Source organism: Rhinolophus hipposideros (assembly GCF_964194185.1).
Source record: "Rhinolophus hipposideros genome assembly, chromosome: 8".
Lineage (NCBI taxonomy): Eukaryota > Metazoa > Chordata > Mammalia > Chiroptera > Rhinolophidae > Rhinolophus > Rhinolophus hipposideros.
The window spans coordinates 42,544,304-43,697,736 of record NC_138054.1 but is presented as its reverse complement, the minus strand read 5'-3'; the positions used below and the strand labels follow the sequence as shown (position 1 = coordinate 43,697,736).

At 35.0% G+C, this 1,153,433-nt stretch overlaps 3 protein-coding genes and 1 pseudogene across 5 annotated transcripts in view; 1 reads left to right on the top strand and 3 right to left on the bottom strand.

The window, feature by feature from the left end:
- ZRANB2 (zinc finger RANBP2-type containing 2) overlaps positions 1–9,716 on the bottom strand; it is a 19,225-nt gene extending 9,509 nt beyond the window's left edge. Inside the window, exons 1-4 of one of the 2 annotated variants that reach the window (XM_081057451.1) lie at positions 9,356–9,716; positions 6,033–6,085; positions 5,817–5,925; positions 4,707–4,789 (exon numbers count right to left, since the gene is read on the bottom strand). In XM_081057451.1, the coding sequence (XP_080913577.1) occupies positions 4,707–4,789; positions 5,817–5,925; positions 6,033–6,085; positions 9,356–9,411 (301 nt within the window). In that variant the 5' untranslated portion in view covers positions 9,412–9,716. The remainder of the gene's footprint in view (positions 1–4,706; positions 4,790–5,816; positions 5,926–6,032; positions 6,086–9,355) is intronic. The other variant, XM_081057450.1, reaches the window with a different exon arrangement.
- Positions 9,717–245,212: 235,496 nt separating this feature from the next.
- On the bottom strand, positions 245,213–1,090,880 carry NEGR1 (neuronal growth regulator 1). The gene is made up of 7 exons (XM_081056016.1): positions 1,090,402–1,090,880; positions 737,760–737,992; positions 591,265–591,390; positions 519,797–519,928; positions 434,142–434,262; positions 417,427–417,578; positions 245,213–246,016 (listed from the first exon to the last, which is right to left on the bottom strand). The coding sequence occupies exons 1-7, from the start codon at positions 1,090,575–1,090,577 to the stop codon at positions 245,892–245,894; spliced, it is 1,065 nt and encodes a 354-aa protein (XP_080912142.1). The 5' UTR covers positions 1,090,578–1,090,880; the 3' UTR covers positions 245,213–245,891.
- LOC308501062 (60 kDa heat shock protein, mitochondrial-like) lies at positions 348,056–350,103 on the bottom strand. Its single transcript, XM_081056693.1, is given in 3 exon segments — positions 348,056–348,559; positions 348,562–348,746; positions 348,749–350,103. Coding segments are annotated over 3 exon segments (1,719 nt in total). The 5' UTR covers positions 349,965–350,103; the 3' UTR covers positions 348,056–348,241.
- On the top strand, positions 569,867–570,182 carry LOC308500727 (large ribosomal subunit protein eL36-like; annotated as a pseudogene). The gene has a single exon. The product of its transcript is annotated as a large ribosomal subunit protein eL36-like (transcript).
- Positions 1,090,881–1,153,433: the final 62,553 nt, after the last annotated feature.

Here is a 1,153,433-nt window from a genome sequence, read left to right as displayed (position 1 = left end):
AGGTAGTCTGGAATTTTGATATGTTGAAATTTTTCTGGGCTAAAATGCAGCTAAAGTTTGGAAAATTCCTAAATATACAGGCAAATACAATGACATGATAAAGGACATCCAAAGTGAGTTTAATGCAATTGTTTTTAATAAACAGGTAAAAAGTCACTGAAGGGTCCTTGAAGTAGCAAGTTAACTTTTAAACTGAAAGTATTCTATTAAAAATTAGAATCAGCAAGCCATTATTCTTTGATTTCACAATTAACATCTACAATTAAACAGATAAGTCTCTAACATAGGCTTAACAGAGTTGGAATAAAAAAAATCAGTTAATTTTAGAGAAAGTGACATGAGACTATCTGAACAAATCTCCCATTAAAAAACAATTGAGAGGTATGTGGTCAAGAGTCACACAAACTACTTCTCATATTCCAGAGCAGTACCAGCACAAGAGCAGTTGATTCCCAAATTTAAGGATTTCATGAACCAGCAAAATGTTAAATCAATATGTAAACAAACAAATATTTGTAATTTAGGATTTGTGACTTAAAATTGGTCAACATGAGCGTTAAAAAAATGATCATTACTCTTTTATAATTTCATAACAGAGCCACAAATAGAAGAAAGGCTATAACAGTCCCTACAAAACAGTGTAATGTATTTCCCTTAAAAGAAAAATCACAATATAACACACTTTCTTTTCTTTGTTATACGTTGTACCAGTGAAAACTGCAATGTATTAGTGTTTATCTGTGAAATATTTGCTTATCATTGCTTTCGTCCTCCTTTGTTTGAGACAATATGCACTCCAATTGAAATTTATTTTCCTTTTGCTTCTGTCCATGAGTAAAAAGTATATTAAATACCATTAACAACTTTTTCTTAGTAAAACCTTGGCTCTAGTTTTTTATAGCATCAAATATAAAAAGACAGAAACAAGTACAACTGGATTATATTCACCTCAAGAAAACAGCTCATATTCTGTATTAATTCTGGATTACAAACACAGTGGAAAGTTATATTCGACAACATAGTTAATCTTATCTTTAGATATACTGAACATTTTAGCAGTATATCCTGATTAAGGTATGAAGTTTCATAAACAACAAATTCCAAGAAATGACTAACAATAAAAATCTAAACTTCAAAATATTTAGAAGTAGATGAAAAAAAAATCCATGGGATCTATATGGAAAATAATCCACATAGGAAAAAATAAAAAGCAAACCAAACAAATACGATGCAAAAACACAACTGTCTTAAGTCCAGCAGTAAAGAAAAATTCCTGATAAACTACACTGTTTATATATGGAAACAGGTGGAAAATTTAAAACAATCCTGTTTAAAATCAATAGGTAGGATTTTAGTAGATCTCTGTTCACATTTAGTAATCCATAACTGAAAAACGATATGGCAAATAGGGAGGGCAATAGAATAAACTATAGCCAAGATTTAGAAAGTGAACTGTAACTCATGTAGGTAATTTTGCGTAAGTAACATTACTTTAAAATGAATATCACAGTAAATACAAAGCTATTTTCATGTTCTCATACAGGTCATAGAAAAACAACCTAAATAACCTGTTGACAACAAAGAGATTTAAGGCATGCTGTGTGAACCTGTAAAACAAATCTACCTCATGAAGAATTCTTCTCCCATACATGGAAAGTACAGTAGGTCTCGATCATGAAAAAACTTAAACATATCATTTCCATTGAAGAATAAGAGGAATCACTGGCATGATCTGTATGTGTTTCCTTCATTCCATTGGTTTGAAACTCTTCAGGTAATATTGTAAAAATCAGTCTTCTTGCTTTTACTCTTGTCACCCACCACCCCAATTCTTCTACAAACCAGCAATATTTAACAAAAATTAGAGGTGTCACTCCCTTGTTAAAAATCCTTCCGATCCTTCCCATTAAATTTAGAATGAAATACTCCTTACCATGATTTACGTGGCTTTTACCTATATCTGAAGTGTTTTCTGGTGCCAACTAGGAGTTCCTCCGATACACTAAATTCTTTCAAGTCTCTGGGACATTCGCACAGCTGTTTGCCCTAGCTTGGAAGGCTCTTTCAACTTGTAACTTTGGTAATTCATCTTCTCTTAGCTTAAACATTGCTTTTTCAAAAAACAGTGTTTCTCAAAAAGGACTTCATTAATCTTTAGCTCTAACATGTCTGTTTCTACTCACCCAAATTCCCAACATCTTGCACAATGACCTATAAATTATTTCTTCAATGAATGAATACAGAAAACAATTCTGGTACCATTTTAAAAATTTGAGCTTTTTTAAAAAAAAGGCTTTAAAATACAGCTTTGATGAAATAAATATAACATTTTTAAATCTGTCTCAAAGTAAAATGTAAAAATGTGAGTAACGGCCAGTAAAGCATCAAACACAGGCTTATATCAGGCCTGAATCAGGGCTGTGACAATAGAAATTAAGAGCAAAGAGGATGAATATAACATGTACTTCAAAGAACTAAGATACTAACTTGAAAATTCTGTGATTCTATATTTTGAACAGTTAATTAATCCAACTTCTGAGAAGTTATCCTAAGTAAATAGTTGAAAAGAATAAAAAGCACAATGTATTAAGATTGTTTCTACTCCAGTTATCCTGAATGATTAAAAAAAAATAGAAAAAAAATGACCCCAAAATTCAAAAAAAATAATGGAATAGCTAAGTAAATTACTGTACAACCATTTGATGGCATTATGTAGGAGAAAAGAGCACTGTTACAGAAGTAGTGCATCAAGTTTTCTTTTATTCACAGCTTGCCCCATGCTTAGGAAATTCTCCCCTGAACTTTGGACTGTTATTACAAATAGTAAAGAGAAACTGGAGCGCGCAAGTGTAAGTTAGTTCACACTTTCAACTGTAACTAGCAAAGACAACTACTTGGGAAGTGAGAAAGGGTCAAGACACCAAATGATCGAAAAAAGATGATGAGTAAAGTGAGAAGGTATCAAACAAACTTTGAACGTTTCAGTTCTTAAGATTATAGATCTTGTGAGACAGTGAAATTTTAGTTAAAGGAGTCGTCACAAAACAGGTCAAAGACAAGGTAAATAGATAAAATGCTTTTGGGAATTATAATTTTCAGACCTGCTAACGATTTTGGACTTCATCCTAAAAGCAGTCATAATGGTTTTAAACAAATGGGAGTTTTTAGTTTGGAAAAAACCAAAACAAACCTCTGGCTATAACTGGACAAGAATGGAACGTATACAGATCCCAAGTAGGCAACCTAGTAGGCAGCTATTTTTCCAAGACAAGATAAAGTGGTATCTCTGCCTAGGGTAGTGATGGAAAACTTGCCAGAACAGATGGAGGAGTTATTATGAAGGACACCTAGGTTTCTGGCTTACATAACAAGCATGTGGTAAGTGGTACTAATCATGAGAAAGAGGTCACCAGGAGACCCAAGGTACTGGGGGAAAATCATGAATTCAGTTAAAAAAAAGAGCAAAGAAAGAGAGCTTAGGGATTGAATCTTGAACTCCAACATTCTGTGGCCGGACAGAGGAAGATGAAACTAAAAAGGAGACAATAAACAACCAGAGGTGTGGGGGTAAAAAAGGTTTTAAAAAAGGGAAAAAATGTATACCTTAAAGAGGTGAGGAAAGGTAAAAAATGGAGACCCATATTAGAAATCTTTAATCTATCCAATAAGTACAAAGTTAAGAGCACTTCCTGAAAATGAGAAAAGTGGGGTAGGGTTTGAGGATTGAAAAAGAAAAAATCTCTAGGACATTAGGCTACAATATTCTCACGTAAGAATACAAATTAAAAAATTTCAAAAAAGGTAGGTGTGGGGCGGCAGATTAAAGAAGAATCTCTGTTGTACCTCTGGAAGAGCCAGGTCCAAAAGATTCTTTAGTCTCTTATCCCCAGAAACCAGACAGACAGTGGAAGTGGTCTAAAGTCAGGGAGGGGGAAAAAAAAAAGAAACCAGGGAAGTAGTTTACCAAGTCTAGGTCTGACAAGGTGACAAAATATAGAAAAAAGCCTTTGACTGTATGAGGTATGAATCGTTGAATGATAAAATCAGATTTGAAGCATACAGGTAATGTGGTTGGGCTAATTATTGAAAATGGGAAAACCATAATCTACCAGATAAACATTTTCATCTCACCCCTGACAACAGAACCAATGGTAAGCTATTGTATAGGTCAATTGTTACCAAACTATCCGAATCACCTGCAGATTTTGGGGACCCACCCCCAAAGAGGTTCAACAGCTGTTTTGGAATCTAGATTTTTAAAAAGTTTCTCAAATGACTCTAATACATAGCCAAGTTTGAGAATTACTGCCTAAGTTTTAGATGAATACTTTAAAAGGTGCTTCAGTTTTTATTTTATTTTTTTTTCATACTAGGATATGAAATAAATGAAAAAGTGGTATTACTCTATCATTGCTAATAACAAACATCTAGATCATTGGGGGGAATAGAGGGGAATAAAGCATTTCTTTAAGTATCCTAATGTCACCATTAGGAGAGGGCTTCCTAATGATGTACTTCATAAATTAAGAAATGAAACAAAAGATGATTTGTTTTGAGTTATAACGGGTGAAAAATCAAGGTCAAAATCATAAAGGCAGAATAGACAGAATCCTCAACCACTGTGTTCTTATGAGAAGGTGATATAATTGTCAATTCAAGTTTTAGTCCCTTTAAGATCATTTAGTTAGAATGTGTTTATATCTTACCCGTTCTTTCTTCTAACTTAGCATACTTTGGAGTATTACACATGTTACACTCTGATCTTCTGGCCCAATTCACATTACTGCAACTTTAGAAGTTAAAAATATCAAATTAGTAGATAATTACAAAAATAGTAAATTTTTAGACATTCTAGAATTTTAAAATAAAAACTAGGATGAAATAATTGCCATAAAAGAATGTTTGCTAAGGATACTGCACACAAAGAAAACGTACCCAATGTACATTTTCTGAAGAGATCATGTGGGTTCTAATCGACTGAACTATTCAAGTAGAGAAACAAAAGTTATACGTCATGAAGAGTTCCTTTTTCATTTTATGAGAAATTAGAGATTCTGACCTCTTAGGGGAAAAATATCATTTTAAATTAAAAGTTCTAATTTCTCAGTCTCTTAATTCATCCCACAGAGTAAGTTTATATACTCCAAATAATGTTAATTTTTTAAAGGAATCAGTGCAAGCACTGAATTCCACAGCATACCAAACCCAGTCTTAATCTGTTGCTGGAAAATTCTTTAATATAAGTTAGGATCTATAGGATCAGAAATTTATGCAAGACCCTCTTCTGATCAAGTCCTCTTTCATATATATTTGAAAAAGTGGAAGAAGAAAAAAAAATCAACCCAGAACTTGAAAATCAAAAATATTAAGAAACTTATCTAATTAGCAATAATTATTTATGGTATGCATGATTCTAAAATTACTTTGTAAACAGGCAAAATTAATATCGTGGTGCATTTCACATTAATAATATTGGCTAAAAGTTTTTTAACATTTTTTTCAGTAGTAGAAAGGAGGCTTTGTTACTTTTAAATACATCTCCCTCCTTTTTGGGGGATGGTAGCTCACCTTTATCATTTGTTTACTGGTATGTATACTCCATCAGAGTAACAACTAATATTACTATTAAAAAACAGAATTTAAAAGTTACTGATACTTATGTATCAATTGATACACCAGATACAGAATAATAATCAACAGAACTCTGATTTAAAGTTACCTTGGCTGGTCAATGTGACTAATAACAATAGGTGATATTAAGTAGTGGCTAGATATATTATTACAGAAGAAAGAGTGGATGATAATTTGAAACATACGTTTTACACTGCCAGTCATTAGCACTAAATAGGCCTCGGCTCTTTTCTGCAAGTGTCTTTCCTATTTCAGTGCCCCCTGCTTTCATCATCTTAGCCTCAGTTGTTTTCTCTGAAAATAGAAAAACAATTCATTATGAATTAGGGGAAATAATGAAATGATTTACATACAGTGTATAGGAATATACATTGCTAATAGAAACTTCCTTAAATGCTTACCCCGACCACATCTATTACAGCTGGTTCTTCTGGCAAAGTTTACATTTCCACATCTGAAAATAAAGTAAAAAATATTTATAGAGATATTTCTTTAAATCAATATGATTTTTAAAATTCTATATATACAACTTCTTAACGTGTTCTACCTCACTATATACTGGATTCAGAACTTCTAAGCCATCTCAGTCACGTTAATGTCAGTATTAACCATAAAAAAAAAAAGTCCTCACAATTTAGGTGGAAAACAATCTAAGACTTGAAGTCAGAAGCGCAGAATAAGGAACTCCAATCTTTCACTTTCTAGTTATGTGATCTTGGGAAGTCACTTAGGATCTCTGTGCCTCAATGTCCTCATATTAGCACGTATCACTGTAGTCATGTGCCACATAATGATGTTGTGGTCAACGACTGACAGCATATACGACAGTGGTCCCATAAGATTAAAATGGCGCTGAAAAATTCCTATTGCCTAGTGACTTCATAATGCAATGCATTACTCACTTATTTGTGGTGCTGCTGGTGTAAACAAACCTACTGTGCTGTCAGTCATATAAAAGTATAGCACATACAGTTATGTATAGTACATACTCCATAATGTACTATGACTATGTTACTGTTTATGTTGTTTTGTGCGGTAACTATGCTGTACAGGCTTGTAGCCTAGGAGCAATAAGCTGTACCATATAGACTAGGTGTGTAGTAGGCTATACTATCCAGGTTTGTGGAAGTGCACTCACTGTATGATGTTTACATGACAAAAATCACCTAATGACACATTTCTCAAAATGTATCCCTGTCGTTAAGCAGTACATAACTGTAATTATAATGAAATCCCCTAGTAAAGCTGAAGTGAGATCTGACTCAACTTCAACAATTACTGATGAGACACCAGGGAGTTCAAAAAAACCTCAAAATAACTCCCAGTAAATAAGATATACACAAAAATGTGTTAAATATTACAAGATGTACAAAATCCTGAGGGTGGACTGATGGGGATAAAATGAATACATCAGAGAGGGTTTCATGGGTCTTGATAGAACACTTTTTACAAGTAGGAGGTAGGATGGTAAGGAAAGAAGGAAGATAGGTTGTACTGACTAAAAACATAAACAGGTTCAATAATTCACAGAAAACTGAGTTTTTTAGGTTATCAAACCTCTGAAACCTAGTTTAAAAAATGGTAATCATAACCAATAACTTCAACACATGGAGTAACAATATCACTTTATGCTTATATTCAGCAAACTTAAATAAAAACAAAAAAAATCAGGTTCACTAACACGGTCTGAACAGTGCATGTGCATATTGGTACAAGTGCATGTGCATAACGGTGCAAGACGTTAAATGCTCTAAACGACATGTAAAGCTTAAATTTTTTAAAAGAATGTTTCCTTTTTTTTAGGTGTTATGCTAGAATGAAATAGAGATACGAAGTATGGGATGACCAGTAAACTAAATCACTCCAAAAAATTTTTTGGTTCCCTCCCTAAAGAATACACTTTTTGACCCAAATAGGTATTGAAAATACATTCTTATGTTTTCTGGTTTTATACGATTGTAGAAATAAAAATCTAGTCAGATATTTATTTGTAACTGAGTTGACATGCACTCTTCGAGGCCTCCTAAGAATATGTGGGTGTGGTGTCATTAGTGAGGCTGTCAAAAGGACATTCTTTTACAAGGGGGCAACAACACAAATCAGTGGTTGTTCAATAACACTTTTGTTTTAAAATAGTCTTCCCATTCAAAACGACGCTATTCACGGCATATCGCTTTTGTTCTGTTCAATAGTGTCGATAATGTGAAATCCTTGAGATTGTCTTAATCTTTATACAATCGAGAACCACAATTTGTTATGTAAAAAAACCACGACTATGTTTCATTCACACTGCTTAAAACGTGGACAGAAGGCAAAGGCTGGAGAAGTAAGGATTTAATCTCCTCTAATGACACGAGGTGACCTAACTTTCTAAAACTACTATCAACAGCTGTCAATGGGGTGGCCGGTGGGCCCCGTGGTTGAAGCGCGGTGCACGTAACACCAAGGTCGCCAGTTCCATTCCCACCTGGGCCAGTGAGCTGCGCCCCTCCCCCCCAACTACTAAATTAAAAAACAAAACAAAACACAAAACGAAAACGACTTGACATAGAGCTGATGCGTCCTGGAAAAACACACTGTTCCCTAATATTCCCCAATAAAAAATTTTTAAAAAATCATTAAAAAAAAAAAAGCTGTCGATGAGTATTTGCTACATGTCCCTGCTCTACACACGCTATGCAGTTTCACTGTATTCATTGTAAGGAAGCCATTCTATCCCAATGTTTTTTTTTTTTTTTTGGCAAAGTTCAATACTGTACGTATGGTTACACGGTCAACCATCAATAGGGCTGGACTTAAATCTACGTTTTGCTTGCTTCCGTTGTCCCTCGTCACTACCAGACACTCGACGTGCGGTCTGCGGCTCGCTCAGGCACAAGACGTTCATGTGCACACGAGGTGTGTGTGTATCCACTATTTTTGACCAGTACTTCCCACGGTCATTTCCGTGTATTTCCAAAACAGGCACAGCTATTTCAGCCCCTCTCGATGCACCGACGAACAGCGTATGGAGCTCGCTGGCTTCCGCAGCAACGTCGAAAGCAGAGCCGCGAGCACACGTGCTTCTCGGCCGCCCGCAGTCTCCCGGGCTAGACGGCCACGCAAACCGCCTGCCTCTCAGCTCTAGCCGGGCTAAGGTTCAATCAATGCTCGGGGGGGGGAATTAAAGGTCAATGCCGGAAACGTCACAATTTCCCCCAGGGAGTCGTGTTTGGGGAAAACAGGAAACAGCGCGAAGTTTGCATAAAACACACACACACACACACACACACAAAACAACAACGGAAAAAATCAAGGTGAACAAGAGAAGCAAAAGAGCGAGTCCAGAAGAGCGACGCTGTCCTCGCCCAAGAGAAAGTTCCGAGGGAACAGTCATGTGAGGGAGATCAAATACCACGCTGGCCTCCACCAGGAGCATTTCCTTATCGCTGCAACCTGGCCGGGGCGGGGGCGGGGGCAAAGGGAAGGCCATCTCGCTCTCCAAAACGAGGTTCTTGGAGACCTAATGTCGGGAAGACGCTGGAGACACGCTCCAAACAAAGGCTCCCGAAAGACCTACTCAGGAGGAGACCCGGGGAGCCTCCTTCCCGCCCGGGAGGACGCGATGCGCCGGCTCGACCCGGCTTAAGGAACCAGGGATCCTAAGAAGGGAAAATGCCACACCGATGTGAGCAAGCTCCCATCGATAAACCCCGTCCCAATTCGGGATCCTTCAGGAACTCACTTTTTGTCAGGGCAAATCCAGTCACCGTCACTGACTCGAAAATTCTTGGTCGACATCTTGAACGCCGCCACCACAGTCACCAGCAACTACGTCTTCACAGGAGGCAGCGGGCCGGGGACTTGCCGCACTCCGGGGCTGTCCCCACGCCGCCTGACTCCTACCTATCAGGACGTCAGGCTTTGAGAATGAGGGAACTCGGCCGGGATTGAGTTTGAACGGTATTGTCCAGACGTAGATGCCTGTGCGATGTATTTTCTGGCCGGAAGAGTTGTAATGCGACCGATTTTTTCTCGCGCTAAACTAACAGGCGCCGCAGGGGCACCCCGGGCGGGAGGCCTTCTTGGCATTAGACGCCCTGGAGAGCCCCCTACAGGCGGGAGGACCCGAGAAGAAAGCACTTCCGTAGCTCGGATGGGAGGAGCTAAGCACCCGGAGGCGGAAGTGACTGTTCCGTTTGGGGCTTGCAAACGTGGGTTGCACAGGCTGCGCTTAGGGGTTGAGGTGCAGTGGGCTTTTCGTTTTTGGAGAACTTATTTTAATAAAGGATTGAAAATTCCGTTCTTTCATTATTGCACACGGGATGCCTTGTAGACGGTTGTTTTGATACATAAATAGATGTAACAGATTAACAGTGTACACGTGGGAACCGACCAGTAATTTTCGAACTAGGACATCGTCAATATTGTTCAAATTACCTGTCTTTTTCATCCCCTTCCTTTCTTTTCAGAGATAACACCCTTCTGTATTTTGGGTGTATTCCTCTGCTGTTTTAGAAGTTTAGATCACGTACATGTATGTTTAATTTGATTAAACGGTTGACCTTTACAAGGGTAGTTACGTAATTGTAACTGTCTTTTTCACTCAACAGTATGCTTTTAAATTCATCCTAGCTTGTTGGATATCGTTGCACGTAGCTCTAGTTCCTTAATTTTACTGCTACATACTGGCAATAGTCCTTTGTGTGCCAGTGTGTCCCTTCTGTTTCCCAGGTTTTGTCATTGCAAACAATGCTGCTAGGAACATTCTTGTCAATGGATTAGCATGCAAAAATGCAAGGATGTTTTTAGAGCACAGCATATATCTAGAGAGAATATTTGCAACTATTTTGTAATTACAACAACTGCCTTCAAGTCTTTGATAACGGTGACATCTTGGTCATCTAGGTGTTGGCAGCTGTTGATTTTATTTTTCTTTCAGATCTGTCATATTTTCCAGTTTTTTGTATGGTGAGTCTTTGTGGTTTTTATCCTGGACAATTTGAATATTATGTTGCATAATCTCAAAAGAGTCCTGTTAAAATGCCTAAGGCTAATGTTTTGTTTGCTTGTTTTAGGAGGCAGTCAGTCCAGTTTGGTTCAGATTACACGTTCAGTCTCAATGTTCTGTGGGTGCTGGTTCCATGTCAGGTCAGTTTTCAAAGGCTTTGTGAGGCTGTTTTGAATGTATCCTATACCTACAACACTCAGGGATAATTTTGGAAGTTGGGCAGTAGTTTAAATTGTAGTTCAATTCACTTATCTTCTGCTATGCAGCTTTATGTCTATCTGGCAGATTCTCAGTTTAGGTGTCAGCACAGAATTTACGTGGTTTCATATGTAGGATTAGGAGGTCTCCTTCCCTTTTTTGATATTCCTCTCATATTCTATTTTACAGGGTCCCCTTTTCCTGGCCCTCTTGCCAGAAATAAGAGGTTCTTGTTTACCCTAGAGGCAGTCCTGGACAGAAGATAGTTATTAAAAGCGTCCATGGTTATATTTCTCTTCCATTCAAGAGAAATACTTTTAAGCCCCAACTTCCGATTTCCAGACAAAGGCTCTATCTAGTTGTGCCCTAGCTTGGGTCAGATTTGGGTGTGATTTTCACTAACACCAAAGTTCCGCGCTCTGGCTACCCTCTGTGTTCCTTGGGCTGGAGCCACCTCTAGTTACTGCATGGGCTCTCCCCTTCTGTTCTGACCCAGGAGCTGCCTAATGGAGAGCAACTGAGGGAAACACGGGTAGAGGCACCCTTCACCCTGAGGCCCTTGCCCCCCACCCTGCCCCTGATGCTCAGGGCAGTCAAACCACCCTTTTGCAAGCTATGTGCCACGTGCTAGGTAGTTGTCCTCATGTCCATGCTTGTCCTCTCCCAAGCCTTCTTATCAAACTCTTTTCTTGTCTTTAATCAGTGTGGTGACATCCTGCTTTCTTGGGTTGGTCGTAAAAGACAAGTGATGGATATGACTTGCCTGAAAGGGACTCCTCTTCTTGCTCTGCCAGAGCTCCTCACCTGCCTTCAGGGCTGGAATTGGTGTGTGGAAGGCAGGGCTGCAATCACCATTGACAGGGTCACATTGTAGCAACGCAGTGATTAAGGCTTAGTGCAAGAGAAGACATGGTTGGGAGGTGTGTTGTTCTATGTGAATGCTTTCAATTCCATGAATAGATGCTCTAAAATTCTGAATGATAAATTTAGCATGACCATAAAAACTAATTGTTTCCATTTTTCTGTGTTCTCTGGGTAAGTCTTAGGTTTGTGGTAATCATCAATGCACGTTTGTAACGTTAGAGTCATCGGAAGCTGGTGTTCACAGGCAGCACAATGGATGTTGGCATGAGACGAGTAATGATATAACCAGCATGAAATAAATGGCATTTGAGAACTGCAGAGGCAAGAAGATCTATACTGTTTCAATTTAAAAACGTCCCAAAGAGCAATAGCACTATGAATAATAATAGTGTGGCTACCTTTTCTTTGAGATGGGCTATATAAAATTAGCGAGGAACGGTATCTTTGACAATAAATATCACAAAGAAGCAGATCCTGGAAACTACAAAAATTTTTCATGTGCACTGGTTGGACAATAAACATTTATGTGTCTATTTTTCTTTCCCCAAAACTTTATCAACAAATCACTACACCTCACATGGGCCCGTGACTTTGGTAATTACTTTTATAATCGAATTGTTGCGATAGGTAGCTTCTGCCCTGCCCACCCCCAAATGTCTCCCCAGTGCCTTGTTTACTCTAGAGGAGCTCTGGACAGAAGGTAGTGTTATTAAAAGCATCCATGGTTATATCTCTTCCATTCAAGAGAGATACCTTTAAGCCCCAACTTCATTTCCGGACAAAGGCTCTATCTTGGGTGTACCCTAGCTTGGGTCAGATCCAATCAGCCATGTCAGGTGTAATGTACAACCCTGACTGCTAGGAAGTACCCCTGTGGGAAAGGGTAGCACCCAGGGAAAAGAAAAAACAGTTGGTTCTTGATATTAGTTTTCCAGTGCTGTGTATCAAATTACCTCAAATTTAGCAGCCTAAAGCCACACTTATTGTCTCCTAGTCTCTGTGGGTCAGAAGTCTGAGCAGGGCTTATTTACTGCTTAGGGTCTCACCAGACAACAATCAAGGCATCAGATGGGGGTGCAATTTCATCTGAGGCTCAGGGTCATCTTCCAAGCTCATTCAGATATTTGATAGAATTCAGTTCCTTGCAGCTAGAGAACTGAGGTCCCCGTTTTCTTATCAAATGTTAGCCAAGGCTTCCTTTCAGCTCCTAGAGACCGTCCTCAGGTACTAATCACAGAACCCTCTCACCACCAGCAGCATGAATGTGTCTTATATAATGTCACGTTATCATGGGGAAAATGATTCTATCACCGTTGCTGTGTACTGTAACAATCGAAGAGGTGACATCTTACATTCACAGGTCCTACTCACACTCAAAGGGAGGGTATAATACAGGGTTGGTATTCTAGGGGACCAGAATCTTGGAAACTATCTTAAAATTCTACCTACCATGGCTGTTGAACAGGCAAATACTTCAAGAGATGGCCACTACAGTTGTCACACTCTCAAAGCATCGAGAAATTCTTAAACTGTCTATCTTTTTCTCTTTGATATTCTTTTAAGAACAACATAGTTTATTGTAGTACTTGGGATGCATGTTAATATTCATAGATATCCAAGTCTCATATACCTCAGATATACATCTCTGAGAATATTTTGTCACACAGATTTATTTCTACAGTTCAAACTAAATGTGCTGAAAGAAATGACAAGAAACTTAAATACTGTTTTCTGAGTTCACTTTATGATTTGGCATTCTTGGAAATTCAGTGGATTAAAAGGTGTGGGTGTACATACATACTTTACAAATCTCCTACAACTTGAATGCTCTTTTTGTTTAATGCAAACTATTCATAGGAAATTGCCAGCTGGTATTTCAGAGTCCTTTATAAATTAATTATAGTATTTACTAGCCACGTGGGAGTGGAGAAGTCTATTTAGGTCAAGGAGGCTGGCCCTGCTGGAGACTGAAAGGCAGCGCATACCATGTTTCCTCAAAAATAAGACTTAGCCGGACAATCAGCTCTAATGTATCTTTTGGAGCAAAAATTAACATAAGACCCGGTTTTATTTTACTGTAATATAAGACCGGGTCTTATATTAATTTTTGCTCCAAAAGACACAATAGAGCTGATTGTCCGGCTAGGTGTTATTTTCAGGGAAACAGTATACGTAAGGTGTCAGTTGTAAATCTAATGCAGTGCTTTCTCGAGCACATATGTTTAAAAAATGAACAATATTGAGATTACATGCAAATTTATGGGGAAAATTATATAGTTAGAATAAAAATTTATTGAAATTTGCCATCGATTTATGGCAAAGATAACATTTTCGCTGACACATGAATTCACTGATGTTCCATGCCACAGGAGCAATGGGATGCTTGATGCTAACAGCACATTCATTCATTTATTCGTTCGCTTGCTCAACAGGACAGGGCTAGACATTGGAGCTACAAAGAGGTCAGGATCGCATCCTCTTTCTTTAATAAGAAGGTCACAGAGGGCTGGTGAATACAGATGTGTAAAGAGAGATTTGGAAAGCAGTGTCATGAATATAGACATAATTAGAGGATGTTATGGGCATTCTCGGGAGGAACAATTCTTCCAGTTTACGGGTGGGAAAGAGAAATGCATCAGGGTTATTTCATTACAAGTAACAGAAACCAAATCTGGTTAAACTTTATCCTTCAGGGCTGGGACAAGAGTGAGGCAAGCAAGTCATAAGGGGCATGAAATTTAAGGAGGCACTCTCGGGTGCTGAGGCTGAAGGTGTCACCTGAGAGTGAATGTCTCTTTAAATTTTGTACGCTAGATGTCTGGCTCATTTTAGTCCTGGTTCTATGTATGCCTTCAGTCTGTGGATGAAAAAGGGGTTCTATGGAAAGTAACCTCACAGGGTGATCTGATCATAAATTCCTAACTGGGCAGATCATGGTGGGTAATCATGCCCCAGGCATATAACTTTTTAGTAAAAAGTTTATCTTTGCCTTAAGCAAGCCTTATTTTTGTGCATCTAGGTTAACACACCTTTGAAATAAACCTTAATCGTCCTAAGAGAACACATAATCTTGTTAACTATCATAGAACTTAATCCCCACTTTGCTTTTTCCCATCTCCATGCAATCTTCCTTAATTTCAAATGCATAAAAGAAGCTGCAAAATTGTTGTTCTCCAGAGCATTTGAGATCTTGCTCCCTGGCATGTATCCTCAGCTTGGCTCAAATAAACTCTTACAAAACTCTCTATAGGTTTGGACATTGCATAACGTCAAGTCTTACCTTTAGTCAAAACTCCTTTTTTGTCTTTTTAAATTTTTTTTTTTAACTTTCCAATAAAAAACAGTTGAGAAACTCATTCATACTGATGTAAACAACCCAAAACAATTTAAAGTATACATTCTTTTCAAGGAATTTTCAGTTTAGCAGAAATAAAGTCCTTAAACTACAGCTCAAATCCTGAAATGTTTACAAGGACCAGGCAATATAGCATAAATAAATGAAGCAGGACTGTAAGACAATAGGCAATGAGGGAGATTGTGACAAGCTGTTCAAAGACATTCAAGTTCAACCTAAAATAAATAACTGTTTTGGCCAAAGAAAAAGTGCTTGCTGGATTATAAGGTCAATAGGATAGCTATTTGTGCCCCTTATTTTCGGGTTGCTATAGGTACTAGAATTTCTGTAGACAAATAGATGTGAGGACATAAAGAGAATTGGATGGAAAACACTACATGGGATATTATTCTCCACTTACAGTTTCCTGGTGGCCTTGTAAAACGTTCTTTTGGCTTTGTTTGTTTCCTGCAGATCCCCAAGATCTGGCCTAGTTATTCCACTTCTTTGCTGTCACAATTACTTTTGCCTGTATTCCATGAACCACAAGATGTAACTGGAGCATTTTTCACAGCTAGAAACTAGAGAGAAATAAAGTTTAGGAACAGGAAAGTTATAGCATCACAACTCTTAAGAGTCTCTTGTCGGGATGGAAGTAGTGTAATAAATAAGAGCAGTCAAAGTTTATATCTGCCGAATGTGCTTTCCTATTGTCAGGAAACTCCAGGTGCTTCCAAAAGGACTGTCAATCATGCTGCTCTCCTTAACCCCAAGCACAATTTGGGAGTTTTGTCTCATGCTGTCCAATCAGAATGCCCAGTCTCCTGAAGGAGGAAGGAGTAAAGCTGCCAGCCTAAGATCCATTCGCTTTCTGTACCCTGACGGATACCATTAGGGCAAAGAAAACAAAGAAGGCAATCTGGTTTAACCTCCTTGCTACCTGGACTTCCAAGGACTTCCAGGTAAATAGAATCATGATTTTAGGCAGGAGGAGTGGGCCTTATCTATAGAATGTCCTTAGCAGCATCTCTCTTGGTAAGGATTGCTTATAGTAAATAAACCTGGAATCTGCCGATTTATGGGACATGGCCTCCCAGGAGAATGTCATGTAAACTACACACCTCTCTGTGATGTGAAATGGAGATGTTTCATAAATTACATGCTCCACCCTGTGAGGTAATAATCTGTAAAGCGTCACACAGAGACCATATCTATTATTCTGGGCCAGTAGATAGGAAGATCCTAGCAAGAATGTCCCATGTTTTTCTGGGACATCCCATGTCCCAGATGTTTCTCTGCTTTGTCTCCTGATTTCCTGTACACTTGAAATGTTGAGTAAAGCTTGATGCTAGGTGAGATCTCTGATTTGTGTGAGTCTGATTTGATAATCCAATCCTGTATGTTAGCTCACCAGGTCATGGTGCTTGGTTGAAGAATGAATATGGTAAACTAGGAAAAAACAATCAGAATATTCCTTAGGATTCATTTAGGAATGTTGGGAAAGAAGTTCTCCCTCCATTGGAGTTCCTAAGCTGGTAAATGTGAATGTGAGATCTAATACATAGAGAGAGCCCACTCACAAAAAGTAGTTAATGAGACCGTGAGAGCTGATAGAATTAGAGAGGTAAGAGATGGAGAGAGAAAGTGAATTCTGAATATAGCATGTGAATCCCTGAATTTCATTCTTTTTGAAGTCATGTCTATCGTCTGGACTTCCCAGTTACAAAAGCCAAGTCAGCACATTCTCTTTTTAAGTTCTATTCCACTGTGTTTCTGTTACTTGCAATCAAGAATTCTGACTAATATAGATGGAATTTGGCATGGGCTAGACTGGGAGGGGGCCCAGTTGCTCAGAAGCAAACAAGCCTGCTAGGATAGTTCTCACAGATAAAAATCAGATGAGAAACAAAGAAACATAGAGCTTTTTGATTTGTTTGATTGCGATGAAGTCTATATAGTTAAGGCATATTGCTAACATTTACTGCAATAAACAAGGAATGACTAAATGGTTCCACAGTTTGGAGTAGTGATTAAAATCATGGGCTTTTGGAACTAGAGTTCCTGCTTTGCTGCCTGCTGGCCATGTAACCTTGGTCAAAGTGCTACCTCTGTTTTCTCATCTGTATAATAGGAATAATAATATGTCGTATTGTTTTTACAAGACCAGTGCTCTAACCCCTGAGCTATGGAGCCTACCACCATCGTATTGTTTTGAAATAAGTACTGTGTAAAAAACTCTATATAAGAAGAGCATCTAGCACATAGTAAGTGCCATGTATTTGCTGTGGTTCTTCTTCTTATTATTCTCCAAACCTCACTTTTGTTACCATAACATGGGGATAATATTATATGTGTGTGAATTTAAAATGAGATGATGAATGTAAAATGCTTGACAGTAAATGCACAACAAAGAGTGATTAATAGCTATTAATAGGGGAATTAGAGTATGTGTACCAAACTTATGTGTATGAAACATGTATTCCCAATTTTTAAAAACAAAACAATAATTTAACTCATTTAACAAAAAAGTGCACACACACTCCTTAGTAGAATAATGTTGGGGTTAATGGTTCAGGCGTTGGAACCAGTTTGCAGAGGTTCAGCTCTTGGTCACTCCTAATAAAATGAGAGTAATGATAATACGTGCTCCATAATGTGGTTTTGAGGATTACTTGAGGCAATCTGTCTAAAGTAATGAACACCATGCCAAGAAAGCAGTAAGCAGTCAATAAATGTTAGTTCTTCTTATTAGTCTGAGACTCAGTCACATTCAATGGTGAAAATGGGGATAATAACATCTACCGGACCAGGCTGTTATGTGGATAAAAACGTGATAGTGCCTGTGAAAATGTCTAGGAAATAGTAGGTATGTGATAAATGCCAGTTTTCTTTCCCGTTTTTATGATTCAGGAGACAACTTGGAATTTTACAATGCCTTCAGGTTATCAGTATAAATATCAATTGGATTTCTATATGTGTGGATCTAAGACAGAAAAGATTAGGTAGAGTTTGATCTGTGGCACATATTAAATGTTGTTTGTTGAATAGACAGGAATAATGGGCTTTTTTTTTCTTGTGGAAGTGCATTGCTCCAGAAATACCCCATTTTCATATATTCCTTTGATTCGGGTCTCAGATAAATGGCAATTTACTCTGTTGAGAGAAGGATAGAAAAGAAGGCTGGCGTTCCAGGTTTGTTGCAGTTAATATTGGTGCACAACCGGCTAGAACTGAAGGAGGATGTTATTAATCCAATGATGCACACGCAGGGGACGGACATCATTATGCTGTTTTGCTCCCACAAGTTGCACCTGGGTCTTTGTAATGAATGTGCCCTTTGGAGACAGGTGGCACTCTGCAGAGTAAACCTCTCTAAACCTCTCCTTGTCTCAACCTGACACTTCTTCATGGCACTGTGCATAACCAATCTCAGTCTTAAATGATGTGAAAAGCTTTGATAGGACTATAATTAGTTGAAACAATTTTTTTTCCTGGTCTTTAGGGGTACACATGGCTAGAACAAGGGAAAGAAAGAATGTCAAGAAACAGCTGGGGACGGGGGATGGTAGAAATTCATGTATTTCTTGAAAAAGGCAAGCTTTAAAGCGATGATATTGTGTACTGGGTGAATAAGTACAGTAGATGGCAGTTTAGTAACATAAAATATCATTTTGCCATATTCAGAAGTCATCTTTTTAAATAATATACAGGAAAATATGTATCTTAAGTGTTATATTTATTGTCATCTCTTTTGGGGAAAAGTTCTGTGTGTGATCTCTGCTGGCTTAGGAAACAGAATTATTATGAATTTGTCAAATAACACATCATAAAAGGGGCCTTGGGGTACTCTGGGATTTTTCCACCATATTGTATTAGCATCTCATTCATTTTGAGCAAATAATAGATTTTTTTTTTTTATATTTGAAGACACAAATCACTTGGGAATGACTCTCAAGTAAAATAACACCACAAACAACAGTTGATTCCTCTGAAAAACTCTGTAATTTTAGCTTTTCATGCATGTTTTCTTTCACTGTTAGCTAAAATATTTAGCAAGCTAAGAGAGGTATGGAAAGGGAGCAGAAACAATGAGGGTATTAGGAAGAGAAGGTAAAATTTCCAAGTATTTTTGAATGTTAAGAGGAGAAAAAAGAGTCCAACCTTCCCTGAGCTATAAACTCAAGATTGCAACTCTTGTTACTTGGGATTCACCAAAAGGTCCAGGCATTAGGAATATTTTGATCCCAGAAGAGAAAGCTGACAGTTCTTCCTAAGATAGAATCAGACCATTACACACGCTGTATTGGTTCAATTGAGTGTATATTATATCCCTCAGCAAGAACTCTTCTGCTGTGGTACCCTATTTTCTTGGACACCAGGGCTTGACAGATTTCTCACACAAGTAGGCAGTCGAGAGTGAAACAATTTTGACATGAGATGTGCTTATACTTTGAAAGCTATTAAACAAGACTTGTTTGCTTATAATTTTCTAATAAAATAAAGGACCTTCTGTGGAAAGCAGTTTTAAAAACACATCATAACATTTTAAGTGTGTAGGTCTTGCAACATTTATTCCAATTTTCTAGTGACAGACACAGAGTAATAAGATTTTCCTAACAGATGCTTAGTTTTGGGTACTCACATGTCACTCAAGCTGACAAGATTTAAAAAAAAAACACTTTCTTCACCATGTTACCACTTTGAAAGATTAACTATTGCACAGAATTCAATTTTGTTTAATTGAAAAGTATAAACTTCACAAAATATATATTTTTAAATTAATATAATAGAATTAATTAGATATATATCCTAAACAATCCACTAGATCTGTTTTACAAATTTGTCTCACACAAGATGCTAATCCTATATAGCTGGAGAAAAGCTTTATCTCAATTCACAATAAGATCATAAAATTTTGGAGTTGGGAAAGATATTTAGAGATCGTCTTTTTTAAATTTAATGCCTACTTTCCAGGATTTTCTTTTTTTATGTAACTGAAAGATTTGGATTTAATGAATATTTAAATAATACATGGCAAACATAATTCAAGTTACATAGTTCCTTCATTCCTTCATTTGTTCATTTTCTCAGACATTTATCAAGCATCTGACATGTACAGGTATGTTCCAGGAACTATGTGAGGGACTGGTGATGCAAGAATAAATATTTCACTATCCTTGTCTCTGAACAGGAGCTCAGAATATAGCTGAGAAGACAGATAAATAAATTAATAATGATACTGTGGTGTGATAAAGGCTATGGCAAGTTTGTATACAGTCCTGTGGGAAAACAGACAAGGGAGCAATCTTTGTCACTTGGGGGTTCTGTGAAGACAACGGAGAAGAAATCACATTTGATCTGGAGCAGACATTCTCAGAGGAGAAGTAGGGGCTGAGGATGTATGAAAGGAAATAGATACGAAAGCAGAAGAGTATGTTTGGAGAATGACAGTGTAAAATATAGGGAATGGTGGGAAATGATGTAAAGTCAGACTGGAAAGGTAATTCAGGGAAAGGCTACAAATATCAGATTTAAAGAATTTGACATGACTGTGTTGTTTTTTTTTTTTTTTTGTAGGAAATAGACAATTGAAAAAAATTGGAAGTGAAGACAGGGATGTGATCTGATTTATATTTTTGAAAAGCTATCTCTGGCAATGGTGTGAAAGACGGTTTGGATTAGGTTAGTAATGGACATGTTAAAGTAGTTTTGGACAGTGGAAGTGCCATTGGACGAAGGGATGCATTAAAATACATTTTAGGGGCCAGCCCGGTGGCTCAGGCGGTTAGAGCTCTATGCTCCTAACTCCGAAGACTGCCTGTTCGATTCCCACATGGGTCAGTGGGCTCTCAACCACAAGGTTGCCAGTTCAATTTCTCGAGTCCCACAAGGGATGATGGGCAGTGCCCCCTGCAACTAAGACTGAACATGGCACCTTGAGCTGAGCTGCCGCTGAGCTCCCGGATGGCTCAGTGGGTTGGAGTGCATCCTCTCAACCACAAGGTTGCCAGTTCGACTCCTGCAAGGGATGGTGGGCTGTGCCCCCTGCAACTAGAAACGGCAACTGGACCTGGAACTGAGCTGTGCCCTCCACAACTAAGACTGAAAGGACAACTTGAAGCTGAACGGTGCTCTCCACAACTAAGATTGAGGGGACAACAACTTGACTTGGAAAAAAGGCCTGGAAGTACACATTGTTCCCCGATAAGGTCTTGTTCCCCTTCCCCAATAAAATAAAATAAAAATACAATAAAATACATTTTAGAAACTGAATCGCCAGAACTTGGCGGCCAATTGCTTAGGAAGGGTAGATGCTAAGGGAAAGGGAGAAGTTAAGCATAGCTCCAAGAGGTCAAGTTTGCATGCTTAGTTTTGAGGGTTTGGATAGGCATTTATTTAATCCTTTTCGCAAACTTTTGAGGATTACCACAGATGAGAAAAACTGAAGTTTTGAAAAGTTAAATAATTTGCCAAGGTTACCATATAGGTAGTAATTGGTGGAGGCCAGGTCCGAGCACATTCTGTTTAAACATTTTCAGAACCCAAGTTCTTAACCACTGTACTGCTTCTTTCTATATTGATTGAGTGGGCAGTGATATCATTTACTGGGCTGGGAAATATAAGAGGAAATACAGGTTTTGAATGGAAGATTATCAGTTTGTCTTGTAACAGTTTGAGTTCGATGTATCCATAAGGCCAGGGAGTGGAAATATTCGGAAAAGAGCTGGAAACTAGAAATACAGCACTGAAACTCATGAAAGATACAGAGTCAGAAAGTTGAGATTTAGGAGATATCAGTGAATAAGTGATGGTTGAAACCATAATTGTGACTCAGATGGCCCAGAGAATAAGCTTGGGAAGAGAATTAAGCAGAAAGCTTTCAGTGGCAGTGGAAAGAAAGGGGTCAGGGAAGGTTATTGATAAGGACCACTCAAACGGTTTAAATGAAAACCAGCATAATACAACTTCCACTTTAAGTCTGAAGTGGAGATTTACTTTTTCTCCCTTGGGTGTATGTTGGCCGGAAGGTTAGACCATTATCTTCTTAATTGTCTACTATTGCTTCAACAGCATTGTTATAACTGTGAAAAACCGTCACTCACAGTGTCTCCTTTTCTGAAATTCACAATCTCTTCCCATTCAGGATCACCATCTTCTATTCCACACAAATTCCCATCATTGCATTTGGCCACAAGTCCATATCCTTGACAATGCACTCATTCTCTACTCAATTCCTAGACTGTGATCCAGTCAACTTCACCTCCAAGATGTTTCTGTGTTGCTCCAGGAACCGCTCCACTTGTGAAATATTTAACCATGAAATTTCAATGACTGAGCATAGCATCTTTCTCTCTTCCTCGCTTCCATTAACTCAATTCAGATGCGACTTAGTTCACATCATTTATTGAGTATCATATGTTGTCACACACACACACACACATTTCCTAGCACTGAGACGTTGTCCCTAATCTCAAGAATTTCACAAAATAGGAAGGGAGCAGATATGTAAAAAATTCTGTTTGCAATCCTAGTGTGATAAGTAGAGCAGCAGAGGTATATAATAGGTACATTAGTGTGATACAGTGAAAAGTTTGAGCAGTTGCACTTGAGTTGAAGATGGGAGATATATTTATCTATAACTGCATAACTAAACCTTCAAACTTAGTGGCTTAAAATAGCAATGACTTATTCTTTTTCACAATTCTGTGGATTGACTGGCTGCCACCTACATTCAACTAGTGGTGGGACAGGCAGGAAGAGCCAAGAAGGTCTTAGCTGTCTGGGGTGCTGTCTGCCATCTTGCCTCCTATGGTCTTTCTCTCCACATATTTTATACTCCGGGCAGTGTAACCTGAACTTTTTTATAGCATGATAGCTGGGTTAGGCTGGAACTGGCAAAGTGCCAGTTCTATAGCATTCCATGGGCCTGCCCAGAATCAAGGGCTTTTGTGGGAGTGATGGCTTGAGTGTACAGGGATGGGATGAAAATTTGGCAGCTATTATTTTTGCAGACAAATTACCACAGAAGACTCGGAAAAGGAAGAGATACTTGAAATGAGTCTTGAAGGCTGACAACTTGGTCAGGTAACTGGGGATTTAGAAGAAGAGAAGCTCTTTGGGAAGGACAGCAGTGACACGAAGGCAGGAAGCAGCTTAGCCGGTCTCTGTGACAGGATGTGTGGTGTGCCTGGGAGCATTCGGGGGAAGGACTGAGAAACGACCTTAGTAGGCAGACAAAATTAGGGAAAGCCTCATTATAAGAAGTAGATTCAATTTTATTTTCCTGGTTGCAGAATGCCCTTAAAGAGATTTCATGCAGGGGAGTGGCTGCTCTTCACTTTCATTGATTCTTCTGTATTGCCAGCTTCATATGTTTTTGATCAATAAGCCTTTGACTTCATTTCCTTATTCAATCCAACTGACAACTCATGGTCATTCAGTTACATCTCTCTCTCACCAGCACTCCCATGACCTTCTTTTCATTCCATTATCCTAATCAATTCTATAATTACCTAACCAACTTTTAGTCCTGGTTCTGGAACCAGGCATTGAATAACACTGGAGAAAAATAACTTAACCATGTTGATTGCCTGCCTTAGACATTTATGATTTCCCACCACTGTTGGACTCTAATTATTATCTAGCAAATATTTACATATCCTGGCCCATTTCCTGTAGTAGTAATTTTTTTACCACTTTTTTCAATCTTTGCACTTAATGCTTCACTATTTTCCCTTAGCAGATTATTTTGACTACTTTGCAGAGGAAACAGCTGTTACAGCTATGAAAAACTTCCTTCCATCTCCTCCTTGAAGTGCATTTATTCTTTTTCATTCTGGGTCACCTCCTTTCTTTCCTTCCAAATTCCTCTTATCATCCTAGGACTTTTGTTTACTTCTACACCTCTGAATTGATATACTCATCCATTCTCATCCATCCTTATCTTCTTCCAGAGAGAAAAAGAGTCATTCTTCCTCCGTTCCTTCACACATGCTCATGACCCCACACCTTCTACCTCTTGCAAGTTCTTGCTCTAATAATTATGCCCTTTCTTACTTGGTTTTCCAATTTGTGTCTTTCCACAACTTTCTCCTCAGCCTAAAACATGCAAAAATAGTCTCTAGCCTTTAAACATTTTCCTCAGCCTTGTTTCTAACACAATCAATATTAACTGTACCCACAGTTTATTCTTCCTTATTTCATATTTACTCCTTAGCAACCTGCAATTTGACTTGTCTTGATCAAATGCCAAGCACAGTTTCTGACACATGGTAGACATGTAATAAACATGTATTAATGATAATTTCTAATTGCCAGTATTATGATCTCTTGTTAGCCCTCATCTTACTAATGGTGGGGGAAGGGGGTGGTCGCAAAGGACAGGTTCCATTTTTAGGTTTTGCCCTGGCTCAGTGCATACCAAATGGACATAATGACTGAGATTCTGTACTCCACATATTTCTTTCAAAATCAATCTTATTCTATTCGCGTTTTGGTTTGTTGGAGGCTGTGCTGTACAAGTTGGTCAATATATTGAATATTACCATTGATTATATATGAACATTCTTTGGAGATTATACCACTACGTAAAAATGATTATTTTTATCATGTCTCTCTTGAAGTGTGGTGCCCAGGTAAAACATGATATAGATGCTTAGAGCAACAAAATTTTCTCATATGCTGGACAGATTTACAAAGGCAGAAACCATGGTTTTTCTGGCGTATAGTATATAATAAATTTTTGTGGAATGAATGGATGATTGTCCCTTATAAGTAACCCAGCCAAAATTTTCTAAATGTACATAGAATGTATTTCTGATATTTCAAATTAAATATAACATCTATTGTTAGCACTTAGAGTTTTCACACATTCTAAGTGACTCTTGTGCTGCTGTTATTGAAAGGGGAAAAACAACAACAACAACAACAACAACAACACCAATCAGTAGAGCAATTCACAGGTAAATTTTGTTTGTTTTCTCTGGGAAATTTAATCTGTTAGAGTGTTGTTTTACTTGCAATCTTTCCATAGAAACACACATAAACTTATGTGTTTATGAGTTTGAACTTAAACTACGGCTATAAAACTGGGTACTTATTGGCCTTCAATTTATCTAACTTTTATCTTGCAGACTGTGAGCTCATTTAATAGCATGAAGTGAAGAAAGCTGGAATAACATTCCCTGTACTGCATTCCTTTGAGACCTTCCTGTATTATGTTGACGTTCAGTCTCAACCAGCCTGATAATAAAATGATCCATGCATCCAACATAAGCAGGCAGAGGAGGACACACTGCATCATTTCACTCTGCCTCCCACTCCTGGAGCCAGTCCCATGCTTCCTCTGGGCCAAATACATGCACACATAAAACACTTCATCAACAATTTTTCATGTTTTCTGTTAGTTTGGTTTACTCTTCTTATGTGAATTTGCCCCTAGATACTTTTTCCAAACAGCACAGAAAGTATTTAAGGTGAACTAAAACTTTTTAATAATAAACTTTGTGGTTATAAAGCCTTGGGACTAAGAAACACTTATAAACAAATGAAAGAGCTAACACTACACAGACAAGACCACTGAGGACTTTAGGAGAAGTCACTGACACTTAAAAAAAAAAAAGATATATTAGTCCAAATTTTAGAATCAGACTTTTCAAATGAGTAGTGTTATTTAATTGAGGACTCTGAGAAATTCCTTGAGTCTACTCCATAGAGCAATTCTTTTAATCACAAAAAGTGTTGAGTAAAATTTGTACTTTCTTCATTCCACTCCTTGATAGCTTTGTTTCTTAAAAACAAACAAACAAACAAACAAACAAACAAACAAACACAAAGCAATTGTCTTTTTACCTTTTTACCTATGATAATTATGGTTGCTTACTTGGAATTCTTTTTTTCTTACTGAAAATAAATTTTTCCTTGTTGGGCCATGTTTTGTTACCAATGTAGAATTCTAGAATAACCAGGCAGATTTGAGAGCCTGGAAAATGCTGACTGTATTCTATTATTATAAACATAGTGTCATTTTTTATTTAAGGAAAACCCAAGTGCCAGTGTCCCTAAAATATCTATCAACTTGTCAAGGTACCTAAAAACCTCACCACACTTCTCCTTTAAAACCTTAATTTTCTTGAATGCTATTATGTAAATAAAAACATGTTATTGATGGGCTGTTAACATACACAAGGTTAGACAATTAAGTTCTTTATCTCATCCTAGAAAGAGTGCTACATACCTCATTGCTGAATATCACTATGGTCACCTTTGAAGTACTCCCCTTGGGAAGCTATGCACTGATGCCAGCGCCTAGTCCATACTTCAGAGCAATTTGGGAACTCTTTTTTTGGAATGGCCATCAGAGCTGTCCTATTACCCTTGATGTCCTGAATGTAATCCAAATGTCTTCCTTTCAATATTTTCTTTATCTTCGGGTAAAGAAATAAGTCATTGGGGGCCAGATCAGGTGAGTAGGGAGGGTGTTACAAAACAATTCTTTGTTTACTGACTAAAAACTCCCTCACAGACAGTGCCCTGTGAGATGGTGCATTTTCATGATCCAAGAGCCGTGAATTATTGGCAAAAAGTTCAGGTCGTCTAACTTTTTCACGCAGCCTTTTCAGCACTTCCAAATAGTAAACTTGGTTAACTGTTTGTTAGTTGGTACAAATTCATAATGAATAATCTCTCTGATATCAAAAAAGGTTAGCAACATCGCTGCAACAAGTTTGAGAACTTAAATTTCAGTCCTCATATATCAATGAAAGTAAGTAGGATTCTAACTAAAAAAAATTCAAAAAATAAAAATGAGATGTGAGCAGGAGGATTTTGGATGGGAAATGGTGGCAAAAAGTCTGGAAGAAAAGCATAGAGTACTTGATGAAAACCATGCTTAGCTACAGATGGTATGAGGACTGGTTCTTATATCAGTTAGCAATCTTTCAATTGCAATATTCAGAAAATCCAGCAGAAAATGTCTAAAACCAGTAGGGAATTTATTGGCTCTCATGACTGATACTCACAGCCTGTGTGTCACTTATAAATGTATTGCTTCCTGGTCCCATATTCACCCTTCAGTATATGTTCTACGATAACAGACACTCTCTTTTAGGTTTTCTCCTTTAAAGTGAAACCTATGTTAAGCATTGTCAGTAGACGGCTGTGGAGGGACCTGGCTGGAGGGCCTCCTGCCTTGTCTAGTTGCAGCTTGATGGGCCAGCAGTGAAGGACATCTGGTGAAGCTGTGCCCAGCCGTGTGCCTGGAATGTGGTCCTTCAAGCCAGGCAATCACCTTGGCAATAACCTTCCTTTTGCACACTTGACATGGAAATTAGTACTCCAAAGGCTTCTTGTCTGCATTAGTACCTCATTTCCCTTTGCAGGTCCCTGTGCAACCTGTGTTTATCACAGAGGGTTCCCATCAAGCCAGCTTCTGCTCCCTCTGAAAGCCCTGCATGCTTTGCTTGCTGCCCAGATTTCCACCTACTCCTGGTTGCTGGTTGCCTGCTCACCACCTGCCCTCCAACAGAGTTGCTTCCTGATTGCTCAGCAGCTGTAGACTAGCTCCAGTCTCAGAAACCCAGTTAATTTCTGGGCTATCCAGTGGTGAAGCCGAATGCCACCTTCCCCAAAATGATCTTTTCCTGATTTTGCATTTGAATGGAAACATTGGCTTTTATGGGGTCTTCAGCCTGCCAGCTATTAGATGGAACTAGACCATCATCTCTCCTGGGTCTTCAGCTTATTGACTGCAGATCTTGGAACTTGTTAGCCTACATAATCACATGAGCCAATCCCTTATAATACATTTTCTTAATAGAACACACACACACACAGTTGGATATGTACACATATCCTGTTGGTTCTCTGTCAGTATTGACCTCTGAAAAGAAAGGGAAGAGAGGAAGGAGACAGGACGGGAGTTTTGGGGATTCCAATCTTCCATGAGGATTGGAAGAAAGCTGAGAAAGAAACAACTTTCTTTTTCACAATTTTGTCTTGGGCTGGCAATGTATTAACCAATTTCAGGCTTTTAGTCTGTTTGTCTTTTACCTTTGGGGCTCAGTAAGATACAAAACACTATATAACTTTATATCACTCATGTATTGGTTTGCTGACAAGAAGCAAGAGGACACTATGAGACTTATCTGTACTCCTAGACAGGGACAAGTCTTAATCTATGAGGTCCCCTTAGAGGTGTATGTATAATGATTATAGATTTTTTATAGGGAAATGACTGTGGTTTATTTGCTTGTTCATTTAGTCACATGACCCTCCAATTATCCTTTTAACAATATATGCTGGCAGTACCTGAAGTAATGCAAGGCATTGCAAGATATGTAAGATCAAGTTCCTGGTTCTCTGGTGATTTACACATTTGTTAGAGGATAAGAGAAATTTAAAAATATCTGAAATACATGGATTTATGGTGTCAAATTCATAAGAGAGGTTCAAATCATAGAGGTTCATAGGAGAGGTTATTGTTGCTACACAGAGAGGGAAGACGACATTTACTGAAATCGGGAAAGATTCATAAAAATGGTATATTTGATCTTTGAAAAACATAGGATTTTGCCGTGAAGAGAGGTGATCTCCAATGAGAAACAGCATGAGCAAAAGAATAAGATTAAAAAATAATAGAATCCATTCTGAGATAAGTAAATAAACCAATATTGTTTGTTATGGACTGCAGGCTTGTATCGCTGCAAAATTTATGTGTTGAAACCCTAACCCCCAGTGGGATGGTATTTGGAGGTGGAGACTTTGGGAAGTAATTAGGTCATGTGGATGGAGCCCTCATGATGGGATTAGTGCCCTTTTAAGCAACCACATGAGAGAGCTTGTTTCCTTTCTCTCTGCTCTCCATCATGTGAAAACACAGCAAGAAGATGGCTGTCTGCAAATCGAGAAGTGGGTCTGCAGCAGATACCGGATCTGTTAGAACTTTGATCGTGGACTTCCCAGCATCCATAACTGTGAAAAATCAATGTTTGTGTAAGCCAGTCTCTGTTAATTTATATAGTGGCTAAACTGACTCAGACAGTTGGAACATACAATTTAGTGAGGTAGTTTGAGAGGGAGTAAGGTTGGAGAAACAGGTAGGGAGAAGATTGTGGTTAACCTTAAGAGACAACCTAAGAACTTACATTAAAAAAAAAATTATAAAGAAATGTGCACAAAACCATAAATGTACAGCTCAGTAGATTATTTTAAAGTCAGCACTCCCATGAAATGATCACCTAGAACATTACAAAACAGAACATTACCAACAACACATCATAAACCCTGCTCATGCCCTTTCTCAAACATTGCAACTTTCTTTCTTCCTGAAGGAAACTACACTGACTTTTAACACCATAGACAGTGCTGCCTATTTTTGAATTCTATATAAATGTCACTAGGTAGTATAAATTATCTTTGTCTAACTTCTTTCACTCAATATTGTTGATAAGATTTACACATGCTGTTGAACATACAAGGTCTGACAATTAAGTTCACAAACTTGTTGCAACGCTGTTACTAACCCTTTTTTGATATCAGAGGGATTATTAATTATGAATTTGTACCAACTGGAAAAACAATTAATCAAGTTTACTATTTGGAAGTGCTGAAAAGGCTGCGTGAAAAAGTTAGATGACCTGTATTTTTCACCAACAATTCATGGCTCTTGCATCATGACAGTGCACCAGCTCACACAGCACTGTCTGTGAGGGTTTTTAGCCAGTAAACAAATAACTGTATTGGAACACCCTCCATACTCACCTGACCTGGCCCCCAATGACTTCTTTCTTTACCTGAAGACAAAGGAAATATTGAAAGGAAGACATTTGGATGACATGCAGGACATCAAGGGTAATACAATGACAGCTCTGATGGCCATTCCAGAAAAAGAGTTCCCAAATTGCTTTGAAGGGTGGACTAGGCGCTTGCATCGGTGCATAGTTTCCCAAAGGGGAGTACTTCAAAGGTGACCGTAGTGATATTCAGCAATGAGGTATGCAGCACATTTTTTTAGGATGAGTTTGTGAAGTTAATTGTCTAGCCTTGTATCTACAGTTCATTTATTTTCATTATCCCATAAGTATTCATTCCAGTGTACGATATGCCACAATTTATCAAAGTGACAGTGTGGAATTTGGGGATTATAAGATGTCCACATGTTCAGCTTTCCTAGATTCTGAGAATCAACTTTCCAAAATTGTCCTATCCATACACTTTCACCAGTAGAACATGAGTGTTCTTGTTTCTCCACAGCCTCTCTAACATTTTGTATTTCTAGACTTAATGTTTAGCCTAGGAAGTAGGAACTCAATTTTGTATGCAATGGTGAGCCACTGAAGGGTTTTGAGTTGGAAAGTGGTGTGAACAGGGGAAGGTCCATCTGGTAGGGTTGTATAGATTACAGTGAGAGACAGATTTGAGGATGGAGGACAGTTGGGACACTGTTGTAATGATTTCATAAAAATAATGCAGAAACAAACTGGAGTATTTGATAGAGGAGCTAAAAAGGAAGAGGTAAGAGATATTACTTACACAGTGTGTATCTATATATAATAAAGTTTGGCAATTAATAAATTGTGGGGATAAAGGCAGCAAGTGTGAGTGAAAATGAGTACATGTTTGAACTTAAGTGACTGTCATAGTGGTAGGGTTTTAACCAACTTAAGAAGGCTTGGGAGATAATCCTAGTTTCAGGGAAGTTGTTTTTACCCAAATCATGTCACTTACCTTATTTAACTATTTTACCAGACCCTTAGTTTGAATTTGTGACAATTTTTTTTCTCCAAGTCTCCTTTCTCATCATTGCTGTGGAAGATCATTCTCAGTAGAAATTGGGTATGTCAGACAAGAAAGAACTAGGACTATGGTGGGATAAATTGCAACCCCCCCCCACACCTCCCCAATGAATTCAGTGTCCAAAGAAAGCAATAGAAGATTTTCTATTATTCAAACCTGACAGCTTTGGAGTAAGGCGTGATAGTAGCTAGGAGAATGACAGGTCTAGGATTTCTGGGAAGCATAAGTCTACATAGCCTTTAAAGTAGGAGCTATTCTGTGTGCTCACTTCCATCACTAATTCTTTTTCTCTCGACATTTTTTTTTCTAATACTGACATAAGCAATGGCTTCTTCCATTTTTGCAATATTTTTTTTTGTTTTACTGGGTATTCCCAGGGATATAGTAAACATGTACACCCTCCAGGACCAGAGCTCCACTATCTTCACCTGCACTGATGTTGAGATAGTAACTACAATTGATTACTTCAGTTTTTGAGACAGTTTGCTTGCATAACGGTTGAGGCATTGGTGGATTCACCTATCTATGTGAGTTCCTATTGAATGGCTCTCATGGGCTCTATGTCTGTTTTAGCACAGCCTCTTTAGTAGAGGCTTTTGTTTAATGTCTCTGGTAATATTTTACTACCATTGTATCCAAAAACAGATGACTCATTAAGCTTGTTTCCAATGAAATCACTTTGATAAAAGTTTTGTTATTAATTTTTACTTTCTGGGCCTATTACTATATCGTGATATCATACAGTGTGGCACTATCAGGAAACAGAAGTAATAGTACCTTATATTTCTAGGCCACTTTAAAATTTACAAGGCACATTTACATCTCTTTTATATCCCTTTACTCTCCCTATCACCCTGTGAAATGTTATTACTTTCATTTTGCAAGTGAAGAAAATAGTCTCAAGGACATAGGTAGTGTTAAAACCAGGACTTCAGATCTTCTAATACTAGGTTCAGTGCCTGTGATGGTTAATTTTGTGTCAACTTGACTGGGCCACCAGATGCCCAGGTGAAACACTATTTTTATGTGTGTCTGTGAGGGTGTTTCCAGAAGAGATTAGCATTATGCATTAGTGAACTGAGTAAAGCAGATTGCCTTCTTCCAGTGTGGGTGGGCATTTTCCAACCTGTTGAGGGCCTGAGTAGAACCAAATGATGGCAGAAGGGTGAATTCTCTCTCTGCCTGACTGTTAAAGTGGAGACACAAGTCTTCTCCTGCCCTTCGATTGGTGCTTGTACCATCAGTGCTTCTGGTTCTCAGGCCTTTAGATTCAAGCTGGAATTTATACCACTGGCTTTCCTGGGTCTCCAGTTTGCAGATTGCACAGGTAGGACTTCTCAGCATCCATAATCCTGTGAGCCTATTCCTTATAATACATCTCATTGTCCTACTGGTTCAGTTTCTCTAGAGAACCGTGACTAATACAGTAACCCTTTGCAATGCCTCTGTCCTGATTACCTTTTACATCTAGCTTTAGACTTTCCTGTTTTCCCTCAACTGTTAATCAGGAAATACATTCTTGCCAGGCGAGGATTATCTGTATGTTGTGTATATGTTCTTTAGCATTAGACAACATCAGCAATTCTCAAAATTACCAGGTTGATTTAGTACCTGAAAGCAGTCTATATTCAGAAGTTAATCATATGGCATGAGATTTACATTTTGTCTTTTTTTTTTTTTTTTTTTTAATTTGCTTTAACCAGTATCACCTCCCTGTGTGAATAGGGTTCAGGCGAATAGCCAGCAAACTTTTATTACAGGCCTATTTTTACATTTGAGTTCTTTGCGGCACTGATAAAAGTTGTCAATTACAGCCTGATTATATTGTCAAAAAGTTGGTTTTCATAGTGCTAAGAACTAAGTCAATGCATATGTAATATTTTTCTTGAAAGAAATAAAATTATTTTCTTGGATATGTTACATAGATCATCAGTATGTGTAAATTTTTGAAGAGACTGGTCAATTGGTAAATATATTGAAGAAAATATTCCAAAACAAAACAAAGAGAGGAAAGGCAACACTTGTATTAGCTTAACATTAAATATCACTCAGTACACAGATGAAAGACTAAAGTGCAGGTGAGAACAGATGTAATGTTTGTTGATTTATTACTGCATGCAACTGACTATAATCAATGTATTAGAAACATAACTCTTTCTTGAGTACTGGTCTTCTAGGCTCTTCTAGTGAAAAGATATTTTTAGGCAACACTATGAAATTCAAAGAACTGTGAAAGGTAATGAGGTATCCTTCACAGAGCAGTGTACCATGTCCACTCTATCACTGAAAGAATAATGACATAAAGCTGAAAAAAGCTGAACACATATGCATTTAAATTTCTCAAGAATGATGTGGGTATGCAGTTAGTTAATTATTTGAATGTTGTGTCAATGCTTACTTCCTGGCTAAACAGGGAGTATCTTCATATTTAACCATGTCACAGGTTTATGAACATCATTGAACTTCCCTGCTTTGATGGGGATTGGAGAAGGATCTGGTCAACATGAACCAAGTTGGAGAAAAGGAGTTATAAGTTAGATTCCAGGATGAGGAGGAGGATACAATGCTTACTCAAGACTGTGAGGCTCCGCTGAGCCAAAGGGATTGGCAAACATGAACTTCAAATCTTAGAGGTCAGAAGAAAGAAAGGACATTAGATTCCCAGAGCCAACTATTAGGCCAAAGTTTTGTAGCCAAAAAATAAGATAGGAAAAGAGCCAAAGCCATTTGGGAATGAAGAGGTGGTACTTTAACAATTTCCTCATTGCACAATGCTAGGGCATGAGATGACTGAAGATTTTCTTTATGGAACAGTGGGCACAGGCTGAGTAGTAGAAGGCAGGCTGAGGAAAAGGGCAGAGAGCTGAGCAGATGATTATTGATTCTTCCCTACAATAGACATTACCTAGTATTCTGTTATTAGACACAATTTCAAATATTTAACACCAGAAATTCACAAATGTAGTCAATGATGTAGTTTTTCTAAAGGATTCTAAACAATATTTTATTGATTTGGGGAATTCAAGTCATAATATAGAGTCACAGACTCAAAATGGGAGAAAAATTTCAAGGCTATCGTATTGCTTTTGCTATGGGAATCCTTTCTAGACTCTTTAGGTTGAGTGACAATCTAGCGTTTGGTTCTCTGTTGACAGGGTCATGCTGCTTTATGAGGCACTTCATTCCATTGTGTACAGCCTTATGTTTGTAATTATTTTTGGCTGCCTAGGCAACTTTACTGATTTCCAGCAGCCTTTTTATTTATGCTTATGAAAAGCCCTCTTCTCTATCAGTCGCAGTACAGCAGAGCTACTAATAACAGCCCTGGCCCCATCCTAAACAGGATAATAACACGACCAAGGTAGACTAGCAGTCACTCTCTCCCTCAAATTGGAATCTTCAGCACTGTGACAAATGTTTGGCATTGTTTCATTTCCAGCAATGGTGCCCTGACCAGACACATTTCCCCCCCAGAGACTTTATTTCCTGATTTCTCATTCTCTGAATGAATCTGCCCTGGTTTTTCTTGTTTCCAAAATTGATTCTCCAGCTTCCTGTCAATTCTGTGTATGACAGTCACCAGGGGAGCCTATTAAAAATGAAAATTCCAGACCTTGCACCTCTCAAGTTTGTAATTTAGTCATATGGGGTGGGGTATAGGAAGTTAAATTTATAACACTCACTCCAGGTGACACTGATGCAATCAGACTAACGAGCTGACTTTTGGGAACCACTCTTCAGATGATACAACTCAAATGTAAATTTGCACTTCAATAGAGAATTTCTAAAAGTGGAAAAGGCTTACTGACCAACTCACTAAATTAATGAACCCCAGCTTTTTCATTCATTCAATTATTCAACAAACAGATATCGCATATCTATACTGTGCCCAGCATCCTGGTGCGCCTTGGGATACATAATATCATTAAGACTATTTGAGACTGGGTGTATTAGCTTGCTATTACTGGGCACTGAGGCACTGAAAAGAGAGCACGGAACACGTATCTGGATTCCCAGGTCCTCTATTCAGTAAATATCGCTAGTAATCTTCAAAAGAAATGGACAAACATTTATTTTTGTATTTCTACATGCCCCATACGCCTCACAAATTTAACAATGCAGATTTTTAATTCTAGGTACAATTGCTTCATGTATGTAAAAAAAAAAATTCTGGGTAAAATCTGAAATCCTAGCTCTAATTAATTAATATTAGACATAATAATAAAATTCTACCATACCAATTTTCTGCCATATTTAATAAAGTAAGATTTTCTTCTTCTATTGTGCAACTGAATTGCCTTACAGTTACATACATAATGTATAATAAAAACAACTGTATAGTTGAATAGGATATGAAAATGTTTAGAAGCTCCTTCTTTCAGCTAACAACAAAAAATAACTCTTATGTAAAACATTTGCTATTAGCCCAGATTTCATATTGTTTTGGAGGGTATTTTAAGATTCTAAATCAGTCGTCCTAAGTAAATTTTGAAAGCTTGTATCCCTTCTCACAAAATTTTAAGTTGATTTCTAAATTGTCTCATCATAAACGTGAATACAGTTGACCCCTGAACAACTCGGTGGTTAACGACATCTACTCCCCTTGCAGTCAAAAATCTGCATGTAACTTTTGCCTCCCCCGAAACTTAACTAATAGACTACTGTAGACCAGAAGTTTTACTAATAACATGATACATATTTGATTAACACGTGTTTTGTATGTTAGATGTATTATATGTTGTATTCTTATAATAAAGTAAGCTAGAGAAAGTGGAATGTTATTAAGAAAATCATAAGGAAGAGAAAATACATTTACAGTATTTATTGAACAAAAACCCACGTATAAATGGACCCACACAGCTCAAACATGTATTGTTCAAGGGGTAACTATAATTGTAAAATATGTAATTTACAGAAAATTGTGAACATTGACATGAAAATTTCACCAGTCTTTGTAATGTGTCCATTTGATTCCCACCATAACCCATATTAGAATGCACAAACTCATTTTTACAGTCAGAAATTCTTCATTTTCTTCTCTGAACTCCTATTTCCATACCATTTTTCCAATAGAATTTTATTGTAGTTTAATATATTCTGTACTCCTGAAAGTCTTTTAGTGGTTACTTTTTTTCTGCCATAAAAATATTCATGTACATTAAAAAGTAATTAAGTTTGTGACCATGAGATTCCAAGTGTTAAAATTTCTTCTGAATTGAATTTGTATTACACCTATTAATATAAAATTAATCTAAACGACATACATAATTGTACCTTTAGATAATAAACATAAAAATAGCATTTATTAGAAATGTATCCATTATTCCTATGGCTGAGCTATATTTTGTTCAAGAAATGTATGTATCTGTAGATGCATATTACTTATTGCTAGAATGAGACAAAGCTCAGTCTGAATCTATTATTCTATTTTTGCTTTTATGGATGTAAGATCGGAGAAAACATTTCCCCATAAATAAGTAGATGAGAATGGAATGAGTTTTGTTTTAGCAATGTCACTCAAATATTTGAATTCCTTCCAAGTTAGATGCCAAAATCACATAGTTATCTATCATCAAAAATTATTTTTAATTATCTACCAGCTGTCATCTTAATTGGGTCTTCTTTCAATTTCGTTAAAGGCAAAGTATCGAAACCAGGTCCAGATTTTATGATTCAATTATTAATTTACTTTCTCAACACCACTAATATTTTGAATTGTCTTATTGTTTGGAACTCTGGAGACTTTTACACTCAGGGTCAATGTACCATAGAAAGATGGTAAAATGGATGATAGGCACACCTCTCTCTTTTAAAATGACCAATTGGAGCGAATATTCTCAGGCAGAAAAATTTTGGAAAGAGTACATACGAAGCTGAGAATCTGGAAAGTATTTTCTTAAAATTATTCAGGCTCCCAAAGTGCACATATCCCAGTTTGAAAACTGCTGGTCTAAGCATGTCTCCTTTAGAATATAGTTACCGGTTATTCAACATTATGTGAATGTAGATTTTTCAACATTGGAACAAAGAGACCTATGGCAGATTGCATATTCCTAAATAGCTGCAAAAACACCCCCTTTCCCTCATGCTCTTTGGACAATGTGACATTGACGCACCCACCATTGAGAAGTGGGGATCTAGTTCCTCCTCCTTTGGATTTTGGGGAGATTACGATTATGGAGGAAGTAACGCTATGTGATTTCTGAGGCTGGGTCATGAAAGGTGATAAAGCTTCCCCCACTTGGGATGCTCAGTCTTAAAATCCAACTGCTGTGCTGTGAAGAAGCCAGACCACACGGACAGGCCTCATTTCATCTGACGGCCTCAACTGAGGTGCCAGACAATAGCCAGCATCAATTGTCACGTGTGTGAAGAAGCCTTTGAGATTACTCTAGCTTCAGCTGCCCTAGTCATCTGACTATGACTGCATGAGAAATCCCGAGCAAGAACCTCATCACTAAAAGAGATAATAATAAAACTATTACCATTGCTTTAAGCCACCATGTTTTAGGATGATTCAGTATGTAGTAATAATAATCAGAACAGGGTCTCTCTCTCTCTCTCTCTCTCTCTCTCTCTCTCTCTCTCTCTCTCTCTCTCTCTCTCACACACACACACACACACACACACACACACATCCCAATCTCCCTTTTCTGGAGATCCCTATCCCCCCCCCCCCCCCCCCCCCCGTGCCAATCTGGATTCATTGCTCTCTAGGTCAAGGACCCTAGCTAACATTCTAGGCTGTTATTGCTGGGAATTCTCTTTCTTTATCTTTTATTTCCATCCCCTGCATTGAATTCCTTGTTTCTTGGATTTTTTGTCTTCTTATTTGGTCTATTTCTTTGTCTTGATGAGCACATCGTCTAGTGGTTTTTTTTTTTTTTTTTTACAAAGGCTGCATATAAGACAAAATGTTGGGAGATCTTGCATGCTGAGAATATTTTAATTCCACCTTTGCATTTGATAAAATATGTATCTGAGAACAGAATTTTAGGTTAGAAATAACTTTTCCCTTAAAATTAAGGAAATGTTTCTTTGCTGATTTCTGTTGACTTGTTACAAATTTTAAGTTTGAAGCTACTTGGATTTCTGATTGTTTATACATTCCTGAGACTTTTTAATGATTTGCTGCTTGAACCTCTCACTTTAGCTTTCTGAGCCCTGCTAGTCAGATTCCACTAGTGCATGTCTTTTCCATCTTACAAAACTGTCTTTTTATTTCTTGTCTGCTATCTCTGCTGTCCCATTCCCTCTTCTGTTTTCTGTGCCCTTGTGGTTTCATATACTTTTTATTTATTTGCTCTTTCTTTAGTGGTATTTGAAGATTGAATGTATGTGCTAATCTATCATATTTAACCTGAATTCTATAAATTTTTAATCTTTTTTCAATTCAGAGTTAGTAATTCTGCCCTGTCAGTTACTTTTAAATTGTAAGATTTTGCGGCATTTATCAAATATGCATACACCTATATGAAACATAAAATATAAGTCTTTATTTTCTCTTGATTCATTAATATTGTGGGACAGAACAAAGTTCTATTATTAAGTGTTAATTCAAGAAAACTAGGAAAGCATATAAGGACCTCGTTATGAAATGGTTGGAAAAACTGACAGTGAAGAGGGCAAGGTGGAGTTACCCACCTACCACCTGTCCGACTGGAGGGAAACAGAAAGAATGGAGTTACCCAGAGCCCAGGATTGCTGGGCTGAGGAGCCTGTTGAGGTTCTCCTGCTGCTCTGTGTGGCTGCAACTATCTCCACCCTTTGCAGGCAACTAGGAGCCTACACCCCACTGATGCCACAGGAACCCAAGAGCCCACAGTCTTCTGCTACAGAGGCATCTTCTGCTGCAGAGGCTGCAGCTGCTTCTGTTGGGGCCAGAGCCCTACATAAGCACCAGGAGGGTGAGGATGATGGAGCACCACTTCTGGCTTTGCAGTGGAAATGCACTGCCTCAGCAGGACCTCAAGGCCTGCACTTTCCTGGCCCTCTTGCTGATGCTTCAATGCACCACCAGAAGAAGAAACAACAACAACAACAAAAGCCCACAGATTTCCCCCCCCACTCTCGTGCCTTTCAGTCCCCTAATAGTGCCTCCCATTGGCAGAACCGCACTAGAAAGCAGCTGGCAAGGAAATCTGTGAGATGCAGTTTATAGGCTCCCAGCAATCCTGAGATACCGAGGAGATTCCAGAAGGCTGGGGATAATGCTGAGAGCCAAATGACAAATAGCCAGCCAGAGGGTTTAAAGGGAAAGCCAGTAACTGACTTGTGAATATTATCATTTTTCCGGGTAGGCCTATCTATCTATCTGGCACATCCTCTGAGTGTGATACACATCTATAAATATATATACACATATTTGTAATAGTCGGAGGCCTTTGAGAATAAAATCAGAACTGCTTGTGGGAAAGAGGTTTGATAATTTTCCAACTGTGAAGAAAACTTTAATGATTATGATATTTCATTGATTATTTTGGCATTTCCAGAGTTTATCTTATAAATTGCTGTGTTTTTTTTTTGCTGACATTTTACAGAATCTGGAGCATGTATACAAATTTAATAGGTTGTTAAGTAAGACTATTCCCATTGTCTCAGATGTTTGTTAAGGCCAAAAACTGAACATAAGAGATGTTCAATTCCTCACATTCTAAAAGTTGCTGTGAGGACAGCCAAACTTAGGTTCAGAAACTAGCCCAAAGCCCAGCTGAGAGAGAGCAGGACTGGCCGTACTACGACTACTACCATCAATCTACCTGCTTCTTCCCACTTTTGTTTCCCCTGCCCTGAATGCACCTGATTAGAATAAATGACGGGACTTTTTTTGGTTTTTATTTTTAGCTTGTATATTAAAGTGAATATGATCTTTCGGGTGAAGCTGGCTGTTTTTGTTGCCAAAATTGAAGATGAAGAAATTCCTGCCTGACTGATCAACATGTAATTGTAGAAAATAAAAGCGTGTCTGTCTTTTGGGTTCCTGTGCTCAGCCTATTAGAGAAACTAGTTCAACTCTGCTTCCCAACTGTCTGCTCATGTTTTGAAGCGTCGCAGGGAAGACACGTTCATTACAGAATATAATATTCCAATTTACTTGTTCTTATGCTTTTTAGGCAGAGCTTTTCAAAATCAAGGATGGGTGCTGTTAAGAGTTGATGGCAATGTGATAGCAACGTGATGGCAACGTGATACTTGGATGGCATTTGACCACAGGACTCACGAGTTTCCAAATCCTTTGCTGCCTTGGCCATCCTTCCCTGAGAAATCCTCCAAGAAAATGTGCAGGATACTTTGACCAACAGAGCACAGTGACAACATAACTGTAGCAATTGCTAGGGCTTCTGTCCCAAACTCCAAAGCAGAACAAGAGGGAACTAACCAGGTTTCCATGGAAACATCCTTGACCTATATCTACTGTAATGGCTTAAATGGCTGGTAAGCAAATGGCCAAAAGACTAATTTTGACCATTTCTTCCCCAGTATCCAATCCATACTTAGATCTTGCCATTCTCATGTGGAGAAAACTCCACTCACCAGTGCCAGGGTGCAAGATACAGGGAGAGCTGGAGACAAAGAGTCTGGCCCACTGCCTTAATGCGCTCTCCCTGGACCCTCTTGGGTGTCAGTAAGCCTACTGAGTCAGCTGCCCTGTGGAAGAGAAAGGGCAGATGAAGAGAGAAAGAAAGAGAAGAGAGTGAAGAGAGAAAACCAAGCTTTCTCCTGGGGAGAGCAGTTTCCAAACTTAGCCTCACCTTACTTTACCACACGCCTGGAAGTCCCAAGTCCAGAAAGGCAAAGATCGAGGGAAAGTTAGCTAGCTTTTCTCTTCCCTGGTGACCACTGAAATATCTCAGAAGGAGGAGACCTGGAAGGGGAAGATCACACAAGTGTGCATTTTTCACCTCTGTGAAGGCTCCATTGTGATCCAGTTCAGAAAAACCAGAGTCTGACCATCCAGATCTGCAATGGGTTTGGGTAGGCTTGCGGGGACAGCAGAAGTGAATGAAACCCAGAACTTCTCCAAGACACCAAGTCCATTGTCAGCCTTTGAAGTAGTCACTATGGATAGTTTAAAAGTCTGAGGTTTGGGATCCTCATGTTTTAGTGAAGAGCAAGCCTTAATCATACTTGCTGTGTAAAAATTTTACCAATGGCCCTGGAATTGCTTTATCTTCTCATCTGCTGAGGAACTTTGTCTGTCTTGTTTATTTTGTACTTCCCAGAATTGCCCAGTGTATGGAGGGTATTGTGCAGGTTCATTAGGGTTTTACCAGCACATTTTCTTTTCCTTCCTTCCTTCCTTCCTTCCTTCCTTCCTTCCTTCCTTCCTTCCTTCCTTCCTTCCTTCCTTCCTTCCTTCCTTTCTTAAGGTGAAAACTATCTTCAAATCTCAATTTTGAAAGTTTTTTGCATTATTTCCCTTTCTTAAAAATCGATTTAGCATTTTCAATATAACTTGATGGGCTAAATTTATTTTTTTGCCTCTGCAATGTTCTTTTAGAACATGCATGTGAAGAACTTATATTTGGAAGAAGATATATACGAAGAACTGCAGAGATAGGGGCCAAGTCTTTTTTCTTCACATTTCTTTTTCATTTGTTGAAATTTCTGACAGCATTTCAATTGAATCTTCTAGAAAAAATCCTGAGCTTGTCAGGATATATTTTAATTCTTTTATTGAAGTATAATTGACTTACAATATTATATTCATTTCAGGTGTGCAACATAGTGATTCATTGTTTATGTACATTATGAGATAATCACCATAAGTGTAGTTACCTTCTGTCACCAAAAGGCTATGTCTTTTGAACTAAAGTGGTACCTGGGGAAGAGTGATAGAAATCTCTTGCTTTGAAATGACTCAGCCCAGGTGGCTGAAAGAGGAATCTGGGATCAATCCTAGAAGGACAGGATGAATTATTTTTTCCATTCTCATTATGCCCCTATTCAGTGCTCTTTCTCATAGCAAAATGACAATTATAATGAGAAATTATAAATGAGAAAAAATAACAGAAAGTGATTATGCTTTCTTGCCAGTCAACATGCTAAGTTATGCATATTAGCTCGTGTAATCCACACAACTACTCTATAAAACACAGAGTTACTACATGTGATTTATAAACTAGAAACCTGAGGCTCAGAGGATTTCAGCAATTTGCCTAAATACTACTGCCAGTCATGGCAGCGCTGTGATGTGAACATACCCTAGTCTAGCCCATGACCTTGATCACCACACTCTGCTGTCTCTTAAGAAGTGCCTTAGGGAAGAAAAAAGGAGGGAACCTTGGAGAACAGGGATGGCCTCTGTTTCAGACAACTTTGGGGAAGTTACCCAAACCACCAGATATCTGAGCTTTACATTTTATGAAAGTGGCAGCCAGACTAATTGAGGGTTTTGGACTGACACCTTTACTAATGTTTAGAAGTAACTGAGAGACACTTTAGGTTGAAATTTAAGATTGACATGTTTTGCTTACTGTTCTGCATGATAGTCATTCTCAGCTGAAAAGAACGATTTACTTGTATAAAAGAATGAACTGCGATTAGTTTATTGTCAGAAACAAATAAAAAAATTATAATAAACCAAGACAGGTTATTTTGAAGGTGGTGAAAACCTGGGATCGGGTGTGGTATTAGTTTTTTTATTTACATATATAATTTCATTTACCTTGTTTAGAGCATCTATTTTGTGGGGTATTTTCTTTTTCTTTTGTTGTTGTTATTTTTTTGGATAATGAATGGAGTTATTTTAACTTAGTGCTAATGTGGTGAGTGCCAGGTGAAAAATTCAATTGAAATGCTGTCACAAGATTCTTTTGTTTTACTGACAAGAAGTGTCATGTTCTTTTGATTCCTGATATGTGGAGAGTGAACTGATAAATAGTTTGGAGATGAAATTGTCAGTCACCATTATCACACTCTAGCAATTATCTTTTTTGGTGGCTTGCACTGCCATAGAATTCAAGTTTGAATATGGAAACAAAGAGAAGGAACAAACAATACGGATGTGACTTTAAATTAGAAAAGTACTTAAGTTAGAAAACTAAGATTCCAAAGGGGCTTGAATATAAGGGGGAAATTTGCAGCTACTTCCAAGACTTGGAGAGGGAAGGAAGCAAGGAAGAGAGGGTACAGAGCAGACGTGGATATATCTTAAAGCTAATGAAACTTAAGCTTGAAGAATCTATATTTGGAAGAATATAAGTTCTCCTTCCATGATGGAGATTATTCCAAAGCCTTGATAGGAGACCCTAGCAATGTGTTCACATGGCTTATACTTTTGTGAAATCTGTGCGAGATATTTAACTGCATCAATTAAGAGTTGTATCTTTATCAACTCTGACTTCTCTTCCATTACATTTCTCCTTCTTAGTGGTGGTTTTGGAGTGACCCCAGACACTATTTGAGGTCTAGCCAAGGAAATTTGAGTGGAGAATGTATTTTTACTTAAGAGGAATATATTTATGTGACACACATCATCACTTCCCATATATTTAACTTACTACTTCCTCATTCTGACATAGGAATAGCTTCCAGGAATATTCCTATTGCCCACTCTGCCAACCTGATTGATGTTATAACTCACAGGTATGTGTCCAAAGTGATATGAATGTGTCTTAAAGTGCCTGGCATCTAAAATATGTGTGTAGTGGAACAAAAACAAGGTTTGAAATATATGGAGCCAGAAGCTAGTCTATAGGAAACTTTTCTAATCATTAGATGTTTAAAACTGTAGTTGGAGAATTTGATTCCTATCAATATTTCTACCTGTCAGTAATATACTTAATAGAATAGTTTGTAAATTATTTATATGCTTTTGCTTTTTTTAGTGTGGAAAATGTGTGAAAGAGAATTTGTCAGTACTCCTTTATTTGTAAGGCAAATGTGTAGTACTTCTACAAATAATAATTATATCTACAATAGCCATATAGGTAATAAACTTTAGAAAGATTATATCAACTTTTTACTGTTGCATTACAAACCTCCCCAAAACTTACTGGCTTCAACAAAAATCATTATTCTGTGGTTGGCAGTTTGGTCTGGGCTCTTCTAAAATGGTTCATTTTCTTCCACGTGGTATTTGCTGGGTATGCACATAATTCTGGGATGTCAGCTGGGGAGGTCAGTGCTTTTTCTTTTTCCCACAAGGTATTCCATCCTCTACAAAGCAACCAAGTTTTGTTCTCACTCACAGAGTGAGAGCATAAGCAAGGTCTCTTGAGGCCTAGGCTCATACAATGTCACCTCTGCTGCATTCTATTAATCAAAGCAAGTCATGAGGCCATATTGGAGAAGGTCATCAGGAGGACATGACCACCCGTTGATCCAAAAGCTGGACAATAAGAGTCTGCTCACTCCCTCCCCTGTCCTTGGGATGTGTGTTCCGCCCACTGTTCCCACACTAGGAGTCCATCAAGGATATAGCCTTGAGAGAGTAATGTGTTATTGAGACCATCTGGACTGAATATGTGACTGATCCCAGTTAAGGCCTCTATATAAACTTGTAAGATTCTGGCAGACAACTGAGGGGATCTACTAATCTCGCCGTTGCCCAAGGTAAGCCTCATGTATAAGTTCCCTTGATTATTACACGTGCCAACTACCAATCTGGAGTGGTCTTCTCCTTTCTTCAGTCTCTCCTTGCCCTCCGTGTGGGGGCCAGTTTCCTTTTTCACCTGGGAAGCTCCCACGGTTGTGAACTGACAATTGGTGAACCAGCCAGGAGACCAAAAAAAAAAAAAAAAAAAAAAAAAAGGGTTTAGGAAAAAAGGCATCTGCAGGGGAAATCCTGTGGTGGCTGTTGATCTCTCTGTGGGGAGGGGTGGCCCACATGTTAGATGCTTGTGGACCACTGTGTGAGTAAGGGAATGCCTGGAAAATGCCAGCTGCTTTAATGTGCTTATTTGAGGAACAATGTGTAGTTGCCCTGTGGCAAATAAGGGAAACAAATGGCTGCTGCAGTGGGCTGGCCTCTACTGTGGACGGTTAGGCTGAGGATTGATGTACAACTAGGGTATGTGGCTCAAGTTAGCAAGTTGGAAGAAAAGCTGAGGTTAGAAAAGGATGTACAGTTGTCCACTACTCTGTTATTGGAGCTGGGGGACAAGGCGAGAGAGCAGGATACGTGGGAAACTTTATCATGACATTTTGCAAAGCTAGGAAGGCTCCAGCTGCCATGGATTAAAGTTCAAGTGCTTGGGACAAAGCCTGATTGGGACACTAAGAGATGGAATCCCTAGGAAAATGAGGGGAATGAAAGGAGGATACTGTGGTGATTAACAATGAAATAGACAAATGCCCTGTGTTTTCTGTTCTCCAATACAAAGGAAAACAACAGCATAACAACAACAATCCCAGCCAGCAGGGCAGCCCCTAATTCAGAAAATGTTCATGATGAGAGGATATATTCTTGCTGAGCTTATTGATATAACTCTCAAGTACCAATAAAAGGTCAGGGAAAGTATCCAGGCATCCTTAGTGTGCCTATGGGATATGAGGGGCAATGAGAGTTCTCTGACCAGACAGAAGGCAGAGAAAATGAGCAACATCACCACAGATCCTGCCCCGTAGCAGCACTGGCCTGGTGCATGGGGGAGTGTAGGAAGGGTCAAAGCACTCACTCCCTTAAAAGTTGGATTATTCTAGCCTGTAGGGAGGCTTGGCCCAATGAAGGGGATCTTCCTGGGCATGTGGGACCCTAGAAATCTGTACAGGAGGTACAGCAAATTATTAGTGAGTTGAGAATGAGACAGGCAATTTACAGCCCTGTCTCCAAAGACCCTGATCAGGCCACATTTATTGCAGGAATGAAAGCCAAGATACTTCAGTCTTCCCCCAGCACCTGGTATAAGACACTGATATCCATGCTGAGCCCTGTCATGGAAAAGACATTTATGATATTGGACACGTCATTGCTGATCTGGGGGAAACTGATAAATTCTCGTAATGGGTATGGGCTGTGGGAAAGACCCCCGACAGAGACAAAAGTTGGAAAACCAAAAGGCTATCTCAATCTGCTGTAAAGGGTCCATTAAAAGTAACCTGGAAGCAAATATGGTTGATCTCACTGCTGCTGAGACCCCCACCTGCAAAAAGACCTGCAACCCAACACTGTGTTGGTCAGCCTGTGGAAAGTCTTAAAACATAAACAACAATTCATACCTGCCCCACCTGCCCTTATTATCCCTGATGCCCACCTGCTTTAATGGAGCCCTCAGGGATACGGTCCCGCTCGGGATGGGGACCTCCGTGTACTGGGCCAGTTTCAGATTTCAGTCTGGAAGCTCCTAAGGTTGTGATCAGCCCAGATTCAAGGAATAAGGAAATGAGTTGCTGCAAAGAATTTACGGTCACTTTTTGTACTCTATAGGGTTTTCCAGTTTGACAAAAACCTTAAACATTGACATAACAATACTAAGTTGTAAGTCTGAAAGAAATCACTAAACTAAAGAAATCACTAAATCACTAAATAATAAAAATATTAAGTTGGCTATGCTAGTGGCAAAGCTGAATTATCATTCTATTTTCTCTCTATAAAATGATATTAGAAAATTGTCCTATGGAGAGGCAAGAAGAGTATGGAGCCAAAACTATGGTGGGCATGGAAAGGAGGACCGACAAAACATGTCTTTGCGATCCAGTTGAATTTACATTGGGCTTGTATAATCCAGATGTCAGCACCATACTTGGGAACTCATAAGGCCTGGATTTAGATAAATTAATATTACTTAACAGTTGAGAGATTTTGGGAAAGTTACCTATTTCTTTGAGACTCAATTTTTCATCGGAGAAAAGGAGTAATACTTATTTTTTTCATGTTTTTGTGGATATTAGTATATTAAATAATGTATTAAAGTGCTTAATACTAGTCAGATATGCAGTTGGCAGAGATATACTTTATTGATAATGCTTACTGTGTCCCAGTTTCTGTTTTAAGATCTAGGGTGATAGTGGTAAACAAGACAAAATTCACAAAATTCCTATCATCAAGGAGGGTCCATTCTAGTGAGGAGTTTGTATATTTAGTAAGAAACTTACTGTTGAGGAGCTTTTATTACAGACTTCAACAAATTTTAGTTCCCTTTCTTAGCATAAAGACATGAATAAAATTATGAGGAAAAATGCTTGGAGCAATAGTCTAGGAGATTTTGTATGTTTCCTATTTAAAAGTGTGCACTAATTGATCAAAAAGAGTTTAAGGAGAGGAGATGCTGAGAGTTCAGGTATGATGAACTTGCCCTAACTGTAAATGGAGGCCAAATTATTTAGGATTTCTCTAATCCAGTTAGCTAGGGAAATTGGATATTTCTCTGCCACATTTAAAAGAAAAATTCTTATCAAAGGCAAGCTGTTCCCTTGTTTCTTTAGTATCCTGGAGAATTAAAAGAAAATCTAATTTAGGAAAGCTTTTCTGTCTTTAAAAAAAAAACCTCACTATGTTGAAAAGGCAACATTAAAAATGCGTTCTCTATCTGAATCACAATTATATTGAAAATATCAAATATTGAATTTGTATGCATTTTTTTACCATCTACTCTTTCTATAGAAATAACATTACAATATGCATTAAGCCTATTAATTTATTATTCTTCCAGAGATACATAAATTATTCCTATGTGGTTGCCTGGCTGAGTGGGGGGAAAAAAAACCTCAATTTTTTAGTCGAAATTACAGTTTCAAGAGAGAGCTCATTTTAAATTTGTCTACCTTTAAACTTTGGCAATTGGTTTAAATACCAAATACAGTGTTTCTGAAAACACTAGGAATACTAGGAAAACACATCAACTTCTCATTTTATTTGTAATTGAGCTGTAAAGCCTATTCATGTTCTAAGATTTTAAAATTTTATTTTCTTGGGTTTTACAACATGAATCAAAAGCAATGATGAGAGAGCTATTTTGTCTACACATGCTTGGTAGAAAGGGGCTGTTTGCTTATTGACTTATATTAAATATTAAAAAATACAACCTAGAAAAATCCATTCTCAAAAGGTGTATTCCTCTAATAGTAGATAGGTATTTTTGCTTATTTCATATATAGTCTAATCTTGATTGTGCACTGTGATTAAATTTGCATTTTCATTTTAAAAACATATCCTTTTCTGTCTTTTCTATCCCAAACATGGTTTAATATTTCACTCCAAAATCTATACTCCAAGTTCCTCTATCATCTTTCCTACCTTTTTCTTTACAAAAAACAATTTTTCTCCCTTTGCTATTCTTAATTCATTAAGAACAGATTCCCTCTTGCTTTGGAGTTAGATTTTGGAGGAAGGTTTGAACAAAAATAAGCATGTTTGGCTTCACTAAACTAAGATTAAACTGTATTAAAATAGTAACTACTATTATAGAATTGATCTTTTACTTTTCCCCTCTACCCTAAGCCAAATAGCTTCCAAGTCAGGCATTAAGAGCAAGGTTGTGCAACATTCTTTGTATTCACATTACTTTTTCCGCAAACAGTTCATTTCAGTCATGTAAACTGATGGTTCAAATGTCTGTATTTGAATTGCTCCAATTAGATGTATCGATCTATCTATTTAACTTTTCAGTCATTGTCAGATCCTTTTAAGATAACATTTTTTTTTCTATAAAGTGAATATTGCACAAACATTACACTCCATTAATAAACAAACTGAACTTCATCAAAATAAAAAAAAATTGCTCATTGAAAGACATCATTGAGGAAAAGACAATTCAAATATATCGGACAAAGGACTTGCATCCAGACTATATAAAGAGGTCTTACATCTCAACAATAAAAAAGACAATCAAATTTAAAAATGGGCAAAATTTTTGATCAGATACATCACATAAAAAAATATATACAAATGACATCACTAGTCATCAGGCTAATGCTAATTAAAATCACAATGAGATACTACTACATAAAATAAAAATTACCAATAATATCAAGTGTTGGTGAGGAGGTAGAGCAACTGGAGCTCTCCTACTTAGCTGCTGGAAGTACAAAATGGCACAGCCATTTTGGAAAACACTGGCAATTTCTTATAAAATTAGACATATACTTATCATACAGCTGAGAAATTCCACTCCTAGTTATTTACTCAAAAGAAAAATATATTCAAGTTCTCTTATCCACTTGATTCATAACAAAAAAAGAAAGAAAAGAACCTGAATGTCTATTCGCTGCTGAATAGATAAACAAATTGTGCTCTATTCATACAATGGAATCTTACTCAGCAACAGAAAGGAAAGAACACAATAATACGGATCCATTTTCAAAGCATCACACCACATGAAAGGAGCCAATCACAAAAAAATTCATACTATATGGTCTCATTTACATGAAACTTTTAGAAAAGGCAAAACTATAGCACCAGAAAACAGGCCAGAGATCAGATTGGGGTGGGCAAAGGAATTTCAAAAGGGTATTAGGGAACTTTTGGAGAGATAGGAATGTTTTGTATCTTGAGTATGGTGGTGTTACACAGCTTTATACATTTGCTAAACTTCATTGAACTATGAGTTAATTTTATCTAGGTAAGTTTTGCCTCAATAAAGCTGTTAAAGGAATACATACTTATTTATCATAATAATTAAGAAAATACAGAAAGCCATAAAAACAAATGAAAAATTCATTCCTCATGATAGAACTATTAATATTTTAGTAAAGTTTTACTCAAATAACTGAATATAACAGAAAATGCAAATTATAGTTGTACAACTCAATGAATATAACAGAAAATGCAAATTATAGTTGTACAACTCAATGGATGTACTCACAAAGTGAGTACATCCATATAACTATGATTAAGCTAATGAAACAGAACATTATTTAGCACTCCAGAAGCATGTCCCCTTCTAAGCAATAACCCCTCTACTCAGTAATACTAGAGGCTAGTTTTGTCTATTTTTGAAATTTATGTATATATGGAATATTTTACTTTAGGTCTAGGTCTTTTAGTTCAAAAATACCTTTGCAAGATTCATCCATGTTGCGTGTAGTTGTATTTCATTCATTATTATTGTTTTATAGTTTTACATTTTATGAATATGCCAGAATTTATCCATTCTACTGTGTATGATTATAGAGTTATTTTCAGCATTGGATTATTAAGGTTAGGACAAGAATATGAATATTTTTATATATGTCTTTTGATGAACAGAATGTATACATGTAGTCATATATACCTAGGAATGGGATTGCTGAGTTTCAGAATATGCATATGTACAAATTTAGTAAATACTTTCAAATAGTTTACCAATGTGGCTGTACCAATTGTACTCAGACCAGCAGTGTATGAGCATTCCAGTTGATCCACATATTAATGTTTTGATGTATTTTTCACAGAATTATAGAGCAATATCTTCAAGTTTATTCTTAAAATTTTTATAACTTTTAATAAAATTGGTTTCATGGTATACAGATAATTGAATAATTCTCTCTGAATTTCTTTTACTTAATATTATAACATGACCATGTTATTAAATATTTTCCAGAAAGATGATTGTTAATGGCATAATATTTTATCATAAGATTTTTATTATCCCTTGTAGCTGTTGTCTGAGCTTCAATTTCCTTGAGTATACAACAGTGATAATCATATCTATGTCATAGGGCTTTTGTAACTGAAAAGTAATAATTTAAGTAGCGCTTTACGTAATACCTGGCATATAATAGATGTTCAGCTAATAAGTTTCTTCCCCCTTCCAGCACTATATTCATTTTCCCAAATGGAGGAGAATAATTCAAATATAGTAAATAGATCTTCTTTAAATTCTTTCCTTAGAGCTTTATAGTTTTCTGTGTATAGATCTTGCACATATTTTGTTAGATTTATAATAAAATACATCATTTTGGGGGATGTTATTATAAATGTATTGTGTTTTTAATATCAAATTCCAATTGTTCTTTGCTGGTATATAGGAAAGCAATTCATTTTTATATATTAATCTTGTATCCTACAACCCTGCTTTAATCACCACTTATTAGTTCTAGGAGGGGTTTTGGTATTGTTATTGCTGTTGTTGATTCTTTGTGATTTTCTGCATAGATAACTATGTTATCTCTGAACGAAGACAATGTTATTTATTACTTCCCAATCTGTACACTTTTACTTCCTTTTCTTGTTTTATTGCACTAGCTGGGTCTTCAAGTATGATGTTGATAGGAGTGGTGAGAGGGAACAGAAAGTGTCTCTAAGACCTCTAGTCACCAAGAAGATAGTTCATGTGGGGGAGGGAAAAATCAAGAAACTATTGAAACCAAGCTGTATAGTTTGAAGGAGTTATTTCATTTTGTAGATTCTTATCATCAGTTCTTGAAGACCTTTTACTAAAATGGGTTGTGAGAGTAACCCATTTAGGTGCCTTGTCTTTGTTTTTGGATGCTGCAGGGTGGAAGAGCATGCTTGGGTTGATACAGCTTACTATTGAACAATCACAAATGGCTATGCATAATCCAGACATACAGGAGGTTATTCTGGAGGGAAGAGAAAGCCTGGCGAACTGGATAAAAGCCAGCTTAAGGTCTGTTTACCCTGAGAAAGGGCACTACCCAATTCCTCCTATAAAAGCCAAGTGGAATGTCTCAGATGAAGCAGCAGACATGCTTCATATGCACACCATGTGGGACTGGCTTTAGGATGACGGACATATTCACCTGCTGAATATGACCCTTACTCAGGTTATAGTTAATGCTGTGATTAATGGGGCCCCTTTTTAAAATCTTTACTGCTGCAAAATCAAGCAACACTCCAGGAAGCCTTATAGAATTTGCTGTCTCAGTTTCCCCATGGATCTTACAGGTAGTAATAAAAACATTAGGTTAATTAACAAGAGAATGTAGGGAGGCAGAGGGGAGAGTCAAGGAATTCCTCCCAGGAAGGTGGAAAATTTTAAACCATTATTAAGAAAGGGGGTAAATAAAGCAAACATTGATAGGAGTGAAACAAAAAGGAAAACGGGGTAGATAGTCATGGGACTCATCCCAGCAGGGTGGAAATCTTTAGATGGTCATTAAGAATGGCTTGAATAAAATGGGTATTAATGGTGCTAAAAGAGTAGCTGAAGCATATTAAGATTTTTAAGAGTTTATATAAGCAAAAATAGATATGAATAAGGCAGCACCAAACCAGAAATGGTTAGGAGTACTCCACCAAGAAGAGCTATGGAAAAGAGTTTTATAGAGAAAATGTAGAAGCAAAGCAAGGAAATTATTTGATTGGTTATAGCTTAAGTAGTTGCCTTATTTGGGAGAGCCTAGTTGGTTGTATGTGATTGGTCAGATTTTGATTTCTTAACCTTGAGGTGTTACAGTCTTAGGTTTTGCTTAGACTTCTAAGGCATTAAAGCCACCACAGCCTAATGGCCTCCTTGCTTAAATAATTTAAAAATGTGGTTAAAACAAAGGTCTTCATGACATTTTTAAGGTTGGGTGGGCAACGTGTCTCGCACTGGCTCCCCAACGTTAAAGGGCCTCAAACAAATCCCTCAATTTGCTACAGTTTGGAGAAATTTTAAAAGCCAGGAGGCAAAGATTACAATGAAAAATCTGATCTGCAATCCTTGGGGGCAACAGGCTGACACCTTAATGAAAATAAAAATTGACAAAAGGGTCAGGATTTCTTGGTTCTATCCTTGCTAGGAATTCAAAGCCCTTTGCACATGAGCAGAACAAATAGTCAGGGGGTGTAGAAGAGAAGTTTCTAGGATTCTGATATGAGAACCACACACACTATGGTACCAAAATGCATCAGTGAAGCTGTGACTCAGGCTAAATTAGATTGAGAAAACATAAAAATGTAAGGGTTAATAGGATTATGAAAGTTGGAATGTTTAAACAGTCTAAATAAAGAAGTGTGTCTCCTTTACCTGAATGTTTTATGGCAATGAATATTACGTCTGGCTAGAGAAAACTTCCCCTACCTAATATTGTAAAACCAAAATCTGTTGATGGAATCCTAATGGAGGCTACAGTTAGGAATATAAGGGTTGATGGAATCAAGGTAAAAGTTTATAGAAGAATGGTACGCTTGAACAGGCTCTATGTGAAGTGTTTGCATCGATTTCATCTGATTGTATTATGGAGCTGGACATAGTATCTGACTGAAGAATGTTTTTCCTGCTTAGTAGTGTAAAATAGAAGGCATGTAACTCTGCCCTCAAGCAATATCAATTAAACATGCTAAATGAAAACCAGTACGATTGCATGAGCCCACATAATACAGAATAAAAGCTGGAGTGCTGATAGGTTCAAATTACCTGTGTGATAGCTCTATGTGGAGAATACATGGGGGATTATGGCAAAAGCTTACGAGTACCTTCCTGCAATGACTACTGGGACTTTGGACTAGAGAATTTCTATTTCAGGAGCAGTTACTAGCTTGCTATTGGACATTAATTAAAACTACCACTATGACTAAAAGATAAAATAATCTTGAAATCTGAAATACCCATGATGTCACAGATGATGTTGGAGAAACACTCTAATAGGGATTGTAGCTCCCAGAAGATTTCCATAATACAATGGAAATGATTTACAACACAAGATCCTGCTACCCAGGAAATGCAAGGAGGAGATACTCACAGGGAATGCAGGGGAGTCTCTTTCCACTTAGGATTAACTCTGTGAAGAGCTGTTGGATTCTATTGTCAGTCAGTGTCTTATAGGACAGCTCTTGACTGATCAACAAAGAGTGATTGGTTTGTGGATGGCAATTCCAAGGGAACAGAAAACATCCTACTTAGAAGGATGCCATTCTGATCAAAGAAAGTAAAAATAGACCAGCTTGGTGGGCTGAATTGCATGCTGTTTTCCTATCAGTGATAGAAGGATTGGACTGTGGTAAAAGTCCCTATGTTTGGGTTTTTACTGGCTCATGGGCAGTGGCCAGTGGCCTGGCCATATGATCAGACAGGAGGCCATTGGAAACTTAGCCTATTAAAGGGATGCCCGTATGGGTCATATCCCTATAGATATCACTATGAGGGGTGCATTAAGGTAGGACATGTTGATGTTCATAAGAACTTCCTTCCAGGTTCAAAAGGTTATTACAATCAGCCAGCAGATATTCATATGCCCTCACTTAAGGTCGCCACCTGGGTTCATGAAACGAGTGGATATGGGAATACTGCAACAATGCAGAGATGGGCTGAATCTAGACATACTCTTCTTGTACCCTCTGAGGCACAAGCCAATAAGAACTGTTCTGTCAGCCAGCAAAAGAGATGGAGACTACAGAAGGCTATGTGGCAGATTATCTGGGGCAGAGGACCCCGAACACAGCTGGTAAGTCAGACTGATGCTGGTGGCCCTAGGGGGCTACAAATGGATTTTGACAGGAATAGACACTGACTGGGTTGGGCTTGGCGTAGCAGGTGGTAGATGCAAATGCTCAGAATGCTATAAAAGAATTGGAAGATATTTTGGATCTCTGAGTCATATTTCTTAGGCCAAGGAACATGCTTTACAGCTTAAAATGTCCAATAATGGGCAGACAGATATATTCCTCAGAGTAAACGTTTGATAGATAATGGAAATGGGCAATTAAACCATTGGTTGTCTAGAACAGTGGGGAGATACAGGCTTGAAGTGCTGGCTTACACACCTTCCCAAGTGTGTGCACACAAGAGGAGTGGCACTAATGAAGTGACCCCACTAGACAGATTCCTCTGTTTTTCTGATGAATTTGGGGATGAGAGAGTAGAAGATACCTGTATGACTATGCAGTTCTTGTCAAGTGGAGCAGACACTGGCATAACAACTCTACATTTTTCTTTCTTTCCTGCATTGTCTCAATTTTATGTTTTTCCCGATTCAATGCAGTGGTCCCAGGAACAGGACTGCAATTACAAATGTTGGAAACAGGGATGACTCCTGATCAAAAAGCTGTAATTATATATTGAAACCTTTATGTCAGAATTCCTAACGACCTGATAGGGTGGGTTGTGCCTTCACCCTATATGGCAAAATTGGAATTAACAGGGAATGCGGCTATATTGCCCTGGTGGTAAAAATAGCCTACTAGTTTTGCACCTATGTAACCTTACCTGTATCATGGGAGCGGACTGAGGGGAAGGTATCTGCGAGACTAGTATTGCTGCCTGCAATCAAACCGGGCACAATGGGCAAACCTATCATTCTTCTTAAAGGTAGAAAACTTTAAGTATAAATGAAAAGAAGGAGGAATAGTAGCTGAGGGTAAAAAAAAATGAATAAATGGGCTATTTAACGAGGCAAATCCAATATTACATTAACAATTTAAAAGAGGTCCAGAAAAAGAAATGCTATTGTCTTTCAGCTCAATTATACCAGATGCCTGAGAGCATGAAGTCGGGAATTTGGTATAATTGACTGCTCCTGGTTTTGGAACCTGACATGATTGAGTGGAAGCCGGAAAACATGAGTGGCCTTTCTTGGGAGACATTGTCATATAACATGATGATGACCTGGATTAATTATCGATGACTGAATGGAATCCCAGTTATGTGTCATTATCTTTGCTCTTTTGGTAGAAGGGTTTCCATGATCAGAGACCAGGGGATGGAATGTGACATAATAAGAAATCTGTATCTCTTCTTGACACAGAGCTTTTAAGACCCTTGGGATCTCTAGAATAATAAGAGTGTCTTTTTGTACACTAATGAGATGACTGGCAGCTAGGGGACCCTAGACAGCCTCAGGATGGGGGCTGGTTGCCAGAAAGACCCAGACATGATTAGAAGGTTGGAACTTTTAGCCCCACCCCTATTCTCCAGAGAGGGAGCAGCTCAAGATTGAGTTAATGATCAATCATACCTACATGATGAAGTCTCCTTAAAAAATCGTAACTGAAGGGGTTCGGAGAGCTTCCAAGTTGCTGAACACATCATATGCTGGGAGGACAGAAGCTCCTGCATTCAGGACTCCTCCAGACTTCATCCGTTGTACCTCTTCATCTGGCTGTCTGTATCCTTTACCGTAGCCTTTATTATATAATGAACTTGTAATCGTAGGTGTTTTCCTGAGTTCGGTGAGCCATTCCAGCAAATTATTGAACCTGAGGAAGGGGTTTTGGGAACCCTTAATTTATAAGCCCATTGGTCAGAAGTATGGGAGGTCCAGACTTGTGATTGGAAGCTGAAGTGGGGGCAGTCTTGCAGAATTGAGCCCTTAAGAAATCTAATGCTAGCTCCGGGTAGATAGTGTCAGAATTGAATTGAACTGTAGGATACCCAGCTGCTGTTGAAGAATTGGTTGGCGTGGGGAAAAAAAAACCCACACAGCTGTGAAACCTTCTATTGAACTGTGTCTCCAGATTTTATGCTGGTGGTTTGCCCTGAGACATCAATTCAATGAAAAGAAAATCTGAGGAAAGTTGTTTATTTCTAATTTGTTCAGTTGTTTTTCTAGTTGTAAGGATGGGAGTGACTTTGAAGCTCTTTACATGTCAGAGCTGAAACTGAAGTCCACACATATTACTATTACATCTATTGTTTCTTCTAGAGCTGCTTGTTTAGACTCTAAGGTGGATGACCTGGGAGCATGGTTATATTAGTTGTAAATAAGTTAAAGCCTGTAACTTATTTTAGCACTACTTTTCAATCTTAAATCTTTCTCAGTTTTGACGTAAATTACATAGTCACCCTTGCTAAACCCTTGGGAATAAAGTCTTCTCTGACAAAGGCGGTTGTGGTTGGTTCCTGCACCCATACAATTTTCTTAATTGAAATCTATACGCTACTTTTTTCTTTCCTTTTTTTCCTTAGTATCTCTCCATTTTCAGCATTTGTGTTCATTTTTGTTGTTTTCAGAGACTCCTGTTGAGGTAACCAGAGTATGTTTTACTGTGACAATTAAGATTCTGTGTGGCCACAGAGTTTAACTATCAGCACCAAGATTTGAGAATGCCCATCTTAACATGTCTGTTCAGGCTGCTATAACAGAATACCATAGACTGGGTTGTTTATAAACAACAGACATTTATTTCTCACAGTTCTGGAGGCTGGGAAGTCCAAGATCAAGGTGCCAGAAGAATCAGTGTTTGGTGTGGGTCTGCTTCCTGGTTGATAGATGATTGTCTTCTCACTGTGTCCTCATGTGGAAAGGCCAAGGGAGCTCTCTGGAGTCTCTTTGACAAAAGCACTAATCCCATTCATGAAGGCTCTGCTCTCATGACCTAATCAGCTCTCAAAGGCCCCACCTCCAAATACCATCACATTGGGGGATAGGTTTCTACATATGAATTTGGGGGGAGAGGGCTGGACCCAAACATTTAGTTTATAGCATTCTGCCCCTGACCCACCAAAATTCATGCCATTTTCACATAAAAATACATTTATTATATCCCCCAAAATCTTAACTCCTTTCAGCATAACTCCGATGTCTAATATCCAACATCTCTTCTAAATGTCATCTAAGTCAGATATGGATTGTATGAGTCATTTTGAGGGAAATTCCTATTTAGCTTTGAATTTGTAAAATCAAACAAGTTATGTGCTTCTAAAATATAATGGTGGGACAAGCATAGGATAGACACTTCCATTCAAAAAGAGAAAAATATGAAAGAAGAAAGGGGTAACAGTTCTCAAGTAGTCCAAATTGTAAGGCAAACTTCATGAGATCTTAGGGCTCAAGAATAATCCTTTTTGGCTCAATGCTCCGTACCTCCAGGTCTCTAGGTCCCACCTTCTGGACCCACTGGGACAAGGGTCCTGCCTTCGGGATCCACTGAGGTGGGAAGTTCTACCTCTGCAGATTTGCCAGGCAGGGGTTGGCCTCCTCAAGTCTTTGGGTGGCCCTGCCTCCACAGCTTTGGGCAAAGGTTATCCATCCTATTGAAAGAAAGGTGATTGTCCTCCCTTTTGAAATCAAAGGGGCAGCCCTGGTGATCTCTGAATCTCCTCCAGCGTCATTCTTCTCTTGTCTTTAAGAATAGTGTCTGTTCACAGCAGAATAGATTTAGGGACCCATTCCATAAAATCCAGTCCAAGTACCTTCCTTCTTCTTTCCTGTCTCCTTTCCCTTCGGTTCAAACTGACAGTTTTCCTGCTGAAGTGGCTGATCAAGTTCATGATTCACATGCATACTAATCTTTTTAAATGTTCATTTAGTGTTCTTCCCTCAACACACTTTCATTTTTTTGCAAAGTGGATAGACTGAGAAATTTTCAAGTCTTTAATTTCTAGTTCCTCTTTGGTTAATAGTCCCATCTTCAAATTATTTCTCATGTGATCCATTTTACTATAAGCATTCAGGAGAAACTGAGCCACTCCTTCAACATTTGGCTTATAAATTTCTTCAGCTAAATATTCAATTTCATTGCTCGTAAGTTGCACCTTCCACAATACACTAGAACATGAACACAATTTAGAAATGTTCTTTGCCACTTTATAACAAGGATCGCTTTTCCTCCAATGACCAATCACATGTTCCTCATTTCCACTGAAACCTCAGAATGGCCATTATCATCCGTATTTATACGAACATTCTGTTCATGGTGACTTAGGTATTCTCTAAGATGATTGAGGCTTTCTCTACAGCTCTACAGAATCATCATTCAATGCAACGTAGGCTTTTTCTAACACATATCTCAAAAGAGTTTCAGCCTTTGCTTATTACCCAGTTGCAAAGCCATCTCCATATTTTTAGGTATTTGTTATAGCAACACCCACACTTCTTGGTACCAATTTCTGTAACAATTAAGACCCTATGGGGCTCTTAGGTAAACTATTAAGTCTAACATTTGGGAATCCCAATCTTAACGTGACTTATGTAATTGTTCCAGGAAGTACTTATATAAGAAGATACAACTGGTAAACTAGTAAGTAACTTCATTATTTTTATCAGGAAATCTCCATCTCATCCAGGAAAGTTGTTCTCTCACCTGGGCAAAGAGTGTGCTTACGCAATAAGACAGACTTGCTTCAGTCTTAGACTTGCTTCTGAAGACTTGCTTTAGAACTCTTGTCTCACCATGCCTATCATTCATAGATTATTATTATTATTTAATTTGCTCAATCCTAATCAGTTCTTGGAAGATTTGCTTGTTTGAACCTAGGTCTCAAAATCATCTATTTGTCTATCTATCTGTTTGTCTGTCTGTCTGTCTGTCTATCTAATTTACCTATCTATCCATCCATCCATCCACCCTTCCAGCCATCATCTATCATCTATCCTTAAAACACTGAAGTCTCTTGAAAAAGTTAAACCGGATAGAAAAGACAGGTAACATTTTTCTTTGGGTTTCATTGCCTGCTTCTATCTGGTCAGGTCCATATTTAACCAATTCCCATCATAACAAACCATTAATTCTGACACATTCCCATGAATTAGAAATATTTTTATCTCAACTCTTCAGGTGGGGAACTTGGGACAGAGGCTAATTGACTTGCTCAAGGGTACCACGGGAACCAATAGTATGGCTGAGACACTGCCCAAGTCTCTTGACTCTTAGGTTCATGCTTTGTGCACCAGGTGTGCTCTGCCATCATTCTGCCATCATTCTGTTCCTGACCTTGTTTCCTTCTTAGCTGGCAGAAGTCTATTATATGTGCTAATATCATTTCTGTAGTTTATACATAAATTACTTTTCTGCCTGGCCAACTTTGCAGTGTTACAGCATTTTCACAGTATGGCAAACATACTGTAAAATAATATTTATTGAAAATTATATAAGATATAGAAGTTGGAGAATTCTTAAAATATACTGTGTCCCATAATATATAGCTTCACAGTAATAAAAAAATTCAAATAGGTTTCAAAATTGAACTTTTCTTATAGGTAAGATCTATGTAGCCAACCACACACTGTATCCTTCAAAAAGAAAATGGGAAAACTAATGCTGCTTTTTAACACCAAAGATAGCTAAAAAATCATAAGTTATACTGTAAATACTACCACTTATGTAAACTCACTTGATTAAGGCAGGACATCCTTGAATTATAACTTTCTGTCCATCTCCATCTTGGCAATGTGTCTCCAAAAATGTCATAGATTGAAATGGTTTGTCTTTCAATGAATTCCATTTTCTCTTGTTTTATATCTCCTTTCTTCAGTCATTAGAATTGTATTTACTATAAAACTGCCTCCTTGATTTGTTTCTTTGGAGGCCAAGCCTGATCAAAGAGACTGTTGCTAAGGTCTACTGAGGGCTTGATCATTTCCACTCACCTGAGAAAGCATGAAGAGTTAATAAATCTCATTTTAAAGAACTTTCTGAAGATTTGTGAGGAGTGATTTAGAAAGAGCTTTCAGAGAGCAAGAAGTGAGTTTACTCACCTAAAAAGGGAACTTTTAGTAATTGCTAAAAATAAAAGAGTAACTGCTTCCAGCTAAAACAAGTTTACCCGGAACTTAATTAGGACATCATACCTGTTGCAGAATTCCTGGAATCTCAAAAGTTTGACATCTACTATTTCATTCCCCCCCCTCCAATCTCTTTGCTCAGTATTGCATGAAAAACTTTTGTTGTGAAAACTTTTTACCGCTTATTTAGAGAAGATAGATAAAATTCTTGGACTGTATGTATATAGGTGAATCAGAGATAATCTCTGGTTGAAGGGATTTGGATGGTGGCTGTAGGAATAGGGCTAGAGAAGAATTGGTCTTGAAAATAAATCCACAGGAAGGATAGCAATATTAGGCACTAAGTAAGAAAAAGTGAACAAAGTGCCTGTGTTGATCCAGGCACCTAGGTGCCTTGCAGGGTTACAAAGATAATAAAGAAACAGTTCCTGCCTGAATCTAGCCAATGGGGAATACGTTTATATAAACAGGCCACCATAAGTGTGGAAACAGGATTCAGTTAAGCTGATGAGGACTTCCTAGAGGATATAACGTCTGAGCATATTTTTAATCACTCACCTCTGCTATTTAAAATGTGTATTAGTTTGCTAGGGCTACCATAACAAAATACCACAGACTGGCTGTCTTAAACAACAGAGGTTAAATTTGCACACCTCTGGAGCCTAGATCTCCAAGATCAAGGTGTCTGGCAGGTTTGGTTTTCCTTCGAGGCCCCTTTCCTTGACTTTCAGATGGCTGCCTACTTGTTGTGTCCTCACATGGTTTTCCTCAGGGAGCTCCCATCCTTGGTGTCTCTGTGTGTCCAAATTTCCTCTTCTTTTAATGCTGCTAGTTAGATTGGATTAGAGTCCACCCATATGACTTCATTTAACCTTAGCTACCTTTTTAAAGGCCCTGTCTCCAAAGATGGTCACACTCTGAGGTACTGGAGGTTAGAGCATCAATGTATCAATTTGGGGGGAACATAAGTCAGTCTATAACAAAACGTTAGAGATCTCTGAAAGACAGCCTAGGCTTTTCCTTTCCATCTTATTTGTTTTTGTTTTTCTAAATTGAGAAGCCTTGTAGCATAACAACTAAGCATAACAACTAAGTAGCATAACAACTAAGCCTTGTAGCATGAGCTCTGGAGCCAGTCCACTTGAATTTACTCTCTGCTGTGCCATTTACTAGACATATAACTGAAGGCAAGTTGGTTGACTTCTTTCTATCTTAGCTTCTTTGCTCGTGAAATAGAGATGTTAATAACTACCTATCGGGTTGCTGTAAAGTTTAAATGGTTGAATACATATAACAGAACTTAGTAGTTCCTGCCATATAATAAACAATAAGTGCAAAGTATAATATAAAGGATAGTAATAATTTCTGGGCATAAAATTGTACAATATGATACACGTACTAGTGCTCATAAATGAAGATTTGTATTCTTTGGAGCCTGTATCCATATTTCATCAGATGTCACAATCAGCAAGAAAGATGTGGAAGTTTAAGGTGACTAACCTGGCGACAATTTGTGTCACTTACTATTTACATATTCACATACAGCATGCATTTGTCTGGTCATCTCTGTTTCTAAAATAATTCCAGTGAGATTTCAGATACCTAATATTATTAAAATAAAAACTCTATGTGTCTTTTTCATGTGTGGGTGTTAATTCCATACTTCAGTTTGCCTTGCTAAATTTACCTTTAATCTAGTCTTGGGTATATTTCTGGTTCATGCATTAGCCCTTCGATTTGTTCTTTATAAAGACACTATCATCATCACTTTCTTGTATTCACAAACTTTAAATCATAAGCAAGTAGGACATTTAAAAAAATAATAATTACTATGTGTTGTGCTTTCATAAACAGGAACTTTCACCAATAACAATGACCTTCTAATAGTCAAATCCATTTAACTGTTTTCAGGCATCAACCAGCTTAATCAAAATGATATCTCTGTCCTTTTTATTGACACTACTATAGCATTTACACCCTGCCTGGCCCTGTTCTAGGCACTTTCCATACATTAAATCATTTAGTCTTCACAACAGCTCTATAAAATGAATGCTATTATCCCCATTTTACAGAGTAAACTGAGATACAAAGAGATTAGTTATTCGCCCTTCACACAGTAAGAAGTGGAGCCATCCATCAGGCCTAGGTAGTCATGGTTGGAATTTCATTCTGGGCCCTCTTCTCTTTTTTGGTTTATAGCATACTACTCATTTCCCATCTTTCTGGTCACTTCTTAATATCCTTTATCAGATGTTCCTCCTTAGATGGGATGGTCCTTGAACATTGGAGTTTCCCAGGGTTCTATTCTTGGAATGCTTGTTTTCTCCCTTTAAATTCTCACTCATTTCTAGGGCTCATACTTATGAGTACCCACTAGGTACATCCAACTTGGATGCTGAGTACACAGGACACTGAACTCTCCATTTGCCTCATTATCCCCAAATTGTTCTTTCTCCTTCAGTTCCAAACCCTAAGCCTAGTAGTAGATACCACAGTCTCCCTCATTTCACACGTACAATCTGGCACCAAGTTCTACTGATTCTTGCCCCACGTGACTCTCTTCTCTTGCTCCTAATGTCTAATCTTACTAATATTGCTTTTATTTAGGACCTATAGGTAGCTGTTAATCTTCTGTTGTCTTATCATCTGTTAATGATTTTCACTTGTTAAAAGTTAGTTTCAACATTGTGCAGTTAGCTTATACTCACATTCTCTGCAGGTTGAGATGTTTCAATAATTTCATTAGTGTTATTTCTGCAATATCCCTGGCCTGAGCCAGGATTTTATTTCTTGAGCTAGCTTTCTACCTTCTTTTTGCTAGGAAAGAATCCAGTTCCTATTTCATCTCAGTAAAGGTCTTCTGCAGGAACAAGATACTTTCAGGATCAAGCCTTTTTCAGAGTTTTTAAAAATAGATAAGTTTTTTTGTTTCCTCCCTTAGCAGTTACCAATGCACAAACAGAATGCACAGAGATAAAGTTATCTTTTAAGACAAATCTGGTATATTTTTCCTTGGGCTAGTGCCCTGATCCACAAAATCTCTTTGGGAGAATATTGATTACATTGTATATTATCTCTCACCTGGACTTTTGCAAGCTTCAAACTTGTCTCTCTGTCTCTTCAGTCTACTTTATCCTTTATACAATCTTCCTAAAAATGGGAGAAAAAAGATATATTGGCCTCCGGGTTAAATAAAAACTTTTTTGGAATGGCTTGAAGGGCCTTTGACAAATTAGCTGAAAATGACCTCTCCAGCCTCATGTCCCTCTCCTCACCATGTCCTCTAAATTCAAGTCACAGCAACTTCTGGTCTCCATTTCTTTGTATAAGTTTTCTCTCTTTCTCTAATGCCATTTATTTCTCCCATATCTAAAAGCCCATATAGTCCATCAAGACCTGATTTTCACATGACTTCTGGACACTCGTACTCATGTCTCTAATCATCTGCCCACGTGTCACTCAGGATAGCCCTGCGCTGCCTGTAACTAAAGGCCAGGATTTTTGTGTCTGATTTTCATCTGGCTCCTGGCTGCTGACACTTTTCTTATAGTCATCTAAATCCCAACCTTTCATATCTAAAAATTGACTTAAATCCTATGACTTGATTCTTATTACTCATTTTTAGGTAGAGTTTTACTTCTGACTTCGTTCCCAAGCATACAAGGCAACCAACCCACAGGGTGAAGCCTTGACCCTGGATTCAGTCAGCTTTCAGCAAACTGCTATAAATCCTATGGCCCCTCAATGGAGGGATCTGACGGTCTGTTAAAAATCTCATTTTTCTCCACAGGATTGGTCACTGCCTTCTTGGGCCTTCCATGGTCATCCTCTATTTATATCTCTAATACAATATTTCTGTATTGCTGTTGTAGCTCCAATAATACTTGAGACCACATTCTCGGGTGTGAAGAGTGTTCACTTGGCATTTCTGTACCTTCACTTCTATGGGACCTTCTATTGGGCACTGTCAGTGTTACTCCCAGAGCCCCTTATCTGCCTTTTACCACTTCTGTGTCCCCTTTCCCTGATGTCAGTGTGCCTACACTTCCCCCAGCCTGTACTAGTTTGTCATTCTTCTTCAGAGGACATCCTTCAGACTACTGGGACTGCTTTTCCCAGAAACCCCGAGAGCTAGAGGTACCTGGTAATCACCCCTCCAGGACGGCTCTTAGCCAATGACAGAACAGCAAGGGAGTCCCACCCAAGGGACAGGTGCACACTCGACCCTGAGGTATAGGCTGAAGCCATGTTTCTGGGACTTTGCCTAAACTTTACTTGACTCCTTTCTCCTCCATGTTCTACTTCCTCTTTTCCCTTACTGGTTTCCCTCAGGAATGCTTCCCCAATAATTCACCTGCATAGGACTCCTTGCTTCAGGATCTACTTCTGAGGAGCTTGACTGAAGACACCACGGAATCTCCCTTAGAAGTCCATTTTGTTTGATTATAGAAAAATTTATCTAAATGGACTCTGAATATACTTAGTCACTTCAGATTTAATTCAGAACTTTGCCATCAAATCTCTTCTCTCTATTCTACAAGTTCTGGTCGAGTAGTCATGGCTATGTTGATGAGGTGTCATGAGGGATTGTGTCCATCTGGTCCCAGTTGTCAGAATCTGTCAGAATGACAGATTATCTTACTACCCAATTATCTGTTTCCATGTTTGGTCTCATTACTATGCTTAAATCTTTATGGTGCCTAGGTCCCTATGTTTTTTTTTGTTTTGCTTTATTTTGTTTATTCCTAGCACTTAGAGCCACTGACTGTTGAATGAAAAAAAAATAATACAACACCTTTGTAAACTAGGCCTTATCATCCTAGCTTTACAGATAAAGCAAATGAGGTTCATAGATATTAAATAGTTGAGGCAAAAAAAGATTATTGATTAGAGCAGAACTAGAATGATATAGAGCAGGGGTGTCCAAAGTTTTTTCAACATTTTTTACCAAGGGCCACATGCGGTAAAATACACAAACAGCTGGGCCACTCACTCGAGGTGAAGTACGTATTGCCTCACCTGGTTTATTTAAGTAAACTAAATATATTTTTGGAATTTGCTGTGGGCCAATTACAAATGGATTGCGGGCTGCAGTTGACCCGCGGGCCGCAGTTTGGACACCCCTGATATAGAGTCTTCCGACTCTATATCAATTTTTCTCACCACTCATCCTTGCCTTCCTCCATCCCACACTGAAGATCTCATGGCCTGGGGCTGAAAGGAAGGTCCTGATTGCTGTGGTCTCAGACACCAGAGAAGCAAATCACAAATATCTTCCTACAGGTCTGTTAGAGAAGTGAAGAGTCATTTTAAAGCTGTTGTCACTACTGGAAATGAAAACCAGAATGTTCCTCACTAGGCTTCCTCCTTAAATATGAACATTAATTAACACCTTCTTTCTTCCTTAGAGAAACTCTCCACACCTTGCAGCTTTCATTGGAAACCCTACCTGAATGTAATTAGATGAAGCATCAGTTTGATATTATTTTTATCTGTTCGGTAAGACGTCTATGGGGGAGGGGGAGAGGTCATGCCAAGCTGCAGGGGAAGTTTGGGTCTTCAGGGAAGGTGTGTATTATGTAGCTTGAATCAGAAAGAAGATCAAGTATTCATAAAAATATCCCACGATGGAAATGGAGGAAATCTACTCTAGGAATGTTTGACGTAAGGACAGTGGTCTTAAATGATAGATATTACAGTGAACAAGAAGTCTCGGCATGGCACTCTTTTTTAATCTCATCAATTATCATGGCCTTTGATCAGGTTGTATCTTGTAGGATTTAAAAGGTATCTCTGATATCTGCAGAGGCACAGAGGTGGCATGACCTCTTGTTCCTATGCATGTGTGCAGGATTCCGGGCCCTCCTGTTGTAGCATCATACTGGTGCTGAGCTGTGTGGGTGCAGGAGCTGCGTGGAGCAAGGCTGCTAACATGCGCTGCCTAGCAGGAGGGAAGAGCAGAGCAGGGTGAAAGATGTGATTTAGTTAACATGCTACACTCTGCCTCTCAGGCTCTTGGGAGCACATCTTTTGTTATTCTGCTTATTTCTCCTGACAAGGGCATGATTTAACAGTTTGTTAGGGAACAACATTACCATTTAGTGGAAGAGCACTTTCTGTTTTAAAACTTTTAACTTGAATTAACGTCATGTAGAGTATATTTGTTTTAACCTATTGACTCTGAGCACTTAAACACCTTAGGCAAGATCCATCTATATATACAGAACCTGAAATCATTTGCAATTTGGTAATGTGTCTCACTGTAGCATTTTTGAATGCCATTATGAATTAAATACAGTAGTATCATCTTATCTTCCATTTTAAGATCTTGAGGTTGACATTTGCTTTTTGCAAATAAATTCCAAGCAAAAATTGGCATAGCACTCTCTCCAGCTTGCACATTTATGATATTTTAATCTTTTCCTTTTAAAACCCTGAATAGTAATTTGGGGACTATTTTTTATGCTTAGAGGTATATTGGGAATGAAGAGATACCTGTATTAGGAGGATTAAAAAGCTAAATAATAACCAGAACATTCAAGACTGCCTCCAAATAAAATCTCAAGCTTAATAAAATCTGACGTCAGCTGAAGCTTCTGACTGTGTGTGTGTGCCCTCCCTTTGGTGTCCAGTGTCCTCGAGATGGCCTTTTATCTTGCCTCTCTTGCAGATGTATTCTGTGCCTCCAATAGTATGGGTCTCTTTTGCATCACCAAAAGCTCTAAGGACTCCTTCTTATGAAAGGGGTGAGGACTCCATCTTGCTGGAGTCCAGGATATCCCTAGACCCCCCAATTCTAACTCAGCCTTCTCACTCATGAAAACTTCAGGCTAAGAGGGCATCCTCCAAAAACCATTACTCTTACTTTGACACAATGTAGTTTAAACTCATGTTGAAGGAAAAAATGTTGCCTTATTAGCATGTCTTTGGCTTTGTCTTTTTAGAAACAATGATATCCGTAATTGGCCTGAACACCAATAAGTTTTTTTCTTTCTTGATAACTTGATAAACTCCACTTCAGTTTTTAGAGGCTATTGTCTTTGTTGCTTGGGAAATGACTTTGGGAACCAGGTTCAGAGACCAATTTTGATTTATTCACCTAATACATTTAACTGAGTGCCTACTACGTGACCGGAATTATTGAGGAACTGGGAGATAATGATGAACAAGGCAGACAAAGTCTAAACTCTCATGAACACATGTTCTGATGGGGGTGGGGAGACAAACAAAAAACTTTAAAGAAGAAACATATCAGGTTAAGTGTTATGCACAGTGTTAAAATTGAGTGGCATGTTAGTGATGGAGCTCCTTTAGATTATCAGGGAAGGCTGCTTTGAGGAGGTAATATTTAAGTGCTAGCTGAATAACAAACCGCAGTGAGCCATGTGTGGTTTAGAGGGACAAGATTCCTGGCAGGGCAAAGGCCGGAAGGCTAGAATGAACATTTGTTGTTAGACTAGAGGACCTAAGATAACCAGGGTGGATGAAGAGTTCTAGGCAAGAGGAAGAATGATGGGCGATAATATGAGAGAAGTAGGCAGAGGTCACATCACCTAGGGCTCTGTAGGTTATAATAAGGAATTTGGATTTTACTGTAAATCTATGGGAAGTCATTGGAGCTTTTATGCAGGGTAGTGCTATTTTAAAATGATCACATTGACTCCTTATGGGAGGTCAAAAGATGCTAAAAATTCACAAGAAGACAGAGGAAGGAGGTTGGCTAAGTAGGAGATGCTTTCCCTTGGCAGGTTCCCTTTTCCCTTCTTGTGAGTTCTTAGGATCTTTTGACTGTTTATACCCTCTTATGACTGCTGAAGCTTTACTTAAAATCTTGCCTCAAAGATATTCTTGGTTCCCAGCATCAATACATTCAGCAACAATACATTCAGCAACAAATACATCCCAGCAACAAATACCAAAATTTCATATCCTTTATATCAACTAAAGGAACCATGAAGAAAACACATTTTACGATAGAAGGAGTACTGGGCATGGCCAACCGACTACATACGATACATATAAAATATTGGAACCGATAGGGAATTGTGACATTGCTGAGTCCTGGAAGAAAATGGGTGATCAGAAATTTTAACTATAGTGACTTGGATGTCAAAACACTGTGTCCTAAGTAAGAAGTTCTAAATAACTCCCCCGTTGACCATTTTTGATTCTAGTTACAAGGCTCCTGATGAGGATCATAAAACTATTGTTTGTGATGCTTCAATTTCACATTTCAAATAGAAAATTTCTTCCTTCTTTCCTTCCTTCTTTCCTTCCTTCCTTCCTTCCTTCCTTCCTTCCTTCCTTCCTTCCTTCCTTCCTTCCTTCCTTCTTTCCTTCCTTCCTTCCTTTCTTTCAGTTTTTTGTTTATTTGTTCTTACTGTGTGTCAGGGCTAGACTGAGATATTGTTAGGAACAAGATAGTCAGGGTCCCAGGTCTCATGGAACTTGAAGTCTGGAAGGAAAGAGAACAATTAGGTATTTCACTGTGAATATGATGAGTGCTTATAATGTACGACATAAGTTGTTCTAAGTGTTTCTCTTACATTCAAAAAATTGTTGATGCCTAGACCCTAAAGCCAACTAGAATTTCTAGGTAATGCCACAGGAGTAGTATTTCTAAAAACTCTCCAGATGGTTCTATTGTGCATGCAGGATTGGTAATCATTGTCCTATATTAGGGTTTCTCAGTCTCCACACTATTGACATTTTGGATGGGATAATTTGTTGTAGGGGTGCTGGCCTGCACATTGTAGAATGTTTATTTTAGCATCATCGCCTCTCCCCACTAGATACCAACAGCACTCTCTGCAAGTCTCAACAATCAAAAATGACTCTACACATTGTCAAATGTTCTTGGGATGGGGATGGAACAAAGTCCCTCCTTCCTCCTTGCTTAGAGGCACTGCTCATAAGAAGCAGTTACTTGACTATCTCTTTGACCTACCCTTCCACCACGCTTTCCCTTGCTGACTGCTTCAGCAATGACATTTCCTGAATGTAGCTTAAATTTCATGATCCACTTCAGGTCTTCGATTACTCATGACTTTGATGGCTTCCTCCAAATGATCACTGAACTCCCTCACTTCTCTCAAGTCTGCTCAAATGCCACCTCCTCAGGAAAACCTTTCCTTATTATCCTATCTAAAATAGACCTTCCCCCACCTGTCTTTATACCTTTACCCTGCTTTATTTTTTTCCATAGAACTTACTGCTTGACATTACGTTAGAAATCTTTTTTTCTAAACACCCCTCCGCATAACATGTAAACATTGCAAGAGCTATTTAACTATCTGATACATAGTAAGTGCACAATATTATTTGAATTGGGGCCTGTCCCGTGACTCAGGTTATTAGAGCTCTATGCTCCTAACTCCGAAGGCTGCCTGTTCGATTCCCACATGGGCCAGTGGGCTCTCAACCACAAGGTTGTCAGTTCAATTCCTCGAGTCCCACAAGGGATGGTGGGCAGCGCCCCCTGCAACTAAGATTGAACACGGCACCTTGAACTGAGCTGCCACTGAGGTCCTGGATGGCTCAGTTGGTTGGAGAATGTCCTCTCTACCATAAGGTTGCTGGTTCGACTCCTGCAAGGGATGGTGGGCTGTGCCCCCTGCAACTAGAAACGGCAACTGGACTTGGAGCTGAGCTGCGCCCTCCACAAATAAGACTGAAAGGACAACAACTTGAAGCTGAACAGCACCCTCCACAACTAAGATTGAAAGGACAACAACTTGACTTGGAAAAAAGTCCTGGAAGTACACACTGTTCCCCAAAAAAGTCCTGTTCCCCTTCCCCAATCAAATCTTAAAAAAATAAAATAAAGAAAGAAATAAATAAAACAATATTATTTGAATTAATGAATGAATATGTGTTACGAAATGAGAAATGCCATATATTAAGGAGAGTTGATGTCTTTGGAAGGCAACCTAAAATTCTTTGTTTCGTCATCCTTTACAATGGTTAATGTTGTTTTTGAACTCTAAATGGACTAAAATCTTTTAATTTAAGGTCATATGTACGTGCACCCCTCCTTCCACACACACAGGCACATGAGCCTTTAACTGCTGACAAGCAAATTAATATTTAAAAATTTTACCCAGTTAAGAGTATTAAAGAACAAAATTAAACCAAGTAAATTTGAAAATCTAATTAGCTTTACTAAGCAATTCATAATTTGGCAGCTTCTTATCCAGCAACTAGAAGGGTGATTCCTCCAAGGGAGTATACAAAATGGAAGGGTTTTATAGGAAGAAGGGTGGGACAAGGGAGCTTTTAACAAAAGAAAAGAAAGGATTATTTTTAGATCAGGATATCTTTTCTGGGGTAGGGGGTGGAAGGAAAGGGAATGTCAAGGGTTTTACCATGCAGATTACCTCTTCTTTCTATGGGGGATGTAGAAGGCCCAAGTGACAGATTACTTTATTGGTGCTTGACCAGAAAATTCCAGACTGGTTGATTAAGATTACATTTCTGGGAGAGATTGAAACTTCAAATAGATCAGATATTAAATCTAAGTTTGGTATTATGAGCTTTTAGCATGAATGATACCATTTTGGGCCTGCAGTTTTCTCTTTAACAATTTTATTGCAAATCGTAGCATCTCCTTTTTGAAGTGATTTCTATATGTAAACATTGCATTACTTACCTTACTGGTTTTTTTACCCATGCAAAATGTTCATTTATCTTCAAATGGTATAAATGAACTAAGTAAGCTATATGCTAAAAACCTTACTTTTGGTCAAAACATTTGACTATGTACACAGTGTTAATCTATAATAAAATTTACCCGACATTGTTGGATAAAAGTCTACATTTTGAAAGTATAGCAAAGATTTTTCATGGAATAAGAGAAGTTTTACTCTGTAAACTTTCAGAAAAAGCTTGGCAGTATTTTAAAGGTAGAATGGTGACTTTATACTTAAAACTATGGTGCAAAAATATTAGAAAACAGCTGTGTAAAAGCAGACTGTGATTAATTTAGAGTGGTGGCTTTTTTATATGCCTGCTTTTCCATCTATCAGTGGTGAAACTAGACCTTGCTTCAGGCTCAGGTTAGAACCTGGCTAACCTCTGAATTAATCATTTATTCCTGCCATTGTCATGAATAGAGAATTCCCAAGGGAATCAAATGCAGTCAGTTTCTTTGGAAGGGAAGAATATACAGTCAAAAGTGTGAGCATGGACTTTTCTAGACCCAGGATACCACATCGGTGGGTTCTAGGCAATCAGGACCAGTCTGTGCTTGGATCTGGGGGCCAGAGGCCACTGACAGAGTAAAGTAGGAGGGAAGATAACTAACTAGTGTGTACTGCTTGTCTCTTATTTGCCAAGGACTTTACATGCATTATCCTATTTAGTCTTCACAATTACCCTAATATGAAGATGCTGTTAATCTTGTTTTACGGAAAAGAAAACCAAAGCTCAGAGATGAAATAACTTGCTAACATTTCACAGTTAATAAATCCTGAAGGCAGGATTTGAACTATGTTTAAAAAGACTCAAAATGTATGCTTTTACTGCTATACCAGCTTTTCTAGAAGGTAAAGAAGTGATACAGACAAACTTTGACACCAAAACCTTTGATTTTGTGTCATTAATACTAGCCCAATAGTACACTCTTTTATTAAGCTGAGTATAAGGAGTAGTAATGGAATATAATGTAAAATAAGATATCTTTTTGGTTTGACAAGGATAGCCCCACTATCAGAACTCTGGAGGTCACTGGAATAGGAGTGTTCAAATTTTCATAAGAGTCTAAAGGGAGAGAAAACATTACAAATCCCCAAACCATCTTTCAGCACCAGACTCAAGTGGATACACAAGTATATTTATTATAATAGTAAAACTAGAAGGACCAACCCTGAAATACAATCGCTGGACAAGTGACTCAGGGAAAGTTTTCGGATATCCTTGTATTAGGGAGTTGGATGTTCAGAGTTATATTCATCTGGATATTAAAAAACAAATATGACCCAAAATGTACGCACAAGGCAGTAAGTGGGACATAGCTACAAATGCTATGTCATCACCTAGAATGGCCCATGGATTTCCCTTTCTCCTCTAGTATGTTCTAGTTTTCCTTAAGAATATTGTTTTTTTCTCTAGTCTACTTGTGAGTGCATTTCAAATCTCCCTTTATCCCTAAATTCAGTAAGTTGTAGCAAGTGCCACCCAAATCCCTCAGGGACACCTTCATATTTTGGGGTGTCTCCCTTGAAAAATTTAATTGTCTTTCACATGACTGGGACTGGCCAGGGCTCTGAGTGCCATCAGGGAGGAGTGCTCCAAGACTAGATTGGTGCCTACATGGAAACTGGTCCCATCTTACCCTCTTTGCTGTTCTTATATCCACTTCTCTGACCCCCTCAACCAGATGTCTGGGACCTATGCCTATGAGATCATGAGATCATCCAGGATTCTGGACTCGGATTCAGAGCCAGGAGGGTGGCATGGTGACATGATTGTTCCTGCGGGCAAGCATGGTATTTCTTTCACAGGATCACATGAGATTTTGGATGATTCTCACTTATGTAGGATGAATTCAGGGGTTTGGCTATAGACAGTTCAGCTCCAGCCCTTGGCCTTGTGCTACATATAGAGGCCCAGGTGTCAGCTCTGGCCTAACTGTGTTCCAATTGTGCTGTCACCTCTGGTCCACTGGAGGGCGATAGTGATGGCAGTAGGTTCCTTAACTCTGTATGTACCTCACCACTGACAATTGGGGTAGCCTCCCAAACCCTCTGCAGACTCGTCCATACCAGGGAGCAGGCAGTCTTCCTGAGGTGACCTCGCCTAGCTCCTCTGAGGGTTTTTGAGACCATTGTTCTAAAATAATAGTGGGCTCTTTTAATCAATGTCTTTTCTTTCTTCTGTACCTGTCCAAGGATGGCAATTTCTTCAATGAATGGAACCACTCTTCTCACCATGCTCCACGGCACCTTCTTTTATTCTCCTAGCTGGTGGTAGTGTGTGGAGGTAGGGGTGGTCAACATCAAAAGAGATCACATTTTAAGAATGTAATTAAGATGGCTTACAGAGTTTGCTATAGACTGAATATGTCTCCCCCAAATTCAGATGTTGAAACTTAATCTCCAATATGATGATGTTTGAAAGTGGGACCTTTGGGAAGTGATTAGGTCATGAGGGTGGAGCCCTCATGAATGAAATTACCGTGTTTCCCCCAAAATAAGACCTAGCCGGAAAATCAGCTCTAATGCGTCTTTTGGAGCAAAAATTAATATAAGACCCGGTCTTATTTTACTATAATTACTTTAATATAATACAATATAATGTAATATAATATAATATAATATAATATAATATAATATAATATAATATAATATAATATAATATAATACTGGGTCTTAATTAATTTTTGCTCCAAAAGACACACTAGAGCTGATTGTCCAGCTAGGTCTTATTTTCGGGGAAACATGGTAGTTGACATAAAAGAGATTCCTTAGCTTCTTCACCATGTGAGGACCGAGTGATAAGACCATCTATGAATCAGGAGGCAATTCCTTACCTGATGCAAATCTGCCAGTACTCTGACCTTGGACTTCCTAGCCTCCAGGAATGTGAGAAATAAACTTCTGTTGTTTTATAAACCACCCACTGTGTATGCTCTGTTATAGCAGCCCAAATGGACTAACACAGAGTTCAAGAGACAATATGGTTGGAAGTATTGTCCTATATTTATATTATAAAATTCTAAATGGTAAATTTAACAATCAGGAAATGAATCATCATTCACATTTTCCTCAAAACTCCGGATAAGACCTGCATATAGGGTCATCAGCAATGAAACAGAACAACCTTTGATACCTTCCTCAGAAACCAATTTCACAGGAGGCACAATAAATGATTACATTATTATGTAAATAATGATGTAACCAGCATTAAATAAATAGCATTAGGGATCTACAGAGGAAGAAAATCTATCACATTTCAATACAAAAGGTTTTAAAGAGCCATAGCATTGTGAGTAATAACAGCATTGCTACCTTTATATTTTTTTAGCAGGATGTGTGAAATTAGCCAGGGATAGAGCATTTGACAATGAAGAACACAAAGAGATAGTTTTTGAACTTGAACAGGAAGAGATAGCAGCTGGACACTATAGAGAACCTTCACATGCACTGATTGGACAATAAAAGGTGTAAGTATTTCTTCTCTACACACTATTCTAACTCATTATTCAGTTAACTCACTACACCTCACATGGACTTGTGAATTTTTAAATAGACTTTATTGTTTATAGTGTATATAAAAGTATTTCCCCAGGGTCCTGCATAACCTAGGGATTCCACAGTATTAGCAGAGACATATAAAGGCATCACAGGATGTCTCCATTATAAAGAATGTGAAGGTATCCATCAAGTTATGAAGCAAATCCTTTCAGAGAAAATCAATATGTGTATCTAATTGACAGGCTAAAGAAGTAGTCTGAAAACGGGGAAGTCCCCCAAAACATTAATCAGGGGAAAAAAATGAATAGACCACATTCTGTGCCAATAAGAAAAGTATAGCATCAACAGGAGCATTAGATACCTCCACGTGCTAAGCTTTAATAACAGCCAGGGACACAATATAACAATAGGCCCAGTTCTTGATTACTTTCCCTAATGAGAGTGAAGCACAGCATGGAAAATTGACAACTGGAGATAATTCAAAATGTCACATTGGTTTTGAGTTTCATTCTCTTCTATAACCAGTCTTCATAAAAACTGCTAATGAGTAGTACATTGGACAGATTTCAGTTTTACTTCAATTTGTTTCTTGTGCTAATCTTTGGAGAAAAGGGGGAAGGCAGTGGGATGTCATGGATAACACATTAGAGCAGAAGTTAAGCGACCTGAGCTAGAGTCTGTGCTCTGCAGTTAACAATCTGTGCGGCCCTAGGCAAGGAAGGCAACAAAATTAGCTGTTCATGAACATCCGTCAGGTGCCACGGCCTGTGCTAGGAGACAGGAAAATAAGGCTGGAGCCGTGTCCTGGAGCCGCTCACAGTCTACCGGTAGAGACTGACATGCAGAAAGATAATTGGAGTGTCTTATGACAAACCTGTTATAGAGTTATAAGCAGTGGGCTGAGGGAGTCCAGATTACAGTGAGATTAACAAACAGTGGGGAAATCAATAGGGATACATGCTAGTCAGTGCTGCCAAATAGTAAATAATGCCAGTGTGGGGACAGAGCAAGGAGTGCAGTTTCCAGGCTCTTGGCCTCACATGGAAAACTGCTCACTCAGGTAGTAAATGGCCATCGACTGTGAGTGGATGGCCATCAGCTGTAACCAGTGAGCCATTGGCCACTAATATAACTGCCGTGGCTATGCTAACAGCAAATGAGGGCCAGCAAGAAGGCGGCGGCTGAGCTAGCAAGAGCGGATTGTAGTGAGCACGGTGGATTGCAGCTAGCAAGTGAAATTGGTTGGCAGAGAGAAGTGGACGGCAGGTTGAGGATCATGTGGCTCCTGCTTTCTGTGTCTCCAACCCAGCCGCCAGCAAGACTATAGTGGTATGACTCTCCTATCTATGGCTCCGTTGGTGTTCCTTTTTGGCCTCACAATGTCCTGTGTTTTTATGTGGGGAGCGGGAGCTGAGACCCTGCCTGACACCCTGTCTGACACAGTGTCAGCTATAATCGAACTCATCTCAGTAAATGGCAACTCTAAGCTTCCAGTTGTATAGGTCAAAGACCTTGAACTCATCCTTGATTCTCATACTTCACATGAGCAAATCTCACTAGCTCTGTTTTCAAAATGTATTGAGATGCCTAGATTATTTCAATGGCTTTTAAACTATTTTTTTTTCTTCTACTTCCCTTCCCACATTGCCTGTTCTCAACAGAGTAGCCAGAGTGACCCTTTAAAAATATAAGTCAAAATCTGCTCTAAATGAGATGGTTTCCCTTCTTAGAGTAAAAACCCAAAGTCCTTAAAATTTCCTACAAAGCAGCTTTTGGATCTGGAACTCTGTTTCTTCTCCAATCTTAACTCCTCCTTGTTTCCTCTTTGCTTACTCTGTTCCACAAACGACTTGCAATTCCTCTAACACAACAAAAATAGTCTTGTTTCTGGGAAACAAAGGGAAATAAAGCCCTCTACAACTCACCCTGTCTGAAAATTCTGGGTGGGCCGTCTCGTGGTGTCCGTGGAGAGGCTTGCTGCTAAAGTCCTTGGGCAGACAGGTCTGATACCTGTGTCAGCAGGTGGGCAGGCCTGATGCCTGGGTCCACTGCGGGAGGCCTGGTGCGTGGGTCTATAGGGTGGGCCTGTGCCTGAATCTGCAGTGGTGGGCCTGAGATGTGGGTCTGTGTGGGTGGGCCCTGATCCTGGGTCTGTGAGGAGCTGGTGACCATTGGGGTGGGCCTGGAAACAGGTTGTAGGGGTCGGCCTGGAGCTGGGTGGGCCTGCTAATGGGGTCCGTGGTGAAGTGGAGTATTCATTTCATTCTCCTTCCCTCACAGGGAGGGTGTCTCTCTGAACTGGGCTGCCTGAGCTTGGGGGAGGGGTGACAGGGATTATGTGAACCTGTCTTTTCTACCCTTTTCAATGCATCTTTTGTTATTTCTGTTTTCCACCCAGCTGCTATAATCCCTCACCTGGAATACTTAGCTTTTGTAAAGGTATTTTCATTCATGGATAGGTATTCAAATTGATGTTTCTGTGAGGGGACTAGCGTTGGAAGCTTCTATACTGCCATCTTGCTGACATCACTTTCTCCTCATGTTCTTTTAACAATGCCATTTAGACTTCTGAGCAAACTGTTTTTAGCCTCTGAACAACCTCAATTGGATGTGGTTGATATTCTGGGAAAACGCTTCCTACTTTAAGCTGTTGTATGTGTCACCCCATAGATGCCTGTTTAAAAGCTGATGGAGTAAAGACATTATCTCTTTGTCAGCTGAATAAGACTTCTCAAAAATCTCTTGACACGGGTTGGGGTGAATGCTAACATTAAGTGCATGATGTGTATTCAAACTAAGCAATAATTTCATGGTTTGATAATATTTACTGTCTGAGAGTCCCTAGTGCTAAATAAGGGGTTGATGTTATGCCAACTTGATCTATCCTTTGACTATGACACATGGAAGTCCCCTTCTTCTCTTAGCTCAGCATTGACTCTGTGTCCTCCAAGTGATAGACATGTTCTGAACATAAGAATGAGGAGCATATGAGAAAAGGCTGACAACCACGGGGGCCTCTTCTTTTCTCTTTGGTTCATGTGCTGTAGAGGTTTTCACAGTAATGCAAGCCCCTCCCTTCTTTACCTAACGTCATTCACTTGTCTGGCTTTTACTTTTAGATCAGCCCCACTGATTTTTCAATCCCATTCTGAGTCAATAGTAGAATATTAACAATCTTAGTCTTACTAAGAGATAGGATCTAGAATTAATCATTGTCTTGGCCCATTTGAGAACGTAAAGGTGTTTGAACTCTAGGGCCTCTAACAACTTCAAATTAGAGTATTGGGAAAGAGAAGTCGGAAATGGGTGTGGCCAGCTTAAACTCTTGACAAAGAAGAGATCTTATTAAGGGATCTCTTTTCTGAAGAATTACTAGATTTATCCCTTCACTCCTTATCCCTTTCTGAATAGAGGTACAAGCTGAGTGGGGCTTTCGAGGAATTAAATCTTAATCCTATCTCCTGTTTAAGCTTTAGTTACACTTTCCTTTCCAGGACTGTGTAAATAAAAGTTTCATTTAATGACTAAAATCAAAGTAACCATCTCAATCTCTTCAGAGAGAAAAGGTTTTCCCCAGGTAATGGGGATGTCATTTGAAAACGGTTCCCTGTGTGTTCTTCCCCGTTTGGCACAATGGGTTCTTTGACTCAGACTTTCAGTTTTGAGACCCTTTGGAAAGGGAATACAAAGGGACACTAAGATATAGTGGAAATCTCTATTAGATGGGATGGGAAGAAAAATAAAGTCCTTTCAGTCTTCAGAAGAGAGAGAGATGGAAAATGAGAAGGAAAATATCAGATGTTAATCATTTTTATCCATGTGCCCCACCTGCCCCACCCAGGCCATCTTGAGAGGGGGGATCAGAGTGTACAAACATACGATGTAGAATTTTTGGAGGAAACTGAAATAAGAAGAGCTTGTGCTCCACTTATTTGGGTTTCTGGAAGAATGCTACCTAACAGAATCACCTGCATTAACATTATGTGGGTGCTGAGCTCAGCAGGCAATGGTGTAATATGTTTATATAGAGAAGACTGGATACCAGACATCTCCCTTGGCTCCCATGTGATATAGAAAGGCTGAAGAATGTCCTTGTATACTCAGAAGAGATGATTCAGATAGCTAAGAGTAGAGAACCAGAAGGCCTGCTTTGGGTAGTGGTCATAGGGAGAATTTAGCTCAGATTTTAGATAATCTGTAATATGAGTGGAAGCCAAGATGGTTCAAGTCATCAAAGTGGGAATGGATCTTACCAATCACGCTGAAAAATAGCCAAGTTTCACCGGTCTTGAGTTTCAGTAGTATATACTAAAGGCATATAAAGAATGATAAGGGTCAAGGAAAATTTTTAAGGAGGCTGACAAGGTTCTAGAGCAGGGGTGTCCAAACTTTTTTCAACGTTTTTTACCAAGGGCCATATGTGGTAAAATACACAAACAACCGCGCCACTCACTCGAGGTGAAGTACGTATTGCCTCACCTGATTTATTTAAGTAAACTAAATATATTTTTGGAATTTGCTGCGGGCCAATTAACAATGGATTGATGGCCGCAGTTGACCTGCGGGCCGCAGTTTGGACATCCCTGATCTAGAGGAAAGAACAAGGAACAACACTCTGATTAGGGAATCCTTCTTCCCTCTGATATTAGGACACTTAATGATATTAAGTATATCCAGAGGCTCTGTTGGGTTGGAGAAGGGGAGATGTGAGAAACTTGGCAAGAGTCAGCAAGTACCACAAGAGATTATGTTAATTTGATTATTTTAAAGTAAACATGACTGAGTTACTTGACTTGGTAAGCTTAAAATCCAGGGACTTGAGAACATGATAAGATCAGTCATAGAAAAGAAAGAACCTATATTTTTCATGCAACTGAATTTGTAATATGTTAAATTATTAGTCCCTATCATGCAATTAAACAGAAAGCATGCAATACATGATGTGACAGGGTGCCTGTCCTTGAAGACTCCTCCTCCACTGAATTCCACGTAGTATCTTTGGGTCTTGATATGTATGCTTCGTCTATGTGCTCTGGGGAAATAGCCCTAATTCTGTGGTTCTCAACATTATTTGTAAGGCTCAGGTTTATAGTTTTTGTCAGATGTGAAATTTGCAAACTTTACTGGCTAGGACATTTGTCATGTTCTGACTGAAATGGGAAGGAGTCTGTGATTAGTGGCAGGAACAACTTTGAGTAGAAACCAATGTAGGGCAAAGACCATAGACCTGTTAATGTGCTTCGTGGACAAGGGGGCAGTCTGTATCTGGGTGAATTTTTCTGCTCCAGAACAGTAGGATCTTCTTTCCCTGCACCAGTCCTTCTGCTATGCAATTGTCCAGGCCAATGCTACATCAGAACACCATGAGTTCAAGCCCACATTTGGTATGATAAAAACAGTGGGTTCTTACGGTATCGACTTTGAAAATGGACAGTCATAACCTGGTCACCCTCTTTCCTCATTACTGTTCCTTGTTTGTGATATTTTCAACCAAGAGGATAGCCATATGTTTCAGCATTGTGCAATCTCTGTAGAATGTGAGGTGAATTCCTGAGACCACCTATTTAAAAAATAGAGCTCAAATTAGCAAACATTTATTGAACACCTATTTGTGTCTGGTACCATATTAGATGCAAGGAATACAAATATAAGTAAGTCATGGCCCCTGCTTTTGAGGACCTCACATAGTAATAGAATCTGAGGTTAGGGTATTCTATAATTAGTTGAGAATAATGATGGAGGTGATGATGATGATGATGATGATGGCCACTATTTAGTTAGCACCTACTCTTTAGACTATGCTGTGTGTTCTACTTATATTACCATCACTTCTTTTGATAATAGTGCAATAAAATGCAACTTATTTGCATTTTAATTAAATAACTTCCCTACTTTACTCACATACATATGTAAGAAGCTGAGCTAGAAATTGAACCCAAGGCTGTCTGACTTCCATTGTAACAACTTATCTAGCAATTAAATATATTGGCAAATTAAAGATATAATTAATTATAGGCTCATAGAAGCCAAGAAAAATTTGCCAAAAACAATTATGTTGGTGTGGAACAGAACAGTTAGAGCAGGACTCACAATTTCCCAAGAGGATGGAGTTGGAGCTACCTTTTCTATTTACACACAGAGAAAGCACCATTCACTGAAAAAGTTGGATTAGTGGTAGAAGGACACTATCAGTGGCTGAAGTGCATGAATCCTGAGCTCATCTCCATTCAGAATATTAGTTTTCCCTTCCTCTTAGGTCTCTTAGTCCAATAGAGTCTAACCTCCCAACGTTGGCCATTTTGAAATATAGTGATATTCTTTGCTTATATATGAATAAGAATTTATGGAGAACCTATAGATGTGTTTATTAAATAAAACAAAGGAAGTTTTGCTTTATATTTCTTATACTTTTATATTTTAAAGTGGACTATGGGGATTCTTTTGATAATCAAATTCATTCACTTGTGTATCCAGTAGATGTCAGCATTGGGCTATTTCTGACCATTTAATCTGTCTCCATATTAATTTGAAAGGACCATAAATATTCAGTATGAAATATACTGAGATGTAAAGTAGCAGGTGCAGCAAATCTATGGTGAGGATACATTTAATGGGTGAAGGATTCAATATTCCATCTACTGAGCAAACAACTGTATATAAAATCCCCATCTGTAGCTTTTTTATCCATGTCCACTTTAAAAAATCAATTTATTTCAAAATACCAGTATACTATTTTGTAGAGGATAGCTTTATACAATTAAGTGACAAATGGATTAGAGTCATTGACATAAATGTAAATATTTGAGTAATTTTAGGTTGCATCTGCTTAAAATCAGAAAGGGACACTGAAGGGTTTTTAAAATCTCATTAGGATATAATTTCAACCATAAAGTTTTCGGAAAAGTGGTTTTTGAGTCACTCTTTTCTCCTCAATATTAAGACTCCAGCTCCTTTGGAGCACATTAAAACCACTTCTGGTAATCTGCACCCCAATGAAGCCAAATTGATGGTTGATCAACATTAAATGGAAGATATGTATAATTCATGCCTCCACAAGATTCTAAAGTTGACATGAGTATTTTAGATTCTTTCATAGGAAATTGCTCAGCTCTGTGGCTGAGCTAAGTCAATCAGGCCTTGTGTCAAACAGAAATTGATTAAGAAGAAGTCAAGATATCTTTATTTTCTAGAGAGTAGAGTTTTACTTGTCCGGTCTTTGTCAATTCATTATATGTAAATATGCAGTAGCACAGGGATGAAAGATCGAAAAAAAAAAAAAAAACAAACAGAGAAAATATTTAGTCCAGCCTCTTCATGAGGAAATTGAACACCAAAGAGATGTTGCTTGAGATATAAGAGCTAGTGTGTGAGCATGAGTCTTCTTTCAGTATTCTAGTTCATTTCATAACAACAAAATATGTATTGAGCACATGCAAAATTCTATAGTAGACAACAAGAGGGATTAAACATTGTTCCTACTCTCAAGGACTTTGGAAGATAGTTGAGGAATCAGACACATTAATAAAACATCAAAATACATTTTAGCAACCTTACAGATGGAGCTATGTTCAGGGTACAGATAAGAAACACTTAGCTTAGTTAGGGAGGCTCTTTATGATTTCTAGACAATAAGCTGTTTCTTGTCTGAAAGCTCTTTCAGGAGTTATGCTGCTAAACTAGTAACAGGGAGCATCATTATTTGGTGGGGCAGCACATAGGGTCTGAAGACAGCTTGATGGACCCACTACATTTTTGGTTTTAGAGTTCCCCCTGACCCCTCAATTGAGGATTAGTTTAGTCCAATATTTCCCAAGTGCTCATAAATGCCTGTGTCATGATCATTTCAGAATTAGGATTCAGAAGATCAGGCAGCCTAAATAACAGAAAAACAAAATAAACAAATCACAGTAATTTTGAGGCCCAGCCAAATGAAGGAACCACTGATCCAGACTGCACTGAACCACCCATATTGGTTCATCATGAGACCGATAGCAAGATATTTATCACGATAAGGAATAGCCTTTGGTCCTCCAAGAACCAAATTAGATGGTTTGCACAGAAATCCAAACTATATCTGAACCTCATTTATGCTCTGTTCTCACTCACAAAACTCTTAGGTCACTATGTGTGATGACTACATCCAAAGTGAGTGAATGGTTTGAGGCTTTGGTAAAATGAGTATCTCATCACATCAATATGCTAAAATGACATTCAAAGTATGATCTACTGCATGATAATTTAGGTGAATTTCAATGGTCACCCAATAAATTGCTCTCTAGAAATGAGAGTTTAGCAAATCTTTTCCTTGCTCTTTTTTCCTGAGTGATGGGAAAGAACACCTCTTTTATGAACACTATATAATATTTCCAGCCATCTTTTCTCATCTCTTTGGGACAGTGCAGGGAAACACATTAGGTCATAACTCAGTACTGGGGGAAAATTCTGATGATGAACCTAGCTTGTTCAAAGCCTCTTTGACATTAATCTGCCATATGCAATCACTGTGTATGAGATTGAAGATAATATTTCAATTTTGTGTACCAGAACACAAAACCTTATACACTTCATCCAAATCATTGGAGAGCTATTCCCCTCCAGGTAACAAGTATAGTACTAGGTATATGGACAGATTCCAGGGAATACAATTACCTAGTTTCTCAATTCATAGGCTACTTAGTATCATGATCAGTGACAAAAAATATCGTGTATTCCCCTGGATTTCTGTGAGCTGAGATTATTCATACCAGTGGGAAGAAAATGTGTTTTAATATCCAAGTAGCTTTTCATTTGGATTAAGTACCAAACATCTAAATAATACCTTTGGTATATATTCAACACTCCCAGCTTCTATATGCAGAGGAGGTGGAAAGGGGGTTGGGGGCAGGGGGTAGGGAAATGGTTATGAGGGTGCAACTTTTCATAAATTGGACATAGCAGTTGTTACTCATCATTTGTACAATGGTTTTTAGAAATAAAAGTCAAGTATGCATCTGAATTCACTCTTCTTAAGTAGATTTAAGTTATTCAGATTTAATTCATTTATCTGAATTCAGATTTAAACATTTATAGCCTGGGTTTTAACCTATCAAGATCTTCATTTACCCCTTTCTAAGATGAATTATTTTAGCATGCTTGTCAATCTTGTTTTATTACTCTTGATACTTTAACTTGTTTTATCAATCAGTTGTCATTTGTCCACACTCCTTCCTGCCATATAAGTAAGTCACTTTCTTTTGGGTTGGAGACCCAAGAAGTGGGGTAGGATAGTAGAAAAAGATGATGATTTTTTTTTCATGAGTATCCTAGAAATTTAATTTTTCTTAGTTGAAGCCATGTATTTTGTTTTCAATGGCCAAACTTTGATCACTCTACAGAATACCATCTCACTGATGGACATTGATTATGAACTTGTTTAAAATGATTGGCTCTAATGAACTATAAGGAAAATGCAGAGTTAGGGTTCAGTTGACTCTTTGCCATTCAGAGAAATAAATATCCTGGTGCCATGTTATGTTGTATAATCTCTAGGGCCAGTCTTTTTTATGTTTACCAGTGTACCATACTAGTCTCAGAGGGTTTTTGTGTACTTTTGCCAGTATTAACTAAGAAATTAGAGACTCTCTCTCTCTCTTTCTCTCTCTCTCTATTTGAATTTTATTCATCATGAAAATGAGAGTGATCTGCATACCTTTTAATTCAGGGTTAGCATTTTTACTTGATTTTCCCTGCAGACTGCCTGTCAGTGCTTCAAAAACATCAACGACTGATAGATTTCTATACAGCTGCCCAGGCAGCTGTGGTAATGAAATGTGAATGTGTTTTCACAATATCTGAAGACTTCTGCTTGGGATTATAAGCAGAAAGAAAGAACGGCATTTTAAGAAGATGTTGGCATATTCTTCAAATGTTCTGAAAATGATGAAACAAAATAATTTATCATTCTAAGGTTGTTTTAGCATTGTTGGTTCTAACCACAAGATATCCTCACATTAAAATCCTTTAATTCTCTCTCTCTTTAGGGCTCATCATAACAGAAATCTGGAAATCTGGTTCTCAAAGATGGGACAGTAATAAGCACCAAAAGGTTGTCAATGAAATGAGATACAATCTTGCATGGGTGAAGCATTAGAGGAAAGAAAAAAAGGCCTTTTCAGTTTCTTCATGCATATACTCTTATGATAAATAGTGATTTAGAAATTATTTTCTCTAATTTGAATAAGACAGGTCATGTCTCCACTGAATATTGATATTGCAGATTATGTTTTTGCATTAAGTCAATGTGAGAATGAAATAATCCACCCCCCCCAAAAAAAAAATTTAGTGTCTACATAAAATCAACGGGGTCAGACTGTGTTTTTATTTCCCTGAACTACATAGAACAAATGATTTTATTTCATTTTTTTAAAATTGAAATTAACAATTGCTGATCATTTAAAGAAAATCAGTGATAAATAATGTTTAGAAGTACAGACTCAACATGCTGACTCTGTTTCAAGCCTAAGGCATCCCTGTGTGTGGCTTGCTCTCAGACCCCAGCCAGGGAACAAACTAGAAGCCCAAATGTCAATGCTGGAAAAATTCAGTATATTCCAGAGTCAGTCATCTGGGGTCCTGAGGCTGTCAAGAACATTCCACGTAGGTTGGGAGAGAGAACATTTCATCACAAAGGAGGGCTAAGGGAATACTCCCACCCCACGAGGAACAAAAGGAGATGGCTCTTATTAAAATATACAGATTTTAGAGACTATAACTGAGGTGTCCAGTTAATTAGATATTTATTAAGAATCAGAATGAGAGGCCAATAATACTCCTCATCTCAAATCACTATAACCTTCTAAAGTGAACATCTACACATCCTAAAATCTTAAACTTCCATAGGAAAATTTGCCTAAAGTATAACTTAGGGGGAAACATAGCCCAAAGCACAGTTGAGAAATACACTTCTTGAATCTTTTCTCCTTTACAATAAAAATCCACATTTAACAATATTATAGGAGAGTATTATATTTCTGTTTGCCCTAGAATGGAATGCATTTCCTGGGTATTTCTGCTTCAACCTTTTAGCCTCAAGCTTTATTCCAGGAAGGTAGCTCTGAACGTATCTTTTTGAGAGGAAATTATATGGAATCCTGGATGTCTCTTATCTAAAAATGACAGAAATAATTTTCCTCATTTAGTATGGCGTTTCACTAATTTATCTATTTTGGTTTATGTGAGTATATAAGCATGAAATTTAAAAGGTTCCTCACCCCAAAGACAGTCCGAAGTATATGACTTAAAATAATTTATGAAGTGAAGTCTATCAACAGTTATTCAAACTCAATACCCATGGATCAACACACTTGAAATGTGAATTTTTAAACTTTTGGATGCAGGGTCAGAATAGCAACACTTTTGCTGAAAGGTCCAAGTATCTTTCCTAAGCATGGAAAACGTAGTCAATTAAGCTCCAGAATTTTTTCTTCTTATGAATAAATTAGATTAGAATAGGTTTCATTTGGTTCAGACCAAATTTTGTATCACTATTATATGTTTGATATTTTTGTAGGCATAGTGGTTGGGAAATGCTACAAAGATTGTATAAAACCAGGGTCTTGTTCTTAAATTGCAGATGATGGCTGGGGAAGTTCAGGATTAAGATCCACACACAAGAAACAAATTTCAGGCTGCATTCGCTGGAACAGAGCCCAGCTCAAACTGCATGAATGAGATGGCATGAAGTATGTCTTCGGGGACTGGACACACTTCCCTCAGTGTTCACTTTGATGATTTTTTAGACTCTGATGCTAAGGGCAAGCATTCTGGGTGTCATGGTTTAGTTTCCTCCCAAAGCCGACCCCGAGACAAGGATTCAGGGGCAATTAGTTTCTCCAGAGGGATTCCAGGAAGCATTTGTAGGGACAGGGAATGTAAGAAAGCCAATAGAACCTGAGATATTTTGTCTATTATCCTCACTGCTGTCTCCCCAAATCCCCAATCCCTAGAGCAATGCCTGGCACACAGCATGTGATTAATAAATAATTATTGAAGGAGTGAATAGTGGATGGATTAAGGTGATTTCCTTCCTGGTATCTAGCCAAGTTCCTCAATTTCCAAGTTCTAGGAGCCCCATGGGTAGGACCTTGAAACCTGTTTATAGGAGATGGGGTTCAGAGCTATTTAGCAGAGTTCAATAACAGTGGGAGGGAAAGCCTAAAGGAAGCTAGAGGCAGGGTCATGAAAAGAAGTTTCCATGAGTGAAAAGGGATATGCTGTGATGGGCCACCTTCAGTAACAGTGCTGAGGGAGGGATGGAGCAGTGGTTCTGCAGGAGTCTGAGACAAAATTTGAAGGTCAGGAAGATTTCCCTGGCTGCCTTCAAAGGCCTCTTTTTCTGTGCTACTACCTTTCATACTCGTACATACTTCCATTTTAGAATGTATCATCACCTTGTTGTCAATAGTCAATAATTTTTGTAGGCTTAGCTCTCTATTCTTAGGCTCTAAGGTAACCACACTCTAGATCAGGGGTGTCCAAACTTTTTTCAACGTTTTTTACCAAGGGCCATATGCGGTAAAATACACAAACAACCGGGCCACTCACTTGAGGTGAAGTACGTATTGCCTCACCTGGTTTATTTAAGTAAACTAAATATATTTTTGGAACTGGCTGCGGGCCAATTAAAAATGGATTGCGGGCCGCAGTTTGGACACCCCTGCTCTAGATCCTAGGCTCCAGGGAGAGAGGTAACACGAGCCTTCAATTGCTTTCTGGATGGTACATAAACACTGCCCACGAACAGGCTCCTTTCTCAAACAGATTCTGTTTCCTCATATGCTACGTCTTTGTACCTGTTACCTCTGCTTGAGATGCCTTAGATCTGCTAGTCTGCCTGGCCAACTCCTACTCATCTTTTTTTTCTTTTTTTGGAATTTATTGAGGTGACACTGGTTAGTAAAATTATATAGGTTTCAGGTGTACATTTCTATAAACATCGTCTATATATTGCCTTGTGTGTTCACCACCCAGAGTCAGTTCTCCTTCCATCACCATATATTTGACTCCTTTTTTCTTCTTCTATCCCTCCCTCCGTTACCCTCTGGTTTCAGCAGACACTTTGTACCCCTGTGAAGCCTCTGACAAGGGTACCCTCTTTCTATGTTCCCTCTGCATAGCACTTACTGCCTTGTATTATATTTAACACCATGCTTTGTGACTGTTTGCCCTCTAGGCTGTTGATGGGAGCCCATTCAGAGCTGCTCCAATAGACTTCACCATTGCTGCAGATTCTTCCTTGACTCCAAGGCTTATCTAAACACAACTACAGAGAAGAAGCTTGAGCAATCAATTAGCCATGTCTTACAATAGTATGCAAAAAAGAGAGAGTCCTTCTAGAACTTTATAGCCTTGGCCCAGGATTTAGAGAGTCAAGTTTATGGGCGGTCTCAGAACTTATGTTTATTCTCTGCTCAGATACCCCTGCTCCTGCCACCTTCAACCATTCCAGTTTCTCTGGACATAATTTCCATGATAATTGTCTTTTTTCCTCCTCTTCTTATGAGTGGGGAAAGGCAGTGGATAAACTATGGCCTGTGGGTACCTGGACTGCCATGAAACTAGGATAATTAGTTTGTTCTCAGGTATGCGTAGTGGCTTTCAGTCTCTAACTCCACAGCTGTGAGTCCCCGAGGACAGACACTGGGGAGTTTGTCTTTGTATCCCTAGCTCCTCGGGATGGATTAGCTGAGTGAGTAGATAAGACTATGAAGTTGCTTAGAGATTTCCTTACTCCCCTGAACTTCTAGAATTTGAATGGGAACCACCTCATGATGAAGGATGATAAACTTTAGTGTTAGTGTTCAGTGTCTGACCCAGCTAACATCTAGAATATAGGAAACATTAATTCTATCCCTTCTCAGTCGATATTTGGATTTATGACCAGAAAAGAAGTACTTTAGTTCCTTGAAGCATTTACTTCATCTATAAAATAAGAACTATGGCTTCCTATCACTTAAAATTGGAGGGATTTACTGACTGGTTACCAAATAATTATCTAGAATTAGTCTCATACTTTGCATTCCTAGATGTTTTATTCTTTTTAAAAGATAATCAGCCTTATGTTTTTTTTGATCCTTTTAGCAACATAATATAGAAAGTGAGGCAGCTATTATAAACTCAAGTGGTAGGTTAAAAAAAAGGCACAGGAAAGCTCCGTGACTTATTTTAATCTTATAGCTGATTAATAACAGCACTGCCTGATTTTTAATATGTAGATAGAACATTCTTTCAGCTCGAAACATGTGTGAGACACTGTTCTATGTATGAGACATGTAACTTATGATATCCTTATAATAACCCTCAGAAGTATGGAGGCAGGTTGAAATATTGGTCTGATTCTTAATTCTTCGTCTGATTCTTCACATCCTTGTCATGGCCTCATTGTGGGAAAAGCGTATTTCTTCACCCCTTGACTTGGTCACATGATCCTCTTTGCCCAATTACATGTGGGTCTGCATGCCAACACCAAGCATAGGCTTTAAGAGGCCTTGTGTGTTTCCATTCTCTCTCCTGTACCTCTGTCACCACCACTAAAGAAACCTGCCTGGCAAGGAAAAAGGATGCTCCATGCCGAGGGGCCCCAGGTGACTTATAGACCTGCAGGAAGAAGCATAGCTGCCCCAGCTGCTGCAACTAGAAGCAGAGAAACACCCCAACCCCCAAGCCAAACCAAATGTAGATCAGCTGGACCCTCATCTATTTGCAGATATATGAGAATGTTTTTTTTCCCCCAATGTTAATGTTTGTTAATTTTGGCTGGTAGATGCATGGGTATTTATAGAATGATTTTTGTTTAAGCCACTATGCTTAAGAGTGGTTTATTAGGCAGCATTATTGTGTCAATAGGTTACTGATATGCATAGATAATATTTTTGTTATTCCTGTTTTGTGGATAAGGAAATCGAGGCACAGAGAGGCTAGGTAATTTGCTGAAAGTTGTTCAATAAGCAGAGGGTCTAGGATTCACACTCAGGCAGTCTGCCCACAGCCAAAGTTCTTTAAAGTCCTACCCTGCCTCTCTAATGTTCTAATGGAAGTAATTCTCAAAGTAAATATAATTGTTCTGGAATTCTGTTTTGAAAAGGAAAATAAGAAAGCAGTGTGGTATAGAACAATTGCAAGGATTTTGAAGTTAGATGTTCCCAGGTGCAAGTCTCAACTCCACCACTTCTTAGCTATGTAGCTTTGTGTAAATTATCTGATGACCCTGAATTTTAGTTTCCTCAGAAAAATGATACTAGACTTGGCTCTAATATGAATACTCATGACTTACTTAATTGCATTCATTGAGCACCTGCTATGTGCTAGATACTATTCTAGGCACTCACAGTACTGAAATGAGTAAGATGCACTCAAATAGCTACAGTGTAGAAGCAAAAACAGACCATACATGGCAAGATAAGCGAGGTAGTAACCCTGTGGCCCAGGGCCGGTAAGGAGCACAGATAATGAGGTCCTGACCTTGTGTATTAATTAGGACTCTCCACAGAAACAGAACCAATAGGATATATGTAATCCTATTTGTTATAAGATTTACTATAAGGAAGGTGCTCACAGTGATGATTGGAGGCTGAGAAGTCTAAGATCTGCAGTCAGTAAGCTGGAGACCCAGTGGAGCCCATCGTGTAGTTTCTGTTTGCATGTATGGGCCTGAGAATCAGGAGAGCCAAGAGTGCAAGTTCTAGTCTGAGTTCAAGTCCGAAGACAGGAGAACACCGATGTCCCAGCTCAAAAACAGAGAGAGTGAATTCTCCCTTACTCAGCTTTTTTGGTTCTAGTCATGCCTTCAACAGATTGGATGAGGCCCACCCATGTTGGGGAGAATAATCAGCTTTACTCAGTCTACTGATGCAAATGTTCATCTCATCCGGAAACATCCTCAAAGACACCCAGAATAATTTTTAACCGAATATCTGGGAACCCCATGGCCCAGTCAAGCTGACACATAAAATTAACATCATACTCTGATTTGGGAGGTGATCAAGGAAGTCTTCCCAGAGGAGGTGGTATGTATACTAAGTTTTATATAAGAGTATGTGAACAGCATTAGCCTAACTTATGTTAGACCCTCATTAAATGCTAGTTTTCTTTTATCTCCTTCAAAGGTCATAAGAATAAATATTACTTTGTTGGTCCAGCAAGAACTTTTCAGGCCATAAAGCATGGGAGTTTTTTTTTTTCCACTTATGTGCTGAACTAAAGAAATGCTGACTCTCTTGCTGCTGATGAGGGTCACTGGCATGGTTCGTTTGTAATTGCACAACATAATTCCACCCCCAAACAGAATGCTTTTTGAAGGTGTTTTAAAATCTCCAGCTGCTTTTTACTTATGAGGTGAATTTACAGTGAGTTATGTTACAAGGTAATTTAACCTGACAAGACACACCATACTAAAACATTCACAGACACAGTTTTGTTTCTCCCTCAAGAAGAAGCCGTTAGAATAGAGCAGTAATCGCTGTAACATGATCAGCATGGGGGAGATTGATCACACCTAGGAAAGTGACCTCTTGGAGTTTCTTTGCAAAAGGCACACCTTTCCTGTTGATTGATTACACATCAGGGTGACCATTCCTGGATGGGAAAACCCAGTGTGGTCCTTACCTTCTGCTGGCACATGCACTTTTTTTGTTAAGGTTCATGCAAGATTGATGTGCAGCAGCTGTAGTGTAGAGTCCCAAATATTTCTGCCATGAAAATCTAGCTACTTTTGGAGGGGCGGGGGAGAGAGAGAGAGAGAGAGGAGACTCATTATGCACAAATAGAAATACAACAAGCCCCTTTCAAAACGGTGATTAAATTTGAACAAACCCAGGGAGGGTGGTCCTCTTCAGAATTGCTTGAAAAGAGATTGGGATGTATTCATAGAAGAAAACGCCACTGCCCTCTACATTTTGTCCCCCAAGAGCCTCAGGTTAGTGGTGTATCAGTACTTTTCACTTCTTAATTTTATTCCAGATCACTACTCTCCCTTTTATATAAAATATCTGTTCATTAAGGCTTACGCCATCCTCCACTCAAAATTGTCACAGGTATCACTTGACTAACAGATTACTTCCTCTCATTCCTTGAAGAAATTGACACTGGCTTTATAGTCTTTTTTTCACCCCATTTTCCTCCACCTTCCCGAGTACTTCAAAGATAGTACATCCATTCCAATCTCTCTACGCTTTCACTCCCTCAATTTCAGGGATCTTTACCTTTATTTAGTCACTCCCTAGAGCATGTCAGCTCCTGCTGTCATGATCTGAAACTGCCTCAATTTTGAAATATTAATTTAAAACATTCTAATCTCTGACCATATCTTTCTATCTTTCCTTTTCCTATCTTTGCCTCTTCCTCTGTTATTATTACTAGATTTGTTCCTCCAGTTCTTAGGATTTCTAATCTCTTGATCCTTTTACTTTTCCTCTGTCAGCTCCCTCTAACTGTCATTTCCTTACCCAGATTAAACCCTACATCTATTACTTCAAACTTTTTTTCCTCCTGTTATCCTCAAGTCTCTTGTCCTATTTTCTTATGTCTCAGCCATCTGGAAATATCCTAAACTTCAGGTCAATCTGACTTTATTTTTTTCCTCTTCTCTTTATCCAGAATGATGAACATTACTTTAAAAATATTAATAACTCTGAAAATTAATGTCATTTAATTGTTATTAACTCCAATTAATGTCATGATCTCCAATCTCAAATAGATCAATATCACTCAAAATTCCCTCATCACTTTTTTCTCCCATTTTGAACGTCAGCCTTTTAAAATTTCTCTACTCTCTTTTAACATCCATCCTTCCTGTCTCTCTTCCTCTCAGCAGATGTTGCTTCTGCCTTCATGAAGAAAAGAGAACTCATTAGACTAAACCAACTTCAAAGTTCTGTCACCTCACCTACAAACTTATTATATTCAACCAGTTCTTCTGTGATCTTATATCTCACAGTGAAATTGGAAATGCAAATTTTGTTTTAAAGTTAGTCCTCCATGATTCTATACCTTTTCCTTCTCATTGTTTATCCAATATATCCAATTTCTTATACGAGAAACTTGATTTTCACCTTTGACAATTTTCCTCATTTTCCATATTAGACAATTACTAAGAGCTATCAAAACCACCTCCTAAACATTTCTCAAATTCATCTCTTTTTCTTCATCCTGTTAAGCAACTGGGTTGCTGCAATGGCCTTTTCCATAACCAGTCATTTGGCCTCCAGTTGTACCTCAATCCAATCTGTTCTTTGTATCTCAGCCAGAGTGACTTTTTTCAAATGCCAGCCTGATCCTGTGACTTCCCAGCTTAAAAATATTTCCATGCTCCACATTGGCTTCACCATAAAGTTCAAAGTCTGTAAGGCAGCTTACAAGTCTTCCATAATCTTGTAAACTTACTTCTCCTGTTTTATTTCTCACCAAGGCCTCCCATCTAAGCTGCAAATAAACTGAATTTCCACAGATTTGACCCACATGGTCTTATGTTCATTGCACTTGTTGCAGCTTTTACCTTGCTTTAATTCTGTTCTTTACTTCACTTCAAGTTTCAACTTAGCACTTCCTCTATGAACTTTTTACTTGATCCTCCCTCAAGACTGAGTTAGATGTCCCTCTTCTGCCCACATTTTTCCATTGCACTTTGTGTTTTCACCATTTCAGTTCTTGTCACACTTTATTGCAACTATTTGTTTTCTGTGCTCCCCCACACCAGACAATGAGTTTCTGAGGGGCAGGGGCTGTCTTTTCCATTGAGCTATTCCCAGTGGACTTGGCACAAAGTAAACACACAATGAATGCTTGTTGACAGAAGGAATTCCAATAGCATAGAGACACATGCTATGGTATTTCTCCTTACTGATTGTAGAGAGGCATAGATGTATGGAACCACCAATAGCTAGGTAGTTGAATTGCAAAAATAAAAAGAAAATGTCGGCAGGTCATTCACCAAAATATGGAAGAGAATCAAGAAATAAAATCATGGTAAATTTTGAATTCATCTTCATTTGAATATCATCTTTATTTTGGGGACTTTCAAGGGTTCCTGATAGTCCATGACATTCACCTTTATACTTCTGTGTTATAAATGGGATTATCCTTTACAGACTTCCTTTTTTTTGGTGAGGAATATAGTAGGAGAACACATTCTCTTGATTTTGGAACCATTTCATGCCAGAAAAATCTCCAAACATCATGCTAAGATGCAGTGTTTTGTTTTTGTGCCAGGTGGTTAGGCTTTATTCAATACTGGTATTTTATAAGAAAGTTACTATCACAGATAATTTCCAGGAGAACATTTGAAATAGATTATTATATGAAAAAGGAATTTTCAAATACTCAGTGTAAAACTTAAAACTCTTGAAGGAAGAGTGTAGTTGGTCTAATGAAACAAGTTAAAATTCTGTGTTGCAAATGGTGTTGCTAAAGACAACTTTTTGGTCTGTCATAATTCTGGGTTGCACCTATTTACTGCTAGTTTTAGTCATGTTTCAGGGAGGGTATTTGACAATTGAGTAGTAATAAGGTTTGTTGTACATTTTATTTAACCTTCTGTCAGGTAGGCCAATTAAAACGTTACATCTGAAAAAGCACATATTCTGATTTCTGCCTAGAAATGTAGTACATTAACTTACATTTGGACATGCTTTTGCTTTATACCCTTCAGTAAATGACATCTGCCAATTTACCCTCTTGGGCTGGTTAGCTCTTCTCATCAAGGCCCAATGATAATAAACTCCAGACCATAGATTTGATCCCATAAAAGACAGTTGGTATTTACTGAACAGAACATAAAAGACATGCCTTGCCCATGTCCACACTTTGGCTAGTTCTTTTACAATTGTGGTCAAAAAAAGCAAAAGTTCAACAACAAAAAAACAAACAACCCAATTGAAAAATGGGTAGAGGACCTAAAGAGACATTTCTCCAAAGAGTAAATACAAATGGCAAGTAGACATTTAAAAAAATGCTCAACATCACTAATCATCAGAGAAATGCAAATAAAAACCACAATGAGATATCACCTCACCCCAGTTAGAATGGCTGCCATCAACAAGACAAATAGTAACACGTGTTGGAGAGGCTGTGGAGAAAAAGGAACCCTCATACACTGTTGGTGGGAATGCAGACTGGTGCAGCCGCTATGGAAGGCAGTGTGGAGGTTCCTCAGAAAATTACAAATAGAATTGCCATATGACCCAGCAATCCCTCTCCTGGGTATCTACCCAAAAAAATCTAAAAACATTTATACATAAAGACATGTGTGCTCCAATGTTCATTGCAGCTTTATTTATGGTGGCCAAGACATGGAAACAACCAAAATGTTCTTCGATAGATGAATGAATAAAGAAGTTGTGGTATATATACACAATGGAATACTATTCGACGATAAGAAAAGATGATATAGGACCATTTATGACAACATGGATGGATCTTGAGATTATAATGCTAAGCGAAAAAAGTGAGACAGGAAAAGCAGAGAACCATATGATTTCACTGATATGTGGTATATAAGCCAAAAACAACAAAAGAACAAGACAAACAAATGAGAAACAAAAACTCATAGACACAGACAATAGTTTAGTGGTTACCAGAGGGTAAGGGGGGTGGGTGGGAAATGAGGGTAAGGGGGATCAAATATATGGTGAAGGAAGGAGAACTGACTCTGGGTGTTGAACACACAATGGGATTTATAGATGATGTAATACAGAATTGTACACCTGAAATCTATGTAACTTTACTAACGATTGTCACACCAATAAACTTTAATTAAAAAAAAAGCAAAAGTGAGATTGGATGGCTTTTTTCAAGCACATCATTTTCCTTCTGAAAAAACAAATCAACGTAGCTTAGTCAAGAGGGAAATATTACTGTTACTGGAACCTTTTTTTGGTAACTATGTTTTTCTTAGAATCCCAGGGTAATGCAAAGAAAAATGGACCAGTCTAGCTTGTAGAACCCTAAGGAACTTGATTATCTTCAAGATCATTAAAAACAAGCAACATAACAAATTTAGCCCAATTCTAAGGCTGAATTTTTTTCCATCCCATATTTCAATGATTTAAACAGAAAAAAAATGTAAAATTAAACAATGATAGACAAATATAAAAGTACAGATGGAACAATCATGGGAGTATTTTAGGGACATAGAGATTAAGACAGAGAGATGAAGCCAAACATGATGTCTTCTCTGTATCACAGATTCTTATTATTGGAATTCAATTATGCCATGCATGAAATTATGTCAGTCTAAGAACTATAAGTTACCTGGTCTATTTTGCAAGTTTTGGATCTAACCTTCAATTTTGACCCTGTATTAGTCCGTTTGGACTGCTATGAAAAACCAAAACCAAAACCAAAAACAAAAACAACAACAACAAAAAAACAAACAAACAAAAAAAACAGACTACATGGCTTACAACAGAATTTTATTTTCTCATAGTTCTAAATCCTGGAAAATCCAAGATCAAGTTTCCAGTAGGGTTTGGTTTTTGGTAAGTTCTTTTTTCTTGCCTTGCAGACTGCTGCTTTTGTGTTCACATGGCTTTTTCTTTGAGAGTGCGTAGAGAGAGAAAGATTCCTCTCTTTTCCTTTTCTTGGAAGGCCACAGGTCCTATAGGTTTAGGGCCCCATCCACACAACCTCATTTAACCTTAACTATCTCCAAAAACAGTCACATTGAGGGATAGGGCCTCAACATATGGATTTGGGAGGAGGGCAAAATTCAGTCCATAGCAGGCCCTAAGAAAGACTAAGAGTGGGTAGCCAGTTAGCTCAGTTGGTTAGAGTGCGTTGCTGTTAACACCAAGGTTGCCAGTTTGATCTCCACATGGGCCACTTTGAGCTGTTCCCTCTTAAAAACAAAATGACTAAGAGAGATTATTAGAATTTAAGAACAAATGAACAGCCCATTTGTAGTAACAGGGCTATGAATGAAGAGGGTGGAGCTTACCTAAATCCACTGATTTTATTATTGAGGAGTTGAAATTAGAATCCCCAACTCAACTAAACCAAATTTTTTAAAAAAGCAATTTATAACTGCTGAAATAAAAGGAGATAAATTGTGTGATAAAAATGGAGATGCACCATCTGTTCCTCCTTCAAGGAAGGACTTCTTGCCAAGCCACTGGGAGTGCTGTTTGCAGACAGATTGCTTTTCAGTGGTCAGCCCCTACAGCTTTGCCTAAAGTTACAACTTTCACAGCACAGCTAATATCTGAACACTGATTAAGGTACGGGTATTAGGGGATTGCACACAGCAAGTGACAGCTCTTATAGGCCATTTTAGCTCCAGAGTTCCCCGTGGGGGTGGCAGAAGCTATCCTTGGGTCTACAGCCCTGCTTCCTTTTTCTCTATTCCATGGGTGTTAATCCCATGTCACATCCTAATAAACATTGTGCACTTGACATCCCAGAACCTGCTTTCTGAAGTACCTAACCTGAAACAAGTTGTGATCCAGTTTCATATGATTCATCTATTTAGAATCATTATAAATCATGATCAAAAGTAAAAGAATAAGGTATCTTTATGTACAATGCAACTAGCTTTCTAGCCTGATTATTTGACCCATCATTGTATCCAAGGATTTCTATTGTTTGTTTTTAGTGTACAAATGTGTGTGTATATAATTTTTATGATATTGGATCTATATATCTATATTTATATCATCTATATCTATATCTATCTATATGTATATATATTAGGTTAGTGCAAAAGTAATTGTAGTTTAAAAAGTTAAAAATAATTGCAAAAACCGCAATTACTTTTGCACCAGCCTAATACATGCATGTTGTTTATACAGTTTTTAAAATTTCTATTAATTTATTTGTAAGTAACATTTGTAAGTAACACAACCAATCCTGAGGGGATATAGACATTTCTGTACTAAGTTTAAGAAAAAAAATTTCTTACATCAAAGTATTGCATAATAATATGTTTCATTCTAATACATCATGCATTCCCAGAAGAAAGTGAGTGATATTTGGTTTTGTGTGGGAGAAAAAAATAATGAGCATTATCATCTGGTTTAACCCTTATGGTGATATGGAATCATAGCTGTGATAATTACCCTTGTGGTTTGTCTTCATGGAGATAATTATATGTGAAATTCCTTTCCAATTTGTTATATAATGTTAGAAATACATCCCAAATTGATGTGGATTTATTACGTTACCATCTTGTTGGAATAATCATTAAAGCTAAATCCATAGATATATTTAATCAAATGCTTAAAAGCTATGTTATTCGAAACAAGAATAATATGAAAAGAGATTTTTGAAACATGTTTGTATGATTTTTGGACTTCATGGTCTTTCTTCCATGTCAGGACATAGACAGTTTCACAATACGTAGTTTCAATTTTCCCCCCCAAACTTTTTAATTGGAAATATTTCAACTCTTCATTAAAGTTGTGAGAATATTCTTTATCTAAATTAATCAATTATAAATAGCTTGCCACATTTTCTCTCCTTCTCTGTGTATGTGTATACACATACATCTTTTTAAATCAGTTATTTGAGAGCTAGTTGCAAACCTCAAGACTGTTTACCCTTTAATACCTCAGTATGTACTTCCCAAGTACAAGAATTTTCACTAAAAACAAAGCACAAATAATTATCATACTTTATATCATAAACATATTTAGTATTGTTACAGTATTTCTAATATATAATTCACCTTTACATTTTGCCTGTTGTCTCTAAATGTTCTTTTTATTGATTGGGAATCTAATCAGAAATTATACACTGCATTTAGTTGCATGTCTTTAGTATTATTTAATTTTTTTCTCTGACTTTCTTTTTTGGTCTTTTATAGCATTATTACTTTTGAAGAGTCCAAGCCAGTTGTTTTGTAGAATGTCTTCAATTTAGATTTGCCTGAAAGTGTCTTCATAAATAGTTAGTATTACATAGACGATGTATTCTTCAAGGTATATTATATAAGAAGCTACAGTATGTCCATTTGTCTCTTTGAAGATGTTAAGTGTCCACCAGATTTCTCCATTGTAAAGACCCTTTGTGAAGAAGCAAATTTTAATAAGTGGTTATGTAGACTAAAACTCTTTTCCCATCTAAACAATGTCTTTAACATTTATACTTTAGCTTCTTTCCCCAAATCTATTAACCCACATCCCATGACAAATGACTGGAACATTATCAAAAGATCTGGGGAAAGTGAACTTGTAGCGGTGATGTTCATTCTCAACTTGAAAATGTCCTTAGAAGTACCATACAGTAATCTTCTGATTGTAGCCTTTTGTCATTTTATGGCACACAGTGTCTACCCAAAAATACTTGGGAAATTTCCCTCATGGATACAAGAATGCCTAACTTCCTAAGGAATATCACTTAAGATATAGTTTGTATCTGCATGTGTCCTCCCCAGTGTCCAGTAAAAGTAGATCAGGTGCACACCATATTACATAAATCCTCTATACCAAATGGAGGAAGAATAAAGGTAAACCTTAAAAGATAACACATAATATAATGTAGATAATCACCAGACAGACTGCTCCAAAGTTAGAAAAAGGAAGGATATTGGAAATCATATTGATAAAGGAAAAGATAACAAAAAGAGGGGACACAAATATAAGCAAATTGACTGCAAATTTCTACCAATAGCACATCCCAAGTCCAGTGGAATATTTCTCTGTTAACATTTGAATCAGACAGTTTGGGTTTAAAATTCTGTCTCTTCCTTTTATCACTATTTTATCCTGCGTAAATTACTTAATTAAATTCCCTAAGCCTCATTTCCTCATTTATTAAATGGGGATAATGACACCTATATTGTGTAATGTTTATAAGGATTAGAAATATTGGATGCTCAATTCCTAACTTCCAGTAGGCATTAAACAATTGGTATCACTGTTATAATTATTACCAATGAACCTTTTTATGGTGCTTTGCTGTGTACAGACAAAATTCACATCAGACATTCTCTCATTCAATTCTTGCAAAAAAACCTAAGAAACATGTTACAGATAAGAATTGGAGGGTCAGCAAAATTAGCAAAATTAGGAACTTGCCAAGTCACAAGTTGATAAAACATTAAAACTGGAACGCAAACCCACGTCTTTTGATTTTTAACTAGTATTCCTTTCACTACACAATGTTAAATTAAGAGTGAAGCAATAGTGCCATCTTCCTACATGAAGAAAACATTTACTTTTAATGTCTCTAAAATAGATGAATAAATAGCAGTCACTATTTAATAATAGTAATAGCAGTCACATTAGCATTGCATAATTTAAGATAATTCTTAGAATTATCTTAACATTTCCTCATAGAAGATATGTGTCTGAAGACCAAACCACTGTTCCTTTGCCTTTTTAAAGAGCTACAAGAGGGTTTTAGGAACACAATTATTAGATGTTCTAGCACTGTTTGGCAGGAATTCACAATTGTTACAGAATAAATTATTTTTTCTAGTAAGCTTTGTGAACATTCATTTATACTCAGTTGACTTAATTATGCAAATGATCAATTAATAACCATTTTCATATGTAAACTATGTGCTGGCTTGTGCCTATATAAAATAGCTTATGTCTACATGATCTTTTAGTCTATTTGAAGAAAAGTAAATAAATATATATGTAAATAAATCAAATCATTATTTATTGAGTTCCTATTGTATGCTTCTACTGTGTCAGGGCTTGGAGATGAACAGCGAAAACAAAACACACTGTTATTGCCCTCAAAATGATTACAGTTTGTTGGACTGTAGACAATGAAATACATCATGAAGTGTATACGAAAGAAGTTAAATGAAAGCCAGCTTGTGATATAGGTGACAAAATAACGAAACACATCACTTTAGGATTCCAGAGACTGAATTAGGGCCTCCCTTCTTTTTCTGCAAAGAGACTAAGGGAGTCAGTGAGAATTCTGGACCTTCAGAACAGCTTTCTGGGTCTCTGGATCAACCACTGAGTTGAACCATGGCCTTTGGGTATGTCCCTACCTGGAGTCATGTGTTTATGGAGTTGGAATTGGTTTCCTGCAGAATCAGCAGAAATGACTTTTATTCCAACCCAACACCCTTGCACTTCATCCAGGAACTTGTTCTTTGATAGGATTTTTGAAACAGCTCTGTCAAATAAGATGGCATTGGCATAGTAGGGTGGATCTGGTTTTTCTGTTTCTTTTTCTTCTTTGGCACTAAGTTTTTGGTTTCCAGTGGGTTGCTTTTCTCACAGAATAAAGATGGGGTAGGGGTGAAGGTACACTTAGCAAGTTTGGCTGATGTTCAGAGGCCATCAAGATGTGTTCTGTTACCTGCACAAAGGTTTCAGTATGACTTTTTTTTTTTTTTGACTATCTACTTTGTTAAGCATTCAGAATCATAGGATGCCTATATCACAGCTCTTCATGGTTTATAAAGCATTATCGTGAGTCACCTCATCATACAACAACCCTATGAAATAACATGGGCTGCCTTTTATCCTTTTTGGACAGATGGGGAAACTGAGAGACAGCAAATCTACTTAATTTCTTCAACACAACATATAGAATAAAGGTTGAGCTGAAAGTAATGCCGAGTTATTCAGGTTCCAAAATCTTTGGTCTTTTTATTCCAGCATACCAGCTTCATGCTGTGCCATCCCAAACATCATGGTGCCTTCTTCTTTGCTCTCCTTTTCTTCTACTCTCTCCTCTTCTCTCCTCTTTATCCCTTCTCTTCCTGCCCCTTCTTTTTCTTCCTCACTTCATTCTCCATTTCTCATTCTTTGCTTTCCCTTTCCCTTCTTTTATCCCCCCTTTTCCCTCTCTTGCCCTCTTTTTTATTCTTCTACTTGAAATTTATAACTAGAATGACATTGGCTAGCTGAGGAAAGGCCTCTTTGGATCAAAACTGCCTCTGCTTTAGTGGTTTTAAACAGCAGGGCTATCAATGTCAGAGAAGTACATTAGGAAGGATTATATTTATTGTGGAATCATAAACCACGGGTATGTAGGATATCTGGGTTGGAATGGAGCTTCAGTCATTTCTGGTTCTTCTACTGAGCACTTGATCTCTCTTAGTCCTAATATGCAAGCCTGTAAGGGGTAGAAGACTGGCAGCCAAGGCAACAATGAACACCTTTCATGGGAAAAGAGCAAGAGAAAAGTAATATAGGTTTTTGTAAATTGACAGTTCTTGCAAGTAGTTCCCAATGTTGTTTTCTGTTTATTCCTGCCCATTTATGGGACAGTCAGATCTAAACAAGACCAACAGGGAACATCTGTTTATGAAGTATAACAAAATTACATGTGTCATGTATGTGACACAGATGATACAGGAATGACTTTATTGCTGGTGCTCTGTAATTACAGTCTTAGAAAAATAGCTAGGACTTGGGGGGGGGGGAGAAAGGGGTTGAACAGAAAAGTCACCCTAAGCATAGTATTTCCATTTTTCTTTTCTAAACATGAAATAATGAACCTTCCATTTCCTTTGCATATTTTGCTTCTGCCTTTGTAAAATAAAGCCCTTGTTGAGATTTGTATTTGAAACTATTTTTGGAAATAACTGGAGCATGCAATCACTTGAGCAACATACTGAACATTTAGTCCTCATCTCTCCAGAGCTCTAGAATTGTCCCTTTTGGAGTTTGTAACTCATCTACCCATCTGTGTATTTGTTCCCCAAAGACCAGTGCAAAGCCAAAAAAGATGAAAGCCCTTGGGAGTCTTTAGGCTTATGAACATTAAAATTGCTGGATATGGAGTCAGGAAAATTCTGGATTCTGGGTCCAAGATCTGCATTAGTACTCTGTGACCTTAGGATAGGTGGCACTTTATTTATCTGAAATTTCCTTACCTGCAAAGTGAAGAGACTGAACTATAACAAAATTCTATGATTTTAAGATATTGTAGGAGTAACCTGTTTCTAAAGCCCTGAAATGCTGAAGGAAATGTGGTAGGCCACTTGGGTAGATGAAAATCACTTTCTGGTTTATCTTTCATTGACTTTTATAATAACATTATAATAGAACAGATGTTTTTGATGTTTAATGAATGATTGATATAAATTGCCATAATAATATTGCCTTACTGTTTTCATCCTGGTTCATTAACTTTCATTAAAGATACCATGTGACTTGTAGTTTACACGTGCTGTGATGCAATCATCCAGAAGCTGTGTTCTTTCCCTGATCAAAGGATCCCCAAGTCTACCATTTGAATCAATGGAGGTGTGAAATTCATTTCCAGATCATCTTTTTAGAGATCACAAGGTCATTGGCGCTCATCAAGAACATGCACAAGGAAAACAAGATACTGGAATAGAGCAAAAAAGAGAGAAACCAATTCCCACTGCTCCCTGAAGTTTAAATAGTTCCCCTGTGGTTTTAAGTTCAGTTCTGTTCTGCTTTTAATTTAAAACCATTTTCTACCAGGCAACTGATTTTTGCTAGTCTCTTGGGTGATTTTCTAAGACAGATTTCACTGTATTCTACCCTTGTGTGCGCACTTAGCTCCCATTAGCAGTAATGGGTGTTATGCATGTATGGCTCCCATTAACAATAATGGAAATTATGCGAGTGCATCCAGAGGAAAGTATGCTCCCCAATGTGGGAATTTTCTTTCAGGAGGGAAAGTACTCCTGATGCAACATTTGGCTTTTGTTTTAGGCTCTCTATTGTGGTGACAATTTGTGCTGCAGACAATGAACACACTGTGTGAAAGACTGCCAGCCTCCCCATGTGCAATCTGTATAGTATTTTTTAAAAAATCTTGGCTTCTAATTTTTTTTGCGTGACTGAAACAACAGTCAGGCAAAACTTATTAAATAAGTAAAACTGATCCAGATCAATTAATAAAGGATCGAGGAGGGGGCTAAATAAGTCTCTAAATAATTTTGGCAGGTAGTGTTAACTGTTTCAGGCTAACACATATAGAGTAGATTTGAACAGATGGAGAAAAACAATTCTTCAAAAATAACTGAGTGTTACTTATGCAGACCATAATAAAATTCCTCCAGATGAACATACTTTAACCAAAAGAGACAATTTCTATCATAATACGATGATGAAAAATGGCAAGCCAAAGGTGATATTACAAAGGGTTGTGAATCATCCGCATATTAATTCTGGAACAGACAATGCAAAAAGGATATTTAACTTTAATATAATATCAAGAATATGATTCATCTTCATTGCTATGATTGGCAGAGTGCACTTAACACTTAAAATGTTTTTTGCTTGTCAACGTGATGGTCTCAGTATTTATTTCTTCTGAGAGTGCCTTTTGCGTAATGTTCAATATTATTGTTCATCTATCGCAGAAACTGCTCTGTGTCTAGTCTTGGATACCCCTTGGCAGTGCTTGGTGATGTACAAAGTCAGATCTTTTATAAGCCTTGGGTTTTGGTAATAAGAGTGACGCACATCAAAAGCCCTGGAGTGTTTAAGAGAATAAACCTTTGGGAGAGAACCACCTAAGTGCAAATGATGACTCTGTTACTTGGGAATTCATTTTACCTCTCTGAACCCAAGTTACCTCACTTGTAAAATGAGAATCATAATTCTCATCTTGTTGTTGTAAGGATTAAATGAGGTCTAAAATTGCATTAGCTGCAGTATTATTAAACTATTTAGGGAGATAAACTTTGACAATACTAGAAATCAAAACATTTCTCTAGCCAGATCATGTTGACTAGCGACTAATTATCTCTAACCTGTTGTATATTAAAAGCCAAACTATTTTTTTTTCAGTATTTAACCAAAAGCATGCCTGTCATAGCCTGTGCTTCTATTTTTAGGGAAAGGATAAACATAACAATATTCTCCAGAAAAGAATCCACAAGTTGACACCTCCTTTATTCTTCATACTAATCAAAATTAAAAATTATAAACCTTAAATTTTTAAAGAATATACAGCTACACAGGAAACTAAATTTTGTTTTGAGGATGGTGAGGGCTTGTACTTTCTTTCATTGAATGTTCAAGAAATTTGTAAACAATGAAATTCTTTACAGTGCTTCTAAACACTTACTGACTATTATTGTCTTAAAGATATTGAAATACTATGTAAAAGCCTAGACCTTACCATTCACTTTTTGAATTAACTAGCTGGTTACATAGCATATTACACTGGAAGGAGAAAGAGACTATGTGTGTGACCGTGATACTTAATCTCCATAAACATCAATTTCTTCATCTGCAAAAAGAAACTAGCTGTGTTTACTTCACCAGGTAGTGTTGAGGGGTAAATGACACAATATACAACATGTATAAATCACTTAACGAGGGCTGAAGAAGTATTGTTTCTCTGAGCGAAGTCCTGAGAATGGAGAGAGTTATCTTAAGATGTTACCACAGTTGTAGGCTGTGGGCAGCCAGCATCATGTGAGATACTTTGGCTCCTAAGAAAATAGTGGGATGGGAAGAGTAAGTACTCATGTGAATGAAAAAGCCTCTAGAAGTTAGGAAAAGGATATGTGTTTTGTTGAATAACTCAGATTTACCCAGGGCCAGCATAGCCACTGTAATAAGGACATGCCTAGGTTCTTCTCAGAGTAGTCAGCCCTTATGCTGAAAGGGCAAAGCTCATCTCCATGACATATCAGGGCAGAGAGCCCCTCTTCTTGGTCTTAGGATGCCCCTTATGGGGGCCGAGGACCACTTTGTATAATCCCTAATTTTTGGAAGGACTCATTTTCTTTTCCTACCAGACAAATGTCATTTATTAAGTAATGATTGGGGTTCCCATGTTTATGACATGTATATCTGTCAATTAGGATTTAGGATTAAGTCTAGATAGTCCATGCTTCCACAGAGTTGACATAATCTGTCTCGTAAGTTTAGGAAAATAGCTTCCATAGTTTTCCCTTAGTAAATATTCAATTTATGCTTTTATTGTTTGTTTGTTTATTTATGTATTTGAAACACCGAATATAGTTTGTAGACCCCTAAGGATCTATGAACTTGGGCTTGGTACTGTTGCTTATAGGTCATTGTATATAAGATCTGTGCATGTGGATTTGCTCAGGTTGGGACAGTGACTAGTAATTGTTATCCCCAACATGTTCTATACTCTTACTTTATATTTTCTTTTATACTTTATTTTTCCACCTGCACCTACATGTCAGGTTTTTGTATATTGTCTGTCTCCATGAGGTCAGTGACTTTGTCTATTGTTCTTACTGCTCTATCTTCATGACCTAGATCATTGCCTGGCGTGCAGTAGGTACTCAGTGCTTATTGGTTGAATGAAGTGAACAATTGCCTCCTTTTAATAGATATATTCTGTAGAGGTAAATGGGGGAAATGGAAAGGATATTTCTGTGGAATTCTAGCTGCATGACAGTCAACGTGGTACTGGGAACTGACTCAGTCTCTTGGGCAGAAGACGCAATTGTGAGCCCTACCTTTTCCATGAGCTCCTCATACATGTCAGTTGATCTTTCTGAGACTCAGGTTTTGAACCTGTGAAAAGGGGATAATAGTACTACCCTCACACAGTTGCAGTTAAGACCAAGCATGTGTGTCCTATTGTTTTGTGGACTGCAAATCTTGTTGTTATTAGCATGGCATCACTGGAAAAGGCAAGACATTTGGCACATGGTCAAAATAGTTGTGCTCTGCCTCTAAAAGCTAGATGAGCTAAAAGGAAATCTCTTAACTTTTCTAGGTCTCTATTTCTTCACCTTGTAAAGGAACTGTGATTCATAATCCTGAACATCACATCCAGCTATGAAAGTCCATGTCACTAAGGACTATGTTCTTCTTTTCATGTTCCTTCCTGAGGTTATGAATTATATAGGTGTTTCTCTGATTTCAATGAACATACCATAAGAGAGATTTAATGTTGTGTGTTTGCTTCATTTTCTTTATCACGATCAGACATTGTTTTACTTGAGAATGACAAATTCACTGTCTAACCGTGCTCAGGTTTCCAGTATCTTTTACTATGACAGTTCACAGTGGCTACAAGGAGCACCTTTTCCCACATAATCACTACTGTTGACGTGAGACTCAGCACATTTGACAGAGGTGGCTTGCTGTGATAGCAGGAAGTGTGCCGAGTTATGCTGGAGTCTGGTTTTCACGTTCACATTATTCTGTCTTTGGAAAATATGTCCTCCACCCCCCTCTAAATGGGAGAGGGAAAGCTGCTTTGCCTGTATGGAACCCTATTTACAGAGACTCTGAGAAGATCCTGACAGCTGTGGACTGGATTTATGGGTGAGCCGTGTTACCAGGTTATATCTTACATCTGAGGCTGATTAAACCCAGGGTTCGTGCTCACGTGTCTGGGCTCTCTACATGGTAGAACCCGTGCCTTTCTCTAGGAGACAGGCCAGGAGGGCCAAGGAAGCTGCTGCAACTCACTAAGGGGCATTCCAGCATGCCAAGGGTTGTTGTTATTAGGAAGAGAAACCTCCTGTGGGGCACTAAGTTTTTTTGTTCACGTAAGGAATGTGGAACTGCACCTGTACCTGTCTCAAATCCTAATTGGAGTTGGTAAACAGCTACTAAATATGAAGCTATTAGAAACTAGGAGGGAACGTAGGTAGAATGCTACTAAGTCAGTGTCTGGATGGGCAGTTACACATTTGGGTTTCAGTGAGATAGATGGAGTGACAGAAAGACTGCAAAGATTAACTGGAGTTCAAGTACCTTATATTTTAATGAATTAAAATGTTTTAACCGCTTTCCAATTTATACGTTGAACTCTTTCCCATTTCTCCCACAACCTGTCCTTAATTCCAATCAGGCACATTTTACAGCCTTTAATAAATCACCTTGAACTTCATCTGTGTTGCTTTGCTCATGCGATGCCTTTGGTCTAGAGGTCTGTCTCCTTTGCCACCATTCATCTAGTTCCTGTGCTATCCTTAAGGTGCAGCTCAAGTCCTGCCTGCCTCACTTGACCCTCATTTATCCTTTTTCTGAACTATTACATGTTTTATGCTCACTTGTCAGATTTCACTCCTTCAGAGATTATATATCTTTCTGATGTCAGAGTATACTTTTCCTTTTATTTTAACTTCTCATGATCCTTAGTGAAGTGTTGGCAATAGCGTACGTTCACACACATTTCTTATTTATTGGTAGCAAAGCTCTAAATGATTTTTAACATTTTTTTTCTCTCTCTCTCATTCAGATGAAAGCAGCTTTGATACCTCAAACTGTATATTTCATTTATTTTAAACTTTATTTTAAATCTGTAAAGAGCCATGTAAAGAGGCTTGCATGGATCCTGACATGTACTAAATGTTCAGTAAATGCTAGCTTTATCAATGTCACCTTCACTGGCTTTGTTTCTTGTGGCTCAGGTTATTGTGACAATATAGAAAATGTTTCACGATCAGTCCTCCCTAAACACACATGCCCTCATATCCTTCTCTAAGGTCTCGCAGAGGAATAGTAATTCTAATTTTGGGGTGGTCACTATTCTTTTCCTCATCCCTCTGCCACCATAATACTTCTTTGTGCTAGTCAGTCTTCTTTCCAGCATCTTCTAACTTTATTTTCCCCTTTAACCAATATGCTGACCTCTTTCCCTATGGAATCTTCTATAATTCATGAATTGTTTGTGCTTAACCATTGCCTTAAAAATTCATTAATAAAACTGTTATGAATGATAATAATTTGGGCAATGTTTGTGTATTTCTCTCTAAAATAATGGCAAGATTTTTCAGTGATTCTATTTTATATACTTTATAGAACCCATTCAAAGTCATTTACTTAGATATTTTTTCCCTGAATGATTCCTAATCATTTTAAGTCAATTTTAGATATAAACAAAATGAGATCTCTTCTGTTTAAAGAAATGAAATGTACCATAAAAGTAGAGCATGGGACATCTGGTTGAAAATAACCCAAGATGAAGAATTATCATGAACAGAAAGAATTTTTTTTTCCTTATTAACTTGTGTTTCTTAAAAACTTGTGTTTTTCTTATTAACTTTTTTTAATTAAAAAAAGTCCACATTTATTACATTAATAGTAACATCTTGTTTTCACCTTTTGCATTATGACCTCTTTATAACTTAAATGACCTTTTCTCTTTGACTACGATGGAGGATTGTGTTGGTTTTTTGAAACTAGCTTGCATTTCTTCTAAAAGTTGATTGTGGGTGGGAATGGAAGGACATAAACTATGTGTCTGCATACTGGAACCAGTTAAGTTCAGTGAGTAGGAATTCTGGCTTTGCCATTTCCTAACTGGATGACCTTGGACTATTTATTTAACTTCCCTGGGCCTCAGTTTCCTCATGTGTATAATTGGTATAATATAGTTGCACCTATCTTGTAAGGTTTTCATTTTTTCAAATTAAAGAATGTTTGTAAAAGGTAACCCTATGCCCTGGCATATAGTAAGCCTGTGCTGTAACTCTGGCATGATTGTGTCAGCCAGGAGAAAACTTTATTTCATAGTCCATCAGTAATTTCCCAGGCAGCTACCTTGGCTTGACATTCTCTATAGCTTTGAAATCGCTGGAGCCACCCTAGCTGTAGTCCTTTGGGAGTTGCAGAGTGGGACTTTATTAACTGAACTATTTTGCCAATGCCTGGAGGGTTCCCTATGAAAACTGTGAGGAGGTTTAGCTATAAACCAAATTGTGAAGGAGACAATTCATGGTGTTTTAGCATTTACTTTTCCTATAGCCATTACTAAAAACTTATGTCCCTGGGTGTATGTGGCAGCCGCTGCAGCTAATTCCAGATGTGTCATTAATTCAGTTCGTGGACACAACTTCAAGCAGAACATGATAACTGGAGGCCATGGTGATAAACGATGGGCAGTTCGGGCAAGGAATGAGGGAGCTTTACTGGAGTACTCTTTTACTCATGTGTTTATTCATTTATTATTCATTCATTCATTCAATATTTATTGAGGATCTCCTATGTTCTAGGCACTTGTATAGGTTCTTGGGATACATAAGTTAACAGAACAGAGACAGAATGTCCTGTTTCAGAAGCTTAACATCTAGAAGAACAGATACCCAATAAAATAGAATGGATACACAATAAAATTATAAGAAAAGTATTGGACGATGGAAGAGTATACAGAGGGACCTACCTTAGCCTATGGGCCATGGGAGGCACGCTTAGGGAGTGCTATTTAAGCTGAGTAGGCACTGGCATATGGGAATGAAATTTGTTTCAGGGATAGGAGATGCTGTATGGAAAAGCACAGAGCCTTGCAGGAGTATGCTGAAAATCAGGGCCTGTAAGGCAGGCTAACCCTCTGTCACCTCTTAAAATGGATATTAAAAAAAAAAAAAAAAAAACTGTTCAATACTTATTTCTTGAGGCCAGGGAGAAATTGATTTTTATATTACAAGAAATTATATGCAAAACACATTCACTTAGTAATTCACTTCAGCTAGGTCAAAGCAGAGTTGATATTGTGGAATTATTAAGTATTATGTTCCCCATTTTCTTCTCTTTCTTTAGTTTGTGTGTGTGTTGGACCAGAGAACTTCTTGGGAGCTCTATCAAAAATGCAAAATTTAGATAACAAAATAAACTACTCATCCCTGATAAATAGCACTATGCCACATGTTATTTGGTTTTATAAATTCAACTTGCTGCCAACTTTTAGCTGTTATTCAAAATATATTTTGCAGATATCTATTAAGTCAGTTTGTCTGGGAGACAAGGAGAATGTTTTTTATTTACATTTGAGGGTGCTAACTCCTTTTCCAGGAACACCACTGGTATAAATTTAGCCCGTTAAACAAGGAGTTGGAGATTCAAGTTAGCAAGCCCAATATTTCTAATGTGCTCCTATGAGGTGAGCACCCAGCTGGTCCAGCTCCTAATCAAACTATTAAATAGTTTGGGTGACTAGGGCATAAAGTGCCAAGGAGACAGTATGTGAGGCAAGATTGGAAAGGTAAGTGGCGCCTTGAATGACATGTGGTGTTTTCAGTTTTTCTACAGGAAATGAGAAACTATTGAGGGGCTTTAAGCAGAGATGTGAAACAGCAAACTTTTGGGTTTAGTAAGCTCTTTCTTGCTGCAGTGTAATCCAAGGCATTGGAGGAAAGCAAGACTTGATAAAGGAAGATAGGTCAGTAGAGTGTTGAAATAATTGAGGTAAGAAATAGTAGTTTGAATTAGGAGGGTGTCAGTAAGAATGGCAAGAAGTTGAGTTAGGGAGAATCTTGAAGTAGGGTAAATGGAAGTATTAGAGAAGGTATTATCAGGTGAACCTCTTGGCAGATAACCAAGCCCCATGCCCCAGACTGGAGTTCAAGTGTAGAACTCCAGTCCATGGTCATAGGGCATGAGAGATAAGAGTGAGATGAGGTTTAACAAGGCAAGGTTTTAGGGTAACTACACCTCCCTGATTAAAACAGGGATCCTGGTGATGGAACTGATACACCTGATAGAGGCTTTATTATAAGATAAAGACATGAGAAAAAGGAGAGAAGTATAGAGAAAAGTACTGTTCAGTGAATATATGGATATGTGATGGATCTCAGTCTGAGGGTTTTCATTGTCTCACACTTGTATCAACAGCTACTTGGAAAGAATTTGAGAGACTAGGATGCTGATAGCTGATCATGGCACAATGTTTTACATGTTCAGTCTTTGCCTATCTCCAATTCATTCTCCGCACAGCAGCCAGAATTCTTAAATAGAAACAATATCATTCATTGCTTTGCTTAAACCACTTCAGGACCTTTTTCAATAAAGACAGAAATCTTTGTTATGGTTTACACAACCCGGCAGACTCCAGCCCCTGTTCAGCTTCTGGCAGCTTCACTCTGAGGCATTCTGTCCCACACCTAGAGAGAGTTTAGCTGCTAGAGTCTTTTTTTTTTTTTTAATTCTAAACAACAATCTGTCTATTTCAAGGCCTCCAGACATGCTGTGTCTGATGCTTTAGAACCATGTTCTTTTCAGTTACTTTTTAAGTTTGAGCCTAAGTGCTCCTTCATCAGGAAAGACCCCCTGACATACTCTCACAGCTACCTCCATTCTCCTTTCACAGGCTTTATAATTAAATAATCATTTTAGAAATAAGTTATTTCATGTCTCTCTTTACGAGTAGACTGTAAACGCCATGGGGGGGGGCGTGCCTGTTTGTGTATTGTAGTGTATCTTGTGCCCCGCACACTGTCTGACATATATAAGTCATAGATAACTATTTGTTGAATGAATAGTTGAATCCGTGGATTATTTTGTAGCTATGCCTGAATACGTAGCATTGATTCCTCTAGTGATAGCAGAGAAATCATTAGGAAAAGAGACACAAGCATTTTTGAATGGGATGGACCTTTCTAGTATCCCTTAAATTACGTGGCTTGGACATTTTCCTACTTTGCTTAAGCAGAATATTATCTATGTTGGGCAAAGAGCAAGTAGATAGAAAGGACAGAAATGTCCCTTCCCTAGCATCTTTTGAGGGAAGAGAGTAAATGGTTGGAAAGCTAGGCCACCTACTTGGAAGCAATGAAATCCCTAAATACAGATTTTCCTAAGCAGGAGGATATTTGATAGATATTTTGCTTAGATGGGATTCTATGTTTTTTTTGAGATATGAATTGAAATTTTGAAATATTCACTTTTTTCCTTGAATTTTCCCCCTTTTCTGTCCTCCCTTTGAGCAGATAACAAGTTCCATACTTCCTTGCCACATGAAAGGTTTTTGGCAGGGTTTCCTGGCTTCTGTTTCCCTACTGTGATAATGGAATTTGACAAGAGAGGAAATTGGTATCCCTGTGTAAAACCAGGAGAGACAGAGAAGGTTCCCCAAGAAAAAAAGAATTTTCTCCAGGTTTAGGGGAAAAGATAGGCCTGCTGGTTCTTGAAGAGAGGGGATGTCCATTTCCTACCTGGAATCAGCTACAGGTGTAGTAGGACTTGGGAAATCTCCAGGTGATGAACTATGTAGGTTACATGCCAAACGTAGGGTCCTAGCCTTGTTAAAAAGTCCTTGCTCTTAGCACGGCATGAAAATGACACACTGGTAGACTTGATGAGATCACGTGGCTGTAGCAAAATCCAGCTGTTACCAATGTGGACAGATGCCTGGTGATCAATGTTCTAATGATTGGGCCTTAGAACCTCAATATAAACCTCAGGTTGAGAGAAAGCCTGGAAATAACTGATGTTAAATTTCTCACTAACACTGTGGAACTTATTGCGTGGTTACTCAGAATAGAAATTAGATGACTTACAGACAATAATAAAATGTGATTTTTATTGTTTATGTTTCAGATTATACCTACTACATTAAGCAAGTGAACAAGAACCCAAAAAAAGCTATACTCATCTTCCTATTTTGAAGGGATAGTTCATTTTAATTTAACAAAATTTAAATTTATGAGTTAAATGAACAAAGTCTTTCAAAGAGCAAAGCACTGAACTATCTGTATTGAACTAACTGATGTCATCATCAGTAGACAGCTCTTAACAGTACTTTGATGATAAGAGTACAGTAGTCTCCCTTATCCAGTTTTGCTTTCCACGATTTCATTTACCTGCAGTCAGCAATGGCCCAAAAGTATTAAATGGAAAGTTTCAGAAATAAACATTTTAAATTGCATGTCATTCGTATAGTGTGATGAAATCTCATGACACTGAGCTTGTCCCATCCTGAATGTGAAGCATCCTCTTGTCTGATGTAGCCATACTTTAGTCACTTAGTAGCTGTCTTGCTTATCAGATTGACTGTTGTAGTACTGAAGTGCTTGTGTTCCAGTAATCCTTATTTTACATAGTAATGGCTCTAAAATGCAAAAGTAGTGATGCTGGTGATTTGGATACACCAAAGAGAAGCTGTAAAGTGCTTCCTTTAAGTGAAAAGGTGAGTAGAATACAATATTTTGACAGAGAAGGAGAGAGGCCACATTCACATAACTTTTATTACAATATATTGCTATAATTGTTGTTTTCATTGTTAGTTATTGTTGTTAATTTCTTACTGTGCCCGATTTTATAAATTAAACTTTATCATAGGTATGTATGCATAAGAAAAACATAATATATATAGGGTTTGGTACCATCCACGGTTTCAGGCACCCATGGATAAGGGGGGACTGCTTTAAAATAAAATCCAATTGTAATGCATTCTGATAATCACATCATGCTGAACATGTCTGTGGGGGTGCCCTGTTTATTTGGAAGAATGTGTAATACTGAGCATAGTTTTCCAACAGAGTCGATCTATTAGCAGCAAAGAGTGATTTTCTCAGTGAAGCACAAAGGAATTATCTTAAACAGAGGAAGGCAGTCAGCTATGTCTTCCCCATTATAGAAGGAAATGCACAGGCAATAGGTCCACTGTAAAAGCATGTTGGTGATGGGCTAGCAATACTAATTTGACACTGTTGGAGAACTGATGGCAAACAAAGATCAGAATGCTGACTACTTATTTATGTGACTTGATGTTGAAACGAGCTTTCTCTATCTAATCATGTTTATTTGTGAATTCTTTAACTCCTTCATTCCAGTTTTTTCCCCTACAAATATTTATTGAAGGTTGACTGTGGGCTAGGAATTGAGCTGGGTACTGTAGGAGACATAGAAATGAATGATACTTAGGTTAAGTCCTGAAGATATTTTTAACTAGAGAGCGTAATAAGTAGAACGTGTGCAAGAATGACTATAACACAAGGCAAGAAATAGGTTTGTAAAAGACAGGGGAGAATGATACTTCCTTTTCTCTTTTCTCTCCTTTTCCTTTGTGTTTTTTCCCTTCTCTTTCCTCTCTTTTAATTTCCTTTCTATCAAAACTTGTATACATAATGTGTAAAAGTTTTATAAACAAGTAGGAAATACCAGGTTGATGATTTCAGCTTCTGTTACCAACACTGGCCATGGACACAAACAAGAGAATTTAGGGAATGGCAAAGAGAGTGGGGCCTGTACATTTATAGGGAATAATGTTTCCCAAGGCAATCATATATGACTTTTTTTGCAGATAAAAATCCTAGAGAAAGCCTGAGGTAAGGAAAGATGAAGAAAGCAGAGCCAGCAGCATGTTGAAGCTAGCTTACATTCATGAGGGACGCTTTAGGAATTTTGTGAGCCTGATGTGAAGCTGTCGATAGCTTGAAATCAGCCATGGTGGGAACATTTATATCACATAAAGGAGTAAATGCTGCAAATAATGAATTAAACAAACAAACAAACCCGGAAGCTGCTTTGCCAGCCCACCATGGAAATGATGATTCCAAGAGTTTTTCACCTTTCTAGTGGGCAAAGTTATGGGTATTCTGTGTGTAAGCTTTAAGAGCATCTTAGGGAGGCGGTAGCATAGTGGAGGATATACCAGAGATTGCGGAACTGTCTATGGGTTCCAGAGAAGCAGGAAGCTCATGGAGCTGTAAGGAATATAGAAGGAGGGTATGCTGATGATGCCCAGAAAGCCCACCCTTTACTTCTACGATCATCAGGATAAGCCAAAGGACAATTAGATGAGTGGATATTAGTCATTTGGGGAAAGATAGTTTTTATTCCATATGCCAGCCATTGATAATATTTGCCATGGTGTTTTCTGTAAATAAGTTTCTTACTGCAGGTCTGGGAGAAGGCATGGCACATACAGTGATTTCACTCTATTATTATATATGGTGAACTTCATTTATAAAATAAGCAATAGTTACATTTTGTTTTATTTACATTTTATAATTATATACTTATACATACATATGCAGGCAAAGTAATAAACACTTAAATGGTATAGGATGGGACAAAAACAAAAATAAAAGTCCTTGCTTTCTAATTTCAATAAGATGTTTCATTCTCATCCTGGGTTCTACTACTTTTAATATGTCATATTCCCCAAGGGGTTTTAATGCATTTTGTTAAAAAATAGCAATAAAGATAAAATCTGGGGGCTAAAAGTAGAGATTTTAGTGTTTTTATATGAGAATTGGGAATGCAGCATACTAATGAAACCACTCGAGTTATAGAGCAGAAAATATAATTTCTTTTTGTTTTAAAGAAAAGATAATTTTATGTTATTTTAACATAACAAAGTTTCTATTTCGCCCTAATCTGAGACTCTTTAATGCAATTTCTCCTTTCTCCAGTAGTTTTTACATAATTTATTGTAATACCAAGTAACATTTTGTCTCCTATATTTAGAAGACTTCTCTTATTTTATTTTTATCCCCTGCCTCACGTACCCTTGAATTGGCTACCCAAAAAACTCCCCTTACCAGCATTTTAAAGGACAAACTGAGAAGTGAAAGAAATTCTACACTCTTTCCTAGGAAACAATAAAGAATATGTAAGCAGAAGATACCTAATTTGAAGTGGATTTCTATACAATTAGAAAAAAAAAAAAACAGCAATAAAATGATATCTTTGAGATTTTGCCTAAAAATAACCTTTAACTTTTTATTTGCACGGGCACTTTAGTCAATATGTACCTTTAATTTCAGACAGCTTTGGTATTGAAATACAGTGGATATATGCAAATATTTATTAGCTCAATGCTATTATATAAGTCTAATTGTTCAGTTGGAGAATGTCAGATAGTACATCCAAATAAATGCCAAGAATTATCTGAATGTTTGCAAACCTCAAAAGTTCATGTGAAACAATTCCTGCAGGTAACATTGTCTGGTCTATATATATAGTTTTTTTTTTAGAGATCAATGAATATTATGCCTGCATTCCCAAATTGGTAATTTGTATTAATCAGATGATCCTTTCAAGATAAATCCCCAATTACCTTATTCTTGCTATTTGATAAATTTAGCCCTATCCTCAAATGTAGAAAATGGTTTTGCCAAAAATCTTGACAGGCTGACTGGGCATTGAGCTTCCTGCTTTCAGCTATGATCAGAAATTTGTTCTTTAAATTCTGCAGTATATTTATTTCTTTTGTTTCTTTTTGTTTGTTTGTTTATTTTGTTCTTTAGATTCCACATAAAAGCAAAATCACACATTGCATCTGTCTTTCTCTGTCTGATGTACTCCATTCAGCACAATACCCTTCAGGTCCATCCATGCTGCCAACAGATGGCAAGAACCCATTTCCTTCCATAGCCTAGCAATATTCCATTGTGTATATGTACCACCTCTTCTTTATCCATTCATCCATCAATGGACACGCAGGCTGCCTTCACATCTTGGCGACTGTAAACAACACTGAAATGAACATATGGGTGCATACATCCCTTTGAAATAGAGTTTTGGGTTTCTTCAGATAATTACCCAGAAGTGGGATTATGGGGTTCTTCTTTGTCACTTGTTTTAAAGTCTGTTTTGTCTAAGTATGGCTGCCACATTTTTTTGTTTGTTTGTTTTCATTTTCATGAAATATCTTTTTCCCATCCATTTACTATCAGTTTATGTGTCTTTGATCTGAAGTGAGTCTCTTGTAGGCAGGTAAGGGTCTTGTTTTCTTACCTATTCAGCCACCCTATCTTTTGATTGGAGCATTTAATCCACTTACATTGAAATCAATTGTTGCTAGATATGTAGTTATTGCCATTTTATTATTTATTATTCACATTTTTTGTCTCCCCCCCCCCGTTTTTTCCCCTTCTTAAAGAAGTCCCTCTAAAATTCCCTGTAATACTTATTCGGTGAAGAGGAACTTCTTTAGCTTTTTCTTGTCTGGGAAACTCTTTATCTGTCCTTTGATTCTAAATAATAGCTTTGCTGGGTAGAGTAATCTTGGTTGTAGGTCCTTACTTATCATCACTTTGAATATTTATTGCCAATCCCTTCTGGCCTGCAAATCCCTTTTGGTTGAGAAATCAGCTAATAGTCTCACGGGAGCTCCCTGGTACATAACTAATTGCTTTTTTCTTGCTTTTTAAAAGATTCCTTCTTTGTCTTTAACCTCTGTCATTTTAATGGTGATGTGTCTTGGTGTGACCCTGTTGAATTCATCTTGTTTGGGACTCTCTGTGCTTCCTGGGCATGTATATCTATTTCCTCCACTAGGTTAAGGAAGCTTTCAGTCATTATTTCTTTAAATAGGTTTTCAATTCCTTGCTCTCTCTCTTCTCTTTCTGGTACCCTATGATGTGAATATTGGTACACTTGATATTGTCCCAGAGACCCCTTAAACTCTCCTCATTTTTTTGGATTCTTTTTCTGTTTGCTGTTCTGATTGGGTGTTTTCTGCTACCTTATCTTCTAAATCCCTGATTCGATCCTCTGCTTCATCTAATCTACTGTTGATTCCCTCTAATGTAGTCTTCATTTCAGTCATTGTAGTCTTTATTTCTGATGGTTCCTTTTTATATTTCCTATCTCTTTGTTGAAATTCTCCCTGAGGTCACTGAGCATTCTATAACAAATTTTTGGAATTCTGCATCTCATAAATTGCTTGTCTGCATTTTTCTTTGTTCGTTTTGGAGCTTTGTCCTGTTCATTAATTTGGGAAATGTTTCTTTGTCTCCCCATTTTGGCTGCCTCCCTGTATTTATTTATATGGAGGGCTGTTATGCCTCCCAGTCTTAGTAGAGTGGCTTTATGTAGTAGGTGTCCTGTGGTATGCAGTGGTGCAGTCTCCCTGGTCACCAGAGCTGGGTGCTCCATGTGTGTCCCTTATATGGGTTGTGTGTTCCTTCTTGTTGTATTTGAAACTTGATTGCTGTTTGCATGTCAATGGGAAGGTATTGACCCTCAGGCTGATTGGTTGTAAGGACTGGTTGGAACTACAGTGAAGGAAATATTGTGCAGCGGCTGACTATACAGAGCAGTGTTCACTTTCGTGGAGCTCTGGTGCCTGCCTAATCTGCTCTTTGAGTGTGTCATTCTTGGAAGTGTCCAGGTGATGATCTGGTTCAGTCCAAAGCTGGCCACTGGGTCTGCCAGCCCCGGGCCTCCTGGGAGGGGACCTACTGCAGGTCAAGTTTAGTCACAGTCTGTGCCCTGCCCAGGACCACCTGGCATAAACCATAAAGCAATCCAGAGATGGCTGCTGCCCACATGTTCTTGGAGGTGCTTTGAGAGACCAAGCCGCAAACCAAGGCCAGCTATTGCTAATGCCAGGCTTAGGGTTGGTCAGCCAGAGGTTTTGTGGACCTTTGAGAGAGATTAGGAAGGTCTGAGGCATGAGCCAAGGAAGGCCATTTATAGGGAAAAGCCACTGGAAGTGGCTTGCGTGTGCTGGAAAGTTTGGTAGAGCATGGTTTCTGGGAGTCACTAGGGTGGGGCAGATGAAAGGTGATAGCCAGTTTGATGGAGACTTAAATATGGCATCTGCCCGTATCTGCATGTGCGGGGTTGATGGGGAGGGCTCAACAGAGAAACAATGGCTTCCACCAGCTCCTCAGTCCAGGAGAAAGCTGCCTCTCCCACCCTCGTCCTGAAGCCACACAACTTAGTTCCTTCCTATATGTCCCCGATGCCTTTGGAGCCAGCAGTGAGCCACTGCTGAGCACTGAAGCTCAGAGAGATTGAGTCCATCAGTGAGTAAGTCTGTGTGCTCTTTGAGAGGAGCACCTGGGAGCACAGCCTCCCTCCATCTCACTCAGCCACAATCTCTTCTGGTTTTCACAGCCAGAACTTATGGGGACTTCTCTCCCTGACACTGAGACCCTAGGCTGTGGGGGAGGGGGTGCTAGGACCTTTGATCCTTAGGGGCGAACCTCTGCAGCTGAGATATCTGTCCCTATTTTTAATGGTCACATGAAGGTGTGGGATCAATCTGTTCTGCATATCTGCCCCTCATGCCAGTCCTGAGGTGGCTTCTTTGTATGTCTGTAGTTATGGGGCTTTGGTTCAGCTAGACTTTAGGAGACTCTCAATAATGATTTTTCTGTGGTTTAATTATAATTGATGTGGTCCTGAGAGGAGGAGAGCACAGCATTTTCCTACTCTGCCATCTTGACCAGAAATCCCTGTGGTTTATTTTAAATGCTTTACCACCAAAGAGATTCCCAGGAAATTAAATGCTTATGGTTGACTATTTGCCAGATATCCCGTGAAACTATAATCTTTTCTTTTGTCCAATTAACATAAGAACTCATTTAGGGAGATGCTGCCATTTGAGGTCCTTGTGAGGTCATAAACCCAGTTCATTGAAATGTCACTTCCAAAAGACTGGTGGCCTTATTTCAGTCTTCTGGGGCGACTTGCTCTCTTCTGTGTACCAGTTCTCAGTCTGTGGCTGTTACCTCTACTCATGCCTCTCTCACATTCCTGATGCTAGAATTCCTGATATCTTATTGACTTTGAATCATTTTTGAATTCCCTTGTATATTTTCTTCTGCTTACTATTATCCATTTGATAATCTCTCTTATTTAGTCTAAGTAGGAAAATGTTTAGATATACATGTCTGAGTAATTGACATCCATCAGTTCATTTCCAGGATGATACATGGTTCCTAACAATACTGAGTTGTAATGTTAACATAATTCATCTAAAGAGGATAAATAATTTATTTTCACAGACATAATTTTGTTTAAAAGAGATGATTTTCTTGGACTGGGCCCAACTGAAATAAAGAGGAAACTGAAAATATACTTTTTTTCTCTAAGGTTCCATATTTTGGGAAAATAATTTTCCTATATCTTTTTATGCATTTTAAATAGTTGTTTTAGAGTTACAGTGTAAGCTTGCCATTTCTTAATAGAAAAGGGGTGAATGTTCATCCCTACAACAGAAAGTGAAAGAATGTTTTAAATAGGGGTTGGCAAATTACAGACAGTGGGCAAAATTTGGCCTGCCACCAGGTGTTTTATGACCTGTGAGCTGAACATGGTTTTTACACTTTTAAAAAGTTGAAAAACACACGCACATACACGCACACACACACAAGAAAATATGCAAGAGGGTCATATTTGGCCTAAAATATATGCTGCTGGGCTTTTTACAGAAAAAGTTTACAGACCCCTGTTTTAAAGTAATAAAATGATAATTTAAAATATTTTTATGTGACAAGTACAAGGGATTTTGTATGTATTAACTCACTGAAATCTCACAGGGATATAAAACTGAAAGCAACAAAGGAACAAGAAAAACAAATGAAGAAAGAAAAACTCATAGACACAGACAATAGTTTAGTGGTTACCAGAAGGTAAGGGGGGAGGGGAGTGGTAGATGAGGGCAAAGGGGATCAAATATATGGTGATGGAAGAAGTGACTCTGGGTGGTGAACACACAGTATGATATATAGATGATGTATTACAGAATTGTACACTTTAAGCCTATGTCATTTTACTAACCAATGTCACCCCAATAAATTTTAATTAAAAAGGAAAAGAAATTTCATAGGAACCTTAAGTGTATAGAGAATTAAAGTATTAGAGATGAGAAAACTGAAGTGTGAAAGGTTAATATAACATATCTTAGTTTCAAAGTTAGGATTTATACTAAGGCAGCAGGGACTAGAACTTATACTTGTAACAACTATACTGTATTGCCTCTGAGTATGACCTGACATATTTTGTTTGTTTGTTTTGGGATGTGAGTGTGTGTGTGTGTGTGTGTGTCTGCCCAACATTTGAAATTTCTGTAGTTGGTACACTCCCAAAGCATTCTTTAGTGCAATTGAAAGACTGGAGAGTTTAAAGGTAAAAATCTAGGCTTGCCACCCTATTAGCAGGTTTAGGCTTCAGGCCCTCATTAAGCATATCCCTACATTAGCCAGTTTGCTGGGCAGAGGGGCAGGTTTTGGTAGCTTTTATTTTTTTGCTCTGAACATCTCTACTTGTAAAGTTAGGGAGAGGGCTTGTGTTTTTTGTGAGAACTGTTCCTGTCTCTATTGCAATGTTCTCCTATGCACATCCTGAGTTTTAGATCCCTCAATTATGATTATTGATTTGATTTGATTTGCCTTTGGTTTTGAAGGTATCTATTAAAATCTTTAGCTTGTCATTATATTCTCAGTGCCTTTATATATTCCTTTGTATAGTTTTGTGGCACTATTTCAAGATGACTTTTTGGAGGAGAGGAGAATTAAACATATGTACTGGTTTCACCAATATGAACAAGAACCTATCAAAATTTATGTGGCAAGAAAATGCATTTGGGGACACACGTATAGGTTTCCTTTCATTTACGCCTCATTGTCTTTCTTATCCTATATTTTGGGAGCCTTCCCATCAATCCTGGAATGATGAAAATAAGAAACTCTTAGAAGCAAACCTCGATTTTAAGTGAAAAATCCATGGTTTAAAACAGAAAACATTTGGACAGATGCATTATTTTCCCTAGACTAGACGGGATTCCATGCAATGAGAAAGGGAAGAAAAGAATAACTGTGTGGACTGGCATGATCAAGAGATTACCAAACTCTGTGCAAATCAGTACTCTCTGTTACTATTTCCTGGGAGATGCCAGGAACTGGGACTATTTCTGGGCATTATCTAGTCTGCATTACAATGAATGGCATATGTTGCCTGGTTTGAGAAGCTGTTAGGAGTTTTTTTTGTTCCCATTGATGAGCATCGCTCATTAACAGCAGTCATCAGTGTGCTTATTTGTCTTCCAAAGGGCTGAAGCCTTGAGATTTTGTTTAGCATTTAAATTATCCAGTGTGAATAGCCTCATTTTCATGGTCTAGGGTATTTTTAAGCCAAAAAAAGGAAAGAGTGTGGCTCCATATACCTAGTGAAAAAATGGTGGAGACATGCCTATCAGTCAGGGGCCTTGCAGGAAACAGTTGATACACTTAACGGGGTAATTTTAGAAGAGTTTAATTATATTTATGAAGGTTTTGACAGGTTTAGGAGCATCAATAAAGATAGTACAATACCCTGTGGCTAGCGACAGCTGGGCTTTACCTTCCTACGACCTGAAGGGTCAAGGGGAGAGAGTGGCTCCCAAAACTTAGAGAAGGTTTCTGTATGAAGAGAGCTTGTTAAAACAAAAAAAAAAAGAAAAGGAAAAAAAAGAAAATCTTAAAAAAAGAAATTTAGCCCTTCTCAAGCTTCTTTGACTAATCCTTTTTTCATGTAATATTTATTACCATCATGTGGAAGTTTGGGAAATGTTGGTATAGATGTATTCCTCCCTAATGAGGTAAACTAAATGATTCCTCCTGACAGTATTCCAGTTTTATGGTTCTATGAAATTTTCAGAATTGGACCTGTCATCCAATAAGGCCAATTTAAAAAACAACCTTAGGTAAATTTTCAGTTTTAGAGTTGTTATTCTATGGTTTGTAGCTGCTCTTTATTGGAAAGTAAGGAACAGTGTCAAAGATTCATTCTTAATGAAGCAATTTTCTAATTTTATATTATGTTTTACCTTTCAAATTTACCCATGGTTTTCTGGAAACTTGTGATTTAAAGGAAAACTTAGCATAGTTTACTTAATACTTGGCTGGTGCAGTATTTCTTACTTTTCAAGTTCTGAAAATTTATAATAATTTCATAAATATCCTTGAACAACAGTACTGTGTAGCATTAATAGAAAAGGATAATTCATTTTTATTTCACTGGGCACATATTAGCATGTGACTATGCAAAATAAACAGTGTTAAATTCAAAGGGGAATTGAGGATAAATATTTTGGCTCTTCTGACTTTTGTGTCTAGATTCAAAATAATATACATAATCAGTGAGGCGGGGTTGGAAATCAGAGGCTCTTTGGCCCAAATTCTACTAGTTACTTCTTTCTTAAAATCTGAATTTTCTGCAGGCAGAGAATTGGTTTAAAATCCTTTAATATGTCTCTTTTGCTGTCTAGACTAAATAAGAAGTTTTATCTTTTGTATTTTTCCATTTCCTTTCCCAAGTATTAAATTTCTCACTTGCTCAAAAAGGTCAGTTAAGAGGGACAACAATCTATCATTTCATTGATAATTGTTAAATAAGTAATATATTTAATATATTGGGCATCTGGAAGTCTGAGGATATTGTTCTTTTTTATTACTGTAAGACTCAGAACATTTACTTGCTTATTCTAATCTACAACATGTGAAATATCTAAGGATATGTGAAATCTTTAAATTAAAGGGGTGCAGCATTACATGGCAGTGCTAAGACCAAGTCTCTGGCACACAGATTGTGGTACAACATTTTCTTAGAGAGAAATAATCACTCTTTGAGGGTACAATAGTGTAACAGTTCAGATAAATAGGGTAATGATAAATATTTAACAACCCACCCTGGTGGGGGTGGGGGTTGGAGGGAAGTCCTGATTTGAGTGCTCCTAATTTCCTGGTTTAAATACTTCCATCATGGCCACTTTCAAGTTAAAACAGCACCACTGAGCATGAAGTTGGGAAAAGACATGCAGTAGTCCACCATTGTATAACGTTTCCCCCCTGTAGATATAAAAAGATATACAAAAACTCAAGAATATTGATAATAAAATAGTTAAATAATGAGGAAGTAATGTGTTTTGACTATTGGCTTTGTTTTTAAATAATTTATTTAAATATAAGTTTATATAATTTGATTTTTACTAATGGCTATGTTTAATAACCAACTCAAAAAAGCCATAAAAAATGTAACAATTGGCTTTCATGGGCTAGCACAAAGTGTCTTCCATACATCACTGGATAAAAGTATGAAGTTTACAGTTAGATAGTTCTGAATTTGATTTGTTGCTCCGCCACTTACAAGCTGTGTGGCCATGTAAAGTTCATATTTCTTCTTTAAGCCTTAGTTTTCTCAAATGAAAGGTAAAGGTATAATTTATACCTACTTCGAATAGTCGTGATGATTAAATAAGATGATCCCTCTTCTCTGGAGAGTAACGTCCCCATGGCTAAAAATTTCACAAGGTCCCTATTAGAACTGCGATCACAAAGCATTTTTGTTTGTTTTTTTAACTAAGAGAAAGCCATTAAGAGGAATATGCTCAGCTCCACATAGTGATGTAGTTTGCATAATTCAAGGGAAGATATGCAGACTTCTTTAAGGATTCAGACCGTACTGTCACTGAAAATGAATGTTTTTCCTTGAGATATGTGTACTTTGGTTCGAACAGGCATTCCTCCTGCTGTTAGTGGTTAAGATTGCAAAGGAGACCCTATTTCTTGGAGACTTTGCACGTGCCCTGGAGTGTTTGTTGAGACCAAAAGGCCAAAACCTCCTCTGTAGATCCTCCCTTACAGAGTTAATGGAGAATGGTAAAAATGGGTGGAGACTGGTACTAGTTACCTTAGAAAAGGAAGGGGATAATTTAGGTGACTAGCATAAATCTGAGGGTAGGAAATAAGACTAAGAACTGAGAGGTTTATGGTCATGAAGGCCAGCAGTAGCCTTATATTGATGAAGCCACTGAGTTCAATAAATATCGTGATCTTTTGTTACAGTCTGCTTCACTGAAAAATTTCATTCAACACTTTAATAAAAAAGTTGTTTTTTGAAATTGTTTACAATAATTTTACAGAGAATTAAACAGAACATAAAATAGAAAATTATGTGACTCAAGCAGATATTCTGAAAATACAATAAAGTATCAAATACAATAAAGTGATCAATAAAGTGATATTGTAGATCCTGGCTTATCTATTTTCTAAGACTTAAAGGTTGTATCTACTGTTTTGTTTAAACTGTTTTTCCAGGACAGTCATTACTTACAATAGATGAGTTTCCAGACCAGATATGTATAATGAGAGAGCCCTTGAAATTCATGAAGATTCTATAGAACACAAGAAATCTATATTTACTTGGATTACAAGTAAATCAATTACAAATGCCTCTACATTAATGTCTTGACTAACAGATAAGAAAGAAATAACATCCAATATTATTTTAAAGAGCTTAACAAAAGTAATTAGGATTATTAAATTTTTAAGTGAAAGACATTTGCCCTTCAAAGGTCACAGTAAAACCTGGCTTTTGTCAAATTGCTACATTCTATCAATTTTTACATGAACAGCTGGGAAAGTGCCAAAATGAAAAAAAGTGAATATGACATAGCTGAAACAGTTTAAAAAGAATTAACTGTAATAATGGGGAAATATGTACAAAATATGCTAAATATGTTGTTATTAGTGGTAAATAAAATTACTCACAAAAAATAGACCAAAAATTAATTTATTTTTCTAGCTTGTAAATTGGAAAAACACTGATTAATTAGTAATTATTATGCCTTACTGTTGTTAATGTTTTAATAACAACAATAACAAAAAAACCTGATGAGTAATTTTTAACTTTTTTTGCCCACTGAAAACCATCCAGATATTGTGACTTTAAATTAAAAACAAATGAAACAAGTTTAGAAAATGGCAACTAAGACATTAGTAGTAAATTGTGTGACAATACAGCTGTTATGAAAGGTGAGGACAAAGGTCTGCAAACACTCTTTAAAAACTTTAATAGGTTAGCAGAATATGTGCCATGCCAGCTCGTTTCCTTAATCTTGTCAGAGAAAAAGTTGCTGTGACAGTAACTAAAGTTGTTGGCTACTTTAGTATTTTGCAATAATAATGTTTTATTTTCAGATTCATCTTAAAGATATTTTAAATAATGGGTTATTTTAAATACACATGTCACTTAGATTTTTATTTAAAAAATTTTCAGTCCTATTTAGGCCATTGAGTCCAGGTATTTATGGTAGTGATTTGCAGCAACCCTCTGTGCTAAAAGCTTGGCTTCTGGGGTTGGGTATAAAACTCAGATAATTATAAGTTGGTGCTTTACCTACATGGATATTTGATGTGACATGCCGAAGTCCTATGGGATGTGGATCAATTCTATCTTATACAAATAATTCTATGCATATTTGGCTTCACACATTAAATGCTACTAGTGTCTCTCTCCTATTGTCATGATAACCAGAAACATCTCCACAATTTTAACAACACCCCTTGTGGGTGGTACTGCCCTTTGGGTGGTACTGTACTTTGGAATCAGACTGACCAGGGTTCATATCTCATCTTCATTGCCTGCTAGTGGAGTTACATTAAATAAATGAATTAGCATCACTAAACCTCAGTTTCTTCAACAGATTAAGTGGAGATAAACATGCCAGTGCTTTCTAAAGCTCATAGAACAAAATTCAAACTACTTACAGTGGCCAAAATCAACACCTATATTATCTGATTTTCCCATCTATCCAAACTCATTCCAACCTCTCGTTTGCTTACTTTAGAGTGGACTGTTTTCTGTTTTCAAAAAAGCCAACCACCTTTCCACTTTAGTGCTTCACACTGTCACATGACAAGCTCATTTCCATGTTTACTCAAATGTCTCCTCTTCACAGAAGCTTTTATTGACCACCTTATCTAAAATAGCCCTCTGTCCAGTATCTCTCATCATCCAGATAGTCTCTGACCTTATTTATCATGAAAAATACATTATTTGTTATAATGATCTCATTTACTTATTTGGTTGTTTGGGGGTCTGATTGCTTGTGTAAAGCCTGTTTTTTCTACTAGAAGGCAAGCTTCACCAAGGCCAGGCTACCATTTGTTGTTTGCTAGTCTGGTTCCAGTGTCCGGCATACTGCTCAACCCAATTAAGCGCTCCAAAAATAGAATTGTATGCATAAGTGAAAGAATAAATGCTTCATAGGTTGTTGAGAAGCTTAAAAGCATACTGCTTTTAATGTTAGTTAATGAATTAATGTTATTTATTATTATTATTATTATTACTGTGACTATTATTACTATTACTATTATTGTTATTATTTGTACTATTACTATTATTATTACTAAAGATACTAAGGAACCGTTCACCTGTTTGCAAAGTTTTACAATCTAGACAGGAAAATACAGGTATGCAAAAGGACAATTATAATTGTACTAAGTGCTGTATGAATGAGGCTTTTATGATATGGGGACATGTAGATGTGTTCAGGAAACATTTTGTGACCTGCTATTTTTACTTGTTCTTAAAGAGCACTGCCTAAGAATCAGCACAGCTTTAGAGAACAGAGGGTGGAGCCCATGCCAATCCTTCTAAATAGATTTAACATTTTGTTACCTTCAGACGTAATGATCTGCTATCCATTGTGGGCAACGGCCGTGTTATATATTTGTTGAATTTGTTATCTGCTCCATCATAGCTACTGAATGTGTAACATCCTTGTTTATGCTTTTGTGACCTTTTCCCTTCCTTCCTAGTGCTGACATAGAAAAGGAACTTAATGAGGTTTAGTTCTCCCATAATCTCTCCACAGCCTCTCCAACACTGTCCCAAATTAAATTCATTCTAAGTGAAAACATGTGTCTGCTATACAATCATAGCTTCAAGACCAGTCCTCCAGTCTCCCTTCTTACAACTGGTTTGCTGCTCCTCATTCTTTCCTATGTAGACATTTTTGGGCTGCCATCTCCTTCTTTATCCCTTCCTCCGTCCACACCCTGTAACCAGTCTCCCCAACTCTACAGGTTATACATTTATCTTCACAGAACATTCTATATCTGCACCCCTCACCAACTTTCAGTAGTTACAGTTTTATTCTTAAGAAATACATTCCCTTTTATTAGAAAAATTTCAGAGCGCAGTTGTGGAGACAAGACTGGCCTCTCAAATTTTATGATTAGAACCATAATGTTTCCATGTTGATGAATTATAGATACAGCAAGGCAGTTACTTTTCCCACCAGGATTTCTGCTTTAGCATACTAAAACTGCCAAACAGTAAGGGAGAAACAACATGATCATTTTTTCTTGTTGGTTGATTTCCCACATCAGGGATATGCCCTAGCAGGGGTTGAAATAAGACCCCATTAATTTTATTTTAAAATAAGGAAATACATAAAGTAAGATCTTAATGTTATATAGAAAACATATTAGTGCTAGAGAGAGTTCTGGTGAGTCGTCTCTAAGTACTTTCAGTTTATTGATTTTGTAGACACATGGGTTCAAAGATCAAATCATGCCCATGGAGTTTGATGAGACACTAATGACAGTTAGCCTTCTGGCAACACTACCACTGAACTTGTTAAGAATAGCAACGAATCTGCCACTGAATTTCTCGGAGGACATAACAGGCCCCTGGAAGGAAAATGGAGAGAGGAAGGATTGTCTGTATCTTGGTGAATAGACAATGATTACAACTGACTAACTTTAGGAAGGAACAAGATCAACAACACTTTGCCCCTTTAGATTATCAGGCAATAGATTTCCTATGAGTAACATTTTCAGAGAATCTCTCTGCCCAAGAATCGAAAAGGAAGCTTAAAAGAAAATTCTACAAAAATGAATGTGTGCTGCTGGAAGAAGAGGGTGGTAGTGGTAGTCATTATAATAAACAGTAATTAAATAATAATGACAATAGTATACAGGACAGAAAACATAAAAATGTGGCAATATAAAAACATACAATTCCAGAGAAAATGAAGAGCTAATGATGGTAGCTAGGGATTATTTATTGCCTAATGAATGTTTTTATGCTCATTATTTTATTTATTCACACAACCAACTGAAAGATAAGAAAATAGAGTTAAGGTTTAAAGAAAAGCAGGTTGGCTCCAGAGCCCGGGCTCTTAACTACTATACCATACTGTACTGTACTGTACTGTATTATACTATACCGTACCGTTTCCCCAAAAACAAGACCTAACTGGAAAATAAACCCTAGCATAATTTTTCAGGATGACATCCCCTGAACCTAAGCCCAAATGTGTCTTTTGGAGCAAAAATTAATATAAGACCCGGTCTCATTTTAGGGGAAACACGGTATACTGCACTATACTACACTGTACTATACTATACTGTGCTATACTGCATTATACTATACTACACTATACTATACTATATTATATAATATTGCCTCTCCTGCACATTGTATTGTAGCTTTTTGTTGACCTATTCTTATGTGTGTGTATCTTTCACATGCTTGCAAATTCCATGTAAACAGGAACTGGGTCTGTCTAGTGTACCCAGCCCAGTGCTAGACCTATAGATGTCCACACATATTTATGTAATGATTAATGTCAACCAGCAAAACTGAAACAAATTAGGCACCTTTAGACTTAAATAGCAGAGGAGGATAGGGGTATAATATCACTGTGCATTTTCCCTTTGAACAATTCAAATCCCATTCATTTGTTACTATTGTGTGCCATACGTAAGAAAGTGAATCAATAAGAACCTTGCCAATCGCAGGCAGAAGGCTTTTACCATGGGCCTTTTAATTTCTTAAAAGGTTCGGAAGATAGCTAAGCATGGCAGAAGTTAAATTTGAGGAAAGTCTCCCTGAATCCTGAAAAATGTGCTTTTTTATTACAGTTTTATTTGTAAGAGTATAATCAATTAGACGAAGACATGAAATGCAAATGTCTCTCAGATCTAGTCCCTCAGACTCCTATCCTCATGAAAAAGCTGTATGATCTGTATTGATTGGAACAACACACCTCTGTTATTTATAGGCTTTGTGTCTAGGATACCACTATGGGAGGTGTAGGAGTAGCACATGTCACCCAGACATTCCACAATCTCACCAGTCTACGGGTATGAATGAGGTCAGTTATATCAATACTCAAGCTTTTAATTTCTAAGCTAATGCAGTTCTAGTACTTTTCAAAGTCTCACCATCCCGTGAGTATTTTTGGAAATCCTGAAGCGTTTCTTACATAATTTCATAAATTCACATAAGCTCCTATCATGGTATTTCATTTGCTTTTCTGCTAAAGTACTCAGCCCCTGCTGATTCATCCCAGTTAGGATGCTCTAAATCTATCAAATTTGGCGGTCTTCAGTGAAGGCAAAAGAAATACACATATAATGCCTTGTTGGACAGCCTGGTTGTTGTGTGGGCCCTGAAATATTTAGCTATGTAGGGAGGGATCGTTTTCTGTTTACACCCATGATCCTTTGTCTCCTTGGAGTACGTACTGCCACTAATGAAGACAAGCTAGGATGAGATTTCAGTATCTGTCATCTCACTATATCTTTGCTGTCATCTAATCCTCAGACTCTGTTGTGAACTTGTCATTCCAGATTCTTTCTTCCCTTGGTATGAATTCTTTCTCAGGAATCTTGCCATCTTTCTGTGCCATCTGGCAACCTTACTTTCTCTCTCTTCCAATCCAGTCCAAAAAAAAAGTCTATGCAGATGAATCTGAATTCCTTTCACCATGCTGTAAATCAGGCCCATGTGACTCAGTGAATACAAATAATGTATAAGATGCCATCTAATTCCATATGATAGTCCTGTCTGACACTGAGCATTGATCCTGCTATGACTACATCATGCAATCTACTGTATTTAATTTGATTCCTGAATCCCAAGATATGTTTATCAATAGCCAGGGCTTCACTGGAGGTTATACTCATTTATTCATTGGAATCTTTCTTCTCTTTGGAAGTGGGGAAAAGTATTTGTGAATTGTATTTGTCAGGGTTCTCGAGAGCAACAGAGCAACTGAAGCATTGGCTCTTCCTGGGTCTTGAGTCTGTTGTTATTGGGAGTGGAACTTCATCATCATGTCTCTTGGGTCTTCAACTTGCTGACTGTGGATCTTGGTACATCTCAGCCTCCATAATGATCCAATTTCTTATAATAAATTACACACATACACACACACACACACACACACACACAGACACACACACGAGGTCTGACAAGTTCACGAACTCATCCTAGAAAAAGTGCTACATACCTCATTGCTAATATCACTAAGGTCACCTTTGAGGTACTCCCCTTGGGAAGCTATACACTGACGCCAGCACATATATAATATTTTTAATCCAAAGCCCAAGTTATATATACGTGTATATATACGTATATATATATATATGCATATATATTTATACGTATATATACACACATATATATGTTTGTATACACACACACACACACACACACACATACATGAGGTCTGACAATTAAGTTCGTGAACTTTGTTGCAATGATGTTGCTAAACTTTTTTGACATCAGAGGGATTATTCATTATGAACTTGCACCAACTGCATAGACAGTTAACCAAGTTTACTATTTGGAAGTGCTGAAAAGGCTGCATGAAAAAGTTAGACGACCTGAACTGGATTGTTTTGCCAACAATCCATGTTTCTTGCATCACGACAATGCACCAGCTCACATGGCCCTGGCTGTGAGGGAGTTTTTAGCCAGTAAACAAATCACTGTATTGGAACATCCTCCTTATTCACCTGATCTGGCCCCCAACGACTTCTTTCTTTACCTGAAGATAAAGGAAGACATTTTGATGACATTCGGGACATCAAGGGTATGTAACAATAGCTCTGATGGTCATTCCAGAAAGAGTTCCAAAATTGCTTTGAAGGGTGGACTAAGCACTGGTGTCGGTGCATAGTTTCCCAAAGGGAGTACTTCAAAAGTGACCTTAGTGGTATTAGCAATGAGGTAGCACTTTTTCTAGGATGAGTTCGCGAACTTAATTGTCAGACCGTGTGTGTGTGTGTGTGTGTGTGTGTGTGTGTGTGTGTGTGTGTGTGTAATTTATTATAAGAAATTGGATCATGCAGTTATGGAGGCTGAAATGTACCAAGATCCACAGTCAGCAAGTTGAAGACCCAAGAGACACGATGATGAAGTTCCACTCCCAATAACAACAGACTCAAGACCCAGGAAGAGCCAGTGTTTCAGTTCAAGTCTGAAGGCAGTAAAAAATGGATGTCTCAGCTTAAAGGCAGTCAGAAGGAATTCCCTTCTACTCAAAGAAGGGTCAGCCTTCTTGTTCTATTCAGGCCTTAAACAGATTACATGAGGCCCACCAACATTAGGATGTGTAGACAATTTGCTTTTCTTAGTCTACTGAGTCATATGTTTATCTTATTCAAAAACACCCTTAACGGACACAGCCAGAATAATGTTTGATCAAATATCTGGGTACCCCATGTCCCAGTCAAGTTACCTAAAATGAACTATCACAGGGATCATATGCCCTGATTCCCAATCTCAAAAGATGTGTTTACCTACTAAATAGCTCTAGGCTTGTAAACAAGTCCTCAAAAAAGCTACAAATTGGAATCTTGGGCTTTGGATTAAAAAATGTAGACTAGACCTAGATTGTAGACTCTCTAATAAAATAAACCCAAAATAGGAAAACAAATAAACAAACATAAACAAAGACAGCCAAAAAACATAGTCACCACCAACAACCAACAAGAAAAGGGGAACAGAACAATATCAAACACTTCATCAAGGCAGCAGCTATGGAAAGAAACAGAAGATTCTGGAGTGGAGCAGAACTCTTCCCATCAGCAAGAAGCCATTTAGGAATGTTAACAAAGTACTGAGAATTCTCATTAATTCTTCCAAACTAGAGAGAATAAAATTAGGAGCACATACTTATGTTTTTCTTTCTCAAACTGGTTGGTTCACAATATAAAACCATAGAAATGAACAAGAGCTGATTTTCTCTGAAAGAAGTGGCATTATTTAGGTCAAAATTGGGCTACAAATAACAGAACACTGAAAAAATAGTAGCTAATTAAGATATGCATGTATTTCTTTCTCACATAAATCTCCCAGGAGGTGGCTCCAAGCTGGGTTGTGATGCTATGTATGGGTGACCTGAGGCGTCTTTTCCCTTGGTGTTCCAAGTATTTGTTGTTTTGACCTCACAGGAAAGGAGATAATATTCCCATTCCATGCAATGGGATGGAGGAAAGGACAAGCCTGCTGTCTCTTAAAGAAGTTCCTGAAAGTTTTCACACACATTCCTTGCATCCCATCAGTCAGAAATTGATGACTATACTCAACTGCAAGAAAGGTGTGGAAACGAGGGTTTTATTCTGATCAGCAGTGAGTTTAGCTTAATATAAGGAGTTCTGATACTATAAAAAAGAGAATGGATATTGGGGAGAGGCAATCCTAATACTAATTTTAAGGATCCACCTGAAGTCGGAGACCGTTGCCTAGGGGAATGGCATATTTCCATAATTAGAGGAATGAAGCTTCAGTATAGGGCATTTAACAAACTCTAGGAGAGCAGAACTCAGGGATTATAGAAGAGACTGCAGATTAGTTCATTCTGCCAACTTTGATTTCTTCACCTCACCCTTTCTGCCATGCCCTTGGGTTATTAAAAAATGTGTATGGAATATGAAACACTCCAACATCTCAAATTATAGGTAGTTTGAAAGAGAAGACAAACTTGTTTCTGACATTAAAGGAAGGAATCAGAAAGTCACACTATAGAAAAGGAAATAGATAAAATAAGACAATTGGGATAACATTGCTCAAGGATAAACAAATCAAAGAAATGGCTTGGCACAGCTATCTAAGCAACCTAAAAAATTTTTTTTTAACTTACAACACAGAAGACAAAACACAACTTTGAAGAAACAAAAACCCAAGGAACAGAAAGTAATTCTCCACAAGAGATTCATTCTATGAAATAGCTTAGTAGGAATATAATTAAATAAAATGAGAAATCAAAGAGACAATGACAGAACAGCAAAATGAGATTAGAATAAAGGTTACATGCTGAAGGAAACGAAGTAAGGATCAAAATAATATCATTTGGAACTACCAAGGATACTGAGCTAAAACTTAGAAAGTATCAGTTATTAATGATGTATTTGCATTACAGTAAATGGATGCAAATAATTCAGGGTTAGACCTCTGGTTGTATTTCCATTTCAAACATGCCAAAAAATTTTGAGACTTGTACATCAATATATCATTTGACTGAGGAGACTGTTATCATTATCCAAATAAAAACATTTACTTTTTTCAGTAGATTAAATTTCTTTTTTTCAAAAAACCCACTCGAGATTGGAGAAACAAGTGTGGATTGTGAAAAAAGCATGCAACATTTGACATTTTGAAATTTGTTTTCTAATAGTTCCACACAAAGAATAGCCCACTACAATGCTGGTCTGAGACTTGGACCACAAACAGAAGCTCAGCATGGGGAGATTAATGCCCTGTACAGCATAGATATTTAGCAATTTACTCAATCTTCTTGGTAGCATTCCAACTACTCCCTTCCCTGTTGATTTCCTTGAGATTGCTACAAACGACAGGGAAGACACACGTATAGCTTTGAGAAATTGTTGGCTTAAATTTTTCTACTTACATGAACTGTATTTATCTAAACTGAAACTTGGCTTCAACAGGTATTTGTGTTATGACTAGGTCTGTTTGTGCACATTTCTTCAATTTATTTGATATATGTTAATTACTTCTTTAATGTGAAAATATTTTGACATTGCTTGTTCTCATTTTTTTGACTTCTTGACTAATTTTATCAGAAGACTGACTCCGAATCATATCTACTCTTTGGGCTGCTAGCCTTTTATTTAGTGTGTACATCCTTTAGTGTATTGGTGCTCATATCTCTTGTTCCTAGAATTTTAAAACATTTTTTAGCAAATTGTAATGTTTTTGTGGAGGTGACTTTAGTCAGTTTCATTTTTGATGGTTAATTCTGGATAATCATCCCATGTGGATATTCAAAAAAGCAAAGACACACATTTAGACTAGTCAAATTTAGACTTACTATATTCCAAAGGCAAAGCAAGATATTTAGTTTCAGTTCAAGATGGCGACATGAGAGAATCCCTAACTCACCTCCTCTCATGAACATACAGAATCTACAGCTACATATGGAACAACTTCCTTTGGGGAAAATAACAAGCAAACAACAACAACAACAACAAGAAAAAAACCTGTAAAAACTGGCTGAGCAACTCTCACTCCAACAAGAGAAGGCCCCTGTCATGCAGGGTGTCATGCGGCGTTTCCTCCCGCTCTCCACACTAGAACACAGTACACGGAGAGACCAAAAAGGAATACCCACGGAGCCACAGATAGGGGAGTCATATCACTATAGTCTCGCTGGCGGCTGGGTTGGAGACACAGGAAGCAGGAGCCACACTGTCCGCAACATGCCGTCTGCTTCTCTGCCAACCAACCTCACTTGCTAACTGCAATCTGCACTTGTTAGCTCAGCCACCATCTTCTTACTAGCCCCCATTCACTGCTAGCGTAGTCATGGCAGTTATATTAGTGGCCAATGGCTCACTGGTTACAGCTGACGGCCATCCAACCACACAGTTGATGGCCATTTACTACCGGAGTCAGCACCTTTCCACATGACGGCGAGAGCCTGGGAACTGTGCTCCTGGCTCTGTCCCCACAGCCCACATGGTAGCAGGTAGGGGAGGCTGGGACAATCTCACCATAAACCCCACAATCATGAAGGAAATGAAAACCCAGAGCTTCCTGAGGGGAAAAGGATTTGAACCCCACATTAAGCACCACAACTTTTTAAGACCTGCTCCTGAGAGACGAACACCAAAAATATCCAGTTTTTAAAACCAACGCCAGGGTGGGATTCGTGTCCACGAGACACATAGGCTATAGCAATCTGAGAAATGGCTCTTAAAGGGCTTGGACTTACCTACCCAGGGTCCAGTGTGGAAGCGGCCAATCCAGGGGCACAGACTTGGTGTGAGAGAGACTTATCTGTGTATCTTGGAGCATCGCCCTGGGGTGGGGCAGGCATCTGACTTGATATACATTGCTGGGCTGCTCTCTGGGACAGCCACGTCATCTTTAGGCTCTCCCTCTGCCTTGCTCAAGCCAGCAGTCAAGCTGGCTTTTTTTAAAAAACTCTAGCCTTCCTTCAATCCTTCCTTCTTTCATTACTTTCTTCCTTCCTTCTTTCCTTCCTTCTTTCTTTCCTTCTTTCCGTCCGTTTTTCCTTCTTTCCTTTCTTCCTTCCTTCCTTTCTTCCTTCCTTCCTTCCTTCCTTCCTTCCTTCCTTCCTTCCTTCCTTCCTTCCTTCCTTCCTTCCTTCCTTCCTTTCCTCCCAGTACACACTATCTCTTAGCTCTACCTCTGCCTCACTCTAGCTGGTGGGCACCATCTTCACGCTCTCCCTCTGCAAGATCCAGAGCACGCCAGTACCTTCTGGTTGGGGAGAGCTTTTATCCAGGTCCGATGCCCGGCTTTATGGCTACCACAGGGCATGTCTCTACATCACTTGGCTCTGGAGACCAGTGAGGCTTATGCTCAAAGCTCCCACAGAACTCTAACCAACAGAGAAAGAATGGCTATTACCTCCAGGGCATAGCAAGAGGCAACAGACCCAGGAGGTCAGTCTTTCTTCAAGGGGCCTGTTAGCTTATCATCACAGCTGAGCCTAAGGGCCAGGCTTCTAATTAAACACTTGTTTAAGGGCTGGCTGTAATCCTTTCCAGAGACTTTGGAGGGCTGGCGCTATCTTGGCGCTCTCCCTCTGCCAAAAATGAATAAAAATTTTTAAAAAAGCAAGATATTTAGTTTTGAGTTGAGGCAGATCATTCAACAAAACAGGATCTACCTGACCCTCTCAGAAGCTATATAATGTGTTCTGTTGCCAAAGGATGATCAAAAAAATGCATTTTTTTTATATGAAGGGAAACACCATGTGAACTCAGAGATAACTTCTTACCTGCTCATAACTCTGAAAAGCTACCTAGGAAACACACATGAAGAAGAAGGTATATATATATTTGAGAACTCAGGAAATGGATTTTGGAAGGTTTCATCACCTAATATAATACATTTACAAGCTTTGTAAAAGCAAATACCACAACCTAGATAGTACCCACGTCATAGCCCCGTATACACGTCATGTTCCTTATCTCCATCCTTTTCTGACAAAGCGTCATTCTAATGGGTCATTTAAGTGACTGACAGGTAAGATGAGTCGTGCAGGAAGGGTCTTGTTGGCTAATCACTTTTTCACACAGTTGATAAATCTTTATGGTATTTTAGAGCTTGTATTCCTGAAACATCTTATTAACAGTTACTATTAGGAAATGTTCACAGGTACAGTGGGAATATATATTATGCTTCTTGCTGTTACCAGCTTGATATCTGTCATATTCGAAATTTAGAAAAAAAGTGTAACTGCAGTGCAGATTTTTCTTAGGGTATATTGAAGCAGCCTTAGCCATAGCTGTGAGATTTTAAAAAGTATTTTCCAAGACATCTATCTTACACAGACAACACCATTTTAAATTGGACTCATTAAATCATTTGTTGTCACAGCCAACAGCCGTGTGGAGGCTAGTTAACAAATGAAAAATGAGCCTTTCTAACTTGTTTACTTTATATGGATGCTTCTTTTATTTCAGTTTTTTTCCCCCTTCTGGTAGCACATTGACTTACGGGATCTTGTTACAGTGCTGCCTGATGAAACTTAAAAATGTGAAGGCTGAAGATACTATAGAGATAATGCCCAAGTTTATATAAAATACCTGTGAAGAGGCTCCCACTGAGTGATACCTGGGCCTATTTTCTAATTCAAAGAAATGTCCAATTAAAACCTCATTTACTTTGTTGAAAAGGTAACTCAGAATCACCTGAGAAACACACAATTCTTGGCACAGGAAGAAATAAATGATGATCCTGAATTCATCTCTGAATTTTTCCTTTTTGCCTCTAGTCCACCAGCTCAAGATTGTTCTCAACAATATAGGCTAAAGCAGGCGTGTTCAAACTTTTTTCAATGTTTTTTTAGCAAGGGCCATAATAAGGTAAAATACACAAACAGCCAGGCCACTCACTTGAGGTGAAGTACGTATTGCCTCACCTGGTTTATTTAAGTAAACTAAATATATTTTTTGAATTTGCTGCGGGCCAATTAAAAATGGATTGCGGCCGCAGATGGCCCGCGGGTCGCAGTTTGAACACCCCTGGGCTAAAGTATCTTTTTTCATTTATTAGTTTGTTCATTCAGTCAATCATTCATTAATCTGTTTTTAAATGTCACAATGGATGAAAGCCACCCTTTACAAGTTTGTTGGCAGGTGGTGTTTTCCTTTGGTATTTGGTATAAATGAATCTTTCCTTAATTTCAGTTTATAAATATTCTCTTCTTGTTGAAGGTCAATATTTTTGGATTTTATACTGTTGCTTTCTTAGCTGTGGCCTAGAAATATGCATTTACTTTTTGTGTGTGTGTGGGGGTGGGGGGATTGGTTTTATTTTTCAGTTAGGAGTTTTCATATTTTTTAAGTTTCCTTACTTTTGTATATTTCCTAATAGTTTTCACTGAAAGTATTGCCAAGTCTGAAGTGAAGTGGAATAGTATTTTCTGATTAGCACTGTGCAATGCTTTGTAGCTCAACGCTTGCAATATAAAATGTTAATGACGAAAAAGAACTTTGGAAATAAGTAAATCAAGGTTTGAATCTCATTTCTACCAATTTTCTTATAGGTGAAATGGAGATAATAAACTCTTTAGGAGTTAGACTGAAGATAAAATAAAAATATGTAAAGTTCCTTGCACATAGTAGACAATGAATTTCCCATCTATTCAGAAAACTTTCATTCAGTACAAAAAACAAACAAACAAAAACTATTCTTTTGAACTGTCAAGTGGTATCTAATTTTCTGCCCAGTTCTACCACTGGTCTCTTTAGCTCCTCAGTTTTCTTGTATTTGATGAATGATTAAAATTAGATTGAGGTGAGTTTTATGCAAATATTTGTATTTTAAAAAGTGTTCAAATCAATTCTCAAGTTTTGGGCAACTTAAGTTTTCGAGGTAATTGGTATTACTTCAGAATTGGGTCCTTACTGATATTTGCAACAAAACTCAATTTGGGATTATCTACAGTTTCATTAATACAACACATATGAGTTTTTTTTTATGTATTCTGGATATTAGCTCCTTAGTAGAGGTGTTGTTTGTAAATATCTTTTCCAATTTGGTTGGTTGCCTCTTTGTTTTGTTGATGGTTGACATTTGTGACAACATGGATGGATCTTGAGATTATTATGCTAAGCGAAACAAGTCAGACAGAAAAATTCTAGAACCATATGACTTCACTTAAATGTGGGATATAAAACTGAAAGCAACAAATGAACAAGACAAACAAACAAACAAACAAAAAATCATAGAAACAGACAACAGTTTAGTGGTTACCAGAGGGTAAGGGAAAGGGAATGCAGTAGAAAACAGAAAAGGGGGTCAAATATATGGTGATGGAAGGAGAACTGGCTTTGAGTGGTGAACACACAATGCAATATATAATTTATTCCTATTCATCATTGCTCCACTCTGTGGTCTGCGGGTCATTTTGTTTTGTATTATAATAATATAGCAGAAAACACATTTGAACTAATTCCTCAAATTATTGTACTTTCTTCAAATTTCCCATTAACTCATATATTCTATTCGTTTAATAATTCCCCTATTTACCCAACATTTTATTTTTCCTAACTTTCTTCTCTGTTTCCCTGGTTTCCAAGTTTGAGTTAGATGTATCTCACTGGAGTCTTGCATTGACTCAGTCAGTAAATTTGTACTAAATGCCTACCATGTGTCAGGCATTCTTGGCACTGAGGAGAAAGTAGTTTTATTTATCTCTGAATAAAACAAAGATTTTTGGGGCAGTACCAATAGGGCTTACTGATAGGCTGGATATGAGATATGATGGAAAGAATGGTGCCTTGTTAGATTTAGCCCTTGAGAGATTGAAACCTACATAGCAATTGTCATATAGCATTTAGTCAGCTCCTTATCTACTTTATGCTCTCCTAAAGATCATAGAAGCTCCTTGAAAATAGTAACTCTTCCTATTTATCTTTGGATCACCAATACCATTACATAGTAATTGCTCAGTAAGTATTTGTAGAATGAATGGAAGATGTGGAGATAAACCTAAAATTATTAAACTTGATAGAATAATAGCTTCTGTGTTTAAAAAACATTTATAGGGCATGTGATATGATATAATAATAAAGGATACAACTTTTTGTAACACTGTGATGACGAGTGGGGAAAAGAAAGAGGAGCACATGCTAGAAAGGGACTAATTAATTTATTTAGCAATATCTAATCAACTTATTTAGCAATATACAATAGCAAAAGACAAAGACAATGAAAAGAATGTATTAATGACAAGGTAAAGGCAGTTAAGACTAAACTGTATACATTGATAACAATGTCATGTCAAAGAAGTATACATACATATAAGTTTAAGAGATCTCAACATATGTTTGCTATTGATCAAAAATCACTTGGCTAAATAAACAAATAACAACAATAAGGAGTATTCAAATGCAGTAATAAACTGTTAGAATAGCAACTATTACAGTAGATGCCAGAAGCTCACCAAACCGTGGTGAAACAACATTGGAGAGGTCGGGAAACCGATCAGATCTCACTAGGTCCACAGCTGGAGATTAGGGCATCCCCTGATGTTGCAAGCTGTGAAAAAACCAGAGGGAACAACACTGGAGAGGTCAGGAACCAGACAGACTTCACCATGACCATGCCTAGAAGCTAGGGCATCTCCTGACGCTGCAAGCTGAAAGTTGTATATACGGTTTTAAAGTGTTAACAAGTTTCCAAAAATGCCGCTGGTGGTGTCATTTTTGTTGCTGTTGTTGTAAGTTCCAAGTTCTAAATTTTAAAATCACCAATCACCAATGAACAAAAGAATCCTGTTTTGCCAACTGAAGTCTGTCTTACATATGATTTCAGATGTACTTTAGAGACAAGCTCCTTGTTCCTGCTTCCCCTTCAGGGAATGGCCAGTTCCGGCAGGGTCCAGCAGTTATTGTGATAAAAATATTGCTTATCCGGCTGAAGGGCCAGTTCATTCAGTCCCTACTGTTTTTGTCGGGGACCATCAGCCCAAGGCCTTCTAAAGCCTGGCAACATGCCTGTCACGTCATTTTGATATAACTTAGTTACTTCTTCACCTCATCTATTCATACGGTGAAACAGAAAAAATGACTCTTCATCACCTCATATCTCCCATGCCGGGAATGAGACGAGGGAGAATTTTCTTAACCCTAAGCTAACCATCACCTCACATGCAGTCTCTCATGTGAGGGAACAAAAAGCTAACCAAAAGCTAACCATTACCTCACGTGTAGTCTCTCATGTGAAGGAACGAAAAGCTAACCAAAAAGCTAACCATCAATCACCTCACATGCAGTCTCTCATGTGAGGGAACAAAACAAACAAACAAACAAATGAAAAACTAACAGCCAATGAAGGCAAATTTTCTAAACATCTTCCCTAAACACACTTTACAGAATTATATGATTCAGCAGATTCATACAAGCAAATTTATAGTTTAGAAAAAAAGAAGAATGTTTACAGGTGAAAAACAAGTGTAAAACACACTTATAGATTGATCATACACATTTTCCTATCTGAATGTTTAAAAGTTCAAAAATTGATAAGATGCAGGTCCTTTAACTGCTTGAAAGAAAATATAACTCCATTAAAAACTTATGCTGTTATCTGTGATATGAGACAACTCTCAGAACACTTTTGGATTCAGGATTCAATTGATTTTCCAAACCCAAATGGTTTAGGTAGAATACTGGCTCATGTAACAGAACCATTCAGGATAAGGCCTAGCTTGGAAAATGGCTTAAATGGGTTTTAAATAATGTTACCAGGGGTTCCTTTCCTTTATTTTATATCTTTGTTCTTTACTCTTGCTTTAGCTTTATTCTCAAATGATTACAAGACAGCAGCATCAACTCAAGACTTCATATCCTCTGATTTTCAGTGAGACAGGGAGAGCTTCAACAGTGGAACAAATGTCTTGAACTTCGTTCTCATTGGCTCAATTTGGATCACGTGTCCAGCCCTAAACGATTATGGCATAAGAGAAGTGGCTACAAGGGAACTTGGGGTACTTGTGGGAAGAGGAAGAGAAAATGGCAAGCTATTATAAAATATAACAAATGTCAACTACATAAAGGAATATTTTCTGTCAACTTTTAAGCATGTGTGTGTGGCTGCAATATATTTTTAAAACAAAGATTATATTTTGAGGTACATTTGACTTTCAGCTTCAAGAATGGAAGGACTTCTCAATGTTTTCCCTGGGGCTGAACAGGTGCCTCATATAAAGTAGATACTCAGTAATACTTGTTGAATCAATGAGTGAACAGAAGACATCGCTTAACCTGATAGAGATCTTTGCTGGACTTCTCTATTGACTTGTGTGATAAAGCAAAGTAAGAATTTCTATGCATGTGTATAAATAGTTTGGAAAAAGTATTCATAGACTACCAAAATACTGTAAAGAAGAAATTGTTAGATTTAGTTAATTACAGCATTCTGAAAAGGTTTACAAATTTAGATTTTGGCCTACATTTTAAAATTCGAGTTTTTTTTTTTTTATAACATTCACCTTTCAGGTATAAAATAAACATATTTCCTATGGCATTTCAGAGAATTGAACTTGATAATTCTGGTAGTGCTATTTTGCTCTTTCAAGACATTCAACAGCAAGCACATATGTGTCTGACTAAATGTCACTGTGCTTAAGGTTTCTGCAATTTGGATTTGGAAGCTGGCAAAGGAAGAAGACGAAAAGTTTTAGTTTCTTATTATCCTGTCCCATGTTCATCAGATTCTAATGATTCCAACAGGATTGGCCTATTATGGGTTAATTACTTAGTGGAAAGGCTATTTCTTGAGTCTTATGGTAGGGAATGGGTCAGAAAAGACTAATTAGACAGACTTCAATTTCTAGGAAAATGCTAGTGGAACAGGTGAAAATAAACTGGTGAAAATTGAGGGACTAATTATTCTCCACCTAGCAATTGGCCACCAGGTGTTCTGTAGCACATAAAAGAAGGGACTGGAAGAGCAACAGAGGCTGTTTTTGTTCAGAGAAAGGAGGAGAGCTGGGGGGAAAAGAAGAGAGCACCTCAGGGATGATGTAGATGCCTGATCTCTGCACTGTACACCTGAAGCTGAAGCTGAACAATAATGAATGTCAACTACAATTGTGTGTGTGTGTGTGTGTGTGTGTGTGTGTGTGTGTATGGTTACAAGAAGTGGAGTACAACATTAGGAATAGAGACAGTGGAAATATAATGGCTGTGTGGTATCAGAGGGGTAGTGGATGGGGGGAGGGGTAGTTGCCACTGTGTGAAGGATATAAATGATAAATATCTATTACATTGTTTTGTGCACCTGAAACAAATAAAAAAAGAGACAAAAAAAAAACACAAAACAAAATCAAAACGAAAAAAATACCCATCTTCAGAGGATGTAAAATCCAAAACGTGGTGTTTCTTATATTTTTTCCTTGTTCTTTCCCGCTGCATTGGGTAGAAACTGGACCAAGGATATGTGCTGGTGTTTTATTTTTTTCTTTTTAAGAACATATGTCCCTTTTAGTGTGTATAATCATGATTTTTTTTTTTAGTCTTAGATATACATATACATGTATCCTTGTAATTGAGTATATCGATCACAGTCTTGCCATTTAAGAGTCTACACTGTGCATTGATTAGATAGAAAGTTTATTGGCACTTAGAAAGGCCAGGATTAATAACAGAATGGAAACCAACCAGTTAGTTGTGAGCAATTGTTTCATAATGACCAAACTTTCTCTGATTCATGCTGTATCAGAATATAATGAATTGTTAGTAGAATCAAGATGTCTCATAAAGGATCTTTCAACTCTCTTTTACTGTCCTAATTTTTCATTTTGTTAAAAATCAGAATTCAGTAGCTAAACAAGACTTTGATAGATCTTTGATAGAATATTTTGTAAGTAACATAAGTCAACTGCAAGAGTGAATACCTGGGGTTCATAATGTCATTAAAATAATATTCCATTTATAAATATGTCTACAAGTCAGAGAGAGTATGGCAAAGGTAGAAAATCTTTTAAAACTGCAAAGCTGAAAAGTAGGCTGTCAGAAAAGTTTTCAGCTCAGACATATATATGGATGACTCTTACCTTGTGTCCACCAGCTCTGATTCTGCCGTTCTTGCCGTGAACAGGCTCATTTGGTCAAAGGTAGCGACAGCATCACTCCTTTGGAGCAGGACACTGTGCTCTACCTGTGTTTAGGCTCAGCTAAAATATAGATTCTCAGCTAAAATGGTAGGACACCTGTCCTACCAGATTCTCAGTGCTCAGCGGAGGTGGACATCCCAATAGTGACATCGTGCTGGCCTAGGGGGCAGCTTTGCTGTGTGGTAAATGGCTGCTTCCAGGCCTAAGGCTTTGTTTGTTTTTCCCCTGCTTTCCCTGGCTTTGTTGTTTCCCTTGGTAGGCAGAGCAATTTAAGGGTGACTTTGGAACTGGATTTGAATCATATTTCTACCGCTTACTAGTGCTGTGACTTTGAGATGAGATCTTAAATTTGCCCTTTTCTTGTTCTCATGTGCATAATAGAAGTAATGATTATTATCTTGCAGGGAACTTGTGAGGATTAAATGAGATGTACGATGTCTTTTGTATCATTGAGGTCTCACCAGAAAAACAAAACGACAGTGTAGTATATAAGCACCATGAATGTATTGGAACTGAATACAGAGAATGTGTAACAAACATAACAGAATTGCCGAAAAGCTAAACCAGAAATGGTTAGGGAGCTTGGTGGTTAGTAACAGCAGGAAGAAAATCTCAGTCCTACGCTGAGAGAATAGGAAGAGGGGACAAACAGTGTTACTAGAACTCAGGGATTACGTTGGTTTGGGCAAGCCAGAATTGCAGCTGATTTGTCTCTCTGGAGGACACACTGACAGTGATGCTCTCAGAAACAGAGAGAGAAGGAAAAATACCCTTCTTCTCCCTTGTCTCATCCTCCAATCTCTATCTCTTCCATCCTATCAGCTCGGCTCAGCCAGAAGGCACCAGCATGGGAGCCAGCCTGAGAAATGCAGCAGCCACTGGACTCAACTCTCCTGAGATAGAGAGAACAGGAGAAAGCCAAAGAATGGCTGAGACAATAATAGTCCAAGGACTGGTGCCCATGGCATGTTGCCTTTTCCATGGTTAGTATTTAACTGAGGTGTCAATGGATCCATGTCCTTTTTTCCCCCCTTGGGTCCAGGAGTCTTGTGGCTCTTTTTCCCCTCTCTCACTTCCCTACCCCTACCATCCAAGGTTCCTGGAGCCTGGAAGAGGTCAGAGAAGAAACTTCAGCCTCTGCCTAGAGGCAGTACTCTCTCTAATGCTTCTCCCTTCCTATACTGGTGACCTCTTTGGAATCTATCTCTTTCCCTCCATTTTTCTGAGAGAAAATAATTTATCTTTTAGACGAATACACGGAGTGAAGATTTTCTTAAAATCTCACACCTCTTTCCCTTCAATGGAACCTTCCAGATTCCCAATTTGTCATCTTAAAGCCAGGGAACTCGATTTACTTTAAAAGCACAGATACAAATCATTTAATCATATTAGGTGCTAGAAAACCCTACTATAACTGACTTTGATGAATGTTACTCTTCAGAACAACGCCCATGACTGATTAAAGACTATTTTTTAAAGAGCTGCTAAAAATTCAAGAAACTTTATTCTTGACCCCTGGCTACATTTATTACAGAGTTCTTAACATGTTGGTGTATCTGACTTCCCTCCCCTCAGCAGGTCATCAAAATCAAGAGTACTGTAGGGGGATAAGGAGGATGTAAACAATTCCAAAATACACATTTCCTCACAGATAAGCCTGGATTTGATGTGGAAACATCAAGAAAGGAAGAGAGCCAAAATGAACCAAACTGTATTCTCTTGCTGGTCTGAATGTTGTGATGATTATCTTGAATAAAGGAATATTGAATTGTTTTCAGCATCTTCTGGCTAAGGAGACCAACTAATCTCATAAAAGATTTTGAAACAAAAAATAATGGTTAAGAACTTGACTTAGTAAGAACTAAGACTCAGCTATGTGAATAATTATCTACTCTGGACCACTTTGACCCTCTTTTATATTATACCATTCAAATGAGTATTACTATATAGCAAAGCTTGCTTTTTCTTTTTCTTTTCTTTCTTTCCTTTTTTTTTTAATAAGTGGCCCCGCATAGAATCATCAGAGGTTTATCACTTTCTAAACACTGACTGAAGGACCAGACAACATTTGTATTGTAAAATATTTTACTTTTTCATTTTTTCTGTGTTTAATATGTATGTAGAAATTAGATGTTAAAGATCAGAGAAAGATTACAGTCACCTTTTCCTTTCATTGTTTCATAAGTACCCGTCTAAGAAGTCCCCACACTTAGAACTAGACATCAGGAGAGGCATCTGTGGAATAGGGAAACATAGGGATAAAAGGTTAAAGATAAGAGGACTCTGAGTGTGGATTTTAATCTGCTGGGGAAACTGTCAGCATCATAATTAGAAGAATAAGCGGCATAGCGACCAGGCAGAATGCAGCTGCTAAACCACAACCTATGACAATTTAGAAAATCCATATTTTTTAGCCTTAACACAAAAGCTTTTCCCACATCAAGGACTGTCTGGAGAATATGTCTTCTGTAAACTCTGCAGGAAGACCGATTTAAGATTATTAACAAAAGAATACAATATATTTCATTGGGGATACCTTTGCAAAAAGGTAGAATAGCTTTACTTTTACAGTGTTCCTCTTGTTAACTCTTCAGTGGTTCGAAGTTCTTGATTTTCATATGGCTCATGTGTTTTACTTTTTGAAAAGATACTTAGCCAATGTCTAAAATACTTGGGAAGTAGAGTCAGGAATGGTTTGATTTAGTCAGCTCCAATAGCCCCCAATTCCCAGGAGACAAGATAGGTGAATAAGTCACCTGAGTACTATACTAAAACATCTAGACAGGCCAAAAGATCTATCACCTAGAAAACCAGCATGTGTTGGATTGCAGGGAATGGTGAGAAAGAGGGGATTATAGATTCTCAGCTAAAATAGTAAATTTTATAAACGTTCATATAAGCTTTCATGAGAATGCTTGATGTTTCCATCAGTTTTCTTATTGTTGTTTACAAGTAACAAAAATTCATTCAAGCTAGTGAGACAAAGTAGTTTATTGTGATATTAAGTTTTGGTTGTTCTTCTTTAACTTACTTTTTATTCTCATTTCAAATAGGTAGCCAGGATCTTCATATTTCATATTTTCAGGGTCATTTGCAGGAACTAAATTAGAAGTTGTTGGAAGACAACATCTCTTCCTATCTCTTGTGAAAGCCTGAACTCCTTGAAGAGATTATGAAGGGGAAGAGAGAGAATGTCTTTAAGGCAATTTAGAAGGGAGAGGGTAAGTGTGAGGGCTAGAGCAAGAGCTGTTTTTCTTTCTCGATATAGTGAGAGCTGTGGATCCTAATGGTAGAACGGACTTGCTCAGTGCTGATGACAGCAACATGAGAAGGGGCAAAACAGAGGGGATAGAATTGTGGTCACTCCAGGAGCCTAGCCACAAAGTCCTCCAGCTTCATTGAAGTTTCACACACTGTAAAGTGAGTAGGAAAGCAGCTGAGCCTCCAAATCCCAAGAGACCCTGAGCACTGAGATAATATGTGTCTCAGAAGTAACTCCTGATGACAATAACCAATTATGGAAGGAGCTTTCCTGAGCTATTGATGTTGCCCAAGACTCTAGAACTTTTACCTAATACTTTGGGTGAGTGGGACAGTGGGAACAATAATGAATGAGATAGAATTCCAGCTAGTATAGTACGGTAAGGGCTGGGAGATGGATTTATGTGGACTTAAAGAAATAAAATATGATATTTCTTGTGATTTACTAAGATGTAGACGCACTATACTTATGCATAAATGAAAACAAAATGATCATAAAACTACTGGTAACTGTAGCCCTTGCTCACATCTCCAAATCTACCATGTCTATCTATATAATCCCTCCTTCCTTCCTTGCTGTACTCCAGCCAGGCTGATTAGTCCCCAGCCAGCTATGCCCCTTTCCACCTGAGGATCTTTGTGCTTCAAGTTCCTGATATGTGAAAAATGCTCTCCAAGTATTTGCATGACTGGCTTTTTCCCACTTTCATATCTTACCCTAAATGTCATTTCCTAGAAGAGATGTACCTGATCACTGTAATACAAGGAGTCTTCTCTCACATCCACATCTATGGCACAGCACTTGTTCTCGATTACCTGCCTCTGTTCCTTCTTAGGAGTCAGCATAAACCAGGTAGATAGACAGATAGTACATTAGTTTCATAGGGTTGGCATACCAAATACCGCAGACTGAGTAGCTCAAACATCAGAAATTTATTTTCTCACAGCTCTGGAGGCTAGAAGTCCAAAATCAAGGTGCTGGGAGGTTCAGTTTCTTCTGAGGCTTCTCTTTTTGGCTTGCAGATGGCTGCCTTCTCACTGTATCTTCACATGGTTTTGTTGTTGTTGTTTTGTTTTGTTTTCCATGTGTGTCTGTGTTCTAATTTTCTCACACAAGTCATATTGGGTTAGTCATAGTGGCCCACCCATAGAACCTCATTTTACCTTAATTTCTTCTTTAAAGGCCTTCAAATACAGACACATTATAAGGTGTGGTGGTTAGGACTTCAACTTATGGTTTTTGAGGGAATACAATTCAGCCTTTAATGAATAGATAGATAGATAGATGATAGATAGATAGATAGATAGATAGATAGATAGATAGATAGATAGATAGAAGATGGCTGTATGGAACCTCACTAATTTATTCTGCTGGTCTATCTTTGGGCCTAATGAAAGCAGTCTGGGGTTCTCTTATTTGCCCTAAGCCTTACTCTCCTACCTTCAAAGATACCTAGCATTTCTAATTCCTAAGCCGAGTGGGGCTAGTGCATGAATCAGTTTGCTTCTTTTGATTTCCTATAGCCACCTTCATTTTTAGCCTCTAGCAGTCACTTAACAAACAATAGAAAACACAAATCATATTCAGTTACTAGCCATCTAGCTGTGTCTAATCTTCTGAAATATTGTTGCCATTTCTCATTGGCTATTGTTTTTTTCTTATTAATTTTATCACTTTGATTTTATTCTTTTTTTTTCAGTCATTTTAATAGGGTTTCATGATGGTGTGGAGATAAATGTACAGCTTCCATGTTTCGTGGTTAACTTAAAGTCTGTTATGTTAATTTAAGCTTTGTTTAATTTGATTTTAAGTTCCTAAACCCTGGAGAATTCCTTATTCTTAATTGTGCAAAAGTTCTATTCTTAGTGCATTGATATATATATTTTTAGAATTAATTATATAAGAAGGGGTATTATTTAGGAAATTATAACTACTGTATCTAACATTGGCTCTAATGACTATGGATCTGGTAAAATATTTATGTATAAACCTGGGTCAATACATAATAAAGTAATATGACATCACATAATAATATTTCGATCATTAGAAAAGATATTTAGCACAATGTAACTTTCATTTTCAGTTCTCATTACTTGCCTAAACTCTACATTTATCCAACCAAATTATCAGCTTGCTGTTCTTCAAGTATGCCCCACACATTTCAGCCTTTGTGCTTTTGTTTTTTGTATTTTCTCCTCTTAGAATGATTTATTCTCACTTGTTATAATCCTTTTCACTTTTCAAAGCCCACCTCAAAAGCCACCTTTCCCGAGGCCCTTACCTAGATGTTGTCTCTCCTTTGAACTTAGTATTTGTACTTCTCTTCTCGTCCTTCTGGTCCTTTCTTGACTCTAGTCAAGTTGTGAGTGAACTTGGTTTATCTTTCTTACTAGACTATAAGAGTCTAGAAAACAGGAAGTTCTATTCAGTTTTTCATGACTGCCTTTACAATTATTAAGAGCTCAATAAAATCTGTTGATTTGAATTCAACTCCCAAGCCACAGTAACTTTTAGTTGATAAGTATTGTGAAATATAAACTTGTTTAAATACTAATCTCTACAAAATACAAAGCTATCTGTTGTTAAAACTATTATGCATTCTCTTGTCAAATTAAAACCCAAATCAAAACATTGTAAATACAAAATCATACTTAATTTTCACATTACATAGGTAATTTGGGTAGTTTTGTTTTCTTTTTTTCTTTTTTTTTTAAATTAGGACAGTGTCTTAAAAACTGATTCCATAGACTCATAAAGAAGGGTTATAGAACAAATTTAATAAGGCTTAAAGACTTGTAAGTCTGATAAGTGCACAAGACCCAAGGAGTGTCTTTGGTTATTATTAGAATAACAGAAAATGAAGAAGACATCTGTTTAAAAGATATTCCTGCTCATGCAAAATTTGGAGCGGAAATCAGTAGTTTAAGAGGGGAAGAGAGCAGAACTAAGCAGATGATACATGTAGCGGTTTTCCCCGAGAGGTTTTGAGTATAAAGAAGTGGCACTACCAGTGTACTAAAAGCTCTTCAGGGAATCACGACGCTTCAGTGCATTGATCTGTGCCCCAGAATTGACTATTCAGAGGAGTGAGGATAGATCGGCCTCAATAATTTGAAGAGTGTGACTTCCTCGAAAGCCACACACATTTCAATATAATAAATATTATAATTTTTCAACATTGTACAGCATTACTGAGTGATAGCTAGTGATTTCTTCATCTTATTTTTTCCATGGCTATGTCATCAGGGATAAAAATAAAGCAAGTTTTGTTTTTCTGCATACTGTACACTTGACCAAGCAGTGGCATCTCACAAGAAAATGAAAATATAAGTGGACACAGGACTAGGCATTTAAAAAAAGTTAAGCAAAAAAGTAGCTAACAGGCCAGTACTTCCTTATAGCTAGTAATAAATATCTGCTAAATAAGTGAGTAATAGGTTAATGGCTCAAATCTGGTCAATGATGACTAAGAAATAATTGATAATTCCGTGTTTTCCCGAAAATAAGACCTAGCTTGACAATCAGCTCTAATGCATCTTTGGAGCAAAAATTAATATAGGACCAGGTCTTATTTTACTGTAAGGCCCAGTCTTATATACTATACTATAATATAATTATAATATAATACCAGGCCTTATATTAATTTTTGCTCCAAAAGATGCATTAGAGCTGATTATCTGGGTAGGTCTTATTTTTGGGGAAACATGGTTATAAACTGATGTGAAAGAAGTAACAAGAACTAATCAAAATACCTTTTTCTATATTGGGACAGTTAGCAAATCATACTCCCCACATAGATCCACAACATGTTAGAACAGGTAATAACATCAAATAACTCATAGTTCCACATTCTGCATAGAGGAGCCTAGTACATAGATTGGTGAAGCCTTTTGTCCAGCACCCAAAGCTAATTAATGGAAAAGCCAGGACTAGAATTTCAACCTCCCCTTTTTTTTTTGGTTCACTTATGCTTTTTCTATTCACAATATTGCTCAAAACAAGCTAGGGTTATTGAGCATTAGATGCAACAGCTATCATGATAATTTATCCAAAAAGGGCTTTGAGGCCTTCATTGTGTTTTTTTTTTTAATCAGAACAATTTATATAATTCTTCACTTTGTGTGTAGTGGTGTGTATTTATCTCCAGCTATTAATAGAAGGAATAAGTCATAACCATAAGCATTCATTCATTCACTTGACCAACATTTACTGTGTTCGTTTTGGCAAAATCTGTGTTTCAGTTCATTGACAATATCCTTAACAATGATGGGTTTTTGATACAAACAGCTGCATCCATATGGTTTAAGGGGAAATAAATAGGCTTTATAAAGCACGTGGCCCTGTTTTGCTTAACGTCCTTTCATTTTGCATCCAACCTGTTTGCTTCTATGGCTATAAACAATTCTTTTAATCTCAGGCAGCCATTTGTAAAGCAATGGCCTTAATTCCAGAACTATTGAGAATATGGATGAATCATTGCACATTCAGTCTTTTCACGGCTAAGTATATAGCAGTCATATTATTATGGACAGGGCTACAGGGAAACAGATGAAATTTTCTGTTTTTTAAGGAATATTGTACTAAATACAATGTTATATAAAAGTAAAGAAATCTCAATAGCTATTTAATTCTCTTCCTGGAACTTGGTTGCTGAGTGTTAGTAAAGAGCTTTTTTGGGGCATTTGTAGTGGATTTCTTTTTAGAACTTTCATGATTATTATGCAAAAGCATGTCATGAGAATAGTAAAGCCATGTCTTTGGCTTTCTGAGCAGGTCTCTGTAAGCAATTTAATATGGTTCACTGAGAAAGAATATGGTGGTAGCTATAGCTAGTCCATGTTAAGCCTAAACAAACTGCAGTAGAAATTGAAATGGTTGTTCCTGGCTCAATTCATGCCACTGGATTAAACTGAAATATTACCCAAGTCATGTAGGGATATTGAAGAGAGTTGTAATTCTGTTGGTTTCAACTAGGTACTGCCAGCAGTAACTGCCATATGAAAAACAGTGAAAATATATTTCTTGAAGAATTATTAGTAAAAGGTGAAACTCCAACAAGGAATGCAATTTAAAAGAGTAATAAAATAAAGAATAAAAAATTATGTGTTATCTAGAAGAGTAAAGTTATGGAAAGCTGTCATCAGTGAAATTACCCTCCTCATAGAATTACAGAATTGTTTAGATTTCTTTCACTGCTTTTGTTGAATAAGTTACATTGTTTCCAGAGATCCACACACATTGTATTATTTATTTCCATAAGTGGTAAAATTTCAACATCATAAATAACTTTTGCCACAACTTGTATGGTTTTATTTAGTGTGTACATATTAATGCTTTACATTACATTCCTATAGCACATTCAATGAACATACTAATAAAATTGCAGCCACTTCAATGACCTTGAGACTGAACCCCAGTCCTTCACCTACAGAATTTTAAAAATACAGACATAGAAAAGGCACAGGGAAGATGCAGAAGTAATTGTGGATTCAAAGCATATGTTTATCTCTGGGAGTATTTGATCCCCAAATGTTGTTAATATTTAAATATACATTTTCTGAAAGCAGCCATTCTCTAATAATGAGGATGCTTGCAATCAACCTAAAATTTTGCAGGTGCCAATCTTTCAGTTAGACTCCTTAACTGTGCTGGTTTCTATAACAGTAATTGTCATTTTGACAATCCCTTTAATCACCAAACACTTTGCAAACATTAACCAGCAAATTTCACATAACTCCTTTGAGATGTAGTTATCTTCCTTCTTAGAGAAGGAACAACTAAGCATAAGAGACTTGTCCCATAACTACAAAAGAGAGTGATGGACGGGAGTGGGATTAAAATTCTGGGACAAACAACTGCTAGAATCAATAATTTTGTATCAGCAAAGCCATTTTTGGATTTTGATTGGATTTTGACAGAGTAGAGTACAGAGATGTGAAGATATTAAAGACTATTTAGTTAAGTCTGTTCATACTTTGCTTCTGCCATGTAGGTTTATGTTTTCCTAATTCCTAAGAGTGAGATTACAATGAAGAGTAATGAATCTAACTAAAACTCCAAGGTAATGATAAACTTTCTGTTTTATATATTTATATTATTACAATCTGGAGTAATCCCAAAGCTCACGACTATTCAACCCTCAGAAAATACTTGAAAAGAATCTCTTTTCTGAGACTATAACTATTGAGGACATTTCCAGGAAAGGGCAATATAGATTTTGTGGTTATCAAATGCAATATTAAAAAAATGAAAAACAGAAAATATATTCACTAGGACAACAATGTAGGAAGAAGACAGAAGAAAAAGAGAGAAAGATAGGACTAACATTCTGGGCAATTATTAATGTGCTCTATTTCCTAGAAAATTCTAAACCATAAGCTCATTGAATATTTTAGAACTAGAACAATAGGGAGAGACATTATGTTTTAGAATTTCCTTGACTCTAACACCACATTTTTTCACATTTTAACATCACTAAAATTGAGATATATCTTATAATCAATATATATTATTATTGCTGTTGGCTAATATTTCTAAATTTCCAATAGATATGTCTCTGGGATTCATAAATAAAAAAATCAGATATTCTGGAAAATTTTTAAGGAATTCCCTTAGTTATGTTATTCTGCATTTTTCATAACACATTATATATGTGTTTTAAATAATAATGCATGACCATAATAATAAACATCGAATCATTTTTCTGTAATAGAAATATACTGAGAGTTTCACAGATTTCCTATTTAAAAACAATAGGAAAATGCATGGTTTATTGACATCATGAATCAATATATTGTAATAACCCATAAATCTCTACCTGATATAAACATTTTATAATAGGACACATTTATGAAACTAAATAAATATCATTTAAAATATAGAAAGATTAAACTATGTACTTAATATTTAAGTTATTATTCTTAAAGTGACATTTTAAAACACAAAGCATTAACTGCCCCCATCTGATATCTTTGTTTTGTGACAAATATGCCAGATGCAAAAAAAATTTCTTTCATTTTATATTGATAGTAATTTGCTTGAATTAAGATATGTTCAAAGCAACCTCAGATTTGTCAAGTTTTTTGTTAAGGTATATGTTGCTTCATATAAGCTCTTTAAAAACAAAGTGAAAAGTTTTTTTCAGCTGCCCTTGATTCTGATGTTGAAATTAATATTGTTTTTGCTGTTTCTTATTTTAGATCACTTTTTAATTTCATATCATAGTGCTCTGCAACAATGTTCAGATCTTCTTTCTGTTGCATTTCTTTTGTTAAAGTATTTACATAAAGTCTACCTATAGCAAATATCCAAACACTACACAATGCCAGTGAATATTACTGGGTAATATTAGAATAACATAACGTTATTCTCCTCACAAGGTGAACAGTGCTATACAGATTTACATGTCAAAATCACTGATTTAACAACCAAAATTTTGTTCATTTTTGGAACACCATTCATAGGATTCATCTGAAAATCCTTTGCTTATAAACTTCTTAATAATTACTTTTTTTCACTGTTAGCTGCAGTAAGGGCCACAGACTCACATATAACATGTCAACAACTACAAGGATTTGATTAGTTATGGTTCTCCACTGATTGTTAAACTTTAATTTTCACAGAAGCAATATAATACTTCCCCTGTTTTTTTCTATTGATTTTCCACAAGATTTTAGATTTAAGAGACATATACATTTCCTAAGGAATTTCCACAAGGAAATGCTACTGTCAGTCAGACGGCATTGATGACATGGCTGTTGCCTGTATATTTGTAAACATCAAAAGAATCAGCATCAGAACTTACAGAATGAGTGTCATCGGTTTAGGAGAAAATTCCAGAGAAAATAGTAGAACACTCTTTTAATCCTTACTCTAAGCTAAATAGTTGTGAGGAAAGGGTAGAGGAGGAGATGTATAAGAAATGTTTAACAACATTCCCGAAGTTTCACAAGCAAAAAAGTTCTATATAATTGCAAGGCCTGCTTAGAAGTCCAGCACTAAATAAAGGCTTTAGTTCTCTTAGCATTTTTTTCTTTGAACTGCTGCACCAACAATAATTTTGATGGCACACAAAATATTATAGTGTAGGAATAAATGGCCATCAAATGACACCGAGTCTGAAGAGTTGGAGTCTGAAAGTGAAAATCTTTTAGAAGGACTTGAACCAATTTTTCATAGTTTGCTTAAATTTTCCTTTTTTATATAGCTGTGTGATAATTATAAAAAGTTATGTATACTGAAGTCTAAGATCTCTTTCTATAACTATTAAATAGAATTTCAAAGTGATAAGAAAGTTTTTTTTTTCATGGTTTAACTGGTAGTGTTTTTTTATTGGTATATAAAATATTACATCTGATATTCAATGATACCTCAGAATTGATAAAATACCATAGATGCAGGAACTGGGACTGAGAAACGAGGTGACTCCCCAAACATATATGATATGTTGATAAACGTGAATACATGATCTAAAACTGTATATGTACATTTTAAAATTAATTGTAACGTTTTTGAGGTCTACCTGTATTTATACACATAGATTAAGTACATTAATTTAACTCTGAAATAGTATTACATCCCATGAACATCCTACAATTTACCAACTCCTATGCTGAGGAGCTTTTCCGATGTATATCATGAACAATTATAAGCATCTATATTAGTGAAGGAACATTAGCAATTCTGATTGCAAATCTCCAAATATATCATGACTCAAACATGATAGAACTTTATTCCTATATTACATAAAGGCCAAAATTCATGTTCATGATTGGTGGAGGCTTTCCTCCAGGTAGGATGGCCCAGGTACCATCATGTTAAGACTACCATTTTCATCATCTGGCTCTCAAAGTCTCTGCTTCAAGCCAGAGGAAGAGGAAAGCAAAGGGGGATTATGTGTGGCTGTTTTTTTTATGAGGCAGGACTGAATGTACTGCACATTAGTTTCCCTGACCTGTTATTCACTAGAGTTTAGCTGCAGGGGGACATCTAATGGTAAGGAGGTGAGAACATTTAGTCTAAGCATATGCCCAAGAAAAGGAGGAAATATGTCTAGTGAAGTGTCAGTCAGTCTCTGCCACAATATCCTTATACATATCTCCTCATGGCCACTTATGAGGGTCTATCTAGGGCACATCCCACTGTGTGGAGCGATGGGGTCTTAGTGAACAGATTTGCAATTTGATTAGACATCAGTCACTGTATAAGTTCTTTGCTATTCTCACATCCCTGCCAGCTCTTGAGAGTATCAGTGTTTTGATTTTTTGCCAATTTGATAACTATGAAAGAATATGTAACTATGGCTTTAATTTGAATTTCTCTTGATTTTAATAGGAATGTCAAGGAACTTTTCATGATTATTGGTGACTCAAGCATTCTTCTATAATTCCCTGTTTTTATCTTTCGTTCACTTTTTTCCTGTTTTCTTTCACTTTTGAGTATTAGTTGTTCTTTATATATTCTAGATAATAATCCGTTGATGGTAATTTGCATTGCAAACATATTCTCCCAGTTGTAGCTTATAATTGTATTTTGTTTATGTCTCTTAATATACAGAAATTAATTTTAATGTATTTAAATTTATCTTTTCCTCTATCTTTTGTGCTTGTTTGTGTCTTGTTTAAAAAATTCTCTTCTGATATCAAGAACATATTTGCCTACAAGTTGTTTTAAATGTTGAAAGCTTTGCTTTTTTATATTTAGCTTTTAAATCAACACAAAATTTATTTTTAGAGAAGTACAAGATAGTTGCCTAACTTTCCTCCATATGTATAGCCAGTTGTCTCAGCACCACTTCTTGAATTATCTTTTCTTTCTCAACTCATTAGCAATTTGTATTTTTATAACATATGAATTCCCATATATACCAGAGTCTGTTTCTAAGTTCTGTTCCATTGAACCTACTATGTAGCCTTTCATATTTTTCACAGAATCATATACTGATGTACATGCATCCTTAAAATGGAGTTTTTGTTATTTTTTAATAAGAATGAGAAAATGATATAGATACTTTACTTTGTCTTCTTTTCACTCCACAATCCTTTTGTGGACATTTCTCCAAGTCACACTAATTAATTCTCTTTGATGGCTACATAATAGTTCCTGGTATTAATAGAGTATATTAAACTATGGACATATTGATGGGAATTCACTTTATTTCAAAATGTTTGATTTCTGAAAACAATTATGAATTAAACATTCTTGCATATATGGACGAAGATCTGCATTCCCGACCACGCAAGTGAAGGAGCATTTCTGCATTGTGTGGTAGCTGAATGGAAAATTTTAGGAGATTTTTACAGATTGTTCTCCAGAAAAACTGTTATACCTCACATTTCTACCAACTACACATAACAGTAGACTTTTCTCCCTTCTCCTTATTATGCCCAGAAATGGGTATCATTGCTCTTTTGAATGTGTGGCAGTCAGGCGCATGTAAATTCTTATTATGCTTTGCATTCCCCTGAATAATAATGAATTTGAGTACCTTGTCATGTATTTAACTATTTGTAATTGTGTATTCTTACTAATTGTCAAATTGCCTTTTGTGTTTTTGTCATTTCTTGTCATTTTGAAGCAGTTCCTTTTATAGTACAGATATTTTCCTTTTCCCTCATCATCCACATTATGATTTTTCTAAATATAACAATTCTTTTGACTTTGTTTGAAGTATTTTTTCAACAATAATTTAAATTTTAATATAGAGAAATAAGTTTTGCAAAATAATTTAAATTTGAATATAGTCAAATCTTTTTTTTTCTGATTAAGACAGTTACTTCATTCAAAATTATGTGTTACTTCATGCCTTCTAGGATGGCTATAATTTTAAAAAAAGTAAATGTTGGTGAGGCTGTGGAGAAATTGGAACACTTATACATTGCTGGTGAAAATATAAAATGGTACAGCCACTATGGAAAACAGTTTGGTGGGTCTTCTAAAGGTTGAACATAAAATTACCATATGACCCAGAAATTCTACTCCTAGGCATATACTCAACGGAATTGAAAACAGTGGCTCAAACAAATCCTTATATGCCAATGTTCATTGCAGCATTATTCCCAATACCAAAAGGTAGAAACAACCCAAGTGTCTATCAACAGATATATGGATAAACAAAATGTGACAGCCTTTAAAAGGAATGAAGTTCTGATATGTCCTACAACATGGATGAACCTTGAAAACATGATGCTAAATGAAATAAGCCAGAAACAAAAGGGACATATATGATATGATTCCACTTATATGAAGTATCAAGAATAGATAAGCAAATTCATAGAGTCAGAAACTAGAGGTTACCAGGATTGGGGGCAGGGAGTAATGGGAATTTATTGCTTAAAAGGTAAAGAGCTTGGGGTAATAAAAATTTTGCAAAAATGATGAAGGTTTTACATTATAAATAAAACCAATGCCACTGAATTATACACTTAAGAAAGGTGAAAATGGCACATTTTATGTTATATATTCTTTTACCATAACAAAAAGACTTAAAAATTATATGTGTTATTTCCAAGATTTCCTTATATTTGTTTCTATGATTTTTAACATTTAAAATTTTAATACATTTTGGCTTTTTTAACTTAAGTTTTATATGTTATATGTGTTGATAGGGGTTCAACTGCATTTTTTTCCCTTGTATAATACTGGGGGTGCCAAAGAAAATGTACACAACTGGACACTTTCGTCAACGGTGCTCAAGCAGTAGTTCCTGGTAATCAGAAGTGTCTGGATGCTGATGGTAACCACTTTGAGCACCTCTTGTAATTGCAGAAGTCAAACGTGACTTGTATTCATATGTTTTGTTATCGATGTATATTGAGTATTACAATTTTAATAGTTTTTTCCTTTCTTAAAATGTATATGCATATTTTTGGCACCCTCTGTATAAGTGCTGCTCTCATTTACTAAACAATCCTTCATTTTTCTACTGAATAGAACTAGTCCTCCACCCCTCCACTTCTTCCTCCTCTTCCTCATTTCTCTTCCTCCTGTCCTTTCCCTCTCTTTCTTTTTCTTCTTCTTCTTTTTTTGGGGACTTATTATATTCCCTAGAAGTCATAAGGGTAAGTTCTATACACTCTTCCCCAATTTTAATTAAAACAACCTTGATTTTGTTATTTAGGGAAAGATTGCTATTGATTTTTTTGTTTATATTTCACCAAGCATTTTTTATTAGATATTCTTTCTGAATTTTATCAAATATCTTTCAAACATCTACGGACATATTTGTGGTAAATTGACTGGTCCCCAATTTTTGATTTCTCCCTGAATCCATACCCATGCCACTGTTTCAGCAGGAGTGGAGTATTTTTCCTTACCAATTGACTTTGGGCTTTGCTTTGTGACTTGTTTTGCTCAGCGATATATAAGTGAAAGTCACAGTGTGTCATCTGTAGGCCTAAGAAGTCTTGTGGGTTTCCATCTGCCTTTTTGTGCCCTGTAATCACCATGAGAAGAGCTTTTTTAGTTTCATCTAGAAGGTACATGTGGGGAGCAGAGCTACCATAGACACTGTATTTACGAGCAGAGCTTCCCAGCTCAGCCCAGTCAAGATAAGCCGAACCACTCCAGCAGAACTGCTAATCCATGAGAAGAAAAGATTACTCTATTAAGGCACTGAGGTTTTTCAAAAATGTACTTTTAATGTGGTGATAGTTAACTGATACTAACAGTATAAAATTCTGGTGAAGCACTGGCTAAATCTGTCACTTCCTGTAACTTAGAAGATAGATAAAATACCTCATGGAGTGGTAAACCTGGGAAAGATGGTGTCCAAGCAGATTGTTCAGAGTGTAGGATGGTTGTTTTTAACTGCATTTGATAAATTCCATACACGAAAGAAATGAGCTCAGATAAGAACTAGATCGTTTCCAAGGAGAATTTAGAGGGAATATAGCTTGCAGAGATGGAGAATTAAAAATGGTTTTTTTATGTCTAGTTTCTGGAATCAGTAAAAGATTGAGTTCAAAGGCAAAGGTTAAATCAAACGCATGAACATTATGTAGAACCTGAGGACATAGGCCAAACTAAGGAAGCAGAGTCAAAACCTTTGTTAAGACCTCTGAGATGGTTTTGAGAAAGCATAAACCTGTAGTGTCATGGAAGCCTGGTGGCCCAAATTAAATACGAGAGAAGCATGTCTGTAAATGAGTTTTAAGGGTGGCTTTTGACAAATGGAGTTGACTTCCATCAAATATATAGGTAATCAATAAAGTTTTGAAGAACGAACCAATTGGAGCTAAAAGAAACTGAGACTGTTGGAGATTTGAAAAGGACTTTAGGCCCTCAAATTTCTACAAGCAGAAATCAGGATGAGAAAACTGCTCAATAGGCAAAAACAGATGGAAGGAGAACTGACTCTGGTGGTGAACACATAATGCAATATATAGGTGATGTATTATAGAATTGAACACTTGAAATCTATATAATTTTACTAACCATTGTCACCCCAATAAATTTAATAATAATAAAAATGTCTAATAAGTAACCTCTATGTATGTACTTAAGAAAGGAGAATTAATAAAATTTAGGAGACCTGAACCAAAATAAAATGGTCACTTGATGTCTTCATATGATGTACACTGTTTGACTTCATAGGTAAATACATATTTAGAATAAAAAAAATTTGAAAACCCATAAAAAGCCAGCATGTTTTCCAAAGCCTTCATCAAAAGTGGACAATGAGGTTGATAGACAGGGAAGTAGCTCACAGAGGATGGAACCAAAGTCTGTGGATAACAATGAACTTGGGACGTACTCCCAAGTATCGGAATCAGGACCCAATCAACAAGTATTTCCTGTCCCAAAGTAGGCAGCATTTAGTCAATCGGATTTTCAGAATTGCTCATTGGAACAATGGCTACTCTTATTAGCCTGTTCTTTTCCCAACATTTGTATATTGGGTACATTTGGTGAGGAGTGGCTGAGGAGGAGAAGGGATAACTTATGTTTTTAAATCATAGGTTTCTGGATTAAGAGAAACTACATTTCCACCTGATAGAGATCATAAGATCCTCAACTTCGAGCCTAATGCCATGATCGGATTAGACATTTTGGAGTCCTAGGTTGAGTGCTTATTGGGACTTTGAATTATTGGCCTTGATTCTTCATTTCTTGTGGCTTCCACAACCTTGCCATGCTTCATTAAGGTTAGAGTATATTTTCTTCCTCTGACTTTAGCCTTGTGGCATTTCCATTTGACCTTCATCTTGCATCTTTGCTTTTACCCTGAGGAGAACTTCCCCAGGTGACTTTTTCCCCTTCCACTGGGACCCTAGAATGAATACATGTGCAGGAGAACTACTCTAGACAATCAACAGGTCTTCGTGAAGGTGGCAGAGCTGCCCGTCTGAGTCCACCCTAGATGAGCAGAGCTACCTCAGACAGTCTGCAGATCCACAAGAATAAGCAGTTTTTGTTTTAAGGCAGCGGCTGGAAAATTTTTTCTTTAAAGGGACAGACATAAATATTTTAGACTTTGTGGGCCATGTGATTTAGTTATCTATAGTGCAAAAGCCGCCACAGACAATTCATAAACAAATGAGAATGGCTGTGTTCCAGTAACACTATTTATGGGTACTGAAACGTGAAATTCATATAATTTTCATATGCACAAGGTATTATTCTTATTTTGTTTTTTCCCAACTATTCAAAAATATAAACAACATTCTTAACTCATTGGTGGTTTAAAAAAAAAAAAATGTGGCAGGTTGGATTGGCTCCTGGGCCAAAATCAGTTTGCTGACCCCTGCTTTCAGGTACTCAATTTTGGTAGTCTTGCTTGAAATTTTCTTCACTACCACAAAGTGGATAATCTATAGCCCGTCACAGCAAATATTCCTAAAAATCCTTTATTGAGACCTCCCTTTTGAAAAATTGCTACTTTTTATGGTAGCTGTTCAAACTTCATCTTCCCTTTCTACTCTTTTCTCTCTTTTTGCCAGATCTCAGACCTTTTTTATTCCCATCAATGAACCTCCAAGTTATTTGCTATGTAAAACTATTTACTCCTTTATCATTTTTTTTCTTCCATTTTTATTTTATCATTCATCTCTAATAAGCAGAAACCAAATGCTTTCCCTGGGTCGTGCCCCCTTAGAAGGTTAGGTCCATGGACAATATGCATGTTTGTCATTTACCTAGGCACACATAATTTACTCATACCAATAATGTTACCACTCGATGCTGTAAGAAAATCCTTAAAAGCAATATTGTGGATTAAAACAAAACTTATCTCAAAATGACTATGTCACACTGGTAGGAATAAACAGAAGGTGGACTGAGTCCCTGCTATCATGGAGGATTCCACTCACTGATGAATCCTAGTTAAATGCAACCAGAAACCCAGACATTTTTTAAAGTGTGACGCAAGTATTTTCAACTCCATTTCAGTAGATACTGACATTTAAATTGGGAGTTCACTGTGACAACTTCAGCAAAGCACTGTTAGTCTACACACATCTGCACGTGTTCCGAGAAATGTACTCACCAGACTCTGTAATTCCCTGACCAGGATGGAACTGGTTATCGTTGATCAAGGACAGTTTATCACACACCCCTTGGTACCTTGAGCTACAGGAGGTGCTTGTGGTATTGCAGACCATGGAATATGCTTCTAGTCTAAAATTTAAATATGACAAAGAAGGATGAAATCATGGCTTTCCCTTCACTATTTTCTTTTCCTCCTAATTTCCCTTATAATATTTTAACCTGAAATTATTTTTTTAGACTATTTTCTAGGACAAAGATATGGATCAGGACATCAACCTCACAATGGTCAAGTCTGATTAATTTCAACTAAAACTACAGAGGAAGAGAGAAGAAAGGAAAGAAGGAGACATCAGAAAGAGAGGGGAGAAAGAGGCAATAAAGCCTGAGAGAGCAACATAGATTGGAGGCCGGGGTGGGGGGTTGGGGGTGGTGAGGAAGGGGAAAGAGTAAGGAGAAAAATATGGGGAGCAAGAAATGACAGTGTAGAACTTACATTAAAGAATAAGGGTTAATTTCTCCTGCAATCTCCTGGATATAGAGAAAAGAAAGAGCTGTCTCAGACACTCCTGGCAGAAAAAAGAATTAAAAAATTTAAAACTGCTGTAAGTGCTATTTTATTGGCATCGTCGCTGTTTCAATGTTACTAGCACTTTTGGATTTTAAATACAGATGTTTTGTCCCTAGTTCATAAACTTTGGAAAAGGGGTACATTTTTAAAAGTTCAAACAGGAACACACCTGAGATTGGCGTCAACATTTTGAGTGCGGGATAGCAAAATGATGTTATCGTACTTGGGAACTCTCATCACTTGATCTGTGCAGATGCTGTTCAGAGAAAAAGCCCAATGCCACTTTTGGCTGTTGTATTGGCAAGATGTGCCACCCAGCTCACTCTTTAAGGAAGGATCTTTTGCCCCAGTTTCTGGAAGAGCAGTCAGCGGACAGCCTCCAGCATTCAGCTGCTTCAGGTCTGCCTCAGCTGCAGAGAATCATTTCAGCCAAGGTCATGCCCTTCCCAAGGCAGCCTCCATCTAGTGATTAAGTGTGGTGAGGGTGTGGAGGGCCAGCCATTTTGGGCCTATAGCACAAGAACTCTGATGGATGGATGCTCCAGAGCTTGTGGGGGCTTTGTCTGAGCCTTTGTCAGGCCTGTATCACACTCCATTTCTCCCTCTGCCTGATCCTATTTCCTCCCCCTCTCTTCCACAGTGTTCATCTCTAATCAATATCCTGTACCCACACTCCATCTGTCTCAGTGTTTGCTTCCAAAGAATCCAGCCTGCAACACTTGGTTCTGGGAGTGAATGTTGCCATTGATTTGTGAAGCCTGCTGTGGGCCAGGATAAGAGCATGTTTTGCCAGGCCTTTACCATTCTTGTTCTTTAAGCCTCAAGCCATCAGGACAAAATAATCAGTAACTTTCTGAGCCTGTGAGTTAACATCACAGGGAAGATTAGAATCTTATGGGGAAAACACCAGAAAGATTCAATAAGACACATTGATATTAACTCCAAACTACGTAGACTCTAGTCATACATACACACAATTAACAATTTAATAGCTACTACCTAGAACTCCTTAAAGGGGCTGTGGAAGCCTAGAAAACTATGATAGAAAACAAAGAGAAAACTGCTGAGCAAAGTTAGGAATAAAAAAAAGACGACAGTTTCCTATCATAGAAAGAAGCTTCTCAGGTATCTATCACAGGTGGAATGTACACCGGCAGTGAGTGGGGGCGGGGGGATGACATGCTTGGTGGTTTAGCATGATGTAGTGTAGGGTGGGGAAGCTTGGTGAGGGGACCAGGTGGGGAGGCAGATTATGAGACTAGAACATCTGGTTGTTGCCAAGGGGATTTTTCTTTCTTTTTTTTTTTTGCCTTGCTCAAGAATTTGGACTTTATCCAGCAGCCAGTGGGCACTTTTGGAGGAAAACTGTGATTATGCTATGTGTGTGTTAATGTCTTGAACAGATGTTAGGTTTTTCTTGTATTGCTCTGGATCCTAATGTTGTTGTCCTTTGGATTAGTTTAAACCTCTGTGGGCCCTTTATCCCCTAAAGAGGGCGAGTGTTTCAGGGACCACCAACTAAAGATGAGTAAAATATGACCTGTGAATCAGATTTCTGAATTAACTTCCTTTTTGTTATCCCAGAGCGTTAGGGAAATGTGTGTAATAAAGTGTGTCTGGGCTGGACTGGAGTTATCTCCCTGGTGTGCCAGCAAGTGGAATTAGGAAACACCCTGCTGGAAATCCTCCAACTGCTCTGGGCAGGCTGTTTCCTTAACTGGGATAGGATGCTTAGGGACACAAACAGATGGCCAGCCTCATTCCCTGATTTGTCTGGGTCTTAGGAGCCCCATGAGAAAGTCCATAAACTCATTCACAATTAGAGTTCATTACAGATACAGCTGATAGACCCAGTGAGCAGGTGGGAGTTCAGGATGGTGGGAAGGAGAGGGGGAGGCATAGAGTCTTGGGAAGTAAGAATGCAGGAGAATCACCAGGACCCTTGCCAGAAACAACTCATAAGTGTAAGGTGAGGGGTAGGCTCAGCAACAGTGGCAAACAGCGGTCATTCTTGTACAACAAGTAATTGTACTTGAAACTGTTCTCACACCTGCCTCCCTCCAGAAACAGATGTTCCCCAGGAAGGAGGAAGGTAGGTATTAAGATTGATAGGATTATTGCACAAGTACTTCTGCCATAAAACCTCATTAAAAAAAAAAAAAGCTGGACTAGAGAAGGGGTAGATAACACTCCCAGGTAAAGAGGCAAGTATAGTCCAGAGACAGGGAGGCCCGGTTGGAGGAACTCACTGGTGTCATCAGAGAGAACATAAGGTTCTAATCTGTGATAGTAACTTGACAGTGAAAAGTAAGGGAAATGGAGGTGGTAACATTAATCGGACACTGCAGCCTTAAATGTGAGGCAGAGGATCTAACAATGTGTCTGTGACTATTTAGGTAAACAACGATATGACAATTTAGTGAGGGATGGAGGTAAAAGGACCAAAATGAGGAAAAATGAGAAAAAGACCGAGTTTGACTTAGGGAAAGTTTTCGTATGTTGGAGCATGTTGCTTGATTGTCTGGTATAGTGTTGGGTTACTAATATATCAGGCAGCTGAGTAACTTGGATTAGGAACTCTTAAGAGGTGGCAGATGAATTAATATTGCAGATGGCTAAGACTAGAAGCCCAGAAAATATCATATTTAAGGAACAATCACAGTCAGTGGGATGAAAAAGGTGCAGAGACTCTACGGCAAAAAATATAGGGAAAAAAGGGAAGACTCAGGAATTAGTATTTTGTGGAACTTTTGGGGATTATTGCTATTATTGTTGGAGATACACCACATTGGAAAGAAGTTATAGTAAGGGTGAGGTCAGCACTGTGAGATCAGGTGTTCATTTGGTAAGACCAATAGAAGATGTGCCCCGTGAAACTATTGATCTATGCTAAGGGTCTGCTCTCAGGGACATGGACCAAAGTGAAAGTCCAACCCTAAGAACCAAATGCAATTATTAACAAAGGGATGAAATACAATTAGTGCCACTCAGTTACCTACACCATTCTTTTCCCTTGTCCATCAAGGGACTCATGATTGGGCTCACAATCATGCCCAAGGGAGCTGCCTCAGAATCTCGAGAGTGTAGACTTGACACTGGGCAGGTTTGTGTAGTTTGACAAAACATTTCCCAGGAGATTTTAGCATGTGCTCCCATGGTTGAGAAACTCCTACTTTAGACCTGCAATTCAACCATTTCTACAGTACGAGGTTTAAGAAATGTTGTAACAGTTGGGGAACCCAGGTGGCTGCCTAGTACAGATTGTAGTGTCTAGGCAAGAACTACTTTGAAACGGTCCTTGGTGCTCTGTCCACCCAGTACTATTGAGGAAGGGCTGTACAACTTTTGGACATACTGCTTTTCTAAGAATTTTCTTTGATTCAAGTATATCTCCCATTGAAGAGAAGAATCAGCTACCTCTCCTTTGTTACCCTTTCCAAACCCTGTGTTATATGTGCCATGCTTCAGGGGTATACTTGGAAGTCTCATGTCCTGCTGCATTCTTTCCACACCCACTATTCTCCTTTTCTGGTGTGCTCCAGGAACTCTAGTCACTCCACGAGAAATGCCAAAACCAGGTGTAGCACTGAACAATCACATTGTGCCTCTCTCTAAAGAAGGGTAGATTTCATTTTCCTCAGAATTAAGGAAATAAACCAATGTTATATTTTTCTTGTTTTATCACACTCATGATAAGGAGGAAAACAGGATTTACTGAAGAGGATTATGCAAATATTTGTTGTTCTAATGTGGAAAACTAAGTTAAATTAGCAGAAGCCATTTTGGCTCATGAATAATGTTCACTTGTCTTGTAAATGATGTTTAGCTGAGATCTGGTTTTCAAACTGCACAAAGAATTAATATTTTCTGATTTTAAAAAAATATGGCTTTGTTTTCAAACATAAATGAGACATTTAAATCTATTAATAACTAAAAATGTAAATATTATTAGCATAAACTGAGCAAAACTGAAACTCTCTTATAAAAAATGCTGCTTAACGATGCAAGAGAGCTGCCCGATAAAAATCAATCAAAATAGGTCCAGAAGTGTTTCTTCTTCTTGAGAAAAAAATAATATAATTGGTAATTACAAAGCCGGAATAGAAGAGAATAGCTGCTCTAAATAGTTGATTAAGGTTCAATAAGTGTCTCTATAGTGTTTTGAAAAAAGTGACTATTTCTAGGTGAAGGAGACCTTCTGAAATAAATTAGGTAAAGACGTTTTCTTATTTATATCGGTGGGAGGAATCTCATCCTCTCAACCACTCACATTGCAAATTAGTTTTATTAAAAAACTGAACTAAATTCATTATTTGTGAAGGTTTCATATTTCATGTAATTGTTTTCTTTCCCAAAGATCATATTTTTGTAGCTCATTAATTGAAGGCACAATGAAATGAATACTTAGAAATTCTGATATAATATCTTATGATATTTTAAGGCACAACAGTCTGTTTGCTTTCCTGATATTTCTTTTAATTCACTTATTTGTTCTACAAATATTTTACTGAGCACTCAGTGTTCTAGGCACCATGTTCAGAAGTCTTAGCAAAAAAAACCAAAATCCAAATTTAATTTTGCTTTATGCAGAGTTAAGAGTGAAAACATTTTTTCCTCTCATACTCATGCCTGGCTATAACTTCCTTTTATCTCTTTTCATGCTGAATTTTTTCTTTTTTTGGCATAAACATATTTTCACATTTGACAAAAAAATAAGTTTAATTCTCACCACTGACAACAAATCTAAACGCAGCTTTTAAAGTTCTTGTCTTAAGTTTGATTATCATTTGCTTTGCCTTGCAGGGTGCGCCGCACTATTTGGGGATATTCTTATCTTCCTTTTTTCTCACTGCCCTTTACACTATTCCTACTACTCTGCTTCGTAAGACCTTTGCTAAGAATTTATCTGGCAAAATAAGCAAACAACCTTATTGGCAAACATATACAGGGTCTAGTTAAACAGGTTAATTTAAATAGTCTATTTTATTTAGAAATTTACAGCAGCTATGGCAGAGTTCATCTTAACCATGGAGGCCACTACGTGTCTATTTCGATTTTATTTAAACTGAGAGAAAAACTAAATTTATACCAACCACATTTAGAAGGCACACCAAGCAACCTAAACCAAAAAAAACACCCAAACAATTGAAGGGCCTCTGGAGACTCAAATGGAGATGGTGTCATATCTGATGAGTGGAAAAGAGCGTGAAGAGGGAGTGAGTTGAAGAAGATAGCAGGTCCCTTCTTTTAATCAGAGTTTGCAGATCAGTAGTAAGAAAGTGTTTATGATTCCTGAATATGTTGACAACTGAGTGAGGCTGAAATTTTACATGAATGGAGGTGTGTGGGGATGTGCACTTCCTGTGGTCTTTGTAGTGAACTATTGACTTCCACTTCCTTATATCCACGACCTCCCACCCTCCCTTCTTTCCTTCCTTTCTTTTTCTCATTTACTGACAAAACAATATTATTCCTACCTTATGAAGATCAAATCTTTTCTGTAGAGCTCTCTCCATGTCTTAGACAGATGTTAATAAACATACCTTCAAAAAAGTCAGAATGAGTTTAGTGGTGAAGAGCATGAGTTTTGAATCAGATGGACCTGGGTTTAAGATTCTGTTCTATCACTTGCTGTTTGACCTTTAGTAATGTACTTATCCTCTCTAAATCTCAGTTCCCTCCTCTGTAACATACAGATAATAATAGTATTTAACTTACAAGTGTGTTCTAAGAATTAAATAATAAAAAGCAGCATTGAACAAGTTTTAAGACTTAGATAAATATGTTTTAAACATCTTTGAATGAAGAGCTGTGACACATGGTACATGAGTATTTAAAGAAATACCCTGGAAATGGAGGCCAGGCCTATGTAGAAGGCATTCTTTTGCCATTTACTGTTTGTATTTGTGTTATGACTTATTCATCACTGTATTCTCACTATCAGGCTCTATTGTCAAAAAAACAGTGGACATTCAGTGTTTGCTCAATAAATGAGTAAATAAATATATGAATGATCTAGAAGACCAAATGGATTTCATCTTCTGTGCCAAGTCTTATTGGTAGGGTTTAGAAAGAATTATTAGGTTCCATGTGTGCTTGGCTGCAACAATCAATCCACTATGTATGTCTAGCCTGGTCATGGGCACAGGGAGGGCAGCGTGAGTGCTACCGATGCATTGACCCAGGCCTCAGCCCTTAATCTAGTCAAGGGAAGAAATCAGAAGTTTGAATCAAGGTGACAGTATTTCCTTCTGTGTCCACTTGCTCTTAATTAGAAGAGACAAGTAATCTTATCATGTTCACCTTGGAAGGACTGGCATCAGAGAAAGTTGTGTTGGTCACAACTTAAAGTCCAATTATGCAAACCACAAGCAGGACTTCTCTCATTATTTCTTTTATACTCAGAGAAACAGATGTTCCTTCCATTCAACTCTTTCCATTATTTTTTAGCTTCCATTTTGGTTCAGATACTAGAGCATCTTGCATTGAATTTGTTATTTGAGAGATTTTACTTGATTAAGCTGGATCAGATTTACCGTAGAGATTTTAAAAAATAACAATGGAGACTCTATCCCAGAATCTTGGATTCACAATTTTCAGCATGGCACCAGGTATTTTTATTTTTGGAAAGTCCACAGCTGATTCTGAGGCATAGCTTGAGTTGAGAATTATTAATATACAAAATATTTATTAACTTTATTTGAATTATGTTTTTAGATATTCTTACTTATGGATCCTTAATTTCCTTATCTTTTATAATGAGAATAACACTTTAAAGTGCCTGTGACAATCAGAGATAACGACAAATATCAATTACTAATATTTGTGCTCCTAAAGATATTTTGTAAGGAAACTATTCTAAATCTGAAGAGATTTGAAAGATTTGTTGAAAAATATGTTATTAAAGTATTAACAGTCTTCTAAATTTATAAAATGCTACTGGTTTACCCTGAGTGATCATGGAATTATATACTCTAATTAACTTACTAGACTAGCCAGAAAATAAATTTTGACATAATTCTCATTGCTGAAAATATTCCTAAAATCTGGTAGTCTTTTGTCTTTCCTGCCTTAAAGAAAATCTCATATAGTGCATGAAATTAAATCAATTTTTATAATTCCAGTCCAACAGGGTTATTATTCAGAACCAAAAGTTTTTCACTGTATAGCAATATAAGTGTTGCTTATTGAAGAAGATGAGGATGAAGTAATCAGACACTCAGGATCTCTGGGAGATTCTTTTACTGCGTTTTGTTTGGTTTTTGTTTTCAATCCCTGTTAAATCCATTCCTGGTTTCCTCAGTCACCTTGAGGATGTAGTGCTGTGGAAGAGTCCTGTGCAATAACATTTGCTATCAGCCCTAGAGATCTCCCTCCTCAATTGGGAGCTTTTAAATTCTTTTCTCAGCCAAAAAGTGAAATGTAGCACATTGAGCTGCATTCTAGGGAGGGCAGGAGTAGGGAGACTGAATGGACTGCTATTCTAAGCTGAGGGCTTTCAGCACTCCTGGGAGGTCATTATCTATATTTCCAACAGAAAAACAGTGGCCCACTCCCTTTGAATAATACTTGCTTTACCAACTTCTCATGAAGATAAGTTGACCCTTCACAGGGCTCACATCTCTCACAACTTTGTTCCTCCACAGACCAAAACATACTACCTGATGTAGTGTTAACATTTATAAAAACACAGAAGGGCTTGGTCCTTGTCCATGTTGTTTACCAAACCCCAATGCCTAGAAGAAGCCTTGAAAATATTTGTTGAGTGAGTGAATAAATGTTATTCTTCCTTTTCTCATTGTCTGAACAACCATAGCACTTTTACTGTATCTTTCTAATGGCATTTATCTTATTCCATATTGTAGTCTTGTAAATCATATAATCTCTTGCATTATACAATAAGCTTCTTTAGCACAGGGCTCACATCTCTCACAACTTTGTTCCTCCACAGACCATAGCATAGTACCTGATGTAGGAGTTCAATGAATAGGTGTTGAACAAATATATGTTGAAAGTAAACCGAGCTACATAGGTAATATATATATACATATATATATATATATATATATATATATATATATATATTACACATATATTATATATATACACATATAATATATATTAATATATATATATATTACACATATATACACATATATATACATATATACACATATATATATACATATATATATAAAGTGAATGCTCATCATGTTATTTTCATAAATGGTGTAGACTAGTAATGGAAATACTCCATCCCAAATCTTCCAAGTGAATTTAGCAGAAAGAGAACTACTGATAATATCTTATATTTATGTTTCAACACTGTTGGATAACACTACTTGGTTTCTAAACTCTTAAGACATATGATGACTATTTCAATGATATTTAAAGACACACAAGTATGTGAGACCTATTATATTTTTTTTGAAAACTGAAAGGTATTCTAAGTAGTGAACTTCTTTCTTTTCGTAGAATGCTGTCTGTATTAGGCTCAATGGGAAAGAAGGGGAAATTGGGTTGATTCTTTATTTTTAGCCTCTGTCAGATGATTGTAATTCATTATTTGCTAGGTTACCTGAGGGTATACTTCATCAACTTTGACACATTTATCATGCAGCTGCTTTGTGTCTCCTGAGATCCAGGCTTTCTCAATCTACCACTCCTCCTGAAATCTCCCCACTTCCTCCCAAAGAAGTAGTATGTCAATATTATGCTTTTATTGATAGCCTCACAATTCACATTCCACTTCTTTCCCTAAACTTTTTTCATTATGTGATTGTATCTGCTGGCTTAGCCCTTCCATGCTAGCCATTTGTTTTGCCTCCAAGCATCTGGCCTTTAAAACTATAATGCATCTTACTGGCTTATTGAATAAGAGATATATGGCTGTGTTTGTAATCAGGCATGACTGTGATTACACACTAAGTCTTACTGAACTACTTCAGCTTCTTCAATACTGTGTTAATTCTCATAATGGCCTGCCATATTTCCTAGTTGTTATGTGATTATTAACCTTGTACTGCATTAAGAAAATAAGGCTTGATATTGGTTCTAAGACTAAAGACTTTGACACCCCCAGAATACTATATAATATACTATTCAGACCATCAAGTGCATAGGCAAAGTATAGTGATGAAGTGATGATAATCCTTATAAACAAAGAAACAATAGATGTAAAATGTCTAGTTTTCGGGAAGATTTGATTCTGCCTCATATCATATTTTCATCCACAAACTAAAGATTACTGGCTTAGAAAACATTCTTTTAAAATATGACATCACTATTTACAAGTTAATTGTAGATAAAGAGAAGGCAATTATTTTTAGTTAATCTAGAGGACATGCTTTAAATGTGGTTAATGAGTAGGAAATCGACAATATTTGATAATTATTAATGTACATGTTTAAATGTTATTTTATCTAGGTATTAGCGACAATTTTTCAGATGATTAAAAATCTAGGGAAAAGTTCTACTTCAAAGATAGGACTGTAATTTATAACTTCGATATTTTAAAAACATTGACTATAAAGTGTTCATCAAAAATGGTAGCATATGTAGAGATTCGTACCAGGCTACATACATTTATAATATAGTAGGAAATAGGTAGGCTCAACTTTAAGAAATATTTTAATCAGAGTGAGAGCACTAAAGGTTAATCAGCTATTAGTAGGATGTGATCCTCCAATTATTACTTTAGTACCTTAAAATAGTACATGGTAACATTTGTCACAAATGTATAATAAAGGTTTATGTGTCCATCTTTCCCCAATGAACTGTGAGATCACCCTGTGGATTGGACTACAATAATCATCGTTGTTCTGCAGCAACTAACTCAGTGCCTATCTAGCATAGGGCAAGTTTGCATTGATTTTTTTAAAAAATAATTAATTAATTATTAAGAATTTAAGGAATTAAATAATTACCATAACTAAAATCATAATGATAAAAATAAATTTGTATCTATATTAAGAGGGAACTAAAATTAAGAAATAAAAAATAATCTGTGCACCATATTTAACATTTGACAGACTCTTTTAAATTATGGATTCAATTTTAGAGTAGAATTTATAAGAATAATATTGAGAAACTTGATAGGTTAGAAAGAAAACAACATACCTGTTTGTGAAGCTTTTATTTTGATCAACAGCTCCAAAAGATTAAGCAAATTCACATGGAATTTTAGTATAAAGATTTATAAAAGAGCAAGGTTCTTAATCCCAAGGTTTCAAATATTTGTTCAAGTTGTCTTTAAGATTAAATTTTAAGTAGATTTTAAAATAATGATACTATTTCTATATTAGCTAAAATGAGATTAGGCTGCCAGTAGCAAAAACCTGACCTCCTGCCTGTTACCCTGACCTCAAAAGTGACTTCAATAAGATAGACATTTTTTTTTTCTCATGTAAACACGTGTATGGTTAGTTAGTCCAAAGTTTAGCTACACTTTCGAAAGCAACACAGGTTCTTTCTCTCTTGTTGTTTTACCATCTTTAGCATGTGGATTATGATTTCAAGTGGCTGATCAAATCAGTCATTATATTTCCATTCCAGCAAATAGGAAGAAAAAAATCAAGAAAAGCCCATTCTTTTCCTTTAAGGAGACATCTTGGAATTTCCACACAGAAGTTCTGCATGTATTTCATTGTCTGTGTTCTCTTTCTGTTAAAGAGGAAGCTCAGCTACATATTGAAAGGAAGCCAGAAGTTCTTGTGACATGACAACAAAACAAAACAAAACGAAACAAAAACATTTTCATGGTAAAAAAACAAAACAAACCAACAAACAAAAGAAACAAAGACATACAAAGCAGTAGTGTAGAAAGATGTAGGTGCAAAATTGAACTGGCCCTTGACTTTAACGGAATCTGTCATTGTAGTTTGCTTAAACTTTTTTGAACATCTCATCATAAGTGTTCTCACTATTATCCTCATTTCCCAAAAGAAGAGAAGAACAAACCTATATTTTGTAGTTTTTCTTTCAGCCAGGGTACAGGTATGTGACTTAGGCTACCCCTACTGAAAGCCTCTGTGTGAAGCTTTGATTTAGAACTGAGTTCTGTGGGGAAAGAGGTGGGGGTTAGAGCACCCATTTACTGGAGCAGATTGTGGTATGGTTCTGTCTTCATGGTTTTGGAGGCAGTGGCTGTGGGGGCAACTTCCTGATTCAGTGCCCCTGACTGTGGTACTGCAAAATCCATGTTAGTGTACTATACGTGTGTTTCTGGCAGTGTGATTCTGGAGCTGTCAGCCTAGGGGGAAATTTCTTGATTCGGCAGATCCCTGGTTGTGGCAGAGGCAGTAGCTCCATGAGTTGGTCAGTCTTGTGGTGTGATTCTGGGAGTCTTTTCTGGATCCTCAGCCCAGGGGCTCTATTTCCAGCTTCTGCAGAGATTCTTTCAGTTTAAGAAATTAAGCTTTCCTAGAGAGTTGAAGTCCCTGTGCAGCCTTTCCTGATCAGAATCGCCTCTATCTTCTTTACGACCTACTTCCTCCCTGCACCAAGATAATCACTATCCTGAATTTGGTATTTATCATACCATGCATGTACATTTTCTAATTTATGTATATCTTTTTAAATATATAATATAGTACATATATAATATTGGCTTACATGGATTTACTTATATATGAATAACATCATTTTTCAAGTATTCTGTAGCTTTACCCACCTAATATGTTCAGGAGATTCATTCATATGGATTCATGTAACTTTGGTTCATTCATTTGCAGTACTGCATAGCATTATATAAATTCAGCACAATACATTATCTACCTACTGTTCATGGAAAATTAGTTTTTTCTGTTATAAATAAATGTGCTGAGAACTCATTTTAAAAAAATACCTGTCCACTTGTGTACACAAGCAAGAGTTTATTTAAGGTGTGTACCTAAATTATTATTATAAAAATAAATTATAATAAATAAAATATATTTATGTTATATAATATATTACATATACTATATAAATGTAAATAAAAATAAATATTATTCTTATCTTTTTACATATCCTGGGCCTCCAGTATAATATTAAGTAGAAGTTTTGATGTTTATGTCACAGTTGGACAAGAACTGGCTTTGTATATACACCAAACTTACCTGTGGTCATGACTGAAAAATCCTACTTGTAATCTGTTTACACGATTGCTTAATGTATTTTAAAGTGTGATATTTTGAACCAATGCAGCTATATTTTTTGTGTGTAAAAGATAATTTTTTAAAAAACACAGATATTTATACTTTGAATAGTTGCCATTTTTTGCAGTTATATAACTTTACATTTACAAAATATACTTTTCTCATAATAAATGTAATTTTGATATTTTATATCATATGTCTCTGAGATAAAAAAAATGTTTTACAATTTATAATAGAGTCCTCTACTATGCCTACTGAAAGTATTACATAGATGAGGAAATCAGTATTATTTCGCTAGTTTGCACATGTTATTTGCTTCTAAAAACACTTCATGTTTTATAATAAACTATATGTTGCTTAAAGTTTGGGCTTGTCAAATTGTTCATGGTTCACACATCTCCCTTTTAAGTTTTAAACATCGCTTTGAAAATATGGCACACTGACCCTCTTTGTATCTAGAGATGCAATTAAAAATAATGGCCTAAATATTCAAGTAGTAGAGAACGTTGGCAATATGACACGTAGGCTATTCATTTGACCTTTTGTGGCTTGCAGGCACGCAGTTTGTTTTTAAATGGATGGCACGTTAAAGATGTACAGTCTTGTCATTTTTTTCCCTCACAATTAGTAAGATATAGAAGGAGAAAACTTCTATGAGGAGAGATTCCAACTAGGCTACTACCCACAGATTAATAACATAATGTAAATATACTCTGACCCTATCTCTAGGGATTGGAGAGAGATCAGCTTTGTATAAATGGGCTTTGTATTTGATGAGTAGACAATAAATGAAGAAAAAGTGTGCTGTCATCCTTCACGGAGTGTTTCTGGTATTTGGAAATGATGTACAGATAAAATCAATTAAAAGACAGTTATTTTAGTTAAGTATCCCATAATCTGTAACCCTAGAAAAGATTCTGATTTAAACATCCTTTGGTCTTAATGGAAAAGTCAGGAAGTCTTCTCTGACCATTCATTTTAAGTGCCCTATTTGTTATTCTCATAATATTTTTTTCTTTTGTAGAGTTTACTAAGTTTTTAATTGAAAAGAAGTATGATTTTTTTTGTTTAATTTCTGATGATCTGGATAATTTTTAGTTCTGTGAGAGCAGAAACATCCATCTTTTTCACTAATGTAATCTCAGACACTAGCATAGTTGTTACTTAAGAAATATAATGAATTAATGAATATATGATGTTATTTCTTAAGAAATAAATATTACCTAATTGCATTTAATTGCAACAACCAATTTTTTAGGCTAATATAGGCGCAAAAAGAATTTCTTGGATAGATATCGGGCAGCTCATATAATCAAAGGAAATTCTGAGGCAACCACCAGAGAAGTTTTAGGAGTCTAGGATGTGAAAACCAATGAACAGCCTTCGAAAGGTACTGCTGCCAAAATGAACTGAACATTTTTAGTTTTTATGTCACTTTGAATAAAATTAAAATTCCAGGGAGAATAGGAAAAAATTTCTTTCTTTTAGAAATTCAAAGAATAAAAGAGAAATTCAATCTCTGTCTCTCTCTCTCTCTCTCTCTGTCTCTCTCTCCCTCTGTCTCTCTGTCTCTCTCTCTCTCTCTCTGTCTCTCTGATTCTCTCTCTCTCTGTCTCTGTCTCTTCCTTTTTGTCTTTTATATTTACTCACATTCTTACGATTTCCCTGCTTTCTATTTCTTCTTTTAGATTTGAGTTACTGTCTGCTGAAATTTCCTTTCAGCCTGAAGGACTTTCTTAGTTTTGTTTTAGATGAGTTTTGTCAGTAACAAGTTCTCTCAGTTTTGTTTATATGGGAATGGTCATTATTCAAGGTTCATTTTGTAGTAATAGCTTTGCGAGATCTAGATTCTTGATTGGCTGTTTTTTTAACCCCCAGTAATTAAAATGTACGTTCCACTGCCTTCTAGTCTCCATTGTTTCTGAGAGAGAATGAGCCTTTAATTATGTTGTTTTTCTTTTGTATATGAGCTGTTTTTCTGCTTTTAAGATTTTTTCTTTGTCTTCATTTTTGAGCAGTTTGACTGTATGTGTCTATGTGTATATCTCATTGTGTTTATTAAACTCGGATTCACTTGGAATTCACAGTACTCCTGGAACTATGTGATAATAACAAGAATGAAGAATACAAAGTTAATACACAAAAGTCAATCACTTTCTTACAGACCAGCAACGAACAAGTGGAATTTGAAATTGAAAACACAACATTTACATTACCACCCCCAAAATAAAACAGGTATAAATTTAACAAAATATGTACAAGATCTATATGCAGAAAACTATAAAACTCTGATAAAATAAATCTAAGAATAAATAAATAAATGGAGAGATGTTCCATCTTTATGGATAGCAAGACTCAATATTGTCAAGATATTAGTTCTTCCTGACTTGATCTAGACCTTTAACACAATCTCAATAAAATCCAGCAGGTTATTTTGTAGGTATATATTAGTTTATATATGTGTATATATACATATATAAACTGATTTTAAAGTTTATATGGAGAAGCAAATTGCCCAGAATAGCCAACATAATATTGAAGGAGAAGAAAAAAATGGGAGAATTGACAATACCCAATTCTAAGACTAAAAAGAAAACTCTATCACCATTCACTACTCATCAACACTTCTGACATCACATGTTTGGGGGTCTGACCAACTAAGCAATTCTTCAAGTCTTTGTAGACACCGAGTTTCCTACAATTAAATTCAATTCTGACACTATCAACCTGGAAAAAGCGTTAAGAGCTCAGTCCCATGATTCTCTATCTTTCTTTCAACTTCAGTTCCCAATTATAAGTACAGGTTATCACCTATGCTTCTAACTGGCCAGCTATAAATCAGAGGTTCCCATGACTCTCTCTTCAGGTTTGATAATTTGCTAGAATCGCTCATAGAAATCAGGAAAATTTGACTTACTAGATTGATGGTTTATTACAAAAGGATACAGCTCAGAACAGCTTGATGAAGAAAATGTAGAGGGCAAGGTATGTGGGAAGGGGCACACAGCTTTGATGCCCTCTTCATGCATACTACCCTTGCAGCGCCTCCACATGTTCCACAACCTGGAAACTCTCTGAACTCTGTACTTTAGGGACTTTTATGGAGGCTTCATTACATAGGCATGATTGGTTAATTCATTGGCTATTGGTGCTTGGTTCAACATCCAGCCCCTCTTCCTTTCCAGGAGGTTGGGAGTTGGGATTGAAAGTTCCAACCCTGTAATCACATGGTTTGTTCTTCTAAGAAACCAGCCTCCCTTCATCCTTAGTGGCTTTCCAAAAGTCATCTCATTAACATAAACTCAGGTATGATTGAAAGGGACTTCTTATGAATAAGAAAACACTCCTTTCACCCTTATTGCTCTTACCACTTAGGAAATTCCAAGGACTTTTAGGAGCTCTGGGATGAAGCTCCAAATATGAATGAGGATGAAGACCAAATAAGCATTTCTTATTATAAATCACAACATCACAAAGATTTACTATAAAACTACAGTTATCATGACAGTGTAGTATTGGTGAAAGAATAGATACATTAACGGAACAGAATAGGGGACCAAGAAATAGACCCACATAAATATAACCAATTGATTTTTTGACAAAGAAACAAAGTTAATACATTGGAGAAAAGATATTCTTTTCAACAAACAGTGCTGGAGCAACTCTTTTCAACAAACAGTGCTGGAGCAACTGGACATCACATACAAAAAAATGAATATAGACCCATTTCACAAAATTTAACTAAAGATTGATCATAGACCTAAATTGTAAAAGAGAAAACTGTAAAACTCCCAGATGATAATATAGGAGAAAATCTAGATGACATTGGCAAGGTGAAAACTTTTTAGACATAACACTGAAGGCATAATCCATGGAAAGAGATAATTGATAATCTGACCTTCATTATGTTAAAAACATGTGTTTTGCAAAAGACACTGTCAGTAGAATGAGAAGACAAGCCACAGACTGGGAGAAAATATTTGCAAAGACGTATCTGATAAAGGACACTTATTCAAAATGTGGTGATGAAAGGAAAGCTGACTCTGGGTGGTGAACACACAATGTGATAAATAGATGACGTATTACAAAATGGTACACATGAAACCTACGTAACTTTACTAACTATTGTCACCCCAACAAATTTTAATTAAAATAAACAAAGAAAACGCCAAATATACAAAGAATTAAAACTCAACAATAGGAAAATGAACAACCTGATTAAAAATGGGCAGAAGACCTAAACAGACACCTCACCAAAAAGGTATACAAATGGCAAAAAAGCGTATAAAACAATACTACACATCACATGTCGTTAGGGAAATGCAAATTAAAGCAACAATGAAATACTATTACATGCCTATTAGAATGGCTCTAATCTAGAACACTGATAACCTCAAATGCTAGTAGAGATCTTGTATTTACCAAAGGAGTTGAAAATTTTTGCTCACACAAAACCCTGCATGCAGATGTTTATAGCAGCTTTATTCATAATGGCCAAAAACAGCAGCACCTTTTCCTATTCTACTGTTCTTCCCTGAGAGTGCCCAGGATTTGATCTTTGTTCAGAAGCCGTTCTCTTAATTTTAGTATTGTTTGCCATCTGAAGACACTGTAAAATTTCAAATGATAAGTTCTGGATACTTTTTGTTTAACAATTCTTTTTTCTGTCACATTTTACTACAAAAAACTTGAAGAAATCAGGTAGCACCTTCAGCATCCTACCTTGAAATCATTTTTAGCTAGATCAACTGGCATATCAGATACATTTTTTACTTTCTGCATTAGCACAGGCAACAGCATTGCCAAACTTTCTACCACTGCACACAGGAAACCCTATCCTCTGATTTCCAATCAAAATTTTCTTACTATCCTCTAAGCTCTCCCTACAACTCCCTGAAAGCCACCATACTTCCACAAATAATGTATTCAAGACGTTGCACTTTTACTGAAACTCTCCTTAAAGTCCCCCAGCTTCCACTCCCTTCCCAAGAACTACAATCAGTATTTGTTATTTAGTGCTGCACAACAACTTGTTCCGTAGCTTAAAAACAACAGAAAACATGCTGACATTGTTGCATTTTTCAGCCAACATGTACATCGAGATCCACATTGGATTCCTGAGATATTGTTGTCTGTCCTATAGCTGAAAGATAAGATTTAAATAGCCTCTGAGGCAGCTGGATTAACTTTAGTCACAGAGATACGTGTACAATGGATTATTTTTAGATCTGTTTTGTCCAGCTGCATTCATGGGAAGCAAGTCGGAGAAATGTGCAAAGTACAATGTGTGAGTTTTTTGAAAACACAGGAGCTATAGAGAAATGAGACATTATTCATCATTGCAATTCATAACTGCAAATGGACTTTTTTTAAACCGGTGAGTTGTCTATTCTGTTAACATGGGTATTAAGTTATTTGTTGATGGAGTGTTATAATTGCTGGACAGCTGAAAGGAAAGTAAAATTATTTTATAAGAAATATTCTGCTGTTTACTAAAAGAAATAACAGGAGTTCGACACAGCTTTTGTAATTTTCAATTTGGGTGTGATGGATGAGGGTAAGAATGGGACAGGTGGAAGATGGGGTCCCTTAAAAATTGCTTGAGATTTTTAGTAATATAAATGATGTACAACTAATCTAATTTAATTAAATTTAGAGTCATAACAGACCCCTTTGAAGAGCTAGTGAAGTGCTTTTCTTTTATGCATCTCCTTTTTGCTGAAATGCAGTACATTAAAATGAATAAGAACAATAGACAGATAGTTTCAACTAATCTCATCTGCAGCTCCATCTGATCGAATGAGAAGATTTTAATTAAAGCTGGACTTTGTTCAAAAAGAGGAACTATTGTAACAAACCATAATTAAATTGATTTTTTTCATAGTGCATAGGTCATGCATTTTTAAAATTATATTTGGTTCTCCTAGTGCCTTTAATATTTCTGTTTGTATATTCATAACAAATTATGAATTTTCTATAATGGGTATTATTCATTCACCTCAGTGATGATCTGTCTAGTGATATTCCATCTTTAAAAACTTTTGGAGGGCTGACCCAGTGGCTCAGGCGGTTAGAGCTCCATGCTCCTAACTCTGAAGGCTGCCAGTTTGATTCCCACATGGGCCAGTGGGCTCTCAACCACAAGGTTGCCAGTTGGATTCCTCCACTCCTGCAAGTGATGGTGGGCAGCACCCCCTGGAACTAAAATTGAACACAGCACCTTGAGCTGAGCTGCTGCTGAGCTCCCAGATGGCTCAGTTGGTTGGCGTGCATCCTCTCAACCACAAGGTTGCTGGTTTCGACTCCCACAAGGGATGATGGGCTGTGCCCCCTGCAACTAGCAATGGCAACTGGACCTGGAGCTGAGCTGCGTCCTCCACAACTAAGACTGAAAGGACAACAACTTGAAGCTGAATGGCACCTTCCACAACTAAGATTGAAAGGACAACAACTTGACTTGGGAAAAAAAAAGTCCTGGAAGTACACACTCTTCCCCAATAAAGTCCTGTTCCCCTTCCCCAATAAAATCTTAAAAAAAAAAAACCAAAAAAAAACAAAAAAAAGAAGACTTTTGGAGAACTTTCCTTCCCTAATCGTTCTCAATTTTAGTCATACCAATAAATAAAGAAACATTTCTTGCAAAAATTATACAATTTCACATATAGATGTAAAATAAATATCAGTGCATTATGTTTCTGTTTTCTTCTATCAAAGTTAAAAATAATTATTAATATAAAGTATTAGCCTAATTTACTTGAGCATGTACAGTACACACACACACACACAATACAATATATGCTGTAATTACAGTGTTTGAGGGTCTGAAGTATAAATAAAGAGGAAGATATCTGATATATATGCATTGCATGTGTTTATGACTAAGATGTCCTAGCAAATCCTTTTTTTTTTGACTTCTAGCACATTCTTAGAGAATAACAATGCAATTGGTTCAAACAATGATGACTGCTACTTAAAGCAGTTTTTTCCAAAGATATATAAACGTGTGTGTGTGTGCGTGTGTGTGTGTGTGTGTGTGAGTGTGTGTGTGTGTACCGAGAGTGCCAAAAAATATATATATATACATTTTAAGAGATGTTAACACTTTGGTCAGTGTTGCTCAAGCAGTAGTTTACCATAATCAGAAGTGTCTGGACACTGATGGTAACCACTCTGAGCACCTTTTGTAATTGCAGAAGTCAAGTGTGACTTGTATTCATCTTTTGCTATCTGTATATATCGAGTATTACAATTTTTAATGCAGTTTTCTTTCTTAAAATGTGTATACATCTTTTTTTGGCACACTCTCTCTCTCTCTATACGACATAATAATAGCTCCTACTGGTGGAAGTGACTTTTCCATATTTCTTGGCTAGGCAGGGGGTCAGTACTCCATGGTCTCACAACAAAAATTGCCAGTTGCTTCCCCTTTTCTTTCTTCTTTTCGCATGCTCTTTTTAAAAGCCTCGAACCCCAAAAATTTTTATGATCTTTTTATTTCAAGAACTCTGGATTTTTAATTATTTAAATTAAATATTGAGTCGATAAAATAATATTCATAAATTACCTGTATAAAAAACACTATATATGTACCCATCACATAGTTTTCAGGAAAAAAAAAAGCCATTTATTTGGCAATTTCCTGTATGCCTTCTCAAATCCTAATCTTTATCCTCCACTATCATTCTGAATTTTGCATTTGCAATTCCATTCCTTTCCTTTAGCTTTACTATATATTTGTATTCTTATACAATATACAATAGTGTTTATTTTGCATTTCTTTTATATATTTATATAACACATTTATATTCTCCAATTATTAGTTTATAAATTTTTAGCATGGAGAAATAATTCATCAATATTGGAGTATACACAATGTTTTTATTCTTGCTTCAAATAATGTAAGGGCCAGGGCACAGTTTTAGTTTGAATAAATTTAACTTATTTTTTCATTACTTTTTTATTTGACTTTTAAAAAATTAGATAATGTTGTAGTCACCTCTTAGTGATGGGACAGGTGCTCCCACACATCATTTATTTTAAATACCATCACTCATAACATTGCACACACACCAAGAGGGTGTGGAACAGGTAATTATTTATTTAATGAGGCTTGTGGAGAGAATCGGGCAGGATCCCAAGCTGGTTCCAAATGTTTTGAGAAAGCAGGAAGGGAAACTGGGTTTGGGTCGGAGTAAGTGTTTCTGTGTGCTGGCCCAGGTTTTGTGATTTGAACTTTTTGTCAGTGCTAAAGGAGGGAACAAGTGGGCTTTCTTGTCAGCTTGTATGGGGAAAAAGGAGAAAGGAGACTGTGGGGCTTGAAAGCTGTGAGCAGTCAACATCAAAAATGGCATAAGGGGCAATAGTTTGCAATAGTTTCCAGCAGAATCTGCCCAGTTGACCTTTCTCTTACTTTAATAAATCTTCCTTCTATATTAAAAAAAAATGGAGTAAGGCTCTATTACAATTTATCTCTGATATTTGACTGATGATTAAAATGTGCCATGTTTCATTTAATTGAATTTGATCTTATTTAAGTAAAATATTGTGGTGCTTTATGAGGTCTATAGACTGAAACTGGTAAGGATGTTGAAAGTTTTATTGAATATCTGGTTCAAGAGCCCAAAATTGTATGTTTTGAGAAGTAAAATGAGTTCCTTGGTCACTATCAATAATATCTGGAATACCAATATCTGGAATATCAATAATATCTGATGCAGGATGATTTTGCCGACTGTTGGGATCTATTTTGATCTGGAACATGCAGCTCAAGGATGAAAAGCAGCAACTCTTCAGTGACCTTCATCTCATGTAATAGTAGCTTTGCCATTCTTATTATATGAACTCCCTTCGATATCCCCTCAGTTGATCTCGAGGGGCTTCTCAGGAAGCTAAGGGGTACAGAAGGGAGTCACCTCCTTTATCACTGCAGCATTTGGCAAATGAATGAGGACAGGACAATACCCATCTCTTTCCAGCCCCATCCCTACTCTTATAGGGTGGAGAGCCCAAGTGTGACTCCAAGTGACCATGCTGAGCTCACAGGGTACTGCTTTCATCACCCAAGGCATAATGGACAACTGGGTATGGAGGGTCATAAACTCAGGGCCTGTACAGCCTCTGTTTTAAAGAAAGCTCAGTGTACAGCTAGCAATTACCACTTGAATGGTTAATATCATGTGGGGTCAAGGAGGGCGATTTATTGCACCAGAGGCCCATAGGAAACTTATGGCCATTATAGGTGAACCAAGGACTCTGGGAGGAATGACAGGAGGTAGCAAAAGGCCCTAGAGTGAAAAAGTCTTTAGCCTATACTAATGGAAGTGCCTGTTATATTGCAATTTGGACAGATTCTGGAACATTTTGTTGTAGGAGGTTCCATTCATAGTGGACTGATTTGTGTGTAACAGCATAAATGGGCTTAAGTAAGACTTGTAAAGGAGGAATATGTTGTCTACAGACCTCAACACCTAAGAGATTTTGGGCTTGTTTTGGCTATTCCAGTCAGAAGCTCTCCCTTCTCTACTCCCACACCCATGCCACATGACCTGCTCAGCTCAGGAGGCGCACTTCTGCAGCTGTCCACACTCCCTGTATGCTAGTGGGTAACCTGTGAGCCTGGGCTCCCTGTGCAGCAAGGTGCTACTCATAGAGGATGTGGCCTTACTCTGAGGAATAATGATCTGAGATCATACCCATGTGAATGAGCTGCAGCAGTGCCTGTGCCAGCTGGGGCATGGACGTGCTTGGCGTCCTATGCAACCAATTGGAACATCAGGAGAACATCAAAAAGGAAGAGATCCTGAATTTCCAACCAGGGACATTGAGCCCAATATGGAAGCCCTGCTGTCCTAAGCTCCCAGCTGTGCTGAGGGAACCCCTCCTACCCCTGGTGCTTCGTTGCCCTCTGGGGGCGGGGGATGTTTCCTCTAAATCTGCATGAAGGAATGCCTGATATCCAGGTACATTCCCCGAGATGTGCATTGGTCCTGTCCGTCCCAGCCTCCCCTCTCTCAAGATAAGACTCCTCACCAACATAGTACCTAGTGTCAGCAAAAAGAAAAAAACCAAAAAATCTTAGGCTTTTTTAACATGATGGGTGCTGAGAGGGTCAATAGCTGTTTGTTGATAATGTCAGGGATTGAGGAACTCTCAGTTTATCAATGATTTTCAGGAATTTAACTGAAGTGGTGAGACCTTATATTTTGTGTGGGACAGTGGCCCATTTCCTTTTCAGGAACCCTTTTTTTTTGTATTGATATGTCCTGAAGGAATGTACCAAATGACTTTCATTGGAGAAGGATGTCATCAGTGTGATGTTATACTTGTGCTCCTAGAGAAAGTTGGATGCATTCAGTTAAGAGTGTGCCTGCAAAGACTGTATGATCTCTGGGATGTTGAGGTAGCCTATGGGTAGCCAGGTAAGCTTGTATTATTGTGTCCCTTGGATGATGAAGGCAAACTGTATCTGAAAGGCTATTGAAATAGACGTTGGACATATCAGCCAAATCTATGACTACAGAGTATTTACCAGTTGATGGTTGGATGGAGTCAGTAATTTTTATAATATTGGGTATGGGGGCCTTAATTGATGTGACTATAGCATTAACATGACAGTAATCCACTAGGAAGCATCATTCATTCTTTTCAGGTTTACAAGGTGGTCAAATTGAGCTGTTAATTAGAGAAGCAGTGGAGGTGATCTCTCCTTCTCTAAACAGGTTTCAATCCTTGAAGGCTCTGTTTTAATTTACAGACACAATTCATTTTATTGCTTTTCACTTTATTGTGCTTCCCAGATATTGTGTTTTTTACAAATTGAAGGTTAGATACTCTGCCAGCAAAAATATTACGACTTGCTAAAGGCTCAGGTTATAGTTATCATTTTTTAGAAATAAAGTATTTTTCAATTAAGGTATGTACATTTTTTTAGACATAATATTATTGCACACTGCATAGACTCCAGTATAGTGTAAACATAACTTTTATGTGCACTGGGAAACCAAAAAATTTGTGTGACTCACTTTATTGCAATGTTTGCTTTATTTTTGTGGTCTGGAACCAAATCTGCAATACCTTTGTGGTATGCCTATATGTTAGGCTGTACGAACTATTTTATCTGGGGAAAGTCCACAGTGTTTCATTTTATCAAGACAATTGTAAATGCCAAAGACTTAATTTAATTTCAATTTATTGCTCATTGGTCAAAACAGCCATGACCACTATGGGATATTTTAGAAAATTGGGCACCATGACTAGGGACTTTAGGCAAGGCAATAACAGTTCCAAAGACTAAGGTAAGGCCTACCTGTTTATTCTCTGTTTTTGTTCAGTAATTCCCCTGATGTTATAAGGGTACCTTGTTTTAAATTTATTGGGATCTCCAGGAATAATTGTAATTGCAGCCCCTATAATAATTAAGGTCACGAAGGTTTGCCAATTGGTAATTTAGCAGATGTTAAAGTTAATTTAGAACCTATTATACAGAGGCAAAATGTCAATCAGCACCTTTTATACTTTTGTTGCATAAATAATTTTAGTACATTTTAGGTTTTGAACTGGGTCAAATGTTGGACTTCTGTTTCCATTTTTTTTGTTGTTGTTTCCTCCCCCTATATTCAGGTATTTGTTTTTTGTCTTTTGGTAGTTACTTTTAGGTTGGTGCAAAAGTGATTGCAGTTTTTGCAATTATTTTTAACTTGTTAAAACTCAATTACTTTTGCACCAACCTAATAGATATATTTCATCAGGGGAGGGTATCCTCTCACCCTGTTCATATGTATAAGTCTCTCCTAGAGTTGTTAGGGTTAGGGGACTTCTCCAGTGTTAAGTCAGTGACTGTGCCACTGGGATAGTACAGGTGTATTCCTTATAACCCCGAGGACCAAGATTTTTGTTTTGAGAGAGACATAGCTAACAGCAGCAACAATGGCATTTTGTAGGGTCCTAGTGAACCATTTGCTTTTAGTAGTTTGACCTCAGCATGCCACACTGTAATTTCTCTTCCTCCACATGAGCAACCAACCAATGGGCCCACATACCATGTTTCCCCAAAAATAAGACCTAGTCGAACCATCAGCTCTAATGCATCTTTTGCAGCAAAAATTAATATAAGACCCGGTTTTATTTTACTATAATATAAAACCAGGTCTTTAATATAATATATAATATAACATAATATAATATATAATATAATATAAAATATATAATATATAACATATAATATATAATATAAAATATAATATAAAACATAATATAATATAAAATATAATATAAAATGTAATATAAAATATAACATAACATAATATAAGAATATAACATAACATAAAACATAACATAATATAATACCGGGTGTAGGGATGGAGTCCCAGAGAGCAGTTTCCAGGCTCTTGACCTCATGTGGAAAGGTGCTGGCTCAGGTAGATGGCCATCAGCTGTAGCTAGTTAGCCATTAGTCACTAATGTAACTGCTATGTATGCTAGCAAAAGCGGATTGTGACTAGCAAGTGCTGTTAGTAAGCTGATTGTGGATTGCGGACGGTGTTGATCCTATTTCCTCTGTCTTGCCCGGCTGCTAGCGAGACTGGGGTACAGGAAGACCCCTCTTTGGGGTACTGGCAGATGTTTCCTTTTGTGTGTCAACCAGCCGCCATAGAGAATATAGTGGTATGACTCTCCTATCTATGGCTCTGTTGTTATTCCTTTTTGGACTCATCGTATCCTGCGTTCTTGTGCGGGGAGTGGGAGCTGAGACCCTGCATTACACCGAGGTTATATAAGACCAGGTCTTATATTAATTTTTGCTCCAAAAGACTCATTAGAGCTGATGGTCTGGCTAGGTCTCATTGTCATGCAGGGTGCCATGCTGGGTCTCAGCTCCCACTCTCCGTATAAGAACGCAGGATATGGTGAGGCCAAAAAGGAACACTAATGGAGTCATAGATAGGAGAGTCATACCACTATAGTCTCACTGGTGGCTGGGTTGGAGACATAGGAAGCAGGAACCACACAATCCGCAATCCGTCCTCTGCTTCTCTGCCAACCCACCTCACTTGCTAGCTGCAATCTGCGCTTGCTAGCTTAGCCATGGCAGTTATATCAGTGGCTAATGGCTGATTGGTAACAGCTGATGGCCAACTAGTCATAGCTGATGGCCATCTACTACCAGAGCCAGCACCTTTCCACGTGAGGCCAAGAGCCTGGAAACTGCTCTCCTAACTCTGTCCCCACACTAATTTTCGGGGAAACAGGATATTGTACAAAATATTAGTCTTTCCCCTGAAAACACTATAGAATGGGACCAATGCCTTGTTGAGACACATACTCAGTGGTCAAAGGGAAGTATTGTTCCCATAACCCTAGTGTCAGTCATGGCTTTTGCTGGAATCAAGACACATATGTTGACCTTACAAAGACAAAAAGCCTGTTATTTTACCAGCAAAGTGGGTTTATTTAGGAATAGAGGAATTGCAATTCAAGACAAATAAGCTATGGCAAACCATAGGCAAGTCCAAACAGCAGAAGAGAGGGATTTGGTTTTATGGGAAAAAAAGATTAACTTGGAAGGGGTTGTTTCAAAGAGTTCCAGGTGGTAATGGCTTCTCATTGGCTGAATGTGGTAGTTTCTCATTGGTTGGGATATAATTACAAGCCTGAACCTGAAGGCAACCAGCTAAAGAGGTTCATGTGATAACTGACAAAAATGGAGGTGTTTTGCTGGGCAAGGAGAAATTCGTCCTTCCTCTTTCTGTGATATGTCCTCCTCTCTGGGGTCTGGGTGGCAGTGTGTGAGAGCTCCCCCTCAGGCTTCCCAACTCCATTTTAAATGTGGTTTATTGATTTTACCACATCAATCTGAGACACACAAGCCCTGGTGGAGATATGCTACCCAGGCCATATTTAGAAGGGTCCCAAACCCATAGTCCTATCCCTAAACACTAATTATCAAAAACTTCGAACTTAGGTTGAAGTTATAAACTAAAAGTTGTGTCTCCTCAAAATCCTTATTTGAACTTGGGTAGGGGTTCCCATGAGGCTAGAGCTTGCATGGTTTGAACTTTTTGCTGATGCTAAAAGAGAGAGCAGCTGGGCTTTCTTATCAGCTCATACAGATGCAGGACTAGAGAGTCTAACCACTATGCTGTACACCTGAAACTGATATAATATTGAATGTCAACTGTAATTGAAAAAACAAAACAACAAAATTGGAGTTAGACTCTTTAAAACAGGCGCTTTGACCATCTAATTATCACTTCTTTAGACTAATCTGTCTTTTTCTCCCTAGCTTTTTTCTCTCCAAGTTTGAGTCTGTTTTTATTTCTCTTGCTTGGAATTCATAGAGCTTCTCGGATCTGTATATTTGATATTTCAGCAGTTCAGGAACATTCTCAGTCATTATCTCTTCAAAAATTGCCGCTACCTCACTTTCTCTTCTCTTCATTCTGAAACTGAGATTTGTCATGTATTAGACTCTTCATGTCTTCTAACCTCTCTTTCACATTTTTAATTGTGTTACCCATTCATTGCCCGTACTGTCTTATGATGTCTATTCAAACTCAATAATCTATTCTTCAGTTATATCTACTTTCCTGTAAGCATATTGATTGATTTTTAAAATTGTAATAAATATAGTTTTCATTTGTAGAAGTTTTAATTATTACTTTTAATATAATTAGTCATATTTAAAAGTTTGATTGTCATCTTTACATTTCAATTCCTTTCATTTATTCAGTTTGATAATTATAGTATCAAAACTCTTTCTGCGTGTGACTTTGCCATCTGCCTCTCACTCTTAGTAATTTGTTTTCCTTTCATATTGGACTGTGAAGTTATATTTTTTAGTTTATCTGTAAAAATCCTTTGCATTTTAGGAAGAAGATGGGTTTCTCGAGAATGTATTTGCTTCTTCCTGGAACCTAGGACACCAATCCAGGGTTATTACATTTAACTACTCACATGAAGTTTTTTGGGCCACCCATATCATATTTTATTCCAAAGACACTTCCAGGAGTTGTTTTCTGGTTAGGAATTTTTGAGGAAGATAGTTTCTCATGTGTCTCAGCATCAAAATTCAAGATGAACAATTTTCCTTGTAGTATTCTTGAGGAAGGGTTGGTTTATATTTAATTCACTTCTACAATGAGGTTGTAGACCCATAGGCTTTGTATACTGTCCTCAATGCCCCTTGTGGCCTTAAAAGTTAAAGTTTACCTCGTTCATCAAATGACCTCAAGACAAAAGCCAAATAAAGTTCTCAGCACTTATTTTAGATACTTCCTTCACTTAATATTCGGTCTGATTATACTTAATGTTATTTTAAATTTATTAATGCATTTAAGCAAATTTATTTAAAAAAATGCATATGTTTGGTTTTCACTAGGATTATCAGTCACTATGCTTAGTTTACTCTTTATTTTTATAGCATCATTATTTACAGTTCTCATAAACAATAAGAAGCTTTTTTGAGTGAATGAGATTTTTAAGACCCTAGCTATGTAAATTTGGATCTTCCCTTTATTAAAGAACTATTTCTTAGACAAGAAAAGACATGTCTGGATAAATGATTCTTACATATTACGCATACAGTAATTCATTTTGCTATTTTTTTAAAAATTCACTTTACCTGTTGATTTTAGACATATTCGCTTGGATTAAAAAGTGACAATTGTTTCTTTAAAAATGAAGTGCTCTTCACTTGCAATATTTCTTAATTACGAAATTGTTTTTGTTTGAGATATAAATGGAATAATTTTTCTTATCACAGAATGATGCAGAAGTTGAATCTCATAGATTCTATGGGAATGTAAAAAAAATAGCTCATGTGTGGTAAGCTATTATATTGAGAAAGAGCAATGACTATGCCCTCTCCCCTTTATTTATATCTTTTGTGTTGCACTTGGTCATATCAAAGTTTTGGTCAATGAAACATTAGGAAAAATGGTTCAAGCAGAGTTGACACATACTTCCACCCTGAGGCTTATCTTCTCAGAATTCGCCCTCTTGGAACTCAGGAGCCATGTGATAAGTCCCACTCTCCTGCTGGAGAGAAGCCATGTGGAGAGGATGAAAAATCACATGGAGAGCTAGCCACAGTGAGGACAACTGAGGCCCCCACGCTAGAGTACATTCCAAGGTCCAGATATGGGAGAGAGGCCTTCTTGGACCTTCCAGCTCAGCCTATCTTTTTTTTTTTTTCCTCCAAGTCAGAGTTAACAATTTTTTCAATTGTTTAATTGAAATAACTATTATAGCTCAGCCTATCTTGATGAGTAGGTCTCATAGTAATGCCAGTGAACACTATGTGGAGCAGAAAAAGCCCAGTCAGCTTCATAAACCTGTAAAGAAACACACCCCTATTGTTTTAAGGCACTAAGTTTTGAAATGGTTTATTATACAACAACAGGTAAGAAACATCATGTAAGATTTGGTACATTTTGCTTTCTGACACAAAATTATTACACTAAAAGCCAAAATAAATATGTGTCCCCCTCCTTTTATAATATGCTATTTATATGCCAAGTACTTTAAAATCTTTATTAAAATACACATTTGAGGCCTTTTACACACCATCCCTCTTTCACAGGATCTTGCAGATATCTTATTTGTAATGAAATCATTTGGCAGAACTCAAATAATTCTTTCTATTATTATTTTGATCTATTTCAAGTAAAATGTTATGCAAATGTTTGCTTTAACTGCTAAGCGCTGTCACTAAAAGATTTATATTCTATACTGATTAATAATTCCAGGCTGTGTTTCATGTCCTTTAATGAAATTTTGACCTTACTTGTTTTTTAAAAAATCTCTGCTCTCAAAAGCTGTAATTCTGTTGAATGATTTCTCAAATGCTTGAGGAGTCGTACTGTGTAATATTGGCTATTCTTCACAGTATGCTACATTATATTGCACGTGTGTTACTACCAAGTGATTTTATTTTGTAGACTTGTAGTACCATCGTATAATTAAATTATAAACTCGTGGTGGAAAGGTCGGACACTTTAAATATACAAAAGCAAGTGCTAGAAATGCTAGATGTGTTTAGAATTCTCCTTTTTGCACACTGAAATCACCATAAGGAATGAAAAAAATCATGCATGTTTCAATTGAGATGTCTAGTCTTTGGAACAAGGTTTTGCAGCATCTTGTTACCATAAAGGAATCTTGCAGAAAGGAATCTTACAGAAATTCTTCCAAAAATATGCCTCCATTTTCTTATAATACTCATGGAAGAAACACATTCCTGTTAGGTATTTTCAACCTAGTCAGGAACAAGACTGATCATTCCAGCAATTTTCTTCTTAGCAATGTTCCCTGTAAATATGTCTTGATTTTTGCTTTGTGGTTGTATTCACAGTAGAAGTATACGATGCCTTTCTGATGACCAGAAATCTGTAGTTGACTTATACTTTGTATTTCAGTTTTTTTTTTTAAAGTGGATACAATGATTTCTGTTTCTAAAAGTGTTTCTTTAAAATTCAAGGGAACATGTTTACATACACGAACTATATTTATTCCATTTTACCGTTGTATCATGGAGATTCCAGAAAAATCAAGGCTTAACCAATCTTGGGCAGTACTGTTATTGATGGATCATGGAGATATTAATATAAACGGTTTTGGAAAAAAAATTCCAGTTATGCTTTGGGAGCTTTCTGAATTAAATTTAAATTAGCCAAACGCTAGTATGATAAGACAGTTATATCATTCCTACCACAATACCTTTTAACAATATAGAAGAGTACTTAGATGCTATTTATCCATTTATTTACAATGGGAGAAGAATTATCTTAGAGTAGGTGTGTATCTTAAAGTTCCAATACTTCCCTTGATAATTGACATCTTCTCCCCTAGTTCTTTGTAACTAATGAGTACATGAAGAGGCTTCCTGATGTTAAATTATATATCTATTCATATATGTATTCATCTGGGAAAAATTTTAAAAACTTTCATTAGATTTTCAAAGATTCATAACTGCAAAAATATTATGAACTTTATTATCCATCTCAGCCTTTCCAATCTGGATGTGAGTGCTTCCTCTGATGAAGAATACGCAATTTCTTTAAATTCTAATTGTGAGTTTAAATATATTTCTATATTGTTTTCTTTTACTCACTGTTCCTTTTACTCACTATTCTTTAGTGTAAATGAGAAAAATCAATTATAATATTCCAGTCCTTCAAATAATTGAAAATATCTATTTTCTCCTTACTTGAACTTCTTAGAAAATTTTGTCTTCATACTTTATAAACAATGAAAACAGTGGCATTAAGTTGTTCATAACATTCCTTTACGTTTTTAATATCTGTACGATTTTTAGTGATGTCCTTTTTTTGTTTTTGCTGTTCTAATGTTGGTTACTTATGTCTTCTCTTTCTCTTAATAATTCTCATCAAGGTTTTATCAATTTTATTAGTCTTTTCAACAAATCGTTTGGTGTTATTGATCTTTTCTACTGTGCATTTATTTTTGTTCTATTAATTTCTTTGTCTGTATTCTATTTTTCTGTTTTAGTTATGTTTAATTTGCTCTTATTTTTCAAGCTTTTTGAGAGAGAAACTAAAGTCATTGATTTTCAGCCCTTTAAAAATTCATCTTAAGGCTATAAATTTTCCTTTAAGCATAGTTTGGCAGCATACAAGTTTTGATATGTCATATTTTCATTGTTATTAATCATCATACTCTATGTCTTCAGTGCATATGAAGTTCAAAAACAGACACAAATAAATATGTTCCAGCAGTCAGGATGATTGCTTACCTTAGGAAGGGTGGATGATAATGACGGGGAGTGACTTGTGAGGGGTTCCTGGGGTTCTAATGGTCTGTCTGTTCCTTGTCCTGACATAATTTTATATACATTTTGTAACAATTATTTGGATAAAATTGTTCTTAAAGTGTTAAAAATAAAATAATTACCAGGAATAAGTGTTTTATTTTGATAGAATTTAAAACACATTTTGAAAATATTAGCTTTCTTTAGAGAAGCAACTGCTATGTAAACTTATAATCTTAAAAGTATTAAATTCAACACAAATAAAAAATTAAAGTTTTCTAATTTTGATAACTATCCCGTTCAAAAGATCAAAATATATTTAACTTTAATGCTTTTTCAAGTAGTTTATTTTTCCACTCAAAGGATATATCAAGTGTTTCATTTTGAATGGTTTCATTTGATTACCCTTCAGATTAAGAAATACTAGAAAGCCAAGTAATTAAGCTGACATGTTTAAATAAAACAAAAGTTCATAATTAAGAATTCTTGAAATTGTCATAATTGTAATTATTCTGGCATTCAGAATATTAATTAAAAAAAGAGATTGTTAGTTGCAGAAATATATGAATACCACATTATCATTGGTTCAGTGCATTTTCTCTCTTTTAGTTAGAGTTAGGGCTTAGAAATGTGTGGTTGAACTTGGTCTTCCTAGTTGTCACGTTTCATTGAAAATCTGATGTAAAGGATCATTTTATACTCAAAGAAACTCGAATGAAAGAGGTTTTGCTTATCTGTTTTGTAAATGACAAAAGATCATTTTAACTTTAGCTTTCTTTTCTGACAAATATTCTGCTATCATATTAATTACAATCTCCAGATTTTATTTATGCTCTCCACACCTTCCCCCAGCAAAGTTCTATTTATACCTCTAGCCTTTTCCTTGAAGTCTCACTTGCTCCTCTAAGCCCCACCTCTGGGGCACATTAACCTCCCTGTGTGTGTACATTCCCTTGGCAACCTTCACTTTATAATGTGCTTCTCACTGTACTTGTTTGGTCATTGTGGACTATCTTCCTAGACTTGAAGCTTCACAGGGACCGAGATGATGGCTGTGTTGTTCACCAGTGCATATTTCACACTTAGCAGAGTATGTAGCTCATAGTAAATTTCAAGCAATATTTGTGGAATGGCTGGATCAAATAGATGTTTTAAGTAAAATAGGATGGTCAAAAATGCTTTGACTTCTGATTCTTGAAGGCCTGTCATTCTTTTTTTTCATTTTTTTTCCAGAAGATTTTCATTCTTCTGGAAAATCTGAGAGAATTTGGGATTGATTTTTATTTATTTATTTATCTATTTATTTATTTTTAAATTTTTTTGATGTGGAAAAGGCTTGCTATAACTGTCATAGATTCAAACCTTTTGGGAGACATGAAGATACGCAAGCGTTCTCACCACATTTCTAATTCCTCTAAGATAGTCAAAGCTGGGGCAAAAAACTACCTTTTACAACCTTGATTCATAGAGGGTGAGAGGGTGGGAAAGCAAAAAAGGAAAAGATAATTAAGAGCAAAGATCTTTGCTCACCTGAGTGAAAACTTGGAGAGGAGAATCCTAAGCTCTTCCATGTAGCTCAGCGTGTTTCTCTTATAAGATTAAGGTCATAATTTTATTGGAGGTATTTGCAACCTGGCTCAACACGATCATTCCCTCTACACAATTTACTTTTGAGCTACAATGATAAATCTGATAGCTTGCTTAATATATAAAGCAAAGAGGATACAGATGAATGCTAAACATAATTCAGAAAATTCCAGCCTGTATTATTTTAAAACTATGTTAGAAATGTAAAACCAATATATTACAATAGTAGGTATATATACTCATTATTTTTGTAATTCTAAGAAATGTGAAACTAGAATTATTCTTGTTTTGATGTATCTTCTTGGACACAAGTTTTCCCCCAAATAGAAATGTATTTGTGAAAAGGAGATGACTTGAACTAATATTTTTTTCCCAATGTATCATCGTTTATGTGAAAACCCAAACCACACCAGTTTTACCATTTAATGATTAAGAATATTTTACAAACCACTTTATCTAAATGATTGTTTAAAATTATATTTCACTTATAAGATTATCTGTGGGTGATAGGTAATACAAGGAGGTGTTTTAGATTTAAACCATTAATAATTTAATATCAGCAAAGCCTTGATTTGTATGCAATGATGGATGGAAATTTTGGCAGAGATGTTACAGAAAAGAGGTTATAAAAATTATAACATGTTTGGTTTTAGAATAGACATAGTACTTATATTTGAATGTCAATATCTATCTAGTTATGACCTTCCAAAAATAATTAGAATGTATCCCAGGAAATACCTGAATAATTACCAATATCTTTACAAAATTTATGGATAATTAATTTTTTAAAAAATTTACTTATAAATGTTGAAATTGTAGACATAATCTGCAAAACGATTGATATGTAATGACATTGTATGTCCTTTGCTTTTGTTATTAATTTTTAGTTTCTTTTTATACATAGATAGTTAAAATGTCTCTTGTATTTGAGCATACAGAGAACACAAGGATGTCTTTTCCTCCCTGGGTCATCATCATTCTAAATACATGTGAGAAGCAGGAAGGAAAAGGTGAATACATCAACTAAAGAGCATATAGGATGTGTGCAAAGTGTTGACAGAAAATCTTATCAAAATTATGTTTTCAATAAAACTGAAACCAAGATCATTACATATATAATTCTTTCAAAATTCTTCATACAACATGTTATAATTTAGCACTTAGAAGAATGTTGATTCCAGTTTATGCACTATTGAAATATATTAAATATTTCTGAGGGATAGACACAATCTTTCCCTTTGTATTATATTTTTATAGAATTTTGTGGAACAGATATTTTCATTCTGTAACTGGCTAAGTGTAAAGAGCTTTGTTGTATAATGAACACTAATTTTTGTACAAAGAAAAAAATTATCTTGATAATTTGCCATGATAACGTAGCATAATTAGACATGCCCGATTTGACTTCAGTATTTCGATAGGTATAAAAATAGTGAGAATGATGAAGTCTGTCTTCTGATAATAATCTTGATTCCAACCATCTAACATCAACAGAATGCTACCCTAGAATATTTCCTATATGAAAAAGGAGTATCATTCACAATTATGGTAAAGTGGCTTTCCATATCCTTAAGCTTAAGGACTTTCAACATCTTTTTTCATTCTTTCTGTGAATCTGGAAGGCTGACAGAAGTTGCTAGGTTGTCTTTAAACAAATTTCTGAATAATGCCAGAAAATATGTTACTTTATGTGCTTGCCAATCTTTGACTCTAAATTTTTACTTAAGTATTAAAAATTATATCCAAAACCTGCTTTAGACCTTTAATTGCATTTGTCTAAAAATGAAAAAAAAACTAAAATATTATTTTAATGAGCTATTTAGAAAATTATCCTTCACATAGAATTAGTCCCTACATACCCATCACCCAACTTTGGCAATTTTGCCAATTTTGTTTTTCTTTTATTCCTCCACTTACTTTTTTAAACTAAAACATTTCAAAAAAAAAATCTCAAAAGACATTATGCTATTTTATCTGTAAACAGTTCAGTATGCATATTAAGTTAATAAAGACTTTTATTTTTAACATGGGTATCAATTTTCATACTTTACACAATTAAAACATAATTATTTTCTCAATTCTGAAAAATATCAAATCTTAAAAGTAGTAAGAATAGTGCAATGAACACCTGCATATCCTTCCGTCACTTAGATTTAGCAGTTGTTAAAATTTGGCCATGTTCTTTTGTTTTGTCTTGCTCAGGCAAGCTTTTTCTCTCAATCTCTCTCTCTCTCTCTCTCTTTCTCTTTCTCCCCCTTGTGATAGCATTTGAAAGTTAGTAGCAGACATCAAGATACCTCATCTCTAAATTCTTCAGCCTGTATCTCCTAAGAGCCAGACATTCTCCCACATAATTACAATACAATGACAACACAGAGCAAATTTTTTTTTATTAAATTTATTGGGGTGACAATTGTTAGTAAATTTACATAGATTTCAGGTGTACAATTCTGTATTACATCGTCTATAAATCCCATTGTGTGTTCACCACCCAGAGTCAGTTCTCCTTCCATCACCATATATTTGATCCCCTTTACCCTCATCACCCACCCCCCACCCCCTTACCCTCTGGTAACCACTAAATTATTGTCTGTGTCTATGAGTTTTTCTTTCTCATTTGTTTGTCTTGTTCTTTTTGGTTTATATACCACATATCAGTGAAATCATAGGGTTCTCTGCTTTGTCTGTCTGACTTATTTCACTTAGCATTATACTCTCAAGATCCATCCATTAATACAGTTGGCTAATATTCAATGTATATTCAGAATCTTTCAACTGTCCAAAGACTGTGCTTATAGTTATTTTATTCTCAATCTAGGAACCAATCAAGGATCATCCTTTACTCTTATCCTGTTTTAATCTAGAACATTCCCCAAGCCTTTTCTTTCTCTTTTTTGATTCTTAAGTTTTAAAATAGTCCAGAATAGTTGTTTTGCAAAATGACCTTTAATTTGCCTTTGTCTAATTGTTACCTCATGACTAGATTTCAATTAAGATTTTATTTATTTCCTTTTTGGCAGGAGTATTATATGGATGCAACACATCAAGAGATACATGATGTAAATTTACTCCATTATTGGTGATACTATATTTGCTCATTTCATTAAGGTTGTGTTCACCAGATTCTCCGTTGTAATTTTTATTATTATAATTAAAAGTAATAGGAGAAGTGAAACTTCAAGAATACATTATATCTTGTTCCCCAACAAATTTTCACTCAATGGCTATTATCCTGTATTGTATTATATTATACCAAATCTTCATTCAAAACTTCCTGTATGTTGGGTTTAAACCATGTTTGAACCATGATTCAGACAAAGTTTACACATTTGATTTCATTTTGATGTCTCTTAAATTATTTTATTCTCTAACAGACCCACTTTCCACTTTTCTCACTATCTCTCTCTTCTCATATCTTTCATTGCTTTGTTAGAGAAATTGGGTCAATTAACTTGTAGAGTAATTATTTCCTTATGTTGTATTCAACTTGATCTTTCATTTCCCATACTTCTTGTAGACTGGTATTGAGGTCTAGAGAAATGATTAAATTTCTTTCCACATTTTTAAAGAAACACACTTCACAAGTGGTACTGAGACCTTGCTATATATCTCTTAAAGGAAAAAATCTTAATTGGTGTTATTTTGCAATGATCAGACCAAAACCAACATAATTCTCTCAAGTGACAATGGATTTCCCGCTTGTGTAGAAGATGACATCACTTTCAGGTTTAATTCGCTGTCTATGTAAAGGGAGACACTTCCAAGTCAACATTTTCTTGCTTATAAGCATCTTATGATCGTAAAATAAAGAGGAGACTAACAGAATATATACCTATGTATGCAAGTATAAGATTAAAAATGGGAGATTTTGAGTGACAACTACTTTTGTCCTGTAAAAGTCATTAGAGCAGGGCAAGAGGAATTTTCCAGTTGAGCAGCCTCGTAACAACTAAAATAGAATTACTTTTATAGACATAGATATAATGCAATGGCTTTTTTTAAAAAAATCATTAATTTTCAAAACTAAGGGGTCAGTGATATTGGCCTCCCAACTTTTGCCTGAATATCTCCCATGAGAGAATGTACACTTCTTTCTTTAAAAAGATATTTGCAATGTTAAATAGTTCTGTTTTAAAGGACACAATTTTTGTTACATTGTCTTAAAAGCTGTCTCCCTACAAAGTCCACATTTAGGTCCTACTTACACTTTCTGGGAAAACTTAGAGTAAATTCATTTTCTCATCTATGTGACAACCTGTAAATAATTAAAAAGCACGGCCATTGTTCCAACTGTCTTTTTAGACCACATATAACCAAAGCCTTATCCAGGGATCTGTCAGGTCACAAACTCACACACCAATAGAGGCCAGGCTGGTGGGATGAATGTATGAAGCTGACTAGGCTGAGATGGAGAATTCATACCTTATCTGAAGAGCTTATGTAGCAGCTCCCCATCTTCAGTTGGTTGTCACAAAGGGGAAAATGGGAGTGTATGCTGCCAGGTCTTTTAATTTCCAAGGAGAACTAAAAATCTGGTTTGTACAAGGAATCTCCTGATTTGTAAATATTAGTATGTATTCTAAACTTCAAAGCACTCCATAGTTCAGCACTGTTCAAACCAAATAGAATTCATTTGGATGGCCAGACTACTTGTCAACTGCCAGTTGTGAATTCTATTATAACCCTTCTAATGTCCACAGATAGCCAGACTCCTGAACTTCTTCCTTTGGAGGTACTGTAATTTAACCATCACCTTCTGAAAATATAAGTCATGGAGTAGAAACTAGTCATGTTATAAGGCTAAGATTCATAAAGCTGTCACTTCTATTACTTCAGCCTAAATATTACTCTCTTTTTCTATTTTATCATTACCTAATTTCAGTGTGGTCTACTAGAATATCCAGATCTTTTTCACACAACCTGCTATGAAGCCATGTAGTGCTTCTGCAATTGATTTTCCTCGCATTAGTCTAACACTGAATCAGTTTTAAAAATGTACCTGTTCTTTGTTATTTTAAAATTGTTGCATGGCAGTTGCATAATTTCTTTTAAGTAAATATGTTTACCTTTGAAGAAATAAGAGTTTATAATGGGTAAAATCTAAACGATTTAATTTTTCTGTGTGTAAATTTAAAAGGTTGGGTGGTTCACAGAATTATGACAAAGGTGTTTGTCACATAAATGTAGCGTTGAGAAGAAGCAATGCTTTTCCTTTTCAGCTCTTTAAGGATGTGAAATAAACATTTCTGTAAGATAGAAACATGTTGTTTAATTTTGTATTTGGCAGGATAGACTGAATCTCAGTCTGATTATCTGATATAAACTATTGCAATATCCATTAAAAAGTCATTCTGCTAATGGCAACAAATGTGCAAATGTTACTTCCTTTATAAACGATGAAATACTACTATAATAGTGGTTATTATCTCATTAGCTAAGATAGCAAGTAGTTTTTGTTTTGTATTTTAAAAAAATGTTTCTAATTTAAGATCATTCTCCCCTGGATACCAGTGGAAATTCTAAAAATGAGTGGTTTTATTTTTTTATATGGTAACAATTGATCAATTTAAGGTCTTCAATATAAGGTAGAATTAATGAAAAATACCAACATGCATTTAAATATCAAAACACAATTGACACCAACACCAATTTTTAGATTTCTTTCAGTAGTGATTACTCTTTAGTAACAACTACATTAAAAAAAGAAAAGAAAAAGAAGAATCTCAAGTCTTACATTCTTATTTCATGTTGCAAAGTTCAAATATATTTCTAATTTTTTATTATTACACATTTGTTCATATTCATTATTGCAAAGGAAAATCATAACATTATTTCACATTCTTTCTCTTTCCATATCTTCTCTTAGAGTTCTCTGATGTTTGATATCAGGATGTTAAAGGATGAAAATTTTATTATTTGGATTAATGAAATGTGTGGTAATGAAATTGAACAATTGAAACTCTATTTAGGTTCTGAAATATAAATTTTACTCCCATTTGTAACACAACCAGAAACACAATGAAAAGAAAAAGCACTCTGAAAGCAGCATAACCATCAGCTCTAAAAATGTTCACTCAAAGAAGAAAGAGTGGCATAAATGTTGACTGCTATTTTACTTTTGTCTTAAATGTTCTACATTTTTTCATGAAAATAATTGTATGATGATGAAGACATTTTTATGCAAATCTAAATTTTATGTCAATTAGCCGTCAAGTTCATAAAAGAAGACTGTGGGTTATAAAATTATGTATATAATTTTATAATTGATGTGGTATTTATTCCTATCACCTATTCATTATGTTTATTTTGTTGTTAAGTGCTAATAGAAAAGTGCTCACAGAATGGACTTCGTTAGTGTATGACCAGAATGGGGTCTGCATGTGTGCATTGCCAGGAAGCTTCCTACACAGTATTTATCGTCAGTAATTTTGCCCAAATAGGTTAAAGTACTTTGTTGATGATTAGAAGTGAAAACTGTTAAAGGCATAACGAAGCCAAATGCCAACTCCAAGTAATAACATACGGTGCATTTAAAAATCTTGATTTCTAAAGGTTAATTTTAAGACAAAAATCATTCAATGGTTTCATTTAAAATTAAAACCACAGGGAGTAGGTTGTCCACTGCTCAACTCAGTCAAAGAAATTTTTTTTCTGAACAACAGTTTAATGACTTCTTGGTGGAGGGAGTATAAAAACCAGAGTATGTTGGTCATTGCAACACATGGGGCTGTGTTATTATTATGAAATGACTAAAAAGTTCAGAATATTTCCATTTACTTTCAACCAGCAGTATTTGTGCAAACTGGTAAATTTCCACAAGTCTCCAAACATAATGACCCAGAACTTGGGCAACTCTGAAATTTGGGCACTGGCTGAGTGTGCATCCAAATAGAGGAGAAAAAAATGATAAGCCTCCACCAAGTTCACTAGTTGGATGCTACTCAACTGCGTGGGCTACAGACCCGTCCACAGTAAGAGAAGAACAGAAGTTAAGTGTGGGTGTTCAGCACTGTGACATCGCTGCTATTTCTAAGCACGTGATCAGTGGGCTCGTTTGTTAAATCTAATCATAAAGTAGTTGTTTTCTGTATTCCTTGCTTCATATATTCACTTCATTTTTGTAAGTTATTTTGATTGCATTTTACATAGTAGTGATGTGCAACAGATTGGAAATTAAACAAAATGAAACAAAAAGATTCTTCACCACCGTTTGAGAAGGATTGATCTAAACATCAACCCCCGGGACCATGATTTGTCTATTGCCCTCTATTCAGAATCCACCATGGAAGTGTCAGCGGTGACACTGCACGGCAACCTGGATGCCTGGCTTCACAAATACCAGCACTCTGTAAAGATGCTAGTTACTAGATTTTTAATCCACCCTTTCTTCCCATATTAATTAAGGTGGATTATTGTCATGTAGGGTGTCATGAGGGGTCTCAGCTCCTGCTCCCCACAGAAGAACACAGGATATGGTGAGGCCAAAAAGGAACACCCACCGGGCCATAGATAGGGGAGTCATACCACTATATTCTCACTGGTGGCTGGGTTGGAGATATAGGGAGCAAACATCCGCCAGTATCCCAACAAGGGGTCTTCCTGTACCCCAATCTCTCTGGAAGCCAGGCAAGACACACAAAGCTGGAGCCACATGATCCTCAGCCTGTTGTCCGTTTCTCTGCCTGCCAACCAACCAACCAACAAACCAACGCAGCCATGGCAGTTATATCTATGGCTAATGGCTAACTAGTTACAGCTGACGGCCAACCAGTCACAGCTGATGGCCATCTTCTACCTGAGCCAGCACCTTTCCACATGAGGCTGATACACTGGAAACTGCTCTCTGGGACTCTGTCCCCACAATTATTTTAGAGACGATGATGATGGGAATGTGCCCAGTGGAATCTGGAACAATATTGATCTAGGTTCAATTGTGTCTGCATTCCTCATTGCTAAAGTTCAGCTTTCTTAACTCCATAATGTCAGTAGTCTCCCTTGCAGGGTTGAGTCAGTATCAAGGGAGGTAAGGCATGCAGAATACCTGGAACATAGTAGGTGCTCAACAAGGGGAGAAAGGTTGGCCTTTTACCTTCCTTTCCCTTCTGAACACTTACAAAGTTTTCTAAATGCATGGCTAAAACTGGCTCAGGTAATCCTAATCAACAGTTTTGAAAAATGTGTATTGATCTCCTAATAACATTTTTTTGGGAGGAGTCCTATATTTTCTTGCATTTATAAAACCTTTTATGAGCACAGATTGATATGCACATACAATCAAAGGAAAGATATAAATCTGTTGACTTTTTTTCTCTACCTGCTGATCCCTACAGGAAAGCTGTGACAATGGACAAAGGGATCATATTGCAAGTCATTATTCTTATTTCTATCAATGAAATGACTTAGACTGATCATGGGGCAAGCTGTGTGCTAATAATGAAGTCATTCTGTACAATTTGTAAAAGGCACATATGGTGATTTACCACTTCCTACTGTTGTACATCTATTTATAACTCAATTATCTGGCATTATTGTTAAAGGGGTTGTTTTGAGACTGAACAGTAACTGAGCTAAGCTGATGGCAAAAAGCTATCTGTAAAAATGCTTTTAGCTTATTCTGTTATGTCTCTCATTGCAACTCAGTGCCCAAATCTCTATGATTTGAACAAGTACTTTGTGGTTTGGTTTATAGAGTAAATACAGTATTTACTTTCATTTTATACTTGCATGTAGAAATGTTTTTATATCTGATGCTATTAGTAACATGATTGCATTGTTAGATCCAGTCAAGCAATAAATTAGGCTCATTTGAGAACATTTCTTGTCTGCTGCTAAGATACTGTTCTGAAATCGTCATGATGATGGGTAATGACCACAAAAGTGTTAATGTCCTTGGCAACGAACCTCACTTACTTCCTCAGTGACTCATTGGAAAACTTGGTAGTCATGTTTTCAATTTCTTTTCCTTACATTCCCTTTAGTTTGATCACTATAATAAATACTAGTTCTCGTTTAATCTATTGAGTGTGTGTGTGCTTGTGTGTGTGTGCGCATGTGTGAAACGTAATTAGACTGCATACTTTTAAAAAGAAATTTAATAATAGTTACTTTGAGAGTTAGAGAATAGATTGTGATTTTTTCCCTAATTTGGCTTTGTTTATAGCTATTTGATGTCCTATCAAATTATTTGGCTTTAAAGCAAAAACAATGAACAATACAGTGTTTGAATGATGTGGGAATGCATTGGATAAATATTTCTTCAAAGAATATTTTGGCAGACTAAAAATGAATCAAACTAATCATTGGTGTGCTACGCTCATTGTGCTGTTAGGAAATTACTCCTCATCATCAGATATTGTGTTGTTTTGGCTTCCATATAAGTTGACTTGAGAGGATGCAACCAAATTTGTTATAAAAGGACACAGCACTAAAGATACTGCCCTTTAAGCAGAAAAAAGAATGCCTTAGTCGGTACTATGGTAACAAGACGAGCTAAAGAATGACAAAATCACCATTCTTTAAATAAGAATATATCTAATAACTTTGTGTTGTGGAAGTGTTTAATATATGAAGTAAATGAACTCTAAAATCTTCAAAGTTTATGTAGGATTCCCTAAGAAAAAAGAGCGTTTCATAAGGGACAATGTCGATGATCTGAACCCATTATTAAAATGAATAAGCAGAAAATTAGTTAAAAGTTGTTAGGCATTTATATACATATAATTTATTTAAGCTATTTCCTACCACAAGCAAAGGAATGGTCATCATTTGATACAAATAAAGGACACTTAAGGTTCCATGCACTTTTCTGGTCTATGTGCAGAGCGATGGTCCAAACCAGTGCTGTGACCTGCAGCGCCTTGGTAGTAGTCCAGGTTCCGTTGAGCCATTTTCTTAGCCAATTAGAAGCCGATTCACATGAGGGTTATGGAATAGAGTATGGTTACCCTGTTCCCAGGGAAAGGACTTGGGCCTGATGTGGAAATGGGAGTAGATAATGAACTTGGGTCTCATGTTCTCCTTCCTGACTTCAGGAAGGTGTTTAGCATGCTCATTTCCACCAGGGGTAGCGTGACCAAGTAGGTGAGACCCTTCCACCTGCAAGCTAAAGCCTTCTCACCCTGGGTACCAATCAACATAGGTCGGCCCAGCTATGGCTTGGTCCAAACTAGAAACCCAGAAACCCAGGCCTGCTGCGGCCATTTTCAACCTGGACAGCCACAGTGTTGCTTAAGGCATTTTTTTTTTTTTTTACTAATACATTTTATTATTATTTTTCAATCAGTTTTAGTTTCACAACAAAATTGAGCTGAACGTGCAGAGTTCCTATAAACCCCATCTCTCCCTGGTCCCCCCACAACCTCTCCCATTATCAATCCTGCACCATAGTGGTACGTTTATTATAATCAATTAACCTACATCAATACATCATTATCACCCAATGTTCAGAGTTTACATTAAGGTGTTGTACAGTCTATAGATTTGGACAAATGTATAATGACATGTATTCACTATTGCAGTCACATATAGAATAGTTTCACTGCCCTAAAGATTTGTGTTCTGCTGTCATGCAGGGTGGCATGCAGGGTCTCAGCTCCCACTCCCCACATAAGAACGCAGAATATGGTGAGGCCAAAAAGGAACACCCACAGAGCCATAGATAGGGGAGTCATACCACTATATTCTCACTGGTGGCTGGGTTGGAGACACAGGAAGCTGGAGCCACACTATCCGCAACCTGCCATCCACTTCTCTGCAATCTGCAACCTGCACTCCACCATCCTAACTGCAATTCGTGCTTGCCAGCCACATCTTTTTACTAGCCCCCATTTTCTGCTAGCATAGCCACGGCAGTTATATTAGTGGCCAATGGCTCACTGGTTACAGCTGATGGCCATCCAATCACAGTTGATGGCCATTTACTACCCAATTGAGCACCTTTCCATGTGAGGGCGAGAGCCTGGAAACAACACTCCTGGCTCTGTCCCCACATCTGCCTATTCACTTTTCCTTCCCCCAACCCTTGGCAACCACTGACCCTTATACTGTCTCCATAGTTTTGCCTTTTCCAGAATGTCATATAGTTGTAATGTACATAGTATGTGGCCTTTTCAGATTGGCTTCTTTCACTTAGTAGGATGCATTTAGGTTTCTATGTCTTTTCATGGCTCAATAGCTTATTTCTTTTTAGTGCTGAATAATATTCCATTGCCTGCATGTAACACAGTTTATTTATCCAATAACCTACTGAAGGACATCTTGATTGCTTCCAAGTTTTAGCAACAATGAATAAAGCTGCCATAAACATTCGTGTGCAGGTTTTGTATGATCATAAATTTTCAATTCCTATGAATTAATACGAAGAAGCGCAACTGCTAGATTGTATGTTGAAAGTATATTTAATTTTGTATTGAAACTGCTAAACTGTCTTCCAAAGTGGCTGTACCATTCTGCATTCCCCTGTTATTGAATGAGAGTTCCTGTTGCTCCACATTCTCACTAGCATTTGCTGTTGTCAATGTTTCTGATCTCATTGTTTTAATACAAGGCATTTTTAAAGGTTAATAATCTTCTCAAAGGTTAACACTCTCATAGAAGAATGAGCATCTGCCAAAGGATTCCTATATCTAAAAAAAAAAAGCTTTTTATTACAGTAACTTTTAATTATTTTAAAGTAAATTGCTCTTACTATAGAGTGGTTGGAAAAATTGCTAGAAGGAGACAAAAAATTCTAATGACTTATTATTATCAACCTAATTCCTTTTCAAATATGCAGTCTTAGAAAAAGATGCACTTTTACCTTTCATTTATCTGGTTGTGCCATTGGTTGCTTAAATATATTTGCCAAAAAGCACCGTAGACAATGACTATGCAGAGTATAAACCCATAGAAGGTTTAAGGCTAAACTTTATGGTAATACTTCTAGTTTATATGAAGCTGTGTGTCATTTTTGTTTGTTTGTTTGTTTGTTTGTTTTTGGTCTTAAGATGATTACAACCTTACTGAGATGACAATTTAGCAATGGAACTTCACAAATGGTAATGAACTAACTAGACTCTTTATGAACATGGCATGAATGAAAGTTACTATAACATTTCTACGGGTCCAATTTCAAAACTACTACACATGAAGACTAAACTATATGAACTGTATTAACCCTATATTGTCATTTCTTTGGCCTCATAGTCTTATTGAACAAACTTGCCATGGGGAATCAAAATATAATTGCTGTATTAAGGTACCTGAGTTATATTGAAATTTAGTACAGGAATGAAAAAAATAAGATAGCTTCTTAATAAGGCAATACATAATTATTAATTGTCTAGTCTTTTGGTTAGGAACAAAGCAAGGGAACTAGCATTCTGGACTTATTGGTCATTTGAGAAAAAGGTTCATACTGGGTTAACAAAATGCAATTGCATTGTATAGCTATAAAATTATTTCAACAGGGCCATTAATTGCCCTCATGATATCACAAGTAAAGTTTACTGCTAGCAGCAGCTTATTTTGTAATTATCACATGGGAACATTTTTCCTAAACTCTAATTTCAATAGATATTAGTTTAATTTATCAGAATTTCCCATTATTGTGTTTTTAAGTAAGGCATTAAGTTATTACTCAAACACAATGGTGTCTGAGTTCTTATGTATTACAAACTGAGTGAGAAGACAGAAACAAAATTATATCTCATTCTAGTAAAAATGACAGCAACATTTTTTTCTCTAATAGCATCCTACGGGAGGCCGAAACTGATTTGTACTCTGCTCTCTATTTGTATAGTTAATTAATCCAAAAGAAGCATTTATTAACGTGAATTTTATAGTCTGCTTGACTTTAATTTTTAAAATTCCCTTCTTAAGATTGCACATTATTTAGCAGAGAAAAGCAAAAGAAGTTGATGTTGGAATCTAAAATATACTTAATAAGGACATGTATTCTTAGCTGTGAAAACCCACAGTTTCTCTCTTTCTCTCTCCCTATTTCTTTCCCTTTATATATAGCTAAATAAGAGACAAGGCAGTAGAAACGGAATGAAATTTGATGTTGTGTTAGTTTCCTATTGTGGCAGTATTACCACAAGTGTAACAACTTAACACAAATTTATTTTCTTACAGTTCTGTAGTTCAGAAGTCCAAAATGGGTTTCACTGGGCTAAACTCAAGATGGTGGCAAGCCTGCCTTTTTTTCTGGAGGCTGTAGGGAAAAAGCAATTTTACTGACTTTTTTTTTTAAAATAGTATTAAAATGAGATCACAAAAAGGAGTGAACTATTTGAATGATATCTTAATGCAATATCATGCCTTACAATTATATTTCTAAAGGTCATGATTAGATAAGAGTTAATGTGATTCAGAGGTTAGACATTTGTACTATCATTTCAAATTTAGAATCTTTTTAGATCTGATCCCTTAATAAAGTTTGAAATATAGGTTCTCCCATCTCAAGTTATTGATACTAGATAGAAACTCAATGACCTTACTGAACCATATTCTTCCTGCAACTTGAAATCTTGTAAATGAAAGTTCCTTGTTGCTTACATTTTCTGTAGATATTGACCTGAAAAGTCACATGTAATGAGAGCATTGCTGAAGTAGTAACCCTGTCATTTTCATAAAGTTTCGGCCAATAGTTTCCTGATATTAGCAATGGAGTTGACAGATAGAAGAACAAGTGACTCTCCTGAAGTCCTCTGACCTCAAGAGAGCGTGAAAGAAATGAATGCATTCTTCAAGAGAGATGGTGTGGTTGAAGCAGCTGATGTTTACAATTTGCCTGACATCTCTCAATAATAGGAAATTACATGGATTCAATACCTAAATGAAATTAACTGTTGTCTGTTTGTCAAATATAGTAAATATGATGAGTTATGTCTAAGTGACAATTCATACATTGATTTGACACAGATGGTTCATGCTCTGGTATATTTTAGTGAATCTTGTCAGTCACTATAATGTCCTAGAACTTTTAAGATTTGCAAACATGTCATTTAAAAAATAAATTGCAGAAAGGTAGTATAGAGTGATGGTTAAAAGAATTAACTCTGGAATCAAGATCATCTTGTTAAATTTAACCCCACTCACCACTCATGGATAGGTTATTTCACCTATCTGTGCTTTGGATTCCCTATCTGCAAAATAGGCAAAATAATAGTCTCTATGTTGTAGACTTACTGTGAGAAATATATGAGAATTAAGTGTGAAATATGTAGCAAGTAGCCTACACTTGCTAAATATTCAAAACTATTAACTGCTATTACCCTATATAAGTTGACCTTATTGTAGATGCTTTAAATTAAAATTATATGATATTTTAATTCATGCTCAAGAAAAAAATATATAAAATTTTCTTGCAATTAAAGAAGTCCACAAAAAACGAAGTAGATTTTATTTCCTTGTTTTAAACTTTTAGCCTTAAAGCTTCAAGAAGGGAAAAAAAGTCATGATTTTGTTAATTGGAAATCTTACATAAAAATACTCAAAAGAGTCAGCAGAGACTTAAGATGTTCTAAAATTGTACTAAATATGTACTAAATATGTGCATTATAGACTTTGAAAATTTCATTTTATTAAACTTGGATTTTTATGTTGCATTTAGTTTTCATTTTTATAGAGTATAAAATTCAAAAGATATTTGCTCATATAAATTGACTTCAAGTAGTTCCGTGAGTATATTCTTTTCGATGCCAGACATAAATATTTTTAACCCCTAACACTGCATCCAATTAAGTAAGATTCACCAAGACTAGTTTCTAGTGTGAACACTTTCCCAAGTGTATGTTCTCTGCCAATTCATCACATTAGGAACTTAGTGAAAGGAAACATTTGTTAGTAGGGATTAGACATCAATATCTGGGTATTTCAGCAGAATGTACTAAAAGATTTGAAGTGGAGAAAATGGTCATTGTAGTGTGACTTATTCTCAGCTGTGGAATGAGTGACTTGGATACTATCTTTGTGCCCTGTACATCGTCTCCATGTCTTTCTGATTAGGCTGTAAATCTCACTCTCTCATTTACTACTAATACTAATCTTTCTTTGTATGTGTGTGTGAGTTTATGTTTTTTTCTGTCTTCTCATAATATGATAATTCTATAAAGACAAATGTGATTAATTCCATTGTTGTTAAAGAATTATTCCCTTTAAACCTAAAGTAAATTTGTAGTCAGGAAAAAATAATGTCATAGAGCTAATGGAATATAGTTTGTACAGGGAGCTCTGGTTTTTGGCCCTCTTGGTATATGATGACCTTGAATTATGCTGGGCTCCTCACACTCTGCTCCTTATATGGTAAGTAGCAATGGAGCCTGATGTTTAGATGAAGAAAAAAATAAATGAAATAAAGAATGTGGGAAAGAAGCAATGACAGAAATTTTTCCTTATTATTGGTAAACCACTTTACAGAGATATACTTGTCTAAACACCAGAGAGAAAGGGTAAATGATGGAGATATCATGATACCTCATGGGGTTTCCTATGAGTTTTTACTGTAGGTTGCAAGACCGCATAACATGCTTTTCCTTAAAGCATGGCTATTATTCTTGTCTTCACGGGGTACAAAATGTTGCTTTTATCTGCTATGGTACATCTTAACCTTTGAACTAGAAGAAGAAAATATGTTCTTCGAATTGTGCATCCTCCTGGTGAAATTGTGGCTGTAAACCTGAAGTTTATGTTGTCATTATTGGTCATTTTTAGTGACAAATGAAACCTGTCTATGGACAATTCAGTAGTGCTCTGGATCTAACCAACAAATGTGATTGCAGAATACTGAGACTGGAAGAAATATCTTGTACATTATGTTGATTATTGTAAAATCAGAGTTGGATTAATTATGCAGTCTTGGGCTGAATTTATTCTTGATGTGTGAGACTTCCAAAAAGGCTTGCTTTCTGTTGTTTATCCCTAATGTATCTAGTAGTCCATTTAACTCATGAAAAAGAAAATTCAGCCCAAATTTCTGTTGTGCTTATCTCACCATGTCAAGTTTCACCTTATCTGCAGTCATGTTTTCAGATATTAATCAGGACTCCTTGACCTGTGTCAGCACATGGTATTTCATAAATAATATTATATCAACATAAAAGTAGAAGGCTTGCTCAATTTATATTTTATTTCTCCTTGTTCTTCTGAATTCTGAATACCCCCTTAGCTCATCACAGACACAATTATTATCTATTGTATGTACTTTCCTCAAACTGTGTGTCCTCTCTTTGCTGAAGACTTCTCTTCATTTACTCAATGATGCCTTTAAACGTACACTATGTAAGTCAGATAACAAATAGCATTTGCATTTCATAATGCTAATTTATTGACATTTATAAATAAAATGTTTTTATAATGTATTTCTGATGTGAAGCTGGGTACATTGCATGCATTTTGTTTTTGTTTGTGTCGATACACTTTCACCATAACTAGGGTGATCATATTTATCGTCCACAACAGAACACTTTGAGATTAAAAGGGGGAGCTATTAATAATTATACCAGGTGAATAGATGGAAATTGGCCCTGTCCTGGGAAAATTATGTCCCAGGGACCAAATCCAGGCCACCACCTGCTTTTGAATGGCCCATAGACTGAAAATGATTTTTACATTTTTTAATGGTTAGAAAAAATCAAGAGAAGAATAATATCTCATGACATGTGGAAAAATATATAAAATAATTTGTGTCCATAAATAAAGTTTTATTGGAACACAGTCACATCAAATCATTTATAAATGGTCTATAGCTACTTTCATACTGCAGTTGCAGAGTTGAATAGTTGCAACTTAACACTCACCATATTACCTAGTAAACACTCACATTTACTGTTTAAATTTACTTAGGAACTGGAGTTAGGTTTTTTCTTTGAGTTATTAAAGCTTGGATTCTATCGTTCATTTAATTTTATCCTCATTGAGAAAAAGGATATTGACTCTGGATGTGGAGTATCCTAACCATAGCCCAATTTAGATTATTCATTTCTATAGGACAGGATCCTTCTTTTCTAACAGTGTCCATGAAATGGCATATCTACAAATAATACTTATATGTATTATTACATATATTATAATGCTGATGTTGATGGTATTGTTTCTGGTGATGTATTTACCCCTTCTGTAGTTTCCTATTGACTAAATTCTTCCAGTCACTTTTTTGACCCCATCACAAAGTCTGCTCGAAGCTCTTTTGTTCTTCAACAATACACTTCTGCATGTCGTTATTCAAATTATTAATTTTGATGTGAATTAAAAATAGGTTTTTCTTCAAGAACCAGACTGCTTCCATTTTCTCTGACACACAAAAAAATTATTAGGTGACCTTGAAAGCAGTTTTGGGTTTTTGTCTGAATTCTTTTAAAAGTGTGGGGTAGAGTAATATTTTAAAGTAACCTCATTCTGTCTCTTTGGTATTGAATCAAAAGGAGTTACAGGAATTCAACCTCATTGTCCAGTAGGCCAGATGCATTTGTCCTCTAAAGTGAATCATTTATTTGTTGGCTAATTAACAAGCCGTGTGCTCTCATAAAAGTTGGCACAACTGGTGCATTTGCCACATGGTTGTCTATGAAGTTTACTTGAACTGTGTGGTCTTGAGACTCCTCACAACCTTTCCAATTAGATTGGCTCTATCAGGCACACGTGGACTATTCTAAAGAATCACACATGCACGCACACCCACACACACACCCACTATTAAGTAGATCTAGAAATTAAATTAATTGGAAGTTAAATTACCAGTAGAATAACAACAGATATATTGTCCTTGTACCTTTTGTTTACCGATTAGATGCACAAATGTTGACTTTTGTGAAATGTGCAAATGGAATCTAGTGTGAACTGGAAGCCAGTTAGGAATGAGGTCTGAATTAGTATTCTCCTGGCACCAAAAATGTGTCATTCATCTCTTCTTTTGTAACACTAATTACATGTAATAATTCTAGGTTTTAGTTTTAGAAAGAACCCTTCCTGTATAGGGTACTGTAAAACGATTCAGTTCATATGTCAACCCTAATTAAAACCTATCTCAGAATTCATTAAAATCTCGATCAACTATTTAACATCCCTTACAGCAGTGCACCTTTAGATGAAAAACACTGCACCCTCCATTTCTTCTCTTTTCAGTTTTTGTTGTCTAATTAATAGAAACCATTAATTTGGAGGGATGAATTAAAAATGGAATGAATAGTATAGGCTTTGTGTAATTCTCTAAAGGTTTTCTATGCCGTAATCAAGGTGAAGAAAAAATGCTTATTGTAAATGTCCTGAGCTGACGGAACTATATATTTAGAATCATTAAGTCTGTGGTAACTAGTGAAAATAAAATGTATAATGAGGATAAAATTAAATGAACGATAGAATCCAAGCTTTAATGACTCAAAGAAAAAACCTAACTCCAGTTCCTAAGTCCATGCTAGTCAAAAGGATATAAAACTCTTCACTTTTTCTTAAAAACATTTTTAACAAGGAAAATCACTGAATTCAGATGCTTTAAAATTTTTACTCAATTTGTACTGTAGTGATGGAAATTTGTTGAAGAAATAGTTCTAGTAGACATTGTTAATATGTATGATAAACAATATTGAGTCTCGTTTTTGAGACTCAATATTGAGTCTTTTTTGAGAAAAATCAAATGAAAATGTGATTGGCTGAGTAACTGAGAAAGAAAATATGTGCTTTCCAAGAGGACACAAGTGTGAGAAGTATGGTGTGTTCACATTAATACCACAGTGGTTTTCCTTGCATTCCAGAAGAAAAGTTTAAGAAGATATTCCCAAACACAAGCCTGATTACTAGGCATGTCTTAGTCCATTCAGGCAAATTACCATAGCCTTGGTGTCTTAAACACCCAAACAAAAAACATCTTTCACAGTTCTGGGAGGCTAATATCAAGGTGCTGATAGATTCAGTGTCAGGGGAACTGCTTCTTAATTCATAAACGTTAGTCTTGCTGTGTCCTCATGTGTTGGAAGAGGTGAGAGAGTTCTCTGTGGTCTCTTTTAAAGAACACTAATCTCATTCATGAGAGTTCTACTCTAATGACCTAATCACCTCCCAAAGGCCTTACCTCCTAATACAACCACATTGGGGATTACGATTTCAACAAATGAATTTGGGGGTGGGAGAGAGGGCAAAGTTTCATTCCATAACGATAACCCTGAGGGTAATTCACAAAGAAACCATTGCTGTAGCTTTGCACAGGATGTCTATTACAGATTAAAACTAATAAAGACTTTAAAATGATAATTACAGGTTAAAACTAGAGGTAATGGTTTGAGTTATCCTTTTAAGAGCTATGGACAAATAGTATTACTTGTCAATTTGTCCTGGGAAAGCTCCAGCAAATAATTGTAGAGATATTTAGGCTAGTAATATTTTAGTTGCTGCCCTGGTTCTATCTTTAGCCATAAGTAATAAACTATTTGTATGTAGAATCTTCCAGGAAGCTCACATTTTGACCCTTGTCCTGAATCATCCTTTTAGCTAAAGTACTACTAGGAACTTTTCCCCTTTAAAGGGAAAAACTATCTTAGAACTTGATGCAGTGGACACCAACACCCTGCAGCCTACGTCCACATCCAAAGATTGCTCCTGGGACTTCTGCATGAGAAAGTTCCACACACGAGTCATTCAAACATGAATTAAAAATTAACTGAATGTTTTTGTACTTTCACCAAAGAAAAACTTATATTGTCTTAGGAAACATGTTTCTTCTAATGCTTAAATACCTCTTTAAGGACACATAGTTCATCTCAGTGATATTATGAATTATTAGTTAATTTCTTAGACATTTATAAGAATGTATCCATATCCTCTTCTACTTCCCTAAGTCTTGAACATTTATCAAGATTGGTATACTGTGTTTCCCTGAAAATAAGACTGGGTCTTATATTAATTTTTGCTCCAAAAGACACCATTAGGGATTATGTTCAGGGGATGTAATCCTGAAAAATCCTGCTGGGGCTTATTTTCCAGTTAGGTCTTATTTTGGGGGATACATGGTAGGTATATAACAATGAAAACTGCCTTTCATGAACTAAGAGTGTAGTGGAGATTAGAAGCATGCTCAAAGGACATGATTCTAAACCCAGGCAAAAAAAAAAGATAGGCCTGAAAGAGATTTTTTGTTTTTGTTTTTGTTTTTTTGTTAATTTTGCTATTTGTTTCCTATGTTTCACCTTTGGAAATCAAGCTTTAATATTAGAGCAAGAGTTCTCAGAAAAAGGAATTCTCATAAGCATTATATATTTCACAGAAGTTCTGAAACTTTTTTGTCATTGTCACCTTCTTTATCATGAAACCAGAAAACAGACAAACAAACAAACAAAAAATTCACTCTCCAAATAGTAATAATCCTTCAAACTTAATAGTTTTGGCAGAGATTAGTTGGTGGCTAATTAAACTGTTTTTCCTTTCTGCTAGTCTATAGCTAGATTTCATTTTGAAGCCTTTCTTGAAGTTGGATGGAGCTGCATAACTGATGCCTGGCTCATTTTCCCATAGACTGTGAATGGAAGTGATATATCCCACTTCTAGGCCTGGCTCAAGAAATCAAAGTGAATGGAGAAATTACAGAAATGTATGACGTGAAAGGATGGAAACATGGCTGTTACTGCACTTCTAAAAATAGGAAATAAACTTGAAAAAGCTTTGCAGAATCCAGTGGCCTATGATAAAGATCAGATCAAAGGTGTGGCATTCTTAATGAAGCAGGAATCAAGCTTCCAAAGCCTCTACAGCCCCGAAGGAGGGCTTGACCTCCCACACCAACTTGAGGTGTGGTGATAGTGATTACGCTAGTAGTTTCTACAGGGTGAAGGAAGGGGCGAGGGAGAAAAATGGATGAAGGAGTTGTTCCCAGAAATTAAACTCAGAGTCTAATCAAGAAATATCACTCTCCTCATGTATAGGGGCTCCTTAAAATGTCTGCTTTTAAAGGATTTCATAAATCCTTACCCCAATCACTTTTTAAAATATTTTGAATGGAAGCTTTTATTGTGGTTATTTTATCTTTTGACTTCTTTTGTAAATTGAGTATGTGTATGGTTTTGGAGTACGGAATGGAAATATGCTGATTTGGATTCACAAGGGTTGTCATTTCCAAAGGAGCCACATTTGGATTTACAGGAGAGTTTTGCATTACCAGAAGATACTGGACCTATAGCTGGATGCAATGACTGGACAGGACTTTAGGGAAGTGGAAGAATGAGTTCTATATGTGGGAACAAAAGTAAAATGGCTATTTTGTGACTACAAGAAAAGATTGTAGCAGGAACTGACTAAATTTAACCAAATCCATATCCCCTTTCTCTTTGGTACACATTTTCTGCCCTTCTTTGACATGGGTTGGCTGAAAGTCTGAGTGCAGGCTGATGGAATGTAAATATGATATATGCCATGTCTAAACCTAGCCCATACAAACTTCCCACATGTTCTTCTGCCTTGTAGTTAGATGTTGAATGCCTGAGCTGACTGTAGAAACCATGTTTTGAAGATGACAGAGGCTTCATCAGCCTGGGTCCTTGAATGTATGGAAGACCTGTATGGAGGAAAGTACTCCTCCCCTCAACCACACTGGTATTTGGCTATTGCATAAGTGAGAAGTAAACTTTCATTGAGATAAGCCATTGAGATTTCAGTATTTATCTGTTATATAATAAGTTAGGGTGCTTAAAACCATACTAGTCAAAATATACAGCTTTTAAAAATCCCACTGAAAATAATATTTTTTAAAGATTAAGTAACCTAGCATTGCATGTTGCTGATTTTAATTGAGATTGTGTTTGAAATTGTAAAATTTTGGATTATGTTATCATCTCAACAATTAAAGAACCATTCTGTTTTCAATAACATCTCTCCTATTGGCATGGAAAGCCAAGAGAGTTAATTTTTATTTTTAAATTCCAATTAAAACATTTTGTATGAATTTCTGGAAGGAAATAGAACACAAAGTTGCAAAAATCACAGTATTACATACAAGGTCGACCATTTGTATGTTAGTAAATTCTTCAGTAGTGCAAATAATCCCAATTAGAAATATCAAGACAAATAAAACGAGTTTTTGACCAAGGTTAAAAGTGGGTAAGTGTTTAGGGAAATTAGAAGAGAAATTGGGAAACACATTTCTTCATTGGAACTCTACTTTGCAGCTCAAACTCTAGCCTGGGAAGAAATCGGTGGAGACTTTGGGACAAGGATCTATGCCTTGATGTATTACTCCCTTCCTCCTCCCAGTTGAAAGGGCCTCTGATTTGGCAAGATATATACATATTTACACTTCTTTTCAGTAAATTCCTCAGGTGAGTAATACTCAGTACTGGTGCTGATTTGTATAATCCTGAATCCCTATGTTGTTGTTATTTATTTATTTAACAAATATTTATTGAGCATCTATGAGGTCAGACAATTAAGTTCTCAAACTCATGAAGAAAAAGTGCTACATACCTCACTGCTGAATATCACTACGGTCACCTTCAAAGTACTCTCCTTGGGAAGCTATGCACCAATGCCAGTGCCTAGTCCACCCTTCAAAGCAATTTTGGAACTCTTTTTCTGGAATGGCCATCAGAACTATCATCATATTACACTTGATGTCCAAATGGCTTCCTTTCAATATTTCCTTTGTTTTTGGGTAAAGAAAGAAGTCATTGGGGGCCAGATAAGGTGAGTAAGGAGGGTATTCCAATACAGTTCTTTGTTTACTGGCTAAAAACTCCCTCACAGTGACATGTGAGCTGGTACATTGTTGTGATGCAACAGCCATGAATTGTTGGTGAAAAAGTCAGGTTGTTTTTGTCTAACTGTTTCATGCAGCCTTTTCAGCACTTCCAAATAGTAAACTTGGTTAACTGTTTGTCCAGTTGGTACACATTCATAATGTATAATCCCTCTGCTATCAAAAAAGGTTAGCGATATTGTTGCAACAAGTTCAAGAACTTAATTGTAAGACCTTGTATATGTGTCAACTACTGCTTCTAAATATTAGAGATACAATAGTGAACAAAATATAAAATAAAATCTCTGCCACCATGCAGCATACTCTGATGGGAAACACAAAAAAATATAAAAGATAAATAGCTAAATTACTTAGTGTTACAGTGTTAGTTAAATTGCTAAAGAGAAAAGGAGGAGGAGGAGAAGGAAGAAGAAGAATAGAAAGAAAAAGAGAGAAAGTAAAAGAAGACAAAGAAGAAAAAGAAGAAGAAATAGAAGAAGAAGGAAAATAAGGAGAAGAAGGAGGAGGAGAAGGAGGAGAAGGAGAAGAAGAAGAAGGAGAAGAAAAAGAAAGGATATAAATATTTGGGATAGAAATTACTATTTTAAAAGGAGTAAGATTTCAATGAAAAGGTAAAATTTGAGAAAAGACCTAAAAGAAGGTATGGACCTATCCACACTAATATGCAGGGAAGTTCATATCAAGAAGAAGGAAAAGAAGTGTGAATACCTGAATTGGGAGCATGCCTGGTATGTGTGAGAAACAGTAAGGAGCTTCATGAAACTGGAGTTAAATGAATATGGAGGAAGAGTTGTAAGGGATGATGACATAGAGATAATGAAATATTGGATCACATAGGAATCTGTGATTCATAGAAAATATTTTGGTTTCACTCAGAGTGACATGAAGAAATAAGAAAGGGTTTTTAAAAGATCTGATGGGATTGTTATGAGTACAATGATGAAAATAAAGTGAAGAAGCCTCACCTAAAATCAGGGTGACCAGTTAGAAGGTTATTACACAAATCTAGGCAAGAGATGATATGGCTCAGACCAGGACAGTGGAGGTGATGAGAAATAATCACATTTTAGCTGTATTTTGACTAGGCTTGACAGCACTTACTGATGGACCAGATGCAGAGTGTGAGAGAAAGAAAAGAATCAAAGATGACTCCAAATTTTGGGGCTTGAACAATTCAAGAATGGAACTACCATTTCCTGAGATGGGGATAACAGCAGGCAGAGCTATTTTAGAGGAAAATATGAGGAGATCAGATTTAACATGTATACATGTGGGATTTGTTTTAGACATTCCAAGTGGAGCTACTGAGTGTGTAGTTCGGTATCTCAGTATTGAGTTGGGCTGGTGATATGAGCAAGGAACAGCATGTAGATGGAGCTTAAAGCTGAAGGACTGAATGGTATAATTGAGGGATTGAGTGTACCAGGAAAAGAGAGGCAATTGGAAGACTGCCCTCTCACGTTTAAGTATTTGGAAGAAAAGGAGAAATCATCAAACTAATCTGAAAATGAGGAGCCAGAAAAATAGAAAAATGAGACAAACATGGTTTCATTGAAGTCAAATATTGAAAGTGTTTCAAGAAGAAGCAGGTAATCTATTAACCAGGTTGAGAAAATGAGGACCAAGAAATTACATTTAGATTTAGCAATGTGGAGACTATTGATGACATGGAGTTTTACTAAAGTGTGGTGACAGAAGCTTTATTGGAGTGGATTCAAGGGGGATGGGAAGAAAGATATAGTTGGAGGCAGTGAGTATTAACTTTGCATTTGATGGCTACAAGTGATAATGTTTTGCCATAAATTAAAATGAATTTCACTATGTTGACAAACATGGCTCCAAAGGAGGATGCAAGCTCATCTTTATTAAATGTTTATTGCAATTTTCAATCAGCATGAAACTGTCATATTGAAAGATCAAGCTACAATGTCACCTCTCCCATGAAGTCTTTTCTGCCTTCTTCATGCAGTTTACTGTTGTGTTTTCTGTGCATTCCAAACACTTCATAAATACGTTTGCAGTATTTGCACTGTAATATTGTGTTGCAACACTTGTGTAATTTGTTTATCATTTATTAGATTTCCAACTCTATCATTACTTTGTGAGTCCTTCATCCTTATATAACAACAGTGTTTTGGTAAACATATGCACTCAATGAATGTGTGGTGAATGAATGGATGGATGGATGAATGAATGAATGAATGAATGAATATCACATTTTAAGTCAGTCTAAATGATATAGGGCAATGAAAAAAAGTGGTAAGGATCATTGAGTGGTAAGGATCACAGGTAAATATAGGGTCTTCCTTCACTTTTCCCAAGATCTAAAGCCTGGTAGGTTAAGAAAATTAGTGGCACTTATTTTTTTGAAGGTAGTTATGCATTGTCTTATTTATTATGAAATAGAGGACTTACAAAATAATTAGTCATGAATGTACCACCCAGCTAACTATGCTTTTATATATATATATATTTCACTAGTCAACAAACTTTATTGAGCACTTACTAGGTATTGTGTTTTCATTTATTGATCATATATTGATCCTCACAGCAATCTTTTGAAGGTTTTATATCATTTACACATGAAGAAAAAGACAGAGACTTGTCGAAGGTCACACAGTTACTGAGTACTAAAGCTGAGATTCAAAGCCCACAGAAAGCCACCAGGGAGAGCCAAACTCCTCTGGATCCTATCTTAGACTTTCCACCACCCCTCCACTGGCCTCACCCTCATTCCCTCTTCATTCATTCCTTCAGTCAGTCAAAGACAATTATTGTGCATCTACTAGGTGCAAAGTTCTTGAAGACAAGGGAGAAAGGATAAATCATGAATGACTTTGTCACCGAAGACACTCATAGCCTAGTAGGAGAGTATAGTACATAAATAACCACAATGTAGGGTAAAAAGTAAGAAACGTAGGTAAAGTGCTAGGTCAAGTTTAAGGGAAGAAAAAATTACTTTAATTTAAAAAAATCTTTGTGGAGGAAGGGGCACTGAAATAGTCATGGAGGCTATCACAGCAGAAATGCTTTTATGTTTTTTAAATTTTTTCAGATTACCAATTTTTACTCTTCTTATTATTAATATTATTCAAATTATTGATTTAATATCTCCATGGATGGTGCCCAACGTAGGGCCCCCGATTCTGAGGTCCGATTTTGGGACTTACTTGTGGGGCTCGAGAAGGAAGGTCGACTTCGAGTCAGAATACAAAAAGGTTTCAAAGAGCTTTCACAGCTCAAGGCCCAGTGGTCGTGACAACTACTGGAAGAAAGTAGGGTAACTCCTGGAGAATTTAACCAAGGTAAACAGGGAATCTTTCTATGTGCAAGGGTGTGAATGTGTGAGTGTGTGTTTATAGTTCCACGGCCTCAGCTACGGAGCTTGTATGGGCCCTAATATGCGGTTCTGTGGTCTCAGTCATAAAGCAAAACGGTGACTTAGCGCCTGATGGCATTAACCAGGCCCGGGGTTTATATGGGTGAATCTTAAGCCAAGACAGATCTGAAAGTCCCACGAGGGTCTCGGCAGATGGGCATCTGAATCCATTCAGAGTGAAAGTTTTTCTCTCTATCCTTTTCTCTGTATATAATGGGGAATGTTAATAGCCCATATTGGCTTTATATTTGTTTGTTCAAGCACCTTCTTGAGGCTGGAGGAGCTCGAGTGTCATATCAGAAATTAGAGGAGCTCCTCCAAGTAATTGAAACTCATTGTCCTTGGTTCCTAAATTTAGGGATGTTAGATTTTAAAAAGTGGGGGAAAAGTTGGTACAGAACTCCACAAATTCTATCATATAGGAGTTTCTCCCCCAGTAACCATTTGGGACACATGGAGATTAATCCGGTCAGTTTTAAAACCTTTACAAACTGATGAGAAGGATAAAGGAAAAAAAAGAAAGTATGGAAATCTGAGGAAAAGGAGGAAGGGTCTCTAGAAGCTCCCACAGTATATACCCCGTTGGAGCCCTCAGCTCCTTCCCCTGATCTGCCACAGCTGCAGGCTTTTACAGCTGATGAATGGGATTCACCCACACAGCAGGAATAGAAAAAAGCCAATCCTTTTCTTTCTGCTGCCCACGCACCTCCCTCTCCTTCGGGAGGCTCTCCCACAGTTCCCTCTGCCATGGAGAAGGGTATAAAACAGATAAGACTGGAAGGGGACATCGAGGCATTTGCCTTTACTGTTGGACTTCTCCTTGGTCATTCTAGTTTAATATCCAAAGGAGTTACAGTTCATACAGGTATTATTGATTCTGACTATAAAGGAAAAATTCAAATTATAATGTCCTCATCTGTTCCCCGGACAGCTAAAAAGGGAGAACGGATTGCACAATAACTTTTGCTCCCATATATTCTCCCAGGAAAGAGGGGAACTCAAGAAAGAAAAACCGGAGGTTTTAAAAACACAGGACAGACAGAAATTTTTCTAGCAGAAAGTGTCTGCATTCTTCCCTGCCTCGGGTCAGAGGGACAAAAAAGATTTTTACAGCCCTATGTTGCAGACATTCCAGTTAATTTGTGGGGTTGAGATCTACTTACACAATGGAAAACAAAAATTTAGATACTACCTGGACAATACAGTCCTCAGAGTCAACAAATTATGAGTCAAATGGGATATCAACCAAGAGGTTTAGGAGATTTAATCAGGGAATTACTCAACGTATACAGCCCTTGTCTCAACAAAGACATAAGGGGACTAGGATTTAAATCAGAAAATCAGGAGCCTTTTATGTAGGCCACTGTTGAACAGCTACGGACTCTGGTAGCCTTAAAATGGATAAACAATATGTCTCTATGGATAGAACAGTGGCCCCTCTCTAAAGAAAAATTAGAGGCATTAACAGAATTAATACAAACTCAATTAGAACAAGACCATATAGAATCTTCTACTAGCCCTTGGAATTCTCCTGTATTTGTTATTAAGAAAAAATCAGGAAAATGACGAATGCTCACAGATCTATGACCTATCAATGCTATAATTGAGCCCATGGGTGCTTTATAGCCGGGGCTCCCACAACCTTCAATGCTTCCAAAGAATTGGCCTTTAATAGTTATAGATTTACAGGATTGTTTCTATACAATCCCTTTATATCCTCAAGATTGTCCTCGATTTGCATTTTCTGTTCCTTCAATTTATAATAAGGAACCTATGAAGAGATTTCAATGGAAAGTCCTCCCACAAGGAATACTTAATAGTCCTACAATTTGTCAGCTTTTTGTAGCCAAAAACTAATTTATTTGGTCTTTTGCAGAGCCCTCCTCAACTGGATAGCCCTTGCACCATAACTCCTCAGGCCAACAAAGAGTTAGAATTAGTTGAAAAGAAAATTCAGGATGCTCAAGTTCAATGTATTGATCCTTCTTTGCCTTTACAAATGCTAATTTTCCCTACTCCACATTCACCTACAGCGGTAATTGTTCAACAAAATGACCTGGTGGAGTGGCTTTTTCTGCCTAACAACTTTACTAAGTCACTTTCCAGTTATGTAGAGTTAATCTCAGAATTCATATCACGAACTCGCACCAGGTGCTTCATTTAAATGGACAGGAATCAAGTAAAATAGTGGTTCTCTTTAAAAAACAACAGGTAACACATTTAGACATTCATATTGATTCTTGGCAAATTGCTATTAGTGACTTTTTTCGAGTAATTGACAATAATTATCGAAAAAATAAGTTATTTCAGTTTCTCCTAAAAACTAATTAGATTTTACCTAAAAAACTCAGGCTCCTATTCCTCATGGCTTTACAGTTTTTACAGGTAGATTTAATAATGGTAAAGCAGTAATTGTATCAAAACAGACAATGACCCTACATATACTAGTGCCAAGTTTACAAAATTCTGTGCTGAATGGCATATTACTCATACCACTGGTATTCCTTACAACCCACAGGGTCAAGCCATTACTGAACGTGCTAATGACACATTGAAAAAACAATTACAAAAAAAGGGGAGAGAAAAAGGGGACCCCCCCCCCCACAGATACAATTAGCAAGAGCCATGTTTACTTTAAATTTTTTGAATTCTCACTCAGATACCCATGCTCACCTTGGATGCACTGCAGCTGAGAGACATTTCAATAGTCTCCAGAGTCCAAAACCTTTGGAAAATGTGCCTATTTGGTGGAAGGACATTCAAACTAATCAATAGCGTCTAGGAACTTTATTAACCTGGAGACGAGGCTTTGCTTGTATATCTCCAGGTCCTGAAGAAAAACCTCTGTGGATATCTGGTCGGTGTGTCAAACCATACGATGAGCAACAGCCCACGGAAGAGAAGACATCTATAGATACTTGTCCACGCCCCAACGGTGTGGGAAGGCTCTCACTTCTCCGAGGAGAGGAGACGTTTCCGCAGCTGCGGAAGAACTATCTTATTTGAATCCACTCACTTGGGTAAAAACCCTACGTGGAGGACTTGCTGGTGCTAATGCTATTCTTTTTATTGTTTTATGTTTATTTTGTTTAGTCTTCAGGTGTGGACAACAAGCCCTCTGATGGGCCATAAGTAAAAGAAAAATCTACAGGGTCTGTGTTTCTCATACTTCAAAAACAAAAAGGGGGAGATGTTGCCATATAACAGCCTACCCGTCTGTCTCCTTGTGCTTGCACCTTTTGTCTCCCCATTTGACCCCAGAAAGATGGCTGGTCAGCCAATGATGAGTAAGATTCCCCATGTGGGGGACAATTCAAGCCAGGCGCAGTTGAGTGGGGACCAACAGGAGAACACACGAGGTTCATAGAGGTGGGCACAGCCCCCCACCTTACCCCGGCTAAGGAGAGCCTCTGCCTCTGTGGCTGCATTCCTTCCCACAACCTGCAGGGGAAGATATTCAGTGGTGTGCTCTCCATCTATTCATATGCATAAAGGTTTTGTCCCCTGGGGAAATGCTTACATGCTGAGACTTACGGTTCAGCTACCTGCAGGCAAGGGCGATTGGCGTGAATCAGTTTCCTATTATGGTGTATGGAATTCACAGATCTTGATATTGACAAGGTTTATCCTCACCTAACTAATAAAAGCTAATGCGTAGGCCCGATTCGGGGCCCAGTCCTTGAGACTGGGGTCCCTTGGCCCTTCTTGCACTCTATTCATGGCTACTGTCTTTTCTTAACTCTGCACCCCCCTCCTTGATCGCCACAACCCTCATCACATGGGACGTGACATATAGAGAACAGAATTTAGGTAAAATTTTCTTTCTGGGACAGAAATCTGAAATTTGGTTCAAAAAATTTTTGAAAATGTCCATGTCATGAGAGCTTATCAGTGCTCAGACTAACATTATTATAACTTCAATTAAAAGAGAGACAGTTAATCTGATTTGGATTTCGAGGCTGTTCTGTGAAGCTGTTTTCCCAACGTTGATTAGTTTTGATATAAATTTTTAATAGACTCTTTTATAGGTTGCTCACACATGATCCTGTTTGAGGCATTGAATTAGACCACAAGAAAAATGCCTATTAAGGTAAAATATTAAGTGTGTATAGAAAATCTTTCATGCTACTCTACACCTTAAACAAATACTGTCCTCAAAGCAAAACTACTCCGTAGAAACCCCTTACTTGAACTATGCACTGAAAGAAGTGTATAGGTTTAAAATAGTATGCTAATTCTATTATAAATAACATTAGACAAATATTTTGAGTGGGGAGACTTTTTCTTTGTTTTGATTGATGTTTTTAAAAAGAAAACTTAGCAAAGAAATTGCTTGCTCATTTTTTTTCCACACTAGGAAATGTCCATCTCGAGGAAAGAAAAGTTATGTTCTAGGTATGTGTGTATGTACACCTGTATCTATATATCTATATCTATCTATCTATCTATCTATCTATCTATCTATCTATCTATCTATCTATCTATCATCTATCTATCTAAATCTTTCTCCCCAAATTTTAGTCCTTATAAAATATTAAAATCAGAATTTATGTAAATTCCACTATCCTTTTTAAGACTATATCAAATGAAATGTAAAATTCTGATGATTTTCAATTTTCATTTTAATGAGCTGCTGAAGAATTTTGGTATAGAGGACGTTAAGTATGTAGTAAAAATTGAATCTTTTTTCTCAAATTACAGTTAAATTAGAGAATCATTAATAAATTAGCATGACAGCAAATGTATAATGGCTTTCTATGTATAATTTTTTTACAAACTCACTTGCTTACAGACATGTATAATCAACAGTTTTCATATTTTGGCTAACTAGTTTATGAACACCCTGACTCTTTGGAGATGTCTCCTATGAATGGATCTTAGTGGAAGAAAGGGCCTCATCTCCTGATTCTAAAACTCAGGTAGGGTAGATATTTCCTGCATCTGGCAGCTTAGTTTTTGCGTATATAAAGTTAGGTTTGGACAACTGTTCAGGACTTTGGATCTGGAGGAAGTGAAGCTGACATGAGAACAGTTAGATTATTATTCAGGGTAGCAGTAGTAGAGCTGAGATTCCATTGGTGACAGGTATTCTTACCTGGGGCATGACCTTAGCTGTGTGTTTGGCTGTATCTTGGCTGTGTTTTTGGTGGCATTTTCTGTCTTGGTGTCATCCTGTTCTCCAGAATTTCCATTATTATGAGAGCTATCCAAGGTTCTTCCAATGAATTCCTTTTCTGCTCAAGTTAGCCAGTCTGTTTCTGTTCTTTGCAACCAAGACCGAGAGAGTATAACGTGAATATACTGATATCACAGATTTATGAAACACTGATACAACTTAAAATAAAGTTTGATTTTTATTTGCTTTTGAAAAACATTTCTTAATTTTTCTGGAAGACTGAAATTAAAAGAGTTAAATTCTCAAGGTTTTGGGGAATTTTTTTACCCAAACATCATTAAAAGCTTATACCTGACAATTACAGATCTGACTCTATTTCACTGTGCATATCTATAAAGTGGTGACCTATTCAAATTCAGACCTTATTTTCTTAAGAATTTGAGCATCTGCTTAGGAGAATTCATTGTTAACTATCAAAGTCACAAAGAATGGAAGTTTTCTCTATTTCATTACATTGTGTGATGAAATGGAATATTATCATATTTTTTTGAGGAAAGGATATGCTATACTGCTATCAAAATCTAATTTTAGATGAATAATGATTAAACTTTTAAATAAACAAGAGGAATAACAATTCGTAAAACACAGAATAGCAACCTTTATTCACATTACTTTATTTACTAATTATAAATGTGGAAATGGAAGTCACATTGCCAAAAGACATTATTTTTCATGATAGATCCAGGCAGCAGGAAACACACACACACACACACACACACACACACACACACACACACACACACACACAAAGTCTTTTTTTGATAATGTTTCCCTACTATTTTTCCAGGGGAAAATATGCATACATTTTTAATCTCTCCTCTCTCTCTCTCTCTCTCTCTCTCTCTCTCTCTCTCTCTCTGCATTTCACCCTCTTTCTCCCTCCTTCCCTCTTCTCCTGCCCTTCTCCCCCTTCTTTTCACTCTCTGCTCTCCTTTTTAGATTTAAGGTGAAGTTGGTTTCCTAGAGAAAGGATTAGAGAAACAGATGCCTTTTTCTCCAGTTCAATGATAGCCTTCTAAACATCCAGATTAACTCTATCACACGACTCCTTTTAGATGGCTCTTCAAAGATTACCTAATTACTCCTTTCCTGTTTGAGTGAATGAATGAATAGATGGATGTCATGTGAACATTTCAAGTTACCTGACAAAAGGTAAGTTAAATGTCTGTTAATTAAACTAAATTTAATTTTTAAATTAAAATGATACCAGCCTGAGATGTACATACTTCAACCTTAAAATTAAGCTCATGATATAAATTCTTGTTTTATTTGATAAAAGACATACATATGTCATTTATTAAGCCATAAAAGCTTTGTTAATATATTATTAAAACGGGATTATGAGAGAATAGGAATTTCTGAATACATGTACTAGTTTATAAATTGGAAATGTACATTTCTAGGAAAAATATTATTCCTCTTAGGCATGGCTAGAGGAATGAGTCATGGGAAACCAAAATTGGTCTATTAGAATTTATTTGGCGTGTTTGAGCTGGAAGGTCAGGCTAGAAAAGACCATAACCCCCCTGAGCAAAACGGAGTGTGGAGTTTTATAGGGGGAGGTTAATGAGGCTGTTTCCCATTCAATGCTTCAGGGGGTTTTCATTGCATTGTGCTTGCAACAAAGGGTTTTGGGGCATGACCAAGCCCTCTGGCTCCACATTCAGGCCCCAGACTGCCATCTGGACTGCCCAGTTTTGCTGATCATAAGCCCCTAGGAGACAGACACAAGCTAGCAGGTACAAAGTACAAAGCAAGACAAGACAGCTTTTAGGATAAGATGGTTTCTACATTCCAGGAGACTTCTCAAGGCCTAAGGCAAATACAAGCTGGCAGGTACAAGGTAGAAAGCAAGACAAGATGGCTTTTAAGATTAAGAAGGTTTCTGCTCCTGGCCTAAATGTGGCCTAACAAACTCCCTCTCTGGGTTTGGTAACTATTCTTAGGAAAAGGGGCGGTGCTCAGTCTTCTGTAACTGCTTCCTGCTGAGAGGGGGCATAGATCAGGGTCCCTAATTAGAGTTTTGTGTGAGGGGGCTGTAGCTGGCTCTTAGAGCATGGTGAGAGCTATTTGCCTCCCGGTAACTTCAGCTATGGTTTTCTGTGTAAAGTTAATGAGCAGGCGGAGCAAGAAGGGGCCAAAAAGTAAGAGGAGAAATAAGATAATTAAGGGGCCTTTGAGTGGGAGTAACCAAGAGAGGCTTGGGAGCCAGGAGGTCAAGGAACTAGTCGCCCCTTGACTGTTGTATTTGTGCAGCCATTCAGCCCGTTCATTAATCTTTTTGATACTGGTTTCAGCTTGTCCTGAATTATTAATATAGGTACAACAGGTCTTGTTAATTGACCATGTAAACACTCCTTTGGTCTGCTAGGAAGTAGTCTAGAGCAAGGCAGTTGTCGAAGACAACATTGGCTGGTGAATCTAACTAATGACCTGGAGAGTCCTTCTAGGGCATCTGCTGTTTCCCAGGAAGTGTATTCTATGGATTGAGTGAAGTCCATTTGAGTGTGTTCATGATAGGCAAAACCTCCCCAATGGATGGCTGCAGCGTTACTACCACAAGTCCTAAACCCCTCTTCTGTCTACGTGGAGGTGGGCTCTGGGTGAGGTTTAGAATGATAAGGCCCTGTGGGGCCAAGGTGCCTAGGGTGCAGTTTCCCTCATGTAGGGAATTATTAAGATGGGAGTGGGCTATGGCCTCAAGGGGTTCCTGCTGGGTGGTGAGCCACATCGGGCCGGCGGGGCGGGGATGAGAGTGTTATTTGTAGCGTTGTATTGACTAAGGAGGATAAATGATGAAGGGAGATCCAAGATTTGCAAGGACCTAGGTTGACAAGCTTGGATGTGTAGGGGGAAGCTGGAGGTGGGTTAAACCTGGGTAAGGTCCCCTGAAGGGATTTGCCCAGTTTCCATGGTCTGCAGCCGGTCAAGTTGGCTTGGTCCAAGGTTGTCACTATCTCAGGACAACAATGGGTGTCATTAAAGATTCAGGGTTAACTGAAGATAAGTTGGCAGAGGAGCTGAGACCAATTGAGAGGCTTTAGGATGTCTCCAGTTAAGTCAGCTGAGCTGCCCTGGGTTAAGGCACCCAAGGCCTGGACAGGGTCGATGTTGGATGTATGGATGTTATTAAAGCAGGGAGTGCAGCCTACGGTTGCGTTACAGATGAGAGAGGTTTTGGAGAAGTTGAAAGTCCTATGTTGTAAGGGAGTTAGTCAGAAGCAGAGGGGTGGGTTACCTTCCCAACAAATCCTCGAGGAAAAGGGAGGCGTCTTTTCCTGGAGGGAGGAGTTCAGCGTTTGGATTAGAGAGGGGTTAGTAATTGGATAAGCCTTAACATGGGTATTGTATCTAGAAGGTGTCTCAGGTTGGTATGGCAGACCCAGCATCTAGTTAAATTTTCACCTGCAGCTAAAATGCGAGAGGCACTAATTAAAGAATTGTCTTCCCAGTCCCCATGCCCAGGGGAGGGGAGATAGCAGAGAAGGGTGAGATAAAGGAGTAAACCTAGGGAAGATAAGAAAGGGTGATGGCTGGTACATTTTGACAGGTCGGAATAAAGGGTTTGGGGATCGTAGAGAGAGTTCCAAGTGGTCCTGAAGCTCAGTTGGTGTATAGTCCCTATAATCCCCATGTAACAGTTTGTCGAAGGCCAATTCCTAGATCATTTTTTCTACCTGGGTGTTGGTTAAGTCCCTCAGATCCTTTAAGATGATATTATAAACTTGCCCAGCACGTACCTGTAAGGTCTTACTACTCATGTGGTCTGTTGTTTACGTATTGCCAACTTCCAGTCCCCTGTCCGAGTGCAGGTATAAATGTCTGGTGGGGTCTTTGGCTGGGGTCCCTCTGCTGATCCAGCGTCTAATGTTTTTGTTGGTCTATGTCTGGGGTTGCTGTCTCCGGGGCCCTTTTGAGCCTAGATAGGTAAATCCAAGAAGGTATCTCTAAGAGTTTGGCTGCTGTGGGAGTTGTTAGGATGACTTGATAGAGTCCTACCCATTTGGGAAGGAGGGGGCAGAGTTGGTCTGGGAGAGCCTTCAAGAGGACCCAATCTCCCGGTTCTAGAGGGGTTGCTGGAATTTCAATTCCAGCCTGAGGTTTGGGGAGGAAGGTGTCAGCATGGTAGTGGAGATGCCACTACGGGTGAGAGAAAGGGTAGGGAGATAATTACCAAGGAGAAGTGAAGAGAAAGGGGGTATGTTGTTGCCAAGGAGAAAAGGCAACCATACATGAGTTCAAACTGGCTGAGGAAAGTTGGAGAGGGTGGGGGGGGCAGCGTGGAGGCAGGAAAGAGCAATAGGGAGGAGGAAAATCCAGTCCTGCTGGAGTTCTAAGGACAGCTTGGTTGAGTTTTGAGGGTAAGGTGAGCCCTTTCTACCTTTCCAGAAGATTGGGGATGATATGGGATATGCAGTCACCATTGAATACCAGAGAGGTGGCAACTTGTTGGGTGATTTGGGAAATAAAACTAGGACCAGTGTCACTCTGGATGGTTGACAGGAGTCCAAAATGGGGGATAATGTGGTTGAGAAGGGCATGTGCGACTGTGGAGGATTTTTCAGACATGGCGGGGACGGCTTTTAGCCATCCAGAGAAAGTATCCAGGAAGGTGAGGAGATAGTGGTGTCAGCGGATACGTGGCATATGAGTGAAATCAATTGGCCAATCTTGGCCAAGGACGTGCCTGCGGGCCTCATGGGATGGGAAGGATGGGGGAAGCTGAATGGCCTCCTGGAGGTCGGAGAGGTGGCAAATAGAGCAAGCCTGGGTGATGTTGGATAAAAGGGAAGAAAAACATGGGTGAGTGATAAAGGGACATAAGACAGTGGATAAGACTCTATGTCCAATCTGAAGAGAGTTGTGAAAAGCCGTAAGGATCTCTAAATTGGGCAAGATTAGTTTGCTGGTGGAGGTTGTTGCCTTACAGCTGCCAAACCGTTTGTTCCCCAGCGCTCTTCCCAGGATTTCACAAGGGAGTGCCTCAGCAAACTGAGGCTCGATGGAAAGATATCAATAAAGCTCCCTTGAGGGGATGTCTCAGCAAACTGAGACCCGATGGAATAATATTGGTCCCTCCCCTTTAATGGATCCCCTGGAGTTATGCATGTGTGTGAAGGCACAGTACATATTGGAGCAAAATGGGGCCTTCGGAAAGACAGCCAGCAGGCACATAATTCACAGATCTTGAGATTAACAAGCTTTCCTTCCTCATTTGTTAACCAATAAAAGCTATGCATTGGCCTGAGTCGGGGCTCAGTCTTTGAGGCTTGAGTCCCTTGGCCCCGCTTGCACTCTATTCTTGGCTACAGGCTTTCTTAATCCTGTGCCTCTCTTCTTGATTCCCACAGCTCTTGTCGTGCAGGACACGACAGAGGGGCCCTCCCAAATGGCTCCCTGACTGGTAAGGGAAGTAATTTCATTGGGAGTGTAGGTGGGTTGAAGTTCAGGGATGGCAAGGAGTTAAGTAACAGACTCTCAAGAGCCGAGGAGGGTGGCCCGGTGTGCCTCCCTATCAGCCTTGTTGTTACCAATGGTGACAAGGCCAGAGCCCCTTTGGTGGCTTTGGGGCATGACCAAACAGGGAGCTGGAGAGCCTCAATAAGCTTGAGGATTAAGGGGCCATGGGCTACAAGAGAACCTTGGGAGGTAAGGAAGCCGCGTTCTGCCCAGATTGCAGCATGGAAATGGATAATATAAAAGGCATATTTGGTGTCTGTATAAATGTTGACAGAACATCCTTTGACTAGGGTTAGGGCGTGGGTATGGGCAATAAGTTCAGCCTTCTGAGCAGAAGTGTAGGAAGGGAGAGGGGAAGATTCTATGAGTTCATAGGCAGAGGTAACAGCATAGCCTGAATAGCGCTCTCCTTTACGAATATAACTGGAACTGTCAACAAACCAGGTGTAGTCGAGATGAGGAAGGGGGTTGTCAGAAAGGTCAGGGCGAAGAAGTTGGGAAGATTTGAGTTTCTCAATGCAGGAATGAGACACAGAGGTGGAAGTAGGAAGTGTGGAGGGATTGAGGGCAGGGGACTGGAGAAGAATAATGTGGGGAGAGAAGTTGATAATGAGTAAGGCAAGAAGAGCTAACAGAGGAAGGGGCCTTATTATTAAGAAGATTAAGGACTGAATGGGGTGAGAAAACATTGATAGGTTGAGAGCAAATAAGTTTGAAAGCCTCTAAAGTGAGGAGAGCAGAGGCAGCAGGGGCACAGAAGCAGGGGGGCCAGTCCTGGGCAGTGGGGTCTAGTTGTTTGGATAGGTAAGTGACAGCTTTGAGATTGGGGCCTGATTTCTGACCCAAGAGGCCTAGAGCAAGCCCCCGAGATTGATGGGTGTATAGGAAGAAAGGCTTAGTCGTGTCAGTTAAAGCAAGGGTGGAGGTGGAAATGAGAGCCATCTGGAATTGAGAAAAAGCAGAGGTGGTCTCTGAAGTAGGCAGGAGGGGGCCAGTGGTGAGCTGGTAAAGCGATTTGGCAATGAGGCCAAAATTGTGGATCCAGATGTGAAAATATTCAACCAAGCCAAGGAAAGAGAAGATTGTGGTTGGAGGAGGGGAAGGGAATAGACTGAATGAAGATTTAGCGTTGTGTAGTGATTTCCCGGCAACCTGGGGAAAGGCTATGTGGGTGAAGGTTGGGGTGGAGAATTGGGCCTTATGGAGGGAGACAGGATAATCTAGGGAAGCCACATAATTAAAGAGCAAGTGGATATGGGAAGTGGAGATATTAGGTGTAGGGCTACAAAGGAGGAGATCATTAACGTATTGGAGAATCGTAGAAACAGGAAGGGAAGGGAGGTTAGGTCTTGAGCTACAGTGTCATGCGGGATGTCATGCGGGGTCTCTGGTCCCACTCCCCATATAAGAATGCAGGATATGATGAGGCTGAAAAGGAACACCAATGTAGCCATAGATAGGGGAGTCATACCACTATAATCTCGCTGGTGGGTGGGTTGGAGACACAGGAAGCAGGAGCCACACTATCTACAACCTGCTGTCCACCTCTCTCTGCCAACCAACCTCACTTGCTAGCTGGAATCCATTGTGCAAACTGCAACCTGCTCTTGCTAGCTCAGCCACCATCTTCCTGCTAGCCCTCATTTGCTGCTAGCGTAGCCACGGCAGTTATATTAGTGGCCAATAGCTCACTGGTTACAGCTGACGGCCATCCAATCACAGTTGATGGCCATTTACTACCTGAGCAAGCACCTTTCCACGTGAGGCTGAGAGCTTGGAAACTGCACTCCTGGCTCTGTCCCCACATATGGCCTGGCCCAAAAGATGGGGGTTGTCCCTAAAGCCCTGAGGGAGGACTGTCCAGTTAATTGTTGAGAAAATTGGTATCAGGATCAGTCCAGGTAAAGGCGAACAGGTCCTGGGAATGTAGAGGAATAGAAAAAAAAGCATCCTGAAGATCAAGGACAGTAAAATATTTAGTGTCAGGAGGTATGAGGGATAAAAGGGTATATGGATTGGGAACTATGGGGTGGAGGGGAATAACTGCCTAGTTGGTAATTCGAAGGTCTTGAATGAAGCAGTATGTCCCATCTAGCTTCTTGACTGGACGAATGGGAGTATTGTAAGGGGAAGAAGAGGGGAGTAGAATCTTTGCCTGGAGGAATTTAGAAATTAGAGGTTTGAGTCCAAGGAGGACTTATCAGGAATAGGATATTGAGCTTTAATGGAGAAGTGAGTGGGATCGCTGAGTGAGATAATAGGGGTGAGTGGTGAGTGGTGATAATGGATTGGGAGGTATCCTATACTGAGGGGTCAATGTCAGGTGGGTTGGAAGGGGAAGAGGGGTGGGTTCTGGGGGTGATTTTAAATCAAGAAAAGTGGTAGTGGAAGAAATATAGAGTAACAGTGTATTGAAATTTGGAGAGGATGTCCCTCCCTAAAATAGAAGTGAGACAACGAGGCAGAACTAGGAAGGAATGAATAAAAGGGTGTCCCTCTAGGGAACATAAAAAGGATGAGGTAGCCATGGAGTGAGAAGATATCCCATTGACCCCCACAGTGGAGATGAGAGGAGAGAGCTTGCCCGAAAATTCGGGGAGTGTCGAGTAAGTGGTCCTGTCGTGCGGGGTGACAGGTGGGGTCTCCGCTCCCGTTCCCCACATAAGAACGCAGGACATGGTGAGGCCAAAAAGGAACATCCACGGAGCCATAGATAGGGGAGTCATACCACTGTACTCTCACTGGTAGTTGGGCTGGAGACACAGGAAGCAGGAGCCACACTGTTCACAACCCTCATTGCTCCGCCCGCAGGCTCAGCCACCATCTTCTTGCTAGCCCCCATTTTTTCTGCTAGCGTAGCTACGGCAGTTATATTAGTGGCCAATGGCTCACTGGTTACAGCTGATGGCCAACTAGTCACAGCTGATGGCCATCCAATCACAGTTGATGGCCATTTACTACTTGAGCCAGCACCTTTCTATGTGAGGCCAAGAATCTGGAAACTGCTTTCTGGGGTTCTGTCCCCACAGGCCCCTGTGTCATTCAGAAGGAAAGAAATGACCTTACCAGCAACCAGGAGTTACCTGGGGTTCTGTTATATGTATGATGGAGGTGGAGGCCTGTGACAGGACCAGGCCCCTTCAATCTTCATCAGTGCCGAGGATCCCCAGCAGGGAAAAATTATTCCCATCTGCTGGTGCTGTGGCGGGTGTGGTGTTTGGCTGTGGCCAGGAAGTGGATGTTCCTGAGCCTTGAGGGGTCAAGGACAATCTGATTTCCAGTGGCCACCATGGCCACATAGGGGGCAAGGCTTAGTAGGAGGCCTTGGGTTAGGGCAAGAGCGGCTCCAGTGTCCCAGGAGGCCACATTTAAAGCAGGCAGCTGGTTGATTAGGCTGCACAGAGGATTGGTGTCCCGGTTCTTTCCTTTGTGGCCAGCCCGGCCTAATGGGCAGGGAAAATGCTGCAGCTTCCATCTGTAAGGCCTGAGTATGGGCCTGTCTACTCTCCTCATCTTGATTGTTACAGACCTTAAAGGCCAGTTCAAAAAGATCTGTTTGTGTGGGGGGAAGACCTTTCTCTAGTTTCTGAAGCTTCCTGCGAATATCAGGGGACGACTGGGAGATGAAATGCATGGCTAAGACAGTTCTGCCATGCAGAGAGTCAGGATTAATATTAGTGTGGGTTTGTAGGGCCTCTGAAAGATGGGAGAGAATAACAGCTGGGTTCTCATGGCGGTCCTGGTAGATTTCCCTAACTTTTTCATAATTGGCAGCTTTCTGAATGGCTGCCTTCATGCCCTGAAAGAGACAATTAATCATATGGTCTCTTTTTAGGCAGTCGGAATTGGGCTAGGGGTGAGTCTGGTAATTCCAGTTAGGAACGTGGGTAGGAACGGCCATCTCCCCAGGGGGATAGGTGGTGTTATTTTGCCAATGCATGGAGTCAACTATTTTCCTAGCTTTTTGAATGATACGATCCTATTCATCAGAGTTAGTACACATGGAGAGAATAATATAGATGTCCTTCCAAGTAAGGTCATAGCTAAGGGTGAGGTATTCAAACTCTTTAATAAAGCGGGAGGGATCAGAAAAAAAGGAGCCTAGCTTAGATTCAATCTGACTCAGGTCCATCATCGAGAAAGGGACGTGGACTCTAATTGGGCCTTCAGTGCCTGCCACTTCCCTGAGAGGCATCTGGGTGGCTGGGGGTGCATAAGGCATGAGGTATGGTATCAGGTATGAGGATCAGGTATGAGGAGGGGAAGAAAGGTTGGGAGCAGGCAGAGCAGTAGTGGAGGAAGCAGGAATATCGGCTTTGAGGAAGAAGAGGAAGTGTATATCTGGTGGTGACGCGCAGGCAGTGGGTTGATACTATGGGGGCTTTGAATTAGTGGATGTCAAGGAGGAGAATAAAAATCAGGGGGATCAGAAGGATCCAGATCAGGATGAGGGAGTAAGGACTCTGGAGCAGGGGGAGAAGAAGAGGCTGAAGCTAAACCCAAGAGGCATTATTCGCCCTTAGGAAGGAAATGGGACAAGTCCCCATGCAGCTCATAGAAAGCCAGGAGGTAGGGAACCTCACTCCATTTACCCTGCCAGCGGAGGAGGTTGTCTAAATCTTGGAGAACATCAATGTCAAAAAGTTCCAGTAGGTGGCCAGGATTGCCATTATAAAGCTTACATTGTGGCTAGGCCGCAGTTGAAAAGGAAATAAGGCTTTTAGCCTTTAAAACAGGGTAAAGTCCTCTCAATGTGGCCCAAAAGGATCCCCAAAGGGGAGTCTCTGGAGTAAGAGGAGGAGCTAGAGCCCATAGTAATGAAGGAAGGGAATAAGAGGCAAAAGAAGGGTAAATCTAGACCCTCTTAATCACCTGGAGGACAAAGAAAAATGGCAGGGCATTCAGCAGTTGTTTTCCTCAGGTCTGGCAGAGGGGAAGGGTGCAGACAGGGGCAGGTGTCCCTGCCAACGGCTGACCCAGGCGCCTGGCCTCGGGACACGGTCAGGCCTAGTACCAGGTCTTGTATTGGATGGCAAATCTGACCAAGTCAGAGGGTGGAAGAGGGAAGACTTACCTAAGTCCTCTGCTGAAGGGTAAAGGAAGGTGGCTCCTGTAAGGGCTACCAAATTGTTAGGCATGGTTGGAGGAACATGTCGCGGGAGACCAAAATTGGTCTATTAGAGTTTATTTGGTGTGTTTGTTTGAGCATTGGGAGGTCAGGCTAGAAAAGACCATAACCCCTCTGAGCAAAACGAGGTATGGAGTTTTATAGGAGGGGGTTAACGAGGCTTTTCCCCTTTCAATGCTTCAGGGGCAACAAACGGTTTCGGGGCATGACCAAGTCCTCCAATTCCACATCCTGGCCCCCAGGCTCGCTGATCTTAAGCCCCTAGGAGACAGACACAATCCAGCAGGTACAAAGTACAAAGCAATACAGACGGCTTTGAGGATAAGATGGTTTCTACATTCCAGGCGGCTTTTCCAGGCAAATACAAACCGGCAGGTACAAGGTACAAAGCAAGACAAGATGGCTTTTACAGTTTCTGCTCCTGGCCTAAATATGGCCTAACAATTCAAAAAAAAAAAAAAAAAAAAAAAAAGAAAAAGAAAAAGAAAAAGGAAAAATAAGACAGTCTTTCTCCTTGTCAACATTTAAAGTTATTAGACAGTAAGACTTTCAAAAGCATAAACTAGTTATCTATCAACAGGAAAGATATCTTTCCAGAAATATATTTCCTTCCAAATTAAAAAAGAAAATCTGCTTTTCTCTGTGTCAGCATTTAAAGCAGGTGCCTTCTTCTGATTAATTATACACAATATGTTACTTATGCTAAAATCTTAGCAAATGAAACAAACAGAAAACTGTGGGCTGCACTGTTGTCATTATTTCTTCTTTCTTCTTCTTTTTCTTTTGTCTTTTTTTTTTTTAAATTATCCAGAACACCACATGGCTGGCTTTCAAGCTTATTTTCCAGATCACTGATAGCAGTGCGATTTTGTGTTTGTGTGTGTATGTGTTTTGTTTTGAAAGATATCAGCTTGAAGCAGTTTCAAATTTCTAGCAAAAATTTCTTAAGGAGTATGTCAAAATGAGCGATTGACCACATTTTTGCCAGGTCACTCACTTGTCAAATGCTTGGTAGGAAGATGTCAAAATTGAAGGCAACTACAGTCCACGCTTATGAATCTACTTAGAAAACCATGTAAGTATTCTGTGGATCCTAATATATGCTTTAGAACTATCAATACACCATTGTTCTTTATTATTCACATTTTATTGACTCCAAAGACTATTTTATAAGTCCTTTTTCTACACAATGGTCCCCAAATTTTCTCAGGAAATTCCATATGCTTGGAATACTTCTTTAAACCCAATTCAAAACTGCAGGAGGTAGAAAAGTCTGCTGTGGTTTAGTGTAGAGTTAACTTCTTTTAATATAAAAAGGTCAACATTAATGAAGAAACTAGCAAATTCAAAGTTTCACTGAGAACCATCCCAATCCATTTAGCAATTCACTTGAAATGGAGGAAAACCACCCCCTTTAACATTTTAAAACTTTGAAAGTCTAATGAACCATGTTACCTCCTGTAGTTTCTACCAAACCAAAATTTGTGCAAGAACTGGGCTTATTAGCATTAAGTGGAAGCAGACCATTCAATCCTTGCAATAGTTTCTTGCAATGTTTTCACCATTATCCTTATATCTGGTTGATGAAATATTGCTTTCTGAACTATTTTTCATATTTCTTGCTGTTGACGTAAAATTCCATAAATTAAATGCCCCTCTTTCCAAATGACAAAAAGACTTGCTTTTAACAAATGCCCAGAATTTATTCATTTTTTTCCCCCAGCAAGGTAGGTTCTTGAAGCAAGGTGGCTCTTGTTATGTTTTACTTGTTTACTTCTTTTTCTATATGCCCCAAACTATTGGATAATAGTTTGCGAAATAAGGAAGATAATTAGTAATTAGAATACACAAAATAAAGAATAATTAGATATATAACTTGGTGTTTTTTGTTTTTTTTCTGAGTCATTACAATAAAGGTTACTACGTTATCAAAATATTAACAATCTCAATTACTTTTAAGATTTTTACATCTCATTTTAGGAAAAAAAAATTCTGTTGCAGTTAAAAAACCATACGTTACTTAGAGCACACCCTTCCAGGTTACCTGCTTCTAATTCTATGATGACCTTTCATTGCATTTGAGTTATTTTACAAGTTGCAGGTAAGTGATACAAAGGTAGAATGTATCTTATCTATAGACATGTAAATAAATTCTATTGGCTAAAGATTCAATTGAATTATTTTCCTTATTCTGGAAGAAGCTAGTTTTGCTTCCATTAACATTAATTTCAATATTCTGAATCTGTAAAAGTGTCTGTTCTTTGGATTGTCCTTTTATCTGGTTGTAACATCTTACTCTGTCCTTCATTAAAGAATTAATGTGCTCATTTTATATGTGTTTGAAAGTTATGCTTTTCATTTTTTTTCTAACTAAAGAATTAAGTCCACAGGATATGCATTATATTTATATTTTGACAACAAAATACAAATGCATTTCTTAGGTTGCATATAGTTTAATTTCCAAAATTAGAATCTCCCTCTTCTTCTACTGCCCCAGCACAAGCAGATGTGCACATAATTAGTATTTTGATATAAATTGGCTCAAACAACATCACTCAAGATTAAAATCAGTATTCTATTGTGACTTTTAAAAAATATGTGTATATATTCTGATTTCCATTTCCCTCAGAATTCTGTTGATTACAGATGCCCAGGAAATAGTCTTAGAGGATTACCCAAAAGTTGGCAGGTTTTTTGAAAATTGTTATATAAAAAAAGATACATATGCTTATGACAAGATCCTCCATTTGGTGTGATTGGTCTAATGTTACAAGGGCAGTGTGTCTAAAGACAATTTCATTGTATGTTCCATACCCCCCAAATTTTAGATAAGATATATAATGTGATTTGCCTTTAAACCACATACCCTCTGGAGACACTGGAAAACAAAGTGATGACATTAAAGAAAAAAAATATAGGTATAAACCAATTTACTTACATATAAATATACATATTTATACTTGTGAAGCTAGAGATATCATCACATCCTTTCCATTTTCCTAAGAAGCCTAATGGAAATAGACACACATTGGGAGTATTTTACGAGTACATTGCACATTTGGCTCAAATCTGCCACTTAGTATAGTCTTCAGTGAGTGACTTAAAATTTCTGAATCTCATTTTCATCATCAATATGTGACAACAGTAACATTTTAAAGTACTTTGAAAGTCAAAGTAGCAATGTCTGCTAAAGTGCTTTGGCATTGTAGCCAAATGCAAGGTTGAGATAGTTGTGACCCTTCAGGACGAATTCTAGCTGCCATGTCTGTCTCTGAGGTAAAACATGCTTCTTAGATTGAAAGCCTTGGGAGATTTGTGCTAGCCTTCGCATGACTGTGAGCAATGCTTGTAGGGAGAAGACTGAAAAGTGTTCCTCCTTTCTTCTTCTCCATGAAGACTGGAAATTATTTATTTGAGCTATTTGTCAATTTGTTCTCTTTCTCTAGAGATGTGAATTCCTGCATATTTTCAGTAAGTTTGGAATTATTAAAATAAATGCATACGAATGTGAAAGCATACAAGTTCTGACAATTAAGTTCGGAAACTTGTTGCAACAATGTTGCTAACCTTTTTTGATATCAGAGGGATTATTCATTATGAATTTGTACCAACTGGACAGTTAATCAAGTTTACTATTCGGAAGTGCTGAAAAGGCTGTATGAAAAGTTAGACGACCTGAATTTTTCACCAACAATTCAAGGCTCTTGCATCATGACAATACACCAGCTCACATGGCACTGTCTGTGAGGGAGTTTTTAGCCAGTAAACAAAGAACTGTATTGGAACATCGTTCCTACTCACCTGATCTGGCCCCCAGTGACTTCTTTCTTTACCCGAAGATAAAGGAAATATTGAAAGGAAGACAGCTCTGATGGCCATTCCAGAAAAAGTTGCAAAATTGCTTTGAAGGGTGGACTAAATGCTGACATCGGTTCATAGCTTCCCAAGGGGAGTACTTTGAAAGTGACTGTAGTGATATTCAGCAAAGAGGTATGCATGTTTATTAATATGTTTTCAGTTTTTTGGGGGGGAGGGGTTTGATAGATATGATTTTCGTAGAACAGCAATACACCCATATTTCAAAATAGTTTAGTACACCAAGCATGGATTTTTTTTTAATGGTTTGCTCTTTTATTTAGATACTACATTGTTCCTTTTTGTTTGGTTGATCATCATAGATGGACATATTTGGAGAAGAGACCCTAAATCATTCATTTGGGATGGATCTTATTGGCATATTATAGCAGTCACAAACCAAGGGTTGTCAGACAAATCATGTTTTGTTTGGAAAGCAAAATTTTTAAGAATATTGTATCTGAATGCCTTGAGGTGGAATATATGCTCCCTTTTTATACCCAGCTGTCTTATGAAATTACGCTATCTGCCTGACTCCTATAGGCATTTGATTTTTCAGATGCTTAGCCTGTAAAACTAACAGGATTTTATCATTAGTCTCTGTTGCTAACTCTGCTGCATTTTAACAGGTGAAGGTTCTAAAATGATAATAAAAGCTTTCCAGAAAACTTCTTTAGACTAGATGCAGTTCAGCTTGTCAAACCTGTTGGAAATTAACAGCGGAGAGAAATGCTACAACATGGAGCTCTTTGACTCTGTAGCACCCATATTTTCACCCGGTATTGCTTTGGAGTACCTGCAAGATGTAAGTGTGGTGCAGTGGATGAAGCAGAAAATAAAGAAGGGAATAGCAGAAATATGTTTAAACTATTATTTCTGTCTTTTTTTGCTTAAACTAACAAGAGTTTTAAAATGAATCAAATACATATTTTAATTGATAAACTGACTTTATATTCACCTATTGGAAACAGTACAACATATTTTACATCAGATTATGAAATATGGATGTTTTACTAAAAGACAGGAAGAGCTTTTTTCCAGTCTTTAAAGTAAATACATATTCAAAGGATCTTAAGGCATACCATTTATTCATATTCATATCTATTGAAATACTGTACATCCACATACTTCAATAAATAGTTAAAAACCTGACCTCTTTTTAAATCATTTCTGAATTTCAAAAACAATTTTTATTGAAAAGATTAAATAGGTAATTTTGGCTGTGTCACAAAGCTAAGTACAATAGATGTATTAACAATTATTCAATAAATTTGATCAATATAGATGATTGGCTTTGATAAATTTCTCAGACTTTTCTGAGTTCACACATTGGGGTATTTATACGTATATATATATTTTGTCCTGAATTATCTGGGTAATTTCCTCAGTTCTCCAATCTACTTTCTAGATACAGCTTAAATGTTATGATGAAGCATTAATTTTTCAGTTAAGTTTTAACCCCCCAAATTAGCTTGAAGTTTGACATTCGTACTGTCAAATCTTTTAGAGTCCCCCAAAAAACACAATACTATAATTTGGGCAGTGTTTTCCATTATATAATTGCTGCATAATAGGAATTTAATGGTGTAACAGGACTTACGTTTTAAATGGGATCATTGTAAAATATAATTACACCATTTGAAGTTAAACCAAGAATGCAAATGAATTAAGTCTATAACCCTAATATTCTGGTTCTTCCTCCCTCTCTCCAATCTTTCCTTCCTTCCTTCCCTACTTCTTTTCTTCCTCCCTCCCTCCCTTCCTTCTTTCTTCCTCCTTTTTTTCCTCTCTCTTTACTTCCTTCACTTTTCTGTCTTTTTTTTTTTCCACTCTCCATTCTCAGTTGCTTTTTATTTTTCTTACTTCTTTCTTTGACAAAATATTCAGGGGAACAAAAGGAATCCCACAAATGTAACTTGTGGAAATATAATGCTGAAATGAATAGCTAGAAAAAAATTATTATAGATCAAAAGGTAAATCAATTTCATAAAACTGCTATTCTGAAATTGCAACAATCTTGTACAGTCAGGACTGATAAAATGGAGTAATCAGATGTTTCATATGTCCATAAATGTAAAATCATCTACTTGAACATTATATGCAATACATTCACACAAAAAAGCAAATACTGTAGCCTTATTTGAACAATATTGAACTCATAAATACTCATGATTTCACTCTGTCCAGGGGCCTAAGGACTAGGAATGCTGCTGTGATACAGAAAAACATAGTGAATACCTCCTCTATTTAAAAATGTCACTCAAGAAAGTCTCTTCTAACATAAAGGCAAATACATATAGCTACTGAGCTATGACTGTACTTCTGTCACATTCTATGGTAATAACACCAGACTCCACAAATTCGGAATCATGACAACACTTTGAACTAATTATTTGGTTCATCCATAGTTTATATCTCGATTTACCTCACATTTACCCTACAAACCTTACAAAGAGGAGGTATTTTTAACTCTAGGAAAGCGGTCACTGTATAATATGCATTCTTGATCTGTTTCTTTTTCCCAAACATTGGTACTGATGGTTAACACTTTTGTGGTAGCACCACTATTTCTAGTAAGTAGATTATTATGGAGTGTGCCACTTTAAAGCTGCAATACAAAAAAGTATTCTGTAATTTACTCACCAGTTCCACATAGAGTATTTTTAAGAAGCAAATCAATAATAAAGTTAAAATGCCATATGTATTAAAACATTTTAAATATGTCAGTCGAAGTAATGTAATAAATTATTACATGAGGAAATTTAATAGCATTATGCCATATTATTGCCATTTTATGGAAACATTGTATATTTATGCCTCCTCATTTAGGATTCATTTTTCTAATTAGATTTATGGTGTATTTTGGGACTAAATTTTACTTGGAAAATCATGATTTTCAAGTTATCTCTTTCAGGGCAAAATATTAGTTATCTTAAATATGTACAACTTCTGTGAAATTTCTTGTATCTAACTTTATTAGTGGGCATTTTTTGTTGTTTTTATGATTTGCAAAAGGGGACTGTCTATTTGCAGAAATCTCTCTAGGTGTAGTGAAATTGGTAACTTCATCAAGTTTGTAAAATGTCTTTCAAGACTATGGTCTTTAGTAAAGAGTAAAACCATCAAACTATTCCTGTTATGTAACGCTTCTTAAAGTAATAGCATTTTCCTTCAAAAATGTAGTTTTGATTTTTTATAATAGAAATAATTTAATATTCATGATAATTTTATAATTAATATATCTTAAGATATTCTCATCACTTGTCTTCATTTGATCATATCTTACATATGTCATGTAAGAAAAAATAAAGCGTGGTAATTCTTTTCTTGGCCTTACTTGTTTGAGCTGACATGGCTATAGAGAAATATTTTATTATAGAATTAGTTATTTCAGAGATTGATCTGCTGCATACCAGCATGGAATATTTGTTATAATATAGTTTGAATTTTTTTTATATAACATGCATTCCAAACTATCAACTGGATGATGTTTCCAGATGAAAAATATGCAAAATGCTCTTCTCCAGAGGAGCACCTTATCTTACCAACTTACCTGCCACAGAACCAAATTACCAACTGATATAGTGTTAGGTGATTGAACTTTGTATCCTTTCTGAAAAACCATCTTTAAAATTTTGGCTTGGAATAGTGAGAGGAAAAGATGTTGGACTGTTAGGCAATCCCTTTGATGGACTGTCTTTATAAAGGAAATTATTTCCCAAAGTTTGTCTAACATTTAGCTACAACTAAAGATATATGGTAAATTTACCTGTTGTTTTCCTTCAGAAATCTGAGTTATTGTGGGGCAAAATTCTCAAACCCCATTAATAATGAAAGAATAAATTTTTACAGTCCAACAGCTTATTCCTTCTTTAGAGATAGGATATAGTTTACCTTTATCACTGTGTGTTTTTTTTTGTTGTTGTTTTTGTTTTTTTTGCTTTAAATTGTAGGATTTGGTAAAATGTTTTTGGAGACGAAGAGAAAAGTATTATTTTATGAAGGCACACCCATGCTGAACTTACAGGAAACAGAAGCAGAGCTGCACAGCCAGTTATATTACAAGGCTCATTCCTGAAACCTGAATATCATGCGAGCAGAAAAATCTAGATATGTGTTATATTTTGAAGAAATGATCTGAAGGCAATGTTATTTGCTTTTTTATCAAAAAAGAAAAAAATGCATCTTTTTAAATGTGGATTGATTCTTATTGAAACAGGGAAATGAATGCTTGTATTGCAGCCTTAAAGAATCACATATTCACTGCAATATTCGTTTTTGTAAACTACAGCCTGCAACCTAGCAGACCATGACTGAATGCTTTTGAAAAGTTGTAGATTACAAACATGAAATCACAATTAATATCCTCTAAAAGTAATTTCAGAGCCTTCACATCTTAAAAAAAGGACAATGTGTACTGCTTCACAAGGTAATGTAGCTAATCAAAAAAAGAGTAGAATTAAAGTATTTACATAATGAGCAATTCTACAGAAGACGATCATCCCCGTGTAAGCACTGCTGATTATATCCCACGCTGCTTTTAACAAACTGTACCAGATTGGATCCAGCCATCAGCACTTTCAGAGAATCCTTAAAAGCCTTTTATGGGTCTTTAAATTTATTGTAGAATGGCATTCTTCAGGTAGAATATGCTGGTGAAAGAGGACAGTGTCAACACAAGGTACCAGCAGGAGAAAAGAACGTCGGCGCTCCCGGTAATTCCATACTGGGCTGTACTTGGAGCTGGAAAGAAATGGAAAAGACTAAATCAAAATCTAATTTGTCTTCCAGGATCTTCACACTAATCAAAAGGCAGCTGAGTTTATTGGAGCAATGTGTGGCCTATTTGACTAACCTTTCTGAGCTTCCCTTTTTTTTCCCCCCGGAGGGTAAAATAGAAATATGAATAATATAATCCACTTGGCAGGTTTGTAGTGAGAATTGGAGATGAAGCACATATAGCACACTGCACTGGGCCAAACACATACTAAGCACTGAATATACAGAAGTTAATGTGATTATTCTTCCTATATGCATTGTAAATATTTGTCTTAGTGGACAATATTCATTCAGGCAAAATTTTTTAAAATTATGTTTGTTCAGATGTAATTGACATACAACATTGTGTAAGTTTAAGGTGTACAACGGTGTTGATTTGATACATTTGTATATTGTAATATTACCACCGTAGCATTAGCTAACACTTCTATCACATCATGTAATTCTCAGTTCTTTCCTGTAGGGGGCACAATTAAGATCCTGTCTCTTTGCCACGTTGAAGGTTATAATACAGTATTGTTTATAATCACCATGCTGTGCTTTAGTTCTCTAGGACTTATTTTTCTACTGGTTCCAAGTTTGTACACTTAAACAACGTACCCCAATTCCCCCACTTCCCAGCCTCTGGTAACCATTCTACTCTCCATTTTTACGAGTTCAGCTTTTTTAGATTCCACATATAAGTGACATGCATATATTTGTGAATAGTTTTTATTGGCCAAATACTGTACTACATGCTGGAAAAACAAACAAGAGATTATCTCTTCCAACTTTTGTTTTTGTTGTTTGTTTGTTTCGGAGGTGAGGCAAGATGTTCAAACAATATAATACAATCCTAGGAATGGTAGAGTTGCATGTGCACACTGCAATGACACAGAAAATTGTGTATTTAAATCTGCCCAGGCAAGGGAGGAATAGTTTAACAGAGAGTTTTACCAAAGGGGACCATCATTTGGCTGGAAGAAACAATATATTCACGAGGAAAGGAGAGAGCACAGCATATATTCTAGGATCTAAAAGTAGATTAATCTTGTTGGACCATGAAGTTTGAGGCCTGAAGTGGAGGGAATTGAAACTGGAACTCTAGGCAGATAGAATGATCTCAATAATATTACTACTACTACTACTACTACTACTACTACTACTACTACTACTACTACTACTAAAAGCTTAGCTTTTTGCTTTGGAATTGTATGATTACATTAACATGGTAGAAAGATCATGGTTTTATACGTGAGAAGCTCATGTGGTACTTGACTAACCGTTGTGTTGAATTTTCACTGAGGGACTTCACAAAGCTTGGGATTTGTGGGGGTATACTGAATGAATTCCTCTTCATTTCACAAGAGGACAGTTACCTCTTTGAATGTGAATTATATTGCGTTCCAGAAAGTGAATGTCGCAGACATGCTCAGCCTTGCTTGAGATTGATTCTCACTTACCATAATAATTATAATAGTAATAAAAAAAAACTCCTCCACCATACTTTTAACTACTTTTAATGAAACCTGGATTTCAAGCACTGTTTTCTAATACAAAGTGAATAACGTAATAAAAACATATACACTATTTTACCCCCAAATCCATAACTCAAATCCAGGAACAGTTTTAATTACTGAATTTGAATTACCAGCAGGTAGTTTTTAATGGAACTTTCACCAATGACTATATTTCCACATTACAAGAAGAATTAATCGCATTGTTTATACCGCTAAGAAATTAGAGGGGGTGAAAGATGCATTGGCCCCTGCCAGTGGGCAGTTTGACAGTTCAATTGTTGGTTCCAGGTAAGTGAGATTCAGGGACTGAGACAACTACTCTTTAGTAAACACAGAGCAAGATCAACTATTTCATGCTTTTTTTTGGCATCACAAATGTGTTCTAAGAAATGAGCAGATTATGAAGAAAATAAGTATTGTTGAACAGATAACTTTTCAAGTTTTGATAGCTAAGAAGTCTAATTTAAAACCCTAAAACTCCTTAAATTTGCTCTTGTTCAAGACCTAGAAAGTAGTCTTTTTAAAAATATAAATAAATATTTAATTGGTCTGTTGTCTTCTCAATGACAGCTATTTCAGAGTTATTTTTGCTGTTATTTTTTAAGGATCTTGAGTGCAATAAAAACAGTATAATAAACAAAGCATATAAAACGATTTCATAAATAAGAAATAAATCTTAAAAGCCAAGCATCCAAAGAAAGATAACATTTTATTATCTTGACTAATTAAATAGTACGTTAAGTGGGTAGAGTATAAAGGACCCATATCCATAAAATGCATTTTGCGGGCAAACTTTATTGAATCCCCTCTCTTTCAACAAGCTGAGCATATTACACTGGTGTGTCCTTAGGCAACCACGTATATTCCTTTTATATAACTATAATACTGAATTGCAAATAGTTGTATAAATATCTATTTATCTCACCAGACTGTAAACTCTCTGAATCATGTTTTATTTATCTTGATGTTTCCAGACACAAAGTCTGGTACATAGTCGATGCTTAAGAAATGTCTGTTGAATGAACAATTCAATTAAATAAATGAATAAGTTAGAATTAAAAGGAATATTTTTTCTCTTATAAATTAGAATTTCTTATGAATCAAGCCGCTTGCCTATAAGCTACACTATTTACAGTATACCACTTTCATTCATTTAGCAAATATGTACTGAACTAGGTACCAGGCTCTATACTAAGAACTGGGAATATAATAACTAATAAGATAATAGTTATGGTCCTTTTGTTACTTAATTCCATATATCTCCATATACACTCCTTTATATCATATACTTTCAATGCCATCTTTTCCCCCAATGTGTCTTTTTATCTTTTACTCAGCATCCTATTATCTTAGACATGGCAAAGATATATCAATAATGTATTTAAAAATTAAATATTACTTTGTAATTAAAAGAGTATATAGATTTTTCCACAGATGTCTCAAATTAATATACTTGTTAGTTTTGTGACTGCAAAACTTCTATTAGTCCTAAAATAAAGTGGGGGCCTGTTGCTGCATTGCTAATTCTGCAATTAGTATAAAAATGGTACTGTAGAATAGCTACTGAATTAGCAGGCCACAATACAAAGAGTAAAGTTAGTCAAGTGAATATGAGGTCAGATATCTAATGTCAAGTTATATATCATAATTCATACTCCTTAAGTATATATTGAATGTCTTTTATATGCTGGGAATTGAACACAGTAAAGACGAATAAAAATCAATTCTTCTCTCTCTCACTCTCTTTTTTCTTTTAAATCCCTATGGCTAGAGTTTAATTAATTAATTAATTGATTGATTGATTTTAGGAGGGTGCAACTCCCAGTGGCCCATGCAGGGATCGAACCAGCAACTGTGGTGTTATTAGCACCATGTTCTAACCAACTGAGATAACCAGCTACCCCTCAATTCTTCTCTTAGGAAAGTATCATTCTAGATGGAGGTGTAAATAAAAAGGCAAATATAGAACATTAGGATATATATGGTAACAAGGAGTCACTCTAGGTAAGTAGTCCAGGCAGCAGGTACAAACACAATTATTTCAAAATGCAATGATATACACACATTAGTGTGTGTGTGTGTGTGTGTGTGTGTATATATATACACAAATATACATATACATATTGTATATGTATATACATATATACATATACAAATATATATATATATATATATACATATATACACATAAACACAAGACTTGTATATATATATATACAAGACAATGGACCACCATGTAACCATTTTTAAAAAGTAATATATATACCACCATGCAACCATTATATATATCTATCACTTTTTAAAAATGGTTGCATGGTGGTCCATTGTCTTGGGGTAGCCTGTTATTATATAACTTTAATCCCATAGATATATTTATTATGTGTTGTTTTGTGACTTGTTAATTGAATGATTTAAAGCACAAGGCTAAAGTTCAGAGTCTCAGTACTATTTGGAACAATTATATTTGCGTAGCATGTTAAAGCCCAATCAGCTGTTTAAGAAATTACAGAAAATCTTAAGAAATTATAGAATGTAACAGTTAGAAATTATAGAAAATAGCTATTAAAAATCAGCTTCAAAACTCAGTTGAAGTATCATCTCCTTTAAAAGAGAAAACTCTTTATAAAATCCCACCGGCCAAATTTAGCACCATGTTTGATATATTTGCATATCTATCACATCATATTTACATGTCTATCTTTCCCTATTTGACTAAGAATGTCTTCAAGCCAAGATTTATTATAAGTATCTTTATTGTTGGTAAAAAACAGAGTCTGGTACTAAATAAATGTTCAATAATATTTATTAAATGAATTGATAAGGTTCATATCCATTTCCCATATAGTCACCATAAACACCTAAGGGGACACAATATCTTGACTTCTTTTTTCAGGAGAATGTTGTCTTCCATCACTCACATTTTATCTTCTAAGACCTATACAGAGTCAGAATACCTCCTTTCAGCTTTTGAGCAAAAAGGTAGGTCATGAGGCAGATTATATAAGGGACAGGCATGCATTAAACTTTGTAGCATCATCCTCTTACATCAAAAGACAGGGAGTATAGATGAACACATGGCCTCCAGATTTAGTCCTGAATTTCCTAGGAGACATCCAGCTGTGCCTCTGGGATGGTCAGATCTGTTTTACGTTTTCTGCCATGTTTTAGTTGCCTGTGAATATCATACTGCTACTCATCCTCAGTAAAATTAAGAGGGCTAGGACATGTGGTCAGAGGTGTAGTTGGGCTACAGTGAGGGTTTCAGCTTCATTCTGAGTGATATGGGAAGCCATTAGAGGGAAAGCTAGCTGACATTTTTATATGATTGCTTGGCTATTCTGTTGACAATAGATTGTACTACTGGAGGCCAGAGTAGAAGGCCTTGTTAACCTAAAACCTTCAGGGATCTTCACTGCCTACAGAGGAAGCCAAAAACCCGTAGCTCAACACTCAGGACCTCTGTTATCTGGTTCTAGTCGAGTTATCCAGACTCATACACACTCAGCTCCAGCTATATGAGCTAATTTCTGAACACATAGGGTATTTTCCTTATTCCTTGTCATTGGCACATTCTATATATCCTTAAGCATAAATGACCTTCCTTTCTATCCCTCTTTTCCATCTATCAAAGTCTTACTCCTCCTTAAAGATCTAGCGTACCACCTCTTCCATGAGGTACCCCCCAATCTCTCTAATAAGAAGTGTTAGTTTTCTGCTTATTCCTGATTTCAGAAATAAGTCTTTTTAAACTTATAATAAATTGTATATATCTTTCTCCTCCACTAGACTATAAGCATATGGAAGTCATGGAATATTCCTCTTCATAATGTGTGCATCTGTATCCTATATCAAATGCATTCCACAGATGTTTGTTGAAGATAGAAAATATTTCTAAATATGTAGTTGTCTAATTCAAGACAACTTTGATAAAATACCCTATTTTAATATTTGCTCCCATGACTTCTTGCTCTTAAGACAAAGAATTGGTTTTGAGGAGAAGAATGAAGAAAGAAGAGGAAGTTTAAATTGAGATGAACAGGAGAATGAAAAGGGTAGATAAAGGAGGAAGAAACAAAAGGGTAAAGTTTTGAGAGAGAGAGAGAGAGAGAGAGAGAGAGAGAGAGAGAGAGAGAGAGAGAGAGAAAGAGAGAGGGAGAGGAGAGGAGAGGAGAGGAGAGGAGAGGAGAGGAGAGGAAAGGAGAGGAGATAGAACCCAACTTTTGAGCAATGTTAGATGATTTCATATTCACCATTTTATGGAAAAGGAATAGAAAGAAGGAATGAAATGGGGTATGTCAGGGAGGCTACTTTAAAACAAACAACAGAAAAGGCTGGTTGCTATTCTTTCCATTTTCTTAGTAAAATTAAAGTCTTTTTAGTTTTTAAATATAATGTACATAATATATGGACTGTAGATCCAGATAATATTGACTCAAGGTCCAACTCCACCTCTTTCTAACTGGACTCATCTAGGTGTGTTTCCTCATTGTGCTTAGTTCAGTATCTTCATCTGTAAACAAGGACTGGTAGTATCTTGGGGCAGCTAGATGGCTCATTTGGTTAGAGCACGAGCTCTTAACAACAAGGTTGCTGGTTTAATTCCCGTATGGGATGGTGGGCTGTGCCCCCTGCAACTAAAGATTGAAAATGGCGACCAGACTTGGAGCTGAGCTACACGCTCCACAACTAGACTAAAGGTCAACAACTTGACTTGGAGCTGATGGGCCCTGGAAAAACATACTGTTCCCCAATATAAAAATAAAAAATAAAAATAAAAAAAAGAACTGGTGGTATCTCAAAATTTATCGTGAAGGTTAAATGTGTTGATACATTAAAACACCCAGTACAGCATCTAACACAGGATCAATACTCCCTCAGGTATGATCTAAACACTCCTTATTCACTCATTCATTTAGCAAATTCAGTGGATTCTATGTGCTAGGCATTCTCTGAGCAAAATAGAAATGGCCCCTGTCCCCACAGAACTTTCTCTTCTCCATGGAACACACACATTTTACTTCATTCTTAATTTACACTTGGTTAAATCAGTGCTTTTCTGGTTGTATGAAGCTATCCTCCATGTTATCTTACAAAAATATTGATTCTCTTTAGTATCTTGGCTTCTTTTATTTAATGCCATTTACTGCTAGATAATTGGCCAGTCCCCTCTGATGTGCAGACTTCTTGAAGGCAGGGAGAATGACTCCTTCCTTTTTTCCTTTTCCCTCTCTTTTATCCCAAGGAGAACAGTGTGGTGCCTGGCCTCTGGAGAATGGTTTCAGGGTGATCTTGTGTCGAGTTTGGTTCTGGTGGGGCTCTCAGGTGTGGAGCAAAAGGGTCTGGACTAGGTGTGAAGTCCAGGCCTTTGGGATTTCTTCCACTTGTCAACAGGAAGATCCAATCTGGGCTTCAACACATATCTTACATCTTGTCTAATTATGATTATCCCTCCCAATTACTTACAGCTGCTGCATATTATTTTCAGTCTTGGCAGTTTTCCCTTGTATTGCTCCAGTTTTTATTTTTAGGCAAAAGCAAATGTAACTGAAATATTTAGTTTTGGTATAATACCAATTACTTGCCTAGGCAATTTCCTTAAATTACTCAAGTTTTAACTGAACTAGCTTTGATTCATATTTTTAAGCTGCTTGCAGCAATCTTAGGTAGAGTTCTTTTAGCTACATTAACTCTGCTTCCATACAGAAAAGCTGCACTCAACTTACATTTTACTGAGGAAGCGTATACCTTAATGGAAAGTGGATGATTTACACCTAAATTGGAATTCATATAAAAGAGAGTGATTAATGTGGATTCAAAATAGAGTGCACATTAGTTTACTGAGAAATTATGCATTGATTCAATCCAAAAGATAGTATAACTCTGTTTTATTACACCCTGCGGTAGGAGTTTGCTCAAAAGATATTGTAGTCTTCTCTTTAGCAATATCTACCCCTTAACAATCAGTATGTGGATGATATATCCAGAGGCTCAGAACCTCCCCCCCCAGATTTTTTGTATCACTTAATTCTGCTTAAACACTGGGTGGAGATTAGGGGAGGGAAGAACATTAGCATGGGATATGCTTTGCAACTGGATGTACAACTTTTGATTATGGTGTCTCTGGAAGGATCAGGCAAGTCTCAACACAGATGACATCATCTCATTATCCATTTCTGCACTATTTCTTGATCAATCAAATGGCCCAGGCCCTCGGATGGGATGAGGTATGTGAAAGATACAGCACAGACATGCCATGTCTTCTCATGTACACCTCACATCTGGGCCATAGAGATTTCCAGGGATAAGGTCTTTGTTTGTGAGGATGGTACATGCTCCTGTACTTAGACCCTCAAGATCTTCCTTCCCTAGGTTTTGTGGTTGAGGAATGCCTGAGTCGCACAGTTGTCATTTGGTGGGGCTACCAATGAATACATTTTCAGATGATTTTTTACAAAACACACCTTTATTGTGCTATAACACTGTTTTCTCAAATACAGAGAGAAAGTTTGAATGGTCCACTTTTCAAACAGCTCTCAGTCTGGTAGAGGAAGGCTTCATTTATGAGCCCCTACCAGGAATTCAAAGTAACAATTGTACAAATGGCTTTGAATTCCTGTCAGTCATCCTTCTTTTTTATTGTCTTTAGAAGGCATCAGGCTAACAAGTGCACATTGGTGCACTTTTTCAAATTAGAGGCCGAAGGTTATAAAAAAAAATTTGTATTTAGATACTTACACTAACATTTTAGATTTTTACTTTTGGTTAAAAACCGAATGCCTGTCTCCAAGAAGTTCCAATACCTTTAAAGACAAAGCATTCACCAGCATAAAAATATACTTTTCACAGAAAGTATCTCCCTTTAGTGTTAGAAACAATGAGGAGAAAGGCTGGAGAAATCATCCCATTCTTTTCTCTTTCTGACTCATGGAATTTGCCTGCTACCTTGTTGTAGCAACTGCTAAGCTATTTCTCTGCAGACCACTGTCCTTGAATCCTTTCCTGCTTGCTGAATAGCCATTTTGCCAAAGTTCATGGTACACAATCCTATTTACTCACCATGAACTACATTCGGGATTTTAAACATATGTTTGTCTCTGTTATTACCCATATTCAGAAATCTGCCTATTTATAGATAAATACTTTTATCTGCAAATAGCCAGATGAAATTCTCCATGACTATTACCTCTAATTTGAGCTAAGGAAAATAAGTGTGCAATCACCCACATAGAAACAAATTTTGCTACTTTTTTTTTTCTTGTCCTTCATAGTCATTGAAAAAGTTTCAAAGCCTGAATTGTTCATCAGTATCTTCTAAGTGTCTTGGATTTTTTGTTTGTTTGTTTGTTTACTCCATTTTTACCAAATCAGAAGTGATGTACATGAATCTATAGTAGCTCTTCAAAAGAAGAGTGTTGCCAATAGATGTAATTTTGTATAACTCTCAAAGGTTTCTGGAACTTGGGCAACATCCAGTTCTTCATTCCCAGTTGGTTCGCAAATGGGTTTCCATATATGTGTCATTACATAATTTAGAGTATGTGTGTGCCTGTGTGTGGGAGTGTGTATGTGTGTTTTAAAAGCTGGCTTTGTTGGATGAAATATATACATAAACGTACAATACAAATTGCTTTGACATAGATTTTAATTTGGGCCTTTAAGGCATCACCTAGCTGAAGAAAAAAGGGTTTCACAGACATAAAAATAGAAACTCAGCTGTGTTCTTAAGGTCACAATAGTCACTGCTGTCAGCTGTATCGTCCATGTGACATTGCTAGTGTGGTAAAAAAAAAAAAAAGTGGGAGAAATTGCAAATTGGTAAACATTTTGCAAGATGAAGGAGTTTTTAAGATTTTATATGTATGGCTATGTGAGTGTGAAATTATTTAAGTTTTTATGTTAGGGTTTAAATTGGGAGATCTAATGATCAAATTGTCTGTTAAATTTTATTCTTACCCTTTTTGAGTTAGGAAGGTCATACTACACTAGCTTCTTTTCTGTTATTCCGCAACATTGTTCCTTTAGCATTAAGAATCAAGAATTTCATAAGGTTTGATTATCTCTTCCACCTTTTTGGACTATTCCATTTACCTTTCAATGTTTTTCCTTAGCTTTTCAAATGCAATAAGGGCCAGTGATTATCTGGCCTGTAATTCTGATTCACTTAAATTGTTTCACTTGTTATACTCCAGATTGATCTTCAGTCATTCTCAATGATTCGCTAATCATTTCCATTATATTTTGGCTATTTAAAAAAACCTTAAAGAATCCCAATGACCTTGTATGGAATTCAAGACCCTCTGTAAACTTTTCCAATGCTACCTTTCCAGCCTCCTCGCTGACTGCCCTCTGACAGGTTCTTTCATGCAGGGTGTCATGCGGGGTCTCTGGTCCCGCTCCCCACATAAGAACACAGGTAAGGCCAAAAAGGAACACCAATGGAGCCATAGATAGGGGTGTCATACCACTATATTCTCTCTGGCAGCTGGGTTGGAGACACAGGAAGCAGGAGCCACATGATCCGCAATCCGCCATCCGCTTCTCTGCCAACCAACCTCACTTGCTAACTGCAATCCGCCTCTCTGCAATCTGCAATCCACAATCTGCCTCTCTGCAATCCACAATCCACAATCCATGCTTGACAGCCACCATTCGCTGCTAGAGTAGCCATGGCAGTTATATTAGTGGCCAATGGCTCACTGGTTACAGCTGATGGCCAACTAGCCACAGCTGATGGCCATCCGATCACAGTTGATGGCCATTTACTACCCGAGCCAGCACCTTTACACGTGAGGCTGAGAGCCTGGAAACTGCACTCCTGGCTCTGTCCCTACAGGGTCTGTACTGTCACAGGACACAGGGAGGCTCTCCATTCTCAGGACATGCTCGGGCATGTGCTGCATTTGTGAATTTGCTTACACTCTGCCTTCTTCCAAGATAGGCTTCTGCATCGCTACATGTTGCAATAGAAACCATCTTTCAATGCTTATCTCAATTGCAAACTTCTTACAAAGTTAGAATCTGTCAGAACTCTAACGGATATTGGGGAACATTCTAATGCAACCCTTCCGTTTTATAGATGAGGAGATGAGGCTGGTGGAGATTGTACGATGTGCTTAAGTTGGAGGCAAAACTAAGACTAGAACTCGACTATGCTGACTCTGTGCCTCCATTGCTATGTAGCTTCCCTGACCTGCTACCTAACTCTAGTTGGAATTAATCTGCCATTTCCTCTTACCTCTATGTCATTGCTCTCATGTTCATCTCCTTCAGTAGAGTCTACATTTTTTGAAAACATGGATCTTATTTAATTTAATTTTGTATCACAGCCTTTGATCAAGTGATTGGCACTGTCAAAATATTTATTATAGAGAACTGTAGATAAATTGTTTTAATTTCTGCAGTTTAATTAGGTTTTACTATCAAGCTCAAGAAGAAGAAAGATGTACTCTAGGGAGGTAATATCAATCAAAAATTCAGGAGTTGGAAACATTGACTACCATCGTAGAGGAAGATTAGTTGTATTTTACTGAAAAGAAGACTCTTACATTCTTACCTGTCTGAAGACATTATAAACATACAATTATACACGCACACACATACCATACACATACTCTGTCTGAGAGAACTCTTGAAAAATCACTCTTTTCTGTGACTTCTGTTTGAAGGTGTTAGGTACAGAGAGAGACTGTATTTGTGGCAAGCACATTATGTCCTAGCCTAGCACCTCTAAGCCTCAGTTTTCTCAGCTGGGGATAAAAGTATCTTCCTCACTGTGTTGCCGTGATAAGTACATGAGCTCAGTAAGCTAAGTAAGTAAGCTTAGCACAGTGCTCATTTAAGTGTTCATTAAATGGTAGCTTTCAAGATGTATTAGTATTTATATCAGATGACCAGTTGCTGGGATGCAGTCAGGTGTGCCTCAAAATCCTATCAATTTGAAACAATAACAACCATACCAACAATATGCTCCTTCTAAAGCACAGCTCTAAAAATGCAGATCAGAAAATTCATTCATTAAACAAAGAATGCTTAAGTACCTACAAATACTTACTAAGCACCTTACTATGCTCAATATACTGTTCTGTGTGCTGGGATACACTCTTCATATACAATTCCTCTAAGCAGATCACAAGCTTTGAACAAACCACACCTGTTAACCCCCTGGGTTGCAATCCATGTCTCTTCTACTTGGAATCACCTCCTATTTTCTCCCAAATTTCCAGTCTCCGTATGGCATACTTTTACTTCTCCTTGAAGACCTAGTTCAAGGGTTATCTCGGTGATAAATTTACCTAATCCCTTAACCATTACTTATTCCCTCCCTTGAGGTCCCATTGCAATTCAAACTCCTCCCTCATAGCCTTGGTCATTAACTTCCTCCTCCCTTAGACTGTAAGTTCCTAAAGGGCTGAGGCCTTGACTTTTTCATCTTTCTTTCCTTTTTCTCTTCCCCAGTGGCTAGCACAGTGACTGTACATAATAAGGCCTTAATAATTGCTCTGTTTACCTCCACATAAGACACATTTGCCAAATATATTTGTTTCACAGACCTTTTGTGTCTTGCTTTCCATCCTCTTATTACCTGACTTTGCTGCTATGACAACCAGCTCTTTGCAGGTCAAACAATTCTGAGATATATTCTACGTGGTTCCTCAGGGGGTCCCCAGGAGGATGGGGCCCAGTGACCCACAGCAGGGATGAGCTCAGTAACATGTTCTAGGATTGGCTTTCCCTCCTTCTCTCTTTGACTTGTTCCAATCTCCTGCCAGCATTCCTTAAATTTCCTTTCCTAAATAATCACCTATAAGCGAGCTGCTCATTTTGAGAGGACCCAGACAAAGGCAATACTCTTATATGAAGAAGAGAGCAATAGATTATAAGTACTGTGTCTAGTGCAACTACATATTGCCCCACAGTGCATGGTGCTTTGCACATTGTAGAAGTGTAACACATTAATTTTGGGTAAAGTGAAATTAAACAATTATCCTATCTCTTTGCCTCCCCTCTTCTTGGCTCATGATAATTCACTTACATTGCTTTTAGGAGGTCTGCATTAATTATATTGTTAGCAGGCACATACCCTTAATAATGTAAAAGGGGTCTTGAAATCTTAATTAAATCTGATTTTTTTTTTCCTCATAGATTTTATCCCAGTAATATTACACACTGTTTTACACTATCATCGTTTTGGTTTCTGCTATACCAGCAACATTGCCTTATGAAAGTTCTGTCTCCTGTTGTATTTCTTAAATATTTAAAAGCACTCCTGGTTCTTATAACTTTATTGTGATTTCAACTATAAAATACTCTTCTCTCTACAACCTTGAAATGTTCTTTTCTCAAGTCTCCAGCTGGCCTTACATTTTTTTGCCTTACGGGATCCAACTTGTAAAATGGAAAAATGGGAAGTACAATTACTATGAAAGGAAATTGGGCATATGCACACAAAAATCAGATGTTATAGAATTCTGGTACAAAGACGGTCCAGCAAAGGATGAAAAGAAAGAAAGAAAAAAAGATCCATACATTTGCTGAGCGATTCTAGCACTACACATATTATGCAATCTGGATTCATAGTGATTTTTAAAGAAGTTTAGTAACTTTCTTCCCCCAAAATAGAGATGATACGATGTTCATTTCTCTGGACACTAGTCAAGATACTTAAAAAAGAGAGGTGGGAAGTTTTCAAACTAGTACCTAAAAAACCTCATCTCTGCCTCATTTATATAGATATTGCAAATTTAGTCACTTACATTATTGTTTGAAAGAGTTTTTGTACTCTCACTGAAATACAGCGTCCTGGAACTGCATCGGTAAGTTTTTCAGTCTATCCACTGATGAAACGATATCCACAGTTTCTTTGATCAAAAATCATTAGGAGAAGCCTTGCCAGTTCATAAGACAACGTCTTTCATTTATTAAGGGATGCTTCTACTTTACCAGTGTTTTTAATTATCCTTACCCAAAGTACAGGTGACCCTTGAACACTATGGGTTTCAACTGCGTGGATCCACATATATGCGGATGTTTTTTCAATAAATACTGTAAAAGTATTTCCTCTTCCTTATAATTTTCTTAATGTTTTTTTCTCTAGCTTACTTTATTATAAGAATACAGTATACAAGCCACTGCCTTCGTGTAGGCTCTTGTCATCTGCCTTCATCTGAACCATTACAATAGTCCCCAATGGCCCTGCCCCATGGCTGCTTGATTTTTCTAAAATACAGTAGAAATCATAATAATGCATTTTACCTTGGCAGTTAACAAATTGCCTTCATATACATTATTATATTTAAGTATTGCAGCAAGAAGACAGCAAGACAACATTCCAGCAAGAAGACATTGTTATTCTCAACTTACAACAGGAATTTGAGGCCTCAGAAAATTATTTTGATTAGGCATCCTCAAAAAGTCATCGTGCTGGTGTTTGAACTTGGGGACTCTCAAGTGTATGCTAATGACATTAACCACACTACCAAACATGCATCAGTCTTTGGCTTTGAGACCTTCAATTCCTCACCACTATAAGAGAAATTCCAGACCTTTTAGCAGGTTGAAAAAGTCTCACTACAATTGTGCCATAAATTAAGCTGTAATAGTTAACAGTAATAGTTAATTTGGTAGTTAATAGTCCAGCTCTGGAGTTAGAACACATGTTCCAGTGTAAAACCTTAGATATGTTACATAACCTCTCTCAACCTTAGTTTCTTATTGTGCTCTGTCAAGCTAATAAGAGAGTTTATCACACAAGGTTTTGGTGGGGCTTACGTAAGATGGTGTATGTGAAGTGCTTCACGTACTACTTATTCCATCGAAAGTGCTTGATGCGTGTTGGCTGTGGGTACAGGTTTACCAGCCTCATCCTGCACTATTTGCTTTCTACCTTCCATCCTTCACACAGCCCACACTCTCTGTTACCTCCCCTGTGAGCCTCACAAAGCCCAATTGACTCCCCTCACCACTTTGTGTATGTCTCTATAGTTAGATACTTGGTTGGGTAATACAGTCCTTAAGACCAGTGGTAGAATGTCCACTGGGACTGCTCACTAAGTCTTGGAGAAAGATCCCAATGTAACAGAATGCTCTTTCCACAAGCTCTCCCAGGTCTTCTGTTTTAGGTTTCTCTTTCCCTTGCCCCACCTCTTTCCCAACCTTTGCTATTTCTGATGTCAAATTTGTCCTCGAGGCTTGTCCTGCTTCAACTTTCCAGCCCTGCTGCTCAACTGCAAAAGTTTGATGGCTACCTGACCTCAGCTCCATGCCAGCTGAGGTGTAAACAAAGCAAAACAAAACAAACAAAAGAAACAAACAAAAAGAATACAGTGTATAATACATATGACATGTAAAATATATGTTAATCAACTGTTTATGTTATCGGTAAGGCATCTGGTCAACAGTAGACTATTACTAGTTAAGTTTTGGGGGAATCACAAGTTATACACACATTTTTCAACTGTGTGTGGGGAGTGGCACCCTTAACCCCAACATTTGTCAAGGGTCAACTGTATATATATTTAAACCTCAAACTGGAAAATTAATCTTAGACTTAGATAAGTCAGAAAATGAGTAACTTAGGAATAGCTGAGTTTTATAACCGTAATCACATTATTTATTCAACAAATTCTGACTGAGCACCCAGTATGTGTTAGGCATTATGATCAATGCTGAATATACAAAGATAAACAAGACCTAATCCTTGGCTTTGAGGAACTTACAGTCAAGTAGAAATAAAACGTGTTTTATTTCTAGAAAGGGCTAATTTTCACCAAATCATATATTAGAATTCAGGGTTAAAAGAAACTTTGAGACACTCTATTGCCCTTTGTCACAGTATAATCAAATCAGAAATCTAGTGAGAGAAAGACATTTTAGGGTTATGCCATTTTAAAGCCAGAGGGACTGAAACCTGGAGAAGGAAGAGCTATGCAGAGAATTGATGCATGTCTCTAGGCTTTGAGTTTTGTGTCTTTCCCGCACATTGCACTGCCCTCATTAATTTATTTAATATATTGTTTCAGATTTTTACAACTCTCACTGCTAATTAATATTGAATGTAGCAAATATATTCTTAAAGTGTTTCTAAATAAAATATGAAAAATAATTCCATAATCTAGTAAATTATCCAACAGTTACACATCACTTTAATTAGTTGTTTCAACCAATAAAACGGCAAATGAATTGCATAAAAATGCTAGAAGTAATAGTTATGTTTGAAATATCAAATGTTTGAAATAATTTCTAAGATCTATAGTCAATGTATGCTTTATTTACTCTCTCATAATGCATTCAACTTGGACTTTTTTAATGCATCAAGTATTAGTGATATACAAATAACTGTCATACTAGAAGTCTACTATGAATGGTTAGTTTATTTGTATAAAGGAGAATGAGAATGTTGCCTAGAATCAAAAGAATAGGTACCTTTAAAATTCTGCATATGTCTAGACTATGCCTTGATTCATCAGTTTCTCAAAGGTACACATGAAATCAGAAAATTAGCATTCAGAATATCTCTGCATTAAATGTGTTTGGTTTCTTTTTCAAGTCAAGAATGAGCTTCAGTTTATTATTCAAGACTTGAAAACCTGAAAAATGGCAAAGGTATTAAGGGAACCATAGATTCCTAGAGAACAAAATCTAGTTTAAAACAAAAAAAGTGTCAATTTGGCTTGCGTTAACAGTTCTTACCTTCTTGGTACACCAATTTCTAAGTCAATGCTAATGAAATCAGACTTCAGAAGAAAATTTAAATACATTCTAACATATATTTTCTATTTCACACAAAATTTAATTATAATCACAATTAATAAGAAAATTTAGTATCATTTTAATGGTCAAAAAAGATTTCTAAAATTCCCTGTAATTTATGTGCAAGACATAAGGAAAGCAACCATAATGTCATTTTCTTTCTTGTGTATTCTTAGAGACATTTCTAATTATAAAAAGGTTTGCATTATATAATTGCACTTGGGTGCAATTTTAAAATCTTAAAATTAGAAAAGACAGATGATTATTTCCTACCTTCACCAAAAAGGGAAAAATATTAAATTTTAATATCACATTGTTACACTTGCTTCCCCTGAAGACAAAAAGTATAAAAAGGATGCAATAAGCATTGTGCATATTTCTACTAATCTTACTAGAATCTCATCTGATATTAAACTATTTGTCTATCCTACTTAAAATATTCTTCTGATATTCTTCACATATGAACAAGATGATCCTTTTCTATGTTTAAGCATTATGGCAGGTACCAGATTATAATAACTAATAGAGCAGCTTTATCCACACATCTGAATTTGGATCATGAAACTCACCAATAGTATAAATAGAATTTTTCATTAAGGAGCATTCCTGTTTATTACAGAGCAATAATAATATATATATATATATTTTTTTTTAGATTTCAATTTAACATTGAAAACAAATCCCAATTCCCCCATCTCTTTGATGCAGCTGGCTGCACTATGCATAATGTCTGCTATACAATGGCAGTGTCTATTGTTACAGAACTGGCTTATTTGTGTATTGAAAGCTTCATTCAAATTTGTCTGGTTCAGTATGTTCAATGAAACACACAAATTGACTAGTTCAATATTCCCCAAATTGTCATAATGGTTTTTGTGTGAGTGTTTTTCTTCTTTAAGATAGTTATAATGTCATTTTTATTTTGTAAAAAAACAAGGTGACAATTCCTGTGAAATCTTACAGTCCAATGCTACCGATAGGGTCCTAGGTCAAGTTCAAAGTCACTTATGGGACTATGAAAACCACCTCAGACTAAATCTGGGCTTAGGAGCCATAGAAAAGTAACCCATGGACGGCCTTATTTTACTGTTTGCTAACAATGAAATGAAATATGATGTGGGCATGTTATGAAACAGATTTTGTAAGTGACAGGGAGTGGTTGCGAAGAAGCAAAGTGAGTGTTGGCAAAGACATAGAACTTAAACAACGTTGGGGAAGGAGTGGTCTAGGGAGACTCCATGACTGAAAGTATCAGCAGAAACACAAGCCTGCTCATTTTGGAGCCTTGCAAATACATCTCTTTATATTAGACATGTTGAGTCCTTTTGTATTCCTAGGTATGTTTACTGAATTAAATGAGTCTAGTGCTTCCAATTATCTTTTTAATATCCATCCCAAAATGCATTTTACACCATTGAATTGCATTTGGGTTTGTTAAATTACAGGAAAGGAATCTTTAGTTAGTAAATACGGTTTCATCTCCAGATCACCAATTCATGAGAATAGATTAAAAAATGTATTTTAAAATAAAACCACAAAACCCTGGAAAAAAATTGAATGTCACTATTTCTTAGGTACCAATTAGTGACAAATTTAATTGCATATTGTTCATTTGAAGAGATCACCTTTTCATCACTTCACTGGTACGTAGAGATCAGAGGTTCTTTTTAAGCTGGTAAGACATAAAGCTGGCAAAACTAGACTCTTCTACTTGACATAGATAACTTACCATTTTAATTCCTGAGGAGACACATTTCCAGTGTTTAATACAGAGTAAAATAACAATCATACTATATTTATCAAACATCTGGACCAGGATATAAAGGACTGCCCAGAGTATTATCATTATTTTTTTAAAATCTTCACTTCATTTAATTCTTTGATTACAACATTATGACTTACTCCCCTTTTATTGCAAAGCTAATTGCTTTTAGAAAATTTTTAGTGTAAAGAATTAAGACCTTGAAGACAATATTGAAGTATGAGGCTAGATTTTCTGTCTGTAGGATGGGGTTATTTATAAACAAGGGTTATTGTAAGCATTGAAGAAGATAATGTTTGTTACTATGCTTTATAATGTATAAATGTTTATAAAAGCAATTTGGTTCCAGGGCATAATTCTCAGGTGCTGACAATTGGGTCTTTAAAGAAAAAAAAAAAAAGAAAAACACAACCTTTTAAATTTGTTAAACAAAGAATAACATGTCTTCAGGGAATCAATCAACTCACTCATGGCCATAAGTGTAATGATCAAAAATCAACTTATTCAGGTAAAATCAAATTCTATTCACCTAGAGGCTCAGTTTTATCTGTTAGCAATTGGTATGGTAAGGTATCTGACTTCTAAAAGTGGGTCTTTTGTTATTTATTTGTTCATGCATTTGTGGATTCATTTAAGAAGTATTTATTTAGTATCTGAGTGTTACAGGTAACCCCCTATCTCCCAAGATTCCCATTTCTTGGTTGATCAATCACACACTAACTTAGGTACTGCTGTGAAAGCATTTTGCAGATGTAATTAAAGTCCAAAGTCAGTTGACCTTAAAATATGGAATGATCTGTGTGAGCCTAATCTAGTCTCCTGAGCCCTTTGAAAGTAGGCATTTTTCCCCACTGGTGGCAGAAGAGGAAAGTGGAGACTAAAACCCAGAGGGAGATTCAACTTGCTTGAGGACAGAGAAGCTTTGTGTTGAGGAATGCAAGTGACCTTTAGAAACAGCATCAGTCTGACAGCCAGCAAGGAAATGGGGACCTCAGCCCCACAAACAAAGAAACTGGAGCCTGACAACAATATGAATGAACTTGAAAGTAGATTCGTCCCCAGAGCCTGTAGATGCCTTGATTTTAGCCTTGCGAGATCATACACTGAGAACCCAGTTGATCCATATTGTACTGCAGACCTACAGAACTGTGAGCTAATAATTGGGTGTTGTTTTAAACCACTACATTCATGGTCCTTGTTTCATAGCAATAGAAAATGAAAGCAATCAATGATCTCTTTTTATACTGGGACACATCCCATAAATGGTTGAAAGCAATGCAAGGGTTAAAGAGACAAAAGTTAGAAATGGAAAACCAAAGGATACCTCGAGGTGGAATGACTCGAGGTATGAGCAGCACATATAAGAAGTGCTCTCAGTTTCAAGAAGACTGTTTCACAGCGGGCTGGGACTGTTTTGAGTTTTTCTTGGGTGTGTGGCATAAAGCACCAGAATGTTTGTCAAGATAGAGTTTCTCTTATAACTTCAAATAAATCTCCTTTTGAAGCTATTGGTCTATCCTTAATTTAAGTTTTTGTTTGGATGACATTCTATAATCCTATGCGATATCTGTTCTCTGTGTTTTCTACAAACCTCTCCTCAGCTATGCAAACAATAGAAACAATGGTTCTAATCAGAGACTCCAGAGGGGTCAGTACTATCGTTCCACTGAGGTAAGAGGAAATAATTGTGAGGCACATATAAATCCAAGATTACTCCAATTCCACACTGGACCCTACAGGAGATATTACATACATCTATGTAATCTCTCTCCAGAGTACTACAAGGGAGCTCTACCAGAAGCCCTGTGTGCACTCCCCTCACACTTTTACAATGTAAAATGGCTAAATCTGAACATTTAGCAACAACAAACTCATCTTAGTAAGCACATAACCATGCTCATTTTCTAACTTCTTTGTGGTCAAATCACGAATACAGATATAGAAAATAGGCACCATAGCAAATTTGGACAAATATAATTTAGAGGCAGTGACAGAAATCTTAATCAAGCATAATGCTAACAAAACATAAAGCAAAAATCAGGACAAAAACCATCAGTCCTCAGAGACTCATGATTGCACAAGAGGGTCTGCCTCTGCAGTCCTTCGGTTTAGAGAGATGTCCTCTTTTTCTAGCAATCACACTCCTACAGCTAAAAGATGCTTGGACTATAACATGCATTATTCACAATAGCTAGTAAAGCTGTAAGAACACAAGAGTGAATGAATGAATGAATGAATGAATGAATGAATGAATGAAATGTGTAGAAGATAAACAGTAAACCCCTGCACTCATCTTATTTCGCCACGGTTGCATTCTTATTGTGTTTCCAGTGGGGAAAACGGCGCACACACACTATCCTAAAAAATGCTTTTTTTTATATACAAAAAGTAAAACCAAAATACTTTTGACTTGTGCAACTTCTCCATTTAAGCTGCTATTTGCTACTTACCATGCATGAATAGAAGAATGGATGGAATGAACAAAGCATGGATTTTTGTTGTTCCTGCCATGTAAAGTTACAGCAAATAAATTGCAGAGAGAGGAGAACAAATGTAGAAACAACCTAAATCTTTTTATGTAGATGAGGTGAAAAAGCAGTCTCCTTTAGAATTGCTTCTTTAGATTATAACAGCAATTTATGTTGAAAGTCACTATGACAAATCAGCTCATAATTTATTTTAAGAAGTCAGACTAGCAAGATCAAGTGTACTGTAGGTGGTATTTCATCTTATCATATTAAAACAGTCTTTCCAAATGTAAAAGATAATCTCAACTGCTGTGTTCTGTAAGCAAGCAGAAAATTATGTAAATCTGATTTCCTTACTATGCGTTTGCTATCTCTTTAAAGCTTACTAAATCGTATCCAGATTTGTAAACACAAAAAAGCACTGGATGCAGGATATATTTGCTTTTCAAACACTCAGAATGAAAAAAAAAAAGGTATTTTGCAGGGTGTAATTGAAATTTTCCTATGTGTTTCCAAAAGCTAACAAATCAATGGTTGTGTGAAATAATAAAAAAAAATACAAAACATCACCTCTTAAGTTATTATGGGCTTAATTGCTTCCTCATAACGGAGTGTGACAATGTGATTGCAATAAGAATAGCACCTGCTTTGAAAATCACACATCAAAGTGAGGAGCAGGAAGCCTACAGTGCAGTCATGTTGAAGTTCTTCATCTATTTCTTAGATTACACTGCTTCTTAGCCTCTCTCCTTTAGGCCTATTTAGGTTCATTGCCTGAATAATTGGTGTTTGCTTTGTAAGCTCCCCTAAAAATATCTGCACCTGTATGCCCAGTTTCGAGACTTCAAAGGCATGGTGGCACATGCAAGTAGTTGGGTATTTATTTGAGCCCAAACCCAGAAACTGTCTTCCTTATGGTCATGAACCTTCCTTATGGCCCAGACTATAATCTGCTTTGCCTGCGTGAGAGAAGAAAAACTCTGTGAGCCAGATCACAAGAGCTCTTCAAGTCAATCGTCATGCTGATAGGATGGGCTGTTCATCTTTGCTCTGAAAAGAAAACCCTTTGATGTTATGGATAATTAGTTAAGTTCATTCCTATCGTAGATTTACATTTATTTATGTTAACATAGCTTAATCGTTTTGTATATGTCTAATCTTTGAGAGTTCTTTCACCAATAATTTCTTATTTTGTGTTTGAGCAAGAGAAGAAATCCTTTACCTTTTCTATAAAGAGTTGACCAAAGGAAATTAATCAATAGGCTAAAAGATATTTAAATTACTAGCTATGGTTTAGTTAATAGAAATGCATAGTATTTCATGTATCTTTTTAAAATGAGAATAACAAAAACAAGTCTATTTCCAGTACCTGGCATATAGTAGGTTTAAGTGTTTGCTGAATAAATGAGTTGTATTCAATTAATTCAGTAAGCAATAAAATATAAATTTTGGTTCTATGTTAAGGAATTGTGTCAACTGTAAAATAAGCCAATACACCACGCTAACATTCTAGAATTTTAAGTGATAGACTGAGACAATGACATAAGGAGAGTAATGCTGCACGTCAGTATGGTATGAACCATACAAAAAGAGTATCTAAAAAAAAGAGTAGGAAAAACAATGAGAGATGTGCTCAAAGGGAACTTTGCAGCCATTCATAAGAACACACAGACTGACAACATACACACACATACACTCGTCATACATACCAATGTTTCAGAGACACCCAAGACACTTACGGAAAGGGCAAAGGGAGACTGAGAATGATAATTATTGGTGGGCAGGGGTCAGCCCGAGAACATGTACTTCTAGGATAAGGCTCCAAAAGACTGCTAGCACCCTCTTGTATTTTCATGGCTGAAAATACAAACGGAATGGCCGCTCTTGGTGCTTGTCCTTCTGGCTCGATGACATTAAGCTGAGGTGCGTAATTAGTCTGTGGGCTGAAGGTTTTCACATCTGCTGTAAAGGCAGTCTTTGTTAAGTCCCATCCTAAATAGCACTAGTGTAATAACATTGTTCAACCCAAAGCTTCACAAAAATAAAAATGACTTGTCTTTTTTATCTATAAAACAGCTATAGTGCTAAGGCATTAAAGATAAGCCTTAATAATTTCACATGTTGGTGATAGAAGCCAATGTGCTATCAGTGAAATACATAGCTAAAGGAGAAGAAATAATTTGCATGTTTGCTGACCTCTGGGACTTAGAACAAAATAATTAAAATAACTGATTCTTATACAGACCTAGTAATTTTAAGTAGTATTCTAAAAACTTTGCATATATGAGTTTATTTACTCCTTACAACAGTCTATATTATTTTCCCCATTTTACAGATGGGGAATACTGATACATGCAAGAGCTGGAGATCTGTTTTAATCCCGTCTATGTAGTTATAAGATCTTTGTTCTTAACCACTTTACTATGCTGCTCCTCAGAGATAAGCAAAACACGTAAAGGTTAAAAAACATTTTAGAATAAGATCTGCCATTAAAAACAAACAAACAAACAAAACTACTTTTGGAATTTCCCAAATAAAGATAAAGAAAAGGGTACTTCAAAGAATCTTTATCACCTATAGTTCATTTGACAGATAAAGACTTTTTAAGACTTCTCTTTCACAAACAAACAAGTATGAAGTAAGGAGAAACCTTGACATAATGATCACATACTTTTTTGGTTCTGTGATTAGGAGGTAACATCTGGGTAATTTCAGAATTTTTTTTCATAAACTATATTGACTAGACCTGCTGATACTGGCAAGCATAGCTATGTTATTTTCAATGACCTTAGATTCAGTGAACAATCCATTTCTAAAGAAGGAATAAACTATTATCCAGTGTTTAAATTAATTATTTTATAAGTCAGGAATATGCATTGCTTGGTACCATAGCAATTTTTATTATTTTTAAGGTAAAATTAAAACAAAAAAAGTGTGAAAGATTAAGCAAAATCTAAATTGCATTTCGTTTTTAATTCAAATGCTCAGTGCATTGCACAATAAAATCTTACTGACGAAACACTGGCTGAGTAAAACTTCCTTTTGTTAATAGCCTGAGCCAAATCACCCGAAGCCAGTGGCCTCTGAGGCAGTCTGAACAGACAGCCATCCGTCGGAGGCTTTCTCCATCTGTTAGATCCACTGTATGGTGCATACCATTTTGTTGTCACCCTTGGAGCTCTCTAGCCAGTCCTAGACTCATCCATACCTCATTATTCTGCAGCCAGACAAATGGTGGCAATTATAACATCATAGTAGGGATGACATAGTATATAGTATGGTTGAGAAGGCCCTTCCATTTTAAAAATACTGCTTTGTGGTACTTAAAACTTTCCTTGAATAGTCTTCAAATGGAAACTTTGTATTTGCTTTCAGCTCAAAGTGATACGGTAAGAGACACCTTTAAAAGAAGTATTTTGTTTTCAAGTGAAAATACATCTTGTGGGTTATCTGTGCTAACTTATGAAGGATTCATTGGTGCGGGGTTGAGAAAATTTACTTTTATTATTCAACAAAGGGTGTCGAGTGCCTACTATATGTTCAAGGCTCTTGGCCAGACCTGGTATCTTCTCTCAAAATGCTAATTATCTGGTAGGGCAGGTAAAGCAAACACCCAAGAAAATGTTACACAAATGCCAAGTCCAGCCTACCTACCATTGCAAAGGCCACGGTTTACGGCCTAGTAATGCAGTATCGAAAGGAGACAATGTCCTTTTAAAACACTTGGGCAACTCATCTCTGAACTTCTGTGTTTTGGCACCTGTTGGCCAACGTTGGCCAGTGTAGCTCCTGACTCCTGGTTGGAAGATACTTTTTCTCTCTGCTGTTAGCTCTCTGGTCTGCTATGGACCTCAGTTCCTTTCCTGACCTCTTTCTCCTGGGTTTTGCCCTAATATACCCTTTCTTTGCAGCATTCTGCTCTGTTGTCTTGGAGCTCAACTAGGGACCTAGGAGTTATAATGCGCCTTTTTCCTTGTTTTTATTTAAACTTAAACTTTGTTTTAGATTTTTAAAGATGCAATTGATTTTTTTTTCGTAGTTAAAGCAGTCATACTGTATTTTCACTCTAAAATTCTTAGATTGTCCAGATGTGCCAAAGTCCTTATAGCATGGAGTTGCTTATAAAGCACTTAAATTTTAGCTTGGTAATACAGAAAGTGCTTAATTCATACATATTACTAAATTTTCAGAAATGGATTGTCTTATAGCTTTTTTATAGCTGTGACTCTCCACATAAGAATAAAGATAGGAGCAATTATTTTTTGTGTTCAGGCAATAAATACATATTCCTTGGCATTGTTCAGATGTATTCAAAACCCACAAATACTGATTTGAAAGCAAAAAAGTGTATCTGAAAATGTGATGCAACTATAAATCATGAATTCAGTTTATTTAATATTAAAATACACAAAAGTACAGTTTGGATACAGTAAAAAATGGTTATAAGCTTCCAATTTTGTAGTAAAACATGCAATAATGGAAGAAGAGGAGATGAAAGATGTCTATGCAGGACCCTACTGAAGAATGTTCATGATCCAGTCTCCTCAGTGTTTCTAATATTTCATCCAGTGACTATAAAATGTCAGTTCTAAAACCAGGTTTATAGTTAGCTTGTCTGATGAGAAAACTCCGTTATCTTTTAAATCTTCCCAAGTCTTCTTCAAGTCAAAATCTAATCAGGCATTGTTTTTCCCTAACTGAATTCTTCTAGTATTCCACTCATGTTATCTGGTATCAGAAATAATTTAGGACAAAGGGTTAATTTGTAGCCCTAAGAGCAGAGTTAATTCTTTTGAATCATACTCAGAAAACAGAAAAACAAAACGAAAAGTCTACAGAAATTCTACCCTTCTGTATTGGAGATATGTTATCAGAAGTGATGAGGATCAATATTTCTTTCCTTTCATTCATTTCCCCATTTGTCCAATTATTCATCCATCCATTTATCTATTCATTAAACAGACATTTATTAAACACCTACCATTATCCAGGTACTACTTATGCACAGGGGATACAATAGTAAACAGACAAGTTTCTTACTATCAGGGAACTTATATAATATTTGGGCAGGAAAAAGGAGACGTATCAAGCAATCAATAAATCCTGAGGTGGTGGTGAGTGTTAAGAAGATAAAATAGGATAGAAAGGGAATAGAAGGTGAATAGAAGGGTCGGGAGTTTTTTTATGTATGGTCAGGAATTTGGAGACTTTTGATTAGAGATTTGAAAAAAAGTAACAAACTGTAAAATATTTGAGAGAAAATTGTATGAAGCAGAGGGACCGATTAGCTCTAAGGCCCCAGGGAAAAAGCAGGCGTGGTGTTTTTAAAAATAGAAATAAAACGAGAATAGCTGGAATACAGTGGAAGAGTCTACTAAGAGAGTGCTTATAAGAAAGGAGGTTATATGACTGGGGACAGTATCACACAGGCCACAGTGGGGACTTTGGATTTTATTTTTAGTGAGACAGGAAGCTATTGGATGGTTTGAACAGAGGAATGACAAATTTTAAATATAACACTCAGGCTATTTGTGGTAGAGAGTAGATTAAGATGTGGCAATGTGGGAAGCTAGGGAGACAAATTAAGTGTCCATAGGAATAGTCCAAGTGAGACATATGTTTTAGCAGTTGCTTTTAAGGAATCTTCAAAGTAGACACCAATCACTGTGCTCCACACTGCCCCAAAACTTCCCTGGGCAATAAAGAAGTATGACTCCTGGAGTCCTGTGTGTATGTGAAACACAGAGATTGTCATTCTCTGCAAGCTTAAAGGTTTGTTGTTACAGATAATAAACATGGTGGTTCTCTATATTCCAAAACAATTTAAATATAAGCAAACAGAAACAATTGAAAATATATTTGACTAAAAATGTGTTTTTAGTCAAATATATTTTTTAAAAAACTGAAGTTGTATTGAGGTTTTTGAATCAGTAGTGAGCCAATGTTAGAAATAAGTCCTGTTTGAAAGTGTACCTTTATATATTCTCAACTGTATGTTCACTCTAGAGCTTCAAATGCAAGCCGTAATAGTAGTCCCACAAACATTGTAGATACATGACATTGTAAATATATGGATCAGAAAAATAAAGGACTTTTTTTTTAAGAATATAAAGCATCTTTACTTGCATAAAGATAATCAGTAAAAATCATAAATCCTTATGATTCCATTTATATGAAATGTCCAGAATAGGCAAATGCATATAGACAGAAAGATTAGTGGTAGCTTAGGGCTGAGAAGGATGGGAAGTTTGGGTGGGTGATAGCTAGAGGGTACAGGGTTTCTTTAATAGGTGATAAAAATAAAAGGGTTTTAAAATTGATTGTGGTGATTGTTGCAAACCCTGAATATACTGAAAACCACTGCACTGTATACACTTTCAATGGGTGAATTGTATGGTATACAGATTATATCTTAATAAAGCTGTTACCTAAGAAATGATGATGAAACTGATGGATGAAGTCTTACCCATGTAAAGCAGTTGCCACATAAATTCGTGTTTTTGTTTTTTTTTTTAAAGCTAGCACATCAGTGAGTCACAAAATTAAAGTGCTTCTGCGCTAAATTTCCTATAAGAATGTTTATAAACTTTCTGTCCACTTTGCATTTATGAATGGTTATGTTCATCTATGCATTTTATATTCTCTATTTAGGAAAATTTGGGAAGCGGGGAGGTCAGATTGAGCATGAACTCTTTGGAGAGAAAAAGTGTCAATAATCATTAATTACCATTTACCATTAATTAACTGCTCCATAGAAATTAAGTGCCTGAATTTGTATTTGTCTAAGTTATGTTTATATTTGTTTGAAACATCCTTAATGCTCATGGGAAATCTCAGGCAAGGAGAGCTCTCCGATCAGGCCTGGAGAAAAGGAAGTATGCTTTTCTCTAAGTCAAAGGAAGGAGAGCTATCGTGAACATGTTCTTCTTAAAGCAACACTAACTTTCAGAGGCTTCTTAAGAATTCTCATTGTTAGCAAAATCGTTTGCCTAGAGACACTTTTTCACAGGGGCTGGCACACCATGATGGACATGGTTCTTATATTTACTTGTATTAGCAATTACTGCCAATCCCGTGGTTCAAACCAGCAACCTACCAAATCACAATGCTCCTTGAGAGTTTCAGTGGTAATAAGATCAATCCATGTAAACTGTTTGGATAGGTTTGAGGACACATAAATATTCTTTATGAGCCCTTAGTCAAAGATTGCTGAGGTTGGTGGTGTACAAATGACAAAATAACAGGTGTTCTGATATTTGAGTTTATGCTTGAATTTTGCATCGGCAATTCATGGATCTTATGCAGAGGTACTTAGAACAGCTTCTTGTAAAACTATATTATCTGTACTTTTACCCAAACTCCTAGACTATTTCCCTATTGTGAAACATTTCTATCAACTTATAAGGATACTTCAAATGTGATGAATCCTAGCACCTTTTTTTTGTGATGTTGAAAAATTACTTTGCATAATAATAAACTCTCTAAACAAACATAATTGCCTTCTCATCTCACAAGGAAGAACCACTTCTAAAGCAATGAAGACAAAGGCTTTTTTTTCTTTTTGTTTTGTTTTGTCTTATGTTGAAAAGTACCTAGACACAGTAGCATTTTGTACTGGTTTGGAGCACCAGAAAAAAGATGACCCTCTGGATTAGGGTGCTGTGATACATTGGTCTCAATTCAAGCTCATAATTCTGGCTGTCAAAGAAACCTAGATATCTCACACAGACTACCAAAAGGAAAATGGGGCCAGGTGCTCTTGAGAGAGGTACTTAGAACAGCTTTGCGTACAAATATCTATCTGTACTTTTACCCCAACTCCTAGAATATTTCCCTATTGTGAAGCATTTCTATCAGCTTGAGAGAGCACCTGGCTCCATTTAGTGCTGTTATGGCCAGAGCCTGAATATACTAACCTGATTGACAAGTATCCCTGGACAGTGACAAGTAGTGGAAACCTGTCTGTTCTTGTGGCTCACAGGAAGAACAGTTTGCAGGGGTCAGGGACACATGTGGAGAGGTGCTTACTCATGTGTCTGGCTGGAGGATATTTCTTTTTGTCCTGCCCTGACCAACCACAGATATTCACTATCTTTAGTCTAAAATTCTCACTAAGAGCAAGGTTTCCCTACAGACTTTTCTGAATGAACAAATCCCCAAATCCCATTGTCTTGAATCTTTACTGATGATTCCATTTTCTATCACTGTTGTTATTCTTCTCCAAACTACTCAAATTAATCATGTCTTTCAAGCACTATACCGTGAGTCCCCACTTAACGTCATCAAGGTTCTTGGAACTGCAACTTTAAGCAAAACGATGTATAAGGAAACTAATTTTACTATAGGCTAATTGAGATGAACAAGACGGAAGTTCCTATGGCATGTTTCTGGTCATAAAACGTCACCAAACTTCTAAATAACAACCCCAAAACACTTTGAATACTCAACATTGAAATAAATGTGAGCTATATGTACATTTAAGAAAGATTAATAAAAACAAGTCAGAGAATTCTGTCCCAGCTCACTTATTGCAATTGAGGGTCATGGTTGGCTGGAACCTGTCCTGGCTGCTCAGGGTAGAAGGTGGGAATCAACCCTTGACAAAACGCGCTTCCATCGCAGGATACACCCACATCCACACCCAAAACTCACTCGAACTGGGACAATTTAGACCTGTCAATTCACCTAATGTGCACATATTTGGTATGTGGGAGACAATGGAGTACCTGGAGAAAACACACTCAGACATGGGGAGAACAGGCAAACTCCACACAGACAGTGGCCCTGGCTGTGAATTGATTTTGTTTTTCTCATCAGCGTTATAAATGATGGTTATTAGAGGAACTGCTGTATTAGAGGAACAGGGCTGTAATCAGTTCTGAGTAGGGCTTTATGTATGAGAAGATCAACTCATTTTACAGAAGCAAAAATGGAGAAAGATGAGTGAGAAGCATAAATGTTCAGATAAGAGCAAAAGTATAAAGTCTGACTACAATTTATTGGTTGGGTTTCTAGGGTTCGAACGGAATTTCACCATATTATCTTTCCTTCAATGAATTTTAAAATATACGGAGAACTTCCATCTAAGACTGATGTCATACGCATGCTTACCATGGCTCATAAAAGGTCCTAAACAGAACTTTGGCTGAGACATTCTTATTTTTCCTTTTGTAGACTCCCTTAGCACTTCTCTTTATTGCGTAAGGAAATTAGAGTTTCCTGCAATATTTTACTGTTATTTGATTAGCCATTTCTGTTCCTTGGTTTGTAAGCCTATCGAGAATAGATGCCATGTGTCATTCACCACTAACATTTACGATGCCTACCACCGTGTCATGTCCTCATGGGTACTAAATATTTTTGAGTGAAAAAAAGTATCTTCATCCAAAATATAGTGAACCTCATTCTACCAATAAATCAATAATATATTTTTCAGTTCATGAACATAAGAGCTAACGGTTTACTATGAAGTGAGAAACACTGCATTATCAGTAAATTCTTATGAGTATTGATCTAATTTACTTGTCCCAGTGTAATTGTGCATTCATTGACAACAACCAGAGCTTGTGAGAGAGCAATAAAGTAGTTGCTATTTAATGAATATGATTTTATTTTGATTACAGATCTGTCTCCAAATTATAATTTCTATTCATTTTCAGCACACAAATGTGTAGTTGATCTCTGATATGTGAAAAAAAAATCCTACAATAATCCATATGTTGAGTTCACTTCTCATTACTTTAAATGCAGTTGTTATAAGACTCATGGATAAGGATTTTATTCAGCAAAGGATACCACTGAATCCTATAGACCCTTGCCACTTCGGTGCAGTTTAAGCACCAATGACATCAATATCAGCTGGAGCTTGTTACAAACACAGATTATCAGGCCTTACCCCAGACTACTGAATCAGGATGTGCATTTTAACAAGATCCCCAAGTGATTCAAATGCACGTTCAAGTTTGAGCAGCACTACATTACGTCTTTATTTCTGTCAAGGAAATTAGAAACGTCATATTTATAGAACTGAAAGAATAAAGTTTTTTGATTGGTCCTACAATTTAATCAGCTTAGTTGATGCAGGTGAGCAGCTTAGTAAGGTATTGAATATTAATGCTTCCATGTGATCAGAATCATGGAAACATATCAGTCACCTAGATTTTGAAACAAGATAAAGCAGTCAGTTAAAAGGCAGCATTTATAAAGTGCCCACTGTGTGCAGAAATTTAGGTGAGGCTTTCCAAGTCATTACAAATGAATATATTTCTTGGAAGACATACTTGTTTCAAGATATCTACAGCTCAATGTAGGAGACGTATGTCCAAAAACATTGTTTATACAAATTAGGCCAGAATATACTTCTTCCAGGCAAAATGCATGGCCGCATCTAGGACTGTGGTCCACTGCATGACCGATGTGCTATCTGATCAACCACCACTCAGAAGTAAAGTGAAGATATCAACTACTTCAAAGTCCGTGTGGCTGGGTACAGGAAAGGTCAGGAATCAGAAAAACACAAAACCACATAAATTTGCACATCACCTGGTGTGGTAGGTTGTGTTATTGGCCCAGTCCTTTAGCCCTTCCTGTATCCATGCCCTCTGCCAGGTACTTTTCAAGCCCCGCTTCCCCCCCACTGTAGGTCGTGTGTGCCTTCCTGCCTCATGACTTTGATTTAGCCATGAGATTTGCTTTGCCCAATAACATGAGATAGAAATGACACTGTGCCAGTTCTGGCCCTGGGCATCGAATGAACTTGGTGAACTATAAGGAGCAAGAATGCATGACGGGAAGCTGGGCAGGTGAGCAGAGGTCCGAGCATTCAGAGTCCTCTGGACAACAGTAGTAGAATCAGATTTTATGTTTAGTGATCATGGGTTTTCAAGCAACCCCATTCTGCTCTGTATCGTAGCTATCTGAATACATGTTATCACCTGTTCCAGATTTTTATCTCCTTGACAATGAGAATCTATACTATCTATCATTGAATACTTCCATGTAAGCACATAGTGGGTACTTTGTAAATATGTCAAGAGGTAACTGAAATGGTTATATGTGCTATATATGTTACCAGGAATACCACGTGGAGAAACATTTATAAAAAAGACAGTCCAATCAGATGGGGGAAAATCCTGCCCTTGTCTTTTGTACTTTTTGGTCCTTGAAGACAGAAATCTAAATTATCCAACACTAAATACTCTCCAGGCTTACCACAGGGTTGATACTTGGTAAATATGTCAAGTGGTCACTAAAATAGATACATGTCATTTGTAAGTCAGTATTTTTTTTAAAAATTGCTGATGATTACATCCTATAAAAAAACTGAATCACAAAAGGAAGAGGTGTTTATTTACTATATTAGGAAACACATTTCCATGATTTACCTTGAATAAAATATCAGCCCTATATAAATACATTAGCAAATAGTAACTCCACATGCTACATGAACATTCAAGTATGGAGCATTGGAAAGCATTTTAAAGTTTACTATTACTTTCAAAACTGGATACTGCATGTTTTTTCTTTATCTTCAATAAGCAACACAGAAACAATTTGCTATTATTAAATAATTAGACATTTTAATGTCATATGTCACAACCTTTTAAGATTGCAGGGGCAGTAGGTCAGGGTAATGGGAATTAGTCATAGTTGGAAAAGCTTAAGACAAAAAACTGGGACAGTTTGAGACAACACTAGGCATCATCTCCTGGGCCTTGTTTTGGTAGAAGGTCATGGCTGACTCTGACCTTTTGTCACAAACAGTTGAGGGTTATTGTACATAATCATCTTCCTAGATGTTAAAGGGCTTTTAACAGGGACAACCCAATGTTCCTTTACCCCATGTATTCAGCACCCTGCTGTGTTCAGATTAATCTGTTATCTGTACAGTCAAAGGCTCAGACAGCAGGTGGAGAGAGGGCAGCACTGATGATCTGCCACTGAGAGGATACGTGTTTGCCTGAAGCTCCTGGTGGATCGAGGACCAGGGTGCAGAAAGCTGACAGTTTCGCCTACTGTGTCCTTCCTCCTCTTCAGCTATGTGAGTCTTAGACATTTATTTATGCATCAAATGTTTATTGGGTATTTATTCACCCTGAAAGTCCTTTGCAATTCTCTCCTCAATCAGATAGCTTTAGACCACTTGAGATCTCAATGATCCATTCCTCCCACAACTGTTCCAGCATTTACTTCCTGTATTACTTATTTGGTACCTAAAAAGACATTGCCTTGGAATGCCTTTCATCTTAAATTTATATTAAAAGCTTTCAATAGGTCCAATTTTATTAGTGATATGTTATCTCCCCACCTAGAGTGTGCTGAGGGGCAGAGACAGTTTCTTGTACGTCTAAATTCTACAGAATTTAGGGCAGAATAGCCATCAATGCATGTTTGTTGGTCAAATGCATGCATGAATGAATGAGTGACTTGTCAGCATCATTCACTAATTTTTTTTTTAATTATATAATGCCTATTCTTGTGAAGCTCACATTCTAATTGGAAAAAAGATCACATCCTTGTTTTTTCTGTTTGTTTGTTTTTTTAATCAATTGGATACATTTCACCTAATACTAACAGTTTTTTATAATTTGTGAGAAACAGATTAATTTTTTTCTAATGGTCTTAAATAATGTTTACTTGATACTTATAGTTTATGGAAGATGGCCATCTATAGCCAACTCTTGATTAACTGATGTACAGATTTTCTAGATTTTTCGTTAGCACCTTCAAATGTGTGAGAGGATAAAAATTAGAATTTCAGTTTTGTTGTAAAAAAATTGTTGTTGTAAATTGACAGGTTAGAAGCCTCCCCCTATTGATTTATGTGACTCTTAAACATCACCTGTGAACATCATTTATGCATTCGGCTCTTAAATCAATAATTGTCAGTAATGGAGAACTGTGTTCTATATTTACAGAATCTCACCAGCAGGTGTGGAATAATGTTCTTTTTTTCTTGAATCATTATTAAATTTTAATTATAGGAACCCCAGTTCCCCAAACCTAAAGTTTTAAACTTTTTTTTTACATGTCTTGAAGATATGGAAATTGCTATAATCAGAGAATGTAAGGACAAATGAACTATTATTTCCAGTCCCCCTCCCTTTAAGGGTTATGTTGTATAGTCTATTTAATAAATTTAACTATTCAACTCTGCCATTGGAACACAATACATTCATGGTCAATATACAATCAATGGACGTGACTAAGTTCCAACAAAACTTTATTTCTAAACACTGAAATTTTAATCTTATTTAATTTTCAATTATCATGGGACTTTTGAGTTTTAAACATCATTTAGAAACCTGCAAAACATTGTTAGCTGAAGGGCCATACAAAAATAGGAGGTGGGTAGCCTGGCCGTCTGTGTATTCACTTATATGTTGTCTGTAACTACTTTTGTGCTATTATTGCAGAATTATGACCGTACAGCAGAGTTGAATACTTATGAGAGAGACCATAGGACCCACAAAAACAAATCTATTTATTTACTATCTGGACCTTCCAAAAAAATTTGCCAATTCTTGGTTTAGATAGTAATAAATATATTTCCATCACAAAGCAGTAAGTATTCAAATGACATGCACTACAAAGTATAAGACACAATTTTTGCCCCCAAAGCAACAAAGATCCTAACACAATAATAATCATGAACTGAAATAGTGTATTTTGAGCAGCTGCTACATGAAGAACACTGTTCTAGGCATCAATGACCACAATCGAGGCATATAAATGGGCATGAGCTCTGCCCTCATGGAGTTTACTTTTTGACTGAGAGCCACATAATAACATAAACATGCGCAAGCACAATGCATAAATCTAATGTACAGTCAAAATGACTCCCACAAATACTTCTGGCTTCTGAGCAAATTTTGGAAATGACAGCAGCCGTAACAGCAATCTCCTTTTCGGGTGGTTCAGGCTTAATGCTACCAGCTAACCATTTAAACTTTAGTTGGGGTTAATGACGTATCATGAGGAAAAGCTTAAACCTTGACTTCTTAGAAACGGCAATAAATCAAGGAGAAAAATACAAGCTCAAGGTTCAGACAGAGCCTCAATGTATTTTTTAAAAGAAGCTTAGGCTATCAAAACTGTCTGAAAGCAAGGATTGTAGATAATGGAACAAGGTAATTAGAGAAATTTGGAATTCTCTGGGGAGCCCTAGAAATAAATATCTCTAAATATTGTTGCACTTGAAGTTAGGTGAGGATTTATGGCTATAGAGACACAGGTTGATGGACTATAAAAAACGACTTAGAAATAATGACTGGATAGGGTAAGTGATCTCCTTGAATTCTGACACACTGACCTGAGTGTTCTGACTGCAGTAAGTTCTCAAAGCAAGAAATTTCAATCTAAACTGTGGACACCTGAGAAGAATTCGATTTATGATACTAGGAAAATAGGACTTAGGAAATAGGCATGGCTTTAAATAAAAATAGGAAGCCTCAATATGCTTGTTCTTAATGTTTCAACAAGTAGTTGGCTTCCTGATGGGAATCTGCATGGGAGAAGTCCAATGATCAAGTCCGATGTTGTTGTCATGGTTATATGACCTACTGGATATTCCCAGGGACATTTAGTAAATGCTCTATACTATGTGATTCTGTGGTCCTAAACCTCTGTCACTGACTTTCCTAGCTTTCTGTTAAAAAGAAAAGAAAAAGGAGGGGAAGAGACCATATCATGTCTTTAGTTTCAAGTTTTCCATCATATTTTTACATTACTTATTAGATTATCCTTTTGTAAAGAATTATCAAAATAGCACTAAAATAAACACTGGTTATTTTGGTTTTTCAAATAGTCAAAATTGGTTTTTCAAAATAGTCAAAACAACTTAGAATATACAATTTAAATCACATTGCTGTAAAGAGTTATAAGTATGGAGGACTTTATGTGGCCTTTAGAGCATCTACGACCCCATTAGAAGATATTTTCTTTCTTACTAGAAGCCAAGCTGCCTCATTTGAGATGAACTCATTGGAAATCATTTCACAGAAAACCGTGAGGAAGAGGAAATAGGAGGCATTTCAAATCAGTTGTATACCAAATAGATTTCTGTTTAGGTTGTTCTGAGACAATCATCTCAAAAAACAAAGCTGGGGAGGTTTCGTGTTGTTTTGAGAAGGGGGAAAAGCTATATTTTCTTAAATGTCATCAAATAGTGAATTGTTTCATAAAATCAGCAGGCAAGCCTCTGCAATGTGCTCATTATTTTGAGATGGTAAGATGAATTATATTTGACAAGATTGACTTTTAAAGATTGTACACAGTACTATTGAGAAGCAGAAATAATTCAAAACTGACATGTTATACATGGATTATGTCCCTATGACCAATTTAAGGGACTACAGATTTACTAGTTGGCATGTCTGGGTTTTAATTAAAGATGACAGTTTTAGGCTGTTTATTCATCATAGAAGCGTGTTACTCATATTACTTTTATTTTGTTTTTGAATGGAAACTTTTAATTGAAATACAGAAATGTACATAAATTGTAACTGAACAGCCTGATGAATTTTAACAAAGGAAATATATCCATGTAGCCAGCATCCAGATCAAAAAGCACCCCTGAAGCCACTGTAACTATCCCAATTCTTAGTAACTTTTCCAATCCTTAGTAATTACTAGGTTGGCTGCTAATTGTGACAATGTTTTAACTTTAAATAAACTGAATCAATATATACTCAATATATACTTGTATGTTTAGCTTTTTTTCACTCAATATGATGTTTGCAAAATTAATTCATGATATTGTGTGTAACTGTAGTTCATTTTCATTTCCATTTCTGTATAAGATTCCACTGTAGAAATATAACATAAAACTTATTTATCTATTCTATGGATGAACATTTGTGTTTTTTTTTTTTTTTTTTTACATTTGGGCCATTATGAATAAGACTACTCTGTACATTTTTGTATATAACTTCTGGTGAACATATGCCTTCATTTCTATAGGTATACCTAGGAGTGGAATTGCTAGGTCATAGAGTAGGAATATGTCAGCTCAAGTTGATATGGTCTAACAGTTTTTCCAAATGGCTGTGCCAATGTACACTCTTATTCAAGTGTTTAAAAGCCCTATACTTTGTCTTTGTTATTTTAGCCAGTCTGTGGTCTGAAAAGGTTTCAAATTGTGGTTTTAATTTTTATTGCCTACTGACATTAATTGCCTTTTGATACATTTATTGACTATTTGGATATGTTCTCTGTGAAGTACCTATTCACAGTTTTTACCCATTTTCTTACTGCATGGTCAGCCTCAATCTTATTGTTTATAGGAATTTTTTATATATTTGAGATATGAGTCCTTTGTTGGATATACGAGCATGTATTACAAATATCTTCTCCAAAACTATGGATTGCCTTTTTACTTTTTATTATGTCTTGTGCCATATTATTGAATAGAGACATTGTTGCTTTTTAATACTATCTTTAGTTATTTATTATTTTCTTACTTACCCATCATAGTAAAACACATTGTGTACCTGAGTCTTATGAAACCCCAAATAGAAGGATCTATTTAATCAGCATCGTCAAGCTTGGCTCAGATTCCCAAATTCCATTTAGAAATTTTGGCCCAAAGGTATAATGAAAAAAATCAGGCTATATGATATGTGTTCTACCTTTTTAATCATCAAATTAATTTGGTCCTAATGTTTCAATTTGTAATTAATTATTTAAATTCATGTATTTAAAATATGCCTTTTCCAATTTTGAAATAAATGCTCAAAAGACTTGATCATTGAAAATAAAAATAATTATTAATATATCTTACTGACTTTATGCATATGTGTGTTTCATACTCAGTATTTGTATGCCACAACCTCTTCATTCACTACATGTGACTCCTTGAAGCCTGTTTTAGTTTGCATGACCCTCTTGACTAATATCTTTGCAGGGTCTGCTTCACCTCCATCTAATCTACCCTCTTCACTGCTACGTAAGGTAGCTTTACAATGTGAGGTATCTTTACATAGACACAGATCAATTCCCAGGTCAAAACATTCCAATGCTTTGGAGTAAAATTCAACCCCTTGGTCCAGCATAAGAGACCATGATGGACCTCTTTTTTTCTTTTCTGTAAGGTTTTTTTCCTTTCTAAAAACACTTCAAAAATATCAGTAAAATTTAATCACAGAAATTATGTCTCCTACCATAAGGGATGATGAAAAATAAAGAATAAAAGCATATATTTGCATGGGGACTGCATGAGGAAATTCCGCAATAAACTTGCATCTTTTTAATACTTTCATAGGGCTGAACAAGAACCCTATGGAAAGAAAAATATGACCCACAGAGAGAACAGTATAAACTTTGTTCTTTTGTCCACCTGGCCCTGTTGACTGGTCATTGAAAGGTTATTTAGAAATGTTAGTATTTGGTGCCTTTAGTCATTGTTGAAAGACACAGTGTTGAAAGGATAGAAGTGAGACTTAACAGGGCTTAGAAGAAAGAGATGGCTTACAGTGCCTGCTGAGAAAAAAAAATGTCATTATTCTTTGTACCCTGTCAGATAAGAGAAGTCCTTGGTAAGAAGAGCCTGAGAGAGATTAAAGATGATGATGTAACATTCCAGAAGCAGAAAACTGTGCAAGTAGGTGGTAGGGTAAGATCTCCCAATGGATGGAGGGCAGGCTTACAACAAACACAGTCTGACAAAAACATAAAGAAGGTTAAGGTGCTCCCCAGCTTAGATGTAATTTATACAATTGGCTCCAACTGTACTGTAGTAAGCATTGTAAGTTACATCACGAAGAGCTTTCTGAAATCTTCAATTACAGTGAAAACTGCACAATAAAAGGGCATAGGATAAAAATCTCATTACTTTTGATTTTTTCCCCTTTCAAGAGGCTAATAATATGTTTTGATGCTATGTCTTTGTCAAATTTATTTGAGTTTTAAATGAGTAACGTGAGACTGTCACAGAGAGAGTCTAAAAGCATAATGCTGTCATACCTAGTCCTTTACTATTCACATGGAAGAATCATGCCGTAATCCACACTACTGATGAGATATAGACATTATAGATACTTCATAGTGAATCCCTCAACTCTAACCTGATCATAGCAGAATTCATATTGACTATTGCAATATCAAGGCTGGGAGAGATATAAGAAAGAGTTAATGAAAAAATGCAATCATCCATATGGAAATTTCATTGTTTTACAGTATAAGCTACCCAAATTAGAAACTAGTAACATCAATTAGTTTGACACTATTTGCATTGACTAAAACTATACTCAATGGTACCTACATTTAAAGTTTTTGCATATTGTCAACAATTACTTTTATGGGAAAAAATAAAACAAAACTGAATTTAAGGCTGTTATTTGAATAGAGGGGTCACCTTACTGATGTTCAAATCTGAGCACTAAAAATCACCTCTGAATTTTTTTAACTTGTTGGTATATTAATTCTAAGACAGGTTCTGTGAAGCATTATGAAATGACAGATAAAAAGAACTATAATTCAATTTTAGTTATTGAATCTAAGAGCTAAATGTGCTAGCACCATTTGAGTGGCAACTTCAAAATAACACAATCCATGTACATTACATCACTTAATTCTTATAATAAGGTTTTCAGCAAGCTTTATTCCCACCCCTCATTTTGTAGATTGTACACCTGAGGCTCAGGGACATTCCCTGATGTGCTCAATATTAGATAGTCATTAAATGGACTTGGGACTGAAACCCCTGTCTCAGAATGCTGAATCCTGAACCACATTGTTGAATACAGTCGTCTCAGCCTGGACTGTCTTTTTTGCTTCTTTGTATTTGTATTGATTAATATGAGCCTGGAATATGATGTTTTAAAAAATTAAAAATATTTTTATATTTTCTGTGTATTTTTGAAAAATTAAGGACTTATTAGAATTTTACATGTATTATTTTTAACCAGCAAGACATCTTTCTGTCATTAGTTCAGTGCACAGAAAAATCTGTGGCACATCAAAGTAGGATGTGATATATCATTTAAATTGTAAATACTGTACATCACTAAAACATGAGAGACATTTTCTGAGGAGAGACTATTAATATATAATGCTAAGGGTGAATGTAGTGTCAATGGTCATCTTTGGGTGCTGGAAATATGGGAGAATTTTTTCTTTTATGTTTCTACGCTTTCCAGATAATCTGCAAAGACTATGTAATACTTATAGCACTGAAAAATATGTTTTAAAAGAAAATGTTTGGCCTCCTCATAGTCTTCAATGTTTTTTAAATCTTTGATCCAGACTAATGTCTAGTGTATTAGAATCAAAAGGACAGTCCAATTCTTACCTCCTCTCTTCCAGACCAGGAATTACCTGTTATTTCTAATCAATGACACCAGTTGGCATTTGGAAGATGCTCCTTCCAACCTAGAGTACTTCAGAGTTCCCTCAGGTAGCTCAGAGATGCTTGTTCAAGATAGGAACTTTAACTAGCAGAACTTCTTGAACTGTTCTAGAACTGTTGTAACAAATCTGAGTTTCTTTTCTTTACCCTGTTCTACAGTGAAAAAAAAAAAAAACCCACACAAAACTGATCTCAGGAAAGAACCAGTGGAAACAAGAGGCACCCAGTAGGTGCTACTGATTTCACAGTAGGTCATATCACTACTCATTCTATAGCCTGCCTATTGACCTTGAGGCCAATGCTATGCATACAGAAAAATCCAGAGCTCTGTCTTTGTCCTTGAGGAGACTGCGTGAGAACTATGCCTCTAGGTTGATAAAAGCCAAGTATTTAAAGTTCTTTTGAAAATGATTATTTTAAAATTGACTATGCCCATCAAAAATATTCAACAATCCTATTCTATGTTCTAGTACATAATCCTGAAAAAAAAATGAGTGCAAGTGTGATTTTATTTTGGAACACGTAATCTTCAGTACACTGAATTCTTTCAAGACAAGGTCTATATCTTACATATCTTTACACCCATACCCTATCCCTCAGCATCAGTAGGGGCTGAAAATTGTCAGCTGAATTAGATTAATAAATTCCATTGAACATCGTGAAATAGTCTCTTATGTTACACTGAAAATAGTTGTAATTTTATTACGGGGACAATAGTAGTTCCTGATAACTGATAAATTGTGCCAGGTTATAAACTACACCCAATAAACATACACACACTCACACACATACACTCACAATTAGCTCAACCTTCTTTTATTTTATTTTATTCTTTCAAGTTTCTGTTTGGATGGCTAATTCTCATACAGTTATATTTTCCTAGTACAGAAATGCAAAGATAATCCTCAATGATATCACTGTACATAAAACTCCACAAAATGTCTTATTTTGTTTTGTTTTGTTTTTTACTTTAATAAGCTTTCTTTGAAAGTACAATGCATACTGCTACAAGGTTGGTAAATAATTTCTGCCTTTTATAACTGAAGTGTTGAAATTTCTCACTTAATATTCCACATACAGCAGGGGTTTCCATGGGGGCAAGATAACAGGATTGTTTCTAGACATGCTCAGAATAGGAGAAAATAGGAGCGGTACTTTGTGAAGACATGATTTATTGGGGGAAATGTGGACTTGAGTAGTCATTAAATCCATGTCCCTGTCACAAAGCCAAATAGGGATGGTTTATACTATTTCTTAGTGATTTTGAAGTCTATCTTGACTGGCACCCCCCATGCCTTTTTCTTGGCCATCCATTTACGTGAACACTCCCTACCATCTGTCAAATTACGAAGTTTCAGAGAAATGAAAGTAGTTATTAGTGAGGAAAAGTTGGAGCCTATTCACTTAAAACAACTAAGAAAATTGAGTAAAAATCAGAAAGAATACACATAAGATAACAGTGCTAGCTCCAACAATGTCACTTGTACTAACAACCTTTATAAAAATACCAATAGCAGATTTATTTCTGGAGCATAAACACTGGAAGAGTCCTTTGACTTCCAAGTGGAGGAAATAATTCGTCAGTCATGAATATATAAGTTTTATTTTTATAACCGAAACTATTTCACCACTTCCAGAAGTATTTATGAGGCAAATTACTGGAATAGTACAGAATTAAATTTGGTTTTATATAGCATCTTTTATACCCCAAGTATCTCAATAGCTTTTTTAAAGTACAGAAATGTAGTGACAATTGGAAACTGAAGAAGCTATTATGCATTTAAGGGCAGAGGATATAGGCTTGGGTTCAAAGATGTCCTTTATGGATTCAGGGAACAGGATATTCTCCCTCTTATCTTTTACAAGTTCTATGTCATCTTTACATTACCTGCAACTAAGGACCTGGAGTAGGGCCTTACCTTAGTGCAACAGCTCCTATAATCATGTAATAACCTGTTCCTGGGTTGCAGGGATAAGGTTGTAATATTAGATAAGCTTTGGTTATAGGATTTGAAATCCTCAAGTCTCTGGTCCTGTAATGAGTGAGTCATCATACTTGATATAGAATATTCAGTATAAAAGGCCATTCAATGTCCAGGATATAAATAAACTGGCATTTAATTTCAAGGGAAGACAAAAGGAACTGGACTAAGTTTTATGCCAAGATGGTCAAGAAATGGAAACACTGGAGATAAATCAGCTTATCAGATGGACTTACAATTTTTACCAGGCTGGAGAAAGATCTGATTTTTCAATGAAATGTGGAGAAAGGAAGTACAAACAAGTGCTATTGCCCTTTGTGATATTTTATATGGCAGAACTGTTTGTAACTGGAAAGTATTGCTCATGTCAGAGAGAAATTCCCAGGGAAATGTAAAGCTAATAAGGATCAGCATGAAATCTGGAATGGTTCTGAGCAGATTGTTCACTGACGGGGAACAGTACTAAATGGAGAAAGCCCCACACTCAGCAGTCGAAAGGTTAGAAATCAGAGTTGTACACAAAAGAAATAACCTCTGCCCTTTACTCTAAACTAAGTCGCAGTTATGCTGCAAATGTTAGTCTCTCATTTCCCCACAAAAACTGGTGGCTGACAGCCCCAGTTTTCACTTATTTTTATTTTCTTCAGCCCTAATTCATGAGCTTGCGTTCTTATTTTTGAACTGACATCTCATTCTGTAGGCTTGATTTCTCCATTTCTCAAGAATATCCAGTCTTAATTTATTCTGCACCTCTCTTAGCAGCAACTCTGCACCCATCAGCATCAAGTGACAATTTAAATTACTCATATTTTTCACCAACTTTAAAAGCATTTCCTGTGCATTTTGTGTTTAAGAAATTCTTTCCTTTAGAGCTAGCTTATAATGTCTATTGTCATTAATGCTGGATCCAACTTTCTTTTTTTCTATTTGATTCGGCTCTTTATCTCATAATGGACGGGAAGAGTCTGAGACATCTATAATATCTTCCACATAGATATTTTTCAAACCCATTACCTCCACTCTCTGACATTTTCTTATCTTCTAACATCCAATCACATCACTTCTTTGAAACACTTTTTAATTTGTTTGGGGGACATGCATCCTTTATAATTTATCCAAACATCTAGCTTTCATTGGGGAATTTCTTTTATTTACCTTCCACTTCTACAATGTGAATTCTGAAATCTTGAGTTGGGTAGAAAATTCTCAAGAGGAATATGGGAAAACAGAAAGAGTATAACATTTGTAACCAGAAGACCTAGCTTCAGATTTTGGTTCTGCCACTTACCATGGCACTCCTTTCTACTGTCTTATCTAGAAAATTAAGAACTGATAATATCTGCCCTACCTGTGCCACAGAGTGAATTGGGGATTCAACTGTGATAGCAAATGAAAGTGGCTTTGTAAACTGCTGTGGTAGACATAGGATGTTTTATCTTACTCAGCATTCTTTCTTTGGACACCATCCCTTCCCTCTCACAATTTGTGGTTTGGATGGGAATGGCTCAAGCCTCCTTTAGCCCTACCTTTGGGGTAAGCATGCTATCCAAGTTTGGCCAGTCAGATCCCATGTCAATTGCTTTAGGATGCAAGTGAGCCAATGTGACTCTCTGCAGGACCTTGTATATCGAATAACAGTTGGGAGTGATTTACTCTGCCCAATGACGGCATTCTGAAGAAGCTATCCGTTATGTAAATTCCAAGAGCTGATTTTTGTCCTTCTGCAAAGACAAGTTTTTCAATACTTCCTACAATTCCAGGATAAACCCAGTATTCAACCCAAAGTATCAACAGTGCTGAGGTTGAGAAATTTTGCTCCGGAAACTAGTATAGTGCTTGGCAAATAATACATTCATTCTGTCATTCCTAACTCTCTCAATAAGTATTAACTGAATGACTAAATGACTGACAGATTGAATGTAGGTGATCAGATGGAAGTCTTTAGTAGAGGGGAGGATCTGACTACTTGGTCATTTTTGTTCCAGGTCTTATATTAATTTTTGCTCCAAAAGATACATTAGAGCTGATGGTCTGGCTAGGTTTTATTTTTGGGGTAACAGGGTCATAGATAAGTAGAGAGCATGTTTTCAGTGTATTAAGCCATGCACAGGTCTGCTCATGCTATAAGGGCCTTGATTACTTTGGAAGTCAGTAAAGGTGTCTTAATCATTTTTTCATCCTCACAATGGCTGTTTCATGGCATGATATTTGTAGTGTAGTTCTGATTTGTAGGACAGTTCCTAGGCTGCTATTACAGGAAACTGTAGAAAGTTGAGAGGCAAAGGGAATTCTGAAAATCCTACAGATTTCTTATAAGACACAGAAATAACTACAAAGAGCATCAGTGAAGATAACATGACAATTTTACCATATACCTCTGACAGATAAATCTCATTCTTTTCTTCTTTTCCTACATCTCTCTTTCTTTCTATGCCTACTTTTCCCAAATTTTTAAAATGTTTTATTTTGGCATGCCAGCGATTTGACTGCATCTCGCTGAAATAGAATAGATGACCAACTTGTCTCAACATACCTAGAACTTTATAAGTTTTATTATTTTATTTTTTTGTTTTTGTTTATTAGGTCATTTCTTTCTTTCTTTTTATTAGATTCAGGCATACAAAACAATGTAGTGATTAGACATTTATATACTTCACAAAGTGATAACCCCAAGAAGTCTATACTCATCTGACACTGTAACACTGTACATAGTCGGGACTTTATTAGTTTTAGCCTTGAAGTTGTCTGTCCTGGGAAGCTCCTCAAACCTACACAAACCAGGATGGTTGGCCAACCCATCATGCTTCCCTGATTGGTTTCTACTGGAAGCACTATTACATTCCTCTGGTTTCTAAGAGTCGTCACATCTCTTTCTTCCTTCTCTCTCTTTACAGTCAGTCACTAGGCCCTGGAAGTTTTCCTTTAAAAGGCCTCACACCTACCTTTTTCTCTCCTTCCACCCTAGTGGTCAAAGACCTCCTTAATTCTCCCCTCTACGTGGACACCAGAAGAACATTTGTAATGGACCGCCTCATCACATCACTCCTCAGCTTAGGGGTTTTCAATGATACTTCACAGCCTAGAAGATAAAGCTAACGTCCAAAGGTCAGGCCAGCCTACTTCAATTTCTAGTGTTTTCTTTTAGTTCTTTCTTATGTGAACTCTGCAACACAAACAGATCTGCTCGTGACACCCAAACCCACTTTAAATTTTTTCAGTCATTTGCCACATGTATGTAGGCCCTTTATGATGCAGGGAAAATAGGAAACAAGGGAGAAATGGGGAAAATAGGAAACAAGGGAGAGATGGTCTCTGTCCTAATACATATTGTTGTCCAGCAAGTTTTTCTTATGGCAGATTTAGTGAGGAAACAAACACTGCATAGATACATACTTAAACCTGACTACACACGTATTATTTCCTTCAGTTCTCACAACAACTATGCAAGACAAGACCTCTTATTATTTTTCCTATGTTATAAGAAAGGTAACCAAGGCTCAGAGAAGCTACATTATTGCCCCAAATCACACAAATGCACAAACGTTTTATCCTAGATCTATTTAAGTAAAAGCTCACTCATGTCCTTTTCCTTATAACACATGGCATCTCTGAGGAGTTCATTTACTCATTCCTAGATCATGTGAGACTCTTGGCTAATGCAAATAAATCCAACGGATCCATCAAGGTTCAGCTTAATACCTGACTGCTCTACAAAGTCGTCCCTTATTGTCATCATAGTCTCTAAACTCTCATAAACTCTCATTATCTGTACCAGTCCTTTGTCATTAGATTAAACATTGTCTTCTCTTAGTGGATTGTGTATTTGTGTCTGGTAAACTCAGATAGATTGTGAGCCATTTGATGATAGACTGAGTTGTATATTTTACAATAGTCTTTATAATGTCCACCATAGTACAGTAGTGCTTACACATAGCAGGTGCTTAGTCCTTATTTATTTATTTATTTATTTATAATTAAAGTTTATTGGGGTGACAAATGTTAGTAAAGTTACATAGGTTTGATGTATTCTGTAATACATCATCTATATATAATGTTATGTGTTCACCACCTAGAGTCAGTTCTCTTTCCATCACCATATATTTGATCCCTTTTACCCTCATCTATCAACCCCCTGCCTCCTTTACCCTCTGGTAACCACTAAACTATTAAGTTTTTGTTTCTTTATTTGTTTGTCTTGTTCCTTTGTTGTTTTCAGTTCTATATACCACTTAGCAGTGAAATCATGTGGTCCTGGACTTTTTCTGACTTATTTCACTTAGCATAATAATCTCAAAATCCATCCATGTTGTTGCAAATGACACTAATGTTGATCGTCAAATTGCATGTCTGTGTTCTTCATATTTTCATGCAGATTGTCTCTTTGCTGCTCAATGTTGATGTGGCCTTCGCAGCAGTAGGCCATAAGCATCTTGAACGATATCTTTATTGACTTTTGTGAACCCAGTTCCTATCATGGGGTCTGGTGCACAGGACACACAACAAATATATCTGAAGTGAATGAATGACTAAATTAGGGGCTCTGACTTCCTCATGGTAACAAGGGATACGTTTTCTAGGTCTGTCTCCAAATGGTAATCAAACATGTCTTTTACATAGAATTATGTTGGATACAGAATGTGGTCATTTGTTTCCTAAACGATTTTAATTTTTTCTTTAACATCTCTCATGCCTCAGTATTTCCCAGTTACCATCAGTTTCATATGTCTCTGACAAAGTTATCTCCCTTCTTTGATCATGTCACCTCATTCCTCAAAACCCTCCCTGATACACAAAACTAAACAAACTTATAGACTGCAAGCTTCAAGTTCTTTATCAGTCCTGGCTATTTTTTTTCCTTGTCTTGTTTATCTCTTGTCATTGCTTTAAACATCTTCTTTCTTTAAGTAAAAATTAAATTCTCCCCCTTCTGTCTTTTAGTCAATATTTTGAAAAATACTATTTCAACTTGGGGACACCTTTTTTTTTTTTTTTTTTTTTCAATTACAGCCATTCTTAACTTTAAAAGATCAGCTCTAAGATTTTCTCTTCCATAAAGTCATCTCTGACCCTCCTCTAAGAAATGAACAAAAAAACAAACAAGAAACCTCACAAAGTCTGCCTATGGGTACCAAGTTTATCTCTCAAAAGGTTCATTAATCTGAGATTAGAGTGCTGAGTGCTCAGATTTCAATTTTCTTTTTTTCTCTAACATGAGGCTGCATGATTAAATCGTATACCTCTAAATATGTCACTTCCTCATGCAATACACTTCAAAGACTTTCTGTTGCCCATCAAATTGAGCTTGCACTTAAAGTACCTGCTGATTGATTTAAAGTTCTAATTTGCTCTGTATCTTACCTATTATCCCAGTATCCTGGCAAAACTTCTTTGTACCACACCTTTCTTACCTCCATTGCTTTGCTCTCAATAAATCCTCCTGCCTGGCATGCTCCTTTTACTCCTACATTGGCCTGTCCAATTTCTGCCAATCTACCTACACACAGGCTATATGGGACTTCCTCTGACTACCTCCAGCCAGAACCCTCACCTGAGCACTCATGATTTCTTTGCACAATTGATCAGGTTCTGCATTGTATATGAATTACTTACTTATGCATGTGTCTTTTCCTACCTGCTCCCATGCCTAGAATTTGCTTACTCTCCTCTTCATGTAATTTCTTCAACTTTTGGACATCAGCCCAGTCATCATTCCCTCAGAATCCTTCTAAGAATTATGTGAACAGGTCAAATATCAGTATTATTGTCATTCATAGCACTATGTACTTGTTCATGGCACTTGTCATAGTGGCAATTTACTTTCAGTTGTATCATTATTTCAATAACCTCTGCCTCTCTCTCTAGACCTTTTAATGCCATAAAAGCAAGTTATCACATCTCCTTTGTGCCGTGACTGTGTATATTCCTAACTAGGCACACTATTTGGATTATAGCAGGTACTTAATATTACTTAAATAAATGAATGAATGATACATATATTTTATTTCAGGCTGGGAATGATGTTTCCTAGAAAGGATCGCATATTGAAGTGATTGTCAATTGTTCGATACCAGCAGTACTTCTGAGTTGCAAATAGTGTCACTGAATGGGCCAAGTACAGGCTCTGAGGTAGATTGCTTCAGTTTTCCCAAAGACTTGTGGGACCATAGGCAACAGGGCCTACTCTAGGCTGGGGCAAGCAAGGCCCCAGGGCTGAGGTGTAAAATTTAAGTATGTTCTTAGAGCTCAGAGAATGAATACCACCCTAAACTTTGCATTCTGGGTGTCTCACTTCCTTCACACTGGTGTCTAAGCCCTGATGGACATTTTTCTTAACTTCTGTCAGCCCTGGTCTTCCCAATTATATAATGAGGATTAAAAAAAATTGCATCTACCATGTAAGGATTGTTTTTAATATTATATGAGATAATATGAGAGTGTACCTGGTGTATAGGACTTCACAATAGGTATTAGCTTTATTACCCATTGTCACCAAGTCCAGAGTAAGGGTCTTGAAGCAATGGGACCAAGATAGGTTTGGATGGCATGACAAAGCAGGGAAAATTTTGAAGTTATCTGGAAAAAAGTCAGAAAGCACTCCCGATAGTTTAAAGAAATATGTAGACACCAGTTATAAGAGAAAGAGGGGTAGAATAATGCCAGAAACAAACTCATTGGCTTACTTTGCAATTTGCCTAGGCCTGAACAATTTTATACTAACAGTAAAAACAGGTATTGGGGTTTTTGTTTTGGCTTAATTCCAGTTGTATAATTTTTAAAAACATCTCACAAACATTGCCAAATAATTTTTTTTTTTTTTTTTTTCTTTTTGGGTTGTTTTTTGAGGCTGATTATTGTCTGAACCTAAAGAAAATTTATCTTGTCTTTCTTACAGATGATGAACTTTCTACTTGGTGCTTACTTGTCTTCTTTATAGTAGGAAAAAGTCTGCTTATGCAATCAATGGATGTTCATGCAATGTTACCTATTTACAATATCAAGTTTAAGACTCCTTAATGTATAAAAAGCATAACTGTCCATTGCTGTTCTCAAAAACAAACAAAAAACAGCTGTTCTAAGTTTTTGGCTAAATTAACAAAAATAAAAGAAAAACATTTTTCTTGTCAATGTATTATGTCACAAAGTACTTTCCCACCAAAATCATACATTATCTTAATGTATATACTTTTTAAAATAATACAGATTACTTCTAAATGGTTGTTTTTAAGATTTGCATAATTAGCTAAACTAAATTAACATCTTGAAATTGGTCATGATTGCCAAATCTGAAGGTTTTACTTCCATTTTTATTGAAAATGTTTGAATTAATTTATTTTCTTATAAAGCTTGAATATATAATCAATTTCTAATCTGAATAAGCAAACTGACCCAGAAAAGTTTGCAAATTAGTCTAATGAGTGCTCTTGGAAGTTTCCTCAGAAGGCTGAACAAATATTGCTAGAGGGACACACACACACTGTTTTCTTATGTCTAATCTTCTCATCTGACTTACATAAATGTCACAAATGAATCTCAGACACATGTCCAATGTCAAATTTCCATAAGATGGCCCTAGGAAGAGAAATTCTCCATTTAAAGACTGATTAGAGAAGATGGATTTTTTAACTTGGAAGAAGCTGATTATTTGGGAATGGGGGTCAGGGAAGGCATAAATGTATGGACAGAGCTTTGAAGGAGGGTGTGCATTCAGAAATATACTCAGTGAAGATATTGTTGAGAAAATAGAGTCAATGGCAGTGTGGATGGAAAAGAGGCCACATATTAAACCTGACAAGCTCAGGAGACTGAAAATAACCACATAAGATGGCATGAGCATAAAAAATGTCATAACTAAGTGAGCCGTGGCGGGAAGTCGCATCTTTAGCTTCCTTCATAAATTTAATCTATGCCTTTCAGGGGGCCTGTCTATCGTCTTTTTGCACCTAAGATAACATCCTTGGAATATCAGTAATCCCTTTTTCTGTATGGAGCAGGAAAGTACAGAATCCCTCATTATTATTCTTGTCCCTTGATTAACATCTCTATGAGAACTATTAACTATGTGAAAGAAGCACCTGTCTCTCCAGAGTAATTTTATCCAATCCAGAGACTTTCCCCGCTTTGCTTTCTCCCACCTGCTTAATCTATCACCAATGGATTTCATGTAACCTTCTTCCTTTGATTTTATGTATAAAATAAGCTGCAAACCGTGATTTTGCAGAGCATTCTCTCAATCCGTTGAGATTTTGCTTCCCGGCAATTGTCGTCAGTTTGGCTCAAATAAACTTTTATAAGCTTTCTCTTAGGCTGGATGTTTTTCGTCGACAGCAGTTTCTCTCTGAATGCCAGGTGTTAAGCATTGTTATAGAAGCTTACCTACTCTTATTTAATCTTCATACTTTCCTTAGCCTGTGAGGAAATGGAATCTCAAACAGGTCAAATAACAGCCCAACTGGCCACAGTGGCAGAACAGATGGCAGAATGCCATTCCAACCCCGGTCTGTCTCATTCCTGAGTTCATGATTTTAACCACCAAATCATACAAAGGATTGGCTACATTAACCTATTAACCTTCATCCTTTTAAAACCAGGTGTGATAGAACAGTTAGCATTACGGAGTAGTACATAATTGCATACAAAACCTTTAAATAAAAGCCACTTATCGGTAAAAATCAATGATGTAATCTAATGCACTATAGGGAACAGTTCTCAGTAGCATCAGTCTGAAAGTCATAATTGTACCTTAAGTAGGAATGGCCTAAATTTGTAAGGCATGCCTTTTATCCTTCTTTCAGGATAGGACAAGTCTTTTAAGATCAAGTAAAGCTATGATAGCTGGTATTTGGAAAATTCAACAGGCCCTTTTATATGAAGAGCAGTTTCATGACAGTTAAGAGAGCAGAGGAAATGCAGAGGAAAATCAAGCCCTAATAGGTGGAATCAAGGTAGTTACCTTTTGTAGTGCAAAGCAGGCCTTAGAAGTCAGGGCCTGCCCTACCCATCTAGTGACTAAGCACCGGGCCAATCACAGAAGATGTTTCAAATGACTTTGCTGTGGGAGTGTCATGAAAGAGACTTGTATTAAAAGCCAGAGATTACACTAGAAATGCAGTTAGAGGAGATGTTCAGCTGTGATGAAACCAAAAATCACAACAATTCTTTTATAAGAGAATATAAGGAGCATTTATATTTTCTTTTTTTTGGGGGGGGGGTGATTACAGCTTATTGAAAAACAGTCAATTAATTAACAAGCAAGGTTTGTACCACATTTCATTCATCATTGTGGTTCTCAAAAGGAATCATTCATTCATGATGGCAAAGTTGAGAAGACTTATAAAGATGTGTGTGTGTGTGTGTGTGTGTGTGTGTGTACTACATATGTGTGTGCATGCTTATAGTCACATTAGATAATATGTAAGTATATGAGGAAATCAAGGGGAAAGTGGTGGTGAGAAAAAGAAGATGAAGTTGTAAGCATGCAGTAAGGACTTATGCAGTTCATTCATTCTTTTACTGGAGCAATCAATTACTTAACAAAAATTTATTTAGTGCCCCTTATGTACCTGACACTTCTCTACAAACTGGGGAGTTTGCAAAGAACAAAGATCAAAATGTCTGCCCTCTTTTAAATTACAATGAAGGCTGGATGTGTGTGGGAAGGAAGGGAAAACTTAATACCTCAGTAAATTACATACATTGTATATTAAAAAAAGTGACAAATGCTATGGAACAAAATTAAGCAGTGAAAAGGAGACTGGGTAATGTTGGGTAATGGGTATGACATTTCAAAGATAGTAGTGTTTGAGTCATTAGGGAGAGTCACTATAATCTTGTTCATCTCCTCCCAGGAACATGATAGGTCTATACTTCATAACCTTGTTGAATTTTGGCATAGTCACGTGACTCAGTCTAATGAAATGTATACAGAAGTTATGTGGGTCACATTTGAACAACAATCTTTAAGAGAAGTTCATCATTCTCCAAGCTTTCTTTCTCTTACTGTGGCAATCACTTATTAGATGGTAGAGGTTCCACTGTGTGGGGTGGGTGGGGGGAGGGAGGTGAGACGCAGGAAGCAGTGCCCTCACTGACCCTGATGGTCATAAAACGTGAGCAGGAAACGGACTTGATGGTGGCTTGTTATTGCACTCTTACCACCCATCCTGAGAAATATAGATGGTCAGAGTCAAATTTAAATAGTTGCTAAAACCATGCTGCCAATTTGTTTCTCAGGCTACCAGCAGACAATGTTAAAGAACAGGATCCTTTAGAGCAGGGGATTCACTAAACTACAGGCCAAATCTGACCCACAACCTATTTGGCTGGTCTGTGAATTAAGGATAATTTTTACATTTTTAAGTGATTAAAAAAAGAAAAAGATGAATCCTACTTTGTGACCCATGAAAATTCTATAGAATCCAAGTTTTAGTGGCGATAAATAAAATTTCATTGGAACATAGCCACACCATTCATAACGTATTGTTGATGGCTGCTTTCCTGCTTCAACAGCAGAGTTGAGTAGTTGAAATGAGATTGCAAAGTCTACAAAAAAAGTAGGCCCTTTAGAGAGAAAAAATGTTGCTAAATGTTATAGCAATCCCATAAATCATATCATATCATTGCTCAGAAAATGTAGAGTAACTCTTCCTGGGCATGAGACCTGTAGTATATAAAAATTTTCCCAAAGATCCTCTAATGGAGGAACCTGGGAAATATAGTGAACAAATTCACTAGGAGAGTTTCTTACCTGCATTTTTTATTGTGGCATATTAAAAGTGAATTCATAGTTTATGGAAAGCATTGGCCCCAAACGATGCGACTACATGTTTTTATACAAGGCTCTGAGCTTGACTCTTACCTTAACCCTCAAGGAATTCATAATCTAATTAGAGAGAAAAGGCCCCAAAGAATACTAAAAATAAATAGATGGAGCTTATGCTAGATGAATTGTATAGCCAGGAATCCAAAGGAGAATTGATCACTCAGAAGTGGGGCATGTCTTCATGGAGGAGGTCAGAGTTAGACTCATCAGTTTCCTGAGCTGCTGCTGTAACTTTTAAACCCCAGTAGGATTTCAAGGCATCTGCAAGGGCTCCGTGTAGTTAATAAAAGTAGATTAAAGTCAAGTTTTCATTCTCTGTCAACAGCTTGCTTATCTAGTTGCTTCATTAGAGAAATAGAGCAAAACAAAATAAAGCAGAATCTCACATCCAAGTTTAGCCAGTATTATATCAAGTCAGGGTTGCAACACTATGACATTGTTAGGCTGCCTATTACTAGTACCACATTTTGCTCTGATTTTGTTTAAGTGTGCCTCACCATGATTAAGGAATATGGCAAATCTGTGGGATTGGGAAAGACTCAATGGCTTTTAGTCATCGCTGGCAATGTGGTTTAGTTTAAAAAGGAAAGCAAAACAAACTAAACATAAAGATAACTAAAGAGCATGCACCAAAAGATTTTTAAGGAAAAGATAAAGAAAGGGCAATGAATGATATCTAATCAATTTATGGTGGTCCCTCAGTATCTGTGGGGCATTTGTTCTAGGATACCACCCCCAACCCCATGTGAATACTAAAATCCGTGGATGCTCATTTCCCTTATATAAAATGGCATAGTATTCGCATATAACTTACACTCATCTTCCAGTATACTGTAAATCACTTTTAGATTACTTATAAGACCTAATGCAATATCAATGCTACGTAAATAGTTGTTACACTATTGAGTAGTTGAGTAGTTGTTTAGGGAATAATGACAGGAAAGAGAAGTCTACATGTTCAGTACAAATGTAACCATTGTAGACCTAAGTACATAATACTTAGCAACAATGTAAATTTTCTTCTGACTGGTTTTGAGCTTCAGTTGGTTGAATATGTGCATGCAAACCTGTAGATATGGAGCGCTGACTGTTTGACTATCCTCATTAGTTCCTTTCCCATTTTAATTTAACTTTGCCAAATTAGCTAAAGCAATATTTAACACAAAAAGTATGTTAAAAATGAAAAAAAAAATTGAGTCTTTATTATAGAGTACCATATCCTCCTAAGGATGCAGCTGTATTGCAGACTTAAGTCCATACAGAACCTAGATGTATATAAAACCTAGATGTATATAAATTAAAGAACAGAAAAGGAAGCCAATTTGTCTGGGAAAATATGCTTTCCATAATTAAATAAAAACAGTACCTCAATTGTGTGTACCATATTTTGCTGTGTATAATGTGCACCCATGTTTTTGGCCTAAATGTTCAGGAAAAAACTTTTTGTTTTAATTTTTTAATTCAAAGTTTTATTTATTTACATTTAGGTACTTTTTTTGTATTATAAATGAATTTTAGCATTTATTTTTTAACATATGGTACAAAAAATTTTATGTAACATATAATTACAGAACACAAGAACAGATACTAGGTACAAGAAACTTTATGTACCAGTAACAAATAAATGATATTTACATATCATAGAAGGCCAAGAACTCTTCGTTGCTACGAGTTTGTTGTAAGTTCAACAAAACCAATTACCATATTCCAGGGTATCATTTTGCATACGGATATCGTTATTGATTTCTAGAGTTATACTTTTAACTCAAAAGTATAAATAAAAGAATTAAAAACATTTATATAGATACGGAATTAGTACTACTCAGGTATAATGTGCATCCTTATTTTTCCCTCACAAGTTTGGGCCAAAAGCACACATTATGCATGGCATATTGGTGGCTAGACAGAGCAATTCACATTGGGAACTCGTTGAGAGAAGTCTACAAGATGGAGTCTAAGATAATAACAAACTGGAACTTTGTCTCTAATGGTTGAAACACCAACAAAGGCAGTGGTATACAGTTCTGCAGGACAGAATGGAACTTAGCTGTACACTCTTTCTTAAGAAATTCCAAATCAATTATCTTCAGGAAAGGATTAAGTTTTCAAATCAAGGAACAGCACTTTGGATCCTTCCTTCATTGGGAAAAGATCATTCTGAGGATACTTTGATGCTGTTTCAGATCTTAGAATTTGTACCACTTATTTCATTAAAAATTTCAAATTCCTGCATCTCAGACCAAGTGACTGCAATTATAGTATAAATCATGGGAGGAAAATTAGAGTTTTGATGAGAACGATAGCAATAAAAACAATAAAGTCAAATATTCAATTGAGTTTTATTTTGGGTCAGCCACTGAAATAGATGCTGAGGATACAATGAATAGGACAGTTTCTGCCCTCATGGAGCTTGCAGTTCTTCCTCAGTGGCTGCCAACAAAATTCCTAAGTTATCTGCTAAATTATTTCCAGAGTGGAGTGGTGCTGCAACCTGCTGACAGCTGGCCCCTTGGCTTTGGGATCACTCTTAAGATGGTTATGATTTGGGTACTGGATCTACCCCTAGTCTGTTGTAACTTATTTTAACAACATGTACATGTGCTGATATGAAGAAAAAGAGTGAATAACTTTTTTGAAGACAGTGATGAGACTAGGGTTACAACCTATTTAAACTTGTGCATTTATGAACCCACTTATATACAGAACTACACTTTGTAGACCTTTCTTACCCATTTTAATACTAGTTTCTACAAGTCTACCTTTCTTACTAGGGTGGGTACGAGGAAGAGAAAGCTGCCTTAGTGGATAAGTGAACTGGAGTCATACAATAAAGAGACACTTAATGGGGACACATTGGAGGCCTCTGATCAGACTAATGTCATGATTATAGTTATACTTTAGGAAGATTAAACTAGCTCAGGATATAAAATGGACAGGAATAGAAAAAGAGAAGACTATTAGTTGAGAAATTATCTTAGTTCAAGTGACAAATAATAGATCGTTGAATTAGAATATATAGAGAGGGTGCCCAAAATATGTACATACACATTTTAAGAAAGGAAAACACTATTAAAATTGTAATGCTCAGTCTATACCGATAACAAAAGATGAATACAAGTCATGTGTATACACTTTTTTTGGGCACCCCCAATATAAATACAGGATATTGAGGTAAAATTTTTATTATGACCAACTTTCATTAAATTGATGTTAGAGATGAGGATTTTATGTGTTGTCTAATGGTCAACAGTAAAATCTTTGGAGATTGACAGACCCAAGTTATACTCCTAACTCTTCCATTTTCTAGCTGTACGATGACAAACTGAATCGCAACCTGTGCATCTGTAAAATGGGGATCATAAGATGCATGTAACAGGGGCATTGAAAAGACATATGACCATTTGTGTGAAACAGTTAATGGTGCCTGGTATACAGCATGTAGGCACAGAATGAGAGCCCTCAGTAGAAGAAGTAATAACAGCAGTCGTAGCAATAATACTACTAAAGTGCTATGTCCCCACATATAATCAATCTATGTTCAGGACTTGAAGTATATGTTCACTATTGTCAATCCATACATGCAACAGATATTGACTGATCACTTGCTTTCTGAGAGGCTTTCCCTTCTCTGGGTCCTGGGGTTGCATTTCCTTAATAAAATAACCCCAAATTTCTGCACTCTTGGAGTTTACATTCTTGTAGGAGCAGACAGATTATAAATGATAAGCATAACTAATAGTTAAATTATAAATAGAATGTGATAGATACTATGAAAAATATAGAGCATGGTCAGGGAGATGGAGTATCCTGGGAAGTTCAGCCAATACACATGTGTGTGGTCAGAGTTGACTTCATTGAGAAAGATTTGAAAGGAAAGAGGGGGGAGTCATGTGATATGTGGGGGAAGAATGCTGCAAGCAGAAGGAATATAAACGTCCTGAGGTGGGGCATGCCCAGTGTCCAGAGAGGACAGCAGGGAGGCTCAGGTACATGGATAGAAGAGAGCAGGGGAAAGGGCTGGGAGATAACGTGGATATAACAGCATGGGTGGGAACCCACAGGAGTCCAGGGACCACATTCCCACTATTGCTGATCTAGCTTTCAGACGGGAGGAGAGGAGAGTCTGAATCCAGTTCTGCGGAGTGTTATAAAGATTCAGATGGCCTTTTACACAAGATTTTCCAACTGCAGTACAAATTGTAGGTTGCTCTTGAGCCAGCTATTATATCTGGAAAGCTCTTTTTCACAACTATCATGATTTTTGTTTTATCATACATATCATAGCCAGAAGATTTCATCCCTGTCCATGGTCAGTTTATGTAGTAATGCTAAAAACATGTATTCATAAAATACACCATATGAAATTAATAAATGAAAGGAAAATAAGACTAAATTGGCCTATGTCTTCTCAAAAGTCATGTATTTTGGCACAAAGCTTGAGGCTGAATTAGTCAGTAGGTTAAATTTAGGACTAGAATTATATGAATAGGTTCTGAGGCTGTGTTGGTGTTTAAGGTGTGAGAGAAGCCTGCCTGAGGTCTAGTAGTTTGTTAAAGGGAGTGTCATGTTGTAAAAATAGAAAAGAAGGTATTAAATGAATGCCCAGAGGATTGTATAATCTGCATTGCACTTTTTATCTGTCATATGTGTATTTCGGAGTCAAATTTCAATAATGCTTTAGTAACAATATGCAAAGGACTCCGTTTTTCACTGTCATATTTGAAAGTAAGAGGTTTTTAATATGAGAGGAAATTTTAACTAGTGAACTAATTACTTTGATTTGATAGAATTTTTCTCATTTGCATTTTTGACAATTATCTATGACTACTATAGATAATTAGGGGTTGCGTGTTTTCAGAATACTGTAAACAGCATTATAAACATTAGCTGAACCATTAATTTCAACAGAGATGAAACACTTTATAATTCTGACCTTTTACAAATATTCTCCTATTTGAAAAAAATTTGCTTGTCAAAATTATAACTATCTTTCCAATTTATATCTGGCATTGTAAATGAGCTCTCGACTTACATATGACACTTTTAAATCTAAGTATTTCATGGTTACCATTGATAATTGTCCTCATAAATCAAGCTTCAGTGGCTTTGTATAATTTACATGAAATCATACAACACATTGTAAATAATAAATTGTTATTATCTTTTAGTGAAAATTCCGTGCTTTTCAGCATGCTTAATTATCATTCCTTTGAGCATATCTAAGGGTGAAAATCTTAAGGTTCTTGTCCTACAGACAAGAAAACAAAATAGATTTCACATAATGACAACTTAAAATGATCTAGCAGTATCATTTGTCTTTTCCTTATAATCAAATTGATGATTTTGGGGGAAAGAAATACAGTGGAGCTATGTCTAACTCTGACTATTAATGACTTTTCTTATCCATAAATGAATCTTCCACATCTGATGAATCTATCAATGTTAAAACTCTTATTACTAAAACTGAGCAAACACATTTCCTAAGACCTTATCAACCTTGACATGGAACAGATGAGCAAAAACCTGAGTTGAATTGATGAAAGGTATCCCAAGTCATTAACTACTAATGATGGAGCTTGTAAAGTATAGCATCTCTGGAGAAAGGAACTGACTTGCCTTATATGCGTCATATTTTTTATCTGCATTTCAATAGGCTTAAATATGTACTTCATTACAGGGCACAACTAAAATAGAAGGGCGCCTGCTAAGTCAGAGCCATAAAACAGATCTACAGCCTGCTGGCATGTGAAATTTCTCTAATTTATATATTTTATGAAACTACCCTCACATTATGTGGTTGGCAGCATCAATAATAAAGCATGTTACTTAAGCAATTTTACATTTACTGTACTAGTAAGTAAATGCAATGGCCACCCTTATTCTCAAACAATAAAAACTACCCAGCCTTTTCATGAAAGATGATTGCAATTTCCATTGGCCTGTATATGCAATAAAAAGCCATAACTCATCAAAATTTTAGCTATTTTCTCTTAAGATAGAAGAGCATTTTGCTTGAATATTGAACGTGATATTAAATATTCATGAAATTGAACAGAGTTTAAGTACTAAGTAAAACTCAAATTCTTTTCAACTAGATTGAAATTCTTTTGAACTAGGTAAAAACTGCCACTAACCTGAAGAGGTGTTCAAAAACACCGTAAAGCAATTGTACAATACGTTAAAATTGCTATGGTTATTTGGAATTGATTTTTCTGAAAAGCCTGTTCCTCCTCTGAAATTGATTCATGATAACAGCCTCCATTTGGGTCAAACAGTATTTAACCGCTTGTAAATTTTAATTAAATGATTTGTCACTTTGAACACATAGTTTGTCATCTTGCAACTAAACGATGTGTCTTTATCAGAAAATGACTCAAGGGGAAGGCATTCATCTAATTTGTCACTTGGACACCCATTAAGATAATTTGGTTGTTGCATAGGGATAAAGTTGAAGATTTGTAAAATAGAGTGCACAACTTTTAGTAAGCAGGATCACATTGTAAACTATTTAAAAACATAATTTGCTCTATGATTAAACTCTGATAAGTACTTTACTTCTGGTCATTGTTAATTAGCAGATGTTTAACTTTCTGATAAGAGAAAATTCTCCAGTTGAATTTAGTATCTACATGAAAACACGGGGCTACAAATGAAAAGCTATACGCTGAATTAGGATTGTCTGAGGGGTGGGGGGAAACCCGTTCATCAGAAGCACTTACATCACTGTAGACCCAGCTGAGACCGTGTCTACAGCCTGGGTAATATGATCAGAGATAGCCTGGGACAGAGTGAAAGAGACACATGACTAGTTATTGGGGAAATAGCAGAGATCATAAAAACGTTCTCTAAAGAAGGTTATGTCTGGCCAAAAGGAAGATATTAAATATATTAATTTTAATGTCCAAGAAGTATTAAAAAGTTAGTATACGTATGCTTCAGTGCTCAAGTTGAACAGACTCAAGGCAATAATCACTGCATCGTCCAGTGTAGTTGCTTCTTTTCTACATGGATACAGTGGTGACATTACCTAACAAGGAACAGATATGTTAGCCAAAATTACAAAATACGTTCATACGTAAATTTATCTTGAAACTGAAAGGTAAAGTCCTTTTAGTCATTTTACTTTCAGAAAGTCCTGAAGGGCTTAGTGATACCACAAGCTTCCATGAAATAAAGGGAGTTGAATCTTACCTGTAATATCTTTTTCCAAAAAAGTCTAAGTCCTTTGAAGTCAAGGACCAAGCACTAGATGTCAATATTCCCCTTCAGGGTCTATACGCTCACAGTGCATCCACATCATCTGGGAGTTTTTAAAAAATTCTGATGCCCAGACCACTATTTTCATATATGCAGTTTCAATTGGTCTGGAGTAGGGCTCAAGTACTGGTATTTTTACATTCTGATCTGCAGCCAGGGTTAAGAAACACTGAGCTGAGACAGGCAGTGCTCAAATAATGCACAACAAATGGGGCACTCTTCATAAAAGACGTGAGAAAGTCCTGTTTCTATTAAGGTTAGTGATCCCATAGTCATTCAGATTGAACATTTAGCACTATCTTGAATTTCTACTATTTCCTAACATCGGTTAATCTTCCCTCATCCCACCACTACCAACCTACTCAATGTTTCTTCTTGTGTGAGTTCCTTTTTTTTCTGTCTCCTCATTTTGTTTCATGTATTCAGGCACATTTACTAATTGCTGTTTCAAAACCATTTCCCAGCTAATGCTATTTTCTGTCTCTGACTTATCTTTTCATTCTATTAATGAATGCTAGAAAAATCTTTGTGAAATACAACTCTCATCAAGTTATTCCTCTGCTCAGAAACCTCCAATGGCTTTGAGAACTGAAACCATCCATTTCTACCTAGTTTATTACTAGTTACAATGTGACATTACTATTCCATTGTCTTTATTTTCAAAGGAATTTCTTTCCCAATAAATAAATGAAATTGTTCATTTATAGGGACTGAGAGACCATCAACTCTTCAATAAAAAACAGCAATAGTTTACACTCTTAAGACTTTTTTAACCCTTCACCTCAAAATCCTCTCCTTGCTATGTCCACAAATTCTAAACTATTGCCTTGTGATCCTTATTCAATCATAACCAAGTCCCACTGTTACCGTAGGCAGAAAGAAAAGGGCAGTGGGGAGATAGGGAGAAGAAGGGAAAGAGGAAGTGCAGGAAAACAAAGGAGGGAGGAGATGAGATCACTTTAAGAAAAAGTACAGCAACTAGACAGACCAGAACTAGATTTCGGTGGCTGAGAGCAGATCCAGGACACCATCTTGTCCCTCAAAGTGAACTTCAGCTAATTATAATGGATTATAATATTAGCATTAAGGTTAAGGAAAATCTCCACCCCGTGTGATGCCATAACAGTTCCGACAAGAGCCAAATAATGACAAAAATTCCTCCTCCTGATGGGATGGAGAGGTCAGCAAAGACCAGCCTAGGAATGCCTATAACACCAACCCTAAGTCTTGAATATTTTGTGCCCTCATTTTAGAAGTAATAATTCCAAAGCCTCTTTGCTCTTCAGGGGAGTTGCTCTTCTCCAAGCCTGCTCTCCCTTCTTGAGAGTGTGCTGACTTCTCTAATAAATTCACCTCTTGCTTGGCTTATTTGATACATCTTTGAATTCTTTCCTGTGATGATACCAAGAACCCATTTTCTGTCAACGCCATGTTGAAAGACCTACCTAAATCAAACATTTTCAATGAAATCTAACCTTGTCTTCTCCCTCTGGGACACTACGAAATTTTTCAAGATCATTTTCTAAGTTACCTACCTTGAATAACAAACTCAGCACTGTCTTATCAACATGTTGTGTTAGTGACGTTTGGGAATCCAGTATTCCACACTTTCTCAATCCCAGCAGAACAATGTCCCAGCATTCCTTTTCAGCCTGGCATTCCAAACCTTCTAGAAGCAGAACCCCAGAAATCTTTCTTACCTTATCCCTTACTAGTTTCCTTTACCTACTCCAGATCACCTGGGAAAACTACTGTCTGTAGACACCATAACCTTTCATATCACTCTGTTTCATCATATTGAAATCCCCTTTCAGTTTAATTTTCACTTGAACTAACATTTGTGGGAAATATAACACAATTAAACAATTGGGATTAGATGATCTTTATGGTCCTGTTGAGTCTTCTTACTTTAAGATTTATCCCTGAGTCTATGCCAGCAGTAATATAAGGAATGAGAGATAGAGGGATATTGGCTAAAAGAATGGAATGGTGATTAATGATATGGCTATGACAAATTCACCTGACTGGCTATTATTTTTCCTAATTTAGAGATACTTACAAACTTGACGTTCACTTTACCTTCCTCTACAGTTTGTTGATATTAACCAAAATGTACCTTAGTGAAGCCTTAATATATGAAATTTTTGATTCTTCACCCTCCAAGATCATGACTGTGGTGTAAAAAATGAAATTCAACTGGTTTAGTGAGATGCGTGCCTCACAAAAACATATCGAATCTTTCTTGATACTCTAAGGTCTTTTAGGGACTTGAAAATTAGATGCACCTTGATTTATCTGTAGCTCCATCATCTTCCCAGGCAGTAGAACCAAACTGACTGAGCTGTAGAAGTTCTGTTGGTCTCTAATTGTTTAGAAAGAGAATCACATCGGAAACCTTTCCTTAGACTGTATGAGAGTTGGTGGTGGAAAACAGCTATTTTTGTTTTACTCTAAGTCATGAAAAGATATTCTCTAAGTGAGAATCCAGACATTTGGGAAGTGAGTATTACTAGATATGTATTCGGAAAAAAAATTATAAAGCAAAAACAGCTAGTAATGAAATAAAAAGTATAAATATGGAAAGTATATTAGATGTTGTATAAAAGACTAAAGATATGGTAAGCTCTACTTTGGGACATTGGAACAGAGGAAAAAGTGAACCATAAAAGAAATTTTGGTTCACAGCCAGAATGATAAAATGATTTTCAAATATGTGTACATAAATATATGCATAGGTAAGAAAAGCAGAAGGTGGATTGAAAGACACCAACAATTGTCTGAAATGAATTTCTGTAGCAGAAAATAAGGAATCAAAACTTAATAAAAAAACTGATGAGACTTTTCCAGAGTTAAATAAACATATGAGTACTAAGATTGAAAGTGCTCATTAAATACCAAGAAGATAAATGAAATTAAATGCATACTCAGACACATTACAACATTATAATGAACCCACAAAGGACAATAATACGGAAAATATCCTAAAAGTTACCAGAAATAGAAGATAGAATATCTATAAAGGAACAATTAGATTAACAGAAAATTTCTCATTAGAGTGGATGTCAGGAGATGATGAATGACAGCCTCAAAGTACTATGGGGGGGAAAATGTCAAAAGAAAAAAGGAAAAAAGAACAAAAAAACCCCCAAAAACCTGTCAACCCATCCTATAAAACAGTTGGAAGACAAAGTATTAACATTGGGCCTGCAACTCCCTCATTCTCTACTGGGAACCTGGTTGAGGGTTCAAGGGTTAGTGAATGACCTTCAGCTTACTTCCTTATAAAATATCAATGACCTTGAACAGACCTCTTTGCAGTATGATAACGGCATTTACTACAGATAGAGAGTCTTTATCTAGAAATTGTTTCTCATAGGATATACTTGGTGTAACTACATTGCTTCTTGTAAATGAATCTTTTATGAAAATTTATGAAATTTTGAAATTTATGAAATTTATGAAATTTTGAAATTTATGAAATTTTATGCATTTATGGGACATGGCTTGCTGGAGAATGGGAAGTAATCATCTAGGTATTCCCCATCTCTATAATTATCAGAGCATAAAACAAAAGAGTTCCAAATTCCTAATGGCTTTTTTTGTGAAAAATTTAGCATATATTGCTCAACATTATTCTGTTTATCTGAAATGGAAACACATCCTAACGTAGGGAAAATAACCTTTTTGGATGCTGCATATGTTGGTTTTGAGTTCTTGTAGGAAATTAATATTTTGCCTGAGACTACTGCTTGCCTGTATCCTTTGAATCATTAATAAAGTTTGGTGCTGGGAAGATCTGTAATGTGCAGGAATGTTCTTTGACAATGCAATCCTTTGGGTTAATGCAGCTATCATTCAAAAATCCTGAACAAATTTTCAAGCATACTTAGAGTAATAAAGCTTGCCACTCACAGACCCGAACTGGAAGAACTAAAAAATTGTACTTGAACAAAAATAAAAGTTAACCCAGAGGGAAAGAGGAAACAAAAGAAGCAATGGTAAATGCGGAAAGTTTTAGATTTTGGTAAAGTTAATCAACTATTGAAGAAAGAAAGAAAACAAGAAAACCAGTAACTGTGTACAGTCATGCATTGCTTAATAGTGGGGATAAGTTCTGAGAAATGCATCATTAGGTAATTTTGTCATTGTGTGAACTTCATGGAGTTCACTTACACAAATATAGATGGTATAGCCTACCACACACCTAGGTTATATGGTATACCACCATTGTATATGCAGTCCATCGCTGACTGAAATGTCATTATATGGCGCACGTGTGTGTGTGTGTGTGTGTGTGTGTGTGTGTGTGTGTGTGAGTGGGAGATTTTATATAATCTCCTATGAATTTTTCGTTAAATCAATCTGATCTGTCTAGAGAAAATATGAGCTACTTGGTTGATATAATTGAATGGAAGAAAAGAAAAGGAAAGGAAAAGAAAGGAAAGGAAAAGGAACAATACACTGGTTTTTAATAGGTTTAATAGATTGTAGAATCAATTCTTGATTCACATCTCTTTCCTACCATTCAATTCTCATTTTTGACAATAGAAATCAAAATAAAATAAAACTAAATAAACAATACATGGCCATTCATATTTTATCAGGTGTGTAGTAAGGTATTTAACCTAGTCCAAAGAGAGGTCTGTTCTTTGCTCCTGGATTCTGGGAAGTTAACCTCTAAGACCCTGAAATGTTATGCTTGATAGGAAGGTCTTTGTTTGCCTGGGGATCTTGGGCCAGCCAGATAGTAATAATGCAGCCTGGAGACTTTCAGCCATATCAACAATGTGATTTAGGGTGGGAGCTTTGGGTCACATGGTATCAATTCTATCTTCTGAAGGGCTTGAAACTGAGATCCATCGTGTGGGCAGTCAACTGTAAACATATTTCATATATCAATGCCAGAACAATAAGTCTTGACTCTACGGGGAGAGGACAATGGAAACTTCACATTTGAAACTTTTCCTGGACTTTGCCCCATGTTCTTCCCTTGGCTAATTCTAATGTGTATCCTTTAGCTGTAATGAACAGTAATCACGAGAACTGCAGCTTTCAGTGGGTATTGTGAATCTTTCTAGTGAATTATTAAAACTGAAGGTGGTTATGGGAACCCACCCAACTAATGCTAGGTTTAATGCAAACTCATGAGTGCCATTATAAGTTTATTTGCTTCACCATGGCTTGTCAATAATAAGCAAGCATTGCTGAGTAGCAACTTGATATGTAAACAAAGAAGAACATGGTCTATGAATCAATTTTAATTCTAACCAAGGCTATTGGTAACATTCCTTATATTAAAAATGGCTTAATGTGTGCAGTTTTAAAATGTTAAAAAAATAACAACCAGGCAGCTTTGCTTAATGTTGATAATATGAAGTAACTGGCAGACATTTCAAAGACTGCTTTTGTGTGTGTTTGAGCAGCAAATTTTGTTGACTTTCACTGGAAACCCAGCTTTAGGGTAGAAAATTTGGCAGATGCTTTTGTTCAGTAGGTTTCTTGACAACTGTGTATGAAGAGCTATTTTTCACCTTTCACAGGGACTGGTCAAAGGCTGAGACAGCCTTTGGTGACATTGCGTTAATTGTCTCCCTTGAGGCTGCCAGAGTGCTGAAGGCAAGTTAGCATTCCTGACTTTTTCTTCCTCTCGAGTCCACGCTTCTTGCCTCTAATAGCACTGTTTATGCCTGCAGCATGGCTGGCTGCCACCCGCCCTGCTTTGCTAGGATTTCTTTCACCTTTTACTTATTCCTGCCTACTGAATTTATGGGGGACAGTGTCTGGTTACGTTAGTCTAGTTAGCAGCAGTTGATGGGCACAGGGGTGGTTTTAAGAAGTAGTAGCAGGGTTAGTAGGAGGTGAAGCTCTTCTTTGAAACTCCATGACCCTTCTGCTTGAGGCATTTTGTTCTCTTCGCAGATTATGGTGATTTGTTATATTTATTTTTAGTGTATATTTGGAGTTTTGATCTTAGATGTGTCATAGGGACTGAGGAGATATCCCAAGAGTCAGATAAGGATATTTCTCTCTTCAAAATTATTTTTGTTTGTATTGATACACGAGGTTGTTCTGATTCACTAGGTTAAAGATCAAAACCTTTAGGTAGCCTGAGGGCATGAGGAATAATTTTAAAAAATCATACTAATTGTTTACTTGTCTTGCATCATTTTATCAGTGTTTTCAAATAAGCCAAAGACTGTCGCTGTTGAATTGGGGTGTTTTTTCACAGGTTCCTCACAAGACAAATGTATGTTCCTTCATTCTCTAGGAAAGACCCTCTCTCATATTATTGATTTCTATTGCTGTTAAAAGACATAATCACTGTGGCAAGCTCAAGATGTCCGTGTGTGTGCACATGTGTATATGGTAGAAAAATACTCTGACCATTCAAAGAAGGTACAGGCTGAGCATGTTATTTCCCCTGACTAAAATCTTTCAAATTCCCTAATAGCAAGGGAAAAATCTCAAATGACTTGGTATGACATTTGAAGCATTTCATTATCTGGCCCCTAGACCCTTTTCCAGCTTCATGAACAGTAGTTCACAGTTACAATAATCATTTGTGAATACAACACTCCTCACTCTCATACAAAACATGTCTAGTAGTAAATAAGCTGAGCCCCTGAAAGTAATGATTTTTATTGACTTCCCAGTGTCTATCTCCTTCTCCTTTGCCCACAGTCACTTGATATTTATTTGGAAGCTGTACCATTCTACTAGTCTCAGTTTGAGTAGGATTAATCCTCCACTTAATATATCAGCATATCCTATTCCTCTGGACATAGTAAATAGTTAATGAACCAAATTTGGCCACAGAGTGAAATTAAGTCCCAGAATATATGTAGGAACCACCAGAAGAAATCAATTTTTAACCTCTCCTCCTCCCCCATGGTATGGTATTGCGTGAGAATGAGAGGTCTGGAACTTGTGTATCATTTTTTTACTAGAGAGAGAGAAATAGAGCTGTTGGGTGCTAGTGCAGGCACCAGAGGATGAAGCTGCTATCATGGATGATGAATAGATGGACAAAGAGGAAAAATAACTTTCAGTGACAGTCTACAAACACCTAGAACAGACCTTACCTGAAGCCTAAGTATGTTTTTTCCCCTAGCTTTGAGATATACTTGACACATGACATTGTGTAAGTATAAGGTGTACAATATATTGATTTAATATACTTATATGTTGAAAAATGTTTGCCACCATAGATTAAGCATTACCTTACACCAGCACCTCTTATATTTTTAGTTACATGAACCACTATATTCCTCTTATTAAGCCTTTTTTTAAACTTTTTGTCTGACACTTTAAAATATAGCCAATTTAGTCCTACAAACGACTACTTAAAACATATAAAAATCTAAGTATACAAGTTTCTTTATTGATAAAATATTTTCCATGTGGCCTAGGCAGAAATGATCATTTTACTTTACTAATATAAAAATAATATAGATCAAGAAATCTGACTGGACTTCATGAGTTACCAAATCTTCACTTTATTTATCCCCGATTCTGATTAGTGGTGCTGGTTGGTTGAATGATTTTTTTACTGTGCTTCTTTAGTTGGCCTGGATTTGCTTCCTACTGTCTTATTCTTCCCTGCTTTTCACCTCACCTGCTGCATCTATCTTATGCACGTATGCACTACAACAACACCCTGACATGGGATGGAAAAACCTATCAGAAAGCTGGCATTCCGTTTTAGCTGGTTGGATGTAATCCAAATAAATTTAGTATCCAGTGGAATCAATCAGTTGACAAAAGTCATTATAAAAGTATGTCTCGCTTGTTTTCTGTTCCAGACAGGCTAAATATTTAATAGGAATCCAGGTGTTATTTATTCATTTTTATTAGGTCCTTCTGACACCCAATCTTACATTGTAATGGGCAATTAAGGTAAATATATGCTTATGGATAAACATTGCTTCTGGGAAACTATTTTCACACCAATCCTAGTCCAATTGAGTTATGGCTTAAATATCCCTTGCTTAAAATCTTTATTTATAGGTAATAGATATACTTTAAACTATTTGTATTCTCTTATTCATGAGAAAATCAGAGACTCTGATTGGTGGGGAATCTATTTTCCCCGCCATTATGCAATTAATATTGTCATTGATTTTGTTTTGTACAATGGGTTGTTGCTTATTAAAGATTCTTGGTAGCTCTGTGATTCCCTGTGTGTAGATAAATTACAACTACACAATTGTTCACTATGCTTTGAATATCTGTACTTCTTTTACATGGTTTATCTAAGTTTTACTTGGTTATGAAACTTTCTAGAATGGTTCACAATATTTTCAGGCTTTAAAACAGTGAAAATAAGATAATTAGAATGGCCTGAAAACAATGAAATTGATAGACTATATTTCACTCAACCCATATAATTACAGTGGCCATATTCCCCTAACTCCTATTACTACTACTACTACTACTACTAGCCAGTATCTACTGTTTACTATGTACCAGACATTGTTCTAAATTCTTTATAGGGGATAATTCATTTCGGCATCAAAGCAACTCTATTTTTGGCAATATTATTTCCCCCACTTTACAGATGAAGAAACTGGGGCTAGAGAGGTTAAGTAACTTGCTTAAGGTTTTAGGATAATAAGTAACTGATAAATAAAACTGCAACTCTCTATCCCCCTTACTTAATTCTACCTCTCTCTCTCTCTCTCTCTCTCTCTCTCTCTCTCTCTCTCTCTCTCTCTCTCCCTATTTCTTTCTTAGATAACATTTAATATACTATATAATTTACTTATTAGGTTGGTGCAAAAGTAATTGCGATTTTTGAAATTATTTTTAACCTTTTAAACCGCAATTACTTTTGCACTAGTCTAATATTTATCATGTTTATTATTTGTTTCTCCCGGTTGGAAGAGGTGTTCCATGAGGGCCCGGATCTTTGTTATTGCTGTACCCCAGGCCTGGATTAGTGATGGCACACAGTGGGTAGGCAGTACATATTTGCTGAATGAATGAATAAATGAATGAAGTTGCAGCACCAGCATTCAACATGGGATGTCTAGCATCAGAGTTCTTGCTTTTATTCACATTATCCTGCCTCAGAACCAACTGGCAACAAGTGGAACTATATCCTACGGAAAAATAAGAGATATTTAAAATAATAACTTATGAATCAAAATAACTTATGAATCATGCCCACACCAGGAACTGTACTTAGTACCTTTTATTAAATAAATAAATTTTATTGGGGAATATTGGGGGACAGTGTGTTTCTCTAGGGGCCATCAGCTCCAAGTAATTGTCCTTCAATCTAATTGTGGAGGGCGCAGCTCAGCTCCAAGTCCAGTTGCCGTTTTCAATCTTAGTTGTGGGGGGTGCAGCAATCCCATGTAAGAATTGAACTGGCAACTTTGTTGGAGCTCTTACCAATTGAGCCATCTGGCTGCCCCTGTACTTAGTATCTTATATCCCTAACCTCTACTTCTCTCCAAGAGCCCTAAAGGTATGAATACTTATTCCTAGTTTAGAATTTATGAAATAGGGGCTCCGAGAAGTCAAATAACTTACCTGAAAAATTATGTGACTAGTAAAGATTGAAGCCTGAGTCTGATTTGCTCTTCTTACACCCAGATCTTAGGTTTCTTCTATTAAACTCCAATTCTTTTATTTTATGTAATCACAGTAGCTAATGCTTATTAACAGATAAGCATCATTATAATTGTGTTGCATGCTCATTTCATGTAATACATTCTATTTCACAACTCCACGAAGCAGGCATCATTATTAAGCCTTCACCAGGCAAGGGAATGGGTGCAGCACTTGCTAGAGGTCAGTGGGAAAGGCACTTCAGAGCACCCAAACCCAGGCCTTCCTGTACCTCCCGTGTTGCCTCCCTCTGCAAGTCCCCGGTACAGCCCAGCACAGTGGGTGCTCAACCCCCGCTCACCCCATTGAAGGAAATGAACAACAACAACAACAACAACAACAAACACAGCAAAAAAACAACAACAAAAACAAATGTAATTGAAAGGAATTAAAAAATAGGTGAAGGAATTAAAAAAAAAGTTAGCTTCTATAGACAAATACTTTTGAGAATTGAAATTCCCCCCCCCCCCCATTTACTACAACCATCCTTCATGCAACGACTTTTTGCAATTTCAAACATTTGGATAATTGCAACCCTTTTCTTGGTTTTGTCCACATATATTGAATATACACAGGTGAGTCACTTTGCTTCACTTTTCTCTTTCCAAAATGGCAAAATTGGTAAAAATGAACTGTATCTAGTGAATGTCAAGGTAAAACAAAACTTTTGAGTTGATTGGTGTTTCTTGAAGCATTGTTTATATGAATAGTCTAAGATATTTCTACCCATGAAGACTTGAGAAACTATTATTCCATGAAGACTTGAGAAACTATTATTCACTCTTAAGTTCTTCTAAAATAAAATTGCTGTGTAAATTTTATTTGAGATGATATAGAATCTTAGGCACAGAGGATCGAAAAGAAGATTTTTCAATCCTCTTCTTCCTGTTCTCCCCCCATGAAGTATTTATTTGACAGCCTGCTTTTTAAGTATGAATTTTTATTTTAATCGCCTCTTATTCATTTGTTTACCTGGTGAAGAAATGCTTTTTAGTCACTTTTTAGGTAAAATTACATTCATGCCGTTGGTTTAAAATTTATTAATTTGTCTTCTGTTTCTTTCTTTCTTTTTTTTTCCCCCTCTGAGCTTTGCTTTTCTGATTCTCCCTGTACCTTTGGTTTCTGGACACTAGCCTAATCTTGAAAACCAGAAGCCCAATTTCTGTAGCGAATTACAAATCATTGGGCTTCAGGACTAATGTACCATCACTAGATCTTTTGATATTGATGAAACACTGAATCAGGAACAATGAAGATTAAACTCCTGCTTATTTTTTAAAGGGCCATTAACTCTTTTTACTGATACCTCTATACACTAAATAGCCAAAAGACAAAAATAAAACCCACACTACAAACAGCTGTTCATCTTTGTTGTTGCCAAAGCAGAGACACATTAATAATAAATAACTAGTTTTGGAAACAATAGCATAAAGGTATTTTGGGCTGAGTCAGAGAAACCTCTTGCATATATAGGATGTTTTTTCTTCACCTGAGAGGAAAAGAACACCTGCCACAGCTCATCTTTCTAAACAAAATAGAACTGAACTGTTAGGTGGTAGGAAACAGTGAAGAAATATATTTACCTAATTCACAAAATCTTTTCATATTTAAATATCTTTGTACATATACTTATCAAGAGAGCAATTGGGAAGCAATCACTATTTTAAACAAACTCCAGTATCAAATGATATGACTAAGATATTTTTGTTCTTCCTTTGCATTTTAAATTCTCATTCCTTAAGTTTTTCATAGGAATTTGTACCAGTAGGGGATTTTTGTGGCTTGTTTATCAGGATTATCTCAATAATTACTTCACATCTGTACTTCCACGAGTCCTTGTGGGCATAACTTATTAATGCATTGAGTCATGTAGACACTAATTCAACAAATACTTGACAGATAACTATATACCATCTCCAGTAGGTGCTAGAGATAAAGTAAAGCACTGCCCTGATGACATTTACTTTTCAGTAGAGGAGGGGAAAGACAATTTAAAAATATAAAAATTGTTTAGTATAAATCAGATAAGTAAATAAATGAATGAAGAAAGAGAAATCGAGAATGGTTGGATGGGGTGCTATTAGAAAGTGGGTGGCCACGGTATGCCACACCCAGAGGTGACATCTGAGCAAAGACTTGAAAAAGTCATTGGAAGGACATATGCATATCTGGAATAAGTGTATTCCAGGTAGAGGAACAGCCAGTGTAATGACCATGAGATAGAATCCATCTGTCATGGCATGTTCTAAGAACAGCACAAAGATCAGTTTGATTTAACCCGATTGACCAAAGGACAGAGAATTAGGAAATGAAATCAGAATCATGGCAGAATGCCAGATGATGTAGGTTTATGCAGTTTGTTATAAGGTCCTGGGCTGTTACTCCAAGTGAAAGGGGAATGTATGAAGAGTTTTGAGGAAAGAAATGAGATGATATGACTTAAGTTTTAAAAATTGGGGATAGACTGCAGGGGAGCAAGAGTAGTACCATGAGATCCATTTACTCCCCGAAGTAAATCCATTTACTTCGTGGAGTAAATGCAAGAATTTGCAATAATTCACGATAGAGATGATGGTATCAGCACTATATCTGAATTTCCAGAGATGACTGGACTCCAGTGAGGCATCTGTATGTGTACATGTATGCAGAGCTGTACATAGATACATACAAATGTATCAAACATTTAAGGTGAGCGTGGCTCAGAGGTTTTATCTTCAGTGCCAACTCTCCTCCATTGGTAGTCACTGCCACGTGTGCTGTGATGAGAAAGACTCTAAGGACATGTTTGGGCTCAGAGGGGAAGAGTCCCATAATTGTTAGAGGTGACATGGCACCTCTCTATTCAAAGGCACTGTCACGGGTGGATTTTAAAGAGCTAAGACTTTCTTTCTTTGGCTTAAAATACATAAAATAAATGAACATGCCTAGCATTTGACAGTAATTTCAATAATCACAGTATCGAAAAAGACTTTTAAAATGGCACTTTTATTAAGAATTTCCTTTACCTAGATTTCTATTCCTCAGCACTGAGCAACAATGCATAAGTTATTTTCTATACACTTTGGTATATTTCTTGCAGAGTATAAATTTGAAAACTGTCTGTTTTTAGGCAAACTGATCGTCTATTACCATATTGTCCTTAATATGACCATGGACTTTGAGCCTAGACTGAGAACTAGCTTTGCTGATATAAGCCTTGCAGTCTATTTCAGCTTTTCAAATGGGTTTTACGTATACCAATTTTCATGGCAATTTGAGCATTCTTAAAGTGACTCCATTTGGGCACATGGATAAAACACATGCTAGATTTGAGAACGTTTAGATGGGGTGCAATTAGAAAGAGGGTGGCCAGGGTGACTACTGGGATACCTCTCGTACTATTGGCATACCATTCCCCTTCACCTAATGTTATATTTTTCATCTTCAGGGCCAGCTAATTTCATTTATTGCTACTGCCTGTGACCCTTAAAGAATACTTCTGAATCTCCACACACATGTGTGTAAAATAAAGTCTTGAAATGATTTCTTCAAAATAGCAATCATTTGCATTTAGCAGGCAGTGCAAATTTATCTTTCTGTATAATGTTGCTACTTCTTAAAAAGGCAATATCATAAATGAGATTATCCCTTCAGAAAGCAATCCCAGACAAAAATAAATCAAGATATGGAAACTTTACAAATGGCTTTTAATATATTGAATATTACCAGAAAGGGTACAAGGCTCAAGTATTCTAAGACAACTATTTATTGTAGAATTCTCAATGTAGGTTTTCCTTTAAAAATATATTATCAGCCTCTACCAATAGTATTAATAATCTTCCATCTTTTCATAGCTGAGAAGATAGACATAGGATCATACAAATCAAAGTCTTCTAGCCCAACTTCCCCTTTCTAGGGACGGAGAAACGGATGTCCAGAGAGCGAGCAACAAAGGCAAGAAACTACTTAACCCACTAAGAACTCTTTTCATGACACTACACTGACTTGATACAAACATTCCTTATAAGAAACTCCGGCTCCAACTTCCATGTAATCAAATAGAACACAACAAACTTTTAATATTTTGAGTTGATAACTCGGCTATAATATTTTTTGGCTAATGGAAATATTTACAGAGTTTTCTCTAATAGCAGAAAAAATTTACAAATTAAATAACTGTCACCAAGAGGGAGGTTATCCCAATGAGGTGAGGAACAGAATTCTGACCTTGGTAATTTTGGTCTTTGTTTAGGTAGTAGATAATTGTGAGAGTAGATGGAGAAAAGAGAAAAGGCAAAGCAGGAGGTGTGGGTGGGAGGAGATGGAGAAAGATGAAATGGCAAATTCAATCTATCTCTTCTCCTGCTTTCTGGCTATATCCTTTACCACATAATTTTCATGATGAAAGAAAAGAAGACAAAACCAACCTATCTCTTTAGGCTTGAATAGAACACGAAAGGATTGGGAGGGATCTTTATAATTACCCAGTGATGCTTCAACTATCTTGAGCGCACCCCCAAACAAAGTGACATTCAGACTCAAACACAGTGTAATAATAGGCACAAAATAGGTCTCTTACCCTTTTAGTCTCTGGAATCTTTCTATTGCTAGTTCAGCTTCCACAGTTAGAAGTTGATTTTTAATAAAATATTTTTCTGAGGCTATGTTGTATGAGTCCCACACTGATATTTCAGATTCTTTTCCCCTCCCGAATTCAAACCAAGTTAAGAGTTTGAGGTAAAAACATGTATGCTAATTTATGTAATGTATTTAGCACTGCTCCTGGCAACAGGAACAAGTCAAAAAATGCCATTAATAATAATAATTAATAATACTTTAAATGATAAATAACAATGCTATTGTTTTTCTTTCTGTTAGCATGCAAAATCATAGAATCTCTAACATCTTTAGTTACTTTCACCCACAATGTTCTGCACAATAACCTTGAGACATTGGTCAGATGAAGGACTGTGTCTACTTGATTGTCCAAAACAGCATAGTGATACAGTAGTTGGAAGGGTCTTGACCGCTTCTACTCCTTATAGAGACAGAAAAAACTCAGAGGAAGAGACAGAATACATAGATGATTTTTGCACTTCTAAGTTGTTTAAAAATGAAAGATCTATCCTAAAATCGGCTCATCTTTCCTATATAAGACCACACCACAATTTTAGGAGGTAATCCTGAGTAATCACTGTGAGAGGCCAGCAGAGCAGAATCAGGACTGTTCTTGATGGAATAGTCCTACCTGCTAATGCTTTGTCTAATGCCACAATAACATCTGAAGATTCAGTCTGCTCTCCAGCTACTGAGAGACCACTTTCTTTCCTCTTTTCCTCACTGCTGCCTCCCAGGCAGGTGATTTTAGTATAATATCTGTAACTACTCAGGAGTGCTTTCCTGAAATGTGCTTTGTTCTCTGAACCTTTTTAGTTGTAGCCCCTCTGATTATGTTGATCCTAGAGTTTCATGCCTTTTACCCATTGTTATTCTAAATTCCACAAGTCACTAATTCGCTCATAAGCCAGGTCTTTCAAATCCCTTTGAGTTTGCACATTTTGTTCCACACTATTTGCCCTCATTTTTGTAACATTAGCCAAATTGACTAATGTGAAAACTGCCAGGATGGTTCAAAATGAAAATGAAGCTAGCTGAGAAGTAAATAACACTGATTTATAAATGACAAAGTTTTGCTCAAAAAACTTTGCTTATGGTGGTTTTTGATGCCATAGCATCCAGTAACACACACACACACACACACACACACACACACACACTTTGTTAAAAATGGAGCAAAAATTGTCTTTTGTAAACAAATGTATTGCTCCTTGAACTTTAAGAAACATTTATTTCCTCATTAATTTTCTCTACAATGTAATACATTTGCAGCAACTGATCCTATATTCTTTCTATCTGATATACACATTTTCTAAAATGTGGTCGATAGAAGAGATTTGTTTACTTGGCATGTTTCCCAATATACTTCTCTGATCGGTCTTCTTGTACAGAAGACTTTCGAAACCTAAAAATGGCATTCCCTGACTCCCTTGGAGTTAGGTTTCCAGATGCGACTTAACTTTCACAAATCAGATGTATATACTCAAGACGCAAATTCAGAACTTAGTTTAACAGACAGGGAGGGAGGCTGTGGTATGTGGATCCCTTTGGCTTCTCTGAAACTTATAGGAATGGTGTGGCTCTGAAGTTCATGGGCTGCCTACTCCCTTCTGATCTCAAGATTCTAAGTCAGGCAGAGTTTTTCCAGAGGCAATAGTTTTTGTGATAGATTCCCTGAATTCTGCATTGGCTAATGTGCTAGTCTCCTTGGTGGGAAGAGATGCGATATCGTTCTGGAGCCACTGCTGGAGACCAGCCTATGACCTGTTATTGCAGGCCTCTCAAACAATTTTGTCAGCATCATTGCCTGTGAAAACCCACTGTCTGCTTATGATTATATAGTGACTTTTGCAACTGAACTCTCACTGATTCAAGTTTGAGGTCCTGAAAGTAGGGTTTGAGGTGGTGAACGTTTCTGAATCTTCTCCAAAGTCACCATGCCATTTCTCAGCGTCCATTCACTCTTTCCCCAAACAGTGTCATAATTTTCTACCCATGTTGTCATGCAGTAACTCACAGAAGATCCTTTATCCAATTTTTAGCTAAATTCACCAAATACCTTTGCCACTTTTGCCACCATGTACCATGAACTACTTGTATTCTTTTCAATACGAACAAATTTCCCTTGACTGCAGACATAAACCATTCAGATAACCCATCCCAGATTCCTGTCTTTGCATATCTGTTGCCTCCAACCACTGATGCACCAGAAAGATCATTAAAGATGCAATAAAGTTGGAGTTTTCTTCCCCCTCCCTTTCACAGAGATGGTGTGGTATAATGAAAAGATTGTAAATTTTGGAAACAAATAAATTTAGACTTGAAAACTGGCTCTACCATTTTACTTATTATTGGTATGACTTTGGAATAATAATCTAACCATTTTTGAGTCTGTTTCTGGAGATTCAAATACCTTACAGAGTTGTTTTAAAGATTAAACAAGAAAATATAATCACATGATTATAGCCCATGATTTTCCTATTGGAGAAGTACTTCTTCTCCATTGTATGAGGAAGTAGTAAAGATAAATAGATTCTACAATACATGCTGAAGGATACAAGTCTTTCCTTTGTCTGTATCAGGCCACATAGAAGACAGAAACAATGACCTCAATTTAGTGAATTGGGAGCTCTTTCCTGAAATTTGAAATCTTCCAGGAGTTTATTCATTAAAGATACTAGGCAGTGGCAGTTGAGTTCTGTCCAGTTTCATGCTGAACATCCAGTTTTCTAATTCTTGTCCCTCGGGCATCCATTGCTGTCTGTCCATTCTCAGGCCTATATTCCCAGTCCCTTGTTGATGTTATTAGCTCCTAACATGTCTTTCCAATAAATTACTTTTTATTTAAATTGTTCATAGCTGATTCCTGTTGTTTCCTATAAAGAACACTGATTGGTAGAGCATTAATTTTTCTGCTCTAGAAAAGAGGAAACTAAGCCACAGAAACATTGTGTTACTAATCCAAGGTCACATAGCTACTAAGTAGGAAAGCCATGATTTGATTTAGACTACAAAACCTCCCCAGTAATAGCTTGTCTTTCTGCTTAAACAGACCTGTCTCACTAAACCCAAATTTGTTTGACTGCTCTTATTTCCCTGGTGTATACCCCGGAAGCTTCCATTCAAGCCTAGATGAGTTACTTTAAAACAGGAAGGGCAGAAAACAAAAGCCCGTACAGTTACAAAGGAGCAGGATTTGCTACATTGCTTTCAATTCATCACACCTTGGCACTAAGTGGGATAAAACTGAAATGATTGCACTTACTGGAGAGAAAAAAATAGCCCCCAAAATGAAGCAATAACTTTATGTTAATCCACAAAATGAATTGAATCACATTATCACTTAGGTACTAATCCATACAACCCACTTAAAATTTAAATGTATGACTCATAGCTTGACTAGATTCATGCTATGTATTGTTCTTTACATTATAAAATAATCTTAGGACTGTCAATGCGATGTCTATAGCAGACACACATTACTTTTTCTTAAAGAAATGAGCGTTATTTTCTAAATTATTCTTTTGTCGACTGTGTTTTTTTTGTTTATACCAAGATTGTATGAAATCAGCAAAAGATGACAGTAACTATTTTTGTTTCAATTTTGAAATACACATTTAGAAATAATATACAGTTTACCCACCTAACTAATATGAAATTGCATTATTCTTATGCAAATAATGTTTATGACAATAGGATACAATGTTCATGGCCAAAGACATTTAAAACAAAACAAGACATGTAAGGCATACAGTGTGACCTAAATGAACATTGTTTCTCCAACTTTCCATTGATCTGTTTTTTCTTCTAACACAACATATATAGATATATAATGTAGCAAATATTTTCTTCCTTGCTGGCAGAGTCCAGTGACTCTGGGGTAAATCCCCATTAGCCTAAACCAGTATAGGTAAGGTCATTTCCTTGGCCTGTGATTGGTTTAAGGAGAGACACATGAATCCATCTTGGCGATGACTGAGTCACACATCTTAGCAACAACATGTATATGAAGGGAACACTGCAGTGGGATTCTGGGGGATGTTTTCACAATGATGAAAAGAAACACAGAAGAGGAAACGGCTCCTTTCCTTCCTTAGGACATTGATGTGTCTGCATGGAAAGCCTGGAACTGCAGCAGTCAACTTGTGATTTTAAGAGCCATTAGCAGAACACAGAACTGAATGAATGGAAAGAGCAGAGTCCTTGAGTCACTGAATTAACTAACTCTGGAGTTGCTTCCTTGTTATGTGAAATAATAATGTCTCCTTATTGTTTAAGCAGCTTTTACTAGGGATTTTCTATTCTGTGCAGCCCAAAGCATCTTAAGTGATACATAAAGCAAGTATTTCACAGATCTTAGCACCATGACTGGTCCACAGTGAGTGTTCAAGTAGTATTTATTAAATTACTAATGAATGTAAGGAGGGTAACATTATCTGGGACTTACAGACGAGGAAACATTAAGAAATCCATATTTATTTCTGCTAAGGATGATAATGGAGGGTGACTACAAGGAAACAATGGATATAATGCAAGAGATATGATGAGGGAAAACAGGAAATGGCACATTTTAGAACCTCTAGTGACCACCTCAGGGCTTGACCCTTTTTTCTTGAAATGAAATCATAAACTCACAGCAGAGTGGTTTTTTTGTGGGTGTGTTTTTTTTCTCTCCCTTCATCCTAGTGTGAGTATCATTCAACCCTGTCATGGCCAAGACAGGCCCCTCCACATTTATAGCCTATAGGCACCACACTAGCAAACATTCTCTCATTCCCAAAGGGATATATTTTCAAAATGGAAAAACACAGCAGCCACCAAATGTGTAAAATACAAAACAAAACAGAAGAATGTGCTTATTGACTTTTCCATCTATCAGCAAGCTAGGAGAGAGAAACATGTCTTTTGAAGGCTCCTTTAATTGGGCATGGAGAAAACTGAAATGCAAGGAGGAGTCAAAGATGAGAGAGAAAGGTAGAGAATTCACTGAGGAGAGTATCACACACAGGGAGAGTGCAGGGTTTATGTCTGTAAGTGTCCCTTAGGCAAAGATACATTTTCCTCCTATTGAGAGGTTCTAAACCATTTACAACAGTGTCAGTACCTCTTGACAATTACCAGTTAAACCTTAATTGAAAAAAAACAACATAAAGGCTTTTGCACCATTCTCATTATGAAGACCTCACAGTTATGCAGGCCTTTGATCTAGAGGTTCTAGCAGTCAAGTATCCATAACAATGTACTCCTACCACCCTGATCCTGATCTTTCTTCCCTGTCTCCAACTACAAGGCCTGGAGTTCAGCAAGTTTTCCCCTTCCTTCTCCAAGCAGTCAGTATCCCCTTTTCTATTGTTTCTCTATGTTGACTTAGAGTTTTTCTGTTTATGGGTTTCTCTCAGAAATGCATCTAAGTAATTTAATACAAAAATATTTACTGGAAATATGCAAGACAAACAACTGGTTTGGTGAAAATAAAGGGATGCATAAAACTTGGACTCTGCACTCAAGAATCTCAGAATCAAGTTTAGGAGACATATACTTAAATAGTCCTAATATAAAACATACTGTGATAATAAATGCCATCACAAAAAATCTTTAAGCATTGAAAATAGAAGTGACTGGCTTCCTACTGGAGTCTAAACATAAACTGTTTCCTGCGTACTGCCTCTTGAGCCTCTCCCTTCATTTCAAATTCACCATGTTTAAGGAGAAAATTTACCATCTTTCCTCCAGAAATTGTTCTCCATTGTAATGACATTTCTACTAGCAGTTTCACAGTTAGCCTCGTCACTCATGCTTGAAAGATGGGTATTCTTTGCATTTCCCTCAGATTCATGCTCCCCATCTAGCCATTCACCAAGTTCTGTTCATTTTTCTTTGAAATGTCTCTTTTATCCCGTTCTATGGTCATTACCACCTCCCTAGCCCCAAATTGGATCACTTTATACCTATATTCCTACAATTTCCTAGCAGATGTCTATGGATCCAGGATTTCCCTCACCTAAATCTTCCTGTGTATTTCAAAGAACCAAAGAATTCTAAAATAAGAAGAGACATTGCCCTCCAGAGCAAAAATCTCTACAAATTAATAAAGAGAGTAGCCATCTACTACCTAAATACTTACTGATGGAAACACAATTCCTCAAAAATGTTCTCAATTTATAGATTATTTTAATTGATAAAAAAGTTCCTCATATTACTCATTCTATACCTTTTTTTGCTGTTTTTTCTCCATTGAATCCTAGTTTTGCTTACCTGAAATATGAAATTCCATAAAGCCTTTGGAAAAAAGCTATTTTGTCTCTCTAAGCCGTATTTTCTTTCTTTCTTTTTTTTTAAATTGGCTAAACACACACTATTCCCATAATTGGGCCTGATACAAATTTTAGGCCTCACCATTTTGATTGCCCTCATGTTGGTACTTTACGATTATCAGTATTATTTGAAATGTGGTGTCCAGAAATAAAGAGAATACTTTGGAATTTCTCTACATAGAATTTTCATCATTCTACTCATCTCACAAAGTCAAGAATCTTAAATATTCCTTATTCTTATTGCTCCAAAGCACAACTCCTGAATTAATGTATGCTTATTTACCTCAGCTTCCTAAAGTGTCTCCTGCTTTAGCTTGACTGGATGCTTCACTTTGGTATTCCCTTTCATTCATTCACTTATATTTTTAAGTTTTTCTTTATGTTTATCTTTTTGCCTGAAATGACTTATTTCCTATCTATCATCTGTCTATCTGTCTATCTATCATCTATCTATCTATCTATCTATCTATCTATCTATCTATCTATCTATCTATCATCTATCTACCTATCTTGACTATATAGTAAGGAATCTGGCTTTGCCAAAAAAAAAGTCTGGACTTTGCCCTAGACTTCTGGAGAAGATCTCTAGGCCCTTGGAATGTCTTGCCTGATAGGAAATACCTTTGTTTGCCTGGGGGTTTGGCCACAATGAAACAGTCAGTCTAAAATGTGATATATAACAAGGACTTGGAGGCCATCCTACATCAGTTCTGAGCTCTGTAAGAACAGGTAGCCTGACTTTGGTGAGAGACTGGAGACTAAAACTTAGCCACATAGGCAGTATGTGATTGAACCCTAATTAAAAACTGGACACCAAAGGCTCCATCCAGTGAGCTACCCTGGTAGGTAGGGCTGTGTGTATCACCATACCTTGCGGCCAGGAGGAGGTAACACGCCCATGACTGTACAGGGAGAGGACAGCCAGAAGCTGTGCATTTGGGCCCTTCCCAGACCCTGCCCTATGCATTTCTTCCTTTGGCTAAATTCCTTTTTCTGTAATAACTGTAAACACAATGGCTTTCAAAAAAGTTCTTGAGTCCTTCCAGTAAATTATTAAACCCGAGGATGATTGTGGAGATCCCTGAATTCGTAATCAGCTGGTTTGAAGTGAAGATGGCCCTGGGAAACCCACAAAATTACAGCTTATATCTGAAGTGAAGGCAGCATTGTAGGGACTGCTCCCTCAAACTGTACAGTTGGTTAAACGCATTGCATAGACCCACTTCCTTCTTGAAGCATCCTCTAAGGACTATCTCCCTCACTGATATCATCTTTTAAATATCTGTAGTATTTATATCGAGTATCATAATATCTGTCACAAACATATATCATTGTAGGTAGATTATTCAGCAGATGTTATGATCAGGACCAGCAAAGGTTGGGACTTTGGTAACCACAGAAATTTAGTACTCTGGTAACTTCTGAGATCAGGAAGAAGTAATAAAAGGGGAGAAAAGACTGTATAATACCATGAAAAAAAATGGAAGAGCGGATGGTAGTAATACTGGCAAGAAGACATTAAGTACTCGTATTTTCCTAAGGAACCACTGTATTAAAGAAATAGTTCAACAATTCTATCAACGTTTATTGAGTATATACCAGGCATTGAAAATGTTGCAATCAGCTCTCCAGGAATGAATTCTTGATGAAGGTACCTGATAACTGTTACAACGATTTTTTTTTTTTTGTACAAAAATGTATTTTAGAGGCTTCAGGCTGTGAGAATCAATCACTGCTTTTCCGACATCTTAAATTTCAGTTGAGTTAGGCTGTTTACTTGTAGTCTACCTCTTAATTACAACTTTTTTCTACTTCCTTTCATATAAAAGTTGCCAATGGTCAGTGTGGGGCTCCTGCCCAGTTTAACAGAAAGGGGTAATTTTAAGTAATGTAAGATACTCTAAAATAGACAGAAAGAGTAGTCATGAGCAGTACATAAGTAGATCTCATAAGTAAATAAACAGATGAAAACAGAAACCAGAAGGAATAGAGGAATGGAAGGTCCACAAGCAGGCCCATGTTGGCATCTGCAGTTAGTTTGGTGAACATATCCATGGAAACTTAGAAAACTCCTGAAATTATAAATGGTGATAGATTAATATTTGGTTTGAGTACAGCAGCAGTGGTAGAAGAGGGGATGGGAAGAATGAAGCTACCCATTGGCCACAAGTTGGATATTCTTTTCTAGTATAATACATCTTGCTTTCCTGGTCTTATTTTTCCTTCTCTGAGAACTGCAAAGGGACCAGGATTTATGTTTTCCTTGGGCTGGGATTACAATAGACTATTTTCCCCCCCAAAAGTAATGCATTTCAGAGAGAAAAATATTTCAAATAGGCATCCTGGAGGGTCCTGAAGGACCTTAAATTGGGACAATTTTCTAAAAACAGACTATTTGATTATCTGTGTTCTGTTCAAATAACACTACAGATTCTGGCTGAGGTAAGGACATCTACAATAGATTGGTAACAAGGCAAGAATTCATTATTTACCTACTAGAGTCCAATGAGAACCTATCAACGGAATAAATGTGTAAATCACTACTTTATAAGCAGTGTCCATATTCCAGTAGGCCCCTTCATAGATAGCTAAACCACCTGCAACTTTGCTGACATCCGTTCTCAATACGGATGTCATTTTTTTGACATTTGAATTGATCAATCAAAATAATGCATTAGATTCTGACGTGCTTAATTTAATCTGGTTTCTGTTTGAAACATTAACTTTTATGAATAAAATAAGCAAAACACAGTGTGTCCAGTTTTCATAATACTATCTGACTCCAATGTACTAGAAACAATTGGGAGAAGAGCTTATTAACATTGAAATTTCCAATAAGAAATGCATGTTTATTTGAAGTGATACTAGCTAATACTTTACATACTGGGCTGGTAAGGGCTGATCAATTGACAGATGATGCTATTCTAAGTAAAGAGACACTTCTTTCTGATTGAAAGAGATGTATTTATTCAGCAAACAACATATGTCTTTACGATTTTCTGTGTTCAAATCGTCTTCTGAAATAATACCATATGTGTATGTGTATTATAAATATATATGGAAATATCAAGGTTTACCCTAAGAATTGTTTGAAATATGTATTTTTCTTTGAACAAATATATGTACTCTTATTCCACAGCTAAAAACAATTCCAAATATGCTTTCCTCAAGACAATTTGATAATCTTTTTGAAACTGAGGGTTTTCAATCTCTTTTATGAGATCAGATGAATAAATTACTTTCAAGGTAGCTGATTCCCCAGGGTAGAATTGGTTTGTTGTTTCTCTAAATTGCAGTGGTTTAAGAACTTATTTTTTTCAATATATGATTTCTACTTCTTTAAGAAGATAAGTAGGAAGAATGAAGAAAAAATATGTAATTATAAAATATACAGATGTAAATACATGCAGCATAGTGAAAGATGAAGATGTATAGACTCATCAAAAGATCTCAGGTAACTAAAATGCAATGTTAATGTTTTCTATGATTAGAACCTCTTTTTCCACTTGTTATTGTCTGTTTCATTCAGGATAGGATATTAAATTATATAATTTCTATGTTTCAGTCAGGATAGAATGCTAAATGAGATGAGAAGTCATCTCATGCCTTTTTTCACTATGGAAACAAATGTATGTTGAATTAAAACTTATGAGCTAATAACCCACATGGTCCCTAGTACAGTACTGAAAACTCAACATGAGTTCATTAATAATTATTGAAATAGATTTTGTTTCTGTAAGTCTGGACCTTGGCCTGTAAAAAAAAATATACAAACAAAAAAACATAAACCATTCTAACAGCTGAGAGGTAGTGGTCATGTAGTATCCCCTTTTATTGGAATTGTTTAGCAATTCTCTGTATATATTAAGATAAAGTTTGTCACATTCAAAATCATAACATCGTAAAACATGTCTTTATCTCTCTCAAGCACTTCCTTCTGCGTTAGGAAGTATCCCGCAGTAAGATAGTGTGATGGACTAGTTGTCTTCCCAAGGTCTATTAATCTATGAAGTGAAAATTAATATCCTTTCATCAGACAAGACTGGTATCCAATTATCGGTAGAGCAGATGTTGTGCTTTTCTGCTGGGCATAAAGAAAAGGGATGTGCATATCATACTTCAAGAGGTGTACCAATATAAGTAGGACATTCTTACTCTGACTTACTACCACTCTGAAGATAAATTGCTCGATTGTACAGCAACCTCCTGCAATTCCTCCAAAAAGAAGAAATGAAAAGCACAGCTATGAAAGGTCCAGCTTGGCTCTCTTCATCAGTAAATTATGGGAATGTAACTCATACAGCTGCCTAGAGTACCTCCTGTCTGCCAGATCCCCTTGCTTCCATTTCTTCTGCCTTCTGGGTATAGCCAGTCATTTTCAAAAGCTAATTTGCAATTGATTATGCAATCTGCCAAACCCAATCAATGTGCATATTCACGACCACTCGTAAGATTATTTGCCTTAATCATAGGAGACCTCTAGGTCATTATTTCACCATAGGAAATATATTCAGTGGAGACAGTTGTGGAGGTGCCCAATACCGAGCTGCCTGCCAGGTCTCTTGGCTTCCATTATTTTTCATCTCTCGGATGCAGTCCATTCTATACAAAGTCACTTCAAAGGCAAATCCATTTCCTATCAGTGAGAAAAACCTCTGCTGACTACTGACTTCTGAGGCAGCAGAAAAATACAAAGACCTTGAGGGCACTTCAGAATTCATGCTTCTTTTGTTTTCTCTTTTAAAAAAATTAGTAATGTTAGCTTTCAGCAAGAGTTTATTCTTTTCCATGTAGCAAAATAAACTTTAAGTATCTAACAGAATGATCTTCTAAAAATCAGACCTCTTGTTGAGATTTATTGGGCTTGCGATACCTCTCTATATGTATAAATCACTGTTTGAAACTTTTATATTCAAAACATTTCTTTTTAAAAATGGGCTAGATCATATTTCAACAATGCACAGGGTTCATGACTTATAGAACTTGCAAGTATACAACCACTTAGAGCAGAGAAGGCAAAGACATGCTGTGTGTTTTGTTATCGTCAAAAAAGGCAATGTTGCTGTCCTCATGTTGCTTATAGTCTAGCGGGGATAGAAACATTAGCAGCTTTATTACAGGATCATTTCTTCCTGAGCCCTGACACAGCCATGACATCCTTCTCAGTCTTCGCTCTGGATAGCCACTATCAATCAGCAAGAGTAAGCATGTAGAACGAGACCTATTTATCATCTCTGATCTAGTGCAGTCTGTCAGTGATAGAGATATGCCTCAGCCAAAACAAAGTCCACACTACATTATATTGAAATACCTGAATCCAAATATTTTAGCCATAATAATTGCCAGATCAATGTATGGCTGCCATTAACAATATAAGCTACACCTCTTCTCAACACTGAGTCTCATTGAACTGCCAAAAAAAAAAAAAAGTGATTTTTGTCTATTGAATGAAACTTCAATTTTAGAAACACATCTTAAAAGGCTTATTTGTTATCAGAGAAATTTTTATAAACCAGAAAAATCAAACATATTACCAAACAAATCAGTTTCTTCATGGTTCATTTTCTGTAAATATAAGTATATTTCAAGAAAATGATCTGCAGTTAAATTTTCTTTAACTCACAACATGTGGCTGAAATTGTGTTGGATATATTATTGTCAATGACATCACGACTTGAGTAAGTTCTAGCCTCTGTTATCAGGGTCAGGTCAGACCGAGAGTGAACAAAACCATGTATGGCTAAATTAATGACTTGTAGGATTAATCTCAATGAGGAAATGATACTAAGAATTACTTTCTTAATTTTATCCTACTTTGAACTCTCCACAACGACTCTAGTTTTATTTACTTTTTTAAATCTGATTTCTAAAGTGAAAACTCAGTATTTGACATGGGTAATGTCTTGCTTTTAGAATTGGTCCATTTCTTCAACATCTGTTCCTGAAAGAGGTCCCACCTTCTTTCTCTGGCTAAATCTTTTTGAACTCCAAAAAGCAGATGAAGTACCACCTTGTCCTCAAAGTTTTCCCTTATCATTTAAGACGACGGCAATAGACTCTTCTCTAAGATCTATCAGAATTTAATGTTTGTAAGAATAATAACACATTTAAATGTGCTGATTTGAAGTATTATGTTGTAACTTTCTTATGTGGTCTTTTAAAATTGTCATAGATTTTGTTCTCCATAATAGAATAGGCATTAGTATCCAAATGGTGCCAAAGAATGAATACTAGATTTTCTGTGTATTTATTATTAGCCCACATATTTATTTATTATCAGTTTACTCCATACACATATGTATAAGCATGTACACACAGACATACACACACACACACACACACACACACACACACACACACACTTCTATTTGGGACCTAATAAGTTGCTAGCTGATAAAGACATAATTTTTAATCATTTAACATATATACATAACTGATTTATATTCCTAAGAAAACAATGGTATATTTGTTTAATTTCTTTAAATTTAATATAGCATTTGTGTCTCATTAATGATGATTCAATGAATAAAATAAACTTTAAATTTACTGTAAAGTAAATATTTTCAACATAATTTTAAAAGTAATTTGGGGTCTAGAGTACCCCATAGACTGTAATATTGCTGAATGTCTCAATCATCAGTTTTCTGTGTTGTAAAATGAATTTGCCCTGAGTTGAGAAATATTAAACGTAGGCTGTATTATCAGACTCTGCTTCTAAGAGCTGTGTGACTCTAAGAAAGTCAATTAGTCTTGAAAAATCTTAGTTTATCAATTTATAAAATGAAGACTAGTTGATCTCTATGTGCCCTTTACAAGTAAAAAACCAACATTATGTGTTGATACAAGTATGTGCACTCCTTGGTGACATGACAAAGAATGCCAAAATATATCTGAGAGTAAAAAGACAATGTTTATAAAAAATATAAATAGTAAGAAATTTCACAGAGCATAAGTACAGAGGAGAAGGACAAAAATATATGAGTCATTTATAAATCTGTCCTCAAAAGAGTTTATTACAGCTAATGCAAATCACACTAAATTTCTTTTTGTTAAAATAAACAATATTAATTACTTCTTTATGTATTCAAAAGTTAGACATTGATCATCATCTTGCCATGTGTGTAGACTTCTATTGACTTCTTCTACTTTCAGAAGGCAAAATACATTGACACAATCAAGGATGAAATAAAAGTGATTCTATTTAAACTTTATGTTTATTGTAAATTTGAATATATAATTAGGTATGCCCTGTAGTTATTCAATCAGATGCCAAATCTTTTGGAAAGGAAGATACACTCAGACATGAAGGTTGGTACACTGAGTGTGCTCATAATTTTTTCACGCTCTGAAATGTCTCCTAAGGCATAATTTAGTCAGTAAAACTCTTATGGCCTGAAACAATGTTAAAATGCTTCCCAAGTCTAACCAAATTCTGGGAGTGGCTTGATGACTTTGCAGATCCAGGTTACAAAGTTTTGGAGTGTGACTGGGGAAGCCCCAGCAAAATGAAAACAGAGCATTTTGTCTGCTTTTCAGGCATCTTAACTACAATGGACACCAAGTTCAGCATAATATGCTCTGCAAAGCTAGATGTTGAATTCCGTGCTTAAGAGAGTTCAAGAAATCCTGAATTAAAGTTTACCAGGTTTTGTTATTGCAGGGTTTCTCAGAATCTCTAGTGTGTTTAATGTATAACTTGAATCTTCAAGACAGTGATATAATATGCAGAGTCTCCAATTCTATTTGACCAACAAAACCATTTTGTCTCAAAATATGCCCGAAGACTAGTATTTGTAGTCAAATATATGAATTCCCCTCTGTCTCAAAATCCTTTATTTCACTATTACACATCATATGTATTACATTTAATTTTTCATCAGAGACTCAACTAAACAAAGTGAAAAGAGTTTAGCTTCCAAGAGCCCAGAGACTTTCACAAAGTTGAAGCATTATTTTTACTTATGATTCTATGTAGATCAATGCCAGGATGTTGTAAAATAAATCATGTGATAGGAAATGCTTTTCTGATTGTGTGGAGATAAGCTGAATCAAAAAAAGATATGCTCTTATGTTAATATTCTTATTGCCACACTGTCAGCATCTGTATTTGCATTGAGATGATTGGTTGAAAACATACAGAACCAATATTAAATATAACTGATGGTTGAAAACACACAGAACCAATATTAAATATAACTGATGTGAATATCTTATAATGCAAACATATAATAAGGGACACCCAAACTTAAATTGGCCAAATTCTACATTAGGGATTTATAAAAATAAGCCCTCAAATAATGCATCTAATTTAGGGTTCATATTATAACATCTACAATATAATAATATTCTGCCACATAGGTGGATTTATTGGAAATGTGTTAAAGGTTAGAATTACTGGAATTTCAGATGAAAGTAAATGACAAACTATGATGAATGAGGAACTTCATAACAGTTTGCTTCGTTAAAGTACCATTATTGTTTTTTTATCCTAAAACTAAAACTGGTATTTTCTTCTCAAAATAAAAATATTTCTCCCTTTTTGTAGAATCTAGTGTTATATTTTTAAAATAACTATCAATTACATTAAAATAAATCTTTTCTAATATGAAATGTTTTCTGTTGGGATTATTACATGTAAAAATAGTTCTCCTCCTCCATTTAGTTATAAAGTCTACAACATGCAAGGACTAAATATCAACTGTTCATACAACCTATGTATGATATTCCTAAACTAAGTAGTACTTAGAAGGAAATAAAATTTTAAGATTTTGTAAGTAAAATAAGCTATAGGAATAAAGTGCAATAGAAACTGTGATTAGTTTTGTTATATGTATAACACGGACAAGAAATATCACATATATAAGTACACTGATAAATATGACATATTAAATAATTTCTTCTGGTAGAAGAGCTATAGAGATACAATTATACATATGACTTAGAAGGGCTAAATTCAGACGAATCTTGTTGAAATCAGTTTCATTGTTTTATAAGTAGACTTTGTATAATAGCTCAAAAAGTTAAAGTCTGGGGCGTGTGTGTGTGAGTGTGTTAAATGCCCCAGACTAGGAATATTTAGTAGACTAGGTTGCTGAATATAGTTTTCCATCTATTTTCTGTCTGATACAGAAATTTCTCCCACCCCCATGTCTCAAAAAAGTGAGCTATGAGGAAAAGCACACAGAGTTGAATTCATTTTGGCAAATCTGCCATTATTTAGGGGTCTGGCTCTTAGTTTTGTGAGTCCAGAATCCTATTTTTTCTATGTTCTTTAGTTAATAAAATCAGGTGAGTTGCTCTTGCTACATAAATTCAGAGGAAGCTGAAGAAAATACGTCAATTCCTAAATGTATAATAAAAACTCTGATTGATCAGCATCTTTTTCCTGAAGGCAAGCCAACATTAGCACTGATACCTACCTTTATTCAGCACATTAGAGTTTAGAGATATTTTCTTAAAATATTTCAAAGACCTAATAGGTATAAGTTTTTACCTTCATTTTACAGAAGAAATTGAGGGTCAGGGAAATTAAGTAGTCTAAGATCACAGATTACAAAGTCAGATTCAAACTGAAGTCTCAGGCAACTTATTTTGACATAGTGTCTCCAAACTGAGACATGTATGCATTCCTTTTAAAGAGATAATATGTTCTTGTGATCTGAGACTATGTGCATGGACCTGGGATTTTTAAAATTTATTATTCACTGCATAGTAGAATGTCTTTCTTTCTTTTTATGTCTGGCAAAATGATTCTTTAAGGATTATCATAAAAAATGAAAATAAATTAAAATTCTTATAGAATTTGTGAGCTCTTATGGGTGGGCATCTCAGCTGAGAAACTAGATTAATTTTTAAGATCACAGAATTTAGAGTCAGATAAACTCTGACTGTAAGGGTGCACTCACTTATTAGCTCTCTTGGCTTCAGTTTCTTCTGTAAATTGGGATGAAAATATCTACTCTTAGGGTTGTCATGCAGGTTAACTGAGATAATGTATTTAAAACTATTTAACCCAGTGTCTCCTACAGAGTAATTGCTTGATAAATGGTAATGTCTGTGATTTGGATTTCCATCCCTGAGCTGTCCACTAAGACCTACTGACATCCTTCCCAGTTATAATAATGTTGCTCATTAAGCCCGGAATCAGATTCAGTCCCAAGCATCCACCGTTCCATGCTGGGCAGATCCGGTTGCATTTGTCTGCCAGAGAAATCTTTCCTGCACAGGGCTTAGAGGGACAATAAATGGTTTTGTCTCGATGAATCCCTTGGTAGGCTACAAATTCATACCCTACATTCTGTTAACATCTGTAAACTGTGCACAAGCTAGTCAAAGGCCTAGAATCCTTTTTTGTTTGTTTGTTTATTCAAGGTAATGTTTAATCTTTAGCTCTTTCCTCTTGGAAAGCAGACTTATTTTCAAGTTCTGGAAGTAGCATTTCACTTTGGTTCCTGTGAACTACCTACTATGAAAAATATCTTGCACGAAAAATATATAAAATCATCTAATCCATAGCTCTTCTCTAGTGTCATGGGCATGGCTGGGACAGGGAAAAGCAACAGAGGAGAGCAGATGGGGTAAAAAATGGGGAGGGGATTTCAAATCTTCCTTTAGAAGGTACAAGATACGCTTCTTTTATTTGCCACCAGAAGCTTTCAGTCACTCCATTCAGTGTACAGCTTTGAAGAGTTCATAGATCTGTGGTTAGATGAGCCCACTGGAAATTTTTGTATGTGCACAAGACCCATAGTTTTCGCAACTTGCCAGGGTGAGGACAAGTTAGCTGTGAGTGGTCTTTCTTGAGAATTTTAATTAGAAGCCTAATAATACAGGGAATTTGTAGGGTCATATTCTCTCACTTGACCTGGTGCTGAGATTTGCCCGAATTGAATCTTTCTCTTTCTAAACTCCCGGATTCAGTGCACAAATTTCAGAATAAACTATATTCACAAAAGTGCTATGTACCCATGTTACTGGGAAACAGTCAATTTAACTAAGCTCATAAAGAACACCACAGCAATTTCACAGCTGATTTAGACCCATAGACCTTTTATACTCTTTTCATAGGACAGCCATAGAATTTAAGAGATGTAAGCAAACTTCAAGATCATGTAGCCCAATCACTCCATTTTTATAGTCTATATTCCCAGGACAATGAGGGCTCCTTGGGGACGGGCCACATCTTATTCATCCGTGTTCATGAATAAATTGAGACATGCCTGAAACCCGAAACTAGTCGTTGACTTGATTTTAGGCATTTTGAATAATATATCCTAGTCACTGTACCATATTACCTAAGGAGATTATCCTGTAACACCCAAACAAATGAAATATTAAAGGCAAATAGATGGTGTGCCATAGCGCACATCAACAACCAGGCAACGGGATTGAATTTTTCATTTTTTAATTGGCAGTGATATCTTACTATTAAGACTACAGGAGAAACCCTTGCTCAGGGAGTTAGCGCAAATCACACGCTGATGAATATTACTGTAAGAGGAAAGAAGATGTTACAAACTTCCAACACAAGTCAGTATATGGAAAGGACACTTGGGCGTATTCAGCAGAGAATACAGCACCGAGGCGCCACCTACTGACTGCATTCTTGAGGCTGTGAAAAACACAGATTTGTTAGCATGGAGAATGAGATTTGTATGTATTTCAGGTAATCTTTAAATACATTATAATACAAAATGTCTATTCATAATTTGCTCTGCTCTGTCAAATTCAGAAGATAAACCGAGTTGTGCTCTGCAAGCCTTTAAAAGCCACAAATGCAATCCAGTGTAAGATGTTTATCAAAGTGCTTTGCTCTGTATGGGTGCATGAAGCCTCCGTTCTAAATAAATCCAATAAAAAGAATTTCTAACATACAATGTAATAAAAAGGACAGAACACATTCCTGTCTCCTCTATTGTGTTTTATGGATATCTCCAAAGATTATTTTTTTTATTTAGCACAATCTATACCACATAATAGATGCTTGATAAAGGATCTTCAGTGAGCGAAGGTATTTACGAATGGGTAACTACACGAATCCTTGAACTTAAGGAATTCCAAGAGAGGTGACATTACTTTGAAATGTGGGCAGGTCTAATTTGTCCTCGTTATCTAGACGACCAGTAGTTGGACAACCATTTGGGTATTTGGGTATAATACCATTTTGAAATCTGAGACAAATCCTGAAATCAAGGGACTTTGGTGGTCCAAGTTGAGGAGAGTGATAGAAAAAGAGGTAAAACCAGAAAGGGCCAGAAAAGTGCTATGCATGAAATAAACATGAGAATTGGTAAGATGTGACAGCAGACATCACTTCTAATAGGATATACTTATTCATGGTGTGTACCTAGTCAAGTTGTGATTTTCAATTGTTAAATGTATATATAAGATATCTTCCCCCTCCCCATCCAAGCAATGCTTTTTATACTTAACCTAATAGTAAAGGTGCAGGCTCATATGCTTACATGTGTAGTTTCCTCACAATTATAATGCCCTGCTGAATTGAATAGTGCTACTCTAATACAGTAAAAAGCAATAAAGGAAGCCAACCAGCATCCTCAGGGTTGGTGGATACTGTGTGATGACCGCTTGTTTATCTCGGCCACCCCCACTCCCCACATCATTTCAGAACATCACTCTACTTCCCACTTAGGGAAGACTGGACTTAAAATGCTGCTAGCCAAAAACTTCTATATAGCCAGGCTCACAGCCCTATGCCGCTCTATCACAGAACACTGTGCTACCTGTGCCAGACACAATCCCAAGACTGGATCGACCCCACCACCTGGGGTCCAACGAACGGGATCTGCCCCTTTTAAGGATATCGAGGTAGACTTCACAGAAATAACCCCTCACCGAGGGACAAAATACCTTCTTGTCCTAGTCTGTACCTTCTCGGGCTGGGTAGAAGCCTTTCCCTCCTGAACTGAAAAAAAGCCAGAGAAGGCACCAAAGATCTCCTCCGTGAAATCATCCCATGGTATGGGCTTCCCCTCACAATTCATAATGACAACGGACCTGCCTTTGTCTCAGACATGCTACAGACTCTGGCCTTGGCCCTCAATGTCTCCTGGAAGCTTCACACGGCCTACCAGCCTCAGAGTTCAGGGAAAGTAGAGTGCATGAACCATACCCTCAAAGAAACATTGTCTAAGCTATGCCAAGAAACCTCCCTGGCATGGACGGATCTACTCCCCTTAGCGTCCTCTGCTCCCGGTGCACTCCTTGAAAGGATGGCTTCTCCCCGTTTAAAATTCTCTATGGCTGACCTCCCCCATTGCTATCATCCATCCCAGGCAGCCTCAGAGTAGTAGGTGACTCCCACCTCCAAGGTCAGCTTATTGCCCTAGGAAAGATTCTTAGGAGCCTGCACTCACATCTACTAGAAAGAATTCCTATCTCATTAGGAACCTCTATCCATAGCCACCTTCCAGGTGACAGGGTCTAGGTAAAAGATTGGAAACGTGAGCCCCTCCACCCAATATGGACGGGCCCACGCACAGTAATCCTTGTCATCCCCACTGCTCTTAAGGTCTCTGGAATCAGACTGTGGATTCGCCACTCCCGCATCAAGCGAGCAGAGTTGGACCAGCCTGCCTGGACTTCTCATCCAGTGCCCGACGAACCATTGAAGATTACATTTAAGAAGACCGCCTGAATAACAGTTCTCATTTGTACCCTCCTTAACCATTGTCACCCTCTGCCTGCTGATCCTTCTGGCCTCTTTTTTTCTTATCTCTGCAACCCCATCTGATTGGACCCCCACCCAGAGGGGTCTCCTCCTGTTCGGATTTCTGCTATGGGTTTCTCCTCTGCTTATGCTCACCTGCCTGCGGCCCTCTGGCTCTTAAGTCTCCTTTGCCTTTCCCCTTTAAGTCTCTCCTTGAAATGTCCCTGCTTCCGAGCATCCGGAACAAGAGCCTACTTCCAATTCTCCACCCTCATGCCCCAGGAATGCTACCGGGGAACCACACTGACCACCTGCACAGAATCTGGCCGCACCTACTGGACCGCCACTCTGACTCAGACCTCGCAGTCCCCCTGCAATCTCTTCCCCCGAGGGTCTGTCTGCTGGACCTACTTAGACCAAGCCGGGTCTTCCGATGGTGGTGGAGTCCAGGACACTGTCCTCCGCAACATTGTGGCAATGAGGATTGCTGCGATAGCTCAGGCTACTCCACCCCAGCCCCGGTATCATGGCCTCAACCTAACTTCCCTCTGCAGGGCCACAATCCCAGATACCCAGGACCTTACCCGGCAGCTCAACACCTCCATTATCTCCGGCCCAATCAGTGTCCCCTAGCTCCTGCCTCGAACTTAACCTGTTTTCTACCCCCTGGCCCCACTCAGGCTCCCGACCCCCGCTGCCAGAGCTTTTTTGCACCTTTACCTTTCTGCACTCCTCCCAGCATATTTCTCTTCTGTGATGGAGGCTACCCATACAGGTATCAGGATGCACATCACAATGGAAGTGGCTGCATCCTCATTTTCATTTCTCCTTCTGCCACCATTTTTACTGATGCTGAATTCCAGTTGCAGGTCTCCCCTTCCCTTCGCACCCATTGGGCTGCTTTCATCCCTTTCCTCATAGGTGCTGGCATCTTTACAGGGGTCGCCACTGGTGCCTCTGGCCTTGAGACTTCCATCGACTTTTACTACAAACTTTCTATGACATGGAGCTGGTCTCAGACTCACTCCATCCAACTCTCCATCACTCCAGATCCAACTCTCCAGCCTGGCGGCCGTCACCCTCCAGAACCGGTGAGCCCTAGAACTGCTCACGGTTGATAAGGGTGGGACCTGTCTCTTCCTCCAAGAAGAATGTTGCTACTACATAAACCAGTCTGGATCGTCGCCACCAAGGTCCATGAGCTCTGGGATTGCATATAGCACCTCTGTGAGGAGCTCACCTCCTGGGGATTTGGCTCTCAGTCCTGGACTTGCTGGCTCCTCCCTCTGGTGGGTCCCTTACTCTACATCGGCCCATGCATCTTCAATGCCCTTGTCCACTTCATCGAAAATACCGTCTCCCCTCTGACCACCGCCTGCATTCTTGCCCTATGGGGCTATCACCCTCTCAGTTTAAATGATGATCTTCAGGGTTCCCCTTCCAATCCTCAACTGGGGGGACATGTTGGGACGGTTTTTTCCTGCAAGCACAGCATTGGGAGCTTTCCCCGTCTCCCTCCCTCCTCTGATATCTTATCGGAGCAGTTTCCTGCTAGCACAGCAGTTAGAGGCTTTCCCGTCAAAACAGTATTGAGGGATCACAGCTGTTAGGGACGGACCTCCCCAGCACCCCGGCCAGATTTAACCAATCCCTAGTGCTGCAATAGCAATAGCACGTATCCCCCAAACCCGGAGGCCTAACCCTATAAAACAAAGCACCCGACCCCAGTAAGTACTCAGTCTTTGGGAACAATCCCGCTGAGCCCACCGGCGTAATAAAGCTGTGTTCTCCCTGATCTCTGCGTGCCACTTGAGTCTTTCGGTCCTCTCCCCTTTTCCGCAACAAAGGGAAAACTGTTCTCCAAAGGTGCTTGAGAAAAAGCAGAAATTAGAAATCTCCTAAGTGCAAAATCTCCATTAAAACACATCTTTTCCTTTTTAGTTTGCTTTTAGTATTTCAAAATTAAAGCCAACTTAAAATATATACATTGCTACTTAGAATGTATATAGTTGGCTTTTACCAACTATAGTTGCTAGTTGGCTTTTACCGAATCCGTGTCTAAGAACAAAGGAACTGTTTCCTACGTGTATTATTGAAAGACTAATCGCTTAATTACACCAAATGTCATTAACTCCAATTGTTTCAAGATTTACTAACATTTCTGATTCTTTCCTGTATAGATTCTTTCTGTAATTGACCAGTAGGCCAGTTGAGATTTATCTCTTACATTAAGATCTTTTAGTTGTGTATGTATGTGTGTGTGTGTGTGTGTGTGTGTGTGTGTGTGTGTGTTTGTGTAACATCAGCTGATTTGTTTTATAAAATATTGTAATATTGTTGGTAATAATGTGGCCTGGCCAATATGATCTTTTTAATAGATATTTTTGCCTCTCCTATGATTAAATAGGTGATTATAAATATTTAACATAAAATTCAATGCTAAAATAGCCTGTATTTTCAGAAACTCATTACCCGATATTGGAAAAATCCAAGGAGACTTGGATTCTGAGGGGAAATATTAGACGTAGAGAAAAGGAATTATTTGATCTCCTGATGTGTAGACAAAATAATGGCTTCCCAAAGATGTCCACATACTAATTCCTGGAACCTGTGAATTTATTACCTTAAATAGCAAAAGGGAATTAAGGTAGCAGATGGAATCATGGCTGCTAATCAATGGACATTAAATGAAGGAAATTATCCACTATTATCTGAGTGGGTCCAATGTAATGACAAGGGTCCTAGATGTGAAAGAGGGAGGCGAAAGAGTCAGTGTCATAGTGATGTAGTATGAGGAAGACTTGAATGCCCATTGCTGGCTTTGAAGATGGAAGAAGAACACAAACAAAGGAATGTGGGCAACCTCTAGAAACTGAAAAAGTAGAGAAAATAGATGGTCCCCCTAGAGCCTTCAGAAAAGAATGCAGTTCTGCTGTTGCCTTGATTTTAGACAGTGAGATTTATTTTGGACTTCTGGTCTTCAGAACTATAAGACAATACATTTATGTTGTTTAAAGGCCCTATGGTTGTGATAATTTGTAACAGCACAGATAATTTGTAATAAGAAACTCATGTACCTAGGAAATTATTCATTCAACACATTTTTCGCAAGACTGCCACATTCATCTAATCAGGGTTAAGGCAGTAGAGTAGCCTTTTGTTAACTTCTATTTTCTTTTTTTCCCTCTGATCAACCAGGAATGACTAGATGATTTAGAAACTTTCTATTTCTCATGAAGATTTTGGTAGAAAATTCTATGTTCCACCAACCTTGAGTTCCTCCTCTTTTTTAGTAGATATGTTATGGGAATTCTCCCCAAATGTAAATCTGGGCTCTATGTTGGAATTGGAATAATGTATGCTTATTATTTCTTTTATAATATAAAATACAAAAGTATGCATATCAAGTCTTCTAATTTTTTTATCTCCCTGAAATACTCCTCACATTAATTCCCTCATTCACTTATGCATTCGTGTAAAGAGTTTGGGTATTCCAGTCACTCTTTCAGACACTGTAGATAGAAAGATAAAAAAAATCGAAAAGAACAAATTAAAAACTTTGCCTCCTTCTGTAAAGGATCTTGCAATCTAGAGGTTTGACAGATTTATACCTCCAAATATAACATAAGATGCTAAGTACTTTGATGATTGTGAGATAACACCATAATTTCTTATATAGTACAATGTACTATATTAGTAACTAACATTCATAAATCCATTTTATTTTATGTATATAGAGTAGAGTAGTGGTAATCATTAGTAATCTTAATACTTCTGCTATGTAATAATAATTTTTTATCTTTACTAAATTTATTGGGGTGACATTGGTTAGTAAAATTATATAGGTTTCAAGTGTACATTTCTATAATAATCATCTATACATTGCATTGTGTGTTTTCCACCTATAGTCAGTTCTCCTTCTATTACCATATACTTACCCCCCTTTACTCTTTTCTACCACCCTGAAATAAGTCAGATAGAAAAAGTCAAGAACCATATGACTTCACTCTTGTGGGATATAACACTGAAAATAACAAATAAATAAACCAACAAAAAAGTATATCAATAATTTGATTTAACATATTAAAGGATTGTTACTAGTGTGCCTGTATTTGACCTTGAGGTATTAATCCCTATGTTTGATGATGCTTTACTCTGAGCTCAGTGTAACTCAAAAGACCAGTAGCCTAAAATAATATTTTGATACAGAGCTGAAGGTATCTCAAAGAAGAAAGGTTGAATAAAGAGTGAAAGCAGAAAACAGAAAGTACCCTACTTATTTAATCTTTTTAAAAAAGAGCATCATATTCTAAATTGCATCATAGATTTTCTGATATATTTTAACCTAGAAATTCATCAACTAATTATGGATAATTATAATTAATATCTGAATTCATTATATTCAGGCATATTATTAGAATTTGAAATATATTCTGAGCTGTCTTAAATGCCTTACACTCTAACAATCAGAGAATAATGGAAGCTTGATTGTTTCAAATTAGAACAAAAACCATATACCTTAAAATAAATTTTGAACTAATATTACAAGTTTGATACTTATTTTTCAGGAGCTCATCACCACCTTTTAGAGAGATATTTGTGCTCAGGTAATCACTGTCCTACGAGATAGGACCAAACTTGTAGCCAGGGACTATGTTTTCATAAACTTTGCTTGGTGCCTCCTCACTTCCATTCTTACGTTTCAACTTTCATAGAGATATATTTGCAAAATACACAGTAATATTATTCCCCTGTTTAAAATAAAACAAAACATCAATCGTTTCCCAAAGAACAGGTTGAAGTCTAAACCGTTTGGCATGACATTTGGAGTATTTTCCCTATCTTGGTTGGGGTCCGAACCGTCTACAGAGAGGTGGGAGTCATCGTTGTTTAACATTTTCCTTGTCCTCCAAATCTAATCAATAACAAAGCTCTGATAAACGTTCCTGTTGAATGATTTTTAATTGGTCCCATCTCAGGCTTTCATCACCTCTTCCCTGATATTACGCAATAAGCTATTCTGATACCAGTCTTGATCATATTAGTTAACCTTCACCTGGACCCTTGGAGTTACATAGGAAGCTTAAAAATCAGCCTATGTCTAAGGTTAAATAGACCAAGTTTCAAAGCAGTGTATACAACAAGCCTCATTACCTTGCCTTGCCCACTTCTCTAGTGCCACTGCACTCTGTGCTTAATTTATACTCCAGAAAGTCTTTGGAATTTCTCTCTAACACACTGTGCTGTTTTATGCCTCTGTTCCTTTGCCCGTGCTGAGCTGTCTGTCTAGAATGGCTTTCCTCCTTTTACTCTGTGCTTAAACTCAAAATCCAGAAATCATCTCCTCCAGAAAACCTTCTCTGACATTCCTCAGGTGGGTCCCGAGTTCTCAGAGTGCGTTACACATAGCTCCATTAGAGCTCATATTGCATTATATTAATTTCTTCTGTTTCCACGTCTCTCATCCACTGGGATGTCAGAATCTTGAAAGACAAGCTGTAGGCCAATCACTTTGCATCTCTAATACACAGTGCAGGGCCTGACACATTCAAGTGCTCAATAAGCATCTTGCAGTTCTTGAGAACTGACAAACACTTCACAAGCTGATGTACATTTTTAACTTCTACCAGTTTTCTCACTGTTCTTATGCTTTAGTCCTATGGACCATATATAAATTTGTCATCCATTCATTCACTCATCCACCCAATGGATGGATGGAATACATCCATCTATCCATCCATTTGTGTTTAGTCATTTATATGCCTTTGATCTAGGCATTGAGATTTTTGATTTTTTTATTTAGTAAACAAATGGGTAAATAATCCAGCCTTATCTTGTTATCGTGTAATTACTTGATTTTTGACAGAGTATTTTCACCCCTTTCTATTTGTGAATGAGTTTTACTGAGGTACACTACTGTTACTTATGAGATTTTTTTTATGTTCTAGCTCTGTGGACTATATATGGGTTTCTAAATCTTCCTTCCTTCCTTTTCTCCCTCCCTCCCTCCCTCCCTCGCCCCCTCCCTCCCTCCTTCCCTTCCTTCCTGGTCTTTCCCTGAGGAAAGACAACCCCTTGACAAGTGGACATTTTAATTTTATAGCGTAGACCTTGATGATGCAATTAAAAGATTGGTTTAATATCATTTCTCAATTACCACAAGAAATGATAGCATAAAAAGTATTTTCAGTAACCTTTAATATATATAGACTAATGCAAGAGAGTGAGTTTTGGTTCAATTGGTAGTAAATTTGTGTTTTTACTTTATTATCTTCTTTTTAGATGAGTTTTAAAAACTGATGAAAGATATGACCTAATGTAACCCAAAAAGTGTTTTGTAGTTAGTTATCTGGAAACCTTCTAATTTTTGTATTTAAGTTTTGGTTCAAATGCTTTAAATCAGGGGTGTCCAAACTTTTTTCAACGTTTTTCACCATGGACCATATTCGGTAAAATACACAAACAGCTGGGCCACTCACGGGAGGTGAAGTACGTATTGCCTCACCTGGTTTATTTAAGTAAACTAAGTATATTTTTGGAATTTGCTGCAGGCCAATAAAAAATGGATCATCGGCCGCAGCCGGCGCGGGCTGCATTTTGGACACCCCTGCTTTAAATAGTTCAGTGTTTTTGTTGAAACCATCTGGCATATGCGGAAGACCTGCTAAGTACCAGGCACATAGATAATACAGACACAGAAGACAAATCATACTTTACCATCAGTTTTCTGCACTTTCTACCTCTTTGACTTTTTAAGCATTTCATTTGCTTGTTATGGTACCCATATTCTTTGCCAACTATGCCTAATCTATGAAGATCCTGTTCATATATGTAAAGATTTCCTGCAGGCAAAATTGTCCGCTTCCTTCTCTAGACAGAAATTATAGAATATATTATCTTGAATAATGGTTAGAGACACATATGCCTGTCTCCTTAATAGATTAAAAACCCCTTTAACCTTATCTTTCCAGCACTCAAGTGTCTGATATAGTTGTTACTCAACAAATGTTTGCTAAATGATGAACAATATCCTTCAGAGGAAGATAGGAAATGGGGCTTCCTGGGGTAAGTTGAATAGTCATTTTCCTTTTGAAAAAGCCCAGGAAGCCAGTAAAGTGAAAAATTATTTGCAAAGTAGATGAATCAAGGATTATGCAAGTTAAAGTGGGATTTCTTTATATAATGTTGTGTTTTCTGGTGAGTTTAAATAATCTGGTTTAAACACATTGTATTTTTTTTTTCCAAAAACAATTCTTGTTGTTTAAGTAAGGTACACATAGTTGATGATCAAGTATGTACTGGACATTTTAATTTTGGTTTTGCCGTATACTTGTTGAATGGCCTGGGGTAAAAGAATTCTTTTGTCTCTTAACTCAGCTTTAAAATAAAACTAGCCTTGTTGCATGGACTTAAACACAATCCTGAAACACTGATAAATACAATGTGCTTAACAAGAGCCATTTTAAAACAACATTTTCCAAGTAAAGCTTAAGGCTCTGAAATGACTTTTTTGTTTGTTTCTAAATATGGAAAAAAACCCCATATTTTTAAAGCACTTTTCCATTTGTCTAAAAATTTATACATAAGCCATTTTTACTATAAATAACAATGCCATGCAATTAAAATTTAAATTATTTACAAAATAACAATTTTTAATATAATACTAAAGAATATTTCTGGGAACAAAGTAAGGGCAAATGTTAGGTGAGGCATCTGTAATGAATTAACAAACCCCAATTTTTAATGTTTTGCTTATAGAATAAAGAAAACATTGGCTGAATTAATGTTAATTATTTTTTTTTGAGTTTACATGAAGTCAAGTGAATGGTTGTTTGACGGGACTTTCACTTTTTTTTTTTTTGAATGTACAAATGTCTTTTTATTCAAAAATACAAAATAAATTATCTGTAGGCATGGACAATGACAGCAGTAAACCATTGTATGTTGTCAACTGAAACCAGTAACTGATGGTTATAGTGATTTTCTGAACCACCAGCCAGCCTTTTCTCCAGTCATTTCCTTCAACTGACTTCTCTGAAGTTATAGGTGAGGAGCACTGCCTTGAAGCTTCCTCTCACAGTTCCCATTAATAATGGTAAAGCACGATTCTAGAAATTAGAACATGCCACCTCCCATACCGCCTCCCATTCCTCCCATTCCACCCATTGCAGGGTCTTTCTCTTCTTTAGGAATTTCTGTGACTACAACTTCTGCTGTAGTTAACAGAGAGGCCACTCCAGCAGCATCCAATAAAGCTGTTCTCACAACCTTAGTTGGATCAATGATTCCTTTTTCCACCATATTCACAAAATCTCCAAGCATAGCGTCATAACCAACTTCTGAGGAACTTTGCATAATTTTCTCAACTACCAATGATCCCTCAACGCCTGCATTCTTAGCAATGGTAATTGCAGGAATTTTAAGTATTTTTTTTTAACAATTTCTATACCAATTTTTTGATCTTCATTAGCTGGAGTTAATGAGTCCAAAGCTGGAATGCACCGAAGCAGGGCACAACCCCCTCCCAGAACAATGCCTTCCTCAACAGCAGCTCGTGTGGCATTGAGGGTATCTGTTACTCTGTCTTTCTTTTCATTCACTTCAACATCACTAGTCCCACAACCTTCAGCACAGCTACTCCATCTGAGAGTTTAGCCAGACATTCATTTAGTTTTTCCTTTTCATATTCACTAGTTGTGATATCTAACAGCTCAACGATTTCTTGAATACGTTTTTCAATCTGAGCCTTGTCACCTTTTCCTTTCAAGAGCAAAGCATCATCTTTGGTCACAATGACCTCTCCAACTTTCCCTAAGTCATGAGGCTGAACATCTTCAAGATTTAGAGTCAATCCTTCTTCTCCAAACACTGTACCACCAGTAGCGATAGCCATGTCTTTAAGCTGGTTCTTTCTATTGTCACCAAAACCTGGAGCTTTGACTGCTACAACCTGAAGACCAACTTTTAGCCTGTTCAAAACGAGTGTACTTAGAGCTTCTCCATCAACATCTTCAGCAATTATGACCAAGGGCTTACAGTGAGCATTGGCAATTTCAAGAGCAGGTACAATGGACTGGACACTAGAAATTTTCTTTTCACTCAATAGAACATAGGCATCTTGGAATTCACACTTCTGACCTTTCATTGTATTAATAAAGTATGGAGAAATATAACCTCGAACAAACTTCATGCCTTCAATAATTTCTAATTCATCATTCAGTGTTTTTCCATCCTTTACTGTGATGACACCCTTTCTTCCAACCTTTTTCATTGCATCAGAAATGATAGTGCCAATTTCTTTGTCTCCATTTGCAGAAATCGTAGCAACCTGAGCAATTTCTTCAGGGGTTGTCACCGGTTTAGACTGCTTCTTAAGTTCAGCAATTACAGCATCAACAGCTAACATCACACCTCTCCTGATTTCCACTGGATTAGCACCTTCACTAATCTTCTCAAAGCCTTCCTTGGCAATAGAGCGTGCCAGTACAGTAGCAGTTGTGGTGCCATCTCCAGCCTCTTCATTTGTATTATTGGCAACATCCTGAACAAGTTTAGCGCCAATATTTTTATATTTATCTTTTAAGTCAATCGACTTTGCAACGGTCACACCATCTTTTGTAACTTTGGGACTCTCCCAACTCTGTTCAATAATCACTGTTCTTCCCTTTGGCCCCATAGTAACGGCTACAGCATCTGCTAAAAGGTCCACACCTTGAAGCATTAAGGCTCGGGCATCTGCACCAAACTTTACATCTTTGGCATACGCCCGAGTGAGATGAGGTGCCAGTGCCCTGGATAGTGGCCTAATCTGGCGAAGGACTTCGTGTAATCGAAGCATTTCTGCAGGCAGCAGCACGGCGTGCGAGCGGCAAGGAAAGCCGTCGGCGGCGAGTGAGGGACAGAGTGCAGGGCGCACACGGCAATGAGCTTGTGCCCGGACTTTCACTTTTTGAGTTATCACTTTAATGTTATGTAGATAGTTATAAGATAGGAATATAAAACAAGAATTAGAGCATCACTGTGAATATGATTCTACACTAGTAATTTCAGCCTTGACTTGTTGGGCTCAAGGTCATAGTAGAGAGTACTCTTGTAATATGCTCAGACAGAAATGCTTCTCTTGCCAAATGATAGATAATTTTTTTAAAAAATAAATTTATTGGGGTGACAATGGATAATAACATTATATAAATTTTAAGTGTACAATTCTGTAATACATCATATATATATCACATTGTGTGTTCACCATCCCAGAGTCAGTTCTCCTTCCATTACCATATATTGACCCACTTTACCTTCTTTGATCTCCCCCATCCCTTTACCCCTCTGGTAACCATCATACAATGTCTGTCTATGAGTTTGTTTGTTTTGTTTATTTGTTTGTTGCTTTCTCTTTTATATCCCACATATGAGTGAAATCATATGGTCCTTGTCCTTTTCCGTCTGCTTTTTTCACTTAGTGTGATACTTTTAAGATACAAGTTTATCCTTTTCAAGGTAGATAGACTTCAGCCTTAACCTCCTATTCTCCTTTAATGAATAAAAGTCAAATATTAATATTAAAATATACTTCAAAAGTGATTACAAAAATATAATTAAAAAATTAAATGGAAATGGTTAAGTTGCTTTCATAAGATGCTGTTGTTATTAGCCTAATAGTAGGCATTCTAAGACCATTACGCAGAATAGCATAGAATCTAGAATGGTGATTACAATAAAAAGTAGTAATCACTTTTCAAATTTTCAAATTCACTGCATATCTCATTCATTCATTGTGAAAAATGCCCCATACTTTTCAAACTTTGAGACTCTGAGACTCGTCAAAAAAAAGAGTTTTATTACTTACTATGTTTCATGGCCTTTTCTTGAATAATGATTTGAATAATTCGATTTTCATTCCCTTCAATTGAAACAGATTCTGACTTGTCACGGATATATAAAAATATAAGTTATGACTTCAGGACCTTCATTTCTTTAGAAGTTGTGGACATAAATGATATAAATCCACTTCAATATATTTTCAATGTGTCCAATATTTTCACAACTATATCCACTTTATCTCTGCTTTAACTCTCTGTTAATATTACAAAAATGTGATCTGTCTTGAGTTCTTTTATATTCTTTTTTTACTTATGTAAAAGCAGTAAATGGACTAGTTTAAAAATCTGATATTTCTTATCCCCTGAATACTTCTGTGAGAATTTTCATTTATTATTTTTATTTGCATAACATGTTTTTAAAGCTTTGTTTTAAATGACTGGGGCTTTTAACAGTTCGGCTTTATTCATAGGGTCAATTTTTTCCCCATCTGCCTTTAATGATCTTTTTTTTTTTTTTTTTTTTTTTTATTAATTAATTAATTTATTAGTTTCAGGTGTACAAAACAAGGTAATACTTAGACGTTCATCATTTATATCCCTCATACTGTGAACCCCCCTCCCCCCATCCACTATCCCTCCGACCTCACACTGAACCATCACATTATATATATAAAATTATAGTTGGCATTCATTAATGTTTAGCTTCTGATGTACAATGCCATGATCAGGTATCCACAGTATCCCTGAGGTGGTCTCCCAAATAGGACGCATGTCCATCGGATACCCAACAAAATCTTTACAACATTCCTTTAATGATCTTTTGCTTGGAGTTATACAGAGGATGCCAAAAAAGGTATACACATTTTAAGAAAGGAAAAAAAAACTGTCTTAAAATTGTAATACTCAATATATACTGATAACAAAAGGTTAATACATGTCATGTATATGCATTTTTTGGGCACCGCTGGTATATTGCCAAATTCTTCTCTTTCGTATCTTGCACAGCAGATTGCACATACTTTTAAAAGCTTTTGTTTGTCATTTATACCACTCTTTAAATCCTGCTATAATCACATACTCTTCAAATCCCTGATGAACCAAATCGATCTCTGGAGACCTTTAACAAATTCACAATTAATGAAGGATGAGTTTCATTGAAAGCTGTGTTTGTTTTTCCATCCTTCAATTCAACATATATTTATTAACCTTTCTACAATAATCTTTTAAAAAAAACTTACAGTGCCTTCTTCAGTCATTTAAGATGGTAATGCAGGAATTCAATTTTAAACTATTTTTTTTCATGTGTTCATTGTTTTGAAACATTGAATCTTAGCAATAACTTGACCAATTTAGGGTCAATGGCCGTTTGACCATTTGAATGCCTGTTGCTTTAGGTATTCTATAGGCGTTGGCAATAATTATATGGTCTCAGAGTACTTGAGAAACTATACAGTCCAATTTATTTGTAGTCCAATATATCTATATGTATAAATATTATATATATACATCTACACTTTATATACACATATGCTACATTTGTATATTTTTCTCAAAATTGAACCCACAATTCTCTCATGCTTCCTATGTACTAGGCACTTTTATAGGAGCTTTAGCAAAATTGGCCTACTCAATTTTCATAATAGGTCTATCTGATAGGTATATTATTACCTACCCTCATCCCATTTTACAAATGAAGAATCTGAAGCAGAGAGAGGTTAAGTAACTTGATTACGTTTAGACAGCTCAACGGTAGCAGAGCTAAGAGTCAAACATTGGCAGTTTGTTCCAAAGTCCATGTTCTGCAACCTTATGCTATGCCTTGTTTGAAGAAATATGAATCTTTAGAGACAAGAGCAATTTCTTTGTTTGTGAATTTCTTTTTTAAGAGTCCCTACCATTGAAAGTACTTTTGATACAGAGAGCTTACTGAAAAAGTCGTTTTATACTTATCTTCAATAAAACTTTCTCCAAAAACACAAAATCAGCAAATACTATGCTACTAATTGCCTCCGAATACCACTCCTTAAAATATTTTTCATTCTAGTTTTCTTTACTTGAATAAATAAGGAAGATGATCTATCCTTTTGATTTATGAGGGCTTCCTTCAATAATTAGCAATAATTAGCAATGACCTAAGAAGGAAAGTAAATATCTAATCTTCAATCCACAAAGTGACATAGCAATGTAGAAATACTTAATATCCTCTTTAAAATTGATGGAGAAAAAGAGATCAAAATTTTACTAGCAAGATTAATAACTCAAAGATCTCACATGAACCTGAGGTTACATAGCAATCAAACTTAAGTCTTTTTATAAGTTAAGAGAAAAATCAAATTCAAATAATGAATAGTTCTAAATATTTTAACATGGCACTCAAACTTGGGAAGCTATGAACCCTACCTATAAAACAGAAAAAATGTTATTAATTATATAACATAAACCTTGTATGCATCAACTATAACATTTAAAATAGAATACTCAAATATGCTTCAGTTTGAAAGGTTATGAAAATGTATTCTATAATTTGACCAGAAAGTGTTATATTATGAGATCCTTTAAATACATAATCATAGACTTGCTCAAACTTGTTTCGCTTAGGGGGCGGGGGTAATTCAAAATCATCTAAAGTAATTTTAAGAATTTTTGGTTGATTACAATTTGAGATAGAATTTTTTTTTCATTTCTAAAACATTCAGTTTCTCAGATCAGCAAATCCTGTTTTAGATTAAAATTTAGAGCCATTTCTGGAACGAGAGGAGAAACAACTATTTAACCAACTTATACCTCTTTATGGGTCGGCAGCATCAACAAATCCTTTAACTCAGCAGTTACAAGAAATCCCTATGAACTTTTCAGAGCTAAATAACTTTAGCAGTTCCACTTTCTTCTTTAAATAGCCAGCAGCCAACATTCAAAATGAACTCCTAAATTCCTATATAACAAGATAAAGGTTGTTTCTAATATCAATAGCTTTTATCTCAATTTCATGTCACCCAGAAATGTTCACAGTTGAAAACAACGCTTAAAAACACACTTATAGCAATGGCTTATCTTTTCAGAGTATTTGTGGTTGAATTAGGAGCAATCTGAAAATAAAACACAACAACTGAAATAAGTCCTTGACTTGTCTGTTTCAAGAGACCAAAATCTCCCACTATATTATTCCAAGAGTGGAAATATAGGTTTTACTCCAGCTATTGTTCCCTTTAGAAACACTAAATGCTGTTCTGTTTTGTAATGATTTTATAGTAATGAAATACCAAACCAAAGTAAATACTTTTTTAATAGCTACTCAGGAATCCTTGTAAACTCTCCACAGATCTGTTTGCCAAGATATTGCAGAAGCTAATCACCTTGCAACTCCTACACAATGTGATACAGATTTACTGCATAAGCCCTAAAGAATGAAATAAAAGATATTAGCCTCAATCAGGGTCAGATCACAAAATTCAAAGGGAGGGCAAATCACAGATAGACAAGGACAAGTAACAGACATGAGAGCAGTGCCACAAGCCTGTGGCCCATATTCAACTCCGTTTATGTCTATGACAATGAAGAGGTCTTATTTAATGGAGAAAGTACCCAGACATACTTTGTGAATGTATGTGGATACTGACCTGGACGTGTGACAGGACTAGAGGTAGTAGGCTCAATAATTTCTACAAAAAGGGAAAAGGAAAGAAAAGAAAAACATTTTGTGTATTAATCATACATAAAAGACAAACACTCATGAGACAATCAACAATCATGCAACATATACACACAGGTGGTCTTTTATTTGAAGGCTTCCTTGACTTTGGAAACCGCTGAACAAAAGCCAACCTCTGAGGTTTACACAATACCCCATCCCTGCCTTTGATATTAAATCATCTTTCACTCTGAGTCCTTTCCACATTCTAACCTAGAGCATCACGCTGTGCTGTGCTAAGATTAAGGACTGACACTTAGCGTTCTCAAGCAACAGTTTTCAAAGCTTTCTTTTAGAAATACTAAAACCTATATGGAGAATGCCTTCTTCTGATGCCAGTCCCTGTAAAGTCATTCAATTAGTTGTTTCTTAATATATACTAAAACAAAAAAATGGGTAACATTCAAATAAAGTTAAAATGTCTTTTTAAAGATAAATCTCATAGTTTATAAGCATATAGACAGAATTTGGCCACTTAAAGGACGAGTTATGTCTGCCTTCATGTCTCTATATTAAAAGTAAATACACACACACACACACACACACACACACATACATATTTTGAATTACCTGGAAACATATTTGTATAACTACAAGGCACTGCTGTCTGTTGTCTAGGCATAACTAAAGGATAACTACTGTGTTTCCCCGAAAACAAGACCTAGCCAGACCATCAGCTCTAATGAGTCTTTTGAAGCAAAAATTAAAATAAGACCCGGTCTTATTTTACTATAACATAAGACCAAGTCTTATATTTATTATTTATTTTTGCTCCAAAAGACGCATTAGAATTGATTGTCCAGCTAAGTCTTATTTTCAGGGAAACAGGGTATGCCATTGGTGTATCAATATAATTTTCCAGTAAGTATCTAACAAATAGTAAACTCTATGACATTTTAAATCATGGATGTACTTTTTATTTAAGATTTTCACTTTTAACATACCTTTTAATAGCATTGCTTCTTTTCAAGTGTTAAATAGTGGTGATCATAAAAATAATAGTAATAGAAAGATTAAACACCATCATTGGCAATCCTAAAAGATTCATAAACAATTTTTATTGAAGGAGAACATAAATATCAGGAAAACATGACATCTTTTAGGCACTCAAATAATGTAGTTTCCTGACAGACTTATTTCAGTACTAATTACACACAGTAATTAGGAGTACTAATTGCTACTCTCTTTTAACCTAGTTAATAAGCATGTCCTATAATAGTAAAAACAAAACAAAACAACAACAAAAGAAACCAGTCTAGATTGACTCTTAGAACCAAACATGGTGAGTGTGGCTATTAGAGGTAAAAGCTCAGACCCTCATGCAAAATCTTACCTCTGAGCAAGATTTGCCTCCTTTCTCAGTTATGTTCCCACGACCTACAAGAGATGTTATAGAACCAAGAAAAAAAAATTGTTTTGTTTTAAATTTGCTAACTTGTTCAGGGCCTTTGCTGTCTTTCACTGATTCTTCCACTGATAAGGCAATGACAATTACCAATTCTATTCAATAGTGAACTCACTCTTTACTTGTAGTTGAGTTCAGCTACTGGTTTGGATTATAAAACCCTACTTTAACAAGAGCTATAAAATGAAGCTGCAAATAAATAAATAAATAAATAAACGTTTCTGGAGGTCAATTTTTTTGAGGGACTAAAGCCTGTATGTGTCCCAGTTTTGGGCGGTGATTCCCTGGGTCATTTCTTGACTGTTCTGGGCTAATGGATCATGTAAGAGGTTCAAGACAGCTGACTAGGATCATGGCTTAGGTTACAGTAGATCTGGGAATGGGGAATACAACTTTTGAAGGGAGACATTGTCAAATGGTCAAATAATTAGTCAGATAACCAACAACAATTAAAAATTCAAAAGTCTGGTCATCCATCTGGCAGTGTGATTTGATGTCATTGAGAACTGACAATTACTTAGGTAACTGCATTAGATTACTTAAAATGTGGGACATTTTTCCTATTTTTCTTTCCCAAGGACAGTTATATATAAATTCACAATTAATATTTCAATTCCTTCTATGTGTTAAGTAATATGCTAGGTGGTGGGGTTATAGCAGCTAATAAAACATTTAAAAAATGCCTGGTCTCATGGAGCCTATAGATTGTATAATGTAGGGCTTTAACATATCAGAGCATTTAATTCTTATGCTAAAATTCCATGATTTATAAAAAATCATAAACAATGCTCTAATTTAAAAACTGCACTTTTGATAGGGTGGCATAAAATGCTTTATGCTTTTAAATTAAAAAAAATCTTCAAAAATAATAAGTGTTAAACTTAGTTTAATGCTATATAGTAAATCTCATTAACATACAATAACAGTGTGTAGTCAAATGACAGGATTTTATAATTTAAAAGAGAAATGAAAGCATAAAATGGTTTGAAAGGTTGACGCTTAATCAGTATCTTTATTCATGGGAAAATTAAATTCAGTAGGACAATGGACAGAGTTTTTTATGTTCAGTAATTTGGACTTTTAAACTTCAATTTCTTCAACTCTGGCTTCCATTGTTTTGAATTTCTAATGCTGATTTGAGCGTTCATTGAAAAGACGGTGTGGCATACAATGGCAACTTCATCTCAATGAGAGGATGGTACAGACAGCTATCCTTTTGAACCAAGCTCTTCATTGTCCTTGCTTACGTAAATCTAAATAGCTTATGTAAAGCCACACACATTGTCTCATAGAAAAGGCTTTTAAATGAATACAAAAATTTAGGGCATGAAAAATTATGTTGCATGCAGGATCCACTCCATAATTTAGTTTTAGTTTCACAGTCAACACATAATTTAGTTTCATCGTCAATCCAAGACACTTCTTCTCATATAAGCCAAGATACAATAGAATCCCTAGGGAGGTAATTTTATGTAAAATAAGACCTGGAACCAGAAAAGTTGGTTGAATTTATAATTCAGATTATAAAAAGCTAGAGATCACACAGAGGAATGGATGGGCATGAAACAGACGAGAAACCAGGTGAAGCAAGGTCAAAGAACCAAGGTTGGGAAAGCTGGTGCTGAGGGTTGTGGATAAGAGTCAGCTATGTTCCTAGATGTGAGACAGTCTGGTGAGTTAGAAAGGACCTAGATAAAACAGGGATTAACTCTCAAACCTGACATTATTCAGCGGCACGATGGTGAGCAAATTAATGAACCTCTCTAACTCCACAGTGTCCTCAGCGGTGGGATATAGATAGTAGCTCCTTTGTAGAGTTGTTGGTAGGATTAAAGATACTTTATTTAAACAGTCAAGTGAGAATGAGTAGCAGTATTAGTTTTTGTGATAGAATTGAATAGAAAAATTAATATCCAAATCAATGAAGAGAGTGTTAGCATTTGGGGAGGTTTAACTTTACTAAGTAGAAGGAAAGATGGAGAACATCATAAACAATTGAAACTTTATAAATAACAAAAAATTCAATTAAAAAGGTTAAAAACTATGCTTTTGGGGAATTATTAGGTTGGTGCAAAAGTAACTGCAGTTGAAAAGTTTAAAAATAATTGCAAAAACTGCAATTACTTTTACCCCAACCTAATATTTGGGAATCACATTGGCTCTTGGAAGATAACTATAGAATCCAGGGCATTGAACAATTTTGATTTAGGTAAGAGTTGAAATGTATAGATCAAGATCTTACAATTTTTGTGAAAGAGAAATGCACTTTAATTTTAATATGGGGTTTTGGTGCCAAATTGTAGGCATATATTATTAAGATACACTGAGGTATTTTAAAATAATTTCCCTCTTATATCTCCAAATAAATTATAATGATCCCACTAACTCAACACAGACAAAATCTTTTTTATAAAATAATGATATTTTATTACTTAGAAAATACAGTCTGGGTAATGGTTGAAGCTGGCTAGGTCCAATAAATCTGCTATAGATTTCCTTATAGTCTTCAGATATTGATTCAACTTTTCAGGAACTACTTTTTGAACAGCTGTTATAACAACAGTAATTATTATTATTCTATTAATAACAATTATTGACATTTATTGAACTTGAACTATGTGCCAGGCACAGTTACATATATGAACACATTATCTTCTCCCAACAACTCTGTGAGGTACTATTTTTAATACCCCCTTTACAGGGTAGACAATGAAGCACGGAGAGATTAACTACCTAACTCCTATTCACACAGCTAATAAGGAATAGAAATGGGAGAGATGCTATGTTAGGATGTCTTAGCATTTTACTTTCTCACCTTCCAGAAGAAATACTGTGCTCACTTTCATTATAATTACTTAAATGGGACATTCGTAGACAAGGGATCTTACAATTCTTCACTACTATTAGCTTTCCCAATAATAGGGCTAATTTTTCCATTAGAGGTAGCTAATAAGTGAGTGGCTTCTATCACCAACAATGAAAGAGAGGCAAATTTAATGTTAATTGTGAGGCTTCTATAATAGAGACTGCGGCATAGAGAAAAGGGTTTCTAACACATGATTTTCAAATCTTGTTCTCATATTCCAAGCCAAGGCTAAATATAGTTGTTTGCTTCTGTGTAAGCCTTGATGCCATAGAGAGACAATTCTCCAAATAGCTCAGAGTACATTATCATAACTAGAATACACAATCAAATAAGAATCTTGAACTTGTAAACTCCCATTCTGTTAACACAGTAGTTTGACCAGATATTGCTTAGCTTTCAAAAACATTGGTTGTTTTTATGTGGATCAGATTGGAGCGGTTGTTTCATCGTCTTAGTAATCAACTTATAAACAGTGAAATATTCTTCAGCAGGTGCCAAGTGGGCTCTCCTGATGAACAACAGTAAATGTTCTCCGTGAGACTTTCTCATGTGTCTCATTATGTGGAGAATCAGAGTGAGCGCTCCAGGGCTAACGGCAGAATATATCATTGTGGACAATTGTATTACTGTAGGGAATGGCCTCAGCAAAGAGATGGTTTTAATTGTACATAAAACGGAGGTGAAGAGAAGTTCACCAAGACAGACATTTTCAACAGTTATTTGGAAAAATGAGGTGTCGTGAAAACAAGATTTTACTTTGTTAGTAAATGTGATTTTGGCCATAACAGGAGGAAGTGCTATTAAAACAAGGTATTGAGAAAACAGTGTATTATCAGAAGAAGCCATTTGTAATGACCCTTTCTATAGACTTCATTAGCTATTGTTTTTTTTTTTTTTTTGGTTTTACTCTGTATATACAACATAGTGTTAGAATTGTCTAGTATCAAACCCCTTCACTTCGATGTATTTTGGAAGTTCCTATTTGGTTTCTAGGTGGTTATTTTATCTTTATGTTATTACACAGCTGTGATGTGTGTGAGTTACGTTTTAGACTGTTGAGAGATAACATGATTGTGTGTTGAGACACTGGCAGAAATTAATCCTTTTGGTTGCCATGGTTTCACCTGAAAGCGCTGACTCCTAATCATTGTGGAGTGGAAGTGGTGTCATTTTCACAATAGAATGAAGAGGATGTTGTCCTAAAAAGACGGTTAGTGCTGATGGAAGCCACAGAAGACAGATGCTGAGGTAGGTCAGACACAGAAGGCAGAAAAGGCAACCTTTCCTTTTACCTTTATGGGGAGGCTTATAGAACGTATGCCAGGTCTCTTAGGGCACTGGAATACCAGAGACTTTGTGCAGTGAGGTCAAGTTAGACATCACACTTTTGCCTCCAGAGAAGACACACATGATCCGTGAACATTCATGGGGTTGTAGCTGACATCAGTGCCCACACGGTATCACTGTTTAACACAGAGAGCACTGCCTTGGCAATCAGAAGACTTAGGTTCCATCCCATCTGCTAACCTTAGGTGTGTGATTCTAACCTATGCTCACTTTTCTGATATATAATTAAGAAGTTATAGTAGTTGGCCTATATACTTCACTGTATTATTTTTTTTCCACATGGTTGTTGTTTAAAAGATGGTTTCACACAGTGGTTAATCATAGTTGTTCTGCGGGACACCTACCTAAGACTTAACCCTGGGTCCAATACTTGGAAGCTACTCACCCTCTCTATGTTTATACATTTAATAAAATGAAGATAATGATAATATCTACATTCAACATTATAGCAAGGGTAAAAGCGATAATGCATACAAATTACTTCACACCATGACTGCTTGGAAAATAATTAATCATGGCTCTATAAAAGTTACCTTATTTTTAATTGAAATTACGATAAATGACCTTTACAACCATTTTAGCACTATCAACACTTTATGTTATTATAAGTGACTATTGATCACATAATTCATCCTTAAAAGTAAATATTTTTTTTCCCTCAAGAAAACCATTTAAATTAACAACAAAAAAAGAATTGCAAATATATTTCCAAAAGGTTCTAAAGGGAAGGCTACCTGTCAACATTAGCTGCACTCAACCACCTACAATTCACTGTAACTTTACAAATGCACAAGATTATTCTGCATTTATTTTGAAGAAACAGCTTTTGTGCCTTGTGGAAGAAATGTGCTACATGTAGCTATTGTTTGCAGATGTTTGAGTGTGTATGTATATGTGATAGGGTAAAGAAGGATTCGCAGAGGCATAAGAATGAGAGTGTTGCATTAAGTATTTCTATATGTGTGCGTGTACCTCCAGGAGTCATATGAAGACAAAGCCCTACATCAAAAGTAAATAAAAAGCATGTCTGTTATCATCCTGGTTAATATCCCGAGGTATCATAAATGTTTCTGTACTTAACCTTTGTCAATACTACTTCTCTGAATATAAAATATCCTCTCAGTAGACCCCAAATAAGTCCTGAGTGAGGAAAACAGTTTCTGTAGGAGCAAAGGAGCATTCATAATACATGGTACATTCCTACAGTTGATAATATTAATAAAATGACTCTCTAAACTGATAGTATTTACAGTTGCTCCAATATATTTCTGTACTGGATGAGATTTTGAGAGAACAGTTTTGGAAGAATTTTGGTCCATGCTATGGAATACTGTGGATTGAAATGTTTGTCCCAGACTTCTAAGTAAACTACCAGATTTCAGTAAATAAAACAGCAACTTAAAAAGCCATTGAAGAACTTTAGATTGTAGTGAATATTTCATATAGCATTCTGATGCTGGACTGTGTGACTTTCATCATTATATAGATAATATCTGGAAAGGATCTGATGAGAGTGTGGTGTTATTTCTGAAACATACCTCCCAATACCACAGAAGAATAAACGTCTCAGCTTTTAGCAAACTCGCTTGGTTTCTTCTCTAATGCAAATTAGAATAAAAAATCAAAGTTAAGGGGATGTAGTTAAAGATAAAACAAGGATCCAAAAGAGGAGTATTAACCACTGATATATTTATAAACGTCCATTGTATTGATGGCATGTAAGGAAATGCAGGGCCCGGGCACCTGGTAATTAAGACTATTTATTGTCTGAAATGTATAAAATCCTAATTACTTCCAGTAACTGAATTGTAAGCTGTGAGCCCTTTCCAACTCTTCCCTGCATATGAAAGAGGAATGGCTTTTTGTGACTGCCTCATGATTTTTGTTGGCACAGGGATACCTCAAGGAATTGGCAAATGGCCAGAAGCTTTGCAATACCCATTTCACTGAATTAGCACGTTACTCATCTGTTTGGCACATTGAATCTAAAAGGTAGTTTGATGAGTTCAGATCCACACTATTACTACGACTTAGTCAAGTGAGGTATACCTTTAATATGGTTGGAGTCATACAGAAATGGATTCACATTTCTGCCATATACTAGCAGATCATAGGTAAGATGGGTTTTTCAAGATGAATAACCAAGATGAGACACCTAACACAGTGACTGGCACAGAGGAGGAAGATACCAGTTTTTGTATCCTTCCTTTCTGATAGAGATCCAAAATCTCTGATATCACAGAAAAATGCTCTCAATCTTGAATTATTCCTCAGCCTTATTTGGGCAATATATTTATAAACACAGAACAATAAAGAAAACTAAAAACTAGTAATAAAAAGGCAGCTTGAGGATGGTGACAAATGTCCCTTGAGTATTGCCTTCACTGAGATTTGTTAAATGAGTCCATCTCTTGGCCAAAGTGAAGTGGCCTCCAATGACAAACTCTTTGACAAGGAATGTGCTATGGGATATCTGTGATGGGCACTGAAGTGAGTTGCACTCAGGTGCAGCTTCTGTGAGTCAGGTGAGTAAGCACAGGTTCAATACAGAACCAGTAGAAATATATAGGCTGGCAGAATGTGTTTCTACAGTCGTCCCCATGCTCTGTTTGAAGCCATGTGGCAATGATTCAGCTTTCTGGGATACCAATACTAGCAGAAAACCAGCGACTGACTATTGGTTATACCACTGGTTCAGCTAAGAAAAAAAAATATCAAAGAGCAGGGAAAAGCCTTGAGAGATGACCCCACAGAGGACTTCCTAGAGAAGAGCTGCCTGATCCTTACCACATGGACAAATCAGATTATTTTGGAGTTATTAATTCCTTTTTCAACATACCCTTTGAGTGTATTCTAGTCTCCTGACATTATGCTAGGTGTGTGGATAAGATGGTGAGTAGGACAAATTCCCTTCTCTTTAAAATACATTGTATTGGCAATAAATAAAATAACATAATTACATAACTTATACTGTAGTAAGAACTGTGGAAAGCATATACAGCGTGTGGCAGGGGAATCCATCATGTAACTATGACACATGGCTAGGGAAACCCTCTCTGAGATCTGATACACTAAACTTGAGCTTCCATATTTGAATTGTGTGCTTTCTTCAGGCTGGTGACAGACAACAACAGAAACAGATGTCAGATGGGTTCATAGCTGATGTGAGCCTGCTGACATCAACTTTAGCTATTTCTTAGCCTGCATGGGACATTGAGAGGGGATGTCCTCTAAGAAATCTTAGAGGCTATCCTGATTCTACCAGCTCATCTAAAAGATGAGAGAAATGAGTCCCAGACAGGTACAGTGATGTGCCCAAATCATACAGCCAGTAAATTACAGAGATGGAATTGGAAGCTCAGTCTTTTCACTCCCAATCCAGTGACAATGAATAAGAAACTTTTGCAATGCTCTATCCAACATTAGTCTAAAAATGGCAAATCAAAGAGAGCCAAGTCGTCCTAGTAATGTGCCAGAATAGATGGTATCATAATTTCACTCCTGTCATAACATTTAGTCCTCATAGCTATATAAGGCAAAGAGAGCAAGTGACTGAAGATCAAGGATTCCACAAGCAATCTTACTTGGTGTCAAATTCTGACCCAACCAATTCTGGAGCACATTCAACTTTGGAAAATTTTTTTACTTTGTCTTCAATTGACTTGAAAAAGTGCAAATGTGTATATGGGTATATAATAGACTATAAGGTGAGTGTAATAGAGTGTAACGTGAGGGTGTAATGTTATACATACACATACATACATGTATATATAGATATACATGTTATATGATATGAACATACATACATATCATGATAAAACTTTTGTTTATTTATTTCCTATCTTTATCACTAGAGTATAAGTATCACAAAGACAGGGACTTTGTTTTGCTACTGTTTTCTCAATTCCTAGAACACTGCCTGTCACATAGTAGATAATAAATATTTACTAGATGAATGCATGAGCATGTGTACAGTTGCACGCAAACGCAGTCTAATAAGTTCATGAACTTGTTGAAACAATATTGTTAACCTTTTTTGATATCAGAAGGATTATGCATTATGAATTTGTACTAACTGGACAAACAGTTAAACAAGTTTACTATTTGGAAATGCTGAAAAGGCTGTGTGAAAAAGTTAGACAACGTGAACTTTTCACCAACAATTAATGGCTCTTGCATCACGACAATGCAACAGCTCACACAGCACTGTCTGTGAGGGAGTTTTTAGCCAGTAAACAAATAACTGTATTGGAACAGCCTCCCTACTCACCTGATCTGGCCCCCAGTGACTTCTTTCTTTACCAGAAGATTAAAGAAAATATTGAAATAATATATATGTATTTGATGACATTCATGACATCCAAGGTAATATGATGACAACTCTGATGGCCATTCCAGAAAGAGTTCCAAAATTGCTTTGAAGGGTGGACTACGCACTGGTGTTGGTTCATAGCTTCCCAAGAGGAGTACTTTGAAGGTGACTAATGATATTCCGCAATGAGGTATGTAGCATGTTTTCTAGGAGGAGTTCACTAACTTAATTGTCTGACCTTGTATATGGGTGCATCTGCTCATGTGTGAAAATTGTGATGTGGATATTTGTTCATACATATATGTCATGCATACATGACAATTCCACAAAATCTGCTGAAACAGGAGAATTCATGGAGAGTAGTGACTCACAGACTCCAACCAAATATCTTAAGGTTGCAGTTTAAATATGTTGCTAAAAAGAGTTCTATTACTGAGTCCAAATGGAAGTTTCAGCTTTGCATGCATATGAAAGATTTTCTTCTTAATTAGGCAGGATTGAAGCAGTCACTATTACGTAAATTGAAACAGTAAAGTTTGACCAAGAAACTTGCTGCCCTGACCATATAATATTTTATTGGTATTTTATTTATGCACTTGCTATTTAATTCCAAAATGTTCCATTATCACAAATAAAGAAAAGACAGGTAATGCAGGAGGGCATCATGAATTGGACTTAAATGTGTCCTAATTGCACAATCTACTGTACATACATGAAAGAAATACATAGGATTTCAGTCAAGTTTAGTTTTAGAGAACAAACTGTTTGCAAGCTCATTACATATTGATATTACTTGATCTGTATCTTCCAGTAGACGTGATTAATACCAAGACCTTTAACAGACGCAGAAACAATGTTAAGTTTACAAACTTGAGCAGAATATCAATTATGGCTGATTTTTACCCCAAATTACATATTTCAGTGAAGCAAGTCATTTTCAGGAACACAGAATTAAACTCTTGGGAAATGAATTCAGGGAATAGCATCAGTTGGTTAAGATGGGTAGAATCCTTAGCCATTAAATTCATATTAGGTTTTAGGCCTTACACGAAATCAAAGCAGTTCATTTAGCAATATTGGTTTGTTTGACTTCCTTTGTTCACCACAGCTGTATTTGAGGAAGATGCATTCATTGAGGCAATTGTCAGAAAACAACCTTATCTATGAACATAGTCATTCTTCCTTATCCCCAGAGGATATATTCCAAGACCCCCAGTGGATACCTGAAACTGGAAATAGTACCAAACTCTCTCTATATATTATAGTTTTTCCTATACATACACATATACATACCTTTTCATTGAAAGAAAGCACGTTATGGCTTCTCTTTGGCATATCCAAATTACTGGCATTACCACTCCTGTGCTTTGAGGCCATTATTAAATAAAATAATGGTTACGAGAACACTATCACACTGCGCTACAACAACAGTCGATCTGATAATCAAGGAGGCTACTGAGTGACTAAAGGGTGAGCAGGGAGCATATATACAGCCTGGAGACACTGGACAAAGGGATGATTCACATCCTGGGCAGGTGTGAGATTTGATCACACTGTTTAGAATGTTGCACAACTGAAAACATATGACTCATTTCTGGAATTTTCAATTTAATATTTTCAGACCCCAGTTGACTGCAGATAGCTGAAACCACAGGAAGAGAAACCACAGATAAGGGAGGACTGCTGTAATTGCTTTGCAAAATATGGAAACTTCCCAACCATCCTTTAAAGTTTAGGCCCCTTTTCTCTTCCTGCTCACTAAATGTTTCTACCATTTGCTGAAATAGTATATTTTACGTGACTTATTTGTTTAATGTTCACTCATCTAAATCACTTAAATTGTGTATTTTTGACGTATTAACATTAGTTTTGCATCACAAGTGCCTAGAGTCAATGGATAAGAAGAAAAAAAAAATCCATGATAGGAGCCAGAAAACTTGAGTTCAGGTAGTGTCATTTACTGCTCTAGTAATTTTGGACTAAATCATAAACGATTTGAGCCCCACATTGTCACTTAGAAAAATGGGTAAAGTAAAATCTACCTCTTTTTTCTCACAGTGGTAACATTGGGTAAATTAAATATTTTTTCTAGTCTTCAGTTTACCCAGATGTAGAATGGGGAAAATAATAACTTGCCTCATAAGGGGATTGTGAAAATTAAATAATTTCTGTAAAGATTTTAGCATAGTGCCTGGGACATAATAGAAACTTAAAAAATTAGTTGATTTATAACAATATATAACATAATATAAATCAACTATATACATCTTATACATTAATCATTACAGTTATTATCTTCTATCTAATGACAGCCCAGGATAGAATATCGTTGGGGAGGTGGATGGGAAGCAGTCTGAGTAGCTATGGTTGGAATCAATGAGTTAGTTTATTATTCCATTGAGATTCAATTTACTTTATAGCAACACAGCAGGATATAGTGGAAAGAAGGTAGAATTGGGACTTTATCCTGGCTCTGTGATTAACTCTGCAGCCCTGGGCAACTAATCTAACCTCTCTAGGGCTGTTTCCTCAGTCAAAAAGTGAAGCAGAAAGCCGAGAGAGAAAATAACGTATCAATTGCCAGAATGCTAGTTGGAATCAGAACCAAGATCAGAGTTCAGGTTTTCTGACTGACAGGTCAGGTCTCCTGCTTTAGCAGCTGATTAGCTGTTGGCTCCATCTGAAGCACTTTGTTGTTTAGTTCATGCTACAAACATTATTATTATATGTCGAGAACTATGTTAGATGTCAGAGATATAACTGTGCAGGAAGAGACAGTATCTCTGCCCAATGAAGACTAATCTAGTAGGGAGGAGTGGTTTAGGGTATAGGCTCCCATATTGGATTTAGAGAACCTCAGCTGAGCTCAAAACCACCGATCAGAACCTGTTTCTCTGCCTTTGACCTGTCCAACAGAAGAAACCAGGGGTGCTTTATACTCGTCAGGTAGAGGCATACCACACATGCTCCTCATTTTTTAGGAGTTTTGCTTTAAGTTTTGCTGGCTTGCATAGTAACCACCAAACAAGTTTTATGGCGGGGTGGAAAGAAGAAAGAAAATCTCTCCTGAACTATCCTAGCTTGAAGGTGATTACAGTCCTTTGGAAGTCAATGCCCTGTGTTGATGTCAGTGTTTCACATATCCTTTTTATATCCCAAATTTGTGGATAATCTACTGTCTTCCATATCTTCTTTCCTCTTTGCTTCTTTCTGTCTCTTTCTCTCTCTTGACATATTCTTGCCTTCACTTTCTTCCTTCATCTTTTAAATGGTATGTGGGTTAATGGCACTTCTATACGTGATTCATTTTGTGACAAGTCTCCCAGTATTTCCATTTCCTATGGATTTGATGAGCAACACAGAGCAGGTAGCCCTGGCAGCTCCCTCTACAGGAAGAATCAGACTTCTTGGGGGAAACTCAGGTTGTGTGTGAAGTGGCCCATAAGGCCATAAGGCAGCAGTGACAAGGATGGACTTTGTCTCTACGACTTCTCCCCAGTATATATTTCTATATTTTGGATGCTAATTAGTTCTGTGATTTTGGCATCAGTTGCTTCCTTCCTCCCTATAAAATTAGCAATATGAATATATAATACTCATAATGTAATCCAACTTGAAAATCTTATGATTTTGTAGATCAAATGGTTATATCTGTGAAGAGAAATTTGGGTCTGATAAGCATACATGAAGTACACTACCAAAAGGAAAAGTAATCTTTTATGTAAGATTAAGAACAAACAAACAAACAAGCAAGCAAACAAACGAACAAACAAACACAACAGCTGTTCAGTTACCAGTGGCTGTCCTAAATTATTTAACCTGGGTTTGATTACAGTTAGTGTAAAGATGAATTGACTAAACTTTTCTTTAATTCAAATAAGTAAGGAATGCCCATGGCAAACACAATTTTGAAAAATGCCCATTCATTAAATCAATGATAAAATGAAAGTTTGACAGTGAAAAATAAAATCACTTGGTTTATCTGTTTAATTCATTTATTCAGAAGTTAACTGAATGCCTACTGTGTGCCAAGTACTGTACTATGTGTTAAAGGTCCAAAGATAAATAAGACAACACTCATTTTCAAGGGGGGGGGCACAATAATTAAAATAAATAATTATATCACATAACATACAACATAAATTCCTATAAAATAATAAAGAAGGCAAATATGTTTTTAAAGGTGACATTTTCGTAACATATATGTATCGAGTACATGCTGGGCAATGTTCTAAATGTTTTAACTATATTAACCCTTTTAATCATCACAACAATGTAGGGAGCGGATACTATTATTATCCCCATTATTACAGGGGAGAAAGCTACACATAAATTGAGTCATCTGTCCAAGATGACACAGATAGTAAGAGGCTTAGCCAGAATTCAAGTCCAGAGTGTCTGGACTCACTGGACTCTATGTGTTTAATACCTAAGCCTTAGAAGGTATTATAGTTCTTAGCAGGTATTTCATAAAGAGTGGCCCTCTGTATAACCAGGTGGAAGAAGGGATAGCCTAAGGGCTTAAAGAAAAAGTATGAGTTAAGACCTGTATTAACAATTATTAGTTTTCTATAAGGGAATGCACTATTGGTTAATGTCTCTAAATCATTTCTAGTTACTGGCTAATCAGGTTACAAAGTTAGATGGAACAGAATGAAGGGAAAAACTAGAGGGAAGCTGGCAAGTTGGTTTGAAACCCTAATCACTGTTAAAGTTGCTTTAAAACAAATTTTCTGACTCTTATGGCTAATAACTATGTCTACCAACTTCCTTGTCTTCCGTAATTCTTGGATGTTTTTTGTTTTCATATAGCTAAAGACTTGGAAAAATCCTTTATGCATAGCTTTCCTTTCTTTTCCTCTAAATTTCTTTGAATTCTCATTTCACTGCTAATTCAAAGCAATAGTCCCTTCCCTTGTTTTCTGATACTGTCCATCTAATTTGTTCATTTGTCAAGAGACAGAGACAACAGATTGGAAAGTATTTGTTTGGGGATAATTAATTAAAAATAAGAGCGCATGTATTTTGCAATTCAGCAAAGTCACTGGAGTGGAAAGAGGATAGGCTGTGTCTGCCACTCACAGTCTATTCTTGTGTCTTTCCTATTTGGGAAGAGGTCTTCTAACAACGGGACTCACGACTCTGCAGCTTTAATATCTCTTGGAGAAGAATAAAAACAAGAATGGTCCACCACAGAAAGAAAATATAAAGTGAAAGTTACTTAGAGATGTACAAAAATTTACCTGAGAGATTAAAAAACAGGACATTCTTCAATATTAGTGTGGTCCCAAACTTAAGTGATAATTGCATACATATCTTATGAAAATTGCCCCAGCAGAAGAAAAGAGAGGATCAGGGAAGAGCACTGCTTTGTCGGTTCTGCAACAGCCATTACCTTCATGGTAGCCAGCCTTCAAGATGACTTCCTATGATCCCTGCTTTCTGGTATTCACATCACTGTAGCAAAGTTGGTGTGTTTGACCAATAGCATCTGGCAGAAGTGTTGGTGTGTCACTCTGCCCTAGACGAAATGAGCCAATGCAGCTTCTGTCTTCAGTACTTCACCCACTGGCCACCCCCTCTGATTAGTACTAACTTGGGAAAAGGCAGGTTATGAGCAGCTCTGTGGAGGAGTCCAAATAGAAGTGACTGAGATCTCCTGCCAGCAACCACTCTGAGTGATCTTGGAAGCACATCCTCTAGACTCATCACACCTCAGATGACTGACTACAGCTTCAGCTGTTGCTTTGACTGTAGCCTCATGAGAGACCCTGAGCTAAGAACCACCTAGCTAAAGCACTTTGGGAATCCTGACCTACAGACACTGAGATAATAAATGTTTATTGTATTAAGCTGACATGTTTGGGGTAATTTATTACGTGGCAAAACAAAACAAAACAAAACAAAACAAAAACAAAAACAAGAAAACAAAAAAAAAACCAGAACAGTCCCACGACCTCTATTCTTGATAAGGAGCTGATTCTTCAGTCACCGTGAACTGTTCCAGAGAAAGTGACTTTTCTGGGCAGCCACATTTCTGCTGCTTTGGGCATAATACTTCTTAGAGATACCGTCACACTAAGAGAGATAAACTCCATGCTGCCAGTAAATGCAAGGGAATGTAACAATGGATTTCATAGGGTTTCAGCCCTCAAGGCTAAATCTGTGCCCTCCAAATTTCTCAACTTTCAAAACAAAGGAGACAAGATACTTTCAGGCATTGGGCTCCAGTCTGGATTTGACTTCAGCTTCTTGTGGCTCTTTCAAAGACATCTTACATTCTTGGATATTCTTGACGTTTGAATCATGTGTCAAGATGTTGTTGATTCTCGTGATGGCAACATTTCATCTCATATGCATAGCAGATTGTTAAAACATGCTGAGGCTGTGGCACTCCTTTCCATTCTGCTGTTCCCAATTTTATTGTCACTTCAGAAATAAACTACAACATCTAAAGGAGCACTGAGAAGGCGGCTTTAAGAGCCCTGGGGTAGAGCTAAAAGCAGCTCCCTTGATTTTATGTTTGAGCCATCTGGTGCTTACATCAGCTACCACTTGTTTTCAAATATATATTATTTGCGACTTTGTAGAGCTGAATAACATGAGACCCTTTGGTACAGCAAATATTGTCAACGCACAATGATTTAAATAAAAGAAGGAGCTAGTCATTTCATGTAAGTCTGTGTGGAGAAAGGTTGGTAGCTTCCCTGTACTGAGAATAGGAAAGTTCTCATACTGAAAAAAAAAAAACAAAACAAAACAGAAAAGAAAAATAATAGTCTAAAACTTCAACCTCATGGACACCAAGAAAATAAACATTTTCAAGGAAACCATCTGTGTCTAGAGCAAAGGCTAGCATTTATCGAGTATTTAGTATATCCCAGAATTGTGCTAAGCACGTCAAATGCTCTATCTAATCCAGAAAAAATTAGAAAATGCTGCAGTAATAAGGAATCTTAAAACCTCAAGGAATCTGCATAACAAATATTTATTTATTGCCTTGTTACATGTATATGTATATATCCCACAAAGAGTAAGTTAATTGTTTTGTTATTGTGCAATCTGGAAAGAATAAAAGTTCTCCTTGGTCAGCTTGAGAGAGAAAGAGACAGTGTTACACACTGGCTCTTGTACACGTTGGTATAGAAGCCCCACATACCATGACTGCTCAAAATCTGAATGATTAGAACAAGTCACATGATCTTGCCTAAAATCTCCCTATAGGCCTGGAAGGAGAGGAAAACCCCATCTAGGGTCTCCTACTAGAAGTGTCTAAAATACTTTCTTTAAACAGACATATTTTAATCGTGCAAACTACAACACAGAGAGGTAAAATGATTTTTTTAAGGCTATTGATCTGATTAGTGGTGGATTAGTGGGTAAATTTAAATGTGGGTCTGTTAAAACCCACAGCTCATGATTTTTAGCAGTACATATGGAGGAGAAGATTCCTGGTCTACAGCAGCCCTGACTAGAGGGAGATGGAGGGTTATTAAATGTCTATTCTACTTGCATAACATTCTTTCCCATGTGTATTCCATATCCCCGAAGTAACATTCTTTCCCCTGTTTATTCCATATCCCTGAAATGAGTGAGGGCAGGGACCACGTCAGCATTTGACAACCATTGAAAGTTCAAGTTCTTAGTATAGTGCCAGGCACATAGCAAGTGTTCAGGAAACTGGATGAAATCTGTGAGTGTATGCCTAATCTGAAGAGCACACTCAGTGCTGATTTAGGAAGAATAAGAAAGTTTCCACAGATCTATACTTCCTTCCTCAATAATATAGTAAAACAAAAACTTAAACCATATTATAAATTGCTCACTCCTCTGAATGTAGCATCACTGTGGGACAATCATTTCTATTGTTGTAGGCCAAATGGTGGAGTAGTCAGTTCATCTTTGCGTTACGTGGGCTTCTCCTTCCTTTGCCACACAACGTGTGCTGTCTAGAGCTCCCAAGTTCAGCACATATTAACTTCTCCATCTATGATCATTTTCATTGTCCTTCTCATTGTCAGATTACCTTCCAAGCCCTTCAAAGATTTTTTTTCACTCACATTAATCAATAAATGGCCTAACATTTTAAAGTTGAAACTTTTTGGACCATGCTGTGCTATTCCTTAAGAGCTCCTTCCTCTCCTAAGCATTCCCTAGAAGCACAGTTGCTTTAAGAGAGCATTCCAGGCTCTAACTCACACTTGCTCCTGTTGGGATCTTGAAGCTAACTTTTTGCTACCGACATAGTATCTCTATTGCTGTGCTCACGACTTTTCTTGAATCCAGCCCTTCAGGTAGGAACACTGTGACCAAACATATAGGACATCCACAGTCTTGTCCAAGTCTGAGACACTTGGCTCACAGATTCTTATTCCTGTCTGTATAATATCCAGTATCCATGGTCAACCACTGCTCTAACTCCTGAGACCACAGCCTAAACTAGTGTCTAAGTGATGCCCCCTACCATCCCCGTTCTGCTCCTTATCAAAATCAGTTGGTAGGAGAAATTGGACCATTCTTTTCCATGGTATAGAAAAATCTTGTAGTATTTAGGGCAACTGTCAGCTTGTGGGAAGAGATTTAGGGAATTTTGTTCCCTTTTTAGTATCCTGAAATATACCACCTAGGCAAGCTATGAAATCAGCCCTACCTATGTACTCACTGTTTTAAGTGTATAATACATCTCTCTGTGTATAACTTAGAACCCCTACATCATGGGCATTATGTTGTCACAGAGAGCAGCATTATAAAACAAATTTACTAGAGCATAGTGTGGTACTCTACATTTTATGCCCTTAAGAATAATTTTTATAGATATTGTTTATAAATACTTAATTAAATGATACTGCATACTCCATCAGGATTGCCAATGGAATTTCTTCTACTTTAACATAAAAGTGCAAGCATTGCTCTTTTACAATATGCAAATATTACTCTTTCACAGTGATCTTTACTTCCTCAAAAATATAACCATTGAAAGTTTCTGAAAATAGATCACATTCTACCACAGACAATCGTGAAGGAAAAATCAATCATAATTTAATTTAATTGAGGGGATTTCCATCGCACTGTCTCCTCTTTGAAAATAAATAACGAGAAAGAGAAATTGACAAATACATTGCCTGATGGACCACTCAGATAGTTGGTCCAAAGGCATATTCAGACAGTCTTACATAGGTATATGGACACACATACAGATGTTTATAGTATATGAATATGTATATTCATTGTAATATACGAAACAAAGACTAGAAATCAAGACCTGAGGTCTTGCTTTTTTCTGTACTTCTTCATATTTAAGATTCTTAGGCAAATAACTTAACTTAGTTGAGCCAGCTGTAGAATGAAAAATTTACATCAGGGCAAAGAACATGTATGTTAGTTTCCCCTCTCCCACACATCACAGACAATGCCAACTGATCAGGGCATTCATTTCAGCTGGCCAGGATGGTAGTCTCAAACCCTTTTTAGTACTAGGCTTCAGGCAGCTCCTTCAACTGATCTGATTTTACACCTGGTATATAAAGTCCAGTGCTCATCACAGGCAGATGACTTTACATGTTTCTTTTGTAATCCCACTAAAAAAATATCTACTTTCTTTCATATTGAAATTCTACATTTCAAGATAATTAAGAAATTTGGACAGAGAAATAGAAGTCGCCTTCCAATGTATGCAATTTAAGAAGGGGAAACAACCCTGTACTGGGATGATGTTGATGTTTTATTATTAAAGATATAGTCCTGTGTTTATGTGGACTGATAGCAATAAAGTTAGTTTACAATTAAAAAAAAGAATTTTGAGTCTGGTGATAACTCATTCATAGTAACGTGGATAATAGCAAAACAAGTGCTAAAAGTATAAACATTTCTATATTTTTAATTAGAGATAGTCTTTCCTTCTCCTTCTTCTTCAAATACATTGTGTATAAATAGGCAAAAATACATTTTACTTTGCAGCATATTCTCAGGAGAATTTAGCAACTGAAACTCCCCAGTTCCTTGACAACACAAAAAATTGCCATTGTCAGAAAAGAATGTTTCTTTGCATTTGACCTAAATATAGGGACATGCACCAATATTTCCAGTCTTAACTTTTTGCAACACAGATTTTATTTATTTATATTCTGTGTCTTTCTATAACAGAATTGAGTCAGCTTATAAAAATGACATATACTTAGGATGTAATTTCCTGCTTCTTTGTTTTCCCCTAATATTAAAAATTCTACTGAGTATATGCTTTCTAAAAATAAGATTATATTTTTAACTACATTCCTTCCCATAGGATATGTTTTTTAACAACTTATACCATGGTATCTTATATTCTATATTACCCTCTTTTTGAGTGGCCAGTCTCACATCTAAATTTTCTTCTGTCTTTAAATAATGAGGCTATTTCAAGCATTTCAGAATGAGTAATTAATTGCCTGGCCTGGAATCCGTTCGGTATCAAAGTATTAATGCCTGAATTAATTTTCAACTTATAACTGTTTTCATTTACACCTACTTTTTTCGTAGTTATTTAAGGCAATTTCATTTTCCCCATCTGTGGCTTATATATTAATGTATTTCATTTTAATAAACACTGTTTAAGCCACAGAAGTAGGCCAGACGCTATCAGAATGTGTCATAAGTGGAGAAATCTGACTCAAGAGATTAATCTTTCAGGTGAACAGGTTTAAAGGAATGCTACAATGGAGGTATTTTTAAGTCATAGCTGAGACATAAGTCATCTGAAGTATATTACTATGACAGATTCTATCCTTTTCTAGGAACTGAACATAGACGATGATTCACATCGATTTGTGCATAGTTTTTTAAAATTTTACCTGAGACTATGACTGTACACACAAAGCAATCTGAAAAAAAACAACAGCTGGTAACTTTCAAAATAATTTGTTATTTGAACTCAAATTTGAGTGTGTCTAATTGTCTTTATACTATTAACATACTCCTAATAATTACATTTAATTAGGTACAAAATTCCTTTCCTTCTTTAACATATTTCCTTTTGTTAGCATCAAATATCTTCATCATAAAACATTTAAAAAGTAAGATATAGTAGTAAATTGGGCTTGCAAAAAAAGGACTTTATATTGTAATAACCAAGACAGCATTCTAAATGAAAATTCATTGCTTTAATGAATACTTTTGAGAATAAAAATAATTTTGTTGTTTGGCTTTCATCTTTAAGCCTTTCAGACATATTAGATGCTAGAGTAGGCAAACAAAAATGATTTACTATTATTCAAATAAGTTTACTTAACTTTTGAGCCCTAAAAATGTTTCTTTTTTAGACTATTGATTTTTTTCCTATTATTGAAAAACTGAGCATTAATCAAATGTAAATGAGACAGGTGTCAATCAGGTGCTATTATAGGTCATATTACATTGCTAATTAGACAATAGTGTATTGCTAATTAGAGACAATATTTTTAAAGAATGGAATGGAACACTAATATAAAAATCAAACAGTTGTATTGCTTTCTTAGTACTTCAGTTAGTAGAGATATTGAGATTTCTCACCCTCCTGCATCCTATTATTGCCCTCAAAGTACAACACAGGGTATTAAATCTCTGTTCTGGGATTGGGCTTCTTCATAGACCCCCCACTCTCCTCTGCTTTCTCTTAATTAGAGAATAGATTTTGAGCATGGAGCTCCTGGATTGTTTTCTTCTCTGAATTTCACCAATTAGGTTGTCAGAATCAAAGGGTTTGTTAGAAGGTTGAAATTAGAGCAGTTCAAACATTTAAAGGGGGCGGTTCAGAGCACCAAAGTCCTAGGAAACCTACAACCTGAAACTCAAGATCTTTTCCGTGTCTCCAGTGAAAGATACCAAGGAGTACCCCAAAGTACTCAGTTTTGTTTTTTCCATCTCTCTTGAAAGTACACTCTTTAAAAGGGATCCATTTATCCTCCAAAAACTGGGGAGCAGCAATTGGAATTCAATGTGAGACCTAATGTTTCTAGCCTTTTGAGTAATGAATTGAGACGCTCTAGGTGGATATCTAGATGGATGTTACATGTATTTTATATCATACCCAGTTTAAATAGCTGGTCATTTTCAAATATCTCTATATTTCTTGCATGATGACTCTGACTGATTGGTGGTAGATGTTTGGGGGCTACAATTGGCTAAGTAGCAAAAAGGACTAAGGCTGATTAACAATGTCTACCAGGGGACAGGGGAGGGAAGTAGATGTCCAAATGCCATGTTGCCCTCCCAGGCTTAGAGAGAGATCATTTCCTTTTTGGATCTTATTTCATGATATTATTTGCTATATAAAGATGACATTTTTAAGAATGCTTACTATTTGCAAAAGATATATAGGTAAAGATGACTTGTAAGTGTTTTCTCCCCACAGGAAGGAGAAAATGAACCTGTTATACTAGGCAGTGTTCAGGAGTGAGAGTTTGATAAAAGTACGGCAGAGTACGCACAGAACATAGAACTAACCAGTCTCAATGTTGAAAGTTTAATGTTGTGCCAAATTCTATTCCTTTTGAAGGTAACTCAAAAAAATGAAGTCAACAAACATTTACTCAAAGAAAATAAACATTCTCAAGTAAGACTATATGCACTCTATCTTTGAATGGATGGAAGTCACTTTCTGATACTCCCATGTGGCTTTCTATAATCCTGAGTTGAGAATATCTTCAAATGTCCTTCACTATCACTGGGGTATTAGTAATATATAGGTTTGAGGAAAAGATCCTTGAGAAATTCTTTCAGATTTTTGTTGGGTTTCTATCCGATAATCTTCTTATCAGCCTATAAACTTAGTAAAATATATTTTCTATGATATTATATAATCCAAGAAAAAATGATTGTAGATGATCTCATACTTGATATGACTAGATCATAAAGGATGGTACAAAGTTCTGAACTTGACATACCTAATAAGAGAAAACTATGTAATGCACTACAGCATATTACTTACTAGACCTCTTCTCTTTACATGACAACAAATATTTTTAGATAAATTCTGATAGGCCAGATTCATCAAACTTCAATGCACAATAGCTGTCTCTACATTGCACTGAAACTTAGGGTTTCCCTGTTGGATTTTAGCATTTGAAGCATAGAACTCATATTTTCATGTAAAATGTCTGAAAATCTTTCTGCATAATATGTCTGAGGCAATCTGCTCATTATTTAGTCAAGAGATTGACCAGATAGAAAGTCAGAAGTGTTTGCTAAAGAGAGAGTTACACATGGCTCTCTATTAGTTAGTGGAAAGAACTTCTTGACTGTCTGAAGAATTAATGCAATGTGGCCATTATGTCAAATTGGATGTTATGGTTTACTTAGCAATTCTAGAAGCATTTACTATGATAATATATAAACCCTAGTGCACATGTTATCTTGGATATACATAAAATTCTAAGAAAAATCATCAATGTGCAACAATTTATCGTTCCATCCTTTCAGTGACAATCTTTTAAAATGAATTTTTTCCATTTCCTAATTACATACACAAGTGAATACACACAAACGCACTCACACAACATTCAGGAAAAATGAAACACAAAGTAAGAGAGTCATATTCCCAAAATGCAATTGTGAAGGGGAGAGGTATATAATTCTGTTTTGAAGGTAGACATAAGTGTTCAATTAATCTATTTCTCATGTCTTTTTTATGGCTACATATGGTGACAAATCTTCCTAATAAGAAGGGTCACAGAACAACAGATGTGTAAAATAGTAAAATGAAAACACCTCAACAGATGTATGAGCTTTATTTTGCATGAAATGAATAGGAATGTGGAGAGCACATTTTGCAAAGCATGCAAAGTCCTTAAATTTGGAAGGCTATGAATCAGAGTGGTTTTAGAAGCATTCTATGAATTGATTTGAAGAATTCAGGAAAGACATTTTCCACTGCATATACCCAAATACTGTGAAAGCTGATCGCTTGTAGTTAATTAGTTTTTTTGAGGTAGATATAGTTTATCTCCCACATTTCTTTTTGGAAAGCACAAATACCTCTGAGAGGACACATTGGGAAATATTGTGATGGAAGGAGAATTGACTTTGGGTGGTGAGCACATGATACAATATATAGATGATGTATAATAGAATTGTACACTTGAAACTATATAATTTCACTAACCAACATCACCCCAACAAATTTAATAAAAAGAAAACAGAAATAACCACCTTGAGGAATGAACAAAAAAACTGTGAGAGATGATGGAAAGATAGGAAGGAAAAGAGTTTCAAATGCTGAGTCAATATGTGAGAGCTTGGAATTGCTGATCATTGAGTATGGTGAAGTCTGAAAAATTTGGCAATGTTTCAGACAAATATCAGCTGGAGGTGGTATGAGAGAGGGAGAATGTCAATTCAAAATGCTTTGACAGTTACATCAAATATTTGCAGGAAATAAACCAAAATGAGGGAGAAAACAAATACTGATAAACTATTTCTAGTTTTTCTAATTGATTAATTCCATTAGACTAAATGAAGCTGCTCATCATACTACAAATCTTTGACATAATTTTCTCTTTAACTTTTTGTTTTGAAGTAGTTTTAGACTCACAGAGAGGACTGTCAATAGATAGAATGGAGAGTCTACATATACCTTTCACCCACCTTTTTCAAAGGTTAAAAATTTATGTAGCCATGAGATAATTACCAAATATCAGTTATCGATAATCGATATGATTATCAGTACCAAGAAATTTACATTGGTACAATATCGTTAACTAAACTATAGATTTTATTCAGATTTCCCCTGGTTTTCCACTAATGTGCTTTTTCTATTCCAGGATCCAATCTAGGAAACCACGTTTCACTTAGTTCTTATGTCTCTTTAAGTCTCCTTCTAAAGATAGTCTATGATATTTCTCTGGTGTCTTTCATTACCTTGACACTTTAAAGAATACTGGTTGGTATTTTATACAATGTCCTCCAATTTGGATTTCTGTGATGTTTTCTCAAGATTAGACTAAACATATATTTGGATGAAGAATTCCACAGAACTGATGTGCCCTTCTCTTCCTTCCATATCAAGGGTACGTTATAGCAATAGGTCTTATTACTGGTGATTGTTTGGTTACAATAGTTTCTGTTAAGTTTTTTCACTGTGAAGTTACAATTTTTCCATTTTCATACTGTTTATTAGTAGTGAGTTACTAATTCCACATTATTAGTGAGTCACTAAGTCTAGTTTATAATGAAGGAGAGAGGAATTTACTTCCATCTCTAGAGAGTAGAGTATCAAAGAATTTGTGGATGTAAGTTAAAATCACTACAGTAACCAATACATGTTTTGAGGGTGATACTTTGAGGATATACACATATCTTGTATGTATTTTAAATTTTTAATATACATCATATCTTACCTACCTCAATTATTGCTATGGTGTTCTGATGGTGGCTTTCTATATCCCTCATTCCTACATTTATGAATTAGAATTTTTCACAAGAAAGGATTTCACTTCCTTCCTTGTATATGTATTAAATCACTTATTTATATCAGTATGAACTCATGGATATTTATTTTATTCTTTGAGTTATAATCCAATACTCTAGATATTTATTTTGTAGCTCAAATTGGTCCAGTTGTGGTCATTTCAAGCTTTTCAGGGTAGTTCCTGTGTCCTTTTGATATGGCCCGCGACCAATTTTTTTTTTTTTTTTTAACCACTTGCTTACATCTTGGCACCACATGGTATTCCAAGCTCACCTTGTATTTCCCCTGCTCAGTCCAGGCTAAACAGCTAATAAATAGCAAATGTAAAACTTCAACCCAGATCTTAGTTTTCACATTTCTTACTCTTCTCATTATCTATGTTAGATCCCTTCATTGCTATTATGGAGGTGGGGGAGTAATAAAAATCAACATTCGTTACATACAGTGTTAACGTGTGCCAGCCATTGTATACTTTTTCATCCTATAGCTTAACTAATTTACTGTCATTCTTTCAATTCCATAAGTAAATACTACCAATGAGTACACTAGGACTCTGAAAGGCAAAATAAGTTCCCCAAAGTCACCCATCAGTTTTCAATACCAAATTGTTTGAGCACAAATTCCATCTTCTGGAGTTTTGTTAAGGTGATTAGAATTACCCCTAGCTCTAAAACACAAGATTTTGTGTTCCATGATGGTGAACATTTTGGCTTTCATGAAGGACCAGCCAAGACTCTACTAGCTACTACATGAAAAAGGATTTGATACTATGTAAAAGAGTGAGCTCAATATCCATTCTCTTCTCAGAAGTAAAAAAGATTCTCCTGATTTTCCTCCTAGCCTTCTGAAGGCTGGGCCTAAGGGAACAATTCTATGGAGATGGAAGGAGAACTGACTCTGGGTAGTGAACACACAATGTTATGCATAGATGATGTATTACAGAATTGTACACTGGAAACCTATGTAACTTCACTAACCATTGTCATCCCAATAAACTTTAATAAAGAAAATAATAATAATGTAGCTTTACGAGCTAGATAGAACTGGTTTTGAATCACGTCCCACTATGCACTAGCTATACGGAGTTGGGCAAGTATTTAATGTCTTGAGACTGTAAAATTGGAAAACTATCTCACAAGGTTGTAATAAGGACTAAATAATATGCTGTATATAAAGGCCTTAGCACATCCTTCCATCGATCAGTAGATCAGGTCTTAGGTCAGGCAACTCTCAATCTCACTGAGCCATTTCAACAGCCCCACCTTCATTTTAGCCAATAGTGACCAAGGGAATTTAAAGAGTTTACCAGGAACATAATTAAAGAAAGCCTCTAATAAAGATAAATGGTTCTATTAATTTTGATTCAGCATTTATAATCCCAATGGTTTCATAGCCAGTCTAATTATATATCCTGGTTTTGCCTGGGACAATCCTTACATAATTTTTAATAGGGCCCTCTTTTACTCTCAAAAGTTTCTATTTGTACATTTGGATGATAAACTATATGATCACACCACTTGAAAGTTTGTTTTTATTCCCCCTGCACTTACAAGTTCTGTTGTCTTTTACTCCTTAGAGATAAACAGAAGAGACACTGAACTGGATAACATTATGTGCTCACGTAAATTTATAAAATACCGACTTTAAGCCAAATTTGAATGGGTAATCCTAAATATTTTATATAATGAACACAAAACAGCTCGAAAACTAAGAGTTATATGAAACAGAAGTGTGTAGGGTCCCAAATTTTTAATATTATTGTTTCTCCATATACATTGGTGTCCAAATAGCTAAAGGTGACTGTGAATCCTGAATGCACAGACACTCAAGGTCCTGTGTGGCCAATCATGTTGAGTTCTAAAATTTTCAGAGTTGAACAGATGGCTTAGGTGTCACTTTGGTATCTGCTCTGCCTACATCAAAAAGAGAAAGAAAGTGACAAAGTATTCTTTTTAGCTCTTTCTTTCATGAATATGCATAACTGTAACATTCATGAATCACTAGGATGTAAAAGACTGTTAAATTGCACTTTTGCTAGAATTTAAAAAAAACAAAAACATATGATTAACCATACTTTTGACTCTGAGTAATTACACGTCCTTATTTACAGGTTTTTTATTTTATTTTATTAATCTGTTCCACTGCTGGGTTGTGGGCTGAAGTGAAATAGAAGCACAAAGATACACTAATGATGAATTATTAAAGTTCTTTTTATTACCTTGTGGCTAAAAAGCTTTCTAGTTTCAGTGTAGGTACCAAAAAGTTTGATTCAGATTATCATATAGATTATTTGGGTAAATAATGATTTTTTTAAAAATCATGATTATGATGAGAGAATGAAAAGAGTAAAATTTCTGAATACAATTTACTCTACTTTGTTACTTTTTCTGTTGTTATCTTGACACCCATTTGAAAGCATGTATTTTCCATAGATCCTAGAGAGATCTTATTTCTTTTTGCAATATTTTAAAGAACTCATATAACTCAATAACAAAAAAACAAACAATCCAATTAAAAAATGGTCAGAGGACCTGAACAGACATTTCTCCCAAGAAGACAAACAAATGTCCAACAGATATATGAAAAGATGCTCAACTTCACTAGCTATTAGGGAAATGCAAATCAAAACCAAAATGAGATACCAACTCACACCTGTTAGAATGGCTATTATCAACAAAATATATCATAATCAGTGTTGGAGAAGTATGAAGAAAAAGACACCCTCATAAAATGCTGGTGGAAATATAAATTAGTACAACCACTATGGAAAACAGTATGGAGATTCCTCAAAAAATTAAGAATAGAATTACCATATGACACAGCAATCCCTCTTCTGGGTGTCTACCCAAAAAAATCTGAAAGCATTTATCTGTAAAGATATATGCACCCCTATGTTCATTCCAGCGTTATTTATGGAGGCCAAAACATGAAAACAACAAAAGCGTCCTTCAGTAGATGACTGGATAAAGAAGTTGTGGTATATATACACAATGGACTATTACTTGACAATAAGACAAGGTGAAATATTGCCATTTGTGACAACATGGATGGGTCTTGAGATTACCATGTTAAGCAAAATAAATCAGAAAAAGTTGAGAACTATATAACTTTACTCATCATTCGGATATAAAACTGAAAGCAACAAATGAACAAGACAAACAAACAAAAACTCATAGACAGACAACAGTTTAGTGGTTATCAGAGGGTAAGGGGAGTCGGGAGTGGTAAAAGAGGGGAAAGGGGGTTAAATATATGGTGATGGAAGGAGAACTGACTGGGTGGTGGACACACACAATGCAATATATAGATGATATGTTACAGAACTGTACACTCAAAACCTATATAATTTTACTAACAAATGTCATCCCAATTAATTTAATAAAAATTAAAAAATATTTAACTCAATTATATGTCCATTATGTCTTGATAAAATTGGAAAAAAATATTAGATATAAGTCTTCAGGTTTACCTTAGTATCTTTCCTGGTTCTAGAACGAGGTGAGCAAATATATTGATGTGCTTACCCTTGCTCCCATCACACACCTGCAAATATTAATAATCTGTTTTTCCCCCACATAGCTCAAAGTCATCTTCATCCCAGCATTTAAGGCAGGTGCTTCTAAATAAGCAGCACTAGAATCCAGATGAAATCTATATCACTTCCCTATTATAGATTTATTAAGTCACAAGGCATAATGTGACATTTGAATTCTCACTTACTTCTAAAAACTGCTGTAGAAAATCACAGAATATTTAGTTTATTTTTACTCCACAGTTGAGGGGCTTCATTATCCTTTCCTTATTTGCATAGGTACAACAGCACAAATTATTTGTATAGATATAACAGTACTGACTTGGTCATTTTTTGCTAGGTAATGCTGTGGTACCAGTCTTAAAAATTTAGTGACCGCAACAACAAAATTATTTCTCACCCATGTAACTTGTTGACTGTAGGTGAACTGCAATTCCCTTCTCCATGTGTCTTCCTTCTTGGGCCAAGTTCAAGGTATGTCTCTTACCTGGCTCATGCCCTTGTACGGTAGAGGGAAAGTGTGAGACAGAACTATTAATATTTCTTGAGGCTTCGGTTCAGATGTGGTCTACATCACTTCTGCTATCATTGGCCAAAGCACGTCACAGAGCCACTGATGTCCATGGGAGGCAGGCCCTGAACATCATTTAGAAATTGGTAGAGATGTATACTCCTCTTACAGAGGGGGAAGTGAATATTTGTGAAAAATAATAGACTCCCCACAGGCATATCTTCCCTTGTTTGTTGTTTGTTTTATAGAGAACTGTTGCTCCATGCAACATATTGGAACAGAAAGAGATAAGACTACTTTCTATTTAAGTGCAGCAAGAGATTTCAGATTTCCTGCTGACTCTGGGAGATACCTAATCTCCTGGAAAGACCTATGTATAGCTTTTGCTTAGGAGCTAGTAGATGAATGGCCAGTGCATGAACCCAAGATACAGCTGATTTTTTTCCCCTCATTGTTTTTATGCTGCTTTGCACGTGGGCTCTATAAGAGAAAGCCTACAGAACATTTTTGTAGAATAATGTCCTAAATACTCACATAGTTTTAATTACAGACCACATTTAAATGGATGATTTAAAATATGTTCCAATCATACAGAGGGAGAATAAATTATCTCCTATTATTTATGGAAAGAATTAGAAGTACGAGTAAATTGTTGCTAAGCCTTTTGCTATCACTTTGAGAAGTAAAAAGTGTATCCAAAATGGTAAAACCGTAAAACTGGAGAATGTAGGCGGAAGATTTATTGATTTTTGTGTTACATTTTCTTAACAGAGGTAGGTCTGAAAGAAGCAAAGGAATAGAATTTTACTGGAAACACTGCCTTTCTGGTATAAAGGAGGTTGACAACTTTAATCAATAATTTTTAGCATTTGAGAACTGGCAGTGGTGGCTTAAAGAAAGAAAGAAACGCAATGCTGAGTGAAAGTTTGGGGGACTTGTCCCAGCAGGTTGACATAAGATGACTTGAAAATGATACACTGTTGGTGTCCTTTGTCTTCACTATAGGTGACAGATGATTTTGATACAGAATAGGCATACTGATCAGAGAAAAACAAAACAAAACAAAGCAAAACAAAACCAACTTTCCAGTCTATCGTTTTAAAGTAAATATGTACTTACGCTTGGAGAGGGAAAGAGGATGGGTAAAGGTACTACGTTTATGAAATACCTGTTCTCTTGCTTCTCAAAGCTTTAGTATTACCTAGGAGCTTGTTAGAAATGCAGAATCTTCGGCCCCGACTCAGACTTACTGAATCAGAATCTGCATTTTAACAAGGTTCTCAGGTCGTGTGCATGAACTTTAACGTGTGACAAACACTGCTCTAGGATGACCAGCTCTTTGTTAAGATGCATGTATATTGCCTTACATCATCATCACCGCACAGCCATAACTTTGCGCTCCAAAATTTAAGAATTAGGGAACTTGTAGCAGGTTTCATAAATTCAGCAAGATCATATACATAGTAACCAGATAATCCACTAGTTTTTATTTCCCCCATTCTGCCTTAGTCTCCTACTTTTATATTTTTTGACCTGAACACAGAAAAAAAAAATAAATGAAAGTTCTGTTTCTTTAGCACTTCGATTTTTTTACAATTCAAAATCAAGAGCCTCCTCTAGTCATATTTTTCCCTTTTATCTCCTTCCCCTCTCTTAGTGCTTACAAACACCAAGATTACCATAGGCAGAAACAAAACAAAACAAAACAAACCCTCAGTAATCAAAATTCTCTTCAGTAGTTCAAAGAAATAAGAAAAACATGTATCAATAAGTGTTTTATCATTTCTGGATACCAATAGTTTTCATAAAATTGCCAAGGCAACAATATGTCACTATGATAGGCTATTTATAACTATGTCCCAAAAGGGAAAAAGTGGAACTCACCGATCATATAATTATTGACTCCGAGCTAGAAAGGGATTTAGAGATAATCTTATCCCATGTCCTGAGACTTTAGGTGACTTCCCAAGCTTATCTATTGCAGTGTGTTCCAATTCCCAGTTTAGGGTTCATTTATTTCTATTACGTATCACACTATCTCTAAAGGGAAGCTCAGATTACCTGTCAATTAGAAATCATCAGGGAAGCCAAAACATTTTGCATGGTATTCTCAAGGTGAAGAATCCGTACTGAGATCCTTTCCTCACACCAGCCAATGACCCATTTATTGATAGGTAACCAGGTAGAATACAATGGAGTAAAGAAAACACAATTCTATCCCAGGGTTGGATCAGATTCCCACTGGAATCCTATTTGACTTAATCTTTGGCTTGGGGTTACCAGAGAATTAAGGCACATGTGAAAGAAAAGAAAAGGACAAAAAAAAATAATAAACAGCTGGAGTTTGTGTGCTTATGCATGCTTCTATGAATACATACACAATAGTTTAAGCCTGACTAAGGCTTTTCTGATTCCTGTCATTTCTTGTACACAGACTTCATTCATGTCAGTTCATAGCAGTTTTCAGTAATGTGCTATTTGCTTAGCAGGGAAAATAAGTGCCTCTCCCTATGATTGCCGACATTGTACTGGTCTCTGTGCAGAGTATATTTCCTCATCAAGAACTCGAGCCCTCTAAATAGGATAGAGCTACAAGTATTGGCATGCAGACAGGAGCACGCAGAGAATGCCAGCTGACTATTCAGTTCTTTCACCAGGTACATAGAGACACAGAAGAAAGAAACAGCACATAAGCTTGAGAGAAGGAAAGGGATGTGGGCTCAATATGATGATGTGGAAGTATGAGATACTAAAAAAGAGAGACAAACAAACAAAGAAACAAAAAATCATAGACAGACAATAGTTTAGTGGTTACTAGAGGGTAAGGGGGGATAGTTGAAGAGGGTAAAAGGGGTCAAATATATGATGACGGAAGGAGAACTGACTCTGGGTGATGAACACACAATATGATATTTAGATGATGTATTACAGAATTGTATACTTGAGACCTATGTAACGTTACCAACCATTGTCATCCCAATAAACTTTAATTTAAAAAAAAAAGAAGTGGTCACCCTAATAAGACAAATGTCCATTGGATACCCTATAAAATTTTGACAGCATTATTGATTATATCCCCAAACTGTCTTTCGTATCCCCATGGCAATCTTGTAGCTACCCACTGTGCTTTCTAATCCTCTCACCTTCTCCCTCATCCTCACCCTCCCTCCCATCTAGCAACCCTCAGTTTCTCCTCTATGTCTCTGAGACTGTTTCTGATTAGTTTGTTCATTTATTCTATTCTTTAGATTCCACATATAAGTGAGATCATATGGTATTTACCTTTCTCTGTCTGACTTATTTCACTTAGCATAATGTTCTCTAGGTCCATCCATGTCGTTGCTAATGGTAAGATTTCTTTCTCCTTTACGTCTGAGTAATACTTCATTGTATAAATGTACCAGTTTCTTAATCCAGTCATCTACCGATGGGCATTTCGGTTGTTTCCATGTCCTGGCTATTGGGAATAGCGGTGCCTGACCACTGCAGTGTACACCTGATGCTGAAGCTGAATGTCAACTATAATTTTATACATATATATACATGTATATATATACACACACAGGATGTGGAGTACAGCATGAGGAATAGTCAGTGGACCTGTAACAGCTATATACAATGTCAGAGGGATAGTAGATTGGGGGGGGGGGTTATCACTTTGTGAGGGATATAAATGTCTAACTATTACATTGTTTTGTACACTTGAAAGTAAAAATTAAAAAAAAAAGAAAGAAAAAGACAGACTACTCATGAGGGCAGCGAGGGAGAGGATTAGGCCAGAGAAGATAATGTTCTTAGGAACACTACAGGTAGGAGTGTCCTTTTCAACAGACTTACACAATTTTTTAAAATTTTCTAATTTTTTAATTCTGCATATTTTCATAATATCTCCCTGCTCATCTGTGTCTACATTTAACATACATACATGTGTTACATATACATGCGTGTAACATATATGCCATGATTTAACACAAAGTCTGGCACACAGGGAAGACGACCACTGAAGACAGAGGCAGAGATGGGAGTTACACTGTGCCTCCAGCCAAAGAAAATCAGGGACAGTCGGCAAGCACCAGAAGCTAAGCACCAGAAGCTACGAGTGAGTTACAGAACACAATCTCCCCCCAGAGCCTCCAGAAAGAACCAACCCTACCGACATCTTGATTTTGGACTTCTGGCCTCCAGAACTTGAGAGAATAAATTTTTGTTGTCGCCAACCAGTTTTTGGTAATTTGTTATGACAGCCCTATGAAACTAAGACAGAGATTTAGGTGAATGGATTTCAAATAACGTCTTGAATTTTTCAAAGTGTTTGAATTTTCAATAGGTTATTTTATCTTTAGAAAAACATGTCAATCAGGTAGGACATAGTATAAACTATTTTATAGTATTTTCTGTATTTTATAGATAGGACATTGAAGCACAGAGAAGGCAGCAATTAGTAAAATTCTTAGGCAACATGTTAAAAAAGCATTCATTTAACATTGCTTTCCAGCAGGTAATTTGCTATGGTGATTTCTGTGCACCCTCTCATTTATTCCTAGAAACAGCACTGTCTGTGACATGGGTTTTATATCCTCCAGATTATGTAACATGTTAGTAACAGAGTTGGATTTGAATATAGGTGTCTCTAGTCTAACTACGTAAGTCCATGCTTTGTCAGGGCTCAGCAAACTTTGTCTGTAAAATGCCAGATAGTAAATATTTTTTGGCTAAGCAGGCCATTAACAATTTCTCAATTTTGGTCGTAAAAGCCACAGGCAACACATAAGCAAATGGACAAAGTTGTGTACTAACAAAACTTTATTGATATTGAAATTTGAATTTCATATGATTTTCACTATCGTGATTTATTATTCTGTTGACATCTCCAATCATTTATAAAGGCAAAAATCATTTTTAGTTTGCAGGCCATACAAAAATGAGTAGTGACTGGATTTGGAAACAAATATTTGGTTTCAATTGTGTATTTTTTTTTCTTTGCCGCATTTCAAGAATTCAAAAAGTTTAAGTAGGGCAGCTCTCAAAAGTGTCCCCTCTCCTCCACGCTAATGTTAGAGTCAGGTTTAATTGGCCAGTGAGGTCTTCTGTGAAAGAAAAGTGAGTAAAGTTTTTGCGTAGGAGCATAAAGCCGGTGTGGTGGATGCCAGAATGAGGAAACATCTGATCATATTGAGGAGAAACGAGGAAGAATGTTACAGCTAAGGCCTGTGTTACCCAGGCCCGAACCCAGAGGAAGTTGTCAAATAATAGCTATGGGGGATGGAGAGGAAGTAGCTTAGGAAATGTCAGGTGAGTGGACCTTGAGGAAACAACAGTAAAAGATAATTTTAGAGGGACAAGGAGCCAACTTGGAGCTGCCATCTTACCAGTGGAGAGCCCTGTCTTCAAAATACCTGCAAGCAAGGCATAAGCCAGTAGATCCCCAGTTCTGCACAAAGGAGGGAGCTCCACAATTGTCTTTGCTAAGACTCATCAATTGACTGCACGATGATTGATCCCAGATGGAACAAAAGATGCCTATGTCCCTTCTTGACTCCTTTCACCCAGGTGGACATCACATCACCAAACTGACAGGCCATCTGCTAAGATCATAGGAGGCTACAGCCTCAGGGCTGTGGCATAGAAGCCCACAACCATTACTTTGATGGAATGGGAGGCGGAATGCCTCTGAGCTGAGGAAGTGTTATCTGGTGCCTCTTGGTAATATTCTAAATCTGTGGTTTAGCACTCACCACTCTCTCCTTTTAATCAAATTTAAAAATTTAAATGTAAGATAATTAATCTACTATCACTTAAGACCTTTTTAATTGACACTGATGCAGAAGTAGAGAATAAAGTATGGAATCAAAGGATTAGCATTAAGCATCTAGTAGAAGTCTTCTGGTTCCTTGAGGACAATTTGGAATTAAATAGAGAAAAGATGTCTCAATTTTTTATTTAGAGAAATGCATTATTTTCTTTGCTTTTTGTTGTGTTTTCCCCTTCTCATTCCAATTTCCATCATATTCCAAAACTAAATACTTGAGATAAAATTTATTAAATGTTACAGAGTTTGGTGCAGTTTCAAAATAGTATTTTTTAATATAGATTCTGCTCTGAATATAGTTGCTGAGTATTAGGAAAATGACTTGAGGGAAGATTGTTCTAAAAATAATATTTTCCATCAAGAGGCAGAAATAACAGAATTGATTAGCATTTGCTATTACTTATATATTAATTTTTTGAATAGTTACTTATATTTCCTAGTATTAACTGTTTACATGCAGCTGTTTTTCTGCTGTCTTGATACCTAGAATAAAACTCAGGTAATCTGCGAATTGCTCTACTATTGCTTGATGTCCATATAATTGAGACAGGTAGGAATGCACAGTTTCCTGTGTGATTCATTCTAGATTTCACATTATAATTGATTTATCATTGTTCAGCTCACACCAAAGTATATCAGCATATGCAACATATAAGCTCAAAGATTCATAAAATGATAGCATTTCCATTCCTCCCTTTCAGTCACACTGAGTATCAAGAGAGAAAGCACTTTTGTTTGCTATCAGTTAAATTACAGATTTCCTCCATTGTTTTATTAACCTGTTTATGGAGTGGGCAGATTAGAGGTCTTTTCAAGCTTCCTTGACAGGGAATATGTATTCTATACCTGAAAGCCTAGGACCTCAGAGTATGTTGAGCTTTTGTGAAGAATTATTTCTGCCAATTGTTTAGCCCCCGTACCACTGATTCTATTCTTTGACTCCTGAGAGATAATCTAGAGACCGAGGAAGAAAACTTGGAAAACCAGGAATAGGGCTAGGCTTTCAGGGGACCCTGAGGAATTTAAAGGTTATATTCCAGATGGGCAAAATCAGAAATAAGAAATTTGTTAATTATTAGCCAGTCAAATGTTTATTGAAGTTACTGTGTGATGTTCTGTTCTGGGAATTGGTTTTCCAGTGATAAATGAAAACATGTAAGTGGGGATATGACTAAACACTCCAAAATAAAAATATAAGAATGTTTATATATATATATATACATATATATATATATATATGTATATATATATATATATTCTCATCTAGATTTATGATACTATGTATATATTGTATGTGCTATATGTCTACATATGTGTATATGTCTATATGTATATATTTAGGATATATTATAAAATTATAAGATTTTATGTATTTCATATGTGTATATGCATATACCATGTTTCACTGAAAATAAGAATTAGCCAGACAATCAGCTCTAATGTGTCTTTTGGAACAAAAATTAATATAAGACCCGGTCTTATTTTACTATAAGACAGGGTCTTATATAATAAAATATAAGACCACGTATAATATAATGTAATTTATAATATAATATAATATAATATAATATAATATAATACAATACAATACAATACCAGGTCTTATATTAATTTTTGCTCCAAAAGATGCATTAGAGTTGATTGTCTGGCTGGTTTCGTGTTTCGGGGAAACACGAAATAAGACCTGGTCTTATATTAAGTTGTGTTCCAAAAGACGCATTAGGGCTTATGTTCAGGGCTTATGTTTTTCATCCTGAAAAATCATGCTAGGGCTTATTTTCCGCTTAGGTCTTATTTTGGGTGAAACATGGTATATGTACATATGTGTTCATGCATGCATATATATACATGTATGTATATATACATATACATATATAAAGTTTCTTTGAGGCAAGGATCTTTTGTTATCTGTTGGTAGGAGTAGTATATGAATTTTAGAATCTTAGATAAATCAATCAATCACTTCACATAAGAAAGGCATTAAGAAAAAAATTAATAATCTGGCAGTGGAAGGAGGAGTTGAGAAGAAGGAAAGGAAAAAGAAAGAAAGCGAGTCAGCATAGCTGGGGTTTGGAAGAGAGATGAAAAAAACTGTATTCAGGCAGTTAAGATGAGGTTTAGTGCTTTGCAGAGAGAAATAAAGAGATTTATTATTACTACTGTTGAAATATTTGGAGACTCACTCGCATTCTTAAGCAAAATTTCAGTATTGGTCTAGATTATTGTTTTAAAATTTTAAAGTCACATTTATGTATTTATTTCTAAAACAAGCTAATCCATTTTTATTGGGGTTACAAATGGTTCTTGCCCTTACTAAGTGGAGAGTAGAGGTACTAAGTACCTGGTGCTTGGGTTTTATTTGGGTTACTTCGAGGGAGAGCTCCAGTGTGTCTCCTTGGCACAAGGAGACAGAGAGCATCATTATATGTGAAGTCATAGAGGGATTCTCTTCTCCATTGAGCTATAAACTGGTCACTTGAATTGTGTTGTAGGTGACCCTCAAAACAGTTCAGACAATGTGGCTCACCAATTGGGTCATTCCATCTTCCTAGTTCTTATTTAAGCTATATTTCTTTCCCAGTGGTGATAATTAGAGCATGACAAGTACTAAATTTTACAAACAAGGCTCTAACTTCATAATAACCACTAAATGTTTCTGTGACTTTGGACTACTTACTCAATCTTTCGATGACTCAGTTTCCTGAAAAAAATGGACAACACCAAGGTTGTATGCAAGATAAATTGGAAGACCAGATAAAGTGTACTTAAGGACTTAGCATCAATTGGACAACGCTATCTGTTATTTTTCAATCTCTTGACACACTTAGGAATTTTCCAAGGGGAGCTCATGTTTTAAAAGGATTCTGGGAAGGGATAAGTGAGAAATTTTTTATGTCTCATATATATATATATATATATACTTTTCTTTGACAAGTTACATTTGTACCCCGATGCCACAGAATTTTATACTTACCATCCTTCCCTAAGACTATATAGCTCATTGGGGGTCTGACTACATATATTTTTTTTCCTACTAGCTCTGGTACATTAACTTGAATAATACACTCGTTCCGTATGGCTTTACAAATGCTAAAATTACCTACATTTATAAACTGGAAAGTGACACATGACTACTAAGCAATAGTTAAATGTACCTTTTAGGTAAAAGATACAGTATGAAATCTTTGTATTATAAATACTTTCTTACTTGTAAATGCATACCTCCAGTCAAATTATTTTATGTTGCACAGTAAAATTTTTCCTTAATAGTACTTATAAGCTTTGTTTATATGGCTACTTGTATTATTGTTATCATTATTATTATTATTATTACTTTTAAAAAGAAAATGTTCTGAAATATTATTGAATGAATCTAGCCACCTCTTTCTATTTAACACATGGCAGCATAGCAATCAAATTTTATAGAACAAATTATTGTAGTTCCCAGAGGAAAACCAGCTGAAGTGTTTATAAGTTTTAACCAAATTGAAAGGCTAGAGAGTTAATAAAGGATTTTTTTTTGTAGCTGATGGCTTAGTGCAAAACTTTTGCAATTGGTTGTTGTTGTGTTTGTATGGTATAGGTTGGTTGGCTGGTTGGTTGGTTTTACATTCATGGATAAAGGCATTTTCCTGATGTCTATCTCTGATTTTAGGTAATTAAATTTTATGTTAGCTAATTATGAAATTAAACTGATGTGTTAAGAAGTAAAAAGTTTTCAGAAAACTAACAGATACATTAATGAATGAAGAGCTCATATACCATCAGAAAATTCGTATTAGAAAGTGGGACAGATTTTAGCCCAAAATATCATTTTATTATTACTTTTTTCTTAGTCATAACTATATTTTGGAACCAACTTATCTAAAGTTTTCTAATAGTCAAGATGGAGGAGCCCCACATGTTTAGTTGCCTCACAAAGCATATTTTGGAAATATATCACATTATTCAATCAATAAAGGACTATTCTCTTAATTCACTGGAACACAAAAACATCTAATCATAGTCTGAGTCAGCGTCATGAATTTACCATTTTAAAAAGTAAACAGTAATTTTCTGTATGATTGACCAAATAAATTTTGCCATGATCCAGATCAAACAAAATAATTGGCCCAAATATGCAAAACTAATAATAACAAAACAATAAAAACATTTCAAAATCTAAAATGTGAGATGACTATACACAAAGCTGATATCTTCAAAGTACACTTTTTGGAACATGCATTTTTCAAGAGTCGTGGGTATAAAACTGGCACAAACTAATATGCCTTGCCTACATCAAAGATACTTTTCATACAATATCCAGTATAAGCCTGGAGCGGGGCAGGGGCGAGAGGCAATTCCTTGTACTGTAAATTTATACTTTGTTTAGGCCATATTGTGAGCTTTAATTTTTCAAGTTAACTCTGGGAATCAACCTTTCTTTCTTATATTACAACACTGATGATTTCTGGGTTTAAGTAGGCTTTATTTAGCTCTGTTGCAAGTTTGTTCATTAGCGTAAAACTCCAACCAGCCATCTAAGTATTTGTGACATCTCTGATTTCCTTCATTCCTTCTTCTTTTTTTTTTTTAAATTAATGTTTATTGGGGTGACAATGGTTAGTAAAGTTACATAGATTTCAGGTGTACAGTTCTGTAATACATAATCTATATATCACATTGTATGTTCACCACCCAGAGTTAGTTCTCCTTCCAACACCATATATTTGATCCCTTTTACCACTCCGCACCCCCTTACCCTCTGGTAACCACAAATTATTGTCTGTCTATGAGTTTTTGTTTCTTTATTTGTTTGTCTTGTTCCTTTGTTGTTTTAAGTTTCATATCCCACATATCAGTGAAATCATATGGTTCTCAACTTTTTTCTGTCTGACTTATTTCGATAGATGATTGGATAAAGAAGATGTGGTATAATATACACAATGGAATACTATTCTGCCATAAGAAAAGATGAAATAGTGTCATTTGCGACAATATGGATAGAATTTGAGATTATTATGCTAAGCAAAATAAGTCATTCCTTATTCTTAATTGCAACTATTGAAAGTGTCCATTAGGCTTGCAACATACAGCAAATCTAAACAAAGGGAGAAAGCAGGCTGTTGAGATTCTGGGAAATTCTAATTGCTCCTAGGGAAGAGGACAAATAAACAACTGAAATGCAAGGCTCTGTTCAGACCAAGACTACTTCATCACTGTCGCCGTTTCAAAGGCTTCTTTGAGTTTGAGCATAAGCTCATAAATATACTTATTTTCAGTATTCTGAACAGGTGATAATATGCTCAATACTAGTATTCTGCACATTAACATCTTTATCACTATGGAGAAAAGCAAAGCATCTGGTGTTGTTAATTGCCAAGCATTTTATCTCACTACAAACGCTTGCTTAAGTATTGATTTCCAACTATGGAGGCCAGACCGGTTTGCTTGAGTTCCTGAGTTTTTAAATAGCAGAACTTATGAGTATATATGTTCATTTCAATACATCTCAGTGCATTCAAGTTTATTTTGCAAATATATCCATGTATTAATCTACTTGAGGTTGGAGTCATTACTATGGAAACAACACTAGTTAATAAATGCCTGACCACAAGCATCATTGTGCTAGATACTAACAAAGACATCAACATGACACCTTGGATTTTGGTTTGTTGCATCCTCAAAGGGACCCCCAAAGGAGTAATCCATGAACAGTTGAAAAAGGATGGCCATTTAGATAGCTTTGCTAATATCATCGTAAAAGCAATTTTCAGTTCCTGAGATGACTGACAAAGGAAACATTCCTGGAGGATCCCAGGGTTCAAGGAAAGCTCCAGAGGCCAAGTTTTTGTAGGGAGTGCATAGAGTTTTGAGGAGAATCCTCATTTGCTGGAGGTCTCCCCACTCCCACATGTGAAGTCACATGGTGACACTGTCTCTGGTTTAAGAACACTGTGTTTATTTAATATGGCTATGGATTATTGTGTGCTAAGAATATAAATAGTCAGAGATTGAAATTAGAAAGTTTGTTGAACTAGACAGATTTATAAGAAATAAAATATGAGTTTATCTTTGTATGCCACCTAAGAGAACTGTAAAGAGAGCTCTATCTAGAAATAAATAATGATCTCTATTAAAGTGAGACTTGAATAGGTTATGATTTTGTGAACAGATAGAACCATTGTGTGGAGAGAAATGAGCTCAGACATTTGGGGATTTCATGCTGCACATCTTCCTGATAGCAATTTGAAAAGTTAAAAGATTTGGTTGACGCCTCTCTAGCTGTCTGCTCACCAGCCAGTGACATTCAGAGCTGTGAGGTGCATTGTAGAAACCAGCAAGCTTGCCAGACCAATTCGTTTTTATCTGTCTTTTTGCCACTGTCCTAAGTGTCACCATCTCTCCTGGGTAAAGGTGTAAAAGCTACAGGACAGATCAAAATATCCATCTGGAGGCCTGAGCTTACTTTTCACTTTTTGTTTCTTCCTGACCAAGTTCTGGATAAAATGGCCATTTACTATAAAGATCAGAGGAATCAACTTAGTTTATTGGAATTATTTTTATTTATTATTTTTATTAAATAAATACGCTTATTTAATCCTACTTTATTTCATGAGCGAGGGGAAAAATTTCACATACATGGAATGACCTGCTCAAAGTCACAGGTCAAAGAAATGGCTAAACTAGGAAAAGAAGCAACTTCTTCTGAGTCTGAGGCCATATTTTTGATTTAAACTTTAGGAGTTGACTGTAAGCAGTGGACCCAACTAAAAACAAAATACATTTTCTAGCCTTCTTTACAAATAGAGTAGTTATGTGACACATTTCAGGCAAAGAAGTGGTCACTGGGTGGAGCTTCTGGAAAAGTTCCTTAAGATAGCAGATTCAGCCATCCTATGCTCTTCCCTTCTTCTTACTTGGAACATGGTTGTGATGTTGGAGTACAACCTGGCATCTCGTGCAAGTGAGATAAGAACATGCCAAACGAGGTTGAAAGGATAGACTGGTTCCTGTTAACACTGGTGCCAACACAATGGACCAATTTACCTATCTCTAGACTTTTAGTTGCACAAGGAAAATAAAACCACTAATTTTTTAAAGACACTGCTTACTGGACATCTTTTACTTGCAATGGAAACTAATCCCTAACTGATATACATAACGATATGTAAACGTACACGTGTTCATGTAAGAACATACTAATTAAGATTTCTGAGTCTAACGTATAATAAACATTATTAATGAAAGTTACCTTAAATTAGAACTCTGAATATAATTGTACAACTACATCTAACAGAGTTGGCACAGTCCATTGTATAATTAATTTTATCCTTGAGGCTGTGTTTGTAGGTAGAATCTGGTCACATGGCTTCAGATCTGGGCCTTATCACTAACTCTCAGAGATATGTTGGACTAGTTACTGGGCCTCAGTTTCCCTGCCCCAAATATTAAGGGTTAGATAAGATGACCTTCGGAGGACTCTTATAGCCTTCTAAGATTTAACAACTAGATCTTTTCCCTTCCCCTTATCTCAAACAATTTGTGATTCCACTTTTAGTATATCATAGACTACATAGATTTTTGTGAACGTGTCTGGGACATAATCTCTTTTACGTTGGGGGTTTAAACATACCATTTCATCTGCCTGAAGTCCTCTAGGCTGTCCTTTTACTTGGTTAACATTCACTCATAGTTCAGGTCTCAGACCAGATATCAATTTCTTCAGAGAGTCACGCCTAACCCTTGAGTATTAAATTTGCCTGGTGACATGTTTATATGTACTACAGACTATACATTTCTTGAGGATTGGGGCTATGCCTGCCTTATTGCCATCACGTTCCCAGCAACAAATATGGATCCTGGGACAGAGTTCATATTCAGTAATGAAAAGGTGAATGTGTGCATGAGGGAATACTGTTTCTGTAGAGAAAAGATCTTCCAATTTTCAAATAGTATGCTAATGAACCAGTAATTCCAATGGAACGTGGATTATTTATGTGTAGAGGTAGTTTGGCTATAGTTTCTATGTATGTATGTATCTATGTATGTATGTATGTATGCATGTATAAAATTAAAGCCTTTTCACATTAGGCTTTAGATAAATTTGCTAACTACATATAGGTTCTGATTAAATTAGTCATAGAAATTAATAGGAATATTGCACAATATTTGATGTGGTTTGAACAGTGGTAGTATAATTCATAGATGTGGCCTTCAATAGCAACTTTTCTAAAAGTATTTCAAGGAAAATGAAAAGGTCATTTTAAAATTTTTATTTGAGAGTATTTTTTTTTCTACAGGGCACCCAAATAATCAGTTGAAGAAATAAGCAATGAGAAAATTAGCTGTTGTTTGATTGAATTGCCTTCTGGATGGGCTATGCCCCACCTCACTTGCAGAATTGAAAATGATGGAAATTAGCTTGCCCTCTGAGAGTTAAATTATGAAAGCAACAGATCAGAGTAGATATATGCAAAATTACCTCATAAAGACAAAAAAGATTATACAGCAAACAGAACCTGACAGAAACCTGATTGAATATATTAACACATCTAAACAGAGAATATGTTACTTCTAAGGGGAAGGAAACAGAGATCTAGGTTAGCTGCATGCTTAGATAAATCTGGAAGGAGGAGGAATTTAGAGATAGATGTGATGTATATACCACTTAGAGAAAAGAGATCTGGAATTATTGAACTTTATGCATATTTTGTCCCACTGGTAAAATTGCCATTTTTTGAGAAGATTGAAGAAATGTTGATATTACACTGAAGCCATTAAATATTTGATTTATTTATCTCCCCTTGTTCTGATTCTATGCTCACCAAGCAACTTGCTGATTGTGATTTGGTGTCCTAGGTAGATTAGTTTACGGAGAGCGAATGGCTAATCCAATGGCCATCAAGTATTTTCTGGACTCACACAGTGATTTCTCATGATGAATTAATTAAACGACTTCTGATGATGCCATGGCTTCTCATGTAGCTTCACTTTTGGAACAGAATGAGTTGATCATGCTACTATGGACATTATAATTCAAGTCACTCATTATAAGTTAATAAAGCAGTATTCTGGGTTATATCAGATATATGTTGTGGTCCTATTTATTTGTCAGTCAGTGTCAGTCTTTAGTAATCCACTAAATCCTAAGCAGTACACTAGAAAGACTCTTTAGGCCTTGAAAATAGAGGTCCAGAATCTAGAATATGGTGACTTTAATAAGTCATTCTCAGACCTAACCAGATTTTCCTTAGACTCTTATTATTCAGTGAAAATGGTCTTTGGATTCCCAGCATTTGTAATCTTGGGAACTTGAAGAAATTTGGAACCTAATCTGTCTCTGCTCCAGAATCACTAAACCGGTATGCATTTACCAAGATCCTCAGTATATTTGTGTGCATAATACAATTTGGAAGAGCTGCTTTAGAGTATGTATCCACCATGTTTAGCTCTCCATCTCTATAGGTTGTTGAGAGACACTTCCTCATGGGTCTTTCACACTGCTATATGTTTGGTTGGGAATGACAAGAATGCAAGGACTCAGTAAGGAATAAAGAGTAAATTCTCTTTATTTAGAATAGGCCACTTCTTGTGAAATGAGGCTTGCTCACGGGTTGTTATGAAACACTGCGTTTCCAAAGCTTAGTGTTCTCCTTCTTTAACAGAACCCACAGCATGTACAAGCAATCATCTAGGCCATTCATGTTGCTCCTATGGGAATTTAGGGCTCAAGAAACAGATGTAACATGGTGACTCTCTGGCCACATTTTTGCTGTGACTAATAAAATCTTAAATCTCTGACTAAGGAGTCTTGCATCCATGAAAGTGTGGTAAACTAGCATTAGCTTATAAGTAGGGTAAAATCTCAGATACTTCATAGTTATTGACACAGATTTATTTAGCCTTTTTTAGCACAGTTGCAAAAAGCAAAGTGTTAGGAGAACTGAGTTCTTTAGGTATAGCCCTTAACTAGTTATACCAAGGAATAGTTATTATCTCTTCTCGCTGGAATGATTTTTTTCATGTATAAAATAAGGAAGGTTTTCTGAAACTAATAATAATAATAATAAAGAAACACTTGAAAACAATGAGGAAATTGAGGAGAGGGATGATGAGAGTGTATGAATGTTTAGTTCCTTAAGGACAGGGTATATGTCTCAAAAATTATTTGTTATTGTTCTCCTCTCTAAGATTCAGCACATTTTTTGAATGTTGGTAATATCAGAAAATAACTGACTTTAGAATCTCTCAAAAAATCCTATTATGTTATTTTCCTTACCCATCATAATTGAGAAAGAAAAAGGAAGATGTTGGTCAAAGTTGCAGTAATGTACAATGATTAAGTCTATAGAGCTAATGTACAGCTTGATGACTATAGTTAATAACTATATTCCAGTATTGAATACTGGAAATTTGCTAAGAGGGTGGATTTTAGGTGCTCTCATTACACACAAAAAATTGTAACTATGTGAGAAGATATGTTAATTAGCTTGACTGCAGTAATCATTTCACTACGTGTATATATATATATGTATATATATATATATATACATATATATATATATAATCATGTTGTATACCTTTAATATATACAATTTTTACTAAAAATTGTAAAAAGAAACCCATGATTTTATCTGCACAAAAGTGTAAGTGGTGTACAGATATTGGGAAGTACATATAAAAGAAAAGGGTGAGAACTTCTCCTTCCCTTTGTTCTTCTTTCTACAGCTTAAAGTACAGATATGATGCTTTGAATTGGAGAGGATACCTTGAACTATGAAGGAACTTGGGAACAGATTCTACAAAGTAGAACAAAGTCATTCAAGGAAGCTATGTTCTTGATATTATGACACCCTTCCAGCCCTGGATTCTTTATTGTAGGCTTCCACGTGAGAGAAAAATAAAGCTGTATTTTGTTTGTTGTTATTTTGGATTTTGTCATGTGCAACTATATCACTAATCCTAATTAACACAGACACTTTATAAAAATTATCTACAAAATTATTTAGAGACTTAAAAATTTTGTGTTAGTTCTCTACAATTCTCTCAAGATTTTAACATTAATGAATAAAAATTGATAAATTAGTTTTTGGAATACTTCTGGTGGAGCATCTCTAAGCATTTTGGTTCAATAGAATTTTAATGGTAAAGTAGAATGTAAATAAAATAACTTAGTTTTATTTCTAGACCTTTTTTTTTTAGAAATTTAGTTTCAAAGTTCATTTTAAATAAGACAAATGCTTTAATTTTGTAGCTTTAAAGCATCATCTAAGAAGAAGCCTATGACATGTCTAAAACCACCAACATGCTATCAACAATGTTGGGGGAACAACCAAACTCCTATGAAGTGACAAACATAAATATGTAGTTAAATAACCATGTATCAGATGGTCTTTTGGAGTGGATTATAACAATTATAAACTATACATAATGATGATCATGAAGAACTGAAATCAATATTAGATGATTTTTACTAATTAGAAAAGATATGTGCACCCCTATGTTCACTGCAGCACTATTTATACTCGCTGAGATATGGAAGCAACATAAGTGTCCACTAGTGATGTGATGTGCTAATTAGATAAAAAAGATGTGGGACATATATACAATGGAATATTACTCAGCGATAAAAAAAATGAAATCTTACCATTTGCAACTACATGGATGGACCTAGGGGGTATTATGCTAAGTGAAATAAGTCAGAGAAAGAAAGGCAAATACCCTATGATCTCACTTATATGTGGAATCTAAAGAACAAAATAAGAAAAAAAAATCAAAACAAAAACAGACTCATAGATACAGAGAACAAACTTATGGTTAATAGATGGGAGGGGGTGTGGGGAGCTCGATGAAAAAGGTGAAGGGAGTAAGAAGTACAAATTGATAATTCCAAAATTTTTACAGGGATGTAAAGCACAACATAGGGAATATAGTCAATAAAATTGTAATAAGTATGTACAGTGTCAGGTGGTTACCAGATTAATTGGAAGGATCACTTCGTAAATTATATAATTGTCTAACCAGTACATTGTACATATAAAATTAATACAAAATAATATTGAATGCCAACTGTAATTGCAAAAATAAAAACAATAAAAATGTATATTTTTAAGACAAAAAATATTAGGTGATTTTAATCTAGCTTTATGTAAACACACACGTTATTAATCATTTCCGAACATTATAATAGTTTCCAGCTTTTTTTATTTTCCATCTGTGTGGTAATCAGCCCCATTTCCATTCTGAAATTGTTCTCTATCTAAACTTCTCAGTTTGCTCCTCTGTCCTGTATAAACAATAACAATAACAAAGTAACATATTTTTCACAACTATTAAAAGTTAGGCTTACCTCACATTGAACTCAACTATTATAGATCACAAAGGATAATAATGTTCTTCTTTGATTTGAAAAGAATGATTCAGAATCACCATCAGCAGAACATTTACTCTGAGCTATTTTTTTCCAGTACCAATACTCACTCTCTCTGAACTCCTGAAGCCATGATTATCTTACCTAGATAGAGCACTACATTACATTTGCTCCTCCTCATTCCCTAATTGAGCGGAGATACTGTCTGATCTCACAACCAGCTGTAATGAACAGTGGCTGATATACTTTTCTCCTAATACTTCTCCCTCCCCCCATTTACCCTCCAGTCATTAGTAAGTTCAATATGCATAGATATTTGTATTTACTTGCTGATTAATAGTAGGGCTGGCTTGTGCTAAACCATCTTAGCTTTCCCACCTGCGGAAAGTATATACAATGGCAGATATTTCATTAGAAAGGAGAGGCTATAACTAGATTGGTAAAACTATCTTTATGGGTTGTTTTTCAAGACATGGAAATAATTTTTTAATGCTAGTTATCAGCTGTTATTGTGACAATACTAATTAGGTGGTTCTCTAATCAGAAGACAATGTGTTATAAATCTATGTAGGGAAATTCTCTATGGGTTCATTCAGGAGCAAGAGTGTTTAACTTTATTACAGTATTTAGAGATAAAAGATTTTGCTCCAAAGTGTCTTTGGAGAGCTTCTTGCAACATCCTGTATAATTTGAAGGAAAAAGAGATTTGAGCAAACAATTATAGTGTGCATTAGTGAATAGATTAACAGTGTACTAGAAAAAATTGGGGAGGGATATATTTTTAAAAGGTTAAAAATCTCATTAAATAGTTCAGTACTAATTATTTTACTATTTGATCAGCACAATAGATCAACAGAGTGAAGTAATTGCTCTTCCTTTAAGTAAAAATTGGCACAAGCATTTATGATTTTCTAGAAACATATAAAGAGGTAATAAAAAAGTATATATATCTGAGGAGAGCTGAAAGTGGCAGAGGAATTAAGGTTCAGAATATAAATAGTCTTCTTCTCAGGAACCAGGGTTGTTTTACATGCATCATGAGACATCTTAAGAACCCAAATATTGCAATATTCCAGTAATAATTATTTGGGTCTTTTGTCACTAACATTTTAAAAGCTATCAATAATATATACAAATACTTTTGGCTGATGATATTTCTATAACATGTTAAAAAAGGGATCATTTGTTTATAAGGCCATTTATGAGTTAGCATCTACCTTTCTTCCCATCCTTATGTCTTTCCACTTTCCCTTTAGCTGTCTTCTGTGCTCCAGTTTCTTTTATTCTCTCAAAATTCACACTCTCTCTCACTCTAGAAATTGACCACATTTTGCAGTAACTGCTTATGTCCCCAACCTCTCCTTCAAAAATAGCCGTTTCCAAAAGGTTAGGAATCAAGTTTTATTAGCTCACTTTTGTATCCTCAACATAGCACAGGACTAGGCATTTAGGTTAAATAAATTGAATAAGTGAATAAATACTGAAGTTTTAAAATTATGATATTACTAGATAATCTTATGTTGCAAGGTATGCAGCCTAAAAACTATGGTTTTTCCTATTTTAAACAAGTAAGTTGAATAAGAAAACAAAACAGTTTAAAATTTGGGGGTAGGGGATGATATGAAAGGAAACAGATTCTACCTATTTCAAAACAACATAGGATGCGTGTTCTTCTTCCCCTGACACTGGCCAATTAGAGGAGAGATAACACTGGATCAGCAATCTATTGTAATGTTGATATGAGACTTTGAATACTTTTTATGACCAGTCAATATATTTTTCTCTCTGGTTTTACAGAATTAAAACATTACAAGGTAGGCATCCTTTGAGACTTCACAACTTTAGTCTAAAATGTTGCTTAAAAACGAGTGTGGAGTGGGAATGAGGTATAGTGATAAAAAGAGGACATTGTCTTGTATTGCACCAAATGTAAACAAGAAACACTGTGTGCATATGTGGATACCTAAATATGCATGAGTTTATCATAAAGACAGTATAAAATCCCAGTTGTATTAGGAATCATGATATGGGTTTGGAGAGACTGAATCAAATCATCCCTACCTCCCAATAAAGTTCAAGAAAGTATAGATATAATGAGGGGGATTGAAGTTACATAAGAGAGAAAGGAACAACAACTAATGAATATCAACCATATGCCAGGTGCTTTATATATATCCTGTTTCGTGAAAGATACTTCCACATCTAGGTGAGCAAAATAAAAACAGATGTAATAATTATTTAAAACTCCCTTACAATTACATAATCTTGTAATCTTATAATTATAAGTATGTAAAATAAGTACATAAAGAATGTAAGGTTTGTGTGAAAATAAAAGTTCTTTTGTGAGGAGTGTGGATGCTATACAATTAATAGGTAGTACAAGGGAGTCAAGTAATAGACATGTATAACGAAAGCTTGTTATGCCCTAGAAGAGTGTTTGTAATGTTTCTTTGTGCCGATCTTATAAAAATATTTTGGAAAGGAAGGGAAGGATGTATTGTCATAGAATACTATTTTATGGAGACCTATTGAAGGTTCTTTTGCTTCCATTACAGTTAACATATTTTTTTATCCTCTGCTTCTAGAACTTTAAAATGCAGTGTGTTTCTGACCTTTCCCCCTATCTAACAGCACAATAGTATATTGCCTCATTTTTCCCTCATTAATTTTCATTTGCCGTAAATTGGAGTATACATATTGCAGGATTAGAACTCATATTTTCAAAGTCAGAAGAGATTCTTTGAGAGAAACAAAATTTTCTCAAATCCAAACAAACATAAAAACAAACAAACATAATATTCTTTGGGTAGCCAATTCTGTGACTAAGAGAATATTTTTAAAAACTAAGCCTGATTTTTCCCCAGAAACATATGAGAAAATCATCCTGAAAATTTCAAGCACAACCAAGTTGCTTCCCAAATTGGCCATTTGCACTCCAAGGCTAAAACTGAAAGTGCCCAGAATTGCCTGAGTTATTCAATTGCAGGCAGAATCAATGCAAGAGTGAACGCTGCCCTGGTCAAAGGTTGGACCTGGGGCTGCAACTTAAATCAATTTTGGGTCAACTAAGTTTGATTACATTTTTAGTGACAAAGGTTTCAAAGGCAATTTTGAGCTTGCCTATCCAGAAACTGTTTATTTCTATCCTGAATCTATATTCCTGGTTAGAGAAGCGTCTAACTATCATTTTGGTGATTATTAAGTCATGGAGTTGAGGAAAAATGAGAGAAAAAAAAAGGGAAAAAATCCAGAAAGCAAAACTTAAATAGCAGATGAGAACCTATCAGGAATAATATGTGAGGTAGTAATGGTTTTTATCTTTAAAAAAAAATTATAATGATGACAAGAATAAGAGGGGGGAAAAGAATCAGGGAGTGTGCTAACAAAAAAAAGGTAAATAATAAATGGAAGATTATTATGATGATAATATGTGGCAGTCTAAGAATATTTTGGCATATGAGACCCATTCTTTCAGGTGCTGCTGGCAGGAGGGATGTTAGGGAAATGCAGGAGGTTCTGAAATAAGAAGCAAAATGGATGTAAGAAAGGATGTCAAATATGGATTCCAACAGGCAATATGCTAGCTCGAGAGAAATAAACCCTTTCAATTTATGTTTTTCCAGCACAGTCAAGCCTGCAGAGGTGTGCAACTTGCATAGCTTATGCAAGAGCTCTTAAAAATGTTTACTCATGTTAAATAGTTTGATTACAGATATTATCTACATTTAGGTAAACATATTATTATATCATAAACTATAGTGCTCCCAAGATGCCATGATTTTTTCTTCTTTTTGAGAAAACATAAATATCCTTGCAGGTTTGACCACTAATTCTTTTTTTTAAATTAAAGTTTATTGGGGTGACAATTGTTAGTAATGTTACATAGATTTCAGGTCTACTATTCTATAATATTATCATCTGTATCTCACATTATGTGTCCACTACCCAGAGTCAATTCTCCTTCCATCGCCATATATTTGATCCCCTTTGCCCTCATCTACCAACTCCCTCCCCACTTACCCTCTGGTAACCACTGAACTATTGTCTATGTCTGTAAGTTTTTGTTCCTTCATTTGTTCGTCTTGTTCTTTTGTTGTTTTCAGTTTTATACACCACGTGGATGGATCTTGAGATTATAATGCTAAGCGAAATAAATCAGACAGAAAAAGTAGAGAACCCTATGATTTCACTGATATATGGTATATAAAATTGACCACTAATTCTTAAACCATAAGCTATTATGCCACACGTTTTAAGAAAATATATTATGTCTTGTCTAATGAAGTATTTCAGAAAACCTGTGATTCCTTGTAAATGGACTGAGTAAGTACTCTAATGGTTCTTTGACAAGCAATATGATCTGCCTCACTAATCAGGCTGCCCAACATATGTACTAATTGGATTGATTTAAAAAATTAAAGAAAGGAAACTGAAGAACATGTGTCTGTCTAATACCACATTTTAGAGCTGGGCACCCAAGTTACCTCTTTGCCTTAAAACTGTTGAAAAAGAAAACTTGTAAAAAAAAAGTATACAATTGGAAAAATCCAACCTACTGAAAAATGTCTGGTATAACATTTCTATGCAAGCAAATCTTGCTTGATTTATTCAAATCTTACTTAAGTATATATTGGGCAAATCTTACTTAAGTATGTATTGGGCAAGTATCTAATTTGTATCACTGGAGAGAAATCCCACATAAATTATATTTATAAGTAAGGAAACCCAGGGAAGGTTGACTGGACGCATTCAATGAGAAATGTTATTTTCAGTCTCTTCCCCAGCAGTTTTATTGCCACTAAAATGGAATTTACAGTGCTTTAGAGAAAGCATGTCCATTGAAATATCATTGCTTTCACAATTAATGCTTTCTCTTTTTTGTTTTATCTGGAACATTCAAACAGAAAAAAAAAGCCAATTTCACTTTACTTTTTTTTTTTTTTTTTGGTAGTATTCTCTATTAATTATGCTTCCTACTGCCTGAGGAGAAATGGGAAGCTTTATAAGAATGCCGCTCAGCACTTTATAATTATCATTTTATTCACATATATCTTTGGATTTTATATATTAGGGGCCACATTTCAACTTTTCAGAAAAAGAATCACAGCACAGAAGTGGAGGTAGGAGAGTAGCTCAGACTGAAACCTTATCATATGCTCAAACCATTAGATCATGCTTTACATCTAGTCACAGCTACACGGAAAACAGTGCATGCTGGGTAAATATTCTCTCAGCAATTTCTTAGAAATAATGAGAAGGGAATCTCTTACAGGACCTCTCATATGCTTTGCCAGAGAAAAGACTCAGAAAGGCACTACTGAAGTAGAAACTATGTTTTTTGAAGTAATATGTTTTTTAAGGCTGGAAATGTTGGCATGTTTTCATTTTCTCAAAGTCTTAATAGCCACAACTTCCATATATACAGGGTCACATTTTGGCCTAATTTGTTATAGGGTTAGAGCTTTGAGAAATAAAACATCAAGCAAAAGGTCTATTCTAGTGCCTTTTCATAGGTTATTGGCCAACAGAATTGAAACTGTGAACATAAAGGAAATTTCCCTGGAGAGTAAAATCCTTTGTAGAGATGACAACATGATTAGGCCAGCAGCGCTATTGAGCTAAACTTTATGGAAACTCACCACAGAGCAAAACACATTAAAATACAATTTTTTCTGTCAATAAAAAATAATTTCAAGTTCAATGACAAAAATGTACAGAACGGAAAAATATTGGCAGTATTTCTACTTTGTTAAGGAGTAAGCATAACTGTTTTTAATAACAATCAATACATAAATACTATTTTTAGACATAGATAGATTTCTTAGAAACTTAAAGCATTACAGCTGAAAGAGAGCTTAGAGATTAGTTATTCTGCTGTCATTTTATAGACGAGGAAACTGAGGCCAGAGAGTGAAGTGCTTTACCTAAGGATCTTTACATGTAAATTCCAGAACTTAAATTATCTAACTTTTAAGATAGGGCTCCCAATAAAATTTTATACTTAAATTTGAAACTTCTTTTGCTTTATTTCTGTATTGTGTTTTGGTGCCTAATTCCCACAAGCCTGCTACATTTCAAGGCTGATCAATGATAACAGCAAATACCATAGCTCCCTTCTCCCTTGGCATTCACTGACCCTTTGTCAGCTCTAGGAACGGATGTGCAGTCTTAGTGCCTGAGGATACAGCTGTCAAATTGCCTCTTAACCTGAGAGAAACACATTAGTAGAGCAATTAATCTTGTCCAACCCTCTCTATCAACCTGACTACTTTTTTTTCCATCATTGCGAATGAATGCTTTTGTGCATGGCTGATTTAATTAATAATTCTAATAAAAACAATATCATAGTGACATACTTAAGTGCAGTAATAAGTGAATCAAAGAACCAGTGCTGTTCTTGGATATTCAGTGAGATAAAGTTACACAGTTACTGAGGTTATATAGATCTGAGCCTCCTTTGGTTTACCCTTCAATGTTTGGATTATACATAACAAAGAGGAAAGAAAAGAAAACTAACATTTAATGAGCACTTGCTTTGGACTGGGCACTATATAGTAGCCATTTTGCATATCTCATTTAATTATCACAAAAACCCTGTAAAAGTAAGTTATTTTCCCTATTTTTATAGGTCAGATGACTGAGGCTTAAAGAAGGGGATTGAGAGAACTGTCAATAACCTGCAATGTGGGATTGTGGTTTTAACTTCTATCTGTTTGATTCCAAAGTTTTTGATGGCTGGCCTGTCCAGTGGAAAGAGTACTGGAAGTAGGAAAAATTAACTTAAGTTTTAGCCATAGATCTTCTGTGACAACGTACAACTGTGAATTCTAACTCAGCTTCTTCGGGCCTCAGTTTCTTCACCTAAAACGTGAAATCATCAGTCTAGACCATATATTGTAAAACCTAATTTTCTGGAACTCTATGACTTTTTGGCAGTCAGGGTCACTGTGTCATTTGATGTAGAAGGGAAAAAAAAGAGAATTTTCCAGGTTTACCTCCAAGTCAAACTAATTTCAGTTTTGTGTTTGTTATATATTAAGATATGCATACAGTTTTATTTGGGAAAAGAAAGGAATCCATTGCTTTAAAAAGTTTGGAAAAAATTGACTAGATAATATCTGCATTCTACTCTAGCTCTAAAGTTCTGTCAGTTGACATGGGTAATTAAAGCTCTGTTACAATTGGTATTTAGTTCTTACTAGTGGCAATTTGTTGAGCTGGAGCACCACACGTTTCAAGTTATTCTGACTGTTTCTTCCTGTTGGGTATAATTACTCATGAATGGCACTGAATGATCATTTTATGTCTAGTTTTCAGAGAATACACACAGGTTCTAGGCTTCAAGTTGGGGAGGAAAAATATCCTCTTGCTTTACTCATATTCCATTTCAGCAAATTTACATTCAAACATTATTTGTGTGATGATTATGTTGTTGCCTGTGTATTTCTGTTTAGTTGGGTGACATTCGATAGGCTAATTTAGCTACAGCAAAATCTACCTACAACTGCAAACCTAATTTTTGTCAACTATCTATTAGTAGAACATCTATGAAATTCTTCCCATTAATGTCTTAAAGCTGTAAGGCTAAAACGAACATAGCATACTGTCTTTAATAATCACCAAGTCTAAATTTGACTGCCTCTTTCAACCAAAACGAAAACCCCATCTCTTTTAAGATGCAAGAGGGAAAATCAATTTCAATTGAAAATATGAACCATTCAAATTTGTTGTATCACCTTTCATATGGAATCAAGGTTCATTACAATAGTCAAAAATAACAGAGAGCCCATACAGTTGCTTATTGGCATGTGGGGACTATTGAAACAAGCAGAGAGATGAAATACTACTTGCAAGGGCACAGCTGGTTCCAAATTCAACAAATCAGTCAAAAAATAATGTTCGCCTGCAACAGTCAGATCTAAACAGGGAAAAACTGTTATGCTACCCACATTCGTACTTTGTCTAATAGCCTCTTCCATTTTCCTTCTGGATACGAGCTACTGCCATTTTTGTTTCTTTTTTTTAATCCCAAAGAGAAGGTGTCCATCAAATTAAGTAGACTGGGAAGAAATATCCTCTAACATGAGAGGAGATTTTCCAGGAAGTTAAATAGCACTGATTACATAAAGCATTTAAAATGAGAACTTCATTATTATCTCCACAGGGTTGCTAAGGCAGGGAAACGACAGTTTTGGTGGGTCCTTTGAATATTTTATATGTTATATTTCTGAGGCAAATGCTTTGTTATTTGAATAAATGCATGTATGCGTGTGTGTATGTGTTTGTATGTGTGCACACGTGCACACATGCGCACACATGCACACACACACATACACATTCAAGAAAAGGAGAGAAGTCCCTACATCATTAGGGCCTATATTCTAGCAAAAGATTTGTCACCACACTTTTGAGAACACATTAAAAGGGGGGATTGGCATCCACACATTGTAGCAATATTATTGTTATGTATTTGGAACTGTAAGCACAGATTCTGTTAATATTAAAGCTTGAATTTTCCCAAATATTTTCATATATAGGTCTCAGGAGAAGGTTAAATTAAAGCCTGGTGAATTTTAAGCACTTGGTTTATGTAGCTAAGATTTCTTTCTTCGTAACTAAGTTTCTTTCCTTATTTCCCTTTAGATTATGAGTCTTTTAATACATGTCCTATAATAAATATCTGTTCTTCTGTGAAAGTGGGAAATGAAGCATATATGTTTTACTTATAGAAATGACTTTTACAGGTAACTAAATTACTGATCAAATGATGGTGTATATTTGATGAATTGGACCCATAGATGGCAGGATAAGACCATTCAGTTCACATTCCTTAAGGAGAAGACTTAGAGGAATCATCTCTTTCAGTTGCTCATGGTCATGCAGCAAAAAACACAGTTGAAAATAATAAGAAAATCCCAAATAATTACGAATCCCAATTTTTTGTACTTATAAAGGATTTTTTTCTATGAATACTTGGCACACTCTCATCCGTTATTAATTTTGTTTAAAGCACTTGTTCCCTGAAGCTGATCTACACTGACTGCAGAATATTCTCTCTCTCTCTCTCTCTGTCTCTCTCTCTCTGTCTCTCTCTCTCACACACACACACACACACACACAAACACACACACTCATATACACACACATAGACTGTTTAGATACAGACATATTTCAGAAATTTCTAGACAGATAATCTCGAGGATGAGGGATTCATTTTATACTAGCTTTCCTGTAGTTATTCCACCATACAGTTTGCTTTCCCCTTCCTTGAGAAAGTACACTCTACCTGAAGTAATTATACTGAAACTATGAACTTCTGTATTCAGAACTACAGTTCCTCTTATGATGACAATCTGAGGCCCACAGGCCACGGGAGGCAAAGACATTTAAGGTGAGTTCATCTGAAATCAAAGCCCGTTCTTGTTTCTCTGGGACCCAAGAAAGATGTGATAAAAGAGGAGAATGAGGGAGGCTTACCAAAAAGCAAGAAACATGGCAAGTGAATTTCCCCAAAGACCAGGATTACCATATTTTTGCAGGTCACGGACACATAGAAACATAGCCATTGGGTTTATTAATCAGAGATGAAGCCCAAACCAGAGAAGCTGCTGAAGCATCATGGCAGGTCCTTAGTCCGTGTTCTGCCTTTCATAGCCTCACCAGTAGAAAGTTTACTGTCTATGTCTCTGCCTTTTTATAGAAACTGGTCTGGCAAAGATCACCCATAACGGCCAATTGTCAGAGACAGTAGTTGATTTAAAGACTTTCTCTGACCTGCTATAGCATCGGACACTGCTGACACCCCCTCTTCTTGACCTGGTCTCCTCCCATGGCTTCCATTGTACTGATCCTACTCTGGTATCTTCATCAAATCGAGTCCACATGCTTCCACAGGATATTTCCCTTCGTCTGCTCATGCCTTGATGCTGGGTTTACTTGGATTTTGGTCATCTTTTCTTGCTCATCCTTTCACTCTACATGACCTTTAGGAGAAATATTTATTCTCATGACAGAAAGTACCACCTCCATTGTGATAACTTCCAGATCATATCTCCATTCTGGACTTCGTATCCGGCTACCTCCTGAACATTGCATGCAACTGAATATGTCTAAAATTGAAGTTATTTCTCTTCTTTCAATCTCTGTCTCCCCCTCAAATCTAAAAGTGGTAAGTTTCCTCTTGTGTCCTGTCCTGCTTAATGTCATCCAGACTAAATGTTGGGAGTTATCTAGATTCTCACAATCTCCTACCTAGTTTCTATTCATTAACTCCTTTTCCTAATTATTTATCAACTGTCTCATCTCTGCTACTCTTGTTGTGCAATTAACTTCTTTTGCCTTTATTATTATAAGTCTAATAAGCTGGGTTTAGCCCTCCACATTGGCTAAGAATATCTGTCAGAAACAAAATCTGTTTATATTCTTCCTTTTGGCTTCCCAAAACCAGAAGGATAAAGTCCAAACTCATTTGTGCCCCTTCCTGTCCTAATTCCACCAACTTGTCCAGCATCATCTCTCAACACTCTCTCCTCTCATCTTTTACTCTAATCACATTAAAGTACTGTCATGTCTTCAAACATGTTGGATTGTTTCATACTGCCATGTCAGAGCCATTCCATATTGGAGTCTCTCTCTCACCAACACCCCCCGCCCCAACTCCCCAATCCCATACCCAGGCTCACTCAACCCAATCAACCCTTAGTTTAAATGCATCTCCTCTATAGCTTACCCTGAGTCACTGAGATTGACTTGATCATCCTCTCATTTGTGCCACTGTACATTGTGCTCATGATTGTTGTTGAATTAATTCTGCAAAGTTCTGCCTTTAACTATGAGACAGTGATAAATAAGGTGGTGTTTGAGTTGTATCTTAGTTATAATTCATATAGTGATATTACCTGCTCCAGAGGACAGTCCTGTCGTGGCATGCGAGACTGAATTAGCAGCCTCTTCTCTGCCCTACTAAGGTACCATTGATTATACTGCATCACAGTTGCTTGTTTTGTTGCTCCCCATACCTCATTCCTCTGAGAAGTCTTTGAAGACGGGGTTCCAGTTCTACTAATCCTTTTCTTTCCAGCATCTAGCACAGTGCCTTGCACATTATAGGCAGTCAATACACCTATTTGGAGAATGAATGTTGCCATGGAATGAATTACCTGAGCTTCAGAATAGAACAATTGTTTTAGTTCTGCCTTTACACTTTGAATCTCCTGGATGTCTGCACTTCTATGCTGTAAACATCATATTTAATCTGACATTAGTGCCACAAATTCTGGTTCATGCATTGAGCAAGGGATGAGGTTAAGTTATGAGCTAGAGTTGGGACATTATTTCAAATTTGCATGTTTTCTTTTTGGCTTGCCAGTGAGAGATTACTATCTAATCCTTCAGTAAAGTACTAGCAGTCAATCATCAAATAAGGTCAGTCATATATATATAGGTCAGTCATATATATATATATATATATATATATATATATATATATATACACACACACACACACACACACACATAAACACACACATATATATACACACACACACACACACACACACACACATATATGTTTTTGAAATGAATTGAACTGAGTGCTCTTGGGGAATATTATGTAATAACAATGGTTAACATTTACTGAACGTTTACTTTGATCCAGGCTGAATGATAAGTGCTTTATAGGCATCATCCCATTTAATTTTTATTCTGTAGGTGGGACTTATCACTGCCCTCATTTTATAAATGAATTAAATGAGGCTTTGGCATTTAGGTAATTTACTCAAAGTCACACATAACTGATACGTGGTAAAACGGGGGTTCAAATCAAGACTTGTTTAACTCCCTTTATGTGAAACACACATACACATTTACACACTAAAAGGTGCTACATTCCGTTTTGGATGGTCTTAGTTATGGCAAATCCCGAAATTATCGTTTCTTGCCTTTCATCTTCTTGGTGATCTGGAAAATGTAGGTTATTAGAAACTAGGAGTAGATTGGAATAGCCTCAGGATGTATTCTAAATAGTTATGGATGGGGAGCTGATTCCCAGTGGCTAAAAGCTCTGTTGAAATGCTATTATCAACCGGTTTGAGTGTTTACTACGTATAAGCACTATGCTAGGTAGCTCACCTGGTTACCCTGTAATCAGGTAATCACCTGATTATCCTGTCTTTGAGCATATTAACTGTTCAGGAATACAAATCATGAAAGCATGAAATTTGATTATTCTTGGCATGTTCCAAATACCACCAGGTATACAGGGACAGACTCTGGAGTCTACTTCTTTTCTCCTGGATGAGAAGATGGGTTAGTTAGCTTTACACACTCGCGAAGAGCTGATCTTCAGTAACAGATTAAAAGAAAACCTTTAGCATGTCACAAGCTAATATTAGATCTGCTTAAACTGGCTTCTAGTCTTGCATCAGTTTAGAGGTTGAAGACTCTCCCATTCATAGACCTTGTGAAGATATGACAGGAGTTCTTACTAAGGGACACACTGCTTTCTCTCTAACTAGCATTGTATGAACTTCAGAAAAGCTGTCTTTCCCTATACATAGTCTGTAGATTCACAATGCCTGTGTTGGATATTGTATTATTCCAAGGAGATCTAAAATTCCATAATAATGTGTATAAATGTTTCTGAGTCTCATTTTTGTATAAGTTTTAAGTCAAACATTGATGCCATTCATCTTTTAGGTACTTAAATTTGCTGTTTATATCTAAACATTTATTAAAAAAGAGTTTTTCTATATCAAAGAATAGCACCCTAAGCTATTAAAGCAAAGGTGATAAAAACCAAAAGAAGGACAACCATGTTATATGTAGAGGTTTTATCTTGCAAAGAGTATTTTGCAAATTATACAATTTATCTCTCCCCACTGATGGTTTTATGTTTATACTGAGAGACGGTGAAATGTAGGAGTGAAAAGCTTGGGCTCTGAAGCCAGACTGTGAAGATTCAGGTTTTTGCTTTGTTACTTATTAACGTATTAACCAGATAACTTTGAACAAGCTTTTAATCTCTCTTTTTCTCAGTTTCTTCATTGGTAAGAGAAGAATTATAGAATTTATCTTTTTGGATTGTTTGAGAATTAAATGAAGACATTTATATGAAGAGACTAGAATACGATCTATTCCATAGTAAGCTGACAATAAAAGCTACTTATAGCATTGGTTATATATGTAGAAACTACAAATAGACACCCTACAGCTAAAACCTAGTTCATTCATCCATGTATTTATTATCCTTTCAATTACTTATTCAACGTTTTGTTAATTCCTTCCCTCACTAAAGATTTACTGATTGCCTACTAAATAGCAGGCACCATATTGGTGATATGGGAGATAATAAAGTCGATCAGATAGGACCCTGCTTTTTCCACAAACATAATTTGGTAAAGAGACGAAAAATATATAAAGATAGTTATTATACACAACAGAAATGCTTAGTGAAATGAGATCTTCAGATGAGGTCATACAAGAGTTCTTCATACATGGGTATTTCCTTAAACTTCCAGGGCCATGTTTATAATTACAGACAATATTTGCATACTATGTCTCTATCAACAAATAAACGACACTAGTATTTTGTAGCACCTATACATACAGGAAGCCAATGGCAAAGAGAGAGACAGATCATTGAAGTCCATGCTGAAGATACCACATTTAGAGAGGCCGTTGGAGCCGTGCTTTATTTCAACATGATTGTGTTAATGCTGCCAGAGTAACACAAACATTTAAATCAGTGACATTTGTTCCTCATTTGTTGTATTCATTACTGTTTCAGTTTGAACATCAGAATATGACTTTGGAAATTTAAATAGCAAAAATTTAATGTGTTATTAAGTCTTAAATTTTTCTTTACTTTGCCTTTTTAATTCAGTTATTGCGTCAGGTCCTTGAATATTTAAACCATTTAAAATATTAATAACATACCAAAGAAGTATCAATATTTACATTGCATTGGAATTCACATTGCTCTATAATATTTTCAATGGTTTATATTATTCATAATTACATTAAATAAATCATTCTCATGAAAGAAACTCAAGCAAGTATATTACACTATGGCTATTGCATGGCAACAAATGTTTTTCTTTCAGAGTGGAGATACTAAGATATATTAAGAAGTATTAAGCTGGAATAACAAATGAGGTGATGTTTTAAAAGTATATATAGAATAAATCATTTTCAAATGATTGTTTTTTATTAACAACAAACTGTTATATTTTAAGATCAGAGTTTCTTAAATCATGGTAATTCAAAGTTCAAAAATCATGACACTTACTGTAGTATATTTTTAAGTAGTAGGAATATTATATATCTCATCCCCATTTCTGTGGAATGGAAATGATCATGTCTGTGATTAACTACATAATATTTGCATTTTCAGAGACAGCTTACGATCATAGAATGATAACATATATATGTATATATATATATACAGACACACTATAAAATATTACTATAAAATATTAAAATAAGAGATATGGATGATTCAGATAACTGTAGAATTGAAAAGATAGTATATTCTTTGTAGTCTTTTTAGAACGTTTTGAGAAACACTCCATTTCAAAATATTTAAGTGGCTTAGAAATTAAACAATTTGCTTATTCAGCCTCTAAAAAGCACTAAAATGAATCGCAGGAGAAAACATTGCAATAGGTGGCTCTCCCCTCAACTCACCCTTGTGTGTGTTTGCTCTTCTTTTTTCATTTCTAGTCCTTAGGAACTAAGATATATTAGAAATATAGTATTTATTTTAGTAAAACCTTAAGTTGCATTTTAAAAGAGTTTTGAGTAAAATTGTTCTCTACATGGATAAAATATTTGTACATGATCATTTACTTACTATTTTTCTAAAGAGAACCAACGAACAGTAAATTCAACACAAATTAATCTATGTTTCAAGATAATATAACATATTTTTAAAAACAAACAAAACCTCACCAAACCAACCAGCTGTAGTCAGAAGACATTTTTCAGTGGGTCCTACTATTTATGTAATATTTGTTTCCTTTTCTCAGCCCTAAGACATTTTTATAAGCAGATGTAGACTTCTGTAGGGATTATAAAATTCTCAAACACACATATTATTTTGGGGCCAAGTTCTTCTGTTTAAGAAATGTGACACTTCAGGCTGAATTCTAAAATGAACATAGTCCATTCTTATGTTTTATCTCTACTGATGAATAGGAGCCAAGAGACCCATGGGAGCATTTTGGGAACACTATTACTTACGGTTGAGAGGCAGGCTCGCATTGGTTGTGCCTAGCTTGTTGGCAGCCACACAAGTATAGTTGCCGAAGTGCTCCTGTGTCACATTGGTAACAGTGAGAATAGATCTTGTGCTAAAATTTTGAATGATAATTCCTTGTTGGCCATTGAAGAGCCTAGAAGACAAAATAAAATCTAGGTAAATATGTATTGTGGATATCATTTTTATCTTAGATGGGGTTGCAATGCAACCCATAGACAGTTACGACCACACTTGTATTAGTGCGTAGCATGATAATGGTGCAATTATATTTTCCTTAGTAGAGAAAAGGAGAGCTTGTATGACAGCTGTAGACTGTTCCTATGGGATTGTTTGTACTATGTAACAAATTGAGCTTAGATATGTACATGTCCCATTCACACAATATTTTGTATTTTAGAAAATGAAACACACCACAACAATGGCATCTCCTCTCCTAAAAGTCAAGAAAGAGTAAAGGAAATTAAATATAAAGATTCCATTAAAAGCACACACTGATGGTTTTTAGGTAAGCTGGCTGGGGAAATGTCTAGGCCATTTCAAATGATATTATTGGATAACTCCCATAAAAGTTAAGCCTACAATTGTGATAGGATGGTTCTGAGTGAATCCAGGGTCAATCCGGCACTTTACGGCTGCCATAGACAACCCAGACAGATGATTTGCTGTTGGATGACTAATCTAGAAAAAGACAGCAGGCTAGTATTAAGGAGAGTATTGAAAGTTGGATCTCACCTCTGCTGCATTTTAGGAATGTGCCTGGGGAAATCTTTTAACTTTTCTGGGCCTTGGTATGGGGTTACATTTTATGGGATTCCAGTTTGACTACCCAACAATCTCTCTCCAGATTTCCCAGCAGAGGCCCTCACTCTCACACAGGCTGGTGTAGCTTTACCATTCTCAGAGCCCTCACACCTGCTTCACTCTTTTCCTGAATCTGCACCCAGCGGTCATCATCTCCTTTGATCTCTGCCATCTAGATCCTTCCCTTCTCATCTGGTGCTGACCTACATGCTATATCTTTTCTCTAATGCTCCTTGAATGACTCTTTTTCTCTCTGCACATTTCTGTCCAAATTCTTGTGGGGCTGATAACCAAAACCACGGTTTTCAACTGTTCTTTCTAGCAGTTTCAGTGCACACAAGTCTTTTCAACCCAAATAAATTGAATTGTTTTAAATTCCTCAAAAGACAGGGCCGTATGAGCATACTTTATTTTATATTTGCATCCTACATAGCACTTAATAGTGGTATCCTAGGTACATAATAAGCATTTCATAGGTCAGTGGAGTCTGGGTGACATCCCCAAGAGACAAGGATTGGTAAGCCCTTTTCAGTGGCCCCTTTAAGATATTCTCTCTTTCATTATGAATTCTGCTGTAATGGAGATGCCAATCTGAAAATTTCTCTTTAATTGTCCCTTATGTTTATTGTGAATAAGATGTGCCGATCACAGTATGAGCTATGTAGGTTCATAGCCCAAATGGCGTCTTAGTTTCACCTCTTTAATGTGTTCAGGTTTTAGTACTAAATAGGTATTTAATTACAAAGATGCTAATAAATGACATTCCCCTGAGAGTTTAGGTTGAAATCCTTTGCATTATGTTATGGGACTTGCATCTGCTTCTAGATAAAATATACTGTTGTTAAATCAAGCCATGCTTGATTTCTCTGGGCGTGACTTACATTTCATGTAATAGCTGAATTTGGCTTATCTAAAACTCAAAGTTTAATCGGGTTAATATAACTTGGAGTTGAATAAATATTGAAAAACTTTAACTTGAGCAAGAAAGCTAGTGATCTCCAAGTCTGACACAAGAAAATAGGGCATAAAATATCAAGGCTATAGCAGCTTTTACTCTTCTGCCTCACATTGCAAATCTATCAAAATTTGTGCTAAATTCCCACAGTGATTATCACATATTTTCTACATCACATTAAAAAATTTATTTTAACTAATTAATATATGCTGTATGTTAAAAAAAGAATCACAGTTTCATTGTCCTGAAAGCATAAGCATTATGGCTGAAATCAGTTTGCCCATATCTATTCAACGGACAAATTCTCCAGAAGACTCAGCAACTTCCTAGACTATTAAAACCCCATTGTGGCCCATCTACCAAACCAAGGTTCATTTTAGTGCTAGAGAATTGGGAAAATACAGTAATTCGTCAGAGTCTTCATTTGGCCAGACTCTGGGGATAAAATCTCAAGGGAGAAGATTTAGTTACTTCCTGGAGCTATTTGCTTATGTTCCTTAGGGCTGTCCTCTGAGCCAGCTTCCTATTCTCTGACCTTTGATGTATGTGAAGGCAAAGCCACAGATGTTGCTAAATCATGCATCTTATCCAAGCTTTGTATGTGTGGGCCCCCTTTTGTCACAGGAGTGCTCCAACCTCTGCTGCTCTGATCACCCTGGCGGGTGATTTTGGCCAATAAAAAAGAAAAGTGTTTTCCCTGGGGGTATTTTCTTCCCTCTCAGAGGAAACTACCTCTCTGAGGTTGCTGGAGAATCCAAAGCTTCCTTTCTTATGTAGTTGGGAATCTCAGAAGTGTTGACTTCTCAAACACCATTTCAGAACCTGTTTGCCTGGTAGATGGCTGGGGCAGCCTTTGCAAAGCTGACCTTGAGAAAGAGTGATTTCTGAGATGGTGTATCTCTCTTAAGGGTGTACTTCTGTGATTTTCCTACAGGTATCCTGGGGGCAGAGGGGTGGATGAGGGACTTTCTCAGCTATACCAATTCTGAAATTGTAGTCGTCAATTGCTACAGACATGAGTTCTGTGCTATGCGACTAGGGACTAGATCGGGCAACACATGATTTTCAAAAATTTTTGAAGGCCCTTCAGAGGTCAAACCTGGAGAGAGGAATCAGACATATGAACAAATGTTTACAACAGAGGGTATTTTAGTCACAATGGACCTGTTAATGACACATCCACTTTTAGTTACTAGATATAGAAATTAGAGCCACACATAGAAATCTTATCAGTATGGCCCTAATATAATTTTACCCCTTGATTAAAAACAAATAGTAACAGAGCACGTTGATGGTTCATTTTTATGAAACAGATTTATTCCAGTACAGTTGGATATATGGGTAGAGAGAATCATTCCTTTTTATCAATAAAAACATATATTTGACAAAGTAAATTGTCATTCTGTGTTAAAGAAAATCCTTGATCAGTTTCAAGCACGCACATATGAGTCTGTTCAAGACTGATCCTGGCTCCAAGGTTTTTTCATATCCATTCCAGACTTGTTTGAAACCAGGCTTCCTCGCATCAGTGATGTGAAATCTAAAAGTGACAACTTAAGCAATAGTTTACAGTACACCTTTCAATAAAACCAGAGAACTAAATTCAAATATTGCCTTATTTGGAGTTCTTTCTCTCTTTTCCCTAAACACTTAACTTTTTCAAGTTTTAAGGGCATCCTTCTTGTATTGACTTAGATTCTAGAATGAGAGATGTTTACCTCCCAAAGAGAGAGAAACTAATTTTGTTGAGCTTGGGGTTAAAGAATGGCATTCCTTTCCTTAGCATTAGATTGGCAGCATATGGTGCTTTCTTAGAAATGTGTGGTCATTTTTATTTTTTGGCATTTTTACCATTCAGTGCACCTCATGGCTATACGATTCTTCTGTTACTGTGGTCCGCTCCCCTCTGCCACCAACAGGAGTTTGTTCCATATCACTACGATCCTCCAAAGTTTATATGTTAAAATCCTAGCCTGCAAAGATGACAGTGTAAGTAGGCGGGGTCTTTGAGAGGTTCTTAAAAGTCATGAAGGTGGAACGCTCATGAATGGGATAAGTGCCTTATAAAAGAGGCTCCAGAGAGATTCCCTAGCCCCTTCTACAATGTAACATACAATGAGAAAATCTGTAATCCAAAGAGAACCCTCACCAGACCATGTTGATACCGTAATCTCGGACTTCCAGCCTCGGGAACTGTGAGACAAGGAACTGCCATTTCTAAGCTACCTAGTGTGTGGTAATTTGTTGTAGCAGCCTGAATACCGAGGGCTATTGCCCTCACTCTTCTTCCTTCTGGCTTTTGCTAATGCCTCATATCTGTGAACTGCAGGCTCTTTGCTTTGCCAGCAGATGCTGCCAACTCATGAGTAACACAGCCTGACCAGCTAACTAGTTATGAATTAGAATAGTCTCATATTTTCAAGTGTCAGTCAGAAGTTGCACATGGAAAGCACGCTAATCACTAGTAGTACTTATATTTCTGACTCATGAAATGCTCACAAACCTTACAGTCATAACCTCTCGCAGGCAGTAGCTGTATAGGATGTCCAGGAGAGCTCCCAGCAAAATCACAATAGCAAAGCTGACCACAAAGCCATTGGCACTGATTGTTATGACTGCAAAAGTAAATGGAGCCATTACACTAAACCTCATTCATTTTATATGTATAAATCCAGCCTCACTGCACATTTTGGGACTTTTGTTTATTATCTGTCTTTCCAGGTCAGAGGGAACAATAAATATTTCTAGGGAAACAAACTTTTAGGTGCAAATAGGCACACAAAGACTTAATTGCTAATATAGGAAACATACGAGAATATTAGACAACATTTACAATGTTAAAATCACTTGGAATAAGAGAGGAAAAGGTATTCTCAAATGATGATAGACCTTTTATCAGGGTAGAATTACAAGGGAATACAATAATAATGTATCATGTTATATAACTGGATAGAATTAATATAGTCTTATTAATTGATCTTTGGGTGTTAGCATAACAGAGATGAAAGACAGTAGGGGAAGGAAGGTAGTTCTTGAATCATAAGAGTCATTTTTACACAAAGAAAAGAAATGCAACTTCCACCAATGGACTGCAGAATTATGGGTTTCCAAGAGGTTGAACTAAAGATATTACTAAAAAAATAAAATAAAATTTAGAAAAAGTCTTGGGTAAATATAGAACTCTGACATGATCTTAACGGAAATGAAGTTTTATTTGGTCATCAAATGGTGATCAAATGCCTCTTATGCTTGGGCACTGATTTAGAAACCAAAGAAGAAAAGACAAATGTGACTTAGTGACTATCTAAAGGACTTTAGCTCCACCTGAATATCCAAAGATGACAATGAGATAACATATCAGTCCTTACACAACACATCGCATAATGCTTCTCTTAATGATAGAGTTCTAGCTTACATGTATTTTGGCTCTGAATCATGGCTGTATTTCTAGTCTTTGCAATGTGAGCAGGAAAATGCTTTTTTGTATGTTGAAAAACTTAGCTGTTCCCAACACATTTATGACTGAAGTAACCTAACATTAAAACATTTCAACACTGTATAAAAAAAGTTGGTGTTAAGAATGTGGAAAACTGATATTCAGAAAACATTTAAGCATTTTCAAATGTATATCAACTAATCTTCATAGCAACCCTGGGAGGTAAGCATTATTAGTCCCATTTTACAGATGAAAAAAAAAGAAATTTACAAAGATTAAGTTAATTTATCTCCCACAATTAGATAAGTGACAGAACCAAAATTCAAACTCAGGTCTTCTGATTACTGTTATCCTCCCAAAATAGCTATTAGTATTCAAATCACCAATTAGAAACTAGAATGTTGTATTTGAGTTTTGAGAGACAAGTCAGAAATCATCAGTTGTGCAAGGAAATAAAGTGAAGCCAGTGAATGAAACAAATAGAGCTAAATAAAGCACTATGTGGTATCCATGCTAGGAAAAGACAGGTCTACTCCATGGGGGTGAACCTAATGGAGTAAAAGTAAAAAAAAAAATATATATATATATATGTAGGGTTGAGTTTAGCTGCCCATCTGGACTCTCAATGATCTTTCTGGGGCTTTCTATGCTCATCATTGCAGCTTCTTACAGCAGCTGTCTTCAGCCTCCAATGGAGTCACCCTTTCAGGCTATGTACAGTCCCCAAATGAGAAGCATAAAATGAGTTCTCATCTCCTTCCTTCTACAAATCACCTCCCCACACCTTCAGCATCAATTATTGTTTGTTCTCTTCCCCTAGGTTCACTAAATATCTGGGTGGTAATAAATCTCTCTCCATAGGGTACATGCAGAATGTAACAAGAATGGAAGAAAAGTACAAACTAGACAAGTGGCAAGAATGGAATATTTTTAAGTAAGTCCAAAATCATCCCTAACGTTCAAATGCGAATGATGCAATAGCGTTATTGTGTTCTCTCTGACTTGTCAAATCATCATTATAACATCAAATACTTCTCTTTGTGACATCCTTTCATGTGTAAGTTTTCAGACATTAGTGTGATTTTGATTACTGTCCACATTCCCCATGGGAGTGTAACTCTATTAGGGCAAGGTTCCTGGCTGGTTTTGTTATTCATGGTATTCCAAGCACGTAGCCTAGTGCCAGGTACTTCATAGATACACAGTAAATAATGGTTTCATACTTGACTGAATGAATTACATTTTCACATTTTTATAATTTTAAGTTTTTTTCTTCTGTAAAACGGGAAAAATAAAGCCAATCTCAAAGTGTTTCTATAAGAATGTTTTTTCACATATATAAAATGTAATATCTATGCACATATATGTATCGAATGAAGCAGGCACTAGATATATGATAGGTGTTATTATTGTTCAATGATAGGTCTGTTTCTTAGATAGAACAGATACATTTCCTCTCAGATGGCAGCAAAATATTAAATATTGAGCACACAGGAAATTATTTTTAAAGAAAAGAAGTAGGAGAGTGACTGAAAAGATCATGGCATCATGATTTTAAGATGTGCAAAACTCAGTATCAATTGCATGCACATTATCAGCTTCCTCTAGGCTTTCCACAGATGTGCAGGGTGGATAAAAAAATAAAAGTTAAAAGAAGGAGTAAGAAACTAGAGAGAAATGAAAATTTATGTGAACACGCTGCTATAGCAACCGATTGGTTTACTATGTTGCTTGGTACTCAAGGCTCAAAAACAATATGATATCATTTATTCCTAGGAACAGACTGAAAAATATCATGCATCACTGTCTTAGCCTCAAGGGGTATCTATCTTCAGTTGCACATTTGAATAAATTAATGTTATTATAACTTATAAGGACACTTTAATGATTTAGACTTTATTAGACTATTTAAAATGTTTGTCGTATTTACTTTATCAGTTTTTAATGAAATTAATAATCTTAGATTAGAGTTCTTTGGGCTGCCTTTACTTGTGACAGTTTGATTTGTACAGGGAAGATATTGCATTTTTTTTTTTTTTACAATAGTGTCTTCTATTTTGATTGGTAGAATATTACAGCTTGTTTGTATACAATTAATTATACATTATATATGCACCTTAACTAATTCCAAGTATATTTTGGTTCCATAGATTTCTTAATTTCAGTAAGAACCTTGTTTTCACCATGATGTTGTGCTGCACCAAAATTTAGATATTGCATTTTAACTCCACACCAAATAAACAAAGGTTCCGGTGCAGATGTCAATTCTCTCCTGCTGCAGTGAGTCTTGAATCCCTGACAACCTGGGCTATGAGTACATTTCTCTCCTCTGCTTAAACTGCTTCTCTAATATCAACGTGCCCATGATTTTAATGTCAAATTTCATCCCACAATAAACCAACACAACAATTTTGCAGACACCACGTTTGCAAAAAAAGAAATCCTGGGAAATCAGAATTGAGCGATAGAAACTAGTTTTCTTTTTGTAATCATATATTGGGTTTACAGTGTCCCACATGCTAAGGTGACAGGATGCATGTGTACTAATGATCTCTTATCAATTTGAAAGTGCATTAAAATAACAATGGCTCTAGTTTATCATTATTAAAAGGCTACATGATTCATTCTTAGAACAAAGTGTGTTCCAAACCACCATGTAAGATGCTGGGAACTCGGTGGTGAACAGGGCAGATTCTTCACTCTTGGGCAGATTATAGATGAGAAGTGATAGACAAGTAAAACAGTTGAGTGTACTTTAATAAGTGCTTTGACACAGGTGAGTTCCTGGGAGTACATGTGGAGAGCTTCCTCTAATAGTAAAAAAGTCTCAGGGTAATTTTCCTGGAAGTGGTGACATTTCAGTTGACACTTACGAACCAGTGGAAGGCAGCCAGCCAAAGGTAACCAGATGTGTGTGTGTGTGTGTGTGTGTGTGTGTGTGTGTGTGTGTGTGTGTAAAGGGCTTATAAGGAAAGGGGTCAATACATGCAGAGGCCTGAAAGACAAAGATCATGTCACAGTTTGGGAACTAAAATATTTCAGGATGGTTGTAGTCCCTATTGTGAGAGGGCAGAATGGCAAGATTCATAGCTGTACAGTAAATAGCAGCCCGGACTTGAAGGTCTACCATGTTATATTGTGATGTCAGAGACTTTATACTAGGGACAGTGAAGAACCACTGGAGGGATTCAAGGATAAAGTGATAAGATCAGATATTTATTTAAAAAATACAACTACGTATTTAAGAACACAAACACATTTCAGCTGTACTGGTAGGACTGTGTATGCAGTGTTAATATCTCAATTTCAGTGTGTCCCAAACCAAACTCTACCTGATCCCTCTCAAATCTCTTTTCCCGTGTTCGTTCCCAGCCACAGCTAATGGCTTCACCATTCAGTTGTTACTGAGATAGAAAACTTGGAATTACCTTTAAATTATCATTTCTTTTTATCTAATCAGCTACTGACACATACAAATGCCATCTCTCCTCTCTCCTGCTCTTTAACTGTGCAGTCGATACTCTAGTTTAAGCCATATTTCATGTCTTTCCCTTCCCTTCCTCCCAACGGCTCCATGAAACGCTTTGTGACACAAGGAGTGGACCATTTTACTACTCTTGAAAAGCTCTTCATTGGCTTCTGAATGCCTATGGAATCAAGTCCAAATGTCTTATCATGACATTTACGACATTATGATTTTTGCCCTAAAGTGCCTTTCTAAACTTACCTCTTAATACACTTGATTTGCCACCCTGTATCACAAGGCTTTTTTTTTAAAAAAAACAAAACACACACACACACACAAAAACCTTTCCATGCAGTACTTAAATGACATCACCTATGTTTTCTCCTTGCCTATGATGATTTTTGACCCCTTGTAATGGTTGGAAATGGTGTTCATCATTTGGTGTCCAGGATAAAGGCTACCATTCCCGGAAGCAATTATGAATGCTCTGATTTAAGTTGAATGGACTCTGTGCACTTTTCACTGGACTCTATTTAGGGTTTCCTTACTTAGTATTTAGTTCATTTTGTTGGTTTTTATGACAAGTCATAAACTCTAAGTTAGGGCTTGCAAAGTGGAGATGGTCCACTTCCAATGTTGTTCGCTTAGTCCCAAGTTTTAAATATAATAATATATATTTACGTCTTACATGGATACGTGCTCTCCAGTTCTCAGTAGTTGAAATGCTCCCACTTGTTTCACAAATGAACAAGTATTATCCTTTTTACATTCCTGGCCTCAGATGACAAAGTCATCATAGGAGTGATGGAGTTGTACTGATAAGACTTCAGTTATTAAAATATGTGAAATCTCGTCAGAATGGAATAAAATAACAAATAAATAAAGGAACACAATAAAATAATAGTGAGATCACATTAGAAATTCAAATTCCTTCAATGCAGGAACTTATTTCCTTTTCAAATTTTTAAATTAGCTAACAGATAGTGCCTGTTGCATAGTGCTGAATGAAGTAAAATCTGAGGCCAGCAAGGAAGATCATCTTTAAATGGGGTGGTAATGAAGTTATTTCCAGTACGCTTCTAAGCCAAAACATGTAACTGCTCTCTCTACTAAAATGGCCTTGCGAATGAGAGGATGAGAGAGAGAGAGAGAGAGAGAGAGAGAGAGAGAGAGAGAGAGAGAGAGAGAGAGAGAGAGTAGGGACTTGCTTCTAGTCTCTTCTGAGTAATCGAAGTTGTGGTATAAAATTGAGAAGAAGGACATCCTGACACAACATAGGAGTCAGGAAATTTGGGGTTTGTTTTGTTTTTGCTTTTTAAAAAAAATCACTTTATTGAAGTATAATTGACATTTAAAAATCATACATATTTATATTGTACACATGACATACACAAAGCTGTATATATATTGGGGCTAAGTACTATATACCTGTGAAACGTCACCACCAAGGCCATAAACATATTCATCACCTCCCATAGTTCCCTCAAAATTAGATTTTACTCCCCATTTTGTACTTCCCTTATACAAGTCATTTCACCTTTATGAGATTGTGTTTTTTTTCCCCTCAAGGTAATCTAGTTAAAATGATGCAAGGAATGGTTAAGATTGTGCAAAGTGAGTTAGGTAATATGTGTTGTAAGACTGCAAAGTCAGCACGCAGGGTAAATGTTGCATGTCATTAAAATTGGCTTTAAAAATTCCTTAAACGTTGTTACTTTCAACTACCATACTTTTTACAAGAGTCTCCAAAATGGAGGGCAAATACCCCAAGGTGTGTACAAAGTGATCTGGTGGAATGTGGGAAGAAAACAACAGAATGTCTATTTAAGAATGTCCATTTACATCCATTTGTATCTCATCTTTTAAATTTTATCTGTTGTACATCATTTAATGTATGCAATATACTAGTTCAGAAATTCATATGCATAATTTATAAACAAGTACGCATAGCTTGGTACTTCTTGCTAATGTTTAAATTTTACTCGAAGGCCTAGATGTTCCAAAGGTGTTGTGGGCCATTGTTTTAGATCACTGCCTGTAGCAGAGCGCCAGATGAAGTTCTAGGCTTTTGTTTTAAAACCACACGATATTAAGTCATCTTTGTCATGAGAATATCACTTAGAATTGAGAGATACACTGTCAGAGGGATATGGGAATCAAGGCCAACTGAAGGAGCAGCAAGGTATGTCTCCCATTGTATGTCTTTCTGAAACTTTTATGTTGACTAGTGTAGCAAGCCTACACCATTTAAATAGGTACGATTATATGTTTATTTCTATTTTTCTTTTTTTCTATATCTCTCATGTAGCACTCCAAGCTTAAAGAGTTGATGCTGTGTAAGTGAAATGTAAAAATCTGCACATTTGCAAAACTATCATATTTGAAAATGCTCTGAAAATCACAATGTGTTATATAAATGTAATGTATTCATACCTTTGACATAAATAAATTACATGGAAAACAGCATAGAAAGAAGATCACTGGAGATACAGAGAAATATTTTAACTCATTTTTCTGGTTTCCTTGAAAATAAAAGAAGGGAAGGAGACCCTCTCTCTCATATTCCTTTGTCAAAGTGAATACTCGGATAAAATTTATGGATGGTCTAGGTGATCGGGTAGTAAATATCTAGACTAGGAAAAAGGAGAGGAAAGGTTACTTCACTTCATTATGATTTCTCAAGTTCATCTGACCTCTGTAAAGCCAAGAATGAAAAATCATCATTTCCTAAAGTGAAAACCTAACCTGACTGAGAAAGGTCATCATACCTCTGTGTAAGGTGAACATGGCATACTCTACATGGTTGATTTTAGGCATTTTCCTATCCATTCAATGGTACCTGTATACATTTTGTACATATCTATATATGCATGTTTTATGCACGTAGATAACTAATCCTTTACAATAAAACAAATAGTAATGCTCATCACACTTCATCTGAAGCAGTGGTATAGACTGAACAATGAACAGGATTCTGAAATGACAGATGAGGTGATACAATATTTGTTGTAAAGAATGACAAAATGCATAGACTAAATTTGAAATGTATTGCTTAAAAAGTCAAAATATTTTAGGCTATCATCATCAAATACACACTTGTTTCTTAACTGATATAGGTACACACTTGTTTCTTAACTGATATATTGATAATTTTTAACGGTTTACTATATATTTGCTTTTCATTCATGGAGGTCATTTGTATTTACCTCATTTGTAACTTTTGTATCCCTATCTTTAGTTACCATAGAGGATTAAGGAAGAAATACTGTTGCAATTAAAGAATTCCAAAAAAGACTTGCTACTACTGGCCATTTGCCTGAAAACAAGCAAAGCTAATAAAACACTATTTAAAAGGCCTAGAGCAGTTAAATGCCATGAGAAATCAGTAGGCAAGCTTTCTAGGCCTCAGGCTGGAATTTGAAAAAATCGACTAACAAGCAAATACCAAAAGTCTGATCTAAGACAAGATAGTAATGCCATCTTCACAAAGTGATACAAATCCCATGTTTTTGCAGTACCTATTTAAACATTAGTCCATTAAAATTTAATTTGTTTTTAGTCTTAATTGTAAGTAATTGTACTGTTTTCAAGCCATAGATTAACTTAATTTCACATCATCAAAGACGTGAGTTGATTAATATTACTTTGCCTTTTGGGAAAGTGTCCTTTCATTGTATACAAGGATAATATGTCTTCTTATCAATCGTCTCTACTATTAAGAAAAAAGTTTAAATTTGTGGCTCTGTATATAATTGAACTCACAACTGCCATTTTACCAATATTTAAATACATAGGAGTAACACTAAATCTAATTGGACTGGTCTGCCAGGTAAGCTTAAAGGGACTATAGTGTTTAAAAAATGACCATTTTATACCAAGGGATATTTTAATAATAATTATATAATTTTAGCCATTCCCATGATGCTTATCTAACAATGCAACAAGCTAAAGGTCAAGTGGCTAATATTTCTAATAAAAGATAATTATAATCATCCATGAGGGAGACAGTGTGGGAGCCATCTCTGAAGATGGCATTTGATGATTCTCACCTCTTGATATTCGTGTCCCTCTATTGCCTCCCCACACACATTAAATGGGGTCACCCTGTGCAACTAATAAGGTACTGCAAAAAATGACAGAGCATGACATCTGGGACTTGGTCATAAGAGATATGGCAGGTTCTACCTTGCTCCCTCTTGGATTACTAGTTCTGGGGAAAGTCAACTGCCATGTCATGAAGATAGCCAAGCAGTCCTATGAAAAGGTCCACATAGTGATTAACTGAAGTCTTCTGTCAATAACTAGCACTAACTAGCAGGGCATGTGAGTGAGCTCCCTTGGAAGCAGATCCTCCAGCCCTGGTCATGCCTTCAGATGACCAGCACCTAGGACATCGGGATTGCAACCTGATGAGAGAATCTGTGCTATAACCATACAGCTAAACTGCAGCTGGATGCCAGACCCAAGGAACTGCCTGAGATAATAAATGCTTACTATTTTAAGCTGCTAAGCTTTGGGTTAATTTGTAACTTTGCAATAGATACTAACTAATAATAGCAATGTATACAGGGGAAAGAATGTAAGCTGAGAGGTTGACAAATCGAAATGTATCCTGATGGCAACTTAAAATGGAGTGCTCTTGGACAGGTTATTTTCAGTCTCTTGTGTCTCAGTTTTGTCATCAGTAAATTGAGGGTAATAAATCATACCTCACAGAGGTTTGAAGAATAAATGAGATCAAAGTACTTAGAGGGCCTGGAAAGTGATTGTCCTCAGTAAGTATTTGCTTTTTTCTTTTCTTTAAATTGTGCTTAATTTTAGAGGATGTCTTTTTAAAGGTTGTCAAGTGAATTATTCGCAGTACAGAGATGAATTTTACAAGATGCATAAGAACTGTATGCAGAACTAAGACTACGGATATTGGATGTTCGGGTACTCTCCCTGTTTTTCATGCTTGTGCTTACTTGTTTATATTTATTTTAATGAAGATCTTGCTTCAAAAATCTTGATTTAAGAGAGGTGGATTTGTATACATTCCTTTAAGTAGAAGTGAAGAAAGTGTGTAAATTATTTCTGAATAGGTTTGTAAGCTCTAAGTATAAAAGATCTCTGGGAAATAAAACTTCTCCAGATCATGCAGAAACTGTTCCACTCTGACGTGGTCTCTGACAGCTTCATGCTCCCCTTAGACACCTTGAGGTCAAGAAAACAACTCGGAAATATGCTGTATCTGTTTCTTCTCCATGTGTGTCTATCTTGATTCTATTATTTCTGTGTCTTTGACTAAATACATTGGGAAATTATAAGTGAGTGTTTTTATATGCAGTCGTTCATTTTGTTAATTCATAATTGACTTGCACTGCCTTTACCCTTGGCATTTAACATTGACATTTCAAATGATTTTTGATAGACTCTGAGGGGCCATGACCAAAATAAACTAGTGCCATTATAAAGAGGTTAAACTCATAGACTCTACATGAAGATTTGCAAGGCTTCTTGGGTTCAAATCCCAGTTCTGCCACTAACTGTATGACCTTGTGCACATTACTTAAAAACACTCTGTGCTTTGGTTTCTACTAAGCAAGGTGAGAAAAATAACAGTTTCTATTTTATAGGGTCATTATAAAAATAAACTATTTATTAACAATATAGAACACTGTTTGTCAAACAGCAGGTGCTTGTCAGTTTTGCATTTTGATGAGGTAAATATTTGAATGGCCTGGGCCCTGAAACTAGCCTGGTAGATCCATTTAGTGAGTGTAACAACAACCACTCAGCAACCAGAATCATTCTCTCTCCTATTCCCTGCTTATACTCAACTCTGCTTTACTATAATTTTGAGAGGAATTTATATCTTCCAGTGGTGTTTGAGAATTTGGATATTTCCTCAAATATAACCCTAACAAATCATACATGTATGCTTTTCTCCGACATGATAATATGTTTGCCTTTTACAAGTCTATTTGATTTTTATAGCTCCTAGATTTTCTCTAGGTGTGTGTGTGTTGGGGAGGGGCATTCATTGGGGATAATCAACCTAAGTGTTTTTTGTTTTTTTTCTTTTTTTAAGAGTGGTTTTAAATTCCTTTGCAAATCTAATGAAAGCTATAGTCCATCTCCCAGCAGGAAAAAAAATCACTGAATTTATGACTATGAGCACCAACTGGCCTTTGCTATATTTGCTATAGGCCAAGAAAGTGGACTGAGGATTATTGAAGCCTTTTTTTTTTTTTTTTTTTTACAATGTTTGCTGGATTTAGGAAAAGGGAAAGAGACAGAGAGAGAAAAAAAAATTCAGGACATCACAAAATATTGGAAGCCAAAATGGACTTTAACAAATGAGCTCTCGTACTACAGGGAATAATTGTCAGTTTTTAAGAAAGGAATGAATGACAGATTCAAAAGTGACTGAAAAATATGTAAAATAGTTAAGGTCATTATTTAAGCTTTTTTTTTTAATTGGAGAACTAGGGATGGAGGTGGCTGCAAAGATGTCCTCTATAAGGATGACTTCTGAACAGGTAGAATTGAGGCTCTATTCACCCCATATCTATCAGAGAAGTGTTGCTTTCATAAATACGATTTTTTAACTTTCAAATAAGACTGTATTTGAACAAAGAGTTTTATAACTTAAAAAAGGATTGAGAACCACTGTTCTAGATGATTTTCCACGAAGACAATCATAAATTGAAAACATCTCAACCTACATAATCAGAATCTGAGAAAGTTTGTATTGGTAGATATATAATCTATATAATCTTATAGGGTGTGATAGGAGTGACCCCAGAGAGGTTTATCTTATTCTAAATATATAGAATCAGTATAAACATTAATTAATTAGTAAAAAGAATTAAAAATTGAATACCCTCAATTGTAGAATAGGTTGCATATGGAAAAGCTGCAAAAAATTTTAGGTAAAACCACAATCAGTTACTTAGAACAAATGAGATAGTTGCAGAAATATCCTTGTTAAGGTTGATGTTAAAGAGGTAAAATGTTTTCCACAAATCCTCTTTTGATTACAGTTTAAGAAACAAAGTACCTACTTATGTCACTTCCATTTCACCAGTTCTTATGTAATTTCACCAGTTTTCTTTTCAGATGTTGAGCTATAATTAGTTATGAGCCATGACACAAGTAAGTAAACCCCATATGTATAGGTTGAGCAGCATGAAATTGCCAATATTTAGCTTTTTTGACTGAAAAATGGCAATTTCATATGGTTCAACCTTGACTACATCCTTCCCTAGTTTCGAAGCAAAATAAAAAATATATATATAAAATATCCTTCCCTCTGCATTATATCTTCCAGTTAATTCACAGGGGTCCTGCTCTTCTTTGATGGCTGATAAGACCAGTTAAAGAGGTTTGAATGAGACTTCTGGTTGAAAATAAAGAGAAAGTAGTAGAGTCCCGATTCCCCTTGTTCAACAGCTCTTGCCAGGGCTTTCTGAGGCTTCTCAAGGGGACCATAAGAGCTGAAGTTAGAGTAGCCTTAAAATCATGTTTGTTAGCCCTTTAACCATGTATTTTATCACCTCTACAGCCCCCTTAGCAGCAGAATATCTAAAGCACAATGTCCTATAAAATAAAATGTTAGACTGCCTTGCAGGAGAATAAGGCAGGTGAAAGGGTTGAGGCTTATCAAGGAAGCCAGCCAGGGACAGCAGCTCCAATTGCTTTTGGAGCATGCTCATGGAAGCTGTGCCCGAGTTGTATGAGCTGGTTGACTTCCTAATTAAACATGGTTGCCAGCAAGAGCAATGGTATGCTGGTTCAGAAAGGAGGGGAAGAAACAACACACATCAGTGATAAGGGATTTGCAGGTATTTCTGAGATCATATAAACCAAAGTGGACATTCCTGCTGGATGCTATTATCTACTCTTCCTTCCCACGTGGGCCCCTTAAATTTGCCTGCCTGCAAGGAGGCTGTTGAGAATCATTCAAGCCAGTTAAAGAAATTGCTTAAAAATCAGTATCGGAAACACACTTTAGCTCAAAGGGCTTGAAACATAGTAACAATCACAAAGTCCTTACTTCTTTTCTCCTTTGTACCATTCAAAGGCTGGAGGAGGGACACCTGCACCTTCACATCTTATCAATCCACTGCGTCCGGGGGCCACCGTGCCAGATTTAATTTCCTGAATGGTAGGAGCAACTGAAAAAGAAACAAACAAAAAATACTGGTAGGTAAGTAAAAATAATCTTCAGCAGAAATATAACACGCATATATTTCTGTTCCTTTTATATTCAAAGCAATCTTATGCCTGATAGGCCAATGCATCACATTTTAAGTGTTTTATGCTTCTAATACAGGAATAGTCACTTTCAGCTTCATTTTTCATGTGGGACAATAGATGAATGTTCCCAGGAAGTGTAGAGTAAATGCCATACATTTGGGTCTTGCTTCCTATTGGAAAAAACAAACAAAAAATGCCCGCATTCGTGAGGGAAACACTTCATCTGTACTGCAGTCAAATTATACTCCAACAATTGCTCTAATTTATTAAGTGATCACTGGGAGCCAGTCACTGGGCTAGTGCTTTATGTTCATGACTTCCTCACAGTAATACTCTAAGCTAGATAATATTATCCCACTTGTACAAATGTGATAACCGAAGCTCAGAGAGGTTAAGTAATTTGTCTAAGATAACACAGCTGCTTAGTTGTAGAATTTGGAAATGAAGTCAGGCACGTTGACACAAAGCCTGAACTCTTTCAATACTCTGTGTTTTTTCTGTCTACTCCTATGTTTTAGTGACTATTATTATTATTATTTTTTTAATAATAAATTTTTATTTATTATAAATAAATAAAATAAAATAAATAAAAATTTTTATTTCTTTTTAATGTGGCTTCTTCTACCTGGAATGCTATTCTTCCCTATTTCCCCAGATTCTGGAACCAATTCAAGTTGTCATCATCCCTAAACACTTCCCGGTTGCTATTTCTCTTCTCTGAGTAGTTTTTCTAAATCTGTCATACCAAACACGGTCTTATATTGTGTTTATTTATGAGGATCCCAGGCTTCCTTGTTAGCTGCCTGAAGGCAGGGTAAATATCTCATTCAATTTGTATATTCAGAGATCAGGGCACAATGCCTGGCACACAATTATGCTTAAAAAGTTGCTTTGTAGCAGAGCCATTCCTTTATCAGTTATTGAGCCATCAATACAGGTCAGGTATTTCTCAAGGCACAAAGCAGTTAAAATCCCTGGCATGATGAAGTTTGTATTCTACATGGGATAGGAGGTGGGGATACTATAAGCAGTAATATCACAAATAAGTAATTTAAATAAAACGTTAGACGATGATAAGAAATATGGTTAAAATACAGAAAGATAAGAGAAATCAAAACAAAGAATGGATTTTTATTTTACATAGGGTGATTTTATTAGGACTTATTGAGAAGGTAAGATTTAAGCAAAACAGATATAAATGAGTGAGTTCCCTATGGCATATCTGGAGAAAGAGTCTTCTGGGAAGAGGGAACAGTTTACAGTAAGGACCTGAGGCTGGAGCGAGCCTGATTTGAGAAATACCAAGGGTACCAGTGTGGCTGACACAAAAAGAAAGGGAGACTAGCAGGAGATGAAGTGTGACAGTTAATTTTGTGTCAGCTTGACTGGGTCATATAGTGTCCAGATAGAAATATTATTTCTTGGTATGTCCATGAAATATTAGCATTTGAATCAGTGGACTCAGTAATGCTTATATTGCCTTCTCCAATGTGGGTGTGTATCATACAGTCCATTGAGGGCCTGAATGGAACAAAAGGCAGAGGAAGGGAGAATTCACCCCTTCTCTGTCTGACTGCGTGAGCTAACTCATCAGTCTTCTCCTGCCCTCAGAATGGGAATTACACCATTGGCTCCCGTGGTTCTCAGGCTTTCAGACTGGGACTGAACTATACACTGGCTTTCCTGGGTCTCCAATTTGCAGACAGCAGATTGTGAGACTTCTCTGCCTCCATGACAACATGAGCCAATTCCTCATAATATAATCTCTTTCTAGATCTATAGGTTTACATGCATATGTGTTTATACATATACAAGTATATATCTATATCTATCTATCTATCTATCTATCTATCTATCTATCTATCTATCTATCTATGCATTCGTATGTGTGTGTGCATATACAGTTGACCCTCAATCAACACAGGTTTGAACTGTGTGGGTCCACTTATATGCCGATCTTTTTCAATAAATGTATTGAAAATTTTTTGGAGATTTCCTTACTGCTGTGAAACAATCCTATCAATTACACTAGGCTACCATAAAGCTGTCATATTGCTGCTTCTTCATTATCAATGCATGAATCGTTATACCTGTAAATAAATTTGAATTTGTTTTTCACATTGTCTTTTCATTTTTTAATGTATAGTGTTAGTAATACCTATAACATGTACAGTGTTTTGTATCATGTAAGGATATTGCTGTAGGTGCTAACCCCCAGTTCATCCTGTAAGTGGACAATGCTAATTTACGGTATCAATAAATACAATACAGTATACAAATGGATTTTCTCTTCCTTATAATTTTCTTAATAACAGTTTCTTTTTTTAGCTTATTTTATTGTAAAAATACAGTATATAATACATCTAACATATAAGTTAATCAACTGTTTATATTATCAGTAAGGCTTCTGGTCAACAGTAGAGTATTAAGTAGTTAAGATTTCGGGGAGTCAAAAGTTACATTCAGATTTTCAACTGCATTGGGGTCAGCACCCCTAACCCTGACATTGTTCAAGGGCGAACTGTAGATAGATACGTACACACATACATATTATTGGTTCGATTTCTCGGGAAAACCCTGATTAATACATGGGGCCAAATGATGGACGATCAGGTAGGACCCTGAGTGTCTTTTTAAGGACTTAACTTTTACTCTGAGTGAAATGGTGAACCACTACAGATGAGGGATCTAATCTGATTTTTGTTTTAAAAGTATCACTGGCTGCTGTGTTGAGAAAACACCTGAGGCCAGGATGAAAGCTGAGGATGAGTAGGAAGCTATTGTGGTCATCAAGTCAAGTGATTGGAAGCTCTCACTAGGGTGGTAGCACTGGAGGTAGTGGAAAGTGATTGGCTTTGTTGCCTCTTGTAAAGCGGGAGTCAATAGGATTTCTTGACTGATATAAAACAAAGAGGGGACTCCAGTGTGACTTCATTTGGCTTATCTGGCAGGTTAGAATACTGATATGGGGAAGACTGTAAGTAGAAGAGCTTGGATGGAAACATTTGGAGTTTTAAATGTGTCATTTTTTAAATAGAATTTTTAAGTTCACACAAAATTAAGCAGAAGATACAGAGATTTCCCATATATTCTTTGCCCGGACACATACATAGCCTCTATTATCCACATCCCTTACCAGAGTGGTACATTTGTTACATTGACACATCATTATAATCTGAAGTCCATAGTTTACATTAGGATTCACGCTTGGTGGTGTACATTCGGTGAGTTTGAACAAAAGCATAATGACATATATCCATCATTAAATACCATACAAAGTATTTTCACTGCTCTGCAATTCTCTGCTTTTGGCCTATTGATCTCTACCACCCCTCCACCCCTGGCAATCACTGATCTTTTCACTGTCTCCATAGTTTTAGCTTTTCCAGAATGTTATATAGTTGAAATAATATAGTATGTAGCCTTTTCAGATTGACTTCTTTCACTTAGTAATATGCATTTAAGTTTCCTCCATGTCTTTTCATGTCTCAAGAGCTCATTTCTTTTTAGCACTGAATAATATTCCGTTGTCTTCATGTACCACAGTTTATTTATCCATTCCCCTACTGAATAACTTCTTGGTAGCTTCCAAGTATTGGTAATTATAAATAAAGCTGCTATAAACATCTGTGTGAGGTTTTTGTGTAGACATACGTTTTCAGATCCTTTGGGTAAATTCCAAGGAGTGTGATTGCTGGATCATATGCTAAGAGTATGTTTAGTTTTGTAAGAAACTGCCAAACTGTCTTCCTAAGTGGCTGTACAATTATACATTCCCACCAGCAATGTATGTGAGTTCCCATTGCACCATATTCCTGCCATCATTTGAGTTGTCAGTGTTCCAGATTTTAGTCATTCTAATAGGTGTGTAATAGTATCTCATTGTTTTAATTTGCATTTCACTGACGATCTATGGCATGGGGTACCTTTTCATATGCTTATTTGCCATCTGTATATCTTCTTTGGCGAAGTGTCTGGTAAGGTCTTTGGCCCATTTTTTAATTGGGTTGTTTATGTTCTTATTGTTGAGTTTTAAGAGTTCTTTGTATATTTAATAAGATAGCAGCCCTTTATCAGATGTGCCTTTTGCAAATATTCTCTCCTAGCCTGTGGCTTGTCTTTTCATTCTCTTGATACACAGAGAGCCAAAATTTCTAATTTTACACAGAGTCAAATTTCTAATTTTAATGAAGTCCAGCTTATCAATTATTTCTCCCATGGATTGTATCTTTTGATATTGTATATAAAATGTCATCACCATTCTAAGCATGTCTCTTTTCATAAATATTTTCTTTTCTACCAATCTTTTTAGCATAATACATATTTTAAATAACACCATGGGGAAAAGCTCTATACAACAGAAACCTTGACGATGCAAATACAAATTCATTCAGACAAATGATTTGAGTAAATGCACACTTTGGATCTATTTTAGTATAGCCATAAAAAGTACAGAGTTTAATGATTTTGGAGTACATCGTGAACATAAAACTGTGAACACTCTTACAACAAAACGTTGTCTTTCCTTTTAAAAATGCCCTTGCAAATTCACCATTTTCTGTTAAGGGTGATACTTTATTTTGAAATTATAGCACCTCTATATCTCTGTGGTATATTTATTTGTAATAGTAAAGGTTCAACTTATAGTTCTGGAAAAAAATGTTCAAAGAAATATTTTTATTAGAGTGCTTGCTAATAATGGTGAAAAATAATGAAAAATGTTTACCAAAATATTTGAATAAGAATATGTTATAATACACACTCGATTTTATATATGTGTATATGTAAATCTATACTACATACCGGGGATGCCAAAAAAAAAGGTGTACACATGACTTGTATTCATCTTTTGTTATTGGTATATATGGAGCATTTCAATTTTAATACAATATTTTTTCCTTTTTTTCCTTTCTTAAAATGTGTATACATTTTTTGGCACCCTCTGTATATATGCACACACAATATAATAACACATACACTGATATCATATAGGGAGTCATTTAATAAATCTTAACCTTCTGTGTTAAGCAAAGATTCACATCCCCCTACAAAAGGCAATAAAATACACAAAAGACACGTATAAATAAAAATCCACCGATTTGTCAATTATCATGACACTGTTTTGCTTGTGAGAGGTATAAATAAAACCATATTTTCATTCTCGCTCTCACAGGCTTTCATCTCTCTTTTGTCCTGTCACACTAAAAGGCCATAATCTTTTATGATATCCAACTATTATTGAAGATGAAATAACCATATGCAACAGGAGATCCATCACAAGCTTCTATTGATAACCTGGTTAGTTTAATTACCCTCTTGTTTGTCAAGGGGGCCGTGACTCATTACAAACAAAACCATGAAATCCGGAACATTGCCTGAAAACCCAGGCGTAATGAACTGAAATAAAAATCTAATTTGTCATTAAAAGGCTTTTATGCAGGACAGTGTGCATATGGCTCAGGATTAGGTGCTGTACCACACCAGTTAAAGAGACATGATCCTGTTGTATAGGGTTTCATAGGCTGCTGTGATGGACACTTAAAATGGAAAGATACCTAAAATGTCATATGGAAGCATAGATAAAAAATGAATCAAGAATTAAAATGGAGCATAACAAAAAGTCCTAAGACTATTTTTCATGTTACAGAATTAAAGGGTTATGAGCTGTGAGTAATCAATATAGAGAGGAGAGTCTAATCCAGATTTCATTTTGAGGCTAAAATTCTAAACTTGAACTTGAAAGCTTTATTGATTTTTCTTGGGGACATGAATACACTCTTATTCATATTACGCTGCCTCTTTTGAATATGATTGTTCAAGAAGAGGAAGATTAATCTGCGTATTTATTCTTAATTCCTTCATCAATTCAAGAAATATTTTTATTAAGTACCACATTAATAAAAAATAATATTCCTTGCCTCATAGGCTAATATCCTTAAGGTTTGTGTGTGTGTGTTTGTGTGTGTGTGCACACGTGTGTGCGTGTGTGTGTATACATGCATGGGCAAACAGTAAATTATTTTTGATTTAAGTAAATAGTAAGGGAGTGATATGAACTAAGATGAAAATTGAGCAGGGTAAAAGAAAACAGGGTAAAAGAAAACCCTTTTATTAACAGGCAATAATTGAGCAAAGAATTTAATGATGTGAGAGAAGGAATCATGTAGTTATCTGTAGGAAAGTATTAAAAACAGAGGAAACAAAAAAGTCAAAAGCTTTGAGTTGGGAACAAGCTTGAGGTAGAAATATACTTAACAGGATTATGGGGGAACAGATGGTCATCATGGCATAAGCAGATAAGTGAGAGGAAGAATCCAGAAGATAAGGTTGGGCGCGCAACTGGGGCTCAGATTCTATAGGGTCTGGTACCCATGGTAAAGCCTTTGAAGTTTATTCTAAGGAGATGAGGTTTTGGAGATTTGTAGTAGAGGAACAACATGGTTTGATTAACATTTTACAAAGATTCTTTAGCTGTTGTGGGAACATGGTCTGAAGAGAAGCTGGTGAGGAAACAGGCAGAACAGTTAGGAGGCTATTGTAGTAATCTTTAGGATTATGAGAGTCATTGGCAAATCCATAGGAAAGGCAGAAATTGAGAGAAAATTTAATTAAATAGATCATTGGTCACGTTGGACCTGAGTAAACTCATTTTAGTTAACTGGCAGTGACAGGACATTTTTAGTGAAATTTCCAAGTTTACACCATTCTGACTGAATCCTATTACTTTGTATAAATAAAAGTTCTTTGGCTTCAGAAATGTCTGATTATACCTAGCTAGTTTCTTTTCTAGAACACATCTCAGAGACTGTGATACTATTACTTTGTATAAATAAAAGTTATTTGGCCTCAGAAATGTCTGATTATACCTATCTAGTTTTCTTTTCTAGAACACATCTCAGAGACTGTGATGTCCATGTATGCCTTACGGATTTCTTATCGTATGTAGCTCTGTCCCAACTTATGAGATCATAAAATTGCAGAAGTTTTTATATTGAGCTCTTATGGGCCTATATTTCTTGGGACATATTCTGGTTATGTTGGACACTTGAACTAATAGATATGTAAGGTCTATTCCAAATGCTATGTTATGTGACCCATGAACTTCCAGGTCAACAATTATCACTGGTTCAATAAGCTCACAAGCTATAACGTACTAATGAATTTTATGTGAGGAGAGGCTATGATTATTTGCATTGTAAGGATACGGTCACTTATTTTCCAGAAATATATACCTCACAACAATTAGGACTAATTAATTCTCCAACTGGAGCTCAAATAGTGAATTATAAGCACACTTGGCAAAGTTGTACAAAACATTCATTTTCCACTAAAATGTTTCATGTTTTAAGAAATCAAATTGGGCTTGTCCTAGAAAAAACAATCAAATAGTACAACTTGAGTGACTGCTCCAAGAGCCTATTGCTCTTACCATCCTATTCCACTGCTCTGTGAATTTTGACCCTGGCCCAGTAATGTAAGCTGTTTTTATAGGAAGTGGGAGTGTAAATATGTGCACCTACAGAACTGTTTTTCTTTCCATGGAGATAGTTTTTTTTTGTTTTGCTCGCATGCAACATCTTTCAATTACACCAAAGCAGCAAAGAAAGTGATAACTTGGGCTCCTCAAATTCATGAGTACAATGGCATCCTTCGGAATAAACTGATTTATGTCTCCTGCTGAAATTTAGGTATTCTGCCTTCCTGTCAAATTGGATACGGCTGTGAGCTGAAGTAATAGCACAGTGAAAAAAATCAATTTGACAAGAATGTTATTACACAGATGTGGGGAACAACAAAGAACAGATGTTGGGAAAAGCCAGCAGTGAAAGGGTCAAGAAGGGATATTTAACACCTGAGTGATTAGAAGCTCCTGAAAGAAGAGTTTTCCCTTTTCATTTACTCAGTGGGATTATTTCCTTTCATTGTTTAGCCAGTCATTTCAGGATGAAGATAATTAAAGGTTCTTGATCCAAAACTCCAGACTCTGCAGGTGCAAGCAACAGAACCTCAGCACTTGGCACCCAAAAGCCTAATCAAGATTCAAGTTTTCTTAGTTACATGATAATAGCCACAAAGACCTTCTTCTCTTGCCATCCTCAGTGGGAACTTTGGTTTTGTACAAAGCCTTATTATTTAAAAAAATGAGTGAATCCAAGGATTACTTTAATAGCCTTAGAGAGTTGAGCTAGTTGAAATGAAAATTTAGAATTCCAATGGCAAAAGAATTTGACCACCAGCCTATTGTCTCAAAATGATGGACCATGATGAAAGTGACATGTTAAGTAATTAGAATAATAAAGAGTGAGAGATAGTAAAGAGAAAAAAGTCAAGAAATTCATCCTACAGAAGCTATATTGGAAAACATTGTGGTAAATAAGCATGTTGACCTTAGTCTAGATTCTAGAAGTGTGAGCTACATTAAGGTGCCCTTGGTCAAATGGACATACTTTGAAAAAAATGTAGTTTTCAGTGCCTACCATAGAACATCTCCTATAGGATGTGGTCAATACACTATTATTACAGATAAAACTGATGATAGCTAAACAATTTGACAATTTTCCAAAGGTTGTCACAGATCTCACAGAAATGAATCACAAGGTCACCAAACCCTTACCATGAAGCAAATACCGGGGGTGCCAAAAAAAATGTACACAAGTGGACACTTTGGTCATTGTTGCTCAAGCAGTAGTTCACCGTATTCTGAAGTGTCTGGACGCTGATGGTAACCACTCTGAGCACCTCTTGTAATTGCAGAAGTCAAGCGTGACTTGTATTCATCATTTGTTATCGGTATATATTGAGTATTATAATTTTAATAGTTTCTTCCTTTCTTAAAATATGCATACATTTTTTTGGCACCTTCTGTATATCCTTGTATTATGGACTAATTTAGTCTTAAAGAAAGCTAAAAACTCCATGTTATTGCTAAGAGAAATTAAAAAAAAATTATTTATCTAGTCAGATTTTTTAAAAAATCAAACTACCAAAATACATTCGAATCATAATCTTCATGACATAAAAGACATTGAATTACACTCAGGTCTGCTTTTATAGGAGATGAAAATAATCCAGTTTATAATGTACCATCAGCTTCCCTAAGACCTTAAACATTTACACAGTGGCAAAATAGTGTTGTAAAAAGGCTCTGCTATGCAATCAAACAAAAGTGATTCTAACATTCAAAACTTCTAAACCTTAGTTTTCTCACCTGTAAAATAAATAATACCTACTTCACAAGATTGCTTCACAAGACAACATTAAGACAATTAGAAGTAAACATCAGCTATTATTTAAACGGAATTATTAAAAATGTTGAGGTATCAAAGCTAATATCCCTTTAAAAACAAGGAATCATGATAAAATATAGATAGAAAAGGGACCTGATTTTTTTTAATCGTCTAGGTACTGCAAGCATATGATTAATTTAATTAAAAGCTGGACCACTATAACACTTTTACTCTCCCAGAAATCCATTCATATCCTACTTTCTTAGTGTAGTTATTAACCAAGAAAATTTTCTTTGAAAGGCATTTATGGCAGACCTTGTCTATTTTATTGACCAAGGAGTAAGAGGCTGGGGTTTAACAACGTGATAGAACAGCAAAAGTATGAAACACAAAAGGGTCATTTCTAGAAAGATATGCAACTGTAGAGCTACATTAAGTGTTAGGGCACATAGGAGATCAATGTATTGATTCAATTAAGCATATGATGAGATCATTTTCTCTTTCACAAGAAAGGCAATAAGTGGAATTTCACATGTTAACTTACATGTTTTCATTAAATGTTCAGTATTCAATATGATAGTGCACTAATCAGTGATCTCTGATTTCCTTATGTTTGCACAGGTACGTAAAAAGCAAAATATTTTGTAAAGCATTTCAGAGCTAAGATATATAACTGCATATTAAGTCTGATTTTAGAGGCAGTAGTGAAGGCCCTGGTCCCCTGAATCTCCAAAGAAAAATCTGTGCATTTGAATAAACTATAACATAAGGGGTTCTTTTCCTGAATTCATGGTTTAATGTTATTCTAATAATTAACCCTTTCAAGGGAGTTAAAAATCTGTAAGCTTTCATTAGTCAATTCTATTGTGATGTGAATGAATCTGATATTGTGGTGATTATGAGTATGTACCTGCTAGAAGCCACTGAAAGATGGATGGTTGTGTTATCTGTGACTCAGGAAGAAGTAAATAAAAGAAAGAACAGTAAGGAGAGAAAGCATTATATAATGAGGAGCTTGTTGGTGCTTAGGAAGAATTCATTCATATCCTGATTTTCACAAGGGTCAGCACTAGTGAAATTACAGCTTGCAGTCGCTGTTCCCTTCTAGTCGGCAAGGTTCACTCCAGTGGTGCACCCACTGTAAAATGTCTGAAACTTATTGGGCCGCCAGTTTTATCTTAGGAATTAAATGTTTCACTGTTTTCCTAGCTGTTCACCAAACTTTCCTTCTTTAGATTTTACTCATGATTTGATCTCTTCTTTGTTGTCAGTCATGCTGAAATTATAGCTGAATGTGATTTATTTGGATACACTGGACACATTTGCCAGAATTGTGTAGTTAGGATTCTCCAAAGGCATCTCTATTCTCAGCATGTACGATCTTATAACAAAAGTTACCCATCAGTACAAACCTCCCAGATCCTTACACATCTGAACGCATTCATTTCATAGTCAAGCTATTACAAATTTCCTGATATAAAAATATTTTTTAGTGAATCCCTAAAAGTAAAGATTAGAAGAGCCCATATGCTTTCTTTATATTATCTATAAAACATGAAAATATTGTTGGAAAAGTTTTTCTCATGGGAAATATTTTCTAGTTGTATTAATCAGTCAAGGTATGTTGTTTACGCTTCTATTCTGTTTATCGTTATGTTTTAAGTTATGGTACATTTTCAAAGATTAATATTGATCTCTCAGAATGTGAACAAATTAGACATATATAAATTCAAGATTTTTGCAGTTAATCAATGTAACAAATATAGCAATAAGGATGTACTTGGTAATAGATGGGGATAACGTTGGGGGAATCTTTCCTTAGGCTAATTTCTCACCAGATCATGCTTCCCTCTGGCCTCACGACCAGTTTATCCAACTACCTACTGGTAAATCTGAAGGCACCAGGGAGCCTTGCGCTGGTGTGACTTGTGCCCTGTGAAGAATAATCATTGGATCAGATTTCTTAGTTGACTGAATGGTTTATTATTTCTTCTTGTCTCTGTGGCCTTCAATAATCTTAAAATAGCACATTTAGAAAGTTGATTAACATTCAATTATTAAAATTGTTTAATTCTGAAAAATGAATAATTCATATTGCTAATATATTCTAAAGAATTACTTTCCAAACACAGTGTTGGTGAAAAGAAAGCCTTTACATATCTAGAAAAAAGAAGAAAAATTAAAGAAAAAGGTAAGATTTATATTATAGAAATACATTAAACTATTTTTTTCTCCTAGTCCACCATCCTCAACTGCATGAAGGAGAATGTTAGACGTCCAGCAAAACTATAGGAAACGTGTTAAATGAATGACATTTCCTAAAACTATAGGCATAGATTCTCTGGTAAGAAAATGAACATTAAACTGAACCACTTCTACCTCTCCATTTAGTTTGAGGAGGCAATCAGTTGTGTCCTTAGACCTGCGTCATGGAAGATGTACTGTTATAGTATTTCTATATGGTTTAAAGAATAAAGCAACAGAGGTCATGACTGTGAAGCAGATGTGCTTTACCCATAGACTTGCCATGAACTTATGAACAAAGAGAAAACAACACAGCATAAAGTGATACTAGCTGTAGAATTGAGATGTAATTTTTCTTTGCATTTCTCAAACCAGTTTTGGACACTTGTATTTATGAACAAAGCTAAATCAGAGCAAGCACGATAAATAGTAACTAAGAGCAAAAGAACAAGAAGACATAAAGTAGGAGAGACATTTTACTTATAAATAGTGTGTCTTAAAGACATCAAAAGATGTGGGAAGAGGGGAGATAGAAAAACTGTAATTTTAGAAACAATAGTATGGGTTTATTTGGGACTAAGAATCTTTTACAAGGAAAAAAAATGTCATTCTTCCTAAAATGATAAATAAAATGTGGTATGAGAAATCTCTGCCTAACAGGAAAAGTAATTTGACAACTAAAGGGTGTGTCAAGAAAAGAAATGTCTGACTGAAAAATAAGAAAATCCATGTCAGCAACAGTGGGGCATGAATAAATTATTAAAGAAAATGTTTGGGCTCTTTCCTCTTCTGCTCAGAAAAAAAAAAAAATCTATCTCTCTATATTTATCTCTGTCTCTACGTGTGTGTGTGCCAAAAAAACATATACACATTTTAAGAAAGGGAAAAAAACTGTATTAAAATTGTAATACTAATATATACCGATAACAAAAGATGAATACAAGTCACATTTGAGTTCTGCAATTACAAAAGGTGCTCAAAGTGGTTACCATCTGCATAATTTTAATAGTTTTTTTCCTTTCTGAATATGTGTATACATTTTTTTGGCAGTCTCTATAAAGGCCTAAAATTCAGCTGATACCCTCCTTATAATCTCAGTCTTATTTTATGACCCTTCACTCAAAATCATGAGATCCCTCTCTATGTACTGTGCTCAAACTGCAAAGCTTATCTGTACATTTTATAAACAGTGGCCATTACCAGTTCATAAATGTCATTACAAAACATTTCCAAGTCTTGAGAGACTCTATAATTTTGTAGATCCTACCTTTAAAATACACCTTATCACCCTTACCACCACATAACTATCCTGCTGGTGCAAACCAACATTAATAACCTCTTGCTTGGAGTATTGCAAGTCTCCTAACTGGTCCCCCACTGGTTCTGCCCTTGCTCCCTCTAGAGGCCATTCTCAACATAGTAGCCATAGCATTTCTGTTAAAACAAGTCAAATCCTCCATTCTTGCTGCTACAGACAAACAGGCTAAGGCTTCCTCTTTTTGTTAAAAACACAAGTCAAATTCAATACAATGGTCCACAGACCCCTAAATGATCTGATTTCCCTGCTCTTTCTACGATCACATTTCTGTCCATTCTCTCTCCTGCCCAATCAACACTGGCCACAGTAGACTACTAGATAATCATGGAATATGTAACAAGAATGTTCCTACTTCAGGTTCTTTATATTTGGTAATTCCTCAGTCTGGGAGACTCACCCTTCAGACATATTTATGTCTTGGTTGCATCCTCATTTCCTTGCAGTCTAGAGACTGCAATTCCACCTTACTGAACAGGATTTCCCTGACCCCCTTTGTAAAATAATAATCCTATCCCCTTACCTATAACCCCTTCCTTCTTAACCTTCTTTATTGTTCTCCATACCAGTGATCTCCACCTGACACAGTATATATTTATTTCTTTATTTGATGATTGTCTCTTTTCCCTCATTGGAAAATACAATCCATACAGGAATCGTTTGTCTGTAAAATGAATAATGCAATGTATGCAAATATATGGCATTCATGTTTTTGATGTTTTGCTACATAATAATACCTTATGTTTTTTCATCCCTTTATATAATACTTAGTTAGATGAATATATGTATATATATATCCATGAATGTGATACATATATTATCAGTATATAATGTTTCTATATGTATTTTATATTATATATAAACATATATTACACCTATTAATTTACATATATGTAATTAAATTTAATATATTCCTTAAAGTATTTACATATTATTTGGAACAAAGGATCTGAAACTAAATGGTTAACTTTAGCTTTTATTTTTATGTATATAATACAATATGAAATGCGACACTATATAACCTGGCATTAAAATACTATATACCTGGGTAGCAGAGGTCTACAAAAAATTCAAGCAGTATTTGCCTATGGTTTCCACTGTTATATTGTGACTGGGAAAGCAATCATAGATAACCTTTGGGCTTATGCTGTGTTTTAGTCAGCTATGCCACAGTAACACTGTGTAACTAATAACCACTACATCTTAGTGACATATGACAGTCAACATGTATTTCTATCACGACTATTCTCTGTCATATCTGTAATGCACATTCGTCAAAGCACTCACATGGCCAAGTCTATCATTAGTGGGGCTGGAAAATATTATTCGACCTACTTTTAGAGTGGAATGGAAGTCCATATTGCCAAGGAATTATTAAAACCATTACTTGTAGGTAGAATTATCCAAAGTTATTCAGGCTAAAAGTCTCTTCCATACTAAAGCCAAAGAGAGTTCTATGGGTCTGCGTTGAAAAGGAAAGTTTGTTTTATCTTCTGCTAAGGAAATGAAATATTTCAAAAAAATTGTGGATTTCAGAGTAATTTAATGTGAGGAATATCTGACTCAAGATATACTGCAGAGAACAGATACCATGGAAACCAAAAGGATTACAAGTATAATGCAAACCAAGTATTGTGGAAAGCTAGCATGTCAGGACAGTGTTATTAGAGCACCCAGTAAAGGCTGATGAGGGAGGACCCCCTAGAAGGATTCCCCACTTCTTCAGCTACCACAAATGAGAGGCATTTGAAAATTAAGTAGTTTTCCATGTTCATATGTCATCTACTGACTCAGTATTTATTCTGAGTTATTGTTTGTTCTCTTATTCATTTATTTACTCAGTGCTATTGGTCAAGAATAGATTAAAATGGTTCTTGCCATAAAGAAGGTCAGGACTCTAGCGGAATTAGGAAATGGCCAATAATGTCATCATTTTGTTTCTCTATGGTCTAGCCTAATAAGAAGCACATAGTAGAGATTTTAAAAATGTTTGTTCAATAAATAAGTGTGATGAATGAATCAATGATCACTATAAAATGCTATAATTCTATGATTATACTATAATTTACCCTCCAGCCTTTTTCAACATAATACAGTTAGATCCCAATGAGTTAGACTCAATGTTGATAGGTTTGTTATGCTCATGTGACATATTAGTGCTGCTTTCTAATAAAGTACATTTCTTAAATAATTTTTAAATAAAATTTTAGTGAGTGATGATGTGGAAATAACAGAATTACTAGGCACATTTCACCTAAAATTTAGCCAAAGCTAAAATTTTCTCTGTAAAAGTTATACCTTCTAAACATATAAGTCTGTATTTTGATCAAATCAATGGATATGCTTGGAAATATTTATTTTGACTAAAAAATGTTGTTATTAGTTGAGTCTGAAACATATTTATGAGTCCCAATATTTATTCACTTTGTGTGTAAATTTCAACATATGGTTATAGACTGGAAAGTTGATATGTGTATATTGGATGTATTAGAAGCAGATTTTGTGTGTTTATGAAAGACACAGGATGAACAGTCCCAGAACAACGTTAGAAGTAACATGTCCTGTTTCTGTTATTTTAGCTAAATGCTCAGTTTAGGATTTCTACCTAAATTTGAGCTCACCATTTTTTAAAATGTAAATTTACAGCAGGAGGTGAGTAAGACTATAGAGTAAAAAAGTATAAAGACTGGTCAAGGTAATGCTCCTCATTGGTTCTGTTATCCTCATGCTCTTTTCAGTGTGTTCCATTGTCTACCTCATAAAATAATGATCCATTATGGTTTTATGCTCTTCTTACTGAAGTAATGTTATGAGGTGGACTAGTAATAGCATCAAAATAAACTATTTTAAATTGTGTGTGTGTGTGTGTGTGTGTATGTTAATTTTATTTTTTTCCTTCTAAAATGGAAATAAGCCTGCATTTGGTAACTAAACCAAATGTTTTCAGGGCATTTTAAATGCATAATTCATAAAAACCAAAAATGGTAAAAGAATGCACAGATTCCACCGGTATTCATTTAGCTATTGAAAATAGCTAAACACTAGGTAGAACAGGTTTTGTCTTTTAACATTTTAATGAGCTTTGGGACTTTCATGCATACTAGTTATGTTGCCCTAATTACTCATTATAATTCTAATATGCATTTTATATTTAATTACAATGCTTATAAAGATTTGGTATGGACAGTAAATTATTATAACTAGCATGTGCATAATGATTATGAACTGAATTTATTAACTTTTATACCAGCATTCAGTTTTGGTAACTTCAGTTTTACCTTGGTGACTAACCACATTGTCTAATTAAACAAATATTTGTATGGAATTGTAAATGTCAAAAAGCAATGTCCTCTTTTTTGTTTGTTGCCAATTTCCATCCAATTTTATTTTGAGTCCTTAGCTTGTTTCATTACTAGACAAGTTTATTTTAAAATATTAAAGTATTATTAATTTTTCTTAATTATTTAAAAGATTGTAGGCTTGTTAAGACATTTCAATAGGGAGCCCAATGTCACATAATTAGAAGCCTTCTGGTAGATAAAGCTGAGTGGTTTGCTGAGATGTCAGCTTATTTACATCCCAAACACAGACATATACGATTAAAAATATATATATTCTCAAATTTTATAAACAATAAGAATAATTGGCTTCTATCAACGAGAATTTCTTTTCCCATTTGGCTTAATGCATTTCCACAAGTCTTAGTTAGATGTTAATTCTTTGCCAAATTGTTCAAACTAAAAAAATACAAATAGCTCCAGATTCATTCTCCATCCTTGAAATTTAGTTCAGAGCTCTGTATCATGTGGGCAATCAATACATGTTTATTGATTATTAGGGAACAAATAAGATTTCCTTGTTAAAAAAAAAAATCACATTCACTTACAGAGAAATAAAAATAACCAGAACCTGAATGTTACTAAAACCATAACTGTGTCAGGTGAGGTCTGTGTTTTTGGACTCCAGATAATCTTATTCCTGATCTGGGTAATATTTATCTTCAGTGAAAAAGGGAGGGTATGAAAGACAAAGATCATACAAGAATTAGCAAAGAAGTGTTGATCTGAAAAATTCCTAAATATAAACATCTATATAGTGAAGCAGTTAAGAGCTCTGCATTTAGGATTAAATTAGGATCTTAGTTTATAATAAGTTACTAGTTATAGGATGCTAAGGAAATATGGTAACACCTTTAAAACTTTAATTCCTGCCTCTGTAATACAGGTATGATACAATCTACCGCAAAGACTTGTGGCAATTCAGTACGGTTGTATATAAAGAATGAGTACAAGGAAGGCCTGTAATGTAATGGACACTTGAAAACATGAGATGCTGTCGCACAAATACTACTGCTTCTTTGATTCAAAATAATGTAGATAAACATTCATCTTCCTCAAATCTTCCAGTATCATCTATCCATTGATGAACGTAGTATGTGTATACGCACATATATGATTATGCTTTGCACATAATAAATCTTTATAAGTGAATGCATTATACTTATTCTATTTTATAGTTTGTTGACTTATAGGAAAGGTTTTTCAAGATTATTTTTTATTTAATGGGCTATGTCTAAGGGTGAGGGGAAAATAAAGTGATAGGTAAAATTTGTTATCAATTCAGTATTTTTATATCAAGATTCCCTATTTACTTAATTTCATGCATTAATTAAGAAATAAACATAACCACATAAGTTTTTAAAAGTATTTCTAACAAGATTTAATTCTAAAAACTTAAATTGCTTTGCAATTGAGTTTGTGCCAAATTGTATATTTTTTGTGGTAGGTAATACACAACAACATTAGAATAAATAAAACTGTTTCTTGTTTTTCTACCCATTTCTTTGTCATTTGTGTATTTGATTCAATATGCCCAATCTCACTACTTTCATAATTAAACAGTCTATACCTTTTCTATACATGAAGCTCTTGCAATGAGGAATTCTTTGGCACCTCTTCAGTAATTATATATTACAGGCCCTCAGCATTCACATTCTAAATGTTTACAATTCTTAGTTTTCCCCAAGTGATTTCAAAGACCCATTATTTATGCTGTTGGTGGTGCAAAGTTGATCCTTGTATAATTAAACTGTGGCTAGGGTAGACCGGAGGAATTTGAGTCTAAAGGTGTGAAAATTGGCTCAGTTCAGTTCATCATCAAGGGCTGAACTATGGAAGTTTCAACAGGAATGCAAAGTCCTGGGGGAAAGGATTAATGGACTGTGGGAGCTGTGGGAGCTGTGGAGAAATATTCATTGTCATGGAAAGTCAAGGCTAGAGGAGAGATTTTAATTTAATACCTTTGGCTTCTCTCTACCCACCTGCTCACTCTCCTCAAAGAAGGAAGAACAACGGATATTTGCAAGTGGAAAGGAATGGTCATTATAGATTGACCCCATCTCTCTCTTTACTCTAAAGTAATAGGCTCTCCGCAGGACATAAACATTCTACTCAGTGACTCCATGGATGAGTTTTACAAAAGCAGGCAGCCCTTGTGGGGAGGCCTGGGGTTTTCTAGTTGTATCTGCAACTTGAAGGTAGATTTACTTCTCCGAGTGTTACAATCTGATGCACAGAGCCAGAAACCTCAAGGAATAGACAGGAGAGGAATTTAAGGAACAAAATGAGCATTCAGAGATAGAGGTTTTCAGAGGCCAGGTTGTTTTGGATTTGGCGTTATAGGTACTCATGAGTAATTTTTATAATTAGGTACTCGTAGTGTTTTGCATTGCTCTGACCAAGAATGCAGCTTTAGGTCTTCGGTTTGAGCTTTACTGGATGTTTCACACTAGCTGGTGGATCTTTGCCACGGGAGAATGACTTTTATGAGACAGGTAAGCAGAGATAGGATATAGAAACAATCGTTTTTTAACAGGAGTGGCTTGAACAAGTAGGTGGGCCTTGCCTGACCTTAAGCAAAGAGCAGTTGGGCCCAGTAGTTGGCCTCAGCAAAATGCTAGAATAATAGGCCAGGCCAACATGGCAAACAGGCAGCACTAGGGGGCCGTGTCAGATACCAGCAAAGCTAATGTTAATGTGCAGACTGCTGAAGTTTAACTTTAAACTCTACTGTCACAGGTAGCCTGGTAATACAGATGAGGTGGTACTCTCCCGTGTTTCTATTGTGTTTTGCAGCCAGGTCTGGAGGATGGAAGGCCAGATCCTTTTAACTTCAGAGCTCTTGAGTTCCCCAAAAGGTAGAAACTGCTATTTTAGCTGCCACAGATTCTGCTTCTCCTTTATGTTTTGAATTTATATATCAGGACTAAAACTCTGAAGGGGCTAGCCTGAGAAACACGAGGCTTGTCCACAGGCTCTTAAGAGTCATTCTTCACTATTGTGGTCTCGAGGTGGGTCTGGGCTTATTAATTCCATAGGTTCAGGAACTGGCTTTTGATTGCTAATATACAAATTATGGCTTTACTCATAGAAGAGTCTTGGATTTTATTAATAAGTAAAAAGGAATGAGGACCCTTATTATAAAAAGAATATTCCATCTTCTTGGATGGAGGTAGAGAAATAATTCAATAATATTGCTGCAGATTCAAACAATAAAAAGGTGGTTTTAAAAAGGCCTGAGTAGAAATAAGGAATCGGGTTTGTTCAGGAAGTTAGGAAAGAATTGAAGGGATCCAGGCACTTATTTCAGTCATAATTGAGAAACAATAGATGAATGAAAACAGGAAAAAAAGGAATACAGACTAATTAAAAAAGAGGGAGTCTCAGCAAAATAGTTGAACTCATTATAGCCAGTCTAGGTAAATATTAAAGGGAACATGGCACATTAAAAACATGAAGACAGTGATACATAGGAGAAAAGAGTATGCTGTTTCAACTGCTTTTAATTAGGGTATCGGAAAAGGGAGATATGCATTAGTTATTACCAGCTTAAAACAAAATGAACATCCCCTCAAACTAAACAAAACAACACCATCACTGTGGCTTCCGGGTAGATATGATATTGGAGGAGACCCACAGTGGATAAGAGAGGTCAGCAACATATTATAGCCATCAAGATGAAGGTATAGGGGTAGAGTTACAGAGATAGAGATGGGCAATGAGAAAGGATTTGAGAGAATTATTTAAAAGGCAGCATGGACAGGTTTGGTTACAGATTGGATATGAGCAGAGAGGAAGATCGGGATGTTAAAAGTTATTCCTGGGTTTTTGGTTAGCTTAGTCGGACAGATGATCATGTCAGTGGAGAATAATGTAAGCAGTTGATAATAGGAGGGTGTTGGGAATCCTAAATTCAATTTGGGAACATACCGAGTTTGAGATGTTCCGGAGACATCCAAGAGCAAATATCAGATGAATAGATGGGTAGAAAGGTCACGGGCCCAGAGGAGAAGGCTGGCCAGGGTTATGCACATTTGAGTCACCTATGCAAAGGTGTGAATTGATGTCACAGGTAGGCATGTGATTGCAAGATTCAGAGAGAGCTTTTTAAAAAATTGGTGTCTCCTATTTTGTTACTACGCATTTTAGGAATCTTTCCTATTGTCTATGTCATGCTACTCATATGGCATCTTGTTACCGACAAATTCTTTAGGTTCTTATCCCAGGAAAAAAACATTTTATAAAAACAGAGAATGTTAAAAACGACACAAACACTCAAAGACAAACTAAATCAAAGACAGAAGTAATCTGTTGTCTTAAAAGTGCTCTTAATCATATACACATGTAATGATCTGTATTATAGAAATATAGAGAAATTTTTATACCTTTTAAATATTTTCAGAGTGGAAATCCTTAGAATGATAGTGGTATGGTAGACCTAGAAATAACTAAATATTTTGTTTAAAAATATATTACAGTAAGTTCTGAGAAAGAATATTGTTGGCCTTGTCAAAAGAGAAACAATAGAAGGAATAAAAAAAATCAAGCGACATGAAGAAAATAATTTCTATTTCTAATTAGCTTCAAGAGAATTAATAATATAGAATTCCATATATATTTCATTCCTTCCTAGTCTTTATTAAATCATTTCATTTTTATGTCTTTTAGATTTTATTTTTATTATAAAATGGTGGAAATATTTTTCTGAAAGGCAAAGGTAAATAGAGTTCCATGTGATGAGTAAAACTATGAGAGATTAGAATTACTATCAGGGCAAGGTTTATCAGGGAATGATGGATTGACGGGAAATAGTGAATCATTGCCATCAAAAGGCAAGCTCCATTTTGAGAGAAGACTCCATAAGCTTCTATCAGATTTTAATGTTTTCTAAGAGATATCATCAAATGATATTTTCCAGACATTCATGGTACAGTTCTATTTTATTTTATAGAATGCCTATACTATTTTTAGTTGTATTGTTCGTCATTTTCAAAAAATTTGCTAAAACAACTGTTTTCATAACTGAATGTTACTCAATGGAAACTTTAGTTACAACCATAAAACATACGTGTTCCATTCAGTAACAATCTAGGCAGTATTTGTAAATATACTTGGAGTTCTTTCGAGGAATCTTTTACCATATACCCAAGGTCCGGTTTCTATAGTATTATCCTGTCTTTGAAGTCAGGGAAAGGGCTGGAGCAAATGTAAATGCAGATCCTTACAAGTATTTATGTGGGGAACAGGCATACAGTATGTAAGGAGAAATTTATCATATGAAATGTATGGTATGAATTACCGACAGAGATCTCTTCTATGTCTTCCTTTTCATGAGAGAGTAAAAAATCATATTTAACAACATTTCCTGGACTCATGGAGTTCTAGTAATATATAGCATCTATCTCAACACATACCACTGATTTGAACTGTTTTGATATGCCCTCACTTCATAGGCAGTCTAAATAAACCAAGTAAGCCAGGACATTATTACACATTGTCAAGCTCCAAGTATTTTAGAAAAAAAAATTCATTAAGCAACTTATACATCCTAGAACTTTAGGGCATTTACAGATAAATAAAACTAATTCTTCTCATTTCAAAAAGTTAGTCTTTTCCCTTATTATTGTTTAATTATATATTCAGTTATATATTACCTATAAAAGTAAAATCTACTAATAAAATATTAAGGAAAAAATAAGTAAATACTGCTTAGTTTAACTGAGATGAGCTTTAGAATGATGACTATATTTAGATATATAATTTGGTATTATGCAATCTGATTTCTATCAATAGCAAGGTAGTAATGATAGAAGAAAAGTCTAAATGTTCACTGCTCATAGAAATTACATAAAAATCTATATAAAAATTTTACATGCCACATAATTATAATCATAATGAAAGTAGCATAGGAAAGCAATCACATTGATGTCACAATGGCTAATCAATATTTATTTACTAAGTACATCTCTTGGAGAAAAAGAAGAGGAGTGGTAGTAAAGTAAGAAGAGGAAGAGAAGGAAGAGGAAGAAGAAGAGGAAGAAAAGAAAGAATCATCTAAGTAATATGGTTAGTAGACACTTGCAGAGGTTATTTAATTCATGTTACTATCTCCCGGCATCATAAATCTAATCTGTCCTCACTCATAGAGTCCCTAGCCAAATACTAATAATGATAATTAATCTAAATGAGGCATGTACTATGTGTCAGAAACAGCAAAGTTCTCTAAAAGCATTATCTTATTTAAGAACCACCTGTGTCTGGTGCTATTTTATTTTTATTTTAAACAACAAAAAAAACCCCAAAAAACACAAAACTGAAATTAAAGAGGTTGAGTAACCTTTCCAACTTCATTTAGCTGACAAATTAGTTTCAAATCCAGATCTTTCTCACTCAGAAATTCTCATTATACAGATAACCACAGGTTATTCTACGAGCAGTTTGGACATGGCTATCTCTGCTCAATTAACTTTATCATGAAAAAATATGCTTTTCATCTCAATTAAGATACCACCTATTCCATGAAGCCCAGCAAAATCTTTCCATAAAGACATCATCCCTTCTTTCATTGCATTCTCATCTTGTAGATCATTTGGGGCCTGTTAACATGGCAACACAGTACAGCTTTAGAATGGATTTAAATTCTGTGTCAATCTTTGAGCAAGTTCTCTAACCTCCATAATCCTGTTTACTCATTGGTAAAATGGGAATACACACCTTCATTGTAGAGTTGTTGTAAAAACTGGATTATGAACATAAAGCAGTTAGCATGTGTCCGGCTCAAGAAAGGAACTCAAAAATGAGTTGTGTTTGATATTTGATTCTACAAGTAGGATGTGAATTACACAGTGATGAGAACAGAACCATTCTTCATATCTTCAAAATTAACCAGAGCACATAAGAGAACAGAAAATTAAAATCAGCCAATTATATCCCATCCCAACGAAGGACAAGGTACACGATAAAAGCTAGCATAGATTGAGCAATTATTCTAAGTGCTTTTCATATGTCAACTCACTTTACTTTCATAATTTTATGCATACTATTATGATTTCCATTTCATACTTTTAACCACTACTGTCTTATGGATGGTAAACCTTCGCATTTAATAACACTTCATATTCTCAGAGAGGATCATTATCAATATACTGTGGCATTTCTCATAATGGTTACACATGTGGTCATAAGGATAGCAGGTAGTATTTTCTGGATCCTTTACAAATCCCTTTGTTCCTTATATTCAGAAAATGTTTTTTAGATGTATTTTTTTATTTTTCAGTTATAGCTCACATACAATATTACATTAGTTTCAGGTGTACAACATAGTGATTAGACACTTACATAACTTTACAAAGTGATCACCTGATAAATTTAGTACCCATCCGACATTATACATCCTCATTACAATATTATTGACTATATTCCCTACACTGTACTTTACATCCTCGTGACTACTTTTTAACTACCAGTTAGTATTGCTTAATCCCTTCCCCTTTTTAAGAATCTTTCACTAAATAATATCACAGTGTCTAAATACTGAGGGAAAAATGACTAGTAACTTTTAACAGCTATACTCATATTCATTTCACCTATTACCTAGGGGAAGGAATAAAGTAAAGATATAATGAGTAAAAATAAGTTTATACCCCAAATTCACACCCTTACATGAGAACCAAAGCCTCTTGTGTGCAAGTACTCCTGTGTCAAATGGAAGGCGCAATCATAAACCTGTCACATGAGACAGTACTGTTTGAATAAACAGAAAAATAGACCATCTTTGCATGGAGTACTTCTGCATATCTGAGGATGAATATATGTGTAGGGGAATAAAAAGGCACAAAGCAAGTTCTCCATGCCCAATCACAGGCTTTGTCAACTAGGTGAGTTTATGCTTTATGATTTTCATCAGCAACAACAAAAAAACAAATTGCAATTACCGAGCATTTTCACAATAATTTAATGTGCAGCTACAAAGAAGTGGTTCAACAAAGCCCTTGTTCATCACAAAGGTTTATGCTCTTGTTTCTTTTGTTGCTTTTGTTGAAGACATTTTGTCAATATTTTCTCAGTCTCTGTGTTTCAGTGCTATGAAGGTTAGTGTGTATGATGTTCTAGTAGAAGAGAGTGTGTGTGTGTGTGTGTGTAGTTGGAAGGTGGGATATAAAACTTGGATACTAACATATTAAAACTTTTTCTCAGAGCAAATACTGTGCTTCTGGTGAAGAGGGAAATCAGAGTCACCAACCATTACTCACTTGGGTTTGGACTCCAGACACCTGTGACCCGCCAAGTAATGTGGTGTGGGCCCAATAAGCCTGTGTTGCAAATGCACCTGAGTACCAGAGGCAGCATGAAGAGAGATGTACACTTTATCTACAGTGTCTTCATGATATATTAGTAGAGAGGTGGAGGAAGGAGATGGGAGAACACAAAACCAATCAGGACGATCCAAGGAGAAAAATCAGGTCACTCAGCACACAGTTCCTCATTCACTCTTAAGGAGGATTATTACTCTTTCGGCAAACAAACATCCATGGAACAAGGCAGAACTGCTCTGCCTCTCTTCTGAAATGCTCAATTCCAGCCTCATGTATTGCTTGTCCTCACAAGTCATATTTTCATTTACACAATTATAGGCCAACTATGTGGCCTCTATTATTATTCTCTAAGAGCAAGTGATGCTTGTAATGTGTATGAAACAGTGACTAGTCAACAGTTTCCAGTATGGGTTACCTCGTGCAGGAACGGATTATGTGTTAAATGTAATTCAACTTGGGATTCTCTCTTGGTTGATTTGTGGCCACATTCTGTCACAATGGGAGCAGAATTCTTGGCTGTGGAGAGGGCTGTGTGTTTGCAAAATTTGGCTCTGCAGAGATTCATGGAGTGTAGGCCTCTAATCTGCCTGCAACATGGAGCTTCCTTGAAACTGAAATGATGCTCTTGGCTTCAAAAGATACGTTGCAGAGGAGATGATGTCTCAGAATGTCAAAGTGAATTATTTCCCTCCACACCCTTCGCTAGTCTTCTCTAGTGATTCAAGCCAGGAAACAACATAAATGGAATACCCGGGCTCCTATTAATGGTAGGAAGTTCCTGTCTTAACAAAAGGGATGGAGCATGAGAAGCAGTTGGTAAATTTTAATTTATTGGAATTGAATATTCCCACCAATCTAAATCTTTCCCAAGGAGACAATCACTTGAAAAATAAAGTTCTTCATTAATAATTCAGTATCAGCTAGGGGAAATTATTTCAAGAGCTGAATATATAAGAGTATAAATATTCAGTTTGGAAAATTAAGAAGTCATTTATTATTTACTAAAAATTGAGAGCTTCTGACTAGAACACAAAGTTTAACCACTCTAACTTGGAGTGACCGGTATCTGCTTTATCAATAGATTGAAATGAATGAGTAAAGAAACAGACATGACTGCTACTTCTTTTTGTGTTCCCAATACTTAAGAGTGCTGGACATACAGTAAAAACTCAATAGACACTTATAGGATGGATGATGAATGATTCCTCACCATTGGACAGTTAACCAAAACCTTTGAAACAATGAACTCCTCCAGAATCTTTGTAGAAAAGCAACTGCTAATTCTGCTGGTGTTGATTTGGCAGAACCCACACAGGAAAGTATGGAAATCCACTAACTCAGATTGTGTTTCTGAGGATACTGCTCATTATGACTGTATAATAAATGGGAGTGCACAAGTCACCATTAGCACAGAACAGATTGTTTGGGTAGCAAAGACAGCAGCTGTCATAACTTGACAGCTTTCCTGTTCATGAATCAGCTTTACTGACAGCCTGTTTGATTGAAAACCACTGTTCATTGACAGTGTGTTATAGCTGATATACATACGTATCTCATGAAAAATGAGACAGTTGCTGAATACCCATGAAAGGCTGAGAAGCTACAGCTCTATGAACTACATTAAAAAAGAATAAAGTTCTTATAAAGCAGGTCTATTAGTGTATAAAAACATTTTGCTTACTGGAAAACACAAACTAATGAAAGTGAACAGGAAAGCAATGATGGGTGACCCAGTAGTAGCATTTTTGTGCATTGTTTAAATTAGCCTTTCTGTCATAGGAATTTTATTTGCAACCCAATGAGGCCAATTTGAAAACAGAACCTTTGGAAGAAGGATACTCATTCCACTTCTTAAATCTTGGGACTGTCACAGGATGAATGTCGGGGGGCGGCGATCCCTTCTCAGATTTGAACGTGAGATGGAGGTACCGTGAGCAGAGTGGGGATGACATCATAAGCAGAACCAGTCACATATAATGCAGGGGAGTGTGGTGTGCACTACCTTACCCAGACTTGACAATGTACTCCAGTACCAAAAAGCTTCTGTTTCAACAGTGCAGGGCCCTTGCATGAGTAGAGATGTAGGGATAAGCATATTTCAGATACTCTGGGGTTACTTGAAAAGTTACAAGGATGACATCTCGCTGGAACAGGAAGCACCAGATTCACTCATTTGGACCTCTCTGTGAGGTTCACTAATTTATGTCCCTAAGCTCTTCCTTAGAATGATCCATATGCTTGGGGCCTTAGGAAGTACGGTGAGTTAATGCATTTACCTGATGGCTTCGTCTAGGTTACCATTTGTCATCATCACATAATTTGGCAGAGTTTCTGGCCTCCATACAAATGAGAGATAGAATCAGAATAACCAATATGCCTGCTGGTCAGGAGAGCAGTGCAGCCACACTCAGACGTTGATTGGGGGAGGCTGGCAGGACTGTGGCTCTCACTCTGGCAAACACAACTGTTCTTGGTGTAGATACTGCTAATAATGAGTGGCAACAGGGCCAGAAAATAAGTGTCTCAACCAATTATGAAATGTTTAAACCATGGGATAAAGATAAATTATAAAGCTGATCATGTTAAAAATAAAAGAGATAGATAGAGAGAGAGAGAGAGAGAGAGAGAGAGAGAGAGAGAGAGAGAGAGAGATCGAAGTGTAATATGTTGACTGCATAGGAAGGAAGGAAAAGAGGGAGGGAGGAAGGAAAAGAGGGAGAAAGACAAAGTAAGAAAGAAATCGTGTATATAAATAAAATGTTTTTAAAATGGTAATAAAATCAGAAATCAATTAGGCAGCAGGGTTTTTTTGTTTTTTTAATTTGTTCAGTTTTTAAATTCATTCACTAGAATTAAAACAGTAGACTGTTCTTCCTTCAGTATTTAGTGTTCAGTGGGAAACCTAAAATGCTTATTAGAGCTTACAGTAGGCAATTTATACCTCTCTGTATACAGTGTCTTCTTTAGTGTGATATGAAACCACATGTACCCCAGATATTTGCCCTATCCTTCCCTAACCTGACCTGAAGTTTCCTTATGTTTTCCCATTGTGTTAGGCTTGTCAAAAAGTCTATAGAACATCTGAAACTAATATAAAATAATATTGAATGTCAACTCCAATTGAAAAGAAAGAGAAAGAAAGAGAAAGAAAGAAAGAAAGAAAGAAAGAAAGAAAGAAAGAAAGAAAGAAAGAAAGAAAGAAAGAAAGAAAGAAAGAAAGAAAAGGAAAAAAGAAAAGAAAGAAAGAGAGAAAAGAAAAGTCACTAGAAAAAAAAGTCTATAGAATACAATTTCCAAAGTACAGTAATGCAAACTTTTGGGCAGAAGAAACCTTATGTTTCAGGCAACATGTTTTTTGAGTGTTCATGATAGTGTTGATGATACAATGATTGTAGGAGTATATTAGGTCAGAAAAAAAAAAGGAACCACTGGAAAACTGGTGGTTGAATTTGGGAATATACTGCCAAATCAAGCACAAAGGTTGCACTGAAAACGTATTTCATTGACTTTTCAACTGTACTGGACAAAACTTACCTAGAAGAAATACATCAGCCTATTACGTCACCTCTATAAATTTCTAAGACCCACTCTTAGGAAGCAAGATAGATGAGGAGAGAATTAGAGTTTAGGAGAGAGAGGAGGATATTGTCATTCTTAAAACTGCCACTACTCCAATCATGATCCAAACACAAATGAATATGCATGTTGTTTGTTCCTATAATTTGTAAACTCCAAGCTTCTTTAAATTCTGCCTCAGAAATATTATAATTTTCCTAAATCCAACAGGACCTCAGAAACAATCCAGACACATTTACTGGTAAATAGAATGACTTCAGGACTGGTATTTGATATGATTTGGAATCATAAACAGTCAATAGAAATCATTAATTAGCTTTTCTCGTAAATTTTGTAAAAACCTAATCACTTAAATGAACCATAAACAATTTATGGTAGTTTTCATTACTTACAGAAAACATGTTTCCTGTGGAAAACCATTACACTGCCACAGGGAAGCGAACACAATGTAACAGAGCATTCTTTTCCTGCCCAGTTTAGAGCTTCTTCCATACTGGTTGACAATGGCAGAGCTCCTAGCAGCTCAAGGGAGTTCCACGTTCCACTGGGAGCAAAAGCCAAAATTACTGCAGTGGCCCTCATCCTCTCATATTTTGACCTTTGTGACTCTGCCTTTTCTATTCTTTGATTTTATTTCTCTTAAACTGCATTAGTTTCACCTTGAGGCCTCAGCAGTAGGTTTTTCCTTAGGCTAAAATGCTCTTCCCTACATAGCCACCTGGCCACCTTCCTCACTTCCCTCAAGACACTGCTCATATGTTACCTTAGAGAGAACTCCATTAAAAATGTAATTCTCAACTTTCGATCTTTTCCTGCCTTCTCTACTGTTTTTCTCTTTTTCCATAGTGCTATCACATTTTAATATATAACTTACTTTTTTTTGTTGTGTTCTTTATGCTAATCGTTTATTGTCTGTCTTTTGCTAAAGTGAAATCTCCACAAAGCCAGGTTCTATTTTATTCACTTATATATCATATCCCAAGACTCTAAGACAGTGTCTGGCATGTACTCAATAAATAGTTGTTGAATGAATATAATATGTGTGAGATCTTGGGAAAGGTACTTTACACACAGATCTCAATTTATACATCTTTTACATAGAAATATCTATTATAGCGAGGGTTAAGTAGGAGAGGTATCAAAGTGCTTATCATCTAGCTTGGCACAACACCTATATCATCCTTATTGTTAACATTAAAAGGGTCTTCTAGGTCCTCTTGTATTACTTCCAGGATCAGAGTGGTCTTTATCCAGAGGCTCATTCTGATAATTTCCACAGACTAGTGTCTGTTCATATATTGTTAATGAAGGATTCTGAAGTCTACTAGCAAGAACTATTTTTCCCCATCAAAAATTGTCCCTCTTTAGTCATTTTCCTACAGGCTCTTCTCATACCATTTATATATTTATATAAGTTAGTATCTTATGCAATTTTGCTACTTTGACAGGCTATATTAAGGCATTCTCTTACACACTCATTCCTCAAACCCAAATTTGGAAGCAACCCATGTAATAAGTCAGGTTCGCATCATGCCCTTTCAGTTTTGCTTTTTTCAATTCCAGCAGAAATCTTAGATCAAGTTGCAGTACGCAGTTATTTTTAGAGCAACCATGCATTTTTCTGACTTTTGAAAAATGCAAGCACATTTAGGGTGTTTTGCACATAGAATGCAAGGAATACACATTTGTTGAATATTAGGTAAATCAAACTTTGTGATATATTTTGAGCATAACAGCTCAATATACTAAATATTCAGGACAGCAGTATCCCCACAAACTATTTAATCCTTGAATATAGAAAGAAATATGAGCACTCAATAATAATGCTGTTTATCACATACATGTATTATGTTTTATTTACATAACATAGTTTTAGGAATACAACATATTTCTGAATTAAATGGGGTTTTTTTGTTTGTTTGTTTTTTATTTTCCCATTCCCACAGCAGCAAGCACTAATAATCTCTCAATTATTTTTATAATGAAATAAGAAATGAGTGAAAAAATCGTTACCTTAGGACTTTTTATGTTTGTTAAATATTCAGTAGAACCATTTGTGAAGCCCATGGTAAGATTTAATTTCTTTTACAGAAAATGACTAAGCCTGAAATTTCTGGACATTTGAAGAATATACTGGAAGTAAGAGGCTAACATTTGTCTCCACATTGTAGTTTTTGACAGACTAGGTAGAATATGAAAAATGGGTATTAAATTTCAATCAGGGTTAATTGGTGGACACATATTGGTATGGTGAGAAGTTGAAGAATGATTGGGAAATTCCATATTTAATCATTGTTTGGCCATCTTGCACTGCATAGGTCATGAACTCTGGACAGGTATTTTTGAATTGTAGCATTCATAGGAAAGAAAAATTACTTCTTGGAATGTTATCCTGTTCTTCTACTGCTCCCATTACCTTCTAGAAGTAGAAATAGTTTTGGCACTTTGCCCCCAATGTGAAAATTTATCATTGCAATATTTTGGTCTTTGCAAACGTGGATTATTTGCCATTTCCAGTGTGTGTATGTATGTGCGTGTGTATACTGCAAACTAATATTTTAAGCAGCATTTCATTGTCTTCTCTGTGGTCTCCCAAAAGATAATGGATTTGAATCAGTAGGTTGCCCTAAAATAGTATCTCTTCTAGAAAAGGAGCATATCCTAGGAATTTAACTATTATGTAACTGACCTGAACCCTCATTACATATGAAATCTGCCAGAAATATCCAGGAATAAACCGATTTTTTTTTCCTGAGAACTACAGTACGTGGCAGTTAAGAGAAAGACTGATCTTAGGGCAGAGCTAAGACATTGGCTCATCCTGGCTCTCATGTGTTAGAATTTGTACCAGAGCGCAAGGCAGTCTGTTTGTGGCATGAAAGAATAATTAATGAGCTCTGTACATTTGAAAAAGGACTTCTCTCTTCATGTTTAGAAATACATTTATTATTTCAAAGTAAGTCATAATGGAATCTGTTTATCCTTGACCAGAAATAAGATCGAAATCTCAGAGAGAAAACTGATCTGCTGTGCTGCTGAATTACTGAGAGGGATCTTCAGGGACTTTCCAACAGAAATTCTGATAGGTTGTGAATAAGACCAAAGCAGAACAACTTGTATACTATTGAACTAATGTTTTTAACTTAAGATACTGTCCTTCCATATATTAATATTTCTATTCATTATTATTACAAATACAGACTATGAGTGAATATACTCTGTTTCCCCCAAAATAACACCTAGTTGGGCAATCAGCTCTAATGTGTCTTTTGGAGAAAAAATTAATATAAGACCCTGTCTTATTTTATTATAATATAAGACTGGGTATAGTAAAGTATAGTATAGTATAGTATAGTATAGTATAGTATAGTATAGTATAATACCAGGTCTTATATAATATAAGACCGGGTCTTATATTAATTTTTGCTCTAAAAGATACATTAGAGGTGATTGTCTGGCTAAGTCTTATTTTCAGGGAAATATGGTATTAAGAAACTATTTAGCTATGGATATGATACTTCACTTGAAGGGAAAATAATGTTCATGTTTAGAATGTGTTGGAGCTAGACACGCAATATAAGCTTTACTTAAAAGATGTGCCAAATAAATAACTTCTTTATCTGATATAAGCAACACCAACATAATTGTTTGTATTGTACCAAATGTGTTCAGGACTCTTGACTCACCACCAGTCATTCTTCATATGCTCTATGAAGTCCTAAGTCCAAGCCACGGGAAGTTTCTTTTCCCACTATTTTCCCATATTTGGAAACCAACTGGGAACCCTCATTCATTTGGTAGGGTTTCTAAATGCTTCCATGTAGTAATCATTCTTTTCTAACACGGGTCCATTAACCTAGACTTACAAACAACTTTCAGAAATTTGACCAATCCACATTCCACTGAATCTACATAATTTGCTTTGGCTTCATCCTTGATATGGAAGGAGAGTCCTATATCTTTCTCACAATCTTATTTATATCATTATTGGTGAAGAAATAGTTATAATAAACATTTGAGGCCACACGTAAGTACTTTGGTACCGTGCTAGTGGATGAACTACCTTTAAGCCATTTTTCTTCTCCCTACCTCTTGACAAGCTCCAATGACTATTCAATGATTCATGTGCGAGCTTTCGTTCATTTGTTATTTTCCCTGTGGTAGTGACAGATTTACACTGAGTCTTCTACACATTTCCCTTTATTCACCTTTATGACTAATGCTACTTCTTGAAGCCAGAGATGGAAGAGAACTGAAAAACAGGAATTGAATATATGATCTCAGTCTTATTAGCACCATAAACTCAATGGCAGCCACTTCATACCAACAAATGTCAAACAACCTGCCTTGTTACAGTGTCTGCCTTAGCACACCATGCGTGCGACTGTGACACGGATTCATTTCCAGGAAAATCAAACTGTTCTGTTATGGCTGCTTCAAGTATTCATAAAAGAATGAGCAGTAAGGAAAGGAGGTAAAATATACATGTGTATAAGAGCAGGCAATGGAGGAATCTTTCAATTCCAATGAAAATAATATTTAATATCTTCTACTAATTTTTCTTGAGCCAGAAAAATATGTAGTTAACTGGCACTGTCCCCATTCAGTTGTTTATAACTTTCTTAAAATAATGCTTTGGGGCTAAACTACTTTATAAATCATGTTGGCCAAGAAACAATTTTGTTCAGAAAATTCAATTTAAAACAAAAAACAGAACTGTTTCTGAATTACCTGACCACAGGGAAGCAGAAAGCAGTTCAACTGTCTAAAACTGTATATGCAGGGAAGCACAATTTTTATTTTTTTTAAAGATTAGCACGGCCCAGAAAACAAAGAACTTGAGTGTCAACAAGAAGCAGGTGACATCCAATAATTCTGATAAAAGCAAATAATGTTCATGTCTTTTTGGTCCTGTCTTCTCATTTTAAAGATGAGGAAACTGAGTTTCAGAAAAGTTGAACAGTTCATTCAAAGGCTAAACATAACATTACAACTCAGTTTGCTTGAAGATGTTTTAGTCTTGTAAAATTGCACAGAAAGCATTCACCTGGGAATTACAAGGTCTGAATTCTATTTCTGGCACTTCCGACGAGACCCTCAGAAAAGCACTTAACTGCTCAGTGTCTACGTTTGGACACTACACAGTTGAGCTAGAACATCTCCAGAGGTCCCTTCCAACTCTGAAGAGACACCAGTCAACCACAGAAATTGCTAGATTGTTTATCTTTCCTTTAGTTTGTTTTCTGTGAGCCTTTAATGGTGCCATGACCACAAACCCTTCCTGTCAAATACTCAGAGGATTGGATATTCTCTGAGTATTTTATTGGAAAGTTTTACTTGTCTTTCTGTGACTTGTTTATTATATATCTTCAACATGTTCAGTTTTCACCATTACCTTTCCCTAATGACACAAAAGTCTTCTCTTCACTTCTTCAATATACTTTTTCCATTCAGTTCCACACTTCAAATCATTTTCCAGTGACTTTTTGTAGACCATAGCTAAATGCGTTTACAGATCCTCTCAGCTGAAATAGACTGTTCCTTTTCTTGTCCAGTTTCTTAATTTAAGCATTCTCTAATTATTTAGATATATTTAGAAAGGTCCAAAAGGCATGCAAAAAGTGTACAATTTCTTTTAAACAATGAATTGAAATTGGATGTTATTTTACTTATAAAATATGAAATTAGTAGAAACTAATATTCACTGTTAGTTCTGTGTGCAGAAAAGCAAAACTTTCATATTCTGAGAGTATAATTTTAAACTAGCACAGCCTATTCAGAAGGATAATTTGGCAACACACATTAGAAGCCTTAAAATGCGTATCTTAGGACCCAATAATTTCAATTCAAAAAATGTATCCTATAAGGACATAAATAAAGGACAAAATTTATCCTATAAGGGCATAAACAAAGATGGACCAAAGAGCAAGTACAAGGGATTATCATCATAGTATTATATAACTGAATTGAAAACAACCTATCAAACAACAAAATACTGTTTTAAATTGTGGTAAATCAGTATAAGATACTGTTCAGCTATGGAAAAGCATGTTCGTGAAGACTGATGAATTACCTGGGGACAGGATAACATGTATTAAAACAGGAATGGCATAAAACTGCATGCACAAAATGTACGGAAACCTAAAATCCAAAATTTTAACAGTGATTGTTTTTAGATGAATAGAAGATTTTACAAATCTTCTCTGATTTGTAAAACCTGTGACGAACTAGTGTTACATAAGAAGAAGAAGCCAAAATATAAATGTGGAGACACATTATGTTTTCCTTGGCAGGATTTCCTAGTCCTGTCAGTTTGAATGCTGAGGTGAGTACTAGCTGGGACGTCAGAAATCTGTGGCTTTACTCTTGTGTCTCCTACGTGTGAACTGAAGGCAAGTCCGACTACTTATGTTGATATTCAGTCTCCACATTTCTAAAATGACGTAACTGGGAAAAGATGAACTCTTTATAATCCTACTATCTGTTTATTCTATAAGCCCATTAAATACTCAACTAATGAAAGAAAGACTAAATGTAAGATGTAAGAAGTGTTATACTCTTGCACATGAAACATGAAACAAAAATGAGTATATATAAAATTATTCTTTGAGGAGTTGTTGATAATAGAGAATATTTTATTCCTGTCTGACACTTCAGATTTTTAAGTACCCCCAAATGAAAATAAATGAATAGATGTACAACAGGAAAAATCTTATTTCTCTCTTATTCATTTATTGGTGGAAAAGTTCTAAATGATTGAGTCAGCCTATATGGAAATGCTGCAATGTTAAACAGAAATTTCAATGACCTTTGCGTAACAGGAGCCGTGATTGCCAGTTCCTTTCTGGTTTGAACTGGAAGTTATAGTTTACACTATTTATGGTGTAATGACTCCATACAGATGGAGAAATCAGATCAAGTAGAATCAGAACTTTGGGTTCTAATTAGATCCAGCTGTTCCATGAAAGCTGAATCTTTATCTCTAGGCCTTAAAACTAGTAAGCACAAGTTTCTCATTTTAAAGAGTATTTTGAACCTGTGAAGATATAAATGCAGAAATAGCAAGTTGTGAAATGTAGACCTGTGTCTGTTTTATCATAAATGAATCCAAAGTTTTTATAATACGTTGTTATTGAGAAAAAAAAAAAACACACAAGCTTTCTACCTGCTATTTCCTTATGAGAGTACTTTGTTTTTTCTTTTCCTTTTGGCCTTGAATATTTTTTCCAGAAAGAAAACCTTCTACCAATAAAATTTTATTCTTTCAGAGGTATTTTTCTAAATTTTGATTTAAATAAATATGCCATCGCCATTTTAAGAATTGTGATTTTTAATGTAAAAAGAAAAGAGGACATTTTAAAGTGAATACCAGCTAATATCAACCATATGGAGATCTCATTTTGCTTTCTAATGACACTGAGACATCAGCTTTTAAATACCATTATTTAGGAAAATACAATGATAATTGGATAATAAATAACTTGTGCTTTTCTCTGAGGGAAATAATAACAGGGTTTTGATAATACCTTTTTACCTCAGCCTTAAAAATAATTTCCAAAAAGCAAAATTTCCACAAGCAAACCAACAAAAACCCATAACTATGTGGCACATATCTTTATCTGTTTTCTTTACTGATGTATGTCATCCCTTAGAATAGCTCCTGGTACATGGTACGCACTCAGAAAAAATTTTTGAATGAAAAAGGAAACAAAATTCAAGGATATAAATATTTTTGATTAATGAATGAGATGTGAGACGTAAAAATATTTACAGCATCAAAAAATAACAATTGACCTACAAATGGGGGATTAAGCTTCCACTAAGCTCCACTTGCTTTCAGAGAGTTTGTACAGCCAAGAGGTAATAACGCAGATGTTGGGAGGAATGTAATAAGAGTTCAGTTCCAGGAAGAGCATATTACTTGTATAACCTTAGGAAAGTCATTAAATCTTTTGAATCCAGATTGCTTTTCTACAAAGTACATATAACAATGTCCAGCACACAGCGTTGCTTTGAGGTCTGAATAAGAAATGTGTAGATTCTATACACAGTAGCATATTAAGTTACTTCTCATTGAACATGTCTATGAAATCCCTGCTCTCTTTTTTGATCACTCCTTTGTTTTATCTTTAATGTCGTTCAGCTCCATTGATTGAAATACAATTCATTCTATCTAGACGGTTCAAATGTAATTTCTCTATGAATCCTTTTCTGATTCCCCAATCAGATTTGATTTCTATACCTTTGTCATAGCATTTATCACATTCTGTCCTGCACATTTTGAACTCAGCTTTCAATGTATCTATCTTATACATTACTGTATTTAGTAACGATAATAACAACAGCAATAGCAGCTAATATCAACTAAACACTCACTGGATGCTAAGGACTATGCTAAGTGTTTTTCACACATTATCTTATTTAATTCTCACGGTTTTATATAAGATACGATTTCCCCCCATTTTCTATAAAGTTACCCAACAAGTAAATAATGACCTGTAAATTTCTTGAGTGCATCAACTGCATTCTAGGAATTATATTAAGTGCTTTAAGTAAGCTATTTTGCTTATCATATATATATATATATATATATATATATATATATATATAAATAACAGTTTTATGATGCAGGATTTATCCATATTTTACAAGTAGGGAAACTCAGTGCAAAAATGTTGTTAAGTAAAATAATCAAAACCGTATAACCCATAAATGACAAGACTGATGATCTCCAAGACTGCAGAGACAGACTGTAGGTAAATACAGGAAATCACAGCTTATAGGAGCAGAGACTCATAAAAAGAAACCACCTAGGGAAGCTGTTCTGGGGCAGGAAAACCTGAACCGTATTGGTGAATGGCTGGAGGCTCAGCGGTGACAACTCTGAGTTAAAAACTCTAGGGGGACACATTTATAGGGGGATCCACAATATCGTAAGATTTACCTTCAGGAGTATGACCAGATTCCTACAGTAAATATATGAGAAGAATCCCCTCAGGCTTCGAGAAGGAAAGGGGAAAGGAACCATTTTGAAACATACTAGAGCATTGTCTCTTAGCGAGGCCTGACCTTAGGGGAAAACAGAGCCTAACCTAACTGACTTGTGGTATTTTCAGAACCTGACTTGGGAGAAAAGAAATACCCAACTCCAGATTACTGGGGAGAAACACTTGTAATATTCACAGTCCAGAGTCACAGGCACACCAAAAGACTGAGACCTAATCATAGGATTATAGAGCATTTTTCCTCCCTATCCCCCCACAGCTCACCACCATATTACTAATGACCTATTTATAGCAGTTTCTTTTATTCAGTACATGATGGCCAGCTATCAAGAAAAAAATATATATGAAGCATACCAAAGGCAAAACACATGATTTGAAGGGACAGAGCCAGCATCAGAACCAGACATGGCAAGGAGGTTGGAACTATCAGCCCAGGTTAAAACAAATATGATTAATATGCTAATTGATAAAAGAGACAGCATACAACAATAGATGGGCAATGTAATGAAAGAGATGGAAATCTTAAGAACAAACAAAAAAGAAATGTTAAAGACAATAATGTGTAACAGAAATAGAGAATGCCTGTGGTAGGCCTATTAGTAGACTGAGCAGAGCTGGTGACTATAGCAATAGAATTCTTAAAAACTTAAAAGCAAAGAGAATAAGATTGAAAAAAAACCCAAAGAATATTCAAGGATGTGAGACAACTATTAAAAGTGTCACATATGAGTATACATAACGGGAATATCAGGAGAAGAAAGATAAAAAGAAACAGAAGAAATATTTGAAACAATAATAACTGAGTATCCTCCAAATTAACCTCAGACACCAAACCACAGATCCAGGAAGCTCAGCTCAGAGAACACTAAACATGATAAAGGCAAAAACAAACAAACAAAAACAAAAAAACCTTACAGGTAAGAATTATATCTTACGTCTTATAAACCATGAAAGCAAGAATAAAATATTAAAATGTTAAAAGAAAAAAATGTTAGAATTCTGTACTCTGTGAAATTATCCTTAAAAACTGAAGGAGAAATACTCTCTCAGACTAACAAAATTGAAAGGATTTGGTGCCAGTAGACCTGCTTTGCAAGAAATGTTAAAATAAATTCTTGGGTCTACATAAAAAAGGAAGAATACCAAAGAAGGGATAAGTGAAGTTAAAAAAGAAATTATATATATATATATATATATATATATATATATATTTCTTCTTTTAATCTAACAGATAAAAGGTTTTCAAAATAATGTCAGAAATGTATTTGATTACTTTATGTATTATACATGTATATATGTTTATATATACATTTATGCTTATATATAGGTGAAATGAATGGCAGCAATGATACAAGGGATGAGAGGAAAGAATTAGGAACATTTTGTCATTATAAGGTCTTCACTCCACCTACGAAGTGGTATAGTGTTATTTGAAAGTGGACTTGGATTAGCTGAAGATGTATATTGCAAACTCTGGGGCTTAAAAAATAACATTTAAAAAATAACAAAGAAAAAAGTATAACTATATGCTAACAAAGAAAAGAAAATGGAATCATATGGAATGCGCAATAAAACCAATGCTCAATCAAAAGCAGAAAGAGTGGAAGACAAAAAATAGAAACACAGAAAAACAGCAATAAATAAACAATAACCAACGTGAAAAATATTAGTCCAACTAAATAAAAAAATACTTTCAATACCAATGGTCTAAATACAGCAATTAAAAGACATAAACTGTCAGAGTGGATCACAAAACACAACTCTCATTCTACTATAAGAAACCCACTTTAAATATACAGACACATAGATATTAAAAGTAAATATATGTAGAAAAATATATCATGCTAACATTAATCAAAAGAACACTGGTAGATACAGTAATTTCAAACAGAACAAACTTTAAAGTAAGCAAAGTTGTTAGGGAGAAAGGAAAACATTGCATGAGGATAAAGGAATCAGTTCTCCAAGAAGACATAATCCTTAATGTGTATACACCTAACAACAGAGCATCAAACTACCTGGGGCTAACACTGATAGAACTCCAAGGAGAAATACGGGAATTCACTATCAGAGCTGAAGACTTCAACACCTCTCTCAGAAATGGACAGATCCAGCAGGCAGAAAATCAGTCGAGCTCAACACCACCATCAATCAACTTCATATAATTGACATCTATAGACTACTTTATTCAACAACAGCAAAACATACATTTTCTCAATTTTACGTTGAACATTCACCAAGATATACCAACTTCGGGGCCGTAAAATACACCTTAACACATTTGAAAATATGGAAATCATACAATGTCCGCTCTCAGATCACAATGGAATTAAACTAGGAATCAATAACAGAAAAATAAATGAAGCACATCCAAATACACAGAGATTAAACAACACACTTCTAAATAAAACATTTGTGAAAAACAAATATGAAGAGAAATTTTAAAACATTGTGAATTGAATAAAAATGAAAACACAACTTATTAAAACCTGTGGGAGGAAGCAAAAGCAGTTTTAGAGGGAAATTTATAGCAGTGAAGGCATATATCAGACAAGAAGGAAGATCTAATGTAAATAATCTAAATTTTCACCTTAGGAAACTAGAAAATGAAAAGCAAATTGAAATCAGAATCAGAAAAAAAAAGAAATAATAAGAATTATAGAGGAAATCAATGAAGTTGAAAACAGGAAATCAATACAGAATATCAATAAAACCAAAACCTGGTCCTTTAAAAAGATCAATAAAATCAATAAGCCTCTAGCCAAACTAACAAGGTAAAAGGAAAGAAGATACAAATTATTAATAACAGAAATGGAAAAGGGGCTGTAACTAAAGGTCCCAGGGAAATCAAAATGATGATAAAGGAATACCAAATGAAATGGGTGAGTTCCTTGAAAGACAAAACCTGACAAAATTTACACAAAAAGAAATAAATATTTTGAATAGACCTATATCAATTACAGCAATTGAATCAATAATTACTAGTGAATTCTACCAAATATTTAAGGAAAAATTTATACTAATTCTCTATAACCTCTTTCAGAGGGGAGAAGCAGAAAGAGTACTCCGAACTCATCCTATGTGGCCCTAATACCAAAACCATTCTAAGACATAAGAAAAACATTACTGACGAATATATTTCATGAACATGGATGCAAAAGTCCTCAACAAAATATTAGCAAATTGAGTCCAAGAATGTATAAAAAGAATTACAAAATGTGACCAAGTGGGATTTATCTCAGGTGTGCAAGGCTGGTTCAACATTAGAAAATCAATCAATAATATCAACAGACTAAAGAAAGAAAAATCAGATGAGCATATCAATAGATGTAGAAAAAAAGTGAGGAAATCTAACATCCATTGATGATAAAAACTCTCAGTAAACTAGGAATAGAGGGGAACTTCCTCAACTTGATCTAGATTTCTCAAAATTTCTGCAGCTAGCATCATATAATACTTAATGATTTGAAACTCAAAGCTTTCCCAGTAAGATCAGGTACAAGGTAAAGATGTTCTTTCACAGAAATCCTTTCAACATTGTACTGGAAGTCCTTACTGGTGCAATAAGGAAAGAAAAGGAAATTAAAAAGTATACAGATTGAGAAGGAACACATAAAACTATCTTTATTCACAGATGACAATTATTTGTGTAGAAAATCCAAAAGAATTGGTTTTAAAAAAAAACTCCTGGAACTAATACGTGACTATATAGCAAGGCTATAGGATACAAGGTTAATATAAAAAAGTTAATTGCTTTCCTATATATCAACAATAAGCAAATGGTATTTAAAATTAAAAACACAATGCTCTTTACAAAAATAAAATATTTCTTTATAAATCTAATAAAATATCAATAAGATCTATACGAGGAAAATTATAAAACTCTGATGAATGGAATCAAATAATTAAATATATGGAGAGATAACCCATATTAATGAATGGGAAGACACAATGTTGTCAAGAAATGAGTTCTTCACAAATTGATCTATAGATTTAACGCAATCCCAATCAAAGTTCCAGCTAATTATTTTATGGATATCAAAAAAAAATTAAAAAAAAGGTTCGAAAGTTTATATGGAAAGACAAAAGACTCTGAACAGTCAACACAATATCGAAGAAGAGTAAAGTTGGAGGAGTGACACTACCTGACTTCAAGACTTACTATAAAATTACAGTAATCAAGACAGTGTGGCATTGGTCAAAAAATAAACAAAAGATGACTGGAATAGAGAACCCAAAAACAGAACCCATAAATACAGTCAACTGATCTTTGACAGAATCAAAGGCAATGCAATGGAGCAAAGACAGTCTTTTCAACACATGGTGCAGGAACAACTGGGCATTCACATGCAAAAAAATGACACAGACCCTACACCCTTCACAAAAATTAACTCAACATGGATCATAGACCTAAATGTGAAATGCAAACCTATAAAACTCTTAGAAAACAACGCAGGAGAAAATCTAAATGACCATAACTATGTTGATGTCTTTTTAGATACAATACCAAAGACACAATCAATACAAGACAGAATTGGTAAACTGGAGTTAATAAAATTAAAATTTTAAACTCTGTGAAAAAACATCAAGAGAAGGAAAATAAAAGCAAGACTGGGGGAAAGTATTTGTAAAAAACACAGCTGATAAAGGACTGTTATCCAAATACAAAGAACTCTTAAAACTCAACAATAAGAAAACAAACAACCTGATTTAAAAAGGGGCCAAAGACCTTGACAGACATCTCACCAAAGAACATATATAGATAGTAAAGATGCATATGAAAATATGCTCCACATCATATGCTATCAAGGAAATTCAAGGAGATACCACTACATCTTTATTAGAATGGCCTAAATCTAGCACCCTGACATCAAATGCTGGTGAGAATGTAGAGCAACAGGAATTCTCATATAAAGGTGATGAGAATGCATAATGGTACAGCCACTCTGGAAGGCAGTTTGGAGGATTCTTACAAAACTAAACTTACTCTTCCCTTAAGACCCAGCAATCACCTCCCTTGATACTTACTTGGTACAACCAGCCTCTCCCTCCCCATGGGTGTTTCAATCCACGAATGTGAAACTGGGAGTGAAGAGAGTCGATTGTATACTTGTGGGGGAATAAAGCAATCTTGTATACGTGGACCCACAAAGTGCAAACCTGCGTTGTTCAAGGGTCAACTGCGTATGTCATTCAGGAAGAGGCAAAACTATGGGGACAATAGAAAGATCAGTGGTTTACTGATCTTTCAGTAAAGGACTGGGGGGAAAGGACTGGGGGTAAAGATGAGTTGGTAGAGCACAGAAGATTTTTAGGGCAGTGAAAATACTTTGTATGATATTATAATGATGGATATATGTCCTTATACTTTTGTCCAAACCCACAGAAGGTACAACACTGAAAAAAAGTGAACCATAAAGGAATTAATGGAGTTTAATTATGGTGTGTCAATGTAAAGTTTATCCTTGGTAAAGAACGTACTATTCAAGTGAGTGATGTTGATAATTGGGGGTGATATGTATGTGTGGGGGCAGAAGTTTTATGAGAAATCTCTGTACCTTCCTCTCAATCATATTATAAACCTAAAACTGTTCTAAAAATGTTCTTAAAAAATAAAGTCCACTAAAAAATAAAATAAATAAATCATAAATATGGTTGTGGCTTCACTCATAATTAACTCCTTTCCTTTGTCCATAATATGGTTTTAAAAGTGTATATTCTGTACTCTGAACATATCCAATGGGGTGTGGAAAGGCAATGCTAGCTAGGAGATAGAATTTATTGCAAGATTTATTGTAGGTTAACATCAAATAGGTCAAGTGATAGATAATTTCTGAACTCACTCTGACAGAAATGACAAGTGATAGTTTTAATGCAAGTGGGTACATTCTAAGCATAAGTAAAGTTTTGACACTGTGGGGTGTTGGTTTTCAATGAATATATAAATTTGGGAGTTTTCTAACACATGGATTCAGTGATGGAATGCTAAGTATCTTCCCACTGACAAAAAATCCCCTAGATAAATGATGATGGAGGGAACAAACACATTTTATATTATGAGGTTCAGTGTTAAAATTGTAGTAAAATCACCCATCGCAGTTAGTGTATATATGTATATATGGAGCGTGTCAAAAAAATGCATACACATTTTAAGAAAGGAAAGCTGTATTAAATTGCAATACTCAATATGTACCGATAACAAAAGATAAATACAAGTCATGTTTGACTTCTGCAATTATAAGAGGTGCTCAAAGTTGTTACCATCAGTGTCTAGATACTTCTGGCGAAATACTGCTTGAACACCGACCAAAGTGTCCACTTGTATCGCTGTTTCAATTTCTTCACACAGTACCGTGCGTCTCAAACTTACCACAAATGCATGCAATTGCTAGGCATGTTGGAGGTCTGTTGCATACTCATGCTGCCATTGTCGTTGTACTTCCACAACGTTCTCAAATTTTAAATACCACTTCAAAATGGTATTGTGCTCCTCGAATGACAACTGTGCTTCTGCCATTTTCTTTGACTGTCCTGCCTGTCACATGGTGACGCTAGCATTCATTTGATTAACACCATATTTTGAGCGAACATCATACTACACATTGCTACTGTAATTCAACTTCAAAAAGTAATACATAGATAACAGCTCTTAAAATGTGTATACATGTTTTTGGCACCCTTGCTATATATTTGAATTTGCATGTTTGTCAATTGAATTTTCAGTTGTTTTTGCTACATCCGATTGAAACTCCTCTAATGGAGTCAAAACTACACATTTTAATTCCATTCAGAAGAGAATTTCTTACATATGCTTGTACTCATTTATGCAAGAAGCTTTTATTAAGTATCTTAATTTTGGCAGAATCCAGAACTAATTACTGAGGTAGGAAGTTTAAAATAAATTATAGTGATGTTCTGAATCATTAGGGATCTTATGAAAAGTTTAAGAAATAGCTTAAGCAAAGGAAATTATAGCATATACTGAGAAGATGCATTTTAGGGCCCTGTGTATTGATGTGTCTGAAAAAGAGAAATGATCAGACCAAATGTACTAAACAGACAGGGATAAAGGTGGAGGTTACACCATCTATAGCCTAAATCCTTAGGATAGACTTAAAACTAACAGATTCCTTAAATGAAAATTGCATAGAAACATTTAAACAAATATATTTGCATCCAAATTTAGGGAACTTTTCCTACAGTGAATGATTCTTCAGTACTGGGAATTTCCTAGCATTAATGTATACAGACATAGAATATACATTTTGCAGAGATAGCAAGCTGCATAGCTGTATCACAAAGCAGTCGTACGGCCCTAAAACACAGGGAATCTGGTGAAGTGGGGATTTTGCTTTTCCAAGTGCTTGGGAAGGTCCCACAAAATCTGATTCCAATTCCTCTTCTCTACTTACCTTGGGAATAGGATATAGCTTTGCAGTTGTAATCCAGATCATGGACTTCTGAACACCCACTTCCCTCCATCATCCTTCTCCACTCCACATTTCCTCTGCTATTTCAGACTTTGAAAAAAGGACAGCAGTACCAATGTGCATTGTCTATTTGACAGGCACTGTGCTAGTTACTGGAATAGAATGGTAAACAAGACAGGCAAGCCCTTGCCCTTCTATAGGTGTAGAAGGCACTGAGGAAGTTATTACAGAAACGATTGATTAATCAGAGTTGTAAAAAGGACCATGAAGGAAAAGGAAAAAACTGCCGTAATGGTCTATTACAAAGCATTGTGACTTAATTCTTATGTCAAGGTCTCCAGAGGCAGGAACCCTAGTAAGTTTCAGTTTAGTAACATTAAGTACTATATTATTACAAATATTAACATTTTTATTTTTATGAAGTGCATATTCTATGCCAAATTCTAAGCTTGAGGCACTACATATAATACTCACTTAACCCTGCACACAACCCCATGGAATTTTTCCCCAATTTAAAAGTGAAGAAAATGAATAAAGCTTACCCAACTTCAGAGTATTTAAGAACCAGAATGAGCTCTCACTGGACCCTGGTTAATCCCAAGGTCGATCACAGTGCCCCCCCTCCTGACCTTCCACCCAAATCAAGTGCATTGCCTGGTTTAAACATCCAGTGCATTGACATAAAAATGAAGTCACTATCATTAAACCCTTGTGGTATAGTGAAAAGCATGCCTCTTTGCCCTTTCTGCCATAGGAAAGAATCTCTTAACATCTCTGAGCCTTTGTTTATAAAATGAGAGGTCGAACTAGATATCTCTTAGGCTTTTTCTATCATTGAAATTATGAAAGCTTTTATTAATTAGCTTCTACCTGAGGTAGAAGGTAGAAGGTAGCTTCTCCTCATAAGTGAGAGAATTAGGTGCACTCTCCTCATAAGTGAGAGAATTAGGTGATTTATCTCTACTGTTAATTTAAATAAAACCTGAATCTTAATTATCTGGGTATATCTGGTTAAGTTCTTGTAGAAGGTTTTGAGCGCGATTTTTTCCAAATAGTTGCCACGTGTCTCTAATTCAATTATTAACCCACAAAATGGGTGTCCCCAAATTGGTCCTAAGGTCATAATATTGCAACACAGACATCTAATAATACTGTCCACTTAAAAAATAATAGCTAAGATTTGTTCCACAGAATATAGAAAGAAGCAAGAGTATTGAGCAAGGAACCCCATGGGCCACTGTAGTTTGATAAAGAAGATCTGAAACAGCAGTCCACAAAGAATGTCTTGAAATAGCTTTACACTCAGACATTGAATCACAATACTATAAAGAACTAGTGAATTCTTTAAAAGGCAAACAAAACCTCATGTTTCTTCACAGGAACCATCCCTGGGAATGGGCTCTAACAATGGTTCAAAGGGATTCTATCTGAACCTTTACAAAAACTGTATTAAGTGTTGGGAAAAAAGTCTGACGATCCAGAATAACATAAAATTCTCTGCCAAACATCTGTTCTCGGTGAATTAAATGCTCATTTTACCATAAACATCGCACTAGAAAATATCTTATGTACGTTGATTTATTTATTACTTTATGTTAGTCTAAATCCAAATCACAAGTCACCAAAGATGCCCCAATGTTTTGTTACTCTATTTATAAAGAAACATTCAGTTTTGTTCTATGAGAAATATCCAACATGAAGAAACTAATTTAGAAGCAAGAAGATCTTTCAAGAGAAAGGATTTTATTAATGGCAAGGATATAAAAGAAAGGCAACATTAGGGTCTGGCAGAAAAGGGAGCAGATGCTAGCAACTAAGAAAACAAGCTTACAAAGAGCAGGCTGGTGACCCTGGGCATGAACTTTACACATGCCAGCTTTGATGATTTGATGTCCCTGGTGTGTTACCTCCTTTGGTAATAGATAATGAAGAGGAAGTTTGTTACAACAAACTACCCTGCTTCCCCGAAAATAAGACCTAGCCAATCAGCTCTAAGGCTTCTTTTGGAGCAAAAATTAATATAAGACCCAGAATTATATTATATTACATTATATTATATATTATATTATATTATATTATATTATATTATATTGTATTATTATTATATTATATTATATAGACCCGGTCTTACAGTAAAATTAGACTGGGTCTTATATTAATTTTTGCTCCAAAAGACTCATTAGAGCTGATTGTCTGGCTAGGTCTTATTTTCAGGGAAACACGGTATTTGCAATACCTAACAAGTGCTTTCACGATAGAGAAAAGAAATGTTCTCAAAATATGTAGCTAGATTTAGAATTAAATTAATAACTACAGCAGCATGACTGAAAACTCTTGTACTCTTATGTGGTAACATTAACCCCAAAACGGTTCGGTGACTTGTCAAAAGCCCGTGGCTAGACATTCTTTCTCTAACCAAATGACAAATCTTTTCAGTCACAATTCAAATGTCATTTCTTTCTATGGTCCACGCACCAGCCCTACCCCAAGCATAATTAATTGTTTTATGCATCCATAATATCGTATGTACACTCCTATTGTATGCAAGTCCTTTAGATGTGTTTTGATAGTAGAGAGTCAGTGTCTTTGAGGCAGGGATCGTTCATTTATCACTAGATCCACATATTTAGCAAAGTGCTTGATGCATAGAGGTGGGCATGTTAAGGTTTTTGTTTTGTTTTTAGGGATAAGTGGATATATAATTAAATTCTTAATTAAATGAATGTATTTCTGTTGCCTACATGCTTTGTAATTTATTCATTAATTTGGCAATAATTACTTTTTTATGTGGGCAGGAATAAGCTACACTTCTTTCATTCCTTTTTTTTCTGCACCAAAGAATTCAGAAACCTGCTTTTTCAAGTCTGTGCCAAATGCCTTGTAAATGTGCCAGACTTCTCAATCACTTAATATGGGCCATGTGTTAAAGAGCTGCTGAATTGTTTATTATGGCAAATGGTGGCTATTGCAGCTCCATCTCATGCATATAATCTCTTTTTCTTCCAGGCAAAGCATTTTTAAGATGAGGCCTCTGATTATATCTGCTCTGCATAATAGATAAAATAATAGTAAACAATTAGAAAAACTAAAATAAAATCAACCAGGTTTTCTATAAAAATATGCATTTATTTTAGTCATTTTAAAAGAGTTTTGGAAAGCTACAATCTTTAGAGAACTACATCCTTCTGGATGTATTCTACTTTGGTAAGTTTTATACTTGACAGTTTACATGAAAATATTATTGTAGGCCACAAAATTATTACTCACACTAATTGTTCAGCACTATCAAAATGTGAAGAAGACTCACTTAATAAAGACAGAGTTAAAGGTTTAAATGATTATTTTTGTCTCACAACCATGTAGACTATCAAATCGTCAACTTTCTGCAGCAGGTTTGACCCAATCTTTTTTTTTTTTCTTTTTTTGACTTTTAACAAACTTGATTTTCACTTTATTTTTGACCCAATCTGATGCATTGGAGATAGTGACTTCATGGAACGATCGTTAGACTTGGATTTGGAGGGGATTTACTGACATCCAGCTTTCTTACTTACTAGCCATTTCCCCCTATTCAAGTACTTAACTTCTCTGAGTTGAGTTTATAAACAGCCAAAGAAAATGTCTACTCCTCACACTTACTTGAGCGGGCAACCACAAATAGTTGGGTAGTTTGTGTGTTGCATGAAGGCACCCATACAAGAGAAAAGTAGTCTTAAAATCCAGTCTGTTCAACAACTAAATTGTGAGTTGCAGAGTTGGGCTGCATCTATTACTGTGGTTCCCCGAAAATAAGACCGAGTCTTACATTAAGGTTTGCTCCAAAAGATGCATTAGGATTTATGTCATCCTGAAAAATCATGCTAGGGCTTATTTTCCTGTTAGGTCTTATTTTCTGGGAAACAAGGTAGGAGGAGAGAGAGTATTTCCCTTTCAAAGTTCCTTCTGCTTACAGGAACTTATACCCTCAGGGTTGCATCTGCCCAGAGAACGTGATTTTTTTCTAGTTCACTCAAAGTTGCCATATAGACTAGCTGAGGCCCTGATTGTAAAAAACCATCCAGAAACAATAACTACAGAATTCTGTACATATAGAAAATATTGATTCTAAACATCTCTGGCTTTTTGATGTGGTCTTTTATAATGCATGTTATAGGACCTGGATCACCAAACTATGGACAAATTAATTATGAATGGCTTAAATTTATATCACATAATGTAACTTGCTCATGAATGAATAATGTATGACTGGTGCAAACTTTATATTTCATTCTGTAAATCACTGAATGAATTCTAGTAGAGATATTCATCCAAAGGATGGATCAATGAAAACATAATAGAAATTATTACCATTTCTTGTATTGCTCATCTTCCACATGTCACACATACTACATATGCAGTCTCTAATCCTCATGAGAGTTCTGCCATATAACTATTATTCCCATTTTGGAAGAAAACTGAACTCAGAGGAAAGAAGTAAATGTTCAAAGTCAGACAGCCAGTTTGTGAAAAAGTGAGAATTATAACACTATCTGATGTTGAGTTCTGCGTCCTTTTCATTGTGTCATCTTGCCTGTTTTAATAAAGTTAAAACTATTTCTCTATTCTTCTTCTTATCAGTACTATGTTTTCAGGCTAATGGCTTAGAAGAAATATAGCATAAAGACGAAAATTTTAGGCTCAGCTATCAAGGGCCTGGGTTTAAAATCCAATTCTGTCACTAACAAACTGTGTGACACTGGGAAAAGCATTCAACCTTTCTTTGTAGAACAAGGATAAGGGTAATATTTACTTCATAGTGTTGTAAAGATTAAATGAGATAATATATGTAGAGTTGTTAGCACCTTGCCTGACACATAATAAATGGTCAATAATCTTTTTTAGGAAGTGGTATAGTCTAGTACTTGAGTGAACAGATTTTGGATTCTGAAAGAATCTGAGGTTTAAATCTAAGTTTTACCATTGACTAGGTGTGAGATCCTGAACGAGGTATTTATCCACTCTAAGCCTCTGTTTTCTTCATTAGTAAATGGGAATAATACCAGTACCTAACTCAAAGTCACTGAGAAATAATTGAATAATCAAGTGCAATTAATAGTGTCGGCATCATGTTAGGCTATCAGTAAAGTCTAGACGTTTTTGTTATTATCGTTTTCAAATCCAATAGTGTCTAAAGGAATTTGGAGATGATTATGTATAGATCATGGAATTGAAAAGGAGCTATCCAGTATAATTCCCTCCTTTTATTGCAAAGCAGCATATGTTGAGAGATATTCAGGTACTACTATGCCCTAAATTTATAGAGTGAATCTTGGTTATTTCACTCACTGACAAGACATTTAAGTTTTTGAGTGTCAGTTTTTCCAACTGAAAAATTAGAGTATTAATAATGCACATATAACACACTTACTATGTGCATCAGTGATTTGCATATAGTAAATTACAACACAAATGTGATTATTTTTATAACCAGGAAAACGTGCATTAAGAATATATCCCTATTATATTATAAAGTGGCAATGGAAATGTAACTCAAAATCATTTCTATAAAATTGTATTCATCTGAAATTCCTTAATATCCATAGATTAAAATATAATTAAAATGATTTCAGTTTATTAAAATATTATCTTCACATGAAAACATTTTGGTCTATAGAGAATCATCTAAAATATCAATTTTGCTATCTACTAACTCAAGAATTATCTATATTTAGTAATTTTGCTTTTTCAGTATTCATAGTAGTTACTTGTATAACTTAAAATAGTACCTTATTTTCGTTGATCATATTTAAATTATAGATCTTCACTCCTGGGCATGAAAGATGAATAGATTAGGAATTAATCCTTCTTTCATCTTCTCAGTTTCCTACATTTTAATTCTTGTCATGTTATTTTATACTGTAAATGTTTGCAACATACTTTTCTTTTATTATCTATAATTAAGTCTTCTTTGCTTATATGCTGAGCCTAGTAATTTAAACTCAACAAAATCCAATCTTTGCAATTTATGAATACATAAATATTCTTAATTACAAAAGGTAATTGTATTTTACTTTGTCATTAAACTCTTATTCCTGGAAGAAGAAATTACAAAATGCCAAAGTCTACTGGAATCCCATTTAATTAATTTTTGCATTTTTCATTGCTTCTGCCAGTTCACTCAGTTGTAACTTTTTAATTTGTCTCATGCCATTTTATTTCTTGTAGCCTTTTAAAATTTCAGTGGAGTTCCTCATTGAGAAATCGAGCTAAACTCTATGTCTTTGCCTTTTTGAAAATGTCTTTATTTTGCCTCCCCACATGATTGATAGTTTGGCTTGTATGGAATCTAGGACCAAAAGTATTGTTTTTAGTTGTATATGCATATTATTAAAGTACTAGGTTTATCTATCTGGGTTGCATTCATAGTTTTCCTTCAATGGTGTGTAAATCATCTGTTTCCCTATCAGACTTCTGTGTTGAAAAGATAATTTTCAACTTCTTTTGAGAGATAATTATGGTACTTATAAAGTGGGCATACTGATTGCATACTGACTGGTCACTTCCATTTCAGGATGTATTAGGGTGAAGTTGTTATATATGCTGATACATTCAATTGTTAAAAATGAGAGTACACTTTAGTGCAGCAATGGGGAACTCCACTGCATTTCCCTCTTAAGTACAGTTGACCTCTTTTATCCTTTTTTGCTTGTGATCTCCATGTCTTTGGTTAATATCTAACATTTTCAAAAGCTTTTCTTGTCTTTCTTAGATCCCCACATACACATCTAAGTTCATAATATGCAGATAATTCTCTTCTTAGAATACAATACTTGGATTTTATTTATGTGCTCAAGTGAGAACAATTGGGATGAAAAAAATGGAGTCTTACTATCCCTACTGTTCTAGAAGTTGTTCTTTCCTTAATTACCTTGATGATTGCCTGTGATCTGTGATGATTTCAGACTCCCTTCTGAAATTGGCACATGAAATTTCTGAACTTGGAAGAAAGATGGCTCCTATCTTTCTATTTGTTACTTCATTATTTTCTATATCAATCCTATCCTATTCTAGTATTTTATCTTCTAAGATTTCCTCAAAAATTCCAGTTTGTGATTGTCTCAAGTTTTTCTTAGACACACACACACACACACACACACACACACACACACACACACTTTTTGTAATTTCAGTGTAAATTAGTAAAAAAAGGGAGGTAGATATATGTGTTAAGTCTGTTATTTTGTACTAAAATAAATAATATTAAATCTATTAATTTTACATATGAACATAATTTAAAATGAAACCTTGTGAGACTTCAACAACTTTTTTTTTTTCCTCACTATCAATCAAAACCTTGCCTTATGTTATTTGGCTTCTTAAGGTGGAAAGGAGATCACATCTTTCTGTCAAGGTTAAGGTATATTGTACAAAATATCTCTTTGTGTTTCTGACACTCTTTTTCCCTTGATCTGTTTAAGTTGATCCTATTATTGCAGCAGAATAGTAGGCTGCCATTTGGACTTACTTTATCTAGAAAAATGTAAGTTTCTAGGATAGATAACCTTTAATAAAAAGGTATAAACATACATTTTCTATCAAATCTTTTTTTGGAATGACTATCCCAATGTGAAAATGACTTAAATCCAACAAGACCAGGCCAAAGTAAAATAACTGTCAAAAGGTTAGGTCAGCAAAAGAAAATTTAATAACAGCATATCAAATATTTACCAAAGCTATTTGCAAAGTTAAATCATTCATGAAAATATATTAAACGCTTTAAAATAGTCTAACTTTCATGTGACAAATGAGACATACTTAGAAAGCAAAAGTACAATATTCTTTAATAAATGTAACTAATTTTTTTTAAAACTATAGTTTCTTATACACAAAATTTTCATCTATCTTGGCTGTCCAGGGACAAAAATACATATTATTTTAGTTCAATTTTGAAGTTCAATGAACTTCCTATTGACTTTAAGTTACAGAGAGCTAGTGGGGCTTCCATAAACAAAACGGATGTATAGGTTAAACAGGGGAAAATGAGCAGGACTACAATATCCCTGAGAGATTTCTATTGAACCTGTGCTATGTTAATTCTATAAACATGTATTAAATCTTACCATGTGATAGGTACAGTTATAGATGCAAGGGATACAACTTGGTCCATGCCTTTTAGGAACTCACTTTCAGCTTTGCTTGAATATTTGCAGATGTAGCACCCACTCACATTATGGTTTGTTCCAATGTTGGAGAGCTCCAATGCAAAACACTTGTTTCTCTTAAATTGAGCTCCATTGTTCTTCATTACACTCTCATGTTCTAGTTCTAATTCTGTTCTTTGGAACTACACAGATGTTTACTCCTCTTTTCATTGAATAGAACTTCATATATTTGGAGACCCATTACAGCTTAACAAGTTTTTGTTTTTCAGGATAAAATATTTTCAGTTATTTCAATTGTGTTTTAGGACATGTGGTCCAGACATCTTAACACCCTGGTTACCCTCCTTTACGGTATATATTTTGTTTTTATATTTTGAAACTCTATGGGCTCTCTGATACCTACAAGATAGAGTCCAAGTTCTAACACAAGGCTCATTCATTCCTTAAAATATGAAATATGTTTATTTATGTTGATTCTGTACTGAGCATTTGGGATACAATGGTAAACTAGAGATGACCCCTGCCTTCAAGAAGTTAACGTTCAGTCATCAGTCTTATTTCATCTTACTCTCCACTCACATTAAATACTCACACTACTCTTCCGAGAATGTGCTAAAGAACCTAAATTCTTCAGAGAACCTGACGATCTAAACCTCTTAGTTACTCAACTGCATTATTTTAGATCTACTTCCAAATAATGGTGCTATCTTTTGTATCATTTTCCTGTTCTGAAAATAGTTTAAAAACTTGAGGATTCTTAAGACCATTCCTGATAATCCTCATTTGCATTAAAAGAGTGGGTCTGAAACCATAAATAATTCCTTTATGGAAGCCACATGCAAAAGGAAGCCCTTGAGGGAACTTCATTTGTCTACCTTGGATTGCAAAGTGTGGAAAAAAGACCCACCATGGAATAGAATACTCAGTTCTTTGAGAAGCCAAAGCAGGGCCACTCAATCAGCATTAAAAGTGACACATATTAACATGCACTCTGGATCTGTTACTGCAGAACTTTATCTCTATTGGGGCATAGCATAGGCAGTGTTTATCTTTGGAAATGCCATTCAAGCCTTTCACAGGAAAAAAGCACCACATCCATGGTGAAATATTTCAAGCACAAACTGCAATTATGTTCTGATTTACTACGAACCCTCTATGCAGCAATATACCTACTCAGTAGTAAAAGCTTGCTCTCCTTTTGTTCTGTAAATTTATGCCAAAGTATAGTTCTTGTTATTACTTCAAAGGTTTAACATACCAGGGAAAGTTCTGCAGACAGGGCTGAATAACTTCTGCGTTTCATCATTCTTTAAAACATAATTTTGAACAACTTTTTAAAGTTGTAGTGCGAACTGCATTCCAAGCCCAGATTTATTTGGCTATCGAAGCCATTCTATTATTTCCTAACTACAACAGTATACAGAAAAATGTCTCATGACCTCATATTTAACAAACCAATTTCCAGTATTCTGAAAGCATCTGTCGGTAGGCATTAACAAATATTTGGTCAGGTATTAACGTTTCTAATATTATTAGAACATACATTCTTATAGGAAAATATTAATTACTATGGCCAGTCATAAATTGAAGTCTATAAGGCAAAAGAAAGCAGAGCAGGCTGTACAGAGAAGGCATTGCTCTTCACAAATGTTAACTGTTCCCTAGCAGATAAGGTGGGAACCACACAGTGAATAAACAGAATCTTACCGAATGCCAAAATAAAATAATTTATTCCTTGGTAGGTTTGAAGCTAGAATTACAAGGTTTGGTTTTCCATGTGACTGCTGTAAGTCAGTTGAAAAGTAAGTTCAGAATATTTTGAGTAATTCATTGCAAGCTGCCACAGTGATAGTAAAAGCTGGTTTCTAAGACATGGTAATGAATTAAGCTCTTCTGTGTAACTATGCAATAAAACCAAGGTCTGTGAAATATACACAAGTGAGAATGCAAATGATAATTTCAGAAATATGGTGCCAGATGGAAACATTAGTGTTGCAATCTGGTGAAATGGTGGACAGAGGCCTGGATGGGGCTAGGAGATCAGGGTTCTAGCTCCAATTTTATGCCTTACTGTCTGGTGGAGAGAGGTATCTAAATGGGAAGAAATACAGCACAGAAGAATTATGGGAAGGTTTTGAAGAAAATCTTTTACTTCATAATTTTGTTGAGAACAAAAATGAAGCAAGAATAAGGTGTCTCCTCAGTGCACTGTTTGATGAAGGTTCAACTGAAATTCAGCCTTTACCTTTGAATTAAGCACAGCAAAATGATTAAGGCCACAGCCTCATAAACTAGGTGGTTCAAATGCCTTATACTCACTAGCTTTGTGACTTTGGACAAGTTATTTCACCTTTCCTAACGTCAGTTTTGTACCTGCAAAATAGGCATCACAGTAGATTGCAAAGACTTAATATTTGTTCAGTGCTTAGAACAATGCACGGCATAGTTTGGGCACTATATAAATTTTAGCTATTATTATCATCATTAGAGATATCATTAATCTATATGAAAGTAGCAATGGATTGTATCTAATCCATTGGTTTACACTTTTCTTTTTTGCTGAAATACTCAGTTTTTTAAAACTTTTTCCCCCTCCTTTTATTTATTTATTTTTAAAATACACACACTAGGTATTAACAGTTAAAAATAATTATTTCAGTTGGGTTTAGCCAAATATTAATGTATCTTCCTGCTAGGAAAATCTATTTTGCATGTTATCTGGACATGTTTGAATAGCTCTCAGTATCACATAGAGAGGTTCATTCATAGAGGTAAACTGTCCATTATTCTTACTCCTCTTTCTCATGGGAGAAGAATACATCCTTATTTGACCAGAGGAATCTAAAATTCCTTTTACTCTCCTATTGTTAGAGGAAACCCTGGGTAATTAATGCATGTGTCATTCCCAGGGTAGCACTGGAAGCAGCCATTGAGAGCGAGCATTGTCATGTATTTGTGATTGCCCTTCTGATAGAGGAAGAAAGAGCCCAGTACTTTTTAGCATAATAATGAGGGTACAGGATTATTAAAAGTTAGAGTTGGACTCATTCTTGGATTACTATTCTTTTTTCAACTGACAGAATATTTGTCTTTGAGAGATAAACATTATTAAAGATGTCATTAGTACTAGAAATAGCAGTTCCATGGTTCTTGATAATGGGAGGATAGAACTTGACTGATAGTACCTATATTCACTTTTTCTTGGGGCCTAGAATTCATCCTTTACCTAGAGCCTGAAAGCATCAGAGTCATTGATGTTTCCTGGAGACTTAGGAAAGGAACAAAAAGGAGAATGATTCGTCCAGAAGAGTTGGTGTTCTCTAAAGGAAGTGGGAAAAGTCTTGCAGAAAGGGATGGCTCCTTGCGCTCACAGGTCAGAATGGGAAGATGGAGAGCCAGGCCAGGAATGAAACGGATGTTCCTGAGAGCAGACTGCTTTATGTGAGATAACATTTTGTCACGTATGTTGCCTGTGTTGTTCTCACTACTATATCTTTACTGATTTTGGCTTTACTTCTTCTATCAGTTATATATTGACAAGGCTTTGGTAAAGTCTCCTGTATGATTATGGATTTGCCTATATCTCTCTTTAATTATATTAAATTTTAAATATATTTTTATGCTGTGTTGAATGCATGCAAATTTAGAATTTTGATGTATTCCTAGTAGCTAACCTCTTTATGATTATGAAATGTCCCTCTTTATCTCTAATAAAGCTTCTGATCTATGACCCAGCAATCCCTCTGCTGTGTAAACACCCAAAAAATCTGAAAACATTTATCCATAAAGATATATGTGGTCTGATATTCATTGCAGCTTTATTTACGGTGCCAAGACATGGAAACAACCAAAGTGTCCTTCGACAGATGATTAGATATAGAAAATGTGGTATATATACACAATGGGATACTATTCTGCCATAAGAAAAATGAAATAGTGCCATTTGTGATAACCTGGATGGATCTTGAGATTATTATGCTAAGTAAAATAAGTCACATAGAACCATATGATTTCACTGATATGTGGGTTAGAAAACTGAAAGCATCAAAGGAACAAGACAAACAAATAAAAAAACAAAACTCATAGACAGACAATAGTTTAGTGGTTACCAGAGGGTAATGGGGGAGCGGGATGATAGATGAGGGTAAATGGGGCCAAATATATGGTGCTGGAAAGAGAACTGACTCTGGGTGGTGAACACAATATGATATATAGATGATGTGTTACAGAATTGTACACTTGAAACCTATGTAATTTTCACAACCATTGTCACCCCAATAAGTTTTAACTAAAAAAAAAAAAGAATTTATAGCTCAGTGACAAGCAGAAAACAAAAATTATAACTTGTCTAATACCAGTAAAATTACACTAATTTTCTTTTGGTTTATATTTCACTGTATAGGTTTTTCTATCTTTTTGTATTTAATGCTGTATCTTTATATTTGTGTCTGAAAAATGTTAGTCTTTTAATCTGAGTATATTCCATTTACTTCTAATGTAATTAATGAAACATTTGAGTAATATCTACTAACTTACTATTTGTTTTCTTAAACCTAGTAATGTTCTATTTTATCTTCTTTTTTACTTCCCTTAAAGTACCTAAATACTTGTATTTATTTTTCCTTTATCACTTTTTTCATTTAGAATATTTTACTATACTTTTGGGTGTTTTTTTCAAAATATTAAAGCATGCAATCTGAGTTACTGCAGTGCAATTGAGAGTATTACTTTTACCATTTTACCTACAATACTAAGATCTTAGAACACTTGAACTTTATTATTCCCCCCTGTTTTGTATTGTTGCCATCAGACATTTTAATTCCAGTTGTGATTTTAATATTCTAAGATACTGATGCTTTGCAGACTCAATATTCATTTTTATGTACTTCATATTTACTCTTTCCATTGTTCTTCATTCCTTCCTGCATTTCTCTATTATCATCTATGATCATTTTGCTTCTGCCTGTGGAACATTGTTTATGTTTTCCTTTAGTGCTTATTTGCCAGTGATGAATTATCTGAGGTTTGGTTGATCAAAAAGCATTCATATTTGCCTTCATTTCTTAATAACCTGTTTTTTTGGTATACAATTTTAGTTTGGTGTTATTTTCTTTCTTCAATTTAAAGTTATCTGTCCATGATCATTGTTTTTTATTGAAAAATTAGCTGTCTATCTTAATGATGCTCTTTTGAAGATGTCTCATTTTTGGCTGCTTTCAAAATATTTCTCACAGTCTTTGGTTTTCAGAAGTTTGCCTATGATGTACTTAGCATAGACTTGTTTATGTTATACTTCTTGTGGCTCATATATTTTTTAAATTTTGACTTCATGTCTTCTATCAATTTTGGAAAAATCTTAACAATTAGAGCAAAATATTTCTTCAAAAATTTCTTCTGGTCAATTACCTTTCTCTTCTTCTCTTGGAATTCCTAAATTATCCATTTACAATTGGTCGAGTGTCTACCATGACTCATATTCTTTTCTGTACTTTCTGTGTTGTTTTACTCTTTGGCTTTTACTTTGAAAATTTGCTATTGACCTGACTTCCAAATCACTAGTCCTCTTTTCTGCTATGTTTGACATGCTGTTAAACCCATCTGTTCGTTTCTTAATTTCAGTTATTACATTTTTTTAGTTTTAGAATTTCCACTTGAGTATTTCTATAGAGTCCAATGTGCGGATACGATTCTGTATCATTTCACCTATTTCTCTGAAACTATTCATCATAATTACCTTATAGTCCTGTCTGTTACTGCAGTTTCTGGGTTATGTGTAGGTCTTTTTCTACTATCTTTTTAATCTCCTGTATTTTACCATTTATTCCTATCTTTGACATGCTATTTTTTTTTTTAAAGAGATGTCCTATATTGTGTATTAAAAATCATACTCTCTAGATCATGCTATCTTCCTCCAGAAAAATCCACTTTCTTCTAGAAAAATAGGGTGGGAAACTGATTGTTTAAATCAAAAGTAACTGATCTCCATTAGGTCTGCATTGGTATTTTTTTAAAGCCTCTGTATATCTCTGGTAGGCCCCCACTCAAGGACAGAGCCTTCTGTGAGTTCCAGATGAAAGTTTGAGTGCTTATTAGGGTCCTTCCCCTTGGTAATTCTGGAATAACAAATCTTTTCTCAGTATAGAAAGATTGGTAGAAACTCTGCTCTGTTTCTTGAGGTTTTCCATTTAGTTTTTCAAATTCCTGTGTTGTTCATCTTAAGAAATGTTACAGATTTTGAGAAAAACTGGCTGTGTGTCAGGTTTAACTCTTTATCTTTCTTTTCTCACCTGGATCTTGAACCCTTAATCCCCCATTTTGTTTTCACAGCATTGTAAAATCTCAAAAAATACCCCTCTGCTCAAGAAGAAAACTTAGATTCTCAGCCTCCTGCCCTGACCCTTAAATCAGCAGAATAAATAAGGCTGCAAAATGTTAAGTCACAATCTTCCCTCCTCACAAATAATTCCTCTCAACAGCTTTTTGGTGCCTTTCAGTAATTCTTTGGTATTATTTTTTTTATTTTTTCCTTGTGTTTCATCTTGAGCAAAAAGAATACCTCAAAGTGTTTCATCCTACTTGGAAACAGAACACCAATAAGCAGAACTTTTATATGCTAAATATCAATCCTCATATTTCATTAGTTTAACTTTGCAGTAAAGAACTTTATATAGATTCGTCATTATTAGGTTTGTTGGTCTGATGGGACAATATGAGGAAGAAAGAGAGAACAATTCCACTTCATTTTGGAGCATGAGAGACTCGTCTCTTGTAAAGTACTTTATATGGTTGGTCCTGAAAATAGCCAAGAGGTCTACACCCCTGGAGACTTTGGACAAGACCTATGAGGGAAATACAGTAAACAGAAACTTTCAAACTGCCCCATAGTTAGTAAAGGTCATCTTTGAAAGGGAAAACTGGCGGAACATGGCAAAACTTGAGTAACAGTTATAATAATGGAAAGAAAGGAAAATGATACAAAAACATTGTAAATGATAGAATTTGAAGATAAAGATTTAAATAAGGAAGATATAAAATTTATTTAAGAGAAAATTATAAGTGAAAACAGATTTTAGGGTATTGTTCTCAAGCAATGATTTCTAGGGTATTGTTTACAAGACTGCCATCTTGCCAAGTTCATCACAAACCCAACTCCACCTTGCTCTTTCATCCTTTATCCTCCACCCAGCTTCAGTGTCTATTATAGTGTGTTATACCTATGGTTTGATTATTACCATGGTCAGTGTCTTTATCATTGTTCTCTACTCCAACCAACTCCTCTTTGACTGCATTCTTAGTTTGCAGATCATAGGTTCCTGATAGTACTCAATTAGCCATACTTACCCAATTCCACTCTATCTTACTGCCTTACTGATGTGTTGTTATTCTTGTTTCACATTTCACATTTGTTGTTATTCTTTGTTTCTGTCCTCTATATACTTGTATCATCCATAAAATTATTTTATTGAAAGTTATGTTAATGATATGGAGCGTGCCAAATATCTGTTATGAATGGCTAAGTATATTCAAAGATTAAAGGCTTACCAGTTCAATGCTGGTTCCTAAAGTCAAAATCTTGCTGTTGAGAAAGTTGGGAGTAACAAACTATTGTCGTATAATTATTATTTGCTTGATTATATTAAGAATGCTTGAGATAGAGAACAAATGAAATTTGAGAAAATTATTATAGTCATTAAAAATTAACCAAGTGCTGTCTTTGTAACTTTCAGGGAAAGATAAAAGATATCATGGAGTAAAATATTTTTTTTTTAAAGTATTTCAAAGGATGTCTATTCCTTGTTAGATTATATGTTCCATTAAGGCTGAGACTATGTCAATCTTGTTTACCACTATGTATCCAGATCTTTGCACAGAGATATGTACACAGCAGTACTTAATAAATATTTGTCAAATCAATAAATACATAGAAAGGAAATATTGATGTCAACAGTGTCAATCAGTGTTCTATGCTTCACAGTCTCTCAGAATCTCCCGTTGAGGAACTGATCTGTGATTACCCAATAGAGGGATAGCATGTTCAATGTTTTCCAAATGTAGCTTTCAAAATAGCACACTGTGGTAAGCACTTTAACAGAGGCTTATCATTATGTTTTAACACAAGGCCTATTCCTTGAGACAAAGCTAAATTGGTACAAAAAAAATGTCAATAAATTACAAAATAAAAAAACTAAAGATCATTAATGAGTTAGGACGAGGGCATGTTAAATTTGAATTTTGTAAGAGCTTATCACACCACTATTAACTGCATGGCAGGACATTGCGGAGGTTGAACCCAACAAATGCCATTTAGAACCTGTATCCATATACTATGTCATCAGCCTATTATTATATTAATGAGTATTTTTGTACAAAGTTAACAAAAAAATGAGGTGTATACAAGAGAGCCCAAATATATCATCTTTAGTTCACACTTTAACATTCAACAGGAATGTGTTTAGTGCCTTTATTGTGATAGGTACTGAAGATACAGAGACAAAACAACTTGGTTCCTGCCATTATGGAGCTTATGGTCTAATATTGAAGATAGCTATAAAAACAATTACTGTAATGAAACATTATAAGGTCTAGCATGGTTTGTTCATAAATATCTATCCCTTAAAATTTGGAAACAATTTTTCTTAGGAGGTAACATTATTTCCTTTAAATACTGAAGGTAAAGTATGCAAAAGTGGAAAAACTCAATGCGTTTTTAGCCCCAAATATGTATGTTTTAGGACACTAATGGGCCTGCTTAATTTGACTTCTAACAATATGTAAAGCAATGAAATCAATGCTTATACAAATTATACAGAGCTGATGTCCACATCCATCTATTTCCATTAACAATGCTTTTTTTCCCCACTCAGTAAATATTTGTCAAGCACCTACCGTGCTCTAGACACACTTCTACAGAACTCAGTCTTTATGGAAAACACAGACATGCAAACCAGTAACAGAGACATTACGGGAGGCTACCAAGTATTAGGAACACACTTTCTGTACATTAGTTTTTTTAAAATTTGTACAATAAAATATTAGTACTCATTAGTAATATTAGTACTCATATTTTATTAGTCTAAGATGCCATTATGGTTGGTATTTAATGTGACAAAAAAATCTCAATAGTTTCTTAACACTAAAAAAGAAGTTTTGGAAAACATATTTATTTCTCAAAAAGCATATGCTTTTAAGGAATAGCATCATTTCTTTCTAATATTTTAAACATAAATGAGCGATTTAGATATATTCATCCTTCCCATGTGGTTAATAAAAAATATTTCCAGGAATTAACTGGAAGTCTAACTTTTTTCACCTAAATGAAAGCATCCACATAAAATCAACATTTACTACTACCTTAAATAGATCAAAATAATGAAGTAACCACACTGCGTACTTTTTCACCTGCAGAAAGATTTTGAAGACTGCAAAATGAACATTAAATCAACAAATCAAACAGTATAATCACAAACCAGGGCATATTAGCACTTCCTGTGCATTTATTTTGGCATTCAGTTGAAGGTATCTTTCCACCTGCACTGCTCAACTCTACTTATAAGAAATGGTATTTTGCTGTCTATATTGTCTATATTTTACAATGCATTCCATAGCTAATACTTCTTTGCAGTGAATCTTTCCACAATTACATTTGCCCAATTGATCAACAGATCCTGGAGGCTTTTACAAGGAGGGCACACACACACACACACACACACACACACACACACACACACACACTCTCACTCTACTTAGTACTATAATTTTAAATGTACAATGTTTAGGTTAGCCTTGTCAATCATTTCAAGAGTATGTATTATAATAATAACCATGTATTGAAAGCTAACATTGTATAGATAAGATCACCTTGAGTGTACCATATATACACATGCTTTTTTTCATCACATTCTTCAACCAAAATTCAAGTATAACCTTACCAGAAAATTTTCTCTAGCCATGCTACATAGAATTCCCTTGTCACTTTTCTATCTAAGCTTTACTTTTTTTTCCTTCGTAGCACTAATTAACACCTGGCATACTATGTATTTGCTCATTGTATGGTTTTACCCAACAGAACGTAAGTACTTTGAAACTCGTCTGTTTTATATCCTTAGTGATACCAGCAGTGCTTGTAATTCTAACACTAAGTGTCAGTTGAAAAACTGAATATATGCCAGATATTTTGTATATATTATATAGAATTCTTAAAAATGATCCTCAAAAGTGTTAATGTGCCCAGTTAACAAATAGGAAATTTGAACTCAGTTAAGTAACTCTTCAAGTACAGAGTTAGGCATGTTGTAACTCAGGTCTGGTGACACCAGACCTACTGTATGTTTTCTGGAATGTACAGGTACCCAAGAATCCTTTCACAGAAACAGCCATGATATCTGGGCCATCAATGGCATCGGAGAAGCACAGAGAGATGAACTTCCCATTTATCACTAGGCCATCAAGGGGAGAATGGAAGGTATTTTGTTTCAGAGGGTCCAGAAATAACTGTTTTTGGCATCTGGAGTTATGAGTTTGAACTTAGATTGTAGTTTCCAAAGAACTAGTGAGAACATAATATTTACTACCAGACATATAGTGCAGATGCAGTAAATTAGTTTTTGCAGCGAGCTGGTAACCAAACTTGCATATGGCACGTAGTACAAGGAACACAGGTTCTTGTACAAAATTACATTTCAATCTCGGTACTGATACTAAAGAGTGGTTTGACAATGGAATACTATTCGGCGTTAAGGAAAGATGATATAGGAGCATTTGTGACAACATGGATGGATCTTGAGAGTATAATGCTAAGTGAAATAAGTCAGACAGAAAAAGCAGAGAACCCTATGATTTCACTGATATGTGGTATATAAACCAAAAAGAACAAGACAAACAAATGAGAAACAAAAACTCATAGACACAGACAATAATTTAGTGGTTACCAGAGGGTAAGGGGGTGGGGGGGTGGGTGATGAGGGTAAAGGGGATCAAATATATGATGATGGAAGGAGAACTGACTCTGGGTGGTGAACACACAATGGGATTTATAGACGATGTAATACAGAATTGTACACCTGAAATCTATGTAAATTTACTAACAATTGTCACCCCAATAAATTTAATTTAAAAAAAAAGAATGGTTTGACTTTCAGCCCATTTACTAAACTTTTACAAAAATCAGGTATTCTATCTACAGAATAGGAAAAATTTTAGTTGTAGCATAGAATAGTTTTGAGAGTTAACATGAGATAATTTATTTGAAAGTGTTTTGTAAGGTCTAAATTTTAGTTAATTTTATTTTTTTATTTGGGAAGAGTTTCAGGCTACTGAAGACATTAATTTTGGGGGGGACACATTGTAAATTAATGACCATCATTATTGTGGAAGTTATTGCTAAGAATAATTTTCTGCCACTATGCCTTAAAGGTTTTGTGATTTAATAATGACAATACAGGAGGTCAATGTCTTCTAAATTTTATCTCTCAACTAAAAACTATTAGTAGTTGGTAAACAAAGAAAATAAAATTATCTTATAGCCTCACATCTTATTTTCTCCTAGCCCCAAGCTCCAGTGAGCTACAATTAATGCAAATACAGTGACCATACAATGAAATGAAAATTGGAAGACAAGGAAAACAATAATAACAAACTATAAGTGACCGCACATGAAGTAGGATATTTCTTCTCTATCAGAAGTTTCTTCAGTACTAACTGGGTGCCTTGCTTGGTACATATATCTCAGACAGTGGTCCCCACTGCTCTGCTAACCATTCTCTTTTTAAAAATAATCCAAAAAATAACCCAACGGATGTATCACATGACCTTATTTATTTATTTATTTTTTTCCTGTAAGTAGAGCTTCAAGAAAGCTCTTTTTACCTGGTAAGATAGATGAAAAAGAAAAAAAATATTTTACTCACTATATTCCTTTTATAAATCATGAAGGGAAAAAAAGGGAAAATAGAGACTTGAAAGACTTCTGAAGGAAGGAGAACATGCTTAGCACACAGTTGTTACCATGTAAACTGTAAATGTCAAGACTGGTAAATACCAAGCACCTTAAGATTGCAGGTAGCTCACTTCGCAGATTTTCACTGTAGCAAGAATAAGTAGCGTTTCAAAGCTTGAGCTTTCCAATCAGATAGCTCACACTCCCCACTGGGCAATGTATGACCACGTGTGCATTCCTTATACTCTCATAACTTCATTTTCTTCATTTGTAAGATGGAGATAACATTATCTACCCCCTTAGATTATTGTAAAGATTAGATGAGATAATGTATGTAGAGTGTTTATGCTGGTACACGGTTAGCTCTCTATTATGGTGTTCATTATTCTGCCCCAATGTTCACAGGCAGCCTTCTGTTTCAATTTCCATCCTCTATGACTCATTGATAGTGAGAGGAGCCGTTTGTTCTCACAGTCTGGTCCCTGGATAGTAGAAACTCGTAACTCACCACCACCCAGGAAGCATTATCGTTACTGCATGCTTTTTAATTATTAACAATCAATTACAATACCATCCTTTAAATCCAATCCGTAGCACTGTCAAATAATTATGTACTATAATTAAATTAATGGTATTGAACTTTAATTTTAGTTGCATGGCTGCTTTTATTTGATATTTGCTGTACTCTTATTGGGTGAACATTGGGTTCTGGTGTGAAGTTATCACATTTATTTTACAGCCGCAAAAGAGCAAACCCTCAATATAATTTAAAAAGATAACCACAAATAGAAATATTTCCACATGAGTCCATTTGGAGGTTCACATTTGCTAGTCATTAATTTAGGATTTGAAAATGTAACGTAAATTAAAATAAAAGCCTGTTTCATGGAGCATGTGTCTCACTCTTCACTGTCTCAAAACGACCACACTGATTCTGGTGTTTAGTAATGTACTTAAACATAATTTTCAAATGAGAAAGTCAGTGGGGCTGGAGTAATGTATGGATAACTTGCAGCCTAGCTTCCTAATACATTAAAATCCTGTTAATCTGAGACTCAAATTGTGAAGGAAGAATCAAGATTAGCAACCATAAATCAGCATTTGCCTTATAAAATATAATGGAAAAATGCTAATAAGATTTACTGGTAGCAGGAAATTGGATTATAACTTATCTATTTTCAGTCAATTTGAATATTGGCCTCAAAACTTGTGTCCTGATAGGGACTGAACCTCAGATTTATTACATAGTTTTTTTCACAGAGCACATGCCTAAACACAGTGGTAGATTTGTACAGTAATAAAAGGAAAAGAACGCACATACCTCCAAAACAATTTATATAAACAAGTAATGAAAAATGTATGCATTGTATATTTGTACTATGAGGAAAGATATGGATCTGATCGTTTAAGTCTAGTTGGAAGTAACTGAAAGTGGATAAAGGTAACTTAAACCAGATACTTTCCTTATGTGTTTGGAACACTGAGCAGTTATGTTACATGGTAAAATGAATATTCATATTAAAAGCTTTTCTCTTTACTATATTACATTGAAGCTTAGCATCTACTTCACCAGTCAATTACATGGCATGGAAAGAATGTCATTTATTCTAGAGCAAGACTGTATAATGCAGGAATTACTGAAGTGTTTATTCAAAATTTCTTAAATGGACACATTCTGAGTGATTGACCATCACCAAATTCAATAACATCCCCTTACAAACTGCTTGTCAAGTCTGCCAAGAGCAAGTCTAATGTAATGGCCACATCAAAGAATTCAATTGTACAAGGTGTGATAGAAAAATACAGTGAATGTTTAAATTAAAAAAAAAAAAAACAGTAAAAGACACATTGCCATGAATCCTCCTCAAAATACTGCCCTCACTTCAAACACACTTATCCCATCCTTCTTGCCACTGTCTGAAGCAGTTCTGGAAGTCCTCTTTTGGGAGTGTCTTTAGTTCATCCTCCATTATGACATGGTTCATGTCATATATCACTTCTGGTATGGAAATTTCTGTCAAATAAAAACGTTATGTTTTTATTTGTAAAAATGTGGAGGCGTGTCCTCATCCACCTTATTCATCGGATCTGGCACTGTGCAACTTCTGGCTCTTCCCCAAAGTCAAAATGACATTGAAAGGTAAACATTTTGAATCGGTTCAGGGCATCCAGGAAGTCACAACAGTGTAATTAAAGACATTGATGAAAGAGGACTTCCAGAACTGCGTCAGAAAGTGGCAAGAACGATGGGATAAGTGTGTTTGAAGCAAGGGGGGTGTTTTGAGGGGGATTAATGGCAATATGTCTTTTATTGTAATAATTTTTTAAAAATTTAAACGTTCACCATATATTTTGATCACACCTTTTATATCCATATAATACCCATGTGTGGGAAATTCCTTCCACTGTGAACAGCTGCCAGGAATGGACCATTTTTTTGGTTATTTATTGAATATCTCATTCAACCGTTATTTATTGGTGCCAGAAACAGTGTTGAGGGGGCAGAGTAAAATGAACCCTTCAGTATGTAGGAGGGCAGAAAAATAAGTCTTCAGGATGGTGTGTTCAGGCACTCAGAGTTGACAAACCATGGTGAATTCAGGAAACTGTGAGTATCTCTGAATGGGTGGGACAACAGTTTAAGAATTTAAAAAATCTGGAATAGTACTCAGCAAACAGGCAGAGGCCAGGTCAAGAAGAAGTTATTATGCCACGTCAAGAGACTGACACAATACTGAAGGAACGGAAAGCCACAGAAGATTTTAACCTGGATAGTGACAGTATGAGATTTGTATTTTGTAAAGATTACTCTGGAAGTTACATGGAGGAGCTTGGAAGTCAAATAAATTATTTAAATTTCAACTGTAATTTTTTCCCATTACTTTGGTTATGGTCTCTCTATTCTATTTTGTGTTCTATTTACCATTCTTTCCATCAACACCACACTATCTAAATTATAATGATGGAATCCTCCCAATTTCTTCAAGAAAATTTTGAGTTGTCTTGACTTCTTTATTTTCCATGCCAAATTTAGAATCAGTTTATGAATTTTGACAAAAATATCTGTTGGGATCTCAACTGGAATCATATTTAATTTTTAGATAAACTTGGGAACAATTAACATGTTCACTACATTTACAGTATTGAGTTTTCAGATCCAAATACACAGCATACTTCTCTATTCGTTTAAGTATCTTAAATTCCGTCCAATAAAATTTGTAATTTTTCCATTAAAGATTTACATATTTTCTCTAAGGTATAATTTTATATACATTTACAATTGTAAATGATTTCTTAAACATAATTGCAGTTTCTGATTGTTGATGAATTATTCAGCATTACTGCTAAAACAATAACTTTAATAATTTTAACACAGATTCTTTTGATTATACATTGCTATCACCACAAATAAAAATGATATGTTATCTTTTTTTTTATTTTAAGTTCTTTACTCTATTATTTCTTTCTCTTTTTGTACTACAGTGGTAAGAACCTCTTTGAAATACTAAGAATTGGTGTGGATGGTCCTATCTTTTTATCTCATCTGAAGGGGAAAGCATATAATTTTTTAGTATTAATTAAAATGCTTGATGTAGAAATTTTACACATGCCTCTCATCAAGTTAAATAAGTCCCTTCTCTGCACAGTTCACTAAGATTTTACATAATTGATTTTTAATTTTTTTCTTGAATCTATTGAAGTTTTTTAAAAAATATTTTTAAAAATATTTTTCAATAATTCTGAAAAAATTGAGCCATTTAAAAAAATATATTGCTTGTTGCTCATTTCCCCATTCCCTGTATCATGTTATTACAGAATTACACTATGTAAATTTTAGACATTTGCACTCTGTTCTTTATTCTATCCACTGGTAATTGAATAGTATTCAATAATTTCTCTAGATCTTACTTCCAATTCACTAATTCTCTCTTTAGCTATATCTATCCAATTTTTCTGGTTGTGGTGTTTTCAAATGTAATTATTGTAATTTTCATATCTGGAAGTTAATAACATTATATACATTTCAGGTATATAACATTATAATTCAACATCTTTATACTCTTTTACATGTTCACCACCCGAAGTCTAGTTTCATTCCATTACCATATATTTGATCTCCTTCACTCACTTTGCCTTTCTCCCACCTCCTTCCCCTCTGGTAAGACATGCTATTTTTAAATTGAGGTGTAGCATACATACTATAAAGTGAACAAGTTATAAATATACAGATCAATAATTTCTTATATTCATAAGTATGCCAAAACAAGCAAAACTAATCAATAGAGATGCATCTTCTCTTTCATAGTTTTCATTTCTTTCACATTTTTCATCTACATTCTGGAAGCATTTTTTCTTAGTTTTACCACCTATGTAGTTATCTCTAAACAGTATATTACTTTGTTTAGATTATTTTTGTACTTTATATAAACATTCTCATTTTACATAGATTTTTCTCTTTTCTTTGAGCTTAATATTATATTTTTTTATTTGCTGCTAGACTGATTCATGTAAGATGTTATGTATTTACTTGCATTTATGTACAGAACTCTATTTATCATATACTCAACTTAGTGTTGATAAACCTATGGGTTGTTTTTTGTTTTGTTGATACTATAAAGACTGCCTCTATAAGCCTTCTTGTACATGCCCTCTGGTTCATATGTTCCTCAAAGAGAGATTGTCAGGTTGTAGGGCATGCATACGTTCAATTTTACTAGCTGATATAAAATTGTTTTCCTACATTATTGTTCCAATTTATATTTTCCTCAATGGTATGTGAGGGTTCATTTTGCAGTACATTCTCACAAAAATGTAATATTTTATGATTTCCAGTGTTAAGCTGTTCCTGTGAAATTATGTGATTATGATTTTAATTTGTATTTCCATCATAACAAAAAGGAGATTGGACATCTTTATATATGATCCAGTAGACTTTCTTCTGCTGTGAAATACCTATCATATATCTCTTCATATATTATAGATTTTCTTGGGTCTTTTTCAATAGATTTTCTTTATATTTTCTGTGTATATAATCTTTGTTGGCTTTATGTATCTCAATACCCTTTTTAATTTGTGTTTTTTTCTTTGTGCTCTCTTTTATAAAAGAAGCTGTTAATTTTAATGTGGTATAATATGTGCCATTATCTTAATAGTTTTCATTTTCCTGTTTAGTTTAAGGAAACTTTCCCTACCAAGGATTGGAAAGATGGTCTCGTAGATTGTCTTTTAGAGGTTTTTTTAAAAGTGATTTGCCTTCTACTATTACATCCTCAATTTATCTGGAATTGATTTTCTTTTGTTGTGAGGCAGAGTTTCATTTCCTTTTGTTTTTTTTATTTATGGAAACTAATTGCTTCAAACCATTTGTTTAATGGTTTAGTTTTCCTCTACTGATCTACAATATCTTCTCTTTCATGTATCAGAATTATGGATGTGTTCAGGGGCTCTCTGTTCTGCTCCAGTTGTTTATTGTCCTATCACACTTTTAAATTACAATAAAGTTATAATACATTTTGATATCTGGGAGGGCATCTTGCCCACCTAAATGTATTTTGTTTGATTTTTTTATTGGAGTTCTAATGAACCTGTATTTTGTTTTGAGGGCAATGACATCCCTAAAACATCTCTGAGTATGTTATGCTTCTTCATTTAATTAGATCTTCTTTAATGCATTTAAATAATTTTATATATATTTTGTTAGATTTACCCTCAATACATTTATATGTTGTTGATATTCTAAATACTATTAATTTTCTCAATAGGACTTGCTATTATTTTTGGTTTATAGCAATAGAATTTAATCTGGTATATTGATTTTATATCTATTAATCATAATAAACTCATTTACTCTATTGATTTATCAGTACACCCTTCTTGGTTTTGTATATAGAAAAATCACATCATCTTGGAATAACATCAGTTTTAATTCTTGTTTCTTCTAATTTATTCCTGTTTTTTTGTCCTAGCTTGGCTTGGGAAAGTAATGAAAGGGGTCATCCTTTTCTTAGCTGATGTTAAAGGAAATGTATTTACATTTCATCCATGTGTATAATTCTTGCTGTAGCTTTGTACTGATGCCCTTTGTCAGCTAACTATATTTCTAGTTTGCAAAGAGATTTTGTAAAAAATTGTTTGATCAATTTGGATAGAACCATATTCTTTCTTAATTATATTAACATTTGTTAATATTTAAGTATATTAACATTTGTTAATATTCTATTAGGGATATTTGTAATAATTATGTTATTTGTATCTTATTTTGCAGTTAGTTTGTTTTTGTGCTTGCGGCTTGCTTTCTTTTTTGAGCTCAGGATTTTTGATTGAGAATTCATGTTTCTTGAACACAATTTATGGAAAATTGAGGCTTGTGTTTAAAATGGCTTCCACAGAGAGTATTGCTTCTTCTTCTGTGAGGCATCCAAGTGGCCAGGAACCTTAGCACCACTTTAAGTTTTCTGCCTGGTATTTGTTAGGCTCTAAAGAGTGTGAATTCAGCCCCAAGTCTCCAGGAATGAACCTTGTGACTGGGAATTTTCAGAGAATAATTTTTTTTTCTTGTAACCCCCTTCTCTTGCCCCATCTTGTGTATCAAGATGTGGATAAGCAGGTTGAGCTTTTTGTTTGTTTGTGTCCTGTTTCACCCCTAGTTTGTTTGTGTCCTGTTTCGCCCCTTTATGGTTTTGTGATACCATTTTTTATAGTAGAAATGTCTTCTGGTTTAATATTATATTAAAAATGTTTCCTAACATTTTCTCCCTTTTTCTATAGCCAATTATTTAAATAATACATTTATCTTCAAGTTTTTAAAAATGTGTTCTTTTTTTTCTTGTTCTAGCATATATTTGCGTATTTGTTTAGGGTTCCTCCACCCCATCTTTTGCTATGCAGCATTCTGATTTAAACTGATGCTTCCGAGCACACAGGTATGCAGGTTGTAAATATACCACTCACTGCCTTCCTGATTTCTTGTTGGATGCGTTTCCCAGGCCAAATGCAGAGCATGTCTGTTCAAAACTATCCCCCCCTTGATACTAAGGGTCCTTATTACTTTCATTAAATTTACTTTTAAATCTTAGCTCTACAAATCATATCCCTCCCTGTCTCTCTCTGACTATTGATATATATCTATATAGATATATAGATATAGATATACAGTTATGTATATATACACTCTATATATGTATTTAAAATATATAATTACATATAATAATCTATATATTACACACAATTACATATAATAATATATACATATAATATATAATCACATATTATATACAATATGTAACATTACATAATTAATAATATATAATATATTGTTATATATATAATATGTGTATATACATAATGTGTAATATGTAATTATACATTTTAAATATACCCCTCAGAGACCTCGCCTTTCCCCTGGTTAATCAGCAAACCCAAGGCGGCAGAGGACAGTATCCAGACCTGACTAATAGTCATATAGTCCAGACCACTGCCTGACTAAAGAAAACATCCTGAACTAAGTTATTTTCAGTTCCTGAGCCCTAAGGTAGAACAATCCTCTGGTTATTTGCTCATGAGACCAGACACTGGGGTGCCAGAAAAATCTCAAAGCTGCCCTCAAACTTGAAGAAAAGATTTATTACCCTTACCTCACCTCCGACCATTCAGCTGCTAGCACAACCTTGAACCTTTAAACCAGTGTCTTATCAACATTAATATCAACATTAATATTAGTATGTGGTATTACTGTCAAAATTTCAGAGAAAATTTCACACTTTTTTTCCCCTCAATTGAATTTTGAATCTATGGACACACACGTACACACACACACAACACTTACTTAAGGTTTTCAATTTAGGGATATTGACACATGGTTTTATCAAAAATGAGATTATATCACAAAAGTAAGTTACATTAAAAAATTATCTAAGAAATTCCTCTCACATGTAAACTCCCATTAATTAGACAGAACTAAGGAGGTTATTTCCAGATGCCTACTTATTTACTGATTTTTCTATCTCAACTATTATTTGGCACTTATATAGAAAGCAGAAAAGTGTCATGGAAAAAAAGTCTTAGAGATCCTACAGTAGCAATGTCTTTTCCAATGTAATTATTATCATTATCTCTAGATAAACACCATTTGAATGAACACTATTTGCTAAAATTTTCTGTGGAGGGAAAAATGGATTCTGAATGCATATTTATCTGGCTTTGCACCCTATTTTTTCTTCTAATTAAACTTACCTTAGACAAATGGCTTTTACCACATTAAGGCTCAATTGCCTATATGTAAATGAAAATATTTTCTTTTAAACTATCAAAAGTCTAATGAGGGCAATGTATCAGTAGATTGCAGCATATCCTGTATACAGCATGTTCTCAATAAATACCTTTCATTTAGTGAATACTATAGTAGTTCCAGAAATGTCATGTGAGGATGTCTCGTGGACTTTGACATCCTGTAAGATAACTATTTATTTATTTAGAAAACTATTTTCATATCAAGTTTCCATTTGAATTTTCACTCTCATAAATGTCCAGAGGAGTTTCTGTGATGCCACATGATGTGTGAAGGCCTCATTTCTCTGACTGATAAATGTAATCTGCTTTTGTGTTTATGGGTTTTTGTTTGTTTGTTTATTTTAGTTCTAATTTCAAATTTGGGAAATCTGATGTAATCTATCTTGATTTATTTTTCATTTTCATTTTTAATTTTAAATGTAAGAAATAAGAAGAGATACAATCTATACAATCAAAAGCTCTTTGGGGATCTCAACAATTTTTAGGATTGTAAAAGGGTTATGAGATCAACAATCTGAGAGCAGCTATGCTATCGTCTGAAACACAGGGTCCTACAGATGTACTGAGGGGATGTTTCATCAGAATGCACTATGACCACATGGCAGTAAGAACAGAGTAGTGAATCTCAAACATAAAACAAACAGAGTGTTCTAAATAAAACCTTATCATTTGCATTGTACCTATGAAAACTATAATTGTTTAATGTTCCCAGAACAGCGTTATTTTTTGTTTTGTTTTTTTCGGTTCCATTTGTATTTGTTTTTTGCACTGTGGTTAACTTTACTGTGTAGCAGCAAGCAGGAAGGATGCATGATACTGACACTTTATTACTTTCACTATTAAATAAAAACTCTTATTTCAGACAATAGGTGAACAAACCTATTTTGAGTGAAGCATCATTCCCAAAGATTAATTATTGTGATTGTTTTATCTATTCACTCAGAAGCCTAATTTTCTTGGTTCTTCACTTTATTTCAGTGTCAGCCATTCTGACAGCTAGCAGCAGCATATGTTCTGGTTTTTCAAATCTTTCCCTCATTACAACTAGCGATGCTGTCTCGTTATCCTTCAGACTATACTCTCTTTGGAGATTATACTCTCTGAAAGTCTCTGGAGATTACACAGTTTACTGAAAATAATTAAATTCCATTTTTGATTTACAGGGAGGCAGGCTGGTATAATGAAATAGCCTCAGACCTAGAATCAGGATATCAGGATTCTATTCTCAGTACTTCTGTGAACTCTCTGACCTAATTCCTAAAGCTACCAAAACCCAAGTGCATACATCCATAATATAAATTGATTTGGGTGATTTTACAATCTTTATTAACTACAGAATTTCATATGTGCTTATTATTTATTTATTTATTTATTTATTCATTCATTCATTCATTCATTCATTCATTCAATCATCAAACATTTATTACCAGGTACTATGTTAGATATTGGGAGTAATGCTAATCTGCACTAAGCCTTCACATGTAATTAAGTTAGTGATTCCTCATTCTCCCACTTAATAGTAGAAAAAAAGAAAACAACACAAAACAAAAACTGACACACACAAAGCTTAATTTGACCCCACTCTCATAATATCTTTCAGTGGCAGAGCTAGGATTCAAAGCCAGAGTGACCACCTCCAGAGCCTGTCCTTGTAACCACTGTGCATACTGCACGAAGCACAAAAGAGAAGTCTCCCTCTTTAATAAGCTCACAGGCTACAAAACAAAAACTGAGGAAGGTAGAAATGTAAACAAATAGGGTGATGTGACCAATGCTATACCGTGATGATTACATTATAGAAAGTCATTTGCCTGTGCTAGTCATATATTATGACACTGAAGCACCAGCACAAATTTTCAAGGTGGATATGATTATCTCCGGTTTTTCATGGAAGGAAACTGAACCCCTGATAAGTTCTCTAATTTTCCTGATATTCTATAGTTAATCAGTGATTGAGCTGGGAATAGAAGTCATGTTTGACTACAAATCCTGTTTTTGTTACCCTTTGTCACACTGCATTGCATAAACACCATTCCTACTTTGAAATTCTCTGAATTTTATTTCTCCATTGTTGCACTTCTTTTCATAGAATTCTTTGAAGTAAAAAAAAAAGTATGCCCAAATTTGCCAACAATGCTGGAGTACAAAATTATTATTGTTAATAACATCTCAAAGAATTCACAAAGCAAAAGAATTAGATTACCTAGAATCAATAGACACTGAAGCCAAATGGTCATTTTAAACCTTTGCTTCCTGCCTCCTGGCAGGTGAATTCATGTAATCCCTACAAACTTTCACATTTGGATCAGAGAAACACATTGGAATCTCAGAATTAGGAGATACCATAGAGATGCTTTTCACATTTTACAAATAGGGAATTAATCCCTGTAAGTTGAAGTTCTTTGTCTAAAGTTATATAAACAGTTAAGTAACTGATTAAAAATAGAATTCCGATCTTCTGTTTTTCTGTCTCATACTCATTATTCAGTCATCTCCAAATATAAATGTTTACTATAACCTAGTAAATTCTCAAAAAAATTTTACCCATTTGTTTATAAGTAAATATAATATAGACTAATTCAGTATGAGGAGTGGTTTTTCAGGACTCTGTATATTTAAAATGTTTCCAAGATGATTAAAAATTCATCGCTAATCTTACTATATACATATCTTTCAAAAATTAATTTAGTATTATTATATATGTGGCTATAAATAAGGGGAAGAAAAGGGAGGAAAAATACAATGAGAAAGAGTACTAATGGGCAAGAAACAGACAATGAATACATAAATGAAATAAGGAAGGGCGGGGGGTGGGGCAGGCCTAGCAAGCTCGGATGTGCAAAGGAAGTTTTTCCACAATTTGGACCCTTTTGTTCCAAATGTATCTACCACAACTCTTCTATATACTACCTTTGCTTATCCCATTTACACCATACTTTTCCCCTAATCACTCTGCCATCACTCCCTTCACACACATATGTACATGCACAAAAAAATACAAATATGGTCATTAGAAGACATACGCATAAGAATACTTGACAATTCCTGTGAAGTTTAATCTTAATGATATGGAAAAGACCCAAAAAGATTAATTCAGCATTGCTCCCATTCTATGAATAGCTCATAAGTGTTCAGTTAAAAAGAATTGAATTCCATAAATTATCTTGCTTGATATACATGCTCACTGAAGAAATATGCTGATAAAGTTTGACTTAGATAAATACAGGTTTATAAACTGCATGTTTGTGCAAGATTTGAACTTTCAAGATCAGTTTGAAGAATATATTCATAAGAAGCCACCCTGACGTTTTCAGAGTTTGGCAGTTTGAAATCTTACTAGAGCACAGATCTAGATGAATACACCATCAGACAAGTGCATATATGTGTTTATGACTGTATATTTGTTTTGTCTTTCCTGACTTCACCCCTTTTCTTTAGTCTGGCATAGAAGGATTTTCTACCTAAAGCATTTTACCCTGTTAGAAATGGCTTTCGTACTGCTAGCTGATGGTCAGACTCTATTTTACCCATTACTTTATACCTAGAAAAAACTATAAACGAAACAAAATAAATGACTCAACGTTTTGCTCATGTGTTAAAACAAGAACATTGTTTCATCTTCCACTTTAAAAAAATAGGGATAAAAAATGAACATATGGTTACTGCAGATGCATTTTGATATTCCATGAACAAAAGGGTGAAAAATTATTCATAGACTTTTAACATTAAAACATCTCTCAAAACCAAAATAAAAGTATGGAAGGATACATTTAAGTTAAATTGGGTAGCAGACTCATTAAGTAAAAATAACCTCGGCACACTAGTCATTAATTGAAGTGTATGTCTAAGATTTAAAACAAAGGACTGATTATGTCTCCCTCAGTAGAAGAAATCATGTATTCCTTAACTGCATGTTTAATAACACAGTTTTACTTCAACTCAGGGATTATATAAACCATACAATTAAGTCTGAACTATTTATACCATGAAAGTCCCAAGGTGAAAAGAAAAGGTTTAATTCTTAGATTTTTATGCTGTGCTATTGAGGAGAAATGTTTTATTTAAAAATATATTTTCTGGGCAATTATCCATATGTTTCTAACACTCAGTGTTCAATACCTATAGGGAGTTTCCTTCAAATTTCTTAACTCCTCATATCTTTTAGCTGGATATCATTTTAATCCTTTCCTTTGTCCTTGCCATAACAAAACAGAAATCTTCCAAGTGTACTCCATGAATGGAGGAAATAAAAAATATTTAAATACATTTCTTTAATATTCAGATGCATCCTCGAATAGTTCTATCATCTCAAAGTTATTCTTTGATGGATAACTTTGTGCTGGATCTATGTCTGCCTATGAAAATTCATGAACTCCCATCTAATCTGGCCTCACCTTCCTCTAAAGTACCCACATTTTTTTCTGTTTATCTTTTTGGTCTCCTCCAGCTCACTGCAGCCTGATAACTCAAGCAGTGTCTTGTCCCCTAATTTCTGTGGGGCTAAGAAAATGCTGCTGCTTCTATCTTGGAGGCCGCTCTTCTCTTTGGTTTCTCCTTTTTAAAATAAAAATATCTGTGGAATTCAATTTTGTCCTTCAGACACCAGCAGGGTCAAGGCCTCTTAGAAGCTTCCCATGATACCCCAAGGCTGGGTTTGATGCCTGTCTTATAGCCTTGTGTAGTATAGCACCTTATAGTTGGTTTCTCATGTCACACTGTAGTGTAACTATGTGTTTCTTTAGTCTTTTTCCTTTCCTAGATGGTGAACTTGAAGACCAGTATCCCAGATCCAAACACCTTGATAGTCTCACGTAAGCAATAAGTAAATAGGTAAATAAATACATATATAAATGTAGATTTATGGAAGTGCCTTGTTATTACTGTAGAAATGGGATATAAACTCGTACTTTATTTAGAAGACAACTATATGCATTATTTATGCCCTGAGTTGTTCCAAAGAAGTGTTAATTACCTTATAAAGAATATAAAGTATAGGAGAGTAGCCTAAATTATAAGCAGATGGGAAAGATGAGCTAAATGGAAAGTAGAGATAAGGGCATAAAATGGAGCCAGAAATAAAAGGTAAGGTGATCATTACGAATTCACATAACACCATTTTTCTTCTGGTCCCCACTCCAACTCTGAATGTAGAGATTTTCTCTTTATGTAAGGGATAGCTATTTGTAATACGCAATTTCTTCTAGTCTTAATTCTGACATGCCTGCCTGATTTGCCCAAGGTTTTGGAGAAAACTTTATAACAGCCAAAGAAAACTGGTCATTTCCTTAGTAGCCTCCTCCTCCTCCTCCTACCTCTCCCCGGTGGCTCCTCATTTCAGGCTTTGATACAATTGCACTAAGTTATACAAATTGGTACATTCTACATATTTGGAGCTAGTTATATTGAAAAAGATAGTGTACATTTGCATAAATATGTATCAGATGAAAAATAATGCACAAATATGAGCCTGTGATTTATTGTATAAAAGCTTAGTTTGCAGTGCATCTGAAAAAATATCTTTATTGTTTGACCATAGGAAAAAGTACTCAGTTCTTTTGTCACTGGAAATTGAGTGAGCAAAAGAATTTCTCATACCAAGTAGAATGATCAAAACATAAATCTGACTGTCATGAGTGAAAACTGAAATAATATCTGGACCTCTTTTTATCTTAATCTCTTGACTTTATATTTGTTATGATTAATTAATACCTTATGTTATTCATGTCTGTTTTGTTCTTGAAAATCAGGGTAGTTATCAAATGTTTTAATTTCCCTGAACCTCAATTTTCTTATCTATAAAAAAAATCAGTGCTTCCCTTCTCTGAGTAAAAACACTATCTTTATTTTAGTTACCTTTAAGTGAGTTATTTAGGTTAGTTATTTATAGGTTATCTTTACTGAATACACCTGAAAATTTTGGTAAAAAAAATGGTATCAGAAGTAACTTAGTAAACAGACCATTTATTTATTGTCCAGGGAGAATGAAAAATGTAATTGTGGAGCAAACCTAGTATCTCCTTCCTGTTCTGTCTAGTAGAATAATTCACTTAAAGAATGCTTGTCTTTTTAAATAATTAATTCACTCAATGACTGTGTTTTTTGGTTGCCTCCTATGGACCAGGTGCTGCTCTACGTAACAGGAACACATCATTGTACAAAGGAAAGGAAGACCCTTTACTGCATAGAACTTACATTCTAGAGTAAATGCGCATGCATGCACTTGTGCGCAGAGAGAGAGAAAGAGAGAGAGAGAGAGAGAGAGAGAGAGAGAGAGAGAGAGAGAGAGGCTGAGACTTTCTTTAATCCCCTACAGTGAGCCAGGAACTATGACAGATATATCATCTCATTTTTATGTACATCATCTTATTTTTAATCTTTACCCAAACTCTGAAAATTATGTATTATATGTACAGAATTGGAAATTGAGATTCAGAAAAGGAAAGTGATTTCCCAAGCTATCAAAGCCCCGTAAAGTATAGAACAAGGGTTCAAATAAATTATTTTTGTCTATAAGGCCCACATTTCCAAAACAGTTACTCTTAACTGCAAGAATAGATGTAAATAGTGTGGAGAAAAACAGCCCCTGTCACAGGATCAGAACACCTAACCTCTTTTACTAGCAGCATTCATTTTGAAGGGCCAGGTGCAGGCTTTCCTGATTTCTACTATCTGGGATTCTGCTTTTCTATAGAGAGCTACATCATTTGACGAGTCTGTGACAGGCTACATTTTCCAGATTCTAGATTGAGCTTCCAACGTGTCAACTTTGCTGACTTTCTAGACTCTAATCTCTCCTTTCCTAAAGAGACCTTCACGGGTTCCTATTTTTCCCGATTTAATTGATCCCACAGGCTTTCTAAATCATTAATTTTCCATTTTTTTAATTAACAATAAAAAATATGAAACTAGTATCCTCTAGGCCACTTCTAGAGATGGAATACAAATGCAAATAAAACAGAGAATCTGTCCAACTGTAATCTACTAGCTCCCTCTGGCTTACCTAATCAGCTGGTCCACATTTTTTTCTCTCTTGTGCTGTAAGTGTATTAATCTCTCAAAATCTGATTATGATAACTGTCATGATTCCTTGTATTATTTTAGTTTGTTTTTCGAGTTGACAAGAAATATGTATACCTACTTACATATATATGTGTTAGGTGTGTGCATATATATATATATATAAATAAATTTATATATATATATATATTTATACTCAGAAAAGAAAATACAGATAAAGACAAAGAGAATAATCACCTACAAAATCTGTAAATAACTCAAAATTAACTGATTTATTAAAATAATGAACAGCCTGATCTACATAAAATAAGTCATTTCACTAAACTGCTGTTTAATTAAATTGAATACAAATTCACACAAAGTGCTATAAGTATGAAGTATGTGGCAAATACGATGTTATTTATTTATTGTATGCATATGTTTCATATATAGTGAATGTGCCAGACATGTGAGACGAATGGTAAAACATTATACATTTCTAACTTGCAGGGAACCTAACTCAGTCTCTCTTCAATTGATTTACCACATAACTAAATCTACCAGAGCTTATGAAAACTTATTACATTTCATCTTGAACCCTATTTGGGAAAAAGGACAGAGTTTCTCTTTAAATTATAAGTCACAACGCTATGGCGGTTCTATAAGCACAATCAATACCAATTAACAACAATGAAAAGGAGGGCTGCCTTGAATGTGCCATGGTCCTCTTCAGGTTAGCAGGGGATGTATGGCCTGTGCTGGTAACAGACCCAAGTGCCCAAGTTTTGGCTTTGACAAACTAAAGTTTGTTAAGCCAGCTTTGGCTAATTTCCTCTGGGAAATCAGCTCAGTAAAATCCACAGGTAGTACTCAGTTTTTGACATTCAAAGGGGCAAGTTCACAAAATTAACACTTTTACACGTCCTCATAACCAGGAACATATACACACCTAATAGGACTTAGAGTCCACCGGTATATGTGTGACATAAATTTCCAAATAAAGGCAAAATTTAGGTCTTGACAAATCTCATCTCTTACATATAATACTGATTCAAGAGAGGTGAATGTAATCGATCAATCAGTATTAAATACAATTCTTTCTGGCACCATTAGAAATATGTGAGCTATCATAGGTATAATTTGGGAAGGAACAGAGATGAAATTCATTGTTTAAAACCATTACAAATGCTGTGGGGTCCATTTTTTAGTGTAAGCTACATTACTGTCACGTGTGTATCACAATATCCAGGTAGGACTGTCCTTTGAAATTAGTTCTTAAAAAAGGTTTTCTGTGTTCTGATTTTAAAAGTATCTCCTTAACTTTCTTGTTTTTACTTTTCCCTTTTTCTTTCCTATTTTCCTTCTTAAGTTAAAGTTGGTTAACAAAGTCTTCTTTCCTACCTATCATTAGATGTCTGACACCCTACCAAAGCCACTGAAGCATGCTATTCCGCTGATGAAATGTGTCTGGGCTCTGCTTTAAAGTTTTCTGCTCCCATTCTGTGTTGGAAAACAATTCCCCGTGGGTCTCTTGTGTTTCTGCATGTCTTGTGAGCAGAGGCACTGACAGCTTTTGTTCCTGACGATCTTTTCAAGAATGCTTATATAGTGAAAAGTCTGGAAGACAGAAGAAGTAGTTCTCCCTATGGAGCAAAGGGCAGGTTTGTTTACAGTCCAGTATAATAAAGATAATTTCTCCCTCTGCGGCAAAGGGCAGCTTTGCTTGCTGCCATTAAATAAAATAAATCGAGTTTTCTAAGCTCAGGGAGCCTCAGCGACGGCATAAACCTACTGTGTGTGTAGGTGTCACCTAAGCCTCATCGTACAACCTTGCAGTAATTGGGGCTTGAGGAACTGATGCAAGGAGATGACAATACTCTGGCTACTGCTATTGCTGTGAGTAATAAACTGCCCTTTGTCTCTGCCTTCTGCGGGCATCCATGAAACTGTGGCTTATTCTCCACAGTTCTTGACATCGTGTTCTCCCAGTTTCTGTTGTTCTGTTTTATATAAAGAGTCGATTTCCACCCAGATCCTAGAGAAGATGACTCATTGGTTGGTCATCTAAATCATTTTTCAATTCAGGTTCTGTCCAAATTTCTGCCTCCCTCGTTGACCTTTCCCACTCTAAGGTCCCCACTTGTCCAGAACAAAAACAAAACAGACTTAGATTAAATACTAAGTGCCAATGAACTAAAGTCAGAGGGATAAGAAGGATAAAAAAGAAAGTGTGAATACAAAGGAAGTATGGATTATATACTGAATATGGGCTCATGAGAATCCTGACAGCACTTGTATTTTTAAGTCTATACCCTGTGGTGACCTCATTTTAGAGACTGACTTGATCTGAGGGTTTGAGAGTGGGCTGCCTTGTTGGCCTGGGTGCCTTGCTAATTTGACAGTTTGACTTTACCTTTTCATTTTTAGGGCTCACTGCTAAAAATATTACTTCCTCCTACTTCTGTTTCTCATCTACCTTCCTGACAGCAAGCAATAAAATCAGTAGACTCATATTCTGATAAATATGGTTTTTTAATTACTTATTACCTCTAATTTCAGAGAGTTCCAGAGGGATGAGCAACAGCCCTCTGCAACAAGAGGCCTGAGAATCAATGACAACTTATAAATGTAGATTTCCAAGCCCTATACCCCAAGGATTTTGATTCAGTAGGGTTGATGTGAGACAGAGACATTTTCTAATTTTAATGAGCTTCTTGGGTGAATCTCCTAAAGTTTGTCTGCAGAACATTATATGAGCAACTCTGCACCCAAAACTGCCTCTTGATCTATATTATGTACATTTGCTTAGTCCAACAGAGATAGTTCCACCCCAAATAGATTAGTCACTAATAAACATTAGTTGATGACAGTGATTTTCCTTGGCTGATGCTCAACTGCCAGGAGAGTTTCGATAGTTGCTTTTGGCCCATGAAACTGAAAGACTCATATTAGTATGAAAAAAAAAACTGTTTTGTTTTAGAATTTTGGGACAGTTTCTTCTGTTCTAGGGTATAAAACTATGTATGCATTATTAGCAATGGCCATCTATAGGTTCATATATAAATGGAATAAAAAAATAGCTAAACACTCTTGGTAAAATTGTTATCCCAAAAGTACTTTATTTGGGTAAGTTAAGTAATATGAACATATTTGAGAGATAGGCTAAATGGTTACTTTTTAAAAGTAAAGACTATTGCAGTCATTACTGTTGAGACCCTAAAATACAAAAATAAGATGTTAATGAAAAAATGTCCTACATCAGTGTTTTGGGATGCATTCAGAGAAAGGGAGGAACATGATAACATTGATAGTCTGCAGATATCTCTTACTATTCTAACTTCCTAATAATGATGTTTATAGGAACATTCCTCATTTTCTCAATATTTTCCAAAGTAATAAAAGACCCCGGATAGCCTCGAGAATCTTGAGAAATGAGAACAAAGTGGGAGGTATAATGATACCTGATATCAAATTATACTACAAATATAGTAATCGAAACAGCATGGTACTGGCATAAACACAGACATATAGATCAATGGAACAAAATAGAGAGCCCAGAAATAAATCCATACTTACATGATCATTTAATCTACAACAATGGAAGTAATAATCTATGGTGGGGTAAAGACAGTCTATTCAATAAATGGTGCTGGGAAAGCTGGACAGACATACGCAAAAAAAATAAAGCTGGACTATCTCTTTACACCATATACAAGAATAAATTCAAAATGGCTTAAAGACTTATATGTAAGATCTGAAACCATAAAATACCTAGAAGAAAATATAGGAAGAAACTTCACAGACATTACCCGGAGTAAGATTTTTACTGATATATCCCCTCGGGCAAAGGAAGTAAGAGAAAAAATAAACATGTGGGATTACATCAAACTAAAAAGTTTTTTCACAGCAAAGAAAACCATCAATAAAACAAAAAGGGATCCTACTGAATGGGAGAAGATATTTGCCAATGATATATCCGATAAGCGGTTAAATCCCAAATTTATTAAAAATCTCACTCAATTCAACTCCAAAAAACCAAACAACTCAATTAAAAATGGGCAGAGGACATGAAAAAACATTTTTCTAAAAAGGACATACAGATGGCAAACAGACGTGAAAAAATATTCAGCCTCACTAATCATTACAGAAATGCAAATAAAAACCACAAAAAGATACCACCTCACCCTGGTCAAAATGGCTATCATTAATAAATCAACAAACAACAAGTGCTGGTGAGGATGTGGAGAAAAGGGAACCCTTGTGCACTGTTGGTGGGATTGCAGATTGGTGCAGCCACTATGGAAAACAGTATGGAGGTATCTCAAAAATCTGAAAGTGGAACTACCTTATGATCCAGCAATTCCACTCCTAGGTATCTATCCGGAGAAATCCAAAACTCTAATTCAAAAAAATGTATGCACCCCTATGTTTATTGCAGCACTACACACAATAGCCAAGACATGGAAACAACAGAACTGTCCATGGTAGACAACTGGATTAAGAAGCTGTGGTACATTTATACAATGTAGCCATAAAGAAGAAAGAAATCTTACCATTTGCAACAACATGGATGGACCTAGAGAACATTATGTTAAGTGAAATAAGTCAGACAGAGAAAGACAAGTACCATATGATCTCACTTATATGTGGAATCTAAAGAAAAGAATAAATGAATGAACGAATCAGAAACAGTCTCAGACACATAGAGCACACCTTCAAAGGGTTGCTGATGGCTTGCTAGATGGCACGGGGGGTGGGGATAAGAAGGGAGGTGAAAAGATTAGAAAGCACAGTCGGTAACCACAAGATTGCCACGGGGATACAAAATTCATTTTGGGGACTGTAATCAATAATGTTGTAAAGATTTTGTAGGGCATCCGATGGACACTTGTCTCATTAGGGAGACCACCTCAGGGATGATGTAGATGCCTGATTACTGCACTGTACACCTGAAGCAGAAGCTGAACAATAATAAATGTCAACTACAATTTTATATATATATATATATATATATATATGGTAACAAGAAGCAGAGTACAGCATTAGGAATAGAGACAGTGGAAATGTAATGGCTGTATGTGATGTCAGAGGCGTAGTGGGTGGGGGAAGGGGTTGTCACTGTGTGAGGGACATAAATGATAAATGCATAACTATTAAAAAAAATTTCCAAAGTAAATAGAATTAAATAACCTAAGTAATAGGAGCATTACAGTAACAGCATTTCTCTTTGAGTACAGACCAGTATACTTCATTTGCATCAGTTTTGATGAAACTTTTCACACTTAAATTCAGTCAAAATATACTCCAGGCGAAACCTATGAAAATGAAGAAAACATCATGTGCCTACAGTGCTTTAGAGATAAGGATACCACAGTTTAGAATGGCAGGGACTAGGATGATATTGGAAACATCTCCATCTGCACATTAAACTGAATTATTGTGGGATTATTTGGATCAACTGATGTTACATAAACAATTTGACTAATATTCTAACATATGCACATTTTCACTATCAACAGGTGGTCTTTATCAATAGACAGACCACCTCTTAAAAAAATCAGCAACATAAATTTCAGACAGTATTTTTCAGGTGGTTTATCTTTTCTCTGAGGTAATATTGATAAAAGGTGATGGGACTTACAGTTTACGACAACTTTTACTTTTTTCACATCTGGGAATGACACGTCATTTTCTGCACTGCATTCGTATTCTCCAGCCTGGTCCCTGGTAATTCCATAAATGTCCAAATATTGTCCATTTTCAAATGGTTTTGCTGCAAGAAAAAAAGTACAGCAGGTTTAACTGTAGCCACTGGAGGCTTCATACAAGTAAAACAACAATCTCATGTCTTCCTATTAGATATTGCTGACAAAACAATTCCAAATGAAACTGGGGAATTATTAAACCCTTTGTTCTCCTATGTTCAGAGGAAAAGTCAGAGAGAAAAGCAGAAACAGAACAAGGGAAACTATAACAACTGTTTCCCCAGAAGAGGATGTACATGTGTTCTTTTTAATTGATTGTGGTCTCCTAACCTCATCACACATCAAATAGAGCTCTGCACATTTCTGTCACTGAGTTCAACAACCTCCTAGCCGTGTAGGTGAAATTCACTAATGTGAGTTGGTATGTGTTGACTTTGACCCACTGTAAGCTAGCAACATGACGCTTAACCTAACTAAATGTTACTTTTCTGCTGGGGAAATCTCATACTCATTATGAAGGTTTCAAGCCAGGTGGCTTGATAAATATACAAAGATATATTAAACCATTGCCATGTTTCACTTTCCAAAATTATTAATGTTTCCAAGAGAGGTACACTGCATATACTATATATAACTCACCCAATAAACCTCAGAAAAAAAAGCTTTATGACTCTCAAACTAAAAGTAAGTAGTTGTAAAAACCAACGAAAGTATCTTTATTTTCTAATATTCAAGGGAAAACATTATTTTTGACTAAAAATAGCAGATTAAAAATACAAAAGCATAATCACAGATGCAAGAATATCCTGAAATGAGATTTGAAAAAAGACTCTTTCTGAAGTAATGGAATTTTTATTTATTTGTAAGCAGATAATCATTGGGCAGGAAAAGTCGTATTCTCAGAGATATGGCAAAGGACCTATGTGAATTTCCTTAGGGAGCACCCTTTCCCCTCCTGGCACAGGTCTTGAAAAATCACATTACAAGACATACCAAAGAGAACTGGAAAATGAAACAATGATTCCATTAAATAGTTTGTTTTCAAAATCAACCTTTTGTTTTTATCTCATTCTCTCACCTAAACTATTATAACAATGTTGACATTATAGATAGGGAATAGAGTCAGTGGAGTTGTAACAGCTACTACATATGATGTCAGAGGGGTGGTAGATTGGAGGAGGAGGTTATCACTTTGTGAGGGGTATAAACTTCTAACTATTACATTGTTTCATACACCTGAAACTAATTTAAAAAAAATAAAAAGAAATGTGAACTGTATTATTAAAAAAAGGAAAAAAAAACAAACTAGTAAGAAAATTGAAGTTTATACTGTGCATCCCTGAAAATAAGACCTAGCCGGACAATCAGCTGTAATGCATCTTTTGGAGCAAAAATAAATATAAGACACAGTCTTATATAAGACCGGGTATTATATTATATTATGTTACATTATGTTATGTTATATTATATTATATTATATTATAAATATTATAAGACCTGGTCTTATATTGCATTATATTATATAAGACCCAGTCTTATAAGTCTTATTTTATAAGACTGGGTCTTACATTAATTTTTGAAAGACACATTAGAGCTGATGGTCCGGCTAGGTCTTATTTTCGAGGAAACACAGTATGAACAAAACAAATTGAAATTTATTTATGGTACTACAATCTAAAATCCATGTCATTTAAAATTTATTTTTCTTTCCTGCGGGCTGCATTATCTCGGCCTATATCAACTGCCACACTGTCTGTCTTGCAGGCAACTATGACTTTGTTAATTTCAACTTGGAGTATTTAGGATATATATGATTAAGTCATTTCTTTATTTTTTCTGGCTGATCACAAGTTATAGATAGGGAGAGTTGTACTTCTCAGATGGCGGTTGGCTTATAAACTATTTCAGGTGTAAGAAGTATGCTTACAAAGCATCACTTGTCTCCAAAGGCCATATTCTAAAAATCTGATTTTGTAATCACTTTTTCAGTTTAACCTAGTGGCCTTATCTGACTCAATATACAAGTATAATGGTGATTTTCTATTGTTCCCTTTTATTTCTCTTATTTTCACCCTTTCAATGAAGATATAATTTAGGCTTAAATGTGTATGTAAAAACTATTGGGATATAAGGATGACAAATTCCTTATTAACATCCATGAATTTTTTAAGTACAACTTGAATTATATAGGGCAATACTAAATGGAAATTAAAGCATGGGAAGAAATGACATACTATATTAAAATTAAACTACCTAGCTGAGCAGTAAAAATGAAGCCAATCACTAGTTAAAAAGCATACTATTGCAAAACTTTGTAAAAACAAATGTATTAGGGTTTAACTTATTTTCAATATTAAAATGTTACTTGAATATTCCTATTTTGTGTACTGACATAATTTTGAGAAATTGTATTCCCCAAAATGCATCCTTTGGATAATAGGCATGTATTATACCTATGTGAATAATCAAGTATTATCTAATTCTTAAATAAGCACTAAACATGGCATGTATGAGTTTATGTATTTTTTTTTTTGGCATTTAAACATTGCAGACATATGACCAATTGTTCTTAAAGTATTTAAAGATAGGAAGAGGCACATTAGATTTGTATGTCTACCAGAAACAAAAAGTATAACGAAAAGACAGAAACAGTAAGTTCCAGAACTTAAGGTAGAAGGAAGAATTTTTCTCTCTCTCTTAAATGGGTAAATGGCAGGCTCTGAAATATTGAGAGCCACTACAAGATGATGCATAACAAAAATGTCACCAATATCAGGACAACTATATCACTCAACTCCAGGGAGTACCATTTATATCTATTGGACATTTGTCCGTAGAGTTCACTGCCCAATCTACCTAACTAAATTTAGAGATACATCTCGACTCTGCCACAGAACAGTGTCCCTATTTACAACTACCAGAATCCCCAGTAAATATGTATGCATTGTATTACTTAATGGCTACAGAACCAGTCATTGGATGGTATTGCCAATAGTATTATCAATGACAAAACACTAATATAAAGACACTTGGGAAAAAATATAAATTCATGGTTAACATCTTAATTTTTCCCACTGGATTCCTGGTTTTTAAGCCATACTGTTACTTCCATTCACCATGCATCAGCTCTCCCAAAAGATATGCTCCAATAATTCTCTCTGTCTCTCTGTCTCTCTCTGTCTCTCTCTGTCTGTCTCTCTCTCTCTCCAAATAGCTATTTCCATCCTGAATTCATCCTTGCTCTGTTCTCAGTCTTAAATTTCAGATTTGAAACTTTGAGTTGCCCAGGATTTAAATTCTGTGGTTTACTATGTGTCTGTAATTTGCTTGGCTTTCTCTTTGGTTTTTGTTGTCCTCTGTTTTCCCTAATAGTAATTCTTCACCTTTCCTTGAGTTTTTGACTCAAGGAAAACTACCCTGTCTTTTCCAGTTGGCTGGATTGCCTTCTTTTCCCCTTACTCCCCTCACAAGGGGAGAGGATTTGGGCATCGTATATTAAAATGCAGCAAAGAACATTGAAGTTCATGTAATATAACTCAACTAATCCCCCAACATGGAGTGGAAAGACCAAGACCGAAGTGATATAGGGAGCTAAAGGCGTGAGGACTATCACCAAAGCCAAGACTAAATGTTTGTGAGGATATGTAACACTTTAGGGTACTACTTATACATCTAGATGAATTATAAAAACATTGTGTAATATTTCTATTTCTTAGGGTATCGATTATAAATGTTGATGAGATATAAATACTTTGTAACATGTCAGCCCTTTTCTGGTCACAGTTTTACCACTGTGTGTGAGTGCAGTGACAGCTCCTGTTTTGTTCATCTCTGTGTCCCTAGCTCTAGCATAATGCCTGAACTATCATACTCTTGGTAAATATTTATAAATACATTTATAGATGAATGAACAAAGTCTTGTAAGGATAGACCACAGAGAATCTAAATTAAACACTTACATTCAAAGAAACCGCCACTTCTCTTCAGAATTGTGAAGAAGGGAAATAACTTTAAAAAGAATTATCATCTTTTCTGACATCCTGAAGTGATAGGTAATGGCAGTAGTAAGAACAGACTGTACAGATCATAGATCCTTTTAAAAATATAAAAACTAACAAACATTTTAAATATAATTTGAAGAAAAAAGATAAAGAAATTGTGGTACATATATACAATGGAATATTACTCTATCATAAAAAGAACAAAATCTTACCATTTGTGAAAACATAGATACACCTAGAGAGTATTATGCTAAGTGAAATAAGTCAGACTGAGAAAGACAAATACCACTTATATGTAGAATCTAAAGAACAAAATAAATGAACAAACAAAACAGAAACAGACTCAGATACAGAGAAGAAAATGATGATTACTAGATGGAGGGGGGCTGGGAGGCTGGGTGAGAAGGGTAAAGGAATTAAGACGTACAAATTGATAGTTACAGAATAGCCACAGAGATGTAAAGAGCAGTATAAGGAATATATTCAATAATTTTGTAAAAACTATGCATAGCGTCAAATGGGTACTAGATTTATCAGGAGGATCACTTCATAAAATATATAAAATCTAACCACTCTGCTGTACAACTGAAACTAATATAAAATAATATTGAATGCAAACTATAATTAAGAAAGTCACAGGGGTATAAAGTACAGCATAGGGAATACAGTCAATAACATTGTAATAAGTATGTACAGTGTCAGACGGGTAATAGATTTGTTGGGGTTATCACTTTGTGAGGTATATAAATGTCTAATCACTATGTTGTTTTGTACACCTGAGAGTAAAAAAAATAAAATAAAAAAGTACTGCCTGTTATCTAAACAACAGTTTTCTTTTGTGCGTAGTCTCTTCCAGGCACAGACTTTTCTGAAAAAAAAAAGAAGAACTGAAGAGTCTTTGCAAGCTTTCAATAATGCCACTATTATCACCATCTTCAAAGAGAAAGCTGGAAAATGGGATGTAGCCATGCTTTTTAATATCTCTCTGATACAGACTTCTGATAACAACCTGGCCAGGAGGAGTTCTATATGGGCTACTAAAACGGTATTTAGATTTGGTGTTCTGGTTTGGTAAGGCATATGAACATTCTTTATACTGCATATAAAACTTGTTAGCAATAGCTTCATATTTCTACAAAGTACTAATATGTTTCAGAAAAATTATTTGACAAAATAAATCTTGCTTCCTTTAATTAATAAAACTTCCTTCACTAATTTTCCTCTCACATCTCTGGCCATTTCTTTTCATTTTTTCAAAACCTTTCACATTTTCATATCTCTCAGATGTTACTTCTGTCCTAAGACTTGTTTTCTCTCTCACTGATGACACTACTTGTTCATTCATTTACATTTCATTATTATTTATATATTGATACATCTCCTTTGGTCTACTTAGTCCATATCTATATTTTGAAACTTAGACACATATATTCAACTGGACATCACTTGGATGACTCTCGGGCATCTCAAAGTCAACACAAAAGCAAACCTAACCTACCTTCCTGTCATATCTGCAACTCCTCCTGTGAGTGCTTAATCATCAGTTGCTCAAGCCAGAAACCTCAGTAGTAATTTTAACAATACCTTTATCTCAGTCCATGCAACCATTAGTCACTGTGTCCTGTCAATTTTGCCTCGTAAGTGATTCTCAACCCTCTTCTAGGAGATCCTGTGTCTCAGTCACTGATCTCTGAATGTACATACTCAGATGCCATGCCAGTGATGGCATACTGTTTTGCAGAGTCATTTCAACCATTTTCCAAGACCCTTGCTCAGAAACAGTCATCCACTTTTTAAGGATCCCCTGCAGGAATATATTTTGTTCGGGTCTCATAGCCATTTATTACTAGATGGTACTCTGCAACTGAATTTCTAAAATAGCCTTGAATGGTTCATTTACAATCATGATTGTAATTATTTCCTGTGAGCTTTTTATTCAACAACATATTTGCAACCTTGCGAATATATCTTCTGTGGACTGTATCATACTGAGTGGTTAGGGAAGTGGCTCTAGAACTAGTCTGTCTGGCTTCAAATCCCAACTCTGACATTTAATAGCAATGTGACATTATACAGGTATTTAACCTTTAGTTTACTCATCTGTTATGTCTGGGTATAACAGAACCTGCCTCATGGATGCTGTGAAGATTAAGTGGGTTAATACAAATAAAGTACTTAGAACACCTCATAGGGATTTAAAAAACATATTAGCTGTTATTATGATGCACAGGTTTAGGCATGCCAGGGAGGTTGATTTAGATAAATATTGTTTCCATGGTGAGAGGTTACTATAGTCAAGGATTAATGCTTCTGTCTTAACATGATATTCAAATTGAATCAGAAGTGAAAATAAGGATGTCGTTCAAGTGGTGTTAATAGTAATGACTAGTTCAGTTCTCATATCACTGTAGGAGATCAGTAAACACATCTGCTTTGGAGATCTGTAGGTGCAACTGAGAGTTGATCTCATGTTGGGGTCACTTTCTCTCTGCCTGATTCCCAAGGACAATTTAACCTTCTTGATTCACTTCTTTCCTTCATATATATATATATATATATATATATATATTCATATGTAACTATTGTATATCATATGGAGTACCTATCTTTTTTTTTCAGTTTCAGGTGTACAAAACAACATAGTGATTAGACATTTACACACCTCACAAAGTAATAACCCCAATAAGTCTATTACCCATCTGACACTGTATATAATTATTACAATATTATTGACTACATTCCCTATGTCATATCATATATAGCTATATTTTATTTATATATGTATATATATATATATGTATGTGTATATATATGTATGTGTGTATATATATGTATGTGTATATATACACACACACATATATGTGTGTGTGTATATATATATATATATACATATACATATATATACAAACACATATATATGGTGCCAAAAAGATGTATATGCATTTAAGAAAGGAAAAAACTATTAAAATTGTAATACTCCATATATACCAGTAACAAAAGATGAATATAAGTCACATTTAACTACTGCAATTACAAGAGGTGCTCAAAGTAGTTACCTTCAGCATCCAGACGCTTCAGATTATGGCAAACTACTGCTTGAACAACATTGATCAAAGTGTCCATTTGTACACATTTTTTTTGGCACCCCTGGTACATAAGTATGTTTATGTATGTGTGTGTGTGTGCCTGTATACACACACACACACACACACACACACATTGTTGAATAATCTATGGTCTAAAATACAGCATTCAATTATGACTTAGCTTTGAGTTTCTGATGGGACTTGTAGGCTGAGACTAGAATCCTTTTGGCCGGCTTTATCCTTACACAGTTGATTCCTGCCATTGGAACACTTTATCCTTCAATTCACCCTAATAATTTCTTCACATCCTTTAGGTCTTTTAAAGCAATATCTCCTCTGAGAAATCTTTCTTGATTTACTCACTATTCCGTTTAGTAGTTCCATGGTAGTTACATATTTTTAAAAAACAAACAAACGACAAAAACTTGCACTAATATTACATGGCATATACATGCTTGATATTGCCTATTCAATAATTATCAACTTTTAAAATATTTATATTTCCTGTTACACTGTAAGTTATATGATATAAAAGGCTACATGTTATTCTGTATTTAGTATGGGCTTTATACTTATTTGTTGACTATATGATTAAAGAAAGATAACATAGTAGAAAGTCCAGAAAATTTGACACTTCATTAGAGAAAGTCGATTAATCTAATTTAAATAATTATTAACCATACCACCATAAATAAAAATACCATAATATTTATCTTTTATTGATTCCTTATTGTCTATAAGGTATCATGTTAATTGCTTTTAATATGAATTCCTCAGTTAACCTTTGGCAACCAGATGAGATATTTCCATTATATATAATAAGATTCTAGTATTTAAAGATGCTACATTTCTTGCCAATGGACCCATTGACAGATACGATGCTCAGAACTAATTCCAAATCCTGCATGTCCAATCTGCATACCACTGAAATGCTGCATTAGTACTCTCTTTGGACATGGCGATAATAAAAATGCTTAGTCACTGTGAGAACTATAGTGGGTAATGTGTGTAACCCTTGCACTTAGAACTATAAACTACTATATCGATGTTAATTTAATCTCTGAAAAGGTGTTAATGGTTCTTGTATTAGTTTTCTATGGTTATTATAACAAATTATCACACACTTTCAGGTTTAAAACCATACAAATTTATTATCTTACAGTTCTATAGGTCAGAAGTCAAGGTCAGGTCTGTGGTAACTGGAATAATGGAACCCCAAAGATATCCATATCCCAATCACTGGGATCTGCAACTCTATTAGTTTACATGGCCAAAGAGACTTGCAGATGTGATTAATGTCAAATACCTTGAGAAAAGGTACAATTGATTATATTGAAGAGCCCAATATATCACGAGTCCTTAAGAGTAGAAGAACAAGGAAGAAGAGTGGATCAGAGAGATGTGACATGACGAATCACCATTGCTGACTTTGAAGATGAAGGAAGTGAAGAACAAGCCAAGGAAAGCTGTGCCCTCTAGAAACTGCGAATGACCCTCAGTTGACAGCAAGAAATTGATTCTCCTCTAGAGTTTACGAAAAGGAATGCAGCTTGTCAACACTTTGCTTTTAATCTGGTGAGACTAGTGCCAGACTTCTGACCTACAGAAGGGTAAAATAACAAATTTGTACTGTTTTAATCATTGACTTGGTTGTAATTTGTTATAGCAACAACTTAAAACTAATACAGGGTTTTACTGAACTAAAACAAAAATGTCAGCAGTACAGTATTTCTTCCTGAAGGCTTATTTTGCTCATTCAGTTTGTTGCAAGAATTAAGTCGCTTGCTGTTGTAGTACCGAGATACTGATTTCCTTGATGGAAGGTCATTCCCTCGTTTTAGAGACACCCTTTTTCCTTGGGTTATGACACACTCTCTCCATCTTCCAAGCCAGCAAATAGTGGGTCAAGTGTCTCTCCTACTTTGAATCTCTACTGACTCATCTCCTGTCTAATCTTTCTGAACCCCTCTTCTGCCTTTTACTTCTACTTTTAAGGACTCATGTGATTAAACTGAGCCCACCTGTCTGATCCAAGATAATCTCCTTAATTACATCTTCAAATTCTCTTTGACCCCAGGGATTGGGGTATGGGCATCTATGGGGGTCACTATTCTGCCTACAACAGTTCTGCATTAGACTTGGCAGTCCTACTTGCATATACAAATTGTAATTTGTCTATAATTTTCAAAGGCAGCAGGAAAAACGTGGTGAAAATTTTGAAGTTTCTGCATTCATTATTACCTCTGAAATATGGGAGTAAAATTAAGAAACATAAATTTAAGGAGACTTCCAAGACAGTGGAGTAGATAATCAATCTGCATGCTTCTTACCATGAACAAATTAAAATTACAACTAAATTATGTAACAATTAACCTGGAGAACCATTTGAAGTCTGGCTGAACAGAAGTTCTATAACTAAAGATATAAAGAAGAAACCACATTGTGACTGGTAGGAGGGACAGAGATGCAGAGTGGGCTGGTCCCATACCTCCATATGGCAGTTGAGAATCAGGATGGATATCTTGGCCCCCAGAGGAATAACGGACCCCAACCTCAAACCAGATGCCCCAGCCTAGAGTACTGGTGCCAGGAAGAGTAGTCCCACAATATCTGGCTGTGAAAAACAATGAGAATTTTGGATATCTGGGTGGGACAGAAGGCTATGGGAAACCCAGACATCCTCTTAAATGCCCCCCCCCCACATAGACTCCTTCCCTCGCAGGCACTCACCATGGGCTCTGGCAAAGGGACAGTGACTAAGGGGGCATTGGAGGCATATAAGGGGCAGACTGAGGTATGTGGCCTCAGGACGAGGCCACTTTCCCTGTGTGGGGTCCTTCTTCTGTGCAGCCAGTAGGCAGGCACCATCTTTCCTGTGTTGAGCCCTCCCCCACAGGCCAAATATGAATCTAACTGGCTTGGTGAGCGCCACTGGGACCCTGCCCCACTCAGCACACCTGATGCCAGAGGCTCTTTCTCTTGAGCAGCCAGCCCCACTCACATTATATTCTTTCTCAAAAAGCTATCAGAGTCCAGCAGGCCCTAGGCAGGTGGCAACTGGCCTTGGTATGTTCTGAGGCTTTTTCTGAGTAGCTCCAGGCTCAGCACTGGCACCAAACCAGAGTCTATGTTATTCTGGTAACTACGACTCTTCCCACTCTAGTGACTCCCTGAGACTGCTTCACACAACTTTTGTACCTCACAAGACTGAGCCTTAAGGAAGCTGGTAGGTGGCAGCAGGCCTCAAGGTATCCTGGCTTTATGTGGAGCTACCCCAGGCTTAGTACTGGTGGCAGACATCTTCAGTTTGTAGCATTCCCTCTCCCACGTGCCTCCAACTTTAGCACAGGCAGTGAACAAATGTGAATCACTTTGTAGCTCCTACCAGGTAGTCACTGGCTGGTCACAGGTAGTGGGTGACCTGGGCGTATATTGAAGCCCCTCCCTAGAGACACCAGAACCAACATACTTGGAGGTTGGACTCAGACCACAGCAGAACACCACCTAATTAGCCCCACTAGCAGCATACAGAAACAGGCAACAGGCACCAGAGTCAACTAGGGTGAGTCCCATTCAGTGGGGCAAACCCCTTGCAAAGCAGCCTGTAAGCTGTGGATGTGGCCAAACGCCACAGCCAATCAGCCTGAGAGTCAATCCTTCTCACTGATGTGCCAGTAGCAATCAAGGCTCAACTATAAAAGGAGGGCACACACAACCCACACAAGGGACACTCCTGGAGCAACAAACTCAGATGACCAGGGAGATTGTGCCAGGGACCCATAGGATACCTACTTCATAAAGCCAACTGGAAATACTGGTAGATATGGCAGACCTACTTAATACATAGAAACAAACACAGATAGGCAGCCAAAATGAGGAAACAAAGAAATCTATTCCAAATGAAAGAAAAGGAGAAAACTCCTGATAAAGAACTATATGAAATGGAGGCAAGCAACCTACCAGAAACGCAGTTCAAAACAATGGTCATAAGGATTCTCAAGGAACTTAGTGAGAACTTCAACAAAGAGATAGCAAGCATAGAAAAGGACATAGAAATCATAAAAAAGAACCAGTCAGAAGTGAAGAACTTAAGAGATCTCTGGGACAACATCAGCCGTAACAACATTTGCATCATAGGGGTACCAGAAGGATAAGAGAGAAAGCAAGGGATTGAAAACATAGCTGAAGAAATAATGACTGAAAACTTTCCTAACTTGGAGAAGGAAACAGACATACAAGTCTAGGAAGCACAGAGAATCCCAAACAAGATGAACCCAAACAGGCCCACACCAAGACACATTATAATTAGAATGGCAAAGGTTAAAGACAAAGAGAAAATCCTAACAGCAGCAAGAGAAAGACAACTAGTAACTTATAAGGGAACACTCATAAGATTGTCAGCTGATTTCTCAACAGAAACTTTGTAGGCTACAAGGGATTGGCACAAAATATTCAATGAAAAGAAAGGACCTACAACCAAGAGTACTCTACCCAGCAAGGCTACCATTTAAAATTGAAGGGCAGATAAAAGGCTTCCCACAAAAGAAAAAGCTAAAGGAATTCAACACCACCAAACCAGTATTACAAGGAATGTTCTGTCTTGTTTAAGACAGAAAAATCGAAATTATGAATAATAAAATGGCAATAGCTACATATCTATCAACAATTGCTTTCAATGTAAATGGACTAAGTGCTCCAATCAAAAGACATAGGAGGGCCGAATGGATAAGAAAACAATACCCTTACATATGCTGCTGATGACAGACTCACCTCAGATTGAAAGACACACAGACAGAAAATAAAGACATGGAAAAAGTTAACTCATGAAAATGCAAAAAAAAAAAAAAAAAAGGTGGGGTAGCAATACTTATACCAGACAAAATAGACTTTAAAACATAGGCTGTAACAAGAGACAAAGAAAAATCCAGTAATACCACTTCAGGGTATTTATCCAAAGAAACACAAAATGCTACTTCGAGGGGACATTTGCATCCATATGTTCATTGCAACATTGTTTATAATGCCCAAGACGTGGAGGCAGCCTGGCATCGACAGAGAATGGAGGTAGTACATATATGAAATGGAATACTGCTCGGCCATGGAAGTGAATGGGTCCTTGCCATCTGTGGCAGCATGGATAAACCTGGAAGATATTGTGTTGAGTGGAGTATGTCAGACAGAGAAAGACAGATGCAATGTGATTTTGCTTATATATGGAATCTAAAGAACAAAGTAAACAAAAACAAAGAGAAACAAACTCATAGATACAGAAAACATTTTGATGGTCGCCAGGTGGGAGAGGGGTTGGGGTGTGAGTTAAAAAAAAAGGGGAAGGAATTAAGAAGTACAAATTGGTTGTTAAAAATAGTTATGGGAATGTAAGGTCTAATATAAGAAATATAATCAATAATATGATAATAATTGTATATAGTGTCAGACTGGTACTAGATTTGTTGGGGTGATAGAAGGGAGGGGGTTGGAGAGTAGGGTGAAAAAGGTGAAGGGATTAAGCAGCACAAATTGGTAGTTACAACACAGTCATGGGGATGTAAAGCAAAGCATAGGGAATATAGTCAATAATATGGTAATAACTATGCATAGTGCCAGGTGGGTACTAAATTAGTCAGAGGGATCACTTCTTAAATTACATAAATGTCTAACTACAATGCTGTACACCTGAAATTAATAATTCCAACTGTGCATAGGGAGAAACCTCCAAAAGGTGGGGAAAAAACAACTAGGGATTTTGTAAATTGAACAATTCCTAGAGCTCAAACAAGGAAAGAAGACATTTAGTCTCTCACCATCAAGAGAATGCTCTGTACGTGTCAGAGCATTCAGTGGAGACTACAGAGGACTTAAGTCTTAGTGGTAGGGATGGAAAAAAGCTGGAGTAAGTGACTCTTCTAGATCTTTTTTAAAGTTTAAAAACAAGTTACAATGGACCAAAGCTATCTGTAAGTAATATATCTTCCTGTAAGAAAAAAATCCAACATTTTAAAAACAAAACAATCTAGACATTAAACATTGTAATAACACAAAGTCCAGTATCCAATAAAAAATTACTATATATTCAAAGAAGCAGGAAACTGAATGATAACTAGTATAAAAATGAGTCAACAGGATGAGACATAGAAATAATAGAGATGGTAGAATCATCAAAGATTTTAAAACAACCAGCTATTATAACTATGTTAAAGTAGTTAAGGAAAAACATAAATACAATGAGGAGATAAATGGGAAATACGAAAAAAATAATAACCCGATGAAAATTTATGACATAAGAACAGAATATTTCAAATGACATATTAATTGGCTGAAATTAACAACAGATTAGACACTAAAAAAGTTATTAAACTTAAAAGTATATCAAGAGTATTTAGTATGCATCCAATCAGAAGAAGAGGGAAAAAAGCATACTAATAATGAAATAAACAGAGACATATAGAAAAATACAAAATTTTCTTATATATGGATATTGAGGTCCCACAAAGGGGATAGAAAAATGTATTTAAAGAAATAAAGGCTGAATATTTTCTAAATTTGATGCATACAATAAAATGGCAAATCCAAGAATCTAATAATTTCAAAATGGTATAAACACAAATAGAATCACTCAAAACCACATTATAATAAAGATGTTGAAAACCTGAAAGATAAAAATCTAAAAAGGAGTCAGATATAAAAAACACACTATGTTCAAAGAAATAGAAATAAGAAATTGTCAGACTTCTTATCTGAAACTATGCAAGCCAGAATACAATGGGATGACAACAAAAAAATAAAGGTCTAAATTCAATACTATAAACTTCAAATTTAAGAAGCTAGAAAAGAACAAATAAAACCTACAGTAAATGGAATTATGGAAACAATAAAGAATAGAAGTCAATAAAATTTAAAATGGAAAACAACAGAGAGAGCATTAATGGATTCAAAAGCTAGTCTTTTAAAAGATCACTGAAATGGGTAAAACTTAGCCAGATTGATAAAGAATGATAATGCAAATGACCAATAGCAGAGGTTATTGGATATATATATGTGTGTATATATATATATATATCCTATACATCGTATATATAATATATTATGTATAGTATATATAATTACTATAGTTATAAGAAAAACTGAATGGGTACAAGAAAATATTAAGAAAAACTACCTACCATATAACTCAAGAATTTAGATTAAATAGACAAAGTCCTTGAAATACACAAATCTCCAAACTGATTAAGAATAAAAACCCTAAATAATCAACATATATGCAACTACAAGAAACTGAATTTGTAATTGCTCACACAGAAAGCTCCAGGATGATGTTTATTAAGATTTTAGGAAAAAATAATATCAAACCTACCCAAAATCTACAAAAATTCTTTCTGAAAATGGAGGAAGAAGAAAACTCCCAATGCATTTTATGAGGCTAGCTAGCATTCTTAATATCAAAACTAAAGACATAAAAAAAATACATGAACATAGACACAACAAATTTTAAAAAATTTATAGTAAAAATTCTGGTAATATTTAAAAATGATAGCATACTATAACCAACTTTGGTTATTCCAGGATTGAAAGCCTGGTTATACAACTGAAAAAAAAAAAAAGAATATAATTTACAATATTAAACACAATAACAACAAAAGTATACAAGTATCTCCAGATGATGAAAAATCATTGAAAAAATTCAATGTTTATTTGACATAATAAAAATATTTCAGAAAACAGAATTAAAGGAAATGTTCTCAATCTGACAAAAACGTCTATGAAAACCCTTTATCTGACCTCATATTTAATAATGTAAGGGTAAGTAAATGCTTTCCCCTTAAGATGTGGGTCAGTGCAAGGTTGTCCACTCTGCCCCATATATCACATCTTCTACATAAATTAACTCAATAGTAGTCATTGACCTAAATGTGATTCATAAAACTATAAATATTCTAGAATAAAACAAAGGAGAAAATCTTTGTGACCTTGACTGGGGCTAGAGTTTTTAGATGACACCAAAAACACAAACCATGTAAGAAGGGATTGATAAAGCGATTTCATCAAAATTGAACAAAACATCTGCTTTACAAAAGACACTATTAACTAAAACGGCAAGCCACATAATGGGAGAAAAGTTTGTAAATCACAGACTAGACAAAGGACTTGTATTCAGAATATATAAGAAACTCTCAAAACTCAGTAAAAACATACAGTCTAATAAAGAGATGGGCAAAAGATTTAAACAGAAACTTTATTAAAGAAAATACTCAGATGATAAACGTCAAAAAAATGATGAACCTGATTAGTCATTACGAAAGTTAGGAAAAAAGCAAACCAAAAACAAGATTCCACGGCATATGTGTTAGAATGGCAAAAAAGAACAACAAAATACTGACTAGTGCTTGTAAGAAGCAAAACGCCTGGAGCTCTCCTGTATTGCTGGTAGGAATGTAAAATGGTACAGTCCCTTTGGAAGACAGTTTTTCAGTTTCTCATAAACTAAATATGCATTTTCCGTATTACCTACTAATCTCATTCTTAGACAGATAGAAACTTATGCTTATACAAAAATCTGTATATACATGTTTATATTAGCTTCATTGACAGTTACTAAAACTGGAAACATCAAATGTCCTTTAATGAGTGAATGAGCAAACAAATTGCTGTGCATCTATATAAGCAATAACATTTGCCAATAAAATTATTCATGTATACATGACATGGATGAATCTCAAATACATTTTACTGAGTGAAAGAAAGCAGACCCAAAAGCCTCCATGTACAGTTTCATTTATAAGACATTTTAGAAATAGCAAAACTATAGAGTTAAATAATAGCTCGACTTTTGCCAGGTGTTGGGGGGTGTTGGGTAGGCGGGCTGAGTACAGACGGGGAGCATGAGGAAATGTCTTAGAGTGACAAATAAAACTGTTCTGCATCTTGATTGCAGTGGTAGATATATGAGGGTGTATTTGTCAAAACCCACAGAATTTTACAGAGCAATTATTTACTTTTTTATAAAATTAAAGACAAAACATGTTGATATACTACACAGCCACTGAAATGGACAAAATTTAAAAGATTTACAATACCAAATGTAAGTGAGGAGAGAGAGTACCTAGCACAGTTCTCTCTTAAGGACTTCCATCAAAATCTCTTTCCCAATCCTTTCAGTCCTATAGGGAAGGAGTTTTAGGAGTATTCTAACTGGTTCTTGGTTAACCATATTTTAGAAGTTCCATAGAAGTGATGTGAATTACAACTCACTGTGTTATATGTTGCCTTAGTATTTTAGCTGAAGGTTCCATTTAAGTATCCTACTATACTAGTTTTGTGACCCAGGGCTGTCTGTGAATAACATACTCTGTATTCAGGGGTCTGGCCAGAGAATAGAACTTTGACTTCTCTGGTGTTTAATTATTATCCCAAGTTCATGTGGAGAAATAACATTTGTACTGGATTACATGAAGAAAAGTCATTCATTTTTTTCAGCTATTTAAAATTTTTCTTTTTAGAATAATCCAAAAAAGTACCTTTTCACAATTTTTGTTTCTTGGTTTATTTCTGTTACAATTTCCTTTATCAAACTTTGCTTTGGTGTTGTCATACATCGAGGGATATATTAAGGAAGGACACATGAAATTTCCTATTACATTTTTATCAGATAAATTATTGAGGTCCTACCATTATAATCAATATATCCATTTACTTAGGCCCCATGGGAGAAATTCTTTGTGCATCTTAGCACCGGGGAAAGCTCTACTTCTGACATCATGATTTGCTTTGATAGTATGATCCATGCTCATAAACTAGTTGCTTCTCTTTTCCTAGGCCACTAGGAAATTTAAAGCCAAGATGAAGGAAAATATATTTTTGATATTTCCATACCTAGTAGTGTTTTGAGGATCATTAAGTAATATGTGGATAGATCAGAGCATCATAAATAGGAATAGAAACAAAGATGTTTGGAAAATAGCTATATTCCATACGATAGTAATGGAGCAGAACTGTGTTAAAATCAAATAGATTGGATAATTTCCTATTGGCTGTTACCATAAAGGCTTTGGATCTTACTTTATTTACGAGCAGAAATATTGCTGAGCAAACAGAACATAAAAAGCATGGTGTCTAAGAAGGCTGTAATAATTACGACACCACCTTGAGATCAGATAACATTCAAGTAACCAATAAGGGTGAGGTTTCTAGAAGTCATTTAGCACCTTGAGGGAGTAGACAAATACCAACAGCTACCTCAAAATGTGTTCATATGAATGCCTTTACAAAAAGAAAAAAAGAAAGAGAGAGATGATTTTTATCACAATATTATAGAAAGATATAATGAAGAATGTGGGCTCCAGAGTAGATGCACCGGGTTTCATGTGATCTGGGGTAACATTTTTAATCTCTCTTGGGGTCAGTTTTCTCATATGAAGAAAGAAAATGATACCTACTTCATAGGGCTATTATGGGCATTAAGTGTGAGAATACATATAAAGCTCTGTGTAAAATCCTAATAAAATGAAAACTTGTATTGATAAAAATGTATTAATAAAAATAAAATTGAAATTATAACATGTTGTTCAGTGCCTATACTATTTGTATTTAAGAGGCAAGATCTGTGTTGCCAGAGCCATAATGTGATTTTAAGTAAAGTCTACAAAGTCACAAAAGCAGTTTTAACCTGTCTCAGAATTTTCAGGGGTGCTTGTCAAGCTTTCTGGGACCCAGTTAGATCTATTAATTCAAAATATTTTGAGAATTAAGTCCAGGAATCCTAACTATTCAAAAGCACTTTAGGGGAAGAAGGTGAAAGGATTAGAAGTACAAATTCGTAGTCACAAAACAGTCATGGGGGTGTGAAGTACAGTATGGGGATATAGTCAATAATGTTGCATTGATTATGTAGTGTGCCAGATGGGTACAGGACTTATCGGGGATCACTTCTTAGATTGTGTAGATGCCTGACCACTGCGCTGTACACCTGAACTAATATAAAGTAATATGTTATATCTATTATAATTAAATAAAAAGAAAGACAAGCAGTTTTAATAGTTTAAAGTGGAAGAAACAACACATATGCTTATTCCTATCAGCTAGGGATCATAGTCATTCAATATGGCACTAACCGATCCTTTATAAGTGCCATCACTTGTTTTGGATTTTGTGATCATTTTTCTGGCCTCTCTACATTTGGTGGTCTGAGACTCATTTTCTCTGCAAAATAAGTGATTCAATTCTGCAATGGCAAGTTTAGTCATTGTTTTTTCTTTCATACTTTATGTTGCAAAAAGAGAAAATTTAGATAACTTATTGTACATTGCACTGGGGAAGAATTGCCCCCTCCCCCTCTTTCCCTCCTCTGCCCCCAACACACACATCTTGCTTGAGAGAGATAAATTATGAAAAGAAAGGGTCCACAGAGGAACAGGCTGTTACTGTTTGTATGGTTGTTTGCAGCAACGTTCTGTTCAGACCGGGTTGAAACCATTACTAGCAATGTAATATTTACTGCCTCTCTGAACAAAGCCATATGTTATTTGTCTGTACTATGTGAAACTTCTATTATATTCCATCTGAAAGTACTGTACCTTATCTGAATGCACTAGTTTAAATTTGCTGTAGTCTAATAAAGTTATCTTCTCCAAGTTACAGAAGCTTCACCTGGGTATCAGAAACTATTGTTTACACTTGCACTATACCTGTAACTCACTCTATGGCGCCATATGTCTCAGCATATTTGTTCCTTATTTTTGCATTGGCAAAATAGAAATTGTTTTGTTCCTACTACTACTTTTGTTGAATAAACCCCAGTAATGGATGCTCCTCTTGTCTGTCATGTGAAACAATCCAGTGACTATAGATCTATAGAGCTAATCTTAATTTTGTCCCGTATCTTTTCTATGTGTCTGTATATTTTTCATAATTTTCATCAAGATCAAAGACTTTATCTACCAATATTTTTTTTAAGCTGCACTTAATATCTAATAGTGCTTTGGTTGAAGAAATAAATATGATTCTTCAATAAATGCTTTTTTAACTAACATTGCAGAATGTTATGGGATGAACCGGGCAACTCCTAAAATTCATATGGAAGTCGTAAACCCCGGTGCTACAGAATATGACTATATTTGCAGAAAGGGTCTTTAAAGCTGGTCTTTCATTCAGTTAAAATGAGATCATAAGGGTGGGCCTTAATCCAATATGATATGTGTCCTTACAAAAAGGAAATTTGGAAATACATATGCACAGAGGAAAGACTATGCGAAGACACAAGGAAAATATGGCTATCTGCAAGTCAAGGAGAGAGAATTGGAATGGATCCTTCCCTCATGGCCTTCAAAAAGAACCAACTTTGTCAATACCTTCATTTGGAATTTTGGCCTCCAAAACTGTGAAAATATACATTTCTGTTGTTGAAGCCATACAGTCTGAGGTACTTTGTTATGGCAGACCTAGTAAACTAATATTGATGCCATATGAAGGCAGAAAAGGCAAATCTTCTCTGTAAGGATACATTATTTTTACTTAAAATGCTGGCAATTTGACATACTGCCTTTTATTATCTGTTGACATTTTATTTATATAATTTTTACAAATTCCAAATATTTGCTTCTATTATTTATCCTTAAAGAGCATGTAAAGTATCACAGAATGTACTTACGAAGAATGTACATGTTTTAATGCATTCAGATTTTCCATGAGAAACACTTGCAACATATAAAAAACAATCAAAGCAGCAGTCCTATAATTATTTCATTTCCGTTTCCTTTATATTCTCCTCCATCTCAACTCTTACACTCTATTCTATTCCCAGTAAATTAGGTATCCGTTTCTGTATGCTTACAAGTTTGTCTATTTGTACCAACCCCTTGATCCCTTTTAATCAGACAAAGAAAAAAAAATCCATAATATTTCTGTTATGAGCAAAAAAATGTACTGCTTACCTCATATTTCAGGCTGGTGCTGGGAAAACAGATAAACTAAGAGTTTTATATTTTAAGGTGTCATGGAGAAGTTTAAAGAAATAAAATTGTGCCACTCACTGAGGAAAGAGTTGGGGTTTTTTTGGCCTCAAATACATTAAGGCTTTGGTTTCTGCCAAAGGGTCATTTGGGTTAGTTAGCCATTCTTGAATGTGAACCAACATGATGACACATGAGGTTTAATGAGAGGATTCTGTTCTTAACTCCCTACTCTCTCTACAGCCAGTAACTTAGAAACTTAGAGAGCTCCAAAACTGTGGCTTATTAATACATAGAAAATGTTTATTATATTTGTTAAATTGAAGAAGGAAAAGTAACTGAATGAAAGAACAATAGAATGAAGCAAGGATGAATTTACAAAGTAATGAACTGCCTGGTCTTTCCAGAGTTTCACTATCAATGCACCTGCACCCTCCCCACAATATATTCAATATATTGTGCCCTCTTCTTGGTAGCTGTGTAATTGATATCTAAAATGGAGCCAATAGAATTGTTATCATCTTCTTCTGGTGACTTCATGCTAGCAGTGATGGAATAATCTTTCATCACCATTGCATTCCCAGATCTTTCAAATATTTCTAGACAGATGAGATAGACCCCACTATTTTTGAAATGTCAAGACCAATGTGAGAAAGGCAGAGACTTTATAGTAGTTAGAATCAAAAACATTCTAGTTTTATAAAATATAATTTTATGAACCCATATAAAAGCATGTACTCAACATGATGGCTACACCTCATAGTGCCTATTCACGAAGAAAAAGAAAGCTAAAGTGAAAACACAGCTGTCATCTAAGTATATAATAGGATATAATTATTCTCATTTTGAATATTAGATATTATGATTATCAAGGGAAATAAGAATGAAATAAAACTATATTAAATTTAAAAATGAATGCAGAGATGATAGATATCCAATAACAATTAATTTTTTACAAAAAGTACAGTAACTTTCCATTTTACAATACTGTGACAGTGTCTGAAGGAATATACTGTGATATAAAATAGGTGATAGGAATATGCTGGTTGAATAAAAGTAATACAATCTATTGATCCTATCAATGCCACCTGTATGCAACAGGAGGAAAAAAAAACTCCTCTGAAACCATAATTGCCTTTGTCCATGTAGTTAAATGAGAAACATCCATACATATGCATGTGACATAAAGGGCATCAAAAACTCAGCCAAGTATCAAATATTTCCACTGCTGGTTTTCCTTGTGCCTAAAATCTCCGTCACTATTAATGATTCTTTTAGCTGAAGAAATTTTCCCCTAGAAACTCTTGCGTAAAATGTCATTACATTAACTAATAAGTAAAATATATAACCTTACAGGGAGCTATTTCTTTAACAGACCTAAAGTCAAGTCCTAGCTCTACCACTCTGTGAGGCTAACTAAATTACTTGATCTCATTTCTTTTTTAAAAGATTATTTTTTTCTATTAGTTTCAGGTGCACAAAACAACATAATGATTAGACATTTACACCCCTCACGAAGTGATACCCCCCCAAGTCTACTACCCCTTTGACATCGTATATAGCTGTGACAGTACCATTGACTATATTCCCTATGCTGTACTTTACATCCCATGACTATATATATATATATACACACATACATATATACATACACACATTTATATATATACACATTTGTAATACACACACACAGTTCAACAGCAATGATTTTTGTCTTCGATAAACTTGTCATACAGAAGTAGTTATTGAGGAGTGAAGAAAATACTGGGCAAAGTAATAGTACCAGGTTTTTTATGAGGGTTATTTATGAGGGTTATTAAAGAGATGCTTTGATGACTTCCAAACTTCCAGTTTCATCACAATCTGCCTAAATGTGAGCACCATTATTCCCCATCCTTGCTTCCTCTGGATTCTTTCCCTACAGGAAATCAGCAGTTAAAACTATGACTGTTACTTGGAACAAGGAGGTCAATAGTTACTTCTCCAGATAAAACATCAGCAGGCACTGCAATATCCTTTCAAATATAACAGGTGGAAGCAAGTCAGATTAGATAAAAGCATTAATTTATTTATAGCATGGAAGAAGGAAAATCAGAGATGCAACAAGTTTGTACATTTAAACACAAATCATTGACCCTGCCAGAGATTTAGAAAAGTCGATATTTCACAAGCTATGAAAACAATTTTACCCTAAAACTATGTGTGCTTGGCAATCTTCCTTCCCTGAAGATTTCTGGCATTTGCATCACGTTTTTCTTCTTCAAACTTTTAGAAAGTTGATTGCCCTGTCCTTTAGTCTCAAATCATACTCTGGGAAAACATGTCTTCAGCTGATGAGGGAGGTCAGTTGCAGAAATACTCAACAAGTATTTACATAAAACTATATATAGTGCTTTTAAAGGAAAATGCGGGTGGCATTCAGCCATTCGCTAAATACTTATTGACAAAAACATTCTGTGCAAGTCATTACTTTAGGAGCTGGGAATGATACATCTGATAAGGGGGTAATATCCATCGTTTATAAAAAATTCATACAACTCAACACCAAAAAACCCCAAATAATCCAATTAAAAAATGGGCAGAGGACCTGAATAGTCATTTCTCCAGAGAGAACATACAGATGGCCAAAAGACATATGAAAAGATGCTCAACATCAGTAATCATCAGAGAAATGCAAATAAGGACCACAATGAGATACCACCTCGCTCCTGTCAGAATCGCTGTCATTGATTCATAAACAAACACCAAGTGCTGGCAAGGATGTGGAGAAAAGGGAACCCTTGTGCCCTTTTGGAGTGACTGTCAATTTTTTGGTGTGCCATTGGGAGAGGAAATCTGGTCACTATTATCCCTTCATTGGAAATGGAAGTCGAGATGTTTTCAAAATATATCTGGCCGATAAAAACATCTCAACAATAATAGCTAAAATGTAATACGTGTCAGACTTTTACACATGGTCTTCCAGGTATATAAGAACCTGTACTGGGTCCTTTTTGTAAATGGTATATTCTCTCCATAACTCTCTCTGGACCATTCATTTTGTCCATTTATATTTTATGGGAGGTTTTATGGTTATACACCCCTCACCTGGATACTTCTTTGAGTATGGCCTTGGGGCTGAAATCTCATTCGTGCTGATGAAGGTTAAGGAAATAGGTGAACTACATTATCATCAGTTAATCCTGTGGCCCTTTTCATTTTCTGTGTCATCTTTGGTTAGAAGCATGCACCAGTGAAGGGAATGTACTGAACTTCAAGATTAATCACTTTTTATTTTAAGTAGCTGTATCAACAAACAAATGAAAAACAAAACAAAACAAAAAAACCCACTGTTCAAAACACAATGTTCTCTTTCTCAGTATCTCTAGAGAATTTATTACCAGAGTCCACTTTCAAGAAATCTTTGTGGGCTGCATTTTTGTTGTTATTGTTATTCTTCTCTTTGAGAATACTCTGAGGGATCTAAACTGGTCTTTTGTTTCTCCCTTTTGTTTCTTTGATACACTTCATAATTCATCTTGGATTATGGCACAACTTCTACTATTTGTTTTGAAGCTTGATTCATATAATATCCTATGTCAAACGAGGTCAGTGTCACTGCTGTGCCTTAGTGATAGAAGAATTGACTTTCTACTTCGTATCTCTATACTTCTATATTAGTGGCATTTGTCCTTGTGTTTTATCACAAGTTGGTTGGAAAAAACAAAAACAAAACATTAACGGATATGCTAGCTTCAGGAAGTGGACCAGTGCTGAAAAACTGATCAAAGATATATTCTTAATACTGATGCTTGTAAAGGATGTTGAATGACAAATTGCTGCTGTTGTGAGTTAATTGGAGTTAGTATTTAGAAAACTTTGAATGTACTTGCATGATCCTCATTGAATTACAGCTTTTCACTGTCAAGTATTAGCTGGAATATTTTTTGTCTGTGAAGTCCAGAGTCTGAGTGGTTCTTTTATACTTTTTGCAAGCAATAATAAAGTATGACTTTTCATCCCCGGCCGGTTTTGGAGTGAGTGGAAGAAAGAGAAATTGTGAGAGATTTTTCTGTTTTTTGCTCTTCAGGATGTCACATGATAACTGCATTAGCCATGATTCTTTTCTTTCCAAGTGACAGAAATTCCATTTAAACTAGTTAAACAGAAAAAGGAATTTACTGTCTCAGGCAGTTGACCAGTGCAAACTTAAGGCTAGTTGCAGCAATTCAGACATTTGCCATCCAAATTCACAAGCTCTGCATTTCTTGATAATGCTTTTTTCCCTCTTGTTTTGACCCTTACGTAGGTTTCTCTATGTGATAGTCAAGATAGGCACCATATCCCCAGGTTTATATTGTCGTCAATGGTCTTAACCTCAGAAGGATTGAGACCCTTTCTTTCCAGTATCCAATTAATTTGTCCCCCAAAGCTCTGACAAGTCCTGATGTGGTCATGTGTCCATCTCTAGAGCAATCGGTGCAGTCACAGGAATGGTGCAATAGGACCGCTGAAGCTTCCATTCCTTGATCAGCCGGGAGGAGACATAGTGAAACCAACATGTCATACCACTTAGAACAGTTCCTGTCAAGAGACAATTGACTTCCCTTACCAGAGGAAAAAGAAGAAATGCTGGGCACACAAACGTAATGAATATCTATTATTAATACCTCAGATATGGTTCTGTGACATAGCTTTACTTTTGCTATCCAAGCTTCTAGTGAATAGCCTGAGTCCTCTTTTGTTCAGAAAATAGGGTAACTTTATTAGGGTCAGCACATGACTGAAGGCTACAACATCAGCATGATGCTAGACCTTCTGCCACGTGATTTATTTCTGTCCCTTATTCACTATTAATGTTCCAACTAGGCGCCATTTGGGAGCCGAAGTTAGATCTTTTCTGTATCACTATGGTGAAACGTTGTCATTCGTTCCTTTTTATTTCTACCCACTTCCTTTCAGTGTCTTATCTAAATGTTTTTCTACTTCTTACAACTTATTTTTGTTTTACTGTTAAAAGTCTAAGGTGATTTCTAAGTGTAGATAAGTTTAATGTGCCCAATAGAGAGGTAAATAAATAATAACCATTTTGAATAAACATAGATAAAATAAATCCAGGATATGCAAAAAGATCCATGAAATTGGGGAGGGGACTGCTACTTTGATAGAGTATTTTGCTGTTAGTCCCACTTCACGTTAAGAATTTAGTAGGGTCCTAATACAGTGTTAGATGATGAAGGAAATAAAAATCAAGAGAAGTAAATATCACTCATCTAGCACTCAAAAGTTCACAGTCTGATCAGGAAGATGCACAAGCATCAAAATAAGCAGAAATATAAGGAAGAAAACAGTCAGTGTTTTGTGCTGCAGTGTATCCATTGCACTATATGAACAGAAATTCATAAAATGGAGAACATTCTCCAGAATGGAGCACTCAGTCAAGGCTGAGGGGAGGGCAAGACTTGCACAGTCTGCAAGGAACGGGTTGCCTCCGTGGAGGGCATTTCCACGAAGTTACTAGGAAAAACGCTCGTAGACAAGAGTGATCTTATTTCCATATGTGGTAGGAATAGTCCTAAGCCTGTTTGAGCAGAATGTTGGGTTTATGTTAAAGAACAGTGAGAAACACCCTGAGAACTGCTGGTGGGGTGTCAGGGCTTATCAGTATGAAAAGCTTGGAAGCAACTGCACAGGCCAGGTTAGGATGTTAGAAAGAAGCACCAAGGCGTGGCACAGCGAAGGAGGGAGTCATAACCGTGAACCATTTGCTATGAGGAGAGGTGTATGAAGGCCATGCAGTCATGGCAGCATACAGGCTCGTGCTTTGATCCCAGAGAGTATATAAAAAGTTCCTAGTTTGAGCAGGAAGACTGTGTGTGCCTAGATGTGTCCAGTCAGAAAGGGGGTCCCTGACTGAAGTGGACTTCTTGTATAGGCAAGGATCCAAGGAGCCGGAGGTGGGTGGGATGTTGGTTCGTTTCAATTCAGTTCAACAAATATGCAACCGGATTCTGGAAGTAAGAGACTTGTGCAAAAATCTGGAGACAAAGAAGGATAAAACAACAGATTGGGGTCCTGGCAGAATGAGTTAGAAAGAGAAAGAAACAAGAAGCAGGACTGATGTTGCTACTGAGAAAACTACTGGTAAGATTCATGTTTTTTTATCTACTGCCCTCTTAGATGCAGACTAAACACATCACTATTCGAAAAGTTCTATATTCTCATTTTCTTAACATATCTTTTATTGATAACTCTTGTAAAAAATTAGTTAATGAGAATTAAAAATTTCTTCCTCCCCTTGGTTTTAGAGTAGGCCTGATTGGCTGTGTGATTTTAGACAACTTACTTAACCTGTCTGAACTTTATTTTACTCCTCTGTAAAAATACAAATAACTTGCTGTCTCTTAGAATTTTGAAGATTACATGATATATAATATATCCTAATAAACAGCATAGAGCTATTCCAAATACATGCTCTTTAATGCATGTTTTCTTGAGTTCCTCACTACTTCCTTTCTTCCTCCTTTTGTCTCTTACGTCCATGTACTGAAAGATGTGGGAGCTAAGAAAAGCAATGGGCAGCAAAATCAAGTTATTCTTCCCATTGTGAGGTTCTATCTTAGAGAAATCTGATAGGAGAAGGAGGACGAAGGAACTGAGAGCCAGGCATTTTCTATGGTTTTCATGTGATAGTCGGTGGAGAACCACTACTCAACTCTGCAGGAGAACCTGATAAAAGAAGTGCAAAACCTTCACAATGGCATAAAAGCTTTTAGCGATCAGACATATTCGGTGATCTCGCAGATTTGATTTCCTGACCTCTCTCTTTTGTTCTCTCTGCTCTACCCACACTGACCTCCTCACTTACCTTCAAAAATGACTCTCCTGGGTCAGGTACTTTGCAATGGCTGTTGCCTTGCTGGGCAAGTTCTCTCCATCAATGGCTGTGAGGATAACTCCCTTTCTGCCTTGACGTCTTTGTCACCTTCACAGTGAGGCTACTCTCTCAACCATATTTAAGTTGCAGTGTGTTCTCTGCTCCAGCATTCCCAATCCACTTTACCAGGCTTTACCTTTCCCCCCATTTAATCTAATCACATTCTAATGTACTATGTGATTCATTATTTATTATGTTTTGCCCATCTTCCTTACTGAAATGAAAGCTCTCTCAAGAAAGCAGCTTTTATCTGTTTTGTTAACTACTCTCTCCCAAGTTCTGGCACATGGTAGAATCTGAATGAATACTTGTTGAATTTATAAACTTTTACAAGATAAATCTGAGAGATTTACATTAGTAACAACAAAACTTGTTAAGAGATATGGCTGAATAATTTTAATGATAAAAGAATTAATGAAGATATTTTTTTTCTTTGATCAGGAGACAATACTTATTAGACAGAGTCTGAAACTAACTTTGAAATAAAATCAGATTAAAGTCAACTGAAGTAATTTCAAAACAGAAAAATCTCTGTTCAGTCTGGTAATTGGAATGTTGCATCAGGAAGCTGAATTTGGGGACAGGCAGAAATTCTAACACCAATGGACATGGGAGGCTTCTTAAAAAATGTGCGTTTTTGTTTGTCTGTTTGTTTGTTTGTTTTACAATAAGAAGATACAGACAACCCAGAGTAACTAATTGGAAAAACACTAATGTGTACACACTTCTAGAAATACATATTATTTGGTCCAGCAAGGGGATGGTGACAATCAGAGAGTCAGAGGGAGCTGCTGAAGAGCTTGTTTTTCACTCTGATCAAGTAGAGTGTTGATAACAGCAACAGTGAAGAACCAGGAAATGACTTAGAGAAATAGATAAAATCCAGAAAGTCTAGAAATAGATTTACACGCTAACCTGCAATTCACGCTGAGATGATAGTAATGATGACCATGATTAAAAACAAAAATGTTTCCATAAAACTTATAGGCCTTGCTTAACCAAGGTCCGTGAAAGACCATTTTCACAAGTCATCTATAATGCACATATCACACTATCATATAATTTCCTTGCATATATACATAAGCATATGCAATTTATATATATATATGCATATGTATATGCATATATATACATATATATATATAAATTTTATCTGAAAAGTTTATATGACTTTCCAAACTCTGAAAACACATCTCAGAAAAGCATTTTAAATTCACTGCCACATTTTCCAAAATATTATCAAATAGATCATTACTATCTATAATTATAAAATTCACAAAATGCAAATAAAAAGTTCTTTCCAATATTCACAAACATTTGTTTTAATTTAGCTTCAGTGGCCAAATTGGCATTTAAATCTAAGAGTCATTTGATCCATCCCTAAAAACAGATTTCATAGACACACATGCTGCTGGTGTAAAGAAGCACTAGTAACTACCTCTGTCTCTGTCTCGGTCTCTGTTTCTGTCTCTTTCTCTCTTTCTTTCTGTGTGTGTGCGTGCGTGTGTGTTTGCTCTTATAAAGAAATGACCATGGAAAAGAAAGTGAAAGCCCAATAGCAAGTAAGAAATGATTAAATTTTGTCACGGTTCGGCTTTTTACTTTTTTTCTCCTCATAAGCACTGAGGCTCAGAAAGCAAGAAAAGAAAGTTGTAGGATTTTGTTCTTACACGGATTAGTGATTTCAGCAATTTAATGAAGATAAGACCAAGGAGATCATTCTTATTAACAAGACAATATAAGTCAGAAAGGCAAATTTTTTATGATAAATTTTATACACTATGTATTCTACAACCTCTATCCTCATTTTTTAAAACCAAGATATGACATATTTTGTAGACTAAAATACACAGAACTCAATGCTCAGCATTGCTCTTTGAGGAGCTCCCTCTACTCTGAATGGCACTATAGCCAAATGACCATCACTGCATGATTACGTGATGGTGGGATTCAGCTCTTGTGATTAGCACTTAGAGTGACGAGCACTCTGATACCTCAAATTATACTTTCAAAACAACATGTGGAATCATTGTTTTTAAAGCTGAGAGAATGTAGTATGTGTGCGTGTGCGTGTGTGTATGTGTGTGTGTATACATTTCAAGAAGTATTGCTAATTAAATGTAATTCTTTTGGTAAAGGCAATAATACAAGTAGACAAGGACAATTTCTTCAGTATGGACCACAGAGAGAAGAGTTCTGTTTTCCATTGTACAAATTCTTTAAAGAACCACGTGGCTTCTTTCTTGGCTCCCCACCAATGGACAAGGTAAATTGGACTTGGCTAAAATGATGATTACTGTTATATTCCTCTCCAAGATGTGATACAAAACTGACATAATGGTTTCATATAGAGCATCTTCTGAGGACTAGTGCTCTATTAGCACATGGTCAATTTACAAAACTGGTATAAAACCGTTGGCATTAATATTTATTTTTAAGGTGGTCTGAAGTTTTTGGATTAGTGCTTCTATGAAAACTTGATATCTGTCCCCATTCACAAATAAACAAAGGGAAGAAAATGGGGAGAATCAATAAGCAAGATTATTCAGGCTTCTATTTACACGTTTATTGTAAAGATATTAATTGATTTAATATTGAAGCCTCCAGTTTTTATGAGACATTGATGCTTACCAGCAATGAATGATAAAGTAATTACATTTCACAAATATATATGAATTATAGATATCCTGATTTTATATCAGGGACTCAGACTCAGCCAATGTGTACAATTTTATACTCATCAATTGTAATCTGTAATTCATTAGTCACATATTCAACATATTGAATGTTTCTTTATTTTTTGTTTTTGCCACTTTCCATATTTTGCACTGGAGATATGAAACATGATAAAAGTGCTTACTTAATATGCTTGTTTTTCTATATTACAGGTATTGTTTTGTCTTTAGCTTAATACTAGGTTATTTTGGAGAGACATCTGGGAGGAAAATTTGATTCAACACTCTTCTATCAAAAAGTAAAAATGTGGGTATCAATTGCCTAAGGTTGAATTTCCTAGTTTTTTTAAAGGCATTTTCATTGGCATTCGTAAAATGCAGTGTCTCCTGCTATGTAGTTATCTTCAAAGCTCTATGAAGAAACAGTCCCTTTAGAAGAAATCAAGGTTACTTTTCTAATACTTTCCAAAGATTTGTCAATTTTATATTACTCAAATATGAATTTATATGACTAATACATAAATACTCAAGAATGTTGAATCTTCTCCTTCTCCCTATTGTCCCAGGGCAAGTCAAAGCCTGCAGCATTGTACAAAATACATGTTTTTTGGGGTGGGTAGGAGACCACAAAACAATCACCTTCAATAAAATCCCATGTTATAGGCCATTCTCTTGATAGCATTATGAAGAAAATGTGTTTTCATTTTCAAGGAAGCTTGGGAAATAATGGATTAAATAGAAGAAGCATACTTCCATATTATTGGACTCCTTACATCCTTTAATATGCTAATATGTACTGTAGCTCTTCAAGACAGGTGTCCTCAGCTTTTCTCAAGTCAATTTGGTCAGAGGACAGTTCTTTTTTTTTAAATTATTTTTTTGTTTTTTTTTTGCTGTTGTTTTGTTTTCCTACAGATCATCTACTGGAATTATTGTTTCAAAGAAAAAACTGTGAGAAAGCTACACAGAGTGCTGATGAGCTTCAGAGATGAGACTGAGATTTAAATGGCAAGTTTATCTACATTTTAATACTAAAACATCTGATATATCTGTTGTCCTTTGGAAAAAAGCACATTGTCTTTGTAGAAAATGATAAGAATCAGTGAGGGTTCTGAGGGTGGGAATCCCTCTGATTGTGTTTGTGGGCACATTTGCAGATGTGCATTTTTAGCGTCTGAGAGGCAATATTATTCCAGCGAATATGAGTTATATATATTAGCCAAATAAAAAGAAAAAAACTTCGTTATAGAAATTTTAGTTTATTTACTAACCTCAGGTTACCCTGTTCCAGACATACTCTTATTCACCACCATGCCTCCAGTTTGTTAAATTGTAAATGTCACTTGTCCAGATTGAATGGAAGTTAGTAAAGTAGATCTGATGCATTATTTATAGTTCAGCTTCATATCACACTTTTGGCTGAAGAGCCCAAGGCTGCAAGAACTTTTCAATAAAGCAAAAATAATAGAAGTTAGCAGGGTTGTGGAGATGCTAGGATAAAGAGAGTGAGAATGAGGGACCTAGGAAAAGTTAGAGTAAATATTGACAAATTATTCAAAGCTCATTTATAGCAGAGTATAAATAATACTCATAATATAGCAGAGTATAAAATGATAGTAACATAATAACAAAATAAAATGGCACAGAATTAGATCATCCAGTTTTATGTCTAGTGTCAGTTCCAAAAGGACATCCTTTTACAAACAAGAAAAAATGTGTCACATATGCCACACCTCTACCGCTATGGACAACTTCAAATTCATTTTCAACCACTGTGCTCAAATGTTCTAAATTAGATAGTATTAAATTTTTCCACACTATTAATATCTAGACAATCTAGTTAATTTTCATATTTTTCACACTTTTATTAGATTCTCATAAAAGATCTTTGGCTTTCTCATATTATTTCTCACTTATTCCAGTGTGGGAAGGGTGGGACTGACACATTCCAAAAATTACTTGGGCTCCTAAGGAAGGGGCAGAGTTTAGAATAAACAGAGAGGAGCATTCCTGTTGGGTTCAAAATTTTATTATTTCACAAAAAGAACAGGACTGGCAATTATTAGCTGAAAAATTAAGAGATGCTAAATGGTTTATTTATAGAGCTGGGGCTCTGAGTCCAGATGGCCTCTGTTCAACGTGTATTTCTATACTTTCCTAGCAGGGTGACTTTAGGCAATTAAATTAATCAAACTTCCATGTTCTTATCTGTAAAAATGGGTGCAATATTACCTATACCTCATAGAATTATTGGAGGACATACTGAATTATTTTACATAAAGTACTTTCAATACTGCCTAGCATTAATGATATCTCAAATAAATATTTTCATCATTATTTTGTATATTACAAGCAACATTTCTTCATTAATTATTCCTTTTCTTTCATCTCTGTTAATCTTTCCTCTGCAGTGGCTCCTCCCTTTCAGTCTGATTTCCCCAAAGAAAAATAAATGTTCCTTGAACTATGCTTCTAACTTAATTTACCATTCCATCTTTCTCCTTCCTTTCCTGCCACACTTCATTAAAGTTTCATTCCATCCAAATACAGTCTGTCCTTAAACCTGTCATCTTACCACTAGTTCACCACTGAAACAGCTTTCACTAAATTTACCAATGACCTCCTAGTGCTAAAGGCATTATGCCCATACATAGTCTTGCCCTCACTGTCTTTGATAAACTTAACGGCCTTTTTATCCTCTTTATGGAAACCTGCTCCTCTTCGTTCATTTAAGTGGTTCTTCCCTCCTCTTGCCATTTAATTATAGTCACTCCTCTAAGCCTCTACTCTCAGCATCTTTAAATTCAACCTACATGCTTTCTACCTGGGAATATCTTTTCTTCCTTCAGTTATATTTTGCTAATTTCCAAAATTTCTTCACTAGGTGTCTCCTATTTCTTGATTTTCAGTTACCAGTTACATTGACATTTTCATGTAGATGCCCCATCAGCACCTCTATCTCGGCATGAGTTTTCCCCTTTCTTGATGCTCTGATTCATCGATTATAATGCAGCCAGATTTCGTATGAATCTTTCAATGTACACTTCAAATAGAACCTCCTTTACAAAGTCTTCTAGTTAAATTTTATCAGTACTCCACTCTTTGCTTGAATCTCTTTCTTATTTATGGTTATTTTTTGCATACATATGTTTATATATATTTACATATATACTTATGCATTCATATATATAAATATATATTATAATATATATTTTATATTTTACATAAAATATATAAACATATAATATATATTATAAAACACATATATATTTATATATAATTATATAAATATATAAATAAATATACATTTTATTAATATATATATATATATATATATATATATATATATATATATATATATATATATATAAAACCCGCTAATGACTATAAGCTGGTGAGAGCCCCAAACATTGCTACAATCATCAAACTACGTCAAAAATGACAGGATGAACAAAAAATCTAATATTTAATGAATGGTTGCTGAATTTGCTTGCTGAAGGTAAAGGGAGATATTACCTTTTAAAATGGTAAATGAAATAGAGTGATTACGAGATTTGTACAAAAACATATAGGAGCATAGTCCAGTTAAAGATATTGGAGTAAAAATTAAACATGATTCTAATGACTATGATAAGAACAGCCAAAGTGAATATTTACATATACATTTTTATATATAATGTGTATAAATATAATTAAACATATAAAATGTTTAAAGTATAAATTTAAATATACACATATATATGTGCAATATAGTTTTGCACAGTATTTCAGATATTCTATTATCTGTGCTATTTTTGTGATGATAGGTACTAGAGGGCAACGATTAAAGATGATTCATCCTAGAATAATATTATATGCCCAAGGGCATTTGAGAAAAATTATTTTTAAATTGGTACATATGAATCAAAAGGCTAGGAAGGACCAGGAAAGTAATCTACATTATACCCCTGCCTCAGGGTTTAAAGTTTCTACATTCTATGGAAATGATCATTTACTATTCAGAGAAAGAGAATATTTATAGAGTTCCTTACAATGTACTTTATGATCTCCCTAGACTGTTAGTGTTTCAATATTTTCACAATTCTCAGTGCAAAAATCTCAAAATTATCTGGTATGTTGACCAAAGCCAGATTGGCTAACAGATGAAATATCTGTCTTATTTTTTTAAAAAAGAAACTACTACCTTCTAACTTTTGGAATTATGTTAATTTTTATTAGTTATTTCTGTTATTACATACAATATTTTATATTATAGCATTAGATTCTTTCCGTTTTTTGTATATCTGTTGAAACTATTTTGATAAATTTTATGTCCAAAACAGGATCTAGGTTTTGACATTTAAAGAACATTGTGTGTGTGTGTGTGTGTGTGTGTATTAGATATATACATATCCAATATATATATATAATATATATCTTTATTAAAGCCATTTTTTCTTCTTTTGTATGTATACATTCAGAGATTATCAAAATATAAGCAACACATTTGATTTTAAGTATCTATTTTACAGTTCACCATTAAATTATCATTCAACATGTACATTTTGTTTTTAAGGTTGGGCAGCAACATTGAACACGTGAAAATCATAATGCCTTGAAATAATCAGTAATTGGTAAATGGCTTTGTAATTCAAACAGATTACAGTTTTTAGACAAGGTACATTTATTGTCTAAGCTCCTCAGTCTTTCGAGTGGAGAAATCATCTGATGGTTGCCTCTAGGACATAGTTTGATTGGAATCATGAGAGTCCTCCTAGACTGAAGTGTGCAGAAGAGATTACAACTGGGAACTTCCATTGTAATGAGCCTTTTGGGTTAATGCATTCTAGTATCTGTAATAATAGGAGAGCTAAATATTTGTTGAATAGTTGTATTCATTTTTAGACATGCAGAAGGAGAAAAAAAATATGGATAACTATCTGCCTCTTTCACAATTAAGAAAAGCAAAATTCTAGTGAAGTTGATCATGTATCTGTTGGTTTTTTGTTTATTTTCTTGGGAGAAGTGCCTGTTCAGTTCGCCTGGATTGTTTGTTTCTTTGTTTAATTGCACTCCTACATTTTGCGTATCAGCCCCTTATCAGAGGTGTCCTTTGCAAGTATCTTCTACCATTTGGCTGGTTGCCTCTTTGCTTCGTTGATGGTATCTTTGCTGTGCAGAATTAGTTTGATATAGTTCCATTCATTCATTTTTGTTTTTACTTCCCTTGCCTTTGAGGTCAAATTCATAAAATCCTCTCCTAACTCAAGGTCTATAAGTTTACTACCTATGCTTTCTTCTATACAATTTGGTCTTACAAACCAAAACCACAAGAAAATACCACCTCACACCTGTTAGATTGGTTATTATTAACAAAACAAGTAATGAGTTTTGGAGAGGTTGTAGAGAAAAATGAACCCTCATACATTGCTAGTGGGAATGTAAATTGGTACAACTATTATGGAAAACAGTATGGAGTCTCCTCAAAAAATTAAGAATAGAATTATCATATGACCTCTTCTGGGTATCTACCCCAAAAAATTCTCTGAATACATTAATCTAAAATGATACATGTACCCCTATGTTCACTGCAGCATTATTCACAGTGGCCACGACATGGAAAAAATGGAAGTGTCCTTTGATAGATGATTTGATAAAGAAGACGTGGTACATATATATAGTGGAATATTACTTGACCAAAGAAAAGATGAAATTCTGTCATTTGTGACAAAATGGATGAATCTTGAAATTTCCATGCTAAGCAAAATAAGTCAGAGAGAAAAAACCCAGAACCATATGACTTCACTCATATGTAGCATATAAAATCGAATGTAACAAATGAACAAGACAAACAAAAACCCATAGACACAGAAAACAGTTTACTGGTTACCAGAGGGTAAGATGGGAGGGGAGTCCAATATATGGTGATGGAAGGAGAACTGACTCTGGGTGGTGAACACACAATGTGATATATAAATGATGTATTATTGAATTGTACACTTGAAACCTGTATAATTTTGCTAATCAATGTCACCCCAATAAATTTAATAAAAAATAAAAAAATAAAAATTCTGCAATTCTGTTCCAACCAAAGTAAAAATGCGAAGTGGTATTTAACATTGTGAAGGCACATTTTGGATGGGCTCTGTAAGAAGAGATAGGAAGAAGCACCTGAGAATGCAGTACAGTAAAGTTGGGTGCTTCCTAAAATTGTTCTCTAATATCTGGATGAGAAGAAATCAGAAACCATTCATGCACATTTTAAGAAGAAGAAAAAAAAATTGGAGAAAACCAGGCTTTCAGCTATAATAAACTCCAAGCAAATGTAGAAATGTAACCTGAATTTTAAGATAAATCCTTTTGATTTTTCAGCTTGTGAAAAAGGAAATGAAATAGGCTCAATCATATTATATAAAAAAGTCTGTTAAAATGTGACCTTTTACTCAACTACTTTTTCAATAGATCTAGAATTACAAATTCTGGTCTTGATTTTTCTATGTATTTCCTATTCAATCACCTCTGGGATGGAGGTAAGAAAGTAAGCTTTTTTCTGCAGAGGAATGTTAATGCTGTCTGAAAGCCTAGGGTGTAGTTTGTTCTGTCCCTCTAACTAAAGATACAGGCATTAAATGTTACACAACAACAAATAAAGATAAGTAGAAAGTAATAAAGTGGGTTAGAAAATCCTCTCACTATGTAGTTGGCCATTTATTTTACCATTAATTCTAAGAATTTTTTAGTACAAACATGACAAACAAGATGGAGATGTAAAACATATTTTTCATTCCTTGTTCAGGTAAAAAAAAGGTGCAGGAGTGTGAGTGTGCGCATGTGCGTGTGCACACACAAGGTGTGGCAATTAAGTTCACGAACTTGTTGAACGAATGTTCCTAAACTTTTTTGATGTCAGAGAGATTATTCATTATGAATTTGTACCAACTGGACAAAAAGTTAACCAAGTTTACTATTTGGAAGTGCTGAAAAGGCTGCATGAAAAAGTTAGATGATCTGAATTTTTTGCCAACAATTCATGGCTCTTGCATCATGACAATGCACCAGGTCACAAGGCACTGTCTGTGAGGGAGCTTATAGCCAGTAAACAAAGAACAGTATAGGAACACCCTCCTTACTCACCTGATCTGGCCCCCAAAGACTTCTTTCTTTACCCGAAGACAAAGGAAATATTGAAAGGAAGACATTTTGATGACATTCAGGATATCAAGGGTAATATAACAACAGATCTGATGGCCATTCCAGAAAAAGAGTTGCAAAATTGCTTTGAAGGGTGGACTAGGCACTGGCATTGGTACATACCTTTCCAAGTGGAATACTTGGAAGATGACTTTAGTGATATTCAGCAATGAGGTATGTAGCACTTTTTCTAGGATGAGTTCATGAACTTAATTGTCTGACCTCATATGCCTTTCAGAGCTATCTATCTGTCTATCTATCTATCTATTTGCATATCTAGTAGGTAGGTAGGAAGGTAGGTAGATAGATTGATAAGTATAAACAGACACACAGACCAATGGAACACAATTGAGGGCCCAGAAATAAACAAAAATATACAGAGGATGCCAAAAAATTATGTATACACATTTTAAGAAAGGAAAAAACTGTATTAAAGTTGTAATAGTATATACCAATAACAAAAGCTGAATACAAGTCATGTTTATACATTTTTTTGGCACCCCGAGTATATTACAGGCAAGTAATTTTCAACAAAGGAGCCCAAAATCATACAATGAAGAAAAGAAAGCCTCTTCAATAAATGGTGCTGGGAGAACTGGAAAGTCACACGCAAAAGAATGAAACCAGACTACTGTTTATCACCATACACCAAAATTAACTCAAAATGGATCAAAGACCTGGAATAATAAATTTCATTGAAGAAAACATGGGTACTAAACTTATAGACCTCGAGCTTAGACAGGATTTTATAAATTTGACCTCAAAAGCAAGAGAAATAAAAGTCAAAATAAATGAATAGGAAGATATTAAACTCAAAAGCTTCTGCACAGTAAAAGAAACCATCAACAAAAAAGAGGTAACCGACGGAATGGGAGTAGATATTTGCAAACAACATCTGAGATAAGGGGTTAATATCTAAAATATATAAAGAACTCATACAACTGAACAACAAAAAACAAACATTCTGGGTTACCATTATTCCATCTATTTCCCCTAAAGTGGAACTCTAAAAAAACCTGCAGACTTAGTTTTTACTCTATGAAAAACCTGTTATGAACCTCAGGGTCTTATTTTGTTACTAGGAAACATAGCATTGCATGGCATGAGCTCCCTGCTTTTCTTATTAATTGAATTTAACAAGAAAATTATTACTTCTCTTATTCTAAGGGACTAAAGAGAACCCAAGGACAACTTAACAAAAACCAAACAGAGCAAAACAAAATCAAAAATTAAAACCACAAACCTTCTTAAGTTATCCTTACTTTTAAAAAAAGAAAAATAAGTGGATATTTCCCTCATATTCTATCTTGTGCAATTTCAACTTTGTTTCAAAGATTTCTAGGAGTATCTCAAATAAAAGTTTACTTTTTTTAATGAACTTCAGAAAATCAGTTCATTCATTCAAATAAAAAATTAGTTATCACTTATTAAGATCTAGGTAACAGGACTACAGTAGTGAACCAAAAGGATAAAACTCACTACCTTTATGAAGTGAATAGATTTTTGTTTTCCTGCTTTCATATCCCTATTGATTATATCGCCATAAAGCATGATTCAACTTACGTAATTTCATTACGTTATTTCAAAGCAAAAAATATTTAATGGCTTTCAATTTTTACCAAATAAAAAATAAAGTCTAAGATTTCTACATTTGTCCTAATTATCCTCATGTCCTTATCCTTGTATATTACCACTTCATGACACCCTCCTTTCCCATAATCTCTGCTGTGGGGAGATTATTACGGAGTTCAAATACTTCATGATAGAATTAAATATATCTCATCTAGATATGGTCTATCTCATCTGTGCTTAGCCTAGAATTTTATTCATTACTTATATTAGAGAATGTGCATCATTAATTTCTATAATATAACTATTTATATACTTATCTTCCTAATACACTATAGACTTTTGAAGTAAGTCAACATAATTTGTTTAATTTTTCAACCATTCTACACCATTTGGGCCTCTAATAAAGCATGTTCTCATCAAATTGTGAATAAATTATCCCATTATTACTATGTAATATTTGTATTATTCTTTAGATTTCCTAGTTTGTACCATACATGGATTTTAGATATAGAGATTAATATAAGTGTGATTTGAGAGAGGATCATGTATGATGCAACTAAATATCTAGTCCACGTAAAAAGTACGAAGTTTAATTTCTCTCATGAATAACCCAAATTCTACGAAGAAGTTTGAGAACCGAAGGAAATTAGGTTATTCATTCCACAAAGATGCTTCCTGAGGGAAAAATGGAAGAGGCTGTCTGCTGTACGCAGGAAAAAAAATAAAATAAAATAAATGGTAGACTGACTGAGATTTAGATTTAGTGAAAATTTAATTTATGAGATATATCATTTAAATTATCCCCAATAAATCTCAGGGTAGCACATCTTTGGTGTCTTTGGAACCAAGAGGCAGACCTATTTTATTATTATCCCTGCATTACCTTCATAATCAAGTAATGGGGATGTTTTCAATAATAATTCTATAGTTAGGTTAGGCCATTGGACATTTCAGAGTTGACAAGTGGAAATTTATTTTCAGGAAATATTTTGTAAGGCTACTACTTTACTTCACTGTGACTCAGTGTACTGAAAGAGATACCCTACAAAGGCTTCCTCAAGTGCCCCATTAACCTTTAGTAAATGGAAACTAAATTACTGACAAAAAGAATCTGACCTAATGATTTCTTCCATTTACTGTGTCCCAGTTAGGCTTTCAACCACTTGATTTCATTTTATACTAAATTCCAGCACACTCATTATTGCTCTAAAGAGGAGACACAGGAAACCTTGGGTTAATCTGTTAATTCTCCATGAGGGTCCCTTTGGGGAGGGAAGTTTTATAAATGTAGTTGCAGAACATAGTACAAAGTTGCACTAAAATGAGAATTCAGAAAATATCTCAAAACCTTCCTAACAATATGGTGCTCTGTGTATCTATGTACATTGAAAATACAATAGCAGTCAACATTACATTTGTGTCCATCATCTTTTGCTTCTACTGATCAATCCATTTTTAAATTCTGTGATAGTTACTTCCTCAGATAACTCTACCTTTTCCATTCCTTTCTATTTCAAAAGTAGATAATCTAAACTCTAGTTCTTCTAGGCTCACCTTCCTGGGAAAAACTCATTCATCTCTCTAAATACCCATTTATCCCTCCAAATATCCATTGCTGTTGTGGCATGAAAGCAGCCATAAACAACTCATATACGATGGGTGCGGCTGTGTTCCAGTGAAACTTGATTTACAAAAAGAGCACGCTGGATTTGCCTGCCAAGATGAATGTAGTTTACATACAGACTGCTATGAACTGATTGTGTCCTTCACAAATTCAAATGTTGAAGCCTAATGCCCAATGTGATGGTATTTGGAAGTGGGTCCTTTGGAAGATGATTAAGTCACAATTGCATTAATGCCCTTGTTAAAAGAGACCCCATACAATACCAACAACACAATTCCTGAAAGAAATAATTGATAAACTATATTTAATTAAATTAAAAAAAAATCTGCTCTGTGAAAGAGAATGTCAGGAGAATGAGAAGCCATAGACTAAAAGAAAATATTTGCAGAAGACACATCTGATAAAGGACTGTTATCCAAAATATACAAAGAACTCTTAAAACTCAATAATAAGAAAAACCATCTGATTTAAAAATGGACCAAACACCTGAATACACACCTCACCATAGAAAATATACAGATGGTAAGTAAATATATGAAAAGATGCTCCACATCATATGTCATCGGGGAAATACAGATTTAAATACTAATGAAATACTACTACACACCTATTAAAATAGCCAAAATCTGTAACACTGACAATACCAAATGCTGGAGAGGATATGGAGCATATAGGAAGTCTCACACATTGTTTACGGGGCTATAAAATGGTATAGCCTTTGGGAAGGCAGTTTGCTGTTTTTTTGTGTGTGTTTTTGTTTTGTTTTGTTTTTAAACTAAATATACCTTACCATGTCATCCAACTATCATGCTCCTTGGCATTTACCCAAAGGAGTTGAAAATGTATGCCCACACAAAAACCTGTACACAAATGTCTATTGTAACTTTATTTATTAATTGACAAAACTGGGAAGCAACCAAGATATTATTTAATAGGTAAATGGGTGAATTAACTGTGGTACTTTCACATGATGAAATAATATTCAGTGCAAATAAGAAATGAGTTATCAAGCCATGAAAAACAAAGGGAGAAACCTTAAATAACATTACTAAGTGAGAAAAGCAAATATGAAAAGTCTACATACTGCATGATCCCACCTATATGCATTGTAGAAAAAGCAAAAATACGGAGACAGTAAAAAGATAAGTGGTTGCCAGGGGTTAGAGGGTAAACATAGGGATGAATAGGCAGAGCAGAGAGAATTTTTAGGGCAGTGAAAATACTCTGAATAATATCATAATGATGGATGCATGTCATTATACATTTGTCCAGAGCCATAAAATTAAAAAAAAAAACCCAAGAGTGAATCTTAAGGTAAACTATGGAATTTGAGTGGTTATGTTGTATCAATATAGGTTCATCCTTGGTAACAAATGTACCACTCTGGTGAGTGATACTAATAATGGGAGATGTTATGAATGTGTGAGAGCAAGGGATACATGGGAAAACTCTGTATCTTGCTCTTCACTTTTCTGAGAAACTAATACTGCATGTATATATATATGCATATATATAATACTGCATATATATAATACTGCATATATATGTGTGTGTGTATATATATATATACATATATATATGTGTGTGTATATATGTGTGTGTGTGTGTATATATATATATATATATATATATATATATATATATATATACCTTTAAATAAATTTAAAAACACAGAGACCCCAGAAAGCTCTTTCTCTCCCACTCCACCATGTTAGCACGTAGTGAGAAGACAGCTATTTATGAACCAGGAAGTTCGCTCTCATCAGACACAGACTCTGCCAGGGCCTTGATCTTGGACTTTGTATCCTCCAAAACTAAGATATAAGTTTGTTGTTTAAGCAACCCAGTCAATGATGTGTTTGTTATACAGCAGCCTGAACAGACTAAGTCATTGTCCCTGTTGTAAATCACTCGAAAATTTTCACAAAAATCTTTCACGCACACATCACCAAAATAATGTCCCTAAATCCAATTGGTAAAATGGCCAATGCCTGTCCATGATAAAGTTTTAATAGAGAAATTAGGATGTATAATGAATTAAAATAAAATAAAAAAACACAAGTAAAGATTAAGTTAAACCTATTTCCTTTATTCTGACTGTCTTACTTTCTTCTCTTTTATGTGTAAACATTTAATCGAGCAATTGATGGTGACGGATGATGTGAGCTATTTTTTAATGATTTTATTTGAGCACATAAAAGCTGGTTGTATCCACCAATATCACTGCTGTTGGCCAAACAACAGAAATTGCATGGCCAACACAGACAGTGCAAATTTATTATTTTAATTTATGAATGAAAATACTTTGTTAGTAGAGTGTAAATTCGTATTTCTAAATTGACTAGGAGTTTTAAGGACTTTAGTCTTACCCAAATTATCAGTCTAGCATGCCTCATATATTCCAAACAAGTGAAATGCCCTCTTTGAACACTACTAATCTCACTATCTCAATGAAACCTATCTTATTTTTATGGCTCTGTTGGAGAACATTCTATTTTATATAAAAATAAAAATCTGTAACTTTCAGAATATAGATGGTCCTTTCTCTACTTTCCAGGATCACAATAAACAATTGAAAGTCTTATCATATAACACTTCTTTGATACTTGAAAACAGCTCTCATCCACAAAGTAAAATAGAACAAAAAAAAAACTTCTCCTCTACTTGACAAGATAAAAATTTCCCCAGTTCCTTCAATTGTTCTTTCACTCTCCAATACCTATTTATTCTCCTCACTCTTAATTGATGATTTTGCTTTATAATTCCATTGATAAAATATAAGAACTAATATAAGAAGCATCACAGGCTCTGATCATCACATATATATGCTTAGCATTTCTATCTCAATAATCATTATATTGAAATTTTTAACATTTCGTTAAAGTAGATAAATTAAGATTGTTATAAAAGAAGAAATACATCATGCTCATAGATAAATGACTTGTTGAATACATGCCAGTTCTCCCAATTTGATCCATAAATTCCTGTGGGTTGCTTCTTATTGTTTCTGTCAAGGAACTTTTCAAAACTTTCATATATATTTACATAGAAGAATAAAAGTCAAAAAGGAGCTAAGTCAACTTGGAAAAAATTGCAGCGAGGGATTATCACAGCATAGTCCTGGTATGCGATAAAGCCTTTTTAATAAAAAGTGTAGGAAAAGTACAGGGACAAACAATTATATTAATGGAAGAGAATTATTCACTTAGATTAAGGTAGCATCCCTTAGTTTAATAGACAAGGAATAAATTGTTTGTTACATGATGTTGGGGAAGCTGGTTCACCACATGGAGAAAATTATTGTTGGATTTTTCACCTAATGCTATATGCAAATATCTTGATGGATTAAATACCCAAATATTATATATATATAAGAATATGAAGCTAATAGAGAAAAGTATAGCAGATAATATTTGTGATCTAAAAATAAAAAAAAATAAATAATGGAAAGTAAAAAAATAATGGTTTAGCCACATAACACTTAAGGACTTTTGTTCAGTAAAAGAAAATCTAAGCAAAAGTAAGACACAGGTGATAGACTTGGAGAATTATTTAAAATGTCTATGACAAACAAAAGGTTATTTAAAAAAAGAAAGTTCAAGCAAAATTAACAGAAACTGGGAGAAATCATTTAAAATCTCTAAGACAAACAGGGAATTAATATTGATCACATACAAAGAATATCATTAATTCAATGAAAAACACTAAAATTAAAAACAGAAAAATAATCAAATGCATTAAAAGAAAATCCTTATTATATTAAAGCTGAATGATTAATAGTATATATGCATAGATGTTCAAATTCACTAGTAACCTCAAATTCAAATTCCAAAATGCGATATCACCTTATAATCACAAAGTTGTATAACCCTAAGTTTTGGCAAGGGAGTTGAAGAATGGAAACATTTTAACACTAGCATTTATATGAATTTAGAACCCTCAAATAGTTCTACATGCATTATAAGAATACATTCATTTTCATGAATCTATAGTAAACATACAGTGAGTAGGGTAAGGCAGGAGAGAGAAATGGATTGAGAATAAAGGAGGAAAAGTAAAAGTAAAATAAAAGGGGTTATGTGTTGGGACAGTGACAGTGGGTTGGGAACTGAAGAACAGTATTATCTCGATTTGAACTGAAGTTCTAAAAATTTAATAATAGTAATAGTGATAATAATAATAGCAATAATAGCAATACCAAAGTTCTAAAATTTTAATAATAGTAATAGTAATATTAAGAACAATAATAGCAGTACCAAAAGGAATTGTAACATATTTTAATTAAACTTTAAATATTCCAAGAATATTTAATTATAAAATAAATGTGAAATTAAGTTTTTAAAAAGAAAGCAGGTGCCAACAATTTGCAGTAACCAGTAAGAAACAGACTTACTTAGAATTCTAAAAGGACATTCGACAGGACCAATGTACTCCATTAAAAACTTAGTATCAAGAGTAGCATGAGAATGAAAACTATTTTCAATAATTTTGGTTTTCTAGTTGGCTTAGTCATTTGTGAGCCCAACCTCAGTTATTTGAAAGTAAATATTGCTGAGAGAATACTTGCAAAAGATGTTGTGATACATTCAAACCCAGATTATAGGGGACATGTGGCCCTTGATTTCAAGGAATAAATGGCTTTGGACACAAGGTTGGCGATGGAGCAGAGAATTAATAAAGAAGCTGGGGCTAGGAAGATATGAATAGGTTTGAATTGACTAAAAGGGGCAGAAACAATGAACAAGAAGGCTAGCTTCTAGGATTTAAGATATGTAATAATTAACAGAAAATGATGTCTATGAGTCAAGAAAATAGCACACTAAATACAATGTTACCTTGATTTATAGCAGTTGGAGTTTGAACCAAAGGGGGAAAGAAGCTCAGTCAGTAAACTGCGGCACATGATTTGCCCTCTGTGATGCTTTGGCTGTAATTTAGTATAGGACTTTGTGTCGGGCTTTATGTAAATATTTACTTAATGAATACATAAAGTAATTAAATTCATTGTTTAGGGCTACAAGAGTAAAGAGTTAAAGGTTACCTGCAGGAAGTAGTGGGATGGAGGATAACAAACTTGGGACAGGCTATTCCAGTAAATCTGAAATACTCTTTTGTCTAGATTATCTGGTTATACCTGACAGCTATGAAATACCAAAAAATTCATATATATACATATATATATATATACACACATATAATTTTATGCAAGGAAGTGTCAGTTACCGTCAACTTCTTATTATCTAAATCCTTACGTGATTACTATTTAAAAACCTTTTTCCCCTATTAACTCTCCCTTCAAGTTAACTTCCATACTCACAGATAAAACAATTTTCCTCAATGTATGTTCTCTTTTCCTGCCTCTTCTGTCATAATATTCACACAATATCACCTTACCTGAAATACACACATGCACACACACATACGTTTACATATTTCTAAATTTTCCAAAACGAAATTCATCGGTAGGTTCTGCAGTTCCATTTCTTTTTTATTTACATAGCAGATTCCCTCTCTAAATGCCTTTCCATCCATCTGGGTATTATCCATTAAAAATGGAATACTGGTTGTCTCAATTATGTAAAAATCTTATCTGATTCTAAGGGTCACTGAAGTTTTCAACCCTCTTCTGAAAATAAAAGATAGAGCTAGTGTAAATGATTCCTTTGCATTACTGGCTTTCAAATGACAATTAAATTGAGTGTAGGAGGGGGGCTATCTTCTTTAAGACGATTTCCTCTAGTGAGTAGTAAAATGCATCAGTTTTTTATCATATAAAGGGGCAATTGACTTAGTGACAAATAGACACACTTGTAGAAAGCTAGTCTGAAGTCAGGCATATAAATCTCATTTAAAGAAAAAAAAAAGAAGAAGAAAGTGAAGTATTTCCTGTAGCAATATTTACCAGAAGGGATCAGATACCTTAGACAGATCAGTCAGTCAACCTTCTTCCATTAAATCCAGCTCAGTATAGCGCATAGAATCAATATTACAAGATATAAATATAAATGTTGAAATCACTTAGTGTCACTTCTGAGTGAAAACAGAAGCCTGGGGAAATTTTCTTTCATCATTTTTATACAATAATAGAAACCATTTAATAGAAGAGTTAAGATGGGTTGATTTCTCATTTTTACAATATTATTTTTAATTCTATCCCACACATACCACACCTTCACCCTGGATTTTTACATTTAAGTTTCATTAGAGAAATCTCCACTGCAAAGTTTTAGGGGGAAAATAATAGAGAGAGTTGGGAAAATATTGAAACTATTTCCTAGCATTCAGGTCCTTTCAAATCCAATTTTGTAGAACACAATAAGTCTGCTAACGTTTTACTTATGTTCGTTTAAGATTTGTAATTTTGGAAATGCTTTCATGTTGATCATTTGCTCTGGTCCTTGGACAAATGCAACTTTTACCATTCTGGTACAATAAGATTGAATTCCAAAGAGGTGAAACATCTTGCTCAATGGCACAAGGAACAATAGCAGAGCTTTGAGAGAAACCAGTTCTTCTGACTCCCAGTCCAGTGCTCTTTCCATTTTCCTTCCTTCACTGTACAGAATACTTGACAGTGTATAATTATCCTTTTAAGGAGAGTCCTTCTGTCTCCTTTCCATGTTACAAGTTTCTTGATAACTGATTATTTTGGTTTACAATGTGGTTCTCTATCAGTAAATGTGAAGTTCATTACTGATGAAAAATACACGCACGCCTGAATTAACTCATTGAGGAAATAGAAGTACCTTCACACTTGTTCATTTAATTAAAAGGTAGGCTGCTATTTTTTGGTATGTTTTAAACAAATGTCAATCTCTAGATAAAGGGAGAAATATGATGATATATTGAAACCTTATCAATAACTCATGATATCTGTATTCTAGACAAAATAGATGAAAAATTTAAAGGTTATGTCCTTTGATTTTGTGTGTTTATGTGTTTGAGTAGGTTTATTAGTTTTTAGTTAACTAATCCCAATGAAATGCATTTTCTGCTTTTAAAATATTTTATCATTTTCAGAAAAATATACGCAGGGACCATTTAGTTCTTACATGAGGCGTAATTTAAAACAAATGAAATGAAACAAATACAATTTCACTTTGGTGTGAAAAATGGACACTGTCTGTGAAGCTGTAATAGGTGGAGGGACTGAGTTCTATAAAGGACTATAATAAGCTTCTTATGATTCACATAAGAGAAAAGAAGTCATTTAGAGACTGATCAAAGAAAATTATCTGAAGAAAATAGAATCAAAAGATTGCACAAGGAGGATGGAGACAAACTGGAAAAATGGCTCACCATAAACATTATAACAAAATCATAATGCTATTGTTTTTCTGGAAACCAGTGAAAGTTTATTAACTTAAAATAAGAAAGATGCTTTCAATATGTGCTACCAAAATATACTTATATGACTCCAAAGTAACAAAAAACTTATTTATAATAAAACATCTGGAATGAAATATTCTGATGCAATATGGAGAGGGATATTTAATTAAGGAAAGAGTTTTACCTCTTATCACTATTATAGAGATATCACAATTATTCATTGAATCACCATTTGGCACATTTCATTTTGAACAAAACACTAAATGTAATATTATCAGAGTGTAAAAATACTCATAATTTACGCAGGCAAACCTCATAGCAACAGTGTCTCTTAATTTAGTACTTTCGTTTAATTATCTAAACCTCAGTTTCTTTGAGTAAAACAGACATGATAGTAATAGCACATCTTCTTTACATTGTTACAAGAATATATAACAGCACACTGAAAGCACTCAGCACAGTATCTGCCATGATAGAAATACTAAGGAAAGGATAGCTATTTATACTTTCAAGCTCTTTTCTCTGACACCCTATCTTTGACTGCTACCTGAGGCCTCACATTTGCATTCTTGTTTCCTGTCCCTGAACCAGGTTGGCCTCTCTATCCTGCTGTAGCTAACTCTGTCTCTTGTGAAGAAACTTTCTGCCTCAGCTGCAGCTCTACTTCATAGACTCTAATTAGATGGTTCCAACCTCACCTTTAAAGTTTCTGCAGAGCAGCTGATGTTCCAAATTTCAAAAGGACAAACGGTTGTGTTGACCAGTTTCTGCTCCAACATTTCAATACTGTATCTGTTTATTAATAGTCAGACCACTGCAAAGTCACACACTTGGACTATATCACTCCTCCCTTCCCAAATAGTGTTCACCTTAACAGTCACCACCAATTAATATGGAAAAAGTCATTAGAGACCATCTGACTGTTCAGTGTCCCACAGTTATAAACACTACATTCTCATGTAAAAATTCCTCTCAAAGCTAAAAAAAAAAAAAAAAAAAAAAAAAAAATCAAAACAAAACAAAAAAAGCAAAAGAAAAAAAACTCAGTCTCTTCTGATGAAATGTTTTGCTCCCTTCTTTTGGACAACAAGCTTTATATAAGTTATCCTATTACTTTCTTTGCCCTGTGTGTTAATAAGCTCAGGTGTCAGGTTTTACTGAGCTGCTCACTCTTTTCCCAGAAAGTATGTCTATTACTTAATTTTGTCTTTTCTATTTTGATAAGAACTTTGGTTTGATTGTACCACAAAGTGTTTTTTGGTTGTTTGTGTTCTTTTTTGTTTGTTTGTTTTTTAATAGCCAGGTAATGACTGTGTATGTAGGTGCACACACATATACGTAAATTTCTTGCATCTGTATTTAGGACAATGGGATGAGATAGAATTTTGCATATTCCATGCATGGAACTTGGCTTATAAGTAGATTCACAGAATTAAAGGACTTTGGAGCAAGAAATATCTTAGATATTCTTTTATAACTTCATCTTAGGGGTAAGAAAGTTGTATTCTTAAGAAGTTAAAGAAAGGGCTTGCCCAAAATCCCATAGTAAGATGGTAGGGCTTACATATGTGACTTTCTCTTTTTCTCTTTCTCTTTTTCATTAACCTTGCTATCTAGTTCTAGGAAAGATATCCTGATGAATATAGTAAAGTCCTAGGTGTCAATCTGTCGTTCTAGTTTTGTTGTTTTACTTTTCTCTTTTAGCCTGCATCCTCCAACACAGAGTAATATCCAATGCAATTAAGAAATCGAGTGGTTTCAGGTTTTATCTCTCATCAATAAGAGAGAGATTCTTAGCTGAGGACGTAACAAGCATCCTCAGATCTGTTTTTTAATCTGCCATTTCACATTTATTTACACAATTTACTTATTTCACCTCTAAAGGGTACAGATAGTACTTATTATAGCTTGGATTGCAGTATAATTTGACCACATAAAGACAGGTATTTGACTCCTGGAATAGTGGATGATCAACATTTAACATGACAAATCCCTGTTAAGAGCATAAGAAGCTCTGCTGAGCATGTCTCTGAACATCAGAGTTATTACATCACACATTTTTCCATTGTTTGACTTCCCAAATCTCAGACAGAGGCCTTACTGATTTTACTTGAGAACTTCCCCCACCACTGTTAGTTTCTTGTGCTTTCTCTGCCCACTGGATGTTGATCAAACAGTGACTTTTATTTTACTACATATGTGGGAGCTATTCAGCCTAGAGCTGCTTCTATGGCTGTCATTCAGTGAAGGTCCATAGGCCTCCTGGGCAAATGTGCCAGATCCAAGCTCCTTTTCCAAGAAAAAAAATCCTGCCTCACTCAAAAGTGGCCTTAACATAAATTGGCTTCAAAACTACATTCTTCCTGGAAAGAAGTCCAGAGACACATGTTTTTTCTGTCAATAGAACAATGCAATCAAAGATGTATCCCTTCTAAAGCTGTAATAAAAATGATTCTTGGCATAGATGTGGAGGAAATGATGTGAAAGTAGTATCTGTAAAAAACATGAGAAGTTGCCATTTTAAACTTTAAGAATTTGAAGGAAATTTAGTGGTCATCTGGATCACTGGTTGACTGAAACTTGGTAAAATAAAGAAAAAAAAGGATTCATTTCAAGAATTAGTTTCCAAAAAAAAAAAAAAAAAGAATTAGTTTCCTTCAGCCGCGGCAGCCATTGAGGAGCAGCAGCCATGGCTCTGCGCTACCCCATGGCCGTGGGCCTCAACAAGGGCCACAAGGTGACGAAGAACGTCAGCAAGCCGAGGCACAGCAGCCGCCGCGGGCGCCTCACCAAAAACACCAAGTTTGTGCGGGACATGATCCGAGAGGTGTGCGGTTTTGCCCCCTATGAGCTGCGTGCCATGGAGCTGCTCAAGGTCTCTAAGGACAAGCGGGCCCTGAAGTTCATCACGAAAAGGGTGGGGACACACATCCGAGCCAAGAGGAAGAGAGGAGCTGAGCAACGTCCTTGCAGCCATGAGGAAGGCAGCAGCCAAGAAGGACTGAGCCCCACCCTCTGTGTGTGTAATAAAACCTTTTCGGTAGAAAAAAAAAAAAGAATTAGTTTTAGTTGAATAAGACATGGAGAAACAGTCCTCTAGAGGAATTATGTAACACCCAAGAAGTACTCACCACAAAATCAAATTCCGCCCTCTAAAGATCCAGCAGGGGTCCACAGCCAGTGTAATATTGAGGAGGAAAAATGTACTGAAAATAGGAGACGGGATCCTTTTATAATCTACAACAGGGGTCAGATAGTAGATATTTTCAGATTTGCAGACGAAAGGGTTTCTGTTGCAACAACTCAACTTTGGTGTTACAGCATGAAAGAAGCCACAGACAATACAAAAATTAATGGGTGTGGCTGTGTTCCAGAAAAACTTTACTTACAAAAACAGACAAAAGAAGGAATTTGTCCCACAGGTTGCAGATTGTTGACTCCTGCTCTACAGGAAATACATAATTTTGGTTTTGCTGACTAGACAGATAAGAGAAGTAAGTATTTGATATAAGATTATCAACTATCCATTTTTACATAGCTCTGCGTTTTAACTGTGTGTCCTGTCTTCCTTTTTTTTGCATGAACATATCTTTTTTTATGAAAAAATGGTGAAACAAATAGGAAAATTTTGTTTAGAATTTTATATATATAAAAGACTTACTATACACTAAACAAATTTTTATAATTGTATAAGTTTATAAAATTTATAATTTTAATACATAATACATACGATAATGTCACATATATATTGAATAAAATTTTGCCACTTGGTGTCATCATTGTTTTATTAAAATGTATATACACATTAAATAAGATTTTATAATTTTAATGCATATATGTTATATATACATTAAACACAATTTTGCCATTTGCTTTCAGTTTTATTTCATTAAAAAAGATATGTTAATGCAAAAAGAGAAGACATCTATTTAGGATAAAGACAGTGCTATATAAAAATGGATAGTTGTTATATATATATATATATATATGTATAGGACATATACATACATATATATATATATACATACACATATCCTATTGGTTCCCTTTCTCTGGAGAACCCTGACTAATACACTGGTCTATGAATAAAATACTATGGTATCCATCATTAGTGCTTCCTTTCACTTTCATAAGTGCCAGAGTTCACTTAGGTAGCATTCCTGATAAGAGATTACGCAGTCTTTATTACTATTCCAGTAATAGGGAGTTTACTACCTAATACGGTTTCAATTCTAATTTACAATAGCTCTCATTATTGGAAATTGTTCCAGAAATCTTGGCCATTTTGAGATTAACATCATTCTATAACAGGAAGCACATGAACCATCATTTCTTTTTTCTTTTTCTTTTTTAACATTTAGCACATCTTTTTTTTTTTAAATTAAATTTATTGGGGTGACAATTGTTAGCAAATTTACATAGATTTCAGGTGTACAATTCTGTATCACGTCGTCTATAAATCCCATTGTGTGTTCACCACCCAGAGTCAGTTCTCCTTCCATCACCATATATTTGATCCCCCTTACCCTCATCACCCATCCCCCACTCCCTTACCTTCTGGTAACCACTAAACTATTGTCTGTGTCTATGAGTTTTTGTTTCTCATTTGTTTGTCTTGTTCTTTTGTTGTTTTTGGTTTATATACCACATATCAGTGAAATCATAGGGTTCTCTGCTTTTTCTGTCTGACTTATTTCACTTAGCATTATACTCTCAAGATCCATCCATGTTGTCACAAATGCTCCTATATCATCTTTCCTTAATGCCGAATAGTATTCCATTGTGTATATGCACCACAACTTCTTTATCCAGTCATCTATCGAAGGACATTTTGGTTGTTTCCATGTCTTGGCCACCGTAAACAAAGCTGCAATGAACATTGGAGTACACGTGTCTCTATAGAGAATAGCACATCTTTATTAGCCAACATTTAAGCTGTTCAGAGACACTGCCAGTCAGCTTATAGAGATGCTATAGTTATTAACCCACTGATTTCCTTTACATCATTGTCCCTTTTCCTTCTATTGAGGGAAAACACACACAGACAGGGATTGAAAGCAATGCTTTCAAGGCTTTCTGGAGATGTTCTCACAGCATAGAAGCCCACTGTCAAACTCCTCATCTTGGATAAATTTCTTTATAACACCTGTGTATTTACCCATGGACGTAACCAACTCAAATTTGATGATGAACCATCATTTCTAATTCTATTATCGGTACCTCGATGTAGGCAGTACTGCACACCGTATATGCTTTTAGTGATGGTTAATAGCTTGAGCTTTGGGGTCTATCAAAACTGATTGTGAATTCTGACTCTGAAACACACTACCTGTAGTCCTTGGGAAAATTACTAAATGCTGAGTCCCAGTTTCTTTAGGTTATAAATGCAAATAATACCACCTAAAATATAGGGACATTCTTGCCTTTTAATTATGAAAATGAATATGAGTTACCTGGCAGATAATAAGGGCTGCCAAAAGGGTACTGCTGATAACATTACTGTTGCCACTGGTATTAGAAGGAGATCAAATCATTACCCAAAGTCACCAGAAACATATTTCAGGTTTTATCATTCATTCAACAATATTTTTAGGCACCTACCGCATTGCAAGCACAAAGAAGATAAGGACAGAAGTGGATGCAGCTCTGTGCATCTTGTACCCCAGCAGAGATAAAAGATGGTATTGTGTATACCCCCATGAATCCTCAACAAAAGCGCGTCATGGTCAGTGGGTTTGTTAAGTCTCAGGAGTCTTTTGCCCATGTCTGAATACTTCCAGAATAATAATATGTACTCCTATAGCAATCACAGAGCTACATACTACCCTTTTCAACATTCATGATAGGGAATCAATGATACCAATACTGTCTTCTGACTGTGGACTGTTCACACAATTCCTCTTCTGATTTTCTACTGAATATATATATATATATATATATATATATATATATATATATATATACACACACACATATATGTATATATATGTTGATATATATATACACCCTCCCTTGTATTTGGAGAATAGGCTGACACTATATACTATTTAGTAGGTTCGCATCACCTTTCAAGTGTAGATTTCAAATTTTTGGATGTTTTTAGAGACAAATGAAAGAATAAAATAATGAAATTGAAAGGCAGTGTATAAGAAAACGGATGCTGAAAGACAATCTGAATTGCATCTATTAATCCAGGCATGTTTGATGTTTAGTCTAGACACCATGATTAAAGATGATTATGTCAGGGCCTTAACAAGCTCAACGTGTGTCTTTCTTTGCTTTGGTGGAGTTTGGAGAAATCATATTCTAGTCAACCCCCTTACATCTGATTACTTCACCATCTGTAGGAAGAAATCCTAGAAAGGAGAAATTTGCATACTGAAGCTTAGTAAAGGTTGAGATCCAATTCCATTACCTAACTACCTAAGTCAGAATTTTAATTCCACTTTAACCCTTTCAGATGACAGCATTGGACTGTGCATGAACTCCAGGTATTATAAGCAACATAGGAGAGATTCAATACAAATTTAAGAATCCAACAAATTCATCAAGCATGCCATAAAAAACTTTTAATTCTCTTTTTCTGGTTGATAGGCTCAAATTGTATTGGATTATTTTTCTTATTCACAATGAGCCAGTATACCTATTACTGCACAAATCAGATTCAACAGATGTGTAGATAGAAAAAAAAAATTTTTTTTTTCTCTTAATTATCTGGAAACTACACCAAATCACTTTCTTCCTTCTTCCTGATCTGTGGATCCAACATATGGTCTGTAACATTTCAGAATGGTGATAGGAGCAACTGGCAATATGTGATGGCTGCAGAGCAAGAGAACACCTGGGAAGAGAAAGGCTGGCTTTTTTGAAGACTGCACCTCCTGTTACAGAAAGCAAGAAAAGAAAAAGAATAGTGATTCCTTTGAGCAATAAACCTCCGGGTGACATTTCCAGGCTGGTGCCAGTCAGAGCAACAAATGCCTGGGTTGATGAACTGGGCATGAAGCACACAAAATTTCAGGGCAAAGCAGTGGAACAGACTAAGAGACAGAGCACATGATCAAAAAGAGGAGACTAGAAGCTTTTCTGAAAGAGATGAACTGAGAAACTTTGTGTCCCTCATAAATGATAGGAATGTTCCAATGAAAGAGCTGAGGACAGAGAGCTTGTGAGCAGCACACAACACACTCCTGAGAGTTTCTAGCTCCTTCTGCACTCTGCATTGGTCAGACAGCAGGCTCTACCTTCTGGGTTGGAGAACAAAAGTTAAAGGAGAAGGGATATCACTTTTACAATTGCAATTATTTCTGTTTTGTTTTATGATCTATTGGAGTTTAAATGCTCTGGAATTACAATTGCTAATGATCCTTTTAACATAAACACTTTTGTGAAATTAAAAAAAAAAATCATCCTTTAATTTGGAGGAGGCAGCGCAGATGAACAAAATGGGCCACGTATTGATAATTGTTGAAGCCCAATGATAGAAACAGTGGGTGTGCAATATTATTCCCTTTCTCTTAAAAAAGAATCCCTGTCTTTAACCTTACGTTAAAGTTGAGCAAACATCCTATTTCTCTTCTCTCTGTCACCACGAAATTTCTTGAAACAGACAAGCTTTCTCCACTTGTTCTGTACCCCACCTCCTACATTCGTTATTTAACCCACAGAGTTGGGTTCTGTGTCCCACAGTGTCACCGCTTTTATCAACATCAAAATATATCTCCATATTGTCAAACACAATACATTTCTGTATGTATTCTACCACTCATTACATTTCAATTCATTAGATCTCTTTCTAATTATTACAACAACTTCCTTTCTGAACTTTATCCTTCTATGTCTTCATCTCTCATACTAACTCTCTTCTTAAGTCTCCTTTGCTCTCTTGTTTTCCAAATCCTCAGACCTTGATCGTCGACCTTCTTGTGTCTCTCTACTTTGCCTCCATCGCACAGACTTACACTCATGACAAGTCATTTCTAGTTCTGGCCATTTCCTTGAGATCGGGCCTCATATATCCAATTATCCACCGACGTTTCAATTTGGATGTCTAAAATGCCTTATAACTTAACATGGCCAAAATAGAAATTTTGATTCTCTCCTGGTTTGCCTCGTCTCATTTAACAACATGCCCATTCTCCAAGTTGATAAAACCAGAAAACGAAAAGGTAGTCCCCATCTTCCCTCTCTCAGAGTCTTTCGGTTTTACCTGTATAACACGAGATTCACCCACTTTTCTTCATCTCCACTGCCATCACCCTTGTTAAAATGAACATTGTCTCTCACCTTATCTGTTACAGTGGTCTCCTAAATGGTCTCTCTGCGTCTGCTCCAGGGTTCTTGCAACCCATTTTCCACACAGCACCAAAAACTTCTTCTATATACTAAAATCAAATAATGGCACTCCTGTGCTCAAAACCTCCCCCTAGCTTCCTTTTCCATTTAGAGGAAAAAAACAAAAAATCTGATCTCCTCACCATGGACCACAATCCCTAGTTGCTCTGACCACCTTTAGCTAATCTCTAACCTCATCTTAAGTCACTCTCTTTGCCTTTTATCAGCTGTTCCAGGCTCACTGATGTCCATTTTGGGGCATGACGACTTCTTTCCTGCCTTCAAGCATTTACAAATGCTGGGCTCTCCACTAACAAGCAGCCTACACAGCAATCTCCTTTTCTTCAACTTCATGGCTCATTTTAGATGATAAGGTGTCAAAAACGCCTTATTGTCATATTCACAGCCTTTAGTTAATGTGTAATTGTTTCCTTCTTCATCTAATTCTCTTCCAACAAGATTGTAAACCCCTTGAAGGTAGTAGCTGTATTTGTTCCTCTTACATTTGTATACCCAACGTTTAGCAAGCTGTCTGACACATATGAGTTCAACTGATGATTTTTGAAGAAAATAAATATTTATAACGTAACTATGACATAATGAGTTAGGCATTTGTTTTTACTTAAGCAACCTGTAAACCAGGCCGAACACTTTAAACCCCAGATGTATTTGTACTCTGATGAAATTAAGAGTTGTCAAGCTTTTTCAACACATGGAAAATATGCCCTAAAATTTACCCTTGCAATAAGATTTATTAATCACCCCAGACAGCCCAATCTAGTGGAAATAGTCAGGTGGTACTTAAGAAGAATTGTTGATTTTCTCATTTGTTGCCTGCTGATCACTTTTCAGTCAGCTGCTACCTTTACTATGTTTGATAATTTCAGAAGTACCGACTAAGGCTTTATTTGAAAGGTAAACATTCATTTATACCTATCACATTTTAATAAACAAATCTATAGCTTAAGTTTCTATATTAAATAAATAGAAATGCTTATACAACTTTCCAAAAAATGAATTAAATGCTTCCCCCAGATCCAGCAGGCCTCTACTGCGTCAAACACAGGGTTGCGAAGACATTTTATCTTTACAGATGTGTGTTCAAAATCTATAATTATTCCTTGTCATGTCATAAAAGGAAAAAATGGAATATACTTCCATGAAATACCCTGTTCTAATCAACTCCACTGAGAGTCTTGCTCCTAGGGTTCTCGCCTTCTCTTCGGCTGGTTCTTTTGTCCTGTAATTGAATTGAATTTGCTCCTCGCCCCATTCCTTCTAGACAGCTTCTCATTTGAGAGCTCAGAAGATGTATTACACTAATATATCGTCAGAATGACAATGCTATGATGATACATGGGTACAATACATCTTCAGAGCCCCAGCACTGTCCAGAAACAATACAGCCAGTACTGGATTAAATTCAAACCTAATGCAAAAGGAAACATTTAAAAAAAAATTGGCTAACAAGGTGGTGACAAAAACAAAACAAAACAAAAAACCAAAAAAAAAAAAAGCCCACCCTTAATAAAAAGTTAGTTGAATGTACTTCATAATCCTGTATACTTTAAAGACAAGTTTTCAAGACTGTAGCATAGCTTATTATAAATTTGTAAATTATTGCAAGACTATTCTCTATACATTTCTGAAGATTACAACGAAACATAGCCTTAGTTAGAAAAACATACACAATAAATCTAGTTTCTTACGCCTCAGTCTCTCTGGCAAAGTGTATATACAACGTTTATATGCAGTAAATGTTGCATTTTGACCTTTTTGTCAGTTTGGTAAAATTAGTGTCAACATTTCAGGAGACATTTTCATTATGTATTATACTAGGAGACATTTCATGAATGTTGAACCTCTTCCCTTAGGACAAAATTCCCTTGGTAACATTTTCATAAAAAGTGAAAGCCCTGTCTTCTGATAGAAAAATATTCCATAATTTTTTGAAACTTCTAACAGGCTCAAATTGGGTTGCATAGTAAACTAGGATTAGATAATTTATAGATAGTAATAAGAAAAACACTAACAAAAACAACAACAAACAGGATAACAGGGCACTGTTATTCATGGCATGCTGGTCACAGTGTCTCTTGTATCCTTCAGCTTGGCTGTGTTTGGGGTAGTACTAACCATACAGAAGTCTAGAGTTACTTGCTCATTTATTATGAGGGCAACCCCGAAGTACTATATAGCTGTTTGAAAGACGCTTTTATTTGTTCTTTATTTTTATAGCGTTCTTTCTACAGCACAGAATAAAACAAAACAAAACAAAACAAAGCCCAAATGTATCCCTCTTCAGATACATTGTGTGTCTTGTCCTCCCCTCTCATCACCCACCCTTTATTAGAATCCTAATAAATAATTCAAGCTTTTGTTTCTAGAAGTCATTCTGGTAGTCTGCTCAGTAAACAATTCCTTTTCTACTTTCTATGTAGAGAGAACTAAATACAAAATAACAACTCACTAGTTCAGAACTGCCATCGTTATATTGCATTTGTCTGATTTTAATCACACAAGAACACAGTATTTATCATTGCCATCCTTTATTATCTGTCCTCAAGCAACTTCCACGTAAAGATGAACTGGAAAATAAATTTTAATAATAGCTAAGCATTTGGAGCTTTTAACGCTAGCTGAGTAGTCTTTAAAATGCTTTACCTGTACTATCTCCTTTATGTTCATAGCTCTGTGATATTATCACCATCTTCATTTAGTGGGTGAAGAAACTGAGGCACAGAGTAAGAAATTTGCCCAGGTTAACACACACAGTGAATGGTAGGGCATGGATTTGAAACCATTTAACTTAAGTATTAACCATGTCCTTTTAAGCACTATGCAAAATTTCCTTATTTATTAAGAGTTTGCTCAATATAAAAATGTTACTAGCATTTTCTACAACTTCTTTGGTAAATAATCTATTCACAAAGATTATAACTGAAAATAATTATTGGTGATATTATTTTTTAAATGCTAATCAGTAATGTAAGTGTATTGATCATGCAAAGAATTTATTGTATTCTAAAATATTGTGTCATTTAACACTTATTTATTGAGCACCTGCTATGTAGCTATATTTGTCTGAATTATGGATCTTAAAGAGCAGACAAAAAGAGGAATAAGTATTTATCATAGTTTTATTGATCTATAATCCAAGATTACTAAAATCATTCTAATTTTCCACTAGTGGTAATTATTCCTAATTTTGGTCAAGTTAATTATGAAAAATATAGTTTGAATACAAGGTGGATTATAATTAAAATTCAATAGCAATATGTCCATTTTGAGTGAAGAAAAATGAATACAGTACTCCTTTACACTAGAGGTCATAACTCCTCCACTAATAATGCATTGCAAGCCAAACATATGCTCATGTCTATAATTGTCAAGGACGTGAGCATATGTTGATCTTTTGAGGGTTAATCTTTTAAAAAAACATAATTAACACATTTTATTTTCCTTACATATATATGTGTATATATATAAGCGCATAAGTATATATGGAGGGTGCCAAAAAATGTACGCAAGTGGACACTTTGGTCAATATTGCTCAAGCAGTAGTTTGCCATAATCAGAAGTATCTGGACGCTGATGGTAAAAACTTTGAGCACCTCTTATAATTGCAGAAGTAAAACGTGACTTGTATTCATCTTTTGTTATCGGTATATATTATTACAATTTTAAGTATTTTCCTTTCTTAAAAATGTGTATACATTTTTTGGCACCCTCTGTATATGTGTGTGTGTATATGTATGTTTGTTTGTTTATTTATTAATAATCCAGTAACAGCACTTAAATTCCAGCAGGACTTGTGTACAAATATAGCGTTGATGGACATGATCTTAAATTTATTGGGAAGTAAAACCAAGTTGTAGCTTCACTCACTGCCCAGGTTTAAATAATTGCTGGGTTCAAATGAACATCATGCTCTTTTCCTCATGACTGTGATACATGAAGGTATAATATTTCACCTGTAAACTACTGACTATATTTTAACCTAACATATGTTAGAAAAATATCTGGGACATACTTAGTATTTAATAAATAATACTTAATGTAAATATTATTTAGGCTCATTTTTTACATGCACAGTACCTCCTGGTACACTTTCTGGATCCTTTCTGGATCCATTTCAATATTATGAATGGAATTTTTACACATGTAGTTCCACCCACCTCAGTATAAATAAGCATGAAGTTTACAACCAGAGTAAAAGATGCATTTTCCAACATAACTTGTAAACACGCCTCCAACTTGTTTGGATACAATGATTTATGTAAAACCTTTCCCTAATATAGGTAACATGATATTGAAATCACTCAGGGAAAAATCTCTACAAAAATCTAATTCCTAATATATAAACATCCTGATGCCAACTTTTAAACCCTACTTCAGTCCACCATGGGAAGAGAAAATCTAGACTCTTATTTTTTTCTAATGCCTTAGCTCTCTCAGAAAATGAAGATCCAACAAGGGGATGGGCAGTGGGAATCTATTATGAAATGTTTTGACATGCTTGATGGGTTCCTGTTTCTGCTTTATATGGATAGGCACTTTCAGCTGAGAATAATGGATTATTTCTTATATTGATTCATCATATCCCCAAGTGCATTGTTTAGCCTTAGATGTATCTTAAAATACTGAAAATTATCTTGCTTCCTATAGTCAAATAGCGGGTATTAGCAGTTTTGAATATAAACAATTTCACATAGCCCACCACTAGCTAGATAGAAGTAGAGCAGACTTTGGAAACAGACACAAGAAATTAAATTACTATAAAGAAAACTTTTAGAACAAAGAGGCAATTTTAACTTCATATATAAATTATTGGTGTGTAATCTTATGGTAAAAGTTTAACTTGCTATCATTATGTAGATTCATTTATTATATAAATATTCATTATATAAAACAATTATGGAAATTCACAGAAGCTTTACATAGAGTGCAACTATACAAAGGAAGTAGAACCATAGCTTGTAATCTGGAGATCTGGTATTATCGAAATGTCATCAGCATGAATTGCTGGTTTTACTGATTTTTTTTACTTCCTAACATTAAAGAGCTAAATGCAGTGTCAAGATTGTAAACCTGAAAAAATAAAAGACTCAAAGAATTAGTGTTAGGGCGACAGGCTGCCAGCTTGCAAGGAGCACCCACACAGCCTCTTCATCGTCTCACCCTTGGTGTTGGCCCAGCACTCAAGTATTCCGAAGGAAACTTTCTTTCACAAAAGAAGGATGATAATAGAATCAAGTTCACTAATAGAAAGTAATACTTTTTAGTTTGTACCTGGAATGATTTGAACTATTACCAGAATTATTTTAAACAGTATCTTTCAGCAGTGTAGATGGATTTTAGATAATAATTTTCATTTTTACAGTCTTCTATTTTTTTCTCTGATGATTGCTAATTAACCTTTTCTGTTTTAAGATTGTATTTAATTCTCCTTAAAGGTTATGGAAGCTTTAATGTGCTACCATTAAACCTGTATGACTTGCAGCTGGAAAACAAAATTTAAAACCCAAACCTTTTTTAAAATATCTAATGCAGGGGTCAATGAACTTCCTCTTCAAGGACCAAATAGTAAACAGTTTAGATTTTGTGGGTCATATGATTTCTATTGTAACTACTCAACTCTACCATTGTAATATGAAAGCAGCCATAGACAGTATGTGAAGGAATTAGTGTAGCTGTGTTCCAACAACAACAACAACAACAACAACAACAACAATTCCATTTATGAAAATAGACAGTAGGCCAGGTTGGCCCACAAGTCTTAGTTGTGAACCCATAGTCTAATGAATACTTGACATTGGTTACTCTGTTTCTCCTGAAACAGTTCTCATTTAATAATCTCAAAATCCTTAAAAATCTCTTAGTATGGAAATTTTTTTTTATTATTTTTGATTGATAATTCATCTTATTTAACTTATAGCTGAGGTAAACCCAGAGCAATACTTATGGTAAACATGGAAAATACTGCTTTTTATCTTTCAAAGTTTCCATAGTTTAATCCACATGATTTCCAAATACTGTCTTATGGGCCATTTTAAGGCTACTTTAATAATAAACAATGACTGAAAGGTTTTATTAAACTCAGTATTTTATCACAGCAAAAATACACTTCAGGAATGAAGACTAAAGAAGACATGCACAGATGAAGACTACTAAGAGAATTTGTCTCCAGTGGACCTGGCACAAAAGAATGGCTAAAGAAAGTTTTCTAAATAAAAATGAAACAATAAAAGAAGGAATCTTAGAACATCAGGAAGGAAGAGCAATGGGAAAGGAAAAAGATAGATAAATGCAAAACACTTTCCTTTTTTGAGTTTTCTAATATACATTTGAGAGTTGAAATAAAAACTATAATACTGCTAATGTAGTTCTCATGTAGGTGGAGAAAATATTTAAGATAAATATATCATAAAAGTTGGAAAGTAAATGGAGTAAGGTTTCTATACTTTAATGGATCTAGTGAAATGTGGCTATCCTTAAACCATTATATATATATATGCACATGTATATAGTAATACATAGACACTACTACCACTATTAAAAATTATGCAAAGAGACACACTCAAAAATACATGTAAAACAATGTGAAATTCTAAAATAAATGCTCAAGTAATGTGCAGGAAGTCAGGAAAAAGAAAACATAGAAAAAGGAAAAAAACAAAACAGAGGGAACAAAGAGAAAACAAAAAGATGTCAGACATAAGTCCTCATAAATCAATAGTTAAATTGAATGTCAATGGCCTAAATACACCAATTAAAATACAGAGATTGTTAAAATGGATTAAAAAAAAATGACTCAACTGTATGTTGAGTCATATAAAAAAATGACTCAACTATATGTTTAAGACTCTCTTAAAATACAACAATACATATAGGTTAAAAGTAAAAGGATCTAAAAAGAAATAAAGAATAAAAGTAAAAGGATCTAAAAAGAAATAAAATTGTCCATAGCAGCTTTATTTGTTATACCCTAAAACTGGAAACAACCAAAATATTGTACAATACATTCATGGTTAAACAAATGGTGGTACATTCATATCATGAGACACTACTCAGCAATAAAAAGGAACAATCACTTGAAACATGCTACAACTTGGATAAATTTCAAGAGCATTATGCTGAGTGAAAAAGCCAATTTCAAAAGGTCCCACACTGTATGATTCCATTTACATGACATTCTACAAATGACAAAATTATAGATATGGAAAAGAGACGAATGGGCCTTAGGGGTTAGGAGTGGTGCGTAGAGAAGGAGTGGATATGACTATGAAGGGAGAGCATAAGGCAGATCTCTGTGTTGAGAGAACAGTTGTGTATCCTGGTCACACTGGTGCCTCCATGAATCAACTTGTGATACAATGATACGGAACTATGTGCATACATTGCACTAATGTCCATTTCCTACTTTTGGTGTCATACTGCAGTCGTTAGGTTGGTGCAAAGGTAATTGTGGTTTCATATGTTAGAAATAATTGTGAAAACCACAATTACTTTTGCACCAACCTAATATATATGATGTAATCAGTGGGAGAAACTGGGTGGTACACGGAAGCTCTGTGTGCTAACTTTGCAACTTCCTGTGAATGTATAGTTATTTCATAGTAAAAAGTGGGGGAAAAATCACATTCATCTGGGGCAATATATTTAAACACTCTGAGTGCCATGTTGACCTGCACAATGAGGATAATAATACTGACCATGAAGTTTAGTTTGACGCTTAAATGAGCAAGTATGTGCAAGTACCTCCCATTCTGCCTGCAGAGTAGAAGATAATGTCTCAATGTTAGTTTAATCACGTTAGCTAAAATTGGTGCAAGCTGCTGCTCTTTACGTTAATGAAGTTAAGTTTCTGAACCCCATTCCAACATGGAGAGGGTGGGATCTCACACTACCAAGCAGTTCTCTGACATCAGCTATAATTCTGTTCAATTCCCACACTATCTACCAAGATATAGCATCAGATTCCACAGGTTAACAGTTCAGTCCCACAAGAACGCCTCCCTCCCACTTACGATGACAGTCAAGCCCAGGTCATCACCTATGCTTCCGATTCACTGGCTATCAATGAAAGGCTCCAGTGACCTCCTCCTGCTTGGGTTTGATTCATTTGCTAGAGAGGCTTACAGAACTCAGAGAAACATTTCATTTACCAGATTACCAGTTTATTGAAAAAGGGTATAACTCAAGAACAGCCACATGGAAGAAATACATAGGGCAAGGTATAGAAAAAGGGCATGGAGCTTCTATGCCCTCTCCGGGCACATCATTCTTCCTAAATCTACATGTTCACCAAACCAGAAGCTCTCCAAACCCTGTCCTTTTGGGTTTTTATGGAAGCTTCATTACAAAGGCATAATTGAGTAAATCATTGGCCATTGGCAACTGATACAACTTCCAAACCCTCTTCTCTCCCCAGAGGTCATGGAAGTGGAACTGAAAATTCCAACCCCCTGTTCATAGGGTTGGTAGTTCTGGCGACCAGCCCTCCTTCTTCTTCTGGAGCTCATAAGTCATCTCATTACAATAACAAAAGACACTTTTACTGCTCTTATGACTTAGGAATTTCTGAAGGTTTTAGGAGCTCTGTGACAGGTGAAGATCAAATATAGGTTTCTTATTATAAATTACAATATCACAGGGGTGTAGCCATATTGACTAAAAGGAAAACAAAAGGCTGATTCATATTTAGGGGTATGTGTGTGTTTATGTTAGGGTGATAGGGTTAATGGAGAAACATCAGAACGGAAACGCTTGTGTCACTCTGATGTTTTCTCTTTTCAGATTTTAATTTCTAGTTCTCAGAAGTCATGTGGAAAGCAAGGACAGAGAGCAGCATTCATTAGTTTCACAATATTTATGGAGCCCCTACTTTGTGCCAGGTCCTGTGCTAAGCCACATAATATAATAGTGAATAGACACTGCTTCCTGACATTAGAAGTTTCCTGTCCCATAAGGCTGCAGACAAACAAAGCCAAAGACTAAAACTCCAAGAATGAGTTCCACTCAGCACAAGGTACTATTCAACTATGGAAGAAAAAGAAACTGACTTTTCCTGGGATGCTTAGAATGGTTTCATAAAACATTGTGGGATGATTGGGAGTTTGTCAATTGGAAGAAGGAACAGGGGATATTTCTAACAACAGATACAATATGTGTGAAAGTTGAGAAATCAAATTTCCACCTAGACTAACTGGATGCAGTTTTTCCTCCACATCTAGTTCTTCACTGCTCATTTGCTTTTAATCCTCCACAATTGAGTTTCTAGCTCACTATGCCACTGAATTTTCACGATGATCACCAAATATCCTAATCCACAGGTAATTATTGTCTCCTATTTGACCTGATTGACATTGGTCACCACTCACTGCTGTAGGAAACGTTGTCCTCTTTGGTTTCTCAAAATCATGGCTTTCTGTATGTATTCCTACATCTCTGACCACTTGTTTGCATTCTCCTTTATAAATGCTCAATAAACAAAAGTAATCCGTGAAGGACTGATTTCAGAAAAGAGCAACTTGAGCCTGTTTAAATGTGGACAGTATGGAATCAACAGAAGGTAAGAGGTTAAAGACAATATCCAGTGGAATAAAGATCTGAAAAATGGGAAGTGATGGAATCCAGAACGTAACAGAAGAAAGGTGGCTTAACTGATCAGGCTTTACCTTGAGTTAGGTAACAGTTTTAAGTGCTTTAGATAATTAGGGAGAGAATATCCATCAAAAGGTGTTAGGCATATGGAAATTAGACAACAAAGAGTTTGAGAAATACAGCCATTGTTTATGCTCATATTTTAGTTTCAGAGCCAAAATAGTATCTTTGTCAGATAATATACACTAGCAGGATAGAGCGAGAACATCTCTGGGAATTTCAGATAGCAAAGAATAGGTATAAGCTAGGAATCAGAGATTAAGATAAACAGCAATGAATAACAAGTGAAAATTATACAGAGGCTTTCAAAATGCCTAGATATTTGTTACATGTAAACTATTATTTTAAAATTTATCTTTTTACCTTTCCTGTTTTTTCTGATTGACTCTAGATTTGTTAATAAAATGTGTAATTAAAATTTTTATTTTGTCTTTATATGCAAAATCAGATGGCTTATGTAAACTTGTCAATGTTCTCCAGAAGTTCAAAGTGATTTTTAACTTCATAATACCCTCATTTGACAACAGCTCTGTGAATTGCATTTAAGAGCTGTAAACAGGCCCCTTCATTTCAGAAAGAGGGTTGGATATTCTATTTGGTCAAAAATTCAAACACATTTCAGTAGCATATTAATAGTTAATATTATGGAATGTTGACTTTAAGTCATAAAATTTGTTCAATATTCTATACCATTCTATTTAGTCCTCATAGCACTTCTGTAAATTGGGTATAATTATTATCACCATTTTATACTTTAAGTGGAAAGCAGTTAATTTTGTCTAAGATCTTACAGTTGGTAAAAGGAAGATGTGGGTTTCAAATCCAATTCTGATTGACATCAAATTTCATGAACTTAATCTCTATGCTATTCTAGTATCATCTGATTTATAAGAAATTACTGGTACGAATTATAAGGAATCATACCTCTTATGTTAGGAATTTTCAGAAAACCTACAAATTTTTCTAAGTAGATAGGACCCAGTCAGAGATTAGTCAATATAATAGGTTCTCTTGTAAATAAAGATGTATGAACCTGTCTAAATCTCTAGTGATAGAACAATTTCCCCCTTAAAGTTTCTTTGATATAAATATTTTTCCTATTAATTCTATATGCATTTTTGTATATATGCTACATTCCCAGCCCTGTTCCACACTTGTTGTTAGATAAAACCAAATAAATTATGGTCTATCCTCCGCAATGAGATTACCTAAGGTCTTGTGGTTAACAGAAAAATCACAGGAAGTAGCCTAGACCTCTGAGGCTCTTATAAGTTTGCTATAATTTGCCAATCAACAGTTATCTATTTTATACTAATATATAATGATACTAACCCTAAGTGCATGGTGTCTAATCATGTGCAGTAAAGTGAAATGGTTGATTCCAGAGCTGGGGAAGAAAAGATGCAATATGAGCCTGGCATATTTTGTCATGCAGGAAATTATGAATGTGTTAAAGAAAAAAAAAAAGATGGGGGCATATCACAAGGATACAGGAATCAGAATAAAGTAACCCCCACTGGCAAAATCAGAGACAATTTGAGCATCAAAATAATTAAAAACAGTAACGAATTATAACAATTTTTACAAGTCAGGAATCTACGAGTCTATGTCATAATAAGTCAATAAATAAATAACCAAGTAAATAACAAATAGGGGAAAGTGAGGTTCTTGTTAACAGCAGAATGCCAAGTGCTAATTGGTAAAAGTAGAAGGATTGCCTAAACTAGAAAAATCATCTTTTGTAATCATTAGGGTTAAGATTGGTTCACAAAAGAATCACTGATAACGCTAAATCTCAGGGTAAGGTTGACAAGTAGCAAGTATTTACATGTTAAGCTCTTAAAATCTTCCCCCTGCTGCTTATTGGTAGCATAGTGAAGAAAGAAAAAGTAACTGTACAGTGCAGAAATCAGACAACACCTTGATTAGTAATCAAAATTAACATCACAAATGAGGAACAGATGGATATACTGTGCCTCTGGATATCATTCCTTGAGAAGGCTACAACTTCATTATTTATTTCCAGGTGGGCATAACTAGAATTTAATCATGAGGAAACATGAGTAAAACCAAAAATGAGAAATGTTCTATTTTTAAAAAGAGGTACACGCATTTTTGAAAAATGTCAATGTTCAGTAGTGACAAACAAAGACTAAGGAAATAATTTCCAGGCTAAAGAAGACTAATGTGGTATGACAATTAAATGCAATACTTGGATTCTGTACTAGAGGAAAATAAATTCTATAAAGGATGCTATTCGATCCGTTGACAGAATTGGAATATGTAGAGTAGTAGAATAAAAGTATGATAACAATGTTAAATGTATGAAAGTTGGAAACTGCTATGTGGTTATGTCAGAGAATATCCTAATTCTTCAGAAATGCACACTGCAATAACTAGAAAGAAAGTCTGTGAGATGGATCATTTCAGGGACTTTGCTTCACCTTTGTGCTTGCTCCTTATGTCTCCCTGTTTGACCCCAGAAAGATGGCTGGTCAATGACGAGTAAGATTCCTCACGGGGTGAAGGGGGCTCAAGCCAGGTGCAGTCGAGTGGGGACCAACAGAATCCACGGGGTTCACAGAGGTGGGCACAGCCCCCTACCTTCCCCGGGCTAAGGAGAGCCTCTGCCTCTGTGGCTACATTCCTTCCCACAACCTGCAGGGAAGAGATTCAATGGTGTGCTCTCCATCTATTCATATGCATAAAGGTTTTGTTCCTTGGGGAAGTACATACATCCTGAGACTTATGATTCAGCGGCCTGCAGGCAAGGACAATTGGCTTGAATCAGTTTCCTATTGTGATGTATGGAATTCACAGACCTTGAGATTGACAAGCTTTATTCTCACCTAATAAAAGCTGATGTGTAGGCCCAATTCGGGGCCCAGTCCTGAGGCTGGAGTCCCTTGGCCCCATTTGCACTCTATTCATGGCTACTGTCTTAACCCTCCTTGCTTCCCATAACCCTCCTCACACAGGACGCGATGAGGGAGAAAAGGGCATGATACATACAGGTAGCTCTCAAATGATTCAATGAAAAAAAAAATGTACACGTATTTTTTCTATATACTCTATACATAGCAAATAATGAAGCAAATGGGAGAAATGATCATATAGGAGACAGAATAAAGAATAAAGTATGTTCTTGGTATGACTTCTGAAATAATTTTTAAATATAAATTTGAAATGAATTCCTAAATGTAGAATAGAAATAAAAAACACAATAAAAAGGAATCATTGGTATGTAAACTCTAAGGAAGCTCATATATCCAGAAACTTCTTAGGAGAGATATTTTAGGGGAATATACACTGAGTTGTTTGAACTAACAGGTGGAATGGCAACTTCAACTGGCTCAGGTAATGTCTGTGATGTGGTTGAACTCACAACCTAATTGTTTTGTAGATTAGGGAGAAGCTCTGTGGAGCTATCATTCTGTGACCAAACATCCCTATTGACTTTTAAAACTATTAGTTTTGTGAAAACATAATTGCGGTTTAAAAGGTTAAAAATAATTGCAAAAACTGCAATTACTTTTACACCACCTAATAGAAAAGACCATGAATGAGTTGGCAAGCATTGCCAAAGATACTGATAAAAGGATATAAATAAATCACACATGTACACAAACTAGCCATTGCTTCTAATGTTGACAGGGAATACAGGTGACCCTTGAACAACATGAGTTTGAACTACAGGGTCCACTTGTACATGATGTTTTTCAATAAACATCTGTACTAATTTTAATTTGCAGTTAGGAGTCCACAGATGCTAAGGGCCCACTGTACGCATTCATCTTTTCCATTTTATATAGGGGACTTGAATGTCTGCGAACTTTGGTGTCCATGGTGGGTCTTGGAACCAATTCCCAACAGATAACCCAGGGACAATTTAAATGCTGAGGGAGTGAAAAGTTATAAGCAGATTTTTGAATGTGTGGAATTGACACTGCTAAAACCCACATTGTTTAAGGGTCAACTGTATATCTACATCTGTTTTTAACACTAAGCCTTGTTCACGTGGTGACTGCTGTTTTGAACCACATTTCTTATGTGGTATAGCAGAAGAAAAGAGGAGAATATCCAACATATTGTTATTTTTAGGTAAAATATAAACAGATCAGTGAATAATAATTCTGTGAATTATAATTTTGTATTCAAATATAAATACATAAGTTGAAAAAATCTAATAGAATTTCTGTTACTTAAAGCAGAAACTCCACAGTGTTGTGCATTTGAATATAGATCATTAACAAATTATAATTTGAAACTATTGGAAGCATTAATAAAAATATGAGCCATGTCTAGCTATTTATAGGATAATAGTTAATATTTATGCTAATTTTACTAATTTGCAGTTTGGCAGGATCAAGAAAACAAATCTATACACAGTTTAACTTATAAACCCAATCTGTCTTCCTTCAGCTTCATGATGTTATCCATCATCATTATTCTAATAACTTCACTAACCAACATTCATGCTATTTAATTAAACTAAAATGTATCCAAGCACTCAAAAAAGAAGAATATGCATAATAACAAGCACTGCAAAGCAGGAGAGTTAAGTCCAAAATACTAATCTTAAATTATATAAAGATGGAGATTATGTGCTTCGTTCTTACAAAAATTATATTACCATATCAGATTTAAATCACTGGAAAGATTATTAAGAATCATACATTTGCATATCATCTTATATTTGTTAAAGCACGTTTACGCCTGTTATCTTTTTTGAGTCTCACAATAGCCAGGGATTATTATCATTTGATTTTTGGAAAGTAGAAAACTAGCTGAGAATCACTGAGGCTAAGGGATTTGCACTAAGGTTGCCTGAACTGGTGAATAGGGAAGTTGAGATTAGGAGCACATGTATCCTAACTGCTAGCCCTGGGTTTGTCTCACACCCACAGAGATTCCGGTCACTAATTCAGTGCTCACATAACAGTTTTATGGTTCTGTAGCCACTCGAGGAAGTGAAGCGTTAGCAGTCAAGAGCACACTCATGCTTCAGAAATATTGTAAGGGCCATAATGCATATTATATAAGTGTATACTGCTGTTATATTGATTTTTTCCTCACATTAATAGTGATATTAAGCATATGATGTGAGTAAGTTTCATTAGACCTACTGCATAAATGAGGAAACTGAAAGACACTTAAGGATAAGTGATATTGAAGAAAGCATTAGCAGATAAAATAGATGTTCTAATGGTACTCTTTTTATGCCTACATAAAATGTGTCTTTCTGATTTCTTTAAAAGTAATTTCATCATACTAGCTTTGTTGGAGCTATTTTCACTAAAAATATATATAAAATAAATTAAATTAAATTTTATTATCTGAAATGTGGTATCCTAGTCATTAAAATCACCACCCTCCACTCAAAGCGATATAGTTCAAATATTTAAATTTTATACAAATTGATGGTTCTGTTGGAGTTGTGGCTGTGAAAACAGAAGTGTTTTGATGATGATTACCCTCAGCTTCCTCTTAAGGAGTATGCACACTGCAGCAGAAGCACCATAAACCCATAAACATGTTATATCCCTTAATTTCACCTACTTGTTTGATCTTGTATAAGTTACTTAAACTCTTGAGTTTTTAGACCTCTCTTCAGTTAAAATTTAATTCTAACTACCCGATCCTTAATTCTGAACTACATTTTCAAATTAGACCAAAGTACCTCATAATTTGTATTATTTCTTACTTCCCTGATTACCTTAGTAGTTCATGAGGACCTATTAACATGTGAATGCCTATTGAACAAACGCCTTAAACGTTTAAACAAAGTTCTTTCTCTTGTGGTATTTCCACCATTTGAGTCTTCTGTCTATTGATTTGTGATTATACAGTATACTAAAATGAAAATAACCTTGACTGAGAATCAAGAGATGTGGGGTTCTATTCTGGGCTCGGACATACAATGTTCATTTGACTTTTGTGAGCTACAGTGTGTTTAGTACAAAAAGACACATCCTGCCTACCTCATGAGTAAGATGTAAAAGAGAAGCTGACTCTTAAGTTCTGAATGTGTAAGGTTACAGGAAAATATTGAAAAGCACAGACAACACTGATATACTTCTCCTTTACCTGATGGGGAGATGTGCCGCCATGAAATGGAAGGCTCTGGCTTCCCAGTGGCCAAGCAAGTGAGGGTGACATTGGTTCCTTCATTGATGGTCATATCATTTGAGATGTCATATATCTTCGGAGGAACTGAAATGGGAAAACATGCAGTGGTCAGAAAACAGATTCTGTACGTCCTCACTACTTTCCTAGAGTATTTTTTTTCAGTTGATTGGTTTATTTTTCTCTAATTTTCAGTTATTAAATATTTCAGGATAAGTGGAATATTTAATTAAAAAAAGCTTAAATATTTCTTAAATTGAATTTTTACTGGGGATACTTTTTCTTATGTAAACTAAGATATAGCCAATCTGCTTCTTCTGTCCATGTATCTTCATTATAATGATGGTTTCCTTGTTAAAATGATTAAATAAAAATGGAAATCTGGAAGAACATTAAAATAGCAGAACAGTTATGCCCACATAGTGATTTAAGAGCCGAGTAAGGTAAAACATGTACAGGATCGGGAGGTAAGATTTCAGGGTCCAAAGGTATTTTGAGCCTCAATGTTCTGTCTGCCAAATAGCTGGAAACCGCTGATTGAAACAGGTCTCTTCATTTGGGGATTTCTTAGAAACTCTGTTATGCCCACTAAAAATCTCTAAGAGTGAAGGGGAAAATATTATGTTTCCCCCCAACCCCTGATGTATTAGACTATGGAAGCTTTTATCCCAGAGCAGTTGGTGAAACTAGTGATCATGGAATACACTTTGGGAATTTGGGTAGAAAAATAAATCCCTAAATTAACTTCCAGGATTAAAGTGTCCATATTCTCTCAAATACCAGATGGTCTCATTTAATCCTCAAACAACATGGATATCAATCCCGGGCCCTCTACTGGCTAGTGTGTTATCTAAGACAAGTTACTTCATCTATCTCAGCTTTAGTTCATCATCTGAAAGCTGGAGATCATAATAATACAGACCATATACAGCTGCTGTGAACATTAAATAAGTCAGTATATGTTTAATGATGTTGAAAAGCACCTGGCATCAGTGTTAGCTTTTATTATTGGATGTCTTAAAACATATATATGATATTGCATTTGATTTCAGTATTGCCCTTTTCCCATGCCGTAAAACTGCTCTCAGAACTTCTTCACTTTTGTAGTATATATGACTGGCCTGTGCCATAAGTTTTGGTTTACTACATAAAAATTACAGTATACTGAAGTTCCATATCAAAGCTAAATAAATGGCAATTAGATACCTTGATTATTATTAGAAAAATGTGCTATTTTACTGTTTTTTTTTTAACTGTTACATTCTTAGGGTTTCTTTACACAAGAGATGTTTCCACCGTTACTTAAAAAAAACTAACTAAAATCTGTCATAAGGATAAATTAAATTACCCATACTTTGAATATCATCTTTGATTTTTTAACGGAACCATAACTCTGCTACAAGAAAATCTAGGATAATTACAAATATAAAGCATTCCATTATATGTTACGGTTGCAATGGTTGAGGAAAAGGCTTATTCCTAAGTGACATACCATTGTAAGTGTTTCTAAAATGACATATTTTAATTGGCATTTAAAACATATCATCGTTAAACTCTTCAGTGAGCTCTTCTCAGGCAAATAATAATAATAATAATAAAATTAAAAACCATTCCAAACAGAAGACTCTTTTTAGCTTAACTGAAATAGAACAAAAATACAGACATTGAAATACCACAGAAGCAGGGAAAAATGTGAATGACTTACTACTGGTGAACAGGAAGTTAATAAAAATAAACTTACAACGTTAAACAAGAATACCATTTGGCTAGGTGGATGTAGGTATATAGTTTGATATAGTAAACTATGAAATACACATGTGTATATGTGTGAATGTATACACACACAAACATACACAAATACATACTCTGTTTCCCCAAAAATAAGACCTAGCTGGATAATCAACGCTAATACATCTTTTGGAGCAAAAATTAATATAAGACCCAGTATTATATTATATTATATTATGTTATATTATATATTATATTATATTACATTACATTAAAGACCCAGTCTTATAAGACTAATTATATTAATTTTTGCTCCAAAAGACTCATTCGACTAGGTCTTATTTTCGGGGAAACACAGTGCATACCAATGCCCATTATTAAGACAATAGAAGAACAAGTTACATAGTAAATTCCTCATTTATATAGAAGATAGTACACAGATATTACTTTAGCCTGGCTAGTTTATTTATATATTTCACACATTTAACTGACACAGATTTAGACAGCGGTTGTGTATATTTAAGAGAAAAGATTGAGTGTCATAAGATCATGCATTCTATGCTCTCAATTACATTATTTTATCAATTCTATCTGATCTTAAAGTCATTTAATTTCATTAAGACCGGTAGTATATTATATTATAATTATATTATATTATATTAGACCTGGTATTATATTACATTACATTACATTATATTATATTATATTATATTATATTATATTATATTGACCTCACCTTATTTTACTATAAAAAACACTTTGTGCATAAACTGTCCTACATGGTTCACATTTTAATATTAATTTTTGCTCCAAAAGATTCATTAGAGCTGATTGTCCAGATAGGTCTTATTTTCGGGGAAACATGGTATACTGCAAGTACTAAACATGAGTGGTAAACTAATATTAAGCACAACATTTGACTTCACAGAGAAACAAAAGTTCCTTAGCAATCAACATAGATTTGACATTTAACTATGTGAAATTGTGTAGTGGGAGAAGAGTGTTGAATTCCAGGTGTGACATGTCATCTCAGTGATTGCAATCACCCCCTGGGGCCTCATAATTCAGAATATGCCACAGGGAAGAAACATCTGGAAAGAGGGTGTTAGTCAGGGGATATCTCTTTGGCAAGGCTCTTCCCCCTAGCATGTATCACCTGTCGACTGCAGATACTGTGTGTAAAGAGGACCAATGAAATCCCTCACATGCACTGTAGGTTGTGGAAGCAAAAACAGGTGTTGTGTCACTGAATACTGAAAGCCATTGCATATTCAGTTGAAGACTTCAAACTTTTACTGAGTATTATGAAAGGAAATATTCTGGACTCACAGAAAATGCAAAAATTTTGAAGCATAATCTTTGTCCACAAGGAACTTAAAATTATAAGAAGGAGGCAGATAGGTAAGTAACTAAAAGGAGAGCCAAATATTTCCCATATTTTCCCATATTTTCCTTTACCATTTTACATGAGTGACACATATCTAATAGGTTTGCTTTCTGGGTTCAAATCAACAGAGATTAGTTTTATGTTAGTTTCTTCCTTTTTATTAATTAAAGTTTATTGGGGTGAAAATGGTTAGTAAAGTTACATAGATTTTCAGTGCACAATTCTGTAATACATCATTTATATATCACTCTGGGTGGTGAACACACAGTGTTAGTTTCTTTTAATGTGAACCATGTAGGACAGTTTATGCACAAAGCTATTTGGTGTGATGCTGTTTATGATGAAGAAAAACTATTAAAAACCTCAATGTAGGACAACATAAATCGAAGTATTGTCAGCTCTGTTTCCAGAATAAGGTACAATACTGGGGGAGGGTTTGGGATGATTCCAGGGAGCACCAGGCCAAGGTAAAATGGAAGAAAAAAGAGATGCTTCTACTTCAGATGGCAGAAGCAAGGGGCAATGGTAATGTCTCAGGCCTCTTAAGACCATCCAGTTTCGGTAGCTATTCCTGGGTTACAGCCTGTATATAAATGATGCATGCACACAAGTGGGAAGGATTCTCGAGCTTTCTAAATAACAAAGCAATGTGTCTTATGGTGTGTCCAATATTCTGTGCAGTTGCTTAGAATGAAAGAAAAATGAGGAGAGTTAAAAGAACTTACTATTACTCTAGACATATGTTCCTTTTCTATATACCTTATTTCAAATTTTCTCAAGTTCTTTCCTTTAGAAATTTAACTTAAATGATTTCTTTAAAAATGAGAAAATATGTTTAACCAATTGAATAATTTTAAGTCACTAAGTAACTACAGATTTTAGTAAGTGTTTTGCATTTCTGTGTACATTATTTAAGTATTTATGACCTAGAGCAGAGTAATAAAGAAGTAAATTATTCATCTAAATGTAAATTTGCTTAATTTGCAGGAAATAATTATTATAACATTATCATCACTGTCATCATCATCATGACACCATAAATAAAAACAGTAAAGAAATTCTAGATTTCATACCAAGTCACAGAATATCTCTCATAATGAGACACTAATTGGGGGTATACAAGACTTTACAATTGTGTTCATAATTATTTGTTGTGTGTCACCAGTTAAAGAGATCATAAAGCATTGGAAACTTTCTAAACAACAGAGATTGGAAATAGATTTAAATGTTGTGTGGGGGTGAAATGTTTTTTAAAATTCACATATACATTTAAAGTAATCCCTCTTGATATCTCAAATTAATAACCTGCTTTGACTTTAATTATTCACAGGCCTCAATTACAACTGCTACTTAACACCTTGTTTTCAACTCCTATTCAGTTGATTTCATGATGGGATGATGGTACATATTTAAATGTATCTATAGATTTAGATTCACTAAAGGTAATTTAACTCTCTTATTGGTTTCACTTTCACCAAAAAATTATGCAGCCTGACCCGCCCCAACAGCCTTCCCCGATTTGAATCATCTATCATAATGTTATCAGGCAGTGTATGAAGCAGTGTCAGTAAGGAAAATCTCAGAATACATATCCAGACCAAAAACTAATGATTTCCACACAGCCAACCATTTGGTGTTACTCCTTACCATTTGTATTATAATGAGCAGTTGAGTTTGTGAGAGGCTACTTGATTTTTGTTGTTGCTGCTGTTGTGTATATATTTTCTGAGCTATACAAATAAATGTTTTGTTTGTTTAATGAACAGCCTTCACAGATTTAACTTGAATTTCTTCCAATAATTTATCTTGTAGTCTGGAACATAACTGTAAAAATTTGAGAACTCGACACAAGGGTGACTAATCTATACATCACAAGAGTCATATGAGCATGGTGTTTCACTACATTAAAAGTTTGTACAGATGATTTTCAGAAACAATAAAGAAAACAGAGTTTATACCTACACTAAGTTGCAAGAGATGTGAGGTTGGGTCACATAATATTGAGAACCCTTAGAAGATGTATTTGATGGTTATCTTAACTGCAAATTCAAGACATGGACTATTTGGATCTTTAAATTTACACTGGCTCACTGGACTCAATTAAATGCCCCATCGAGTTCTTAAATTGTAATAGTCCATGAAACACTACAGATAGCAATCCATTTGGAGGTCTTCTTTAGGCTGCCAGGGCTAAAAGCTGGATGGAGTATTTATTTAATCTAACACACGTAACATTTATTGAGTCACATAGTCACAGATTATGGAAAAACTTCAGTTCTGCATTTATTGTAACTACAATATTCTGGGCACAAACCCCACCTGCTTCCTTAGTCCCGGTGTAAAATTAAATGAGTGTTTTATAGGAAAGGGTACTGAATGTCTTTCCACTCACTCTCTGAAGTTATAGGCTCATTAACAAAAGCCTTTAAAAGTTTTAACATATCTATTTGAATCATGTACACAGTCACTAGATTCGTACTTCAAACATGTATTCTAGGCCAAATAAGAAATAAGAAAATTCTATTTCAAATAAGAAAAAAAAATAATAATAAATAAAAAAAATAAAAATAAAAGTGATTCCATCTCTTTGGTATCCTGATTGACCAAACTCGCTCCACAGTGAATTCCTCCACCCCAAAAACTTACCACTGAATAAAAACACTGAAATGTAAATTTCAGAGTAAATGTGGAAAGGTTAAAATTTCATTATGTCATTGATGACACTGATCATCTTAAAACAAGATCAATTTTCCTTGGGTAAGTGTCTTGTTGAAATAACCACTTGTTCCCACAACCATCTGTCCCTACTCACTCCTCTTCTTCTTACAGTTTCTTTGTTGTAGTATCCTTCACAATCTGTCATTGTCATTGTTTTTTAATTCTTGTTTATTGCCTGTCTTCTCTTCACAGAACGTTAAGTAAAGTCCTTTGGTAGGAATGTTGTTTGCTTTATTCAACAGCATATCTATCACCAGCACCTAGAAAAGGGCCTGACACACATGGGATAGTCAACAAATATTTGTTTTACTTTTCTATCATGTACTAAGCTCATATTTCTTCGATTTCTTTAAGAAGATTGCCCGTAGAACTTCATGTCACTGTGAGGGTGATATAATAAAAATTCTGAGAATATATTGAAAGTGTAATTATAATACCATGGGTCCTATGAGACTTTGTCAAAGATTCTCCGAGTTTGGGGATTCAGTATTCCTTTTAACTCATTTAAAATAACAGTATTTTTCAATTCCATTGCCTACTAACGATGTTGCTCTGCATACTCAGAGAAATAATTGGGCAATAATCATATAAATTTATTTTCAACAGAATGGGCTGTCACATCTTAGGCAGTACTGTGTGCGTTGGTTATTATTTATTTTTTACTTGAAAAGTTATGAAAATTTAGGGTCAAAAGGATTTGACTCCAAGAATATGTACATATTATTTCGGCTTTTTCACCTCCCCCTCTCGCTTCAAAGACTTGGAGACTGGTTTACTTCGAATAAACTATCTCTGCAGATTTTCCAAACTGCTTGTGTCAACAAGCTAGACATAACTATAAATCTTGGGAGAATTGGCTTTTTTTTTGCACTCCCACATCTGGAAATGGCTGGCAATCTCAAAAGAACAGTTTCCCTTTTCCCTAAGCTGGCATTTCGCTTTTCAGTCTTGGCCAGCCCACAGAAAAGTGAAGGCAGATCCACATTGTATAACAAACCTCTTGGAAAAGGTGCTGTTCTCAAACTGAGAGAAGAAATTCTTTCATGCTTTTTTTCTTTTTTCTAAATTGGTTTGCTAGTGGGTGCTTGATGGTTTCCTGGCTTGCATCTAACTAGTAACATTGTTTTCTCCAGCTCATAGACTGTAACTGACATTTTATGGTTTATGACATTTCAGAAATTTCTATGGCTTCTCCCCTCTTTCCATTACTCAGATAGTGAAAGGAGGAAATAATATCGGAGCATGACTTGTAAATGCAAACTTGCCCGATTTGTGAATTCCTTACTGATGGAATATGCCAGCACTACTTTTGGGGGCAAAGAACATATTTGAGAAAAACCTATCTTTCTGACTTCAGTTCAAACTTTGAGTCATGTTGCTTAGTGGTTTTCCATTTTTACAAAACCTATGCACATGTTTCTCAATCTACTGTATATAAAATGGCAAAACAAGCAATGACCTATTTTAATCCATTCATCTTATCCATCCATCCATCCATCCATCCATCCATCCATTCATCCTAATATTTGAGCACCAACTTGATTAAGCATTTAGTCTTAAGAAGTTCATGTCTAAAGAGAAAGATCCAACACTATTAAATATAATATGGAATCATAAATCTCACAAAGTGGATTTTGTAACTACAAGGTGTTTGGAGAACACAAAGTAGTAAATCTACCTCTGCCACTGGACTCAGAATTGGAGAGGATACTGATATTAGATAAGGCTTTATGAAACAGATGGCATTGGAGTGGAATTCGATGGTTAAAAACAGTAGTTTCCTGCATCCAGACAATCATCACAATAATCTAATGAGGTTTTTTTTTTTTTTTTTTTTTTTTTTATTCTTGGATTCGGGGGAGAGCTAACTCAGAAGATCCTAGACCAACAGGTGTGGAGGGAGACTGATTACCAGAAAGACCTCTGCATAAACTTCTCTCTCTTATTTATTTAAAATCTCCCCTATAATTAGAAAGGCCTTCCTTCACATCGGCAGAAAAGTTATTTTGCCTTCAAGGGCCTAATATTAAAATGTAACTATCTGTGGAAGAGATGAGGCTTCAATAGTTTGCATTTATTTTCATACTTCCTGAGAGCAGTATGGTGGGTGTAATGAGGGCACCCTACTGGAGGCAGAATGGTATCCTGGGCAGTTTTTGCGCACTGTGTTAATTTCCCATTGGAAATCCAGAATTGGTTTTGTGTAACCGTGAGTAAGACAGTAAGCAATGGAGAGAAGAAAGTAAGCATCAAAGAAGTATAAAGCCCCACAGGACAAGGAGTTATGGGGAAAAAAATCAAAGTGGAAATAGCTCCCCTCTCTCTTTTCTTTCTCTCCATTTTAGCTTGACTACCTAATACACAGATGATGCCTCACGTGGGATGACAGAAAGTAATTCCTAAATTGTAAGACAGATTTGTAAGGCACAGGTATTTGCTAGGTAGATTTTCAGTGGCAAATGCACACACACACACACACACACACACACACACACACACACACACTGAATTTAGCAGGGCTACTGACTTAGAAGGGCTAGATTTTGTAGCTTAACATTGATCTAATGCATTTAAAACTTTTGATTGAAGACAATGTTTCACCTTACATAAACATTTCAGAAGGCAAAAGTACAACATTGTTGTATAAGAGTTTCAATACTTTAGACTGTAAAGGTTTTCATTTTGGCTACAGGATCAATAGCTGGCCTCTACACATGAGTATTTATACACCAGAGTTCAAATCCCTGTTGGACCTCAGGCTAACTTCAGCTTCACTTACTTGGATGGTTGAAAGATAGAAAAGACTGCTTAAAATCAGGACCGTAATAGCAGCTACCCCCTCAGGCATCAGCAGAAGCTGCAGCGGCAGGCTGGATAGAACACACTTACAGCCTGTTGTATATCACAGAGAATCTACAATGCCTGCTCAATTCACCCTTCTCCCTAGCAGAAAATAGTTACAAAATCCATAGGAAGAATACCACAACTGAAATGCCTTAGAGCATACAAATGCAGCATACCTAGTGAGGCAGCTTTCTTAAGGAACCAACTCTGTATCTTTAAAACCTGCCGTGATGGTAACATTTTGTTAAGAATTAATAAAGAGCTTTTTCCTAGAAACGATTTGGCAGTATACTTGAAGAAGTTTAAAAAATTCCAGCCAGGTAAGCTAATGATTTCTTCTTCCAGGAATTTATGTTGAGGAAAGCAGTTACCTTCTTTCAGGAGGACAGTCCTACTGTTCCCCTACACCTACCTGGTGGCCAGCTCCACTGTTCTGTTTGGAAATGTGCCAGAAAAACACCTCTAGAATGGCCCGAGTGAACTGCTCTTGCCTCATCCTTGGCAGTGAATTGTTTCCCACATAAACCAGAGGAAACAGGCCAGTTGTGTCCTACTAGAACCCAGCTGCCTTCTTTGCAAACATTTCCCATTGCTAAAAGCTTGCCTTAGTGTTTTCTGAAACACAAGAGAGCCCAACATCTACCCTTGGACTCATAGAGTTATAATGTAACACCTGTTTCCTGCTTTCATGAGGTAAGTGTGTTTCGGTTAAATATGAGTTCTCCTTGATAGGATCAGGTTTCTATAAATGTGTTTTAGCACATTTTTATATCTAAAGGCTACTCTGCTGTTTTTTGTACTCTCAGAGATGATGTATCATTGCAGCACATTCAGAAAAATAATGCCTTCTCTGAAGTACTCTTGTTTCTTTGTTCTTTGAACATTATATTTATTTTCCTACTTATGAAAGTAGTATACGCCTATTGAAAAGAATGTGGAAAAATATATAAAGAATGAGGAAGAAAGCCCAAAAGCACCTATTAAGTTGAAATATCTAAAATTGCTTTTTAGCAGGTTACAAACAAATGGCTACTCGTAATTTCATGTAACTTACTTTAATATAATTCCGCCATTCAGAGAGAATCACTGTTAATAGTTTCATGTACTTCATTTCAATATTTTGATGTATTTTTACATAGATCCCAGTGATTTCCACGTGGCCCAACAAGACTTGACTGAAAATAAAGTGTCCCTTTCTCTAAGACATATGTGAGCTAGTAGGTAGTAGGAAAAAAGTTTCAAAATAGGGCATTGTAGTTCTCTTCCTTTTCTCATTGGAAACATGTCTACCAAAAGGATACCTACAGAAAAGGTTAATATTTGTTAGACATTACTACTATGTATAATGTAATGAGAGCTTAATGACTTTTATTTTGTTAGCAGGGGTGGGGTCTATCACGGAGCATTATTTTATATATCCAGCCCTCGATTTCTTTTTCCACCCAGCCACTTGCTTCTTTGTTAGTTGGCTTATGTAGCAGTTTTATAACATGGCCTCCGATTCTTTCAGACTTCCTCCGTCATGAATGGGATCTTTGTATTCCCCCTGCCCCATCTTCAGATGGATGTGAGTAGGCTCCTAGATGCTTCAAATAATAGAGTTGACAAGTAAAGGTATATGCCTTCCAAGACTGAATCATAAAATGTCATTTGTCAACTGCCTTTTTTTCTGAGAACACCGACTCCTGGAGATCTGATTTGCTATGTAATTAGCCTATTCTTCATGGAGCAACCATGCTGGAGAGAACACATGGAGACACCACTTGTGGACCCGACATGGAGAAGTTCTGAGATAACAGGAACAAAAAGAGAGCCTAGGAAGCACCCCAACTCTTCTAGGCCCTAACTGTTCGAGTCATCCCAGTGAGACTCCTAATATTATGTCTATAATGCAGTATTGTGAGTAAAACACATAATTGTAGTTGTTTAAAATCACCAACTTCGGGGATAGTTTGAAAGAATAATGAAAGTTATAAAACTTATACAGGCTTCAAGGCATTATCATAAAGGTACAACAAACAAGTGTGTGGCACTGGCGTCAAGATAGAAAATAGAACAAAACAGAGACTCCAAAATAGATGAGAAAACTTCCCATGAGGATCAAAGTCCTGATTAATTTGGTTAAAAACTAAGATACCTGAAGTAATGCCTAAGTAACATACATGAGCAATGTAGGTGGAGGGAAAACGTGCATGTATACACTCTAGGTGATAGGGCGGTGGAGAGCACAAGTCTGAAGACGGCAGCTACCACTGATAATTTCCATGTAGGAAATATATGTCCAGTTTTGCCAATCTTGAAGACATGAATTTTTCCTTTTTTCTTTTTTTCTCTACCATATAAACCCATCCAAATATCTGTGACGTACCCTGGCACCAATCCAAATGGTACCATTTATAAGAATTAGAAAATTTTACCACTCACGGAAGACACTTGATCATCACATACTGGGAAATTGTCATAATGGACAAATCGACATGGTCTACGAAAGAAAACAGTGCCCATAGATTTACGTGTTTACAAAATCCTCACCATGTGCTGCAAGCCCTGTGTGGTCTGGATTCAGTCATGGAGTCACAATCTTGCCATCTCTGCCTTACGTTCTGGCAAGCCCTCAGCCTGTTCATTTGCCTTGGAAGACCCAAGGCATTAATTTTCACATTGCATTGCTTTGTTTTTCATCAATGCTGTACATTTTGGCCCTAATGTGTACTTGTTCACCTGTCATGGAATAACCATGATTAGATCACGAGAGGGAATAGAGTCCTGCTTTAGGAAATATTCTGAGAATAGGTTTGATTCAGAAATGTAAATGATAAAACCATGATTCACATTACTGTTCTGTTCCTCCCCAAATAATTATCATCCACATTATTTAAACCATCATGTTCCTTTATCTACTTTTCTCAAAGAGAATACTTTATTTGTGTTTTCTGAATGTAACAACAAAATATTGTGCAACTATATGCCCAATCTTAGTAGAGTCCTATGGCTACATGCACAGATTCTCTCTAAAATCAGGTTAAATGGTAATTTACCATGTTGCTGGCCCCTAGGTCATTAGTCATTGTGGCCTAAGTGCATTCTCCTATAATTCAATATCAAAGAAATTGCCTTTATGGCATTAACTATATTATATTCAAAATTGTATAAATTATTGAAATACTATGCCTACTGCCAAGATATAAGATGGTTCGCATGGAAAAAGTTGCATTTTAAATTATTCATTGGGAAAAAAAAAAGTCAGTCTCTTGCCAGAAATTGTTTTATACTAGGGCTAGCTTCTGGGACTTAAATATGAATCACAAAACTCTGAAAATTTCAGATACTCATAATTCTCTTGGATTTGAATAAGAGGTTTATCTTTTTAACTCATTGATTTCCAACAGGTGGGTTCAATATTATAAATTGTCCTGTATCTAGGTGTTATTCTAATGAGCATTTTCATCAGTAGGGAAAGTATTCATAGGTATAATCTTTGTAAGTCATAATAAAATAATATAGAGGATTCATATAAATAGACTGAAATTTGGTGACTTACAATCATTTAGCATTTTTAAGTGCAATCTAGAAATTATACAACCAATTATATATACATATGCATGTACATAAATTATATATTACATATGTATGAATATACACACACATATATGCAAGCTTATTTGTTGCATAGTTGATATATATTATATTGGACATGCGTGGGTATCCTATAATGTCATTGTGTATCTTTGTTAATGCTGGAATATGGTAATAAAGGGACAAATATAATTATAGGAAGGCTAACCTCAAAAGATCTTTCTATACAAATGTATATAGTGTTTATTTGACCAGAAGATAGTTATTTATCCCTTGCTATGCACCAGGGACTATGATAGGTCTAGTGATTTAAAACTAATAAAACAGAATTGCTTCTTTCTAGTAGTTTTTATACTATGGGAGAAAAACAAATATTGAAGTGAATCAAACATATAATTATATAAAGTTATATAAGAGACACCTACATAAAATATTATGTAAATCTAAAGGGAAATCACCCAACCCAGATGAAGATGAAAGGATGGTGATAAAGATACAAAGATGACTTTTGGAATAAGATGTTGTAACTATCTAAATAGAGAAGTACATTCTGAGTAGAGTGACATGTGCGAAGGCACAGGGTTGAGAAACATCAGGACCATTTGTAGACCATGCATTCATCACTGTGGTTGCAATAGTTGATTGAACTAGATGTCTGTCTGGTCACAGCTAAAATTACTCCCTCTATTCACTTTCGGATTATGAACAAAATAATTTTTTCTACATATTTCTGGGTATCTTATATAAATGCAGGAACTTTTTAATATTAATCCCTGAGTACTTTACAGGACCATTCTTGGTACGCAGTAAGAGCTCAGAAAGTATTGAATACGAATGTTTTCATCAGTTCTGAATGTTCCTTATTTGGAGAGTTAGTCTTTAACACATCCGTTAAAAAGTCATTCTTCCTCATATTAACTACAGCATTCTGAGTAACATAAATGTTTTACCATTTTGCCTTTTTGAATTAAAAAAAATAATTGTAAGTAAACTACTCCCCAGGGTACTAAGAAACATTGATTTATTGTAGCTTTTCAAAGGTACTAGGTGTATAGCATATTTTCATATCACAGTTGAAAAGCCTCATGTACTTTTATTTTGGCTTTAGGTAATATCATATTATATTTTTAAGAACTTAAAAATGCAGTTAAGACTAAAAAGTACATTCCCTCGGGCACGTGTGTTTTGTATGTACCTCTCCTACCTGCTGAACTTTCTTGTTTTGAAAACTCTGGTCTCGTCACTTGGCAAAACCTCCCAAAATAAGCCAAATCATCTCTTCTTTCTGAAAGTTGAAGCACTCAAATTATGTAACCGATAAACACTAGCTCTTTGCTGTTCTATATTTTTATCTATACTTAACTATGATAAATATTTATTCTTTTATCACAGCTACTACTATACTGGAAAGGTAGAAAGTATATCTTACTATTTGGTTTGAGGTTTGAAAGAAATGAAGGGCAAGGTTTAGCCATGTCAAACTTACAGCAATTACCCTTTGGGTAGGTGAACTAGCTTAGTAGATAAAAGGAATTCCATGAACATATTGAGTGCATAAAAATTTCAGGAGTTGTTAATGACAGTTGTTAATGATAGTTTAAGCAATAAAATAGAGAAGTATGGACAAGGAACTCACCCAGCCATGAAGAATCCTTTCTGGTTAAGGAACTACAACCATTGTTGGTGGATGGATTCATGTCAGTGTGAAGAGAGAATGTTAGGGATTTGCCATAGGGGTCAGTATTTGGCCTTTTCCTTCCCTCAATGTTAACCAAACTGGATGGAGCTTTTGGAGATATGTTTATTGGTAAAACCATAGCAGGGGTCAGTGTTCAGTTATAGTGTTACAATTTAAGAATGAAAAACTGATGGGCTATTTTACAATTAGAGGTCAGCCAGAATAGTCAAGTGGCTAGACACAATACTATTTAAAGACACAGTTGAAAGAACTAGGGATGCTTACATAAAGATAAGAAAGTTAAATTTTTTGATTGATTTGGGACATTAGGTTGTTCTAGCGGGCAGAAAAATGGTAGATTTCAGGTCATTACAATAAAGCATCCTAACAAGAAGCATTCTCACAATGAAGGAGATTATTTTATATGAATGTAAGCTTCCTGTCATCAGAGAAGTCTCAGAGAATATGGAAGACCGGTAGTATTAGAAGATAAATTACTACATTGAGTGGGTGCTTGGATCAAACATGCTCTTAGGACATTTCACCTGTTGTGTTCTTTGACTCTTTACTGTATGTGGGTATACGAGGAAGCAAATCTGAACAAAACACCATAAACACATTAAAGGGTCTGGGTAAATGGTTATTCACTACGTTCCCATAATAGGCCCAAATAAGTTCTTGTTGCTTCTTGGAATGGAAAAGATATTTGGTTAATATCTTTGTGGCGAATAAAAAAAGACTATTCTGTGCTATCTGAAAACTCCATTGGCCAATTGTATATTGGCCTTTCCCAACATAGTATGAATTCTGCATTAAGTGTTTACACCAAAGCATGTTTGCATGAGTTTGTGTATTATAGTAGTCACAGTGTATGTTTCCAGACCAATGTGTTAGTATAAGCAGATGGAAATATGTTTCTCAGTTGATGAGTAACATACGCGCCATTCACATCTTATTTCACCAAACACCTAAACCCACACACTTTTTGCCCTGGTTTCTCTTTTTTCCCCACATTTATCTCTGAATTGCTTTTAATCTTCAGAGATGGGATGACCACCTGCCTTTCAAACATATTGCAAAACCAGCAGTGACTGTGGTTCATTTTTGCGAGCCAGTAATTCTATTGAAGAAAACATGTACCAAATGACAGCAGAGTCACCAGCTGATGAGAAGATTTATTATGTATATAACATTGTGCTTTTGGTAGGGAGTCAGCAGAATCGTGCTATGATTGTAACATCAAAACTGTTTCTATCAGGCGAAGAGCCATAACTCTCAAATGGTACCTTAAGGACCGGAGTTGTGTGCTTGCTACTGAATGGTACTTTTTCACAAAGGGGGATTAAACAAAATTCATAGGATAAAAAAAATGTTTGTGGTAGAGATATACAATGTGTTCCTTGTTGGGTGCAGCAAGGCTGCAAATTAATCACCAAATTCATTTTCTCTACTTGGCACATGGCTAGATTCTGTTTCCCAGAATATCTTATAGTTACTTATGGTTGAATTTTAAACAATGGAATCAGAGCAGATATGCTGTGTGCAATTTCTAGTTCTGGCCCACAGAAATTTTCCTTTCATGGTCCTCCATGATATATCCCCCATAGAAATTGAAAATCACATGTTGATGACGACAGAAATAGAAAATAGAGAACTAGTCTCTAGAGAATGTAGCCTGCCTAGAAGGAACAAATGATTTGGACATTATATTAGCAAAAAGTAAATGATGTGCCCAAACCATTTTTATAGAAGAGATCTACCGATATTTAAGGAAGTCATCCCTATGCTTTATAGCTCACTCAAAAGAAAAGAAAATAAGCAAGATGTAAGGACATAATTGTTATAAGCCATTCCTGAAAATAAAAAGAGGAAAACATCACCAATACATTTTATGAAACCAATATAATATGATATTAAATAGGAACAAGGACTGTCTAAGAAAAGTCATTTCGCTTATGCAAAAAGAAAAATTTTAATTATAATATTGAATCCATTGAGTGAATCCAGCAATGTATATTAAAATAAATCATACTTATTCCAGGACTGGGGACATTAACAATTTATCAGTATAATTCTCCACGGAAACAGATTGAAGGAGAAAAATATATGTATATTTCTCCTTCAATCTGTTTCCGTGGAGTATTATATATTATATAATATATATATATACATATATATAGTATATATATATATATACATATATATATAATATATACATATAGTCCTGTCAATGGATTTATAGAAAAAGTTACACAACAAAAAAAATTAATTTATAACAAAAAAGCTGCAAACTAGGGATAGAAAGTTACTTTCATAATGTTACTAAAGGGATCTACCAGATATTCAAAATTATCACTATCTTTGATTGTGAAGTATTAGATATATTTCATTAAAACCGAAACAAGATTAGGAAGCCCATTTTCAGTGTTTCTATTTTACATTGTACTGTAGTTTCTAAATAACTTAATAAGATTAGGAGTTAGAACTATAAGTACTGGGGGAAAAAAGATCCCAAAGAGTCATTGATCATATATAATTGTCTTTGTAGACAATTCAAGAGACGTTACATACTTTTGAAATTGATAAAATTGATGAGAATTTAGCTAGGCTACAGAAACAGATGTTAATTTTTTCCCACAATAAATCTACAAATTTTAAAAAATTATATTAAAATACATTTCATTCACAGAATTCATCAAGATCAACCAAATATTAATATAGAAGGGTAAATGACAAAGATAAACCAAGATCATCTTGATTAAGAAAAATAAAGAGAAAAATTTATCTTCTTGTACTCTCAAGATAACTCATAAAACTCTGGTGGAAAAATATAGACCGGAATGAAACTGAAGCACACATAACATGCCCAGAACAAACACACACAGAGCTTTTGATGGTGAAATATTACAAATCAGGTAAGAAGAATGTACACTTCAGTCAATGGTGCTAGAAAAATCAGCTACCTTAGGGAAAATATAGAAGTGGATTCTGGCTTCACGTCACGCTTAGGAATAAGTAAGACCTATATTAAAAGCCTAAATATTAAAAGCAAAATACTTAAATGTTTAAAAATATATATAAAATAACTTCATTATATCAAAGTTGGAAAGGAGTAAGACATAAAACACACAATGTAATGAAAAACATTAATAAATGTGACTATATTAAATTTAAAAACATATATACATGTACATATGTGAGACACCATAAACAAATTTAAGTGAAGCTTCAGATTTATGAGAGGTAGTTATAATGAATGTAAACAAAAAAAAGATTAGTATCCTGGATATATAAAAAATTACAAGTTAATAAATTAAAAAAAGAAAAAGAACAGGCTAATAAAAATGGCTAACGGATATAAACGGGAATTTATAAAAGAGGAAACACTGATGACTGATGCTTTGACAAGAAGTGGAACTTTATTGATAATTAGGAAAATTTAAATTAAAACAACACAATTTCAAATCCATAATATTAGTAAAAGTTTAAAAGTTAGATGATACTCAGGTGATGAGGATGTCAGAAAATGAAATGTCATACAATGATGACAACAGGATAAATTTGCAAACAATTTGAAAACTACTAATAAAACTGAAGATGCACGATTTCATTTCTAAGTGTTTACATACCCCAGAGTCTTGTTACTTGAAAGTGTGTCCTTTGTCACCTGGGAGCTTGTTACAAATGCAGAACTCAGGGGTACCCAGATCTATCTACTAAATCAAAAGCTACAATTTAACGAGATCTCTAGGTAACTAACATGCATATTAAAGTTTGAGAAGTACTGCCCTAGACAAGAATAATGGTTCTTAAAATTCGATGCATCGTACAAAACCCTGGGATGCACTTAAAATACTCCAATGCATGAACTCTAATCCAGACAAACTGAATTGCTAACTATATATTACCTTTAATAGCTTCCCAGATGATTTCATTGTACATCCATGGTTGAGAACCTATGTACTAGAAAAAAATCTCACATATGCACAAGAAAGTTTATCAAAGATTATATAGTTTGGAAAAGCAAAAATCCTAAATCCTAAATGGCCATGGGATTTATTAATTGTTTGGTTATACAATAGTATCCCGAACTGAAGACAAGATGTTTTAACTGGCTCTATGTGTATCAATGTCAACTACTTTAAAAAAATAAAATGTTGAGTGCAAAAAGACAATTGGTGACAAATAGATCAATGGAACAGAATTGATAACCCAGAAATAGATCCACATAAAAATACTAAACTGATCTTTGACAACAGAGCAAAAGCAATAGAATGGAGAAAAGATAATCTTTTCAACAAATGATGCTGGAACAACTGGACAACCATAAGCACAAAATGAATCTAGACACAGACCTTACACCCTTCACAAAAATTAACTCAATATAGATCATAGAATGAAATATAGACTAGAAAACTATAAAACTCCTAAAAGATAAAATAGGAGAAAATCTAGGTGAGCTTGGATGTAAAGATGACTTTTTAGATAAAACACCAAAGGCACAATCCATAAAAGAAATAATAGATAAATTGTTCTGCATTAAAATTAAAAACCTCTGCTCCGTGAAAGACACTGCCAAAATGATCAGAACACAAGCCACAGAGTGGGAGAAAATATTTCTAAGACACTAAAAGATAAAGGACTGCTATCCCAAATATACAAAGAACTCTTAAAACACAACCAGAAGAACACACACACAAAAAAAAACAATTAAAAAATGGGCCAAACACCTGAACACACATCTCACCAAAGATATACAGATGGAAAATAAATACATGAAAAGATGGTTGAAATCAGGGAAATGAAAATTAAAATCACAGAGAAATACCACTAAGCACCCATAAAAATGGCCCAAATCTGGAACACTGACAACACCAAATAATGGAGAGTTTATGCAGCATATAGGAACCCTCATATATTTCTAGTGGGAGTGCAAAATAGTACATCCACTATGGAAGACAGTTTGGTGGTTTCTTACAAAACTAAATATACTCGTACCATATGATCCAGTAATCATGCTCCTTGGCATTTCCCCATAAAGGTTGAAAACTTATGCGCGCGCACACACACACACACACACACACACAAACACACACACACAACTTGCATCCAAATATTTATAGTAGCTTTATTCATAACTGCTCAAACTTGGGAGTAACCGAGATATTCTTTAGAAGGTGAAGGGTGAATTAACTGTGGTACTTCAACATGATTGGATACTACTCAGTGCTAAAAAGGATGTGAGTTATCTAGGTATTAAAATAAATGGAAGAAACTTAAATAAATGTCAGTAAGTAAAAGAAGCAAATTTGAAAAAGTCTACATACTATATGATTTAAAGTGTATGACATTCTGGAAAAGGCAAAAATATGAAACTATAAGTGATTGCTAGAGGTCACAGGGTGGAAAGAGGGGTGAGTACAGAGGGTATTTAGGGCAGTGAAAATACTACGTATGATATAATGATTGATACATGTCATTATCCATTTTTTTCCAAACACATAGAATGTACAACACTAAAAGTGAACCATAATGTAAACTGTGGATTTTGGATGATTGTGATGTGTGAATGTTAGGTTCATGTAATTTAATAAATGTATCATTCTGATGGAAACTTTTTATAATGGAGGAGGCTATGTATCTGTGGGCGCAGGGAGTATATGGGTAATTTTTGTACCTTCCCTTCAATTTTGCTATAACCCTAAAACTTCTGTAAAAAATAAAGTCTTAATAAAAATAATAATGGTTAATCTTATAAAATTTCAAAAGTAATAAATGTTCAATGGAAAAAGGTACCAACTGGGAAAGAATTATACAATATGAAAGTGTGATACTATTTATGAAAATACGCAAAATATTTTGTAAATTATTATGGGTACATATATAATAAAAAAGTAAAAACACGTAGGAAGGATACACAGTAACTTAGAGTAGATACAGCTAGGGATCATAGAAGGGAAGTAGAAAGAGTAAACATTTAGCTTCATGTATTATTTCATTTTTTAAGTAAAGTGAATCAATATCGTCAAATGGTTAAATTGTGTATGGGTAAATTCCTGTTGATATTATTTTCAGTTATTTATATTTTTCAAATTTCAAAAAAAAAATAGAAATTTAAACAAAACATAGATTAATAGGGTCCTTATTTCATAAAGTTGTTGCGAACCTGGAAACGGGACTTGATGTTTGAATGATGGAACAGCTTTTAAAGGGAAGTTATGTAGGTAATCAGTTGTCAGTATTAATAAAAACTGTTTTAATAGAAACTAAATCAAAATTACAAAGATTAACTGTTATTACTAATAAAAAAGAAATACATATAAAATGAGCCAAAGTCATTCATCATTTTTCAGCTTCTTCCCGTCTTCTTTCTGTTTTCTTTGTAATTACTTGTTTATTGCATTTGCATATGATTTATTAATCATAAGCCAATTTTTGGTCATGAAAACCTAGCTTTTGCAGCAATGCTGGTGCTAATCTTGCTCTCCTGACTGCAGATCAATTCCGTTCTAAAAATATACTGGCTAAACATTAGGTAAGCCTCAATTCCAATCCGATCCCCCAGCCCTAGCCTACAGACACTGGTACAGTTTTTCTTCCAAGTATATGGATACCTGCTCTGTGTGCTCTCTACCCCCATCTCAAGAGGCTCTGCAGAGCCTGGGCCACATTTCAGACAGTGCTGCATAAGTCGTATTATTTACACATCTCCTTTCTTGCAGGTGCTTTTGAGATGTTCTGCCAATGGATGGCATTATCATCAACTACTTTTTTCCCCCCTTAATTTGGAGGCAATGATAGATAAAGTTATTACTCTTTTTTAACCCATTCAAAAACAATGTTGATTTGGGGCCCTTCCATCACATTTAAATAATCTAGAAAATAAAGTGAGACTAAAAGCCAGAAGAGAGGTTCAAGCCATCTGGATATAGTATAACCTGGTGTGACCAAGTTGCTTGTTTTAATGCAGCGACGAATGGCACGTGATTATTTGAAAGAAATGTTCAAAATGAATTCCAGAGTAAAATACTTTGTTGATTTTATCCATCATAAAGTTAGTAAATACCTATCACGAACAAGGCTCTGTTCTCTCTTAAACAAGATGTCACATTCCCCCAAAATCGCTTAGCTAGCCAGGAACCATTTAAGCACAGAGGCATCACAAAGGGAGGGAGTAAATTGCTCAGTACCCAATAATGGGATACAAATTAAGCTCTGGAAAAGCAGAGGAGCACTTCTGCCTGGAATTCTAGGGAACACTTTTTAAAGGCTGTAAGTCTTACATAGGGGCCTGATATTATATTATTAGGGGTAGGGTAGGGACCGTGGGCTAATAATTTTTACAAAGGCACTTTATCATCGGAGCTTATTAAATATTCATCAACATTGAAAGAAATTATTTGTATCACTACACAGGAGAAGAAGAGACTTCAGACAAGGCAGCATTATTTTCAGACAGAAGGACGGAAATATTAAAGCAGGCAGGAAACATTTTTTGGATACGTACTTAATATACATGAAACTTTGTGCTAGGTACTGCATATCCAGTACCTCATTTCTTTCATACAGCCACATGATCAATTAGGAATTACTAACTTAATTATTATTAAGATCTGAGAATATTTATTAATTATAAAAATCACAGAACAGACAGATAGTAAGTGGCCAGACTGGGTCTCACTAAGTGTTGGGTACGCTAAAATATGCTGCTTGCTACATAAGGATCTAAGCCAGTGAGTCATGTGGATAAGATTCAAATTTAAAATGTTCCATATGTAGTTTTGGGCCCATGGACTCTGGAGTCAGGCTGCCTTGAAATTCCCTCGCTTACTATCCACTTGACATTTAAACAACTTAAATTTTATGATCCTTGGTTTCTTCTTGCAAAATTAGGATAATTATAGAACCTATGCAATAACATTTTTTTTTGCTAACAATATATGTGGTTATATATATGCAGAACTAGAACATTACCTGGCATAAATGAAGTACTTGATAAATGTTGGCTGTATAGTACTAATGGTGAATACTTGCATTGAATAGCTTCAGCAGTCATGTTCTGGTCATTTTATTTATTCAGAAATGATTCTGAGTGATGTAGATAATTCTCTTAATTTACTTAGTTGTCTTTATTTCCTCTTAATAACACTCTCTGGGCACTGACTCCTTTCCTACAACGAGGTCCTGCACCATATATTTTCCATTGTGCTCATCTTTATGGAATATCTTTAGAAAATAAATAGAGCTTTCCTTGTTTAACTTGAAATGCTTTAGCATCTAATTATAGAATGTGCTCAGGTATAAAATCTCACTGTTTGTTTTCATTAGGTATACTTTTTTGATATCTAGACCTATCTATATCTATATTTATACCTATACCTACACCTACACCTACACCTACATCTACATCTATATCTAAATATACTGGGGGTGTCAAAAATGTATATGCATTTTAAGAGATGTTTGCATTTTGATCAACGTTGCTCAAGCAGTTTGTCATAATCAGAAATGTCTGGACACTGATGGTAACCACTTTGAGTACCTCTTGTAATTGCAGAAGTCAAACGTGACTTGTAGTCATCTTTCATTATCAGTATATATTAATATAATTTTTTCCTTTCTTAAACTGTGTATATTTTTTGCTATCTATATCTATACCATCTATATCTATATTTATATCTATATATCTATACCTATACCTATACCTATATCTATATCTATATCATCTATCTTTAACATTAATCAATTGATGGCTAATGTTAAAGAACACAAAAAGCCAAACCAGTCCCCTTTCACACCCAGGTACTCTCTCTTCATGTAAAGCAAATAAGCACAGTTGGGTGGGAGCAAACTCCCAGACCATTTAGAGGGTAGAATCAGACTTGGTGAAGCAGAGAGTGCCCACAGTTAGTCCAGACATAAATAGAAACTGAAAAATATATACAGAAATAGTCCTAAAGAGAACGTTCATGGTGGAGAATTTCCTTAAATGAGAAATAAATGACGCAAAGCATGAATAAAAAAAATAATTCCTACTAAAGAGTAAGAAAAATAAATTATGAAAAATAAGGTGACAATGCTAAAACACTGGGCGAAACATACAAAACAGAACAACATGCAATAAAATAGGATATACAGTCATTAATTTGATTGCACATTTACTATGTGTCCCATACTCTTCTAAGCACTTTGATATATTAAAGAATTCCATCTTCACAATAGTTATGGGAGACATCATTATTTCCATTATGCTCATGGGGACACTGAGGCAAGTTCATTAGCTTGTTCACTTTGCAGTTCAGTGGGAATCTAGGATTCAAACTGAGCTGTTCTGGCTCAAGCCTAATGATTTTTCCATGGCTGTATCACAGAAGAGAGAAGCATTAGAGATTTGTAAAACTAACCCTGAAGAGAACATATTGTTTAGAGAAAACTTACCAGTTCATATAGCTAGGGAAGCATACTGGTACCTTGCCCTAGCCATACTTTTTGACCTTCAATTTTGTGAGGGTGCCCATGAATGTTTTCATGACAAGAATGTAGGCACATTTATGGAAGTAGCAGAATCTACTATATGAATACATTAATTACTCTTCATTATTAAATCTATTTCATTTGTCTGCCTTACTAGACTATTGGCCTCTTGAGGGTAGGCGGAATGATCTTGTATTGGTTTGTGTTCTTAATCATTGGAAGAATGTCTAATAGATTGTAGGTGCTCAGAAATCCTAGTTGGCTATCCCTTATCCCTCTGTTCCTTATCTCATAACATACCATTCATATTCTCATATTCCACTTTCAAAATCATTTGCTTTCTTTCCACATGTAATCCTCTTTGACCTTATGCATTGCCCTCTTCCTTGTTAAAGAAGATGTTCTTCTGTTCCTACGCAGGCCTAGCCCTACACTCAGCACACAGCTCATTCCCTTCAACTCTTCAAGGGATTCATTACATCAATTCTCCTGATGTCTCCTATATCACCCAGTGTTTCACCTATATAGAGTGATTTCCATAATGTATGTTGTAATTTCTGCAGTCTAAAACAAACTGAAAACTGAAAACAAGACAAAACCTCATTTTTAGAGCAAAAGTCCTCAAAATGTGTCCCAATTGTCTTGATATCCTTCTCTCTTGATTTCACTCTAATTACACTTCCAGTACCACTAGCCCTCTGTATTACCTTCTTTCTTATTATTCCACAATGATACATGTTGTTTCATCCTACGGCCAGTTCTCAGTCCTTATTTTATTAGGTTGGTGCAAAAGTAATTGCAGTTTTTGCAATTATTTTTAACATTTTAAACTGTAATTACTTTTGCACAACCTAATATTTAATCTATTACCCAACATTTGACATAGTTGATCATTATCTTCTCCTTGAAAACCTTTCTTCACTTTGCTTCCAGGATATCACACTCCTGGTTTTCTCCTTCAGTAGCCTTGCCTCTTAGTCAGCTCTATTGGTTCTTCCTATCTCACTTGCCTCCTGATGTTAGAGTATTTCTAGGATGGATCTTTGGTCTTCTCCTTGATCTATATTAGTCCTTTAGTGACCCCATCAAATTTCATGGTTTTAAATACCAAGTCAATAGCAGAAAACTCTCTCCTTAATTATAGACACCGATATTTCTGCTGAATTGTAGACTCAAATATACAACTGCCTGCTCAGCATCTCTACTTGAGTGTTTAATATATTCCTCAACCTGAACATGCTTAGTGAGAACTCTTGTTATGCCCACTCAAATGCTCTATGCTGTCAGCCTTCTTTGTCTTGATTAATCATACTTGGCGCTTCCAGTTTGCTCAAACTAAAATCCTTGAAGTCACCCTCAGATTCTCTTTTTCTCACACTTCACATCGACAGTCAGCAAATCTTTTTGACTTTTTTCAGGGCCTCCTGTTCTTCCTGTTGCCATTTTTGTCCTCTGCAATCAACTCTCAATGTAGAAGCTACAGTAATCCTAATAAAATAAATTAGATCACATTGCTGTTCTGCTCAAAACATTCCAATAGGTTTCCATCTGTTGTGGATAGCACTGTGTTGCTGGTCACAACAGGGATGCTTAAAGTGATTCTGGTGAGAGCTCAGAAAGAACACAAAAGAGCTATGTAGGGAGCTTCTATTATCTCAGAGGAATACATATATCATCCTGAACAAATCTAGTAGAGATATGAACCTTAACAGTGCTTCTGGGAGTTCCAGTCAAGATGGTGCAGTAGACAAATGCTGTGTTTACCTTCTCTGATGACCACATCAAAATTACAAGTAAACCACAAAATAGCCATCATTGAGAATTGCCTATAATCTTACTGAACTGAAGCCCTGCAATTAACAACATGCAGAACAAGGCACCTTGAGACTGTTAAGAGGGGCAGAGACACAGAACAGGCTAGTCCCACACCCACATGTGGAACCTCTGTAGCTGAGATAAAAATCAGGAGGGATGTCTCAGCTGCAGAGGTCCCCCCCAGAGGAGTGAGGGGTTCCAGCTTCTTTCTAGCCCAGGATTCCTGTGCCAGAGGGAGAAGTCCCCATAATATCTGGTTGTGACAACCAACGGAGATTGTGGCAGCCCCAGGTGTTCCTTGTAAAGTGAAAGTGCACAGACTTACTCATCAACAGAATCACTGGCTTTGAGTTCCAGTGCTGGGCAACAGATGGAGAGGTGGCAGGGCTATAAGGGTATGGGGGGGAACTGAATGATCTGGCTTCAGGAGAAGGGCTGGAGGAGGCAGCTTTCTCCCCCAGGTGGAGGCGCTGGCAAAATCCATTATTTTTTTGTTGAGCCCTCCCTCTTCCTAATGTGCAGACACAGGCGGCCTCCATATCTGAGTCTCCATCAAGCTGGCCAAAGTCTTTCACCATGTCCTGGTTATTTGATACCATGCCCTGCACAACTTTTGGGCACACTCAATCTGCTTCCAGTGGCTTTTTCATAAAAACTGCCTGTCTTGGCTGGTGCTGCAGACTCTCCTAGGGTCTTTAAAATGTTCGTTAAACTCAGACAAGCAGCATCTGGCTTAAGTATGTCCCATACCTCTGGCTGAACAGCCCTAAGCCTGGCCTAGCGCAGCTGGCCTTGGTTCACGGCTTGGTCTCTTGAGGCATTTCCAAGCATGGCATGGTGGTGACCTTCTGCAGATTTCTTTGTGGCTCCTGCTGGGTGGCCCTGGGTGGGGCAAGGGCTGAAGCTGAACCTGACCTGCATCGGATCCCCTCAACGTGGTCCTGGGGCTGGTGTCCCCCTCAGCCCAGCGGCCAGCTTCAAAAAGAGCTAGAGCATCACTCAGCTGCCTCCAAGGATGACACACCCAAGGGTCAGATTAGGCAGGTACCAGACCCCTGCTGAGGCAGATCCTGCTCTTTAGGGTCAGCCCCTGCACCACAACTCCTCCACTGTAGTCATGGCCAGGCCTCACAACCAATGAGACCCAGGGTCAGTCCCTCCCACTGACATGCAAATAGCAACCAAGGCTCAACTACAAGAGGAGGGCACACACAATCACACGAGGGGCACACCTGGAGTGCACGGCTCAAGTGACCAGAAAGACTACACCACTGAGCCCCACAGCACACCTATGACATAAGGCCACTCTACTAAGACCGGGAGACATGGCAGCCCTACCTAATACATAGAAACAACTACAGGGAGGCAGCCAAAATGGGGAGACAAAGGAACATGTCCCAAATAAAAGAACAGAACAAAGCTCCAGCAAACGAACTAAACAAAATGGAGACAAGCAATCTACCAGAGGCAGAGTGTCAAACACTGGTTATAAGGATGCTCAAATGATCTCGGGGAGAACTTCAGCAACAAGAAAGGAAACATAAAAATGGTGATAGAAAACATAAAATGAACCAGCCAGAAATAAAGTATATAATAACAGAAATGAAGAATACATTATAGGGAATCAATAGTAGATTAGATAAAGCAGAGAACTGAATCAGCGATTTAAAAGATAAGGTAGCAAAAACACACAATCATAACAACAACAACAACAAAAAAATAAAACAATGATTAAATGCTCCAATCAAATGACAGGGGGATTGAATGGATCAGAAAATAAGACCCTTACATATACTGCCTGCAAGAGACTCACTTCTGATCAAAAGACACACACAGACTGAAAGTAAAGGGATGGAAAAAGATATTTCATGAAAATGGAAATGAACAAACAAACAAACAAAAAGCTGGGGTAGCAATATGTATACCAGACAAAATACACTTTAAAACAAAGACTATAACAAGAGATAAAGAAGGTCCGGGTAATCCCATTTCTGGGTATTTACCCAAAGAAACACAAAATGCTACTTGGACGGGATGTGCTCATCCATATGTTCACTGCAGCATTATTTCCAGCATCTAAGATATGAAGGCAACCTGGGTGTCCCTGAATGGGTTAATAAAGAGGAGGTGGTACATATATACAATGGAATATTACTCAGCTGTAGAAAAGAATGAAATCTTGCCATCTGCGACAACATGGACGGAACTAGAGGGTACTGTGCTGAGTGTGGTAAACCAGACAGTGAAAGACAAGTATCATGTGATTTCATTTACAAGTGGAATTTAAAGAAGAAAACAAACAAACAGAAACAAACTCATAGATACAGAGAACATTTTGATGATTGCCAGATAAGAGGGAAGTGGAGGGTGGGTGAAAAAGGGGAAGAGATTAAGAAGCACAAATTGGTTGTTACACAGTAGTCATGGGGATGTAGGGTATTGCATAAGGAATATAGTTAATCATATTGTAACAACTATGTATAGTGTCAGATGGGTAATAGATCTATGGGGGTTGTAGACGGGGGGGGGGTTTGGGACAGAGTGAAAAAGATGAAGGGATTAAGAAATACAAATTGGTAGTTACAAAACAGTCATGGGTAGCAAAGTAAAGTATAGGGAATATAATCAGTAATATGGCAATAACTATATATAGTGCCAAGTGGGTAATGGTCAGGGGATCACTTCATAAATTATGTAAACGTCTAACCACTATGCTGTAAACCTGAAACTAACATAAAATAATATTGAATGTCAACTTTAATTGAAAAATTAAAAAGCAGTGCAAGATAAAGAAGAATAGGAGGTTCAAAGTCCAGGTATAAAACAAGTAAGTCATGAGGACGTAATACACAGCATAGGAAATACAGCCAATAATATTGTGATAATGTGGTACCGTGTCAGATAGTTGCTGAACTTACCATGGTGATCACTTCTTTAGCATAGGGAATATAACCAAGAATATGGTAATAGTTATGCACAGTGCCAGGTCGGTACTGTTGAATATATGTACACCTGACACTAATATGATATTGTATGTTAGTTATATTTTAATAAAAATCTTAAAAATAATAAATTAACACATATCTGATTAAATTGCAATTTTTTTTAAAAAAATGAGTGCTTCTGGTGAAGTATCAGATGGAAACGAGGGACATGTTATTGGAAACTAGAGAAATAGCTAGCCTTGTTTGAAAGTGGCAAAAATCATGGCTACATTGTGATTTATTGTTTTGTGGAAGGAAGAAGTTATAAGTTATGAAATTCAATATTTAGCAGAAAAGGTTTCTAAGCAAACTCTTGAAGGTGCACCTAGGTTCTCCTTACTACTTATGGTAAAATACAACAGGGAGGAGATGAAATGAAGAAGGAATTGTTAAGGAAAAGGAACCAGAACTTAAATATTTGGAAAATTCTCAGCCTATCTATAGATTTGCAAAAAAAAAAAAAATGAGAACATTCTGGAAAGAACACTAAGAAATTGGTTAGATAATCAATCCATAAAGAGATTTCCCAGAAATTTAATCAGCCAGCTCAGCAGAAGCCAGGATGGGACAATAAGAGCTATTCAGCTACCAATCTGCCTTGTTCTTCAAGAGAAGGGAAGGTGAGACTTTCAGAGATCATCATGGCTGCCACTCTCACCAGAGGCCCAGAGCATACAAGCACAGAGGGCAAGGCTGTTTCTTCCTGTTTCAGAGTGTAATGTTACCTCCTAAGTTTCAGTGGGCCAGATAACCCTGCAAAGAATCATGGGGTGAAGCCCTCTCAAAGAGCCAAGGCGATGGAACAGATGTCTAGGGCTGTGGAGGTGACCCTGCAATCCCAGTGGGCACAGGGATAGAATATCCAGCCAGAGAGGATAATTCTCAAGCCTTAAGATCTAATAGAATTTGTCTCGTTAGGTTTTGGACTTGCTTGAGATCTGTTACCCTTTTTTTCTTTCCAATCGTTTGCTTTTAGAATGGGAATGCCTATGCTTGTCTCACCACTCTATTTTGTAAACACATTGCTTATTATGTTTCACAAATTTATAGCTGGAGAGAAATTTTGCCTCACGATGAACCATACCTGGGGTCTCATCCATACCTGATTTAGATATTTAGATGAGACTTTGGACTTGGGACTGATGATGAAATGGTTAAGACTTTGGGGCTCTTGAGATGGGTTGAATGTATTTTGCACATTAGAAGGATATAAATTTGGGGAGTGGCTGAGGGTAGAATACTATGGATTGAACTGCGTCCCTGCAAAATTCACAGGTTAAAGCCCTAAGCCCAAATGTAACTATATTTGGAAATGGGGCCTTTAAAGAAGTCATTAAGGCTAAATTAGGTCATAAGGTCAGGACTCTGATATGAGAGGACTGATATCCTTATTAGAAGAGGAAAAGACACAAGAGCTCTCTCTTTCTCTGTGCACAGAGGAAAGACCATGTGAGGACATAGCAAGAAGGTGGCTGTCCGCAGTGAAGAAGATAGGATTCTCCAGAAACCCACCTTGATAACACCCTGATCATGGATTTCCGGACTCCAGAACTGTAAGAACACAAATGTCTGTTGTTAAATCATCCAATCTGTGGTATTTCATTATGGTAGCGCTAGAAGACCATCACAGTCAGAGAGAAGAGTTCAAGTTCTTTGGATGGCTAATAGTGGCCTTCCCTTCCTCATCTGACTTTTCCAATGTCATATGTTACTCTTTTCCACTCTGCTCCAGACACACTGGCTCCTTGCTTTCTGGCCTTCCCCTGCCTCAGGGACTATAACTGGCAGTCACATATATATGGACTCTTCCTTCAGATATATATGCATAATTTAGTCTTTGGTCAAATGTTACCTTAACAAAAATCTTTTTCCTGATCATTCTATTTACCTTTACTATGTTCCCTGATAAAAATTCCTCCATAGAACTTATACCTTCTAACATGCTGTGAATTACTTAAGCATTTTTTGAATTACTCCCACTAAAACAAAAGTTCCATGTAACAGAGATTTTTTATCAGTATTTATCTCTGTTAAATCCTCATTACTTACAACAGATTCTGTCACATTTAATAAACATTGAAATATAAATTTTCTTTTCTGATAATCATTATTTTCATCTTTGTATTCTTAATGCCTACAGGATAAACATAAACTATTAAATTTTATGTTAAAATATTTTAGATTTTATTAAATGTGAAAGAAAATTAAAATAAAACAATAAATCAAATATGGGCCTTAAATGAAAGAGTAAATGTTTGATGATATTAAGAAGAATCAGGAATCTAACATCACAACCTTACCATTTCCATTATTTCTGATATTTAGATGAACATTTCTATGTAGCATGTGAAAATTATTACTATGAATATGACACTTATTTTAGACTATTTGTTATTCATCTGTTATGAACTTGATAATAAACAGCAATCACATGCCTTGTTGCCCATCTTCCCAACCACTGTGAATGTTGCTAGGTGAGTTAATTAGTAAGAACAGATGTCATGCAGTTCTAAAAGATCTGCTGGCCACGGTCCAGTGGCTGGCCTCACAGTACAGGATAAGGAAATACACACATGTAGACACCATCCAATTTATGTTCACATGTGGAATCAGAGATAGCTGTACACTTTTTTGAATATCACTTTCAATGATAATAACACACTAGCACAATTTTAGAGATAATTGGAATGCTGTGTTTAGCAAGAGTTTTCACTGCAAGCTTATTACTGTTTGCAAACAATATTATAATTTCTCATTTATTTTGTAAAATGCTTAACTACTTGCCTGCCATAATGTATGATAGGATGAGAATTCAAATCCACGTGCACCTAATGTATTTAAATGATAAACTTTTATTCATGTTTTCAGTAATAGGCATTGGAAAAGCAAACAGAAATTAACTGGTTAATGAAAAAAATGACTAGAAAATTTGTTTTTGCAAACCTCTTAAGTTCTCATAATCAAAATTAAAAAAATGAAAAAACTTCAAAACAATTTAAGGATATCCATTTACTACTTTTTTTTTTGTTTTGGCAAGTAACTCTATGTATAAAATGTCTGCCACCCATTTACCAAGAAATGTCCATATTTTAAAATTAAGGAAGCACTAATTCGAGAATCTCAATTTTGGGGTGCGCAATAAATATAAGATATGAGGTTGGACAAATAAGTTCACGAACTCATCCTAGAAAAAGTGCTACGTACCTCATTGCTGAATATCACTACATTCAAAGTACTCCTCTTGGGAAGCTATGCACTGACACCAGCACCTAGTCTACCCTGCAAAGTAATTTTGAAACTCTTTTTTGTGGAACGGCCATCAGAGCTGTTGTAGTATTACCCTTGATGTCCAGAATGTCATCCAAATGTCTTCCTTTCAATATTTCCTTTATCTTTGGGTAGAGAAAGAAGTCATCAGGGGCCAGATCAGGTGAGTAGGGAGGGTGTTCCAATACAGTTATTTGTTTACTGGCTAAAAACTCCCTCACAGACAGTGCCATGTGAGCTGGTGCATTGTCGTGATGCAAGAGCCATGAATTGTTGGTGAAATGTCCAGGTCATTTTTGTCTAACTTTTCCACGCAGCCTTTTCAGCACTTCCAAATAGTAAACTTGGTACCGTTTGTCCAGTTGGCACAAAGTCATAATGAATAATCCCTCTGATATAAAAAAAAGGTTAGCAACATCGCTGCAACAAGTTCAAGAACTTAATTGGTAACCACGTATATTCCACAATACACATCAAGACTCTATTATGCTTTCTATTATTGCTGCATGATTTTTCTATAATCCAGAGAACGTACTTCATCTGCTTTGAATCCAAGGTAATACTAGTTCTTAACTTCTAAAAGCATTAAAGTGAAAATGAATAGGATCTTTTGCATAATTACTTTCCCCAATTCCTAGTTACATGATGTTATTTCAGAAAAAGAGAACTATGGGGGGGTAGTTAATGAGAAATTTTTCACAGAGTGGTAGACACCCATAAAAGATTGTGATTTTTCCCCCCAGACAGTAAATTATCTAAAGCTTTTAAATCAATGCATACCAAATTGGCTCCAAGCAAATAAAAATGACAACAATAGTACCCATCTATCTGTAGTTTGTTTCGTATATATGGCAATTTGTCACTGGCTAGCAAAACCTAATAAGAGTGTGTGTATGTGGTTTTTGCCATTTATATGATTAGATCCTTAACAGCATTGCGATTGAAAAATATCCCTTTAAAGTTCTCCACCTATTGCTTATTAAACATACATCTCCACGTGTGCAAAAGCAGTAGCAGCAGGGGGACTGACAAGATAAGCAATGGCTACACAGGAAAGAAAAATGGCTATGCCTCCATTCATTGTTTGTTTCCAATTTATTGGTGTTGCAGAAGCGTGTGGGCCTTTGTGGCAAGCCGTGGTTTTCTGAGGTTTTGATTAACCTGTATCATCACACTTCTCCCATCATTATTACACAAGGCAGTTAAGTAAATAGATATAATCGGCGTTGTCTTGTCTCTAGGAATTTATTGCCATGGATATTCAGCTCGCTATCTGATTTACCTCACTTTCAAAAGAGTGATTTACATGCCACCCACATGGTGCAACAACAGGAAACTAAGTTGCCGTATCATTCATTCACTCATTCATTCATTCATTCACAAAATATGTCTTGTGTGTCATCCATTTATAAGACTGTCGTAGACATTGGGGTTACGAAGATAAATGAAGTATGATTTCTAAGTCTTTGCAATGTTACGGATCCAGATAATTAAAAACTACTATTTAAACATCCATAAATCTAAAAATTATTCTCTTTATCAAAGGTATTCATAGCAACAATTGATAAAATAAGTAATTTTTCTATTAACTATTCTCTGAATTTATAGTACCATCATTGTTATATATGCCATGTAGCTTTCTGCCAATAGGAATTTAAGATGTCCAATTTGGTACTGAGAAATTTTTTTTTTTTTGCGTGTGTGTGTGTGTGTGTGTGTGTGTGTGTGTGTGTGTGTGTGTGTAGAGGCTCAACACTCTAAAAGGACTCCAATGTGACTTGGGTTCCAGATGCTTATGTTTATGACTTCTCAAATTTTTTATTCTCTTGTGATTCTAAATAAGTTGTAGTTTAGAAAGAATTGCTTTGAGCAAGCCAAGGGAAAACATAAAAGAAGAAAATATGGTTTGTATGAAGGAAAAGTAGAACCATCTCAGATAAATGGTAATTGTCTATAAAAAGATTTTCCACAAGGTTTTATTGTCAGTGAACTGTGATGGTTGATCCAAATAAAGTTGATTATGAGCCATGAGCTGCTTTATGTTAGAGGAAATCATACAGTTTCATTTATTCAAGCAATTTGCACTATTAATAGTTATTAAAACTCTGACTGAACTGGCAATGGCAGACAGAGAAGAGGTTTGGGGGGTAGGAAGAAGACTCCTACATTGAGGTTCAGCTTTCCTTCGTCTTCTAGGGTCTCATGGTAGCTCTCCTATTCATTTTAAAATTAAAAAAAAAAACACAATAAAACATTTCCAATGATATTGTAATGACATTTTTAAAATCGTCGTTTTTCTTCTACCCAGAGAATGGAGTTAACAGCATGGTGGGCTTTCCCCTCCGCAATCTCTGGTATATGTTTGAGCCACTCACCTTATAGTTAATTTCACAATTTTCCAGTCAGGTAATCTAATCACTCCCATGGATAGAACTGGAACAGTATTAAAACTGTAGCAAAACTACAATATTGAAATGCATTAAAGATTTTTAATGAGATTACTGAAATAGCAATATTGTACAAGACTTGTAAAATTTGTTAACCCTTGTTTATGAAGGTATATATTTATCAAATTTGCTTTTCTATAAAAGGGACATTCCTAGGCCTAAATCATGGTTTTTTAACAAGAGGTACAATAGCAAATAATTCTGCTGTAGGCTCTTTGAAACACCTTCATAGGAACTCCAGGTGTGAACTGAAGGAGTCAGCACAAAAGGTAGATCATAATTATGCCTTAAATCTTTCAGGGAACTCTTATCACCTTTGAGAAGAAATACTGAAGGCAAATCCAATTCTAATAATTATATACTATCTCCTATGCTCTCTGCCATATATTACTTATTTTTATAGCAGCCTCAAAGACAATATTATCACCATTTATTATTGAAGGAAAAAAATCTCAGAAAATTCAAGTTCCTCATCTCAGATGACAAAGCTGGCTAATTTCCCCTCTGACTGGAATACTTCTTTTGTTAAGTGGTTCCTTCTTGTTATTCAGATCTGAGCACCCATGTCACCTCCTTGGATAAGCTTTCCCTGACCAACTTATTAAATAGCAACTGTACACCCTCAGCCCAAGTCAGACTATCTCACTACTTCATTTTTTTAATAGTACTTACAATTTGAAATGACATCATCTATTTATCTATCTATCTACATATCATCTATCTATATATTAGTGTTTGGTCTTTCTCCCTTCTATACTCTGCCACTAGAATGCAAGCCTGTGAAAGGAGCACTTTTCAATTTGTTTATTGTTGTTTCTCAGCCTTTTGAACCATGACTGACACTTCGTTGCTAAATTAATATTTATTAAATAAATGTATGAATGACTCAATGAATAAAAATAACAGAGCCAAGAGTCAAATAGGCATTTTTTTTACAGTTTAACATCTTCCTCTCCCGAGTCCTGCTTTCTTCCTCTTTTCTTTCTCAGGTGTTATTTCCTAATAAACATCCTATACCCTAAACTCAATATCTGCTTCCAGGGAATCCAACTTGTGACAATCAGTACCGGGAGGAATTTGAGAAGACAGGCTTTAAGATGGAGTTTGGTCTTGGGAGCAGGATCACATGCCAAATGATAGGCAATGACAACCCATCACTGGTAAGAAGGAGCACAGATGGCACGTTGGACAAAGTGGCCATCCAACTAAAAAACTCACCTTTTGTTATCTGGTAGAGAGGGAAGATATACCAGCAACTGATTTCACTGTTGTTGAGATGTATGGAGAAAATACTCGATATAAGAATAACAGGATTAGACGGCTATTGGTAAACACCACAGGTGCTCTATAGCCATATAGCCTAATACCTTAATGACTAGCATGTGTGGCTATTATGTACTTAAAAATCTAGCGAGTCCAAACGGAGGTGTACTTTTTGTACGCTTTTTGTACACTTTTTGTACACTGGAGTGGTAAAAAAACACTCCAGATGATAAAGACTCCCTACAAATAAGGTAAAATATCTCATTTTTTTATGCTGACTATATGCTGAAATGACATTTTAGATATATTAAACTATATTATAATTGCACCTGCTTTATTTTGTTTTACTTTTTCAAATGTGACTACTTGAAATATTTTAAAGTACATATGGCATTGATTATTTTGCTAGTGTATAATACTGCTCTATAGAAAAAAACAAAATGAAACAGTTGAGATTGAGTAACAGGCTGTTACAAGTTAGATGTAGAAGCCAGTGGGCCTCTTTCATTTTATACAAAGAATCGAGCATCTGCTCTAGTGAGAGGCTGAAGAAAGCTGAGAGCTCAATTCTGAATTTAATATTCAGATTGTACAAACATGAAAGAAGTCTGAACACCAACTAAGGCCAAGGTCAGGATGGAGACATCTGGGTCATGCTCCTAAAAATTATAACTCCCTACACGCTCTGAGTTTTGTGAGCCTGTGAGAGGGCCTACCCACCCCACTGAGAGCTTCCAGCCCTGTTGGAAGACAGTTCAAAGCTTCCAAAAAAGCATCATGTACCCACCTCAGGACCTGCCCTCCCCTCATCTCCTGGCAGTAGGCCTAAAATTACTATAGTCACAGCATAACCCCGGTGGGATGATGTGATCTGTGCCCCAAAGGAGCTGCCAGAACTAGCCAACATGTACTAATTGGGGTTTGGTAAGTGCATGTGGGACTGGATTCCGAGGGTGGTTATTCAAAGGAGCTGGAAGATAAGATTGGATAAGGAAGGGTTTATGGACTTGTGTGTATCTTCTCAAGGTAGAGGATTTAACGAGCGAGGATTTTCCTCAGGAAAGGTTGTGAACACCCTACTAGGATGATTCCTGAAAACATGGGAGAAATTATAGCACATACTGAGCAAAGCTGAAATGCCAGAAGTGCCATAGCAGGCTCTGGCAGAAGGGAGTAGGAGGCTCAGGCAAATGCTGAAATGCATATTCAATGTACAGCTTGAAGACTCAGTAGAGGATTATGTTCCACATGAAGGCCACAGGACGTACCATTTACTAAGGCCACAAGGAATGTGCTGAAGGGATGGCACCAGCATCAGTAATGTTTATGGTGAATCTCTGGACAGGACTAGAAGGAGAAGAGTATTACAAATCTTCACCCACTGATATTGATGCAGATAAAAGGACCCAAAAACATAGAGACTTGGCGGCAATGCTTAATTACCACTGTACAAGGGATTAACTTTTTTTTTTTTTTTTTTTTTTTTTTGTAGCGAATGAAATATCACAGTGACAGCCAAGGAAGCCTGACCCACAGATGGTTATGCTGATGTTAACAGACCTCAGTATCCTTAGAGGTAAAATAGATAAAACAGCTTATAAAAGTACTACTCAGTTTGTACCAGCAAAATAACTCAAGGTTAGATGACCACGCTGAGAGCAGCCATACTGATAAAACCTCACAGACCTTAGTTTTTGGATCAGAAGCAGTTTTCAGATAGAGAACCCATTCCCCTCAAGATGTGACAGTGTCTCAAGGAAGAAGATTCTCACATTTGTATGGTTAGTATACATGCTAAGGATTTCTCCAGTCCTTCCCAAAAAGGACTATGGCCATTCACTTGGCAAAAGCAAATACCCAGATATTTTAACAACTGTTGGATATAGGGTCTGAGTTGACATTCACATCCACAGACCATGATATCGGACTTCCTATTAGAGTGAGTACACATAAGGGTCAGATAATAAATGAGTAAATGCAGTCATGGTCAATGTCTACATATATCTACTAATGGTATATCCACTAATGGTCATTTCTCTAGTCCTTGAATGCATAAGAATGGCCTTTAGAAGTGTGATTAAAACATTTCTAGTGGATCTTTGGCCACTTGGGTAATAGCTCTAATATTGAATAAGGCTAAATGAAAGCCCAAGAACCTGTTCACTCACTCCAGTCCCTAGTCAACAGGAAATTGAAAATGCTGCTGAATCCTGAGAGTGAGGGAAAAGGTTGGAGACTAGTGCTGCCTTTATGGCTCTAAAGGGTGCAGGGATATTTGTTCTCGTAATATCACCATTTAATTCACTAGTCTGAACACTAGAGAAACAAGATGGGTCCTGAAATGCAACTACAAATTTAACCCAGTAATAATAGTCTCTGTGCAGCTGCCATGCCATATGTGGTATATTTGCTAGAGTAGATTAATATGGCCGCTGGAACTTGGTATGAAACCATTATTCTGGAACATGTATTCTTTTCTATCTCAGTCAGAATAGACAATCAGGAAGAGTTCACGTTCACCTGGATTAAACAACAATATTAATTTACAGTTTTTCCCCAGGGCTATGTTAATTCTACCCTCTGTCATAATATAATCTGAAGAGATCTGGACCATCTGGACACTCGTAATACTTCGCATTAATCCAATACATCAATGATACTATATTGATCATGCCAGATAAGCAAGAGGTACCTGGCATTCTGGAAGCCTTGGTAGAACACATGCATTCCAGAGGATGAGAGATAAAACCTTTGAAGATAAAGGGACCTTCCATATCCAAAACAATTTAAAGGGTTCCAAGTAAAGGGCAAATTATTGTATCTTGCACCAAATAACACAAAGAAGGAAGCATAAAGTCGTAGTGGGTCTTTTGAGGTTCTATAACAGAACATAGTCATTCCATACCTATAATGTACTGGTTGACACACACATACACAAAAATGACACAAATTTGAGTAAAGCCCAGAGCAAAAAGGGGCTCTACAGCAGGTCCAGGTTAAGGTCCAACAGCCCCACCACTTGGGTCATACAATTTGGTGGAGCCTGTGGTATTAGAGCTATCAGTGGTGGGAAAGAATGCCATGTGGAAATTGTGGCAATCTCCAGTGGGAGAATTATAACACATGCCCCTGAAATTCTGAAGGAATGCCACACCATTCACAGATGGAGAACTATATGCATTTTGAAAAACATTTCTTTGTATTCTACTGGGTCCTGTTAGAGACAAAGCACCTGATCATGGGACAACACCTGATGATTGTCAGAAATGACATGATCATGAGGTTGGTCCCTTCAGATCCACCAAATCCCAAGGATCGTTGCTGGACACCTCCTTCAAAAGATGGAACCTTCAAAAGATGGAAGTGGTACATTTGGGATGGAGCATGAACAGCACAAGAAGACAAAAGCAAGATAACATAAGCAGATAGTTCAGAAGCCCATGGAACCCCACACTCCTTCCTCAGCCCACTTCTAGAAGACATGGAGATGGGATACTACCAATTTATAGAAGGGGGAATAGTCCCAATTTGGTTTAGAGAAATGTTTATGTACGTGAGTTAAAATTTTAGAGCAGCTGTGAGCTGTGTAGTCTAGAGACTTAGTGTACTCAGGGTACCCACAAAAGACAGTGATGAGGGAAAATTCACTGAGTGGGGGCCTCAGACAGTACAACTGGTCATGTACTTTGTGGGAAGAAAAGTGTCCCAAAAGTTGGTTAAAAGTTGGCCTATGCAAATGTCCTGGAGGTAAAAGACGGGTACTATAGGCAAAGAGTAATGAGGAAGAGGCATGTAGATGGACCTATAAGAGTGGGCACAAAGTGAGAAGATCTTTGTACCACATGTTAAAATCCACTAGAGATCATCCACACTGGGCGAGGTACTACACAACCATGTAGATAAAGTGACTCATATGTCACTGGCCACTTCAGTACTGGCAAAATGGACACATAAGCAATGTGACCATGATGGCAAATATGAATATTACACATGGATCCAGTAGCATCAGATCCCACTTATCATGGTTGATCTAGATACCGTTGCTGCCAAGGGTCCAGCTGCCCACAACAGACACCATTGCTGAGCCCTGGCTATGGCACCATTTCTTGAGGAGACTAGCCACTTAATGGCAAGTTGACTCTATTGTACTAGTTTGTTCTCATACTAGGCATCCATTGCGACTATAGTTTGCCATTGTTTCCAGTAGGACCCAAGTTAGCACCACCATCAAAGACTTACAGTATGTTTGAGCCACTGGCATGGAATCCTACCGACCAGGGTTCTCCTTTTTTAGTAAAGAAGGTGCATGAGTGGACACACCACCACAGATTCCACTAGCTGTATCACATATTTCACCCAGACTGCTGACCTTATGATGTGTTAGGATAGCCTGCTGAAGGCACAGCTGAAGTGCCAAGTTGCAGGCACTATCCTGAGAATAGGGGGTGCCATCCTTTAGGACTCAGGATATGCATTGAATCAAAGGTCTCTATATGTACTGTGACACTCACTAGAAGAATACACAGGTTCAGGAACACACTTGATCCTAATCTAACTCTATGTAGACATGCTAACTCCTCTTGACTACAGAACAGGTGACTCAGATTCAGGCTCAAATATCCCAGGAATGGAGTTGCTTCCCTCTAAAGTCACAGTTTCTGCATCTTTCTTGCCCCAGATTCAAGAATTCTTTACAGGATGATGAATAGTGAATATATACATTCTCCTCTGAAGAAAATCAAACTCCCACTCAGTAGGATGCAATCTTGCCCCCAAACCTCAACAAGATCATCACAGATTATTCCTAAATTGAGTATGGTTTATTTCACCATGTTTAACTTTCTGGGTAGAAGCAATTGTGTGATAGGAAATAAAAGTTAGGAGGTAAATAAACTTTAAGTGTTTGGGGAATATTTAGTTTTATATGTCAAGAAGATAACAAACTTTGCATTTCCAGGATGATTCTTGCCTCCAAAACTTATTTTAAAAAAACCACAACAAAAAACTTGAGGTCTTTTATAATTTTATCCTTTATTCTCTTCACTTTTTTCTACTTTCCAATGTCTCTGACCTGAGCCTATAATCTAAGGACAGGTTTCCTAAATTTCAATAAACTTACAGACTCACACTCGAGTTTCCAGTCAGTGTTTTATTTCCTTTTCCATATTTCCAGAATTTTTATTTCCTTAGGAAAAGTCTGTACAGCTAAAGTGTTGGGAAAACACTAGCAATGATAGCAGATTTACCACCTGCCCATTTACTGTCTGCAGATTTATGGCCAATGCAGCCTATTTTGCCATCTGGGTCAAAGTCATATTTTCACTGGAAATATTTCGGAAAGTTATTGCTGGCATTTTTTACATGCAGGTGGTGATTATACAGGTTTTATGGCACTTTCATAACTGTGTGTCTGACTGAAGTGCACAGAAGCTGATCTTTTGTGAATGTCTACAGAAGCGATTTGATGAAATGGAATGTACTCTATTCATTACATTTACCACATTTACCAGTGTGGGAGGAACTCCTTCAACAAAAAAATGTAATCCCGAGACAGGTGCCAAGTTATGTTCCCTGGTTGTTTCCAGAGGTATAGATGGTGGACCTCAAAAAAAAAAAACAGACTGTTCTTGGATATCAAGGCTAGTGTTATCTGTACAAAGAGTTTCAGAGTTGGTTGTGGGTATCTGTCCCGAAAAGCGCTAAAAATAGTTAATTTTGATGTTTTAGCCTCTGCAATTTTCTCATCTTCACATTTTTATTATTCAAAAAAATAAAATGTTGTGGTCTGTTTTATGGCACAGAAATCTTTTTTTATATCTATATAGGATTTAATTTTTTTATATCTATATAGGATATATAGGTTCATTGTGAAGGAGAGCCTAATGATTATATAAGAACTGTTGAAGGAAGGAAAAAGCATGAGACTTGAAATAAGGAGACCTGAATTCTGATGTAAGTTTTACAACTAGAGAGCCATAATTTATCCTCTTAACTTTTGCTCTCTGAGCCTCAATTGCCTCATTTGTAAATGGAGGAAGAGGGTGATAATAGAAACTACATAAGTCTTAAAATTGAAGTGTAATTTACATGTACAGATCTTAAGAGTTCAAAGAATGAATTTTGACACCTGCACACTTTTGTGTAACCATCGTCTAAAACAAGATATAAAATATTTCTATGACTCCAGAAAATTTTACTATGCCCTTTTCCAGTCTATCCCCAGCCCTCTCCACACACAGTAGAAGCAATCACTTACTGACTTCTGTTACCATAGTTCTGCCTATTCTTGTGCTTCATAAAAATAGAATTATCTAGTTACTGTGGCTCACTACAATGTCTATACAATCTGTCCATGATGCATGTATCATTCATTTGTTCTTTATGATTGCTTAGTAGTATTCCAATATATAAATACATAGAAGCCTGTTTATCCATTTCCTGTTTATGAATGTTTCCGTTATTTTCACCTTTTGACTTTTATGAGTTAGATTGCTATACACATTCATGCACAAGTCTTTTGTGGACGTATGTTTTCACTTCTCTTGGGTACATGTCTAGATGTGGAATTCCTGTAACATAGGGTAGATATGTGTTTAACTTTATAAGAATTACCTCACAGCTCTCCAAAATGATGGTATCATTTTATACTCCCATCAGAAGTTCTAGTTGTTCAATATCTTTGTCAACATTTGTTATTATCAGTCTTTTTATGTTAGTCATTCTAGTGCATATGAAATAGTATCTCATTATTGTTTTAATTTGCATTTGCTAGATGACTAATGAGGCTGAGCTTCTTTTCCTATGTAAACCATGTAGAACTTAGACATGGTTTAAAAAATCTGTATGTACTCCTATGTTTATTGCAGCACTATACACAATAGCCAAGACATGGAAACAAATGAAATGCCCATTGGTAGATGACTGGATTAAGAAACTGTGGTACATTTATACAATGGAGTATTACGCAGCCATAAAGAAAAAAGAAATCTTACCATTTGCAACAACATGGATGGATCTAGAGAACATTATGTTAAGCGAAATAAGTCAGAAAGAGAAAGACAAGTACCATATGACCTCACTTATATGCGGAATCTAAAGAAAAGAATAAGTGAATGAACTAATCAGAAACAGTGCTGGGGACAAAGGAAAAACTGAGGGTTGTTAGATGGGCGGTGGGGATAAGGTGAGGGGATTAGAAAACAGTTGGTAACCACAAAATGGCCTCAGGGTTTTTGAAAAATAATTTGGGGAACGTAATCAATAATGTTGTAAAGATTTTGTAGGGTATCTGATGGACACGTGTCCCATTTGGGGGACCACCTCAGGGAAGATGTAGATGCTTGATCACTGCACTGTACACCTGAAGCTGAACAATAATGAATGCCACCTATAATTTTATATATATAATGTGATGGCTCCGTGAGATGTTGGAGGGATAGTGGAAGGGTGGATGGGTGAGGGGGTTCCACAGTGTGAGGGATATAAATGATGAACATCTAAGTATTACCTTGTCTTTTGCACCTGAAACTAATAAAAAAAAATAATAAAAACCCATCAGAAAACAGTCTAATTTATAGATTCTTTGTTTTCTTTCGGTATTTTATAACTTTTAAATATAATACACTCTTTTTTAAATTAAAATTTATTGGGGTGACAATGGTAGATACATTCTTTAATCCCAGCTATATACATTTTAATTCAGAAGATCTGGCATAAGGCCTAGAAATATGATCCCAATTCAAAAATGAAGCATTGGATTATGTTCCAGGTATCTAACAGTTTTTTTTTTTAACACTACTAATCTGTTTATTAGATAACACAAAGGGGAATATAAAGCGAAAATTAAGAGCATAGACTTTAAAATAAACACTAGATAATGGAGTCTAGTTTCCACTTACTATCTGTGTCATTTTGGGCAAGTTACATAACCTCTCTAAATTTCAGGTTCATCATTTATAAATTGAGGGTAATTATAATACTTACCTCATAGGGCTGTGAAAAGGATCAAATGTGATGATGCATGTAAAATGATTACCATTGTGAGAAACTCATAATAAACATTCAATATACATTAGAAGGAAGGAGAAAAATGTGAAAATATTTTGAAGAAGCTAAACAAATCTGAAAACTTAATGTCAGTATCTTGATATCTCTATCTATCTATCTATCTATCTATCTATCTATCTATCTATCTATCTACCTATCTATCTATATCCCTTTTACTATTCCTGTTTAACCTAACCATAAATATCAGATAATATTCCAGAAAACTTTTCTTTTATTTTGTTTCATCTTTCTTTCACCTATAGCATTTTTGTGATTGAAATGTCCCAGGTCTTGGCCTTCTCAATTTTCACAAGCTTCTGATAAAGATGAACTGGGAATTTAAAACAACTGATTCAGGAGCTGGGGGGTCTATGGGCGGAGCTGGACTTCCTGTTACTCTCTAGCCCTGACTTGCTGTTTATTAAACTCTATGGTTCTAATTTCCTGCCCAATATATACATAGGCCATCTTGTAGGAGAGAGAAGAGTGCTACCCGGGGATAACGGGAGCTGCACATTCTCACACTACCGCAGTGGTTTTCTTTTATAAATCCTTTTGGTTATGGAGTACCTAGAATATTACTTGTGATGAGTGATAGACGGTGTGCTTCTGTCAAGTGGTTTACTCTACTAGTACAAAGTCTCATGGATGACCTCTGGTTTCTTCCTGCATCTCTGTGTTTCCATCTGATGTGGCAATCTAAAATCATTTAGTCCCTGTTTTTGTATTCTCGGCTGTTTTTCCTTTCCCCTCATACATTAAATGAACATCTACAATCAAGCATGCTCTCTTTATTTTTTTCATTTGTATATCTGTATTCATCCATTCCATTAGTACTTCCATGATAATATTTTTAATTATCAGCATACAGTTTTACTTTTCGACCACAACAATCATGATTCTACCTACAAATCACTTCATTCACTAAATCTACTCTCCTTTTTAATGAAAACATCTGTTTTACACATTTGAGATTCTGCTTCTGGCTTTTTGTTTGTTTTGTTTTACAAATCAGCTGTGGCTTCTGTGAAAAATGAATGAAAGAAACCTCATTAAAATGGAGTCAGGAAGCCATGAAGGGACAGCTCTCATGCACTATCACTCCTGGCTGCTTACATAACCAGCCAGAAGAAGAAAGATTTCTTCCCTGCTTGCCTCAGTAACAGCAACCACCCTCTGCTCACCATCAAAATCCCAAACTCTCCTTCCCCACCAATAGACTCCTGTTCAATACAACCTTCCCCAAGCTCCTCCTGGAACCCAATAAGAGCTGAGCTCCCTTTTGTCTCTTCGAATCTGCTTATGGTTTGACATAGTTTGCATGTCCCAAATTGCAATTCGTCTGCTATTCCCAAATAAACTCACTTGCTGCTGGAATAACCTGTTGCTGTTTAATTTTGAAGGTTAATACTATTTAAATGGTCCTTCTTTCCTTTATCTGAATAATTTGTAATCAATATAAATTTTCTAAAAGGAGGTATAAGTACATTTTTATTTCCTTAATATTATGTGTGAGGCTATGGAAGTAAGGAAAAAAGATCCCCCCCCCTTTTCTCTGTGAAAGGGAATGTGCAATGTCTTGGTTTCCACCTTATAAGGGAGTCGTCTGTTACTCATTTGTATTAAAAGTACACAGCCCTCACCCCAAAAATGATTTTTGAGTAGTAAAAGTTCTGCTTATTGATAAGGGCAGGGTTAACTAGTTACCTGCATAACTATATTTCTACAATATAAAAATAAAATGGCTCTCTTTATGTAATATTTTTTAATGCATTAGTGAGACCTAGCGATAATGACAAAAGTAAAAAGAACATCCATTAAACTAAATGGAGATATGCCTATAGATAACATTTTATTAATAGTGACAGTCAACATCCCTTTAGTGAAGAAAGGTAAAAACGACTAACTTTTATTACTAGGGCCTTTAGCATGCTACTGCTTTTAAGCTTACACTTTTGTTCACAGAAATTTTCTCTATCAGCTTGTCTCCTTTGACAGTGGTTTCCAAAAACATGAAACTAATGCTGAAATCCAGGATGGGATGACTGTTCAGTAAATAACCAATAATTATATTACAAAATAAGAAAGTATTTTTGTTTTCCATTTTATTTATTCAACAAATGGGGCAGAGAGTAAAAGGAAAAGTTTTTCCCTGAGAAATACATATAGAAACACATTTCTATCACTTTTTATTACTAAGTGATAGAAACAATCCCAATTTTACCTTTGAAGGGGAAAGTTTGATAGGCTGCTGAACATTCTCGCAAGAATGCCTAGTTTTCCAGTTTCCAAGTAAATTGAAGGGTCTACATCTCTTACCAACAGTAATTTTGCCATGCAACTCCGTGCAATCAAAGGAAAAGGTGAAAGACTGTAGATAATCATTCTTCAGTTTCTTATGCCATGATTTTTTTCCTACTATTTATGACTCAGTATTTTCATGGTAAATGTCCGGGGGGGGGCAGGGATGGGGGGTAGAGAGAAACAGAGAGAGAGAGAGAGAGAGAGAGAGAGAACTAGCATCAGTCCTTGCTGAAGTTTCATACATACAAAGAGTGCCAAAAAAATGTATACGCATTTCAAGAAAGGAAAAAAAACTGTATTACAATGGTAATATTCAATGTATACCTATAACAAAAGATGAATACAAGTCATATGTATACATTTCTGGTACCCCCAGTGTATGTATATATATATATGTTCTTATTATATATATTATATATAATATATACTGTTCTTATTATATATATTATATATTATATATATTACTGTTCTTATTATATATATATTATATATAATATAATATATAATATATAATATATAATATATAATATATAATATATAACATATAACATATAACCTATATTATATGTATTATATATGTAATATATATAAATATAGTATATATTATATATATTACTGTTTATATATACTGTTTTATATATATATATACTGTTCTTATTATATATTATATAATATATACTGTTCTTATTATATATATATTATATATTATATATATATTACTGTTAATATATATATTACTGTTCTTATTATATTATCCAGAAAACAGAGACATTAACACCAAACAAATGGCAGCACAGAACTCTTCTCTAAATCATTTCTTTCTGGAGCTATCTAAAGATGAAATGAGCAAGAGAGAATTCTTACTGTTTTGTTTTTTCCAAAACTAGATTCCCTTCTTAGATCAGAATTGTTATGTAATAATACCAGGACATAAACATGCATTTAAAACAAAATACCAGCATAACATCTTCAAGATTTTTCTTTCTCTAAAGTGACTCAGATAAAAATACAAATTCCATGTCAACTATAAATAAGGAAACAAACAAAAAAACAACATGTGAAACCAAATGTAAGATCATGTCAAAAGTTCAGCAAACATATATGTCGTTTCTGACAATTTCTATAAGAATTCAATAATCCCTTTCTAACACATCAAAAGTCTCAGAATCAGATAAAGGGCAGCAATTGCTTTTAAAGCCAGAGAGGTATTCAAATTATGCAATTATGTTATTGTAATAACATGTAATAACTTCTAATACAACTAATAAAGATATGGACTAAATGTTTTGGGGTAATTGGAATGGAATAAATCATTGGTTGGCACTGGTCTGTAATTACAATGCTTTACCTCTCTTGCTCTCCAACTAGACAATGTCAGAGCAAGTTGTGTGTGTGTATCCAAAGTGTTTAACTCACTTCTCTGCTTATTGTTAGTACTCAATAAATGTTTAAAAATGTATTTAGTCATGAATTAGTTCTATTTTCACACCTTTATAGGGAAAGCAGGGGTATGGATAAAAAACAAAGAAAAGGGACCTAATAAAGAGAAAAGGGCAGTTGTATTTTGGGTCCCCAAGGGAATAACTCAGAAACATACCCTGTTGTTGTTACATAGGCTTTTGACCTTTTCTTTTTCTCCCACTACAAAGCTGTTTCCTTCCTTTCCTTTCTTTTTTATTTTCTTTTGTTGTTTTTTTTTTTCAAATGTTCACTTATACAATCCACACAGCTCCCTGCAATTCCACTCTGTCTTTTTACTCTTCTAATGAGTATGTCGGTCACGTCTGCGGGATAGAAGTCCACATTGCTTCGAATTTCCCTGTAACCCAGGCCTATTGCCATCAGAGACCAAACTCTTGAGTTTCTAACTTTCTAGCAAAGTCCTCCTGCTGTCCTGTGCTCCACAGGAGCTGCTATTTGTTCTGATTCTGTGTCATTATTTATTGCCTGCAGTGTGAGCTGTGCTCCTTCAAGGAATAAAACAGGTCTGGCTTATGTTTTCCTTCCTATCAATGCACAATAAATACTGCTGACGGCTGAGCAGTGAGAGAAGGCTGAAGCCTCAGAGTCAAGGGCCTGCGTATGTGTGTCAGCACAGGTTCCATTCACAGAGAGGGAGATGGGAAACACAATCATATTTGGAAATTGTATAACATAAGTATGGGTTAGCCCTCCTCTCTCATGTCAAAATCAATTGTTATAATCTGAAGTCTGATTCCAAATTAAGTTGGAAACAAGCCTTCAATGTACTTTGTGATTTAAAAAAAAAAAAAAAGGATCCTTGAGTTTGGAGGGTACAGGGGTTTGTCTGGATTTGGCTATTATATAAAATCAAACTGAAATCAATTAGAATTAAATTCCCAAGAGCTTTTTTGTCATATCATAAATTCCTTTCAGTTTCTTTTCTATGAAAAAAATGAACTAAAATCATCATTTCTTCTGAGGTGGAGTAGATATTGAATTCAGCATATCTCTGAATCAGCAACCAATAAGTAAGACTCTGTTGCATTTCCAGCAATACTCCAAATCTCAATGCAATAAACTATTATCAACTTGATGAGGCAGACAGCTCATCTTTTTCAGATACCACACTCTGATTATTTCTGGCAGGGGGTTCTGATATATAATCAGAGCTGCTGCTAACAGCTCTGCAATACCTCAGCTCTGGATTCTAAGGTTCCAAGCCCCCTTTTCGTCTCTTGTCCAGTGTGTGCAACTCATCATTATGTGCTCATTTCCACCAGAATAGGAAGAAATGAAGTGTTATGGTCCAAATGTTTGTTTTCTCCCCAAATTCCTATGTTCAAGTCCTAACCTCCAAAGTGACGGTATTAGGAAGTGGGGCCTTTGGAAGATAAATAATTCATAAGTGGAGCCCTCATGATGATTAGTGCCTTTTAAGAACAGGCAGGAAAGAGTTTACCTCCTCTCTCTGTCTCTGTCTCTCTCTCTGTCTCTCTCTCCATATATAAAAATACAACAAGAAATTGGATCTACAAACCAGAAATAGAGCTCTCACCAGAATTTGACCATGCTGGCACCTTGACTACCAGCCTCCAGAACTGTGAGAAATAAATTCTGTTGTTTATAAGTCACTTAGTCTGTGGTATTCTGTTATAGCAGCCTGAACTGACTAAGACACAAAGATTTTCTCCTCTCTGCTGAGCTTTTTTTAACATGCTCTTTTCTTTCTTTTCTTTAATTTATGGGGGTGACAGTTGTTCGTGAAATTACAAAGATTTCAGGTGTACAATTCTGTATTACATCATCTATAAATCCCATTGTGTGTTCACCACCCAGAGTCAGTTCTCCTTCCATCACCGTATATTTGATCCCCCTTACACTCATCTCCCTCCCCCCATCCCCCTTACCAGAATATGCTCTTTTCAAGAAGAGGAATCTTACAGTCTAGTTTTGGGGTCCCCATTGAAATGTCTCGTTCTATTCTTGATATTGCACCACAATTGTTACCAGTGTGGTGGGGCCATGTAAATGTCATACACAATATTTTATTACCCAGAATAACTTTCCCCAAGTCTTTCCACTTGTAGGTTGCCTAATATTATTAGATTTCTTTACTCAATGGTCATTTTCTTTCAAGAACCTCATTTGTTTTTCTCCCTAGTCTAATCTTTTAAAAAAATTATTAAATGTATTGGGGTGACACTGGCTACTAAAATTATATAGGTTTCAAGTGTACATTCTATAACATCACCTATATATTGCATTGTGTGTTCACCACCTAGAATCAGTTCTCCTTCCATCATCATATATTTGATCCTCTTTTCCTTCTTCTATCCCCTTACCCCCTTTCTCTCCAATAACCACTAAACTGTTGACTGTGTCTATGAGTTTTTGTTTGTTTGTCTTGTTCGTTTGTTGCTTTCAGTTTTATATCCCAATTATGAGTCAAGTCACATGGTTCTTGACTTTTTATGTCTGACTTTTTTTGCTTAGCATGATATTCTCAAGATCCATCCGTATTGTTACAAATGACAGTATTTCATCTTTTCTTATGGCTGAGTAATATTCCATTATATATATAATCACATCTAATCTTCTTTAAGGACATCAGCCCCATCAAAAACATGTTTACACAACTCACACCCAATTGAGAGCTAAATTCAAATTATCTTCCGTAGCACTAGAAGTCCCCTATGGATCAAGGAATATGACTGGACATCTATTTCAGGGTCTGTAAACTCTGAAGACACACAAAGGATCTTTGAACACATGGTGAAATATCTGAGTTTCATCATGTATGTATCATTTAATTAATTCACATAATAGACATTCACTGAATATCTAGTGGGTGTCAGGCATTGCTCTAGATCAAGGGTTAAAAAAACCCTTTTCTGTAAAAGGCCTGATGGTAAATATTTTGGGGCTTTGCAGGCCATAAAGTCTGTTGCAATTATTCCATTCTGCTTACTACAACACAAAAACAGCCATAGACTTATATACAAACTAATGAGAGTGGCTGTGTTCAATAAAACACAAAGGGGGATAAGGAATGGTTACATGAGAAGTTTTGAAATACCATTCCATTAGGATAGTTCTCTACTTTACCCATATTGATATTCCCTCTCTGAGCCACTACTAAATTTAGCTCTCAGTTGTTATAATCTAGTCATTCACACAGCAAGTATTCCCTTAGTATTCACTGTGTGCAGAATATCATGTGTTATGGGAAAGATAATTATATAAACCAAATGTTCTGCCTTTAAAAAAAATCACCCCATATTGTTGCAGGGGAAATTTGTGTACCATTAGCATCCTCTGGATCTAGGAGTTTGGGGAATACTTTGACTTTTAACAGGTTAAATTCAACACTAGGAAGCATTTCCAAAGACTGAATCCAGATTTCTCAAAGTAGCCTTAAGATTGAGCTCATTACATGGACTAATGAAAATAAAACATACCATTGCCTTTTTTGATTTGATAGATCCATATATAAAGATGTAAACAGAAAATCAGTATTCTGTCTTTTAGGACAGTGTTCTAGCTCAGCTGTGGTTACTGTGATAGATAGAGAATCCTGTGTTCTAGAAGCCTTAAACTTTCAAATCACCAGGTTCTCAGTTACCAGCCCTGTGCTGGATACTATCAAACGATCAAAGGACTAATAATATATGGTTTCTGTTCCTACTTTTTTGGGAGAAAAACAGTTACAAATAAAACAGACTGAGTACATGAAAGGTCCTTCACCCTGCGACATGTGTATTAGTCATTACGTTCTTCATCTTTAGATACCTGACTTGTTGCTAAACTTCTCTTCTGGTTTAGAGTTAAACATTTAGAGAAGGAAGAGATTTAGTAAATACTTTTCAATGAGAACCTACTATGTATCAAACACTTCTGGGCACATAGGGTTATAAGGTTAAACAAAAAGATTGCTTTCTGTCACCAGATGATCATTATTGAGTGTGAGACACAATCAGAGGAGTATACAATTACAGCACATTGCAACAGGTGTTGTTACAGAGTATTATTAATGGGTGCTATGGAAGTACACAGGATGTGAGTGTGGGCTGAAACTGTTAGAGAAGATATTGGGAGAAATAAAACTTATATTGGAAAAACTTATATTGGAAACTTATATTGCGGACATTAGTAGGATTTCTATGAGAGAGGGGATACTGGGGAAACTTGGGGTGGGAAGAACAACATACAAAAAGCAATGAGGCGGGAATGAGCATGCCTAATTGTGCAATGTCCACAAGGTATGGTAGAACAAGTGGGAGCCCTGGTTTGAAGGCAGTCAGATATTTCAGTTAGGATGTGTTTATAAAATGGTAACAGGTAACAACTCTAGATTATTGAACAGGGAATGACAGAAGAGCAGGGCTTTTAGAACACAGGACTGGTATAAATACACACAATGGATTAGACTTGTAGAGACTAGACTGAGAAAAATCAACTGGGCATGCTTGCAATAATCACAAGCTTAGATTACCGTGGTGGTAATGAGAAAGGAGAGGAAGGCAGAAACTGAAAGATAGTTCCAAGGAGGAAATGACAGGATGCAGTGACAGACTAAATCCTAAATTTGAACGAGAGGGACCAGTAAAAGATAGTCTGGAAGAATGGTGATACCAGTGACAAAATCAACATAGCCCTATAAACTGACAACCTGATGATCAAAGTGACATACCACTTGTGCTACATGTCTGAAAGCTCTTAATCAGAAATCAAAGCTAAAAGGAAAGTTGTCTCTAGATTTTTGTACTCAGGACTATATGGATAAATGATGGACTTTACAAAAAAAGTCCTCTCAGGCACTAGGTGATGGAATCTCATGTATCAAACCAAATTAAAGGTCCACGGAGTGAGTCAGCTCTAGTGTCTATACAATTTAAAACAGCAAATAGACATCACATTCTCCTTGTGAAGTTTCACATAGGTCATCTACAAACTGCAATAAAACATCAAATACCAACACTTGATAGGCCTTCAGTAAAGATTTGTTGAACTGGACTGAGGATAAATGGGAGTAGGTCTAAGTTTTTAACAATGTGTACTATGTAAGCAGAATGGAGAAAGAATATCATTACTAAATCATAAAGCCAACACCCAATTAGAAAAAATGGGATAGCCTCTTCTGAAACTCAGGGGCAAAGTATATTACAATGACCACATGGAGAATTTCAATCAGGGAAGCCCATCATAATTGGAATTTTTTCTTACTCAAATGGTTGGCTTTGACTGAGTCATGTTGACTAAAAACAACATGTTTAGAACATATAATGTCATTAAATAACTGGGCACCTATATATTTGCGAACTCAAAGTAGAAAGAACTAGTCATTCCTTAGGCTCTGAGGTTTCTGAGGTTGCACTGATATATGGAGATGAAAGCATGAAAAACAGATATGTAGTACAGAAGAAATGCATTTTCATTACTTCAACCAATAAGGAGAAATTATGTTTTCCTTGACATAGGCTAGTATTTTTGAGATCATCAGAAAACAGTTGTTTTTGTTTATTAAGTATTTATTCACAATAATATATGTCAAATACAGCAGAAACCTTTTTTCTTTTTTAACCTAAGGAAAGTACTCCTTGCACCTGGCAGTGACAAGGTATTGGGACTTTTCTTTGTAACAGGGAAATAAAACAGATCTTGTAAAATTCTGAGTCAGACCCTATTGTTTTCTAAGGGCAAATACCATTAACTCCTATCAGTGGTTCTGTCTCAGGAGTTAGATAAAATTATACACTGTGAGAGAAAAGAAAATTTATTTCTCAATGGTTGGTCAAGCCTAGAATTTGTTATAGAGAGAATCTTGCTGGAAGAAACCAGTGTTTTTATGAGCTGGAGGAAATGGAGAAGAAAACAGCTGCATACAAAACAAAATGGCAAATGTCATTTTGAGTTGGTGGCTCTAGCATGCTGGTACTTGGTGGGATTCCCTATTCTGTCTCTGGTAATATATAAAACTAGTTGATCTTTCAATCTTTGACTTGGGCTTATGGTTAGAGTAGACCTGCTACTATAAACCAATTGCACCAAATTTATACTTTGTTCTCTACAGAGTGAGTTGAAGAAATTTGGTTTCAAGTCCTATTATTAATATGCTTAATTATTTTGACAAATTGTTTTAGAGTTTTATGTGTATTTCCCTTTAGCTCCATAGCATTCTCACTGCAGTACAAGCATAGTATTTAAACTAGGGCACTTGCAACTAGTCTGCATCTTTATGAATAACTCGCCTTGTTCTTCCTAAATTATTTAGCTTAGAGTTCTTTCTGAAATCATAGATTCTTTATAAATTAATTGCATAATAATGCCAAGCACAGGGCTTAGCATATGGCAGTCATTTAATAAATGTTCATTGAATAAATAAATGAGCCTTGGATTTTGGCCTATCTTTTTATAATGTTAACCAAATAAACTGGCTTGTGTTAGAATGTGACGTCAACGCTATGGATACTGGAATTTGCTTCATAAAATTTGTCTTGATTGATGGTTTAAAATTTTGGATTGGAATTAAGGAAAAATTTGTAACTACATCTTCATTAACTGTTAATTACTTAACTTGTTTCCTTCTGCGCAGGACAAGACCTGGGCATAATGTCATACAACTTAAGAGAAAATACTCCCATCACTACTATGTTACTATAAAAGAGCTTTCTTATCTCTGAAATGTTAATAATACCTATCAAACAGTGTTGTTTTAAGATTTTAGGAGATAACACATATGTATCTTATCTACTTATCTACTTATGTACTTATCTACTTCTGCATAAAAAGACACCTGTAACCTAGTGGCTTATTTATTTTTACTTATAAATTTACAGCACAGCTGGATAGTTCTGCTGATTTTGGACAGGCTGATTTCAGCGAGGGTATCTCATGATTTCTGCCTGGTAGTTGGCTAGCTGCCAGCTAGGACAATGAGGGTAACTGGGCCATGCAGTTTCATCAACATTTTTTCATGGTATAGCCAAGGTTCAAGAGAGAGAACAAATGAATACTCTCAGTCTTCTTGAAACCCAAACTCAGAACAGGCATAATGCCACCTCTGCCACATTCGATTGGTCCAAGGGAGTCACAAGGGCAGCCAAGATTCAAGGACTGGGAAAAGAGATTCTAACTTTTAACGGAAAGAACTGCAAAGTCATGCTGCAAAGGGCCAAGGACAGACCAGACACTAGAAACTGTGACTAGTTTTTCAATCAACAACAACACAAAAAATGTTACCATAGTACCTGCATACATATGTTTAATAATAGCATTTATTGCTATTATTAACCTACAACCTATGATTCCTTGTTAGCCATTTTCTTTCACTCTCGCGTCAATTCTTTTTTGTGTGCAATTCCATGGTTCTAACAGAAGAGGATGATTGATTAAGGAAACTACTTTGGTTATTCGTCAGTCCCCCAACCTAACTACTTCAAGAAGTAACTCCTTTAATTTCTAAGAAATAGCTCCTTTAATTTCTTTAATCCTCCAGTTTTGAAATCTTCCAATTCATTACTGAAGTCAAGGGAGGCATGCATTAATGGCATAATAGTTAAGCAACAATTTCAGACTTAGACTATTTTGTTTTAAATGATGACTGCCAATTTATACCCATGTGAACTTGTACTGGTTTATGTCTTCATATTTCAGTTTTCTTATCTCTAAAATGGAGTTCCTGAGAAGTTTAAATAAGAATCCATCTATTTGTCTATCTATCTCATCTATCTATCTATCTATCTATCTATCTATCTATCTATCTATCTATCTATCTATCTATCTGAGAGAAAGGAGAGAGAAGCACCAAAACAATGTAAACAAATTTGAAGAAAGAAAAACTGTATAAAATTGTAATAATATATACTGATATAAAAACAAAAGATGAATACAAGTCACGTTTGACTTCTGCAATTACAAGGGGTGCTCAAAGTGGTTACCATCAGCGTCCAAACACTTCTAATTATGGCAAAGTACTGCTTGAGCAAAGTTGACCAAAGTGTCCAATTGTATACATTTTTTTGGCACCCCCGGTATATATATATGTATGTATATATATATATATATATATATATACACATATATATATATATTTGTGTGTGGTATATAATGACTCTGGTGTGTGTGTATTACATTTAATTGATTAATTAATTTCAGTGAGGTATATAATCATAAGAGATTGGCCTCTCAGATAATTAGCAGACAAGGCAACACTAGTGTCGGGTGGCTGACTAGGCCCATTCATTTTGTCACAGTGCCCCAACTCCTTATGTCTGATTATGTACCACATGTTATTGACCTTTGAGCTAAACCCAAACAGACAAAAATCCATGAATGTTAAATCTATATATACTAATTTGAAGGAAATTTTAGGCATGCAATTTCCTAGAATTAGGACATTCTAGAAAATTCCTAATTTCTAAGAATTGTTATTTTGTTTGGTTTTGTTGTTCACAAAGTTTCTATTTTAATACTTTCCATTTTAATTTTCTTAAAAAAATCTACTCTGTGAAGTCATAGAAAGTATTAACTCTATACAATTATATAGCAGATATATATATATATATATATATATATATATATATATATATTTATATATATATATAGCCAAAAAATATATACACATTTTAAGAAAGGAAAAAACTGTATTAAAATTGTAATAATATATACCGATAACAAAAGATGAATACAAGTCACATTTGAAATCTGCAATTACAAGAGGTGTTCAAAGTGGTTACCATCAGTGTAATTTTAATACAATTTTTTGCTTTTCTTAAAATGTGCATACTTTTTTTTGGCTCTCTCTCTCTCTCTCTCTCTCTCTATATATATATATATATATATACACACATATATACACACATATATATACACATATATATATGGGAATAAATATATATATACACACACACACACACACATATATATATGGGAACTTTGAGAAATTAATCCTCCTCAGGAGTAGTTAAATACAAAATAAATAAAAAAATAATACAAATAATAAATACAAAATAATATAAAATACAAATAATACAAAATACAAAAATAATGCAAAATACAAAATAAAAAACACAAATTATAAATACAAAATAAAATACGAAAATACAAAATTAACCAAAAAATTGTTTTAAGTTCATGCTTTTAGCACAAGCAGAGTTTGGGAAAACAACACAAGTTGATGAAACATCATTTTTTTCCAGTATATAGCAAGACTACCTAAGGAAAATTTGGGAATACAGAGATCCAATTTTAAAAAAAGAAAGAAAAGGAAATCCCTCTTTGAAAAAGCTTGCTCTAATCTAAACAATATGACACCTATATTTTTGCCAATATTTTAATATACATTAATATACAACATTTTGTTATATAGCACTGCTTGCTATTTTTAGACAAAGAACAAGAGACAAAATTTAACCAATGTATAATTTCTTCTCTGTCATACATTTATTACCCTCCACCACACTTCTGAGAAAAAGATTATGGCAAAATCAGACCTGATGATTAAATTCCCCGCTGAGGCACATAGCTGAATATAGCAACATTTCTAAGAAAAAGAAGAGAGAGGCAGGGAGGGAAAAAAAAAAAACAGAACCACACTTTGTACCTCATTGTACTCACCAACATTTGAATCATGCCAAACTGATCTGTGTATTATTACGTTAAATAAATAAAGAACGGACTGATCGAGAGTCTTCTATGGTCAAGCTGATTTTTAATTTTCTACCCTCCACCAATACTAACGTACCCGCAAACAACTACATGATTAGCAATTCAAAAGGGCCTCTGTGACACTGCTTTGGGATTGCTTATGGGGAGTATTTGATAAAAATATAATAGAAATAATACCAACGGTCATTGATATAAGGACTTCTATATATGTCTATCACTCACTATTCTAGGCATATTACATCATCCTTATTGCTAACAATAGTCTAGCAAAGTAGCTATTACGTATTCCAGTTGTACATAGAGGAGGGATTCAAAGTTGGTCAGCTAGTAAGAGTAGGATCTGGATTCAAATACAGGTTTCTCTTATTCTAGACCTAATGTCCTCATATGTAAAAGCACTTGAACAGAGACATTATATTTCTCTTCATTCTTTTTTTACCTGAAATAAAGAACATTCACTCATGTTTGTCCTCTTGTTTACACGTTCCTCAGTCTCTGCATCTCTTTTCGTAATGGACCCCTGACTGAACACAGCACTCTCCTTGCCCTATAGCAAATAGTTTATAACCTTGTGTTTTCTATATGAAATGTTCTTTTAATATTCCTGAACATACAACTGCAATCCGCCCTCCGCCATTGGCACAGCCTTAATTAACACCACTTTAAAACAGTAAAGCAAGGTTCATGAAATAGATAGTGAGTTATTGTTAATCACTTACAATTGGGCACTCATCTAATTAGAAAAATACTAAAAGATATCATCTAATTCTCTCATTTTGTTTCTGGATAAATCAACAGGAAGCATATTTTAAAAGAAAGATGAGTTTGGATTCTTCTTGATGTTCTAAATATGTTAGTGTCAGAAAAGAGCATTAAATAAGACTGACAGGATTTATTTTTCTCCCAAGTTTTATATTCCCTAGATGATATCCCCCTTGTTCACATTACATGAAGTGCATTTATAAAATGAAAATGACCTTATTTTCCCAGTTTCTACAATCTAGTGTTTCTATTTTCATCCAAAATATTATATATTCAAAATGTGTACTCTGGAAAAGTTATCCAGAAAATTGTAAGTACATGCTTTTGAGAAAATTGCTCACTTTGAAAGAAAAGGAACATGGATGATACAAATAATTCAGAGGTTATACACCAAGGAGGAAATAGTAATGTTCTCTCTACCACATAGGTAAAGTGCATCACAAATTATTTTTTAAATATAACCATATAAGAAAGCACAAAATTTTATATACTTTGGGAGTTATGTACTCTTTCTACAGAAAAATGCATTTATGTATATATACAAAATCATTAGGGGGAAATCATTATTCATGCCAAGTAAAGAACCCCTAGATTTGATGAAGGTAAAATCATTGATATGTTAGGATATTCATAATCCTATTGGGAAGTATTTAAGTCATAACAGAAGGCAGTATCTAGCTTACTGGTGAGCTAAATGGGAAACACAAAGGCATATTGTGAGTCTTTCACAGTGAGTGTGAAGTGTTTTGTTTCATTCAGAGTAGTCTTAAACTCTAGTCGTTTAAACATCTTCATAATGATCTACAGTTGGTTGTTAATAACATTAATTAAATTCTCCCATGAGAGAGGATATCAAGCAATGAGATATCATATAATAGTACAAAAAGGCTAGAAAAAATGGTCTGGAATTAATCAAATGAGATTTAATCTTGAATTGCAAAAGCCAGTATTTGATTAAAAAAATAGATCCAATAAAAGTTGAAGTAAAATTAAAAATTGGCTTCATTAAAGAGATATTTTTAATAGTTAATATAAAATTGATTTGACATTCTGTAATGGGCTTTGAGAAAATGCAAGTTGTTTTTATAAAAGAAACGAATATGAAATCATCTTAGTAATCATCACCTAAAAAATTCAGATGGGTGTCTGACTACACTGGAGAAGTTGAAATGTTATGGATGATTTGTGCTACGACAGAACCTTTATGACTATCAGACACTTATCCAACAGAAGAAACCCATGGTTCCACAAAGGATCTTTGGAGAAGAAGACTGAAAGAGAAGTATGCAGCTTCTCTTGAATGACATCAAATTTGTTTTGACGATTTCCTACAATCTCTTCAAAGGGAACAAACTTTTCTAAAGAAGTAATAAAATGAAAATCATGGAAAATACAATAAAGGTAGACAAAACTATATAGCTTAGTTACAGAGACACAATTTTGACTGTAATAAAATAGTCTGCTTCTTCATTAGCAAAACGGGATACAACATTTGCAAATATTCCAGATGATTTAATTTTAACGAGAGCATTGAAACACTTCGCTATAATAGAACCCCGACCTTTATCCTTATTTAAGCAAAGATTCAAGTGTGTTTTCAGAGAACACATGTTCACCAAAGATTCTTCATTAGCAATAGTCTTAGAGCCTTAGCATTGTTATTCTTTGAAGGAGATGGTGGAGTTCAAGTTACCCATTACAGCTTTACAAAATAAGTCCTCTATTTTGAGGTTCTTAGTGGTGATTTCTTCTTACTAGTATTAGAATAATGACAACAGAACATAGCTGTAGGTAACAATGTAAAATAGATACCAAACAAGAATGTAATAAGACTGTAACATTTTTAGCAAATGTGATTACATGCATTATCTCTAGAGCAGATTTCACCTTTTCTGTAAATATAATTCCTGAAAGACCTTGTTTTACGGAAAGACTATAGAATTGGGCTCATTTCGAGATTCTCTTTCATACCTGAGTTAAGTGAATCAGGAAACATGCACCTTGTACATCAACATCTGTAGGATTATGCACAGTAAGTCAAACATCATTTAAGTGCTGCAAATGTGTTTTTTGTTTCGCTACCATAAATACTCTAAAACGTTCAGAATTACCAGGTCATTAGATTACGTCAAATAGCAGTACTTTCATACGTTCCATAGTAATTTTTTATTTGATTTCCATAATTAAAAAAATAGTGAAAAGATTTCTAATAAATAGTTCCACTCTTTTATTGAGGTCCATGCAACAGACTGAGTACCTCTTCCATGACATTAGTACGTTTCTGTATTTCTGTGGTATTTCAGATTGAAAACCAAGGTTTTAAGTATTCTTTTTCTCCACTGTTATATTGAAAAACACATGATGTAGTATGCCTAGTTTAATTTTCACTTTAAACATACAGATCTCACTCTACTTCCAATAGGTTATGATACAATAATCACAACCTAATAAATTCTAGTGGCTAAAAGACCACATTGGGACATATGGAATGCTATAGCTGGGTTTGGGCCACAACAAAACATCTTTGATGGCTAATTTTATGTGTCTACTTGGCTGGGTCACAGTAACCAGTTATTTGGTCCTCCATTGTTCTGTACGTTTCAATAAGGGTATTTTTGAATGAGATTAATATTTAAATTGGTCGACTTGAGTAAAGCAGATTGCTCTCCACAATGTTGAAGGTCTGAATATAGCAGCCTGACTTCCCTCAGCAAGAGAGAACTCTGACAAAAGATGGCCTTTAGACTTAAACTACAACACAAACTTTTATCCATGTTTCACGCCTGCAGACCTATCCTGCAGATTTGGGATCTGTAAGCCTCTACACTCACATGAGCAGATTTCTTAAAATAAATCTCTCCATATATAGTACAGTTGACCCTTGAACAATGGAGGGGAATGGTTAGGGACACTGACCACACATGCAGGGGAAAATCCACATATAACTTAAGTAAATCCTCTACATATGCAGATTCCCAACCATGGACTGAAATACTATCACAGTTCAAACCATGTTGTTCAAGGGTCAACTGTGTATACATCCAATTCGTTCTGCTTCTCTGAAGAACCCTGGATGACACAACATACATGACCTTCGTGTACTCACATAATAGAAGGAAAAGGGGTGACATGAGATATCCTTGGTAAAGAGTATTATATAAAATATAAATGTTTTCAGTTTCTGCATAAAAGATGTAAACTTCAAATATGAATTTAAATTTAACCCCTTATTTTCAGAAAAAATGGGGCCCTTATGGGAAAACGCGTATGGCCCCTTTCTGTAATTCCAGTATTCAAGAATTAGCTTTTTAAATGGTATGACCAACAATTAGATCCGGTTTAGTCATTCATTGTACACCATGGTGTCAAATCCCAAATTTGTAAGACTGAGACAGACAAGCACTTATCTGTGTCTGGCAACAAAGATTACCCCCTATTACTTTCTTTTACAGAAATGTTTGTACATATCTTTGGTCCCTCTGGGAATAGTACACTATCATGTAATTCAGTATCACGTGGTGGTTATGAGTGCCTATCCCAGGGTCACCATGATGGAAGGTTTGGTAAACTCTCAAACCCCCAGGTTTCTCATCTATAGAATAGGAATAGCAATACCTACTCCAGAGGGCCAATATGAGGATAACATATGCAATGCTCTTCACTTAGAATACTGTAGGATCTAATTCTTGCTTTTTGCCTCCTGAAGGAGCAAGAATGGTATCTTATATACGAGGTGTGATCAGGAAATACAATGAATGCTGCTGCCGAGTGCCAGCCAATGGAAAGACAGGGAACTTCAATACAGGAAGCAGCACATCGAAACTTAGTAACAGTGTGTGACAAGTTTCAACTTGTTCGATGCAGATAGTTGGGTGTGAGCTACAGTTGAGAGAAGGTGTGTTTTAAAGTATCCCGTAAATCATGGATCATGAACAACGCATTAACATGAAATGGGCAGACAGTTTCATCCTCCATCATGACAACGCTCCATGTCACACATAGCTTCAGGTACAGCAATTTCTGTCAAATAAAAACATCACAGTGTGTCCTTATCAACTTTATTAACTAGATCTGACACCGTGCAACATATGGCTCTTCCCAAAAGTCAAAATGACCATGAAAAGAAAACATTTTGAATTGATTCAGGACATCATGGCAGCCACGACAGTGCAACTAAAGACACTCACGAAAGAGGACTTTCAGAACTGTTTCAGAAAGATGGGATAAGTGTGTTTAAAGCAAGGGAGAGTATTTTGAGGGGGGTTAATGGCAATGTGTCTCTTACTGTAATTTTTTTTTATTTTTTATTTAAACATTTACCATATTGTTTGACCACACCTCACACATTCTGACTCATCCCACAGAGCACCTGGTTCAGTGCTTTTTATCTGGTCAACTATTCAATAACTAAAGATAATACCTACCAATTATTGTGTGTTTATGATATACTAGAATTTTTTTTTTTTTTAGAATTCTAATAAAATTCTTTCAAAGTAGGTACTATTTTCTCCATTTTGGGATGAGGGAGCCAAGGCTCTAGGAGTAATAGCTCAGGAGAGCACACACAGCTGCCTAACAGTGGAGTCAGCATTTAATTCAGGTCTAAATCAAAACTGTGCTCACTTCTTTGTAACTCGCTGTCACTGGCTTTTAGATGATTGGTAACAGGCATTTTTCAGTTCCCAGATCACATGGGAAGTTGTCATTGATCAAAACATTCTGTCCTTTTACTTCCTTTTTATGTTGCTTGATGATCTGGCTCTGTCACACTTTGGGAGCTAGAAGTCTGGCTGTTATGGATTGTTAGACAGTGTAACAGAGTAAAAAAATGTTATGAAAGCATCTTCCCTGATGATTCTTTTGAAGGAAAAATACACTATCTATTGAGCTTAATTTTTAGATTCATCATGCTTAGATAAGATACAAACTCATCATGGACAGCATTTATCTTTGAAGACTCTTTCCAGGAGGCTAAGATAAATATTGCATATATTCTAAAGATTCCTCCAGAACCCTAAGTCTGTGATCTTAACAAAATAAGAAACTATTAAGAAATTTCTCTGAAATTTTTGAATAAGTTTTTCATTATAGCTAATAAATACTGTACGAATATACACTGGAGAGATGTTCCCATCTGTACTGTTAAACATGTCTTTCAACTTTTCATGGAGCACTTTCCTGCATGCATTTTAGTTAGAGTAGTATTAGAGATTTCAAAAAGAAATCTTTAAAAATATTAGTCTAGTTCTAAATATTTGTTCTAGTAATAAAGAGATTTCCTCCGTTATCAAACACCTTTCAAATTCAAGAAAGTAAAGAGATTGCTAAGATGTGCCTAACAATGTATCATTAAATTACCATTATTATCCTATATCTTAGCTCAGGAAACTCTGTTATGGAGTCTATAGAATGATTTTTTTGTTACCAATAGGTCTGTTATTCTCAAATATAAAATTTTGTTACCACGTTAAAGATGAAATGACCATATTATCATTTGTGAGATAGACGATTATAGCACTTTCCCAAATCCATGATAATATTGCTATTTTTTAAATTGAATTTCTTTAGGCAATATTTCTGCCTTTTTGATTTTGTAAAATTATTTTACATTTTTAAGGGAAAGTAATCATGGCATTGCCTCAAGTGTCACATCAGGTACATCCAAATGGCAAATGAATGTCATTATAGTGCCCATTAGGGAACTCACTTTGATTAAAGAGGACATCCATGCCCAAGGACAGCTGCTGTCATCAGTTTCCAGGCTGAAGCACAGTCCTGTTTGTAGCACTGGGTGGGGGGAGGCAGGGGGAAGGCTTTTACTATTGCTTAGAAACACTGGTTCTCTAATCTTTGGAGGGAAATAGGCATAGATATAGACACATTAAGTATAAAAGCAAACCAATATAAACAACAAAAGAATTTTCAATTTGTTTGGGGAAATTTAATAAATCCATTCCCATTAGGCCAAACTAGGGGTATTGACTCTTGTGAACTGAAATAGAAGCCAACACGGTGATTTTCCTGGTTACATAAGGAGAGAGACAAGCCTATGAGGCCAGGGTTTGTCAAGGCCAGTTTGTATCCTCTTTCTGTTCCTTCTGTTAAAAAAGAAGTGAGGATTGCTAGATGGGAGCAGGGTGGGAATGGGAGAGAAGGTAAAGGGATTAGAAAGCACAAACTGGTAGCCACAGTTTTGCTATGGGGATATGAAAGACAATTTGGGGAATATAATCAATAATTTTGTAAAGATTTTGTAGGGTGTCACATGGACACTTGTCTTATTAGGGAGACCACTTCATGGATGGGGTAGATGCCTGACCACTGCACTGTACACCTGAAGCTGAATAATACTGAATGTCAACTATAATTTTATATATATATATATATATATATATATATATATATGTGTGTATATATATATATATATGTATATAGTCACCAGATGTGGAGTACAACTTAGGAAATAGAGTCAATGGAATTTTAACAGCTATATACAATGTCAGAGCAGTAGCGGATTAGAGGAGGAGAGTTATCACTTTGTGAGGGGTGAAATGTCTATTACGTTGGTTGTACACATGAAATTAATTAAAGAAAAAAGGTGCTTTCTCTCAGAACAAAACTAAAGTCACATACTGCTATGATAAGGGACAACTGATAGCAATCAGGACTAGAGAATCAATTGTAATAATTCTAAAGACCAAAAGGGAAGAAAGTAGTCTCATTAGTGAGACCCAAAGCCAACTCTAGAGCAACGACTTTCAAATATATATTTTAGTTTAGCATTTACAAAATTTGCCTATTTTTACATTTTTGCAAAAAACTGGCCTATTTTTACACCTCATTGTTTTTCTAATTGAAAAGACAAGCAAGGTACATGAGACACATCATCTATTAGGAACAGAATCACTCCATTAATTCAATATCCTAGTGAAACTTTAAAGTATCTAATTGACAGGAAATGTGAAGTTGAAAATTTGTGAACGTGATAGCCTGCACTTACTGTGCTGGGGATATTTAACAGCTTTCTCCCTACGTTTGATTCAGTTTCTCCAGAAAGCCAAGCTATCATTTTTTTTTAATTGAACTGAGGAGGGAAGGAAAGAAAAGATGTCAGATCTTTCCCACTGATGAGTGTCACATCCAATTGCCACTCTTACCAGAGGGAATGAAACTAGGTTAAGGGGACAGGTTCTGTATTTTTAAAAATTACCTGCCATGTATTTTTTTCCCAAATGTCAGGTGGCGGCCTCTATTAGAGGTATACCATTAATCAAACTAATGAGAACTATGGATGTAACCATCCCTTAACAAAGACATAATGTCTCGATGGGGAAAGGAGTGTAACGGAAGAGTTTTATGAAGTAGGCCCTTCCTCATGAACACTTGAGTTCGAGTCACAGCAGAGTGTGCAAATCAGGGCCTCCTGATTCCCACAGCAGTTAATGTTCCCTAAAGTAGAGCATTGTACAACTGAATCAAAATTAGTTTCAGTTGTGGCTAAGGAAGGAAAAAAAGCACAACACTTGTTTTGCAACGATAAGACATTTCAAAATCATTCTTAATGATCTTAGTCTTATTGGTGATCCTTCGGGTTTTGAAGAAGTTGCTAAAGAGAGAGGAAGCATTTTTAGGGAGATATGATCCTGTAATCAGTGGTAACATGGGGGCTGTTCTTGATTCTTTTTACATCTCTAAACTACTCTGAGTTATTCTGCCTACTGTCAAATCTACACTAGCAGGAATGGCATGCAAATCAGGATTTTATGCCTTCCAGCCTGATACGAAATAAAATGTTCCTCATCAGAAACTTCCAACAGTTCAGCTTAATAGGGGGGAAAAAAAGGAGTGAACAGTTGGGAGGTAAAAGCAATGGGGAAAGTCAGAACATTAACACTTAGGGACTGGCCTTGGCCAACCCATGGACAGAGACTGAGTTGACCAACTAGATGTCTTGATGCAGATCTTTGAACAGACCTGCTTCAAAGGAGGAAATCCATGATTTACCCAAGAAACTGCATGTGTACAAGTGTTCACATCTGCAGAGTTGATTTTTCAGTTTTTGAAGTTTGGGAAATGCTTATTAAAAAGTTTGCTTAAAGTTTTACTAGATTTAAACTCAAGTTGACTCATCTCAATTGGTTTTTATTAAAGTTAGTAATAATATAAATGACTCTATTCTTTTCAAGCCAATCAGTGAAATCACTAAATTTTTGTGGAAATTATTCTTAAAAAATAATGATTTACATAATTTTCCTTGTAGAGTATACAGTTATAACACATTTCCTGTGTTAATGTCTATGTAACTGCATGGTCCGAGAAAGTTGCTTATTTTTGTCGTAATTTTTTCATAATGAATTAGATTTGTATATGTCTACACAAAACAGATTTCATGGTATAGAAATTTATTTGTGCACAAATACACAGGCAGAAATAACAATCGGTTTAATAAATAGTTAAAATGGAAATTATTATTTTATTTAGAAAACCAGAATAAAGAGAAAAAGTGAAGTGGTCCCTCCTAATGGACTCCATGGAGACTTTGTTCTCTAACGCAGGGAAAACAAGGCCTCCCACTTTCTTCACAAGTACCACTAAAACTTGTGAAGTAACAAAACAAAGCAATAATGAATAATAATATCTATTGATACTTTACTCTGTGTTACGCTCTATTCTAAACACTTAACATTCATCTAACTTTCACAACAATCCTATACATAGGTGATAGTGTTGTCCCTACTTTTAAACAAATGAGAACACTGAAGCAGAAAGAGATTCAAGTGACCCGATTCACACAGCAAAAAGACAGCCAAGCTAGTTTCAAACCATGTAGTTTGACCCTGGCCTTGTGCTCTTATTCTCTCTGCCATGAATCTGGGAGCCAGCAATGTTGTTCCCATCTTCTCTGCTCTAAGGTTGTCCTTAGCATTGGGGTATATGAAAGGCAAGCTTTTCCTCTCAGCTAAACAAAATTCTTCTCATAGTGAAGTGTGTAATTCCAATTGCTTTTCTTACATCAAGTCCAAAGAAGTATTATTAGTCATACCCACCTAACATAACAAGGGAGCTTAACTAAGCGCACATCATTATTTCCACGGGTGTAGACACACACACACACACACACACACACACACATACATACACACACACACAGATATTAGTTAGGTTATGGAGTTAAAGGATTGCTGAGATGTTTTCTGGAGTACGTTTTCTGGAACAAGAAAAGTGAGCAAAGGGTAAAGTTAAGTTCTTGGCCACTTCCTACTTTCTTTTCTGCCTCCTTACATCCCACAACCCAGAGGAACTCAGTAATTCTATACATACTTGTATTACTGTCTAGCTGTCCACTCTTTTCTTTACCATCACATACTTTCAGACATCTCATCCAACATTTTCTTATTAAACTACACCCTACTCTCAAAAGTGAATTTTTCTTTCTTCTTTTTTCCATTTTACTACTTCTCTTCACTAGAATTGCCAAGCAAAACCTCTCATCCCTCAGTATAAACTGTTTGACCCAAGTCAGCTGCAGATTCCAAATCTATATCACCAATATTAAGAATATTTTACTACTTTGGGAAATATGGCTCATTATGTTGAGACTGACTATTTGGACTGTCACTGGGAATTTCTTAATTGTAGTGCAAAATAAACTCCTACACAGCCCTATTAGGAACATCGGCTGCTATACGAATCGGAATTCCTGCTAAGTGATTCTATATATGTCAGTGTCTATTTGTTATTTTTAATCTTATTTATTTGGGGGCAGAATGAGGAGGAATTATTTCTAAACACTTATGCTTTTGATTTTATAATGCTTTTTTCATGTTAACATGGCAAAGAGAGCAGTAAAGGGGGGAAATTGGCATCCTATTCTCTAAACTATAAGGCATCAAGATAACGTAATTTAGTTTACTATCTTGCAGTGTCATAGTTACCTATTTCCTCAGTAAACTCTACTTAAAAATAAGCTCAACTTTTAAGAACTCCAGGATTAGATATCCCTGAGTGCTAAGGATAATAATTTAAAATAACTGTCGATTCAGACTTTAGTAGAAGGTAGTCTCATGGAGTATAGGACGTGAGGCTATTTGTGTTTATCCTGACCATTCCTGATGGTTTCAAGATGAGTGTGTTTCCTGTGGGCCTTTGAAAGTGCTGAGTTGGGCTATTTGAGTAGAGGAGGGAGTTTTCCTAACAGATAGCTTTGGCTATCTACATGACAGCAAAGGGATATTTTGGCAGGAAGCTATACAACACAGCAGGACACCCTGGTTTGAACAAAATGTTTTTATGCAATGTGTTACCAGGGGAATTGGTTTACATGTTGACACTACCGCCCACACACAAGCTCCTGTTTATTTTCTGACGAAATGAGTTTTTCCTCCTAATATTTTACAAACATACCCTAGATCTATTTTCAAAATAATTTCATAAACAGTTTTGATGGCTTCTACTGAACCAAGAGGTGTTCTGAGAAATGCAGATTAATTTTACTTTAAACAGCATGTTTCCTTTTTAATTATTTTTACTACATTTAGATATAACACACTCCTTGTATTAGGAAATGGACAAAACTCTGTGATTTGTATATTTCTAATTTCAATCAACACAATTTTACACAGCTTCACATCTGAGGAAGAGGCTGTGCATGATTATAACATGTTGAGCTTATTTTGTAAAAGTAGTAAGATCTATATGTACATTTTAACACGAGGTAGACAAGAGAAATGCAGGTAGAGTAATATGGAAGTTCAGAGGAGAGATTACTTCTGACGAAGAGAAACTAGGAATTCAGTAAAGGAAAAGTGGCATTGGAGCTGGCTTTTAAAATAATTTTTTTTTACTTGTTTATTTAGTACAGGATAAAGTTCAATAAAACAGGAGCTGGCTTTTAAAATAAGCATTCTTTACTTGTTTATTTAGTACAGGATCAAGTTTTATGAAACAGGAGCCTTTAGATTTTAAACTGTGTGGATTCATACGAGTATTCCTGCTTTACTTATTAACAGTTTTGTGACTTTAGACAAGTCATATAACTCATTTCCCTCTTTTGTAAAATGAGGATAAAATTAGTTCCTTTCTCACAGAGTTCTTGGGAGCAAACATATCCTTATTATGCATGCATCTGAGAAACAGCAAAGTGTAAAGAGCATAGGTTTTGGAATTAGACAATGCTGTAGTTGAATCATAAAACTAACATAAAAGTAGTAGCTATGTATCTACTGCTAAACTTGTCAACTGCTCTGTAACATAACTTTTTCATCTTTTAAATGAGCGTAATAATGCCGACTTTGTTAAGATGTTATAGGGAGTAAATACCAGACATAGTACCCATAAAACATAGGAATAATGTCAATGTTTGATGACAGTAATAATAAGATGAAACTGAACGGAAAGAGACAATGGGGCTACTGTTTGCAGCACCTTGCAATCCAGGCATTAACTGGTCCAACTCTATGGAGTTTACAAACCAGCAGCCTGTCTTCCATATCCAGCAAGAGGTGTATACAAGATCTACATATGGTTTGCTCTGTACTGTGTCTTAAAAATTAAGAAATTTTATATATTTTTTTGAAAAATAAAGTTAAAAAATAACCTTGTATTCCATCAGAAAGCTATCAGCTCGAAGTAAGTTTTTTCTGCCTCCTATCTGAAGCTTACGCATGCCAGAATCTCTACCACTCCCTATTGTTTTAACTCTACCTACTTCACTCATTTTGTTTCCTACCTGGCCTTTTAGGCACTTGAATTTGTGACTTCTATGGACAGTAGGCCACTACTACTTGTATTTTAACAGAGGATGGTTTGTATAGGTATTTTCAGGAGTATTATATCTTTGCAATTTGCAGATCTGATTAGCATAAGGACACGATTGGAGGTAAATAAACAGAAGGTTTTCAGTAATACAGATGAGAGACAAATAGGTGTCAAGTTAATGCAGGAATAACCAGAGAAGAGTTAGTATGAAAGTTATTCCAAAGGTATAAACAAGAGGACTTTGATAACTGATTGGGGAATAGAAGAGAAAAAACCATACTGTTACTAAGTGATGGCTGGTGTACTTAATAGAAATGGGATGGAGCAGAGTATGACTAGAGATCGCAGAAACTTCAATTGGGGCATAGAACTGAATTTGGATATTTAAATTTAAGAAAATTTCCAATTGCCATAAGTCATGGTAAATATCTATGCTGACTCTCAGAAATATTTGCAGATCCTAATCAGTGACAATATACTTGTGATCCTTTAGGGTAAAGATGGAATTATATCTATTCATGTAATCTCAGAGTTTGGCAAAGACTATGCCCTCAGTAAATGTTTATTGAATTAAATTATAGGAAATATATATAGATTTTTTATCAATCTTTAGAATGCTGGCATGTTTTCACAGATCCTACTCATAATTTTTCTACAATTAAAAGATAATTTGCCATTTTCAAATCTACAGCATAATGGATTCTCAGATACAACTGTGCCCTTGTCAATTACTCCACGTGACGTGATGACATATAGGAATTTAATGTGACTTTGCTGAATGATAATTATAAGAATTCTAAGCTATGTTCAGAAGTCCATTAAAAGATAAACGTTGCTAAAATTTTCATAGAGACAATTGTGTCTGTCCTATATAATGGAGTAGAATTCCACCAAATTGTGTCTTTGTCTTGAGAATTCCATATGCTATATAGCACACTAGGGATTTAATTCATTCAGAGTAGCTGAATAGAGGCAGAAATGAGAAGTTCCCACTAGAGAAAATTGAGGGCTAACTGGACAGACATATCTTGATTCTCTTTGATTCATTCCTCTGGGCCTCTGAATTTATAGGCTCTCTGTTAACGCCAGCCAGATCCAAAAAGGGTCAAATGACAGAGGAAGAAAGGAGACAGAGGGATAAAGGAGCTTTCTGTTATCATAAACCAACATTTCTTTACAAAAAATACCAAAAATTGTCTGTGCGTCATTGGGAGAGAAGCACATTTATGAAGCAGTTGGTTGTTAGTATTGTTGGGTGTCTGTTTTAATATAAATGTGTTTAGTTCACAGCAAAATGGAGCAGCCATGAAACGTGCAAAATGCATTACTAAAGTTGAGATAAGATTGCTAGTTTTTAAGACCTCAGTGCAAAGGGCAGAATAGTTTCCAGCTGATGTTGTTGATTCTGTATTCTGGTCCGCTGAGGATTTGATTTTTACTGAGAATGCTTTCTCTTAAAACTTAATCTAATATTATATCTCTTGACCTTTCCATATTTTATTCATTCTGCTTTGCCTTATTCCTTATCAACATGGAAAACTCCTATTCACCCATTATAATCCATCTCAGGCCCTACATCCTCCTTGAAACTTTTCTTAATCCCTTCCTTTAAAATTTATTGGGTAGCTTTCATATACTTCTATTTCTAAACTTAGCATGGTAACTAGAAATTACTTTGCCTGTGAGCTCCATAATTACTTCCTCTGTGAGCTCTCATATTTCATGCCCAGATATATTTATCTCTATATCCCTAGAATCTAGTATAGTGCCTAGGAGGATACAGTAGGTTCTCAATACATGCATGTTGAGTAAATGGGTGATAAATAAAAATATATTTCTGTACCCCCAATGTCTAATAAAGAAGCTGATATTTAGAAGATATTTAATAAAAGTGAATTCATTGCAATACCATAAATCAAATAGTCAGTCAGGAGGTAATGAGAATTATAATCTTAGGTATCAAAACAAGACTTGTAACAGCCAATGTCGCTTGGAACCAAGACCCAAGCAATTATGGAATATGACAACTGCGCAAAGTCAATTATATAAGTCTTTGAGTTTATCCTTTTCTTGACCTATAAGTTTTGACGCTTGAATTTAAGCTCTTCCATACTTCTTATCGTTAAATACTCCCTAGTGAATATCATGTTTAGGCATGTAGTGGTTCTATAAATCACTTTCATTGCCCAAAGTCCCTTTCTAAAAATGTAACTCTGTTGTATATTTCCCCATATGCAGTCTGTCAGGTCAAACTGCAACCCGTTCCATTTTTCTTTCAATAAACTCAAATCCCTGACCTGCCAAGTTCCTTGTAAGGAAACATGGCAATTAGAAGGCAAAACAACTTTTATTCAATCAATACATATTTGCTGACAAATAAAGTTTGTATAATCTCTGGTTTTCCCTGATGGACCTTGAAGAAACTTCATTTTTTTCTCTTTTTTTGGATTATGGAAGTTTTTTGCAGGACCCTTAATAATATATATTTCTTTTACAATAGAATAAATTAATCTGGGAGCTCCCTTGATCCTAGGAGAAAAGCAGTTGATTTATGAAGCAGAAACCGCCAACTCAACTCTGGAGGAAGCTGCCATAGCCATTTTATCTCTAGAAGAAATATGAAAAGTCCTTTATAAGTATGTATATTGACATGTAGAAGATGTTGAAAATAACTGAAAAAACTTTAATATTGAGACTTACAATGTATTAAGGTAAATAAGCTTATTATTTTGATTATGCTTAGTCATCCTTAAGGCATAGTAACTGTACCTTTAAATTATGCATTTTTAAGTCTTAAAATTATTAATACTCTCTTAAATTTGCAGTATACTTTTCTTTAAGTTCCTCAAAGTATTTTAGAGCACATAGGTAATAGGGCTATCATGAAAAAATCATTGTTTTAATAGATGCTTGAGGTGGCAATAAGGTGAAACTAATTCTACCAGAAAATGGCTGAATTTACAAAAATACATTCCAAGTGTCTCATGTTGGAAATTACATTCTTAAAGATATAATTACGAACCATGAATCTAGTAAGCAAATATCATTACAGTCTAGTCTCCAGCCATACCACATGACCCTTCCACCTGCCTCCAAAGATGTCTTTTTGCAATTCTTTTTCTTGACATGATGCATTTGCTACACTTGCTATATGTAGTTCTTATGGTCACCTTTACAAACCCTTCTGGCTGACAGTAAGGAAGAGGCAGAAGAAGTCATATATTTACAAAGTGTTTATTTTCTCAATACTGAGGTCAAAATAATGAGTGAAAAATAGTGTCTATTTTCAAGGAAGACTTGGTCTACTGAAAAGACAGTTATCTACCCAATCGAGCATCCTGCCAGGTAATATACACATGAAGAGACACAAGTTCATAAAGAGCCATACATACAGTATTGAGGGATCACAAGGAAAAACTCTGCTTTAGGAGGTGACATCAGGGAAAACTTCATGAAAGATGGAGTTCTTCTATGAGGGAGCACATGATGCCATATAGAACGACTATACCATTCATTAACAGACATGAATTCTCTACAATGTGCCAGATATAATTATCAGCAAGATTTAGTTCCTTGTTTAAAGGAACTCACAGTTTAATACACCTCACGTTATAGAAGTAGAAAGAGTATGCACTCTATCATTCTTGGCTTAAGCAGAGGAGTGTACAGAAAGGTTTCAAATGACAAGTGTAGCAATAGTGAGATAAACAGAAGTCCAGACTCGTTACCTATATCCATACATCCAACCATTTATCCTTTTGTCCATTTTCATATTTATTTTCATCAGCCTGCTTTGGAATAAAAAAAGCTGGATTTCCATTGTTACTCTTATATTGACCTTGGGCAAGTATCTCAGACTGTTTCCTCATCTGAAAGGTGGAAAGAGCAAATGAAATAGAACAGGGCTGGCTTGTAAACAGGAAAGTGTAGTGCAGTTGGTGGTGGTTAGTGATTTTTTTCTCTCTAACTTTTGTGTGATTATGAAAGTCCAATATTGTTTTTGAAAACAATATAGAATCAATCCACTGATGTGAAAAAAGAACATGGGTATTAAAAAAAATGTCCTATGTTAGAATTGGAAAAAAAAAATACTGGGTTGAAATCCTGGTTACAAAACTCTTTTGTCATCTAATTTTCCTGAGCTGCAGTTTTCTCACCTGTAAAATATTCTGACTCACAAACTTTCCTGTTTTTGTGAGAGGATGTTATGAAAATGCTTTTTGAATTATTAAGCTCTGTGAAAACAGATGGTGCTCTTATTTATCTCTTGGCAATGATAAATTAATTCTACCCAGCTTGGTTTCAACAAATATATATATTTTCCCTCTTATCTCAAACATTCTATAAATTCTATGCTGCTCTATAATTTCTAGAGAATCTCTCTAATTAATGGGATGATTTTTTTTTCCTCAAAGGTTTTCTGTAGAAAATCTTTCTTCTTTATTTCCTTGAAAAGCTAAAGAATCTTACAGGACTTCCTTTCCCTCACAATATTCTCTAGGGCATTGAATTTGGCAGGCTTCACTTTTCCCTTCAACTCTCTAACACCAAGTCTTGTAATTTGGCTTTCACTTCTTCTACCCTAATTTCCATTTTTCTAAACATGTTTTCCCTAGTGTTCTGCTGAAGTGACGATCACCAATGGTCACGCTGCAGCACCACAAACACATTTTTGACTAGTTGATACTTCAGGTCAACAGCCTAGAGAGCTGCTATTTAGATGTCCTTCTCATATTCTTATCCAAGGCTCACAATGGAGTATGCTCTTATTTTCATTCTTTTATTTGTTTTGTTTTAACATTCCTGTCTAAAACTCAGGACTCTGTTGCTCAGACTGCAGTTTCCAGCTAGTCTTGCAGGTAAATGTTAAAAGCCATGTATGGCTCTTACATTAGATTTAACAGACTGCCTGAAGAGCAAAGCATTTGTGTAACCATCTCCAACTCATGATATAAAATCTGAACTTCATGGAATTTATTGGGAAATTATTACAGTGGAACTTTGCTAATTCATGTTAGTGATGAAGGGTCCTATTTTAAATTGATGAATTTCTCAGTGATAATAGAAAAAAAGTAAAGAGAATCTAAAGAAACTTAGCAGATATTTTCTTCCTATTTTAGACGGTCTAAATGTTCACGTGGGACATACAAATCATAGCCTTCATATGGAAAACAAACAACCAAAAACACTTTTAAGTCCTCGTCAGTAAATACCTTATGGCTAGCCCAGCAGATGTATATGGAGAAAAAGTTATATAATACACATACACTTGCATGAAAGTTAGAAGTAGTATTTAATTTCATTGAAAAATGACATTTCATTTCCCGAATCTAAGTAAATGTGACATTTAATTGGAAATTACGTCTCTGTTATTATCATTGTTACTTTTTTACCACCTCCACTCCTATTTTCTAAGCCACCCTCGTTTCTTGCTTGGTTCCTCACAACACTTACTAAAAGTTCTCCCTGCTCTGGCCTTGTTTGCCACCAGTGTGTTCACAACTCAGCAGCCAGAGAAAATCCTGTTAAAATCTAGGTTAGCTGTCACTTGGTCAAAACCCTCCAAAGGCTTCCCAATTCACTTAGAATACAAGCCAAAGGACTCATGATGGCCTACAAGGCCTTACATGCCCCAATACTGGATCTCCTACCTCTCCTTCCCTTATTCACTCTTCTCCAGCAACATTGGCCTTTCTGATGTTTCTAGAATGGTCCAAGCACCTCCTATCTCAAAGCCTGTGAATGCTATTATCTCAGCCTAGCATGCCTTTTTTTTTTTTTTCTTAAAAGCTGCACGACTTCCTCTCTCACCTGCTAAGGGCTTTACATAGATCTTACCTTCTCAGGGACTTGTTCTCTATTTATAACACAGCCTGTTCCTCTTTGCCTTTCTGGATTTACTCGTATCCATACTACTCACTAGAATCTAATTCAGAGGGCAGTAGATATTTTCTGTAAAAGGAAAAATGCATGTCCATATAGTCTTCATTGCAACTACTCTATGCTGATGTTGTAGCACAAAAACGGCTATAGACAATAGGTAAATGAAAGAACATGACTGTATTCTAATAAAACTTCACTTACAAAAATAGGAGGTAGGGCAGATTTGATCCACAGGCACTAATTTGCTATCCTTCGATGTAATATCTATCTATTTTTCTTCTTGTATCTATCATCTGTTTCTTGCCACATTTTGGATATAAACTCCATGAGGACAGGGGTTTAGTTCACTTTTCTACCCTAGCTGCCACAATAGTACCTGGGCATAGGTGACACTTAATAAATTAATTAATCACTAGACATTTTTCATTTATCCATCTAAATAACAAGTAACAGCTCATGTCTTAAATGAGACCAGTAGAAGAGAGGACCTCTCTCTATACCCTTGCTCCTACTTCTCCTGGAGAGTAACCCAAGGACCATCTGCCATACTCACAATGATTAATAAAGGAGGAAGAGTTGCCAACAGCCTGTTTCCAGATCCCTACTGCTCTGCAAATTCTTGCAATATGCCTGGGCATTCACTTCCAAATTCTGTCAATCCAGGTCAAACATGACCCTGTTTTCCTTATGGGTGCACTGAGAAGCCCATAGCCCTAGGATATCTGTGCCCATGTATGCCTGGGGATGAGTGATAGAAATTCTAGTCACTCATGGACATTCCTAGAAGGGATTTTGTGAGTGATGATAACTTTTGTTTTATTTCCTTTTAACACTCACTTCTGAAAACATGACTTCACAAGTCTCTTAGAAGGTAGATCATTGTACTGCACAACCATTTTATTTATTTATTTATTAGTTTCAGGTGCACAAGACAAAGTAATACTTAGACGTTTATCATTTATATCCCTCACATTGTGTGAACCCCCCTCCCCCTTCCACTATCTCTCCGACATCGCACAGAGCCATTACATTTCCACTGTCTCTATTTCTAATGTTGTAATCCGCTTCTTGTAAGTACATACATATGTATATATATATACATACATATATATATACATACATATATATGTATGTGTATATATGTGTATGTGTGTATATATATATATACATATATATATATATAGTTATAGTTGGCATTCATTATTGTTCAGCTTCAGGTGTACAGTGCAGTGATCAGGCATCTACATCATTCCTGAGGTGGTCTCCCAAATGGGACATGTTTCTATTGGATACCCTAAAAAATCTTTACAACATTATTGATTATGTTCCCCAAATTAATTTTCAAAACCCCATGGCCATCTTGTGGTTACCAACTGTTTTCTAATCCCCTCACCTTCCCCCTTATCCCCACCCCCTGCCCATCTAGCAGCCCTCAGTTTTTCCTCTTTGTCTCCAAAACTGTTTCTGATTAGTTCATTCACTTATTCTTTTCTTTAGATTCTGCATATAAGTGAGATCATATGGTATTTGTCTTTCTCTGTCTGACTTATTTCACTATTGCCATTTCTTTATAGTGCTTTCTTCAGCAGCTTGTTCACAATCTTTGCCCAGTAGATCTTGTGGACCATCTGATATTGTCCCGACATGGCAGCAGGTAATTTTAGAATACTTTATGTTTCAGGAAATTATGATTCAAATGTACTGTATGGCTACATTAGAGTAACATTTTAATGTCAAGGTTTAATTAAAATAGTTTTTAAAAAACAAACGTTAGAATATAGATCATCACAAACTACAATGAAGGATAGTAAGACTTACTAGAATTTACTGTGTGCAAAACGTGGTTTGCAGGGATAAGTAATTACCAAAAGCAAAACAATATGCAACTTCAATCACATTCTTATGTAACTAGGAAAGATAACATTTTAGCATTGAAAAGTCTTTAGAGGTTTAAATTGCATCTCTGTCTTTTATGTACAGATGAAGAAAGTGGCCCCCAGAAAGGATAAGCAATCTCCCAAGTCATGAAGACTTTCTGTGGTTGGGAATGGGGACCATATGGCCAAGAAAAATTGGAGATAATTTTTATAGAACTGTATATGTGCATAACCAAATTAAAGTAAAATTATTGGTCATCCAATGAAATCTAAGTGAGAAGAGGCCATAGACAAGACAATTACTAGTTTGCTAACCAATAAAAGCTAAGAAGTTAGTCTTTTAACTATGGTTTATTTTCATCTCACAATAGGGAAACAGTTGATTATCTGTCAATTGTAGAATAATTTGTGGGATCTGTGTATTCAGAAGCTATATAGCATAGTGCTTCAGATCACAGACTCTGGCTTTGAATCATAGTTTCAATACCCAATGGCTGTATGATGGTGGGCAAGTTCCTTAATCTCTTTGAGGCTCAGTTTCTCTACCTCTAAGGTGAGCATAATGATAGCGCCTACTTCCTAGAGTCATTGTAAGAAGTAAATGTAAAATACTTAGAAGAGTGCCTGGCATACAATAAGCACTGCAAGACGATTATCACAATCCAGGAGGGTAGACTGCATAACTTCTGTGGCATGTTCAGCATACTTATGTAATTTTACCCGAGGAGAGTTTTGGTCCCCTTCTTTGGAGATGCTAGGAGAGACTGAAATGCCTACATGCATTGAAAATAGCTGGGACTACAATCAGAATTCCTGCTCCCAAATTCCGTTAAGTACTGATATATTTCCTTCCTATGCTGTTCCTTCAACTCCGGCAAGAACAGGAGAAATATATTTATCTGCATCTATAGACTTGGCTTAATGTGCACAATCTAGTAAGGAGTGAGAAAGGGATAAGTTTACTAAGAAAGATGGCTAACCTCTGTAAATAAACTGATTATTTGCAAGCAGAGAATGAAATTAATTTTGGATTCTTACAGGGGAGATGTGAGTAAACTACAGTTATTATGGCATAATGCAGTCACGTTAATTCAAGTTAGTGAGTAATTATCACTGTTTCCATTTTTCTTTTTAACCATTTAAGAGGTCTGACTCAGCAGAGTGGAACGGAATGAAATAGATTTCACTCCAGAGAAAGTGAATCCATGTATTTAAATAAAGTAGCCTCTGCCAGGACATCATTTATAAAAAGCATACCAGCTTTTCTAGGACATCATGCAGGTTTTACACAGACAGAGGTGATGACCTGAAGAAATAAGTTAGTTACTTAAAAGAGAGACCATATTTTAATATTTTACAGATTTTTTTTTGCATTTGTATGTTTTTTACCTGAATCATGTGTAATTCATAATACTGACTTAAGTTTTTTTTCAATATGAATAACCATCTACTTTTCTGAATGCTTATTATATTCAGGTCCTCTGCTAATCATTAAAAAACAAAAAAAAATCACTTTCTTTAATTTTCACAATACCCCCACCAAATTGACTAGATAAGAAACAAAAAGAGATTAAGGACATAGCTAGAAAAGGGCAAAAAAGATAATTAAATCTAGATGGGCTGACTTTATACCTCACACTCCTAACTCTTTTTATTATAAAGCTATGCTAAAGTTCCCATTTCATTCTCATTTCTAATATGCCATAATTTACCCATTTTTAAAAAGCTAGCATGAGATAACTTTTTCCCTCCCTTCCTCCCTCTTTTCCTAGATGTCTCCTACCCGAAACTTTTCTGGCACAGTGACTTTACGAAAACATGTCAACCTGCTTCCTGAGACAAATTTGGCATTGCCCATAGGTTCCTCTGCTCTGCACACCTATTAAAAGATCAGTGACTGTCCATCTACTCTATTCTGTGTACTTTCCCTTACATTGTAGATTATATTGCACGGAAATTGATCCACTGACACATCTGTGTGCGTCTCAGAAGAGGGGCATGCCTTTATTCATCTTTAGGGACTCAGTAGCTAGCATAATGCTGAGTACATAATACATCCTCAAAAGAGGTATTTAAATACATAGGTGATTGAATGATAGAATGCCGGTATGCTTTTTAAATTTGTTTTTCAATTAGAGTTCCTACACACCTTTATTGTTTCCAGAATAGAGGGATCCTCCTCAATAAGGAACAGAAAATGTGAGTCTTCCCCAGTTCCCACTAGTTGGTCTGGCACCCAACCAAAGTGATGATTATACATAACGAACAGGAAGACTTGTCCATTATTAATAGAACATTAAAATATCATTTATTAACAATTACTATGTGCTAATCATTCTATAAATGTTGTCTTAGTCAATCCTCCCCATAGCATTTATATATATATATATACATATATATATATGTATATACGTATATATGTGTGTATATATATATGTATATATATATATATATATATATATATATATAATGCTTTTATAGATGAGAAAACTAAAAGTCGGCAAAGTAAGTAAATCACCAGTCACACAGCAGAGCTCAGATACTACCTCAGATGTCCCTGACAAGAAAGTTTGTTCATACGAAACTAAATCATATTCCCTCTCTGGTTTCTCCCTCAGTTATGGCGGGCAGCATCCACTGGTGGATTGCCTGCATGGTTGTGAGGGAGCTACAGGAGCAAAAGTCCCCTAGGGTTCACAGGTTCCATGCTATCACCTCTTGGCATGACTCATGCACAGTGATTTGCAATTGTTGAGACTGTGCAGCCATCTTATCTCCCTTGGAGGATACGGGCATGTAGTTCTTGGTCGCGGATGCACCTTGGAAGGGAGGTTTTATCCCATTCCCCACTTTATCCCCAGGGCTATTGTGCCGTGGCCTATATGCTTTAGTGGTGGCTACAGTTTACATTGAAGAATAATATGTGTATAATTCACTGGCTTTCACTACAATTTGATTACACCTAAAAATTAGAAGGTCATCAGAGAAAAACAGGAAAATAAATTTCTCTGTGAGGGAATTGTGACTAAAGTAATTTTTCCTGATATATTGATGAATGTTGTACAGTAGGTGAAAAGTGGCAGATGGCATTTTTTATATCCTTAATTTATTGACACAAGTGCCCTCCAGCCTCCAAAGAACCTTCATCTGACAGAAATTAAACAAAATCTCAAAGAAAAGGGCAACACATGACAGGAGCTGTTTCCAGGCTGAAATAGAATAGGAATCACAACAATAAACAGAAAAATCCCTCCTACAAAGCACACAATAAATAAAACATCAAAAGCACAAACAGAAGAACTCAATTAAAGTAGAAAAGTTTCAGCCTTCCCCTGAAGGATATAAATATTATTATTTATTATTTATACAGTGCTCTAGGTGCACATGGCTTTATACCCTAGGTTGAATATCATAGAAGAAAAAAAAAGTGTCCTGTAGGACTTCTGATTGAGGGACACATTGAGAACAGGGGGAATGCACAGGGGGAATGCCATATTAAGTAAAGCAATATACTGAAAACAGTTCAGTGGGCCCCTTTTTAGACAAGAGTGTTTCTAGCAGGTTTCAGAGAAGAGAAGTTCAAGGTCAGACTTGATTTGGATGTTTGCATTAAACAACTAGCAACATGGTGACTATAAATAGAAACCGACAGGACGGATAAAATGATCAGAACTTTCCAGTGGCTGTTTCCTGATTCCCCATCTTCCTTATTTTCAGCATCCATCCCTGGTAGATCAGATCTGAAACGTTTTTCTAGCCATGACTAGAAACTCGATACAGAGTTTTACCAACAATTTTATAGGCATCTAAATCCCTGTATAAATATCTCCTTGGGTTTACAACATCTTGAGTGGTTTCCGTCTTAAAGATGTCTTATGAATAATGCTGTTATAGTCTATCGTTCTTCGTTTGTTGCAAAAGTGTTATTTTTAAAATGCCAACATTTAAAATGTAACACAATTTTCCTAACCCAGGTTTGAAATATCTTAATTTTCCATCATATGAGCATGAGCATACAGAAAAAAGGCTGCAAACAGAAGCCTTTCCTTACTTAAGAGATGATGAGAGAAAAGAAGCAAGTTAAATGCCAATAGTAGTTTCTCTCTCTCTCTCTCTCTATATATATATATGATATATGATATATGATATATATGATATATATGCTATATGATATATATAATATATGATATATATGATATATATGATATATGATATATGTATATATGTATATATGATATGTCACATGCACATATATCATATATCATATATCATATATGATATGATATATCATATGTACATATGATAAATTATCATATATATATATATGATAATTTAAGAAATCTCTAATTGAATACTTAAAAAATAAAAAGAACCATAAAGTATATCCTAACTAGACCATTAGTGATTACTAGAAAAATAAATTTGGGCTTCAGAGGCAGTGTTGAAATTGTTTTTGACATGATGTTCCACAACATATCATAGTCATCCATTATAATGTCAGTAAGAATAGTCTAATCAAATAATAATGAAGAATAGACACTTTCCCAACCATTTAATTATTTTAATATTTCAATATTCAAAAGAAGATAAAGGGCCATAGTTATTGTGAATAATGTAAGTTGTACTTTAAATAATGACACAAATATCTGACCCTACTGAGTTTGGCATGTTTTAATTAAAATCACTAGGATATTAAATTGTTTCATAAAAATTTTCTTCTGATATTTTGACCTTTTAATATGCTGTACTGTTTAGTAATCCGACTGATGCTACTGGGAGTTTATAGATTGATCTTAAGAGAACAGGGTTACTTTTATGTTTAGCATGTGACTGATTTTATGGTCAGCAAATAATATTGATGAGATAAAATTTAGTGTATTTTAACAACTATAGTATACAGGTGACCCCCATATAACACTACATTTCTATAACACGGTTTTACTCTAACATGGTTCAAGAATTAGAGAAATCCCCCAACAACGTGGAGCGTAATAAGACCAAAAAATATCTCATTCGAAATTAGGGAAATCCCTGAACAACACGGAATGTAATAAGAGCTTTTAAGAGCAAAAGATATCTCATTTGAAATTTGTCATTCAAGCGTGGGTGTTGTATCAGATTTGACTACAGAATTTTAAAATTTATTAGAATTTTAATTCCATTTTGTTCGTGGAGTATTAAGTTCAGAGGATGAAGATATCTTGTCAAAAAGAAAATGCCCTCGGTTAATGGTGTTCAGTGATGACGAAGAAAACATTATTTAATACATAGTAATATGTTACACTTTTGGTGAAATTGCTTTAATAAAGATATTTCTCTGAATTATAAAAATATAATAGTGTGTGTTTTTTTAATTTTTGAAACCTAACCTCCTTTTTTGTACTAGTTCTTTGTTTCATATAATAACATGGTTCGCATAACATAGAATTTTTTAGAAACCTAACAACTGTGTCATACGGGGGTTAGCTATATTTTATAAATACATTTGGTGAGGAGAGATGGTATAATGTGATGCTTTCTGGATGTATTCAGAAGATTAGTTAAGATTCTATACCTAGAATTATGAATTTGGTAAATCATTTAACCTTTCTAAACTGCAGTTAGCATCTCTTAAAAAAATTGGAATATATCGTATTTCCCTGAAAATAACTCCTAGCCGGACCATCAGATCTAATGAGTCTTTTGGAGTTAAAATTAATATAAGACCTGGTCTTATATTATGCTAGATAAGAGGCAGCCTTATATTATACTAAAATAAGACTGAGTCTTATATTAATTTTTTCTCCAAAAGATGAATTAGAGCTGATGATCCGGCCAGGTCTTATTTTGGAGGAAAAGGGTACTTAATTCCTTTTTATTGTTATGATTAAATGAGTCTGTGCAATTGAAAATTAGTTGTAAGGCATAAAGATCATACAAATGGTAAGTACAGATAACACGTATAACCCGTATAACGTTTGCTAGGTTCCTAAAATGCCGTGTTATGCAAATCCATGTTATATGAAACAAAGAACTAGTACAAAAAAAGGGAGTTAGGTTCCAAAAATTAAAACACAAAACACAACATACTACTATATTTTTATAATTAAGAGAAATATCTTTATTAAACCAATTTTCACCAAAGATATAACATACTAATATGTATTAAATAATGTTTTCTTCATCATCACTACTAAGCACCATTAACAGAGGGCGTTTCCTTTTGACAGGACATCTTCATCCTCTGAACTTAATACTCTGAAGAAAATGGATTTAAAATTCTAATAAATTATAGAATTCTGCTTGCAGACAAATCTGATATGACTTCCACGCTTGAATGGCAAATTTTAAATGAAATATCTTATGCTCTTAAAAGCTTTTACTACATTTCATGTTGTTTGGGGATTTCTCTAATTTCGAATGAGATAATTTTTGCTCTTAAAAGCTCTTATTACATTCTGTGTTGTTCAGGGATTTCTCTAATTCTCAAACCCTGTTAGAGTGAAACCGCGTGCTCGGATGCCATGTTGTATAAGGGTTTTCCCCAATTCTCCAACCGTGTTAGAGCGAAACCGTGTTATAGAAGTGCCATGTTATACATGGGTTACCTGTATCTGTTTTATTGTGCTTTGGAAAGGGGGAATACTAAAAAGACAGGTACATTATCCCTATCCTAAATGAATTTAAATCTACTGAAGTGGATAGAATTAGCCTACATTGATTGACTATGTCATATAAAAAATGATGAAGACATTGATGTTTTGTTTTTTTTTAATTAGAGAAAGATACACTGAAAAAGCACTTAATAGCTTTTCAAAAATATTTGAAAGTTGGTGAAATAGAATAAGGGGTGGCGTTTTTCCTTTGGTGTTTCAGTGGACTGATATGTTAATTAAGACTCTCATGATCAGAATTGCCATATTATGAAACAGATACTATAACTATCTACAGAAACAAACTTGCAGTGAATGAAAAATGACCATATGTGCTAAAAACAGAAATAATTATTGTATTGGCTACAAACATTTAGGTCTCCTTCCAACTTTAAAAGTGTATGATCCCTTCAAATATGTACACCAAGTGATATCAAAACATCATTTGTTCATTTTTTCACAATGAGTCTCCATATTTTCAGGTCAATTAGTTATTTCACATACAAGGAAATAAAGGAAAGCACACAGATTAATATGAAGAAACACTATTTTGGGAAGCCATCTTTACAAATGAAACAAAAAATAAAATAAAACAAACCTTTGCCTTTTACTTAGAAGATACAGTTTCAAAAATCAAAATAGATGTTAACTTCAGGTATTAAAATTCTAAATCAATTAGGGATGGTCTAATGGATAATGACAAGGACCACAAAAGGTTTGAAACAAACAATAGCCCTTATTAATGAATTAATATCATAAGATCAAATGAAAGTAAATAATTCAATTGTCAGAATTCTGTATAGATATTGAAATGAAATGATGATATTGTTTCCTATCAATTTTCTTATAGAAAGATGATTTGTATTTGAAACTCAGGGTCAAGGATAAAGATACAACTAGATATAACCATAGCAATACCAAAAAAAAAGATTAATAAGGATCAAATAACCAGAAATATAGGGCAGGAATGAGAAGAGAATTTGGAAATAATTAAAGCGCTTAGACTTCCTTTGAAGAGAAATGATGGTAAAGACCAATCAGAAATAGAATTTTAAGCAGAGAAATGTTAAATTAAAAAGCAGTGGTGAGGAAAGCAAATTTTTGAGTTATAAAAATAACTTTGCTTGATTCAGAGAATCCAGAAGTGTGTTTATGAGTTTATCATTGTCAATAAATAATTTGCCAAATACAAAGTACATACAGACCAGTAGTCTTACAATGATAAATTGGTAGAGGTAAGTACCAAAATTAGTGATACCAAAGACAAATGCCATAGAAATTCAGTAAGGAGAGAACAGTGAGGCTGAGACACTGAGGAAAGAATGAATGGATTTACTAAATTAATCTAGTCCTCAAATATTGAATCTATTGCTGTTTAAGCACAACTGTTTGCCAGGTAGAGGGAGATCCATGATTGTGAGGGGTTTTATACAATTTTGGGGACTCTTTGTAAGAAAAATAATACAAAATTAGAATCATAAAACACAAATACATAAATTACAAATTTTTAAAACCTCACAAATATTAGACATATCCAAAATACAGAAAAAAATATATTATTTTATTAGTTAACTGTCTGACTCACCTCCATAAAAGTTTTTCCTACAAAATGACCAGATAATTTTTGCCTCATACATGACAATTACTTTGTAATATCATTTTCTATACAGAGAAGAGAAAGATTATCTCTAATTTTCCCTTAGCAATATTATTCAGGTTTAATTTTATTACTATTAGTTTAGGAAAATATATTTCAGCATACAAATTCATTAATGGTGTTGTACTAAAATACTTTAAGATTATTATGAAATTTGGAAGCTCTTGATTTTATATCAGATATGATCTGTTTGATATCAGATTTTCGCTTCTTGAATTGAGGACAATATTAAACAATTGGTTCTCAATGTCCTCTTTTTAATGGTGCATATAAGTTTTATATTATCTTTGTCAATGTCATTATTTCATGTCTAATCAACAAGAAATTTAAATCCTTTTCTAATATACATATTTAATCCACTCTTCCTCCTACTTCGAAGTATTCTGGAGATATTCCCATGGGGATAACTAAAAATACACACTAAACACAGAAGTAATTGTGAGTCATATAAAAAATATCCTACTCTACCTTAATCAAATAAACCCCAAAATCAAAGTTCTTTTAGGTGGCCACTCCAATGTCTCCTGACACAAGGAAAAGTGTAGAAATACGCAGTGGTCTCAATCAGTTCAGGTACAATACCTTATCTTCACAAGTTGTTTATATACATATGTGCAGATGTGTGTAGTTCCTCCCAGGGCCTCAGAAGCTGCTCATATAAAAGAGGGCCCCTGAAGCTCAACTTTCATTTGCTTCATGGAAAATCCACTTTTATTGCCAAGTGATATGGTAGGTTTTTTGATCACTATCTTAGTAATATCAAACTATCCCTAGTTCACTGAAAGCTATATCCTATTTCTGAAACATACTTCTATTCTTTCCTCTCACTCCTGCCTTCACTTTTCACTCTTCCATTTCTCTCCCCATACCCTAACATACATACAAATGCACTCTTTCTTAAACACACACACGCACACACACTGGAAGGCAATTATTTTGTCTGGTTTATACCTCCTCAGCCTTCATTTTTTAGCACAAATATCAATTTTTCTCATTAGTTTCATATTTTAGCACAAGCATCAATTTTTCTCATTTTCTCATTCATCAATTTTTACTTTCTATGAAGGCAGGATCCTTCTATGTCTTGTTTATAGATTAATATTTAGTATCAAGTAGAATTCCAAGGTTAAAATAGTGGTTAAGTAAAAATCTGCTGAATGAATAAATAGAGGGGAAAGAATTATATATGAAATTAGGTAAAGAAGTTATTTAAGCAATTGATACAAGTCCTCAAAATCTTTTTTTTTTTTTAAATCTTGAATTTATATATATATATATAGAGAGAGAGAGAGAAACTGATATAATTCTTATAAGGAGAAATGAACAATTGTAAAATAGAGTAAAAAAAGCCCTAGAATACAGCACCATGGTTTAAAATAAATCTTACTAGAAAATGTAGCAAGCAAAAGTGAGTACCTTACCAAATTCTGGAGGATAGTTCATAAGGAAAATGCAATCGGTCTTATATTTATTTAATGTGATGTACACAGATGGCTAGATAATGTTGACAGTGTTATATAAGGGGGCTAAAAGGGTAGCTAAAACAAGTATGGGTTGGGAATTTGCCCAATGTTTGTATAGGTAAAGATTAAAACATGACCAAAAAAAAAAAAAAGAATGGGGAATATGTTTTCAAGTCATAAGAATATAATAGCTCTAAAAAATATTTTGATTTCCTTTTTTCTCCCTTTCACTTAATAATGCAGGGAATATTCACATTTTTCAACAATTATGATAAGTAACAATAGTCTTAATATATATTAATGGATTCCCCAAACTTGTTTGGATAGTTTTATGAAATATTTGTCATAAATTAAGTATTCTGTATATATCAGCACTGAAAAACAGAACACTTGCTTTGAACATTTTCAGACATAGGAATGTAATATTGACAAAGACCTACTACAAAATGTAACAATTTAAAAATATTAATTTAAATAGTTCATGCATAGTTATGTCAGGGTGTTATGTATTTAACAGTTAAAAGAAGATTCAACAGGTTCGTCCATGGACTTTGGTAAAGAGCATGTATTAGTTTGAATAAATCACCAGTGGTCAAAGAAAAACATCTTAAAATTCAGAAACTGGATGAAGATTTACATATATATGATACATGTAAGATTTATATATACATATATACATATATATATATATATATATATATATATATATATATATACACACATATGTATATGTATTTTATTTGTACCATGATTAAAGCTTTGTTGGGGTAAAGGAGCAATTATGTATAGCCGCCTGATATTTTTAATACCGCAATTTAGTATTTTACTGCCTTAAAGATTAGGTAATAATTTTACTATTCACTCTATTACACTTGTGAAATTATGTTGGCCTAGAGCTAGGTTGAAAAATCACAGGCCTATGAATGTGACTATTATCTGGCTTTCTAAGTGCCTTTTTATTCATTCAAATCTGTGTTCTCAAATTTGAGTTCATATCACACTCATGCAATGTTTTTTAATGAATGTGCTAACCTGAAGGGGTGAATGTTCAAAACACTGCGGAGGCAACATTCACCCAAAATGCAATAAACTAACAGATTTTGTATGTGCCTCGCCTAAGCAGGGTCTTGGAAATTCACCCTGAAGGCTGGAATATTTTGTTTGTAAGAATCTCAGCTTTCATATGAACACCTGGGGATAAGAGAGCTGTGAGAAGCAAGTCTAATAGAAGTTAAACTCTATGAATTGCATTAAGTAGAAGAGCTGTATAGAAGTTCTCCTCTGTCTTAGAGTTTTTTCTCCATCGTGTGTCAAGAATATCAAGTACTCTACTATTTGTCAGCAATGTTTCAGTGACTTGGGAGTGCAGAGTATATCTTGTAAAGTGCCACTTATATAGGCTTACAAAAGTAGTGACATAGTATGCTAAGACATAAAAAGAGATAGCCCTAGGAATAGACTCAGAAGTGAATGACCTAGTCATTTTAGGAGGTCTTATCAAAATCTTAGTTCTCTAAAATTCCAACAGTTCTTCAGACTCTAAATTGATAGAACAGTATTTTTGGTAGATTGTATGTTTGGACTACAATGTTTTGAGATGATTTTGTTTTGTCAGGGCAGCTCATATGGCACCATTTTAAATATCATGAGAAAAGTCAAAATAAGAGTGACTGATTTAAGACCACACACTTTTTCATGCACTGTATTGGCTGTTGTGGTTATTTAATGTTCATTCCAAGCCCAAAATGCATATAAAGAAGAACTGTTAATTGTACATACCTTACATACCTTGTACATTGGCTGTCAGCCATGAAACAGTATGTTTTATATATTGGCATGCCCCTGCATCACAAATTAAACTGATCTGTACTAGACAAATAAGAACCTAACAGACTTTGAAACCTGAAATGAAAGCTTTAAACCACATTATCTATTTTCCTGGAAATAGAATAGCTTTTAATCAGATTCAGACATACTTTTCTTTCATTTGTTTTAGGAAAAAAAAAAATGTATTTTCTATACTATCCACAGAGGGTTCTTGTTTTTATTAGGTTTCATTCTTGAATGGAGTTTTCCATTAATTTGAGCTCTAATGATCTGTTTATATTTGAAAATAAGAGAGATACCAATTTATCATTTCTGAAAAGAATTGTGTAAAATCACAACAGATTCTCTTAATATTACTTGCATAGGATTAAACACTTTCCATAGCACTAAACTTGGACTTTTCGTCTATGAAATCTATAAAGTTTACTACTCTGGCCAACCAAATAATACAGTGGAAATAAAAATAAATGTTGGAGATCATAGGGGATGTCACAAAACTGGTGAGAAACTATAACACATTCAACCATGAACGAGTTTCTAAATTAATCTTATGATAACTATATAATTAAATATTGTCTAAAACTTGCTTTGAAAAGGTATAACATGTAGAAAGACAGTGATGTTTCCTTCTGGGTACACTTAATGTGATTTTCTGAGACGTTTTTGATACATTCTGCCTAATTAACTACTTGTGTTTATAAGTTCTATGGTTCTCCAAGACATGGTTCTATGGATTATTCTAACAACTAAATCGTATTTTTATGTTATAGACATTAGAGCTGTTCACCAGATGTTTCTGTGAAAACCTAGTTACAGGGGCTCAGGAAGTATAATGAGCAGAGAGAAGTGTTATCAGCAGAAGTGATGTGTGTCACTTCCTGGTTGACTGGAGACCACCTAAAACATTCTCTCTTTTCCGTCCAGCATGGTATAACACTCATGATGGTGACTGCTCAGTTTTCTTGGATCTCTCAGTGTCTGTGATGAGCAAAGCTCCTCTATCTACCATGACAGAACATAGAACATAAGCAAGAAAAAGAGAAAACTTTATTTCAAGCCACTGAAAACTAGGGGTATTAAAATATTGCAGTGTAATTTATCTAGCCCACACTGATAGGTATAAGCTGTATCCAGTTCAAATTTCAGTACCATACTCCTGGCTACACTGCTGAGAAATTCAGTTTGTGTGGAACCTGGAACAAATATAGTCAACAATTTATGTTATCTAATATTTTGATGATATAATAAACCAACACTACCACTACCACTCATTCTTGTTTGTTCCATGTAACCTCTCTTTTTCCACTTAATTTCTTCTTTTTCTTCCTGAAAATGCTTTAGGATGTTAGTAGAAACTTGGTTACCCTTAGGCTTCACCAGTGTTTCACACTCAATGACAAAATGACCTTCATTTTATGACTCAGACGTACTTTTTCTTGCTATGCCTCTCAATTCTTATGCATTACTAAAGATGTAGAAAAGACAAATAGAGTATTCCATGATTTTGTTTGTTTGGTTTTAATGCAAGAGTTCATTCACATACTTCTACAGAATAACATTTATGTTTGTAAAGTAGTTTGAGCTTCAAATTTGAAAAAAGAAATAAATATACATTCACACACACACATATATGAAATATATAAAGCCCATCGCAAAACATTATTTTTAAGGTTTGTTCGCAGTATAGAGTAACTAAAGAATCTGTTTACAAGAAAAATAACTATAAAAATTTTAAAAGAATATTTTTTTATTGTAGTATGGGTTAGTGGAAAAGTATGAGAATAAAAACATTAGGTTAAGTCCCTGATATATAACTGTCCCACTCTATGACCCTGCATCAGTTAATTAATACATATGAATAATTGTTTCCTCCTCTTTAAAAATGGCATCTACACATACCTTACTAATTCATATGGTAGTTATATACAACCAAAAGAACGTATATAAAGACACTGTGTATATACCAAATTACATATACAAATATTATCATATTTTACTGTTGTTTTGTTAAAAAGTTTTTCTAGTTTTCCCCTCCATCTTCTCATGCCCCTGCCCCCCATCAATGAAAAAATACATGTAGAATATGATGGGTAATGCCACCAGTGAGTCAAGCTATAGTGGGTGTTACTGCAATAGTTCATATTCATCATTGCTATGGTTGAAAATGTGCATTTAGTTGTGGTTGAATAGTTCACATCAAAACAAAATCTCATCTGTATGACAGAAACTCTGTTGTGTTGGGTTTTGAACATAATCCAAGACACTCAAGACAGTAGCAAAATTAGGCAATTGGAAAAATCAGAGTAAAAAGGCATTTCTCATGCTTATTTGCTTCAAAGGATGCTCTGATTTTGTTAATTGCTTCAAAGAGTGCTTCGATTTGCTATTTTCTGCAAACAGTATTCTAATCTAGTTTATCCTCTGAGTTGCAGCTGTGTTCAAGTATCCTAATAGAGTTGGTGCATGCTGAACTATTCTGCAATTAATTCACATGGTTCTTCACGTGAAATGATTTCCACCTATTTAGAACTAAATTGGAAGCCATTCCACTATTGCTTACGAAGTCATTAAGATAGCTTTTAGATAACATTAATTTACACTTAGTACCTTTCATCTAAGGATCTCAAAGCACTCTATTAAAATACATTTTTTAACGGAGAAAAATACAAGAATTTACCACTGTATTCAGGAATGGTGTGCAAGGTAGGGAATAAAAGTTTATCCTTATATTTTAGTATAAAATAATGATGGTGCTTATTAGCATTATATTCTACAATCACTGGTTTCTAATTTTCTATCTGCTAGGTTTGTGGGGCTCCATTTCCTTTAACCACAAGCCTGCTGACCAATCTTATACTTACAAGCCAACATTGTATGATTCTTCTGCCTTCTCCATTGTTACTTCCTGGCTATTAAATATGCCAACATAATGATATAATTAATCTGCTCTGAAAAATATTGAAAAGATATGAATTGCTTTTACTGAAATGGCTTGAAGCTGCCAGTCCTGCTTCTTATGTGCGTTAGCTTTCTAGAGGTCCAAGTGTCTTCAATTAAAAGATAGTCAACACTAGAAAACGTGGGTTTTCATTCATTATAACATCACAAGTAAATTTTCTGCAGGTATTGATTGCTGAGGAAACTTTTTGGTCTCCACAGCATTTATTTTCTATATAAAATATGCTTTTATTAAATCACAAAAAGAAATATGAATAAATAGGTATGCCTTTAAAAATAACAATCTAATAGATACCATTTTATAATGAGTTTTGAGAAACATAAATCCTAGCCCCAATTTGTCATCCTCCTCTCTGCTGTTTATTTGATTTAATTATGCTGGAAAGCAGATCTCTGATTAATAAAAATCTTCTTAAACTAAAACTCATAACTTGGTTACAGAATAACCCTGCTTTTCTGTGAAAGCAGATTTGTGGTTATTATGAATCTGTGGAATTTAACCAATTCATGCTATCAGTAATAGTGGCAGCTGAGAACGGCAACTGATTTCAATAGGGCTGCTACAGATCAATAGAAAGTCTTCATATGAATAGAAAAGGTGCAGCCCAGTGCTAGGGATTACAAATCGGTGAGCTGATGTGGGCTGGATTTAAGCCTCTACCTTGCTCTTTCAACCAGCCAGCCCTGTGCCGTGAACAATCTGAACAGTTGCATGTTTTAGTCCTGGTTTAGAGGCTTAGAGACATAAGTGTTTCAGAGCATCCAGTTTAACTACTGAAAACACTATTAAAGAATAGTAAAAACTTTCGGTAAGAAGTTATCAAAATGGGTTGAAGGACCCACCCAAATAACTGGACTAACTAGGACCCTTCCCTGGAAAATAAGTTTCTATTACATTGTCCCTAGATTTCTTCCTATTCATAGGCACAAAAAAAGATGGAAAGACTCGATGAAATTAGACCATTCTGTATTTTCCTCATTCATGAATTTATCTTGACACAGAAGTGTTGCCTACAAAGATAGTTATATTGCCAAATCAGATATTTTTCTTATTCAATCTTAATCTCTTCTCAAATTAGCGTCCATACTTTGCTTCTCCCCTGAAATTGGTACTTGCTATGGTTCTCAATTTTTTAAGGTAATGAAAATAACAAAAAAGCAGTGGCTTCTTTGAGGGGACATCATTAAGCATTTCTTAATATACTAACACTAAAAAAAAACAAAAACTAGCAATTCTTGCATATAATTTAGGTTTTTCTTTGCAAAAGGCCCGTACTGTTGTTCTACACTGTTATGATTCTATGGTTCTAAGCTAGCAATATGAGAAATATGAATCAGTTCACTGTCCACTGCTAAATTCACGATAAATGATAAATATTAAAGGTATTTTAGAAGATGGAGCATAGGCAAAAGTAGTTAAGCAAGACTTGAATTAGAACTTAAAAATAAAATTATAGAGAAATCCTTTTTACTATTTTGTAGAGATAATCATTCATTCATAGCTATCAATCTGACAATTTTAGATGTGTCTGAAATTATGTGGAAAAACAATAGGAATGAGGAGTGTATTGTGCTTGAAGGGGAAAGTTCATACTAGAATTGAATTGCCTGAGCATCAGTAGTATGCGGAGGATGGAAAAAAAAATGAAATTGTTATTGGTCATAGTTCTATATTAGAGCATTTGGGGCTTATCACGTCATCAATGGAAACAAAGCATTGCTTTTACTAAAACAAACTCTAAAATAGGGAGGATGAGTGATTGAATGAAATAAATCAGACCTCCACTTTAGAATACACATGCTATCTGTATTTTGGAGGCCAGCCTAGAATGAGAAGAGACTGACAGAACGTTTTCCCTATAGGAAGACTCTTGCAATAGTGCAGAAAAGAGATAATGAACTATAGTAGTAATGGTGAGGATAGAAATATCATATAAAACTCTAGCAACAATGACTGTGCAGGTTAAGGGGTACAGTGTGAGGGTGGTGAATGATAAAAGAATCAAGACACTTTCAAGACAACGCTAGCATGACAGAAAGAGAAAAACAAATAAACAAAGGATTCTGAGAGTAAGCAAGGGACACAGCTCTACCTGGAGAAAAATACAGCAGGGAATCAGAAATAGCCACATATAGCTTTAGCCGAAGGAGTAACCACAATAATCAATGACTATATTACTAGTTTGATCAGGCTACCAAACCAAGTACCAAAAACTGAGTGATTTAAACAACAGAAATTAATTTTTTCACAGTTCTGGAAAACAGAATTCAGAGATGAAAGTGTCATCAAGTTTGGTTTCTTCTGAGGCCTCTCTTCTTGGCTTGTAGATGGCTGCCTTCTGTTCTTTATGTGGGCTTTCCTCTGCACTTGTACCTGTCTTAATCATCTCCTCTTCTAAAGGCACCAGTCATATGAGATTAGGATCCCCCCTCATGACGTCATTTAACCTTAATTGCCTCTTTAAAGACCCTATCTGGAAATACAGGCCAACCTCATTTGATTGCACTGTGCTTTATTGCATTTCACAGGTGTTGAATGTTTTACAAATGGAAGGCCAGACCATCCACCAGCAAAAAGATTACAGCTCCCTTTATGACGATACTTGCTTTTTTATGGTGTCTGGAACTGAATCTACAATATCTCTGGGCTGTACAGTCACATTCTGAGGTGCTGGCTGTCAGGATTTCAATGTATAATTTTGGGGGGAGGGGCACACAATTCACTGTTAATGACCACAAAAGTATAATACACAAAAGAGTGGAATTGTCTGTGGTGTTACTTTAATAATTACAATAATATACATTTACTTTTATAAGAAAGCAATATCAAAACATTGGGACTTATTTGCTCCTGCAGGTGGTCCCTATATAATGTGAAGATTCTGTTGAGCTGCCCCAAGTATAAAGACTGACTACTTAGTTCTTTGTCAATGAAGGTGGTCTGGCAAGTTTTATATTATAATTTAAGGACGACAACAACAAAATATACCATGGCCTATCATGCCCTGAAATTCATTTAGACTTCATGTATTGATGTCAGGCTATTAATTTACTGTTTTGATCTTCCTGACTCATATTAGAAATGACTCCCAAATCATCTTCTCCTGATCATAATTTCAAACACTAGAAAAAAGTATACTTTTACCATTTCATTTTTGTTTGGTGGGTGGAGAGCAAAGGAACAGTTGAGTGATTTTTAAATTAATAATTAATTTCAAATCTATTATGGCCAATTTCAGTAGTCACTGTATCCTTTAACTTTTTAAAAATTATTAGAACATGTAAATTTATATTTGCTTCACTCATATAGTTGTTTAGCAAAGATTATCCATCTCTGTATAAAGTGATTTCATTATGCTTCACAGCAGTGGTTCTCACACTTTGGCATAAATTAGAATCACCTGGAGAGCTTGTTAAAACACAGATTGCTGGGACCCACCCTGAGCTTTTTATTGTTAGTCAGGGGTGAAGACTGAGAATTTGCATTTTTAATAAGTTCACAATAATGTTGATATTGCTGGTCCAGGGACCACTCTGTGGAAAGCTCTGCTACAGCAATATTTGTAACTATAAAATCAAATTATGCCATTTTACTGTGAATAACTATTTCCCATTATGAAAATATATAGTTTTAATTAAATACATTTATTTATTTATTTAAATTTAAAAAAAAATTATTGGGGAATATTGGGGAACAGTGTGTTTCTCTAGGGCCCATCAGCTCCAAGTTGTTGTCCTTCAGTCTAGTTGTGGAGGGTGCAGCTCTCTGGCTCATGTGGGAATTGAACTGGCAACCATGTTGTTCGGAATATGAACTCTACTGAGCCAACTGAGCCATCCGGCTGCCCCAAATACATTTATTTAAATCATTTTGAATGATGAGAAATTGACGGAAATGATCATGAAATGCATGGTATCTAAGATGATATAACATTAATTGCTATCACCACGAAGAAGTTTAATAACTGTAAGAAGTCAGTGTATATTTTAAATATTTCTTGCTTGACCATGTGCACCTTGGTTTTAGCCACATGAGTGTGAGGACAATAATATATATATATATATATATATATATATATATATATATATGTATGTATGTGTGTGTGTGTGTATACACACATATATATGTGTATATATATATACACATATACATATATACATATATATACACATATATATGTGTGTGTGTGTATATATATATATATATATATCATACCTGTCAGTATGTTCCTCTATTAAGAGATATAACTGGGTCAATAAAATAAATGTCTGTATTACCAGATTGCAAAATGTGGGATTTAGAACACAATGCTGAAAGCTTAAGAGCAACGGGTGTAACATATGCACATCCTATATATTGGCTACCAAATAACTGATAAAATATGTAAAGAATGAGCGGTGAGCAGTATCTCTTGTTTCTTGTTGCCCTGGAATTGAAGCTAAGGACCATCTCCAGGATGAAAGATGCTCTTGCCTATCCTGTTCATCAACATAAAAAAAGAGGACTGGAAGGAATTAGGTTGGCAGCCTTTAAGGAGTTAGAATCTAAGAAAAGATAATCACTTTAAAAAACTAAGGTTGCCTTTAATGAGACAACATTGACCAACAAGGTGGCTCACGCCCAGCTTTTAGGGAGGCCAATCAATCACAGGAGACATTTATGAAAATGTGGAGTTTTCTGATGACACTTATGCTGACAGTAGGGGTGGAGAGATAATTAAATGCACCATGATAATTACACAACAAACCCCCTTGCTCAAGAGTTTATCAAGGTCTCTAAACATGCAAAAAGTTCTAGTTTATCAAAAGTTTTGAAGAATTTCTTTTTTCACTATGAAAAAATATCTCCACATAAGTTTCTTGCTCTTTACTAAAGCACTTCACAAAAATCTTAGAAATGCCAAGTTTTTAACATGGAATTCACAACATTGGTGGGGTGGGGGAGCAATAAAATTCCTCTCCATCTTCTAATGAAATATTAAATAAACTTTCATATTTTTTTAATTAAAATATTTTATTGAGAGATAAAATATAAAAAGACTAAACCTGTATTCTTTTATGATGGCCCAATTTAGAAATATTAAACAAACTAATACAAATCTTATTATAAAGTTATTTTGAACACTTGTTTCAGAATCTGAAGCTTTCATATGAATTCTATAGGAAAATACACCTTTTCATAGCAGCCAAATATGTTCACTTTGGCATGTCTTGTCTTGAAGTATTTCAAGATAACTAAGGTGGTTAATAACATAAAATCCACTTCCTTTCTAGTAATATTTTTACAAGTATATAATTTTAACTTTAAACTTTAGAATATCATAATAGAGAGATATTTAGGTCATGTATTTCAAAACGCCCGCAGGTATCAAGATGGAAATCTTTGAGGCTATGTATTCATAATAAAAAAAAATAATTTTACGTACAGAAAATCTTATAATCTTTTTTATCAATATCTTTTCTAATAAAATGTACTTATTGTTCATATTTTAAAGAATGGCTGCATGTTTAAGTGTATTTTGTACCATCTTCCTAAGGTTAATAAAGTCATCACTTTAATGCATTTAAAATATATTACTGAGATAAAAATGATGTTCCCAATTACCCAAATTCTTTAAAAATATATGCAAACTAGTATTGGCAGAACAAAGATACTTTGTTATTTTTTAAAATTTCATTTGGTTTATCTGTTCAAATTTAATATACCCTTTAATTTTAGATGATTTTTATTTTTTGCCGACATTTTATTTTTTAACTCCTTTGAAATGAACTCTATGCACTCTGAAACCTTATAGTTTCAATTAAGCTTTTCAAAGTACTCTTCCACCCTCTGGTAAAATATTATGTTGTAGCTTCCCACCAAGATAACCTATTGCCTTCAATTTTGGCTGTATGCATAAATATTTTTCTTTCTTCTTACTACCCATAAATGCATCACCTCAAAAAAAGAAAAAAAGTTAAGGAATTGGACAAAGTCTCTATGCTTACAGGCTGTTAGCATTTTCCTTAAGACTTCACATCTTCTTGCAACAATAAATAACAAATAGTGGACGTGGACTGATGTTTAAATATTATTAATAATGAATAGATTAGATTTCAGGTTAAAATTAAACTTCTTTGAGTTCTGTGAGAAGACATCGCCAGTAAATATAACAATGGAAAATAGAATAGCAAAAGATGGGTGGCGTTTTATATATAAGAAATTAATTTTATTGATCAACCATCCCTTGGCATCTCACTCACACTTTTTACCTATGATGATTTCTCAAGAGACTTTGTTCAATTAGAATTCTTCCTGTATTGCAGCATGTTTCAAACTTCAAGGAAATTCCTCCTCTAAAAATTAGATAGGTAACAGGATCCCCAAATAATCAGATGTTTTATGAAAAGCTTTTCTTTAAGACAATAAGGATCTGATGTAGAAAGGAATCAGAAAAACAAACAAATAAACATACAAACAAAAATGAGGATGATAAGAAGGAGGGGGATAAGAAGAGGAAATTATAGCAAAGTCAGCTTTTAATAAGAATAATGCTCATAATTTCTTTCTCACGTTCTGGCGACATCACCAAGCCTTCTGGCGCTTGCAAGCAAGTTCCCTAAAACGTCTTAAATCTTAGTCTAAAATAAATTATAACTGTTAATTTTTTTTGGCAAGGTTCACCTCAATCAGACCTTTGCACAGATTTCTAAGTTTACATTTTTCTAACTTGTTATTATGCATGTGTATTTTAAAATATACAGACTTTAAGTATAAAGCTATACATAAACCATTTTTAACAAAGATTCTGGAATATGCATTTGTTTTCTCAATATATTTTCACTTGGTTATTTACTATTAACTTGGAAGGGGTAAGTGTTTACTGTAAAAAAATGTATGTGGGAAAGAAGATTGGTGCAAATGTTTCTTGACTGCAATGAGAATCATGCAATTTTCCTCTATTGAAAAACGTGGCAGACCACAAGTGAGTTCCCGACTGAATTATTTTAGTACTAATATGTTCTTTTCGAAAGTCCTTCCCCTTCACTCAACTGCTTTTCACTTGTAGTTTTAAAGGTATGCACTTAATCTTGCTATTTCAGCTATATTTGTATACTGTAGTAAGCAGCCAGTGCTTAGAATGGCTGATAAACTAGATGACCCCTGAAATCTACATTTTAGAGAAATATATTTCAGCTGCAGATGTTTCCAAAGGTAGAAAATCTGTGAGAAAATTAATCTGTAACTGACAGATGTTTTCATACTAATACAGCTTGGGAATATTCTCTTGCAAACACGTTGCCTTCCTGTGGAATTCAAAAGTGCTGTTATCTCACTCTCCTAGGTTCTTGGATCCTAAAGCACAGCCCCAAGATGGACTGTCAACTAAATAAACAGATGCGAACCTTGCTGTATAGTTAAAGGGTGCAATTTAAGTCTGTTGACTTTCACATTTGCTCGTTTCCATATAATTCAGTTAGGTGTAAAACTGCTGATGAAATTTTCCCAAGTCCTGTGAAAGGCATAGTGAGTTGCTTATATCAAAATTCAGAGTCAGTATAAACCTTGGAAGATTTCATCCTATTTGGGCATCTTATAGCATCTTAGGGAATTATTTTTCCCCTAAGGGTTTCATTATTAATGGGAGCTGCCCACGTGCTTTGAGAGAAGAAAGGACTTCCTCAATTAGAAGACCTTTCAAGAGAGTTAACTGAGAATTTATTTTTTCATTTAGGCAAGAGAATGTTTCCCATAAGAACACTGAATCTTTCCTGGCAGACTTTCTTGCAAACACAATGTGTAAAACTTTTAGTTCCTTAAAAATTAAACAGACACTGTGAAATTTAATAAGGCTAAAAAGGGACCTATGTTTAGTATCCCTGTTTTCTCATTCTCCAGTACTCGTGATGTCAGGTTGTGAGCTCCACATACTAAAAAAAAATCTTCTTCAAGGGAAAAACAAAAACAAAAACAAAAACAAAAAAACATGTTGAGCACTTCCCAAGGATTCAGTTTCAGCAGTTCCCAGTCTAGATCTAGAGGTGGTTACCGGAATCCTTTTTGCTACCACTTACTAACGATGTGATTATGAATAAGTTCCTTTGCCTTCTGCAGCTCTGCTATTTCATTTGAGAGCCATATTACCTACTTTGCAGGGATGTAAAGATTGGAGAAAATTTGTATACAATATCTAGTATATGGTAGGTACTTAAATGGATTCTTTGTAACCATTTGTTAAATGCCAAAATATTTACTTCTGTTTAATTCAGTTCTCTCTCTCTCTCTCTCTCTCTCTCTCTCTCTCTCTATATATATATATATATATATATATATATATATATATGAACTCAAAAAATATAATATCAGCTTTGTTGCTGTTTGGCCTTGAAACATCAATCTTTCTAGACCTCAGTTTCTTCTGTGTATAAAGCATTACTTCAACAAATGTAAATCACCCATATTAACTCACCTCATCAAGACCAGCACTATAGGGTTTATCCATTACAGAAATATACTTCCTACATTCAGAACCTAAAACTGCCACTTTAATTTTATGTTATATATTACATGCAATAATAAGATAACTTTAACAACTTCCTCTAGAATGAAATACCTGATTAACTATATAATCATTACCTACATTCAACTTGTGTTATTTGATATGCTGTCATGTTGCCTAATTTTAGAATTTTTGTAAATAAATAGAAAAATCAAAAGGCTAATTTTTGCATTCAACTAGATGTTATATACAGATAGATATTCAATGCAGAAATGTGACCATTTAAATTCCCCAGAAGAAAAACAGTTTTCTAGCATAGTGATGATTGCAGGTTATTACAATGAAATATAGTTTTCAATGAAACAAAGGAGATCTTGTTCCTAAAGTTAAAATTTACTCAACTTGATAACCGCATGACACAATTTGCTTGCTATTGTTGTTAGAAACAACAAAGATTTAAATGAGGCGAAGTTTCTGAAAAGAGTAAATAGAAGATATAACAACGGCATAATTAAAAGTATTTTCTTTACTCTCTTTAGTATTATGACTCTTTTATGTTCTTAACCATAATGCTATTCTGTCTTTATGCTTTTCTCAAATCAATGAAGTCCAATGATTCAGTTTCTCCATGGGGCCCCTTAAAGTACTGAAAGTAAGTCCACCCATTCCCTCCTTATTCTATATCCTTTTTGTAACATTGTCTTTAATTGACTATTGTTTCCTCCACTTTGGGTGGTGAGCAGCTTATATCTTGCTTCGCATTAGGTTGGTTCTTTCTTGAGTTTCAAGGGTGATATTTTGCCTCATTCCTTGGGAGATGGGCATATAAAAATCATGCAAAGAATTTCCATTGTTCTGCCAGTCTTCTATTATTCATTATAACTGGACCACACCCACACCCACACATACAGACTAACTCACAGTCTAAATTCATACGATAATTGATCTCTGTACATGTGAACCATTAAAATATTAGCAAATTTGATCAGTTTATAAAACACTTCTTTTCTTTTTTGGTAAGTTAATCAACCAAACCAAATCAACAACTGATTAAAATCACAGAATTTGAAAACTAAAAGATGTCTAAAAAATCATGTAGGTACAACTCAAATTTCATGTCTCTCTCCCCAGTAAGAGGATTAAATTTCTTATTTCACATCTGTGGTGTGCAAAAACCTGTACTTGGCATGTGGTGAAATTGAGAAATAGATGACACATTCACCACTTTCAGGAAACAAATAAAACTTACATTTAAAGAAAGTAATGGTTGATCAGACTGAAACTGGAGGATATGTCAGTAGGCAATCGCATACCGTGATTCAAAGCAATTGCCTGGTTGTTGGTTTAAATTCACATGAAGAAAGGCTGGGCTTGCCCTTGATCTTATTTTTACTTGTAAACATTTTTCTCTATGTGTTGGAGACAAATCCATAAGAATGTGAAAGAATCTGAAACAATTTACTTAGAGTCCCACTTTGACAAGCTAAGACTGGTGTCAAGTGCTTACTTAATCTTGTTCATAAACCTCAGTGGCTCTTGAATCCCTCTGCCTTGGCCAAAATTGAGTTAAACTATAGTAGGGTGAATTTGTCTTAGCACACATACTGGAAATTTCAGTCCAACATCTCTCTAGCTGGGTGATTCTAAGGATGTCACAGAATAATGAGCACAGTAAACAATTAGCATCATCCAAGAAACAACCCTCAAATAGTCTGTGGCATCTGTTTGGCCCTAGTTCTAAAGTTAGTAAGAGCTAGGACTCTCCAAGGTACCTTCCTTTTCATCTTCAAGTCTAATTACACTTCCTGCATTTCAAACCAGTGAGATACTTATGGCTAGGGAGAACACTCATATTATTGTATAGTAGAACAAATTAAGAAACCCTGCACAAGTGGGCATAATGCCAGCTTGCAATTCTCCCAGAAGACCTGACTCATATAGCAATGTTACTTACAGGATTTCTACTCGTTTAGAAATTTTTTTTTTAGATTTTTTTTTTTTTTAATTAGAAGGAAAATAATGTTCACATTAGCTTTTTTTTTTAAAGCTAATCCATGTTACTTACAGGATTTCTACTCGTTTACAATTTTTTTTTTAGATCTTTTTTTTTTTTTAATTAGAAGGAAAATAATGTTCACATTAGCTTTTTTTTAAACTTCTGTAGTAAAACATAAAACTAGCAATGCAACTATAAGAGGATCTGGATGAATAAAAAACATGAAGTTTACATATAAAAGCTGAAACATGGAATAAAATCTCTAAGCTTTCTAGAAAATAGTTCACAAGCCATTAGTTAATCACACTGCACATGATTTTTTAATATTAACATAAACACTAGAGAATAGAGAAGTATTCAATATTGTAGGGAATTATTTTTCCTGGATTATACCCATTAGCATTGTTATGATTTATTCAACTATCTGTCAAAATACTATATATTTATCTTTAAACTTTTACTGTTCTTAGTTCACCTGGATAGTTTTCATAACAAAACAAATGAGTCTTACATCCAGCATGGAAATTTATATGTTTTTCACAGAAATATCTTCCTATTATAAAATGAGTAAGATACAGATATGATTTTAATAAGCAGGCAGAAGAGTTAGTTAAAAAGATTTATACTTAAAATGCTAATTAAATCTTGCCATGAAGTTTCTATATCAAAAAATGACAGCTTTTCACTTATGCACTCTGGGAAAAGACTATCAACCATTAATAGTCCTTATGACAAGCTTAAACTCTAATGTTTGCAAGCTTTCAGAGGAGTTGCTAATAATACACAAAGGAACAAGAGGTATTGAAAATTGTAACAAAAGGGCTTAGAGTAGTAGTCCAGGGAAGTTTCCTGAAGGTACAACCTGCCAAAATTGTTCTCCCTTGAGAATTAGGATTATTAGCTATGCCCATTTAATAAGAACAGTAAATGAAAATGTTACTGTTTAGCAGTAAGAATCTAAGAACAGTAAGACCTAAAGTTTATATTGCATTTTTCTTCCATGGTAGTAACTCATGTGTATCGTGTATTATATTATGAGTCTTTGTGGCCTCAGATTATTCTACAGTGAATTATGTAGACTATGTACTTAGTCATGGCATATGGAACACATGAGGGAAAGAAGTGACAGATGGAAGCAGGAATTAGAGTTGGGACAGATAAAGCCTTAGTTTTTCACATCTAATCTGGTAAGTCCTTAGTTTTTCACATCTAATCAGGTAAGTTGTTTGTTTTAGGAGGTAGACTCACCCTCACTTTTTAACATCAGTCAGCTTCCAAAATGATAATATACGAGTAGGTGGTACGAGACATACTAAAGCTTCTATACTATTCATCCATGCCCCAACTTTCCTTAAATAGAAGGAAATATTTTCAGTGACTATAAATCAGATATTATTCTCACAGCAACTCTTTTAAGTAGATTATTTTTCATTTTTATTGAGACATAATTTAAATACTACAAAAGTCACCATTTTGTGTGAACAGTTTAAGTTTTTGGTATAGTCACAAAGTCATGTAACCATCACCATATTTTCATCACCCTCCAAAGAAACACCATACTCATTAACATTCACTCCTCATTTGCCCCTCCCTCCAACCTCTGGCAACTACTAATTTATTTTCTAACTTTTTAGATTTGCCTATTGTAAAAATTTCATTACATGCAATCATAAATTACGTGTTCTTTGGTGTCTGGCTTCTTTCACTTAGTATAATGCTTCAAGATTCAACAGATTGTAGCATATCAGTACATTCATTACTCCTTTTTGTCCAAGTAATACTCCACTCTCTGCATATCACATTTGTTTATCTCTTTATCAATTAATAGACGTTTGGGTTGTTTTCTCTTTTGAGCTATTTTATTATCAATAATGCTATTAAGAATATTCACGTTCAAGTTTTTTACATGGACATATTTTTGGTTTTATTGCACATATATGTTGGAATAGAATTTCTGGGTTATATGGTAACTGTTTAATTTTTTGAGGAATGTCTAGCACACTGTTTTTCACAACAGCTATACCATTTTACATTACGATAAGCAATTATGTGTTCCAATTTCTCCACATCCTTGCCAATATTTGTTTTTTTTATCATTTTTGTTATAATCACCTTCATGTGTGTAAAGTGGTATCTTATTAACAGTTTGATTTGCATTTCCTTATTAATGAATGATGTTAAGCATATTTCCATGTGCTTATTGGTCATTTGTATATTTTCTTTGGAGAAACATCTATTCAAGTTCTTTGACCATTTTCTAATTGGGTTCTCATTTTATTGTTGATTTGTAAGGTTTCTTTATGTATTTTAGATACTAGTGCCAAATCTCATACAACATTTCCAAATATTTTCTCCCATTCTGTGATTGTTTCAGTTACTTTTTTAAATTGTTATTTATTTATTTATTTATTTACTTTTTTATTAGTTTCAGGTGTACAAAACAAGGTAATACTTAGACGTTCATCATTTATATCCCTCACACTGTGAACCCCCCTCCCCCATCCATTATCCCTCCGACCTCACACCGAGCCATCACATTATATATATAAAATTATAGTTGGCATTCATTAATGTTTAGCTTCTGGTGTACAATGCCATGGTCAGGCATCCACATTATCTCTGAGGTGGTCTCCCAAATAGGACGCATGTCCATCGGATACCCAACAAAATCTTTACAACATTATTGAATAAGTTCCCCAAATTAATTTTCAGAAAACCCTGAGGCCATCTTGTGGTTACCAGCTGCTCCCTAATCCCTTCACCTTTCCCCTTATCCCCAACCCCCCCCCGCCCCCGCCTATCTAAGTAATCAAAACAGCATGGTACTGGCATAAAAATAGACACATAGATCAATGGAACAGAATAGAGAGTCCAGAAGTAAATCCATGCCTATATGCCCATCTAATCTACGACAATGGAAGCAAGAATGTACGATGGGTAAAGACAGTCTGTTCAATAAGTGGTGTTGGGAAACCTGGACAGACACATGCAAGAAAATGAAGCTGGACCACCTCCTTACACCATATACAAAAATAAATTCAAAATGGCTTAAAGACTTAAATGTAAGATCTGAAACCATAAAATATATAGAAGAAAATATAGGAAGAAACTTCATGGACATTACCCGGAGTAAGATTTTCACTGATATATCCCCTTGCGCGAGGGAAGTAAGAGAAAAAATAAACATGTGGGATTACATCAAACTAAAAAGTTTTTTCACAGCAAAGGAAACCATCAATAAAACAAAAAGGGATCCTACTGAATGGGAAAAGATATTTGCCAATGATATATCTGATAAGGGATTAATATCACAAATCTATAAAAAACTTACTCAACTCAACTCCAAAAAAAACAAAGAACCCAATTAAAAAATGGGCAGAGTACTTAAGGAGATATTTTTCTAAACAGGACATACAGAAGGCAAGAAGACATATGAAGAAATGCTCAACCTCACTAACCATCAGAGAAATGCAAATAAAAACCACAATGAGATACCACCTCACTCCAGTCAAAATGGCTATCATCAATAAATTAACAAACAACAAATGCTGGCGCGGATGTGGAGAAAAGGGAACGCTAGTGGTGGGACTGCAGATTAGTGCAGCCACTATGGAAAACAGTATGGAGGTATCTCAGGAATCTGAAAATGGAACTACCCTATGATCCAGTATTTCCACTCCTAGGCATCTACCCGGAGAAATCCAAAACTCCAATTCAAAAATCTGTATGCACTCCTATGTTTATTGCAGCACTTTACACAATAGCCAAGATATGGAAACAATCGAAATGCCCATCGGTAGATGACTAGATTAAGAAGCTGTGGTACATTTATACAATGGAGTATTACACAGCCATTAAGAAGAAAGAAATCTTATCATTTGTTTCAGTTTCTTGATGGAGTCCTTGAAACATAAACATTTTAAATTTTGATTAAGTTTAATTTATCTATTTTCTTCCTTTGAAGGTGTGCTTGTGGTGCCATACCTAAGAAACCATTACCTAATTTAAGGTCATGAAGATTTACTCCTATGTTTTCTTGTAATAATTTTATAGTTTTAGCTCGTACCTTAGTTTTTAATCTATTTTAAGTTAATGTTTTTGTATATAACTTCAAGTAGGGGTCCAAATTAATTTTCTGCATGTGGATATTCAGTTGTTCCACCACCATTTGTTACAAAGACTATCATTTCACCATTGAATTGTCTTGCCATCCTTGTCAAAAATAAATTGACCATAAATGTAAGGGTTTATTTCTGTATTCTCAATTTAGATTATTATCTCCATTTTAGAAATGAAAAAAATGAAGCATAAAGAGATTAAATAACTAGCCAAAGATAAAAATCTAGTCAGGTGGGATTCCATCTTGGTTGAACTGTCTCCAAATGCTGTGACCTTAAGCCCTGTATTCTGATGACATTACAGGTATAATCTGTACTGAACCATATTGGACTGGTTTTCTTTTTAATCTCTCAGTTGATAAACTGATTGCTGAGCATTCTTTTCTGTTCAGATTTAAAGTATTGGCATCACTGTATACATACTATAACTCAAAGTATTATTGCCCCTGTTCTCCATTTCAAAAATATGTGTAAATGCAAGAACATCAGATTCCCCTCCACATCCCAACATGAATAGCCAGTAAGGAATAAACTCAATATAACACAAAAGTCAGATAATCCAGGACAAGAAGGCAATGTTCTACATTGGATTTAACATTAAAGTGTAGCTTTAAGATGCCAGCTGTGCCGCTGTTTGTTCCTTGATAAATTCCTCAACTGCTTTGTTGTAACTGTTCTCACTGCAAATGAAGTATGAAATACTAGAATGAAATATATCTAAAATCCTTTTTATATTTATAACTCTCGTGTGAGAGGTATGCTTCAGGGCTGGTAATAAAGCTTGTAAGTTTATATTTGGCATTTATATAAAAGGAAAAGAAAAGCATATGAGCCTTATAATCTTAAAGGTATTAACTCATACTTTAAAACAGTGAGTGGATTTACCACCTAGTGTGAACACTAATGGTATGAAAGCCAATGTAATTCTACAGTAAAAGTTATAAAAACTACAGAAAGCTTTAGGGTTAAAAAAAATGTTACCCCAAATTTGGTCAATCTTCCTGGTACTAGAGGCCTGTAAAAATATTGAGGAGCTCTAATCTATAATTGTAGGTCTTACTATATAGTCATCTAATAACTTTGATCAATACTGAATTTTAAAGAAGGATGATATACAGCATATTCATGAACCCAGGGGAAGAAAACCATTTCTAATTTAAAATTTTTAAGATACTAGTTTTGGCTCCTTTAGAAAGTAAATAGAAGGTTTTGGCTTAGGGATAGTATTTTTGGAAAGATTTTTATTTTTTAAAAAATGTAACTGATATACAACATTGTATCAGTTTCAGGTGTACACCATAGTTACTCAACATTTGTATACCTAAAGAAGTGATCACCATAAGTCCAGCAACCATCTGACACTATGCTATCACAATATTATTGACTATATTCCCCATGCTATATGTTACATCCCCATGACTTACTTAGTTTTGTTTTTTTTTTTAAAGGAACTGATACTTTTTAAGTCCTCAAATGTCAGTTACTAGTGTGCCATGGCTAACAATGAAAGAATACTCACTAGGAAGGAATGACTTAGAATCTCTAAACAGAACATGATTTATCTTCCTTTTCAAATTTGGCTAAAGGCACTCAATGACATTTTAAAGTCAGTCTGGTTGGGGATTATATAATATCAGTTATTACGAAAGCTAAAATGTTCTTTTTCAGTGGTATGGCTGTGTCTTTTTATTTTCTCTTTTTAATAAATCTTTATCTTCCCTAAGAAGAATTTATCCTGTACAACGTTTACAGAATCAAAATCAACAAGTTTTTTTGTGTGTGTTTATTTTGTTTTTTAATGAAAAATCTGCTATGCAGTTTTCTTGCTTGCTTCATTTAATGTTTAAATGAAATCTGGACATTTAAACCATATCTTGCAATAATTGAGATCCAAAAGTTCTGCTTGGGTGAAAAAAGCAATCTTTTCAATATATGCCTAAGAGGGCTATGAAAATGATGTCTGCAAAGGTAAAATTCCATGGGGAAGATGTCCATTTTTAAAACCTCTTTCAGAAAACTGAGAAACTAAGCCATTGTCTCCTGCATTGATGCCCACTAATCAGATGATCAAGGTATTTGCTATTAGTTTCTAAACTGCATACATAGATACATAAGAGTTCAGAATGTAGACCTTAGACTAAGATGCTGGGAGAGGGGAGGGTTCAGCATTGGGTCTGTGATGAATTTCAGGGTATGAAGGATGATCCGAGAGAGTAAATAGGAAGATACTACAAGCAAGGCAATATATGGGTTCTGGCCTGAAGATAGAATGCACAAATAGTAGACAGAGATTCTTGGATACTAGACCAGGGCAAGAAGGTTGTGAAAAGAAGATAAGGATTTGAACCTGGGAGATTCCTTGCCTCCAATTTCATGAATTGGTTAAATAGTTACATATTGTATTTCACATTGCAGTGTCCGCATTCAGCTTCAGTTACCCAAATTAAAACCAATATTTAGGATTCTAATTAAATATGATATAATTTCATTTGTAGACCATTTTTGATTAGTGTTAGAATGTCTTTAATGTAAGGTCATGTTTTTCATTGTTGGAACTACTCTATTCTGATCAGAAACTTTTATTTCTTCTTACAGCAGGTTTGTCTAAAATTTTCCATATTTTTCCCGTTTTAGCTTGCTCTGTATCTCATCAAACATATACTACTATTGTTTTCTTTCACCAAATGTCCAAATGTCAGTACCATTGGCCAAGGGTTCTCTCTCACTGGTGCTAATTCTTCTCTGGCCCTGCAGCTCTCCTTATGTCCTTCCAATAGGGTAGTTATTTGATGTATTTCCAAAGGACTTCAGAGAAAACATGACTAGTGAAGAAAAACATTTGAGATAAATACAACCAAAAAACCCTTCACAGACTGCTTAGTTTCCCATTTCTCTACTTTCAAACAAATAATAGAATATGCTATTGAGTGTGAAGTCTGATTAAGGAAAGACCTATGCAGTTTCTTTGAACTGATATGTGGGGATTGTCTCATGGTAAACGGGAGGGGATTAAGAACTCTTACAGGAGATGCTACAATGAGTTAACCCAAATTTAATTACAGTCAAGTGTCATAACTTATGAACTAGAGGTTTAGAAGTATAATAACCTATGCTTTCCCCTATTAGTCTCTGTTTAGTATTTGCACAATACATTCTTTATCCCAGGCATACAAATAAGCCATTAATTATTGTTATGAATTAAAATTATTTATTAAAATCACTTTATAATATTTAATTGTCCGATTATTTTTGAGGCAATTTAACAATGTAAAAATCCATAAGTATATTTATTTAGTTTTTTGAAACAGAAATAGTTCACTTTCATTTAATAATATTCAAATCATCTTAATTGCCTTCACTGATACATGTAATGTTTTGAATCTTAATAATTAGAGTTATTTAACTTGCAGGGTAGCCAACTATATACTGGAAAATGAGGGCAGAGCTCCAATTAATGTGAGAAAAGAATGTTTGCATGTTTTAATAACTTTTAAGAGGAAACATAAGTTTTAAGCTGTAACCACAATTATAGAAGCTAAAGACAGAAAGCACATTTGTTTATTTAACTTATCTCTCAATATATACAGAATTATTTCACACAAAATGTTGGCGCTTTGTTTAATTAATATTAATTTGTACTGGGAAAGATATGTTGGAGAGACTGAATCTGAGAAACAAGATCTGTTATTAGGCTGTAGTTGTATTTAGGTACAAAACTGAGAACAGTGAAAGAAAATATAAAATTGTCATCATCATCATCATTGCTATTATTAATGTGTTTAAAAATATTTCCTATATAGGTATAAGTAAATGATTTGAACACAGATCCATCTGATCTTAAAGCTCATTTTTGCTACACTGAGGTCATCTGATGATGACATTAATCTTGGTTTTGTAATCTGTATTTGCTGAGGTATCAGTGAAGCAGTCATATTTTGGTTTTGGAATTTGTCCAAAGCATTTTATCAACGCACAGTTGAAATTTGAAAATCAGGTTTGAATTTGAGACCCATAAGAAGAAACAAAATGATCCAAAAATAAGGAATAACCTTGATATTTATTTTCCTAAAATCCTATCATTATTGCTACCCGTACTACTACCACTGCTACTGCTTCTGCTACTAGAACTACTACTGTTACTACCAATACTGCTGCTACTAATAATGGCAGGTACCATTTATTAACTACTTCTGACATATTGATATTATTACTAACTGACACATTTCTTGTTTATTATGCATCTCCTTTCATTAGAACGTAAACTTCATGAGAGCAGCCTCTTGAGGCTGTCTTGTATACTGCCAAATCCCAGCTTCTACACTACATATTAGGTAAAAAGGGCTGAATATAATAGTTTTGAATGAACAATAAATTTTGTTGATTTGTAGTGTAGGCAATTGGCTTACAGAAGATGAAACAACCATCAACAAGGGGCCCTGTGGTTAGAGTTGCCTCCGAACCACAAGTGGACATTGTGGTACTGGATGAATGTCTTTTTTTCTTTCCTTTTCTTTTTTAATTAAAATTTATTGGGGTCACAATGGTTAGTACATTTACATAGGTTTCAAATGCAGAATTCTGTAATACATCATCTATACACATTGTGTGTCCACAACCCAGAGTCAATTCTCCTTCCATCACCATATATTTGATCTCTTTTACTTTCTTCTACTATCACCCTTCCCTCCTTAGCCTCTGGTAACCACTGAACTGTTGTCTGTGTCTATGAGTTTTTGTTTCATTTGTTTGTCTTGCTCATTTGTTACTTTTGGTTTTATATCCCACATATCAGTGAAGTCATATGGTTCTCAACATTTTCTGTCTGATTTATTTTGCTTAGCATAATAACCTCAAGTTCCATCCATGTTGTCACAAATGGCAGCATTTCATCTTTTCTGATGTCAGAGTAGTATTCCATTCTGTATATATACCACATCTTTATCTAATCATCTATCGGACACTGGTTGTTTCCATGTCTTGGCTACCATAAATAAAGTTGGAACACATATATCTTTACAAATAAATGTTTTCAGGTTTTTTGGGTAGATACCCAGGAGAGGGATTGATGGATCATATGGTAATTATATTCTTAAGTTTCTGAGGAACCTCCCCACTGCCTTCCATAGTGGCTGCACCAATCTGCATTCCCACCAACAGTATATGAGGGTTCCTTTTTCTCCCAGCCTGTCCAACACTTGTTATTATTAGCCATGCTGATGACAGTCATTCTAACCAGTGCGAGGTGATATATCATTGTGGTTTTTCTTTGCATTTCTCTGATGATTAGTGATGTTGTTGAATTGAAAACCCAGAAATAAACCCACATGAATATGGACAGATAATTTTTGACAAAGGAGCCAAAAACATACAATGGAGAAAAATATGCCTCTTCAATAAATGATGCTGGGAGAGTTGGAAAGCCAAAGAATGAAACTGGTCTGCTATCTGTCACGGTATATGAAAATTAACTCCAAATGGATCAAAGACCTAAAGTCATCTGATAATGACATTAATAATTAATTAGATTATGACATTAATAAGACCTGAAACAATAAACTGCATAGAAGAAAACATAGGTACTAAACTTATAGACCTTGGGTTCAAAGAGCATTTTATGAATTTGACTCCAAAGGCAAGGGAAGAAAAAGCTAAAATAAATGAATGGGACTATATCAAACAAAAAACTTCTGCACAGCAAAAGAAACCGTTGAAAAAATAAAGAGGCAACCAACTGAATGAGAGAAGATTTTTGCAAACAACGCCTCCAATAAGGGGCTAATATCCAAAATATATAAGGAACTCATACAATTCAACAACAACAAAAAAAAAACAAACAATCCGATTAAAAAAATGGGCAGAGGACCTGAATAAACATTTCTCCAAAGAGGACATACAGATGGCCAATAGATATATGAAAAGATGCTCAACATCACTAATCATCAGAGAAACTGATGAATATCTTTTCAAAAACACTTTTTCAAGAGATGAGATATACCCTTTGATATTTGATCTTAAACCATAACATAACAAAAATTGGTAAGAAAATATAGCATGGTATTTATTTTTCCTCAAAAACCATAAATACTTATATTATTTATTGCATACCCAGGGAAATTAAGGAAGTAAAAATCTTCCTACTCCTGTTCCAGACTTAGAAATTGAAAGAGGCAGGCATGAAGGCACACAGAAGTTTAAGTATTCAAGGATAATGACAAGACTGGATATCATAGCCCCAGAGCCCACTGTCGTAGTACTCATTTACAAGATGCTAAAATATGGGTGCAATATGTGATCACTGTGCTTTTAAAGTTAATAAATTCTGAAGAATCCAAAAAAATATGCATTCATTTGGGTTTGTTTAGTACAAGAGCATTTGTCAGTTTATGCATTTATATTGCCACCCCCTACCAAAAAAAAAAAAAAAAAGCTAGAAATTTGCAGCACTTGAAGAATTTTCCCATAAGTATTATATCTTAAGTATGTTTTAATTCATTTTAACTCACAAGATATTCAGAATCATTTATTCTTATGAGACACTAAAATCTTAGTTACTATATTTGTAGCAGTTGTGCTCTATGTGATGATTTGCTTGATCAAATACTGTCAATTCTTTCTACTCAGAAATTCAGTGCCATTTAGGATCTACCCAATTTTTCAGTTCACATTTGACATAAAAATCTTATAACCTGTTCTTTTACCTCAAATATAAATCTGTGACTTCAGAATTTTTATTTTTACTTTTCATGCTCTAAAGTAATATTTGTAAAATCGTCAACACAATTGTGATAATTTTAAAAAAATATTCATTGCTAACTGCTCTACTAGAAAATATACCATTTGTAAATTATTTTAATAAATAAATTTGCTTGGTACTCAATATGGGCAGAATGTTATTAGTAATTTTAAAATATACTTTCAAATATATATTAAATTATAAAAAGTTATTACTTTTTGGAGTGAGCTTCATTTGTAAATTACATTTGCATTTCTTCTGGTGATAGTAACTTATTAGCTGTATTATTGGAATAGGGAAAACAATTTGAGGAAGAATATACTGATGAATTATTGAAATGCTATGATTAATCCTCTTTTATTAATTTCCCATTATTAGTTTTTATCTATCTATAAAGTTTACCTCTGTTAAACTTAACATTTTTTAGATTAAATAAAAATGAAGAAACTTGATCCAAAATATGTAAGCCGCCAGAAACCCTTGTTGAAAGATCAGAAAACTGTCTTCAAATTACTATTATTTAAGCCCACATTCACTTTTGTATACCAGTACAAGCATTGTTACCTTCTGATAACACTGTGATGACATACAACTACTTTTTGATGTCTGCTCAAATCTTTAGTATGTTTACTAAATAAGAAATAAATTTTATTTAGCTTAAAATTCTTCTGTTCTCCAGAAAACTAAAGCAGGGATTTTATTTTCAACACTATTTTTATGCACTTCACTCTATAAAATATTAACCGAACTTGACAAAAAATTTTTATACGATGATAGCATTTCAACTAAGATATTTAATATGTCAGATATTATTAGTTTTAAGTCAGTCAAAGAGCAACATTGTGACCTCAATCTTTCATCTAGAGATGTCCTGAAAGTTCCATGACTAAGGTGATATATTTAATCATATGACAAGAATAATCATCTATGGATTTTGGTTTGTATCCAAATAAATTTCCACTATATACTTTCTCTCTTTCTTTGAGGGATTATACTCGTATATACATAACTATATCTATATCTTTATCAGTATCGATATTGATATGTATATTGCAAATAATTATAACTATTTTCCTTCCCTGTAACCAGGCAGATGTATTTATTGGCTTTAATGCTAGTGTGCAGAAATAAATTTCTGGCCTTATAATTTGAATCAGTCTTATTTGTTTATTTAATAACAATTGATTTATTACTTTGCTTCCCTATTTACATGATACAAGAGTTTATAGTGATGACTCCATGTCATCATTCTGTTATGTATTATATTAAAATCTTTTAGTCTATCTTTTATCTACCCAAAATGGATCTAGTATAAAGTAGTGCCTCGGGGAACAAAAGAAATTGCGATGACATTGCTAAAGACAGTGACTATATTTATTAGCATTACACGAACAGGAAAAGAGGGGGCTTGGGCATGTTTATTAATAATGTGATTTCAAATAGATACTACTTATTAAATTATTTTATATAATTGATGAGGATATTCTATTATAAATTATAAAATAGCATGATTAATAACGATTATGTGCCAATCCTACATAACTAGACAGAATTGTTTTATGACTTGTGGTATGATCTCCCCAAAATAATCAACTTTGCTTTATGGTACTACAGAGCACTATCATTCTTAAATGAAAGATAATACAATTGACATGGTAAAGATGCAAAGTCTGATAAAGTAATATCAACTTAATGTAGTAGCAATGTTCCTTAAACTTTTGAACACTATCACTCAAGATTTCTCTCTCTGTCTCTTCCAATATAGGACTTGGCAAGACCAGCAGTCTCTTCTTAAAAAGAGAAGGGATGTCTGTCTCCATAAAGGTGGGTGGGAACAAATTTAACTAGAGTTTGTATAAGCCAATCCTTTTATAATTTTCTGTTTTTGCAAGCAAACTCCCTGAAGAGTGGTCAGATTTATTAGAATTTCTGCTCATTTGGTATTCACGCTCTCATCTGGTATCCAGAAAGAACTTGAAATGCAGACAGTGGTGGCATCTGGAAATTTTACTATTGATATACACATTTGCACAGAAGAACAAGGTTCTGTGATCCCACAATCTGCAGCATGGATTCTAGTACATGTCATACCCAAGATGGCAGCTCGTGTGCAAGACCTTGCTACATACAGAGCTTCTAATACAAAGACAGTAATTCACTCCATCTCTAATGCAGCTTTTGAATGAATGCTACAGCAGCCACCTTAACTCTTTGCATAATTAGAATGCTCTCAAAAGATTGTGAGAGATTTGTTTTTTTTTATTTTATCAGGGAATTTTTATATAATCTAATTTTTTTCTCATTTTGTAACTCTTTAAGAATAAAGATATCTGTTCCAATATTTTGGTTGAGATATTTGAAAAAGTACTGAGTCAATTATGATGTTTTTCTTTGATTCAGTTTTTCAATTCAGTTTTTAATGCTTGCTTGTACATAAAAGAGAGGTCATTTTTTTCTTTCTTCCTTTAAAAACTATGTTTAGGTATAGGTTACTTACTTTAAAATCATAATATTTTAAGGAATTAAATGTTTTTTAATGAATTAAAATGTAAAATTCCCCTCTATCTTATATTTTTAGATAAATGATTTTATTTATATATTATTCATACCAAGGAATCACTATGTTGTTGGAATTTTCCTCTTATCCAGAATCTAATTCTTAGAACAATGTAAATATAATCAATAAAAATCAAAATCATGAAGATTATTAAACAATATGGGACTCATTGATCACTAATTAGTCCTTTAGGCTCTTGATGGGCAAATCAAGTAAAATTTAGCTTCTGGATTTAATATCTTGAGACAGTCTCTCTGATATAACAACATATATCAGATGATATATCTCATCTGATATAACAGTCTCTCTGATATAACAAAAAGAGAGTATGTTTAAAACAGGATCTACTAGTTATTGCTTTCCAAAGATACGAAGCCACATATAATAAGAGATTTAACACGTTATCCTCATGGGCAAATAGGACAGAAACATTAAAATACACTTATAATTTACTAAAATGACATTTTGAAGTTTCACTACAAATACATGGACTATTAATTCTTTCACTTTGCCAAAATAAAACCAACAAACTAAATAAACAACAAAATACAGTATAAAGTGAGGTGTGTACTTTGCATCCTGATAAATTGGATTTCAGAAGGTATTTCTAGAGCTAAACCAAGCCTGTATATCTTAGCTATACCGAACTCTTATGTAGCCCTGAGAAGCAATTAGTAAACACGACCTTTAGGAAGTCAGTTGGAAATCAGAAGACTCTCCCTTTCTTTTCACTTCTTGGACTTTCTTGCTTTAATTGCTACTGCCACAAGCTTCCTGGTTAACTCTGGTTAGCTCTAGGGAAAAACGTTATAGAACAATCATTTTTTTTTTTTCTTGGCTCTTGATTGTCATGGTCCTCTTTCTATCTACGCCTGACATTCTGTGGAAAAGTTTAAATTAAAAGTGATGAGCAGTATTTACAAACGAATATACCATTTCCAATTTAATGAAGATTAAACAAAGGGTCCAAAGAGAGCACTTATCAGAGGGAGAATTTGAAAGACACCAGTTAAGTCCATATGAAATAATCATTGGGTCTCTTATATACAACATGTCTTTGAATCGTCTCTAGCCAGCTTTAATCCTAATTTAATGCAAACATTTCCAAAATTTAACCATAATTACAACCCTGAATTATGACAAGGTTTATCCAAACATGTACCAATTCTAGCAATGTTCCATAATTGAAAGAACTCCAGACAAAGAGAGGAGCAGAAAGGGAAAGGAACTAACATGAGTTGGATACTTCATGTGTGACAGGAACCCAGTCAGATACTTAAGTGTCTTAAAGGCTTCAGTACCCATATAACATCTTCCGAAGGCTGACAACTCACCTCAAATGGTTGAAGAAAGAGGTTCTGAGAGGTCCTCCAACTAGAAAAGAAACGGGTTTTAATCTTAGGTCTCCCTGACCCGTTGTTACTCTATGAGCTACCAAAATCATCCTGCTTCAGTGGGTCTTAGTGCTCTTATGTGTAAATTAACACTGTTGATTACTAAAACTTCTTTTTTATATAAAATCTGTTATTTTAAGTCTGTGTGATTAATTGCCACAGTTATTAAACACTCAGAGAAGCATGTAAATCATGACTTTTCTCTATCCCAAACTAATTCAACTAATTCATGTGTTTTTGTTTTGTTTTTGTGGGTTTTTTTTTTTTCTTTTCTTACTAACCTAGACACTAAACAATATTTGGACTATTTTTATTTCCTTTTCTCAAATTGAAAAAAAAAAAAGAGCCGACTTATCTTCTCTTAGTTCTTAAATACATACATTTAAAAAAAAGTGTAAAGTTTAACACTGTTGACAAAGAGCAAACCATTTGGAAATACTCAGGTTTTTAAACATGGAACTCCTGATAGCATTTGGTGAGGTTTAAGGACTCAGGCTCCTGAGATACTTGGAGAATTCCTTTTGGATTGCACGCAAGGCTTTCAAAACAATTAAGGTATAGTGTCCTGGGGGCACAGTCCTAAAGACGACAGATGCAATAATCAATTTACAGAGAATCAGCTTTAGAGAAGGCAATGCTTCACGCTGCCATGTACAGAGCACATCAGTAGGAGTCCATTTGAAATGGCTGGTGGTTTTTCTTTCATAAAGTAATCTACAAATCAGGCAAAATAGGACTAGAAATAATAATAAAAAAAAAAAGTATGAGAAACTGGGCATGATTCTGAAAATGCAATTTTACATTTCTTTAAAGATATACCCATGGATAAAACATAGCCTTTTAATGTTCCTCTTGATTGTTGAATGGCATTTCTTAGCTATTGTTTGGTTAATTTCACCAAACCACTTCTAAATTCAAATTTTTTTTTTTTCCTCTAGCTTGCTCTTTTTGTTCTGAGCTAGGACAAGATGATAACAGTGGTTGACACTAGTGAGTTAATTTTATAACCAAAACTGACATTCCACTCAAGTATCCACAATTTAAAAGAGTAATGAATTGTCAGTTTTAACTGCAAATGGGTTTTTATGTGATTTTAGAAGTCTTTTGAATATTTATTCTGTTCCACTTCACACAAATCTGTATAAAATGCATTTTGTTAGTTCCAAATATATGTCTCCGTTGGCCAGATTTGGAAAATAATTAGACTTCACAAACATTATGAATATTGAATCAATATATAAATATTGAGGAGGTGTTTGAAAGATTTATTAACCACAAAAGACAGCAAATGTTACCTCAAAATTATTAAACATGTTTAATCAAAGAAATCAATTGTAGTTATGCATAGACTCCATTAATAGTATATAGATTTACTTAAATATGTTACAGATTTAGTCAAGTCTATCTTATGATTAGATGCATACAGAAAAACGGGGAAAAAAATTAAAACCAAAATCGACAGATGGAGTGGAACAGTGCATCTTGGTTTTATTTTTAAAGTTTTTTTTTTTCCTCATCACTCATTTTTAAAAGTAACTCCACAAAATCAGACGTCATCATTCAGTCAAGTGATATTCAGCAATGATTATCATTCATTCAACAAATATTTAACAATTGTCTATTGGAAACCAGACCGCATGTTAGATGCTAATGATAAACTTTAAATAAGACATCATCTCAACCTTTAAGACACTGAGAATCCAATGGAGAAAGAGGCAAACAAACAACTAAAATTGAAGTGTGAACATTTAAACACTGGGATGCTTTAGGAAAGCTCTTAGTCCAAACCAGTTTTCAAGGTGTGTGGGTAAAGAAATGAAAATACCTGGATACCTGTTAGGTACCAAGAACCCTCAAAGACAGGCCTGATTATCCTCATTTCACAGATGATTAAACTGACCCTGATTGATTATATAACTTGAAATTGTTTGCTACAGGTAACAATGTTAATCATGGCAGAGTGGGAATTGAAGTCCAGGTAATTTGACTTGAAAATTCATTCAATTTCTGTTTTACAGATCTGCCTACCATTCTAGTCAATTAATAAGTGAAATTACATTCAAAATTACATTCAGTTTATTTGTCAAAATCCTAAGCTTCAGGAGTAGGTTAAATGACCATGTCTAAGGCTATTCTAAGGCCTTGGCTTTTAGCCAGAATTTCCTTAGAGCTATAAAAAATGTATCCAAGTATTACCACCACAGAGTATGAAAAAGAGCATTCTGTTGGTTTTCTTCTATTGAAGTCCTTCTCCAAATGTAAAAATGTATATGAAACATTTTACAAAGGAAAACTAAGACGACATGTTAGTCAATGACATTCCATCAATGTTTTTGATTAAAGTGTACATTGATTGGCAATATATTAATTGTATTAATTCTTAGATTCATATAAAAATAAACCGTTTTGTAAGAATTTTGTATTTTCTCAGTTTATTAAAATATGACTCAAAGTGGTTGGGAGATAGATGACATCTTTTAAAGATCTGGCTCTGTTATTAGCTATATCTTTGATCTGCAGAAAGAAACTCAACTTTCCTGAATTTCAATTTTCATATTCATAAAATGGGAATAATGATGTCTATTCATTAGTACTCAGGGAATTGTTGTAAATAATTCAAATAAGAAAATGAATGCAAAACGCTTTTACTGTATGTATGAATAAAGCTAAGGAATGGGCTCTAAACCCCACAAGAACAGGGATAGTTTTGGGAACATAAATACCTGAAGGAACTGAACGTAAGAAATAGATTACTTAGCCAAGGTGGTATGGGTATTTAGCAGAAAATGTGGAGTTGAATTCTTTGTCTTTTAAGTATACTCTATCCATTATACTACTGTTTCCAAAAATAAACATATATTTGGAGAGAAATGAAAACGTTTGGTGCCAAGTAAGTTTTGTAAAAGTTAAATTGAAAAATATAAAAATCAAAGCATACATTTTGTAGTCAGTCTTTAATTTGAGCCCTGGTTCTGATATTTCCTGCTTGTGTAATTTTGCATAATTTGCTAAACCTACATGAACTCCCCTCCCCCAATTTCCTTGTTCATAAAATAGGGATAATTACGATATTTACATTTTATTGCTCTTTGGGTTAATTAAATATAATATAATAGATATCAAGCACTTAACACAGTTTCTGGCATATAGTAATAATTCAAATAGACACAATTGATATATTAATTGTCTGTAACCACTGCAACAAATTACCAGAAAATCTGTGGCTTAAGATAACAACAACAACAAAATCTTACAGTTCCGTAGTTTAGAAGTCCAAAACTGGTCTTTTGGGGCAAAGATCAAATTGAAGTCAGGTCTGCATTATTTTCCGGAAGCTCTAGGAGTAAATGCATTTCCTTGTCTTTTCCTGCTTCTAAAGGCTGCCCATGTTCATAGGCTCATGGCCCCTTCCCCCATCTTCAAAGCTCAGTCAGTCATTCTCACATCACATCATTTTGACCTCATTTTCTATCTTTGTTTTCTACTTATATGAACCCTCATAATTACACTGAGCCTACCCAGATAATCCAGATGATCACTCTATTCAGCTAATAAGAAACCTTAATTCCATCTGCAAACTTAATTCAAAAGCTCCAGCAATTAAGAGATGAACATCTTTGGAGGCCATTATTCTGCCAACCACAAATGCAAGATTAAAAACAAATGGTCTTAGAGTATCCTGTATATATTTACCATGTGTATATTGTAGAGTGGATTATAGTATTCAGTTTCTAGGCTTATTTAAGGCCCATTTATTGCAGATCATTTTTGAAACTATTGCTCCAAAGAATCCACTTTAGGAAATGATATATTCTACCATACATGTTTTTTTTTTTTTTTATTTATTAGTTTCAGGTGTACAAGACAAGGTAATACTTAGACGTTCATCATTTATATCCCTCACACTGTGAACCTCCCTACCCCCATCCACTATCCCTCCGACCTCGCACTGAGCCATCACATTATATATACAAAATTATAGTTGGCATTCATTATTGTTTAGCTTCTAGTGTACAGTGCCAAGATCAGGCATCTACAGTATCCCTGAGGTGGTCTCCCAAATGGGACACGTGTCCATCGGATACCCAACAAAATCTTTACAATATTATTGATTACGTTCCCCAAATTAATTTTCAAAAACCCTGAAGCCATCTTGTGGTTACGAGTTGCTTCCTAATGCCTTCACCTTTCCCTTTATCCCCCTCCCCATCCCGCCCATCTAACAACTCTTGGTTTTTCCTTTGTGTCCCCAAAACTGTTTCTGATTAGTTCATTCACATATTCTTTTCTTTAGATTCCGCATATAAGAGAGATCATATGGTACTTGTCTTTCTCTTTCTGACTTATTTCACTTAACATAATGTTCTCTAGATCCATCCATGTTGTTGCAAATGATAAGATTTCTTTCTTCTTTATGGCTGCGTAATATTCCATTGTATAAATGTACCACAGCTTCTTAATCCAGTCATCTACCGATGGGCATTTCGGTTGTTTCCATATCTTGGCTATTGTGTAAAGTGCTGCAATAAACATAGGAGTGCTTACAGATTTTGAATTGGAGTTTTGGATTTCTCCAGCATCCCATAGATTTTGGGTTGTCATGTTCTCATTCTCATTTGTCTTGAGATATCTTTTGATTTCTTCCTTGATCTCCTGCTTGACCCATTCATTATTTAGTAACATGTTATTCAGCCTCCATGAATTGGTGTATCTTCCTGTTTTTCTTTCCTGTAGATCATTTGTAATTTCATAGCACTGTGGTCAGAGAAGACAATTGGTATGATTTCAATTTTCTTAAATTTATCAAGACTTGTTTTGTGGCCTAACATATGATCTAGCTTAGAAAATGTTCCATGTGCACTTGAGAAGAACGTGTATTCTGCAGCATTGGGGTGAAATGCTCTGAAAAATATCAATTAAATCCAGGTGGTCCAAAATATCATTTAAGGCTGTTGTTTCCATATTGATTTTCTGTCTGTAGGACCTGTCCCTTGTTGTCAGAGGTGTGTTGAAGTCCCCTACTATGATAGTGTTACTGTTGATCTCTGTCTTTATGTCCATCAGTACCTGTTTTATATATTTAGGTGCTCCTATGTTAGGTGCATAGATGTTTACTAGGGTTATGTCCTCTTGTTGGATTGATCCCTTTATTATTATATAGTGCCCATCTTTGTCTTTTAATATGTTCTTCATTTTAAAGTCTTTTTGTCAGATATAAGTATTGCAACTCCAGCTTTTTTCTCGCTTCCATTTGCATGAAATATCTTACTCCAACCCTTCACTTTCAGCCTGTGTGTGTCTTTTGATCTGAGAAGAGTCTCTTGTATACAGCATATACAAGGGTTTTGCTTCTTATCCACTCAGCCACCCTATGTCTCTTGATTGAAGCATTTAATCCATTTACATTTAAAGTGATTATTGATAGGTACATAGTTATTGCCATTTTTTAAATTTGTAGTAGATTGTTTTCATCTTTCTTCTATTTACAGAAGTCCTTTTAGTATTTCTTGCAATGCTGGCTTGGTGGTAATAAATTCCTTCAGTTTGTTCTTTTCTGGGAAGCTCTTTTTATCTCTCCATCAACTTTAAATGATAGCCTTGCTGGATAAAGCAATCTAGGTTGTAGGCCTTTGTGTTCCATCACTTTGAGTATCTCCTGCCACTCCCTCCTGGCCTTCAATGTTTCTGTAGAAAAGTCATTTGATAGTCTTATGGGAGTTCCCTTGTATGTAACCCTCTGTCTTTCTCTTGCTGCTTTTAGGATTCTCTCTTTGTCTTTAAGCTTTGCCATTTTAACTATAATATGTCTTTGTGTGGGCCTGTTTGGGTTTATCCTGGTTGGAACTCTCTGCACTTCCTGGGCTTGTATGTTGGTTTCCTTCATCAGGTTAGGGAAGTTTTCGACATTATTACCTCAAATATGTTCTCAATCCCTTGCTTCCTCTCTTCGCCTTCTGGTATTCCTATGATGCACATGTTGTTGCGCTTGATGTTATCCCAGAGGTCTCTTAAACCATCTTCACTGTTTTTTTTTGTTCTTTTTTCTTTCTGTTGTTCTGTTTGGGTGATCTCTGCTAACTTGTCTTCTAAGTCGCTGATTTGATCCTCTGCTTCATCTAACCTGCTGGTAATTCCTTCAAGTGAGTTCTTAATTTCGGTAATTGTGTTCTTTAGTTCTAACTGGTTGTTCGTTATGATTTCTACATCCTTCTTTAGTTCTAACTGGTTGTTCTTTATGATTTCTATATCCTTGTTTATGTCTTCTCTAAGCTCCTTAAACATTCTTATCACCAGTGTTCTGAACTCTGTCTCTGACATGTTGGTTACCTCTGCTTCATTTGGTTCCAGTTGTGGAGGTTTCTTCTGTTCTTTTATTGGGGACATGTTTCTTTGTCTCCCCATTCTGACTGACTCTCTGTGTTTGCTTTGATGTATTAGGAAGATCCCCTAGAGTTCTTAGTTCTTGCTGGGTTATCTTATGTGTGTGTCCTCTATATTTGCCTTGGACTATGTTCTTCTCCTCTGCATGTGCTCCAAAGGTGGCTCTTGTGTTATGTATATTGTCCTGCAGTACAGCAGTCAGTCTGATTTCACATCCCTTACAAACTGGGGTCTCTGTTCTCTCCTTGTGTCTCTTCCTGCCAGGTAAGATTGGGGCCAGTTGACTCCAAATTCTTTTGCCTCCTGGCTTCTTTTCTTGCTTCCTCTCAGCACCCCAGCTCTTAGCCAACCTTTTTCCCACCCATCTCCTTTCCACTTTCAACACCTCGCCCACTATCGACCCTCTTCACATGCTCCCAGGTGGTGCTCTCTACCATACTACCTCCAGTATATTTGATAATGATGAACTATGATTTTATATATGAGTGTGTGTGTACATTTCCTTTACACATATATAAACTTCCTTTTAGATTAAATATATTCATATACTTTTTAATAATTCCCAATTTCAACTCTTAAAACATCTTTCTTTTTTCTGACATATCTTTAGCAGTAATTATAATTGTTTGATACATGTAATTCAGTGCAATTCTCTGGATAAAATCCTTGCCAGTTTGAATAGGTTTAAAGGTACACTTAGACCCAAATTTCATATATTTCTAACCTCACATATTTACTAAAATATGGAAGCAATCTGTTTCTACATTACATTTTTCACTCTCGTTCAGAATGGACAAGGAAAGAAAATAAGCCTGTATGTTATCATTTCTAAACTCATATTTTTTTGTGTGATATGCCCATGTTGTTCTTCTTTTTAAGATTTCTCAATCTTAGAGATTAGATTTTGAAGGAAGAGACAACATGTTAAAACTGAAAGAAGACCTAGTGCCAAATGACATGCCTTCATCAACTGATTAGAATTTTTTTCTATTCATTTTACCCTGATTTCATTTCCAATTATTTTCTTTCTAGTTGTTCAGCATTTTTTAATCTTTTATAACAAAGGAATGTACGGCACATAAAAACAAAGGAAAAACAAGAGCTGCCATTTCTGAATTTCATTATTTTACAGTCATTACCACATAGTTGTAAACTCTAGTAACAAAAAGTGTTTCTTTTAAAGGAAAGGGAAAAAGAAAAAAACTGATAACTAAGTATACCCCTTGGTGTATGCAAGACAAAAAATATTTTTCCAGCATGTCTCTAATCCCTCAGTGGTATAAGATTCTCTATGAAGAGTTGATCACAATAACAACATCCTCTGCCATTAACATAACAAATGCTAAATTTGAAACAAAGACATTCTAATTTCAACAATATGAGAAGATTGTGGGATATTTCTGGCTCTTGAGACCACAGCTTCTGGTTAACCTAAGATATGACACTGAGAAACCAAACCTGAGTGACAATTAACTCTTTCTGAACCAACCTACAACACTACCTGGATCCTGTAAGAAGACACTGGCAGGACATGAACACAGGACACTGGGATCAGTGTCACCATAGACAGAACTTCATCCATCCTTGATTTCAACAATTCAAATTTAGGTGATTATTACATGAATGCATGATCAACCTGATTCTTTTTGTGCTTTTCTTCCACCCATATTTCACAGAAGCAGTAAATGAGGCACAATATCACTGCTGTGAATGGATAAACTGGAAATAAAACTTGCTCCTGGATTTCCAAAAACATGACAACAAAGTCATAGCATTTCTGTAGGCTACCTCTCAGGAGACATGACAACATAAAAATGATACTCATAAAATAATCTGACAAATTAACAACAAAAAAAGACACTAACCCAAGCAAACAAAACAAGCACGTAGTTTTTCCCAATTAATCAGAACTTTTGAAAACTCATGAAAAATGAATGTGTAGGCTCTTTATGCATACTGTGCTTTTGTGCCCCCTTCTCCCCTACTCCCCTAGCAACTTCTCAAGAGTGTGGGACATCTGATGATGATATGGTACTGGTCCAGGCAATACAAATCAGATGTTTTAAATTATTACCATTCATCTAATCATCTCATCTTTCATGTGATTTTAGGTTTGATGTTATTACTTGGTGCTGTCATTCCCATTTCCCATTTATCAAATGTAAGTCCCCTCTGTCTTTTCTATAGAAATGTAGGGCTGTTAGCTTATTCTTTCCATAATTTTATGCAAATAGTCAAGTACTACAGCACTACAATATTTAGTCCCATAGAAGACATGATTTTTTCTGAGAATAATTTTTGCATAGCCTCCTGATGAGAGGTAAGAGTTGGAAACTACCACAGTTAGTGTAGTCTCTTTCTCTCTTTACCTCTCTCTCTTTCTTTTTATTTCTTATTTATGTCATAATATCAAAAAAGTAAGAAAACAGTTTTGCTTGCCTTTTGAGTAGTTCCACATAGAGATCCATGCTGACATTATTTTACTGTAAAATCAGTGCCTCTTATTACCTATTTAACTGGGGGATTTATTCGCTATTGTGTTCCTATTTTGGCTATCAGTAATGACAACCATTTTTTAAATAAAAGTCGTTTTGGCTGTGATTAAGTATATATTTTCTCTTCTTTTAGTTGACACTCAAAGTTTTTCCAACAATATGGTCTGTAATTAGTGTGTCATTAGAAAAGTTAAAGGCCACACAATGAAATCTATTTTTAATTGTTTTATTTGTCAGGCTGGTAGATGATTGGTCTAAAATAAAAAGGTTGGCAAAAATTTCATCACTTCTAATACACAAAGTGGTTCTGTGGCATTTGTACACATTTAGGTTTGACAAGAAGCTTTTTTGTCATTACAAAGCTGAGAAAAGGCTTGACATATGTATTTTTCTATGTTGTGCTGTTATGCCTCTTCCCCCCAAAAATAGAAAGGAATAGAAAAAAGGTTAGAGAAACAGGCAGCTAATATTTATATAGATGCTTTTCGATACATCTATTAAATATGAAGTTACAGCGACAAAGAAGAGAAGAAACTGAGGAGTTGAAATGAATCACTGATCTTTCCAACTGACTATATACACACATACAAATCTTCCATTACAAATAGTAATAATAGTATCATTTATTGAGTACTGACTGTGTCTAGTACGTAACATCTTTTAATTCTTAAAGTAGTTTTATCTCACTGCCCTGACAGGAAGTGCCAGCAGCCCTGAATTCTTTTGCTTGGGCCAGAAGGTGAGATCTGTATGGCTTCTGAGGACCCTGCCCCTAACAGGTTTACCTGCCTACCCCTAAAGCGGCCTGCTCCTGTGATTTTACTACTGCCATAGATTCCCCTGGAAGGCTCACTGGAGCCTGAGATGGCTAGGACCAAGTTTAGGAAGAATTGGGTCATGTCTGAGTGTCTTCTTGCTGTGCAGGATGATGGGGAAGAACAGGGTGGGGGTGGGGCTGGGCAGGGTGGGGGTGGAGGTGTTCATTTGACGGAATAGAGAGCAAGTGTGGGTGAGGATATGTCCAGCTCTGTGCAAACTTCCCCTGCTCCTGTCCTATTCTAATGTTAAGTCATTTGGCAGAGTATATTTTAATAATTGCTGCCTAACTCTTCTCTGTATTGTTTGAGAGGTTCCTACCTGGACAAAGTTGTCTTTTGAAATTTAAAAAAAGAAAAATCATCTTTTAATTTTTATAGTAATTTATAGTAATTTATAGTAATTCTATGATGTTGGTTGCTCCAAATGGATTAAGTGTCTCGATCCTGAGTTCACACAGGTACTAAGTGGGAAAGCCGAGACTCAGGTTCAGATCAGTCTTCATGGAACATGTTAGCCCTTTCCACTGTATAAGCCCGTGTAATGATATCATAATTATGGAGATGCCATTTCTCTCCAAAGCACGGTTCTATTAGCTGACTCATATCAGTTATGCCTGAATAAATTAACCCATAATGAAAACATTTATTAAATATAAATAAAGCATATTGCCTGTCCTTATGTGGTTTATATTTTAGCCTAAACACAGATATATTAACCATTAATGGACTATGATAGAAGGGTGGAAAGGGTCAAAGAATACTCAGAGAAGGGGTGATTAACTTCACTTGGAGGGAAGGAAGGGGGTTCAAGAAAAACAAAAAAAAACACAAAAATACAGAGACGTGAAACACCCGGATTCTTTAAGGCAATAGCAAAATGTTCAGTACACCCATAGGGTAAGGGTGCACAAAGAAAATAAGTGGGCTAGGGCTCTTGAAGTAGGGGAAGCAGGCAGTGAGAAGCTTGCTTGCCATTGTTGCTGTACTGATTTTTAGAGAGAGAGAGAGAGAGCTTCAAACTATTTAAAAGCTATTTAAAAGCCTATTATATACTATTTGCTGTTCCATAAGTCTTTATTACTCTTATAATTTAAAAAAATCAAATAAAGTACAATGTAAAAAGTGTAATGACTCATATTAGAAATAAAGTGCCTTCTATTCTTCCTTACTAACTAACCACCAGAATGGCAACAGGCAAATTGGTGAAAAAGTTCTAGGTGGCATAGAGATCCTTTAAAAAAAAAAAAAAAGTCATTCATGATGAAACACTGAAAATGTAAAGAATATATATAGACCCATCAGGTCAAAAATACCTAAACCCAGAGATTGTTCAATCCCAAATACACAGTATTCTTTCCATTAGACAGACTATTCCAAATGACAGGCCTAGTGTTTCATTCAGTCGTATGCAAAGTTTTCAGTCTGGGCTCAAACAAAGGGGTTCTATGGGACTGTACATGGTGGGCAATTTTTGCATATGTAATTGACAGTAGGATTCTGGGAAAGAGACAAAGGCAGAGATTGACGTAACACTTTCTTCTCAGTATTTCATGTGCAAGCATATGCCCTCTACATCTCAAGCTGTGTCAGTGCTCTTGATTTTATGTAGTTATTAGAGAGGACTGCGGCCACACGTGGCAGAGTGCATTGTGCAGCTCTGGTGCCTATGGCTACTCATAAATATCACTGTGGTGATGATAAGGAATGTTAACTACTGCAGTGGGACGGGACAAAGAGAGAGCTGAAAATTTATGGAACATTTTAAATAAAACTGGTATATTTAGTTATCTTTGAAGAGTAATATAACATTTTAATAACAAGTAGAACAAATAACTCCCACTCTTCCAGAAGGTGATGAACCAGATGGCTGACCCCTTCACTTATCTCAGAGGAACAAACTGGAGATAATTTTGCTTCTGAAATATATGGCTCTTCCTCTTTCATTAGCCCCATATTTTAAGACTGACGTATGAATTCAAAGCTTCTAGGAACTTATACATTCCCTCCCTTTGATCTTGACAAGGCCACACTGATTTTTTTTTACCTACATGCAAATGCAAATAGTAAGTCAGATGCCATATTTTGGAATTAGCCAAAAAGGATAATAAACCACACTTCAGAAAACACAGATTAAGTTGGGTTGCCTTTAAGGAGACCTCACTGCTGTGTACTGTGAAGTTCAAAGAGGAACATATCATACTGTCAAAGACAAGGGGGCTGTGTGAACTGCGAGCTCAAAAGGCTCACATAATCCCAACTACAGGCCAAGTCTCAGAAAGTGGGGCAGTGTCTCCTTTGGAGATGGGATTAAACACTTCAAGGTATGTAAAACGGACAACTCTCCATGAGAGATGGATGAGCCATGGAATGTTTTCTCCCTGGAAGTAATTGTTCAAATGCTCTACAAGGTGTTTTCATTAGCTAAATAAATACCTTGGAGAACAATTTTTACTTGTCTAGAGCAGACTTAAAGTAACAATTTCCAAGAGTCTTTAGGAGGTCAGGAGTTTCAAGGGTAAATTTATATCACTTTGAAAAATACACATAGATTTTCTGCTAAACATGCTCATTTTAAAGGAGAGGATGGTGTCCTACAACTAAAAAAAAAAAAAAAAAAAAAGAGTATGTAGAACCTGAAAATTTGAGTTTTGTCCTTTGTGTTGCTATTCTGACATTTCATTCTCGGTCATTCAAACCCCAATTCACTAATACACTCAAAATCTGACTCACTTCACTTCATTTCATTGTTTGCTCAGAACAGATTGTATAACAGGCAAAGACTGAAGGTCAAGTTTATTGATTAAAACCCACAGCAATGAAGTATCTATTAAGCAAGGGTAACTGACTCCCATGTGGCTTAATCCACATGGAATTTTTCTGGAGGGAGTGATTTTGACAGAAATCAGCAACATTATAAGATTTCAACGAAACGAAAATGTTATTAGATACATTAGAATTTAAAAATTAAAGTACTCCCATTCACAGGTTCAACATCTCTACCTCCACACTGTTCCTTCGATTTCCATAGTATCTACACCAGTTCTCAGAGCCTCATTCAAGTGTAGACTATCACAGAACTTTTCCAACTAGATTTTCTTTCGCAAGCCCTTACATCATAATTTTGTTTCACCCCAAAAAAGTTTTTTAAATATACATTATTCTGTTTCTATTCCCCCATTTTAACTAAGCCTATCCTGGTCCAAAAAGAAGCAAATTGAGTCATTAATGCTCAAAGGTATATTATCTCACACAATATTTCAAGAGGATGGCCTCATAGTCATGGTAGGTAGTGTTCAACATGGTTATTACAGAATTCATCAGTTAAATAACAAGGCATTTGGTGGATAAGTTGATAGATGTTACCAAGTTCTCTAGTGGTTGATCTTTTCTGTTTTTTTAATGAAAATGTCTTAACCTTTCTTAGTGTCAGAACTTTGAGAACAGGATAAAAAAATGACAGTCATTCTCCCCAGGGGAAAATATCAAAATGTACCAATTTTTACATATACTCTCATGGATATTATAGGTAACAAATCCCTCCATTTAAAGTCATGCATGTCACCTTGTTTTGGCTATTGTAACAGCTATTCTTTAGGGTTAAAAAGTTTCTCAATAAACAAATAAACAAACAAACAAACAAAAAACCAAACAAGTCATACCATATCAGTCAAGGAAGGCTGTGCCAGAGTTTAAGGAAATCTGTTATTTAAAAAATCCCAAACATAGTTTGTCAATCATGTCCATTGCTCATCATTTCTTTGTGTATAAGACGGGGTTTCCACCATTGCCAACCGCCAAGCTGGTGGAGCTGGATGAATAACTCTAAAGTTTCCACATGATGACACTTATAACTGCTGCTTCCTGTGACAGCTTCTTCATCTGGGGAAGCTCCCAGCCGTGCCTCCCCAGGGCTCTCCGCTTAAACTCTCTGCAGCTGCTCCTCTCAACAATGAATGACTCCAAGTCAGCAGTGGAGCCCAGCCATTACAGCTTCCCACAGCTGCTCCCCAAGAGTCCCATTGCTTCTCACATGCTCAAACAATCTCCAACAGCATCTTGAGCTCTCAGGAGCTGCACATTTGAGTATTTCTCTGTCAGCATTGCTCCTAAAAGACATCTTATGGCAAAGTTCTAATGAAGCCATTCCCCCAATCTGAAGAGCTGGTCCTGTTCCCAAACTGCCAATCCCCCGACCTTCATTTGCTTTTGTGGATCAACACAATGTGACATCATACTTGTAACTGCTTACTTGGCACTTTCTGGATCTTGAAGTAGCTTCTCAATGCAGCTCGGAAGGATTTATTATGCACACTAAGAGTAACTTCCAAGCAGCTTCCTACAGCTAACCATCAGTTCCTGCCTGTAATCAAACCTCAAGCCCCTCTCTCTACCAAGTACTTCTCTCCAAAAGCTGGTTATGACTCTCGATAAAAAGAGGAACACTTTCTTTATATATACCCTGCGTACACATTTGTTCCAGCCCAGATCTAACTTCTGTGCCCTGATTTGACTCATGCCAGTACTGCACCCACTGGTGTGTAAGCTCCTCGAAGGGAAAAGCTAATCCTTTTTTCTGGATCTTTCTTTTCCTAACGTCTAGAACAATGCTTAGCCCAAGACAAATGCATAAAGAATGCGTTAGAGTTCGTGTCGAAAGTCATGGACCTGGTTTACTGGAGAAAATTCCCAAATTGCTTTTCATTTGTTTCCCCACAAGGCACAGGTGCAGCTGTAAACATTGAGGTCCAGAATATTGCTGGACAGCTGTTAGCTCCCAGGGTATATATACAGCCATACTCTGCAGCCTGTTTGTATGTTATTTTTCTTAAAGTTACAGTCTGTGTGCATAATGAAAGACTGCCATTTCCACTCATACCATTGTGTATATGGAATTCTAATATTCATTAAAGATGTGACTGAAATGTTAATGATAATTGCACCCAAAAAGCTAATAAAGAGAAGCCCAAGGCTCACATAAATGCCAGCATTTAATGATTATGCATACTTTTATCTTTTCTCCCTAATTTATCTTACTTTCTGATAATTAGTTTAGTAAATCTGAGATCACAATATATGTGTAATTAAATTTAAAATTTGTTTTTGAATTTGCTTTTTATACTCAGGAATGAAATATATATATTTTTCCAGAATGTAATGAGGTAATCATCATTATAAAAAATGGTTACCTATATGGAAAATAGAACTTAAAACATACCTCTTGTGAGAATTTACAAGTAGGAAACACTTGAAATTTTAGGAAATAAATCTGTATCGATAGGGATACAGTCAGGAAAATAGAAACCAATCGAAGTACTTCAAGTAAACGGATTTAATATAGGGAGTTGTTTATAGAGTAATGAAGGGCTAGGAAGCCAAAGCATGTGAAAGTGAGAAAATTCAGAGATTTCTAACAAGTAGCCACTAATACTCCTCCACGCAGGTATTATTACCAGAGCCCAGAGATTAGGACTGTTTATCAGGAACTAGATCCACAGCGTGGGACTGCCCCATGTGAGCTGTGCTGTTGGGGTAATGGGCTGTCCAGCAGAAGTGAGAGCAAGGGAGGAGAGAGGCTTTGCAGAAGAAACTGCCAGTGGCAATGAGGAAGGGGAAAGTAGCCTGACTCTCACTTCTACCTGTCCCTGGTCTCTGCCAGTGTCTCCCACTGGGGGAATCTTGCCAGAAACCACAACGCATACCAGCCTGGAAACACAACCACAGGCATCATGAGGGAGACCCTGCCTGCTGTGCTATTTGTCATACGGGAGACCCTGCTCACTGCGCCATTTGTCGTGAGGGGTCTCCTGCGGGGTCTCTGGTCCCACTCCCCACATAATAATGCAGGATATGGTGAGGCCAAAAAGGAACACTCACGGAGCCATAGGTAGGGGAGTCATACTACCATATTCTCGTTGGCGGCTGGGTTGGAGACACAGGAAGCAGGAGCCACACTGTTCGCAACCTTCACTGCACCGCTTGTAGGCTCAGCCACCATCTTCTTGCTAGCCCCCATTTTTCTGCTAGCATAGCCACGGAAGTTATATTAGTGGCCAATGGCTCACTGGTTACAGCTGATGGCCAACTAGCCACAGCTGATGGCAATCCAATCACAGTTGATGGCCATTTACTACCTGAGCCAGCACCTTTCTATGTGAGGCCAAGAGCCTGGAAACTGCTCTTTGGGGCTCTGTCCCCACACTCCACCCCTACAGGGTCTCGCCTCACAATCTACACGACAAGGGTCTTCCGCGAGGGGCCGTGTGCGAGGAACCTTGAGGTGAATGCAATATCCTAGACAGAGCCAGACTCTCTGGACACACCCAAGGTTTTTCAGGGCACCACCAGTGCTTCTGGACACAGCCAGACTTCCTGGGCTTCTTCGGGTACCACCAGTCTTCCCGGGCACAGCCAGGGTTTCTCAGGGCACTGCCACTCTCTCTGGGCACAACCAAACTGCCTGGACTCAGCCTGGGCTCTCAGGGCACTGCCACTCTCTCTCTCTGGGCCTCTCAGGATACCGTGCTGGAACAATAGCGGCTCTCAGTCAAGGTGCTTACATATTCTCGATGGTGGCCGGTCAAGATACAAAAGCAAACATTAGCCAGTTCCACTACATGGTGGTATGTTCCCAAGCAAACAGTAGGACTCAGCAAGCATTTCCTTTTGGAATTACAAGTCCTGCATCGGGCTGCCTCAGCAAGCACTTCCCAGCTCACAGGGCTGCAATGACCTTCGATTCAGAGGACTGCATGCCTGGCCGAATCAAGTGGACAGAAGTCAGAGGCCAAAAAGGAACACCCACGGAGTCATAAGTAGGGGAGTCATACCACTATATTCTCGCTGGCAGCATCCGCCTCTCTGCAATCCGCTCTTGCTAGCTCAGCCACCATCTTCTTGCTAGCCCCCATTTTCTGCTAGTGTAGCCACGGCAGTTATATTAGTGGCCAATGGCTCACTGGTTACAGCTGACGGCCAACTAGTCACAGCTGATGGCCATCCAGTCACAGTTGATGGCCATTTACTACCTGAGAGAGCACCTTTCTATGTGAGGCTGAGAACCTGGAAACTGCTTTCTGGGGCTCTGTCCCCACAATAAGGGTCAGCCAGCCCCGTGATATAAAGCATGGCAAAAGAGGTATAAAGAATGGCTCTAAGATCAAACAGGCAAAAATGATTGCTACCATACCTTTTCTTTACTTTTAGGTAGTGATTAATTTTCAAAAAAAATGTCGATTTTTTTTTCCAATTATTGTAGCTCAAAACCTTAACACTGGTATAAAAGTATTATATCTTTTCACATGGAATTTTTCCACAGGAAGGCAGAGTAATTAATTTTATTAATATTTTACAATTAACTGTATTATCAATATTCTTAAATAAAAATCACTTGGAATCAATGAAATAAATCTCAATTATATCCTATTTCAAACAGAGAGAGAGAAAGGTTCTATCTGTTCATTATTAGCTCACAGGAAAAAGAACAATGGTAGCGTCTATTGAATCAGACACTAGGAGAAATTTCTCTTATACCTGATTGTTCTTTTCAAAATTTCACAGCAATCCAGAGAGTTGAGTATTATTTTTTACTTCTCAGAGAGTGAAAATGAGTGTTAAAGAGATGGAGACACTTAACCAAGTTCATATACTTTATAAATACCAGAGCTGGATGTCATCTGAGGTCAATCTAATGCCAATGCTACACTAAACTATTTAGGAGAACACCATTATTACTGGTTTCAAAGAGAGAAAGAGCCCAAACCATTATTAAATGAGAAAAATAAATCAAGAATCTTATCTGGTCATTGGCTAGCTTGTGCTCTAAGGAACTTGACTCACTTATTAAATATTCATTTTGTCTATCACTTATTAAATATGTATGTTATCCCCAATTACATATCAGCCCTTGTTCTATTCACTGAGAGTAGGGAAGTAAGATAAGATCCATCCTTTCAAGGAGCCTGTCACAACCTGCCATGCATTGAGGATTAAAGCATGTGTCTATATTTTCTAGTAGTTCAGAGGTTCTCACCCTGGAGTGATTTTTACCCCAGTAGACACTTGGCAATGTCTAGAGATATTTTGGGATGTCACAGGCAGAGAATGGTACCGGTGTCTATGATGTGGAGGGCAGTGTTTTAAATTATTCATTCTGCTATCATAAAACATCATACATGGGTGGTTTATAAACAACAAGCATTAATTTCGCAAAGCTCTGGGGCCTGGGAAGAACAAGATGATGGCACCTGCAGATTCTGTGTCTGGAGAGGACCTACTTCTTAGACTGTCATTTTTCACTGCTACAACCTCATGTGGTGGAAAGGGGGAGGAATCTCTGGGGGCCTCATTTCTAAGGGCACTAATCCCATTGATAAGGACTCCACCCTCATGACCCAAGCACCTCCCAAAGACCCCACTTCCTAATACCATCACATTGGGGATTAGGTGGCAACATATGTATTTTGGTGGAACACAAAGATTCAATCTATAGCAACCAGAGATGCTCTTAAACATTCTACAATACACAGGTCATTTCTTCCCATTCTAACACACACACACATACACACACACACACATACACACACACAAATTCTATGGTTCAAAATGTCAACAGTGCCAAGATTGAGAAAAACCCTGTGGTAGGTGTGTATGAAGATAACTTTGAGTGTATGTGTGTGTGTGTGTGTTTGTTAGTTTTCTATTTGCTGCCATAAATTACTATAAAATTAAGGGCTTAACACAAATTTATTTTACAGTTCTGTAGGCTAGATGTCCAATATAAGCTATCTCAGTGAAAACTGAGGTGTTCAGGAATGTTTTACCTTTGGGAGTTTCTGGTAGAGAATTTATTTCCTTACCATTTCCATCTTCTAGAGGCTACCCACATTCCTTGACTCACGATCTCTTTCCTTTATGTTCAAAGCCAGCAATGGTCTGTTGAGTCCTTTTGACATTACATCACCCCAATCTACTTCCACAATCATGTCTCCCTCTGATTATCTTCTGCCTTTCCCTTCCACTATTAATCACACATGTGATTTCATAGGGCCCACCTGGATAACCCAAGATGATATCACACTGTTAAGATTAGGTGATTTGCAATCTTAATCTCCCTTTGCCATATAACCTAACATATACACAGGTATGGGGACAGAGCCAGGAGTGCAGTTTCCAGGCTCTCGGACTCACGTGGAAAGGTGCTGGCTCAGGTAATAAATGGCCATCAACTGTGATTGGATGGCCATCAGCTGTGGCTAGTTGGCCATCAGCTGTAACCAGTGAGCCATTGGCCACTAATATAACTGCTGTGGCTATGCTAACAGAAAATGGGGGCTAGCAAGAAAATGGTGGCTGAGCCTGCAATTGGCGCAGTGAGGATTGAGGATTCTGTGGTTCCTGCCTCCTGTGTCTCCAACCCAGCCTCCAATGAGACTGTAGTGATATGACCCCTTACTTATGGCTCCTTGGATGTTCCTTTTAGGCCTCACCATATTCTACGTTCTTATGTGGGGAGCGGGACCAGAGACCCCGCAGGCCGCCCCGCATGACAACATGTTCCAGAGATTAGGATGTGGTCACCTTTGGGGACCATTATTCTGCTTACCACAAGGAGGAATGCATGTGCAACTTTTAGCAAAGTTATTTACACAGAGTAGGAATTGAATTAAAGTGGAACTATGTAAGCATTATTTAACTAAAACTCAATTAATCTTAGATGTCCTTTTAAAATGAAAGGGTTATAAGCAGAGGGAAAAACGATGTACATGACTTGCCTTACTCTGCACTGATAAAGAGCTCTGAAATCTGTGCCTTGTTAAGTCTTCAACCTGAAATTTAAAAATGTGTCCACATATCAACTGGCTCAAATCAAAACCTAAAAGAATGAGTGAAATACGTGAGAGGAATATCTAATTGTGTTATTTTTGGCCTTTTTAAAATATTAACCTTACTTGTGTTTGGCATTAGGAAACTTTGGTTTTAATCTTTGTAGCTAACACTGTCCTATATAAAGTCTTTTCCCCCCTCAAAATGACATTGCTAGGAGAAAAAAAAAAAACATAAAATGTTGGTATCCCATTTATTATTTTTTTCACTCCAACATGCAATCACTATTCTGCATTTCCGAAAACATGGGGATTAACTGAGGATAAGGATGCTATGACCTGAAATGAAAATAAGCAACCTAAGAATGCCTAACTAATCCTTTTAATTTAAAAAATTTCCTGTTATGTCAGCATTCCTAGTGTTATGCCCTAAAGATAGCGTCAATACATTAAGTCAAAGCTTAAGCAAAGTGACTGGCATGAAGCCAGGAAAAAGAAATATGTACATATATAGCCAATACATCGCTCTTGAGTCCCCAACATTTGTTAAGCACTTTCCTGGATGTGTGGGAGTCAAAAAGGATTAAGACCTACTCCTTACCCTCAAGAAGTTCACTGGAGTTCTTATTTGGAGTCCACATATAGATTTAAGGAGGATGAACATTCTATTCATATGAAGTTTGTAAAACATTAAGGGTATGTACATTTTTCTAGAGATAAGGTCCACGGGTTTCATCAAATTTTCAAATGGGTCCTTGACCACAGAATGTTTAATTATCACTGGTCTGATGCAAACCTACTAATTTGGTTTAGAAAGCTATGACAGGTAAGTGCAGGTGCATGGTACACCTTTCTTGTTCTCTCTACGCTCTCCGTAGATAACTAACTAGAAGATGCTGAAGGAATGGGAAGTGAAGTGGTGTAAGGCAGAGAGATGTTGGGATATATGTACAATCACTTTGATTCTGTAAATTGAATTTTGCCACCAATCTTAATTATGCCCATTTTCCTCTTGGCACTACACATAATTCATTCTTATTGTTCTGCTATAAATCATAAAGTAAACAATATCATTAGCAGGTTTCAAATTTTCTCCTCTGCTAAATTTTATCTTTGTCCTACATAAAGTTTACCAGGGGCATGCCATTTGGAATTCAGTTAATGAAAACACAACATTTTAATTACCTTGGTAGCAATTTCTTAACTATACACATAATTTGGGGAAGAATACAGTAAAATAATTTTATAGGTCAAATCTTATTGCAATGATTTCCAAGGAGAAGACAAATTATTTCCCTAGACTTTTATTTTACTTGTAGGCTTTCTGAAAATAAGTACACCAGCTAAAGCTTGGTAATCTTTTACTTACAGAGAGATTTTCATACTGATAGTGTACATTGTATTGGGATTTGACACGTATTACTCACAGTTATTTTCCTTGTTTCTGGAAAAAGTAAAGATACTGTAAGATAGGCAACAAATTTAACTATTTGGAAATGCAGCACACAAAACAAAACTCAAAATTTCTGCTAAGAAAATAAAAATGTGATCAGTCTAAGCTTTGAGATACTATGTACTTCAAGAGCTAATATAAATATTCATTAATCATTGAAGGGACTTTTAAAGGGCAGGAAATTTTGCTTAAAGGGTTAATTACTTTAAAATATTTTCAAATTTATTTGAAATGTCATGTTACCAAAACCAGAAATGCTGTTTTACTCAGTCTCAAAATGAGTGATGAATTTTGTTCTTCTGATACACTCCATTTTCAGATATCCTTTTATTTAACATTTGCCAACATGATCCAAAATGTGAAACTTGAAGGAAAGGACAAAGTAGGGCAGAATTGCTCCTCAACAACACTGACCACAAACTGTACAACTCATTGGTTCCACTGCCCTTCTTCTGCCACCCCTTAAAAGCTCATCCAACTCATGAGTAGATCAGAGGTACTGAAGTAGAACCCTCCTTGCTGGCACAATTCAGTAGTTAGCAAAGATGCTTATTTAAATTCCAACATTATTCCCCTTTCTCTTACCAACTCACACAGTTCAGCAATAGTTTTCATGAAAGTTCCCTCTATAGGGTAAAGGGATGACTCAGATGAAAGCCAATAGCATACGATATCTGTATTATTTTTCTTGCTCTTTTCTACTTCTCTTTCATTTGCAAATAACAGCATATTGAAAGTTTATAAGAAAATATCATCAACTTACTCAATTCCTCTGTGTATAGTTGGCAGTGCATTATGGATTTTTGTAGTTTTGATGTACAGTTCTGTTCTAATATCAGATCTTGTATTAGACTATATATAAAACTTCATGTACAAAGTTTTGGTTAGAAAAATATGATCACTTAAAGAAAAAAATATTTGTCAGTGAAAAATAGTATTCATTGAAATCTACCTTCTTTTTCTACTACTGCTTTTATCTCAATCACAGAAAAATAATGGGCTATAACTTTTTCTAAACACTGTATATTTAAAAAGTCAATAATATTTACAGGAAAAAAATATTTATTCTGAAAGAACTGAATATTCAAATGAGAATTTCACTAAAAATTAGTTCAATTAACACTATTTCTCGTGGACCCTCGTAGCGAAACCAGTAATCTAATCAATGTCAATATATTCACAGATAAAAGTGAGATAATAGTTTCCTAGAATCTGTCCTGATACACACTGCCATGTAACCACAGCAATTCTAGCTAGACTGGCATGTCTGGGGTCGGGGCGGAGGGGGGTAGGAAGAGAGGAAACAAACAAACAAAAAAACCTGTAAACTAAATACCGACCTGAAAACTGCATTAATATTTTAAATTATTATGAAATACTTCATGGCCTATAAAAGCGTATCCCATGTAAGTCCAGATAAGTGAACCTGAGTTTCTTTGTGAAGGTATCTTGGAAGAAATAAGTTTTCCTGATGTCTAGATAACAAATGATACCTGAAGGACTTATTTTCCCAGGTTAGGCATAATTGTTCTAAACTGTTTAGATACCAGACCATTATCTTTCTGGACTGCAATAATACTACTTCATATATTTCAACAGATAAAATGTTTCATATTGAATAAAGCACATGGAGAACACAATGACAGTCTAATTAATAAGGCATATGTTCCCAAATGCTTATATATGCCTTTCTTCCTAAATTGCAAATCTGGATATTTCAGGCTAAAAGAAATAGAGAACTAGGGTGGGGAGGGGAGATTAGGATTCGGGTTCCAATGTTACTATATCGTTGTGGGGAAAATCTCTAAGGACCATACAACGTTATTTATATCTTATAATCTACTCAGTTGGTCTTTGATTCACTGAGGCAAAGTCTTTAACTCAGCATTCAAGTATCAGTGACTCCGTGTGAGCTCAGTATATTTTGGCTCCCATTGAATTGGGGTAAGCAAAGAATTATTTATGGCAGAACTGGTAGAAAATTCTTGCAGAGGGAATGACAATGAGTATGCATACATTTGCCCATGCTACTTTTATCTCAATTATTTGATATTACTTTTAACCTAATTTTAGAGAGAAAATGATGTTTCCTTATAAGTAGATAATATATATGTATCATCACACATAAGGTGATCTTAGAAATTGGTCTGTTATCTAGTTAATGCAATAAAGATATGGATCATACAAAAACTAAGTCATTTTTGGCAGATAGTCTCCTTAATTTTTTCCTAAAACAAAAACTGAGCTCATGCATACAAAGATCAGATTGGTGTTTGCCAGAGAGGAAGAGGGGAAGGATGGGTGAAGGGAATTAAAAGGTACAAACTTGCAGCTGTAAAGAAGTCATGGGGATGTAATGCACAGCATGGTGACAGTTGGAGGAGGTCATCTAGACAAGGTGATGACAGGTTGACCCCCAAGCTGGACCCAGGCATTGTGAACGTCCTTATCCCTCCCATCCTTGGAATGTACATTTTGCCCACTGTTTCCATACTAGGAGCTGTTACAAGAATGCAGCTTTGAGACTAAGGTGTTGTGGTCATCATCTGAACGGAATACATTACTAAACCCCATTAAAGCTTCTATATAAACTTTTAAGATTCTGGCAAGTCAGTATGGAGATCTATTCCTCTTGTAGTCATCTAAGACAAGCCTCAGTGACAGTTCTCTTGCTTATTGAATCTGCTGCCTACCAATCTGGAGTGGCCTGTCTCTTTCTTCAGTCTTTCCTTTTCCTCGACGTACTGAGGCCAGTTTCAGATTTCACCAGGGGAACTCCAACAGTTAATACTGTACTGTATATTTGATAGGTGCAAAGAGAGTAAATCTTAGTTTCTCATCATAAGAAAAAAAAATGTAACTGTATAGTGATAGAGGTTAACTAGACTTATTGTGGTAACCATTTGACAATACATACACATATCAAATCATTATGTTGTATACCTGAAACTAGTAAGTTATATGTCAATTATAGCTCAACAAAATAATAATTACAAAGATATACTTTATTTTTTTATTTATCTTATAGGTATGCTATGAAGTTGCATTCCTGAAAGCTAAATATTATTTGATTGGGATGATGTAATGGCATTAAGTTAAGGAACCATTTTTATTTCAGGTGGATTATTATTTGTTTCCATGCTAAAAATATTAAGGATACATCTTCTGGGTCTTTATCATTTCTTTGTTTTAAAACATATCCAAAATTGGGTTCCTATATATTAAGTTGGTGCAAAAATAATTGCAGTTTAAAAGGTTAAAATTTGCAAAAACAGCAATTACTTTTGCACCAACCTAATATAATCTTAATCTTCCCACAGGTATAAATAGAGATTGAAAAAACAGTGGGAGCTATTCTGAGGGCCCAGTACTGAGCCCTGATTGCTTTCAGACAATGACTATTTTGACATCGATGGGCTCTGTAAAACTTTTCCTAGTGCTGGTAATTTTTCTTTGGTTTCATTTTGTAGCTTTTTGAAAAGTTTGAAATATTTCCTGTTGCAGAGCAACGGCTTGGATTTTTAATGTGTGTGGTACTGTGACATGATTTTCTGACCATAGCGTTTTTTCCCCTTTGGGAAGGGAGACCCATGTCTTATGATGCGTGTTACTGCCCTTCAGCTGAATCTGGAGCAGACGTGTGATGTCTTCCTCTTCCAGGATATATCTTATTAAGGCTTTAGCATTCATCAAAAGGATGTCAACATTAGATTAAGATGTGCTGGTCTTTAAAGAACATGACTCTATATTTGTGACCACATAGAAAGACGGCTGTCCAGACGCTCATTGGTACATATAATTTTGAAATATTTGTACCTAAATTCCTATTCAAAGACCTATTGAGAGAACTAATATTAGAGGTTTGACACAGGAAGGATAGGTTCAATAACTTACTCCTAGATTAAGCAATAATCATAAAGCTTCCCCTGTTATTGAACTGGCATCTTGTTAAACTTATTTTTAAGTTTTTAATTAAATTTTTTAAAACTTCCTTGCAGTTCCTATTATATTGAAAGGTATTATAAGAAATAATCTTACGGGTACCGTAAGTACTATATACACTCACTATTGACATGTTTCTTACAGCTCGCAGTGATATTCTAAGATGACTCAGTAGAAATACTTCTCCATTCTGAGTAAACAGGATCAGGGTAGTAAGAAATATAAGTTTTAACCTTATGGATCATGAAATGAATAACTAACCCTGTTTCTCTTTCTGAGTTGGCTGCTAGAAATCTTAGAACTGAATTTTTTACCAAGCTTTAAAAGTATATAGGAATCGTGTCACGAATTTATGTTCTAATGTCACCTCTGACTGCATCCCACTCTTCTTACCTTATAGTGTGTTTGCTTGGGATTTATCCTATTTATCTTGGTGCACTAAATACTTCTTTATAAGCTACTTTAAATCCCTTCAAATATAAAATGGAACGTTAAAATTAAATGGTGTTTGAATGTGTTGTCTTCCACTTTACAAAGGCTTTCTCAAAATAAAGAGTAAGTCAGAGGCAAGGATCTAACATTGTCATAGTTTAGGATCTTTGGGAAGCAGGCACTGAAAGAAGATGGAGTTTACAGTGCAGAATATTTATTACAGAATATCCTTCTGATAAATCCCTGGAGAAGGAAGAAGAAGAAGATAGGATTTGAACGAGGCAAGAAGTTAAGCCTCAGTGCATGCTGGTAAACAGCCTCAGCTGCTCTGGAGCCAAATGGCCCGTCAGAGTTATCCTACTTTGGGCTAAAAGGAAGAGACCTTTCTACTCCCTGCCTCAATCAGTCATCACATGTTGGTTACTCTAGGCCAGAGGTGTCCAAACTGAGGCCCGTGAGCCATTTCGGCCCGCAATCCATTTTTAATTGGCCCGCAGCAAATTCCAAAAATATATTTAGTTTACTTAAATAAACTAGGTGAGGCAATATGTACTTCACCTCGAATGAGTGGCCTGGCTGTTTGCGTATTTTACTGCATATGGCCCTTGGTAAAAAACGTTGAAAAATGTTTGGACATCCCTGCTCTAGGCAGAGGCTGACTTTGGCAACATGTTCCTGTAGACCTAAGGCTATCTTTGACAGAGTTGATCACTAAATGCTGTCTGAGGACACTCCATAAGCCCTCTTGAAAAGAGAAGTGTAGTACCCTATCTATCACAAATATTCTAGGTACGTCACAGTCCCTGAGAAAATCAGAATAGGAAAGTTAAATACCCTTGAGAAGTTATTTTGCTCATAGAGTTATGTGCTTCTCAAATCTCCTTCTACTCTTCCTAGAGAAAACTTAAGAGTACATCACCCTGAAAGCATACAAGTTGAGTGGTTAATATTCTATATATTGTGTGCGTGCAGGTGTGTGTGTGTTAAAACAACATATATTTATTATTTCAGTTTCAGTCCAGGCACGTCTCAGCTGGGTCCTCTGTTCATAATCTCACAAGACAGCAATCAAGGTGTTGACTGAAGCTGTTGTGCATATATTTAGTTATACAACATCTATCAGTGTCTATTTTGTGCTATATACAACTTAGACTTTAAACATGGACTCAAAGTAGAAACCATCCCCGTCATATATTTGAGTGGACAGCATTTACCTTTAATGTTTCCTATCATTACAGTATTGTAATAGAAATGTCTGGTTTCATAATAAGTACTCTAGCCTTGTACATTTTTTTATACTCACTGACGAAAAAGACTGCTCTTAGGAAATGTGGGACCACATGATTTGAAACACTGAACAATTAGATAATTTCATTCATCAGCATTATATTATATATTATATATAGGCAAATTTTTCACTGAATCTATTAGCTAATTTCCACCCCCTTGAAGCAAAACTCCAATTTACCACATTCTACAAACTCCATTCTTACATACATTGTTCTGCTCAGTTGGTGAAAGAAAAACATGGAGATTAATAAAGCATACTCACAGAATATATACTAGGTGCTTCTGCGTAAAATATTAGTTTGTAAGTGTTATAGAAATGTTATGAAATATTTTTCTTTTTTTTTAATCTTAAATTACTTTTTCCCTTTCAAATCAAAAGCAGATAATCACAATAAATTTCTTTTTTTTTTTTTTTTTGGATCATCTGACTTTTTGGTTTTGAATGGCATGGACCTTAAGGTCTTCTGGCCTGAGTCCTCATCTTTCAAATGAGAAAATCGAAAACTAGAATTTAGAGAGGCTTGATAATTACCCATTTCCTGAGGAAAAACATCAGGATTGGAATCCAGGTTTTCCAACTCCCAGTCCAGTGTTTTACTCCCTCCTAGCTCCATTCATTAATATTAACAGCTCTAAGACATCAATGGCACCAACAAATTTCCCATGACCAATGTCTGCAGTGGCAAGATATCCCTTTTATTATCCCCTTTCTAAAATGATTTTATTTTTAAGTAGTTCCCTTGAGTACATAGTTGCAACAATTAAAGATGAGCTTTGTTTTTACCAGCCAATGTTTTTTTGACATCAGTGATTAATAGTCTTTTTTCACTTGCTAAGTTTCTTCATCTTGGTGAATAAAGGCTTAACAAAGTGTTGGGCAAAGAACAAAGCTCTTCAAATATACCTGAGCATCAAACAACCTAACAAATTTAGAGACTGAAAAGATGAGCACATCAGTTTATTTTCATTCATTAAGAGGAAATGTAGCTTAAGTGGGGTTGACTTTTTATGACATTTATTTAGTTCTTGAATTGACTGACAAGCCTATTAATGTATTCCCTGAACTTTATTAACGTAATTGGAAAACTGCTCACATGTCAATCAATTTCTAGTGAGTAATTATGTTCATAAATATGCTAAAATTATTAGCTTTTAATTTGACCCAACTACACACTTTCAAAAGAATAAGAGACATTTTCTTTTTCTAGAGGAACAAAATTTTATACTGACAAAATGTCCAATAAGTGCTTTCCTAAAATGGACTTCCTGAAATGGTGCTCAAAAGTTCATCATCATCAGATGGCCAGCAAAAAAGAGTGCCAGAATAAGGCATGTAACAGCTTTAAAATGTGCAGTATCAAACAATCTATGTAATTAAAGCTATAAAGAAAGCCTATGGAAATTAAATAAGTGCCTGGGCAGGGAGCATATATCCATAGTCTGGTTTAAAAATATAGGCCTACCATGGAATAAGAGAATGAAACAAAAGGAAAGAGGCATATATTTAGTGTGCAGAACACATCATTTAAACCTAGAAGAAGCAAAAAGACGGTATGTCAAGTCACTCAAATATACTATTGTCCTAATGTACTTGCCCTCATATAATAAAAATCTTCATAGTCTCTGAAATAGAAACTCAAGTCAAAGGGCACTGGACCAAACAAGAAAATAGAATTAGGCCAGGATAACAGAAGAAATCTGTTGGTGATTTGTAATCTCGTGTCAGTGATTTGTAATCTCATGTCAGTTTTTGAAGATGGACAAACTTCTGACCTCTGCAACCTCTGGATAATTTCTGAATAAAGATAGACTTTGGTGAAAACTATTATATAATCATGTGCTTTTAAAGAAGGGACATTATATAGCCCACAGTGATCTATAATAAGAAAAGCCATTGAGGAAACTTACTGATTCATTCTTCAATTTATATGTTTTCTCCTTAGATTTAATTGTTTAATTAATATGTTTAATCTTCATCACAAAGTTAAAATATGTATTTATAATTGAAACTGTGATTGAATTCAGGTTCACATTTATGTAAGGAAATAAAGCTCAGTTAATACAATTATAGATTAACAAACTTTTCTAGATGTAAGCCATGTACCTAAATTAATACTTATTGTTAATTATTTGAAGGGTAAACTCAGAGATAATACAAATAACTTGCTTACTCAACATCCCTGTTGGGAATAAAACATGTATTCACTGGCACTACATTATCATATAATTTGTTATTAATTTTACTTAGAAATGCTGCAATGTCATTTTGAGTTCTACAGCATATTTCTACTCAACCAGCACATGACTAATCTAAAAAGCATGAGATACTAACGTAAAAGGGTAAAAATATACATTTTCCATTCTATTAGCATTATAATTGCATTTTTCTTGAACAGTATTTGTGTTCAGGATAAATACTTCCTTACATTTTAGTGTGCAAGAAAAATAATATAATTTGATGATTCTGTTTGTATTTAGACACTGTAAGGTAGTTAGCATGATTTATGATCTACTATAAGTACATCAAAGTATAAAGCATTGTGTACCATATTTTTTCAATTACTCTATATTTAAATAAAGTATTTCTAGAAGGCTGCTTCTTTTCATTGTGACGAATCAAAGTAAACTGAAGTTGGATTGAAACAGAGTGTTGGAAAGCTGGAGGATTACTTTTAAAGAGTTACTATCCATATGTCAAAAAGTTCTGATATTTTAATGTATCCATCATAGGTTATCAAATATTTATTTTAATGTATCAATCATGGGTTCTCAAAGATTTATTGAAGGGGTGACTCAAAGGAAAATACAAAGTGAATCACAGACCCCCAAAAAAAACTTATAATGTGGTGTTAATGGATAATTTTTGATCTTGGTAAGTGGGGATTCGTATGACTATAATAGCCATTACACTTAATGGAATCTAGGAACATAAATCCCTGGAGACAATGACAACACATCTATCAACACTGTCAGTTACTTCTGAGTCATTTTGCTATCTAAATATTGAACATTTCTAAGCAGAGTCCTTCAGTACAGCAGTTTCAATATAGCAGTTATGGAAACGCATACCTTGCACAGTGAGATGCACCTGCATTGTTCGCGGTGTATGTTGAGTCTGAACAGAACACGTGTATGGGCCATCATCTGTTACGTCTACATTCTGTATCTGGAGGCTGTAGTCCCTTTTATTCAATGTTGAAATGGAAACTCGAGGATCCACTGACCACTTATCACCTCCCGCAAAAATAATACTTGACCGGTTCAGCCAGGCACCCTTTGAAGCTCCATCTTCCAAATAACACCTACAAATTACCAGAGACAGGACACTATTAATCAAAATGAAAAAGAGAGACATTATCTTTGTTCTGACTGTATTTCCATATGCTGAATTATAGCACTTCATCAAATGGAAACATCAGACATAAACACAGGAAACATGAACACCATGGTACATCTTCCATTCCCAATACAAATGTGAAACAATGCCTGCATACGGTTATTTTTTTAAGTGTGTGTGTGTGTGTGTGTGTGCGTTTTAATTCAAACCCAGTCAAAATCCTTTTCCATTCTGTCAAGATGACAAGTACATTTAAATACGGTTAAATTAGTTCAAATAATTTTAAACATTAAAACACATTTTTTTCTTTGAAATTAGAAGAAGTAAGAAAGGTCTATGAGTCAGCCTGGCTCAACCTAACCCAATTCTGAATATAATGTACCAGATGCAGAAAGCATAGAATAGTATCATATATGTGTTTAGTTTTTAAATTGCCTGCATTTGCAGAATGGTAAGCCGGTACACTGAAACTGTAAATTGCATTTTACTGATAATATTGTTGTTGTAATTAAATGGAAATATTTTAATATAATACTTCCAGTAGCAAATTCTCACTGCCTTTTCAATACACTGACCAACAGTTTTTCCAGGAAACATTCATTTATCCAATAAACATTTATGAAGCTTCTATTTATAGATTCAGAAAGTATTGTCCTTGCTCTCCAAAACTTAGTCTAGTATGGAAGACAACCAAACAATGCAGTTAATACTATACATTAAGAAAACTATTTGTATCAAATCAGGCTAAAGGTTCATGAGAGACAAAAGAGGGTTATTTGACTCAGAAAGGGTGTTGAGGTATAGAAAAGGCTTTCTGAAATAGGAAATGCCTGAGATAAAAAGGTGAGGCGTGGAAGACATAACATTCTAGACAGAGTTGCTGTATGTGAGCAACACCAGGGAAAGGTGAGAGAGAGAATCAGGCATTTCAAGGAAGTACAAAACAGCATAGGGGAGGGATGAGAGATGAAACTGGAAAGGTAAACTGGAGCCAGATGATGATGGCAATCGTGATGACAATTAGCAGAATTTAAGGTCAAATTTGAAGCCATTTATTCAAAGTTGTGTTCTATAACGAGATTCAAAAATATATCTTTGGATCTAATGGAAGTCTGGCACATCGAGATTTAAACAGAAGGGCTGTGGTCATATGTCAGTGATTTTGCTGAGGCCTGGAATTCTGTTTCATCTTGGAAAAGTTCTGATACAAATTAAAGACTGGTTCTCTCAAATGAGTACAAAGCACAGCTACAGAATGAAAATACACATACGTACATTGTACATGGAAATAGTTTGACAGCATTTCCACAGAACACCTTGGGGGATTGAACACAGTGTTTGAGATTGCTACAAAATTGCAAGCTGAATGCAACAGGGTAGGCTGCTGCCAACTGTATAAAACTAATCAGTGGGTGAAAAAATAAGAAACAAGGTACATTGCAGAATCTAATTTGCAGTCAGTTTCACCGTCAACAGAATCTAAACTAGTAGAAGTGATAAAGGTCATTGTTAATTGAAAAGCTTTTCCTGATATATTTAATGAAGAAAATAAAACCCACTTTAATGACAAAATTGAACAATTATAGTGTATTGTTATTCTTAATGCTATGAAGAAAGAAGATAGAGAAGGCATACTGCCCATTTCACAAGATCACATTTGTACTGGTATAGGATAGAACACTGAAATACCACTACTAGGACTGATAATTCCAATGTTTGTATTTACTATCTGGATTCATCAAGTGTTTCTGGTGTGACCTCTGCATTCATGACCTTCACACATTATCCTATCTGGTGCTCATAACAACCCTGTTGAGGTATGGACTGCTATGAAATCAGTAGAAAATTCATCACTAGAAAATAGCTGGAATGTTTAGGCTTTGTGACTCGCCCAAGCCACACTATTAGTGACTGGCAAAGTTGAATTTATAATCAAGTCTTATATTTCTACATTCAATATCCTTTCTACCATAATGTAAATCAAAGACTTTGAAAACAGGTTTCAGAAATGGGAAGATGATTAGAATGTTGCAGAAATTACTGCAAGTAATTTCTTATTTACTGAATGTGACCAACTACTTAACCTGTCCTATTTTACAGAAAGCAGAAAATTAATTATTAATGGATATTTTACCATGAAAGTCTGATTTTGAACACTCTGTCTGCCATTTCCCTTTCCCTAGAGACAGCAGCAACTTTTCCTTTATTTGGGGGGGAGGGGGTATTAGAGGACCATAGAGATTAACTAGCCTTAAACACTAGAGCTTTCATAGATCCAATCTGAGTTAGAACTCCTAGTCTTATCATAAGCACTATTCCTCTGTTCTGGCATGTCAGAGACCATCACAGGAGAATAAAGTTAACTTATACACTGTGAAAATGAAAAAAAAAGCCCTTTATGTCTCCTTGGGTCAGATAAGGATATTTCATAATTGTTACTGGTCCCAACCCAGTTTTACAAGATATGCATTAAAAAGACCCTTGAAGGAGACTCACACACACACACAAAAAAAAAAAATCACTGGTTTTCGCTTTTTTTTTGGTTTTTGTATTACTGTCTTGGATTGCTATAGAATTATTCTCAAATTACACTACTGAGTTAGCACTTAAATAACTAAATTACCACATATGGAATTTTACAAATTGGGAATAGTAAGGCTGAAGCATGGCTTTCTATTTCACAAGAATCATAAGATACTTATATAGATAGAGGTAGTTGTTAGATCAACAATGAGGTGATTATATATTAAAAAACTACATATCAAATAGGCCAAACACACACATGTGATTCCTTGAGAATATGCACTATGTTTTCCCCCTCTCTATCTCTACATTCACCCTATTTTGTCTTCCTTTACAATATAAAGAGATACTGTCTGATATGTGTACCTGTATTAAGAAGGAATTCTAGGAAGAAGGAAGGTAACTAATTAGGATATGGGAGCGGGGAGAGAAGAAGGATGGGACGTGGTGATAATTTAGTTTTGAACTCTTTGGGCACCAAAAACTTTCTTTTTGGTTTAAGAATTCTAATGTCTAAAAATATAAATCTCTTGTAATCCTGTCCCATGTGGAATTTATAATTTAGCAAGGATGGCAAAGTATATTCATGAACAGCCATCACGCAGAACAGGATATGAATGTAGAATAAATTTTTGTTATATTTGGATTATTGTAATTGCCAGAGATTTTCTAACCTCTGCCCTTGACGCCTGTAGACAGGTCCATTCTCCCCATCAAAAACAGAATAAACATTTTAGAGTGTAACTCAGATCATTAACAACTCCAAGCCTTCCCATTTCACTCATAAAGAATACTCAATTTCCAATAATGACCAATGGTCCTATGTAATCTGTCCCCTTGATGCTTTTCTGACTGGACTGGCTATCACTCCTTGCTTTGCTCTAGACAGGGGTCCTCCAGGTGCACTTCCAACATGCCATGCATGCTCTTTCCTCAGGAAGTTAGTGTTTTATGTTACTTCCACTTGGAAATCTCTTCCATCAGTGTTCTGCATCACTTGTTCTCTATCTTTTGTTGGTCCTTTCACTGAATTATCTAATGTATTAAATAGCAAAAACTGTTCTCAACACTCCCCTTCGCCATGTTTTCTATTCACTTGATAGATTATTTTCTTTCTCTCCCTGCTAAAAGTAAGATCCAGAGACTTTATTTGGTCACTTCTATACATTCCAGAGGCCTACACATAATGGACAATAAATACAAATATTTGTTGAGTAGAGGAATGAAGGCAAACATTAAGATACTTTTAGAAAGGATAATAGGGTAAAGTACATCCAAAGTCCAAACTACAATATAGTTGGGAAAGCAATGTCATGTCTGCATTCATTTATGATAAAATATAATTAAATGCAAAAATCTGTGGCCTTAACAAAAATTGCTGTAGGAGACATGGGATGGACTAAGTAATCTGAGTCAGTAGGTATGGAAATAAGCTCAGTGAGCAGAGTAAAGTGGTAGGTGTGGGGCACAGGTGGGCTGGGCTCATAACTACTTGAAATAAGAAAGAACTACAACATTTAACTCTATACTTCAGGAACACTTAAAAACATTAAGGATTCTGCCTAGTATGTGCTAGGTACTTTGCTGGTCACCTTCCACTGACGCTCCTGTAAGGCAATGAGCCAGATCCTATTATCCTCATTTCACTGATGAAGAAATGAAGTCACTGCGAGACTGTATCTTGCATAAATCCAGTCGACCTGAACTCTTCGCCATGGCGATAGTCTATGCTGTGCATTCTTAGTCAGACAGCAGCAAGGGTGAGGGGTTCCCCTGTTTAGGATGGAGGAATTCATGTGTGAGGCAGAGGTTGACAAAGTCAGTAAAGACAGTGAGGTCATTAATGGGGACAGGAAGAAGCAATGAATCTAAGGTCACATACACAGATTCTTTTTTTCCACTCCCGACTTCAAAATGGAACACTTTTATAGCTAGTGAGCTCAAGATCCCTTTGAAGTACAGACAGTAAAATAATCTGAATAAAAATGTTCACTAATGAATATATCTTAATTGAGTATGACATGGATTTTCTTGAAAGTGTTTTTTTTCCTTTTTAATCTTCTAGATTATCTACTTTATAGGAAGATGAGTGAAGCAGTACGAAAAGTACACTGCTCAGCAGCTGTGTTCACACCATGACAAATGTCATGACAGACGCTGACGTTGTCAGTCAATCCTCTAAATGTTTTGTGTACATAGTTCCAAACATCTGGTTGCTGGAAATGGATAAATGGCCTGAATATTTCATGTGGTTTTACAGTTGTTAATTATATAAACCCAGGCATAAGATAGTTAATGCTTTTCTAATAAGAATTGCATTACTTCTGAACTCTTTTAAGGAGTTCCTTTATAAATTACATTACTACACATTAGTCAGGTCCCTATGTTGGGGGTAATGAGTCCTGTTTGGTGAGCTGCTAGTTGATCAAACTGATGTTGGAATAATGCTAACTGACTCTGTCGGTGATACTGTCTCCTATGGTGATTAAATATGAAAGTTGGACATAAGAGAGTTTCGTGGAAATTAGCATATTTAGGTTATTTATTATTTTTTTAAAGTTCTATTAGGGAAAAAAGCGTATGCTTGCCGAAGAATGATTTTTTTTTACCCATTCATATATCTAATTCCCTATAACACTTTTCAAAATCATAAGCCTTAGCACTATTGCCAGTATCTCACACAGCAGTATTTATTTAGCTCTATGGAAAGATAATAGCTTTTCTTGATACATGCTAATTAATGAAAGTTCCTATTAAAGATATTAATTGATAAAAGAAGAAAAATGTAATTTCCCTTGGATTCAAAACCAAACCATGTGAAAATGATATTCCTATGAAGGAATTGGCTAGTTACTTTCACAGCTGTCTTTTCTTTGTATCACAAAGTTCTAAACTACAGGAGACCTTTCAAAAGAATACAGAAAAATTTTAAAAATTCAGAACCCCATACAACCTCCATGCTAATTCTGCCTACAAAGAGAGTTGATATCCTGGCTTCCAGGCCAAAATGAAGTAAGGGAACTAAAGCAAAGATTAAAGGAAACAGAATAAATTCTATCTCCTCTCCACTTGCGTTTGTTTTTAAGGATCTCTCTTCTTAATGTGTTTCATGCCAGTTATTCAGAAGATAATACCGTAGATATACATGAAATAGCTATAGATATATAGACTCATGTACACATATGTCTACGCAAATTTTATATATTATATATATACATATATATATATATAATTTGCCAGATAATATTATATATAATGTGATGGTTGATTTAATATTTTAAGTTATATTTTATTACCATTATGGTAAAAACTACATTGGGGCAGAAACTATTCTTATCATCTCCCTGTTTTGAGAGGTGTAAGAGGTACACAACATTGTTAAGGGAAATCCACACAATCAACAATTTGTCCAAATAGCCTCACTTATTTAGTAGAGTACTCATGCCTTATAGATAATTAAAATTATATTTTTAAAGAGATATCTATGTAAAATGCACTTCTTCAGGTAACAGTTAAATACTATTGTGTAAATAATAATATACTAACCAATATTATCTGCCAGATCTTATTGTTAAGTGCATTATATACATATATATATATATTTCTCATTCAATTTTCACAACAACCCTTTGAGATAGATACTGTCAAGTACTATCATAATGCCCATTGCACAAGAATAAAGTAAGGTACAAAAAGGTTCAGTAATTTACAGGTTTAATTGCATTAGTACCTAGTAATATTAAAGACACATGTATATTTATTTTTAGAATGGGAATTATGCCATGTTGGGCATATTTTACTTCTCATGTAGTGTCAAAAATAAATTTAAAAATAACACTGATTTCTCCTTTTGTGAAAAAAAGAAAGACATTTCCTGTATATTTTATTCTAGTACTTATTTACGATAATAAAGATATATTAAAAATATCTTGGATAAGAGACTGAAAGTTATCAGCTACTATCTAATTTTAAGACCACATTCTCCAATACGTCAATAATTTTAATATTAGAAATGAGAGAAAAAATACAACAATGCATTAAAAAGATTATTCATCACTACCAAGTGGGGTTCATACCCGGGGCACAAGGATGGTTCAACATCCGCAAATCCATCAATGTGATACAGCACATAAACAAAATAAAGGACAAAAATCATATGATTATATCAATTGATGCAGAAAAAGTATTTGACGAGATACAACATCCATTTATGATTAAAACACTCAATAAAATAGGTATAAAAGGAAAATACCTTAACATAATAAAGGCCATCTATGACAAGCCCTCAGCTAATCTCATAATTAATGGTGAAAAACTGAAGCCCTTTCCTCTACGTTCAGGAACACGACAGGGCTGTCCCCTATCACCTCTGCTTTTCAACATAGTGTTGGAAGTCTTGCCAGAGCTATCAGGCAAGAGAAAGAAATAAAAGGCATCCAAATTGGGAATGAAGAAGTTAAAATATCACTCTTTGCAGATGACATGATGCTCTATATAGAAAACCCTAAAGACTCCACCAAAAAGCTATTAGAAACAATCAATGAATACAGTAAAGTTGCTGGCTACAAAATCAACGTACAAAAGTCCATTGCATTCTTATATACTAACAATGAAATCTCAGAAAAAAAAATACAAAAAACAAATCCCTTTGCAATTGCAGTAAAAATAATAAAATACCTAGGAATAAACTTAACCAAGGATGTGAAGGATTTATATGCTGAAAACTATAAGACATTTTTGAAAGAAATTGAAGAAGACACAAAGAAATGGAAAGACATTCCGTGCTCATGGATTGGAAGAATCAACAATAAGGCTTTTTTAGAATCTTTCTTGCTTTTTTCCCTCCCCCACATAAAACTATACTTAATTCCTAAAACATGGGAACTTTAATGCGATCAAGTGATAGTATAAATTCATACCTTTTAAACTTATTTTCTTGCACAATTTAAATTATTTAAGTCTTTATTTTTAAGATTTATAATCTAATATTTTCAATGCCTAGAAAAATCATTAAAATTTGTTTTTGGATTCATCACTAAATTTCAAACACAAATCATTTATATTAACTTGTAATTAAACTGTGCTTTTCTATAATATCACAAATTGCTTTATCTTACCTTTTCCATTGATTCATTTAAGTCAAGCTTCCATGTAAGCATAAATATCTCTTGTTTACAAAGGACAACACCAAGAAATTTTTACGTTTAGGGTGCTTCGATACATTACTTGTGAATCACTCAACATACAAATCAACATTTATTAAGTAAAATAAACATAGATGGAGTGAAAGAGAGCCTGTACTATATAACTAAAGAAAATAGGACAGGGTGAATGGCAAAATAACTTTATTTTTGGACTGTTACTGAAGTCTAATTATCATCATCTTGTCCTGAGAATAATAATAAATTCCATTTCTTAAGGATGACTATGGGTTAAGAGGTATAGAAAATACTTTAATACATGATGTCATTTAACACTCACAGAAGCATTTTGAGAGGTAAGTAGGTCTTATCTTCCCATTAAGAATGGTGCATGCATGAATGCAGGCTCAATGAATGAGGCAGAGAATGTGAAATGGAAGGTGTTACATATTTAAGAAGTTAGTTTAGCACGTGCTTTGTGCAAATGATTTTCATCATGCATCAAATAGGAAATTTCCTTGTCATTTCTACTTCTTAGCTTTTGAATTCAACTAAACCAGCTTGCTTTCTCTCACATGGACTTGAATGTGAGATATTTGGATCTGGAAGGGCTTCAAGATTTCTGTTAACTAGCAGGTGCTCTGAACCGCTGTGCGGAGACTTCTACATGCAGTGCTGTCTCCCCAGCAGATGCTTCCTGAAGAAGTTGGACTTTCACCTCAGGAGCTATAAAGGGAATGAATATTATATTCAAAATGCATGCAGGAGATGTTTAAAATAACCGCATCAAACAGGGAGAATGTAGTCAGCCCAGAGAAGTGATTGAGATAAAGCTCTAAGATCCAGGCAAACCTCTCTATTCCGTTCACTTTGGGATGGAGTCAGGTGCAGACACCTCATTCTCAAAACAAGACAAAAAAACATGGAATTCTGTACTAGAAATAGTTTAGCAACTCCACCTCCTTACATCAACCATCTTTGTGTTTAAGTCATTTAGAAAGTATGTCATTTGCATATAAATACAGATGATAAAATAAGAAACATAACAACCGGATGTACAGAAAAGTTCTAAACTCATTTGTTTTGGCAAACTAATTAAGTATATGCTTCTTTACAACATCAGTGAATACAGACAATTATAAACCAAAAAAACTATAAAAATTATTCTCTCTCTCTCTCTCTCTCTCTTTCTCTCTCACTCTCTCTCTCCCCTCTCTCCCTCTCTCCCTTCCTCCCTCTCACTCTTTCCATATGTTGATCTTTAAACTTTATGATGGTGAAAGCTGGATTTTTATTCTTTCATTTTTTTCCTAATAAAAAGTATTCTGAGCACAAATTTTATTTTATGAATAAAAAATTGGCTACATAGCACAATTAATTAAAGCCAGACTTACAATCAATAACTAAATTAGCCATTAATCCATATTTATCTGTCTTCTCATGAGAAAGTTTACTAAATTATATTTCAATATGAGTTATGCCTTAAAATATAGATTAGGAAATGTACCGCGGGGGGGGGGGGACTCAGGAGGGAGGATGTAGTGTGTGTTTTTTTTGTTGTTGTTTTTTAAAATCTGCTCTCTTCAAAAACTTACACTGATTATATTTTCTCAAAGGATATTAAAAGTTAAAAATAGTCTAAGGTTTAAGTCTTTCCTAGATCACATGGACAACTTATTTGTCTTTGGGAGGGGGCATAATGTAGTGAGTAATTATAGTTAATATTGGAGTTCAAATGTCAGCTTTCTGGTGTACTAACGCTGGCACCTGGATCAAGTTAATTTACCTTAGTTCTCACCTCTAAAATGAGACTGGTAAAATTATTGATCTGACAAGATTGTTATGAGAATTAAATTTGTTGTTTAACATGTCCAGGATGGGCGGCAGGTATTCGGTAAGTGTGTACTTAAAGGTAACTATTATTAATCCACCTTCCTATGGTTAATTTTGTTTAAAAAACAAAACAAAACAGCCATCACCACCAATGACAACAAAAAGGGCTGTGCTATAAAATATAATTGGAAGAAGGAAAAAGAGGCCTCCATAGAGTTTTTGTTTATCTATATTGTCATAGCACAGAACTGTTCACAGAAATAATTGCAGTTAAATGAGTCACTCCTTAAAGTACTTCTCTTATTTTACCCTCTTTGAACTTCCAGAAAGGCTTTTTATTTCTTTGTACCTCCCTATTTTACAAGCAGAACATACAGGAAAAGATAGCTTCAGTGTTATATTAAAAAAAAAATATATATATATATATGCTTAAAATATATATATATATATACATATACATGTATATATATATGTACTTTGTAAGTCACATGTGTCTAATCACTATGTTGTACACCTGAAACTAATATAATTTGTATATCAACTATAATTAAATAAATAAAAACAAATTTAAAAAGTATTTCTAACTTAGTCCAACATAAATTATACTCAGATTCAAAAGAATTTTAGAAACCAACTCCCTGGTTGACTAGCAATTTTTTCCGGCAAGTAACTCAATCTATATTAACCTTTAGTTACTTACCGGTATTTGCAAAACGAAGATAGCACCACCTGTAGTAAGTAATTATTATTTGGATATAAGATCAAATGACACTGTCGTGGGAGATAAATTTATAAAGTTATACAGTTTCATGATTACTGTTAAGTTGTATGAGTTAACTTCCTAACTCAAGCACATGATTATCAGTCTCTATTTGGAGATTACAGTAGCACAGTTATCTTCCCAAACTCAGTGATATGAAGTGAAAGGTTTCCAATTGTTGTCTTTTTGCTTTTATGGTCAAAAAATGATTTTCTACACTATGTAAACTCTTTTTCTTTCCTAAATTGCCACCTAAAATTTTTGTCATAAACTGTTTTCTTTGCAAAAATTATAATATCTTATTACTATAAATATTGCTATGTAAAAATAAAGCTGTTAATTCTCATTTTAAATGTGTCCAAAGAAATCTATACAGCATAGTGATTTAGGTGGATTTATCATCCACCTGAAAACATGAACAAGCTCTACTTTAAACGAAATACTACATTGTTTACTTTTCTCCCGAAACTCATGTTTTTATTCTACTTTTACCCTATAATTTGATTCTAATCTATTTTCTTTTTAGTTTTTAAAGTCTTTTATTGAAGCTTATCATCACTGCAATAAAATTAAATACATAAATTGGCTATAAAATTTTTCGTGATCATAAGAATCTAAATGGAAACAATATTCCGGATGAAGTTATTTTTACAATTATTAATAGTGTACAATTGATCAAATTATATAAATCACACATTTTGATATTTATTAAATATACTTTAATTCATGTATTAGACTGGTGCAAAAGTAATTTTGGTTTTTGCAATTATTTTTGACCTTTTAAACCACAGTTACTTTTGCACCAACCTCATAGTTAATACTAGATGTTAATGAGGTGGTTTTCCAGATACATGGACAAACATTCTTGTTCAAGTAAGCATGCTATTTGCTTACATGAAACAGGGTCCAGAATCAATTCTCCAAAACTTAGTTTACTTCAATCAGACTATGTGAATGGAAGGAGCCCAGTTATAAGTTTGCCAATCAAGTCTTTAACTCCATCAAAGTGAGTAAGTATAGCAATCTATCACCAAAAATTATTCCTCATGCTCTATCAGTTTATAACCTATTGTATCTTCCTGTGGATATGATGAAAGCAAGTTGGAAACTGCCTACTCATTGTCTCAATATCAAAACCAGTATTTTCAAACGTTTTGTTACTTGAAGGTTTTACATTTTGGGCCATGATGCGTGATATGATTCTGCATGTTCCAGAGATTTTGTGAAAGATTATTGGGAAAGCAGGAGGTACACACTAGAACCAATCCAACCACAGATCTACTCTCAGGCAGGTCACTTTTAGGAAAGAACACATATGGAAATTTAAGACCAAGAAATTTTTTAAAAATTATCTGTTTCTGCACAGGTAACAAAGTCATCATATATGCTAAGGTATTTATACCAGAGTTTCAAATTTTTTGATACCTGGAATGCTGAATTTTTTTATCTTTTCCTACTTTACAGCTATTGAACTCCTTATTTAAAGCTATCAGCATATATCCCCCCCCCCTTTTAACCTTCAGGTTCAATATACTTGATTGAATTTGTATGAGAATCATTGAAATATTTGCTTACAGATTAATTATAGTGCCCCAAAGACATTCTATATAAAGAACATGTACTTTTCAAATGTACTTGCTTTAAAAAGTATTTTCACTTCTATCTGTGTTAAGTTTATATTTCAAGTTACTGGAAATCTGTTAAAAACAAAACAAAACTTGGGTGAGACAGGCTGTATTGTAATTGTTCATGTATCAATAAATTAAAAATATCTTATCTCTTAAAACTAATAATAATGTCTTAATTTTGCAAAATCCCATGAGCTTGATTATTCCTTTGTGTTAACTCAATATTTAAACACACTGGAAAAATTTAAGCTACTACCCAGGTATTTTAAATGTTTGTTTTTAAACATATGTATTGGTAATCTCTTAAGTTTCTTTTCCTTTTGAGAAATCTAAAATATGCTTTTTTTTCTATGATCAAATCTTTATGCTAAATCTTTGCTGCTTCAAGAGCTATGTGTGTATTTCAAGAGGTATGTGTGTGTCTGTGTGTGTGTGTGTGTGTGTGTGTGTGTGTGTGAGAGAGAGAGAGAGAGAGAGAGAGAGAGAGAGAGAGAGAGAGAGATCATTTGATGCAAAAATGGACAAAAAGTGTAAATGAATATTTATAATTACAAGAATATAAAGAATAGAAAACTTGAATATGTAACCAACATTTAATTTATATTAATTACATCTGAGCTCTTTCATACAAAAGTACCAGAACCTCCCCAAATATCAATGTATCTCTCGCTAAAGGATCCATCCAGCAGTAGTCTCTAGTGGACAGCTGGACCTGTCATATCTCAGTGCCTGGCTGGCTGAAGAAAGAGCATGCCTCCAAGGGATGTAAAATTCCACAGTGATTTATGAAAAGCTGAAATTTCAGCCATGAATTTCTGGCTGGACCTCTGTTTACTAGATTGCTATCTATTTGCCTATCTCCATGAATGAATTTTCAAGGTCAGAATTCTGTGATATTAGTCATTACTTCCTTGAATCACTCTAAAGAGTTAACCTGAGGAGTAAAGAAGACAATCATCACTATAATGCTCTCTAAAAACAGGTGAACTAAAATCTGGGGAAATGTCGATACGGTTTCTCCAAGAATAAGTGTACCCTGAATTCAGAAAGACATAGGTGAATCACAATTCTTCCTGACACTTACTAGCCTTAGAAATTTGTGGACTATTTATTTTCTCTAAATCTTCACATTTAATGATTTAAAATGGGAATAATCATATATCCTTGAAAGGGCTATTTTTTAGGATTAACTGAAATGCCCCAGGTTACATGACCTAAACACTGAACCTAAGCTATCATTGCTTTGTAAAGCAATTCTCCCTTTCATCTCTATTCCCTGCCCCTCATTTAGTAAAGTTCTCCTAAACCCTGCATTGCCCCCAGCACATAAGTCATCTTGCATCTTTACCCCACACTGTAAAATTGGCTATTTAATCATTTAGCAATCATGCTAAAATGTAAAGGACCCTAGTTCATTGTGATGTTTGGTAATAAGTGTAGTGTCTGTCACATAGTGCTTAAAAAAATTATGAGTGTGTGTGTGTGTGTTTGTGTGTGTGTGCGCGCGTGCGCATTTTAAATACTATGAGAACTATAAATAAAGTACTGTGACAATTATGCAAAAAATAAGTCACAAACTACTGGAAACAAGAGTTGGGGGGGGGGGGAAATAGGCTCAGGCAGGTTTAGTACAGAGGTAGCCCTGACATTCACTTTACTCCCATTGTACTTTACATCTTTGCTCCTGGTCAGCCTTAATTGAAGTACGAACAAATCTCTGGATTTCCTCCATGGTTCAAAAAAATGGAATATATCATTTGGAACAAATGGGTATACCCACTGTCTACACCCAGTGTACCTGCTTATTCACTTTCCTATAAAAATAATTTAGTGATGTGAAAGCTTTGATGCACTGAAAGTAGAACAAACCACTATTTGTCTCAAAAAACAAATAGAAGCCCTAGTGGCATTCTCTTTCCTAAATTTCCAAAACATGGAAGGAAAACTCCGAGGCTGCTATAAATAGATAAAGAGTTGGTGAGGAAGAGTCATAAAGAAAATTTACTTGATACATGAAAAATATATTGTTTAAATGTGATAAAACCTTACTCATTTGGTTTTGATTGAAACAATATGATATTTTCAGATTTTGAAAATTTTATTTGATGATCTACAAACATTTCATGGTTAAGTATTTTATCGATATGTCTGTTGTTTAATTCAGATTTCCTACTTTGTAACAGTAAGTCTTTCATTTCTTAGCAAAAGATAATTTTGTCATTCACTGTCTTTAAATTTACCTGCATTTTCTTGCTGAAAACACTAGCAATTACTTTTGGCATAATTTGTAGTTAACATAATACATATTTGGAGAACACAATTAAACATGATAAATGCATGATAGTAATAAATTAGAGAAGAAAAAGAGGAAGAATGGAAATTGAATGTTTTTTTTTAAGTAGAAATATAAAATCTAGTGCTCCTAATATTTTAAGCATTACATTTTTTTTTGTTTTTTTGTTTTTGTTGTGTTTTTTTTTTTTTTACTTGAAATATTTGCCTCTAAAGACTGTTTTATTCTTAAGCTGGCTTCCTACATAAGGAACTCTGCAATTCTCTTCCTTAGCCATTAATCTCTCACATGAAGCTGTCAAAATCTTTTATGAAAATCAAAGTGTACTATATCCACTTTTCTTATCTTTCACAGTGTATCAGTTTCAAGCAGCACAGCGTTAGTTAAGCAAAAACTGCTGTGTAAAAATCATGTTAGAAATACAGCCACGCTTTCCTCAGCTTTTATTCTGTTACCAATATTTTACAATTGTCTTTGCAATCAATACCGAACACATGGGGCTATTGTTTCCTGCGTTGCTTGTCTTCTGAGCTCCTTAATTCATAACTCACTTCTGATTCAAAAGAACTTCATGGATGTCATACTATATACACAACATGCATCTTTTTTTTCTCTCTCTCTAATTGGCCTCTCTAATTATGAGCCCTTGAAAGAAGCTATCACATTTGTCTCTTTGCTTTCTCTAAAGCTTTAGTTTATCATATGTATGTTTTCAGGATTTCAAATCAACACTGTACAATTCTTTGACAGTCTACCTTATTTTTCATGTACATAGTACAAAAGGAGAAAAAGATTAATTATAAAATAAATATAGGACTTTATGAAGAGCTAATAGACTTTAAAGTGGCATTTTATTTAGTTACAAGTAAATGAATGGATTCAATTTCCTTTGAAATACATACTGGTCCAATAATTAAAGGAAATCATTTTTGGCAAAGTCTACTTTTCATTTTGCCAAGCCCCAGATTGTCTTACAAGTAATGAGAAACGTTTGTCTTTCATCTTTAGATATGACTGAAAGTCATCATTATCCTACAGTGACCTTGGTGAAATAAGTTGGTCGCCCCAATCAGATATTAATGGACAGGCAACTATAGTAGGCAAACCAGCAATAATACTACTAATTAAACTCCACTTTGTATTTAAACACAGAAAACAAGGTGAAACTGAAATATACCTGTCTCATCTCATTAAGAAATAATAATACTTCAAAATGAAGTCAAGATTGTTATTTTGAGAGGGAGTCTGAGTCAATTCCCGTTTCAATTTTGTCAACAAATTTTCTGAGTTCTGATTATGCAAACATTCTAGAAAATTAAAAGACAAATGAAAAAAGATTTCTTTCTTTCAGTGAGCTTACAATCAAGAATCGAGGATATGTAAAATATTTAAACCATGATGGACATGATAGAAGTGCCATAAGAGACACAACTGTTCATAGAACTTCAAGAAGGTATAGAAACATATCTCACTGCATTAGAAAAATTAGGAAAACTAACTAGAAAAATAGGGATGTGAGATGGCTTTTTGTATATAGAAATATTTTAGAGAGTTAGAAAGGGGGTATGAAGAAGAGCTGTCAACAGAACAGTTCTCAGCAGGAGAGAACAAGAGAAACACAGGCAAAGAGGTACAAAATAGATAGTGAGGCTGTAGGGTGGCATGCAATCTGATATGATTGAGTAGGCATGTATAAGAGAAGTAGGGAATAAGATTCTGAAATTTATCTGTGGAGGTGAATAATAGATGCGTTCAAATGCCAAATTGTGACTTTTGGAACAACTTCAGTAGGCAATAAAGATGTTTTTGAGTAGATAAGGGACTTTTTTGAAAAAGTTTGGGAGGAGGACTCTTTTGAGCCTATCCTATGAACTAAATCATAAGTTATTTCACATATACTCTGTGATGTTGTTTTCATAATAACCCTCTGAAATATTATATATATTATTATCCCTTTTATATATTGAAAAAAAGACAAACAGAAGTTCCAGAGCTATTAATAATTTTTCCAAGATAGCAGAATCAGAAAGCAGCAGTACTTTTAAGTGCGCCCTTCATTTATTCATTAATTCATTCACTCAATCATTATTTTCACCAAGAAATTATGGAGCTCCCTGTTTGTTTTCAGAACTGCCCTATTATCTAGGGATACTGAGCTGGAAATATATGGTCCCATAAATTCCAGGAATTCCAAGAACAGTACCAAGATATATGGTAAACAGATAATAAAGACATACTGTGATAGGTAGTATAATGTAGGTAGATAAAAAGCCCAAAGAGAGGATAAAAGAAGGAAAGCATAAGTCCTCCATGTGTAGTCTAAGTTAAAGTGAGTGTTCGTAAAACAGGTAGAATATTCAACGAGAAGCTATTATGTTACCCAGACGAGACTGGCTTTTCAAAAGAGAAAATTCAAAGGAGAAGATAGATGGGAGAGTCATGGTCAAGATGGAATTGTTAGTCTTGAAAGAAATGAGGGATCTAGTACAAAATAAGTGTGAACAGATGACATTCTTTCCAATTGTTTGAACTTAGGTATCTGAAAAAATCCAGGTACTACTTAAATCTCGGGAAACTAGAAAAATTTGGTTTGAGGGCAGAAATAATAATTACTTTCTTTTTAACATATTGCATTTGAGGCACAAGTAGCATCACTAGGAGAAGATAGTCCACAAATGATTATAAATGCAATCATTCATAAAGAGGCATATATGGAAATTATTCATGATGCTATGGGACTATGAATAAAAAGAAGTTTCAAGAACAGAAACGGAGATCCCACATATTTTGGTATTGAGAATAGTTGGAAAAACATAATTTAACATGAAAACCAACAAAAATTTTAACAAGAAGGAGTATCCTTACATGTCTAACTCTATAGAGAACTCAAAAAGGGACTGAAAACATGTCATTAACTAGAAGATTATTTCTCAGTGACATAACTAAAAGCAGTTTCAGTAGAACGATGATGTAAAGATGCAAGCATTTTAAGAGGTTTTATTGGAGATAAGGAGGATCAAAAGAAAACTATAATTTTATCAGTGCTCAGTTGTACTCTTTATAAGAACTAGATACATGTAAAATTGAAACTTCTGATACTTTACTAATCTTCCTCCCTTTCAATTTCATTGCATTTTAACGTCTTCAAGTATTTTTCCTTTAGCTTTAATACTTATATACAACAAACTTTAATTTGAGATAAAACTGATCAATTAGATGATCTTGTGCATCTCTGACTTGTAGCCTTTGAAGCTGTAAATCACAAACTTCCTAGTTTGTCATTGTTGAACTGGCAAGTATCACTTAATTGCCAACCATTTTATTTTAAAAATTTATTCAAAGACTGCCTTAAGCCAACTAACATTTATCTACTAAAGTTTCTTTTAGAGTCTAATCAACATTTCTGTCCTGAAAATAATATAATTACTGGATATTTTATTTCCATGTCATTTAACTTATTTGGATAATTTAAAATGTATGGATGGGACATCAACTGACACCATTTACCACTAACTTAAGACCTTAGAAAAGAATAATGCCTAGATTGTTTATTTCCTTTTCATCATTACATGTTCAAGTAGTGTGTGTATGGAGGGGTATTTTTAATCCTTAAACATATATCTTGTTGATATCAAAACTGACTGTTTTATAACCAGTTATCTTGGGTATATTTGGAAAGCAAAGACAAACTAAGGAAGGGAGAAATTACTTTAAGGAAAAGGCCTTTCACTTAAATTGATTTACTATATACTGATTATAATGAATCCAACTTCTTTATCATCCTGAGAGACCATGATGTACATTTCATAAATTCAGGCTTCAAAAAATTGAAAGAGAATATTTTAAAGTTGGTTGGATATAGGCCTAAATAAAATTAAAGACTCAACAACAAGAACAAAAAATTTTTTGACCTAAGCAATTACGGGGAAACTTCACACAGATAGTAATCTCAGAATTAATGAACATTAAATTGAGGGAATTTTAAAATGAAGGAAGAGAAATAATCACCATCTTCAATGATCCATGCTTTTCTGACTTCCAAAAAGGAAATTGGAAGAGTCAAGATATTTAAAGCAAAAATCCATACAAGTACATTGTTGAAAATAAAAAAATCCAAACGTATAATCACTCCTAATAAAAAGTATTGCAGTCTTGTGTCTATCAACCACACACAGTAAATAATCAAATGACAATTATTTCATAATTAGTGATATACTAAATACTAATCAACTATGCAAAAGTACTTCATAAAGTACTTTATAAAGGGTGAGACTCAGAATGGAAGCAATCGAAGGAATAGAAAAAACAAATAAACAAACAAACAAATAAAAAACTAAGAGCAAAGATGTATCATTAGAGACCAAGGCAAAGATCATCCACGCCCTCATACTCCCAAATACTATGTATGGATGTGAAAGATGGACAGTGAAGAAGGCTGATAGGAAAAGAAAAAGAAAAAATGACTAACTTGAAATATGGTGTTGGAGGAGAGCTCTATGGACACCGTAGACCACGAGAAAGACAAACAAGTGGGTCTTGGAGCAAATTAAATCTGAAACGTCTCTGAAGGCAAAAATGACAAAAGCAAAGCTGTCCTACTTCAAGTACAACATGGAAAAGCAGGGTTCTTTGGAAAAAATAATGCTGGAAAAAATGGCAGGCAGCAAGAAAAGAGGAAGAGCGAGTATGAGATGGATTGACTCCATAAAAGAAGCCACAGGCATGAGTAGACTCAAAGGCACATAATTCACGCACTTTATAAAGTTGCTGCTGTTGCTATATTGTAAAGAAAAATAATATGAGTCTCAAGAAAATGAATAGTATAAAGCCACAAACTATAAATGGAGCTGGAATTTGAACTCTAGGTCCACTGAATCCAAATTCCTGGCCCTTTCTAAAATATTTTCCAAAATATTACAAAACTAAATTTTTCTTAGGTATCTTTCCATTCACCCATATGCCTGTGAGCAAACGTTTTCATAGTAGTATTTTGCAGAGAATTATCTGAATGAATCCAGGAAATAAATCTGGTTTGGTAGGACTTCACCAGATTTTGCGTGGGCCCAATGACACAGTAACAGAACAGAACAGCAAGTAATACTGTGCACAAAGCAATTCTCTTAGGAGGTAGTGGATAAATTCTCGAATGTTAATATTGTTCTTTTCCTAGCCTACATATATAAATAGCATTGAAATCAGGGTTGTGAGATGCTCTGAAAAGACTGATTACAAACTTCCTGAAGGTGGCCTTGAACAGCAAAGGTCAAGCCGGACAGCCTGCAAAACAACAGGAGAAATAGTGGAATGCCTCTATTCTCTTATATACTTATATTTTTGTTAACCTTCCACTTGTTTGTTTGCTTACTTGTTGGTACTCCAGGGACCATGAATAAAGGCAGCCAGCTCCTTACTCTTCCTAGTGTACCAGTTTAGCCATTTGTGATTTTTCTCTAGATCAGTCTTCTGCTTGAGCATTAAATGAAGACATTTTATTACTTGTATTGTTTTTACATTTGCATTTATTTTTCCCAAAAGAGTTTAGCATTGGGAGTTATTAGACTGATGTTTGCTAAAATATCCAAACCTCAGTTGTAGTTCAGCCATGGCACAGATCATGATACACATCTTTCATGTCAGTATCTTCCATGCTTTTGAGGCTGAGACCATGAAATTTAGTTTCCATGTAACTTTCAGCTTGTGCTGAATCAGTTAACTGTGCTGTTGCGGGAAAGAATAGGCTTAAAAGCAAATCCTGTGGAGATTTATGTTCACACATTGTCTACGCAGAACATTTGTTCTATTTTAAAAATGAAGATGTGCTGAAGACAGCATTAAAATGGATAAATTCAATTTCTTTTCATTTGACTTTACTAGTAAACCAGGCATATCTCAAGAACATAAGTAAATATTTTAAGAAGGCAGAACAAATATTGAGTAGTTTGGGAGACCAAATAATGCTCCAACAAACTGATATATTTTTTCCTGATTTATTTCAACACTAAATATAGTTTCAATATGTAAACTTGATTATCAATTGAGTTCAAAGACTCTCTTGTTGCCAAGAGATTCAGAACCTAGTACAGTGTCTTCATCTACCAACTGGTCAAAACTTATTGGTTGAATAAATTATTAATTGAATAAATAGTCTTTCAGCATGATTATTAATAACACATTACAAATATATCACATCCATTTTTATTAAAGAGGATTTTAAAAAAAATCATCAACCCAAAGAAGTAATGGTGAAGTAGCATCACTTTACAAAACTAAATTCTCACATTTCAATTTGCTCTTTTAAATATACTTATTGCTGAAGCAGTAGGCAGTATGGGGGCAGGAGAACTCTATACATGATAAAAATAATGAGAAATAAGAAACCTGAGACTGTATTAGTAAAAACTTATTATTAATGTCAAAATGAGAAATGAAAATCAATGTTTTCAACACTGATGCTTTAAAAGCTATACAATGTTTGTGAAATTTTCATTCAACAGATACCAAATGAGCAGGAAATACTCCTATTTTACTTCCTGTAAATTTCAATAGTCATGTAACTACACGTGGCCTAAATTCTAACCGCACAGCCTGTGGGATTCTTGGTAACACGATCTAGTATTAAGGGCTCAACAATAGAATCTGGACTCTTGTTTTTATTCTGCTAACAGCTATCTGTTATTCAGGACTTAGTCTCTATAGATTCAGGCTGCCTAGTTTGTAAAGTGAGACTATTATTTTCCAAAGTGGGTTCTATGGAACTATTTCTTTGCAATATTAACATGCATGACTTCAAAATTTGGTGTTCATATAAATAAATTAAAATACTCACACTTCCTTATTACAGGAATTCTCAGAGCATTTAGTATGTAAATGTCCATGAGGATTCACCAGAAAAAGAGGGAGAGTACTTAGTTGTTCCAAAATGATGTGTCTCTGAACACTCTGTGCAAGATTAGTCTTGAAAATTATTGTTTCCCAGAGGGAAAAAGGATAATAAAGTAAATGTCATGCTTATATCCCAGTGCATATCTCAATAAATTTAGCTTTATCCACTTTGGCTCACTTAGAGACCTAAGTCTATAGAAGAGAAGACTAAATGCCAATACCATAGTACTAGGATGAAATTCAGGTTTAAATATGGTATCATTAGGTATTTTCTCTCTTTTGGTCATCTGAATCTCTAAAATCCAATTTATAAGCTCCGAAGTTACATCAAACCAACTTTAGACAGAGAATTAGCTGACTGTTTATAAAGCTGAGTTGAACCAAAATGGCATAGAATTGGTATTTTTATAGATAAATACAAATCAGTATAATGATGCATGATCTGAAAACATAAACATTTTGAAGAATTATAGTAAGGGAATGGTTATGTTTCTGCAATTGAGAAAAATAAAGCACATAATAATTACACAATTTTGTAAAACATTGTCTTGGTATACAACCAAAATATTACTCAATAATCACTCTTAAACAATAATCACATTAACGTGTCAAATTAATTTTGGAACCAATTCAACATATCTCTCCATCTCATTGGTATTTTAAAATTCTTTAACATAGACCAAATGTTCATGTGAACAAAAACTTATTGCTATTAAATTAACAAATGTAAAAGTAATATATATATATATGATTGCCTCTACCAAGCAGAAGAGGAGACTCAGTGAAGACGAAGGTCTCTCCTATCAGAGAATTTACAGAATAACATTACCACATTAACATTTTACTCGTTTTTATTTAACTAACTGTTCTAAAATTCTACTTGGTGCAATTTTCTGCTGAATACCATCCAGTAATTCTTCATTGACCACAGAATCAAGACTGAAGGCATTATCCTAGAATCAAAGATACTTTATCATATAATCTCTATCTACTTCCCAGCCATTTCTCTTACAACCTTTCAATATGACAAATGTGTTATAGGCAACTTGGTTTCTTTTTTTCTTTCACAGATCATTTTATTACACTGAGACATTAATGATAAATTTGTCAGAAATGTCCTCTACCACATTGTAGAACCTCATCTATCCTTTAATATCCATTACAAAATTTCCTCTAGGAAGTTCTCCTTTCTTATCATCCCACATGAATAGTTTTCACTAACATGTGTGTAATTTGGATAGGTCATGAATGACCTTTTATAAAATTTTCCTATTTGCCCACATCTCCTGAGTATAGCCATAGTATTTTTATGACCAAAAAAAAAAAAATAAGTGAGATGCAATTTAATGCCTCTAGCTTTCTCTTTCTATTACATTTGCCACCTTAGGAATGTCCCTTCCCATTGCATCTATATCTTCCAATTATTCCAACCCTTTTCCGTAAAATAGGAGAGAAAAATTTTTTAAATGTATATTTATAGACATCAGTATATTAACCAGATATTTGCATGCATAAGCCTAACTGTGTGTTCATAAAATAAACCAAATAAAGATTATGTAATAAAGGAGATGAACTAAAAGGAGATTTTCTTCTAGCACAGGGAATCATACTCCCCAGACTGACTCTAAATATAATACGGATTATTTTCAAAATTTTAATGAGTAGAGTTCATAATCTCAAAAATTGCAGGGGCACCAACTCAGGCAATATATCTCTCCTTTTAGTTCTAATCTATAGCTACAAGATCTAATTAATTTTTAAACCAAATAAAATTAAAAAATAAATTTAAAAAATTTAAAAGATCAGGTCTCTTGGTCTTAATGTTGTCATCTATATGAAACCTTCCTTAACTGTTCCCAAACAGTTTATATTAATCCTTTATTGAATTACCTCAGTTTTATTGTTGTTGTTGTTTATACCATTACATTTTCATTCATTATGTCAATGCAGAGGAAAAATGACAATTGATTTCCTCTTTTTGGGTAACCTAACTCACTTTCACTCTTCCATTATCACTTGTATAACATGATGATTCCCAAATCTATGTACCTAGCCAAGATCTCTCCCTTGAATTCCACACCTTTCGAGTCAATCATCCACATCTCAAACCGAATTTGTTTAAAATTGAACTAGTTACTTTTCAATATCATATAACACTTCCTATTTTCACTATTTTTTAAACTGGTACAACTATCCAACCTGTTAAACAATACTTTCTTTTTTTTTTTCCGGGTACACACTGAAATAAATTACAAACTTTATTTTTTCTTAACTTCTTAAATATCTTTGTTTCCTAACATATCTCCTTCTTCAACAATATTACTTCCTGGTTGGATAATTATGTTAGGGAAGTTCTTTTACAAACATGTATAGCAAAGTGTTTTATTAACTTTATTTTATTTTTATTTTTATTACACTTATTGGGGTGACATTGGCTAGTTAAATTATATAGGCTTCAAGTGTACAATTCTATAATAGATCACTTATATATTGCATTGTGTGTTCACCACCCAAAGTCAATTCCCCTTCCATCACCATAAATTTAACCCCTTTTACTCTCTTCTACCACCCCCCAACCCTTCTTACCCTCTGGAAACCACTAGACTGTTGTCTGTCTATGAGTTTTTGTTTGTTTGTTGGTCTTCTTTATTTGTTGCTTTCAGTTTTATATGAGTGAAGTCATATGGTTCTCAATTTTTTCTGTCTGATTTATTTCACTTAGCATGATAATCTCAAGATCCATCCACGTTGTGGCAAATGGCAGTATTTCATCTTTTCTTATGGCTGAGTAACATTCCATTGTATATATGTACCACATCTTATTTATCTAATCATCTACTGAAGGACACTTTGGTTACTTACATATCTTGGCCACTGTGAATAATGTTGTAATGAACATAGGGGGTACATATATCTTTACAAATAAATGTTTTCAGACTTTTGTGGTAGATACTCATAAGAGGGATTGCTCAGTTGGATGGTAATTCTATTCTTAATTTTTTGAGCAATCTCCATACTGTTTTCCATAGTGGCTGTATCAATCTTCATTCCCACTAGTAGTCTATGAGGGTTCCTTTTTCTCTCCAACATTTGTTATTACTTGTATTGATGATAATAGCCATTCTGACAGGTGAGAAGTTGTATCTCATTGTGTTTTTGATTTGCATTTCCCTAATACCTAGTGAAGTTTAGCATACTTTTATTTATACATTGGACATTTGTATGTCTTCTTGGGAAAAGTGTCTGTTCAGGTCCTCTATCCCATTTTTAATAAATTGGTTTTTATTGTTGTTGAGATTTATGAGTTCTTTATATATTTTGAATATTAGCTCCTTATTGGAGGTGTCATTTGCAAATATCTTCTCCCTTTTGGTTAGTTGCCTATTTGTTTTGTTGATAGTTTCTTTGCTATGCAGCTTTTTAGTTTGATATAGTCTCATTTATTTATTTTTGCTTTTACTTCCCTTGCCTTTGAGGTCAAATTCATAAAATTCTTGCTAAACCGAAGATACATAAGTTTAGTACCTATGTTTCTTCTATGCAATTTATTGTTTCAGGTCCTATATTTAGATCTTTCACCCATTTTGAGTTAATTTTGCTGTATGGTCACAGACAGCAGTCTAGTTTCATTTTTTTAAATGTGGTTTTCCAATTTTCCAAGCACCATTTATTGAAGAGGCTTTCTTTTTTTCATTGTATGTTTTGGTTCCTTTGTTGAAAATTATATGTGTTTTTTATTTCTGGATTCCCAATTTTGTTCCATTGGTGTGTGTATCTGTCTTTCTGCGAATACCACACTGTTTAGATCATTGTTGCTTTGTAATATAATTTGAAGTCAGGGAGTATGATACCACAGGCCTTCTTTTTTTTTTCAGGATTGACTATTGGGGGTCTTTTATAATTCCATACAAATCTGATGTTTTTTTGTTCTATTTCTTTATAAAATGCCATCCATTGAGATATGGATGAGAATTGCATTAAATCTGTATATTGCTTTGGGTAATATGGCCATTTACGTATGTTGATTCATTCAACAGATATCTTTCTATATTCTTTAACTTCTTTAAATAACGTATAGGTCCTTCACATCCTTTGTTAAGTTCATTCCAAAGTATTTTATTCTTTCTGTTGCAATTACAAAAGGAATTGTTTTGTTTGTTTCTTTTTTTCTTTCTTTCTAAAATTTTATTGTTAATATGTAAAAACGCAATGGGGTTTTGTACACTGATTTTGTATCTTGCAATTTTACTGTATTCATTTATTGTTTCTAAAGTTTATTTGTTGAGTCTTTAGGGTTTTCTATATAAAGAACCATGTCATTTGCAAAAAGTGACAATTTCACTTCTTCATTCCCACTTTGGGTGCCTTTTATTTCTTTCTTTTGACTGATTGCCCTGGCGAGGACTTCCAACACCATGTCGAATAACAGTGGTGACAGGGGGCATTCTTGTCATGTTCCTGATCTTAGAGAAAAAGCTTTTAGTTTTTGTGCATTAAATATGGTATTAGCTGACCTTTGTCATATATAGCCTTTATTATGTTAAGGAACTTTCCTTCTAAACCCATTTTATTAAGTGTTTTAATCATAAATACATGTTTTATCTTATCAAATGCCTTTTTCTACATCTACTGATATGATCATATGACTTTTATCGTTTATTTTGTTAATGTGGTATATCACATTGATTGATTTGCGTATGTTGAAACATTCTTATATCCTTGAAATGAACCTCACTTGATTGTGATGTATCTTTTTAATGTATCATTGTCTTCTATTTGGTAATATTTTATTTACAATTTTTGCATCTGTATTCATCAGAGATATTGGTGTGTAATTTTATTTTCTTGTGTTATCCTTACCAGGTTTTGGTATGAGGATATTTGCCTCATAAAATCAGTTTGGAAGTGTTGCCTCTTCTTCAATTTTTTTTGGAAGGCTTTGAGGACAGGTAGTAAATCATTTTTGAATGTTTGGTAAAGTACGAAGGTATCCGGTTCTCGACTTGGCTTTTGGGGAGGTTCTGGATAATTGTTTCAATATCCTTACTGTTGATCAGTCTATTTAGATTTTCCAGTTCTTTGTGATTCAGTCTGTGAAGGTTATGCATTTCTAAGAATTTTCCCATTTCTTCTAGGTTATTGAATTTAGTGGCATATAGTCTTTCATTGTATCCTTGTATGATCTTATGTATTTCTGTGGTATCCGCCATAACTTTTTCTCTTTCATTTTTGATTTTATTTGTCTGAGTCTAACCAGGGGATTGTCAATGTTATTAACATTTTCAAGGAACCAATCTTTGTTGCACTAATTTTTTCTACTTTTTTTTTTATTTCATTTACTTCTTCTCTAATTTTTATAATTTTCTTCCTTGTGCTGACTTTGGGCTCCATTTGTTTTGTTTTGTTTTTGTTTTTCCCCAAGTTCTTTAAGATGTAATGTTAGGTTGTTTATGTGTGATTTTACTTCTTTCTCGAGATAAGCCTGTAATGATACAAATTACCTTCTTACTGGTATTTTGTAAAAAGGTTTGTGTGTTGTATTTTCATTCTCATGTGTTTCTATGTATCTTTTGATCTCTCCTCTTATTTCTTTATTTACCCAGTAATTCTTTAGTGGTATGTTGTTTAATCTCCACATATAAGTGGTTTTTCTCACTTTCTTTTTGCAGTTGATCTCCATTTTCAAAGCATTGTAGTTGGATAATATGCTTGGTATGATTTCATCTTCTTAAAATTATTAAGGTTAGGTTTGTGTTCCAAAATACGGCTTATTTTGAGAGTGTTTCATGTGCTCTGGAAAAGAATGTATCATCTGGTGCTCTAGAATAAAAGGATTTGTAAAGGTTGATTATGTCTATTTAATGTGACATTTAAGGCTGATATTTCTGTATTATTTTCTGTTTGGATGATCAATCCATAGTCGTCAATGTGGTATTTAGGTCCTCTACTGTAAGTGTGTTTTTGTCAATCTCTCCCTTTATTTCTGTTAGTAGTTGCTATATATACTTTGGTGCTGTTTGATTGGGACCATATATATTGATACATGTTGTATCTGCTTGATGTACTGTCCCCTTCATCATTATGAAATGTCTGTTTTTGTCTCTTGTTACCTTTTTTATCTTAAAGTGTATTTCATCAGATATAAGTATTGCTACACCCACTTTTTTTTCTGGATCCCATTTGAGTATCATTTTACTCCCTTTTACTTTTGAGTCTATGTTTGTCCTTGTAGCTGAGATGTGTCTCTTGAAGGCAGCATATGGTTAGATTTGTTTTTTGATCCAATGAGGTATTCTGCAAATTTTTATTGGTGAGTTCAGACCATTTACATATATGGTGATTATTGATATACAAGGATTTCCTATTGCCATTGTCATCTTTTTTTTTTTTTTTTTTTTTTTTTTTTTTCTGCTAGCTAGGTGTTTCCATTTTTTGTTTGCCCTTGTATTTCTGTTATTTCAGTTTGGTGGTATTCTATGAACTATTTCCTCTGTTTTCTTTTTTTTTATGTTATGTGTCTCATTTCTGGATTTCTTTGTGTGTGTGGTTACCATTACGTTTATGTAAAATAAAGTTTCATGTATACAATAGTCCTTTTTCTTCAGCCTGCATCTTATCTCCATTCCCCTTTGCAATTCAAACCTTCATCCACTCCGTTTTTATGTTTTTGTTGTCACAAATTATCCCTACTTAGGCTTTGAGTTCATTTTCCTAATTGCAGTAGCATTTTCTTCTCCTCTTTTTTATGTTTTTACCTCCTTTAACCTTTATGTTACATTTAAGAGTATAGTGCCCTGTTTTGACTAGAGGCTGCAATTTACTGCTTCTGTCTGTTAGTCATCTTAGTTTTGTGTCTGTTTTTGTTCATTCATTTTGTTTTGTTTCTGGTAGAAAAATATCATTCAGTATTTCCTATAATGCAGGCCTTGTGGTGGAAAATTCCCTCAGTTTCTATATGTCTGGAAATGTCTTTATTACTCCTTCATATCTCAAGGATAGCTTTGCTATATACATTATTCTTGACAGGTAATTTCTCTCTTTGAATAGTTTGAATATTTGATCTCACTGCTTCTTAGCTTAGCTTGTAGAGGTTCTGCTGAAAAACCGGATGATAATCTAATGGGCTTTACTTTATAAATTACCATCTTGTTTTCCCTGACTGTCTTAAGAATTCTTTCTTTGTCATTAATTTTTGACAGTTTCAATATAATTTTCTTTGGAGAAGGCCTTTTTTGGATTGAGGTAATAAGGTATTGTTTGCGTCTTGGATTTGAGGATCCAGCTCTTTCCACAGATTTGTAAAGTTCTCATCAACTATTTGTTTGAATATACTCTCTGTTCCCTTCTCCCTCTCTTCTCATTCTGGTATATGCATTATTCTTATATTGTTATTCCTGATGGAGTCAGATGATTCTTTCATTTCTTTTAACTCTTAAGTCTCTTTCTTCTTCCATCTGTGTCATTTTCAGATTTCTATCTATTGTCTATATCACTAATTCTTTCCTCCATCTGGTCAGCTCTATTTCATTTTCATCTATTTTATTGAGGTCTTCAGCTCCAGAATTTCTATTTGGTTCTTTTTAAAAGTTTCAATCTCTTTGGTAAAGTAATCATTTTGTTTGAATTCATAAACTGCCTGAGTTTTCTTGCATCTCATTGAGTTTTTGAGAACAGCAATTTTGAATTCTCTGTCATTTAAGTTACATATTTCCATGTTTTTATTTCTGGAAATTTTTCATTTTCTTTCTGAACTGTCTTATTATCTTGATTTCTCATGGTATTTGATGGACTATTTCACTGCCTTGGCATTTACGGGAGTGACCTCTGCAGCAGGCTGATGAGAGATCTTTCTTTTGTCTTCCAGGAGGTGGCACTGGAGCATTTTATTTTCTCTTACACTGTTCTTGCTGGCTTCTTGGACCTCTGCTGGGCAGTGGAGGGTGCCTTGTATTCCCTGGGGAGGTGGGCATCTCCTCTGTGACTAGGTTGCCTTCGTCTCAGGGCATCGGCCCTGTGGTGGAATGTGGTAGATGATGGGGTTCTGAGCCCCTGAAATCCCAGGGCTGCCCCTGCAGCCAGATGCAGTGCTGCACTGCCTTAGCTGTCCCAGGTGCTCTCACTGGAATCAGTCCCAAAGGGTGGAGGTGGGGTGGGCTGGGGAGGCCACTGTCATGTCCGTGGTTTTCTTCTCCTCCCAGTAAGAGGACTTCCAAATCTCAGCTGGCTCACCTGTTTATCTTCACCCTTGTCACTTGGATTAGCCACATTGTGAGTCTGTTGCCCAGGAACTGTCTCTCCACTTCTCAGGGCTGAAGAAATTCTGCTTTGTAACCCAACACTCACTGCTATAGTTTCTGCTAGCTTTGGGAAGGTGGGAAAGGCAACCAGCCTCCACAGTTTTGTTTTCTGCCTGGCAATGGCAGCTGCCATAACACAGCTGTCTCAGTTCTATATTCGTTTTTTGCCCTGATCACTGGGTTCAGCTATATACTGATATACTGATCACTCAGTATATCACTGATATATACTGATCACTCAGGCAGGAGTGCTCCTGCAGCCTGAATCCTCCCCTCTCCGGAGACTCCCAGAGAGCTCCAGGCTGAGTCCCGGACATCCATCTCTGCTCTTCCTTCTTCCCTCCCCCCATTCACCTCAATTCGCTCAGCTTCAGATGTTTTGATGTGCAGATCTCTCAGACACGTTTATATGTAGCTCAGGGGATCCTTTATTGAATTATAGCTGTTTAACTTGTTGTAACTTCAAGGGGAAAGATCAAGGGAACCCCTCATGCAGCTACGCTTTTGACATCACTCCTAAAGTACTTTAAATACTAATTTACTCTTTCAGGTTGCCACCGTACTTCTAAATCTCATACGTATGTCTTCACATCTAATTCTTATTTTAATTATTTTCATGACAAAAGTCCTTTAAGTTTCTAGTATTTATTATTTTTGACTGACACTTTGTGAATTGAAAATCTTTACACATATGAAAACATTCTCCCTAATATGTTCCACAATTTTGATAAATAAATGAGAACCCCAAACAAAGCATCATCAAAAGATGAAAATTCAGTCTAGATTATATTACAGTATCTATTTTCTATACCAGTTGTGGCAAAAATTATACATCACAGAAATGATAACAACATAAATTCACATAGATCTTCCTCTATCCCCTAACTCTCAAATTAATAGTTTTCATAGGTAGGCACTAAGGCAAGTATGTATTCACTCTGAAAGGTATCAAAAGATGACATTAGCCTTCATGTAATGTATCTTTTAGATTAACAAAATGGGTTTTAAAACATTTTTCAAACATACTCTAGAGTATTTTTATGTTTACATAAATGTTGAAGCAATCTCATACACCCCTTTAAAATTAACTCAGTGACAATTACTGACCACCTCCCATGAAGAAGACATTATGTTTGTCCTATGAAACTTCTCTTGAACCTGGTTCTTGAATAAAAATGTTCTTTTAATTTTATATTATAAACAATGTTAGGAGTTCCTTTGTGCTTTGTTTTACATTTTATGGTCAAAGTTACAAAATGGCATTTGTTAATAAAGTAGGTCCTTTAAAGAAATGTTTATTGCCACACAAATTTGAATCTGATAAAAAGCAATCACATAAAATTTTACAAGGGTTTTAGACTGACTAGAAAATTATCATAACATAAAATCAAAATGTAAGTTTCCTTTATTTCCTACTAAAGTTGAATTTTTGATGGCCAGAGCAGACTCTCAAAGTTTTTACTGTTATTAGGCTTTTATTTCTTGTAGCCATCCTAAACTCTGCCCAGCATTCACATGAACATTAGTGGCTCATTAGGAGTCCCAGTGTTAATCCTCAGGGCTAAACAGTTGTTCCATCATTAAGGTCTGCTTTTCCCAGACATAGAAATAAGTATAATCTAATTTTGGTTAATTTTATTTCCTAGGTCATAACAGTAAATTCAACTCTTTCTGGAAACAACTTTTATAAAATTACCTTTTATTAAAATGAACTATATGTTTTTATCAAAATAAAAAAATCTCTCCATGGAGACAAAAATTCCTTAAATGCCAGAATACAAAATAAAGTTATGCTTGTTTTCCTTAGGTATTATTTTGTATAACATTAAGTCCATGGCTTCTATAATTTGATGACTCCTAACTCTTCCATAAACACATTACAATCATACCCACATATCAGACTTTTGTCAAAGGCACACAGGGGAGAGTTTTATCATATTCTTATTGCATCTAAACAATTCCCAAGTAATATTTTAGGCTCACTGAGAAGTATTGTCACTTATTGTTATAGACTGAATGTTTATGTCTCCCCAAAATTCATATATTGAATCTTAATTCCCACGTGATCGTATTAGAAGGTAAGGGCTTTGAGAGATGGGATTAGTGACCTTTTAATAGAGGCTCTGAAGAATTTACTCACTCCTGCCATGTGAGGACACAGCAAAAAAGATGGCTACCTACGAACCAGGAAGTGGACCTTCATCAGACAGGAAATATGCCAATGCTTTGATCTTGGACTTCCAAAGCTCCAGCACTGTGAGAAGTAAATTGTTTTTTTTGTTGTTGTTTCATAAGCAACCCAATCTATGGTATTTTTGTTATAGCATCATAAAGAAAATAAGACTGTATGTTGTTCACCAATTTGATTTGAACTTTAGTTATGGAGAAGAAGAAGGCTACGTGTAAACCCAGGAAGTGCCCATTATTTAGTACTTTCATCCCCAAAGTTGGTGTCTGATAGCAAGTCAGGCATTTCCTCTTCCCATCTTTTGAAGTGGAATTCTGGAATCAACTCTAATACATGTTCTATTGAATATTATTTGTCCCTGGATTGAAAGCAGAGCCACAAAGTGAAATGCTACGATTATAGATGACACTAACTTTGTTCACTATGTAAAATACCAAGTGGATAAGACTAAAAGAAGAGGCATTCTTGTGAGAAGTGACTTTGGCATCAGTAGATGTTAGATCTAGCCCCTGGCACTGCCACTTAACTATTTCTATAGTCACTTAACCTCCCGGAACATCAGGTTTCTCAGCTGTAAAGTCAAGATTTCAAATTCACTGACCATACAAGTGGTAGTGAGTATTAAATTAGATGATATTATAGGTGTAAAATCATTAAGCCTTGTGATTCACAAGGGACAGAGCCATGGGAATCAAAAGGCCAGAGTTCAAATTCCAGGTTTGTCACTTATTAATTCTGTCATACTGGCCACTCACTTCATTTCTCAATCTTCCATTTTATACTTCTGCACAATTTCAAAATTAACATTGAACTTTGGAGTTGTTGTATGACCAAATGAAATGATGTTTATAAAAATACTTGGTAAACTGTAAAGAACTTTGCAAAGACATTATCCTTATAAGTATAATGTGGATAACAGCAGGGATTTAGAGTCAGATCTGGCTTAGAATTCCATTTTGCCACTTACTAGTTATATGAGTTGGGAAAGTATGAGGGTTTTTTTTGTTTGTTTGTTTGTGTCTTTTTGTGTGTGTTTTATTGTTTGTTTTTTTTTTCACTTCTAAAATTGGAATAACAATGTTGACATCCATTTTTAAAAGAATTATGAAATTATCTTAAATTTGGCATCAGTATCTAAATATGTTATTTTGTTAATATAACTCTTAAATTCTTGGGAAAGCGAAAAGATGACAGAAAAACTCAACTGTTGGCAAGTATAAAGTTTCATGCATTCATAAAAAAAGAAAAAACAATCCAATGCAGTCTTAAAAAGTGATGAATGCCAAAATGTCAGATAAGACAAAAGGAGAAGGATATATTATTACAACCTATTTCCTGAAGACAACAGTCCAATGTGCTCTTGTCAACACTAAAGGTCAATACATTCTTGAGCATCACTTAAAAGGTTATTGGAAACAAATCAGAAAACATGATTTCGTTTGGTTTTACGCAGATATGTCAGAAATGATGATAAAGGGAAGTATATAATTATTGTGACAAAATCCCACAGCTTTTGCTTTTATATATTCTCCCTTTAAAAATGATTTCTTCCCTTATTAAACTACCATTTTACTTGCTCTCAAGTAAAATGAGCAGGAATGAACATTTACAAAGGAAATTAAACCCTCTTGATCTAGCATGGTCAGTGGTCAGATTGTATAAGTGGGGAATTAGCCTGCAATCATTGGTATAATGATATCACTTTATAATGAAAATCTGTCCTAGTTGGCTCTATTCTATATACTTAAAAATCCTTTAGAAATTAAGATGTCCCTATCTCTTAGATAATAACATGTTAAAGCATATCTCATTATTGCAATTACAAATGCTAATTTAAAAGAATAAAATATGTCTCCCATTGATTTCCCTCAAATAATACAGCATAAAAAATCTTGGGCCTTATTCCTTCTAAATGTCGAAGTATTTTTCTGTAAGTATACATGTTCTTCTTCCTCTCATCTAAAAAAAAAATGAGTCACATTAATGACAGTTGTTCTTAACCCTGGATGGACATAAAAATTACCTTTGTAGCAGTTTAAACAAAAATATACTAGGCATTTGTTTTAAAAATAGTGACTGTCCATGATTTTTTAAAATTAGATAAAAATAGATACTTCCTATTCTCAAATCCCCAGAATCACTCCCCCAAGGAATTGTTAACTATTTCTTGAATATCCTAACAGAAATTACATAAATGAGACTATTTTTCTATGTCTATATCTATTTAAATATTTTAACATAAGTAAGATTTCCCTATACCTAATATACTATGAATGGCTTACTTACATTTACTGTACATCTAAAATATCTTTCTGTAATGCATATATGTGGATACATTTTCCTTCTAAATGCTTGAAGATTTCTCCACGAACTATTCACAAGAGAGGCCCTAGATGATTCATCAATCATAGTGAGGGGTGTACAAAAGAGAAAGCAATCTACTAGCTCTGAGAGCTCATGAACAATCAGCCTGTTTTACACAGAGAATGCAGGGCACTGTCAACTTTTGTGTCTTTTAGGTGGATTTTGGTTTGTTATCTCCCAGAAGATGCTTTACTAATCAAGTGCTGCAATAAATAGACTTTGAAGGTTAACAATGCAGGCACAGCTAAAGCATAAATTCATAGAACTGGAATTGTGGGTCATAGGCTATGTGAATCTACAATTTTGCAGAATTGTCTTCTCAAATGTTGTGTTAGGTAGTACTCCCAACATCCCTGTGTTGATGGGAATATTTTATATATTTTTGTGAATATTTATACTGAAAAAATATATATGTGCATGTATATATATAATATGACATATTATTATATATATGACATATTACATATATATGACATATATACATCTAGATGTGTGTGTATATGTATATATGCATATATATAGAGAGATCTAGATACATATACTGGGGGTGCCAAAAATGTATACAAGTGGATATTTTGATGAATATTTATCAAGCAGTAGTTTACCCTTATCAAAATATCTGACAGCTTATGGTAACCACCTTGAGCACCTCTTGTAATTGTAGAAGTCAAACGTGACTTGTATTCATCTTTTGTTATTGGTATATATTGAGTATTACAATTTTAATACAGTATTCCTTTCTTAAAATTTGTATACATCTTTTAGTATCTCTCTCTCTCTCTCTCTCTCTATATATATATATATATATATATACACACACATATATATATATGTTTTCTCTGTCTCTATACATGTATATATGTTATATATATGTATATACATATATATCTGTGTATATGTATATATATATGGAGAGAGAGAGAGAGAGAGAGAGAGAGAGAGAGAGAGAGAGAGAGAGAGACTATACTGCAAACCAACATAATTAGAACTTCTGTGACTAGGTGTGAAGATTTATACAAGTCATCCTTGGTATTCACAATGGATTGCTTCAGCAATATCAATATCCATGGGTGCTCAACTCAAGTCCTTTATATGAAATGGTGTAGTGTTTGCATATAACCTATGTACATTCACCTGTATACTTTAAATCATCTCTACATTATTTATAACACCTAATACAATGTAAATGCTATGTAAATAATTGTTCTGTATTGTTTAGGGAATAGTCACAAGAGAAAAAGTCTGTACATGTTCAGTACAGTCGCAAACATCGTAGGCCTAACTAATTAGTACATGTCAGCATAACATCTTTTTCCCCCTGAACATTTTCGATCCACGGTTGGTTGAATCTGTGATTTCAAAAATCTAAGAATTTTTCTTAAAAGCTCCCAAAGATAACACTACTGATTAATCACATTTAGTAATCTCTTCCTCTTTTTTGAACTATACTAGATTTGTTATGCAAACAATTACCTCTGGAAATTTAGCACCAGAATTTGTGATGCAGTAAATAAGAATTGAGGTCTGCAAAACAACATTTCATATATCTCTCTGGTGATTTATACAGCCATGTTGTTCAGGAATTACAGTTATACATGACATCAGACTCCATTCTACAGTCACATTCATTGAACATCAACATGATGAGGAGTGGTATTCCAACTCCTTTTCTCTTCAAAAGGTACCTTGTATTGAAAGTTCAAGTTGTACAAAGGATACACCTAAAACGTTTTAAATAAAATCCATCACAGTGCCTTTACCAATTCCATCTAAATTCTCTTCACCTTCCTCATACTATTGACAGTAGATTGTATTTTCCCAAAGATGGCAACGGTAATATCTTGCACCCCACATATCCCTGATTAAATTATGGAGCCTAAGTCCCTTCTCTTAAATCTTGAGTAGCCCTAGTAATTAGCTCCTAACCAACAGAATGTGGTGGAAATGATGAAGAAATTTAAGGTTAGATCAAAGAAAGCCATATGGATTCTACGCTGGTCTTTTGCAATGCTCATTTTCCAGATTATTTATCTTAGTATATTTTTTTCTTGGAACCCGTTTGTCAGGGAAAGGCCATGCATAGATCACCTGGTGGAAGAGTCCTAGCTGTGCCCAGCTTTTGATTCCTACCAACAGAGGTGCCAGACATATGAATGCAGAGGCCTCCACATAATTCCAGCCTCCAGTCATTTAAGTCATCCCCAGCTATTCAGTTCTTCCCAGCTAAGGTCCCAGACATTTCTGAGCAGACACAACCAATCCCATGGTGCCCCGCCTGAATTCATGAGTCTCAGAATCTTTTGGCAAATTAAAACGGTTGCCACGTTAAGACACTATGTTTGGGGTGGTTTGTTATACAGTAATAGATACCTACATCACCAAAAGACTATTTTCCATTTGTAAACGTTAGGAAAAAATATTTACCCATTGTATCTACATATAATCACATGAAAACAAAACAAAGTATTCTCCAGAGTATGTTTACTGGTTGGGAGTTTGTGAAAGAGGGTTTTACATTCAACCTGAAGAAATACTGGATGCAGTGGACCCTGTTAGGACACTATTGTCTACCCTAGATGGTTAAATAAATAGGCCTAGATGGTTAAATAAATAATTGGTCTAAATCAAGCATGGCGATTCTATTCCCTTTGCTAGTTACTAGTTCAGCAGTGGGCTTGTATCCAATTTCTGGCCAATGAAATCAGACTCAGACCCAATGCAGAGGTTCTGGGAAACATTTTCCCTCCTGATAAAATAATTCCGGGGATGCACAGAAAGTTATTTGCTGGTGTTCTGGTCACTGTACCCTGTTGTCAATGTATGATCACTGCCTTAGTGCTTTTAAAATCTGACATATGAAGAATTGATACCGGATGCTGGAAGCAGTGGTGGCTATCTTGTGATCAGACAGTGAGGACCAGGAGAATCATAGAAATTCTGAGCCAAAGCGTCATTGATCCACAGAACAAAACCTAGAATCATGCATCTCTCATTTCAAACAAATCAATGCAAGTATGTATGTTTTAATCAACTTTAGTGAGGTTTTTCTGTTGCCTGCAGCTGAATGCATTGTAAATGCTACCTTGGGTTTAAATGAAGTTACCCTTCACATATGGCCACTTAGGCAATTCTTCATAATCTATGATGGGGATGATATTGCTGGATTCGTGTAGCCTAATGGCCCTGTCAATACACAGTCTAATTCTTCTGTGGGGTGTCAAGTATTTCAGGTTTTCCAAATTAATTTAATTGTAGAATTGCCCCAACCCTAACGTTTTTCTTCTGGAGAGACATTGGAGTCTGAAACATATCTTTTAGGAAAGTGCTTTGGAGTCTTTTTCTTAACTTCTAAAGGGGTGTCTGATTTTCCATAAGTTCATCCCAGATGTAGGACCTCTGCTTTGAATGGAAGTTTGGTGAAGATCAGAGTGATGGGCTTTATTTATTTTTTTATGGAAAAGGGCTAAAGAAAACCTAGGTAGTCCATCTACCCATTTTATCTTGTAATTTTGGATTTTACATATCATTTACTATGTTAGCACGTAGTGGTTTATTTTTTATTAAACTATTAATCTTTCTGATAGAAGCTAATATAATAAAATCAGAATTTAGAAAGTTAACATTTGGGAAATGAATACTGAACTCAGATCTAAATCATCTGGAAAATATTTTGGGAGGTTAATCTTTCTCTCCCTCTTACACATCAGGTTCATGTGATACTGATAATAAAAAAATAAAACAAACAAACAAATTTTCATTTAGCACATTTATAGAGTAAGAGGTAATAACTGTGTCAATGTTTTCCTGGGCTTGTGTAGTTCGCCATGTCATTAAAATGGCCAAACTAGGAACCATTACATTATTGTATCTGTTGATCCATTCATTAATTTAATAACCACGTGCAAAACTGATGTAGAATGCTAATAACTATGCCATCAAAAGTGCAATAATTCCCCTCATTCATTCAACTAATATCTGCTATTAGTAATAATGTTGCAGACGCAAAATTTAAAACTATATCTGTTTTTAGTCAGTTTAAAAATAACTGCACCTCATGGTTCCTAGCACGTCATCAAATATAAATACGTCTCATGTGCTTATAGCACAGCCAGCACTTCAAATGACAGCTAGTTAATCTGACAAACTTATTCACATTAAGGCATTAACTACTGACTAATTAACACGTCTATTGTTCCAAGTAACAATTTTCTTTAAATATGTGCATGAAATAAAACTGTCTTAAATATTAAAGTTTCACACACCATGGCAAAACCGTGGAATGAGTCCTAGTGTTACTTCAACCAAACTGTGGCTGCTTATGCTGCCCATACATGTGAGATATATTGTTATTTTCCTACATGTACTGATGTCTATCCTCAAAAACCGGTTTTAAAATATGTCTTCTCCTTGGTTTTCCAAGTGTTTTTGCAAATAATAAAATATTAACTGTTACTAACTTAGAAAAAAGAAGCAAATGGCCTTTTAAAATGCGTACACTATCTCACGTACTGAGTTTTCAATGAAACAAAAGCATCGTTTGTAGTGTGCTGATAATCAACCATGCCTCAATCACATCAGCAGGCAAGTCAAAAATTCCTGCAGGTGATGACAGCCAATGCAGATGGTAACTTCTCCCCTCTGATTTTCTGCTCTGTGGCAGAGAAACAGATATTAAAGAAGTCAAAAAGCAACATACGGTTTGAGACCATAGAAAATGGTTGATCATGCCTAAAGGACAAGAAAATAATCAGCTTTTAAAATGCTTCATAATATTTAATATGCTCACTACTTGGAAGAAGGGTGCAAGTCAATTTTATTATAATTTTATATTCAGCAGACTAAATCTGGGCTTCGCCAGCTGGGTTGTTAATACAGGTCAAGGAATAATTAGCTGCATTTGTTTCAGTTTTAGAAAATCTAAATGAGCTCTGAGTATGTTCAAGGCTAAGGAAGAAACAAAGATTTCTCCACTGATGTAATAGGTTCTGACAAAAACATGAGAGCAGAGAGCAGAGGATTATTACACTAAGATGCACTTATGAAAAAATAATGAATGGAGAACTGATATTATACTTGCAAAATTCAAATACATGCCACAACTCTGTAATAAATGGATTATGATGGTGGGAAAAGTCCATGCTGGATGTTCCTACTCACAGTAAGCAGGCAGGGATAAAAAATAGAGCAATTGAAGACAACCATCATCCAAAGGCACTAGTAATTCTTCTTCCGTGGTACTCCAAGAAAATGGTACATTTAAATTTTGTATCACCACAGGCCTTTGTAGAGATGGAGAAATTGTAAGCTTGAATTTTAAAGAAATATGATCCTATCCTACTGGACCTCTTTTGACAACATGGATCAGTTGAATAGCTAGAGATCATACATTAATATAATTTTTAAATGTCAAGGTTTATTTCAAAGCAGGTTCATCTGCCATCACAATTACACATGTAATAAATGAAGAGTGTTTCCATGTAATCAAAACTCTGGCTTGGTAAATTCTAAAAGAGACAGGAAATTAAATTAAATTAAATTAAATAAATGCATCCAGGGGATGGTACTAGCCATTATTTCTTCTCCATTTACATGTTTTACTTCAAAATAATCCATAGGTACCACACTTGTTCATAAAATGGATGAAGCAAATGTCTGATGGTACGGTATATTTTCTTACAAAGCATATGAGAGGATCATATAGTAGCACAGGCTTATACCCAATGCTTATATGCAATGCTCTTCATGTTACATAGTAACTTTGGTTTTTACGCATAGATTCATGTGCTGAAGTGGGAAACCATTTTGTAGTAACGATGGTGATTAGTCACATAGAAGGCTTGAAAAATAGCCAGACTACACCTCGCTATAACTATTGAGAACTGCATCCAGGAAGCCAAACGAATTTCTCAGATTGTCATGCTTTAAACAAATATGCTTTAAAGGATATCACTTTCACTCTTCAGCCTGCTAACAGATCACATCAACTATCTGTTCTAACAACTCTGAAATTTTATCAACTTTCCCTTTAGAAATTCATTTTTTATAATTATAAGAAAATGTACAAGTTGTACTGGAAAGAGAAAACAGGGAAGTGTAACTTAAACCTTCCATTTCAATTCTTCACTGCAGCAAAAATTCTGAAAGGACTCATTTCTCAATTGTAAGTACCCCAATGATATACATAATGGTGAATTTAAATGGGAAACAATAGATTCTGAATTTGATATGAAAAAATGAGAAGTAATAAAAGGACTTTGGGGTATCAGATTTGTTGTGGTCAGTGAACGAGTTAAAGCCATAATACATTTCTTCTAAATATGTGCATTCATTTAATATTTATTGAGTACCTATTATAGATTGGTTTTAGATACTGGGTATACATTTTGTTTATATGAACAGAACACATAAAAAAACTTACAAAACTGACATTCAGTTCACAAATTTCTGATTTTCATTAGAGGGAGAATAATCACTCCTGTCTTTAACAATCCTATTAGGAATAGACATTTACCAAATTTTGCACAGAAAAACTTTTACAAAGGAAACAGGAAAATGAAGACTGAATGTTCTAAAGGTTTTTTGTTGTTGTTGCTGTTGCTGTTTTTCAGAAAGGCAGGTCACCCCTCTATAAATCTGATCTGTTATTTTCTAATTGGAAACATCTAGGTTGCATTATGCATAAAATTGGATGTTAGATCTATAGACACTCTACATGATAGCAAACTATTTTTTTATGGCAAGAAATAAATTGATCAGAGGACCTGTTTATGGGTGGTAATGTTTTTCCCATGGAAAACTGCTTTCTGAACTGCATGTATCATGAAGTTTGAACATGATGCACTCTGCCATAGGGGAAGTGGCTTCCAGGTAAAATGTTTTGCATGAATTCTACATGACAGTTACCATGTAGGATAACTGTAGCTTAGATGTCACACATCTAATATATATATATATATATATATATATATATATATATATATATATATATATATATATATACACATCATCATGTTCTAACAGCTGATATTCCTCACATGAAAGAAAGCCTGTTACACAGCATTTTACTGATTCTGTTATTGTGTGGCTGGTGAACTTTGGAGGAAGCATATGGTTAAGTTTAGGTGTTATACAACTCCAAGATACAAGTAGGACCATGACCAAGCAACTGACTCAGTCACCTTTTCAGTCATGACTGTACTATCATGAAAATCATTACTTGCTTCCATGCTTTTCTCATTGTATTTCAACACTTACCATTAAAGTGGGGGCAAATGGAAAAATACATATAAATATTCAATCTGAATTCTTAGAGCATGATTATGAAGTTCTAAACTCATTAAGAAAGAGCAGGAATAAATGACACTACAGACACATTGATAGTCAACTGCTTGTTGGAAGCCCAGATGCGTTTCCTTCTTGAGGAGCAGTGCACCAAAAATCAGCATAAGCTTTTTTGAAACAAATGAAGACTCTGAGTCATAAATTGCTAGGCAGTTTTCTGTCTCTTCTTTATCCCATGCATAAAGATACTCTTCCTTCAATTTTTCGTAAATTGCATTCATTTGTTTTTTTCAAAATACACTTAAGCGTCAGCCAGCATTCAAGATGCTAAGAATATACCGTTGTAGGGCTTGTTCTCACAAACTCATAGACCATGAAACAAGCAATCATAGCAGGCTTAACAGGTTAAGATGAGTGCTGCTTAGATGGCCATGGGAACCCACAGCAGATTCACTAAACCTACTTTAGCTTGTCAGAAGGGACCCGTCAGTAGTGTCAAAGTGATACTGGAAACGTAGGCAGAAGGAACAAGAGTGACAGAAAGTGTTGTAGGTAGAGGGAACGAGATGCGAAAAAACTTGAAGGCCAGGATAGGTGGGGCATAAGGAGTATTGGGAGCGGAGGGGTAACATAAGCTGAAGAAGAAGGCAAAGGACCGATTCTGGTGGACTCTAAATGCTACTTCAAAGAATGTAGTTTTTATTCTAAAATTAATAGGAATGCAAAAACAAATATTTAAGCCAGCTCATGGTTTAGTCTGTGTGTGTTTTAGAACTATCACTAAATTTAAATGATGCTGTTCTGTGAATGTGACCTTAGGCATTCTTACACGGAAAAGAGAGAGACCATCCACCCAGAGGATTAGAATGGTTATTAAATAAAATCTGTACCAAGCATCATCCCTGGCACAACTCTGGAGAACAGACTCTGTGGAGTATATTTGTGTTTAAGTAAAGCCTCTTGCTCCACCATTAGAGTGGGATCAATAATTTCCCACCCAAATTGAATTCCACTCAGAAGTTCAGAATGTAACCTTATTTGGAAATAGACTCTTTGAAAATGTAATTACCTAAGAACCTAAAGATAAGATCCTATGGAACTTGGTGTGCTTTGGGGGTGGGGGCCCCTATCTAGGAAAGAACACAGAGAGACACACAGGGGAGCACCTTTGAGGAAAAAGGCAGAAGTTAGAGTTATGCCACCACATGCCCAGGAATGCCTAGAGCCACCAAAAGCTAGAAGAGGTAAGAAAGGGTTCTTTCCTAGAGCCTTCAGAGGGAGCATGGCCCTGTCAGTACTTAGATTTTGGACTTCTTGTCTCTAGAACTCTGTTAGAATAATACATTTCTGTTTTATTTTATTTTTTTTTAAGAAACACAGTTTGTAGTACTTTGTTATGTTAGCCCTGGGAGACAACTAGAACCATGCACTACACGACTGTCTCATTTCCTTCTTTGAAAAGCTGAGATATTAGTTCCTCATTTACAGGGTTGTTATGTGAATTATGAGATTATACTTGTGGAATACTTATGGCATTGCTTTGCTTGATGCAGATGGAATAATTAATGTTAGTTCTCATAACTATTATGAAAATACTAGGTAGATTAAAAAATAAAAAAATGTTTAAAATATTTACAATATTTTGACTTGTAAAGCACCCCATCAAAATTGATAATTACTTTGTAATTTTGTTCAATTACCTATGCCAATCTCCATGTATTTAATATTAAAATATTTAGTATTACTGTCAAATTACTCTGTACATTTTTCAGTCTTTGATCACAACACGGTTGGGCATTTTTAAAGAAAAACTCAAACATTGTCTTCCAAGTTGCATATTTCATGTTTATCAGCCTATATTCAAATGCATTTAACACTAAGTCTGCTTCCTTCCCTGAATACAGTTTTCCATTCTTTATATAAGAACCGCATTGACCCAACATTCTTACTTTAAGACGGTACTCACATTTCACTGTAATTCTCTCAAGATTGTTTTAAGGGAAATAATAGAGTAAATGATAGAAATGAACTACCATTGCAGTACAATTTATCATGGAGTGTTGCATACCATTATCTGAAAAACATGCAGTGTAGTAATCATTTGGAGTAGTGATAACATATAATTGTATGCTAGTCATAAATTATAGGTGAATGGCAGTTTCAGCTAATGAGTGCCAAATAGCAGTGCAGGCACTGTAGTGATTAGGGAAGATGTGGTTATGAATGCATTTATTACTGGTGTATCACAAAGCTTTTTAAATTAGAAATGGCAGTTATACTCGTATAAATAGACAGTATGCTGGAACACGTACATCTATAACATAAAATATCTAAAGATACAGATATTTACTAACCTTGACTCCCATGTGATGTGTGTGTGTGTGTGTGTGTGTGTGTGTGTGTGTGTGTAGACAGAGAGAGAGAGAGAGAGAGAGAGAGAGAGAGAGAGAGAGAGAGAGAGAGAGAGAGAGAGAGAGAGAAATATGAAAAGCAGAAACTAAGAACAAAATAAATCCCTCTTCTGGGTGGTGAACACATAATGCAATATATAGATGATGTATTTCAGAACTGTATACTTGAAATCTATGTTATTTTACTAGCCATTGTCATCCCAATGAATTTTAATTTAAACAAAAATAAATCCCTCTGCTTATATGTCCTTTACTCAAAAGTACTTTAGTCAGATTAAATTCATTTTATGTCACTTTATGAAGAAGTTGGGTATACCTAACATCAACTATATATTTTCTCTGCTTTAACATCTTAAATTTTATTTGTGTTGCTGATCTGATATGTGAAAAAGGTCAGTCTCCACTGGCTGGTAGTATTAGTATTTGTCTCCCTAGAGCAGATTTCAAAATCCCACAAAACAGCTACGGTTTTATTCCCTGCCCCATAGATACTATATATTCAACTAGTCCCTATTTATGCTTGAGAGGCTATGAAATTTCTATCTGTTTTGATATAGTAGAACTCAAAGTTAATTTATGAGCTAGAACTGTATAAATGATTCCAGGAATCACATTTCTTCCCCAGTTGAGTCTTCACTTTAAAATATATTGTATACTTTATAGTTGCCTTTTGAAATAGAAATACAATAAACACATTTTCATTTTTAAATTATAAGACTAAATAATAATGATTCTCCTGAAGTCTCATCTTAGAAGTATTATAAGATTCACTTGTAGAGGCGAATAAACAGATATATACACATTAAAAATATAGTAAAGAAAAAATACACATACACATTAAAAATATATTAAAGTTTTTAAAATATAAATTATATGTCTCAAATTACAAAATGAGAAAAAGCACAAAGTTAACAATTTAATTATCCTTATTATCCTACTTTTGCCCTATAGTCCTTACATTGTTTCTTATAAACTGCCTTTCTATTATATTTGTCTGAATATTAGTTATTATTTGGACAAAAATAGATATGTGCCAAAATAAAAATGGCTTTTTTTTTCTGGGAAAATCTTCTATTTCTGAAAATTTACTTTAAAATTTCTTTTCAATAAATCAACTGTTGGCATAAAAACTATCACATTTTTAAGGTTTTTTTTCCAAAAGTATTCTTTTAAAAATTCTTACTTTTAATTAAAATAAAATTTAAGTGTATTCTCCTGTGGCAAATGTAACATTTCCTTGCTCATGAATATAAAAATTATTATAGTAGAACTTCTCGTCTCCAGTCCTGCATGTAAGGAGCTTGGAAATCACCACACTATTACAACAACATATTAATAATGTAAATGCCAAAGGAGAAGATAGAAAGGAACAGAGGAAATATTTGAAACAATAATGACTAAGAAGTTCCTCAAATTAATGTCAGACACCAAACCACAGTTCAGAGAACATCAAGTAGGATAACGCAAAAAGGAAAAAAAAAATTCAAGAATAAAGGGTGGCATTACATAATGATAAAGGGGTTAATTCTCCAGGAAGACATAATAATTCTTAACATGTATGTGCCTAACAGAGTGACAAACTACATGCAGCAAAAACTGATAGAACTGCAAGGAGAAATAGATGAATCCACTATCATAGCTGGAGACTTCAATACACCTCTTTTAGAAATGGACAGATCCAGCAGGCAGAAAATCATTAAGGACATAGTTAAACTCAATAGCACCATCAATCATCTGGATATAATTGAGATCCACAGACTACTTCATCCAACCAAAAGCAGAATACACATTCTTCACAAATTCACATGGAACATTCACCAAGATAGACCCCATTCTGATTTATAAAATATACCTTAACAATTAAAAAGAAATCTTACAATGTCTGCTCTCAGACCACCATAGTATTAAACTAGAAACCGGTAACAGAAATATAAGTACAAAATTCCAAAATATACCAGGATTAAACAACACACATCTAAGTAATATATGCATCAAAGAAGAAATCAAAATAGAAACTTAAGAATATTTTTAACTAAATGAAAATAAAAACACGACTTATCAAAATCTGTGGTACGCAGCAAAAGTAGTGCTTTGAGAGAAATTTATAACCTTAAGCCATATATTAGAAAAGAAAAAATAAATAAATAAGTTTCCATCTTAAGAAATTATAAAAAAATAACAAGTTAAATCCAAAAAAAGCAGAAAAAACAATAAGAATTAAAGCGGAAATCAATGAAATTGAAAACAGAAAATCAACAGGGAAAATCAGTAAAACCAAAAGCTGGTTCTTTGAAAAGATCGATAAACTTTATGAGTCAGGTTAACTAAGAAAAAAAAGAGAAAGAAAATAAATTGCTAATATTAGAAATGAGAGAGGGTCTATCACTACAGAGCCATGAATATTGAAAGAATAGTATTTGTGAAAGACTACTATGAACAATTCCATGACTACAAATTTGACAACCTAGTTGAAATGGACCAATTACTTGAAAGACACAATCTGTCAAAACTCACAGAGAAATGAACAATATTAACAGGCCTACATCTATTAAAGTAAATGGATAAATAATTAATAGTCTTCCAAAATAGAAAGCACTGGGCCCAGATGGATTCACTGGTGAATTCTAGCAAACATTTAAGCAAGAAATTATAGCAATTCTCTACATTCTCTTTGAGAAGATAGAAATAGATAGTAGCCCCATTCAATGAAGCCAGTGTTATTTAGTGTTATTTTAGCGTTATTCTAACACTAAAAGCAAAGACATCAGAAGAAAATAAAGCTACACAACAGTATCTCTTATGAACATGGATGCATAATTCCTCAACAAAATACCAACTAACTGAATCTTACAATGTATAAAAAAGAATTAATACACTATGACCAAATGGGATTTATTCCAGGTATACAAGGCTAGTTCAACATTTTAAAATAAGTTAATGTAATCTATCATATCAAAAGGATAAGAAAGAAAAATCATATGATTATATAAAAAAAAGTATTTGACTAAATGCAACACATATTCATGATAAAAAACTTTTAGTAAAATAAGAATAGGGTGGAACTTCCTCAGCTAAATAATAATTACAAAATCCTAAGCCAACATCATAATAAATGGTGAGAAACTCAAACATTTTCCACTACTATCAGGAACAAGGCAGGACTGTCCCCTCTCACCATTGCTAGAAGTCCTAGCTAATTCAATAAGACGAGAAAAAAAAAAAAAATATATATGGCTATCTATCTATCTATCTATCTATCTATCTATCTATCTATCTATCTATCTATCTATATGGCTGTCTTTGTTCTCAGATGATATGATTTTCTAAAAAGAAATTCCAAAAGAATTGATAAAAGAACTCCTGGAATTAACTAATAAGGGATTATACCAAGGTTGCAAGATACAAGGTTAATTTACAGAAGTCAATCCCTTTTGCATATACCAGCAGTAAATAAGAAGAATTTGAAATTAAAAACACAATGTCATTTATATTAACATCTCAAAAAATGAAATAAAAATATCTGTAAACTCTTTGTAAGGAAACTACAAAAACTCTGATGAAAGTAATAAAATGAGAATCCAAAAAGGGGAGAGATGTCCCATGTTTATGGATAGGGATACTCAATACTGACTAAATGTCAGTTCTTCCTAATTTGATTTACAGATCAATGCAATCTCAATCAAAATCTTAGCAGGTTATTTTGTGTATATTGACATATTTATTATAAAGTTTATAGAGAAAAGCAAAAGACCCTGAATAGCCAGCACAATATTGAGGAAAAGAACAAAATTGAAGGACTGACACCACCTGACTTCAAGACTTACTTTAAAGCTATTATAATCAAGACCATATGGTATTGGTGACATAGAAGCAAAGACAATCCAAAGGAGCAAAGGTAATCTCGTCAGCTAAAAAACAAGAGAGAAATGACCTAAACACAGATTTTACACCCTGACAAAAATTAAACATAAATGGATCATAGGACTAAATGTAAAATGCAAAACTATAAAACTCCTAGAAGATAACATAGAAGAAAACCTAGACGATCTTGGGTATGGTGGTTACTTTCTAGATACAATAGCAAAGGCATGATTTATGAAAGGAATAATTGATAACCTGATTTTCACTAAAATTAAAAACTTCTGCTCTGCAAAAGACAATGTCAAGCGAATGAGAAGACAAGCCACAGACTGTGAGAAAATATTTGCAAAAGATACATCAGATAAATGATTGTTATGCAAAACATACAAAGAATTCTTAAAACTCAACAATAAGAAAACAAACAACCCCATTTAAAAAAAATGAGCCAAAGACCTTAACAGATACCTAGCACACAAAGAGGATACACAGATGACAAACAGGTAGAGCCTGGAGGATTTAAGGCAATCAAAACATTTTAAAACCATAACAATGAATGAACTCTAATGCAAACAATGGACTTTGGGTGATAATAATATATCAGTGTAGGTTCATCAATTGTAACAACTGCATTGTTCTGGTGAGGGGTGTTATTTAATTACAAAAATAAGTGTAGGAGAATATAAATATTTAAGTCATGCCAGTGGCATATATTCAAAATTAAGACCTAAGCTATTTTGAATGGGTCAATATCAATTGAAATATTAATAATAACAAGTCTTAAGCATTGTAATATTGCTAGAAGTATATTTGCTCACCACTTTTAGTGTCTAGACATGGTAATGCAAACTTTACATTATTTTATCATGTTACCTACAATTTCATGAGACAGAAACTGGAAATGAACAACTGCAGGCCTATTCTCATGTCACTTTTAGGAAAGAATATACATATACAAAAACTTAAGATCAAGAAATACCTTGAAATTATATGCTCCTGCATAGCCCTTAGAACATTATATACCCTAAGAGCATTTATAACATATTTGAACTACTGTCATTGTGCCTGGAATACTTTTGAAATTATTTATCTAATGCCACATAGGTACTAAATCATGGATGCTATAATTCAAACCGAGGTCTATCTGACTCTGAAATTGATCTTTTTCAGTTCTATTGCTTCCTATGGTTATATTGATTACATCCATTGGATTGTATACAAAAGGAAAGACTTTTTAAATTACCAAAACAAAATTGTCCCCACTCCCACCCCCAAATGTGTTCATATCCTATTCCTGGAATCTGGTAATGTTACTTTATTTTAATATATATATATATATATATATACATATATATATATATATATATATATATATATATATATATATATATATTAATATATATATATATATATATTTGCAGATATAATTAAGTTAGAGTGACAGAAAGAGATCACCCTGGGTTATCAAGGTGGGTCCCAAATCCAATGGTGAGTGTCAGTGTAAGCGACCAATGAGAGATTTGACAGAGAGAAGAGGAGGAGACACTTGGTAGTAGAGGCAGTAATTGGAGTAATGCTTCCACAAGCCAAAGAACAGTTGAGGTAACAAGAGCTGGGAGAGGCAAGGAACAAAATCTCCCAGATGGCCTTTGGATGAAGCATGGCCCCTAATGCATCTTGATTGCAGACCTCTGGCCTCCTGGCTGTGAACACATACATTTCTGCTGTTTTAAGCCACCAAGTGAAAATTAATACAGATTTTAAGTTTAATCCAAACACCACTGGGATTTTTAATTTCTCATGCAGAACAGAAAGGACAAAATACATTATTTAAAACATTTATCTTTAAGTAATGTTTGAAAACTATTTGGGTAAAAAAAGAAAAAAAAAAGATCATTATCTTGTTTTTCCCCCCCATTACTTAGTGAAATGAATATAACAGAAGATGATAAAATGCCAAATTTGAGCTAAAATATGAATAATTTTCATCTTTATTTGGAAGGATATGCACAGCATAAGAACAGGGTACTAGAAACTAAAAGGATGCCCTGAGGAGACTGCCTATTGTTTCCTGTGCCTGCACTATTAACAGGATGATTTCTTTTTCTCTCCTTTTCCCTTTCCTTTTCTTTTTTCCCTTCTTTCCTTTCACCACCCCCCACCCTTTCCTTCCTTCTAATTTGGAGCACCCTGTGAGCCCATCCCTATGTTCATGCTATATTTCCCATTGGTTCATTGATTGTGCAAAATAAATTTTAACAGAGGAATTTAGTTTTTTTTACAGAACACAGTCAAGAAAGTAGATTACTTAGCAAAACTGCCCTCTCTACTCACCTGGAGCTCTTTATCTTCTCACTGCAGATACACAACTGCCTCAGTAATCCATGAAAATGAACCTCCTGACCTCAGGATATTCAGGACTATTGATTCTGACATGCTGATTTTCTCTATAAAATTGTTCACTATCTATTTTGATGTTAATAATGTCAGCCAAATTAGATTAGGCCCTGATTAATAATAGGTATTCTTATTTGAGTAAATGAAATGAATAAAATAATTATCTGCTTCTCCACTTTGCGGCTATTAAATGAAGTTCTATCGAGTTTTTAAACTATATTATTACATTTTGGGTTTCTTTCTTTGAACTTTTTGTAGGTGATTAAACTTTTAACAGAATTATTCAATATAAAATATTCCTCAAATCATCGTGTATAAAGTTATAACTAAACACACCACTTATTAGTTTTGAATTGAGCACTAATGAAATAATTATTAAAAACTAATGAAAGTAAAAATCATATCCCCTGATCTGTTAGCAATATTTTTTAATTATTTAAGGGCAAGATGTTTATGAACCTTATGTAATTAATAATTCTTTTCATTTTAAAATCAGTCTGTTTTATATCTGATGATTTTTAATGATTTTTGCAAATGTCTAATCTGAATTCAGTTACTCAACATCAGAGATTAGCATCTGTTGCTTATCCTGTAAATATGAAAGAATAACACAGATGATCTATCAAAAGAAGTATATCGTAACCGTGATGTATATCTTATCCACCGTCTTTTATTCAAGCCCCGCTGAAATTAATGGGAGCTCTAGTTAGCTCAGAAATAACACTGCTAATAAGGCTGAAAATGAGTATTTTTCCCCTGTTATATCTTCGCTAACGTACTCAAATGCTCAGTTTGGTGCTCACAGGAAAGACTTCACATAGATAAGGGTCTGTTGTAAAGCCTAACTTTAGGAGACAACATATCAACTCTTTTTGTTTTTTCAGTCATCATTCTTAATTCCAGAAATAATTATTTTCTACTATATACATGTTGAATCTCTTCTTGAACAGGCATACAAATCACAAAGAGGATTTTATACTTTTCCTAAGAATCACATAAAGAAGGATCTCAAATGTATTCCTATGGCAAGGCAGAATATAGTCAACCTAATCTTAGAAGTAGGGAAGAAATGTAAGCATATTTTTTCGGGAGATGTTGGGGTGTTGATAATGGCTATGTTTTTTCTTGAACATTTCCTCTCATTACTTTTGCCTCCTTATATTTATTTTCCCATTATTCATAGTCCTCTGAAAGTGTGTCTAATATTCTACGGCTATGTCTTACAACCTTAAAAGTATTCTGATTTAAAGAGGTACAGATAATTAAAATAAGAAGGATGTGGACTAGAGAAGTATTAAGGAATCAACCTGAATCTCTGCCACTTCTGTCAACTGCTCTTTTTTCCTGTTTCTCACGCAAAATTTGGAAATCAGTAGAATTTTTAAAGTGAGGTCTGACATTACTTTTACAGCAGCTCCTACATCTATAAAATGGACTCAACACAGTCATGATGTAATATTAGATCAGTATCAGAAATCTTAATTAAAACATATTCTATGCAGAAGAAAATATGCCTGACTCTGAACCTGATTACTGTACTGGGCTGAGTCCTAACTGAAAATCACTATTAGGTATGTGATGGAAGACAAATCCCTTCAGTTCTCTGTGGCCCAGTTTCTTCCCTATAAAATCAAGACTTTAGTTGAAATAATCTCCAAGATGCTTTCCAGTTCAAAACTTTTAATTATTAGGTTTATTTTACCATACAGCCGAATTCACCTAATATTTAGAAAGAGAAAACTACATATTTCCAGTTTCTCCCAAGTGCTAGTGTGGTCATCATCCTGCACTAAACTTGGCACACAATACATATTCAATAAATATGTTCCTAACAAATTGAGTCCCTATTGGTGTTCCAGTCATGGGCTCCATAACCACATTTACTCATTATGAAAACTAATGCACAAAACCTACGATGAATTAATATGAAACACCCCAAAGAAAAGTTTACATTTTCATATGTTTTGTTTTTGGTTTTTTCTTCACTTCCAGAACTCACTTCACCACAGCATAACTTTGAAACTCAGTTGTGAGATTGTATCCAAATGTAGATCATTGATGCAATGCAGATCCCATCAGCTTATGTAACATGTGCATGAACCAAAAGATAAAAGAGTAATGAGGCGGATGCCTTTGACAAGCACTCTGAAATTTCAGTGCTATTGTTTTATTTTATGATTTACTGGAAGGATTCCTATGAATATGCAAACTTGGGATATACTGGATTCAGCCAGAGAGTTTCCATTCCATTTAATTTTAACACCTGATAAGTGAATCTGATTGAGGGAGACTGGCTGGGGACTATAAGACCTGGAAGGGATTTTTTGAGTGATCTCAACTGTAGACAATTATCTTAGTAGTTGGGAGTTAGTACTGTTTTTTAAAAAGTTATTTTTAAAACAAAATGCTTTCTGAGTTTGTAAGTAAAACAAAAAAATGTGTTGTGCACATTTATTTTTTATAATTTGCTGTTTGTCTTGCACTAAGGCTGTCTGGGCAGAAAATTGTCTTTCCAAACACTTTAATCTCACTCTCTTTTAAATCAACAGATATGTTTTCAGTAAAATGTCAGCAAGAAAAAAAAAGACATACGTTTAGTATATTCTTCAATTGATTTAATTGCTGAGCTCACATAAATCATTTAAAAATAGTGAGTAAACATTTAATTCAGAGAGTTTTATACCTTATTATCTATTTATTTCACATATTTCGAGATTTTTTTTTATAAAGCAAATTACATCTGGAAAATTTATATAATGGCTATAGAATACTACATACCATGTAGTATAAAAGAAAAAAAAACAGAAAGTGTATGTTTCTTTCTGGATTTGAAATACTGTAAAATATTAAAGATGTTGTTTGCTATTTTTGAGATGCATTAGCTGCCTAACAGGAATCTAGGCACCTTCAAAATGGTCAAAGAACGTATCTCAAAATTAACTTTCTAACCACTTAAAAGACTGCATAAGTCCTGAATCTAGACAACCTTTATTTTTTAGCTACCTCGATTTAATACTGAGGGTGCCAAAACAATGTATACACATTTTAAGAAAGGAAAATAATGTATTATAATTGTAATACTCAATATCTACTGACAACAAAAGATGAAAAAAAGTCAGGTGTATACATTTATGTGGCACCCCCGGTATGTGTATATGTGTATGCATATGTACACACACACACACACACACACACACACACACACACACACACGCACGCACGCCCAAGGACTGACAATTAAGTTCACAAACTTGTTGCAATGATGTTGCTAATCTTTTTTTGATATCAAAGGGATGATTCATTATGAATTTCTACCAATTGGACAAACAGTTAACCAAGTTTACTATTTGGAAGTGCTGAAAAGGCTGCACGAATAAAGTAGAAGACCTGAACTTTTTGCCAACATTTCACAGCTCTTGCATCACGACACCGCACCAGCTCACACAGCACTGTCTATGAGGGACTTTTTAGCCAATAAACAAATAACTGTATAGGAACACCCTCCCTACTCACCTGATCTGGCCCCCAATGACTTCTTTCTTTACCCAAAAATAAAGGAAATATTGAAAGGGAGACATTTTGATGACATTCAGGACATCAAGGGTAATACAGCAACAGTTCTAGTGGCCATTGCAGAAGAAGAGTTCCAAAATTGCTTTGAAGGATGGACTAGTGCTGGTATCAGTGCATAGCTTCCCAAAGGGAGTACTTCGAAGGTAACTGTCATGATATTCAACAATGAGCACTTTTCTAGGATGAGTTTGCAAACTTAACTGTCAGGCCGCACACACGCACGTGTGTGTGTTTGTGTGTGTGTGTGTGTGTGTGTGTGTGTGTGACACCTATTAATTGCATACTTTTGCAGTCTTGTCATTTTTAAAAATTTATAAGAATATTTTCCATTCTAAAAATCATAATGGACAAAATACAAGGGTAAATAGTGATCTGTACGAGTTAATAAAAGGACTCTCCAAATAAAAGAATAAAGAGAAAAGGGAAAAAAAAGAAAAAAGAAAGAAGATAGCACCTTCCTTAAAAGGTACAATTCAATATTTAATTTCACTATCCACCAGAATAAGTATCTTTGTAAGAAGTACCTCCTCACTTGCTGAAGTTCTTGTTTCAAGATAGAACACTTTTGAGGAATGAGTTACCAATAGCCTACTCCAGGTAAGCTGCTTCTACTAAATATATTTGAGTAGTATTTCTCAAATTGCTATCCCTCCATTTTCAAAGGTATGTTTAAGAGAGAATGAAGTCACTCTTATATGAGCTCTGCCACTTAAGAAAATAAGAGCCTTTTTTTCCATAATCAAGTGTTTTTTGTCATGTTTTGTTGTTGTTTTGTTTTGTTTAATAATTGTAAGAGAAATGCAGATTATACAGAACCTTGCCAATGAACTGTTGCTTGAAAAATATATGAGATTCAGCCATAATCATCACTTAGTTTAAATATGGAGAGTGTTTTCTCCTCTTTGAGTAAGAGTTAAATATAAAAATTAAGTAACATGGACTTCTCTCTTGATATGTAAAAGAACTTTTCTTGTGCCATCATGCTAAAGTTTATTTCTCCATTCCCTATGTTGATTTCTGAGGTTGCAATAATGTGTCTACATTTCTCCTATGGACTTTGTGACTTACTGGAAGGAGCACTGAGGAAAAAACTGAATTATGGTCCAAAAATGGCTACATAACAACTACCGAACCCAAACTCAAGAAACTATTTCTACAACTTATAAAACAGAGTTAATACCTACTGTATCTGTAAAACATTCCAGATGTTATAAGAATACAATCCGATGACAAATACAAAAGCATTTTGAAATTTTCAATTGTTCCATATTCAGTGTGCTTACATCTTCAATTGCTCCCAAAGTAATGCTAAAAGGTTAATAAAAAATAACCCATAAGGACACTGAGAATAAAAAAGTACACATGACAACAGATAAGAAGAAACATTTTAGCTGATGAAAAGCTGGTCGATGACTGGTTACATACTTAGCAGAGATGCCTTGAAACAAAGTTCTTCTGAGATGATGACCAAAAAGAAGCAAGCCAGTTTTAGCCACAGAACCTTAGAAGCATTAGAAAACCAAAGGGACCAGCTCATTTACAAAGTGTGAGAGAGGGGTGGAGCTGAATAATAATAATAATAATAATAATAATAATAATAATAATAATAATAATTGTTTCACATTTGGTATGACTTAGACACTTCTCCAACTTGTGCAGTCAGAGAAATATACCAGAGACTCCAAGTCAGGGACACCATGTTCCTGAGTGGGTAAGACAGCATGGCCAAAGCGGGGATAAAAAACAAGTTTATCTTTGAACAATGAAAGGCACAGCTCTTTCCCCTGTACATTTATCTACCAGAAATTGGTAGACAGTTTCTCATTTCACCCCATGAAGAAGGTAGAACATTTTTTGCTTTGAAAAAACTTTGTGTCACATCCCAACGATAGGAACAAGATTTTGATATTTGGGGTTTCCCCCAAAATGAATGGGTTATCTATACTTAATCCTTCACAGTGGATCCAACTAGTGCTATACACAGCTCTACCAGTCAGTCATTTGCCTTACAGGACATTTGGTCCTTTCTAAGATGTCTACAGATACATTTGGTCAATGCCAAAAGATCCTTGAAATTTGGTCCTGCCCAAAACATCCATAGAGATAGTCGGTCCATAGTATATATCCTGCTCTTTTGCAAAATTTGAAGCCTGACTCACCTGCCAAATCCCATGTGCCATTACCAGATAGGCTACCAAGTCAGGAAAGATTATTACTGTTAATACAGCCACAACACAAGTATAGCACCAAGAAAACAGGATCGTATTTTTTACGTATTAATCCTTATATTTCGCATAATAAAACAATAGTAGTAATAAACATTATGGGCTATTTGAACTCAGGGATGCCTTCTAAGTAAGCATCCAGGTTTTGGACAGTACCAAACATCAAGGACCATTATTCATGGATCAAATATGCTCAGGGATGAAATGCCCACTGGAGAATACAAGGAGATCTTAAGCAATGCCAGCAGAAAACATGTCTCCTTCCAAGGAAGATTAGTTCAGTTTTATGAATGTGCAGGGTGGACGGTTTAGTTCCAGGACTTGGAAGAACTTGAATATTATTCACAGTGCTTGGTACTTGGAGAAGTATTTAATATGTGTACAGTGGATAGAAATAGGAAATGAGACTGTGAAAAGGGTATTCATGAAAGTATCAGGACAGACTAGTGGAGAAAAACAAAGAAGGATAACCTATGAGGTGAATGGCTCTACAAGGTTTAGTGGGAAATACAATGTGAATGAGAGAGATGTCTATATGAATCTAAAGTTTCGAATCTCAGGATCTGAAGGATATAGCACTATCACAAGACTATGGTTTATGTCTGATATTACAAGCATCCCCAGTCAGTAGAAAGTAAGATAAATCATCTGCTGAGATGTGAAAGAATTAAGGAAGACAGAAGCTTCATAGATCATAGTGAAAAAAAAATGAAACTTGCTCTTACATTTATGTTCATGATGTGAACTGTTTAAGGATTTTAAATACTTACCTAGAGTAGAACCATTCAGCTCACACTGGAAGTAATGAATCATGCATATTAATTAGCATTGTATACATTGTGGAGGTAACAATAATGTTTAATGACTTTTGGTTTTCTTTCTAATGAGCAATGTCCTACCAAAATGTGTTACGTTATTATCTGGTTCTTTCCATTAATAGAAGGAGAATTTCAAGACATGTGAGTAAAAAGAATACAATAGTGAATAAAAACCTAATTTTCAAAAATGAATTCTCTTTATGCCTTACAAATTCAAACTAAAGCCCACCTATAAATATGGGCTTGTTTTGAACTCTTAAACACCTGCTTTCAATATTAAACCCATGTGCACTGATATGACTCTTTTTCTTCTAAGCAACTTTCAGCATATCACACACAAAACAATCTCTCATTAATCCTCAACAAGTCCTGGTTTAATAGGGTACGATTCTTTTACCCTGATACTTGGCATATCACAGAAAACACACCATCTTGGTGGTTTAGTACAGCCAATCTAGAATCCAGTTTTCTTTAAGTTTAGTTCAACTATCTCTTCACGAAAGAAACAAGTAATTTCAAAACGTGTCCTGTTTTCTAGTTGCTTTCCAGTTTCATGAAGTTAACAACTGCATCCACCATTTCCTTCAAATAATTCCACAATGCTTATTTCATGGCAATGCATACAGCAGGAGTTCAATAAGTGTTGACTGATTAACTTGGAGCAGGCTGCAGCACAGTGTTTGGATACATTTAAAATCCCAAGTGGATTCAGATATTCAGATAGAATGACAAATAAAACAAACTTATTTAATTAAACTGAGTTCAATCCGATAGTGCTTAAAGAGGATATCAAGTGCAAATGAAGCCTAATTTACAAAAGTGTATTTCTAAGGAGAAAAATCCTTGAAGGGCTAACCACCCAAGATCAAGAAAATGGTGAACTTCCTTGTGTAAGTGCAGATGGAAAGAATACGTGCATTTTTCTTCACATATACACAGTTCACTGGAAATATTTATCCTCCAGGAGCTCACTTTGGTTCATGTGATTTTTGCATCATTGTTCTTGTAATTCCTGGACAGAAAACACAACCTATACATGTGCTAGCTAGATTTGATAAGTTTAAAATAGTAAGTCTGAACTCTAGCTAATAGTTTAGTCAAAGAGAAAACAGCATGAATCATACTCATTTGTTAATCATCAAGATCACTTTGCAATTGAAATTATTTTGCCTATTGTAGGCAATGCCTGAAAAAGCTAAGAAAAAAATACTGATCCAAAGTTAAACTTCGAATTATTCAAACTACTAATCATTATAAAACTGAATACATAAGTTAAATGTAGCCATTTCACTTACATACACTGATGAAAATATAAGTAATTCTACATAATGATATCTGGAAAATGAAATAATGGAAAACACATTTCTTTCTTCCTCCAAGAGAAAAATTAGGTTAATATGTTACTTTTTATGTGGCAAAAACAAATAAAGTGTTTGTTTTTTTTTCCAACTGATATAATTTAGTCCTTTGGACTATGTAGTGGAGGAGGCACTTCCTGCATTTGCAGAGCAAAGCCTAGTTCACCATCTTCCAAAAATTTCTGCACCCTCATGGGGGACAGACGTCCATCAGTTTTTCTTTAAGTAAGTAGAATCAAATTAAATACCCTTACACTTAATGTCTCTACAACTGCTCTTCTAAGTCTTTAGAAGTTCAGACAGTTTTGTGGACAACTAGAGCCTCAGAAAGAAAAGATCTATAAAGAACAAATGACTGAGTCGCATCAATGGAGGTCAGACAAAGGGATATGTACATGTGCACGTGATGCATGCATGTTCACACACATGGAGCCAGTTGATTCCAATAATTAGGATTCATGCAGAGAGGCACAGAGGAGTAAACTCCGTTTTTATCTTTCGACCTATAACTTTAAAATATACTGAACATATGTTTTCACCCCAAATAACCAGCTGTTCTTTAAATGACTGAGATTTAAAACCTTCATGAAATCCTGAGTCATAGAATCACAATGTCAAAGGAATTCAATGCTTTCATTAATCCAACTATGATAAAATGTCTTTGAAACATTTTGTGTCACTGCATTCTATGATGTAAATCTAGCCCTGAATAAAAGCTTGGGGAACTTAAAGTATGCCCTTTCAGGTATCTCCCTGCTACTTTCTCATTCTCTTCTTCCTCTCCCTTTCTTTCCTTTTTGCTGCCTCCAGCCCAACCACCTGATCCTAACCTGGTTCCATAACTTAGTCATCACCTATTGTGATGACTAAGAGTTCTTCTGCTTAACAGAACACTTATTCTGTTCAAATAACTTTTGACATCCTTTTTCTTTCCCCACTTGTAAAACTAGAATATGTCCATTATGGAAAATTTGGAAACTATAGAGAAAAATAATTAAACGAAAATTTGCATAACATTATCAGGCTCTGGAGTTAGACTATTTATGGTGGAATTCCAGTGGCCATAGGCAAATAATTTAACCTCTCTTATTCTCATAATAAGTCTTACCTCCTATAGTTGTGGTGAGAAATAATTTAAAAAATCCATGAAAAGTGCTTATAAAAATGTCAGGCATATAGTAAGAGACCAGTAAACATTCCATTATTATTTTCCAGAGAAATTCCTGATATTCTAATAGCAACATTAATATTCTCAATCACAAAACCATGATTCTAGGTCCGTTTTTACTTCTTTTTAGGTGTGTAAACTTAAGCATACTTTTTAATAACAATAATCATATAAAGATAATAGGTAATTCATATGGAATACTTACTATGAGCCAAGCATTTTTTAAAGCCTTTTACATAACCAAATTAACCCTCGTAACAAGCATAGGTGATAAGTACTACTATTATCCCTATTTAACAGATGAAAAACGTGAGGCCCAGAGAGTTTAATCACCAAAGATCACCCAGCTTATAAGTGGCACCGTTTGCCAAAATGTAAACCAGGCAGTTTGTCTCCAGTACCTGGGTTCTGAACCTCTGCATCACATGGCATTAATATCTATTGAGCTTCAGGTTTTTATTTTATAGGAAAAATAATCTCTCTCACACAGGTAAAGTCATAAATACAAAGCAACATAAATCATAATAATTTGTGAAGTATCATATAAAGTGTTTGGAGTACTGTAAAAATATGAAATTAAAGTACTTGCCCAAGGTTATACCACAGATAAATCTCCAAACTGAGATTTTAGGAGGGCCAGCTGACACTAGGGTCCACATAACCATATGTTGTATTTTACATGGTTTCTAGAGGAAATGGAAAGAGTGTATTCGTGTCCTAGGTTTTTCATGTAATAGCTTGAAACTGGATGGACAGATATATTAATTTACCCATGTGTACAGTTTTCTGGTTTCTAGAAATGGTAACCATAGAGTAATGCATAAAAAAGAAGCAAATGTACTTTATCTATCTGAATCCATTAAGAATTTCATTTATTTTACATCAGTGGCTCCCCAGACTATCTGTAAAATTAGGGTATTTGATAGACTTGTTTATTCCCTCTTTAATTGGTAGACATCTTGCATTGCTTCACCATACTTGAAGTACATTATACTTGATGAAATCATTTTCTTCAAACACCAGGGTTTCTCATGTTTGAAATGAGGATAACTTTGCTCATGAGAAGAAAATTGGAAAAGAGAGCACTTGAAATACATTAGTTGAAAAAAAATACATAAGAAAATACTGTAAAAGGGAAAAGAAGGCAAAATCTTTAGTACACATGAAACTGAAAATGCTCATATATATTTATATTTATTTGTTCTCCAATCCCATCTGGAAAGACATAGCTAATTAAATTTGATTTCAGTGTGTGAGAATTCTATACATGGTAGAGTAATTGTTTTTCTCATCTCATAAAACAATTCTTAGCTACCAAAATCATTTAAACCTCGGAATCCAAGATATTTATCACTAGCTTGAGATTGGGCTCCAGGCCTTCATCACAGCTGGTCATTCATCTACCAGATATATTCTGCACAACAGTGCATTATGCGATTTTAAAGGAAACATTTGTCTTGGCTGAATGAATGTTTAAAAGTTTTCTTTTCCAGATTTTTGGACCCTACAACTTGGTCACACTAAGATGCCCTGACACAACTGGCTTGACCTTATGGTCTGGTCTTCTTCCTTTACCTCTTCCCTGTTTCCTTTTGCAACTTTCCTGCTTTCTCACTTGGTCCTGCTCATGCACATCCCTCACACCGCTTTTATTCTCTGCTCCAAGAACACATACCATGAAGGAATTTCAAATTTCAGAAACATTCAGAGCCTCATGATGCTGATCAATGGAGTCAACAGCAGTCTAGGTGGACGACGGATCTTTCAAAGTAATTTTTAAGTGCCTGGTCTCCCTGGGCCACCTATTATATGACAGATCCTCCCTCGACATCATGACCTACTATAGGTGGCTTCATTGGACTGGGTCAGATCTGCAGATTATTAGAGCCCACTCTCACCAGTGTCTTTGAAGTGTTGCTTTCTAGTCATTCCCTTGTCAGAGATTACTCAGTCCCCCTGTCCTTTGACGTTTCCCCAGTGCAAAGTTCTTGAGAGCAGAAAGGGAAGGATAATTTTGCAGCAGAGAATTGCAGAAACTAAAGATCGTTATAAGGATCTATGAAAGTCCAAACTTGTATCTTCTACCTTGATATTGATATTTTAAGGCAGAAACGTTTAACTCAATGGTTCAGTGCTTTAAAAGCAGAATTCTGAGTGTTTTGTCACCAAGAGTCTTCCTGAAAGGGGCATTTCTTGGCTGTCTTTAGCATCAAGCTGCTTAGAAAGCAACTGCCTTGCTTTTTCAAGAGGATGGTCTCATCAGCCACACTGCAATTCCTAAAGAGTTAATGTCCAATACTCCCTCAGACCTACTTAATCCAGTATGTCCTGCAACCTTCATTTACTGAATCCCGATAAAAGAAACAAGATGTAGGAATAGCAAGTGCTGAAAGAGCTCCTTGAGTGTTTAAATCAAGGCCTGGTGTCAGCTTCATGTCTGGCACACAGAAAAGAGATAAAGTGACAGGCAGGAGAGAGAGTGGGAAGCAACAGTTACCAGGGAGAAATACAAACCACTCATATGGTAGTGATCTATGGAAAGGGTAGGCGAAGTGGGAGACGGTGCAGAAATAAGGCTAAATAATGTCAACCAAAGAGTACACTGCTGAGTAAAGAAAGAAAGGGGCAGAAACAGAATGCTGGCCACTGACCCTCTCACTCACTACTGCTGGAACATGAGTGTACCGACTGGTGTTCAATGATCTAATTTATCTGACGCCACAAGATAGAGCACATTGAAGAAGATACCACAGAAGCACATTCCCCACCGCATTTCAGCTACCAAGAAGCAGTAGGAAAAGAACCACCCCCATCTGTGTCACAAAAAAGAAAATTGCATCTATTCATGGCCAGGGGAAAATCTCTAGAATAGTATTGTGAAGTGAAGGAATCAGGAGATTTCTTTTTTTATAAAATCTGCTTTATTAAAGGCATTTATTTCTCAGTCTCAGTTTTTTTTTTTTTCTACACAATTAACTCACTGCAAGGAGGTGGATGTGTGGAAAAGAGCATTGCCACATGGAATTTGAAAGAGTAGCCCTTCATAAAGGATGCTATGGGGGCTATTATAAAGTGCATTTGGAAATTCTTCTCCCGCTCTAAACCTCTAATAAAAAAGATACTGTTTATTGGTCCCTAAGACCACTCCAGGGCAGCAGATAAGCATGTAGAGAAGGGGCTGTGAGTACTGTGTTCCGCCTGTGTCACGTTCATACCCAGAGGGGATCATGCCGCTACTGACACACCATGGCAGTCACACCACGCACAGTGTCTTTTTGGTCACTAAATTCCCGAAAAGAGAAGAGCCCTCCCCTCCAAACAGATTAATAAAGGCCAGAGAAGTAGAACAAAGGAAGGGGGAAAATAAGGTGTGAGGGGGACAATATAAAGAGTCAGAGAAGAGAAAATAAGAGGGAAAAGAGAATTACAAATTTTTCAGGGGAGGCGGATATAAAATGGAAGGAAGTATAAAAATTAAAAAGGTTAAAATGAAAGGGGGAGCAGAGTATTGAATTAAATATATGTATGGATGTTACAGTGGTATAAACACAAATAAAGTCTTTTATAAAGAACCACCTGGGTAGAGAAATCACAAAGAATAAAAATCTGCTACAGTGTTATGGCTTAATAAAAAGTAAAATGGTTATGATAATATAGCTGAACATATATGATTTGGAATGCAAGGAAATCCACGTATCCATGTCTCACTCCCAGATACTCAATGATACCTGAAACGACACCTGTCATTTCTTTGTGTTAAGCACTGCCTTCTTTGGAGGTTCTTTTGACTATTTCTGAGTCTTGTCACATATATCAAGGAACTAATAGTCCAGTGTGAGTTAATTTGGGAAACAGAAACAGAATATTGGAGTTGGGAATGCAAATGAGATAGAAGTGGCTAGCATAGCATTTAAAAAATGCTCTGTAAGGGAGTTGAAGTCCCTAAGATACATAGAACTGTAATTCTTTGCCCTGTGACTCTCACAGAGGTGTGATGGAACATGTGGGGTGGAAATTCATAATGTCAAGGCATTGGACTCTGTCATGCTGGGTGGAGAAAAAGTTTTATGTGCACTGGGGGAGATTTGGGGAGACACACAAGACGAAGAAGGCAAAAGAATATTATTACAAAATTTGCTCATCTCGAGCATCCAAATTACTTTGTTTCTCGGGGACTACCAAGTGGCAGGAAGAGCAAACACCAACTGCCTGGGGGTGGGTGCTGGAAGAGAAGGGAGAGGAGAACGAAAAATGTGAAGTGCTGAAGACCTGTTTGCATCTAAACAAATTTGCCTAGCTGATCCTGCAGGAGGGCACACAGAGGTGATATGAGTCCCAAAGTACATGTAAACCTAAACACATGTTTACCAGCTGTCCTCTCCCACAGATGTTCAATGAGAGCAAAATAAATTAGAACAACATTTTTAAAATGCTTCCAGTAGCTATTTGCCCAAGGAAAGACGACAAGTGGCTATTTCAAAAGTTGATGTACCAGGTCAGAATACTCAATATATGATAAAAATTAATGAGCCACTAAGTAATCCAGCTGCAAAGATGATCAATCCAGCAACTGCACTTTGTGTCGCCAAAGTAGAACAAATGAATGATGGCACTTTATGGCATCAGCTTAGATAATTGCAAATATTATTAATGATTTTGATCCATCTTTAAAAATGACCCACATCCATTAACCAAACAAAAAAAAAAAAAAGAAAGAAAAAAAAAAAAAGAAAATCCTTGAAGCATGCTTGTTTTGTAAATTTTGGGAAGATAAAACCTATAGCTCTCCATAAATTGCACCAGTAAGCACATTACTGGAATCATGACTAATTAATTCTAACAAATTTAAAAACCAAAGTCTCTCCTTTTCTTTTATAAAATATAAAGTGGAAAAAAGAAGACACTGGAATAATTTTCTATCATAGTTTTCACATTTGTGACTCTCTCAACCAAAACTTGTCTGGATTTTCTCATTTATATACCACTGCAATTGTTGTTTCCCAATCACTCATCATATGTAAATCTTAATGTACTTCTAACTGTCCTGGCTGTTTTCTCTGAATCTTTTTGATCTCTAATATGTCTTCAAATGAAATAATCTAAGTTGGACCATGTACAATGAGGATGCATCATTTGATATGAAGTCATTATCTCATATGACTATTACGGTTTTCCTTTTCTTTGTGCACAAAGCACATTTGTTATTAACTATTGAAGAAAAATAGAAAACTGTATCTGCAGTACCACTTTCCTGACAGAATCCAAATGGTTGCCCTATAATAGTTTCAATAGTTTTATCTGCAAAGAGCAGGTCAGATTGATAAATGTTGTTAATCTTACATAGAGAAGTTGAATTCCATCTGTCACAGACACCTGATTCCTCAGAACGTTGCAAGTTTGTGGTAACATCTCAATAGTTTTCTTTTCCAATAACATTATTATTTAATAATAACCACTGCTCTTTTTATGGTATATATATCTTCTTATTCAGATTTTTGTAAGGGATAATTAAAACTGAGGGTTATATATTTTGATCTCATCTTCTCTTTATAATCAGCTTAATACCTGATGTTAACATTGATTATGGTGTGTGGGAAAAATTATAGGTCTTAGCCATAAAACGTAGGTCAAGAAATATATATTTTTTTATTTGATTTACATAATTTGAAATAATGGTTTGGGTTCCGTCATTTATTACTGGCAAAATGATAATTTAGTGAAATTATAAAACATCTGTCTTTTAGAACACTCTGGCCTATGAAAGACATAGATTATATTAGTAATTTTGAAATATGCATAGTATAAGTTATCTAATATCACCTCTAATATCTCTTAATTTTCATCAGAATACTTAACTAATGCCTGGACCTCTGTTCTTGTCACTTTGCATTTTGTTTTTGAGACAGCTCAACACACAAACACATTAATAGAACTATTTCTTAAATAATAACTCTCACAATCTGTATCTCTAGGCCCATATGTATAATTAATGAGTAGAGGTTCACAGACAGCTCGCATTCAATGTGTTCAAAATTGAACTATTTTTCCCTATACCAATCCTGCTTGTTTCCTTGTAATCCCTGTCTTTGAAATCATATCCTGTAATCCAAGACAGAAAACTGAGTGTTATCGTAGATATCTGTATCTTTCTTATTCCCTGTCCTACCTCTTACAGTACATAAATTCTTTGGCTGAGGTGGTCATAAATTTTTGCCTAGCTTTTTTCAATAACCTCCTAGTCGACTTCCTCACCTTCATTCTTTTCCCCCTTTAATCTGCTTTTTGGTCTTCTGACAGAGATAGCTCACAAGTGTCAAATTTCCCCTCCTTCATAGTCATTATTACATAATGGATCTCCTCTTTTTAGAATCACGTATTTTAGCATCATATGTTCCCATCTCAGCTCTTGTCTTACTCTCTTCCCGTTCAGCCCCTCCCACCAATAATAAACACAGCCTTTGTTTAAGCCATAGAAATTACATTTATTTTCTATATGGGTCACATTTCATTCCTCTGTACCTTGGCTAATGCTGTTCGTGGAACGCTTTTACCTCTTCTTCACCTGATGAACATTAATTGGTCCACAGAGCTTCTACACCTTAGCTGCCACTCCACTGAGAACACTTTCCTACCTTCTGCACTTTCATAGAAATTTATGAACACTTTTATCAAAATACATTTCTTTACACTGTCACTGATATCTACCTGTCTATTTATTAGACTATAAGTTATTTGACAACCAGAACCAAATATTACCAAACTATATCCTAAACCTAACATATTATAGGTGTTCATGGGATGTCAGTGAATGAACAAATGAGGATATGGCATTATTAAATATATAACATTGCAGTCTATCTATTACCAATATAGACGACATGGGCCATTTTTGAGGGATGTTATTAATATCATGAGTATTATTATTAGACTTTTTGTATACAGACATTTAAGTTTGTGAACTTATTGTAACGCTGTTGCTAACCTCTTTTGATATCAGAAGAATTATTCATTATGAAGTTGTACCAACTGGATAAACAGTTAACCAAGTTTACTATTTGGAAGTGCTGAAAAGGATGCATGAAAAAGTTAGATGAAAACAACCTGAACTTTCACCAACAATTCATGGCTCTTGCATCATGACAATGCACCAGTTCACATGGCACTGTCTGTGAGAGAGTTTTTAGCCAGTAAACAAATAACTGTATAGGAACACCCTCCCTATTCACCTGATCTGGCCCCCAATGACTTCTTTCTTTACCCGAAGATAAAGGAAATGTTGAAAGGAAGACATTCAGGACATCAAGGGTAATACAGCAACAGCTCTGATGGCCAGTCCAGAAAAAGAGTTCCAAAATTGCTTTGAAGGGTAGACTAGGTGCTGGTGTCGATGAAAAAGCTTCCCAACAGGTGTACTTTGAAGGTGACCCTAGTGATATTCAGCAATGAGGTATGTAAGACTTTCTCTAGGATGAGTTCATGAACTTAATTGTCAGACAATATATATAGTAATAATAAATATATATGTGTGTATGTTTGTATATGTATATACACACATATATATTTACTATAACATTGAATTACTAGCAATATTTCAAGAATATATAAAAATAACTATAAAAAGAAAAATTAGACTTTAAATGCAAATTATTACTCCAAGTCTTGTATCACTAAAAACTTCTTAAATATTTGAAAGAATCATTAATGTATAGTATTCTTTATGGTATCCATAATTTCATGTCTAGAACAACATAGAAATATAATGAAACACAGAAATTCCAGGCCTTACACTGGTTTTCAGGACTGCCTCATTGACAGATAACAATTTCTAAAATGTGCTTTCTGAGTTCCAATTATTTTGAGCTCACAAAGTGATAGGGCTGAAAAGGAAATGAGAATGCCCACTCCAGCCTTCAGTGAGGACATCATTACTTAGGAAAATACCTTCTATTTTAAAAGAGTTCAAGTTTGAAGAGGATTTCTTAGCCTGCCCCTTGCACTCAACCCTTTCACATTTAATAATGGCCACTACGCATCCTTACAGATAGTCTTACAGATAGAGATTATTTTTAAGGTAACTGAAGCATTACTGTTTTGTTTTGTTTTGTTTTGTTTTGTTTTCTCTCCATTTGCCTCCCTGTCTGGGAAGATGACATAACACCAGAAGAGTTGGAGAAAAGTTAAATACTGGTATATCAGAATAAGCAAGGACTATAACAGATGGGTCTTGGCTTCAGACTGAAGATCCTCATCTACGTACAAGTCTCTATTTTTATTTGGGTTTGTTGATTCCGTCTTCTGAAAATGTCTAAGATACACTCTCTCATTCCCAAAATTCTGGTGTATTTGCGTTTTGTCCAAAACAACTCTTTTTTTTTTTCCTTGACTCTCTGGGCCTTGTTTTTCCATGCATTCACATTTAATCACTGAAAATACATAACTATCACTTTGTTTATTGACTATTAATGACCCTTTCTGAGCTTTAGAGGCATCGGCCTTAAAACCTAGCCCTTGCTAGATATAATATTTTTCTTCTTCTGGTACCAATTAATCTGCTTTCATTTTCTCTTTGTTCTAGTGGTTCTGTTCTCTCTGAAAAGACTGGTATACAAAAGTAGTGTCCATAATTGAGCCTCTATTTTGTGCCAGTTACTATATTCTGAGCTAACGTGCTGGGGGAAGTCATCAGAAGACATGAGCACCAGTAGAACCAAGAGCTGGACACAGGCAGCTGGAGGCTCCTCATCCCCTCCCCAGTCCTTAGAAGGTGTGTTCCACTTGCCTTTCCCAGAAGCTGCCGAAGGACACAGACTGAGATAGTAATGTGATGATGAGCCTATCTGGATTGGGGATGTAACTGAACCCTGTTAAGACCTCCACTGTCGTGACTGAAGCAAGTTAAGGATGCTATAGAAACTTCTGAGATTCTGGCAGGCAGATGTGGGAAAGTCTTTGTTTTGTGACTACCCAATACAGATATGCTAAGTAAATTCCCTTGCCTATTAAACCTGCCACCTAACAATCTGGAGTGGCCTGCCTTTTTTATTGGTCTCGCCTGACCCTCCTTATAAGGGACCAGTGACAGCTTACACTTGTGAAGCTCCCTGCCAGGTATGCAAACCAACATAACACCCTAAGATTGATGCTAAAACCAAGGCTCAAGAAGGCTAAGCCACCTAATGAAGGTGCTAGGTGTATACTCAAATCTGACTTCAAAGATCAAACTATTAAATCTTCAAGTTGCTATGAAAACTGGAATACCATAATGTGACTATTCTAGAAAAGTCGTCATGTATGATTTCATTTTATTAGCTTCCCTTAATTTCTTCTTAATTTTGAACTTTGGACAAAAGTAATAATTATGGGTATAATTAAAATGAATACTATTTATTGAACATTTATCATGTGTTAAGCATATTACTCTAATAATCACTTTTTATACTCATAATAATACTGTCTCCATTTTACAGAGGAGGAAGTAGATTTGGAGAAAAATGTCCAAAAAAAAAATTACTACAGTTTAATAACTTCAGAAGTATAAATGCTGCACTCTACCAAAAAAAATATAAAGTTTATTTAAATTTCTTTTAAATGCATTTAATTTTGTGAATTTAATAATGCATTTTTAATTGTTTTTCAGTCACTGTTTACCATCCTTTATCAGAAGAAATGAATGCTTTTATTTTCATCACGTGTCATGTTCTTAATAGCAGCATATTAATTTTTTCAAAATTCTCATGTCACAAAATTCTTCCTTTTAAATAGTATATAATCATGAATCAGTAAGCAATTTGCCAAGCTATGTCAAGGTGAGTGTGCATTGCAGCACCCCTTGTTTATTTTAGTGTATCACGTATGACATTTATTTTCTATTTTTAAGGTCTAGCTACTCAAAATATGCATCACCTGGGACCTTATTTGAAATGCAGAATCTCAGGCCTTACACTAAAGCCACTGAATCAGAATCTGCATTATAACAAGCTCAACAGGTGATTTGTATGCACATTGATATTGAGAAGCACTCATTTAGGCATCAGATTTGATTTATAATCACAAGATCATAGCAAGTGAATGCTCTGGATTTGCTACAAAGGATAAAAAATGCTGAATATTAAAATATAAGCATTAACTTCAGACACTATCCAAGAAAAGTAGAAGTTAAAATGAATGATGGGCAACTAGGCTTTAGTCGAGTCCTTTGAAGTTAAGAAGGACATTATAAATATTGCATGCAATCTTATGGGTAGTAGTTACAATAAACTAGCCCAGTGGTGGGTCAGAACTTCAGAGGGTTGAAAAGAATGGAAAAGTAATTGCCAATAAAACATACCAGGATTTCATCTCCATAGGGGTTAACCTAAAAGGAACATTTTCTTGATTCAGTTACAAGTCTCACTCCAAGAAAACTATCCTCTTGTGCTATGTGGACTATGGACATACGTTTTTTCCTTAGAGCCTGCCCCCAAATTTACTCAATCACTCATTGCCGAATTTTCCCAGGGGTTGAAATGAATTTATAGTTTGTTTGCTTGTTTGTTTTTAAATCAAATTTTTCTTTTCTTTTTTTGAAATTGGGGTAGTAATCAAATTCTAGTCTTCTGGTGTTTCTTTTTCACATTGCTTCTCAAAGTTTAATGTAAGCAGTTTTTTGATCATATGTGAAAATTCTTAACATCCTTTGGAAAAAATTAATATGGGCTTGGACTTAATTTCTTTCCTGCCTTTAAATTGTGCTGCAACAGAAAGAGAAAACAAGTTTGGAGCCTGGTAACAGAGTCACTTTTATATTTTTTTTAATTATTATTATTATTTTAGTAAAGTTTCATGTAAAGGTGTGGAAATTTTTCATGAAATCATTAGAATACAAAATAGAAATTTTAAAGTATAGAAATGTGATAACTATTGTTCTTTTCTCAATTATGTATTTTTCTTTAGTTCCCTCCATTGAATTTCTAATATCCACCACCCCCACCACCCCCACCCACCATACACACACACATACACACACTACAGAGAATGAGAGAAGCACAGTTCAACGGAGCTACCTGGGAAAATAAAATTAGATCCTAATGTCAGCCAATTAACAGGAACCCCTGGTCACTGTTAACAGCAGAGAATCTGCAGCCTCAAGGAGCCTATGGTCCAACAAAGTGAAAGATATGATCATTAGAGAGCAATAAAAGAGAGCATGTAATTGTTTGGTAGAATTTTTTTATATAGCCTATAGAGTAAACGTTAAATAGGACTTTAAAGATTTGAAAGAAGAGTGTTGGAATAATGAAACCATATGACATAAGGAAATTATATTTAAAAAAAACTTAGTATTCATATTGCTAATCAATAGTGTCATATAGATTGTCTACTCTTAGAAGTAAATCAATACTAACTTTCAAAAAATGCAATTCAGCAATTCATTAATTATTCTTTACAAATTGCACCAAAGAGTTGACCACAGATCTTTCATGGCTTCCTTAAATCAATGCAAAGGACACATCAAATATAAAATGCTCCATGTTTCTAAGCTTACTAAAAATAATTGCTGCTAATGGGCTACAATTTAAACAGCATATGAATAAAAACATTTGGGGGAGTTACATCTGTAAAATGGCTTGAAAGTAGCACTTAAAACTAGACAACATTAAGATGGACACATTCGAGAGTAGCAAATTACAACTTTAAAAGATTTAGAGAAAAGCTAGAAAGATACTCAATTCTATGTTCAAGTCTTTGGCCCCTTGGAAACATTCTTGATTCAGGAATACCTAAAAAACTTATTCAAATGCTTAAGGTATCTGTTTACCCTTGATGCCTTTAAATCCTACCTGAAATGTTGGGCCTGAAGATTAGGCTTTACAATCCAACTGCAGTTCTGCTCTGCCTGGTAAAATATTGGTCTTTTATAGCATGCTTTGTAAATATCACCATTTTTGTACCTAAACTCAAGATGAAGTGGCACAGGAAAAATTCAGCCTGCCAGCAAACATGCCACGTCCCTCTAAAGGGATCTTGGCAGAATTTAATTATAAAGTTAAATAAGCATGGAAGAAATATTGGTGAAAAAGGAAAACAAAAGAAAGAGGAAATGAATGGCATCACTGCAAATGTAAAGACATTAAAAAAATGAAAAGCTAATACTTGGATGCTTTAAGTAGATAGAAAAATGGAGAAATTGGAAAATAAAAAGGCCATGAAGATATTGAAAGGTAAGATTAAATTTTGTTTTAAGACCATATTAACTGAACTTGATTATACTGATAGACTTTCCTTATCGTATTGGGCTTATATACATAAGCATGGTACAAAAAAATGATATAAAATCTTATACAGAAACGTCAAGTTAAGAGACACTGCGTTGTTTTTTTCCAGAACCAATACAGGTAAAGCCTGAAAAATCAGAATGAACTGAATTGAAACGTTTTACTCCAATTCAGAATCCTTATAAAGCACATAACTATTTTTGTTGCAACACTGTTTAGTCAATCTAGTACCACAGATTTATAGTTTATTTACATGAGCCAATTTCATGTAGTAAGGGACAGATTAATGGATAAATGATTGAGAGGTTAATGGGTGGAAAAATAAAGGTACACTTATTGCCATTTCTTTTATTTTGTGTCATCAGCATGCCTCGTTAGTTGAAGAGGAAAGACATTAAGAGAAAATAGGTATCTTTCTTCAATTGCTATAACACATACCATAGATGGGGTGGCTTAAACAACAGAAATTTATTTCTCATAGTTCTGGAGGTTGGGAAGTCTGAGATCAGGCTGCCTTCACAATGAGGTTCTGGGATAGCTCTCTTTCTGGTTTGCTGACAGCCTTCCCGTTGTGTTCTCACGTGTAGAGAAACAGGAAGCACATCTCTCCTGTCTCTTCTTCTAGAGGCACTAATCCCATCATAAGACTCAAATTTCGTGAACAAATTACCTCCCAAAGGTCTCCTTTCCAAATACTATCACATTAGAGATTAGGGTTTCAACATATGAATTTGGGTGAAACACAAACATTCAGTCCATAGCAATACGAGTAAATAAACTTCCCATAACCAACATCAGCTTTAAGCCACAATTGTATTCTTCTTTTTCTTTTCCCTTTGCCCAATTCATGTGTGTAAAAAATAAACAAAATCAAGAAGTAAATTGCCAATATAGATGCATGACCTTAAGCCATAAATATGAATCCTAACTGACAAGATACTCATTTGATATTAGAAGAAATGTTCATATCGTGTTTCCCGGAAAATAAGACCTAGCCGGACCATCAGCTCTAATGTGTCTTTTGGAGTAAAAATTAATACAAGACCTCGTATTATATTATGTTAATTATATAATACTATATTATACTATGTTATGTTATATTACATACTATATTATATAATATTATATTATATATTATATTAGACCCGGTCTTATATTAAAATAAGATTGGGTCTTATATTAATTTTTGCTCCAAAAGACGCATTAGAGCTGATAGTCTGGCTAAGTCTTATTTTTGGGGAAACACGGTATGTATATTTTTTTCCTTATAAAATATAACTATTAAAGTATCAAAACTTATTTTTTTTAAGTTAAGCATTCACATTTTATAATTAAACATATCCAGATGTGTGTTTATTTGAAATTTATAAAAGATTATTTTAAAATCTTGGATTTGAATTGATTTAGAGTTTTAGTCGGGTTATGACTCCTGGTCACAATAAATGTGTTTTTTTCTTCTTTTCTTAAAAAAAAAAAAAAATAACTCCAGTTTCTATATTTCTTTTATTTAAGTAATAAGTTGATCATCTGTAAAATGTTTCTCGTGACTTCAATATTTCCACATTTTCGGCAGCAGACAATCATGCAAAGGCTCAGGAAAGAATATTTAGAAAAAGGAACCACTTAGGAAAAATAGTTATATAATCATCTATATTTTGATTTAATTCATCATTTAATTCTCCGCATGCATTAGTAATACAAATAGTAATTATCAAATACACCTTTCAGTGGTTAACCTTTCCCAATAAAATTTCTCTCAGTTTTACAGAACAGATATCCTTTTTACCAAAAAGTAACAAAGGCTTAAATTCCTAAGGAAAAAAAAAATTATGATAGGCTACCAGGTTTGCCATTGCTATGTCTGTCATTTAATCGTGGCATTTATTTAATTGCAAACCTTCTTCAGTGTAACTCACATATATTTGAAGTAAAATATGCAAATAAATTCAGTCTCTGGAGAAGAGTAAATTCAACCGTGAAGCAGAATAGATTTTCATTTTCTTAATGCACTTTGGCACTTGTGTGTGTCCACTTACATTAGCCTATGAAAGTATCTCCAGTTCTGTCAGCCCCCAAGAATATGTTAAAATGACATGGTAAATTTAGAGTTCTGAGAGTAAATAAGTCTTGTATAAAAAAAGGCTTTCCGTACCACATAGGTATAGTAGAAACACTTCATGCATTTTAAATGCTTATAATCATAATTCTTCACCACAGAAAGTAATATATGTTCTATCAGAATAATTATTTTTCTCTATAAGTGTCAGTGGCCCCAAATCAACTGTCCTACTCACATTCTCTCCTGGTCAGTACACAGTGTAATACTGCTGAGAGTGTTAGGAAGAGAGGGCTCCACTTATGTATATTATGCGTTTTGATGTTAAGCACCTAATAATTAGTGAAGTATCTAATTGCATAATGTGATGAAGGAGAACATGATAATTCAGAAGAAAAGTGTTTCAAAAAAGTCCCACTAAAAATAGTGATACTAACAATCCACGGAATGTGGTGGGGAATCTCCATTTCTAAAGTATTATCAAGATTTACTGAGATAAAAACTATGTAAAAATAAAGTGGCTTTCAAAGACATAGTTAGACTGCCTTTCACAAGTCCCTTTGACCCAGTGTCAATAGTCTGCACATCATCCTTACCTCCCTTACAGAGCACAGTGGGAATAAGTACATTGTTAACTATTTTTTTATTAGAATGTAAAGGGAGACATGAAGGTCAAGTTAATGTTGTAAATTTAAAAAAAAATAATGTTTTAATATGCCTGCATTTCTCCACACACCTCTTTCCTGCTAGTGAGGTGCAATTCTTTTCCTTTCAAAGGTCAAAAATCTCGATCTAAAAATAAATAATTGCTTCCGTTCATGAGAAAGGAGAGTAAACATTAACACTAGGACAATTAAAAAAAAGAAAGGAACAACAGTCTGTCAATCCCAATCCTTTGGGTTACCGTAGAAGCAACCATACTGATTCACTTGCAATCGTAAATGTCTTTGGGCTCATTTATGAGATTGACCACTTTTTTCATAACTGCTCATATATTTGTCTCAATCTAGAGTTCTTTTCTTTTTCTTATTTATTTATGAAATTAGCATCCCAGAGTAAATTCAAGATTAAATTATTTTAAAACTTTTTTTTTATCCTTCAATGTCAAAGGAATAAAAAAATATTAAAAAGGACACACACACACAAAAAGACTTTTCTCCTTTCCTATGTAAACTGAGCAATTTTCTGGGTCAAGCTCACTGTGAGCTCAGTGGATTGACAGAAAGAAAAGCCCCAGAGAAGATCACTTCTCTTCACCATTTTTTCTGCCATTGCTGTACTGTTAGCAATTGTCCTACCACCACCAGTTGACAAAAATGTATATAAAAAATCAAATGTTGTGGTCCATATAATAAGAGCAGAGAGCCAAAGCTATAGCTTTCTACATAAAAGTGAGCTAGTTTTAAAAAACCACGTTCACTATCATTTTCTTTTGTTCAAAGCTACAGGTTTTAAGTTTGGAAGCTTAAAGTAAACCTAATTTCATTCTACAAAATATACTCTGAGGATACATTCCATTTTATATCATACATTAATAATTTTAGCTACGTCTTCATTAAGTACTTTAATATGTTGTCTATGGTCTGACTCTTATACTTTCTTTGTTTCTCAAAGAAACTATGTCAAGTGAACCATCTTATGGTTGGGTAATAAATAGGCAGATGCTGACAAAGGGACTGGTTCTGGACTATGAAGAAGAGTTAGAAGAGATATGATGAAATTCTGAATTTAAAACAGTAAGTCTATGGGTCTCAATATTACATTTCACTTGAATAAATATTGGGGATTATTTTCTCTGCAAGTTTACTTTAAAAACACAAATATTACTTTTGGAAAGATGTAGAAATAATGATGGTATGAATATACAAGTTCATTGATGGTTTTTAGTGGTGGCAGTGGTTACTATCCACATTTTATAAAATAGATAATTGAGTTTAGTAGCATAATGTAACCAAGGCCACATAGTTAATAAATAGATTAATTAAAAAGGGTTAGAAATTTCTTTCCAGGAGAGACATCCACTCTTAGGGAGCCTCTGTTTTTGTTGCTATTAATACAAATAAACTTTTTTTTACTCTAATATAATGCATGCATTTGATCTGTTTGTGATGTCAGTATGCATCATTCTATTTTTCAAAGTCTATATATGGAGCTTCCCATACACAAATCTAGGGTACGGGACAAGTCGTGTCACTATACCAAGCTCACATTCCTCATCTGCAAATGGGAACAGAAATGGCACCTACCTCATTGGGCTGTGTTAGGAATTAAGTCCATGTAAAGCACTTACTATAGGGCATGGCACACAGTAAGTGCTCATACATTTTAAATATTAATTTCCTGAAACTCCATGACCACATCTGATAGCAAACTCACTGAAAGTTGAGCCTTGGCCTGTATAATTCTCTTTGTACAAGATTTTGTATAGTCCCATGATTGAGGCAGTGCTTAATATACCTTTTCCAGAATGACAGATGACGATAATACAAAAGACAAGTTAAAGCTTGCAATTACAGTGTTTCACTTTTATACCATTGTCATTAGAATTGCCTAGAGTGTCTGTGAACAGACACTACATACACACTACTAAATTATATCATGGATGTTTCAGAAAACTTTTTCAGAAATCACCTTAGTGAAAAAAGTCAAACATTTGTATTAAACCCTGGTCCTAGCACAAAGCAGCACTGAGAACTAGTAAACCAATCTGAGTTACTTCCTATCAAATAAATAAATAAATAAATAAATAGAAAAAGGGGGGAGTGTTGATAATATTAATTTCACAGAATTATAATATGGATTAAATGATATTTTTGTCAAAGTATTTTATGTGATGGCATCATTATATAGCAGATGGCCAACAAATAGAATAATTCTTTCCTGCATCCTTCTTTTTATCCTTCATAACAGAAATAATCAGCGCTCAAATATAAGGCTGTTCCTTTCTTGTTAACTACAGAAACTGGCCTGCAGATTCCCCACAGTCTGAAAACCATCTCATGTCCCTCTACATTTCAGGGACAGTTTCTCTTCTAAGTTCTCCCAATCTTTGTGAAGGTAGCATATGGATCCTTATGTAATATTCTAATTTTGATTTCATTTAAATCCAAAATTAGCATAGTTTTCCCAAGTTATGTTTTTCCTCCTTTTAAAAATCATTCTACATTTAAAATGTAGTGTGATTTTTTTGTTGTTTATAAAAAGCACAATCTTGAGATAAAAATATTATTTGCACAAAGTCATTCTCAAAGACTCTACTACCATTTACTAACATGCAAGTAGCATCCTAACGATTAGGGCAGGAAATACTCTCTGACAGTGTACGTGCAACTTAAGGGTTTTATCCATTCCGGACTTCCAGGTTTGTCTCCCTGAATCTCTACAGTGTTTTCACCTGTTTTGTATATAACTGGCCACTACAAGTAGAGATGGTCTATAATAGGACCATGTGTTATTCATATCTTTGGTCCCAACACCTGGCACACTGGCGTATTATAGATATTATGTTCTCAAAAATGAATGAAATTCAGGGTAGATATTTGTAACTCTGGGGACATAGCTCAATACAGAGGTCAGACAGTCATTCCAAGTTAGTTAAATTTGGGAAGTGAAAAAAAATTCTAGCTATTAAAAGCATAGACTGGAATGTACGATACAAATAATCCCAGCTGTCAAAAACATACAGGGAAGAAATGACAAGGAAGAGAATATACTGCCAAAACAAAAGACACGAATAATTTGACTGAAAACTAAGTCCCCTCTGCCACTGACCAGCCAGCTTGTCAGTTTAATTTGTAATTGGAGAAAAGAAGGGGGATGAGTCAAAGCAGGTGGGTTTTGTTTTTTGTTTTTCTTTTTTTTAAATTTCATTTTTCCCCTCTTTTTAATGGTGGAAAATCAAGTGAAAGCACATCTCTGCCAGCTGTGAAGAGCTGCTGACACCTTGGTTGCCACATCCCATGCTTGTGAGATAGGTCAGAAGCAGTTAAAGACAGCTGATAAAATGAGGTAAGGTAGGGAAAAGAAGGCAGAAGAAAAACAATGCTGGATAAAAACAGAAGAAAAAGAAAGAACAAATGGTGCCTAGAAAATATCCAATTTCAAAATGTCCATTTTTATCTTTGTTTTTCTAATTAGTACAAAGTCTTACTCTTCCTTTCTCCTCCTTCTGTTCACTAAAGAAAATGTGATGAAAATAGTTAAAAATGAAATTTTTGCCTTATGTGCAGTATATAACTTTACATACCTTCCAAGCTCAACTAAAGCATTGCATTGCAATATTCTCCCCTGGATATTTATACTCCCTTTTTCCCCCATTTCCCCAACTTCCCTCTAATACCAGAAGAGTGGAAATAAAGCACTTATTCTCTGTAAGCAGACTTGTGTGGAACTCAAAGGAACTCGACTTCGGCTACAACTCTCAGGGGTCATACTGGCACAAGTATAGGCCTTTACTGGCTGATGGAAACCTGGGTGATAACTTGGTGGAGTAGTTTCTTTGAACATAGGAGGTAGTTTCTTTGAACATAGGAGGTCATCACGATCATAGTTGGATTTTTCAAGATAATTTAAAACAGATACACATGGCAACCACGACAGTATATGCCCAAGTCTTCATGGGTATTTTCATCCTGAGACTTCTTGTTCTAAAAGAGGCCCTAGAACTAGTATTCTGGTGCCATTGACTGTGGAAATTGGAAAGATGACACCATGAACATGATCGATTTAGGCTAAAGAATAAAGTAACAGAAGAAAAATTAAATGCGTATTTATAAGTAATACTCCTTTCAGGTTTTTTTTTATTTATTTAATTATCTAACATAATACCCTCTGCATGATTTGGGTCATGTCAATGAAGATCAATTTGGGCGCCATGGGGGCTGACGAACACTCTGAGAACTACCCAGAAAGGGGACTGAGAGAGAATGTAGAATTCAAAAGATGTTACTGGGCTCAGCATGTCTGAGAAGTCCGTGACCAGCAAGTGCCTGAATAAGATGCGGTGGGTATTAGAATAATTCAGAAAAATCAGTGGGTGAGCTACTAACTTTGAGGGAGGGAAGTTTAGGGTCTGAAAGGACAATCTTTCAATGTTATACAATAAGTAGAATTCACGCAGGAAAGCTGACTTAGCAAATCAAACACTCAGACACTAGATGGGAAGCTTAAGGGTTCACAAATTTTTTTTTTTTTATTAATTAATTTATTTATTAGTTTCAGGTGTACAAAACAAGGTAATACTTAGACGTTCATCATTTATATCCCTCATACTGTGAACCCCCCTCCCCCATCCACTATCCCTCCGACCTCACACTGAACCATCACATTATATATATAAAATTATAGTTGGCATTCATTAATGTTTAGCTTCTGATGTACAATGCCATGATCAGGTATCCACAGTATCCCTGAGTTGGTCTCCCAAATAGGACGCATGTCCATCGGATACCCAACAAAATCTTTACAACATTATAGAATACCTTCCCCAAATTAATTTTCAAAAGAAAAACCCTGAGGCCATCTTGTGGTTACCAGCTGCTTCCAAATCCCTTCACCTTTCCCCTTATCCCCAACCCCCTCCCACACACCCATCTAACCACTCTCGGTTTTTTTCTCTGCGTCCCCAAAACTGACTCTGATTAGTTCATTCACATAGTCTTTTCTTTAGATTCCATATATAAGTGAGATCATATGGTACTTGTCTTTCTCTTTCTGACTTATTTCACAAATTTTATGATTTTTTTGCCTAACGGAAATATTTTCTGATACTTAGTGAGATCAATCACAGATAACAACCACAGATTGAGCAAAAGACCATAGAGATGCTAGAAAGAAATAAGCCACAGTATTTGTCTTCAAAAAGTGGACATTTATAGGGACGAAACAGACATTCAAACAGTTTATTAAAGTACAGCATGATCATTGAAAATGTTAAAGGTAATAAATAGTGTGAAATGGGAATATAGTTAATTGGCATTAAACACCGTTTTTGATTCAAGGGTTAGAGGAAGCATCCAGACGGGTGATATCTAAGTGGAATCTTGAACAATGAGTTGGAGTCAGCTGCCAATAAGAATAATATACACAAAGGCAGAGAAACAAATGCACAAAGTATCACAAAGTGTGAAGGCACCTATAAAAACCTAAATAGTGAGAGAGCATAAGGTGACGAAGTGCAAAGCAGGAGTTTTGGTGGTGGGGTGGAAGCATGGGCATGCACTGTGTCAAAGAGGTAGGTGTTATTTGGAAAGCAAAGGAAAGTCAGATTTTTGTTAAACTGTATCCCTCTGATACAATGTGGAAGGTGTATTTTCCAAACTATAGACAGGCAGACCAATTACAATAAATATAACACAAGGTGAAGACAGTATTTGAGATTCTAAGGCTTAAATTTCAAGTTTATATAATGGCCCTTTTGAACAGCCTGTTTTTTAAATGAACTATATATGAAATCTATGAATTTTTTGGAGGCAAGATAATAGTCATCTCCTTATTTTGTTTTATTAATTTGTTGTTTTTAATAAAATGCAAACTGTTGAAATCTAAATAGAATTGTGACAGTAAATAATCTCAAGCTATACTGTAGTATGTTTGCTAACATAAAGTAACTGTAAATCAATCAATCTGCTTTATTAAAAAATAACGATTATTAACGATGGAAGATATTAATTGAATAATATGCTCTGGTGATTATGGGCACTTCTAAAATGGAAAGACTAATTTTGGTGCAGTTGAAAACTTTATTCCTAAAACTCTGGTTATGAGACTGTCATGTTCACGAAAAAAAGTTTTTTTAAACTTTCATTATTCTGACATTTGACATTTAGTATTTAAATTTTTTAAATTCAAGCAGTTGAAAACCTAAGCAACATGAATTTTACATGAATTATGATTAATAGGTAGGTGTTTACCTAAGATATCATTTAGGAAAGTGTGTGGGAAGAACACTAGTCCCAAGAGATACTATGTGGGAAAAAGAAAAAAAAAATGTGGCTTCATAGTTAATTAAACTTGGGAATTGTAGAATTTTAAGAGATTCACATGCACATTAGCATTTTAAAATCTCTGAGAAATACTGAAGAAAATAAAAGCTGTTCATCTTTGTTGTATGCAGCATTTCCAAAATTTCTTTAACCATATAACTTCTTTTATTTTAAAGTAGCAAGTATTAACATTATCATCACAGTGCTATTATTTATTGACTACTTACTCTTTGCCAAGAGTTTTGTATTACAAATATCACTTAGGGGTATTGTACTTGTTCTAATATGAGGAACCTGAGGCTTATATAAAGGGCCAGCTTCAAGTCCCTAGTGTGGTATGGGGCAGAACAGGGATTTAACCTAGGATTTCTGGGTTGTATAAGCTATATACTTAGTCATTATGTAATACCACTTTACTTACAAAGAATTTCTTTTTTTAAACTCACTTGAACCATCCTTTTTGGTCAAGGATTACATACTTGATGTAACATTTCCCGGTAACATTATTATTGTTGTTACTACTAACCTCCCTTTAAAATTCAGGTTATTTAATGATTTTTAAGTTACATTAGTCAACATATATTCATGTACATAGCATAATATGTAAAATTTAAATTATTATGAAACGTTTAAAATGGTTAACTTCTGTAAGGTTTATTAGCAAAACTATATATACCAAGACTTAGTTAAATAATATGCTCAAATAATCATTCTAGCTTATAAATGAAACATTAATGTAGTATGTTCTAATTAAACCAGTGTAGATATTGGGTTTTTAAAAGTCTTCATTTAAATATGATGACCTCATCAAGCCAGATATACTTAGCACTTATTTGCCCACTACAAAAAAGTCTTTTTCATAACAGCTATTCACATTTATCAGTGTGAGCAGAAATGTAACAAGAGGTCTCTGAAATATGCCAAATGAAGGTATTCCTTCATAAAATAATACAGCAAAAGTTCAGATATTTAGTTGTCATTAAAATTATATTACATGGTATTTTTCACAGGATCTATTTTAAGAAAGTCTATTTCAAGTAAATAAGACTGCGCTACATTTAATGCTACAGCCACCTTATTTGTTCAGATTATTAACATCCAGGAAACCTATTTTAGAGAGCACACTAATATGAGGTAAACTATAAAACAGAATTAAAAAAAATACTTTAGGGGAAAAATAAAACCTTGAATTTGTCATAGAAACATACTTAAAAGAAACATACAATTGTGATCCTTTTATAAGCATAAATGAAATTGGTTACTCATTTGTGTCTTGTATTTTTTAATTTAAAGTATTTAGTGTGGTATTTTATCTTCTTCTAAAACAAACACATTGAAGTATTACAATTTTGCAGTCACAAAAATGCACATTTTATTGTCCTATGGGCTTAAGCATTCATCTGCACTTTTCTAGTAAAGTTGGTATGAAGACAAATTGTTAACCATTTGCAACCTTTTCCTTTAGATTTTTATCATGGATAAAATGAACATTAATATTTTTCAGTTAATTTGCTAGTAACTCTGCTGTCTAAGGCCAAAATAATATGAAACAATATCAGAGTAAAAACAGACCTTCAAAGTTACCTAGTCAGTTCTGAACATGAATACAAATCTAGGTTGACATTTTGTTGCTCCAAAGAGAAATGAGAAGAGCAGGGATAATGCGGTGACTTTTATATAAAGCTTAATTTTCTCAATTTAAGAAATTGTCTTTCATTCTGAGATCACATCACCTTACATTTTTGTATTTCAATGACCTTTATTTATTAAATAAATTTCTTGTTGTATCACTGATAGGTTTGAATCCAATCTTCGAGAAACAGTTACAGACTGGCTCAAGTGAGAATGGGAGATTGAACTCAATGTAATTGATGTAATGACCCAGGAAAAGAGGTGTAAGAAGAAATTAACATTTGTTACCTACCATCCTTTACAATTTCTAATGTAATCATTCAAGAAAGACTTGTGAGATATAAATTGTGTTCCTATTTTACAGATAGTGAAACTAAGAATTATAGAAGTTAATTCTTCCAAGATGATACAATTGTAAACCAGTTTTGAAATTCAGGCCTGTATGCCTCTGGAGCCCTCACTGTCTCCTACAGTCATCTGCCTCCCAAAATAAAAAAGGGCCAGAAAACTATCCAAGAGCTGAAAGGGTAGGCAATGAGTGGAAGCACTTTTAAAGCTCCTGGAATTTCCCCCAAATACTTCCATCATGAAGGTAACAGACTTGAACCCAAGATGCTTTCCTCTTAAATGTAGATATGTTGCTTTCATGCACAGGGAAAATACTAACCTGTGAGCCTGGAAGAAGATATACAGCAATTTATAAAAGCCCACATTCCAAGAGCTCAGGTCTTGGCTCACTCTAAGAACAACTCTCCCCTTAACTCAAGGGAAAGCACATGGTTCACCAAGTTGGGTTCAATATGCAGTGATTACAATGCTGTAACATTTTGATCTTTCTAGAGTCTGGTTTCGCATCTAGTTAATTACAACCACTGGTTCTTTTTGTCTTAAACCTGAACCTAGGTATTTATTTAGCTTCTTTGGCAGCTATTGAGCATGATGGATACTTGAACTTATTGTACTTTGTTCTAAATTTTTATGACTATAACTCTTACAGTTATTTTAATTTATTCTATATAATTTGATAACGTATATGTATCGAGTGAATGTGGTATGCAATGTGATGTGACTATATAAGCGTAATATACATATAATGCACATGTATAAGCCAGAGGGAGGTCAAAGAATGGGTAACCTGAGGAGCTAAATAACCAGGATAAAAAGCCAACTCTGTCAGCTGACATAAAACAAGCTGTGTACTATACAACATTAAAAGAGGAAGACATTTTGTGAGTTTGTTAAAGGCAGGGCCTAAATTTGATTCCATATGCTTCCTTGCAATGTGTACTACTTGCTTTTTACATAATATTTGCTATTATTTCTTTAAAAAATAGTATGATAGAGAGCTTCTTAAGAGCAAAGGTCATGTATTATAATCTTATGACTCGGCAAAATGCCTGATTTTAGCAACTGAGGATATTTGTTGAATAAATGAATGAAAAAATGTATGAATGAGTTTGTGCAAAACTCAAATGAAACTTTAAATGGTTCCAACATTTTTGCCATCCGGGACATCCCTATCACTCCAACTGGCTTTATTCTACAAACTCTGAGCTTTTCTTAAGACAGATGTTATAGATCTTGTAGGTCTGTTACATTCTAATTATTTTCTTTTGCAGAAAAGTGGTTTTCTTTTAACAAGTCATAGTTTAAGAAATAAAGAATCTTCTGAAATTCCTTTGGAAAGTTGTTTTAAACAGCAGCTCAAAATAACAGTTCTAATTATATTGAATAAAGGAGAAGGATTCTTTAAAATAATTTTACGACTAGTCCCAAATAAGTTAAGTGTTTTCGTTTTTTCAAGGAAGCACATTGAATAATGAAAAATGCTTTCAAAAGAACATATAGATTTTCTTATTTCTAAAGCTACAATTATCTACAGAATGTGCCTCCTGGATGAGGATGTAAACTCCACAAGGCCAGAAATATTTATTTATTTTACTCGTGATCTCAGATCCTAGAACATTATTGAGTTCATTAAATGCACTGAATAAATACTTCTTAAATGAATGAACAAACTGATGAAGGAATGAGAGGTATACAGTTTACTGAATTATACAGAGCCAATGGCATATACTTGGTTGTATATTCTGTGTAGAAAGGACTAACTAAGGAATTTTTGAAATCATGAACAAATATTGATTGATAGCTTACTACTGTGCACCAGCTAGTATTCTGAGAGCTAGGAACAGCGCAGTGAAAATAATAGGTAACACCCTTGTCTTTACTGAGCTTATATTGAGAGGAGAAAAAAACAAAAGAAATATACAGTGGTTCTCAACTCTAACTGTAGAATTTTTGAAAATTACTAATGCCTAGTATATCTCCTCTCTCCTACCCCACCAAGATATTCACATAAACATATACATATATATGTGCATATATATGTATATATATACACATATACACACATAAATATATATAAAACGTTTTGGGTAATTCTAACATATGTTTAATTTATAATTTTTGATAATTGTTCAGGTAATTCTGATATGCAGCTAGGGTAAGAACATTCACAATAAATAAACAGACATAAAATACAGTATCAGGTAATGATAAGAGCTATGAAGCAAAATAACGCAGGGTGAACGAAAATAAACTATAAGGGATTGCTAGAGAGCCATGTGTATAAATAGGGGATAACATTTCAAGAACCAAAAGAAGGCCAGTCTGGCTGGAATGAAGCAAAAAGAAGCATGGCAAAGTTTTTTCAAGGGATGAGTCAGGGGCCACTACGAGGATTTTATGTTTTCATTTAAGTGTGATGGGAGAACATTGGGGGAATCTCAGCGAAAAGTAACATGATGTGGCATAGGTTTCAGAGTCCTTTAGGCTGCTGTGCAGAGAATATGCTGTAAGAAAAGGAGAGTAGAAGAAGCAAAACAAGTCAGGAAATGTAAGAGATAATGGTAGCTTTGGGGTGGATGGTAGGTGGCACACGGGAACATGAAATATGATTCAATATGTATTTTGAGGTTAGAAATGAGAATGTCTTCATGGATTGGACATGATGTGAAGGAAAAAGGGAGATGTCAGGAATTTCAGGGTTTTTAGCTCAAGCTAGGAAGTGAACGGCAGGGCCATGCTCATAACTCTTGAAGTTTCACGTTTATATATTTCTACCTAATTAAAAAGATTTTAAAAAATGGGTCTTGGTGTTTTAAAAACTAAAATGGTGAAATAATCTATCTAGAGTTCTCTTTCTCTTCCACAAGTATATATAGTCCTAATCATATGGATGCAGCATACACATCTATTTGCATAAGCACATGCACAGCTATAAATGTTAAGTCTAAAGAGCCTTTTCTTGTTCCACTAGGAAACAGTGACAGAAAAAAAAAAAAAGAAAATAGAAGACAATATTTTATTATAATGCAGCTGTACCGTATCTTGGCTTCATCAGTATGAACCTGAAAATTCTTTAAGAGTAATAAAAGCTAGGAAGAACTAATAAAATGAAAGTGCCCTCCGAGACATACGAAGCCTTAATCAGATCAATAAATAAATTTCAAACAAGTAGAAGGTTTGAGACAGTAAAGGCATTTTGAAATTAGTTTTGTCTTAATTTTGAAGTTGCCACTTTTATTTGATAAAAGCTGAGTAATTGCTGAGCTTCGTTGCTGTGCCTAATCTGCAATACAACATCACATTTCCTCATTTTGTTTCATGAATCACTGCAAATTTGAAACTATACATTTTAGCCTCACATTACTCATAGTGTCATTAGCAGTTTGTGTTTTATCACCTCCAGTTCCTTCTAATAGGCATTCTTCACTTAAATGTTCTTTTTAACATACATCTTTATGACTATTAATAATATTAATTACCATTTATTGAGTATGTGGCTATCGATGAGCCAAGGGTTTCACATATTCTAGTTATAATAAAAGAACTAATGTTCCAAAGAAGGTATTTAGAATTTCTATTTTTTCAGATGAGGAAATTAAGGACTAAATAAATTAAAAGTTTTTTAGGTCACTCTTAAAGTTTCCTTTGGGGCCTAAGATTTTAAGTCTCCATACATTAATTTTATTTTTTTAATGCTCTTTTATTTCTTGCAATAAAACCTAATAGATTCTGAGGAAAAATAGCTTTAATATAGATCACCTGAAAGTATTAAATGTATGGTTTAGATGGCAGGAAATTCAGGGAAACAAAATCCACAGGGACTGAAATTATAAGAATACCTGAAGAAAGAGAAGTAAATCATAAGAACTCTCTTGTCTTGAGTGGCCTTGTTTGGATATCTCAAGCTACTGTTGAAGGCAAGAGATAAAACCTAGGGCCACGAAAGACCTGAACAGTCAAAGCAACCTTGAGAAAGAAGAACAAAATGGGAGATATCACGTCCCCTTTTCTTAAACTATACTACAAATCTATGATAATCAAAACAGTATGGCACTGGCAAGAAAAAGACACATAGATCAATGGAACAGAATAGAGAGCCCAGAAATAAACCCTCACCTTTATGGTCAACTAATCTATGACAAGGGAGAAAAAAATATACACTGGAGTATATATTTTTGACAAGTGGTGTTAGAAAAACTGGACAGATACATGCAAAAAACTGACACTGGACCACTCTCTTACACCATATATAAAAATAAACTCGAAATGGGTTAAAGGCTTAAACATAAGGCCTGAAACCATAGAACTTCTAGAAGAATACATAGGAAGTAAACTATTTGACATTTGTCTGAGTAATATCTTTTTGGACATATTGAGCAAGGGAAACAAAAGAAAAAATAAACAAATATGACTATACATCAAACTAAAAAAGCTATACAGCGAAGGAAACCTTCAACAAAACAAAAATGGAACCTACTGAATGGAAGAGTATATTTGCAAATAACATCTGATAAGGGGTTGATATCCATAATATATTAGATACTCATACAACTTAATAACAAAAACACACACAATCTGATTGAAAAATGGGCAGAGGACATGAAAAGACATTTCCCCAAAGAAGACATACAGACATATGAAAAGAAGCTCAACACCATTAATCATCAGGGAAATGCAAATCAAAACCACAATGAAATACCATCACACACTAGTCAGAATGGCTATTACCAAAAGTCAACAAACAGCAAGTGTTGGTGAGGATGTGGAGAAAAGGGAATCTTTGCACTGTTGGTGGGATTGCAGCCCCTATGGAAAACAGTATGGAGATTCCTTAAAAAACTAAAAATAGATATACCATACAACCCAGCAAATGTTGAATCACTATATTATACACCTAGAACTAATATAACCAACATAAGATTGTATACCAACTATACTTAAATAGTTTTAAAAAATTAAACAAACAAATAAAATCGAGGCCCAGAAAAGTAGAAGGTTGAAAGAATCAGCTCCCATAATAACAGAGTTCTGAAAAGCAAAACTCTTGGTAAGTAAAACAGGAAAAACACTTCTCCCAGAAAAAGCTATAGTAGGAAAGCTTGCTCCTTTGGGTCTTATAAATAGACCAGACCAAAAATGTTAGACTATTAGATAAAATAAAATACAGCCAAATTTTTGCTATTTACAAGCAAAAATGTGTAAAACATAAATACACTGGAAATTAAAAGTCAAAGGACAGAAAAAGATATATCAGGCAAATTCTAAAAAAAGAAATCTGATATGTTAGTATCAAAGTAAATCCTAAAATAGTAAAACAAAACAACAAGAAAAAAACAGTAGAGATAATGAGTCACTAAAAATTGATATAAGGTTTAATTCAGCAGAAAGATGTACAAGTTTAATTTTAGATGGGCTTATAGGACAGCTAGGAAATGTTTAAACCAAAAAATTGACACAGTTACTAGAAGAAAATGACAAATATATCATTATAGTGGCAGATGTTAGCCGACCTTTTGGTAATTATTAGATTATAGAGACTTAAAGAAAAAAAAATAGGAAGGGATACAGATGATGTGAACAAGTTAATGACACTGAAGTAATGGTCATAAATGAACTGTGTTTCCATGCCAAAAATATGTTCAATAAAATTAGTGTCTATTTATAAAAAAAAAGCTTTGAAAACTGAAAAAATGATATGTACAAAACAAAAACCCTTAAATTTATAAAGGACACATACTAAAGACAACACTGAAGATTTTCCATAGTGCAAACTAAATGCATTTCCTTTGGAACTTGACACAATATTTGCTACCGTCACTTCTTTTTAAAATACAACAAATATTTTAGCCAGCACAATACGAGGAGGCAAAGAAGTAGGAGGTATAGTTTGTTGAAGAAATATTCAAATGGTCATTTTTCACAAATGGTACAATTATGTACATAAAGGCACCAAAAGAATTTACAAATTCATAATTAAATTCAGTAAGTGTTTGAAAAGGATGCTATGTATAAAATCAACATACAAAATATTGCATTTTTGTATAATAGTACATATTTAGAACATTTAATTTTAAAAAGATACCTTATACAACATCAAAAATACAAGGTATCTGAATAATTCGACAAGGCTAACATTTAAAAGTTAACGTTTAAAAATATTTAGAAAAAATACCAAAGATAAATTAATTGAATTTGAAAAATTCTTAAGAAGCAATGACAATTTTTAAGGTCTTTTTATTTTACTGTATTTTTGAAAGATGCCAAAGACTCAGCATATAAAACAACAGAAACACTCACATCGTAAGAATAAAATCTTTAAAATGTTTCTTCTTTCATTAAATGTTATTTTATTTGAACAAATCATATATTTCAGTGAAATGAAATGTCCCGAAGTAATAAAAGCACCTGAAGAATTGAGAAGAAAATCTGTATGCATGCAACTCCTTTCATTAAAGAGTATTTTATTTCTTCAATTCATTGCATTTCAGTGTCATCATCATTGTCATTTTTATGGCAGAAATTTTTGAAAAGAAAGCTGACATAACTACTAACTCCTTTTCTATGTTTGCCCATGCAAAGGTTAATGGGTTTTTATTGTCGTGCTGGTGGCAGTGGTGGTACTGGAACCTGAGCAGAGTCCTTGAAACTTGTCTGATTCAAATTAAGCTCAAACACTTTAAACAAATAAAATTACCTCATTTCAATTGCTTATGTATGTGTAACCACTTAGCTAAGTGTTTACAGTTTCTCCCCGCACCTATATTGCTGGATGAATCCTAAAAGCTGATTTATCAGGGGGATATTAAAAAGGCTTAGTGCTTTAAAATGCAGATGCAAATTCCCCCACATGGTGAGGCCAACAGGCCTGTTTTTGTGTAAATGAGAGTTATGCTGCTAAATCCCCCATAATGAGATTAGAAAATATCTTGTAAATTAAAGGAAGAGATTTTTAAAATTAATATAATGCTTCCCTGATAGATTACATTCCATGTTTAAAGCATTTTAATAATAATAAAAAAAAACCTAACAAATAACACAAGAACAATAATTACTCAAATAGCAAATTAAAGAGCTGAGCTATGTAAAGGCTTTCATATTCACTTGGGATCAATAAACATTAAAGTGAAAGAGAAAACCAGTTAATGAACTAACAAAATAACATAATAGGAGTATTAGGGGCTAGTAAATGTCATTATATTTTATTATATTCTCCTATCAAATTATGCCACGCTCTCCTGACTTGATACATTGTATTGTTTAAACAAAAGAATAATCGCAGTTGTAGACAAAGACAGTGAACTCATTGGGTTGCTTACAACACTTACTTACCTTCATTATATCAATGAAAACCTTTAAAAGCACTATCACATTACAAAGAAAATCACCTTTTATAACCTAGCTCTAATATAAAAGTTATTAATTCTCTTTAAGTCCTGGAATCACTCTCGCTAAAATTTAGAATAAAATATTTCACTTACACAGGTCATTTCTCATGTATAGTCATCTGCCTACATGAATTATTACTGAAGAACGTACTAGAAATTATTTGAGAAAAGAAATTCTATGTACTAAAGGTTTTAACCACCACATCATATATTTTTCTCTCCATCTAAAATAAAAATTAAAATGCCTCTGTATATAATATGTATTTTCTCATGCTTCTGCCTTAGTTGAAACAAGAGATGCAGCATTTACTTTTGTTTACACAAATTAAAAAATTCTTCCTGTTAAAACTTCTGATGAGCTATAAAATAAAAATTGATGGTAAATGGTGTCACAAAAGCACCACAACATTTTTAACCATAAACTGTATGCCCTAGGAAAAATTATGTATCCACTGGTCCATTTTATTAGGCAATGCAAACAAAATGTTTTTTCTGTCAAGTTCTTAATGAGCAAATTTCCAAATAATTCTCCTCAGGTTGTTATGAACGCCATATAAAGATGCAAAAAGCCTTTTCCAGGATGTTTGTACAGCCATGCTATACTTAATCAAGGTTATCACTATGTTTAGCTCTGTATTTACTACCAAAGGAAAGATTCAGTCATTACCATGAAACGTAAGAATGCTTCAAGCTTCCTGAACTTGACAATTGCTAATCTTTAAAACCTCTACACAAAACTTGAAAACTATAAGCTTACCTCTTTAAAAAAAGACAACATACATTGATGTATTAGAATGGTAAATTTAGTTTTCTGAGCATAATACACTCATTAGCATAATATAATTGCTTCTGCCTTTAGGGTAGCCAATCAGATTGTGCAAATATACCTATTCATAGAGCTCTTGAAATGATTTGCCACTTGGGAGTTGTAGTGAAACAAACCAATTTCACTTTTCTAGAAATGAATTATGGTTCAAAAATCAAGAAAGTCTATTAAACTTTTAAGGAACACTTTTCACTTTAGGCACCAAAACATAACTCATGAAACATGGCTAAATTTTTGTATCTCATTGACCCTACCAAAAAAAAAAAAAAAAATCCAGAGATGCAAAAAATTCTCGGTATTTACAACTTTTTAAAAATAAGAACTTTATAGACACTAAACTTTATACTGAACCAAAATTATCTCATAATATTCTTACCATATTGGAGAGTGGGTATTTCCAAAATGCCTATTGGCTATACAAAGCGTAAAGTTAAAATGGCTATTTTAACTGGTTTAATATTCTTCTACTTTTAAAAATAGTTTTTAAAGTCCCTATTACTTAATATATTATTAATTGATTCAGAGAATTGATTTAGAGAACATCATCCAAGTTTCCAGCCATTCTGCTAACCCCTGGGAATCAAAGGAGAATGAGATACCATCCAAACTCTTTGAGTTCATGATGAATCCCAAACCAGTCAGCAGTACCAAGGTAGAAAAGGTAACTGACGAAGATAAGCAAGCCCAGGGTTAAACTGAGAAAATAAGGAAAAGTCTTAATATCTGTGATCTACCTGTAATCCAACTATCTCTTAGATCCTTGCTGCGCAAAGTATGGTTCACGCAGGTGCATGGGGATCTCCCAGGTGCTTGTCAGAACTACAGAATCTCAGGCCCCACCACAGACTGCTGAATCAGAACCTGCATGTGAAGAGGATTCCCCAGTGATCTGCATGACATTAAACTTTGAGAAGTACTGTACTAGATTCTTCCATCTGGATTTTCCATTAACACTTCACACTCATGAAACTTTTCCCTCCGACATATTTAACATTCCACTCCCTGCCTGTCTTCAATTTACTCTTTCTCCTGAAATTACCATCCTAATAACTGGCTCCACAAAACCAGTCAGCTAATCAAACCAGTTATCTCAGAGACATCCTCACCCTACTCACAAAATCACTGAATCCTATTTAATCTACAGCTAAATAGTCCTCAAATTCTTTCTTCCTCTTCTTACCACAGCAGAGCAGAAATCCAAACCTTCATCATCTCTTAACTTGGCTATTTCAAACAGTTTTCAAATTGACTCTGTGTCATCCTTGTTCTAATCTGTATTTCACACAATATCGAAATTATTGTTCAAAAGCATGAATCTTCTTTATACTCCCCTGGTAAAGGCTTTCACACAAAAATATCTATTTTCACATAGGCATAAATAGAATCCACATGCAAATATATTATTGATCAGGAGATCTGACAAATGAATGTAAATGTGTGTAATTATTCGTCTATAGGATAAAGACAAACTACTCTCTGTCTCCTGGTACCTACTTACCTCTGACCATTTTACCCACAGATTGTAGTGTCATGAACACATCACACAGGGTGTGAAGCAGTCATTTCCTGTCACTGTCTTTGTGAACATTGATATCTTTATGTAAAATGCCTTTTCCCCACCCTTTAAATCTGTAATATATCAATCTTCAAGAAACTGCTCAAATATTTTTGCCTTTTTCAATTTTTCTGATTTTCTCCAGATATACTTTATCACTTTCTGTTTTATACCCCCCCTGTAATTATCCTACACATCTGTTTATTATAACAGTTTGAAAATTGCAAGAGTTTCAGTGTTTATTTCCCTTATTAGACCGTGAGTTTTTTGAAGGCAAGAACTATGCCTGATATTCCTAACTTAGGGCCTGATGCTCAATAAAATGTTTAATAAGTGAATGCAATAAAATGAAAAGTACAAAATAATTGAGCAATCATAAAAATGAAATTTTAAGAATATTAAATAGCATGAATATCTCTAAAACGTTCAAGGGCAAAGACAATTGAGTCAAATGACTGGTTAAAGAAGATAACAGGACAACCTATTATTTACATTCATATGCAAAGATTGATTCCATAAACATATTTTAAAATATAGAAGACAGACTAGTGTGAAAGAGAAAAGGGATGCACTAAGGTAAGGCATTTAGAGAGAGAAGGAAGAAAAGGGAAGGGAACAGAGGCAACTTTAGTATTTCTTTGTGTGCTGAGGAAGACTTAAGAAAAAGCAAGGAAGGGGAATCGCTAGTTAATAAGTGGAATGGCTGTATGAGCTGGCAGCTCAGGATCAGTAAGGCTGTGGCACTCAGAATGGTCATTAACAATCTGTCCACTATGGTGCGCTTATAATACGAAGTCAGACAATTAAGTTCGTGAACTTGTTTCAACGATATTGCTAACCTTTTTTTTTTTTTGATATTAGAGCGATTATTCATTATGAATTTGTACTAACTGGATAAACAGTTAACCAAGTTTACTATTTGAAAGTGCTGAAAAGGCTACGTGAAAAAGTTAGATGCCCTGAACTTTTCACCAACATTTCACGGCTCTTGCATCATGATAATGCACCAGCTCACGAAGCACTGTCTGTGAGGGAGTTTTTAACCAGTAAACAAATAACTGTATTGGAACACTCTCCTTACTCACCTGATCTGGCCCCCAGTCACTTCTTTTTTTATCTGAAGATAAAGGAAATATTCAAAGGAAGACATTTTGATGACATTCAAGAGAGCAAGGGTAATACAGCAACAGCTCTGATAGCCATTCCAGAAAAAGAGTTCCAAAATTGCTTTGAAGGGTGGACTAGACACTGGCATCAGTACATACCTTCCCAAGGGGAGTACTTCAAAGGTGACAGTAGTGATATTCAGCAATGAGGTATGTAGCACTTTTTCTAGGATGAGTTTGCAAACTTAATTGTGTGACCTCATATAACAGTTATTTTGATATGTTTATTGACAAAAAATGTCCTCTATGTAAGCATATTTTATTGAATAATATGGTTGTTAAATAGAAAACAATGTGCCAAGTTAAAAAAAAAAAAGCATTCAAACTTTATATTCTGTGCTTCAAAAGTTATATGCTATAAAATAAAAAAAGTATTTGAATAGTATGGAACAATTTAAAGAATGAAAGCATATTTCAAGAGATCCTCAATAACATGCAGAAAATAATGTTTATGCATGATTAATTAAGAGAATAATATCTAAAAGGTAAATAAGTCAGAAAGTCAAAATATAGTAACCCTATTCAGTCATTATGCCCTGTCTAATTTGGAAAATGAAGTAGATTTATGGATTAAAATGTATGCGAATAACATAAAACTATATTTATATTGAAAAAACATAAACTTGCTGTAAAAAATTGCTACTTCTTTCTTTCTCCCTTCCAAGAATTCTAAATGTTAAATATTAAAAAGGAGCTGAAATGTGGAGAAATGCTTAAGTTTTGCAAACAGCAAAAGATATAAAGCCAGGCCTTGTATAGCTGTAAAGTATGTCAAATCCAAATTTTCTGGTGTGCAATTGGCACTAGTGACAATCTAGATTGTAAGATATCAAGTAGGGATACTACTGAGGTTCTAGCATCTGTTTAATGTGTAATATAGACAGTATTCTATGGAGAGGCAAATTTACCATACATTTAGTATATAGGAGTCTCATTAGAGGAAACATAATTTAATCTTTAAAAGGTATATGATGTGTAGTTATATTTATTCACGGAGTAATAGAGTAATCCTATCAAATAGATAAGCAAGAAAAAGAAACCTGGGCTCTTCTCAAATGTATTCATCACATTTATAAATACAAAACAGATTTTCTTTTCAAAAGAGAAAATGAAAAAAGTATACCATATATAATTGAAACCACATGGGAACATTAACTGAAACACATGTTTTTAGAGTCACTGTAATTTCCAAGGGTTTGGGGTTATACCCCATACTCTTGGAAACGATGACAGATATATTTCAATGCTCACGAAATCATACAAAAATATTGTCTGATCATTTTACACACTTTCCTGGAAAGAAGACATTCAACTTAGACAAAGGAAGAAAACCAAATAAAAAAACTCTTCACATAGTACTGTTAAAACAATCATGCTTTGTGTACTGTTTCTTAAAATTGAATCTTAAAGTTTTCTATTACATGTATGTTTTTTTCTGTTGCTGACGTGGAGCAGTTGGACTATCCTAAAAGGCTTTCCTATTAACTATTACAATAACCAGTCCTTTAAGAAGTAGGAGAGAAGAAAAAACAGCATCCTGAGGATGGTTGGGAATTAAAACTTTCCTGGGTCTTAAGCCCCAGGAGAACAGGTAGCTTACATCAGTTTGCAAGAATGGTTGAAAGACCCACCATAAGAATCACAATTTGACTTAAAGGAGTGGTTTTAAATTATGTTTCATAAAATCCCTAGTCTCATCTTAGTAGAGCTACTTCAAGAACAATTGGTGAAAGGGAAGAAGTGGTAGGATAAATCTGAGGGCAAGAAGGCAAGGAGGCTAGCAGGCAGGTCTCCTCTGTGTTCCACCATACTTTACTCAGGAGCTATTCCACTTGTGATTGCATTGGATATCAAAATTCAGCTTAAGAATTTCCTTGAAAATGAAATGTATTTCCTGCCTTAAGCATTATCATTAGAATTACCTCCTTAAAGTCCATCCCCCAAAATGGCACATTAAGGTGAGGAAAAATATATTCATATTAGCTTCATAGTTACTGAGTAGCAATGTGGGAAAGACTTAAATCTGAGAGTATAACGAAATATTGCCAAATTTTATAGATGGGAAGAGGCTGAAACTATCTTATATGAAATCCTTTTGTTTTTCACGTGAGAACACTGAGGCCCAGAGAGATTCTGGGATTACACCACGTAACATGAATCAGAGGCCCTGCAGGATCCAGAAGTGAAACTGGAAAGGACAGTATCTCATAGTCTGAAGGAAGGAGAGCTGAAGCCCAATACCAGAACATTCTATGGAATGAAGTGTCTCATAATAGAATATGTTCTCCACCACTGGGAATATTCAGGAACAGGAAGGGGAACATCTTTTTTAGAGTAACTGGCATATGGTAACAACTTTGTGTGCGTTAAAAAAAAATCAATTCCCATAGTCTAAGGTATATATTATATATATATACCTGAGGTATATATTATTTTCTCCAATTTTACAGGTGAGAAAACAGATATGGATTGATGAAGTAACTTACCTGAACTCACAGAGCTAAAAAGTAGTAGAGTGGGAAAATAAACTCAGGTTTGTCTTACTTCCAAACACTTGTTGATCTACGTTAACAAGAAGCATGCTGCATGCAGAATACTACTTATTTCTTGTATGTTTTTATAACTGATTCAAGTAATTTAAGATAGCTGGGTTTGATAAATCTAAAACCATAACATCTAGATTCTGTGGTTATGAACTAATTTTTAGCAAACTATTATAAGAATTCTAAATAACTGAGATGCAACTGGAGAAGACTAGGAGATGGAAATAGAGGGACCAGAAACCAAAAAGAAGGACCAGAAACCAAAAAGAACGTAGTGCACAGAATAAGTACTGAAGTGGAAAGTTGAGAGGGACATTTGCCAGCTTCCAATTATACTTGATCTGTCCTTGCTTATTGTTTCTCTAATTGTAGATTGGCAGAGAGAAAGCTAGCAATAAAGGACTTCAGGTAAATTCTTCAGCTTTCCTGTATTCCACTCAACATTAATGAATCGTTTCTATTTTATAAGGTGCATGTTCTGAAATAGAGCACCAGGACTCATATTTACAGTTCACTTTCATCAGTTTATTTCACTTCATTCACATTCAAAATGGAGAGGCTATTTCACACTCATATTTTTTAAAGTGTTATAATTCACACAGTAATAATTCACATTTGTATATCTTATGTTTTAAAAGCATCCTGCTTCATCTTCATTAAATAAATTTTAGCAAATAAGAGCACAGACTGAAATCTGATCACATTGACAAGAATCACTTCCTAGCTGTGTGGCCTTGGGCAGTTAAGTAAAACAGTTCAAGTAAAACACTCTCAGATTCAATTTCCTCATTTATAAAATAGGAATAATTTATATAAATACATGAATGAATGAATGAATGAATGAATAAGTAAATAAATGTCTTATAGGTTTGTTACAAGGATTAAAAAATAACTTAAAAATTTAGAACAGAGCCTGGAATGTAATTATTGCTACGTGTTAGTTATTATTATTAAAAATATATATTTAAAATACATGAGTGTTTGCAGAAATATAAATATAGTACAAGTTTCAATGGTTACTCACAGAGTTAAAATTTTACTGTGATGTACTAGATAAGCTCAAATATAATGGGAAGAGCATTTCTGAAGGCAAAATATTAAACTTCAGGCTTTGCCATTATTATAAATTAATATATTTACTTAACTTAAGCAACTATGAAATCTGTTAATATATGTGTGGAATATGCCTGGCAAAAGGGACTGAACTATTTCAGTAATCACATATTTTATTGAAGAGCCTTTGGGCTATTTTAATATTCAAATCAGTTGAATATTTAGCAGTAATAATGTAAGAGTAATATTAGTACAGGCACTTGCTCCTTTAACAGCAGACATTACAGTCAAGCTATTAGCCTGCATAATGGAAAGATTTTTTTTAAAGCACTGTCAAAAGGGAGGCATTTACAGGTTAGAATATAATTCGGATACCATGCATTTCCATAAATGATGCCATTTCTTAAAGTATGAAACAGTTACCAACTTTCATACTATTTCACTTTTAAGTAAGTTCATACACCTAAAATTTTAACCCCATTAACATAGGCAATCATGATCAATTGTCTAGTTTTAATCACTTAATTGAATTTTAAGAAATGCACCAATTTTTGAGACATCAACAGTATGAGGCATCTAACTGGGTTTATGTACAAAACAGCTTTTTAGAACCTATGTTTCTATACTCTGTTAATGTTTTGTCCTCTGTATATTGCCTGGTAAAAACAAAGATCTACATGATTTTATTTTTATATATAAATCCTATTTTATAATATTAATACAACACTCCAGGCAGTGCTTTGCTGGGGGATTATTACATGTCCCAAAGAGGACAAAGCCACTTGGATTCACGCTTTAAAATACCCTTAAGGTGTGTTATAATAACCCAGAAACATTGGCTTGCCATGATTTATTGCTTAATTTTCACATTTTTACTTTAACCAAGAAAAGCAACAAAACGTTTTCCTTTTGTAAAAACATGCAAATCTCAACTATTGTATGTGTTTCAGAATGTGGAACAAACCTGAGCAATGTTATTTTCTTGTATGCTTTCTTAAAATGAAAATAGCACAGCAGCCATGGAACAGAGGCATCCATGAACACAAGCAGAATAAAATGCCTTTTTTTAAATTTTCTTCAGAATATTCTTATTTGAAAACATTCGGCTAGTTACAATACACAGTGGTCCTAACCAAAAGCACACCAATGTGCTACTTCCTTGTAGTATTGTTTTATTTCTTTAGTCCTTGGAAAACACGAGAAACGTTTCTATCGTGCATGCAGGTGTGCTCACCTACTGTGGAGTATAAATTATATCTCCTTTTAGATGAGCAGGAAAGAAAAGGAAAGAAGTATTTGAGTATTTACTTCCTGGCTTGCCACTAATTAACTCGGTTTGTCCACTTTGAAAAAAATCACAATCTCGGTTTCTCTATTCTGCTAAGTGTATTCCATTTCCTTCTTATCCACAAAACCTTATTTTGTGTTGCTTGTGTTGAATATCAAATACAGCAGGTAAGACATAGTTTTTGTTCATAAGGAATTGGAATATTGGTGCAAAATTGCGCTCCCTTTCGACTCAAAAAGACTTTGAATAGGTTGAGATAAGGATTTACCTTACCTGGTCCTTATTGTGGAATGACAGGAAGAAACCATTGCTAGTTTTCAAATGATTTTCACATTACTAGGATTGAAATTTACATCTCCCTCACGATCTCGCTGGGTTACGAACCATTTCCCCTTATTTATAAATATAGATACGGGCTCAGGAAGTATGAGTGTTTGGCTTAAGTTAAAATAGTTAATCAATCATGAAGTTCAGACTCCAAGACCTATTTTTTAGAATTCATGTCTACAGTTATTTCTACACGGATGTGGGTGGGAGTGGCAGGGATGTCAGTGGCACCGCCGGGAAAAGTATTCAGACAGAAACTAAAGGTTTGAAGCATTCTATAAAAATGATAATCATTACCGTGAATTGATAAGGTCTCGGAGCCAGATCCTGTGCTTAGCACTTTATTATTTCATTAAATCTCCACTAAAACTCTACAGGGCTTAAGTCCTTTTATAACCCCTGTTTTACATACAAGGAAGCAGAGACCAGAAAGTTAAAATAATATGAGAAAACTCATATGGTCCTTGGGTGGTAGAATTAGCATAGTTTCACATTTCTCTTGTCTCTCAGGAGAGTTCTTCCCACATCTCACTCACTGTTGGGCAACAGTTTCCAAATTACATATATGGACAGATTTACGAATAACTTTAAATGTAAGGAATTGCATCATAGTTGAAATTTTTTAAGGTATATGATTCAAAAGTTGTTCTCTCAGATACTCAGATACTATAAATGCTTAATTCTTTCAAATCCCATGGCAACTATTCACAAATTCTAAAAAGGCACTCTGATTTAGTGTAAGTACATTTTAGTGAGTCCTGATGTAATGCTGTTGGAAGAGAACTATTTACTCCAATTAATCTGCCTTGACTGATTACTTAGATATTCTATATAAATTATTTATTTATATATAAAATGAGTTTAGTCTTGAAATGGAACACCTCCACACAAAAGTGTGAAGCATCCTCAATAAACATTTAATATTTCTGAATGTCACAAATGTTTATATGATTCTGTACCCTCCCAGGCCATGGTAGAAAATAAAAAAAATGCACATCTACACAGCCACAATTAAAAGCTATATTAAAATACACAGATGGAAAGTTAAATACTTATATTTATTTAATATTGTATTCTATTATGCTATTACATTAGGATGTTCAAAAGGAAAATATGCATTTCTCAACTGTTTTGCTCAGCTACACAGCGAGGTATAAGAAAATGAAAATTAAGGATGCTACAAATAGGCCAAATAACTACGAATAACTAACACAGTTAATTTTTTGTTTAGTTTTTAAAAGGTGGAGTATAATTAAGTATATATTAATTTAAAGTGTGCAGCAACAAAGTCGAGGAAAACATAATAAAACAAGAGATTTTAACAATGGAGGTAAACCTTGTATTTTTACTTATCAGGAAAATCAATACTTTCTCAGACACACATCAGATCTATTTGATGGAACATGGTGATGGTGGTACTTACACTTTGTGTTCCTGCCTGCGACAACATTCTGCCTCTTTAACATCTATCTGTGTTGTAAATAAATTTATATTGGATATTTACATTATATATATATATATACATATATATATATATATATATGTGTATATATATATTTTATAGCCTCTGATATGTTAAGCATATAATCCAGGGAACAAACAAATATTGAGACTGATTTGAGAACAACAGATATTCACCAAGATATAGGGATAGATATTTAATAGAAACAAAAACAAAATACAGTTTAAGACCCTATTTTGAAGAGACAACTGCTATTTTTCACTGAGCACTTACTATAGCCCTGGCACCACTAACAATTTATTTTATGATAATGTCATTGAGTCCTTACAACACGATGACATCGATATTATTGTTATTCCTACTCCACAATGAGGAAACCTGCATTTACTCTAGTCGCTTGTCTAATAACTGACAGAGCCAGGAAACAGACCTAAATAGTTAGATATCAGAGTCAGTGCTCTTTTTACCCTTTGTTAAGCAACTATGTTGTAGCAATTCTTTGAAAGGCAGTCTGCTTTTCAAACCTAAACTATCATTGTCTTGGTTATTCTTCTTTGTCCTTTTAAACAACCTTTATTAACATACAGAGAGGAACCAATGGAATTAAAGTTTTATATTTAGAATCAAGCCATAAACTATTTCATGATTACCTGTCTGAAAGACTGACTCAATCTGGACAATTGCAAACACCTGAACATAATTTTATCACGTGTGACAAAGATATGAATTCATTTTAATATAATGCTATGAAATGTGTAAAAAAATGTGACACAACTCTATTAATAATTACTATCAGGATGTAATATTTTCCAGGTCATGTATTTTTATTAGCTCTCTGGACCATCTATAATTAACACAGCACACTTTTTGGTGTTCATGGGTACTACTCAAAATTGCTGCCACCTGCTGGTGGTATTCCCTTATTATAAAAGAGCTCAAGTTCCTTTTGCGAAGCATATTTTCTAGCATTATCCGTTCCGAGCCATTTTCTAAATACAATGTCCTCACACATCAGACTTTAGCAAAGGCGTCACATAACTGGTAAGAAATATAGCAAGATTTAAAAGGTTTAAAGTATGAATCTAACCAAAGCTGTTAACCAAGATATGACGACAGTGGCTTCCTCCACGGAAAAATCTTTAAATAAGTCTGTTATATCCGTACTATTGAATGTTTTGCAGTGGTAAGTAAGGATGAACTGGTCCTACACACACTGGGAAGGATAACTATCCACGATGTAGAGTGGAGTACATAAAAACAGGTGCAAAACATTATATACATAAATGATTAAATTTATTTAAATAAAAATCAAAGATGAATAATTTTAAGCTGAGATTGGAGCTGCGTCTGCATCTATTCCCATGGGATATTCATATTCCTTCCATTAAGCCATGATGGTTCAATAAAAAATAGTTTTCAAGCTCACGGGAACTATTCAATAATAAATCTGGAGCCTTTGCTGAGATACTGTGTTCTGCCACTGAGCACACAGTCTCAGGCATATGACTTTTTTTTTTTTTTTAGTTTCTCTTAGAGAATATCTCCATCTGAAAATGACTTCTGCTAAAAAAGAAATGACGTACAAAGATGAAAGAGATCATCTCTATCTTCAAAAAGCTTGCGATCATTTAAAATAATCACTTCATTAGTGTGCACTGGTAATTGAAGTAAAGCATGCAAAGGTCTTTGTGTCCCAAGAAACAACATTAGAAAAATATTATGGCTTCTCCATGAGTCAACATATTTTAATAAAATAAAGAGAATCCAATGTAACACTGAATACGTGGCACTGCTAGGTTTTTGAGAGATCCAACTTTCAGGTTCTCGAGGATTCCACTAATGAGAAAAGGACAAGGAGAACACTCATGTACAACAATCATGAGTCATATTATGACAAATTCTGTAATTTGAATCAAACAAAATAATGAGTACCTGAAAGGGAAATTTTCCCCAAAACAGAAGGCAGTGGAATTTGATGTAGACTTTGAAAAATTATTAAGACATTACCAGGTAACAATGTAGGGAATGGCCATTTCAGGCAAATAGAACAGAATGAATCAGGGCATAGAGGTGGAAAACTCCATGTTCAGAAAACATCAAAGTATGCAATAAAATTATAGCTCAGTATTGACAGGAAATGATATCAGTGATTGTCCAATGTTGACAAAGTGTGACTATTATGCCATGCAGGATAACTTCTTTCCTGTAAAGTATGAAAAAGGCATTCAGGTTTCTGATCAGGGGAGTGACTTGGGCATTTCTTCATTTCAAAGGGCACACCGTATAAGCAAGATAAAGCATGTATTAATGGAGGTGGACGAGCTAATGCAGAGGCCCGAACACTAGATCATGCTAGCAACAGTGGGGAAGTAAGCAAGAGGAAATACGAGCTATTTCATAGGTAGGCTCTTGTTAAAACTTTAAAATGAAGAATTAAATTTCTTCCTTCCATCTTCCAATTTTCCAACATTAATCTATTTTGCATTTTACAGCAATAAACCTCTGAATGCTGAAGAGAAAACAATACCAACAACAAAATCCTTTGTGTTCCAGGATACCAGCTTAATATTGTGATCAAGAGGACAAAGAGGATTTTGGATTTTCGACTATGCAGAGTCCCAGAAAGATATAAAGCATAATAAAGAAACTCTCAGCAACTTGATAAGAGGAATGAATAGGATATCAAAGAACAAATACTCAAGGACTATCTTCTCATAATAAGTGCAAACACCAATAGCATGTCAAGGATGGAGAGAGGAGATCTTCAGATTCAAAGAAATATGGAATAATTTTAAAGACTTATTCCGTTTTTACTAGGAATCATTGGTAATTCTGGTAATATATATAAGAAGAGTTTCCAATGAGATAAAATGCTGGTGGTAGGCATTTAACTCAGAAATGTATTCCTTATATATCATGAGGTAAAGGAACACGAAGTATTCAGTATACACAGCTGTGAAATTTAATTGCTAGATGCATATGTAGCTAAAAAGAAATAAGATATTATGGCATATCCAAAAACCTTCAAGAATTTCTTTTCCTGAAAAATTAACAACTTATGCCACACATTTTTACACTTAACTATTTGTTACCTGTAGATTCACTTTTACATATTATAATTGTCAAGCCCAAAACATATTTGGAATTCCTTGATGGCAAAGGCTTTTTCAAAGTCTCCCCGAATCTCATATAGAAGCTCACAAAGTGCTAGAGGATAATACAAGCCAGATAAACACTTGTCACATTAAAGGGAAAAAATTTTCCCATGAATCTGCAATAGACAAGAGCATCATAGTAACGTAGAATCACATAGAATGAACCATTTCACAGAATCATTCCCTACGAGGATTGCATTCACAGTGCACAGAAGCCAGCACTTAAGCACCACTTAAATAAAAATACCTTCTTGAATGAATTGGCAACAATAGACCTTGAGTATAAAATGGAAATGGAATAGATGCTGATTGTGATGAACTTGTCAGCCTCCTAACCCTCGGCAGTTAAATTGGCAAGTGCAGTAAGAATGCTGACAAAAAATCAGAGAACAAGTCCATCAACTCTGAACCTTACTGAAAGGAAAAAAAAAAAAAATGGGAGTATGTGTGTGTGTGTATGCATATGCATGCAAGAAAGAAAGAAGACCTAATGACTATTACAAGATTCTTGTAATGGATGAAATATGTGACTAAGTACATGCAGATTATGATGAATATGAAAGAAAACTCCAGTTGAAGTTGTCAAAAACAGCACTTTAAATTTGGTTAAATATTAAATTCAATCCAAATACCACCTTGCAACTATTTCCAGGACAATGTTTTCATAATCTTCGACATTCCTCTCTCCACTAAAGACCATGAGTGAAGGGAGACCCAATCAAAGCAGTCCATTCCCACTCAGGCCAACCACCTAACAATCTGGTTTCTGTTTAGGTTATCCATATGGCAGTATGTTTCAAGTAGCCAATGCCACTGTAGAGTTTTAACTGGAATTTGTTACAAAAGGGATATTTGTCGAAAATTTCAATTTCCTTACTGACAAAATAGCACTCATATAAGCTAAAAGTTAAATTAAGAATGAAATAATTTAAAATACACTCTAGGTATATAAGTTTAGCTTTGGCCATCAACTCATTTTTACACTTTTATGTAATAGATTGAATACCAATCCTACTGACCCCATCATTTGTCCTTTATTTCCTTCCTCTGTCCCTTCAGGTACTCTCTCTGCATGTTTTGCAAGGATTTAGATCTACTCTTCATGTGTTTAATGCTCAGGTAATCTATACCTGTAGTACTTTTTTGTCGTGATTACAAATATTCAGGATTTGATATTCTGTATATATTTTTGACATTATTTCTAACCCACGTCTTCTATTTTTGTCTACAGTTCTCCTTTTCTGTCCCGAAATTGCACATCCATTAAATGGAATGTTTTCCTTCTTGACTTGTTTGAACATGCAAAGATAGAGGACTAAAAATTGAATAGCAAAGCTCCCCGATATTTCAAGGCAAGATGCTAAGTCACCTCTGTGTTATTGCTTCTAAGAGAGAAGTCAAACACTGGTTCTGTGACCCCAGACCAACTCCCCCGTGAGAGTATAATATGATAGATGTTGAAAAGACTGGGAGAGAAAAAAAAAATTGAGAAATGCTTGCAGGTTTGTGGGATACACGTCTTCACCTCACATCTCATGAAAGGACCTTCAATACGCACAGCGTATAGGGACTATGAGCCACAGACACAAAGGCAAGATATGTCTACCTTGTTTCTTAAGCCACAGGGGAAGGTTAGGTGGCCATGTAAGGAATTCCCACACTTCCTGGGGTTGTCAGAGCAAAGGGGGCATCAGTATTTGGACCATTTGTAGACTATAATGGAGAGAAAGTAAGTCTGAGATGACTTAGAGGCATTCCATCTAAGGAAACAGTTTCTTGAGTCATGGTAAACCTACAGAAACTATACAATGAGATGGGAAGACAAAAGAAGCTGGCCAGAGAATGCATATCCTGCAAGAGAAGTAACACAGTTAAATATTTCCAGTGTAGATATGTCTAAAGAAAACATTCAAGACAGTATTAATTTTGGACATCTGCCAAGAACAGAGTACAATAATATCAGATTGCGATAGCACAAGTCAAAAAATAACTTATTTACTTTTTACCTCTCCTCAGTTCATCCTCTCCCTCATCAACTCAGGAAAGTTCAGTAATGTAATAAGCACAAGACAAGGAAACAAAGAAATCAAAGTCACCTGCCAATCCTCATGCTCTCCTTCCCATGATAGATGACAAGTTAAAAACACACAAACCTTAAGGAATAAAATTTGGAATTGTGTCTATTACACTTGTTTAGTAGTAGTAGACACATCATCTCCTTACATGCACATGATTTCTGAGTAAATATGACCAGGACTCTATTATTATTTTAGACCATCCAGGAAACTCAAAGGATCTATCTTAGGTGTCATGGGACACACCTGCTTCCTGCAGCAGCTTCAAACCAGCATGAGGGATAGGGATGGGAATAAAATGGTTTTGTGTTGTAGTCTGTCAAGTTGCCCTTTTTCAAAGCATAACTGATCATATGTACATGAATCTGCACTCAGTTCTCTTTTTGGGGGATGTCATGCAGGGTCTCTGGTCCCGCTCCCCACATAAGAACACAGGATATGGTGAGGCCAAAAAGGAACATCAATGGAGCCATAAAAAGGGGAGTCATACCATTACAGTCTCGCTAGTGACTGGATTGGAGACACAGGAAGCAGGAGCCACACGGTCTGCAACTTGCCGTCCGCTTCTTTATCAACCAACCAACCAACCCCACTTGCTAGCTGTAATCTGCCGTGCTAACTGCAATCCTCGCTTGCTAGCTCATCCACCATCTTCTTGCTAGCCCCCATTTGCTACTAGCTAGCGTAGCCACAACAGTTATATTAGTGGCCAATGGCTCACTGTTTACAGCTGATGGCCAACTAGCCACAGCTGATGGCCATCCAATCACAGTTGATGGCCATTTACTACCTGAGCCAGCACCTTTCCATGTGAGGCCGAGAGCCTGGAAACTGCACTCCTGGCTCTGTCCCCACAGTGGGTAACCTACCAGGTTGCACATCCCCAAAAACAAATATCAGCTGTTCTATCACCACATTAGTATGTACTTAACCTGGCTGAAGCCATGAAAGCTCCTTCCCTGCGGTCGGCAGGTGAGCACAGGTGTCTTGACTAGCTCCTTAGCTTTTCTCACAACTTCTTTCACCTGGAATTAGTAATCCTTGGGTTATCTCATACTCCCCTTTTTCTCTCCCAACTTTTCCAATATTTTGTAAATTGTTTCCTTTATAAAATATTGTCTGTTTGGATAACTAGTAGCATTGCTTGTGATATCCTTACTGGGCCATAACTGATACACTCACTCATTCTGTGTTACATATTGTGGGGACAAAGCCCCAAAAAGCAGTTTCTAAGCTCTTGGCCTCACGTGGAAAGGTGCTGGCTTGGGTAGTAAATGGCCATCAACTGTGATCAGATGGCCATCAGCTGTGGCTAGTTGGCCGTCAGCTGTAACCCGTAAGCCATTGGCCACTAATATAACTGCTGTGGCTACACTAGTAGAAGAAATGGGGGCTAGCAAGAGTGGATTGCAGAGAGGCGGATGCCGCCGGTGAGAATATAGTGATATGACTCCCCTACGTATGGCTCCATGGGTGTTCCTTTTTGGCCTCACCGTGTTTTGCGTTCTTATGTGGGGAGCAGGAGCTGAGACCCTGCCGGACGCCCCACAGGACAAATGGCGCAGCGAGCCCCTGTGCGCACATATCATACATGAATATATTAATACAAACATAAATGTTGGTGGAACAGTTGAAAGAAGTGTACAAAATTTCCTTGTACATTATTCTCATAATTTTAAATAATTTTACAATGAATATCAAAGATAAGTTAACCTCATGTGAAAACAAGTGGTTAAATTGAACACACAACAGCCTAAAGTGTACTATATATCCCACAGCTAAGAGCTAGCATTAATTGTGTTGCCACTGCTAAGAACCATACTTTTATGTATTTGCAATCACATGCTATTTGAGGTTGTGTTTTTTTTTTTTGTGTGTGTGTGTGTGTGTGTTTACCTTCTCAACATAATTCTGACCTCATTAAACATAACATAACTGCATCACATTTCTGTAAGACTGAAATCTCATTCTTTTCATAATTGGTGCAAGAAAGTACTTCAAAATCTCTCTAAGTGAAGTAAAATATATCAATGACCACTTGAAAGTGCATCCTAGTAGCAGAAGGACAAAGTGTTATTGTGTGAAAAACTTTAACATTACATCAAATAATCTATTTAAAACTAAAAACAAACAAGTTTGATAAGTCTGCATCTATCTTTATGTCTTAGGGCACCCAAATATGCCATATTTCATAAGCTTCTCTATTATTAGTCACAGATCAAATTCAATATCCAAAATCAAAGATCCTGAAGAGTGTAAGAAAGATTACAAGGGAATTTATATATGTTTTTATGGACTTATCTACAAAGGTTTTGAAATAACATCTTAAAATGACGGCATAAGACCTGGCGTATTTTGTGGGACTGTTAGGAAATATGTTTCATTAAACATTGTGAATTCATTTGGTAAACCATGAAACCGGTTCAATTCTGAAATAAGAAACTTTAGTCCCAAGGCATATGAAAGTCCTGTAATTGAACAAAGGGTAAAGTTTGAGGAAAAGTAAACATAGAAAATCTAGGAAAACAAATTTGACACTTAAATGATGAAATAATGAAAATTAAATATTTTGAAGATTCATCAAGAGCAATAATGTCAAGGGAACAAAGAAAATCAAGGAAAGTAAATGTGTATAATTTTAACATATTTTTCTTGAGGAAAAATATAAAAGGAACAATAAATTCACTACAGAGAGAGAGGATTCTTCAAATCAGTGACATTGAGTTTAGGCCACTGCAATCCTTCAAAATAATAAATACATTACAGGTTCTAGGTTATAGCCAGAGAAATGACCTGAAGCGATAGGCATCTATTTTAGAACAGAGTAAAGCAGGTAAATGATTCAATTTAGTCAGCAGTAAACAAGATAATCTTCAGTTGTCTAAAATATTTGACCATTAAAAAAGTCAAAGGAGAGTAAGATATAAAACTTTACCAAAGGGTAAAGAAAAGTACTTTTATAGAACTTTTTCAGCGTTCTATATGCAATATACTTTATTTTACTAGAATAAAAACAGTTCAAATGTGTCAGACATTAGAGCATGGAAATAATAATTCAAAATAAGGACATTTGCCAGAAGGAAACTCAATGTATAACAAATAAATCATAACAAAAAGGTCAGTAGGCCATCAATAAGAAACAAAGAAAAATTTTGCAAGCAAAAAGATTGGAATGCTGTATTACAGACTAACTGGGACACAGTCTGTGACCTATAAATAAATATCCACACCCTTCTAATATCTATCATTTTTAAATAGGGAGAATGGTACACATATTGTAAGAAAGATTAACCACCCTCCCTCACGTACCATCAAAAAAGCTCAGATTACTTTAAATTGAACATTCTCATATTCCTGGACTCTGCCCAAGTTCATTTTAAAGATTAGGTTTTTGCTGTTTACTCTCTTTCTTTATTTCCCCCATTCCAGCAATCTGTTCTTAACCTTTTAAATATCTACTCCACCATTTCAGCAAGCATTTCAAATACACAGAGAAAGAATAAGATTTAATATTAATAAAATAACCAAAGTTAAAATCCTAGAACACAATTTCACTATTTATCTCTGAGCACCTCTTGTAACCCACCCACTATGTAAGTAAATGAAAAGTGAAGCAGAAAGAGTTAAAATCTAAAGAAAGATCATTTGACTCTAATGAGTAATTATGCTAGATGATTCCATTTTGTAAAATGATTACCCAATGATTTTTAAATAGCATGCATTGATAATTAAAGTCATATTCACATTTTAATATAAAACAATATAACGATATCATGCATCAGATACCAATAAATACGAATTTCAGAAATTAACAGTAATCTAGAGCTCTAAAAAAGCTTTCCAGTCTTTCATAATAATATATGATGCTAAAATAGATTTCAGAATTATTTTCGATAGGTTGAGTTTCATCAGTACATCAGTACTTATTTTAAATTCACTGTGAGCATTCCTCTCATAAGCAGTCATTCAATCCCTATTTATTAAAGACATGGAAGAAACAGAAATCACATTTTTCAACTTGAGAAATTTATTAACAAGGGTTACTATTAACACCCTAATAAGCATTTAATTTATCAATTGACACTCAATACTTTTAACTTTTATTAAATACTGTTGAACGTTAAGTCTTTCTCTCCTCAGGCAGATGAAATATTTTGTATAGAAGAATATAGCACTAAATGTATGAGCACTTTTCATTTACACAAAAAGAAATTAAATCTCTTCAGCCAGGCACTCAAGGCCTCCAGAATCTAGCCTAATACGCAACATATGAGGCAGCCAAAATGGACCAACCAGTCATTACTGCTTTGGTTCACTTCTACTTTTCCTAGCTCGTTGCTTCCATCTACCTTCAATCTTTCATTTTCTACTTCTCTAATTTTTCAAAATCTAGCCATCCAATGCATCCTTGAGAACTCCACTCAAACACAAAATTAGTTTCTTAAAGCTTTTTTTTTCCTTTGTATACCCTTCCAGAAGTGTACAGACAGCACTGAATTCCCATAGTTTTTGTTTGTGTGTGTGTGTGTGTGTGTGTGTGTATTTTGTTATAACTCATAGTATAATACAGTATGTTAAAGTTGAAGCAACTTTAGGAGGTATTTCACTCACAACTCTTTTTCTTTCTTTTTTTTTTTTTTTGCACATCAGAAAACTGAAGTCTCTATTTAATGAACTGCTTAAGAGCACATCATTAGAAGCAATAAAGGACTGTATCCCCTCTATTTGCTTGCCTCCCTTTCTACCTCGTGCTTGGAATAGATTTGCATGTAGTTCATCACCCTTTTGAATGTATGAGGTCCTTCAAGTTTCATATTTTATTAATACATATTTACACATAAACTTTTCTATAGAGGACAACCATTAAATAATTGATGAATGAGGTGGAATCAGGAGGGCAGGGATGACTCTACTAGGGAGTAAAAAATTCTTTAGAGATCTGATAAGTAACAACATTATTTTTAAGATGCTGTTCTAGTCTTTTCTCTGAACTGCAGTGGTTAATCCTGTGACATCTTCCATGCAAAAGTATATTCAGAGGCTAGTTCCTTTCTGCCTTTACTATATTATTTAGATATTCTGAAAAATTAAACAATTGAACAACCTTATATAAATGGGGAAAAAAGGATTCTCCTAGTAAGAGCTCTATACCACCTCCCCCAAATTAAAATCACATATGCTGATTTTCCACCCTAAGGATAGAGCCAACAAAGCAATCAGAAATAAGAAAGAGAATTACAGATTGTGTGTCATGCAGGGTATCATGCGGGGTCTCCTGTCCTGCTCCCCACATACGAACACAGGATAGGGTGAGGCCAAAAAGGAACACCTATGGAGCTATAAATAGGGGAGTCATACCACTATATTCTTGCTGGCGGCTGGGTTGGAGACACAGGAAGCAGGAGCCACACTGTCCGCAACCCACCGTCCCAACTGCAATCCGCGCTTGCCAGCCACCATCTTCTTGCTAGCCCACATTGCGCAATTTTATTAAGGAGAAATATAGGATAATGAAATAGAAAATAATTTGTGAGTCCACTTTAGATAAACTGGTCATTAAGATTTATCTGAGAAAGTGACATTTAAACTGAGTATGGGAGATGAAAGTGATCCAGCTTCAGGAAGAATCTGAGGAAGTTTATTCAAGGTTGAAGAAATACTAAGAGCAAATATATATTTATATTACCTCAGGTAGTAATGTGTATTGATCATAAACTGAATTTTTCCTTGGTTTCAAATAAAACAAAATAACGATGTCGTGTTGTAGAACAGAAAGCTGTTTGCACACATTTTTGACTTGGTTGCAGAGCACAGCATAGAGCATTTAGCCTCAAACTCATTCCCCTGTGTTCCCACCATCTCTCTTCACATGGCTAATACACACAGTCTAATCAGGAGTAGGCTAAATATGGGCATGTCAGTTTTCCCTACTAACAGGTGAACTCTTTGTGAGTAAAAAGCTTCTCTTAGTCATCTTTGTATTACAATTTTTAGCATATTCCAGGGAATTAATAACATAATTTCATAAATTAGGCTTCAGTACTGAATGGTTTAACCTTTCTAACAGCAAGTTTGAATGGCTAAGGCAATATATATATATATATATATATATATATATATATATATATATATGCATACACACACACACACACACACACACACACACACACACACCAGCCTCTGGAGGGAAGCACTTACATATTTTGCTAGTACATCTGGTAGAAAGACTTTTTGTTGCTTTATAGATAGTTGAATATTGCTGCATTTTTGTGGAGAAAAATGACTGCTAACATAAAATAAATAATAAAAATAAATAATTTAAATTACATTATAGTATTTGATTCTGCTAAAAATCCACTGCTTTTTTAGATAAAGTAGTATTTTTCTACTCTAAAAAGGGAAAGGTTAAAAAACTAAGAAAAGCATAAACATTTTAAAATTTATTAATATTGTATATAAAATTAAACTTAATATAATGATCAATGTTAAAATTTTATTTGAAAAATAAGTATATATATTTAATAAACCAAATGCTTTATGAATAAATTAGTTGATAGATATAATGAACACTGATATTGAAAGGTATCTTTTTTCTATGATAAAAATAATAAGCTTCATTTAAATTGATTTTAAATCTCACGTTGGGAACAATTTTCATAAAATTGTGTGATCCATACAATTTCAAATAAAGGGATGAATAATTATTTTTCATCTAACTGTGCAAATGTCACTGAAAGTTAAATTGCTGGATCTATTAGTTGACTTACTCCAATCCCTTAAAGAACTTGATTATTCTCTAAAGTGTTTGTCCACTTCAATTCTAACTGGCATGGGGAAAGGAATGATATTCTTATCTATGACTGACTATTACACATGTTCCACTTGTGTGATAACAGTGATTGTCCATTATTGGATGTAGTGGTCAGCCTCCGAAACAGCTCTCAATAATCTCCGTTTTGTATTCATGCCCTCCTGGTATTCATGCCCTGTTCTTTCCTTCACTGAACGGAGCTGACTATGTTTCCAACATGCCAATAGGAAAAGGACTACATATAACTTCTGAGGCTGGGTTATAAAAGACATCCTGGCTTCTATCTTGTGCTTTCCTGAATTGCTTACTCTGAGGGAAGCTAGGACACTCTAGTCCCACTATGAAGACGTTTACACAGAGAAGTACTGAAGACTCCTGCCAAGAAAACCAGTACCAATTTGCCATCTGCATAAGCCATCTTAGAACCACCACCTTCAGTTCCAATCAAGTCTTCAGATCTTTAAATAAGAACAACCTGCAATATTCTAAATTTGTTCAGAGTGAAACAATAACTTGTCTTCATTTGACATAAAATTACTTTTCCTGATTAAAACAAATAGAATGAAAAAATATATATCTATTTTATAAATATAATAAAATATATAATATATAATATATAATATATAATATATAAATATATAATATAATAAAATATATAAATAAATATATATAATATATATAATATAACTATTATATATATATATATATATGTATATATATATATATATTTTTTTTTTTAACTTGGTTCATGGATTTTAGGAGCTTGTTCTTTGACCCTCAAGTCTCATATTCTGGCATTCTTCTTTCCCCATTGCTTGAATAAGTTAAGCTTCCACTCCATTAAACTACCACTCACCTTAACATCTCACAGTGACTTTCCACTTTTCGCCTTTGCATGTGAATTTCTTGAATATTTTAAGCCCAATCCTTCTCTGAATGGCTAATGCCTCCACATTCATCATTAAGTTTCACAGAACCCATGATTAGTGTTTAATGTACAACAAAATTATAGTGAAAGGAAGTATGAGGCCAAAAATTCTGATGAAGCATCTTACATTTGTCCATTGTGAAAATACACAGTACCATCAAAATTACTGTTATGAGAAGACAACTTGATATGAAAGGGATACTTGTACTTAATGTAGATTTTTTTCAATGTGAAAATCTTTGTTTTAAGTATTATATTTCTAAGCAAAATAAGAAACACTTCTTTTAGACTGAACCCTGGAAATCATCTAGCTCATTTGTGGCTTGGAGCAAAATAAAATATTTCACTAAAATTGTTGGCATTTCTATTATGATGTACTATTTTTATAGTGTTGGAAAAGATTGACTATTTTCTACGCCTCCTTTGAAAATTGCAAGGGCCACTGACATACTAGAATGTGCGAAAAGTTTCTTTGCCAAGGAAAACTTAGCTTGGAAGAAAAGGCTTGGTAACTTGTAGCACAGACGGAACACCTGCGAAGCTTGGCAACATCCATGGGTTTGCTGCCTTAGTTAAGAAAGGAGCTCCACACAAGACCATGAGTCACTGCTTTCTAAGTTGGCATACATTGGAAATAAAAACACTGCCAGAAATCCTGAGATAATTTTTGTCTACTGTCCTAAAAATTGTCAACGTTATCAGAGCCAGGGTCTTGAATTACTGCCTTTTTAAGAAATATGTCAAGAAGATGGAAAGAGAATCTGAAGTTCATCTCTAGTATGTAGAAGTTTGCCAACTTTCCAGAGTACATGTTCCAAAGCCCTTGAATGAACGTTGAGTAAAGTGTTCAAGAGAAAGATACTTCGACCTTAGAACTTCTTTATAGAGCTTCTTGGTAGCTTGACTTACTTGGGGGTATTTATGGCCATAAGAATAAATCAACATTCTCACATAGGGCCTTGTGACATCATTTTTGATAGTGATGATAAACTGTTAGTTATTTTGTTTAACTTCCCAATTGGGGAAAAGTATGAAGTGGGCAACTACATGAAGTTCCAAATGCTATAAAAAGTTGCTTCTTCCAGGTTAAGTTGATAGTGACATAACGTAGCCAAATTCTTCTAGGAAAATATCTTTATATTTCTGTGATCCCAACAGAACTCTTGATTACTGGTTCTGCTGAAATATCTTTTAAATTGAGCACCAACTTAATAATTTTGATATTGACCTAAAACAAATTTAGAAAAGCAGACCTGGTCAAATCTTACCTCAACAACATATTCATATGAATCCAAATGAAGAATCTTGGAGAACTCTAGTGTTACAAAAAATAGCTTACCTCTAATGGACAGAGCTAACTATAGGAGCCCTGATTTCTTTTGTATTACTAGCAAGATCTGCAACATTCATTTCCCATCGGAAGGAGAACAACAATTGCTGTCAAAGATGATGTTTATATAACTGTGTTTCACAAAAATATTTCAAAAATTCACATTCAAATTCTTACTCAAGCAGCTTCCTTATCAAGGAAATTAATTTTGGACAGAGTCAGAGTTTAACTTATTTTTAATTTGCACAATTTCTACTTGTTTCTCTTTTTTTTTTCTTGTTTTTAGAATTGGTCCACTAACTTTTGTATAAAACTAGTGAGAGATTGTGTGAATAGATTAATTTGAGTAGATTTGATATATAAATAAAGAATATGAGAATGAATTACATAAATTTTATAAACGATTTTGCATTTAGGTTATATCTACATTTTATCAGATTCTCAATGATTTGGTGATGTCAATAATTAAGAGCCATGCCTCTCGCCTCTTAGGCACAGCTTGCTCTGACTTCCCGAGGATGATTCAGGATTTCCACTCTCTGTATTCCTACTTTGTGCTGATCAGCTTTCATTGTAGTTTTCTTTTTTCGTGTCATTAGATCGTGATATTACTCAGGACAGGAAGTATATATTCATTCAGGAAGTTTCATTCAGTACACACATCAATTAGTATGGCCTTACAAATGATAGGTGCTCATAAAATGTTTCATGAGTGAATACATTCAAATAAACACACCCTTTCCTTTTTTTTCATTCTCCCCCAGGAGACTGTGTTTTTAGGACAAATTATTTTATGTGGGAAGATATTTCCATCTTCTTTGCTGTTAGTAAAGGGATATGACCTGATAACTGGGTAAGACCAAACATGTATGAACACATTATGGGACAGTTTAGTTTCTTTTATCTAATACCAAGTAAACTGTCATCTTTACATACAAAAAATATGCTTTACACAATTTAAATTAGAATCAGTAGCCTATTATAAAAAAGTAATTAAATTGTTGCCAATTAAATTAAAAATGTATAAAGCATGAAGATTTTTAAAAATCACCTTTTAATTTTTCACATCATATAAGTTGTGCTTAGTTCTAGAAACAATTCACTTGATCCATTCTTTAAAATTAATTGCCAGAAACCACAGTAATTAACATTAAACTCTAAAGCTACATATCTTCAGCCAAATTCTATTTGTAATTAGCTAAATTACTCATTAAACTTAATGAAAAATGAGAAAAGGTAAATTATTTAGATACCACACTTGTTTTCAATCCCTTTTTGCCCTTTAGAGAATTACCTAATGTATCTAATCATATACTAGTTTCATAGTTTGTATTTATAACATTTCAATATCAGATTTTAATCTGCTACTGATTTTAGAGGTAGAAGATTTTTATCTCTAAAACCAACACAACTATTTTTTTCTATTTTAATTTTATTTAAGATTTTTATACCTTACATATATTAGAACCACAACTAAATGTTTGTTGAACTTAACTTAATACTCCAAATATTCTGAATGAAACCATCTCCTGTGAAAGAAAGCATTGTTCAACCAATTAGAAGAGTATAAAGCCATAAGGTAAGATGATAAGATCTAAACCTGTTGAAATTAATTAGCTCTGGGGAATAATTTTAAAATAATAGGTACATTAACTAACTATTCTGCTTAAAAAAAACAAACAAACAAACAAAAACCAGAGCATATAGCAAAAATACAATTGTAAAGAAAAATGTCTCTTCTAACCTAGTGCAAAGTAAATCATCAGAACTTTTTCATATTAAACTCTTTTGTGTGCAGGGAAATCCCTTAGGAAATTCACTATCACTGAGCAAATGACTGACGCATTTGACTGAATATTTACATCCATAGCTATATCATAGCACTTCCCATCTGTTTGTGCTCTTTGTCTCTATTTTGGTGTTTTCGAGACCCTTTCCTGAACCTTGAGTCTTAGAACACAGATTCTTTGGAATAGTTTATTATTCGACTTGCCTGGCCCAAGTCTACAAGCTCAGGTACATGATTTCAAACATATTTTTGAAAATAAGTTTTAATTTTAGAAGGAAATTGTTACCCTAAACACATCTAATTTATATCTACAAATACTGTGGTATATTATTTAGAAATAAATGTCTATTTAATTGTTCTGATGGCAGACTTATTTTGTAAAATTAGTGTTCCAATCTTTTTCATGTCAGGCTAGTATTCACCATAAGCACATGGTATCTGATTATTTATTTGCTGTGGAGTTTTCACTCAATATTTGACTTTCCATCTATGTTATGTATGTAGTTAAAATACCACCCTTGAATACACCATTTTTTCCTTATCTGTACTTAAAATAAAGCTTTCTCCCTAATATTCATATTTTTAAAAAGTTATCTCTGTATATTAGTAGTTGGAATTTTAATATGCATTTTGAGAAGTTATGATTTACAAATTTAGAAGAGGGCAAAAACCACTAATTATCCCTAGAGATCAAAGAAATGGTATTTCATTTGCAAATACATTACGTTTATGGAAGCTATAGTACTCAAATAATATTAACACATATGGAACTTCTCATCTTCAAAGCCTTTTTCCAATATTAAGTAATCAGCAAGATTACACATTCAATAGGTAACATATGGACAACATGCTTTACTTTTTTAAAAAAAATATGACTTGTTTATGGTAAATTGTATACACATTTTTTTTCTTTGCTGACACCAAATATTTACTATTTTTTAAAAAAACCTCTACAACTTATTGTAAATATCTGCTCTGGTTCACTATTATAAAAATACTGAACAAAAGTAAAAGGCTTACATTAAAGATGAAGTTTACATTATCCTTGCCCTTAATGATATAGATCAGGCCCTTTGAACAAGGCATTTTCAGTTTTCGTTTCAATTAATGCAATTGAACAAAATTATTTACCCTGTACTGAGCAAATAATTACCTTCTTTTATCGTTGTCTCTCTCTTTTCCACTGTGGTTCTAATGCTGACTGACTCGGCCCGTGTAATTCTCGCTGTTTTTATGTGAAATTTCCTTTGATTCTTTGGAGATAAAAATTATTTTTTAAAAAATGGTGGAAAATAAAATATGCCTGAATATGCAGGTACACCGATTATGCCTAGATTTCAACATGTAGAAACACTGAACAGTATTTATTGACAAATTTATTTAAAAAGTGGATGCTATCATATTCCCAAATATATTAAATGCTTATAGCAAAAATATAACAATTTGGAAAAATAAATATCAATTCAGATGTATTTTGAAAAATATGAAACATAGTTTGGTAAAAATATTTATGTAAAATAAAATTCATATTATACATGTTAACTGTACAACTCATTTATTCAACCTTTTGAAAACATAAATCACAAGAAAACAAAAACAGGAGATTACATACCTAGAAATCTGGCTTCTAATACTAGTTCTGAAAATAACTAGCTGTGTTACCTTAAGTAAGCTACTCAATCTTTCTGGTTTCCAGTTTCACCATTACTAAAATTCTGAAGATAATTCTATGATTTTATGATTTGGTATAATCATAAATTTTTCTTCTTATTTCTTATTTTTTCTTCTCAACTTATTTCTTATTTTTATAACACTGATAAGTAGGTAATCTCTTTGAGATATCTGACTATGTATTATGTGGGATTTGAATACCTCTCAGTTCCAAAAAGAGTAATTGTATATAATGAGTCAATAATACTTTTTGATATTCTTATGTTAGCTAATAAGCTACTACTCTTAAGGAGTTAATAAAATCTTTATTTTTATCTTTGTGTGAGTCTTGTTTGGTTCAGGGGAGAGGCCAAGTGAAGAGAGAGACATTAATTTTGTACATGTCCAAAATAGGATGAATAATTTATTTATTATTCACTTATTAATTTTTTTTTCTGGCAGTTCAAGGAAAGTTGCTTTGTTAATGATGACATAGAGGATCAAAGGGATAATCTTAGCTGGTCCTGGATAAGAAAATATAAGAGAACAGCTTTTTCTTCAAAACCTCTCAGAGTTAGTATTGTTGTCAGTTCCCTTCCAGATTCTATTGTGGAAATTGAAATTAGAATAATCTATCTAGTAAGTAAAGTTCTTGCTGGAATTATAGTGATTTAATTTAGAAGCTCATTAAAGTCATAAGAATGTCATTAGGTTCACACTAAGTTACTATTTCAGGAAACAAAAGTCCCCTATGTTATTTTCATGAACTATGTCCTTTGATTACACTCAAAATGTAGAATAGTAGCCAGTAATTCATTTTTATTGAAGCAGTTCTTTTTCATTACACATAATAGTGCTTTAAGTAAGAACTAATAGGATGTACATGTTAACTTTTGTTTTGAAGTCTATTTGAACCACATTTTCTCTATTTGCCCACTAATATGTCCAATTAGTCACCAGTTTCTGTTTACTCAGCCTCTGGACTATTTTGCTGATTCCACACAGATAAATTACACATGGGTCCTTCCATTTCCATTAACCGTTGATCATGCAGTTACATTCTTTGTTAAGCCTCCCTGTACTAAGGCAGACACTGTCCTCTCTGCTTTATGCTCTCACAAGCCCTCGGTAAATAGTTTCTACCTCAGCAGTTTTTACTCTTCTTTAAAGCCGCTGCCCTCTCCCCCCACTGTATCCCACCAATACCACCTCCACTGCTGAGAGTTTCTGAAAGTGTGCCTTAATAGTTCTCTAAGTCCCTGGTACATAATGTTATTATTTATTGGATGGAAGGACGAATTGATAGATACAATAATGAACTACAAAAGTTGTATACTATAATCTAAACATTAGGAAGAACAAATTCCTTGCCAAATTCTTGACTACAAAATTGTGACTGTGTATTACAAGGATACAATTAAATTCAACTTCAATTTTTAAAGCATTTATTTAGTTTTCCAAGCCTTAGATTGGCATGGATAACACTGCATACTAGTCCAGGTAGCTAGCTTCTACAGAAATATTTAAATGCTCATATATCTTACATAGTTGCACCATTTTCTTAGGTCATGGTTTCAAGTAAGAAAATTTTTATAATTTACCTACTTAGGATTTGGCAAAAAGATAAAAAGTAAGACTCTCCATTCTTCACTTTGGAGGCACTAGGTATGGCTGAGATTGTGCTGGACCTAAGGAGCATGAGGTGAATGCCTCAGCTCTGCACAGCTCTAGAGTGGGAATCCCCTGCTCCCTAACATACACTGTATTAGTCAGCTTGGTCTGGCATACAGAATACCATGGACTGGGTGGCTAAACAATGGAAGTCCATTTTCTCAAGCTCTGTAGACTGGGAGTCCAAGGTCAAGGTGCCAGCAGGGTCTAGTGTGTCTAGTGTCTAATGAGGGCTCTCTCCCCTGGGTCATGGAAGGCCGCTGCCTTCTTATTGTGTTCTCACATAGCAGAGACAGAACAATCAGTTATCCCTGCCTCTTCTTTTAAGGGCACCAGACTTGTCTGATTAATGCCCCACCCTTATGACATCATTTAACTTAAAGGTCCTATATCCAACTACAGTCACATTGGGGGTCTATAGTTTGGGGTTTCCATAGATGCATTTGGGGAACACAATTCAGTCCATACCACATACACATGCTCTGATTTTCTCCATTTCTTTTCTTGGTATTTCTTGATAAATTGGACACATCTGAACACAATGGACCTAACAGGACACACATCCAAGTTTTACAAACTACATTTGCCTTTGGGGTTCCGGATTTGGACATTCCCTTCACATGCAACTTTAGTATGCCCAATGTAAGATGGATCCTTGCATGTAATAAGACTCATCTGGAAATTTGGAAAGAAATGAAAGAACCATCACGAATGGAGCTCACAAACTTTACATTTGAAAGTGCCAAAAATAGAGGGACTTGGCAAAGAGGACCAAGAAAAAGGATTCCTTTCTAATCTCTAACATTAGCATACTCCAATTCTATGATATCTGGCATGCTATCTGGTTAACAGTAAGTTGAAGGGTTTGGGGCTGTTGATTTTTTTAAAGGTTTCTCAGAATTCATCTGGTCTCTAAATATATACATAGCAGTAAATTTTGTAATATAATAGGGAGTTAGAAGGAACATTTCAACAGTAGTTTTGTCTATGTCTAGTTTGTTTCATGTGTTCCTTTTAAATAACGATGACTAGGATTCATGTTATTATACCAATTATGTCTTGATGAGTTAGGTATCTGCTATAGCTATACATTTAGTTTTGTGTTATTAGTAGACAAATGTTTCATTTACGAAATGTAAGCTTTACACTTAGTATGATTGCCTATCTATTGCTTGGGAAAAAATCAGTATGTATTTTAAATTACACATATAATTGTTTTGGGTTTTGGTGCCTAAGTCCTCTCCTTAAAATGCCTGGAAAGAATTAAAATGTTCAAATTGTTTCCTTTAATTCCTTTCATACAGTTTTGTGTGTGTGTGTGTGTGGGGGGGGATTAACCTCAACACTCTAAAATGATTGTAATGTGTAATATTAAAAATGGAACATCTCATTTCCTTTTTATTTCTATTGTGGGGATTGTAAACACCAGAGGTATCTAATGAAGACCTTACTTTTACAACATCACAAAATGAAAAAGGCACATTGGAAATACAACTGGAAGCTTGTCTTTTAGATTGGTCCCCAGACCTACTGCAACACATCAATTTATTTATTTTTTCTTGTTGCCTTTCTCTTACTTAAAATTTCTAGTGAATTTAATGTGATAAGACATCAACAAAGCAGTTGTGTAGAGACCAACATGTAGTTACAATGTGAGCCTTCTTTATTAGGGTTCTTGATTTTCTAGCTTTAAGCCTGGGGGTAAGGATTATATGCATCTAAAGCCACTACATTCTGTCTACAACACAAGTCTACAATAAATGGTCTAATCCTCACTGACATTTCAGACCCTCAATCTTTTTATACCTCCCTTTCCTGTAGACTCACAGACCATTCATTCTTTGTGGGAGACAAGGGAGTAAAAGTTTCTTTTCCTTAACAGGTCAAGTTGTTGCTTATCACATACAAGAGTTCTTTCAAATGAAATATGATTTACTCATTCTACCTTATAAATAATTATTGTTTAAAGATTAAAATTATTTCTTTTTTAGCATTGTTGACTTTATCCAATGTACAATTATAAGCACATGGACAGTCTTGCCAACATTTTTAAAAATGACACACAGATTTTAATATACTTTGAATGACAATATGTACAAGTAACAAAGAAACAGAGTAATTTCCTGCCTTTTGGTTGGTATTGCTCATATAAAGGCAGAATTTTCAGCTTTAGTCTACTGCAGGTTGAACTACCCATGAATATTCATCCAACAAACATGTTTTAATAATTATGAAATTAAGTACTTCTAATAAGTTTATACACCATGAATGTTAAATCTTAAATCAGATTTTTACTTATGGATATTTTACAAACATAAAACAAACAGCAAAATAAAACATTTGGAAAAACAAAGAAAATGTTTCTCCTTGACTTATAATCTTTGTTTCATGCATAAGACCAGTGTCCCTTCCATGACAGTGTCTGCAGCATTTGAGATTTCAACATGATTTAGATGGAAACTCAGGCTTTAAAGAATCCATCTTGCAGTCCTTTGACAAAGTAATTGGCTGGAAAAATTATAATAAAATTTTCATAAAGTTCATATTCATGAAGTGACAAAAATTGCTTTTAGGAAATTATGATATTAATAATTTATACTCATGTCAATAGCATTTCCAAAATAACTTAAGCTCTCTACCTTGAAAATTATCAACCTACTTTGATTTTTCTCCCACACACAGACAGTTAAATACGCTGAGACACATTGAGATCTAGATACAGATTATTCATTTAAGAAGATAACTCCTTGTTTAATTAGAGATTTATCACCTTAACTAGCCATACTATTGCTCTGAATTAGTTTTCCTGGGTTTGCAGAATTAAAGATGGTAAAAATTGATGAACCTTAGCTGTATTTCCCCCCGAAGGGTACAAACTTTTATTACATTTCAGACGCAAAACACAATTAGCCTCTAACCTAACCATGTTAATCTCTTTGAGTTAAGCTTATATGTTTCTGCTTGTCTAGAAACTTTTAATGAAAGATCTATGTCTTTTACAGCCGATTTTAATAACCTCTTTATTTGCATCTCTGCCCTTGTTTAGAGGAAGAGTTAATACGATAAGCTCCAGGATTACAGAACACGCTTTTAAAATTGAGCATAAATAACATTCAGTGACATTCAATTGAAGCAGCACTGGGCAAGAGACGGACATCAACAATAAATATTATTCAAGTTCCAAAAGTTTCCATGTAATTAACTAAGATGGATACATTCGTGGCATCCATTATGTTACATTATGGAAACGCCACACTCCTGGCCACTACACAGGACCATTTTGACAAGACTGGACTTTTAAAAGAATTAATTTACTTTATGTATAAATAGTTATTTAAAGGTAGATTTTTTTTCCCTCAGCAAAAGAGCTGTTGCAACTTTTCTTAACCGTATTTTATGTGTTTTCCATAGCACAATAGCAAATGCTCACCTACTCCCAAACTATATTTTCTGCTGAGCAAAGTTTTTGTTGAGGTAATATGCCCCATTTCAAAATGGGATCACTAGTGGATTTCCTTACTCTGGGCTAGAATCTATGACATAGCTACTGCCTTAGTCCCAATGAAATATTTGATAACTATTGTGGGTGTTCTAGTTCTATTTTGTAGGAAGGATTTATGTCAAACCACCCCCCCAAAAAAAAAAAGAAAGAAAGAAAGAAAGAAAGAAAGAAAGAAAGAAAGAAAGAAAGAAAGAAAGAAAGAAAGAAAAAAGAAAGAAAGAAAGAAAGAAAGAAAGAGAAAATCAACGCCCTCCATTTCCACATTTTTGCGCTGAAATACAGAGGTTAAAAAAAAAAAAAAAAAAAAGGTGTTCTCCGGTTCAGAATTGTCTAAAATATAGGAACACAGTAATCTCATTAATCTCTCACTGTTTTGATAGTTTAGCATAATGTCATCTTACATTATGAGCAGTGTGCAATTATTTCCTCAACATGTAATGGAGAAATCACATCCCAAAATGGACTTCTTTCAGACATTTAATGGGAATTTTTCCAGAAATACCATATTAAAAATAAAATTTCAAAACACAGAATTATCATAATATCTTCTGGCAAATGGTATAATTTCTTTTTAGTCATTTAACAGTGAGATGCCCATAGACAGAGGTTGTGTGTAATTCAACATCCCATACTTAGCATGGTATATAACATATGAAGACAAGCCATAAATATTTATTGAATAAGGACTAAATACATGATTGAATAAATAGACTTTACTCACTCACCAATACATACACAGAATAAGAAGGTTGGGGAAATAACTTCTAAATACATAATCCTCATAAGAAATTTCAACAGATATTTCAGCTTCATGCAAGTAACTTAACTAAAATTATTTCTATTATTGATGTAAATTTTCTTGCTTCATGGAAATCCTTAAATTAATGTTCTACAGTCAATTAAATCACATTCTATCAAGCAGTGGCTGCACCATTCTGCCAGTGAATTGTGAGCTACGCCTATCTTACTGTGGTCCTTTCTCAGATTATTTCATGATTCTTATAATGAACTCCTTGCTTGCCATCTCCTCCTAGGACAGTCCCCACCCCAGGCTATTTCCTACATTGCTACTGGAGATAATTTTTTGCGCATGGATTGATCCTTGCATTTCTCTAATGACAGTTTTCAAATAGCTAGCATATCATACTTCAAGAATAAAGTCCAAGCTACTTACCACATCGTTGGAGAACCTCTCAAATGAGTTCCAACTTTATGTTCTTGAACTACAACTCTAAACAAAATATATTTACTGTCTGCATATAATAGTATTCCCAAGAATGATGTTTTCCTTTCCCTCAGCCTTTGTTTGCTTTGTTTCCTCTGTCTACAAAATGTTTCCCAGTTTCCAATCCTCTGTATTCAATAGGCAAGCCCAGCTCCAATATTATCCCTTCTCTGAAGCCTTCCAGAATCCTCCAGGCAGAATTAATCACTCCCTATTCTGTGATACCATAATATTCGCTATGTATTTCTATGACACCATTGCACACATTCAATATTAGTACTATTTATTAGGTGCTACATGTTGTACTTTTAATACATGCATTTATGTATCTCCCTCTTCTGAAACGAAAAAGACTCTCCTTATTCATCTTTAAATGCCTAGCTTCTAGAATAGTGTGAAGATGCAGAATGAGTCCAATAAAAAAAAAATACAGCATAAAACACAGTGGTTACAAAGGACTTTGGGGACATACATATTTTGCCTAGTGACTAGACTAATTAACTCCTAAGAGACATGTGTAGCTTCTTGTAGTCTTTCACTCCCAGTGTCAGAGAAGGAATACTCTATACATGTATCAGTACCTTTTGCTGGCAAATAGCTTTCTGATCTAAAGTAGATATAGACTAACTGCTTCTCCAACACCTAGGACAGGAGTTAACTTGTCAACTTAGCTGACCATGGTGGTCTCTACCTATCAAGCCTCAAGTGGGTGTGTTTTCTCAAGATAATTTGCACTGAAGGTAAAACCAGGGCCTATCCACAAAGTCTTATCAACAGATTTAAAAATGGGTAGCCAAATACATACAAAGGAGAAAAGACAGCCTCTTCAATAAATAGTGTTGGGAGAATTGGAAAGCTCCGTGCAAAAGAATGAAATTAGACTATCTGTTACTATGTACCAAAATTAATTCAAAATGGATCAAAGACCTAAGCATAAGACCTGAAACAATAAACTGCATAGAAACATAGGTACTAAACTTATGGACCTTGGGTTCAAAGAGCATTTTATGAATTTGACTCCAAAGGCAAGGGAAGCAAAAGCTAAAATAAATGAATGGGAATATATCAAACTTAAAAGCTTCTGCACAGCAAAAGAAACAATTGACAAAATAAAGTGGCAAACAACGGAATGGGAGAAGATTTTTGAAAACACTATCTCTGATAAGGGGCTAATATCCAAAATATATAAGGAACTCATACAACTCAAGAGCAACAACAACAAAAAACCCCAAACAATCCAATTAAAAAATAGGCTGAGGACCCGAAGAGACATTTCTCCAAAGAGGACATACAAATACCTAACAGACATATGGAAAAATATTCAACATCACTAATTATCAGAGAAATACAAATAAAAATCACAACGAGATATCACCTCACACCAGTTAGAATGGCTATCATCAACAAGACAAATAGTAACAAGTGTTGGAGAGGCTGTGGAGAAAAAGGAACACTCATACACTGTTGGTGGGAATGCAGATTCCATCCACTATTTAAGACAGTGTGGAGGTTCCTCAAAAAATTAAGAATAGAATTTAAATGACCCAGCAATCTCTCTCCTAGGTATCTACCCAAAAAATATGAAAACATTTATCCATAAAGACATATGTGCTCCAATGTTCATTGTAGCTTTATTTATGGTGGCCAAGACATGGAAACAATCAAAATGTCCTTCAACAGGTGAATGGATAAAGAAGTTGTGGTATACCATATATACACGATGGGATACTATTCAGCCATAAGAAAAGATGAAATAGTACCATTTGCAACAACATGGATGGATCTTGAGATTATAATGCTAAGCAAAATAAGTCAGATAGAAAGAGTCGAGAAACATATAATTTCACTGATATGTGGGATATAAAATTAACAACAACAACAGAACAAGAGAAACAAATGAAGAAACAAAAACTCATAGACATAGACAATAGTTTAATGGTTACCAGAGGGTAAGGGGAATTGGGGGTTATAGAAGAGGGTAAATGGGGTCAAATATATGGTGATGGAAGGAGAACTGATATTGGGTGGTAAACATACAATGTGAGATATAGATGATGTATTACAAAATTGTACACCTGAAATCTATGTAATTTTACTAACAATTGTACCCCAATAGACTTTAATTCAAAAAAAATGGGTAGCCGCTTTCAGAGACAATTTATCTCTAACTCCATTCTTCTTTCTTTATTCCTAAGTATACACATTAGTATATAAACTGAGTAGAATACTATTGATCATTGGTACTAAATAGTGGGAGGAAAGGCAAAGAAAGAAATTCTCTATGTTGTACTTTTTTCTTACTAGTTTTAGGTGTACAAAATGACGTGATAGTTACTACAATTAAATGTATATATATACACATATAGTTACTGGATATAAAGTATATGTTGTACTTTTAAATATGCATTTATTTTGGAAATCTATAATAGATCAGTATACAATATTTATTTTGAAACAAATAAGTTCTGTTTCGTTCCAAATTATTCACAGACCTGGATTAGTAAAAATCATTTTATGTGATAAATTTATAAGTTTTGAAACTAAATATTCTTTCTGGATAATCTATTATCCCAGTGAACTAATAGGCAATGTGTTTTACATACATATTCTCTAATCCTCTAAAATCCCCCATGATGTAAGATAAGGACTCTAGGACTCATCATTTAATTGACTTTTCCTAGGTCATATCTGGTAAATGAGAGAGCCAGAATCTGAACCTGAGTCTCACATATTCCAAAACCACTTTTATTTCCAGTATACTATAAAATGTACAGTGTGGTTTCTACATATAACTATTTAAATTAAAATATGTAGATTAAACATTTTAGCAGGTCATAGAACTATCTCACCTGCCATCCTAAAAGTAGCACCCAGGGAATAACCCACTATGTACCTATTGCACAACTTAAATCATGACTGTCAGTTCTCAATGTAGAAACCAGCTGCAAAGCCCAGATTTTAGCATTGATTACACTGGCTACGTGCTCTTCCTAAGACTTACACTACCACAATCTCCTTCTAAGATGCAGTCTGCCATGTATTAGATTTAATGTAATTTTTGAAAGCCACCATCCTGTAAAATAATGCCGAATGATGAGATGGCTTTACAAACTTGATTTCAGAGAAGAACAATTCAAGAGGTTCATTTTATAAATTGTCCTATATTAGAGCAAAAAGATAAACTAAAATAAAAATGATTAAAAACAAAAGAAGAAATTTCTTTCTTCTTGCATTTGTTTTACTCAAAATTGTGCTATCCAAGAGAACAAGGCTTTAAGTTGGATGCAGAAAAGTGATGGGTAATTAAGTGTGTGTAATTTACTTTGTCGAAAGAAAAAGCCTTTATCAAAAATTGTATTGCCTTTCCACTCTCTCAGAAAGAACATTTTCACTTTGCTTTTTTCTCTTCAGTTATTAAAAATAAGCCCTCCAAATACAGAAACCAGACACAGTTACCTAGAGGAAAGAAACCCTCTAATCCTCTCTCCAGGCATGTAGGGGACTGAGGCTCTTTTACCTCCACGGTTTTGTTAGTGCCCCAATAACTGAAGCAAGATAAACTCTGACTGAAAAAGCAATATGTTGATAGCGTCTGTGCAAAAGCTCCCGTGGTTCAGCCAGCTGGGATCAAACCAGAGCACAGTGGCCCTAAATACCACAGCTTCCATTATGCTGGCCCCATTCTTTCACCAGTAGTGTCCAAACACAGTCATTCTTGTCAATTTATGATGCATTTAGTTTAAATTTCTGCCCCAAATGAGCTTTTAATAGGATCTATGTATCCAAAGACTACAAAAAAAAAAAAAAAAAAGCTAAATATACACTGTATCCCTTAATTACCTGGGATGAGAATCATCATTATTTTTATTATCACCACTAACCCCAAGACCTGACATTTAAATTGTTCTTTCAACATTGCAAAGCATTTTCATATTTTTCATCTTATATTATTCCTGCAGCAACCGTATCCAAATAGAAAAGGTCTGTTCTCACTTTCTTTCAATAAGTGAGGGAACTGAGAAACAGAGAGTACACACCACTTTGGCTCGGCTCAAAACATTTACTTGCAGCGTCTGAAGTGCAAATTACCACTGACTCCAGGTCCTGTTTTGTTATTATTATTAAGATTGCATACATAACTGTATATTGAATAACAAGTATCAAACATCCTGAGGAAAATAAATTTCAAACATCTGAAAATAAACACTGTTATTTTGGTATATATAGATGTAGGTGTATTTTTCATGCACATACACAATGAAAGCAAGTGTATACATAACTGTCATCATACAAAGTGATAAATTATTTTGTCACTATTTTTACTGGACAACTTCATATATAGATTTTGCACACTTGTCCTATGACTTTCAAGGATAAATTAAAGGATGTATAACTTCTGGGTCAACGAAGGGGCACAGTTGTAAGGATTCTAATAATCTGGTCCACCTGCTATTAAATCACCTAGTTCCTCCATAACATTTTATATTTTCTTGGAGATCCTTCCTCTATTAAACACTCTAGTGAATGGTCCTCAATGGGGTGACTTGGATTTGTTTCATCAGAATATGGTAGCTACTTAATCATTTCTTTTTCACAGATTTAGACAGGAAACCCTCTCATTGCTCATTATCCATGCAAACTTCAGAACAAACAAAATCAATCTGCAGAGACTACTGTGGAAGCTGAGCACCTTCTCTATTTGCCTCCTCAGAAGTTCCCCAAATAGTAGAAGGAAAAATTTGAATTGCAGTCATGGCAGCTGGAAAAAAAGTTGAGCGAAAAAAGGAAAAAGAGAGCGAACACGCATGCACAGGCTATGTATGCACCAAAGAAAGGCCATGTAAGAAGGTATCTTATCTTCAAGCTGAAGAGAGACCTCCGGAGAAACCAAACTTGCTAGCACACTGATGTTGGACTTCAAGGCTTCAGAGCTGTTAGAAAATAAGTTTCAATTATTTAGCTACTCAGTCTGTGGTATTTTGTTATGGCAGCCCTCACTAAGACATTGACCAACCCCTACTATAAATTTGGTAACTAAAGAATAGTTTGATGTGGGGAAAAAAGATCTGATTAAAAAATTTAAAAACTAGATAGAATACTAGTGATACATTTCCAGAGAGGAAAAGATACATTTTAGGATCTTCCATCATCCATTCAAATTTTTGCCAAAAATTCCCAATATGATCACACATGCATTCATTTACCTTATATTCGTTTCATACTGGATGTGTTGAACCTCGTTAGAGAAGTGGAGAGCTGCTTTTCTTGTTACAGCAAAATTTGATGACTAAAAAGTAAGTTCTGCAAATATGGCAAAGATCGATTTGATTTGTAAACCAAATTATATACCTTTTAATTTTAAGATCCCAACTCATGAATCTTTCATGGTTGGTAATATCCTGTACGTTAGAGATTTAAATTTTGTTGTGGTGTAACAGTGTCTGTATATGTTCAATTTCCATTACTCTTAATGAGTGCTCTGCTGAAACTGGTTTGTTAAAAAGTTCGCAGTGTGAAATGCATTTTGATTTTATGTAAAGATGAGATTCATCTTGTCATACCTCAAGCACCAAACAGAAGATAAAATGCATATTTTAACACCATAACCATTTCTTACTACAGAAAAAAAAATTGACTACATGTCTACTTCAATTTTAGGAAGTACAACTTATTCAATTTATAAAACTTCGAAGATATGTTACTATAATTTACAGACAATTTATTTGCTCCAAATCCTACTTGAACTGTAGTTTCACACTGAGTGATTTTCCTAATCTATGTTCTAGCTTGTCAATTTTGTTGTCCACTCTAACAAGAAACACAGTCAGTGATGCATAATAATATCAGGTTTGTGGATTTGAATAGACATGACATTCAGTACAAAAAAAAACACCCAAAACTGTTCTTTAAATATATCATTGGAATTCAAGTGTTTTAAGATATTTATTATCCTACTCAAGACTGGGAAGAAATAGTTGATATCTATTTTTAAATTAGGTTGAACTGGGTATAATACCTATTGTTATTGAAGATTGTATTCATTATAAAATATGTCATGGACATATGCCAACTGGAATGTATAAAAGCATCATTCCCTTGTATTTTATATATAGGCTTTGGTATAAAGATGTGAAATGCTTATTGACAAGTTTTTCTTTAGCACCATTCTGCATTAAAAAAATGAACACCAAAAGAAAGGGTCATCTTTTTTAAGTAACAAAATGCAATTAGTGTTTCATTGATGATTGTTTAATACACTATAGTATGATGATGGATAAATGAATGGAAAAGAGAATGAAGAGATGGGTAGTTTATGAATTTTACCATGTACACTTCTACCTCAGTCTTTTGAAAGGTTACATAAGGCAACACAACTTCTAGAAGTAAATACGACTTTGATAAAACTGAAGCTATTTTAACAGAAAATAGTACCAATGTAAGTCGACTGAAAATATTTCCTCTGAATTAATCACTATTGATAGTTATTGTTAGCAATTATAAAATAATCTTGTTAAACAACTCTGGTCTCCAAACACTGGCTTGGAATTATTTTTGAAGGATTTTTTATAAATATATATTGTTATCTAAATATTTAATTATTTAAATTTAACAAAGCACATGTTTATTGTCAATAATATATACACTCAATAGGAAAAAAAATAAAACATTAAACCAGTAATATGTTGTTCAATTAACATTTGGAAGAATATTATTTTCCTTATGAAAATCATGTTTTCTGATTAATATCTTGCCTAGTAGAGAAACCTTCAGAATTTAATTAATAATTAAATAATTAACCTAAAATAGTTTCCTTATTATATATATTTTGAGTCTATTTAAATGTCTAAACTGTTTGTTATAAGAAGGAATCTTGATTAAGATAGTTAATATGATATTATGTACATACGCCATAAATCTACTTTTGTTATCTACCAAATAAATATCCTCCTTTCTCCAGCTCCCCCTTATGTACCGCTCGCGCATGCGCACATACACTCACGCAATCTTTCCGTCTTTTTTGTTTGTTTCTTTATTCAGTATCCTTCCAAGTATTTCCTACTGCAATAACACTCTATATGGCAAAGTATGGATAGCGTCCTATTAAAATGTATTCATCGTGTATCTGTAATTGAGTCCTGTTGTGTGAACACTGCAGCTGCTCTAGAAAGGTCTTTTGAATGTTCCACTGGTTCTACATGCAAGAATTCCAGTGGCATATTAATGAAGTAGTTTCAGAATTACATGTTATATAACTTTGCAGTTTGGACAATGAAATTCTTTCTTCTGGGATTTCAAAACCCTGAAGATAATTTCATAGTTTGGTCTTTATTTTTTGGTTCTATTAAAATAGGCTACATTAATTTTTCACATAGTTACATAGACCCTTGTTAGTGTTGTGATAATTTCCTTGTATAATTAATAGTAGACCTCACAGTAGAGCTGTAATTTTAAGGTTATTTTAATTTCATGGAAAGGCAAAATTTATTTATCAGGTTGGTGCAAAAGTAATTACAGTTTAAAAGGTTAAAAAAAATTGCAAAAATCGTAATTACTTTTGCACCAACCTAATTGTTTTGTACACCTGAAACTAATAAATAAATAAATTAATTAAAAAAAACAAACAAACAAAAAAAAATATATATATTGCAGAATTCTATAAACTGAAAAGTTGATCCTCAGATTACTGATTATTTTTTAATAGTGTGCAAAAAAACTAGATTGCTGGTATTAGTTAAATTGACTTCAAGCTTTTTAAAGGTATCCATAACTGCTATTTATTATTATAGCTTAATGTTTCTTTCTTGCACTTACAAACTTGAAATTTCTCTCTTAACGGCTATGTTTTTGGTATTTTTTCCTATATTTTCCCCAAAAAGAGTCATAGAATTCTCATTTAAAGTTGTGCCAATATTAGATATCAGTGGTGACTTGGTCAAGAAAGTTTTCATGTTTAATACTACAATTTCCTATGTTTCAATTCACATTTTATTACTTTTATTAGTTTCAGATATAATAAAAATAGAGAGCTGTATTTATTAAGTAATAAAAATGTATGAATTCTAAAATTAACATCTGAATATTTAGATGAAAATACTAAAATATGAGGTAGTTTATATTAAACTCTCTAGCAATAGAACATTCAAGTTCAGACTGAAGCCATGGATGTGAACACTGACATTGGTAATGCCTGACTTCCACCATAAAAGCTAGGACAGTACATAATACTCCATACTAACCCATCCAACTAAACTTTGATAGATAACTTCATTATTTGCTATCTACTATGGGTATTTTTTAAAAGTCTAGTAATTTTATAGTAAAGTGTGGTAGCATATTTAAAATTAAGATCTCTTAAAAATAAGTCATATTTGTTTATATTAATGGTATTCAACATAAAAGTTTATGTTGCCTCCATCTTATAAAATGCTTCTTGTCATTTCTATTACTTGTCCTTTTCAGCAATTTTTAAGAACCATAACCTCAAAACCCAATCAATCACTGCTTTACATTTCATTCACGTAGCCTCACAAGAGTAAGTAGAACACAGTTTTTTGTTAAAAACTATTCATAGAAAGTAGAACTCAGACTTGAAAGTTCTTTCAATAAGAGAGAATTGTCTATTGGCCACAAGTATGTCCTGTTAGGAGAAATGTCTGTTTGGGTCCTCTGCCCATTTTTAAATTGGACTGTTTTTTTTTTTTTTTTAACTGTAGAGTTATATGAGTTCTTTATAAATTTCTGATATTAATCCCTTATTAGATGTGTCATTGGCAAATATCTTCTACAATTCAGCAGGGCGTTTTTTCGTTTTGTTGGTGGTTTCCTTTGCTGTGAAAAAACTTTTGAGTTTGATATAGTCCTCCTATTTGCTTATTTTTTTTTTGTTTGTTTGTTTCCCTTGCTCATAGAGAAAGATTAGAAAAAATATTACTAAGAGCAAAGTCAGAGTGTTTACTGCCTATGTTTTCTTCTAGGAGTTTTATTGTTTTGGGTCTTACGTTTAAGTCTTTACACATTTTGAGTTTATTCTTTTATAACATGGTATAAAAAGGTTGTCCAGTTTCTTTCTTTTTTCTTCTCTCCCCCCCCCCCCTTGTTGCATATGAGAAGATGTTCAATGTCACTAACCATCAGAGAAACGCAAATTAAAACCACAATGAGATACCACCTCACTCCAGTCAGCAAGCCTATCATCAATATATCAACAAACAACAAACGCTGGGGAGGATGTGGATCAAAGGGAACCCTCATGCACTGTTTTTGCGATTGCAAATTGGTGCAGCCACTACGAAAAACAGTTTGAAAGTTTCTTTAAAAATTAAAAATAGAACTACCTTATGATCCTGGTAAATCCAGGTATTCATCCAAAGAAATTCAAAATACTAATTTGAAAAGATATATGCACCCCTATGATCACTGTAGCACTATTTACAATAGCCAAGATATGGAAGCAACCCAATCGCCCATCAATAGATGACTAGATAAAGATGTGGTACATGTATACAATGGAATATTACGTGGCCATAAAAAACAATAAAATCTTACCATTTGCAACAACATGGATGGGTCTAGATGGTATTGTGCTAAGTGAAATAAGTCAGACAGAGAAAGACAAATACCATATGATCTCATTTATATGTGTATCAAAAAACAAAACAAACAAACAAACAAAACAACAGATTCACAGATACAGAGAACAATCCAATGGTTGCCTGAGGGGTGGGAGTTAGGGAGCTGGGTGAAAAAGATGAAGGGATTAAGAAATACAAACTGGTTGTTACAAAATATTCCTTGTGCTGTGCTTTACATCATGGGGATGTAAAGTACAGCACAGGGAATATATCAATAATATTGCAATAACTATGTATAGTGCCAGGTGGTGACTAGACTAACTGGGGGGGATCACTGAATAAATTATATATAAATGTCTAACCACTATGCTGTACACTTGAAACTAATATAATATTGAATGCCATCTGTAACTGAAGAAAAATAATTAAAAGACTAAAGTTCTTTGTATAAGAGAGAAATGACACATTCTTGTGATGCTACAAATTTTCCTCCAGAATTTCTCAGTCTAAACTAAATACACATGTCATTGTATATATGTGTCAGCACCAAAATATACTAATATTAATGCCAATATTACCTAAAACAACTAGTCTGAATTAACTCAGTACATACCACACACACATACACACACACACTCTCTCTCTCCCTCTTTTGTTTCAATAATAGTATTTGAGATGTCAATAATCTAACTCAGAAAATCAATGTTGTCCAAGGAAGTAACTGCGTTAGCTATTGTTTTAGCTTATATCTCAGCGTCCCCGTGAGAGTTTATGAGTGTACACATGCTACCTCTGATGATCCCTGATAAAAGTATCCTTCATTGTCTAAAGACAAACCTTAGTACCACTCTTGAGTCTCTTCTTTCTCTCATCCCGCTTTTGCACTGTGTCTGATTAATCTCCTATTCCTTTTGAGTCTACCATTGAAATACCTTTCAAAAGGGTCTTTTTCTATTTCCACAATCACTTCCCTAGAACCCTAAGATTCTCACTACAACAAGTATTATAAATGGTCTCCTTGACATTAATGTCTTGACTCTCTAGTCATACTCCCCAACCTTCCTTTATATTACAAGCTTTCTGAAACAAATTTAAACACCATGCTCTCTGGCTTACAACTCTTTTGATGGTTTCTGTGGATTTTAGAATACATTCCAAACCCCTCAGTCTAGCTTATTATTCTCGTAAGTCCCTTCCTAAAACCTTTAGAGCACACCCCTGCATATGAATATATTTTTACTAACCTCAGTTACATAGCATTGAAATAGTCTTTTGTTATTAATTTTTCATGTTTCATTATGTCCTTTTTAATGACCCTCTTTTATTGTTATTTTATCTTTTACGGCGAAATTGCCTTGTAGCCAATTAGTGCGTCTCTTTTTATCCAGTTCTACTGAGATAAAATTGACAGCTGTAGGTATTTTCACCGTAAGCATCTTTGTTATAAGCTTGTTTGCCACAAGCATTTTCACTGCAAACATTTCCTATGCATATAATCCTTCCCTCAAAATAAAACTGAGAGAAAATAATGAGTTTGATCTAGCCTCTGAAGACACTGGATTTGGTTCTCAGGGTAAAACAAAGACTGAAAGTCTTTACGTGGCATTTCTCACTTCAGTCTTTTATCTATCTGGTTCTCAAATGCATGCATCCGAGCTAATTTCTCAGCACTCCCTAGTTTAGAGCAAGAGAATTCCCTTTGAGTTACAAATAGCATGGACTACCAGGACAGTCTCGTTCAAATATTGCTAAATAATAGTCTGAGAAACATGCCTGGATTCTTCCTTCACATGCCGCAATAATAATATAATATGCCCACCTTGTGTTTTGTACCCCTGGATGAAAAGAAATGTTTATGTACTTTATTTGTAAATTTTGGAAAAATTTTAGTTTGCTGTCCGAGCTAGGCTTTCCAAGGAGCAGACTCCTGGATGGAAATTTGAAAGCAGGGCAGTTGTTAGTAAATACTCCTGACATTAAATCCCTAAGGGTGGGTGTCAGTTTTGAGTAGTGATACAGTTTAAAGGAAGACCTCCGCCAACCCCAAAGGGAGCTCTGGAGCTATGATAGGCCTTCATAGTTATTCCCATTTGGGTCAAGGGCACCAGGCCTTTATGTGCCCTTTGATGATCAAGTTTTATTTTCAGACTGCAACAGAAAGATATCTGAACTTGAACAAGGCTCTTTTCTTCATTCGCCATATTTTAACAGCATCCTCAGGAGTTAGGGAAGTAACCTTTACTCCTAAAAATGATCTGGGTGATACATCAACCATAGTTACTAAATTTTGATTTGCTTTCATGCTGTGCCTGTTTCACCCATAACCTACATATCTATGTTTCTATGTATGTATGTATGTACATATCTATCTCAAAGTATTAACAGGAAATAAGGAGAAATTTATAGCTAAAACTATTAACAGTATTACAAGGACTTTGTAAAAGAGGTATACAATGTGACACATCCCTAAATGACATTTAAGTCTTCAACCAAACAGCACACTTACTTCATAATGTAACATGTATACATTTTTAAACTACTACAAAATAAACTGGTTCATGGTCAAAGTTTTTTTAAAAAATAGTTGATAAAACTCAAGTCCCCTTTGTTCAAGACACATCAGGAAAAGATATCCTTAAGAGTCATTAATAGGCTGCTGTTATAAAATAAAATTAAATTTTTTTTTTCATTTTACAAAATAAAAAGTGACACTACAATGCAAAGTGGAAAATCATGGCATATCTGTAGAAGTTTATATGATACTGGACCACAAAAGATACAAACAGACATCACAGAATGACAAATAATATTTGATGATGGGATATGGAAGTTTAACAGAGTTGAGAATAAAATATGGAAGAGTAATACAACAGGCAGCAATATTAAGACAATATTATATATTATTAATTCTAAGATGTGCTCTTCACATTTTATCACCTCTGAATTTAGGATTGAATTTAGAATTAATAGAGGGCAATTTATATGGATTTCTTTTGTTCATAGGTATCCATAAAATGTCTTAAAATAAAGGATACCTTACATTTGATTAAATATGGTATTAGCTCCAAAAGTGATACAGTAAAAATATTAAAATGAATGGGTCTGATAAATTTATGAATGACTGCACTTACACATCTAAAGTTTATTTGATGATCAGCTGATTCCAACTTAAGGTAGTTTTCCCTATAACAATTACTATAAAATAATTGTTAGGATTCCATGTACCCCATACAAATTTATGTAGTTTAACTATACTATTATTAATATTATTACTTATCATCACTTTTATATGCAAATCGACCACATATACCGGGGTGCCAAAAATATGTATACAAGTGGACCCTTTGGTCAATGTTACTCAAGCAGTAGTCCGTTGTAATCAGAAGTGTCTGGATGCTGATGGTAACCACTTTGAGCACCTCTTGTAATTGCAGAAGTCAAACATGACTTGAATTCAATTTTGTTATTAGTATATATTGAGTGTTACAATTTTAATAGTTTTTCCCTTCTTAAAATGTATGTACTTTTTTTGGCAACCTCTGTATTGTTGGGAACAGAAAATAAATCATATCTCTATCCACTGCTGTTAAGGTTCTAGAAAGCATTCTCTATTTTTCTTCCCATTGAGTTTGCCAGTGAAAAGGAATTTCTACGCACCTACCCCTATGACATAAAAAAAACACCAGCTTTTTGATGTAAGGGAAATTCTAAATTTCACATTTCTTATTTGAGATTGGTATGGTAAACTCCTGTAATACCTATTCAAAAGTGTGAATAAGCATGGATTTTATTTATCGTTACTTCATTCTATATTTTCAAATAAATCTTTGTTACAGTGTAGTATTTATAAAAGACAGGTTATCATTCTCATATTGTAAAATTCAAAAAAAGAGATACTTTCCCCATTTTATGGCCATACTAGATTCTCAATTTATGATTTTATGACTTAAAATAACTCTTTGTTTTTCTTCTTAATGTTTCTAAATTCAGTATTTGGGAATTCTTCTTAGAGTCAAATATGTATGGTACATATTTTACTTGACATTTCTAAATTCAACTTTGAGGACATGAACATGAACAATCTCGAGCTTAAAATGTTACAGCTTTAATTAATTTTATCTCCAACAGATATGACACTTGAACCATTGGAATAAAATGAGTTAAGATTTTTCTCAGTGAATTACTTTTAAAGAATTTTAGAAAACTTTGGAAATGTTACAATACTTTATTTCAAGCTGCCAAATAGGTATAGAGAAGCTTAGCAATCTTTTCTTTTTGTTTTGCAAGTAAGACACCTATCATATTGTAATTTAAGTGGAAAATTAGGTAGAAAATAAGAGGTACAGGTTTGGTGAATTCCTCAGGAAGTCTGCTTTCTCTCTCTTATGCTGAAAAGTATGCTTCCACATAGTGTTACAGAGAATAGGCAAGTCAGTCTGATGAAGGTAGACTACTTACAATTTAATTCTGAGTTATAAAAAAAGCTTAAAACAATAGTTCTCTAAACATTACATATACTATTATGAAAATTATATACTGGAATAAAACAATATACAAATGGTGTCTTCTCTCTGTGTTTCAAAATAAGAAAAACTCTGAGCTTTCAGGCACATTTTACAAACATAATTTCAGCAGTGTCAAGCTGTGAAGCATCTACAGCTCATCTGCATATAGTAATTTTCATCCAAATTTTTATGGTGCTGACCATCTGGATGAATGAATGCTACAGATGACTACCCAGGTCCTTTCAGCAGAATCTAAAGTTATGCCTGCTGCTATGGAAAAATATATTTTGGTTGATCCTTAGGAAGTCCATTTGTCAACATGTTGGTAAGTGAAAATATGTCTGGGTTTGTTATGCACAGAATTTCTCTTGTATATATTAACTTATGTTTCTGTAAACTCTACAAACAAGAGTGTCAGTTACTCATTATTGGTAAAGAGGTTAAATAACTAAGATTGGTGCCAGAGTACTTGGGTTTGAGTTAAGATTTAATAGCTTCCTTTTTCGTTGTTTGTTTATTTGTTATTTTGTGTGGCAAACCTCAAACTCTGAACTCTAGGATCATCATCTTTTAATAGGATAATGATGCATAGTTAACAAAGTTGACAAACTGTTATAAAAATAGATTCAAACAACATAAGTTAATTTTTTTAAAAAAGCTGTTTCTTCATAAAGACTAATAACATTGATAATTTTTGTAAGATAGATCAAGAAAAAAAAAATGCCAATCTGACACTGTAAAACTCCTAGGAAAAAAAAGCAAAAAAGTTCCTTGACAATGGTCTTGGCAATGATTATTTTGGATACACCAAAGCAAAAGCAACAGAAACAAAAACCAACAAGTGGGATTACATTAAAGAAAAAGCTTCTGCTCATCAAAACAAATAACAAAATGAAATGGCAATCTACAAAATGGGAGAAAATATCTCCAAACCATATGTCAGATAAGGGTTTAATATCCAAATATACAAATAACTTATACAACTCAACAGCAAAAAATAAATAATCCCATTAAAAAGTGGTCAGAGGGCCTGAAGAGACATTTTTTTCCAAAGAAGACATACAGATGGGGAACAAGTACATGAAATCAGTGCTCAGTATCACTAATAATCAGGGAAATGCAAATCAAAACCACGAGATATCATCTCATACCTATTAGAATGACTAATATCAAAAAAACAATGATAATAACTACAAGAGTACTGAGGCTATGTGATAAGAAGCAGTACTTGTCCATTCTGATTATGAGGATAAAGAAATTTCATTGGTGGTCAACAGCCATTGGTACACATTTTCCTACGTTTTTTGATTATGTGTATCTTATTTATTAAAGCTTCTAAAAATGGATGATTTAATCTCTACTCCTTCTCCCTCCATCCGCATTCCTGAATAATCTTCCAAGGAAATAAGGAGTTAGCAAACGTATTTTAACTCACAATAAACTATGTCTTTCATGTCAGTAGTTTTGAGCTTCATTTACCTTAGTTTTTTATTTCATTTTTCAATTGGCTAAAAACATATTTATTGGGCCCCCTCATATACTCTATGAGTACGTTTTGGTTAAGCACCATGAATAAAATATGCTCAAGAAAGGCAGCTCTTTATCCATAACCCACCACATCAACAATAATGACAAAGCAGAGGAATCTTTCAGTTGGGAAAGGTAGCTAGACATCATAGCCCAAATTTTTCAAAACTACTAAAATTGTTACCCGGGTTGCCTCTTTAATATACCAGGGGCAGATTAAAATTTGTGCATTTTAAAAGATTTACTATGTTTGGAAGTAATAAAAAAGGAATATGCAGAGAAAGCAATTGCCACTGGATACTTTAGCTTTAAAAGAAACTCATTCAAGCATTCTTGGCCTAATCCACTACCTGCCTTTAGTCAGAGACTATCTCTACATTTTACTAGAGTAAAGTCTAAACTGAACGTCCAGATTCAAGAGTGAGTAAACATGAGAGAAAACAGTGCCCCCTCATGTCCAAGTTCTGCCTTTGAAGATATAGCTTCCTTGTCTGAAGATCAGCCTGTCACCTTCATGAGTGACAACTCTTCCTCCTTCAGAGGACAATCCACACCAATGTACCTCAAAAAATCTGACTGAACCAGTGGCTTTCAGCATCACTGGGCTATACATTGTCACTGTGAAGAGCCTTCCTATTCTAAGTCACTAAATGTAGAAATTAAAGCTACCCTAGTTCGCATTCCAGTGACAGTGTTGACTTTTACTCAACCCTCGTGTTCCTGGTAAACACAGAAGGTTAAAGAAATCCCGCCACCCTTTTGCGTTCCAGAAAAGAAGGCTTACTACAAAGAAACAGCGTTCCCCATATGACTTAGGTAAGACTCAGAGATGCATCGTTTATCTACCAGTGGCAACACCAGACAGACTCTGAATAATTCTCATTCTTTGTCTCATGAATGAATGGTTACCTGAACTATTTTGTCCCCACTGATCTACAAATAAGAACAAAATGCTTGTAAACCAAACATTCCCTCAGCCTTTTGGACACTGACCTGCTCTCAAGCCAAGTCACCATAAAACTCCAGAGAACAGGCTGACCTCAGGGTCAAATATCCTGTGATCTAGGGTTCAGTCACATCACTCTCCCTCATCCCTCTTCACTACACCCAGTTCTTTCTAGCTTTGTTGACTCCTCTCTATTAAAGAAAAGCCCTTTTCTGCATAACTTTTGAGATGCTTGCGGATCTCATGGTCAAATCATATTGTAGAATTCCACGTTCTTCTATCGCAATAGTCCCTTTCACCTTCCTTGCAATAATCCTTTTGAATAAAGTCTCTCCTTACCTAACTCCTGATTAGTTTTTCTTTTGACAATACTGATAATACCCTGTGGAAGAAACTGCTGGTTTCCTTCCAGTTTCCATTCTCCCCCTTTTTTATAATAAAAGAACTTCTGATTTTCAACTGTGAAATATAATCCCCATTTTCCTGGATTCCTTGTACCTAAATGCAGTCATATAACAAAGTCTGGAAAATGAGACGTAAGCAGAGCTGGTATTCAATTTCCAGAACCTATGAATAAAAGGAAGTGTGTACTTTTTTCATAACATTTACTCCTTCTGTTTATGGAACATGAATGTGATCTCCAATTGAGTAGCCACACTGGACAATGAGATGTCGGCCATGTGTTGAGGATGATGAAACCAAATAGAATGACTCAGTGTTTTGGGAGGAGTTTTATCACTTACAGTCAGATCTAATGATAACTGAACCATATCACTTAAAGTCTCCTTTTCTCTACATAAATGCCTTACTCAAAAAGTTAAAAAAAAAAAAAGCAAAACACATTCAAACCCTTGCTACATCAGGGTAAATCTCACTTATTGGGTAATTATTTTTTAAAACTGCTGTTTTTCAAATCAAGCACAAAGAACTGAAAGTGAAATTACTAGAAATGAACAGTGGACAGTCCCTAGAAATTAGTATAAATTATCTATTGATTTAAGCCTTTTTCCAGACTTTATTACAGTGTAGTAAATAATTATAAATAATCAGAACACAGTGGAAATGTGGCATAACTAATGACCACCCTGTTGAAAATATGCATATTCTTTGCTTATTAGCTTGGAACTAACAATGTCTTGGTTCAAAAGAGTATAATTCTGACATCCCTGTCCATTAGACAGCCTGCCTTTTCATCCATGATCAACTATGAGTACTAATTTATTACTCCCTAATTTAACTCAAAGAGTCATGCAAGTCACAGCAAAAATCAGACACAGCAGAGATGTCAATGTAGTTTACTGGTATAAAAACAATAAAACCAGAAAAAGCAGATGTAGCATTGCAACAAAAACGACTAAAAGTAATCTGAACACCACGGTTATCTTTCAACATTTTATCTTTGAGCTAAAAATGTCGGTAAAATCCATACATGATTCTTTGGAAAGCATATGCACTCAAACATACACTCACACACATCCAACAACCACAACCTTGAAGACTAGAGATTCTGTGGATCTAGTTTTGCCTTTGGGTGTGTGTTCACAAATTGACTGATATCAGTAGAAAGAATATGTAATTATTTAAGTGTGAAAATTCAACAACTGTCATTATACATTAAAATAAAGAGGATATGAATATTTCTATGCATGTATCATTTTATTATCACATATACTCATATACTTATTTAATGGTATTAATTTTAAATTGATTTCCCTTTCTATCTAGAATTCTTGTTTCTCACTATAACATTAGTCCAAACTATAAATAAGGTTATCGTAATGCATACAAAATTGAAATAAGTTCATGGTATTAATTATTTAAATAAAAACATGAGCATATTTAATAATATGCCATATATATTGTTATATCTTTTTAAGAGGATATATATCTCCAAGTTAAATGATTGCCATACATAATATCCACATGTCTAAGACTAAAATAATGCAAATAAAAGTTAAAATATGACTTGAATAAATAAATTCAGCATTCCTCATACTCATTTGTTCATTTTAGAATATACCTAAGTGATTTTTGACATCACTCCCTGAGTGACATATGGGGTGTGATAAAAAAATATAGTGAGTGTTTAAATTTAAAAAAAAAAAAAAAATATATATATATATATATATATATGTTATATATATATATGTTACATATATATGTGTGTATATTACACACATATATTACACATATATTACACACATATATTACAGTGAAAGATACATTGCCATTAATCCCCCTCAAAATACTCCCTCTCGAACACACTTATCCCATTGTTCTTGCCACTTTCTGAAACAGTTCTGGAAGTCCTCTTCCCTATCTTCAGTTGCTCTACCATGGATGCCTCGATGTCCTGAATTGATTCAAAATGTTTACCTTTCATGGCTATTTTGACTTTGGGGAAGAGCCAGAGGTCACATGGTGCCAAATCACAGTCTCATGGAGCATCACCATAAACTAATTTTAACATTTCGTGTGTTTCTTAGCACTTTTTTTGCAGTTTGAAACAAAATTTCATGCCTTGTTCATGATCCATGATTTGTGGCACCCTTTAAAACACACCTTCTCTTAACCATAGCTCACACCCTACTGACTGCACTGAACAAGTTGAATCTTGCCACACACTGTTACTACTTAAAGTTCGACTTGCCACTTCTCAGATTGAATATCCCTGCTTTTCCATTGATTGACACTCGGCAACAACATTCACTGTATTGTTTGATCATACCTCCTACAGTCGCTTGATAATCAAGTTTTACTTTTTTAACTTTCATAAACAACTCTGCAACACATCACTTCTAATTTACAGTAAATTTCAAGTAATTAGTACACCAGTGGAACATAAATATACCAATTAAGTCATTGTCTCAGTTATAAAAATCCCATAGGAAAATATTAAACTAGCTGGTAAACATTTTTACTTGAATTTTTAAAATTAAAAGCCATTATCAGATTTAAGAATAAATCAGTTCCATTTAACAATCTTAGTAAAAGAGGAAAGAAAGGATTAACTGTAGAGAAATCTATATTTTTCATAAGAACTTGATAACTAAAATAAAGCTAGTCATTATACAAAATGTGTTTACATGTATTTCATATTCAGTAATCAATCAACGCAGGTATATGTCGATGAGCCATGTGTGAATTATTTCAAAAATAATTGAAATTTGGGCCAATCAAGTTACTTTTCAGAATTCAGAACAATTAAGGAACAAAATAAAGACTAAATACACCTGAACAACCTTCCATATATAAAAGAGTATCTCAAATCCTATGTTTGAATATGAAAACACGTGTACGTGTATTCAAAAGTGATCTTTGACAATTTCAAAATAAAATTGCTTTATTCATTGTAATTATCTATCTGTCTATCTATCTATCTATCTATCTATCTATCTATCTATCTATCTGTCCATCCAACTATCTATCTATCTATCTAAATAACTTTGGCCTATTTAAAGAACAATCGACATCACTGAATAAAAACCTTAGATTTTTGAATTCCATTTCACCTCTTAGATGTCATAATAGGATTCAAGATTGTATTTGTCTATTTGAAGAAATATTTCCCCAATATGGCTTTTTTCACCTGATGAAGAACTGTTAGCTTGCTCGAGTCAATACCATCCATCTACTTTATTTAGCAGCTTACCAGTAAGAGATCATTTTTTTGACAAAGGTGTAAACTATAATATTCATATGTTGGGACCATTATTGTTGGTTTTTGCAACTGTTTTGATGGTATAAATACACCTCATTTATATTCTTCTAGGGTCTAACATCAGGTGTTTTTGAAATTTAAATAAAATATTTAATATCATGACACATTGAAAGTAAGATTGTATCTTTATAAGCTTTAATATTTTAAATGTATTAACTATTTATGTAAAAATATCCAGATAGTTTCTCACTGAGATACTCATTCTAGAATTATGTTTTCAAAACTTATTGCACTGTTCAAACATTTTTTTTCCATAATCTTAGATAATATACAAGATTCATTAATTTATACATTCATAACGTATTCTCCTGGGTACTGTGGATAACAAAACCAAATAATATGTGGCCTTCTGTAAAGGATTTCATAGGTAAATATGAAGGCTAGATAATTAATTTAAAAATATAATGAATTAAGCACTAAGAGCTACAGTGAAATAATGAATCAAATGTTATAAAAACAAAGAAAGAGAGTATGATGGTTAAGAGTGGAGATTATAGAATTATACACCTAGAGTTTTATTCTGCTCTGGCTATGTACCAGCTATAGGCTGCAGTTTCCTCATTTGTGAAATAAGAATCATAATAAGAAGCATCATCTCATAAAGCTGTTGCAAGATTTCAATAAATAAAAGAATGAATAATGCTTATCAAAGAGACTTGTACATAAAGTACTCAATTATTTCTCTGGTGGAATCAAGGGAGGCTTTCAGGAAGTTTGAGTAGATAATCTGGACTCTTGCACTTAGCACCATACCTGAAATGAATTAATAAATGCATGCATGAAAGAATAAATGGATCTCTGATTGGAAGAGGTAGTATTTCAGACTGACTAAGATTCTAGTTAAACCAAAAAGGACAGAGACATGAGAAAGCAGGTTCAAAGAAATAATCAGTAGTTTAATGAGGCTGTGGTATAGTATAGATGAAAAGATGCGTTGAAGATCAGTTCTAGCTACTCATATACTTCCAGTTGTACTGGTCAGAAAACCACACACAGAGTTTTTACTCCATTTAGAATACACCTGGAAGTCTCTCCTGGAAGTCTTAATAGAAGAACAGTGTGACCATGAGTCCTAAGTTCAGGACATTCTGGAAAAATCAAATAAAACTATAGAATGATTGAGACAACATGGCTTCATCAAATTTCACTATACCTTAATGTAAAAAACAAGGATGACTTTAGACTGGACTAAGAGGAGCTAAATGAAGCTCCCCCATCTGCACTCAAATATCTCTCCCATTGAATCCAGGATTCTACAATTATTATTCCATAAAAGTTTTAATTGAAAGATACCTCAGAAGTTATGTAGTCCCAAACTACACAAAACTTTCAGTTACAGCTCCCTATAATTTCTCCTCTTTGCTTAATACGTTTTAAAGTTATATATCTATATAACCCTGTTTCCCCAAAGATAAGACCTAGCTGGACAATCAGCTCTAATGAATCTTTTGGAGCAAAAATTAATATAAGACCCAGTCCTTATATTATATTATATTATATTATATTGGGACTGGTTTTTATTATTATATTATATTATGTTATATTACATTAGAACTGGTTTATATATATATGTATATGTATATTATTATATTATATTATATTATATTATATTATATTATATTATATTATATTATATTATATTATATTATATTATGACTGGTTTATATTATTATATTATATTATGTTATATTACATTAGAACTGGTCTATATGTTATATTATATTATATTATATTATATTATATTATATTGTATTGTATTGTATTGTATTATATTATATCTGTTCTTATAGTAAAATAAGACCGGGTCTTATCTTAATTCTTGCACCAAAAGACGCATTAGAGCTGATTGTCCGACTAGGTCTTATTTTCGGGGAAACATGAAATTACCTGATTAATCTTTGTCCCTACTAGACTATAAGCATTATGAGAGTAAGTAATGTGTTGTTTTTTGTTGTTTTTTTTTTGCTCAACATTATATTGCAAGAAACAAGCACGTACATGGGACATGGAAGGTGAATACTAACTGAATGATTGAACAAATGAATGAGTGTAGTACAGATCAGGAAACTGAGGCTAAGCGATTTTCAGTGCTTTACCCTAGTTAACATAGACAGAATTTGTACCTGGAGACAGCTCTCTTAATATCCTATTCTACTGCCTTCTTCTACGTTCAATACATTACCACCTGTTAATCACAACCTCTCTCTGACACTTTTTTAGCAATGACAAATGTTTCTTCAAGAGACTTTATCAGATGTCTCTGAAACCTTAGTATGACTGTGTATCAACCTATTTTTGTCTATCTTAAAACAGACTCAGAAGTTTAGAATTGGAGATTTTAATAAGGAGGATAACAGTGTAAATGGTGAATGATGGTATTAAACACCAGTTTGGTCCATTTCGTAATTTGCTAGAACTATATCCAAGCTCTACATCCTGTGATCATGAAAATAAAATATGTGAGCCCATTTTCCAAATAAGACTTAGAGAATGAGACTCCATATGCCTTCTTGATTCTTCCAGAATAGGAATTCTCTAAACAGCAAGGACGAGAATAGAAATGGAGAGAAGGGGAGTGGGAAAGAGGAAGGGAATGCGATCCTTAATAGTCTTCCTGTTGGAAATTGACAGATATTATCATGTACACTGTTCAGCAACTATTTGATAATTTTTAAGATGACAATAAAATATGACATTAAAATAAGATGGAATAATAATGTTATTGAAATTCAAATGTCATTTTTATGACTATATTAACTTATGTACAAGAAGTTACTTATTTTTCCTTGTGTCCATATAAGAATCCACATTCCAGCTAAATATATGTGTTATTTTCTTCAACCAACATTCCATCTTGCAGATAGAAAACATTATATTATATGAGGACACACAAAAGGAAAAAGTGTCAAAAAAAGGAAACCTTCAATATGTTATACTGGTGTTTCTATCACAATACAGAGGCAGGTATTTTGTTTTTCAGCAATACCTCTCCCTGGATGTTTCACTGAAAACAATGTACACTGATACCATACATAACAAATTGTTTATGCTTATATGTCAACAAAAACTAAAACAAAACAAAAAAAACTAATGGCTCAGACCAAGGAAGACTTTATTCTTATTTAGTGGCTTGTTGCTACACTGCCATATAAAATTTTACTTAATTAAATATTTTCTCAACCAATTTTTGCATCCACTTCAAGCTTACCTTTCTGCATTCAAGGCCAATAGAAATGACTTTAAAAATCAAGCTACAATCTGAAGATTTAAATGTATACCTCAATATTGGAATATAGGATTATGGATTATGTCTTACTATTGTTATAAGGGGTTATATGCTTCACTATAAAAATCAGTGTGTCAGGGGCAGCCGGTTAGCTCAGTTGGTTAGAACGTGGTGCTCTTAACAACAGGGTTGCCAGTTCGATCCCCACATTGGCCACTGTGAGCTGCGCCCTCCACAACTAGATTGCAACAACTACATGACTCAGAGCTGATGAGTCCTGGAAAAACACACTTAAAAAAAACACAAGAATCAATGTATCCAAATACAAAGTATGCTTTGAATTTCTTTATAACAAGTGAATTAAAATCAATTAAATATCCATAGCCCATAATTTAAAAATAATGAATTAATATTTCTGTATTATACAAATTAACAATTTTAATTATCCTGATGATATCTACTTATGATAAAAATATTTAGTATGAATTTATAATCAAGGAAGAAAACTTTAGAAAATGATATAGTCTATGTCTTTAAAAAATAAATTAAAAATTAGATATACAGTGGGAACTATTAGAATCAGATTGAAAAGAAAATATTCTTCAATTTTATTTTAGTAATAGTATGCATTTGTTGTCTCCCAGCAAGTGTTCCCTCCCTTCTCATTAGCATTATATTTTTGGGGAAAGGGTTCTTTCTATGATTTCATTTTTTTAAACATACTTTATTTTTTAGAGCAATTTTAGATTCACAGCAAAGTGAGAGTAAAGTACAGAGTTTCTATAATATATACCCTCTTCCCCACACATTCCTAGCCTCCCCCGTTCAATACTCCCCACCAGAATGGTACATTTGTTACAATGGATGAACCTGCACTGACATATCATTATCCCTCAAAGTCCATAGTTTACACTAGGGTGCACTCTTTGTGTTGTACATACTAAAGGTTTTCACAAATGTGGAATAACTTGTATCTACTATTTTAATATTATATAGTTTCATTGCCCTGAAAAATCTGTGTTTGGCCCATTTATCCCTCCCTTTGCCAAACTCTTTATTTTTTTACTATCTCCATGGTTTTGACTTTTACAGAATGCAATATAGCTGGTAGTTTTTTCAACAATATTTTGTAATATAGTTTGTAGTTTTTTCAACAATATTTTTACTTTCCTTTGATAAATTCATCCACTCCCATTTTCAGCCATTAGGTGTGGAAAGAACTGACTTCTTACTTCTAGATGTAAATACAGCTCCTGAGGTTTTAAGGCAACAAGTCCATCACATGCCCTGGGCACAATTTCACACTTCTATATATCAACATGGCTCCCTTCTCAAGGTGTTACATGGTTAAGGTTTAGAAAATTGGAGTTAAAATTATTTCACTATATTTCAATACTATGATGAGATGCATGGTTGTTAGTAAGACCCTCCAGATCTTATTCATCTTTAAAATGAATGGTCAGGATAGATAAATTCTAAGGGTCTCAAAATTCTATGACTCTATAAATACTTAGAATATTTGGCTTAGCATCAGTATAATAAAAGTCATATGCATGGAGGGTTATATTCAAAATATTTAATAATAGAATGCCATTTATCAATCAAAAACATATTTGCAGAAACAAGTACAACCCTATAAGAACACGTAAACTTAATCTGGAAGAGATGCCCTCCATGGCAGAATAAACAAAATGACTGAAGAGAAACAGCAAATATCTATGTCAAAAATAGTAGGTATTCCTCAAGTTTTTAGAAAGTTTTCATCAAGTGGGTTATAAATCCACTCAGTTTGGAAGAATCATTTCACAAAATAGTTTCTAGACTCAGAGCTATTTTGTGTAGAGTGAGATTAGGCTAGCATAGAGACTTCCTTAATGGCTAATAAAATTAATTTGGGAAACACTGTTGGTAATCAACATACATGAAAGCAGAGAGGAATAAAGTAACTCGTTAGTGTGGTCCCTAGACTAGTAGTAAGAGCATTCTCTGTGAACTTGCTAGAATGGGAATTCTCAGATCTCATCACAGACCTACTGAAATAAAAATCTTTGGGAGAGTGAAGTAAAATCTGCATTTCTAGCAGGCTACTAGAGGAAGGCCCTGCTATTGTTCCATGGATCCTATTTTGTATAGTAAGGGTGTGGAGGTGGGATCTGAACCAGCAGCTACCACTCATAACCACGTGAATTTGAATGATTTAATAAATTTTTCTGGCCCCATTTGTAAACGGGGATAGGAATAGTGCTTATCTTTTAATGATGGGAAGGTTAAATGAGTCAATATTACAAAGTGCTTAGAACAGTATCTGACAGACGATAAGCACATGATAATTCTTAGCTTTTAATACTTAAACCAATAAGTTACCTATCAGTAGAAAATGTATGTCATTCTCTAGCATGATTTCAAGTGATTACTTCATATAAAGTAATATATAATAATGCCTTTAAAAGAACAAATCCTGCAAAAAACCCTAATTTTTAAGTTAGTAGAATAATGTTTTTTACTTATGAAATATTGTTTGACTCCTAGCTTAAATTACATATTCTTACATCGAATTACAGTGCCTACATGTGTCCCCATCAAAGATAATATCAATGACTTCTACCTGAACATTTTTTTTTTTCTCCTGATAGTCTTTTTGCTATTCTTGAATTCCACCTCATTTGTTACAGTCTATGTCCACTTGGGGCACTTTAAATAATTTCTTACCCTGAAGACAGAATATTAAATTATGGACTATTAAATATATATATACTAATTAGTCCAGTGATTAATTTCAAATTTAGCTGAGATAAGAAATTCTGAATCATACCTAACTTCAGGGACTTGTGGTTGGAGAATCTCCTAATTTCTTAAATAGAAAAATGATTAATATTATATTTTATGAGCCTTTTAATCATGTAAATGGCCAAATTGGAAATTAAAGTCGGAAGTTAGGAATTTGCCAGATGACCAATAGTTTACCATTAGATTTTAACCTCTATCAAAAAAAATGTAAAATCATTCCTGACTGCTTCAAATAAGTAACCTAACTCACATTTTTCATATTGAGAGGATAGTTGTGTATTTCTTTCTTTAAATATACATAGGAAGGAGTCCAAGTTAATCACTCGCCTAGGATGCTGCCACTTAGAGTCCTTAGGTATATAATCTTTATAATAATGAAATAACCTAAGGCAAAAAGCTCATCAAAGAGTAATTCTATATCTCTGTGTCTGGAACCAGAAAGGGTCAAAAGAGAAAAAGATTTAAAATATTCCAAATTCAGGTCACAGAATTTTTTATCCTTAAAAACTAAGAGCTTCTACTGTGGAAATAAAGGATAGTGTAGAGAGGGTTTATTTGTAATTAATATGCATGGGATCTACACAGTTAGTTTGCATTCACATTTACAGGAATTACCTCTAACCTACATATTGACAGAAGAGGCTCTTTAATTTTATGAGTCCAAGAAACCTAAGTGCTTAATTTTTTTCTCAATTGCCTTTAATTAAAATAACTCCAGGATCATCTCCCTGATAATTTATATATATATATATATATATATATATATATATATATATATATATATATATATATATGTGTGTGTGTGTGTGTGTGTGTGTGTGTGTGTGTGTATGTATATATATGTATATATGTATATATATTTATATATGTATATATTTATATATACATATACATATGTATATATAAACATTAAGGAAGTTTGCTCACTGAACTCATTTACTAAGCTTGTGTAACGACAACTTTAGATTCATGAAAATTAAAATTAGCACATTCTCAGGAGGCAACAGGCCCACTCACGGGAAGTCAGAATACCTGCCTACCTGCCTTCTTCCTGGGCAAACCAGAGAGCTGTGGAGCTTTGGGTAAGCCACATAACATGCTAGCCCTAGTTTTCACATCTGAAAAATAGGAACTGAGCTAATCTCCAAGATGCTGTCAAGCTGATATTCCATGAAATGTCATTGTATCCCTGAAAAGGTTTTAGGGATTCATTTGGATGTTATTTTAATGTCTTTCAGCTTTGAAAAAAGACATAATTCCCAACTATGGAGCATTTTGGAAAAATATATATAATTACCTGCCTCTGATACATTAAATTTTTTTAAATTAATTGGACATAGGTTCCAGTCAAGATGGAGGAGTAGGTAAATGCTGTGCTTCCCTTTGCTTACAACCACATCAAAATTACAACTAAACTACAAAACAACCATCACTGAGAATTGCCTCAAATCTTGCTAAACCGAAGCCTTACAACTAAGGACACAGAGAAGCCCCTTTGAGACTAGTAGGAGGGGCCGAGACGCAGAACAGGCTGGCCCCACACTGGCATGTGACCAGTAAAAATCGGAAGGGATATCTTGGTTGCAGAGGTCCCCACTGAAGGAGCAAGTGGTCCCAGGACCACACCAGGATCTCCATTCCAGTGTTCCAGTGCCAGGGAGAGAAGATCCCATAATTTCTGGTTGGAAAAACCAGCAGAGATTGTGGCTGAGTGAGCAGCTGAAGTCCCAGGCACTCCTCTTAAAAGGTCAATGCACAGACTCACTCATCAATGAAATCACTGTCTCTGATCTCCAGTGCTAGAACAGCAGCTGGAGAACTGATGGGGACATATGGGGGGAACTGAGTTGTCTGGCTTAAGGATGATGGCTGGAGGGGCAGCTTTCTCCCAGACAGAGGAACTGGCAGAAGCCATTGCTTCTTGGTTGTGCCTTCCCCTTTCCCAGTGTGCAGACACAGACAGCTACCGTATAGGAGTCTCCATCAAGCTCGCTAACACCATTTGTTGAACACGTTCTGGTGATTCGAAGAGTCTGCCCCATCCAACTTTCAGGCAAACCCAAACAGCATGCAGTGGCTTTTTCATACAAACCACCTGCCTTGGCTAATGCTGCAGACTTTCCTAGGGCCTTTCAAAGGTTCATGGAACCCAGACAAGCATCACCAGGCTTGAGCATGTCCCGTACCTCTGGCTGAGCAGCCCGAAGTCCAGCACCAGCAATAGCCTGCCTTGGTTCATGGCTTGGCCTCTTGAGGCACTTCCAAGCATGGTGTGGGCAACAGTGAATTGCTTTGTGGCTCCTCCTGGGTGGTCCTGGGTGGGGCACAGGTTTCGAGTGACCTGGGCTTGAAGTAGGTCCCCTCCCAGGTGTATCTGGGGTTGGTGTGCCCAGTGGCCAGCTTAGAAACAAACTGGAACATCACCTAGCCACCTCCAAGAATGGCACATCCAAGAGGTGGATTAGGCAGTCACCAGAGCCCTGCTGAGGCAGATCCTGCTCTGTGGGGTCAGCCCCTGTACCATAACTCCTCCACTGTAGTCATGGCCAGTCCTCATAACCAATGAGCCTGAGGGTCAATCCCTTCCAATGTTGTGCAAATACCAACCAAAGCTCAACTACAATAGGAAGGCACACACAACCCACCCAAGGGACATACCTGGAGTATGTGGCTCAGGTGACCAGTAAGACTGCACTACTGAGCCCAACAACACACCTAATACCTAAGGCCATTCTACTAAGAGCGGGAGGCATAGAAACCCTACATAGAAAGAAACACGGAGGGCAGCCAATATGGGGAGACAAAGAAACATGTCCCAAGTAAAAGAACTGAACAAAGCTCCAGTAAGAGAAATAAACAAAACGGATACAGGCAATCTACCAGACAAGCAATCCACGCAGAATTCCAAACACCGGTTATAAGGATGCTCAGTGATCTCAGGGAGAACTTCAACAAAGAGATAGGAAACATAAAAAATGGAGATAGAAAACATAAAAAGAACTAGTCAGAATGAAGACTACAATAATGGAAATGAAGAATACATTACAGAGAATCAACAGGAGATTAGATGAAGCAGAGGATCAAATCACTGATTTAGAAGATAAAGTAGCAGGAAACACCCAATCAGAACAGCAAAAAAGAAAAATGAGGACAGTTTAAGGGGCCTCTGGGACAATATCAAGCATACTAACATTTGCATCATAGGGGTACCATAAGGAGACTAGAAAGAACAAAGAATTGAAAACCTATTTGAATAAATAATGAAAACTGAAAAACTTTCCTAACCAGCAAAGAAAATAAATATACAAACTCAGGAAGCACAGAGAATCCCAAACAAGATGAACTCAAACAGGCCCACACCTAGACACATCATAATTAAAATGTCAAAGGTTAAAGATAAAGAAAGAATCTTAAAAGCAGTAATAGAAAAGCAGTTAGTTACCTACAAGGGAGCTGCCACAAGACTGTCAGTTGATTTCTCAACAGACACTTTGTAGACCAGAAGAGATTGACAGGAAATATTCAAAGTGATGATAAACAAGGACCTACAACCAAGATTACTCATCAAAGCTCTCATTTAGAATCAAAAGACAGATAAAGAGCTTTCCAGATGGAAAAAGAAAAGAAAAAAAAAAAGCTAAAAGAGCTCATCACAACCAAACCAGTACTATAAGGAATTTTAGAGGGATTTATTTAAGGCAATAAACAAACAAACAAGTAAATAAACAAAAGGGCAATAACTGCATTCCTATCAACACTTACTTTCAATGTAAATGGATTAAATGTCCCAATCAAAAGATGGGGGTGGGGGACTGGATGGATAAGAAAACATGACCTTTACACATGCTGCGTATGAGTCTACTGAGTTTAAAAGATACATACAGACTAAAAGCAAAGGGACAAAAAAGATATTTCATGAAAATAGAAACAAAGAAAGAAAAAGCTGGGGTTGCAATACATACACAAAATAGACTTTAAAACAAAGACTATAACAAGAGACAAAGAAGAACCTAGTAACCCCACTTCTGGGTATTTATCCAAACAAACCCAAAACGTTACTTTGAAGGGAACTGATCATCCGTATTTTCATTGTAGCATCATTTACAGTAGCCAAGATATGAAGGCAACCTGAGTGTCCCTGAATGGATGAATGGATAAAGAAGAGGTGGTTACATATATACAATGGAATATTACTCAGCTGTGAAAAAAGGAAATCTTGCCATATGAGACAACATGGATGGACCAAGAGAATATTATGCTGAGTATAGTAAGTCAGGCAATGAAAGACAAATGTCATATGATTTCACTTATAAGTGGAATCTATAAAAAAAAAACAGAATAAACAAACAAAACAGAAACAAACTCATAGATCCAAGAACACTTTGATGTTTGCTAGATGGCAAGGGGTTTGGGTTGGGGGAAAAAGGGAAAAGGATTAATAAGTACAAATTGGTTGTAACATTGTAGTCATGGGGGATGTAGGGTAGAGCAAAGGGAATATAGTCAATAATATTATAATAACTATGTATGGTGTCAGATGGTTACTAGAACTATCCGTGTGAAAGACAGAAGTGTGGTTGGGGGCAGGGTGAAAACGGTGAAGGGATTAAGAAATACAAATTACTAGTTATAAAACAGTCATGGGGATGTAAAGTAAAGCTTTGGGAATATAGTGAATAATATGGCAATAACTATGTATAGTGCCAGGTGGGTACTAGTTAGGGGAATCACTTCATAAATTAGATATAAATGTCTAACAAGTATGCTGTACACCTGAAACTAATAGAAAATAATATTGAATGTCAACTGTAATTGAAAAATTAAAGGAGGTGAAAGATAAAGAAGAATAAGAGGTTCAAATTTCCAGGTATAATGCAAATAAGTCATGTGGATATAATATACAGTATAGGAAATATAGTCAATAATATTGTGATAGATTGCTACAGCGTCAGATGGTTGCAGGACTTATGATGGTGATCACTTCTTTATCATACAAAATATAACTAATAATATGGTAATAACTATGTAGAGTCGCCCAGTAGGGTGGGTACTGCTGAATAACTATGAGATGCACCTGAATCTAATGTAATACTGTATGTTACCTATACTACATGTTACCTATATATTTTTTTGTATTTTTAAAGATTTTTATTAAACTATAGCTGTAGCACAGGGAATATAATCAATAATGTAGTAATTACTCCTTTATTTTAATAAAAATTTTTTAAAAAACATCAGCATTAAAAAAAGTTAATTGGACAATCCTCCTCCACCCTAAATTGCAAAAGATGGTTTCAATTGTTTGTTTCCATCCGTCTGGAAATCTAGAGAGGTTTTACTAGAAATAAGCACAAAGCTACAGCCTGCCCCAGTCAGTGAATATGCCACACTTACATGTTTAAAATTATATTCTTTCAGATATACTAAAGCATCCATTGTAATGCCTATTATATATCTATAATGACAGAATAATGATGATGATGATGATGATATTACAGACCACTTTTTTACCACATTCTGCCTCTCCTTTTTCTTCCCTCTATCTCTTCTGCTCCCTTCCTTACCTTCTGATCTCCCTCTCTTCCTCCCTCCTACATTTTTGCAGGACTGAATTTGATATATTCAAGAACATCACAACCCAGTAGGAAAGACAGAAATTAAAATAAATAATTGCAATGATAGATAATGCATTTTCATGTTGCAGCTTCACGTAAATATCACGAAAGTTCAGAGCATGAAGGAACTCACTTTTCTTAGGAGGAAGGTAGGGAGGACTTCAGATGTTTTACTAGAAGTTTAACTATTTTAGCCCTACAGAATAACTAGACCAATTATACTAGTCTGCTGGGGTTGCCATAGAAAAATACCATAAACTGGGTGGCCTAAACAACAGGAATTTATTTTCTCACAGTTCCAGAGGCTGGCAACTACAAAATTATGGTGCCGGCAAGGTACTAAGGCCTTTTCTCTGGACATAGAGGTAGCTGCATTTTTGTTGTGTGCTCCCACAACCTCTTTTTTATGTGCTAACAGACAGAGTGAGCCCTTGATGTCTTTTCTTATAAGAACACCAATCCTATTGAATCAGGGCCCTAGTCTCATGACTTCATTTAACCTTAATTAGCTCCTTAGAGACCACATCTCCAAATACAGGCGCAATAGGGATTAGGGCTTCAAAATATAAATTTGGGAAAGATACAAACATTCAGTCCATAACAATAATCAAGAAGAAGTTGAACTTTGAATCAGTCTAAGTGACTGGAGGAGGGGGGAAAGAGTTTCATGTTCTGGGTAATAGAAAAAGTTCAGTACAACTAGGGTACAGGTAATATGTCTGGACCTATCAGGAAAAAAAAAGAAAAGAAAAGGTAGAGACTAGCCTGAAATACCCTCCTCAGAGCCTGGAGGGCATCATCCTCAAATAGTGAGCAAAGAAACAGGACTACATTAGGATTTTTGGCAGTCTTCCAACAAATTTCATTCTGATCCATGTTTCCTTTCTACCAACCAGTGTAAAGGCTTTCTGATTCAATGTACTCTACTTCTTGTTAATCACATACTGGGAGAAAGAGACGGACTTGGAATAGAAACCTATTTATTATATATTGAGGTTGTTTTTTCTTCTCAGAAGGAAACATACTTAAAAAAATCTATCTTGCTCTATAATTTTAATTTACCTAGCAAAGTTTTATTTACAGAGCACATAATTGACAACTGAAATGCAACTGTTTTTTCCTCAGTTTCAAACCATAATGAACACGCGAGAGATGAGCTCTTCTTCGTTGGACTACAATGTACAATTTTTTCAAATTATTATCATTACTGGTGAGTCTTTAATTTTATTTTGGGTATTTTGAAAGCCTTGTCCCTACTATAAAAAATGAGAAATTTTAAAAATGAGAAATTTTAAAAATGAGAAACTCAAATGTTAAAGCAAAAATAAAACATTTTAGGGATATGAGTGTAACAATTTCACATTATAGGAGTCTATCTTCTTAGTAAACTTTTTAAATCGACTCTTCCTAGATGTGTAGAAAAATATTTGCAAGTCATGTTAACACTTATCAGTAATTTACAAATGTGTAAAGACCAGATTATCCTGGGCCATTATGTTTTTGTGATTTCAGAAATTTATTATGCTAAATGCAAACTATATTTACACATCAAAACTTAATGCGATATGAGAACATTCCAATACTGATTATATTGTAATGTACTTTTCTACCTAGAAAGAGATGTTTTAAAATAGTGAGGCTTGTGTAGATTATTTCTTGTGTAGACCATAAATCAGCATTTTACTAAAACAGTTTGGTTAGATCAAATTTATAAATCTTTTCAGTAAATGTTCTCAACTTGATGTTCTGATTTCTTAATAAGCTTCTTACAATAGAAAAGGTTAGATAATTAGCATGCTGTTGTTCAACCAGCACACATTCTAGAATTTCAGAAGATGATCATCTAGCTTCAAAATAGAAGGGAAATCACAGAAGCAATTAATTCATTATTTTAAAGTATCGATAATATAATTTTGCAGAATTTTGTTGCTTAAAAGTCAGTAACAACAAGGCCTCCAGGTATAAAATTTATGACTTATTTCTTCTCTTTTCCTTACTATTTAATAATTAACATTGTCACTTCTCACTTAAATAAAAGATCAGGCATGACCTCATATAATTTAAAATAGTATGCATCAGTCTGATACTCTGCTAGTGCTTAAAAATAGGAGAAACTGATTTAAAATATAAGCTCATAAATTCAATGTTACAAATTATGGAAAGGGTTATGAAAAAAATATCAGAGTTACGTTACAAGAGGAAATAGCAAATGGGAACTAATTTCTGTTTGGTGAGGGATTGTGAAGAATAAGTCTAAGATTTCAGGAATTAATAAGTATACAGGGAAAGAATGGAAAACAATATGCTAGGCAGAGGGAATAAGTTGTGCAAATGCCGTGAGCTAAGTCAGGAATGAGGTTCCTGCTCTTTCTATCTCAATGAAACATTTAACAAGTATAGATGCTTTATATACACTGTGCATTTTCATAATGTGAATTGTCAATAACTGATTATGGAGTTCAATTTTTATTATGAAAGTATGTTGTGACCCTCATCTGTAATGATTGAAAGCTGGAGACAAAGTTTATTAGACTGGCATCATAATTATTTTTTCTGGGTGGTTTGTTGTTTATCAGTGGTATGAATTTTAAGAAATGAGGGACTGGTAAAATGCTGCTGTAGTTGTGAGAAGAAAACAAAAGGAATTACACCTAAACAAAAGCTAAATCTAATCAAAGGCTTGATTTTCTCAATGATAATAAAATTAATAAAAGCTCTACATTTTAGCTGCTGAATACCTTTAATTCTAAAATTCCTCCAGAAAAAAATAGCTTGCCATTGAAACTCTAAATGAAATTAATTAGCTGTTTTCTAATTCCATTTTCCCTATTAAAACAATTACTTCTGATTTTTAACAACCCAAGGTTTCTTAGAAAAACAATATTTATGTATTTAGCATTTGGACTTAATCTTGGAGCTACTCTGACACAGATAACTCAGCAGTTGAGTGTAGGAAATGAGACAACTGGCTAACAAACTCTATGCTTCCTCCTAGCTGGATTCTTATACTTCTTTCAAAATATCTCTGCTATGAGCATTTAATCATCAGACTTTAGTTCAGTGCCTCGCACTCAACCATTGTACGTAATCATCTGATTATTTTAGTATCTGTTTCTTGGATGGCTATCCATGCTTCCCTTTCTTATATTTTCCTCTTGTCTTATCAAAACCAAAGAAGGTTCTCCCTCAGCCTTCACACACACACACACACATATTCACTAGCTGAGTTTGAGCTATTGTGCTGAGTAACTCCAGGAACTGTTATTTCCTAATATTCACAAAATCCTGTTTCTCACCCAGGATTGCCCCACCCAACTTTTCACCACAAATCTCTTTCCATAAATGGCTCAACAATCATTGTAATTCACTTTATTAAAGTTAATGTTCTCAGCACTTTCACATTTTTAAAAACCACAATGGGGGGTTTCTTTTAAAAAGGACTTGGAGTTATTTCATTTTTTTCTTTTGATTATGCCTAAACATTTAAAAATTAATGGAACTAAACAAACCATAGAGCCCAGTTATTTAACAATAATGTCTCCATAGGAATCACTATCTCATCAATAGTAACTCCTGTTAAAATCAAAACCAAACAGAGACAAGCCTTGAAAATTCCCTGAGCAGACGAAACCAGTTTAGCCATACAAACAGAGCTTAAGTTAGCTTATTTTGCAAGACTAGCTAGGTCTAGAACATTTCTTGCTTACGCCTCTGAAAATCATAAACAAAACTCGAACTTTTTTCCAAGGTTAATATGAGGTAACCACAAAAAATTCTAATATTATAACCAATCACTGTGAAGAAACAGTGTGAAGTCACTGCTTTCTCATTAAATAAGTTGCTTTATAACCATATACCCCTGAGCCTCATTTCATGTTTTGGTTTGATTGCTCCTGATTTGCAAACTGTCTTTTTGGTGTGTGCACAATAAACATTTACTAATTAAGCTCTTGGTGATTCATTAGTTTTATTTTTGCTTTTTCCTAAGCTTTTAACACTTTGAAAAGTACCAATGTTTAAAGAAAACTAATGTTAGGAAAGCTTAGTAAAAAATACAATTTTTATAATCACACACAGTGGACCAAAAGTAGTATGAATAACATGATAAAACAAGCAAAATCTTGGACTTATATGCTTAAAAATATCATAATTTACAAAGGTAAATAGCTAATGCATCACAACTCCCAAAATGAGTTGAATGAATGAATGGTAATGTATGAATGTCAAATAAATCTTCATCTCTTGAGTTTCCTTTTTAAATATAGCAAAATTCCAGCACTCTCTCAACTACCATAATATACAAAATAAATTATTTTATCTGTGGAGATGCCTGATATCTAAAATGTACAATTTTAAAATAATGAAATATTATCTAAACATGAAGATTAAATGCAATAACATCTAATTTTTCAAGCTAGCTTTCTTTTATATTATCTATATATATCTCCATTAAAATATATATTTTAGGATGCATACATACATTAATGGTGACTTTGGCTTAAAATACTATGTTTCAAATAGCTCACTAACAATGCACATGTTTATTTTGCATGGAACTATGAATGTTACTTTGAAAATTTAAAATAAAACCTATTCTTTGCTTGCCTAAGAGAATATAGTTGTATTTTCTATACTTTATCAAGGATTTCCTGTTTGATATTTTTTTCAGGCAAAATTATATTACTTGTTACTGTAGGACTCAAGTAAAGATTTAGGAACACTTTGCCAACTGATTGATTAGTGTAGCAAATTTTTCTTGAATCCTTTATATTAATTAATGAATCCCCTGTCCCCTTCTTATTCTTTGTAATAAATATTCCTATTTAGATCAATTTATGTTCTTTTATAAATGCCAAGTTCATCATACTGGCTACATTTCTCAAAGTCAGGTATTTCCTTCCTAATGTTGTACATTATGTTTTTTTGTTTGTTTGTTTTTAATTAGAATTTAAAAGGAAACTTAGATTTTTAATCTAATTATTATTCAAATATTTCTTATAAAACTATTTAACAGATTGTAAAATTTGGACTTCACAAACTCCAAAACTGCTGCCATTTTGTTAGCAAGCCTTAACATAAGCCAATCTCAGGTTATAAATGCCTATTGGGTTTTATTCTCCTTTCTCTCCCTGTTAGCCATGAAAGTATTTTCATTTATCCCTCCCACCTCTTATCTGTGCTTCCTCCGCTCCCACATTTACTTTTAATAACCAAAATAATGGATTAGGCATTTATTTTCCTTTAAGCTCTGATCCAAAGTATATGATTCTTAAAGTATGACTAAGCATCTTGGTAACACTTTCACAAAGGCTCAGGCCCAGTTTGTAGTACTTTTCTCTGTGGATCACATTTCTTTACACTTCAAATACAAGTCTTATATGATCAATTTTCCAATTAAGGTTGAAAAAACTCCGAATAATTAGAAATGATGTTTGATGTTTCAAGGTGAACCTAAAAACTTCATTTCATTTTAAATGTTTATAAAAAGGTATATGCTTCATTTATTCCATTCTTTGGTTTATTGAGACCCCAGACCTTGAATAAACAAAATCTTGAGCAGATAAGATAATGAAGCAAATAATCAATTTAAATAATATATATACTTAATATAGAATTTAGCTACATGAATAACTAATTGAATTGATTGGAAAATTCAGTAAAATTTGGTTTGACTTATTTTAAAGTCAGCTGCCAAGTTTTGTCCAGCTTTATTTTTTCATAGTACATGAAGTCAAAACAAATGTAGCCTTATATAGAAGTCCATATTCAAATATTAAAATATGTTTTATATAGATTAGAAACTCACAGTCACTAAATTATCTATTAATTATACTTCCTGACATTTTTATAGTTTCATTCATTTAGAAAAATAATGCATTAGTGTGTATTATGTTTAAAAATAAAATTCAGACTTTCCTTTAAATATTTCCAAAATGTCCATAATATTAAACATTTTAAGACTTCTTGTATTAAATTTTTAGTCAAAATAAAATTTTATAAAGTCTTATATAGGTTGTTTTAATTTGTCCTACTGATTTTTGAGAGGTGGTTTTTATTTCATTTCACTTTATTTTTTAACTTTATTGAGGTATCATGGATAAATAAAATTGTAATAAATTTACAGTATACAATGGGATGATTTGCTATACGGATACATTGTGAAAGGAGTCCCAAAATTAAGTTAACACATCCATTACCTCAGAGGCAGTATTTTATAATGGTAAAAAGTAAGGCTTCTTAAGATTGGAGTTGAAACTCACCGCCACCATCAGCACCATCTACTAGCTAACAGATATCGGGAAGTTATTTAACCTCACTCTTTCTCAGTAAGGTGGGCATTACAACAGTACCTTTCTGTTAGAATTGTTATGAGGATTAATTGAGTAATACTAAAACACAGCTATATGTTTGACACCCTCATTAAGCGTAATATATTGATTATTATCAAACTATCCAGATTGTTTGATAATGTAGGTTGTGCGGGGAAGACCGCCAGGCTTTCTCTGCCCTGCCGTATTATTTTCCTCCATGACACAGACCTCTGATGCTTCCAGGATCCAGTTTAACCTAACAGTTCCCCCTTTTAGACAAAGAGATCTTAAATGCTTTAATAGAAAAAGGTAAACTAGGTCTTTATTTTAGTTCAGAAATTTTAACCACTGAGAGGGAGTTTTGGACTATTTCTTCTGCCCCTAAACCTTCCCATTTTGTGCTTTACAAAAGGCCTAGTGAGTGCAAAGAATTTTAAAAGCTTTGGTTTAGACAATAGCAGGAAAATCAGACAATTTCACTAAGACCCGAGACTGTCTTGTCTGAGATATCCATAAAATTGAAAATTTTACTTTACATATAATACTGTCCACATGAGTTTACTTATTCTTAGAGGAGGAATGTCATACTCACATGCTTTAGAGAGAGATGCCTGAGATCATTAGGATGATCTTGAAAATGATCAAAGGAATCCAGAATGTAGATAATTTGGCTCTTTGGGTTGGAAATGTGATCAGCTCTCTTGGTTTAATTTGGGGCACATTTTAGCACCTGGCTTAAAAACTTTGATTACAATCCATCTTTTAGTATTTGTCTGTGTTGCAGGATCAAATGTGACCTCCAGAGTTTTAAGTGTTGCGGCCCAGCAAGTGTCCTGTAAAATGATTGAATAATCAATCTTTTCACATAAAGAACAAGAATGTAGAACATTGACCCTCAGAAAATCTATCTATGACCATGACAAATCAAACAACTAAGAAGACCTGGATTGATCATATCCCTGGACTATAACAGTTTGTCATTGTCCAATTTAGGCTGAGGAATGACCAAAAAGAGGGACAAAAAAACTGACAACATAATTCTCTGTGCCTGTGGGAAACAATACTAAAACACTGCATACTCCCCTGGCTCTATGTTAAACAATACAGGGGCCTGGCCTAATTCTCTGGCCCTTTGCTAAATCTTGGGGCTAGTTTAAAACACTGCAGAGTCTGGCTCTTTAACTACTTATTTTTTGGAAAAGAGCTACTTATTTTTTGGAGCGAAAACAAACAGCACATCAAGAATTACTTCAAGATCCTTACCATTCTGTGCCCACCAGTCCAAAACTATTAATGTTGTGATTCTGCCCAATCTCAACCAAGTATTCACTTTGAAAACCTACCTTAAAATCACCCAGCCCAGACATTGAAACTTCTAAATACTCTTTCTGATTTTCCTATTTGGAGTATGTACTAAAACTCTATGCAAGCAATGTTCTCCCTTACTAAACTAAATCAAAGTACCTTTGCTTTGCTTAATCAGCAAGTTTTTTCAAGTAACTTTTAGAAAGTCTGCAATAAATAATATTTATTAAAAAAAAGGTAAATTGCAAGTAAAGAGACTTGTATCAGAAATTTTATTCTGATTATGGTTCATTATAACAAAAAATGTCAAATGTCAAGCCACAGGAAAACTCAGTTCTTTTTTCTCTGCCAACCTAACGTGGAACATTTTTTGAGAGCTGAAACACTTTCTCCAAATTTTACATCGGTGTTAAAGGTCAGCTTATATGTGTAAAGTGGCCTTTTCCCTTAAGAGTACACAACAAAACAAGATAAAAAATAAAACTAAGAAAAATGAAAAACCCCTGACTGATTAAATTTACTAAAGGACCAAGATTAACAATAATCTAAGCTTTGGAATTTCAAATCTTAAAATTATTTTCAATTCTATCAAGTTCTTATAATTAATTCAGTAACGGTATCTTTATTACTTTTATTAGAATTTATTCTGAACTAGAAAATTCACAATTATTATAGAGTGTAATTTTATTTTAAATTTTGTCTTTTAAACTATCATAATATTCCGGAATTTAGGGCTATTTTGAATAGTGAACTTTCATAGTATTTTTATTGTCCTTGTTATTCTTACTCTGACATATTTTTAATTTTTAGGTCATGCATAAGAGTGAAAATTATTTCAAATCACAAGTGTTTTTTCTTACTTAGCACAAATTCATTGTATATTTTAGTGTATTTCATTTCTTAAATGTGATGAGATGTTGAAAAGAACATATCCTGTTCACTACTTAGAAATTGTAAAATTTTTGAGATTATGATCTTTTCTTTTTAAATGGAAATTGAAAAAAGGAAATGGTTTCAAGAAAATAAATTAACATATCTGTAAACAGATAGGTAATATAAAAACATTATAAAATGAAGAAAACTCTTTACACTCATAAATTTTCTTCTTTAGCAGTACACATTAAATGACTTACCATTCATATTGGGCCTGGTATATAAACTTTGTGAAAATCTTTCTCCTCAAACGTTTAATATTTTGCTTATTTTGCACAATGATTTGGCCATTTACACACATTATAACTTTGATTTCTCACCAAATTAAGTCTCGCTGATGTAGTTAGCATCTAAATTGTTTTGCAGATGAGAACTAAAACTTAGATGTTACTTTTAAATATAATACATGCAAATTTATTTTTGTCTTCCATCAAGATCATTAAATATTTTTAATTGATGTAATTTAAGTAAATACAAATCAAACATCTTTCTATAGACATAATGCTTTATAGAACTGGACCTTAAGTGGCAAATGTTCTTATATTTAGTACTGCATGACCATTGAAATATAAATAAAGCACCAATCGTTATCTTGGCATAGCCAATGTCGAAGACTGAAATTTAAATATTATGATGCCAAAAATTAAATAAGTTGATTTTCTTCTAAGGGCTAAAATATCTTTTTAAAAATACACTTATATGTTCTGTATAATTGGTTCTCTATTTTTGAGGAATAAAGAGACAAATGTGGAACTATAGTAATTACCAAGTGCCCAAGAGTGTAACTCAAAATGAAATCAATACTTAATTTTGAAACATCCACAAGGAAAGTTTTAGAAATGTAACAGAAATTTACTATACTAGTCTCTAAAAAAACAAAACAAAAACATGGATATTCTTGTTTTCATTTGAAATTAATTTTATCTGAATTCAGTATTTCTTCCTGTTATATTATTACAATTGCCCCAACTATTAACTCATTATAGCTCTACTCATATAAAATGTCAGCATAAGATCTTGTTAACCATGTATTTATTCATTGTATTGAAGAGTTCAAAGCTTTGGTACTTTCCTAGAACTTAGTCACTTTAGTATATAGTTAAACTTGACATACTGTAACCACATCAATTTAAAGTGCATTTTATTGATATGCTCCAGTTGTGGAAGTTGTATGGCTTGATTTCCATCATATACATATATAAACAGTTCTAAATGATCTGTTTATTATTTAGAATTACTTGATGTGTGTTTCATATGATATGGAACTTCATGTACTGAAGACAAAATAAGGTACGACTTAAACACCAAATTTTTACAGTTATAATCATATTGTATGCTTTTATTAGGCTGCCTGAACTGCCAAAATAAAATACTACAGACTGGGTGAATCAAACAACAGAATTTATTTTTCTCACAGTCCTAGAGACTATAAGCCCACAATCAAGGTATCAGCAAATTTGTTTTCTGGTGAGGGCTCTCTTTCTGGCTTTCATACAGCTACCTACCTACTCTCTGTCCCTCACATGGTCTTTTCTCTGTGTGTCTACAGAGAGAGCTCCAGTGCCTCTCCCTTTTTTATAAAGACATTAATATCATCAGACCACTCTCATGACATAATCCAATCCATTCCCTCCCAAAGGCCCCATCTCCAAATATTATCACAGTGGGAGTCAGGGCTTTAAAGTACGTATGAATTTTGGTTGGACACAATTCATTCCATCACAGTGTTTAAACACACCTTAGGCACTTCACTCTGTCTTTCTCTCCTATAAAACATCCTAAAGAATGAAAATCAGTAGAAAGCATCTGCGTAGCTGAGTTTCAACAAAAACAATAATAAACAAAATAAAAACCTAAGAGTCATCAAAATGAAAATTGGGTGCACAATAAACATACTGAAGAATTTGCCAGCAGGCAAAGAACCATCTAGCAGCAAAAGTTCTCTCATTTACCATACAATACTTAACATGAACAAAGCAAAAAATCTCTTTTAAAATAATTATTAAATGATAAATTTTGAATGCAATAACTCTTATCACACTAAATTTGGTACTTTAGCAATTCAAATTAGTAAATTCCTATTCCCACTTCTGGCTGAAGCTTTGAACTAAATGAAATAAGCCTAGGCCGACTGAATTTGCTAGGATTCCAGGACAGTTTTGAGGAATACTTTTTCATTTTCAAACATTAATAATAAAAGGAAAATACAGAGAGTATATTAAAAAAATCTTAAAGAGACAGAGGTATAGTTAATCCAGAATGATGAGCGACATAATTGAAAGCTTCGTTACATATTTTTCTAGGAATATCAAAATGCTCCCAATTAATACACTGAAGATCTGGCCATCACAAGTAGGTGGCCATAGTAAGTGAGGAGATAAGCATGGCCATGATAGGTAAGGAAGTTGATAGCAATCCTAATACAAGGACCCATTAAAGTAAATGGTAACTGGTAGATTAGAAATGGCTAAAATTTTTACAGTCAGTTTTCATTGTTTTTGCATGATTTGATTCATGGAGGTTTAACATTATATTGCTATTGCAAATATAGGCTAGATCTTTACCTATGTTTCAATAGCCTTCTATCCATTCGTCCACCTATTCTTCCATTTCTTACCTATTCCTAAGGATCACACCTAAAATGCCTTGCTGACTCTGCAACTCTAATAAGCAGAGTCAGCATTTGATCACTAGAGGACAAAACAGTCAACAAAAATGAGTGACTCTAGAAAAAATGAAAGACACACTTAAGTTCTTTAAACTCTCAATAAAGTGTGCCTTACAAAGACCCATGTAGCTGATTCACGAAAGAAGAAAACTTACAAAAAATTTATTAGTACAATGAAAAAAATTTGTGTAAGTAATATGATGAATTAGATGACAGCTGGTATTTCATCTCCCCCTGCCCCACCCCATTCAGACAATTCAATTATGGTCTAAAAAATTGGGAAGCTTTATGGTAAGAAGCCTCCATAGTCTTTATGACTGTGACCTTCAAAATTAAAATGCTAAATTGAAAAAAAGTGCCAATTTGCATAAATATTGCATCCTTGCTATTTTATAAGAAATTCAGCTACAGACAATATCTTATGCTAACAACTGTTACCTTACACCTATAAAATAGAAGAAAATAGCAGTTAAGTTTCATGAACTACTCACATTTGGAAGATACTAAAAAGAGCCCAGGTCTGTAAACATGGCAGCTATATAACACTCTGCTAATGAAGCTGTAACTGAAAAGCTTTTAAAGTGAGATTTTTGCTAGCTGAATCATTACCAAAGCAAACTAAAGTGTCACATCTCATTATTCAACAAAGCAATAAAATATTATGTACTAATATATATGCACACACATATATTTTACATTAATATTTTAATATTATGAATATATTTATATTTACTTATAGTAATTTTACCTAATTATTACTCATTTTATTGGTGAAGCAATAATATGGAAAGTCAAATGAATCCACATCACAATAAATACTAGAAATATTTAAGAAGCAAGGCACTTCAGCAGCGGAGCCACTATATGAAATCATTTTTAAAAGAAAATTTGGCTATGTTTGCTGAATGGCAATTGCTTGCAATCAAAATAAAGTGAATAGATAGTGGGGAAAGGTACATAAGCAACCACTCTTTAATCCTTTCTTGTTTTCATTATGCAATGCACACCATTACTTACAACACTGTTTTTATTTATTTTTTGTCTTCCTATTAAAAATGCTTTACTTTAAATATGCAGCATCATACCATGTCTTCTATATTTGCTAAAAAGTAAAATGAAGTTGTTTAAACAGCTTCTACTGATCATGGACACTTGGCCATTAGGTGATAAAAGTCCATGAGCTTGTTTCTCATTTTATACTATACTCTACTGAGTCTGCTTGAGTAAAGACAGTTAATAAAGAAAACTTGAACTATACAGCCTTCATTTCTCCTTGGACCCAACCCTCCTTTCTTAATATGGTATGCGGACAGAGCATATTTAATGACTTAATTAAAAAACAATTCACTATGTAATCAAAATACAGCTTTTATGTTCTGTTTCCCCCCAAATCTTTATGCTTTATTAATGGGAAAATCTTCCCCTCCTCATGGATGAAACATCCTGAATGTTTCATGACTTTTCTGCTAACCCATAGATAATAGACAGTCAAGGGGTCACCTATCAATTTGCTAAGAATGTCAAGTCAAAAATGTGAATCAAAATTCTGGACTTGATGGTTTTAAGTCACCTGCTCCCTTGACTCAAACCTGCTTCAAGATGGCTTTCCTGTAGTGGAACATGAGAGAATGATTAGTTTCTCTCTGCTTTTCAGGTTTATATTTTTCCTTTCACTCCCAATCTGCCTGCCACCCCTTAAAAACTTTTGACTCAGCCCTCTGGTAGGAAGGCAGGGTGTGGAGAGGAGTGACGATGCAATAGAAAAACTCTTAGAGGATTATTTTTTAAGTTAGTTTATCCTCTCTAGATCTAGCAGATGATTTTAAGTCAACAGAAAATGGTGCTGTAAGAATAAAATTGGAGTTAATTTTAAAAAGCAGGAATCTTTTTTTTTTCTTTTTTAAGTTGTACATTTGATTTTAAATTACAACATATGTGTGTTTTAGTAGAAGACTAAGGACTTTGGAATTTGTTACCCTGCTCCAAGAATTGACATTTTGGTCCTCCCTTCCTTCCTCCTTTCCTTCCTTCTTTGCGTCCTTACTTCCTCTCTATAAACCACATCAGTATCCTCTCTTTTTTTTAGCGGGGGGTGTCTTCCAGGGAGAACATATAATTTGTACTGCAGAATACATATACATTTTGTTTTTATTCCCATGGTAGGTTGAATAACAGCTGCCTCAAAGATGTTCATGTCCTAATCTCAAGATCCTGAAAATAAAGTGTCATGTGGCAAAGATGATTTTGTGGAGGTGATTAAATTAAATATATTCAGATATGGAGATGATCTTGGTTTATCTGATTGGCCTCAACATAATTACAAGGGTCTTTATAAGAAGGAGGCAGGAAGTTCAGAATTAGACGAGATAAGACTATGGAAACAGAGGTCCAAATGATATCATTGCTGCTTTTGAAGATGGAAGAGGGCCATTACACAAGGAATATGGGTAATCTTTAAAACTTGAAAAAGGCAAGTACTAGATTCTGCCCTTGAGCCTCCTAAAGGAACATGGCCCTTGCTGACAACTTGATTTTAGCCCACTGAGACTGATTATGAACTTCTGACCTCCAGAACTGTAAAATAATAAGTTTATGTTGTTTAAACCTACTGTTTTTGGTAATATGATAAAGCAACTGTAGTAAATTAGTACATCCTCTCCTCCAATCTCTTCTACAATTATCACATCTGTAATTAATTTGATAGAATCTTTTAGGAGCCTTGAATTTCTATTTCTCATATGATTCCATTTAGTTTTATAAAAACAAAAAACAAACATCTTACTGCTTAAGACAATATTACTGCTTAAGACAATATTAAATTATCTTACTGCTTAAGACAATATTAAAATAAATTGCCTAATAACAAAAATAACTAAACTGTGATTTGTAAACAAATACAACGACTCTTCATAATCATTACAAGTAAAAAGAAAAAGTTGGGGCAGCATTATATTGAAGGCAGCATCACTCCAGCCTCCCATTCATGCAAGGAAATATTTAAATTGAGGTTTGTTACAAGATTTTTGCGGTAAACCCATAATAATAAGAGATATTCAAAGTTGTTTATCATAATTTTCAAAGACAATAAGTTCAATCTGTCCCATCTACAATCTATTCTCTATACTACAGCCAGAACCATATTTGACCATATTCATGTAATTCCCATCTTTAAATTCAAATAGTCTCTGTGTTTCAGGATAAAGACTGTATTGCTTGGTATAGGCATAAATGAATTTTTAAAATGTGGTCCTTCCTTTACAATTAGCCTATCTCCAGCACTCTCCCATCCCCATCCCCATTCCGTGCAAACACTGTATGCTTTGGTCTTACTGAACTTCTTGAGCTTTCAAGTATGTCTTGACTTACCTTAAAGCTCTTTTATCCTATACATTTCTATGGCTGTTTTACCCATTAATATTCAAATTAGGCATCAGTTATTCTGGGAACATTTCTGATTACCCCTCTAGAACCATTAGCAAACCTGGATTTTATACTCATCTCTGTCATTGTCTACTATCTTAGTATTCCTGAACTTCCTCTCATGTTCAATGAAACAGGGAGTTCTTGAGGTTGGAAATTGTGTTTTGTTTACATTTTCCCTGAGGGGCTATCCAACTGTCTACCACTCAATACTCTTCAGGAAATATTATGTGAATATGTTTAGACGGATTTAACCTAAATATTTCACAAATTTCATTAAAATGTGCTTACTTAAAATATATATACACAAGTTAAGCAGATTTATTGATGAAAATCTACATTACAGTTGATATTTTTAAATTACACAGCTTTTTGGTTTGGGATCAAGATGGTGGGGTAGGCAAATGCTTACCTCCTCTCATGTCCATATCAAAATTACAACTGAACTACAGAACAGCCATCATTGAGAATCACCTGAAGTCTACCTGAAGTCCTATAACTAAGAACATACAAAAGAAGCCACCTCGAGACTGGTACTAGGAGAGGTTGACATGCGAAATGAGCTGGTCCCAAACCCGTGTGTGATCATTAAAAACCGGGAAGGGTATAATAGCTGTGGAGGTCCCCCATGGAGGAGCAAAGGGTTCCAGCCCCACTAAGGCTCCCCAACCCAGAGTTTCAGTACTGGGAATAGAAGTTCCCATAACTCCTGGTTGTGAAAACCAGCGGAGATTGTGGCTGGGCGAGACTAAGGGAGGCTGAAGTCCCAAGAACTCCACTTAAGGGCCTGTGCATGGACTTACTCACTGACGGATTCACTCACTCTAAGCTCCAGTGCTGGGGCAGCAGCTGGAGAGCTGACAGGGGCATATGGGGGAAACTGAGTTGTCTGGCTATAGGCAGCTTTAGTTGTCTGGTTAGAGAGGCAGCTTTCTCCCAGACGGAAGAACTGGTGAAGCCATTGCTTCTTTGTTGAGCCCTCCCCCTTCCCAGCATGTAGAAAATGGTAGCTGCCATATCTGAGTCTCATTCAAGGTGGCTGATACCATTTGTTGGACATGCACTGGTGATTCTGAGACCCTGCCCCACGTAACTTTTGGGCACACTCAAGCTACTTATAGTGGATAAATGGCTTGCCTTGGCTCATGCTGCAGACTTTCCTAAAATATCTCAAAGGTTCATAAAGCCCAAACGGGCAGCATCTGACTTCAGCATGTCCTGTACTTCTGGTTGAGCAGTCCTAAGTCCAGTAACAGAGACAGTGGTCCTTGGTTTGCAGCTAGGCCTCTCTAGGCACTTCTAAATCCACTGTGGGTAGGGACCATCGGTGGATTTCTCTGTGGTTCATACTAGGTGGCCTTGGGTAGGACATAGGCTATGGCTGAATTTGACCAGCAGCGGGTCCCCTCCCAGAGGCCCCAGGGCTGGTATGTCTGGTGGCCAGCTTCAGACTAAGCTAAAGCATCACCTGGCTGCCTCCAAGGAAGACACACCCGAAAGGCAGACTGGGCAGTCACCAGAGCCCTGCTAAAGCAAATTTTGCTCCATAGGGTCAGCCCATGCACAACAGCTCCTCCACTGTCGTCACAGCCAGTCCTCACAACCAATGAGCTTGAGGATCAGTTCCACCCATTGACATGCAAACTGCTCAACTACAACAAGAGGGCACACACAGCGCACACAAGGGACACACCTAGAGCACCCAGCTCTGGTGATCAGAAAGACTGTGCCACTGAGCCCCACAACACATCTCCAATATAAGGCCACCCTACTGAGTACAGGAAACATAGCTTCTCTACCTAATATATAGAAACAAACATAGGGAGGCAGCCAAAAAAAGGAGACAAAGAAATATATCCCAAATAAAAGAACTGAACAAAGCTCCAGAAAAATAAACAAAATGGAGACAAGAAATCTATCAGACATAGAGTTCCATCACTGGTTATTAGGAGGTTCAATGATCTCAGGGAGATCTTCAACAAAGAGATAGGAAACATAAAAATGAAGATAGAAAACATATAAAAAAAACCAGTCAGAAATAAAGCATACAATAATGGAAATGAAGACTACATTAGAGGGAATCAACAGTAGATTAGATGAAGCCAAGGACTGAATCAGTGATTTGACATATAAGGTAGCAGAAAACACCCAATCAGAACAGCAGAAAGAAAAACGAATCCATTTGCATTTCTTTGATGGTAAGTGAGGTTGAGCATTAGTGAGGTTGGCAAAAAAGGAGTCACTAACCCCTCGTCAGGGTATTTATCTGGTAAAACCCAAAATGCTACTTCAAGGGGTCATTTGCATCCCTATATTCATGGCAGCATTGTTTACAATGGCCAAGATGTGGAGGCAGCCTTGGTGTCCATCAATGGATAAGCGCATAAAGAGTAGGTGGTTCATACATACAATGGAATATTGCTTGGCCATGGAAGGCAATGGATCCTTGCCATCTGAGGCAGCATGGATGGACCTGGAGGGAATTATGCTGAGTGGAGTGTGTCAGACAGAGAAAGACAGATGCCATGTGATTTCACTTATATGTGGAATCTAAAGAACAACATAAACAGACAAAACAGAAACAAACTCATAGATACAGAGAACATTTTGATGGTTGCCAGACAGGAGGGATTTAGAGGTGGGTGGGAAAGGGGAAGGGATTAAGAAGTACAAATAGATTGTTACAACATATAGTCATGGGGATATAAAGCAAAGCATAGGGAATATAGTCAATAATATGGTAATAACTATGCATAGTGCCAGGTGCTAGTCAGGGGGATTACTTCTTAAATTATATAAATATCTAACCACTATGCTGTACACCTGAAATGAATATAAAATAATATTGAATGTTAATTGTAATTGAAAACTTAAAGAAGGGGGCTAAACAGTGAAGGGGAACAAGAGGTCCAAATTTCCAGGTATTAAACAAATGAGTCACAGGGAATATAGTCAATCATATGGTGATAGTGTGGTACAGTGTCAGATGGTTGGTAGACTTATGTGGTGACCACTTCTTGAGGGGTATAAATGTTGAACAACTATTGTAGCATATACTTAGAGGCATAAATCTTGGATGTAGAGAATGAGCAGAATATTCATTTGTCACTTTATAATATAACAACACTCAAATTTAATTCTTTTACAGATAGCTTAAAATGGGGCTTTCCGATTCAAAACAAGGCAGCATAATTATACACATAGTTTAGGATGATTGAGCTGTCTGTTTTATAGGACAAAAAGATGTTGGGAGATTTTTAAGCAATGAAAGCAGACTTTGGGTTATTTAGTAGTTCAACAAAGTAGTAATAAGGCCTTGGGTTATGTTGGGGGGCAGCAAAAATAAAAAAAATAAAAGGAAGTAAAGGCCCTATTTATTGCAGACAATAAAGAAACAAGAAGAAAGTGAGATTCAAGTAATTATTTTGTATTTAAATAGTGGTGTCTAGGATAAGAATAGTTCCATTAATCACAATTTACTGAAGATAGAAAGAGTTGTACACATCTGTCAGGTAAATGATAAAGTTGAAAACAATGTTGGAAAAAGATAAAGTTAGATATAAAGAAATGGACATCTAATCTATAGAAATGATAGTGAAATTATTTAGATTGTAGATATAAGTTAAGAGGATAACCTTGGAGAAGGCCTACACTTAAGGAGTAATTTAAGGAAGTGAAACCACACAAAAATATTAAGAAGTGCTACTGTGGCAGAAATGGGAACTCACCTAACATTCATTCCTTCTGCCTCTCCATACTTCTCAGTCTCCTTGTAGATAGGCAGAATCCCAGGACAAGTTCTCAGTAGCGGGCTATAGAAGAAGTGACATGCAATTTTCCTGGTTTGCAGCATTAAAAAGGTAGCAGTCAACCCCCAGTGTCTCTTCCCCTGAACCGACAATGATATCTGTGTTCCAGATGGTGTAGCTATAAGATTATGAAGTCTCTGTCACTTGGATAGTTTAGTGACTATGGATAGCAGCATCCTCCCAACCCGAGTATAGAGTGAGTAAAAAATAAACCTTTGTTTTGTTAAACTAACGAGATTTTGTGGCATCTACTTCCATATCAACTTGTTCTGAAAAGTAGTTCATTACAAAAGAGTCACAGAAGTAAATGATAAAGAGTTTTCAGCAGAAGAAAATGACAATCAGTGTTGCATGTTTTGAATATGATAGTTGGACCTACGTGGTGATTATGAGGTGACTACTGACCCGAGAACAATTTCAAAGCAAGGCGGGAATCTACAAGGAGTGAGTGATGAGAAAACTTTGGCAGAAGACATAGATTACTTTATCAGGATGTTTTGAAGTGAAGGAAAAATTGACAGAAAAATTAAAAAAAATTAGGGATCAGCAGGTTTTGCTGAAGTCATCCGTACGATGTTGAAAATTTGAGATTATTTCTAAGCATGGAGAGAGAGAGAGAGAATTACACAGGTAATAAAAGCTGAAGAGGATTAGGGCCTGGATGAAAGTATGGATAGGAAAAAGAAGGAGGGAGGATGGAGGTGAAACACAGCCAAGAAAGGGAAAAGTTGAGCAAGTTCATATTAAAGGTCTTTACCTTAGTGGAGAAAGTTGCTTTCATAATTGAGAAGAAGGCAGTGTTAACTGACAGCAGAAGATATTTGGAAATGTTTAATGGAAAACAAATGGGAGAGTCATAAGAGGTGCCATATGACAGTGAAAATCTGAAATAACTAAGATAAATATGAATTTTCCCTTGAAAAAGTAGGATCTAAATCACTTTTTTGAGCAGGAAAAAAATAGATAACATTTTTCTAAAATGATTGCATTCAATTGAAGACATTGTAAAGAATGGAAAGGTAAGTATTTGCTGATGTATTGAGTTTAAGCTCTGGTATCAGGTTGGTACAAAAGTAATTGCGGTTTATAAGGTTAAAAATAATTGCAAAACCCACATTGCACCAAACTAATATAAGAAACAATAATAGTAATGTTAAAGAACATTTAAGAAAGTAACAATAACATAGAGTCAAAAAGACTCATTACATGTAAACAATATCAAAAAGTTACTGGACAAAAAGGAATGGGAGTTTGATCTCAGTGATAGATTCGAAATTTCACATTTATCTTTTCCTGCTACACTATTCTGTAGCATGAAAAGCTGAGATGCTTTGGAGCACTCAAATTCAATTTGAGGAAGCAGTGACCCAGGAACCTGCAATGTGAAAATTTCACTGTTGACTTCCTCAAAGTTCTTTGTTCACAGGCATGCCTCATTATGTAGGAAAAGTTCAGTAGATATTGCTAAATATGTTAGCTTAAGTTACTCATATTAAATTTTAGATATCAGTTCTCAGTCACAATTATGAAAGGGGGAGTCTAGGAGAGAAAAAAAATGGACTTGAATAATAAGGTTTTGATTTCTAGGATGATTGGATTTAGCCTCTAAAATGACAGGTTATAAATTTCTTCCCATTGACTTGAATAGAAAAGTAAAATAAAAATATGACTAAGGAAGACAGCAGTGCATTTAGAGTAAGAAACTCATCAAACTTTTCGACAAAGAAAAATGGAATGACCGAGAGTAATGGTGGTTTAGAGATTAATTTACTACATTGAGATTCTAAAGTTTAGATAAATTTTTAGACAAAATTGTGAATGAAGTATCATTAGGAGTCAGTATTTTCAGGGGTCATTCTCTATCAAAATCAAAAGTGACATTAAAATCCAGATATAAAAATGGATTTAGATATATGAAATTTTCCTGTTTCCTTTCATTGACTCAGAAAGAGATATTCAGCTGCTTTGTATAAATTCACATTATAAAAGGTTCAAACTTGTTTTATGCAGCTTCTTTAAGAAACCGTTTTTTTAGCTAAAAAAATTTTCTTTTTAAATTTATATACAATGATTTGAATTAAATATCATTAATGTGGAAAACAATCACACATCTTAAAAGTAGGTTATGGGGCAGCTAGATGGTTCTGTTGGTTAGAGTGCGAGCTCTGAACAACAGGGTTGCTGGTTCAATTCCCTCATGGGATGGTGGGCTGTGCCCCCTGCAACTAAAGATTGAAAACGATGATTGGACTTGGAGCTGAGCTGCGCCCTCCACAACTAGATTGAAGAACTATGACTTGGAGCTGATGGGCCCTGAAGAAACACACTGTTCTCCAATATCCCCCAATAAAATTTATTTAAAAAAAAAAGTAGGTTACAATGAATCAACTGATTGAAGAACTGCTTTGCAATGATAAAATAGGAAGGGAATTAACTTGTTAAGAATATTATAAATTTCATTACGTAAAATTACCACATTAAAGATTTTTGAAACTATACTTACAAATAGAATCATCTATTTCAGAAACTTCCTAAGTCCTTGATATATTTCAGCATATCTAACTGCTAGAGAAAAAGGCCTTACTTTGGAAAAAAATAGTATTCAACAAATATGAAAAAAAAATGGCCTGCAAAAAGTATGATAGATGCATAAATGCAATTTTTCAGAACTTTTTACATTAAATTTTAAAATATGCTAAAGGCTTTTACCTACTTAAACCCAAGTTTAATATATTTCCTTTGGCTGAATTTCTAGTCTCATTTTAAAGAAGAACTAAATTTACTATTTTTTTGGCAAAAAGATGTTATATCTATTGTGCTTTGCACTTAAAACATGTTCACTTATGCATAGCATTCTCTGAAACTAGTCTATCTACTCTAACGTTATTTCACTTAGTTTATTTAAACACATAATTTCATCAGGAGACTTTTCAATCTCTCACACACACACACACACACACACTCACACACACATCTAATAAGTCTGTTTCATTCTACATAGGCCATTTTTCTTCCAAGGTAGAGCTGAGCCCTTAGACTATTCCATCCCTTTCCTGAAACCTGTGGTTCAGTCTGCTAAATATGTTTAATATTATAAGTCTCATAATTTTTTTAAGTGCAGCAGGAATTTCTAGAAAAGAGAGAATAATATTCAGTAAAGACAAAGCTTTTGAAGGAAAAAAAACATGAATTTTACAGTCAAACAGTTGCTAGGACATCTTAATGGGGAAGTAAAATAGAGTAATAGGTAATTACAAATAATATTTTTTAAAAAATCACCTTGCATTTCCTTCTTATGCATTCATATAGATAAAAGATCAGATATTTTGACCAAGAGGATTCAGAAAGATTTTCTCATTTTTTACAGAAAATCCTTGAGTTCATTCTGTATGTAAGTACTACTTCAATACCATGAATTGTAGACATTCTCTACTAAGTTCTTTAGCGGTATCCTCAGTGAGACCATCATTCTAGTTGTAATTTTCCACATTTTGTCTCATAGCCGTTAATACTTTCAGAAGTATACCATTACACTGGCAAAAAAGACATACACGTAATGAGATTAACCATTCTAGAAGTAGATAAATAATACACTACTTCTAGTTTATAACTTAAGTCTAGAGTCCATGGATATATGAAAATAATTCATATGATTCATTTATATGCATAAAATTTTAGACAAAGGAGTACTTCATATTGGTGCAATGATATAAGGCTTGTTTATAAGAAGGAATAAATGATAATTTACAGAAAATGCTTTATTCAGTCAAGAATATATGAAGTTATTTGCCAGGGAAAGCATAATTATGAGAAACTAGAGTTAGAATAGACTTTAGAAATTAGATATTGCTTCTCCTTAGGAATTCACAGATGTCCAAAGCCCCAAAGGTGGATAGTGGCAAAACTGTGACCAAGAACCAAGCCTCCTCATTCTCTAGTGAGCTCCTCCTTCTATACCACCCTCTGGCCTGCTGTGATGGGTATTAATTCTAATTCAATGAATGCCATAGTTAAGTAGCCATTTCTAGCCCTTTTTAAGACCATTTTTTCCTCCCACTTACGTAACACAACTATAATTAACAGATTTTAATATTAAAGTCCCCTTCTCTTGGTTGCAGTAAACCAATAACTTCCCTAATAGCAAGTGACATTATCAGACAAGGTTATCATGGGGTAGAAAACAGGTGGCATTCTATTACTTTAATCTCATTTTCATATAAGCACACTGTCAACTAAACAAAGTACAAAATAATTTAATAACTGCATTGTCCAGAAAAATTCCTTAATATCATTGCAGCAAGCCTAAATAACAAACTTATGGAAAAGTAGAAATGATATTAAATATTTAAAATTGTGTTAAATATTAAAACACAATTCCACGAAGATAAAGAAAAAAAATCATAACCTATGCTATTATTTCACTCTGTTTTATCTGAATGTTTTCTTTTATTCTAAGGGAGAGAGGGGTTAATGGTTCAGAAGAAGAGAAGGAAGAGTCATAAGTAAAAATACTTCATCTAATTTTCAACATGTGATAAGCACAATGGACTCATACTCTATTCTTTTTCTTTTAACATCCATAGAGATGAGTATTGTTAATGAAAAATTTTTTTCATAAGTGAATACAGAAGCATATTAACCTTCAATTAATTGTATGGAATCCTTTTGAGACAAATATCATCACTGCTTCTTTTACAGATCCGTTTAATCTCAAAAATTATAAATATATATTATGATTTTTCATCTTTCTATTTGCTTCAGAAATCTCATTGTTTTTGGTATGAAGATAGCAACTTGAGAATTGTATTAAATTTCTTCTTAAGATCAGAACCCACTAAAAGAAAATAAAAACTCACTGACTTAAGTAGTCAGGTCCTAAAGAGCTTACACAACACAATAAATAAATATATAAAACAAGAATATATAAATATATTTCTTGTTTTTAAAACAAGATAATGAGACGGATTTATGCCTGTATATAAAAGCCTGCATATATTATTAGAAATTCTTAAAATATAATTAGAAAACCCTTCTTCCCATTTTTTTTCCCTATTAAGCTTATGTATATGGAATGAAATCATTGATTGCATTGCTTAGGAATCCACAATATGGCATTTCTTTTATATCAAGATAGGAATGCAAAGGTTTTAAAAAATGAATACTTTCATTCATTTGCTGTCCATTCCCTTGCTGGGGAAACAAATGAGACAATGCAACTAAGACACTAGGAGATTAATTTTCAGTTTGGTGTGAGGATAAAAAGGAAATATTTCACACACATAGTTTCCACTAGCACTTTTAAGATCCATGTGTATAAAAATTATATTCAAAGCACACGAACTTGTTTCCTGTGATGAGAAAGGCTTCTCGTGTCTACCTTGTGATATTCAGGAATAATTCTTTTAATTATAGATGTGTGTTGCTAAAGTGAATACAATTGATAAATAGATAGGTCTAAGCAAAATATTAAAGGGATAAAAAATTAAGAAAAAACTGTTTCTCTGATTTAAATTTTTTTGTGGTAGCCATAGTAATTAACTGCTCTCTGTGGGAAGAGGCTATTTTCCAGCATTAGCCACTTTTTGATGCTGAATTATTTTTTTTTAATTTAGTTTATACACATTTTAAAAATACTGTAATCCAGAAGTTTTTTTTCTCCAATTAAAAACTATATAGTCAACTCTTAATTATTTCAAAGAATATTTCTATGAATTTAGAAACTTAAGAGTACTTCTTATGCCATGAATAAACATAAAGATAGGATTCTCTTACAAAATGTACAGAACCTTACAAACTTGTTTTGCACAACTTTCTATCCTGGTTTCATTTTAAATTGCAAAAATCTCTGATTTTTCAACACATACGTTAATTTCATTAATTTATTATTAGTTTGGTGCAAAAGTAATTGCAGTTTTTGCAATTATTTTCAACCTTTTAAACTGCAATCACTTTTGCACCAACCTAATTATGAATAGAAAGCCATTTTAATAATTAAGACACAGTAAAAATATAGGTAATATCTTTAGGAATCTGAAAATAAATAGAAACAATAGATGAATTAGTTATTCTATCATGTCGCATGCATTATTTGGTGTTCTGGATTTAGTTTTTTTATTTTAATTTATTAGTTTCAGGTGTACAAGACAAGGTAATACTTAGACGTTCATCATTTATATCCCTCACACTGTGAACCCCCCTCCCCCATCCACTATCCCTCTGACCTCACACCGAGCCATCACATTATATATATAAAATTATAGTTGGCATTCATTATTGTTTAGCTTCTGGTGTACAGTGCCATGTTTTATTGTATAGAGTAGGAACCAATGGTAGCTTCACAAATGTAACAATTGTATAGAGCCTCATGCAGATTTTTCAGGCTGCAGTGTATACTGAATATGAGTTTTATGGCCTTGTTCTGGTTATTTAACTTTTCTAACCCTAGTTTTCTCATCTCTACAATATGGTAACAATAATGCCTCGCTTATTGAGTTATTGTGAGGATTAAGTCAGGTAACTCATAAAAAGCAGGTGGCACAGTGTCTGGCATGTAGCTGGAGCTAAAGAATGTTAGCTATTATAATTATTAGATCTATTTTGGCTTCGCATACTAAGTTTTATAGAAATTAACATTTGGCTCCATTTCTGTTCTTGCTTCTCAGAGCACAGCAGAATATGAACCTAATATTATGAGAAAAAATGATTCATTAATATAATTATACCAACATGCATAAAGTACTGTTATTAAATCAATTTATTTTAATAAGTATTAGGCACAGCATTAGATATAGTATGGTATGACAATATGAGTAAGATACAGCATGGGTGTGCAAAGACATTACAGTTTAATAGTGACTTACAGGTAAATAACACTCAAGATAAATGAGTAATTATAAAAAAAGAATCCTCAGTTTCTTTTCTAATCCAAATTATGGAAGTTCTCATAGTTCACAGTCAAGAAAACATTTGTTCCATAAAAGCCTTTTATTGATACAATTAAGAGAATAACTGATTTTGCAATGGAGCTTCTGAGAGTCATGCAAAGAATTGCAGAGATTGGTAACAATTATTGTCCAAGTTCCTGGAATGTTTGTGGAAGGAATTTGCACATACAGACATCCCTGTGCTTCCCACAAGACGTAAGTCACAAGAAGGTAACTGATTTTTCCTGAGCACCTACTATGTGCTAGGTTGTTTTCTTTGGTGATGGTCATTAAGTCTTCATAGTAATTCTGTGAACAAGGATTATTTGACAGGGAAGGAAATGAAATTCAGAGTTGTAATATGAGGAGGGCCACAGTGCCTAAGTAGCAAAGTGAAATTTAAAATTAATTTCTGTTTTATTTTACATTCCATGGTCTATCCATCACACAAGGCAGTCTATTTCATTTCTCCATTTTCATTCTCCGACCTGAGCATTGATAAAATAGACCTAATTCTTCACAGTTTTTAATTTACATTTAGAATAGCAATGGCTATGAATTTTATTATTTTTTCCTTTTTATCTACCTCTTTGGCTTATCTTTCCTCATATAATTATCTGAAAACACAAAGTGATAATCATATTCTGATCTTTATTATATCTTCAGTATCTTTTCCATCATTCACTTTTTCCATAATACAGTTACTGTTTTCATGTTTTATTTTCTATATCCTAGTTTGTTTGTTTGTTTCCTAAAGTCCCACCAAGTTTTCTAATCATTAATTGATTCTAAGTTGACATATTACTTTTACAGCTTGGCTAATATTATGATACATTAATAACGATTTGTTTTTTTCCCCTTGGTACTGAAGCAGGGTACCAAGTGTATGCCCACTAATTTAAATGAAGATGAGTTTTGATTACAAACATTAAGGAAGACAATTTTTCCTGACTAGAAAATAATTTTCTCCTAATTTCCAACTATAAAATTAATAAGTTCTGGGGATCTAATGGATAGCATAGCATGGTGACTATAAATAATAGTGCCATATTATATACTTGAAAGTTGTCAAGAGAGATCTTAAATGTTATGAACACACACACACACACACACACACACACACACACTGAGGGATGGAGATATTAACTAAACTTATTGTAATAATCATTTACAATGCACACACATATTAATTCATCACAGACACGTTAAACTTACATATATCATTACTATCCCAGTAAAGCTGGACAAAGAAGACACTACTATAATCTATTTTTTACACTATTACACTAAATAATTTAAAACATGAACTAGGATGGTGGAAAAAGAAATAGAAAAAAATGGTGTAGATATAAAAGACAGTAACAACAACACATCTATACATGAATATGGAATGAGGCTCTACCATCCCAATTATACTGGTTGAAATCTATTTTGGCCCTTTTTCTTAGCAACGTCTAATTATGTTGTTTAAATGAGCAAAGGGTAGCTATAGATATTAGCATCCAAAAAAACATTGGCTTTTTAAGGTCTGTTTTCTATCTGGACAGAGATAATTACGGTAGTAACAATTTTGAGGCTGGCCACGTTGGTAATTCTGTAGGAATGACCCATACACATGAAGTGACATACATAGATGAAGTGACATGCTGAATGATTAAAACACAGAAAAAAGGAAAAGAAAATAATTTCCCTAGATTGGATGGTGGTGGGAGGGTGGGGGAAGATAGAGTATTCTGTAAGTTACTAAAGAGAATGGATCTACTCCATCTTCCCAGGATTAGAAATGGCTGCGTGCAATGTCCCAATTGTGAAAAAACAAAACAAAACAAAACATCTAATTATCAATGTGTTGCTGATTACCTTGCCTGGGACCTCTGCCTTTTCTTCTCCACTCTTCTTCTTCCTCTATCCTTGACCTGAAAAAGCCTTCCAACTAGGAGGGGTTTATTGGAAAAGATGTAAACATTTTGGATCTCAGCTTTTGGGAATACTTCTGTAGGTATGATTTATCTGTACTCCTGCTTTCTTTTCTAAGACGTAAGTAACGTCTCCATTGAAAATCAATATCCTTTTCCTACCTCCTCTCACTACCATCCTTGGCAAAGGCATAGTTTGTAATCCTCTAGGCTCCCCTTAAGTAGGATTTTGGTCTGTGATTTGGAGTTTCTTTAAAACTTTTATCTCATTTTTTCTAGGGTTGCATTTTTGCTTTTCCTTCTCCTCAAGTTCCTTCTTTTAGCACGGCATCCATGCCATCCATGAAAATTTTCCTTAATACTTCCTTCTTTTTACCAAGAAGCTATCTGAGCAGTGTCTCAGAATGTGTTTCTGATCTACTTCATTTAGTTATTTGAATTTTAATGTGTTCTTCAGCAAGCTGGGAAATCGGTATTGCATACTCAGCCCAGCCTCAGGATTCACCTAAGAATAATAGACCCCAAGGAGGCATGGAGGCAAGTGAGGCAACTTGGCACACAAGAGGCACTGATGGCAACAAGACCCAAGGGTTTCATGAAGACGAAGATGATGGATTTATCATTACTGGCAAACCGAGTGGACTAGTGGCCTAAGTCATTGTGCTACAAGAGACTCTGAAACTTTGACTGAGCTTTGGAGTTGGGGAAAGCCAGAAGAAAACTGGTTCACAGCCAACCCAAGTGAATGGAGATTCAAAATCAGAAATTCAAATACAGTGGCGAAGTAAATAAAACTTATCTGTTGCAAACCTGAATTGATGAAGTAAGATTTATAGTTTCTATCCGTAATGAGTGGAGTTGGGAGTGGGAGTAGGCTGTTATAGGAAAGTGTGTGTGTGTGTGTGTGTGTGTGTGTGTGTGTGTGTGTGTGAGTGTGTGTTCAGAAAAGAAAGAATGTGTGAGCAATGTCAGAAAAAAGGAAAATAGAAAGTAAGTAGAAAAGTAGATAAGGGCAGGGGAAAATGTGGTGAAGGATGAATAAAGCTGAGGAATTATACCTACTTTAGTGTGGTATTTCAAATTACTTTTTTAAAGCAGATTCAGACTGTGATCTTTTTCTCCTTAAACGTGGATTTTTCTGTAGACTTTGTCCTCCCAAAATTAGGGTGGCTTTTGCTTTCATCAAAAACCATCAGACTGTCAGTTGCTCAGTCAGTACGACCTCTCATGGTACTTCAGACTGAATTTCTTTCTTGTATATGACAGCACCACACAGACTGCTTCGTCAGTCAGGGCACTGCTGCTGTTAAATTACGCTTATACTTTACCATATAGCCCATTGATCCACGTCCTATGTACAAACATTTGTATAATGTCATGTTATCATTTACTCATCATTAAGTGATGTAAGTTTCAGAACCAATCAACTTATGGATTGCAATGGTTAATTTTATGTATCAATTTGTCTGAGCCATAGAACCCAGATATTTGGTTAAACATTTTCTAGACTTTCCTGTGAAGGCATTTTTTAGATAAGATTAATAACATTTAGATCAGTAGACTTTGAATAAAGCAGATTATCTTCCATAACGTGGGTGGGCTCCAGCCAATTCGATGAAGGCCTAAATAGAACAAAGAACAAGAAGGAATTCTGCCAGCAAACTGCCTTTGGACTCAAACTACAACTTTTCCCTGGGCCCACCGTGCAGATTTTTGACTTGCCAAGCTTTCACAGTCCTGTGAGCCAATTTCTTTCTCTCTCTCTCTCTCAACAAAATGGGACTTATCTGCAACATGGTCCAGTCCCCATCTCTTCAATACAGCACAGGAGTAGAAAAGATCATTTCGGCCAGAGCAGAGCTCCATACTCCCAAAACAGCAAGCCCTTCTTCTTCAGAGACCTATGCCCAGAGCCCAACTGAACACAAGCAGAACAGGCAAGCCCAGACTGCAGTCCACCACAGGCCTCAGCATGCTTTACCCTTCACCCACAACCCTTTAAGATTCCTAACACTTCTACCGTCTGCATCCCAAGTCAGGCCAGAAGATATGTATATGTACACACACACACACACAGATATGATAAATAGATAGAGCTGCAGAGGCACATTTAGACATCTCTTACTGGTTTGGTTTCTCTCAATAGCCCTGACTAATACACTGAACATTAAAACCAGGACTTGGAATGATTATATAAACAAAAATTGATTTTTCTTTGAAAGGAAGCTTTTCACTTCATTGTGATATTTCAAATTGTGAGAAAACATTTTAGAAGACCCTGTGTTTTTGTTTGTAAAGAGGTAACAGGAAATGTTTGAAAGTATCCTTTATTCTTATGTTTTTTCCTCCTTTCCAGCATCCTCAGGTACAGAAACACATGTTCTTTGGTGCAAACTGATCACACAGGTGAGTCACACTTTTAGTTCACTGAACCTGCAGTTTATTATTAAAGGAAAGTTAGTGTACTCATGGAAAGTTTGAGTTTTTGACCGAGTCTTGTAAGAAGACGGAGCACCATATGTGTCCATATAATATTAGGACACAATGGAGCACCATATATTGTTTTTGATGCCAAAATGGGATCAGTAGGATCTTGAAAAAGCTTACTTTTTTCAAACCTGGAAGCTGTTTTTTTTGTCTGGTTGAAAATAGCTCAACATATGTTCGGTTCAGATTTTTCCTTTGTTAAACTTTAGGAAAGGGCTTTCTAGCTATGTTAGCGAAGGCAAAGAACGTCTTCAGGAATAGAAGTCATCGATAATCTTTGAACAATGCACTGATTTCGCCATTTTTATTATTATGTACTTTTTTTTTTTCACTGATCATATAAAACAGTGTCGCGCTGCTCTGGGTTGAGATGAATATTTCCCTGAAAAGAATAGGAATTCTCACCATAAATTATAGATTGAAAATTAGGCAGGGAGGAATCCCGAATGGACCTAAGAAAACGTGGCTGGTAAAAAGTTTCATAATGATATCTAATAGCAGATTCTAAGTTTATTCAAATTAAGTTCTCCTTGATTCCCTCAGGTGTATGGAAAGTTTTGTTCAAAGTCTCAGCCTGGACTCAACAGTGTGGGTCTACAATCTTGCTAAGGCCAGTGGGACATTAGCATCAGTGACTGAAGGTATGTCACTTGTCCCAGAAAATCTGGTACCAGCCATGGCAGACATGAGCAGATTGCAGCCTGACAAAGTAGACTAAGCACGTGGATCTCAAATGAGAGCATCACCTGGAGTGTGCGTATGTGGGAAGTGGTGAAAGGTGGTTTTGACTGCCTTAGCTGGCATTTCACGGGTGTGCCAGGAATAGAAACACTCCTGCCATATGCAGGAAGTTCCCCAGATGACAATACACTGACTTATCTAAAATCTAGTATGAAGCACCCACGAAAGGAAAAGAAACTTTAAATTTGTATCATGAGTGTTGAAAGTGTCGGTCTTACCTATTTCCTCTTCTGTCATGATATTGTGATGGTGGGATGGGCGGCAAAGCAGTTCTGATAACATAAATATAAACCCATGAAATCAAGAGAGCAACTAATGTTCAACCAGTACTAGGACTTCACTTAAGAATAGCTGAGATCAAATCTATCGTGACAGAAGGAGATCTGACTCTGGGTGGTGAACGCTCCATGCAACATATAGATGATGTAATGCAGAACTGTACACCGGAAACCTACATAATTGCATTCACCAATATCACCCTAATACATTAAATAAAAAAAGAATATCTGGGTTATAGTTAAACTTTAGATCATCTTTGATGTGAAGCCTAAATTGAAAATTAAGCAGAAGGTGATTAGCCTTTTTAAAACAAAAGGAACGCATTAAGTCAGCAAGAAAACAATCCTGGACTGTATTATAATATGGTTCTCAGTTTGGAAGGTCAGTAGAAGGATAGTAGAGACTTCCATTTTCAAGACACACAGTACGTAAAAGTGCCACTCTGGGAGTCCAATGGAGAGGAGGTGTTGGTGTAAGACTTTTATTTATTATATAATAGCATTCTGTACTTTTGATTTTATAACTTTGTGCCCATTAAAATATATTCAGAGAGAAGATAAAGTCATAAACTTTAAGTTTAAATGTATCTATCTATCCATCAAATCTCTTTGAAAAGTAACTATGATCTGTAAAGCAGCAAATGCATTAAAGATGGCATTTTAAAAGAACTGCTTTGCAAAGCATAGATCTTTTTGAATTGTGAATAATATCCCATTCACAGCGTCAGATTTAGGATTTGGATTTTCTTTAAGTCATACTTGTGTACAGCCTTAAGAATTCAACTAGATAATCATTAGCACATTGTTATACATGGAGAACATAATGAATAAATATTTGTTGAATGAAAATAATCAGAGGTGTTTTTTGTTTTGTTTTTCTTTTTTTGAGGAGGGCACAGCTCACAGTGGCCCATGTGGGGATCAAACCGGCAACACTGGTGTCATTAGCACCATGCTCTAACCAAGTGAGCTAACTGGTCACCCCCAGAAGTGGTTTTATTTACAGTTAATTTAATCCCTATCTCATGAAAACAAAATATCCCAACACACACGGATGGACACACACACACACACGCACACACACACACACACATACACACAAACATTCATTTGGTGATGATGTATTTTAACGATAAAAAGTATATTTTAATTAGTTTGCTTCAAGTTCAGCATACTGACTTTTGAATAACAGATTAACACGTAAAATGTTTAAATTTATAAATAAAGATTAACATTTAAATCTTCAAATGATTATTCTGTGGATATATTTATATTAGTTATTTATATCCACTTATTTCTTTAGAAACAATTTCCTGACACTAAAATGTCCTCCAATATCTACATGCATAGCAATTTTTAATAAAACTTTTTCACTGTTCTCAATAACAAGAATATTAATTAAAATGTTTTAATCAGTGAGATTGATATAGATTCACTCATAGCTTAGCTCCATATGCCTCTGAAAATGCATTTTATCTGAGATTATTATTGTTGATATGAAAGCTCAAGTGAAATCTTATGCAGTTTTCTGAAAACTCTGACTCAAAAAACAATTGTTGGCATTGCAAACCATGTTGAGATTAACCTATTTCTTCCATCTACCTTCTTACCTTCATTTCTACTTGATGAGTTTTAAAACAAATATTGAAATACAGTAGAACAATGAAGTTCTATTCACATGCTATAATACATATTCCTGGGAAATTTTATGTATGTTCTTTAAGGATGTGTCTAATTAAATTGGACCTCGGATGTTTTGAATGGCTTTTTTTTTTCCTTAGTGATCTGTAAAAAATACTTAGTGGCTACTTCTGTTACTCTATTATTCATATTCGCAGGCTCGGAAAACAGCAGTGAATTACAGCTTTAATGAAACCCAGAATTTAGCAACAATGACATTGGTTTCCATGTTTTAATCTGCCAGCATTCTACGCACAGAGAAAACATCTACCAAATTTCTAACGTTTTTCTCTGGAGGTAAAATAAGAAAATCTCATGGCTCCTAGACAGATATGGTCTCTGCAGTAAGGACAGTGGACTACGGCACAGCCCGTTCACTTGCACACACTATATCCTTAATATTGCTAATATTTCAGGAATTTTTTTTTTTTCTGTTCCCCTATCCTACAAAGCCTGAAATATATTCCCCAGTAGGAAAGATATATCAGTTTCAGGTTTGTGGGCAGAATGCTTTCGGGGGTGGACACCTGCTAGTCTAACATTCTTTCTATAGGCCAGACTGTAAGCAGAGGGATGTTCATTTGCCTCAGGGTATTTTTGATTCTCAAGTGCCACCTGCTCTAGAAACTGCAGCCAAATATTATCTAAGAGAGGTGGCATAGAGTATGGCAAAGGAATCCTGCGACTACTGAGGACTATATAAACACTGCAGCTATTAACTCTGGAAAGGCACCTGCTTCATTTTGCTGGAGATAAGATGGACAGAAGCCATGGGGGACTCCTGAGAGTTCTCTTCAGCAACAAACCACTTTCCTCCTCCTACTTCTCAAAGCGGAGAACAATTTTTAAAGGCATGGAATTATTTTTATGTATGCCTCAAGATCGGGATCCTTACAAGATTGAGCTCGGTGGCATGTGCTTAATAGTGTGTGGAATTTATTATGAAGCATGTAACACAGTCCTTTAAATCCCTTTAATAGACTGAGCTATAAAACTATTTGTGGTTGAATCCCGACTCTGCCACTGAAAATGGGGTGGATCCAGATTGGTGTCCTGTATTTCTTCTAATCTCTTTTTTGCACCATTTTGTACTGCAGAGGATGTTGAGTTAAAACAGTATTTCCCATACTCCCTTGCAGCTAAGACTCCTGCAGTGACTTGGATTCTGTCAGTTCAGAACTAGGAAGTGGAAAGTGGTGGGCCAGACTGTACTCATTTTGGTAGCAAGGTCTGAGCAGGTATATTGTGGCATAGGAGACAATAATTCTGGCAATGTGTAGGGTGGTGTTTTCTTGGAATAGGAAGTCAGAAAAGCTGTATCCTGATTTCCCCACTTTCTAAGTGTGGTAAAGTAGCAGTTCTGCTGTGTTACTTTAGGAGTCATTAGTGGAGGCACAACCTAAGCTTGATTCTCCAGTCCTTCCAGCAATTTTAAGTACCCAACTTCCTAAAATAAATCCCTCTCTGCTTAAAATGACTATAGTGGCTTCTGATACCTAAGCTGAACCCTGACATAAATATACATTTATTAACATAAATTTATTTAAATCATAATTTGTCTAAATAAATTACATATGTTATATATGTGTATATATATATATATATATATATATGTATCTGTATACATGCATATACATATACATGCATATATTTCTGTATTTCAGTTTCTATGTTGGGAACTATTTCCAAGCAAATTTTAAATAAATGTAGTTATGATGATTAAACATTTTACTTCTTAAGCAAAATTTGTAAAATTGGAGTCTGCATAATAAGCACAAGGATCTTGAATTTTTCTGCATCTTGGTGAAAAGTTTTAATTTAGAGTTTGTATCCTGGGATCTTACTGATTTTTACTATAGCTAGTCTATTTAGAATGCAACTAGTCCTAAGGTGAAAAAAAGTTATTTTTTATTTTTGTCTGATTATCTTGTATTTTAGGCTTCATACATCAGCTATGACATTGACATGGACTTTTTTACATGATTAATGTGTAGGGCATTAAGCTAAATATTTGCTGTTTGACAATATTTAATCCTCTGTTGTAAAGTGAACATTAATGTAGGAATTAAAATATTATTAAATAAAGAATTAATAAATTGATTAGGATTGACTTCATTCTAAAATGTTGTATGTTACAGTCACCTAAAAGTAAGCAATAAATTATAATGTGATGTGATAAATGGAATTATAAATATTTGAACCAAGTGCTCTGGGAGCATAAACGAAGAGGACATCTTCATCCCTAAAATGACTTGTGGAAAGTTTCATCAGAATGAAGAATAATGAATTTTAAAGAATGAATAGGAGTTTGACACATGAAGAAAAAAGGTATGAGTATAAATGTCAATTTAAAGAGAGAGAGTGACATTGCGTACTACAACTTCACGGTGCAATGAATGCAGAATAAATAGAAAAAGGTAAATATCAAGCAAATTTAATATTCTCAATAAGTACTAGGTACTTTGAAATGAAAATCATACATGTGGTAATCATTGCTTGTTTTGGTAATAATACAACTAGTCTAAATTTGTTAAATAGGTAAAATGACAAAGGCTTATTAGTAAAAGTATTTAGATTGAAATGTATGAATACCTTCCAAGATTGTCCTTTAAGAAGTGATGAAGTCCACCCATTACCCTGAAATGTAAACTACGTGGAAAAATAGTGAGACTTGAATGCTTTAGCATTAAAAAGAAGGGGGTGGGGGTCATGAGGATCCAAAAGTCACCTTAGATAGAAGAGAATCATGTTGTTTGTGTGATACAAAAACTGCTCACGTTACCACATGGGGATAAATAGGTTCCAAGGTAAAATCTGTATTGTTGTGAGTATCAAAATATATCAGCGGTTCTCAACGGAGGATGACTATATCCTCTCCCTGCCACCCTTGGTGGATATTTTTGATTGTCACAACTGGCAGGAATTGGTATTGGTATGACATTGGTAGAGGACTTGGATACTGCTAAATATACAATGCCCAGGATAGCCCCCTATGACAAAATTGGCATTTTGAACTGAGAAAGGCTGCAATATCTTTTAAAACAACTTTTCATAGTGAATATGCAGAAAAATGTCCCAGTTGGTCCTCATCTAAAATGGTTGGATATGCTAGAGGAGAATAGCTGAGCTAATTTAAAATAAATCATGTACAAATGATTAAGAAGAATGTCTCAAATGAACATGAAATCTTGAGCCATAACCTGACAAAATGAGAACCTTTAGGGTTATACGTTATTTTAATCAAATAGGCCTTTAGATTATCTCATTGCTAACCTACTTCAAGAGTAATATTGATGATAAACACACAGTGTCTAGGTTGGTGACCCTTAGAAAAATAAGAAACTAGGTGAGGTAATGAATGTCAAACTAATCACTTTGCAATGTATTCGTGTATTCGATCATTATGTTGCATACCTTAAACTAATACAATGCTATATATCAATTATATCTCAATAAAAATGAGGGAAAAGATATCTACAAAACCAATATACTATAGCTGACATATTTAATGGTGCAATATTGAATAGTCTCCCTCTTAGGTGACAATGAAAGCAGCTTTTTTTTTCAACATTTCAGTCTAGAACTAATATATATATATTATATATATATATATGGAAAAAATCCCACAAATTTGACTTCTACCTTACACCATATACAAAAAATAATTAAAGATTATTCATAAATAGTATTCCATTGTGTATATGTACCACAACTTCTTTATCCATTCATCTATTGAAGGGCATTTTGGAATACAGAATTGTACACCTGAAATCTATGTAAATTTACTAACAATTGTCACCCCAATAAAATTAATTAAAAAAAAAGATTATTCATAAATATGTCAAATTAAAGTAACCAAACTTCAGAAAAAATGGAATAACTTCATTACCTTGGAGTAGGCAAAGATTTCTTAAACAGAGCACAAAAGACGATAACCATGAAAGAATAAAAACATACTTGAGCATTATTGACGCTAAGAACTTTCATTTATTGATATCAGTAGGAGAGTAAAGAGGCAAGTCATAGAATAGAATAACAGTGTCAATTATCTATCTATTCATCTATCATCTGTCCATCTATCTAATAAAAGTTTATATCCAGAGTGTATAAAGAACTCATACAAATCAAATGAGACAAGAAAAAAATAACAATTTAAAAAATAGGCTAAAGGATTGAACAAGTAGCACTCAGAAAAGACTCTCCAAATGGGCAATAAGCATGTAAAAGGATGGTTATCATCAGTATTCATTAAGGAAATGCAAATTAAAATCACAAGATACTCTTTTATATCCATCAGAACTCTAAAATGTGAAAGACGAGAAGTACCAAGTCTCGGTAAGGACGCGGAACAACGGCAACTCGTATAATTTGCTTGTGGAAGTATAACTTTGGAAAACTATTAGGCAGTATCTATTGAAGTTAAACATACCTACTCTAAACATTAAACCACCTACTCTATGACTCAGCAATTAAACTTCAGTTATATCATCAAGGAAAATGAGTATGCACAATGAAGGACATGCATGAGAATGTTCTAGCAGCTGTATTTGTTATAGTCAAAAAGTAGACACAACTCAAATGTCCATCAACAGGGGAATGGAGTACTAATCTATTTATCTATAGTGTATTCCTATAATGGAATGGAAAATGATAATTTCAAAAGAATGCACTACTGATACATACAAGAGCATGGCTGAATCCCACAGATATTATGTTCAGCAAAGGAAGGCATCTTAAAACGGTTTTATTTCATTTATATTAAATTCAGTAACAGGCAAAGTGAATTGGAATTGATAGAATCAGAAGAGTGATTACCTTGGTGGGTGCCTGAAGAGAGAACTTTCTGAGGTTAGACATGTTTTGATATTTTGATCTGGATGTTGCTTATTCATATGTAAAAAGTCGCAGAGCTATACACTTCAGATTTGTACACGTTCCCAACTAATATTTATTTAGACAAAATTTAAAAGATGCTAAACCTCAGAAAAGATACTATTGTGCACATATTGTGCACGTTACAAGAAAAATAATATCAAGAAAGGAGAGTTAAGCATGTTTTATTTGTATCCAGAAAGTATTTTGACTGGACTGTAAAAAGGAAAAGGTCAATCTGCACAATATATTTTATGGATACAAAAAATGATTTGATGATGAAGTTTATTCCTTTAGGAAAAATGTGTAAGTATAACTGAAAAGATAGGAAACTGGAAGTATCATGTATCCTTTAAATAAACTCAGCAATTAAGGATAAAATTGGCTATCCAATACAAATATCCTATTAATGTTTTATATATTTGTGCATAATTCAACGCTTCTTAAGATGCTCATTTAACAAACCCTATTTTTTAAAAGATGAAATTAAGGTTTATTAAAAATTAATTCCATTTTCCCTATCCTTTGCAATTTACAGTGAACCATGTATCATTCTGAAGCTATATGATTTAAAAATTTTATAGTTCACTTTAACATACAATGTTATATAAAGCTTTGTTTTAAAAAATGATCAGTAATGGAGGTAACTACACTTTTTAAAATATAATTCGCTTGGAAGAATTAATAAATTTATATATATATACATATGTGTATATATATAGAGAGAGACATATACATCTATCTATCTATCTATCTATCTATCTATCTATGTATATAAGTATACATATATGTATATATATGCCAAGATTGTAGTTAAACTTTAAATTTTGGAGTGTACAAAGAAGCCATTTTTCTTTCACATTGCAGTTAGTCATTTTCTTACATTTCTGTTATGTGCTTTTTATATAAACAACATTCAATACACACTGCTATAATTTATGATAAGTCAACTCTTTGTCCCATTTAAAACTGCATACGTTTAGGCTTGTGCTGACAGATCCAAAATTTTACTTTTGTATATGCAATACATCTCTTACATTGATGCTTGAAATTATACATGCACGTGTACACACACACACACAATGCACTAACCCTCATCATACCCACCCCCACACACCAAAAAGCAAAGGTCAATTTTATAAAATATCAAATGTCAAAACTTATCCTGCTATTTTTTTAATTGGTAGAAAATAATTGCAAAGAACGCAGATCCCCAATTTTTAAGAAGGCAACACTATATGTATGCCATACTATTCAAGGTTCTACCTCAGATATTTACTAAAACTATAATAAATTCCATATCTAAGAATCTAGATTATCTTTACCTATCTATGAGAAAATGGAGATTACAGCTATAAGTCAAGTTTTCCTTAAAGATGTTAGTAAATATCTAAGTAGTGGAAGTCTACGTTAGTATTGTGAAATAGACAAAAATGTAGAGGTACCGAATGAAAAATATGTTGGAAGGCAAATTAAGGCGGACTTTATTTTTAAATTATAGTTGATATACATACTTCCCTGTTTTTACAGAAAAATCATTATTAGCTATTTATTCAAAATTCATTAAGACAGGTAAATAGTAATAAGGAGAATTCATGAGTTGATGTATGATCATTTAAAAAATATTAATATTTTGGCTTCTTTTTGTGGCACAATGCAGACATTTTTTAAGGTTCGTATGCAAATAACTTTCTAGTATTCTATGTAAATATTATTTACCTAGATACCAAACTAAATGCTAATTGTTTTCCTAAAAGGAGGTTTACTCTAAAGAATGCAGGATTACTGTCTTTAGGAAGATTTTGTAATTATCAATAATATCAACACAAGAACATACTTCCTATGCTTGTTAAAAACAAAAACAAAAAAAAACTCCCTATACTCAATAAGCTCCTAACTGAATTTTGCTACAAATGTATCAGAACATGTTGTCTTCATCTATTTCCAGAAAACATTAAACCACTGCTCTCAACAAGCTGTTCTCATTTATAATACAATGCATTTGCAGTGTTGGTAAATGGGAAATCCCAAAGCAGGTGAATAAACAGGAAGCTTCATCTAGTGTTAACAATCCCCCAGGACCCTATTTGTAAAGAAATGGCCTTTGTAAGAGAACGCGCAAACATGCATATTTGGCAGAAAACTTGTGAATTTTATTCTTGATCCATTTAGTAACTTTATGCTTTTTCACATAGACAAACATATACAAATTTATGACCTTAGTTATATTTATGACAAAAAATTTATAAGTACATATGCATGTATGCATATAGATGGTTATATACCATTATGCATAAATGAGTATGCATTTTATATATATATATATATATATATATATATACACACACATATATATATACACACATAGATGTATATATATATAATTTAGCAGTAGTTCTTAGGGCTTGTACAATGCGCGCTTTAATTACAGCAAATATTAGCATGGCATGAAATGTAGTGAAACTATGCTGGGTAGAGTGGTCCACTGGCATTGAAGCAACATTTAGAGGACATTATAATTTAAATACTGGTATAAATATCAGAAACTATTTAGAGTAGCAAATGTCCCTAACCCTAGCAAATGTCACTAGCCCTTAACCTATTGGAATGCAGTTATTCTCTATAATTCCATAACCACCTTAATAGAAAACAGTGAGGTCCAGTAACAGTAGTGAACTATGATTACATTGAAACACATTGTTTTCAAAATACAATATAAAACTATCTGGCAACTTGTCTATTATAGATATATTCTGAATATGTCTAAATAATGTGAGACATACTTTGTAAACATATAACACCGCCTAGCATACTCTTTTTAAAGGACTCGATAGTTGTTGTACATGATATGAAATAAGCTTCATGTCAGAAGTTCATGTGGGAGCATTATTTAATCTCCCTACAAAGTTCTTTAAATTGATAAAAATCTCCTTACGGAGCTATGTAAGAAATCAAAATTTGGGTCAGGAAACTTCTGGAGCAGTTATAAGCAAAAGTGGATTCACCATGAATCTTAACCATCATGATTCCTCACTTTGCAAGGCCCCTTCAGAGTTCTTGGGAGTAGTTTTAGCAATGTATATACATGGTCACATGTTTTTTATACTTGTGAAGGAAAATATTTTGGTATTCTTTTTCTTACAGTAATACTAGAAATTATATAAACTCCGTTACCCATAGAAACTGGGTATGTGCTGATTCTAAGACTATTTATGTTGACGTTTTGTTATCTCTCAGCCTCAATAAAGTTCTGTTAAATATTTCACACAAAAAATAATAATCTCTTTAATTGCAATCACAGAATTTAAGATCTTGTTTTAAATGCTTCTATTTTTTTTTTACTATTAATTTGCACGCATCTTCAGTTATAGTGAAAGAATGTTTCATTTTATAAGCTGATTTTGGCCATAAAAACAAAACATTTATTTATGAATAAAAATCATTCCTATAATATTTTATATTTATATTATATAATGCCGAGATTACGTTGCATAATTCATGTTGGTGTATATAACAAGCAGTAAGACCAAATTCCCCTAGAAGCATCTAAGCAGGCACAGAAACACTTTTTGCTTACTATCACATAAAGTGCCTTAAAATTGCCTTATGATCATAACAATAATAAATTTTAATGATAGGTGACATTCATGTGGAGATAAAGGTTTTAGGCATGGAGGAAGAATTCAGCACCAGACAACATGTTAAGCTTCTCAAAGTTTATGCAAAATATAAAATTTAGCAATACAAAGGGCTTCTCACATCTTTCAAGCAATAGAAAAAGTTCTGCAGAGGGAAATGATGAAGGCAAATAAACCATGTCCCAATTGTATTCTTAGTCTAATAAATTATTCTTAAATATGATCAAATCATTATCTAAAAGGAGGTAACATATTATTTTATATAATTGATTTTAAAGATGGAATACAAAAGATTTTTTATTACAATGACTGGATTTAAGGTTGTGAGTACTTGAACACCTCTAAAAGCAGAAGCGGGAGATGGATTTTTTTGGTATTATCTGAACATGTAAAATTACAGAAGTGAAAGACAAACATTGGTCCCGGGGAATGATTCAGCCTCGATTAACACTGTTACTGCTTCAGCCACTTTAAGAAATAGATGCTCTTTTAAAGTTGTGTATAAATCATCTTTTTTGAAACTAGATATTTATCATTATATAGTTCATATAATCTGAAATGCAATGTTTGGGGAATTGGAAAAGGAATGAAAGCATATTTCTCCCTTCAACCACAGAAGCTGCTGGCTTGCAAATCTCTTGCCTTGAGGTTTATTGATAATTAACAGTAAGAAAGGAATGAAGGAAGGTAGGAAAAAAGGAAGGAAGGGGATTTCTGAGCCATCACCATGGAGGTTTTAGCTCCACCATAATCTTCCTGACCTTTTCTAATCTTAAATAAGCACTTACTAAGTGACAAGAGTATGCAGTTCTATGCTAATGAGTTTCAAGATAAGTTCTCTACATTGCCTCCACTTGCCATCATGGCCATCCTAATTATCTACTTGCCCCCAAAGAATTCTGGGGTAACCCCTGGAGTACAGTTAAAAAGAACTGAAAAGAAAAGAGTAGCCCAGACCAAAACCTAAGCCTTTAAGAATGAGGTATTTTGTTATATAAATAAACAAACTAAAACAGCAAACAACAAAACCTTGAGCAAAATGGCAGAAATGGCAGATAAATTTACCTGGAAACTCAGTAATAAGTAGGTACAGAAAGTGGAAAGTAAAGACCAAATATTTGGGATTAATTTAACTAAGATGAATCGGGTTACCTGTACAGATATAAAAGATCACCATAAATTTAATTCTGTTTTTCCTACTATGCTATATTAATAATTGCCTTTGTGTATACTAGTAATAGAAATTATACACGTTGCCTCATTCTTGCCATTGGCTAATTTTCATTTGTAGATTTAATTGAATTTTACAAAAGAATTATTAATAAATGTTGAGGTTTGATGTGGAATTCATCTCAAACTAGCATTTTCACTGATAAAATATTGGCACTAATAATTTGATTTGAAAATACAAAGTTACCTACATAGTTAAGGGAGTTTGATTTCCTCATTAGATAACATATAAGTTTAATTTTAGAATGAGTACTAATTTTTTCCTTATCAAAATATTTTATGAATTTGACCTCAAAGGGAAGGGCAATAAAAGCTAAAATAAATGAATGGGACTCTATCAAACTAAAAAGCTTCTGTACAGCAAAAAAAAAACCATCAACACAACAAAGAGGCAACCAACCAAATGGGAATAGATATTTACCAAAAACACCTCCAATAAGGGGTTAATATCCAAAATATATAAAGAACTCATACAACTCAACAACAACAAAAAACAATCTAATTAAAAATAGACAGAGAATCTGAATAGACAATTCTCCCAAGAAGATATACAAAAGGCCAACAGATAATGAAAAATGCTCAACTTCACTAGCTATCAGAGAAATGCAAATCAAAATCACAATGAGATATCGCTTCACACCTGTGAGAATGACTATTAACAGCAAGACAAGTAATAACAAGTGTTGGAGAGGTTGTGGAGAAAAAGGAATCCTCATACACTGCTGGTGGGAATATAAACTGGTATAGCCACTACGGAAAACAGTATGGAGGGTCCTCGAGAAATAAGAATAGAATTACCATATGACCCAGCGATCTTTGTTCTGGGCGTCTACACCCAAAATTCTGAAACTATGTATCTGTAAGGATGTATGTACCCTATATGTTCATTGCAGCATTATTCAAAGTGGCCAAGACATGTAAACAAAATGTCCTTCAATAGATGATTACATAAAGAAGATGTGGTACATATGCACAATGGAATATTACTCTGCCATGAGAACAGATGAAATAATGCCATTTGCGACAATAGAAATGGATCTTGAGATTATCATGCTAAGTGAAATAAGTCATACAGAAAAAGTTGAGAATCATATGACTTCACTCATATCCGGCATGTAAAATTAAAAGCAACAAACAAACACACGGAAACAAACCAAAACACAAAAACTCAGAGACACAGGCAACAGTTTAGTAGTTACCAGAGGGTAAGCGGGGAGGAATGGTGGCAGAAAAGGGAAAAGGGGTTCAAGTATATGGTGATGGAAGAAGACTGACTCTGGGTGGTGAACACAAAATGCAATATACAGATGATGTATTACAGAAATGTACACTTGAAGCTTATATTATTTTACTAATCAATGTCACCCCCAAAATTTAATAAAAATTAAACAAATGAAATAAAATACAACTAAAGCTACAAAAATCTGAAACAATAATTGCAATATTTTTTAAAAAACGATCTGTTAGCTTTATTGAAGATGTCATTGAATCTTAATGAATACATATTACTTTGTTTATGCTTAAGTTTTCACAACTAAAATGAGCTGCAGAAATGAGTCCTGATTGTATTTAGCTTTAGTCACTTCCCAGGAGATTATAAATTTAACATAAAGGGTGGAAAGTCCACTCCCTAGAGCAGTATCATATTCTGATAGAAGCCTAGAACCAGAGTTCAAATTTTACTTGTATCACTAAAGGATTCTAAGGCCTTCGGATAGTTTTTCTCCTTCTCAAGCCTATTATTTCTTCTGTAAAACAATGGTGGTGTCAACAACTGTCAAGTGTCAAAGGTTGTATCTTACTTGAAAGCTAATAGGTCAGCCTGACACACTTTCACAAAGGCTTTCATAATAGTAAGAATAACATAATTTTCATAGCATTATCATTACTGTAGTATCCTAAAAGTGATATTAAGCAATAAGTGCCAATACAAGGTGTAGCCCATTAAAAATTAGTCCATAATATATATATACTATATATATGTATATATATATACATATATATACATATATATATATGATTACATAAACCAAGTAAGTTATTTACAACTCAAATTATGAAATTTCAGAATTAAAGCACAATGGTATTTTTTATTATATTTTATGAAAATAGCAAGGCAGTAGACATGGCACTCTTTAGTCAGAGATAAAATTTAATTACTCATTTCATGAACTTCATATTCTCATCAGTTCATCTTCTACACCAAGAACCAATGGGCAATGTTCAATGGCCCAGGAGGATGCTGCAAAGTGGACTTACATCACAGTGGAGGTTCCATTAATTTAGGAAACTTCCAATATTATAAGAGGGGTTCCAGCAATTGTGCTCAACATTTGCCCCAGAGGGAGATCTTACCTTGAGTATACTGGACTTAAACAAATCTGCCTTTTGCCCTGGAGGGAGCTACCAGCTTTCTCCTCCAAGTATGTTTGCTTCAGAAACATCCTTGAAAAGATAGTCAAGTACAAAATTTGCCACATGATGTGTAGAAACACCATGGAGAAGTGACCCCCAACAGGTAATAACACCATGTTTGTGACTATGGCAAGTGATAATGTATGAATAATGATACTTAAAAAATGTAAAAGTTGCAATTTGTTCTATAATAGTTTTCACCACTAGAAAGTTTCTTGAAAAAAAAAAATGCTTGTGTAGTGAAGAGCTAAAAAACTAAAACTTCTGAAGGTGGTATAATACTCTAATTTGTTAAGTAATTTTCCATAAATCCTGACACCTTGAACATATATATTTTATCAATGAAATACATAGATCAAAAAGTAGCAGCTGACCATCTTTAGTATACCGAAGTCTTTGATAAAACAGCCTCTGGAAGACACATAATTCATCACAATGAAGAAATAATTGAGTCATATATATATACATATATATATATATATATATATATATATATATATATATATATATATATATGTTTTTTTTTTTGCTTCCAAAAGGAGAAGGAAATATCTTTATATTCAACTATATAATCCTATATCATCCTTTCCAAAGTCCAAAAGAGAAAGGGGAAGTAAACATTGTTATCTCTAAGTGGCTGAAGGACAAAAACAAAACAACAAGAATAATATAGCTAAGAAACACGTTACAGAGGTATTCTAGGATGAAAGTAAGTGGTAGGAGAATATGCATTTCTATCAGTCAAATGAATGTAAATAAATCCCAAGAATTGTGAGCTTACATATGCTTAGCAGAATCTTGAAAAACATTTCATACGACCTAAGATGATCTGGATAAAAATCTTATCTTCCTTTGATGATTACACTAGGTAAAGCATGAAATATTCCTCATTTGCTACAGGATATAAGGCTAAAAGCTGAAGGAGTATAAAAATATAAGAAGCTAAGATTTCATTACACAATATAATTACATTGGATCATGATAAAGCGTTACATTAAGGATTTGCAATGGTGTTAAATCCTTTTAAGAGTAACACATATTCACAAAGAATAGATGTGGAACATTTGGGCAATCAAGACAGAAAGTATTAAAATTCATCAATAAATCATAAAACATGTAGTCTGAAAAAGGAATCACCGATCCTAGAGTATGGTGTTTAATAAACAGAGGTGCCACAAAGTAGCTATAACTAACAGTAATAATTTAAAATTGAAACAAGAACAGACAATTTTTATAAGATGTATGAAACAAGATTTTCAGATATGTCAATATATATGGAAGTCATATAAAAGTGACCATTCATGCTAAGTCTGAAATAGTTTTGGATTCTATACATTTTTAAGAAAAAATATTTCATAGAAGGTGATAAAACTTTTCTATTTGCTGTGATTTCAATGTTTTCAATCCTTTTAGATGCTACTGTTAAAATTCTTGAATAAAGTTAAGAGACCCTAAGGTCACATTTATATTGTTTGATTAATATATAATTTAGTACTTTGACCAAGATGTATTTAGTTTTCTATATGTAATCATGTTAATTAGAATATATATCCTAGAGCGAAGTAAACCACATCCAGTTAATATTTAAGTTACAGCATATCCTTATTTATTAATAGGTACATAGCATTGTTAATTATTTTTTTGCATAACAAAATCAGTGGAAATCAGGTCACAAACAGGAAATGAGAAAGAAATGTCGAGGAAATACTTTTTGGCCAAACAAGGAAAGTAACACATGATTTGGAAAATAAGTGTAAAAAGAGTTTCCTAAGATTCTCTACATATAGTATCATATCATCTGCATATAGTGATAATTTTCTTCCTCCTTACCAATTTGGATGCCTTTTATTTCTTTCTCTTGTCTGATTGCTGTGGCTAGAACTTCCAGCACTATGTTGAATAGAAGTGGAGAAAGTGGGCAACCTTGTCTTGTTCCTGATCTTAGGGGGAATGGTTTTAGCTTTTCCCCATTGAGTATGATGTTAGATGTGGGTTTGTCATATACGGCCTTTATTATGTTAAAATATGATCCCTCTATTCCCACTTTCTTAAGGGTTTTTATCATAAAAGGTTGCTGTATTTTATCAAATGTTTTTTCTGCATCTATTGATATGATCATGTGATTTTTATTTTTCATTTTGTTAATGTGGTGTATCGCATTAATTGATTTGCGGATGTTGAACCACCCCTGCATACCAGGGATGAATCCCACTTGATCATGGTGTATGATCTTTTTAATGTATTGCTGAATTCTGTTCGCTAATATTTTGTTGAGAATTTTTGCATCTATGTTCACTAGAGATATCGGATTGTAGTTTTCTTTTTTTGTGGTGATAGTGGCTTCGTAAAAAGTGTTTGGGAGTCTTCCTTCTTTCTGGATTTCTTGGAAGGGCTTGAGAAGAATAGGTGATAATTCTTTTTTGAACGTTTTGAAAAATTCACCTGTAAAGCCATCTGGTCCAGGGCTTTTGTTTGTTGGGAGATTATTGATTACTGATTCAATTTCCCTGGTGGTAATCAGACTGTTCAGGCTTTCTGTTTCTTCTTGAGTTAGCCTTGGAAAGTTGTGCGCCTCTAGAAAATTGTCCATTTCTTCCAGATTGTCAAATTTGTTGGCATATAAAGTTGCTCATAGTAATTTCTTAAATTTTTTTTGTATTTCTGTGGTGTCTGTTGTCACTTCTCCTCTTTCATTTCTGATTTTATTAATTTGGGTCCTCTCTCTCCTTTTTTAAATGAGTCTGGCTAAAGGTTTGTCAATTTTGTTTATCTTCTCTAAGAACCAACTCTTGGATTCATTGATCTTTTGTATTGTTTTTCTGGTTTCTATTTCATTTATTTCTGCTCTGATCCTTATTATCTCCTTCCTTGTGCTCCCTTTGGGCTTATTTTGCTGTTCTTTTTCCAGATCCATTAAGTGTGAAGATAAACTGTCAATTAGTGATGTTTCTTGTTTCTTTAGACCCTAAAGACTCCACCAAAATCTATTAGAACTGATAGATGAATTTAATAAAGTATCAGGATATAAAATTAATATTCGGAAATCAGTTGCATTTGTATATACCAATGATAAAATATCAGAAGGAGAAATTAAAAAAAAACAATTCCATTTACAATTGCTCCAAAGACTATAAAATATCTGGGAATAAATCTAACCAAAGATGTAAAAGATCTGTACTCAGAAAATTATACGACACTGAAGAAAGAAATGAAAGAAGACATAAATAGATGGAAACACATTCCATGTTCATGGATAGGAAGAATTAATATAGTTAAAATGTCCATACTGCCTAAGGCAATATACATATTCAACACAATTCCTATCAAACTACCAACGACGTTTTTCACAGAAATAGAACATATAATCCCGAAATTTATATGGGACTATAAAAGACCCCGGATAGCCTCAGCAATCTTGAGAAATAAGAACAAAGTGGGAGGTATAACGATACCTGATTTCAAACTATACTACAAGGCTACAGTAATCAAAACAGCATGGTACTGGCATAAAAATAGACACATAGATCAATGGAACAGAATAGAGAGTCCAGAAGGAAATCCATGCCTATATGCCCATCTAATCTACGACAATGGAAGCAAGAATGTATGATGCGTTAAAGACAGTCTGCTCAATAAGTGCTGTTGGGAAACCTGGACAGACACATGCAAGACAATGAAGCTGGACCAACTCCTTACACCATATACAAAAATGAATTCAAAATGGCTTAAAGACTTAAATGTAAGATCTGAAACCATAAAATATCTAGAAGAAAATATAGGAAGAAACTTCATGGACATTACCCGGAGTAAGATTTTCACTGATATATCCCCTCGCGTGAGGGAAGTAAGAGAAAAAATAAACATGTGGGATTACATCAAAGTAAAAAGTTTTTTCACAGCAAAGGAAACCATCAATAAAACAAAAAGGGATCCTACTGAATGAGAAAAGATATTTGCCAATGATATATCTGATAAGGGATTAATATCACAAATCTATAAAAAACTTACTCAACTCAACTCCAAAAACCAACAACCCAATTAAAAAATGGGCAGAGGACTTTAGGAGACATTTTTCTAAAAAGGACATACAGAAGGCAAGCAGACATATGAAGAAATGCTCGACCACACTAACCATCAGAGAATGCAAATAAAAACCACAATGAGATACCACCTCACTCCAGTCAAAATGGCTATCATCAATAAATCAACAAACAACAAATGCTGGCGCGGATGTGGAGAAAAGGGAATGCTAGTGCACTGTTGGTAGGATTGCAGATTAGTGCAGCCACTATGGAAAACAGTATGGAGGTATCTTAGAAATCTGAAAATGGAACTACCCTATGATCCAGTAATTCCACTCCTAGGCATCTACCTGGAGAAATCCAAAACTCCAATTCAAAAATATGCATGCACTCCTATGTTTATTGCAGCACTTTACACAATAGCCAAGATATGGAAACAACTGAAATGCCCATCGGTAGATGACTGGATTAAGAAGCTGTGGTACATTTATACAATGGAGTATTACGCAGCCATAAAGAAGAAAGAAATCTTATCATTTGCAACAACATGGATGGATCTAGAGAACATTATGTTAAGTGAAATAAGTCAGAAAGAGAAACACAAGTACCATATGATCTCACTTATATGCGGAATCTAAAGAAAAGAATATGTGAATGAACTAATCAGAAACAGTTTTGAGGACACAAAGAAAAAAACCGAGAGTTGTTAGATGGGCGGGATTGGGGATAAGGGGAAAGGTGAAGGGATTAGGAAGCAACTGGTAACCACAAGATGGCCTCAGGGTTTTTTGAAAATTAATTTGGGGAACTTATTCAATAATGTTGTAAAGATTTTGTTGGGTATCCGATGGACATGTGTCCTATTTGGGAGACCACCTCAGAGATACTGTGGATGCCTGATCATGGCATTGTACACCAGAAGCTAAACATTAATGAATGCCAACTATAATTTTATATGTATAATGTGATGGCTCGGTGTGAGGTCGGAGGGATAGGGGATGGGGGGAGGGGGGTTCACAGTGTGAGGGATACAAATGATGAACGTCTAAGTATTACCTTGTCTTGTACACCTGAAACTAATAAATTAAAAAATAAATAAATAAATAAATAAATAAATAAATAAATAAATAAATTTTTTTAAAAAAAAGAGTTTCCTAAGAGATAAAAGTAACAAAATGCTGCAGTGTAGGCAAACAGAAAGGCATTTGGAGGTCCAAAATATTTTTACTGTTTGGAGTAGAATCAAATTGTAAGGTCTAAGGGAATGAATGAAAAGCGAAGGAAGTAAATAGTCCTGACTATTCATTCTCTCAGTTAATGACAGTTCTATTTCACATAAAGTTGCTCAGAAAAACAGCTTGCAGTCATCCTTCACCCCCTCCCCCACTTTTGCTCTCACACTCCATACGCAATTTATCAGAAAACAATGCTATCTGTGCCTTCAAAATATATTCAGATATAACCCATTTTCACTATGTGAACTGCTAATATCATGAACCAATTCACATTGCTTCTTGCATGGATTACAGCAACTCTCGGAAATTTGGTACCTTGCTTTGATAGTTTCATCCTTAGAGCCTCTTTTCAAACCAGCCACCAGAATAATCCTGTTAAAAAGTAACTCAAATATTGCAAGCTGTCTGCTCAAACTATCCAATACTTCTCATCTCATTTTGAGCATTTTGAGTTAAAGCAATCTGCTTACAATGGGGGACAGAGAGCCTGTGCTCCCCTTTCCTCATCACCTATGAGACCTAGTCTTCTATTAATGTTGTTTATTCCAGCCATTCTGACCTCCTTAGTGATGGCTAAATACCATAAAACCATGCCTCTCAGACCCTTCACAGCATATAAGCACCATACAAGCAGGCATGTTAATCTCTCTAGAACATAAAATAGTTCCTAACAATGAGTACATTTTTTAATAAATATTTGCTTGCTGGATGGCTGGATGGGCAACAGGTGAAAGAAATAAAAGACAAAAAATTGAGAAATCAATGATATGGAAACATCTGTCTACAGAATCTAATTTTTATAAAACAAATTTTCTATTGCTCCATTCGTTAGGTCATGTTTATATCCATCTAACTGACAAACACTTTTACATTATAAATTCTGTCTTGTGAGTCTCACAATGAACTAACTAAAATATTTTCCCTTAACCTTGATCAAGCTCCATGATAAGGTTAACTTGGTGTACTTTACCATCTAGAATTCATCTATTTCATACACTTATTTTAGAACACATCTGATTATACACATTCAACTAATATGCACTACATGTATTATATGTGTACACACACACACCCACACCCACGAGGATTGATGATTTTCTGAACTTGTTGCAGAGATGTTGCTAACCGTTTTTTGATATCAGAGTTGTTATTCATTATGAATTTGTACCAACTGGACAAAAAGTTAACCAAGTTTACTATTTGGAAGTGCTGAAAAGGCAGCATGAAAAAGTTAGACGACCTGAACTTTTCGCCAACAATTCATGGCTCTTGCATTACTACACGCACCAGCTCACATGGCACGGTCCATGAGGGAGATTTTAGCTAGTAAACACATAGCTGTATTGGAACATCCTCCCTACTCACCTGATCTGACCCCAATGACTTCTTTCCTTACCCAAAGATAAAGGAAATATTGAAAGGAAGACATTTTGATGACATTAAGGTCATCAAGGGTAATACAATGACAGCTCTGATGGCCATTCTAGAAAAAGAGTTCCAAAATTGCTTTGAAGGGTAGACTAGGCTCTGGTGTTAGTGCATAGCTTCCCAATGGGAGCACTTCGAAGGTGACCGTAGTGATATTCAGCAATGAGTTGTGTAGTGCTTTTTCTAGGATGAGGTCCTGAATTTAATTGTCAATACATAATTGAAATGAATTGCATACATTTATGAATAAAGACTCATAACCAGTTACTAATCAACCCATACCTTTAAATTATCTGGTTTGACAGTCTTGCAGACATGTAGGGTAAAATCCACCATGTATTTGATTAGCTTTATGTACAGAGTTTGTACAGCCTAAATTACTGTTTGGAAGCTAAACCTTTTGATATGCATTGATAAATACAAAATTTCTTTCATATGTGGAAAGTGTTAAAATTAAACTTTTTGATGTTAAGTTTTACATTCAATAGGGAGCATAATAATGCAATGGAAAATGTTCTTTTTCTATAAAATATATTATTTTAGGGAGGTAAGCAAAAGAGAGGAAAGAATGTAGTTTTTTTGTACTGTATGATACAACAGCATTTTGCAGCTTTATCGAGCTATAATTACATATAACATTGTGCAAATTTACAGTGTACAATGTGTTGATTTGGTACACTTATAAATTGCAAAATAATTTCCATCATAGTGTTAGCTAAGATCTCTATCTCATCACACAATTACCATTTCTTTTTTGTAGTAAGGATATTTAATATGTACTCTCTTAGCAAATTTGAAGTTTCGAATACAGTATTGTTAACTATAATCACCATGTTATACATTAATCCCCCAATCTTATTTATCTTATAGCTGGATGTTTGTAACATTTGACTAACTTCTCCTCATATCCCCACCCATTAGTCCCTGGAAACCACCATTCTACTGTCTGTTTCTGTGAGTTTGATGTTTTTAAATTCTACATATAAGTGAGATCATACAGCATCTATCTTTCTCCCTCTGACTTTTTCACTTAGCATAATGTCATCACCGGCCATGTCACAAATGGTAGGATTTCCTCCTTTGTCAAGAGTGAATAAAATCCCCATATATCTTTATTTTTATTTCTATCTCTAAACTTATATTTATATCTCACATCTTCTTTATCCATTCATCTGTTCTCAGACACTTAGGTTGTTTCCACATCTTGACAAATGTGAATTAACCTGCCATGAACATGGGAGTGCAGATATCTTTTCAAGATCCTATTTCCATTGTGTGTGTGTGTGTGTGTGTGTGTGTGTGTGTGTGTGTGTGTCCCAGAAGACATACAAATAGCCAACTGGTACATGAAAACATGCTCAGCATCACTAATAATCAGGGAAATGCAAATCAAAACTGTAATGAGATATCACCCCACACATGTCAAAATGGCTGTAAATAAAGATGAGATAAGTGGTGGCAAGAATTTGGAGAAAAGGGAACACTTGTGTACTATTGGTGGGAATGTAAAGTGGCATCCACAATGGAAAAGAGTATAGAGGTTTCTCAAAATAAATCATTTTAGTTTGTGTCAAGAGGTGGAGCTTCTCGTCCACTCAGATCTATGTTCTCAAAGTTGCACCAAATGTATTATAAATGCTTTGATACCCTATAGTATTCTGTTCCTAAAAAAAAAAAAAAAAGTGACATATAATTAAAATATCATTATACTTGTAACTAACTTGTAACTAACTCGTTTAAACAAGTAAATATTTTAAAAGGCAAAATGATATGATACAAATAGTTTTAGGTAGAAGCTGAATACATTTTAACAGAAATTTACTAGCATATACATAACTAAACAAAGAATGTCTTTTGCGTTGACTTTTGTGGTTAATATTAAACAAGGGCATTACCTATATGTTATACTTTAGTCATAGTATATTTAGCCCACTTAAGTAAAATAAGTTATCAGAGTAAATTTCATATCAATATTGCCATAATACTTAAGTTACAAAAATTATTAAACAATGCTTACATATTTCCAAATTCTGTCAAAAGAATGCTATAATGTTTTGCCTTGATAAAAAGTCCACATATTTGGTAAGACAGATTCGTTTTTACAAGACATTTATTGAAATCTCATCTAGAAATAAAAATAACTAAGATATTATAGCACTATATTTGCCAAATGATTATTACCATGAAAACTTATGCATTGTCTTTAAGTGCTTTTTAATTCTTTACTTGTTTTTCTTCATTGTAGTTAATATATAACTTTACTGAAAACCAAGACAATAATGATTATTTTTGGAGGAACTTGCTTATGAAAAATATTATCAGGATCTATATATGACAATATTATTGTTTCATATGCAAGGAAATTTTAGGACTAAGCCAGCATTTACCCTAGTTTTTATAATATTTATGGTACAATATTCATTTGTTTCACTATTGATAACAATAAAGAAGGATTTACACTTTAGACAAAGATGGAGTTGAGGACTAGTTTTATGCAACAACCAAAAAAAATAGACAGAATATAAGAAATAACTGTCTTCCAGATATGAGATTTAGGCACTGAAGGACTGATTCCTGGGAGACGACAACCAAATGAGTAAACTCTATGATCTCATCAACTTGCTGCTTTGACAGTTTCTATGCTATGACACAGGGAGAGTAAACTGAGGCATATTCAGCAAACTTCCTGAGTTGAGGAGACTGAGCAGAGAGACTGGGGTTTCTAAAGCGATTAGAGTTTGCAAGACAGTATCAGAGAAAAGAGAAATTCACACAGAAAAAAACCTGTATATATTCAGAAGATCCTCCTTAAGTATTCAGCAAAATACTCATCAGTGCAGACGTTTGAGCAAACTACCCAAAGCAGAGGAAAAAATCATCTAAAAAACGAAAGGTGATACTACTTGGCATTCACATAAGTCATACAAAAGACTGACAGCTTTCACTAACCAGATGTGAAATCTCAAAATTCACAGGGTTTTTTTGGCTGAACACTCAGAAGACTTTTATCTTAGTGGTGGAGATTAATTTGCCTGAGTCTGAACATCTCTGGTTTGCCTATCAGACTTTAATAGTAAGACCCTAAAGGATAAAATTGTTTCTGAATAGTGAAAGTACATCCAAGAACAAAGCACAAGTATATTTATAGAATTAAAAGTATGAAGCAAATACCAACATAAAATTCACAATGTCCAGCATTCAATTAAAAGAAAAATACCTGTCATACAAAAAAGGGAAATAAGAACCATCATTATGAAAATAATTACATCAGTCAAAACCTACTCAGAATAACATATTGGGATTGCTGGACAAGTACATTTAAACATGTATTATAACTGTATTTCATATGTTCAATAAATAGACAATATAGAAATATTATATGATATTATCTGAGGTGAAATATACACTACATGGGATTAGCAGTACATTAGCCTTTGTAGAAGAAAAGATCAATGTTTTCAAGGCATGGCAATAGAAGTTATCCAAAATGAAACACACAGAGAAGAAAGAATTTAAAATAATGAATAAAGACAAGTGAGCTGGGGGAAAAAAACATCATCAATAATATAACTCTATACTATTTTAAGAAATAATGGATGAAAAATTTCCAAATATAGAATGATAAACATATAGATTCCAGAAGATCAATGAAACTGAAGCAAAAGAAACATAAAGAAAATTTCACTAGGGCACATTTTCATCAAATTGCTTTAAACCAGTGATAAAGAAAAATTTCAAAAGAAGCCAGATAAAAATGGCACATTTATACAGAGAAACAAATGTTTAATGCATAACAATGAATTTGTTGCCAAAACAACAGAAGACAGAAGACAGTGGAGCAAGATCTTTAAAGTACTGGGGGGAAAAAAGTAAATCAAGAATTCTACAATCATTCAAAATATCTTTAAAAACAAAGGAAAAATAAGGAGCTTTTCAGACAGAGAACAGCTGAAAGAATTCATCACCAGCAGATCCAAACTCCAAGATATTCTGGGGAAAAGTACTTCAGGCATAAGGAAGGGAAAATGCATTAACAGTATTCACTGAACAAAAATCCACAAATAAATAGACACATGCAGTTCAGCCCATGTTGCTCAAGGGTCCACTGTAACTTTCGGACATCATCAATTAGACAAGACACATTATTAATAACAATATGGTTAGATAAGGAAGACATTTTTCACAGTATAACTTTTTAAGGGGGACGTATATTCAAGTTTTGAAAGGGAGTTAAAGTTGTTATTTTTTTTTTCAACAAATTTATATTGAATGCCCAACATGTACCTGATAATTTGCCACATGATATGGATATAAAGATTAAGGATGTAGACATTACCATTATCTACACCAACATTCTATGGGCACCACATAGAGTTATAGATCCTAACACAGACGAATGCACAAAGAACACGTTAAATTAATAATTAGAAAAAAAATAAGGAGAGGGGCATTCCAGAGAAGGAGACTCAAGTATGTAATCCATAGGATGGAGTCAGGGAGTCACAAATAGTTCAGTATTTCAGAAACACAGAACATGAATACCAAAGATGCAACTAGAAAGACATAGATCATTCCTTTGGAGATATAAGAACACTTTGTAAAATAAGCAAATTTCTGTATATGTCATTTCCAAGGAATTACTGTAACTTAGATAATATATTGTATCCAGATGTTCTAGTATTGATATGATATGAATTTATGCCACGGAATTCTATTTATAAAAATCACACATTCAATAAATAGAATTATCCATTCATCCTTATAGCATGTATTATCCTGAACTTATTTAGAAGTTGGTTATCAAAATTTGAATGTCATTCTCTTGTTAAAATATTCTATAATCAATGGGAGCACCACTCAATTTATTGAGACCTTTTATTAAACTTTATTTTAGCAAATCAATGAAACTAATATTGGTCAAAGGGTAACAGCTTAATCACAGCAAGATATTTCTCTGGGATTTGATTAATGGAACTCTGTTGAAATGATGGTAATTACACCTCTTTGACAAAATCTACTGGTCCTCAATAAACAATTTCTATATAAACCTGGAAACATACACATTCCCTTAGGCTGAAGGCCACAAAGGCAGAAGGGCTTTTCTTTAAAGTAGTGTGTTCCTTGATTTATGGTTGTCTAGCACCAGTAGGGGTTTAACAAAAGTAAATCTCCACAACTGCTAGTCAAACAATGACAGTTAATAGAAGTTTTACCCAGTCCTCTCAAGGTAATAATTAACAATTTAGAGCAAAAAGAAAAAGCATGATAATAATAAAAAAAAGAAGCTAATAAAGAAAAGTAATGAAGTAACTACATGAACACTGTAACCATGCAATCATCATAAATAAATGGGTAGAGTAATTATCCCTTTAACAAAGCAATTCTGTATCAGAGAATCAAACAGCAAAAACTGGAGGGGACCCATGGTTCATCATTCATTCTACTTCACCAGACTCCAACTCTATGCCTTCCTGATCAAGATGGTAATTGGTACTTAGATTTTATAATTTAATGCTTCCTTAGGAAGTTTCCACTCTATCAGAGTGTGATTTTTTTTTTAAATTTCCTACTGAACAAAAGGTAATTCTGAATAATTATCAGAGAGAGACACATGGAAACAGAAACACATGGATATAAAAAAATATAAGATCTCCAATATAAGTGACTCGATTTTCATCTATTGAATGTAATTTTAGGATACAATGAAGTTCATGTTACCAAAAACTTTGGTCCACAACCTGCTATGATGTTGATAATTCATCATAAAAAAGAGTTTTCCCTACTACCAGAGTTACTTTAGTTAGGGAACAAGACGAGTCAATTTCTTCACAATAATCTGATGAAGAAAGAAAGAAGGAAGGAAGGAAGGGAGGGGGGGGAGAGAGAGAGAGAGAGAGAGAGAGAGAGAGAGAGAGAGAGAGAGAGAGAGAGAGAGAGAGAGGAGAGAAGGAAGGAAGGAAGGAAGGAAGGAAGGAAGGAAGGAAGGAAGGAAGGAAGGAAGGAAGGAAGGAAGGAAGGAAAGAAAGAAAGAAAGAAAGAAAGAAAGAAAGAAAGAAAGAAAGAAAGAAAGAAAGAAAGAAAGAAAGAAAGAAAGAAAGACAGAAAGAAAGAAAAGAGGGATGGATGCATATAAATAGAGACACAAAGAGATAAAGAGAACACATATCATCAGTTCATGTTTTAAAAATATTTCCACATATTTTGCCTAATTAAAAAATTCAATTTTTTGAATATCTATTATCTTCCAGGGAACCTTACAATCTCATTTAATCCTAATATCAGTGACTCAAAATACTCAATCAGGCTTAAAGCTGGTGTTTTTGGTTCTGGGTCTAATAGTCTTTAAGTGAAATCATATTCTGTTAGTTAAAATGCATGATATCTAGAAAGGAGAGGATCAAGATCTAAGAACATTTCTCACTAGCACATTCAAATTAACTTGGCTGGAACATAGAAAGCATTCTGTTAGTATTTGTTGAATATGCTTTGCAAGACTTTTCATCAATTCTGCCAGACAATAACACAATGAGAATATATACTGTCACATACTCTTATGACAAATGGATAGTGACTTGGTGAGGTGTAAAGCCAGGTGGTTGCATAAAAGTAATCTTCATTTAACTGTATAAACCCAGTGATGAGCATTCAGCTTGATGGAATATATATACTGGGGGTGCCAAAAAAATGGATACACAAGACTGGTATTCATTTATTGGTATTGGTATGTATTGCATATTGCAATTTTAATAGTTTTTTTCCCTTTCTTAATATGTGTATACACTTTTTTGGCACACTCTGTATATATACACTATGTGGGACTATTTTTCCTTGAAACTGAAAAGAAACTTTTACAAGTATGGTGAAAATGTTAATTTCTGAACAAATTCTCACAAAGTAAATTTGATAAAATTTGTGGGCAATACTGTCCTAATTAAAATATTGAAATAAAGCCGAGAATGAGATGGTTTCACTGGTGAACTGAAACTAACATTTAGAGAAAAATTAATGCTAATACTCACACTCTTCCAAAAATTTGAAAAGGATGGGACACTTGCTAACTCATTTTGTGAAATTTCATGATTAAATATTCATTTTTCATGATTCACAAACAAATGTAATTTTATAGCAGCCATTTTTCTACCCAATAGTGAATATATTTTAAGTAATTATAGAAGGCAATAGAAAAATCATGTCCTAGGTACATTTTTTACTCAATATTAACAATATTTTAGTACCTCATTATGTTGTAAATTGAAGTCACTCTGGTTTTACTCCAAGAAAATGTACTGACAACAAAGAAAATGGTTTTAAATATACATATTCATCAATTCAATGTTTTTCAGTTGGGTAAGGACTTGTCAAAATGACTTGGGATTTTCTGTATGCCTTTCCCTTTTTGCATCAATTCCATTCCGTGTGGAAAACTGTTGTATCATTTAGGTTTTGGAGTAAAAAAAAATTTTAAAGAAAAATCATTACTTAAGTGAATAGGATTCTGAAAAATAAGCACATAACCAATTCTGAGTCGAATGTTTGAAACATACATGATCTTTCGGCTCACTCTAAACCACGGGTGTCCAAACTATGGCCCGCCGGCCCCCTGCAGTCCATGATCCATTTTTAATTGGCCCGCAGCAAATTCCAAAAATATATGTAGTTTACTTAAATAAACCAGGTGAGGCAATAGTACTTCACCTCGAGTGAGTGGCCCAGCTGTTTGTGTATTTTACTGCATATGGCCCTTGGTGAAAAACGTTGAAAAAAGTTTGAACACCCCTGCTCTAAACTATACTCTAAACTTATGTGACTTGCATGCATTCTAAATTATATTACATTCATTCATTTTTCTTAAACATATATTATTGAATAGCCAGATATGTGCTAGTGTATGGGGGCTACAATGGTGAGTGAAAAGGCATAATCATTTAATAATATCTTGTATTTTCAATATATTTGCATTTGAGATAATGTCTTACTAATGTAAAGAGGATGTAATCACAAAACTATAAGAACCACTGTTAAAATAAATAAATAATGAACCATATATATGCATATAAACTATAATTGCTATAGGATATAAATTGGAAATTCAGTACAAAGAGTGTATAAGTCCAAGAAGCACACACTTTTATAATCAGATACCCACATATTTCACATGTGAAAGAAGCAAAGTAGTAATATTTTAGAGTACAATTGGTACTCCTTAATAGTATACTATTTATAGCTAAACTGCATAGATTTGAACACTTTTCCCCAGACAGCTTCTCGCCACTCTGAATATACAAATTTGTAAGAATATACAAATTTCATAGATGAGAGAAGATCATTGAACAGGCACCTGTCAATTTCTTTATAAGGAAGTAATCTGTGTTCTTTTGAAATGTATTCTTGCATCTCTCACTGCTCCATCTCACTCCCCAGAACCAATGCCTTTTTTTTTCTGATTTGTTTACAAATTCTCTTACCTTAGAAAATTACAAGGGAAAACTTGGATCTTGGTTTTTCATTCAACTCTAGATATGCAGCTACCCACCCCGCCCCCAGGGTTTGTATTATCCTTCTATAGTCTGTATATATTACCTATGTACCTTCAAAATAAATTCTTGATAAAAGCATGTCAGAGTCATGCAGTTGTCAGTTTTAACAAAGAACTATGTGGAAGACATTAGAATTCACAATAGTGATTCCAGGGTTTTACAGAGAGTGAGTAAAAAAAATGTCTGCGTGGTCTTCCAAAGAAGGAAATAAAAATTCCTGAGAACTTATCCTAACAACCTCTTCAAATATCTGGGGTAAGATAATACTAATATATCGCAAGTATTCTGAATAGGAAATGGAAAGACATGCTCAGAAAAAGGTATCCTCAGAATCAACTACTTAAAATTTACATTAAGTGCATTCTTCTGATTTTCATTAAGGTATACCTATGTAGCTTTATTTTTATTCTAGGTACATTCATCACTGAGAGTTCTTTTCAAGTCAATTGAGTTGTTTGCACAAAATTTTTCTTGCTGTGAACACTAAACGTAATTTCAAAAAATAGAGTTTGCAAAGCAGTGTGAAACAGAGAGTTTTGTATCAGGTACTGAAGCAGCCATGTACAAACTAAGTTGACAGGAGATCATACATGCATTATGCTTTTCTAAGACATATGTTGTTTTTGCCTGCTCTAAGAAGTGGGTGTTAAGTTTTGAAGGGCTAGGGTGATAAAAATTGCTTTTTTTGCCTCTCCCCAGGTTAGTGGGCATTTCGTAGTACAAGACACATTTCACAAGACATTGATATCCCAGGGATATTTTATTTTGACTGTGTTTTTCTGCGTGATCCCTTTACAATCTTTATTCTCCACCTTCACTATTTTTTTCTTTTCAGAATTATCATAAACAGCACTGAGAAAATATCACTCTATTTCTTCTTTTAAAGGATATTTTTCTCTTGGTAATTGTCACTCCAATTAAGGCATATTTTCTTTACTAACTCCATTCATTTTTCATATCTAATTTTACTCTCAGCTCAACTACGAAGAACTGCATCTGCTATGACTTATATTATCACCCTGGAATTTAATTACTTTCATCATTCTTTAAAAGTTAAAGAATATTATTGTTCAGAATTCTCATTTTTCCTTTTCTTTGTTGATTTTTAGATATTGTGTCATTCCCATCATTTATTTTTTTCTGTTGGCTGTGGTGATTGGGAGCTGGGTAAGATGTCTTCACAAAACTGTATTTTAATTCATGGGAGAGCAAATTCTTTCATTGTGTCAATAGCAACACTGTATCTGTAAAGCTGTTTTAATTTGCCATTTAACACCAGTGGGTAGGTGGCATAAGTGCACACAGTACATGTCATTTGTGGGCATTCACACAATTTAGAGACTACACTGATAAGCAGAATCTATGGTAGAATTTGGGGTGGGAGGATGGAATTTCCTACTACGTGATGGTGTGCTAGGGTGTAATTTCTTTCAAATCCACAAGGATTTACTATACTCTCTCCATTGACCTATACTTCTACTTTATGCATTTTGGTTACGGCTGACTTAGCTAGTCTCTCTTACTATTAGAGAGAATACAATGTGGGTGTATGTGTGTGCATGCGCATGTGTGTGTTTTGTGTACATTCGTGCTTGTATGCATAAAGCATAAGTCACTTTTAGGTGATAAAATGTTCTTCTGAAAGTGCACATTTAGACATATATGATCTCAATAAAATAATCTTCATTGACACGGTATTTCCTAAAGGATGTATGAAAAGTCATAAAGCAAATACAAAAAGTTTTTTTAACTCTTTAGGAGTTCTATGTCATATGCTATTTATATACTAAATTTAAAATGGACATTGATAAATAATATATTTTAACATATAACCTTGTTCAGAAAAAGTAAAACACAAATCAAATACCTACAAAATTGGTATTTTAAATCTACCAAGTACTAATATTCTTATAACTGTAAAACGAGTTTACAACTTGAATATCAGACTTACATTCAGAAGCTTATCACATATAACTTTGTGTTGTTCTCTTCACATATCACTACTCTAAATTCTCTCATAATTTGCCTAGTGGCAATTCACTTTTATGGACATTAAAGTCCCAAAGCTGAGTGTTTTAAACAGAGAAGATTTTTCGGACTTCCTTTACCATTCATTTATTTTTCTTCAATGTTAATTTGAATCACCACCAGCCCTGACACCTGCCATGAAGCACAAGCCTTTCAAGCTACAAAGGTACTGAGAATATGTAACTGACACGCCTTGACTTGAGAAGAAAAGCCATTCATTGTTTCTTTTTTGAAAAAGAATGTATAATAAAGAAGGGAACTTGGCTGAGATTTCTTCTTAGGAGTGGGAAGTTTAAGAGACTGTGACAGGAATTTTTGCTTATACAATAACCACTGCAAAAACAAGCTGAAATAAATTTGCAGACGATAATATTTCTAATAACTATTTGATGACTGACAAACAAAACAAAATTAAATGAGTTTACCTGGCACCTTAACAATATCAAATTTCAAATTTCACCACATCCATTTCAAATCTTAAGTTTCGTAATTTTTGGTATTTGGCTAACAGTCACTTGTACGATGAATAGTCCTACTAGCATGGTTGATTCCAGTTTGTGGAAAAGACTGGACTTACGTGTGGCCAGAAGACTGTAACAAGTTTAGATTTAATGATGCTTTATATATTTTTAAACTGAGAATTCACATTAATGTGTAGAGCATAAAATGAGATTTTGAAAGTTGTATAAAGCCCAAAATGATTAATTTAATTATTCACATAATGTTTGCAATGCCACTCTACAACAAAATTATAATACTAAGACAAAGCTTACATAATAACCATCTTCTTGACTCACCTGCCTTTTTGTTGCTTGGTTTATTTCTTGGTCCATCAAAAATTCCTTTGACTCTTTAGCAAGTGTTTTGTCATTTAAAAAAAAAATTAAAAAAAGAAAACAACAAAAAACAGCCAACAGATAATTATCTCCTTCATAAAATGTTTATTTTAACAAATTCAAGAAATTTGTTAAAATAACAATAAAAAAAATACACACATACATACATACATACTCACATCTGTGTGATATCATATGGTAAAATATTTAAAAAAACACTTTGTAGTTAAAGGTATTTACTTTTTTAAAAGAATAGGGACATTTACTGTTATTACTTATACACAAAGTACACAGAGTGTACTTGCAGTCTCAGTTAATGCAGTAAGACTAAAGAAACAAATGGGAGGTACACCAACTATAAAAGAAAAATAAAAACTATTGCCACAATGTCAGACAATATTAAAAATATGTCTATAACTCAGAAAAATTTGATTTCTTTAAAGAGACAAAAATCAGCCAAATCATAAAAATGTTTGGACTATTACTACATCACAAGAGTGTTACCGTATAAAGAAAACAGGGTCAATTTATTCAGAAGATATAATAATCTCAAAGATTAATAGACCTTACAGTCAAAATCTTATACATAAAAATTCATAAAACCAGAAGAAAATGTACATAGTAATTACCAAAGTAGGTTATGTCAATGTGTTTCTCTCAATACTGATAGGTCACATGTTGAAAAACAATAGTATAGATTTACAGAGGGTGCCAAAAAAATGTATACACATTTTAAGAAAAGAAAAAATTGTACTAAAATTATGCTGATGGTAACCACTTTGAGCACCTCTTGTAACTGCAGAAGTCAAACATGACTTGTATTCATCTGTTCTTATCGGTATATATTGAGTATTACAATTTTAATACAGTTTCTTTCCTTTCTTAAAATGTGTAATTTGCCAATTTTTTTGGGACTCTCTGTAGAATATTTAAAAAACACAATAACATAGGTTTAATGAACATATATAGAACAAATGGAAAACACTCATCCTTCTCAAGCTTCTGTAAGGCAATTTTTTAAATGCCCATATACTAGGAATTAAGCATAGAACTGATCTAAAGAAATGACAAAGGATTATGTTCTATTACCATAACTTAATTAAATTTTAAAAAATAAATAACAAAAGAATATTCAAATTATACATTTGGAAATTAAAATATATACAAGCAATGTATAAATCAAATAATAAATCATAATGAGATATTTAGAATTGAATGATAAAAATAGTACATATCAAATGTTGAACAATGTGGTGAAAGCAGTACTTGAACGGGGACATTCATGGCTTTAAATAAATATATTAGAAATGAAGAAAAGCAGACATAAATAAGTACCTAACTTAAAAAGTGAGAAAGCATTAATAGCATCTACCTGAGGAAATTAGAAGGATTGGAAAAGTGAAGCTATGAAGAAAAAAAAATAATGAAATTGACAACGAAGACACAACAGAGCAGATCGATGATGTCAACAGATGATCTGGAAAAGTGTAAACACCTTTTCCGATGTTTGGACAAAGGTAATGTAGAAGCTGGGGCAGATCTGGGCTGAAAGGAGATTGGTGGGTGAATTTGCCTGTCTTTATTTGTTGGTGAGAGGTAAGTATGTATGTATATGCTAACAAGTATAAAGCAATAAAGAGGTAGAGGTTTCAGGCACAGAAGTGAAAAGTTTAAGGGATGAAGTGAAGTCCCTGAGAAGCAAGGAATTTTTTCAGCCAAATTCACGGGCACTCAAAGCAGGGCCCAAATAATGTTTGTCTGATCTCTAGTCCATAATTGGCTCATTGCTGGGAAGCCAGTTTTCCCAGAGCCTCTTAGAAAAATATTTTCTGTCATTAAGGTAGCTCAGAAAGCTCTATTTCCTTCAGGTCACAATGGTGCTATTTACATTTCGAAAGCAGAAACATGACAGATATTCTCCTACTGGAAAAAGATTACAGGAAAGCCCAACTCAAGTAAAAACTCACCAAACCTGAAATATTTTTGAGCTGGTTCAAATCGCAACAAAATGTGAGAGATTGTGAACTTCATGAAAAATTTACTCAGAATATGGACTTCACTTAGAATATGAATGTGTATGTATAACTTTATAATGACATCTCAGAGTCATATCCTGAGAGCATACATAACTTTAGGGTAGTATTTTTTGCACATGACTCATAGGGCAAATGTGAGCCCTGCTGTTTGGGCAGTTATTAGATGTCCATAGGTCACTGAGTACATTAATACATTAATAAGTTATCCTTCAGAATGAATGTCAGCATGCCATATTTCAACAGACTAGATGGACGATGAAACTATTATGAGAGGCATGGCTATGGATAACTTTATTGTTTGAATATAATAATAAACATGAAATGCAACACATAATGATAAATATTACAGAATAATTTTACAATTTTTTCCCCTAGGGAAAAAGAAACTTCTATCTATCTATCTATCTATCTATCTATCTATCTATCTATCTATCTATCTATCTATCTATCTAGCAGAAAATAAAAATCCTTAAATGAACTTTTTCTTTTATTACTTTAATTTCACTTTTTTTCTTCAATCATTGAAAACAGTTTCATACTGTATCAGAAATTCACACATCTCAATTATACCATGAGTACTTTCTAATTGTTCTAACCTTTTCATCAATGCTGAAACAACCACTATGACTCTTATCCCAGTAGTGGTTCCAAGAACATCTCTCTTTAGTAATAAAAATGCTCACTTCAAATGTTAGCAGTGAAAGGACTGAAAAATTAACTATCAAGTTCAGTAAAAGAAGACTATCCTTCATAATATTTCCAAATCACAATTTAAGAGAAGAAATGTCATGAGCAGCCAACTCACGTAACCTAGAGACCTAGACAATTATCCTAAGAACAGTAAGATTTCCAGCTTGAAGTAATTATCATTTTAGCAAGGATGGTATCTCTTTATAGCAAGTCATTTGATCATTTCTCAAATTCTTCAAAAATGATACATTAACTACATTGTGATTCATAAGAGATTTGGGTGTTTTTACCTACTAAGATTTTTAATTGAAAATAAAATATTTATCTTCATTGTCCTATTATATAAAACATTTTTAATATATTTGCTAAGCCAGGAATAATCTATTCCAGTGTTTGTAGAGCAATTTAGGCTTTCAAGCTCTTTATAGGCAGAATGATGCATTGAATTAATAGCACAGAACCTAGATAAATTATTCATCTAATCTGTGTCTCAGTTTCCTTATCTGAAACATGGGGATAAGAACAAGCATTTCACAGACACTGTTGAGAATATGAAAGTAAGGTAACACTGGTGGCTGACATATGGAAAATGTTCAATAGTGGGCAGCTATTAACATGAAGCATCAAACCTTATATTACTTTTGATACTTCTCCATTTCATATTTTAGGTCTTTGAGCTATTCCTGGCCATTTTGAAGTATCCCTTGGATACTTCACTAAAAAGTTCTCATGCCCCTACCCACCCCAGAATATATAATAGGGACACAAGAACTAATACTCATTTGCAAATATATTTCAAATACCTACTTTGTGCCAAGCCTGCAATGCTAATTGTCATCAATACATACATAAGAGCCTCTATGGCTCTTATAAATTTTAGTGATAATTATTTTGTTAGTGCTAAGTGATTTTCACATCCTCCCAAAACAGACCAAGATAACAAAATCAAGCCAAGCCAAACTAAAAAAATCAAAGTAAAGCAAAACAAACAAACAAAAAGCCTATGCAGGGTGGTTACCAGGTCTAGGCATAAGGATGGTTCTGTTCATAATGGAGTTTCACATATAAAAACATCATCTGAACAACACTTAGAAAAGATCTGCTACCCCATAGGAAACTGACATGAATCTTCTGGGAGAAAGGTACAATGTTATAGATGTATATATTGATAGAGGAATAAAAGCTTTTTGAAACTTTCACAGATGTTACATATTCTGACTCCATCTGTTTCAGTCATCTTTTTTATACTTGATATATTATGAATAATATTTCAGATTCTGTGGTAAATCACCAATTAATACAAAAATCACTTCTCAGAATTTAGCACTACTTTGGGGTTTGGGAGTCATACAGCTATGGCTATCTAGTACCTTTTCTCAAGGTTTCAAAGGAATTTCTCAACATAGATCTTGAACAAGAACAAAAACCGTAATTTTGCAAGCACTGGGAAAAAAATCACCTCATTTCTTCTATATAAATTGATTTTACTTTTCAAATGGACTTGCTATTAAGCAAAATATTCTTTCTTTTCCACTGTGAGAGACTGCTTTTCATGATAGAATTGTGCTGTCTATAGCAGATTCTATATATACAAATCATTTCTTCAATAAATACAAAAATTACATTTTATTTGCTGTTTTTGTCATTGCTGTTATTAAAGCAGTCTTTTTAAATTTTTTTTTTTAAATCAAGGCACTACAGTGTTTCTGAGATGGTTCTGCTTTCATTTCATAAATTCTATCCAATATGAACCAGTTGGCAACACTAATAGACTAGAATAAAAGAGGATAAAATTTTACAAAAGTGAATAAATGCAATGACTAATGTTTTTCTTTTTTATTCTGAACATGAAAATTTTGCTTGGTATCGTTGCCTACTTTTTAAGAAATTGATGGTAACACATAAATTATCTATACTTTCTTTGATATAAAATCTCCTACCCTTTCAGATTACTTGTTTGACTTCAAATAAAGCAGAGCTCACTTTCTCTAATGCATCGGAGAGTAACAGAAATATGTCACCGTTCCAAAGGATAAAGATATTTTCAATCGTACATAAGTGATAGATGTTATAGAAAAAATATTTAGTTTAAGTATCAATTCAATCCTTAATTCAAGCATTTGATCACTTTTACGACAGTGATGTCCAGATTCCGCATGTCGTGACTCACACATGTACTTCTCATACATGTGTGTATATTGAAGGTTAACTATGGTGTTATCTACACTTAGAACTGGTGCATGATTAGAAAAGCACTGGGGTTCGTATGAAGTGGGTATTATTAAATTTGGACAAGGCTAGGTTAAATATTCTGTGTCATGTGAGCATGTCAGCTGGGCTAATACGGCGACAACACTGACAAAGGCACTTAGTGGGGACCTAATTACAGCCACTGCTGCAGCACCACCATCTCCTCAAGCGAGACTAACTGCAAGGACTGCCATTCATCAACACTGACACACGTGCTATCTGAGTCCCTTCGAAGACTTTCCTACTTTCTTGTACAGGCCAAGAACGGAAGCCAACCAGATAGAAGAGTTATGACTGCCACATAACTACTTAAGAACAAAGCTACACTTGATGTCCTATCTACGAGGACAGAAAGTAACCTTTGTCAGAGCAAATACCTGTCGTTATTTGTTTCAGCAAATCTGCCCCATTTTCACCATATGATCCATGGAAGTACTGAAAGTTAGAATGATATAAGCAGTAAAATTCCTGAAATATAATATCCTTTTTGAAAGTTATAATTCTTAGAATTGCATATTGGATTTGAAATGGGGAAGGAGAACTAATGAAACTATTGAGATATTTTTAGACTTTTTAAAGTTTAATTTGCCTTCCCCATAGAAAGTTAGAGAAAAGGCCCCCCATAGCCATAGTGTAGGCACATACGAGAAAACACATTCAATGATCAGGGACAGGAATAGGAATTCTGGAATGTTTCTCCAGGAGCACATTTAAAAATCTCTACTAGGGCCAGGCACATCTCTTGCCACCTGAGAGAGTGTCTATGCTGTCACCAGTGAAAAATGGGCACTTAAAGTCTTTGAGGTATTGGCTCCGGATCAAAAGACATCCTGAGGAAACAGTCCATGAATATAATATTCTGTGATATTGGCTGGATGTAGAGTCTCTTAGATGATGTAGTACAGGAAACAGAATGTTTTATGAAAAGTGTTCCCTTTAGTGTTGCTCTCAAGTTCCAGTGTAGTTCTTACCCAGCTGCACTACGGGCAAGCCCAGGAAACAGGACCCATGGGGCCACTGATGTAGCTGAAGGAGCTGGTGCCGGAGGATCGTTTGATACTGTATGTGGCCCAGTATCCCAGCTAGTCCTACTAGCTAATGGACATCACACTCAATGATCCCTACCTTCTTCTGTTCCCCCTTTCCTTCTTCTTTGCTCCTGCCTGATGCATTTACTTACAGCATTTTGGACATTTTTAAATCAGAACTGAAATAGAGCTATCGATACAGAAATGACAGGGAAGCCCTTTTTCTAGGTCACCATATTCCAGATTGGACGCCATTTGTGCAATAATCAGAACGAGCATATAAAAATGAATAATAAAATCTGATCACCTACCACATACATCAATTGATCAAGTTTCCCAACATCACCACTTTGGTTGAGTTTGGCTGAGAATGGAAATGGAGACATATCTTTTTTGTTTAATCATAAATATTCTGTGACATGAATTTCCTAAGCATTCAGTTGATAAAGATGAGACCTAAAATAATCTAATTCAACATGTTAAACTGAAACTGACAGTAAATCAAACAGACATGGAAGGTCCTTATGAGGCTGAGTGATATATCTATTGAGGCTACAGGTGGTGATTATTTTGCCTTGATAATGTGAAATTAGTATAATAGATCCTAAAGGCTAGACATCACCATTTTCTTCTGTGCTTATAGATGTCTTTTGCTATCCCATTTTGATACTTTGGTTTAAAAATCCACTTAAGTTATATTTTCAGCTCTAAACTTTTATTGCAGGCAGAGAATCAGTTTTTAAGGTTAGTAAGATTCTTTCCAACAGCCTCCTTACTTTTCCGTAACTCCTATCCATCATAAGTAAGAAGAAACTCTTATCTCTAAGAAAATGATAGGTCAAACCATGGAGGTCTTGGATTATTAGACACAATACCTTGAATATCACTCAGAAGTAAAACAGGCACTGCAGGGCACAGGTGCAATGTTGGGGTCATATTCGTAAAGTAAATGGGTCACTGAATTCTGCACAACACAAATTCTCCCCATAGTCTTCGAGGACAACTCCAAGTATAAAGTATTGCAGGACATTAGTAAGATGGACAATTACTGGCTAATGTCAAATATTAAATACTGCAAGCAGTGTCACAGACCCATTCTCCACAAATTAAATCATTTGCTCTCAATGAGTTTGAAGAACATAGAAGAATGTAGAACTTAGGTATTATGTATTTCAGTTTTCTTTGTGTCTGATGACACATTTTATTTGAGTATAATTTAAAATTAGGTGCCATGGTTATTTTCTAAGAAATTTTAAATTTTCTGGGGGGAGCAAGATTATTCATATTTAAATGAGATAGTATAAGAAAGACACAGATGGGCAAATGCACTAATCTTATGGATGAAAATAACATTTTTGGCTTTACATTTTATATGTTTGAATTGATTTAGCTTTTGAATAAAAAGAAACTTATGAACTATGCATATTATAAATTAACCTAAAATTAAGATTTGTTATCATTTCCAAAAGTTTCCTGTCTCTTTGACATTAAAATTATATGTAACCATAATTAAATTAAGTAGAGTTTATACAATTATTTATCAAATATATATTTTTGGAAACTTGTCTTCATATTTCTGATAGATACTTATTTTTGAATGACTAAAAGTTTCTGAAAGCAATGCCTGACTTTGCTGCAAAAGATACATTTGATTTTCAGAAGCTGGCTTAGCTCATTATACACTAGTACTGAGTGTGAAACTATCAAGGTTTCATTCCTTTTTCCAACTCAAACACCTGCTACCAAATCCGAAGAAGCAGGTGTTGATGCGTGAACAATATTAGCACTAAAAAAGAACAGACCGTTTGGTGATGACTTTTCTCACTGGAATATTATATCAAAATACTTTTAAATTCCCTAAAGTGCCCAGGTGGGAAGGCAAATTAAACTTTAAAAAGTCTAAAAATATCTCAATAGTTTCATTAGTTCTCCTTCCCCTTTCAAATCCAATATGCAATTCTAAGAATTATAACTTTCAAAAAGTATATTATATTTCAGGAATTTTACTGCTTATATCATTGTATGTGAAAACAGTTTAAATATAAAAGTCTATTTCAATAATAGAAATGTCCAAGAAGCAGCAGATGTAAGTCAAATAGTCCAAGCATTAAAGTCTAAATTTGGAACTTTAACATAAACCCAACTTCCAATAATATGTACATTGGTTCTATCATGACACTGAAAATGCAAAGGATATTTTACTTGTGTTGTCTTTTTAAAAAGGTCATTAGAAAGCCTTCTAAATGAATGGAGTTGTCTGAGAATGTTAAAAAGTGCCATTTTATGTAATAAAACATTCCTTTTGAGGCTAGAATTTAAAATTATATGAAGATAGAAGAATGCCATATAAAAATGTGCAAGTAGGCTCTGCCTCTGAAGGCTAAAACTTGGATTATTATTTCAGTTGTTTGTCCTTTGGATCTTAGGGAGAAACAAAGAAAAATGCCTAATTGATACTATTATTTAAGGAACTCCATTGCAAGAATCTATCCATGTTTCACGGCTGATTAAATTTCATGAAAGAAAGAGAACTACTGTGTTTCGTAATGCCAATTAGGTGATTATTTTTATTATATGTTTACTGAGTTATAAATTGTTACTTTGAGCAGTTGTTTTAGGAACTCAGGAGTTTGGATGCAAAGAAGTACTGCCAAAGGTACCTGCATCCCTGAGAATTCCTTTACCATATTCTGGGACAGATGTTAAAAAGAGATTGACTTGCAGGCAAGTCTCCATGCTTTGCAAAGAGGCCATTCCTGGGGCAGCAGAGATGATACCAGGTAGTGGTCCTTAGACTGGTTTGAGTAAGAACCTCTCTAACATCTTCTGTTGAACTTTGGGTCTGGATTCTTAGGTACGTAATGGTTGGGTGTATTTCTATGGTTAGTAATAAGCTGGTCTATATCCTCTAGATTAGTAGATCTCGAAACCAGCGGTTTTGCACCAAGGGGGTATGTGACAATGTCTGGAGGCATTTTTCATTACTATGACCTGGAAAGGTATTACTGGCCGTAGGCCAGAGATGCTGCTAAATGTCCTACAATGCACAGGGAAGCCAACTTAAAAAGATATCTAGTCCAAAATAACACTGCAGCTGTTGCGAAACCTAGACCTAGATGCAGACCAGGCAGTAGGCTACTTTGTTTTGTACTTTCCCTTAAATGTTCATTCAACGAGTATTAAAAATTAGAGTGTAGGCTTAGTTGTGCTGTAAGAAATTATGGGAAAGGTAATAACCACAACCAGCTTTAGACAAGTTAATTCAGTTAAACTAAACTGTATGTTAATTGAGTGCACAAGGAAATGACAGAGAAACAAAGGACAGGCATTGCCCTACTGTCCGAAGTGTTAAGTAACAGTCACTGATGAAAACTCGGGTGTCCAGGAAAGCAGTGACATCTTGTGTGGCAGCAAACACAGCAGTTTAGACAAGAAAATGGGAATCCGGAGCAGAACAACATGGAAAAGTTGTTCTTAGAAACACATGAAACAAGCCCCGGGAGGTTCCACAAAGCACCAAGAGATAATTTGAAGCAGTGAGACGAATGGAGCCTTAAATACTAATAATTTAGGCACTAAGGGCCATCCTGATCTCATTCCATGACCTCACACAGACTGGAAAGGCTAGAAACATTTATGCGATCCTTCATTCAATAACAAATACTTATCAACTGGTATCTATATTATAATTAGCAATGCTTAAGCCCTAAGAATACATCTTTAAAACAGAAAAAGTTCCTGATTTCTTGAAGGTTAAATTGAACATCTCTTGAACATTAAAAACACAATTGTGGTAATGTATACCTAAGTACATCATATTTAATTAGAATATAATTAGTGAAAATTTTGTATGTTTGGAGAGATATCGTTTTCTGATAAGATAGGAAAACTATGTCTTTGACAGTTTTCTAGAAACGTTACAGATTGCTGGTGTTTAGGAAATATAGATTTACATAATCTCCATTTACTTTACATTCATGAAATAATATCACATAAAAAATTTATAAACACCACTTTGTCTTGAGAAAAGAATTAGAACAGTATCATGAGATTCACCAAAAAAATATTGCAATGTACTTACTAAGTATTCTCTCATGGTGCCATCCTGAATTTAAGCATGCTACTAAGGTTTCTGGATATTTCCTTTTTTTAAAAAATTAAAGTTTAGTGGGGTGATAATTGTTAGTAAAGTTACATACATTTCAGGTGTACAACTCTGTAATACATTATCTATGTCTGACATTGTGTGTTCACCACCCAGAGTCAGTTCGTTTTCCATCTGCATATATTAGACCCTGTTTAACCTCCCTCCTTATCCTCTGGTAACCACTAAATTATTGTCTATTATCTATAAGTCTTTGTTCCTTCATTTGTTTGTCTTGTTCTTTTGTTATTTTCAGTTTTATACACCACATATCAGTGAAATCATATGGTTCTCTGTCTGACTTATTTCGCTTAGCATTATAATCTCCAGATACATCCATGTTATCACAAATGGTACTATTTCATCTTTTCTTACCGCCAAATAGTATTCCACTGTGTATATATACCACTACTTCTTTATCCATTCATCTATCAAAGGACATTTTGGTTGTTTCCATGTCTTGGCCACCGTAAATAAAGCTGCAATGACAATTGGAGCACACATGCCTTTACGGATAAATGTTTTCAGATTTTTTGGGTAGATACCCAGGAGAGGGATTGCTGAGTCATATGGTAATTCTATTCGTAATTTCTTGAGGAACCTCCACACTGCCTTCCATAGAGGCTGCACCAGTCTGCATTCCCACCAACAAGGTATGAGGGTTCCTTTTTCTCCACAGCCTCTCCAACACTTGTTACTATTTGCCTTGTTGATGATAGTCATTCTGACTGGGGTGAGGTGATATCTCATTGTGGTTTTTATTTGCATTTCTCTGATGATTAGTGATGTTGAGCATTTTCTCATATGTCTATTTGCCTTTTGTATGTCCTCTTTGGAGAAATGTCTCTTCAGGTCCTCTGCCCATTTTTCAATTGAGTTGTTCATTTTTTTGTTGTTGAGTTTTATGAGTTCCTTGTATATTTTGGGTATTAGCCCCTTATCGAGGCTCTGTTTGCAAAAATCTCCCATTCAGTTGGTTGCTTCTTTATTTTGTCAATTTTGCCTTTTGCTGTGCAGAAGCTTTTAAGTTTGATATAGTCCTATTCATTTATTTCAGCTTTTACTTCCCCTGCGTTTGGAGTCAAATTCATAAAATGCTGTTTGAACCCAAGATTCATAAGTTTAGCACCTATGTTTTCTTCTATGCAGTTTATTGTTTTGGGTCTTATGCTTAGGTCTTTGATCCATTTTGAATTAATTTTGATACATGGTGACTGATAGCTGTCCAGTTTCATACTTTTGTATGTGGCTTTCCAATTCTCTCAGCACCATTTATTGAAGAGGTTGTCTTTTTTCCATTGTATGTTTTTTGCTTCTTTGTCAAAAGTTATTGGTCCATATTTATGTGGTTTTATTTCTGGTTTATCAATTCCATTCAATTGTGCTGTGTGTCTGTTTTTCTGCCAATACCATGCTGTTTTGATTATAGTTGCCATGTAATACAAGCTAAAGTCAGGGAGTGTGATACCGCCAGCATTGTTCTTTTTCTCTTAGGATTGCTTTGGCTATTCAGGGTCTTTTGTGGTTTCATACAAATCTGATGATTTTTTGTTCTATTTCTTTAAAACATACCATTGGGATTTTGATGAGGATTGCATTAAATCTGTATATTGCTTTGGGTAATAAGGCCATTTTAACTATGTTGATTCTTCTAATCCATGAGCATAGAATGTCTTTCCATTCCTTTGCATCTTCTGCAATTTCTTTTAAAAATGTCTTAGAGTTTTCAACATATAGGTCTTTCACATCCTTGGTTAAGTATATTCCTAGGTATTTTATTCTTTTTGCTGCAATTTCTTTTTCTGAGATTTCATTATTAGTATAGAGGAATGCAATAGACTTTTGTACGTTGATTTTGTAGCCGGCAACTTTACTGTATTCATTTATTGTTTCTAATAGCTTTTTGGTGGAGTCCTTTAGGTGTTGTTTATATGTATAGCATCATGTCATCTGCAAAGAGTGACAATTTAACTTCTTCATTCCCAATTTGGACGCCTTTTATTTCTTTCTCTTGCCTGATTGCTCTGGTGAGGACTTCCAACATTATGTTGACAAGCAGAGGTGATAGGGGACGGCACTGTTATGTTCCTGAATGTAGAGCAAAGGGTTTCAGTTTTTCACCATTAATTATGAGATTAGCTGAGGTTTTGTCATATATGGCCTTTATTATGTTAAGGTATTTTCTTTCTATACCTCTTTTATTAAGTGTTTTTATCATAAATGGGTGTTATATCTTGTCAAATGATTTTTCTGCATCAATTGATATAATCATGATTTTTGTCTTTTTTGTTTATGTGATGTATCACATTGATGGATTTGTGTATGTTGAACTATCCTTGTGCCCATAGATGAATCCCACTTGGTCATGATGAATAATCTTTTTAATGCATTGTTGCATTCGATTTTCTAAAATTGTTTAGGATTTTTGCATCTGTATTCATCAGAGGTATTGGTCTATAGTTTTCTTTTTTTGTGTTATCCTTACTAGATTTTGGTATCAGGGTAATGTTGGCCTCATAAAATGAGTTAGAGAGTATCGTCTCTTCTTCAATTTCTTGGAAGAGTTTGAAAGGTACAGGTATTAGACCCTCTTTAAAGGTTTGTTAGAATTCACTAGTGAAGCCATCTGGTCCCGGACTTTTGCTTTTGGGAAGATTTCAGATGACTGATTCAATTTCCTTACTGGTGATCGGTCTATTTAGATTTTCCAATTCTTCGTGATTCAGCCTAGGAAGGCTATATGTTTCTAAGAACTTGTCCATTTCTTCTAGGTTATTAAATTTGGTGGCATATAGTCCTCCATAGTATTCTTGGGTGATCCTTTGTGTTTCTGTGGCATCCTTGACAACTTCCCCTCTTTCATTTCTGATTTTGTTTATTAGTGTCTTTTCTTTTTTTATCTTAGTGTGTTTAGCGAAGGGTTTGTCAATTTTATTGATCTTTTTAAAGAACCAGCTCTGTCACATTAATTTTTTCTATTGTCTTTCTGTTCTCTGTTTCATTTAGTTCTGCTCTGATTTTTATTATTTCCTTTCTTCTGCCGACCTTGGGTTTCATTTGTTTTTCTTTTTCTAGTTCTTTAAGGTGTAACACGAGATCATTTATCTGGGATTTTTCTTGTTTCTTGAGATAGGCCTGTAATGATATAAATTTCCCTCTTAAAACTGCTTTCACTGCATCCCAAAAATTTTGGTAGGATGTATTTTCATTCTCATTTGTTTCTATGTATCTTTTGATTTTTTCCTCTTAATTTCTTTCTTGACCAGGTTGTTCTTTAAAAGTATGTTGTTTAATCGCCTCATATTCATGATTTTTCCTGCTTTCTTTTTGCAGTTGATATCCAATTTCAAAGCCTTGTGATCAGAGAATATGCTTAGTATGATTTCAATCTTCTTAAACTTGCTGAGGCTAGTTTTATGTCCCAGTATATGGTCTATCCTTGAGAATGTTCCATGTACACTAGAAAAAATGTTTAGTCTGATGTTCTAGGATGAAGTGTTTTATATATGTCAATTATGTCCATTTCATCTAATGTGTCATTTAGGGCTGCTATTTCATTATTTATTTTCTGTTTGGATGATCTACCCATAGCTGTCAATGATGTATTTAGGTCCCCTACTATAATTGTGTTTTGCTCAATTTCTCCTTTAGTTATGTTAGTAGTTGCTTGGTATATTTCAGTGCTCCCTGATTGGGGGCCTGAATATTGATGACTGTTATGTCTTCTTGTTGTATAGTCCCCTTTATCATTATGAAATGTCCATCTTTGTCTCTAGTTACTTTTTTTATCCTGAAGTCTGTTTCATCTGTTATTAGTATAGCTACGACTGATTTTTCTCTGCATATCACTTGCATGGAGTATCAATTTCAATTCTTTAACTTTGAGTCTATGCTTGTCCTTATAGCTGAGATGTGTCTCTTGGAGACAGCATATGGTTGGGTAGTTTTTTTTTTATCCAATATGCTACTCTGTTCCTTTTTATTGCTGAGTTCAGTCCATTTACATTTAGGGTGATTATTGATAGATTATTGATCTATCATTCTATCTTTGGTTTGCTGGTAATGCTATGTCTCTGCTGTTTTTTTGTTTTTTTGTTGTTGTCTATTATTTTTGTGTGGTGGTATTCTATGATATTTCCCTCTGATTCTTCTTTCATTATGTTACATATTTCAGTTCAGGATTTCTTTTTTTTTTCTTTTTTTTATTTTTTTGAGTGGTTACCATTAAGTTTATGTAAAAGAAAGTTTCATATTTAGAGTATTCCATCTTCTTCAGCATACTTACTTTCTCTATTCCTATATTCTGGTTCAAGCCTTACTCTCCCCCATCTTACATTTTGATTGTCACAAATTATCCCTATTTATGATGGTCAAATAGCCTCCTTAGGTTTTTCTTGTAGTAGAGGTCACATGTTAGAAAATTCCCTCAGCTTCTGTATGTCTGGAAAGGTCTTACATCATATCTAAAGGGTATCTTTGCTGGATATATTATTCTTGGCTCATAATTTCTCTCTTTAAATAGTTTGAATATTTGGTTCCACTCTCTCCTGGATTGTAGAGTTTCTGCTGAGAAATCTGATGTTAATCTAATGGGCTTTCCTTTGTAGGTTAATGTCTTCTTTTCCCTGGCTGCCTTAAATATTCTTTGCTGTTAATTTTTGACAGCTTCAGTACAATGTGTTGTTGAAAAGGCCTGTTGGGGTTAAGGTAATTAGGTATTCTATTTGCTTCTTGGATTCAAGGATCCAATTCTTTCCCCAAATTTGGGAAGTTCTCCTTGACTATTTGTTTGAATATATTCTCTGTTCCCTTCTCTCTTTCTTCTCCTTCTGGTATGCCCATTATTTTTATACTGCTCTTTCTGATGGAGTCAGAAATTCTTGTAGAGTTCTTTCATTTCTTTTAAGTCTAAAGTCTCTTTCTTCCATCCGTGTCATTTCCAGATTTCTATCCCCGATGTCAGTGATTCTTTCCTCTATTTGGTCAACTCTACTACCTAAGCTGGCTATTTCATTCATTTCTTTTATTGAGTTCGTAATCTCCAGAAAATCTATTTTGTTCTTTTTTAAAATTGCAGTCTCTTTGGTAAAATGTTCATTTTGTTCTTTGATTGCATTTGTAAGTTCATTAAACTGCCTGTGTTTTCTTGCATCTCACTGAGTTTTTTAAGAACTGCAAGCTTGAATTCTCTGTCATTTAAGTCATATATTTCCATGTTTTTAAGTTCATTTTCTGGATACTTTCATTTTCTTTCTGAGCTGTCTTGTTACCTTGGTTATTCATGGCAATTAATGATTTATTATTTCTCTTCCTAGACATCTACAGGAGTGGGTTCTGCAACAGTTGATAGAAAGATGTCTTTCTTTCATTTTCCAGTAGGTGTTGGTAGAATGTTTTATTTTCTCTCCAACTGCAGTCTTTTATTCTCTCTCACACTGTAGTATTATATTTTTCTGCACTATTCCGGCTTCTCACACAATGAGGGGGTGGATTTCCTGAAGGCGGGCTTGTCCTCTGTGAACAGTTCACCTGGGTCATAGGGCGCTGCCTCCGTGGGGTTATGTGGAGAGCTTCTGAAGTTCCAAAGCTCTTCCTGAACCAGATTCAGAGCCTCTGTGTTTCAACAGTTGTTTACTCCTTCAGGGATCCATCCAGATAGGTGGGGAAAAGGGCGGGGTGGGTTGTGAGAGGTGGCCCAGAGTAATGGTGGTGACCGCCACCACAGCTGGTCCTGCTTCCATGGCTCCCTCCTTTGCCGGAACTAGTTGGGCTGGAAGTCTGTGTCTGTGGACCACAGTTCTCAGAACTGCAAATATTCTGTTCTTTTGCTCTGACACTGCTACTGTTCCACTTCTAGCACTGGGTAGGTGGGGGCAGGTCTAGCTTTGGGAGGGTAGGGAGGGGCGGCCAGTCTCAGTGCCCAAGGCTTCCGTTCTCTGCTCGGCAGTGAGGGCTTAAACCACCGTTTTCAGCCTTCTTCCCTCAATCTTTGCTCTGAGGTCTCTGCCATAATTGTTGGGTTCAGCTGTGTTATATGCTGTCCTCTCAGCCCTGTGGGCCATAAGCAGAGCCCTAGAAGTCTGAGTTTTTCCCTCTCCCACACCTGCAGTAGTTCTGGGATGCAGTGAGCTCAGAACACTGAGCTAGGTCTGTGTCCTGTGCCCACGGGTTCCTGTCTCTGCACTTCTCCCTTCCTCCCACTCTGGCTCCTGTAATTCGCCCACCTTTAGATGATTTCAGTACTGGTCCTCTTGGTGTTGTCTGTCTGCTGTGCAGGGAGTCCTTTGTGGAGTTATAGTTGTTCAATTTGTTGTAAATTCCAGGGGATATTTCAAGAGGCTCACCTCATACCACCATTTTTATGATGTCCAGATATTTTTTTTACAATGAGTATATGAGGATGATTACACATACTGAGCAATCATTACACTGTCACTGAATCCTTGCAACAAGTACTATTATTATTCCTGCTTTACATACAAGGAAACTGAACATATATAACGTTCTAAAGTCATCTGGTAATTTTAGAGGCCCAAATTTTACCCTAGCCTCTAGAACCTATACAACTAATCTGTTACATAAAGTTAAGCATTAGCAATAAAGCCTTTTTTAAATAACCACATGCTTTAAAAACATTCTTGGTATTATTTTATGCATATTTTTCTTTACTTGATTTCTTTTTACCATGCCCTACACCATAAACATACAAAACATACAACATATACATGCATAAACACACAAAACATACAACATGTACATACAGAAACATATAACATATAATTAGAAAGGATTAGCTTCTAAAAATAGTCAAGCTAGAAGTTTGAAGAACACATCAACCAAATGGAAACATGAGGATATCATTTTAGAAAAAAAATAGTTTCTAAATTAGGCTCAGAGTATTTAGACCACCACTTTATCTGATTTATCAATTATCTGAATACGTTGCTTTATAGAAGCCAAGTCAAAACTTCTAAACATAAATTTTTTCTCTTCAACAATGTCAAGGCAAATAATACTTTAGACCCCATGGGCCAAATTTGCACTTTTTTTTTCAGTTCTTAACATAAAAAGGAGAACTACAGAATGTTATTTGATTATTGCACCAAGGGTCATGTTTTCGACTAGAAAATGAAAACTAAACGATTACAAAAAGAAAATAACAGCATGACAGATAATGGATATTTTCTTATAAGTACAGGTTTATGCTTGACATTCAAAGATATCACAGGAGTAGATACCCAGGACACAGAGTATAAAGTAATTCTAAGTTACATAAATCTTCAGCATTTTAAAAAAATAAATAAAGATAATGCCATTTTAAATCAGAAACCAAAAAGGTAGATGTCAAGGTAAGTTTCCTTTAGGTTCATCAAGTGAGCAGGCACTAAAATAAGTGTCCCTTGAGTCTGTTTGGAGGCTGTGATTTCCTTCAAGCTATAGCTTATTTTGTGTCGAACTGCTGCTCTGAGATCGTAAGGGACCATTTAATGGACTTAATGCATTTCTGTAAGAATATAGCTTATGTTCAGAATGTAATTCAAGGACTTGAAAACTGTTTTTGTGTGTGTGTGTGATAGAAGCAGGAATATCCTTGAGTGGTCTAAGGCCAGGCATTGCTATCTGTTTATCATCCCTACCTATTGTCTCCACATGCGGTCTTCATTCTTCAGCCTATCTCAAGAACTGTCTGACAAGCATCTGAGACCACCTCTTGCCCTCCTCCTTTGTTCCTCTTTTCTCTGTCTAAACAAACACACAAGCACACGTACAAAAACAATTTTGAAGGGAGGACAATTAAGATGTTTTCTTTTTTTTTTGACCTGAATAGTGTGGATGTCAAAAAAAGTTAACATGGATATAAGTAGAATTATTATCTTTTCAGTTCAAGGGAGGAAGGCACCCTGCTTTACTAGGTAGTAGCCATAAAGGTGACCTTAGTTTACAGACTCTGTGATGTAGGGAAAATAACTATCAATTTGGTGAAGGTAGAAATTTATCAAATTCATAGTAGCTGAAATAATTGGGGTGATACTGAGAATACTGGAAGATGTGAAAGAGGAAAAAAGTGGCATAACAGTTGTTTCACATTAAACAAAACCTAACATAAGAAAAATATATTAAAGTTATTCCCTACAACAAAAAAAATCAAGAATATTCATAGGAAGTTACAGTCAGATATTCATACATATTTAACACTTATATGAAGAAAATATATTGTGTTGTTGAACAAAATTCTTATGTCTATATTAGGAAAGTGTTAAATATAAATCAGAACTTTAAAAATCATGTTCATATTTTTGAATCATCTTTAGACAATTTTTTCCCCCTGAAAATCAACAAGGTGTTACTTTCAGGACACTCTAATTACTATTGGACCTTGAAAAGCCTTCAAATGTCCTTAATAAACAACTTGTTATTCTATATATTAATTTAATAATTAATAAACTGCTAAATAGCATTTTAATTCTGATTTTTAAGTTAATTATCTATTCTAAAATAGTTTGTCTCAGGCTTGGACTTAGTGTGTAATCTTATAATTTAGGAATTAAGTATATTGTCTCTCCTGAATTCTTCTTTATGGTTTTTAATATTTATTCTGCTTCTGACCTTTTACAAGATTCAACAGGTTAATGAAGTAGAAACTCTCCAATGCTCATTCTTATGCAAATAATGTTTTTTTTCTGCAAGGGTTTATATATGATTCAGAATTTATGCCTAACTCTCCATTAAATGGATCTATACTAATGAGGCTTTCCTTCTGACCCACTGGTTTTAACACAGAATTATGTCTGACACTTCCTAAATCCTTGAGAATCTTTTCTAAATTTAGTGAACTTTAACAAATGTCAGCGAAAGGTTCACTGACAAATTAGAGGTGAATAGAAAAACAAATGAAAGACTCAACACACAAATGTTCAATAGAAGAGAAGTAAGAGATATCTCTTGAGACCATCATATTGAAAAAATAATAAAAGTGTGAGATCATTACTGGATCATTATCAGTACTGGGATCAGTACTGATTTTAGGAGTATAATTAGATAATTCAAATCTACATTTCCTTATACTCTATATATTTTATTTACACACACACAAACCCCTTTATTTGTACTTCTTTTGAAACCTCTACTGAGATATTGTAAGTATATGTCCTTATAGGTTATAAGCCCTCCACGGTTTAGAAATCTTTCTAATGATAATTCTAGTTCTGTGCTCCTTCAAAGTATTCAGTGTCTTACACATCCTAGGCACTCTATTATTATTATCATCATCATTATTTAAATTAAGGAATTAATATTTCATCTGCATCTTTGTCATTTTCTAATTGACATGAATCTATATTCCATATCTGTAACATTCTTTTCAAATCCTTTCATAGCGATCCTGTTTGAAATTGTAAATTCACTCTTATTTTTCTTCCTTGATTTATTTTATAGAACTTAGTGCCATCTAATACACTACATACATGTTTTACTCATTTACTAGTCTATTATCTGTCTCCCCAACTAGAATGTAAGCTCCATGAGAACAGGGGATTGAATTGTTGTGATCTCTAAGTAATGTCAAGGTTTAGCCAATGGTAAGCATCCAAAATGAAATGTAGAATGAGCCGACAGATGCAAATTTTATCATTCTTGGAACTCAGAAACTTTTAGGAGGTTGCTAAGCCAAGAAAATGCTTACTCTTTTAAATGTGAGTCCTTGCAGCCCGATGTTTATTTTCACTGAGCAACTGAAAAAAAATTGTTTACAGTTTTACACTTCAGTAACCAAGTTTGCTAATTTGTGATATTTACTGTTTGCAAGTTATAGTTATGGAAGGCTAACATTTCCTCTGCTGCCCTTGTTTATGTTATTGTCTGCTGTCTTTGGGTTTCTGTAGAAAATTCTGGATAAGATTTGAGATATGCAGTTCTTCCAGGTCTGTTCAGCTACTATACAGGAGCCCTACTGTTGTAGTGGTAAGGTGTGGGAAAGAAAGCAATCCACATTTTTGTGATTAGGTCTAGGTCTTTCAGGGAACCTGTGCCCAAGCTGTGACCTTCACAAGTGCTCCTCATGCCTCTGCTCCCCCCACCCACCCTTAGGTGAGGCAGCAAAGCTATGGGGTCTGGAGGTGGGTATTTCCATTTCCTCAGTCTGTCAAGCTCTGGTAAAACTCCACAGAATTAGGCTCTGGCAAAACAGTTTCCATGAGGAAGGCCTTGTTAAGAATAGAGTGCTTTGGTTGTTTTCAAAATGGTTACTTTTCCCATCGCCCTGCCAGAGCATGAGGGGGTTTTTCTCCAAGCTATTTTTGTGTGGAAGAATACAAATTAAAAGAGTAAGCACCAATACTAGAAGCAGACTCTTAACAGTTGCTACAAATATTACTTCAGTGACAAGAATTTCAATGTAAAGATATTAAACTGCTCTATCTCTCTAAATCTGACTGTATTAATATATACAGAGCATCAAAAATCTACAGTCGTTCATGGGTATAAAAACACCCAAAAGTATCCTTTGCCCTTTCTGGCATCTAGTGGGGATTTTTCTATCATAGAAATATTGAGTAAAGTCAAGTTCAAAAGCTGCTGACAAGTAGAAATAGCACTTAGAGTTAAATGTTAGGCTGAGACTCCAGGGGCTTCTGAAGTTTATTGAAGTAATATTTGCTGCCAATTCTTTATCTGCTGTTACTTTAAATGATTTCTCTCCAAGCATTGCATTTTTTTTGTTTGTTTTTGGCCATGGATAGAATATTGTTATAATGTACTCTTGACAAACACTAGCAATATCCTATTTATATAAAGGACAAAATAAGTTATTTGTGAAAACATCAACAATTGATGTTGCCAAACTGCTATTTAGAATCAACTTTAGCACTTCTAATAAAGAGAAGAAACAATGTATATCCAAGAACTATTATAGGGATACTAATATGTACCCTCTTACCCTCTGGTAACCACTAAACTGTTGTCTATGTCTATAAGTTTCTGTTTCTTTGTTTGCTACTCTTGTTTGTTGTTTTCAGTTTTATATCCCACATACGAGTGAAGTCATGTGGTTCTCAACTTCTGTCGAGATGCCCCTTCTTCCATCTTCAAAGCCAGCAATCTTGGGTTGAGTCCTTCCATGTTGCCATCTTTTTGTTCCTCTCTCTCCATCTCTGTCTTCCACTTTTAAAGACCATTATGATTACATTGGGCCCACCTAGATAATCCAGGATAATTTCCCCATTGCAGTGTTAACCATTCAGCAATCTTAATTCCATCTGACATTTAAATTCCCTTTTTGCCAATAAACTAACATATGAAAATATTGTGGGGATTAAATTCTTTTCAATGCAATGCACTTTAATGTATGATTACCAGCTTTCATGGGAATATCATATATATGTTCCTCAAAACATGATTTTGAAAGGTTAATTAAAAAAAAAAAAAACATTTCTACAGAAACTAATTCATCTTCTTTTCTTCTCCCTCATTTTTTTTAGGCTACCTAATTTCTAATGGTTTCATCTGCAGCTCAAATCTTGGCTACGTACTGCATTACATCTTTTTAAATGGATATTCTTGTTCTACTAAATAATAAAATATTGGTGACAATAAATGGATAATGATTCACTCTTGATGTTGTACACTCTGTGAGTTTTGACAAATGTACAATAACATGTATCCACCATTATAGTATCATTCAGAATAGTTTTGCTGCTCTAAATATTCTCTGTACTCTTCCTATTCATTCCTCCTGACCCCTGGCAACCACTGATCTTTTTACTGCCTCCACAGTTTTGCTCCTCTGGGCAATTTTTTATATCTTATATTACAGGTGAATTAACTGAGACCTGAGAGGTTCACTTCCATGCCTCAAGCCACCTAGCCAGTCTAGTGTCTGGAATTAAATTAGAACAAAGATCTTTTGAACGTACTAAGTTAAGTGCATTTATTTAACACCGCATTACTCTTTCCAAATGATGTTATAAGTTTGTACCATAATGTCGATGGGCCAGAGGCCAGGAAGTTAGTTTACGTAAAATTAAAAAATAATAGGAAAGACAATGTTTTTATGCTTTTAAACATGTGTTTTATTTCATACCATGTTGCAGGGGAGGCAGTTTGGGACATTGGGGGGAAAAAAGCACAGGATTAGAAAGCAATAGTTTGTTCAGCTTTGGCAAGTTGTTTAACCTTTCTAGGAATGTATCTGTAATGTGTGGATAATGGTTTCCATCACTAAAAACTGTGCAGACTATGTCCAGATTTGGTGCATTTAAATCACTTTGTAAATTATGATATTATTTTAAACATAATGAATCATTGTACTTATTAGATGTGCTTGCCCAATTTCCCATCAACAAGAGATAAACAGTCTATGAACTGAATCAGGCAATGCTCACAAACTGATCAGAAGCTAGTCATTATCCAAAATTAACTTACAGAGAGGAGAAATTGTATCTAGAAGTTACCACTGGCCTCTTGATGCTAATCAATGCTTTGTTCATTCTGTCCGTTCCTCTGTTTATGATCATGACTAGTCTAATTGGGCTTTCAGACATGGTTTCCAAAAGTCACGTCTGACATGCCAAACGTTTACTTTTCCTTTTTTGTAAATGTCTAAAATTGCTACTAATATGATAGGTCATGATTGGTTGGAACTCTTTGGAAATAGTCCCATTACCCAAAAGTGCTGAGATAAAATATAATGGAGAATAAAACTAGGGGTTTGTTTCAAATAAGTATTTCAACTCTGGGTAAACTTGAGCAATATATGTGAATTCAAGTGCTGATATTCTCTATCTATAAGAACGATTATTTAGTATACTTTTCAGAAATATTAATGAACCAAGGTGTTAAGTTTGGGATTTCAGCTGTATTCCTACAAATGGAGTTTTTAATGCTTCTTTTAACTGAGTGATTACATACACTTCACGTCTTAGAGCAGCCTTGCATTGAGGCATGGGCACTGTGAATAAAACTAGTATATGTCATTGTATGGTTTGAATGTGTCCCTGTAGCCCTTATATACCTATTAGCGGGGAAATAAGGATTTATGAACACTGTAAGATATGCTGAAGGCTTTAGAAGACAGTTAAAAATAAGGAGAAGACTAACTCTTTTTGGAAGATTTCCTAAGAAAATTACATGAATTGCAATAGTACTGAAAACTATGTTAAATATATTTTCTTAGAAATTGGAAAATCAGCATTGAAGATATCCATAAACCAACAATGACCCCTCGCCTCTGCTTTTTTACACAGTTCTAACAATAGTATATAGAATTCTACATAGAATTTTGCCCTTTGCCTTTTTTTGCCACATAGGCTATTACACACATTTCCCTTTAATTATGTAATGTTTCATGACTACCTTTATAGTGTTCACAACAATTACAACAATTCAATATTAATCTGGTGAAAGCATTTATAGAACACTACTAGACTCTAAGCAATGTTCCAGGCACTAGGGACACATATTCCTAAGAATTTGCCATCAATGTACTCAAACACTACTGGGACGCAGAACACCAGAGAATTCAAATATAAAGTAGTAGATGTTACAATGCAGTTGTACACATAGGATCATGAGAAGCTAGAGAAGGGACATCTTACTAAGCTTACTTAACTTACACACTGAGCTAATAGTCAATGGATGAGTAAAAGTTAACTAGTCAACATTAAGTGTGAGTGAGTATTCCCAGGCAAAGAGACAAGGATAAAAGCATTGGCTTAAGAAAAAAATACTGAGAGAGATCCAAGATGGTGGAGTAGATAACATTGTGCTTGAGTCCTTCCATAAACACATTACAATAATAACTAAATTATAGAACAGTCAACCTGGAGAACCATCTGAAGTCCAGTCAAACAGAAGTCCTACAACTGAAATATAAGGAAGAAACATCGAAATTGGTGGGAGGGATGGAGATGTGGAAAAGGCCCCAACCCTCCGTGTTTCCTGGTTGAGAATCAGGAGGGATATCTCAGCTGCAAAGCTTTCCCCCAGAGAAGCAAGGAACTCCAGGCTCTCCAGCCAGAGTACTGTTGCCAGGAAGAGGAGCCTCCACAACATCAGGCTGTGAAAAAAGTGGGGTTTCCGACTGTTTGGGTGGGACGGAAGGCTGCAGGAAACCCAGACATCTTCTTAAACAACCCATGTACAGACTCACTCAGTTGCAGGCACTCACCTTGAGCTCCAGCAGAGGGACAATGACTCAGGGAAACTCGGAGATACATGAGGGTCAGACTGAGGTGTGTGGCTGCAGGGGAGGACTGGAGGACAGTTGGCATTATCCCAATAAAAGCTCCTCCACTTGTGAAACCAGCAGGCAGGCACCATCTTTCCTATATTGAGCCTGTCCCCACAGGTGAAATGTGAACCTGATTGGCTTGGCAAGCTCTGCTGCTCCACCCTGCTGACTCAGCTAGGACACTGCACCACCTAACTTATAAACCGCCAGAAGCACTTTCCCTGGGAGCACCAGACCCTCTTGCACTGCACTTTTTGTTAGAAAACTATCAAAGTCCTCCAGCTCCAGGTGAATAATGACTGGCCTTGATGTGCTCTGAGACATTTGCTGAGTTGCTGCAGACTCAGCACTGGCAACAAACCACAGTTTACATTAATCTGGTGACCACAGCTCTTCCCACTCTAGTGACTCCCTGAGATCCTGTCTCACCCAACTCACATACCGCAAAAGCCTTTATTAATGGCTAAACCTTAAGGGAGCTGGCAGGAGGCTGCAGGCCTCAGGGTGTACTGGCTTTTTGAGGAGCTACCTCAGGCCTGGTACTAGTGGTAGCCATCCTGGGTTCGCAGCGTGGCCTCTCCCATGCACCTCCAGGTTTAGCACAAGCAGCAAAAGACGGTGGATTGTTTTGTAGCTCCTACCAGGTAGCCCCCGGCCAGTTACAGGCAGTGCCTGACTGGGGCCTTCACTGGAGCCCCTAACAAGAGGCCCCAGAACCAACATACTTGGAGGTTGGCTCCAGACCATAGCAGAGCACCACACAATTAGCCCCACAAGCTGCACATACAAAGGGTGGTCTCAACAGGCACCAGAGCCCACTGGGGTGAATCCCAACCAGTGGGGTAGGGTTCTGAAAAAAGCATTCCATAAGCTGTGGTCATAGCCAAGCCCCAGAGTCAGTTATTCTAAGAGTCAATCCTACCCACTGACATACCAAGAGTAATCAAGGCTCAACTTTAACAGGAGGGCAAACACAAACCACACAAGGGACACCTGTGGAGCACCCAGAGCAGGTGACCAGGGAGACTGTGCCACTGGGCCAAAAAAAGGACACTTACTCTAAAAGGCTACCTAGCCAAGACTGGGAGACACAGCAGATCTACCTAATATACAGAAACAAACACAGAGAGGAAGCCAAAATGAGGAAACAACAAAATACATCCCAAATGAAAGAACAGGGGGGAAATGCAGAAAAAGGACTAACGTAAATGGAGGCAAGTAACCTACCAGAGACAGAGTTCAAAACAACGGTGATAAGAACTCTAGGTGGGTACAAGACTAGTTGGGAGATCACTTCTTATAATATATAAATGTTTAACCAGTACGCTATACACCTGAAATAAATATAAGATAATATTGAATGTCAACTGTATTTGAAAAATTTAAAAGGCGGGGCGGACAAGAGATCCAAATCTCCAGGTATAAAACAAGTCTGAGGATGTAATGCACAGCATGGGGAATACAGTCAATAATATTGTGATAGTGTGGTACAGTGTCTGATGGTTGCTGGACTTATCATGGTGATCACTTCTTTAGGTATATAAAAGCTGAGTAACTACGGTGTACCCCGGAAACTAATATAATATTGTATGTTAGCTATATTTTTAACAAAAATCCTTAAAAAGAAAAAAAAAGGAAGCCTGACATTCTATAATGAAAAGAATAAACACTTTATGATGGCTAGAACATGAAATAGGAAGCAGAGCAGTAATAAGAGATTTTGCAGTTTTTGCAGTTTTAATCAAGGACAATCATGGAAGACCTACATGCCTTGACATACATGACAGGGAATACCACTGAGAGGATTTAAATAGGGAAATGAAGTGGCCAAACTTAGATCAGATTATGGCTACAGAACAGGAGCTGGATTTCAGTGGGAAAAGAATCAAAGTTTGGGAATAGTTAAAAGTCAGTTTCAAGGTGGATTTAATGAACATTCTGCATATAAAATGGATTGACTAAAGAAATTATTATACCATTATTTTACAATAGTGAAAAATAATATTCCTCAAAGATCTATTATCTGTCAGACACTGATTGAAGTGCTGTAGTTATATGATTTTGATTAAACAAAAGAGTTAGATACTACTTTTTATTTTTATTTCACACACACACAACTGAGATATGGAATTTTACTCATGGTACACAATTAGCAGCTGGTAGAGTCAAGATTCAAACCCAGGCACCTATGATGTATGTGATATGATGAGTAAGAAATAGGAGTAATCAAAAAAAATGCCTAGTTTCTAGGTAAATTTACTAGTGTGCAGTGCCTCCACAAGAGGCTGAGAAGCTCATTTCAGTCTTTTAATATATATCACAGCTCAACCATTTTCCTATTATCAGACATTTATTTCATTTATTTCCAGTATTTTATGTTATAAATAATACTATACTGAATACCACTGTACATACATAATTCCAGGTTTTGAATTATGTCTCTTTATAGAAATTAATACATGCAATTTTAATCTTTATGCCAATACCGTGTTTTCCCGAAAATAAGACCTAGCCAGACAATCAGCTCTAATGTGTCTTTTAGAGCAAAAATTAATATAAGACCCGGTCTTATTTTACTATAAGACCGGGTCTTTGTAATATAAAATATAATGTAATGTAATGTAATGTAATATAATATGATATAATATAATATAATATAATATAATATAATATAATATAATATAATATAATACCAGGTATACTATACTATACTATACTATGCTATACTATAATATAATGTAAAACGCCGGGTCTTCTATTAATTTTTGCTCCAAAAGACACATTAGAGCTGATTGTCTGGCTAGGTCTTATTTTCAGGGAAACACAGTACTATACGAAAATAATAATTTCTTCATAAGGCTCACCAATATTGGTTAGTTTTTTCCTTCCTAAAGCATTAATATTATGGTCTTCTGGATTAAAAAAAATAAAAAAATTCCTTGCCCCTCCCAGCAAAGAAAAACCACAAAACTCACTATATTAATGTAAAAGGATATCCTTTTTTTTTTTTTTCTTTTTGTCCAGGCCTCCTTCTAAAAAGGTCAGTACATTCACAGGTTATTTTTACAATTACTAGCGAACACCTACAATATATGTAGTGCAAAGAGGACAATAAAGTCTCTGTTAAGAAGGGCACGATGACACTAAAATGAAGCAAAATTTGCTGCTTTTCAGGTCTTAACTATGGGCTTTGAGAAAGTCACACCTTTTTAGAAACTCAGGATCTTAAAAATTAAGAAGGACAGTATTAACCTAGTTCTCAGAAGTCTTTTAAAATGAGAGTTGTTTTTTGTTTGTTTTTTTTCCAAATGGCATCCAAAGATTTTATTTAAGACAGTGAAACCGGCAATCAAGGATATTGCACAGATGTTTTCTTTTTTTCTACTTTGGGTTTGTTCATTTTTCAGGGGGACGTATTTAAAGGGAATAATTTAACAAGTTTAATCAGAAAAACAATCACTCTTTTCTCTATTATTTTATCCTTACACTTAATTTTATTTTTTTTTAAATCACAGATGTTTAATTTGTAACCAATAGTCAATGGTATGTTGTGATGTTTACAGTGACTCCCTAGGGTATTGCATTAGCTAGTCCACTTCTCTGAACCTCACACATCCTTTAGCTTGCAGAATCCCAATTAGTTCTCTCAGTGGCACCTTGTCACAGCACTTCCCTTGTCCTCTACTGATTCTGCTTGACAGCTCTCATGAACAAGTAGGCTAAATCAAGACACCAATGACTCACAGAGGCTTGGGGCCTCTTACAGCTCTTCTTGCTTAGATTGTGTTTAGCAATGGTGTAATACTTCTATTTGTTCCTGGGTGTGAAGAGAATCCCTACCTCTGCAAATCATCTGCTTAGTAGATGAATTTTTTATTATTATTATCCTGCTGGATACAAGACATACTGAAACCCTGCATAGGATTTACTCAGCCACCTGATGAAATAGACCACAAAATGGTTTGTTATCACTAAAATAATATGTATTATTTCAAGGTAACTTTTATTTTATAAAAAGTTACAACGAACAAAATTGGATATTTTTAACACACACAGTGTGGATCCTCCTCTTCACCCCAAAAGCAATGTCAAGGAATTGTAAAAACAGGGCAAAAGCTCCAATACTCCGAAAACTGTTTTCAAAGGTGTATTTATCCGTTTTCTTCCTCTTGGGGCAAACTACTGACCCCAATCTACATGGTGGTAACCACTGTACTAGTTTGTTCTCTCTTTTTTTAATTTATTCTTTTTTTAATTAAAATGTATTGGGGGTTACTATGGTCAACAAAACTGCATAGCTTTCAGGTGTACAATTCTGTATTACATCATGTGTATATTGCATTGTGTGTTCACCACTCAGAGTCAGTTCTCCTTCCATCACCATATATTTGAACCCCTTTACCTTCTTCTACCACCCCCCATTACCCTCTGGTAACCACTAAACTATTGTTTGTGTCTATGAGTTTTTGTTTCTTTATCTGTTTGTCTTGTTCCTTTGTTGTTTTCGGTTTTACATCCCACATGTGAGGGAAATCATATGGTTCTTGGCTTTTTCTGTCTGACTTATTTCACTTAGCCTAATAATCTCAAGATCCATCCATGTTGTTGCAAATGGCAGTATTTCATCTTTTCTTACGGCAGAGTAGTATTCCATTGTGTATATATTCCACATTTATTTCTAAACTTTTGAATGGTCTATTTTCTTTTTCTTTATAACCTTTCCAGTAACTTATTCTTTTGTATTTTTAAAAACAGACATCTTGAATATTATTGGAAACAGTGTCCTTTTCAGTTAAAAGCACCCTCAAAAAGTCAAACAAAATAATTTTTCTAAGATGTGTTTGTAGTATTTGAGGCAATTACACATTTAACAATTTTATCTGCTCTCAGTTTCTATTCCCTATACCATCCTGCTTTTGGTGTCCTGATGACCACACTCATGCTCGTTTTAGGATCATTCCTTTTCCATCTTTCTCATACTTCCAAATGCAGGTTTTCCTCAAGGCTTAGTTCTTGACCTCTCAGAGCTCTTTCCTACATATCAAACCTCCAAGATTTATCTTCGTAGCTTTAACTCTCATGGTAAAGGATTCTTAAATCTTCCACCCTTCTCCTTTTATGAACTCCAGCTCTTAATTTCTAATTCTCTGCAGGACAATTTTATATTACACTATTATTATCCAAAACCAAAATCAGCATGTTTTTCCCCAACAGCCCAGACTCTCTTCCTAATATTCCCGTTTTGGTGCATCATTTCATTACGCTCAGGCTCAAAACCTGCGGTTAAATTTATTTCCAGGCATTTTCCTCAGTCTGGGATAGGTTAGCAAATCTATTTACTCTTCATTCCCAATGCATTCCCACAACAACTCTTTCATTTATTAATGCCAGTTAATTTGGGCTTAATATTATAGTTATGAAAAATAATAACCATAAAGCTGGTTCCCAACATTAGGCACAGCCATAACAATCAATGCTTTCCAAGAGATCAGATTAATCACTGATCCTAGTTTCCACCACTAAACATTCTTTTTTTAAACATCATATTGATTTTAGTGTACTCATTGTCCCACAAAAATATGGACATAATGCCTGCCTATACCCCATTCTTTTCTTATCTCAAACAGCATCTTTTATTTTCTCTGATTATTAAAATTTTAGCCATGCTTCACAGTCTGCTTCAACTCTACATCCCAATCCCACAATGTTGACTATTTTTCTATGCTGCAACAGTAAATTTTCAATAGCACATTGAAAATCATATTTTTTTCTTAAATCATATACTACTTATATGCTTTGTTTATGTGAAGTTATGCCTTTGTCATATCTTCAACCAAATGTAAGTTTCCTGAAAGTTGAGGAAGGCTTTAAATTATTCTGTGCCTTAGTTTTCCCATCTAGAAAATGGGAATGAGAAAATTAATGTGAAATACAGATCATATGTAATGAGGTTTGTGATTAAAAAATTTAGTAAATGCTAGCTGCAAACTTCAAGATCATCAGAAGTGGTTAGTTACCATTCATTTTGTAACGTGTCAACCCCAAAATTCATCTAGTAAAGAGAATGGTAGATCTATTCACCTAATAACAAAACATCTCTTTAGTAGAAGATGTTCTTCTCCACATCTATCTTGGAACGTCTCCTCTAACTTAGTTATATCATTCTGCCACCTGTTGATTTGCTCAGGCCAGCTAAAGTTTAGCACACCATTTTACCAACTCCCTACGTGATTTGCGAAAAGTTAACTGTGATCAAATTCTACTACAAGTTCTTCTCTATTGATAGAAATTTATTTGTTAAATGCTTCTCAATAGAATTCTTGAATACCCATAGTCTGTTTTCCACTCATTCTGTCTCTTCCCTACCCAATCCAAGTGTGGCTTCCCTTGGAAAGCTTGTATCCTTAAGAATGGTTCACCTTAGATAATACATTAATTCCTGATTAAGGTTAATGTATATCTTAAGCCAATCAAGAGTGGCAGAAACACAGAGGAGAAGGGACTGGGCCAGATGACACTCTACAATGTCTTGATTTAGCTACTTACTAAATACAGAACTGAGACAAAGCAAGATAATTTTATCATTATAATGGGCCTTAAGATACTACTGGGGAAAAAAAGATACTACTGAGAAAATTCCACTTCATTTGTATAATGCTCAAGAAACTCAAAAAGCTAATTAGGGGTAACACTCTAGTTTTAATCTGAAGCTTCCCAACTCTCCATGTTTTACTCTTGGAATGCATCCCGTTTTGCCTTAATAACCTGCTTCTTCATCTTTAAAGTAGGAATGATAAAACCTCACAGGGTTCTTTGTGAGTCAATAAGATAAAACATTGAGAAGAACTTTGAAAACTATAAAATATTCTGCAAAAGACTGTCATTAGTCTCCTGGTATTGTCTTCCTTGGTGTGTGCTTTGTGGGATCTTCACTCACCACTAGAGGGAAGTGATACCCATATTGTTTTCTGCCTTTCTCTTGCAAGTCAAGGGCTTGCCAACTTTTCTCTTCAATAGGAAAAAATAAAATAAACAAATCTGAATCAATTTTATTTTCTTTCACTGCTTCAAAGGCAACCACTATTGTGAGGTAGTACAAGACTTAGGACATTATCATTTTAACATATTTTATCCTCTGAAAATATATTTTCTCCTTTTACCATAGAGGTGATGTTCTGGTTTCCAGTGCTTTTCTCTTTAGCTGAGGGGGAGGACTTTCTTTATTTGGGGTTTATCCTCACCCTTAGTAATTTGCCAATTGAAATCTCTCCCTTCTATATGGCTCATCCCTTAACAGTAAATTTTTTTAGCCTTCAAAAGTTTATCAACAAGATCTACAGTTTTTGTCTCCAAAGGGACACTGATTTTTGCTTAATATACGGTGTTTCCCTGAAAATAAGATCTAGCCGGACAATCAGCTCTAAAGCGTCTTTTGGAGCAAAAATTAATATAAAACCCGGTCTTTTTTATGTATTATACTAATTTTTGCTCCAAAAGATTCATTAGAGCTGAATGTCCGGCTAGGTCTTATTTTCAGGGAAACACGGTATATTAGACGTTTTTCTAGAAAACACATATTGAAATAACATAGGAGAAATCTTAGCACAATATTAAAAACATCTCAAGTATCTAAGGTTTATTTATTGAATTAATTCTCAATTTATTTGATTTGCCCAATTAAACCAAAGACTTGGTCTCAGAACATTCGTGAACATTATACACATAGCTTCCACTTGATAATACAAATAGGTCTAGGCTTTACTATGTTTCCCTGGCATCAGGCTAGAAGCTTTTGAGCTTCTTCTACTTTTTATTTGTATTTATTGATTGTCCAGGACAAAAAAAAAAAAAAAACATTAAAAAATATGCCATGTAACACACAATCCAAAGCTAGTCTATTTTAAAGAAATGATAATAACAGCAGCTAACATTTACTGACCCACAGGCCAGGTGGAGTGCTGAAGCTTCCCACGCATGGTATGCCTTACTCTTCTCCACAACCCTGTTAGGTTAGGTAGTATTTTTAACCCCTATTTTGAAAAATAGGTAATTTAGGCTCCAAGAGGTTGAATAGTAGTATAGCCATTATTGAACTTCAGGCATGTCTGGCTGTAGTAAAAGGTCTTAATTACTATTATACACCTTCTTTATTTATATATGTGCTTCAAGTAATGTTCCTTCTGACCACTCCACTCTGGTAAACTCGATCAATGCACACAGAAGTGTTTAATACTATCAAATATATTAAAATCATTCTAAGCCTTCGTACAGTTTTGGTTCCTTAAGCCAAAGGAATGTTAAATGCTGATATGTTTACTCTGGAATGACTATGAAGGGACTTACACTATTGCCATTCTCTAGTAGTATCTCTATCTGTGCTTGAAAATGGCATAAGTAAGTTTCACAGCCAAACGATTTTAGAAAGATGAACCTTTCAAAAGGTTCAGTTTATTCAGTAAATTATGAACTTATGGAGATCAAGAAGGTTGGGATTTTTCTCTGTAACTGTGGACATAAATTTGTCTTTCAACGTCACCACCTTTTAAATTTCCACCCTTTATATTTAATACTTGAACTGCCTGCATGTTACTTCCCCTGGTGGAATTGGCATTGCTGAATTCTTGGCAACAGTTCATTAATTGAAGTAAAATGAATCACATTCTTCCTTTTAGCGCTTGTACTTTTAAAAATGAGTTCCTTCAGTGACTTTTATTTAAAGACAATTGAATTGATTTCTATTGAATATCTGAAATATTATTTGTAGCCTTCTGCTTAAACAAGGGAAGAGTTCTATACAATTATTACACTCATCCAAGGAAACGTTTGAAAATTGTACATTATTTGCACATGAGACACAAAATCTCAAAGAATAACTGCTGGCATATTAAATTTAGCTGGCACTGTTCTGTTTCACACTGATATTAAGTTGGGATTTACAAACAGTTTTTAAACTCTATATTCCTACTATTCTAACCAGAATTAAATGATTATTTTGATTTTATTTAAACAATAGTCAGGACGTCAATTCAAGGTTGGTACTTCAATTTTGAATGGTTCTGTGCCATCCCCAGATACCAGTTAAAAACAAAACTAGAAAGGAATTAATTCTTGACAGGTATTCTTTCTTCAGTATCTGCTCTTAGATCCATAAATAATGCTCATTGGACAAAGAGACTTCTCTTCAGTCTAACATAAAAATATGATATTTTATAAATGTAACACAATTGTAAATTCACTTTCAATAGTTTGCCAACAGCAAGCTTGATGCCCACTGTGTCATGGTTTTAGCTCCAGAAAACAGTATCACTGTTCAAATAAAAAATGGTACTTCTTCTCTCATTATAAAATTCTATTAGTGTATCTTCCCTTTAAATCTCTCTCTCTCTCTCTCTCTCTCTCTCTCTCTCTCTCTCTCTCTCTCTCTCTCTCAAATCATGTATTTGAGCTGGGTACTTATGCTTGGATTGTTCTCTCCCAAAAGCAGTACCATGTAGCAATTCTTCCCTTATCTCTCCCTTGTACTTATTTTACTACTATAAAGTACAATTGATGTGCTTGAAATATCAGACTATTTCTCATCTCTTTAGGTTTACTCATTCTAATCTCCTTTTTCCCCAACATCTGGAAAGTTCCAATTTATTTTTTAAAGCTCAGCTGAAGAATCAGATTTTTAAAATCTTCATGACATCCCTGTGCTGTGGTATGTACCACTGTTCTGGACTCCTATAATAGTGTCCTCTTACACTTCCCTCACTGTACATATGTTTTTCACTCTTGACAAAGAACTTTTAAATGTTTGGATGCATTTTATTATTCTCTATATCTTCAGTGTCTAGTGTTATGGAGGTCCAGAGCAGGCCCTGGAGAAATGGTGTTTGTTCAATGATTAGATTAGTGACACCGTAAATTATAGCCGATGTATAAGAAGGTAGAGGTTATATTGCTTGAGAGATACTTATTTTAGTGATTTTTTTCTACAAAGCAGACAAGTATAATAATGACAAGTATATAATAAGAACAATTGCCATTATGCTGTTTATAACACAAGATTTTACTCCTCAAGTCATTTGTTGAAGAGTGTTTTCAAGAGGTAGAGGAAGGATTTTAAGAGGTAGAGGAAGGATACATCCTCAGGTCTGTCTGCTTTAAAGATCTTATCTTGGTATTGACCGTCAGGTGATAAAATGTACAATGCATGTTTTTTTCATTTCTTCTCTCCTTTTATTTTCTCAGACTTCATTTATGTATTTCTTTAATTCACAGCATTAAGAAGTCATTACCTTAGAATTTCGGTCTAACATAATAAAAAGTTTAAATTTGCTATCACTAAAGAAACATATTGGCACATTAGCCAATATGAATTATGCATGAATGGGACACTTTAATTTCATTGGTCAAATATAGCAATATTAAATATAATTTGAGGAAAAGTAGAGTCAGAATACATGGATACATGTTGCAACTATGCCAAATATCATGTACATTTTCTTGGGAAAGTTAATTTAACTCCTCTAAGCTCAGCTGTGTGTGTGTGTGTGTATGTGTGTGTGTGTGTGTGTGTGTGTGTGTGTGTGTGTGTGTTTACCCGGAAAGAAAATACTTAATATAATAACTCTACAGGTTTAGTGAGAGTCTTGGATATAATTTACATGAAATGTCTTGATAAATGCTAAATATATGAAAAATGCTTGCTCCTAATTACTAATGGATTAACTTTAACTAAGCAACTTAAATAGAAAAATGGCTTTAAATATCTGATTTCTTCAGATATTTATTTTTATTGCATTGAAATTGGAAAAATATTTTTGTTTATTCATAATAAAGATAATCACACAATTTTACTTCTTGCCAACAGAAAATTGGTATTCCTAAGCATTTATTTCTACTTAAGTTTTCTTTTCTATATTAACACAACATATCAATCAGATGTCGTGTCATAAAATTAACATTTTGGTTAAAGATTTGATACAGGCACGAAAGTATTTATCTGTTAATGTAACTGAGTAGCTAGACTCTGCTACCTACTTGTGTCATTTGCTGGCTTTTGATACTCTCAACTATGTGTAAACAGTAGCTCAATTAATTCTGTAATTTTTTCCTATGTTTGTAAAAGGTTTACTTAAAGGTTTACATGATAACTCAGTAACTATGAATACCTAAGCATATAGATCATTTGATGTGATTCCATAAAACTCCCAAAAAACATATGCAGGGTCTTGTAGTCATAATATTCTACTAACAAACACATAATTAGAGATAGCACTGTCCCTCCAATTAAATTAAACACTATTAGTGAAAGTGCCTGCATGTCACCAGAATGTGGACTGATTCTCTGTTTTTAAAAGTTTAGATTAATTTTGTTCTTGTCGTTTCTATGTGATGAAAATTCCACGGACAGTTCCTAAAGTAAGTTTTCATCATTTGAGGCATCACTTGATAGACTAAATTGACACCAGAAAACACACACACACACACACACACACACACACACAAACACAGAAGAGAAACTTGTTGCATCAGATGCTTATTTCAATTGGTTTGTGCTATTGTGCTAATAAACACATAAAAGTCTAAAATGCTTCTTTAGACTTCAGGATGTATTCCTTACAATAAAAAACATCCATATGATATGTGTATATATCACAATAAATAACTCCCTGATAGGGACTATTTTTTATGTTCTGAAATGCCTTTTTGTCTTATTCACCTTTACCAAACTCACACACATATTATTACTTTATGAATAAATGTTATCAAAATGCATATCAAAGATCACCTTTAAACTGAATTTGAAAAATGGGGCAGCATGCAGCTTAAACAGAACACTGCAGGAAAAGGTAACATTTTGCTAGGCCATTCCTGTGAACGTCACCTCCTGTTGCTTTGGCCATGGGGGTAGGAAAACAGGGTGGATGGATCCAGTATTTCCAGTGACTTAGAGCACCAGCTGGCAATACAACTTTCCTCTTTCACAGATCAATATTCAGAAACAAATGTCTAGTCCCTAACGTAACCCAGGTACTCCTCCCCGAAGATCTTTCTGCTTACCATTCATGTCATTTGAAATTATAGTGTTTGCATGTTTCATTTTAAAAAGGTGCATTTATAAAATAGTTTGGGAACATTACAAACATTTTATTTAAATGGATGACTCAAGCATGTTGGTTTAAATTAAACCACATGCTTGAGATATTCATGGAGCTATGTAAGGACTATATTTTATGAAAATGCAGGATGCTGAGCAGCAAAATTTAATCTGGAGGGCACTTGTCCTCAGTCATGCGAGACAAGATGTATTAGCCATAAATGAATTGTAGCAGTGCTACTTGAGTTTCTTTAATTTTCTAAACCAAGACTGTAAAAAGAATCAGTAGTATTGAATCCCACTGGCTGTGGTGAAAAGGCAGTGTTCAGAGATAAAGAACAATTTATCTTCTGCTGTAAAAGAAAGCAGTTTTGGCAGATAGTAAAATACATCACAGTATAATATACTCTAGGAAGAACATTATAAAATATGGATTTGTTTTTCTTAAAATTTTAAGGGTACTGATTCAGTATATGTTCTCAAATAAAAGGCAAATGAGAGTGTTAATTGCAAATTACAAATATTAAAAATGAAAATTACAGTCTAGGAGGGCATATGCATATTTCTTTATGAGATTTTTCTTAGCAATGATTCAGTAAGAATATATTTCACTTATGTAACTAAAATACTAATTAAGCTTCAAATATTCCACATACTACAACTATTGAGTATTGACAAATTAGAACTATGAATATTTTTGATGTTACTTTGACTTAACAGGTTATAGTTTATGAATTATAGGGTTTTTTGTGTCCAGATTTTTAATAAATGCCTGGTGACTCTAGCAATAAAATCACCAGGGTTTCAATCCATCACTTGAAATTACAGAAGGAAGTATTTGAGCACAATAAATGGCATTACTATATGTCCAAATGTTTATCTCTCTTACAACTTTTTTATATGTATGAAAACAGGGGTCTATTTCTTTACTAGATGAAGATAAATGTTACAGAGGTACAAAGTCTCTCTCTCTCTCTCTCTCTCTATCTATATATATATATATATATATATATATATATATATATAATATACACATACATATATATATGTACACATATATGCATGTGTATATATGTATATATGTGTATATATACATATATATGTATATATGTATCATATATATATATATATATGATAAAGGGAAAGGAGCTAATATTTTTGTCAACTTATTTTGTATAAATACTAATCAATAGGAAGAAATAAATGAGAAGTTTTTATGCTTAGTAGTACCATGGTATTCTAAATAAATGTTTTATGTGCCAACTAACTTCAGGTCTCAAAAGCAGAGAAAATAATTATCAGGAAGTAATTCCTGTTGGAGTTAAAGTCCAGCACAAACAGGCTCAGGAAAGTTGCCAAGATTCCCTAGCTGGTTCTCTTGAAAACATGAAAATCACTTACATGACTCAGAACTCAAACACAAGCAGGCTTGTACATTTGGCCTTCCAGCGGAACAGTAAACAGGAAAACTGACCATGAATCACCCCAATGTCATGGTAAATACTTTTCTTCAGCACACAGAGAAGTTCTGGTGTAATAAAAGCATCTGATAAACATAAAGATTTGGTCAGGATTTGGAGAAGCTCACTTTCCTTTAATCCAGAGGTTTTTAAATTTCTCTTGCTTCTCCCACTTTTCCTGAAGATTCTGGTTTCATGACTACATGTCATGTGAATGGTAAACACAGCTTCTCAAAGATTCTAATTGGATCTTTATGTTTTATCACATGTTTTCATTGGTCCCAGCTCTTTCCCAAGTCCTGGAGGGCCAAGAAGATGGGTCCCAAATGGGCAATGGGCCCGCCATGTCTTCTACTGTATGGAGTCCTCTACATAGGCATACCACATAGGTGTAGTTGCTTCACAGTATGTTGTATCTTGAACATTATGAGACATCTCTCTCATGCACATATTTGATGGCATCTCTGTGTTAATTACATCACTGCCCCGTCATGAAAATGAGACACACAGATTTTTCAAGGACAGTCACATAGCGCTGCATTCAATAGCCATGCTTAACCACTGTAATAGACTAATGTTCTAATTGAAGAAGCCTCATTATTGTGACATTGTTAAATAACCACCATCAAAAGAAAAGTGAGCATATTACTTGGAGTGTGGAGAGTACTGCTCTTAGTGTTGTTTATTCAATATTTCTTAATAATTTAAAGTTTTACCACTTGTGACTATAGCAAGGCATTCATAATTTCCAATAGGCAGTTCAGAAAAAAGAAAATTTTTCTTAGGGGTCCTAAGCCTAAACTGCTTCTATATTTTTAGTTGCTAAGGATAAAATTCTTTAGAAATATATGTTGATTTTAGTTAACATTATTCTTCTAAGATACGATAAACTCAGATTATTTTCTTATGTAATGCAATATGTTAGTGTAAAAACTAGAGCAATCTTAGGAAGAGAACCAATATTTAAATTTTGGAGAAAAAAAATGATGTGTTTTAATAGAAACATGAACAACGACCCACAAAACATTTGATTGCATATTTCTGAGAAGCCCTACAAAATATAGTAAGGGAATGAGTTTCGTTTTGTTTATATGTTTTGGTGGAAGGAGAAAGGCTTAACACCCACACACTTTTATAACTCTGTGTCATAATATCCAGGGACCATATACAAAGAGGGATTCTTAGATATACAAAAAGAATTAGAAATGACTGATATCTTTCACCTAGAAATTGTAAAATATGGCATATCTTATGAATGCATCAAATTATAAGGTGCTATATACTGTGTCCTAAAAATACCAAGCTGCAATTTTCCTTGTTGTTGTAATGGTGCTGATTTAAGTTGGAGGAAAAATGAGAGCAGTTTTGCAGGCATAACCGAAAGGTATTTTCATCATTAGATTTCAGTAAATTACTGCCTGCTCTCCCTTTCAGGTTCACCCACTGCCTCGCTTTTTCTTTCTCCCATGATTTAAGTTAGGTGGTTACTAGGAGCAATAAATAATCTAAAAAAATTCTGTTATGCAATGAAGGAAGTTTTTTTTTAGGTGTGGAGTGTGGAGTTAGGAACACCACAGGAAATTCCTAATAACGCTATATTTGTTTTAAGTTTTACCTTTAACATTTATTTATTTTTGTCCAAATACATGCTGAATTACTGACTAAAGTATATGCCTATGTGAAAATTACAGGGAAAATAAAAGTTTGTACTTACACAAATAAGCACTGAAGGGGAGAAAATGACATATATGTAACTATAATAAGAGGCTTTCTGGCAAATTGAGATAATAAGACATAGTTGCCCAGAAGTCATTTTAATAATTGAGATTAAAATTAAAATTTTAATAACCTTTTTATCATTTCCATATTTTCCATAGACCAGTGGAAAGTAGATTTGAGATAACTTAAAATACAATTTGGGACAATTAATCATAGAATTTAGCTAGAATCAAATTTCTGTCTCAGTAGAATACTACAAGACACTGCTTAGTCTATGTAGCTAAAATTGTCTGAAAATTTTAGTGATGTTACCTGAATTATAGGAAATTGAAGAAAGTAAGAAGAGCTACTTAATATGGGTCTTTTATATTCCACCAACAGTCAATGTTATTGTCCTTTCTCTCAAAATGATATGATGGCAAGCTACAACAAGATAAGTGTGCAAATTAATTTTAATCATCATAGTGACAAAAACATTAAGGAAAGATTAGAAAATGTTATTCTTCAGTATTTCAAAAACAATGCCAGAAAATTACATATAGCACCTTAATTTATTCAGTCTTATTTTGCAAAGTGGCATGGTTAAAAATAAAACGTTAATCAACAAAAGTACTTTCACTATGTTGCTTTTAAACTTCAAAATAGCATACTTTGTATACTGAACTTTAAAATAATAACTGTTTTATCACTTCTCAGCCTTTTGGCTAAGATCAAGTGTAAAATAATAACTGTTTTAATCAATCATTTAACTCAGCATTCTTTTTGAGAATAACTGATTATTACACACTAAAGATTATGCATTTTAAAATGAGTTTTTAAAAAGCAATCATTCATACACTGATTAACAATATATAGTTATAAACCTGCCACTTCATTAGGGTCCACAGTACAACACTCAGCAATGTAAACTTCCAAATAATGCAACTTTCTATACTTTCATCTATAAAAAAATATTGTCCTCTATGTAATATTCCAACACGGAAAAACATTTGGATTCCCAATCTAAACATTTAAAAATAAAACACCACAGCAAAGGAGTAAATTAAAATACATTATTTATAAGTGGAGCAAGACACTTCTACATTTGGTAAGAGTTTATTATCTAAAAACAAAATTAAACATTTCCGTAGCTACAGAGTCAATTTAAATTATTCGTATCAAAAGTGGATTTTGATGAAACCAGTTAAAATTCACTTCAGTATTTAGATTTGCATTTTTTGTTTTAAAGTGCTGAGGTCATTGCATTGCACAATTCCATGAGGGCCATTTACATTATATTCAATTCGAATGGTAGTTTTGGAACTGTTTTAAAAAGTGATACTTTAAGTATGAAGCACAAAATTCATAACTAATAAATATCTAATAAATGAAACAAACATAAATACATGTAAGGAATACCTAAGCCCTGGTGCTAAATTACTGTTATATTTGTATCAAATAGTATAAACAAAATAAGACATAAATTCTTCTCTCTTTGGAAATTATAATGTGCCATTGTTCTATTGGTTCCCTAAAGATCTCCTATGATTGGTAGGCCGATGAGGCAAAGGCTGCCAACATTTCTCCAGACAGTTCTGTCCTTCTTTAGCTGAAAAAGTACCTCCACTTTTTAGATGGCTGCCCAAAATAAAGACGATGATTTTTAGCCTCTTTCATAGCTAGGGGCATACATCTTACTAAGTTCTGACTTAAGGAATGGAGGGAGAGGAAAGGGAAACAGTCATTTTCTGCCAGATGGGGAAAGCATATGACTTTCTCCTTTCCTGTCCTCTTTCCTATTGGCTAGAATGAGATGTGATATTGGAACTAGAAAGACCTAAGTCATGAGGTTATTTTGGGGATAGAGAAGATGCAAACCTTATGAACAGTTAGAAGGAACCTGGTTCTATGATACTCAGGAAAGCACACTAGCCCTAAACTACTTGTTTCTGTGGAAATTAATGTAGGACAGAAATCAGTTTCTGTTTTGTTTAACAACTGTTATTTAGTGTTTTCTATCAATTGTGGCCCCAAATCTATTCCTGTTATAGAAGGAAATACTCAAACTGACTGTTCTTAAAGATGTTACGTTTTCTAGTTTATCATTTTCTTTTATCTTTTTCTACTTCATGCTGTCTTTGACTAGAAGAACAACTAGAAAAGGTTAAATGGATAACACCAACTGAAAAAATAATTTGACAAATTCAGAGAAATTCTACTCTTCCTTTATATACTACCAGTGATAAAAATTCTCCCTGTGTATTATCATAAAATGACTTGGCAATAGTTATAATTGATAAACAGGTGGTTAATACCAGTTCAGTGAAGGATATGCCAGTGTCTATTGTCTTCATTTACATTGTGTGAAAGTGACAGACAATCATATTACAGATATTTCAGTAACAAACAACACATCTTCAATTAATTGTATCTTCCTTTGTTAGGTCTTATAGAATACTTGCTTATAGCTTTGAAAGAAGGCATATTAATTCCCCCAATACTGCATATTGGTCCCACTAATAACAAATTTATATCTTTTGTTCTTTTGCATGTCTTCTGAGCACCTAATACTCATAATTTCACTTTAAATTACATATTAGTGAAATAGTTGAAGATGTTGTAAATGGAAACTAAACTCCACCTCTGTACTCTGAACAATGCACATAACTCACATGAAGTGAGAAAAATATGACTAACTTCGGTGAAGTTTGCCCACGCACATTCCAGGACAACTCTGTCATTACATACTATGCCTGACTGACCATAGTGTTAAGATTCCATGGATTTTAAGATGCATCATGATTTCAAGAATGTTGAAATGTGGAGAAGGTGGAGGAAGTATCTTAGAATCAATGAAATGAAGGCTATGTGTATTTACTAAATAATGATTTTATGCTCAAACATTGACTAATGCATCTTAATGAAATATCTAATTTTAACAGAAATGCATGGTAAATTAAAATTGGATAGTTATAGTCACCAAATCCTCCAAACTCAATATGACTTTGGCCTGATTCTAAAAAAAAAAAAAAAAAAAAACTGATATAGTGAAATGTCAGGATATGAACTAAAGATGTTAAAAGGCTAAAACGGCATAAAAGAAAGCTACAGAATGATAACTTCATGACAGCTTGAATTATGTAAATGACTGCATAATGTTTTTCTTGACTATAATCACAAAGATCATTCCATGTAAAGGTCTTTTCATCATCTAAACTTCTCATTTAATGAGAAAAAAATCATTTCCTCCTACATCACCATTTTTCTTTTTTTCCCCAGCCCAGTATGCAAGTTCCAAATGTGATCAAAATTGATTTTAAGAATAAATGACTCTTTAGAGAGGTAAGCCATGTGCCAATAAATGCTAACCAATCTGGCCATTTCAGTCAATAGTCATCATATGAATAGAACCTCTGTGTTTTTTCAGTTTCCCAAGCAGTGATGAGTAAAAAGTCAAGAATGCTGAGATTTGGGGGAGGGGAGGAGGAGATGCTTGTTGTCTTTTAGAGCTTGGTGGATCACTCACAGTTCACAGCATGTGCAACAATGCAATCTGTTTTTCATATATCCAAACTAATTACATGCTGTCTTCTTTCCAATATTGTTCCAGTTTGGGTTTCAAGCACACACACACACACACACACACACACACACAACTCTGTATAAAAATAATTCAGTCAGTATAAATGAGCCATATGACTTATACATATGTATATACACTGATTCTTACTTCTACTTCAAATCTGTTATACACTATAATTAAGACTCTTATATTTAACTTTAAAATGAGAATAAAATATTAATATAATTAAAGATGTTAATATGTTATAATATATTATGCCCCTAAAACTGATTTGTAAGAAACACCAAAAATATTTCCAGTCTCCTTCTACAACTTTTCATGGAAAATATAAATTAAGTTGTCACATCTGTAGTGGCATATGACAATGATAGTCAAAGCAAAGTGCTTGGAGAATGGAGAAACTCTATTATACTGAAAATGTAGGATCTGTTTCTTATAGGGTCATAAATGGGAAGAAAACAATAACATAATTTTGTTTAGGAGAAAAAAATCACAAAACTGTATTGCTAGTATGTAATTTGAAAATGATTTTGAGTTAAAATACCAAGGCTCAATGTCCAGCGACCATGTTCTCTGACTTTTATTACTCCCCCATTCTCACTCAACACACATAGAGATATCAAAAGGTCTTTTCACTCTAAATCATCACCTACTTGAATTTCCAAGTATGGGAAAACCAGGTTGGGTTGACACTCATAGTAATATTCTAAGAGTCAGAAGGACTACCTATCTGTCCTTCATCTACTTAGAGATTGTTTTGAAGATAACAATAAACAAATAAATGCTAAAACTGAATGTGTAAGCCTATGTATAGTTCCATTAAACTGGAATTAGAACTTTAATCTTACTAATCTTCTAATATTTTATACATTCGCAATCCTTTGCTAGTTTTTAACAATTTAAGCTTCATACTCAGAAGTGCCATGTAACAGGTGATCTTTGTTAATGAAAAAATACTCCCAACTGGATTCAAGATGGGGGAGTAGATAAACATTGTGCCTGTGTTCTTCCCTGAACACATTAAAATTACAACTAAATTATAGAACTAACCTGGAGAACCATCTGAAGTCTAGCCAAACAGAAGTCCTATAATTAAAAATATAAGAAGAAACCACATCAAAACTGGTAGGAGAAGAGACACGAAATGGACCTCAAACCTCTGTGGGGCAGTTGGAATGTAGAATTCTACATAGAATTTTGCCCCTTGCCTTTTTTTCACCTCACAAGATATTACACACAATTCCCTTTAACTATGTAATGTTTCATAACTATCTTTATAGTGTTCACAACAATTACATCAATTCTATATTAATCTGGTGAAAGCATTGATACAGCAGCTATATGCTCTAAGCATACTGCCAGGCACTAGGGACATATACTCCTAAGAATTTGCCAACAATGTGATCAAACACTACTGGAAGCAGAACACCAGAGAATTCAAATACAAGGTAGTAGATATGATAATACAGTTGTACACACAGGATCATGAGAAGCCAGAGAAGGGACATCTTACTAAGCTTAGTTCCATAAAAATGCTATACACACTGAGCTAATAGTTAATGGATGAGAAGTTAACCAGTCAACCTTAGGTGTGAGTGAGTATTCCCAAGCAAAGAGACAAGAATAAAAGCTTAAGAAAAAAAAGCCTGGGAGAGATCCGAGATGGTAGAGTAGATAAACACTGTGCTTGTGTCTTTCCATGAACACATTAAAATTACAACTAAATTACAGAACAGTCAACCTGGAGAACCATCTGAACTCTAGCTAGACAGAAATCCTATAACTAAAAATATAAGGAAGCAACGTTGTCACTGGTAGGAGGGGCAGAGAAGTGAAACAGACCCCAAACATCCTTGGGGCAGTTAAGAATCATAAGGGATATCTTGGCTGTGGTGGTTTCCCCAAAAGGAGGGAGGGACTCCAGCCCCCTACACCAATCTCTCCAGCCCAAAACATTGGTGCCAGAAAGAAGAGCCCCCACAACATGTGGCTGTAAAAAACAAAGTGGGGATTTCAATCATTTGGGTGGGACAAAAGGCTGTGGGAAACCCAAATGTCCTTTTACACGGCCTGCACACAGACTCATTTGGTCACAAGCACTCAGGTTGAGCTCCAGCAGAGGAACAGTGACTTGGGGGGACCTGGAGACATATGGGGGGCAGACTGAGGCATGTGGCTTTAGTGGGGGGACTGGAGGACAGTTGGCATTTTCTTGGTGAAGTGCCCTGCTCTTATGCAGACAGCAGGCAGGTGCCATCTTTCTTGTGTTAAGCCCTCCTTCACAGGCCAAATCTGAATCTGATTGGTCTGGTGAGCTCCACTGGAACTCTGCCCCACCCAACTTCCCTAATGCTGTAGGCACTTTCTCCATGAGTAACCAGCCCCTCCCACACTGCACACATTCTTAGAAAACTATCTGAGTCTACAAGCCCCAGGTGAGCAGCAACTGACCGTGGTGTGGTCTGAGACTTTTGCTGAGTCACTTCAGGCTCAGCACTGGCACCAAACCAGAGTCTACATTAACCTGGTGACCACAACTCTTATCACTCTAATAACTCTCTAAGACCCTCCCTCACCCAATTTGAGTACCACAAGAAATTATATCAGTGGCTGAACCTTAAGGGAGCTGGCAGGTGGTAGCAGACCTTGGGGTGTTGTCGCTATTGCAGGGACACTCCAGGCCCAATACTAGTGGCAGACATCCTCGGTTCACAGCGTGGCCTTTCCCATGCACCTCCAGGTTTAGCACAGGTAGCAAACAACTGTAGATCACTTTGTAGCTCCTGCTAGGTAGGCTCCTGTAGTCAGAGGCAGTGGGTGACCTGGGTCTTCACTGAAGCCCCTCCCAAGAGGCCCTGAACCAACATACTTGGAGGTTGGCCACAGAAGAGCACCAGCCAATTAGTCCCACAAGTGACACACCCAAAAGATTGTCTCAACAGGCACAAGAGCCTGCTGAGGCGAATCCTACTTAATTGGGTAAGCTCCCTGCACAGCAGCCCATCAGCTATGGATGTGGCCAAAGCCCAGAGCCAATCAGCCTGTGGGTCAGTCCTACCCACTGGCATGCCAATAGCCATCAAGGCTCAACTATAACAGGAGGGCACATACAACCCACACAAGGGACACTCCCGGAGCATCCAAAGCAGGTGACAAGGGAGGCTGGACTAACGCCCAACAGGTTTCCTACTATATAAGGTCACCTGGCTAAGACTGGGAGACATAGTAGATCTACCTAATAAATAGAAACAAACACAGAGAGGCAGCCAAAATGAGAAACAAAGAAATGTGTCCCAAATGAAAGAACAGAAGAAAAATCTAAAAGCAGAACTAAACAAAATGGTGGCAAGCAAACTGCCAGAGTTCAAAACAACTGTTATAAGGATGCGCAAGGAACTCAGTGAGAACTTCAACGAAGAGATAGCAAGCATTAAAAAGGACATAGAAACTATAAAAAATAATCAGTCAGAAGTGATGGATACAATAACTAAAATGAAGAATGCACTAGAAAGAATCACTAGAAAACTAGATGAAGCAGAGGATCGAATCAGCAATTTGGAAGACAAGGTTTCAGAAAACACCCAGTCGAAACACCACAAAGAAAAAAGCACCCCCCAAATTAGGATAGTTTAAGATACCTCTGGGACAACATCAAGTACAACAATATTTGCTTCATAAGGGTACCAGAAGGAAGAGAAAGAGAGCAAGGGATTGAGATGCTATTTGAAGAAATAACGATGGAAAGCTTTCCTAACTAACCTGGCAAAGGAAATAGACATACAAGTCCAGGAAGCACAAAGAGTCTCAAACGGGATGAACCCAAACAGGTCCACATCTAAACACACTGTAATTAAAATGGCAAAGTTTAAAGACAAAAAGAGATTCCAAAAGCAGCAAGAGAAAAGCAACTAGTAACTCATAAGACTGTCAGCTGATTTCTCAAAAGAAATTTTGCAGGTCAGAAAGATTGGCAGGAAATATTCAACGTGATGAAAAGCAAGGACCTACAATGAAGACTACTGTATCCAGCAATGCTATCATTTAAAATTGATGGACAGATAAAGAACTCCCCAGAAAAGAAAAAGCTAAAGGAGTTCATTATCACCAAACCAGTATTACAAGGAATGTTAGAGGGTCTTCTTTAAGACAGAAACAAAATCAAAATTATGAATAATAAAATGGCAATAGCTACATATCTATCAATTAGTTTCAATGAAATGGATTAAATGCTCCAATCAAAAGAGATAGGAGGACTGAATCGATACAAAAACAAAACCTTTACATATGCTACCTACAAACAACTCACTTCAGATTAAAAGGTACACACAGACAGAAAGTTAAGGGATAAAGATATTTAATAAAAAAAAAAAGAAAGAAAGCTTGGGTAGCAATACTTGTAACAGAAAAAATAGACTTTAAAACAAAGACTATAAGAAGACACAATAAAGGACGCAGTAATCGCACTTCAGGGTATTTATCCCAAGAAACCCGAAACACTACTTCAAGGGGACATGTGCATACGTATGTTCATTGCAGCATTATTTACAATGGTCAAGATGTAGAGGCAGCCTGGGTATCCATCAATGAAAGAATGGATAAAGAGGAGGTGGTACATATACACAATGGAATATTGCTCAGTCATGGAAGGGAATGGGTTCTTGCCACCTGTGGTGGCATGAATGGACTTGTGATCAGTGGAGTGTCAGAGAAAGACAGATGCAATGTGATTTCACTTATATGTAGAATCTAAAGAACAAGATAAACAAACAAAAATACAGAAAACATTTTGATAGTTGCCAGACAGGAGAGAGTTTGAGGGTGTGGGTTAAAAGGGGGAAAGCATTAAGAAGTACAAATTGGTAGTTATAAAATAGTCATGGGGAGGTAAAGTAAAGCATAGGGAACATAGTCAATGATAGGGTAATAACTATGTATAGTGCCAAGTGGGTACTAGACTAGTCAGGGGGATCCCTTCATAAATTACATAAATGTCTAACCACTATGCTGTACACAGGAAATTAATATAAAATAATATTGAATGCTAACTGTATTTGAAAATTTTAAGTAGGGTGGAGAAGGGGGATAAGAGGTCAAAATTTCCAGGTATAAAACAAATAAGTCATGGGATGTAATGTGATGTACAGCACGGGAGTATAGTCAATAATATTGTGATAGCATGGCACAGTGTCGGATGGTTGCTAGACTTATCATGGTGACCACTTCTTTAGGTATATAAATGTTGAATAAATATGGTGCACCCCTGAAACGAATATAATACTGTATATTAGCTATATTTTTAATAAAAAGCTTAAAAAGAAACTTCCATTCATTAATTTGATTGCTTTTCAAAACAATTCATATACTTCCCATTGAATGTCTAATATGTGTCAAACAGAATGCCAGATGCTGGAGATACAGAATGAATGAGCTATCTATACCCTCAAGGCACACGGGAATTTTGTAGAAAAGAGAAAGAACTCTACAACTAACTCTAATATAGTATGATGTGATAAATGCTATATTAGAAGTATGATTAAAAACAATGTGAGCACAGATGGTGTGATTAATTCTATGGAGGAGAAAGGTCAGGCAATTTTGTGAGTGTGTATGGGAAATGCTATTTTTAAAAGCATTAAATACACATTTTTACCAGATGATTATACATGAGTCTTGGCATAAACTATTTCTGAATAAACGTGGCATACTATGAGAAGAAAATACAAATAACTTCAACATTTATGAAAAATATCTGAACCACTAATGACACTAAATATTCAAATAATACAAGTATCCTAAAATTCATTGCACACAAGTACCCAGTGATACTAATGTTTCATGGGTTGATAAAGTGCCTCAAAATTTGATGCTGCTAATTACATGACTTGCTATCTTTCTACATTTACAAGCTTGACCTTATTTAAAGGCAACATCTACCAATGACTATCTTTCCAGGTATAAAACACCTTGATATATAAAAGACCTTGATATTTTACTTTGTTCTCACTCTATAAGCTGATTTTTTTCAGTACATGGGGAGGAGAAATAAGTTGGAGACCAAGGAAGCTGGGTCCTCATAGTTGAGACGACCACTAAAAGAGAAGAGGGGAAACAAGTCATGTTATATTTTTGTGACATCAAATCTCATTTACAGGGCCGGCCCAGTGGCTCAAGTGGTTAGAACTCCATGCTCCTAACTCCGAAGGCTGCCGGTTTCATTCCCACATGGGCCAGTGGGCTCTCAACCACAAGGCTGCCAGTTCAATTCCTCAAGTCCCGCAAGGGATGGTGGGCTCCGCCCCCTGCAACTAAGATTGAACACAGTACCTTGAGCTGAGCAGCCGCTGAGCTCCCAGATGGCTCAGTTGGTTGGAGCGCATCCTCTCAACCACAAGAATGCCGGTTTGACTCCCGCAAGGGATGATGGGCTGTGCCCCCTGCGACTAGAAGACAACTGGATCTGGAGCTGAGCTGCGCCCTCCACAACTAAGACTGAAAGGACAACAACGTGAAGCTGAACAGCACCCTCTACAACTAAGATTGAAAGGACAACAACTTGGCTTGGAAAAAAGTCCTGCAAGTACACACTATTCCCCAATTAAAAAAAAAAGAAAATTCTCATTTACATTTTCACTCATGAGAGCATAATACTACAGCTAGTGTTTTGAAGTGACTTATCTTTATTTTGTTGTCAGTACCAAGAACTTAAAGAATTGCCCCTGAATTTCTCTCTCTTTTAATTGTAGAAGACCTCAGAATATATCTTATTAGCTGTCTTTCCTGATTATGTGCTGTATCCTCACCCATTTTAAAGATTTTAGGAAATATACATTGGATCGGGCGTAAAAATTGACATATAAGGTATAATGTGAAGTAAACCACACTAGTTGGAACATTAATAGCTAAACAATACAATCATAAAGTGCACATTATATTTACATTGTATTTATGTTCATTACTCCAAAAATAGTAAATAAATGGGAAAATAAAGATTTTTAAGGCAAGGAATGTTTAAAAAAAAAATATATATATATATATATATATATAATATTTCAATAATTAACAAAAATAACATACAAATAAATAAATTTCTATATTAACCAGAAGTTGTAAAGCCAAGATAAAGAATTCAGTCAGCATACAGTTATATGTTTCTGAATGAATGTGTTTATGAAATCCATTAGGGAAAAAGTGTTTAAATGTTATGCTAGTGTTAAGGTTATACATATGTTCTACTAGGATTTATGCAAAATTTGCACTTGCATTCATTTTTACATGAGTTAAAAAATGTTTTATATAAGTTTTGATATAAATCATTAGTAAGCAACTAAATACTTTCAGAAATAAGTCAAGACCTCTTTCTGATTAATAGAAAATATTAAACTTATCATTTTTAATCACCTATGGACATCTTACCTGATTATACTGCCAACATGATTAAAGCCCCAAATATCATCTTTTCTGTACACATTATGCTTCTTAGGATTTTATCCACTTCTTTAAATACCTCCTAACCTGTGTATGACCCAAAACGGAAAAACGTGATATATAACATTTCAGAGAAAATAATTTGGGATTGAACAAAGATGATGGCTGGTTTGGGTATTTGCATTTAAGATGGTGGGATACCCTTTACTTGGAGTTGAGCATTTGTATCCCAGAAAAAAATATGGCTAGAGGAGGAGATTTGCTAAACTTGTATATAAAAGTGAACTTTAAAGTGGCTGAAATTCCTGAAAGGCCAAAAGATGGCTAAGGATGGGAATCTGGGGATGTATCTATTAATAGTTTTATAACAGGGGAATAACAGGAAAACAATAATCACCAACAATAAAAAAAGAAACAAACAAAAATTAAAGATTGGACTCAAATAAAAAAATAGAACCAGAAAAATTATTCATAAAGACTAACAAAGGACATACAGAGATACATTTTTTTTTATAAAGGGTTCATTTCCAAATTGAAGATATTACAGGTATATATTGGGGTAAGAAGAATTAATTATTCCTAGTAAGTATCAGGTCAATGAAAATTTAGACACAAATTATAAGGCATTTATGACTAAAAGATGAAGAAGCAAAGACCATGGGTGGAATAATATCTTAATATAACAGGCTATAAAAGCAAAAGAAAGATGTAAGTTTGAGAAAAGGGAAAGACTAAATTAAACTAGGCTAAAAGCCAACGTATTGTCTCCTTGAGTACATTTATAGTAAAGTTGATAAGGAAACTGAAAGGTTTCATGAAGCAAATATTAGCTAGCAAAAGAATATAAGATGACGTGTATGCTCACAGAGTATAACATCAGAAAGTAGAAGAAAAGGGCTTAGACGGAGATAGATCATAGAGTAAAGAGGCTGATGCCTCTGTATATGCTCTCACAGGGAGGTCTTTGATCTTCTAATTAAAATTGCCATTAAAGTCACTTTCAGAGATAGAAGAAATGGAAAATGTTAGGAAAGTTGAGTAATTAAGATTTAAAAGAGCTTTTATGGATAAAACAATCAGAAATAGTAAATACATTTTCATAAATCCAAAACATTGATCAACCATACTTATTAAGAATTAAATTATATTAAGTCGATATACTATGTATAGTAGTTTTACAAATATTTTACAAGCATTCTACAAATCTTACAAATATGTGGGTTCCAAGTTCAAGAAAACAATCTTTCATCGGGAAAATTGGCAATCGGGAAAATGTTACGACATAATGGATTTGATATGTCATCCTGTTAATGTCTGGCTATGGTCATTTCTTAAAAAAAATATTTATTGAGTTATTGTCAATTAGAATCCTTGGGATTAAAAAGCATCTCATTTGTTGTAAAATATAGCTAACTGCTTTCCAACCGATCATTTACAAGTGTATATGCGTTAGACAAATGTTTATTCTACTGGTTTAATGTATTTAAGAGAGCAAACTGAACAGTCTCCTTCAAAAAATAATTTTCAATAATTGCATTGTTTATACTGCTGAATCAAATGTTGAGATCGAATAATACAGTCAAAAGGAAGAAACTATAAGTAAGTTGTGATAATTCCATTTGATTGTAAGAATAATTCTGCATGATCTGGGAAAAAGTTGATATCTGTGTTCCTCATCATCTGTAAAATAGAGATCATAATCGTCACCCGGGCATATATTCCACATAAAACAATGTAGTATCTCACAGTAAAAGAATTCATTAAAATATATGTATATGTATATATTGACATAAAGATATTGACATAAAGAACTTGGAAAATTGAAATTCCGATATAAATTTCAAATATTAGTTTATGTAGTTTTAATCGTGAAAGTACAGATAAACCAGAGAAAGTATAACTTTAGTTTTATGTCAACAAAGTTCTGTTACATTGTGATAAGAGTTTATTATTAATTCTCTGAATATAAATGGGATTTTGTTTTATTTTACATTAGCTTTATTCACTCAAATAATGACCTACAGTTACATATTTTCCCTTTTCCACAGAAATCTGCAGATTTTTCTTCCCATATGATTTTTATGTGGAAGGACTTGAATATCTAGAATAGCATCTTTAATAAGGATTCTTTAGAAAGATAAGATTGGTAGATTTACAACAATAGGAATATTACAATAAAGTACATTATAATTAGTTAAAGAGCATCACCTAAAGAAACATGACTGAATTCAGTAATATGAAAACAATTTTTCTTTACAGTCTATACCACTACTGAGCCAACCCTATTTGAAATGGAAATGTATCATTATTTTCTTTTGACAATTACACAACTATTTAATTTTTTTTGTTAGTCTATTTTGTTTATATATTCTAAGAAAGTGCTAGCTATTTTATATTCAACACCACTAGAAAATAATTTTATATGTATGATTACAAGACACAAAATTAAGCAGTCAAGTCTGTCTTACTTTGACAAAGTATGTTGCCAGAATTTTAAAAACAATGGATGATTCACCAGTTAAATATATCCATTAGCAAAACCAAAAATAAACAGTGTAAGTTGCTTGTTTATCTCCTCTTCTCCATAACAAGATTCGTATAGTAATTTCTTCATTTTTTACCTTTGCATTTATCTTGTGAAGATATAAGATCAAATGAAAAATAAATGCAGTTATTTTGAAGTAATTGGGCACTTTTATTTAAAGGCAAGTTTGTGAATATATACCTCTTCAATACCAAGGGAGATTTAGAAATATTTTTCTTCTTAGTACATTTTTTTCCTATTAGTTTTCTAAGTAAATATTGATAGCTCCGGAGGTAGAGGCAGATTTCGTAATGTCTCTGCTTGAGTTTACTTATTTATAAAGGAAAAATAATGGTAATACTAACTTGAAAGATTATTGCAAGAAATCTATGTACTTTATAGCACCTAGATGTATCTGTCAGACACATACTAAGTACTCAGTAAATGGTAGTTCTAATTAAAATAACTATTATTTCATGACATTTTTTTGTACTAATCAACCCACAGAAATTTAATATTTACTGAATTCCATTTGACCTTTTAGGTTCATTATTCATTTTTATATAATAAAGTTTAAGTCATGAGGGAATGAACTAGACTTTGGAAGGCATTACTAAATTTACAGTAACAGGAAAGTTTACTCTTTATTTTTTAGTGTAGCAGTTCTCAAACTATGATCCACAGATACCTGAGCGTCCCTGGGTCTCATTTATTCCATAAGTAAGAACTATTTTCATAAAAATTATAAGACATTGCTTGCCTTTTCCATTATGCTGATATTTGTAATGATGTTGCAATGGTGAGTAAAACACCTGGAAATTAAGCAATAATTAAGTCAGTGACATGGTGTGTGTCACTGAGTTGAAAAGAATCCTAAAATCTTGAATACACATGTGTTCAATATTATAGGTGATGAAATGGAATGTACGCTTATAGGACTTCCATTTCATTGTGAACTATCATGGTTGTCTCAGAAAAAGCACTTGGGTGATTGAGATGCAAACTGAATTAGTCACATTTTTCATGGAACACCGTTTTTACTTGAAAGACTAACTGATGAACAAAATCAAAGTTATTCAGAGTCAACTTTTTGACAGATATTTGTTTAGGAAAAAAAAAAGCACTGCTCTTCATAATAGTTTTTGTTACAAGTTGCAAACCAACAAAAATGAAAATTTCTGACATCTTGATTTTGCCACTATGACCATGGGAGTTTTCCAGTTCTCATACTATTTTTTAAATGACATTGGTGGTGATATTAAGACATGTGATTATTTTTCTGATAGTCTTTCAATGAATTGAGGAATTTGTGCATAACTCAGAAACCAATATTTTCTAACTGACCAATGCATGACCTTTCTAATTCAAACGTGGGTAAAGGTTTATTAAAAATGCAGGATACGATAAAAATGGCGGTGTAAGTAGAGCCTCTGGAAATCTCCCCTTGAATTTACAACAAATTGAACAACTATAACTCCACAAAGGACTCCCTGCAGAGCAGACTGGCAAGATAAAGAGTCTCACTACTGAATTTACCTAATAGTGGGCAAATCATTTGAGCGGGGGAGAAGTGCAAAGATGGAGCTGTGCAGATGGGCGCAGGACACACACCTAGCTCAGTGCTCCGAGCTCACTACATCACAGAACTACTGCAGCTGCGAGAGAGGGTAGAACTCAGACTGCTAGGGCTCAGTTTATGGCCCACAGAGCTGAGGGGACAGCCTATAACACGGCTGAACCCAATGCTCACTGCAGAGACCTTGGAGAAAAGCCTGAGGGAAGAAACCTGAAAATGATGGTTTAAGCCCTCACTGCCACAGAGAACGGAAGCCTTAGGCACTGACACTAGCTGTCCCTCCTCACCCTCCCAGAGCTTACCCTGCCTTCACCTGCCCAGTGCTAGAAGTGGAACAGTTGCAGTGTCCAATCAAAAGAAGAGAATATTTGCAATTCTGAGAACTGTGGTCTGAAGACACAGATTTGCAGCCCAATTAGTTCCGGCAAAGGGGAGAGAGCAGTGGAAGCAGGAATGGCGGTGGTGGTGATCCCCGCCATTGCTCTGGGCCACCTCTCACAACCCAATCCGCCCCTGTCCCCATGTATCTGGGTGCATTCCTGCAGGAGTAAACAGAACTGTGGAAACACATGGGCTCTGAATCTGGTGCAGGAAAAGCTTTGGAACCTCAAAAGCTCTTGTCACCTAGGAGAACTGTTAACAGAGCAGAAGCCCACCTTCCAGGGAATGCCCCATTGTGTGAGAAGCGGAAATAGTGCAGAGAAAACAACACTACAGTGTGAGAGAAAAAAAGGTTGTAGTCGGAGAGAAAATAAATCATTCTACTAACACGTATTGGAAAACAAAAGAAAGACCTCTTCCTAACAACCTGTTGCAGAACCCACTCCTGTAGATGTCTAGGAAGAGAAATAATAAATCGTTAATTGCCATGAATAACCAATGCAACAAGAAAGCTCGAAAAGAAAGCGAAAAGTCTCCAGAAAATGAACTTAAAGATGTGGAAGTATGTGACTTAAATGACAGAGAATTCAAGATTGCAGTTCTGAAAAAATGCAACAAGATGTAAAAATAAACACAGAAAAGTAGTTTAATGAACTCAGAAACACAATCAAAGAACAACATGAACATTTTACCAAAGAGATTGAAATTTTTAAAAAGAACCAAATAGAATTTCTGGATATTAAGAACTCAATAGACAAAATTAAGAATGAAATAGCCAGCTTAGGTAGTAGAGTTGACCAGATGGAGGAAAGAATAAGTGACATTGAAGATAGAAACCTGGAAATGACACGGATGGTAGAAGAAAGAGACTTGAGACTTAAAAGAAATGAAAGAACTCTACAAGAACTTTCTGACTCCATCAGAAAGAACAATATAAGAATAATGGGCGTACCAGAAGAAGAAAAAAGAGAGAAGGGAACAGAGAATATATATAAACAAATTGTTGATGAGAATTTCCCAAACTTGTGGACTGAACTGGATCCTCGAATCCAAGAAGCAAATAGAACACCTAATTACTTCAACCCCAACAGGTCTTCTCCAAGGCACATTGTATTGAAGCTGTCTAAAATCAACGACAAAGAAAGAATCCTCAAGGCAGCCAGGGAAAAGAAGATGGTAACCTACAAAGGAAAGCCCATTAGATTAAGATCAGATTTTTCATCAGAAACTCTACAAGCCAGGATGGAGTGGAAACAAATATTCAAACTATTGAAAGAGAGAAATTATGAGCCAAGGATAATATACCCAGCAAAGATATCCTTTAGATATAAAGTAGGAATAAAGACCTTTCCAGACATACAGAAGCTGAAGGAATTTTCTAATACACGACCTACACTACAAGAAATACTAAAGGAGGCTATTCGACCACCATCAACAGGGATAATTTGTGGCAACCAAAACATAGAAAGGGGGAGGGTAAAGGCCTGAACCGGAACATGGTAATGGAGAAAGTCAGCATGCTGAAGAAAATGGAATACTCTAAATATCATACTTTCTTTTACATAAACTAATGGTAACCGATCAAAAAATACCCAGAACTGAAATATATACTGTAATTAAAGAGAAACAGAAGGAAAAATCATAGAATACCACCATACAGAAATAATAGACAACAAAAAGGCAAAAAAACAATGGAGACACAGTCTTACAAGAAAACTAAAGACAAACTGATAGGAAATCCTCACGTATCAATAATCACCCTAAATGTAAATGGACTGAACTCACCAATAAAAAGGCACAGAGCAGCAGATTGAATCAAAAAACTACACCCAACCATATGCTGTCTCCAAGAGACACATCTCAGCTACAAGGACAATCGTGGACTCAAAGTGAAAGGGTGGAAATTGACACTCCAAGCAAATGGTATCCACAGAAAATCAGGTGTAGCCATAATGATGTCAGATGAAACAAACTTCAGGGTGAAAAAGGTAACAAGAGACAAAGATGGAGATTATACAACAAGAAAATATAACAGTCATCAATATTTATATCCCCAATCAGGGAGCACCGGAATATACCAAGCTTCTACCAACAGAACTAAAGGGAGAAATTGACCAAAACACAATTATACCAGGGGACCTAAATACATCATTGATAGCTATGGATAGATGATCCAAACAGAAAACAAATAATGAAATAGTCCTAAATGACACATTAGATGAAATGGACATAATTAACATTTATAGAGCACTTCATCCTAAAACAACAGACTATGCATTTTTTTCTAGTGTACATGGAACATTCTCAAGGATAAACCATATATTGGGACATAAAAAAGCGAATGCAACAGTGTTGCAAATCGAATGCAACAATGCATTAGAAAGATTATTCATCACGACCAAGTGGGGATCATCCCAGAGGCACAAGGATGGTTCAATATGATACATCAATGTTCAATGTGATACATCACATACACAAAATAAAGGACAAAAATCATATGATTATATCAATTGATGCAGAAAAAGCATTTGACAAGATACAACATCCATTTATGATTAAAACACAATAAAATAGGTATAGAAGGAAAATACTTTAACATAATAAAGGCCACATATGACAGACCCTCAGCTAACCTCATAATTAACGGTGAAAAACTGAAGCCCTTTGCTCTACGTTCAGGAACACGACAGGGCTGGCCCCTATCACCTCTGCTTTTCAACACAGTGTTGGAAGTCCTCACCATAGCAATCAGGCAGGAGAAAGAAACAAAAGGCATCCAAATTGGGAATGAAGAAGTTAAATTGTTAGTCTTTGCAGATGACATGATGCTATATATAGAAAACCCTAAAGACTCCACCAAAAAGCTATTAGAAACAATCAACGAATACAGTAAAGTTGCCGGCTACAAAATCAACGTACAAAAGTCCATTGCATTCCTATATACGAACAATGAAATCTCAGAAAAAGTAATTTAAAAAAATTCATTTTGCAATTGCAGCAAAAAGAATAAAATACCTAGGAACAAAGTTAACCAAGAATGTGAAAGATCTATATGCTGAAAACTACAAGACATTTTCAAAAGAAATTGAAGAAGACACAAAGAAATGGAAAGACATTCCATGCTCATGGATTGGAAGAATCAACATAGTTAAAATGGCCATATTACCCAAAGCAACATACAGATTTAATGCAGTCCACAAAACAATCCCAATGACATTTTTAAAGAAATAGAACAAAATATAATCAGATTTGTTTGGAACCACAAAAGACCCCGAATAGCCAAAGCAATCTTAAGAAAAAAGAACAATGCTGGAGGTATCACACTCCCTGACTTTAGCTTGTACTATAGGTCAACAATAATCAAAATAGCGTGGAATTAGTACAAAATCAGACACATAGACCAATGGAATAGAATTGAGAACTCAGAAATAAAATGGACAGACAATTTTTGACAAAGAAGCAAAAAACATACAATGGAGAAAAGACAGCCTCTTCAATAAATGGTGCTGGGAGAATTGGATAGTCACGTGCGAAAGATGAAACTGGAATGCTGTCACCATGTACCAAAATTAATTCAAAATGGATCAACGACCTAAGCATAAGACACAAAACAATAAACTGCATAGAAGAAAACAGAGGTGCTAAACTTATGGATCTTGGTTTCAAAGAGCATATTATGAGTTTGACTCCAAAGGGAAGGAAAGTAAATGCTAAAATAAATGAATGGGACTATATCAAACTTCAAAGCTTCTGTGTAGCAAAAGAAACCATCGACAAAATAAAGAGGCAACCAACTGAATGGGAAAAGATTTTTGCAAAGTGTCTCTGATAAGGGGTTAATATCAAAAATATACAAGGAACTCATGCAACTCAACAACAAAAAAACAAACAACCCAATTGAAAAATGAGCAGAGGACCTGAAAAGACATTTCTCCAAAGAGGACATACAAATGGCAAATAGACATATGAAAAATGCTCAACATCACTAATCATCAGAGAAATTCAAATAAAAACCACAATGAAATATCACCTCACCCCAGTTAGAATGGCTATCATCAACAAGACGTAGTAACAAGTGTTGGAGAGTCTGTGGAGAAAAAGGAACCCTCATACACTGTTGGTGGGAAGGCGGTATGGAGGTTCCTCAAAAAATTACGAATAGAATTACCATATGACCCAGCAATCCCTCTCCTGGGTATCTACCAAAAAAATCTGAAAACACCCATAAAGACATGTTTGCTCCAGTGTTCACTGCAGCTTTATTTACGGTGGTCAAGACATAGAAACAACCTAAATGTCCTTCGATAGATGAATGGATAAAGAAGTTGTGGTATATATACACAATGGAATACTATTTCGCAGTAAGAAAAGATGAAATAAAACCATTTGTGACAACATGGATGGATCTTGAGAATATAATGCTAAGCGAAATAAAATCAGACAGAAAAAGCAGAGAGCCATATGATTTCACTGATATGTGGTATGTAATCCAAAGACAACAAAAGAACAAGACAAACAAATGAGATACAAAAACTCAAAGACACAGACAATAGTTTAGTGGTTACCAGAGGGTAAAAGGGGAGGCGGATATTAGATGAGAGTAAAGGGGATCAAATGTATAGTGATGGAAGGAAAACTGACTCTGGATGGTGAACACACGATGGGATTTATAGATGGTGTAATACAGAATTGTACACCTGAAATCTATGTAACTTTATACTAGCAATTGTCACCCCAGTAAACTTTAATTTAAAATAATGCAGGATAAACCAATGGCTTTTAATGTAACAGAGCACAAAACAGTTCATGATGTGGCATGAGAATCCACATTCCAATTAATCACTTTAAAAATACTACTTGTTAAGTTTTGTTGTAGTATAAAGAAGAATATCACAATTTTCTGAAAAGGCTATTAATATACTCATCCTCTTTCTTCTCTATGTTTGGTAAGGCTAATTGTTTTCCTATAATCAATCAACTATTATATTGTCACAAACTGAGTGCAGAATAATAATGAGAATCCAGCTGTCTTCTATTAAGGCAGACAGTAAAGAGACATGTAAAAAATGTAAGACAATACCATTCATCTCATAAAAAAAACAGAAAGATAATTTTATAATATGTTATTTATATTAATATAAAATGGGTTTCGTTGTTATTTATAAATAATTTGATAAATATTTTTAAATTTCTCAATTTTAATTTCTAATATGACAAATATTGGTAGACATTACCCAATAAACAGAATCTCTTTGGGGTCCTAAGTAAATTTTACAAAGATAATTTTATTTTATTTTAGATTTAATAAAATTTAGATTATAATAAAACTCCAAGCTAATTTTTAGAATGAGCAATTTTCTTACAAAACAATAACAACAAAAAATGTATACCACAAACAATAACTGCATGTTTCATATTTGCAGCAGGGACATAAAGAGTGTCTTCTTTTTATATGATATTTTTAACTTTATTAAATAATCTCCTTTTTTTTTGCCCAAGTAATACTGCAAAAGCTGGATTTGTCTTTTTATCAGGTTGTGGTTCGAAATAATTTTTCTCGTCATTCTTATATTCAGCATAGCAGATGGCTCATAGGTTACATGCCTGAAATGGACAGGACTGAATTAAAACATGAGACTAGAACTTATTTCTGGAAGCCAAGCTTGATGGTAAAAGCTGGACAGCAAATTTATGAAAAACTGAACATTCAAAGCCAAAATTAATCTCTAAAGACACAAGTGTTCAATTTCTGAAGAGATTCTTATAATTCAGATAACTACTTAACACTCACCCTTAATTATCACTTACATTCTGAGCATTTAATTGTTTGTAAACTTTTCTCTCTAAGCAGGTGGGACAAAAAATAAGGAGGTGATAATCACATGCAAACTATGTGGATGGTAATAAATATGAAATTAGAAAAGATCAATGAGAAGAGAACTGACTGTGGGTGGTGAACACACAATAGGATTTACAGATGATGTAATACAGAATTGTACACCTGAAATCTATGTAATTTCACTAACAATTGTCACCCCAATAAATTTAAAAAAAAGAAAAAAAATTGCAAAACCCTGCCATTCATACAACAAAATTTAATGAATATAAGATACAGAAACAGAAGTGACTATGAGCTAAATATCTATATCTGTGTCTATATCTATCTATCATCTATCTATCTATCTATCTATCTATCTATCTATCTATCTATCTATCTATCTATCTATACATACACATACATGTGTACATAGTCAGACAATTATGTTTGCAAACTTGTTGCAATCATCTTGCTAACCTTTTTTGATATCAGGGGGATTATTCATTAACAGTTAACCAAGCTTACTATTTGGAAGTGCTGAAAAGGTTGAGTGAAAAGTAAGGCAACCTGAACTTTTCCCCAACAATTCATGCCTCTTGCATCACAATGCTCCAGCTCACAGGGCACTGTCTATGAGGGAGTTTTGAGCCAGTAAACAGATAACTGTATTGGAACACCCTCCCTACTCACCTGATCTGGCCCCCTGTGACTTCTTTCTTTACCTGAGGATAAAGGAAATATTGAAAGGAGGATATTTTGATGACATTCAGAACATCCATGGTAATAGGACAACAGCTCTGGTGGACATTCCAGAAAGAGTTTCAAAATTGCTTTGAAGGGTGGACTAGGCACGAGCGTCAGTGCATAGCTTCCAAAGGGGAGGACTTCGAAAGTGACCATAGTGATATTCAGCAATGAGGAATGGAGCACTTTTTCTAGGATGAGGTCATGAACTTAATTGTTAGACTTATGCGTATCCCAACTACCTGAAACCTACATTTTAATATGATTATCACAAAGTTGCCATGAAAATTAAAATAAGAAAGAGTCTTTAAAAAAGAGAACATACTATGTGCCAAGTGTATGCTAGGAACTAAGTACCAACAAGGACCAGTCAGAGAAGACTCTGGAAGACAAAACAACAGAGGTAGGCAATCAGGAAGACAATGCAGTGGCTAGATGAAAGGGTGCAAGGGCATTCGAGGTGAGTAGGAATGGCTAAAGTCATGGAGATAAGAATAAATCTGATGAAGAGGAATAAATCTTGCATCTTTCTGATCACACTTTTGAAGTCAATGATGCATAAAAATTCTAAAGCTACTAATTTCAAGCAAATATTCATATTTTTTTCTGATAATTTAATGCAGGAGCAGAAGACAGTGTGGGCATATTGTGGAAGCAAGGTGTAATTCACAAGATTGAATGATGGCAAATTCAGTATTTATGGAGCCAGCTACATTTTTATCCCATTGATTTTTATAAAAACATTTGCAAAATTGAGACTTCCATATGCTTCTAAGATCTTTTGTTTTTGTTCTTCCCAACAACAACAAAAAAATTACACATGGATCTGACATGGTGAGAAATTATGCAATTTGTAAAAATCCTGAACAAAAAAAAAGTTTAATGTAGGAATTATAAAGATATTCATGCATGTAATTCACATAGAAAATACCTCTACTTATAATCATGTCTCTCATTAGTACCAACTATTAAATCACCTTCCTACGAGAAAGCATCTAGCTATATTATATAACAGGGGGAAAGGAAATATTGAAAATTAAATATTCCAAATACCAATAAATGTGGTCAATCCAGAAATTTAAAAATATTGCTCACATAATGTCATACTATGTTTCATGAAAATAAAAACGTTTCCATCGTATGTTATGATTGTTTATTTTCAGAGACAATTATTTCTTACTAAAACATAATTACAAAGTTATTTGGAGTTCCACAAACTTCCATAAATCTACACACAGAGAAATTGTCCCTATCATCACAGAGGGGGAATCCAATTGTAATGACCCCCTAAATTCACAAATGCTCATAAATACAAATGTCAGGACTGGAGTCAGCAGTCTCTTGAGGAAAGCCTCATCTTCTCCATAAGAGATGTCCTCCTTCCTCATGCTCACATACCGTGTTTCCCCGAAAATTAGACCTACCCCCAAAATAAGCCCCAGTTAAGATCTCAGCCAGATGGACACATTTAGTACGTTATGATGATGTTCCAGAAGAAGATGACATGACTGTAATTGAATAAATGTAGATTGTTGTACATCAAAAAAATAAGACATTCCCTGAAAATAAGCCATAATGGAGGAAAAAAAATAACATAAGACCCAGTCTTATTTTCGGGGAAACAAAGTAGCACCCTGGCTTACTTCTAATACGGAACTCATCATAGTGAACTGAAGTTGCACAAGTACTTGTTTTCTTCTATTACATGATGTCCTTGAGGGTAACATTCAGATATGTGTTTGGCAGGAGATATTCAACAACTTTTTATTGAGTGAATGAAAAGCAACTATTGCCAGAGTCATATTACAAAAAAAAAGAAAAAAATCTCCAAACAAATAGAATATGTCCAGCTTATGTTTCTTGTCATGGATGATAAACAATTATGGTCAATTTTAACATTTTTCTGTCCTTATAGTGTTAATTAAAATTGCTATTTATTATGAATGTCATATTGTACAATGTTTTATATCTAACTCCTTACATATAATAATAATGTTATATATACTGAGTTATTTACTTTATAGTACCAAGGCAATCTTATTATTTCATAAATACTTTTTTTTTTCCATAAAGTACTCGTTCTTTATTCTACCCAAGGTCACTCTACCTGACAGTTTCAGAGTACGGATATAATGGCATAAGGAATTGTCTTGGGGAACTTGTCTTCTTTAGCAGAGTTTTGTTCTCTCTCAGGTTCCTTATGAAGCCTGCCCTCATTTTAAGGTGTTGCCTGTTGCATTATGGGGCTTCAAAAACATGACTTGGAGCATACAAAATTCAGTGGTCATTTAGGAGAAGATTCCTCTTCTTTCTAGTGATTTATTCTTTGAGAAGACAAATCTGCTTCTGTCCCAGTGTTTTACAGAGTTTTAACTGGGTAACTTTTAGCTTTTGTCTAATGCTTCCTTCTTCTCCCATCTCATCCACTCTTTATCCATTCATCCACAGAGAGATACCAAGGCTGCCTCCACATCTTGGCCATTGTAAACAATGCTGTAATGAACATATGGATGCACTTGTCCCCTTGTAGTAGCGTTTTTTATTTCTTTGGATAAATATCCAGAAGTGGGATTACTGGGTCCACAGTTGTCTCTTGTTATATAGCCTTTGTTTTAAAGTCTCTTTTGTCTGGTATAAGTTTGCTACTTCGGTTTTGTTTGTTTCTATTTTCATGAAATACTTTTTCATCCCTTTGTTTTCAGTCTGTGTGTCTTTCAATCTGCAGTGAGTCTCTTAAGGCAGCATATATAGGAGTCTTGTTTTCTTATCCATCTAACCACCCTATCTTGTGATTGGAACCTTTAATCCATTTACATTTAAAGTAATTGTTGATTGGTATGTACTTACTGCCAATTTATTATTCATATTTTTTATTCTTTTTTTCTCTTCCTCTTCTTCTTTAAGAAGTCCCTCTAAGACTCCTTGTAATATTAGTTTGTTGGTGATGAACTCCTTTAGCTTTTTCTTGTCTGGGAAACTCTTTCTCTGTCCTTCGATTTCAAATGATAGCCTTGCTGGGTAGAGTAATGTTGGTTGTAGGTCCTTTCACTTCATCACTTTGACTATTTCCTGACAATCCCTTCTGGCATGCAAAGGTTCTGTTGAGAAATCAGCAGACAGTTATACGGGAGCTTCCTTATGGGTAATTAACTGCTTTTCACTTGCTGTTTTTTAAGATTCTTTCTTTGTCTTTAACCTTCAGCATTTTCATTATGATGTGTCTTTGCATGGTCCTCTTTGGGTTCAACATGTTTGGGACTCTGCAGTTCTTGGGCTTGTGTATTTATTTCCTTTGCCATGTTAGGCAAGTTGCAAGTTTTTAGTCATTATTTCTTCAAATAGGTTTTTAATTCCTTGTTCTCTCTCTTCTCCTGGTACCCCTATGATGCAAACAGTATGCTTGATTTTGTCTCACAGTCTCCTAAACTCTCGTGTTTTTTTTTTGTTTGTTTGTTTGTTTTTTTTAGATCTTTCTTATTATTGTTGTTCTAACTGGGTGTTTTCTGCTACGTTACCTTCTAAATTGCTGATTTGACCCTCTGCTTCACCTAATCTACTGTTACTTCCCTCTCATGTATTCTTCAATCAGTTATTGTATTCTTTATTTCTGACTGGTTATTTTTTTATATTTTCCATCTCCATTTTTTCTGTTTCCTATTTCTTGAAGTTCTCACAGAGATCATTGAGCATCCTTATAACCAGCAGTTGGAACTCTGTGTCTGGTAGATTGCCTATCTCTATTTTGTTTAGTTCTTTTATTGGAGCTTTGTTCTGTTCTTTTATTTGGGACAAGTTTTGTTGTCCCCACATTTTGGCTGCCTCTCTATGATTGTTTCTATGTAGGGCTTCTATGCCTCCTGGTCTTAGTAGACTGGCCTTACATAGGATGAATCCTGTGGGACCCAGCGGTGCAGTCTCCCTGGTCACCAGATGTGTCCCTTGTGTGGGTTGTGTGTACCCTCCTGTTGTAGTTGAGCATTGGTTGCTGTCTGCACATCAATTAAGGGACTGACCCTCAGGGTAAATGGTTGTCAGGACTGGCTGTGATTACAGTAGAGAAGTATTGTGCAGGAACTCGACAGATCACGGTTCATTTTAGCGGGGCTCTGGTACCTGCACAGTTTGCTCTTTGGGTGAGTCATCCTTTAAGACAGCATGTTCAAAGCAGGCCACACCCAGGGCCTCCTGGGAGGGGCTCCACCACATGCCAAGTTTAGCCACAGCCTGTGACCTGCCCAGGGCCACTTGGCATAAACCTCAACACACTAGGCTTGGCGGTGTCTCAAGGAGCCAATCTGCAAACCAAGGCCTGCTGTCACTAGTGCCAGGCTTCAGGCTGCTCAGTCAGATGTATGTGGCGTGCTGAAGCCAGATGCTGCTTGTTTGTGTTTTGTGAACTTTTGGGAGATTTTTATGAAAGCCCACAGCATGAGCTAAGACGGGTTGTTTGTATAGAAAAAACAACTGGAAGAGGCAAGGGTGTGCCTTAAAGTTGGGTGGGGTGATGTCTCAGGGAATCATGAGGGCCAGGCAGACAAAGGTTATAGTCAGTTCAATGGAGACTCAGACATGGCAGATGCCTGTATCTGCACATGTGGAGGTGGGAGGGCTCAACAAAGAAACAATGGCTTTTGCTAGCTCCTCTGTTTGGGAGAAAGCTGACCCTCCAGCCCTCGCCCTGAAGTTAGACAATTTAGTTCATCCCCATATGCTCTGGTGCCTTTTGAGCTTCTGCCCCAGTGCTGGAGCTCAGAGCTTGTGAGTCCATCATTAAGTAAGTCCACATCTGGGCTCTTTAAGATGAGTACCTGAGGCAATAGCTGCCCTCCAGTTCACTCAGCCTCAATGTCTGCTGGTTTTCACAGAGAGAAGTTATAGGGACTTCTCTCCCTGGCACTAAAACCCCAGACTGAGGAGCCTGATGTGGGGCTGGGACCCTTGGCTTTTCTGGGGTGGGGCTCCACAGCTGAGATATTCCTCCCAATTTTTAACAGTGACACGGGGGTATGGGAACAGCCCGTTCTATGTCTCTGCCCTTCCTACCAGTCTCAAAGTATCTTCTCCTTCTGTATCTCCATAATTGCAGGACTTCAGGTCAGCTGGACATCAGGCAATTTTCAAGGATGGTTGTTCTGTAACCTAGTTGTAATTGATGTCGTCCTGAGAGAAGGTCAGCACAGCATTTACTGACTCTACCATCTTGACTGGAAATCCCGCAAATACTTTTTAACTTTAAATTAATTTAAGCAATTTTATTCTGGGATATATATACATATATATATATATATATTTATATATTATATATATTTATCTATATAAATATATGTATATATAAATATATATATTTAAATATATATATATATATATATATATATATATATATAGAGAGAGAGAGAGAGAGAGAGAGAGAGAGAGAGAGAGAGAGAAAGGGAGGGAGGGAGAGGGAGGGTGGGAAGGAGGGAGGGAAGGAGGGAGAGAGAGAATGTTCATGGGAAGAAAACACTAACTGATAATTTATAATAAGTAAATTACACTATTTAGAGACATGTCAGTCTTACCTCTGAGCACTGTAGGTGTATAATCAATAGGAATGTTTATAATTACAAAGGATATTACGTATGGGTATGATATAGTTAACCTCAAACTTGACTTGTTTTAATCACATTCATGTTTACAAACAGTGCATGAGCATACAGATGATCTTCAGTTTTAAAGTTTAAAAACCAGTTGAATAATCCCTTTTGAGATAGAGAAGAGTTTATCATTAGTCTTTCATGCATATAATTCATAACAAATTATTTCTTTTGGTTGTACAGATAGAAATAGTATTGATGGTATTTACCTACATTTCCTCAGCTATAAAGACAAACTGATTTTATGATTTCTTCTTGCAATTTCTATCTACCTATTGCTTTAGGTTCTAAATTCCATTGGCCACATTGTTACTAAAGCCCTTCTGTGTACATAGCTTTACATTATGTATTATTTTCATGTTAATAATGATAGTTATTTGCACTGTCTGCAGTTTGATTTTACTACTAGACCCCATTATTTGAAAACATGCAAGAACTCTCTATAGTCACTTCTAATTTCCTATTAAATCTCATAAATAAATAAATCTTACATTTGGCAAAAATAATTTTCTTAAGAAGAAATTCACTACTCTACTCAGTTTAACAAACTATAATTCTAATAATAGAAATGCTTATGTACAGATAGGGTTTTTCAGGTAACAAGAGCAATGAAATAGAACCCCAGTATTTTAAACATTGAAGGGACTTCATTGGAACTTAGTCCACTATTTTCCAAATTTTTCTTTTTTGGAACTTTAGTGTTATCAGATCTGAATAAATGTTATTTAATAAAATGTGCCTTGCTAAAGTACAGTTGTTAAACATGGCATGCAATGCCACCTTAGAAATTAACCTTGAACATTAGCACACTAAACCTTATAAAATTCCTAAATGGTCAATTTTATTTAAATAAAGTCTTCTTTATTTGATCCCTGAGCGCTTTCACATCTTGTTTATAAGTATCTAGTTTCCCAAAGTATTATATGTGATATAAAGATTTTACCTCTGGTGGTTCTAAATCATGGCCTCAGCATCTCTGACATTCCTCCCATTGGTAGGTAGGGTCTGTATCCTCACACCTTGAGTTTGGGTGTTCTCATTACTTGTGGGCTTGTTATTTGTCAAGTTCAGTAAGGTGACCTATGTGATTTCTGAATCTAAGTCCTAAAAGTCTATGCAGCTTCAGCCTGGTTCAAGTGCATGCACTTCAGAAGCAATCTCAAAACTCAGTTGCCATGCTGTTAAGAACCCCAAATGGAAACATCACATCTCCATACTTTAGTGAACAATTTCAGCTACTCCTAACTTTTGAGTCATCCAGTGCCCGGTGTCAGACATATGAGTGAAGATGCCACTTAGATTAGTACTGTCCAAGAGAACAATCTGTGATGATGGAAATAGTCTATATATTTGCACTGTAGCCAGTAGCCACATGTGGCTATTGAGCATTTAAAATATGGCTAGTGTAACTACAGACTTAATAATTAGTTACATTTAATATTAATTACTGTAAATTTAAATATAAAAACTGGCTACTCTATTGGACAGTAGGCACATAAGTCCAGCCCCTAGCCATTTATATTACCCTCTGCTGACTTCTCCGAAATCACAGACCAAAGATAAATCATCCTGTTTTATCTTGTCCAATTTCATGATCTATATGAGCATTTCTGCATTACTCAACAAAGTTTGGAGTAATTTGTCATGCAGCAATAAATAACTGAAACGAAATGCCCACCTCTTAAGTATTAGAGATAAATAAACTGAGGTCCAAAAATTGTGCTTTGCACGTAATTAAATGACAAGTTTGCTGAAAAACATAGAATATAATGCAGGAAATAGTATTTTGAAAATCCTATCACAAATGGACTATTTTAATAATGTTATTAAACTTGATAACCTGAAACTTATGAGTGACAGATATTTCTCTTTTACATAACGCATAATGCATTCCTGAAATATACTGTATAAGTGGCCATAAAGAATGACTGTAATTCTATTAGTTAAATAAAGCTCCTTACCTTAAAATGAAAACTATTGAAATAAAATTACTTGCATACAAGTTTTAACACTAAATACTAAGTGATGTAGATATGGTAAACATTGATAAAAAAAGATAACATTACAATAATTCTGATAATCCTCCTACCCCTCAATATTGTGATTAGTTTACTAATTAAATCTTTAATACCATTTATTAAGTGAAATATTTTTTTTCATTCCCAATGTAATCAGTATGTAAGTTAAGAGTATCAGAATAAATTAGCAACACAAATCAGCAACATCCCCATCTCCCAGCAGCTCGACAGCTTTGTTATAGTTCTGATTCCCAAGGACAGTCTCAGGACCAAGATATTGATTTGCACCACTGCACTTTTCTGACTAATTATTACCAATGCAGACCCTCCAGTTAATCAGTTCATTCTTACAGTAACAGTGGCCTTCAGTTTAAATTCATTATACTGATAAATGAAAACATTACTGCTGTACAACAACTGCTTTAATTAAAAATATTTTTGACAAAGATTAGAAGACTACTGCATGCTTAAGTATACCAAATTGACTATCAAAGTTTCTGTCCTCCAAGAATTCAGGCTTTCCTTGATGTATGCATTCAACATTTTCTAAATTTTGAATAGGAGTTTCCTCTTTAATAGCATTTATCTTGAGAATTATGTCAGTAGGATGAGCCTGTAAAGAAAACTGGTTAGGAAACCTGTGAAGTTCATTGACCCTTTTTCCTAATTTATGGCCAGATTATTTGAAATGCAATGAAGGGAGGTGGGAAAGAAGACACTAATTAAAATGAGGTTAGGGGAATTCTCTATGTTGAAGTACCTTGACTATCTGCAAAAAGAGTTCCATGCAGGGGATACAGAAATGCAAACTCAATAAATTATGTGTTTACATGTAACATTTTGAGTAATCCTCATAACTTCCCAATGAGGTCGGTCCTATTATTCTTATTCTTAATCTGTGTAAGAATAAATTCAAGCTTACACAATTAAGTAACTTGCAGCTTGCCCAAGGTTATATAGGTAGTCTATTGCAATCTGAATTAAAAGAAATTTCTTTTTACAAAACTCATGCCACACTATGATATTCTCTCTAATACCTCAAAGAGACAGAGAGATACAGAGAAAGATAGCGTGACAACAACTCAAGACTATATTCTAAATATACTTGCCAATTTATTTTTCTCTTGTCTGGTCTAAAAATAGTTTGTCTCTAGTTTTCAGGCAATATATCCAAGATTAATCAAGTAAACAACATTATGCAAAGACATGAATGATTATTATAAATATTAATTTAGGGGCCGGCCCAGTGGCTCAGGCGGTTAGAGCTCCATGCTCCTAACTCCGAAGGCTGCCGGTTCAATTCCCACCTGGAGCCCAGTGGGCTCTCAACCACAAGGTTGCCAGTTCGATTCCTCGACTCCCGCAAGGGATGGTGGGCAGCGCCCCATGCAACTAAGATTGAACACGGCACCTTGAGCTGAGCTACCTCCCGGATGGCTCAGTTGGTTGGAGCACAGATTCTCAACCACAAGGTTGCCGGTTCGACTCCTTTGGTGGGCTGTGCCCCCTGCAACTAGAAACAGCAACTGGACCTGGAGCTGAGCTGCGCCTTCCACAACTAAGACTGAAAGGACAACAACTTGAAGCTGGACGGCACCCTCCACAACTAAGATTAAAAGTACAACAACTTGAGATGGAATAAAGGCCTGGAAGTACACACTGTTCCCCAATAAAGTCCTGTTATCCTTCCCCAATAAAATCTTTAAATAAATAAATTATTATTATTATTACTTTAATTAACAACATAATTTATGTTGTATGCCACAATTTTTTCCAATGGCTTTATTTTGGACCTCCCTAATAGTCTTGAATATGGGAGTGAATGAAGACATCTGAATATCAAGGGAAGACCTGATTATAGAGTTGAATCTTATTGCCCTTTGTTTCTCCACTAAAATCTAACAGATATGCACTGAGTATGTGAATGTCCATGCTTATAAACACATGCTGGTGTTATTACCTGAGGCCTTCAGACCAGACTCTATGTCACATATAGCCAAGAAAACCACTGCTTATCATATAAACAATAAAGGCATTGTCCATTCTTTTTAAGAATTCTCTGTTCTGCTCTTACTTATGAGTAAAAAGAAACAATCAATAATATTCTTGGTAATGATTCTATGTCAAGAAATCTAATTTTTTTTCTTTTTCTTTTTAATTAAAGTTTACTGGGGTGACAATTGTTAGTAAAGTTACATAGGTTTCAGGTGTACAATTCTGTTATATATCATTTATATATCACACTGTGTGTTCACTACCCAGAGTCAGTTCTCCTTCCATCATCATATATTTGATCCTTTTTACCCCCCTCCCCACCTACCCTCTGGTGACCACTACTAAACTATTATCTGTGTCTATGAGTTTTGATTCTTCATTTGTTTGTCTTGTTCCTTTGTTCTTTTCAGTTTTATATACGACATATCAATGAAAGCAAATGGTTTTCGACTTTTTCTGTCTGACTTATTTTGTTTAGCCTTATACTCTCAAGATCCATCCATGTTATCACAAATGTTCTTATATCATCTTTTCTTACCGCCAAAGAGTATTCCATTGTGTATGTATACCACAACTTCTTTATCTAATCATCTATCAAAGGTCACTTTGGTTGTTTCCATGTCTTGGCCATTGTAAATGGAGCTGCATTTTTTTTAATAATACATTTTGTTTACTAAGCAAATGAATCGTGAATATATTTTTAGAAAGTATTCATTAAAATAATTTAAAAAGAAATTATCTGGGCTTATAGTAAGATAATGTTAAAATATCTAGAAAAATGACCTGTTAGAATTATTGATTCAGAATTACTGTACTCACCAGGTTCCATGTGTACACTTCATAAAATTCTCACAGCAATCCTGTGGAACTGTTTATTATTATGTACATATGGATGAACTGAATGAAGACCAGAGATGTAACTTACTAAATAAAGATCCCCTCATGAGTAAATGACAGAACTTTATCTCAACCCAGGATTATCTTATTCAAAAGACAGTGAATTATTACAGCATCACAATGTCCCTCATTTCTTATCAGAGCTGGATTCAATAACTTTAATGAGATAAAGATATGTCTCTTACAGTAAAGTTAGTTTATGATTGTCACATCCAAATTGTAAAGCAAGTTATGTTAAATAAGTTCTGCACTAGTACTATATTTGAAAAGTATCTTGTTAGCTTTTCTAATTTGTTAAAAAAAATACAAATGGATTTTTAATACACATATTATGAAATATTGAATTTATAAAATAAATTATTCACCAGTATTCTCCTACTGTTCATACTCTGTGCAATGTAGAGTATGCTTTGAAAAGAAATAGCTAACAGAGGATTAAAAAAAAGGAAAATTATGTAATTAAGAAACTAAGCCTATTCTTAATTATTTGCTATTTAGAAATTCATTAATGAGCATCTAGGGTTTTTTTTGTTTGTTTGTTCTTCACTAAAAGGCTCCAGTTAAATTTTAACGGATAGTCTATTTTGATTAGTAATTTTTATTTCTTTTTTGGAACTGATCATTTCGAAACAAGCTTCATGTAGTTACCTATTGTAAAACAGGCAGAAGAAAATAAAATTAAAATATCTTGGCAGACTAATTACTCTTTATCATCAATGATATCAAATTTAATCCATATTACTTCCAGTTTTGAATAAAAATGATTGATGTTTGTTCCATATGGGAGGTGTTATCTGCAAATAACACCTTTTCCCATTTGGTTGGCTACCTCTTTATTTTGTTGATCATTTCTTTTGCTGTGCAAAAGTTCTTTAGTTTGATATAGTCCCATTCATTTACTTTTGCTTTTACTTTCCTTTCTTTGAAGTCAAATTCATAAAATCCTCTTTGAACCCGAGGTCCATAAGTTTAGTATGTATACTTCCTTCTACACACTTTATTGTTTCGGATATGGTATGTTTAGGTCTTTGATCCATTTTGCATTAATTTTGGTACAAGGTGACAGCAGTCTAGTTTCATTCTTTTGCATGTGGCTTTCCAATTTTCCCAGCACCATTTATTGAAGAGGATTTCTTTTATCCATTGTATGTTTTTGGCTCTTTTGTTTAAAAGTATATGCCCATATATTTGTGGGTTTATTTCTGAGTTCTCAATTGCATTCCATTGGTCTGTGTGTTTGCCAATACCATGCTATTTTGATTATTGTCACTTTGTAGTATAAATTGAAATCAGGAAGTTTGATATCTCCAGGCGTGTTCTTTATTCTCAGGATTGCTTTGGCTATTCAGAGTATTTTGTGTTTCCATACAAATCTGATGACTTTTTGTAGTGTTTCTTTAAAAAATGCCATTTGGATTTTGATGGGGATTACATTAAATCTGTATCTAATATCCAAAATATATAAAGAACTCATACAATTCAAAAAAACAAAAAAACAAAGAATCCTATTAAAAAGATAGGCAGAGGACCTGAACAGACACGTCTCCCAAGAAGACATACAAATGGCCAACAGATACATGAAAAATGCTCAACTTCACCAGCTTTTAGGGAAATGCAAATCAAAACCACAATGAGATACCACTTCATACCTGTTAAAATGTCTATTATCAACAAGACAAGTAATAACAAGTACTAGAGAAGCTGTGCAGAAAAAGGAACCCTCATACACTGCCGGTGGGAATGTAAATTGGTACAGCTGCTATGGAAAGCAGTGTGGAGGTTCCTCAAAAAAATAAGAATAGAATTACCATACCACCCAGCAATCCCTCTTCTGGGTATCTATCCTAAAATTCTGAAAACAATCCATAAAAATATATGTACCCCTATGTTCATTGCAGTATTTTTCACGGTGATCAAGACATGGAAACAACCAAAGTGTCCTTCAATAGATTATTGGACAAAGAAGATATGGTATAAAAACAATGACATATTACTTGGTTATGAGAAAAGACAAAATACTGCCATGGATGTATTTTAGGATTATCATCCTAATCCAAATAAATCAGACTGAAAAAGTCAAGAACCATATGACATCACTCATATGTGGGAGATAAAAGTGAAAGCAACAAATGAACAAGACACACAGACAAAAACTCATTATCACAGACAACAATTTAATGGTTATCAGGGTGTAAGGGGAAGGAGGGATGGTAGAAGAGGATAAAGGGAGTCAAATATATAGTGATGGAAGGAGAACTGACTCTGGGTGGTGAACACACAATGCAATATACAAATGTACATATTATAGAATTGTACACTTGAAACCTATATAATCTTACTAACCAATATCACTCCAATAAATTTAATAAAATTTTAAAAAATGACTGATGTTTGATAATTATGAAAGAGAACATGTTTTTGAAATTTTACAAAGTTATATTAAGATACAAATATTATTTTGAGGAACTGACTTAGGAAAGAAAATTATATTATAGAAAAAAAGACCTATGAAGGTGAAGTTCAGAAAACAATTTATGGATTAAATGTATTGTAATCTAAATAGCCATAAATATTAGTTGAGTGGAAGTGAAATAACAACAAAGTTTCAAAATATCTACTGGCTTAATCAGTCTAAACTTTTCTGGAAATGGGTGGGTATGTTATATATCACTAAAATATAATTACAAATTATAGGATTTAATTCAAAATGAAATGCTATTGTTAAAAATGGAAAGTTATAGACATATTACAAATGTTAATTTACTATCATAGGTTTTAAAAAAATAAGAATATCAGGAATAAAGGCCTATAAAATTGAGATCAATCAGAACCTAGACATTAAAAAGTTACATTTTGCAAATGATATATGTGGTGCTCCTTTGTGTTCAAAGCCATACATCATACAGGGCTCATACCTGCTTTCTGAATCATCAGTGTCATAGGTCATAGACTTTACTGAATATCTAGAGAATAATTACCTTCTCAATGGCAAATGTTATGACCTTCAATCCCTAATTATCTAGGAAGAGTTTACATTTGTCTCCATATATAAATTCATACATTCAGAAATTGTCAAGTTACATTAGATTAATTTGGCCTTTGGTCATACCAATTATATTTATCATTTACATATAGCTAAAAAAAATAAATGTTTACCAGTATGTTCACAATATATTCTTTAAATGTTATTTACTTTTTTGATAAAATAATGGTATGTACATTCATAATGCCTTTTGAAATTTAGATAAGAAAGTGATTCAGAAACTAAATTATCTTTTTCATGTATATTTATTTTTATATTTATGAGCTCTACAGAAAGAAAACAAAAGAGATCTTTTCTGTCACTCTTCAATTCTGTAACTTTAAAAATGGTACTAAGAGCTATGAGAGCTCAATTATTGTTATATTAGAGTGGGCACAATTGCCTTCTATTCCATTTTAACAGTACAGCTACGAAACTGATCTCCTTCTGAGAAAAATGGAACCTATATGCATGCAAAGCATTAAATTACAATATACTGTGGTTAAATAATGTATTTAAGAATATTCATGACCCAAATGAGAAGACATCATAGAAACAGTTTGAACCTCGAATACAGAATTGAGATGTACACCTTTGCGCTTCATAGTTTTGAAACCTTGGATAAGCAAGTTAATTTTCTTGGAACTTAGTTACCTCCTCTGTAAAGTAAGAATAATAAAAGATTATCTCCTGGGAAAGTCAGGAGAATGAGAAGCAATGTTATAAAACAGTGCATCATAAATATTGAGCACATGCTAAGTGATAAAGTTTTTTTTTCTTCTAATTATATTATTCTGACGGTTATTACCAGAGTCCTATAAGGATGTGAAGTACTTGCATGGTAAAATGCCTTCAAGTTAGCGGGATTGAGGTAAAAAGTGTCATTTCAAGGTAAGGAAACAACAGAAAGCATGAAAGAAAAGCTTGAGAAGAAACTGATTTGCATTAAGACAATTATTTTGCTTTCAAGAGGGAAGGACCTAAAAAACCAAGATGGTATTACAAAGCTGGAGACTGTCAAAGGGAATAGGTGCTGGACATTGTCTTGTAGTGAAGGAGCTATTAAAACAAACAAACAAACAAACATATTCTGAGGATGTGGATGTTTCTGTTACATTTGAAGTGGTTGGCTTTAATAAGCTAAGTTTGTACCCTTCCTTTACCATAACATACTGTTTGTTAGGAACAGGGCTTTTTCCCTTGTAGAAATCAAGGAAGAGACACTAGTTGATGTGGTATGGATAAGTGATTCCATATTTGTAAATAAGCAGAAGTGAGCATTAAAAAAAGTGTTAGTGTAAATTCACAAAGTATTGGAGAAAGCTTTAAGATTTATAGCATGTGGACCTGTAATTTTAGCTAGTATTATCCAGAGTCCAAGTGAATAAGATTCCAGACAATAGAGCCAGACTGCCTGCACTAGAACACTGGCTTCTCCTACTATTCTGTGTGCATGGGCAAGTTACTTAAGGTTTCTATGCCTCACTTTCCTCACTGTAATGATAGCAATTACAGCAGTGCCTGACTGATTATGTTGTAGGCATTAAATGAGTTAATATGTGTAATGCTCCTAGAACAATGTTCAGCACATATGAAGAGCTTAAATACAGGCTAGTGTTATTTTTAAGACAGCCCCAGTTGACTTTCCATCAGTAGCTATTATTATAATGTAAAATATATTAAGCGGAATAAAGATCTTTAAAGTTCCAAAAAAGAAGTATTGAGACACCTATAGTCAAACGGTGGTCAGAAACTTCTGAGTGATAAAGCTCTCATGTCTTTATTCACCTGTATTTCTTTCAGGAAAATGAAAATAAAATAGTCTATCTATGGCATTTTAATAATGTTTACCTCCTTACAATTTAGCTTCTTACGGTGGCGGTCTTAAGTAGGGTGACAGAAAATAGAATAAGAGAATTAGCACAAAAATTCACTTGGCTGAGTATACTATTGTTCCTACATTGTTAATATGTCTCCATTACAAGATTTTTAAAAAAGTTTCTTCAAAGAAGGACCTGAGTAGAGTCTTTGTTTTTGTTTTGTTTTTGATTTTGTTTTGTTTTTGTTTTTTGTCTTTAGGGTTTTCTGCATAAAGAATTATGTCATCTGCAAAAAGGTGATAACTTGACTTCTTCATTCCCAATTTGGATGCCTTTTATCTCTTTCTATTGACTGATCTGGTGAGGACTTCCAATACTTTATTGAATAACAGTGTTGAAAGGAGGCATCATTGTCTTGTTCCTGATCTTACAGGAAAACCTTTCAGCTTTTCACCAAAACCTAGCTGAGGTTTTGCCCTATATGGCCTTTATTATGTTGAGGTACTTTCATTCCATAGCTGTTTCATTAAGCATATTAATCATAAATGGATGTTGTATCTTGTCAAATGGTTTTTCTGCATCTGTTGACTTTGTCATGATTTTTATCCATTATTTTGTTTATATGGTGTATCCCATTGATTGATTGGTTTATGTTGAATCATCCTTGTGCCCCGGTGATGAACCCCACTTGATTGTGATGTATATACATTTTTAATGTATTGTTGTAGTCGATTTGCTAGTACTTTGTTTAGGATTTTTGCATCTGTATTCATCAGAGATACTTGTCTGCAGTTTTCTTTTTTGTGTTATCCTATCAGGTTTTGGTATCTAGGTAATGTTAGCCTCATAAAATGAGTTCAAGAGTTTTGCCTCCTTCAATTGTTTAGAAAAGTTTGAGAAAAACAGGTATTAAATCATCTTTGAATGTCTGATAGAATGCACAAGTGAAGCTATCAGGTCCTGGGTTTTTGGTTTTGGGGAGCCTTCTGATAAAATAATAAACAATTACAGTAAAGTGGCAGGATAAAAAGCAAATGTATAATAATCCATTGTGCTTCTTTATGGTAACAATGAAATTTCAGATAATGGAAAAACAAAAAAAAATTCTTTTTGCAATTGCAACAAAAAGAACAAATACCTAGGAATAAACTTACCAAAACATGTGAAGGACCTATGCACTGAAAACTGTAAGACATTATTAAAAGAAATCAAGAAGACACAAAGCAATGGAAAGATAGTCTGTGTTTATGGATTGGAAGACTCCATGGAAACAATTGAAGTGTCCTTTGATAGATGATTGGATAAAGAAGATGTGGTACATATATATACAATGTAATACTATTTGGCCATAAGAAAAAAAAAATGACACACTGCCATCTGCAACACCATGGGTGTGTCAAGTTTATCATTACCCAAAGCAATGTACAGATTTAATATAATCCCTATCAAAATCCCAATGGCATATTTTTTAATCCAATGGCATTTTTCAAAGAAACAGAACAAAAATCATCAGATTTGTATGAAATCACAAAAGACCCCGAACAGCCAAAGCAATCCGGAGAAAAAAGAACAAGGCTGGAGATGTCACACTCCCCAACTTCAACTTATACTACAAAGTGACAATAATCAAAATAGCAAGGTATGGCAGAAAAACAGTCACACAGACCAATGGAATAAAATTGAGAACACAGAAATAAACCCACATATATAGGCAGATAATTTTCAACAAAGGAGTCAAAAACATACAATGGAGAAAAGAAAGCCTCTTCAATAAATGGTGTTGGGAAAATTGAAAAGCCACATTCAAAAGAATGAAACTAGATTGCATTCTGTCACCACAAACCAAAATTAACTCAAAATGGATCAAAGACCTAAATATAAGACCTGAAACAATAAATTAAAAAGAAGAAAACATAGATTCTAAACTTATAGGACCTTGGTCTTGGAGAGGATTTTATGAATTTGACCTCAAAGGCAAAGAAAGTAAAAGCAAAAATAAATGAATGGGACTACATCATACTGAAAAGCTTCTGCACAGCAAAACAAAGCTTCTCCATCAACAAAACAAAGAAGGAGCCAACCGAATGGGAGAAGATATTTACAATCAACACTTTAGATAAGGAGATAATATCCAAAATATATAAAGAACTCATACAACTCAACAACAACAACAAAAAAAAACCCCACAAATAATCCAATTAAAAATGGGCAGAAGACCTGAACAGACACTTCTCCCAAGAGGACATACAACTGAACAACAAATATATGAAAATAGCTCAAGTTCTCTAGCTATTAGGGCAATGCTAATCAAAATCATAATGAGATACCACCTCATGCCTGCTAGAATGGCTATTATCAATTATTACCAAAATTATTTGCCCAGCTCCACTTGTAGAAAACCCAGAGTCTTGACATAAATAATTTTATGCCATGCTACTGCAATGCTTAAGCATTGCAAGTCGATACTGAAATCTATAGCATTAGTTCTTATTGATAATTTTAGTTTACAGTCAGATAATTGTACATAAACATGTGCACATATATAAAACATTATTTTGATTGTAAATTTTAGTTATCAAGAGTTGACTCTATAATTTAATAGTTTTAAATAGGACAGAATTATATAATGAATTTCATATTTTACCAAAGTAAATGATCTATATTTCCACAAAGATAATATTTATCAATTGAAAATGTTTAATACTTATTGCAAAAGCAATGTTCAAGTCTTTGAAAAGTAAAATTGCAATCTAGAAGATATAATTAATTGTTCAATTCTTTAGTGCTATATTCATGTTAATCAATATATCCTTTCATTCATTTTTAAGTTGATATTTAAAGAAATCTAAAGATCCCAGTTTCTAATGTATTCTAAGATGACTGAATTAAAATTCATTTAGATAATTATATTCACCCTCTGATTTCAAACATGTTTTCCCAAATAAGAAAATCTCTCCCAATGTGTAATGAAAATTACATTTCTAAATTCCACATTCTTCTAAAACATTCTGCTTTTATGAAAAAGCAGATTTTGTACAATGAACAGTGTGCTGTGTAATTTTTCCACTCAATCCCTTTAAAAAGTTAGTAAATGAACAATCAATAGACATGGTCTTTACACAGTTGCTCAGTACATTAGAATATATCATAGAGATAATCACTAGTTTGGTGGGAGTTTTCTGATTGCAGAGGTTTTAACTGTTGAGCAACTACACTGGGTAAGGTACTTTGCAGATTTCCCTGCTAGAAGTCTCACATGAATCATTTGCCAAATGAATTATAGCAAAAAAGCAGTCCAAATTTCATAATACAAGTTAAAATCTATTCTTTAAGAATGGACTTACCTATCTCCCTCACAAATTCTTTTTGGCATAATATGGTAATTGATTTCAAAAATTATTTTTATCTAATACATAACTTAAAATAATGTAGTACAGATTGTTACAAATGGCACCTATGAAGTAGTCTATATACCTTTTTTGCTAGAAATGATTTGCTTATTATATAAGGTAATCCCAGATAATTTCAAATGCATTTCACAAGTCATGAAATATATAAATCAAATTATGCTGTTCTTTATTACAAACAAAAATCTAGACTTCTGCTGAATTAATATAAAAAAGCAATAATAGTCTTCAGTCAATCCGTGAATCATATGTTTCTTTCTAAAATATTACTCATACCTAGTCATTTTCAATCTTTTATTTATCTTATACCAAAAGTAAACTTTGAATTGGTCCTAGTCATCTACTACAAAATTGAATATTTCTCTGATTTGTCAAAGTTAATTTAAATTCTAATCTTAGCGTGTCCAAGATTCTATCAACTGTGTCCAACTTCCTGTCACCCAAAACTTAATAAGCATGCTCATGTTTTATCCTTCCAAATAGTAAATTATATGAAATAATACTGATCCTGTAACTATGTCCTGTCATCTAAGATTTAATATAGCCATTCAGGTCAACACTGAGTCATTCACAAATATACCTTGTTAAGTTATTCTAAAACACATGCACTTTGCTAATAATCATTAGTGTTTCTGAAAGTTTTTGTTGCGATCTATAAAGATCATGGAAGAATTCCAAAGTATCCAAGAATGCCCTGATCACTGAGTCATGCCCTGACCAGAATAACATAGCAAATTCATGTTGAATAAATGAATGAAACTTGTTGGATAGAGGAGCAACCAAGGAAAGTAGGGAGATGAAGTAAAGTGATAGATTATCACTATTTTTATACCTACTCTACACCCACTCCTTAGACTGATTCTGGAAGACTGCCCTGCCAACAACTCCCACTGCTCTTTTCCATATTTACTTTTCTATCTTACTTTTCTGTAGACACAGAAGGAATCTACTGAACACTGTTTCATGAGTTGAGTACATCTAGATCATATGGAGTATGCGCATTTTTAAAACTACAAATAGAACATACAGCTACTGATCAGGATCTCTTAGAGTCTATATTTTAACAAGCTTTCAAAATAATTCTAATGCACAGCAAAGCACATAAATTATGTCCATGCTACATTTTAATCCATTCAGGTAAGGACATTCAGCTCCCTTAGAGAGAAGTTGAGACAGAAGAATCTCTTTAGGCAGCTGAATGAGATCTATTACCAACCATAACCATGGCTGGAACTGTGTTAATAGCCTGATCGTGAAAAACAATATTGGTAAAATGGTGTGCTGTGATAGATTTTAAGTAATATTTTTCCCATTAAAGTAATAGAAAATAGTTTCAATTGTATCATAGGGGCCTTTTTTTAACTTTTATCAAGTGTTTTTGTATATCTGGAAGGATAAGGAAAATACACTCCATTCTGTGGTGCTGGGCAGAGTAGAAGCAAGGATAAAATGGATTACTAAAACAATATATAGGTCCTTACCTATCCTTATATTTCCATGAATTTCATCCTGTTACCAGGCAAATATGAATTTATCTAACCTCCTCCGAGTCTCTTTTTCTGCCTCTTAGAGCAAACTATAGAGGGCATGAGATACCTAAAAGACAGGAAGATGAAAGGGAATTAAAAGGTATACACAGTTAAGTCTTGAAAAATAGCCAGCTGGCTATGTAGCTAGGTTGTCATTTCTCAATCCAGAAAGTTATGGAGTAAAGTTATCTCTGTCATATGTTGGTTTGCACCAGATTTTAAGAAGCATTTATAGTAAAGCTATATACAGAAGAATGTAGATGTAATGAAATATAGAGAAATGTAATATAGCTTATATATCTTAAAAAACTGAAAATCTGCAGAGATTTTTGACACATACGTAAATATGTATCAAGGTGCAAGTTTCAGTTAAAAGAAAAATATAAAAGCTAAGGCAGCCTTCAGGAGGGAGTAGCAATCTGTTATTGCTGTCCTTATCAGTAAAACTTTTGCATAGGAGGTCATGTTTCTTCCTGGCCTAGAAGAATGTATTGAATAAAAAATAGTACGGGTAGAGGATGGAGGAAGAAAGGTATCTTACACATTTCATCAGAAAAGAATGAGCTAAGGTACAGAAATGGGAAAACATAGAAAGTACTTGAGCTGTATCAACATACAGTGTGGCTGGAATATTGAGGGTCAGTGAAAGTTGGTATGTGAAGAATGAACTGGAGAGTAGCAAGGAGATGTGAAACAAAATCATCTTTATAAAATAATTAGTAAAATGTGAAGTACAAAGCATATACTAAACAGTACTATTATTTTCATGAAGAAGGAGCAAAATGTAAGTGAGACCTGGAGGCAGAAAGTATGATATTTTGAATAGTAAAGAAAATTACTTATTGAGAATAGAACATTCTTCTTAATAAACAATAACGGACAAGGTGAATAAAATGAATTCTAAGGAGTCTACTACTAATTTAATTGATAATAGGCAGCCACTTCCTGTGCTTAAAGTAACTTGATTATGTGTTGAGACACAACATGTAAAACAGTTAAGAATAACTGGGAATAACCTTAAGCAAAACATATTTATGAAACTTAATCTTTTAAAGTGAGATTATGAAAATTAAAAAAAACAAATGTGAAGACTGAATTAAAGACAATTTTGAAATACCTGACTAGTATCTAGTCCATCATCAGAAATAATCAATAATTGGTTCTCTTTTGTGTGTTCAAACATGTAAATTATGATTTTTATCATTTCAGTATTAATTATTGATTATGAACTATTTCTCTCTGACAAGATGTTCTCTATCTTGTAAAGGAGAAATAAGAGGAATGAGGTGTACTAACAATTTTATCTTGGGGTTCTCTTCCCACTGAGATCATTAAATGTCTTAACAAGTCACTTTCAGTTTGCCTTTTCTGATATAGTAAGTTTCACTTTCCTAATATTTCAGAGTAATATAAATATATGTATGTGTTACACACACATATTATATATATATGCATATATACATGTACATTAAATAATCTAGAGAAATTTCTGCTATGCATAGCACTGTGTGCTATGCAGCTGGGAATTCTAACCCGGGATTAAAATACTTTGTTATAATCCCAGTTTTTGTTTGCTCAGGATAGTTAAAATATGTTTCTATGCCATGCTTATTCTTCTAATAAAACATACATTCCTAACTTAAATTAGAAAATAAAAAATTCCAACCTTTATTAGTCATATTTTAACTCTTATTTAATGTATCATCTTTAATGATTGTTTGCTGTTTTTTCAAAAATTATGAAGGGTAAAACTGGGAAAAGTCATATCAGCATATAAAAACTGGGAAAAGTCATATCAGCATATAGATTCATCAGAGTCCTATGCCACACTAGGAAACAAAGTATGTTAGAATGTAAGAGGCATATGTGAATGTTTAAAGAAAGTTAAAACATGTATCTTAATTTTTAGCAGATAAGACCTGCATATGCAAAACCAATGTAAATTCCAAAATTATAAATCATTTAAAGCAAGTATGATTTTATAGTTTACTATGAGATTCATACTTTCTCTAGATAGTGAACTATTCTATTACATGTGATGGTTTATTTATGTTTATAGATTAGCCATGACCTGATGGAGATTCCAAAGCGAGAATTGTACATTTAAAATCAATACTAATTTAACATCAGTCAGAGTACAGAAATTTGACTTTCACAAGTTCCAAAATATTATAGAATAAGAGGCAATGTTACTTAATTTCCAACTACTAAAAGTGTGAATACAAAACGTTTTTAATTTTCTTATGTTAGCCTCTTTCTTTCCAGAGTATTTTATTAGGGAGTCTGGGTAGTATAGAGAAATTCGGAAGGCCTAATGACCCGTGTTCTCATTTTGGTTTTGATACACACTAGTATATCAGATAGCCTTAGGCAAGTTACATACAAAAGAACACATATGATCATGAAGTTAGTATTTCCTTATGTGGGGTTTCTGTAAGCATTAAATGAGATAATTCAGTCAAGTTCCAGTACAACATTCATGCACAGATACTCAATAATTGTTTTCCTTACTACTTCCCTCCCACCTTGAAGACCATATTTTGTACCTTGCCTTACTAATTAAAATTAGTTTGTATTTGGGCCCAGCTGGTGGCTCAGGCAGTTGGAGCTCTGTGCTCCTAACTCCAAAGGCTGCTGGTTCAATTCCCACATGGGCCAGTGGGCTCTCAACCACAAGGCTGCTGGTTCAATTCCTCAAGTCCTGCAAGGGATGCTGGGCTCCACTCCCTGCAACTAAGATTAGACACGGCTCCTTGAGCTGAGCTGCTGCTGAGCTCCTGGATGGCTCAGTTGGTTGGAGTGCGTCCTCTCAACCACAAGGTTGCCGGTTCAACTTCCACAAGGGATGGTGGGCTGTGCCCCCTGCAACTAGCAACGGCAACTGGACTTGGAGCTGAGCTGCGCCCTCCACAACTAATCCTGAAAGGACAACAACTTGAAGCTGAATGGCACCCTGCACAACTAAGATTGAATGGACAACAACTTGACTTGGAAAAAAGTCCTGGAAGTACACACTGTTCCCCAATACAGTCCTGTCCCCCTTCCCCAATATGATCTTTAAAAAAATAAAATAAAATAAAATTAGTTTGTATTTGTGATTTAAATGTCTGATAATCTGTAACTGGTTAATTCTCATCAATTGAGCTGACAAATGTCAAATCCCTACCTTTACCTTGCAACCCATTCAATAAGGACCCAGTGAAGAATCCCTCCGGTCTCCCTCTTTCTTCCATCAAAGAACAGACATTTCCTGGCATTGTGGTAAATAATAACAATACTAAAATAATAGCATATTGTCCCTGCCCTTTAGAATCCCAGCCTTTAATAGTAGAGAAAGACATTCAAACAAATAATTAAAATATAATTGCCTAAATGATAATTTAAACACATGCAAAGTTTATCCCCCACCGGCCCTTAATTTTATTGTATATCCTCTAAACCATGCTAAATGTCCATATCAAATTGACTTGTTTATTACCTGCTATGAACTAGGCTGGAATTAAAACACACAAACAAACATAGCGTCTACAAGGACGTTAGGTTCAGGGGCCATAATGAAAGTCAAGCAGTTCCCAGCACAGGGTGATCAATGCAGAGCTCCTGAGGCACCGATTAATACCACCTTCTCTGTCTGGCACTAGAGATCTAGCGATGCGATTTAGGATGGAGACTCTTGTGTCCTACAGTCCTCATTCCTTTGATGATGTGATCTTATGCCTTTCATCTGGTATAATCACTCATAGGCTTTAATTTTACCTTCCTTCACTTGTCATAAAGATCCTGATGCTGGTACCGCCCCCGCAAAGTACCTGTCTTCCTAAAACTCACGCAATAGGAGAGCAATTGAAAGTACCACAATTGAATGAAATAAAGCCCATGGGGCAGAAGAATCATTTAGTGACCCTCATATTGGGGAGCCTGGGGATTAGACTGAGTTATAGAAAGAAGACACTTTGCAGTAAAATACTTTTCCTAAAACGTCTGCATTGCCTTCCCCTTCCTTACAGTGTTTATGGGCCTCACATACCATACTGCAAAATTTTTGGAGTGGCTGAGAGAAATCTTACTTCACTTGGACTTTCAAGTCTAGAAAACAGCCTTCCTAAGAACAATTACCCTACTTCTCAACTAAAAATAACAGTAAATAAATTGAAAAATGGCAATATTAGCCAATCACTCATGGAAACTTAATTTTGATATGAGGAGAATATATTTCTAATCTCTCTTCCTTTACCATCATGAATGATGTTTTATCCCTAAGTATATCAAATTGCAAATGAAAGCAGTCAACTCTCTACACTCAAGAAAATGACATAACACACAATAATTAATCACTGAATAATTTATTTCCAGTCACAATTCTTTCTTAAAATTCACCCTGAAAACAAGTAACTGTTATGCTTATTTTGTTGGTACTTCTATTTGTTTTGTTTAAATTTAGAAAAACATTAGTGATAAAACCAAATGATCAGTATTTCAACAGTGATTTATCATTTTCTTTTTATGCTACATAATTTTATCGTTCACATAAATTTCTATTGTCCTGAATATCTAAATACTATTCTGAAATTAAAATCTGAAAAGGCAATCTGAAATGAAGCTACATGTTTTCATTTAATAAAAATTGAAAAGTTCCTCAAATGCAATGAGAAAAATATATAAAGGGGGAATATATTAAAGTTAGTTATAGTATTTACCTAAAAGTTTCCCTATAACCTTCCATCATTTTGGGTTAGCAGAAAACCAAAAAAGGATAAAAACTGACATTTGTATTCAGTAAAACTTAAAAAAAAAATTCTAATGAGAAAAGTCTGACTCCCTCCATAATCCACAAATAACCAACTAACCAATATAATAACCAGTATAATAAATCCTGTATATACGTGATAAATATATCTAATGCACATAATTTAAAAACGTTTGAAATGGGTTTTTACCACATTTTACAATTAGAAAAATAATTACGTTTTACTTCTCCACATTTTATAGGGATTTAAACAAAATAATGAAAAATATTTCAAAGGGGACTTAAATCTAAGCTTAGTGGATGCTAATATTCTTCTTTCCAGATTATCCAAAATTAATTTCATATTAGAGACAGAATAGCACATGGATAGTAAGACTGCAAATTCTAGAGCTAGATTTGAATTCTATCTCTGCCACCAGATTGTGAGCCAGACACACTACTTAGCCTCATTTTACCTCAATTTCTCTATCTGTTATTGTGTCTACTAACATCTACATAAAAGAGACACTGTCAGGATTAATAACATGGTATGATACCTGGAAACCCTTCAGAACAATACTTGGCATATATTAATCATTCAACGAAAGTTACTTATTATGTAAAGAAGAAAACATTTTATTCCGTGGTGAACTCCTATAGTTAGGGCTTATATAATTTTTGTTATTATTTGTATTATTTTTATTTTTATCCAAAAGTTAAAGGAGGATGGGAAGCACAATGATGTGGTTTACAATGTAAATTACTATCAAGGTGATGTCGTATAAAATAATGATGAATCCATGATGTCATTATCATAGAATACACTTAATGCTATCTAAATTATTGTTGTTGATATATCACACATTTTGGAAGTTCTAGCCACAGCAATCAGACAAGAGAAAGAAATAAAAGGCATCCAAATTGGTAAGGAGGAAGTAAAATTATCATTATATGCAGATGATATGATACTATATATAGAGAACCCTAAAGACTCCACCAAGAAACTATTAGAACTGATAGATGAATTTAGTAAAGTAGCAGGATATAAAATTAATATTCGGAAATCAGTTGCATTTGTATATACCAATGATAAAATAGCAGAAGGAGAAATTAAAAAAACAATTCCATTTACAATTGCTCCAAAGACTATAAAATATCTGGGAATAAATCTAACCAAAGATGTAAAGGATCTGTACTCAGAAAATTATACAACACTGAAGAAAGAAATGAAAGAAGACATAAATAGATGGAAACACATTCCATGTTCATGGATAGGAAGAATTAATATAATTAAAATGTCCATACTGCCTAAGGCAATATACATATTCAACGCAATTCCTATCAAACTACCAACGACGTTTTTCACAGAAATAGAACATATAATCCTAAAATTTATATGGGACCATAAAAGACCCCGGATAGCCTCAGCAATCTTGAGAAATAAGAACAAAGTGGGAGGTATAACGATACCTGATTTCAAACTATACTACAAGGCTACAGTAATCAAAACAACATGGTACTGGCATAAAAATAGATACATAGATCAATGGAACAGAATAGAGAGTCCAGACATAAATCCATGCCTATATGCCCATCTAATCTACGACAATGGAAGCAAGAATGTACGATGGGGTAAAGATAGTCTGTTCAATAAGTGGTGTTGGGAAACCTGGACGGACACGTGCAAGAAAATGAAGCTGGACCACCTCCTTACACCATATACAAAAACAAATTCAAAATGGCTTAAAGACTTAAATGTAAGATCTGAAACCATAAAATATCTAGAAGAAAATATAGGAAGAAACTTCATGGACATTACCCGGAGTAAGATTTTCACTGATATATCCCCTCGCGCGAGTGAAGTAAGAGAAAAAATAAACATGTGGGATTACATCAAACTAAAAAGTTTTTTCACAGCAAAGGAAACCATCAATAAAACAAAAAGGGATCCTACTGTATGGGAAAAGATATTTGCCAATGATATATCTGATAAGGGATTAATATCACAAATCTATAAAAAACTTACTCAACTCAACTCCAAAAAAACAAACAACCCAATTAAGAAATGGGCAGAGGACTTGGGGAGACATTTCTCTAAGAAGGACATACAGAAGGCAAGAAGACATATGAAGAAATGCTCAACCTCACTAACCATCAGAGAAATGCAAATAAAAACCACAATGAGATACCACCTCACTCCAGTCAAAATGGCTATTATCAATAAATCAACAAACAACAAATGCTGGCGCGGATGTGGAGAAAAGGGAACGCTAGTGCACTGTTGGTGGGACTGCAGATTAGTGCAGCCACTATGGAAAACAGTATGGAGGTATCTCAGGAATCTGAAAATGGAACTACCCTATGATCCAGTAATTCCACTCCTAGGCATCTACCCGGAGAAATCCAAAACTCCAATTCAAAAATCTGTATGCACACCTATGTTTATTGCAGCACTTTACACAATAGCCAAGATATGGAAACAACCAAAATGCCCATCGGTAGATGACTGGATTAAGAAGCTGTGGTACATTTATACAATGGAGTATTACGCAGCCATAAAGAAGAAAGAAATCTTATCATTTGCAGCAACATGGATGGATCTAGAGAACATTATGTTAAGTGAAATAAGTCAGAAAGAGAAAGACAAGTACCATATGATCTCACTTATATATGGAATCTAAAGAAAAGACTATGTGAATGAACTAATCAGAGTCAGTTTTGGGGACGCAGAGAAAAAACCGAGAGTGGTTAGATGGGTGTGTGGGAGGGGGTTGGGGATAAGGGGAAAGGTGAAGGGATTTGGAAGCAGCTGGTAACCACAAGATGGCCTCAGGGTTTTTCTTTTGAAAATTAATTTGGGGAAGGTATTCTATAATGTTGTAAAGATTTTGTTGGGTATCCGATGGACATGCGTCCTATTTGGGAGACCACCTCAGGGATACTGTGGATACCTGATCATGGCATTGTACATCAGAAGCTAAACATTAATGAATGCCAACTATAATTTTATATATATAATGTGATGGTTCAGTGTGAGGTCGGAGGGATAGTGGATGGGGGGAGGGGGGTTCACAGTATGAGGGATATAAATGATGAACGTCTAAGTATTACCTTGTTTTGTACACCTGAAACTAATAAATAAATTAATTAATAAAAAAATAAATAAAAAATAAAAAAAAAAGATATATCACACATTTAATATTCAAAGTGAATTTTAAAAAATGAAGGAGGTTAAATGTATGGTGACAGAAGAGGATTTTACTTTGGGTAGTGAACACACAATGCAATATATAGGTGATATATTATAGAATTACACTTGAAAGCTACATAATTTTATTAACCAATTTCACCCCAATTAACATAATAAAAATTTAAAAAAAACAAAGTGAATTACAAATTTAATAATTAAACTTTTGAATATTATTCCTATGAAACGCAATTTCCTTATGGTCCAGTTGCACGATAATGGAGGTACTAAAATTTAATCTCTGATAGAAAAAAATTTAAACTACAAAGCACTTAATAGTCATGTATGTACCACAAATTTAATGGATTTTATATATAAATATATGCATACATGTTTCATTATATTTTCATTATTAGACATAGAGTACAATGAAGGAGGCGATCAGATCTGCCCTGTTCTTTGTACTATCTCCAGGGATCACTGACACAGTTACTCAGTAAATAGCTCTTGAGTGAGCATATGTCCATATGATAAGAGTTTTCGTCCATTCAACAGCTCTTTATTAAACTTGTGATGGATTTACTAATCTGTTACCATGAGCTAATAAATTTCTCATTATATTGTATGTAAAATATACTTATAATAAAAATCATTGCTCATATTTATCAGGCACTTATATGCCACACAGTTTTAATAGATTAAGTGTATTCTTGAATTTTATCTCCATCACAAAACTATGATATACTTTATTTCCATTTGTCTGATAAGAAAGATCAAAGAATAGGTAGGTTAATTGTATGGCCCAAAGTTACTAAATTACTAAAGGATAAAAGAGATCAACCTCAGTCTCATTCCTTACACTATTGCAAAGTGTTATAACTACAAAGAAAGGGGGCACTAACTCCAGCTGCAGTTATATGTAAAATGTATATGTGAATATTCCTATAGTTTATTGTTATTAAGTTCCTAGGGCATCATGCTATGCTTCTATAAAGTAAGAATAAAAAACTATAAAAAGTAAATAAAATTACATTTTATTTTTCATTATTTATATTTAAATAATGTTCAATAACGTTTTTATATCGCTTTAAGTGTGACTTTAATAACATTTAGAATAATAGAAAATGATTTATTTGAATTACTCAAGGTGTCATGCAAATCACATCAAATTATTTATACACCTAGAATGTACACTTCTAGTTAATAAAAATCACCAAACATATCCTTATGGATGCTTATAATTAAAAGAGTTATTTCAGTTGCTTCAAGGTATAAGTCTCTTAGATAGGAAAAGAATAAGCTCTGATTTAGTGGAAGAAAAATGGTATCTATCTCAATTAGATACCATTTGAGGGTTGAATGGCAAATAAGGTGGGATTTTAAGAATACTTTACGTACTTGTTTTCACCATTGGTATTTGAGACAAAGTTGTTCAAAACAGTTTCTGTGCAACTGCACAAGCACTCTTGATACTTGGTACTTTTCTTAAGCAAATAATCAAAGTTATTTTTTCTATAAGTAATATAAAAACAAAATCCACAGACTGACTACAATTATAACAGTGATCCCCAGATCGATGTGTTCCTGGATCCCATAAACGAGATATGTGAGGTGTGTATATCTACTGGATTGTATCTAGTAAAATTATTAACTCCCATTACCTACTTATATGCATTAAGAATCTCAAATGTTACACTATTTACAGTGTTTCTCTATGCCACTTCATACAATTTCTTTTTTTTTTTAAATTATTGGGGTGACAATTGTTAGCGAAATTACATAGATTTCAGGTGTACAATTCTGTATTACATCATCTATAAATCCCATTGTGTGTTCACCACCCAGAGTCAGTTCTCCTTCCATCACCATATATTTGATCCCCCTTACCCTCATCTCCCTCCCCCCACCCTCCCTACCCTCTGGTAACCACTAAACTATTGTCTGTGTCTATGAGTTTTTGTTTCTCATTTGTCTTGTTCTTTTGTTGTTTTTGGTTTATATACCACATATCAGTGAAATCATAGGGTTTACAGTGGCCAAGACATGGAAACAACCAAAATGTCCTTCAATAGATGAATGGATAAAGAAGTTGTGGTATATATACACAATGGAATACAATTCGGCAGTAAGAAAAGATGATATAGGAACATTTGTGACAACATGGATGTATCTTGAGAGTATAATTCTAAGCGAAAGAAGTCAGACATACAATTTCTTAATAAACGTATATTAATTTATGTATGACATGAAGTATGGATAAATACCATTGCACTATTAGATATACTTGATCAAAGTTTTTAATTTAAATTCGAATTGGAAATTAAATTCTCTTTGTTTTAGGTTAATAGGAGATTTATAGAGAAAGCTAGATTTATCCTTACAGATTTAGCTAAGTATAGCATCTTAATCTGATTTTCCAGTACATCATATTTAGTTCCTGATACTAAGTTAATGCTATGTCTTATTTACAATTTATTTTATTTAGCATTCTTGTTTTGTTTCGGTAGCAATATGCGGTACAGAACTTCTTTCCATGTCCTTATTTACTCATATTCAAACTATATGTTTCAGGATGCAAGAGAGAATTGCTGCATTTAGGTTGCTAAAAATTCCTTAGCTTTTTGGTTATTAATTGTAAGATATACACCTATTCAGAACTTTCTATGTCTGACATAACCTATCTTATTTTAATCATCCAGGAAATTAAGAAATTTTAGATCTGTTAGATTTTGTAAACCTGTTCTATCTACTTTGCATAGCATGGGACATGATTCAGGAATTTTCTACTCAACAATATGAATTCATATACACTTTCAACTTTTATATATATTTACATGTATATATATATGTATATATGTATATATATACATATATATGTATATATATATGTATATATATGTATATGTATATATATGTATATATATGTATATATATACATATATATACTTATATATATATATACGTATATATATATATACAACAAAACACATTGTTTATGCATCTTCTGTCTCACACTGCTAAAGTTATCAGGTGGGAATTGAAAATGTAGTCAATTCTCATTATTTGCAGTAGGTATGATCTATTAAGTTGCTGTAACCACTGAATCAGCAAATACTGAACCACTGCTCCTAGGGGAAATACAGGATTAGGTTCCTGGGAGCCTCTGGTGACAACATTTCTGTCACCCGATCAACACATTGTTTTATGTGTGTTTCTGTTTAAAGGTGTCTTAACATTAAAGGCATTGAAATCCATGGCCTCAAAATGAGTTAAGGACTCATTAACTCATTGAACTCATATCACGCAGCACTATAACTCATGACAATGAAATTTACCTAACAAATACATCTTCTCTCTAAGACACCTCACGGTCTTTGTACTGAGGCACACTAGCCAGCACTTCAGCACTGTATGGTGGCCACTTGAAACAGTGAAATCACGAATAAACCTTTTTAAAAAGTGTAAAACATGGCCCTAAATAAACTGCAAAAATGACACTTGTTTACAGTATGTTTACAGTATGAGCTGAAACAAGTGACAGAGCATCATCGCCTTGTTTGACCTCACCTGGGAATGTGTGTGTTGGTTGCCTGAAATTTTTTGCTGCTCTGTGTGTGTGTGTGTGTGTGTGTGTGTGTGTGTGTGTGTGTGTTTGAGTGTGTGTGTACAAATGACCGTAATGTGCCCCAATATTGATTTGGGATTTGCAAATAAATTATAGCAAATTTCCAAATGTGGAATCCACAAATAATGAGAATTACCTGCATTTTCTCAGAACTTCCATGCTGGGTCATTCAACTGAAAAGTGTTTTCTAATTGATTAAGAAGAGATTAGGACAGATTGTAACTAATTTATTCAGTAAAGCAACTAACATTTATTGCAGAAATACATAGGACTAAAAGGTTTACAATGCTATTCTTATTGAAGCAATCTGAGCTCCTTCAGGAAAGGAGATTCTTCCATGTCACAGGTACTACTCATCTTTTGAATCAATGGTACAGTCATGGCACAATTAATAATTCTAGAAAGATCGCAGCGCATTTTAATGTAATATGGCATCAATTTATATTTTAATAATTCAGACAGATTTTGCAAATAGTCAAATAGGCACCATTTTTAAAGTATATCATTTGAAAATAATATAGAAGATTAATACTATTGGCTCTCAGAAAATAAAATATGTTTTGATATTCATTTAGAAGATTTAAAAATTAATTTTAAATATAGAAGATACACATTTAGATGAGAGAAACATTTTAATTTGGCATAAAGTTCTAGTCATATACAGTGATGAAATAGAGTATGTCATTTAAACAAAATTGCTAAGTCATTGCTAAGAATCATTAATCTAAAAGAAACCCTAAATTCTAGACTTCTGCTATGTTTCAAAACTTAAGTTTCAATATTTAACCCACTCAACCTAAGTTTCAAATTATTGACATAGAACTCTATGTTACCTAAATCCTAAATAGGGGTAAATTAATTGGCCATGAAAATTAAATACGAGTTTTAAAATAAGAAATCAAATTATTAATTATTTAATACCTTGCTAATATTGTTACTAGTATTTGTTTTAAATTCCTTTCTTGAAATATTTAAATTCCATTTTTATAATTATCATAGAAAGTGCTTTATTCCATTCAATAAAATCTAATTGGTTTTATCTGTCCATTGCCTGTTTGCAATAACCTAAACTAATGACCCTACTTCCAGTCTTTTCTTCTCTCTTCTATCGATTACTTTCTAAAATATAATCTGACTAGACCATTCTGATGCTTGAAACAATTCACAGCCAACAAAATAAAACCCAGCCTCTTGCCAGTGTTAAAAATCCCTTTATGATCACATCCTTGTGTATTTCTTAAGCCTCACCTCTTGCTATGTCTCCTCTACATTTTCTACCCAAACAATAATGCTATAATTTTAATTTACCCCAAACCACACTGTTTTATAGCTCCATGATTTTCTTTATTTTTATTTTACTTTTTATCCTAGAATTCCTTTTCCTTTAGGCTGCCTAAAGACCTCTTATTTAAAAATCAACTCAAGTATTGCCTTCTCTATGGAGCTTTCTTTGCCTGACTGCATTGAGAAATATGTTGATCATTTTTCACTTTAGAACTCTTCACATCCATTTCTTGCTGCCTTTATCATATAGGAGTAGGTTCCCAAAAGACTTAGAGTGTTATTATTTATTAATATTCTTTTTTGTATTATTCATTTTATAAATTAGTGACTAGCACAGTGCTCATCACTAAGAAGATGATCAATAAATGTGGGCTGAACTACAAAATGAAATTAAAATTGTCCACTCCACATTCACTGTCCATCTGGATTAATGCAGAATACTACCACAGTGGTATGATTCTTCACTCAACAAAGATACATTAGGAATAAGAGAAAGTAGGGAAATATTTTCATTATATACATTAGCAAAACGCACATTAAGAGGATGAAAAATACTAAGCATTTCATGAGAAGTTCATCCAATGTCACTAAGTGAACTATGTCAAGCTTTATTTTTTATTTTAGGTTTCTATGCCATCTACTTTCAAAAGACTTGAAGTACTGTATAAGAGTAGAGATTAAATACAATCAAATATAGGGCAGATAACATAACAAAGGATGCTTTCTATCAGCTGGGTACTTTTCTAAGTACTTTAGCTGTATTAATTCATTTAATTCTCGTGGCATAAAATAATATGTGTTATTTTCTCCATCCCCACTACAAACAAATAAAATGAAGACACAGAAGTTAAAAAATAAATAAATACAATAAAAACTTATCCAAAATTACCTAGTCAGTGTCTGTAAGAGCCAGAATAGACACGAGTGATCCCACTCCAGAACTCATGCGCTTAAACACTACTCAACACCCATTCTGCCTCAGGTGAGAGAGAGAGATGCAGTAGGTGTCATTAGACCTTGCTATGAACTAGCAGCTAGATTTGAACACTAACTTACAGTCTACATTTTCTCTGACTCATTGCAAACACAAGTAATTTTTGATTACTCAGATCTTATTCTGGACCAAGTACTTTACATGTTATTTTACAAAACAGTTTCTGTAAAACAGCATTTTCATGGCCATGTAGTTGTATCTTAATAAATACTACTTGTTGACTAACTAGATAAGAGGAGTATTTTTGTAGCATTTTATTTTTTCAGAAAAAAAGAGCAAATTTAGGTAACTTGTTCATTATCAAAAAGAATGTGACTATCCCAGGTTGGAAATTTAGATGTTTCCAAAACATAATGCCTTAATTAATGCAAAAGTTACACACTAAACTGAGTTTCAGTGAGTGCTTATACTTCTGTACGTAATTAAGGTCAAATGCCACAAATGCTTTAAGCTCTGATGTTCTAACTTACTATGAGGAATGCAGTCTGAATTACCTAAAAGAATGAATAGAGAGCACATCTATTAAACCTTTTCTTAAATATTCATTCATTCATTCAACAATGCTTACTGCACACTTTGTATCACATGCTTTTTTAAGTGCCAGGGATGCTGACACAAACAAATCAAACAAAATTGCTCCCCTCCTGAGTTTATATTCTACATCCAACAGTAAAAACAAATATATAAAAATAAAGTATGTCAAGTGCTGATAAGCACTAGTCAGAAAAACCTAATTGGTAAGGTGACCCTTCATTAGAAACCAGAAGTAAGAAAGCAAGCCATATGAATGACTAAGGGAACAATGTTTCAATATTAAGCAACATGTGCAAAGGTCCTGAGGCAAGAGCATGATTAGTTATAAAACATGCATAAAATAATAATTCATTATTTTATTCTGTATTCTACATAGAATTCTATATTCTATATATTCTATAAAATATATTCTATGTATTTTATTCTATATTTTTGTAGAAAATTTGCCCTGATTGCTGCCTCATAATTTTTTAACATGTGCAAATTTTATGTGATGAATAGTCTTATGATAGGTCCTGCCATCCTTAGTACGTAAAAATAGAACATGAACTCAATAACTTTACACATGTTTACTAGTAGCTAATTAAAAGCTTAATATTAATGAGGCATTATGATGTCTGCAAAAGAAATATGAAGTCGAGCCCTCACCAAATAACTTGTCATCATGTGAAGTACAAAGTAGATATATAAAACAGCTGGAGAACAATTAAACACCAAACTTTTAATTGGATTGAGTATAAATAGGAAGAAAGAAAGAAGAGAGGAGAAATGTAGTTACAAGCAAAGGAGAATAGGTTAAAAAAAAAAAGGAAAAATATACCACATTCTGACATGTGATTCTTTTTTTTTTTTTGTTATAAATGCCCCAAATCTTCTATCCAATATTTGGGAGATCTATACCAATATCAGAGATGACAAAAACTTGACTTTTACTACCTTTATTAGTTAATTTAACGTGTCAAATTGGCAAAGCTATTGTGCCCAACTGTTTGGTCAAATACCAGTCTAGATTTTCTGTGAACATACTTTACAGTAGACTTTGAGGATAGCAGACTACCCTCCATAAGGTGAGTGGACCTCATCCACTTTAAGAGCAAAGACTGAGGTTTTCCAAAGAAGAAAGAATTCTCAAGACTGCAACATAGAAACTCTGCCTGAGTCCCAAGCCTGCCGGCCTACATTACAAATTTCTCACTTGCCCACCCTCACAGTCCCAAAAGACAATTCCTTAAAATGAATCAAGCTTGCCTATTCCTTCTTTCCCCCTCCTCCAATGGATAAATAGATGGATGGATGTACAGACAGACAGACGGACAGGCAGACAGGCAGATAGATAGATGATAGATAGACAGATAGACAGACAAAATATACACTTATATAGAGGACATACACATATATCCTATTGATTCTATTTCTCTGGAGAACTCTATTACACTACCCTTAAGTTGTAACTAATTACTTTTTCTCTAGTAAGAAGAAAATGATTTTTAAACCGTTGTGACATTGTATATTGTGACATTCAGACAACAGAGAAATGGTAACTTGTTAGAAAAAAAGAAAGGGCCATTTGAAAATGCAGAAATGTAGTTATTTGTTTAATTAGGGACAATGAAATAGAAATCCCCACCTTCAAATAACAAATAATCAAATCTAAAAGAAATATGAAAAACAAGCCAGTGAAGACTATCTCCTTTGTTGTTTGCCATTGTGTCTAAAGATACAGCACACATGGCATAAAATAGTTTTTAATAATTTCCGAATCCTGTAATACCTTTATATGTTAGAGAGCTTTAATAGTAGGATGACATTGTGAAATTCCTTTCTTTTGTCCATTTTTATCAGAATCTTTCCAGTGATTACATGTGCTCTTTTTGACATAATGAATTGAAGTCTCAGACACTGAAATATGTTCAAAGCAATATGGAAACCAGAAGAATGCGGCTGTCCCTGCGAGCAGCACTCTGCGATAGGACCACATCTATACTGCCTAACAGCTCTCCCCCACTGGGAAATAGCAACTTTCCTGTTCTGGAGATGGTATTATTTTTCAAGATGATCTGCTCCATGTACTGCTTCTCAGCATGCCATCCATAACTCTTCAGATAAATTGAAGGGACTAAAAGATTTACGAACTCATGAATTATTTTCTTGCAGGGAACCCCAGCTAAATTCACCAGAGGATTTCTTATGTCTATGTGAGGATCCTTTGGAAAAAAAGAAAATATATGGAAAGAGTAATGGGACGTTAAAATCGACTCCTATTTACTATAAATTCTCTGTGACTGTATACAAGAAAGAGTAGTCTAGGAACAACCATATTATATCTTGCTAGGTTTTACTATATCTTAAAAGCGGACATATTAATTATTGATGACCACTGTACCTTTTCTTTATCAGTTTTACATTGAATTTGTTTTGAAGCAAGGGATTATTTTAAACAAAAGAAGCTTGACACATCTTCCTATAAATTGTTTTTGTCATAAAGATTATATTAGTAATCTATTAATAGATAGTAATTGAAAAATCCTTCACAAAAATATATATTCAAAAATAACACAAAAATAAAACAGTAACAAAAATACACACTGTTTGTTTGAATGATATGTTTATATCCTCATAATGAAATATTTTTCTTAAAATATTTCTTCAAAACAATTTTCCTGTGTACTAAAGAATATATTCTAGGTAAACCTACTAAATTACTTCCTAAGAAATGGATTGATTAAAGAGAGTTTTATTTAGAAAATTTTCAGCACATTATTTTGTATTTTGTAAATATCATTGTATTTTGGGTACATATACTTGACTAAATATAGAAGCACCTTTTCTCATTAACCACATTTTATTTGACTCTCCCAGAGAATCCACTTCTGAATTTTTACATAAAAATATGTGCAATCTAACCTCTTAGGGGTTTGTCTAAGGAAGCCAGTGAATTTATTCAAGCATTCTATTACCACTGTAGTCTTAGGTCAAGTTCCTCTCAGGGCTCAAAATCCATTATGGACATTAGTATACCATACCCTAGAGCCATGACTAGGGTTTGATAAACTCAAGTCCTGCTTAGTAATTCTAGTACATGCCTAGAACACATTTGTTGATTTCTGTTCTTCCATAACTAAGTTCTGTTAATTTACAATTTCTATGTAGAATGGACTCTATAATTTATATAGTATTGATTTACCTTTTAAAGAAATTAGTGAAGAGTATGTGTGTGTTTGTTTGTGTGGGTGTATATTTGAGTGAGTGTGTGTGTGTGTGTGTGTGTGTGAGAGAGAGAGAGACAGAGAAAGAGAGAGAGAGAGAGAAGATGGTTTTAATAGTGTTTCCTTGTGCACTCCAAATTAATCAGGATGAGTGCTCACTTGGGTGTCTACATATATAGCTCCTCAAAAGTAGTAAATAATCTACACTATATAGTACCATATATAACCTCACACCATCCAGTTTACTCTTATTATAAATGGTCACTGTTAGGGCACAGTGAAATTTTCTTATTTTAGAATTCAATTAAAATTGCTAAGGAACAATAAATTAGTAGTGCTTCCTTAAGAGGGACATACATTTGCAGTTGTTTTGTTGCTGTTGTTGTGTGACTTTGTTGTTTTAATTAAAGGATTTTTTTTTAACCTCAAGCAATAGTTTGGCAGGCATAAATACTGGGGAGGGTTCATTGGCTCTCATAGGCACAAAGATGTAGAGATCTTTCAAATTATCTGATAATGTAGGTTCAGAATTTATACTGAATTTGTTGGATAGTGTTTTTTGTTTAAGATATTGGGCTATAATTCTCCACTGACTCATTCATCATCTTTTCTCATTGTCAGAAAAGAATCTCTAATAGTTCCATTTTCATGCTATCTCTTTTGAAAATTCTAGAAGAATTGAAAAGTTCATGTTAGAATGCTTTGGGGACTCTTTAGGAAATCCTTCCATCTCATTAGGCTACATGCCCAGAAGTTTAGGAAGGAAAGTTATATAATGAATTTCAGATCAAGTCATAGAATCAGAATACTTTTATGGAGTGACAATAAGACTGCAGAAGGATTAAATTATAAACCAACACGCATCTTCTCTTCAACGCATTATTTTTTCTGCTATGTCTTGGGACATAGCCAAGTACAGATCTTTTCCACTCAACTAAAGAAGAAAGCATGGAGATACAGAAAAATAACCAAGGAAGAAGTGGTATATAGAATGTGTTCATACAGGAATAAATAAGTGTGCATACTGGAAAAAATGAATACTAGAACATTGGGTTACCAGTATAAATGAAAATGAGATCCCTATAACAGTTTAAAGTCATTCCTAATTGAATAACTATAAGAAATAAGGTACATGAAAAATTAATCTAACATATGTATGTCTTTAGCTGGAATTAACAAAAAATATAATATGATTTGGGTATCAGGATATTGGCGATAGACTCAATACTAAGCATAATGACTACGTACTGAATCCATGATATTGAAATGGAAATTTCAGGAAACTGGGATTTGTCTTCAATATGTTGTTGGAAGACAAATTAATTGGCAAAGAGACACTAACTGAAGCTGAAATGAAAGATTAATTCAACATGAAAGCCTTGAATGATAATTTGTTTTAAATTGTGTCATTTTACAGATAAAAAATTGAAACCTGAAGTGGTTACAAATGAATTTCCCTAGGCCAAACACATGAATTTCCCTAGGAATAATTAGAGGGCATTCTTTAACAGAATCAAGTCTAACCTATGTTCCCTTCTAACAAATTCTATACATATCCTAAGGTTCACCTCAAATCTCACTTTACTTCTAGGTTTCTGTGTCATGTATACTCCCTCTTATCTGGATTCAAGTACCATGTATTATCTTTATAAAGCATTTGACATGCAGTACACTAATAAGTCCTTTATGGATGTATTGCTGCTATAATCAAATATTCTTCTAATGGACAATATCTTTATAACATTTCCTAAATACTTAGTAGAACTGTATGCGTTTCGAAGGCACTCAAAGAATGCTTGCAGCTTGATGAAATGTCTTTCAAGCCATTAAAGTTCTGAATACTTTTCTGTTTTCAAAAATGGTATCTTGGCTCTCACTTGGCTCTCACTTAATGTATGCATTAAGAAAAAGATTTTATTCAACATATGGTTTAACATGTTTCAACAGCCAGCAAAATGCTGATACATTTTATATAAAGGGCTTTGTTTTATTTTTTCCATTAAACTGTATTTGTTATTTCTTTAAAACCTTATCTATTTTATTTTATTTGTAGTGAATTTTCCCAGAAACTTTATGGCCATTCTTATTTCTTCAGATATCCCCTTAGGAGACTTGTATACTCAACTCTATAAATGCAATAAAATGCATATATTTCTATCTACATTTGAATATGTTTTTATGTTTTTTTCTCATTATCTACATTGGGTTTTCTATTTTCTCAAGTACTCAATCTTTCTTTATGCCTGTCCATTCTACTTACGGTTCATCACAATTAACATGCCCTGAAATGAAGTTTAAGCTTTATAAAACATAAACCTGTGATCAGGTCCATTTTTGCCTAGAAAATACAGGTAACTTAAATGCTCCCATTGTGTCCTAATCTAACATACATGTCATTATTAATATAATTTCGTTTACTGTTGGAGTAGTTGATTTCACTTACAAATGATTTGAATAAAATAATACCATAAATGGTCATTCCATCAAATTAATAAAACCAATTATTTTATTTGCAGCAAAATGAAATGATGGTGAAACAGCTTGCACACAGTAGGTGATAAATATTTATTAAATGAATAAATAAATGAATGTCCAGAATATAATAAAAATATCAAGACACCATCTTAACTTATGGTTGATATTAATGTACTCTGACTCATGTATGATATTTAAAATGTGCTCATTTAGGAACGTCTACTATGATTTATCAAGAAGAGATATTAATTTTAAAACACTAAACTTTCATGGAAATGTAGGGAATATTTATTATTTTTTCTCAAAATTAAATAATAGCTTAAAATTATATTGAAGAGCAAACTGGAAGTTTATATGTCGGTTTTTACATAGTGATTGACACACTCATTATTAAAAATAATAGAAACTGGAACGCTGTTACTGGTAAACATATTTTATAAGTAATGCACAGTATTTGTTTTGTTTATACCTGAACTATCAATGAAACATTAAGTCTAAGCAGCTTACAGTTTAGGTTAATGATTAAGCATGAATTGCATATACTGAACAGAGTTTTACCTTTTAACTCGAGAGTGTTCATCAGATGATAATTAATATCTCCTCAGTGCTCTTCAGACTAACAGGAAATCATCAAAAAATATCACAAAAGTGTTCACAAAAGGCTTATCCAGCTGGACACTGCAAATAAGTCTGTATTCACTGCCATTTACTGTAAATTGTAACTCTGCAACAGCTGGCCGAATCCTTTCCTCTACTCTCAACAGAAGAGAATAAGAATGGGCTTTTTGTTTGTTTGTTTCTATAGGTTATCCAGTTTAATCGATAAGATGGTATAAAACATTTAAAACTAAAATTGAATTATGAATTATAATTACTCTAACCTTGTAACTTCATTACTTTATACATATTAAACATAATTTATTTCCTAACATCTATTTCATTATTGCAGTCGACAGAGGAAGAAAAAAGATTAATGAGCTAAAATTTATGTAAAAAGTAGAATATACTCATATATTCTGTGCTTTAACAAAATGTTTAGATTCATCTACTGGTTTTAATCAAATTTTGTTACCTGATTAGATAAATAATACAAGTTTAACTATGAGATTTGAAGCTATATTTAAAAATATATATATCAAAAATGGAATGCATATAAAATCAATGTATTGGAGTAGTTAACTAAATACATTCTAGAGTAAATAAAACTCTGATTTAAACCCAAATTAAGATCTGTGGTTTAATTCCTTCATCTGTATTTTCTTTAGCCAAACAGATAAGAATAGCTCATAACAACATTTCTTAACTTACAAGGTTGGATTAGTATTAAATTAAAAAATAAATATATGTATAATTTGATTTACACAGTTCATGGGAAATAGTAAACACTTAATAAAGGGTAACTGTTATAATCATTGTTTTTATAGAAATATTGATATATACATATACAATACCATATTGATCTAGGTCTCATATGTTCATCCTCCATATATTTTGAGATTTATTTATATTCCCATACTATTTTTTTGAGTAGAAATGTTTCTATCAGGAACAAATAGAAAGGTGAAAATAGGAAGGCAAATTAATATCCACCTCTACAAAATATCTACTGAAATATATGTTTCCTACTCACTGAAGTATCTCCTACTTACTCACTGGTTTGGGAGAGCACTTCTGCTTGTTCCCTATGTCATGCCCCCAGTCCAGAGATGTTAATCTGAGGCTACACTGATTATGTTGCCTGATCATTCTTCACTTGGAATCAAAGCATATGAAGACTAGATATACTAATTTCATAAAGAATGAAAATCCAAATGCTACATATTTAAGAATAATTTCCCCAGATAAATCCCAGAACTATTTTTGCAGAGAAATCACATTTAAAATTCTATAATTTAGAAAAAGTTTATTTTTGTCATTGTTTTATGGTAAACATGATGTAAAAATCTTGAAGGATCCTTAGTTAAGGATGGTAAGAACCCACAAATAGATATCCCCTAATATTCACAATCCTTCCTAAATCTTCATTTATGCAAGTTTTCTTAACCTGGGGTCCAATAATCAAGGGCTGTTGGGTTATGACTCAATGGTTCTCAACCAGGGGTGATTTTTATCTACCAGGGGACACTTGATAAAACAAAACGTTTTGGGATGGATGTTGTAACTCAGTGAGTTAGGTGCTACTGGTACCAGTATCAAGTGGATAGAAGTCAAGGATACTGCTAAAAACTCTCAACACAAAGGACCGCCCCCACAATGAAGAATTAACAGCCTAAAACATCAGTGCCAAGATTGAGCAATTCTAGAACTGGCTTTATAGGTATAAGAGGGCCATGCATGTCTGTTTGAACATTTGCTGAACTTCCCACAACCAGGTTTCCTTGATTTCCATTAAGATACCAAGAACAAGTATGACCCCAGAGAAATAATAGATAAATTATACATAAATAGCTATAGGCATTTATTAAATAAAATTGGTGAGTCCCTTGAATACCCTAAGGTATTGTAACTCAATTATTATATGTAATACAAAGTTTGTAACAAACATGGTGCAAGTACATGAAAAATACATTCTTAGTTAGTTGGGAACTCTACCTAAAAAAAAAAAAAAAAAAAAAAAAAAGATAATGAGTACTGAGAAAAAAGCTTATAATTGGAAAATTCTAATATATTCTAAAAGCACTAACGTGGTTCTGTTCACTAAAGCCCATCTATTCCTTTTTTTTTTTTTTTTTTTTTTTTTTTTTAATTTCATGAGAAAAATAGATTAGGAGCCAGGATAACTCATTTTAAATTGTTTACTAAATAGCTACATTACTTTGGCTATTTTATTTCTTTTACTATTCTCCCCAACTTGAGCCTTTCTGAAGATCACAAGGAAGAGTAAGCTATGGAAGTTCTTTAAAAAGTGTATCTCAGTATAAAATAGCAATGTTTTCCTGCTGACTTCCAAAGAGCACTTTATTATTATAGATTTTAAAATGATTTTATTTTTGGATTTTGCATCATGTGATCTGAACTATGACTACCCAAATAAATGGTTTTATGACTAGCTAGAAGATTACAGTTTTTGTTTGTGTCATACAGTGAGATGCATTTTAGAAGGATCACAAATAAGTGTGTCATGAAAATATCATTTGAACATGTTTATTCAAGGCAAAAAATCATGTTTTACATTAATGTCAAAAGTAAACAAGGAATGTTCGCAAATAATATGCACTTAAATAGATGGCTATGAAAATATAAAGCATTTTTCACCACGATTTTACATATTTATAGTTGTTGTCATTTAAGTTCATAATCAGCTTGGAGACCAGTATCATCATTTTGGCACTTAACATGATACGGTGAAAATATTCTCGATTTGACCATTTTTAAAATAAAATTGAATAGGCAAACTTTCTAATGTATATATGTTTCTCAAACTATGTTATGCAGAACACTGATCTGAAGAGATACTTCTCAGGAAAAAATTAAAGCAGTTTTGGTAAAACTACATATTTGGTAAAATGAATATTTAATATGGCAATGTTAAATATTGGGAAGCTCTGCTTTTTTTTAAATATCTTATTTCTAAAATTTATTTTTTCTGTCAAAACCAACAGACACTTCTCCCAAGAAGATATAGAAATGGTCAATGAATATATGAAAAAAACTGTTCAACTTCACTAGCTATTAGGAAAATGCAAATGAAAAACAAAAGAGATACCACCTCACACATGTGAGAAGAGCTATTATCAACAAGACAAGTGTAACAAGTGTTGCAGAGGTTGTGGAGAAAAAGGAACCCTCATACACTGCTGGTGGGAATGTAACTGGTAAAGCCACTATGGAAAAAGAGTACAGAAGTTCCTCAAATAATTAAGAATACAATTACCACATGACCCAGCAATCCCTCTACTGGATATACACCCCCAAAATCTGAAAACATTAATCCATAGAGATATATGTAACCCTACATTCACCGCAGCACTATTCATTTTGGCCAACACATGGAAACAACCAGTATCCATCAATAGATGATTGGATAAAGATGTGGTACATACATACAATGGAGAATTACTCGGCCATAATAAAAGATAAAATGCTGCCATTGGAGACAACATGGATGGATCTTGAGATTATCATGCTAAGCAAAATAAGTGAAGCAGAAAAAGTCAAGAACTATATATGATTTTACTCATATATGGGATATAAAACTGAAAGCAACAAACAAAAGCTCAGACACAGACAACAATTTAGTGGTTACTAGATGGTAAGGAGGGAGGGGGTGTGGAACAAGAGGGTAAAAGGGGTCCAATATATTGGAATGGAAGGAGAAGTGACTTTGGTGGTGAACACACAAAGCAATATACAAATGATATATTATAGAATTGTACACTTAAACTATATAATTTTACTATCCAGTCACTGCAATAAATTTAATAAAAAAATTTAAAAAGTAGTAAATGTAATGTCTTATTATCCTTTAAGAAATAAAACCTTACTGAGCACCAACTGTGGATCAGGCACCACTCTGGCTCTGGAGCTGAAGCTTGGCAGGAAAAAGGCAAGGACCCCACTCTTATATAAGAGTAGGGGGAGAAGAACAGTAGCACGACTCTATGAAAACAACCTATCAGAGGAGGGAAGTAGGAATGTCATGTCCAAACCGAGTCATGTTTGACTGGGTGTCTACCCTAGACTGGGTGGCAGGGTAGGCTCCTGAGGAGGTGCCTTTTAAGCTGAGACCTAAATGACAAGAAAGATGTTACAATATAATTGCACTTACCTATTAGAAAGTTGGGAAAACCAAGGGCAATATTATATGTGAAAATAATGGAGGGGTTTATGACAGGCAAATTGATGAGGGAGAATAAAAAATGAGTCTATGGACCCCTAAGTCCTGAAAGTTCTCCTGAAATGAAAGCTCAAATAACACATACTTTTCTGGAGCTTGAGAAAACATCCAGGTGAAACATTCTGGGAGATTAATGTGTACATTACCTTTTTCCTTATTAGGAACCCTGTTTCCCTCCCTCCCTCCCTCCCTCCCTCCCACATCATGTGCTCACCACCCAGAGTCATTCTCTTTCTATCACCATATATTGGATCCTCTTTACCCTCACCTATGACACTCCCCCTTACCCTTTGGTAACCACTAAACTATTGTCTGTGTCTATGAGTTTTTGTTTCTTCATTTGTTTGTCTTATTCGTTTGTTGTTTTCAGTTTTACATCCCACATATCAGAGAAATCATATGGTTCTCGACTTTTTCTATCTGATTATTTCATTTAGCATAATAATCTCAAGACCTATCCATGTTGTCGCAAATGGCACTATTTCATCTTTTCTTATGGCAGAATAGTACTGTATTGCATATATATGTACCACATCGTCTTTATCCAATTATCTATTGAGGGACCCTTTGGTTGTTTTCATGTTCTGGCCACCATAAATAAGCTGCAATGAACATCGGAGCACATATGTCTTTACGGATACATGTTTTTAGATTTTTTGAGTATATACCCAGCAGAGGGATTGCTGGGTCATATGAACCCTGTTTTCTTTAAGTGTTTTGTTTTCCTGTCTTGACAGGTTTATCTGTCAGATTATAAACTCCCTGAGGACAGGGATATGTTTATTTTTATTTTTTCCTAATGGATTCCAAGAACCTAGAATAATGCCCTTCTATACTAGGTATTCAAAAAAACATTAGTTATGTCAATGCATGAATGAGGATTATCAATTCCCTCAAAGAACTAGAGGTATATATTAGGCTAGTACAAAAGTAATTGCGGTTTTTGCAATTATTTTTAACCTTTTAAACCACAGTTACTTTTGCACCAACCTAACAGTTTCTTCTATCCTTTATAAATATAATTTTTTTAAATGTCATTTTAATTCTTTTCCATGAAAGTGGAGTAAAAGTGCTCATTAGATACTTAGGGGTGAAGACATTAGTTTTCCTAAAAATTTCCCCATAGTCTATTCTTTAGGAAGGTATAATAAGATAAACACAGACAACAGTTTAAAGGATAAAGGGGGTCAAATATACAGTGGTAAAAGGAGAACTGATTCTGGCTGGTGAACACACACAATGCAATATACGTATGATGTTTTATAGAAATGTATACTTGAAACCTATATAATTTTGCTAACCAGTGTCACCCAATAAATTTAATAAAAATTATAAAACAATAAATAAAAAACTAAAAAAAAAGAAAAAAATAAGATAGAAACCATACTAGTCAGGCAATCAAAAAGCAATTTACAAAGCACACACTCAAAATATTTTTTCACTTAAAAATGCATATTCATAGATCAGTCTTAAATATGACTAGCAAATATGACTACTGACTAAATATCCACTCTGTCTTTCTTATACCACATAATGCTCCATAAAGATTACCAGACTTCTAGTTTCTAGTTCTTCAAAGTAGAATGAGAATTTGAAGACATTTGTGTTCGTGGGATTGCAAACTGGTACAGCCACTATGTAAAACAGTTTGGCGCTCCCTCAAATAAATAAAAATAGAATTTCCTTATGACGCAAAAATTTTACTCCTGTGTATTTATCCAAAAAATTCAAAACACTAATTCAAAAAGATATATGCACCACTATGTTCATTGCAGCACTATTTACAATAGCCAAGATATGGAAGCAAGTGCCCATCAATAAAAATGATTGTATAAAGAAGATGTAGTACATACATACAATGGAATATTACCCAGCTATTAAAAATGAAATCTTACCATTTGCAACAACCTGGATAGAAATAGAGGATATTACGCTAAGTGAAGTAAGTCTGACTGAGAAAGACAAATACCATATGATCTAATTTATATGTGGAATCTAAAGAAAGATTAAATGAGTAACTAAACAGAATTAAACTCATTAAAACAGAGTAAAAATTGATGGTTGCTAAATGGGAAGGGTTTTGGGGGCTGGGTGAGAAGGGAATGGGATTAGGAAGTACAAATTGGTAGTTATGAAATAATCACGGGGGCATAAAGCACAGTGTGGGGAATATGGTCAATAATATTGTAAAAACTATGTATAGTGTCACATGGGTACTAGACTTATCAGGGGGATCACTTCATAAATTATATAAATGTCTAATCATTACATTATACACCTGAAACCAATATAAAATAATATAGAACATCAATTATAATTTTAAAATAGTTACGGGATATAAAGTACAGCATAGGGAATACAGTCAATAATACTATAATTACTATGTAGTATGTCAGATGAGTAATAGACTTATCGGGGTTATCACTTTGTAAGATATATAAATGTCTAATCACTATGTTGTTTTGTACAGCTGACACCAATAATAAAATTATTTCCATTATATTTCATCATCAAGAGTAGCCTAATTTAATGAAATGTTCATTTACAATAAATTCATAAGTAATATACATAAATAAAAAATAAAATCTTACCATTTGTTACAATATGGATGGACCTAGAACATACCATGAGTATGATAAGTGAAATAAGTCAAACAGAGAAAGAAAAATACCATATGATCTTATTTATGTGTGCAATCTAAAGAACAACACCACCAAAAACAAAAACATTTGTGAAGCAGTCTGAGTGTAGAACGAATCTATATTTTTTTCCTACACATTATTTTACAGTTAGATCATCTACATCTGAACAGTTATTTTTAATGGCAGCCTTTATCAAATATTTTCAAAGCATTCAACATTTTTGTAAAAAAAATCTCTTTATTAGAGAAATTATGAGCCAAGAATAATATATCCAGCAAAGATATCCTTTAGATATGAATAAAGACCTTTCCAGACATACATAAGCTGAGGGAATTTTCTAATACACGACCTGCACTACAAGAAATACTAAAGGAGGCTATTCGACCACCATCAATGGGGACAATTTGTGGCAACATAAAAAGGGGGAGAGTAAAGGCCTGAACCAGAATATGGGAATGGAGAAAGTAAGCGTGCTGAAGAAAATGGAATACTCTAAATATCAAACTTTCTTTTACATAAACTTAAGGGTAACCACTCAAAAAAAAATCCAGAACTGAAATATGTAACGTAATAAAAGAAGAAACAGAGGGAAACATCATAGAATACCACCATACAGAAATAACAGACAACAACAAAAAGGCAAAGAAACAATGGAGACACAACCTTACCAGAAAACTAAAGATAGAATGACAGGAAATCCTCACGTATCAATAATCACCCTAAATGTAAATGGACTGAACTCACCAACAAAAAGGCACAGAGTAGCAGATTGGATCAAAAAACTAAACCCAACCATATGATGTCTCCAAGAGACACATCTCAGCTACAAGGACAAGCATAGACTCAAAGTGAAAGGGTGGAAATTGACACTCCAAGCAAATGGTACCCAGAGAAAATCAGGTGTAGCCATAATGATATCCGACGAAACAGACTTCAGAGTGAAAAAGATAATAAGAGACAAAGATGGACATTTCATAATGGTAAAGGGGACTATACAACAAGAAGACATAACAGTCATCAATGTTTATGCCCCCAATCAGGGATCACCGAAATATAGAAAGCAACTACTAACAGAACTGAAGGGACAAATTGACCAAAACACAATTATACTATGGGACTTAAATACATCATTGACAGCTATGGATAGATCATCCAAACAGAAGATAAATAACGAAATAGCAGCCCTAAATGACACACATTAGATGAAATGCACATCATTAACATATATAGAGCATTTCATCCTAAAACATCAGACTATACATTCTTTTCTAGTGTACATGGAACATTCTCAAGGATAGACCATATATTGGGACATAAAAGCAGCGTCAGCAAATTTAAGAAGATTGAAATCATACCAAGCATATTCTCTGATCACAAGGCTTTGAAATTGGATATCAACTGCGAAAAGAAAGCAGGAAAAAAAAACAAATACATGGAGATTAAACAACATACTTTTAAAGAACGACTGGATCAAAGAAGAAATTAGAGGAGAGATCAAAAGATACATAGAAACAAATGACAATGAAAATACATCCTACCAAAACTTTGGGGATGCAGCGAAAGCAGTTTTAAGAGGGAAATTTATATCATTACAGGCCTATCTCAAAACAAGAAAAATCCCAAATAAATAACCTCATGTTACACCTCAAAGAACTAGAAAAAGAAGAACAAGTGAAACCCAAGGTCAGCAGAAGAAAGGAAATAACAAAAATCAGAGCAGAGCTCAATGAAATAGAGAACAAAAAGACAATAGAAAAAATTAATGTGACAAAGAGCTGTGCTTTGAAAAGAATAACAAAATCGACAAACCCTTGGCTAGACTCACTGAGATAAAAAGAGAGAAGACACTAATTAACAAAATCAGAAATGAAAAAGGGGAAGTTACCACAGACACCACAGAAATACAAAGGATCATGCAAGAATACTATGAAGGACTATATGCCACCAAATTTAATAACCTAGAAGAAATGGACAAGTTCTTAAAAACAAATAGCCTTCCAAGGCTGAACCATGAAGAACTGGAAAATCTAAACAGACCTATCACCAGTAACGAAATTGAAGCAGTCATCCAAAACCTTCCCAAAGGCAAAAGTCCGGGACCAGGCGGCTTCTAGTGAATTCTACCAAACCTTCAAAGAGGATCTAATACCAATCTTGCTCAAACTCTTCCAAAAAATTGAAGAAGAGACAGTACTCCCTAACTCATTTTATAAGGCCAACATTACCCTGATACCAAAACCTGGTAAGGACAACACAAAAAAAGAAAACTACAGACCAATATTTCTGATGAATACTGATACAAAAATTCTAAACAAAACTCTAGCAAATCGAATACAACAATGCATTAAAAAGATTATTCATCACAACCAAGTGGGGTTCATCCCCAGTGCACAAGATGGTTCAACATCCGCAAATCCATCAATGTGATACATCACATAGACGAAGTAAAGGACAAAAATCATATAATTATATCAATTGATGCAGAAAAAGCATTTGACAAGATACAACATCCAATTATGATTAAAACACTTAATAAAATAGGTATAAAAGGAAAATACCTTAACGTAATAAAGGCCACCTATGACAAGACCTCAACTAATCTCATAATTATTGGTGAAAAACTGAAGCCCTTTGCTCTATGTTCAGGAACACGACAGGGCTGTCCCCTATCACCTCTGCTTTTCAACATAGTGTTGGAAGTCCTTGCCAGAGCCATCAGGCAAGAGAAAGAAATAAAAGGCATCCAAATTGGGAATGAAGAAGTTAAATTATCACTCTTTGCACATGACATGATGCTATATATAGAAAACCCTAAAGACTCCACCAAAAAGCTGTTAGAAACAATCAACGAACATAGTAAAGTTGCTGGCTACAAATTCAACGCACAAAAGTCCATTGCATGCCTATATACTAACAATGAAATCTCAGAAAAATAAATACAAAAAAACAATTCCCTTTGCAATTTCAGCAAAAATAATAAAATACCTAGGAATAAACTTAACCAAGGATGTGAAGGATTTATATGCTGAAAACTATGACATTTTTGAAAGAAACTGAAGAAGACACAAAGAAATGGAAAGACATTCCATGCTCATGGATTGGAAAATCAACATAGTTAAAATGGCCATATTACCCAAAGCAATATACAAATTTAATGCAATCCCCATCAAAATCCCAATGACATTTTTTAAAGAAATAGAACAAAAAATCATCAGATTTGTTTGGAACTACAAAAGACACCGAATAGCCAAAGCAATCTTAAAAAAAAAGAACAATGCTGGAGGTATCACACTGCCTGACTTTAGCTTGTACTACAGGGCTACAATAATCAAAACAGCATGGTATTGGCAGAAAAACAGACACATAGACCAATGGAATAGAATTGAGAACCCAGAAATAAATACACCTAAATATGGACAAATAATTTTTGACAAAGTAGCTGAAAATATACAATGGAGAAAAGACAGCCTCTTCAATAAATGGTGCTGGGAGAATTGGATAGTCACGTGCAAAAGATGAAACTAGATTGCTATCTGTCACCATGTACCAAAATTAATTCAAAATGGATCAAAGACCTAAGCATAAGACCTGACACAATAAACTGCATAGAAGAAAACATGGTACTAAACTTATGGACCTTGGGTTCAAAGAGCATTTTATGAATTTGATTCCAAAGGCAATGGACGAAAAAGCTAAAATAAACGAATGGGACTATATGAAACTTAAAAGCTTCTGCACAGCAAAAGAAACCATCGACAAAATGGGATGGGAGAATGGGAGAAGATTTTTCCAAACAGTGCCTCCGATAAGGGGCTAATATCCAAAATATACAAGGAACTCATGAAACTCAACAACAAAAAAAACAAACAACCCAATTGAAAAATGGGCACAGGACCTGAAGAGACATTTCTCCAAAGAGGACATACAAAAGGCAAATAGACATATGAAAAAATTCTCAACATCACTAATCATCAGAGAAATGCAAATAAAAACCACAATGAGATATCACCTCACCCCAGTCAGAATGGCTGTCATCAACAAGACAAAATAGTCACAAGTGTTGGAGAGGCTGTGGAGAAAAAGGAACCCTCATACACTGTAGGTGGGAATGCAGACTCGTGCAGCTGTTATGGAAAGCAGTGTGGAGGTTCCTCAAAAAATTATGAATAGAATTACCATATGACCCAGCAATCCCTCTCTGGGTTTCTACCCAAAAATTTGAAAACATTTATACATAAAGACACTTGTGCGCCAATGTTCATTGCAGCTTTGTTTATGGTGGCCAAGACATAGAAACAACCAAAATGTCCTTCGATAGATGAATTGATAAAGAAGTTGTGGTATATATACACAATGGAATACTATTCAGCAGTGAGAAAAGATGATATAGGAACATTTGTGACAACATGGATGGATCTTGAGAGTATAATGCTAAGTGAAATAAGTCAGACAGAAAAAGCAGGGGACCCTATGATTTCACTGATATGTGGTATATAAACCAAAAACAACAAAAGAACAAGACAAACAAATGAGAAACAAAAACTCATAGACACAGAAAATAGTTTAGTGGTTACCAGAAGTTAAGGGGGGTCGGGGGAGGGAGATGAGGGTAAGTGGGATCAAATGTATGGTGATGGAAGGAGTACTGACTCTGGGTGGTGAACACGCAATGGGATTTATAAATGATGTAATACAGAATTGTACACCTAAAATCTATGTAATTTCACTAACAATTGTCACCCCAATAAATTTTTAAAAAATCTCCTTATCACACTCATATTTTAACTGACTCTGATAATCTCAAAATTCAACTGACAGGAAAAAAATATTCATGTGCGTATTAAAGAGAAATTTACTGCATTCTGTGTGCACTGGTGAGAATGTTTTTAGCGGAAATAAAGAGTACTTTTCAAATATAGGTCAGCTAAAGGAGCTTCTCTTATATTAGCATTATATAGATTAGCTTTCCTTAAAACACCATTTGGGGAAATGCTGATCAAGAGTGATCGAAGTGCTCTATTATTTTACTAGTGGAAATTACCTACATAAATTCAATGTTTTATTTCTCTAAAAGGGTGTTCTGTGTTTTTTACATTTGAATAGTTTTTTAGATGAAAAACGGAAGGAAAATCTGTTTCCAAGGTTAAATAGTATATGCTTTTTTAAAAAAAACTTAAATATTAAAAAAAATGAAAACTTGTGATGAATGAGCTAGTCAAAACTAAACAAAATGGATGAAAAACATAACCCATAGAATTTAAAGGTCTCTTTACTTAAATAGTCTGTTCTACATTCCTTGAACAACTGCTATGTAGGCACTTCTTTCTGCAAAGAATTATCTCCCTCTGACCTCCTATCCCCCAAATTAAGTGAAGTGGTAATATAATTTCTTCACTGTTCAGCCGGCTAAAGAACCAGCATTAACAGATATTCATTCTTGCCTGGTACTTTCTTGTTTTCACGCAGAGAATGAAGGGAAGAAGGCTTCAAAGCAACAACAACAACAACAAAAGACAGAAGAAATTGGCAATAGTGTAATAGAAGAGAAAGATTAAGTCATTTTCACTTCATTATTCTTTCCCTAATGTTCTTTTCTTCATATGATTTCATTTCTTCTTAGATGTTACCATTATTTACTCTATGCACATTTATTCAATGGAAATGCATAAAGGGTGATGGGGAATGGAGAACAAAATAGGATATAGTGGCTTCTAAAAATTAGAGGTATCATTAGCTATGAGGGGTAGGTTTATTATGGAGACCAAATTAAACCAAATGTTCTAGAGCCCCTTGAAAATAAAGTAAAATCTGTAAGTATTTCAGGTTTGTACAGACAGTAACATAAAAGAAGGTGTATTAAACACAAACTCAGACTAAATTCCAATCCACTCTTTGATACTTGTAAGACATAATTATTGTTCATAACCAAGAAGTCTTTACATATCTAAATCTGTGTTTATTAATTTGTAAAACTGGCATTTTAACACTTGCCCTACTTCCTCCATAAGAATGTTGTGATATTTAAGATAACATATAAACAATATGATATTTCAAGATACATTTATTATTTATCAATTATGAAAAAATGTTTAAATTTTTATTCAAAATTTACTATAATCATATCTTGATTTCTATTTTAATGAGATTATTTACAGTCTATTATTAAATAACTAAAGACTATTTTAAGGCTTTTTAATATAGAAAAAATAATGAAATGTTTAAATATATTTTAAACAATTGCCATTTCTTTTCTTTGATTTAAATTTTCCTACATGTCTTTCATTGTTCATTTTCAAACTAAATTAATATGTGAAGACTAATTGTTTTACAGTAATATTTACATTTTTTCCAACTATTTAATTATTTTTATAATATTTACATAGCTGAATTATTTTTAATGACAAAAAATATTGCCCTGAATGACACACATAAAATGTTTAATAATGTAAAGACTTTTTTCGTGATGAAGCAATTGTCATTTAAATTGCCAATATTTTAGTTCTTATTAGAAAACTCTCTTCTTGAACATAAGGAAAAATTGTAAGAAAATGTACCAAAGTCTAGTATTTCTCTAGATGGAAAATCATTAGCAAGAACTTATTTTATATATTTGTGTGTTTAAGATTTACGTTAATGTAATTAATTTATAATTAATTATATAAACTACTGTGCCAAGTAATTTTTTTCTTTTTTAAATTAAATTTATTGGGGTGACGTTGGTTAGTAAAATTATATAGGTTTCAAATGTACATTTCCATAATACATTATCTATATATTGCATTGTGTGTTCACTACCCAGAGTCAGGTCTCTTTCCATCATCATATATTTGGCCTCCTTTTCCCTCTTCCACCACCATCGGGGGGACCCTTACTCTCTGGTGACCATTAAACTGCTGTCTATGAGTTTTTGTTTCTTTCTTTGTCTTGTCCGTTTGCTGCTTTCCATTTTATAAGCAAAATTTACGTATTTATTCAAAAGTCATTTCTTCATTAAAAGTTCAATAACTCTACATAACATTTTTTTCTGAATCAAAAGTTGTATACTACACCATTATTACCAATTTATATACATACTATATGTCAGCTATTTTCGCTAAGCTATATTAAGTCTAAACTCTTGGATAATCTTTCGTTTTAGTTGTATGTGGACTGATGATAGTTGTTTGACTGTCTGAACACCAACATACCTGCTAATACCAAATGAAAATAGTATACTATAGATAAGAAATTGACACTTTTTTATGAAGATAATTTTTGTTAGCCTTTAACTTTAGTTTTGTGGTACTAAAGTCACTCAGTTTCTATATTGCCATGTATGTTTAGAGTATATCAAACTTCCTCTTTCAAATTTTCACTATGGAAAATAACTGAGATACAAACACCACAATTTACTTTACCATTAGGAATTAATTTTGATCCTAAAATATGTCTCCAATTTGCTAAGGAATAACAAGTCAATGGTTAAGATTAGTTTAAAGAAATGCCAACAATCAGTCAATAAACTATTTATTGAATGTCCCACTGAATGTCTGGTAATATATACAGCTGGCATTAGAAACCAAAAGTTTTTTACCTTTAAAACCAAACTAAGGACCCTGTTTTCAAATCCCTAGGGCATGTGATATGAATTATACCCATTAGGAACTTATAAGATATTTGGAAAACTTCCAATGAGCTTGCTTTCCAATTTTATAAATTTAAAAAATATTTTCTTATTAGGCTATAGAAATCATAGGCATTATCATCATTGTCATAACACAATATTCATCACAATTTTCCCACTATGAAATCTGATTGGTCCTACTAGATTCAAACTGAATTCTTCCTCCCAACTTATGATATATTATTTTATGATCCTCGACTTAAATAAAATTGGGGGAAAAGCACTATAGCACCATTCACTCTAGAATTCAAGTGCTTTTATTTCATCAACTCCCCAACACCCTCCCACCAAAAAAAAAAAAATCTCATTTTCAGATAATGTTACATTTTTTTAAAAAAGAACACATTGCTTAATTCCTGATATTATCCATGTTATTGTACCATTATACTGTCATTGATATTAACACTTTCTGGGAATATGACAGTGATATTTCCATGGCAAACATGGCCCCCTGCCTCACAAAATTTCTGGTGAGTGGTTAATATAACATTAAAATAAACACTAAGAAAGGGAGATGTCCATACATATTTACCTTAACATGTACTCCAACTGGGATTTGTGTAAAAAGTATGTTAATTAATAGCAAATTATAATAAAGTAACATATTGAATACATGTGTCTCTCATAAGTACATACTCACACTAAACATGGAAAACACTATGGAGAGAAACTACTTTTTTGTAGATTTATTTACTCATTTCCACATATATTTTTCGACTCCTCAAGCCTATCCAAGGCCCCGAGGATACAAAAGAAATTAAGGTAAGAGTTCTGCCTTCAAAAGCCCTGGGTGAAGTACTGGTATATTATAAAACATGTATATAAATAACTAAAATATAAGTAAGAAACTGTATTCACCAAACACATTTTGCTACATCTAGCATTAATACAAGGTAATTGTGTCACAACAGTGTCATGAAGTAAATAAATTTGAGAATATGTACATAAATGCATATATTTGAAGATATACATTTGGGAATATGTATCTCCATGTATTTAAATTTTTGCTTTAAATTTTTCAATTCTAAAAACAAAAATTCAATTCTAAACAATTAACTATGATTTCATGAAAAAAAAATTACCATTGAGCTAAGTTTAGAAAATGAATAGAACTTGGAAATTATTGAAAATCTATTTTGGAAAATCAATTGATGAAGAGAAGAAAGCTCCATAAAAGAGGGGACAACAGCAAGAAGGCCTATCAGAAATAAAAAATATAATTAATGAAACAAGTCCATGAAACATGGTGGAGAATGTAGAAGTGAGCAACTTACCAGAGAATCTTGATTTTGGCTGCTGTCAGCTAACCTAAAATATCATTGAAGGTCTATTGTTAATAACATTTATAAAAATCATAATAGCTAACATTTATTTGTTGTCTGGTTTGTACCAGACATGATGCTATGGATTTTACAAACTCCATCTCATTAAATTCTCACACTTATAGTTTAGGTACTACATTCAATAACCCATTCTACAGAGTGGTAACTAATTTTAATCAGTTTCCTGATCCATTTATTTTAATGATTCAAAGAAATATGATATTTTTAAGGGCACAACATACATACACATGAATCAGTAGCTAAAAGTAGCAAAATAATGAAGATATTAAACGGCTTAGGAGGAATTTGAAAAAGCACAATATTCTTATATAGCATAAGAAAGGTGAATAAGAATTTTAATATAAATAAAGAAAATTAACAATAATTTACATTTTAGTGATTTCTCCATAAAAACGATATGCAAATTGTAGGCACCTAGAAGCTAGGTGTTATAGAAAAGTCTAGATACTGCCTACCAGATACCAAGTGATTACATACATCAAATATGAAGAGAATTTATAGGATGCCCAGAGAAAGGTGAGAAAATTAGCTCATCAATCATTGAAATTAGGGAGAAGTAGAATCCATTCCATTGGGATGAGGAGGTTTAAAATACATCATAAATTGAAGCAGAAAAAGTATGTAAGTGTTATTTCAATGAAGAATTATTTGCAGAAGAATTTCAATATTGTTTGCTTTGTTGGTAAAATGGGGCTATTATGAAGTGCTCCTTACATATATTGCCTTTCTAACCAAGAAAAATGATAACGCAAAGATATTGAAAAAAGTGTAGGATTTTAGAAGAAAAAGATAATGATGGAACAAAAGGTTTTGAGGCCAACAGAAGTTATGTGAGGAAGAAAATATATCCTTCATAGACATTCAGAATATGCCAGAACTGACAAATTTAGGGGGAAATCCATGTATAAAAGTGTTAAACACAGGATGATATGAAGGCAAATCATCTCATATGAAATGAAAATGAGTCCAAAAAGTAGATAAGATAAATGAGATAGTTATCACATGTTCAGATTACCTCTACTTTTCAAAGTATCAGAAAGCTGCCTTGAATTAAAAATAGGTAAGCCTCAGAAGTTATTAGAGAAGAAATGGCATACAGAAAGCACAATGTAATATGTAACATTCCATTTACCTAGATAGATATGTCCATAACTTACAGCTCTATTAAAGAAAGGATGAGGAAGGTGGAAAGAAAATACACTGACATTGAGTGCAAACTGTGCACTGAACATTGCTTAGGATACCTTCACATATGTGATTACTAGAAGTCACAATAAGTACAGTATCAGAGTAGCTACCAGTATTCCATTTTACAGATAAGAAAACTGAGTCGAAGAAAAAAAACAAATAACTTGCTTGTGACCACAGAGCTAATAGTTGGTAAAGTAAAATGTCAAATATAAGTTCTTTACACTACATTATACTATTTAAGAACACAGGTTGAACTACAATGTAAATTCAATAGAAGGGACCTTATATATTATCATCGTTGTATGTCAAACTTATAAAAAGTGTCTAGTATATGAGAGGGACTCAATAGTTATATGCCGAAAAATGGTGAACGAATGTCTCATAGAACATGTTCCCTATGAGAAGGAAAAAACTACAAAATGAGAGGAAAAAAATAAAACAAATTCCTGATAGAAGAAAGGAACATGCAAATCAATTTAAGATGCTATAATTTAGTAAACGTATTTTACACAAATACCAATATGCAAAGTGCTGTGAAGAATTTGCAATAAGTGAAAGACTGTTATATAAGACAATGGCTGGCATATCCTTTTGTAGAATCAAAAGAGATAACAATATACTATAATGTAAAGTTGATAGAATAAACATTATAAAATGGAAAGGTGTATGAATTCAAAATTCAGAGAATGAGGAGATAGAATTGGACTAGAAATGGATGACAGTGTTCTTGAATGATATAAGACAAAAATAGGACATTATATTGGGAAAGCTTTGGATAGCCAAGGAGTAAGTCATCATTAAACATTCTCCTCATGAGGGTACATGTAAAATATGTAGAAGGTGGATATGTAAACACATTTAAAAAGATTCTTAAATTACACACCAGATAAAAACGAGTTTTCGTTCCATGAGGCTATAAACTATGAGATATACCTCATCCACCAGCTAGCAGAAAAAGGCAACCTAATTCCAACGTTTCATTTTACATTGACTGCAATTAAACAAAAGATTCAATAACATATTACTGACATGTTTAATGAAACTGGAATAAAAGTATCTTTTTCAGATCTGTGATTTTTTTCTTCCCCCATCTATCTTTTAAAACAATGGTGCTCAATACTCTAGGTGGCCTAGCCATTTTCAAAGGAGAGTTCTAAATCAGTTTGATTCACTGTTTAGAGTTATACTAGAATTAGCATTCAAATGATTAAGTTAGAGACTTGGAAAACTACAGCAAGCAACTACAACTTTTCCTTTCTGTTAAGGACCACAGTATACCATTGGAAACATTGTGGCTTAAAAAAAAAAAAAAATGAACATGGGCTTTGGAGACACAGGAGCCTAGGATCAAATCCTGGTTATGTAGTTTATTAGCTGTGTTAAATTTTAGAAAGTGATTCATCTTCTATGAGTTTGTTTCTCTAATAATAAGTAGAAAAATTGTAGGTACTGCAAGGATTCAGTGAAGTAACCATTGCATAATGCTCAACCAAAAGCTGTGTGTGTTTTTTTTTTCTTGTGTTATCAATAGCTTCATAATCATTAGGGATGAAATCATTTTGGATAAGAGATTTTCAGTTTTAACAATTTTCACTATTTTCCAATCTAGTAAATGCTAATTACTATTTAATATATGCTAAGTACTTAACCTAATTTAAATAATTTAACATGTTTCCTCAAATACGTAACATGCCTTTTTGATTATTTTTATCATTGTCAATTTAGCAGTAGTTAAAATGAGGATGGTGCTTAATAAATGTTTACTAACTGAATAAGCAATACATTAACCAATTGTTTTGATCTTCTCTTAGTGAGAGACACAATAGAAAAGTCACTAGCCTTGGAATAAAAGGACCTAGATTTGAATTCTGGCTCAGCTACGACCTGTTCACCTGGGGCAGATGACCTTACCTTCTCAAGTCTTAATTTACTTGGCTATAAAACTGGGAAAGCAATAAATTATTGTATATTGCTGTTAAGGTATATCATATATATACAGTAGGAGCTCAGTGAATGTTAGTTGAATCTGAATCATGATTATGAACTTAAATCATTCTACTGTGCCTTTGGCAAATATGCAGAATTAGAGTAAGCATTCGTATTTCCCGAGTTTATCGACTATGAATAAAATCACAATATAGACAGAAAGTTCTGCACATACAGACTGTTTCTGAATTACACTGCCTTCAGAATAACAGATGTTGTAAATATACCATGAAGGTATAGTTAATCCTGAATAATTACTTGCTACCCCATCTGGAATACACAGTTGGCTATTTAAAAAAAGAACAGTCTAGCCCTCTTATAGACTATTCCAATGTTGTCACCAGTTACCGCCTCTTCCATTCTAAACTCTGTCACAAATATTAATCTTCACCCTCTGACTCCTCTACTGTCATCACATTGTACTTTCTAATCCGTCTTATTTCTTTTCTCTGTCTCCTCATTTCTTCTTCTGTCCTCGATGTTGCATATGACCACCCAGTTTCACTGATTTCTTCTAGTAAGGTAATCAGGTCACCATCAGTCTGCTGAGCATAAACTGTATGGTTCTGCTGCTAGTAGAGTGCTCTAGGTCGGCACCCTAATAACTAAAACCTCTTTTGGTATGTTTCTACCTCCAGATTTGGAGTCATTTCATTTGCATATTAGGCTCAACAACAACAAATACAAGTTGTCCATTAAACAGAATCTTTAAAATATAAAATGTCAAGAGTTTAGCTAAATTAATCTACTCCACTGCTGCTTTGTGTGTCCATTCTGTGTGTCCAAAAGGCCTGCAGGGCCTTGAACGTCTGACACTAGCACCTCCTTTCAGCCCAAGCTGCAGATAACAGCCTGAAGAAACACAAGCAAATTTAAGTTCCTTATATCACCTCCCCAGCCGTCTTTGTGAGCAACATTCTCTCCTGCCTCCCCCGCTGTGTCTTCCCTTTGTACATCCCTTAGATAAGACCCTACTCTTTTTGGTTTGAATTGACTGACCCAGCCTTGGCCAGGGAATCCTAAAGCACTCCACCCATGGACCTTAGTAGAAGCATATGCTCTAGGTCCTGCCACTGTTTCTGCCTGCATCTTGCACTGACCTCCCCATGTGACCCCCGCAAGTGTGCCTGTACCTCCTCCAGGACCTGTGAATAATAAACTTCTCCATTTAAATTCCTTCCGTGGTCTTTTGTTGAATCAGGACTCACCATTTGACACCCCAGGGTACTACTTCACAAATGTTATTTTAACAAAATCACAAGGAAAATATATGGTCAACAAATACTGTACAATGGGTTCACAAATAATTAGTACAGTAATTTTAAATCAGGAAAAAACATACCTTTATCAATAAGTAAACAGTGCTACCAAATATGAGATTGAGATTAGGAAAAGAAAACCAGCATAAAATAATTAGCTAATATAAATTCAGTGCTTACAATATGCTGGATACTACGTTAGCCTTTTACAACATTATCTCGTATTATCCATGTAGTTTTGCTATGAAGGTACTAAGGGACGGCATGGCATTTTGTTCAAGTCAATAGCCAGTAAGTAGAGAAGTAGGAACTCACTCTCATCACTCCCATTCTGGATACCACAAAGCATGATGGGTTTTTCAATGCAACTAGACGATTACAATAAAAGATAAAAATCTGCACAAAAGCTAAAATATTCTAAATAAAATAAAAACTTCATATCTATTATTTCATATTAATGATGTAAGAGTAAAAAAACTGATTAACGACATGCACAAGAAGACAAGTGAGCAATTACTCAAAGAGTTATATATGATTTCCTTTTTGTGAACATATTCCAAAACATTGGTCTCTCATCCCGTTTCAGGCCAAGGTACAGAGCTACTATCTATCTTTAAAAATAAACATAAATGGACTAGTACCTTGGGAGGCAGACATATATTCCTGAGTGTAAAATATGATCATTGAAGTTCAATTTGTTCAATGTACATCTCTTCATCATGGGAAGGATATAGGTCTAGAATTATTCCAATTATTTAATGAATTTTGTAAACTGACATTTATTCCTTTTTATTGAAATTCTTCCATATAGTACAATTTGTTGGCTTAATTTTATGTCATCTCAGTGATCTAACATTTTAGGTAACTTTATTATAAGTCACTTATATAGCATAACATATTTTTATCTCTTCCTTCCTCCCTTTCACCTTCAACTCCTACATTCAACATTCAGGTTTTGAGCACTAATAATGTGTAAAGCAATTTGTTAAGTGGTAGAGATGCCATTATCTATTCGGCTGATTGATTACCAGGACACCAATTTGTAAATAGGTTACTCGCAAATCAAATATATCTAAGTGTGTTCTCCTATATGAAATAGTGTATCTACAAGATTAGGAGAACTTTATGATCCCTTTGATTTATTCACTTAATATCCCGATACAATAGCATGTGATGTTATTGGAGAGATTATATAAACAATATTCTCTTGCCTTCTGATTATAGTTCTTATGTTCAAAATATCTTCTAAATCCTTTTAACATCTCTAAATTCAATTTAGTTCCATGAGAGAGAAGGGGTTTCTGAAGACAACAGAACACATGTCTCTCATGGCTATTTCAATCATCCAAAACCTTTCCTTTATAGCAGTAGCTATAGCTTTAACAAAACCCTGTTTGGCAGCATGAGCATGAACACTGGACCTGTGTCTAAACTACCTAGTGAAATTCAGTAACAATTTAGTTATGGACTGGAAAGGGTTATAAACGTCTTCCTTAAATTGAACAAATTACCAGCTATCCACAAAGTATAACATATTGGCTTCTGTTGAAAAGAGCAACACTTAATGCTGGCAAACTGCCAAATTCTTCCTTTCTTATATTCCTCTTTTCCTAGAGAAAGTGATTAAAAGACCAATTCTCATGCCAGCTGGACGCTTAAGAGCATCAAAGGTGCAATTTCAGGATCCAGAACTTGATATGGCTTAGAAACCACTATGTTAATAGATAACTTCCTCAACATTGTAAATCAAAGCCATATGACCACATTAAAATTCTATCAGCTAGTATCAGTACCTGTGGTTTATCAAGTACTGTTGACCTACCTCTGGAAGATGCTTGGAATGATACAAAAGTTCTGCTCTGGTTTGAGGTGTGTAGCTCCCTTTCACAATTGAGAGTTATTCATCTATAGCAAATAGTCCATTCTCTCTACCTCTGTACCATTATTGATTGTATTTAATTGAAACCTTAGGAGAAAGGAAGATGAGGCTCCATGAGTTGATGTAGAAACAGAAAAAAGTGTTAGGTCACAATAGACATTTTGTTATTTTGAACCGTTCCTGTTATCTACTAATTATAAATGCAAATGGCAAAAGCCTTCCTATATAATTAAAAATCTTGAATCTTCTTAAAATTATAACTGTATCTCAAAATCTTACAAATATACCAGTGCATTTCAAACTTTTTCTTCCGAAATCCACAGTAAGAAATACATCTAAAATCTTGACACAGCATGCACACATACACACACACAAACACACACACAACACACACAAAATAAAAGTTAATCAAACAATACTTTGCTTACTGTTACTATGCATAATGCCTTTTACTCTATTTTAATACATTTTATTTTAAAAATACCTTTAATATCCATCACATTTTCTTCAAGACCCCCCCCCCAGGAGGTTGTAGCCTACAATTTAAAGACACTGAATGATTCCAATGTATCTTAACCCACTAGGATGTCTGCAGGAATTATGTAAGGCAGAGGTTATTGATACATAAATTCTACTTAAAGTACTTAATCACAATAAGCATGTAGATCTAACACAGTTATTAGGGATATTACAATTATTAAAACCTGAAACAATAAACTAAAGAACAAATGCACATATTCTTTCACATCTTTCTATGGATTCATTAAGTAAAATAACAGCGGATGTTAGCCTGGAATATATGAGTATGCATATATGTATGAGACCTGATAATTAAGCTCGCGAATTCATCCTAGAAAAGGTGCTACATGCCTCATTGCTGAAGATCACTACGGTCACCGTTGAAGTACTCCTCTTGGGAAGCTATGCACTGACGCCAGTGCTTAGTCCATGCTTCAAAGCAATTTTGGAACTCTTTCTGGAATGGCCATCAGAGTTGCCGTTGTATTACACTGGATGTCCTAAAAGTCATCAAAATGTCTTCCTTTCAATAGTTCCTTTATCTTCAGGTAAAGAAAGAAGTCATTGGGGGCCAGATTAGGTGAGTAGGGAGGGTGTTCCAATACTTTCATTTGTTTACTGGCTCAAAACTCCCTCTTGGACAGTGCCATGTGAGCTGGTGCATGGTTGCAATGCAAGAGCCATGAATTGTTGGCAAAAAGTTCTGGTCGTCTAACTTTTTCACGTAGCCTTTTCAGCACTTCCAAATAGTAAACTTGGTTAACTGTTTGTCCAGTTGATACAAATTCATAATGAATAATTCCTCTGATATCAAAAAATGTTAGCAACATTGTTGCAACAAGTTCAAGTTCCCAAACTCAATTTTCAGACCTTCCTTTATTGGAGCCAGATACCTACACAAATATCGTTCAGGAAGTATTTTGAAGAAGTCAGGGGAAAGGTTGCCACATTATCTAATATTCAGTTAAGAGAGAAAATAGATTGAGAAAACAAACAAACAAAAAAACTACAACAAAAAACAACAATACACCAATGAAGATATGAAGATTCCCTTAGCTCTTCTATGTAAACACGATGTCCATACTGTCTTAATTTATGCTATTTTGAACAGGATGTAGTAGAAAAGTTATCTGAGTTCTAATAAATACTCAAGTAGCTTGAGAAACTAATTTCAACAATGGTCAAATTCTTGAATCATGGGCATTGTTATGGTCATATACTTCATAAGAAACTGAAAACTTTGATTAGCTCTCAAGTATTAAGCTACATTTAAAAAAAATAAAGGTCTTTAATTCCTACTGATCTAAATAGGTAATACTGTAAGAATTAACTCAGCATTTTGATCACATATGCACAAGCAGAGTTTATGCTCAGTCCAAAAAATAAAAAAGATACACTATTATTGAATCTTACCAATATATATCTACCAACATCCTTATTTTCTAAATTTAATTTAATATTTATAAATTTGTTTTATTATTCTCACATAATCTATGTGTGGAAAAAGACCCAAATATCTATCTTCTTTGTTTGTAATGTGCCACAATATTGCCATGGTGTTAACTCCAAAGCATGTCTCCTTAAACAACTACTATATCCATGCTAGCAATCAACATTTTGGGTGGCATGGACAAAGCAGTCATTTAATCAAACATAATTAAAATCGCTGAAACTATTCCTTTTCACTTTGTATTAATCAGGGTGCTAGCAGGAGAACTGAAACCATTCTGGATATTTAAAACAGAGGGAACTTAAGGGAGGAAATTGATTACAAAGAGGATGGGAAAACTCAGAAGCCAGATAGGTGATAGTAAGACATCCCAGCAGTTTTTTTTTTGTTGTTGTTTTGTTTTTAGGGGAGTCATACCACTATATTCTCGCTGGTAGCTGGTTTGGAGACACAGGAATCAGGAGCCACACTATCTGCAACCCGCCATCCACTTGTCTCTGCCAACCAACCTCACTAGCTAGCAATCTGCTTCTCTGCGATCTGCAATCCACAATCCACCCTTGCTAGCCCCCATTTGCTACTAGCGTAGCCACAGCAGTTATATTAGTGGCCAGTGGGTCTCTGTTACAGCTGACGGCCAACTAGTCACAGCTGAAGGCCATCCAATCACAGTTGATGGCCATTTACTACCTGAGCCAGCACCTTTCCACGTGAGGCAGAGAGCCTGGAAACTGCACTCCTGGCTCTGTCCCCACATCCCCTCAAAGTAGTATTTGGAATTTGTTGGATAAATACCCTGAGGTGGAGTTACTGGGTCCTTCATTGTTTCTTCTATAAGCTTGTTGTTGTTTTTTTAAGTCTATTTTGTCTGCTACCCGAGCTTTTTGTTTTTTTCCATTTTCATGAAATATCTTTTTCCATCCATTTACTTATTTCAACAAATGATGACTGAAAACTTTCCTAACCTAATGAAGGAAATAGACGTACAAGTCCAGGAAGTGCTGAGAGTCCCAAACAGGATGAACCCAAACAGTCCCACACCAAGACACATTGTAATTAAAATGGCAAAGGTTAGAGACAAAGAGAGAATCCTAAAAACAATAAGAAAAAGGCAATGAGTAACTTGTAAGAGATGTCCTATAAGACTGTCTGCTGATTTTTCAACAGAAACTTTGCAGGCCAGAAGGGATGGGAACAAAATATGCAACATGATGAAAAGCAAGGACATACAATGAAGAGCGCTCGACCCAGCAAGGCTATCATTTAAAATCAAAGGACAGATAAAGAGCTTCCCAGATGAGAAAAAGTTAAAAGAGTTCATTACTAGCAAACAAGTATTACGAGGAATCTTAAAGGGATTTCTATAAGATGGAAAAAAAAAAAGGAGAAAAGATCAAAAATATGAATAATAAAATGGCAATAGCTACATATCTATCAACAATTACTTTAAATGCAAACGGATTAAATGCTCCAATCAAAAGACATAGGAGGGCTGAATGGATAAGAAAGCAAAACCCCTTACATATGCTGCCTATAAGAGTCTCACTTCAGATTGACAGACATCCCAGCAGTTTTAACAGCAGGAAACCATTACTGCTCCTAGGATGAAAGAACGAATGGATGAGGTGGTAAACAGAAGCCCAAAGGCCTGTTATCAGGTGGAAGATGCAAGATGGAAGAGTGAGGTTCCAGTGAGAGATGGAGACACTGCTGGACGTTGCCCAAAGCAATGAAGGAGGGAGAAACACTCTGGCCTCTCACTGTGTCCTCCATTCTCCCCAAACTATCTATCACCAGCCAACCACAGCCTGAAGACAGCTTGGCGTGGCTGACTGGGAAACGCGGCTGAGGGCTTAGCTCCATCATCTGTCTCCGATAGCATAGAGTAGCAGAAAGATGAAAGTCCCATATAGTCAATCAACCCAGAAATGTCACATACAGGATGTGAACATTTCTCTAAACTCTTCAGAAGTCGGGTATTGCAGAATTAATTTATTTTATGGAGCTGTTTAATTGCAAAGCCAATCTATTTCAAATAGGTACTTCATTAACATGCTTGTGTTCAAAGATGTCTATAACTAAATGGACTTATGAATTCTTCTGAATGAAAAACATGGGGCAAAAATACATTTCTGTATGCATTTTAAAAATACTGTCTTGTTTTGTAAATGTAATAAATGATTGCATATTAATATACCAACCAATATGTCATTCCAATAGAACAGCTCTGAAAATCACTACAGGTAATATTGTAGCATTTTATCCCATATTCTGGAATACATGTTTCCAAATTGACTCAGTATGACAATCTATTACCACATTTTTTTAAGAAGGAAAAAAATTAAGAATTTTAAATATATTTGCTTGATGATATTATTTAATAAGCATACAGATTTTTAAATAATGCCTTTAACATTCTAAATTGAAAATACCTATATAGTTGAACAGTGTATTTGGAATATGTGAAGCATCAATGTGTAGGAATAACTCAACAGGCTATCTGAAACTCCAATGATATTCCAAAAGTACAGCATAATTGATTTCTATGCTGTGGGTAATTCTGAATTCTCATACATATATCATTTACTTTCTTGTATCCAATAGCATGCATTTCATACAAAGACTAATTAATGTAATCTAATCAAAAGGCAAATATATTAGACAAACAGGCTGAGAAGCAATAAATACTTGTCATATCCATTTACAAATGCACTTGCAAAAGTTTTGTTTCTTCCAGTGAACTATGCTGTACTTCCTATGATATAAGCAAACGTTTTCCTCCTTATTGAAAAATCATATTAGAATCTCATATAACTCCCATTCAAATCTACTGCATTAAAATGACAGGGTTCAACTTTGCTAAGATAAAAGGAGATATCACATTTAAGAAAAGAATCTCTCGTCCTTTTTTTGATGAAAGCAAGCAAGCAGAGAATAGACTGTTTTGAATTTACATCAGGAAAGTGGCTTAAAATGTACAAAGTTATAGAAAAGAGCTGAAGTAGGAACAGATTGAAAGAGTTTAAAAATGACATGTGTTTTAAAACATGGGCACATACTAGGCGGATGTAATTGGGGATGTTCCTTCTATTATTTCCAAAGAATATTAAACATTTTGGACATGTTAATATAACTGTGTTTGTTCATAAGGTGATAATAAAACAATTTACTCATATTAAAGTAACTGCAAAACTATATTTAAAAAGTTGTCTGAAATGTATGTATTGATACGGAGTAGAGTTTTGTTCCCCTTCGTTTTCCTGATCTAGAAATATTAGGTCCTGAAGTCTGATCCATGTGGTGGTTCCAGCATCTCCCGTTCTTTACTACGTCACCCCATGAAACACTGACACAGATCTTCCATGCTACAGAACGCAAAATGAAGACTGGAGAAGAAATGAATTTCTCCATATACAGATTAACAAGTTTTGTTAAGCATAAAATACATATACATATTAAATGTAGTTGCAATCAAATTCCATATTTAATGAATGAATGAACATATTAGTTTGTGTTTGTAGCAAAATACAAGGTACTCTAGACATCCATGCATTTTTTTAAAATCCAAAGTTTAAGTACGGGAGATACCAACTGTTACTTTATTGAATAGATGCATCATTAAATACTTTATCAAGAAGGTCCAAATAGCTCAAGTGAATACTTCAGAGATTTATCAGTGAGTAACATTATTAGAAGCAAGGGATATTTTGACATTTAATATATTGCTTCACTAACCTAAAAGGCAAAGTTATAATGATAAGAAGGTTGAAACTATTAAATGAAATTTCATTAGAAGTCCTCTAAGCTGAACAGAGAAGATGATTTACAAAATGATATAGTCAGTAGATCACAGAATGAATTTCCCTTTTGTATTATAACACCACTTAAAGAAAGTTTTGTTTTTCTTGGTTCTTTTCTCTAAAACAGACATTGTGACACTTAGAAGATAAAAATGGATCATTTGACCTTTAAACTTCTGTGTCATTAATGTAACCACAAGCAACAGTCACTGGCTTACATGTTTGCACTTTCAGGCCTTTAGCACTTAAAGTTATTTGATAACTGTTATGTCACTATTTGCTTTTTATTAGACACATTTTGAGGGATGTTACATTAAAAATTGAATACATTGTGTAAAGCTTAAAAACTGATATATTGTAACTCAGTAAAGTGTTCTTTTGAGCACTAGATTTCTGTGCTTTGATGGGAGTGTGTATGTTTGAGGATATATTTTGTTTGGTTTTCTAATGAGTTATAGGATAACATCAAATGCAATTCTAAGTATCCAAAGCAAAATCATAAAATATAACTCTGTGACATTACATTTGATGAAAACCATGTCACCTGACTTACACACACTCAATTAAGTCTTTAAGCTCTGTCTCTATTGCTCTATGAACAGAGTAAATATCAGTTGCAGGAGAGGAGCAAAGAGAATTAACAGAACTTTTTGTAAATATATATGTTAAAATAGTTTAAAACCTATAGACAAGTAAGAAAGTAAAAAAATGGGATACTCCCTAGAGAATTCTAACATTCAAGCATACAAGCAAATAATAGCATTCAAGCATACAAGCAAATCACTTTGGGGAAAAAAGTATTGCAGATCAGATTTCTGTTGCATATGAAAAAATGATTCTGTTTATTAAAAAATAAACACTGTATTTGGTTAGAAATACCATTTAGAAGCGATTGAGGTTATAGTCTCTTTAAAAAGTTTAAAAGTCTAAAGTTCCCTAAAACAAGATATTATAAAACTCAGGATATAGAAAAAAAAGGAGACACAGTGCATACAAGTAAACGAGGACTGCACCAAACCAACAATACTGGAAATATATTGTTCCCACTAGTTAAAGAAGCTTCGGTATTGCAAGCAATGAGAGAACTAAACATCGGTCTCCTAGAAACAAAACATGGGTTCAGGTATTTTAATTAGCCATACCGTTTATTAGATTGTCCATTAGAAACAAAATGCCAAGATATGTCATCAAAAGACAAGCAGTCTATCAAACCCTTTAGGTTGACAATACTAATGATCATTACAAATAAGCAATATGCTGTTACAAATTGCAGCTCCCATGACACGTTTGCAGCCTCTGAAAATAGTGTTTCATCCTTACCACTATTGTTCAAACTTCTAAAACACACTTAACATAAAAAACACAAATAATGGGTTTAATTTATATCCTCTATGTGTCAAAGAGTTCATCACTTTTTACCAACAATGAAAAGAAAGGTATTTTACTAAGTTGCAACAATTTGTTACTTTTGTATACACCTAGTGGCATTTGGGTTGACAGCAAAAATAACAAGATATGTTATAAAAGCATGTTATTAGAGTATTTTAGATGCTATAATAGCATTCCACACAAATTCGGACTCATAAGCATGTTTCAGAAAGTGAAAGTCATATACCACACCCAGATCCCAGATCATTAAATTTAAATTATGTTGCATGATCCAAACAGAAACATATCACTCTCTTTCACCTTAGGCACATCATGTATACTGACTTTGTACAATCCACACTTATTAGCCAACTACCACCCAGTGGAGAGAAAGAAGATCTCTCAGGGAGATGTGAGGTGTACGTCAGGTGGGGGTGTCAGGGGGAGAAGGAAGGACGATGGGAAATGAAGGAATAAGGGTGTTTAGCCTTGTTTAGGTCTAAGCACTGCTGATCATCAATTTATATTTTCACAGGGCAGAAAACGTTTGCAGAAGCTCACTCTACAGTGTTCCTTAGGGCTAACATCAGGCTACAGATGTTCGTCAATGACAAAATATTTCTGTGCTCAAGCTTAGGAGGAAGAAGAGAAGGGAGAATGAGAAACAAGTCAAACTGAAGATGGAAGAAGGGAAGAGGGGGTAGAGAAAACAGAGAGGGAAGAAAAGGAGGGAGAGAAGAAGGGGGGAGAGGAGAGAGAGAGACAGAGAGAGAGAGAGAGAGAGAGAGAGAGAGAGAGAGAGAGAGAGAGAGAGAGAGACCCTGTGTACACACGTGTGTGTGCCTTTTAAACAGTAAAAGAGAATCTGGACATGAAAGTGCTTGTTAGAGCATGGGAGTGCCAGTGTGTGCGAGGATGTGAAACAGGGAGTATGTGAAGGAGTGTGCTGAAGAACAAGATGTGTGAGGGTGAAAGAAAATGGTACTGGAAGGGGTTAGAGAGAAGAGGCATGTGTGTATGACAGCGATGGGAAAGGAGATAGATGGGAAATGATGAGTCAAAAAAAAATAACAAGATCACAAAATAGAGACAGTAATGAGGAAGAAAAATGGGGAGTAGGTAAGGGTGAAGAGTGGAGGAAAGTGGGTTAAATAAGAGGATCAGAAATTAAAGTGGTAAAGATAAAAGTGAGAAAATAGAAAATGGGAGAAATAATGAAAAACAGAAAAGGGAAAGAATGAACAAAAAATAGAGTAAGAATGGAATGGAAAAAAAAAAACACGTAAAGAGGAAGAACACGGAGAAAAGGGAGAAAGCAGTTAAGAGGAAAGAAAGAAAGCTGAAGAGGGAGAAATTGAGCCTAAGTGTCCAAGTGAGGGGAAAATAAATGGGAGCAGGGAGCCAGCAGTTTGGAAAAGTCGCTTAGGCGAGAGTAAAACAGAAACAAACCTGATAAACTTGTCAGACTCTCCAAGAGTAACCCATGATAGTAAAACAGAGACCTTGTTGAGTTTCAGAGTGGCACCTGCCCCTCTTAAGCCGCCCACTTCACTCATCCAAGGGCGACTTGGCGTTCAGGCAAAGTGCGTTAGCATCAGGAGTCCAGCCTGCTACCTGCCCCAGCGTAAGAGGACCAGGGCTGGGGCAGAATCAGCACCCGGCTTTCGTGAGATGTGGTCTTTTGATAGTAATCGGCATCGGCATTATTACTCGGCTTAAAAAGAAGGCAAACGGGGTAGAAAGAGACACAGAAAGATAGACTGAGACAAGTACGAAAAGCACGCCGTTCTTCCTACCTAAGCACCGCCGTGTCCCCTTTTCTGACCATCATGTTGTCCACAGCCGCCCAGGGGAAGTCCACACTCTGTCCAGCCGGGAGGCAGGAGGGTAGCAGGCAGCACAGGCTGAGGAGCACCGCCGCCAGCCACTGGTTCGAGCAACAAGCACCCTGCACCAGCAGCATCATGTCCATCCCTGCTAGGGCTGCTCACTCTCCAGAAGCTTTCAGCTCGCACTCCCCCACCCCCTGGTGCTGGCGAGTCTTCCCGGGAACCAGGCGGCGCGCCACAGGATTTTTTTTTTCTTTTTCTTTCTTTCTTTTTTTTTTTTTTTTTTTTTGGTGGGTGGGTGGGTTTCTTTTCTTTCTTTCTCCCCCCCTGCTAGTTGTTGGGTGTTGTTTCTCTGTCTTTTTTTTTTTTCGTTTTCTTTTCTTTTCTTTTTTTTTTTGTTTTTTCCTCCCCTCCTCCTCCTCTTCGCTTTCCCTCCCTCCCTCCCCTCCCACCCCCTGGCACCACACTACACCTCCTCTCGGTTGCTTTTGGCCGAGTCCGGAGTGTGTCTAATTCTCGGGCGGCTCGCACACCATCTAGCGAGGAGGCGAGCGCGCCGGCGAATGAGGGAGGAGGCGCGGCGGCGGCGGAGGCAGGGCGGGCGGCGGCCTCGCAATCGCAGCAGCGGGAGTCGAAGCAGCGCCCGGCGCGGCGGCGGCCGGCGGCCCCCGGGCTCGCGCGCGTTGCCAAGCGGCCGTTTCCTTAGCAACCCCGCCCGGGGACTGGAGGAGCAGCGAGGAGGGGGGGGGATGACGGGAGGCAAAAAGAAGGAAAAGAAAGAACCGGGAAAAAGAATGTACCAGGAGGAGGTGTAGCACAGGGAGGCACACTGGGGGGAAACGGGAGATGCGGCGCGCACAGCACGCTGCCCTCCCCGTCACACGCACTCGAGGGATGCGCTGCTAGGGAAGTCTCCGCGTCGGGCTACGGTGCAGGGAGCAGAGGGGCGCGTCGCTTTCCCTCGCCCGTGCGTTTTACCTCTAGAGGCACCGTAACTTTAAAGTCCTCCAAGTTGTGGTCGGCGCCATCACGATGCTGAGCACTGTACGGTTTTGTGCATTTGTTTTATTATTATTATGATTATTATTATTATCATTATTTCCGTTCTCGTCTGGGTGACCACGCTACAGTTAACCAGCGGCCAACTAGTTCACTCTTTACCTCTTTTCGGAAATAGGTAGGGACGGAGACCCGGACTGCGTTGTAAGCGGATTGAGGGGCGTGCATGAAAGGCCTCGCAGGAAACCATCTGGAGTGTCTATTGGGTCGTTCAATATGGTTTGGAGGGTGCGTGTTGACACTGTGTGTGTGTGTGTGTGTGTGTGTGTGTGTGTGTGTGTGTGTGTGGTGCGCGTGCACGAGTCGTGCGCGCGGGCTCGTGTGCGCGCTGCACGCAGGCGCGCTGGGAGGGACCAGGAGGGTTGAGCCGGGATGCGGAGTCGGGAAGAGACTGCAATCAAGTGTTTTAATTGTACACAGCCAGGCAGTCCTGTTATGTAAGAGGCGAGTTTAACCCGTTGGAGCCTGTCAGGCGGAATGATCAGCGCATCCGTATCTAGGCACGGCAGAGCGATGGGATGTAATGAGTCACGGTTACATATACTGCATATACACAGCCTCCGATCCAGGTTGGAAGGCTGCACCCGACTTCTTAGTCTGCGGCCCAGAACCGCTGTCCTATCCCGCTTCCCACGCCACAGCCTCTTAGCCTCTGGCCCCGCGTTGCGAGCGGCTGTCCTGGCACACGCGGAGTAGGGTGCTGGGGATTGGGCCGCACCCTACATTTTCCGCTTGTTCTCTTCTTGAACTCATTTCCAGATTCAAGAACCGTTAGCTATTCCGGGCCATTTGCAGATCAATGCGAGAACCCAGGCTGCAGTCTAGCAGTTACGCCAATCAATCTCGTTCAGTGAGGAGTTTGGGAAGCGCAGCGGGGAAGTGAAGGAGAGAAACAAGTACCGTAATTTAAAAATATGCTCATCCCCCCCCACACACACTCATTCTTGCCTCCCTCCACCCCATTCCCCCTTAAGCAGTCTTTAAAGGTTCCCTCGCCTTGACCCTAGTCCTTATTCCCTTGGCGGAAATAAATACAGCCAAACCTCGCACATCCCTGACTCCTTTTCCATAATGCTAGCGGGTTCCTTTGGCAAAGCGCGCAGAAGCAATAATCTCTGCAGGGGTCAGCATCCGGCTGCCTCCCCAGACTGAGCTCTTTACGAGGCAGGCAGGGAGTCGTTTTGCTTGGCGGTCGCGGTGCTCAGAGTGATTTTTATCGCTGTGCATGAGGATATGTGGGCAAAGGGAACGGTTCCCATCACCTGTGACCACCAGATTGACTGATCGAAAAGCTCCTAACCAGCATCACCTCCCTGCTAAACTGACACTCCAAGCTCAGCAATTAACGGATGTTTGCAGAAGGAGTTACTGATGTTATTAGTATTCACGACTAACTCTCAAACCCGGCTCGGAAATTGAGAGTGCAATAGTATTCAAACGCATTTTGAAACATCAATAAAATGTTAGTCATTTGCGGATGAATGAAAACATTTTCTTTACCGTCTGGCGTGCTACGAAAATAATTGTCAAATGACAGACTCCTGCTAATATCGATGCCAAATACCTAGATGACACTGTCATCTCGTTCACTGCGTGTTTTTTTTTTTTTCTTTCTTTCTTGCGTGGTACACTGATGGATAAAGCTTAAAATTATCTGGGGCAAGCAGGGGATTAGAAAAACCAACATGCCATGTACATGGGCAAAACTGTGCAGTATCATTTAGAATTTGCTCTAGAAATGATCTAGGTCCCATTGAAGAGAGGCAGAAGGCACAGCTTCTGGCATTGTGACTCAGTTTAGTGCTATTTCATGCAGGATGGGGGGCCAGCGTTTTCTAGTACAAGCCATGAAAAGCCTCCTTTTGTAACTGCTGTTTCCCAGAGATCTGGCATCTTCAGGGGGCGGGGGATGGAGAAGAGGGATTTCTGTGACCAGGGATGGAGCAATGCAGCAGATTTAATATGTACAACAACCTTTCAGGCTTGTAAAAGGAAACTGGAACCGCTTATATTTAAAGGCAAAGAGTTTATTTTCGTTATTTCTAGGTGTTTTTTTTTTTTATCTCAACTTCCATTCACTGATCACAAAGCACTTAACTCTCACAAAACCCATCCAAAGGAAGCAATAGCTAAACCTAGTTTATAGATACCTTGACTATTGGAGATAATATTTACATATTCATGGGCAGCTCCTGTTACTATGCATTTCATTCTTTTGCTATCCTTCTGACTGAGGAGGAAAATGATTTTAAAGGCTTTTATGACTTTCTTTTAGCTTCAACTTTTCGCAGGGCATATATCGGAGAGGACTTTACAGGATTCCCACTATTTCCTTTTGAAGTCCTAGTTTTTTTCCCAGAAGAGGCTTAAGTCCTAGCAAGCCATCTTGCTTGGCTTTCTCTGAGGGGAAACCAGAAAACAAACAACAAAATGAAAAAAAAAAAGAAAAAAAAAAAAAAGGAAGGTTCCCAGGTCAGATAGCATATAGCTCCTTAGTAAAATGTGTTTTAAAGTATCAAGAATAGGTAACAGCATTGTTTGAGCTTTTTAGGTGGTGAGGGTTGCAGTGGGTGTAATGGAAAACTCCCTTGGTCAGAGTTTTTTAGAAACTGACACTGGACTGAATTATTACTTTCTTTTGAGCCCTGGACTTTTGTTTTCAAGCCCAACTTCTAATATTTGAACAAATGTGAACCAGTATAGAGTTAGTTTGGAAGGACAAAGCTAGAGCCTGATTGTGATAACTGATTATGCCCTTTATGTAGATGGGTTTACAGCCCTGATTTTCATGCCCTATGACCTCAGGGGTGTTGGAAAGGTAATAAAGCTTTAGAAGCTTCCTTATTTTAATAAGCTTGAGTTTTATTCCACGGTGTAAATGAGATTATCAGGGAAACATTAAAACATAAATTAACATTTCTTCTCTGATACTGAGTAAACCCAGATAGATCTTTCATGCTGTTGCTGTCTAGTCATGGGAAATTTTAGGCAAAACAGGACCCAAGACCTAATGAAAAGAGCTAATGAAAATACTGTAATTCCTGAAAGAGTTGGTCTAGGAGCCCTTATAAACAGGCCCTAACTTGGGCAGTAATTGATTCTCTATTTGAATTCAGCTGGTTTAAGCTTACAGCACCTTATCAATTTAAACTGACCTATAGTGGTGACTTGCAGATTACTGTGAGACTTACAAGTTCAGGAAATTTGTTGGGGGGGGTGTGTGAAAATCTTCCTTTATAGAAAGGTTTCTCAACCTAGGCATTTGGGGACAGGTTATAAAAAGGTTTCTCAACCTTTGACATTTGGAGTCTGGTAATTCTTTATTGTAGGGACTGCCTTGTGCATTGGAACATGTTTAGCAGCACCTCAGGCCTCTACTCACCAGATGGCAATAGCACCAGTACATGCCAATAGTTGTGATAACCAAAATTTCTCCAGACATTATTAAATTGTCCTCTGGATTAGGGGAGGGAGGGCAAAAATCACTCCAGGTTGAGAACCACTCCATTATAAGTTACATTCCTAAAATATATATCATCTGTGCTTTTTAAATAAAATAAGAAAGCATATTTGTAGTCAGAAATATTTTAAATTCCATAACTGTAGTCACACAGCAACCTAGCAGTCTGTCCCTTCCAATCTTTCCTTAGGGAAAGGTGACCCTGTGGGATTGTCCCTCATTGGGGTTGAGTTTATGCTACTCTAAGTCTCCATGTTTGGTCCTTGTAAGCAGGGTCTGCAGTCAAAGACGGGTAAGATTTCTCACGGGAGAAACAACCTAAGCCAGACGGGACCCCCCTAGGACCCCATGAGCTAATGTAAAGTTAGGAGGTAGCTGTGCCCCTCCTTCTAAGAAGCTGCTGACGCATGCCTCAACTATTGTTCTTTACCCTCAGGTGTAATGGACCCATTAGAACAATAGCATCTTGCCCCTCCTGTTTGGCTCATGGGATAATCTTATCTTGTGGGACTTATCCCCCCAGGGATTGTATGTACCACACCTTGGTCATCTGCGGGATGGTATGCATCGGTTGCTTTGGGATGATTATGGGATTTGGAATGAAGGATTATTGTGTGGTGTAAGAGTTTCGCAGACCCTGCCCCTAATCATGTGATCTCTATTGTGAAAAATCAATAAATACCCACGTGACCTGATTAGGGGCTCCAGTCCCTTGAGGCTGTGAGTCCCTTGGTCCTCTGTGATTTAACTATATTTGAGTCTCTGTCTCTTTATGAGAGTTTAACCCTCACCGCCTCCCTCGCCTTCCCACGGCTTGTGTTGTGCAGGATGCAACACATAACTACAAAAGTAGATCTTCCTTCTCATCAATTAAATTTCTACATTTCTCTGCTATGTGATTTTTTTTAATGGCTTCCCATAAATATCTTTCTATGATTTCTCTGTGGGAACTCATTTATTTAAGCCATAGTTCAAGTGCTAGTCCTCATTTTCAATAGAAATTCTCATTTTGTGGTTGTTTAAATAAAACTGTAAGTAGATGGTAAGCTTCTTTCTGGCAAGAACTAACTTAAATCTGTGTATTCTTTATATAGTGAACAGATACAGGGTATGCATTCAGGAAATGGCTATTGAATAAAGCATGAACATATAGCTGTCATTATAATATATGTACAGAGTATTACCATGTTTCCCTGAAAATAAGACCAGGTCATATTAATTTTTGCTTCAAAAGACACATTAGGGCTTACAGTCAGAGAATGTCATCCTGAAAAATCATGCTAGGGCTTATTTTCCAGTTAGGTCTTATTTTCGGGGAAACACAGTGTCACTCTAAAAATCCTCTGAGCTGTGCCTCTTCATCTCTCCCCTAATCTTTTCTGTGTCTCCATAATTTTTCTTTTCCCAGAATGCCGAATGGTTTAATCACGCAGTATACGGTCATTTTGGATTGACTTCTTGTACTTAGTAACATGCATTTAAGTTTCTGTCATGCCTTTTCATGGCTTGATTGCTCATTTCTTTTTAGTACTGAATTATATTCCATTGTCTTGATATACCATTTTATTCATTCACCTACTAAGAGACATTGTGGTTGTTTCTAAGTGTTGGCAATTATGAATAGAGTTGGTATAAACATCAATGTTGGTATAAACTTATGTGGACATAAGTTTTCAACTCCTTTGGCTAAATACCAAGGAGTGTGATGCTGGATAATACGCTAAGAGTATGTTTTCTTTTGTAAGAAACTGCCAAACTGTCTTCCAAAGCGGCTACCATTTTGCATTTCCATCAGCAATATATGAGAATTCTTGTTGTTCCACCTCTTCACCAGCATTTGGTGTTGTCAGTGTTCGGGACTTTGGCCATTCTAAAAATGTGTAGTATCCTGTTTTCATCTACATTTCCCTGATGACATATAATGTGGAACATCTTTTCATATGCTTATATTTTCATCTTCATCTGTATGTCTTCTTTGATGAGGTATCTGTTAAGATCTGTTAACCAATGTCTGTTGGTGTCAATTCAGCACCAACAAAAATCCCCAATTTGGGGTGCAGTGAAGAAAGAAACTTTATTCAATGCAAACAGTTCAATTGTGATACAGCACAGCTAAAGATCAGCATAGCTATGGAACAGCTCAATAGTGTTACAGCTCAATTATGAGACAGCATGGCTATGGAACAGCATGGCTGTGAGGCAGCCATGGGGCGAGGCAGGCCTGGGGCTAGGCTTCCCTCAGGCAAGTCCTCCCTCTGGCGAGTTGCCTCTCCAACTACATAGCTGTGCTCTGCTCCTCCAGTCTGGTCTGGTCTGCTCTGCTCTGCCCTCTTCCAGTTCACTCCTCCTGACTGCTCTGATCTGCTCTGCTCCACTCCTATCGAGTCCCCTGAGACATCTTCAGTGTTCCAGCCCCAGCCAGGAAGACAGTCTTCAGTCTTTGGTGGAAAGGTGAAGTGCACTCTTTGACATATAGAGAGAAGTGAAAAGCCCCTGGCTCTTGATTGGTCCATTTTCATGCAAATGAGGATTCTAAATCCTCACAGTTTGATCCAAAAAAGCACTGTTCTGATTGGTCAGAATGGAGTCACTCTGATTGGTTAGTGAAGATGCTGATGTGGAATTTAGCTGTACAGCTCCAACTGGATGAAGGAAGTCTCAGTCCTATTGGTTGAAATAGAATTCCAGAAACTCCTTTATAAGGTCTGGCTCACCAGGTAGGAACACAGTGCAGGCAGGCAATGAAGTGTAGGAGGCAGGCAGCTTAGTGCAGGTTTCTCCCTGAAGTGCAGCTCCTGTGAGAGGCTCAGCAAACATATCTGGGACATTATTCGTCAATAGTTCTTTAAATAAGTTTTCAGTCCCTCCCTCTTTATCCTTTGTTTCTGAGACTCCAGTGGCGTAAATGTAAGATCTTTTGTTATAGTGCCACAAATCCCTAAGGATCTGTTTTTTGTTGTCTATTTTCCCTCTGTTGTTCAGACACTGAAATTTTTATTCTATCTTTGAGTTTACTGATTCCCTAGTATCTTCTCCATTCTGCTGTTGAGCACATTCTTTGAGTTTTTATCTTTGATTATTGTATTTTTCTGTTCTAAAATTTTGTGACTTCTTTACGCTTCTGTTTTTTTTTTTTTTTTTATGGTACTCTTTGCTGAGACTCTGCTTCTTTATTTAAACCTTTTTTTTTTCCATTTGTTTCCTGCATGTTCTTCATTGGTCATTGAAACATTTTTGTAACAGCGGCTATAACTAAAACCCTTTTCAGATAATTCTAAAATCTGTGTCATCTTGGTGTTGACATTTGTTGATTTCTTTTTCTTATTCAAATTGGAATTTTACTGGTTTATGGTATGATGAATTATTTTTTATTGAAAATTGATTATTTGCGTATTATCTTGTGAGACTCCGGAAATTATTTAAATCATTTGTTTTAGTAGCCTTGCTCTCACACCTTTCTTCTGGGGAAAGGGGATACCACCTTTTTAGTACTAGATCAGAGTAGAAGTCTGTGTTCCCACCCGCGGGGTGGAGCGCTCTGTGTTATTAGTAGGCTTGTATGGAAATTCAGGTTTCCCACTAGGCATCCACTGATACTATCCTGACTTCCCAGTCAGGAAGGTGGTACCTTGTTACTACTCCATGCATGGCCTCCACTGACACCATAGTGAGAGGAGTGGCCTCCTTACTTAAGAGTGGTAATGAAACTTCTGACATTCCACTAGGCCTCCTCTTACCAGTGTGTAATTACTGCCTGGTGGGGATGAAAATCTCGGCTCCTCATCTCAACCTTTTTTAATACCACCACACTGCCCCCTACCTTGAACTTGGCAGAGAAGGAGATTTGAGAAGCTTTGTGCAGCCTGATGAGAGTAGAAGTCTAATCTTTTCATGAGCCTTTGCTGGCAAAGGTGGGATGAGGCAGCAGGATTTTTTGTTTTGTTTTTTGGTGATATTTGTCTGGACAAGAGCAATTACTGTCTAAAAGCTTTCTTCTTGCTAGGCTGCCCCTTTTCTGGTACTTTGTCTAGAAAGAGGAGGCTTTTGTTTGGGATATTTTTTTGTCTATGTTTGTTGGCATTTCCGAGTCACCAGCTTCTCTGGCAGGAGGTCTGGCATAATACATGAAGCAAAAGGAAAACCCAGGAAACACACAACCATGTCATTCCTCAGGCCCTCAGGTTCCCAGACAGTCTGCCTTCATTTCCTCACCTTTCAGAGTTATCTTATTTTTGTTTGCTATATAATGTCAGTGTTTTTAGGGAACTTAGTGGGAAGAATAGGGAAAATTATGTCTAATCCATCTTTCCGAATATATAACACCATTAACTGTTTTTATTATAAATTTAATTTTTCTAGTAAGCTCAACCTAGGTTTTCATCTCTTCTATCTCAGAGTGTTACTTGAACTAGGCTTGTTCATTACCACTGCAGAATATAATTTAATGAATGTCCGCTAGGGAAATATAAAATTTTGAGAAAGAAAACTTGAGTGTATAACAAACCTTCTTAATCACAGAACTTCACTGACCAAATAAATATTTCAAAACACCGAGGCTGTGTTTATATGATACCACTGAAATGGCTGTGTTTCTATCACTTTATATTTATGTTTCTGTCACTATTGTTGATTGTCTATGTCAATCAGAAAACTTCAGGGCTATGTAAGTAGATGTAAGTATGGTTACATACAGTGGGAAGACCTCATGGTTAGAAATGAAGAAAAGGTCAAATTTGTTATTGACGAAACTAATTTTAAATCAGAATTGTCAAGTTACATAATAATTATAACTGGAGTGAAAAATGAAATAGAGGACAGGAGACCTTAATTTTTATTAAGTTTTTAGCCATTAGGTGGTGAAGGATCAAAGACAGTTTTCCTTGGACTCCATTCCTTGGACTCCAGCTCTTGAAAGGCAGAAGGATTGGAATAATATGTAATCTGTTATGTTCCTTCCAGAATAATCTGATGGACTGTGTATGTTTAATGACTGAATAGTGTGGGTTAATCCTACCCGATCACATGCCATCTCAGTCCCTCCTGTGAGCTCAAACCTTACTTTGCATCTTTCAGTTCCTCTGAATGTGATGACTGGATGTGAGCTGCCCAAACAATTAGTTGCTGTTTTGTTATTTTAATATTATAGTTTTAAAAATACACCACTCAGTATAAGAGAAATGTAAGCTCAGTTATTTTCTATTCTTAGAATTTAAGGGAGGAATTTATTTGGACTATGAGATGGGATTGGTACGCATGATTAGAGCATAAATAATGGACACTGAGTCAAAGCCAGATTTACAGAATTTTTCTAGACATGTAATTTTGGTAGGAGAGTAAATGCTTTCCTTTTCTCTTGGTGCATATACTTCCCTTGTGCAAGTGCACGTGCACGAACACACTTTTTAATAATGCTAGATCTTTAAGAGACTGGCACTGGTTTAGAGAACACTTTAACGGAACTGATGTAAATAATTTTTCAATTGAGGCAAGTCTATAGTCTAAAGAATATTTGCCCACCACCCCACAATTTCTACATGAGGCATGTAAATAATCGTGTCTTAGAACAAATAAAATTATGTTCTGTTTCTGTAATTATAATCTAGGGGCTACACTTACACTTATTTGTCAGTTTTAATTGGATTTATAAGATAAGATTTATCTGTGATCATTTATGATCTAATTTTCCATTACCCAAAAAGCAAGTCCAGATGCTATCGGGAACTTTTAATGACATTTAGTTCTGACTCCTCTGAGAAAGGAGAGAAGGATTGTGGCCAGACAGTAGCAATATTTCTGATAGTCTGATTAGCTCATTTTATCCAAATGCTTTTTCTGTTGGTCATATCTCCATTCAGAATCCAATTTTGGCATTCTCAAATGACTAATTTATCTGGATTATTCATATATAATGAGTGTGTTATTTTTCAGTGCAGGATCACATGGCTTTGGAGACTGAAACCAACTTTATTTCATTATAACTGATTTTCTAATTTCCACACATTTTTTTCCTTGCAAAATGGAGGCAGCAGTATGGAATGATGATAGGTTAACATTTATCATGTTCTCAAATAATTGCTACTTATGTTTATCATGATTCCACCTCACAAATATATGTGTTTCAAAACCATTTTTGTTCCAAATGATTAGTAATTTATCCGAATTATCTTGTGACCTGGGGCACTATGATCACTGTTTAAAGCAAAACATATATGATGTATGAAAAAAAACATAATATAAAACCCACCACAAACATTCACTGAGAACTTATTTGCCAAAAGCAGGATTTTTATTATCTCATTTTTATATTATTTGATGTGTTTGTTTATTATATATATCTTACTTTAGGAAACAAAGTGAATATTAAAAACAGAAGTGCTTACATTTATTTAAAAATATTTGTTAATCATAGCTGCAATGTAAAGCATGAAGTTATAAATCAATCAACATAATTTTTTTCAATATCATTTGAAATGTATTCTTTTCTCTTTATTTTTTTTAAGTATAATAAATTTGTCAACATTGGAGTTTTTAATCATTAAGACCATTACCATATCTCAAAATTATTTGAAATATATTTGAAATCAAAATATTATTCAAGATTATTTTATTGAGCCTATATTTTTTATTTAGAAGAATAAATACTTAATAAAGTTTTGTCATTGTTTGCCATTTATCAGCAAAATGTAATTGAAAATTTTTTATCTTTGCTCACCATAAAATGATGATTTTTCTCTTGATTAAATAGCTGAAGTGTTCTCCAACATTCCTTTTTGCTCACCTACAACCTAATATTTCAGAGTAATTTTTCTAAAACACTGAAATTATCATATCACCTCTCTTCTTACACTCTTTTCTGGCTTCACTTATCCTGGGAAAAATAACCAAATCCTTAACACAGTCTGCAGGCTACAGGATCTGGTTCTCTCCTCCTTTATGACCTAGCCTTGGAAGTTATACACCATAATACTGTCATATGCAAATTGTTGTACAGTCTAGCTGTCATTCAGTGTGGGAGGACACTCTGAACATCACGAGGCAAGATCTCTCTGAGAGCCATCTTAGAGGTTGACAAAACCTTATATCTATTTGAATTTATAATATTGAAATCATACTATAAATGTGTTTTTTTAATATTTAAAAGTTTTGAATTTAGCCAACTTTTCAAGTCATTAATGTACTTCTAAACATTATGTTTAATTCCAGAAAAATATTTCGTTGTGTAGCTATGTGCAATTGTGTAGCTATAATTTATTAACACATCTCCTATTGGAATATTTAGGTTATTTTATTTCTCGTTATTTTGAAACAATCAATCATCAAATTTAGTTTTATTTTAAAATTTAGTGCTAAATCTTTACAGAGAAATAAATTAATATGGGTCCTTAAAATGCATTACTAGAATTATGCTATCTGGGTCCAATGGCCCAAACCTAAATGATAAGCTTTGGATATATTGGAAAATTGTTTTCTAAAAAATTATTTCTCTTCACTTTCCTACTAGCAGATATAAGTTGGTTGTCTATGTTTTTCTGATTTGATAATCAAATAATAGTCTTGCTTTTGTTTTAATTAATATTTCTTTGATTACTAATTCTGCTAAAATTTATTCATAAGCTCATTAATGGATATAGATAGATGCACATATTATACATAAATTTAAAATATTTTGTTTTCCTTTTCTAATGAATTATTAAAGGACATTACATGTTAAAACTCTAAATCTTGTTTGATAATAAAACTTATTGTTATAACAGTTTGCATTTACAGAAAAAAAACATAAGATTATACAGTTTCCCTTACATGAACACCTTACATTAGTACTAGTACATTTGTTATCATTAATGAATCACTGTTGTTGCACTTTTATTAAACTCCATACTTCATTTAGATTTATTTAGTTTCTTCCTAATGTCTTTCTATTCCAGGTTCCCAGCTAGGATCCACATTACGTTTAGTTGTCATATCTAAGGGTCTTCTTGGCTATGACAATTTCTCAGATTTTCCTTTTTCTTGATGACCTGGTGAGTTTTAAGAAGTACTGATGAAATGTATTAGAATGCTCTATAGAATGCTCTCCTGTTGGAATTTATTTGATGTCTTTTTATGGTTAGACTAGGATTATAAATTTTTAAGAAAAAAGACTTTATAGACAAAGTTTCATTTTCATTACACCATGTCAAGGACACATGCTATAAAGATAATTTATTACTGTTGATGTTGACCTTGAACACCTGGAAAAAGTGTTTTTTGTTTTTTTTTTCAGTGTTCTCCACTATAAAGTCTCTCTCTCTCTCTCTCTCTCTCTCATTACTTTGTACAGCACACACATAAAGAATGAGGGGTTGTGTTCCCTTTTCTTTTAAGTGGAATATCTACATAAAATATGTGTAATTCCTCTGATTTATTCAATCATTTTCTTTTGTTTATATTATTATGGGCACATGGGTAATTATTTTATAGTTTGGATTATAACCCAATACTACTTTATTTTATTGCTCATATTGTTTGAGCTTTGGACATTGGAAGGTCTTTAAGTGGATCTTCAACATACCCCTATCAATCTTGGTTTTTCGCTTTTGTGTTTTCCGAGAATTTCCTTGAATTTTGGCACTACTCTGGTGAGTGATATTGATAACTGGGGGAGACTACACCTGCGTGGAGACAGAGGGTATAAGGAAAATCTGTGTACCTTCCTCTCAATTTTGTTTTAATCCTAAAACTTCTCTAAAGTCTTAAAAAAAGTTAAATGCAAGAATGGTGAAATAAATATGATGTTACCTTGTAATATGTAATAAATAACTCTTAAAACAAACAAAAACTTAAAAATAAGTCTTTTTTTTAAAGAAAAAGGCCTAGTAGTTAAGTAGTGTGGTGATACTATGGGATAGATAAATAAAACAATAACACAAAAGTGGTCCAGAAAGATATGCAAATGTATATGGATGTTTGATATATGGTAGAGACATACTTGCAAGAAATTAAAGATAGGACTGATTTTTCAACAAATGGTTCTCGCTGTTTTATGACAGTTCTTTATAGGTGTCTCATGTTTTTCTGAAGGACTTGATCAAAGGCACTGATTGCGTTTGGTTTAGGCTACATTTTCAAGGGTTTTTACATAGCAAACAGACTTAAAAGACTTAAAAGAGACACAATCCCCACTACATTGCTACCCCGTGACAAAAGGTACCTTTCTTTAGTGCACCACATATTAAACATAATGTGTTCTGGGGCTAAATCTAAGCATAATTGCTACCCATTTTAACAAATGTAAGTTCTTTAAGCTTAGAGCTCCTCTCCTGTAATGTGCTCTACTGCATGTGTGGATATAATCTGGCCCTCTTCAAATTCCCCTTTGGGAAAGGGAACTTGGGAAAGTTATACACATACAAATTTTCTGACTACTGCTGTTACTGTGATTAGTAAATTACACTTTGTCTGACACAGAAATCATGCTTTTTACCAGCATCCATGAAATTATGGCACTCTGACTTGTTAGCTTGTAAGAAAGGAAAAATTGTGGATCATTCTTCATTCTTCATACTGTTCTTATTGCATATACATAAGGAACTAAAAACGTAAGGAAAGTCAAGGAAGTGGCTAGCACAAAACTCAAGATAAGGGTTATCTCTGGGAGAGGGAATTAAGAAGGATTTGATGAGTGAGAGGTACTCAATAAAGTTTCTGGTGGAAGGACAATATTCTGCTTCTTTACCTGAGTAGTAGTTAAATTGATGGTGAATTTATAGATTTTATTTGAACTGTACATACATGTTTTATTCACTTTTCTCTATGTTCTCCTAATAAAAATTGTTAAAATAATCGATTAGGTACTCAGTGGATATAATGTGTATTTAAGTACTTAGGACTTTGCATATACTAAACTTACTAAATTTTAAAAAGAAAGCAGCCTGTACACATTTTATATTTATTATAATACTGAATTGTATAAAATGTAGAGCAATAACTCTAGAAGGAAATAAAACCAAATGTTAATAATATTTATCTCTGAGTGTTATGAATATAGGCTGTTTCTTTTGCCTTCTACTTTTACATATTATTTTGTAGTTTTTAAATGATCAATATGTAAGTGGGATGGAAAAGTTTCCTTAAGTTAATAAAGACAAAACAAAAAGAATCTTAAAAAAAACAACAAAAAAAACTTCTCTATCATATGTACTACTAAACTGTACAGACCACCTCTAAAATGATGCTAATAATGAAACCATTAACAATTTAGGGGAGACAAAGATACTAGGAATCATACACAATTTTTCATGCTGGAAGAATAAAGCAAGATTCAAGAATCACAAGAGAGAATTTGGTCTAAAAGTTTGAATCATCCCCACCTCCTCTGAAAGGACTATGTTAGATAGAGGGTTTTACAAAGGACCCTATTTAAAACAAAGTGTATGCCTTCCACAGAATGCTCAAAGTAGTCGTTAAAATGCTCTTTCCCTTGCTTTAGTAATAATGATGATGGATTAATAAAATAATAATAGTTTTAATAAGCAGCAAAATATCAGTAAATGGAATGTACTATTTATTTTGGGAGAAGCACTATGCCAGCAATTCACACACATCTCATTTAATTTTCAGCACATCTCAGTGAAGACAAACAACTCCTAGTCCCATTTTACAAATACGGAACAATTGAGATTAAAGAGTTTTAAAGTAATTAGTTTTAGGTTACATAGCTAGTATGTGAGGAGTCATGGCAGAAACCCAGCCCGTCTAAATCTAGAGACAGAATTTATCTAAATATAAAAACAGTTAGGAATACCGATGTTTTTTTTTAATTCATTTAAATGAGAAATATCCAGAATCTTTGAAATCATACCCTTTTCTGCTTCATCCATTCTTAACTTCTGGGGAATTACTTCACTTTTTCCTTTGTTTGTTAGCTTAGGAAGTCAGAATAAAAATTGAAATTCTCCTTGGGAAACCTTGCGTGGTAATATACTGTAATAAAAATATTTCCCAGTTTTTGACTATTGATATATCATGGTTTCTAAATTCAGACAGGTACAATATATATAGAATCTTATTTCTGCCTTAAAATCCTTGGTCAAGTTATAATAGGTCACTGATACTCAACTTCCTCATTTATAAAAATTTTATAATAAACTCAATAAGGTTATTAGGAATACTTAAATGAAACAATTTATATTAAAAATGCCTAGTTTCATAAATAATTAGTGATGCTATTTTTCCTGTTTGGTAGAGAGAAGTGACAAGGTAAGGAGAAAGTGAGGTGAAAAATCCTCAGCTTGTTGGAGATCCTCTAAACCTCCCCATATTTTCTACCCACAATATTCTAATATTTCACATCTTATTCAAAAACTATGTAAAATTATTTTTTTGTGAGGCTGGCTTGTTTTATGTGAAAATCATAAAGTGAAACAATTATTTCTTAGTTACTGAAATTCAACCTAGTATGTGTATTTTTTCCATACCACCGAGTAATCCCAACCCCAGTTGGGTGTCCTACAATTCAACTCAATTCTGACACTGTCTACGTGGGACACTCACCTGTCCCAAAGGTTAGGGGCTTAGTGCCATAAAACTGCCTGCATCTCCACTTCAGATGCCAATGTCAAATCCTGGTTATCGCCTGTGCTTCTGACAATTCTGCTAGAGATTGGAGATTCCCATTTTCCTTCTCTTGGGCTGGATTGACTAGAATGACTCACAGAACTCAGAGAAACATTTTATTTACTAGATTGCTGGTTCGTTATGAAAGGATATAACTCAGTGATAGCCAGATGGAAGAGATGCTTGGGCAAGGAATATTGAAAGGCCTGTGGAGCTTCCATGATGTCTGGGTGTGCCACTCTTTCCAAATTTCCATATGCTGACTAAGAATATCTCTGAATGCAGTCCTTTTGGCTTTTTTATGGAGGCTTCATTTCATAGAGATGCTTTTTTAAATTATCGTCCATTCCTAGTTGATTGAATGTCAATCTCCTTCTCTTCCCCAAAGTTCAGGGGAGTGGGAATGAAGCTTCAACCCTCTAATCACATTGCTGGTTACCCTGGCAACCAACCTCCATCCTAAAGTGCATTCCACAAGTCACCTCATTAACATATGCTCAGGTGTGGTTGAAAAGAGCTTGTGAATATCAAGCTCCCTTTATAGCTCTTATACTTAGGAAATTCCAAGAGTTTTAGGAGCTTTGGACAATAAATGGACAAAGACAAAATATGTATTTTTTTATTATAAGTCGCATCAAATATACGTTTGTAGATTGTGTGTGTGTATGTGTGTAATCACTTATGTAAACTCACATAATTACAGAAGAAAATGTTAGCTCAAAATGTTAAGTTTATGTGGCTGAAAACATGTTTTTAAAAAATTCTACAATACTGAACAAATATAACAAAAATCTGTCACGGCAGTGAGTCCAGAGAATGAAGAAAATTGGTATAAAGACCCCAAATCTAATGAGGGGATAATAGGACCTTTACCGTGGTTTTCGGTTTGTAAACCTGAGATAGAGAATCTAGGCTTTCAACTATTATATTTTATATCAAAATAAACCCAAATGAGAGTGAAAGACCTTGGCCAATTGACTCGCAAGTGGAGCAGTTTTGTAGACAGTAATCACCTCTGAAATCCTCAAAGTACTCACTTATTTAGTTTAATATCTACCTATGAGGCCTATCAAATTGGTCAGGCTTATGTAATAATATGCAGAGTATTACACGTTGTCCAAGAAGCTAAATTAAATATCATATACTTTCTACTTCCTGAGCCATATTCCATCTCTCTTGCATGTGAATTGTGGTGGTGTTTGTTGAGGATGTGTGTGCTGTTTCTGTTTGTGTAAGGTATGAGGAGTAGTGGTGTTAGTGGGGAAATAAACACAATTCTGAAGTCTTTAACTTTTGTTTTCACATTGACCATAACTAACATTGAGGCAATTCCATCTTTAAAAATGAAGTGATTCAGATTCTTAATTTGTTTTTCAATTTCAAATTCAACAAAATAAATACAGTCAAAACTTAACTAGTGAATTTAAAGCACTTGTTTTAGTAACGGCTCACAAACCTTAAACATGCTGAGTTATGTTAACTAAATAGTTTAATAAACTGCTGCTGAAACTGTAGGATATGGTAATCTTTATCACGGCATATTGCACAGGAAACACCATAAGAGATAGCTTATAAATGCTGATGTGAAGCATAAAATACTGATGAGTAAATGACTAAATGACTTGGATTTAAACCATTTTGCAGAATGTTTTGAGATTTTTCTTTTACTAGAAATAAAGGACTGAGTGAAAACAAAAAATACATCAGAGGACATCTTAGAATATAAATATTGCTGACTTTGTTTATGCACCATCACTTAGATGGTGAATAGAAACCTGCAACTTTGGCTATATTTTACTTATCAGAAAATTTAAAACACCTGAAGGTAAAGTATTTTGAATAAAGAACCATGTGGTATTAGCTTGACAGATTGTAAAGTAGAAAATAAGGCAACTGAGATTACAGTGGAGTGAAAAACATCCAGCAAAGAAAGAAAAACGTTGCACAGAAGACTGTACATTCCTGATTAATTGAAAGTACTTCAACTTTCAGGATTACAAAATTGAACTAAACGTATGGTAATTGATATGTAGCTTGTAGGAAATGGTGAAGCAACACAAACTAGCATGTAGCAGTTTGTTTTCAGGAGCAGTTTATTTGATCCCTGGTTCTCCAAACATGGCTATATTTTAGTGAGTGGCAGAAAGGGTGCAGAAATTCGAAAAATTAAAGGAATATGTTTAAAATAATGGAGGAAAACTATCCAGGTTGCAATTATCTCAGAAATTATTTTCTTGTTCAATGTTAGAAAGTCATATAAAACTTAGAAAAATAATATTAATAATATTGCTGACTGTGAAGACTGTGAAGAGTCTGACATTTCATTTTACTTGTGCTGATAAGGTTTATTGCCATGACATCATGAATTCTACGAGAAGGCATGAGACTCCTGGGTCAGAGACAAAAGCGCGATTCCTGTTCATGGCATTACTATTAGCCAGAGTACAAATATATATTTTTGCACTTATTCTCCAAGCCCCAATTCCCACAAGAAAACAAGACGGCCAGGCTATATCTGCACACAGGGTATTTGCATCACAGATGAGGAATCCAAGCTAAGGGGAACTCAATTTTTGTAATGAACTACCAAGAAACTTCCTTTTTGAAAGGAAGGTTACACTGTCTCTCTAGTTCAAAGCTGTTCACTCTACAAACATGCTTGAAAAAATTGTCTGGAAGAAAACTGTCAATGCCTCTGCTCTCAAGAAACATGAGAGTTTCTGCTTGCAGAAACATGAGAGTTCTCTGGAGAATTATCTTCCAATACTAATATTTCAATACCTGTCTAGCACTTTTATCAACATTTTGTTTCTATTAACTGATTTTATCCCTAGAACAACTTTATGAGGTAGGAGCTCTCATCATCCTCATTTTAGTGAAGAGGAAAATGAGGCACAGAGAGGTAAGTAATTATCAACGGGTATGTAGAAGTCTGGTTCAAAAAAACATATTCATAACTCCTATGCTGTTTTGTAGCAGGAATGTTCTTAGGAGAAGCTTTCAGGAAATTCATTTATTTTGCATAAAGTATCAAGAGAATACGTAACATCATGGGAGAGTCACTTCTTCCACATTATTTTTTATGTGACAGATGTGTGCAACAAGAGAAAACCATCGAGATATCCATGTGCCCTAATTTTGGCCAATTATAAAATACGAGATTGAAAATAATGAGAAAATAATGGGAATTTGAATTGAAACATAGAAAAAGAGACATCCAATGAATAATATATAACCAAGAAAAGAAAAGAAAATAGTCAGAGACCAATTAAGTCCCCAGTTTGCCTGTTCCTACTAAGGGAATTGTAAGAGTTAATATAGAAAGACAATGTAGTATGAAGAGTGTATTTGTTATGATTTGGTCTACATTTATATTAAAATTAAATGTTTAATCAATTGCACAATTGTATTCGTAGAATGGCTTTAATATTGTCAACCAGTCCTTTTGCTATATTTTAATTATTTAACAAAGATTCATTTAGTTGCTAATGATGTTAGCCAGTGTTCTAGGTGCCGTGGTGTATCTACAGTGATGAATAAGATAGTTCTTGCAAATTTTTAGCTTACATTTTAGTGAGGAAGATAGACAATAAACAGATAACCAGATATGGATTATATTTTCAAATAATTAAAGCACGATAAAGAAAAGCACAGAAGGGTAATGGAAAAGACAATGGATACCTGATATTTTAATTAGGGTGTTCATGAGAAGCCCCTATGAGAAAGTGCTTTTTTGGCAGCAATCTGGATAAAATGTCTTTCTAAGGTACTTAACTTTGTAAGCAAACAAAGTTGGTTTTGAATGACACCTTTTGGCCGGTGACCTTCTACAAAAATCATATCTTCTCTAAGCCTCAGATTTCATTGTACAGATAGGGATAGCAATAGCACAGTATGGATATGGATAGCAAAATCTAACTCAGACTGTTGCTATGAAAACTAAATATGGTAAATAAAATAATGCTTAGGAATTTACTACCTAATTAGTGATCAATAATTGGAAATTATTATTGTTATAGGGGATATTCTAGACAGATACATAATGAAAATTGATTTTAGAATGAATAAGACGGTTCTTCTTCGTTGCTGTTAATAGAACTTAAAGACCCTTGGGGCCTATAGAAACGGGGTATTAGGGAACATTAACATGTGGGGACCTCTGTCACCACCGCCTGGCCTTGTTAACTTGATTGTGTATTAACATTATATTCTTAGTTAAGTCTAAGTGTTGTTAAACGTGGGTGCAAGAGAAAGGAATTAACATGCTCTGTGTAATATGTTCTTATTATGTATTGTATCACACACCATTCATGCTACATAACAAGTGCTATCTTATTTAATCAATGTCTCAGATTGACTAATTTGTCCTATTTTTCACAGGAGAAAAAATGTAATTCACAGTGATATTCATACATATAGTTAATGAAGGATTTAGGATTTGAATCTAGAGCGATCTATCTCAAAACTGCATTGTCTTCACACTTTGACGTGCTGACTTCTTCTATGCTTGGATTGACTGGATTTTCCTTAAATTCTGAAACATCTGTTTCAGGGATGACAAATGAAGTGAAACTGATTGTTTCATGCCCAGAAAGTGGCAACAAACATATGGTAAAATGCAGATGTCCTAATTCCCAAAGCATGGTTTTTACCCAAGTAAATGTGTTTATTTCTAATATCTTATTTTAAAAGCATGTATTTATTTTCATAGGGTAGCCTTATTTCCTCTATAGAGGAACACCAGAGAACCACTGTATTCTGCACAACTAACGAGGCTGTCTACCAGGCATTGCCTAACTGACTGGAAATAATACAACACTCCAAAGCCAGAGATTTTTCTTTCCAGAGTTTTAAAAATGGCTCATGGACTCAAAACAATGTTCTTTCACAATCACCTTTTTAAAATGATGCACATTTTATGACTGTGCATAACTGAAATAATCTGAGGCAGCTTAAGGATATGATGAATTTGTTAAGTATATATTGGGGTATCTCACAAAACTCAAGCGCAGGAATGGAACCAGACCTCAACCAAAGGCTCTCAATTAAAATATGGAAAGTACTCAGAAATCTACTTTTGTTTATCTCTACTTCTGTGATATTGTGGAACAGCTTTCTTTATTTCTCTGTTCACTTTATGAAATATGGCTATATAAAGTACATAAGGGAGCATGTTACATTTTGTAGCATATAAATTTCTAGCCACTCACTCACTCTCTCTGAATCCTAATTCCAAATTACTGGGAAAAATAATCTGAAAACACCAGTTTAGATTCAGAATTCAGTCATAATACCATCAACTGTTGCCATGGGGCTGGGGTCATGTACAAATAAAGCATGTAGAGCTTGTTCTTGTAGGAAAGTGGATGCTCTCTTGGAAGGGGAGATGGCTTCTTCTATGGAAATCAGCTGTGTAACTTTTCTATAACATATATGTATATCAAATATTTCAAATAATTTCAGACAACTCACTAACCATTAATAGACTCAGATTACACCATCGTTAAAAAAAAAAAAAAACACCAAAAAAACTGTTCTAGATATCAAAATCTGCTTCCAGTCATTATCATTTTCCCCCCAGTGTATGTGTGTGTGTATATCTGTGTGCATATTAATGGTATAGGAATTATTTTGCCTTATTTTGCAAAAGTGGAATATGTTGCTTTAAACAGCAGCTGGATCATTTTCTGTATGTAAACACAGCATCAATTTACAGAAGTAAAGAGAATTTGAACTAGACAAGGGAAAGGAAAGCAAAGAGTATGTCCAGGCAGATAGCTTCTATGTAATCACTTGAGCTTTCATGACAGATAGGGGCTCCGTAAACAATAATGTTTTTGTAATATTTGCACCCTGTGCAATTCCATGCTGATTCACCTTGCCTTTTCCTTTGCTGAGGTCAGCACATATCTGCCATTGCAAAGTGAAGTCAGAGGTGCCAGCTGCAGTGAAAGTGAGACTGTGGTGTAGATGCCTCTGTATTAAGAATCACGCAGTGACATCTACACTTTTATGTATGCTTGCTGACAGACATTTATGATAATGACTTGCAACGTTTGCTGACCCTGGTTGACTCAATCTGTTAATTTCTGATTTATCCATCCCCATTAGAATACTTGTTTATAGATGTTAATATTATTGTTAAAGAGAACACTAATATGTATACTTTTAGGGAAAATAAAGTTCAAGCAAATGCTGGATACTTTTTAAGTCCAGAAGCTTGTATTTTCCTATGTAATGCCTCTGTGAGCCTTAAAATCTAGATACTAGGTTACCAAAAAGTAAAACATTTTATATTAAAAAAAAAAGTCATGGTTTTTAATAGTACACCTATTATTATAACAAAACTAATTTTATGGAGAGTGCTCTCCATTTATTCAGGTGATACACACACACACATACGCACACACATACACACATAGTTTATAGCTTTTCTAAACAAAAATTAGATTTCTTATTTATTTGTCTTAGTTCTAAAGACATATATATGTAAATGTATTCAGCAAAAGATTTTAATGAGGATTTATACAATTTATAATAAGAATTCATAACAATATAATGGTTAAGGCTTAGGTTTTTACTGTTAGCTCCACTTCTTCCTATAAAATGCTTAATTTTTTGCATCAATTTTTCTAGCTGTAAAATGAAAATAAAGTTTTGTAAGCATATACTGACAAAAATTAAGGACTGCATATATTTTATATTATTAATAAGATTAATAATGATTATACTGATAATGTAAAATCAAAGATAGTATTAACTAATAATTAGTGATAAGTTAATAAGACAACCAGTAATAAACTAAACAAGAAAGAAATGACACCTTTTAGAAATAGTGACACTATTTCAGTAAATATATTCATTTCTAAATACATCTATTACATCTCATCCCCAAATTAAACTGATTATTTTACTGATGCACTGAATTTGACTAGAATCTAAACTAAGAACATACATATTTTGTTAATAGTAATGCTTGCAGGTTGAATAAGAAAGCAAACAACAAAATCACCTTTAGAATACTGTACATTTAATCTAAAGACTTTTTAATAAAATTAAAACAGTGAGAATAGAAAGAAATACATTTGGGTTTAGACAAGACTAGATATTCTAGAAAAAAATAAACTTAATATTTTAACGTATCTATAGGAACATATTATATTCAAATTGACTTTTACACCTAGAAGAAATGTAAGGGTCACCTAAAATATTCTGTTTTATAAAACAGTAGAAACAAGAAAATAAAGAGAGAGGAAAATGCCATTTTCTAAAAGATGAAAATAAACTTTCTTTTCTTTTTCCCCTGAAATGGACATAGGAAACAAAATGACCTAAAAATAACCAAGGCCTTACTGAAATGAAGATTAGTGATTTACCTGATAAAGAGTTAAAATTAATGGTCATAAAGATGCTCACCAAGTTTAGGATAATGCATCAACAAAGGGATAACTTCAACAAATAATAGAAAACATAAGAATAACAAACAGATATCATAGAGCTGAAGAATACAATAAACGAACTGAAAATTTCAATAGAGGAGTTCAAACAGACTAGATTAAGTGCAAGAAAGGATAAACAAACTCGAAGACAGGGCAGTGACATTCATCCAATCAGAAGAGCAAAAAGAAAAAAAAAAGAAAAATGGTCATGATAGCTTAAGGACAGATGTTAACAGACTTGAAGGGACAAATAGAGAGAAATAAATAATAGTAGGAAAACTCAATACCGCACTTTCAACAATAGATAAATCATCCAGAAAGAAAATCAATATGAAAACATTGGTAGATAAAATGGACGTAACAGACATATGCAGAACATTCCATCCAACAGCAGCAGAATACACATTCTTCTGAAGCTCATATGAAACATTCTCCAATATAGAACTTATATTAGACCACAAACAAATCTTAATAAGTTTAGGAACATTACAATTATATTAAGGATGTTTTCCAATCACAGTGCTGTGAAGCTAGAAATTAATTACAACAAGAAAATGAAATTTCACAAATATGTGGAAATTAAACAATATGCTACTGGGTCAAAGGAGAAATCAAATTTAAAAATCTTGAAAAAAATAAAAACAGAAATAAAATGTACCAAAATTTATGTGATTCATAAAATGCAGTTCTCGGAGAAATGTTCATAGCAATAAATACCTACTTAATAAAAAAGACCTGAAATAAACACCCTAACTTGACACCTCACGGAACTGGAACAACAAGAATAAATGAAGTCCAAATTTATGAGAAGAAAAGATTAGAGTGGAAATAAATGGCATAGAGACTAAAAAGACAATAGAAAACATCAGTGGAACTAAGAACTAAAGATAATAAAAAATGACAAATAATTTAACTAAACTCATGAAAAAAGGAGGGAACTCAAATAAAACAAAAAATGAAAGAGACATTATAACTGATTGCACAGAAATACAATGAATTATGAGACTATAGTTAACCCTTAAACAACACAGGTGTGAACAGGCTGGATTCACTTATACACACATTTTTTTTCATTAAATACCTGTACTGTTTTTGATCCACAGCTAGGAATCCACAGATTCAAACAGACAACTATATGCATTGATCTACGTCATGTGGGGAGCCATAATTTCTTGTTTCCTTGGAAACCTGTGGCCTGGCTTAGTTCATGATCAATCTGTTTCAGGACCTAAGGCATTGTTTCACCTGTGCCTCTAGGGGCCTGCAAGTATTTGAAGAATGAGGTGGGAGTGGCCGGTTTTCCCGGACACAGATTACTGATGGCTATCAGGACATTTGGTAGTCTCTTTCATATGATAATTACTTCTGTGAGGTAATGCATACCTGTGATTGTTAAACTGCATGTACCCAAAGGGTATATATTGGTGAAGGTAAAATAAATCCGTGCTTCAGCACCACTGAAGACCGGCCGCATCATCATACGTGTGAGTGTCTCTTTTTGCATTCCCGCTCCCCCTTCCAGGTACCGTTCGACTCGTGGCGGCTGGACCGTCACAACGTCATTTTAAATAGAGGACTTGAGCATCTATATATTTTGGTATCTGCAGGGAGTTCTGGAATCAGTGCCCCACAGATACTGAGGGACAACTTAAATTTGGGGGAATCAAAGTTACACACGAATTTTGGACAGCACTTCTAACCACCCCAACATTGTTCAAGAGTCAACTATACCATGGACAATTATACTCCAACAAATTGGACAACCTAGAAGAAATGGAGTAATTCCTAGAAACATACAATTTATGAAGATTGAATCATGAAGAAATAGAATATCCGAAGAGACCAATTATTAATAAGGAGGTTGAATCAGTAATCAAAAACTTCCCAACAAACAAAAGTACAGGACCGTACTGCATCACTGGTGAATTCTACTAAACATTTGAAGAATAATTGATACCAATCCTTCTCTAACTCTCAAAAAATAGAAGAGGAAGGAACACTTCCAAACTCATTTTATGAGGCCAGTGTTAGCCTGAAACCAAAACCAGACACAGACACTACAAGAAGAGAACATTATAGAGCAACATTCCTCATGAACATAGATGAAAACTTCCTCAACAAATATCAGCAAACTGAATTCAACAATTAAAAGGATCAATTAAAACATTAAAATAATCATAACCATGGTTAAGTGTGATTTATTTCAAGGATTTAAGAATGGTTTAACATTCATGTATCAATCAATGTGATACATCATAATAATAATATGAAGGATAAAAATCATATAATCATCTTAATAGATGCAGAAAAGCAATTCACAATATTTAACATCCATTCATGTTAAAAATTACAAACTAGTCATAAATAAAATTACCTCATCATAATAAAGGACATATATGACAAGCCTAGAGCTAATATACTCTATGGTGAAAAGCTGAAAGCTTTTGCTTTAAGATCTGGAATAAGACAAAGTGCTCACAATCGCCGCTTTTAGTCAACAGAATACTCATTTTAGTCAGAGCAATTAGGCAAGAAAAATGAATAAAACACCTCCAGATCAGAAGAGAAGAAACAAAAGTCTCCATTTGCAGGTGACACAATATTCTATATAGGAAATCCTAAAATCTCCATGAGAAAACTGATAGAACTAATGAATAAATTTAGCCAGTTTGTGAAAAATATAAAAATCAGATTACAAAAATCAGTTGTATTTCTGTACATTAACAACAAAAGGGACAAATAGAGAATCCCTTTGAGATGAAAGACATGTACATTAACAGCTATAAGAAATTGATGAAAGAAATTGGGAAGACACAAATAAATGGAAAGATATTTGATGCTCCTGGATTGCAAGAATTAATATTGTTAAAATGATCATCCTACCAACAGTTATCTACAGATTCAATGCAATCTCTGTCAAAATTCCAATGGAATTTTTCACAGAAATAAAACAATCCTGAAATTTGTATGGAACCATAAAAGGACTCAAATAGCAAACGAAATCTCAAGAAAGAACAAAGCAGGAGTCATCATATTTCCTGATTTCAAAGTATATTACAAACTATAGTAATCAAAACAGTATGGTATTGACATAGAAACACATAGATCATTGGAACAGAATACAGAGCCCAGGAATAAACACACACATATATGGTCAATTAATTTATGACAAAGGAACCAAGAATATATATGGAGAAAATATAATCTCTTCAATAAATGGTGTTGGGAACACTGGGGAGCTACACACCAAAGAATGAAACTGTACTGCCTATCTTACACCATACAGAAAAATCAACTCAAAATGGATTGAAGACTTTAATGTAAGACTTTACAATAAAACTTCTAGAAGAAAACATAGGAGGTATGGTCTTTGACATTAGTCTGGGCACTAATTTTTTGGGTTTGATACGAACAGTGAACACAGCCAAAGCAGAAATACACAAGTGGGACTACGTCAAACTAAAAATAGGTTTTAGTTTACACTCTCTTTCTGCAGTTGTGAAAACTGTGAAAACCTGGAACTCTCAAAGCTGTGTTTGTCCACAGTGGACAATCTTTTGAGACGGTGCTAAATTTTACATAGAGAACACAGAGCAGAGTGATACACCGACAAATTCTGAGTACATTGCTTCAGTGTCCCTTTAGCCAACTCTACCCTTTTGGTGTGCAAGTTAAGGAGACAATAAATTCACTCTTTTTAGCTTAATGTAGATTGAATCGAGTTTTTGTTACTTGCAACTAAGCATGCTAATGAATAGAACTGTCTACCAGCTATCTCTTCCAGAGTTTGAATTATGAAGAAACCTCTCTGTTTTATTTCTCCAATCTTTTCATCTGCTTTGTTCTGCAGTATGTGGGACTCTAACGTTAAATATTTCCCCTTGAATTTTTTCTTGTTTTAGAAATGGATATGATTTAAGAGAAAAAAATATAAACACTACTTAGGGAAACCGTCAAAAATATTCAGCGTAAACTTTTATATAGTCATGACATCAACTTTATTGTCTGAGTGCGTACAATGCACATGGCATGTTTTTAGACACTTTACACTCACCATTATTTCATTTAAGCGTCATGACATACTCTACAAGTTTTGAATTAATGGAATAGTTACCAGCATTCTACAGGGGAAGAATTTGAAACTCACAGAGATTGAATAACATCGGTACCTTTGCTTTTGTAGTAATTCACAAGATATAGATTCAAACTTGGTCAATCTGATGCCAAAGATGATGTTATTCCCGTTAGGCTCTGCTACCAATGGAGTAAGTCATAAGAGCTTCAGAATATTTAACACTGTGCATATATTAAAAGCATAGTTCTTTAAAACACTGCATGTCTTTACATACACCATTGTGAGATCGAACCATGATGGTGAAAAGGGCAGTTTTCCCCTGCAGCTTTCACTGAGTATTACCTGTAAACTGTGAGTGTTGTAAAGAATGGCTTTGAATATGTTGTAAAGAATTTCCCATTAAAACAGTTTGTTGTATCTATCTCTGCATAGCAATTTTAGGTGAACTATATGCCATAGTGGGACTAACCTTACAATACACAGCGGGATAATTTGATAATTACTGAATAAAATTTTGTCTGAGCTAGGATTTTTTCCAATCAGCATTGCTAAATTCAACCAAACTAAAAAAAAAATCTCCCCATTCTATATTTGTATTATATTGAGTATAATAAATATAAATAAAAAGTAAGATAGGCATTTATCTTTCCAGCAGTGACTCCTGTAAAGAAATCATATCAATCACATATAATTAAGCTGTCAGTTCCTTATTTAGAAAGAACTATTCCACTCTAAACCAGCAAATGTAAATATCAAAATAAACTAAGTTTTGGAAAACAAAACACAGTGCAAATGCCCTCTACTTCTGTTGTCACTCTGAAATTAGGGTTACAGTTCTCTTGATATTTGTTTTCTATGAGTTACAAGTAGATCTTTTATTAGCTATCAGAGCTAACGTGTTTCTAGCCAACCATCTTACACTGAATCTCGGCTGCAATTGTGTACTTACCTGAAAAGGTTTATGACTTCTTCCCTGGTGCAAATATAAAATTGATCCTTGAAGGAAAATTTATAGTTAATCTTGTGCATGTCCGTGAGCTGTCTTCTAGTTCATAGGAGTGAGCTAAGCAAATAAAAGTCACATGTACATGTATAAAATCTGACATGGTATTTGTTGGACTACTCAGGTATATGAGATAACTTTCACTGGCCTAAATATTTTCAGTTTAGAGCTCTGAGATAAAGCATTTACTCCGTATAAGTTAGCAGTTATCTGACACACCACTAATTCTGTCACCCCCGCCAAAAGCAACTGCAGCAAGAAGCCATATTAAAGATCCTCTCAAGAATACCTGATATAAAGATTGATTTTCCGTTATTTATATTTGGGTGAGTTAGTGATAAAGGAAGGCAGACAAGCCCAATGTTCATTTTTCTACATGTAGGGAATAATACAATCTTGCCTAGTATATTGCAATCTCTTTCTTAGAGAGAGGATGGAAGATATGTAGACATCACTAAAATATTATAAAGATTCCTCTATAAATTGAATATGCATTTATGGGCACTTTAAAAATGGCAGTGTATGTTATTGAATCTTTGCATTACATTTGGCTGGTTGGAAAAAATAAAAGGATTAAATTCAAGTGTTAGGCAATGTACAGAGGGCTCAAGGGTGGCCGTTTGTTGAGAACAAAATAGCCAAAACCCGGAACGATCTTGATGGAGAAGTGAAGTTTAGGTAGGACTGAAAGGACAAAATGGAGAACTTTGTGAAAGGCATAGGAAATCATTATGACCCATTCCTTCTCACAACTGCCTTTCTCCTTCAAAGAGAAGGAAACATCCTGGAGATCCTATAATAAGGGTGATATGATGAAGATTAGACCAAGCTGAATCTTATACATGACTTCAATATTGGAGAAATAGAGGCTGACTATGCCTGGGTGCTGAATATAATTTTTTTCGGAATCAATGGCACCAAGAAAAGATAAATCCTGAGCTTATCATCCATGTGGTATTAAATAACTGGCACTACAGGGGAACGTGAAGGAAAAGGGGCCATGAATCCAGTAATTTCCAATTGGTTTCACCCTGTGATTTTTAATCTTTTCTCTAAATTGTTAAGCCATGGCCACCAAGAAAAAGACTTTCCCAATCTTTATGAGTTTCATTTCAACTGGCTAACTATAAATTGGGTGGGAAAAGAAAAACAATAATGACAAAAACAACAACAAAACATGATCTTTCTCCTTTAGTACCTTTAGCTTGATGTATTGATGTGTTAGGAAGAAAAGTATCCGTAGTTACCATATGACACTTTCTAGGACAAAATCTTTATGACAAAAATTCAACTGGTAGGCATGTGAAAAATAAAAATGAGAATAATCTGTGCCTGGTATAAAGATGTAAATGTCTTTGTAAATCTTTCAGAAGTGTAAGCATCTTTGAACAGTAATCAAGGAAGCAATGTACTCTCAAAATGTGCATAGAAATAAGGTCTTGTACTCAAATTTCTAAGTCTGAGTTTGATAACCTTAGAATGAAGCTGTCTGTGCCTTGAATTTTTTTATAGTTATATCTTCCTGAGTATAAACACTCATTTTTATATTTTTAAGGAGACACTTGTTGAGCACCAACTATATATAGGGAATGATGAAAAAATTGTCTTAATGCTGCTATCAGAAAATTTTGGTAGCAAAGAAGGAGAAAAGATGTGTACTCAAGTTAAGAAAAAAGCATTGCATCTTAGTTGTCATAAGATATTAACATGCTACAAATTTAGTTCTGTGATTCTTAGAGATCAGTGTGTGTTGGAATTTAGGAGGTCATGGGTAAAGCTCGAGCATGTGTATTTAAAATTTGTATTTGTTTATTTATTTATTTGTTTATTTGTTTTCTGACTGACCTTAAAATAGAGGCATTCTTTTGAATTCTTACTTAGACCTCCTTTTCTTCTCACTGTACAAGTAGTGTTAGACATTCAAAAGGTTTGAGTTGTGGGAAAGGACATATACATGTGTGAAGAGGTGGTATAAACAGAATATGGAGAGATGGGGCTTATGGCAAACTAGAGAGGTCATTCAAATTCAATTTCAAATGATCACTTTTAGGTTTATAAAAGACATTCTTTGTTCAAACGAAACAAGCCCATTGACTACATTTGGCCCAGAGATTTATATTCTCTTTAGATATTTCATGGCCTACTCATTGCTCTGATTGACATTTATGTTTTTATAATTCTAATATAATGCTAATTATTCAATACACAGTTATTGGTACATACTATGCATCAGGTTTCATACAAGACATTGAACATAAGCGAGGTCAAGATTGGTAGGGTCCCCGTACTGGCAGAGCTTAAGACATAGAAGTGACACAAAATAAATAAGTAAAGCAGTAAATAAGTACATGATTTACACATTGAAATTCATGTTACGAAGAGAATAGATATGAGGAAATAATAGAGGATAGTAAGACAAAACCTAATTAAGAAATGTGGTTAGGAAAAGCTCTTAGACTGAGATAAAATATATTAAAAAGTCGCTATGTAGTGTCTTGGGCTTATGGTTGAGAGCTAATCCTAGGCATCCACACGGAGGAAGTGGAAGAGCTTGGTTCTTTTGAGAATTATGTGGAAGGCTGAGTTTTTTTGTTTGCTTTTTGTTTGTTTTTTGTTTTTTTAATGTAGTGAATGAGGGGGAGAATGAAATGAGAATATCTTGGAGTGTCAGGAGACATATTGTTTAAGGTGCAATGGAAAACCTTTAAATGTACAAACACTACTCTGTGCTCTGTGGGAGTTCTTTCCTTGCCTACTGATAATAATTTAGTTCACTTGAGTTAAAACACAATCTTATTTTCAGATATTAACAATATGAGATTTGAAACACACACACACACACACACACACACACACACACACACACACACATACAAACCCTTCATTAGTACAACCAGTTGATTCCTCTTTTCACCTCATTGCCAGGAGAGCTTAGGCTATTTGAGGTTACTTGAGGTCATACAGTAAAAGCAGAATATGGAGGCAAAATTCTAAGATGGTCCCTGAAGATTCCCAACTCTTGGTTGTTTACAAAAGATTAATGTATATCCTGTTTGAAGAGATTTTGCAGATGTAATTTAAATCCCAATTCAGTAGACTTTAAGATAGGGAGATTGTGTGGGGTTTGACCTAATCACATGAGCCTTTAAAAACAGGTTTTTTTGGGTGGTTCTATAAGAGCAAATCAGAAGTTTGAAGCATGAAGGGGCATTCAGTGTGCCACTGATGGCTTGATAATGAAACGGGGGATATGAAAAGGACTTCAGAGGACATCTAGGAGTTAGGAGCAACTTCTACTCCACAGCTAGCAAGGAAATAGGGACCTCAGTCCTACAAGGTAAAGAATTCTTGCAACAAGAATGGACTAAGCACGAGGATAGTTTTTCCCAGAACCTCCAGATGAGAACTCAGTCCAGAGGACGCCATTATTTCAGCCTTGGATACCTTAGCCAGAGAACAAATTCATTTCATGTTAAACTTTTGACCCAAAACACCTTAAATTAATAAATAGGTGTCATTTTAAGTTGTTAAATTTGTGTCAATTTGTTATTTGGGAGTAGAAAACAGGGAGCATGATTTTGTTTCATTAGTCTTTCTATCCTTGTTCTCTTCTGAGTGCACTGCTTCTGACTTCTCTAGGAATTAGGCAGGGGATAAAGGTGGGTAGGAGATTAGAGAGGAAAGATGAGGTATTTTGAAAATAACCCAAGTCCAACTGTCTTCCCAGGCTCATGGGAAAACAAATCATTTTTTTCTGCCAAATGGTGATACTGCAATTTGAAAGACGAAATATTCTGCCTTCTGACTTCTCCAGATGAAAGGCAGCATCACTTTCTGTGATCTTGCATGCTATAAACTCCAGAGGACTGATGCCAGTTTTCCCCAGGAATTTTCTCACTGTCTTATACTCCCAGTGCACTATTGGAAATAAGAAGTTGAAGGCTGTCTTTCCTTCTCAGAGGCTGAATGGGTTCCCTGGTCCAATTTCAATGTGTGTGTGAAGGCTTCCCCACAATAACAAGCCATTCTCAGATGCCAGCAGGGTGCCCCGAGATTTCCGCTCAGTTCTGGCACTACCTCTTCAGAGATAAAATTAGATTGCACAAAGGGTTTGGTCCCCCAAGACTGCCCTCTACTCCAGATGCCAGTAATAAGCTCAGGCTATTACCTGTGCTCTGACCAACTGGCTACCAATTAAAGTTCCCCACCATCCCCTCTTCTGTTTTGATTATTGGCTGCAACTCACAGAACTCAATAAAATTTGTTTATTCACTAACAGTTTACAACAAATTAACTATTTACCACGAAGGATATTAAAGTATACAAAATAGCCAGATGAAGAGATACACAGGGCAAGGTCTGTCCTCATGGATCTTGGGGCCCAGCAAGGTGATATGTGGAAGTGTTCTGCTTCCCCAGTATGGAAGCTCTCCAAAAAGGTCCAATGAGCTGTCCTTTTGGGTTTTTATGGAGGTTTCATTACATAAGCATGACTAAGTTATTAGCTATTGGTGATTGATTCAACTTCAAACCACTCTCCCTCCCTGGCAATCAAGGGGTTAGACTGAAATTTCCAATCCTTTAACCACATGGTTGGCTCCTATTGACAGCCAGCCCCCACCTTTGGGTGGGCTCCTAAAGTCACCTCATTAATATAGCAAGAAATACCGTTGTTTTCATCACGCAAAAAATTCCCAGGCATTTGGGACTTATGAACCAGAAAAATATATGTGTGTGTGTGTGTGTGTGTGTGTGTGTGTGTGTATTCACAACATAACATAACAGAGGCACTTTCAATTTCTATGAGTGATTCTTTTGGACCCTCCTCGTTTTACAAGGGATTCATTCCTCACCTCACCCTTTCCCAAGCAGAAGGGAGGAGAAAGCCAGGACTTGTTCTACATTCCTATGAATTCCTATTAATCTTTAGCTTTCTCTTACATAAACTGGGGTTAGGTAATACAAGGGGATACTGGAAAGATAAATAGGGTACTCTTAATAACTTGCAGGGACATTTCTACATAATTTCTAGAGACTGTTGGGATATTGTTCTTAGATTTAGCGATTCTTTTGTGAGTTCAAACTATGAGGTCTGACAATTAAAGTCGTGAACTTGTTGCAAAGATTTTGCTAAACTTTTTTGATATCAGAGGGATTATCCATTAGGAATTTGTACCAACTGGACAAACAGTTAACCAAGTTTCCTATTTGGAAGTGCTGAAAAAGCTGTGTGAAAAAGTTAGACAATAAATGACCTGACCTTTTTGCCAACAGTTCATGGCTCTTGCATCATGATAATGCACCAGCTCATGTGGCACAGTCTGTGAGGGAGTTTTTAGCCAGTAAGCAAATAATTGTATTGGAATACCCTCCCTACTCACCTGATCTGGCCCCTAGTCACTTCTTTCTCTACCTGAAGATAAAGGAAATATTGAAGGAAGACATTTTGATGACATTCAGGACATCAAGGGTAATATGATGACAGCTTTGATGGCCATTCCAGATAAAGAATTCCAAAATTGCTTTGAATGGTGGACTAGCTGCTGGCATCGGTGCATAGCTTCCCAAAAGGAATACTTTGAAGGTGACCATAGTGATATGCAGCAGTGAGATATGTAGCACCTTTTCTAGGATGTGAACTTAATTGTCTGACCTTGTAAATTTATCATTTTAAATCGTGTTTTTTGTTTTTTTGTTTCACTGAGAAGTAGCATGATCTGATATTTTCGAAAGATCATCCTACTCGATCATAAATATATTTCAGGAAGATGAGATTGGACCTGAAACATAAGTTAAGTGGACTTTTGAGTAATCAAGCTTTTGCCATTTAATAGGTGGTTCATGGAATAGCAGAATGAATTCATCCGAAGCTTGTAAGAAATGAGAAATCTCATGCCTTACAGCAACATACTAAAGCAGAATATATATTTTAACAAGATCCTAGGTAATTTGTATGTTCACTAGAATTTGTGAAGGACTTGTCTAGATTAGATATGAAGGTTACTTCATAATGACTTGGATAATGAGTGTGAAAATGAGAAGAGAACAGATACATGATATATTTCTGAGACAGAATTTTCAGATGACTTGAATGTGAAGAGTGAGGAAAAGAAACCCAGAATGATGACTTCAATTTCTAGCTTAAGATGCATGATGGTGGCTCATGGCATTTGGGAGAGAAATATGCCTTGTGAAAAGGAAGGACAAAGGTTTCCATTTGGTCACATCAAGTTAAAATTGTCATAAAAAAGTCTTAATTGCTATACCTCAACTCATCCCTGCTTCCTATTGCTATTACAACCTTTATCTTTTTGCTCCATTTTAATTCCCTAGTTGAAAAAGTATGACTAATCATCCTGAGTAGACCATTCCTATGGTTATCTTGTGTGTTTTTTTAAACCAAAAACAAACAAACAAAAAACAACACAAAGTTCTCTTTTCCTGAAAGTGCCATTTTATTTATTTATTTTTCATTACTTATCAATTCTATCCTGATCGTCATTATTTAGTTAATGGTAACTGTTTCTCTATTGCTTCTTCTATCTTCCATGAGCTAAAATCATTGCTCAAACAAGACAACATTGTTTCAAATACTCATTTTAAAGAATGTTAGAATTTTAAAATCAAAATAACCAAGTGAGTATTCAGAAAAATGAAAGAAAAAGCAAATATAAAACAAAATCACTTCTGTGTCTAACATAGTCATCATTCTTTTGTACAGCTTTCAAAATCAATAACAACAATACAAAATCAGTTCTATTTCTGAAAGGGTTAGTAGGCAATTTGTGAATACCCATTGGTAGAAGTAGGCAATCATTTCTAATTAGAATATATTAGACTGTACATCTTTTTAATTGCTGTGTGCTTTCTGGCTTCTTGGTCAACAAAGAGATACTGATCTAACACCTAAAGAACAAAAATAATACATCACTATTGCCAGGGCCACGTCATTGGGAATAAATTTCTAGGCAAAACATTATAAGGATTTTATGATTCCCATGGTGGCTAAGAGAAAATTAAAGAGTGATTCTCTAAGGTGGGCTATGGAAAAGCTACAAAATACTATCAAATAACCCTTTTGATGTGCACTATTTTATTAATAATACTGTGCATTTAATGACTTTTCCTCTGTGGGGGTTTCTTTCTTGTTTTGAGCTACATTAAGAATAAGGATGAAAAAAACTGGTTCAAACAACATCGCCATAGTCACTGTTTTTTTCTAATTTAAAAGCAATCAAAAATAAAAATACATTATTTAAGCCTAGTGCTAAATATTGCAGTATCTAACATTTATAGGGGCACAATTCATATCTATCTAATTTAAAAAATGAGGAAATGAAAGTACAGAGGGGCTAAGTAACTCGCTCAAGGTCATTCCACTATTAAGTAAGTGCTGATATTTAAACCGATACAGTCTGGTTCCTGAACTGTATTCTTAACCTCATGCTAAAACTACCTCAGCTGGATAATACAAGAAACACACACACACACACACACACACACACACACACACCACAGACACGCACACACAAACACACACACATGTTCTATACAGAAAGCAAGTATAGGATCATTTCGTTGATATCACGTTTATTCTTTTTAAAATGTTCAGAGTTATTTGCATGTCACACTAGATAAACTTTCACGATTATGTTGATCAATCTCTCTCCTTAGCATGAAACATATAAACACATACAGTTTTCATGCTTTGAAATTATGAAATGAACATTTTTAATCATGATTTAATGATTGTAAATAATACTAATGTAGCCATTTCCTTGGAGTCTTACCTGTTGATTAGATGCAATAAAAATCTTTGCAAATATTTTTGTTGAATAAATTCTACTATGGTAATTTGGTGGGGCTGGGATAACAGTGAGAAAATATGGTAATCTCCAATAGAGTTTACTAGAATTTTATTTTTTAATTTATATTATATTTACTATGACTCCCAAAGTACAAAGTAAAGACTGGCCTAGGGTCATATATATTACAGATATTAAGCAAATCTACCTCACAAAATATCTACTAAACTTGAGGCAATGGCTTCCTCCTCCAACCCCCTTCTAAGTATACAGTGCTTTTCAGTGGGATCTCTGTTAGCACAATAGGTGGAATAATTATTCTGCAAAACTCTCACAAATATGGCAGGGCATTTAACATCTATATCCCCTGGTCACTGTAAGCCAGTAATAACTAAAACTGCCCCATATTTCCAAATGACCCCTGACTGAGGAATTAGGGGAAAACAAGAGGTAACATTTCTACTACCTACTTCACTCTCCTCTCCTTCCCCATATACAACAGACCAATTTGAGTCATTTAAAAGAAGAGGGGAGAAGGTTTCTTAGGTAAAATTGAGAAAAAAATGAAAAGAAGCAAATGATAACATCTCAAGAAATGCACTCACGATCCAGGCATTCTCCCTTGTGATGGATGCAGCTGGATAGAAACAGCACATTAATGGCCACTTTTGGACCATAACTTGATGGCTGTAGTGCCCCCTTTTCCAGTAGTTTGTTCTTCACAGTGAATATCAAAAAAAGGGTGTATTGTCATGGAGTATCATCCAAATAAATTGTGCACAACAGCCTCCCCACTTTTTGTCAAGGCTTCAGTCCTATCATGCCCCCCTTGGCCTATCTCTTTAAATTACTTTGCTTTTGTCCTTACCTCTAGGTTTGGTGGTCACAGGTCACTCTTTGCTAGGGTTTGGGAACTTAATTCTTATTAACTGATTGGCTTCATCACAATTAGAGCATAGGAGCACTTTGAGACATAAATATTTTCACTTATCTTCCAAGAAGTATAAAATTATCCTTACTTCAATGTCTATTTAAAACCCAAACCTTAAAACATAGTTTATATCTCAATTTAATCTAAACTTAAGCATATTCAGTGTGATTCTCAATTTAACTTTACTAATGAGAAATCATCATGTACAGAAAACTCAGTACAACTATTATTTACATAGCTTATATTAATCATAGTGCAATATGTCCTTTTTTTGTTATCTTGAACTGTTATTGAATGTTACTTAACTTTTCATAGATTATAAGCTCTCAGTAATCAAGCACCATGCTTTATTCTCTTTCTTATGGTACCCACAGTCCCTGGCACAAGGCCAGGAGAGAGAATGCTATTTGAAATATTTGTATTTTCCTTCATCTTTCAGTCATGATATGCAAGAATTATCTTCTGTGAAATCTCTTCACTCTTTTGCACTTACCCAAAGCCAATTATTAAGACATCTATGCTTTATGTCAATAATATATACAACATTATGAGTCAACAGCCAACTTCATTATTAGCTTTGGCATTGTCAGTTTATTTTTTTGTTTGTTTTTTTTAACAAACTGCTAACAGATAAAGTAATAAGAGTATTAGAAAAACTATTGGCAGTAAGAGCTGTTTTGATTGAGGGCAAAAGGGAAGGGAGTTTATACATTTCCCAGAAATATTAATAATTAAGGATTCCCTTAAGTTATAGATGTCTTGTAGCTGAAGTCCCATTGTAAACTTTTTTTGTTCTGTTTTAATTGCTGTGGCTTTTTTTGAGGTTTTATTATGCAACTTAGAGGTGTTATGCCAATTCAAGGTATTTAAAATGCATTTATTGTGATGAGTTGGCACATGGTCATTTTTCAATTATGTTAATTTAGTTAAACTACTGATGATATTATAAGACTTCTTTTGTTTTTCATATATGAATCACAACTAAATCTGGAACTACTTAAAAACCTGCTTGCTTACAAAAAAATAGTATCATTAATTTGCATGAGGAGTATTTTTTGTAGCATTGCCTTATTATTTTAATTTTTAAAAAAGGAAAGTGGTGTCCTAAATATCAAATGAATAAAGAGGAATTAATATTTCTGACTGTTAGGGACTTGCCTTAAGCAAAATGGTAAAAAGCCAAAAGGCATCAGTTGCCCCTATGAAAACATATGTATTGGTGCTTACTTAGGTACTTGTATTGATGGTTTCCCTGCTTGGGCCTGGCTCTGGTTCATGTGTCACATTCACATCTGATTTGCCGTATTACTATCAATGGTACCTGGTTTTGTGTCATATCTGGTCAGAATTCTCTTCTTTTAAGAAGCAAACTAATATATTAGCTAATGACTTCACACATAAATCCATTACACCATTCCAGAAAACATTATGTACTCTTTTGAGAGAAGTTTGGTAGAAACCTAACCATTTGTGCTTCCTTTCCTGGTAAATTTCAGGAACAACTAAGTGCCTGGCATACTCAATTCCATTTTTGAAGAATGTGACCAGAAACAGGGTCCTTTCTACAAGTGGTCAGGTTTTCTGTCACCTGACTAGGCTAGCATGATATAACATATTGCATGGGAATCTGTACCCTCGCAAAGACAACAATTCCTAAGCTGGCTTGGGACAAGAATGTTGCTCAGTGGAGCTGTCTCAAACTAGAGAATGACAATTACAATCAGAATATATCTCTTGGGGAATTTGAGTATGAAGCAGAGAGAGAAAACGGGAATCCCAATAGGAGACAATAGAAGGAAACTGTAGCCACTGCCGCAGAAATGTGGAAAGGAGAGAGAGTTATTTGGTTGTAGAGTTGCTAGAGTAGGGCTATTAGATGTTGTCTGTTGAGGGAAAGACATGCTGCCTAAGTCACTAAGACTGATTTTGGGGCTCCAGAGCTACTGTTGCATCCTAAATGACAAAATGCCCTGATCAAATTTTCCTGCTGAGACACTTTCTTGGGTTTCCTTCCTTTCCATGTAGCTTTATAATAAATCCCTTTATATGAGGTAATCTCTGCAACACTATTCCATTATAATTTGTAAAATCTCAGATAATAAAATTTTTCCATTTGCTCCTTTCACCATTGCATAGGTTTTATAGCATCATTCCTAGAAACATGTAATTTCATACCAGAGCTCTGAGAGCCTAGCTGGATCACTTTGGTTGCCTCTGCTCATTTTACCTATCTCTCAGACACCGTGTAACTTATAGTTCCAAAGTTCTGGTGTTTTAGATTAAGACTTGTGCTTGTTTGTTTTAGCTCAATATTGAGTATTCTAATGCACAGTTATAGAATGATAGTTGAGTCTATTACATGCTGCTTTTATCTTTATTCTTGTTTCTAACTCTGTATGAATAATATTTAGTATAACTTTGAGGAATGTAGAATGTGACTATTACTTCCTTTGGAAGCAGACACTGTCAGTGCCTTACCCATATCTCCTTGGCAAACCTTAGGTGGGTGCCATACATCTCCTCTGACAGCAGGAATATTCTCAGCCCTTCGCATAGAGTATGTAGAAGTACAGGAGACAGAACACACCAGAAGCAGATCTCAAGAAATAATGAATGAGAGTTGGAAAAGAGATAAACCAACGTCCTGGTCCCTCAAGTGATATCTTGCTTACTAAGATCTTATATTGTCTTTCTTATTTTTTTTTCTATCTTCTTTCCCCACTACCCTACTGATACTTTATGGGATTGCTTCAAATATGCATCTCAGGGTCCGTTTCTTGGGAACCCAACTTAAGTTATTTTGTTCCTTTTCAATGCAACTTTACAGTTGGAGTTTAGACAATGCTCCATATAAAAAAATGTATGCCATTCTTAAATTGTAAGGGTAAGAAGTACATCTTCAGATAGTCTAAAATGAAGAGATATAGTTAGCAAATCATAGATTCTCTCTCACACTTAAGAAAATACTTCAATCACTAGCTTCACTAAAGTATAAATGCGTGTAAATATACATCTTAATACATCTATACTTTATAAAAGTTAAACGAGAATATTTAATTTCTAATTTAAGTTATCATCTAGAGAAGGAGCATTTTAACAGGATAACTAACTTTGCTATGCCTACTAAGATAGGTAGATACATACAGAGAGATAGTTATCTTCCTTAGTAGGCAAATTTTGTTCACACTTCACAATATTGTTTATAAAATGTTTCTATTTTAAATATTATTTAATATCATTAAGTAAAATTGTGTGTAATGAAGATATTGTTATTAGTTTAAGTCACATGTCATTGTGAATATGTTTCTTTGATAAGTTTATTTATGTATTTATTTATTACTTTCTTTTTACGGTAGAGGTTTCAGGGTCAAAACCTATAATTAAAGAAATATAGGAAATAAAAGTTTCTGGAATTGTGAATAATTTTTTATTAACACTAGTATAATCTATAATGTAAATAGTATAAACCATATGTTATGCGTGTGTTAAAACATTCATTGACTGACAAAATAAAGCAGACAGAAATTCACATTTAATTGTTTTGACAACTCATTTGCATTTAGCCTAAATCTTTGTTAAACTTGGTTTTATAAGAATAAGGACTGTTTTCTTTTTCTTTTTTGGTTTGTTTGTTTGTGTGTTTTTTTGTGATTATTAACTTTTTAACACATGCAGCGGAAGGGCTTCCTTTTCAACTTCTTGTGCTGGAAATATAGTATGAATACTTTATTATTTGTCGACGGATTGGCCTCTGTTTCCTATTTAAAACATTATGTCTTCCAGAAATATAGCTAGAGGCAGTTTGACATGCGCACATCTCTTGCTGCCTACAGTAATAAGCAATACCAAATGAAGACAGGTAAAATGTGACATCACAAGAGCAGAATATCAGAATGAGCATTCTAAGGCAAATATTACATTTATAGCTCTCATTTCTAGTAACAAATAATGTCAACAAGAAGCTCAATTATTTTGCTCAAATTGGAAAATACAAAGTGAATAAATACTTTAAAAATAGTCTTATTTGGGGAAACAATATTGCCTATAACTGAAAAACTGAAGGTAAGTGTCAGATTTTGACAGCATATTTTCCAATATACCTTTTCAAACATAAAATCTAATCATGTTCTCTCTTTCCCATGCCATTTAATCCCTCTCCTTGATATATACTGCTTTCCCAAATACTATAATGAAAACCAGAGTTCATGGCAGAACTCAAGCCTCTCTGAGCTCCCTTACCTCTCATTAGTTGAACCCAGCTTTGTCAAATTTTATTCTTTCAGCCCTCTCCTGTGGCTCCAGTAAAATTCAGACATCTATTGATATAAAACATGTAAAGGAAATAGCAGGGTAATTTCATCCCAAAAGAAATATAGTGCAGTTAAATAATATATTGGGAACATGTGGCCAGGTCAGCCAGTTATTTATCCTTTTGACTAGGCTATTTTATTTAGAAGTCGGCGGAAATAAAACAATAGCATTCTACATAGAATAATTCATTTACCATCACTAGTTTCTGTGTTAAAAAATAAAATAATATAACTGAAGAAAATTCTTTTGCATTTCCCCCTTTTGATTTACAGTTGTTTGAAATTCACCTGATAGAGATTAGAAATAAAATGGAAAATATTTTGAAAAGTACTGAAGTCAGTTTCCATATGAAATAATAGAATATAATTTCTAATAATTAAACATCTCTAAAAATAGAATAGGCTGCCTAGTGAGTCAGAAAAAAAAGCTGCAAAAAGAAATTTTTATAGCACTTCTCATATATGCTATAGAAAGAAGGACACTGTTTTTGTAAATTTGTGCCCAACCCCATAGAACCTTTTCTTCTGGGACCTATCATCATGTTCCTTTTAAAACGTATGGGTATATTTCTTAATTACCAAGATGTACCTAAAGAGTTGGTTATATGCTTTATGTTTTTCATCACAGAGCCTTGCTCATACCAGACTTGCATAAATATATTTATTTTACTTATAGTAATATTAGTGTTTATTATTTATACACTAACTTATCTAATAATACACATTTATCAGATAATATCCTGTACCCTTAATATTGATTATTTCCTTGGATCTTTATTAAAATCCTGTAAGGCAAGTACTATTTTTACCTATTTTCATCAAAGAAAATAAGCATTAGGGATTTTAAGTGAATGCGTGTATAAATAAGATATAAATTAATTAGTAAATAAACATATGGATAAATGAATGTGTAAGTGGGAAGTTGGACTAGATGTGCATGAACATAAGAGCTTTATATTCTATATCTATGAATATGAATATGAAAGCTAAATATTAAAGTTTAATGAACGATTATATATATATTATATATATATTATCCTCACCACCCCTTTAATTTCTCTTTTTAAATTAAAAAGCACCTGCATTGCTTCTCACAGGTGTCATACATCAATAATTTCATCTTTATTGCTACAAAAATGAAAGAGAGTAGAGAGTGCAGAGATAAATTATGTAGAAATTAATATAACATCTACATATTCACATTTACTAACAGATTTGGCTTTACTCCCAATTAAATTCCTTTCAGTAAACATTTAATGGGCCTCTGCAAGATACTGAATAACACAATGAAACATTCTTATTACTTAGAGTTGTAGTTTGTAGACTCATTGAAATGGTCTCTCTTGGAGTTGTATGTGACATCAAATAGCCCCGCTGATTTGTTTTTTATTGGATTACTAGTTGCTTGGTATTATTGAACAGCAAGAAAATGATTCTCTGTTGAAGACCAGTGTGATATCCATTGACATAATGGAAAATAATGTAACTGTTAATCTACCCCTAAGGAGGCTTTAGATATTTTTATTTTTCCTATGTTATTAAGCATGTGATATTATAATTTTATACTTGGAGGAAAAGTTACATATGATTTTTGAAGGTTGTATTTTTTTGTCAAGAGTTATTGTTATTTTTTTTTCTAATCTCAGAAGGAACCATAAAATTATTTGGATGGGAAGAAAATATTTAGAAACACCAGTTGTAATTCAACGGGAGCATGAGTAGGGAGAAGACTGAAATTTGTCAGAAAATTGACTTTTTATTGAATACCTTAAATGTAATAACAATAAGATCAGTAAGTGTTGGTTCTGATTATCTGTTGAAACTATTACAATATAAAATAAAGATACAAATTGAGACCTCTGACACCTTAAACATTTTTATTCACTCCCAGTGGTATTTTGGAAAAATCAGAGCTTTATATTCTGAATTCACAATACTGTTTCTTATTTGAACTGTGAACTTGGTTTTATTTCTTAAGCTCATTGAGTCTCTGGTTTTTCATCTCTTAGTTGGAAAATATTTTGCACTTAATGATGCTGGCATAAGAATCAGATAATGAATGTAAGATGATTAGCACAGTGCTAGATATGTAGGTTATGTACATAAATAATATACATTTTCACTCTTATTTTTCAATTATTTCTACCACTCTCTAATCCAACCTTCCATGAATCTTATTTTTGGTAGATCACTTCACAATAATGATACTCTCTTATGAATATTTTTTATAGTTTAAAATCTGTGCCACATGTATTTAATTGTTATTTGTTAGTCTCAATTTTCTTATGAATTATTTATAACTTTTTCATGTGCCCTGAACTTTAGGCATAGAAGAGAGTGCATAATTTTGAGGCACAACAATAATTGGCCAAGATTTATTAAGTGTGTGATCTCTGATAAATTACTTAATCTCAGTTTACTCATCAGTGAAGTAATATTGCTCTATTGGATTTTTGTGGTAAAGTTAGTGAACTCCTCAAGTAAAGTACCTAACCTCCTGTAAGTACTCAATATTCATTAGCGTCTTTCTCTCCCCTCCCCTCCCCCCACCCTTCCTTTACTCAACCAGTATTTTGCTCCTTGGAGACAATAACCAGATCTTATTTGCCATGGTAAAGTTTTACAAATTAATTTGTCTTTGTGCAGTGATCTAATTTAACTTTCTCTAAGGTAATGTTTTTAAAACTTCAGTGAGCACATAAATCTCCTGAGAATCTTAAAAAAATGCAGAGCAGATTCAACAGGTCTGAAGAGGGGCCTGAGATTTCGCCCTTCCCAGGTGAAGCCAATGCTGCCTCTCCCAGACCACATGTTCTATAACACGCATTAAACTATGTTGGAGGAGGTAATTAGAGGAAGTGACTGCTATTTGACCGCAAGGTTGAACCTGGCAATTGGAGGCTCCTCACCCCTCCCTTTTCCATAGAATGTAAGTTTTGTGCACCATTCCCACAGCAGGAGCAATTTTCAAGGACTCAGCCTTGGGAGAGTAATGTGTCGTTGAGACAATCTGAATTGAATATGTGGCTGAACCCTATTAAGGCCTCTATATAAACTTCTAAATTTCTGGAGGCTGGTGCAGAGATCTACTTGTCTTATGGCTGCCCAAGACAAACCTTGTATGTATGTTCCCTTGCTTATGAAACCTATCACCTACCGATCGGGGATGGTCTGCCTCTTTCTCCATTCACTTACTACCTTCTATGTCTGGGGTCTAGTTTGTGAACCAAAAATCTATTATAAATGTGACCAGAAATCTGTTGTAGTTTAAAAGCCATTCTAATGATAGAATAAGTAGAGGTAACTAACAAACAAACAAAAAGAATAAGATGGTGCAGTAGTAAGAATTGCAAAATGATTCGTTTGCACACAGTCATTTTGATGTGATTTCAAAAGTTTTACAGATTCTGTTTTTATTTTTGTTGTTCCAAAGACTGTAACCCACTTTCCCAACAGGTTTCACATTTCTGTATACGATAGAACTTTCCTGTATAACTTTGGCTTTAAGTATCTGTTAGACCCCTTTTTTTTAATTTCTGGGTCCCTTTAACCTCTTTTAGCTTAGGGTCTTTTTCCTGGGTTTGTTCTTAGGACCTAGTAACTGTGAACGTATTCTAGCCTGAAGTCCCTGGAAGACTCAGTCTGCTGACAGCCCAGGTGCAAGTACCTTATTTGTAAACACACTTCCAGAAACAAAGAATAAGGAAAAAATAAGAATGAGACAGGGAATGAAGGGAAAAAAGAATAAAGGGGACTGTGTTTCCAAGCTGTACGCAGGACTGTAACAAGCAGTTGTTGTGAGTATTCTGAGAGGATGTATAAACTATTGATTCTTTGAACAGACCATCCTGGGAGAGAAAGGAATTGTTGCTGTGGCTTTGCCCGCCAGATTTCAGAAGTAAGGCAAGTGCAAGAACCAAGGTGGCATGAGATGAGTGAGTACAGTGCCCATTCTTGGTCTGACTAATGTGGCTTCTGGTTTTTTCACTAATATGTTTCCTACTCTGATCTCTTAACACTCCTACTCAACTCCCTAAAGTATAAAATATGACAATATACTTAATATTATAATTGCATGTTCTCCTTAGATAATACATAGCTAAATGCTTACATTCATGAATTGTCAGGTTCTGAAGCAGAAATTGTTTTTCTTATATTTTATGGGGTGGCATAAAATGGCTTTCAACATGCAGAATATTAGAAAAATTTGAGAGTATTTTATGAAACCCTATGGTAAGTAGAGGCTGCATTTATCTTCGTGTTTTCAAAGAACTGTAGTCACAGGCATGAGAACAACATTTTCCTAGGAGATAATAACTATATTCTATTCTTATGCTGTTGATTGCAGAGTTGAATTAATGGAATGTGAAAATTTGTTTAATTAGGTAATACGGTATTTAGTTAGATTATTTTCTTAGTTTTTGATAATAATTCTAATGTCTCTCATTAGTGATAACTATTGGTTATAATCAGGGCATAAATGTTTCTAACGGAACTTTATGTTTTTTAGTGACTAAGCCATTTAATTTAGTGACTGAGCAGTGCTTGACATGGAACATACAACTCAAATCATTAGAAAACTGAAAGCTTTATTCTGTGTTTAGAAGTGGTTGGTTATTTATTTATGTATTTATTTATTTAGTTATTATTAATATTATTTAGAAACAATCTCTTTTATTCCCGTTAAATCAGTGCTTTTGAGCAGCCATCTAATCCCTCAGTTATAAAGGGTGTGTGTAACTTGTCCTCCCTAGAATTTAGCAGACAATGTATAGAATCAAGGAGATGACTTTTTTCTCCTTATAGAATTTTTTTGAGGAGCAACATTTTCATGATAATAATTATACCATAAAATAAATACATGATAAAGGATTAAAAAAAAGAGTTGGTCTACAAGTAAACTGACAATAATCTCTACTTTTATTTTTAAGTGTTCTGAATATTCTTATGTTCTGATTTATGAAGTAAGTCACAAATGTAATCTAGACTATAATATTTAGGATATTTGTTTTATATTATCTATTTACTCATTACATTTTTAAAAAATAATGAAAAAATAATAAAGTCCTGAAGAGAGAAATCACAGAACTACAAATGGACTCTAAACAGATAGAAATTTAATTTTACTAGTATCAGTAAAATATCAGCCACAAATAGACAACAACAACAAAAATTCTAATTTCCATATTGGAAGAGTTTTTGATGGTTGGGTGTGGGGAAATTAAAACTTCAAATGGAGCTAATGCTAGTGTAAATTGTTCTAGCCTTTTTAGCAGGAAATTCACAGTGCACATTAAAAATAAATCTTAAAATTGTCTCACTTTTTATCCTAGTAGAAAATATTCAACAGTAGAGTTTTAACTACTAGGATGTTAGTTCCTTTTTTTATTATTATTATTAACAGTAACATTTTCGAGACTACCAAGATTTGAGTAGCAATAGGAAATTAATAATTGGGGTATTCCATATAATAAAATACAGGTTTCCCCCACTGTTTGAAAGCAGAACATCCCTATGAAAGCTTTCATAACCCAAAATGGCACAAAGATAAAAAGCAATTAGCTAAATGCTATTTTCATTTTCCACCTTTTTTCTTTTTCATAAAAGGGAAAATTCTCTTCAGATTTCTTTTAGTTGGTAGAAACAGGTAGTAATTAATGTACGTCTTTTGTAAAAGCAAAACGGTGTGCCACATACTTACAAAAAGTGGTGATACCTGTACTATAACATAAAAATGGATTGTGTAATAGAATATTTAATGAAATGAAAATATATTAAATTTTAGCAAAAATATATTAAAATTCTATATATTTTCATCCTTGATTTCAAAGTTACATACAAAAATGCCAATCTTAATTATTAATTTGTCAATTCATTAATTGAACAAATATTTATTAACCACCTATTATGTGTGACTTATCCATAAATGATGAAAATATGGGTTCTTTGTTATTTTCAACATTTTCTAAATTGTCTATAGTAAACATGCATTTTATATTTCTTTCATAATACAGAAACAATATTTATAAATTGAAAGAATACATTTAAAATGATTTTAGTTTATGTTTTGAACTATACTAGGTTTATGAAATTGAGGGTGTGTTAGCCAGTCTCCAAAAGTGGCCGTCCAATGGGGCACGCCTCCCAGTATCCATACCCATGTTCATAAATAGTTTCTTACACTTGAATCTGTTCTTATTTTGTAATTTGCTTTTGACCAGTAGAATGTTGTGTTAGTGATAACGTGGTACTTGAGAGTAAAATTCACAAGAAGCTTGCAACATCTATCTGAGCCTCTTATAATCCTTGTTCTTGGGTCTTTCCTTCATGAGATGCTCTTTTTTGTAACCCAGCTGCCATGCTGTGAGAAACCCAGACCACATGAATGGCCAAGTGTAGGCCCTCTAGTTGATAGCCCGCGTTCAACTTTGAGGCCAAAAGCCAGCATCAACTGTCAACCATGTAAATGAACAGTGTTAAATACCCAAGCCAGTTAAGCCTTCAAATAACCGTAGCTCCAGGTGACAGCTGGATAAAATGGCATGTAAGACCCCGAAAGAACTACCTAGATGAGATCAGTCAACCCACAAAACCATGAGAGGTATTAATACATTTTTGTGTTAAATTATTAAGATTTGGGTGGTTTATTATTCACTAACCAGTACAGAAAACCTCTTAAGCTAAAATACTTAATGTTTCCCCGAAAATAAAACCTAGCCGGACAATCAGCTCTAATGCATCTTTTGGAGCAAAAATTAATATAAAACCTGGTATTATTTATTATATTACATTATATTATTGTATTATATTATGCTATATTATATTACATTGCATTAAATTACATTACATTACATTATATTACATTACATTATATTATATTATATTATAGACCTGGTCTTACATTATAGTAAAATAAGACTGGGTCTCATATTAATTTTTGCTCCAAAAGACACATTAAAGCTGATTGTCCAGCTAGGTCTTGTTTTCAAGGAAACACGGTATTAAGCCTTTTGTGGCTTAATATAATCTGTCTTCTAAGTGTCTCTTAAAATAGATCTAATGTTGCCTCTCTCTTACAGTGTTATAGCTGTTCAGATTCACATTGAAAAGTACTTTCCGCATGTATGAAATGCTTTTCTCATGTCTCCCTCCTACCTTACACTCAACTGCGTATCTGTATCTATTACTGAATATTCTGTAGGTCTTAGAAATGTTCAGATTTACTGAAGGACAATTTATGAAGTAGAGAAGGGCAAGTTTTTTGAATCTCTTCTGTTCTGAGTATCCCTTTGGCTTTCTTTATGAGTACTCTTTGAGAGTAGCCGCTCCTCCCTTCTACTTCCCAAACTCTGTTTTATCTAACTTGCAGAAGTGAAAATCAAACCTTATAATTATGCATCTAAAAGGAAAATCTTTATCTCTTACTTTGTCACATTTTATTTATTTATTTATTGTACTTCAGTGTGAGCTGGGGAAACAAATTGACCCTCAGAGTAAAAGTAGGAGAGCTAAGGATAAAGAAAGTACACAGACAATACTCAGGTTAATATTTGAGATGTAATTCTGCCACAGTATATATTTTCTTGAAATAAGAGGTAAACTCTATAGTCTCCTTGACTCCCTTTTCTCCTCTTCTCCTTTACTTTTTAAAATTAAATGTATTAGTGTAACTCTGGTTAATAAAATTATATAGGTTTCAAGTGTACAATTCTATAATACATTATCTATATATTGTATTGTGTGTGCGCCACCCAAAATCAAATTTCCTTCTGTCACCATATATTTGACCCCCTTTATTCTTTTCTAACTCCCCTTGCCCCCTTCTTTCTGGTAACCACTAAACTGTTTGTATCTATGAATTTTTATCTTGTTTGTTGCTTTAATTTTTTTTATCCCACATAGGAGTGAAATCATATTGTTCTTGACTTTTTCTGTCTGACTTATTTTACTTACCATGATAATCTCAAGATTTATCCATATTGTTGCAAATGACAGTATTTAATCTTTTATTATGGTTGAGAAATATTCCTTTATATGTACCACATCTTCTTTATGAAATCATCGATTGAAGGACACTTCAGTTGTTTCTATGTCTTGGCCACCATGAGTAATGCTGCAATGAACATAGGGATACATGTATCTTTACAGATACATGTTTTCAAATTTTGGGGTAGAATAAGGCTGGAGTAATCACACTCCCTGACTTCAAATTATACTACAAAATAACAATAATAAAAAGAGCATGGTATTGACAGGAAAATAGACACACAGACAAATGGAACAAAATTGAGAACCCAGGAATAAACCCACATATGTATGGGCAAATCATTTTTGACTAAGGGACCAGAAACATACAATGAAGAAAAGAAGGCCTCTTCAATAAATGGTGCTGAGAAAATCGAAAAGCCACATGCAAAAGAATGAAATTAGATTGCTATCTGTCACCATATAGTGAATTAATTCAAAAATGGATCAAAGACCTAAATATAAGACCTGAAATAATAAATAGAAGAAAACATAGGTCCTAAAATTGTGGGTCTTGGTCAGAGAGGATTTTATGAATTTGACCTTAAAGTCAAGGGAACTAAAAACTGAAATAAATGAATGGGACTATGTCATGCTAAAAAGCTTCTGTACAGCAAAAGAAAACATCAACAAAACAAAGAGGCAACCAACCGAATGAGAGAAGATATTTGTAAACAATGTCTCCGATAAGGGGCTAATATCAAATATAAAAAGAACTCATACAACTCAACAACTATAAAACAAACAATTCTACTGAAAAATGTGCAGAGGATCTGAACAGACACTTCTCCCAAGAAGAAATACAAACAGCCAACAGATATATGAAAAGATGCTCTACTTCACTAGCTATTATGGAAATGCAAATCAAAACCACAATGAGATACCACCTCACACCTGTTAGAACGACTATTATCAACAAGACAAGCAATAACAAGTGTTGTAGAGGTTGTAAAGAAAAAGATACCCTCATACATTCCAGGCGGGAATGTAAATTGGTATATGTGCTACGGAAAATAATATAGAGGTTCTTCAAAAAAGTAAGAATAGAATTACCATATGAGTGAGCAATACCTCTTCTGGGTATCTATGTTCTCCTTTGCTTTTAACAGGCAAAAAAAGACATTTTCTCTTCTCTTCTTCATTCTCAATGACTTCAAATACCTTATATACATGGCAATGAGGAGTGAGAAAAGGTCCAAATGAGACCTTTCCTCTGAATTTCAGATTCATATTAAACTATTTTCCACACTCCTATTTGAATGCGTAAAAAAAACACCATCCATATCTTAATTCCAAAATTCCCAATTCCCCACACCCATCAACCACCAGCACAACCAAAGTTTCTCCTCCTGAATAATTAGCACTTTTATTAAACGGCAATTTTGTTCTTCCAGTTGTCAGGCCATTCTTGATTGTACTTTTGTTTTGCCTCACATATAGGCATCCTAATTGATTTTCATCATTCCATATTTGCCTCTACACCCATAACTCTCTCCATAAAATGTAAGTAATGTCAAATAATCTCACTCCTCTGCTTAAAACTCTTTGAGAGTTCCTTTTTCTCTTAATAAATACCATTATCTTTATAATAGGTCTAAGGATCAATTTAATTCGGATTGCCACTACTTCTTTAACACTCCCCCTTTATGCCTATCCCTCATCCATCACTTAAGTTGACCAATGGTTGTACAAAGCCAAGTGTTCCATTAATTTATTTTATACCTAAGGAGGAGTCAGTCTTTTTAATAAGTGAAACTACACCATATACACTTTATTTCAACTTTATACAGGTTTTCTACTAATCATATTATTCCTGATTTTTCTCTATGTTATTTTAAGTTTTATGTGTTATTTAATATGATTTAGGTCCGTGAGGACTCAGAAATGTTTCCATATAAATTAATGATAATCGCTTCTTTGCTTTTTGCCATTTTAGCTTATGAAAGATTTCATAGGAAAACTCTTTTGGATGTGTATGTACCTATATGTGTATGTATTTATATGTGTATTTATCTACATGTGTGTTACTTATATGTGTGTACATAGTGATAGAGAAATCAATAGCAACCTTATCAAAATGTATCTTTAAAGTGTTTTACTAATTCTAGAGAGAGAGATTATGAAAAGGGAAGTATGAAACATCCATCTAATTGGAATAACAATGCACTGAGTATTCAGAAAGTTTTGGGTTATGTGGAAAGAGATTTAATGGAAGAGAGGTCATGAAAGATTAATTTTGGGGGGTCTTCAAAAGGGCTTTTAATTCAAAATATATTTAGGGTGAACTGCTTTTGAATATAAGCGACTAACTTTAATGTTTGCAGTTGATACATATTTAGAAAATAATAATTTAAAAATGCAGTTTAATATTTGATTCACGAGCCACTTTAATGTTTGTTCAACAGCTACTTGTGTTCAGTGAACAGCTAGCTGTACAAGACTTATAAAAATGCAGAACCTAAGATTACTCCCACTTTGCATGAAATCATGGACAGAAACAGTACGAGATAATCCAAATCAGCCAGTTAATGTAAAACAGCAGAAACTCACTTAGAGTAAGTGTTTTAAATAAATGCTACTTAAATATTATAATTAGGCTCAATAATTTCATAGAATAAATCACTGTGAATTCAGTTATTTTTGGTCAATACATGAAACAATCAAATAACTTTATAGTAAAAATAAAGATTTGCTTAGAAATTCCCACATGGTAATAATTTCAAAATCATTGCCTAATTTTTCATATTTTATGTTTTATTTTAAAATCATTTACATACATATATACAAGCCTGATATCAAGTAATATACTTGAATAGAGTATACTGTATAAATTATTTTGCTTGTGTTTATTTATTATTGTAAGGTGATACTACTATATTACAAAGGTTTTTTTCCTAATATACTTTATTTTTTTATGTAAATCTAAAAAGTGCTTTTATGATTGAGATAACTTTAAAAAAAACAAACAAAAAAAACTTAGAAATACTTTGTAAATAAATCCACAAAGCTACTGCAATGTGTTAGACATATCTGAATATCACTGTGTTTAAAGTAAAGAAAACTTTGCTTCATGGGAAAATGCAAGTTTTGTAAACTGCACCAACCAATTTAGCACCCTGATTTTTGTCAACTAACTCTCATATTTATGATATTCATGAAAAGGATTGCTAACTGAGACACCTAAGCATGCATTATAAATGCTATAAAATCAGAGAAAGAAAGCACAGCTCCAAAAATGGACTTAGAAAAGGAAGAAAAGGATAAAATTTTGAGTGCAGAATATAATTAGAGTTTTGGAAAATTATGAAAAATTGAAAGTGATCTGCCATATAAATATTTTTTTCCTTATAAAACTTAAAGTGCATTGGTTTAAATAACACTAGGATACAAATCTGATTTAAAAAAAATAAAAATTTTTAAACCCAGCCAGTGGCATAATTCAAATAAAGAAGGGAATAGTGGTATTTTGTATAACAACTTTAAAATTTACATTTTCTTTTCATTTCCTTCTACATTCAAGATCTCTTTTCATATACACATTTTGACTTCCTGCTGCTGTGGCCATTATTCATCCAAATGGATCTGTGGAGGTAACAACTTCCTAAATATGTAATTAGAATGGCCATACCTTAGGTGCTGTGCTTGAACTGAAGATGAATTCCTAATAAATCAGGGTGGAAACTGAAGGGATTCTAAAGCAAACATTTTTATAATCCATGGTAACCTTTTCTGCTTCCTCCCTCCGTTTCTTTCTTTTCCCCTCTCTTCCCTCTTTTCCTTTCTCCTTCTTTCTTCCCCCCTTCCTTCCTCCTTTTTCTCTCCCTCCCTCCCTTCCTTCTTTCCTTCCCTTCATCACATCTTTTTTTATACACCCTTTTTACTGCCCTTTTCCACTTTTAAGGAGTCCTGTCGAACTGACCTACTCAAAGAATCAAGGATAATATCTCTGTTATAATGTCAGCTAAATTCATCTTTGCCATATAAACTAATGCGTTCACAGACAGGTTCTAGACAATTTGGGGGTGGGGGGATCCTGCCTACCACCATGAACACTAAATTATACTTATTTTTCATATACTTCTCCACCAGTTGTTATGTGATGGAGAGTTGAAAGAAGGAATTTCTAAAACCAAGAATGGAATTTGGTTCTTTATTTTAAAACAGTTATTTATGAATTATTTAAAATGTATTAATACCGGTACAGATACTATTTTCTTGGTTTATAAGATAAAATAAATTTTTTGTGAGATATGAATCCCCCACTGCTGTGGCATGTGTCTGGAATGGCTAAATCACCCCTAAAAATGATGAGACCCCAGGTCCGATAGAAGCTAAATCTTGAATCTGAAGCCACACTTTCGTGAGTTAACTGGTTTTCATTTTATTCCAAATGGATTACATACTTTGTTTAGCAAAGACATATACCCCAGTATGAAATATATTTTCCTAATAAATAACTTCTTTTTATTGGAGTTTTATGTTAGTAATATATTCCTAAAAAAACATTGATTTCTTCTTACAATAATGAATATCACATTATTCTCTACAATATTGTTTCTAATAGGATGCTTGAAGGAAAGGTGCTATATTTTATCTCTTTCTGTATTCTCAATACTCAGAACAAGGGTAGGTATTTTTAGGACCTCAGTATACTTAGATTGACTAGATTAATATCCAAATGATAGGCAGATTTTTACCTCCTGATTTTTACTATCTTTCCTCCAAGGAAGGTTTCTTGTTGTCACATTTACTAGGAATAGGTCAAAATAGTTTAAATTAAAGATTAATTGAGAGATATGAAACGTTTTAAGAATACTTTTTCAAACAGTGCGTAGAGACCATTCTGAATCTGGGCTATCTTAGCATCGGGAAAGCAAAAACTGTACCTCTTACTCACAATGACTTCAAAAATGAAATTTCCACATATGGCAGATAAGTAAATTCTAATTAGCCCAGTCCATCAGCCAACTGTTTCTATATACTTAAACCCATCAGATTATCTTGACAACCTCATTGTATTTAAATGTGTCTTCTTAAAATCATAAATTGGTTTAAAATATGCCTACATATTAATATGGAATGTTAAAAAATGCTAAAACATATCATGGAAATAATGCAAGATATATGAGAGACGTGAAAAGAGTTCTGAGTGAATCAAAAGTTAAATTACTTTCTAAGCTCTGCTTGGTAGGCCAAGCTCAATTATTGAGAAACTACTAATTGTTATTCAGCAAAGAACCGAATATCTTCCTTCTTTTTTGCATTTGTTACAAGCAGATAATGAGCTAAAATTGCTATGGAGCAAAAAGTTTTGCCTAATGTCTCACCCAATGATTTTGAGTCTAAATTTAGCCCTTTGTTTCCTGAGATTTGATTATATAAAAAAGTGATTAATATGTAACTTTAAAAAATTTGTGACTCCTCTCTGTGCTCATTTGTTAAAAATTCTCAGAATGCATGTATTTTTTTTTTACAAAGTGAAAAATGTTCTTTTTCCCATTATAAAAGGAATCTCAACACTGAAAAGCATTTCAAATCCTAAAAGGAATTAAAAACAGCAAAAAAAATCACTAAAAATTCTGTCATCTAAATCCTTCCAGATATTTCCTTTATGTACATAGGAATTATTAAATGATCATATTTTACATGACATTTGTACCTATTAATTGATTTTAAAAACTGTGGAGGCTCTTCCATGGCAATAACTATATCTACATTATCATATAATGTTGTATGGCAAATGTGCCATTGAGTGGCTATGACATCACTGCTTTAACCAGCTCCCAAATGATGGACATTTACCTTATTGCCAATATTTTAATTATGAAGGATCCTGGAGATGCACACACTGCCACAATTGTCCAGTTATACAGTTAACATCAGTGCCTAGAAACAGAATTAATTGATCAAAAGATATGCTCTTCTAAAATTTGGGTTTGTATTTGGGCTTCTAATGTTTTATCTGTTTCATTACTCTGTTTCATTACTCTGTTTATCTGTTTCATTTGTTGTACAAAACAACAACAACAACAAAAAAAACAAAAGAAACACAGCCTTTTTGTACAAAACCTTTTTGTTTTCTTTCCTCATTTATGAATTTCAGATTTGAAAATCATTATTTCCCTCCTCCCATCTTTTTGGTTAGACATTTATGTAATTTACAAAGTGATCGCCCCGATTATCTTGGTATCCTCCCAGAATTATATACAGTTATTACAATATTATTGAGTATATACTATGTTGTACTTTACATCCCCATGACGAATTTGTACTACCAATTTGTACGTCTTAATCTCTTCACCTTTTTCACCCAATCCCTCAACCCCACTCTGGCAACCATCAGTTTGCTCTCTGTATCTATGAGTCTGTTTCTGTTTTGTTTATTTTGTTCTTTAGATTACACATATGAGATCATATGGTATTTGTCTTTGTCTGATTTATTTCATAAAGTATTATACCATCTAGATCCATTCATTTTCAATATATGAAGATTTAGGTCAATCATATTTTATTGAAAATGTAAACTTTAAAAAAGATCATCACATAATGTGTCTTTTTCTTTTGTGAATACTTTAGTTTATAGATTCCACTGTGCTAGAAAAATGCCAGGACTCTTTTCTGTTGTTTATAGTTGTCTAGGAATTGTTTGTTCATCTCTTATTCCAAACTTGTTTTTATCACTTTATTTTATTTTAATTTGTTTTTTTTTTTGGTAAACAACATACGTGTATATTTTATTTTTACCCATTCTAACAATTATCCATCTCTAATCAAGAAATTCAGCATGTTCACATTTAGTGTCATAAATTATATAATTGTTTTCATCACTTGCATTTTATTTTTTATGTTGGCTATTTGTTTTACTGTGCTGTTTTCTTTTTCTTTTTTATTATTTTGTTGGTAATATAATACTTGTATTATTTCCCTTTTTTGTCTTGCAAATTATGTTTTACTATACTTTTCAATATGGTGATGCTTATCTTTCCATTCCTAACAATCAGAATTTAATATATCATTTTTTTACTATATTAATCAAAGGAAATGACAATCCAAGATAAAAACTTTAGGATACATTCAATTCAACACTTTTGTTTTTTGCCTCCTGTATTATACTGAATAAATGGAGCTATGCTATGTTGTGGCCTGGTGGGGGGATCCACAAATCTCAGTTGCTTAGCATATTAAATTTTTTCACGTTTGCAAAGTTTATAGAATCTTTAGCAACTCTGAAAGGAAGCTCCCTCTGTGGGGATTCAGTGACCTAAGGTGTTTTCCATATTTTGACTCAACCATCTCAACATATGGCCCCTAGGTAGTTGTGGCAGAGGGAGAAAAAGCTGAAACTTCAAAGAATGCATTTATATGCCTCACTAACACATTTCGTCATCCTGATTTAGTCATAAGGTCCCACCCTAACTGCAAGGAAGTCTGGAAAATATTGTCTTTACTTGTGCTCAAAGGAAATGGTGGAAACATAGAGCACTGTCTCTGTTTATTTCCCCACCCTTCTGAAGTCTTCATTTCTTGAAATAATTTTAAACTTTTAGTTTCAGGCTAGATTGTTTCCCATATATCTCATGTCTGTATTGTTGCATAATATTTTTGTAAGGAAATAGGAATCAGATGGGAAAGTTATTTGTCTTACGGAGAAAAATAATGGTTTATATATTAGAAATAAACATTAGGAAAAATAGACAGTTAATGGAGACGGTACCACATTGGTTTACAATCTTTCACCCATAAAAGTGGGTGGGTCAAGATCATAGAGTTAAATCAAATGGAACAAGAAGTCAAAGTGCAGGTTCCACTCCCAGGGGCCTGAGTTACAGCTTATTCTTTATGTCAGTGATAGTTTGTTAAGAAAAATTGCATCCTGAGAGCCACAACAGGCAGTAGTTGTGGTAAACTGGTGGTCTAACTAACTCCACCTAAGGATAATTCTGATGAGAAGTATGGGATGGCTTCAGACAAAAAATGAGGTTTTCAGGAAGTGTTTGGGATTGTAAATAATAAGGAGTTTTGCTTGTTTGTTTGTTTTTTAAGTTTGAGAACTTAAGAATTTCTTTGTTATTGCAGTATTATTGAATCTCACATAGTCTGGTTCAAGTCAGTGTAGATAAATAACTGCTGGCATATTTATAGCTACAAAAGAAAACCCTGGGATGGGAGTGTAGATTTTGTGCTTTGACTTAACTTTGCTAGACACGCAGCTCCTTGCTACTTTGAATTATTTCTCTAGTCCTTATTGTCACCAAGGTGATTGAGCCCATCCTAAGATGATGAGATAGTTTAAAGAGAGTGTCATTCTACACATGCATGCACACACACATATACTCATGTAACTTTATGTATATACACACAGGTTTATTGTTTGTGTTTATTGTCATCTTCCTCATTTATGAGGTATATATTCTTCCTTACATTTTGATGGGTGAATAGTATCTTGTCTGTCTATAGAATTCTTGAAAGGCAAATCATTTTCTCTCAGTAGACTAGATGTTATTTGATCATCATGTTTTCTGTACCAGATATATCTGTGTATATATAGATATACATATATATATACATATGTATATATATATGTATATATATACATATATATGTATATATACATATATATATGTATATCTATATATAGATATACATATGTGTGTGTGTATATATGTATACATATATATATGTATATCTATATATATATATCGCTTCCCTCGTGACGAAAGTTGTTGGGAGCAAGGAGGGCGGTGCAGGGTTAAGAAAAGACAGTAGCCATGAATGGAGTTTCACTGTGGAGGCCAAGGGACCTCCAGTCTCAAGGACTAGAAGCCCTGAATCGGGCCTTGCAACAGCTTTTATTAGTTTGGCGGGGAAGTAAAGGAGATAAAGCTTGTCAATCTCAATATCTGTGAATTCCATACATCATAATAGGAAACCCATTTAAGTCAATCACCCTTGCCTGCAGGCAGCTGGACTGTTAGTCTCAACTTCCCCAAGGGACAAAAATCTATATGCATATGAATAGATAGAGAACACCTCATAGAATCACTTTCCTTGCAGGTTTTGGGAAGGAATAGAGCCACAGAGGCTGAGGCTTTCCTTAGCCTGAGGAAGGTGGAGGGCTGTGCCCACCTCTGTGAACCCTGTGGGTTCTCCTGTTGGTCCCCACGTGACTGCACCTGGCTTGAGTTTTTCCTTCTGTGAGGAATCTTACTCGTCATTGACTGTCAGTCATCTTTCTGGGATCAAACAGGGAGGCATAAGGTGTAAACACAAAGGTTTAGCAAAGTCCCTGAAAGGATCCGTCTTACAGACTCTTCTTTCTTTGGGGGCAGATATAAGGAAACGAACGGTTAAGCTGCTGCGTGGCAACACACGCACACACACACACACACACACACACACATATATGTATCTATATATAGATATATAGATATATCTGGTACAGAAAACATATATATGTATAGATATGTATATATGTGTATATATATATATATATATACATATATATATGATCATTATTCTCTGATAAGCAGCTTGTTCCTTCTTTGTAAAGTTTGTAAGACTCTCTGTTTCTATTTGTTTTTCAGGAATTTCAAAAGCATGTGTCTAGGTCTTTAAAAAATGAATTTTGCTTGAACCTGTTCAATATAAACAATCTTTTTCTTATAAAAATAAACAGTCCTTTATTATTTGCTTACTTGTTATTTTTTTCTTCTCCTTTTGCTCATTCTGGAATTTCCATATTTTGATGTTATATATTCTGAAGCTATTATCTAGATTTCTCACCTTTTCCCTTTATTAGTTCTATTCTTTTATCTTTGTCGCATGTTTTGGCCTTGCACTTGACGTTCTAATCCACTAATTCTCAATATCGATCATCTTTTTTTTTGTTTGTTGGTTGAATATTGAGTTATAAAATTATTTTAAAAACACATTATAAATATGTCTTTTTCTTTACTCAAATGTTGAGGTCTTTTACTGCCTTTTAATCTCCCCTGAGTCCGTACTCAGTTTTATTTTCTTATTCTGTAATAGGTGTTCATCCTGTTCTTCCTTTCTCTAGTTCTCTAAAGTCTTCAGGTGTTATTTTTCTTTACTCTGTCATGGTGTTGTGTGGCCTCACCTGGCATGCCACAGCATTAGTGATTGGTGGCCAGCACTCCCATATCTAAACTTGTGGACTGGTGGTGAACCAGGGAGACTGAACTCAGACCACCAGTGATCTCTCTCTGCATGTTCACGAGTGATCAGGAACAGGATCATGTTCCAGAATCATATATGAGCATGTTAGGGAAACAGTCAAGAAAGCCTTCCTATACCTGATTGACATTATTCTGTTGTCGCTTGAGCTCTTTTAAAGAATCCATGTCCCCAGACATCATATATGGTTTTATGGGAGTGACACTGCATAAGGATGATGACTGAGGGGGTTAACAGGGGCTAAAAACCAACTTGTGCTCTTCTTAGTAAGCCATGTACCTAAGACGGAGGGAGTGTAACTGGCTTTTTTCTAGTGTGCAACAAGATCCCTCATGTATTAATAGTGGCCCTATTTAAAGTTTTTCCCACGGTCTCAAACCTAGATAAGCCTTCCTCTCTGCTTCAAGACCCTCAGATCCCACCAGGATTAAAGGAGAGCAACATAGGTATTAGTTTCCTTGTCTCCCTGATGTTGTAGTCGTAGTGGACCTGTTTAGTTAACTTTCTGAGTTTCTGCTAGTGTGCCTATCCAGGTGATCGTCTCACTCCAGAAAGAAGTAGGAAGGGCAGCGTGGTGGAAGAAAAATTCAGGGACATCTAAAATATATTGTCATCTTGGTAGAATCTACCAATCTTATTGCTTTTAAATAGGACTTTATTAGACATAAATGTTTGTCATATATTCTACAAAGATATTTATCAGTTAGTTGCATTTTTTTCCTGTGTTTATTTATTTTTCTTTTGGAGAGAGACTGTTGTGTATATGAGTATATTTGAGTATATGTATATGTTTATTGCTATATATAATTTAAAAATTTTCAATGTACCAATATTTTCCTTAATGACTTCTGAATTTGACAACAGATGACATTCTACTATATTATCTGGTTCTTTTTTTTTGGCAGAAATTGATATTTTATTTTATTTTTTAAAATTTATTGGGGTGAAAATTGTTAGTGAAATTACATAGATTTCAGGTATACAATTCTGCAATACATCATCTATAAATCCCATTGTGTGTTCATCACCCAGAGTCAGTTCTCCTTCCATTACCATATATTTGATCTAACTGGTTCTTAATAAGTGTTCATACACACAGATAGATCCACCTGATTGGTTTTAATTATTATATAGTATTTCAGTATATTTATAATGTAAATGATCCTCTATTGGTTTACATTTTGGTTGTTTTCAATGTTTTATTATTATTCACGACTGCAGTAATGAGCCTTTTGTAAATTAATCTTTCCCCAAACTGCATGAACAATTATTTACTGAATATATATCAAGGATGTGTATTGTTCAAGGATCCAGTGATCAGAGAATGAAGTAGTTCTTTATATAAATTCCTAAAAATAAATTTCTGGATCAAACTGTATATTACTTGAAAATTTCCAAAATATTACCAAAATTTTATGTTAGCATCTACTTACATAGTTACCCATAGTTTAAAATATTGCTTGTTTCTCCACACATTTGCTCATAGCAGATAATATTGTTCTTTTTAATGCTGCCAACATAAAAGGTGAAACTGATAATGCATTATTGCTTTAACTTGAAAATTTTTATTTGCATGTGATCGATCATTTTCTTATTTGCTTAATCACTATAAATATATGTTCTTAAGTAAATTGCTTTTTAAAACTGGGACTCATCTCATGCTTATTGATTTATAAAAGTTCTTTATCGAGTAATAATAGTAATACTTTGTCATGTAAGTTAAATATTACTTTTTTACCAGTATATAACTCAGACTCAGTGGCAAAGAGAGTCAACACTAACTGGATAAATGAGAAAAGGATTCATGTGGTTTACAGAATCTTTGTCGGGATTGAGGAATATTATGAAGCTTGGGCTGTGTGAATGCCTCCAACACGCACTGCCATGGGTGCTGCTGTTCCTAAGTAACATGATTTGGTGAGTTAGAAAGCAGCCACTTAACAGCTCAATCCAGAACCTTATAGTCTCTCGTACCCCTGGCCCTTCCACACTCTGTGTTTAACTGGGAGCTGAACTCAGTTCTTATCTCTATTTAATTTCATAGTAAAACCCAAATTTCTCCCAGAAGCCTAGTCACCTGGGAGCAGCTAGGTAAATCTACAGGCCCTGTGAACAACAAGACACATGAGAAACAAGTTGTAATGAATATTGTGATTGCAATTTGCTTAATTTTATATTTAGTCTCATGAGCCACATAGGAATTTAAATATTTAAATCACCAACGTTTTCCTAGTAGAAAAATGTGCCTTTTCCAGAATGTAATCACACATTTCAAGATACATATATATACATATATATGCATATATACATACATACATACGTATATACATTTACGTATATATGTGTATATATATATGTTTTCTTTCAGTATTATTTTAAAAATGATTTGAAATATTTGAAAAAATTTTGAGTTTGCTATGTCTGCGCAAATGTTATAAGGAACATAATGAATTCTTATGCACTATCCTGTTGCTCCATCAATTTACTAATATTTCCTATGGACTGGATTAAAAATGAAATCAGCTTTATTGAGGCATACATCACATAATATAAAATCCACTTGTTCTGAGAATACAATGTAATCTTTTTTAGTAAATTTACAGAATTGTGCAACCATCACTACAATCCAATTTTAGAACATTTACAGGTATTCCCTGTTCCCATCCCAGCCCCAAGCAACTTTTAATCTACCTTCTGTCTCTAGTTTTGCCTTTTCTGGAATTTTATGTAAATGAAATGCAGTATGTGGTCTATCGCATCTAGCTTTTTCACTTACCATAATGTTTTTGAAGTTTATCCATGTTTTAGTACCTATCAATATTTTGTTCTTTTTATCCATTCATCAGTTGACAGACATCAGATAGTTTCCAATATTTGGCTATTATCAATGAATAATGTTGCTATGAACACTCGTGTACAATGTTTGCATAGACAAATGCTTTCATTTGTCTAAGGTGAATATTGGAAGTAGAGTTGCTGGGTACAATAGACAGAGCAATGGCCAAAGGTGTTTATGTCCAATCCATGGGAATTGTGCATAGTAATCATTCAAAGCAGAGGATACTTTGCAGATGTGATAAACAACCTTAATATGGGAGAT

What these genes read in the sequence shown, in the direction of transcription:
- NEGR1 (XM_081056016.1), bottom strand. Translation starts at nt 1,090,577, where the DNA reads ATGGACATGATGCTGCTGGTGCAGGGTGCTTGTTGCTCGAACCAGTGG. An exon ending in GGTGCATCTCACTGTGCAAG is followed by an intron (nt 591,391 to 737,759) that starts GTATGCGTTTCC and finishes TTCCCATTTCAG; the next exon opens with TTCCTCCGAAGATATATGAC. An exon ending in GCGGCACATCTCCCCATCAG is followed by an intron (nt 519,929 to 591,264) that starts GTAAAGGAGAAG and finishes TTTTTCTTGCAG; the next exon opens with CAAAACCATTTGAAAATGGA.